Source organism: Xiphophorus maculatus, chromosome 19 (genome assembly GCF_002775205.1).
Source record: "Xiphophorus maculatus strain JP 163 A chromosome 19, X_maculatus-5.0-male, whole genome shotgun sequence".
NCBI lineage: Eukaryota > Metazoa > Chordata > Actinopteri > Cyprinodontiformes > Poeciliidae > Xiphophorus > Xiphophorus maculatus.
In genome coordinates, this window is record NC_036461.1 from 21,225,263 (window position 1) to 22,367,105 (window position 1,141,843).

At 39.9% G+C, this 1,141,843-nt stretch overlaps 15 protein-coding genes and 4 long non-coding RNA genes across 39 annotated transcripts; 8 read left to right on the forward strand and 11 right to left on the reverse strand.

Annotated features, from left to right (window-relative positions):
- The first annotated feature begins 9,197 nt into the window (after positions 1-9,197).
- On the forward strand, positions 9,198-19,904 carry cdc25b (cell division cycle 25B). 3 transcript variants are annotated; one of them, XM_023352341.1, is made up of 16 exons: positions 9,198-9,740; positions 9,836-9,918; positions 10,078-10,126; positions 12,629-12,670; positions 14,207-14,240; positions 14,628-14,762; positions 15,070-15,189; positions 15,291-15,419; positions 15,502-15,579; positions 15,661-15,849; positions 16,701-16,805; positions 16,891-16,953; positions 17,056-17,154; positions 17,281-17,526; positions 18,781-18,917; positions 19,146-19,904. In XM_023352341.1, coding segments are annotated over exons 1-16 (1,719 nt in total). In that variant the 5' UTR covers positions 9,198-9,531; the 3' UTR covers positions 19,147-19,904. The 3 variants fall into 3 exon arrangements, with proteins under 3 accessions (XP_023208109.1, XP_023208110.1, XP_005813239.1); XM_023352342.1 differs by lacking the exon at positions 19,146-19,904 and having other exon boundaries at positions 17,281-17,522; positions 18,776-18,872; XM_005813182.2 differs by having other exon boundaries at positions 9,199-9,740; positions 18,781-19,904.
- Positions 19,905-24,617: 4,713 nt separating this feature from the next.
- On the forward strand, positions 24,618-28,983 carry ap5s1 (adaptor related protein complex 5 sigma 1 subunit). Its single transcript, XM_005813183.2, has 3 exons — positions 24,618-24,907; positions 26,707-26,998; positions 28,230-28,983. The coding sequence occupies exons 1-3, from the start codon at positions 24,726-24,728 to the stop codon at positions 28,356-28,358; spliced, it is 603 nt and encodes a 200-aa protein (XP_005813240.1). The 5' UTR covers positions 24,618-24,725; the 3' UTR covers positions 28,359-28,983.
- A 168,631-nt stretch (positions 28,984-197,614) lies between these two features.
- gfra4 (GDNF family receptor alpha 4) lies at positions 197,615-377,356 on the forward strand. The gene is made up of 8 exons (XM_023352347.1): positions 197,615-198,417; positions 340,105-340,386; positions 343,536-343,616; positions 351,195-351,534; positions 353,998-354,107; positions 355,253-355,387; positions 369,669-369,838; positions 374,559-377,356. The coding sequence occupies exons 1-8, from the start codon at positions 198,375-198,377 to the stop codon at positions 374,703-374,705; spliced, it is 1,308 nt and encodes a 435-aa protein (XP_023208115.1). The 5' UTR covers positions 197,615-198,374; the 3' UTR covers positions 374,706-377,356.
- An 11,898-nt stretch (positions 377,357-389,254) lies between these two features.
- On the reverse strand, positions 389,255-537,583 carry atrn (attractin). Of its 4 annotated transcripts, XM_023352309.1 has the most exons (29): positions 537,072-537,583; positions 526,046-526,129; positions 517,369-517,482; positions 516,531-516,659; positions 514,802-514,998; positions 512,039-512,207; positions 510,728-510,818; positions 509,895-510,144; positions 508,569-508,752; positions 508,299-508,453; positions 502,032-502,116; positions 498,633-498,868; positions 497,596-497,717; positions 495,987-496,125; positions 494,596-494,777; positions 492,805-493,024; positions 491,824-492,009; positions 489,726-489,971; positions 488,786-488,923; positions 487,584-487,677; positions 486,528-486,580; positions 483,404-483,498; positions 481,101-481,179; positions 480,513-480,670; positions 470,238-470,299; positions 447,273-447,351; positions 409,417-409,524; positions 398,384-398,498; positions 389,255-395,860 (listed from the first exon to the last, which is right to left on the reverse strand). In XM_023352309.1, exons 1-29 carry the CDS (start codon positions 537,314-537,316, stop codon positions 395,736-395,738), a joined length of 4,140 nt encoding a protein of 1,379 aa, XP_023208077.1. In that variant the 5' UTR covers positions 537,317-537,583; the 3' UTR covers positions 389,255-395,735. The 4 variants fall into 4 exon arrangements, with proteins under 4 accessions (XP_023208077.1, XP_023208080.1, XP_023208079.1 ...); XM_023352312.1 differs by lacking the exons at positions 389,255-395,860; positions 398,384-398,498; positions 409,417-409,524 and adding an exon at positions 417,520-417,564 and having other exon boundaries at positions 537,072-537,582; XM_023352311.1 differs by lacking the exons at positions 389,255-395,860; positions 398,384-398,498; positions 409,417-409,524 and adding an exon at positions 418,875-420,460.
- Positions 537,584-542,612: 5,029 nt separating this feature from the next.
- eif2ak3 (eukaryotic translation initiation factor 2 alpha kinase 3) lies at positions 542,613-582,750 on the reverse strand. The gene is made up of 18 exons (XM_014472995.2): positions 582,228-582,750; positions 566,973-567,102; positions 559,182-559,376; positions 558,952-559,082; positions 558,332-558,599; positions 558,082-558,244; positions 557,841-557,966; positions 557,457-557,579; positions 556,903-557,132; positions 556,106-556,218; positions 553,920-554,042; positions 552,353-552,502; positions 551,004-551,544; positions 550,752-550,925; positions 549,170-549,343; positions 548,979-549,080; positions 547,850-547,912; positions 542,613-546,768 (listed from the first exon to the last, which is right to left on the reverse strand). Exons 1-18 carry the CDS (start codon positions 582,542-582,544, stop codon positions 546,586-546,588), a joined length of 3,306 nt encoding a protein of 1,101 aa, XP_014328481.2. The 5' UTR covers positions 582,545-582,750; the 3' UTR covers positions 542,613-546,585.
- A 1,022-nt stretch (positions 582,751-583,772) lies between these two features.
- Positions 583,773-589,994, reverse strand: rpia (ribose 5-phosphate isomerase A). The gene is made up of 9 exons (XM_005810238.3): positions 589,695-589,994; positions 589,208-589,268; positions 588,849-588,904; positions 587,640-587,699; positions 587,505-587,569; positions 587,360-587,428; positions 587,122-587,263; positions 585,461-585,560; positions 583,773-585,351 (listed from the first exon to the last, which is right to left on the reverse strand). Exons 1-9 carry the CDS (start codon positions 589,890-589,892, stop codon positions 585,254-585,256), a joined length of 849 nt encoding a protein of 282 aa, XP_005810295.2. The 5' UTR covers positions 589,893-589,994; the 3' UTR covers positions 583,773-585,253.
- A 4,073-nt stretch (positions 589,995-594,067) lies between these two features.
- slc4a11 (solute carrier family 4 member 11) lies at positions 594,068-736,288 on the reverse strand. Of its 4 annotated transcripts, XM_023352326.1 has the most exons (22): positions 735,985-736,288; positions 685,087-685,137; positions 675,735-675,851; positions 664,555-664,598; positions 659,873-660,101; positions 648,813-648,845; positions 643,653-643,734; positions 639,345-639,468; positions 633,344-633,553; positions 621,477-621,561; positions 619,594-619,719; positions 617,684-617,797; positions 613,858-613,990; positions 611,228-611,301; positions 610,025-610,086; positions 609,858-609,943; positions 609,341-609,447; positions 605,640-605,805; positions 604,587-604,760; positions 600,911-601,106; positions 599,320-599,489; positions 594,068-595,848 (listed from the first exon to the last, which is right to left on the reverse strand). In XM_023352326.1, the coding sequence occupies exons 1-22, from the start codon at positions 736,043-736,045 to the stop codon at positions 595,782-595,784; spliced, it is 2,511 nt and encodes an 836-aa protein (XP_023208094.1). In that variant the 5' UTR covers positions 736,046-736,288; the 3' UTR covers positions 594,068-595,781. The 4 variants fall into 4 exon arrangements, with proteins under 4 accessions (XP_023208094.1, XP_023208091.1, XP_023208092.1 ...); XM_023352323.1 differs by having other exon boundaries at positions 609,858-610,086; positions 735,985-736,287; XM_023352324.1 differs by lacking the exon at positions 735,985-736,288 and adding an exon at positions 715,557-715,717 and having other exon boundaries at positions 609,858-610,086.
- A 9,863-nt stretch (positions 736,289-746,151) lies between these two features.
- ky (kyphoscoliosis peptidase) lies at positions 746,152-753,779 on the forward strand. Its single transcript, XM_005816074.2, has 7 exons — positions 746,152-746,245; positions 747,920-748,518; positions 748,890-749,004; positions 749,107-749,224; positions 750,784-750,975; positions 751,142-751,332; positions 751,451-753,779. Exons 2-7 carry the CDS (start codon positions 747,940-747,942, stop codon positions 752,785-752,787), a joined length of 2,532 nt encoding a protein of 843 aa, XP_005816131.1. The 5' UTR covers positions 746,152-746,245; positions 747,920-747,939; the 3' UTR covers positions 752,788-753,779.
- Positions 753,780-760,353: 6,574 nt separating this feature from the next.
- Positions 760,354-786,904, reverse strand: c19h20orf194 (chromosome 19 C20orf194 homolog). Its single transcript, XM_023352322.1, has 37 exons — positions 786,754-786,904; positions 785,954-786,033; positions 785,707-785,832; positions 785,485-785,609; positions 783,565-783,661; positions 782,681-782,787; positions 782,498-782,575; positions 782,151-782,252; positions 781,347-781,402; positions 781,122-781,257; positions 780,868-780,949; positions 780,527-780,563; positions 780,324-780,408; positions 780,172-780,248; positions 780,044-780,088; positions 779,860-779,905; positions 778,462-778,573; positions 778,134-778,204; positions 777,942-777,989; positions 777,719-777,809; positions 777,515-777,618; positions 776,032-776,175; positions 774,832-774,917; positions 774,607-774,708; positions 772,975-773,092; positions 772,751-772,839; positions 772,509-772,625; positions 772,213-772,338; positions 769,227-769,264; positions 768,798-768,933; positions 766,791-766,877; positions 766,112-766,218; positions 765,743-765,817; positions 765,309-765,481; positions 765,154-765,219; positions 762,658-762,751; positions 760,354-762,394 (listed from the first exon to the last, which is right to left on the reverse strand). The coding sequence occupies exons 1-37, from the start codon at positions 786,807-786,809 to the stop codon at positions 762,288-762,290; spliced, it is 3,426 nt and encodes a 1,141-aa protein (XP_023208090.1). The 5' UTR covers positions 786,810-786,904; the 3' UTR covers positions 760,354-762,287.
- Positions 786,905-788,681: 1,777 nt separating this feature from the next.
- On the forward strand, positions 788,682-789,785 carry LOC111612154 (troponin T-like). 2 transcript variants are annotated; one of them, XR_002754440.1, is made up of 3 exons: positions 788,682-789,189; positions 789,504-789,560; positions 789,642-789,785. XR_002754440.1 is itself a non-coding variant. In XM_023352362.1 (2 exons), exons 1-2 carry the CDS (start codon positions 788,946-788,948, stop codon positions 789,506-789,508), a joined length of 249 nt encoding a protein of 82 aa, XP_023208130.1. In that variant the 5' UTR covers positions 788,682-788,945; the 3' UTR covers positions 789,509-789,652. The 2 variants fall into 2 exon arrangements, 1 of the variants encoding a protein (XP_023208130.1); XM_023352362.1 differs by having other exon boundaries at positions 789,504-789,652.
- A 1,339-nt stretch (positions 789,786-791,124) lies between these two features.
- LOC102225583 (complement factor D-like) lies at positions 791,125-793,541 on the reverse strand. The gene is made up of 5 exons (XM_005815670.3): positions 793,426-793,541; positions 793,184-793,340; positions 792,885-793,026; positions 791,613-791,897; positions 791,125-791,478 (listed from the first exon to the last, which is right to left on the reverse strand). Exons 1-5 carry the CDS (start codon positions 793,487-793,489, stop codon positions 791,299-791,301), a joined length of 828 nt encoding a protein of 275 aa, XP_005815727.1. The 5' UTR covers positions 793,490-793,541; the 3' UTR covers positions 791,125-791,298.
- Positions 793,542-799,666: 6,125 nt separating this feature from the next.
- Positions 799,667-803,565, reverse strand: LOC111612155. Of its 2 annotated transcripts, XR_002754442.1 has the most exons (4): positions 803,526-803,565; positions 801,952-802,053; positions 800,476-800,552; positions 799,667-799,919 (listed from the first exon to the last, which is right to left on the reverse strand). It is a non-coding gene; the product is annotated as an uncharacterized LOC111612155 (long non-coding RNA). The 2 variants fall into 2 exon arrangements; XR_002754441.1 differs by lacking the exon at positions 803,526-803,565 and having other exon boundaries at positions 801,952-802,720.
- Positions 803,566-805,978: 2,413 nt separating this feature from the next.
- Positions 805,979-810,253, forward strand: LOC102221262 (gastrula zinc finger protein XlCGF57.1-like). The gene is made up of 2 exons (XM_005815256.2): positions 805,979-806,128; positions 808,395-810,253. The coding sequence occupies exons 1-2, from the start codon at positions 806,086-806,088 to the stop codon at positions 809,633-809,635; spliced, it is 1,284 nt and encodes a 427-aa protein (XP_005815313.2). The 5' UTR covers positions 805,979-806,085; the 3' UTR covers positions 809,636-810,253.
- Positions 810,254-859,125: 48,872 nt separating this feature from the next.
- foxi3 (forkhead box I3) lies at positions 859,126-864,048 on the reverse strand. Its single transcript, XM_005812756.2, has 2 exons — positions 863,286-864,048; positions 859,126-861,845 (listed from the first exon to the last, which is right to left on the reverse strand). The coding sequence occupies exons 1-2, from the start codon at positions 863,893-863,895 to the stop codon at positions 861,247-861,249; spliced, it is 1,209 nt and encodes a 402-aa protein (XP_005812813.1). The 5' UTR covers positions 863,896-864,048; the 3' UTR covers positions 859,126-861,246.
- A 16,346-nt stretch (positions 864,049-880,394) lies between these two features.
- LOC102230685 (retinoic acid receptor responder protein 3-like) lies at positions 880,395-884,221 on the reverse strand. The gene is made up of 4 exons (XM_005812758.3): positions 883,956-884,221; positions 883,276-883,384; positions 882,018-882,286; positions 880,395-880,771 (listed from the first exon to the last, which is right to left on the reverse strand). Exons 1-4 carry the CDS (start codon positions 883,968-883,970, stop codon positions 880,664-880,666), a joined length of 501 nt encoding a protein of 166 aa, XP_005812815.1. The 5' UTR covers positions 883,971-884,221; the 3' UTR covers positions 880,395-880,663.
- On the forward strand, positions 883,659-887,397 carry LOC111612313. The gene is made up of 3 exons (XR_002754545.1): positions 883,659-883,728; positions 885,592-886,010; positions 887,017-887,397. It is a non-coding gene; the product is annotated as an uncharacterized LOC111612313 (long non-coding RNA).
- Positions 887,398-968,260: 80,863 nt separating this feature from the next.
- On the reverse strand, positions 968,261-976,212 carry LOC111612159. Its single transcript, XR_002754446.1, has 3 exons — positions 975,978-976,212; positions 972,035-972,122; positions 968,261-971,443 (listed from the first exon to the last, which is right to left on the reverse strand). It is a non-coding gene; the product is annotated as an uncharacterized LOC111612159 (long non-coding RNA).
- Positions 976,213-994,037: 17,825 nt separating this feature from the next.
- On the reverse strand, positions 994,038-994,603 carry LOC111612160. Its single transcript, XR_002754447.1, has 3 exons — positions 994,512-994,603; positions 994,297-994,399; positions 994,038-994,184 (listed from the first exon to the last, which is right to left on the reverse strand). It is a non-coding gene; the product is annotated as an uncharacterized LOC111612160 (long non-coding RNA).
- A 10,762-nt stretch (positions 994,604-1,005,365) lies between these two features.
- Positions 1,005,366-1,089,965, forward strand: LOC102228238 (fibroblast growth factor receptor 3). Of its 11 annotated transcripts, none has more exons than XM_023352653.1 (18): positions 1,005,366-1,005,800; positions 1,012,699-1,012,922; positions 1,041,180-1,041,443; positions 1,045,660-1,045,725; positions 1,056,219-1,056,388; positions 1,064,931-1,065,054; positions 1,066,588-1,066,778; positions 1,071,013-1,071,157; positions 1,073,686-1,073,867; positions 1,076,434-1,076,579; positions 1,076,733-1,076,854; positions 1,076,940-1,077,050; positions 1,077,130-1,077,320; positions 1,078,456-1,078,578; positions 1,079,354-1,079,424; positions 1,083,640-1,083,777; positions 1,083,921-1,084,026; positions 1,085,088-1,089,965. In XM_023352653.1, the coding sequence occupies exons 2-18, from the start codon at positions 1,012,775-1,012,777 to the stop codon at positions 1,085,250-1,085,252; spliced, it is 2,463 nt and encodes an 820-aa protein (XP_023208421.1). In that variant the 5' UTR covers positions 1,005,366-1,005,800; positions 1,012,699-1,012,774; the 3' UTR covers positions 1,085,253-1,089,965. The 11 variants fall into 11 exon arrangements, with proteins under 11 accessions (XP_023208421.1, XP_023208424.1, XP_023208420.1 ...); XM_023352656.1 differs by having other exon boundaries at positions 1,073,689-1,073,867; XM_023352652.1 differs by lacking the exon at positions 1,071,013-1,071,157 and adding an exon at positions 1,073,074-1,073,218.
- The last annotated feature ends 51,878 nt before the right edge of the window (positions 1,089,966-1,141,843 follow it).

Sequence of the window (1,141,843 nt, forward strand, 5' to 3'; positions counted from 1 at the left end):
AAACGAGATGCTTTTGACCAAAAATGAAGAGCACAAAAACTCAGCTCAGTTTTCTCATTCACGAATGTGAGGAAGCTAAACGTACAATTCAGAAGATGCAAACTGGAGGGAATGCCACGGAGAGGCCGAATGTGTCCATAAAACAGACAATTAAGGCAAACCTAGAAAAAGCAGAGGCATTATTCAGTGAGAAATGCCTACAGCTGGACAGAGTTGAGGCAGAAAAAGAGAAGCTAAGTCAAGACCACTTGACTTTGAAGAGAAAAATTTCTCTCATTACTTACAAGTTGACAGGAATTGGGATGACAGCTTCAACAGGAAGTCCAGAAACTAAAACATACTAAGGATGCACCAAAGAAGTTGAAGCAGGACCTGTTCAAGGAGAAAGGAACTTTCTAAAATCCTGAGTGAGGTTGACATGCTCCTTAAATCAAACAAAAACGTCAAGCTCTCAGAGGAGAACCTGACGAAGGAAGAGTGAGGAGACCCGTCAACGAAGAGAGCCAGGAACAAACGATTATCCAAAGAGCGTCAGGCATATTTTTAGGGCAATGTACAAATCAGGAATGCTCAGGTGCTGGATGCCACCTCGGATGTTTTGATTTCTCTGCATGTAGACACCAGGCTAATAATGCCTGGTGTCACCAACAAGTTGAAGGAGTCAGAGACAGGGAGACAGAGACCAGTTTGATTTAAACAAACAATTTTATTCCCAGGGATAAAAAGTTCTGTTGACTTTTGTTCAAATCTGTACAATAAAATAGCTACAAAATGTCCTCAGTCACAGGTAAAAATTGTTTTCCAGTTGGAATCATGGCAGCCAGATCCCGGAGGAGGAACTGCTGTGTTCGGCTCAGTATTGTCTCCAACCTGCTGCGGTCCACTCCTTGCTCCCCGCTCGCCCCTGGGTGCCGTTATGCAGTAGCCCTGTGAACACAAACAACCGCTGGCCAGAAGAAGACTTTTATCTTTTGACAAAATGTTGTATTTGGGTGAAGATTTCATCAATTGCATCCTGCATCGGTTTTCAGCAACTTAAGGTATGTCATATCAAATATTTATTCTGAATGAGCTATGACTATATAAATATATTACTAATAAACTTCTTATAAAGTTTTGGTTCAACAAATTTGGAATGAACAAAAAAAACCAACTCACCAGCAGCCCTTTCTACAAGCTTTGGATAAATATCGGTATTAATATCTGTTACTGGCCAAATGAGTCTCTCTCTCTCTTCGAGAGACTTCGCCATCATTTTGAACTCCTTGGCAGAAGTGAGCACGCTGCCCAACGCAAATAATGATTCATAAAACATAATTGTATGAAGTTTCGAGGCAGATAAATATTTCTCGAGGAATTTTAATAATCGAGGTACTTGAATCATTCGAGAAATTGCTACAGCCCTACTAGATTAAATAGTATCAGCATTTTCATCCGTTTTTGAGGAATGAGGGGATTTTTTTGTACACAATACATTAATAAATTGTAATATTCAGTGGTGGCGCCAGGGGGGCTCTAAGAGGCGCTATAACTCCCCCTGGAAAAGTCATAGCACCCCCAGAAAATATAAAATAAATTTAGTTGTTTGTTTTTTTTTCATCTAATTTAACATTTCTTATATGGGGCTGTTGCGGCATTTTCATCAAAAGACAAAAATAAAAATAAATCATTATATACTTAGTTAAAAAACACATTAACACATTAAACACATTACACATTAAATCAATACGCAAGGCGTTGTAGTTTCAATCTGAGATGCATAAGTATCACAAAAATTGCTCAAATTTGGAGAGAGCTGACAATGATGACATGCTGATGTATGGTTCACAGAGCTGAAAAATTTGCATCAAAGCTAAAAAACTGGGCAGTCCAGTGTAAAACTTACGTTTTCTCGTTTTCTAGAAGGTTTCTGGAGTAAATTCAGTCACTGAGACTTTCTCCTTAAAGTTGCTGATCTCAGTTGTGTAGCCTTCCACAGCATTCTCCAGCTTTGTGAGGTCGACCACGGTTAGATCCGTCCGGCATTCTGCATCTACAAATATTTAGTTATTAAAAATAAAAATAAAAAGGTTCAGAAAATGTATTTAAAAAACAAATAAACTGTGTACTTCCTACCTTTGAATCGTTCTAGTCACTTACTCGAGCTAAAAATGGCGAGTTGCAATGGAATGCATTGAGTTACAACATGCTGCCACCTGCTGGTAGTCCGACTTTACTACGCATCTTCTTTCAATGAAAAAAATGGATAAAATGGCAACAAACTTACATTTATAAAAACGAACAATAGAATGTGTAAACATTAAACATGATTCAGTCTCAATTCATGACTGGAAAGAAATTCATTTAATCGGTGGTTTAATATAATAATAATAACAATAATAATAATAATAATAATAATAATAATAATAATAATAATAATAATAATAATAATAATAATAATAATAATAATAATAATAATAATAATAAATAATTTTGTTTGCCCTGGTGTGTTTTATAATGCGTTACTGTGTGTAATATTTCGTCCACATGGGGGCAGGATTGGAAAAAGATCAAATTAACCAAACAGTCAGGATTTTAGAATGTGGTAAACAAAAAACACACAACAACACTCTGGACAATAACAGTCTGGAAAAGCTGTGTTTAAACAGTTGACCCTTTCACAGCTATGCCTCAAAAGATTCCGCCTGGCATTTTGTTTTTCCCTTTTTTTTTTTTTTTTACTAGAAATTAGAAAGAAAAGGCCACTGCGGGGCCCCTCACTCCCAGCAGGACCCCCAGCATCCACTGAAACTCTGCCTCTTCCAGTTCTCCCTCTTCGAACCAGCTGCTCTTCATCAGAAAATGTTCTAAAAGTAGTAAATATATATTCAGTTGGTCTCAAATCCACACTAGGTAGTAAAAAACAAAGCCATGGTATGTATACACATACATGAAGAATGTGGCACTGCACTGAAAAGTGTATATAGTGCACAAAAGTGCACCTTTACACATCCAAAGTACAAATAGATGAATATTGTACTAACTTATAGACTTGATAAATGTTCCAAAAAAACCCCACACAAAATAAAACTCTAAATACATCCTATTATGTGTAACAAGTAAAAACTATTATCCACAAAGTAACAAGCCCTGTTCATTCAGAAATACAATTCAAAACATTATTCAATCGATCAAACAAATTCCTTTCTTCAGAAGAGGGCGCTGTTGAGAAACACTGATCTAGATGAAATAGAACGATTTGGATTTGCTTGTTTCCTCCAGAGACATAGTGAAAAACTACGGAGGGAGACTATGGTCAGTTGTAGTTCTGTTTTTTTTTTTTTATGTATTGTTTGTATTGTCTTTTTAAATTTGTAACTCGAAATGTTCTTGTAAATACAAATTTGTTACCATTATTATTGTTAATTTGTCTGTAATGCTTATTGTAAAACGTATTGTATTCATACTGTGCCTTGAGGGACTACAGATGAAAATTACATGTACAGCTAATTCTGGCGTACTATGTGACTTGCATTGTAAATTTTGAAATAAATAAACATCAGCGACATTATTGACCATTAAGAGGTGTGATAATTTTGACCTTGTCATTCTTCAGTTTTCTAGTTGCAGTTAAGAACGTCAATAAAAATCGACCAAACCAACGAAGTGGAGATTTTTGTCTTTGTACTTTTGGAAACAGTACAAGTAAAAACAGTTTTCATTATGATTAGCTCCATGGCAACACTCAGAGTTTTATGTGATTTCATCAGGAGGGCTAATAATTCAGACCACTGACTTGTACAACTCACAATTTTGAACCTGTTTGAATAATAAAATAATAACTGAAGAATTTTGAATCAATGTAAGTTACAACAACATGCAATTTCCCTTCAATAAAGTATTTTTGAATTGAATTGTTCTGATTAGAGAAAATCTAAAATGAACTCCTCTGGACCCAAATTCCTGTTTCAAGAATCCACTGAGAAACAAACAGACACGTCACTAAAAGTCCAAAATAAATATTCAATGCAATGGAGATGCGTTTTATCTTTTGACTGCAGCCGTTTTGTTCTTCATATTTAGTAGAAAAAGACACAAACAGCTAGAAGGTCCACCACGGTGGCTTTTAGAAATAATAACAGGTTCCTGGTGATAGTGATCAGAGCCTGATTCTCCAGCAATCTGCATAGATAAAGAACTGCTTATGTGAGGCTTTAAACCACTGAATGGGCTTTCAGTTTGAATGACCATCAACACATTAGCACAAACACACCAAGCCCTGCCCCGGTTGTAAACTTACTGAGACTGAAAGCGGTTTCTTTAGAGGAGATTAGATTGTGTTCACGTGTTTGAAACTGTGGCCCCTTTCAACAACAGAGACGGCAACGAAAACAACACGAAACAGCATTGCTTAATAAATTGTGTCGCATTTTATTCTATGTTTTATTGTTTTGTACAAGAAAGACTCAGACACTGGAAGGTTTGTTTCATTCTCTTTCAAAAGTTAACATTAATTTTGCCGCACATTTATTGAATCTTCATTGAAAAGTGATAAAATGCTAATTTTCCCTTCTTCCTTCACTGCGTCTTTTATAAAACACACACACGACCCTTTTTAAGATTCCTCATTTCACTCTATAAACGTTAACCTCCTCCCACTCCGGCTCCTTTTCACTAACCCCAAACAAAACTCATGCCTCCCGTCTTCGTCCCCTGCTTTTCTTTTGTCTCTTCTTCTGCAGCTTTCCTCTCCAGAGGCCGGAGCTCCTTCTCTCTCTGCTGAAACCCATCTGTCAGCCTCACCCATGAGCAGTTGTTTGGTTCTTTTTTTGTTTGTTTCTTTTCTTTTCTCGTTTAAATGTGTTCCAGAGAAAGTTCCAGAGTTGCATATTCATAAAAAATACCTCTAACACTGATGAATTAGCTCAACTGTAGCCTGGTAAAAACCAGCACCTTGTTCTAACTGACTGGATTGCTGAAGGCGTGGATTCTGTTGAAGTTTTAGACGACTGGGTCTGATTTTACCCAGTTGCTAATGTTTGGCCGTTACACATGTAATGTGCTAGCTCAATTGTGAAGGAAGCTATGCTATGAAACTAACAGGAAATTGTGTGTGCTGTTAATAACCCAACTCCTGTGTAGTGCTACGACACATTCCCAGCAAATAAATAAATGAAATAAAATGTCTTAAACATTCGTCTTACTCCTCCAACTTTAACTGCTCAATATTTGGAGGAGAGGCCAACACAAACTGAATGGCTTCATTCACTTCCTCCGTTACCATCGCTAAAACTACAACGATAAGAAGTTTATAATTCCAAAACAGCGAAGAAACTCGACATCGTTCACAATCCCAAATGGATCAGTAAAGGGAGAGGAATTACGTAGGTAAGCAATAGTCAGGCTAGCTTGGCTGCTAATCTGTCCTATAATGCTAATCGCCTAATACATCAACAACAAAAAAGGTGGATTACATGTTGGTCTTGTCATGTATTAGTTTTATAATCCATCGTAATATGAAGAAAAAGCTTGAGTTCAAGTGTAAGACCAGTCAGTAAAACTGGATATTTTTAGAGGGAAAATCAAAGTCATACTAAATGTCTTTGATTTTGGAACTTAGGTGTAGATTAAGTCCAAGGCTAAAACCAACCACAAGAACCTACAAGGCACATTTAGGAATGTTTTGTTAAAAATAATCTGCATGCATGTGTCAAATGGCTCTTTTCTTCTGAGAATTTAAGTGGGAAAGTTACCATAAACAGGTTTCTGTCTTAGTGTTTTTCTTGCTCTCTGTGCTTCAGTTCAGACTGGGAGCTTTAGAAACGAACTGAATTGAAACTGATTGAAAAGCAGCAACAGTTCCTGTGTAATCATTACAGAAATCACGTGTGGCTCCAGAGTTGTGGTTGTTGGGAGGAGCGGCTTGTTTCGCCAGAAACGTTCTTACACCTTCCTCTCTGTAAACAGACACGACCCAACGTGTTACAATAGACGTTTTCCTCCACTGCTAAATTGCTTGCGACTGACTTACATTTGCTACAAACAACTTTTTTTCTTTTTTTTTTAAAGTGAAGTTAAGGCTGTAAAATAAAAGAACTAACTCACAGAAGTAAGTATCTGTCATGTGAAGAGACTATTATTATGTCGTCTGTGTTTCTACTTTCAACTGAGAAAATCTGTAATAGTTGAACCAGTTTTGGTCTTACCAGTTTGCTACTGCGGCTACAAAAATTCAACAAGTTTGACTTGTTTTACAAAGCAAGAGGATGAAACATCTAGAAGTCTACTAGTTTCACATTTTAGTTCGTAGAAAAAAGTGCCAATGGTTGCTGAGGACAGTTAAGAAGTTTTGAACTGGCATGGGAAAATATTGAGCTAGTTAGACCAAACGCCTGTGTAGCTACAGACTAACACACAAAAATAAAGATAGAGGAATTGAATATTTACTCAAGCGGCTTGCCATACTGCCCCATACATTCTGACCCAGCTAGGACCTTTTCCTTTTAAGAGTTACACTTGGCATGGTGTCGAGCCTTTGGAGATTGACTGTGGCGTTTCTGATTTCCTTGCATGTGACGATCAGGAGCTTTGTAATGTAGTTGCTGTCTTGTTGATCAACCGATTGAGGTGGTGTCAATGTTAATGCTGCTTCGGCGCCAACACATTTCCATGTAAGCTGAGTGCAAATGGTCATTCAAGTGACCAATCAGGACCTCATTGACAGTTTATTCCTTCAGAGTTTACCAGTCAGTTGTTTCAAAAGGAAACCCAACCCTTAAAAAAAATGCTTTCTTTAAATAAAAAAACACCTCAGATTTGTATGGGTCAGGGACAGGTTTAAAAGTTGCCAAACACAAACCCTTGAGGGCTGGAGTTGGAGAAAACTGCTCTCACGGGGTTTATTGACACTTGACGTTTATACCTAAAAGTCAGATTTCCCAGGCTTAATGTGAGAACGTAACTTGAGCCAGTACAAAAAGTCAGCTGTTGACATGTGTGTGGGATAATACCGCTCCACTCCCCGTAGTCTCAAAGCTAATTACTGCTGTAAACTTCAGTGATTAAATCAGATCTTCAGTGATTAAATCAACTCCAGCAGGATTGATTCAGAAACCTCTAAATTCCTTTCACACAATAAAAGTTCTGCTGACAACTGATTTTACAAAACTGTACACAAATGGCCGTTATAACATATGAAGGCACATGAAATAATAAATTAAAATGGCAAACAGCAACAGTAAAACTGCTGGTTAGGTAGCATAACATAAATACTTTCTGATAGACGACGTAAATCTAGCAAGTAAAAGAAGCTGAGTTCTACTACCAACAGTAAACTAATTAAAGCAATATGTCTCTAACTTTATTGTTCGACCTGTGGGTGCAGGAACTTTTTTCATTTCCGATTGCTGCACATAGCCTCTTGCTTCACCAACCTGTGTATCCACGGAGACGACAGTGCAACAACAGCACAACTTTACACTGTAGATTAAAATGAGTTTAAACTGAGAAACACAGAACCCTGCTATCCAGCTCCGCCCATTTTAATACCAACTCTGATGAGCTTTTGTGTCCCTGCTAGCTGAAAGCTTCACCACAGCATGATGTCTTTCGCTTTACACTTCCTGGTAAATATTTTTAAACTGCAAAATATCTCTAAATAATGCCTGAACGGTTCATATGTGTCTGGGCGACATTTTGTTGATTTTTGTTTCAAAGTGAACGATTTTGTCAGGAGACCCACTGAGAAGGATGTAATAATAATAATGTATAGCATTCATGCATCTATCCATTGTCAATCTCTGCTTGTCCATGCAGGTTCCTGTCTGCAGCAGTCTAAACAATAGTTACATAGTCTCAAAGTGAAAGATTTTCATGTGCCTTCATATGTTAGACGGAAACATAACGTAGCTCCAGTTTTGAGGAGGTTACCTTCTCACTCCCCACCTTTTGTTTCCTTTCTTCACATGTGGGATGTGGAGCCTGAGTCCCATGCTCCTACATTGGCGTGGATCTTTATTAAACTTTATTTACATCTACCGAACCAATAACATGTTCAAGAACGAGTGTTCTAACTTACAGCCAGACGTTGGCAGAATTGATTGGGATTACTAATTCAAACAGCAATGGATTAAGGTGTTATGTTTGGAATTTTGCGTGTCGTCTCTTTTAGAATTGTAAATGCACTATAGAGGCACAAATGACAAACTTAACTTCCTGAGAAAGATTTATGGCATTAACTCATGTCAACCGTGCAAGAGAAGTTGCAGAATCACATGTAAGAGCTTCCCACAAACCTCAGGCAGAATACCCTTTGAACTAATAACCTCTGTCTGGTTTTGTTGGTTGGACAGCTTACATACTCGGGTTGAACTGGTTACACGTGAGCATTTCTGTAAATCACTTCTACAATTTTCTGTCCTTTGGACATACAGTGTGTCCATCTGAAACCCTATTTCTACAGTTATGATAAAAAAGGGGAGCTAGAGCAGAGCACAACACTAGATGCACAAATAAACTTAAAAAAAAAGCTTTATCCTGGAATAATAGAACCTTATTTTGCTGAATTATGAACTGAGCAAGTCTTAAGAAGGCAAAGACTAGACTGCGTGGTATGGCAGGATTGTGGAACAGAAGTGCTCAGACATATTTATGGAACTGGAATGGTGACAAACTGTTTTGTCTTTGCACTGGCGGCCATTTAGGACTCAGACAATGACGTCACAATGCACTAGAGATTTTCCTTGAGGACAAGCCTGTGAGTGCACACTGGCATTTTCCTTATGCATTACTGTGCTTGATGACTGTAAATTTTAAAAGACACTAACAGTGTCTTTCAATTGATGAAGCAAAAATGTCCATCTTGTTTTTTAATGCAACTTTACATTAGAAACAGAATCACTCCATTTAAAAAATGCACACATTCTTGTTTGTTTTAATGTGTCAGCAAGTTATTATTTAAAAAAAATACTTCAAAGACAGTTTAGTTCAACAGTTTCATATACCCTCACTTTCCATTTTATTTCCACAAGAGTCTAACAAAAGTTTCAGAAGAGAACATAAAAAGAATCACAAGCATTGCGTCACATCCTCCTCCGGTGAGAGAACAACAGGAAAGGGGCGTTTTGGGCTCCAATTGGCTAGCTGGATGTTACGGCGTTTCTGATTGGATGAAACTTTGCCGCTTCTGGAGTTCTATTTTGAACATAAATACGAGCAGCCACAAGCTTTCTCAGAGACCAGGGGGCTGCCAGAGAGGTAACACCGTGTCGTTCGGCTCTCTGGCACAGGTAGTAATTATGTGGCTCTAGATATTTTTTACAAGGCCGAATGAACGTTTTTGTCCACGCGGAGCCACCGGGTCACCTACCACCGGTGTTTCGGAGACGCATTTTTGGAAATGTGTTCTTAAATTCACGCTAGCTGGCTGGTTAGCTTCCGGGATAGCGTGTACTGAGTGTTTTACTCATTGGCATCGTCTGGCCTCAAAGCTCAGGCTAAATTTACCCCTAAACTGTTACCTCCGGGATTTATCCAGGTTAAGAAGCAGGGAAGATGGAGCCCCGTTTCGGCAGTGCTAGCCCGCAAAGCGTCGCTTTCAAAAGCAGGCCCAATGCGATCCCCGGGCTTTCCTCGCTTAATCTCCCCGACGTCAGCGGAAGGAGTTCTCACTGCAGGAATCTGTTCTCCCCCGGACCAGCGACCGTGTTGTCTCCGGTCACCAATTTGGCTCTGGACATGAACAATTTAGCAGGCCTTGGAAGGTACCATTTATTTATTTTTTGTATAGTTACAAAACTATTTTTAAAAAGTTTGCAGAATATAAATGTGTCTTTGTTTGACTCGCTCACTCTCTCAGCCAATCTGATACCCCGAAAAGGAGAAATCATCCCCCCCTGGAGAAGGTTCCTTCTTTCGCCTCGGACGTCTCATCTGATGCTGGTGAGCTCAAAATGAATCTATTGTAGTTTTTTATTGATGGCATTAGATCTTATGCCTCGGGATCTCATGTTAATTCATTGCTGCTAATTTCATGAACAGCAACTGTTTATGTTGCTTTTTTGAGTCTTCTGAATAAATTTGAGATTCCCATCTTCCCAGGCCTTGGCTTAGATCTTCCTAGTCCTGTGGATGGGGAAGTGGAAGACACGTGAGTTTCTTTTTTCTAATTTTTTTTCCTGTCCTCTTGTCTTTTCTAATCAGTAGTTTGTTGCTGCCCCCCCCTTACACCTCTTTAGCCCCCCACTTCTCTAACCATGTGCTTGGGTTCAGCTTAGCCAAGCTTCATTTTTAATTTATAGGATTATTGTTCCGCTAATCTGACTGCAGTTGGAATCGTGTCAGCATAGAAACTTTATGATTTCTGGCTGGTTGAATCTCTGAAAATAATCACCTAATTTTTTGTCTCTCCTTGACTGGGTTTGTCTTCAAAAAAATCTAAATTTTTCTATATAAAAACTGAGAAGGTTCTTTTTCTTTGCTTATAGTCATAACAACTAACGGCATATGTCTGAGAATGTAACTCATAAGAGTGGAAATTACTTTTTTTTTGGCAGTAGTACTTTTGAAGATTTTCATCATTAACTCAAACATCATGTCTATTTTTTTTATTATTTTCAGATTTTAATTCAACTTATGCATGATTCATAACAGTGTGAATCCTAAGTATTTGATTTTTTTTTTTTTTTTTACCAGAGAAGCTGATTTAAAAAAAAAAAAAAACGTTTTTAATCTTCTGTAGTTTTATTTTTGGTAGACAAAATGTCCTGACAGTGGTCGATTCTTATAACTCTTGGTGAGACATTGTTGGTATTTGGCAAAAAGCCATATTTGGACTGTATTATCGCTGCGTAAACCCAAACCCGGCCCTCTGTGGCGCGTGTCTGCTTCATTGTTATCTCGAGCAGTTGGCTGATCTTGGGTGGCCTCCTGACTCAGTTTGAGACATCTGCTGCTCTCTGATGGAAGTTCTTCACAGCGGCTAAGAGGCCGGGTGCTAAAGGCCTCATTGACCTCCTTTCCCAGCTGCTGGGTTGCTAGGAAACCTCCAGGATTGGGGAGGAGGATGTTCTCTGCTCTTATGTTAGAGCAGGCGTGTACCAAGTGTGATGTTGAAAGGATTTTGTTTGGCCTCTGACCGCAGGACAAGAATGATTTAGAAAATAAGTTTGGCCCACAAAATAAACAATTAAAGTGGCAGTAGGTAATGTTTATAAAAACTAAACATTTGTTAAAATTATCATTTTGTTGTGACAGTTTAAGACAAATAATCTGTGAATAAAATCAAGCTCCTCTCTGCCGTCTCCCCGCGCTCCAAGTACTAGCTTCAGAAATACAACGCTCGGTTAGAAACAATCAACCAGTTCAGGGGAGGGTCTTAATGCTGTCAATCACTCTGGTGCTCATCCCCTCCCACTTGCTCTCTGCTATGTTGCAGCTGGTTCACCATGAATGCAAAAGCTAGTTAGCATAGCCAGCACTTTTGACTGTAACGGCAAGTTTGTTTTTCCACCATTAACACATTTAGCAGCACATTCAGGAGGATGATTGACAGTGCCAAGACCCTCCTCCTGACTCTGATTGGTTGTTTTTGACTGAGCTGTGCATTTTTACAGAATGCCATAGTAGCACTGGAAATTATATTTTATTTTTTTTAAAACGTGGAAAAACGTTTTAAAGAAGTTAGACAAGGCAATTGTATTTTTTATTTTTTTTTTGTAAGGCAACAGTTTAAAGCCCTTCTTTATATTTTGGATCTTTTATAAACTGCTAAACAGTTTATAAAAATCAACACTAAAAAGCCACTTGTTTAGAGTTGCCTTTGAACCATAATAACATTGAGTAACACATCTGATGTGTATTGATGGTTTTTGATGAGACCCCTTGACAAAATATGTGTTTCTCAAATTGGTGGCTGCATGATGTTTTAACTTTTTTTGTGTGTAAAAAAAAAAACAACAACAACAACTAGGTTTAATAATATACAGATTTTAAAAAAAATTGGACATCTAGAAATGTTTATTTTTTTAAAAACTTTTGTGGCCTGGCAGTAGTTTAATTTCTCCAGTTTTGGTCGCGATACAATAGGCTTGAACATCGTTGTGTTGGAGAGACGACGCCCATCTCTGGGTTTTGGCACACTCTTCAGCCGTGGTGTTTCAATAAGTGAACAAAAGGAAAGGGGGTTTTTTGGGTTTTTTTGCGTCTGCGCTATAGAAATGAGGGCTACCCCTATAGAACAACTGCTTTCCCGTCCTCTAGAGCTGGATGAATGGGACACGCTCCCCCCATCAGCTAACAAAGAACTCCTCCAGCTACAGGCTGAGCAGCGCTGGCGGCTGCTAGATTAGCTGATCTCTGCATCACTTCTCCTGCTCCCTCCCACCCAAAACCCTCTCTTCTCTCTAAGCTGCACTCTTGGCTCTCAGCTCTGCTTGTTTAGCATACAGGTGGGCATTACTCCAACACAAAGCACCACCTCTTGCCTCTTTGATTCACCCAACTTCCTCAAATCTCCCTGGCTCTTCAGAGGCTGAGCAGGTGTGGCGGTCCTTTTGATCGGCGGCCACCAATCCAGACACAGGACTTCCTTTATAATTGCAGCGGAACATCTTGTCGAACTCCTGATGGTTTTCTTTTTGTGTTGTTGCAGGTTTGAAAAAGCCATTCAGCAGTCGCGGCGAGTTTTCAACGAGTAAGTTTTTGTGTTTGTTTGTTTTCAATCATGAAGTCAATTGTGGTTTGTTGCAATTTTGAAGGGGTGCATACAAGATCCAGTTTTTCTTTTTTTCTTCTTCTCTAAATTAAATTACAAATGACAACATATTTTCAGGAAGTGTCTTTTTTTTTTTTTTTTTTTAAATCCTCTCTGTGATTTGAACGTTGGCGTATTAGGACTTGATTATGATATTATTTTTTGTTTTGATTACAAGAATGTTGTCATATCAGCAGAATAAAAACAATTTTACCAGAATGAAAACGTTTTAATGAGGGGGAAGAAAAGCTTTTAGAATTATGGAGATCTACTGTAACTCGACCAGCTGAATTTGTTGGCACGATCATTTCAAAGTTCGGCTGCAGAAAATAATTTGAAGCTTTTGTGCTAAAAGTTTAAATATTACCTCATCTTTAAAACTGATGTCAAAGTAGCTCAACAATACACATTTTATTTTTCATGTAGTAGCTTCTACAACTGTACTCTTGTAAGATTTAAAAACATTTTTTATTTACAATCAATCAAATGTTATTTGTATAGCACATTTCAGCAGCAAGGTATTCCAAAGTGCTTTACATCATATCAAACACAAAGTCATCAAGTGGAGGGTTCTTGTTTTTGCATCCATAAAAGGTTTACCTGTTACACTCCTACTGTGTTATATGGAACAAAATACCTATTGCTATTTTTATTGCCCCTCACAATCACACAGTTTAAAACAATGTAAATGCTCCGTACACCTCTTTCACAGAGTTTCGCTCTGGGACTCCGTCATCCCTCACGGATCTTTGTGCAATTCTATGGTACCTGTTAGTGTCTAGAATTTACAGGGTTTCCGTTACTCGCAATGATCCTCAGTCATACTAGAATAAAGAATCTTAGCTGGGTCCTAATATTCTATGAAGCTTGACTTCAGAGTAAAAATAATTGGAAGCTGTTAAACATGCTTGCCAATCAAGATGGCAGCGTTGTTCATGCTGGCATTATATGGAAAATAAAATGGATTCAAGTTTCCATTTAAGGGGAAATCCAGATTTTTCCAAAAATTAAATATTCAAAAACCAACAGATTTTTTTTTTTAATGGTCCAGCCCTAGTTACAAATAGGGCTGTTCCAGAAATTATCGATGAAGTTTTTTTAATCTAAAATATGACAACCAAAAACAATAAAATGGAAATAAAAAAAACACACAACAAAAACTGTAAATTAAAATGGATTATGTCTCTAAACAAAATTCCTTCAAAAAACATTGAGAACAGAAATGGAGCTAATTTTAATGTATTCACTCTAAATGACTAGTAGTTTATTGCAAAAGCCTTGGTCACACATAACAAAGTCTTAGGATTTTTCAGGCTTGTCTCCCTGTAGAATTGTATCAATGAAGTAGCTGTTCACAGTAAATTTGGAGCTAAATGAGGTATTTACATGTAAAAGTACAGAATTTTGTGGTAGGGAATTGTTGACTAATTATGATCTTTATTAATTCAAATTCCATTTTTTGCCTTTATTTTATAGGAAGAAGCCAATTAGAAGAATCAACTCATTGCCAGTAAGTTTTTGTTCTGTTGCATCTAATTTCTGTTTCATTAAGTGAAATGTCAACATCTAAATCAACTAAGATTTTAATTGATTTATAGAAGATGAAATGAAAAAATATAGCAGCAAAGCAGAAAAAAGACTTTAATGGGGCAGTATTATGTCAAATTGACAGCATGTGTCGCGTTGCAACGTGTCCATAGAAACTACTTAGCAAAGCACTGATGAAAGCATCAAAGGATTAATAGAAGTCATGTTGTGATGACTTCCTGAAGGCGGAGTTTCAGAAAGAACAGGTGCTTCTTAAAGAGACAGTCACACTTTCAAGGCATTATACACATAATGCTGCCCATTTAAGTGGGATTTCCATCAATGGTTGGCTAACTGGTTCCCATTTCAGCCCCAGCTCCTGGGCTTCAGTCCGGCTCTGAAAGGACAGGAGACGGATTCCGATCGCTACGGAATATTTGGCCAGCAGCCTCAACAAATGAAGCCCTCCGTCTCTCAGTTTGACAACAAGGAGAACATGCCAGAGGTCAGTGGGTCATTTTCCCTCCAAAGCATCTAGAAATACTGTTACCATGGCAATAGCATTGCATCTTTCAGGTTAAGTTTGACTCCATTTCATTTAGAATCTCCGAAGTCATTGTTTAAATCTTCTCTGCTTCAAGTGGATTAATGAGGATAAAGACGATAATACCCAGGCTATTAGCTGAAACACATGGATATCGCTGTGAATAGAACTCGCTTCTCTTTTGCAGATGTCTTTGCAGATTCCTCAAATTTAAAATGTATTCTTTTCTCTCCTCTTGTTTTTTTTTTTTTTCTCTTTTTACACTTAGGAGTTCTTTGAATTCAAGAAACCATCCAAGCCCGTGTCTCGGTGTCGCGGGCGTTCCTTCAACGGAGGACATTTAAAGGACGCCTTCGCCGCCCGTCCTAGCTCCGCTCCAGCTCTCATGGTGAGAAAACGTTTGAAGAATCCGTCCATGTTTGTTCTAGAGCATGGACGCTTTTAGAAAGAAACAAATGTTGTTTTCTTTATTTTGTTTCTTATTCGCAGCTCTCTTCACCTCCGCCAGTCCAGCAGCTTGAATACGATTCAAGCCCCGTTTTCCTGAGGCGCTCCTCCCTGACCTCCTCTCTGAACGACGACGAAGACGACGGCTTTTTGGATTATGACAACATGGCGGTAAGATGCCGTACAAACGTATATGGATTTAGTTTAAAAAGAAAAAGAAATGGAAAATAATTTCATCAAGGGTTTCTTGCAGGATGATTCTGGGATGCCAACAGGAATGGCGAGCTTGCTCACTGCACCACTTGTGGCTGACAATACAGGAGAGGACTCTGTAAGTTATTAAAATATGCACCAGTGTCAACAAAGATGTGAAATGAAGACTGGTTTTTAGAAATGATCTGTTTCTCCGCAGCCCATCGTCCGGTGTCGGCCACGGAACTTGTTTCGGTCGCCCTCCATGCCCAGCCCGGTGACCCGCCCCGCCGTGAAGCGTCCTGACTGCCCTGCCGATGAAAACACTCCTGTGAGGGTGAAGAGGCGGCGGAGCGTCGCGGGAACACCTTTAACCAAGCTGGACCAAAGTCCAGAATCTCCAAGAACGGTGAGTTTCTGTGCTTAAAGGGGAGGAAATGTAAACTATCGATAATTTCCCAATGCCCAACATATGCAAGAACTTTAGTTGCTCACAAGCTATTCTGCGCTTCAGCAGGATTTGAGTGTCTAGGTGTGTAAAAATGTTTCATGTATTCTGTCCTGATGCTGTAAAGATGTTTTCCTGTGGGTTACATTTTTCAGTCTGTTTTCTATTGCCTATAAAATTATCTTAGCAAATGCTATGATGTCATATACTGTGGAGCTGTTAAACAAGGTCTTGACTTCCAGCTAATTAGTTCTGTGAATCCTCCATTTTCCTCGCAGTAATTTTTGCAGTTCAGTTATGCCGAAGTTGCAAGTGGACAAGTCAAAATGTTTGCATTAATCCACAACATCAGAGCCTCTTTATTTTTTGCTGTAATGTACCCACGTTGGAGAGGAAAGTCTGTTTGTAAGGAGAACTTAAGGACGAGTGCCTCAGCAACCTTTGCACACTAGCCAGGGATTTTTCGAAAGACTTCGTCTCATTGAGGCGTTAGTTCATCTGTGTTTTAAAGATCAGATTTGACATGTCAACATGTCTGCAGTGGGATTTTTACTTAGTAAGAATTTTAGTATTAATATTAGTAAGAATGTCATTCTTACTAATTTGCTCAGTCTGCAAATCGTCCAGTTAGTCACCAGCCAATTTGTTGAGTCTTTATCAGAGCCATTCTCTAATTGCCATGGAAATCCAGACCTACAATGTCCTAACTGAATAGCTCTGAAAACGGCATCCATCTTGGTTTGCTGATTTGTTAGAACATGCATCCTTACTTCCACAACTTCCTCCTCAATCCTTTTCTATTCTACTTCCAGAGTTGTTCGCTGCTCCAACGGTCCAAGTCCTTCTGTCACGCAGAGATCGAGAAGCTTCTGGACAAGTCGGACGGCTCCAATGAGCTGATCGGAGACTTCACTAAGGTTAGAGAGACTGAAACCCTTCGCTCTAGTTGTTGTTTAAAGAAGGAAACAACTTTTCCAATCCAATTACCTTTTTGTCTTTAAGCCTTTCGTTCTTCCAACGGTGGACGGAAAACATCAAGACCTCAAGTACATTACCTCAGAAATGGTGACTACTCTCATCCTGCCTCGTTCAACCATGAATCCATGAACTGGTTGCATGGATACATTATGTTTTCATAACTTTATCGGGCGTTCTGTCGACTTGTAGATGGTGGCAGCTCTCACCGGCCAGTTTGATCACCTCGTAGATCAGGTCATCGTCATAGACTGCCGCTACCCCTACGAGTTTGAAGGCGGACACATCAAGGTAAGTCAACCCATTGAACAGAATAAATAAATGTACTGAACTTTCTCTTCAGTTTTAACCTAATGAGGTAGAAACATGTATAAAGATGATTTCTTTGTATTCTGAGCTGTCCCTGTTCCGTCTCAGGGGGCTTTGAACCTGCACCAAGAAGACCAAGTGGAGGATTTCCTCTTCAAGACCCCCATCATCCCCTCCTCCACAGAGAAGCGAGTTGTCATTGTCTTCCACTGCGAGTTCTCGTCGGAGCGCGGCCCTCGAATGTGCCGCTTCGTCAGGGAACAGGACCGTGCCGTCAACGTGTATCCCAATCTCCACTACCCCGAGCTTTACATCCTCAAGGGCGGATACAAAGACTTCTTCCCTTTTTTCCAGGTAGTTCAGCTACAGATTCCCTTCATGCTGATGACATGGAGTTCTAGGCCTGATTCGTCATTTTTCTGGGTTTTTGCATGTCTCTGTAGTCTCAAATGAATATACTGTATTTTCCGCACTATAAGGCGCACCTTCAATGAATGGCCTATTTTAAAACTTTTTTCATATATAAGGAGCACCGCATTATAAGGCGCATAGAATAGACGCTACAGTAGAGGCTGGGGTTACGTTATGCATCCATTAGATGGAACTGCGCTAAAGGGAATGTCAACAAAACAGTCAGATAGGTCAGTAAAACTTTATTAATAATTACAAACCAGCGTTCTGAAAACTCAATTCATTCCCAAAATGAATGAACAGCTGTTTTATTATTTTCCCCAAGGTAAAGTCAGTGACGTGGTATTTTCGTGACACAGTTTATCTTTTAACTACAGCAAGGTATAACATATAGTGGAGGGGAACTTTTCCTCGATTCAACAAACACGTAAAAAACAGTCTGATACTGTTACGGTAAATCAAACGTTGGTGCAATCACAATATATATCCACTTCTGCACCATTGATTCGTTCATGTTAAATTCTCTGGCTGCTGCTCTGTTCCCGTGTTCTACTGCGTCACTGATCGCCTTGAGTTTAAACTCTGCGTCGTCAGCGTGTCTCTTAATAGGAGCCATTTTGGGGTCTTTACACAAACACACAAATGGAAATGAAACAGGATATATATCCCAGCATGCACCGCGCTTTTCTTCTTCTACGGGGGAAAATGAAGTCGGCAGCTGCTTACCGTAGTTGTGAGACCTGTTGTGGCTCAATACTGGTCAATATATAAGGCACACCGGATTATAAGGCGCACAGTTGGCTAATGAGAAAATTGAAGGTTTTTAGGTGCGCCTTATAGTGCGGAAAATACGGTATGTAAAATTAAGTTCTAACAATATTTTCATCAAAAAAAAGGTGACCTTTTAATGTTTCAAGGTCTTAAATTTTGTCGATAGGACTATTTAATCTTTACATATAGTTTTTTTTTTTTCATGAGAATTTAATGTCAGTTCTGTGACTCGAGGCTAACTTGCTGGTAATGTACCATTGCTGGTAAGCTAGCTTTTTTTGTGTGTGTCTATCATGGACAGGTGCAAGCTGGACAAAGCTACTTTTATCATAATTTACAACAGACGTATTTGTCAATTTTACTATTGCTAGGTTAAAGTTGTGGTGTGTGTGTGTTTGTCTAAATGTGTGTTCTTGTCCCGTCCAGACCCAGTGTGAGCCCCAGTCCTATCGGCCGATGCACCACGAAGACTTCAAGGACGACCTGAGGAAATTCCGCCTGAAAAGTCGCACCTGGGCCGGAGAGCGCAGCAAGCGGGACATGTACTGCCGCCTGAAGAAATGGTGACGACCAGCTCCTCTCATCCTCCTCCCTAACCTTCCTCCCCATACAAATGGACTCAGCAGGCCCTCCCCATGCAGCCCACCCACTAGAAAGGCCTTTTTGGATAACACCAACAGAAAGGGGCTTTTTTTTTTTTTTCTTCTTCTTCTTTTATTTCCCCCCCTTTTTAAAAATTTTTTTTAGCAAATCCCCCAAGTTTTGTTTACGTATTTATGCTCCATTTCCAGATGGGGAAAGACTTGAAAGGAAAGAAGCTTCCTCCTTCACAGAGGGCTGACGTTCTACAAAGTGACTGTGTTTTAAGAAAACCACTTGGACCTATTGCTCATGTTTACTTGTTTGTTTTTCTTTATATATATATATATATATATATATATATATATATATATAATTTTGATTGATCTGGAAGCACAAATCAGTGACATTGCAATAATACAACTGAACCAAATGATAAATCACGTCTTTTATTATTATTATTTTCCCTGCCATTTTAAGCACTTGATTTTAACACCATGAGGTGCTTTTTTTCCTACTCCTTTGTAATGTATATTGTTTTTACGATTTGGGCCTCAATTTTTTATTTTTTTTTTTCGATATCATTGTAGTACCTTTTTCAGGATTTCCAAAAAATGCTAATTAGATTTTGTAGTGGCATGCAAAAAAAAGATGAAGTCAGATATTTTCTCTCCTCTCCTTCCTGACCAAATGCAATACTTGTTCATTTCTCTCAGTGAAAATACCAAAGCAAACCAAACTACCTGTTAACTGCACTGTTCAAGTTTTTTCTTATGCTGCAGGTCGGCAAGAGTGAAAAGATCTTTGATTTTTATCTTTCTTTTTTTCTTTGCTGTGACTTCTTAATTTTCAAAGTTAAAACGGTCTTTGCCCTGTTTCTGAACCTGTGTGAGTGTCAGTAGGGGGGCTTCAGTATTTTGGTGCAGGCTTGTGGTGGAGCTGCTGAAATAAAGATCCTATATGAATTCAGACGGGTTTGAAGCCTTTCTGTAAAATGTGGAATCAGGTCACAGGTATTCTTGGATATCAGTTATTTTATTTTTTCTATTAATGCAAGTTATTTTTGAGGATAGACTAGTTTGTTTTTTTTTATTTCCCCCTTTTATTTTAAGCAATTAATTTGAAGGTAATTTTAATGTTTTTTTATTGCCTACGCACCCCGGCTCAGTTTGGGATTTCTCCGGTTGAATTTCAATCTGGCCAATCAGCGAACAGAAGAAGTCATGAAAGATGACGTTGTGTTTATTTATCACTTTTGTCTGCCTGTAGTTTTGGCAATGGCAACAAGGGAAATGAACGAAGTAGTTCAGTCTGTGTTTTTTTTTTTTTTTGTTTAAAAATTATTATTAGTTCAGTCCTTGTTGGCCAGGCTCCTAATAATGAATTGAGTTAGACTGGAAGGACGAGCTCCGGAAATCTTGCCTGAAAAGTCGCACCTGGGCCGGAGAGAGCAGCAGGCGGGACAAGTACTGCTGTCTGAAGAAATGGTGACGACTTCCTCTAAAACGTGGAATCAGGTGTAAACCAGTGTTAAAAATACAAGAAGGAATCAATAATAAATATTGATTTCATATCTTATTCTACAATAGGATTGCGTCAGTTACTGACAGCTATCGGTTGCTTCTGCTTATAGCCTGCAAAAATCTTGCAAAAGTAGATGGAGAAACTTAGAAATCAAACATTTCTGCTACGGATGGATTGAAACCCGCGTCATGTAGCATCAGTCAGGTGTTTTTTTGTTTTTTTTGTGGTGCCGTATCGACCCATAATAAAAAGAAAATCTAAAATTTGTGGCAAGAAGTTTGGACTCCCCTGAAATGGGGTGTATGTATGAACATTTTGAGTCTGTTTTGGATTAAAGAAAGTCACCAATAAATTCTTATTGATTAATAATTGCAGTTATATTCCACATCCTGGAAAAAGAGCATATATATATATATATATATATATATATATATATATATAAAATCATCACACTCTAAGGAGTGTATCTAAACTTCTGATCTCTGATGTAAGAAATAGGTTTGTGAATTATTTACAGTGTGAATGCTTCCCACAGAGTGTCCCAGCTAAAAGCTTTCATGATTCAGAAACTTTGAGGAAAGTGTTTCTTTAATAATAGAAACTAAATTCTTTCTATAGGATCAAAGCAGCTGCAGTCTCAGTTCAGATTTGAATTACTTTCAGATTTGTTTGTGGGGTTTTTTTCCCCACCGACGTCCGCTTATCTAGACGGCTCCATAAACCTGCAGAGCGAGCCTCCGGTAGAGAAGCTTGTTTCCATGTTTGAACTCTAAGTGTAGCACATCTGCTCTTTTGTTTGCTCCTCTGCTCTGCTTGGCGGGGCCCGCTGGTCTTCCTGCACACAGAGCTGCTCTTATTTTTTTTCAAATTCTCCCTCCAGCAGCCAGCGTGGGGCGTGGCCTCTTTGTTCCAGCACGTGTCCGCTCCCTCCTCCGACACACACGCACGCACGCACGCACACACACACACACACACATTCCTTTCTTTGGAGGCAGACCCTGGCTGCATGACGGGCCTTGACGAGAGTTTAACAGTTCTCCCGTTAAAGAAACAAAACAAATATTCAGAGCACGTGTTGTCGGAAACGTGACCCATCCTAGACGCTGCACAAACACAAAATCTTTCAAAGTAGTTTTGGTCCATTTTCTATCTTAGTACACCTGAAATGAGACAAAAGCTTTTCAGCAAGACCAGAGCTTGTTTTAAGTCAATCATTTAAAAACATGTACTAGTTCCACTGGCAGATTATTTCATCTATAACAAAGGAAAAATGTCATAAGTAAAATAATGTTCCAGTGGAATGAGTGTTTCTCATCAGCATTAAGGAATTATTGACTTAGAACAAGTTACCTGTAAGTTAGTTTTGTCTTCCTTCACGTGTACTAAGATATTTGCCCTAGAAAGTACATAAAATTTTTAAGATTTTTTTTCAGTGGAGAGCAAGTGTTAGAAAAACACATATTTGAGTCTTACAAGAACTGATCAAGAAAGCACACAGTCACTCATTACAAGGACATATAAAAATAAATTGACCCAATGTCAAACTAGGAAAGTCTTTAAAGACACGTTAAATTCCCCGATAGATGAAAATGCTTTGACCTCAGTGAAGGATTATTACTTTGAAATCAATTAATCTGAGCAAATTCTGATCAATTCTGGCATTTTTAAAGGGAAAGCAAGTGCAGTTTTGTACATAAAAACATCCCAGCGTCGTTTTCTGATCAGGTTTTGACGATATGCAGCTTGACCGCAGCCATAAAAAGCCTCAACCCAAAGCCGGACCGCTCCCTATGAAAAATGACAAAGCTTGGTTGTTTTACTGGCACTGGCTTGACTGAAAACACTTTTAACATTTTTGATAAAGTTGATAAAGTAAAGATACATTTTTTTTTTGCTGTTGTTCGCTGGATTGGAAACATGGCCGACACGAAGACGTTCAGGCCGTACTGGTGACGCGTCCAATCATTGAGCAAATAAAGTTGTAGTAAAATGCTCACAAGGTCAAGCGTTAGCGATTAGGTCAAATCAGATCCAGTCATTTAAAACCTCGACAGCGTCCACGGCTCCAGAAAGCACTCATCTCTCAGTAGCAGAGGGTCCAGACGCTCAGTGTGGGCAGAACAAGGGACTGGATTTTACTAGGTTATATAAACTGTATAAATCTCTTCTAGAAAAAAAATCATTTGATTTTTAGTTACCTGGATTTGTTATTTAATGGATATGTGAATTTTAAATATTTTGACATCAGCAGAGTATCAACATGCATGTTTGTCATGGAAATGCAGCTTATGGCCTGATGTCTGTTCTTAAATTAGCTGTGATGTGTTGGGATATATCAGCCTACTTCAAGTTGTCACAAAGGTTCTATTCAATTGATTCTGTATGTTGTCACCCTTCTGAAATAATGGCCTTAAAGATGATTTAGGCAAAAACAATTTAGGCCATTTGTATCAAAAATTACTTGGGCGATTATTTTAAGAAGGTGACGATATGTACGTAGGACAGAAGCTGCCCTTTGCATGTACTTACACAGAAAACTGAAATGATACAAGGCTGAACCTGGCACCAAAAAACCTCCAGCCTTGCTGCGACCTGTAACCACCGGGTTGCTGAGGCGTTGACAGTAAACTGACAAACCAGCCAGTAAATCAACCAGCCTTGCAACCCGTCAATCAAAGCATGCAGCCCAGGCACGGTGTGGCCCGTGGGCGTGCAGGAATGAACTTTGCTTCTGAGGGTTTTTCAGGAACCGGCGCTTTCTGCACATCGTCTCTTTTGCGATTGATGATATTGTCACATGCCGAGGATGTTTTCATTCCGCCTTGTCAAGAATGCGCACAGCAGACCAAAATAAATAAATAAATGCTGAAACGTGCAGTTTTTAAGCTTTCTCTATTTCAAACTGGCGCGCCTCGTCCTGATTGGTCCATGGAACTGGCCGGCGGCCCTTCCCTTCACCACATCCTGTTCTTCTTACTCAGCTGGTATGTTTCATCACATGGAAATGTGACTCACAGATCAAAACAATGAAACTCTGGTTAAGTGTTTTTTCTTGTGGGGAGCCAGACACGAACTGCTGCGCGGCTCTCACGCTTGTTGCCTTTGCGAGTCGATGAGACCCCGGATTGAGAAGCGGCTCGCGTTAAACAGCTGTAGCGGAGTCAGGCAGAGCGACTTGGCTTCACTTTCACATTGAATGATCACGGAAATATTTGGTTAATTATTAGCTGTAGTGGTTGACTTTTAGCTGAGGAAAATGTGCATAAGGTGTCACAGAGATGCTCTTCACCCACACATGTTCTGTTTCATGCAACATGACGATGTGGCTTCCTTAGAGTGGCCCTTGTGATTGAAGCCCTAATGGTGGTTTGCCCAAACCCATGTGTTTGCATTTTTGTCCCAAACCATGTAAGGAACAAAACAAACAAGAAGGTCGTTTTGCCACATTACAACAAAATGTAAATTTTTTTTGACGATTTGTAAAATGTCATGTTACTATTCCGCTCTGAACACACAACACATACGTTGTAACTTGGTGTAGGCAGCACATAACCTGACACATTACATTAAAGTCACATGACCCTACTTTTGTAACATGGAAAAAGTCACTTTTTAAAGACATTTCGAATTAGTTGCGGCCCTCTAAACAGTAATGGATTTTTCTGAATTGAATACATGTATCATCCTGTTCCAGTCTGGGTGAATGAGACACTCCAGGAACACAAACATCCTCATGACTTCTGCATTTCAATGGTTGTGGGTTTGTCAGGAAAGAATACGAGAAGACGACCGCAATGGAGAAATGAATGTGGTCTTTCTTTTTATCGCTGTCACAGCAGTTTAACCTCTAACACACACACACACACACACACACACATTAACTGAGCAGGGCCTCTCTGAAGAAGCAGCAGCTGCTTGATAACCAGTTGGCTCTGCTTGTCTTCTGGTGACAGTCAGCTTTCTGTAGACTTTCTTACATTTTAGAACTTCTTTTGTGTAGAAACAAAACACCTTTATATAGATGTAAATATATAAATGTTTGACTGTATGTGCATATGTACATTTTAATCCGTTTAATAAACAATAGACAAAAATGTAAAAATCTCGAGCACCCTCTGCTGGTTAAAACATCGCATTGCAACAACCCGGTCAAGTGATCACCTGACCAACGCGGAAGTTAAAGATCCCGAGGATGCAAAGTGGCTCTTTGAAATGGTTCCTAGAACCCGAGCGGCGTCTTAGAAGTTTTTGAAAGACGTTTTAGAGAAATGGTGCGGTGCTTCCTGATCCACACCGTGTGCCCAGTCGGCGCTCTGTCCGCCGGGGAGAGTCGGGTGCTTTACTCCCGGCTCTTCGGTCCAGACGAGGTGGTTCTGTCCAAACAACAACGCGAGTTCACCCCGGAGGAGAGGAGACTCCTGCAGAAGGAGAAGGTTTCCGTGGTGGCCAGGTGAGTACGCTGGGAGTAGTTATTAATTATGAATCCCAAACAAGAGTGACACCTGTCGTTTTCACCACAGGAATGTATTTGTCCTGTTTTGTGGTCACACAAACCCACATGTATAATCCAGGTGTGTAATCCTTGCATGGGTCCTTTAATGATTGGTTATTCTCCAACATATTCAGAATTCAGATTTTTTTTCTTCTGTTCATTAAATGCATCAAACACTAAAGTTATGTGGAGTGAGAAGTGACAGCTTACAATAAAGAACTTATGAAGTGATTTAAATGTCATTAATTTATTAAAACGGAAAACACTGAAATAATTTATTAGAAATATAATTAATATTTGTGCTTCATATAATGAATGTGTTGATTTCATTTCAGAATTTTAATGACTTGATCAATTATTTAATGTTCCCGTGTAGGGGCGGACATTTCTAATATCAATATCGTGATCAATTTCTTACAAGATTTTTGATTCATAGTTTGTCACGATAAATTCCAGTTAATGTTGAAATAAAATGGACCAAAAATATTTTTGTGCAGTTTTTTCCCTCAAGAGCTTCACAAGATGCAAAAATCAGATTAAATGAAGTTTCAATATGCAGGTTAGAGATATGAATCACATTTCTTTCTTTCTTTATGTGGCGTCTTGAAGAAAGAAACTTCTTTGAAGTAGCGAAGTGTTTCAATATGCAGCATATGTTAGTTGCTCCGTGAATTCTTACAAAAATTTGTAATAGTTTTGTTTTAAATGTTTTTTATTGTTACCACAACAGTACTACAAAATATTGTGATGACATTTTAAGTCCATATCGCCAACCCCTATTCATCTGCTGAAGCACTTCGTGAATTAATTTAAACTCAGTGGGCGGGATCAGGGCTGCTTCTATACAGACCGTGACGCCTGATTGGCTACTTCAAACAGCAAACCTCTTCCTTGTTTGTGGAAGAAGTCGGTCAATGTCTTTGCTGGAAAAGTGTAGAAAAACACATTGGATAAAATTGCTGTTCTCTTCGACTTGCTCCACTTGTTCCAGTTTGGCTTCAGCTTTGATTTAAAATAAATATTTGTATATATGTATTTTCCATACTGGTGTTCTCACATTTTTCTCAGTTGCCCTCTGATACATGGTCTAACCCAGGGGTGGGCACTCCTGGTCCTCGAGGGCCGGTGTCCTGCAACTCTTAGATGTCTCCCTGGTCCAACACACCTGAATCCAACAGCTGAATCTCCTCCTAAGTGCAGTCAAGTTCTCCAGAGTCCTGCTAATGACCTCATTATTTGACTCAGGTGTGTTGAAGTAGAGATACATCTAAAAGTTGCAGGACACCGGCCCTCGAGGACCAGGAGTGCCCACCCCTGGTCTAACCTATGCTTAAATCAACTCAAATTTCCTCACCTAACATAAAATTAATGCAATATAACAATTATTTTACTTGCAAATGTCTCTTACTATGGAAAAATGAACAAGATGTTCTTCAAGTCCTCAGCATTTTGGCCTAAATACTGAAATGTGGACTTGGCAAAAAAAAAAAAAACAAACAAACTGCAATGCAATGCACTGGTTAGCCAGTAGGGGGCAGTGTGTTACACTGGTTAGCCAGTAGGGGGCAGTGTTTAGGCTCCAATGATCTCCAGCTACTGTAAACGCACATATTAGAAAAAAGCTTCTTTTTTTTTGCATTTTATGTTAAAGTTTGTAAAGAAAAGTATGAGGAGAAACATTTATTTTGCTATTCTGAGCTATTTTCATTTGAAATGAACAATGTCTAAGTAACTGTGATGCCGTTTCTCCTACGAAGGCGGGTCCGAAGTGCCGTCTCCCTGTCGCGGGAGGCTAGTGGTCGGCAGCTGGTGGACGCGGTGCCAGGCGACGAGGCTCTGGTCCTGCAGGACGCAGACAGTGGGGTGGTGCGTCTGAGAGCGGGCGACCCTTTCTCTGAGGAAATGAGCGTCCTGTGGCTGGGGGTCCAGAGCCTGGGCTTCACGCTGGCCTGTGAGCCTCACGACAACCTGCTGCTGGCTGAGGACATCTTAAGAAACCTGACCAGGCACTGTCTGGACAACCTGCACATGCTGGGGCAGGGCAGCGAGGTGAGCAGGAGGCAGGGTAAAGAAACATTTGGTTAAAACTGTGGTTCAAATGTGGTCCTGGATAGAAGATGTTGAAACTTTTTTATATAGAACGTTTTCTGATCATGTCCAGGTGCATGATGCTGCTATGATAGTAAATGGCACAGTACAGTACTTCTTATGGCTTTGGATTTCTTACTGCCAGCCCAGATTCCTATTCCACGTAGTGTGTAGTTGTAACAAACTTAATGGAGATGAAACAATCTTTTATCTTCTTGTCATAAATGATGACAATCTCCAAATTTCTCTCTTTTCAGTGTTTTAAGAAACCACTTTAACTTTTAATTTCTCCTCGAAACATGTACAACCATTTTTTTAGTTGCGTCCTTTCACAAACTAATAACTGATCTATTCACCGAATGCAGTTTTCTGGCTGATCACTGATCTTTAAAAATCCCGACCCACCAAGTCCAGCTGAAAATCTTTTTTTTTTCTTCTTTTTTTGCCTGTAAAGTCACTCAATATAGCAACAATATATATTTGTATAAATCTGAAAAATGGCTAAATATAGTGGCAGAGTCGGCAACAGTGGGGCTGATTTCCAGACGTCTGTATCGGCTGATCAACCAAAAACAAGGGATTCGGTGTGAATTTTGTCTTAAATACATAAGTAAATTTTACTCAAACTTCAGTAAACCACTTAATTCAAAAGTTGAAAGAATGGTGGGAAAATTGAGCGTTTGACGGAAAAGCTTTTTTTTTTTTTTTTTTTTATCGCCCCACATGGGGTCTTTTTGTGGGCTCTAGTCTCCCTTTTTTCAAAGTAGGCTGACAGGAAAGGGGGGAAGGAAAGGGGGAAGACATGCGGTAAACGTCGTCGGGTCCAGGAGTCGAACCTGCGACAGCCGCGTTGAGGCCACGTTGCCTCTGAATGTGGGTCGCGCTAACCCCTCCGCCACGACGGCACGCCCTTTTTGTTTGTTTCTGAGATCTGTCACTCTGCGTTGAGATGAAACTCAAATAGATCTCTGACCTTTAAGGAAATCTTATCCTACTTGAGAAATCCATCCTTCCTGTAACGTCTGGCGGTGGTGGCAGCATCATTCTGTGGGCATGTTTGACATTAACGGATCCTAAACATGTTAGTTACTCTGTTTCAGAAACATAAATAAATTCTTCTCCTGTAAAAAAAAAACAAAACAAACTACCTCTCTGTTAGCAAATTGTCACCGTAGCAACCGTTCTCCTCCAGGTCCTGCTGAAGAGCAGCCGGATCGACGTTCTGCTCAGCCGCCTGCTTCCTCACGGCCAGCTCCTCTTCCTCAACCACCGCTTCGCTCAGAGTCTGGAGAAGGAGGTGGCGTCTTCCATGGCCAAATGAGGCGAACGCCAACAGCTGGAGCTCAATAACCACTAGCTTCAGCTAAGACTTAGTACCAGAGTTTACTTTTGGTAACGTGTGTGTGTGTGTGTGTGTTTGAGAAACGGGCCTGCCGTCTCTGCTGCTGCTACTGTTGGAAGACGTGTAAACACAGAGTGAGGAACGTCTCCCTCCGCCGCCTTCACTGGCTTCGCTTCCAATCCCGTTTGTCAAATTCAAGAGTGGCAAAGTTAAAAAAATAAAAATAAATAAATGGCGGCATCTTAAGGGCAGCTGAGTGAAGACTGCCATTAATCAGATTCACCGGACTCAAAGTGTCATGATGTGGCCAGTAGGGGGAGCTGATTTCCTGCTTCCTACTAAGAGAGAATAAGAAAGTTGACCCGTTGGTGTGTTTGAGTTGTATAATAATAATAATAAGTAAAGGTGTTGAGCATACTGTACTAGAATCAGTACAGAAGAGAAAATGTGCCGCTTGAGTATTTGTTGAACTGAAACTGTAGGTCTGGAAAAGCCAACTTTACAAATGAGACATTCTTTCTTCTGTTTTTATGCTAACATCATTTCAAAAGTGTAAGTGATCTCATTTTCTTGTATCTAAAATAAAATCTTGTATTTGCTGTGATGCTTGTTTTGAGTGCTTAAAGTTTTGTTGTACTCCAGAAAAACCAGAGGAAATGATCAAAAAATGCATCAAACTATTTTCTTTATTTGGTTTCTAATCTTAATTTAACCACAGGAAATAAATCTGACTGTAGCAGCAGTCATATGAAGAAAAATCCAAAATGATGATTTTAGAAAAATAGACACACTGAACATGATTTGCCTTCTGTTAACCTTAACATTGCACAATTTTCTGACATTGTCCATCTACTGAGCCTGTTGGACCATTTATGGTCCACCATCATTTTAATTTACACAACACCTACTGTAAATATTACTTTTATTGCAAGTTTCATATTGAAAATCATATTTGAAAAAGTGAATCTTTATCCTGAATGAAGTAGTAATATTGTAGTAAAAAAATACATTTTTAAAATGCCATAATATGCACATATTTTGTCTGAAGACAATTTAAAATATACATTAGCAAATATGTTTTTATTAGAGTCCTGTTTGGGAAAACTACTTTTTAATCATTATAATAATTTAATTTTATAAAATATTTAAATTTTTAGAGTATAATTTTTTTTAGACACTTTACTCCCCTTTAATTCAGAGGCAGTTTTAATTTTAGTGTCTCAGCAAATGGAAGAAACTGTAAATGAGTTAAATACTCAGTGCTGCCACTAGGGGGCAGCATCAAGCCAGTCATGACAGGTGTTGCGCCCTGTTCCCGCTCACAAAACACAGACTAACACCAGAGCAGAAATTCTTCCTTTTTGCAAATATCCCAAATCCTTCTGCCTTGAAACAATTTCAAACAAGATGGCTGACACCAAACAACCAGCATTTAAAATTACTTCTGCAGGGGTGGGCGGGTGTGTGTGTGTGTGTGTGTGTGTGTAAATATGTAATTAGTGATGCACAGAAACAGGAAGATGATCCTTGGCTTCAAGCAGCTGTTTGATAAAATTGCATGAGTTAATGTCAAGTGGAGATTAAAATGTCCGGGTCTGGCTGTAGATTTGTTCCGTGCGTTGCTCTTTCATCGCCCGTGATTGTAAATACAAGCTTGTTGGCAGGATTATTAATAAGGTTTACAAAAAAAAAAATCTGTGTATAAATAAACAAACAGGACAGGTTATTAAAAGCTGATAAGTATGAAATCCCATGGACGGTTTTACTCTATAAACATGCTAGATTAGTGTTATAAAGGGCTAAAAAAAAGATTATGTAAGTCTTTCTATTATAAAATATGCAGGAATAATTCCCTAAATTATACCTAAGGTTCCCTGAGGTTCAAGTTCTTTTTGGGGAAAAAAAGAAGCTTTTTGCATATAATGAAATGGAAACCAAACCTTGAGCTTTAGTGGCGCAGGAGGACTGCAATTAGCTGCAGTACAAAAGCAATCAGAAGCAATTGCAAACTTTGCAAATTGATTTTTTTTAATAGCCTTACACTAAAAAAAACAAACAAAAAAACCCTAACCAGATGGTGAGTTGGCTCAAGACTATCAAAGGCAGCAAAGGTTAAACCATGTGAAGCCACAAGGTCAAAGGTAAAATCTGTTTTCTGCTTGGTTCATGACTGAGGCAGAGGGAAGAGCCTCCAGAATCTCCTGAAGAGAAGAAAACAAGTGACTATGCAAACATTCGTACTTTTTTAAATCTAGTGACAATCCATGTCTTCATCAGTGGTCTTCTGTTTGTCTGAGATTGGGTCACAGAGTAACAGGTTTCCAGGTGATTCTGGGGACGCACCATGCCAGAAGGGATATTTTATATTCCAGCAAATACTGAGACTTGGACCCTGGGTCTCCCCAAAGTAGGATGTTCCTTGAAAACCTCCAAAGAGAGGAATCCTGATCAGATGTCCAAACCTCCTTGACTCACTTTGTCTCTAAAAATGAGCCTTACTACTTTCTGTAAGAATCTAATTTCAGACACTTGAATCCAGGATCTAGTACAATCCTGAACATGGACAGCTTGCTTGTCGCCTCATGTATAAATGGTGGCTTCACGGTAGAGTCGCTCTTGTTATGTTAGTTCTGATTTGTTCTTTTTGTAGACTTACTCTTACCTTTTTACTTTTGGTCAATTGTTATGATGCATACCCATGGCATCTAATGTATGTATTGTTTTTACAACCCGGAGCATCATCTTAAATCTCAAATTATACCGGACGCAGGACAAAATCCCAGAGAAGTTGAAAAGGAGGCTTCATGGATGCAGAGCTGGACCAAAGAGCAGAGAGGAGGAGGAAATTCCAACCATCTCTGCAATCGATCATTGACTCCAACGCCTTCTGACATAGAGAGATTTACAGAAAAGCAGCAAAAGCAAATGAGGGGGATTATCCCATTGGCATAAACCGCTGGCATAGAATATATTTGTATTGTCTTCATCACACACTTTGTTGAAGATGAGAATATCCAAAATAGCACTTTATCAAGGTGCAGAGGAATACAAAACGCTTCACACTACAGTTGGTCGCTTACCTATTCATCCACATATTCACACGCTTCTGGTGACAAGCTACTACATTGTAGCCACAGCTGCCTTGGGGCAGTATGTCAGAAGCAAGGCTATCATGTACCAGCGTTGCTAAGCCCTCTGATCCCTTTGACCTCACCAGGCCAGGTGGTGAAGTTTCTTGCCAGGTGACTGAAGACTCTCCCATACTCCATTCAAAGCGTAACAGTCCATGTGCAATCACATCGGCATTTGTATTCACACACACCTTTTATACAGGTGCTCACCCAAACCTATGGGTGAACAAACGGTCACAGAGATTTGTTGATCTGGAGAACCCAGCCTGTTAAATGTGACAGGTAGCCAATAAGAAAGCGCTGTGAGCATGGCGGGGAATCCCCAACAGCTGACATGGCCAACCGAGAGTCAGAGATGATATGTGGAAACAGCATTTTGTACAAGGAATGCCAACAGAAATGATAAGGAGAGAAACTGGTACAGCAGTTGATAAAGCCGGTAACTTTTCAGCTTTTATTAACGTGACATAAATAGGATACAAAGATAAGGCTATTCTTTCAGTCAGGGCTTGACCCTTAGACTAGTTTGCTTAAAATGAGTCTACAAACTGTCGCTACTGCTTCTATATCGTCATCTGTGTTTGTTTATTCTCAATTCATGTATGGTGTGTTGGGGGTTTTACGGGATTTTCTTCTGGGATCGAGATGTTCGTGACTAGAATCAGGTTGTGTGTGGTGTGTTGCTCCTGCCGTGTGGCTGGACACACGAACCGACTGAACCCGTTGTACTTTTATCGTCGTGTGTGTGGTCACAGAGGTTTGGAAAAAAGCAATTCTTTAATCGTGCCGTGTGAACCAGACCTAAAACTCACAAGCTCCACTCCTGTCCTCTTGTCTCAACCCTGCCCGAATGCTCTCAGACTCTGGTTGCTATGGTAACGTTTATACCTTCAAAATAAGATACAGATGCACAACAAAAACAAACATTTTACTTTCATGAACATTTTAACTCACAACAACGACAAATTAATGGGAGCCCTGAGGTTGTTTCTCTGCAACAATACGGTCCCATCTGGGAGTGATGAGACAATGACACCCGAAGTGTTGCTTGTGCACAGCAAGCTTGGTCTCTATGTGGCGAAGAAGTTTGAAGGCTTCGTTGCCTCATATGGCTTGGAATGTGGGAACCACCTACTGGGATAAATTCATTCTCCTGTCTCTTCTCTGGGCCATTTCCCCTTCGCAAAGAAACTTTACAAAGAATCTGATCTGTTTCTTATGCATTTTGTTGCTTGTGTCTCAATGTTGGAGCGCAAGACGTAACCGAGAGAATCCGGTAAAGGGAGTTTCAAAGTAAAAGATCCTCCAGACTCAGATAATACATAAAGGAAATATTGAATTATTTCTTGTGCGGCCCGGTGACAATTGGTCCACAGACTGGTATCGGTCCGCGGCCCGGGAGTTGGGGAGGACTTGCTTTAAAGCATCCCTTGGCATCTCACACCACCCCTCCTGAAAAAGCCACGGAGTTGTAAAACTTTTCCAGCAATAGCAAAACAAATTTGGACCAGACAAGCAAACTCCTTGAGAGTAAAGATACAGTCCACAATTCCACAGCCAGGGTGAATGCTTCTTTGGCTTTCATTGGCTATAAGCTATTTTCCTAAATAACCTGGCAAACCCATCCTTTTTTTTCTATTATAAGCTGCCCTCATATTCAGTCATCATCCACGCAAGCTGACCAGACCAAAGCTGACATTGTCACAGCCCATCTTAGTCACTCTTCCGGGCCCTTCTTCCTTTTGTCCTCTCCTTCCCACCTGCCTAAAGCTCCGTCAAAAGGTTTTCTTATTGAATTTGAAGACCGACCATTGAGAAAGCCAACTCCTGAAGACTTCCCCTCTTAATATTTTTTCTCCTGCCTCATTAGATGTCTCCCTGACTATTGTGTGGCTCATGGCGAGAGCACAGTGGAGAAAATGGGCTCAGCCCCAGTCGGTGATACAATATGAATTTTAATGCGAGATGACGACTTACTCACTTTAGCCTCTGTCAGGGCATGCAGCGTGAAAGACCTAAATGCCGCTGCTCCTATTCAAGTACATTAAGAATCATTTCTATTCCCTTTCATATGGACATTTACTAGAATTTCAAATGTTCCTCTCCTCCAAAGCTAAGGCTGAGCTGAGCGTCTGCTAGAGAGGAAGTTTAGGAATACTCACAAAGACTGCTAAATACTATTCGTATCAGGTGCCAGCAGTGGTTTCTGCATTAATGGTGCCTTGGGCAAACCAGTTCTCCTGAGCCAAACAAACACTTTTTTGCTTTTGCTGTTTTTGCCACACAGACGTGGAACCAGGAGTACAGATTTCCTCTTTGAAAAGGTTTCAGTCGGTGGTAGTCCTAAAGCCACAAAAGGAATAACTTTTAAAAAATCACTATACTTTTCATGTTATATACAAAGTTTAAAGGTTTTATACATCCTGAGCTGTGTTTTCAGCTGTTTAAAACACAAAAGCCTTTAAACACTGACAGAAAGTTAAATAGGAGTGGCAAAAGGAAATGAGGTGGATTAGCAGTGCTTTTGCCATCAATGTCTTTCCAATGTACATTTTTTATATTTTGAATGAAAGATGATCAGACTAGGACGTAGATGTAGTAGAGCCCAAAACACACAACTCTAATGCAGACTTCTTGACCTTTAACTTGCAGTGTTGCACTGCTAGGCTAGGTTTTTCTCTTAGTGCTTACTCACTAGAACGCTCACATCAATAGGTGCTGCAGCACACTTTGTGATCTATGAATTTGTTGTTTTCCTTCACTGCTTGGTAGAAGAGAGACCACACACTCTAAGTAAGGTACACTGACATTCAGAGAATAAGAGTTCAGACGTGATAAATTATAAGTTTTTCTGCAATAACTCCTGTAATTGCCGGCGTTTCCTCGCACACATAAACAAAAACAGAAGCCTGAGGAGAATTACATCTCACCGTTGTGCAGCCGAAGAGCGGGATTGTGAAATCACATTAAATTTCCAATTTCAAGGTATTTATTTGACGTTACCTCCCAAGTGGCCACGATAGCTCTCGCTCTCCGACAGGCGACGCAAAAGGCAGGCCACGTTTCGTCGGCATTAGATTATCACATCACTCCGAACATCTGTATTAATTACAACAGAAGCACATTATTCTTTAATTAAGCTCCCTCTGTGGTCGGAGCCCTCCGAAGGTTTGTTAGCTTTGCTCATTACGAAAGACAGGCGGCGGCGTCTGTAGGGAGACGCGCAACTAAAATCAACTCCATGTTGGGAAACAAACTCGAGGGGCTTCGTTTTGAGATGTTTCTTCCTTAATCTTTTTGTTGCACTCCCTAAAAGTTGATCTGTTGATCTTGACACAAGCTAAGTGATGAAGCGGCGCCGCCTGGTAAAGGCCACATGCGTCTCGTGTTGACTCTGAGGGGATTAGTAGGCGAGCGAGGAGATATTTTCGCTCTCGTATTATTTCAGTCACAATTGAAAATGCTTTTAGATTGTTGTCCCTAAAAAAAACCAAACCCAAAAAACAAACAAAATAAATCAGAAAACCCTGCAAGCCAGGGCTAAAAAACGTTTTGCGATACAAGCATTTCCTGTCAGTCGAGATCAATAATTATTTTTTGTTTTATTTATGCCTGAACCTAACCGTTGACCTTGACCTTTCACCTATGTAGGCCTTACCTGAGGTCTTACTCTAACCTTAACCCATTTGACATGCCTAACCCACTGCCTGAATTAGGCGCGGACCTCTGAGCAGTGAAGTACGCCTGTGTACGTTGAGGGATCAACAGGAAGTCGCTACTGCGCATGTTACTCAACAAGTTCTTGTTAGCTTACCAGAGTGAGTGAGTTAGCTGATGCTAGCAGCGAGAAGTGCAGCACAGAAAACAAACTCAGTGAAAATGATCGAAATTCTCCCAAGCGTATTATCTACTGATATTCATCAAGTATGTTGCAATATACATTGTTACTGTTTTATCGCCCAACCCTACTAAAATAGCTTTAACTATTTTACAAAAAACTGATATTCGTATATACAAAGCTAGTAGAGACGTCCTAAACATTTGGTTTTATTGATTCAGTGGGGCTGAATATAAATCTAGGTACCATTTTAATTTTTTATTTGTAAACAATCTGCAGAACCCCGTGTTATTTTGCTTCATATATTCTGTGTTGGTCTGGTTGCTGTAGCTCGCGAAACGAGCCTTTTATTTATTTATTTATTTTTATCAAGCTGCAGTCCATCTGGTAGTCTGTGGCTCGGCCTGTGGCGGCTGTTTTAACGGTAATTAAGATAATCGAGGAGAGGTTATGGCTCCTCTGTGACGAGAAACATAATGTGGGATCATAACTTCCAACAGCTCTGAGCAAATATTCTCAGATCCAGTGCAGAGCACCGGCTGTAAAACCTTACAGCCGCCTCAATAAATTTACATCGGGAGACTGGCGGACTCCTTTACAACAGAATTACTGTGAGGATGAGTGTCACTATATTTTCCTCACACTCACCGGCTTGGCCAGCGGCCCACGTCGTTTCCTCGTTCCTCACACTGATCTGGTTTAAGATGATATCTTTGGATTAGCTCATCAAAGTGAATGCCATACTGGTTAATATTGCATTCCACTTCAGATTCTGCTAGCGGTATCTAACAATGTTTGGGAAGTTCAGTGCAGCTGTTTGATAAAACAGAGTAGAAGACGTTATGTATTCATGTTGCGATCTCCTTCCCCCCCCCCCAATTTGAAGGCTAGAAGAATCTGTTGTGGTGTTCTTTGTGTATTTTGAAAGTAGGGTTTGCTTACTGGAGTGTTCAATGTACCAGCCAGCTACCACTGGCAGAAGAAGAAAAACAATAAAGAAATGTAATGTATGTTTCAGCAGAAAAAAATCAAATACTGTCACAACTGTCTTGAAGAAACACATCATAACAGGAATAAACGACTACAGGGCTGCAGTCAAGACATTCTTTGAGGGAGCATTCACACCAGCCACGTTTAGTCTTCTTTAATCAAATTCTAGTTTGTTTGTCTAGAAAGACCGGTTCTACGCCTTGGACGGCGTAGTAGGGCTATTGGAGATTTTAAAAAAGTAAACTAAAACAGTAAATCTTTACCGTCTTTATGGCAAAAATAACAGTTAAAAAAGTGACATTTTTTGCCAAAATAAACCCAATTTTTTTTTTTAAATGAATCTCAGAAATTTTTTAGGAAAACAATAACATTTTTGACTTTTGAAGCACAGAAATGTCCTTGTTTTTTTCTAGAAAAATTTCGAGATGAATCTCCTTATTCCTCTTTTTCTTTACTCTAACATTTCTGAGATAAATCTCAAAATTTGAGTTTTGTTTTTGCGTCTCTCTTCTGTGTACCATGGCTCCAATACGCTGTCGTACATTATGTGCGTCAGTGGTACAGTGCTGGTTTTCAGACTCCAACAGGAAAATGTTGAAGTTGGATGTGACGTCACTGCTACATCTTTGTGCAAACTTCTGATTTTTTTTAGGCAAATGCAGCAGTGTTTTCTAAATGTAACCAGGATTACTTACCTAGCTACTTTTCTATTGCTCGGCTAAAGCATCACATGTTGGCACATCTTACACATTTTGAAAATGTATTTTGCTACTTTGGCGCCTTTCATCTCTGCTTTGATTATCACCCAGAAAACATTCAGCTGGCGTTTTTCTTTCGCTGGTAAAGTTTCTCTGAACAGTTAGAGCGTCTTAGGAACCCATCACAACTCCTACGCTTGTCAGGCGGCTGTCAGGTGCTGTTTTCACTTGTTTCCTTTTTGTATGCAGCTATTTGTAAGTGCAATGTAATGTACTATTTGAAAAGGGACTTTCTTTTTGTGCTTCCATTTTGTGCAAAGCATTCAAAGACGTGGCGATTGCAGCAGCCGCATATTCAATAAAAGAAAACAAACAGAAAGGCAAACCTCAAGAAGTCCTGAGACACCCATTATGACTGTCAACCAATCAAAAAGCTACAATTTGGAGTTGTAAAAGTTGATTCAGTCCAGAAACAAAAAATATTTTGCTTTTGGACTGATGTGTATCACAAGTGCATATGTGATGTGATTGTGTCAGAGTAAAGACCAGTAGGTAGCAATCTTATTGATGATGGATGCACCAAAATGTTTTTTTATTAATATTTAATCAAATATTAAACAAAAGACTAACTAAAATATCTTGAGTTAAATATTTGCTGATCGAAGGGATGTTTGCCTCACTGTCCAGTCACTATTATCTTTGACTGGCAAAGGAAGTCTAATGGTCTTTATGGTGTATGTTAATTGGTAGTTAGAAAATATGGGGTTCCAAATATGCCAAAAAATATGTTCATAATGAAAAACTGGATAGTATAGCTTTTGCTGTTGTGTTATTTTAAACTAAAATGAAATAAACAAAATAAACCATTTAAAATAAACAACGCTTAGCCTGGTGGAGGGACAAGTAACCGCCAGACTTATAAACAATGGAACATTCTCCGATCAATCAGTTCATGACAACTGAATCTGTTGATATTTGTTGGCGCTGAATAAGAACAGAAGAAGTGGGTAAAAAAAAAGAAATCTCTGTGGCGGCCCACTGTTGAGCTTTAGAAAAAAACTTTGCGCATCCGTTTATTGCGAGGAAGAGATCGGGTCACAAAGCTACTTCTCAATTTGTCCGTTTTCTTGCTTACACAAGGTAACCGCTCTTCACAGAGAGCCGCCGGGCGGATGAGCGCGATGATCACAGGGCGAAAACGGATTTTATGCAGCGCAGTGTAAACACAATGACGGCGATTGGTTGAATCACGCAGTGAGGTAACGTGTCTCTGTCCCCGCTAAGACCGTTATTGACACAACTGTATTATCCGTTAAGATAATTACTGACATACGAAGCTTTTGCTAAGAACAGCAGAGTGAGACAGATTTCCCTACACTCTGTGTCTTTCTAAGCGTGTGACCCACATCCTTGAATGTGTGTGTTATAGCCCTGCTGCCTCACTATGGCTGCATTCACACAGCAAGATCCTCAATTCTGATTTTTTGCTGAAATCCATTTTTTAAAGGTGCCTGTTCATCCTACTGAACGATGTCACCGCAATAAGGTTTCTGTGTGAACGGTTTACAGCGGCCCGCAAGAGCAGAGGAAGAATGTTGTCACACAACAGCGTGCTGCTCATGGAAGTAATAATGAAGATCGATCTTAAAAGTTTATTCTGCAACGGGAGCCATGTTTCAAAATGATAAGACGGAGGAAGCTAATAAAGAGAAAATGCAACAGAGTTTTGTGGAGTATATTCTGTGTGAATGCGTAGCTGGAGCTAAGAGTGGTGGGACGGTGATGCGTTTCAGTAAAACACACTTCTGTCATGATTTCATAATTGTGGTTACGACCCATATATTTGACAAGAAATAGAAAGAAAAAAAAACGGTTTTCATTATGTCTAATTAATTTTCAGCTGCAGCTGAGCGTTGAACCTTCCCGTCTGCGCAGCAATGCAGTTTTAAAGAGGGAATTGCAATTAGAGGGCTGGAAGTGGGTCGCCGCTGGCACCGGGGCAGGCAGGCGGCGCCGTGGCCCTCGTCGTGTCATCTCTCACTAAGCTGCAGTCACTCAGGAGCGGTCCCCCGGGTGTCACTCGCATCAGTCTGCATGGCTGGCATCCCCTCTTAAAAGCAAGTCCGTCCAATTTCCCCCCTTACTGCCCAGTTTTGTTTCGCCGCGTTTACAACGTGTCGAAATGCAGCTGTCATGTCGCCTGTCAACCATCGACTGCATACATAGAGCTGCGTCCAAAACTTGCACCACTCCTCTGAAGACTCTGTCATAAATGATGTAGGCGTTTTAATTATTTTCCCGTGGGATGCCAGAAACCCCCATTTTCCATTTGAAATGGCGGTTTTAATAATTACCCATGAGCAACGGGGTTACAGCATTCATTCCCTCCTACCCCCAGCTGTAAATACTTCTCAACTATCTCGCTGAACAACCTCGTCTGAACACATCACTGTGTACATTTTTCTCCAGAGCCTTTTTCTTTTTTCTCTTTCCTCCACAGCTCTGGATGGAGTCCAGGCCTCCGTGATTCTCCTTCCAAACACGATGAATGGATACACAGGCGGTGTATGTAGGAGTTATGGGAGCCATAACTCCTACCAGGAAGAATCCCCGCAGACACCTTTATGTTCCCCAGCAAGGTGTGTGAATGTAGAATAACTCATACAAATGTGGAAATGTTGATTAAAGAGGAATTATTTGCCAAGCCGAGAACATGGGGAGCGAGCCGTTTTCCCCCCCTTCTCTTCGGCTAGTTAATCTTGCGCGACCCAACGCTTGCCACGGGTCCATTTTTCAACGTTATTTCACCGACCTCGGCAGTTCCTCATCTGAGCTTTTTATTTGCTTTTATTCTCCAGACTGAAACAAATTAAGAGGGAATCCAAGTAGGAGGTGGCAGATGGAAGAATGTGTTATTTATGCGTTTTTGAGTTTAATTCATGTAAAGCACTTTGAACTGCCTTGTTGCTATATTGAGTGTCATATTAATATAATTACCTAACCTTTTTCGGGGTGAAATAACACAAAGGAGATCCTGGGAACCTTAAAAGCGTACATCCACTTAGCATGAAAGTCATAGTGATGTTGCCCACATGACTGGGTGAGCGCTCTGGAATGTTCCGTTTCAGTCCAAGGTGTTGATTATTTCACAAACCGGAGCCACTAGCAACATTTCAGGCTTCTTACTTGAGACTTTCTTACGGAAGAATTTAAGTCGCCCCTGTTCTTTTCGAGTACGGCTTAATCAACGTGTAAAAAAAAAAAAAAAAAAAAAAAAGTAGCCTTGTGGTTGTGTGGTGCGAAACATAATGAAACTCATCCGTTTTGCTGTGTCGCATTTTCGTTTGACGCCTCTCTGTTAAGCAGCGGTAATAAGACTCTCTTTCTCCTCTAGCATCAATGCTACAGATTCTTGATAACAGCCTTTGGTTTGACCGAGAGCCGCAATTAACGGAAATTAAGGTAATCTCAGTCAATTCCAATCAACTTTTTTTGGGGAGGGAAGAAATTGAGAAAAGAAAGGGTTAATTATTCTTTTGAAGGATCGATTTCCCCCCCTTTCTTTCTCGCTCGCTGTTAATTAGGGTGATTTGACTCTTCGAGGTGAAGCGATAAGCTTGAGTGGCGGGCGAGTCTTTTCCTCTTTACAGCCCCTCTCCCGTTCTTACCACCAACTCTCAGTTTCTTCCTTTTGGGAATCCAGCTTCGCTCTCAGCCGGAGAACATAATGGCCACTGATTCCATCTTCCTCTCCCCTCCTATTTATGCTTGACAAAATCTCACTTGATGGGGGCTATTTTCTGCTGCTCAGATACCTGCGACTTTCCACAGCTCATATCACACCGCTGTTTACTCGTGACAGGAAGTCGGATTGTAATACATACTTTGTCTCTGATGTATTTTTCATGATGCGGCCCTCACGGAAAATAATGGCGTAAAAGCTTCTTTTTTCCTCTTCGCCGCCGAAAGACGCCGCTTCCGGCTGCCTTCGTTGTCATGTCTCGTTGATGGGCGCGTGATGGGGAATGCATAAAGTCAAATTGAAGAAATTCACACGTCTTTACGCGCGAGCTTCCTGTGAGAGGCCGCCCGCTGCCTGGCCATGCTTGACTACCCAGGTGACAGTGGGGTTTAGCCGTGAGAGAGAAGCAGAGGAAAGCTGCGAGGCGAGCCTAATTGAAATCCCCTTCTATGTGCGCGAGAGGAGATGGAGCTGTAAAAAGGTCCTGTAATTACTGGGGCCACTAATGAGAGATAATTAGGTCATATGGCAATGGCTCTACACTCTCTCTCCTCCTAGACATGTGGAGAGGAATTTAAAAAAAAAAAAAAAAAAACGGGGGAAAAAGCTATGATCTCCTGTAGCTCATCGCTATTATGTAGCACAATTACAATTGACAGTTTAGAATTAGGAAGAAGGTACTTTGCTGAAAAGCCTCACTTGAAGCGGTGTGGTTTAATTGGTAAGAGGTGGAAGAGAATAAAGTAGCTTTCTTACTTTTGTAAAGGAGCTATCAAGTAGTGTAGAAATTTCATATTGAAGCTTTAAGCTAGCCTGGCTGAAGCTTTAAGCTAGCCTGGCCAAAGCCTTGCTACGCAATTTGATTCTAATCTTGCGTATTGGAACCGGCCCAATCAGCAAACAGAAGGAAAGGTTGTGAATGATGAAGTTGATTTCTAAACTAAATTTAGTTTTAGCGATGGCAGCGGAGAGAGTGAACAAAGTTGTTCAATCCGTCTTTGCCACGCTTCCAAATATTGAGTTAGCTATAGCTGCGTTTCCTTTACAAATGTGCGTAAATCTTTGTCTACCTGGTGCTAATGTGGAAAAAGCTATTTAGCAATTTTGGTGTTTCCATTAAATAAGAAACAAATTGAAATCACATGTGAATAAAAATTATGCCTGTGATGGATGAAAACAGATGATTTATATTAATCTATCAGCCATCAGAGGAGACATATGCGTTTTATGCAGGTGTTGTAGTGAAACCCCCCCTGCTACTTGGCAGCAGCTGTGACGTTTTGGGGAAATTAGTGTGCAATTTCACAGAAGAGCCATGGATTCAACACGTTTGAATTAAACACAATTTAACGACTTTTCACGACTGGTGACACCAGAGCTCTCACAGAAGAGCCTCTGGTGGAGCCAGCTGCACATTGTCCAAAGAAAACACACCATCATCCTCCTAACACTTCCTGCCATTTTGTTCTTTTATTTTTTCCGCCAGTAGTAACATTCAGCTACTGAGCACGTTACTCGTGATGTGGAAGAAGTTTTGATATGGCTGAAAAACAACCTGACTTTTTTAAATTGGAGCAAATTTATTTTCCTACTTTCAACTTTCAATTACAGTTAAAGGAAACGCAGATACTAACAGCCGCGTCGTTCGGCTCGGCACTTATCTATTCACAGCGCAGGGAGGTTCTGGTAAGCTTCATAGCGTCAAACCGGTGCATTACATACTTTGTGGGGAAACATTAGTGATTGGATAAAATTTAATCAGAAGATTACATTTGTTAGATTCTGGAAGATGTTATAGCAAGTATAGCCTTTGTAAATGCTACAGTTTAAAAGTTTCCATGCCATAATTTGTTCTGGTAGAGCCGGACCAAAGCGCAGGCTGGAAAAAGCCAGTCTGATATTAAGCTTCTAGCGATGGTCTCAACTACAATCCTTTAGAAAATTTAAGGGCAACGTTTAAAACCAGGACACTAGAAAAAGGTAAAGTTATGCCAATTCCACCAAGATTTGTCAAATGTTCAGCTAAAAATTATGCCAAAGCTTCTTTTAGACTGCAAAATGTTTGGGTTCAAGAAACTATTTCCTAAGCGACATTTTTCCAAATATTAGAGGGTTCATATTTGAGCCCTCATAATTTTGAACCTGTGATTCTCTACACTTATAACTCCAAATTACAAAGAAATTCAACCTCACGAGCATTTGCAAACTTTTACCAGAACTGAATGTACAAATGTAGTTTTCTTCCATATTTTCTCAAAGTTTACTTTTTCTCAAAGCCTTACTTTGAGCACAATAACAGATCAACTATTTAGATTTTGCTCAGTGAGGTTATGAGTGCTCTGACTGAATGATTCCCACACTTTGTTTTGTAGAATCCAGCTGAACCGGACCAGAACCAGACTGTAACATTCTGATGCTTCTTCCTGCTGGTCGGGGAAACGCGTGTACTTTGTTCAGTTCGCCACCGCTTTTGCGGGGCTTACGTGAAAATCGATATTTCTTGGATTTACTTTGTGTGCAGAGCTCAGTTTGTGGAAAACATTGATTTATTCTTTGATGCTTTTCTTTTGGATAAGCACAGTGGAAAAGGATAAAGTTGCTCCGTGGCTTATAGTACGCGCCACAGCTTTTAGCGGAGAACGTTTGATGGTTTCGTACAGATGACCGACTGTAGACAAATACCTGCATGGCTGCGTGGCTTTTTGAGAATAATTAAATGCCTAGATGTTAACAATAAAGGTCTATAACATCTGTGGAACAGGAGCAGCCATGTGTGCAGCTGAGAAAATGTATTTGCCAAACCCTGAGGATTTGTTCTGCTTTTGAATTTTTCTGTTTGAGAGGATCAAATACATTTTAATATCAGGCAAAAATAAATACAAGAAACAGTTTTTTAATTATTTTAATTGATAGGTGAAAATAAGCTTTACAAACCAACCTAGTTCAATGCGAAAAAGTAATTGTTAAATCATGAATTAATTATATTAAAAGTAGTGCGGGCAGTATTACATAAAATCAACTTTAAAAAAAAAAAGAAAATCATGTTGTAACGTTATTCCCTCATCAAAAACACACCTGGCATGTTGCTTTGATTTTTTTTTTGCTAGTTTAAGAAATTCTTGAACCTCCTGTTCCGCCTCACAGAGCAGCTCTCCCCTGCGACTTCCTCACTCAGCTCCTTCAGACTAGCCACCAGCAATTAGCAAACACCTGGAGGAACTGAGTCTGCTGAGCTCATTATATGAGCCACTTCTCAGCCCAACGCTACTGTGATTACGTGCTGAAGGCAAAGAGTAGAAAGAGTAGAAGCTTCTTAAAGACGCAAAGGCCCAGTTTCAAGGCATCAAATTTCTTTTAAGTCATGTTTGATATTTACAGCATTTTTTATAACAACCAAACACAACATTGGTACTTGATTGAGTTAAAGGAAGGCACTATGTACCCAGTAAATACATAATACCAGGTTAGCCACGTTTCTTTGAATACTACCAGACCTGTAGAATCAAGAGCTCACTTAAGCAGAGCCTGTCTTACAGCATGATATGAGCTGTTTTGCTGATTCGGCACCAGGGTGACTCACTGTAACCCATGGAGTGGGATCTACACTTTCTATCTGAAAGTCCTAAAGGAGATTTTACAGGAAGACAATGACCCAAAATCACCACCAACTACAACTTTGATTGACTCACAAAAACAAAATCAAAGTTGTAAAGCGGCCTAGTGTTACATGCTCACACTTTGCTTCCGTCTCCTGATTGTTTATTTGGTTGTTTTTATTTTTGGCACCTTTGACGGTTCACTGGTGGTGGGGGGCGGGGCACAGCCAGCCCAGGTGCACCTGAGATTGATGAGTGATGGTGGCGTGTAAGAAGCTGCTGCAGCAGCGGAGTTCAAGGTTTAGAAAATTAATTGAAAAATACGGTGCGGGAAGGCTCTGGACCTTCACCTCGGGACGGATCCACCCAGAGGTGAGCGTCTGGAGTTTTGGCCGGGATGAAGTTTGTTTTCGTTTGCTTTGATTTGCTGGATGCTAAACAATTTTAGCACCGGGGAGTTACATGCCTGCCAAGACCAACCGCCGACGGAATCACGAATGGTGCGTTTTTAGGAAAAGAGAAAAAAAACCTATATATTATTAAGGAAGGAAAGTTATTTGGTTAGCTTAAGTTTTGGAAACAGCATGGCTCTGCTTTCCCTCCTGTTCGCCGGGTCGCGAGCGGATGTCGTCACGGCTGGCAAGGAGACGGCGAGGCACAATGACGTCACAGAAATGCAGAGTTTAATTCAATAGAAAACACCGTATGAATTTAACAAGAAAACCTCAGAGTACACAGAAGTACATTCTTTACCTGAGACAAAAGAATTAAAAGAAAAAAGAACAAAGGCGCCTTTGGAGACAGCTGATGCTTAAAAGCAAAACAGGGCAGTTGTCTGAATTCTTATTATTGAGCATTCCCTTTTCTAGTGAAGGCGTTTCTCTTTGTTAATATATGCAAATAGGGCGTACCTCTGTTTTGACCAACCAAGAGCTACCTTGGAAAAAACTTAGACCTTCCCCTGAGTTTTAATGACAAATATCAAGAGTCATTTTAGTTATTAAAATTATAAGTTATTTTCACAAAACCTATCTTGCTCCTCTGCAGTCAGCTTCTCCAAAGATTTGAATCTTTACCTTATCACAAACAATAATGAGATAGAAGTCTTTTTCATCCTGTAAAACATAACATTCAAACCATTCCCTTTTGGTTTCCGATATTGTCATAGTTAGTACATTTTCAAATACATTCCATTTAACTAGATTAGTACTTGTAACTTGGGTAATATATTTTAATCTAACACACTATTGCTATTAATATTAAGAAAGTGTATCAGAAATTAAACCTCAGTGTTTCCAAGATTCCTAAGTTGTGATCAACTCCAGATGCAACTCTGAGCTCCTGAGAAACCCCCGACCTCTGACCTGCGAGCCGGGGAAGATATTCTTTATGGCCTCCTAATTTAAAACCTTTCAAGAGCTTTGTGTTTTATGGCTGATCTAAGTTACAGCCTTGCCAGAAAAATGTTTATCTGTGAACTCCTGCTTGCATCTGCTTTTGTCCAAAGGAATGTTGGTCTACTTAAACGCACATGGCATTAGCTTAACTATATTAAACCATCAAAAATAGCCATGATTCCTTAACAATATTTAAAGACAAAGAAAACAAAAACTATTAAATGAAGCGGCTGATGGATGAGGGATCACGAGGGCTCGCCCTTCTCAATGGATGCCAGCTGGTTGAGCAACATGATCTACTGATCGGACATCTAAGGCCAGCCCCACCACACTGTGTGTTCCGTCAGGTGCCCGTTTTGTTGTCTTTACTCTGTTCCTTTTGTTTAAATCATTACTCACTTATTGTTGCGGCCCCTCTCTCCCGTAATCGGTATAAAAGAAATAAGAACGAGCCAGGGTCAGGGTAGCGGGACGTAACACTAGTTAAAGTTCATATTTAAATCTAGTTGAGAGCATTTCCTTCAGCAGGCCGGTCATGATTGCAAATTCTTGATTTGAGACTGAATGAAGACAATTCTGAGAAAAAAAAAAGTGTGCCAATCTCCATGGCGATGTAAAACACCCATTGCAAATCCTGTTAGCGTTTGATGGCAGTAGCTGTTGGTGTGAGGCCAGTTAGTTTTCACACAGGTTGTCTCCCCTCATGTATGAAATCATAACTTGCAAGTTGTGTTTTTTTGTATTTGCTCAAGTGACATTAAGATTCCCATGACGACCTGTAAGGAGTCAAAACGCTTTTCTACAGCGACAGAGTATTTATTGAAAACACACAAAAACCCAAAAGGGAGGAGTCAGGGGTCAAGCTCTTTAACGCTCTAATGTTTGGGGTTTTTTTTTTAAGTGGGCTTCAAGATAACGACCTCTTAAGCTCTCCAACCATTTGAGTGATCTTCAGTTAATTGGGCAGGAATCTCAATCATTTTGGTATTTTCCCCCCATTTGACCCTCTCTCGAATTCATTAGCATTATTTCTCCTCCAGCCTGTCTGGGAAGAGAGGAAGCAGTTCAGCTCAGAGCAGGAGAGTTTGTTTCAGTCGTATTTATTGGTTTGGGTGGCATGGTTATAAAACGTGTATAAAACGTTAACTGATAAGCTGTCATTTTCATAAAAAAATAAAATAAGTTTTCTCTCGTTTTAAGTGCTGTTCGTCTTTCCATAACACAAAAGCCAAATATTTTATAGTATGCAGATTTTTTTTTAAAAAGGCACGTTATATATTTTTTGAAAATATTCCCAGTTGTATTAAATTCTGACTGAATAAACAGGAAGTTGTGGTTTTCTCACACTATTTTGGAAGAGGATTAGGGCCACCGGAAAATAAAAACACCACAGAAATCTGACTGTAAAATCAGAATTCACAATCACTCATCCCTCATGATTTACACCTTACTCACCCTGCATCACAACAAGCGACAAGACGGAGCTGGAAGACGCTGAGCAGAAGCTAAAATTAGGAGAAGTTAAGTTACACTAACTTAAATGGTGGACTAAAAACGTAAGCAGTAAAATCTTATGATGTGGGGGTTGAGGGTCAGGCTGGGTTGTTTGTTGTTTTTTTTTAGGCCCGATCTAAACTCTTACTTCTTCCTGACCTGGTACTGGCTCTTCCTTGCCCTGTACCACCTGCCTTGATGTTCCTAATAAATGTCCGGAGAGGAATCAGCCGACTCCCGTCTCCTCAATCAGAAAAGAACACAAAGTTTTGCAGACTTTGACAAGTCCTACCAAAGTACCTTCTCCCAAATTTGCTGTGTCATCTCCATAGCTTGGGACAAACTTTAAACAAGACCGTTTTATCCTACAGTAGCTTAGTACTTGATAGTCTTTCACAAAAAGCAGATTTGTGGGGTTCTCCATGCCTGACCTGTCAGTTTAGTTTGACCATCTTGTCTTGATAAGTTTATAGACGTGCTGTACTGTATCTCCACTTTATTTACAGATTTGATCATTCTGGACTGTATCAAAGTACATAAAGCTGTCTTTGTATAATTTCACTTCCTCTTCAGAATTATCCACTACTTTGTGTTGGATAATCATAAACCACAATAAAATACATTGACGCTCTGTGCTTGTACTTAGGGACGCACCGATCCACTATTTTCACTTCCGATATCTGAGGGTTTAATACCAGCTGATGCAGATTGGTACCGGCTTAAAACGTTTCTTTTTGTTAAACAGACATAAAGTTACTGAATTACAAATGTATTTGCTAACTCGGCACCAGTACAGCACACCTAAATACACCAATCCCTTCACAAGTTTGGTCAAACGTGCAAAAACAACTTTCATTTGTTCAGTCATTGCAGTTAGGAGAATATCAGCCAATGTAAAATAAATAATAAGGAAACTGAAACTGACAAAAACACTATGTTTGACTGCCTTGGTCAAACATGAAACAATTTGCTCATAATATGTGGATTTTTCAAGATTTTGTGACATGATGTCCAGAGTTTTTTTCCAGGAGGTTATTGTTTGCTACATATTTATACCGTTTTTTTTCCTTCCTACTAAACATGATAACAGGTTTCTGTTGTTTCATTGGGCATTTTTTTCAGTGCTCCCAAATCATTTAGGATGTGGTTGTATCTACTACATGTCACGATAATGCGCATGGACGCTCTGTCTCCCATCACTCTGCCTTCCTCTGCAGAACAAAGCTTTCTATTGGTCCCATCCTGCCGGTGACAAATGGAAGGTGGCATCTGTGTTCTGGAGGCCTCAGTGGCACTGCGACTGGGGAACGTGATGAATATTCATCACTGGGTGCTTTTTCACCCCGTCCGCTCCACACCGGCTGTTCCCTGTCCTCTGGTAGAAGCTGAGAGAAAGAAGGAAGCCAAGCTGACGGCGACAAGGAAAGGAGGGAAGCGACGCGAGGGGAGGACGGCGTTTTGAAAGATGCTTTCACCAGATATGAAGGGTTGGCAGGACGGCGTGTGAGACCGTGTGGAGTAAGAATGTTCTGGAAAGCACAGAGAGGAGGCAGACAATGACGACGCAAACAAAACGGTGCCGAGGCGCAGACGTGAACAGGGTTTTTACATATTTTTTATGTGAAAATTTCAGACTTTGAAACTCAAGTTTCAGGAGTTCTCAGCCCATTTCAAAAATACGTTTATATAGTGGATATTTGTTCTGTGGTTTGGTTTTAAATGTGCAGAAATGGACGGATGGATGAACCTGCAACCTGTGGACTTAACAGAATGGCTCTTAATAACTTTGGTTAAATTCTGACACATTCTGTATTTTTATTTATTTTTAAAATATCAAACTGCACAATTATATGGTCAATGGAAACAAAGCTAACATGAAACCAAACCATGTTTGTTTTTATCGAGACCGGGAGAAAGCTTGGCTTAAGTTCCAGACTTTTCCAGATTTACCAAACTGCGCAGGAGCCCGTAGAAGACGTCCAGTGGATAAAATGCAGTGAATGTGATGTAAAATAAACTCCTTTAGAGTGAACACGCTCCAACTTACCTGCTTACTTTCCCCCTCTGGCTAACTCGAGGCATACAGTGGCTCCATGCTTACCTATGGACAAACAGCTGCAGGTCAACAGGTCGGCAAACAAAGCTGCTACACACGGATGTACGTTTGTATTGGTGCTCAAATCTATACACGCGGTGACACTAAGCCCCCATGGGAGCACGGAAAGGAAATAAATACACCCTTGTGCAACAACTGAAAGAAAAATAACTTGGGGGGGGGGCAAAATGTGTCGGTAGCTGTGGAGGAGATGATTTCCTATCCGATTCAGCATTTCCCCGAGTCAAAACCAGGTGGCAAACCTGTCCTCCATTCCTGTTGCTGTTCACTGTCTGGGAGACAGACCGCTCCTGACCGTGTGTCTCTGTTTGCTGGAGGATGAGCACCCATTAGGATCATCCATCCTTTCAGCTGGCCCATCTGCACACGGTCCTTGTCGTGTTTGCATTAGAAACCTGTAATCTTCCAGAAGTGTGGAAAGCAATCAGAAAGAGCTGGCACACGAAAAAGTTAAAAAAAAAAAAAAAGCAAAGGCTGAAAATCCTGAATGTGGAATGAAACTCAAATCAAAACAAATGTGGATATCAATAATAGGATGGTTAAAAACAACAACAAAAAAACACATGATGTATGAAAACAAAAATAATTGAATCCTCAGCAGGGATAACGAAGAAAAAGGACAGCACTTCACAAAATGTCTCTTAGATTTTATAAAAATAACATTAAAAGCTAAACACACCTAATAATTTTAGCGAAAGGCGTTTCTGCAAAGTAAGAACTAAAAGAAGCTTAAAACAAAAGCACACTCGACTTTTTAAACCTCTCATTTCTAAGATAAAAAAAGGAAAGTGTCCATCCTCTTCCTTCCACTTCACAGTCACACACTATGTTGGTCTCTCATAAGGAACTACATAAGATGAAAAAAAATGCCAAGGGTGTTACACTTCATTCAGCTTCACAGTAAAATACCGTTCTCATTTACTCGTCCTGATTTAGGACATGATTGGAATTGTTGCATGAACCAACTTCAGCAAAACCTTTAGTTGTGAAACAGACAACTTTAAAGGCGCAACACGTGTTTTCCAGACACATAGTGCCATTTTACAGCACACTCAAACTGTAACTATGTTAACCTTCAGTTGCTATAAAAATTCCCAGCAAGTTGCCCAGGTATTATTCTGTATTACATCGCATGTGACAACGAAGGTCCTCCGTGTGATAAATGTTATGAGCTGAGATCCCAATAAGAAACGGCACCAGACTCGAGACTCACTGGGCCCGATAATGAAATCCTACACAATTTAAATGCACGCACTGTGAAGTGTGCAGTGATCAAGAATAAATGTAAAAACACTTCTAACTACGTCTGAATCATAAAGAAGTGGAAATAGAAATATATATGTATATATATTTAGCCAGTAATTACATTTTTCACTCGTGTCTTTGAATCTTTGCTGATACGGCAAAGGAAATTTGTCAAAATTACCCACCCACACCCTCTATAATCTCAAGAAAAAATTGAGTTATTTGTAGCCATTACAATATTCTGATTAATATTAGACCTTTAGCTTTACATAAGGAATCAAAGTGATTGCACAGCTGGTTTGGCATTCCTCAACGGAAATCAATTTGTTAAGCTCTCCAACACGTGACATGACGTGTAAATTACAGCCCCGCTAACAGAAACAGAAGATGAAGTGAAAATGACAGTCTCGTACTGTGGGGTCATGAATTACCTTCCTACTATGCAAATCCGTGCAGCACGTCTGACTGTGGAATCGCGTTACAGACTTCTAACAGAGCGCCTACATCTGCATGTTTCTGCTCATTTACATTCGTTTTTCTTACTACTATATGCCATTTTAACTGCCCACACTTTTTTTTTATGCCTGGCACCAGATGTGAGTTAATGTTCAGAAAAATGCCTTTTTTTTCTTTCTTAGGAAACACATTAAAAACTAGTTTCTGTACACTGTAACTAAAAGAAATACAGTGCGGGTCAGAAGTCAATATCCACGTGACTGTAGTTAATTTAAGTGTGCAGCATTCAACCAATTAAATGATACAGCAAAACAATAGATTTCCTCTAAACCACTCAGGGTAAAAATTATGCACACCATCCCACCCACACAATAATCAAGACGGCATTGAGAAAAAAAAAAAAAAAAAAAAAAACCACCCTCTTAACAATACAGAAAGTCACCCATTTATGATTTCTGAATCAAAAGAGGCCAGATCCTCTGTAAAACGTGACATGCAAAAACATTTCGTGTAGCGACAAGGCAATTTGTTTTCAAATTTCACCCGTCTGCGTGCTCATTTGAAGACGAAAAAAACTTCCGCAGGACTTTGATGGTGTGTTCACACCAAAAACGTTTCGAGCATCAGGTGTGTCTGGTTGACATTTAAAGTCTATGTGGCGGCACATTTCGAGCGCCTAGAGCGGCGAGATTTGAAGCGTTTGACTAGTCAAGGATGTTCGACAAAAAGGCCGGCAATGGAAAACAACGGCTAGAGCGATTTTGAAGTATCTGACGTGCCCTCTACGCACCTCCACGTAGACTTTGAAGGTACACCAGAAGCGCCTGACGAGCGTAACTCGTTTGGTGTGAACGCATCATGATGTAGAGATCAGAAACAAAAAAAATATTAGCTTGTAAAATTTTCTTACAGATGCAATTAGACATTAGTTGTCCTCAACAAAAAACTATGGTATAAAAAGTATGCTATAGTATACTCCAACCATTTCTGCCAAGACCAGTGGTTCAGTATCCAGAAAGAATCACTCCAGAATCTTTTAGCTGCTCCAAAGAGTTTAGGATTTCTGTCCAACATGCCTGTGAAAAGCTGTTAAAATATTCCAGGTGTTGTGTGAATAATTTTGAACCTAACCTGGAAAGTAATAAATCTGCATTACATTCAAACAAATGAATTTCAGATATTTTTAATGTATTAAAATTATGTTAATAACATTTTAAGTCCATGATGAGGTTATGTCCTTTTCTGACCAGCATTGTACTGGGAACAGACAGACCACGCCGTAATCAGCTAATGTTTTAGTAGTGGGTGAAAAAAACAGTGGCCGTTTAAAAACCAATGTCAGAAGTCGACTCCTGTGGCAGAAAGTGATTCAGATCGGAGGGCTGGTGGGGGGGAACCTCGCCGGGCAAACTAAAATACGGAGAGTCTTTGAAACACAAAGCCAGACGTGTGGAGTCTCACGGCACTCAGAGCGAGTGCCTGTTGGGCCGCTTTAATTTCAAGAGCCAGGTGACGCCCTGAAGAAATGAAAGTGAGCAGCTCTGAAGGTTGAGCTCGCTGTGTAGCAGTAAGAATAAAGTTCTGGCTTTTCAGGATTCCAAATTATGTTGAAGAAAGTGATTTTTTTTTTCTCTCTAATATATATATACATTTTTTCCTCAAGAAATCTGGCCCTCTATGTATGACACAAATTATCGCTCTTTGCGCCACAAGCTTGTTTGTTCCCTTGAGATCCGTCTCTTTCTATCGCAGACCCAACAGAAAGGAAACAAACCGACTCAGACGTGGCAATCATTTCATAATGTTGCTTTTACCAAAAAGCTAAATTGTACACCTGCAACACGAGCACAGAAGACTCCAGTGTTCGAGGCAAAAGAAATGGCCTACTCCAAACACACACTATGCTATCTTTTACAATGTTTACTGACAGCATCTCTGTCGCATTATTACCGCTGTTCCCTAGACAAAACCTAATGCGTTTCTGAAAAGCATAGAAGGGAAGTGGTGTGTCTGTCTCCGGCAGCGCTCCTGTAATTAAGGTTTGATAGCCCCGTTACACATTTCTGCCAAATTAAATCCTCGGATGTTTCCTTCACAAGCAGCATCTTCGGCTCTGCATGAAAATCAAACCACCTGCGGAGCATCTGCGTCTAAAAACATTTGCTTTTCGCCCATGATAAACCTGAGCCCACTTCATGAATTTCTAATGTGTTTAGTTTGTGTTTGTCTGTATGTGGCACTTCTTACCACAATGGAGTGTGGAGTTCATATAAACATTTGCCAAGATGAATTGCCAAGGCAATAACCCAACAACTGCCCTGTCCATCTGAGCCTTTTTGTAGCGTGCAAGTGGATGTGCTTGTTGCCTTAGCTGAGACTAAACGAATATAACGCAAAATGGTGGTACAAAATCAACTAAACTGACTATACAAAGCAGAGGAATCATTATGGGATCTACATTTTTAATGGAATTAAACACTGAACAGTTGAATTGACTAAAATATTTATTACTCAGTCTATATATATGTATATTTTTTTTTAGAAATTTAGAGCAACTGTTTTTCTAATACAAGCACATTTTTAAAAGTGATGATGTGTGAAGTTAGTTAAATGGATGGAAGCTGAACTCGGTGATTGTGAGTCAACCAGGATTATTTGCAAGCAACGACAACACCTTGAAAAACTGTTCATTTACCTTAAATTCAATATAAGCTAATATTTTGGACCTGGGCTATAAAGGTGAGTGCTAAGCACACTGTGTTTGAGACTCTTGTTTTAAAGTCATTAATGAACAACATGTTGAGCTGCCCTCTATGTTTATATTGTAAAAAATACCAAGGTTGCCATGGTCAGGACATTGTCACTAGATTTAACATATAGGAACATATCATTCGTACTGATCCCCATGACCAATGCTCCAGCAGAAGGGCTGGTCTTCACGCAGCACTAATTTCCACTTACAATTAGGGGTAGCCTGACAAAATGCAACTCCTTTGCCTCGTACAGAGGTTTTGACCTCTCGGCTATCGAGAAACGATTGCTTGCTGGAGGCGTTTAAGTTTTAAACTTAATCTGTAACATTTGCCCGTGAATCCACCTCAATGGGAGGAAGCCCAGACGGAGCGCTGAAGAGAGATGAGAATCGAGCGGAACTGTGTATGAGGGCGATGGCCAGGCTAAATCACAGCAGGAGTTACATACTTTCCTGTGTCCAGACTCGTAATGAATTGTGTTTGTGAGAAGCCGCCACTGTTTATTGGCTATATTGACTTATTGAAAGCTTCCAAGTGGACCGCAAGATTGAAAACCAAACCAGACTCATGAAAATTAGGCTAAAACAAACAAGCAAAACACGACAAACAAAATTACATTCTGCCGGGCCATCATTCTCCTATCACTTCCTGTTGTCTTCATCTTTTCCGCCAGTAGTAACATCCGGTTATTGATCACATGATTCATGTGACATACAAAAGGTCTTTCCATTGTAGTTTTATGAAATAAACTCATTTTGATATAACTGAAAAACCTCCTCATCGTAGCGCAAAAGCTTTTTAATTGTCTTGTTTCTGCTAAACAAATTTATCTTCGTAATTCCACTTTGCTAAGCTACAAAGTGGCCAACAGGATGTAAAGAACCTGGCTGAAAACATGCTGACTGTCTTTAACATTCAAGCATAAATGTACTTCTGTAAGCAATTGGAGATCTGGCCATTTTCTCTTAGAGGTCCTCCAACCTTGATAAAAGACTTCAAAGGATTAACTGATTATCCAGCTTGTTGGTGATTAGATTTCCATCCAGGGACTCATTGATAATCAATAGTTATTTTGCGGCAGGGCCCTGAAGAAGGCATTCACGGTGACACGTCATGACCACAATTCACACCGTTGCACTGGAGGCTCCTCCTGTGACCTAAAATTTACCTCGGTGAATCCGTCTCACATGAAATGTCCTCCCGTCTGAAATCTTGAGGCATGACCACATTTAGGTCATGTGCAGACGGCTTTTGATCTTCATCCATCGTCTCACTGTGGCTTCTAGGCAACGGTTGGCGTTTAATGTATGTGTTCATGGATTTCTCTCCGTACAGACATTGTCTTGGATGTTCTTTGCTCTCACTGTTGAACAAATTGGACTATTAGGGTAATAAAGGCATTTTTGGCAGCAAGCACATTAGGGTGCAGTAGTGTATTTTCATGTCGCATCATCTTTTGTGTTGGGACTATTTCATTCCGTCAATGCACATTAAAGTTACAAATAAGGATACCTGTTATTTTAGTAACCAAAGCAAGCTCCTGTTGAAACGGAAACAGTTTTACTATTTTAAAAACAAGAAATTAATTACAGGATCGGCTTTCCCTGTTTTCTATTAGTAGTCAGCTTAGCTAGCACTGCAAAACTAGCACTGCGTATCTAGCATTGCAAAACTGCATTCCATAAGAATGTAGATCTTCTGCCCTACATCTGAGGTTTCTACAAAACTACCAACATTTTAGTTGTAATACATTCAGCCTTTTTCAGGACAACTTGCTTCAGAATGTGCAGAATGTTACAGACCACAGATGATAGTTTGGTTGGGGGTCAAAATTGCAACATTTGTTACATTTTCAGCTGGTGGAGTTTGTTTTGTGTCAAACCAAACCATTTGAAAAACCTGATCCCCTCCTCGCCTGTGGTGGCGCTGCGCCAAAAACCACAGAAGGAAACGAGATGAAAGCCATTGAACAAGACAAGCAACTTCTTCACAAAATACAAATATAAATGGAGAAGCATCAGATTTAGTAGATTTTGTCTTTGGCAAAAGAACACAAGCCATTTCTCCTGCCAACGCTAGACTCGCATGTTTGTTGTGTATGTATTTACCCAGAATGCCCTGCACTATATTCCACTCCCTGCTTTTGCAGCGGTTTCTGGTCCGCTTGGTGTTAACGTATCCATTCGAGCCGCGTTCACTTCAACCGAATCAACACCTGGGTTTCTAGGCGGACTAGTGTTTGCTTTTTTTTGATCCGTTCAACAATGCAACCACACCTCCCCAAATGAACCACACTTCCTTGGCAAACAAACTACACATCGAACTAAGCGCACTAAACAGGGCTGGTGTGAATGCACCCTTACACTTCACAACAAAAACTGTGTACACTGACTCAGTTTCAGGAATTGACTCAATCAACAATTCTAGCTTCTTTGCAACCAAAGCAGCCAATAAAGGAGGTTTTATGTCATGATTAGGATGATCATTTTTTCACATTTCCCTCAACATTCAAAATTTCTTCTTAAGAATAGATCAAAGACGCAGACATTTCTCTACATATACCAGAGAAATAAACATTTTCCTACAGCGGGTTCATTTCTAATGTTTCAAAAAAAGAAAAGCACACCACATCAGGTGGAATAAATCTATTCCGAAAAGTCTTTACTTCCATTTTAGAATACCTTGTGAAGATGATATCAGATGTGCTACAAACCCACTATTTGATCTAAGTAGTCTTAAAATAATTGTTCTGCTTTGTACTCCCTTGCCTTCTTCGTGGGATTTCTGACCTTTGTGTTGAGAGCGTGCCCCCGGCTCAGTTTGTGGTTAGTTATCCTTGGATTCCCGGGTGTTAAATTCCTTCTCTCCAGCGCATCATGTTGTGATGTTCCCCGGCGAAGGTTTTTTATTGGAAGAGAGCAGAATGATGGATAAGGTCTGTTCCCCGGATCCCGGGGAACGCATCATCAGTGTCAGGCTTTGCTGGCAACTCAAGGTGATGGGTGTCAAGGGCTAACGCAGCAGAGCAGGAAGAGAGGTGGGGGGGATCAGAGCAGTAATGGTGGCGCTCATCATGACTGAGTCGGCCCCGCAGCTCTTTACGACCTCGCTGCCCAGTCAGTCATCACTAAGCCTACAACTAATTACATTGTTTTTTTTAGACACTTTCTCTCTGTTTCACGTTAGCGCTGAGGTTTAGCCTTTAAAAGGCATGAGAGTTTTCATAGCAGCCGCACAATTTAATGTATTTCATGGGAATTTTATGTGAGAAAAATGTGAAGAGATGGAAGTAAAACTTTTCCTGAAAAGTATATGTCTATACGCTTTTAGCCAACTACGTTTAATATTTTTAAATAAAATCCAGTGAAATATTTGCTTTTTAAAGTCTTTTAATTTGCAGTTTAGGTCTACCTGTTTATAAATTAATCTGTATATGGAGTATTATTAATTATCAAACATCACATCTGCAATTGCGCTAAAGAAACGACTGTCAGGGATAGTCACCGTTAAGGAGAGTTCCCCGTTTGTTGACATTATAGCCACTACTACTAGCTAGCCTGCTTCACGTTAGCACCAAGGTTTAGCCTTTGAAAGACATGAGAGTTTTCATAGCAGCCACACAATTTAATGTATTTCATGAGAGCATAAAAAAGAAACATTACTGTAAGGTGGAAGTTAAAAGTTGAATGATTTAAAAAATTTTGCTAGCATACATATGCAGCGTGTTCCAAATTATTATGCAAATTGGATTTAAGTGTTGTAAAGATAACATTTTTTGTTGTGCTATTAAATTTATAGATGGTATTGTGTGTCAGGGCTCTTTCAATCACTATAATTAATTTCACAGAGCTGGTTGATTAGTTTGTCTGGTGAGCTCAATTAAAGAAAATCTACTTAAGAAGGATGTTCCACATTATTAAGCAGGCAAGCAAGAAAATCACACTACTTGTGATTTTCTTGAAATAAACGTTGCTGTTAAGAAGCGTTTCCTGTTTGTTGACATTACAGACAGGATTGCTAGTGTTAAAAAAGAGGTAATTTAACGCTAGCTTTGGACCAAACGTTTGGCTCTTTCCTCTTTAATTTGCCCCGGGATCCTCGACGAGCGACGGCGTCGTGCTAAAGTGAAACAACAACAAAGCGTGTTGACGTCACAGATCACAGAGTTTAATCTCATACAAAGCAATCGACAACAAAGCTGCAGAGGAACAGAGATATGCATTTTTCTCATAAAAATAAATACACACAAGGGGAAGACAAACAAACATAAAACAAAGACAAAAAAAGGCAAAAATTAGCGGCCGCTGTCTCTCTCTCTTGGCGTGCTCCGTGTACGTAATTTTATACCAAATAGGTGTTTCCCTATTTAATTTATGCAGCCAAGGCGTTCCTCGTGCTGACCAACTGGAAACACCCTCAGCCCTCAGAGAAACTTGGAAACTCCCCTCATTTATGGCAAAGGTGTCTGGTTTTTGTCTAAGCAAAAGGGCAGACAACTTAGTGCTCATCGCTGTCTGGTACGGGCATCCCTGGCGCCAAACGTCTTGAGATGAGATTTCACAGACACCTCTGAAGTCTCTTCCCCCAAACTTCCTTAGTTCTCCCCATTTGAATGTAAATTTTATTGCCCTGTGTGGGGGAGACCCCTGCTTTGTTTGAATGTCTGCTATTCAGCTCCCACATGCTCAACACAAAACTGTTCCAAATAAGAGTGTTGGCTATACCTTTACACATGTCGTAAGATTAACTGTATTAAGCACCAAAAATAATCATTTTTCCTTAACACTAGCTGCTAGCATTTTAACTTATATAAAACAGTATATGAAATAAATAACACTCACCATGGCGAAGCTAAACCATGTATATCGATGAGCCGTTTGGTACCGAGGTTCTAACGAAAGTGTGTCTATATGGTCATTTTAGATATTTATGTAAAAATAAGGAAGAATAAATTTGCGCCAAATCCAGGTGACATGATGGAAAATCTAAAAATAAATAAACGAATAATCAAATCCAAACTGCAGATGGAACATTTTAGTCAACTTAAATTGAAAGTTTCCAAAGTCACCTGAAATGTCTTTGAAACTCGTGGTTAATGACCAGAAAAGTAACGTGAGAATTACATTTTTAGTCGTACGTTAAAAATGTTCAAATATTTAAAAGAATTCAGTTGTGCGACTTTAAAATAAATCACAGATTGCCTATTTACAGAGATTTATCATGTCTGATGCTGTTTTTATATGCTGTCTGTCCTAATTATATCCACAGCATACACACAGGTGTTTAGCTTGCAGGTAAATTAAAAGATAAGTTTTTGCTGGAAACAGATGGTCAGTATCATTTGGACACTGAGGCTCAGAGTGGGACGCGGTCCATCGGTCACAGTCGGAACAACTTTCTTTACTTTTTTTCCTGCATACATTTTCAGAGTTAAGAATGACTCATCACACATGGTTCTGCAATTTGGTCCATATAGTGAAAAGTTTATGTTCAAATATTTACAACAGCCCTTTAGTTCATCTCCTGTCTGGGAGTGTGTACAGGTCCTGCCCAGATGTTTCGTGCTCCAGCTGAACCGTCACTGTCAGCAGAGCGACCTCTGCCTCCGATGCCTTCAGGGAATATGGAAAGCGAAGTTTTTTTCTGCCGTATCTGCTACTCCTGAGCTGGAGTGGGACTCAAAGTGTGTGTTTGTTTCTTTTCGTTGCTTTTCCAATCAAGCTGAGTGGGTAATAGATGCCTGCATGACACGGCTGAAGCTGAGTGATTGCCACTGGCAGAACTTGCATGGTGTCCAGAGCGACACACACACACACACACACACACACACACACACACACACACACACACACACACACACACACACACACACACACACACACACACACACATTCAGATACGTATCCTCTCCATTTATGGAGAGCCGTTACATTCCGAGTTAAATAAATATCAAATGAATAAATGTCCCCACTAAATAAATAATATAAGTTGGTTCATTTTATAGCACATTGGACCTGAAGCACAATGATATATGTACATATATCATACATGACTGAAAATAAATAAGACTTTGCAATTTAGAGCCTTAAAATTAGGTCTCTGTCTCTTTAAAAACTCCTGCTCTTTCTGAAACTCCGCCTTCAGGAAGTCATCACAACATGGTTCCTCTATTAACCCTTTAACAATGTTTTTCACTGAGAAGTAGTGTATATGAGCTCAGTAGATGTGCAGTTCCACCAGGTCTTTGCTAATTGCTGTTGGCTAGTCTGAAGGAGCGGAGTGGGGAGGGCTGCTCTGCAGTGTGGAAGTTTGGACACTGCAGCCGCTTCTTCTTTTCCCCTCGTTTTTTACGCCCAATTCATTCAGAACTGCAATAATCACAAGAAATTAAGTTTAATTTCTCAAGTAAATAAGTAATTCAATGCAACATGTCATGAATGAGCCAAATAATAAATGCAGTTTAGGTGCTAAAATTAAAATTTGAATATATTTAAAACACGTTTACAGGCCTAGAAAGGTAATTATTATTATCCTTTAAAAACTCTACAGTTTGTCTTTTTTTCCCTTTACTTTTTTAGATTTTGCTCTCCAGGGCAGAAAGCCATATCAAAAGCCAACACCGGTGAAACAGAACAGAACCTAAACCACAACACCATCCCTGCTCTCTAAAGCGCCAGTTTGGGAATTTGTAAGCACCGTTTTTAAATCCGTGGCCACGGACTGGAATACGCCAGACAAGGACATACCGTCCACACTCATGAATTGAACATGAAATATAAACCCGCCTGGGATTCCTCCGGCGTGTGCTCTGAGGCGCACCGGTTGCTATCCTCGCTCTCCGCTGAGAACGGCTCTGTGCTCAGATTCTGTCACACAGCCACGCCGCGCGTCCACCGGTCTACACCAAAGGAGGCAGCTGTTGGTGTCGCTGCGGTTTCATGCCGTGCTGCCATGATACACAGCTGATCCACCCCACGCAGGGAGCACATCACCTGGAGTGGAAAGCACATATGAGCTGTGGTTCAAGAATCCTAACAAGGCCACAGTCTCGCTTTGAATTCGAACCCTCAGTTGGGATGTTTTGAGGGTAATGAGAAACAAAAGGCTGATTAGTTCTGCAAACTATAATGTAACCCACAACTAATGGTGCTACACTCCGAATGCTCAGCGTACGGGTCAGGTCATGGAAGAACCCCTGCAGGATTTCATTTGGTTAGAGCTTTCCTTTGAACGTTACAACAGTGTATCAGGGCAATTGTAGATACACATATAAAAGGAGGAATGCATTTCTGGCAAAACAATCTCGAAATTTTCTAGAAAAAACTTGAAAATTTCTGTGTTTCAAAAGACTAAAATCGTCCGCTTGGATCAATACTGAAATAGAGATATTTCTGATACTAGATGCTTTAAAATTGATCATCAAGTCCAAGTATCAACATTTTCAATACCTCCGTCACTTGAGATAATGTATCTTAACTAGAGTATGTTAGAAAGTAACTAAACTATTGACAATCTGGACTAAAATAGAGAGTTGATGGGAACTGGTAGGTGTGTAAAGCCTACAGACATAATGCTCAAGCACACCTGCGGTGCCCATGTGCACAGTCGTGGCCAACACAAACTGAACTGCTACGTTCACTTCCTCCGTTGCCTCTGCTAAAGCTACAGGCAGACTGCAATTATATAAAAGACAAAAAAATCGACTGCATTATTCACGACATCTTCTGTTCGCTGGTTGGTTCAGGAGAAATTCTACCAAATGAATGGAAGGCAATGGCCAGATTAGAAAACTTACTAGATCTGAGGTCAAATTGCATTTTAAAAAGTGTACAATCCTGGCTACCTTAAAAGGAGCAAATCATAAACCTACTTTTATTTATCTAGAATTAGAGCTATCCGGTTTGGCTGCTTGCTACGTTCAGATGTATTGTCTGTTCGAGGAATTCAGAAAGAATACGAAGCTCCAGCAGGAGATTTGCAAAAATCACTGTCCATTGTGACGGAGGAGGCGCGTTTCTGTCCTTCTGAATTACCGGATTACAGTTGCTTCAAATACCGTTTCCCTTAAGTAGCAGTTCGCCAGTTTGATCAGTTAAGAGCTTCTGACAGCGGGTGTCATTGAGCAACTTCGCCGAGATGCAGCAGGTATCACTTCATTGCCCTCATTCATACTGTACTCTGTCGGCAGGATTAGCTTCAAATCCTCTCCCTCGCCAAAATCCTCTGTAGGGCGCGCTGTCAGGGAACCTGCTGTAACCGAGCTGCTTTTCTTATTTTTAGTCCCTTTTTTTCCCTCCCCTCTCTCTTCACCAGCCGCCGTGTGAAACATCAAAGAGGGTTTTTAGTTCAGCAAAAAGGAAACCTAAACCTCATTTGTGAGTGCTTCACAAGGCAAATTAATTATTCATTCGCCAACAGGAACAACAGAAAGATAGGGGCAAGACACACAAACATGGACACCAAATTCTCTCACAGAGGCTTTCAGAGAATTGAACGGTAGATAATGAGAGCAAGCGGATGCTTCTTCAGTCGCCTTTTAAATGCTCTCACCTTCTGCAAAATCGCCCCGAAAGAGTGCAGAGTTCGAGTTTTTACACCGTCTCACTCTGAGCTGTTTTTTACAGCAGATTAGTTGGTGTTTTGAGGCAGATAAGCTCACAGATTAACATCCTAACTCGGCAGTGGGGTTTGGAGTTCAGGCAATACCTGTCTCCGATGGGTAATTTTGGATGCAGGGAACACAAACAGCCTCATACATAACGGCAATCAACGAAGAGCAGAAATTCACGGAACATTTAAGCTAACGCTTTAGCGCGAATGCTTTGTTTGGGCAAGTAAGGGAAGTAACGTTTCATATTTTTTTGTATTTTCTTTATGCAGCTATACGGCAACATGTCATTTTGACTTTGCGACAGCAACAGTGTGGTCAGGGAGAGGGAATAACAGCGTCCGCCACTTTGTCTGAGGCCGCCCCAGCGAATCCGTCTCGTCACTACGGTTGGCAGGGAACAGAGAGACAGAAAAGTAAACAAGCTGCTTCTCAAACGCAAACTGGCAGAAAATGAGCAATGGTTCACTAGGTTTTCAAGTTGAAAGTGGAAAGACTTTCGCAGTGAATCAGTGGTGCCAGAGGTGTTCACAGGCATTTTGGGGGAGGGAGGCAGGGGCTCAAGTGGGGAAAAAAACTACCGGCTGCCTTGGTAGTGTGATATGCTGTCTTAGACCACAAAATACACAGACACACCCAAAAAAAGATTTCAGAATGGCACTTTTTTTGTCCGCAGGAAAAATGGCAGGTGTTTAGACGTGACCCCCTGACTGGTACAGTATACCTCTGGGAAACTATTTTTAATAAATATGAAAGCATCCATAGCATTTAGATTTGATTCATATAGATTTAAAAAAAACACAACACAAAATGAATCCATATCAAATTCAAGTATAAATCTGTAATTATGACAATATAGGAAGCAGCTTAGTTAAATTATGACTGTGAGAAGATATTCCTCGCTGTCAAATTGACCAGAATTTTGCAACCAATTCCTAATTGTCAGGCTTTTCCATTGACCTGCTTATATATCAGGAACTGTACTTCAACTCTTAAAAAAAAGGTCAACATTCCCAAATCTAGAATGTTCCATAACGCTTAAAAGCATAAAACAGAGCAACTCTGCTGGACTCCATTCAGCAGAGTTGCCCTCGTTTGCTCTCTTGTTGCACTTTAATGAGCCTTTTATTTACTTATTTTTACTTTTTTGTGTGAGTGCACTGACTTGGCATTGCAGGGAAACCATGTACCAAGGTGTTTTATGGGAATGTCTTGCAATGGTAACGTAATAGTGTGACTGACTTTATTAAAGATGACCTGTTATGCTTCCTTGAACAGGTTATGATAGGTCTATGGTATACACAAACATGTTCATGAAAATTTTTTTGCACAAAATAAATTTTAGATAATGAGATTTTAGTCCTTTCAGAATGAGCTCTTCTAGGGCGTCTTGTCATTTTAAATCTGAATAAGCAGCTGCTGGCCACGCCCCCCAAGTCGACGTTTGCACTCACACATAAAAATGGCTCTTTGAAAAGCAGAAGTGGAACCTTCTGCACAACCAACAAGAATGTAGCAAGTGGTTTCTGGTTGGCAAGTCAAAAGCAAAAGACTTTGCTTTTCCAGCAGCCATTGTAAAGTGGTAAAACCAGCTGACTGAACATGCTAGAGCTCAGCTTGCGTTGCTAGGTGACAGGCAGTGCCTGCTGCTGATTTGTGACGTTACACTCCTGAGGCTTTTGAAATGGCTCATTTTCCAAACACTATAAAACATTAACTTTTTTAAAGCGCTTGGACTGTTTTTAGAAGAAGTAGAAACCCAAAGGGAAGTACAAAAATGTGCAAAATGTGAATTTTTCTTAAAAGGTCCCTTTTAAATCCTTGGCATCAAAGTCAATAGATTGCATAATGAATGAAATTCTGGATTATGTACATTTGAAAAAAACAACAACCTGTCAAATAGCTTCTCTGTGCTTCAGACTTTATTTTAAACACCTCGCCTATAATAGAAATGGCTAATTATGCGGTAAGTCTTTAATAGCATCCAGAGTTACAGTTAGTGCAACTCAGGAGTGTGGCGCATTCACCGAATGGAAACAAAAATAGGAGGTTCCACTTGGCCAGAGAAACAGAAAATCCTCCTTTTCCCACCTTCTGATTTCTCAATCGGTCTCTAATTTTAACCTAATAGTTTAATTGTGCAGTAGATGTTAACAAATGTGTGAATACATACAGTCACAACCCTTGCTAACGTACGAGTCACTACCAAACCAAGTAGGATCCACAGAAACTGGTGTGGAAACAAATTAACCACCTCAAATTAGACTAAATTCAGCAAGGCAGGGGTCATGTTATGGATTATGATGCATACATTCAATAGATTAATATAAAAATATGCAGAATATCCCGTGCAAAGAATTGGATTTAAGAAATTATCGTCACCTCTTGGCGTCTTACAATCCTTTCTAAATGTGAACTGCAAATCAAACATGGGTAGAAAAGCTCTGAAGCTCTTTAATTAAAAATAAACCAAAACTGGAAAAGTCATTGAGAACTTTCATATTTTAATTCTCTAAACAAACTGCAAGAAGCAATTTTTGAGTTTATAACAAAAGCTGAAAAAGGCTGAATTGACTACTTATGACTAAAGTAGAACTTAGTTCTTATAAATATCAAGCGTGTACAGAGTGTCTGTCTGCACTCACCCGTTTTCTCTTACACTCTATGTCTATACATAACAAAATCAACATTGATACAGTTTAGTAATCTATGTATAATGTTTTTAAAACATCTATATAGGACTGCAACAAGCTATTATTTTAGTCGATTATTCTGACGATCAATTAAATTGGACAATCGCAATTAATCGTTTTAGCCATAAATCTATGTATTAATTTAGCAGCAGCAACGGAATAATTGTTTAAACCTATATTGTTGTCGTTTGGAACAGAAGCAGCTAAAAACATTTTACACCTTTATTTGTGTGAAAACCAGGAGGTCGTTGTCCTTTCTGGCCAGGTTCACCGCAGAGAGCATCACAAACACCACAGCCCCTTTAGGCGTCGAGTGTCCGTCTGATTCCCGTCCCAACCCTCCCACCCACAGGAAGCTAAGACCGCAGACATGGAGGAAACGCAGAATCCATCTTAAGAGCCAGCAGCTCCTCAGTAGGAGATCTTTGTAGCTTGCACATTAGGCGGCGGCGGGTTTTTGTGTCATCCAGTTAAAAGGCTCTCTCCAGGAAACATGGACATCATCCCAATCAGTCTTGTTCGACACTCCCGCTCACCTAGAGAGAGACGTGTCACCAAGTGACTTGGACTAAATTCTTTTGTAGCAGTAGAATAAACATGTTTTTCTGTATTTTTCTGCCTCCCTGCCTTCTTGGCAAAGCCGACGGCCGCGTCGCGCAGCAACACGACCACATGTGCGACGTCCAAAGTAGGGCGAAACGCGGCCGTTTGCTTTTTAAATGCATATCAGAGAAGGTGTTTTTGTTTTTTTTTGCACGGCTCAAAGACATCGTTGAATGCCCGCGGACCCCGCTTGCAGTTGGTGTCTTATCAGTAGTTTGCCAAACAATTTGTGCGCCTGACCGACAGGCAGCTAATGTGAGGACTGGACGGGAGCCACGGCCGGCTCATTCTGTGCTCCGCTGTCTGTCCGTCTCAGTCTGTCCCGGCTTTGATCATGTTTGGCTTTGGAGTGAGTCACACACGAATACGCACCAACAGCCAGCCCACGCAGGCTCTCTGTGCACACATTCACGCCACACTCATGGAAGGCTTAAGAGTCTTGCACTCCCACACCGAAGTGTTCTGCCTCCTAAAACGTGTGTCTCCACACATCTGTTGCGATCCAGGTGGGCTGCGACGTGCGCGAGAAATAGCATGTTCTTTTCCGGAGTTCGGTAATCCCGTTAGCGTTTGAAGTGTCGGTGTTTTTTCGGCAGAGTGTTTCGGTCCTTAACTTTTGAGAATCTGTGGCCGCGTCAGCGAGACACACTTGCCTTTTTTGCTCGGTGAATGAAACTCCTGATATTTTTGCTGATATTCGGATGGATTGGTAAGTCGTGGAGTCACTTAGCTCTGACCAAAATGCTTCACTTCATTTCACTCTTTGGCATCACCACAAAGCCAGGCATGGACACAGTTAGAAGCTTCTGAGAAGGAGGTGACTAGTTCTTATGACAAGAATGACAAAAAACGACAAACGGAAGCCATTATCTTTTTAAAATAATGCTCAGAAATGAGTCAAATTATTTTAAACATAAAACTCAAAGTTTCAACAGTGATCTGGGAGCTGAGTGGGGAGATTATCAGCCTCTGTAGAAACTCAAAATGCAAATGATTGCACTTATTTCTTTTTGGAGTAAAAAAGTCTTTTGGACTATAGGGAAAAGGCTTTTCTACCATGGCTCCCGGAGTTAGCCGGGGCTGTAAGCTGTTTACTACTAGCTGCTGGGGGAGCAGCTCTGCCTCACCCCGTAGTGATCGACTCCTTGCAGCTGCACAGCACCGCCATTCCCCTGCTTGGATCTCTGAGTAGCTGCCTCTCAAACTGCTCATCGTTCTCTCAGTCTCTGATACTCTTTGTCAGTTGCTAATAAGAATGATCGATCTGCCATCGTCATCATGGAAATCCTCACTGTGCCCAGACTGCGGCTGCAGGTTTCCCCTCTTCGTTTTCCAGCTCTAAACAGAGCGCCACTGCCTGCTGAGTGTTCATTCTTCAGGTAATCCTTTATATACAGGACAGAAACCACTAAGCTAAACACAAATTACAAAGTAGATGCCACTATTCGCTCCGATATCCAAACTTTACATTAATTTTGCAATCTCACTCCTTTCCGCTTCTCTTTCACGGTTACTTGCGCAACTTTACTTAGTTTCTTAGCAACGAAATACAGCTTATTGTTATTTATTGAAGATTTGAGATTTCCAAAAACAAAGGAATCTAATGTTGCGTTTTGTTTTTTACGATTGGAAGCTCATTCCCTTTCACATAACCAGAAAAGCCGGTTTTAAACATTTCTCTGACATTCGGAAAAATACGGTTTGCTTATTTTAGCATAGCTCCGGTTTTACTTGGCCTATTGACACAATTTAAAAACTGGTGTGTAGTTTATAATGTGCACTTTAAGCACAAGTTAACGTGTCGATACTCGCAGATGAAAAATCGATACCTTAAGAGGGTGGGAAGAAAATCGATAAATATCGTAGAATTAAACAGCCCTACTTCTGGCACACGTTTCCTTTTGCTGTGTGAGAATACGGCAGTTTTATGTTTAGCTGATTGCAAATTGAATGCCTCATACTACTACTGTTGATTTAACAGTAAAGTAAAGTCTTAGGTTGTAACTATTTTACGTAAAGGTTTTCAGGGTCTTTCAAGTGTGTACACACTTGTGTTAAAGGAATTGAATGATGTACTTTTTAGGTACATAGTGCCGTTTTATAGCACTATCAAGTACATATCACATCTGACTTAAAAGTTGTAATTTAATGTCTTGAAATTGGGCCTCTGTCTCTTTCTGAAGCTCCGCCTTCAGGTCGTCATCACAACATGGCTCCTCTATTAACCCTTTAACAATGTTTTTACCAGCATTTCTTTGAGAAGAAACTCGTATACAGTGAACCCTTGTTTATCGTGGGGGTTACGTTCCAAAAAGAACCTGCGATCGGCGAAATCCGTGAAGTAGTGACCTTTGGTTTTGTTTTGCAATTATTATACAATGAAATACTCCATAATACATTGAAACCAAAGAACAAAACCTTTTTACAGGCCCAAGCAATTGTTTAACAAGTAAAAGTACTGTATAAATGTTTTTTTTTTTTTTTTTTTCAAATAACTACTGTACTGTAAAATAATAATTTTAATCATCAATACGAACTGAAGGCTTCAAATTGCGGAGATCAGCCCCGCCCCACCGTGACCCGAGTCATTAGATTAGAACGGGAAAAAATGATTATGAAAAAAAATACAAAGTACAGTAGGACAAATAGTGACTCACGTGTATTTCACTGCTCTTCTGACTGAGCCGCTGCATCCTGACTTCGCTCTGTAGCGTTTTTTTCTTCTAAAGCCTGCGGTGCAGGTGGGTTTTTTTGAGAGAAGAACATAGTTATCGGTAGTTGTCGCTCTTTTTAGCATCTTCCTCTGCCTTTTGGGCCCGACCGCAAATGCCTTTGTCGGTGCAGAACGTTTTGTCGACATTATGGGTTTTAGAGAAACTTGAAATTGCAAGAGAATTTGCTAACTTAAATTTGGCAAGCTGTTTTACGTACGTGTACATATTAAACCGCAACGTTGTTGACACACAGGTAGAGAAGAAGCGGAGAGACTGTTTAGCCAATCAGAATGCAGAACACAATGCACGATGCAAATCCGTGAAGCAGCGAGACTGTGAAAGGTGAACCGTGATATAGCGAGGGTTCACTGTAATGCGCAGTTTCCCCGGGTCTTTGCTAATTGCTGCTGGCTAGTCTGAAGGGGTGGGAGGGTGTTTGGAGAGATTTGTCTGGATTTTACTTAGCATCCTTTAGGGGTGTTTACATTTGTGCTATCAGGTGGGGCATGGTTTTTATTTATTTATTTATTATTATTATTTTTTTTTTTTACATATTTCCCTCAAACGGATTTGTTTATCAGTTGAATAATACCAGGCAGATTTAACATTAAAGACAGAATTAAGCTCAATTAATTGTGTTGTTTTGTTTTTTTGTAATTCACAAAACCTGCCAGGTTAACAATGGTCTTTAGACGTTTTGTACCCACTCCAAATCCATCTTCTCTTTAATACCATTCATCTTTTTAATGAAGCTCTTTACTTTAAAACATTGAAAGATTTTTTTGGGGGGGGGTGAGGATGATGGTGGTAGTGGTGATGGATGGGATTTCTCAAGCACAGAAAATTGTGTTCTTTCAAGAGCACATCTCTGATGACTTATGACTAGAAGGAATTTAAATATATGGTCTTTGAGGGACTAGTTTTTTTGTTGTTTTTTTTGCTCCAGTGAAGACAGAAATGGCTTTGGGTAAGAAAATCCACAAAGAAGTCACCTTACAGTACAATGGAGAAGAAAGAAGGAGGGAAAATGTTCTTGAAAACTGTCTTGGTTACACAAAATGTTCTTTATCACCTTACATTTTTCCATAAATGATCCGCAGGGACAACATTCCTCTTTGGGACAAATATCACTTCCAACATCTGAACAAAATGTTTTCTTATACATGAAAAGCAATCATTTGTAATCAGTATTGATGAAAGAGAAAGCTTAATCAATAATTATAGTTGAAAAGGACATTTAAGGTTAGAAGGGTTTTCAGAACTACACAGACTTTTGGGAACTCTCGCCCGCTAGACTTTAACCCGATTCGGGCTACCAGATCGCCGGCGATCTGAGATGCATACATATTTTTCAAATGCCGGTAGAATTCGAACCACGTAAGGTAGAGCAATTTTTTTTTTTGCATATTAAACTGTAAGAATTGCGCTTCCTTTTCCGACCCTAAACATCCCCCCCGAGTTGCTGTGCGCGCGCAGACGAGTTCACAGATTTATAGTAAAAAGGATGGGTCCACAAACATGATGTGGCATCCATCCCTATATTTGTAGATCAGCTCGGGTCTGGCCAATCACTTCCTGTGTTGTTCTGACGTTGACAGAATGAAATACTACGAGATTTCATGAAATGTCACATGACTTCAGGTGAGATTTCATGAAAGTCATTTCCGTTTCCTGCACGTGCTATTTGGCTCTGCTCTTGCAAGGCAAACACCCAAAAAAAAAAAATTATGGAAAGACACGGAGTAAGAAGATTTTACTCTGCGTCCGAAGTCTTGGAGCTCGTCCAATGTGCAATGTATCTTCTGCACTTCTTTTTTCTGATTGCACTGATAAAAGCATTTTTTTTATTTTCCCTCGTTTTATTGTTTTTAGAAAATTGGCTGTAACTTTGAAACGAAGCTTTGAAAAAACTCCAAATAAATTGTGTTTGGTTTAGAAGGCTTGTGTGCAACTTTTTTGTATTGGGAACTTTGGTAAATAAAGTTAGGAAACTCTTCATATTTACAAAAATATGTCAAAAAAATTATAAACGGATGGAGTTCTTGTTATTGTTTTGCAAATTTTCTATTTTTAATCAGTTATTATTGATAAATGGCATACAAACTTGGAAAGGAGGACTTATAAGGATTTTATAGATGTAAAGAACATTGGAGTGCTCCTAATAATGACTCTGCAGCATCCAAAAATGTAAAAAGATGCTCATGCGGACTTTTATAATGGTAGTCCTAAAAGGGTTAAAGGATTGTGTTATTTTTTCTTTCCCTCTTGCTTGAAAAAAAAAAAGCGATTGTTCGAGTGTTTTGTTTTGTTCTGTGCCAACTCCATGATTTACGAAAACACAGAATCCTTGTAATTATGTTGAATTTTGGTAATAGAAATGATGACGGCAAATTACTAGCTGCATGAGATGTATGTCAAAGTCATAATTATTATTTTTCAGATAGATTTGTTTTTCATCTGTCAACCATTACAGCTGTGAAACTCAGCAAGAGGGCTCTGGGGTATAGAAATTTAAGACTACGACATCTCAGTCGAGTTAAATGTAGCACTACACAGTTTGGTTATGAAAACATGGTGAGTTGAGGACATGCTACACAACGTTACCAGTCTTTGAAAAGGTACAGATGCCTGGTTCGCACAGCAAGAGTTTGAAATTGTCGGCTGGGTTTCAAAACCTGAGAGACCACACACCACGACGTAAACCCCCCGCCCCCCAAAAAACACAACTACAGCAGGTTTGGTTGTATGCACAAGTAAAGATTTCACTCACCAACAATCAGATGTCAGATGGAAAATCTTTCAAAATCTCTCGAGATCAAACATGGCTGACGAGGAAGAAGCAAAAGTTTAGCAGAGAGAGAACAAAACAAAAAGACATCTCTGGCATCCGTAAGTCTTTCTGGTGCTAGATATCAGTTGTTTGGTCTTCTTTGTCTACAGTTTCCCTCCATGTGTCAGAAAGAAATTGTTGGGGGAACACTTCACACATTCCGACAATCCAACATGTTAAATATCCCTGACTTTAGACCGGAGCAGTCAAGACGTCCTTCCTAGCGGACCAGGTCATTCTTAACTCAACACGCACGGCAAGAACATCTCCTACGATTAACTTTATGCCGTCACAATAAACGGGGCGTACTTCAGATTGCAGGAATGGGAAATCACGTCAAAAATCAGCACAAAAATCTTGCTGCGTTAACCAGGTATAACAGTTTTCGTTTGATTTGGTTTGTTTGACTGTGACCAAAGTGTGGTTGGTTCCTCTACACCAGGAGTCCTCAAGTCCATCCTGCAATTCTCAGATGCTTCCCTGCTCCAACACACCGGATTCAAATGAATGGCTTGTTACCGGGCCTCTTCAGAACTGAACCCAGTCTGTTAGAGTAAGGATGCATCTAAAAGTTGCAGGACGGTAGCTCTCGAGGACTTGAGCACCCCTGCTCTACACACATGCAGACTCTAGTCTTCAAGGCTAGCCCAGACTGAAGCAGACTATCTCTGACTGACAATTGGTGGTAAAATCAGGTAAAACACAAACAAACAAAAAAAAACGTGCACCTTGACTTGATGCATTTGATTCATCTTGGAAGTCCGAGCTCGGATGTAGGAATTACATCCCACAATGGATGAGCACATTCTAGTTACAAGACGTCATCAGTGCACTTCTTCCTATTTTATGCATTCAAACACTTGTTCGCACTCTGTGTGACAGGAGTAAATGCACACAAACTAACAGAAGTGGTAATAAACCCCCTCAAACTTTAATTATGCGGCAGCATAATTAAAGGTGTTGAGAGACCTCCAGTTTTCCACGCATACATATTTCTTGTATTTCCGTCTTGAAACGTGAAAGTTTTGACTGGTACATATAAATAAACACACCGTTAAAGGTGGCATTGTGGATGCAAAAACATATTGTTGCAAAAACAATTTGAAAGTAAATATTTTTCACCTCACATATTTTCTTGATCAGTCTCTTTAATGCCTCCCTGCGACAAACCGTCTCATAAAGGTACGATATTACCTTCAAACTGCTCAGAGCCTTCCTGCTGGAGATAACTGTTGCTGTTTTCACTGCGCATAAATCCAGATGAGTTGCTCCTGGAGGCTAAAGCTAACAACGGTTTATGTGTGTGTTTAAAGGTCCCTCGTGTCTTGTGTGTATGTGTGTGTGTGTAGTGTGTGCGTGGCCCTGTATTTGATGTGTTTTCCCAGCACATGCCACGTTGTGGGGGCCGACTGCTCCTTGTACGGACCAAACCCGAGATAAGATAAGAAGATTTATTTGTCATTGTCATTAACAGATTACAACGAGATTGAGATTTGCTCGACTCGAGTTAAGATGCAGGTTATGTGTATATACATAATATATAAGATATAATATATAAGATGAGGTGCTGTTTTAGGGTTGCAGGTCAGGTTTGGCACTAACATGTGAATTGATTTTGCGTTATGTGTGTGTTACTCTTAATTGATGTTACTAAAATGAATGGAAGTCAATACAGTCCTAATGTGGGTAGAAATAGAAACCTGTGTGTGAGTGGTCTTGTATTTGATACATTATAAGGACCATTTTCCAAATGCATACTATGTTGTGGGGCCTGATTGCCAAAGCCTGGTCCAACCCAGTGCTGTTTATTGGTTAGGTTTTGGACTAAGGTGTGAATTGAGTTTAGGTTTAGTTTATTGTTAGGAATGTAGGGTAAAGGTTGAGCTTTAGATGCCAATGGAAGTCAATGCAAAATCCCAACACGGATAATATAATACATATGTGTGTGTGTGTGTGTTACCCTATGATTAACTGGCAGTGGATGTACCCAACCTGTCACCCACTGATAGGATTTACTTAACCAACCCCTCACATCCTATTCCATAAAACTGTCAGAAATTAAGCACATTACAATTGGTATATATTGGTCTTGCTTGCTAAGGTTTAGAGCTACGCTGACACAGTTTTTAAAAATCCCAGCATGCCGTGCAAAGCACCATCCATTCTTCTGCTCCGGGAGAGGTGCCGAAATCTCGTCTAAAGCCAAAACTCTTCTTTAAGGCGAACCTTTCAACTCTTTTGTCCCTTTGTGAAGAGTCTAATCCTGGCAGTCTGCATCCTAAAAGTTAAGAACGCAAAACCACAAAAAGGAGAAAGACTAATCCGATAACCTCAGCCAAACTTTTCCCACCTTCAGGCTGCTGGAAGCTTTGATGCATTGCATATCATCATGTTTGTTGTTGAAAAAGAAAATGGCTGAGCCTGAGTGGAGAAGTCATGAACTGTACAGCTTGTGATCGTATTGGGTTTACACATACAGTAGGTCTGCAAGCAGCTTAGAATGTGTGCGTTTTTTGGTTGAGACTTAATGAGAAATTGTAAGAATCAGGCTCAGTGTGTGTGTGTATATATATATATTAGTGCCGTCAATCAATTACAAAATCTAATCAGATTAATCACTATGTTTAACTTTGTAAGCTTCTAACATAAATATGCACGCAGTTGTGGTTCTTGCAGGAATGGTGCCGTGGATAAGCCCCTCCTTCTGCCGCACTCCAACCAATTAAAATGCAAGCAGTTCAGTTTTTGGTTTTGCTCTGGAGCAGAAAGCAGGTAATGTAGTCTTCCAGTATTCAACAGCACCTAAAGGACACTTATTCCACTACAGATGCATGCAATTAGTAGCAAACTTTGTCTTGGGTGCCCCACCCACTTCTGATATCGCCCTGGGCAAATGCCCTTGTAGCCCATATCTAAAACGGCCATATTATGCACGTTTTTACAAAAAATGTTTAAGAAAATAGTTTTTTTTTGTCTCAAACCAAACATCCTTGAAGATCCTCAGTTTTCCTAATTTTTGTTACCTGTTAGATTACATGATTACATGTTGAAATTTTCAGATTAATCACATGCGTTATCTTGATAACGTCGACTGGCCTAGTTTTTATATTCTGGAAGCTTTAAAGGAAGTAGTACGAATCTAGCCAAGCGACCTGCATAATTCGTGCCGGTGAAATTTCGAGCTCATACAAGTTTAATGTGTACACATGTGCTGGCGATGTGACACAGTAAAGTTGAAAAATGTTCCAACTTTTGGTAATGTCTGCTGTCACAGGAAACCTTCGTGTTTCACTGTGGTTAGTCGCTTCCTGCGTGTCGAGTCCTTAATGCGCTGCTGTGACATAAGTAACCCTCTGCGTGAGAAAGACAAAGTAGGTTGGTCAATTAATCTGTATTGTGTAATTGTAATTTTTGGATTAATCGCATGCGTAAACAATTTAAGTTGACAGCCCAGGGAAATATCTGAAAACGCACAGCTATCTTAATGAAGAGCAACTTAGGACGACTAACCTGGACCCGTTTTGTTCTGCCTGTGTGTGTGTGTGTGTGTGTGTGTGTGTGTGTGTGTGTGTGTGTGTGTGTGTGGGTAAATGTATCCCTCCCTGTGGAGCTTCTTGCCTTGTGATTTGTGTGATGCTTGATCCTCTTCCGATAATAAACGGCGCCCTCTCAGAAAGCCCGGCCCGCAGCTGCTGCGCCTCTCAGCCCGTCCTCCATCTTTCCACCTTTTTTTTTTTTCTCTTCTTCTTACCCCTGCAGCACTCGCCAGCGTTTATGGAGGCAATCAATAACCTTGCGCTCGTCTCCGTGTTTAACTTGGTTTTAGAGGCCAGAGGAGCAGCATCTGGCAGCGTCGCACTTCACCAAGACGGAGTTCATCCCGAGGTCATTAAAGATCCTCCGAGGCCCAGAGAACGCTTCAGAGTACATCTTCGGTATTTTGTTTGACGCCTCAGATTAGTAGGGGTCTCTTTATACGCCCCGCCTGAGGAGAACATGCAGAGAAACAGAAAACGCAGAAGCTTCTGGACTTAAAAACAGACTCAATTTAGGAGTGAAAGGGTTACACTGGAAAGACTGGAATTTTATTTTAGAATTATTCCAAGTCAAAATAACCTTAGAAAAAGAAAATAATGTTTTTATTTTCTATCCCATCCATTTTTCTGAAGTAAACGGACATCAATCTTTATCACTAAATCTTACACAATGCAAGGGTTGGATCCAAATATAAAGAAGTGATCAGCCACATTAAGGGTTCATCATTAGCAACCGAGTTATTAATTGTATTTCTGCATTGATAATTAGTTATGTTTCGTTAAATAACTTTTATTTTTATTGACCTTAAATCTCTAAAAATCCATCAATTCCTCTCATTTAACCATAAATTAACAAAGTATCCACAGAACACAAGCACTTTGAAATCTGCTTCATAAAACATTTAATGTTTTTGCTGAATAACAGCCTGCCATACTTTACAATTTATACCATTTTAAAGTTAAAATGGTAAAATATTAGAAAATAACTTGAAATAATAAAGTTTTGACAGATTTATGTGGGAGAAATTAATTTTAACAGCGCTAACTGACGCTCTTTCTGTGATGATACTAAGTCATTATTGTGAAGCTATCTTCCTATTTAATGTTAAATGACAGTAATTGTTTTTTGTTTGTTTTTTTAAATCGCAAAATTAAAGATAGGAGTCTAACTGTAAGTTTGCATTAAAGATCTGCAACACAAAACAGCTCAGCTAGTGGTGCAGTCGCTGCACACAGCTCATATACAACCATCTTAGCAACGGCCATCTCTATCTGACTCAGAATGCAATATTTCCCTGAGAACGACGTTTCTCCCTCGATCTCTTTGTCATTTTTGGAGCGATACTGACCTCTACTGGCAAATTACTGACAGTTGCCATACATGCTATATATATATTTTTTTTAATTAACAAATCACAACTAGTAAATAACAGAAAACACAAAACAACATAAATTTACATAGACTATTATGTTAGCATGGCCTATGTGCCGCACACGTGTAGTCAGAGCTAAGAGTGGTGGGATTGTGACGTGATGCACTTCAGTGACACAGATTTCTTTCATATTTCTCAACTATTGTTTACATCCAGTAGAATTATGACGCAGGTCTCACGTCAATGACATAAAATTTAGATAAAATGCAAGCGTTGATCAGTTTGTTCAAATTTAAGTAAAAAAAAAAACAATGATCCCAAAGGCTTTCCCACAATCCTGAGGATGATTATAGCCTTAAATAGCCTCTGAATTGTTTATTTGGGGCATGAAAAACAAATGTCAGTCTTATCTGGTTTATATCTGGGGAATGGAATTGACTTTGACAAAACTGCTGTTTTCCACCCCATTTGTTTGCTTATATGAAACTCTAAGGCAGACATCATGCCAACAGCCAAGTGCCAAAAACTACAATTATTTTCTTGGCCAAAGGCACTTGTGGCTTGTTCCAAAGCAAATCAGCCTCCATAAATGTCTGTGTAAAAGAGTCCAAATATTTCTTTCTTCTGACAACTGAACAGAGACGAACCTGCATATGACTTTGCTTTTGGAACTGCTATAGATTTGCTAGTGCAGTGGTTTCCAAAGATTTTCTGGGTCCCCCTATGGATTACAACAAAATCGCCCCCCCAAAAAAGAAAAAGAAAAAATCAACTGGGCACACACATCGTTCAACCAGACATAAACCTAAACACATATTTTGTTTTTAAACTCCACTGAAGTTTATTTCACACTTCAGGTTGCAACAAAACAAACTACAAACCATCTTTACAGTGAAACACTTTTGTGTAATTGTTTTTTTCATTCATCCATCCATACCGCTTCCCACGACATTAATTTTGTCCCACAGTTGCGATATCCCGGCTAAAATGGAACAATTCTAGCTTTGCCACACAACCATAAAGTATCTGCTGCACTTAAAAACATTCCTAAGCTTCTCTCAAACTCAAGAATCCTGAATGTATCACTGTACAAACAGTAATATTTAGAAGTAGTTCAAACAAAGCTAAGCTAATGAGGCTAATTACACACCACAGTGCTGCTTTGAGAGCTTTGAAACATGAGTAAATAACTTTTCTCCTCTTGTCATGAGTTGTTTTCCATAATTTTCTTATCTGCCCTTTCATTTCAGCTTTTTCACAGTGATATCCAGAGTTAGCTTTGATGTTGAAGAAAACGCCTGTAGCTTGCCAGCAGTCAGCACAATTAGCTACGTCAGACGGTGATCAAACCTATTCCAGGTGCAGACTGAACTGTTTGCGTCTTAATGAGAGGCAGAGGTAAAAGCTAAGGGCCCTGACCAACAATCGGCTTCTAAATCTTTTCGTTTGTCGCTGTGTTGGAAGTTCTTTTAATCAGTTTAAGGACTTTTAAATTATAGAAATGCAGTTGAATGATGAGTGATTGCTGCCTTTCTTCCCAGAAATTTCCGCGTATAACAACCTAAAAATTCCCTTAGGAGTCATCAAGGCAAAGCAGCTCCTCTTTACTTTTGTCGATTTTCTCAGACTGTTACTTACCTGTCTAACCCACAGGAAGACGACCAAGCTGAATTGCGGTGCAACGTGACACATATGAAACACCTAGAGCCATGAAATCATTACCAGCTCCTTGTCGTCTTCAGAACAGCAGCGCTAACGTAGGCGGCTAATTATTTTTTTTTTCCCCCCTCCCTCTTCAGGCTCATTTGATTTCATGTCTTTTAGTGGCTCCTGAAAGCAGCTGAAAGAAAAACGTGTTGTCACATTCACATCAAAAATTTTTTATTATTCTGCACACACAGACACAAGGCTGGCATTTTCTAATTAAACGTTTCCTTAAGCTGTGTACATCTCCCTGGGAAGTCTGAAAGACACAGACGCCCTCACTGCCAAGATGAAAGAACTCATTATTTTTGCTTGCCCGCTATCGTCTTCGTGTTGCCCCCCCCACCACCCTCCATCCCAACCCTCTTTTTTTTTTATCCAGATAACAGGACTATTCCATTTAATCAATGCTGGCTGCTCGAGTACAGCCGAGCGGCCGCGGTCAAGAATATGTACCTCAACAAGTAAGCATAAAATTCAATTCTGACCCCCCTTAAACAAACCCACGCTGCTCTTCGTCGCCACCACCCCAAAACAAACAAGAACAGAGCAGTGGGGCATTCATCACCACTGTTTCTGCCTTGACAAGTTGCTCTGTTTCAGTATTACAACCATAAGCCCTGAACTGGATAAGGGCAGCAGGAGAAGTTAAAAAATGGAAACACAATGGATTTGGCTTGATACCAGCAGGTGAGAGAGGGGGCGGGGAGAGGAAGCAAAATTCTTTTCAAGCTGGAAATTATAACCCAGCACAGACGTTGTAAGGAGTCTGAGATTGTATTTTCATCCTTGACTCTCACTTTAGTTATTGGCTTTTAGTGGAATCCAAAAGAACAACGTTGATATTTAAATTAGTCAAGAAAGGATAAATAGAGGAAGGGTTGTAGTCGATTCTTATCGTAAATTTTAACAGGTAGCAAAATAATGGTGCAATTACAAAAGTGTCTCTTTTCAGTATTTATAATCTTGAAACTTTTTAAAAATCATTACGTCACAACCTAGCCTGGTAAAAACCAACTCCTTGTACTATGCCTTGCTTCGTACAGAGGGTCTTTAAATGTTACCCAGTTGTTTAAGCTATGAAGCTTACCGGAAGTTGCCTGCGCTGTAAACAACCGTCCTCCACCTTAAGAGAGAAGTGCCGAGCCAATAAGATGGTTGTTGATGTTAATTCAACATTTGGAGGTGTGGCCAACATGAACTGAATGACTTTGTTCACTTCCTCTGTTGCCATTACTTCAACCAGCCAGACTACAATTATAAAGCAGAAGATCTATGTCATCGTTCACAACTTCTCTCTGTTCACTGATTAGCCTGGTTGAAATTCTACTGGAGGGAATCCAAGTTAACGGGAGAAAGTCCTGACTGTGGTGTAAGCAAGATTTGAATTGGGTCAGAGTAGGGCAGGAAGGCAACAGTCAGGCTAGTTACCACCAGAAACCTAACAGCATTTTTTTTAGTGTAATGTGAGACACCAACAAAAAAAAAAGTTAATTGGAAGGGATTAAATGAAGTCTTTTCTGAAGAAAAATCTGAAACGTGCATATGTATTCAAATTGTCAGTGAAAGCTAGCAAAAGCTTTCAAAAATTAGCTTGTGAAAGTTAATTTTGTGTTAGCTTTCACAGGCTAACTCCTTTCACAAAAGAGTTAGCTTTTCCTTTGTGAAAGCTAACTCCACAAAGGATCATAGACATCATTTGTCTTACAGTTTCAGAAAATTGGCTTTTGGTGAAACTGAATTCTTTAACATCCAGCAGCCCAGCATTGTATCCCACTGAAATGAACATTTTCATTTTTAGTTGATTTAGGTGTTTTGAATTGCTAACGTTATTTTAGTCGGTCCACAACTGACTAGCGAGTTAGCGTCCAGATTTATTTGCTTTTCAGTATGCGAGCGTGATATTTTTTTAGACTGGATCCAAAAAAATATCCAACTACCCAACCAAATAATAAAATTAAGAACCTAGATTATAACACCTACCTCAAACAAAAATAGTAGAAAAAACATTGTATTTAATATAAAATACAACTGCTAGCCGTGCATTCAACAATTCTGGCTTTTATGGAGGAGTGACAGGAAGAAAGACATTGCTAAAAAAATCATAGGAAGGCTTGTTCACAAGCAACAAATAATACGAAGTCAAAATGTCTATTTTTCTGGGATACATAGAAAATGTTATGTATAACTCAACTAATGAGAAACAAAAAAACCAGTAAGGCATATTAAATTCCTCCAACGTCCTTTTGAGTTGGCTGCAAAAACCAAAGACTGGAATGGGCCACAGGATGTAAAGGCATGTCATGCTTTGCATTATTCTGAACCAGTGTGAAGGATTCACTTTGAATTTTCATCAGATATCCAACTAGACAACAGGCAATCATCAGTCCAAAGCCGTTTGCATTAGGCTGCGTATATCTGCGCCGCAAACCGTGCAGCTTCTCCAGCTCACAGGAGGAAAGTTTCTCGGAGACAAAGCCTCGATAGATGCCACGCGCGGAATTCCAGATCAGTCGCATTTGCAGTCGGCGCTCCCAGCAGGAGCAGCGGGGTATTAAAGTTTGCCTTGGAACAGATCACAGGTATTGCAAACAGACTGGTTATTAGAGTCAAATATTATATATAAAAAAAGAGCAAGTCTTTAATCTCAGCAAGGATCTTCTCTCAAGCAAGTAGGCACCAGCCTTTTTAACACGCTTCACTTCAGATCAACATTTTTCAGTTTACCTTTGCAATTGTATTTCCAGCACACTTGCAGAGTAGTTCAAGATAATTCATAATGAAAATGTTTTGACAGCTGTAAAACAATACATCCCTTAACTTTATTGTATTGCTCTGGATCATTTTCTTGTTAATCTTAACATTTAATTAGAGAATGCTTTTGCCAAACAGATTTAAGTGTAACATCTATCACATCTGTTCCTAACTTGATATGTTAAAGAATGTTTTATATATATACAGTATATATACTTTATATATTATTCCTGGTTAGTATATATTTGACCAATTGCAGTTTCTTCTTAGAAACTATAATGTAAGAAGTATTTAAAAGGTTTTTTTTCTCATCTTTCAATATTTCTGAACTTCATTAAATATTTAGGTATTTTGTTCCATATAACACAGTAGGAGTGTAACAGGTAAAACCTTCTATGGATGCAAAATCGACTAAAAACCCACCTGTTTAGGATTGTATTTGAAACGTAATCAATTACAAATTTATTGATGGAACCTGACTTAATGTCGTGTTTTGATTGTTGATTCTATGTTGCTTTGTGTTTCTGTGTTTGTAATGATGTAAAGCACTTTGAAATGCCTTGCTGCTGAAATGTGCTATACAAATAAAATTTGATTGATTGATTGATTGATTCGTGTTAGGAACAGTGAGACCATAATACTAATTTGTGAGCAAACAGCACCTATAAAACTAAACTTTATTTTAATATGAAGAGGATCACAGAGTTTACATTTTAAGCTTGCTTTAACACAGCTAGCATGACAAAACAACAAAAAATATCGTGGAAAATGTAGATCCGTACATTAAAACTTTTAATTCCAAAATTCTACCAACATTTCCAAATCCGGCATGTTTAATGACGGACAAGGGTTGAACACTCAAAAGACTAAAACAGAGCAACTGAATTTACCCTTCTTGTTATCTCGTTAAAGTGTAACTAACAACCCAAATCAAAGTTTTTTGATGATAACCTATCTGACTAGGTTATTTAAGTTACCATCAAACACACCCATCATCCTCATAGTCCAAAGGGCATCCTGGAAATAGTATCCCCCTCAATACTCTTCAGGTTGGTGCTCAGCCAAACCAGTCATTTAACCAGGATGGCCCCTCAACTAATTAGTGATTTTCATAAATTGATGAAGATTCACTTTGTTCCGAGGTCTTTTCTAGAAAACCCAGGGGTAAGGCATGAGGCTTCATAGAATAAGAGGGAAAAGAAGACTGCCACGCTCAATTCTATTCTGGTAGACTCACATCAGCCTCCATTACAACCTGTGCCTGACCTCAGAGAAATAATAAAATGTGAGAGCTGCTTCAGGGTGCAGCAGGTGACAATCAATTTTCATCACTTGGTCAGAGACTGAGCAATGAATATCACCATGAGACTGCTTGAGAGGATAATCCTCCACCTGGGTTGAATACCAGCTTAAGCTCACATGAGGCTTTGCTGAGGTGAAGGGGGACGGCGTGGCACAGCTGAGTGCTGCAACGTTTCCACACACATCTAAACGTTATGAGTGTATTTCCACGCATTCTCCCACAACCTTACTGAAATCCAAACAATTAGTTCCCATTACTGAAGGTGTACATACGCCAGGGCTTTCCTCTGTTCGTCAACATGTTAGTTTTGGTTGTTTAGAGATTGTACACAACTCAAATCCACCTAAGGGTGCTTTAACACCAGCTCTGTTTCATCCACTTCAACCAAGCTCAATGTCGTTTGCCCTGAAAGTCCAGTTTGTTTGGGGAGGAGTGAATACGCAGTCGAACTCGAGCAAGAAACTAAACTCTGGTCCGCCTAAAATCTTAGTTTTGGTTGATTTGAATTTGGGGCGGTCTCAAGCAGATGAGATACCGCTCCAAAAGCAGGAAGCGAACTACAGTACAGAGTATTCTGGTTAAATCAACCAAAACAAACAGGCGAGTCCGGTGCTAGCGGGAAAAATGGTCTTTTGGTTAAGACAATTTATATCCTACAACCGCCAAAATCTGATGCAACTAAATTTTTCATTTTGTGATGATGGAAGTTGCGCTCATTGTCTTGTTCAAAGATTTTATCTAATTTCTGTTAGTGGTTCTTGGTGCTGCGCCATGACAGGTGAGGAGGGGAAAAGGTTTTTGGATCGTTTGACGCAGTAGAATGTAAAACTGAACCACACCAGCTGAAAACAGAACAAATGTTACAACTTTGGTCCCTAGTCAAACCGTGTAAAAAACCCCAAACCTTACCAGAATGCTGGACATCCCTCCATGCAAGAAGGCTTGAGTGACATCCTTACAATGCAACTGACCTTCATTAGAGGATTGCGTCTTCAGAGATGCTTAGGCTTTCCATACTACCAACATCCCCTCAGTGATGTTTGAGGTACGCCTAAGAATCAGTAAGTCCACATAGCAGCTGTTTCCAGATCTCTGAAGGAAAGGGGAGGTTGCTTGAATCAGCGGAGGATTAAACAGGAGTGATGTTCTGAGGAGTGGGTGAAGTTGGACGTTGTCTTTTGTAGCATGGTGACTGGTTTCCTCAAGACAACAGAACATTTCCAGGATATTTAATATCAAACTATTACAGGGGGTGGAAGTCCGAGGAACCAAGGGTCTGTGCCTCTACCTGTATCTCTGCTTTCAGCAGGGACATCAGGTCGACCATTCCCTGTAATCTCAAAGATGCTTGAGAATGCTCTTGCTTATTTGGCAGATGACTTCCCCTCGAGATCCACATGACCCTGCCTTGGTGAGGTACAGAATAAAGAGAGCAAGGCTTTGTAAGAGTGGTGCTCACTTTGTGCACGCGCCTCTCAGTGAAGCTTTGTGGGGTCGTGGGTGGTTATTAGTTTACTCATGTGTGTTTGAGGCTTAGAAGGCACATTGAAGGAATAATGCTCTCCAGAGCAGGCAGGTGTCAAGGGATCTGAATGAGTCGAAACTGCCCGACTAGGGTAATAAGTGTTTTCCGTGTTGGAATAATGCTTGAGCCTAAAAATGACTGGAATGATTCACACTTGCCATCACGGTCCGCAGGGTTCCCACTCACCACAGCGTGAAAATATAGGCTGCAGCAGCACAGTGAGGGATGTGATGGTTTCGCTCTGTTGTGACTGTGTGTGAAGAGGGGGAAGGAATGGAAAAGGCCTCACACAGAGCACAGCAGAATCTGGCTGCTGGAGTTACCCCTGGAGAAATTAGCATATAATGTTCTTAAATTATAATTCATAATGTTCCTTTAAAGGCTTGTTAGCAGCGTGCTTGTCTGTCCTAAGAACAAATGACCCCACAGAGAGCGTAGAGAGGAATGAAAGACTTAATACCGCAGACAGCCTGGTAATGATGGAGCAGAGAAATGTTCTGATTGGGGAAAGACATTGTCTTGATTTACCTCCTAAATTGTTTTTCAACAAGTGTGTTTACAGAAGTTGAGAGGATGTCAGATATTTGGGCTATGTTTCTGGGAATGTAGATCATAATACAGAAGCAACCCAACATATATTGATTGAAAGTCTTTCTATCCTAGAAGTTATGACCTGATAAAAGACACATGTGTATCAACATAAGTTGATACACATGGACTTAAATTATCCATAAAAGCTACACATACTCTCCCTGTGATCTGTCGCTTGTAATTAGTGTGTGTGTCCATCACAGGTCACCTTAACCCAATATTTCTGTCTTTGACCGGTTTTCTTAAACGATAATGGAAAAATCTGAAGGTCATCTATTCACGGGTGTGAATGTAATCTTCAAAAATGACAGACATTTTCAACTTTATGCACAGAGTACAGCCAACCTCATCTCACACCTGGACTCCGTACTCGATGTTTCTTGTGGCCGGATCTTTCTCTGGATAGAGGTTGGTTCGTTGTCTTTGTTGGCTGCCGCCATTTTGGTCATTTTAGATGACTTTTATGTTCATTTAGTCGATTCGGTCTTGGGCTGCACGATACATCGTCACTAATAAAGGTATCGGTATCAGTCATTTAACATATCAGAAGTGGTCAAATAGATAAAACTGGGCCGATTTTAGCAACCGATATTTATTTCTCTGTCACCTCTCTGACCTTTAAATGTCTAGTTGTTTATAGTAATATTAGTGTTTATGTTGTTTTGTTTGCTATTAAACTTAATCTACCCCTCATGTCAAAATCCACACAAGATTTTTTTTTACCCCTCCAGGGTTTTTTTTGTGGGCTCTAGTGTCCCTTATATGATAGTAGGCTGACCGGAAACGGGGAAGGAGAGGGGGGAGACATGCGGCAAATGTTGTCGGGTCCGGGAGTCGAACCCGCGACGGCCGCGTCGAGGACTCAAGGCCTCCAAATACGGGTCGCGCTAACCACTACGCCACCACGGCACGCCCCACATAAGATTTTGACATGATGTTTTGTGGTTGTTCTGAAAAAGTTAAAGGGTTATGACTGCTCCTGCATTCAACTGTGCGACGCATTCTGAGGTGATCTTTAGAATTTGGTTATGGTGCAAAGTCAGAAATTGTGGCTTAATTAAGGTTTTATCACATCATGTTTCTGTGCTTGTCATTGCAGTGAAAGAAAAGAACTGTTCAATAATGAATGAGTCATGAATGCATAATGGCGTAATGGGAACGCCAGAGCGCATAAAAAGATCTTGATATTATTTAAATTGACGTGTTTTAGTTCAACACAGAAAACAGAATCTGAATTTAAATGTATTTTTACTGATTTGTTTCAAAAATACGACCCCCCAAATAAACAAATAACCGATCATAAATACAAATCAGACTCTTGTAAATAAAGAAGAAATAAAACTTTATTATGCCCTTCTCATTATGTCACCTTACTTAATTATTTAAATCCCATATAAAACAGATACACTGCAATTCTAATTTTTTTATTTTCAGTGTTACACAAGTGAAGATTTGTAGGAACACCAAGCAAAGTTTAAATCCCAGGCAATAGAGGGAGTACAAAGAGTTCCCTCCTATTATTTACAAATCTTATTGCTCATTTCTAACAATATGTATTATGACTGTGGGTTTCGGAATAGGAGTTTCCCCATATATACAAAATGTTAACTTATCTATGATCCAGCCTTTTTTTTTTTTTACCCAAAACTGCAATAGTTTTTAATATTTTTATTTTTACATGTCTTATTTTAGGTTTCCAGCTGATTTTGAGGTCCAGTATTACATTACGTGTTTTTTTTTTGGTACTATCAATATTTATCTATATGTCTGTATTGTATCCACAGGTGTTCTTGAGTTTTAAAATATCCTAGATTAAATGTTGCTGCACATTTATTCATGTCATCTGCATGCAAGATTAATTTTAGCATGCTACAATGCTTTACATATGTTGTGCATACATAGTTTTGAGCCAAACACGGATCCCTGTGGAACACCACAGGTGCCATTTGTACATATTATTTTTCACTAAGTTCTACAGCTCCCATTTTTATACCAAACTATGTCAATTCACTTTTAATAGGAAATGTTATTCTTTCATACAAGTATTTTTCTGGGGTATTTTTTATCTGTGGTCTCCTGATGAACTGTTACTCTTAATTTGAATTACTTTGTCATATATTAGATATTTAGAGGAAAGTGTCATATGCAGTCTCAATGCCAGTTTCTCAATTTTGTGCCTGTTGTTTCAGTTCACAAAACATAAAAATTGTTGGGTTTTTAAAAAATTTCTTTTCGTAAATTTTTTGCGTTTTGTTCTGTTTCACAGACAGTTAAGAATAAAAAAAAACTTTCACAAGACTAACCCACTTTGTTAACTATCTTTCACATAACTTGTGAATATGTTGTTGTTAATTTACATCACACAGGGTTGTTGTTGTGCTCGGCCTGGTAATAAGTGGGTCTAGACTTGTGCTGTACTTTGTGTGTCATGATGTGTCATCTGGAAAGCAGGCAGGTAGACCCAGTAGGTAGAAAATAACACTTTATTTTCAGAACTTAGGCCACAAAGTACTCAACCAGCTGGAAGAGAGCAGAGAATCCAACAAACATTGGGGAACACAGGTGAACTAAAAAAAGGTTGGGCAGAAACAATTAGCTAAATTCAACCCAGCTGCGCTAATTAACCTCCAAGAGGTGGGAATGAGGAAAAACAACTAACACAAAAAATATAATAAAAAACACATTCTGACTTTGTGTGTGTTACATTCTCAGTTATGTGCTTTTTAGGGTTAATTAAGTCAGGTTTTTTTATCACGGATAAACATGACCTTTTGATTAATTATGCTAATTAAATTTTTTTTAATGTTTTACCCTGAGCTTCTATGTGCACAGCTCAAGATTTATTTTTCTGTTACACATTCTATCATATCATCAGATGTCCATCACATCAAATCTTATAGTTTTTACTATGTTTAATCAACAGTGCCACATCCCCTCTTTTTTGTTGTCGCAGTTAATGTTGATAAAGTTGTGACCTTTCAACTCAAACTCTGCTCCTTCCTCAGCAGGTTTCTGATAAAGCAACGGGGCTAAATGTTATTTTTTAACTGATTTGAGGAATCCTGAATGTTCATAGAGCTGGCATTTCAACTCCTATTGTTGAAGTGAACAAATGAAAGAACTTGCTCAGGATCGCTATCAGTGTCCACATTCGTAATCCTAGCCTGTAAATGCTGCTACTTTATCCTACTCGGATGCAAATTTCTGCTTTCATCACTTGTTCCACACTTTTTTGTCACCAAAATGTTATGCCTGTCATCAGTGTCCATGTTATCGTTCGTGGTGTCTTCATTGAAATAGATGTTTCATCCTTTCAGTTTCTTTGACGAGTGCATTTGTATGTTGGCGAACCAAATTTCTATTGCTGGTTTGTCTGTTTTGTTCCTAGGAGATACAGGTTTGTGTTCCTTGGTGTCACTCTAATGGATGGAGAAGCTTTGGGCCTTAGAGAAGCTCATCACCTGTTCTCTGGAGTTCAAGTCAGACTTAATGACCCCGGTGGCTGAGTTATTACAACCTAGGCTTGTTAAAAATGCACTCGGACTAGCCTGGTAATCAGCTGCTTGCTCTAAGCTTTGCTTCGTTCAGTTGGTCTGGACTTTTGGCTGTTCAGAAATGATTGCTCCCTGGAGCTGTGGACTCTGTTGAGGCTTTAAATTTTACCCAATCACTAAAGTTTGTCCATATCGAACAGCAATGCGTAAGTTTGACACTATGAAGCTTACCAGAAATTGCCTGCGGTGTAAGCAGCCATCTTCCACTACAAAGACAAAAGTGCCAAAGCGAACGAGGCGGCTGTTAAAGTTGATTCAGTATTTGGAAATATGGTCCACACAGACTGAACGGCTTTGTTCACTTCCTCTGCTGCCATTGCTAAAACTACAGGCAGGCTACAATTCTGAAACAGTGCAGAAAATCAATCGTCGTTTTCAACTTCTTCTGTTTGCTGATGGGCTCAGCTGAAATTCTATCAGAAGAATTCAAGTCTATGAGAGAAATCCCAGACTGTACTGTGAAGCGAGATTAGAATTGAGAGCAATTGTGTAGAAAGGCAATGGCCACGCTACACTCAAGACAGCAATGTCGATATTTTACTTCTACTATCCGGTTTTTGTAGCCGCAGGAGACATGAATACTATTGAGGAGCATTTGTCAGACGCCATGAGGATTTTTATGTACTGTTGAAAATAAATACATTCTGTTTTCCTTCTATCTCTTTTAACTAGTTGCTAAGCTAAACCTAAAGGAAATGACATGTTAGGAAATGCAAATGAGAGCCGGGCTTAAAGGAAGTGATACACTAGGGAACGCCCTCTTTGGGGCGTAGCTTAGATAAAGGCTAACAAAGCAGATCACAAACTGTTCTTGGTTGCCATTTTGTCTGTTAGCTCCTAAAGGTAGCATGTCAAAGTGGACCAGCTGGATTTTGGGATTAATAAATGGAATTCCTGAATTCAACTCACTGACTCTTTTTCAACCCCATTCATCAAGAACTCAGCATGGAGAACGGATAATTCTCTACAGTGCGATTCTTTACTAAATAACTGCAAAGTTTGTCAAATGTCTCCAGAAAAGTGTGGCGCTCTCTCCATCACCGTTTCGTAAAATTGAAACAGAGGATGCAAGGATGGAGTGGAACACCGGTGTGATTGAATCAGAACGTCCCGTAACCACATGATTGCATATCATGGGATGAAGTATGGGAGAGGCATTAGCCATTAAGACTTATACTATAAGTAAAGAGCGGTCCTGGCTAGAGGTGTTAGCCTGATAGGTGGTGGTGGAACCCCAAGATCTACCTTGGCTCAACTGCACCTAACCTACTTTGACTCCCCAAGTCCCCAGGTCATGTAATATATATTTGTTGAGATTTTATTTAGCTGATGCCTCATTCCCAAAACTTCTGTAAATAGTTTTTTTCCCCCTCTTGTTTCTCATTGATTTATTTTTTCTTGGTTGTTTGCTGACATAAGAAACATCATCTAAGGCATTTAATTAGCGTTTGCAAAGCTCTTTACCGATTCAGCAATACTTTCCAAGATGAATGGACTTCATTGTCCAACGTTCTTTTGTTTTGTTTGCTAGAGTCTTGGCAGCCTCTCACTAAGTAGATTCCCTTCTTCGGCACACTCAAACTTTAGTGGGAAATTTATATTACATTTCACATTCCAAAGGTTACGGCGAACACAAATGACTCGGAGTCCCAAATTTGCGCAACATTAAAACCGGCATGCATTATTGATGTAGAAGTTGTTTTGTTTAAGAGAACAAAGAAAGTTATTGGTTTCTCTCCCTGCGAGTCTTTGCTGATAAATCAAGCTGCAAACAGTTTTTTTTCCCAGTAGAAGAAAACAACCATCCAGCTCAGAATATAAGGGACATTAATTTTATTAGGACAATTGAGTTTACAGTCCTCTGAGCCCATCTGACTGTCCAGGTGGTCCATGGAGAGAGTCACTAAGAAAATAAAAAATGGTTTACTAACTCAATGGATACACATACTGCATACAGTTTGATGACAAAGACAATTTAGTGCTATATACACTCAATCTGGCGGTTTGCGGACTGCATTTTTATTTCATTCACGAGGTTTAGAATCCCTTGTAAGGCTAAGAGTTGCATGATACGTTAACCACAGAAGCTCAGACTCATTAGTCTCCCAATTAAATTAAATTAGAACAGCACCGAGTCAGCTGGAGACACATTACTGTCCAAACCGATGCACGGCTTTTCACACATCATAGATCTCATACAGTGAGAGCTTATCGGTCCTATGATCATTTTTGATTTTAATTCCACATTCCTCTGAGAGAACATGGCTCTAGTTGTTATTAACTTTCACTAAAGTTGGAGACTCTATTAGACCATGTCTGACCAGCCATGTCGCCATTCAACCCCTAGAATCTTTTACAGTTTTTATTACTTTTACAAATCAATCACAATCAACAAAATTTGGCTTTTTCTGACCAAAAGGCAAAGAAAAAAAAAGATCAACAAGCAGTATTATGTTTTCTAGCCACATATTGCCATTTCATAACACAATCAAGTAACTATGTTTGTTTCAGTTGGTATGAAAATGCAATATATATTAAATATGACTCAGAAGAAATTTGACCTCAGAATTTAACGCCTTCAAATCTGTCTCTTTAAAAACTCCTGCTCTTTCTAAAACTCCGCCTTAAGGAAGTCATCACAACATGGTTCCTCTATTAACTCTTTAAGAAAAGTAGCTCCTGCAACGAGCTCAGCAGAAGTGTTGCTCTCACCAAGTGTTAGCTAATTGCTACTGGCTAGTCTGAAGGAGCCAGAAGGGGTTCTATAAAAAAACCTAAAAAGCTTTTTATGTTACAGCAACTTGATGATAAATATCTTGTGCTACGTCATCCAGGAGACACAGAAAATAATATGGTACTAATGTCAAAATCCTACAGTGGCGTATTAGGGCCATAAAAATAAAAGATAAAGTCCTAAAATTACAAGAATAGAGTCGTGTATATATAGACATGTATTAAGACATCCTCGAGAATAGTTGTTTGAGGATGTCTAAATAATACGAGAATAAAATCGAAAAACTGTGAAAATAAAGTCAAATTTCGAGAATAAAGTCATATTACGAGAACAAAAAAATTTGATAATGTTTAAATAAGAATAAAGTTATGAGAAAATCATATTTTGACTTTATTCTTGTTGTTAACTTCATTCTTGTGTGACTTCATTCTCACAATGTTAAAACTTTCTCATACTTTTGACTTTATTCAAATCATTTTTAAAAATGATTATTCTTAGCAGAGCTCTATTACTCCGCCACTAAAGTCACTCAAACAAAAGCAGATCTCTACTCACTCTTGCGTCCTTCGATGGCGCTCTCACAAAAATGGTCCCATTCATGCCATTTGATATTAATGGTGCTTTTTAAATTATTATTGTTATTATTTTACCACTGCTGAAGGATTTTGTTAGAAACCAAAAAGGAATCATTTTACTTTCATCTTTTCATCTAATGACACTGAGCTCCTACAGTCTACATATCACACAGCCAGTATTGGTAAAGTATTCCCTTCTTAACAACTTATTGTCTGAGTGGTAAATGAAAAAAAAAAAAAGAATGGCTTTTGTAATAGTCGGTGCGCTAATATCTCGAAAGCTAACGCTTGCTTGAGCTTTTCTGTTTGACAGACCTAAATGCATTTAGTGAATTAAATTTTTATGAAGTCAGACCTCCTCCCTTTTGTGCTATTTTTCCTCAATTCCAAGTTCATCCATCTGGGCTTATTTACAGACAAAAACAAACGTGATTCTATCCTCACATATATGCATGTCTCTCTTTTAATAATACTGTTCAAAAAATGACAATAACTCAGCTCAGTTCAGGGAAAGTGGAGGATTTTCCTCCTGCCTCAGCAGAAAAAACTCCTTTAGATTTCAGCGTTATATTTGATCAGTGATGTTCCCGGGGCCTAAATAAATAAAATAACACAAAATGGAATTTAATCTCCCGGCTGCTGCTCCACACAAACAACATAATGTACTGTTTTCACACATAGTTATGCATAATTTGAAACTGGTCAAGAGGAGAAGAAGCGAGAGAAAAACATTCTGCAATTTGCTTAGCAAGCATTGACAACATAAAAATCCAGTGATCCAATTTGTGACTCTATTTGATGTCTTTTTGTCCCCGATGTTTCTTGTTGGGCTCTCAAAGCTCTTTACAAATAAAAATATGAAACGTGTAAGATGTATTTTTTTTGCCACGTGGAAGGTGAGGAAGGGGAAACGAACAGGGGAGAGGTAGGAGAAAAATGTTTCGAGGGAGATCAGAGGAGAGAGAGAATATACAAGACACCCAAGAAGTCTGCTTCTACACCTGCAGAAAGAGACAAAAAATAACAGAGAAACCATAGTGACAAACAGCATAAGCATATTTAATTATAACCACAACATCACTGAAAAGTACATGGTACAATGTACAATGCAATATATGATGCATTTAATCTAAAAACGTCTGAATCTAAACACCTATGGGTGTGTGTGTGTTGTTGCATTTCTTTAAAAAAAATTGTGTTTCTGCCTTATACTTAATAACTGCAATTTATTGTACTTTTAGACAGAAGCTGGTATGGAGTCATACGAAACAATAATTAACCTTATTTCAGGACACACTCACACCTGACAGTCCGTCAGACCCCCAGTTTGATTGGAGGCCAAAATGACAAAATTTGTCACATTTTCAGTTAGTGTGTTTCACTTTCACACCACACTGTGTGAAATGGCCCAAACTAACTGAAAAAGCTGTTCACCTCCTTGCCTATGGTGGCGCTGCAACAAGAACCAGAAGAGAACAAACAACACAAAAAACCTCAGAAGAAGACATGAGCGCAACTTCCTTCTTCACAGAATGGAAACAAAAATGGAGTAGCGTCAGATTTTAGCGGTTGTAAGGTTTCTTTTTTCGTCTTCGGTGAACGACCAGGTGTCATTGCTCCTGCTAGCGGTAGACTAGCACGTTTGTTCTGGTGTTATTTAAGTGGCTATAGTCCACTTCCATGCTTTTGGAATGGTCTCCGGTTCACATTCACATTCTACGTGAAAGCTGTTATTTTCTTTGTACATATTTCTAGATCACTATAAACTAAAATACAGACTTCTTATTACAATAAAGAACGTACAAAATTCAAATAAATTGGTCATAAGAGAGAAAAATAACAATTCTGAGTAAGACCCTTCCTTAATGACAGCTAAAACAACATAATGAATTAATCACAACACTTGCTATTTTAGTTCATTTTCCTCAAAATGGGAGCTAATGAGCCCCATTGTAAATTTATGCTGTCACTCTCTTTCAGACACCAAGCACACTGAGCGATCTTCAACACCAACACAAACATCATTAAACATTTAGCTCGGTTATTTCCAAACAGTGAGGCTCATCCGATGCTAATAAGGTATTTTTAAACTAAGTTGTCACTCACAACACATGAAGTATTAAAAACTGTTTTTGTGATCTTTCATCTGCACACATAACCTTTGTGAACGGTTTATTTAGAAGTAGCAGGTCTGACTGCTTTATTTGAAACATGTCAGTTTTAGCTCTGTTACTTTTAATGTAGACATACAATGACTTGGAAAAGCACTTGTGCACTTTCATGCAATTCATCAAGTTACAACCACAAACTTATTTTGCATTTTGTTGGGATTTATTTGTATTTTTTCTGATATAACAACAGAATGTCCTCCTGCCCACCCCTTAGGATATCCTAAGGGGTGGGCAGGAGGGGCCATGGCCTCACGTGGAAAATTGCTTCTCACCCTGCTGGCCTCCCAGAGAAGACCCCTAATAGATTTCATGTATTTATAAAGTTTCTAGGGCTGCGGCTGCACATAGTTGTGCATAATTATGAAGAAAAAGGAAAATGATGCATGGCTTCTAACATATGAACATACTTTAGTCTAAATCGCATTTGAATTCTAATTAACAACTAAAGGATGGAGGGCAATAATTTTCCGGTGAACAAATTTGATGAAAATAACAGGCCGATCAATTAATATCTTGTTTTTTTAGTAGTAATAACTGGTGTCTCACTGGAAAAATACTAAAGAATTAACAGAATATTAACAACTCCAGTTATGTTCATACAAGAAACCTAAAAAGAACATGCACAAGCAATAGCATCTGTTTGTTTATTTCACTGGACATAATTTATGTCTGTGTAATGCAGTATTGATTGTTCCATTCTCTGTAGGCATTTCGGTTATTATTATAAATTGAGTCTTATGTTTTCAATGTTTTGCTCAGGCTCTCACATAACCATAAAAGATGACGGTGAAACTGCAAAAAAAATAAAAAAATAGTAATTTGATCCCATCACAGATTGAGTTCACCCTCCCTGTATTTGAGCCAAACTAACCCGCTATACCTGAAGGTTTGGCGGACTGAAGGTTTACGCTAAGCAGGCCTGTTCCTGTACTTTATAGGGAACATTTAAAGTGAGTTTTTGCTAAATGGTTGCTAACAGTTCAGATATTGACCTTAGCCAGTAACTCTTGCCATTTTCATGTGGTGAAAATACAAATCAGCTGCCCCCAGACGGTGAAGCTAATGGCCAGTCCAACAACGGATGAGACCAAATCGGACTTCTTTTGTCTTCAAAATGTTATGAGTTTATAGATTAACACAATCTATTAGCATTTTATTAATATTTTACAAATGGTCGATTTTATAAAAGCAAATGATTACATACATTGAAAGTAGAGGTGGCAGTGGTGAGACTCAAAACGAAAAATGCAAAGCAGATTAGCTATATATATATATATATATATATATATTTACTTTAGAAAAACTAATTAGTAGAAGCTAATTCATTGTGTGATGCTAAAGCTGCCAAATTTCTACTCAGAAAAATACTTTGACCATCAGTTCATAAACATTTTATTGTCTAACGGTCAAAATAATATTTAGTGGAAAAACGTCGCTCCAAACTCTTGGCATGTTTTCATGTCTCAGTAATTTAACCCAAGAGTAAAATAATATCTGGACCTTTTTGAAGTCCATAGGCTCTGTCTATACTCGAAGGTAACATCAAGAAAACACCGTTTAACCAATCAGATTTTCATGTTGATTAGATGGAAAGCAATGGCTTCTCAATCATTCATATATACCAAAGCTTAAACAAATGCTAAACCGTTAAAACTTTGCTTGATACTCTCAAGACTCCTTAACCAGAGGCGATCTCGAATGCAACTTTAGTTAAAGCTGGTGCAACAGCTGACAAATAGTTATATTTGGATGGCCACAAAGTCATTCAATAAGTTGTTACATAAATGTTTACTCAGCTCAACTATCCGACCTCAACCCTTATCTTAAAGGGGCCACACCTGGTTTCTAGATAAGATCAAAGGCCTAGAACAACTAGTGATGTTGTGATGCAAATACTTTGAAATTGGTGAAGTTACCAGGAAAATGGCATTTTCTCCTGCAATTGTAGAGAAAAAAGTTACAGTGTTCTAATCATGGATAATTTACACGAATGTAGGGGTGTCCTTATTTACTCCTGACCAGAACTTGCTTTGTAAAAATGATTATTTACAGGTACTTTTAATAAATATTCATATGTCCACATATCTTAGACGTACACAAGGCCTGTCTGGCGTTTTTCTGAGATTCTACACCAGTGGACTGAATCTGTTCGTAACCCAACGATTCACGATGAGCATCCATCCATCCATCCATCCATCCATCCATCCATCCATCCATCCATCCATCCATCCATCCACCCACCCAACACAGCAGAGGGCAGGTTTCCAACCTCATTTTCGCTCCTGAAAGAATGACTTAATTCTTCCACCTGACTGCCTCTCCTTGCCGTAGCAAAATGAGCTTTGCCTCGACTAATTCGCCACTCCCGATCTTGTGAAACGGGAGAACGTAATTAGTGAACTTCCAAATAAGATTGATTAACAGGTCCAAGCCAGGAGACTTCCCCGCAGATTCAAAAAGAGAGAGCAAGAGAGAGCCGCGCGTAATCTCTGCTCTCATCCAGGGGAACAAAAACAGTCCCTCTTTAATTAACCGCACCTATAGCGGGAGGAGGAGGATACAATCCACTGAACTGGATTCATTCAGGTGCCGGTTTGATGAACAGTCATTTCTACTTTGATAGCATTGCGCCGCGGGCCCCGAAGGAAGCAGCTCGGTTTCTCCAGATGCCACATCAAGCCTTATGTGGAAAGCCAACATGTAGGATATAAAGATATTCATAACCCCTTTGTTGGTTCTCAAACCCACCAAAAAGACATTTAACACAACTGCTAATTGGATATTCCCCATGCCATCACCTTTAATCCTGTGGCGGTGTTTCTGCACAAGCCAACCGGGGTGCTGTGTTAAGTGAAGCAGCTTCCTCCCCGTATTGACCGATGTTTGCGCTAATGCAGCACCTGCTGTTTCGAGCGCTTCCTGAGGGGGGATACGCCGAAACCAAGTCAATATTTATGAGTCTTGCTGCAGCGGGCTCTGCCCTAATGGCGTCCGGCTTGCCGAGGTGTCCATGCGGAGCGGTGAGAGCGGGACGCCCGAGGCGGGGAGGGCCGATGAAGCCAGGCAAGAGGCAGAGAGACGCGGCGGCGGTGTGTTTTCTGAGAGAGGGAAGACAGCTTCCTTCGGTACATATTGACCCGGCTTTTTAATGGCGATGCTTCAATCTCCTGACCTGGCCCCGGGATTAGAAATCTATTCATTTTAAAGTGCAGAGGAGATTATGTGGGCTTAAACGTGTGGGCGTGTGTGTTCCTGTGTTGAAAACTCCTGTGCTTCACTGCCGTCTAGTGTAAAGTGTGTGTAGCTCGCATTGCAAAAGTATTAGCACCCCTCAATACACTGTGATCACAACTGAAGTGGACTTTATTGGGATTTTTTTGTTGTGATAATCTAAAATTCATTTTGACATTGAAGCATAATTCTATAGAGTGGTATTTATTGGGGTTAGGAACCAAATTCAAAAGTAGTTTATTTATCCCAAAGGGAATTTAATTGATGATGTAACTCACGTCATCCAACTATCTTTAAAGGGGCAGTATTGCAAAGGTGGCTTCCTGAAGGCAGAGAGTCAGAAAGAGCAAGAGCTTCTTAAAGGGACAGAGGCCCAATTTTCAAGCGTTTTTTTCGTCATGTTTTCTTATAGTAACTATGGGTAATGTAGTTACTCGATTGTACTGTAAAATGGCATCGTGTCTGGAAAATACATAATACTCTTTAAAAAAAGGTGCATCAACTATTGTCCCTTGAATGAGTTTACGTTACAAAACCAGGACTAACATCTTTACAACATCATGATTCATCGAATTCACAGGTCTCAAACTCCAGTCCTCGAGGGCCGCTGTCCTGCAGTTTTTAGATGTGCCACAGGTACAAAACGCTGAAATGAAATGGCTTAATTACCTCCTCCTTGTGTAGATCAGTTCTCCAGAGTCTTAATGACCTAATTATTGTACACAGGTGGTGCAGCAGAGGCACATCTAAAAGTTGGAGGACTGCGGCCCTCGAGGACTGGAGTTTGACACCCCTGATCTAATTATAGTGACATCAGAGCAGAAAAAGGCAAAACTGCCCAGCAGTTCTGAGACGTGATGATCCCCAGCTTGCACTGCGACGCTCCCATATGTCTCCAATAAAAGCAGCAGTCAACATATTTATGCATGATCTGCCTCCTTATGCTGGACAGGAATCTGATAAAAAAAATAAAAATAAAAAAGCAGAAAATGTTTCCTCTTCCAGCTGTGATCCATCATCACACACCGATTCTCTTCCTCTGTGATTGCACCCTTTGTGTCGTTTCAGACGCCTTTAGAACCTAATTATTCGTTGATCACTGCTGTTGTCTCACGATGCTCCTTCAGACGTCTTCCGAATGCTAATTTTCCGCCCGTATTGCTCGTTCATTAACTGGTCGACTCTCGCATCGTGAGGGTTGATGCTCGGGTTTTAATTAAAGAGGGATCATGTCGTACGGCTGAGTATTGATCGCTGTTATTTGGGGGTTTTGATTGGACCAACACGAATGGCACCTTTATCAACACGTTTGGTCTTTACCGCCGTCCGCACAAAGAACCTTTCAGAAAACTACTTTTGCTGATCAAAACTGCTGCTGTCGAGTAATTTGCTTTCTCTTTATTCTTTCGTTAGCGGCGACAGCAAAAAGTACGTTTTCCCATTTCATTGTATCTCAAACTTCCCACATAAAGCTGTCGGTAATTACTGCCTGTCGCTGGCAAAAGTCTCAGTAAAACATACAGTTTTAAGATTTAATTGTAATTGCTTTAGCTTGTCAGGTTAGGCATTTAAAAAACAATTTTTTTTTTAGAAGAAATAGGTGTTTTATTCTGATTTAGGAATTTGTTTCATTGAAATAAAAACAGCTTAGGGAGGAAATAAATAAATTAAAGCAAATAGAACGTGTCGTAAGTCAACAAGAACCCGAAATACTGGAGAAAACCACTGTCATTTTATTTGAGTTCCACATCGTAAAAATAAAATATCAATTATGAAGGAAGGACACAAGAAAGGAATGATGAAAGCAGGAACAAAGAAATGAAGGATAAACAAATGGAAGAAAGGAAAGAAGGATGGGACAATAGATAGATGAAAGGAAGGATAAACAATTGGACCAACTAATGACGTAACATATTGAATGATCAAACACAGAAACAAAGAGGGAAAGATAAAAGAAAGTGGAAATGGAAAAAAATGGAACAAAAGAAAGCATAGAAAGATGAAAATAATCATTAAAAGTGGAAAGAAGGAAAGAAACAACGTGAGGTAGCGGAAAGAAAGCCTGAAAATAAAGGAAGGATAATCAAAGAACAAAATGAAGGATGGATAACTTAAAGCACAAAGTGTAGATGAAAGTGTAAAGTAGAAATTTACAAAAAAAGACAGAAAAAATGGAGAAGACACAGATCCACACTGGCATTAAGATCCACACTCTTCAGCAGACAACGCCATGTCTGTTTATCCCGAAACACAACTTTTAAATCAGTGTTAAACATTTTACTGTTAAACATGGTGGGTCTCGAATGTTTAAGATTTAAAAAAATATACATATAAAGTTTCAGTCTGAACTAGAAGAATCGTAGAGATCCCAAAAGCCACGAGACTTTAGATTGAGCAGATAGGAGAACCTCCTGAAGACAAGCGATTCATTCCTGCCTTATCTCAGCCAGGCAGACAACACTTCACCTTTGGCTGTGGGAAAACCTTATCATCCTTTATTTGGTTCACGTGAGATTTTTTCTTTTTTTTTATTCCCCTCCTTCAAGTTTTCAAAACACATCTTTGAAAGTTTACAGGTTTCAACTTTAGAGTATGTGGATTAAACATGTCAGGGCGACAAATAGAGGCATTTTATTTTTACACTAGGCAATGAAGTAAACAGCAGGATTTTTAGCGCCACTTAAACCTAACTATAGAGCACTCAGGACTAAATGCACAGCTAACTCTCCAAGCACCTTAGAGGCGCAGCAGCATACGTCCACGTCTTCGTATGCAGGCTGAGAGGAGGCTGCAGAAAGAACAGCTGTAACAACGTACCAGAGAAACACTTTTTGTTTTGGTCATTGAACACATAAGTGCAGCCATAGTAATATAACAAGATTCCATAAATTAAGGGTATTGTGTTTTTGTCAGGCGAAGCAGCGTTTAGATAAAAACAGTGTAGCTTTTTAAAGCTGGGATCACGTATCAAGTTCAGCGGGCTTTGAAAATGGAGACATTTAACGTTAGAATGCCCTGTGTTAGCAGAGATAGGAAAATATGTGAAGAGGCTTAATGTAGTTGTAAAAGATGTGCTTTGTTTAACAGGAAGTGGTTCGGCTATTGCCGTGGATTAAATTAGCAGAGCTAATTTTTGGTTTGAAAATGTTTACCATGGTTAACCCAGCTTTCCCTAATTCTTTCCTGACATATTCTAAAGTGATGATTTACTTGGTTGTTTCATAAGCTCTCAGTTGAATAAATGTCAAAGTCTGTGTCGAAGTTTTGGGCAAGAATTGTGAGAAGTCAGATGAAGATGTGCTCAGATAAAAACAGTAGCTTTTTAAAGTTGGGATCAAATATCAAGTTCAGCGGCACAGAGATAAAATATGTGAATGAAAGTGACTTAATTGGGAATTTAGTTGTAAAAAAATTGCTTTTTGTAACAGGAAGTGGTGGGCACACTTCTACAAATGCTCAAACAGCAGAGCTAATTTTTGGTGTTGCACTTTTGCTAACTCTGAAAACTTTCAGCACTCTTAGCATAGCTTCCCATGAATAAAGTGTCAATTCACTTGGCTGTTTCAGGTGAATACACTTCGATACCTGAGAGGAAGGTTTTGGTTGAGAATTCTAAGTAGAGGATGAATTCAAATGTCCTATTTTTTAGTGCTAAGTAAATATATTTCAGAGACAAAAGAGAAATCCTACAACCACTAAAATCTGATACCACCCCATTTTTGTTTACGTTTTGAAAAGGAGGAAGTTGTGCTCAGTTTCTTCTTCAGAGGTCTTTGTGTAATTTTCTTCGATGGTTCTTGGTGCAGTGCCACCACAGGTGAGGAGGGAAACAAATTTTTCAATTTGTTTGACTTAGGCCTGTCGCGATAAACAATAAATCAATTAATCGTACGATAAATTAAAACTATCGACCTCATTTTAATTATCGGCATTATCGTCTCTTCCAGCTTTTTTCTGTTTCTGTTGATGACACCGAATGAAAAATGGCTGAACTCCGGTTCTCTCCACTGACCCTCTCTTCCTCATTTCCTTAGTGTAAAGCCCAGCGCACACGACACAATCTTAGAGCTGTCGGCCCATTTTCAAAACCTGACAGATCACACATTAGCCGACAGAAATCCTAGGTATAACGGTTCGATCAGGTTCGTTCCTGCCGTGTGGTGTCCAACAATGGGCACAAAATAATGGCTACAAGTTCAGTGAACTAATTTTAAAACCAGGTATTAATCAATGCTTTACTACAATCTACCTGCAATGCATGTGGCTAGTGTCAGTGTAAAGTCCTGACTGAATGAAAATCATTATAACCTGTTAACGTCACGTTAACGAAGAACAGCTGAAAAGTTACCGGGTTATCAACTGCGGTAGCAATTTCACTCCAACTCCTCCTCACGGACGAAGGCAGAGTCTCTTGGAGGACAACAGAAAACTCCTGAGGTGAATGACAGAACATGAGGGGCTTAAACACTGGGAGCTTGATTACTGGATGAGAAACAGGTGGCTGATTGAAAAGGAGGATGTTGTGCTCAGTTTCTTCTTCAGAGGTCTTTGTGTAATTTTCTTCGGTGGTTCTTGGTGCAGCGGATCCTTCAGCTGATTCACACCTGAAGGATCCGCCTTCAGGTGTGAAAGCAGAGGATCAGGGAGCAAAACCGACAAGCTGAGGAAAGGAAGATAATAAACCTGAGGGAGACTGTAAATAGCAACCAATGGGAGAAGGCTTAGCATAAAACTCCAATGAATAAAGAACAAAAATAACCAAGCAAAGTAAATACGAAGGGATGAACTCATCAGACAACCGAATAAACAAAGGAACAAATCAAAATACAAACAGATTAAAACCAAACTCAAACATGACAGGGTATCAGAAAGACACTAAAGGTTTTTCAAAATAAAATCACTTCCAGCTTGATTCACTCAGAAACTCAACATTATGCAAAGATAATTCATTTCTGCTATTTGGATGTTAGGAGCAACGCATATTTATCTGTAAAATGGGGTAAATATTCCACCTTGATAATATTTAAAGTAATTTAAATCAGTTTATAATTGACTTTGTGCATCCTGAATTAAGTATGAAAAATAGTTTGAGTCGTTTGACCAGAGGATAAATAAATTAGCCCTAAGGATAAAACGGTGCATGATTTAAATCCAAAATCTACAGATAGGCAGACTGGACCTGACCTGAAATATAAGTATATATTTCTCTGAAACAAGCTGATGAATAATAGCAGCATGCTTCTCCTTTTTTCGCCTTGTATTAGATCCACAGTTACTCTGACTAAAACATGTGTTGTTTCATCTGTATCGGTTGTATTAAAATAAGGTTGTGCTTTCTGGTTTTACATAACTTTTATGCGAAAATGACAGTGAAAGCACTTCATTACGGGACAACATTGGAAGCTGCGTCTAGAGGAGTCAGGCGTTTTCCATAATAAAAGCAGCGAGTCGGTTCTCCTGGGTTTGATTCAAAGTTTCAGCGCCTCCCTCATTAACACCCAGATCAGTTTGACTACACGCCGCCGCTTCACCGCGTCTAAAAGACGCCGCGCTTCGCTCTGTTGGTGCAAATATTAATCAGCATAATGTGTGAATATGCACATAATTGTTGTTCCCACGCGTTATTTTCGGCGTGCAGACCCTCATGGTTGTCTGCGGACCGACGCACACGCGGGCGTCTTCATGCCTGTGCCGTAATGTGCGTATGCCTGGAGCGTGTGTGTGTGTGTGTGTGTTTTTTTTTTTTTTTTGCTGAGAGAGATCATTAGCAGTAAAGCGCAGCGGCCCGGTTCACCACCTGGCCTCCGCACCTTCAGATGTATTAATAATTTGGAGGAGTCACCTGGTGAAACTAAAACCTCATGCAAGCGCAATCGACGCAGGAACGCGCATGCAACCTGAGCTGGAGGACCTCGTTATCAAAACGGAGGCAGGGAGATTTGCATTCAGTGTTTAACGGCGCGGGACTGTGTCTTCTGCAGGCACACATCCTGCTCTTGTCCCTTTTTAGAGACGGCTTCACTGTTGCATCTCCAGTCCAGTCCGCTGTCCAAATCATTGGAAAAAAATAAAAAGTAAAATCCTTGTTGCTATACGCATCCTAACAACTTTTCAAATATGAAAACATATGAACAAAAATCGTTCCAGCTCCAAAAGGAGAGGGGATGATTTTCCTAAAACCCGGTGAGACGCAGATCAGCTGGGTGGGACTAAGAGAGAGAGAACAGAACTAAACACAGAAGAATCTAGGAAATGGTTGTCCTGTTTGAATGCTGCCTAGCAACAGGTTTAGGGTGATTCATATTGTGTATTAACACCAGCTGGCAAAAAAACAACAAAATAAACAAAAAAAAAAAAACAACTAAAGCCCAACTTTAAAAAAAAAAAATATATATTACATCTCATCAAGTTTCTCAACTTTGAAGACTTGATTTATCCCAGAATCTGAAAGAATGCAGTCAAACCGGCCAATCATGGAAATGGAAACATCCAACAAGAGTACGGTAAGAGAAGTTGAGCCGCCCCGGGACCCGGCGCAACAAAAAGAAGAAGGTGCCGTTGGAGGAAAACAAATATCGTTTTTCTGAAAATCCTGAAAACCAAGACGACTCGGTGCTCACTGTAAAAGAATCGATTTCTAAAACTCAGGAGACAGTGGATGAGCAAGGGGACAAACGGCCGCCTAAGAGGAAGAAGAAGATGATACCATTTCGGGCCTGGTTGGAATTACACTCACCCCTTGATGAGAAGGTTTCTGATGAAAATACCGAGAAGCAAGATGCTTCACTGGTGACCGTAAAAGAGTCCACCTATAAACCTCAGGAGACGTCAGTGACAGGGGAGAAACGGCCATCTAAGTGTAAGTGTGTGAAGAAGACACCAGCAACATGGGAGGATGACAATAATGAAATTATAACATATGGAAATTGGGTGTATGATCTAGGCCCAATAGGTCAAACGATTTTTCAGAAAACGTTTTCTGAGTCAGAACCTCGATCAGATCTACATTTTTTGCTGATGACATTAAAACGCAAGCAAAAAAGGTGATCGTGCCTTAGAAAATGAGAGTTTTTCCAAGGACACTGTGACCTCTTTGCCACAACTGGTCAATGAAAAAGAGTCGGTCCCTGAAACACCGAAGGCAGTGGATCCACAATTGAAGAAACAGCCATTAAATGACGAGGAGAAAACGGTGCAATGTCTCACTTTGCCCGGACCAGACAACATCCAGGCGGAGAATTTGTTGAGGCCTCCAACAATCAAAGTTATGTCAACTTAATAAGGTGTATTTGAACTGAACTGAATGAAACTAAAGCATGTAAAGTTAGCAAAAAAAAGAAGCAAAAATAGAAGAAAAAAAAAAAAATTGGAACAATGGCAACAATATTTAGCTTTGCGCTACATGACGAAGTTGAACATGTTACTACAGTATGAACCGTGTTCAGTATGACGTATGACGGTATAATGGGGGCAATTAGGAGGCGGCGTGCAGGGTGGTTCCAGCACATTGTGGGGAACCAAGAACACAACAACATCTGTGGAGATTTGTAATCTGTGTGGCACTTCAGCATGCATATTTCATTTGTCTCTACCGCCGCGGTGCTTTTATCTTCCAGATAAACAGCCTTTCCTGGTAGAAACGGTCCTCCAGTCACAAGTGATCTTCAAAGAGATGCACGGTCCTGGCGGCTCCTCTGGCTCCGTGGCGTTTCCAGGACGCCCCCTTTGTTTGAATCCGGAACAGAAACGTTGTCACATGGCTCACGTTTTTTTTTTTTCTTTTTCAGTCAATCTTTTACATCTTTGCACCCATCTGCTGCAGACTGATTACATAAATCAACGAAACAAGAAAAAGATTGGTGATGATGATAAGATTAAATCTGACTGGCAGGTGAGCAAATACCTAGCAGACAAGTAGGGTATGAAAGAAAATACAACTTAGAAATTCGGACAACTTGTATTTTCTCCTGCTCGACTGAAGTTGAAATATCAGTTTATGATATGAATCAAATTTTTGCTTTGTAGTTGCATGAAAATTTGAGTATAATCTGCACCTTCCTTACACAAATTCAAGAGTTCTACATAAAGAAACTATACTTTAAAACATAGAGTATACTGACATCAGCGTGATTCCACTCTGATTCCACGTCTCCTCAGTTACCGTGGTTATATGTGCTTGACTTCCTCTCGAGCCGTCCCCAATATGGAAGACATACAGTAATGTGAAAACCATGTATAGCCGGAGTGAAAGAACAACATAACAAATTCACACTTAGCGGTATTTGCCGCAGAGATTGCCAAACGCGTAGGGAGCTCACATTTTTTACGCTCAGTATTCAGCTATTTATCATGGAGTCGTATTACTTTTTACACACTCACTGACTTCTAAGCAAGTACAAAAACGCAGACCGTTATATAAATACGAGGAGTATTGAGATTACATGGGTGCAAAAGGAGGAGATAAGATGGCCTTTTATTGTCATGGGGTTATATCGTAAATGTTTTGAAACGTTTGCGTTGTCTAAATTTGTGAGAAAGATAAAACCGTGGTTTTACCAAAATGAGACGGAGGGCGACGTCGAGGCGTCAAGTTGCAAAGTCAGATTTCTTTTACGTTGTTTTTGATATGTGCAGCATCTTCATAACTGAAGGTAACATTTGCTTGATAGTGGTACATAAATGGTACAAGGTGCCTGAGGAATACATAACACCGCCTCTCTAAATACTAAATACTGCATATTGAGACCAAAATGGAACCCATATCAAATTCCTTATTTGTGCGCGGCAAAGAAAGCTGATTCTGACTCAAATACGCATCTAGGCTCTAGATTTGATCCATATGTTACTCCAATGTTGGCAGTAATCACCTGATATTAACATTAACATGCTGAACTTTGACCTGCAACACCATGTCAAGTGCGTATTTGACGCAGCTCCAACTGAGTGGTTAATAGTGACTCTTTGGTTAAGCGTGCTACAAACATGCTAATACTGCACAATATACCTCATTTCTTCATTATTTAAAATCGCTCAACATATCTATAATCTCTTTAACATACAGGCAGCTTTTTATTGTTGTTCCCCAAAGTAATGTTATGACTTTTGTCTCCGACATGCAAGATACATGCTAAGTGCTAAGTACCGCACAGAGCCTCACTTCAAACCAACCTGAATGCAAGAAAAAAAGAAATAAATAAAACTACTTGAAAAGAGCTGGCAGTGCTTCTGAAAACCAGAAGCTGCAGGAACTTGTTAGCAATAACTTTCCCTTACGAAGGCAATATGTGGACTGAGACTTTCTGCTTTACCAGTGGAAGATGGAATGCCGAGGCATTTTGAGTGTTTTCCATTAGTCTATGAAATACCCGAGAGACATAATGTACCAGTTGAACACCTTCCCTTGGAGTGTATGAGACGGCAAGTGTATTGCGGTGTAAGTGTTCTGGAGAGTTGGGGAATACGAGCAAGGCAGAAAGAAAGGGAGGAAAGGGCAGGAAGGGAAGAACTAGTATGTGAAAGTGGGGGGGGGGGATGCAAAGACATCAGGAGGAAAGCAAGAAAGGAGAAGCGGAAATGAATTAAAAAGAGAGAGAGAGAGAACACTGCGGTTGAGCGAGTGAAAGAAAAATGGTATGGGGGAGCACGGAAGAGGGAAGGTGGGGAGGCCTCTGAGAGCATCTTGAAGTGAGTAGGTGTTTAAGTAACAGCAAATCAGGCTCCGCAGGGGGCCGAGGAAAATGTTCTTAGCCTCCAAAATCTTCGGCAAAAACAGCCGTTTGACTCCAAACAAAAGCTAACGGGGGTATTTAGCCCGCAGGCTAAGGCTCTGAGAGCAATCACAGAGGCCCGAGCTGAAGGTTGCTTCCCAAAAACAAATCTTTGCACAGTGTGCGGCTTCGGATGTCTGTTGTGTCTGACAAACGAGGCGTTATCTGGTGGTGTTCGCTGTGGTTCACGCCAGAGTTTGGGAGTCGCATGTAAGTCGCATAAACAGTGACTTGAGCGAAACACAACAATCAACAATCAAAACATGACATTAAGTAAAGTTCCATCATTAAATGTGTAATTGATTACGTTTCAAATACAATCCTAAACAGGTGGGTTTTTAGTCGAGATTTAAAGGAACTCAGTGTTTCAGCTGTTATGCTGTAGGTGCATAGATGCTGAAAGCTGCTTCTCCTCATTTGGTTCTGGTTCTGGGGATGCAGAGCAGAACCAAAACCAGAAGACCTGAGAGGTCTGGAAGGTTGATACAACAGCAGCAGATCTTTAATGTATTGTGGTGCTAAGCCGTTCAGTGATTTGTAAACAACAGTATTTTAAAGTCTATTCTTTGAGCTACAGGGAGCCAGTGGAGGGACTTTAAAACTGGTGTTATGTGCTCTATCTTCCTGGTTTTAGTGAGAACGCCAGCAGCAGCATTCTGGATCAGCTGCAGCTGTTTGATTGATTTGTTGGACAGACCTGTGAAGACGCTGCTGCAATATGGATCCACATATATGACTTTATGCTACTTCTTTCGAGTATTAGTAATGTTATTAGTAAAGAATTTTAAAAAACCAGACACACTCGCATTGTTACCCATTTGTAAGACAAACAGGTTTTCTTTTAATCACAAGTGAAAGCCTTTAACCTGCCGATCTCTTCGGACTCGTGAGTTGGCTGAATTGGATTCTCAGTGTGAGTGCCGGTGCTGTGATCGATGATGCTAGGCTACACCGCCAACGTTCCCTCCTCCCTCGGTGTTCCCATCCTCAGGCTCATGGGGAGAGACTTAATGGCCCTGATGGAGACGCTTTCCTGTCTCACAAGGATTTTTTTTTTTAAGTTGTGGAGGTCATTACAGTAATGGAAAAGATTTGTGAATCTTTCCTCGCTGCTGTGTTTTCCATGACAGGGAGGCAGACCTCAGACACAACAAAGGAGGAGGTTGTTCTAGGACAGGTTGAAGCAGGAAGTTTAAGGGACTTTATTTAAAACACCTCTACACATCGGTTACGTTCATCATTGGGTTCTTTATTTTACTTATTTTCTTGTCTTACCATCAGTTCCCTTTTACTTGTATATGGCTGCAATCTGAAATCCTAATAAAACTCTGAATGTTGTCCCCCATCACCCACTCATCAGCTCCGCTTATGTTTGTTTAACATATGCAGCACCTTGCTGAAGTATTCACCTTAAAATGTATTGTAGAAATTTGATATAGCTGGAAAAACAAAGTAGGGCACATTTGCGTAAAATACTGCGTATAATAATGTATTGTTAAAGACACGTGAAATATTTGTTCATAGCCAAACAAAGACTGGCTATGAACAAACAATCCCTTTCATGAAGCTTAGTGTTAGTTTTCTTTTGAAAGGGGCCGTATTATGCGTTTAGTGCCATTTCATAGCTTAATTGAGTAACTATGTTAACTTCAGTTGTTTTAAAAATGCTGTATATATCTGACATGACTTAAAAGAAATTTGATTTCATAATTTCAGTCGGGAGGTGCTGGTGTCTATCTCCAGTGAACGTTTCAGGCGAGAGGCGGTCACCCTGGACAGGTCGCCAGTCTGTTGCATGGCAACACAGAGACAGACAGGACAAACAACCATGCAGACACACACACACACACACACACACACACACACACACACACACACACACACACACACACACACACACACACACACACACACACACACACACACACCTAGGGAGAATTTAGAGAGACACAATTAACCTGACATGTTTTTGGATTGTGGAGAACCTGGAGAGAACCCACCATGCACAAACTCCATGCAGAAAGACCCCGGGCCGGGAATCGAACCTTCTTGCTGCAAGGCAACAGTGCTACCAACTGTGCCACTGTGCAGCCCACTTCATAATTCACACCTTGAAATTGGGCCTATGTCTCTTTAAGAAACTCCTGCTCTTTCTGAAACTCCACAACATGACTCCTCAATTAACCCTTTAACAACATTCTTAACACTGAAGTAGCTCCTATATTGAGCTCAACAGATGCAAAGTCTCACCAAGTTTTTGCTAATTGCTGCTGGCTAGTCTGAAGGAGCTCAGAGAGCGGCTCTGTGAGGCAGAAACTGCAGTTCCAAGGAGATGCTTCGTTCTCAAAGGTTGAACTAGGTCCACCCAATCTCCATGGTTGCCATGGATTTCTCAAACATTCACGAAAGAATCAAGGAATAGATTTATGATGATAGAATAACATTATAGCACAATATAAAGCTCAAAATAGTAAATTTTTTAATAATAACCCAAAAGGTGTGCCACATACAGGCCGTTTTAGGTGGGAGTTACATCTTGCAGTTCTTTCTGTCTGTTGATTAATATTGTTTTAAAAACTAATCTTGTTTTCATTTTACCTGAGGCCTTCATAGGAAATCTATAATTATACTGATGTCACATCACATACAAATGGACTATTTTTGCTGGATAATCAGTTAACATTCTGAATAATATTTTAACAACTGATGTAACTTGCTGGATGTAACTTTGAAATTGGTTTCAATAATGGCTTTTATTTAGGGGTATGAGAGTAACAGGGGGCTTAGTAAATCTAAATTTTCTTTTTATTAAAAAACTTATACTTTTCCTTCCACTTAACAATTACGCCCAAATTCATACAATCAATTATTTGAAATAAAAAGTACTTTGATTGTAAGGTGACAAAATGTGAAAAAGTGTAGCGTGTAAAAACAAAACTGCATCTGCATAAACATTCTTCTCACATTGCATTAAAGTTCCTGTTAGGAGCAAACAATAAATCCCAGTGAATGCCTTTGCTGGGAGCTGAAGCCCTTCTGTCTTCCTAGTTTGTATCTAATGAAATGCTACAATAAGGCAGGTATTTAAAAAAAAGAATAAAAAATAAAAAAGATCCTGGTGCGCTCGCGAAGCAATAATCCGAGTAGTATTTAGTGAGAGTTAATTGCCAAGAGTTCTCAATCTCCACACAGTGTGCTCAGGCATCTGTACTCGGCAGCTCGCTGAATCCTAATGAGCGCATTTCTACCAGTTGCAGCAAAAACAATGGCGGCCTCACTGTTCATTTGTACTTGCGACAGCAGCTCCGCTTCGCTCCTGCGATCACTTACACAGACGCATGAATATTCCTTATTGCAGATTAGCGTCTCTAATCAGCATTCAGCGCGCACCGAGACGCTGATTCATCCACATACCCACCTTTAGTAGGACTTAGATTCCTCACACTGATGCAAAAAGACCTTGAAATAAAAAGACATCAGCTCTTTCACTAATGGGTATACATGGGAAGGTGTAGCGATTGTTGCAGTGGACGTGTATGTAGTGATCAGAGTGCTAAATGTGGTTGTTATGGGAATATTTGCATGAATGTTTAATAGGAGTTTCATTACAAATTTCTTCATTTGTAGTTGCGCTTAGTTAATGTTTTCCAGACATGTCAAAGTGCTCAGTTGGTCAATGGCAGCACAGCTACTTGTCACACTGTTGAAAGGTCAGCAAATATTGATGATGATGCAATTCTACTACAAGACTCCCAAACTCTAAGACATGCTGAGGAGATTATTGGATATAGGTGTGTTGGGATCAGGGGTCCGGGATGCACAGTTTTTGCAGCACTGTTGCCTTGCAGCAAACTCCTTACATGGAGTTTGCATGTTCTCCGTGTGCATGAGTGGGTTCTCTCCGGGTACTACGGCTTCCTCCCACGGTTCAAAAACTAACCTGTTATGTTAATTAGTCTCTCTAAATTCTTCTTTGGTGTGTATGTGTGTGCTTGGTTGTTTGTCCCGTCTGTCTCTGTGTTGGACTGGCCACCTGTCCAGGGTGTATCTTGAAAGGCGAGAGGCGGGATACACAATAGTGGAGATAGTGTGTACACCATGGTGGAGATAGGCACCAGCACCCCTCCTGACCCCACTAGGGACAAGGGTGTAAGAAAATGGGTGGATGGATCAGGGATCCAACTAAGAGTTACAGGATGATTTATCCATATTCTTGGGGTTCTCCAAAAGGCTGCCAACACTTCCAAATCGTGGATGATCCATGACAGACCGAGGTTAAAAGCTCTAAACAACAGAACAATAGCAGCCTTCCTGTTCTCTGCTGGTAGCCATCTTATTTCACAGCTTGAAGGAGTAAACATGCCTCAACATGGTAAAAATAGTTTCCACCAACATTAATTTAGAAGACTTCAATGATAGATGGCTGACATTTATGGTGTTTTCCTCCCTAAGTAACAAATTCCCACCACCGGTCGATTTTTTGGTGCATCTCTAAAAACGTGAAAGCAAACGTCAGGAAGTTATGGATGTGTTTTCCCCAACATAACTTCAAAATGTGAGAGATAAAACAGAGCACAGTTTACTCAACGTTTGTTCAGTAAACCCATTGAATAGCTTTTCCACCTCTAATAAATGAAGATTTAAAGTCCTGGGACTCGCCTCCCAGAGTGCTGACTGATGCTTAGCAGAGACTTGATGTACAGTCAATACACCCTGGGGTTTTACAGCTAATTTCCATGTGCTTTAAGAAGCCAATATAATGGCAAACTATCAAGCTACAAGAGACGTTAGCAGAAGCAAGGACGTATGTTTGGTGGAGTGCGCTCTTACAGTCAGATAAAGCATCCCTGTAATGTTTTGTCTATGACAGCAATCTTTGTTTGAACGGGATTAATAAATTATTAATCTCTCCGGGTCTTTGACAGCAGTGAAGGCCAGTCATGCTGTAAACACGGCCTGGTTGTAACATGGCCCTCTTTGTCAGGCCAATGGGGATTTTTGTGTTCGGTCTGGCTGTGTCTGTTGACGCTTTTGATTTCTGATTGCAAGCACTGCGTGAGCTGCTGCAGTTATTTTGTATGCTGTATAATCCAGGTAGATGGCAGAGGAAACACATGGAGAATGAAATCAAAATGTTGGAAAAGACTGCAAGATTTTGATCAGTGGGATTGGCTTAACCTGCATCAACAACTGACCTGGGAGATAGTCGGCGTGTCATTTCTGTGACAGACAAACCAAATTATGTTTGCTTTGACTTCACCTGACACCGAGATGAACCATCACACAGATGGAATCCATTTATTTGGAGATTCATTGGCCACCATTCTAAGACAGGCAAAGACTCATTTGTTTTAAATCACAACTAAGGCTGTGTTCACACTGCAGCCTGAAGTGACCCAATTCCGATTTTTTGTCAAATTGGATTTTTTTGCCTATGCAACCTGTATGTGTTCTGCAGTGTGAATGGGCATTGACCTGAAAGTGTCCCACATGTGCAGTAGAGGGCGCAATAGCGTCAGCGTTCACAGAGTTTATAAAAAGAAGAAGTGCTCAGTAGTTGTGGAAGTAAACATGGATGCTAAAGGTGGAGCGTAGCTTACACATTTGAAGTTGTTGCCTGGCCAGAGCAGCATATTAACAACTTAATCCTCCTTATTATCTGTCATGGATGTTGTTATTCTTCCCGCTTGCGCGTATCAGGACGCAGAATAGTGAGATTTGTTGAGTATTAGTGACATTCAGTTCAGATGAATGTGACCTGAACGTTTGGTCGCTTTTGAATCAGATACATGTCAGATATGCAAGTGGCCTGGATCGCATTCGGAAAGAATCCGACCTGTGTTGTTCAGACTGTCATGAAAAGATCGGATACAGGTCACAGGTCGCGTTACGTCAGAAAAATCGGAATTGAGTCACTTCAGGCTGCAGTGTGAACGCAGCCTAATACACATTCATTTATGAACTTTTAAATGGCGGTCAGGTTTGCATTTAGTGCTTATTTTCGGAAAATTCAATGAGCCTTAAACAAGAAGTAGAACTTGGAGGTGGTGCACCACCAGTGATCTTCCTGTGTGAAGAGAGCAATAAGAACAGAACATGCAAAGCGCCATAGTAACTGATTTAAAGTAACACGATTTTAGAGGCAAATATATTACATTTAAGTGAGGTCTTACATACTGATTCTTCTGTTCTCTTTCAACTAAAGGGCTGGTTTTATCTACTTTCCAGGCACATAGTGCCATTTTATTACACAATAAAGTAACTGTTACCTTCAGTTGTAATAAAAATGCTGTATATGTCAAACATAACCTACATAAAAATTTGACAACTTGGAATTGGGCCACTGTCTCTTTAAGAAGCTCCTGTTCTTTATGACACTCCGCCTCTGTTATGCTGTTTGAAACCGTTCATAGGAGTGTTGAACTGATAAGAGCTAAAGAAAAACAATGCTCTTCTTGGCTTAAAGAGAACTGAATGCACTTATGTGAGTTTTGGTGATTTGTAGTTTATTGGGTGTTTTGCGCAATTTCACACCGCGTCTACTTTTACACTTTCCAACTTGGGCGTAAAAACGTTTGCGCATACGCACATTGAGGCCTCAGAACCTCACAAAACCATCATCTTTCCCATTTTTTTCAAAGGAACAGTCATCTTTCAAACTACGACTTCTACAAAAGCAATTTCTCATTACTCTAGAAATAAAGTTGGTCATTAAAAATTGACATAAAACAGGAAATAATTTCTCTAATTTAATAATGTCTTTTCATATGATGCCTGGTTTCAATTAAATGTACACCCCAAACATATAGATGGCCCCACATGTGCAACGTTACTGAAAGAAGGAAGAGTAAACAATCAGATTTAGACAAACTAGTGTAGACTACATACATGCTCACATACAACCCAGGGCAGGTAGGTTGGTACATAAAACACACATCAACTGTCAGTGAGAAAGCAGCTGACAGTGATGCACCAGGGCCAGTAAATTTAATAATACAGAAACCCCCCTGTGGAATGCTGCTATCTCTGGTAGTAAATATGATGAAGCCACACTGGAAACTACATTTAATTGAAATCAAAATGACAGCGACATCCCAAATTCTGGTAATGCGGCAGCAGCTGACAGCTGTGAAAGGTGACAAATGTGGCCTTCTGTCATTTTGGTAAATGTTTTACTCATGATTAATATTATTAGCTTGTTTTTATTATTAAGTTACAAATCTCAGTCCATCACACAAAGTGGAAAATGCTTGTCACTATGACATATACTGTATGTAGGATATATTAAAGGTGCCTTCAAGGAATAGATGATCATTATTGAGCTTCATTTCAAGCTTTATTTGGTCATTAACATTTTTACATAAATACATATATAAATCTACAGTACTGGTTCTATTCCTTTGAGGATTAAACCAATTTATTTGAACATTCTTTACCCTGAGACTCACTGTCTTGTTTCCATTGGCGGTTAAAATTGTGCAAATTGTAATCACGAAAACAAATTCACTGAATGGGATCCTGTCAATTTTGAAAAAACTCACGTCGTTTGATGAAAGGTTTCGACGCTCGGATGAGGAGGTTTTTCACCTGTATTGAAATTAGTATGTTTTGCAAAAATACAATGAAAACACTTTTTTCGCATCACAAGAATCACATGGTCAACGACCAGACGTTACTACTGGCCGAAATGACAAAGAAGACAACAGGAAGCGGTAGGAGGATGATGGTGCCCCATATTTTTCCAATGACTTATCGCATGTACAAACTCATTCACGTGATGTAAGGTCATTTTGTTTATACAGCACATTTCCAGCAACAAGGCAGTTCAAAGTGCTTTACATGAATTAGAAGGAAATGCAACCAAAGCAACCAAAAGAAAGACAAGATAATAGTATAGAACTATGTACTGATTCCCCATGTTTAATAAAGTAGTAATTTCTAAACTATAATTTTAATTGCGTGTCTTATTCAGTGGAAACACCCCAACTGCAAAATGTTGTTTTTTCAACATTAGCTGTATACCAAAGTTTTGTGCACATTTGTAAGGAAAACAGAGCTAGTGGCATTCAGACATTTAGCTGAGGAAATTAAAGGAATGAAATATGGTGTTAATTATTTTTTTATGTCACAATTTGTCCTGTTCCCGCCACGTGTCATCCTCTGCTCTCTGCCTGCTGATTGGCTCGTTGATTATTCTCACCTGTGCTGCTGGCCAGCGGTGACGCCGCTAATGTGGCTTTTTCCAGAAACCAGTTACTATTTCTAAACCAGTAATAAGATTGGAGCTACTTAACCGAGCCACGGAGCATTACTATGTGTCATTTTCTGTTTTTATTTAAAAAAAAGATGTGATGAACACCAATGAAAATACAGTGCAGCGTATGCCAGGCTTTACACAGGTTAGCGATAGCCTCCCAGTGTTGCACCAGGGAGAAGATTTACTCACTTTTTGCTTTGTGTAATCATAATGTGCAGCTTCAATATTGGTTCAGCTAATGGTAAAATTAATTGACATTCATTTAATGAAAGCATGTCTCTTACTTTCATGGATGAGTTGCCTCAGCTAAGTGGTGTGCATCCTAATGCCTAATGGCTTTATTAGAGCTGGTGAAATCTATGCTGAATTGAAGTTGGGCCGTCTCGGCCTTATTGCCGTTATTTTCTCACTACGTCATTTTGCTTTTCATTCAAATAAATAAATGAAATCAATGTCACTTGTCACCATAGCTTAACAAATGCCCCTTCCTTTGGCGACCGCTAACGTAGTCAGCAGAATTTGTAGAAACGCTTCGTATGAAAGGCAGAGTGTTGCTTCAGGTTGGCCCAAAAAACCCCAAATAAAAATAAATAAAAAAATCTTTGCAGCTCCACTTAGTCAACCTTTTAGTCGCAGCTGAGGTTAAAGCTGCAGTAAGTAACTTTTATTTAAAAAAAAAACAACAATTTTACATATTTGTTGAAATTGTCATTATGTTGTGAAATAATCTGTGATAGAAACTACCTTCCCTCAGTCTAAGCAACCAATCAGAGCCAGGACGAGAATCTTAGCGCTGTCAATCAGCTCATGTACGTGCTAAATATGTTAATGTCAGAGACACAACTTACCATTCCTGGAAAACTGTTTATTTGCTGTCTTTGGTAGCCGTGCTAGCATTCAAAGCAGGTTCAAAAGTCAAGGCTTTCGTATTGAAAAAGGTTTGTGAACTTAATGTTGAAAGCCCAAAGAAGTGATTTGTTTCCCTTATTGGCATAGATACATGTGCAAACAAATTTTCATATAAACTAACCACCCTAAGAAACACAGAGGCTTTTATATTAATAAATTCTAAAATTCCAGATCATTCAATGTTGATTCTTGCATTAGGTCCATTTGGTATTTAAAATATATCTTGTAATAATCCAATATGTAGTAAACTCATTTTGGAGAGAACTTGTCTGTGCTTATTTCTGGAAACGTGAAGAGCCAAGCTGTTCAAAAACTGAACTTAAAATTAATAGTTAAGCTTTATTAGACAGGTATTCATTAGCAATAACAGACAGAAAAATATATGGCTGATTTTTTCCTGATATTTGGATTGTTTGCCATCTTTGTTATTTTTAATAGAATTTCTTAAAGGGGCAGTATTATGTATTTTTCAGCCACATAGTGCCATTTTATAGCACAATCAAATAACTATGATACCTTCAGTTGTTGTTGTTATAAAAATGCCATACATATATCAAAAAAAAAATTTAATATCAATGTCTTGTAATTGTCCCTTTAAAAACTCCTTCTCTTTCTGAAGCTCCGCCTTCAGGAAGTCATCACAACATGGCTCCTCTATTAACCCTTTAACAATGTTTTTACCAGCATTGCACTGAGAAGTAGCTCGTTCAATGAGCCCAGCAGAAGCGCAGTTCCACCAGGTGTTTGCTAATTACTGCTGGCTAGTCTGAAGGAGCTGTCAGGCAGAAGCTCAGAAGCTTAGAAACTGCAGCTCCTCGATTGCGGAGCTAGGTCCACTCAGTTATTTAGTACAGCTGAATGGTTGCCATGGAGACTAAAGGTTTTCTCAAAACATGCATGAAAGTACCAAAGCGACACTCCAGGTTTGTTTGTGATGAGGGAATAACATTATAACATGATGAAGAGCTCAAAAAAGTCAATTTTACATGAAGCTGCTCCTTTAATAATTGGCACTTATTAATAGTAATTTATAGCCAAACCAATCTTAATGTTAAATGGAGGATTTTTTCAGTTACTAAGCATTTTATTTTTTATTTACTGAGAACTCTTCCTGTTTAATATCGCTTGGAAACACACTCAGTGTATTGTGCGCGTAGCTAATTACCACCAGTAGCTGATTTACATTCTCCCCTCTCCGCAACACGCCCTGAAGGTGGAAGGTAACGTCTCCGTGGGGAGGAAAGTTATTAGATTAGTTTGAGAGAAGGGTTTCACCAATGGCCCCTGTAGGGCAAAGTGATTGAGCTCTGAAGACAGATTGTGTGCAATTACTGTCCATTTGTTCCAGCCCTGCGTCCCCTTCCTGTTCCAGAGGACCTGGTAATGGAGCAGGCTCGCCGGCTTTCATCTGGCCGCTGTTGTCTTTTTCTTTAGGTCCTCGTCTCTCTCTATCCTTCACCTCGTACTTTCTATCTGAATCTCTCTTTTCCTTCACTACCTCATTAAATACAGTAAAATCTATAACACATTTCTATCTTCTATTCACCTTCTATCTGTTGCCATAGTAGAAATGTTATTCTTTCATTCTTCTTCAGACTCGTTCTCCTTTGTTTCCTCTGGGTGAGCCAGTTACATGCCTTCGAGCGTCCAGCTAAGGGCCTCTACTTCTCAGAACCATGAACCCCCTTACTCCGATTCCCTCAAGGCCTTCTCTGCAGGACCCAGTGGAACTCGTCACATGTCCAAAACCTTACTGTCTTTGACAACCACGAAAGAAGAGATGCACTAAATAGAATCGCATACAAACAACTCAATCTGGAACAAATGTATTGCGTGACCAATCCTGTTTGCCAGAAGACCTATTGACTCGTATTTTTGGTTCGTCTGTGTAGTTGGGGTAGCTAAATTGACTAAAAGATCTTTTTTTTCCCCCCAAAAAATCACTAACCCTTCGTTCCTCATTGTCTTCATTTGCTCCAGGGATACTTTATGTCTGCAAGACTGACTCAATAAGGACTGGAGTGATCAAGAGTTTTTAAAATCTTATCGTCTTCCTGAAACAGAAAAAAACTATTCATGCCAAACCAGGGATGATAATCCACTTATTTTATTCAAAGATAACATATCTCTTAAATTCCTGACACCAATCGTCAGCGACTGCGTTTCTGTTATAAATATGGGCAAAACTTTGCAGGTATTCCACTCGTGTCTAAAAAACACAATTTCGCAAGTGTGGTGTTTCCATAGAAACGCAGTTAAAATCACACATGAATAAGTCATTAGGGAACATCCAGTCATCCTCCTCCTACCACTTCCTGTCGTCTTCTTTGTCATTTCCGCTGGTAGTAACATCCGGTTATTGATCATGTGACTCCAGTGATTCAAAAAAAAAAAAAAAGAAATGTTTCCATTCAAGTTTGGTGAGATACATCTATTTTGATACAGTGTGTTTCCATTAAGTTAATATATTTTTCTCAATTCCAATTTGCTCAATTTTAAGTCTAATGGAAACACAGCTAATGACAGTATTCCCAAAGCACCTTTCAAGATTAAAACAAAGTGTTTCAATAAACAAGAGAATAAAAACCCTTAGCAAAACCAGATTTAAAAAGATGCAAGATGCAAAACAACAAACCCTAGACACTGTCTACATGCCAACCAGTTATTGAAGACTGCCAAGAAAGTCTCTCTGGTCCTGCCACCTCAAACACACATTTTCCAAACTACTGGGGGTTTATTTGGAACCATGTGCTTTAGTCAGTAAGATTTATATTTCTTCTCACAGTGTTTTGGGTGGGTTTGGGCTGAATATGTAAAACGTACCTCATGTTCACTGGTAATAGAGGATCTGCGTTGCCGCAGGCCTGTTTCTCTTCCAAAGGCCTTGGGAACCGTTGAGTCCAGACCTTAATGAACTCTTTATACTAATCTTGAAACGTGGCTTTTCATTGGATACTTCAGCGGAACAACACTAAGTCTGCATCCTCAAGAAAATGCTTCACCAGACAGCAGATGCAAAGTTACAGTACAGAAACTTTACATCTTTACTGTAACTCAACCCAAGCAAAAATCTTGGGTTGAGTCAAAGAGAATCGAGCAACCACAATTCTGGGCAATCTCTTAAAATATTCTACAGAGAGAATGATACCTCTATTTAAGTCTCCAACCTTGTGAAAATGATATAAAAAAAATGGTGAGCTATTACAAACCACTAACAGGAAGGGAGCCTGTAAGTGTGGCGCTGCTGATTTCTTAATGCCAGTTTTTTCTCCCCCCGAGTGAATATCTGTGTGCTTTCAATTAAATATTTCCACCTTTTTCAGCATGAGATTTCTACTGCAGCAGCAGATTAGCATAAAGCAGACAAATTCTGTACTTTATATGCATTTATGCACCTGGTTGCATAAATACCAACAACCGACATGAACGGACGCTCTGAAAAAAAACTCCCCTCAGACGGTAAACCAACCGAAGGTCATCTGACGTGGAAGGAACGTTCTCCTGAACGATCACAGCGTCTCCTTTATATTCATTCAGCCTTACAATACTTCACCGCCAAATGTTTGAGCCCACCATACAGTTGACACATACCAGCATGAAGGATCAGTGAAGCTTCTCATGAATATTTATGAAGAGAGAAGCAACTTCCTGGCCACAGTAAGTTATCAAAAGAAAGTTTTATCGTAGTAGAAGTCCATTAGTGAGAAAAACCTGATTCTTCCACTCTAAGCAGTCTGCCACTGCATCTCTCCTGCTGCTTTATGGACATATTTCTTGTGTTTACAGTAATCAGGTTCATTACTACAAGCCTTGCTAGACTGATGGCTTATTACTGTAATCATTACAAAATGGAATTTTGATAGGCAGAATGAATGTAATTGATTTAAGTTTGTAAACTTGCAGTTGATTAGGATTAAAGTTCATAATTGAGACTTGCAGGGCAATAACTGAGCTGAATGTGTTTACAGATGTCTGTAATTTACACACCAGAGATATCCTGAGTGGGATACCCACAGGAGTGTGTGTGTGTGTTGCAGTCACTACTCCACACTAGCCCCCTTACAAACGTATGCAAAACTTTCAGTGTTTTGAACCCCCCGCCCACAATTTTGCAATTCCATTAAAGAAGAAACGAAATTGAAATCACATTTAAATAAGTTTGTTCACACGATAAGTCATCAAAAACATTCCGCAACCCCATTCTCCAACCACTTCCTGTGGTCGTCTTCTTTGTGGTTTCTATCAGAGGCAATGTTCGGTTGTTGATCATGTGACTTGTGTGATGCAAAAAAGAAGTGTTTCCACTTTTCAACCAATTTTGATAACTTCAAATTTTGAAATCCACCTCATTTCAGCACTAAAACTTTTCACCAATAAACAAGTTTGTTTTTTTGAAATTAGCATTTTTCCAATAGGCAAATTTATTTTTGAACTGTCAAATTGCAAAATTATATGATTAGTGGAAACATAGTTTGAGTCAAAGAGCATTTGGACATTTTTATATGCATAATGTTTATATATTTTAACAAACCTAAATTATGTGTAACACGGGGAGCTTAGTCTTATTAAATGTCAAACTATTAGAGATCTTATGTCACTTTTAAATAGTGTACACAATTATCAATACATTTTTAAAACAGTTGGAACTGTTGGGCCCTTTATCACGATAACATTTAGCCATTAGCCAACCTTTGTGCTTCCTCTGTTCAGAAAGAGGTTTCCTCCATTGGTGGTCTCTCAAGTTTTGGTTTGCTTATATATACTAGTTATAAAAAGCTTTTCAACCTATAACACAAGCGAAGAAACAAGAACATCAAACAAAAACAAGTACTCTGATGTTTTCATCCGCCTCGCTGTGATGTTACCGATAGCAACCATTGTCTTTATTGACCTGTAAGTCATGACCTGTAAGTCCTAATGACTTACAGGTCATGAGGACCTGTAAGCCATGATGCAGGACTTATGGGTCCTGCATCATGAGGACCTGTAAGTACCTGTAAGTACGTTCTTGTAAGATATCAAATGGAATCCATCTGGAAGTGACGTAATCCAACGCAGCTCAAGAACGTATCCTACGACAAAGATCTCCTTTAGCAGTACCAGCACGCACTAGAGAAAATAGTAGATTGTTAAACCAGTTCACAGTAAACCCTGTCAGAGTCTCAGCTGAAGTCCATACTTCTAATCAACAGCAGGACTTTCTTTTTCTTTTCTTCTTTTAACTCTGTCTAGGTAGCCTCCTCAGCCTCCCTGACGCCTGACCTCCTGCCCGTCTCTTTGGGACCGATGGAGAGCGTCTCATGGGAGCGGCCACTGGGCGGAGCGGCGGCGGAATTACGCGGACTTTCCAGCAGATGTCAGAGATCGCGGGCGCTTCTTTGGGTTTAGGCGGACAGGCTCTGTCAGAGCGCCGCCGCCGGACGTAATTAGCTGCAGATTTCATCTCGGTCGTCTGACACTTTGTGGAAACAGAAGCATCGGATTCGCGCGCCTGTCTGGAGAATGTTGATAAAACAAGAGGACAGAGGAGTAAAATATAACCTGTCATGGATTAACGCCCACTCGCAGTGGCATGTATATTTCCAGCCTTACATTTGTAGTATTGACCATCTCATCTACCATATGAGATGGGATTTCAAGAGTAGCTCAGGAGTTTCACTGTTAACAATCGTGCACTATGGTCCGAAGTGCAAAAATCTAAGAGTTGCCGATACTTGATGCCATGTGTTTTTTCATTTAAAGAGCACCAATTTGAGGGGAAAGTGGTAATTATGCAAAATATGGTCCGCAATTTTTAATTTCTTGGTATTTTTCTGTCAATCCACATGGTCAAAGTGAGACATCCAGGTACAAATACATCTTACAAAGCCTCAAAATATTTTGAGAAATAACTTTGGAAGTGGCAATCAAACCATACAGTTGGTTTTTGGCAGAATTCTGATTTGATATTAGATCAACATTTTAAGGTGGGTTCATTCAAATTCACAGGTTTTTTGGTTTTTTTTGTACCCCTCCAGGGGGTCTTTTGTGGGCTCTAGTGTGGGCTGACAGGAAACAGGGAAGGAGAGTGGGGAAGACATGCGGCAAATGTCATCGGGTCCGGGAGTCGAACCCGCGACGGCTGCGTCGAGGACTCAATGCCTCCAAATACGGGTCGCGCTAACCACTACGCCACCACGGCACGCCCCACAGGTTTTTTTTTGACGCAATTACAGCTTCTGATCACTGCCCTTAGATTTTCAAACAGGTCAATGTCTGAGTTATTTCAGAAGCTAAATCTCAACCTGATTTATATTTTCAAAAAACTAGTTTTCATATGCAAATTGGAACATTCTCTTGTTGGAACAGTAAATTGTGTGCAGCTATCTGAACCACAATGTCATTTTCAGGCGAAAGGAAATTGATTAGGATGATTAGCGAGAATCAAGGCACTGCCATACACTGGGAGATGCAGGACGACCAGAGTCCGTCTTAATGGGTGCCAACAAAAAGAGAATTTTTTATCTAAACTGAAATGTCCAGCTGGAGAAAAGCTTTATAGGGAGGTGAAAACTCCAGCAGCACTCCAAATAACTTTATTGGACTTATTAAAGTTGTTTTCTCAGTATCTGGAGTCTTCACCTCAACAGACCTTTTCCCTCTTTATGGGAGTTAGAAGAAGATGAAGTTGTGCCAGAGACTTTAATCCTAAAGTCTGAAAGGTCTTCTAGCAATTCGGCTGTTTGCCACAGTGATGAGCGTGCTTACACTCTTTGAACCTCGTGGACTATATTTAGAAAACGGCTCCATGTCAAGAAACCAAGCGGTTTAAACGAACTCCACCGTTGCTGATGTGAGGGTTGGTCAAACATCCACCCAGAAAGATACTTCCTTCATGACTTCAGCAAACGTGTGGCTTCTCTGCAACTTGTGAATAAATAAATCCAAATTTCACTGGGATTGTATGTATAGTTTGCTTAATATGCATACTTGATTGTTTAATTTTTATTACTGAAGTGGATTGTATAGGCATGCCACTCTGAAAAAACAGTAAAGAATTCAAAATAATTTGATAATACTTCACATGATGGCTGAATGAAAACATCTCGCTCTACACACGGGCACCTTGACTTAAACTCTGATTTAGTTTTTATGACTTCCTCATCGCCTTTTCACCAATAAGGAAGTTTCAGATGCGCTTTGCACAACAGTAGCTCCGTTTCCACTACGAATGTCCACAAATCTTTGTCTATGTTGTCAAAAAAAACCCACAATTAAGCAATTGCGCGTTTCCATTAAATAAATTAAATTAAAATAACACATGAAAGAACTTGTAATTGTGATAAGTCATTAAGAATCATGGCGGCAACAGATGTAAACAGGTCCGTGAGATAGTTTCATGGTTCAGCCATGGCGCTGGCGCTCATCAAACATCGAAGGAAACGTTGGCGTCTTATCAGGCGTTGAAGCGACAGGCCTGTGATTTTACAGTAGAGCGATGGATTCAACACGTTCAAACGACACAACTTTTTATGAACTGTGTGATGCTCTGAGAGCTCTGGTGGTCCGAAACAAAAACCAAACAAAACCGTCGTCCTGCTCCCACTTCCTGTCGTCTTCTGCCAGTGGTAACATCCGGCTGCTGATCACGTGAATCACACAATGCGAAACTTTGTTTCCGTTGCAGTTTTGCAAACTACAACTATTTCGAAAGCTCATCCTAACACAAAACCTTTTAATGAAAAACATGATTTTTATTTTAGATTGGCGTATTTACATGAAGCTAGTTTACTTTCAGAATTTCAGTTTGTATAATTCCTGCTGCCGGTATGTTGCCTCAGGCAGAACCGACTTGTCATCGGGAGCACTGGGACAGGACTTGGTTTAGGTCACACTTAATTAAAAAAAATAATAATAATTTTGTTCAACCAGTGCAATCATGACTCATGTTGCTTTTCTATAGCTTGTGCTGGGTTGGGGTTGTTATTTTAAATACCCCAGATCAGGTGCAACGCAGCAGGAAAACTCCCACCATCTTTACGGTTCTTCTCTCACAAACCAGGTGATTACAGGACAATTAAAATAAATGTTAACAGCTGAGCTCCTTATGAAACACAGTTTGCTGCCCAATCCCTGCCTCCCCCTCCCCTCTCTAAGCAACACTGACCATTTATCTCTATCTGGACAGACAGACAACCCCACTGGGTATCATCCTGCCTGGCAATCGCTTCACTGTACACACGCTCATCGGTTAAAGACCATATTCAAATGCTTTTGTTTGTCCCCGAAATCATGTACATCTTAAAAATAAACTACACCACATTGTGGAGTATATTCAAGACTTCATGAAACTGATTTATCGAGAGAGTTAAATGATCGTCAATTTGAGCGTGTTGTTTGTTTCCAATGAGATGGTAGGAAGGTAGAAGCATGTTTATAACAGCGAGACACTTAAATCCCTGGTGTCCTGCAGTCTGAACAGGAGGTGAGCGATTTAATGTATTTTCTCTTAACCTTAAAGTAAATGGTTAAAGGTGTTTTTTCTTTTTAACAACTGCATAGTTATTAGAACAACAGGATACAAAACTTTGTCACCTTCCAAAAAATAATGGCCAAAGTCACATTTAGTCCAAAAGTTTCATTGGGCAAAGGATGAATGGAGATGACTTCTGAATTTCACCGCATTGAAATTACCAATCAAATCAAATCCATAAACTCAAGTTTTCATACATAAACCTTCTCTTTTCAATCCACACTAATCAAGTGTTTTAGAGGCTTTCTGTGCAAACAAAGCTGAAGATTGGAACTGTTAAGGATTTTTTTCATTTGCATCGACCTTATGGCTTTAACTGTTAAACGAACACAGAGTCAACCTAAACACATGTTTAGTATTAGTGATACATTTAGATGCTCAGCGGGTTCTGATGTAACTCCAGCTGTCCTGCTGCTGGCCAATTACTGCTAGGAACACTGTAATTTCAGCTAATGACGGCCACTTGTGGCCTGGGTGTGAATGTGCCGGCTATCTGGCATGCCTGGGTTTTACTCCATAGCTGCAAGGAATAACGGCTTCAAACCAAAACACACCCATCGGGTTTCCTTCTCCTCCACTGCAGTCTGTAACATCTGTCCCTCTAGACACAGCAGTGAATTCTGGGATACCAGAGTCCTGCGGTGGTACCTTCATGCTAGCCCTGTGACATTGTTGTGTGGACAAGTACAAGTTGACGCCTCCTCATACTCCAACATGTAAAGTTGTAGTCTGTATGTGTGTCTTCTTAAAGGGGTTGTATATGTATAATCATTTTTTTTTAGCTTCACATCATGTTTTAATGTTATTTCCTTATAAAAATATACATGGAGTGTTGCTTTCAAGAATGTTTGAGAAATCCTTTAATCTCCATGGCAACCATTCAGTTGCACAAAACACCTGGGTGGATCTAGCTCCGCCTTTGAAGATGAAGCTCCTCCTCAAAGCTGCACATTCCTCCCGCGTGACTCCCCCACTCTGCTCCTTCAGACTAGCCAACAACAATTAGCAAACATGTTACCTTATTATACGAGCTACTTCTCATCAAAACGCAGTTAAATGTTAATAGAGGAGGCTTGTAGTGATAACTTCCTGAGGGCGGAGTTCCAGAAGGAGCAGGAGTTTCTTAAAGAGACAGAGGCCCAATTTCAAGCCGTTGAATTACAACGTCAAAATTCTTTAAAGTCATATTTTATATATACAGCAGTTTTTATGAGAACTGAAGTGAAGGTAGTTACTTGACTGTGTTATAAAATGGCAATTTGTACCTAGAAAATACACGATACTGTCCCTTTAAGAGAACATTAATAGTACAAGTAAATAAATGAGATTCATTAGGATTTGAATGTTAATCCCTTTTAACTAATTAATCACAACAATGACTATAAAACAAAAATTTTATCAGGATTTTCTCATGTTGCTGAGTGATTTTTCAGTGTATTTTCAACAAATGTCAAAACGTTGCAGTATCTGGAGGAAATACTTAGAGTCAAATGTTGAGTTTCTGATTGGAGAGTCGCAGCACCGCAGCTCTCAAAGAATTATAAGAAAAAGATTTTCATGATTCCCAGCAGGGATGGAGAGTTGGAAGCCGGTCATAATCTCTCCTCCTGTTTTGCTTGTGTCCGTTTCCCAGCTGAATTTTACGGCAGAATTTCAGAGAACGTGATAAAGTTCCAGTCGTTTGACCACATACTCTTTAACAAGGTCAGCTGTATGTTTGCCAGCCTGGCCCAAACATCCACTGTCCTCTGACGTTAGCCCTCGTTCATCCCAGTCGTGTATAAAACAGTGAAAACGCCGTTCATAGATTTCTCTGGCATTAGCTGTCAGGGATCTTCTTGTTATTTCATAAAACGGCCTCTGGACAACAGAATCAGTCAAACGCTTTGGCAGGTAACAATTAAAATCTACCAAACGTCTGCTTTACACTAGCATTTTGTTCAAACACAACATGAGAGTGGGAACTGATCTGTTTCTTTTTATTTTGTATTATTATTATTTCTATCCAAGCAGCCAGCAGGAAAACAAACGGGCCGCTTGGATTCTGACAAGGACAAACAGAACGGCGTCGATCTGTATTTAACATCAGCCATTCATATGCTGATTTTAAATTGGCGGCGGCGCCGCTCCCTCCGCCAAGTGCCGCAGTATACAACATTCTGACCCGGAGGCTAGAACTCCCTCTCCAATTATGTTTCTCTTGGCCTGAGATTGAATCTATTACTGTGTAATTGCCTCTATATCTCCAACTATCACCCAGAGCAGTCCCGCAGATTTTTCACACATATGGCGTTGTAAACGTTTTGGTCGGGAGTCGGAGGTATTTTTAGGGCGTCGCGGATGTGGAGGAGGCGGCGATCTCCTGACACGGACACAATGTTACACTACAGAGTCATCAGAGGGGGAAGATTTCCTCCCAGACCGTCGGTGACGGTGACCGGGGCACGGGGCACGGGCGAGCTTGTTTTTGTTGCTATTATTATTATTATTTAACTTGTTCGATAATTTTCTTTAAATGTGAGCAGCGACTGGATGGACACATCGAGACAAATCAGACGCAGTTGGCCGAGCGCTGACACGCGGCGAAATAAACCTGGCTTCCTGTTTTTGCTCCTTCCAGCCTCCACTTGAACCGAGATCAATAATTGAAATAGTTATAATTAAAGTTAATGCGCGTCTCTGACGTCTGCCAACGAGAGTCAAACATTACATGAGCTTCATGTGAGTTTTAGATGAGCGTTTATTTAAACTCTGTGTCCTGCTGCTGCTTCTGTCCTACGAATGATAAGGTCGACTTTTAATGTAACAAGACAAAATATAGAGCTAACAGTTACTGATATAAAAGTATAACAAACAATACATTTATCTGTATATAAATGAAAACACACTTTACAGTATAATCTTTTGCAATCTTAAAAAAAACAACCTCTGAAGAAGACACGGAGTGCGACTTCCTTATTGACAAAATGTTAACAAAAATGGAGTCGCATCAGATTTCAGTGGTTGCAGGATGTCGGTAAAACACTAAGAGCCATTTCTCCGGCTAGCGCTAACGTTTGTTTTTGTTATTTACCCAGAATGCCCTGCGCTGTAGCCCACTTCGGGCTCTTGTCCACTTGGCATTCACATTCCAACCGCACCAGAGTTCACTTTGGATTTTTAACTGTAAAACAAAATTTTCTTTTAATGCACTGATTTGTGTTGATCTATCAGCTGAAACTTTGTCATAAGGCAAATCGATATTTCAAAAAGCCCAAATAAAAATGTTTTTCCTAAAAAAAAAAAGTAAAAAAAATGTTTTTGTTTTTTTTAATGATTCATTTTTCTAAAATAAATAAATAAGAAATTGAGTTTAGATTTATATTAATCTTGCTTGAATAACCTGCTGGCTGCATTTCATTTTGGATTTGTTCACATTTTCCAAACGGATCAATTTTAGTGAAAGACACTGAAACTCTTTCTTTTTTTGTTAGGTTGTAGAAACACTAACAAGCTCATTTTCTGTTCTGGAAAATGAATTTTGACCTGTGTTATTAGACAAAATAGAAAACAAGAAATTTAGAAAAACACTTTGATTTTCTCCGCGTTTGGAACGACGCATCTCAGTTTGAATCTGAACTATTTTAGAGGATTTCCATGTGAAAACTCAAATTCTTCTTTTTTTTTTAGGGATTATCTGTTCATCTGTCGCCAACACATCCAGTGGTTGTGATGGTATGTCAACACAGACAAAATGCTGCGACATATCCGTTTGTGGATAAAGTAGCTATGCGCCGTTGTCGACGCGTCAGAAGCAGCAGAGCTAACCGTCCTCTCTGTCCTCTGAGCTAAACTCTGTCACTTTGCTGGGTTTTTTTTTTTTTCCCCCAGCCGCAGCAACACTTTCTATGCAGAGAACTCGAGCCGTGAAGAAAAGTGAGAAAGAAACTGTTGAGAAAGTGGCGACAAACACAAACAGTTCAAACAGAAGCGCAGAGCAGGAATGAGGAACTGACCTTGAACCAGATTGTTTTTTTTTTTTCACGGTTTCTATTAAAAGCATCTTTTGTACTGTGGTTCTAATTTTAAAAAACTGTCCAAACAATAATTTATATAGTCTTTTGTCATAAGCAAAGTCACTTTTTTCACTCTAATCAAAACATTTATCAGCTGTGATGGTTCAGTTCAGAGTGAACCTGGCAACCCACCTGAGGAATCTGTTTTATAGCACTTTCCTGAAAGTATTCGTAACGTTTCCACTTGTTTTTTATCACCTAATGGCAACAAACTTGAATGTATATTATTAGAGTGTGTGCGATAGACTGTGTGCTATTGTGTAGCAGCAGGGAAATACACACAAAAAAATGTTATTGTACAGATAAAGAGGTGAGAATTGCAGCCTTGATGAGGATCCAGCTCTTCTGAATCCTAACAGTCTGTAGAACCAGAGTTTCAGAACGATACAATAACATCTCATTCTTTTTTAATAGAGTTTGGTATGACTTTGGCTCACTTTGCAGCTTTACATCTTCTGGGAAGTTTTAATACTTTTGGGTTTTTCCATTATAGTTTAGTTTTGTTTCACTGTGACTTTTAGTTTGACTAATTCTGTTAGGTTCAGCTAGTTTTTATTAGCTAGATATTGCTTAGTTTTAGTTCCTATTAGTTGCAGTTGTAGGGTTAGGTTTTTTTCATAATTTACTAAATTTGTTTTAGGTGCAGAATTCAAAAGGGTCAAGGTATTGTGTATTAATATTGTATAGTATTGTGGTTCTGGATTGGGTAATGAATTCTTAACAGAAGATGCCAGTTATTGGTGAACAACCGACTGGGGGGTTTTCGCCCAACGTTTGTTTTCCGACGGCTGACGGAAAAACAGCTTGTGTGGGAAGAAATGACGAAGAATTTCACACCAGTTTGAAAAGCTAATAAATAGATTCATAAACAAGAAAAGGAAGGACATTACATCTATAATTTCAGTATGTTTCAGTTAGTTTTATAAACAAGTTACAGTTTTTCCCCATTAATTGCAGTTTTTATTTATTCCAGTTATCAAAAATGTTTTCTCCATTTAGTTTTTTTTATTTTGTTAAATAATTCAGTTTGGTTACGTCACCTTGAAACTATGAACACAGCCTCCAACATTCCTTCAGTAATTCCTTAATATGGATAAAAAAGCTCCAGTTCCACTGTCAGATTATTTCACATACAACAAGACATTTTTCCCATGTTATAAGTGAAATAATCTGCCAATGGAACGAGATGTTTTTCAACAATATTAAGGAACTACTGACTTAAAACAAGGTCTTATGTCTTACTGAAAAGTTACTTGTAAGTCAGCTTTTTCTTATTTCTACTGTAGTAAGATATTTGCACTAGAAACCAGACTAAAAATACTTTTTGTGTTTTTACAGTGTATCAAATCCAATCCTCATAGAAAGCACAGAAATGTTTGGCTATAATGCGACAGAATGTGAAAGAGTTCAAGATGCGCTCAGACCGTAACCAATTCAGGTACAAGAGAAGTTCTGTTAGAAAAATGACTGTCTACGTTCTTTTTTACCCAGAAATCTTTTTTTTATAGTAATTAAAGTGCTTTTTTTTTTTTAAAGCGATCACCTACGCACAGCATTCACTCCACATACTGAGAGACAGAGTTGACCTTCACACAACTGTCTGCTGCACGCTAAAAGATACTCAGACAGATGAGTAGTGAAATATTAAAGCTGGATAGTGTGTGTGTGTGTAAACAGAGCAGCTCTTTGAGAAAACCAGCAAACATAATTATGAGCCTTTACAGCCTGAAATCCAGCGTCTTGCTGTGTGTGAGGTCACGGCGCTTGTGCTAAATAATTACTCTGATTTCAGGAGCCTGGAGGAGAGCAGACAGGAATCAGCTCACAGAGTTTGGGGAGGCTACAGGTGATGGTTTGGATTTGAATGTCTGAGAGGAAGAAGAAGAAGAAGAAAAGGAGACGGACGCATGAACAGCCTGTTAATGACGGTCCAGGAACAGCAAGTCAAACCAAAAGGATAAAGTCGGGTTTAGGAAAGAGCTGGCGAGTGGAAAAGTTGGCCTCTGTGCAGTTTGGTCTGAAAAAGACATTAAAAAATATTTATCCTTGTGAGAATGAGCTGATAATTTCTTGTCCATAGACACGTTGTGTGTCTACAGCGGGCGTGCCTTCTAGCAGGCACACCCAGTACAACACTTTCAATCTATTGGCTGAGAGGTTGCCAGGCGACTGCGCCAAAAGGCGGTTCCAAAAGCAAGCAGAGAGTCCGAGCAGAGACTAAGGCCCTGTTTACGCGACAACAATTTCTGGTGGAAATGGAAGAGTTTTGTTGTGTTTGTACTGCACCTTTACATGAAACCACCGAATGTTTTCTCTGACAACGGCACAGTTTGAGAACGGGTTCCAGAGCGCAGTGGTTCTGAAACGTACCGGTGTCCGTTGTCTTGTAAACAGAACAAATGGATCTTTTCTGTCAGGGAATCCCGAGCTCATGTATAATATAACGCTAAACATAGCTGCTTCCTGGAATCCACAGAAGAAGAAGAAACTAGTGACGGTGCTGGTGTTACTACAATTCGTGTTTCCTCATCAGATACGGTTCCCACGGCGTCTCTACAACGCTCCACACGGCCCAGGTGGTAAAATACACGGGTGCTTGTTCAGCAATCATAACAAGCACTCGCTTGTTCAGCACTTTTATCTAGAGAACTACGGACACCGTGAAAAGCTCAAACAGCGTGTTTCAGCAAAGTTATCCCACTTTTTTCCAATTGACCCAAATCCTGTTCTTACAACTGTGATTAAATTTGCCCAGTCAGGCCAATCAAGAATTAGAAATCTGGATGCCTTTCTTCCAATACAGCAAACACGCAAGATATTTGTTTTACCTTTTGGATCTATGATGTATATGCATGCAAAGCGTATAGAACTGGCAAATGTTTCTTTATTTTCATGTAAATGATTATGTGGACGGTTAAAAACGAATGGCTGCGCGCATCATCGGAGCGTTTCTCCCTGCGTTCCCCCATGGCCAGAGCTGACCTTCTGTAAGGAAATGGAGCTGGCTGCTGCACGCAGGCAGACGGGTACTGCTTTGATGTTTGTGACACCTGACTGATTTATTCATCTTGCCTGGCTTGACCTTGATCATGAAAGCGGTCTTCGTGTAGCGCGCTGACAGAGGTTGGGGCCTCGCCGTGACAAATGGACGGCTGATTTTTAGATAAGAACCTTGTTGGAAATACAACCGGGGAACTAAGAGGTTCAACTCCAGGGTTTTTATTTATATACAAAGAGAAAAGATCTGTTTAGTTACAATACAAGGAATAGAGGCAAAGGAAAGTTAGAAATAAAATGTAATTCCACCAAAAAAAAAAAGAAAATCACACAAATTCATTTGACAGCAGTACACAGCTTTAGCTTTACATCATGTTATAACGTGATTCCCTCATCACAAACTCATACTGGAGTGTTGCTTTGATTCTTTCATACATGTTTGAGAATCCTGTAGTCTCCCATGGCAACCATTCAGCTGTGAAAAACACCTGGATGGGTATAGTCCCGCCTTTGAGGACAAAGCTCCTCTTTTGAATCGGAGGTTCCACGTTTACAAGCTTCCAGAAACTCCTCCTCTCAGCTCCTTCAGACTAGCCAGCAGCAATTAGCAAACACCTGGTGGAACTGGACATTTGCTGAGTTATAGGAGTTGCTTCTCAGTGCAACGCTGGTAAAAACGTTGCTAAAGGGTTAATAGAGGAGCCATTTTGTGCTGACTTCCTGAGGGAGGAGTTTCACAAAGAGCAGGAGTTTCTTAAAGAGACAGAGGCCCAATTTCAAGGCGTTAAATTGCAAAGTCAAATTTCTTTTAAGTCACATCTGATATATATCTAGAATATTTATAACAATTACTTGATCATGCTAAAAAAGTAATATTATGCCTGGAAAACACATAATGCTGCCCCTTTATACTGACAGGAAGGATGTATTTCTGGACTTATTTTATGTTAAATTATTTTATTGTATTTTCATTTTCTACAAATAATGTCACTTTGGCATTAAAGAGTGTTTTTTTTTTCTGTCAAAGTAAAATTTTACTGATCCTGATCAATTTCTACCAATAAAAAGCATAAAACATCAAAGGAGACGAATATTTTCTAGAAGCCCTGCAGAGTAAACATTTTGGAGCTTTTTTTCAGGCAATGTGTGTAACACATAATTCATATCAGTATCAGTGTCCACAGGAATGTGCAGAACTAACGTCTGTTTCACAAAAGCACAATGAAGAATGAAGAAAAGTTACGACTGGAGCGCAGCCATTCCTTAACGGTGGGCGGAACTATTTTTACGGTGCCTTTAATGTTTACTGTAACTCACAAGCTGGACGCCGATGCCTTCTCAATGCAGACCTTCAACCTTATGTTAATGTGTGTACTAACGTCAAGTTTGGCAGAATATCCGGCCATTCTGCATCGATACACAACAAGCCTTCTTGCTTGTTGAGTCAGATCATGCTGCTGGTGTTCAAACGACCCGGTCGGCTCTGCTTTACCGCCGGCCCGGTTCCCGACACAATGGGGTCATTATCCATCGGGTTTACACACAAACTAAGAGGTTGTTGTTTACAGCTGCCGTTACGTGTTTTTGTCGTTGTTGGTTTTTTTCCCTCCACTGTTAAGGTTTGGAACGGAGGCGACTTCCAGCTGCTTTTCTGCATGATGAGGCGTGTGAGATTCTGCTGCTCGGGATCAGAGAGGCTGAGTTGTTTGGAAGTGTGAGAACAAATTGGAAAGCTTTAATGGTGCCAGCTCACAGGCTCAAGTAGAAACTACTGGATACAAAGAAGAGAAAACTGAACCTATAGGTTATTATTAAATTATTATTAGACCATTTATTTCCTAGTAGTTAACCAAAGAGGCTTGACAACGCACGCACGAATCAAGAAATTAATCAATTCACATGAGCTCAATAATCTCCAGTCTGATTATTTAATATCATTTGAAAGGTACATCATTCATAATGCATTGTACTTTGTGTCTTGGTTTTTATTTCCTTTAGATTTATTGTTTTTGCTTGATGTGTTTTATTTTGGATATTTAAAATGTCTTCCAGGTCCAGTGTGGAGCGTTGAGTACAAAGTTACATTTTGTCAAACTTGCATCATCATGCCATTATTGTTATATTACTTGAACATGATCTCACAACAATATTATCGCTTATCGCAATAATTTCTGGGACAATTTATCGACCATCAAAGTCTGTGACGTTCATAGTTAATGTCAACCATGAGTTTGGAGAATCTACTGTTTGACTTATTGACCTTTGTTGCATGCCTGTCTCCACTATCACAGCCCACTTTCTTGTTGTTTTGCTACTAAATAAAAGCCAGAAAAAAAAATCCTTCAAAAGAGAAATATTGATATTATAAGGGAGGGTAAAAAGTCAAGTTTCAAATATCAGCCAGTTTATGTCCTCAGTTGCTGTGGAGAAGAGACGCTGCTGCCATTTAGCCAGACATACTGGTCAAATATTAACAACTCAAGCAGCGGGAAACTTTTACAAAAACTTTTTTTTTTCTTTTTTTTTCACATATTTATTTAAACTGCCACCATGTCGTGACATTATGTTATGAGACAGACAATCTATGAAAAGTTCAATCTCCTCCACCTCCTCCCTGAGCTGCTATCGCCGTGTGAAGAAATGCATCAAAGCCAACCAATCAGAAGCAGGAGGCGGGGCTTAGCACCGTCAGTCAAACTCATGCACTCACTGCTAAATGTGCTAATGGTGGAGAAACAACTTAAAGTTACGGGAAAATAGTTTATCCGTCGTCATTGATAGCCATGCTAACTAGCCTTAGCATTCACAGCAGGCTATGCTACCACTAAGAAGCAGTAGCATAGAAGAGAAAAAGCGGGAAATGTGAGCAGTGTGTACACGAGAGATTGGCAGCGCTAAGACCCGCCTCCTGGCTTTGATTGGTTGCTTCTGGTTAGCATTGGGAGATAGCAGAGGAGCTCAATAGTCATGATTTTAACAAATATATAAACATTTTTCATAAAAGTTACACACTGAAGCTTTAAATATTTAACACCACATGCACCTTCAGGTTCTTTCAGCCTTTTTATATTCCCCCTATGTAACTGACCTGTTTTTATGTTTGATTGTGTATTAAATGTCTAAGTTTATTCCCATCATAAGGACAGGACATTTGAACAGAAATTCACAGACTTTTCAGATTATTTTGTATAAGGAATTTATTCCCATAATACAGTATTTTTACAAAGCGCCTTCCTTAAAATGAATGCTTTTTTCAGCTACAATTTACTGTGCATATTTTACCCTCAGGATTATGCTTCCGAAGATTCCAGTTAACTCTAGATGTATAAATATGTGGACGTACAGCTGAGTCTCTAATTAGCGCCGATTTGGAGAGAACGTAATTGTCAGAAACATTAACAAAGTGTTTGTTCGTTAACCGTTTTGTTTTTTGAGATCTGTCAGAAGTGTGTGCTTGCCAGCAGCGCGATGCTTCCGTAATGCAGCCCTGAGCTCCGACTCCGTGTCGGGTTTTCTCCCTCCGGCCATAATGCAGCAATTAGGAGTTTGTTCATACTCAACGTGGCGTGGTTAAGTACCAGCTAAATGCACAGTAAGTCAGCGCTTTTTAAAGTCGGCAGCTGGGAAATTTGCTGAAAGGTCGGCACTCGGGTAAACAGCCACAGACGCTCAATTGGTGAATTAGTTTCAATGTGAGCCACCATTAGGGTGGATTCAAGTGGATCCTCAAGAGGCCGTGACAGAAAAATGTGTTTACCCCTTTACAGATTTATTCTGTTTTTGCATTTTTTTTTAGTTTTATGTTTCAGCCTCATCAATTGATTTTAATAGCAATGAAAACCTGAATAAATGTGAGAAAACAGTCTAAATATTCTTATTGATGCTCCGATCCATTTTTTTTCCCACTTTCGATACGATACGGATACCTGAGGTTTGGTATCGCCTGATGCCGAGCCGATACAGAAAGACGGTTAATTGACTTAAAATGTTTCTTTTTTCTAAACACAGACATAAGTGAATTGAATAACACATTAATTTGCTAACTCTGCACCAGAACACCACAACAATAGCTTCACAAGCAAGTAACTAAAAACAACCCAACTTTAAATAGTTCAGTCAGTGCAATAAGATCAAGTAAGACGACTAATCTTACTTTTTTTATTTACAGACTTTTCATTAAACCAATTCAGCCTTTTTTTTAAATACGAAAAACAAACACTTTATTGCCTATACCTGCGTTTTATGACCATGAAACACAGACATAAACTGAATTACCTAATATATATATATATATATATATATATTAGGTATATATATATATTCACGGAATTTGGAGCTGGCATAGCTAAAATTATGCCACTTAAGTTTTTACTGGCAATTTAATTTAATTTTTTTTACCTTAAATGCAAAATACAGATTTCTTTGTACAGTTTCGTCTTAATTATTGCTTTATGTATGTTGCTCTTTCAGCAAATGGTCTATTTTTGAATCTGTATCTTCCAGTTAACGATTCATTGATTTCCAAATTAATTGACGATTATTAAAATAATCATCTCATCACTTTTAAACCGATCAATCGATTGAGTCCTATGCACTCAAACATACAGTTGACTAAGATGAAATAGTGTACCACACATATCTGAGTCCAAATATTGTCTGAATATGATAAAATACTGTATTTACAATCTCTTCATCCTGCATATTTGTTTTAGTTTCACTGAACAGATTGTAGAAAAAAAAAACAAACAAACCTGATGTTTGGCATAAATTAGTAGTGTCAGCAAAACAGCCGGTTTGTTAATTACGCAGCTGTCAAAACTTGAGTACTTAAGGCAATTTACTAACTGTATTGTGAAAACAAAAGTAAACATTTGTGCAGTTAAGCCCAAAATTATTCATAACCCTCTTTGTTCAGGAATGCTAAAATTTTTTAACCAAATGTAATTGTTTTTTTTATTCATGTTTTTAATTAAGACTCATTCCAAATTTATATTGGTTTATTATCTTTTAAGAAATACCTGTCAAAAACCAATAAGGTATAATTATGTACTCAACCCTAACAGAGTTAAAGCATTCACTATTACTAAAGTACAACTATTAGTAATTCAATTCAATTCAATTCAAAAATTGATTATTGATACCAGAAGGACAATAAATGTTGTTCTAACTCAAATTATTTAAGGTTAGTCAAAGAGTTGTTGTAGCACTACTTTAGTTTTAAGGCACTAAAGTAGTGCCTTAAAACGGCCACACTGAGGGTAATTGGACCCAAACCCATCTCAAACACAAAATCCATGAAATTAAAACAAAAAAAAAGAAAAAAAGGAATTTTTGGAACTTCCAACCACGCTGATGGTGTGACTAATGAGGAAGAATAAAAACGAACCAATCACAGAGGTTGGCTGGCGCCGGTGGAGCGGAGCCCAGGAAATTGTACCCCTGGGCTTTCTTTAGGCCTAAATGCCGAGTTCGTTCGGCCAACCTTCAGCAAAACAGAGAGAGAAAAGGGACATTTTGTTCAGTCGCAGAAAACCGTGATTAATAGAGTCCGATGTGGAACACGGACTGGAAAAAAATAATAAAAAGGACTTAATAGATTCAGTTTTGTATTTGTGATGAAAGATTTGTGCTGTGCGGCTGCATATTTTCGGATTAATTAGAACAAGCGACGGTGTTTGCAGCGCTTTATGAGACTTCATGATTACATGAAGGAATGCGGGCGAGATTCAGAACTGTCGTTCCGAATCTCATTGGACAAGGACAGTTGTAATGACTCTCCTGTCAACGTGCCCACTAAAGTTTGCACCATTAGCGTGTAGCACCCATCAAATCCACTGAACACTTAATAGCCTTTTCATTGTGAACTTGTACAAATTCCCTCCCTGTTCTGCCGGCACGTCAAACGAACCTCCAACAGGAGTAATGAAAGCCGAACCCTCACCAGCCCCTCGCAAGAAATGCAATTACAGCGTGTGAATTATGAACAGCCGAAGCCGGTGGTAATACCTGAGGCAGTTGAGCAATTATTGCACTTCATTTTGCAGATGCCTACATTGCAAATCTGTCACCAACGTATAGTTTCAAAAGCTAGACTTTCATTAACAGCTTCAGAGGTGAAAAGGAGGTTTAATATGTCGGGTGATTGCCAAACGTTAAATGTGAGGATTTTTAAAAATGGATTTTTATATATATATATATAAAAAAGTACTACTAAATGTCACAGCTGACCAAATTTTTCGTCCGTAACTAGAAATCATCATTTTTCCATGGGTTTACATTAGCCAAAATTCTGGTCGCCCGGGCTAAAATGTAAAATGTAGTCAAAAATATTACTAATAATATGCAAAATCACACACACAAAAACATACATTGTTATTTAGTACAAACCTAAAGCTTTATCCTTTTAATTAAACAAAGTAGTGCAATATTTTTTTTAGGAAACTGATGTGTAAGTCAGTAGATCCACAACTTAATAAATGATCTTACTGTCGGTGTTTGAAGATGATTGGACCCAAATGCAGAACAGGCTGAGACGGGACGAATAATGTCATGAAAAAAAAAACAGTAGGGCACAAACTTACAAAACAAGGAGAACACAAGGGGCAGGAAGAAATGGGAATCATAAAGTAACAGGAGAATCCAGCAAGGAGTGAATGAAGGAGAGGCGGTAAAAAGCTGGTATTAATTACAAAATGAGGTGCAGCTGTGCAGAAGGCAGAGAGAGAGAGAGAAATGGCACTGGAGAGTGAGGAGAAGAAACACTAACAAATTACTGAACTCAAGAAATACGTAAACATGATCAAACTAAAGTAGCCAATAATGATCTCTTCTAAAGACAAACACAGGGAACAAATGAACAAACTAAAAATCCAGAAAAAAAACTCAAACACTTATAAAGTTTTCCATTATTACAAGAAAAGAATCCAGTATACTAAATCTACAGTTGCAATTTTTTTTGTCCAGTTTCAGGAATAAACGCAGCTTCTGTGTAACTGTTGTTCTGGAAACATGTGCTGGATTTCGCCAAGAAATAAATCAGGAGCAGGTTTTGCTATTAATTATGGAGATCTCATTTTTTTCCTTTACGTCACATAAACCGACATTCTCCCAGGGCTGAGCGTGCCTTTCATAGCCACTGTGGCGTGAACTGAACAGGAGAATTCAAAGCACTAATTGAATAACGACACGTCATGCGGTTCCATTTACTCACATGTCGAGATGCAGAAATGTTATAGTAATCAATAGGTTGTTGGGTTTTTGCAGGAAATGTTAAAGTGTTGGCAGAGAATGTCTGACGCCTGTCATCATGCTGCAGCTGCTGCTGCTGCAGCTGCTCAACATAATGTTCTCCAGGTTGATGTTCAGTTTCCATTGCGTTCAGAAATCTTATAAGTAGAAGTAGAATAAACACTTGAAGACATTTACAGTAGCGTATTTGTTTTCAAATAAAATTAGGCTCAGCTTAAAAAAAAAAAAAGATCAATTGTGGAAGCCATTTCCTGAAACCTCCAAATATTTAAGCGGTTTTCTGCTAAAGTGACTCCAGTGATAACAAATAAAATTTCAATCTCACTCCCCTGACAAAGGCTGTTATTTTGAAAAACTGAGAATTTATTTTATTAAAATCTTTTTTTAACAAGGCAAAACCCTGAGTGAACCTTAGTATTTGCTCGGGGCAGTTGCTCTTCTCACCCAAGACGACAAAATCTGTTTTATTTTTCGGACATCTGCCTCGCCTGACTCTTGTCCAGCTTTTGTTGCTCGTGTTCAACGCAGCGGTCAAAGGTCAAACGATAAGCGGGAGAATTATTTGAACCCAGATTGTCGAGCGCAAACGCTCGGAACCGTCGGAAGCCGAAATTTTAATTGCAAATGTGCACACTTTTTGTTGTCAGGATGTGTTTTTAAATCAGAAGAAGACGCGGCGCAGCGTCTGGAGGACCAGAGGGGAAACGGCGGCTGCAGTTCTTCCTTCTTGCTCTTGACCTCGCACCGTCTCCGTTAAGCTTCGCTGCTTTATTTTCTCGCACATTTGCATAACTTATGAAATGCCCTGAGGAAATTCCCAGTCATTCCGAAGCGGATTATTTCAGTTTATTATTAGGCAGCGTCAGAGTCTTTGTGCTGCAGGACGCCGTGTTTCACAGAGAACAAAGTGCATCAGTGCTCCGATGCTGCGATCTCAAACTCTTGACCGTCTTCACAGCGCCTTGTAGAGGTTGAGCGTTTGCATCTCGCCGGGTTACAGTCGTGCTTCGGGTGGTACGTGCACACATGGTGCAAACTTGTGAAGTTGGAGGAAAATGTTGCGTAGTTTCCTCAGTGTTTATGCTAATAAATGTCTGAAAAGTGTGACGGCTTTAATCCTCTGTACTTTGATGCCCCTAAATAAAATCCAGTGCAAGTGATTTCCTTCAGATTTAATCTTACTGCCAATTGAAGTCAACTTGTGTTTCATTTATCTCGATTATTAGAAGGCCTTAAAGATCAGCTGTTCTAGGAAGACTTCACTTGTTTGTAAGAGAACTTTAATGAACAAGAAACTGAAGGTTTTACCATAAAAAAACAATAAGTTGTGCATTAAACTAAACCTCTATGAACACTCACTGCACAAGACTCCACTGCTGAAAGTAACGCCGAAGCTTGCTTTCATTTATTGCTGCGTAAAATCTGTTCAAGCCAGAAAAATACAACCTGCCACTTTTAAAAGATCAATCTTGCTGAAAAGTTAGTTGTGTCTTATTTCAAGTGTGCTAAGATTTTTTGCGCTGGAAACTGGACCACAGATAACTTGGTAAGAGTTTGAGTTTCCGCAGCTCAGTCATCACTCATGTATCCAATTGAAAATCTATGGAGAGAACTGAACCCGAGAGAGGATAAAAAATGACCCAAAAACCTGGTTCCATGTGGAAAAAATGGGTCAAAATCCCAACAAGATACACTGAGGTTTGTGGATGAAATGCGGCAAAATGTAAAAAAAAAAGTTTAAATGATGTGAAAACCTTTGCGTAACACTCTACGTTTTGCTACATCTCTGTTTTCTCTTTCCACAGCTCCGCTCGCATTTCTAAGAACTCCTCTCTTGACTTCACAGTTTAACCTGTGATGATTTCCTGCTCCTCAGAGAAACGCTCTTATTGTTTCCTCTTTGCTGATTTATTTATTTATTTATTTTTTTGACTGACTCTCCCTGGGTGAAAATGCCAAAACACATCTTCATTTGTTTCGTTCTGCTGGGGTTACGCCTCGCCGCCGCCGCCGCTGTTATTTACACGAGCTAACAAGGTTAGGACGGGATTTTAGACTCCTGAATGTCACGGCGGTTTTAAAGATCTGAAATTTAATAAGCTCTCCCCCCTGTCAGCTTGGAATTAGTATGCATGAATACGTATTAGCATCTCCTCACTTTTCAAGGATTAACGGCTGAGTCAGTTACCTGTTTTAGAATCGCCGGAGGAGAAACATTCAAGGGGGGGAAATTATTTATCATCATTACTATCTTGTGCTGAGGGGGCTGGGGGGGAAAAGCTACACTAAGCTAAAGTAGGTACTTGAAGCAAAAACCTCTACAGCCTGTCATATTTACTTAACTCCCCTTTTTGCGTTTTGGAATATTTTCCAAGCCATGCGGTGTGTGTTTTCCTTCTGTTTTCCTTCCTTTTCTGAGGGCACAGAGTGTGTCGCAGGTGGAGCTGCGGCTTCTTGGAATCTGCATCGCCGCCGGTGCGTTGAGCTGAGTCAGGTCTGCCCTCCTCACACCGTCCTAACTCACCGTCCCCTTTGTACGCCCTTATCATCCGCAGGCCAATATACTCCCATTTGCTGTGGCCGCCGGTGCGTAGGAACACCACTATAAATGCCAAGAAGTAGTTTAAAAAAAAAACTAAACAAAACAACAAAATAAAACGGGGTTTGGGAGCGGGATGGGGGCTGAAGGTGAGGACAGTCAGCTCGCCTCCGAAAGTTCCTGCGTTTACAATCTGTGCAAAGAACTCACCGTTACCTTAATCAACCTGCAGCATTTCATCCACAGAGTTTATTTCTGCTCCTCTGGATTGGCGGCAGGCGTTGGTGATGAGGCGAGGTTATCTCAGAGATCAAACGAGCGTCGAGAAAACTAAACACATGCAGTTGTTGATGTATAATGCCAAGTTAACGAAACATGAGTGTAGAACCATAAGGGGGAGTAAAAAAAGTACAAATCCTCAGTCCGGGCTGGTTATGTCTCCAAGTTCAAGCAAAAGAAAAAAAATCCCAATCTCATTTACGTTTTTTATACTTGACCAAGAACCACTGAAGGAAACGACACAAAGAACTCTGACGATATGAAGGCAGCGTCCAAATGGAAACAAAGCTGGATTAGAATCAGACTTTATTAAAGGATTTCTCTTTTGTCTTTGGTAAAACACCACCAGCCATTTCTAACGCTGGTGCCAGACTTGCACGTTTGTTTTGGTTGTATTTACCCAGGATGCCCTGTGTTGTAGTCCACTTCCTGCTTTTAGAGGGGCCTCCGACTGCAGCATCCAAACCGCATCGGAGTTCGCTTCAACTCGGACCAGAGTTTGCTATTTGTGGTTAGCATCAGAGTCTGATTGCACGTTCACAACTCCACAAAAACGAACCAGGCTTTCTAGAAAAACAAACTACAGTTTGGTTAAAGCTAATTAGAGCGGGACAATCAAGACTTCACTTAAATAGAGGCTGTATTGCAACATGAAGCAGAGAAGGACTAGTTAGGTTTAGTGGGTGACATAAGGTAAGGTTTGTTTGGGTTTACTTTTACCATTAATAAGTAAATCAATCACTCTAGTATTCAGGCAGAAATCTGATCTGAAGCATTAAAGTGTGAAGGTCTGAATCCAACTGGCAACCCGGGATGCGATTCCGAGTTTCAGCGCAAACAGGGCTCTCTGCTCCACACTTTTCAGATTTTTCATTTGCACAGGTTTTGAAAATTCGTCAGGAATTTACTTCCTCTTCGAGATGACAACCAAAATCGCGCGAAACCCAAACACACTGAGGTTTGTGGCTGTAGTAGCAAAGCAGGTAGGAAAACGTTTTGCTGCACCGCTGTGAGCGAATGCAGGTGCAGGAAATACCCCAAGGCTACGTCCGAATACGAGTCACTGCTTTGTTTTTTCCACCATACTTTATAAAAAGCAGAGTTCTGAAAGAGATTTAACCAAAAAAAAAAAAAAAAAATAGAGAAGGTGTCTCAGCTGGATTTAAGTGTCCCTGTGAGTTTAGAGACGTCTCATCTCTCCAAACGTCGTCCACCTGCTGTGGTCGGCCAAAGTTTCCGTTTTTGCTGATGGTCAAGAGCCTTTGATCAGTGGAGATGATTCCAAGTCCTCCAACGCCTCGGTGACTCAGCTGATGAGGCAGAGATTAAGCTGAGTCAGCTGAAAACGAAAGCCCAACTGTCAAAACAGAATGAGTGGGATAGTAAATGAAGCGTTTCTGCTGACCAAACATGTGGAGTAGAAGAAGAAGAAGAAGAAGACGGGAGCAGTCATGTGACCTGAATCAAAAGCTCTTTGCTTTCAGGACACAGAGCTTATTTCCCACTTTGCCTCATATAGAACATATATTGAGTTATGTGTGAGAAAATTAGATCCCATCTGAAAGGTAAACACACAGTTATTGCGGGGCAAACAAAAAAAGCCTGAGGGATTTGCCCTCGTGTCTTTACCGGCGCTGCCTAGTAATGACACGTCTCCGAACCATTCGACAAGCCGCGCATTGCGAGCGGACGTTCACGGAAAACGTCAGAGAGAGAGAGATTCGCGGCGCAGGCCCGAAGGCGACGGCGGAGGGGAACGGAGGGAGAAACGGAGGAAGAACGGGAAGCCTGTTGGAGAGCGAGGGCTGGCGGAGAAGCACCCGGAGGTCAACTACAAACGCCGCACAAGCAAGAAATAGACAGCCGTGCCTCAGGATATCGGCTAATGAGCGCGGAACGACTCTTTCCTAGGAACGGAGAGCAACACTGGACGAGGTGAGGAGGCAGCGGGAGTGGGCGAAGCCATCTTTTACTGTAAGAAAGAAAAACAAAACAAGATGAAAAATGTATTCGTGGTAAAGGAGGTTCACAACACAGGTTGGGTTGTGTGTTGTGGATTCCCATGAAAAATAATGTTTACCACAATCATTAAAAGGACAGTTTATTAAAAAGTCGACTTATTTTGAGCTTTACATCATGTTATAATGTTATTCCTTCATTGAAAACGTACTTGTAATGTTGCTCTGATTCTCTCATGTGCGTTTGAGAAATCCTTTAATGTTCCATGGCTCCTTCAGACTAGCCAGCAGCAATTAGCAAACACCTGGTGGAGCGGCGCATCAGCTGAGCTCATTATAGGAGCTACATCTCAGTGCAACGCTGGTAAAAACGTCTCTAAAGGGTTAACAATAATAGAGGAGCCATGTTGTGATGACTTCCTGAAGGCGGAGTTTCAGAATGAGCTGGAGTTTCTTAAAGAGACAAAGGCCCAATTTCAAGGCGTTAAATTACAAAGTCAAATTTCTTTGACGTCAGGTTTGATATATACAGAATTTTTATAACGACTCAGGGAAAGTTACTTGATTGTGCTATAATATGACTTTATGTCTCTGGAAAACAGACAATACTGGCCCTATAAGATTCTTTAAAGTACAGTATTCTCTTGATTTAGCCTGAATCCTGATTGGTTCTGGAGACTGAGGCTAATCAGAGACGGGCCGAGGATAAAGCAGACATCTGCCTGCTTAAAATTTGAAGGGAAAAAAAAACTAAAACATTTTCAAAATGATTTAATACCGACAAACTTTGAACTTTTCCAAACATCACAATGAGAACCATTCTTTTTCTTTGTCGCCAGGCAGAAGCAATCCAGAGCCCTGTGGAGCATTTAAAGGCGGCTGGTGGCTCTTCCTCCATGACGCCTTCATCACCTCATCTCCAGCAGATGTGTCTCACTAAACGGCATGATCTAAAAATAATTAAACCTGCTCTTCCGCAGACAGATTTCACAGGTTGGAAGCTGTCATCATGGAGCTATTTCTTCATTAGAATGAGCAGGGGTGAAAATGTGAAGGATTATTTTTGAGGTTTAAAGGATGTGGTGCTTAATAATGCTTAGTAATGCTTTCCTGATGTATAACATTATAATAATTTTGTTTTATTTTGGGAACAGAGCGGAGTCACCATGACAGAAACCACAACTTAAAGGTTAAACACACTTTCCTTACAAAGGTGTGACTGAAGCTGGAGCAGAACTGTGTTGTGACCAGGTTTGGATTCAGGGTCACGTTTTATCAACTTGGACTCCTGCTGGCACACAGCGGTACTGCAGTTTGACTGAGAAACGCTGACTCTTCTGCTTTTCGCTCACATGATTCGCTGCTTCTTTCTGTCTCTTTTGCGCCAAATTTGCTTCAAGAAACTCTTAAGACTGACTGAACTCGTATCATTTAGTGATTATAAATCTAAACTAGAAGTTGTAAAGGCTGATTCTACAACATGTACTTTTTTTTTTTAAATAGCTTGACATTTTCTTGTGTTTATTCTTCGGTGTTGTGTTTGTTGCTGCCTCTTGGCCAGGACTCCCTTGAAGTAGATGTTTTTAATCTCTCTGGGCTTTTTTCATCTTAGTAAAAATAAAGGTTTAAAATAAAAAGTGTTGAACAGATACACTCCGTACTGTTATTATAGACTACATTTTTCTTCTCTTTCTGCAGGCAGACTGTTGACTTGTGTTCTCTCTATGCTCATTTCTCTCCTCTGTTTTCTTTTCAGAAATGTTCTCCTTTTTTCATTTGTGTCCTTTATATTTGAAATGAACCCAATTACTATTTAGTTTTCTTCTTTAGAATAGAATAAAATATACTTTATCGATCCCCAAGGGGAAAATTGCTTATCTGTTGAAAGCTACTGCATCTTAGGTAATAAACACAAAGTTTGTAAAATACATATATACCTAAGAGTGGTAGTTCAAAATGACTAGATATGCAAATAAATAAATAACAAGTAATCGCATGCAATATACTAATCAATAAATGACCTATAAATGAGCGCAGAAAAAAATTGAATCAATTAGCACGGACTTGGGCGTTGGAACGCCTGATGGCCACAGTGTCACTTTCATGGTTTCAAAGTAATCGGTCCAGTGTTTTTAAATAACTGTATGCTGTATTTGCAAGTTATTTTATATAATGGCCATAATTTTTTTTTTACACTATATTCATATATATGTTTAACGCCAACACTAATCCTCATTTTTAAAGTGTTAACAGAATGATCTACAGCAAATGAAGAGCGATTAATTCAATTTTTTACTCAAATAAATAAAAATAAACCCGAATGCCGTTTAGATTTATACATCTGAATGGCATTTCTTTTCTTTTTTTCTTCTTTTCCTATTCAACAGAAATGAAATGAACAGGCGCGGTGCGCTCGGCGCATCGCATCGTGACCCGGGTTCGGTGAAAAACCGCGCACACACACACACACACGCACACACACGCACACACATGCGACGCCACGAGTTCCCATAAATTCCCGCGGCGGGCGTGAAAGTGAGCACCGATATGGTCTGAGCTTTTATCTGGGAATGATAAATCCCAGCGCCGTCACCTCGCCGCCTGACACAGAGAGGATCACTGAGGAACCTTGGCTTGATTTATGGAGCTCAGAAAACAGGGAGAGTGAAGAAGCTGTCCTCTAGCTGGATATCGCCGCCATTCTTCATTTGGGTGACGTTTCACTCAAGCCTGACAGACCCTGGGAAGCTTACTCTCTATTTAAGACAGTATTTTTTTTTTACAATTTGTCTAGTTTTAGGCCTAAAAGGAGACATTTTTATGGAGCCTAAAACACTCTTTTTCTTTTGTTGTTATTTTAGCGCATGTATTCAAGGTGTCTGCAGTAATATTCCACTTGAAATTTGTGCCAAAACGACTCTGTCACTTTCATAGGTCCTTCCAAGCTGTCAGCATTGATCAGTGGGCTGCTGACATCAGAGCAAAAGCTCAGAGTCCAAATAATCATCCTCCCCGTTCCAAGTGTGGAATCAGAACTCTGCTCTGCAAAAGAGTTCTCATATTTATTGACTTTTGTACAATTTCTTTACATAACATCCACAAATTTAGGCATTTTATCTACGACCCAGAGTGTAAATCTAAACTGGAAGGGAATACAACAAAAAAAGATTTTTCCCTTTTACTTTAATATCCCTAAATAAAAGCCAGCGATGCGAGCAGCATGGAGACTAAGCAGACAGCTCGGGGAGAAAGCTGTGGAGACGTTTTGAAGCAGAGTCACAGCGAGTTAGAAAAAAATGTCCAAAGTTTTGAACGTCTCTGATGTAAATAGATGAATTTTCAGTGTGCAGACTGCTAACTCTACATTCCAGAGGACTAGATTTGCAGGGAAAAGATCTTCTACAAGTCTCACCGCAGACAGATGCAGACGGATTCAAAACAAAGTAAATATCCACCAAGAAATTTTGAGATCAATCTCAGAAAACATCTAACAATGACTTTTCTGAGTTTGAAAAGGTTCAAATTTGCTAGAAAGAAAAATCACATTTGGAAATGAATCTGAGAAATTTTCTAGAAAAAACCCGAGAAGTCTGAGAAATTTTTAACTTTCGAAATTCAAATTTATATGTTTTTATAGAACATTTCTCAGATTAATCACAAAGTTTCTGAGTTTTTTTCTTTTCAAACTCTAAAATGTTCTGGTTTTTCTATGAAATTCCCAGGATTGTCAAGATTTTTAATTTCCCCTTCCCTCATTTTTTCATCTACAGTGGGCTTAGTGTACCGTCGTAGAATACAACTTTATCCCACAGTTTTCATATTTTTATCTATGAAAACGTTTTAAAAGTCATATTGTCTTTTTACTCGCACTTCATATTTCTGCTCCACTGCGTGTTGTTGGACAGGCAGATGTGACAAAACTCCGAATTCACCGAAAATCAACTGTAAAACCGAAGTAATTTCTTCAAAGTACGGTTTAAAGGATGTGGCGGCGGCCAACTTTTATTCAGCCACAAACCGGCTTTCGTTTCACAAGAGCCAGAACGAGATTACAACTTTTCTACAAAACGCTGAATTTTGCATAAGCTTCTCAACCTCAGGAAACGGTTCTAAAACTGTGAGGAGCAATTTAAAATCCGGCCTGAAAGTAGATTTTAATGGTAGCTGTTAAAAAATAAAAAATGAAAATAAAACATTCAACACAAGATGGCTGATTTAAAGTTGTAATTTGAGGCATTACAAAGGAGAGGATCTAATTCAAGTGGTTAAACCCTTACTTCATGCCCCGCGTGACGGGGTTGTCTTCGTGTACTTCCTGTAAAGACGCCGGCTCCTTTCAGATTGTTGTTCCACTTATTTGCTCGAATGCTTCCAGTCGGTTGTTGTCTTCGTCTTTTTCGCCGCTCTCAGACAGCTGCTGAGCGCCAACGGAGCCAGACTGGTGAGTTACAGCTTTATTAGGCCAAGTCAGTCCATTACTCACCCAAACACTTGAGTTTCTCCTCCCACATGTCGTCCATATTTATCTTATGACAATAAAGCTGGCAGACAGTTTCTTGGCCGTTATTTTTAAAGCTTAAAATTATGTTAAAAGAACATGAAATAGATTTGAGATAATATACCACCAAAGCTCATGAAATCCAATACACAGTTCAAAATGAGAAATTACATAAAAATAAAAATAAACGGTTTTGTTGTACAAGGCCAGGGATCCAGAGTAACTCTTTGGCTTCATAGTAGCATATAAAAATGAAATATGAAAGGTTTGTTTTAGAAGTTCTTCAATGTGTAAAGTACTACATTGGCCCCAATCTATCAAAGAAAATGTTAGTTTCTTCATATCTCCATATATGTATCTATTTTAAAACCATGAGTTAGGGATTAATTATTGGCAGTGCTCTAACTTCAGAAAACAAAAATAGAAAATTTATCACATTTCTCCCCTCCAGTTAGGTTGAATTTTCAGCTTTACACTGTAAAAATGTCTCTCTATTGTAAAGGACATGGAGTGTCCCGTCAGACCGTCAGTTCCTGAAACCACAAAAGAGAGAGAGATGGAAATAACCCCTCAGAAAAGCACATGTGGGGTCAAGTGGACCACTCCGGGACGTCGCAGGGTCTAAGAAAATGTTCGTGATTCCCAAAAACGAAGAAACGTGTTCCCTACTCTGCATGACAAGAACAGCAACAGAGTTCTGTCTGGACAAGAAGTGTCACACTTTCTAACAACTGAGGAGCAGGACTACTGGGAACTCCTCTTACATGTCTCCCACTCCAGATTCCTGACCAATCGCAGAAACGTTCGTCCCAAAATACGTCTGCTGTTAAGAACCAGGAATTTAAGAACAGGATGGTTAGAATCTTGAGCCTGAAGCCAATAGAGAAACAACCAGTTTGGTTTTTCAATGTATGAATGAGTCATATGTTTAGACGGAAGTTACTTATGACAATATTAATAAATCGAAAGGAACGCAATTTGAAAAAAAAAAAAAACATCTGAAGTTGTACAGAACAGGTGTGTTGGCTTTGTTTGTATTTTCAGACGTTTTCATTATTACTGTCTGCAGCCTCTTACATACAGTCAGGGAGCATCAGTATGCACCAAAGGCATTCCCACCGCCGCCCTTTTGCTAGTTCGGTTAGAATCCATTTTATTTTCTTTTATTTTTTTTAACCCGCCTTATTTTCAAGAAAAGCAATCGTCGACTGGCGAATGTGCCAAACTTTCTCCTTTAGCTTTTGAAGTGAAAATGCCATTAGTTCCATGTAATTTGGTGAAATGAAAATGTCATGTGGAGTGAATATTTTTATGTGACAGCCTAAGTTACGGTCAGGCTGTGATTGATTGCTCTTAGAGAAACTCATAAAAAAAAATAAAAAAAAAAGCTGAAGGATGACTGTCAAAGGGTTGAGCTGTTGTTATGACCTTGATGTCTGCTGAATCTAATTTAATTTGCTCTTTTCAGTTTCATTTACTGCTTGTGGCACACATGCTCATGATGCACTGGTGGTGAGAGGAGGCGCAGGGGGGCGTTAAGATTGAACCGATTCTTTAGTTGGATCTCAATCAAGGCCAAGATAATTACACAAATTACTGACTATAAAGAAAATATGCAGCGGCTACAGGCATGAACGTAGCAGGTGTTGGAACATTCTAGAATTGTTCATGATTTCTAAGATGATCTTAAAGGGACAGTTTGCATTCTTTGAAGTGAGGTTTTGTGATGGTAATAGTTTGGTTACCTGAGCTATAAAGACGTAATTTTGCTGCGATTTTCTCTTTAAGAAGTGAAAACGGCAACAAATGACAAAATACTTGCTTGTATCTACTGTTATACAATTAATATTAGCATTTTAACCCAAGTTCTCACCACCATGATAATAGATTCAACTTGATTCTGTAGATATAATCACACGATTAAAGTAATTGGTCAGCACTATTTTAAACAGATTTAACTTTTACAGGAGATAGCATGGCGTTTTAGCGCTGTGAGATTTACCTACAGACCTCTCGTCAATTTAAAAATGTTTTAATGGTTTTTGTCGTTAAGGCCATCTTAGAGTCAGACAAATATGAAAATATCAATATGTAGGTCAAACAGTGGTGATTCCAGAGTCTCTAAAACCTGGTTTGTGAAGCATTTAGTCTATTTTCTTTGTGTGGAAACAAATACACAAACAAAAAGAAGATGTCTTAGTTTCCCCCCCAACATATTGTTAAAATATCATCTTGTCTTGTGGTGAGTACAGTACTATGCATCATGTCACTGGTATAACCACACTAATGTAGTGTATATGCAGGCCCTGAAGAGATGGTAGCATGAAATGTTGTAAAAAGGCACAAAATGACTGGATATAAAATGTCTCATTTCAACACCTTCAAGCAGACTTCATTTAGGAAAATACTTTAGAATATGTAGGTTGTTTTCCCCATTTGCTCACAGAGTTTACTAAACTCATGGTATTCATGCTAAGTGTTTTTGGACCAAAAAAAAAAAAGTCTAAAATCTATGTAATCCACACAAACAAAATAAAGGTAAATTATTCCACAAGTTTAGTGGAATTGTACTGTGAGTAGATATTAAACACATACAAAAATCCAGACAATGCCATGTAAGCTGGAATTAATGGGTCTGTATTATGTCTTTTCCAGACACATAGTGCCATTTTATAGAAGAATCTAGTAACTATGTTACCTTCAGGTTTTATAAAAATGCTACATATAGAAAATATCACTTAAAGGAAATTTGACTTCAGATTTCAACGCCTTCAAATTGGGCCTCTGTCTCTTTAAAAACTCCTGCTTTTTCTGAAACTCCACCGTCAGGAAGTGATGGCTCCTCTATTAACCCTTTAACAAATTTTTTACCAGCGTTACACTGAGAAGTAGCTCGTGTTATGAGCTCAGACTCACATTTCCACCAGGTCTTTACTAATTGGTGCTGGCTAGTCTGTAGGAGCTGAAGGGGGAAGTCGAGGGGGAGAATCAAAACACTCCAGGTATGTTTTTGATAAGGGAATAACGTTACAACATGATGTAAAGCTGAAAAAAAATCAGATTTTACATAATATGATCCCTTTACCAGAAAGCCGATTAGAAAGGTTTCTCATTACCAAAGTTTTGCACAAGGTGGTTTGTAGTAATTAGCTAAAACACACTAGTGGTGTTGGCTACAGCCACAGTTAGAAACTACCCAAATTTCCAGAATCTTTGGACAAGCAAGGTATAAATTGGAGAACACAGTCTGGTCAGATGAGGCTGACCAGAACATGCCAAAAAAGGAAAACAAGAAAAAACATGACAAAAGTGAAGTTTGCCGGGGGGAACATCAGGCGGGTGAGCTGTCTTCCAGCGTATGGTGCTGGCAGAGTTTGTGATTAAGAGATGGATGAATAAAAAAATGGACTGGGATTTTTTTTTTTAAATGAGAATCTGAGGTTGAAACATGTGTGGACTTCCCAGCAAAACAGGAGTCCCAACACATAGCCAACGGAAAGTCTTAATTGGTTTCAGAGAGACGCGATAGAAAAGAACAGAATTATCCTTTATTGCCCTTTAGGGGGGAAATGCAGGTGCAAAGTGACAAACAATAACAATAAAAATAGAAATGAGATAGAGACTGCAAAATAAGGTCAAATATACATAACCATAAAAACAATACATCTACAAACAATAGATTAATGCAGAATTGAAGAAATGTGCAAGTGAATATGATCATTTATTGATAATAAAACAGAACATGTAGTAATATGTAAATAATGGAAAAAGATGTAAACTATGTATTGTGTTTGTTGGAGGAAGTGAACCCGACTGATAAGGTAAGAAAAACTTCTTTTGTGGCTCAGCCAATCATCTGGCCTGTTTCAAACTAAATATCAATGGAAAGAAATTCAGATTGGAGTTATTTTCATATCAAGATCATGAATTTCAAAGAGCCTGTTGTGACAGAGCATATTGATAAAACTCAAACTGTTAAAATAATTAATAAATAGCTGTCTCTGCACTCCATAAGTTCTTAAAAATAAATAAATACTGAACATTTATTTCAAATTAATCAGTCACTCCATGATTGTTTTTGTAATTTTTTTGCTATCAAAATAATTCATGTTAGAAATATTTGCAAGGAATTTTGCAATACTTGTGCTTATGTCATAACTTTTTCTTACTGTCCGTATCGATAACGCATTAAAACTTGACATCAAGTAAAGCTGAGGCACCAACGAAGTAGAAGCTGGAAATACCGCCACCTACAGGTGGGAGGAGGACTCGACAATAAATCAATAATAACGTCACGGTAGACATGTAATCAATACCAATAGGAAATACATCTGATAGAATTTTCAATCATTTAAAATAATGCCGATCCAGAAAGCACAGCATTATGGGGGATGTAGGCAGATGAATGACTTTAGCTGCTCAACCTCTCACGGCTAGCTAAGCTAGGTGGATGGTATCAACTAGCAACACCTACCTGTTACCTAGCAACAACCTGTTCAGTAACATGCGCAGCAGCAGTTTTATTGTGTTATTGACTAAAATAAAAATAAAAAAACATGGAGTAAAAACCGGGTAAAACAGGAAATTAATGTCAGGAATTTGGCAGCATTTCAGATATTTAAAATGAATAAATAAATAATATAGCTATCAATATCGAACAGTATGAAATGCTTATATCGTGACACGTTTTCCAGTTTTATCGACCAGCCTCAGGTGGGTGTTAGCGTCACTGCAATCCAATGTTTTAGACTATTTTTGCAGACACTGGCACCAAAAAGGTGCGAGAAATCTGTCGACTTTGCACAAATTTATTTGTGAAATCACACAAAACCTATAGGGACTGATTAATGTAATTTGCCAGTGTACAGATAAAAACCGCCTTGACTTTATTGGTAATAGTAATAGTTGAGCACACAACTGCAGACTACGCTTGTATAAAAGGACTTCCATTTATTTTCATGTCCTTGCTGTTTTCTCTTACCATTACAACATCCGTTAAAATTCTTGTTGCTGCTTTAATTGTTTTGAATTGAACCAATCGTGCCTGGCCTGATGATTTGAACCCAACCTTCTTCCTCGGTGGGTGTAGATCAGTATCAGCAGTGTTACTTGTGTCTTTCTCTGTCATGTAGCTGCAGTTTCCAAGCAGCTCCATCTGGCATGATTCATGGAGTGTCACTAAATGAGCAGACGTCAAGTCGCAGTGAGCACGCCAGATATTTGCTCCAAGCGCTGCGTTGGAAACCAATTCAGCGGCCGTTTAATTTTGTGCAGGCTCAGATTCATTTGGAATGTACCGTTGCCTTTAGGAGAGAGCAACGCGGATGAGTGGCTCTCGCTGTATTTCCACGTTGGGCCGGAAAAAAATAAACAGAAAACGTCTGGTTTAACATTTATTTAAAGTTAATGGCATGTAAAATAAAAACTTGTGAAAACGGGGGGCGGGGGGGACAACTCAAGAAATGTCTTCTGAAAGGAACCAGGCACCCTGAAAATTTGTGGAACAACATAATTGCGAAGTGGAACCAAAATTATATGCATGCGAGTAATCATATTTTACATACCGTGTCCTTTTTTTAAAAGGTTTATTTCACGTGATTAAAAATTGTCAGCGATGGATGCACACACTTGTGTGATGCGAACAAAAAGTTTCTGTTGCAGTTTTTCGAAGCACAAAAATGTTGACATGACCAAAATACCAACTCATCCTACGGCAAAACCTAGTTGTTGTTTGTTTTCATAATTGGCGCATTTCCATTAAGCAAATGTATTTCCGTAACTAGAATTTGCACAATTTTACAGTCAATGGAAACCCGAGTTTCCAATAACCATAGAAGTGCGCAAATTGGAATTGCAGAAATAAATTTGTTCAATGGAAACATGACAGTTCAGAAAAATCTTATGTTTTTTGATACATTTTTGAGCTAGAATAAGGTGTTTCGTCAGCTGTATCAAAATGAGAATATTCTGCAAAACTGCAATGGAAAACCTTCCTTCACATCACATGAGTCACATGACCAACAACCGGATGTTGCTACTGGTGGAAAAGATGAAAAAGACGAGAGGAAGTAGGAGGAGGATGACCTGGCATGTTTTTCAATGACATGTTAAAAATCTTATTCACTTCTGGTTTTAATTGCGCTTCTTATTTAAAGGAAACACCACAATTACAAAATTGCTATTTCTGGACATTAGTAGAATATCAACAAAGTTTTGCCCACACTTGTAATGGAAACAAAGCTATACACACATTAAGGTTTGAGCCTAAAATATGACACAAACTAATCCTAGCTCTGGGTTTAGTTTTCATACCCAAATCTTATTGGGTATGAAAACTTTGGCCACAGCAGACAAAGTATACTTCATTAAAAGCTTAGTGCTTTCAGTGGCAGCACTAAGCTCTTGGAAAAAAAAGCGTACACAAAAATATTTTTTTCTCTCCTAAAGACAAAATAAATCTTTAATTTCCCTGCAGTTGATCTACATCACGTCTTCCCTTCTCATGATGATTCACATTCAATCTCAGGCCATAAGCCGGTTATGCAGCGCTGCCTGCTGAGCGCCTCGATTAATTTTGGCATCGTTGGCAGAATCACATCACTAAAATTAAATATGCTCGGATATGCAACAAAACCAGTCAACACAGCACAGAGAAGAGCGCTTCCATTTCCTTCGTCGCGACGCCACAACTCCCCTTGCGAAAAGTGGAATTCAGCACAAAGGATTACCTGCAGTGTCATTTTCCCTGCACGATCACACAGATTTCCCTATCGCGGGCTCTCTCGGAGAAAATGTATCCTCTTATCTATGATGTGTCGCGGAAGTTCTTCGCAGGTGACGCAGTTGTCAGCGATGGAAACAAACACAAAAAGCTGATTACGGGGCAGAATTATCTCGATTGCCTGTCTCTCTCTCTTTCTTTTTCTTTCCCCAGCATCTAGAGATATCTCTGTCCCACAGAACAAAGAAAGGTACTTGCATCGCACACACTTGTTTATAAGATAATATCGTTTTGCGATAAGTCCCCGTTCCCGAGCCCCGCCCCAAACAATATAAATGTATATGAGGGGAAAAACTAGGGCAAGCCGGAGTCGGCATTTCAATAGACCGCATTTTGTTTAGACTTGCAATTTTGGCAGTCGGCGCCGGCACACTCAGAATATCAATCACAAGCTCTTATTCTTAATGTCTCCATGACATGTTTTCATAGTTTGCTCACTGGAAATGGTTCGGTGGAAATATCTACAGAAATCACTACGAGAAGCAAATGTCACAGGCTGTGTGGGTTTTTTTTTCTTTCTGCCCCCCAGAACATAAATTATTCCTCTGATATGAAGTGCTGGAGACTCTTTCACCTCCCTCTCCCCCGCACCGCGATGAACACCTCGACATTTCCGAGACCTCTGTGACCCTTCGATGCATTAAACAGAAACATTAACTGCAGTTCTGCTTGCTGATTCACTTTCACAGTTTTATTGGAACGATGCTCCGAGATAGCTGGCAGAACGGGCCGAGGGAGGGAAGGAAGGAAAAGGAAAAAAGAAAAAAGGAAATGATGGATCATAAAGTATTTGGTTCATTGGACGTAATGGTGCCGTGTTTATGGGCAAAAGAGTGAAGAGCTGGAATCGGAGTGTCAGCCATGTGTTGCAGGCGCTGCAAAGCTCTGGGCTTCCTTCAGAGAGCTGCGTGCGTTCAGACAGGAAGCTTTGCTCGCCACGTGTTGGAGAAGAATAAAAAGAGAGGTCAGCCCTGTGATGAGTTCAATTAAACCCAGTCTGACTGTTCAAAGTCTGGACTCAGCTTCCTATAGAGAGGCAGCCCAATGTCGGTAAAGAGTGCAGAAATTTTACCTTAAGAAAAGAAAAAGAAAGACATGTAGATATTGTTGGAGTTTTATAGGGGACTTACAGTTAACCTTATGTCACAAAATGAGTCGTATGTGATTTTTGGAGGGCGGGGCTGAGCTGGTTCCTGCCGCAAACCTGCTCTGCATCAGGCCTCATCGATGGCTAGATAATGCTGCGTTCAGACCAAATGCGTTTCATGAGTCAAAAATGCATCCAACGCTTCAAGTTGGACGCTTCTGTACTTTGAAGTCAGACACTTGATATCGGGGGTCAAAATAAATCCAGACCCAGGTTGCATACATGTCAAGTTTTGGATTTTACAGGAGATTTTTTTCCCGTCCGGTGCTACCATGGGCAGGTACGGTGGGGTGGGACAACCCTCTTGCCTTTTGTTCTTCTCCTGGTCTCTTTGTACAATGGTGGATGAAGTATTAATTGAGGGTCTTGGCTTCACCTATGGAGAGGAAGTGAATGTCGTCATGATGTGAGTTTGGTGAGTTTCACAACCTAGCTGTATGCTAACAAGAGTTGCTTTCAGCGTTATTGTTGTCTCACCTGAGCCCAGTTTGACGACCTACTGAGCCACATCAGTGGAGTCGAAATTCTTCAAACTCTGCAGACGAGACTTCGACGTGCTCTAGACACACATCCGCATAGCCAGGTACTCAAATCACGTTCACTCTGAACGCCCCATGAAAGGAGTTGGCAGTTGATCCATCGACGCCCGAGTGTTATCTTCTGCAGAAGTAATAGCAAACGACATTAACATTTTCTATTCAGCCACCATCATTCGCCGTTCGTCGTCACCCGTGGGGGCTGGGTCCTTTCTAGCCTCTAAAAACGGTGGTGCCCATGCATTGATGGCCGTGGACGTAAGTTGGATAAACATTCAAAGTATCCTCTTCTACTCGTCTTATTTGAACTCTTCTTTGGTGACACTATTTCCTGGTTCTGACAAGAGATAACAGGATCCTGCGATAAAGTATGTCTAACTTTAAAAAATATATGTATACAATATGAAATACCCAGAACATGTAGGCCACAATTTGGGGTTGTCTTACACTTTACATACTACAAAAATAGTAAAAAAAATAAATAAATAAAATTGCTTTCAGCAAGTAAAGAAACCATCACAAGATTATGTTGTAAAGAGGAACCACCAACTGTGCATTGTGGAGGAGATTTCTGTGATGGAAAAATTCACATACACTGATAGCATAAGGGTCAATTTGTTATAAAATTGGAAAAATGAAAGGATTATAGAAACAAGACACCAATCTCACAACAGGACAACATGGACATTAATAATGAACAATTGTGTAAGTATGTAAACTTGTTGATACCTCTCCACTGGAACTGTTCCCAGAAAAGATAAGTAAAAAATCATTCTAAAAAATTGTCAACCTTGCGGAGTAGCTTCTGTTGGTTTCTTTGCCTTTTGACAGGTATTTGACATAACCAGCTTTTCTAGCTACTCTTGTACTTCTTACCCTCATAACCAGACTCCTCCAAATGTATGGACTGTGGGCCATTTTAGTTTACCTTCTAAGCTACAAACTACACCGGAGCAAAATGTCTCATTTCCCACTAAGGATTTTAAAAACGTGAAGTGATAGAAATGTAGATTCATCAACTTGAAGTGAATTACAGACTGGAACGCTGCATCCAGTAATGAGAAACCATTACAGATGATTCAAAATGACAAAGGGACTGACAGGCAACTTGTGCCCAATACCAAATTTTGCGAAAACTCGATTCTTGCACCACATTGCAAAGAGTCAGAGACTGAGCCATCGCTTTTGTGGCAAGGGAACAATTGTTTCCTAATTGTGCGAGGCTTGTGGGTGTCCAGACATTTAAAGTGCGGGAATGACAGGCCGCCGTGGTTTGGCCTGAAAAGTCTGGGAAGCACATTGTCGCCCTCACAGTTGATTGAATCCCAGCTCAGCCCCATTAGTGAGTTTGGAGAGGGAAGTTTTTGTGCAGGTGGAGAGGGGAGGGAGCCTCCTAGAGCATGAAGGCCAAACGCCCCGCATCGCACGACAACACCAAGGACACTGTTCCACCGACTGCAGAGCCCTTGGCTCATATAAAATGCTGTTTCTCATAATGGGAGCGAGGCGAAAAGTAATAAACCAACCTGATAATGAGGCTTTCCCTCAATTCCTGTGACGTTTTTTCCAATAAGAGTCATCTGTGCATTTAATAGACAACAAACATCTGTGCTGTTCAAGTCTAATTTGTTTGGTAATTGCTCGGGGAGGGCAGAGTAAGTGAATCAGGAATTTTTGTCAATAGCCATTAACGTTTTTAGAGAGGTAATAAGATAGTTATTCATTACACTATGCATTACTCTCATATTTCAGCCGCTGATATTAAAGGGCATTTCCAGAACCGAGGAATGGGTGTCTACACAGCAGAAATGCTAAGTTGCTTCACAGTGAAACGTGTGCTGCAGTTTTACTGCGGGAAGAACAAATGGAACATTAGTTTCTTTTCTCATAAAATACAGAATAAAGATTATTTCACTTTAAAAATAAGCAGTTCCTTTGCTACAACTTAAAACACAGGTGTCAAACTCCAGGCCTCGAGGGCCGCAGTCCTGCAGTTTTTAGATGTGCCACAGCTACAAAACACTGAAATGAAATGTCTTAATTACCTCCTCCTTGTGTAGATCAGTTCTCCCAGCCTTGCTAATGACCTAATTATTCTATTCAGGTGTGGTGCAGCAGAGGCACATCTAAAAGTTGCAGGACAGTGGCCCTCGAGGACTGGACACCCCTGACTTAAAAGAACTAAAACACGTCATTAAACGTGTAGGTTCTTCGAAATAAATCCACACATGCAGATGTATTAATGTTTAATTTTAACAAAAAAAATGTAAAAGAAAATGTGTGTGCTAGCTGAGAAAGCTAGCAGAGGACCAGGAATGAGTGAACTAAGAAATGTGCAACTAAGTGTGTTACTTTAGCCCATTATTTCTTCTAAATCACTCAAAGTGTATTAAAGTCCCAGCCCTCTTTTATTGAAACAACTTAAATTTCGCAGTATTATTCTTGGTACGAGTTATACTCACATCTATGACAACGTGTCATGAAAAACAGAGTAGCAGTGACAATAACAAGGAACTGTTACTTCAATAGATTTGTAAAAAAAAAAAAAAAAAAGTAAGTAATTGCTAACCAAAAAAATAAAGTAATAAAACTCGATAAAACAATTGATGAAGCAAAATCCAAGTGTTGTAGCTAATTGCTTTTTTTGTACGTAGACTCTTGACTTTTTGACTCTGTTGAGAGCTTTTTGAGCTAGCTTTCCAAAACCCAGAACTTGTTCTAGGCTTCACTTCGTACAAAGGATCTGGGTTAGTGAGAAACGTTTGCTTCCTGGAAGCGTAAACTCTAAGTTTGAAATTTTATTGCTAACGTTTGCTTGTAATGTATGTATTATTACCCTAGTTGGACGCAGTGAAACTTACCAGAAATTGCCTGCGCTGTAAACAACCGTACTCCACTGCGAAGAGAGACGCACTGAGCCCAACAAAATGGCCATTAATGCTAAATAAACATTTGGAGGCGTGGCTAATAGGGACTGAACGGCTTCCTCCGCATCCATACAGGCAGACTACAATTACACAGTTCTGTTTGCTGATTGGCCCCGTAGAAAATCTACTGGAAAGAATCCGAGTGGAGGGGAGAAAGGCCAGACTGTGCTGTAAGTGAGGATTTTTTTTATCGTGGGAAGTTGCACAGGAAGACAATGGGCAGGCTATTTTTGAGCTGAAGAGAATAAAAAGTGAGAGGTATATTTGACATTTATATAACTACAGAGGTTAACCTTCATTCATCAGGACATAATGGGCTGCCAAGGCACAGTGTGAAACTGCAGCTTCACAACAGTGCAGTTCCAAACAGTCATACAAGTAGCGTTTCATGCGACGTTAATCATAGGAGCACCAAGACCCAAACCATGATTGGCAGAATTTACAGAGCTGGCAGCTACGAACATCATCGAAACGTAATAAGTTAGGACGCCAAGTTGAGGAATTAGTTTCAGTATGGGAAACGAGATAAGGCAGGAATAATTTGCACCATGACTGGATCCAATGTGCATGTTCACTGAAAAGCGTTTACATTCAGCCAGTGTTTATTCCATATTTCTGCCTCATTCTTCCATCACTGTGTACATCAAGACCAAGCATTTTAACAGATCTGATTTTTCTCTAAAAATCTTCTGCTAAAAAATAAAAGCACATCTGAGTCATTGCTATGACGCTACTTTAGGATTGTAAATAGTGTTGGGTTTTTCATTATAGTCTAGTTTTATTTCGTTGTGACGTTTTTGTTTGTCTAATTCAGTTCGTTTGTAGAGTGTGTTTGTTAGTTATTAGTTATAGTAGCAGTTTGATCTGTTTTCATACTTTGTGTAATTTTTAGGTGCAGAATTCAAAAAGATCAAAGTATTGTAACGTGATTACGTGTGCGTTGGGTCATGAATATTCAACCTAAGATACTATTTTCAAAAAAACGGGTTCAATTATCATTAAACAACCAACAAACTTCCTGTCGCCATTTTGCTGACTAGCATAAGCGCCACCAGGAGGAGCACAGAGCGCCGTAATTCACCTGCAGTTGGCAGAAACTGCGTGTGTGTGGGAGGAAGGGGGATTCATTTCACATCAATTTTAAAGACCAATAGATTCATAAATATGAAAATGAAGGAGATTATATGTATAATTCCAGTACGTTTAAAATTTATAAAGCCACAATATACTTCTAGTTGCTTATAGCTTTTACCATTTATTATCTTTTTCTTCATTTCAGTTAGCGAAAATGTTTTCTCAAATTTCACTTAACGTTTCATTAACTATAACTACCTTAATCCACCGACTGATTTTAAACACAGATTATACACAAAGCCATCCATTTTTGTGAACTCTTTGTGTTTATGGCACACAACATGCATTTGACGCCCAAACCCTCAGAGATTGCCTTCCTACGCCACAGGACAGGCGAGGAAAACCTTCTAGAGGTTTCTAAATGAATAAATGTGACATGTATACTTTGAAAGAAATTTTAATAAAGCCTGCAGCAGGACTTGAAATAATTCTCATAAAACCTAAGCAATGAAGTAAGTTGGAGCTCAAAGAATACCTTGGAATTCATAGCTTTTAATGTTCGCTTTAAGATGGCAATTTTCTGAAAACTGCAAATGTAACTTTTGTAAAGAATGTTTTTTTTTACATGAATGTGTTTAAACTGTCACCATGTTGACAGTTTGTTATGAAACGGATAATCTGTGAACAAAATCGATCTCTTCCACCTCCACCCAGAGCTACTACTGCAGTCTGCAGAAATGTACCACTCCCAACCAATCAGAGCCAGGAGGAGGGTCTTACCACTGCCAATCAAATACATGTACATGCTGCTAAATTGCGGCGAAACAACTTACTCTTATAAGAAAACCATTTGTCATCATGGCTATGTTAACTAGCTTTAGCTCTAGTTAGCATTTTCTAACTTTGGTACTCGGCAGTGTAGCAGGGAGTTAGCAAATGCCAACTACTGCAGAAAAACGAAAAGAAAATTTCCACATATTGTCGATGTCACGGTAAACGTTTTAACAAATGTGCAAAAAAAAAAAAAAAGAATCCTTATAAAAGTTACATACTGCAGCTTTACAGATAAAATAGCTTTAAACAATAGTTGCGATCCTGTGACCAGTTTTATATGTACTCCACTTGGCATCACCCCAGCAACACAGAGGTTTATTTAATTAGCTCTGATTTAAATGCTTTGCTAATTAGTGAGGAAAAATAATTACATTCATTCACCATCCTTTGGGGCACCTTTCCACTTGGCTTGATTGCAGATGTGCAAATTAAAATAGATAGACCCCGAGTGCATATGAAAAGAACCTCAATCATCTTCCGTGGCAAGAAACAGGTGGACACGGGCAAATTACGTTCAATTTTACCGCCGTTAGTCAAAACACAGCGACATTTCACCTAGACTTGGCTTGCATGAATTTTAGAGCCCTCTCCTCTGTGGGGGTAGCGTTTCTCCATCACTATAATCGAGAGCGAAATGAGAGAAAATTGGGCTTTTTGCGGGGTTGTAAACGATGACCTCCAATGACAAGCCGTTTTTAAACGAACAAATCTTTTGACTTGTACTTAGACTGTGACGGACTTTCCAGATGATTTACTACTTCTTTTTGTCTTTATTACAAGAAATGATCAGATAGGAGGTTCTGCAGGGAGGAAAAAAATGGCGATTTTTGCTGCTGGAAACACATTTATAGGACTTACGCAGATCACTCAGAAAACACGAGAGTAAATGAAGTAGAAGAAGCTTCCAAATGAGGCATGAGCATTTTTATGCGATAGTGACTTATGATGTGGTTAGATTATTGTTAAATTTGTAATGTGCTGTGCAGAATTTGGAATAGCTTCTGTATTAGATAATATATTATAATAAAAGTCATCACTTTTATTATAATAAAAGTGATCAGAAAAGTGATCACTTCCATCTTTAATCACATCTTTTCTGCCAGGAGAAAATGCTCCATTGGAGAAACTTTTTCATAATTTCTCACATTATGACCACTGAACTCAATGTATTTAATTGGGATTTTACATCATTTTAGCCAGAAAACAGCACATATTTCCAAAGTGAAACGTGAAGTACAGGGTTGTCAACATATTTACAAGTAAGGACTGAAAATATGAAAAATGAAAAAGATATACTTTTAGCTTCACTAAATAAAATGAAATGGTAAACAGATTCTATGGAACACAAAGCCTGGAAAAATCCGAGAACTTTTTGATTTGAAAATTAAAGGAGTACAACACAAATGCAAGCATACTCAAATTTTTGTCATGATTTCGCTAGTTGAGAAGAATGCCACCACTCAGACAACCGGTAGAGGTTAGTCAACTCAGCATCTTTAATTACTTTGAGTGGAATCTCGAACAGACACAGGCTGGAGAACTGGTAGCTCTGGTCACTCCAATGACTCAACTCAGGATAAGGAAATACCTACGGGACATAATCAGAGAACGAGTCACAGCCAGTTCCATGAAGAAGACTATGGCGTAATCAATTAACCAATAAATGGGCAAACACTACACACAATAGAGCTAAAAGTAACATACAAGCAAAACAAAATCCAAATCCCCACACAGTTAACAGGACATTTTTTAGTTTTGGGTCTCTGTGTGAAGATTGGTGAGAAGAAAGCCACTGTTTAAAGAAAGACGTAATGTCTGAGGTCACATTTAGAGTTTGCCACAAGCCGTATGGTAAATATGGAGAAGAAGGTTCTCTTGCAAAATGAGACCAAAATTTAACCCTATGCCCAAACTCAAAAAAGTCTCAGACTAAAACATCACATTTTTCCCTTAACACATAAACCCTACTTTGAAGCATATTGGTGGAGGCATGAAGCTGTTTAGATTCGACCTCAACAGCAAGAGGGATGGAGGGCATATCATTTGATAAACCTCTACTCCACCCTGTCTGTGGTGGCGCTACACAAAGAACCACTGAAGAAAATGACATGAAAACCTCAGAAGAAGAAAGAGAACTTCCTTCTTCACGAAATGTTTACAAAAATGGAGTGGAGTCAGATTTTAGCCGGGTTTAGGATTTCTCCTTTGTCTTTGGTAAAACACCAAGAGCCATTTTTACTGCTATCGCTAGACTAGCGTGTTTCATTTGGTTGTATTTACCCAGAATGCCCTGCGCCATAGCCCACTTCCTGCTTTTGGAGTCTCAAGTCCCTAAAAAGAGCTTTATAACTTTTTCCAAACTGATGGATGTCAATGACGTTTGTTTGTTTTTTTTTCTCAAATCTGTTCTTAAATTCTTCAATTTCAGGGCATCATATTTGACTTTTAGGTATCATGTAGCCTACTTCATGTCAACATTTCTATTATTAATTTAGGTTTTTGATTTAAGTGATTAATAGATCTTTCAGGTCATACAGACGCGCAACCCAGGCTAGCAGAAGTCAGCGTAAAAGCGTAATGACTATTAAATTCTATCATTTAAAAACTATTTTCTAAATGAACTCAGGTTAACTTTCTGCTATCAAAATTAGAAAGAAATTAGAACGAAAACTTCAGACCGATTTTAAACGTGTGCCATAATGCTAACTTGATGAGCAGGCGGCTAATTCCTTTTTGAAGACCCATAAAGCAAATCGATTCTTTTTTGTTTTCTTTTGCTATAAATACATTTTTTTTCTGAGCTCTAACGTTCACTGTGCCTGACTCTATCTCCTGTCCGACTGCAGAACCGTTTCTGTGAAGTGTTTGCTCCACAACATCAAACCAGGATTCCAGTGTCTGAGCTTAATGAACTACATTGAAATGTAAATGGGACTCACTTGAAGGTAGCTGTTTAAGGCCGAGCTTGTTTGTTCTTCTGCTCTAACAAGGACATTCAACAACCTCGTTTGAAGGTAGCACATTGGAACACAACATTTTCTTCAGCACTGCTAAATTTACATTGTAATATTTCAATTTAAATCCTTCAAAAAAAAACATCAAAACGTTTACCTCCGTGGCATTTGAGTCTGCCAAACTCAGGGAGCAGACCAGACAGATGTTAAATGCGTTAAAGAGCAGTTCCTTTAAACATTTTTTTTTAAAACAACCCCACACTCAGGCGCAGACGCCAAACCTTTTCCTGAACCAATTTTCTGAGCAGGACTTTTATCAGCGGCTCTGAAGTCATAATTCCATGATGGAGTGGAGGTGGAATCTAATCCGACCCCACCTTGAACAATGTAATGTTATATAAAGGCCTTTCACAGTACATTAGTCTAGAACTGTGGATTTGATAACCACCCACCTAACAGCATAGCTTTTTATGGAAATGAATTTGGGTCCACATGCAAAATTTAGCAGAAGATCTCAGATGTAGAGGAGTGATTGATGACCAAAGCTAAAAAAAAACCAAACACAGCACAGTAGATGACTCGGGAAATGAAATAAAAAAGGCCTAGTTAATAATCTTGTAGTGAAAATTCCTACGCATTTTCGCTTGATTCTCATCTCCATTCAGTGCTATGCTTTGGCTTTCTCCCATTGAGGCAGATTCCCTTCAGTAGAGTTTCGACCGGGCCAATCGGCAAACAAAATCAGTTGTGAACGGTGACGTCAATTTTCTGCGCTGTTTTAGAATGTAGTCTGCTTCTAGTTTTGGCAACAGCAGCGGAGGAAGTCAACCAAGCCGTTCAGTCCATGTTGGCTCCAAATGTTGAATTAACATCAACATCTGTCTCGCTCCAATCTGCACTTCTCTCATCGCAGAGGAGGATGGTTGTTTACAGGTCAGGTCATTTCTGGTAATGCTCCATAGCGTCCAGCTGGCAAATTACATACTTCACAGGCAAACGTTAGCGATTGGGTAACATTTAAAAACTCAACAGAGTCTACAACTCTCAACAGCTAAGAGTCCAGACCCTCTGGGCGAAGCAAAGCGTACAACACGGTGCTGGTTTTTACCAGGCTAGGTGTTCTGGTAAAATCTCGCATGGAACGCCGGCTAAGTGGGAACTAAACAAGGACCTGGTACCAAGTAACCATTACCAATTCTTAATGAAAAGCCCTAGCAACCAAATATAGCCCAATGAATCGATAAAAGGGAATTAGTTAAGCTGTTTTGTTCTCTTTTCATCTTTATTTTTTTACAATTTTCTTTAAAAGCGTGTTATGTAAAAAAAAAAAAGAAGACTTTTTTTTTTAGCTTTTTGTCAAGTTATAATGTTACTTGGGAGCCACTCAACACCTGTTCACAGAGAGCACCGCCTATTTACTCCTCCTTGAAGATGCCTCTCGTCCATTCAGCTCCTCCAGACTAGTGGCAGTAGCATTTAGCAAACACCTTGAGGAACTGGGCATCTGCTGAGCTCATCATTCAAGCTACCTCTCAGCCCAACAATTGTAAACGGCGTAATGAGAAGCATTGTTGTGATGACTTCCTGAAGTGTCAAAAAGAGTAGGTGCTTCTTAAAGAGGCAGAGGCCTAGTTTCAAAGCGTCAAAGTTATGTTTGATATATGCAGCACTGAAGGTAACAGTTTCTTATCGTGCTGGAAAATACATAACACATCTTGGGAAAAAAAATTTCTACCACAAGATCTTATTACACCACTGCTGATTCATGTTAAATTTTTTTTAACTTTTTGTTACGGAAACTGTTTAGACAAAAGTACTCTGAGCTAGTTTTAACAATATAATTGGCCACAGCTTTTGTTATACCGTTGCAGCGTACTAATGACAAAAGATAAAGTAACAAATTTAAATGCAAACATCTATCTTGCATGACTAACTAGCAGCTTTTTCATACGCCTTATATTTTTTCCCCCCTCCACTTTACGGTTGTAAAATTGTGCCACATCACACTTTGATTCATTGCGACAAACTAATTGCCCTGTGTTTGTTCCTGGTTTACCCCCCGACATTAACACGTTTGCCATCACGAGGCGAAATGCAACGCCGTCAATAATGTAAACGAATCCACAACAGAGAGGAGCGTTTTATTCCAGCTAGAAAAGGCAATCTTGAAGGTTGCCCTCTGTGAAAATAAAAGAGAAAAATCGTGGGCTGTTTGTCTCACTAATGTCACTCATTTTACTTTTAAAACAGGCGCATTTTGGAAAATGTGCTCTTGAACCGAACCTGCCTCGCATTAATGGAAGCCGGGGCTGTTGGGAGTTGGAGGGCAGCAGCCCTCCAGGGATCTTTGATAAAAAGCCATTAGTCTCCAGTGGGCAGAACCTGCTACTTTACTGTACGTAATGGACTTAACATGGCGATTGTGCGGCTTTGTGTTCTGGATTTTATTCACTGCGCAGGGATTAATCCCTAAAGGCTGATAGACGCTAAATGAATATTTATTTCCCTAAAAAATTGAGGTGAATTCCGTAGTGGTGCACTCTCCCCCCACAGTCTGCTGTTTTATCACCGGTGTGTTTTAGTGTGATGAAGAGCCTTCCAACAAGTCAACATTATCGAACCCTTACATCACCAGAGTGTCTCCACACAACAAGTGTTTATGGATTTTTTTCCAAGTGGTGCAATGACCTCCACACAAGGCCACATTTACAAAGTGAACTGCTTTGATCACTTGGTTGTGTTCTGAGCCACTCCCCAACGTTACGTTTATGTCGCTCATTTATGCATTTCGTCCATTTTCAGAAGTTACAGGATTCTAGAATTCCTTCAAATGTTCTGATATCACCAAGTTTACCAAATATGTTTTGTTCCTGATGTTTTATTGAATCAAGGAATGCCCAAAAAAACAAAACAACGTCTAACACAGCGTTGTTGCTAACAAAAGGTTTAGCGTTGCCTAAAGCGAGCCTGTGATTCCTGAACACAGCTACCTGGAGTGTCTAATAGTCATTTATTTAACAGCTTCACGATGGTTAGTCAACAGAGACTAGTGCTCTCATCGTCTGATAAGATTCTCTGATAAGACGAGCACACTCAGTTGGCATTCAGATGTCATTTCAAATGTTTGACTTGCATGCCAATAGTTCAGTGCTTCAAAGAAAAGGAGAAGCAGCCAATTTTCCTCAGGAACAAGACACCCAATTATTTAAAGTCAATGACCATGAATCTGCTCAACAATCAGAGGCATATTATTAGCAGATGAGGTGTGAGTCACTGAACATCACCTCTCTGTGGTTAAGAATTTTGATGCAAAATAAAAGTTTTTAATTTTGACAAAAAAAAAAAAACATATTGTAGATCCACCAAAATTCTAAACCAATATTTACCATATAAATATGCAGGACAGTAGTATACTTAGAAAAATATGAATGAATACCCCAAAGTGTGGTATGGAAATGCACTATGGCCAAGCAGACAAAAAAATTTAACTCTTTGACCTACATGTATGTCGAAACATGGTGGTGGCAGCATCATGCCATGCAAATGTTTCTTCAGCATCGACAGAGAAGTTCAGAGTTGATTAGGAAACTAGATGCAGGATAATCCCAGATGAAAACTTGTTGGCGGCGGCAAAAATGTTTTCTAACATGTTCATGTGCTAAAATGGTCAGTTAAGAGTCCAGATGTGAAAATTGATGTTCATAGCAGCGCCATGGCAACCCAACCTGACCGAGTGTGAGTTATTTTACACAGAACTGGCAAAAATTGTGGTGAAATTTGGATCTGCGTCGTACTCTGAGTGGCTGAATTGTATGCCGGTATGTTAGGATAATTATAAATAGATAAAAAAATATTTTATTTTAAAGATGATTTCCACCAAAAAACTCAGAAATTTCTATTTTGATTTTTGAAACTCAAAAGATTTCCATCACTTTCATCTGTTGAAACTCAGAAATGTCCACGTTTTTCCTAGAAAATTTCTGAGATTCATTTCAAAATTTCTGAGTCCCTTTTCACAAAATTTGGACTTCTTAAGCTCAGAAATTGAAAAGATTTTTTTCTAGAAAATGTTGGAGTTTTTTGGCTAAAGTCTAATGTTTTACTTCCTACAATGGCCCTAATACGTCATCGTAGAATTGATGAGCACTGCAGCTTGTAGACCGATATTTGAAAAAAAGAAGAAGCAGTTGTAGCGCCAGAAAACACACACAGCTGCAAGGTGTATAAATAACTGCTAGGCTACAGAAAAGATGTAAAATATTGATTTAAAATGCTCATAGAAACCATTTTACAATATTTCAATCCCTATGTCAGCAGTGGGCAACAGTTTGAAAAGAGCAAAAACAACTATTTAAACCTTTGCCTGTAGCACGCATGATTCGCCTGGGCAAAGAGCCCCCGTCTCTCTCTCTCTCTTTTAAAATCCTCTCAGTGAGGGAAGAACTCCAAACAAAGATATGAAAAGGCCACCTCTGACAGGAAAGAGTATCTGCTCTCTGTCAGTCTGCCGCTGTTTTCAGTTGTCGAGTCGTCTTGTGGAAAACAAAGCCAACAGAGAGGTAACTGCTCCTTTCTTCACCGTTTGGTCCAACGCAGTGGCTCCCAGACAGGTTGACCCAGACAGAGCAATTTATTTCAATTTTATTGTGTCGCAACTTTTTCTGTTTTTTTTTTTCTAAACTTGAGGCACAGCAAGAAAGATGACTCTCCCAGTTTTAGATTGGAGGTGTAATTTCTTTCTTTCTTCTTACTTCTTTACTGGGCGGTTCCAGTAAATTGTAGTCAGAATCAGTGGAATGGAAGCAAAAAATGTTTTCTTATTATTTCTAAGCACATTTTGAGGAAAAATGAAATCCTGCCATGTCTATGAAAAGCATGTCACTTCTGGTGCAGCATCTCTGAATAGAGCATGTGCATTGGGACAAAGACTATAAAATTCAGTGTGGTACAGTGTCAGTATCTCAGTTTATCTTGTTCTCCATATTTAAGGATATACTAACCATCTGGTGATGGTTAAGTTTAACAAATTTACTTCCTGTTTTTAAATCTTGAAACAGGGAGTTTTAAGATTTAAAACTTCCTGTCATATTGGCTTTTGCCTCTGCTTGAGATGTTGGTTTTAATATTTTATTTGTTGCTTTTAGTGCACAGCACTTTGGCCAGTAGTGTCGTTTTAAAGTGCTTCATACATAAAGTATTGTCAACAAGGCATTTGGGGAAAACCCAAGGCGAACAAAACTTCACCAGCATAGACAGAACATCTGCATATTGTATCCCTGGACGGTTTAGGTGGCGGGAAAAAATTTTGATTACCTCATTAAATGTCCAGTTCCTCCCATGGAAGTGAAACTTTTTTGTCTTTTTCTGATTATACGACTATGGTGAAGACAGAAACTGGGTGCGTTCACTGCAGCCCTGTTTAGTGCGTTTTCATCAAACTCTAGAAAGTCCAGTTTGTTCGGGCAGGTGGGAATGCGCAATCGCTCAAAAAAAAAATAAAAAGCTAACACTGGTCTGCCTGAAAACCTGGCTTTGAAATAAACTGTCGTTCCATAAATATGTGGATCCAAATGGACTAGAAACGGCTCCGAAAGCAGGAAGTGGACAACAGCGCATGGCATTCTGGGTAAACAGAACCAAAATAAACGAGCGTACCTAGCGCTAGCGGAAGAAATGGCTCGTGGTCTTTCGCTGACAAAAAAAGAAATCCTGCAACTGTTCCAGTCTGACGCTACTGTATTTCTGTTCACATTTCATGACGAAGGAAGTGGCACTCTTCTTTGGAGGTTTTCGTGTTGTTTCTTTCAGCAGTTCTTGGTGCAGCGCCACCACTGGAGAGAGGGGAGAACAGGCTGAAGCAAATGTTGCAGTTCTGGTCCCCAATTGAATGAACCGACTTTGAAATGTTGGTCTGGCCTCTGCCACAAAAACGTTTTGTCATCACAAAAAGTATGCCTAGAGAAAAAACAAGAAAGGCGGTTTTGCTAGCGGATGGAGCAACTGGTATTTACAGCCGAGTAAAAGGAGCTCTGTTGACATCCAATAACATATTGTAATGAGCCAACTGTTGTCCTAGTTGCAACAAGCTCGTTCTGCATCTTTTTCTTTACTGTCACTTAATTCGGAAGTCCCCACAGAGGGAATACATTCCAGTCGCTTGATTATTGAAGCACCTACAGTGTCAACACGGAGTTTTCAAACACTTTCACTCTCCCGCCTGCCGAGCGGCTCGAAGAATTCAGCTTTTTACCCGAGAAAAAGTGTCAGTGTCACGCTCTGCCCACCGAGACGTGCACCACCACAGAGTAACCTGACAGCGCCTCAGATTTGCATTAAAGTCTTTCTGATGTCATTTTAAGAATCTGAAATGGCTTTCATGCAAATGGTGAAACTCTCCCTCGTGACTGCCTGTCTGGTGATTTAGGGCATTTCTTAAAATGATTTTTTTTCCCCTTTTTTTTTTTTTTTTTTTTTTGCTGCAGTGCAGTTCAAACCGCAGAGCTAACTCGCTCTTTATAACATCAACCCTGCTAGAGTTGCACGAAATTGCAAATCAGTGGCTGGTGACAGTCTCTGTCATGTTTGCCGTGACAAAGAGAGAGAGAGAGAGATACAGAGGGAGAGGTAGAGGAGAGGGGAAAAAAGGGAGGCAGCCAAGCCGGTATCTAACACCTGCAAATAGAAACTGTCACAGGTTGATAACACACCTAGAGGACGCTAAGCAGAATAAACACTTGCGCCCTGCAGTGCTGCTGTTTAATGAGGTTTTTTTTCCTATGATGCATTTGAGTCGGGAGGAAGGAAGAGTGACTTGTGTTTCCCAGGGAAAGCCAGCAAAAAGAGAAATGTTTTTGTCCTGGTCGGCGCACGATTTGACCAAAGAGGGAAAAAAAAAAAGCAGAGATGGAGTCACGGCCATGGCCGGGCGCTTGGCTGCATCTCTGATTTAGTGCAGGGAGACGCATGGCAACGGGGAAATGAAATGGGAAGGCCCCTCCCCACCCCCCTCATTTCCTCAACAGCAGCTGAGGTAGAGCAAAGGGAGGCTAGTTTATTAAAGCTAACAGTCGCATCCACTAACTTAATTAAGTTTAACTCAAAACATTTTTTTTACATATTTGTTGAAGCTGTCACCATGTTGTGACGATATGAGACAGATAATGTGTAAAAAAAAAAATTCAAAAATTCACTGTCTTTTCCCAGTGCAAACTAGAAACAACCAATCAGAGGCAGGAGGCGGGTCTTAGTGCTGTCAATCACCCGCCTCCTTCACCCCCTTGATCTCTGCTACTCTGCAGAGAGTAGGATGCACAGTAGTATGACAGCACATCCTGTCATAAATGCTAAGGCTAGTTAGCATGGCCATTGATGACGGCAGAGAACGGAAAGTTGATTCTCCGCCATTAGCACATTTAGCAGTGTGTTCTCAAGTTGATGGACAGCATTTGGATCCTCCTCCTGCCTCTGATTGGTTGTTTTTGGTCGGTGCATTTCTTCAGACGTCAATAGAAGAGGTGGATGAGATCAAACTATTCACGGATTATCCGTCTCAATCTGTCAGGACACGGCGACCGTTTTAACAAACATGTAGAAAACATTTACTAGAGCAGAATGTTTGTTTTTAATCGACCATAAAAAAAGTAGCAGAATTACTCTCTGGTGTTCACACAACATGGTTTGATTTACTGCAGTGGGGTTGTGGTAAACACAGTGGTTGTTGCTGTAGTTGGAGCATGCGGCTCTACGTCTATCGTGATAAATGATTGAACTATACACCCACAAGCCTTCACAGCAGCCTAAACATCACATTTAGGCTGGAAGATTTTCCTCAAGTCCATGCTAAAAAGAGGCATAAAGTGTGTTGCAGTTGCATCCACGTGTCTTTAAGTATTTCACACTAATATTTCAGGAACATATTTTTATGTATATTAAAGCATTTTATGCAGTAGGCCAAAACAGTGGTGTATTCATCTGTAGTGGAAGGAAAATGAAAGGGAAATTGAACTTTTACAGTGTTTTTATAGACACACCAGCCACTCAGTGGTTTTTTTTTAATACCTGAGTGCAAAACATTTTTAGAAATAGAAACGTAAAGAGTCAGGCATTCATTTTAATTTCAAGATTTGGTAGAGACGCATTTACAGAATGAATCTTTTTCCCCTTCTGTGCAAAGCAGCTCCGGCTCAGTGGGATCGGAGGGAGAGCATCCGTTAATGGCAAACATCAAGTCAGATTCAGATTTGGGTCTGGGCTTTGACTGGAACATATTTTTCCAAAACATATTTAAGAAATAATAAAAAGAAATATATATATTTTTTTTAGGTTGTTTTCCTTTTGGTCTCCAGTCAAGTGGCAGCCATTCAGGGGTGCCTAAAACCTTGCTCAAACACTGCACTGCCCCACACCTCCCTCCCTCACACAGCTCCTCCAGACTAGCCAGCAGCAATTAGCAAACACCTGGTGGACCTGCACGTCTGCAGAGCTCATCATACAAACTACTTCTCAGTCCAGCGCTCCTAAGAACACTTCTAAACGGCAACATGTGGAGCATTGTTGTGATGACATTCTGAAGGGGGAGTGTCAGAAAGACCAGGAGCTCCTTAAAGAGACAGAGGCCCAATGTCAAGGTGTTAAATTGCGTAGTCAAATTTCATTTAAGTCATGTTTCATATATACAGCAGTTTTCTAACAACTGAAGGTAACAGTTATGTGATTGTGCTACAAAATGACGCCATGTGCCTAGAAAACACGTAACACCGCTACTTTAGAAGGCAGTTTGCAGCAATGTCCAGTTTTCCAAATACTGGACATTGTGCATGCATTGTGTGCATGCTATAATATGATGATGCAGTTGTGGGAATGGACAACAGGGAAGAAACTATAGGTGAAGGCTGGCTTCTTGGTAAGTCCATGAAAACCTAATATGTGAAATTCTAACTATTCAACCCAAAGTACTATTCTGCTATGACCTTCACAGGACCCTTGGTCCCCATTTCTCCCTCGCCCAGACTCTACTCAGTCGTACCCTTCATACCACCTGTCAATTCAAGATATGAGGACAACATACTATCCCAATGTGCTTTTATGTTTGATTAACAGATTAAATAATAGAACTTTAATTTGCTTTACTTGCTCGTCTGGATCCTTCCAAATCCGTGTCTCCCTCCTTTCCTGACACAACACCTACACATGTTCGTCTCCCTCAGTGTGGAGGGCATTCGTCTATCTAAGGGTATCGGTTCATTTTTACCCGTAACCCGACCCGTGGCTGATACGTCCTAGAGGGGCCTGTCAGTCTTTTTTTCGCCTCCATCTTCAAATCTGACCACTTGTTCACCTCAGCCGTGGTCGTCTGTGTGCCACTCAGTGAACTGACAGCGGTAACAACGTGTTGCCGCTCGATGAACCGACGTTTGTCAGGCCACGACAAGCAGGATGCGGTTCCGATTCTCCATCTCACTCACCAACACATTCCTGCCTCGCTGATATTGCATTTGCATTTCTCGGTTGTCCGCTGTTACCATTGATAATCATCAAAGGACACTGATCAGCAGGGCAATTTCAGTACACTGTCACATTCCTAACATGGCTTCCATTGACCCTGACAGTTTATTGTTGGTGTTCAGATGGCAGAACTTTTAGGTAGCTGTGATTAATAAAGGAAAATTACAGGTGTGCGCACACCAGCATGCTGAATTATTCTTGTACATAATTTTTTACCTTTCGGGCGTACGAACACTTGAGACGATCTAACTGTGGAGATCATTGGAGTTCAGTGATTTCCATGTCATGTTTTGGAATCTAGGTTGAGACGATCCCTCACGGCGTTTAACCTCAACCTGTAGCCTTAAATGCTAACATACAGCAGGATGAATCTGTGCTTTCAAGTCATTTACACCAAACTATAACCCTACTAGCTATACAAGCTATTGTACAGTGGAGTATTAGGGCCACGCTAAGTAAATTGAAAAAATAAAATTGAAAGAAGAAAGCCTTAAAATTTTGAAAAGCCATGATATTACAAGATCATGGTAGAAATAACACAAGAATATCAGGATAACGTCACCAGAATAAAGAACTTTGAATTGCCTTGTTGCTGAAAATGTGCTATATAAATAAAATGACCTGACCTTACCTAACCTAACGGCATTACATTATTCTCGAAATAGAACTTTATTCCCAAAATGCTACTACTTTATCACATTGCTTCATCTTTGTCAAACAACTTTATTTTCGTAACATGTCTATTCTGAATTTTATGACTTTATTCTCGCAAGTTTATGTTTCTATGTTTTTCTTAATATGGCCCCAATATTGTGTTATGCTATTGAATATGCATTCTAAAACATTGGCCAGTGAGTGTAGGAATAAACAAAAAAAATAAAACAAATCTGCTGAAATAATTAGAATTTTGCAAAAAGTCTTAATTATGCACCCTTAGAGGAAAGGGCAAAGTTAGTAAACTGACATGAAGTAGCTCATACAATTTTTTTTTGGATGTATTTTTAGGGATTTAAATTGTGACACTTCAACCATTTAAGAGATTTTTATGAGCACTTACCCATTGTGCCGCCTTTAACTCTTTGTGCTGCTCATGTTCTCAAGTCTTCAATCTATCAAGGCGTAAGACGCACCGGCTTCATTACAAATGAAATGGTCTGTGCACACAGAGGAGAGAGTGGAGAGACTTATTAAAAAGGGATTTACATATTACTTGCTGTCACATCGCTCAAGTTCTTGTACTTTGGCATAAAAACCAATGCCGCCCTGTAATATGAGGCAGCGACACTTGACTCACATCACACTAAAAAGCACAGAAAAAGTATCAGTGTGTCACGGTGACAAAGTACTATTATTGCAGAGCATTGTTGGCCCCTCAGAAACCTCAACTCAAGGTTGTCTGCAGTCACTTTGAACATACAGTACCTTGCAGAAGCATTCGAACACCTGGATTCTTTTACATTCAATGACGTTACAATAGACGTGGATATATTTTACTGGGATTTGAATGGGATACAACATAAAGTTGCACATTGTTTGGACATGGAAGCTAAATCATGCAAGTACTGAAATAAAGCTGAAAGCAAAAGTGCCAAAAAAGTGGCTAGCTAAGATAGCTAGCCCAAAGCTGAAAAAAAACCCAAAACAACAAAACTGGCTGTCGGAAGGAAGCATTTTTCTTTTCTATTTTCACAGAAATTAAAAATATAGGGGAGTTAAGGAACCAGGTAGCTAGCTATGTAAATAACTAGTTTTTAGTTTTTTTCAGCTTTGAGCTAGCTAAGTAGCCCAGCTTAGGGCTAGCAAGCAAGCGAAGTAATTTGCTAGCCCAAAGCTGAAAAAAAAACTAGTTAGCAGTTATGTAGATAGCTACGTATCTAGCTAGGTACTTAGCTACTTTCTTAGCTGGCTAGCTGGACTTAACTACCCAAAATTTCCCATATCTACAAAGAGAAAAATGTTTCCCTCCCATAAAGAAAGAAATAATTCCACGCTAAACAACAGCACCTCTTGGGAATCGTATCTTCTTGTTGCTGAATAAGAAATAAAGCAACAATCTGATGCCGACAGCAAATTAACTGTTCACACCCACAATGCTGTGTTTGAAATGTTTGAGATGTAGGCTACTGGGTGTAGCGGCATGCAAATTTCACTCTGCTTTAGTCTAACATAGTCTGATGTATCCAGGAATGTGGGGGAACTCTGCTTTTCACAGTTGGGCAATTTAAATGATGATAATAGAGAGTAGGTGGGACACAGTGCTGTATAAAAAGTATTTGCCCGCCTCATAGATTCCTTCTATTCTCGCTTTTTCTTTTTTTTCTTGTCAGACCATAATTTTTAGAGCATCAAACTAATTTCAAAATAAAAGGTAACACCAAACAAAATGCTTTCCAAACTGACTCTTTTTTAGCTTTACATCATATTAGAATGTTTGAGAAAGTCTTTAATCTTCTACAGCAGGGGTCCCCAAACTTTGTCCTGTGAGGGCCACATAACTTGTCCCTTCTCTGATGGGGGGCCGGGGTCAGTTTGTAACAGAAAAAGTGTGACGATTGTAAGAGTGCTAAACATAAAAATGTATTGTTTTTCAGAAAGCACAATCAAATAACCTTTTCTGGATTCTTCAGAGAACAAAAGTCAGGAAATAACACTATTTATGAAATAAATAATAACCAAATAACACTGGGTTCTCCACATAAAAAAAAGGGTTAGGGTCAATTATATGCATGTATAAAATATTTACTAACTAGTAGTTAATAATAAATAAAGTTCATTACTAAGGAACATTTATTTTATTGCAAAAGTCCAACTTATCAAATAAAAATGCACATATATGAAAATACTCCGGTATTGTTCAGGGGGCCGGACCAAATGTGGAGGCGGGCCGCATCTGGCCCGCGGGCCGTAGTTTGGGGACCACTGTTCTACAGCAACTACTGAGCATCTATACCGCCCCTTTAAAACTTATTACTACCATTAGGCAGGCAACTATGGTCGTCCATATGTTGTCAGACACAATCCAAATGTAGCTGAAGGTCATTAAAGGTGCCTGAGGATTTCCTGGTAGAGAGCAGAATTCCCGGTCACATTAACAAGTAGTCCAGGTCCTGAAGCTGCCCTGCCCAGGGTGTGATGTTCTCGTTTTGAAATGCGGTGTTGGTTATACATGAGATGTAAAGACACACACCGTCCACAACGTTTCACTTTCGGCCAACGGAATATTTCCCTAAAATGTTGCTCAGAAAGGATCTGTAAGATATTTCTTGGCAAACACGGGTCACGAGTCATGTTTTCTGAAGAGCTGTGCTTTTCCCTTTGGAACTTCATTTTATATGCAAGTGTCGGATTCCAGCTGTGTGGCACTGAAAGTCAAGTTAATTCACACTATGTACTTTTTGAAATAATGCCAGATTGTTGTGGATTACTTTTTTCCCGTCAATTGAATTGGTATTTGATAACGATTGATTTACTCAACTTTTCTTTGTCTGATATAAAAATTTGTTTGACAATCTGAAATATTTACGGATGACAAACGAAACACTGAAAGCTGTTTTTCCACTGCGTTCTCAGGTGGAAAGAAAAAATATGTCCTCATTTTTCTTCGTAGTGCTTAGACTTTAGTCTCTTTCCTTTAAGGTGTTGAGAACAAGTTTAAGGTCTGCTGGAGAAATATGAAACAAATGTTCACAGAACACGAACCCCAGAAACAAATAAAAATAATGACTTTTTTCTCATTTAAGGACCGCTCTAATCTATGATCCATTTACTGCTGTGAGATGAACAAACGGCGGGCCTCTTGCCACGCTGCCATTAACCTATAACGCCACACACCTAAGGAAAATAAACATGTTTTAATTTTGCAGCGCAATCATTTTTTTTTCTTCGTCCTCCTAATCTGGTTTCGGTTTCTCGAAGCACACTCTTTATTCTGTACGATGATTGTCAAAAGTTCATTATTGAAACAAATAGGTGGGATCGGCGTGGCGACTCCGATAACAAGGTTCTTTTCCCCAGCTCTGTAATGAATGGAATAATCAGCTCAGTGAGCCTGCTGTCGAATGAATGTCAGCACTAAACCATTTCTCATCCACGCCGTTTCTCCCTCAGTGAGCTCATTAGTGTGCTGTTGAACGCAGCTCACCACTGCTATGCAACACACTCATTATTGAACAATTTCTTCATTTACTTTTTTGGGGGGCCATTGGGAGGATATTTACTCTTTTCTTCTATCATGGTCAGAACACTACATTAGCCCTCTGATGAACTTCAAACATGGAATTTAAAATTTAAAGGAGTATTCTTTTTACAAAATTTTGTTTTAAAAAAAACGTACTTGTGGTAGCTAGCTCTGTCCTCGGTTAGCATAAATCCAGATTAGTCGTTGGCGGAGGCTAAAGCTAACAGTCGTTAGCCGTGTTTCCATCAACGTATCGCAACAGAAAAGGTTGATGAAAACAGCAAAATTTGAAAAAGCTTCACAGAAAAGTTTTTACGCTCACTTGAGGTGGTTTTCGTTTTCATGCAAAAATTTGTCAAATAAGTAGCTAACATTGACCTAGCTGACCGGTTGGCTGTTTGGCTAAAATCGCATTGCTTTCTCTACAACTCCAGACAGCATGTAGCATCGTCAGGTCAATACTAGTTGACATGATAGAACAATTACAAGTTGCACATGCTAGTTTGAAACCTTTACTTCCTGTTCATTACGACCATGTGTCGACATCTGATGAATCATAGTTTGCGCAGCCTGGTTGACTCACTCTAAACCAGCGGATCGAAATGCATTTTTTCTCTCTTTTTTCTCTCAGTTTAAAATTGGCAGGACAATTGGATGATGGAAAGGCCATTCAAGTCGAGGGACCACAACACTGTATTATGTACCGTTACCCCATCAACCACGCCACATTGGGCAGTTATTCACACGGAAATTGAAAAATATTTTGTATGTCAGATTTCTAACCAAAGAAAATCTATTACAGTGATTCAGAAACTCTTAATTAACTGACTCACTTAATATCGAAACTCGAAAACTCTTGGTGCTTTAAAGCAAGTGAGACCAACTTGTTATCCGTCTTCTGATACAAAATCATCTTGATTAGGTAAAAGGGGTCAGATGGAGCTTTCCAAAAAAAAAAAAGTAACTTCCAGTTCTAAGCGGGCGGGGCTTAGATGACGTCAAAATATGATTCGCTGCTCAGGCCGAGTTATTACGAATATTGGAGAGGTTTCTGGTCCACCTTTATTCACATATAAATTCAAGCCGCACCAGACTTCACGTCAACCAACGCAAGACCTGGGTTTTGTAGGCGGACCAGAGTTTGCCTCTTTTGGTCCGCATCGGAGTTCGATTACGCATTCACACCCCAGACTTTAAAAATGTGACCTACTGTCTCGTACATTTTAAGTACGCATTGCTCTGTCGACGCCAAACAACACAAACACCAAGTCTTTGTGACTAGGGCTCATTCAAACCCTTCCTACCCAGCTGTATGACATTCAGTCTGACTAAAAAAAATATATACAAAAGTACAATGGAGTCACTAATACTGCCCCATGCTGTCAAAAGTTTAAGTTGCATTATTGACAGGTAGCATTCTGTACGTTCTACAACCTGTTGTGATGTTAGCAGACAAGAAGAGCTATGATGGCGGAACGCTGTCCGTGTCAAAAGACACACCTCACATTGAACAAAGTTTGGGTGTCTCACTCCGGAAAGCGAGGAGCTATAAAGTCTGAGTGGTGAAGATAACAGTGATTCAATAATCCTGCTGCATTTTGAGCAAAACATGTCGCAGACATGTCATTAAAGACCTCGGGGAAATCACGTCCTCTGGTGAAACGATTGTGCCACCTTCAAAAAGGCTCGCGTTGACGCTCCTGTTGAGATTTTTTTCTCTTCCCCCGGTCAACATCTTTTTCATCTTGAGGAAAAGCACCCAGCTTTTAGTGCTGATAGCACTGTCAGACCCAGGACCCTTGTTTGTCTGCGGTTGGGGGCTGTGTGTGTGTACGAGGCGAGCCGGCCTGTGATCCCTGTCAAAACGCAGCAAACACTGAAGCCTACTTTCATTTTCCTGCCTTAGAACTGAAGTTGTCGCTTGGCGTTGAGGAGTCCCAATAATAAGAAGAGATGAATAACTATGGCGACAAGGGCCTGTGCTGTTCCTATTAATCGCTGGATAATCATCACATTTTACAGCCACTTGCAAAATATTCCTAAGCCTTGAACTTTTTCACACTTTGCCATGTTACAACCACAAACGTTCACATGTTTTATCGGGATTTTATGTGATACACAATTGTTAGGGGGTAATGATATGTAGCTTTTAATAGTCTTCACACAAAGAAATGATATGAAGTCTGTGGCATTAATTTATATTCATCCCCTTTAATTTATATCCACCGCCCTTCTTTTGGAAGTTAGGATAAAGGAAGTCAGCATATAGGTGAAGGTTTTAGGCAAGATCTTAAAATTGTCGGCCTATTTTCAAGAACAAACAGCAAGCATGGTGATAAAAAAACAAAACCTTTAGGGTTGGTGGTACAGTGTACGGCACGGCCTTACAGCAGCTAACTTTGATGGTAAAACAGATGGAAGGTCTGTGGGGAAAAAGGTTGAACCTGATATGGCTGCACCACCGCCTCACAAGGTCAATTAGAAATTACAATTATCGATCTGTCATGTTTATTTTCGAATAACAAAAAGTGGACTATAGCGCAGGGAATTCTGGGTAAAAACAGCCAAAACAAACTCTTGTGTCAAGTGCATGTGGGAGAAACAGCTCATGGTCTTTGACCAAAGACAAAAGAGAAATCCTACAACCGCTAAAATCTGACGCCACTCCATTTTTGTTTACATGTCATGAAGAAGAATGTTTCACTCAGGTTTTTTCCTTCAGTGGTTGTTGGTGCAGCGCCTCCACAGACAAGGAGGTGAACAGGTTATTTCAAAAGTTTGATTTGTTTGACAGAGCAGTGTAAAACCGAACTGGATCAGCTGAAAATGAACCAAATCTACCAGACTATCAGGTGTGAAGACACCTGATAGTCTGGTGTCAAATTTGTACATAAAATATAATGTACCACTAATTATAATTCTGGGAATATTTAAACTTGTGGATTTAGCACATTTATGGCATAGGAAATCTGAATATGTATCAACTCTTCTCACATGTTCTTGGTGTTACGCAGCTTTAGAGCAGCTGCTGGGCATTCCTCAGTATGACTCTTCATGGCTAAACTGTGGAGTTTCCATCTGTAAAGGAAATGCTAAGCTAAGACAGAGCGTGCACGTCCAGTCTGGTTACCCAATATAAAGAGATCATTACCAACAGAGGCTACATTTGTGTTGCATTATTCAAAAGTTGTTCTCCTTATGCGTTTAATCACCATTTAGTAAATTTCAGCTTTTAATAAATGCTGAAATTACTAATATCAAAATAAATCAGAAGTCAAATTTTGTGTTTAAGTGTTTTATTCATTCAACAGACCTTAACATTTGTATTTGTGTGTCTTTTGTCAAACAAATATACAGATGTATGTTCTTGACTTGGCTTGTTTGACCACAACAGTTGTGACCCTTTGGAGCACAGACGTTCATCCTCTGAGGGGGTTCTGTGATGTTGGACTCTGACATATTGGCAGTGGGACTTTTGGGGGTCCTGTGGGTTGTTGGCTTGCTTCCTTCGTGGACTGGGTTTGGTCCGCTGGATTCTCCAGATGAGTGACCGGGCTGAGATCTCGGGAGCTTAACGTCCAGTGGCCTTGTCGCATTTGTTGACAAAAACCTAAAGGAGCTTTGTTGTTGAGCAGTTTTCTCCGCCGGGAGAGGCCACCGGTTCCGGGGTGCGCTCGGGACACAGTCGGATGGTCAAAATCATTAACTCTAATGGGTTTTTCCTGCCCATTCTTCCTGACCTCATTGGGAAATGTCACGAGGCCAATGAGAGATTGTAAGAGACGTTTGTACGGACTTATGAGCAACACGCTATGACGGAGCAAAAATATCACAATTACAAGCAACTCCACTCGTTTTACTTGGTCAGCCCTGAGTAGCTTGAAGGTTCTGTACACTATGTGAGCTGACTCTTACTAGAACTATAGATTGTTGTGAAAAACAATTAACTCTCTTGAAAAATTCTGGAGTTTTTGCTTGTTTGGACAATCTAATTTTAAAGGTATTATATATTTTCCAGACATGTAGCACAATTAAGGAAATATTTGCCCTCAGTTGTTATGACAATGCTTTATGTATCAAATATCACTGAAAAGAGATTTCGCTTCCTGATTTAACACCTTGGAATTGGTTCTCTGTCTCTTGAAGAAACTCCTGCCCTCATGAAATCAACACAAAATGGCTCCTATATTAACCTTTTGACAATGTTTTTACCAGCGTTGCTCTAAGAATGAGCTCTTATAACCACCTCAGCAGATGCACAGTTCATCCAGATGTTTGCTAATTGCTGCTGGCTAGTCTGAAATAGCTAAAAAGCTTGAAAACTGCAGCTCTGAGGAGGAGCTGCGTCTTGAAGGCGGAGATAGACCCACCCAGATGTTTTTCACAGCTGAATGGTTGCCATGAGAGATTTCTCCAACATGCATGAAAGACTCAAAGCAACACTCCAGGTATGGTTTTTAGTTGATTTGGTTGATTTTTACAAAATAATGCCCTTTTTATGTCAAACAAAAAAAACTTGGAAAATACAAAATGAAATTTTTTGAATTGGGTTTTAATTTGTTATGGGAACAAAAACTTCAAAATGCTATAGATCACTTGCTCTTTTTCATCTCGACCAAAAAGTTCCCTTCTGAAATCAAATGATCTTTTTTTTCTTCCTCATAGTGCATTTAAGAATTTAAAAGGCAATATTACCAGGGCCACATTTTTGTAATTTGGTCCAATAGGGTGTCTGCAGGGTGTCTGATCAGGGTGTCTGTCAGACAGAAACCAGTCATGGAAGGCAGGTCTGACTACAGTACCATGAAAAACAATCTACAATGATCCAGTTGGGATATAATAAACGTGTGAATGACCGGCACCAAGTCTTTTTAGAAGATAAAAATGATATCACTTCTGATCCGAGCCTTAATTTTAAAAAAATGACACTGTTCGACTGAAAACATCTAGTTTTCAAAATTGAAATCAAATATCATCCTCAAGTCTTTCCTCTGTGACTTTACAAACGGCCCAAGGCTTCCCGGTTCTATGGAAGCAGCAGTACAATTAACTCCAGGTCCCAAAAAAATATCACTTCCTGTTCTTCCTCCTCATTGATGTTGGGAACATCCGAAGCCAACCAATCACGTTTTGAACAGACGCTTTAATGAAAAGGGATGGATGCAGTGTGTGTGTGTTCAGATTATGAATGAAAAGAGCAACACATGGATGGAAAATAAAATTGGGGACACAGGGAGGGGTCAACTTTATTTTCCATCTACACTCTGACCCGTTAGAAATATCTCACCCAGGGCGAACAGAAGTATTTATTTCGATTCTGAGAGTTTTATTGCTAAGTTGTACACCACTGCCAAGTAAAAAACTGGGAGACTGAAATTCCTGACAAACGGTGGGACGGAAAAATTTTGGGCTTCCTTGCTGGAATTTTCCAGATTTTTCTTGCAGAAAACTGGATGCCAAGGAGTGTTTGGTGAAATTTAGGGAAAAGCTAGGGGGAAGAATGATGTATTTTCAAGGCATACAATGCCATTTTATAGAAGAATCAAGTTATCTTCAGTTGTTATAAAAATGCTGCATGTATGTAATACGACTTATAAAAAATCTAACTTCATATTGTAACAACTTGAAATTGGGTCTCTGTCTCTTTAAAAACTTCTGCTCCTGCTCTGAAGCTCCGCCTTCAGGAAGTCATTAAAACATGGCTCCTCTGTTAACCCTGTAGCTACGTTTTTACCAGCATTTCATTGAGAAGTAGCTCCTGTGATGACTGTCTGCCAATTGCTGCTGGCTAGTCTGAAGGAGCGGAGTGGGGGAGGGCTGCTCTGTGAGGGGGAAGCTTGGAAACTGCTCCTCCTCCGAGGCGGAGCTGTGCCTTAAAGGTGAGGCTAGGTCCAACCAGGTAATTTGTTGCCGTGGAGATTAAGGGATTTCTCAGACATATATAAAAAAATGAAGGCACCACTCCAGGTATGCTTTTGATGAGGGAATAACATTATATCATGATGTAAAGCTAAAAAAAAGTTGATTTCACATAACACTGCCCCTTCAGCACATAATGTAATTGGCTATTTAATTTTTTTGGGTGTTTATAGAATTTGTGGAAAGCAAACATGCCTGACTTTCCCCCCCCTATTGTCAATAAATCATACTTAGACTTTGCAGAAAATTATTGTAGAGAATCGGTTTATATAAATAGAAAGAACTGACGTAAGTGAATCGGCCCACAAGTTTTCTACAGCACTGAGGTCAGGGCTCATCGTCCTTCGGTCACTCTGTAACTAATCAGGCATCATGTTTAGGGTCACCGTCTACTTAGGAGACTGCGTGTGCCCAAGCTGTGGCTGCCTTGGCTGATGTCGTTGAGATCTTGCTTCGATATTTTCACATGATGTTCTTTCGTCTTCGTCATAATGCTATTTAGTCCCTGCAGCAAAACATTTGGATCAACTGATTTTAAAAAATACTTTATTTACTCCAAAGGGAAATGAAATGTCACAACTCATATCATCCAAGTATCTTCCGAGTGTCGCTGTGGATAAATCTTGTGTGGTTAGACATCTGGTAGTCAGGGATTCAGACCTGCTTAAGCTTAAAGGGGCGGCGCCATGTATTATCCGGCCACATGGTATCATTTTACAGCACAATCAAGTAACTTCAGTTATAAAAATGCTATATTTATTAAAGGAAATTTGACTTCCTGATTTAAAGCCTTAAAATTGGGCTTCTGTCTCTTTAAGAAACTCCTGCTCTTTCTGAAACTCAGGAAGTCATCACAACATTTCAGCTTCCAACTGGCCTCATTTCTTTCTTCTTCAGTAACAAAAATTACCATCATCATCATCATCATCCTCTAAAACTGTCTTGATTCTCATAAGGACTGAAGAAAATTTTTATTTCGTCCTTTTTCTTCTGGCTGCAGCCTCTTCTTCGGCCCGGTGGGCCAAACACTAAAAGCCGTAGTCCAATTAGAATGGAAAGACATGTTTTTTTAAAAATTACACCACATCTGCCTGTTTAAAAATGCAACGCGTTGTGTTGCTTTAGGGACGCACACACGTCTCTTTTTGCACAGGCTACCTTAGGGGAAAAACTCTCACAGGTTGATGTCTAGCCAGGCACTTTTCTTGCCTTTTCCTCCTCCCTCTCCCTCCATCCCACCCACTCAAGTTTATGAGAGATAATGTTGCCAGTAAGTAATTATTGATAGCATGAGCAGGAGGGAAAAGCGTTATCTCCTGAAATGGCATCGGGTCCCCCGGCGTCACGTTTAGAGGTCGAATGCATCTCAAGTGTTTTTGAAAGCTGGATGCTGAAAAAGTACAAGAAAAAAAAAAAAAACAGTTCCGACACGCTGGCTGCTTTGGGGCTTGATAATCATGTTCCAGATGTCGGTGCTCTCCAAGTATCTGCTCCCCCTAATTCAGTGGAGCATCGGAGCTATTTATATATACATTTCAGGAATTAATAGTCAAGTTGTGTAAAGACGGCTGTTCGTAAAACGTACATGAAACTATCACTAATTTGAAAAGTTTAATATTTTAATACGTCCCATAAAGTATTGAAGCTACACACATCATATGCCAATGTGTGCTGCCACACATCGTATGGCGACGCAAAACGTGTTGCCTTGGGATGCCGACATAAAGTCACACGTCGTCTTAACCTGGAAATTTTTCATTTTTCTTTTCTGCGACACAAAAGAAAAAAAAAAAAAACTACATACGTTTAGATGATGGTAGCTAGGCGCTATGCAGCCGCTTATCTCGAATATGCCTTGGGCCGGCTCTTTCAGTTCAATGCAAGGCAGGCCACTTTTTATACGAATATGTAAGACTGTAGTTAGATTGTGAAAAGCACATCGTTTTTTTTTGTGTGATTTCAACTTGAGGTTGAAGGTTTGAATTTTTTAGCAGCTTTGCCTTCACAGCTTATACACACAACGTGAAAGAAACGATCTCGTTTCAGGTGAAAATGTACTGCTGCTTTAACACGTGCGCTCCATTACCTCTGCTCTGAAGCTGAGGGAGTCAGAAATGAAGGCTTTGCCAAGACATTATTTGTAACAAAGAAGACAAATAATAGCTAACATATTTGTGTTCCATTGAACTTGAAACTTAGAATAAGATTGGTGTTTACTATAAGATCAACAGCATCTTCATGGCAACAAAAATGTCAGCATGGACATTCACAAATTTCTCTACTGTGCATAATTACCTGTTAAAACATTTCAGTTTAATTTATTGATTTATATTAAGACAGCCCAGCTGCCTTGGAATATTTGTTTACATCTTCATAAAAACATGTATTTGTGTATCTTTTGTCTTTAGGGTCGACCCCGAATATCAAAATTGGCAACAGAATTTTGATCTCATTATTTTCCTACGGTTTTTGTTTTGTCTTTTTTTTTTTTTTCTTTATCTGCATGTGAAAGTCGTCTCTTAAAAGCTCGCCTTGTCTTTTTATTCAAAAATATTCTGAAGCAAACAAAGCCTGATCTGGAGCCACTCTTCAAAGAAAGTTTGCTAATTTTTTTTGCTAGGTTTATAAAAAAAAAACAGAACATGACCTATAACTTCCAAAAGGGACTTTAAAAGGGAATTTCCTTTCATATTTGTGTGTTGGAACAAAACAAGACCTCTCTCTTCTTTTTGCGTCATGCTAATGAACGGAATAATTAGGTCTCTCAGGCTGCTGCTGAAAGAACATTAAACCATTTCCCCATTTTTGCTTCCCCTCTCAGGAAGGCCTCGTAGACTTTGCACATTTCTACTTGTCCTTGCTGTGGATTTGAAATATACCACTGCTAAAACATGACGAGCAGCTGAAGGTGTGTCTAATCTGTCAGATTACCCTTAATCCACAACAAACACACTTCATCAAAACGAGAGTTAAATCTGCCTTGTTGCATCTCAAGCCTCTGGTGCTTTTACATCGACTCTTGGGCTGCTGTGGTGGCACAACACACATGAGCACAACCCAACCGGCCGTCGCAGGTTCGACTCCCGGCCTGGTGACCTTTGCCCCTCGTCTTCCTTTCCTGTCCTAGGACTTTCAAATAAAGGCCACTATAGCCAAAAAAAATCTTTAAAAATAAATAACCAAGACCTCCAAATAGCCTTGTTTCCATTACAAATGTGCGCAAATTTTTGTTAATATTCAGCTACTATTGGAGTTTCCATTAAATAAAACATCAAATCAACAGTCACTAAAACATGGCAGCGGCGGACGTAAACAGTTACATCAGACAAATTCATAATTCAGCTAGAGGTCATCATCAGCCAATCAGAGGAGACGTCGGCGTCCTAATCAGGTGTTGGAGAGACAAGCCCCGCCTACATGGGAGCAGAAACATGTTGCTCATCACAGAACCGTGAAAGCAACCCGGCGATGAAGAGCAGACGGTGTCTAAAAAGGACTGCTGTGGTGGAAACGTAAAATGTACCCAAATAAAAGTCTAGCACCGAGAGGAACCTTGAGGTTTCAAAAAACACAAATGTGTGTCATCATTTGAGTCTTTTAGAAGGTAAATGAATTCATCTAGGTTGTGTCTGTGTGGCGGATTTGTTCTGCAGGTGGTACTAAACCTTGGTTCATAAGCAAACGTTGTGCAACACTGTTCAGAAAGACAGCTCCATTGTCGGTGAGGAGAAGTTCATAAACTCTACGCTGCATATCATCCACGTATTTTTGGTCTGGCTCTGCTGCTGGAAGCAGCTACACTATTTCTGGAGGGATAAGCAACTTTAACAAATACTTGCATTAATGTCTAAACTGTTTTCTTTCTCCATATGTCATTGTGGGTCAAAAACTTTTCACGAATATAAATATTTTCTCTGTTCAAAGTCAAGAAGATTTTTTATTTTTTTTCCCAGTAAAGTTTCTCGGTCAGGAAGAAACCGTGTCTCGTTCTGACAGCGTCAGATTCTGCCGTACTGCTACAGCGGCAGCTTCGTGTTTTACCATCCCAGGTTAAAAAGCCTGAAAATACATTCAGGAGCAGCATAATGCCACATGTACATTTTTAGAAAATCATACCTTTAATTTGAATTGATATTCTATTCTGTGAGGCAAAAAAAATCCAGTGTTAGCTGCACCGGTTCTCCCTAGGGCTGCGTCTTCTTCCCACTGCTCTGTTCCCTCCCAACTATTGATACCGCCGCACATATCTGTTAAGCTCCTAAAGCTTGAAGAAGACACGATGGTCATCGATCTGACCCAGGATGGAGAAGCGTCTGGATGTAGTTGGCCACACGATCCTTAACCAACTGCTTGGAGCTTAAACGGGGACGTCGTTTTCAAAACTTGCATTTTGAACATTTTTGTACTTCATTTTGGGTTTCTACTGCTTCTAAAAACAGCTCAAGAGTTTAAAAAAGAAAACTTCCCAACCGGTTATTGGCAATAAGTTCATATGTTTTGGTGTCTAGAAAATGACCCGTAACCCCAGTGAAGCTCTGCCCGTTGCCTAGCAACCAAAGCTGAGCTACAGAACGTTTGGTCAGCTGGGTTTTCAAATCAGACCACGTTTTGCTGGATGATAAATTATACCAGGAACAATATTATATAAATGATAATATTGTTGTCTTGAGACCATCTTCAAGTAATGTAACGATTATGACATGATATTGTAAGTTTAGCCTCTCAAAGACCAATAAAATTTGATTTTGTAAAAGAAAAACAAAACACTCCACGCTGAAACTTGAAGATCTTTTAAATATTGAAAATAAAGCACAACAACCAAAAATAACAGAAATAAAAACGACTTACAAAAGAAACCAAAGATAAAATGAATTATTAAGTCTCTGTAAAACAAATTGCCTTTTAAAAAAGTATTAATCATAAGAATGCAAATTATTGAGCTCATTTTTAATTTATCATGTGATTAATTGCTTAATTGCTTATTGCGACAGGTCTCGTGTATGCACTGTACAATGGCTGCTGGAAAAGTCCAGTTTTTTGTTGTTAACTTACCGTGCTTTTTAAAGATGTACAGTTATAATTGCACATGTGCTAGTGTAAGCGTTGAGTTGTGGGGCGTGGCCAGAAGCAGCTTATTTGGATTTAAAGTGACAGTGACAGATTAAAATCTCATTATCTAAGATTTTGTTCAAAAAATATAATAAGCCTGTTTTGTGTAGCCAATAGATCTTGGTCACCTTTAACACCAAGGACACTGTGAAAATAATAGTAAAGTTCTGGAAATCATCACTTATACACACCACCCCTGATGATTTTGTCTTATCTCACTAAACCTGAAGTGGATGGCTAACAGGAAGTCACTTGGTAAAAAGGCCCAATACAGACAGCATTCGCTAGCTCACTAAAATGCAAAACAGTGAGGATGTCTCACTGTTTTGAGAAGACCCTGATGCAGTTCTATTCGCGTGTCATTGAGTTTGTTCTGTGCTCTTCTATCGCCGTTTGATTTGCTTCGGTGAGTAAATCTGACATCAAAATGCTGCAGCAAGCAGCTGAGTCGAGGCCCACTGACCCCCATCCAGGAGACGACAGAATGCTGTCTGCTCACGAGCGCCTCGGCAAAGCAAAGCATCAAAGAGGGCTACATGGACGATCAACCAACACGCAAGTAATATGAACCACAGCAGAAGCTCTAATTTAAGCACAGTACTTAGATTACAGAAACAATTAATTTCACATTGTATTATTTTCCATATTGGCGCATGTGTCCAGTATCTCCTTACACACCATCTTGTAAGCGTTTTTTTACAGCTAGACTCGAGTGTTACATTTTCAGCTGGTGTGGTTCGCTTTCACACTGCACCGTGTCAAACTGTCCAAAAAAACATGTTCCTTCCCTCACCTGTGGTGGCGCTGCACCAAATACCGCTTTAGGAAATGACATGAAAACCCCTGAAGAAGGCATGAGCGCAACTTCCTTCCTTACAAACATGGAGTCGCTTCAGATTTTAGTGGTTGTAGGATTTCTTGTTTGTCGTTGGTAAAAGACCGCGAGCCATTTCTCGTTTTGCCGCAGAACTCACATACTAGTTTTGGTCGTATTTACCCAGAATGCTATGCGTAATAGTTCGCTTCAAGCTTTTGAAGCGGTCTTGTAATTCGAACTGCGCCGGAGTTCCCTTCAACCAAACTTTTATTTTAATCAGTCCACTGTGTTCCATTTTTTGTTTGTAATTCTGAGTCTGTGCAAGAAGGTTAGATATAAAAAAAAAGCCTTCAGATTCAGTTCACACGTCACTAATAAACTGGAAAAGTGCGTCTTCCAAAGTTCCTCTCAGCGCCATTCTTCTAGGATGCCACACAACTAGCTGAGGTAACAAAGGCAGAATAAGACATTAGCAAATGGTGAGTATCCATGGAAACTAATCAAATGTAAAGAACATAAAACATTTTAATTTGAAGATTTGACATTACACTAAAATGCTCTGAAATTCTTCTGTCCAATTACTGTGTTCCAGACTGTGCTTTTAGGATGATCCAAATAGACAAAATTGTCATAAAAGAAGCTTCAAAATCTACATTAGACTCTATCCTCATGAAGTTAATAAATGTTAATAATAATTGCCCCTTATAACAACTTTAATGGCTCAACAGAACTTTTTAATTTTTCATTTCTCTTCATAAACTTAATATGTTTTGTAAGACCCCTACAAAGGAAAGTTCTTTACCCGACTGTGTTTCTATTATCACTGTAAAATTGTTAAGGCTGAGCAATCAAATTTTCACATTGACCCAACCTTGACTCAGTAAAATAAGTAAGAAGCTTGTCAGTATTTTTCTATCAGGGTTATTGATATGAATCACTCCAGTCCCGCTGGTCATTTTTTAGAATCTTTTTTAAAATCTTTAAATGGACAATCGTAACTTTTTGAATACAGGAATATTTTTTTTAACCTTAATATAAATAACTGGTTCATGATTTAGAAATAAATAACGCCTCACCAAAGCAAGGGCTGGCACCATAATCAGTAAATATTGAAGAAACTTTATGATAGAAATCCTGTAGTCTACTGTGAAGAATGATGTAAAACACTGAATACCCGTAGCACTCAGCTTTTTCTATTACTGTGAAATATAAACAGCGCTTACAGATCAGGAGAGTTCTCATAAAGGAGACGAGGTAAGCCATTATGATATCCCTTCATAAATACAGCGTAAATGGAAGAGTTTATGTAGTTACTACTAAAAATGTAATTAAAGTATAGCTTGATCTCTTGCGATGTGTCCTTTAGGAAATAAACTAATTACAAGTTCCATACAAGTTCTGTATATTCACCAGTGTTGTCCTGCTGTTGAACTCTGTGTTTGTTTTGTTCAGTCCATTTCAATCCACTGAATCTCTACAGACGGTAAAAATGTTGCGTCACGATCCAGACGCTAGGTTTTGTAACCACGGTGATCGGAGTCGGTCACGCCGACGCTTTTTGAAACCAGGTCTGAGGGTGAAACCTTTCGGTGGTGACGGACCGCAGAACCAATACGTCGGCGCAAAGCAAAGATCAGACCGAGGGTCCCGACCTCGACGTCATTCTCAGAACTACGCCTTAAAAATTTTGACCATGAATATTACAGATAGGATTGGTGAAAATGGGGAATCTCAAGCGCAGTTCAACTTGCACCGCTAACAAGCTCGACACTGAGCCATCAAGTCCAGTTTATTTATGAGGGAATTTCTCTGCCATCATTTGAGAGCACACATTTTCAGTCTGAAAGCAGGATTTCATGCCTTTGGTTCTCAAAACTTGTAATACTTGTGCTTACATTTCAAGTTGTAACACGGTTGGTTTTGTGGATCCATTTTCTTTGGTTGGGTGAACAAACTCCTGCCTAAGATCAGTAGCTATTAGCGATCAGTAGCTGTTAGCGATCAGTAGCATACTGCTGGCAGTAACACAGAGTGGGAAGCTGACGTTGTCGTTTCTCCCTACATCCAAGGGATGGCGCAGGAAACAAATGCACCCATTACAACACTTTCGGTCTATTGGTTGCCAGGTGACGGTATTTTTTTGTCCCAAGATTCACAAGTGAGCAGAGAGGTTTGCAAGCGGAGATTTGCTCCGAGCAGAGACAGGTTTTGAGCGCGAGGAGCAACGTTTGAGAAAGGACAGTGAATATTTTTGAAAGAGAGCAGAAGTTTTGAGCACAAGCATTATAAGTTTTGAGAACAAAGACATGAAGTCCTGCTTTCAAACTGAAAATGTGTGCTCTCGAATTAAGGCAGAAAAATCCTCCCCATTTTTATTAGCATCTTTTGCTACAGCAGCACCCTTCTCAAACAAAAAAGCTAACTGGAAATCTGAACTCCCACTAACTCCTCAGGAGTTCTACTGGAGTAAAGATCTATTTCACTGTTCCACAGCTAGCATGAAATTCACGCCACACTTTGAGAAAAAACATTGCATAGCTGACCTGTTCAATTTAGACATCTAATTTTAATGTAGTCAAACTCACTTAGGGATATTTTATTAGTAGGTTGGACCCATATTTCCATTCAGAATTGCCTTATTTCTTCACAGAATGAATTCAACAAGGTGTAAGAGACGTTACTCAGAGGTTTCGGTACACACTGGCATGTAGCAGCTCCAGGATTGTCGGCTTCACATCGGCTATATGAATCAACCATATCTAAAAGATGCTCCACTAGAATGAGATCTGACTGTGAATGTTATCACACTGCAGTGAACTTATTGTCATATTCAAGAAATTAGTGTGAGATAGTTGACATTATCAAGCTGGGAGCAGCCGTCAGATCATACAGGAAATGCAGTGACATGATTATTAATATTCAGGTGCTGTGACATTTAAATATTCCTAATTGTTGCCCACGCCAACGCTGACACAAAGCAGGGTGGAACCACGCTTCTGTCGTCTACAACCCAATCCGACCCAATCTGACTCATTAGGCCGGGCAACACTTTTCCAATCTGTAATCACAACGGTCTGATTCTGATCTGCCTGTAACGAGCGGGAAGGAGCAGCTGTCTGTGTGGTCTTCAGCTGCCGTACCCCATCTGCTAAATGGTTTGATGATGTGTTGTGCATTGAGATTGTATTCAGCACTAAAAAAGAGTAATCATAGCTCATGCGCCTCCTCTAAATGCGTGAAGTGACTCAGGGTGCGTTCACTCCAGCCCTGTTCAGTCCGCTTTCATCCAACTCTAGTTCGTTTGCCTACAATGTCCGGTGCGTTTGAGGAGGTGTGAATGCGCAATCGAAGCAGCGGACCACAACAAAGCAAACTCTGGGTTTTGTGGAAACCTCAACCTCGGCTCAGTCGAAGTGAATTCTGGAGCAGTTCGAACACATATGCGAATGCCAAGCGGACCGGAGACCGCTCGAAAAGCAGGAAGTGGACTACAGTGCAGGGCATTCTGGCTAAATACAACCAAAACAAACATGTGTCTAGCGTTAGCAGGAAAAATGGTTCAACTTTTGCCAGAGACAAAGAAGAAATTCTACAACCGCTAAAATCTGACACCACTCCATTTTGGTTTACATTTTGTGAAGAAGGAAGTTGTGGTCAGTGTCTTCTTCAGAGGTGTGTGGTGAGCAGGTTTTTCATAGGGTTTGGTTCGTTTAACACACTGCAGTGTAAAAGCGAAAAGCAGAAGCTGAAAATGTTACAAATGTTGCAACTTTGGCCCCCAATCAAACTGCTGCCCCCAGACCATCAGGTGAGGGGGCATCGTTCTGATTCTCGGTTTGAGAATCATTTTCTTTCTTCACATCTAGACCCCTACATGCGTCGAGTTGCTGCCACGTCATTCTCTGGTTCACTATTTATGCTAAACTATAGAACAGCTGCAGCTAATAAAATGTTGAGCGAGAGCATTTGTCCTTACAAATAAGACTAAGAGTTTAGCCTAGGGCTCCTGCTCAGGAAACAGCCACTAAACACAGCATAACCGACGTTAAACTCATAATTGAATTACGGAAAAAGCTGTTTTGTGAGAAACATAACAAGAGAACGTCAAAAATTGCAAGACAGACAGAGAGAGAGAGAGACTGGCAGACTGAGACATGTTAAGAGTGAAAAGAATGGCAGCAAACAGAAGAGCTGCACTGCAGTCAGCCTTGGGTTATTATCCTGTAACTGTAACTCCGTTGCCCAGCCAGACTTTGTTTGTGCAGAACGGCCTTGGAAGCAGTTCCAGCATCTGATTCGGCTCCATCCTCGCTCAATAGCAGGACTACAAAGTGACTCCATTGCGAACGTCGCGTCACACTGAATTGGCTGGATTGTGTAGGTGGTGTAGCGCCAATTCTCTCACATTTCCCCCCTCTCTCCCTCCGCCCCCCCACGGCTCTTCTTCACCCTCTAAATTCTCTCCGTGTGTCTCTGTGAGACTGCGACTCTGTAGAGATATGCTGAAAATTCTAATGAAAAGAAACAAGGCAGGGGATGGTGTTAAACTGAATACATTAGATAAATTAACACCTCATGGGGAGCGAAAGCCTCTTCAAGGCTGGCGCGCAAGATACGTGTCCCATATTGTCTCCCGGGTTGTGACATCAGAGTGGCAAATGCTTTAAAAGGAAAAGAAAGGAGAGGCATGGATGCAGGAGCTATTTCTCCCTGAACAAGAAAGAGACTCAAATATGGCAATCGATGTGGTGGTGGGGGGAATTTGGCACACGATGTACATTTGAAGTAGCTCGCAGGAAGGTAGGGTTGAGGTGAGATGAACGCCGGCGTACAATGTTCTGAAATCCCCAGTAAGGATTGTATCGTCCTTTCCTTGCCCAACAGCAAGGCGGTGAGGTTCGTTGTTGCTGCAGGAGGTTCTCAGGTTATCTGATTCTGGACCACCGCCAAGGAGTCCAAACCTTGGACTCTGTTGCTATTTTTTCCTCTTTTTGAGTCTACACAGTGCAAGAAGTTCCAAAAATGTGCCTAAAAGTCTCCACACACACACACACACATCGGTTGCCTTGCCAAGCACAGCTATTTGATAGATTGAGACAAAGTTGTACACAGTCCTGAAATGGAAAAGAAAATTAGACGAGTCTAAATTGCCCGTTTGTATTTGCGAAAGACGTCGTATTGCTAAAGACATTGATTTATCCATGCAAATCATTACATTCAGGTGTTTCACTCTCTTTAGTGGCCAAAGATGCAGAACGCTCCAGCCTTAAATGTTTATTTAGACGATTAGATATGCATGCCACTTTTGACGTTTCTAGACGCTGAAAGTGGTCTAGACCATCTTGTGCTGGTCTATGCTTGTCTGTGTTGGCATCTGAAAGACCTGGAAGAGTGTTTAAATATTATGCTGGCTTTAGAGACTGTGTTTGTAACCCTAAAGTAACTGAATGCATCCTCAGGGCCGCAGAGAAAACTCCACGGACATAAAGACGGTGAAAGACACAGTTTGGCTTTTTAGTGGAGAAATCGACTACAAAGGCTGCGGCAGGCTGTGAGGAATTCTCGCAGTGGGCATTGGAGGACAAATCCACCCAGATACGTCTCGCCCCCTGCAGACTCTCCACTCTCAGCCCTCCCACCATCTCAGCAACCAGATTCTCAGAGTCGTAGTGTCCCCACGTTCCTTTTGAAAAGACCAGATAGCTTAAAAGAGGTCTGTGGTGTCTGGCGCTTTTATTTTCTTTTACAAAAAACAGGCGTCAATTTTCTTATATTTCCATTAGTGGAATTTTTTATTTCTTCTTTTCACCAACTGCACAAGCAAGCGTTCAGATGAAAGTGTCAACGAGAAGCTGTAAAACCTCCAAGAATAGGCTGGAGAAGGGAAAACAAGTCCCAACGGAGCAACTGCTCAAAATTTAATTTGTCAGCTGCGAGGGCTTTAACGGCTTGAAAGAAAATTCAGACTCTGACCGAAACATAAAAAGCAATGTCAGAACCGAACACGCAGAGCAGCTGTCGGCGCACGCCACTCCAAACATATGCGCCTCGACGGATTCTCCTGGATCTTAACCGGGATGTTCCGGGCGCGCGGAGCAGAAGATGAGGAAAAAGTGGGTTACATCTCAAAATAATCACAGTAAAGATTGCCTAATGCGTCAATCACTGCTGCTGTCCCAAAAACCCAGATGAAAATAGATTACTCTTGGTTTTGTTTCGAAAGGAGAGCGTGAGGACGCTGTGTAGACGGCGTGGGCTTTGGGTTTACATCCCTGCAGAATTGGCGTGACGTTAGTTTTGGGCGACTGAAGAGGCATACGAGTTGCATTTTTGCGTTTGAGGTGGAATTCGATGCACGACACAAACAGGAACTCAAATCAATGAATTCACATTGAATTCATTGATTTGAGTTCAATGTGAATTTCCTTTAATCTATTCAGACACAAACCCAAATACACCTAAAGTATAAACATACGTGGTGTAACCTTTCTGGACGTGGAGGTATTACGTATTTTCTGGGCATACATGGTATCATTTTGCAGCAAAATTAAGCAACTATGTTACCTCCAATTGTTATAAAAATGTTATATATCAAATATGACTTACGAGAAACTTCACCTTGTAATTTAACACCTTGAAATTGGGCCTCCGTCTCTTTAAAAACTCCTGCTCTTTCTGAAGCTCCACCTTCAGAAAGTCATCACTACGTGGCTCCTCTGTTGACCCTCTAACAACATCTTTACCAGTGTTGCATTGAGAAGAACCTGTATAATGAGCTCAGCAGACGCATCGTTCCATAAGGTGTTTGCTAATTGCTGCTGGCTAGTCTGAAGGAGCTGAGAGTGGGAGGACTGGTGGTGAGCTACTCTGCGAGGCAGAAGCGCAGAAGCTACAGAGGAGGAGCTGCGTCTCACAGGCGGGGCTCCTCCTTTGAGGGGGTGTTTTTTCACCTGAATGGTTGCCATTCATGCATTTCTCAAACATGCATGAAAGAATGAGGCATTACTCCATGTATGTTTCTGATGCCAGATATGTCACCTTTTACGTATCTGGCAAGGCTTTCCGCAGCATTTAGAGTCATGAGTGAGGTCAGACACCGGTGTTGGACAAGAATGCCTGGCTCAAGAGTTTCTGCTCCAATCAATCAGCTTGATGTCAGGACTCGATGCAGTACTGGCTGAATGCTTAGGGTTAGTGTCAATTTGGAAGACCCAGTTGGAGCTAAACGTTATGGCTGATGTCATAAGATGTTGCTTCAATATTTCCACCTAACGGTTTTCCCTCATGATGCCATCTACTTTAAAAAGTACGCCACTTTCCTCTGAGACCTCTAAACACGCTCATCTCTGGGACACAGACCCAGAGATGAGGGTCTCATCCAGCCCTCACACCTGAGCGGTGTGACGGCTGGACACTCCCATCATGTTTACACTCACATATAACTGATTGAACAGAATCGCGGAACTTTCAAGAATCTGGAAATTGTTCCTGCGGATGAGTCGAACTCATTCTCTTCCTCATATCTTTTTATTTATTTTGACTTTCAAAACAAGAAAGCAGTGGCCATAGAATACATCCACAGATGAGCCTCCAATTAACTCAAACGTGTCAGTTAACCTATCAGAAGTTCATTGTCATCTGGCCTTCGATTTTGAAGACCTTAATAAATAAATCTTTGACAGATTCTCACATCACTCTGACATTTAGCAAATTGATATAATTTTGGTCGTTCAAACGGACCTAAAACAAGATTAGTTTAGTCTGTCTTCATTCCAGACAGTGAGAATTTTGTTTGGTGTGTGTGTGCGTGTGTGTGTGTGTGTGTGTGTGTGTGTGTGTGTCTGTTTATAGGTGTATGTAAACTTCTGGTTTCAACTGTACATATCAAGTCAACGGCCAATGAGGTTCCAGAAAAAACTGCCTAAAATTCAAGACTTGAGGACAAATTTCTTATTTGTTTTTTTTTTTCTTTTTTCAAAACTCATTGATGTTAAGTGTTGCACAATCCACGTGGAGGAAAAAAAAAGGTCAAAATGCATTATGAAGTTATTAAAAAACAATTCAGATTCAGGACAATGACGCTGTAGCGCCTGGAACAGGTCATGAGGCTCTTTATGGCGACCCAGACATGATGTCTGCTGCCTCAAACATCAATACAAATCACAAATTCTTCCATTTTACTACAAGTTTCTTTAAAAAAAAAAACAAACAAAACTGAACAACACAAAACAACAACTCCACTCTGAGGTGAAAGAGCAGATGAACTGTACCCACACTCTCCTGTACAGGCTATGCACCATTTTCCAGTTTTGTTATTTCCATTTTATGGCTGTGTGAAATAGGCTATCGATTTCACTTGCCCTATTTCAACTCTTTGGCCAGGATTGGATTTTTTTTTCCCACTCAGTTTTTTTTTTTTATTATTATTTATTTTTTTATTCTTATTATTTTAAAGGTGCTGGGCACCCCATCAACCCTCCTTCCCCCAAACCCCCACACCCAGCAGCCAAGGATCACACGGGCTGCCTCTCAGGTCGGAAAGCGCAAAAGAAGAAGCAGAAGAAGAAGCAGAAGAAGAAGCAGAAGAAGAAGAAGAGGGGGAGAATCGGAGAAAGAAACCGACGCGCCAGTGATTCAGTGATTCATCCGCAGTTTCCAGGCTGCGCGCAGGTGGAGGCGAAGAGGAGAGCAAACAGCCGCTCGGGACGGATCTGATGAAGCAGTCAGGGATGTTCAATAGGCGCAAGATTTGAAACAAAATATCATTTTTAAACCACATATATATATATATATATATATATATATTAATTTTTATATATATATAAAATTTCCAGCATCTCTATTGAGAATTTCGGAGCTACAATCGCCTTCCAGACAGGAAATAAAAGAAAAAACGAGCAAAAAAAAAAAAAAAAAAAAAAGTTTGACTCCTTTAAAGAAAAAGGAAAAAAAGAAAAGATGCTGCTCAGCTCCGCTGCTGTTTTTTCACGCACTGCTGTGGATTTCAGCGTCAGCGTAAGTGGCCAGTCATCACTTGAGAAATAGCTCCGATTCTTTCGCTCTTTAACTCCGGTGCCAATTACAGCAGAAGGAGGGGAGCCCTGCTTTTTTTAAAATTATTATTCCAATTATTCATTTTTTTTTTTTTTTTTTTTTATAAATATTGTTATTATTATTATCCTCATCGCGGCGCAACGCCTGTCTCCTTGGCCGGGATTTGCATCCATCTGAATTACTCCGTTATGGACTTCCTCGGACTGTACTTTCTTCATCTGGCTCTCATCGGTAAGTTGTGCGCGAAAGCGGCCGAACTTGTGCGGGATGAATGCGGGGAGCTGCGGGGGACGCTCGCTGCAGAGCGGCGGGCTGTCTGACCTGTTTTTCGGTCTCGTCTTCGCGCTCATTACGGAGCTTTTGGCGGCGTCCTTATATACCCGGGCGCATAAAGTTGGATGCAGGATTTCCCTGCAGAATCACTCGCCAGTGAAGGTATTTAACAGGGGGAAGAAAAACAGACAAACACAAAAATATATATATTCTGAACATAACCTGCTGGGTGTCCGACTGAAGCGCAGTTTGAGAGGCTTTATTTCCCCGCTAGGTTGCATTCAGGACACGATTCTCTGCGCGAATTAGGAGGAAAATTGCTTTTCTTTTTTCATTTTTGTGTTGGATTTTGACATGCAAGTGGAGATAAGTGTGTGTCAAAGTGTCGCTGTGTGTGTGTGTGTGTGTGTGCGCGCGCGCGCGCATGTATGTTGGAAAAGCGCGTGATGTGAGGTGTGCACCTGCCTCTGCAGGTGAGTTTGGTTTCCTGAGCAGAGCTGTGCGCAGCAGAGAGAGAGAGAGAGAGGGGAGAAAAGCGCTGCCGGAGCCAGGGGCGGCTCCAGAAAGTTTGAAAATGGGCGGTCTTGGTGGCGGGCCCCACTGACCGTTTTGGCAGTGGGGGAGTTGGAAAATTCATCTCAACTACAGGTGCATCTAAATAAAGCAGAATGTCATGAAAACGTTTGTTGTTGCTTCAGTAATCACAGATTTTTCTTTTCTTTTTGTTTATAAAGAAACCTACCATAACTATAAGTTGATCCCCTAAACATATGAAAATATATTAGAAAAGGTTTTTTTCCATTATGTAATCTTACATTTTTCTTTATTTGAAAATGTGAATATAACAATCAAAAAATGATCCAAAAAGTTACTTTTGGTACAAAAGTGCAGCAGCTGCTATATGCCTACACAATCACTAGGTGGACGGATGATTGAGGCCATCTGATCACTCTGAAAGCAGCAGGCTGCATATAGGAAGAACAAGGGAAAGTCAAGTGGAAGGAAGAAAATGTGGGAGAAAAGTCAAAAAGTTCAGCGAATAGCCTGGGCCGCCTCTGAGCCAGAGAAAACCTTAAGAAGAACTGGACGGTAGCCCAGTAAACAAAATTTATTTATTTATTTATTTTTTTGTCAAATTCAGTTAAAATTTTGTCCCTCGTTTGAAAATCAAGATCCCAAAATGTGAAGGAAAAGTGGAGAGGCACCAAATACGAGTTTCAGAGATCCAGACGGTAATGAGTCAAATCCCGTCCACCTCCACACCCTGACGGTGCCCTCTGCTGACCAGCTGGACCAACCATGGAGTCACTGAGCTTAGCCGCTGGGCACAGTGTCCCGACTGGGAATTACTGGACGTTTGTCAAGCAGGAGATGAGAGACACCTGAGCCAACAATGCAGATGAGCTGAAGTCCTCCATTAAGGAAACCAAGGCAACGAGCCGAGCCCCTCCGCCTAATGGATTCAAAAGGAACCCAAGCCAAGTTTGCAGGTGCATGTTCTACCCAGAACAGGGGCGTATTGTTTTTGTAAGGCGCATATTTTTGAGGTGAAGTTTTACGCTTTGGTCGTTTTATTTAAATATTCTAAATGTGTGAGAAACTGAACTCAGGGTTTCGATCAGCTGCGATAAAGATGATACTTTTATTAACGATTTGATGGAAAATGTATTTTTGTATAATATTCAACAATTATTATTGTAGGTGTTGCTGTAAGCAAGGGCCCAGGTGTCCTACAGTCAAACTAAAATGTGTTTTCCAGGCACATAGTGCCATGTTATAGCACTATGCTGTTTATATCAAATATGGCTTAAAAGAAACTTGACTTTGTAATTTGACGTCTTGAAATTGGGGCTCTGTCTCTTTAAGAAGCTCCTGCTCTTTCTGAAGCTCCGCCTTCAAGAAGTCATCACAACACGGCTCCTTTGTTATCCCTTTAACAATGTTTTCATGAGCGTTGCACTGGGAAGTGGCTCCTATAATGCGCCGTTGCGCTGTTCCAGCAGATGCGCTGTTTGCTAATTGCTGCTGGCTAGTCTGAAGGAGCTGAGTGGGGGAGAGCTGCTCTGTGAGGAGGAACCTCTGAAGCTTGAAAACTGCAGACCAGAGGAGCAGTTTCGTCCTCGAAGCTCCTCCTCTGGTCTAGGGTGGCTGGGTCCAACCAGGCGTTCTGCACAGATGAATGGTTGCCATGGGAAATTAAAGAGCTTCTCAAACATTCATGAAAGAATCAACGTAATGCTCCAGGTATGATTTTGATGAGGAAACATTATAACATGAAGTAAAGCTCAAAAAAAGTACATTTTACATAGCGCTGCCCCGTTAGCCGGAGAATGAATAAGCAAACGCCGCAACTCACCGACTTGTCCTCCCATGTCCTAATTTTACGTTCCTAAATAAAAGAGGTTGGGTATGAAAACATGAAGGCCAGCTCTGCCCCCCTCTAGCCGCCCCTCCCTCGGCTGGCGCCGCTGGCATCTGCACACACGCTCCATGTTTGTGTCCACACAAGAGGCTTTAGAGAACACACCACTGAAAGTTGTGTCCACAAGCAAATCAAACACCGAGTTCATTAGCAGTGACCACAGGCGAACACACACACACACACGCACGCACACACACACGCACACACACACACACACACACACACACACACGCCAGCACACCCCCGTAGACACGCGCACACACTTGTCGTTACACCTCACTCTGCCCTATTTCCGACGCCCGCGTTGTTCCCGGCTTGTCAAATTAATACGTGCTATGAGCTCTGATTTATTTCCCCACCCGACTTTCCCTGCTCCGAAATCTGCAAACGTTCTCCTCGGGAGAAATAAACCTTCCTGCAGAGCGGCGGCTTCTGCAGCCCGGATGTACAGATGGGTGATGGAGGGGTGGGGGTGGGAGTGCAGTGGGGGTTGGATTTGAAAGATTTATAGCCTAAACGATGACAGCTCTGCATCTCAGACTCCATTTCCCTCTGGCGCGGCTGTGATTTGATTTGAGCGTCGCTGTTAAGACAACACCAGGGTGCTCTGAAGAGATGCACCTTCCTGTACATGTAGGGAGGGGGGGAGGGGTCAAATGTGACCCTAACCACCCCCCATAATCCCAGTCCTCCCCCTCTTTCACATTGCATGTAAGACACAGTCCCCCCCATGCTCAGCTGTCAGTCAGAGCACAAGTGGAAGCAGTCACTTCCTGTCTCTTCTTTGCAGATTTTCTCACCTTGTCAGTGGGCTGGGGGGGGGGGGGGGGGGGTTGTGTGTTGAAAACGTCGAGGGCGTACCTGCCGGGGCGCCATGATCCCGTCCATCAGAGATCAAAGCACTTACAGGAAATCTTAGCCTGAAGGTTGGCAGAAGAAATGGTCAGACTGAGAGCAGAGATGTTCTGCAGATAGAGAGGCGCGGCTCCACAAGTCGGTGCGGTTAACCGAGCATTAAACGGCGCCCGCCGTAATGACCGTCCCGTCTAATGAATGTCTTTCTCCGGTGGTTCGTCGAGTTGATGTATGCGAGATCGGCGCGATGCAGCCGCGCGTCATTAGCTCGTACTGCTCGACTCTTACTGAGGGAATGCGTACGCGCATGTGCCTTCTTCGGATTTCATTTAGCATGTTTAGGCCTCGGCGAGCGTCCGCCCGCCGGCCGGCCCGCACGGCCCTCGCTGCGCCACATTCATTGCCGCAATTAGTTCTGCCGTTTCCTCTTTTTGTGACGCGTCGAGAGATTCGGGCCTTTAGCCGTTTTGGAAATGGCAGCGATGCGAGTGGATGATCGGAGGGGACGCATCAGGACTTGGCAGACTTTAGGGGCGGTGATGGAAGAAATGCGAGGATGAGGATGCATCTTTTCTTCTTCTGCATCAGGTGTGTGAGGGAGGGAATTGCAGAGAAAACGGTTGGAGTTACAGTGAGACCCAAAGTGTCAAGTCAAGTTTATTGGTGTAGCACATCAGCAACAAGGCAGATCAAAGCGATTTACCCCATAACAATGTCCAACAGGAAGTACCAGACAAGCAGTAAATGTTACATTTTGTCAAATGCCATCATCAATGTGATCAACATCAAATATGTTGATCAATGTTCACTTACTACTAATCAAAGGCAGCTGTAAACAGATGGGGTTTAGCTTTCATTTATAGGAATTCAGTGTTTTGGTTGTTTTGCAGTTTTCTGGAAGTTTGCTCTGGAAGCTGAAAGCTGCTTGTCCGTGTTTGGTTCCGGTTCTGGGTGATGCAGAGCAGAACCAGAACCAGAACCAGAATCTGAGCGGTCTGGAAGGTTGAAACAGCAGCAGCAGATCTCTTAACGTATTCGGGTGCGAAGGCGTTCAGTGTCATCAACGTCACAGTTTGAGATTTATGAAGCCGTTGATTTTTGTCGTGACACATTAAAATGGAGCAACTTGGAATTAGACGAGTATAAAAATGTTCAAAAAAGCGGCTTGTCAAAAGTTGACTCAAGGTTTGTAAGCATTTACATAATTACAAAGTAGAAAGTTTGAGACAATAGTCTTAAATAAATTGATCTGGGGAACACAACACCATAGTTTTTTCCATCTCCTCAGGCGGATTTATCCTTCCAAAATTTAGTGTTTTGGTGCTAAGCTGTTCAGTGATTTATAAACTAACAGAATAAGTTTAAAGTTTATTCTCTGAGCTGCAGGGAAGCAGTGGAAGGCTTTAACAACTGGATGCTCTATCTTCCTGGTTTTAGTAGGAACACCAGCAGCAGGTGTCACATTGTAGCCTCACATTTCACTGCATTTTATTGTCATTTACTGCGACAGATCAAAACAAAGCAGTGCATAGTTGAGAAGTGAAATGTAAAAGCAAAAATCTCAGAAACTTGTGCTTCTCTTTCCTCAGATAACGTTTAAAAAAATACAGGGTTATTTACAGTGAATAACTGTCAGTAATCAACAACATAAATCTGGCATTTATGGAAATAAAGACGTCTGTGGATGTTAGCTTAGCAGTTTCTGTCTTATTCATGTCTCCTGTTTCCATTACAAATACTCACTCACCCCTTAAGCAGAAATGGTTGAGAAAATATGTTAAACGCTATTATTTAACATTTGCCAAGAGAAATCTGCTAAAATCAGGAGCAAACCGAAAGTTAGCCACAAATCTCTGATCTTCAGTTTTACGTTTTTATTTTTATTTTTTATATTCATACATCTCGGTGTTTTGGCTGCGTAACTAAGTTTTCACAAATTCCATTCTGGCTTCATATTTATTGCATTAATACTTTGACGTCACTGGTGTTGTGTGGTTTTATTCACTTGAGGTTAAACTGAAATCATTTAAAAGCTCCATAAATGCCAGACCCTCTCGAATGTGAAACCCTGGAACTGACAGCGAGGAGACTCCTCCACCGGCAGCACTCCTCCGTCAACGATGCAGAACAGATATGCTCCTGGTTACTGCATTGTGGTAATCGTGCAAACAAAATCCAGCAGAAAGAGGAATTAGAGCATGTTTAATAAACGTCACTGGTTAAGTGATTCATGCCTCAGGAATAGCTCTCAGCGGTTTTTGTTGGTGAGTGGCATGAAATGAGATTAAACGTTTCTGATAGCGCAACATCCGAGAACATCTTCTGCCCGGGACTGCACAGTTTGAGCTCAGGTGATGGATCGGATTTACTCTGCGTGCCTCGTTTCGTCTCCGTGCCTCTGCAGTTTGATAAAAGTGAATTTCCAATAAAGCTCCTTTTTTTCTTTTGTTGTTCTTTTTTTTTTTTTTTTTTTTTTTACCAGTTTTTGTTATCAGGAACTATACCGCTGTCACTTTGAAGGAGTTGTCATTTTGCGCATATGCTCTGCAAAAAAATAAATAAATAAATTGTCTACTTGGCCAAAATGGCCTGTTTTGCATATTATGTTTTTCATTAAGTGGTTAAAAAAAAAAGAATTTCCGTCAGCCAAAACTGCTGTTTAGAGTCGATGCCAAGCAAAACTAAACGGCGTCCAACTCCAGGAACCTGCCAAGTGGTTGGAACATCCCAGAATATTATGTGTGCTATTAATAGCAAGAACCACTCTGAACAAAAAAAAAAAAAAAAGAAAAGCTAGAACGGCATTAAGCCCATGGTCAGGTGAACTTACAGTAATCTCAGCACCAAGACATCAGCATTTACAGTTAAAAGTTTAAAATTGTAAACTTAAGTCTTGTCATGGTTTGACATTAAACTGTCTTAGAATGTTGAAATTGTATTTTCTATAAAAAAAAAATCATTTGGGAAATAATTTCTTAATATTAATGAGTTGAAAATGCAATCAAATTCACTTGAATAGTTAATACCAAATTAAACTGAATAATCTATAAGTTCTGTAATAGGAACTGATTCAAACTGCATCAGTTTGCTTCATATTTAACCTTCTTTCTCTATTTATTTCTGTTTTTGCTTTATTTTGTCCTGCTTACATTTAGCCAATTGATTGGTGGCACAGAATGAGTCAAAGGTCAAAGTTCATTTACACTGTCTTCTCTCTGGCCTTAGTGCATCAAAAACCCATTTTATGCGATTAAATTAGTGAAGCATATGTTACAAAGCATTAACTCCTGTCACGTGTGAAGTATGTGTTGATATTGATGAACATGGTTTTGTATGTATTGGGCTGAAGGGAGTTCAATTTACTCTTCTGCTTCAGGAGGGAATTTGTTACTTTACCTATAATAATATTGTCTCATTTTTCTCCTCTGAATCTGAGGATCATCTGACCGTCTGGGTCTTCACTGCTCTGAAGATGTTGATGTTTTTTGAGATCCCCATTAGCATCAGCAGCCTGCTGCGTCTGCTGTTCTTCCTGGGGTCAGCTTACATGGAGGCTGCTTACATTTACAAAAAAAAAAAATCATGTTACAGATGAAGTTTAATGGCTCGGTTTTCGAGTCCTTCCCATATCGGCTCAACAGGGCCAAAAGGCCGGAGTCCACCCTGACGACTCTGATGGCTCAAATTAGCATCCCTTCTTCAATTGTAAATGTGGTCGTTGACCGTCAGGCCAGAAGGTAGGAATGTGAATAGTCCATGTTGGGGGTGGGTATCTATGATACCTGCAGGAGATCAGGTCTCCTGTAGGTAGTGCTCTTCAGTTTAGTTTTGAAGCATACATGAAGTGTTTTTGGAGAGATGTGACCTTTTGCAGCTGATCCATGATGTTGTGCTGCATTATCCAGGTCATTTTGCCAAATGTACATAGAGTTTGCAAAACAGAATCTGTTTCAAAAAATATGCAAAGGTTTTTCTAAAAGAAATTAGTAATGTTTCTCTTTGAAATAAAGCTAAGAGGGTATAACATGACAGTTTAGAAATAAACTAACCAAATTAATTGTGTTGATCCACCTCAAAAAAATCATGCAAAAAGTGTAAGCAAAAGAAATCTGGGAGACTTAGCACATGCAAATTTGCATGCAGCCTTTTGTGCTGTGGAGGATAAATAGGTGACTGCTTCACCTATTTAGTTCACAAGAACTAATGGCATTTATTTCAGTCATGATCTTGCGGGGGGTGACCAAGGTTCCATCACTATGTGACAGCTGGTCAGCAAACCTGGCAAACATGATTGACATGGCAGCACTGAATGCACATGTGCTTTATCAGGCATGCATTGGGGTGCAGGAGAGACGGGTGGACTTCCTGGTTGAGCTTGCAAAAGAGTTCGGTAACTCTCATGTGAGTGAGAAGAAGGCACACAAGGAGAAACTGCTTCGGCAACAACCTTCCACACCCAGCTCAGGCAAAAGGGCGAAGTGTCAGGTCAACCATCGATGCAGGATGCGTGTCCTGAGGCCGAAACATCATCAGTGACCCCTCACACCCCCACCATGGACTGTTCTCCCTGCTGCCCTCTGGAAAGAGGTTCTGCAGCATCCGGTGCAGGCCCACCTGGTTCCGAAACAGCTTTTTCCTACTTGCCATCAGACTGCTGAACTCTTAACTGGACTTTATATTTTATATTTAGATTTATATTCATATTTTATACTGTTGAAAATGACAACAAAGTCAGTCGAAGTCGAAGTCGAAGGCTAAGGAACAATTGTGCAACTGTGAGATGCGTTGAGGCCATTACCAGGGTACTGATAAGGTAATGGCCCTATTTACAGAACAAAAGCACCTGCTAGATAAAATCCTTCAGGCCAGTTGGACTATCGAAGCCGATATAGGTATACGTCAAAGTGGACTAACTCAAGCCATTCTAGTGTTATAGCTCCAGATGGGGAGATACTTTAGATTTCTTTTACATAAAAACAAAATAAACGTTCATTTAATGACCAGAAACATTAAAAAGGTTTCTGACTGTTGGCTTTTTGGAAGGAAAAACAGAAAATGTGCACATGTTTGGGGTCGTCTGTTTTCCATTTATTGGACAAATTAGATTATTGATCTTGTCTTGTGGCGAGGGGGCTGATCGAAATCATGGCCAGGGCCACACATGGCCCCCGGGCCACACTTTGCACACCTCTGTCTTTTACTATTGTACTCTCATATGTATAGCTCATGCATGTACAATAACATCTCTACTTTCATAAATACACAAATATGCATGTACAGCACACCTATTATTTTTATAGCGCATTATTAATTGCTTCATGAAACTGTAAGCACGACTTTCTTTAATGTCTTGTGTTAGTGCGTTTCATTCATGTGTCGCTCTGAACATCAGAGTGAAGCAGAGTCCAACTGCATGGTGTAAGAATGTCTCCAAGTGGTCAAGCTACTGAATTAATCAGAATTTAGGTCAAGCTGCCTTCAGGTGGAGCCACTTTAAGCACTCTGAATGGCTTTCGCTGATTAGGGAATTTTTGTTATCGCAGACAAAGCGTCCGCATAGAGTAAACTGGTGTATATGCAGGGATGTAAGATGACTTGGTCGTGATGTTTATACTGCAAAGATTTTCAACATTGTCAAAAATTGTGGCAGCCAGGCTTAACTGGGCAGAATATTGTGTACAGTATCATAGGTGATAACTTGGGCTCCGTTAGGTTCTGTGAGAAAATGATCACTTTGACACATAAGCAGTTTGGCTACATCATCTGGAATTGGAAAATGGATCTTTGTCATCCAGATTTCAGTCCAACCTCATACCTGTAGAAAATGAAAACTAAGCGGACCAAATGACATTCTTCTACACAGCGCACTTAAATCAGGGCTAAAATGGTTTGGCTAGCAAATTGGCCAAATAGAAATATAGCTAATTTTCAGCTCAGGAGATTTTTTTTGTTTCCCCTCTAAGATCTGAAGGGCTTCACATGGCAAGTTTAAGCAAAAAAAAAAAACAAAAAAAACAAACAAACTTCCAAATCACAGAAGCAGAGGATACTATATATTGACAGAAAATATCTGCTTGTTAAATCTTTTGCCTAATTGGTCTCCCAGAAACAATAAGTAAAGCCGTTATGCACATTCAAAAAAAGGGCGATCTGATTTGGCCTTGAAGCAAATCATTTTCAATCATTTCCCGGCATATTTTCATGTTGTACTTGGATGGAAAAGTACATGACAGCGTTTAATCAAAGCTGGGGGGGGGGGTTTGTGCAAGTTTCTCACTCAAAGAGTTTATTAAAGCAAAAGGAAATATAATGTAATTAAATGAAAACACTTTATCTACATCGCTCCAACCAGTGGTATTGAAGGGTTATAATTAGAGACGTTCCGACGCCTATTTTTCTTTTTAAAGCTCCAGAATAAAAAAATATTATAACAGCACTTAGTACGGCTTTTATAGCCTTTCTGACGTGAGTGGTCATTACTTATTTATATTAGGAGCAGAAGAGACCCTGTTTTAGAGCAGTTGCTCTACAACAGGGTTTTGATAGAGGCTGAGCCTACACTTAAAGCCGCAAAGGTACTGAATGAGTCGGCTCCTTGTTTACTCCACTTGGTAAACAAATATTTTTGTCCTAAAAGAGTCCAAAATGACATTTCTGATAAGGAACGAATGCGTTACATGAGGACTTCGCTCATGGGAGATGGAGACGGATTACCATTTACAATGAGGTGGAAGCTAAGGGTCAAAAGCTCACACGTGTTCGATGGCATGCTAAAATCACAGTGCCACCCAGTGGCCTGGCATGACAACTACAGCTGACATCTGAAAATACCTAGACAGCGGTCTTGTGTAAATATATACAAAGGCTTTGTGACAAGACTGCTTACATTTATCATGGCAGGACTGTTTTAATGTAGATTTTTTTTTCTCAGTGGACTTTTCTGCCAGTTTCTGTGACTAGAGGCAGTTGAGGCTACGGGTAACTAGCTGCTAATATATTCTTGCTAGCTAGCTAGGTCGCTTTTTCCTCCATCCTGAGTAAGTCCAAATTTATTGGCAGCAGGCTGGACATCGCTCTTTCTCGCCACTGGCTCACTTCTATTGCCAATCCATACAAGGTTAAGGCTGTAGAGAGACACTTTCTTAAGTCTTAAATTTTATTCAGAGCGACATAAGAGAAGGCTTAAAACGTCCTAAATTTGACTTGCTGAAACCTGCAGATACGGAGCTGAAAGAACAGTAGACACGTCTTGACGTCATCGAAAACAAATACATCACTAGCTGCACTTTTCCATTAATCATAATTGCGCAACTTGACATTTGGAAAATACATTTACTCAATGGAAACAGGACAATTTTGGAAAAATTAAATTTTTCAATATAAAGTTTGGCGCTGGTATGAGGTGGTTTATTTGGCCTAAATTTTTTTCCGCAAAACTGCAATGGAAACACTTTTATACGAGTCACATGACCAACAACCAAATGTTGGCGCAAACCACGAAGAAGAAAACAGGAAGCAGTCTGAGAATGACGGCGTGGCGCGTTTTTAATGACTTATGTGAACAAACCTAGTCACATATGATTTTAATTGCGTTTCTTATTCAATAGCAACATCACAATTGAGAAATTGTTCTTTTTTGTTATTAGCAGAACATTGACAAAGTCTTGTGTACATCTGTAATGGAAACGCAGCTACTGAAAATGGCTAACGTACAGACTCTGCTTACCTTAGAAACTAGCCAGCTAGATTAGCGTCGCCAGGACAACCTGGCATTGCATAGAACTGCTGCGTTTACCAACAGGAGGGAAAGATTAGACCTTGGTCACCGACTGATGTCTCTGTGCATTTCCAGTTATAAATAATGCAGCCTTAATTATGTTTAAATGCGGACAGCTTCAAACTGTGAAAGCCATTTTACATTGGGCAGGTAATGGGGAAAGTGAGAGAAAATCCTCAGACCACAAAGTTTAGCCCCACAGCTAATTAACTCTCGCACACCGTCGGCCAGCTTAACCCGCTCTCCCTCTCGCGTTCAGGCGAGCCGAGTGGCCTGCAGCACAGCCGAACCCGCTCCTTCTGCTGCCGTCAGCAGTTATTTAGCCTAATCACCAGGCGTTACACGAAAAGGCATAATTTCGCTTCTTGCACATTTGGTAACCTTGAATTTTGACAGGTAATATTAGGGGCTTTCGCAAGCGTGCACTTTATGCATGTATTCGAGCAAATAAGACGCCTCCTTCACACTCCCTCGGAAAATGTTTAATTCATGCTCATCCCTCTCTTACATCAGCTCCCCAGTAGCAGGTGCGGCATCGCATTGCTTCGTGATACTTACCCCCGCGCCTTTGCGCTCTTCAGACAGAGCGAATATTGTCAGAGAATTAGAGGAGCAAACATGGAAGAGAGGGGAGGGGTGGGTGCAGAGAAGCTGTGTGACAGTTTGAGGTGCTTTTCTTTTTCGATGCGACACTGAAGGCGTCATGGGCTTCAAAGTTGGAGGAGATGTATATCCTCTGCAGAGTGGCACACCCCGACTCGACTGCTCTTTGGATCACGCTTGTGTCGGCTTAATTTTAAGCCTGAAATTTACTGTCAGCCCTTTTAGAATCCACTTTAGTGTTTGTGATTGTTGTCGGTGTGGGAAATATATGTTGCTCCTAAAAAAAAGGAGATAATAGGATATTTGTCACGAGTCTGCTCCCTGGATCTTCACTTTACCTGATAGATTTGCTCCACTGAATCTACAGCGCGGGTCAAAAGTTTACATACGGCATGGTGAAGAAGGTAATGTTAATACTCTGAAGTGTAATTTAAACCAGTCTCTTACTAGAATTGAGTGATAATATAGTATACAACTTTAGAAAGTTTTAACACTGGTGGAAAAAAATTGGTTTTAATGTTAATTTTCATTTCTCAAAATTCAACATACAGGCTAAAAAAAATGTACCTACACACCTCAGATTTCGATGAATGCCATGTTTGCATATTTGACCAGTTTTCCTGTGAGAACTGGGAGAGTTATTCCAAACTGGCTACTTTTCTGACACAAACCCAGTTCAGGTTTTGTCTTTATCGGGTAAATGTTGGTGTTTGTTCTGGAAGTCTTTTCACATTTAAACACCCAGCTGCAAGCTAAAGTTTCAGTCGTCTGACTCCAAATTGCCAGGAAAGTGGTCAGGGTGGTTCTGGTCCGATACCAAACAAGAGAACCGAAGGACTTCCCTGGTGTGAATACACAAGAAAGTAAGTTTTGTAGTGTGCAGACCCAGAAATAAGGCAGTGACTCTGAAACCAACAGCTTTAAGCAATACTGGACTGTACAGCTGCCCAAAGCCAAATGGCAAGATAAAACCTTTCACCTTCATCACTAATCAATACCTAACTGGTTGATAGTTGGTGACAACAGTATATCAGATGGACAATGATCCCTTACATACGTACAACTTGGTGTTTAGAGTTTAAAGCACGTTTTTAAAGGATAAAATTACATTTCTGGAACGTATCCAACCTTTCCTGGCCATTGTCAAGAGAACCCTGACATTGATTTCCTGTTTTAGAATTGTAGTCCGCATGTAGGAAATGAGCGAAGCAATTCAGTCCATTTTTCAAATACAGAGCAAGTGAAGTCGGGCCAAGAGAAATGTTTAATACTTCTTATGTCGGTGCTTGGCACTTCTCTCTTCGCAGTAGGGGTTGGTTGTTTTAAAGCACACGAAATTATCTGTATGCTTTCATAACGTAGCTTCCTTCAGGGACGAGCTGGCATACTCCAAAAGTCTCAGCTAAACGTTAGCGATTGAGTAAAATCAGATACAATCATTTAAAATGTCAAGAGATCCCACGACTCAAACAAATAATCGTTTCTCACTAGCCAACAGTCCAGACGCTCTGTACGAAGCCAAGAGTGGAACAAGACACTGGTTATTACCAAGCTAGACCCAACCTGTTGAAAACTGCTTGAAAGGAGAGTTTCACCGTTTCTGATTGGAAGAGTTGTCAAACATTCATAGAATCATACCATGTTCTTGCTTTTTTCCAAATAGGAGTCAGATGCATGAATATATTTGGGTGTGTATGTAAAGTTTTGACCCTATTTGTATCACAGACCATTCGCAAAAAATTTTAATTCATTAATCGAATTCTTGTATTTTTAGGTGTACCATCATTCCAACCTGTAAACAGGTCAAAATGAATTATTAAAAGCCTAATATTAATATCACATTATAACAATGTCAGACAGGGATTGTATTTGTTCCTTTATATTCATTTCATCTGTCAACTGTCTGCTCCCTAAGACAATGCTTAGAACAAACAGGGTGACGTTGAAGCCATCACCACTCAGATAAGTGAAGCACAAATTTCAACTGCTTCTGGTGAATTTCATTGGCGTTTGGTTGACATTTATAGCCGGCTGTACTGCTGCTTTTGCCCACTGCCAGGACAAGTAACAGTGTATGCAAAAAAAAAAAAAGAAAGAAAGAAAGAAAGAGCAGAAGGGTGTAATTACAGGCCATTGGCAGTGAAGAAAAGAATAAAATTGAGGCTCTAAGATGGAGATAAACATGCCCTGTGACAGAGGGAAGCAAACTAATGCTGGCAGGGAGGATTTTGTGGAGAGGGGGAGGACTAAAATGACAGTGCTCCTTATTATGTTAAAACCCAGTCATTTTCACCGGCTTTTGTTGAGGGACGATTATGCCACAGAGACAATTACCCTACCCTTGCCACGCTGAAAGGATATGGCATTTACCGCCACTGTATTCCATCGCAAGACATTTAACTTTGTAATAATAAAAAAAAAAGGCTGCAAAATGGTCCGGGCCTGATTGTGAGAGAGCCTAAAAGGCTTGCAATTAATCAGAGAAAGAAAAAGTTTTGTGAGTGGCAGGGATGGTTGTGTCAAGTTGACTTGACAAAGGGAGCGAGAGGCGGTGATGAAACGAGCCGGGAGAAACTTCAAGACCCTTCATCGAGTACCGCGGCTGCTTGAAGCCACAAGTGTGTCTGCCGTGGAGAATAAGGGACTTTCAGGGGACCTTCGGCATCTTGTCGCGACTGCTGCAAGCCATTACTCAGGCCCATACATTAAAGGCTCTTATTATTCCACCATTTTGTTGAGAGTGGTGCTCTACATCATTTGACATGATCCTGTGCATTAATCACACATGGCTCCTGTGCCGGTCTGAGTAACGAAGATTATTTCTTTCTCACTTAGTATCTATTTGAAGCCATATTAAACTCTAAACCACCTTAGGACTTATGCTGGGTATTGATTAAGGGTGTAACAGTAGATATGTCATGGTTCAGTGGGGCCTCATAAACTGAAACACAAAAACACCTTTGTTTCCAAGGAGACGCTAAAGTATGCAACAAACTGTATATTACAGAATCCGTAGCTTGCTTAGAACATTCCAGTCCAGCTTTGACTGATTTATTGCAGTTTTCTATGGTTGTCTTTGTGTGCATTCACCCCAGCCGGTTACCTTGTGGCCGCCTGCCACTTCAGAGGTCCTTAACAAATGTTGGTTCTCAGTCTATTTAAGGTTCGCAGGCTTTTATATTCACGCAAATTTCACGATAACGTAGTTCTTTGTGACGAAATAAAATACATTCATTTTATACAAAACTTTAAATTATTTCAGTCACGCTTACACAAAGTCTGATGCAGACCACAAAAACTGCGGTTCGCCTACAAAACCTCTGTGTTTCTTTGAGTCCAGTGAACTCTGGTGCGGTTCAAATGCATTGTGTGGACTCACGCAGACCGGAGACCGCTCTAAAAGCTGACTATTGCGCAGGGCATTCTGGGTAAATAGGACCAAAACAAACAAGAGAGTGTAGTGCTATAGCAGGAGAAATGGCTCGTGGTCGTTTACCAAAGACAAAACGGAAATCCTACAACCGCTGAAGTCTGATGCTACTCCATTTTTGTTTACATTTGGTGAAGAAAGAAGTTGTGCTCAGTGTCTTCTTCAAAAGCCTTTGTGGCGTTTCCTTCAGTGGTTCTATGTGCAGCGCCACCACAGGTGAGGAGGTGAACAAGTCTCTTCAATTAGTTTGGACCGTTGGACACAAAGCAGTGGGAAAGTGAAATGCACCGAATGAAAATAGAGCAAATGTTGCAATTTCTGTCCCCAATACACTATTAGTCCAGACCTGGGCATTTTTTAGTCCACCAGTCACATTTTATGTGCTGACCATCTTTGACTAGCCCACATAGGTTTGTAGTAAAAGGGTAACTCCCCTTACTTTGCAATATATTGACGCATAATGCAGAGTTCTTTAGCACAGTGTGGACTAATGAATGTTTCTTTGCTGAAATCATCAGCAAAGCGGGGTTAGTGTGGTGAACATGAAGCGGTAGCTAAACTGCGAAAGCAACAGGATTTTATTTTACAAAGCCCCACTCTTCCAGGCACGCAGCAGCCAGGACTAGTCTTGTAATTACGCATTAAATTACTAGATGTAGTAACCCATTCTCAGATGTGGAGCTTATCAGAGACTGTTTGGTCTTGTCTCCAGTGCTAAAATGACACTTTGTTCCAAGGCAAGTTTGTCTTGTCTTCTTTTTGTAAGAATCGAGCAAAGTTTAGCGAGAGGAAAGACAAGGACATCCCAGAGCTCTCGGGTGCAGGGCGGATAGCAGACATGGCCTTTCCTGTCGAGGCGACTGCACTAATGAATGAATTAAATGCTGAGCTGGCAGGAAAGGGCCTCTTTGCACCCGACATATACAGCCTGATGATGGCCTTCATGAGAAAGTTAAAGCTTCTTTCAAGTCAATTAGAGGGCAAAATTCTCACTCATGCCAACACAGCAGGAAGTCACACTATTAGATATGTTTGCCTCACTGTTGGTTATCAGTGTGAATTACTGCTGCCGTGCTACGTGAAGTCGATGAAACGTTGCCAAAACTGAGATCTCTAAACATTTGTGAATTAAATACAATCTGTAAAGACTACATCTCTATAGCCAGCTAGCTAGGATAGATAGATAAAGGCACTGATTTTGATGAATTAATTATATGGATTTTAACACGATTAATTTTTTCAGCTGGAACCTTTGTATTTGCACGTTTCTGGTACGCCCGTAAATCTGAGGCACGTCCTGACACAGACAACAGCGACGGACGCCAAAGCCGCTCCTCTCGGCCTGCTGGTTGTTAATATTTGCTGAGACTATTGTTGTGTTCAAGTTGTGCTAAAAGGAGCTAGCCTGTCAGCCAACCTATTCAAACCTGAAGTAGCATCTCAAAGCTAATGCTAACGTCAGCGTCCACGGTACACATTTGTGAAGCAGTGTTCTTTTTTTAAAGACGCTCCACGGACAACCAGAACTTCCTCAAACACTTGAGAGCTGAATGGGTTCAAATGAGCCTGACCCAATAAGCAATAAATCAATTTATTGCATGATAACTTAAAATGACCTGCATACTTTCCATTGTGATTGATCATTTTTGAAGGCCAGTTTTGTTTACAGAGAGATCACAACCCAGTCTATTCATTGTTTCTGCTGTGTGTGGTTTTCATTTTCGTTTTAGTTATTGTTTTTTAACGTGTCTGGTTTTATTTTCTTGTTTTGTAATTGTGTGTCAAAAGCTCTCAACATTTTATTGAGAGCTTGAGAGAGCAAACTTGCATTATTATGCTGTTGTCAATATATTACTTGAAAACAATCTCAAAACAACAATATAGTCATTCATCGCAATTATTTTAGCAACAACTTATCATCCAGGAAAATTTATCGTGGCAAGCCTCGGTGTAATAGCACTTCACACCAATCTGATGAGTCAATAACAGATTAAAAACAAAAAATATTGTTGTTGCTGAGCTGATATATCCATCTATTCAAAAATGTAGTGACAGAAAAGGGGTTTTTCAATTGAAAATGTTGCTTATTTTGCAAATAATTGCAATTAATTGATTACGGCTGCCACAATTAGCTAAAAAACATTTTAATCAAGTACAACCACCTGTCTATCTTCCGTGTTTTTGAGACTGAAGTTGCCAGCCTGGGATTTGAGATTTTATAGTAAAAGGAAAACACTAGAGGGAATCTACTGAAGATAAGCTATAAATCAGAATTCAAAAATACCATATCATAGAACACTGGGACCCATTTGGGTCAGGTCATTTTAAAGGACTAGTTCTTCCACTTGTCTAATTTTTCCCTATGAACTCCCAGAAAATGAGAACAGAGCGTACCGTCTGGAGCTGGGCTCAGAAGCGAGACGACATGCCTCCTTTTCGCAGGAGCCCTGGAACAGGGCAGCTAATTGGGCTCTAATCAGTCGCCGCGGCTCCTCGAGAGGTGCCGTTCCGCTCAGTCTGTTAGGATAGAAATAGAAGAGAGTGGTGTGAAATCAAGAATCAGGAATGGGGTTCAGGGCCAGGCTGTCAGCTGACTGGAGCAACGGGAGGCAGAGGAAGCCTGGGGATGTGTACGAGCGGGCCAAAGCGCCGCGGGCGATCCGTCCAGACGCTCTCAGATATGCGCCAAGTAGCATTTACATGAGCTAATGAAAGATTTCTCAGCTCAGTGCTTTTAAACTGTTTCCACTTTGTATTCTGTTGTGGCTACGTTTTTTTTGTTTTGTTTTTTTTTTTACTTTTGCTTTTTGTTAACATGTCACCCATAAACAGCAAGGAACAAGCTAAAAAGGAGCCGGCTAGAAAGTGTCTGTCGAACATTTTCCTGCTTACTTTACGAGAACATATGATTCCATATCTGCTGAATCTACTTGGATACATCGTGTTGTGGAGTTTTTCCATTTAAAATGCATGTCGTATTTAGTGCCACAGGTGGTTATGCGTTCTCTGTGACCCCTGTTTGTTCTCAACCATATCATTACATCTTGTGAATAACAGCGTTTCCCTAACATGCGGGGCATTCGGAGCTATACACTCGAGTGGGAGGACGTGTTTCAGAGAAAGCGGGGTTTTATGCATCATCTGTGGGTTGTTTCTCCGTATACCTACAATTGAAAGCATGGCTGCAGTAAAGGTCATTGTCTCGGAGAGGTTTGTGGAAATGAAAACCCGGGAGTGAAGTTTGTGGCGCTTAAGGTTGACGACGCGGTTTTTTTCTGTGTCCGCACTTTAGCCTCAAAGCGGAGGATGCAAACATCGTCATTGTAGTCGTTTACTCCTGACTGAAAAATGTTGATACACCTGTGAAAATGCTGAAAAAATTAAACAGGCCACATATATTTAAAAAAAAACAAACAATCATATAGAGCAGGGTTTCCCAATTCCGGTCCTCAGGCCTCCCTGCTCTGCATGTTTTAGATGTGCCTCTATTCCAGAGCAGCTGATTCAAATGATTGCATGACCATCAAGTGCTGCAGAAACCTGTTGATCACCCATGTATTCAATCCAGGTGTGTAGCAGAAGGGAAACACCTAAAACATGCAGGGCAGGGAGGCCTGAGGACCGGAATTGGGAAACGCCGATATAGAGGCATAAAAATTTATAGGGTGAAGAGTAAACTGTTTGCTAGTGATTAGGTATGAGGAACAAAAAAAAATTGCTCAACCCCTTAAACAGAAGTATAATTACTGAAATAACTACGTGATGAAATGTTTTCTCTCACTGTATAGAGCAGGCTGACAGCTTCTACAATTTTTTTTCCTTCCTTGCAGGAAAAACAATCTTGGTTGTTTGGAAAGTTGCAGTATGGAAACTAAAGGAGCTCTCTTTAGGTGGCACTCTTTTTTTTTTCCTTTTTTTTCTCCGAAGAGTTTTTGCGGCACTAGTGGCTCGTATTTTTTCGACAGTAGGCAGACAGGAAGGAGGGTGAGGAGAGGGGGAAAGACATGCGGCAAAGGTCGTCGGGACCGGGAGTCGAACCCGCGACGTCCGCGTCGAGGACTAAGGCCTCCAAACGTGGGGCGTGCTAACCCCCTGCGCCACCGCGGCACGCCCCAAGGTGGCGCTCTTTTAACGCTAGAGTTAGCAAACAGCAAACTGCTAACAGCAGAAAATCTGATCATCTCATTAGATAATCTTCTGTAGTGGCAGAAAACTATTATGTCTTAAAAACAACATAATATGTAGGAGAAAACATTATTTGGCCGAACAGGCAGCGAGATCGTTTGACGGAATCAGCCGGCGTCCCCCTCAAAGATAACCTCACGTATTGACACCGACGTTGCTCATGTTTGATCCAAGCCACATGTTGAACCGCAAATCATCGTTTCATAATCGACAGGGGCGAATTCATGATCGCAAGAGATTCGTCAGGTGCCACGCACTGAAACGCAGCTTCCTGGAATAATGTTTGTCCAGCAGGATGGACTTTCAGTGTACTTTAATCCAAAAAGGATCCGAGAACAGTAAGAGTGGTAACACTATGGGAAAAAGAAAACTTACAAACTCAATGCTATATACAATAAAAAAATATATATATTTGTGGGTGGAATAAAACGTCATGGGACAGTTTTGTGTTGATTGGACACTACAGAGAGAAAAACATGTATAAAGATTCACAATGAATCCTGGCTAGTTTTTTAAATTGTATTGTTATACAGTTCTCGATAAAATTAAGAGACCACATAAAATGATCAGTTTCTCTGATTTTACTCTTTATAGGTACATGTTTGAGTCAGAAAATGTAGTATTTATTTGCAGAAAGTGAGAAATTGTCAAAATCAGACCTCAAATAGTGCAAAGAAAACCAGTTCATATTCGTTTAGATACAACAATACTAATGTTTTAACTCAGGAAGAGTTCAGAAATCAATATTTGGTGGAACAATCAGGAGGTTCTCAATGGGGTTCAGTGCTCTGGGCTTTTCATTTTATCCAGAGCTGTACATTAAAATTACATACCTCAGTGTCATATAACATCATGTCCAGTATTAACGCGTCAAGCTGCGTTAAAACGTAAGTTTAAATCCAATATAATAATCATCGGTTTAGAGTTTTGATTGTGAACTGGAAGGGACAGAAAGTAAACTGCAGATTTGATTTATGGAAAGTCAACAGTTAAATAGTGAGATGAAAGAAAAGAAAAAACTAAAAATCTCGACTCCCGCAGCTAAAAAGTGGCAATGCTTAATCCCAACGTCAACATGTGACAGAACTAAAGAAGTTTGATAACATGTGCAATGTAAGCATTACCGTACATAACACTCTGCGCTCAGTGTCTTCTTCAAAAGCTTTTGTGGCGTTTCCTTCAGTGGTTCTTGATGCAGCGCCACCACAGGTGAGGAAGTGAACAAGTCTCTTCAATTAGTTTGGACCGTTGGACACAAAGCAGTGGGAAAGTGAGATGCACCGAATGAGAATGTTGCAATTTCTGTCCCCAATACATCATCTTTAAGCAGGGAATACATGTATGTTCAGGAGGCGTTGAGTTGGGTTTTCATCACAGCCTTTTGCTGGCCTCCACATAAGCTGAAAATAAAACGGGGGGCAACCCGGTCCCTACTGTCACAGTGGAGCGTCTTCCTTTGGCTAAGCTGATGAATCCTGCCTCCAGGATCATGTTAATCCAGCAAATCTTAAAGCAGATTTTAAATGCAGGACATTTTTACAGCGATTTGGCAGACCGGTTGCTTGACTATTGTTAAAACGGGACAGCAAAATGAACGTGTTAGATGTTGATCGTGTGTTAGAATGCTCCCCTGAAGTCTTAAACGTTTTGTCAGGCTACAACCACAAACTTCAATGTATTTCATTATGTGATAGGCCAACAGAGAGCAGTGCATAATTGGTCTTTTCTTGTCCTGCTAGGAGGCAAACGTTCACTCCGCTCTGAAGCGTCCAACGGGTTTTCTTCCCGGGGTTGCCCTGTTTTTAGTTTCATCCATCAACTCTGACTGGCTTCCCTTTATCTGCTAATGAAAACACAGCGCAACCAGGCTTCTTCTGCTGTGGGCATGATGTGTTCAGGGGCACGCGCACGTTAAGTTCTAAGCCACACACAGCGATTATGAACTTAGTCTTACATTTGAGTCGGACCTGAACAGGCTTGTGGCAAACTAATGGCAACATTTCTGAAACATGGATCTCCATCGCCAGCTTGATATTCTTGTAGTTGTGCCATATTTTCAGATGATGGATTGAACAATGTTCTGATACTCTGCTTTAAACTCCTCCACAACCTGTCTGCTGCTCTCCCCAGTCTTTTTGATGCTGCACACAGACCCGTTGCCTTAGCAACTGACTGACAACAGCTTCACTAATGTATCAGGTTTCAACACCAACAAAACACGCAAACTTCTTCCACACAAAGAACAGAGCGTTCAGTCCGTTAGAGTATTGTTTCAGGCTTGATGTTTATTTTGTGATTATTGATAAATGATTGCCTGAACACGGCGGTGGTTGATTAGCTAATTTAAACACCCGCTCTGCTGATGACCTCCGGTTCGCTTTTTGTTTTGTTTCCTGAACCACAGCACAACGAATTCTGCAGCACATGTACATGTTAAGATTGTCAGAGTCAAGCTAGCGTAACTGACCCACTAACCTGTATTTCTCTCTCTCTTTCGCTAATTTCTTTTTTATTAAACCATTTCCTAACCTGTGACATGTAATGTAGTACTTTGGTATCTAGTACTAGTGTTGACAATTATCATTAAAGCACTGTGTCCCTTTTTTTATATATCACACATATATTTAAGATTTAGGATGTTATGTTGACTACTTGACAGCTAAAAACAATGGCAGTCATCATTGGGTGAGCAGTTTTTGTGCGTGTGATGTCTCATTGCAGCGTGTCTATATTTCAAAACCACGTCCATTTCTTTCCTTTTCACAGTTTTGCGCTACTTCGTGTTGGTCTATCACATAAAATCCAAAGCCAACGCATCGAAGTGTGCGGCTGTAATCCGACGCAACATAGAAACGTTCGAGGGATGTGAAAACTTTTGCGAGCCAGTGTGTTACTGCATATTGGGGGAAAAAAAAGATGAAAACAAAGACCAAGAATAAAAACCCAAACCTAATCTTACAGCATTCAACTTTTCACATGCACCATCCCTTTCTCTTTAGAGACAGACTTTAGAATTAATCGCACAATTATGTGTAAGGCAGGGAAGCTAAGTAACACGGGAAAGAATGTAAATAGGATTCTGTGGCAGTGAAAGATACAAAGTGGTCTAATTAAATCCCTCTCGATGTGAATTTAATTTCCCCAGGCCTCATGGCATCCTGTCAGTGACAGGAGAGCCTCCTCTCTTTGTCTCCTTCTCAGCAAATTGCAATTAGGGAGTGGGTGTATCTTGGCATGCCAGTCAATCACGGTTAAAGCTTGCATTTAAGAGATGAAAGTGGCAGTATATTGACTTCAGTCCTTTCAATGGGTCTTATTTGAAAGCAATGGACAGTTAACAGTGATATCGATTCTTGCTTTATATGCTTGTTTTGTGTTTAGAAAAGGGCCATGGAGTTTCTTAAATATTGATATCCTCCACCAGCTCTTTGCACTCGAGCAAACTCTCCGATCGGTCAACCTGTTGCTATGGTTTTCGTGTCATTTGACGACACGAAGACTGTTCCTTTTCCTATCACTGATCATTGTGCTACGAGAAACTGCTAACTAGGCGCTTTCAGGGTTTCATCTAGTTTATTAAGCAGCTTTAAGATTAGAAATGGCAGCAGCAGCAAAAGTAAATGCTCCTGTGGAAGAGGAGCGAAAACACCAACAACTTTCTCATGTGGAACCCTGAAAATAAGTTAGACAACCACAAAGTCTTTAACAAGCCAATTACAGGGTTCCTACACATCTTTTATGTTGGATTTTTACGTCCCCCCCCAAAAAAAATCATAAATCATATTTGGTTATTTTGCACAGGAGTGTTTAACCGCTGGAGGTAGGTAATGAATATGGGAGCAGAATCTCGTTAAAACGTCAAACTTTGTCGATATGGTGAGATATAAAACTTGCAGAAAGGAAAAAAGTTCCTCTTGTTAACAAAATTTATATCCAAAATAAACATATATTACCCAAATCTATTCTTGTTTAATTAAAAGGATCGTAACAGTAAGACGGCAACGACTCCTGGGATGTTTTGAGTGTCGTCCAGAAGAAACAGACTGAAAAGTTGGAGAATCAGACGGAGCAACTTCTAGTTTCTCTACATCTTTCCAAACAAAAGAAACCGAAGTGTCTTGTTAAAACGGGAATGTTCTTGTTTCAACGGGTTTTGTGCGTCGTTAGCGTTTTCGTTTCAGCAAGTTTTGTATCTCGTTCGATGGTAAGTGAGATACTGCTTCTGAATTTATTTCCTAGCTCTGGCAGTTAAAGCTCTTCTGTAAAGGGCAACGTTTTTCAACTGTGGTAAATTTTAGGAGTTTCAAAAGTTGGAAATTTAGGACTTTTGAAACTCAGAAATTTCCATGTTTTTTTCTAGAAAATTTGAGATTTTTCTAACAAATTTGCGACTTTTCAAACCCAGAAATGTCCTTTCCTTGATTTCTTTTTAGCGGAGTTGACTCCTCATTTTGTTCCATCTACAATGGCCCTAATATGCCATTGTAGTGGACTGTAGTTTTAATTTTTTTAATCTGATTTTACCCAATCGCTAACATTTAGCATGACGTACATAATGCACCCACTCTATGAAGCTTACCAGAAATTGCACGTGTGTAAACAACCCGGTTTGGAGTAGGGGCATAACATCTTTGCTAGCAACAAAACATCTTAAACATTCCTCTTGCTCTGAGGAATATGTTTAGAGGCGCGGCCAATGCAGACTGAGTGACCTTGTTCCTTTTTCCTGCTGCTTTTGCCAAACTACAAACTTATCTAGGCAGACTACTGTTATAAAAAAAAACGTACAAAGTTGACATTGTTCACATTTTGACTGGGTTAGTTGAAATTCAGCTGAAGAAATCAAGCACAAAGAAAGAAATCAGTGAAAATCAATGAAGGGAGTTGAGAATTGAGCAGAACTGCATAGGAAAGGAACGGGAAAATTACTTTGAATTTACTGCAGATATTTCTGCAGAGGCAAAGCTGTAAAGATGGAAACTAAAAAAAAAAAAATCACATGGATGTGTCAGCAATAAATGGGTGCAAAATTTAGATGGAATGAATAGGAATACAACATACTTCCCCAAACTCTTTTCTTTGTCAGAAGAGCCAAACCTGAAACTGGAACCCCTCTTCTTCAGACTAATGAGCATCCCTCAAACCAAGAACAAGAAGCCAACAGACAGAACGTCAGAACAAAATTACAAGACCTTCCATGCGTTCGCTGAGTTGCCTTCGTCTTGCAGTCGCGTTACCTTTTTTGGTCTAATTGGCTGCTTTCAACGTTGGTCCGTTGCCCCCGGCGTACATGTTGCCATGTGATCCTGGGTGGTGGCTACGCTTGGCTTCAGGGTTTGCTAATGAAGTGTGACCCGACCGTACAGCCACTGATCTGAGGTCAATCACTATCACACCGGCACAGATTTCATTTATTTGATAATCCACCACATCATTTCTCCACCAGCTCCAGTAGCAACAACACTCTGGTTAGAAAAATCCCGACTGTTCCGTCGTCAAACCTAACGTTTTTTTCCCCTTTTTATTAAGCTGCTCCTTAATTGTGCTGCTATTTTGCAATAAAGGGATTATGAATCAATAGCTTCTAAAGGCTACAACTCCTGCTATGATACAAATCTGAGTGGGTTTCTGGGGGGAAAAAAAAAAAAAGCCCAAAAAGAAAAATTGAGCTTGTAAGGCACTCCAGCAGATTGCCTATCATTGCCTCACTTCACAGAGCCAGCAAATAAACTCAGTGCCCCTCCTCACATGTCAAGTGTCATGGCTTCTTGTCTGATAAGCAACCCGAACAAACCCAAGGTTACATGCTCACGGCACAGAACAAAATGATGTCCAATCCTGATAACAACCAGATTGGATCAAATCCACAGAGCTAAAGAAGAATACACTTCAATGTAACAGCCTTCAGAGGGTTCACGAGGTTTCAGCTCCCATCAATACTGTTTAAAGTCTCAGGCTCTGTTACTTTGCTCCGTTGCCTGGGAGTCATGTTGCGGCACGTTCTATAGTGGACGAGGGTTGACCTTAGAGGGTTGAAACGGACAGACGTATACATCTGAAACCAGATATTGGCATGAATATTAAGGAATACATTAGAATATGTTCTCACAGTCTGGCAGTATTTTAGAGTAAATGTTCTTTTTTTCAGGGTATGTTGGGCCTTTTGAAGAAAAAGACAGATTTACATACACAAATTAACAAGGAATAGTAACTGTTTAAATTGGGCCGAGCAGTTTGGACATCCTTTCAGAAGCTTCTCAGTAGTTTGCTGGATTTTTGAACCCTTCCTGCTGACAGAACCTCAGGTTCCAACCCGCTGTCCTCCTACAAAACCTTTTCAACTTCGCTCACAAGGTTTTGGTGATGGCGGCTCCAAAACATTGACTTTGTTGGGCCGAACCCACATTGTAACTAACTAATTAACTAACTACCTAACATACCATGTGCTTAGATTTATGGCGGACTCCGGTTCAGTATTTGAGAATTCACTATCCGTCTATTCACAGCTGTTTTTTGTTTTTTTTAGTAAAGCAAGTCTCAAATATTTCAATGAAAATGCATCTTGGGAAGCTGAAATACCAAGACACAATACTGCTTGACGTACTATCGGCTGGTGTTTGACAGCAGGTCAATCTGGAAGCGTCATTCATTTTTCTTGCCGCTGATTGGCTATACCCTCCCACTATTTAGTTTCATCTTCCTACTGATTGGCTGCATCTTCCCGCTTCAGAATTATACAGTATACCCATTTATTTATCTTTAGATAACTTTCGTCTGAATTTTGTGGCTAATTGAATTTGATCTATCTGCGTTTAGATCAGATCGATTTGATATGAGTGAGATGCCTGGTCTGGTCTGGTCTGACGCATAACTAAATAAAATACACTCAAGTTCATTCTTGAAGGTGTGAAAAAGTCTTTGGGGTTTGAATACTTCTGCACTGATATAAGACACCTTTGGCAGTCGCATAAATCTTTGTAATTTCCTCGATTTTGGACGTTTCAGTCCATCATAGATCAGGCACAGGCTGCGGCTGCTCAGAGAGCCGGGAATCTGCCACGGCCACTTCCATGATGGATGATGAGGTGCAACAAAGACTTTATTGAAGCTTCACTGTTCCTGGGTGTGACAGCGAAAATGAATGAGATCCCTGGCATCTGTGGGCAGTGTTCTCCCTCCCTCTTCCTCGGGTCCCATTTTTACTATTTTTATTCACTTATTCACACTGAGCAATAATGTTGGTTCAATTCCCACCTCTATCAATTTGGCAACTTCACTGTTAAGCTGTGAATTATGCAACACTTGGGGAAAAAAAAGAAAAGATGACAGAGGGAGAGAGAGAGAGAATCAGCTCCACTGTGCTGAGGACATGCAAACCTTTCCCTGGCTCCCGACACTTACAGAGGGGAAGCCTACTGGAATAGGGTGAACACGTATAACAGCAGCAATCAATAACTGTGCCTCATCACTAACAAATGATAAATCTATCTTCCAGCTACTAACATTTTGATGACATCTGCATACGGTTATTACAGTTTGATTGCCCACATTCATCAGGTGTTGATGCAGCAGCTTAAGCAGAGACTTCCCTGGCTACTTGGGCCAGCTCCTCCGGGGGAATCCCTAGGCCAGCCGCGAAACATAGTTTTGGGTCTTCCTCTGGCTCTCCCCCAGGTGGGATGAGCCTGGACCACCTCACCAGGGAGGCGTCCCAACCAGATGCCTCAACCACCTCAACCGGTTCCTCTCGACAAAGAGGAGTGGCCTCTCTCAGATGACCCTCTCTCTAAGTGGGGACACACAGACGCCCTGGGGAGGAAACTCATTTGGCAATGTCGTTCTTTTGGTCACGACCCGAAGCTCTTTACCTTAGATAAGGGCAGGAACGTAGACTGACCGGTAGATCTTTACCGCTACAGACTAGCACAGCGCACACATCACTTCAAACAACGCACCAATCCGTCTATCAATCTCTTACTGAGTTTTTCCTTCAGTTGTGAACAAGACTGAGAGATAGTCAACTCCTTCACTAGAGGCACGACCTTATCCCCGGCCCGGAGAAGGCACTCTACTCTATTCCAAACTCAAGGCCATTTTTTCATGTTTAAACACTAACTTGTAAATATCTTCTACCCATTTAGCTGTCACATTACATTTAGAAACTTCAGGGTACTAAATTTGGTCTATCATATACTTTATGTGGTATCAATGGTCTATCGCATGTCATATGATAGGCCGTTAGGACCAAATTTTGAAATTCAATTGTACTTTATTGTGCTCATATTGATGCCCCTAAATAAAACCTCAGAGTAAGCCACTGGCCTCACAGGCCACTTGATTAGTAAATAGAGTGTGTATGTTAAGTGTAAACATACTAACACAACTGTGAAAGTCAGTGGAGGAGCATCATGGGTAACAAGTTTTTGATTTTTAAGAAACCATCCAACAAACATCTCAGCTAATGAATGCCCCCTTCCTACAACGCAACAACCTGCTCACAAAAAAATCCTTCTTGAGTCGCGGTTCTTTACCGAAAAGGAAACACTTAAGCTAACAGCCGGCACCCTAACACGGGAACTATTAAACAAGTGGATTTCACAGGTCTTGCACCACCTCCATGCGATCTCTACCGTGTAGAGCATGTTCACCTGCAGCGTGAGACGGATGAACAATCAGCTCTGCTGCAGCTGTTGGAGCTGTTCTAATTACCGGGGTGGAGTGAGAAGCGACAGCCTGAAGGTACTTCTTCCAAGCATGTTTTATGGTGCAAATATCACCTCGCCAGTCAGAAAAGCCAAAGTTTTCTTGCAAATTCAATCTGTGTGTTCGTCTAAGGGCACAACTGATACAACTAAGACTAAGAACGGACCGAAACCGTTCTGCTTTGGTTGAGCAGAGACTAGCATAGTCAATAGCAGACGTTGTGTTTGTCTCTGAAGCGAGGACACCATGCGTGATGCATCTGCAGTGTGTAAATGAAAAAGCTTTTTCTCGTATTTCTTTAGCCAGCGTCGCATCATTACTCTTGTTGGCAGCTATTTAAAAGTGTTCCTGTGTGATTCATTGTGTACGAGTCGGACTTGTACAGTAGGAAGTATCGTACGCACACGTCTGCTGTGTGAACGTGGGAGTGAGGAGGTGAGAATATGTGCATTTTTGCACCTTGAGCGCTCTGGACCTTTTGCTTAGGTGTGCAGTGCACATGTGTGGACCATGCAGACGCAGCATGAAGAATGTTTGCCCCACTGCAGATTTAGTCTGTTTTGCTTTTGGTCTAAACACATTATAATTATGATGATCAAATGTTTCTTGTTGATTTGCTTTAATTATGAATCAATTGTTGTGGTCAAATTCCTCTGACCACATACAGGCCTGAGAACTGCCACACTTGTAGAAACAAATCCTTTTTTTAATTAGAACCTGTGTGATAACATGGAGTCGGCCAAAAGAACTTTAACAACAGATGAGAAATAAAGTCGTTGACATCATCAATTTGAAAAACAAATTTGCATTCATGGAAGAGATCCAAGGGGAAAAAATCTGCTGACAAAAACAAACCAAAATACATAATATGTACCATAAATATATTGATGACCTGAATAAGTCAATATTCTCTGGACTGATGAGACAAAACAAAACAAAGACAGCACTTCAGAGAAAGAGCCAAATAAATCAAATGATTTGAGAACCACAATTTTCAAAATTCTTCAGGTCAAACTACCTGCCTCCAGGCCGTGTTAAATTACGTTTTACTATTTAGCAAGCTGTGTTCTGGTTGGATGATTATTTTTGTTGCGCCAATAAACTCCTGACGAACGCCAACGGTCACTTTTAGCAGCGAGGGACCGAAAGAAGTACCAACAACAGAGAGACAAAAAAAGTGTAAAACGTGTGCAATCACTTTACATAGAGGAGATAACAGCTCAGTGCATGAACTGCAAAACGGAGTTACTATTTGACATTAGCACGTCGTCGATGCTGCAACCTCTCAGCAGGAAACGTCCTCTACATGCATCGAGCCTGTTAGCGGCTGCTAACAAGGGATGGTTAAGTTCCCTGTGCGAAAGGGGGACATCTGTCTGTAATCTCTAGAACAGAATCTCTGCAAACAATCAAGGAAAATACAAGGGAATACTTTTTAGCCAACATTACATGTACTTGCTGATCAAATAGTGTAAAAAAATAGATCAGAAATATATATTTTGTTTTTTGACTCAGATTTTCTCTCTCATATGTTTCTTGCTGGCTTAAGTAGCTACTAGAAAATGGGACAATTTTTATTAGATTACTCGATTAATCGTCACATCAATCAATAGATTGCTTGATTAGTAAAATCTACAACAGTGTTAGTGTGACGGTCTGGGTCTGATTAACGTTTTCACACAGTTATAGGAACCTGACACTGAACAGGTTGAATTAAAACAGTTTTCCAAACAGTGAGGCAATATTCTACCACAATGAAAACTTATCTAATTCGCAGATGTTGCCACTAAAGGTGATACAACCCGTTAAGTTCACGAAGCAGTTACTTTTAATCACATGAGACCAAGTTGGTCTGAGTGGCTTTTTCCCTTCATAAAGGGATTAATTATTGAAAAACTGCATTTTGTATTTTTATTGATGTTATCATTGTCTAATATTAAAATTAGTTTGGTGATGGAAAAAATGTAACATTAAAACAAAAGCCGTAAGATAGCAAATATTATTTTATGGCACTGTATATGTACATGATCCATGCAGTTTTGGTAGTCTTTATATTAGAGCTCAAATCATAAGCTACAGAAATGTTTTATTTTACTTTACAAAACTGCACATGTAGTCTTTATTGCTTGGTTGGGTTTATATGGTAAGAAGTAATCAGTATAAGAACAAAAAGAAACTAGAATACTTCGGCAAACACACAGTAATGCAGTTTCTATGAAAGCAGCAGCCAATTTGCTTTCATTTATGGACTCCGCTTCTTATTTGGTTCCATTTAATGAGATATCATTCACCACACAAAATGTGGCTCACAATGACATGGGAGGGCGATTGGGCCGATTTATTTTTTAATTATGTGTTTGAACTCCAGTAATTATGAGAGTAGGAAAATAATATTACGGTCCCACGTATCGTTTTTGCAGTTGGCTGTCTGCGTTTCCCATCCCCTGACCGACGGCATCCATCCTGCACGTCCTCATGACGCCGTCAGCCGACTCGCTCCGGGGAAACCCCCGACGTCAGTTCAGAAATATTTATTTTCAGTACGTCGTATTCTAACGAGGCCAATAAATGGAGACGTACTAAAATAAATTTGGTTTTAGTAAACAAAAACCAAGATTACTATGTTTACGAGTCACTCATCACAACATGTGTTTTTAGATTTTTCTTTGGACTTTCTTAGAACTTTCTCTTTAATAACAATATGCAATGTAACGTGATTTGTGCTTTGACTTATGAACTATAGTTGCCAACAAATAATCTCCACCATAAAACTAAGTTCTATTGTAAATGTATTAATAAAAGCAAAGTATCGTCACGTAGTAGACAAATTCCCAAATGTAAAAAGATGTAAAAAAAAAAAAAAGAAGTGCTTGGTTTATCAGAATCGGCTGCATTCAATTTTGTCGTGTCGGATCTTTACAAAAACCTGAGAAAAGCAAATCCGTCACGGGTATCGTGATCGGTCCATCTCCAGTTTCCGTCAAACCGAAACTCGGATTGTTAGCCTCGTCTAGTTAAGAGGCAGAGGCTAAATGCCAGGTGTTGGAGACATTACATCACTAAAAAGAGCACTCTAGATGAGCAAAACGAGAGGGAAGGAATTGAATTGCATCCATTTTCGAGAGGAATACCTGGAAATCTCAACTGATTTTTAACAAATTTGTCTGAGGAGCAATTTTCCTGTTAAGTGCTTTGATTAAAGGCACCTTCACAGTGTTTAATGGAAGGCAGAGAGCTCTTCATTTAGACACCGTGTCCCTGCCTGCCTGCAGAGTTCAACCTGAAAAGCCCAACAATCCCATAAGGAGAAATGAAGTGATGTGAAACATTATTCGCACCCTTATAGAATTCCTTTTTTTCTTGCTGTGTGCGCACTTAACTATTTCGAATCAAGCTATTATTTTTTTTATCTCAAGAAAAGATAACCTGAAGAAATACAAAATGCAGTTTTCAGAAGGCTATTTTATGTATTAGGGAAGAAATCAGGGCTAAAACGATGAATCACATTAATCGGTTACTGAGATAATCGTCAATAATAAGTAATTTAGTAATTGATTAATCACTGACTGGAGTGTATACATTTCTTTAAAAAAAAGGTTTAATTTCCTTTTTTTTAAAGATTTTGTTGGCTCTAGCAGCCTTTATTTGAAAGTAGTTTGACAGGAAACAGGGTAATCAGAGAGGGGGAAGACATGCGGCAAATGTCGCCAGGCTGGGAATCGAACCTACGACCACCGCTACAAGAACTAAGGCCTCAACGTGGGTCATGCTTTGCCTCTGCGCCACCACAGCACCCCAAGGTTTAATTTCTGAAAAGAAAAAATTACATTTAGAGCAGTACTGCGATGGACCGATGACCTGTCCAGGGTGACCCCGCCTCTCGCCCGCTGGAGGTCAGCAGCCATGGTGACCTCATAAGGGACAAGCGTGTTGGATAATGGATGGATTCAGAACAGTAACGAAGCCAAAACCGTGCAAAGCATATATGAATGTTTTGAATGCTCACATGAATGTTACGAATGAACGAATGTTTTAAGATAAAAACATATTTGTCTGTAAATATGTTTTACCCCCAAACTACTAGAGTGGCGTAGTTCTAGCGTCACCCGGTTCAAATTCACAAAACGAATGCCACGTTACTACACTTGGGGTGAACAAAATGTTTATTTTCAAATCTAAAGAAGGAGATAATTTATGTGTTGAAATATTTTATATAAAAATCTTGAAAAGGTGTCTAAATACGATTCTCCAAGGCAAAGTGGAGAAAATTTCTGCACAGTAAAAAGAAAAAAAGTGATCAAACTTTGGCCATTTTTGCTAACGCACTACACTGAGAAAAGAAAGTAGTTGAACCAACTTAATTGAATTGCTTCGATTGATAAGTAATTCATTTAAGTTTATTCAACGTAATTTATTAAGTTGGTTTCAACTTGACAAATTTCAGTCAGTTTTACAGGTACAGGATCTGACCCTGCAGTGCCCCCCCCCTCCCCTCCATGCTGTAACCTTGTTCTTCTGATATGCTGTATGAAAGTTTGAGAAATACATTTTTACATATTTTTTTTTATAAACACCTAAAGATGGGGAACCACATGGTAGACCAGATGCAACATATACAGAGGCTACAGTCCTCAACGCATTAGTCCTCGGTTCGATTCCCGACTCTTATGCCAAATGTTTCCTTTAATAGTCTGTATATTTTCAACCTGTAAAACCGAGTCGACTGGGGGACCAATTAAGTGAAACCCTCACATGCCATCTTCCTCATCATTCCGAGAGATGAACAATGACTCGCTCTCTTTTTAAGTGTCAGTAAGGCTTTGTTGTCATGCCATCAAACCTCTGGTGTTTTTTCCCCCCTTCTAATCGAGCGGCAGCATGGTGGGGATGGAGACAGATAAAAAGATAAAATGCTGCCGCTGTAAATATGATGGAAGGTGAAGGTTAACACCCAGAGGCGGGTTTTTTTGTCGTCGTGTTTGATGATGCTGACAGACTTAATAGAGTTCTACAAGTGTTTAAAAAAGCCTCAGTGGAGAAGCAGAGAGGAGGAGAGGGGGGATAACCACTTAACGTAATATTCCACGGGGAGCGAGAAAGGCAGCAGGGAAGGATTGGAGGTGATATTCCAAAGAAAAGACGGTGGGAAAGAATGGCTGTCTTCCGTTTTTTATTTTTTTAAATAACCCTCCCGCAACCGGTGCGGTCCTCGAACTAACTCCGGGTTCGCTTTGATGAGCTTCTTTCCCCCGTAACTAACGGGACACTCATCACCGTTATCCACCTGCCTCATGCTGCCCGTCGGGCGTCGAGCTTAGACAGCAGGAGGGTTTTAAAAGAGCTGCTTTATCGGAGAAAACTGAGTATATATATATAAAAAAAAAGGACGAACAGTGTGCGGTGCGGGCAGTGTTGTGCTGAGGAGGTAAGAAGTTGAGGAAGAGGTCTCTCTCCCTCCCTCAGAAGTGAGATCTCACCTTGAAAAGGCAACAGCCTGCTTGATCAATCTTTCATTGCCGTCTCCCAGCGGCCGCCCTCTCGCCCCGCGCGCCACCTTTCCCCTCCGTCCTCCTCTCTGCCGTTACAGACCTGGAGAAATGCCTGCTGCACTGAATCACTCAGACGCTGTGCTTACAGGCCCACCTGCCATTTCGCTATGTGCTGCTTCATAATTGCATAGCAACAGACAGCTGACCACAGGAAAACGCGCGCACACGCCAACACAAGGCCCTCGTCTTCTCTGTGTACATATCTTTATGGAACTTAAACACACAAGGCCGGGAAGCAAAGCTGCTCGCGTTCGCTTTGGGTTGGAGCGAGGCGCCGGGTCGCTGAGTGAGCCTGACAGCGGCTTTAATGGGATCTGCTGTTTTGAAATAAGTTAATTAATCTTGTCTACTTTCTCTCATTTTCCTCCTTCTCCGTCTCGCCGTCACTCTGTCTGCTCTTCACCTTTTAATCTAGCTTCCAGTCGGCTCTTTCATTTCATCCCTTCTCAAGATGTCTGCCCTACTGTAGTCTTTTTTTTGTTTGTTTTTCCCACAGACGAGGGCCTTAGCAATTAAATCCAGGGGGAATATTTCTCAGGGGTCCTCCCATCCCTCAAGACAAGAAGCTCAATATGCCTATAGAGCTACCTTGATACTCCTTTGAACTATTCCACACTTCGTCTTTTTATAGTTACACTTGTAATGTATTTTATTGCTATGGAATATTATAAACCTAAGCAAAGGGAGGTATGGTTGTTCTTTTTTTCCTTGAGGGATGACTATCATATTGTTCTTCATTATCAGGTAAAGAAAAGAAGTGAGATTAATTTGGCTTCACTGTCATAATAATTATTTGCAAAACCAGAAACACGTCTCCTCGAGTTATTTGAGTTCCTGTTTCTGAAAGTGTGGATTCTTGAAACGTATTGGCCAAGAGCAACAACAAAAGTGTGTAAAAGTTCATCAGTTGCAAAACAGGTCAGATTTACTCTGTAAATGCAAACACAGTGAATACAATTTTTAAACCTCCAAATCCGCTATTTAAAGCATGGGCTGGTCCCTTCATAACTTCAATTAACATATTTAGCACACAAAAAAAAATCCCTATCTTCTCAGAAACTAGTGCTTATTGTTTTTCTCTGTTTCTGCTCTGGTGACTTGTTTCTACTTTTCTCAAGGCAGGTTACATTTTCTTATCCTTCCCTAGTTAAAGGGGCAGCATTAGGCATTTTCTAGGCATATTTGGGCATTTTTTTAACACAATCAAGTAGCTATGTTACCTTCAGTTGTTATATTAATGCTATATATGTCAAGTCTGACTTGAAATCATTTTGACTTCGTAATACAACGGTTTGAAATTGGGCCTCTGTCTTTTTAAAAACACCTGCTTTTTCTGAAGCTCCGCCTCCAGGAAGTCGTCACAACATGGATGCTCTATAAACCCTTTAAAAACGTTTTTAGCAGCGTTGCACTGAGAGGTAGCTCATATGATGACCTCAGGGGATGCAAAGTCCCACCAGATGTTTGCTAATTGCTGCTGGCTAGTTTATAGGAGCTTAGAGGAGACATTGCAGGGGAGGGCTGCTCTGTGGACACTTGGAAATTACAGCTCTGAGGAGGAGCTTTGTCCTCGAAGGCGGAGCTAGGTCCACCCAGGCGTTTTGAACAGCTGTATGGTTGCTATGGGAGATTAAAGAATTTCTCAAACATGCATGAAAGATTCAAGGCAACACTCCATGTCTGTTTTTGATGAGGGAATAACTTTTTAACATGATGTAAAGCTATAAAATGTTGATTATACATAATACCCTCATACCATGATGCTTACCATGTTTTATGGTTCAGATTGCTACATGTTACATTTTTCGTGTTCATCTGTAGTTGTAGTTGCACAACATCATGTCCATCACGTAGAATCATAATGAAAAACATTGCAATTGTTTGTTTTGCATTTCTTTTCTTTTTTTTTTAACCCCTCCAGGGGGTCTTTTTGTGGGCTCTAGTGTCCCTTATATGACAGTAGGCTGATAGGAAACAGGGGAAGACATGCGGCAAATGTCGTCGGGTCCGGGAGTCGAACCCGCGACGGCCGCGTCGAGGACTGAAGGCCTCCAAATACGGGTCGCGCTAACCGCTACGCCACCACGGCACGCCCTGTTTTGCATTTCTTCTCCGCTTTCATCATTTCTTTGTGTACCAAGCACAAGGCCTTAAAGTCACGTGACGCAGCTTTTACACCGGGCTATTTACGGACCAGGCGTGGAGGACGGGTTCGCTTTCGGCTCAGCAGGTCACCGGGGAGCGGGGCAGGCCGGCGGGAAGTAAACACAGGAAGCTGCTGCCGTGTTCACAAACAGAGCTAGCTGTTAATGAAAGCCTCTGAGCAAAGACAGATAAAAACCGAGCCGGCCACAGGTAGCATCTATTTGATGAAGTGTGCGGTGAGGGGAGGCTAATTAATCACACCCCAGTTGTTAAATAGAAACATCCAGACGGGGGTCTGTCAAAGCGAAAGCAAATAATGGGAATTAGTGAGAGAGATGATTATGAATAAATAGGAAAAAAAAAATCTTCTTTTAATTCCCCTCCACCGCCTCCACCTTCAGCTGGTGATTAAATATTAAACGCACTTACTGACCTCACACATGGAAATCACCCATTAGCAATTAATTAAGGTGTTGATCTTGTACGGATTTCCCATCGGGTCGGCTACGTCTTCCTCTCCTCGGGTCGGTTTGTTTTGCTCGTGTTTTGTCTAGTAAACATTGACACCGAAAAAAAGAAAAGAAAGAAAAAGGAAAACCGATTCCAGGAGGGGTAATTACAGCAACCGCGAGAAAGAAATCAGCACAGCCTAGCAGTGAACCGCTCGGACTCGACAAACACGGCAGCATATTGGAGCTGGAAGACCTGGACGCAATAAAGCGGCGCTGCAGGATGCTGGGAGATTACGGGCCTGAGAAGTGTTACCGGTTCGCTGCTTTTTATTGAACAACGCAACACGTAGGCCGTTTACTTTGAGCTCATTAAACTAAACGATTCAGACGTAATCCGATACCGTCGACGGACGTCGATCGGGTCGGCTGCTCGCGACGTCACTATCGCAAGTTTGACCAAAAACACACACACAAAAAAAAGGCAGACGCAAGCAAAAAGGAAATGCCTGTTTAATGATGAATTTCCCATTTGGCTTTCGGTGCCAGCGTCGCTACATGAACAGAGGGAGGAACGCTGGGCTCGGGGCCACCCGTCCAGCAGCTGTGCAAAGCCCGGGGCCCCCGCTTAATACCGCTCCCGCCTTTGCACAGGTTTATGGCCATGGATCAGCGGGCGCCGTAACAAGGCTGACAGAGGCCTCTAACATGACTGCAGACGGACGAAGCTGGCAGCTCCCCGTCTTCAAAGAGGACGACGAAGGGAGTGTGTGTGGGGGGCGAGAGGGAGTGTGGGGCGGGATAAATGAGAATCATCCACTCAAGCGTGGCTGAACATGCCGGACTAACTTGATGGAACGTAATGACTCGGTAGGGGATCGGTGTGATGTTACCGCGGTCAGAGGATTAAATAACCAAACGGAGAACTTTTGTAGCCGTCCGGCTAAAGGTGAGAAGGAAAACCGGCAGACAGCAGAAACTGTGTGAACTACTCGGCCGGCAACTTTATAGTATTATTGTTGTGAGCCAAGGAAGTTTTTTATTTTTTCTTTACAATTTCACAACAACGGCAAATGTCGATGTACTTTTCTAGGATGAAAAGCACCAAACACAAAGTAGTGAATAACTGACGTAGAAGATGGTCTGTCAAGATTTTCTACGAGCAAAAGTCTGAGAAAAAAAATATTTTCGATAAGGATTCAGCTACGCCAGATCAACACCCATTCTTCTTTGTCAATTAAATCGACCCTTTCCAATTGGATTTAGGTCTGTACTTTGATTAAGAAATTCTAACACCAAAACATGCTTAATATAAAATTTGGTTATAGCTCTGGTTCTATATTTAGGGTCGTTGTTTGTTGTCGCTAGGCTCAAGTCTTTTCATGGATTCTTACGTATTTCCTTACAAGTCCAACCATCCCCCACTGCATAGACAGAATTGCAGAGAAAATTTCATCTTTTCCAGCAACAAAATGTCTGAAATATTCCAACTTTGTCCAATATTTACAGCGTGCCCAACACGGACTTTACGGCTCTGTTCACTTCCTCCGCTGACATGGCCAAACTATAATCACACGGATGAACACAAATTGCTAAAACAATGTAGAACATAGACGTTATCGTTCACAACTTTTACTTCTGTTTGCCGATTGGCCCGGTTGAAGTTCAACCGGAGTAATTGAGCTCAAAGGGAGAAATCCTGGACAGAGCAGTGAAGGTAGAGGAGAATCGGGTGGAATTTAACTAGAAAGTAACGGCCAGGCTAAAAGAGACGCTTTCTCCACCATGCATTGGTCAAAAACATGGTGACCTAGCATCTGCCACCGTGTTCCAGACTTCTACTTACAGAAAAACACATGACAAGATGTGGGAAGTTTGAAGGAGTGTAGATGTGTGTGACACTTCCGAGTATTATTTACATTTGCTTGGATAAGTGATGTCAGGTTTTCTACTTCCAGCTCCAGCCCTGCTAACCAACGTGCTAACAGAACCGAACTGACTGTTCAGTCTTCTCATGCAGTTCTGTGTAGGTGGTAGAAAATGGCGAAATAAAAACCTTTGAAATCCATCCTGCAAGTTGTCTCAGCGATCCGAACGCCGTTAACTCGAGCTTTTTCTTTTTGTCAAAGCACAAAAGCGCAAAGAACTTGTTTTATTTTTTATGAGCCGGTTAGTTTGCTGCTGAAGATAGAAAAAATGTTGGTTAGCACGTCTACCTAAACTCAGCTTTTATTTGGGGGTAACTGCATGGAAAAAATGAAAAGCAGCTGCACTGTTTTCCTGTCATGTTTGCCTCCCCTCCCATCAAGCCAAATGTGTAAAATTGTACATTTAAATCCTTTGTGACTTATTTCTGTTTATAAATGAAAACAGATTTTTTTTATTGAATTTACTTAACTGTTTATCAGCATAACCTGACATTTAGTGAAATCAACAGATTAATATTTGAAAGAACTGCCCAACCACCTGAATAAATTCTTGTTTATAGAAATCAGGAAGAGTTTTTTTTCTTAATTCACAGAGCTTATGACAAAATATGTTACCCGTATAAATAGGTAAGCTCACATTAAGACAAATTTTACAAATTCTGCAGCTTGTGAAAAAAAGGTATTGATTTCTAAACCAGCCCTGGGAATAATATTTCAAGTACCATAATGATTTTATGAATGGATACTGGCAAGGGACAAAGAATCACTGTGGTTAGTCAGCAAAAACACAATAAAACAGTATTTTAGACAATGATCTAGTATCTGCAACTATCCACAGTATCAAGTACATGAAGAGTAACAAAACATACGCTCATGAGGCAATACGAGAAACGGGGTTTATGAAAATGAGACGAGATCAAATTTAGCAATATTTTGGAGAAAATCAATGAGTCCAAATGTTTGCTAAACAAATACATAAAATGTTACAAAAATCACAAACTGTTTCAAAAAGTTCATTTTATATTTGACTGGTTCACACGTCTCCTTGTGTATTTTTTCGGTGTAATCTTCATACCAAAAAAGCAGGCTGTTTTATGCTTTCACAAGTGGAATAGTCGTAGTTTTTAGTCTATAGCTGTGTAGTTAGAGCTGAACAGTCAATGTATCTATGTGCTGAACAGCTTCGTTCACTTCCTCCACTGGCATTGCTAAAACTACAGCCAGGCTACGATTCTAAAACACGGCAGAAAATGAACATCAACATTCACAAATTCCTCTGTTCGCTGACTGGAACGGTTGAAATTCTGCCAGAGGAATCCAAGTAAATGGGAGAAAGTCCAGGTTGAGCCCCAAAGAGAGATGAGAATCAAGTGGAATTGAGTAGAAAGGCAATGGCTAAGCTAACCACATAGCTAACTGTCATAGATTCTAAGTAGTTGTTTAGCATGTCTGCTGTTTACTGGTGCCTGCTGGGAGTTGTAGTTCGTAGCACTTTGCTACAAATCGTAAGGTTGCAAAACGACCTCAGAAAGAATATATTAACTAAAGAATGGCTAAAAAAAACTTTGTTTTTTTCAAAGAAAAGAAAAAAGAGTCTTATGTACGTGGCTCTGGTATTTGTCCAGTAGTTTATTTTATTTTTTTTTGTCATAGCATTTTATGTTTTTTTATTTAACCTTTATTTAACCAGATTAAGGGATTAAAAATATCTCAAGAGATGTAAATCCTTCAAGTCAGGAAAGTCACGGATCTGATGGTGTGAGGCTTTACGCCGTTGTCAGATTGCAAAAACAGGAGTCATCCAAAGGACAACTGCTAGAGGAAGGTTTGTTTAGGTTTTTTTTTTTTGCTTTATTTTTTGAAAGTGCCTTCAGAGAAAATAGCCTGCAGTGTGTTATATGATTTAGAGCACTCCTACTGTGTAGAGGACTGCATGACCAGAGCATATATGCGTAGGAAAAAAAGAGAAAAAATCCAACATTCCTTTTGTACATTGTACGGTTTTTCTCTGTATTCGTCAATATAACCATGGTTACATGCAAGACAGCTCCTTTTCATCTTTTGCCGTGTGTGTTGCTGCAACACGACGGAGGTTCCTTACACTTTTTATTTCCTTCCCTGTGAAGTAACCGTCCCTCTTCAGCCGTAAAGTGTCCCAGGACCACAGCACAAGACATCAGCTCCGCCTTATTTCCTCCTCAATAAGTCTCTCGCGGATTTTCGCCAAGCGACCGAGAAAAAGGAGCAACACATCTTCTCTCCGCTTCCTGTTAGAAGTGTAAATGTGTGGAGAGGTAAATCTTCAGGAGGGTTTAAGGAGGATGAAGGCAGATGAGTCAGGGTTAAAGGGATGGCTTTGAGTCTGAGCCATCTGATTGGTGCGGCTGTGCGGCTGCCGCGTCGATGTGCTCCGTGGGTGTCGCTGATATTTTTTGATCTGCTCGGCGCTCAAGTGGCCTTACGGCGACGCAAGAGCGTTTGAGAAAATCTGCTCGTCTTCACAGAACTGGTCCTATATTAAGCTTTGTACTATTTATCTGTGTGGGGATAAAATGGTTCTGTAATGTGAGTAGGAGAAAGTAGATGATTTAACCTGTTAAGGAAATAAAGAAAGTAAGTCGGGTGCAGAAGTCAGTCAGACTGTAACGAGGGCACTGCATGCGCAGCTCGACAGGATCCTATCAATCACACAGAGGATTTGTGGTCTCAACCAGTTTTTTGTTTTCAGCAACTTCATAATTGTCTCAGAAATGTCTTTTTTATGTCAAATCATCATAAATCTTTTATTAAGACCCACGTTGGAGAGGCTTTCGCCAGCAAGAACACATGGCAAAATTGAAGATTTTATTTACAAAACTGCTAAAAGCAGATATAATTTCCTTTCCAGCTAATCTTATTGCTCTACTTTGTATTGGTTTACCAGGTAAAATGATAGTGAAACACATACAGTGACCACAGTCTGACCAAAAGGATAATAAATAAATTCTGCAAGGTTAGGTATCTCTCCACACCTTTCATAACAATCCTCAGTTTTTCCTCAATACTGTCATATTTCCCTCAACCTGTCTTTAGAGAGGCCAACATAAAGACAACACAGAGGTTTCTTTATCTGTTCTGTACCAGCAAACCACTTCATTTACAAGGCTGACCACTGAATTAAAGGCTCGGTCCTTCAAAGCTTCAGCACTGGCAGTCGGCTGCGTGTTGGACCGTGTGGCAGTGACCTCTGTGGCGCAACGTGACATTTTCGCTTGTTGATATTGTCAGTGAATAATTCAGTCAAGTCAAGCTGTAAAGGTTAAAAGACTTCCCGGTGTCCCTGGACGTTACATTAAGGAACAAAAGGGCAGGATCGGCTAACGACAAGCTTAGAAAGAAATAGGAAGACGGCGGCCCGCTCTCAGTCCAGCCTCCCAGTTTCCAGGTCACGGCTCAGCAGAACGGGTTTCAACGCGCCAACAAAAAAAAATCTGGGTTTCTTTAACTGCTTTGACATAATCTGAAGGAAAACCACACTTAAGAATAACTTTATTACAACCATTTTCTGTCCTTCAGACCAATGGTTGAATAAAGACTTTAAACTACAATTATATTTTTAGATGAAAATACTTGAAAACAGAAACTAAAAAAAAATAAAATGAAAGTCAAACCTTCAGCATTCATCAGGGTACAACGGTGTGTGAACACCAGCGGATAAAGTAACTAGAGAGAGTTACTACAATCATTAGTGTTCCTCTGGGATTTCCACTTGGGATAGACATTTTAGAAACATTTGAAATTTGATCATTAAGATCTCACAGTAACAAAGTGATACTTTTTTGTACTTAAATAGAGCTAGCAAGTCATGAGTTTCAGTAGAACAAGATTACTTACCAATTCATTGCACTGGTTTGGTGTGGACTGCTTTGAAATCGTATTTTCATCTACTAATTTTCTGTTGTGATGCTATGATATATATATATATATATATATATCTATATATATATAGATATAGATATATATATCTATATATCTTCCCCCCTCTCCATCCCCCTTTCCTGTCAGCCTACTTTCATATATATATATATATATCTATATATCTATCTATCTATATATATATATATATATATATATAGATATATATATATATATATATATATACTGTATATATATGTGTGTGTGTGCGTGAAATAGATTTTTCAAGAACTGTTATAGGATTTAAAAAATACATATTTAAATTAATATGGCAAAATGTAGCATGGCTGTAGAGCAGCTAGCCATTAGCTTAACACTCTGGGTAAAAACACGATCAGCCTGTCCAGATGGAAGTGAGTCAGAGAGATAATTTAATGCAACATGTTACTGCCCTGAGCAACATTCAGCTCGTAATATTCATTTATGTTTTCTTCTCACCTATTGAGGGAATGACAGTCTCACACTCCTTGAGCCAAAAAAGAAAGCGTCTTTAAAAAAACAAGAGCAAATATTTTCACGTCAAATTAACCAATCACAGATTTTAGCTGCTCGCTAAAAGTAGAAACAATGCTTGCTCTAGGTTTTCCTTCCTTTCGACCTCTTCGCCTTGTTTCTTTTTCTCCCTCTGTTTCTGCTCAATAACAATATTATCCACAGTTGTTTGACTTTATATCTTTGACCCACCCGGCTGTGACAAGGTTATGAACTTGTCTTAGTTGCAGATGACTGGTTTCCCTTTGATACACACACACACGCACACTGTCAATGGTGATTTGGAAAATCTTCCTCCTGATTTTTGTGATCTCGGTCTGGATATTTTTCCCTAAACTCTTCAAAAAAATTTAAATGTCTTTGCATTATGCAGGACATTTATTTTCTTTGGACTCTCATGAAGCAGAGTTTTCTTGGCCCTGACTGACGTGTTCAGGCTAATTCGGTTTGCAGTGATGTAATTGAAAAGTTGGTTGCCATGTGATGCTGTCATTACTCTGAGCAGTGTGCAGGAAATTTAGATTGGAGTTGATTTGCTACATTTTCAGCTGGTGCGGTTCGCTTTCACAACGCATTATGTCAAACAAAGCAAACCCTTGGAGCGGCCTGTTCCACCCCCTTGCCAGTGGTGGCGCTGCACCACAAACCGCTGAAGAAAACGACATGAATCATCAGAAGAAGACACTGAGCGCAACTTTCTTCTTCACAAAGTGTTAACAAAAATGGAGTTGGGGGCGTGCCGTGGTGGCGTAGCGGTTAGCGCGACCCATGTTTGGAGGCCTTGCGTCCTCAACGCGGCCGTCGTGGGTTCGACTCCCGGATCCGACGACATTTGCCGCATGTCTTCCCCCCTCTCCATCCCCCTTTCCTGTCAGCCTACTTTCATATAAGGGACACTAGAGCCCACAAGAGACCCCCTGGAGGGGTAAAAAAAAAAATGTTTTAAATGGTGTAGAGTGAAATTTTAGCAGTTGTAGGTTTTCACTTGTCCTTGGTAAAAAAGACCACAAGCCATTTCTCTAGCTAGCGATAGACAGTGTTTGATTTGGTTGTATTTACCCAGAAAAACCCAGCGCTATTCTGGATATCCACATAGCCATTTGAACCACATTAGGTTTCACTTCAACTGAACTGTGCTCTAGAGTTCGCCTTTTTAGGTCTGCATGAGAGTTCGATTGCCCAAACAAGCCCGATTTTCTAGACAAACCAACTAGAGCTGGATTAAAGCGGACTGAACAGGTGTTGGTGTGAACGCACCGTAACATACTGAAGATAACAATAAAAATATGAACTCTGTAATGCATTTGCCATTGCTTTCAATTCCTGTTTGACACCAACAGTCCCACACAGCAGTAAACTCATGAATGATGTTTTTATGGTCCTTAGAAAAATAAAATCTGCCTAAATCAAGGCTCTGAAAAACACAAAAAATTCTACTTTTAAACTCTAATCAATGCCTCTCCAACTGAACATCTTTAAGAAAAAGATGTCCGATGATTTGTTTCTGTTATTCCTACTTCACTGTCCATCCTGCATCCTCTCACTCTCGGCTGTGGCCGGTCTCATCCTTGACCTCGACTGTCCTCAGCTCTCGCCTGCAAGCTGCCGCGGTCGATACCCACACGTTGCTCGCACAGTTTGTCACAGTTTGTCCTTGTGTTAACATCGGCAGAGAGTTCACGGACCATGTCCTTGTGTGCTTTAGGATCAGCAGAACGGTCCGACCCAGACGGGAGCTCAACCGCACTCACAATGAACCGCTTCCAAGAACAGGGCTGCAGCCAAACATTATGTTTCAGGAAATTCATCATTCTACCAGTTTTTCTGACAGCTAATTGGAGAAAGAAAATTTCGACACATTTTTCATTTAAGGACTTATAAATAAGGTAGAAGCTCCCTGCAGCCATCGCTAACCTACAGTCTGTTTGTAGGTGGATGACTTGGGAGGGGTGTGTGTGTGTGTGTGTGTGTGTGTGTGTGTGTGTGTGTGTGTGTGTGTGTGTCTGCGTGCGGGTTGCTCACTACCATACTGACATGAGAAATTTAGAACCACAACTTCACACATTAAACTGCTCTGTGTCTCAATTGCACCTAGAAAGCAGTTAACACTAAAGCGTAAAAAAAAAGACTGCCAGAGCAGAGGCTTCACGTTGCATGCACACACACGCACACACACACACACACACACATCCCCAAAACACACCCAGACTCTTTCTCACTCGTATTCACATTAAAGTTCTCAAGTGCGCCGTTTGATAAATCTTCCCCCCTTAAGTCTATTATCCACAGAATACTCCGGTGATGAAAAAGCCTCTTTGAAGTCTTCTACCGAAGCCTTGCTTAGTCTTCGCTGCGAAAACACGGCTGACACTCTGTAGGGCGGCTGCCTTCCTCACAGACGTACGAAATTATGCTTGAAAAGTTGTTTCCTCCAAGTGCTTTTTATGGATTTTACAAATTATTCAAAAGCATATTTACCTGTTTAGAGGAATAAAGATCATGTGTTTTGCTGGGAGCAGCCTAACAATACTAATAGCTCATATTATCAGTAATAAAAAGTGGCCTGACAAATTAATTGAGAAAGATGTACAAGTTAAAATGTGTTTTTAAGCGGGCCACCCAGTGGACTCAGTGGTCACAGGTTCTGTCCCATCGCTGTCACATGAAGGTCAGTAGAGCTGAAAAAACTCGCAAAAACAAAACTAATTTAAAAAAATGACACTGAAAAGTAATATTATGAATTCCACACTATTGATGAGGATGAAAAATTACACAAAACCTCACAGGTTCCACAAAATGTTCTTCATTTACATTTAGACTAAATTAAATGCGAGTTTAGCTTAGTCTTTAGTAAGTTAAATGTAGCTTTTAGTCACACTTAGACTAAGCTAAAAGTGACTAAAAGCTAACTTTTTTTCCCGATCCACTACCATACAAGACAGTGAATGGTAGCCTTCTCGGAGCAAAGTACACAGTTCCAATCAAATTCCCTTCAGCAAACGCCAAAGATATACATTTGTGTACATTTACGTTAATCATGTTTTTGCGCAAAATGACATTTCAAAAATAAATTAGCTTAATGGAAACACACCAATTAAAAAAAAAAAAAAGCCTCGATAAAACGTTTTGTGCTAGTGTGAGAAGGTTTTTCGGTCACATCAAAATCGGTTTATTCAGAAAAACTATAACGGAAATTTTTTTTAGGTATCACACAAGTCACATGATCAAGAACCGGATGTTGCCATCGGCGCAAACCACGAAGAAGACGACAGGAAGTGGTTGGAGGATCACGGCGTGGCACGTTTTTTTTAAACGACTCATCAGGTGAACAAACTTGTTCACATGCGACTTAAATGGCGTTTCTTAAAAAAAAAACGCAACTGCAAAAGTTGTGTGTTTTCAACACTAGTGGAGTATCGACAAAGTTTTGTGCACACCCGTAACGCAAACGTAGCTACTTTGCTCTCCTAAATAAGCGTCTGTCTGGCAGCCGTTCAGAAACGTCCGTCCCTCACCCAGTCCCTTCCTCCTGCGGATCGCCATGACGGCTCTGGAAAACGAGCGGCTCAGCACATCGTGGGACCTGAAAGGTCCCACGGGTTCTGGTTCTCCCACCAGAACCCGCTCTGGTGGGAGAATCCATCCATGCGCCAAACTGTGCGGAGGATAACGATGACGGTCGTCGCCAGCTGCTGTCATTGAGTCACACCGATAAGAGCCTCGTTTGAGACGGTGGAGACGAGCTTGTTAGCAGCGACTACAACTTCAGCCAGTCACGTCTGTGACAGAGGAGGCGCGGCTCACACGCCACATTGTTAAGACTGAAGACTTTGCACCAGCTTGTACGATGACTTTAAAATATCACAATTCGGTTTTAAACATTTTGTCATTAATGAGTACTGCCTATTTGATGACTCTGGTCGCAGATGGTTTCAGTGAAATATGGAATAAGAATGAATTTTAATTGGTGGCGGCTCTTTTCAAGACAGTAGATACGACATGAGCCGCTGCTCAGAGACATATGCTTCTTCCTGTGGTGGAAATGATAGATTACCTCTTCTACGTGCAGCAGACATAAAGATGTCTGCTGCATCTTTATGGGACGCTCACTAACCAAAGACGGACCATTAAAATTCCTGTTCATATTTAATCAAGTTTTCACCTGCCAACACTAATAGTCGCTGATTTTTTATTTTTGTTTGTTTTAGGAGCTTTATTTCAAACTACATCTCCTCACCAGGGCAAAGTGACAGTGAACAGTTCGAAATCAAATAAAAGTTACAACGAACACAGATGAGCAAAAAAGAATAATTGATTTTTTTTTACATTGCATGTTCAAAATTTGGATGAAAGTGAATCCCTTCAAAAAAAAAAAAAAAAGACGTTACAGAAACATGACAAACCAATTCGGAAAAAAACCAACAATTTTTGCTGCTATTTTAAAATCTCCGAATAATACTGAATACTGTTCTTGCCGAAATTTGTTGTTTTTTTATTATTATTTAGCTGTTTGAGTGAAATTGCAAATGTCCGTTTTTTAATACAATGTACAAAGTTAATTTCTGGAGGTGAATATAGAATATGGTCAAAAATAACAAGTAAAGCAGCCAGTAAGTAGTGAATAAATATTAATTAAGTCTGTCATATTTATACTCCTGTGTTTCCTCAAAGTGCTTTTGATGGATAATTTGTGTTATTCCATTAAAATGTTGCCCAAATGCTTGTTGGATAAGAGTTTATTTTTCTACTAGTGGAATACAACTTCACATTTATCACTACTCTCTCAAATTTACCACCAAAATAACCCAAAACAGGTGAATTCAAATCAAATACTAATGTCACTGCGACCTCACTGATCAGGAAAGGGTTGGGTTTTTCAGTTTGACCTTTAGTGTAATTATCAAGGTTTGCAGCCGACCTCTCAGCTCCGTCTGTTTAGTACTTTAGTATTTATGCTTGGTTATCAACACTTAAACAACAATTTCTGAGGTTGTCGTCTGACGTCCATAGAAACCACATGTGAGGTTGTGAGCAGACGATCTATAAGGCTGTATTAACTGAATAACCTGCAATTACTGATCATTAAATCTGACCAGCTTGTCACCAGTCTGCGCCTTCCTGTATATTTACAGCGCAAACTGTCAATTAAAGATACTAACTGCAAATACACAAATAATTAATTTAGTGCTTTTTGTTTAGCTTTCGTGTTTTTGCGGAAGAGTAAAACACTTTACTCAGGCAATTAAATATGAAATAACATCTTTTACTAGTTTAATTGCTTCTGTACATATTAGGATTTTAAAAGCACTTTGCAATAATATATATTAGATGGGTCTTTTTGAAGTTTACTATTTAGCCTAGCTTTTTATTGCGCCTATTTCTCGATAGTCTGCATTTCCCCCACCCCCATCTCGTCACACACACACACACACACACACCCTGTCACACAACAACGAGCGCATCTAGTGAGGCAACGCAAGATTTAGCAACTTGCTCAAGGCTCGCGACTGGTGAAGCGTGTTCAATCAAGCATTTCTCAGCATCTCAGTAATTAGATCCACATTTAAAACAATATTAGGGGAATAAAAGTTAGACGTTCCCTTTGAAAAGAGAGCAAGAGAGGAGAAGCTGTCCAGTTCTAGACTGTGGATCATGGGATACTCCAAAGTCTTGGAGACGTGGGGAAAAAAATATCTAAAATCGTGGCAAAAACAGTAAATCTAGGCTGCAACTTACTTTGGGAACAACTTGTTAAATTCGTGGGAACAACTTACCATCTTGTGGGAACGGGTTTATTTTAAACAAGATGTCTCGAGGGAACGACTTGTTTAATCTGTGACCATGACATCTTGTGGTTATAACTTGTTTCTTTTAAACGAGATTTAACACCTCGTGAGAACCACTTGTTTAATTCACGGGAACGATGCAACACCTCGTGGGAACGGCTGGTTTAAGTTGGGTTTTTTGTCCCATGTCATCAGACGGGATCCGTAGAAAACTGTTTGTGAAGACTAGATATTTATCCCTGGTACGCTGGGTGGACTTCTGATTGACATCTAGTCGGAGTAGAGCGCGTTGTATCTCTCTGTCTTTATTATAAAGTATTTTGTATCAAAGCTTAGTCTTGGACCTCTCAAGAGAAACCTCTTTGCTGTAGTGGAATAAAAGAGCTTTGAGTGGATTTTCCCACACGGACAAAAGAAAGAGTACACCAACCGGCAGGGTGGGCTCGGCTTTCTGTATGAGCAAACATTAGGACGAAGAGAGAGACACGGGAATAGTGAAAGTTTTTATTTCAGAATTTTGTTTTTTAAACGTTTCTTACGGCTCCGCATAAAACGACAAGGGCGTCTGTCACGTTGCAGCTCAAGTTAAATGACGTGTTGGCGCGAGCAGGGATGTCGGGCCACCAATGAACTCTTATTATTGGTCGCGTTTTAATAACTGAACACAGAATCTCGTAAAGGAAGGAACCCTTTGTTGTCTCGTAACCGACTCCGAGTCAATCCGACTCTCAGGCGTCCCGGCGGCACCGAGTGCATTACGCAGCCGCTCTCCTCCGGCTGAACAGTCCAACGAGTCGTCCATGCATGATGATGATGATGATGATGTCTTCACGCGGAGTTCAGCGTGGGGTCTAATGGGAGAAAATAATAAACAGATTCTCAGTGCTAATATTTCAATAATTCTGTGTTAACTGGTTCCAGCGGTGTTAGAGTGCCCTGTTTACCACAAGTTATTTGGAACATGTATTTTGTTCCCCTGAATGTCGAGGGAGTTGAATCTTGTTAGTTGTTACTGGTTAAAGGCACGGCCGTGTTATGAATCAGCATTAATAAAATAAAGAGATCCGTTCACTTATTAGATATTATAGCCAAATGAATGAGATTCATATTATCTGGTTTCAGGGTCGTCTTTCATGGACACCCACAAAAATACTAGATAATATTTTTAACTGGGCAAAGAAAAAGATTTTTTCTTTGCCCAGGTTTTATTTAATAAATGTTCAAGAAAATATAAAAGTATAGAACATAAAGGTAACAGAATCTAAATACTTTCATTTCATTAAATGATGCTAAACCAATCAGATAACATAGCAGCTGCGTTTCCATCACTAATGTGCACAAAGTTTTGTCAGTGTTCCGTTAATGTCAAAAGAACATTGTTTCACATTTGCGCCGTTTCAGGTAAGAAGTAAAATTTTAAAAACACATGAATAAGCCGTTCACACATTAAGTTTTATAAAATAAAAAACATACCGCGCCGAAATTCTCCACTTCCTGTCGTCTTCTTGGTCTTTTCCGTCAGTAGTAGCAACCCGTTGTTTATCAAGTCTCTCGTGTGATGCGGAAAAATGCGTTTCTATCGCATAACTTAATTTTGAAAGAGCCAAAAAAAAAAAAAAAACACTAATTTTATCACCAAAACTTTATTGAAAAATTTACGTTTTTTTTCTAAATTTTTGTTTTTACAATAAGCAAATTCATTTTACAAATACCAAATTGCGTACTAGTATGGTCAAAGGAGACGCAGCGACTGTGATAGAAAAGAATAACTCAAAAGTGTTTCCTGTATAACGAAATAACAACAACTGGCTTCATTGCGGTTGACTTTGTTATGGTTTTTGTGTTTTTCTTTATGTTCTAATGTCGTTCGACTTCCAACGAAAATACGGACGATGCTCCTTTCTTGTGTCTTCTTGGCCAATAGATTTAGTGCTTCACAAATCTCAAACTGTGTTGCAGTAAATCTCAGTTCTGGTTTGGAATTATGCAGATCAGATTTAATCAGTCAATTCTTTTGAGCGGTGGAGTCATCTGCTCTTAAGCATAAATGGCTAACCAAACGTGGAGTTTCCTAACAGCGATACGTTTGTGGTGCTTACACACTGTTCTTGAGTCTTACGTCAATCTGTCACTGTTTTTCTTTTTTTCTTTCTTTTGACAGAGTACGCAAAATACGTCCGGATGAACCATTCGAACGTTCTTCAGTGTTTTGCAACTGAGTTTTGTCGGCCCGTCTCACATGTTCTTTGAATTTACAGCACACAAGCTCACTAGCAGTCTTAGCGAGTGTGCATTAATTAAACCGTGACTTTGTCTTTGCTTTACAATGAAGATATTTTCACTCGCTCGTAAAGCGGAGAACTTCTTGTAGCCGTAAAACAAACAAAGTGAAACCCATTTAACCTCAAAGATTCAAGTCAAAGCACTTTATTTGTTGTCTGGCCCGTTGGATGAGTTTTTGTCATCTCTACCAGCTCAGTGAGCTAAATCTCCCCTAAACAAGAACCACTTTGTAGCATATTTCACACTTGACTCCAGAGTATGTGAAGCGTATGAGAGCTAAGGCAGGTTGAGCCGCCAGTTCCTACTGAGGACTTATCATGAGCCTTGAAAGTGATTACAATTTGAAAGTAATTTACTAATAAAACTCAGGCTTCATGGCACATTAGATTTCAAGTCCAGGTACCTGTAAGGATTAAAACTGAGTAGTGAAGGTCGGCCACTCAGTGGAATAGTTTTAGTGTACGGTATCTCTGGCTTGCTACTGCTGAATGCTAAAAGTAAGTAAATTATGCTTGGTAATGCCATTTGAGGTTATACAGTCTCCCTCCAAATCTGTCTGCTGAGTCCCCTGGCCTTTTTCTAGGAATGTAATGTTAAGGAAAACTGTCCAGACACCATGTACATCTGTTCTACATGTGCTATATGCACAAAACCTAATGTGTTTCATGAGAATTTTATCTGACAAAAGAGACAAAAATGTGTAATATTAAAGTGGGAGAAAACAAAGTCTCTAAATTATGAAAAAAACAACAATCTGAAGAGCCTGGCATATATATATATATATATATATATATATATATATATATATATATATATTGCGACTGCAACATCAGGAAGAAGGAGCATGAGAAACTAGAGAAATACCAGGGGCTCAGGGAGGAACTGGAGAGGACCTGGAAGGTGAAGACCACAGTGGTGCCTGTGGTCATCGGGGCCCTCGGGGCAGTCACCCCCAAACTGGACCAATGGCTACAACAGATCCCAGGAACAACATCAGACATCTCAGTTCAGAAATGTGCAATCCTTGGCACAGCCAAGATACTGCGCAGAACCCTCAAGCTCCCAGGCCTCTGGTAGAGGACCCGAGCTCAGAGGATAAGAACCACCCGCGGTGGGTGAGAAGGGAATTTTTTTTATATATACTGTATATATTAGGGATGCACAAACATCGGTGTCGGTAAATAAAACAGGGCCGATATGAGTAACCGACATTTATTTTTATCGTGTTGCCGTCTGTTTCTGGGTGGGGTTTTTTCCCGAAAGGTGTTGAGATGGGAGTGAAATATATCAAATATCGGTAAAATCGGTAATCTGTTAACAATATTTCTGTTATTGCCATAAGCGCAATATTAATATTGGATATCAATACCGGCCCAAACTTTCATACTGACGCATATAATCACATTTTGTGTGTATATATACACATACTGTATATACATGTACATACATATACCTGGACTTTGACTTAATTACATAGTTTTAAACGCATTAAAAATTTTGACCAAATTAATTGCTTTTTTCCAAACTTTCCGACTGGAACCTTTGTATTCATACGTTTCCGGTGTGCCCACATATCTGACACGTTAGCATTGGAAGACACAGACGCTTCTCTCGACCCACTAGAGGTTAGTTTTTGTTTCAAAAAACGATCTGACTGGATGCTGGAAAAGACGATTGTTGCGTTCAAGTTGTGGAGCGTTATCTGAAGAGCGCCAGAGTGGGAGACTCATTTTCATCCCTCAGACCGGCCAACTTTGGATAATGAATTATTGAAATCATCTTACATGATAAATCTACAATAAGGCACTTGTTCTGTAAAGCCTCGCAATTCAGAGCAGTTTTCTAAAATATTTCCAACTCAGTGCAGCTAAGAGTTGCTTCACAGTAGATTTATTTCAACGTGAGCGCACAGCTCAAACGATGTTCTCAACACGTCCCTTTCAACAACATCAGCATCCATATTTTGAGTGGTCAGAGATATTCAAACCTTGAAAATGAGATGAAAGAGTGAATAAAAATATTAAACATCAAATAAAACCAAACAGTGTTGCTCTCTATGTTCTCTTGTTTTAAGAAAATGTTTCCATCACATCTTAGATTTAATAAAGGGGAACAAGACTTAATTCAGATTGGCTTTCACAATCCAACAAGTGCAAACAGGACATTAGATATGTGGAATTTAAAAGATGATAGAAATAACGACAGATGCACAAGTGATATGTTTGATATATACCAAAAAAAAAAACAGTTTGGAAAGTTAGGGCTTCACCCCGGCCAGACGTTATACCTAATCAACCGCTAATTGCTTTTCTCAATCTGTTGGACAGCTTCGGTCAGTCTGAGTCTGAATCATATCCACTTTTCTTTGGCACTTTTTTTTTTTTGCGTTTAAGAGTTTCATTGATATCAAAACAGCAAAACCTTTCATGCAGCGAAACTAAAGACACTGATAGCCACATTGTAAAAGAATAATAATAATAATAAAGAAAACAAAAAAAAAACCTTCCACCTATTGTAGGTCTGTCACTTCTCATTTTGACATTCCATTAGCGACTTGTTTTGCTTGCACTTGTTTTACTTTAGTGGGTCATTTTTGTTGTCTTGATAGCAGACGCTGCGTCAGTGCAGACACTTCAGCTGACAGGAAGCAATGCCCACAGGACTGTAGACGCGCATCTACAAGAAAAAAAAAACTGAAATCAAGTACAACACTCGACTAGCTTCATATCTGGCTTGTGCTTGACAGCCTGTAAACCTCTAAGTGCCGTCTTGTATTCATTAGCGGGGGCCATTCCGCAGTCTCGGGCTGGCAGCCGGACCGGACTGCGTGGATGGCGAGTGACAGGTTGGTGACAAAGCCTTCATCGCCGTCGCCGGACGCGGAGACCGCCAGTCGCGGCACGTCCCGATCTGCGCGGCGAGCGCCTGCGCGGCCCTGATCTGTCGCGGCCGTCTCGCCGCTTCTCAGCTGTGACTGGGTAGCGCAATCCGGAGCCAGACATGATAAATATTCCATCTGCTGAGAGGCCGTTTCCCTCCCCTGATCCCTTGCAGAATGAGCCATGAAAAGAGCAGCCTGTCTGCTGTCTGTCTCCGTGCATGTGTGTTTTCCTCAGAGCCTTGTCACTCCGTCTCCGTCTTTGGGCTTGTCAGTGCGTCGCTGCTGTCTGCTCTTGTGGGCTCTGTCTGTCCTCCCTTCATCCTCTCTGTATGTTTTCCTGTCGGCCTCCATGTCGGTCTATTTCTGTTTGTTTCTAAATACAAAAACAATGAAATCAGCCTGCCCTGCTGCTACGCCACCAACCATATTACAGTCTGGTTTAATGTCTGCCTCTGCAGACACAGTCTCCTCTCACTGTAATGTTTTACTCTTAATTACTCTGGTACCTTATTGTGCCTCATCATGTTGGGGACAAATGCATATTTAACCAACCCACACTCATAACTGCCTCTTTGACCTCTAAGGGTTCTCCTTTTGAAAGCTCTTCATGCTGCTGGTTGAGGTATTTATGCTTAATTAACTGATTAAAACTAAATATCACACTCACTAAGTGTCTGTAGATGCATCCAGGGTTGGACTGGCTAAAAGGGTTCTGGACAAACCCCATTGGGACGGTCTGACGAATGGGCCGCAAGGGTCGGTTGTATCTGCTGATCATGTATGATGCTACCACTGCCTCTTTGCCCATCTCTGCTTGAATTGTGGTGTAGTGCTTAAAAACAGTTCATGTTGCAATGATGTGACCACTAGATGACGCAGCCATTGCTTGAGCTGCTGCTGTTGTGCTGTGAGTTAAGGTACTCAGGTGTAGTGTGGGTCCTCTGTGAGCCGCGGAGACTCTGTGTCCACTCTCTGGTCAAGGTTGGGATTCGCTACATTTCCCGTGACATTTCCCACAATTCTAATGGTCACTAGCAAGTTTGGCTAGTTAGCTTCGGCGCCTTGCCCCGTTTCTCCACCAGGTTAACCTCTGCACACCTGTCAGAGCGGGACAGGGAGTGTCAGTCTCGCTGCACATCCTCGATACTGGGTTAGCTGACTCAAAATCTCGTCAGCTCAGTGTCACGTGCAAAACAGTTCCACAGGAATACCGTTTACAGCCGCTCAATGTACCGTGCAACAGAGAGTACGAGTACACGGTCATAAAAACTTCTTTGCATGGACAAGTCCGTCAGTTCTTGTTCATGTGGACCTCCACAGAGGGAAGTACGCCTGAGTATGTTGGGGCCTAAATGCTGCTGGACCTGAACTGCATCATCTTAGGCTACAGAAACAAAGATATATGATGCTGGAGCGGCAGAGAGCAATATGCTGTTCTAAGCATAATGCTCTACGCTAGAGCACAACCTACCTCCACCGGTCAGATTCCTTTCTTTTTTCTAGAGATGCTCCCTGAAGTAAAACGTCAATGCCATCAGTCAGCCGAGTTTAAAAGATGGAATGTTGAATGAGCAAGAATGGTGCGTTGAAAGAGAAATGAAAACAGTGGAAACAAACACTGCTAAATGTGCAAAAAGTTGCAACTTTTTCTCAAAAATGATCGTCAAATGAGAACGATGAAACGGGTAACCCAAATTACAGCTCAAGTCAATGAGCTGTAATTATGCGTAATGTTGCATAATTTAAATATTTTTATGAGACCACAAGTCCAGCATAAACAGGTAGGATTACCCATTGAATGAATATTACTATAATGAATGTGGTGTACGGCTACCTTTTGTGAAAAGGGGCTTGAGTTGCTAGTTACAACTAAACTGATCAGAGGACTTTGTGAAAACATGAGATTTCTGCTGAGAATTATTAACCCTATAACCATTTTTAAAATGTGATTTAGCATCAGAAGCAGAGCCAGGAACTGACAAAGATATTCTCATGTCTTTAGACAATGATCCTGTGACACAGTCACAGTATCATTCAGTGGAGAAGTGGAGATCGGTCCACTTCTCAGGCGTGTATTCATGTTTTAGTGTTTTCTTTAAAACTGCTCTCATGCAAAGGAAGTAGTTGCAAAGGGAAAAGGATAACAGAAACTCTTTCCTTTGCACAGTTGTGCAATATATCTATATTGTTATTTCTTAATCATAAGGATCAGATATCCAAGAACACTAATTTGTGTGATATGTCATATTGCAGAAAAGGAGGTTCTGATGTTAAAAATAATGTTGGAGATTTGTCTGTTAAGTCCACGGTATTGTTGAAGTGTTGTGCTGTGGTGGCACAGGGGCAAAGCACGACCCACGTAAACAAACTCGAAAGACCTTAGTCCTCCTAGGGGTAGTCGCAGGTTCGATTCCCGGCCTCTCAACATTTGCTGCATGTCTTCTCCCTCTTTCCTGTCGAACTACTTTCTAATAAAGGCCACTAGAGCCAAAAAAAATAAAGTCTTTTGTGATGTTATTTTTAACTCTACCTATCCTCACTCTAGGTTTATTCAGTAAAACTATTCCCTCCAGACTCGTCTGAAACTGTGAGATGACATGGTGTAACTGTAGGAGTTACACCATGGAGTAACTGGTGCCGCATGTACATTTCATATGTTTAAAGCCTTGAATCAGCAGTTTGGGCAGTTCAAGGAGCGATTGAAATAATCGCTTCCTTTCCCCCAAAGCATTATTATCACTATTATTAATATTATTATTATTATTATTACTCCTCAACTGTTTTCAAAGCTAGAAAAGGGGAAGATGTCCTGACAACTCCTCTTCAACTTCAAGATGACGTCAATATTTGGTGATGATGTTTTCCTCCAGAATCCAATTTAAGTTTAAAAAAATATATATATATAAATTGATTCCTGTCTTAGTTAAGGTAACAGCACGTTTTCTCGGCGTGTCGCAGCAGCTCTTGTGACCGGAGCTCCTCTGCGGACAGACAGACTCATCATGTCGGAGCTGACCCTCTGCATGCCCCCCCGCGCCGCCGTCATGCTCCCCTCCCCCGTCTTTCTCACTTTCCTCTCGCTCCTCTGGGGGCTGCAGGCTGGCAGAAGCTACTCCGGTCAGCTGGATGAGTCCAATTAGAGGACCTCATTTAGGGCTATTCGAGAGGGGGCTCAGGTGCACTTCTAGGGTTGTAAATCATTAGTATCCCACTTTCACAGTTAACGCCGTTATCAAGTCGCTCATTTCCAGGGCCTCTCATTGGGTCTGTTTGTTCTGCTTCCTTTGTATTTCGTTCAGAAATAGGCCATCTCCATGAGTCGGGGCAGGGAGCGCCGCTTAGCCAAGTCATTGTGGTCCAGTTTGCTTATGTATATTATCCACCATCTTCTCTTTACTTTTAATTCGACGCCGTGTATCTTTAAGGGGACTTGACCTGAATAAGTTGTTTGTATTTGGATATAAAGGTCAGTCTGTTTTGATTAGGGATGCACTGAAGGACTGTGATTAGAGTTGGGCGTGCCGTTTGAGGCTTCAGCGGTCAGCCAAGGAGCCGTTGATCAAGGCTAAAACCAGAAATAATGAAATAACGAAAAATGAAATGTAATGTCAACTGAAATGGTAATTAATAGGTAAAAACAACAACTAACTGGAACTATAAAATGCATTTTTAGAGACTTAATATCCTTTGTTTTTGTGATTATGAATCTGTTCGCCTTTCTAACTGATGTGAAATTTCCGTAAACAAGCAATTTACGTCAGCTGTCAGCAAATTATTGTACTCTATACGGACACTTGCTGTATGCTGCAAAATGGCGACAGCAAACGTTGGGCGAAAACACCAGAGTGAGTTGGTTGTTCAGCAATAACTGAATACATTTTTCTGAAAGTGGAATCTTCTGTTGAGTATTCATTACCCAGGGTGGGCCATAGGTTTCCATACATACTGTAGGAGAATGGAAAAACTGCAATGGAAACAGTTTCTTTGCATCACACGAGTCGTGTGATCAACAGCCAGATGTTACTAGTGGCGAAAAAGACGAAGAAGATGACAGGAAGCGGTGGGAGGATGATTTTTGCGTCATCTTTTTTAATGACTTACTTCATGAACAAACATATTCTTGTGTGGTTTTTAATTCTGTTTCTTATTTAAACACTGCAACTGCAAAATTGGGCTTTTAACAGAATATCAACAATGTTTTTTCAAATTTGTAATAGAAACGCAGCTACTGGGAGGAGTCAAAGTAATACAATTTAAGCTGCTTTCAAGCTTTGAGCTGCTGCATTGTGCTTTAAATCCAGGGTGGGCCATAAATTTCCATACATAGGAGAATGTAAAATGTATATTTTTTTTATATTTCAGATACCCAAGAAGATGTGTTTGACAAAAGAGCAAAGAACTGAAATTATACTGATGGCTGGATCGGGAAGCAGTCGCATGGTTGCACAAAACTTTAACAGAAAACATGGAGTGAGCGTCACACACACGACACTGTGGCAAAACTTATCTGCAATTTTCAGAAAACTTTAGATGTTGCAGCTCAACTAGAAAGTGGTCCAAGATGTGCAGCGACTACACAAGAGTCCCACAAAAATAAAAAAGGTGGTCCAATATAAAATGTTTATTTTTTCTATGTATGGAAACTTATGGCCGACCCTGTACAATACTCTAACCCTTTTGAATTCTTGCACCTAAAGATCAACCAAAGTTAATTACTACTACTATAACTAATAAAAACCCAACTAAAACAATAATGTTTTTACTTATAACTAATAAAAACTACCAAATGCTCTAAAAACCAACTAAAGCTAACTGAATTAGACAAACAAAAAGTTGCAACGACATAAAGCTAAACTACACTGAAGAACCCAAATCTATTGCAACCCGGTCCGTCAACAGCCCATATCTGTTTGCTGCAAGATGTAGAAAAACTTACGACAATCTAAGCGTGATTGCTCCCAGTGTCTCAGCGCTTCAAAGTCAATACTGTAATGGAAACAAAAGAGCGTCCGGTGGCCACCTGAGAAACGCATGAAAATAATGAGTACTGAATACTCTCCGACTTCCTTTTTGCGCTTATTTACAGCTTGGAAGTGCGCCTCAGTGCCTTCCAGCTCACACATACAAAACCGGCGTCAAAATTCTCTGTACATCAACCGTACAGCGCTGGAGCCGTATGAATAATTTACTTGCATTCTTTGTGATGCGCATGTAAATAAGAGTCCCAAGGATCCCCATGTGTCCACTCTGCAATCACAGGAGACGTGAGTTGATCTGAAGGGAAGACAATTATAGCAGAGGAGCTGAGGTGTTAGGTACAGCTAACGAGGGCAGCGCTGCCAGCTATGCAGATTCTGCACATCGCCACCCCTCCTCCTCCTCCACTGGAGTGAAACTACCTACCGTCAAGATGACTGCAGAACCCTTAAGGCTAACTGACAGTCCATTACCGACAGACGCTTATCTCCTCTTCCTGAAGACTCCAGACGTTATATACTCAGTAAAATGTCAACAAAGGTGACTATCAGGCTACTGTAGTGAGAAACTGACTTAATCTTTGCATCTGGAGTGTTTCATTGATGGATTTGTTTAACGGAGACAAGAGGAGACAAAACTCAATACTGGGGTTACAAGAACAAAAAGAGACACGTTTTTGAAGATTTAAGAGTCCTCCTTCTTTGTGTTTCACTGAGCCTGTAATCATTGCACAGTAATCCAGTCCAGTTTTCACCAATCGTGAAGGACGATGTCCATGGGCGGGATACCACAACCCCTGTAGTGTGTTCACATCTTGATTGATGAGAACCCCGTGGCACCACTGATGTGCGCTCTTCTCAATAATCCCATCACTTGTGTACTTGTCTAGGAAGTAGGATGTCTGCAAATCCTAGTCTAGAGTAAAGGCTGACATTTTTTTGGGATTCCCAAAGAAACATTATCATTAATCACGTGACTGGGACGGTACAGGACAAAAAGGTGATGAGAGCAGGAACCACAATTGTGCAAAAGAGACAAAATTGTGACGATGACAAATGAAACACAGGACGGGCACTGCCATTTTGTTTTCTGTTTTTTTTTTAGTAAGCCTACTCTTGAAGGAAAGTCAAAATAACTACAAGGCCCAGAAGCCCTCAGTGATTCCAGTGTTTTGTGTCCTTTAATCAAAACAAAACACTTTCACTAAAGCACTAAATGAGATTGGGAAGATTTGTAGGAGAGGAATGGGAATGGAGTGAAAATCCACTCCCGCATCACTCTCTACTCTGGAGTCGGTAAGTGTGGTGTTCATACTGACTTGTTGTTTTGCCATCTTTCACTGTAACCACACTTCTACATGGTTGACGCATTGAGCAAGATCATCCAACATCGTCCATCCAGAAGCCAAACGCCAGGCGAGAGACAACTCATGTTTTGCTACAAGCTCTTATCTGTCTTTGGGTCTTTCAAGTCTTTCAAAGACTTTGCCAATGTTGACCAGTTAGCCTGAATCCTTCGACGGACGCACCCCCTGGATTTTGACATTCCCTCTGGGAAATGAGTTGCTAAATAATTTAGCTAAGTATCTGCTTTCAGTTTTGAAGCAGATGCTAACGTTAGCATAACGGTTAGTCTGTAACCATTTTTTAATTGCTCTCTCTCACTTTCTTCCTCTCCTGCTTTCATTCTTCAACCCTCCCAAAGTCTTGAGAGACGAAGTCGTTTAGACTCCACGAGTTTCTTACATGAACGCTACATTTGCCACATACATTTGCCAAGACACTTTAAAATAGGAGCTCTAAGAAAACATACAAGGTGTCAAGCCTGTATAATGTTATACAGTTGGTCAGTCGGACAAACTCGCTCTGACAGCAACTGAATTGTGATTTGTGATACAGATTAAGAAACAATGTACCGTTTTAATATTCCAGAGTCTTGTTGCAACCCAGCTGTTTGCAATCTAGAAAATGAAGTCATTCATTTGAGGTAATCTAAGAGTCCTGTTCTGTATTGTTCCATGTGTTGCTGGCTTCCAGTCCATACAGGATGGACCTCTAGATCTAGGCCAGACTACAATTTAAGCCTGGATGTACTCTTTATTTTGAGGAGCAAACTGAGCATTTTCTCATATTCTATTGTGAAAACTGCAACCTTATTGGTTGCAAAAGTTGAGAGAGCGACCCAGTCGCTCTCTGGGTCCCCTGTGTCACAGTGTTGACACAGGGGAGCTGAATACAAATACATTCTCCACCTTTCAGACTTTAATTGCAATCCATCTGGGAATTCATCTTTCATTTTCCCTGAACTTGACAATTACGTTTGTGTCGATCTAACAAATAAATAACCCTGTAAAACGTTGGTGGTTGTAACACGAGAAAAATGTGAAAAAGATGAAGAGATAGACTTTCTCACACCCCTGAGGGTCCTACCATTCCCACCATCTTTACTTCTCTTTGCATAAATAGGTAATGAAAAGGGAATGCTCCGCATGCGAACTGGTAACTTTATCACCTAACAGAAGCCGCCTCACAGCTCAGGTACCTGGAAACCCATTTTGTGATTACCTCTGTAATAGTTCTCACTTTAATGTTCCTTTACAATAAAAGCTTTATTCATTCCTTGTAATAAAAGTGCAGTAGAGTAGCCATGACTAATGCGACCAGAGGCTGAACTTTTCCTCACTCTAATCTCTTCAACTAGCACAGATAGACCAAAAAACCCGATAATCAGATTATCAGCCCTGCGGATGCTTTTATATTACATGGAAACTTGGAGTGGATATTCTGTTTTTGTTCCTGTTACCACATAACAGTAATAAATGGACTTCAGTGTATTTTAGGTGAAACACTGAAAGCAAATCTTGAAATTCCAAATGTCTTCCCATGTTTTCAAATCTAACAATTAGTCCAATAATGGAGATTTTACTTTTTTAAAAATTATTATTTAGAACTTTTTTTTATAGACATGTATCCTTCTTATTTAACTTCACAGTTGTGTGTCACTTTGTGTTTGTCTATCACAGAATGACCACATAAAATTCATCTTAAGGTTCAAGTTTCGTGATTGCAAAGCTCGCAATCTGGAAAACAAACGTTTAAGAGACAAATTAAACACTCATGCAGTTCCTTTTCCCTTTTTTCTATGTTTATATTTCAAATTACGTTCTTCACTATTATTTGAATTATATGATTATATCAAGTAGTTATGGGCGGAGCCAAATATTAAGCAGTGACTCCACCCATATTTGACTACATCTATGTTTTGCTCTCAGAGTTTTCCATGTCGAATTTTCATTTCTCAATTAAGTCCAAAAGTTATCATACCCCTGGTAGATTTGGATGCATTTTCATTTTACTAAGAAATTTGGCTTTGAGAGAGGTAGCTCTCAGAAGAAGACAAACCAATGTAAAAAGTGTTCCAGATTTGAACAAAGAGAAATAATCTCTGCATTTACATTTTAATTAAAAATGGCATGTCTAATATTATTTAAACTCTTCTCAATAATCGATTAACTCCATACAGTCATTTAAGCGATAAAAATCCACCATAAAATGTTTACATTTCTTCATGTTGATGAAAAAAATGTAAGATTTTAAACCTAAATCTCCCATGGAGTCTTCAAGATGTGTTCATAGCATCCAGCAGCTCACCTGGTCATCATTTCCTTTAGATTATATTTTACATTCTTCCAGTTTTCATATAAAATATTATGGAAAATTTTTTCTTCTTTGATCTCTCCACTTTGAAATAATAATTGGTACTTTGGTGCACAAATGAAAAGCCAGCCATATGCGACCTCTCAATTAATGTCAGAAAGTTCAGTTTGCTTTAATTTCCCTCCATACCTTTTAATACTCTAGAAGTCATAATGTGAGGTTACTTTGGACAGATGTGTACGTTTTCTGCCATGGTGACTTTCTGTCTTGAGAAATTAACCTCCAGACCACAAATTAATGCTTTGCTTCCAGGATTTCTCTGTATTTAGCTAGACTCACCTTCCTGTCAAAGCTATCCGGCTTTTCTGTTCTATTGGAGTGTTAGCATGATGTTGCTAACACTGGGTAAGCAGACATTGTGTTATTAGGGTGTTAGCTAAAATTATTGTATGTATTCCAGGCATATTGCACAATCAAGTAGTCATATTAAGGTCAGTTGTTAAAATATGCTGTACATGCTGACATTTGACTTTGTAATTTAACTCTTTGAAATTGGGCCTCTGCCTCTTTAAAAAAACTCCTGGTCTTTCTGAAGCTCCGCCTTCATTAGGTCATCACAACATGACAGCAAATCACAACATGATGACCTAATGACCCTATTAACCCTTTAACAACATTTTTACCAACATTTTTGCAAACTACAGTACCTATAATTTACAAGAAGAGCTGTAGATGTAACATAACATCATCATAAAAAATACTTTAGCATGACAGCAAATGCACAATAGGATTTTGGATTCAATTTACGGCCAAACGTGAAAGATAATCTCAATATATCAAATTGTAAATTCAAACATACTACCTACTTGGACTACGATGTGAAGGCGTGTGTGTGTGTGTGTGTGTGTTGAGGTGAACATTAGGGGGTTAAGTCACTTCCTCTAAACTATGTTGTTAAAATAATCCAGCTTATGTGGGATCATCATGGCACTGCTAAAAGAGCTTGGACAATTAACACAGTAAAAAAAAAAAAAATTAATAAAAAAATAAAATAGATTCAATGTTTCTTTTAATCTCACAGCAGCACTCTGGCGTACTGGAGAGGGATTAGAGCTCCGCAAGTCTTTTTTTAAACGCTCTGTTTACATTTTCAAGGGCAAAAATAAAATTAAATTAAAAATAAATCACCTTATTAGAAATGACTCGGGGAAATGCCTTGTTCTCCCGCTTACCAGGCGGTGGTGCAACAAGCAAAAAAAAAAAAAAAGGAAGAAAAAGAAAAATTCTGAATATTTCAGAACCGTAGGGTGTGACATGTATAATATTGTGTCATGAAAACAGTTTATCAACAGCGAAACACCCGGCTGATTGCATGTCTACCCTCGCCGCTGGAATTGTGTTTCTTTTTTTATCTCTTCCTGAGATCCCACAGCGAGAAGCCGCCGGTATGTAAAGTGCGATCGCCGAGATGGAACCCGCTACACCATCCGTCTAGTGTCCACGCTCCGGCCACCACTTTATCTGCTCATCCATCCTTTCCATCCATCCATTTTTCTCTCTGTCATTTCCTCTGATCTGCTACCCAATCACAATCAGGAGGTGCTTAAAGCCGAGGCAGAGTCTTTTATCTCAATCAGACGCTCTCCTTTTCTCTATCGCCAACACCATCTCTGGACCCGGCTGTGTGTTTTCAACCCCGCTGCTAATGCGACCAGTGGCTGACCCTCTCGCTCAGACCTCTCCAGTTGGTCATGCCTTTGCTTTCAAACCGCTGTACTTCTGATGAGACGATAAATTTGCGTCTGGAAAAACAATGTGCCGTTTCCTGACTAGCCGAGCTACAAGACATCTGTGACCCGGCGAGTGCGCTACGTTCTCAGAGACTCGCTGGGGAAAATCATTCCGTGGATCGAGTTTGGTTTGAAAGCATTTCCTGAAGCGAGAGGGCGCAGGCCTTACTTTGTGGTTTTTAAGCGAAAAGCTTTAATGGGTTTGGAGATTAGACACTCGGAATCCGGTGTCGCGCAACAGTTTGTGAATTATGGTTTGGGAAGGAATTAATGGATTTGTGTTTAGCCCCCTTTTACTCTTGTACCACAAAAAGAAACCAAATGCAAACCACGTCCTTCATATCAGATTCATTTCATCTCTTTGTGTAGGCCTCAGCTGTTTGCTAGGCTACATTCACACAGGTCCTGGTGCTCAATTTGAATGTTTGGCCGAAATATGATTGTTTTTTTTCTACTGAATGATGCGATCGCAATCAGACTTCTGCTGGAACGGTTTATGACCCCAATGTGCAGAAGAACGACATTCACATCACACAACAGCGCTCTGATTCGAAAAGCAATAACGGACGCCACCATCTATGGGTCAATCTTAAAGTTCATTCGGCGATGGGAGCCGATAGCATTCTCACAAAATTGCAACAGGACAAAGGAAGCTAATGGAAATAAAAAGCACAACTAATAGCAACGGTTTTGTGTGAGGCATTGACTGAAACTTCTCTAGAGAAGCATGTTTGGATGCGCAGTCAGAGCTAAGAGTGGTGGGATTTTTTTTTTTTGATGAGCTTCAGTGACACAGACTTCTATTCTAAGTTTATAATTCTATATTTCTGCCGTTGTTTATGTCCAGATTTACCACGACTGGTGCAGAATTATGCTGCGTGTTTCGCATTAATGATGTAAAAGTCGCATTAAATGACATGACCGTTCAGACTTGACACGCCTTGAAAACAATCGAGTATGTATACGATTTTGTTCTACATATGGAAGCGGCTCCAGTCGGATTTTGTTGAAGTAAAAATAAAAAACGGAATTGTGTCATTTAGACTGCTGTGAGAACGTTGGATGTGTGTTGCATTTGGATGTGTAAAATAAGAAAGATTTGTGTGGCTGTGTGAATGTAGCCTTAGAGAAGATTAGTCAACAAACAGCAGCACAAAGACCAGCAGACACAGCAGACTTAGACTTAATATTCCAAGCTTTAAAAAATGTCACATAGCCCAGTTTAACCCACAATTTACAACAAAAAGCGTACACTACAGCTGCAGTGCTGCCAAAACATGGCTATACATACGAATCGCCAGGCATTCAGCAGAGAAGCAACCAAAAAGCCCACAGTTACACTGGAGGAACCTCAGAGACACAAAACTGGCCTTTATGCCACACTGGGAAGACATTTTAGTTTAACTGGTGAAATAAATAAATCAGAACCTCCTATTGCAGTTTGCTACTAGCATCTGTGATGCTCCGAGTTTCTGGTGCAAAGACGCAGAGAACCTTGATCTAGTTCAGAACAAGGTTCTCTGTCAAACCTTCTGTCAAATGTTCTTTGATATTTTCAATAAAAATCTTCCAGAAAACTGACAATAGCGTAAGTTACGTTTGTCATTGACGATCTTTCTGTAACTGTGTTTCCATTGACCGTATAATTTAGCAATTTGACTTTACGAAAATAAATGTGCTTAATGGAAACACGACATTTTTTAAAAAATGAATTATTTTTCAAAAAAAACGTCGATTAGGTGATATTTTTTGGCCCTATTGAAACTGAGTTATTTCGAAAAACTGCAATGGAAACAATTTCTTGCATCACATGAGTCATGTGATCAACAAGCAGATGTTTGTGCAAACCACAAAGAAGAAAACAGGAAGCAGTTGGGTCGATTGTGGCGAAACATGTTTTTTGATGACATATAGTGTCATCAAAAAACATTATTCGTGTGTGATTTTAATCAAGTTTGCCGTTTAATGGAAACACCGCAATTGCATTCTTTATTTTTTTTTGCCATTAGTGGAATACTGACAGAGTTAGTAATGGAAAGGTCTTCAGAGCTATAGATCATTTTTTGGGTTCTTTCTATACCTCTCAGATGAACTAACGGTGCTGACTCAGTTTCTTATTTAATGGGAACACCACAATTGCAAAATATTGGCAGAATATTAAAGTTTTACTCACAACTGCAAAGGAAACGCAGCTTGTTAATGTCAACATTTAGACATTACAGAGACGTCAAAGCGTTCACCGTTGCACTTAATACCTTACAACCTAATTATGATATAGATGTCTAAGGACAGTTGCAACATTGTTGAGACATATTCTTAACCCAAAACTGCACCGTTGGCAGAGTAACACTCTACTCTATATGTCGGCGCCTTATTGTACACTATGTAAGTGACTGGATGTGCGTGTCTGTGTGTAAGCCGAGGCTGTGGGAGAACGACAGGGACACCGTACCTCAGAGAGTTCCAGGGAGATAATTGGGACCTTTTCCCAGGTGATTACCATTCAGACGGAGTTAGGATCAAAGCCGGGGCGCCCTGGCAGCCAGGCGGAGAGGCCATAGCTGCCGTCAGTAATCTCTTCAGATAAAAAAATAAAAACGCCGCAGGCGCTCCGACCGTCCCGTTCCTTACCCGACCGCTCCTCGCTGTCACCACTGGCAGGCCCTCGCTTACAGTCGCCGATTTGATAAGATTTCAAAGATTGGACAAGGATTGCATGATACGAGGCCAGATTTCTGCTGGAATCAATTTATTTGCCAACTAAAGAAAATGCAGCAGAGCGTTTTTCTATTAAACGACTGCGGGGACGGAGGGTCTTCGAAAACAGATGAAGGGAGAGGGATGACGGTTGAAAAACAACAACGGGATACTGATAGGAATCTAAGTGTGGATGCAGCCGTAAGATATTGACGTTGAATATCATGTAACTTGATTAGCATTTAAAACAAAGCAGTTTGCTGTTAGGTAAGGTCAACCATTTCAAATAACGGTGCAGACAGTGTGATGCTCTGGTGCTGCTTTAGGACCACGTAATCGATGAAACCATAAATTCTGGTTTCCACCAGAAAATGCTGAATTAAAGCAATTTAGCAAAAAGGGACAATTTTCCAACCTTGTCATATAAAAGACCTTTTGCCAGCTGCTGCAAACGCACAAAGACGGGTACAGCCAGTCTTAAAATCAATAGGGACATCAGTACCAGGTTGGTTTTGAAAGAATGCATGAAAAATGCATTACGTGCAGTCATATTCAATAAATTACTATATGCTTTCTGATGAGGCGCATTTGTCTGATTAAAAGTACCGTTTGAAATCCTCTTTAAGTCGGTGTTATTAAGCATGTTTTTCATTAAATCCACATTTTTGACATATAAGGTTTTTTTTATATTATTGGTCTGATGTAGCGTTTTAATTTTAAATGTCATGTGTTCATTAATTGTAAGAGGAAAGTCATAATAAATAGGATAAATAAAGGCAGTCGCTTTGTGTGTAAATAATCTACATGATGGGTTTCACAGAAATAAAGTTTCTGAAATTAATGGCCTTTTCAACAATATTCGAAATGACTTCATTTGTATTTAGGCTACAAATGTTTGATATGATTTTTATTTTTTTATCTACGTGTGATAAAAAAAAAGGCAAAGGTAACAAATCTGCAGTTAAATGTAAACACTTTACTTGAATTTGCTGCAGTAGAGTTTATAAAGTGAGCACATTTCACAGTATGATGCTCAAGTTGGCTGCTGCCGTTAGCCACACACTAACAGACGTGAAAAAATCGACGTCCGGGACTTGATTTCTAGAAAATCCTCTGATGCGCCGTTTCAATCTCAGCTTGTCCAAACGGGCCGAAACCAGCGTGTGAAACTTGTTCACCAAACAGCATCAATAATAATTTTGTGGCTGTAACTCATCAGCTTGTTTTTTGCTTTTTTTTTCCTGTGGAGAATCCTCAGCCGGAGCGGCGTGCTGTGGATGATTTATGCATCTGTGACGGCCAACACCGCTTTTCTACGCTTTAGTCTGTTGGTGCTATGAAAACAAATGGGGTGGGTGGCACCGAAAGCCTTGAGAAACTTATTTAGACGGTCACCCCGGCGTAGTGTTTAGCGTTAGGGAATCTGTGCACGGCAGTAAAATGGAGACTCCAGGAAGAAGGCTCTCTGTTGTACAAATACACCAGGCTGTAGGCATTAGCAAAATGCTAAAACCATGAATGGCTAAATAAGTTGATTTGAAACCTGATTAATAGAAACTGAAATAAGTGGATACTAATTTTTAAGGGTGTTTCTACTCCTGATAGTCCGGTAGACTCAGCTCGATTAAGGACCAGAATTGCAACATTTGTTACATCTTCAGCTGCTGCGGTTTGCATCAGCTTTATTTGCACTGCGTCAAATAAACCAAGCTGGTTGAAAAAACTCTGTTCTCCTCCTCGCCTGTGGGGGCGCTGCACCAAGAACCACCACCAAGAAGTTCACGAGTTATCAATGAAGGATTTGAGTCATTAGTAGCAAACAGCGCTGCTGTAACATCAATAACTCCAGTCTAAACATGACAACATGCATTTGATTTTTACTGTAAATGTGTCTTTTTAACTTTAACTCTGTAACTAAACTGCTGGGGCAACAGCAGAAGGTCGTTGCCTCAGTTGTCGTTTCTTTCACCTGAGTTTGAACTCCTGTTGTAGAATCGGTGTGAAGTGGAGATTCCCATTACGTCACAGGCTGATCCGGAGAAGTGCAGTCTTTGCACAAATTATTTTTGCATGTTGGGAGTCGGAGTCTTTGCTTGGAGAGCCTTTGTTCCAGTAAAGGAGATGTAGGATTATCGGTTGACTATTTTCAGACGTTTTGTGATTGACACATGGAGTTTTGCAAAAATATACAACATTCTGTAGATTAACTGAATGATCTACAGGGAATAAACTTTCCTTTTGTGAGAGGGTGGTGTGTGTGTCTAAACAGAGTTGTCCTTTAATAGACTGGACACTCTGTCAGAGTGTACGTCGTCTTTCGCCCAATGACTGCGGGAGATAGGCACCAGCAACCGACCAACGATGTGTGGATATCTACCTGAGGCTCGATATCTCTGTGGGGAACTTGTCTGCCTTGTGATTTTTTTTCCATAATGCTTTACCTTTTACGTTCTGGTTAAACTATTGATTTATTATTTTTATTTTTTTACATTCTTTTGTGGCTAAAAATATTTCTTTCAAATCGAAAGGAGCTTCAGTTTTACCGCTTCTGGAAAAACGTCATCGATAACGCCGACACATCTGCAGCGAAAACAATTTGTTACAGTCCGGAGTGACAACATAAACGCATAGAAACATCACATTCAGTGCTGCCGTCTTCCATTATGGCATTGATTAATGGATGTAATACTCATCCCAGCTGTATGATTTAAGAAGGACGCACCCGGTAATGACAAAGGATTTCATGTTTTAGTGAACATCACATCACAATCTGTCTTCCGGAAGCTACAGATGGAAGAAACAACCAAACACAATGCACTCCTAGAGGGATTTAGTCTCTTCTTCTCTTACTGAAAGGAAAACTTTGCTCTTTTTTAACCAGCTGGATACGCAGCAGATAAACAGCATAGAGGCAACATATTGACAGCTAAAGGCCACCAGAACATTTGCGCTCTTTGAGTGTTTTTCCTCTCTTCTTATACTCCACCAGCGCCTCAGGTCACGTATGAAAGCAAACAGCACTTTGAATGTAAATATATGTGGACCTTATCTCAAGGTTCGCACCGTCGACGGAGGCCTGGCTCAGCAAGAAAATCAGGCGGCAATATTCACGGCCTTAAATGAAACTATAACCCCCTTGTGAGAAACAAACCCGGGGGAAGCAACACGGAACTGACCTGGCCTTCCGTTAATGCCGTTTTCACATCCTTCAGCTCGCATAAATCCTTGCATCTCTGCGGCTGTGCATACCGAGCAACTCGGCCCGCTTCCCGACAGCGCGGATCGGCCACGAGAACCGCTCGTCTCGGACCACGTGGCGCATACAGTATTTGCGAAACGGAGATAACGGTCAGCTTCTGAAGTGTGGTCAAAGTGGCCTTGATACAACAGAAAATTTCTACACGGCTAAAGTGAGAATAAGGAACCTTGAGAAGATCCTGCCAGTGGCCTGAGAGGCCAAGTCGGTGGTAAAGAAAACTTTTTTCACCATCGTGTCAGCGGATGTTTTCACGCCAGGAGTGGAAAAACGATCGACCTGCCACATGGACAATGTGACACAAAAGTGGAGTGCTGGAAATTGCCATCTTTCCTCTGCCTTTCTGTCTCATTTTGTAATCTTGCACTAGCTTGCTAATGTTTTCAAATCTTTCACATAATTTTTTTTATCACATTATAGCCACCCATTTCAGTGGGTTTTATCGGGATTTTATGTGAAAACCAGTGGCAGGCACACTTCCACTAATGTGCTAATAGCAGAACCAATTTTTTGCTTAGTGCTTTTTGCTAAGTATTAAAATGTTTTAAATTCTAAAGCGCAAATTTACTGTGCTGTTTTGTAAACTTTAGTTTGAATCAAATTCCTCAAATAACTTATACTTATGCTTTTATTGTGAAGACTATATGCACAGCAGTTCCGTATCCTCTTCTCACTTTCACTCTTTCAATCCCCAATAACGTTATTTCAAACAAAAATACAGGAGCAAAATTAAACACAGACAGTAGAGAACACAATATAAACACATACCATATCTAAGCACACTAAAGAACATGTAGCTTATGTCAAAATTAAAACAGTTTTGCGGGATTGTGAGTTTTCAAGGGCAGATATACAAGTTGAATGAAAGTTAGCTCTTTAGCATTAGCTTCTGCTAAATTCTGTGTTGATTTAGCTCCTTAGCATTAGCTTCTGCTAAATATCTTATCTGTGTAGCTCTTTAGCATTGACTTCCTCTAAATACCATGCTGGTGTAGTGCCTCCATGGTACTACACCAACTAATGTTAATGATTAGTACTTTCAGGTTAGCACAACTAACTTTTTAGCTAGCAGTACCCACTACTTGAGACAAAGTATGAATCGTTTTCAAAACCCACAGCGTTTGCAGATGTGTATCTAAGATCCCAATCATTGTGGAGAAACTTACAACAGGGTCAGGTAATGAAAACAATAGCTTTGAGCTTCTAACAGACCACACAACTTTAAAGCTACCAAGACATGGCCATCAACCTCAACAAACCAACCAGGCAATCACAGCTCTAATCAAAGAAGCAGTCAAGAGGCTTTTGTCAGCTCCACTGAAGGAGCTGTGTGATCCAGAGCCCAGGCGGGAGAATCTTCTGACAATCTGTGGCAAACTGCCAAAATGTTTACCGCAGCCCTTCCTGTCGATGCAGCAAACATGTGGATGAAGGTGTTCTGGTCAGATTTAAAACTGCCCTTTTTAGCATAGATGCTAAACACTGTGAAGGAAAACTGACACTGCACATGACCCTGAACATTCTGTTCTCGCAGTAAAACATTGTGGTGGCAGCATCATGTTGTAGGGAAACTTTAGTTTGATAAACCAATATTCAGTTGGAATTCTGCAGGTAATTCACTTGGAAACTAATGTTCAAAGATGCTCTCCACTCGGACTGGAGTGTTGCCTTCATTCTTTCATGCAATGTTTGAGAACTCCATGAATCTCCCGTGGCAACCATTCAGCTGGGCAAACGCTTCTTCAGACTAGCCAGCAGCAATTAGCAAACACCTGGTGACACGGCAGAGCTGCTGAGCTCATCATACGAGCTGCTTCTCAGTGAAACGCTGGTAGACATGTTGTTAATAGAGGAGCCATGTCCTGAAGGCGGAGTTTCAGAAATAGCAGGAGTTTCTTGAAGAGGCAGAGGCCCAATTTCAAAACGTTAAATCACAAATTCATATTTGATCTATATGTACGATTTTTATAACAACTGAAGGGAACATCCTAATTAGAAAGTGTGCCTGGAAAATACATGATGCCTCACCTTTAAGAATTTTATTTCCACATAACAGTAATAGCCATGTAACACTTTCCTTCCTGTCACTATCTTGTGTCAGACTTTCACAAAAAAATCCAATACAATGCATTGAAATGTGTAACTGTAATATGACAAAATGTTGGTATTATTTATTCTTTTTCACAAGGTAAAAACCCTGTCTTTTTGACTTTAAAATACTGGTTTAATTTTGTCCAACAGTCTGTGTTTGTTAAAGAATAAATAAAAAAAGTAATTGGGTGAGTAAATAAGCAGATGCATGGTCAAACGGGCCGGTGAAAGCACGAGAGAGTGCTAGCGGTGTTACAGAGCGGACGGCTGAAAGACTGTTTCCATAAGCAAAATACCAAGGTTGGTTGAGAACCCTAATGAGCATTTCCTGTCTTCACGTTCCACCCAGCGGCCAGGCCAGGGTGTGGAGCCTCCGGGCTCCTGCCCAGCTGCAGTGAATATAAAGTCGGATCCTCAGTCAATAAATCACCGGCCGTGACTGATGTGCTTGAACGTTGAACCTAAGTGTTTGAAAACGCGGCACATTCTCGGCAGAGTCACACTCAGGCTGTTCTGTCAGCACAGATGGACCCGATGACAGGGAGGAGACAGGCTGAACACTTTGCTCACTAGAGCACAGATTTTCAGGAAAGAAAAAACGGAATAAAGTCTCGGTTTCTTACTGTGACATTTTTCCACTGCATCACACACTACCTTCATTTCCACAATTCAGGCATGTTTTTTTCTGTCTCATGAGATTAGAGTTTTTTTGAATGTATGGTATAGGGAGCAGCACTTGGACACACACAGAGTAGGAGAACCCTACATGAAAAGATTTGTTTATTTCCTCCGATGTTTTCATGAGTTAGATTTTAACAAAAGTGTAACAATGTATTTCAGGGTTCAAAAGTTCAAGCATCATCTCCAGAGTCTCAGAATTTATTCTTTTCACAGTTTCCGTTTGAACAGCCGACCCAAAACTTGAAGCGGTGCAGAACCTCTCTGCAAAATCCTACCAGTCCATTACACAAAGTTGACTTGACCTAATTGGCTAAAGATTTTTCAGACGTACTGTAAAATATTAAATGCCCTCAGTGCTTTTTGGAGCAGGCCATTTCTCTGCTCTCTTGCTTTTCTACACACACGCGGTCACAGTGGAGTTTAAAGATAAATAAATAAATTGCTCTTTTTACATATTTACTCTGTTTTTACTCACATGTTTAAGATCACCCTAAAGAGCCATCAAGCATTCGCACAAACTGGCAGCGGCGGCATTTCTAGACCAAATTTACCAGGAGTGGGGGTTCATGGGGCACAGAACAAAAGAATAAAAACAAACAAAACCAAATACGGCAATATTTCATCAGTTGATATATTAAGAGAACTTGCGGCTCCAGATGTTCAGGTTTCGGACCCCTGATCTAACAGATGAAAACTGTGATCCCACCTCAATACGGATTAAGCTAAAAGTGAAGCACCTTAACTTTTAATTCATTGTTAAAGTTAAAGTAAAACTGTGACGGTGAGAAATGGAATTAAATCAAAGGACCAAATAATTATGGCCTCTGTGCCAGCGCACATCATCATAAGAATTTGATTATCATTTCTTCACAACACATTGGAAGGAATTTTCCGCTTCCCCTGACTGGAATTTTTTTAAGAATTCCGACCGGAACCTTTTTTATTCATACGTTTCTGGTACACCCATGAATCTGACGCACAAGGGACATCTGCTAACAGAGATGACAAAACTGCTTCTGTTGGCCCACAAGGGATTCATTTTTTTACTTCAAAAAACAATCTGATGGGAAGTTGGAAAAGAAAATTGTTCTTGTTCTAAAAGCAGTTAGTCGCCTTCTTTGTGGAAAAGTGTTTTTTCAAAGAAATTTCATGAATTATCAGGAGTTCCTGAAACATTCAAAAGCTGAATAGGTATAATTGCCCTTTGCCACTTTGTGATGGTTTACTAACTTAAAAATAAGTATCTGCTGCTGAGCTCATTTGTCTTGAAATTGAAAATATTTTTGTATCGTTAAAATACAGTTTTTTATTAAAATTCCATTGCGATTAACAATGGATGGATGGATAACTGAGATGAATACATTTTTAATAATTTACTCAACAAGAAGCTTTGCTTCCAACAACAATGTATCTTCGTCAGCCCGAAGAAAAGTTGTTCACCTAACAGGCCTTTCTGTTCCTTATAATCGACAACGGTTTTGACCTTGGAGTTGTCTCATGGACATAGATCAGGTTGTTGATGTATAAATGTGTGTGTTGACTATTGTGGCTACAGTGTTAAGTGTTTTTAATTATGGCCAGAAATGCCAAACACGTTTCTGCAACACTGTATCTGTCGAGAGTATAAATAAGGGGAATATGTCTAGTTTATTTGGCATTAAACTGACAACATGCTGCCAGCATAAAGGATTCTGGCAGGTTGTTGTTTGTGGGCATTGATCTAAAGCACATATAGAATCTGGCATCATGTGATTTGTGTTGTACACTGGGCCTCCTGTCTCATCATCCAGCTAACACAGTTACAGCGACAATCTGTCTGTGAAATATATGAAGCTCATTTAATCTTTGATGCTGCAATTGTCCAGATGGTTTGAATGAGTTTGTGCTGGGTATCAATTCCCCTCGCTAGCTCTGCATAGTGTTGGTGAAATTATTTGTAAATATTTTATTCGGGGAGCATTGGGCATTAGTGTTTCTCTGATCTATTTATATAAGTTTCATATCTTAAATGTATCAATACTGTTCTACAAACTCAAATAAATTAGATAATTCTCGCTAATTATTCACTATGTTCCTTATTTGACTGGTGTTCACAGTTAAAAACAAAGACAAACCAAGATTTGGACATTAAACGTTACTAAATAGAAGTAAACTCGAAAAATCCATTCTAAGAAAGTGTCATGTACACCATGTCCCTGACAACCACAGCTAAATGTGACATTTATTGGCAATGACTGTATTAGGGTTAAGAGGCTAAACTAGCTTTCTTACTGGCTAGCATGCTAGCCAAAGTGTCTTTTGCTGTAATAGCCATAGGCCTGTCACGATAGCAAATTTTGCTCAACGATTAATTGTCTCAAAAATTATTGCGATAAACGATAACATTTTTGAAGACCTTTTTACACTGATTTAATGAAAATGATATAATAATGCATGCGATTTCCTGCCAAAGATAAATACACTTTATTTTCAAAAGAACACTAAACACTGGAACTGATAAACAAAATAAACAAAACAACCAAAAACAAAAATAAAATGGATTCTCAGTCTCCATTAACAAAAAATGTACTTGAATAAAACTAAACACCATAAAGCCAAAGTGGAAATAAATACTGCATTCAATCAAAAGAGTGCAGATTATGAAGTCTGTATATTATGTTGCCCTTCAGTAATAATTAGATTTAAATAGAGAAGATGGGCACATCGACTACCTGATGCAATAGTTCACACTACATGATTTTTTTTGCTCCTATTTTTCCCCTTATGACAATCTTATAACCTTGATCTTTCTAAGATTGTGTGGTGTGTTATGGTAGATCGTCGTTGCCGCTCCGATCTACATCAGGGTTTTTCCCCGACTGGGATCTTAACGCAGCCTGTTGAATGTGACAGGTAGCCAATCAGAAAGCGCGGATTCCCTCCGGGCTTTCTGAGGGGAAATTATGGAGGGGAATCCCAAACAGCTGACACGGCGCAACCCAAGTCCAGCGGACATTGGAGATGATACGTGGAAACAACATTAATGTTTATTCAACATGCAAAGAATATAGAAATGACAAGGGGAGGAGTTGGAGCAAAATTGCTACCGCAGTTGATAAACCTGGTAATTTTTCAGCTGTTCTTTGTTAACCTGACGTAAATAGGTTATAATGATTTTCATTCAGTCAGGACTTTACGCTGACACTAGCCACATGCATTGCAGGTAGATTGTAGTAAAGCATTGATTAATGCCTGGTTCGAAAATTAGTTCACTGGACTTGTAGCCATTATTTTGTGCCCATTGTTGGACACCACAAGATCGAACCGTTATACCTAGGATTTCTGTTGGCTAATGTGTGGTCTGTCAGGTTTTGAAAATGGGCCGACAGCTCTAAGATCGTGTCGTCTGCGCTGGGCTTTATACTAAGGAAATGAGGAAGGGAGGGTCAGTGGAGATCACCGGAGTTCAGCCTTTTTTCATTCAGTGTCATTAACAGAAAGAGAAAAAGGCCAGAAGAGACGATAATGCCGATAATTAAAACGACGTGGATAGTTTTAATTTATCGTACGATTAATTGATTTATTGTTTATCGCGACAGGCCTAAATAGCCAAAAATTTTACTTTTTAACTTTGTTTATTTTGTGTATGATTGCTATATACCTGTTGTATATTTTTTTTCCAATCGATATTTCTATTGTAGTTTTTACAGACTTGACATAACTGCCATATAACCAATATAGTCAACAAGACCAAAAACGCCCTCTTAGATACACATCTGAATAAATTGCTTTAAGTATACAGGAGATAATAGTCCAATGCTGAGTCTCCCTTGTTTTACATTATGGTCTGACATTAATCTAGTCTTTATCTGGTTTCTTCGTCTTGAGACAAGTCCACACCTTCAACAAATTTCCAGAAGGGTCTCCAAATGCTTTCAAATAATTTGCTTTTCCCTTTTTGGAGATATGTTATGCGTTCCAGAGGTAAAGTCTTCAGCATTTGCCTGATCCATTGTTTGATACCTGGTCCTGTTGTTCTCTTCCAGAATAGTGCTAGCAGTCTTTTAGCTTGTAGAAGACACATATCAATCAATAGTTGTTCACATTTGATGAACAAAGTATTTTTTGAATACAGACCTAAAATTAGAAAAAAACGGATCTAGTAGTACACTGTCTTTTGAGACAAGAGGTTCTACAGTTTCTTTCATTGCTTTCCAAAATATTTGAGTTTCCCTGCATTCCCAGATACAGTGAAACAAAGTCCCTTTTTCTTCTAAACATTTTGTCCATATGTCTGGTATAATAGGATTGTACCGATTTAAATTGATTGGTGTAATATAGATTCACATTAACCATTTGTATTGCAGTAACCTTAAGCGTGAGTTAACTGTTTCTGAGCCAATCCTCAGATTGCTAATCCTCCAGTGACAGGTTTACTCCCAGGTCTAATTTCTAGGCTTTGATATGATTATTCATCACAGGAAAATGCGGTGGCCCGTCGGTGTGAGCTTAGGAAACGGCGGCGTACACACGAACGGCGCTGGCAGTTCGGTGGCACCTGAGGCATCAGAGTACACAGCTGTGTGTGTAAACTAAGTGGCTCACCCTAGAAGAAAGTTGAAAAACTGGATGACTAACCCACCTCAGAGAGAAAACGGGCATAACTTGTTCATGTAAATGCTGAATTTTTTGTTGTTGCCTTGTTTACAAGACGCTGCTCTATCTAATAACACTCAGAAAAAAGTAAATACGTAGAAAAACAACCAGATCCGCGAAGCTGGTCCTGTCCTGCAGGATCCTTCATCACAGCCACTCATGCTTGTTGATGCTTACGATGATGCATACCCTGTGGGTATTTCTTATTCCTCATCATTACGCTTGCCTTTAAGCTATCATTTAATGTGAGAGATTACGCCGTTTAAGCCGTTAGTGGAAATCTGTCCTTATGAGATGGAGATTTCAACTCTTTCCACCATGTAGCTGAAGACAGCTTGCAGTCGTAGAACTCGCTCTAATTGACATGAGTAAGTCGATGCTGTGTGCACAGGCACTTATTATCTGTCTCTGGGATATTACACACACACACACGCACACACACAGTGTGCAACACGTTTTAATGGCCAGAACACGAACGTGCTGGAAGATAAACAGAGTTGCATTTCATACGCAAGTGAGAGAGATTGTCCCTGGAGAACACTTTCTGTTTGAACAAGGAGAATTTAAACGGTAAAAAAATCCCGGAAAGTCAAGCACCGATTGAATTTGTTTTCCTGCAAAACACAGATCCGTTAGATGGCTTCAAAGGCAAGATTTCGCCAGTCGCTCTCGTGTGATCATGCCAGCTGAAGATGAAGCAACTAAACGTCACAGGAGAAATGTTCTTCTGCCGTCATCTGTGGCTATGCTAACTAGCATGAGCGTTCACGGCAAAAACACAAAATCTTACAGAGTGTTTTTAGTTTAGTTCCTAGTGCTAATAAGTTGGCACACTTGAAATGAGTGGCTTTTCAGCAAAATATAAGAACTTGTTTTTAGTCAATAAATTCTTATTGATGAAAAACGTCTTGTCCCATTGGCAGATTATTTAGCTTACAAAAAGACATTTTCCATAATTGACAGTGCTAAGACCCTCCTCCTGGCTCTGATTGGTTGTTTCTGAATGAGCGGTTTATTTCTGCAGATGACAGTAGGACCATAAAGAGATTTTTTTCACAGATTATCTCTTATTATATTGTCCGGACATAAAGACAGCTTTAACAAACAAGCTTTTTCAACAAAAGTTACATACTGCAGCTTTAAACTGACCTGAGTTCAACTATCTCCCTGTCTTGTTTTAATGAAGACATGTTATTAGGTCTACAAGATGCAAGTATTACCAGATTTCTCTATGCTTATGTAAGAATAAAAGGTTGCCACTTTTAGAATAACTGTCACTATTTTTATCAGTCTTTTTCTATATCTCATCTTTTATCTCGACCTCTCTGCACCTTTCAACCTTTAGCGACTGTTTCTGTCTTTCTCTCTCTTTCTATCATGCATGTATTTCGTTACCAAGTTTGATCTTATGCGCACGTGACTCAATGTTTGCATGAAGTGTGTGTTTGAAGGATAGTTCACAACTATCCTCATTTATTTAGAAAGGCTAATCATCAATGACATTAACTGTGAACACATAAAATTCTACATGCAGTGACCTTTTCTAGATGTTGATCATGTTGTGTAAAGTATCAGATACTTTATGTAGGGCAACGTATCTTCTTGTAATAGTCTGACTGAGGTGTGATTGTGTGCAATTTCAAAAAACGTACATAAAAAGAGTAGTTAGATGATAATTAAAAGGGGCATCGTTATGTTTACCAGCCACATGGTATCATTTTATATCACTATCAAGTAATTGATATGTTCAGTTGTTAAAAACAAACAAACCTGTATTGTTAAACAACTTCAAAAACAAGAAGCACACTGCAGTGCAGGGCATTCTGGGTAAATACTATTAAAACAAATGTGTGTCTAGCAGTAGAGTAGAAAACGCTTAAAAGAAATTTGACTTTGTAATTTAACACCTTGAAATTGGGCCTCTGTCTCTTTAAGAACTCCTGCTCTTTCTGAAACTCCACTCTACAGGAAGTCATCATGACATCATTCCTCTATCAACCCTTTACCAACGTTTTACACCAGCGTTTCACTGAGACTTGGCTCGTATAATGAGCTCAGTTGATTTGCAGTTCCACCAGGTGTTTGCTAATTGCTGCTGGCTAGTCTGAAGGAGCTGAGTGGGGGAGCGCTGCTCTGTAAAAAAAAAAAAAAGCTAGGTCCACCCTGGGTGAACATAGCATTTTTTAAGGGATTTCTCAAACATGCTTGAAAGAATCAAAGCAACACTCCAGGTGTGGTTTTGATGAGGGAACAACACCAGAACGTGATGTAAAGTTCAAAACAGACGATTTGTGCATGATACTGCCTCTCCAACATGTTCCACCCATTAGTTTTATGACCTCACATGCCCGTACAAATACTCATGCTCTAAACACACAGACATCCAGAACACATGGTGCTTTACACAGGCGTCTCAATTGTCCTGAGTAGCGCATTCGATCCTCTCCTCGCCACAGACCTGCCGTGTACGTCACTGTCATCGACAGGGCCACTTCACGGCGTGATGAGTGTGAATCCCGCATCAGCGCTGCCTCCTCTCACAGGCCTGGTGCTGCTGCTGGCACAGCGTGTCACTCTTCGTCATGTTCCTCAGGCACCCGGCTCACCACGTCTCCTAGCCGCTGTAAGCCTGACCTTCCTGAGTCGGAGCTCGGAGAAAGAGCCGGGAACCAAGAGAGTTTCTCAGAGAGGTTAAGAGAGGCGACCCTACATCACCCTGTCCCGTTCTTTTGAACATCTGGAATGAAAATGTAAAACAACCCTGTGGGCCATCAGTCTGCTTAAAAGGGGCAGTATTATGTAAAATAATTTGCTTTAGCTTTACGTTCCATTTAAACCATTCAGCTGTGCAAAACGCCCGGGTGGACCTAGCTCCGCCTTCGAGGCGCAGCTCCTCCTCAGAGCTGCAGGTTCCAAGCTACTGAGCTTCTGCCTCACAGAGCAGGACCTAATGCCATGACTCCTCAACTCAGCTCCTTCAGACTAGCCAGCAGCAGTTAGCAAACACCTGGAGGATACTGAAAAAAAACTGTATATTGTATAATATTATATGAGCTTCTTCTTCTTAACAGGGTTTTCATCTCCGTTTGTGTTAAACACCCTAATCCAGTCTGTCGCAGGGCAACACAGAGACAGACAGGATAAACAGCCATGCACACACAGACCTAGGGAGGAAGCCGGAGAACATGGAAACTCCGAGCAGAAAGACCCCGACCCGGGAATCGAACCCAGGACCTTCTTGCTGCAAGGCAACAGTTGCTACCAACTGAGCCACTGTGCAGCCCACCTTATCTAGTAAATTGATTGTTGTGTTACCATGGCTACAATATGGTGTAATCTTTGTGTTTGAATTGGGTTTGTTCACAAATACAGCACAGCAAATAACCAATAATCAGTGATTGATTTTAAACAGAAATATTACTAATTTTATGATTAGTATGAAAAAACTGAAAGTTATTGCACTTTCAAAGGAACTATTGCTAAATGGAAATTTCCAGGGTTTGAAACAAAATATTCCATATATGCAAGATAAGTAGATATTACTTATTTTACTCATATTGCAGTCATTTTATTTAATCTCTTGCTTTTATGAAAGAAACAGTACATTAAATTAGATTATTAAAAAGTTAATTTCTCCTACTCCATGTCCAAGAAAAACATGTTATATAAATTAATTAGACAAAGACTAATGTTTTAACAGCTTTATTTCTCTTAACCATCATGAGTGTTTTTCTTTCAGTTATTGAATAAGCAACATTTGAAAAAAAACCCAATTTTTTTTACGAGGAATTGTGATTTTACTGAAAAGTATGCTTGATATCTGCTTAGAGGTTGTTATTTTCAAAAGGTACTTTTAATCTGACACACCAGACGCATCAGGACGTATTTCTTAATTCCGCAATTTGCAAAATACTCAGCTGAACCTGAAGGCCGTTGCCACCAGAAGCAAACCAAGCCGCCCTCTTTCTAGGTTGTTTTCCGTTTCGCCTGGTGAGCCAAAAGAGAACTGACAGGTGATGAAATTGTTCATTCCATGACAGGGTTGCATCAGGCTGGGGATTAATCTGTCAGGCAGCACAACTCACGTTTCCTTTATCTTAAATATTTGAAATAAACTGCAGGATTATGACCAAACCCAGGGGTTAAAGTCAGGATCCTTGTCATCGGTGCGAGGCACAAAGGCAAAATTATCTCTCCGTCCCGAAGCCAACGTCTGAAAGAGAAACTATTTAAAGAGATTGGAGGGCAGAAATATGATTGATGTCATGTGACAGTGGGAGCTGATTTGAGCCGACAACCCTCTGCTCTGAAAGCGACGGCAGCTGATGGCATTAAAGCCGCTCTCTAGGTGCCCCAGTCTGCGCCGGTGTGAAAAATAAGAGTGGTGGAGACGGAGGAATAATAAGAAAAGTTAATTAATACTCGTGAATCTTTTTCAACTGAAAGGACAGTGATTGAAATTCTGCAGTATCAAATCATAATGCAGTCAAGAATAATTTGCATTCGGTGATATTTGATTTTTCTCAGGTGAATAATGATAATGGCGCGAGCCGATCAATCTGGTCAATCATAATGTGATTCCAGTTTTCATGGCATTCTGATGAAATTGTAAAAATAATTTGAGGCCTGAAGTTGGAAAGTTTGTAGAAATGATCGAAACATTTTGAACATGGTAGGACTTGGACGTTTCAGCTGCTATTGAACGGTTTCCTGACCTGCCAGGTGAGCTGGTGTATTGAAAAGAACTGGTTACATGAATCTGTGTGTATGCATGTCTCTTGCTTTGGTGAAAACGTCATCTGACACCGAGATCAATGAGGTGCAGTTCACAGTTTCCTGCTTTGTCACGACCTGGTACAACACTTTTATTTTTTGACTGCACTAAAGGCTCAACTGAGCATCAGAACATAAGATAATGATCTGTTAACCCTGACTGTTTCAGTCAGTTTAACCAAACTCATTTGGGGAGGCAGATAGTCCAGTAGACCCTTTGGGAAAAACCTGTTCACCTCCGCACCTGAGGGGGCGCTGCACCAAGATCCATTGTAGGAAACAACACGAAAACCTCTGTAGACACTGAGCACAACTCTCCTCGTCAAGAAATGTGGAAATTAACGGAGTAGAGTCAGATTTAATGGTTGTAGGATTTATTTTTAGTCTTTAACAAAAAACCACAAGTCATACCCAGAATCCTCTGCAGTGCAGTTTGCAATCTGTTTTTGGAGTTACGTTTTGAAATGTATAGCAATTTTATAACAACTGAAGGTAACGGTTTGCTTGTTTGTGCTACATAATGGCACTATGTGCCTGTAAAACACACAATAGCGCCTCCAAGTTATGTTTTACTCTCAGCAGCCGGATCAAGCTGGGTCAAGCATCTGTTTTACAGCATCTCCTCACTCACGTGTGTTTGATTTTGCTTCTGTTTCTGATATAAATATTCAATTATCACTGCAGGAAGATTTAAAATATATATTTTAAAGCGCCATCAGGATCACCTAAAATTATATTTTGTACTTTATTCCCATTGTTAGCTCTGTGAGGGGAGATGGAACATTGTTCTCCAGATAATTGTACAAATTTACAGACAAGGAAAGCAGCTGGTTATGAATTCATTATTATGACCCAGGTTTTCCAACAATGGATAATGTGTGTGTTCTTGTAAAACAGGTGGAGAGAGAATCAGAGAACCAATCAAAAAGTTAAAAAAAAACCAAAACATGCCAGTGGATGTACAAATTAAAAGAATATTAAAATCTCAGCCACATGATTAAATCATGAATGGATTTGACATTTCTTCTTGCATATTTCATTTCGTCTGCTGCCAGTGCAGATATTAGATCATAGATAAAGATATTAGATCATTTTTAGTATTTTAAAATCATTTTCCACCATACGAGGTTAAACTATTTAGTCCAGCAGGGAGTGACGATTTAAATGTTAAATCTGTTTCTGTCTCTAAAATGTCACATTAGGCTGAACTTGAATGGCAATTTCCAATAGTCTCTTACGACATTTTATTTGATTGGTGGATATGAACTTAAAGACCCCCGAAAGCCAATCACAGACGGCTGGCAATGAAAACTTCAAATCAGTTATTTTTTAAACATTTTTATAGAGCAGATCTAAAATATTCAAACTGAAGTGCAGTGTAGGAAGCTGGAATACTTTTACACGATGCTGCTTGACATTCTATCGGCCAATCCAGAAGCGGCATTGATTTTCCTTGTCGCTGATTGGCTGCACACCCAAGGGTGGAGACAAGGAACACTCCGGCTGCTAGCTTCTGTGCTAACACGGTTTCTGCTGTGCATGTTAATACATATGTTCATTTTTGAACGATTAAAACAGCCGGTTCTAAGCGTTTTTAGAGGTGGTCTGAAGTATTCACAAATCTCACGTATTTGTAGGCGTTTGTGGTCCATAAACCCTGAGAATATCAAGGATCCACTGCTTTTAATTTTGGGGTTTTTCTTCAGTGCCTCATTTTTTGGTATATTTTCATGGTAAAGGTGCATTCCACAAACAGCCTATCTTCCTATGACTTCTGGTATCAATATTAGGGATCAATATTAGTTCATCTAAAGTTGATTGATCTCACCGATTGACCTCGGTTCATTGATAAGCGCCCATTTTCTTTAAAACCTGAGTCACAATGCTTATTTAAAAAAAGAAAAAGCACATTGTATTTTTTTATCAGCTGTGTTTTTCTCACATTATATTTGTAAAATATAAGAAAACATCAACCTATTGGGTTGCTGGATTGAAAAGTTAGAAAATGTGTGAAACACTAAATCTTCCATTAACTTTATATTGTCAGTGAGGAGGAGCGCAGACTTTAGTGCATTCGTAGCAAACTGATCATTTTTGGTTAAAAAGGTGACGCCGCTACGCAGTACTGCTCGGCAGAGTGAATATTAAGGTGAAACTTGAGCTTGTCCAGGGTTTATATTTCAAAGCAGAACTGGATAAAGTGTATTTTGCATCCCACATCTGATTACGTTTAGATCTCATTTCTCTTTCCCGTTCTGGTATGGACCCGCCAGCTTTTTTCTGTATCAACTGGTTCCGCTCAAGGATGCACCCTCTGCTGGATGGTGGCCCAACTACAACAGTGAAAGAAGGTCTAAAGCGGACGTCATTGTGATTGATTGGAACTCATTTTAATCTAACAAGTCATTTATTTAAAATGAATCATAAGTCAGTTGTGAGAATTAACACAAACATGACTGGTGAATCAGTAAAAGCGTAGCTCTTCCCATTTTAGCAGCCATCATGACCCATCCATTATGATATATAATATTATAATATTAGTCACAGAAATCTTGTCTATTTTTTTTACATTTGTATAATATGTGTACTGTTCCACAGCAGGACAATAAGTGAGCTTTAAAAATAGATTTTTCAGGACCTCAGACTGGAATAATGGCGCTATTAGTTTTGATCAAGTTCCCATCAGCCGCTTGCAGACATATTACGGTCATTTTGTAGAACAAGTAAAAGTGAATGAAATCATCTTTGATTTACACTTAGCCGTTAGTTAGCATCTGAGGCCCATGATGAAAAATGGCTTATGTGTGAAATGAACTTGGGGAGCTGCATCACTTCAGCCGAGAATAGTGGAGTTTAAGGAAAACTTATAGCATGAAATTGATTCTGGCCGATAAAATTAACCTGATTCATAACAATGTGTCCTCCATCATATTCTGCAGCCGACTGGCATAATCTATATCCAATTAGCGGTGAACGTGTGGTCCTTGAGGCCTCTTATTACCTCATTGACCCGTGTCTTTACATGCTAAATCCCGTGGATATGTACGAGGAAGCATTGATTACATTTCGTCTTCTCATCTAATCCCGCCGAGTACATGAGCATGTTAATGTTTAAATCAAAATCGATACATAACTTAATCATTCAAACTCGTCTCTAATTTGTTTGTCACAATCGATTGCCTTCAGCCGGGCGCGCCGTCTGGCCCTGCTCCCCTTCAATTAAGACGCTTGATGTGAGCAGACTAAAGCTTCCACAGAGGACGACGGTGGTGGTTGTAGTAGTGGGGGAGGATTTTTATGGCTGCCCCTGCTGACAATATGATCTATCAAATGTTATGACCTTGGGGATATTAAGTACTAACTAATATGGGAAGCATTTCGGAAACGAGGCGACAGGAGTCGTTTCTCACTCCACGCGTCCTGGAGAGTATAATTAGCCGTTATAACCCCAGCCCTTCTCACAGGTGCGTTTATGTCATTGGGACAGTTGGAACATCGTCCCTAATGAAACAGAGACAACACTGTAAATTCTGCCACGTAGCACATGCCGTCCTCATCCCATCGCCACAGAGTGTCCAAGTGAAACGGCTCAGCAGCAAAACGTAAGCAGGGTGCGGACGCACTGACCATAACTTGGTGGCAGATTGTCCATGTCCAGGGTTGTACAAAGGTACGAAATGCCACTATAGAAACAATTCCTTTTCAGGAAATTGTTCCCTAAAAAGAAAACGATTTCATCATGAAAAACATATTATGTAATAAGCATTTAATATCAGTCTTTATTGATAATTATTTGCTTTAAATATTTGAAACACAGCCAAATTCATTATGTGAATTTTATCCAGTTTTCACTCCAAGCTGTTGGATTTTTTTCTTTTTGTAATTTATGAGGCACTGAGGTGAAACCTGAAACTGCTGCTGCGCACATTACTCAACAGGTTGTTGCTAGGTAACCAAAAAGTGGGTGAGGTTAGTTTGTTGCTTACCTGGTTGAATGGCTAAAGTCCTTCCTCTGCCTACATCCCCCAGAATGCTGTGCAGTTCTGGATCAGGGTTCAGTGGAATTATTGCGATATATCGCATTGATATCGCATGTATGTCAATGCGATATACATTGATACATATCAATGTATATCGCAATATATATCTTAATTGATTTATTGTCCAGCCAAGCAGTTTTTCTAGCCTTCCTGCACTGAGTGATCAGTAATTATGTTTTACACAATTTGCTGTTATTTTTAATGTGTTTAACAATTTACCACAATGAATCAGTTTTTTATTTTTTTAATTTACACAAAGCATCTGGTTGGAACCTTTGTATTTATGGTTCCTGTGAGAAATCTGACACACAAGCAACATCCTCAAACACTGACAGATGATGAAGCTGCTCCTCTTGGCCAACTGGGGGTTAGTTTTTGCATATAAAAAAACCTATTTGAGTGGATGCTGGAAGAGTAGTCTCTTCCTGTTGTGTTCAAGCTGTGCTAGAAGGAGATAGCCTATTAGCGAAGCTGTTCAAGGCTAAACTAGCATTTCAATGCGAAACATGACACAGCAGCTGAAATGTCCCCAAAGCTAACATCAGCGTCCACATTTTTAAAGGAGGATTTTTTATTCTGTTGAGTTGAATGGAGTCACATCTACGGATGTATTGTAAAAGTGCAACATTCACACCTTCGAGCACTTATAGACTCACCACACGGGGAGTGACGAACGATAGCAAAAACCACCGTTTTCTGGAATTCTGGGTAAAACGAAGCACACAGGACGCGATAGTGGTGGCAAAAGATTTTCTACTATGTTGTGTCGCGTGTGAACTTCTACGTTTACGAGCTCAAAATTTCATGGGCACAAATTTTGCCAGTTGCTTAGCTGAAGGAGAGCTAATGACTGTCGCCTCATCGTAGAAGTACCATAAGAAATGAACGGAGAGGAACCGGCGTCGCGTGAAAATGTAATAGATCATACTCCTTAATGAAAAGCCTCGATGTTCTGCTTAAAACAGAACCTAAAGCATTTATTTTCATTGTCATGAGCAGCAGAAGTCAAAAAGGAGAAGTTAGAGCAACAGCTTTTTGACAGTAAATGATTCTTTCAGAAAGGTACATCTCCTCATGTTGAATTTCACTTTATTGACGGCACAAATCCTTTCATCTGTGCAGCTCCCACATGAAAATCCTGTGTCAGCAGTGGTGAAGCCGTGAGAACCTCGGGCAATAATTATACTTCTTGTAAAGTGATGCCATGAAAATGTTTTTTTATTTTTCCTTTTCCTGTTATCTGACACAAAGCTGCAACGTGTAGACACAGCATTGGATTCAAACACCTAAAGAAATCCTTGAGCCAATCTGACTTCACTTCAGGCTCCTGTATCAGTCCCTGTGGAACAAATTAAATGTAAACCTGTCTATATCATACAAATATACAGTCATGGAGGGATTCTGCTCTGAAAGCCACAAAACATCTCGTGTAAAGTCATTATTTTAAAATAATTATTATTGTTAATAATATTGTTAATAATTATTATTGTTAATAATAACAATTAACCTTAAACTTTACTGACATTAAGTCGAGAGCGGAGCTTTTCACATTACTGAATTTTTTTCCGACTGCAGATGCATCTTTTGCTACAAATGGTCCAAGCGTACAATGAAGGAACACCATGGTACTGCATATTAGGCAATAAAATGTTTCTTGTCTTAATAAAAATTATTTTGTTTATTTGCATCTATAAACGTATTTGTAATATTTTAGAAAAATATAATATAGCGAATATATAAAAGCGAATGAATGAAAAATCGGCTGATTTTGTTACCCGATTAATCGATTATTCGTCAGAGTAGCTGATTACTAAAATAATCGTTAGTTGCGATTATCTTGGAACTAGATTAAATTCGAAATTAATTTTTCTGAATTTTGATTTCAGAAATATTTATTTCTGAAAACCTGAAATGGCGGGGGGGAAAAGTAAACAGCTGGTTTAAGCACCAATGGAATCTCAGAATTGGTCAGACAAACGAAGCTCTTATTTGAAGAAGCTGAGACAGTGAGTAGCTATGACATATACGTTCCCCGCTGAACTCTGACCCCTCGCTCCCCGTCTTTATTTACCCTTCGCCCCGATTCAGCGGCATGCAAAGGTCTCGCTGCCTACTGGGTGGAAGCGATTTGCCTGAAATGTGGCCATAAATCCGACCCAACTGTCGGAGCTTTACGAGAAATGTAAGATTTAACGGCGAAGTCAGGAGGGATCTGTCTTTTATCTAAACTTCAGCGCGCCGCACACTGTGATGAGGCAGACTGTTGGAAATCACAGCAGATTTAAGAGCAATAAAGGCATTATCATCAGAGCGAAAGCAGGAATGGAGCCATCTCAGAGTGCAGCAGTGGCTGATTTGCTCAACACACACACACACACACACACACACACACACACACACACACGCACACACACACACACACACACACACACATATATCGTGTCAAGCCTCTGGCACCAAAGTTAGGGTTCACATTTTATCTCTACTAGCAAAAAGCAGTTGCATGTGCAGCATTCATGTCTTATAAAGTGTTTATATATATATATATATATATATATATATATATATATATATATATATATATATATATATTTATGATAATGATGGGTACGTATCCTAACGCTAACACACATTCAAAGATGACGTTCTATTTGCTCCTTCGCTCCAAATTTTATGATCCCTTTAAAAATGTTATAAGTTGTTAGAGTCATAAAACCATGGATTTTATTAAAAGGATAATAATATTCTGGTATGCTGGTTCCAATACTGCAGGTGATGTAACTTGCACATTAAAATGATTAAATCCAAATAACTGTAGCTTGGAAATGCAGCTCCTTCCCGGCAAACCCCTTTAAATTTTACTCACCGCAAAATGAATTTAATTGTTAGTTTTCAGTTTTATTTTATTTATTTATTTACAAAAACAAATCTGAAAAGTGTGGCACGCATGTGTTTTCACACCGAGTCCTGGATTTGAAACACGTTCACTTCGGCGAACTGACTGCATAACATTTAAACATGCTGCATTTTTTTTCAATCACAACTTATCATGTTTTTGTTTCAAGTTTCACTTCTAAAGGTTGCAGACAGAAAATGTGGTTTATGAACATTTTGTAAGAGAGCATGTCACCTTGCAGAAGAACAAACAAACGGGAAAAAAAACAACCATATGTTAAAGGTGAGCAGAAAACAAAACCCAGTTTATTAATAGACAGAGGAGTTGCCGGTATTTCTCCTGCCAGGTATAGATGAAGTCATCGTCCTGATTCAGAGACTGAAGCGGACGGATCTAAGAAAAGCTTTCACAAGGTGACACCCACAGCAGCGTGTCTTTTAGCCGAAGCCGAATCTTCTCAGAAGAAGTCATGGAGGTGTGGATTGCTGGAATGATTGCAGATAAAAAATTGTGTTGCTCTTTTTTTTTCACGTCTAACTCCATGCAGCTCCCTTTCCCCACTCTAAGCCATCTGCATTCAGAGGCCAATGGGGAGAGAGAGAGAGAGAAAGAGAGAGAGAGAGAGAAAGAGATGGCAAGTGGAGTCGGGAGCGGGCCGGCGGGGGGAATAAGCGGCGGCCTTCGGCTTTGAGTGGAATCGATTGCTTGGACAAGTGGAGGGAAATGAGAAGGATCTGACCATCCTCGGATTGGCTGGAATCGCTCTCAGACAGAATCGTAATAGGTGAGAGAGCTTATGGGCAGAGTGTGTTTGGGAGATACATCGATCGGCAATCAAGATGGGAAAGGATACGTTACTTTCTCTTTTTCCTTTTTTTTTTGCCCATATGCAGACTTTGCGTTTTGTTTCATCTTTTTGTAAGAAAAACGCTCATTTCCACGTGTAGAACGGAGTCATTTTGCTGTTTCACTTTTGGTCTGAAATAGTGCAGTTCAAACGTTTGGGTTACATTTTGAAGCACAAGTTTAAACTTTCATTACTTTTTTTGTTTTTGTTTAGATGTTTATGAATTTCTTTGGCATTTAGTGGAAAGTCAGTCGTTCTACATTCAGGTTACAAAGGTTTCACAATGACACAGACGTGATTTGATTCTATGATGCGTTTTGTTTTTATATAAGCCTCTGCATATTTTATTGCATAGTCGTCATATGAGATGGGAAATACCAAGTAAACACTAGGTTTATATTTAAGATTCAGCCTTGAGCAAAGAAAAACTCAAAACAAAGTCAGGGATCATCCATATCTTATGACAAACGGCTAAAATACAGAATAAATGCCTTCATGGAGAAGAAATTTGAGCTTTGACGTTTTCTCACGAATAATAAAACCTCGTCTCATCTCGTGAACTCAGTTTTGTGTCTTGTCTTGGTAGCGTTACCCTCCGAGTCGCCAGCTATTGTTTTTAAAGAGTAATGTTGGTGTTACAGAGTGTAGGAGTGATGACTGTTAGGAACATCTTCAGCTAAGTAATTATGTAAACCTTTACGTTTCAGCAAATGAATACATTACATCCTGATAGAAATTCTTCATTCACATGTTTAAGTTACTTATTTTGTCATAATTTCCTATTAGCCGTTGACAGATCCCCTATTGAGGAGGGGCTAGGATTGTGGGAAAGAACTTTTTGCTGCTGAATAATTGTCGTGTCATCAGTAGTGAAAAGAAACCCGAGTGGCTGCTCAGATGAACGGCCATCTTCACTGGAGAGGGCAGAGCAACTGAACTGGCCTCCCTGGGTATCAAATGTTAAGTGAAGGAGTTACAATATCATTCTCAGCATTCTCAGCGGCGACGTTGTTAATGTTGAATGGAAAACTAACAGAATGCAACAAGTATGGCTGTGGACTGATTCTAACACTTAAGAGTGCTCAGTTTAAGAACTTATAGAAGCTAACATACTGCCACACCTGACCAGGCAAGTGGAGGGGCAGAGACTTAGCAAGAGTACAAGAGTAGACAGAGGAAGGATAAAAAAAAAGGGAAGCATGGCGCCTTCACTGGAAATGGAGGCCATAGATTTGTTTGCTTGGGGATTAGGCTGGAATTAGAACTCTAATTCCTTTGCCTTGTGCACATAATTGAAAAGTGGGTCTGCCCATCGGAGCCCGAGCTGCTAGCTGCACTTGAATTTTTTTTTTTTTTTTTTTGCGGGGGGCAAGAGGCGCTCGGAGGCAGATGGAACACGAGGAATTTTTGACGATGAGTTTCAGTCGAACTGCAGTGAGATTCTGCTGAGCCGCTTAGAGTTGTCTTAACTCTCCGTCTACAGCTGTAAGGAAAGAGATGTGGTCTCGCTAAGTGGGAAAAAAAAGAGGTGTGCAGCACTGTAAAACAACTTTTCTTGTTTTAGAGTTGCTCTACCAGCCTTTTGGGTTTTTCTGGTCTTCACGATGCTGCTGGTTAACTAATGCTTTCTAACAAACTTCTGAGGCATTCACAGAACATCTGGATATGTACATTACACGCAGACAGGGTAAAAAAAAAACATTGCAGTTTGTGGTTATGAAGTGACAAAATATGGAAAAAGTTTTTTTTTTTAATCCATGTCATATTATACTGACAGGATATAGTGATAGTGAAACCATAATTTCATAAAAGTCACCTACTGCAGCTCCAAGTTTAAGCACAATTGGGTAATGCAGCAAGACAATGAAACAAATCCCAGCAGGAAATCCACCTCTGCATGGCTCAAAGGAAAGATTTTAGAGCCGTGCCAATCTTATGCAGGCTTTTCATATTGAAAATGCTCCAGTCAGTGTGGCTGAAGTAAAGCAATTCTGCAAAGTGAGGTGGGCAAAAAAAAAAAAATCCTCCACAACAATGTAAAGGACCCAACATCTGGCTGCAGGTTTCACACCAAGGGTAGCACAACCTGTTAGGCACACAGGTTGGTTGGGGTTGGGCAGTTAAAAACAGCTTTTGTGTTTACCCGTGGTATTTTCATGTAAAATTAAAACTTTGCTGGATGATTTAAAGCAATTAGGTTTGCAAAAAATCAAAAATGTCCAGGAATAATTGTCTGTTTTTATCTTTCCCTTCAACAAAAACACGTGTAGCACTTCAGGTGAGAATGATAGTGTTGGAACTGACGGCAGATTGAGCAGTCGCTTCTCTCTTACTACAGTCTGATGACAGATATGATTGCACTTTGACATCAAAACAACTTCTTATCTCTGGAATACAGACTCTCTTTTGTCTACAGTATAAAAATGAAGTCGGAGCGCCAAAGAGCAGATGGATTCTCGACTCATTTTCTTTGGAAATGCTTTGGAATTTCAAAGCGTAACAGCAGGGTCTAATGGAATATGAAAAATCTGCTGGAATATTTTAATATTTCCTCTACTAGTAGCATTAAGTTTTTCTTAAAGACACGTTGGGACGCGACGTCATGTGTGCAAGAGTCTGCCTGACGCTGTAATTATGCTAGCTTGACTTTGACAATCTTAACATCTAGATATGCTGTGGAATTCAGAGCGTTTTTGCTCAGTTGACAAAAAAAGAAAAAAAGCCGATCCACATACCAAATCTTATAGGTCATCCTTAAGACAGAGGTTTAAATGAGCTAATCAGCCCTCTGTGTTGAAGCAAGCACCTATTAATAATCACAAAATAAAGCCTGAAAACACAATACTGTAACAGACTGAATGTTCTGTTCTTTGTGTGGGAAATGTTTGCATGTTTTTTGGTGTTGAGTCCTGATGCTATAGTGGAGCAGTTGTCAGTCAGTTGCTACGTGTGTAGCGTAGCCGACACAGAGAACCAAAAAAAGACAAATACATGTTGTTTTCAGTTTAAAAAAATTATTTTGCTGCTTTATTTAATAATACCTACGTCTCCAGGTTTTATTTTATTAACAGAATTTTTCTACCGCCGCAGTGCAGCTACTGTTGGCATGTAAAAGAATCGTCTTTGCTGTGCGAATTTCAGCCATAAACAATAACATGCGATGTGTGTATAGGACCCTGTTTTGAAAGAACTATATATAAAGTGGACAACCAATGAAAAAGAAACATCTTTACTTTAATTCTGTAATTTGTGCATTTGAACCAAATTTGGTAAAATATAATTAAAAAAATGATTTATTTCTCCCACCACTTTTGTAGTAATGTGAGACAAGGAGCACAACCGATCTAATCTCTCTGCTGGGCCAGTCGAGGTAAGAAAGGTGAACCGCCTATACATTTGATCTCCTCTCCACTTAATTATAAGTTGCCTATTAAATGTAGAATTTCCTCTAGGCTAATTAATTACATGCATTTACCCACTGAACTGCAGACATTTAATTGAAAGGCAGATATGAAAAAGTGAGTTTGTCACAATGGCAGGAATGTTTTCACCTTCTGAGAGAGTCTGAAAGGCGTGTGATTAGATGAGAGCAAGTGATGACCTTTTTTTTCCCAGACTCCCCCGTGCGGCCTAATTAAAATTCACCCTGCTGGACACAAGCCCTTCTCTCATTTGGATGATGTATTCGCCGCAAAAAGGCTAATTAGGATGTGACCAATGTTAGATTTGGCAAATGAAAAGTCACTGTTGCTTTGTGCTGTTAAAAGATCTCGAAAAGTGGCTGTAAAGTTATGTCGACTCTTGATAAGGTTAAGAACTGAGAAGGCAGAGCTGCCAGGAAACTGTTCCCTGTGGTTGAAGGTCACAGGACTGAACATCCACAACCCTGTCGCCATGCTACTAAAATTGGTCGCTGCATCTTCTCTGGAAGCCTGGATTTGTTCTCCGACAGCCTGGTCCGCAAAAACATTCATTTATTTAACAAATACTGTGATTCACTAAAGAATTCTACACAATATACGGTACAGACCAAAAGTTTGGACACACCTTCTCATTGAATTCAATGAGAAAGTGTGTCCAAACTTTTGGTCCGTACTGTATATTGTTACAAATCAGTAACAATATATATTGTGTTTTAACTATCGATCAATATCAGTAGGTAATACATTTGATAAAATATTCAATATTCAACATATAGACACATATGTTTTGGTTTACATCTGTAAATGCACATGTGCACAACGCTGGAGGCAAAGGGAAAAATAACGCAGAAAAACTGTTGAGGAATAATTCAAAACCCACTCATATTCTTCCTTTCTCTCACTTTCTGCGTTTGCTACGCTACACATACCCGTTGTTATAGCAACTGACTGAAAACAGCTCCACTAATGTATCAGAATCCAACAACAAAAAACATTTCCACACACAAAGAACAGAACATTCAGTCTGTCACAGTTTTATGTATTCATGATGTTTATTTCTGAGAATATTAATAATTGATTATCTGAACACAGCAATGGCTGATTAGCTAATTTAAACACCTGCTCTACTGATGATTTGTCAGAGAGTTCATATTTGGGTAGCCTTATTTATTTATTATTTTTTAACCAAACAAAAACACTGAATTCCACAGCACACATACATGTTAAGATTGTCAAAGTCAAGCTAGCATAACTGACCTACTTCTTTCTCCCTCACTCATTTTGTTTTAGTTAAAACTTTGTCCTGACTGTTGAAATGCGATACGCTATCATGCTTACGCTTAAGATTTAGCACATTATGTGGTTGCATTGGGACAAAATATGAATAAGATTTTACTTATTTCATTAATTTACAGTTTCAAGTCAACATTTCAGACATTGACATTTTTGGACAAGTTTGGAATCAACATGAGTAGTTTGAAGGAAAAATGCTTGTATAGTCCAGCCTCTCTCAAAAGCCAGTTTATTATACCATAAGCAACTAAACATCAGCTATCCATATAGATACAAACACAAAACAGGCAATGCATATATATGAAAATAATAAAGAAAAAACATTACTTTTGTAATGATACAGCACTCGACTGAATTAATACACATCATAATACCTTGCAAGTAAAAATAGATCTACTCTCTTCTGTTTTAGGCAGATTCGTCCCATAAAACAGAAATACGATGTTTCATTTGCTTAGTTCTGACTTTGTTTGTTTTTATTATTTCGGACCTTCTCAGATTATAAACGCTCCGCTCCGTCTTTTAATAAATCTTTTTTTGCAAACGTGCTGCAATATACTGTTTCGTAATTTAAACATAATTTGCAGAACATAGCAGTCCACCAAGTCGTGAAATTTGTGTGTATGATGTAACACTTGCACGCTATGGAACCTGTTGCCAACGCAACAGGAAGAAGGAGCAGAAGAATTCATTATCAGTTCATTCCACATGTGGAGCGTTTGAGAAACTGAGGATAGTGATACTAGGACTGAAATAAGCGAGTTTAGCTAATGGATGAATTTTGCCAACTGTGCTGGATTTGAAGGAAACCTGCAGAGATTTGTTGTCAGTGGGCCAACTTTAAGCGTTACAGGACAGCTACTGCAGAATGGAAGGGAAGATTTTCACTGGGGGCCTTATATGAAACATTTGACTTTCAAAGAACAACTTCTTTCAAAGTTGCTGCTCTATAAAGGTAGCATATTTTATCAGGCTTTTGCATATTATTTCAAAGTCCTGTCAACTTTTTTTTACAATTGTTTTGCATAAAAGCCATGTTCCAAAGGCACAAGTCAACCAAACTTTGTCAGTAATAGATGCAGTTGTGGCGCCAAGTTCATCCACGTGAAAATGTCCGCAAACAGATGCGCAGTTATACAACCGTACATCTTCGATAAGCAGAAGTGGAGACTCCTGCACAACCAACAACAATATAGCAAGTGGTTTCTGGTAACAAGTGGTAATGACAAAGTACACCAGCGGTTAGAGATTAGCTGTTGTATGAGCTTGAGATAGAGATTTCTGGGCATTGTTTTGTCTGACTTTGGGTTGAGATCGTTTGGATGTTGTAAGAAATTATTCTCACTGTAGAAAGATGGACGTCTTATTGTTTGGAAATGGATGCCACATTAGCTCCATTTCCATAACACTAATGTAGAAAAAGAAGTGACCTTAAAATCACACTTGAATAAGTTTGTTCACACGACATGCGAGTGTAAACAGTGCGAGTGTGGACAGAAAAAAAAAATATGCCGCGCCATCGTCCTGCTACCACTTCCTGTTGTCGTCTTCATCTTTTCACAAAATAGCGAAGTGTGATGCGAAAAAAATGTTTCCCTTACTGTTTTACAAAATACATTAATTCTGATGCATCAAAAAAAAAGTCGGAAAATGAGCTTTTTCGAATTTGATGCGTTTGCATTAAAGCAATTTTTTTCGGAATTTCAATTTGTGCAACCATACGTACAGTAGGAATGCAGCTACTTATGGCAGCTGCAGCTTCAAGATCATTGTTGAGGACTTTCTGTCATGGCAGGTCCTGGCATGGAGACACTCCAGACCAAAACCTTGCAGAATGTCTTTTGTTTTGTTCCGTTTTTGATTTTTGTTTATATTGCACCTCCTTATGGTTGGTTTATCAAGAGCATTTCATGCGCAGCAGTTTGTTTCTATTTTGGGTCAATTTTCCCTCCTATTTTGGCTAAATAAATAATGCCAATGTGAACTCTGTCATGGGATTTTTGTACATTTGATTTTCAAACCTGGCAAAGAACATATTTTTGTTTGTCTCCTGGTGCCTGTAAGCGCTGGTAATCATAAGTCCCCAATCACAATTCGTAAGTACCAATTATAAATCTGTTCATTCCAGGCAGCTTACTGCTGACAGGTAATGTACGTTTCTACTGTAGATGTCCCTGTGTGAGGTCAATCAGAGCACACAGTGAAGTTCTTTATAGCTCAGGTTTCTCTGATAAAATATACCCAGCGGACCAGAGCACCTTAAACCATAAAAAAAGCCATTAACCCCAACTTTGTGCAGCCGACTCCGGCTCGGGGCTTTGTCTGCCATTACAGCTGTGTCTTATGGCCCGCTGCACCTCTGCGCTCCGGGTGTGACAGTGAGATAGTTAAAGTTGTGGCATCACACACAGCTTTTTGCCTCTATAGCATGCAAATGGATTTCCAACATCATTCCAAATATGATTTCATTTATATATGTATAATGTTTTGGAGATCAAAAGATGAGTATTCTTTGAGCACTTTTTTTTTTCTTGATGCAAAGCTTGCTAGAGTGTACAGGTAGTTGATGAATATGAACCTGGACCAGACTTGGGAAAACATTTCAAGTAAACTTTCTTTAAAAACCCTTGTTGTATTCTGGCAAGGAAGGGTGACCCATATCCAGCTCCTGTTGCAAGGGAACATGCTTTTCTTTTAATAAGGTATTTGTACAGTACTCATTATATTGAGGATTTTTTCATAGGTCATATCTGAAATGTAAAGAAAGTGCAACTTCAGAAGCCGAATTACTAACATGCAATGCTGTCTGACACACTATTGGCCAGCATTTGTAAATCAGCCAATCCAGGAGTGGCATATTCTCCTGTGCTGATTGGCTGTAACCCTGGGAAGACTGTAGATGTTAGCTTCTGTAGTAGTGCTGTTTGTATTGATGCAAGTTAAAGTAAATTTGGTGTTTGAACAGTTCAAATTGTGCAGTTATGAGCATTTTTAGAATGGGACTTAAGTATTCTCTGATTTTAGCGAATGGCGACTGTGGTCCCAAAATTCCATGCATACCGAACTTTCAACTTTCAACATTTTTATTAAAATGGGTTAGACTTTGCTTAGACTAGCCTATGTTTATGTAGTAGGGGGAAAAAAATCGTATTTCACGATATGCACTATTTTACATCACGATATTTATCACTACATACCACAACTAAGTATATTTTCTGTTCTCTGAAAAATCTGGCAAAATATCATTGCTTACTTTTTCCAGCTTTATTTTGAAGTGACATTGAACTAAACTGTCATAAATGAGAAAACTATGTTTTAATGCAGCAATACATCACATATATCATATTTTGATAGGTATTTTTTTCCTTCCTTTTTCAAAATTACACACTGCTTTATGTTGTTCTATTACATAAAATCCCAATTAAACACATTATAGTTCAGAATTATAATGTAGCAAAATGTGAGGAAGATCAAAGGGTATAAAACATGCTGAGAGTGTGGACAAAGAAAAAAAAACGGGGGGAGAGACGAGACAACATGCAGCAAAGGTCACCTCACAGACTCGGACTGTGAACGTGGCGATTTCACGGTCGGCCTCTGAAGCCCCTGAGCTATCAAGATGCCTCTTTTGTAACACTTTCCTGTCAGTGTTGACTTCAAAGACCACCAGAGGAAAATAAATTACTCCCATCTGATGTATTTTCTTAAATTTCAGCATAGCTTAATGTCTCTTTGAAATATAAAAATGTATAATTTTTTGTTTCATCCTCAGGTGTGTTTCAAACATTTGTTTGGGTTTCGTTTTCCAGTAGACGATAGTGATGGTTATGTAAACATAGGAAGGGGACTGAAATGGACCCCTGCTGCCCCATGGTTTAGAGTGAGCAGTGATCACATTGCGTCGCACTGGCAAAAAATGATGCTTTTCACACTCGATCATACCAGTCACATCCATCCTCCTGCGGTCTTAGCGAGGCGCTCAGGAGGAGCACAGCAGGTGTCACGGTCGGACAGCGGGGGACGCTGCCGGTCCCATCAGACCGTCAGTTCCCAAAAACACATACACAAAAAAAAAATCTTGTAAAAGTCAGTGCAAACCTGCCGGATGAGACAGCAAGAGGGTTAACACCGTGACTCAGTGGAAACAAAGTGTACGACAGTTGCTGTGCTGAAAAACAACGTTTTGGGATCTATTTGAGATTTTAAGCACTTTCAGATTTTTGTTAATGAAAAATGCGTTACAAATTAAATTCATTATTATTATTATTGTATTTTCCAATAACATGGGTTTTTCTAACAGTTTTGCCTCCACACAACTCAATGTCCCTAATTATTTTTAGTACCAGCTGAGTTGCTGTACATCAGCCTGTAGACAGATCATAAAGATAAGATTTTTTACAATGTTTTCAGAGAAATTGTTTAAAAAAATAACGCCTTTTTTATAAATTTTGAACTGCATAATTAAGTACCTGGGATTAAATCAAGTTTGTTTGTATAATTTTTATACTAGCTTTTAAGCTTTAAGGTGCCAGCAATGGCAACACAATTGCTATTGGTTCAATTCTACGCATTTGTTTAATTTGTGCAAGCCCTCAACGTACCAACGTTGCTGAATAAAACAAAAACCTTGGAGCTTCTCTGAGAATCACAGCAGAACCACCTCTGCTTAATGTCAGTGTTACTCAGGGTGAAAGATTATAAGTTACTCCGGTCAGCAAGTTTGAGTTTTAATTCCATTTAACAGCCTTTCATAATCCTTTTTTTACACTGCACATTATGGTCTTATCAAGCCAATGACAACAGACACGTGGCGTGATGGCGGCTGCAGGGCAGCAGTAATTGGAATAGACAAGGTCAAGTGCAGCACTCCCAGTTACGAACAGAGCCTACCGAGCTTTCTTTCTACCCTAACTATGATGCCAACACAACCTGACATCTGCTAATATCATACTGAGGCTCCGCCTCCAGACAAGTACGGGGCTAGGGAAAGTCTGTGGCATAACAGTCTTGGCTCATCGAAATAAAATGAAGCAATCTATGTCCGAAATGAGGAGCAGTGTCTGAGGTGAGGCACCATGTTCACCGGTGGCGTGTCAGGGACATTTTCAATCAAACAAATTTGTAGAGCATATTTCAGCTACCAAGTGCTTTACATCATGAAAACATAAAATATCACAAACACAATCATACAGTCACCAACTGTGAAACCAGTACATAAAGTGCCAACATTATGTTGGCATTTGACTTTACATATTGTCAAGTTTGCCAACATTGACCAGACATGTCGGCCAGTTAATAGGATTCAAAGGCAGCTCTATTTAGGGGTTTAGAGCTGCCAGAGTTTCAGCACTTTTGCAGTTTTCTAGAAGTTTGTTCCAGATTTGTTGTGCATAGAAGCTGAATGCTGCTTCTCCACGTTTGGTTCTGGTTCTGGGGAAGCAGAGCAGACCAAGACCAGAACAAGAAGACCTGAAAGGTTCTGGAAGGTTGATACAACAACAGCAGATCTATAATGTATTGTGGTACTAAACCATTCAGTGATTTATAAACTAACAGAAGTGTTTTAAAGTCTATTCTCTGAGCTACAAGGCGTCAGTGGAAGGACTTGAGAACTGAGTTCATGTTCCATATCTTTCTAGTTTTACTCACAACGGCAGTGTTCTCCATCAGCTGAAGCTGATTTTAAAAAAACAAAAAACTTTCATTGTTAGGCAAACCTGTGAAGACACTGCTGCAGTAATCAATACCACTTAAGATAAAAGCACGGATGAATTTCTCTAGATATTGCTAAATTAGTGCTTTAATGCTCGAAATGTTCTTCAGGTGATAGAAGGCCGACTTCGTAACTACCTTCATGTGTCTCTGAAGGTTCAGATCTTAGTCCATCACTACACCCAGACTTTGGGAGATTTCCAGCAAATTTTTTTGAAACTTTGGAAACGTGTTTAGTGAACATAAGCGTTTGTGCTGGACTGATAAAGGTTTGTCATCCAGGGCAATCTGGCACACTGGGGAACCTTGGACCTAGTGGCATTTAGACATCAGAGGCTACTCAGAGTTTTCTTGTGCTGAGGTTAATGTGGATTTGCATAACAAGCTCAGAACTGTGACGGTGTTTAAGATAAGTCTTTAGAAGCGGTACACAAGGGCCTAACATTTCATTGTCCAGATGATTAGCATTCTAAGGAAAGGTGATGTGACGCATAGGCTTAATACATTTGCATTATTCAGTTGGACTTGGCAAACTTGAAGTGGGAAGCCCCCGTGTTGGGATGAGTTCCAGCTCACTCCCAACACGGAATGAGCTGAAACCTTTTCTTTTTGCTTGCAGCTCTTAAAAAAAAAAAGAAGAAAAAAAAAACCTTATTTTTTTTGTTTTTAATCGCCCAGCGCAGACACATTCATTCAATAATGGCGAACTAAATCGACAACCAGTTGATCAGGGCCAATATTGCTCAAAGGTCGAGATTTTCCTAGAGCAACGTGCGTGATTCTACTCCCACAAGTCGTTGTCAATTAGATAAAACACAAGTTGTGTTTAAGCTATTGTCAAATATTTAATCAAAGGCTGCGTTCTGATGCTGCCTAAGGATACATCATGTCATATATCCTCGCGGCTGACATGAAGCACAGACAGCAGACCTACAACAGGGATCAGTCGCTGCATTTTGAAAGGGAATCCCAACGAGAGTAGGAACGCAATGTGAGATGTCCTCTAGTTTTTTTACAGTTCACAAGAATTCAGGCTTTTAGTTTGGATATTTTAACAACGCAGGTTTAAGGATTCAACAGCCTAAATGGATTCGACTTTGGTTTCCTCTTATTAATTTACACACTTTAGAATAAGGGATGCGTAATATAATTGGTACCAACATTGGTATCGGCCGATGTTAGTCATTTTTTAACATATTGGCATCGGTCCAATAAATAAAAGTGGGCCGATAATAACAGCAGAAGTTTATTTCGATCTTGTTGCCATTTGTTTCTGGAGGTGGAGGGAGGACAACTACTTAAGATTCCACCTGAGCTGCTCTTTAAACTCTCTCAGTAGCTGCATTTCCATTAACCATAGAACTGCACAAATTTAAATTACAAAAATAAATTAGCTTAATGGAAACACACCAATAAAAACAAATCATGTCTTTTTGATAAATAGTTTTTGCGCTAGGATAAGCTGGGTTTTTTATCTGTTCGAACATGCTGAATCCATAACTCTTCTGTAAAATCGTCAACTACAATTTCCTCCAAACACCTTGTATGTAACCGCTCCCTAGCTTAAAGGACTTGTCGCTCCAATGCCTGAATAAGACATTGACGTCCTCTGATGGCTAATAGATGCCTGACTTATGATTATATCTCATGTAACTGTTTACATTTGCCGTTGCCATAATTTTCTAAAGACTTATCACATGAACAACCTTATTCAAACTTCATTTTAATTTTATTTCATATTCAATGGAAACACCGCAATTGCGAAATGGTCTTTTATTGACATTAGCAGGATATCAACAAAATAATGCGCACACTCCCTTTGGAAACGTGGCTTCTGACCTCCGCATGTCGAGCAAATCAAACTCAGAAGACCACATCGGCCGCCACCTGCCTTCTGACCAAGCCGCCTATTTCAGACGCACTCCGTCTGACACATCTCATTGGTCCAACCCGCGTGGCAGAGAACAGCGATAAAACCAAGTCGTAAAAATACCTCGCCGTGCTTTGCGAGGCGTAAAATCTGTACAGTTCCAGAGGGCAGGATTTGGGATTCCTTTGTTGTCCAACTCTCAGGGACTGAAACTCAGTGGGCCATGATGCGTCAGATACCACGGCGAAACGCAATCTTCTTATAGTCGTATTATAAACAGATGGGAAAAGGGAATGAACATGACAAGGCATCAATAAGAGCAAAACAAGCTATTTTAGTCTTGCAGTCTTGTTTCTCTGCTTGCTCTCTGCATTACAGGACCCCATTGTGCTGCACATGGGCACAAACAAACAGGCAGGATGGCAGTTCTTTATAATGATTTCTCTCCTAGGAGATTACCAACAGAGACACTCTGTTGTAGTGCTATGTTAAGAAAATCTTTCTTTTTTTTTGCGCCGGGGCAACCTGATACGTCTGTGTCTTTTTAAAACAAGGAGGTATTTAAAGTAATTATACCAGCAAGATAAACATAATTAGCGCAGCACGAAACTCTGTGCCTGTCCCAGTGAATTTTCCCTCACTAATTATCTTGGTGTGGTTCAGCAGTTTGTTGTCCTATTTTAAATAGAGATCCTTCAGAGTGAGACTCTGTCTTTTTCACTTGACCGTGCTTTATGTTGGCCGACGTGCTGGTCAGATAAAAATTGCTTTGAGAAGTTATAAGGCCACCTTCTTGTTACAGAGGAACCACAAACTTAAACTGTTTTATTGGGATTTCATGTGACAGACCAAGAAAAGATGGTGTGTAATTGTTGGAATTCAAAGAAAAGCCATAGAGGATTTTCACAACTTCCTACTGATAAAAATTTAAAGAAAAACTATGGAGTGCACTTGTGTTCTATATGTAATTATATTTCAATTTGTGCTTGTAATGTGACAGAATGTGGAAAAAGTTCAAGAAATGCAAATGTATACAAGGTGTCACAAAAAAAATAGTCCAAGAAAAGCTTGAGTGGCAACACATGGTCTGTTTCTGAACGTACCTCTGACTCGACACTTAACACATTCTGCATTTCTCGCAAAAAACATAAGACAAAATAACCAATAATTTCTTCCAACTGAGACGTAAACAAAAGTTGACTTTGTCCAAAAAGTCCAAAAAGTGGTCCAAAAATTATTTCAACAAAAATCTTCCGTCGTCACACATGACAAAAACATCTCCACTACGCCCCCCGGTGGTAGACTATTTTTGATTGGAGATCAAAATTTGCAAAATTGTACCATTTGCTCCATTTTCAGCTGCTCCCAGGTCTCTTTCTCTGTCACAGAGAGTCCCAGGACTCTGTGAAAGAGTCTCTGTCTCTTGCACACAGCACTGTGTTAAGCAAACCAAAACCCTTTGAGCAACCTGTTCACCTCCTCGCCTGAGGTGGCGCTGCACACAAACAACATGAAAATGTCTGCAGAAGACACTGAGCGCATCTTTCTTCTTCACAAAATGCAAACAAACATGGAGTGGCGTCAAATTTTAGCAGTTGCAAGGTTACTCTTTTGTCTTTGGGTAGCTAGCGCTAGTATTGCGCGTTTGTTTTCATTGCATTTACCCAGAATGCCCTGCTCTATAGCTTACTTCCTGCTCCGAAAACAGTCTCCGGTCCACATTCTGGATTTATGGATGCATCAACCGAACTGACACCTCAGTTTTTAGTCAGACCAGAGTTCACGTTTTTATTATTATTTCAAAAGTTCAATTAATCACAACCTTTTAAAATATAGTAATTAGCTGCAGATATAGGTTTCAATATAGTCTTACAAATTAAAGTTAAAACTAAAATTATAGAACTTATACCATAGAATAAGAAGCTATATCACTGCACCTCCGGTGTGCATAAAAGTTTGTGACGAGTGACAGAATCTCAGTCTCCATTCCCTTCCGTTTCCTTCCCTTTCCGCTGCAGCGACCCTGAATGCTGCCGGGACTTGAAGCAGCGACACATTTGACACTGTTTTACTGCTTCTTCTTAGGCCTTATCGCTGCAGAAAGTGCCTGGCTCGTTTCCAGACTTCGCTCTCAGAGTGCCCTCGCTGGTGACAGCCAACAATGTTCCTGCTTGTCAGTGATACCTTTTGGAAAGAAGTCAAGTTAAATCTATTTATAAATTCCTTTTAACAAGCAGATTTGTCACAGACGCAGGCAACATGATGGGGGGAATGAAAAATGACAAGAAACGAGCAGCGCGCACGCGCACACACAGAAAAAAGGACACAGGCATCAAGGGGGGCTGATAGCAGGATGGTGAATTATGACATCAGCTCCTGGTACTATTGTGTGTTTACTTCAAGTACAGTGATGGAAAAATGAAATGCTAATTCTAACTTGTCGGGATGTAACATCTGCTCCTCTACAGGTCTTAAAAAACAGCCTCAAACAAGATTAACAACAACAAATATTTTTACTTAATGTATTTTTTTCATTATTAAAATTAAACCAAAAGCAGCCAATCAGCAGCAAGGGAAATTAAATGTCCATCCCGGATTGGTTGCTTTGTAAATGACAACCAACATTGTGTCATGTAGCTTTCCAAACTCTTGACGAAACTTACAAATACGCAAATTATCCACTAATAATTTGGAGTTACTTTCCACAAAACAAATCAGTCCACTGTATTCATATCCAACTTTTCTATGTTGCTCCACTATATTGTTTTAGGATTTTTAATGCAATAGGCCAGCTTTAGGTACAATAGCTAAATACTGAAGGTCAGCACAAATATTTCATATGGCAGAGGGGTAATGAACTGAGCATTAGTCACTGGCTGTGCTTCCATTACAAATGTGCGCAAAACGTCTTTGCCAATATTTCACTTATATCCAAAAAACACTATTTTGCAATTGTGGTGTTTCTATTAAATAAGAAATGCAATTAAAATAAGTCGATAAGTTTGTTCACATGATAAGTCATAAGAAAAACATGCAGCGCCACCATCTTCCAACCACTTCCTGTCGTGATCGTCTTCGTGGTTTGCGCCAGTGGCAACCTCCGGTTGTTGATCATGCAACCCGTGTTGCAGTTTTGCGGAATAAACCGATTTCCCTATGTCTAAAAAGCCACTTCATTCTAGCACCAAACGTTTTATTGAAAAACAAGATTTTGTTTTCTAAATTGCAGAGTTTCCATTTAGCAAATAAATTTTCTAAATGTCAAATTGGGCAATTACTGTATGTGGTCAATGGAAACTGCAACTGCTGTTGATGTTCACAGAAAAGGCGACATACAAGATAGTGAGGAGTAGATCAGTAAAACTTTGAAGTCAATAGAACGGTGAGTACAGTGCAGCATGAACCTGAGGGTTTTCTCCTTCCTACTTTACCTTGCCCTCTCACACCAGGTTTTATCCTGTAGCTGTGCTAGTCCAAGGGTGATATATGGTGTAGAGGTTGAGTTGTTACCTTATATAAAGAGGCTAGTAGTCTTCATCGCAGCGGTCTGAGTTTCCGTTGCCAGGTCTTCCCCCCTTTTCGTACTCTATATCCCACTTCCCGTCTGATCTACTGCAAATACAGGCCACTTGTCCCAGAAAAACCTTTAAAAAAAAAGTCAGCTGAAGTATTAGACAACTAACTGGCTTTCAACTACGGTTACATTTTCCTGAAGTTGCGAAACTTTTTGATCATTTCCGAGAAGGACCCCTGGGCCGTGTGACCACGCAGAGCGGCGGTCGGTGGCCGCACACAGCCGGTGTCGGTCTTAACGGTTCAAATAAGTATCTTTTTGAAGCACAGAATTTGCCTCGGACGTGCGTCTCCTTTCACTCGGGTTTGATGTATTCCCTACCACACTCCCCTTGGCATATAAGTTTTAGTTTTAAAAATGTATTACATTTGTCTGACACGGCTGTGGATCGGTGGGGAAGAACATTTTTGTCTGGCAGGACGGCGGATGGAAGCTTGCGTTAAAGAAATAACGTGTTAAAGTGTCCTTCAGGAACAAACTGAATTCCAGCAAACATAGCAAGGCGTGATTCTCTGTCTCCGTTTCCGCTAATAGGTTGGCACAGTGGTTCCCAAAGTCCCCTGCAAGTCAGTGCCATTGCAGGGGGGAGGGGCGCGGGAAGCGGTATGGATGAATGAAAAGAAAACAAAAAAACAGTTACACAAAAATGTTTCACTGTAAAGATGGTTTGTAGTTTGTTGCAACCTGAAGTGTGAAATAAACTTCAGTGGAGTTTAACAAAAAAAAATCAACTGGGCACCAGTTGATTTTTTTTTTTCTTTTTTGGGGGCTATTTTATTGTAATCCGTAGGGGGGCCTAGAAAATCTTTGGGAACCACTGAGTTAACATGTCTTATAGTTTGAAAGCACTTAAGGTGGTCGGTGAAACTATAAAGAAAATATGGCTTCAATCCATTTATTAAGCTAGCTACACATTTTAAAATGAGCTTCAGTTCAAATAGAACAGACTTCTACAATCTCAAAACAAGTCCAGACTAAACAAATGTTACAAAAGATTATTGGAAAATGTTATTTCACTAATTTTTAAGCCATCATCACGTCTGCAACAGGTAGTTATTTTCACAGGAGCCAATGATGATTTACACAAGAAATGGAGGATGGAGTCAGTCCACCACTGCACCACCCTCCTTAGAGAAACAGATGAACAAGTCATGTAAAAATATAAAACATATTTTAGCTGTTTAGGTGAACGCTATCTGTATACATTTTTTCACTATATTATTTGTCATTCTCAATAAATGGGTAAATAACAGGAAGCTATGACACACTGTACCTGTGGAAACTATTGTTAGTCTTTCTGGAAATAACCATCCGATGAAAATTTAACAGTGGTTTCAATGTGTGGGTTGGTCTTTGTTACTGTTAAAATTACTTTAAAGAGAGAGATTATATAGTTTCTTTTAACATTACCAGGCTGGGGGGGGAGTAGATGTAAGCTTACCAATATTACTTTTATGAATGAACTGATGGAAAATTATGAGGGACCAGAAAATTAGCTGTCAATTCAGTTGTTTTATTCAATTGGGGGCTTTGACGTTTATCTCAAGCTGCTTTTGCTCCTGGTTTCCTCCAAAATATGGAGAAAAACATAGCATGTGTTGCCATGGTAATGCTTGTTGTTGTCTTGGAAGATGCCCATGGGCAACGTTTTTGTGAAGTCACAGCAGACACCCAAAAAAAAGAAGAGGGTGACTGTTAGCTTCTAACAGCGCTAATGTTAGCATCTGCTTCGGAGTTTCCCGTTAGCAATAAACTTTAGAGCAACTTTACAGTTTGATTTTGATTATATTTATTTGAAAATATGAACAGATTAAATCAGGCCTTTACAGATAATTCTACACTAAATAAAGATTCTTTAAATCACATTCATGGGAGCATTAATTTATTTCTGAAACGTTAAAATGGAGAATTTTCAGTGCTTTTCTTTGACAGGCTGGACCAACTTAGAATTAGACGAGTCTAAAAACTGACTAGTCAAATTTGAACACAGGTTTGTAACCATAAATACAATTTGTAAAGGCAAAAAATATATAGAATTTCAGATAACGACAAATGTACTCCTGAAGAAAACACTCTCAAACCCTTTCTTGTGAACCCAATACCAGTTTTATTTTTCATCTAACAAGTTAGATATATCCTTACATCCCTAGTGAAAGTCAACAACGCTTTGATCTTTCATATAACTGCAAAGAAATTCAGACCAATATGCACTTTTCAGCAGTTTCTATTTGGTTTTATCACCACTTTGTGGTCCCTATGATTTCTAAACATTTTTTTTCCTTAGATTTCAGGTTTGTGTGAAAATCCATCGCAGACAATGAATGAGCACGGGGACTGCGGGGGCCTAAGCAAAAGTAAAATCAGAGAGAATTGCGGTGTGTGCCGACATCACGTCTCTCGTGAGTCACGGGGTCTTCTGAGGGAGACGGAGGCATGAAGAGGTGCTGGCGCTGCCGCCTCGGCCCCCGTGTACCGTTCCCAGCGTCGGCTTGATTAATGAGCCTCTATCCAGCGCGGCTCCCTCTCGCAGGGACGAACGCGGATCAATACGCAATGAAATGTCGCTCTGGAGAAACGGAACCCTCGTGGCTTTCACTCAGATCTCAGCTGATGGAAACATTCAAAGAACGCTTGCCATCGAACGCTCGCTCTCTTTTTCTCTCGCTCACTGGCGCCTTGAAACGGGGCAAAGTTGAATGAGCAGCTGAGGTTCTTTATCTCGGGAGGTATCAGAGGCAGGATGTAAGTTGTTTGATATGAAATGCAACGTGCCTCGGTTCATGCGTTTTAAGCCAAACCGCCCCTGGGCACAATCCCGGAGTTCTCCCAAAGAAGATAGTTAGCTCGTCAGAAGCATCAGATGTAGGCCCTTTGCTCTGCTGTATTTCGTTTTACTCTGTATCTTTTTAACAACTCTCCTTTTTTATTTCTTTCCGTCATTAAAACTAAACCACTTCTGAGAAAAGACAAGGTCGTCGAAAGTCACATGAAGGTTTTAATTGTCTTGGCCGGAACACAAATCTGTTTCCTGCTAAGATTTCGGGCCGGTCCGGATCGATGCTAAGGAGTCGATATATTGCTTTGTGTCCGGACGGCGACAATGTCGGGATTTACGATCCCATAATGGGAAGGGGAATTTGAAAAGGCAGAACGATTGTTGGTGTTTAGGATCTAAGTGGGGACGAGGTTATTCGCTGTAAAATGACGGCCGGTTTTCGTTCCGCTCACTCACGGCTAAAAGCCTGTTTTGACTGCAGACTTTGTTCGGTGGAATTTTTCATTGTCAAATTCATTGCGTTGGTTTCGTTTGAAGCCCTCTCTGAAAACCTGCGGGGATAACCGTTCTGTGTTCATACATATTCAAAGAACTAGTCTCCGTTACAACTTATCCCCTTCAACAACAAAAAAACAAGTAAAAATGACAAAAAATTTCAGCAGTGAAGCTATCTGAAATACCGATGAAACATAAGCAGCCTGGGAATCTGTTTTTGGCTCGTCTTAAGGGGGAATAGAAACGGTTTCTTTCCCCTCCTAACTGGATGATATTTCTGGGTTTACAGCTGTTTTGTCAAGGTTGCTTACAGTACGGCTGGCTGATGGAAAGTGGATTTTGTTTTGCTCTTCTTCACTGTTCACTATAAGAGCCAGCCACAAATTCATGTTGCCATAAGAACAATATCTTCATCTTAGCTGCATGGTCATGTAGTGCTTTTTTGCCTGATAGCATGAGGGCCTCAAATCCACTGAGCCTTTCTGAGCAGAGGTGACATGTTTTCCTTTACTTTTAAAGGGAGGTCTAGTCCTGATTCCTCCCTCAGCCTAAATACGTCGTGGTATTATCTTAAAATAAAGACTAAATCCTTACAGACTTCACATTTTGAACAGTCTTTCTGTCAGGAATCTTTGCTTTTGAGCGTTTCTGGTACAGCCGTAAACCTGATGCACAACTGACATCTGCTAACAACAGCGTCGTATGACGAAACCGCTTCTCTTGGATCACTGGGAGTCACTTTACGATCTGATTGGACGCTCTGCAAGACTACTGTTGTGTTCAAGTTGTGCTAGAAGTGGTTAGCCTATCACGGAAGCTATTCAAGCCTAAAATAGCATCTTAGTGCTAAGCATGTTAGCACTTTTTGATTTGTTCAAAAACGTTGCATGATCAGGGCTTCCTGAAATACTTGAAAGTGTAAAAACACTTTGCACCAATTCGAATAACCTAAATAACAGATCCATCCATCCATCCATCCATCCATCCATCCATCCATCCATCCATTTTCTAACACCCTTGTCCCCTGTGCGGTCACCAGGGGTGCTGGTGCCTATTTCCAGCGAACGTTTCGGGTGAGAGGTGACCTAGACAGGTCGGCAGTCTGTCGCAGGGCTAAACAACAGACCAAAAACAATAAATATATTTGTGGTTGAGTTGATTTATCTATTCAATCATTTAGCAGCAAATGAGATTTTTGAATCAAAAATGTTGCTTATGTCAAAATGTAGTTTACAATTGATGCCAGGACGCTGCAGTTAACTCAACTAAAAACTCGAGTCCCCTTTTCTTTTAAAATATCTTCTCAAAACTTTGTACTTTCACTGTATTTACTGATTCTGGTAATAATTGGGAATTCACCAAGTAAAAGCATCAATACTGAAGAGCGTTGCTGTTAGCATAGCTATGCTTGTGTTTCCATTACAAATGTGTGCATAGTATATAGTCAATGGAAACACAGCTAAAGTGCAACAGCGGCAGCACTACAGGCTGCTGCAGCTCCCTCTGAATTAAACATAGAATCTAAAAGAAGAGAACATGCAATTAAATCAAGGGGCGAACAAACAAACCGGATCGTCTTTCATATGAACTTAAAACAATTAAGTCCAATTCAAAGTTATCTTCTTCCCACTTTCATCACAGTTACAAATTGCTGAATGACTTAATCCCTTTCATTCCCCATAGGACACCCGTAAATAAACCCGTGTCATGGCCGCGTGGTTCAGTAATAACTTTTTGGTCTGTCCAGGTAAACAGCAGACAATCTCCTCTAAGCTGCGCCGCGTTGGCGGATTTCAGGAGGGGCTCCTAAGCAGGCAGAGAGCACATTTCCAGGCTTTTTTTTTTTTTTTCTGTTGGGTCTTTAGGGAGCGTTTTATCAGACTTTCCTACTAACTCCCCCAAACTGAGTGCATTAAATGAGATATTTTCCTTGGGAAGTTGCAAAGGTTCTCATATCCTTCTCAAGTAAGAATATATATGAGTGAAATAGGAAAATAAAGCATTTCTGTGGGAGTCTAAAGCCCTTTATCTCCTCGTTTTCAGAAAGTTAGCTTTTTCTATTACAGGAACTGGTGTGTTTTTATGTTGTTGTTTTTTTTTTTACCCCAGTCTAAAAGATAAAGTGTCATGAAGAACTACTGTTCTTCATCTGTTTTCTGCAATAAGTAGAGAGCATTTGTCACAGCGAACAGTCCAATATAGTGAGGTCTCGGCTGTATGTTCAGGAAACAAAGCCACTTGGGTTTGCTGCTCTCTGAAACTTTTCCTGTTCCTACTAGCAATATAACAGAGCAAGAACAGAATAGGGAACAATCTTACTTCAGGTTATCTATCACATAACTGGAAGTTTATCTCAAAGAGGCAAGATGTCAAAAGACTTTTTTTCTTTCTTTACATCTTATCTGAATTCTAAATTAAGTCACAATAGTTTGGAAGTGAGAGCAGAAGCTGGAAAATACAGGGATTCATTCTGTATTCAGAAATTTGGACAACAGTGCCAGAGTGAAAACAAAGAGTTTCAGTATTTTCAAACCTGGCACTGTTGGCCTTTGTAACGTGACTCTTGATTTTTGACATCTCAGTAGGAGGTAGAAATTTATAAAAGAAAATTCTTTTAAAAAATGTTTTATTTCATACCATACAAAAAACTCAAAAGATAGAATATTGGTAAATCTGATTGTGTTGAGGACGGGGTTCAATTTTGTGTTCGGCATGGTGTGTGGGCGGCGTGGTTGGATCTAAACTTCGGCCGGCGAAGGCCAGCGAAAACAGGCCGACTCTGCAAAAAGCTCCATTTGTGATGAAAACCGACACAACGTTCACTCCCGGTAATTGCGCAGCCACTGTGCACGCAGATGGGACCTGATATTTCCAGGCTCGTGAATTGCCTCCACGAGGCATTTGCATACATAAACTAAATCCGCGCTCTGAATTGAAAAAGATAATCAAACCTTCATCTCATTGTGGGCACACAGAATGCTATCTCTGCTGTTTAAACAGGAGGAAATCTGATTCGATATGGCAAAGCGCCGCAGACAGTCTGGCTCGGAGACGTCGCGTTCCGGTCGGTGCATGGAGGCTGATCCACGGGAGGATTTCAGAAAAAAAGAAAAAGTCCAAAGCAGACCGTGTGCTGCCGTACGATTCTAGTTTAAATCAGCTGCTTCGTCAGAACCTTTTTCAGCTAGCGGGAAATAACAGGAGGCCTCGTCTTTTACGGTTTACCCAAAAAACAAAAACTCCCAGGCTGTGCCGACTAAAGTTACAGAAACGTTCTGATCGCCGTTCCTTCGATACCTAAAAGGCAGAGATGGAATACTGTGTACCTGAGAACACACACTGCTCACCCAGAAGCTAAAATGTACCCCAGTGTGTGGGCACAGTCTGCAAGACTTAGGTTCTTTCTTTTTCTTTACAGTGTCTAGCAAAGGCATTCCTTACTTCTTCAACTTTTTCACATCCCAACAAAAAAAGAGAAAAAGAAACTAAAACTACTTGAGATTTTATGTGATACAACACAAAAGTTCATTTGTGTGGCACATTTCAGCAACAAGGCAGTTCAAAGTGCTTTACATCATAAAAACAGCATACAGTAACCAATTATGAAACAAGCAGCAGGCATATTTTGTCAAATGCCATCATCCAATCAAGACTAAACTAAATATAAACTAAACTGATATATGCTCCAGTTATTACTATTTGAAAACAGTTCTAAACAGGTGGGTTTTTACCCATGATTTAAAGGATCTCAGTGTTTCAGCTGTTTTGCAGTTTTCTGAAAGTTTGTTCCACATTTGTGTTGCGTAGAAGCTGAATGTTTCTTCTTCCTCTGGGGAATGCAGAGTGGACAAGAAACCAGAAGAGCTTTCGAAAATAGTAACTTCAAATAATAGTAATTCTAATTGTGAGGCGGAAGTAATGTTGTGTGTGTTTTTGTTCGTTTTGTTTTATACAAATAAAGACCTAAAAAGTGTACTGTGACTTTAAATGTAGCCCCAACATAGTCAAGATTTTCTCTGAACTTTTTCCCGCCAAATTCTAACTAAACTCAATTCTTTGTTGTTTTTTGCCCCCTAATTTTCTGAGTTCAAAAATCAGAAATCTTCTTCTTTTCTTTTTTTTGAGATCTTAATCTAACTTTTCCGTAGTCTTGTCTAATCCGTTATATTGATGCTCTCCTATTAAGGCCAGATTTGAGGAGTTCACTTCTAGTAGTGCTAACACCTCTTTTCATTTTTCACCTTATGACTCTTCTCTTTGATCAATCCTATCTTCACCCACCTGTCAGCTTAGGTGGATTTCATGTTTTCTGGTTGCTTTCCAGCTGTGTCCTACTCTCTCTATTTTCAGACCGTGATTCAACAGTACCCTGTGTCTCTTTGCTGATATCTATTTATAACCCAGACCCGTTTTAAACGTCTCCATATCTTTGTCCCCGACTGCTGACGGGTTCCTCCGTCTCGGTGATGCTGTTTGTTCACTGACGCTTTCTAACCAACCTCTGATGTCTTCAAAGAACAGCTGAATTTATTCAGAGATTAAATTACACTCTGGTAAACTATATTCTCTTGGTAAGTTGGTTTTTATTTTGGAGTAATAATTCTAAATAGACACCACCCTTTGTATTTTGTTCCTTCTGCTTTCCAGTGACGTGCTGCTTTGTGTCGATCTGTAATCCCAATGTGACACATTGAAGCTTTGTGACTGCAACGTGCCAAAACCGAAAAAACAAAAAGGGGTTGGAATAATTTATTTCTTTGTTAAGACGTCTCAGCAGCTGACTGCAGTGCTTCCAGATCAGTTTTAGTCTCGCTCTGTTTGCTCTGCTACAATTCTGATTAAAGACTCTGAAGAAGTCTGTTGTTTTTCACAAAGTTGTTCTTTTAGGAACTTCTGAGCAAGACGGACAATCAACGTTTTCTGATTACAGTGAAAGTTTGCAGTTTGGTAACAATTACGTAGATTAGCCACCGGAACTTAAATTCCTCCCATTTGCATAAACCACAAAAACCCCTCCAGTCAAATATTCTTCTCCCATGATGGAAACAGGGCTTGATGTAATTAAAGCCTTAAATCTACAATCATCTCCTTGGTTCGGTTCGCATTCAAGATGAGACGACACAAAGCGGCCCGTCAGATCTCTTCACTCAGATTCTCGACTATCTTTGATACACCCAACAACTGCAGAGTCATCTGACTATTTCTGTAGATGACAGAAGTTGGAATTGTGCTGGAAATCTTAAGTGTATGGAGTGAAAAGTAATGGTGCGAGTACAGTCCCCTGTGGTGCTCCTGCTGCTGACCAACTGGTTAGACTATCTCCCAAACCGTGGTTTGTTTGTCAAGTTGAAGGGAGCAGCAGCAGCAGCAGCTCCTAATTTGGTTGGAGACGCATTAGAGTCCATAATGGAGGTAAAAGAAAAGAAAAAAATTCCTTTTCACAATATAAAAGCTGTTGGGGTCATTTAAGGTGAAAGATTCTCAACTTGACCAGCTTTGAGTTTTATCCTTAAAACTCAAAGCTGTGAGATTTACAGAAACTTCCCACACGCAAAAACAGTTTCCCCAGGGAACATAATGCACACTCGGCACATCTGTTTCGTGTTAGAAAAGCACAAAGTCCAACTGCAGGCAGCATTTTTGTTTAGCTTCTGAGGAAAAAATAAGAATAGTGAGCCACACGTCTCTGAAACGAAACAAAAGCCAAACAACTGATTGCAAAGTATGCTGTGTTCACATGCAAAGTTTCACTTGGCTCCACATTTTTTATTAATTTTAAATCTAATTTTCACCTTTTTTTAAAAAAATTTTATTTCAAAAGCGAAGCCTGAACCAAGAAGCCGTGTCGCCTGCAGGACAGTTTCCAGAAACACTACGGCTCTGATTAGTCTCATTTAGACAAGCTTTGGGGAGGCATGAGTAAACAAATGATTAAAAATCTAATTAGGGTGGAATTTCAGAGACATACACAGCACATCCTGAAATATGCTGTCAAGTAAAAACAAAAAATTAAAGGGACAACTCATTCAGTTCTTTATTAAGAAATGCTCACATATAATGTCTAATCTTTTTTTCTACTCTGGGAAAAGCAATTTGCAAATAAACACCTACATTTGTTCACCATACAAAGAATATCAAGCAATGAATATCAAAATGTTCTAACTAAGGTCAAATTTAGAACATGCTCTGCACTATGATTTCCTTGAAATCAAACCGCCGACGGAATCGCAGAATTTTCTATACAAAATTAAAACCACAACAAAACGCAGAATTTCACAGAATTAGCTGACATCTGGGAGATGGGAAGGATGCGCAGTAGTTTGTAGTGTTTTGGCCACTGCAGCTTCCGTTACCTTGTTACTCCTCTCCACACAGAGGGAAAAAACGGTCAGCACTGGCAAACAAACAAACAAAACAAAAAACTCTGAAAGGTCTTAGTTTTCCCAAAAACAAACAGTAAATTTGAAGTTTAGCTCAAGGTCAGGGCCACCAAGTAAAGGCAAACAGAAAACCTTTCTGTACTTTTTTCTGATCATGGTTGACTGGATGCTCAAGGATACGATGACTATTCAGACACAGAAGAAACTAGCTAGCAGGAACCAGTGCTTTAACTCGGTGGTCCCCAACCTTTTCATCATCGCGGACCAATCAAAACTTGGCAATTTTACTGCAGCCTGGGGGTCAGGGGAGGGGAACCATCAGATAAGGCTTCTGCATGTTGGTGTTCCCGATTTTCCCTTTACCACAGTCTTGCAACTGCAGTGTGTGGTGTGTTACACAGAACGTCGGGACTGCTCCGATCTCAAACCCTGAATATTCCACATGTTGGATTGTTTTGGTCCGACTATCGCAGCCTGCGGGGTTTTTTCCCTGACTGGGAGAGAGAACGCAGCCTGCTGAATGTGACGGGTAGCCAATCAGAAAACGCGGTGACGTGAGAACGGAGGGGAATCCCCCCAACAGCTGACATCGCGCAACTGAGAGTCTGGTGGACATTGGAGATGATATGTGGAAACATATCCTGAGCTGAATAAATATGAATGTTTATTCAGTTAAAAATGTTAACTAAGAAAAACCATAACTCACCTCCAAGTCATAGTGCAGCAAGTAGAGCGGCTGCTCCCCGTCATTTATCAAACACCATTTCTTTTTGTTACGTCTGAGTCCACAAACTATCACTGCTGCTTCTACATCGTCATCGGTGTTTGATTATTCTAAATTCGCGTTTGGTATGTTGGGAGTTTTACGGGATTTCCATCTGGAATCAGGATGTTCGTGAGTGGAATCGGTTATTTTGGTTTCTTCGACTCAAACCATGATGACGTACATTTTTGGGGGGTTATTAAATATGGTTACAATGGGGGAAAAAAATTAATTAAAGTGGATTTCAATTGACCCTATTATACATAACTTTTCAACAAGCCTTTTTCAGAAGCTAATTAAATCTTAATCAGGAGTTTGACTCATTTTTTTTCTTCTTCTTCTAAGCTTTCAATTCTGGTTCTGAAATCTACTGCACTGAGGTTCTATATATTCCTCCCCGTCTGGCTCCGGCTGCAGCACCACCCCCACACTCTCACATTCATGCCAAAAGAGAGCTCTCTTCCTATTCCTCTCATGTGCTGCATTCAGAGTCAGGGTGGACCAGCTCCTCTCCTCCAAGTGAATCGTTAGAGCCCAGCACTCAGTCCAGGAGAGCTGTCACCTCACCTAACTCAGTTTCTCATTATTATCGGATATATATGAGGCCTGGGTTTTTTTTTTTGTTTTGTTTTGTTTTTTTGTTTTGATGTCACAGCAGACTCGACAAAAGCTGCTTGACTGAATATTGTTAGTGCTGCTTTCAGTTCAGGGCTGAGCTGTGTGTGTGTAGCTGCTGACAGCTGCTTTAGAGAATGTCGTTTGTGGTGGAAATACATTTAAAGACCCGCGTCGTGTATAGGGTTTCTATTTTTTTTTTTCTTCAAAGCACGTTTAAAAAACAAACAAAAAATCCACGTTTCTAATCCTGCCTGTCTTCAGACTTTTAAGCGTCTGAAAAAATTGATGGAGTAATTGAATTTCGGACCAGAATTCCAGTTAGGTCTGTCGCTCGGCAGCCACCATTATTTATGTTTTCGATTGAAACCTGGAGATTATCCAAGTGCGGTTTCCATAAGCAGGTGAATAATGAGTTACAATGAGCAAATATTCACGATGCTGAGCTGATTAAATGAGCCACGTCTCAGAGCAACACTGGTAGAAACATTGTTAAAGGGTTAATAGAGGAGCCATGTTGCGATGACTTCCTGAAGGCGGAGCTTCAGAAAGAGTTGGAGCTTCTTAAAGAGACAGAGGCCCAATATCAAGACGTTCAATTACAAAGTAAAACTTATTTTAAGTCTTATATGTTATAAATACAACATAAATAAGGATTACTTTTTTTTCTTCATGTAGCTGCAGATTTTTTTTTTTTGCCTTCCAACATTTTTCTTAGTCCAAACACGTTATGAGAGAAATTGTACTGATTAAGCTCTCACTAGAACCAGTAAGATAGAGCGCATCACCCCCCGTCCTCCAATCCCTCCTCTGGCTCCCTGGAGCTCAGAGACTTTAAATTACTGTTAGTTTATAAATCACTCATCGGCTCAGCGCCACAATACTTTATTACTTTTGAGTTTGTTGTATCATGTAAAGCACTTTGAACTGTTTGGGTGCTGATATGTGACATCAGCACATCATTTAAGTGATGACTTGATTAGCATCACTAAAATGTCCCAAAGGTGGCGCGTGTACAACAGAAACAAAGAGGGGCCTAAAACAAAACCTTGAGGTTCTACAAAGTGGACTTAAAAAAGACCTGTAACTTAAAGCTGCTAATGCTAGATAGAGGTGATAACCAGTATTGGACTTGTTACATTTAATTGACTCTTACTTGTCAAACTGATTGTTTACTCATGTATGGTCTCAGACGGTTCATTCTAAAATATTTACGTATGTATGTAAAATCGACTTTGTTGAACTTTCTATAATGTCATAATGCAATCAAAAACAGTCACACTTTGGGCCCACTCTGTTAAAATTTCTCCATTTTTCTTCCATACTTTAATGAGACTGTACTAAGACCTTTTTACACTCGTTTTTTTTTTTTCTCCTTCCTGTCACGCCTCCCAGAAATAGCATAGCTTTGTAAAGACAAAACATGAGATGTCTCTGGTTTGCAAGTGGAATACGAGTGAATCAGTGGTGCAGAGATGCTGTCAGTATGTCTGTATGAGTGAACGCAGCTACCTGAGCTGCTTGACAACTGCTTCTGACTCCACAGAATGAGCCCGGCTAACCATTGGTGCCTGACTTGATCCTTCACTGCAGGGCTTGTCTAAGATTTTTTTTTTTTTTTTGTGCGCAGTGCCTTGTAGAAGTACCCATTCTGCTGGAGCGACTCCACATTTGGTCCGTTACAATAAAAAGAAAAGAAAAAACTCAGTATTTTGCTGGAATTTTGTTCAATTGTGATGTTGCACTTTTTATTTGTTTTAACCAAAATCTTTAAAAAATATATATGGTTTTGCAGTATGTATTCAGCCAACCTTAGTTAAAATTAAACCCTGAGAAGTCATCTAAATATTAGTAATGTTTTGTGTGCAAAGGAATCACAACTTGGACACCCTTCCAATGTTTTGATGCAGAATTTGAAGCAGAATAAAGTAAATATATGATTAGAATAGGGCGGTGACATCATAAGTTATAATGAAACAACACGATAAATACGTCCATGGACATACAGTGTCTGTAGTTTGATTCCTTTATCGTGATAAATGTCTTGTAAGTATTGAGATTCATCGTTGTCACAATAAATTCAAATTATTGTGAGAACTGTTCAATGAAAAGTATCAATAAATTTGACAATAAAGTTACTGGGTGCAATTTAATGATACAAATCCCATTTCTGCTGTCCAAAAACAAAGCGCATTTTACATGGAGATGTTTTTCTAGAGCAATATTTGTGTTTGTGGGGCTACAATTGCTGTGACACACAATTAGTCATATAGTTGCCGAAAAAAGACTAAATCAATAGTACTTCCATCTGAATAAGCTACTTTTAATGCTTGTACAGTCTTGTTTTACTTGCCCTTGCTGTACAAAACAAAAAAAAACTTTTTTTTGTTTGTTTTTATATGCAGCTGATGAATCTGAATTTCCCCGCTTTGTGACAACAGTTTCTATTCTGTTCTACTGAAAAGAGAAACTGAAATCAGACGTACAGCCTCAAAGTCGTGTTCGTCGGCTCTCATAGCCCAGATCAACATCAGTTTCATGACCGTCCAGCACACCACTGTCCTCTTCAGAATCTATAACCATGACAACAGCCTCTGTAAACTTTATAGTTCCACGTCTTCCTCATCATCCATTCCGTTCTTCATTCTCGCTGCTCTTCTTTTTCTGTCTCCTTAGCAATAATACAAGACAACTTTATATTTATATCACTAATCTGACATCCAAAAATATTCCATTAAGGAACTATGCTAATCTTGTGTTTGGAATAGTCACAGAGCTTTTGTTCAAATGTCAGACTATTTTAACAACATTAAAAAAGGTGGGCAACATCAGAACGCAACTCTGATATCTTGTAACTATGCAAAAAGTTACATGTGGACAAGCAAGTATTCCTCCTGAGGGAGGATCGCAAAGACAGACATGTCGATGAGTTGGTCCATATCAATGGTATTGATACTATTACTCTTATGGTTGTTGCCATGTTGTTATAAAAACTGTGTTTTGTTTGTTTGTTTTACTTATAAAAATGCTCGATAGTGCTGCACGGTTGCCATAGGCGACCTATACTGCTCCCTAGAGAGAAGTGGATGGTTTTTTTTACGAGGCTAGCATAGAACATAGGTGCTGCAAAAATTGTGTCTGATTCCACACTAATAGGGCTGAACAGTGTAGCACTGTTGCCTTGCAGCAAGAAGGTCCTGGGTTCGATTCCCGGGTCTTTCTGCCCGGAGTTTGCATGTTCTCTGCGTGAATTCTCTCCGGGTTCTCCAGCTTCCTCCTACAGTCCAAAAACATGACTGTCAGGTTAATTGGTCTTTCTGAATTCTCTCTAGGTGTGAGTGTGTGTGTGTGTGTGCGTGTGTGTGTGTGTGTGTGTGTGCGTGCGTGTGTGTGTGTGTGTGTGTGGGTGTGTGTGTGTGTGTGTGTGTGTGCATGGTTGTTTGTCTGTGTTGCCCTGCGACAGACTGGCGACCTGTCCAGGGTGACCCCGTCTCTAGCCCGGAACGTTAGCTGGAGACGTTAGCTCCCGACCCCACTAAGGGTCAAGGGTGTAAGAAAATAAATAAATAAATAAATAAATAAATAAATAAATAAATAAATAAATAAATAAATAAATAAATAAATAAATAAATGGATGGATCCACACTGATTATCTTTAGACAGAGATTTACCTTCCAGCAGGTGAAAAATCTTTTGTCCTGCGCCATTTACTTCAATACAGAGGGTCTGGACTGTCAGCTGTCGACGTTTTAAAATGTACCCAATTGCCAACGTTCGTCTGTAATGAGCCAGTTCGACGCTACTAGCAATTTTTCTGTGCTGTAAACAGCAGCCCTCCACGGCAAAGAGATAAGTGTCTATCTGAACCAGATGGCTGTTGATGTTGATTCAGTGTTTGGAAGCGTCTCCAAAGCGGACTCAACAACTCTGTTCACTTCCTCTGCTGCCTTTGCTAAAAGTACAGGCAGAGTACAATTCTAAGATGCCGCTAACAAAATGATGTCATTGTTTACAACTTGTACTTCTGTTCACCGACTGACCATTTTGACTTCACAGTAGTCTATTACTTTGTGCTGTTCCAAAAAAAAAAAAAGAAAAGACAGTCAGTCAGATACATTGAAGTTTGTAGTTGTAATGTGAGAAAATGTGGGATAAAAAAGGTTCTGATGTTATCATCACTGCAGTGCATGTTAAATTACTAATCCAAAACATCAGAACAGACCTCTGGCTTTGTTTGGGCTTGTTTAAGGTCAGCTTATCCCCTATCCTCATTATGAAGACGCCTCTGGCTACTAATTCCTGACAACGGACCCAAGATCAGAAAGCTCTGCTCTAAAAGTCACAGACTACATCCAGTGATGTCCTCCGCACACGCTAGGTCACGTTAGCATGAGAATATGGACATAAACAGGCCTGAAAGTGGGGAAAACAACAGAGCAAGGGATGGCCAAAATTCAATTTCCTAGTCACCCTCGCACGGAAACATCACATCCATCCGGGGAGCGAACCGATTTCACTGGACGCTGCCTTGAGATCCAAAGCGGCGATTTGCTCATGCAGAATGATATTACTCTCAGAGTGTGACGGAGCATGAGGGGAGTTGATGCGAAACAGGAAAAAAAAAAAAAAAAGAGTCCAGACCAAATCTGTCAATAGACATTATCATTTCGTGACATTCTCTGTTTGAATAGCGTTCCTTCGATAAGGCGGCGCCAGAAAACCAACGGCGCGTCTTTTAATCCGCTGTCTTGCATAATGAAACTCCAGAGTTACCTCATGACTCATCATGGGTCATCTCCCAAGAATTGTGAGACCTCAGAAGTCCGCCAAGCCCCACAGTCAATGCCCCGTTTTATCTTTTGGAAATGCGGTGGCGATTAGCACGCATCTGTAATCAGTAATTAATGCGGGGTAGATAGTCAGCTGGCGAGGGCATCCGCTGTGCACAACAAAAGCGATCGGGAAAAACTCACTAACGACTCCTGTGAAGGCTTAAAAACCATCTGACGGAACAAAGTTTGTCATTTGTGTTCAAGGTTAGTTTTTCCACTAACAGAGAAGTTGTTGGGTTTTTTATTTTTATTTTAATTGTGTGTGAGCCTCTGCCCTTTGTGTTAAAGTGAAGGTTTTGGAGAGCTCTTTGTTTGGAAAAGCTGGGATTGAAATGCAGCAGTGATGAAATCAGTTAGCGTGTCCTCAACAGAGAGAGGGAGCAACACACAGTCTGCAGGAGTCACAGTCCATCCAAAGTCAAGAGCTCACAAGCAAAGGATTCATTCCTGTTAAGGTTTTTCACACTTTGTCACATTATATCCACAAAAAACGTGCAAGTCGCTGGGATTTTATATTATAGGGGGCCTCAACCAGTTGAAGGGAAGATGGGAGAAAAGTTTTTTTTATTCATATTAAATATAACCTGTTCTCCAGTTATTATTATAAAATATAAGTTAAAATGTTTAAATTGTTTTTTTTTTTTGGCATGCCCATCTTCCTGATTGGCTCCAAAAAAAATGCTAACTAGCATTAACATTCATGGCATCATGGCAAATTATTTTGTGTCGAACTGTAGCTTAGCAGAGAGCAACAGGAAGGGGGTGAGCACGAGAGTGAACAATTAGGTTCATTAGGTTAACATTAGCTCCAATTGATTAAGTAATAACAACTGCTTAGACCTTCTTTCATCGTTGCACTATGGACGCCATCCAGAAGAGGGCGCAGCTGGTCATCATCACCAGTTGATACAGAAATAAAGATGGCGGGGCTATGCCTGGGTCTGACTGGTTGTTTCTGACTCAGCGGTGTGCCTCTACAGCTAGTACCAAGGGGAGGAGGAGGAGCTTGATTTTTCCACAAATTATCTGTTATGACAAAACGATCATTTTAAAAAATATGTGAAAAAAACTTTTTAATAAAAGTTATGGTGTAGCTTTAAGTCTCACTAAGTGAATTAAATGTAATTTTGATTATCTTAATTTTCTTTGAAGCAAGAGAGGTTTGGTCTTAATGTCAAAGACTGACAGACATAAACATCCACATTCAGGTATACAGTGAACCCTCGTTTATCGCCGGGGTTACGTTCCAAAAAGAACCTGTGATAGGCGAAATCCGTGAAGTAGTAACTTTTTTTTTTTTACAATTATTATACAATAAAATACTCTATAATACATTGAAACCAAAGAACAAAACCTTTTTACAGGCCCAAACATTTGTTTAACAAATAAAAGTACTGTATAAACGTTTCTTTTTTTTTTTTTTTACAAATAACTACTGTACTGTAAAATAATCATTTTAATCATCAATACGAAGTGAAGGCTTCAAATTGCGGAGATCAGCGCCGCCCCACCGTGACCCGAGTCATTAGATTAGAACGGGAAAAAATGATTATGAAAAATAATACAAAGTACAGTAGGACAAATAGTGACTCACGTGTATTTCACTGCTCTTCTGACTGAGCCGCTGCATCCTGACTTCGCTCTGTAGCGTTTTTTTCTTCTAAAGCCTGCGGTGCAGGTGGGTTTTTTTGAGAGAAGAACATAGTTATCGGTAGTTGTCGCTCTTTTTTCTTCTGGGCAAAAAGATTCTTAAATGTGGCAAGCTGTTTTACGTACGTGTACATATAAAACCGCAACATTGTTGACACACAGGTAGAGAAGCAGAGAGACTGTTTAGCCAATCAGAATGCAGAACACAATGCACGATGCAAATCCGTGAAGCAGCGAGACCGTGAAAGGTGAACCGTGATATAGCGAGGGTTCACTGTATATCTTTACCATGAAGATTCAAATTTTAAGCTCGTTGTTTTAATTAACCCAGTCTGCCCTCCATACTCTCTTAGCTGAATCAACAGCCACTCATAATCAGCGACTCTTCAGAGTTCCTGGAAAGCATCATTAATTGCTTCAAAAATAAACAGTTTAGGAATGCACAGCAACAACTCCTTGTCACAGACAGAGAGCAACCGCATTGAACCACTGATTAAAGGAACCGGTGAACCTGAACAAGTCGTTCTGAAAACCCGACAACCATTCAAACTTCTGCGAGTTCAACCAGTGTCGAAAGTTATTATGTCAGTGTTGCTTCCCTGAAAAGCTCTTTATGTTGCGTAAACTAACAGAGTAGGCCACGAGTCACATTACTGTCACAGTATAACACGTTTGATTAAAAAAATAAGCCCTGTAAACAGACTGCGGCGCGGCGCTCGGGGCTTTATGGGGTCAGCCTGGTTACAGCATCGCCTTTTTATGTTTAGGCAGCATTTCCAGCCACAGGCCGTGACATTTTGAAAATACGAGTCGGATACACAAACACCAGCACAAACTAAAGACTGTGAGTCAAGTTAATAACCGACACAGTTGCTTTTCACTGCATATTAAAAGCATGAGACTTGTTTAGAGTAACATTTCGTTTCCATTTAGTGACTTTTCTTTTTTTTTTAAACAGCAGCGGAGAAAAGTGCCTCTCTGTCTTAGAACCCGCCGATGACTAACACCAACGGTGCCGCCGCTTGACAAAGGCATTATCGTCATTCGCTGGAAGCGGTCTACTTTTTCACTCAGACAACGCAAATATGCCTCGTCTAAAACAATTCTCTGTTGACTGACTGGAGATTTCACCCCAACCATAACTTTTAAAAAGGAAATGTTTCACAGAAATCATTTCTAAAGTGGTGTGAATACGATTTCTGCCAGTGAAAGCAGCAACACTTTATGTTCAGTACTTTTACTGGTTCTGCCTTTTTCTACACTTTCTCATGGTCCAGCCACAAACTCCGAGGTGTTCCACTGGGATTTTATGTGATAAAGCAACACAAAGTGGGTGATGTGAAGAGATGACATTTTGTAAACAAAAATCTGAAATGGGGGACGAGCCTGTATTTGTAGCCCTCTTCACTCTTTTACCACTAAAGAAAAGCTAGTGCAACCAATTACTTTCGCTAAATTAGTGTAAACAGTCTACATGTACACCTCTACATTTATTTAGTAAATTTTTAGCCCTTTTCGTACTTCGTTTCAGAGATGGATACTACCCTGTGTACATGTTATTTTTCCAACTAAGTTTCATGAATGATCAGGGGTTCCTGAAGCACTTTAAAGTTGGATGTGCATAATATAATTTTGCAGCAATCTGATAGTTGAATAACGTGAGTAACACATTAAGAACAAATATATGTATTGAGTTCATATGACTATCCAATATCTAAGCAAAATGGTTTTTGGATTCAAAAAAGTTCCTTTTTTTTGTGTCGACAATTTGATTAAAATGTGATTAATTAAAACTTTGCAACTAACTCGATTAAAATCTTTTATTGAGTTCCATCACAATTATAACATGACAAAGTATGAAAAGTTCAGATGTTGTTAATACTTTTGTAAGGTAGTGTAGCTCCTTTTACTTTCCTTGCCTTCATCAGCAGTTGTGTTACATCACATGTTCCTATTTTGTCTCGTTGAAGTACAGTAACCACAGCGCATATTTTAACAAAGACACAAGATTCCACTTGTTGGAGCATAAATGTAAAGTCACAGTGGCCTGTAGTTGTTGACTAATCGGATTTAAATGTAAAGAATTAAATAACAAGGCTGTGTAATTTTAAGGAAGTTCCTCGTTTGTCATTTTATATTTATGCTTATATTTATGCAAAGAAGCTTTGTTTCGGTAGTTTTCTCCTCCTGGGATTAACTGGAACAATGTGTCAGCGGCGCTCGCACAAAAAACGCAGCAAACAGACAAACAATGGAGCAAAACAACCAAAATACGCAGAGTCACATTTACTGCAAAAACGGATGTAATTCTTAGTCAACACTGGTAAACACAGATAGGTGGAAACACGGCTTCTGTTTTTCTCTCAGGCACACACACACACACACACACACACACACACACACACACACACACACACACACACACACACACACACACCCACACACGCACACACACACACACACACACACACACCCACACACACCATGGAGGTATGTGGAAAGAAGTGAGGTATCAGAAAACACATTCAGGACATGTGAATGCTCTGTTCTGGTGTTCATGTTCTGCACGCAGCGGTTTGGAGCAAGATTACTTTTCAATTATACTAAAATATTATTGGTTTGAGAATGAAAGTTTATGAATATGTTCATTGGCTGCTGACATGAAACAACCACGTCTTTGTGTAAAAGGAAGAACTGCATCTTACTTAAAGTCAAAGTTTCCCACACAATCACATCAGTATTTAACCCAAAATAAGACAAGACATTAGATTGGACGTAAAAGTTAGACTAATCGATTAAGCAGACTGAAGAATAGTTTCTACACCTTGTATTCAGCTAGTATTTCAAGAAATGTGATATATACATATTAAAAGGAACATTTCCAATGAATTTAGGAACAATGACAATCAACGGTCCACAACAATAAAAAAATATCTGTCAATGTAAAGTGATTCTGAAAGAAACCTACAAATCCCCAGGATTTCTATGCAGGCTGGAAAAGTCTAAACATTTCTGTTATTTAACTTCTGCTGTGGGAATTTATTTCTTTCTGATAAGCATCTGCCACATATACAGCGATGTTTTATTTGTACTATAAAAATGAGCAAAGGGGACAGAGACCTGCAAATATTTCAGTCTCGGAAAATAAAGGAACCTTGACATTTAAAATATGTGGGAATCCTGCCGTCCTGCTAGATATCAGGAGCTACAATCACTACCACTGACCAAATTGTAATTGTCAAAGACTCTCAGGTTTTCCTTTTAATTATATCCTGTGTTTATCCAGGTAATAGTCTCCCTGAGATCTAAAATCTCTACTGCATATTTCAGTATCCATCCTAACTGCGTTCCGACTGCGGGAGCAGACATTTGTCAAGAATTTGCAAAGCAAATGCCAAAGCGTGGGGGGGTATCCACACATACAGTCAGGTAAACTGACAACTCATGCAGAGATTTATACATATGTAGAAAAAAAACTCCAATGGGAAAATCTGCAGACCTGCAGCGACGGCAATTTGGCAGCAGCACATAAAGACCAGTGATGTACCTAATTTCCATATCCTGTAATAAAACCCACAGCAAAAGGATCCTAAATGCAATTTATGTGGTTTTGTTTTGATACAATGAGAAAACCTGGGTTTTTAAGAAAGCGGCCGCTTGTCAAGTAATCGTCAGTCGATTGATAAGAGCAGTCAACTTCAGATCAACTCAATAACCGATAACTTGCATCCCTAGTTGGAACCATGTGTTGGTCGGTTTGATCTTGCAGCAGAAAGAAATTCAGTCTTTCCACTGTACAATGTGGCCTAGGTTATTCAGAATTTATGATAAATGAGGTCAGTGTGCAACAATTAAGTCTTTTTGTATGACTGAGAAATCCACGGTTTGTGCTGGGCTTTAGATGCCTCATAACATCTAACTTATGAAAGTGTATCCCTGCATAAGTGGTTTGGGTCTGTGATGTATAGTTTGTCACGGTGAGCTGCAATATGCACATCATTTCCTGCCATGTTTATGTAGTCGAATGGTTTTCAGTAGCGATGTGCGACACTGCATAATTTGGTATCGATTATATTTTGCCGATGCCTATATTGACACTTTTTTATTTAAGGTTTATATATCATGAAACTTCTGATCTTTTGATGTTTTTGTGCGTTTTAAAAAAACTATTTTGTCCAAACTTTGGAAAACCTTCATAGGTTTCCACAAAATACTTCAAAGTCATATGAACATAAAACAACCCTTTGACAGCAAATCAAAACAAATATTTTTTGAGGCAGATTTTGGATTGATCCCTCAACGTCTGGTATGCAGCTCAAATTACTGAACTTCCGACACTGAACTGAAGAGATGACATATTCCGTTGTTGTCTTTGATGTTAAAACTTGTTTCACCAAATTAATTTTGTAATTGTGACAAAAACGCAAAAGAGCTGCTTGTGATTGTGACTTTACATTTTTTACTAAATATGTACCAATTTATTTTCAAATGGCACCAATACTGACGGGTAGCTAACTTCATCAGAGGCTGTATTTGATGACATGTGGCCTCTTTGGGCTTCCTTAGCCTAGCAGTACTTTAAATACCCGTACTATGAAGGTGTAATCTCTGTGTGCATGCTTGAAAGGAAAAATTGAGGAATTTTATTTGCTTTAAAACACTAATATTAATGTTTAAATGGTATTTACTCTATAAAACGGCAACTAGTATAACTGTGGATTCAGTCCCAGTTTTATTTTTTTCAACATTTAACTGCCTTTCCCTTTGTAGCAACACACCAGTGTTTGCAAGCAATCAGAAGTTAAGACGGCAGGGTTTTAAAGCCGTCATGCTCGAATAAGAGTGAGGATTTTGAAAGGTCAACAAGAGAGTAGCCAGGAACAGATGAAACAAATAGTCTTGTTCCCCAAACCACCTGAAATTGCTGTCGGAGAAAATTGGCAACAATTATATCCGGACCGACTGCGTCAAGTCCATGGATTTCCTGGCACATGATATTTCCTGACAAATATCAAGAAAACATCCCAGGTTTTGCCTTTTCCAGCTGAGCATTTCCCACACAGGTGGATGACATTTTCAGTGCCTTTCTACTTCCAACTCAGTGATCTACAACAGCTGCCAAGCCTCATTTTTTATTTATTTATCCCCCCTTCTCCCATCTCCGGTCATCTCAACCCTCAGAGACGAGACGTGAACCAACCCTTTTGCTTTTCGGCGTCCGACTGGCTCATCAGAGCAACTAAATGCGGGAATATTTAATCGGCGCAAACGGATAATAGGATGTCTTGTTGACAAGCAGTTGTTCTGTTGTCGGGATCAGTGTCAAGTTGTAAAACGCCCTCCGTTCGCTTGTTGGCACGGTGCAGCGGGGTGCAGCTGGCGGGGTGGACACGGTTCAGTGTGCCGCCAGCCATGCTCTCTAATGGGCCCTGTGACCAGGCTGTGGGACAGAAGACTTTTTCATGGACCGATAAATCTCGCTCATGCTAATCCGCTTCAATGGATCTTGAACTTTTTTGTTGTTTTGTTGGTAGAATTGTTTGGATGGTTTTGTGTTGGTTTCACAAAATGAGAACCTGGAACCTCACATTTAACCAGTCTGTTTGTAAATGGTATGATTTTTCTAATCATGCACATGTTTTAGGACTTTAATTTTAAATATTAACACGGTGCGAGAGGCGGGGTTCCACCGGGGACAGGTCGCCAGGGCAACACAAAGACACGTGAAACAATCAGGCTCACACAGCTTGTACTTCGACTCTTGTTGGGACTTTGCCAGGGTTAGGCATAAATACAGTTATTGAAATGAACGGAAGTCAATACATTTTCCCTCACTTTAACCATTAGTCTATTCCTAACCCTACCCTTACCTAAAACTTCATGCACACCTTACCATTAAACCTAACAACTAACCATAAACAAGGGGATCTTCTGCATTAGGACCGGGCTTTGGGCCCCATAACATCATCAAATCGTACCTAAACAGGTGGACTCCTTTCCTGTCAAGGTGACTTCTAAAGCCATTTGGTTGCACTCGATTTTCTCAGTTGTAACTAGGCCTGTCGCGATAAACGATAAATCAACTAATTGTACGATAAATTAAAACTATCGACCTCATTTCAATTATTGGCTTTATCGTCTCTTCCGGCCTTTTTCTCTTTCTGTTGATGACACCGAATGAAAAAAGGCTGAACTCCAGTGCTCTCCACTGACCCTCCCTTCCTCATTTCCTTAGTGTAAAGCCCAGCGCACACGACACAATCTTAGAGCTGTCGGCCCATTTTCAAAACCTGACAGATCACACATTAGCCGACAGAAATCCTAGGTATAACGGTTCGATCAGGTTCGTTCCTGCCATGTGGTGTCCAACAATGGGCACAAAATAATGGCTACAAGTTCAGTGAACTAATTTAAAAACCAGGCATTAATCAATGCTTTACTACAATCTACCTGCAATGCATGTGGCTAGTGTCAGTGCTGACTGAATGAAAATCATTATAACCTACAGTATTTATGTCACATTAATGAAGAACAGCTTAAAAGTTACCAGGTTTATCAACTGTGGTAGCAATTTCGCTCCAACTCCTCTTGACATTTCTATATTCTTTGCATGTTGAATAAACATTAATCTTGTTTCCACGTATCATCTCCAATGTCTGCTGGATTCGGGTTGCGCTGTGTCAGCTGTTTGGGATTCCCCTCCTTGCTTTCTGAGGGGAAAGCAAGGAGGGGACGGCCACGACGATCTACCGTAACACACCACACTCTACAGGATGATCGGTTACGAAATTGCAAGCGACAATCAATGTTCTAAGATTGTCGTAAGGGGAAAATCAGGGCAAAAAAAATCATGTAGTGTGAACTATTGCATCAGGTAGTCGATGTGCCCATCTTCTCTATTTAAATCTAATTATTACTGAAGGGCAACATAATACACAGACTTCATAATCTGCACTCTTTTGATTGAATGCAGTATTTATTTCCACTTTGGCTTTATGGTGTTTAGTTTTATTCAAGTACATTTTTTGTTAATGGAGACTGAGAATCCATTTTATTTTTGTTTTTGGTTGTTTTGTTTATTTTGTTTATCAGTTCCAGTGTTTAATATTCTTCTGAAAATAAAGTGTATCTATCTTTGGCAGGAAATCGCATGCATCATTTCCATTAAATCAGTGTAAAAAGGTCTTCAAAAATGTTATCGTTTATCGCAATAATCTTTGAGACAATTAATCGTTGAGCAAAATTTGTTATTGTGACAGGCCTAGTTGTAACAATGATTCTTGGTTTGTTGTCAAAATGATATTAAAAGACCGCCATGACATACCACACAGAAAAGCTCCGTGGAGTATGATTTTATCCCTGCAGTGGACCAATTTGTGGTTAAGGGAACTCTCCTGTTGAGTGCTTGACTGAAACCAGAGGCAGAGTTCTTGGAAATAAAAATGGATTCTGAAAAGCCAAACATTTCCAGGTTTAATGGAGGAAGCACCTGGAAAGCATTTCACTGTGTGTTCTCTTCTCCCCAGCTGCTGATTTAGTATTTCTGACTAATAACATGCAGCTGGAGATTTTTTTTTTCTCCGAGCTGAACATTAAAGTCCTTCCTTCGTGTCCGTTGCCTTCGAATGGTTGTCATTCACACCCTGAGCTTCACCGCTAACTCTTTAAACTCCACTTTGATTTGCTCTAAATATATCTTTGCACTTTATTTTGAAAAAAATACAAATTTGTTCTGTTTTTCTATTGTTTGTGTTTATCATGTTGATGTTGTTAAGGTATTTTGTCGACCCCAATGAACGTTGCCCGAACTCTAAGGTTTTAGCAAAGTAATTCAAAGTAAAAAACCACGTGTGCACCTAAAAGGTCAGACGTTTAACATTATATTAAACTTTAACCAAAAGTATTGATACTGATATTGGTAAGGCCGATACCAATATTGATATCTCCGATACTCAGTATCATTTACAAAAATATGCAGTGTTGCACACTTCTGCTATTTCATATCATTGTAGTTGTGGTAAAATTGTTTTAATGGCAATACAATATTTAGCTTAGATCGTCTTAAATTCAGTTCAACAAAAAATCTATTTCCATGACGTAAAAACCTATAAATATTTTCTGATGTCCGTACTCTAAGGATTTCTATAAAACATTCTAAGATGGTTCATACTATTACATTGCTTATCTTAAAATGCGATCCTGTTTTAAACTTTTTTAAGTGGTCTTAATTTGGAGCATTTCTTCAGTGTGCCTGGATGGATTTGTCACTAAGAGGACGAGATTTAGTCTTTAGCATCATTTCCTGTCCGTCCGTTCTCAGAAATTTTATCATGTTTTTCTGAATCATCAGTACAAATCAAAACCTTCCTTATTGATTATTCTGAGGACCAATTTCTCATAAAGACCTCTCTCTCTTATATATATATATTTTTTTTTTTTTTTTCATCTGTGCAAGCACGCTTGTTTACAGCCGGTTTGTCTTTTTTGTGCACTGACGTGAAGAGCGGCGCTTTTATTTTCTCTTTGCTCCGCTGCTGGAAAGGCCTTCGCTGTAGAGGTGGAGAAAGCAGAAGAAACCCCAGTGAGTCACTGTAGTCTGAAAAGTGTCCACAGAGGTGCAGGCAGCTAATGGGGAGATGCAACATACAGTAACAAAAGTGTGATCCCAGGGTGTCGCTGTCAAGGTTTTGCCAAACCTCCACAGAGATGGGAATCTCTAGTAGGGATAATGTCTGGCGATACAGTCTTCTGCGTCTCAGAAAACTAGAATATTGTGAAGAAGTAACTTTTTTTTGGTCATTCCATCTCATTACACAGAGTGAAATCTTTCAAGCCGTTATTTGTTGTAAATTCGATGATTGTGGTTTGCAGATAACAAAAAAAAAAAAAAAGTAGTGTCTCAAAGAAGTACAATATTACATAAGAGCAATAAAACAGAATATTTTAAAGGGGCAGTGTTCTGTAAAATTGACTTTCTGAGCTTTACATTATGTTATACTGTTACTCCCTAATCAAAAACACATCTGTGTTGCCTTGATTCTTTCATGGCAACACAGATATTGCCATGAAAAATCTGTGGCAATAGATTTAAGAAATCCTTTAATCTCCATGACAACCCTTCAGCTGTGTAAAATGCCTGGGTGGACATAGCTCTCCCTGTGAGACACAGCTACTCCTCTCCGCTGCAGCTTCCAAGTTTCTGAGCTTCCGTCTCAGCATGACTCCTGCCTCCTCCCCCACTCGGCTCCTTCAGACTAGCCAGCAGCAATTAGCAAACACCTGGTGGAGCTGCACATCTGCTGAGCTCATTTTAGGAGCTGCTTCTCAGTGCAAAGCTGGTAAAAAAACATTCTTAAAGCCATGTTGTGATGACTTCCTGAAGGCGAAGTTTCAGAAATTGCAGGACTTTCTTAAAGACACAGAAGTTCAATTTCAAGATGCTAAATTATTAAGTCAAATTTCTTTAAAGTTGTGTTTTATATATAAAGCATTTTTATAACAACTGAAGTTAACATAGTCACTGGTTTGTGCTATAAAATGGAACTACGTGCCTGGAAAATACCTAATACTGCCCCTTTAAACAGAAAGATCAGGCTTGTGAAAAGTTCACTCATAATGAAGATTCCTTAAATTTCTGAATTGTTTTAACATTCTTGATTGTCAAACATAATGATATTACCTAACAGTCCTTCCAGGGCTGTGCCTATCCCAGCTGGAGCAACATTTACTGCTACCACAGTTTTTGTTTTTTGTTGGGTTCTTTTTTTTTACATTTTATCCTTCCACTCAACCTTCCAAAAAAATCTTAGATACAGAACTCTGAACAACCAGCTTCGTTAGCAGCAATCTTTCATGAATAACACTCAAGTTATCAGGTTTCGTCGTGAAAGAAAAATGATACGTGGTTTTCATTTCTCATAGAAATCTCATCTGTAACAACTCTTTCATACAAAATGAAAGAAAAATATTGATCAATAAATTTATTGACGGATGATAGATGAAGATACAACAAACGCAGCAAACAAACTGCTGACCACGGATCCTTGTTTGCACAGGCAACCTTTGTGAGCTTCAAGTTGCAAGTTGGGATTAAAGGGAAACCAAACAGATAAAAAATACACTTATCACTGTTTCCAGGATTATGATTTATTCTGAGTCAGGCTCACATAATGTGAACACATTAGTCATTCTGCCATCAACATCACTGATTTCCCTGACTTTTTATCACTATCATCCATTGCATTAGCAGTGATGGATGTCATTTATTTCTGAGGCTGATCTTCCTGAGATTGCATTATATACTACAAAAATATGAAACTGTTTGGAGCAGTTAGATAAGAAAAAAAGACACCGATATTTGCTAGGAGTTTACTGGATGACGGCGGCAACGGAAGCGACCAGTATGCCTGCGGTTAACTACAAGCGGAGTAACTGCTCTGTGACAGGAAGCTCGCTGTAAAAGAGGGATTTAAAAATATTTTACGACAATCGCAAAACAGTTTGAGCTGACATTTAAAACTGGCTTCGGCATCGTATGTCAGCGGTTAGCATGTGGCTGGAATTAAAGAGTCTGTTTCTATTCCGCAATTTCCAAAAGCTCCCAACAATTACCATCCAACCAATGACTAGCTGTTATTCCATAAACCATGAAATGATGCAAACTGGAATTACAAAAATGAATTTGCTAAACAGAAACACGGCAACTGAAACAAGTCTTGCGTTTTTCAACAAAAATTTTTTTTAACTGTATCGCATAATTTTTTTAAAGCAAAAATTAACCCGGAGTGTGGTCCATTGCTGCCGTTTGTGCATCAGATTTATAGACGTACCAGAAACACAAAAACATATCGGTTCCTGTGGGAACCTTTGTATGTAAAAAAAAAAGAAGTGTTAATTGCTTATTCCTCCATTAAAAAACATGTTCCCTTAATCCTTTCATGCATGTTTGAGAAATCCTTTAATCTCCCCCGGCAACCATTTAGATATGTAAAATGCTGAATACGATTTGACACGTTAACATTTCAATGTGTTAAACTGTATGTAATTAATGAATCTAAATCAACACGTTAACGCCCCGATAGATGTACAGATGTGGGGATTGAAAAAACAGAAGTGTGTAACGAGTCACTTTTTGATGATGTAATTCACAAATATATGCCATTCAGCTAAATGTATTTTTGTAAAACTATATTTCTGCGCAAAAGTAAAAGACTTTATCAAAGCAGACCACACACACACACACACACACACTCACAATAGTTTAATTGCAGTTTTAAAGTAAAAATGCAGGTTGCTCAAAATATTTACTAAACTAGTCGATACTGGATGGTTGATTAATAAGGCAGCAGATTAGCACTGGTAACCATGGTTTCCATTACATTTCAAGCAATTAAATTAGCATTCCCAGTTAAAAAGGCAAAAAAAGAAAAATGACAATTTAACAGTTGAGGGAGAAGGAGCGCAGCACTTTCCAATCCTTCAGATACTAAGAGAAAACTTTGGTCACTCAGGCATTTAGCATGGCACTTTAAAAATTTACGAGTTTTGAAGCCATAATGTTTCAAAACCTTAGCATAATTCAAAACCAGATCTGACATCTGGAGACCTCTGCTCAAGACAATTCTCCTAACTAAGTCAATTCCTGGATTGCTTATGTGAATGGATTCCTTTTTTTTTTATGTATTATAGATATGCATCTATATTTCACTCCCCATCAAGTTGTCAATCGGCGCGCAGACTGACCGGCTGAGCACATTTCAGATTTGAGTTTTCCCTCTTTAAAACTTTTTCTCCCTTCAAAGTCTGCTTGTGGAACTATCCCAGGTGGGTTTTCAGCAGGTGAAGAAGAGAAAGAAAGAAAAAAAAAAAAAAAGGATGATTTGATGGAAGGAAACAGAGAAGCTGAGAGAGCGGAAGCGCAAACCAGATTATTTACTGCAGTATGATAAACAGGCAGGCATATGGGGATGGAACGAATTTAAATGACAAGGCAACTGATTTCTCCTAATTGGTTTTGACTGTCTGTCTTTGAACTGCCGGTGCGCCGCAGCTCTGTTTCTAGGCAAACGGGTTATCTCCCACCATCTGAAGTGCTTCTTAATTTCCCGTACAAATATCAAACCTCTCCACACTGGATTAGTTGCAATTTAATGTGATTTGCGCTGTTGGAGCCCCCCCCCCCCCCCCCCACCTCCCTATCGCTCCCGTTTTTCACTTGAAAACGTGTGAAGCCATATCCTGCTTTGAGGTGATTCTCTCAGCTCTACCTTCAGCATGAGAACACCAACACATGCCACCCACACATATCTCTCCCCACCTGCAGTTCAACATACTTGCGCAAGAGAGAGAAAATAAATAAAAAAATTTTTTAAAAATGTGAAAAAACAAGAGAAGAACACTATCATGGGAGCGCGGTAACGAGCGGTTTCGACGATAATCTGCATAATACGGGAGGAAAAATAAGGAAAGTCTGTTTACATGAAACAGGTTCTTAAGCTGTGATGTCTTGTTCCAAGGGAGGGAAAAAAAACAACAACGTTGAAGCTGATTTGCATCACAAACAAATGACATTATGTCACTTTGCAGTTTCGTTAGCTTTGCAAAAAATGAATAAATAAATAAAAAACAATAAAGAGCTGCTAAAGGTACAGAGTCTGTAAGTTCTGGAAGCGGGGAGGGAGAATGATCGGCGCTTCCTGTCAAGAGCTCACCAAAAGTGAGCTTTTCAAATGAATGGCAGATGCTTTCTGGCAGCAGCATCAACAAAACACACACAAAAAATATATATCTCAACACAAGCATCTCACTTCGTTGTCTGTCAAGAGTTTTATTGACAGCGCAAGTCTAGATTAGGCGACTCCTAGGAAAGGTCTCCAAAAAGTACAGGCAGCGTCAGGTAAGAGTAGAAACTAAGCACAATAAGTTGTTTTGCGTTTGTGCCAACATTGATCCTGAGTAATAAACCCTGAACCATTAAAAAACATGTTTAATTATCTTTAAATAGCACCACAATGGGGAAGGACAATACATCTGGGAGGTGTATGCAGAGTTGTATGTGTGGGACCTCATCAAAACTGCCTGTAATTCTAATGACTTGATCAATTTATGCATTCAAAGAGCTGAATAAAAGATATCAATTATGTTTCCATCCAATTGTCATATGAAATTCCAGTGAACTTTTAAATGCTGCTGCCAAAAAAAAGAAATGCAAATTAGGCGCTTTTCCATCTACTGGTCTGGGGCAAATCAACCAGGCTATGCTAAGCGTGATTTTGTCGGATGTTGACTCTATGCAAACAAGATGTAGAAGTTTCAAACTAGATTGGACCACAGAAAAGTTGAGAGTACTTTCCTCCATTTTGGTTATGTAGACCGACATTTTTCCAGGTTACGTGCCTCTGGTAAGGCACAGACCCAACAATGGATGAGGAAGCGTCGCTACCTCAGAACTTTTTTCTGCAAATGAGTTGCTATTTTCCCTGTAGCGCATTAGATCTATTTCAGAAAAGCCAAAAGCCACCTGAAGCGAGTGAAAAAACTTTGTATTAATGTAATAATGTTTCAGACTTTGCCATTTTCTTCAACCAGTCATAATGCGATACTTCAAAATATGCTGCAAGAACATAGCTGGAAACACGGCTAATGTTCACCATGAGGGCTTTAATCAGACAATTCCTCAAGAAATAGGAATTGAATTTCTCGATTTTTGTTTTAAGTTTACATAAATGATATCACAAAAATCAAAAGAAATGATAAGAATGATAATGAAAGTTTATAGTTTATAAATATTTTACCAATCAACAGCAATTTACACATCAACAAACCAGTCATTGTTGCCTTGTAACTCAGATTTAAGTCTTTTCTAGAGAGCATTAGTGAAGTGGCCATGAGGAATTCTGACAACTTTATTGAAAATACAAAACATCAGTCAACATTCAAATCTTTTTAAGAATGTTGAAACTGGGTTTAATTTCTGATTACTTCTCTTGTGATTACATTGCTAAGGGTTAAAATCGTATGTGTGTTTCAACGACATGCTAAAATCACAGCGCCATACAGTGGACCGGCAGGAGACCTACAGCAGATTCAAGCTCTGTTTGTGGTCTCATCTGAACATGAAACGTTCCTCCATTCAATTTCCAAAAATACCGTTGATTTGAAAACTGTTTTTTTTTGTTTTTGTTTTTTCAATGTAGCCTAAATTCCTAAAAAGCACCGGTGAACTGAATACATATTGCCTTTTACTGTTTAGTGTTTAACTCTGCATTATTACTTTCACATTTTTTATCGTCATTTTGTGGAGCAGTTTCTGCAAGTGTTTTGGGATACGTTGTTGGTTTGCTGTTTGCGCTGTATGCATAGAATTTTTACTCAGATAATGTTTATGTTGTTAGACTATGAAAAACAAAACAATAACTGATGTCTTGAGAGGTTTACATCTCAGTTATATCTCTGTTGGTATAACTGCTCAGAATCACTCCAGGTTTCTTCATCGTGAACAAACGATACTTGTGTTCAGTAAACTTGCATAACATTGTAATAAAGACGTGTTTCCTTTTTCCAGTTAGGTTGAATGATTGAAGAGGTTCCACATATGACTGTAGTCATCCCTGCTAGCGTTCGTTTGCGGCTGCTCTGCTGAGTTGGTGTTTTTTTTGGTCATGTTTTTGTCCAGCAAGGACAAGGAGTCATTGCGAATATGAATCTTAGCTTTGAGGCAGGACATCCATGCAGAGAACATAATTAGACTGGGTGCCCATTTGTTATGGAAGGTTTGAGAAGAGACGTTGAAATCTTATTTTGTTTTGATGTTGGTCCTATTGGGGGAGCCTGGCAGGGCGTCTGCTATCGGAATACGACTCGCTTGGTGCTTGAGAAGTATTGATTTTGAATCTTGTTAAGGGCTTTGATGTCTTTTTCCATCACATGGTTGCCCTGCACCATGCGATGTGGGGGAGGCACACAGATACACCAATGATTCTTTGAGGCTTGGTTCCCAAAATGTTACATGCTCCATATGAAAACACATGTAGGCTTTTTTTAAATTATTTTATTCACTGACAAAGAGAGAAGACGCCTGCTGTTTAACGTCAGAATCAACAAAACTTTATATTTTCTAAGTCAGAATGAGAGAATTTTCTTAAGATGTAGAAGTTTGCAAAAACGAACCCTCATCAACTGAATTGTCTTTTAAACTCTTCAAAGTTATAGTAGAGGAATGAAAATAGTTTAATTTTAGCCCATTCCTCCAAAAGGAAACTGCTGTAATTGATTCAGATTGTACATCGTCTTGTACATGTACATTGTCTAAAACATGGACTTGGAGTAGAATAAGCCATTTTCTAACTAATTTGGCTCTATGTTTGGATTTATTGTCCGTTCAAAACCCCCATTAAGCACTTTGAAATGCCTTGCTGCTGAAATGTGCTATACAAATACAATTTGATTGATTGATTGATTGATTGATTGATTGATTGATTGATTGATTGATTGATTGATTGATTGATTGATTTGATTCCAAACCAACAGTTTTTTAGATGACTTGCTTGAATATTCCCAGAGACAAAACACGTTCACCGGAACTCAAAGTGCGTCTGCTAGTCAGGCACATAGAGTCAACAAATCGTCAGCCAACATTTTTTCTCTTTTTACAAGGGGATGTAGTTAATTAACAGTAGCAGCGTTTCCACTGACCGTTTAGTTGCGCAAACAGGAATACCAAAAATGACTTAGCTGAAAAAGAGACAGGGAAATAGAAAAATAAATAAATAAAAAAAACTAAAGTTTTTCAATTAAAAGATTCCACATTAGAAGAGGGGGGTTTTCGGCCGTATCAGGATTGGTGTATTTCGCAAAACGCCAATGGAAACACTTCTTCCGCATCTCGCTTGTCATGTGATCGTCTTTTCCTCTAGTAGTAACACGCGGTTGTTGAAGAATAACCACAGTTATTGAGACGAGGGTAAATACATGAGCTTCTCTAGAAAATAATAACTAATTCATGCATGATTTTTTCTTCAGTAGACAAATATAAATCAGGTGCACTTTCAAGTCAATTCACACAACGCTTTTCATCTTCTATGCAAGTTTTGTCTGAGATTAGATTTCTAGATGAGTGAAAAAAAATTCCCCACCATTTGTAGGAGTGGAAGATGTTTGTGTATCTGAGAAAACACAAACACTTAGCTGTCCCTGCATACAATTGGCCTCATGAATTTGGATGATACGAAATATGATGTGATGCAACCGTCTCCCAGGGCCAGCCTCAAACAAATATGACACCTTGTTTCGGCTGAAGCTCAAACAATACAGTGTAATTTTCAGAACGTCAAGCCGGATTGTAAAGACGTGTTATTGCCCTCCCCAACCCACCAACTCAACCCCCCCAGGTTTCATCAGATTCCAGTCAGTGGTGTCGGATGTATTTTATGTGACAACTGTAGTAACTCATGCATATCATCGCCCCTTCTCTGTTTACCACCCTCCATGGTTCCCTTCCTTTTCTCCCCTATCATTAATTGCTCGAATGCAGCAACGAGAGGTTGCAGCGACTGTTTGAGCACAACTGACAAGCACTGTCATAAACTGGGAATCCAGTTCAGAAACCCAGCTTGTTTACTTTGTGTGAACAAAGCTGAAAATAATGAAACTGGTTTAGTTTAAATTAGTTTAAGGCCATTTTATTCCAGCTGTTTGAATTACTAATTAGTAAAAATACTAATTACAGGAAAGGCTCATTAGTCTGCAAAAAAGAAATAAAAAACTGAGCAAAATTATTCCTCTGATGACTTCTGTTGTGTTTTTTTTCATACTGAGAAAAACTGCATTCTCTGCCAGAATTCCCTTTTTACTGAACTTCTGAGACATCAGACTGCCTGAATCGGAGATCTTTGACTGCGGCGCCCACATGACTCCTAATAAGCCAAAAGCTCAAACCTGTAAACTTAGTCGGTGCCTTGCAAAACGATTTACTCTCCCTGAGCTTTTTCAAATTTTCTTTTGCAGTATGTCTCTCTCAGCTTTGCTTATCAAGAGAGTGACACATCGACAGTTCTTCTCAGGGGGCCGGTAATAAATCGGCCAGACGATATGTCGGATCTGATTTCCTTGAGTTTCGGACATCGACAATCGGCTAATACATACATGATAAAAGGATCTTATCTCCATGAAGGTATAAAAATCTACCACCGTCCTGTTATGCTCTGCAGAAAGAGAGGGCTGAATGACTGGAGTTCAGACTAAAAAGTCCAACCCGACCAGAGCCGGTGCCCGTCGACATGTCCGAGCCTGATTCCTGACATATTAGTTTAGTTACAATTTTACTGATTTACTGAAAAAAAACCTTTAGTTTAGCATCTTCCAGCTCTGTCTTGTTGCTTGTTGTAACCACAGGGTGAGTCAAGTGCAAATCACCTGGTGTGTGATTGACAGGATCCTATAAAGCCGTGTAAGCATGCAGTGTGCTGCTCTTGTTACAGTCTGGTTAACTTCGCCATCCAACAGGTAAAATTATCCGCTCCTCTATTTACACTATATTAAGAAGATGAAGAACTTTATATCGTACATTCTCCTTTTTGGCTTTCTCTCTGCCGTACGTAGTGCAGGCTTACTAAACACGTCACAGAAACCTGAGTCACCCAAAGTTGCTAACTCAGCAACTTTTTCCAGCTGCAAAAAGAGTTTCCGAGTTGGAAATCTCGCAAATTCTGTCAAAATATGGTTTTCGATTAAAATCCGATTTGTTGATTACAGACCCTGCAATAAACATAATTGAAAACTTTAATCGAGTCCAACCGCCAAGCGACAAATCAATTAATCGCAGGTTAAATTAAAATGAGAGCAATCATTTCCGTTTGGTCAACAGTCGCCCTCTTTAAAACAGTTGAAAAGCTGCCATTTTGAGTAATGCTGCAAACATTTGACACCTGCACGACCTGCCACTTTTGCCTGTTTTCCCTGTCAAAGCTAAATGACTTATTTTTTGAAACACAATTTTGGTTACAAAGACTTCATTTTCCATTTACATTATTGCTGTTTAATTTGTTGCGATTTATTTTGGATATTTGGAATGTTTTCCGGCCCTTTAGAAATTATAGCGTTTTTATGTTTGAGTTGGTGGGCTTGCATTATTATGCCTTTATCATTATGCTAACTGAAAATGGTCTCAAATGACAATATTATCATTTATCGCAATCATTTCTGGGACATTTTATCGTCTAGTAAATTTGTTACAGTGACGAGCCTACCAACCACCAGTAAAATATTGAACAGTTTATCCTTTTTCTTCCATTTTATCGTCCAAGATCCTGACAAAGCACATTAAAGTTTGATTGCAAAGGGGTAAAATGTGCAAAAGGTCCAAGGGAAATAACACAAATTTGTTTTTTAAGCATTTTAATACTATTCCCTCTCAAATCTCTTTTGTTTGTTTTTTTTTGTGTTTGGGCTCCTGTGGGTCTGACTTGTCCTCCGCTGTCTTCCAGGAGTCCCACACGCGGTTCTCTCCGCAGGCGGGAGGGACTGCCTGCACGCCGGAGACACCTGCTCCAGCGATGACACCTGCAGCCCTCGCCTGCGCACCCTCAGGCAGTGCGTGGCGGGAGACGGCAGCATGAAGCTGGGGCCCGGGGCGCGGAGCCAGTGCGAGAACGCCATGACGGCGCTGCTGTCCACCCCTCTGCACGGCTGCCAGTGCAAGCGAGGGATGAAGAGAGAGAAGAACTGCCTGAGCATTTACTGGAGCCTTCACCAGTCGGTGCTGCACGGTGAGATTAGCAGTGCGCGCGCAGAGACCGTACGGCTGAGCGGTGGGCGAGAGCAGGTACACGCTGCGTGGTGCTGGCCACCGCGCATGAATGAGGCGCCCGCCTCCACGCGGCTCAATCTGGGCTGAGAGCGAAAAGAGCGATTATTATGTCAAAAAGAAACATAGGTAAAAAAAAAAAAAAAAAAAAAAAAAAACCGGGGCCCCGATTCCTTTTATTCCGTCCACGCACATTATATTTGATCACTTTTGTGCTCATTCCCAGCGCTCTTCACTGTTCATCGCCGAAGCCCGTTATTTGTCATACCCTGACATTCAAGCGGAGGCATTTAGCGGGGAGGTTTACTTTCATCACGCAAGAAAGCGAGTGCAGCAGAGGCGCCGGGATGACAGCGCCGGGTGTTTTGTGGAAGGCAAATGCAAATGCGAAGTCACAACACCGAGATGCGCAGATGAAACAAAAGCGTTTGAGGTCTACATCAGCCAGCCCTGATTCTTACCGGAGCGGCGCAGCGGCGGAAATGTTTGCAGGGTGTCCGCGCACCTTTAAAAACCTTTGAAATTCCTGAAACTAAACTGAAGGCCTTAAAATGTCTTAAATTCAATTTACAAATGTAAGTTGGCCTTAAATATGTTGATGACATGTCTTAAATTTTCTCCTGTCAGAACTAATCTTACATTCTATACAGGGTTTTTTTTTTCACTCCAGCAAAAGTTCAAGTCACTGGGCTCTCTGACGGTGCGGCTACCTGTAACTAGCTGATGGTTAGCTAGCTGGCTAGCTTTTTTTGAGTTTATCATAGTGTAAATTTATCGCCAGTTGACTGGATGACATTCATCTTTGCTACTGGTTCACTTCTGTTTCCAGCACATTCACAGTTTTTATCTTGTGTTTTTCTGTCGTGATTAGGCCTGTCGTGATAAACGATAAATCGATTAATCGTATGATAAATTAAAACTATCGACCTCATTTTAATTATTGGCTTTATCGTCTCTTCCGGCCTTTTTCTCTGTCTGTTGATGACACTAAATAAAAAAAGGCTGAACTCCGGTGCTCTCCACAGACTCCTCCCTTCCTCATTTCCTTAGTGTAAAGCCCAGCGCGCACACGAGGCCCATTTTCAAAACCTGACAGATCACACATTAGCCGACAGAAATCCTAGGTATAACGGTTCGATCAGGTTCGTTCCTGCCGTGTGGTGTCCAACAATGGGCACAAAATAATGGCTACAAGTCCAGTTAACTAATTTTAAAACCAGGCATTAATCAATGCTTTACTACAGTCTAGCTGCAATGCATGTGGCTAGTGTCAGTGTAAAGTCCTGACTGAATGAAAATCATTATAACCTGTTAACGTCACGTTAACGAAGAACAGCTGAAAAGTTACCGGGTTATCAACTGCGGTAGCAATTTCACTCCAACTCCTCCTCTTGTCATTTCTATATTCTTTGCATGAAATCTTGAATAAACATTAATGTTGTTTCCACATATCATCTCCAATGTCTGCTGGACTTCAGGTTGTGGCCTGTCAGCTGTTTGGGATTCCCCAACGTAATTTCCCCTCAGAAAACACGGAGGGAATCCGCGCTTTCTGATTGGCTACCTGTCACATTGAACAGGCTGCGTTAACAGTCGGGGAAAACCCTGCAACAACGATCTACCGTAACACACCACACACTACAGGATGATCGGTTATGAAATCGCAAGCGACAATCTTAGAATATTTATTGTATTGTTTATCATCATCATAAACATTTCTTGTAAGAATTTTGATTTATCATTGATAAATTTCAATTATTTAAAAAAAAGACTTGTCTAAAACTTATTTTTACTTTTTACTCCACTGTTTCACAAGAGCATCAATAGGTTTTAGTGAAGTCAAAAATATAATTAAATGCAGTGCAGTTTAGTGATATAAATCTCCCTTCTGTAAGTAAGCGATGTCCTGAAGAAGCTTTTTTTAAATAACAATGTTTTTAAAAACATTAAAGCCATACAGTTACCTAAAAAATTATCATTAAATGGTTTTTTTACTGTTGTTTTTACCCTCGTAAAAACAGTACAATTGAACCTCGTCAATTGTACTGTAAAATACAGTACAATTTTACAGTAGTGCAAAATTGTACTGTAAATTTACTGTAAATTGCCCTAAAATTCCAAAATGTCCAAATCGCTCACCCTACTCCCAACAACCGCACATTCTGATTTGCAAGCACAAACTTTATATACCACGGATTCTTTATTTTACATCCACACATCTGTAGAAAGTCACAGCCATTTTATTTTACAAGACAATATTACTACTAGAGGGGGCCAGCCAAGAAGAAACTCCACCCAAAAGAAAGCATCAACACAGACAGCAAGTCTGCAGCATGTACACGGCTGCACTGCAAAAGATTGGTAAAAAAAAAAAAAATGTCTGTGATAAATCTTTCCAACCGCGTAGTACATTCGAGATCTATTTGTTCAGGGAAGAAAAGTTAAAAACTGCTACAAAGTCCTGAGTGAAAAGTGAAGCATCCTGGTCTAATATCCCTGTGTGGGGTATTGCTTCCCATCTAGTAAAATTCATAACACAATACCGACAAAAAGTGGGATCAAAGGTCCACCATGAGCAACATTTACATTTTGTTTAAAATGAGCTACAAGGCAGGAATAAGGGTCACCCAATAGGGTTGTGTATCTCTGGCTGATAACTGATTTTGATTGTGTCAATGTGACCAAATATTAGCTAATTTCTGTGGAAAAAAAGGAATTTCACATTAAATTTGATTATGTAAATTGTTTAGGGTGACCTCCGCCTCTCAGCCAATGTTTGTTGGAGAAGGCACCAGCCCTCCCTTACCACAGAGCCACTTATGCTAAAACATAAAAAAGCCAACAAATTTATGAATACAACAAAGGAGTGCGTCAACTTTTAGCAATATCTGACTCAAAAGTTGATACCGGATTATAGAAGCTGAAAACGACAAAGCCAAGTGTAGTTATTACTGAGCGCACCGTCTTAGGAAAAGGCTTTACACAACAAAAAGACAAAGCTTAATTAGAATTTACCACAGAAGACCAATGAAATGCCCTAAAGGAACTTAGACAATGTAAAATGTTGCTGCAACTTTGCGATATTCAGTCTGTTTTCTTTGCCTTCGCCAGGACTGAGTCTGGTGGAGAGCTACCCCTATGAGCCAGAGGAGAGAGGCTCCGACTACGTTCGTCTGGCTTCCATCGCTGCAGGTAACCAGCAAGCAGAGTTTCTTTAAACTACCTTACAAAAACACTAGAAGAACACAAACACGCATGTCTCTTCAGAAATAATAGCCAACGTCCCCCACAAGGTAACATTCCTTTATGAAAATATTACCATCCCGTATAATGTTACAATCACAAACCTAATTGCTTTTCTTTGAGATATTATGTTCCAAACCAATACAAAGTTGTGACGTAACGTCAAACTGATTAATGTTTTTTTATGTTTCTTTACAAATACAAAGTTGAAGGAGTGGTATGCAGTAAAGGTCTTCTGGTTCTGGTCCACTCTGCATCCTCAGAACCAGAACCAAACATGGAGAAGCAGCATTCAGCTTCTATGCACCACAAATCTGGAACAAATGTCTAGAAAACTGCACGTCAGAAGAACCACTGAGTTCCTTTAAATCCAGTCTAAAAATCTAGCTGTTTGGAGTCGGAACATTGAATTTAATCTTTATTGCTTGTTTCATAATTGGTGACTGTTTTATGTTTTTATGGCGTGAAGCACTTGACTTGTGATGCCGCTGAAATGTGCCGCACAAATCAACTTGACTTAATATTCCACCAACACTCCAAAATTAGCATCAGCAAAATTAGCCTCCCCTCAACATGACGCAGCTACCAGTGTGTTTTAAGATTTTGACCAATGTGCGGCGAGGCTACCGAACATTCACTCAACGGGGCTGAACACAAACATTTGCCACATTCTGGTACCTAGATCTCTACATAATAATAATTTTAAAAAATCTAATAAATTATCATGCATTTTTGAAATACATTAAAACTTGTGGCTGTAATGTGAGAAAATGTGGAACAGTACAAGGGATAGGAAGAGTCAGTAGAAGCAGTTGTTATCCTCCATCATTTTGACAGAACACAGCGGTGGATACACAGGTGGCTTTGTGAAGCGTTTGATGAGTTGCAGGCCTCAGTCTCCTTTTGTCTTGTCTCTAAGCCTGTGGGCAAGCCGTGGGGTTGGTATGCGCGGCTGTTTGCCCCCGAGGCACAGTTTAATTACCTATTTACTTTAACGCAGCGGGAAGCGCAGACACTGGGTAGCAGACAGACAGAAAGACGAAGCATAAAGAAGCAATAAATATTAGATTGACAAAAAGAAGAAGAAAACAGAAACCGAAGTAGTAAGAAAGCTGTTTTCTTTTCATTTCTTTGAGTACTTGGAATGGAGAAAGTCTGGCACACAAGCAAGGAGCGTCATTCATTTCTTGCTGTCAGAGGAGACACAAAGTCATCTGCTTTTATTTGCCCGACATCAGCTGCGCTTTGAAATGGTGAAGTGTGTTTTAGATAAACAGATTACGAGAGAAAACACTCCTTTGTCTAAGATTTCGCAACAAAAAGTTTTCAATAAATGATGCCAGAACAATGGAGTGAAAGGAGCCTGAATCTGGAAATAGTAGTTTTGTCAGGATGTGAATGAAGTGAGCAATAATGATTTGCATGTGTATAATTACACATTACTGTTATTTTTCATTCCAGATTTGAATCCCTAGCTTAGGTTAGGTTGGTAGATGTGGGTCAAAGATCTCATCTGACGTCCACTCTGATCTAACTGGAGTGGCCTAGTCAAAGACTGGACTTAATTTAAATGGTAAATGGCCTGTCCTTTTATAGCACTATATTACGTCTAGATGACTTTGAAACCCTTTACACTACATTCAGTTATTCAGCTATTCATTCACATGTTGATGGTGGTGAGCTATATTGTAGCCACAGCTAGCATTCGACTGGCGCCCTTGACCTCCATCAGCAGGGAAGGCAAGTGAACTGCCCTGCCCATGAACCCGACCACTGAGCTGGGGTAATGTAACGCAGAGCAATATGATTGAATTAAGGCACTTCTACAAAGTGGAGTCAGCCAAAAATTCCTCCACAGCCATGCAAGAGACTCATTGCCAATTGTCTCCAACACTTAATGCCGCTTGTTGATGCCACGGGTGGCAGAAAAACAGAGGAATTCTCTAAGGGAGCAAATTCTTCTCAGCATTGCGCCTTGCACAGCAGTTCTGCCTGAAAAGCTTTGTGAGCGCAAGAAGAATGAATCAGAGGAAAGTAGCCCACAGCATAAAAGGGCTTGGTGTTTTGCTCTAAACAGCAGGCTGGTGTGGCTGAATGTGTCAGAGAGTATTGAGGTACATTCAGAGTGCTGGTTCTCCCCCGACATATAGGCGCCATTTAACTCTGTAACCACAGCAACAAACTACCAGGAAGTAGAGATTTACCTTCCACAACTTAGGCCTGGATCCCCCGTACAGCTTCGGTAATACTCTTCCGCCATTTTTGCTGACATGTTATGCGACTCATTTTAAGGAAATAAAGGAGGTTTGTAAAACAACAAACCCTTTTAGAGGTTTTTCCTTTAAATACCATAAATACCAGAATGTATTATAAGCCTGGCAGGCCACCAGGCTTCATTTGCCTTTAGCTCCTCCCACCAGGCTAGGAGTTGTTTATTTTAAGTAGGTTTTTCTACACCAGTGGCAGTAACGATGGATTATGATAGGTTTACAGTTGACGCATTGAACTGGGTGTGAGGGGTTGAGCACCAATTGTGCCGTCCCTGCACTCCCCCATTTGGCCTCACATGCTATTTCCAAATTATGATGCCTGATTGTGCCCCTCTGAGTTTTTGTACCTTATAACATTAAACACAATACCAAAATGGGCTGCTGGTGAACTGGTGAAAGCCTGCTTTCATGCGTTTGAACTTTGTGTGATGTTTTTCATGAGCCCGCCCCTTTTCTGATGGAGAGTGTACTCTGGAAACAAGGGCAGGACATGGTGCATAACTTTTGCCGTTGATTTCGCCCCCCTTTTCCTTTTTGTATATAAAAATCTGTGTCTTGAAAAGCCTTATTGTCTTAGTTCCAAAATTAATAAAGTCATTCTTGTCAGTTTCTATTTCAGTTTTAAGTGTCTTGGCCTGCTGATTTCAGTGAAGCATCTGAATTTAGCTCATCGTGCCATTAAGAAGTCATGTTATTTAGCCCAGTCATGTTATATATAAATTGTATTTGTGCCAGTTCTGTAGCAGTGGTGTATAGTTTTTTTCTTTTAATCAAGGAAGGAGATGTTGCTCCATGCCATCATGCTGCCTTGGCAAAGCAAAGTTTGTCATGGGTATAACAACCCACAGCAGTTCTGCTCACAAATGTGAGTTGAGCACAAGACTAAACAGAAATATGAAGCTATGGAGAAATCAGAATCAATTGGTATTGGCAGGTTAAAGTTTTAAAAAAGGTCTAGTTTTCACTTCAGAAGTAGGGCTGAGTGAAAAACTTTGCACGATTAGCATTTCATTTAAGTCCATATTGATAACTGTTAATTGATTTTTTTTGGTTTAAATACCTGAAATATTGCCAAACTGGTGGTATGATCTTTCCTGTTTTATCCACAGCCTTCGCCGTTGTTTCTTTCATTTTTAAGAAGTCATGAGGAACGGTGGCAAAACTTGAAACCGCTGCGCAAGTTACTCAAGTTGTTGCTAGGTAACCACAAGTAACTCAACAGGTTGTTACTAGGTAACCAAAGACTGAGTAGTTGATGCCACCAACCTTGTGTGAGGTGTCTCAATGAGAGGTTGAGCAGCTAAAGCCTTTCATTTGCCCACATCTCCCAGAATGCTGTGTGATTCTGGATTGGAGTTCAGTGACTATTCCATATATTAAATATTTTTATCTCCTGATATTGATCACATGTTGATCACGACGTATATGGTTATTGATTTATTATCCAGTCCTACTCAGAAGTAATCTTTCCTTAGACTGACACTGACTGGTTTGGGTTGATTGGTTCATTTTGCTTGAATTAATGAAAACATAATAGCCAACTCCTTATCTGATATTTCATGAAAATAGCTAAAGAATTTCCTGAAGGTCTCGCAAATTTCTAATTACCAAAGGCAAAGTCATGTCTTGCCACCTCATACATATGTTGCTTACTGGAGTGACACCCGTTGTTCCTCCGCTGCTCTGAGTTGCAGCCGGGCTGGACTGGCGCCGTACCGCTTCCTCATAAATTTTATTCCTGTAACTACACAGGAGGTCAAAGTTGACATCCACGCCGTGCATCTCGACAAGTCGGCTGCCAAAACAACGGAGGCGTGATTAATGGATGTTTTTCCACCCTTACAGCACGTCTCCCTCAAACAGAGTAATGACCCTTTTCAAAGATGCAAGCCGGAGCTGCAGCTCGTCATATTTGGAAGCGTATTCAAATAACAAAGTGCTTCACCCTGCACCAATTAATCAGCTAACTGCAGTACAGTCAGTAGCGCTGAGAGACTGCGTCTATTGAAACACATTACATGTCCTGCACCCAGAGAGGAGCTCTTTAATGCATCGTTGCTCCGTAGGAGGGCTACAAATTGTGCTTCCTCATGCAAGAATTTTACACTTCACGCTCCCTGGCTGAGGGGAAAATGCGCCATTCGTTGGGTTTGCGTTGGGTGTCTGATGCAACAAGTTGCTTGTTAAAGCAATAAGGAAATCAGCTGTTTAGATCCAGCATCACGAAGGAAGTCCGTGTTGTCATGGAGTCCTGTAGAACAACCCGGTGACAAGTCTACAGCTTTTTGTTTTACCTCTCTGTGACAGCAGTAAAACTGAAGAATTATCTTTCAGGTCAAATAGTAATTAAGTCCCCAAGTTGGGATTAAAATGAGCTGCAGTGCGCTGTAAGGAAGCATCACATAGGAAATGAAAAGATAAATTAGAGCTGGACGACATGAAGCATTTATATCATGATGTTTTTCAGACATATAAGTTGATAGATAATTGCCAATATCGAAACTTGTTGATTAGTTGCTAGTTTTAAATATCTAAAATAGTGTCAAACTGACTTTTTCTGCTTTATCAATAGTTTTTGTTGAAGCATGTTTTGTTTTTAATTATTTTTCTTTAGCCCTTATGAGGAATGGCGACAAAACTTGCGCAAGTTACTCAACAGGATGTTGCTAGGTAACCAACAAGCAAGTAAGTCGGCTGATGCCACTAATCTTGCTTTGCTAGCCATGAGAGGTTGAGTAGCTAAAGTCTTTCCTCTGCCTACATCTCCCAGAATACTGTGTGGTTCTGGATTGGGATTTCAGTGAATATTCCATCAGATGTATTAAGTATTGATATAATAACCATGTGTCTATCACGATATGTATATTACTGTTGGAGAATAGACACTGTACAAAAGTGTATGTAAAAGATACAACAGAAGACCGTCACGTAGCAAGGAAAAGAAAATAAAACCAAAAATGTTATTTAACTTTTTTAAATACAGCAAACAACAGTAAATCAAGGGACTTGAAAATTTAGAATTTTGCTGTAATTAAAGAAAAACGAGTGATTTACAGTGGAAGCAAAGCATTACAAACTGAACAGAAGAGAAAAAAACCTGACGCACCAGCTAGTTTCACTTGACAGGCAGCTGCACTGCTGAGCATTGTAAATGTCTCGGGGCTCTTCTTGACTCCGAGCTGAACTTTTCAGACAACAGAGCGTCTTTATAAGCGGGTTTGGTTACCTAAGCTGCGACTACAAGCCTAGATTAAACAGGATTGGGTCTCGGGGAATTGTAATATGTGGGAACATCTCCAATTTGCATCGACGTGACAAGGAAAGAAAAAAGCCAGGAGAAAAAAAAAATCAACATACTGTTCACATCCATTTTCTCTCAGCTTGAGATGAAGTTCAGAAGGAGTTACTGTGTTTCTGTGGCCACAAGCGTCTTTAACAAAGTTATTTGTCCCAAATGTCAACAAGCAGTCTTTGCTCAGCAAAGTAAGCAGCCCTCAGACACTCACCTGAACTGCTCTGTTCTTACTGTGATTATAGGTGTTGTTTTGGTGGTGAGGTTCAGTTTTGTACCTGTCTATTATTTGTGAGTTAAAATTTTTACTTTGGTGGAAAATAAAGATGCATTCTGTTCTATTATTTTGTCTTTTACACATTTTATGGATGAATAAATTCTGTTATCCATCTAAATCATTTTCTTGTAGCTCTGTCTAGCTGAAAGGTGAACATCCACCCCAGTATCAAGTCTCTTCAGCCTCTTTCAAGTTTTTTGGGGTTGAATTACGGATGAAAACAATTAATCAACTTACAATTAATTGTCCATTAATGGTTTATTAGATTTTTTTTTCCATTTGATTAACTGACCGTCTGTCAGGGTCAACTGCCATGGAAAAGTGCAGGGTCCCTGCACAAACAAATTTGTTAATTTGTTAAATTAACAAATTTTGTTACAGCTGAAAAACCACCTCATCTTAGTGCAGAAACGTTTTTGAACCTAAGTATTTTTTTTTTGGAGATGGCGTGTTTCCATTAAGAACATTTATTTTGGAAATTCAAATTCACGCAGTTTTACGGTCGATGGCGACACAGCTGCTGTTACGGCATGTTGGCACCGGAATAAACGGTCATAGCAGCTGAAAAAAAAAGTGCCCAAAGAATCTAAAGAGCACAATACCATAATGACCAAAAAATTACATTCACGATGCAACCTTGCCATTAACGCCCCTTTAGGAAACAATTTGTCAAAGTCCAACCAGTGTACGCCGGTGGGCTTCCAAGCATTTAAGTCAGGAACACAGTAACCCGCGCTCTGCGATGGGCCGCTAGCTCGCTCTCCAAGGTCACTCCTTTTTTCATATATGACAGCTCGGTCAGAGTTAAATCCACCTGGAGACACAAACACAGTCACTTAGCAAACTAATGAGCGCCTCTATCTGCCAGAGGAGCCGAGCGTCATCATGGCAGTATTGACTGTAGGGTGCGGGAGGGAATCTCTTGGGAGGAAAAAAAGAAAAGAAAAAAAAAAGAGAGAAAACATGAACACATGATGATGGATTGGGAAATAATGCGGCCGAAACAGCAGCGGTTGTGAGGGGAGCTTTTCACTGCCTCCACAGAGAAGGCTCATTAACAGGGAAGGTAGTGAGGGAGGAAGGGATGGAGCAGGCTGTGGAAGAATAGATGAGCACACAGAGAGGGAACTGAGCAAAAAAGAAAGGAAAAAAAGACGGATGACAACGGAAGGAAAACGGGTAGGGAAGGAGAGAATCAGGGGTTTGAGGGATAGCCCCAGATGTAAAGGGGGAAGTGCTTGATAGATGAATAGATTGATGAAGGGGAAGGAACAGTAATTACAGACCTTGTTGTGTGGTTGGAGAGATGGAGGAGTCCCTTCTTCTCCGCTGCCACTCTGCATTAACCTCGCAGAATGAAATATTCAGCTATTAGGCCTTGGCTGAAACACATCCAGCACCCAAGCTCATGCAGCATTTACACACCACTCATGTTATATTCATTGCAAAGAGGTTTATTACAAATAATCAGCCATTTTGGATTTTAACTCCAGATGCAGTTTTATGGTTTTATCCGAGTCCGGAGGTGGGAGAGTGGCGAGTCGGGATCGGCCCCAATTAAGTCTGGGAATCATTTGTAAACATTGCCTGGGATTTGAACTTCTCACGCGCCACACAGAGGGATAAAAAGCTTTGTTTTTAACCTCTCATTTGTGTGTGTTATTCATTTATTTTTTTTATTCCCACAGAGTCTGAGGTAACGACAGTGAACCGTTGCCTGGATGCCGCCAAGGCGTGCAACATAGATGAGACGTGTCAAAAGCTGCGCACAGAGTACGTCTCGTCCTGCATCCAGCCGTCGGCCCGCTCGGGGCCATGTAACCGACCAAAATGCAACAAGGCGCTAAGGAAGTTCTTTGACCGCGTTCCCCCCGACTACACCCATGAGTTGCTGTTCTGTCCCTGCACCGACACAGCCTGCGCCGAGCGCCGCAGGCAAACCATTGTGCCGTCCTGCTCGTACGAAGAAAAGGACAAGCCTAACTGCCTGGCTCAGCTGCGAGACTGCAAACAAGACTACGTGTGCAGGTAGACGTTTGGCCCTGTTTTCGGAAATGTTTGCGTTTAGGCTGTCTGAAAGTGGCATCACGGCTGGAGCTCAGTTAAGAGTTGACAATTGCCTGTTTACATGTTAGAACTTATGTTCCTGCTGTCATCTGAACAAACATGCTGCTCCGTAATAAACACAGTCACAATGAAGGCTGCTGTGAATGCTCAGGCTAGTTAGCATTGCCACCGATGACGGCGGATAAACAGTTTTTCTGTAATGGTTAGTTGTTTCTCAGCCATTGGCACATTTAGCAGCGCGTACACAAACATGATTAACAATGCTAACACACTCCTCCTGGCTCTGATTGGTTGGTTTTGATTGGTGCGTTTCTTCTGACAAAAATAGTAGCACCAGGAAGAAGAGGAGATCGATGTTTGTCATAGATTATCTGTCTCATGATGTCATGACATAATGATAATTTCAACAAATATGCACAAAACCTGTATAGAAATGACATACTCCACTTTAAAACAGCAGTATGTAGTCTTATGAAATATGTTTTTTTTTTTTACATATTTCTTAAAACCATCAGCATATCGTGACAGTTTAACATGAGACAGATAATTTGTGGGGGGGGAAAAGTACAAAAACTGAGCTACTTGGAATTCACCCTGTGGTTCTGAAGCAATCTATAGATATACAGCTCTGTCAGGGAAGAAAAAAAAAGAGAGGAGGGCCTTAGCAATGTCAATAATGCTCATATACACGCAACTCAATGTGCTAATAGCGGAGAAACAACTCACAGTCACAGAAAAACTGCTTATCCAATGTCATTGGTGGTCATGCTAACTACCCTGATCATTTCTAACAGGCTCTGTGAGGGCTAGCTGTAGCCTAGCCTAGCAGACAGCAAGGGAAAGGGTGTGAGTAGCGTGTACATGAGGGTGACTGACAGTGCCCCAATGGGGAGGCCAGCATTCTTCACAGAGGAGTAAGTGGGGTGCATGGATTCCCACAATGACACTGTTTCAATGGCTTTCGCCTGTAGTCTCTAGCTAGAAAACTAAAATTATCAGACTGGTGTTACCTTAACTGGATTTGTTCTATACTGGGCAGAAATTCTTTAAAGCAAAAATAAGACCACAGGGAAGTCAGGAGTGGCTCAGGATTCTATTCAAGGATGATTTACTGCTAGAGAATAAACTGTATCCCAACCTGAAAGATTGGTTGCCAAGTGTGATGTGTTCATTTAGATGCAAGCTGTCAGTTGTGGTTAATTATTCTCAGTTGTGATATTTGTTGACTTCATTTAATTAGCTCAATTAAAGTCCGCATTCATTCTCTGAAGGACGCAGCTAGCAACAAGCAGCCGTGTCTTTATCACTTGAGATTCGTTTTGTTTTTCTGGACGCTCGCAAAATATTAAACACCGAGACGTCCTCTGGCCATGAGAGCAAACGACAGAAAATGCATGCAAAAAAACTGTGTTATGGTTGCACAGCCTTAAATGTGTTTATGTGACGTGCTAATGAAAACTAGATGCCGTGAAAATTTTAATGAATCGCAGTTTGTCGAATCAAAAATGCTATGAAGTCATTAGGATGCATACGGGATGTCTCTCGAGAGCAAGGACTTCTCACACGCGTCCTGTCGGTTTTCTCTGTCAGCAAACCGTCGCCAACATTTAATCTGGCTCCTTTCAAATGTCAAAAAGACAAAGGACTTCATCTGTCATGGCTATCGATCAGGTGTCGTCCGACCGAGAACGGCCCATCTCAAGGCCTCGTCTTGGCCCCCCTCATAATCCCATACCAATCAAGTGTCCGCCTGCGGAGGCTGCCTTCACTCCCTGCACAGCCCTTTGAGTTTTATGCACATCATTACATTGACATGACAAATGAGGGCAGGAGGCAGAGCTACAGTTCCCTGAGGGATTCCTGCTGCAAGTGCTCGTGGATGGGGTGGCCAGTGATGCGACGTAATGGTCACGATAGCCTTGTATGATGATGACAGTTATGTGGGTAGTGGTGTGGGTCGCTGGCTGAAAAGGTAAGGAGGGGAAGGGCAAAGTGGAAGTGTTCATATGCAGCATCCATATCCGTCTGATATTCCAGCAATTTCTGGCGGGGAGGCGTGTCTTCTGCCAGACTGCACCGACGGCATTTAGAGAGTGGAGCCAAGGCCTGTCTTTGTCCCTCATTGACTCTTTACAGTCTGGCAGCCTTCCAGAAGATAACGGGCTGGGGGAAAAGAGTGCCCAGATTGGAAACAGAGGAAAGAATGTCACCAGAGGTGACTGGATTATGGGTTGGAAGTGCTGTGGAGGGGGAACTCTGGCGGAGCGGAGGGAGTTGATGTAGGAGTATTTAGATGAGCATTGTGGGTTTTAGATCTACATCCCGTTGTTAGGAGAAAGCGCCGGTGCTCGACACCGCCGAATGACACGAGTGCAGTGGCCAAGCAGCCGGCGAATGATGGATGGCGTGTTATTGCTCCCGCAGGTCCCGCTGGGCACAGTTCCAGTATGACTGCGAAGCGTCCGAGCACAGCGCCAGTGGCTGCAAGAGGGAGAATCATGGATCATGTCTACTCGCATACACTGGCCTAATAGGTAAGGACCGAGCCTTTCGGTTTCACTTCTTGCTCACTCGCACCAGCCTCCGTGATAAATCTGGATCAAAAAAGGGGCCTTTTTATGCCAAGAAAGGCTCAGAATTGTCAAGCTCACTGAACGCGACTCAAAAAAATGAATCAAGGATCATGATGAGAAGCCTGCCTCAGTGATCGATGGTCTGATTAATGCGCACAGCCACCAGCATTATAAAGTAGTGCAATTACAACTATTGACTGCTATTTTGAGAAAATTATCCCCAACATGATGATGAGGTGGAGTGAACAGAAGCTTAAAACATGGCTATTGTACCTTAGATAAAAAGTTAACAAGTGATCACACAATGCACAAAAGATTGTTAGAAACCACTCAGTTTAAAGAAGTTATAAGACAACAATACCATGCCTAACTATAATAGTTCCTGGCAACATGACAGCGTGCTACGCAACTTCTTTAAAAATAAAAAAAACAAAACAGCAGCATGGAGTGAAAACTGGATAAAACAGGAAAGGTCACGTCGCTAGTTTGGCAATATTTCAGGTACTTTAAACAAAAAACTAATCAATTATCAATATTGACCAAAAAACTTTTAAATCGTGAGGCGTTTTTCAGCCACGTCATCCAGCCCTAATCTCAGACATTCGTAGGAACGTCTTTATCTTTTCCCCCCGTTTTAAATTCCTCTCACTGTCCGTCCAAATGACTACATTTACATGCAAATGAACATCTCCATCTAAACCTGATTAGGCCAGTGTTGGGTGATGATAGAAATTACTGCGTAAAAGACCTTTATTTGATTATTCTAATCAGAGTGAAGTCTTAATCGCCCTACGTACAATGAGATTAAATCAGCCAGAGTTCTACCCAAATCGACGTTCAACTCCTCTTTTATTTTTATGCCTTGCGTCGGAAGCGGCACATCCTGTTTCATTTTTACACATATAGTAGTCGACCAATCTGTAAGGACCAAACCATAGACTGGGAAAGCCTACATAGCAAGAAACAGCTAAGAATGTTAAATACTCATTGTGCTGACACTGCATCCTATTGGCCCAATTCCGACATGGTGATGTAAGAATCTGTCTTTGCTCAAGTGTACCCATAGAAATCCAGATCTGCCCCATCTTCTCTTCTCTCCGTTGCAGGAAGCACAATAACTCCCAACTACCTTGACAACTCCACATCCAACGTGGGACCCTGGTGCTCCTGTGCAGCAAGTGGCAACCATAGGGAACAATGCAATGACTTCTTGGCCTTTTTCCATGACAACGTTTGTCTGAGTAAGTAACAGGAAGTAGCTGTGGCAAGAGCCAAAACATAACCTACCCAGAACAACTATGAAGAGACCTTGTAGGTTTTTTTTTAGAAGGGTCTAGTCTGGTAAAAACAAGACTCTTCTCTTACACTTATTTGCTAAATCAAGAAGGTCTGCACTCTCAAGTATTGAGAAACGATTTAAACTTTACCCAATCGTAGCCCCCAGAATTGGGACCCCCAGAGGTTCAAGAATTCTGCTTCAAAACACAATTTGATTGGACATTGGAAAAAGTGTTATGAGCAAATTGTGCAGGAGTTAGCCTATCACCAAAGCCTAAAATAGCATCTCAATGCTAAACATGCTGCAGCGGCACAGACGTCCCAGCGCTAATGTCAGCATCCACAGTCCATATTTCTAATGAGGTTCCATGAATGATCAGGAGTTCCCCAAACACTGGAAAACTAAATAGGTATAATAGAACTTTGCACCAATCTGATTGTTAAATAGCCTAATTAGCAGATTAAAAACAATACATTTCTTTACTATTGAGCTCAAATGTCTATTCAACAGTCTAGCAGCAAAAAGGGTTTCTGAATCGAAAATGTTGCTTGTTTTGTCGATATATGGTTTTCGATTAAAAAGCGATGAATTACAGACCCTGCAATGAACTCAATTAAAAAAATTTTAATCGAGTCCCACCACAACTTTAAATTGATTTAAGAACATGTGGAGGAGCTTTTCTTCTGCAGGGACAGGAAATCAGAAAAGTAACAGGAATATGGATGGAGCTCAAAACTGGTCAATCCTGTAAAAAAACCTATCAAAGCCTGCAACAGCCAGCAGTACAATGGAACAATTTAGATGAAAACATATAAGTTTGAATGACCCAGTCAAAGTCTAGACCTAAATTTAGGTCTAGACTAAATTTAGTCTAGACCTAAATTTATTTTTGGTAAGAATTGAAAATCGTTGGAAGAATGATGACGTTCTGTAGCATGAGATGCTGATAAAATCCAGTTTGTTGTGACAAAATGTGAAGAAATTAATTGGGACTGACTTAGCAGGGGTCTCAAACTCCAGGCCTGGAGGGCCGCAGTCCTGCAACTTTTAGATGTGCCTCTGCTGCACCACACCTGAACAGAATAATTAGGTCATTAAGGCTCTGGAGAACTGATCTACACAAGGAGGAGGTCATTAAGCCATTTCATTCCAGTGTTTTGTACCTGTGGCACATCTAAAAACTGCAGGACTGCGGCCCTCAAGGCCTGGAGTTTGAGACCCCTGACTTAGAGTCATCAGCTAACCACCAGCTCCTGCTGATTCTTCTCATGCAGCTATGAAGACATTTCTTGGAAAGCTGAACATGCAGCCAGATAACCATGTAAGGAAAATTGTAACTTGTCAAATCAGACGGGATTTGTTTGCCTGTTCTTAGTGCTGCTCTAACACTGAGTGTGCTTTCAGCCTGCAGTGGAATTAGCATGGAAGATCTTATCAGTCTTTAGCTATTCCATTAGCTCAAGGTACTGCATGTTCTGACACCTTCCCAAGTACCTCGTCTGTGGTGTCCAGCTGCAATTCAGTTCATTTTAATCTGCTTGCTTTTATTGCACCGAATCAAAGCTGAAGTCGTCACAGACAAAGAAAATTCATAAGTTTTAGCCAAATTATACCAAATTTATTCAATTATACAGTGGAAACCAGATATTTACATACACTGAATAAAAATACTAACTTTTTTCCCTCACTGCCTGAAGTTAAATTAGACAAAACTTTTGTTTTAGCTTAGTTAGGAAATATGAATTTTGGTTATTCTAAGTGCCAGAAGACTTGAGTGGAAGGCAATGGCCAGTCTGGGATTGAAGATGGAAAATGCATCCACTAACGCCTTTGTTTAAAGAAGCAATGTTAAAGGCAACTCAAGTTCACCTATGTCTGCTTTTATAAATAATTTTATAGCTGCAGTAAGTTGAGGAACAAATCTGAACTTTGTGGCAACCCAGTGAACAGCAGCGTGACAAGAACACAGACAACTGGTGGCTTAATGGAAAATAAAACCCCGAGATGCTGCGGAAGGTGATTATAAAATGAAGTCAAGTGAGTTAATGAGGAAAGGAGTGGAGATGGGAAAAGGCAGTGCAGCTGCAAAGTAGCTGAAGCCACCAGAAAACCATCACAGAAAACCAAATATACAAAAACATAAACCTGTTACATGATGGACTAAAACAAAAACCGATGACGTTCTAACCTTACCTCTTATAAAGACACCGATCTCCTCTAGGACAATGTCTAACTCCCAACATGGTTTGGGTAGTTCATCATATTTCAGGCTCTTACTGGGATATATTAGTCTTCTAACATCGAACAGAGCAGAACAGATCCGAAAGCTGTACCAGTCTGTGGTTGTGATCTTTTATAAATCTTCATTTTTGTCAGAAGTAGTGCTAAGAATTTTGATCTACACGCAGGGTTTCCTCCAGCAGATTGTAAGCGTGATGGGCCACCAGGCTACGCATTGTTTGTTTATTTTAAATAGTTTTTTATGCACCAGTAACAGAGACAGTAAAGATGAATTAAGCTAGGTTTGTAGTTGATGCATTGAACTGAGGTGCAAACCATCTGCGCCGTCCCTGGAACTGCCCGTTGGCCTCACACACTATTATTTTCAAATTATAGACGTCTGCTCGTACGCTTCCGAATTTTTGTAACTTCACAAGTTTTAACACAAAAACACAGTGGTCTGCTCTAGCGCCCCCTACCACCAGGCTTAGCCAGTTTTTTGGGGGGGGAGAAACCCTGACACGGATGAATGTGAAACGATGGGCAACAATATATTAGACTTTTCTTCTAAACTTTCACACTTTCAAGTCTGCTCCGGTGGAAAGGGGACACTGTGTTTATGACGTAGTGGTACAAATCATGCGCAGTGATTACTGGCAAAGTCGGCAATTTGATCAAATCAACAAACATCAGGAGAAAGAAGGTATGAGTCGGTTTCTAAGCTAGCCGTTTTAACTTTTGGAAATAGCGCTGCCTATGAACACCAGCTCAGTGTGCTACTTCCACAGACAAATTAACTCGACTTAAACAAGTAGAAGCCACTGTTTTATTGGCAAAAACAATTCCAGTTGCTCTGTTCAATACTTCTGACTCACTTCCATCATGGTGCCTCAACGGGAGTAGGTGATGTAGTTGCAAAGGGTCAATAAAAAAAAGAGAATCAGACAAGAAGTGGGTTCAAACTTACGTTCAACGAAAATCTGATAAAAAATCCCTTTGATAATTGGCAACAGGCAGAACTAGAATATTAATAAACCAAAAGTTGCGTAATCTTTCAAAGGAAAGATGATGCAACAGAAATTACTTATCTGATTTTGGAAAAAACTTGTGCTTTCTTGTGAAAAATCAAAAAAAGTTGGCAATTTGGCACCCAGAACCAGTTTTTAAAGAGTATCTTTAGCTGCATAAAGGACTGTATTATCAAAAATGTGTGTTTTATATTTAACAGTGGATGATAATCCTGCTAATGGAGGCATTTTCAGTATAACATTGTTATAGCAGATAAACTACATCCAGCGTTCTCCACCAATTCTCTACAGTCTCAGACTCTGTGTTGTAGCTTTTCTTCATCAGCCAGAGGCAACCAGGCTGCTTTGATGTTGAGAGATCATCCCCCCGAATGAATGATGCACCAGTGACACAAAGAATGACACTGGTGACTAAGTAGTACAAATTGTCGCTGCTGGTTTCGCAGGCAGCGAAGTTTGTTTTGGGTTATTATTTTGTCCAACAATAGAAGACAAGTTCTGACGAGGCTGTCGCTGTGAGTAACAGCATTAGTGATGAGCCAGTGACTCCAGAGACGGGAGCGAACTGCAACAGACATCATGTGGTGTCAAAATGCAAGGTCACAGCTTGTTATGTCTGTATAAAGCTGACATTGTTTAGGCCCGGCGAGGGTAAAACAGAGCTTTAGATGTATCGTAGCTACTCTGATTTCACCAGACACAGAAAATACAGCAACTATTTCAAAGACGGCTGCTTTTTAAAAATTATTATTATTATTATTATTATCATTATTTGTGTCTCCAAAGACTCCAAAGGCTCAGGTAACACCAGGTTCTGGCGATGTTCTGTTGCGTTTGACCTCTGGTTGACATGGTAACAGCATACATTTGACAATGGGCCCCAGAGCAAAGCTTTCTAGAAATGCACTCCGAATCATGTTCGTGTAAAACCTCAACATTTAGAGACACTGATATCAGTCACATTGTCTTGCTTTAAGGAAAAACATGATATTTAAATTCTCCTTTGAAGCCTAGATCTGGTTCATATAAGAAAAGAAAAAAAAAAGTGAATTCATTTGTCCAAACATCATGCTATACCAGGGGTGGGCAATCCTGGTCCTCGAGGGCCGGTGTCCTGCAACTCTTAAATGTCTCCCTGGTCCAACACACTTGAATCCAACAGCTGAATCTCCTCCTAAGTGCAGTCAAGTTCTCCAGAGTCCTGCTAATGACCTCATTATTTGACTCAGGTGTGTTGAAGTAGAGATACATCTAAGAGTTGCAGGACAGCGGCCCTCGAGGACCAGGAGTGCCCACCCCTGTGTTATACCCAGATGGTTTCTTTAAAACCAAAATCCTGCAAAAACATTTCTCACCTCTGGTAAATTCGTTTTTCTCCCACAAAGGAGGAAAATGACAGATTGTCCTTTTTGTGTTCTGTGAAGGAGGAACCTCGTTTCTTCTTGTTCTTGAACGGTTAACCTTTGGGATATCTGGCCGTTCTTCGTCTTGCGAGTCCACACGCAACTGGAAGTTACCCATTTGGGTTTCTTTGGTGGTGAAAAGAAGAGAGAAATGGCTGCACATCTAGAGGCAGAAGTGGGACTTATAGTTGAAGTGGCTTCTTGAACTGTAGCAGCTGTCCTCGCCCATGAAGGCAGCTGGAGGAAATCTTGCTCCAAAGAAAACGTGTCCTCTTCGCAACTTTATCTGAGCTGAATTTTAGAGTAAATATCCAAAAATCAGAAAGGATTTTGTTTCCTTAACTAAATTATTTTTAGTTTGAGTGAACAGTACAGATCTAAATAGAACTGCAGAATACCAGACAAATAACACTGATAATGATGAATTTTTCTTGCTCTTTTCTTTCTCCATCATTTAAAAAGACCTCCATTACTTTCACCTCTCAATAATCAATGGAACATTTCCTGCTGGCATTGCTGCAGTTAAACCCTTCTTAAAATTGTAGGTATTTCTGCCAAACCGTCTTTTGCGATAAGCGGCAAGTCTTCGAGACTGGGAGTCCTCCTTACCATCACCCTCATTTTTAGCTCCCTCAAAAGATTCTCTGTCAGATGTACCGATCTACCGATCGTATTCATATTATTTCCAGTCAGCAGGAATATGTTGGACCATTGATCCGCCGTCATCGTATGATTGCCGGAAGTCAAACTCCGAGTTCCCCCTTCAGGGTTCTCTGTGGTGAGTAAAACTTTCCAGATTGAAGTCTTGCTTTTCAATCGAACTACTTGTGTGCACCAGGACTCAGACTCTCCCTGCCTGCTCTTGTGTGCTATTTACTCTAAGCTTCTTAGCTCCATAGAGACTCAAAGAAAAAAAGAAAAGAAAGACTGACTGGCCTCATTTTCCTGTGTTATAGGAAAATAAAAATAAAAAACTCCTTCCCGTCAGAGTAAATGGTGGAAGCCAAGCGGTATATACAAGATAATAAGGATGAACAAGTTTCTAATGGGAATGGCGATTTATGAATCGGTGATGCATGTCGAGCTTTCATCATAAATGAAAGCCTGTGTAGCTAAGCCGCAGACAGAGCGCTCTGCTCTGTGGGGAAGAAAAATTATGATTTGGCAAAAAACTCAATTTTGGGCAATGACAGAGAGCATGCAGTTAGGCTCATAAGTTTACACACGCAGCGCTAGAATTTCAGCTTTTTGGACATTTTGCTGAAAGTATGAATAATGCATCAGGGTAATTTCTTGTGTGAATTCATGTTTTATCAAACTCATCTTTACACATAAGCCAAATGTTTGGAGGTTTCTCTGTGTTGCTTGACATAGTAGACATTGGCTTCTTTTAGTGCCGCCACCATACTCCACATGTTTGATTAATGGCCTGCTTGTAGAGTGTCTTGAAGAGTCCCTACGTCGCATTTTCCAAAGAGTTCAGTGTGTCAGCTAAACTTGTCTGAAGGTCTTTGTATTTTTACGTTTCTTTTTGGCACTAGTGGCCATTATTGAACAGTAAGTAGACAGGAATCAGTGAGCAGAGAGAACACATGCAGCAAACGGTCAAAAGTGGAAATCAAACCCAGGACGACCACCGAGAACCATTTTCCCTGTAGCTCAGAGTGAACTTGTGTTCACAAGCTCTGGGCAGTGACTGGAAGAACGAGACTGCGGATCCTTCCTGGATGCCTGCCTGCTGAGGTGTTCCAGGCACACCGCTCCAGATGGAGACTCAGGACATGCTGGAAAGGACTGTGTTTCTCGACTGGTCTGAAAACGCCTTGGGATTCCCCCAGGCGAGAAGGCCGGACAGTGGAGGGAGAAGTCTGGGTCTCCCTGCTTAGGCTGCTGCCCCAGGGACCCGACCCCGGATAAACAAGATGGAAGGTTCTTCCTAATCACTTGACATTAGTGACAGTTTTAGTTTAGTTTTTGTATTCCATTTTTCCTGAAAAATATCTCCAATATTTGAAATTCTTGCTGGGTACATAAACATATGAGCTCTAATTTGCCTGGTTAGAGTCTGGAGACAATCCATATCTGCAGCAGGTAAAAAGTCTCTGGCTTCCTTGTCTTCTTTTTTTTTTTTCTCACTGAGCCATTAGTGATGCGATACCTCCTTTTAGTTTCTTTTCACGGCTAAATCTTGACTAAATTCAGCTTTGTTTTTCAAGCACCTTCCCTGGTGAATGGTCCAGCTTGCTGAGACAGGACTTCAGATGGCCTTTGATGACTTTGTAATTGAGCGTAATTTGGTTTCCTGCCTCCGAACTAATGAGGCGAGAAGAAAGAACAGCGGCAGGGCTGAATACAGTTGTTTGCAGACAGAGGGGAGGAAAACTGCTGAGGGGAAAAAAATAAAAATAAAAAAATGTCGTGCTCCGGAGTGAGCGCACTCAGGTCCTAAAAAACATCTGTCACCCTGCTTTACCTCCTCATCACAGCAATAACAGCCAAATCACCATGCAGAACGGCGAGTCTGGACTTCATTTTCTGAGAGCTGAGAGTGTCGGGGACAAAAAAAAAAAGAAGACGAAGAAGAAGAGGACAGATGGAGGTGAAGCTAATTTATTCCTGCAATTATTTGAAATTTTCTCTGCAAGTCAAATTGCGGCGCGTAATAGGAAAGAGTGAGTGCACCCAGGGATTCATCAGCCAGGTTAGGGACAGGATGGTATGCATGGGGTGCGCTCTACCGCCGCTGGCTAAGCTGTGAAGTCAGGGTATGAGAAGAAAAAAAAAAAACCCTTGGGGAAAAACTTTAAAGTCAAAGAGATATGAGTGGCGGTGCTTAACAGCAGTGTCCATTGATTTACAAAGGAGCTGTCACAACAGCTTACCACTGAAGATATCAATTGGCACTTCGTCTCAGCATGCTAGCGGGTGGTGAGCAGCTGGAGTTGTACCTCTCATCCCTGTGCCTGCCAGGAGATTGCTGCGTGCTACTGAAGGGTAACTGCACACTTATCGCGCTCCTGCGTACATCCCCACCTGTCCCACCGACACCGTTGACCCACGGCGTCATTAGTATGCCAATCCACAGGCTTAGCTACAGCGTCACATGGATTCTGCCTTCCTCAGTGGTGTAGCTAAGTATTTCTATGCCTTGAACCCTTTCACCTTTTTTGTCACATTACAGCCACACACCTTAAAGCACTTTATTATGATATACCAACGCTAAATATAGGGTGATATTGGAGTGGAAGGAATATTACACATGCTTTGTGTGCTGCACACATTTGTATTAGTATTTAATCTCCCCGAGTTGATGGGTGGAACCACCTTTCGCTGTGATGAAACTTGCTTTGTGTAGTTTTAAAGTCAAAGTTTCGCTCATTATTCTTTACAAAACAGCTCAAGGTCAGTCAGTTTGAATGGAAAGCAACTAGCTTCACTGCTATTTTTGAAAGGCTTCCACATACTGAAGAGATATAATCTTTGAGCAGCGTGGACTCTAAACCGTGTCAACCCTCAAACCTGTCCATGGACGGCGACAGTCAACCGTACCGATTGGATAAATTTCTCGTGACACAATCCCTTAATTTCCCACAATCCAAAAGGATGCTAGGTAGTTTGATGAGTTAGCTGGACACCTAGCCTCATTTCTTGCGACTGTTTGCACTGACTCTCACCCTTATCAGCCCGACGTTGCATACAAGACAGTTTGATTTGAACACAGTTTCCCGCTGAGTCATTTACTGTAGCACACAGAGTACACAGTTGTAAGAAAGTATCTTTGCACTGACGTGATGATTGCTAGGTGCTCCGTGAGACGTTCAAAGCTAGGGATATTGTTTCACAAGCTAATCCTGCAGACTCCCTGATCAGTCTGCGGTGCCCCTTGCTCTACGTGATGTCGTTTGTTCACCAATGTTCTCTAGCAAACTTCTAACGTCTTCAAGCAACACCTTTATTTTTGTGTAATTAAATCACACACAGATGGACTATTTGCTAATTAGCTAAATTCTGAGACCATTTGTTGCATTAGGTCTTTAGAGGAATCGAAATAGAAGCAAGTCAATTCACATTTTTTGATATTTCTAAAGTAAAAACAAAGAAAAGTCAGCCCATGGAAAATGTTCAATCATATTACAACTCTATACCTTGTATTGGTTTAATACATAAAATCGTGTGATTATGATTTAAGTTTGCAGCTGTAACATGGCAAAATGCAAATAGTTGCTTTTGCATGACACCATAATGACTAATGATTCTTTAAAGCTATAGAAAACATGTTGACCAGGGACTTCTGTCAGTTCTGAACCATCTAGGATTCACCCTGGAATCTAGGGTCACTGCGTTAGGTGGTCGGGTGGATCAGTAGTTCCTGTCTTCTTTGTAGAAGAAACGGATGCTGTGCACTTCAGATCGAAGACAACAGACGCCCAGAACTATTTCTGTCCTAAATTTCACTCGACTGTGATCCACTTTGCTAAACAGTATGAAAACTGCTGGGCTGGCAGTGGAAGCCTGCAGGTCACCCATCCAATCCTCCATCTTTATCTTGCAGTTCATACCCAGAATCGCATCAGTGAAGAGAGACGAGCGGAGTCTCCGCATTGATTTCTGCAGAATCTTGTTTGCAAAGGCAAAGCTACCTCAGGAGAATGGATCAATTTGTTTTGATCTTGTGAGAAATCAATGTTTGTATGTCACACCCGATTCTCCGCTAAAGGCTTAGGAATCCTCTCCCTAATAATCAGCGAGCTGCTTGTGAAATCTCAGGGCTCTCTCTTTCTTTTTTTGTCTCTTCTCTGGAAACAGATGGAAGTGTGGAGCAATTTTGATCTCCGAGCGCCACATCGATGACACAGTGCAAACCGAGAATATTAATTGATGGGTCCGTCATGCATGTCTTCATTGGAGCACGTGTTAATTGAAGTGCCTTTCATGCAAATGTAATTGTAGTCGAGTAGCCCATTAAGTGGGTGAAAATGAATGCTTAAGGAATATTAATGCATCACATGATCATCAGTCATTTTGATGTAGATCCAAAAATCTGATGTAATGAGTTTCCTTTGGGGGTTACGAAACCACACATTTCCATGTAAATTATACATGGTGCCAAATTCCCATAATTTGACATTCCTTAAGGAATTAATTTGCTTTCTGTAAATGGTCTGTTTGAATAATCGTCTAGTTGTCATCTTAGCTATACAGACAACTAAAAATGTTTTGTTAGCATAAACATACAGTCAGATTGATAATGAAATGGTTTCAGGTAAAGGACCACTCCAATTAAGACATTCAAGAAAGATTGAAGAATTTCTGTTTGAGGACACTCTCTCATCCAATTCTGTTCTGCAAAAAATACTGTCAAAAAAGTCGGTTACTGCATTAAGACCATGTCTCCTTTTCTTCATTGTTCTGGTTTATCATGTAAAACCCTCTGCAGTATACCAATGGGGTGTGGATACTTTTCCAAAACACTGTAAGCACACATTAAACTGCAATGAATAAACAAAGTTCAATGTGTTATATTGAATCTCATTCTCTGATTATCAGTTTGCAGCATCTACAAATTTTATTGAACAGTAGTGCTGCAAATGTGTTTTTATATGGTAGAAAGAGCTGCTTTCATGCTGAATAAATATAATCCAACCTGCTCCCTTAGCATTGCTTTCTAGCTAGACCCCCTACCTTTCATCATCTAAGATTGCATGACTATAATTTTGTAAAGTTTTTTGTTTGTTTGTTTTGCCTTTGTGCACCAGCGTTCAGAAGCACTGTAGGCAGCGGTAATGGAAAACAGCACAACTATTGTTGCTGGCCTTCAAATCAACATTTCTTTTTTATGAGTGTTATTGGCTGATTGGATGTAATGACTCGTTTACTTTATTTGAAGACAAGACTGACATGACACTGTTATACACATCACATCTGTTATGAACATGAAGCAGTCTTCATGAATGTTTGACTGTTGTCATTAAGCTAGGTTGACCATATTTTAATTTGGGAAAACCAGGACAACCTGGAGCGCGGGGGGGGCTCTAAAAGCGGGGAAAGTCCATACATTTGCGTACTGACAGGCACGCTATCTATCTTCTGATTAAGAACAGGGCTGCCCGCACTGATGCGGCTCAGGGATTACGTCACACGCAGCGCCATGCGCAGTGCCCTAGTGCATGTAAATGTAATGGTCCAATGAAGGAAATTTAAAACAGGACATTTCCTCACTTTCTAAAAAAAACCCGGGACACCCGGGACAGGACGTGAAATACGGACATATCCCGGGAAATACGGACGTTTGGTCACCCTACATTAAGCGTCATTCAGTAAATAATGGCATTTTAATGCAAAGTTGCATTAGAACTTGCTTTCAAAGCCCGTTAAAAATGTCATCTTTGCATTAAAAGTGTCATTATTGATCGAATGACACTTCACGACAACAGTCATAAACTGTCATTAAGACTCATCATGGCACACCCCTTCAAATAAAGTGTTGATTATAACTGCCCATTTTAAAAGTTCAAATACTAAAAATACCTTTACAGAAATTGGCTTTTGTTGTCCGTCACTGTTGGCGGATCTCGTTTGTACGTCAGATTTAAGCTGTATCGGTAACAAAAGGTTCAGGCTCTGGACTTTTGTATGAGAAAAAGAACACGATTAATTGCTTTAAAATTTCTAACATGTTAAATGAATTAATCGAAATTAAGGGACTAAAGTCTCGGCCCTACTTTATATGCATTAATATTCACAGTGGAAAGCACATCGTAGGGCTAAGATTCTCATCTTTATCATATTTAGTTCTGCTCTTGGAGGTACAGTAAGCCATTGAAAATAAATGTGTGTAGAGTTGCATTGAGCCTAGGACTTTCAACTTCCAACGCTTCATTATAGCAGAATATTCCAGATATTACACAACACTACCTCTACCCCCTAGCTTATGGTGCTAATTGAGCTATTAATATTAAAGACAACTGAAATAAATCCCCTTATTTCCAGCAGACAATGTGGTTGCTATGGTGCTCATGACACTGTGATATTTTTCTAGAGAAGAATTTGGTGAAAGTGAAAAAAAAAGATAGTAATTTATGTTTCATTTTAGTTTGAAATAGTTTTTTTTTTTTACACCTGGTAGTCGGGTAGACTTGGTTTGACATTTACACTGGTCTTGTTTAGGCCACTTTATCCAAACTCTAGTTCGTTCGCCTAGGAAGTCAGGTTTGTTTGGGGAAGTGTGAACGCGCAAACAAACTGATATGGACAAAAATGAAAAGGTTTAAATCTTAGGTCTCGGTTCGGTTGAAGTGAATTCTGGTGTGGTTCGAATGAATGCTAAGCAGATCGGAGACCGCTTCAAAAGCAGGAAGCGGACAAAAGCACAGGGCATTCTGGGTAAGAAAGAAATACACGTGTCTAGCACTAGCAGTTTTTTACCAATGACAAAAGAGAAGTGCTTTAACAGTTTGCCTACAGGTAACCTTTTACGTGTTTCTCCACTGAATAAATGAAGATGCCGCACCCCTTCAGCTACAGATACTTCTTTCTGGATAGTGGAACTGTTGGAAGTGCTCCAGTTTTATTGTGAAGCTTCCACTAAAAATTGCATGAGAGAGAAGCTGAAGACCCAATATGTTGTCATACAAAAATTATTACACTCTCACCTTGTGATTCAAACACTTTTACTTCTCTTATCTTCCTATTTCATGTAAAATAATTCATATTGTGCCGCATTTCAGTGGAAGTCGGTGGCACCTTTAAAAACATGCATCAAAAAACTACTTCCCATTGTTGTTCCCCCACAGACGTCTCAGAAGTAGTTCCCAGTAAACACTTTGCCTTTTTAAAACCTATATTTGTCGATATTTTCACAACTGACAGCGGCACACTGCTGGGAGGGTGATTTCGGATGCCGACAGCTTTTAAAAACCAGCAGGGAGGTTAAAAAAAAAAAGTCAAGTTGAATGCGTTTGGAAAATTTCCCGCCTCTGTCTTTTAATACTGCCCCGCAGCTATTGGTGCGCCTGCAAGCCCACAGACAGCAGATGAGTTATTCATTATTTGACCAGGGTTTCTTATTCCACCGCTCATATAGTTAGTTGTTTTAGGCTAAGATTGTACATATATATATAATAAAAAAAAACAAAGGCTGCCATCTGCCTATGGCTAAGGCAGCCTTCCATGTTACCATAACGTTCTATTTCAACATGTGGTCAATTCCCCCTCAGACTTTCTTCTTGTCGCGCAACGACAGAAAGCTTTGTACGGGATCATGGACTGCAGTATTTTTCTGCCTCAGGAAGAACATATTTTAGTCTATTCCCCAAGCATGAATACTACACACAATCTTCCATATTTGTAGCTGTTTTCTAACACATGTGATCCTGAGAGAAATACTAGATGTATATAAAATCAGAAGTATCTGTGTTCAGGGTTTTGCTTTCCAAATCATCTACAATTCTTTTTTACATCCTGTAAGAAGACAGGAGTTGTTCAAACCTGAGTAGACGGTGTTCTCCTCGTTTCGGTTGATTGGCATACATTCACATTGAAATGTGATTTTTTTTCCCCCAGTCATTGTGTTTTGGGGATTTATCACACACAAAGTGCTATTTTTCTCCATTTTGATTGTTCCAAATAGCGAGAATCCAAAATTAGCTTCTTTATTAATTAAAATTTTTCATTCAGAAATATGAGCTTACTGAAGAGTATATGGTGACGCTACGGTCACTAAAGAAGATGTTGGGACTTTTTAAAGTGTATCCATGTGCAATATGGCCCTAACATTTCTGTATTAACGTCCTTTTTTCACCATTATGTGATTGTAAATTTGAGCTGCCAGAGGTAAACAGCAGATTTCATCATGTATATTCACTTTAATTGATATAGTGAAAAAAAAGGACTTTAATATGAAAGCTTTTTTTATTACAATGTCTCCATAAAAAGTTCATTTCATGTAGCTAAAATCAAGGCCTTAAAAAAGCTCAAATTAAATAAAATGATATAAGTTGGTCTTAAACATGTTAACCACAGGCCTTTAATCTAGTAGCTTTTTTCTCGTGGGATTTCTCTCTCAGGTAAAAGTGTGATTTGTGTGCCAAAATCTTCAGGGCATTCTGTGACTCAAAGTGGTTGAGGCTACCAGTAACAAGCTGATAATTTACCCTTGCTAGCTAGCTCTTTGTGTCTTTCATTTGTAATAAGCTCAATGAATGATGGCAACAGGTGAAAGTCATCACCACTTACGGGGAACCAGACATGTGGGAGGCCACGCGTTTGGTTTGAGCGTTTGATTTGACGACAGCCACAGAGGTTTTAACATTTTAACTGTCTTGTTTCTCGTCGCTAGCCCACGTGTTCCCATCTGCGTCGCCTCTCGTGTGTCGAGCCCTTTAAGCGCAAATGTATTTTGTTTGTTTTCACAATTGGTCCACTCCTGTTGCCAACATGTACAGTGCTAGGCTCATGCTGTACAAAAATAAAAAAATTAAAAAATGTAAGCCTGGCTCATGACTCATGAGCAAACAACAGGAAGTTTCAGCCTCTCATAAACAGAATCCGGTGTGTGTTCTAAACATTTCCTTCTGCTGCTGGTGTGTTGCAGAAAACGGCATCTTAGCATTCGGGAATGGATCTGACGTGAAAACGGGCGCCAGTCAGCCTGGGATGTCAAGTCCGGCGACGGACAGCCACAGTCCGCACTTGGCAACCACCGCCCCGGGCGTCTCCATGGAAACAGAGCAGAACGTTCTGCGAGCACAGATACCTACTCAGGTGAGACGAGACGGAAGACTGGAAATGTGATGTGCAAGCTTTTTTCTAAAGAAGTGACGAGGCGCTGGCTTCGATCTGGGTCAGGCAGCAGCGATTTAACAAACACTCCGCTCTGCAGAGGTCAACTAATTAGTAAATAATCCACCCACCTGGAAAATTATTCTGTAAATCCAGCTGCTCTACGACGGCCCTCAGAGGTTTCTTAGAGAAAATTAGTGGCAAACAGAACACCGTGGAAAGGTCAGGGAGAAGGTCACGGAGAGGCTTAAATCAAAGTGAGACTGGAAAACAATATCCAAGCTTCAAACATCAAACAGAGCTAATAATATTTATTGCTTTATTTAATGATATTAATTTTAATACTCAACAGGATCCCAAATATTCAGCAATGCCAACATCGACCGTCTACAAAACCCTTTTTATGTTTTGGTTCTACAATGGTTTACATTTTATTTTTCTTTAAAAAAAAAGACTTTCTAAACTGTTGTATGTTTTTAATTCTTGATCCATCTTAATCCATCTTTACTGTCACTCTTACTGCTGTATAAAAAACCCTATTTAAAATAAACAAGCATCACTTGGCCTGGTGGGGAGGCAAGTTAAGCCTGGTGGCCCGCCAGGCTTATAATCCACTGGGGGAAACCAGATTAAAAGGTTTGAAGCGTTTACTGCCTGTATTCACTGGGTTTTTTTTTTTAACGTAAACACTTCATGACCTTAAAAATGAATAATAAATAATAATAAATTAATAATTCTTAAAAAAGGTTTCTCTATTTAAAAAAAAAAAAAGTTATGTGACCCTCACTCACTTCCAACTTCATATTTTTGGCCTATGTGACAAAATTTTTGAACACCACTGGTATAGATCAAACCATATTCATGCATCAGAATGGCCCAGTCAAAGTAATTTACCCCAACAGCCTCCTATTCTGATTGCAGCAAAATGTGGTTCTCTGAAGTATTGACTCGGAGAAGACACAAGCTCCACACTTCAGATTGTTATCTTTGAAAAAACATTTTTATCTTCTTGCTTTATTCTGGCCTACCACATACAATCCCATCAAAATGTAAAGAAAGGTTCAGGGGGCGTTGATACTTTTACAAGACGCTGAAAAATCTTAGTTTCAATTCAATTTTTAAAATAATTTATTGATCAAAAATGTCGCACCTCAAATTTTTCAAGATTCTCCAAAGAGGAGGTGATGCTAAGTGGTGAAGGCTTTGGGCAGGAAGGATCTCCTGTAGCAGTCTGTATTACAGCAAAGTTGAAGAGGCCTCTGACTGAAGACACTATTTTTGTTTATATTTTTGGACCACTTTCAGCCAGAACAGAGCCATCACTTGTACTGAAACAGTTTCATTTCAGTTGAAATTTCAGGAAAAAAGATAAAAATTGTATTTTAAAATGATAAAAATCCTTAATAATTATTACATTATTAAAGAAGAAAGATGTCTATAACTTATAAAGCGATGTTTGACATATCCCTCATCACGTTCACACAAAAAAGGCGAAAATACAAAGAAATATTTTTTTACATTTTAATGTACAAAACCACTCAAGCTTTAAATATGCAGTGTTGTTAGGGAGAAATTGGAATAAGATCCTTTTCTGCATGTGAAAAAAAAAGCACTTAAAACACTTTGTAGCTCCTGAGGTCTAAATATGCTGCAGACAACATAATTGACAATATGCCAACAGATATAAATAAACTTCACAAGCTAAATGTGTAAGTAGGCCATTTTAATTTCCAGAGGGAAAAGCTGCTAAAAAAGCAAAACAAAAAGCAAAAATTTGGTCTTTTGGCTTTGTGTCCTCAGTGCTGCTCGTCCCACACACAGCTGCTCAACTCAATCTGTGACCAGGAACAGAAAATGACACTTTGCTGAACATACTTTTTTTTTTTTTTAACCCATCAGCTGAGGTTCAAATAAAATGCTGCTGTGACTGTGCCAGTCACTGTTAATTAAAACTAAAAATCTGCATCTGTTAACTCATCAAAACGTCACAGGAGCTGCTGATTTGCCATCCAGTCTGTCCGCCGCAGCAGACATGGAAACAAGAAAAAACACACACACACAAAAAACACCCTTTTAAATTGTCCTACAATTTATCGCATTACTAACAGTGTTGAGAGTTTTGGGAGGATTTTATGGGATAGATCCAGGCAGTTCAGAAGTGAGTATCATTTAAAATCTTTAAGCATAATTATGGCCTAAGAATTTAGGAGATGAAGCAGAAACAGCAAGCTGAACTTCAAAGATGTGTCAGTAATGAGAAAAAGAAAAAGTAACCTTTTAAAAATAAATCCAAAAGTGACAGTTTAACAAACAAAACATGGTCTTTTTGCTCCAAGGATCTACTAGCAGATGAGCAGCTAATGGTGCGTGTCTGAAGTCAGTTGTCAGGTTTCTGCTGAATTCTGTTTTTAATTCTTTAAGACATGACTTTCAGACACCGTAAATCTGCTGGATACGCCAACTCAGAATAAAGATTAAAAATCTTTAAAAACGCTTTATAGAAAGCCTTAAAATCTAGCTACTGATCAGGAATGATTCTTCGAGGGATCTGGAAACCTACAAGCACAATGTTACAGATATTTTAAACTTCTACTTTCATTTTTGGTATACATTTGCTAGTTTTATTTTGCTCCCTATGAGTTATATTTTTCAAGAATTTGTCTCTTTAAATTCATTTTTAAGGTCATGAAGTGTTTACGTTAAAAAAAAAACCCAGTGAATACAGGCAGTAAACGCTTCAAACCTTTTAATCTGGTTTCCCCCAGTGGATTATAAGCCTGGCAGGCCACCAGGCTTAACTTGCCTCCCCACCAGGCCAAGTGATGCTTGTTTATTTTAAATAGGGTTTTTTATACAGCAGTAAGAGTGACAGTAAAGATGGATTAAGCTGGGCTTAAAGTTGACAGATTGAACTGCGCATCAACAAGCTTGGGCTTCACACTCCTGACTTTTGGTAACTTTTAACAAAAAGTTACAAGTTAATATATTTTGAATAACACAATAACCATATACTATTTATTTTTTCTGAGGTGAGATTCAGAGAGGTGTTCATGAAAAGATGTCAGCCCACGTTTAGACTAAACGGCATCGAGAGGTTGGAGATTATCTTACATGATGTCCATACAAATAAAGTTTAAATCTCTGATCATCATTTAATCAACTCTTTTCATCAACATGACTTTTCATCCCTCAGGTCTCTGACTGAAGTCGACCAGAAGTAGCATCTGAATCACAGCCTGAATCATTTCACCGTTTTATTTTTTTAGTTCATCTGAAATAGATTTGATCTGCTTCAGTTCAAAATAACTGGACTGGTCAAAATTAGGCCGAATTGTTTAAAGCGAAAGGTAGTTGTTTAAAAAACTATTTTGCACTGGGGAGCATTCATAGTGCATCCGAGAGTCAATTTTATATTAATTGTTAATTATTTTTGGACAAACACATGAAAATGCTAATCGTGCCATGATGCGGCAATACCGTAATCAGTTTCAACTCCAACATTAAAGTGGTTTTTTTGGTCATTTTTATGACTGTTGAAGCAATAAAAAGGGTGAAACATGTAAGGGTGTGAATACATTTTAGGGACACTGCAGGTGAAGGAGAGGGTTTAATGTCCCTCTGCTCTCCTCTGTAACTCAGGCATTTGCGGCCATAATTTATGTATTATTTAAATTTTTGTTTAAAAAAAATCGTTGCTGTTGCCATCATAACTGTCCAAAAAGTAAAAAAAAAAAAAAAAAAGTTTCAAGCTGAGGTTTTAAAGGGGATGCGCAGTTAGCTTTTCAAACATAGCATGCTGCATTTAGTTGCTACTACTACTAATAATAATAATAAAAACAACGTTCCTCCAAAGGTTTACTCTCTGATAAATTATACCTCTTATGGCTTTTGTTGAATAAAGCCTTTCTTCTTGCCAATAAAGAAAGTAGTTCTTTCTTTAAGTTTAAAGGTTTTTAGTCTGGTGTATTCAGGAAAGCATTTTCACCGCTAGTTGGACTCTGTGCAGGCAAGGCCAACCAAAAACGCCTAATGTGGCGTCATGCTACGGTGATTACAAACATTATGTCTCATACTCGTCACAAACTGAGCCTTTTTCTGTCAGTGGCTGGTGTTGTATAAGGCCAGTAGCTCCACCTGAACGGTGCCATTGTCTTATGGACCTACAACCGAAGGGGGCCCAGGAATGGTGTATGGGTCGGTTGTATAGAAACAGATAAAATAGAGTCCTGAACTGAACCGTCCTGTACCGCTCCGGGGAGACAAGGCATCGGTCCTCTTGTCTGCTTCTCTGACTAACGCTCTCTTTGCCTGAGTTTAGGACATTACCTTTTGTTTGTAAAAATGTTGGAAACCTTTTATCTCACAATTAAGTAGTACTTTGTGCCAATTTGTCTAATAAAATCCAGACAGAACACAGAGTTTGTTAGTATTATGATAAAAGCATAGAAAACCTCTAGGGCAGGAGTCTTCCAATCCAGGACTCATGGCCAGCATTCTGCAACTTTTAGATGCGTCTCTGCTTCAACTCACCAGAGTCAAATTATGAGGTCAATAGCAGGAGTCTGGAGAGCTTTAGTGACCCGAGGAGGTCATTCAGTTTTGAAGGCCCCTTCTCTGGAGGTGCCAATATGATTGTGAGGGACTGTAAAAACACAAATCCCAAAACAATACCATAAATCACCGCCCGTGTGCTTTCTTTCAGGTAAATGGGAATGACAGACTGTGGGGCGACGAGGGAGACTCCACTCTTCCCTCTCCGGGCCTTTTGGATCATGGCCCTGAGCCCGTCCATCTCTCTATGCTGCTCATCCTGGGCTGGCCCATCCTGGTGCTGCTCTCCCAGCCGTAGGAGGCGTCCCTTTAATGACCTTTATGGACTGCGCTGTTCAGAGCCGACAGGGAGGAGGGTTGGGGTGCGAGAGAGAAACGGCCATTCCCGAGTGTCCGACGGCGGTGTGGGGGGAAGAAGAGTGAGCTCTGTCCTGCCCCACTCCCCTCTCCCTGTCACACACCGGAAACCCACCTAATCTTTTTGTGAATCATGACTCAAGAGTGGATGTGTTGTGAAGGATGCGTCATGGACAGGACCACAGGAGAGGGTGTCACCACTGCACCACAGAGTTCGGAAGGGGGGGGAAAAAAAGAAAGTTCCACGCATCATTCCCTGCTGCACACCAGGCCAACTTTTACGGAAAAAACACACACACACACTTCTCTCAGCTGCATATCTGCGGAGAACAAGGCCAACAGGTTCAGAAAGTGTACAGTGAAGAGACACTGAGGATGCAGTGACCGAAAACATTACAAAATATAAATATATATATATATATATAAAATAAAACGAATAAATGATTTTCTTTGTTCTTGAACATTCCTTGATGTAAAAAAGAAAGCATTCAATGTAAGAGACTCTTCTCTCAGACGACGTCTTACACGAGATTTAAGGTGGAACGTGTGTGTTTGTCCACATGCAGCGCTCCGCCCGTTTAGCTGCGCTCCTTATTTTTGATGCCACATATTTTGTTTTAAAGAGTTGTTACCAGAAATGTTAGCTAGAAGCACATGTTATAACCCGAGTCAAACCACAGTGAGATTCTTTGACTGTCCGTGGTCGTGTTTTGAGTTGAAGGTCGAAGAGTTCAGTTCCAAGAACAATGAAAATGTTTACCTAAAATTATGCTAACGTTAAACAAAATTAAGATCTGTCTGCATTTAATACTGTTAATTGTGGACCAACTGTATTTTTTTTAAAGAGCCTTATTCAAAGTCTTAAGACTGGGAAGGAAACTACAAGTTATGACATTTTGTTCTGATGGATCAGAACCAGGCTGCAAGCTGTGGTTAAAGGCTTTGAAAAAAACTAACAGGAGTGATAGACAAAATAGAGAAGGCAAATTACTCTACACTCCATTTAAAGCAAGATTTCTCATCAATTGATCAAAAGGGTAAAACTGTTGCCTTATAAAGTGTCGATGTGCATCTGAATCTGGTTCCACAATATCTTCTGTCAGGCCCCTGATAGCAAAGGCAGAAAGTTTTGTCTCTGAAATCAGGCATTATCGCCATTCTTTAAATGGAGATAATTGGTCAGAATTGCTGAGATGAACAAGCAGTACATCTTGAATTTCTTCATGAAATATAATAATCAAGGGACAAAAACTGTAAGTAAGGCTGAAAGGGGGCGGGGGAGGGAAAGTACTTGTTCTGAGTCAAAGGATCCATTAGAACATCCACAAAAACACAAGCGGTTTCTCAACCCAGCTTTAGGTCCAATGGTTGGACCTATAGCTGTCCACAGATAGCTACAGCTCCACTACTGCCATCAGGCAAAGTACGTCTCTAAGGAATACAGCGTCCATCTTGGACCATCCAACACGTTCCCCTGGTCTAAATCCCATTAAGAAGATTTGGGGAAGGCAAAGCAGATTTACAAAAATGAATGTCAGTTCCAGAACAATAATAGGTTCCCTTTGTGAAGCGACCTTTGACACAGGGAGCAATTTACTGGAAACGTATCAAGCATGCCAAATATAAGAAATGAATTACTAGGAGCTGTGGGGTTACTTGCTGTTTAGAACATTGACACAAAGTTCTGTTTGGGTTTTTTGAACTTTTAAGCTTAATGCAGATATTTGATTTGTCTATTTAATCTTGCTCCTGTTTCTTCTGTTTGCATTTTGAAGCTCAACTTTCAACCTGGTAATGGTCCACTGGGATAAATGTGAATACTTACAACTTTTTGTTTTTTTAGGCTTTGGATTAAGAGTGTATGAGTAGATGCCCCCTTATGTAAATTTTTTAATACCTCACTTTGGAAGGGAACTCTTCACACTTTCATTCATTAAGCTTTAAATGTGAGGACTTTCGGTCTGTTTCTTTTCTGATATATAAAAAATACAATCAAGTAATTTTTTTCTGTGAAGCAGTAAGAGATTGAGACAAGTTTATATTTTATAAATGTATGTGAACTTTGTCGCAAAGACAACAGATATCTATGAAAAGTTTACGAGCCGATTTTGCTATGGAATCAGTGGGACACAGACGGGGGGCTCCAGGTGAAGACGCCCCCGCTGTCCGTGAAATGAAAGCGGTGACCCGCGTCACCCGCCGCTCCCCTCTAGAGTCTTCGCTCAACGTGGGACATCAAAAAATATTTTACCGTACGATAAAACGGCACAGAACTGCTTTTTGGACTGGACATTTCCATCCTGAGTGGGAGTTCTTGGGCAAACTTTCCACTCTGCCATCGAATTCAGTGTTATACTGTGAATTGTCAAATGATCCTGGCAAAAGGCTGAAAATGGCTGCCGATAGACCCGATCGAGCTCAAGCTGAGGAAACCAAACTGTTCGTTCCTGATGACGTCATAACAGCACAAAAAGTTTTTTGTTCTCACGAGTTCTACGAGATGTGATGCTCTGTGTCGCCCATGTTTTCTTTTTTCTAAATGAGACCAGAAATGTGTTTTACAAAAAGAATTAAAGCAGTTCAACATGTAAACAGCTGTCTTAAAGGGCCAGTCCACTCATATAAAGTCTGCTGTCGCTTCACTACACAAGATGGTTTCTGTTCATTTTAGCACACTTCTTTAAAAAAAAAAAAAAACAACCATACAGGACATGAATAGAGAACGTAACAATTAGGTTCAAGTCAAATTACAGTCTCTTCACATAGAAATTACATCAAATTCAAATAAATGACACACAAATTATTAAAGTTGAGTTCATATGAATACTTTTGCAGGGTAAGTAGGGGCTGCGGGGACAGAAACACGAATACTAATTTATAGAGTCAGTTATAAATATATAGTATAGAAAGACAACAGGTAGAGAGAAACAGAATCGCACTGAAGTGAAAGGTTCAGTGTATTATGGATGTCCAGTCAATCCTTTTACTTTGCAGCACAAAAAAAGCAAAAATGACACAAAACATGTTTTGACAGCAGGATATTCTGACTGTGGTAAACATACCACAAACTAATGGATAGATGTGTCTTTTTTTTTTTAGGCCAAGAAAACAAAAATATGTAATTTCTTAGTTTTGCTGAAAGCAGCATTCCTGAGACAAACACCTGCTCAAACCTAATCTGGCAAATGAGGAGTGAAATTGAAATTAAAACATGGCCACAACAACTTGTTATTTAAAACTGTGGAAAAGATTCTAAAACTCGTACAAAAAGGAAAATCAACACGAAGTGAGGCGAGAGTTGTAGGTAGTTTCAGTCAGCAAGCACAAATTAAAAAAAAGTCATGTGGAGGTTAGGTTGGATAAAAAAAAAAAACATGAAAGAAAGAATAAACAAGAACAGAGACCATTTGAGGAAACCGAATGGTGAAAATGATGTTTTAAGCAGAAAATTCAGACGTAAACTGTCATTTGTGAGGGGAAGGAAACAAGGCATTCTGAGCTATGGAACATTATATTGTTGATAATATGGGGCTCCAGGTGAGGTAAAGGAGCAGGACAAACAGCAATCACTACCAATCAATATTGGGCATTGATTTTCTTTTCTTCTTTCAATTTAAGGTATGGTTTAGTGACGGCAAAGTCCTTCTTTAAATGGAAATAATGCATCTTTTCACTGAACACAAAACGTTTCCTTCAGAAATTCAAAAGTTGAAATGGTTCATTAATCCCAAAGGGAAATCGGATGTTTTGACCAGAGAAGCAAAATACAGTATATATATATATATATATATATATATATATATATATATATTTTTTTTTTTTTTTTTTTTTTTTTTTACATATAAAGTGATGAAATTTGGTTTCGCATGGAACCTTACAAAATTATTTCCAATAATAAATGTTCTTTAGTTACACGGTTCTTTCCCCCTCTTGTCAGTCACATAATTAAAACAGAATCTCTAGAAAATTTGGTGGTTTCTGAATTAAAAATCATTTCTCAATCAATCCGTGACCGCCAAAAATCCCAAAACAAATCGCCAGACACTCATACATGGTACCTCAGGAAGAAGGGCCTCCTGTAGCAGTCTGGATTGCAGCGGAATTTGTACAGACCTCTGACTGAAGACTCAACAGTCTGATGAGTAGTCATTCTGGACCAATGGATGAGCTCAGATAAAATCCCATAAAAATCCACTGAGCTCTATGATAGTAATTTGACAAAATATGGTGCAAAGTGCTGCAACATTTACGCCTTGGATAATACTAACAATATTTTCCCCCCTCCAGGTTACAGCTTTAATGTTCTGGACAAACAGAATTGCTGGTGAATCATTAGAGTTCCTCTTTGAACAGAAACATCAGACTCCTTGGCTTCTGACACTCCTGATGAGCAACTGTGAAATGAAAATATTCGCAAAATTGCTTCAGGTTTTATTACTTAGTAAACAAAACAATAAAAAAAAAAACCCAAAAAACAAGCCCGACACTAACTCGTTGCAATCAAAACAAAAAAAAAAGAGAGAGAGAAGAAAAAAATAAAATCACTGCATCATTATCTCATCCCCGTTGCTCGTTTTGGAACAAACAAAAACAGAAAAAGAAAAAGAAAAAATGGCCCAGGGGAACATAGTTACAAATTGAAACTCTTGCAGAGTGTGTGTCACCTGCGCTTTGCATATGGTGGCTCTAATTGCCACCAGTCTGCACGTTTTGGGTCAGCAGCTATGTGGGACAGACCTCCTGCTGTTCCAGATACTGTAGCTGTTTGCTGCAGGCTGACAGGAAGCTGAAATCCCACCGACGGGGAAGGAGCCGCGTGTGGCACCAACACAGCACGTCTACACAGAACGCTCTCTTACAACTCCAGCTCCCAGAGGCAACTTATTCAATTCCAGCAGTTGCAAAAAAGAAAAAGCAAAATGTTATTCTTATACTAGAATTTATTAAAACTATTCAAACCCGATTCCATTTTATTTGTAAAGTTTAAGAACGTTCTTCCCCTGCTCCTAAATCATAGAGCTCTACTTATTGGGTTTGTTGATGTTCTAATTCTGAATCTAATTTCTAAATATCAGTAACTCCTGCAGCAGCGCTAATCATTTACTGGACCTCTAAAAAAAAAAGTTTGTTTCTCATCATGTGTGTTTTTAAAGGATGTTTAAATGATGAACCAGGACGAAGTGGAATCAAAGTGCCTTGAAGCCGAGCGGTGACACGACGCTGCATATTTAACACCGTAATCAGGGAGCCTTCAAAACGTATAACATTACGAACGAAAGTCAAACTATATTAATTAACTACTGTAGTTCAAATGCAGCAAATGTTATTAGGATTGTTTTCACAGGTTTGAACAAAATAAAAATGCATTCAACTTTATCTTTAGATACATTTCATTCACTTTCTCTCCCTCTACTTCAGGCTGTTGTCTCTGGTTTTACTTCACTACTGAGAGCAGAGCACAGTAGCGTGCAGCGACACAGACAGCAGCCAGAGATGTTGGATTTTCAGAATAAAGTCAATTTTAATGTTTTATGATATTTAAATTCATTTCAAACTCTGATTATGGTTAGTGTAAGTGCACAAATGTGAGTATGTAGGACATCCTGCTATAATTGAAAAAGATTTGTGATCAAATCATAAAACATTTGTATGCATTATTAAACTTTTTTTAAGTCTATTCTATCATGGAGGCACGCACGCGTTTTCTCTGACAGACAAAGCAGAAAAATGCAGGTCTTAGCAACCACTGCCTCCTCAGAGTTACGTAGCTCCGCTTGCTAGCATGACTTTAGCATTAGCACCGATGCGAAGCTGGCCAAAGCTGATTAAAATCTGAAATCCTTGCTCCAACATAGACGTTTTCAACCACAAGTTATGAGATACTTTATAATTTACAGAGTCAATATGTTCAGTCAGGAAACAACATTTATGGCCATGACACCCAAGAAGCTCCAGGCACTTAAACCCTTTGCCAGACAGACTTCACACACACATAAACACATATTATTAAAATGTTCAAAAGCTGAACTGAAAGTGAGCCTTTCCAGTATGAGAAACCAAGCACTGCCATCATCTCACACACGAGTCACAGAACGATGCAAAAAATCTAATCATTCCAAGCCAAAGTATTGTTGTTCACTGATAATCACCCAAGCAGAAAGCAAACCGGTTCAGCTCAAATGTTACAGACTGAAAATAACCATGCCATGAAATAACACAACTCAGTGCAGGTTGCATTAGAACAGCCACTAATGAGCTGGGCAACTGCACACACTCCAAGAGCCAATTACTGCCCTGATGCTGCCTTTCAGTTGTACTCAGAAATGGGAAATTCCAACTTCCCGGTCAAAAAAAAAAAAAAAACAGAGACTGGAACGCCCTCAGAAGTCGGATTTCCCATTGGGAGACAGGGAGCAACTCCAACTACCCACAGCACGTCCCACATTTGGAGGCCTTAGACCCGCGGACGTCGCGGGTTCGACTCCCGGTCCCAACGACCTTTGCCGCATGTCCTCCTTCAAAAAAATGGCGCCGGCTCAGCTGGCTGCCTGCAGACGCAGCTCCCGTCATGTGTGTGTTAATCTGTGTATAAAAAATTCTTGCTGTAACTGCGAAATAATTTCCCTGCTGGGATGAATAAAGTAATTCTTCTTCTTCTTCTTATGACTTGGACTTCGCGTTTCAATATGGCCGCTCCTCATAGCAACAGTAGTGGATGTGATGGAAAAATGAGTCTTTTAAAGTGATCTACAATCAATGTTACGTGCAACTCTAAACAGAATAAATGAAAATTGATGTTTGCTTCTAGAAAGTAAAGCTTAAAGATATACTGCAAACAACACTTAAAGGCGTCACCATGATGAAATTCTCTCATCTCCCATTTCCTATTTCCCAGATAACCGGAACGCAGCATCAAAACATAATGTGATGTTATCCAAACTGCATATCAAATAAGCAGAATATACTAATTATCTGGACGAACAATCATATTTCCGACTGAATTCACGAAAAGCAAAATGGCTCTTACCTTTAGAAGTTCTTCTTTCCTTGAAACGTTTTGAAATAAAGTCCTCAAAGTCTAGCTCCCGCCAGAAAGCCTTTTTCCGACTCTAGGAGTAAAAAAAGATCTATTGGGTCAAAACATCTTGTACGTAGAGTTGGTGGAGGCGCGCGCGCCAACGCCTAAATGTTATTGGTCAGTTTACTTTTGTAAATTTGGCGGCTTGGCGCTTTTTCTGTAAGCTAAAAATGAATGAGCGGAGTTTGAATCCTCCCGTGGTTCTAAGAGCGGCCCTGCCAGAGCTTTTTACTGGGTCGCCGGTTTATGAGCTTTGTGTGCGTGCCGTGCGTCAGGTCTCCCAGTTGGACAACTGTTTCAGCCGCTGCGTCACACCAATAATGCAATGATGACAGAACCTTCATACCAACACGGTGTTTTAATACCGTCAATCTGTGTTCAGCTGTTCTCAGGTCGGCTGCAGGCATTTATCCGTCTTTTACATTTTTCCAGACTCCAGTTTTGAAAATGGAATAAAGTCCATTCCGCCATCTTAGTGCTCTGTGTAAAGCTGCCTTCTGCATGTTCCCCACCCACAACATTTTTTCTGATTATTTTCCACCAAATCTCTGTGACCGCAGCGCATGGTAGACCCAAAAACGTTGTCCTCCAGGTAAGGGATGTTTGCTGTTTACTTCCACTGAGTTGATCGACAGGCGCCATCATATCAATTGAACAAGTGCGCGCGCCTGAAAAGTGCATAACAGGAGATGACGAAACACCCCACGAACCCCCACCTCAAAAATGAACCCGGCACCGCTGGTGGTACCGGGTCTTCATGAAGGTACCCGCCGTTTCCAATGAGCTGGAGGAGGCGCCATTATTACCTTGTCCTGTTTGCTCACCGGCTAAAGCTAGCCACCGTTAGCTCCCGCTGAGCTTAGCTAGCAGAGGGCGACGCTTTGAAGCTAACCGTGGCTAGCTAGTTGTTGATGAAACATTTATTTCTTTTATTGCAGCAGCTTTTTTTTTCTCTTGGTAGTTCTGTTGGGATTTCGGTTGCTACTGCTGTCCATTTTCTGCCAACACAAAATGTTCCACGCAGAAATACAGCCTATCTAAACATGAATCACTAACCATATTACACTTTTTCAAACTTCACCTTTTCTTCGGACACCTGATGTTGCACCAGTAGAGACCGCCTGCTCAGTCCTCATAATGCCTCCCCTCCTGCTCCCAATCACCGCTGTCAAGTCAACGGACTGACATATGAAAGAGAAAGTCGTGAGTTTAAGTTTTTAATAAGTTTTATTCAAATTAGATGATTTTGAGAATTGAGAGCAATGAAGCTGCAAATAAATAAATACAAATTTCTGGCTGCAGAAATTGCCCCTGACCAGGCAAAAAACATCAGTACAGTTTTTGGGTTTTTTTTAAAAAAAGAGGCAAGTATAATAAATAAATAACCAATTGTACATGTTTTTTTTAAAAAACACACAGATTCATTAAATTTTGAGAGATGTTGACTTCACTGAAAAATCTTTTCAACCTGCAAAGTTATTAAGATTATTCTTTGCATTCTTATAAAATGAAGTTCCCAGTTCTTGAATCTAGTCATCTTGAATTTAAAAATTAAACAATTTAAAATCTTTTAGTTAATCTATGCAGAGACCAACATGTTTAGCACCAAGACCCTATTACTATTAGGCTTGAATAGCTTCGCTGTTTGTTTTTTCAGCACTTGAACGCAACATTGTCCCGTCAGATAATTTTCTGACGCCAAAATGATCCCCCAGCGAGTGGGAACGAAATTTGACTTCATCATTTAACACCTTGTCTCTTTAAGAAACTCTGCCGTCAGGACGTCATCACCACATGGCTCCTCTATCAACCCTTTAGCAACGTTTTTACCGGCGTTGCCCTTCTCAACGCTGCTCAGTAAGTTCATTTCTACCAGGTGTTTGCTAATTGCTGCTGGCTAGTCTGAAGGAGTTGAGTGGGGGAAGTCTTGGGGGAGTGGTGCTCTGTGAGGTGGAATTCGGGAACCTGGGAACTGCATGTTGTACAGTTGTGGTCATGTGGTAAATATGTTACGTCTGTCTTGAGAAAACATTTTGTGTCTGGAGTAATAGAGCTGAGCCATTTTCTTTGCAAACCCCCCCATGACAACCATGATTGACTTTCCTTTCCACATCACACCTACGCACTAAAACATGTTCATCTGTCATGTAAAAATCCCAACAAGACAAAATGAAGTCTGTGGTTGTATAGTTACACATTTGAAAAGGTTCAAGGGATAGTACAACTACTTTTATTAGCCACAAAATGCATTCACATCTTAAAAATAAGCAATTATAATATGAACAAATAAAATGCGAACTTGCAACAAATGTCTATCTGCTTGAAGACGCATTAAACTGCACCGCCAGCCTCCCTGAAGCTCATATGGGTAATTATTCCAGCTGCACAATGGGCTGGTTTCTCTGAGAAGCAACGTTGGAAAGAAAAAGAAAAAAAGAAGAATATTAATTACATTTTCTATAAGCTGCTGTCTGGAGGGAACTTTCCTGTTTCCACACAGAGCTGGTGTTTTTGTAATTAAATGCCCGATACAGAACAGCAGTTTAATCTCCAGTGTGAAGCAGAATGTCAATTCTTTTACTCATAATGCTAACGAGCTCTATGAAAAACAGAAAAATCTATAAAACTGTATTCTAGCAGTTACAGAAAAAGGGGGGCCGCTGTGAAAAAGTACCTGTGCTCTTATAAGAATTTGATGTTTTTTTTCCTGAAACTTAAACGTTTCAGATCATTAAAACACAAAAAACTTTTTTTTTAAAGGCATTTTTAAATAATGCTTTAATTTGTAAAAGGGATAAATAAAAAAAGCTTTCCAAACCAACCTGGCTCTAAGTGAAAAGGAAGTTGCCCCTTATGTTAAATCATGAATAAACATTTGTATATTTTTGTATAGTTCAGCTGAATCTCAAATAAAAGCTGACAATGAAAATACCTCAAAACTGAAATTGCACAGCAGGAAAATAATCTGAAGCAAGCTAAAAGAAATGTTGACTACCTTTGTACAAGTTTAGATTTTAATCTGATTAAAACACACCAAGCTTGAAAATGTTAGAAAAATAAAATAAAATAAATGGATCTCTATCTTTTTTCCACTTGATCTACTGTTACAATCCTTTTTATATGGAGCCTTCATGGATTTTTTATTTATTTATTTTATTTTTTTCCTGTCATGCAGAGTTCTTTGAACACATTCTGCCCCTCACGTTCACCCGCCTCCCTCGTCCCGTCTGGGTTTGGGTCAGCCTTCGCATGAACAAATTGCGTGTGGCGACGAGATTCAAGGGCGGAGAGGAAAAACGGGCGAAGGACAAAATACGTGACAAAGGCAGGATGGATGTTGTTGGGAGAGGAAGGGGAGCGGCGTCTTACAAAATGATTCATTCAGCTTGTAACTCGCATGGATTTGTTTGAGGATTTCGCTCGATGTTCCAGGATAAAGTGGGGCAGAATCGTATGGTGACAGACAAAATATAATGAATGTGCTTTTCAGAAATAAGAATCCGAACACTCTGCCATGGACTTCTATCCAAAACTTTTACTCTTCTATGGCTTAATAAAATCAGTGGGAACAAATCGGTGTGTGGAGGTGCCATAACAGCTAAACAGAAATAAAACTGAAGAAATGATCTTTGGACAAAAAGAGGAATGACCTCGAGGGCCGCTGTCCTGCAGTTTTTAGATGTGCCACAGCTACAAAACACTGGAATGAAATGGCTTAATTACCTCCTCCTTGTGTAGATCAGTTCTCCAGAGCCTCAATGACCTAATTATTCTAGTCAGGTGTGGTGCAGCAGAGGCACAACTAAAAGCTGCAGGACTGCGGCCCTCGAGGACTGGAGTTTGACCCCTGTGACCTAGAGTCAGCCCAGAGCTTCAGTTGTTACCGCTAGAAACCAGAGACCAGGGCTGACATCTGGGTGTAGTGATGGACTCAGACCTGAACCTTCAGAGACACATAAAGACAGTTACAAAGTCGGCCTTCTATCACCTGAAGAACATTTCCTGGATTAGAGGACGAACGTATCAGCAAGATCAAGAGAAACTCATCCATGAGTTTCTCTTAAGCAGCATTGATTACTGCAACGGTGTTCTCACATATAGAACAAATTTCCAGAAAACTTAAAACCAGCCGAAATACCGAGTGCCTTTAAGTCAAGCCTAAAACCCCACCTGCTTAGAGTTGTTTTCAGTTCATATTAACTGGAACATTCATCAATTTAATGTATATTTGATGATGATTAGTCTTGATTTGGATGATGGCATTTGACAAAAAGCAAAGGTTATTGGTTTTTTCATCATTGGTTACTGTGTTGTTTTCATCACATAAAGCACTTTGAACTGCTTTGCCAGCAAGGTCAGGAAAAAGTTTTTTTTAAAAAACAACATAGTGAGGGAGAGGGAAGTAGCATGTTAAGCTTGATTGACAATCTTAACATGTAGATGTGCTGCAGAATTTTCTGTGCTTTGGTGACCGACACACCAACTCTGTGACAGACCATCAGTAGAGCAGGTGTTTAAATTAGCTAACCAAGTTAACCTACCACAGCAATCATTCACAGGGGAGGAGAAAAAAGTAGAATACAGTTGGTTTTGGGCTCATCTTCAACCGTTTCTCTGTGTTAGTTTCCCTTTGCGGTGGCGCACTGCACTAAATTCGTAATGCCTACAACTCCAGGTTTCATTTTGTTAATGAAACCGTTCTACCATAGCAACACGACTATGGATGACAAGTAAAAGAATCGTCTTTTTACCCTCCAGCTTTTTGTGCACGCATAAAACTTCCGGGTGTAAACAATAACGTGGAACGTGTGCGCACCAATAAACGTGACTGGACTTGGAGACTTGTAACAAGGGTCTTCCTGTAAAGTAGAGCTACCAAATGTATCATACTGCAGTCATCATTGCAACATCATGTTATGCAATATTGCAACCGGAATGGACTGCCTCTATTCAATATTAGGTAGGCTATTATATGACGCAATGAATGAAAACTCTGCCTGCCAGTAATATATTAGGCGACGAAGACAGAGACAGGGAAGCTGGTTGGAAGACGGATGATCCTAAACACGGGAAAAACTTTGAAGAAAACCTGTTAGAGGCTGGAAAAGACTCCAGACTGGATTGGTGTTTCACTTTCCATCTGGACATAGTCTCTACACAACCACAACTACAACGGAATAGTTTAGATCTAAGAATATTTTTGTATGAAAACGGCCCATAGTCAAAGTAAAGACCTAACCAACGTACAATTCTGCTGTAAGACTTGAAAATTGATGTTCATAGGCATTCTCCGTCCAGTCTGACTGAGCCTGAGGAATCTTTACAAAGAAGAGAGTGCCAACATTTTTAGTCTTTAGAAGTCGAGGGACATATTTTCCTTTCACTACATAGTATGGATTACTTTGAGTTGCTCTATCAGGTAAAATGCAGATAACTTGTGCAGTAAACACTGGCTGCTGAGAACATATAAGGGAGAAGGAAGGAGCGAGAGTGAGGCGACGCACTGACCTTCCATAAGTTACAAAAAGAAGTGAGAGGAAGGAAAGTGAAAGAAGACCGGAATAGAGGAGTAGAGATGAAAAGAGAAGACCAAAGGAAGGAGAAATTCAGAGGGGACTGAGCTTGGTGGGGGTAACAGAGCAAAGGAAGTAAAGGTATTGAAAAGATTATAGGATTCGGAGGGAAGCAAAGGGGGGAAAGTGTGAGATTATGAAATTAGAAAGGGAAACGGGTGAGGGAGGAAAAGGAGAAAGACTGGAGAAAGGAGGAAGAAGCAAGCAGAGCAAGTGACAGAGAGAAACAAAGGGAGACATGAAATGAGGGAGAAGGAGGAAGACGTGTCAGATGGAGAGATTAAAGGGAGAGGTGGAAGGAAAGAGTGATGGGGGATGACTGCTGATGAATAATTGGTGGTGAGAACACAGCGGAGCAGCGGCGCTCAGCCTCTCCCGCTTCGCCGGAGGCCTCGCAAAGACATCAAGCGCCGCATTAAAAATAGCAGCGATCATTTGAAAACAGGCCCGAGGAGAAGCGTATTTACAAATAATTACTCCCAACATTTGTTTCATCCCACTTGGAGGAGCAGGGCGTGTGCCACAATATGACAGTTCAACACGGTGGGGGGAAGAAACACCTTCTTTCACTTTTAATTTAGAGGGCGCCACCTGCTGCGGCGATTGACACCAAGTCTCGTTCAGACAATTATCGTCATGAATCTCGTCTTGTTTATGGATGTGCTCAGTGTGACTCCGAGACATTTAGCAAAACTTTTTTTTGTTTTTACCAAACATCTCTCGGTTTTGAGATGAATTATAAATGGAAAGTTAAGCGGATCACGACCTCCTGGCCTACAGCTACAGGTCGTAGCTGTAGGCCGTCACGTAACTACTACTCAGAGTAGTTAGCTTAGCTCAGGCGCCCGGTAAACAGATGATACAAGGTCCAACGCTGCAGTTTCGAGTTCAAGTCCTGTCGTCGGCTCCCTTGCGGTGTGTCTTTACCTCCTTCCTTGAGGATCACTATCCAATAACGGTCACTAGTTCCTACAAAATTATTTAAAAAAAAAAGTTGTTCCAGCACCGTTTCAAACAAGATTGAGCACTACATCCTTTGTGTAAGTGACGCTGTAGTTCGCGCCCTCCTGCTCCAGCAGTCCCAAGCTCCAGTCCTTGTCCTCAGCACCTTTGCCGCATCTCTCTTCCCCCTTCCCGTCGGGTTCTTGTCTAAGAACATTTTTTTAAAACTGTTCAACCCTGTGTCAAACATAGGCTATTAGCAAAATAGCCAGATTTAGCACTGCATCCTTTTGTAAAAGTCTGAAATGATCAAAATAAGTCAACACTGAGGCGTCGCGTGACGCAGTTTATCGCTGGCGCATCGTAAACAAAGGCTACAGACACGACAGTTTTGACCTCAAGGTGCCAGGCATGTTGGTGAGGATACCTGCTTGGTGAGAAGGTGTTCCAGGTACATCCCAGTGGGAGAAGACCCAGAGAAACACCCGGGAGGGAGTAGGTGGGGGGGAGACACTTCAGAGACAATCTCTGGTCTGGGAACGCTTTGGGATTCCCCCAGAGGAGCTGGCCCAAGCGGCTGGGACGAGGGAAGTCTGAGCTTTTCTGTTTAACCACATAACCCCATCCTGAATTAAGCGACGGAAATAAAGGACGGATGGAAGGACTTTAGTTGGCTTCAGCCTTAATAACCACCAAATGCAAGAATGTCAATGGTTTAAAGATTGATAAAATCATCGTTTTTATGAGCTTGGAGCTGTTTGAAGTGCTAGAAGTCCTCTATTGAAGTAAAGCGTCATCTACTGCAACCCCAGACCAGTTGGCAGAGACCCTCTCATCTAATATTCTTAACCATCCCCTTAAATATGAAACCCAGACAGAAGGACACAGAGCAGTGGGTGAAATTTTCACATTTAATAATAGACAAAATGTTCTGTCATTATTTTATGTACATCTGTAATTACAAGGTCAGTAAGCCATTCTCAGGTTTTACATGTTGTTCATCAGCTTTTTAGTGATGCTGGTTTGCCATACAGTGCTGTCCGACATACAAAATATGCTAATGTGCTGTAATCACACGTTTAAAAGCCTGAATGCAACTTGCCTCAAATGAATTGAAAACCCAATGAAAAGTCATTCACAATACTTTCTCATTATTTACAAATAAAGAACAGCAACTGCTAAATTATACATATTAACAAACTACTTTCTCAATATATATAATGCCGCTATACAAAGAGACAGAGAGAGAGAAGAAGGTAATGCCTGATTTTACAATGACCCTAATGGGATGCTTTAAACCTGTGCATCGGAGCTTTTTAAATACGCATTAATGCTGCCAGTGTTTGACAAAAATAAATCTACTTGTACTGTTAAAATTAGACATTATTTCCATGACGATTTATAAATATTTGTCTGTACACTTCAAGAGGAATAACGCAAGAGACAAGTGAGCGGAAGTAAGGCCGATGTAGAAGTGAGAGTTACCTGGCAGAGAGTTTGAGGCTCGGTAAGTGAGATCGATTGGAGGAAGCTGCCCGTTTCTTCACGCAAACACCGAGGTGACAGCGTACAAGGTTTCTACACGTGCCCCCACCCCCAAACTCACACACACACACACACTCCATCCACCCGGGTGTATATTTAGAGCAGCTCGGGGGCCACTTCACACTCGGGTGGCTGCAAATGGTGGTGGGAGGTAATCGTGTGGAAAATCTGAACTTTAGGACCGGGGGGAAGTCCTTTAACGCGACATCGGGAAGATCTCGAACAGTAAAGTTCATGTTTTTGGTCGGGGCTGAGCTTCGATGTGCGATACTCAGAAGGAGAAGGTCAAGAGACTCGAGTCTTACAGATCCCAGGGGATTTCTTGTGCTCTTTAGATCCGATTTGTTAAACCGATGATGTCCAAGTTGGCAAGGAAACAAATAAAATGAAGTTAAACATCTTCCTGTGATATTAATTCATAAAAAAAGGAAAAAAAACTCACAACTCTCGTCGGCCAGCACATCACGGCAAGGTGAGAACTTGTGTGAGGAATCTGTTTAAGTAGCTGTAAAAAGTCTCTCACTGTGCCATTCCCCCATGCAATATTTCAAACAAATCCGTCGGTAAGACGTTGCGGGCCGGGTCCACGTTGTGGTACACAGAGCAACGTGCAGTTTTCAGTTTTATTCTAAAAGCAACATAGCTAAAAAAGCTAAAAAAGAAAAAAAAGAAAAGAAAAGCTTTACCAGCTGGACAGACGCATGCCATTGTCCTACAACTGGTCCACAATAAATACCATCCACTGATTTACTGGTGGAAACCTTCAGTCGACTGAACATTGACAGAATAACATTCAACTTGTTTTGGAAGGTGCCGTAGGGACGCACCAAAGAATCGACTGTTGGGGGAATCTGGACAATTTTTTGGTTTGATTTGCTCCAACAGGTTAGTGGCTGGTTGGCTCAAAAATCTCACTTTTTTCTGATCAATGATAAAGATATATATTTTTTTTTCAAAAAAAGCACAAACAGATTGGTCTGACACAACTGTGGATGAGGTCAAAGTGAAGACAATTCAAAGTTGGCTGCTTTCAGTATCAATGAGGCGTTTACCATAAGGTCAGAGGAAGCACAGTGATGCAAGACATGTCCAGAAACGTCTGTGGCTCACTTAGGGTGAGAGAGACAGAATTTCAGCCGATAACAGGAAGGTGGAGTGGAGAAAAACCAAGTTACACTATTTTTAAAAATAAAAATCTTTTTGAGAATTCAGTTTGTTTTCAGTCTGACTTTGACGTCCTGGAATCCTTTTAGAAATGTGACCGCTAAGGCAAATATCCGTTTCTTTAGCAATGCTCGGTATGCTAACTGCTAGCCTAAAGCTAAAAACGTTTAAGATGCTGAAAACATTTAAGATGCCAGTTCGATGTAGCCTTCCTGCTAATAAGTTCTTAAAGACAAATTGAAATTGCCAAAAACTTGTCAGCTTTTCCCCCCAAAATTGGGGAAAAGCTGCCAAAGGATCGGAAACTGGAAATTGATCATTTGAGAAGAGCATCTCCAGTAATCAACGTCTACGGTCTGTGTTTGTTTCTATTTTTGTTTGTTGTTAACATCAATGATTTAACACTGTACCTGTTGGCATTGAACCAAAATGAGTATTTTTTTGAAAACATGGAAGAAATCTGATAGTCCAACAGACTTGAATGAGATGGAAGAGTTGAGGTGAAACTGCTCCCTGATGTTACACTAAAAAAAACTTTTCATGACTTGGCAAAAACAATAAAAAAGGGCCTACTGGACTTGTTTTGCTGTGATTAATATTAGCCAGTTAAAATGCTTCAGTAATCCTAATTTAAGAACCAGCACTACTCTCCAGGTCTGAATCAAGGAGTTGGAGGTGAAATGTCCAAGACAAGTGCTGAAATTGCAATATTTCATTTACATTCCCCTATTTTCTCGCAATGCATCCGAACACTGAGGGAACACAGCAGCTGACGGTAAATCTGAGGTCATATTTAATGCTTCTGGGTTTCATCAATGTCGAGAACGCGACTCCAAAACCAATCAGTGGATTACTTCTGATACGACGCTTCTGATACGATCCTAAAACCTGAGACTGCTGAGAACATTTCATTTAGTTGTACAATCATGTAGGAGTTAAAAAAGAGACACTTTTTAGCTGTTTTACCTCACAATAAATAAAGTAGGTGATGTTTGCGAGAAAAAAACAAAACAAACCCATTAGTGCGGCTTGTAATTTAATGGCGGTTACCGAGGTGCTGAAGCTCATCAATAGTAAATAAAACATGAAACGCTGCTGCTGTTGGACTCAAAGTCCTGCTAAAGCTGCAAAAGCCAGAGAGAGCAACACAGAGGTCAGCCATCTTGGTGTCAGCAGGACATCAACCATTGTTATGGTAACCGGACTGCGCAGGTTATCTTTATTCTGGTCGCCATCTGCTCCCGGACACACTACTGAATGTTTTTCATTTTTCCAGTTTGTAATAAATGAAGAATCTTTGATTTGCAAATCAGTTTGTGAAAAGCGAGAAAGCAGCGACGTTTTCGAATGACTTTGCAGACTCTGATATTAAAGATGGTGGGAAAAAAAGAGATCCAACGGTAAAATGCATTTCATAACGTCTGATTCGTGTTTGCGTGTGTGGGGGTGAGCGCGCGAGTGCAAGTGATGCTGAGAAACTTTTAGAAACACCACGCGTTAGCAGAAGCAGCAGATTTAAGCAGTACTTCCTAATGTTGCGATAAACGCTAGAGAAAAATAAAAACAAAAATTAGCTTCGATGGAAATGAGTTGAGCGGGGGGAAAAAAGAAAAGAGAAAAAGCAAAACCAGCAGAAGTAGTGTTGACTTCTTAATGCTGCGGTGACTGCTGGAGTTGCTGAGTGGAGTTGTGGGGCGTTTTGTAATTACAGAATGTCAACTTTGTTCATGCTTTCTGCTCTGACCTTTTCCCGCCGCTAAAAGTGTGCCCTTTAACCGACCAGATCGACGCTGAGCAGTTCTACGGCGCCGAGCACATGGGAGAGCTCGCAACCAAACACAACAAGCTCTTTAGGGCACAACGCAGGTTATTAAACTGTTCCATAATGGCACTTTTCAGAGGGCGGGAAGTTAATAACCTTGTGAGGCGGTAGGGATTTCTGCTATTGAATTATGTCTCTGTCTTCTGCCAGAACCCTGCAGGTGTTGTGGCAAGAAACACTGCGGAAAAGATGACCGTCCAGGAGGAAGCCGAGAATGACGATGGAGCTGAAGGTTAAAAATGAAGAATAAAAAAGATGCGATACAAGAAAAAAATTGTCTCGGGACCAGAATCCAGCTGGACGGGCGACTGGTCAGTCAAAAGTTTAAAAATCAGGTCCTTTCCGGTTCCGTGAAACGCTACTTAGCAGTGACAATAAAAAAAAACAACCAAACTCTTCTGTGTTTTTGCTGGCCGTGTTTCCATTACCGCTTCTTAATCGCACTAGAAACGGTGGATGGAAACGGCAAAATTTGGAAAACCTCTCTGGGTTTCGCAAAAAAACTGAGGAACGTTCAAGCTAGCATTTGTCGGAAAGCCCACAATGAATGGGTTTTCGGAAAAAGAGCTAATGCTAAAAGAGGAGATGGAAACAGATTTGCAGAATAAATTCTAACATATTAAACTTTCCCATCCACTGCTGGGCCTTACCAGAAGCACAAAACCTGGAAGAATTTTAAAATCTGAACCTTCACCTAAGAGGGAAGGCTGCCTCTTTTTCTGAGATGTGTGGTCTGTGCCAGCTAGCAGCCGCTACTTCCCGTTTATGACGGTTGTAAATAGCATCATCATCAGATTAAATCAGAGCTAGCATAGGCTGGTTGATTCACTCCTAACCAGTAGCTGGAATACGCCTAATTTGCATTTTCCTTTCCTTTTTTGCGACATTTCAAATGTTCGCTACATATTCGCAAGCTAATTGCAAATTAGCTTGCGAATATCACAAGTTTATTAGCTTGTTGGAAAAAGACTCAGACTCGTCTATTTTAAGTAAAAGTAAGGCGTTTTCAAATAAAGCAGACATAAAGGCTGTTTGTTCACTCAGGCTCCTGCAACAAAAGCTACGTTTCATTTAGCAGTTTTGTGCTTTCCATACAGGCAATAGCCTGTATGGAAATTCAAACCAATAGCTGGTGTTTGGTACAGCTGCTGTATGAGTGAATCTGACATGGGAGACGAATTCAGCAGATTTCAGGAAGGCTGAAAATCTTAAACTTGCAAATCAAAGATTTCACAAAAACAAGCGTAGATTGGAAATCGGCCTGAAGCCTCTGACCGGTGTGTCCAGATGGACATGTGCACCAATAACTACGCTGCTGTTTGCTACAACCGGCAGAAGTTTTACTGATTCCTTTGATTCCCTCATCTTCCATTCTTTGAAAAAAAAAAAAAAAAAAAGAAGTAGGCATAAACATTTATTAGTGCTATTTTTCTCTTTTAATTTAGTCGGGGGGGAAATAGTTGGTAGTTTTACAGCCGCCTAGCTGTGCTAAGTGTTGTCTCTTATTGAGGAATTTAAATTTTTTACGTATGTGTTTATTGGTTTATTTATTGTTCATCTTCCTTTTTAGTCATAGCAGCATCTTCATGTTTTTGATTGACAGATTGAATGTTTTTTTGAATTTCGTGCCACGCCCTGCAGCTAAACATCAACGGTCGTTTTCGTCACGACTTTCTGAGAAAAGAATCTGAAATAAAATGTTGTGGTGAAATGAGTCACTCAGCACATATATAAAAACAACAACAAAGAATCAGAGTAAGACATGATGACCACTCAGCTCCAATCGGTCTGGTACCGTATAAATCCTGGTCCGTCAACAGGAAGCCGTGCGTTACCTTCCAGCTAACTAATCCTAATTCATAGCAACGCATTTAGGATTCAGGATCAATAATTTGAACAATGGAGAGACAGAACTGTTGGTCTGATCATGTTCAACCGCTGTAGTTAGCTTGTTAGAGCCAGAACATTTTTATCAGACGCCATTTTCTCATGTCCACAAACTACCGATGGATGTGCATGTGATTCGTTACGCCGCGTGTGAAACGTTGGAAGCAGACTGGCGGCCTCTGCTGGGCCGACCCGAGGCAGGCGGGGGAGGCTGAGACGGAGCGTCTCCTTTCCTCCGCCCGGTCCGGTTCCAGGAAGGCGGTTCTGGATGGAAACGTCAGACTTTGGCCGCGTGGTGGATCATCCGACTTGCGGGTCGTCGCAACCGGAAGGCTGCTGGACGTGTGGTTACGTTGCCCGGGGCGACCGGTCAGCGGCCTCGACTCAATGCTTACAGATGGGTAACGACGCCGCTGGGAAAGCTGTGGTTTTTTTTTTTGGAGTGTGTAGTTAAGTGTTTTCTAGTTTGTTCCTTCGATTCAAAGTGAAATAAAATTTATAAAAAGCAGAACAACAACAATAACAAAAATAATAATAATTTAAATTAAAACATGGGTTGCAGAGTCTCTAGAGTTTGTTTTTTTTTAGAAACTACGAGACTGAGGATGTGCTGTAGCAGCCAGCCGTCTCCACTCCGTCCAGGCCCTGTCAACAAATGTAAAACGTGGAGGAAGGGGCGGAGTCAGCGTCTCCTCTGGTCCTCTCTCACCCCCACCCGAAACCCCCACAACACCCCTCCATCTTTGTCCCGGTCAGTTTTGGTTCGAGGAGACAGAGAGAGTGAAGGGGGGGGGGCCTGCTGATCTCATCAAAATGTTCCAGTACTACGTCCCAGCATGCACCTCTCCCTGCCAGAGCGGAGCTGGCAGAAGTCTCTGAAGGAGGGAGGCTGAGCAGCGAGGAGGAGGAGGGAGCGGGGCGGGGGGATGAAGAGCGTTGGGTGTAGGGGCGGCGATAGGCTCAGATGCAAGTGGACGGCTGTGCAGAAGGCTGCTGCTTGCGGCTCCTCAGACCCCCGGACTTCTCCTTGTAGCCCACGCACATCTGCTGGGAGACGTCGACCAGCGCGCTGGCCACCGCCAGACCTGCACACACACACACACACACCCCAACGTAAACAAGTGAAAACGTACAGCGGTACGTACAGTTGTGTACGTGTCAGTTACGATCAGCGACTTGGAAAACCATTTACAGTCCCTCCTAGTTTCACACACATTGCCACCATAAATGTTGTTTTTTGTGATGTAAAGTTGCAGTAAGTATTCATCTACAGAAACACACCGCTCCAGGTCAGAAACAACCAATCAGAGCCAGGGGGAGGGTCTTAACACTGCTCACACACTCTGCCTTGATCTCTGCTATGCTACAGCTGTTGTCTATGCTAAAGCTAGTTAGCATAGACTGTGGATAAACTGTTTTTTCTGGAACGGTAAGTTGTTTCTCCACCCTTAGCACATAGAGCAACATGTACACAGGTGTGATTGACAGCGCTAAGACCCTCCTCCAGGCTCTGATTGGTTTTTTCGGTGAATTTCAGCAGATGGCAGTAGGACCACAGGGAGGAGGTGGTGGAGTTTGATTTTTTCACAGATTATCTGTCTCATTTTATCATGACATTTTGATCATTTTAACAAATATGGAGAAAAAAAAAACATTTATTTATTAAAAAAAAAAAGTTAGCTACTGCAGCTTTAATGCGCTAGTCCAACGTGAAGCATCATGGGTTCACTGGGGTTGTGGACCAGAAGTAGATAAGAATCCTGAATACTTCAGACTAAAAATTCTTAGAAATTACAACAGTTCAAACATCAAATATGCTTCAATGTACATTAGTTATTAATACACTCGGTGGAAACTGTCTTGGCAGAGGCAAAAATGTACTGTATTGTTTTTTCCACTGAAATGGAGGGAAAATAGAATTTTGATGACTAATTGATATGTGCTTTGAACCCCTTTACTTTGAAACCCCTTGATAAAATCCAGTGAGAACCATTGATTTCAGAAGTAGTCTACATAAACTGAACTTAGTGTTTTTAGGTGTGAATACTTTTGGAAGCCACTGCAACTGATGTGAAACAGCTAGAAGTCGTATCATCAGTCTGGTGTTTTTTCCTCAGACTCCTCCGATCGTTAATCTTTCTGTCGGTTCTAATCTTTTTTCATCAACTATCATTTTTCAATAGCATTCAACCATCTCTCTGCTATGTTTCCTTTCTCCTTTGATCTAACATTTATTTTTGTTATCCCTTTTCCCCAGGATAGCCTGACTTGTTTCCTTCCTCTGTGGACTTTAACAAAAACTTATTTTTCTTTTTTTACCACCACCATGTTGCTTCGCCTCTCACAGTTTCAGTCCCCAGACCCTGCGTGCGCTCAGGGCTCTTATTAATTACCGTAAAGTCCTTTTGTCAAAACAAAAGTGGCCCCGGCTCTCGGCAGAGCGCTCTCCGCCCCCATGGGGCGCCGTTTGTCCAAACCATGTGAGGTGCGCTCTGCCGTCGCCTGCCGCTACAAACGCTTTTAACTCGCTTCCCCATCCGGTCGCCGCCGCCGCTTTTCGAAAACTCTCCGTCGTCCGCGCCGCGGCCTCCCGTCACATCTGTCTTCTCTCTGCTTCCAAGATGGCCACCCTTACGCCCCGCCAAACACCCGCAGAGATGACTCCAGCTTGTGTTTGAAGGCTCGCTTGGGTAATCTGAGCCAAGGTAAAACTCGCTCTGAGATCAGACGACGAGCAAATGCGTGCAGCCTCCACCGGGAGCGGGGAGGGCGTGTGATCCCGGCTGCTCCTCTGGGAGTTCACGTTCTGCTGCGAGCTGTTTGTTCTCCGTGAGGTTAACTGCATTAATCATAAGTGATAAACACGGCGGATTGGAAATGCTGTGCCTCAGAGAGTGTTAATACATGTTAATGATGTGTGCCGTTGGTGGATGCACAGAAATACAGCGACCTCATCGCCTGCGTTGCAGCTCTGATGTAAAGATTTTCAGCATTTTAATGGAATCTGCTTGAGATGAAATGAGTATTCATTTGAAATTAGTTTGTAAAGGTACCGTGTTTTTTTTTGTTGTTGTTTTTTGCATTTACAACACCAAGTATTCATAAAGAACGACCCAGATTTGTCGGATTAAAAGTAACTTTAAAAATAATCTTTAAGGAGGTATTAAGCATACTTTTCATTACAAATGAAATGGATTGAGATGTAAGATGTTCAAAACTCTGGATATAGTTTTGTAACCAAGCCCGGCTTCAAAGCTCTGCTTCATCCCTGACATGTTCGTTGAGACGTCCCACTTGATGCGCTGTTGAGAAACGTTTTTCCTGTCTGTGCAAATGTCTTACGATCCGTCTCCATGGCTTTAATATGAATTGTTCATTTTTAGTAAAGCCTAAAGATTGTGTCTGTTAAACCAAGGATGAACTGAACAACAAAGGACAAAAAGAGAAGGAAGTGAACCGGGTTGGAGGAGCCCGAAGGACTGAAACTGTGATGCTCCAACTAACCAAAGCAACAGAATGTAGTAGAAAGGAAGAATGTCAGATCAAAGAAAATGTCTAAAAAAAAAAGCAAAAAAAAAAAGCAAAAGCAGTCAGCAGCTGCATCTTACCAGACTGTCCTGGAGGAGGGATGCCACCGGAGCCTCTGGGTAACCGTACAAAGATGGAGAGCACGGCGGCTTTGTTGCCAGAGCAAGGCTCAAGGGCGATGGGTTTTGGAACGGACTGTGGAAAGAAAGAGGGGGGGAAAAAAGAGCGTTACACATCACTAGCCGGCTAAATCCGAGCGATCACAGAAGCTTTGCTGCTTCTGTTCTCATCTGTGTCAGCAACAAGCATGACAAAAAAATACTACTTATTTTCAGCAGAGATAAACAAAAGATCCGCAATCGCAAATTGGACCCACTGCTCCCCTCCACCCACACTGAGCTCAGCGCCGTCAGCCGGATCGGCTTCATTGCGAAGACAACGGTAGTGAGATTTACGTCGGTGTTCTCCAGACATCTCAGGCTGCGTGACACACCTGACTCTCTAAAAACCAACAGCTCCTGTTTATCAGCATCTCATCCATATGTGGAGATGAGTCTGCCCCCCGCCCCCAACCCCCCCACACACAGGAGGATGTAAACAGTGTTTACATCCTCCTGTAAACACTGTCCTGGATCCACTGCGACTCGCCTCCTGCAAAATTCATGGGCTTTACCTGGACGAACAGAGTGTGGGTACAGAGGCCGCCGCCGCCGCATCCCGATAACTTTTCTAAGTCTCGTTGGGTTTGTGTTTGGAATTCGCAAAGGCCAGTGTGAGAAACTGGGCCAGGACGCGGTTACACACACCGCTGACACCGCCCAGAACACAGCTGGCTGGTTTTTATTCCCCAAAGAGTCGGGTTTAATCCCCCAAGAGGGAATGCCGCTGGAGTTTAAGTTGGTGTTTCCGTACAGTGTTGCACCTCCTCACACAGGTCCATCATAACTCATCTCTGTCCTTGTAACGGACACACACACACACACACGCACACACACACACACACCCTTACAGCAGTAGTAATGTTATTCAGGCTTTGACCCATTTTATACATTTATTCTCTGCTCCATCTCTCCACGCCGCAGCTTTCATACGCGACGGCCGCCACATGTGGATGAGGCGTAAAGACCCTGATGCGCTAGTGTGTAGATTTACCGCATTGTAGCACAGAGAAGTCTTTCTTCCAATATAATGTACGTCTCTGTGCTAAAGTATAGAAGTGTTTAACTGCCAGAGTTTGGAGATAAATTCAGGAGAAATATCTCGTTTAAACCAGGAAACATTCTCGTTACGACGATTAAAAAGAAATTCAATTTAACAAGATTTATATGTCATTAAAACCAAAATATCTTCCCTTAAAAATTAGAAAGGTCGCAACAGTAAAACAGCAGAACCTCTTGGAAGTTTTAGGAGAATCATGGCGAGCCGGTTTATGCCTTTTTAAGAAGTCGTAATGGTAAACGGTAAATGGCTTGTATCTCTATGACACTTTATGAAGTCCATAGGACTTCACTCTACATTCACCAAATCATCCATTCACACACTGATCTGTTGAGTGTATTTTTATGTCTTGTTAAGATGGCAAAGTTCTCGTTTTAACGAGATAAAATTCATCTCAATAAAATGGGAAAGTTTCTTAAAAGGGGAATCTTTCTCGTCATATTATAATCCATTAATTAAATTTAACATATTGTAGTTCTGGGCCTAGTTTGAATGCGTTGAAGTGTTTGGCTAGAATGTGACCAAATTTGCATATAAGTATTCTCTTGCACAGATTTCTTTGTTCTCATTTCTTCCGGATTTTACTTTGTGGGAATTTGAATAAAGTCTCAAATTCCTTCAAGTTAATGCTTCTGTTGTTGGAGGCTTGAAGGAACCCAACAACAACAGGGTCCGAACACATATTCCCATCTTTCTCATGATCCTGAACTCATCTGAGCCCAGACTGCTTCATACCGTTAAAGCATTCACACCTTAAATCAAACTCCAGTTTGTTTGCCTAGAAAGCCCGGTTCGTTTGAGGAGTTGTGAATGTGTAATCAAACTCTGATGTAATCAAAGCGAACGCTAGTCTGCCTACAAACCTCGGCCTCGGTTCGGTTGAAGTGAACTCTGGTGCGGTTCGAACGCCAAGCGGACCAGAGATCGGTCTAAAAGCAGGAAGTGGACTACAGTGCAGTACAGTACTAGGCATTCTGGGCCAATAGAACCAAACAAATGAGTGAGTCTAGCGCTAGCGGGAGAAATGGCTTGTGGTCGTTTACCAGAGACAAAAGAGAAATCCTACAACCGCTAAAATCTGATGCCACACCATTTTTGCTTGCATTGAAGGTACGCTGATTTTCTTCTGAGGTTTTCATGACGCTTCCCTCAGTAGTTCTTGGGGCAGCGCCACCACAGGCAAGGAGGTGAACAGGTTTTTCAATTAGTTTGGTTACGTAGCAAAACGTAACAAATGTTGGTTTCGTAGTCGAGTCTATTGGACCATCAGGTGTGAAAATAACTTAAATCCATGCCGACTAATTGGTTCAACAATATGATTTCAGATATTGACAGTTTTCTTCATGTTTTTTTGTCCTCCTTTTACTTCCAGGAGAAAATTAGGCCATTTTAAAAAGCTAAAGCCTGTGTACAAACCCCCTGAAGGTATTTTTTTGCATGAAAAAAAAGACACTAATATTACAGATTCTTTGCCAAAAATTGGCTCCTGTTTTTTTCTGCTCATGAGTAATTGCAGAGCGATTGCAGTAAGCTGCTGGGAACTTCTGTTGTCATGAATCTTTGAACAAAGACGCTTCCTAACAACTTGTGTATGTCTCTCCATACGCGTCTCGGAGCTCGACACACTTTGGAGCTGCGCCGGTGCGCACATGCGGCCCCGCAGTCTCCCCAGGAGCAGACAGAGGTCAACAGTTCAGCTGCAGACAAATGGGCTCCTGCTGGGATGGAAACCCAGCAGTGCTCGGAGCCGCAAAAGCCGGCGGATATTAAAGTCGGTCGCCGCTCCTCGGCCCCCGATGTGTGGAAATTTTATAAATAAATGATTCGACGACGTCCTGACGTGGAGAAACGAGCCTGCCTAAAGTAAACAAATGACTTCAATTAAGAAGCGGGTCGCCGCTTTGTTTTATTTTCTTTCCATCTCCAGCTTCCACTGGGATCATCTTTTATTTTGCTCTTGTCAGGTTTATTTAAACTGACTGAACTGGAGCCGCTGGATAGGACGTGGTTTACCCTGCAACCTTTGAATCAGAGAAGGAAAGATTTCGAACCAACTTATCAAAAAGGGAAACACAGCTCCATCTTCCATTTCATGGTTTTCATTAAAGGAAAACATTTTGTTACCTTTTACTGATGGTCTTTCACACGCTGCCCCTGGCTGTGGTTTGGAGGAATTTCCTTTGGCCTTTTTAACAGCATTAAACGGTCATTTAGAAGCATGAAATAGAATGAAATAATCCCAAGCCGATGAAAATGATTTGATGCTGTAGCATCCCTGCAGGAAAAATCCAACTCCTAAAGTGCTACGAATTCTGATTGGCTAACAGGTCGTCTGACAGGAAACAAAACTTTTTTTTAACCCGCAAAACTTTACAATCCCAAGTTTTACAGAATATGAAATAAATAAGAAGAAATAGTTCAAGGTCACATATTTTACTTTCATTTGAAATGTACTAATTTGTATTTCTGCAAAAATGTATCAGAAATGCTAAGAAGACTGACTTTTCTTTACACCTTTATCTGACAGGAAAATCAAAAGGGCTAAGAAGGTTCATCTATAGTGCAGTTGTTCAATAAAAACGCTTTTATTAACAAAATCATTCTGTTTTAGTTTTCAAACGCATTTGAAAATAACACCAGTTACACCAGAGTTTCTGGTTGACAGCACAGATGGATGTAATCATTGATAGATTGATGAGTAATAGTTGTATGGATGGAACTGGTGATAAATGGAAGGATGGACAAATATGTGGACTACATTAATTAATGTGGACTACATACATTAATTCTTTTTTTTATTTTTATTTTATTTTGTCTTTTATTCTTTATATGTTGTGTTGTCTGTGTATCATCTTTGTGGACCACGAGTCTGTTGAATAAAGTAAATCAAATAATGGATATATAAGAAAGGCTGCATGATGATTGTATTCAGTTATAAAAACCACCATGCAGGCAAGTCATTCATATTTACTGACAGTCGAGTAACGAGAACAAAAATCTTGTTTCCATTTAGCCTCAGGTTTTGTAATCTCCCAGCTGGCTAATTTTGTTTCAAAAGTGGAAGTATTATACCGGAATCTACCAAAAAAAACAAACCCGGCTTGTTTAGGTTGCGTCTCCGCGGCCGGGTTGGCCTTGGGTATAACGTATGTTTCACTTTACCGTCTTTAGACTAGAAAAATAACGAGCTGTGTCTAATAACACGAACGAACTTGCACACCTTGTGGAATAAAGCAAAGGCAGAGAGGCTGGCGCGTTTTAATTTCAAAGCTTAGGGCTGTTTTAATGCTCGGCTGCCAAACCCCATTTCCACTGCATTGTTTACATGCACCCATCGCATTCTCTCATTCCCGACATCAGATATGCACATGGGAGATGAAAATATCTGGAGGATCATATCTGGAATCGGAGGAGACTTGTTGTCGGACGGTGTGGGAATTTTTCCACTTCAACGGGACACTCGTCACTACACAACCAGAAGTTCAATTTCCACCTGAAGCTATGAGACAGGCGACTCGCATTCGTATTTGTTAGAAAAACAAACCTCTGCGTCCCATTTTACACATACGCTTTCATCTTCAGTATGGGGTGGATCAAACCCAGAGAAAATTCAATTACCTGCTTGTTTTAAATTCTCTGTGTCGGCTCTTTCTCTTTAAGATGTTTCCCCAAAGGTAGAGTCTTTTCCGGTGGTCCTGTATCTTAATAGCATTCCCCAGCAGATGCCTTTGTTTTATAGGATTTCAGCCGGCCGCTCGCAAGTCGCCACCCCCAACATCACCACTCTGGAGACTTATCTAGACCGGCCAGGCAGAGCGGCGAAAGGTTTTGTTAAATTACCTTCAGTAATTAGCCCAGCAGCACGTGGGATCGCTGCTGAGCCTACACACACACACACACGCCGACACACACAACACACAAATGCATCTATAAAGGAGCTGATGTGGGCACACTTAGCTCGCCTTTCATCGTGTGTTCCTCAGCAGCAGCCAGAGCGCGTTGTTAGGTCTCACCAGGTACAGACCCACTGAGGCAACTTCCAGGACTTTTTATTCCTTTTCTTTGCCAAGAAATAGGGAGATTGCGACAATAGCTCGAGCTATGCAAGACAATAAGCTGGAAAAACAAGCTGTATACACAGTTGACAGCAGCGGTTTGTGTACGCTGAATAAGCAGACGGCTACACCTTCCCCTCTTATTCAGGGCAGTTAGAATCACCATTATTTCAATTTGCTAAAAACCACAAGAATGAGAGAAAAATATGTGAGATTTACGCATTACTCTCTTCAAAGTCAGAAGTTTACATATAAAGTGACTGCTGTCCTTTTAAACTATGAGGGCTTTGGAAACCTCTGACAGGTTAACTGGCACATTTGAGTTAATTGGAGGCTCACTTTCAGAAGCATCTTAAAGGGACAGTATGATGTATTTTCCAGCCACATGATGTCATTTTATAGCACAATCAAGTAACTATGTTACCTGTTACAAAAATGCTATTTATATCAAATATGACTTAAAATAAAGTTGACTTTGTAACTTGACGCCTTGAAATTGGGCCTCTGTCTCTTTAAGAAGACTCCTGCTCTTTCTGAAACTCCGCCTTCAGGAAGTCATCACAACATGGCTCATCTATTAACCCTTTAACAATGTTTTTAACCAACATTTCACTGAGAAGTAGCTGCTATAATTAAGTCAGCAGATGTGTCTGGTAGTTCCACCAGATGTTAGCTAATTGCTGCTGGCTAGTCTGAAGGAGGAACTCCAGCAAGCCGTTATGTGAGGCTTGTGGAAGGAAGCCTAGAAAGTTTGACACAAGTCATACAGTTTAAAGGCAACGCTACCAAATATTGAGAATACAAATATAAACGTCTGATTTTGAAGGTATATACAAATAAATCTCTGACAATTTTTTTCCCCATTATTGTTTCGTTTACAAAAAAAATAAATGTGGTCATTTTAACCAACTTAAAATGAGAAAAGTTTGGTCTGACTGAACTTCAGACAGTGACCAATTGTCATGCAAATTTTGAGCGAAATCTTAAAAGGTTGCCAATAACTAATAAATCCCTAATAAATGATAAAGTACTTAGAATTATCTTGCATCCCAGAACAGGAATTAGAATGGTAACGCTTTATTTGACGGATTGTGAATAAGACTGACATGACACTGTCATAAACATGAGTAAGTCTTTATGAATATTTATGACTGTTGTCATAACGTGTCATTCAGTAAATCATGACACTTTTAATACAAAGTTGACATTATTCAAAATGTCTTTGTTATGACAACTTGACATTAACCTAGAAATCATGATCTGACATAAATTTGTTATAAAAGTATTACTGATTAAAAGTTTAATCAGTAACAAACTTAGAGTCCAGAGAAACTATATCCAAAACAGGAACATTTAGTTTATATTCTTCACTTTCAGAGAAGTGAAGAATATTCACTTCTTCTGCTTTGCAACCCAGAACAGGAACATTTAGTTTATGTGCTTTAGATGAACATTTAGCACCATCTACTTCATAGAGTCAAACATGGAGACCCAACATTTAGTTCATGCATACTTTTCTTGTTTGTTTTTGCTCTTTCCTTTGGTTTATTGTTTTGTTTGTATTTCCTTCTAATTCATGTCAGCACTTTAAACTGCCTCATTGCTGAGGATGTGCTATATAAATAAAATTACTTTACCTTAACAATAAAAAAAAGAGAGGGGAAAAAAAGACGTAAATTAGGCATTTTTTTATTTACTGGTTTGAAGTAAATCAACCAGGTTACACAAAGCGTAATTTGAGTCCAAACATCTCAGAGGAAATGGAGAGTTCTCCCTCCGTTCCACTTTTCATTTTTTCCCCCAAGTTTCATGCACAGGCCCTCCAGTGGATGGGAGTGTTTGTTACGTGTTTCCGTCTCCCCTTTAATGCGCCGACTCTTTTTCAGAAAACAAAAAAGCGATCGGAAAAACTTCTTTGCGAAATTTTCCATCAACCTTTCCTAACAGACTATTTGTGAGAAATCAATGTGTACCCCAACATCTGGCTCCAGCTGTATTGTCTCATACATTATTTTCTCTTTCCACAAATTTTCAAACATGGGGAAAAAAAAAAGCCCCAGTCTGCGTAGAAACGGTTTAGAGCCCGATAAGGGAAGCATTCAAGGCATTTAAGCATGTTCACATGAAGCCCTGTAGAAAACCCAGCCAAGCACCTACAATTCAACAGAACCGTGTGAGTGAAGGTGCCGACAGCACAGCACAATTACGGCAGATAAAAACAGTCCTCTTTCTGCCCACACACACACACACACACACACACACACAAGTCCCACTTTCCTCTTGTCCCCCTCTGTGTCTCAGAATAAAAGCAGAGAAGAAAGTGTCACAAAAGTAATCATCTGTTTGCGATGCTGGAGCTGCAGGCCTCATTTGGCACAAACCAAGTGTATATTTCTCATTGAGGAAGCAAAGTTTGGACTTTCCTTCAGAAAAGCATAAACAACTTTAATGATTTTCAACTCCCTGTGCGGTGCTCGGCTTTTTATACATTCCGATTGCAGGTCTTAATATACTATCGTGGCATCCTGATAAAAAAAAAAAAAAAAAAAAAAAACAGGCATGAAAACAAGGGGAATAACCCGCGTCCAACGCTGCTCAATCCGAGTTGGGGAGGAGATAGGATAGAGCGCACTCACAGTCTGAGCAGGTGATGGCACAGAAAGCTGAAGAGGAAGATCTAAATTGGATCTCTGCTCCTGGGCTGCTTTAGCCCTGATGGAGAGGAGGAGAGCAGGCTGGGAAGAAAGGCGAGAGGAAAAAAAAAAAAAGGAGGTCTAGAGACAGGAGAAGAAAAGTTAATTCATAAGACGGAGGAGGAGGCCGGCTGGATTTAACAGCAAGTTTCATCTTTTTCTCTTTATGACAAACCGCAAACGTGCGCACACAGGGCGACACCCACACGAACTCATAAACACCGCGAAAAAATCAAAAAAATAAAAGCCCATCGCACACAGAGAACCAGCAGATAAGGCCAAAAAAAAAAAAAAGGAAGCCCAGGCAGCTGATAAAGGCCAGGAGGGAGAGTAAATTAGAGGAAACATAAGAGATGACGGACAAGAGAGGAGAGAAGACACCGGGAAAGAGACGAAGACGTCTGTGTCTCCATTACAAAAGTGAGCAAATATTTGTTTTGGTATGGAAAGACAACAAATACAGTGGTAGAGAAAGATAAATATAGAGCTGCTAAAAGATAATTGTGTGGGAAAAAGCTAAGAGGAAAACACACAGGGCCTTAAAGAGATCAACAACACGGATCTGTAAGAGAAGACGAGAAGAGCAGCAACACTAATGGAAACCAAGACGAAGGTGGGAAACTGACAGAGATAAAGTAAGAAAACTTACATTTCAGAACAATCTCAGATTTGTTTTGTATTTCATTAACAGGATTGGTTCTGCCCTGCAATGAAAGCAACACCATTTGCTGTACAAATTGGGAATCCGTTCAGGGAAAATAAATGATATCAATTTATTTCTCTTTACGTTCGCGGCTTGGCAACAGCAAAACAAAACAACAACAACAAAAACACACAAAAACTAAGGCAAACCAAAAATGTAAAAACAAATCCAGTGATTTTCACTGTGGGGCAAGCCAAAGAACCAGCCTGTATAGCTGTCATTTATGAATGTTGTTGCAGAAGAATCCAGGAAACAGAAAGTAGATGAGTCTCACAGGACGGGAAAGGATGTCTCAAATCAAACAGCTCCAAAAAACGTACGAGCAGAAAGTGGGAAAAGAAGTGAAGAGAAGCCGGGGAGTAAAAAGGAAGAAGGTTGAAAGGAGTGGATGACACAACGTCTACAGGAGAGAGACGAGTTCAGACATTTAAAAAAAAAAAAATTAAATAAATAAAAAATTCTCCTCAAGCATTCAACTCTCTTGTAGATCTTCCCAGGAAGCAGCCTTTACTGGGAATAACCTTGTGCTCCCGAGTCGAATCCCTGGAGATGCATGGGCCCTGTCAGAGCCGGGCCCCCCCCGCCCCGAGCCACCGTTCTGAAACAGCCCCTATAATTCCACACTACATCTGCATTCAGAGGTCGTTCATCACTCGGTGCACAGTCACAGGTACGCTCGCCTGCGGCTCCGCGCCCACCAAGAGCCTCGCTGCAATTCCTGTGACTCTGCCAAACTTTAAAGAGGATAAATTATGGAAAAAGAAAAAAAGAACTTCACTTTTACTCAGCTCCACCGCATATATCTGGTAGTTTAAAGTTAGCATCAAATCAACCCCTAAAGTTCAGATTTGCTGGGGAAGTAGAAGCTCCCCCTGGTATTTCTTGTCCCGGCTTTCACCTCAAATCAAGTGGCAATCCCCACCCCGGAATGAAAAGTAAAAAAAAAAAAAAAAAAAAGGTTTCTACTGCAGTTTTGCTTTGCAGTTTAATGTTTAACTCGCATCAAAAGTTAGTTATACTCTCAGCTCTGCTTAGTCCACTTTAATCCAACTCCGGTTCGTTTGTCTTGAAAGTCCAGTTCGTTTGGGGAGGCAGAAACGCCAACGATCAAACTCTGATGACGACCAAAAAAAAAAAAAAGAAGCCAACTCTGGTGCATCTAAAAACCCAGCTCTCTGTTTGGTTGAAATGAACTCTGGTGCGGTTCGAATTCAAACGTGAACACCAAGCAGACCGGCGAGCGCTCTAAAAGCAGGAAGTGAAGTGTAGAGCAGAGCATTTTGGGTAAATCCAACCAAAACAAATGAGCGTATTTATCACTAGCAGCACAAATGGCTCCCAGTCAAGGGGGTACTCCAACACTTTAATCTTGGAGATTGGAACCAACCCCCAATTGATCCTGCATGGATGAAGCAGGTACAGATGGACAGATGGATAAAAGAGACTACATCTTTATACTCTACACCACATATCAAACTCAGGACCCGGGGGCCAAATCTGGACCGCAGCAGCTTTTCATGTGGCCCTCTGGACTCCAAATTACACCAACAAGCCTCTCCAGTTTTTCCACAAAATTCACACAAAAACATTTCCCCACATTTTTTTTAATTTTACTGAAATCTTTCCTCAAAATTGGCCAAAAACATTGGGTTTAAGTGACTGCTGCCTCAGCCTTACTTGATGTCAACTTATAGACCGTGACCGACATAGCGATTAATAAAAAGTCACATTGTATATTAGAGCAAAAATCGTAGAAAGTCCTTTCAAATATTTCTAGATTAGCACCACAAAACCTGTGATTTGGATTACAGGAAAACCCACAAAAACAGCCACAAAATCCTGGACGGGCCGATCAGGGTGAAAAGATGTTCAATATCATTTTATTTTAAGAAACACTTGTTGAATGCTGAAACAGCTACTTATTGATATTTTAGCAATTTAATGGGTTTTATCAATACATTCTGGCACAATCAACCCATTCACATTTTTGATATGGCCCAAAATGAAAAATGAGTTCGACACCCCTGTTATACTCTCTCCACTGTGGAATAAAACATGAAAACAGACCTAAAATCCGAATGCCTTCTCTATTCATAACTAGAATTGGGAACTAGTTGACGAGATACAACTACTTAAATGTGTCATTATTCAATAAACTCCTTTAAATGTGCTAAATGTCAATTCTCCCATCAAGGATATTTAGGTTCAACCTCAGAAATCCTGTTATCAGAGATGTAAATCATGTAACATTTAACTGAAACTACCACAACTGATCCAGGTCAGTTTAGAAAGAAACCACGACATTCTGAACAGCAGCTAGCCGCTACACATCTCCGATAGGACAGTGACAGAAGGAGCTCCCCTGATTATGGTCTGTTCAACGATGCCAAAAGATACATCTGCTGGGCTGAACTGAGGTTTCCTTGAGACAAAGTTACACTCACCTTAACGTTTCCTCCTATCAGGTCAGGTGGCTCTTCGTCCGCCTCCAAGGCCACGTTGATGGTGGCAAAAGGCCGACTGGCCATCTGCTGCATCTCCCTCAGCAGTTGCTAGGAGAAAAGAAAAAAGAAAAAAAAAGGTAAGTGACAGGTAAATAATGACTATAAATTGTCCCAATCTTCAATCAGCCAAATATCTTTGATGGCGATTTGGAACACGGGCAGCTGCTGAGTTAATGTGTCAGAACACGGCGTCTCCCTAAAGGCTCCGTCTTATTTGGAAACCTGCTCAATCCTCCTGGAACAACTCACTGTCTGTTGTTGTCAGACATCTGCATGATCTGCCTTAATTGAGAACATTCAGAGATATTTACGAAGACGGCCTCAGTCAGGATTTGATTTGCTACCAATCAGGGAGATTTAAGACTAAGTATTTGGAATCTAATCAAGTATGATGCTCTACCGCCGAGCGACAGTGGCCGCTGTGGGAGTCCCAGCTGGAGGATATCAGCAAAGGTGATGGGTTTTTGTTCTGATTAGTGTCTCTTCAATTGTTTAAAAGGTCTCCAATATGAGTTCTAGAGCTTTTTCAATAAAAAATATGGCTAAACGTTTAGCCTGCAATGAAACTCCCAATGTCTTTAGTAAGGACATGCAGGGTATCGGGTTAAAAGCAGGCTCAATAAAACACTTTTCAGAGTGTTTTTATTCTTTGAAAGCCACATTTCATTCTTTTTCACTTCCCATTATGCACTACTTAGTTTTTTTTTTCTAAATATAATGGACTCAAAAGTATAAAAAACAAACAAAGGTATGTGGATGCATTTTGATGAATTTCAGTAAACAGGAGCGTGTAATCCACCAACTGAGTTTGTTTGTGTGCGACTTCAACTTCAGTTTGTTTTTGACGCAGAGAAACTTTCTGTATCCAGCAGAGAATCTATTTCAAAAAGTCTTGGAGATTTGAAACGCCATCTAGTCTATATCAATTTAGCTTTGAGACTGAAGAGACAACAATGAGCGGATCGCACCTCTTTGCTGCAGGGTACCAGGAATAAGAAACAACAAATTCTGCTGTAATTATGAATAACAAGTCAGGGGAGCTGAGTTTTAAGTGGCAACAGTATTTATCATCCAAAAACTTACTCAAACAGTCCAAATATATGTATTTGATTTCTGCTTTTTTAATGTATTTTTTCTTACATTTACTTTATTTTCCAGTCTTGATTGTGTGTTGAACGGAGAGGCACCACTCAATGTCCCGGGGCTTTCTTTTCTGTGGTCCTGTAAAGCTTTTACCTGGCAGTACTAGTTTTTTAGTCCATTCTGATTTCTCCTTTAGTAAAATCATATAAGATACAGAAGAGAATTGGAAGATTAGGAAATTGTTTTCTTTGAATCCTAATTAAAGTCAGAATTCAGAGAAAAAATTCAGAACGGAGCAAGAGAGAGAAGGCTAATCATCGTATTTATGAACAACAAATTATGATGAAATTGACATCTTAAAATGTCTTTGGCACTTTCTATTCCCAATTAGCAATGGCTGTCATTCACAGGTAGCATGGTTAGCATGCTACCTGTTTTTTCTTCTCTCTTGCTCCCTGGTAACCTGAATGAACCTGAGCTGCACAACTACGTACCGTCTGGGGTGTCTGTAGAAATCATAAGTCCCCACATTGAGTCTGTTATTGATAACATCGTTTACACATAAAGTCATTGAATATAAAAAATTCTGAACAGAAATAATTCCATGGTCACGTTGCATGTAGCACAAAACTACATTTTGAGCCACTGATGAACCGAGCGCGTCCAGACGTCTCTTAGAAAATGGATTCAAAAATGGACTCGAGAAACAAGGAACAAGGTCCGCCTTGTTTCCTACACCGTATTTCCATGACATCATTTTAAACACCTCATTGATACTGAGTCTCAGAGTGTGGTAGTCGTAGCACTTATGCATGGTGCATTCACTGATTGGAAAAATAGTTGATTTTTCGGATTCTGACCAAACGGTCACCAGCGTCTTTCATGGACCATCTCTAGTATTAATTAGGGGTTAACCCAGCTTTAGTTGAAATCGATAACTCACAGCTCTCGTTGTAGGCCTATTAAAGAGGTTTCAGGGTAAGGGGTGAGGCGTTTTTAATCAAAATCTTACCATCAAAACTTCTTTTAAATTGTCAGAAAATGAAGGAAAAAAAAGAAATATGGTTATACAAAAAGCAGTTTTCGTAATCCAATACATGTCCATTAGAAAACACACAAACAGCACCTTCCAACTTCACTCCAGTAATTATGCATTTTCTAACAGTGCGAGGCAGCGGCCCATCCTCATTTTCTTTTGATTTATAACATGGACGTTGGCCAAAGGAGGAGGAGGAGCAGAGGTTATTACGGAAGGACGGAGAGGAGGACAAGAAACAGAAGCTAACAAATACGAAGAGACGATGATGTAGGAGAATTAGAGTGGAGGAAGAGGAGATTGACCTAAAAGAGCCGGCGGTGGATGACATCAGGACAAACGGATGAGAGGGGTACTTCCATCACTGACCGTCAAAGTAAAGAAACCCGAACTGTCAAAATACCTGATTACTAACTCAGACACAACAGTTAAAAGAACAAGAGAAATCAGATCTAGTTGGAGAAAATCCAAAGAACCTCAACAAAGTGTTTTAAAAAAAAGCATCGACTATTGATCATCATCACTTCTGTCTGCTGGCACTGCAACTCAAAAAGAACTCAAACTGCACCAAAGAGGCTCGATGTGTGCGTGGTCCCGGTTTTGTTTGTAGACCCAACAATCACAAGTGGCGTGACACATTCCTCTGGCCTTCGTCTCATTAAAAAGAAGAAGAAGAAAAAAAAAAAAAAGAGTTGCAAGGTGCAGGCTGCTGCAATTCCAGCTGAGGAGCGCGCCGACAGTCGGAATCGCACATAAAATATTTGTGCAGCGAGAGGCCACCTGGTGAACCTCTTGACAGCTTTCAATTAATCTGCTGAGTGCTTTCATCCTCTGTGAAGCTGCCAAATGGGCTTATTGACATGTTAGCACCTTTCTCCTAAATGTGACACTTAGAATGATATCCTTTCTATGGGTCACAGTAGCAGCCGGAAGCAAACTCTCTCTCTCTCTCTACGGTAAAACTTGAAGAAAACGTATTAATCACAGATTCTCTTCATAGAGCACACCAACCCCCCTTAAACTCTTGCAACAGTTCCAGATTTCTCAGCTCAAAACAGCTGAGCAAAAGAGAGCCTCAGTTCTTTTCCTTTAACAAGAAGAGCCATCGATATTTGTTATGAGGTGATATTTCAGATTCCCAGCACCCTGAAATCTTAAGTGGCAAAACAAGAGCAATCAGGATCGCAGCAGTTCGCTGTTTAGCATGTCACACCTGTGGTGCCGTGTTTGCCTGTCATTACGCCCCGGCTGACAACCAGCAGTGATGAAGCCAGCATGGTTTCTGGAAATATCGGGCAAGCCGGTTGGAAGCCCAGTAACACCGCACCGATCAGTGCCTTCCACTTACCTTTGTCAAAGCAAGCAAATTGATTTACTGGATAAAAAGCAGAAGGGAGGTGGGGAGAAAGCATCCGAATGATGCGGTAAACAAACTTTTTAGATTCAGTCCCCCTCACTAAACCCTCCGTTCACAGCTCGGTCTCCTGCCTAATGTACAGCTAACCTCTGTTCAAACAGCAGCAGCTGGCTGGGGCCACAGGGTTTTTGGTTCTGTAGCGTAGAAAAATATTTATCTCCTTTATAAAGTACATTATTGTGGATTTGCTCATTTGTAGCTGCGTTTTCACTACAAATGTGTGCAAAATTTAGCTGATTATGAAACGCAATTAAATTCACACGTGAATAAGTTTGTTCGTATGGTAAGTCATTAAAAGATCATCCTCCATCCACTTCCTGTTTTCTTCTTCGTCGTCGTTTCCACCAGTAGGAACATCTGGCTGTTGATCATGTGACTCGTGCGATGAAAATTAAGTGTTCCCGTTGCAGTTTTGCAAAATAAACCAATTTTGATACGGGCAAAAAAAAAAAACCATCTCATCCTAGCAGCTAAACTTTTATTTGAGTATTTTTTGTCGAAATTGTCTTGTTTCTATTAAGCAAAATTATTTTCAAAATGTCAAATTGTGCAATTTGATGGTCAATGGAAACACAGGTAGATGTATTTGTGTGGTTTCCCAGCAATTTTGCACGATGGTCTATTTAAATATTAGAGAAAATTATATTTAAATTTCTCTAAGACCACTTAAAATGATCAGTTTCTCTGATTTTACTTTTTATAGATATTTGTTTTAGTAAAATGAACATTGTTCTTTTATTCTATGAACTACTGACAACATGTCTCCAAAATTCCAAGCAAAGATTTTGTATTTATTTGCAGAAAATTAAAAATGGTCAAAATCACACCAAAAAAATGCAGTGCTTTCAAATAACGCAAAGAAAATAAGTTCATATTCGTTTAGAATCAACAATACTAATGTTTTAACTCAATAAAATTTCAGAAATCAATATTCAGTGGAATAACCATGAAGTTATCAGTGGGGTTCAGTGCAGTGGGCTCTTCATTTTTTTCCAGAGCTCTATATATGCATGATTGAATTATGCAGCAAGTTCTAGTTTTCAAAATATCTGAAGTTTCAAACTGTATACCTATTCCGTTTAGGAAAAAGAATGCTTCGACTGCATTGTTAAAGGCTCAAAATTATTAATGTCGATGTAAACTTCTCACCAGTATTGTATATTCCTCTCAATGTGATGGCCAGTCTGCCTCGCGTGTTTTTAACTGCTGGACCGCCGCCGTCGGATTTGAGAAGGCGGCAGAGCTGGAGCGAAATCTGAGGCGTGGCCATTCTGGAAGAACTCCTTCAGAGGATATTGTACATTTTCCCACCAAATCTCATTATCTTGTGCTGTGAGTAGGCAGCTGCAGCACAGCAAACACTCAGCACTCCAAAGATAACCAGACGCCGCGGCGCTACAGTGAATGTCTCCTGCTTCTTAAATTGGCTCTTGGTTTTCTGCAGGCCAGTTAGTGTGACTGTGTGTCTGAAAATGGAAGTGATATTTGACAACATTTACCACGGCAGCGCAAAACTGTATACGAAAACCTCGTAGTACATGTGAATAGACGTGGTCGCACACAGGCACGCGTGGTTGAGACACCTGCACATGACCACTCAGCTTTGAATACATTATCCCAAACACACACACACACACACACGCATACAGGGGGAGTTTATCTCAGCAGGCAAAACTGAATTACAACAGACTAACCAATGTGCCTGAAGGGAAACGCTCAACTAAAATAAGCATGAGGAAAGCGGCGCTTAATAAACACTGGCGCAGGGATTATAAAACAGTATGAAATGAATATTAAAATTCGTAGCGCTTCTTGCTCATTGTTAATGTTTTGGTATAAATTTTAATGCATTTTCAATGCAATGCCACAAAAAAAATACAATTGGGAAAGTGCTAGAAGAGCAATGATGCACATAGCCTGTGTTCACAAGATCAAAATGAGAAGGAATATTTTGGGGGAAACTCAACATTTCTATTTTTTGTATTCACCACATAAAGGTTAATTAGGCTTTTTAAAAAATCTGTAATCATGTAATATTTCAGTTTGGCTTGACTGGTCAAAATACGAATTACAATATGTTATTAAGCTTTTGAGCATTAATAAATGAAACGTTGACCAACATATTTGAGGTGTATTGATGATTTTGATGATGGCACTCGTTAAAGTTTAATGTTTGTTACTAGTTTCCTCAATTGTTGACTGGACAGTGTCTTTTATGTTTTTAAAATGCTTTGTTGCCAAAATGTGCTATATAAATAAACTTGATTGATTCATTGATTGAATAAATTAAAATTGATGAAGCTTGTTCGTGCATTTAGAAAGAAACCTGTAAGTAGATATTAAACATTCCCATTAAGTCCACATTTCTGCAATAAAATATCTGTTTTAGTGATCTGATAAAAAGCATCACCATTAATAGAAACAAAAGCTTGAAAAATATTGTTTTGTGTGTAATTAATTTATATAATATGCTTCGGTGAGCTGACTTTAAATGGAATAAATCCTCTTTATAAAAATATGCTAATTCATGGAATACGACTGTATTGCATTTTCTGTTTGTCTGATTTTAAATGGTTTTAATGCCAAAAAAAAACTTTTGATGAGAAAATGGAATAAAAGTTTCAAAATTCTCTAAGAAAAAGAGAAAAAGTTGAATCTAAAATGATTATTTTTAGGTTTGATCAGTGTATTCTAAATTCTCCTCCAGAAATTATCGGATGCAGTCCAGGCTCATAAAAAACTGTGAAATAACCCGTCAGCACAGCACAGGTAAGGAGCTACGCAGTAGATGCTACCCTTGGTGTTCAATAAGCTAGCTGCTAGCCGGTATTTTCTTGCGTTTTTGGCAGTCTCTGGTCTTCTTAGGATTCACATATGCGTTAGAACTGCACCAGATTCCACTACAACAGAATAGAGTCTTAGGTTTTTAGTTGGACCAGAGCTAAGAGTCACACCTTTTTTGTCAATTTGATGAAATACTCCACAGGAAAGTACAAAGTAATGCTAGATCACTAAAGTAAAAGGAAATAACAAGACTACTAAAACTACAAAAACTAAAAATGTGCTTCAATGACCAAGTAGAAAATAGTTTTCTTTGACATAAGTTCTTACAAGCTTTTGTGCCTCTTCTGACATCAAGTCCAGGCCTTCCCCTGACAGTGAAAATCGATAGTTTTCAGTCTTCTTCCCACAGTAATAACATCCACACCGAAAAGTGTTGGTCTCACGACAAACTGGTAGCACCTAAAGCAGAATGCATCTACTGATCTCAGAGACAGAAGCAGGTGAAAGAGTGCACAAAAATAATCAGAAGCTCATTTATCAATCACCGTCGCAATTAAACCATGTCAAATCATCAGCAGGCCGATCGATAAGGCCACAAGCCGACGACTGTAGCTCCGGGACAAATCGGTGCATTCAAACATGTTTATATTCAAGCTGGCACACAAAGTCTCACTTAAGCTGTCTGAGGGAATTGTGTTTGAGCATTGTCAAAGTGAGCAGCAGCGGTGTGCCAAAGAGATCGAGTGCGTCAGCAGAGCATTCAGCGGAGGGAGGGGAGAGTGGGAAAAAGAAAGGAGAAGGAGCACGTAGGAGAGGCAGACTAACAAGGAACGGGAAGGGAAGTTGAAGGGAGACGAGATGTGAAGATGAAAACAAAAGAAAGAAAAAAAAGAAGCTGAGCAGAGAGAGGAGAAAGAAACAAATGAGAGAGAGAGAAAAACAAAGGCATTCAAAGCCTTCGTCCCAAGCTGGAAAGAAGAGAATGAGGAGCGAAGTCGCCTGGGTGCAGCGGGCGAACAAACACACACACACACACACACAAAACACACACGTCCTCTGTCCTCATACCACTGCCTGTGGAGCCACACATGCAGCGAATGTGCAGCACATCTTGGCCCACTAAATCAAGGCGTTTATTTATTGATGGCCTGTTTAAAAATGCTGTCGCTGGAGAGCTCTCAATCATCCTTCAGATGTACTGAAAGAAAAACTGCAGAGAGAGAAAGACAGAGCAAAGCAGGGGAAGGAAGGGAAGGAAAGGAAAGAAGGAGAAAGTAAAGAAAAGCAGCAGTTGATATTTATTTATATGTAAAGAAATGTTGGCTATCCTTCTGTTGTTGTTTTGAGTGCAGTTGGGGCCAGAGGATGAACAGGAGACGACTCTGATGCATCCTCCATATTTTTCTCCCTGCTTCTTTGTTTCCTGCTGTCCGCGCACCTTACAGTCCGCCTCTTGTTCTAAGTTTGTCTTTTGTACCTCTTTTATCCGCAGGGCTACAATACACTCCCATCAAAGCAGAGTGGCTCACGAGGGAGCTGAAGAAACGAGAGCAATGCACGCGGGTTTAACAAAGAGACGAAATGGGAGGAAAAAAATTAAGTTAACGTGCTCCGAAAAAAAGAAAAAAAAAAGGAAAAAACAGACGCCATCAAACAAACCAATTTACTGAGATTCACTGGAAGAGCGTTTCATCAAAAACAATGTAGCCGGACGATCGGCGAATCCGTTTGAAGCTGCTCATTTGAACCGACTCAATTTGAAATGGATCTGTTGGACGGAAGATAGAGAGAAACGTGTTAAATAGTTGAGTTCGAGTGCGGACGAAGCGAAAACATTTTGGGAGCAAATGAAGCAGACTTACACATGGAATGTTTTTTATTAAATATTGTAGCTTTTGAGACTCAGATGACATATTGTTCAAAGTAATTTAACAACCCATTTGAATTTTATTCACAGTAAATTGTGCCTTCTTTGCAATTCTTTTTCTAAGGGTCACTGCTGCCTACCAACAAACCAACAGATTCTTGTTGCTACGTTTCCTACTAAATTTCATGGAAGCATCAGAGCAATATTAGCCTGACCATTGCCTTCCTTTCCAACTCTGCTTGATTCACATCTCCCTTCAGTCTGGGATTTCTCCCATTGACCTCAATTACTCCAGTAGAATTTCATCCTGGCCAATCAGAGAACAGGAGAGTTGTGGACGATGGTGTCGAGTTTCTGTGCTGTAGTCAGTCTATACAGGGCTGTAGTTTTAGTAATGGCAGAGGAGGAAGCGAACGACTTTAGCAATTTAATTCGGAGCAAGAGGAATGTTTAAGAACATTTTATTAGGATGGTTGTTTACAGCGCAAGCAATTTCTGGTTAGCTTGCTTCATGATTGATCTGGCACTGCCAAATGTTAGCGATTGGGTAAAATCAGATCCAATCATTTAAAATGTCAACAGAGTCCACGCCTCCAACAACAGAGTTTCCCAAAGTGTATTGTAAGCCTGGTGGACCACCAGGCTTTACTTGTGCCCCCACCAGGCTTAGCATTGTTTATTTATTTTAGTTTTTTTATCATGGCCGTTTTTAAGACTTTATAGTTGGTGTTTAAGTATTAACATCCCAGCCTTCCAATAATGCATAACTGTCAAGTGATATTTTCAAATCTCCTGTCAACATTTTTTAACTCAAAAAACATGGCTGCTGGCTGGATAACTGCCCCAGAGCCCCGCGTACCGGGCTTAGCAGGTTTTCTGGGGGAAACTCTGAACAAGCAACCGCTTCCCATTAGCCAACGCTCCAGAGCCTCTGTGTGAAGCAAAGTGTAGAACAAGAAACTGGTTTTCACCAGGATGGGCTGTAAATAACTGTTCGTGTTTTAATTTTGTTTAAGTCCCTTTATGTTTCTTTTTTTTTTAACCAATTGTGTATAAAGAATAACTCCACCATTAACATCTGACAGCCCCAATGAATTACATTATATCCAGTGTTTCCAGATGGAAAACAAATGAACACTTCTAGAGGACATAAAAGTAAAATGTACATCTTTAATGAGACTTTCAAAAGTGAAAAAATATAGTGCTAAATTGGGCTCTGGTTAATTTACCCCTTTGGCAATTTGTACAGTTTTATCGCAGATTTGTTCATTTAGTATTCAATTCTTCTAGCTGTGAGATTTCAGTCAGTCTCAAGACATTTGGGAATGACCACTGGTTACAATTTCTATCTGGCACGAATTTGCTTCATATCAATTTAAGAAACCAACAAGTAATATTTATGACTCCAATAAATGATATGTACCAGCAAGAGTTAGCCGAGTTATTTTGGTTTTATCAGGGGTTTTAATCTCTCACTTTCTGGCCCACATAAAACCCTGACCCAAAATGAAAAGAAATAAGAAGAAATTCAAGGTAACTTATATAGATTTAAGTGCTATTGAAAAAGTGAATTAAAAACATTTATGCCCATGATGACTGAAAGTTTGTAACCAGAAAAAAATATATATACAGAAATGGTTTTAATTATGGGCAAAAATGGAGGCAGAAACGGACAAAATGGCAGCATGTAGTGACATAATGCTGGTTTGGTCAGTCAAACAACATAACTAACTTCAGCTGTCCAAGCCAAACCCAAGACAAGAAATCATAATAAACAGAGGCGTAAAAACTTACTAGGTGGTAGAGATACAATTACTAATACAGTGAATATTAAAAAAATCTGCACACCTTGTTAATAAAAGGTTCCATGACATTTAAAAATAAGATCATGATAACCTGTACAATGACACCGAAAAGCAAAAACACCTGAGGCCAAATATGAAACACAAAATGATTACAACATGATGTATGGATGGATGAATATAGGGATAGACCGTGTTAAATAATCTCAAAGAAACAAAAGTAATCTCACCAAACAGTTAAAACGGTCCGGAATAAGCAATCCTCTACCTGCTATTGACCCAAAACAACAACAAGCTCATACATGCAAAGATTCAACTGTGGAAATCTACAGAAAAAGCAGCCGAACAAAACTGTAACCGAAGAGGGTGCGGAGATTATCACAGAGAACACAAAGACGTCTGGAAATAAAGAGAAAAAAACACCTAAAACAAAAAGAATATGCTTGTGGAAGGAACATGGAATTAGCTGAATTGCAATTAAAAAGAAAATTAGTGAAGCTTTGACTGCAACTCTGGGCATCCAATGATCAAACAAGGGTGACAGTGCCAGAAAGTTGAGATGTGTGGAAAGGCTGTAAAGCGGCAGCAATTTAAGCACAGGCACTGATCCACACAAATATGCAAAGTCTAAACAGGAAAATAAAAACATTAGCTGGGGTCCAAGAATCTTTGGAGTGCAAAGACAAAAAAAGACAGACACCATCCCATAGTCATTACGTTTCTGGTCTAACAAAATGTGGTAGATATCCATCGTTTGACAACAAGGGATTAATGAAAAGAGTTTATGAAAATAAAATAACCAAAAAAGGCTTTAAAACATTCTCATTTGGACATTAGAATATGTGGATATGGTAAATAACTGAGGGGGTTTGATAGAACTGCCAAAAATAGTCTCAAGGCTGGTGGCGTTAGCCAGGACCTGACATTTCAGAGGAAACCCCTTGGGCATCAGGAAGAGGTGAACACGGCGAGTAGGAGGGCTGAATGGAGACGATCTGAGGAAAAACGATAAAACATGGATGAGATTTAAAGGAACGGATGTCAGGCTGAGTGGCTTAAACAAAGCAAGTCAATTCGCCAGTGTAATGCTATCAAAATTAAGAAAGAAGCGATTTTGACAGGAAGGGGTTCAGCTTATAAATGTAGAAAAAAAAAAGCAGAGGAAAGAGATTTTCCAGATCAAACTTTGAGTTTATGTTAAATGTAGTTCATTCAGTCAAAAATGAATATTCTTCCTACGGTTCTATATTTATTTAAATAATTACCCGTATTTATCCCTAAATCCTCAATCACCCTAGATTCCGAAATCTCATCTTACATTTGAAAAGGCAAACGCCCCCGAGTATTTAAAGCCCAGTACGCTGTGAGATTTCAAAAAGAAAAAAAAAAAAAACCTACAGGACTTGAACATGTCATACTGTGTAAGCTTGACATCACAGTACCTTCAGTCACACCGCATGATCAAAGATGGCAGACTGCACCAGAATGGCTTCAAGCAGATCTGAGTGACAGATCAGTCCAACAGTAAACGGACGGCGGGTTGCAGGTCGTCATGTGATAATTATTGCAGTCAGATGCTGAGAAAAGGCAGAGTGGGGATGAAGGAAAGGAGACAGCGATGGAAGCGTTGACGGCAGGACAAAAGATGATAAGAATCAGATGCTGGAAGAAACAGATGAATGGTTTACAAGAAAATACCTGATCCCTGGAAAGGGCTAAGCTGGTAGTGGTTGGGTCTTTACCACCAACGGAGAAATTTCCATCACAAAGAAAGATTTTTTTTCTAAGATGGCAGAAAATCGTATAATCTAAAGCAGTGTTTCCCAACCCTGGTCCTCAAGACACACTGTCCTACATGTTTTAGAGGTTTCCCTGCTTTAATGTGCCTGATTCAACTGATTGCAGATCAACAAATGCCTGCTAATCAGTCTGCTAATCAATTGAAATCAGCGGGACTGAAGCAAGGAAATACCTAAAACATGCAGGGCAGTGTGCCTTGAGGACCAGGGTTGGGAAACACTGATCTAAAGGTAGATTCAGTTTCACACTGTGAAAAACCTGGGGTGTGGCGGTGGTGCAGAGGCCTGTTGACCTTTCCCTTCTCTCACAACCCGCTTTCCTGTCGACTCACTCAAGTCACTAGAGCTAAAAAAAAAATCCAAACTGAAGGACGGGCTGTCACTTTTATTAAAGCTCATACTCTTTCCTTGAACTATTGATCACAATTAAGACAGTACCAAAGTCGTACAACTTGGGTGGCGATCAGGCTTGGTCCAAATCAAGATTCGGTCCATGAAATTTCTCTTGCTGTCTTACTGGTTTTTTTTCCCTTCCTATGGGCGAACCTGTAATTAAACCAGTTCGTGTCTAATTAAAAATTGCAGTTTCTCACTATAGCCCAGTTTGGCACAGAGAGTATCAACCACTTTAAGATCTGTCTCTCCAACATAAAAATTAAGACTTGTTTGAGCAGTTGTACACTTTGTATGCTGATCAAAAATCTCATTGTTGGGGATCCAAAGGTGTTCACATCCGATTGGGTATGCCCAGGGCTCTCCCTTCAGTGTGAGGTACCTGAAAAACCTCACACCTCACACCTCACACTCCACATGTATTCTGATTGGATGCCTTGAACCACTTCAACTGACTGCTTTCCATCTGGATGATCCGTGACAAACCGCAATATCTTAATCTAGAGCAAAGGTTCACAAGTCTAGTCCTTCACTGCTACTCTTCCCGCAGTTTTTAGATGTGGCTTTTCTCAAACATTAAGCTCTGAAGAGACTTAGTAGTCCAGTCTTTGGATTTATATGCAGGACAGTAGATATGGAGGACTGGAGTTGAGAATCCATGCCCTGGAAAGACTGTTTCCATTCTGTTATGGGATCGCATAAGGATTCCCTAGAATGAGCTGAAGTGTGTCTTTTTGGAGAGGGACGTCTGGGTTTCTCTTCTGGACCTATCCCCACAGAACCTGATCACAGATGGCTGGCTGGATGGACGGACGACTAAGGGTCAGAATATGATGGATTCGTAATTAGAAGACAAATCAATGAAGAGCATCTCAAACATTTCCTTCAATCCCATTACTCCAACTTTCCAGGTGCCCCAGCAACCAGCAACTCCAGCTCTTTCCTGAGAAAAGATTGAAATCTTTCCATGTCTGATAACGTTTGGCTTGGTTTGGTTCAGTCTTTACTCTGGTAAATTCCACATCACTTTATGTACTGTATTTTCCGCACTATAAGGTGCACCACATTATAAGGCGCACCTTCAATGAATGGCCTATTTTAAAACCTTTTCCATATATAAGGAGCACCGCATTATAAGGCGCATAGAATAGACGCTACAGTAGAGGCTGGGGTTACGTTATGCATCCATTAGATGGAACTGCGCTAAAGGGAATGTCAACAAAACAGTCAGATAGGTCAGTAAAACTTTATTAATAATTACAAACCAGCGTTCTGAAAACTCAATTCATTCCCAAAATGAATAAGCAGCTGTTGCTTCCTCCACTTCTGCACCATTGATTCGTTCATGTTAAATTCTCTGGCTACTGCTCTGTTCCCGTGTTCTACTGTGTCACTGATCGCCTTGAGTTTAAACTCTGCGTCGTAAGCGTGTCTCTTAATAGGAGCCATTTTGGGGTCTTTACACAAACACACAAATGGAAATGAAACAGGATATATATCCCAGCATGCGCCGCGCATTTCTTCTTCTACGGGGGAAAATGAAGTTGGCGGCTGCTTACCGTAGTTGTGAGACCTGTTGTGGCTCAATACTGGTCAATATATAAGGCACACCGGATTATAAGGCGCACAGTTGGCTAATGAGAAAATTGAAGGGTTTTAGGTGCGCCTTATAGTGCGGAAAATACGGTACACAACTCTATTACAATTTAGGGGAGTCAAGAACTCACTTTTCCAACTCCTTATTTGCCATGATCTACCAGAGTTTGGGTCATAGCTAAGAAAGGCAAGAAGCCACACTAATCCGTATGATTACTTGCTCTGCCTTTAAGCAAATTTCTGGTATGAGGTCCCAAAGAAGGTCACCGAACTGAAACCAACCCTGACCATTTACTTTCCATCTTTGGTACAGTGGGTGAGGAAGAGAAACGCACTGGTTTTGTAAAGCATCAGCGATGAGTGTAACAAGACCTTTCATAATGCTGTTGTAGGCAGTATGCCAGTACTCCAATGGCTTCTAATTCCTTTTTCTGTCACAGCTTAATAAATCCACTTCTTATCAGACACAAGGATGGTTAGAGGGAATACGCAGAGGTTGCTATTTAAAAAAAAAAAAGAAGGTATGTAAAATGCATCTTTTCAAAAAGCATAGTCAGTTTCCTTTGTGTGTGACCTTCAGGGCCGTCTTTTGCTCTTCTGCGCTCCCTCACCGTCATCATCCCAGCACCGCTCTCCTTACCTCTTACATCAGGATTGATCACCTCAGAAGTAGGCCTTTTGTTCAGAGCGATGGCGCAGCAAACGCTGACCTCAGGAGGGAGGAGGAGACAGAAGGCATTGCTCGCAGAATTTAAAACAATGCTCTCGTGAATCTACAGGGGCCTTCCAAAGCTTAGCGGGAGGAACTTGATTGCCGCTGCAGTCTTGGTGTACAGATGATCTTGATTCACTTAATTTTTGTGTTTTTATGATGTGAAGCACCTTGAACTGCATTGTTGCTGAAATTTGATATACAAATAAACTATGATGTGGAAACTACCCATTGAGCAGTACACCAACTGATTACCATGGCGACAGAAAGCAAGACGACATTGCTGGCCCAGGAGTCGCATTGATTTCTTATACATTCATCACCTAATCTTAGGATTAAGAGAAATTAAATGTTGTGATTTTATATGTAGATTATTTTTATCAGTGGTGGACGCTACTAAAATTGTTAATCGAGTTAATTGCAGGGTCTATGATTAATTAATTGAAATAAGTCGCATTTTAATCCAAAACCATACATCAACAAAAAAAGGCTACGCTTTCAATTTAAAAAAAACAAGATTTTGCTGCTATTAAATAAATATTTATTGATTTTATTCTGGTATTTAGGTTATTAAACCTCCAGAATGGTGGAAAGTGTTGTTATACCCATTCAACTTTCAAGTGTTCCAGGAATTCCTGATCATTCATGGAACTTCTTTGGAAAAAATATAAAAGTATAGATTGTGGATGTTACCGCTGATGTTGCTGCTACAACATGTTTAGCATTGAGATGGTTTTTTTTATGTTTCAATAGTCTAACTCTTTTTTAACACAACTTGAACTCAACAATAGTCTTTACCAGTGTCCAATCAGATTGGTTTGGGAAGCAAAAATTAACCCCCAGCCGGCCAAGAGAAGCGGCTTTGTTTTCTGCATCAGTTTTACAGATGTAACAGGAAAATGCGGATACAAAAGTTCCACAATCTTTGTATGCAAAAGAAATTTTTAAATGTCTTTTACTGACAAGTGTTAGAATTTTTAAGGTGTCAAAATCTATGTAGTAAATGAAACTTAATGAGTTAAAGTCCTGACCCTAATTATTATTCAGGGTTCTCTGTTTTGCCTCTCTGAAGGTCATCTGCCAGAATTGGTTTTCTGCGGCTGGAGGGGAATAGATCAAGAAGAAGTCGGTTTCTCATGACAACATTTCTCTCAGCAGCCTGTTGAGAGGCAAGTTCTCTAAGTCTGTAGGAAATATTTCTGCTCTTCTTCTGAAGGAGCTGTATTGAGCTGACACTCTGACAGAGTCCTCTCACACGCTGCATTTTGCTCCCATCTTGTACAACTGATAGAAAATTGAAAACGATAGTCATTTAAAATGAAAGACTTTCCAGGAAAACAACTGAAACATGATACTGAATTCTCCATCTGAAGCACATGTTGGAACAACAATATATATATTTTTCCCTACATTGCAGCAGAACTAATGGAGAACAGTGCACTGTGCCTGATCAAGCCGGTGGAACCTTCTAATTGGAATCACACAGGCTCTTAAGGAAAGGGAGCCGCCTGCCAAAGTTCTGCTTACACAAAGCAATTAAGCATGTGGGGGCAAATTGTTACTAAAAAGAATATTCTGAGGTTATTTTAGTCCAGAAGACTAAAGTATGTCCTTCTCTTTTATTTAGTCAAAGGCAACAAGCTATTCTAATTCCAACACTCTCTCATTAACCCTTCTAGGACTACCATTATAAAAGTCCGCATGAGCATCTTTTTACATTTTTGGATGCTGCAGAGTCATTATTAGGAGCACTCCAATGTTCTTTACATCTATAAAATCCTTATAAGTCCTCCTTTCCAAGTTTGTATGCCATTTATCAATAATAACTGATTAAAAATAGAAAATTTGCAAAACAATAACAAGAACTCCATCCGTTTATAATTTTTTTGACATATTTTTGTAAATATGAAGAGTTTCCTAACTTTATTTACCAAAGTTCCCAATACAAAAAAGTTGCACACAAGCCTTCTAAACCAAACACAATTTATTTGGAGTTTTTTCAAAGCTTCGTTTCAAAGTTACAGCCAATTTTCTAAAAACAATAAAACGAGGGAAAATAAAAAAAATGCTTTTATCAGTGCAATCAGAAAAAAGAAGTGCAGAAGATACATTGCACATTGTACATCAACAATAAAATACAAACATTTAAATGAAAGTGTGTCAGTCTTTGTGTATTCACATGAGAAAATGTCTGTCCACATGACAGACATTTGCAAGAGCAGAGCCAAATAGCACGTGCAGGAAACGGAAATGACTTTCATGAAATCTCACCTGAAGTCATGTGACATTTCATGAAATCTCGTAGTATTTCATTCTGTCAACGTCAGAACAACACAGGAAGTGATTGGCCAGACCCGAGCTGATCTACAAATAGAGGGATGGATGCCACATCATGTTTGTGGACCCATCCTTTTTACTATAAATCTGTGAACTCGTCTGCGCGCGCACAGCAACTCGGGGGGGATGTTTAGGGTCGGAAAAGGAAGCGCAATTCTTACAGTTTAATATGCAAAAAAAAAAATTGCTCTACCTTACGTGGTTCGAATTCTACCGGCATTTGAAAAATATGTATGCATCTCAGATCGCCGGCGATCTGGTAGCCCGAATCGGGTTAAAAGGCTTTTTATTCTTTTTACAGAAGGAATAAAATGTATAATTTATAATTATTGACAAATTTTGAGTTGTGCTTCTAAAATAGGGGAAAGTCTTCATTTGTACATCTACTATGGTAAATTGTTTAGTATAGTTAAATCGAGAACAATGCCGGATGATAAATTAAGGGTTTCAAACCAACCTTGTGATCTGCAGCAGCTATTACTGCTTCCATAAATCAGCAATTTGTCATAAACTCTAAATAGGAGGCAGATTTAAGCTATTTTTGTCTGAATGAGTTTAGACTGGTTTGAACGTTTTAACACTTGTCAGTAAAAGAAGCTTTGCTTCACAGAATTTGTTAGAACATGTTTCAAGAGGACGGTTATCCACCTTCCAACAATACGGTAAAAGTTTCATGGTTAAGGGCAAAAGTAATGGAGAGGTTTTCACTTAATATAGGCCTAGAGATGTTATTGTAGTCACCGCTAATTAAGTATGATTAGCGCCCATTAGCAGCACAGCTCCGGTCCGTTTCTGCGTCATGCTCTCGGTGAAAAACAGCGGGTTGTGTGGCAGCGGGGGGAAACAGAACAGAGGGAGTGCGGGGGGCTCTCAAGCAAGAAGCTGCTGATGGCGGCTCTAAAGTTTAATGCCTGAGGGACTGGCAGCGCGCAAAAAACGAAAGAGCAGAAGAAATAAGTATGGGGAGCGCTGGTATGAGAGCAGGGTGGAGAGGGACGGCGGGGGTGTGGAGAATTCAACGTGCCAGCCGGGGGTCACCTTGAGCAATCCATCTCCCGGCTCCAGCTGAGAGAGACCCCCAGGAGCCGTGGGGGATATAGCCGGCTTCCTCTCATTTAATTGCACTCCGTGGAAGAGCGAGACAAAGCGAGTGATCTCCCTCTCTGAGGTGGATAAAGCAATCCCCCGGACCGGTTGGAAAGACGACGCCCGGACATCCCTGACAGCTGAAATGAATCCAACAAGTCTGCCGGCGCCGGAATGAGATTCAGCTCCAGTGTACAAGTGGCTGCACTATAGCTGCTTTGTCTTGACTACGCTTTATTTTCTCTTTCTAGTGAAATGAGTTGACTGCTAATGAAGGAGAAACTATTAAAAGAAAGTTAATCAGTTGCTTATTTTACTGGAGCACCGATTGCGGTTTTCTGGACAATCATCAGATTTCCAGACGTTGGAATGTGGCGGTAAATAAAATCAGTGGATAACGTTGGTGGTTTCTCATGGAAGTATTGGCCGATCTCCCAAAATTAAGGAAATCAGTACGGATTTATCAATGCACCCCTAGTTCCTTCATATTACTATTCAGTAAATGCATACTCTGTATTTCCCTTCCTTTAAATGTAGGCAAAACAAAAATCACCAATCTGTGAGAAACTGGTATGGACCGTTATAGACAGACTGTTGAGGCAATAATATCCTGTGTCACATCCAAAAAGAAGAGTTTTACTTTGCCATACTTTTATGACTCATGTGTGTTTAGGTTTATTTTAAGTTTTGAAATTGTTCAAAACAACAGCTAAACTTTTTTTGGCTTAAATTCACATGAAGGAACCCCTTCTTAAGAGTTTTATCCTGTCCTATAATGTGATATCCAAAAAGAGCTTTGCTACATTTCCTAAGTGATTCTCTAGAAAAATCAGGACGCTGTTGAAGGCCGAACAGCCCAGAAAAGAACAAATCTGAAATATTTCTAATCATCCAATAAATGTCAGAGGGGGCTGGTTGTGAACTACCAACCAGACATAACTCCATTTCATAGGCGTATGCCTGTGTATGAATAAGGTTAGATTTTGAAATTAGTGAAAACAAAAAACATAGCTTCAGTAAGTGCTCCCAACTCTCAACAAGACTCGTGTTTTGCAGTCTTCTGGCACTTTGGCAGGTTGACTTGGCTCCTGGATTACTTCAATTTGAGTCAACTAAACATTATTAGCTCCAGCCCAGCTCTGCCAGGGGACATCAATAACTTTAATAAGCAATTAGTTTTTTTTATCTTCAGCCCACAACACTGAGATGGTTTCAAAAGCAGAACAACAAAATAATGAGTCACAAAAAGACCAAATCTTAAAATAAAAAGGAGCCACTTTGTAAAAGAAAAACTTGTGTCCTAAAATTTCAGAGGGATTTTTTTAGCACAAGGGAAGAAGAACGATGTATCATCGGGACAGACGACGTAAAATCTAAATCATCCTTTACTCAGAATCTGTCCATAATGTCTGCTGGACAAATTCATCTGCTTTATTGATATAATGTGACTGGTTCAGAGTCAGCAGCTGATTTTATGTTAGAAAAATGTGCAAAAAAACATTGTCAATATTTCACTAATGTCCAGAAAATGCAATTACACAATTGCAGTGGTTCCATTACAATTACAAATGCAATTAAAATCACAGTAAAATACGTTTTTACATGCGAAAAGTGTTTCCATTGCAGTTTTGCAAATAAACCAATTTCAAAACAGCCACACAAAAAAACTCAACCTAGACACTACATTTTTATTGAAAAATTATTTTTTTATTATTATTATTATTATTATTGTTTCCATTGAGCGAATTTATTTTCTAAATGTCAAATTGTGGAATTTTATGGTCAATGGAAACGTAGCTATTTGTATGCTTTCAGAATATATGTGTTTAAATATGGAGAGACATTTTAGCTTGGAAACTTGAAATTGAGAAACGCTGCAAACGTTTTTTATTTCTGCTATTTTGACAAATAAACAAATCCATACTTGTATTATTGTGATGAGAATACTCAAGGTACAGTTAACCTTTATGTTAACGATCTACTGCTTGCCCTTATGAGATCTGGTGACCTCAGGTGACCCAAATGTTTGCTTACCAGACACAGAAATTCTTTTTGGTAAACCTTGCTTTTTAAAAACTTTAGATTTTTCCTCTAAAAATGCAAATCCTTTTATTTGCATTTTTAGAAAAGCCTTGAACTAGTCAGACTCGGCTAAAAATTGGCGTAAGAAGGTGAAATTTTTTATCTTTAAATTTCTATTCTAACCGGAGCACAAAAAGCTGAGTAACAAAACAAGACATGCATAAGTGAATGAATTTATTAACAGTACAGCTGTGCAGTAATAAAACTACAGACAAACCTTACTGCACAAAAGAAACAGAATAAAAGAAAGAAAGAAAAGCAAGGGGGGAATCTGAACGCAGCCTGAGGTCACATGCATGAGAATAATCCTCGTCCAGAACTTTTTACTGATTTGTTTTATCATAGACCCTCCAACGTTTTTTAACCAGAAAAGGTTTTCTGTCATGTTGCAAGTATAAAAGAAATCCTAACGTTATAGTTCCTTTGATAGAATTAGTGTTTATGCACTTAAGAAAAACAAAAAAAAACATGGCATGTAATGACATCTCAGCCATAATAGCATTTTGTTGACGTTTCTTTTTATGAAAGCAGGAGATAAGTAATGCAGGTATTACACTCCGGGGCTCTATCCCCTCGCTCCCTTAACTGTTAACGGTTTGTTGCTTTGTTTTGTGTGTGTAATCTTGGCTTTCATTACGATATGTAAAAACGTGGGACGGCGAGCTCAGACTGTATTAAAGCAGCCGGGGGAGCCTTACAGACTAACTCGCTGCCTTGATTGGGTCGTTTAACACTTTTGGCAGGAAGAACCGATGAGACTGAAATTCGCAGAGCACTCCAATGACTCTGAAATGATTAGGTATTACAGAGCATCATGGAGAAGTGCTCTGAACGGGAGGGCAACAGCTGCAATGCAAACGGGGAAAGATAGGTTTCCTAGCCCCCTTTCTTTCCTGGCCGCTCGCATCCAGCCATCTGCCCTACGGCGGACGGGTCGCCACGGCGGCAAGAGGGTAATCCGGACGACGCTGGGGTCTGATCTAACGTGGAGCCCAAACGTGTGTGTGTGTGTGTGTGTGTGTGTCTGGGTATCGTCATTGTGTTCCGGGTCCCTGCTTGCTGTTGGGATGCCAGTCTCTCCCACTCCACTGCCCCTGCACACAGAACCATCTGCTGAAGGCCTGATTTACAGCGCTGCATGCAGATAAGCTGCTAAATGTGTGGGCCTCTGCAACAAACTACATGTGCTGAAGTGTTTCTTTTTTTTTGTTTGTTTTTTTGGAACAGAGAGTGACTAAAGAAGGAAAATGTAGTGGTTTTTAATTGCCAGTAATGTTTACTTCGTGAATCTAACGTTTAACGACTTAATTAAAGCCGAGGAAGCTTTTTAAAAAGAAATTAGTTTATAAAGAAATTATGCAAAGTTGCTTACATTATATAAATCTTGCAGAACTTATAGAATCTCTCAGACTTTTTGTAAAAACACCATACAAACTTGAGGACAGAAAGAAGAACTTTTTTTTTAAATAAGGATGTAGATGGAGCAAAATAAGAATATTTTACCTATCTTTCTAACTTAGAGTTAGTGAACTGTGTTCTACCCTCAAAAATGTTCTTACAATGCTGAGCCATTGCAATGCAGATGGAGTATGTAACTTTTATAAAAAGTTAGCTTTTTCTTTTTTTTTTGCATATTTGTTAAAACTTTCAACACATTATCCGTCTCATACTAAACTGTGACAACATTCTGACAGTTTTAATGTGTAAAAAACATAATTCATAAAAGTTACATACCCCAGATTTAACTTGAGTAAAAATGTAAAAATCCACGACTAAAGACGTGCAAAGCAATTAGTTTCTTCATACATCACACATATTCTTTAGTTTTATTTACATAACATTACATTCTTAAATTTTTTTGCAACACTGTTGGACACAGTGAACCCCACAGTGCTTTCGTGGTTTAGTATTCCTGGATAAACATATTTGCACTTTTATTTTGGTGAAACGTGACTGCAGATTATTTGTGGAAAATTTGAGAATTCTGAATTTTTCAGATAGCCTGTGCAAAAAAAAATACCTAGTCGCAATGCTACTTAGCCCTCCAGTAGCTGGTGTTTGAAAGCAGCCAATCCAGAAACGCCACACATTTTTTCTCGTCAGTGATTGGCTAAGCCGAGATACTGAAAACAACACATCTCAGCTTCTGCGCTAGTCTTAAAATGGTATCCACTGTTTGTTTTAATTCACATTAAGATATATTTGGTGTTTGAACTAATAAAATAGGCAGTTAAGTGTTTTTAGCGAGGGTCTTAACTATTCACTGACTGCTGCGCAAATACCTTTGTCTAGTGAAGTGTTAGCGTTTATGTGCTCCACATCTTAGTGTTGTATGTGCTTACAGGTCAGCACCCTAAATGAGTGCTCAAGACTCTTACTTTGAAGAGTAGAATAAAGTAGATCTTGAATTGCCACATTATGTGGCTAGAGAATGCTAGCCAAGACTAATTATTAGGCTGCTGCTAGCACTCTGTTACAAAAAGAGAGAAACTGTTTCTCACAGCACTTTAGGCACTTTGTATGAAAAGAAATGAAAAGAAATGACAGATGAGAAACAAGACATTTAGCCATACTGCGACTGGCTAGCCTTCAGCTGCTAACAATGCTAAAGCGAACTTATGGTTTAATGTGAATGCTTAAGGTCTCCGTTTTTAATGAGTCTGTACATTTGATCACCTCCAGTGTAAAACACCTGGCATTTTCTCATTCTGATCCACTGAACACAAGCGCCTTAAGTTAACAGGTGTGACAGCAGCTTTAGTTGCCTTTATCTAAAACAGATTCAATGATTGGTTTGTTGGTACTAGTGCGCACACTGGTCGCAACGCTCTGAGGAGATTTCCGAACACGGCACATACTCATGTAGGAGCAGCGGGATCAGTCATAATTGGAGAAACTTTAGACAGGGGCAGCCATGGCACAGGTTAGAGGTCACACAGTTTCATCCAGCAACAAGGAAGTGAATGGACCGGGGGCAGACGAGAAAAATGATGAAGAAAACGGGTCGAGACATGAGGGCTAGGTGACACTGTCACCTGCGAGATAAAATACAGGTGGGTCAGCAGTTTGCGGTGGCCAAGGGCGTGAACACAAGGGCACCGCAGCGAGACTGCTTAACAACTTTACTGCCAGTTTTGATTCATCCTCACCTTGAGGATCAGACCACAAGCAAAGGTCGAAGAGGAGGTGCGGCGCAATTAGACCACCACCAGTCAAACGGTTTCAGTTGGATTTCCAATTTTCCAGTTGGATAGGTAGGAGGACATTTTCAGAACAGATATTACTTTAAACTGTCATTGTTAACATAGACTGTACTTTACGCTCGTGTTTGTCGCAGGGATTAAACCGGAGGGGGTTTATAAATTTTGACCTTTGGAAAATCTAAATGAAAGTTGGAAAACAAATGTTCCATTTGTACAAATGTTGCAAGACGATTCTGACAAGAACATCTGTATTTACAACATATACATATTATATATTTACATGTAATAATTAAGGAGTTAAGTAAAAATACTTAAGACCTTAACGGTCACCCTCAAAACGCTTGCATGTTATTCAATAGGTCTGTGAGGACAACGGTTTAGAGAGGTTTAGTATTAAAATAAATACTGAATATACAAGAAAAAAAAACACACACACACACAACTTGTCAATACAAAACAAATATCTAACAAAACTAATGGTATGATAGCCAGAAGTTACAAATATGGGTAACACTTTATTTGAAGGGTTGTGCATAAGACTAACATGCCACTGTCATAAACAAGACATGACACCCATTATGAATATGAAGGAGTATTTATGAATGTTTATGACTGTTGTCATGAAGCGTCATTCGGTCAATAATGAGACGTAATGCAAAGCTGCACTAAAACTTGCATTAAAAGTCCATTAAAATGGTCAGCTTTTCATTATTCAGTAAATAATAAAACTTTAGTATTAATGCACTAAAACCTGCATTAACAGACGACTAAAAGTGTAATTTACTGAATTCTTCATGACAACAGTCAAACGTTCATGAAGGCTCCATGTTCGTAGCAGGTGTTATGTTTATGTCAGACTTATGCACAACCCTACAAATAAAGTGTTACCCACAGAGGCAACACCTCTTATTTTGTTCAGTTAATTAACTGTAATTACAGTACGATATGATTTTGTTTAATGTCAACTAAGTGTGGTTAATTATCTTTAATTGTGAACTGAAACATCCTTCCAGTTCACAAATATAATTTTTGTTTGCTTATTTAAAACACACATAAATTCATTGAAACCGTGTAAGTCCAGTCTTCATCAGTAGTTACTTTTTTCCATCTTCAATGTTATCTTTAATTAATTTTCCATCACTATGACACGTTTTTATCAAACCCTTCTTATGACAGCAGCTTTGACCATCACCTCCAGGACGCCTGGCAGTAACGACCATAAGACGACGGCTCTTTGAATGTTTTTGAAATGCTATCGGTAAAGTTAAAACAAGTCAATGTAAAAATGCCCAATTCAAAAGCCTCCCTCTGATGTTTACAGAGACGATTAAACGAAGGAAAATTGAAAAAAAAGAGGAATCCAGAGGTGTATTCGCTCAAAACCAGAGAGTGACAGTTCTTACGTCAGAGAGCGCCACTATTTCACTGCAGCCTGTCTTGTTAGGGTCTCAGATCTTTCCTCTGATCTGCTTCCATTCTTCAGAAACTTTTATGTGCAGACCTTCCTTCACACAATCATCAAAGGGAGAAGTGAAATGGGGGCCTGTGTTCCTGGCAGGGGGAATGTGCTCATGTTCAAAGGGAGGTTTTTTTTTTTTTTTTTTTTTTACCTCCAGGGACGACAACTTCTTCTTCTGCATGTCACTTTATTACCACCTTATACCTTTAACCATAAAGCATTTGATTAGGTTGGGAGGGGGGGAATAAAAATATAAAAGAAAAGTTTGGTTTACACATCACAGCTCATTAAACAGCTTTCCACCTATTTTATGGCATAATTGGTGATATCCTTTAAAAAGGTGGCTGAGCCATGATACTATGGCTGTCATTCATATTTATGGCCCGGCGAAGGCAGCGAGAAGGAAGGTGTTTGTAAGGAGAAAGGGGGATGAAGAGGGCAGCTTAATGGGGTTATAAATAAATGAAGGTATCAAGAGACATCCCTGCAGTTCCCTGCCTTTCCCTGGCCGCTAATGGAAAGAATCTACAATACGGTGCATCATGTACGGCATGGCAACAGTCGTCAGGTGCAATGTACCGATCTGTATTTCTGCAGATACCTCGGGGTGCAAAACAGGCTCACGCATGTCAACTTAGAGGAGATTTATAGCTGCTTTAGAAGCAACTATTGATGTTGGATACGTTCACACTCCTTCAAGGGATGTTTCAGAGGAAAATGACATCCTCATAGGAATACAGCGCCTTGGAAAAATATTTGTATTTCATTTTTTTTGGGGGGGTAGGATTTTGTTACATTACGATCACATCAGCAGAGGCAGGGAAGATAGTCAGATTGGAGAGAAGTATGGGTTGGAGGTAAATGCAGGAGAATCCTAAAAAGAAGATCTGTTGGATGTTGTAAAAGACTTAAAACTGGAGAAGAGATTTACTTTCCAGCAGAACCGGCTTAGACATTAGTGATGACATAAAAAGAAAAGATTCACGCAAGAACCAAGATTCTCATTTGTGACGATTCAGAATCAATTTAAAAGTGCCCGAAAATGTATGAAAAAATAAAGTAAAAGCAAATCAAACATCTGCCGTTCTCCATTTTGTAACTGAAAACTGAACGTCAACACACAGACGGTTCTGGAATGTACACAAGTACCAAAACAAAGGAAACTACAAAAATGAAAGATTCAACTGGCCCTTTTTTTAAATCGATGGCCAACATTTGGATTCATTTTGTTTCTTTGCCAAACGATCGGGAAGCATGAGCTCAACGCGAGCTTCACCGTGTGCTACTTTAACCGAGTGTACCTCATAAACACGAATAAAATACATTAAAATTTTAAGTTGTATCATGACAAAACGTGAGAAAGATCAAACACCGTTTCATTTATAGAAACTCCCCTTCAACAGTCAGACGTGTCTCAACTATTATAAGTGCTAAAATTTTACCCATTCAGCCACATTCTGGCCTGAAATCTCCTCTGTAATCAAGCGACTGAAGACGGTCTGCCCCCGAGGCAAAGGAAGTTGGTCCATTGTTACAGTATTTTGCATCATGATGCGTTGCTCCCTCTCTCCCCTTCGCAAGCCGCTTCTGTTGGATCTCCGCTTTAATTAGGAAGCTTACAGGCCTCCGTAAGCTGTGTTCGAAACCTGTCTGTGTTCTTACCGCTGCTGGCCGACGATAAGCGAACGCGACATTTCTCATTTTATCACTTAGTTTCTCCTCGTGGCAGACTTGTCGGGGTAAGAGGAAATAAAATGTTTAAAAGAAGGAGAGGGTAGGAAGGTGAATGTCACCCATGCTGACCAACAACGCTGCTGCAGGAATAAGGAGCTTCCACCGCCGAGCGGGCGGCTCAGGCTGTGACGCGGCTCATCTCTGACTGAAGGGTCCGGCGTCTTCGGCGACATTAAACGGCTGCTGCAGTCTGGCCGGTCTAATGCCATCTGGCAGCCGCCGTCTCCTTCAAAGGAACTGTCATGTCTCAAAGGGAGGCTTTGATTAGGCCTCAGACAGCACAGAGGCGCACACACAAACACAGAGAAACAGATGCATGGCAAACATGGTGGAGAAGAGGAAAAGAATAACCCGAAGCTAACAGGTGGGCTGCGGAATGTTTATTTATTTAAAAAAAAACACACACACACAAAAAAACCTCCACTTTTAGGGTTACCCTTTGTTTATACAGAAAATACAGTATGTATTGATGAAATCCTGAACATGAGATATTTACATGAAAACTGCGTAATGGTGCGTTCACACCAAAAGCGTTTCGAGCGTCAGGCACATCCGTTTACATTCAACGCCTCTGTGGAGTCGCGTCGAGGGCCGTTGTGGCGCGTTTTAAGAGTCTAGATTTGAAACGTTTGGAGAGTTTTAAGCATTTGACGCGTCAAGAGCGTCCAACAGCAAACAACAGCTAGGGCTCACATGTCTGATGCATTCAGACATGTGATGCAGCCAAAATAAAATATTATTTATTTTACATTGGCTGTTCTACTCCTAATGGCACTGACTAAACAAATCAAAGTTGTTTTTACATGCTTGACCAAGCTTACTAAGTTATTATTGTAGATGTGCAGAGTTAGCAAATAAATCTGTAAGTCAGTGCACGCATGTCTGTTTTTAAAAACCTGAACATTTTAAGTCAATTCGGTGTTGTGTTTCTGTCTCGGATCGGTATCGGCTGGCACTAAACCTCACATTGATATCGGAAGTGAAAAAAGTAGATCGGTGCGTCCCTACTGAACGTCTTCTGTTGTTTCACTTCCATGATGCCTAAATGACAAGAGAAACATTACAAAATATTTAAATAGCTAAGTGGATTTGTAAAAATGTATGCCTGTTTGTTGCTATGCAGGGTTTTTTTTTTTTAAGTTCCAAAAATATCTATCAGATGGACAAGGGGACTGAAGATGAGCTTTTATAGAAGATACATATTTGGATTTAAAGTTTTAATCATTCAAATCGCCATCCTTTATTATGCAGCATTAATGTTTTAGTGGTTTCTAGGCACATCCTGCCTGAAAAGCCCAAAGCAAGTTCACAGTCAGCCGTGGAAAATAGTTGAAATGGAACCAAAATGGTCATAATAAATCCAATATTCAACTTTCTTCTATAAACTTGAATAATTTCACCAATAAAAACTTAATTTTATCACTTTAAAAGTAGCATCCATGGGGATAACTTTAACTATGTGTTCGATTCCTAAGCCTCCCTTTAAGAGCTTACTTTTGCTTTTTACAACGGCTGCTCGCAGTTTTTCTAGAAAAAAAGAAAAAACCTGTCACAGAACAATGAGCTTGGACTCATTTTACAACAATTAAAAAGCAACCAGTGAGAACAAGTCTCAGGGCCAAAACCCCTAAACTCCGGCGACTCTGCAATAACCACACAATATGAAATCACCTCGGTTTCCCACGGCACAGGGCCTTAAGTGGGATGAATAAGGGCATAAGTAGATGCAAATGTGTGTCACTGTAAGCCTGATGCAAGTAATGCGCAACTTGGAGGAATCGAGGATGAATGCGAGACCTACGCCCGAAGGAACGGCACTGGAGAGATCAGAACAAACTTGGGAGGCAAAAAGCTTAGACTAAGACACTTGACCTCGAACACGACTGGCTTTCTGTTTGCATCAGTAGGAGAGGATTTTATATGCTGAATGTGGATTTTTCGCTGTTCCAAAAGTGGTTTCCACACGGTGTCATCAGTAGCAGTTTGGAAACATAAGCGCCGACCAAAACCTGCAAATCAAATCAAAGTTGCTCTTCAGGCTAATTGCAGGGCTGCAGCTATGAGAGGAGTTTCAAAGCTTAATGAAATAGGCTAAAGTTTACAATTTGCTTAAAAATGTTCTGTAAAAATAGATATAAATTCCACCTTTAAATGTTATTTTCGTTCAAAATGTCAATAACAGAAGCTGTCAATAAGAGAAGGAGAAATACAGAAAAGCTTGCTGAACGTATCTGAACAGACGTCGGCTATTGGTTGTAGTTAGTTGAATTATATACAAGTTAAAAACAAAATTCATGATTACTTTAAAGGGACAGTATTATGTGTTTTCCAAGCACACAGCACAATTATATAGCACAATCAAGCAACAATGTTAACTTCAGTAAAATGCTGTTATGTTAAATATGACTTCAAATAAATTTGACTTCATAATTTAATGCCTTGAAATTGGGCCTCTGTCTCTTTAAAAACTGCTGTTCTTGCTGAAGCTCCGCCGTCAGGAAGTCATCACAACATGGCTCCTCTATTCAGCCTCTAACAACGTTTTTACCAGCATTTTACTGAGAAGTAGCTCAAATAATGAACTGAGCAGATGCTCAGCTCCACCAGGTGTTTGCTAATTGCTGCTGGCTAGTCTGAAGGAGCTGAGGAATCAAGACAACACTCCAGGAGGGAATAACATTATAACATGATGTAAAGCTAAAAAAAAGTCAATTTTACGTAATACTGCACCTTTAATGGTGGACCCTCCTTTTTTGAATATATTACCGTCTAGCTACAAACTAGTGCAACTGACTGTAATGAATTGCTACAACAAAAAGGTGGCAGTAATACACCAACTTGTTTCCTAAGAAGAAGAAAAATGATATGCATTGTGTTTTGAACTCTGACCCCAATTGTTCATCACAAAGAGAAATCTGCAGGGCCTCTGCGTTGAAGTTTTAAGAACGCTCCAATCCCTTGCTTTATCGACAATACCACTACAGCGACGAATATGCTGTTTCAGTCCTCATGGTTTCCATGACGACAGCAAAAACATTTTCTGATAAGAGACCTTCCGAGAGTTTAATTTTTCCACCGAATAACTAAATTGGCCTTGCAACGATCAATTAATGCCATTCTACCACAAACAACCGGTCAAAATATTGAAAAAGCCTTGTTAAAAACTCCCAGAGTTTAAGGCGGGATTAATAAATCAAGATTAGTCGGTCAGGATGGCGATGCATTCAAAAATTTGCTCAAAATGGCATTCATTAATTACGATATTGCTATTAAGGCATCTGCCTGCATGGACACAGAGATAAATAATCCAATTTGTGCAGCTAAAACCGTCTCCACAAAAAGTAGCGGTTAAAAGTTATAGAGAAACCTTTGATGGATGAGATATTTATAACACAAAGCCATGGCACACAGCTGGGTCTAATTATGGGAAGGTTTTATAGCTTTATTACTTACAGAACATGCTAAGAAATGACTCTAGCCCCCAGCACAAGTTAAGCCCTGTGACTACCTTGTTGCAAAACCACACTAAAAGAGATCTGAGGTGTCACACAAGCCAAAGTGAATTTCAGAACACTGTGCATCTCTGAAGCAGTGACTTGCAGCATCAGTAATGAATACAATACATCCTTCATGGATCTAAAGGGTAAGAAGAAGTACAGAATTCCATCCTGCTGTGCATCAAGGAACTCATAGTAGACAGAAATGTGATTTCTAGTAAGTCAGAGGACCAAAAAGAGTGATCCCATGTTTGGTTCTGGCATGAAATTCTACTTTGGCGAGGACACCGGCAATCGTAGAAACTTTCACTGTGTATCAGTGGTGGCAGAATTATTAAGGCCAATCCACTGGGATGTTGGAAAATGGATCAACCCAAGTATCCATCGTCAGCTACATTGAAAAATCCATCCAATAGAGAATATGCGTTTTAAAATAATGTATTTCTCAATACTACATGAAACATAGGAGGCAAATATGTGAACGAAAGCAAACGAACTATAAGGAAGCAGAACAGTATCTGCTTCCTTCGCCTGCAGATGTAGGTCAATCACAAAGCTCGGAAAAAGGCCGTTAAATTTTATGACCAAACATTGTTCTTTTTTATGCAGAGATAAAAACCATATTCTTTCTTCACTGCCGTAAGTGGGTGTAGAGCGAGGCGGACGTCGAATGCCAAAAAAAAAAATACTTCTTCAGGTGTCCAAGTCCCAATTTGACCTGACATCTGTGACAGGGGTCTTGTTATGCAACTAATGTTTTTTTAAAAAAAGGCAAATGTAACTGTGCCACATGTTGTGTCACAGTTACATTTGCAATTCTGATTGGAGGAAGTGACTACATTAATTAACTGCCTTGTTTTCTGCTCAGGATTCTTCAGATAAAATACCTACTTTATGGAGGAGACGTATGAGTCGGGGCACAATCTGAATGTGATGCAAACACCTTTGTGCAGACTTAATGATCCTCATTTGCCCTTGGTGTAATCCTGTTTTGGCATAGAAATAATAATAATAACGTTGCAACATCTTATTCATGGATACTGAATGTTGGTGAGGAAAAATGTCAGATTTATTTATCTTTTGCTCTGAATGCTGAAATTGAATCCAGAGTTGCAATATTTGATACCGGTCTTGGACTCCATCTTCTCTCAGTCTTGGACATTGAGGATTTTATTTCAAGACAAAAACTGTGGAAAAATTACCAAATTGGCAGATTTGTTTTCCAATTTATCTGTTAACATCCTTGCTTTCACAGGATGCAACACGTGCCGATTCAAATCCAAGCTATAACGCGACTCATTGTTAATTATGTGTTTTTGTCACCGCTGTCAACCGTACCAACTCCATTTACTCGCACTCCAAGCAAGTGAGCTTGAGGGAGAAGAGCTTCAGAAATACAACAGCATAAATTATAAAGGATATATTTGCTAAACAACATCCAGAAGGAAGCATAAAGGCTTTCAGAGACGTTGGGGACTAAGTCAAACTTTTGTCATCATTTAGAAATGAAGCACCAAAAAAGATGAGCTATGTTTAAATTACGTCAGCTAAACTAGCTAGCTAACGTTAGCAGTCTGCCTCTGTGCCAGAATTCTTCACAAAAGAGATTTAGACAATATTATCTATACATATTAATTTAGATACCTATATGCAGTATGTTCTGTATGTTTTAGGGCATTAGTTTCCATTTTTTGTCAGTCGTTTGCCACTTAGCATGGTGAACATGCTAACGTCACCTAATATGAGCTTGGGGTGCTCCACTTAGTCTCCACTTGGTGGTCTTGATTACAATAATAATTGAATTCAAAAGTTGTTGAAACAAATAGTGGGGTTTTTTTTAAGTACAGTAATACAGGCCCAAACCCAAAGCAAACCCAAGTTGTTGTAAGATTTCCCTGCTTTTCTTTTTACAAAGACCAGCAGCTCACGCTGCTAAAAACGGCAGCGTAAGCTTGTTGCGACAGTACAGTCAAGTGCAAATTATCTGTGATGTGTGATTGATCGCAGCGCAACAGGGTGAGGCTGCGTGCGCATTTATTGCGCAATGCGCTGCACTTGTCAGAGTCTGATGAAATTCTGCACCTTACTTTCTTTCTGTCCTCAACGGGTTAAACCATCTACTCCTCTAATGAGACTACAATAAGTAGATTAACACAACTTTATTTTGTGAATTGTTTTTTTTTCTTCTCCGCAGGCTTATGAAACGAGCCACACAAGCCTGCCTTGCCCGACATCAAGCAAATTATTTTGGCTCAAATTTTGGGTGAGCTTTGGCTCAGGCTTGACCCATAAATATAAACTCTAGGTTACAGCATACAGTAAAAAAGGTTCTGACATGACTTTGTCTTGAGCAAATATTTTACGTGAGAGAAAGCGAATTTTTTATAGGTTTTTGCAGACTTTTCTAGAAATATATTCTATGTCTTATTTGAGACAGAAACTCCTCTGATCTCATTTTCCCTGATGGTGTTTCATAACTCATTCATCTGATTATCTCAATTTAGCCAAACAAAGGAAGGACCTTTCAATGAGCGCCATCCTTCACTGGGGGTGGAACCCCACCTTGCACTTGTGAGGAAAATGATCCACGCCCACAGAAAAATGGTCATCATCTCTTCCACCTTCAAATTATTTTCCCTCAAACTCAGCTTGGAAGTTTCAGAGTAATCATGTTGACAGGCAAACAAATAACACAGTGAAGGACAGTGATTATACCCCACCTGACAATAACAGCTTGGCATAAAGTGTACATGGTATAAAAGATAACTGGTCACTTCTTTGTTCTTCCCATTATGTAGTTGAATACTTCAAAACACACTTTTTCAATCAGCAGTACAATAAACGCCAGTGAAACTCAACCAATCTGTTGGGGGAGTGGAGAGTGTTTATTTGGACCTCTCCTGCCTTTAACAACCAATTCCCTTAAAGTTCCAGAGCCAATTTTGAGTAAAGGTTAGGGCAGCGGAGGGCCCAGCTGGACGACAGCAGGTTTGTGATGGAGTGGGTGCGGGGTGGATGTTGCGAGACCTCCGGAGGTGAGGGTGATGATAGCACTTTGGGGCACGGTGGCAGCTGAAGGGCACTTCAACTGGCATGGCTTGTGTACCTGCAGAAACTGCCACACACACACACACACACACACATTCCCCACATCCCTGTAGTCCCGACTACTCTCCCCACGCACACACAGTCTACCTCCAGGCCAGTCATTCTAAAGGCAGTAATGGCGCTAATGGGAATGCGCCTTGACTCTACATGCTGCCGTCGTTTAAGGGATTCTTCACCATGCTAATAATCTGACATTTTAGGGTTTTCACATCACTTTGGATTAGCTTAGCCAGCAAAGTTTGTCCAACTGGCTGACAGGCCAAAAAAAAAAAAAAAAAAACTCATTTGTTAACGCTCAACTATTCAGATTGGAGCTTTTTGAGCATTGCAGTCTGAGCAGCAGATGTTTAACAGCTCACTTATAAAGTGAGAAACTAAGTGAGAGGTTTGAGGGTTTCCAAGAAACCTGATGTAACCCGGCGATTGCTTTCCTACGCAATTCAGCTTGATTCTCATCTCCTTTCAGTGCTCAGCCTGGGATTTTTATCATTGCGTTTGATTTCTCAAATTAAATTTCAAAGAACAGAAAGAGGAGTTGCGAAGGATGATGTCAATTATTTGGCGCTGCTTTAGAATTATGGTTGTGGTCAGACAATGGCATTCTTGTTTTTTTGTTGTGTTTACTGCTAAACGAGCCTAGCATAGCAGCTTTATGTGAATGTCCTACACTCAGTGTCTAGTGCCTCTTACAAGACTGATGGTGTGGCTTGTTCTGCGTGTTTCAGTGTGACAAGATTTATTGAAATCGTCCTGTGTGGATGCATTTTTTATATTTATTTTTTAAATATGCATTTTGAAATTAAAAAAAAACTTAGGCTATTATGGAAAGAAGAAAAGTAAAACGGCAAATATTTCGGTTATCAAATGTGCAAATCTGGAAGCAGTAGGTTGCTCTGAAAAGTATCTACTCAAGACGGATGAATACAAATGTTTGCCATGATTTTGTTTGTAATAAAATTAAATCAAATTAATTATTTTTCTTGGTTGTTCTATCATAAGATTTCAACTAAAGGTTTTAATGTGACGCACTGCAAAAAAACCCCCCACAAAATCCTACAAAGTATTTTTGATCTAGTTTCTGGTGCAAATATCTTAGTGCACTTGAATACAAAACTAACTTACAAGTAATGATAATAAATAATAAAAAAAGTACTAGTTTCACTGGCAGATTATTTCATTTGCAACGACATTTTTCCTCCACCTGGAAGTGAAATAATCTTAATCTTTCATCAATATTAAGGAATTAATGACTTATAACAAGCTCCTATATCTTGATGAAAAGTCATTTATAAGTTAGTTTTGTCTTATTTTAAGTGCTCAAGAAACTAGACCCAATATACTTTGGAAGATGTTGCGTTTTGCAGTGAACAATGTGAAAGTGTTTCATGAAAAGGTGTGGGAATATTTTAGCAAGTCACTGCAAAAGCGAACGGGTAGTAAGCGATCCCTGCACAATCTTAGCATACTGCAACTGTGAAACCGCAATATGTTGTGCTGTGAACCAGCAAAGTAGTCATTGTTCCCATCTTTCAAGATATCACACAGATCGGAACAATTGAAAACAACTTCACACAAAGTCACAAAAAGCTTCAAATCTGCAGTGCAGCAAACACTTCACAGCCAATCTTCACTGAGCCAGGTGAATTGGACCGACTTCTAGAAATTCATAATTTCATTTTCGAGTCCGTTGCCTAAATATAGCCTTTTCTCTGCCAAGTACAATTCTTCAAAATGCTTGAAATGCTTAGAGGCCTCATACACCAACACTGTTATTGGAGCTTTTAGCCAAGTTTTTAACCCCCTGGCCAAAAATGTTGCAGATATTCTGAAAAGACATAATATGTCTGCTGGACAAGTCATTTGCAATGACTGCCGCAGCATTTAATGCCTTGAGATTAGTACTGAAAACATCCAGAGGTCAACTGAACAAGCATTTCATTAAGCACTGCAAGAATCTTCCGCTCTGAAATTCACAAAATACCCAAAAAGCTCAGGGATAAAGATGATCGCTTCAAAATGGTGTTTGAAAGATACGACTGTTTTAGATATGAATCCCAAACAGCAATAAAAAGAGCATTAGATATAAAACAAAATGCCTCATTTAAATGTTTTTCTCTCATTAAAACAAACAACAGAAATGCAACATCGGCTCATCGTTGCATCAACCTTTGCATGCTAAACAAGTCGCAGTTGGTCTCAATTTGTTAAAGCGCAGAAAAAGGAAACTGTTGCAATAATGAAGCTTGTTGGAATAATCAAAAACATCCATTTGGCTTTCCTTCACCTGCCTGACAGTAAAATGGCTTTATTTTGATTTAAAAAACAAAGAAACATTTCTGCTGCAGAAATTAAAAATCATCTCATCTTAGACCGTAAGTGATGTTCATTCAATCTCTTGATGCTTAAGAAGAAGATGGAAAGACTGTCATCAGATCAAATGCCCCATTTTCATTCTGGGGAGCTTAATTAAGAAGAATGAAATGTTAACTTCCTGTCCTAAACTACACTAGTTTCCATGCAGAAGAACAACAGAATTATTCTACTGTTTCTGTAAAAAATGTGTCAACTGGCTGTAAAAGAAAATGGTGTGAATGTCTTGATGTGAGATTGAACAACAAAGGAAGTTGAGACCGGAGTTTCATGTATCAATGCTTTAGTCTTAATTTTTGTCATGTAAGTTTTTCTATAATTTTTCAGCATGGAAAAAAGCTTGAAATTCTTCTTCTTTTTTTTTTTTCCACATGTACTGTCAAAGAGTTTCCCGCCTCTCCAGACAATAAACATTAAGAGTTTTGGAACGTGGAGGCAACAAAGAAATTCAAATGACAGAGCAAAACCAGCTTTTTGGTCACAACTAGATGTTTTCAAATAAGCAAATTAAATTTTCTGGTTATGAAATTTTCCTTTATGAAGTTTGTTCTTCACCTAGTCATTTGATGACTTAACAGAGACTAACCACATGTATTTGTTTCAATGTCACACCCAGGCTTGATCACTGACAGATCCGTCAAGGAAAAAAATTAATAAAACCATTCTGTCTGAACTTAAGGTAGGCTAAAAGACTCGAAAAACTAAGACATTATTGGATAACCTAGAAGCAGATTCACCTACTCAACATCAGAGGTCGCGTTAACGTAATATTTTCCATATTTGACCAGTTATTCTTTTAAATGAAGGAAAATTTAAAGCCTGTCTGTCATTTGACAGGTTATAATTAACACTCCTGACTGGTGCACAAGGGCAGACATTATAGACTTTACTCAAAGAGTTCATCGTAGAGGCAACTAAAATCAATTAATAAAAAAATCCTTTTTGAATATCATCTCATGGACCCTGAACTAAATGCGTCTTTCTGACCGGGAGCTGACCGCGTGTTGCAGAGTTATGGACCGGATGCTTTGGAGCGTCTGGTTCAGAAGCGTATTCCAAACCTTTGGTTGAAATGGCGCGTTTAATTCAAGTCTCCATTACATACAGAGAAAACTAAAGAGAATGCAGCGTTGAGCTAATCCATTTACAGTCTAAACAAAGGAGCCGGCAGTTTATCTTGAGGAAATAAATGACGGTGCAGAAGTTAATTAGACTGTAACGTACGCAGTGCGCTGCACAACCAATGCGGACGTGGCTCCGCCGCTGCGAAGAATTAAACTTAACTCACCCTGCGGTTTTAACAAATGGACCACAAGACATTACCCTCCCCAGAGGGAGAGCGGCGCTCAGGAGAAGAGCAGCAGATGTAACATCTGTCCGTTTCGGGGAAGTGAAACCACGCAAAAAACTCCTCGTAAAAGCGCACGACCGGACCGCGCACAGGGTAAAATTATGTTCAACTGATCGGTTTGGATCAGACGGATCCAACTGACCGATGAACCAGGGCAGATTTCTCTGCAGATTTGTGAGGCTGTGCGTTCAGACCGCAGCAGGTGAAGTGCTGATAATTTAAGTGGAGTCATTTAATTTAATTTATTATAAGTTATTTAATAAAAAAAACCACAATCAGTGGTTTTTATCACGGAGAAAAAGTTAGATGATTTAATCTGCTTTATCTATGATGGGATCTGGATTCACGTTTCAACCAGGTGAATATTAACTAAACCGCATAAAAATGCGGGTAAATAGCCGAAGTTAATGTGATTATAATTTGACGGTAAAAATAGTACATGACTGATTTTTCTTAATGCTGTCGGTCAAAATGACAGAGAACAAAAAAAAGTGTAGTGCTACTTCTGCGCTACCTTTACAACCTATACAGTTGTACCACTGGTACAACTGGTAGTGGTGATGTGGTACCACATTACTCTGCTGGGGTTCTAAGCATGTGATGTCAGAAGACTGTTTACTGATTGGCTAGGCGGTGGAATCACTATTTGCATCAAAAGAGTGACTCCCTTACAAGAATTTGACCCACCATTTTGTAAAAACTCATAACAGCGACAGAGTTTAGAGTGACTACTGTACACATCCCATCAACACCAGCATGAACACGAGAGAACAGCTTCTGAATAGCAATCCACTGTAGTGATCACAATGCATGACAGAGCTAATATGTAATTATCCATGGTAATAGAGACTTGTTCAAAAGTTTCTCTGGAGTTTGATATCAGCACCAGAGCTTAACCTTCTTACACTGATCAGACAAATCCAGCTTAAACCGAAATTTCACAGCATCAAACAGAAATATAACCACAAATGTGGTTATATTGCAAACCAATTGCGATGGTTGTTTTTTCCCCAAACATGGGGAAGGAGGAAATCTATATTTCCTTAAAAAAAATTAATAAATAAAAAGATTCGGACTTACTTCTCGTCGTCGTGACGCCCAGCAGCTCTGTTTGATTTTCCACACCACGGCGGCCACCAGCAGCAGCGACAGGAAGCAGCTGCGGAAAGGTGGGGAGATGAATAGATGAGCATGAAATTCGGAGACAAATTGAGGACGGGAGAAAAACTGGGAGGCAGAGGAGTTATTTTGTGTCGTCTATACGTTTACAGAGCAGCATGTGAATTGTGTTCTTAAAAAGCAATCGGCTGAAGTTAGGACTGCAGCTAACCACTTCATCCAACTCCAATGAAGAAAATCATAACCAGAAAGTTTTTTTTACAATACTTTAAATCAGCTCAGTCATACCCCTATTAATTTAGGAGACGGTTCTCTAAGAGGCTCTTTTTATGACAATCCTAGCACTCAAAAAATTTAACATTCAAAGGCTCCACCTGCTTTGTGTAGACAAAAGGAGAACTCCTGTGGGGTCGTGACTAGAAGCGCCTTCACAGCATATAAAGCAACTGTGGATGATGTCACTGCTCCACAACATGTGGGGAAAGTGTTTAATGTCAAACAGAGGCAGCATCTGTTCAGGCTGGTAAAAAAAGGCAGAGGAGGTAGGCAAGGCACAGTAGGGCTTTCAGTTTAAACAACTCCAGGTAAAACAGCTTTAATTGGAATGGAAATTGTTCCATGTGCTGTACTCGTTTCTGGGTGGTTTTGAGTCGGCATCTTCCTTTACCTGGATGTAAAGCGACAGGGCAAAAGAGCAACTATAGCATTAGTGTTCACATGACGGCACAAAACAAAGAGCGGGCGCTGGGTACTCAAACGTACACAGGCTAAAGTCTATCAAAATCCTTTTCAGTTCATGCATCTCAGAACATCTGAAGATTTTCTGTTACTCTCTTAACATATTGATGGTATACAGAAGTGTCAACAAAATACGCAAGAGACAACAGAAATTATTTAGAGAATTTACGCTAAACTTCCTAACCTAACTTCCATTTTAGCATAAACTCCATTGAGCCTTTTGACATTTCACTGTACCTATTGTTGCCATGCGGGAAGAAATCACACATTTGCAAAGTGGAGTAACACCATCAATCAATGTTCGCCGCAGCCACAATCGCTATTCTAACACCGACTCACCACCAGGTGAGGCCGTGTGTCTGAATAAAACCGTTTCATACCCAGGCTGCGTCACGTGATTGTATGAAGTTGTACCGCTGTAACCAATCGGAAAAATTAACTACTGAAGAACTGCTCCACCTATGGAGGCCAGCACTATGACGGCAAAATATTTCAGAACAAAACAAATTTACATAATGCCAAAATTCACACAGTAACATAAAGATAGAACCGTGAATGACTTATTCAGACAGTTAATCAGCAAAAAAAAAAATTTTGATTTGAGGTTTAGTTGCACCTTGAACATTTCTGCCTTATACAATCTAAAAAAATGTTTAGGTCTGTCTTCAACAATCTGAGAACAATGTTTGTCTTTTAGTTGCTGCAGGCTTATATTCTCTGATGGGTTATTATTCAGCAATATGTCAAAAAGTCCTAATGACCCAAGCAAAACTAATTTGACAGCTCGATGTTTCCAGGAGATTTTAATCAACAAAGAAAATCTGCAGGTACACTGATAACATTTGTCACTGTAATGACAACGTACACCACATTGTCATTCAAATTGGCTAATATGCATATGTCAGAAGCGCCTCAACATGCCGTTGAGGGGGACATGACATTTCTATGGAAATTCAATGGTTCTTTTTAAGTAATGATGGGGAGAATACATTTTATCTGGGCGCCTTCCAAGACTCAAGTTTGCTTTACATCAAGAACATCATAAGAACAACAGATCATGAACAAAGGTTAAAAAGTGCAGCGAGGGGAGGAGATTATGAAAGTAATAGGAGCCGTGAAGAGGTTGGTGTCGAGGATAACACCCAGACTCTTGACTTATGGGGACGGAGAACAGCAGAATGGTCGACATGCAACAAAAAATTTGACAGATTTGGAGACTGTGGATTTCGTGCCAATAAGAAATATTTCAGTTTCATTTACATTACGTATGAGAAGGTTATGAATCAAAAAGTCAAGAAGGGAGGAGTGGGGCGGTGATGTCCTCTGTGTAGGAGTGGAAATTTGTACTGTATTTTGTACTGAAAATATTTTAAAGAGGAAGAAGGATGCAAGGATACAGCCGTGGGGAACACCACTGTTAATTGGGGAGAGTCGGGATTGGAAAGAATGAGCTTCAATAAATTCACTGATGTAGTTTCAGTTCCTTCCCCAACATCTGGAGCCCAGATAACCGGTGAAGATCAGGGTTTTACTGTGAAGTAGAGATCCCCCACCCCCCTTCCCCAAGTCTGCTGATTTTGTAAGTCTTATTATTTCTGCAATTAAATCTAACAATTCACCATCAAATTAAAAACACTCTGTCATAGGGTCATTGATGCAGGTACTAGGTTTTATATTTTTCTGATCTCAAAACAGCATTCAAAGAATGCGGTGGTGTTTTGATGCAATTACTATTACTTTTTCGACCTTATAATTAGTGGTTCAAAAATGTAACTATTTCAGCAACTGGCTGATTAACTGGGAGTAAAAAAGGAGGTTGAAATTGAGATACAGGAATAAAGATTCAAGCAATTGCCCCAAAACCTCAAATCACTGGATGAGTTTAAGGTAGCCACCTGACTGCTACAAAGATGTGTTCTAACAACCTGTCAAAAAAAAAAAACTCTTCTTGTTACTGGCATGTAGTAGAAACAGGCTAATGGGATGTGATTTTCTTCTTTCCCCTTCAGTGTTTACTAGGCTTTTCTTCTCCGCTCAAATACAATACATGAACAGACTTTCCAGGCTTTCTGAGGTGTATTTAATTAGAAACTCCCACGCTGAAGCGTAACATCTTTTTACTTTCCAGTGAGGTAGACTTTTCTCCAAAGATTAACAACCCCAATATAAATGCCTCTCCTGTTTCTGATATTGGAGGTAATGCTTTAAGATCCTCGTTCATCCTCACCCTCACCTCCAAACACACACACCCCCAATCTGAGTGAGTCTTTAAGGAGCCATCCATCGAAAATAAAAAAACATAACTCCCTTTTTCTCCCTCGCCTGAAGAGAAACCTTCAAGAGATCCACCCGTTCAGTCGTCTTATTGATCTGGTTCTCTGCTCACTGCTTCAAGAGCGACATTGTGCTGATGAAGGATCAACGTGAATGGAAATTAACCTCACATCAAAGACGTGCTTCTCTTCTTAGCAGTGTGAGGGAGGGGGGCGAGAGAAGATGGCAATCGAGAAAAAGAGGGTAAAAATTAGGAATAATGCTTGTAAAAATTGCCGACAGATTCACAGCAGATGAGAGACAAAAAAGAGAAAATTATTGACGATGTAAAAAGACAAAGAAACAAAAGACAGATCAAAGGACAGAAACATATAGAGGTGCACACCATAAAGATGACACAAACAGAGACAGACCAGGTCGCGCACCTCATTAAATCTCAAGCTCCACAAAGAAAACAAACCTAGTTTGCGGCGCCTCAGATCTCACCATCCCATTACGCCGACATCTCACGCTTTCACACGGAGCAGAGACGAGCAGCTACGGGCCTCCGCCGTCTCTGCACAACCACCTGTGACAATCACACCTTGCTTCTTTGATTCAAATGCACAGACATAAATCACAGAAGTGACAGCTACAGAGAGGTTCACGGAAAAATCCGAGATTTAAATATAATCTTTGTCCCCGTAAAGTACCACAGTAAACACGCTACTGATATTCACCCACATTCTCGTTTCGAAAACCCCGCTTTATAAGTCGGAAAACGTCTTTTGACTTTAAGAATTTCGGTGCCAAAACATCAGATTACAGTGTTCAGATTTCTGTCGGTTCTGCAGAGGGTTGATCTCGCTGCTTGTAGCCTAAAGGGCAGCAACGCCCACCACTCACTGCAGAGATCTGTCTCAAATGTTGTGTTTTCATGCTTTTTCTAAAGCAGCACGGAGGTAGCCTACAAGTAGATTGAAAGCACTCTAAGGTTCAGTTTGAAGAAAAATACCCACAGTGCCTAAAATAAATCCACTTCCACAAGCAAACTTCCTTAGCTGCAGTGCTAACGACTGGTGATGAATAGCCTCAGACCCTTGACAGTGACAGGTGAATAGAAAGCAGGTTCCTGCTCTTTAATGTGGCAACTACTACAACAGCAACGTTGACGGTACATGAAGGTAATACAGTATTTGTTTCATCAATCTTGTTGTAAAGCACTTCTATGTCGGGGTAAATCTGATTTGCTGTTATTATGGTTGTAGTGACCAACCAAAATAACACCAAAACGGAAGCAAAATGAAACGTCGGGAATGACAAGTGAACGTCTTTAGGTTGACAACATGTTGTATCTTTGTTTTAAAATCTTATTTTGAAGCAAGAAAGGACAAAGTTTCTTACTTGATGCCCTTTTGCCTCGAGTCAGGGCGCAAGAGCGGCATCCTAACTTGACAGAGTCAGCAAAACAAAGAGTGGGTTACAAAAGCATAAAAGAAACCACCATTTCTTTAATAATGTTTGTGAGGCAGCATTATGAGTGAAAAGATAAATAAAGTAACAGAGGATACAACCGATTTCAGCTTGGTCAGAATACCATGGCTGGGTAGTTGGTATCTAGGCTGTAGTTGGTTTCTGTTTAGCAGCTACCCATTAGCCCTAAGGGTTTTTTAATAAATACAGTCTGTTTGAGCAAAATATAAAAAAAGTCGACTCAACCATGAAATGGATAATGACACCGACATTGTTTAAACCACTTCTAGGATTTAGTAAAACTTTGATTTATTTGAGACACAAAAAGGAACCGTTTTCAATACTTTCTTTGGGATTACACAAGCATAAATGGTTCTAGTCAAAACTGAAATATAATGCCATAACCTGATTACTTATTTATTAAAACAAACCTTCACTCTACTTTTTGAAAACCAAAAATTTGTGTGCCCTCCTGTCTAATGAGTAGGATGTATCATCACACCTAGCTGAAAATAAAAAGGCACTGATGTTTTTTTGTTCAGATGTACCCGACTCGTGTAAAACCTTTAAAGCTATTGAGCGTAGCCAGCATTAAAAGGGAAGTATTATGTATTTTCTAGGCACATAGTGTCATTTGTGTTTCCAAAATCAAATTACCTTCAGTTGTTATAAAAATGCTGTATATGTCAAATATGACTTGAAAGAAATTTGACTTTGTAAATTAAAGCCTTGAAAGTGGGTCTCTGTCTCTTTAAGAAGCTCCTTTAACTTATGAAACTCCACCTTCAGCAACTCAAGACAACTTCACTCCTCTAGTAACCTTTTAGTAACTCAGGAGTTAGTAACTCAGCTCCATCAGACTAGCCAGCAACAACTAGCAAACACCTGCCACAATGTTAGCTAAACTAGGTGTTAGCCAACACCTGGGGAAGGGCTGCTGTGCAGTGCTGAAGTTTGGAAACTGCAGCTCCTAGGTGGAACTTTAGCTTTTGCACCGGTGTATGGTTGCTGTGGGAGATTAAAGGCTTTCTCAAATATGCAGAACAGAAACAAAGAAACACTCCAGGTATGTTTTAGATGAGGAAATAACATTACAACATAATGTAAGCTCAAAAAAAGTCAATTCTACAGAGAATTCTGTTACAGAGAATTTAATACACCAGAATCTCACTGCAGCAGTGTTTTCATGAACTCTATCAGTTTGTTTTAGCATCATCTTTAAATGATTGTGAAGTGAAATCTGGTTTATTTCTTAAGCAAAGAAGGAAACAGCTGGCAAAAAAAGGCCATATGTGTAAACCTGTCACAATCAAACATGGTTAAAAATGATGAATACCAACTGTTTCCAAGGCAGACTGGAGAGTGGAAATGGAGCCAGAGGAAGTGCATTATTGCCACAGGCTGCTTAGGCCAGCGAGGTGAGCTCTGACGTGTCATTGGCTAACCTGACAGCAAGACAACAGCCACAGGGCAAACACCAACACACCGGGTGTGTTGTCCGAAGCCAGCTGCATACTAATCCTCCCTGCTGCTGCTGGCGTTCACTCCAGGGGTGGCAAATGAAACCTGCTCACTGGCCAAGCGCCGCTTCATTTTCACCGCGGCTGATAAGTTTTGTTCACTGAACCGTGCGCCGGCAGCAGCGGTTGCTCAGAGGTCCTCTTCGGCACCCTGCTCCTGTCATCAACCCCTGCAGCACCTGCAGATAGGCGGGACCTCTCACAGAAAGCCTAACTACCTGGAATAGAACAAGGATCGAAGACGCAGCAGAATACAAATGGCTGTGTAATCTGCACAGCTTCAGACGCTTTGTTTACCTCCTTCTGCTGTGCACGGAGCTGGGAAGGCGGGTAGGGGATCTCGTCTAGGTTTGGTGAAGGAGATGGAGCGAAACAAAAACCGGCATGTCCGAACATTTTTTCACTCACGACTAGAGAGGCAGCGATCTGCCGCCCAGTGGAGAGCATCATCTCACTGGACTCATTTCTATTTGATTGCATCAACATTTTTTTGGCCTGGAAAACTTTTTCATTCAACTTTTTTGAGATTTACATCATGTTATGTTATTCCCTCATCAAAAACATACTTGGGAGTTTTGCTTGCTTCACGCATGTTTGAGGAATCCTTGAATCTCCCATGGCAACCATTCAGGAGTGCCTAAAAGCTTGCTCTCACAAAGCGCCGCCTATTTCATAGAGTAGCATTGTCGTGATGACAGGAAGGAATAGGAGTTTCTTAAAGAGACAGAGTCCAATTGTAAGGTATCAAATTATGAAGTCAAACTTCTTTCAACTTATGTTTGACATATACAGCATTTTCATAACAGCTAACATGGCTACTTGATTGTGGTACAAAATCGTAATGTGTGGCGGGAAAATACATAAAACAAGCTTAGTCATGTGTCAGAATGGTCCATTCAAAGTCTAGATCTCAATTTTATTGGAAATCTTAGGGAAGAGTTGAAAACTCTGATTCCATCTACCCAGTCTGGTTGGAATTGAGCAATTCTGGAAACCAGAACGAGCAGATAGTCTGTGATGAACTGATTTTACCCTTACTTTCCAAATGAAGTCTTGCTAAAAAAAAGAAAAAAAAAAGTCTGGTGACCATACATCACAAGCTGCCTAAAATGTCAGATTCTAGAGGACATACTAACATGACAAAACACTGGAACAAGTATTTTTGCAATAAATAGAAAAAAAAAGCAGCTGAGGAAAAATGAGGATTTTGAAGTGAAGTTCTCATAAAATGCTTTCCTTAAAGTAAAAAGCAAAAAAGATGAAGTTTACTAAGCCTTTTCACCCTCTACTCTGAAGAAATAAACAAACCTGACTAAAAATAATAAAGTGAAGATGCAGGAGGTCTGTGATATGGCATTCAGACATTTTTTCTTCTCCTAAACTGTAAGAGAAGTGCAGTTTAGTCCGAGGATCAAGTATGATTGTGTAAGCTTTTCTTTTCCTAGCCCCACACTGCCAACATTCATTTCCACAGAGCAAAGGTCTGAAAACACCTGTGCTCAGTGACAAAGAAGGGAATAGACAAGAGGAAAATACCTCAGCGAGAGAGTCTTGGCACCATACAGTCCTGGCCAAAAGTTTGGAAAATTAAACATTTGTTTTGTAACTTTAACATTTTTATTGTTTTAATGATTGAACATATTCTGAAAAACAATTACAATTAAGATTCAAACGTTTTCAATCGTCTATACCCTCGTAACCTTGCAGATCCAGCAGTCATAGCCTTCTTGTCGTAACTTCTGACTTTCCTTTTCAGCCAACAGTGAGCTCAGTAGGTTACGAGTGATTTTAGTTGTATTTTTATTTCTTTTTTCACAGCTTCACCTGTCCTGATGGCTTGACTGAACTCAAATGAAGTTAGCTAAAACACAGAAACTCTGAAAGCTAATAAAGCTCTCTGCATATACTCAGGTAAACTTAGCATTTAAAAAAATAAAACACAAAAGGTTGCAAAAGAAATTTGTATTGGAGATTTACTGAGCAATTTGAACGGAATTGATTTTCAGCACTGCCTGGTGGCTGACCTGAGAAAAACTCAAAAAAAAAAAGGAAACGCTTTTGTAATCAAAAAGTACATGAGATCCCAAAGACCGCTAAAAATGTGAACTCATTTTTTTTTCTGGCTTCAAAAAAAGTTCAGTGGACCGCTGGTATTGTCAAATTAACAACAAGTGAAGAGTCCTCCATCTTCACTTTACTATTTTTAGTCGGCTTTATTTATTTCTTCACGGCAGAAGGTGAAAAGGCTCAGTAAACAAGAGAATAGTGAATAACTGAAATCTGCAAATGCTTGATCACCTCTAAAAATGCTTTGAACTGCAGATTCAAATAGTTCAAACTACCTTAATGTGCATTATCACACACAGTGGTAACTATCTTGTTCTTCACCAGCAGGTAACATCCACAGTGTTCATTATCTCAGATCTTGGGGGTAACAGCCAATCAGCGCCAGGAAGCCTTTGCGTAGCAATTGTGTTTGGTTGCTTTGCAAACGCCAGCTAATAGCATGTCAAGCAGCACTGCATCTAGGTTCCCAAGTTGCATTTTCTTCTGAATACTTTAAATATGGTCTACAATTAACACAAATATTTTAATGGTTTTATAGTGAAATTCCTGCATATTAAAACCCTTTGGAGTCTTGGGTCTAAATGGCCGTTTTGGTCTAATTTTGAATTTACCCTTATATTTTCACCATAAAAACTATTTACCTTACCTTGTTTGGTATCATTATTTTCAGAACATCCTAAACCTTGTGATTTTACAGTGTTTGTTTCATTTTGACAAAATTTATTATCACATTGGAGCAAAAAACACACACAGAAACATGACGTCATGCCCGCCACAGGGCGGGCGTCGACCTCAAAAGGAAAACAAATAGATGGGGATCCATTTTACGGGACGATATACACGTTGGGACGGCTATGAAAAGTATTTTGAACGGTCTTCCAATATCGTCACATATTGTTGTTCTTAAAAAAATGGCTGAAATGGGTCAGAGCTTTACAAAATCAGAGACTGTAAATCAGTCACAAAAGTGACCTGCATCACCGCCCAAACCTTTGGCCATGGTTGCACATGTTCCCTGTGCTCTACCTTCAGCTCCGTGAGGAGGAGAGAGTGAAAGCTTAAAGTAGAACAAAGTGATCCTGCTCATTGATTATTAACCAGCCAAAGACTCATGGACCAATCAGGACAAAGACTTAGCCATGAGGTACTTCTTAGACGACCTGCAACCTGAAAATGATGTCAGACACTAAGAAAAGGGAGTTGAAGAAAACAGTAAAAAGGGATAGGAATAGAAAAGAAGACAGAAAGAGAAGGGTAAGATGAGGAGGGAATAAAGAACGACAGAGCAAACAAAGGGAAAAGCGGCTGAGGTAAACATACAAGCAGTTTTGCAGCAGCAAATGTGTAGATAAAGATTGAGAGAGCAGAAGGAGTGATTCACAAGGGGAGGAAGCAAAAGACTGAGAAGCTGATAGAGGAGGAGAGCAGAGATTCTGGCATTGCACTGGCAGCAGAGGAAGTCAAGCACCTGGAGAGGCCCCTTAGGACAGACAGGAAGGTTCTGATGCATGTTCAGGGCCTCTCCGTCTCTCTCTCTCTTTCCCCTCCTCCTCTCTCAGGTGTCCCATGGGGACGAGAGAACGAGTCTGTCAGTCTGCACCAGAAAGAAGCAGCTTAGAGAAAACAACACAGGGTTTGTGTGAGACTTAGTATTTGAAGCAAAAAAGGAAAAGCTTGGCAGCTTGGCTTCCAGAATATTGACAGTTATACAAATAAGGTTTGCAGTTTGTCTCATTTATCAAGTTTGCAGAGTAAAGAGAGAAGCTGCGGCGGAAAGCTGCTAGCTACTTCTGATGCCATAGAAATCAAACTTTAGAGTTAACTTTTCTCTCTTACAGACCAAAACTATCAATCTAAGGTCAAAGAAATCACAAGAATAGAAACCTGAGAAGGAATTGACATAAGGTGAAAACTAGGGAACTATCTGAGATTTTTTTTTATTTTTAACATTTATTTCTCTGCCCAGCAGCCACAAAATGGTCAAACCTTCTTACATAATAACCCTCAACTCAAGGTCTCCCCCAGAAAGCTTGCTAAGCCCGGTGGTTGGTCATTCATCCAGCACGCCGTCATGTTTTAGGGTTAAAAAATGTTTAAAGTTGACGAAAAGTTTGAAAATATCACTTGATCATTATGTGGTATTGAAAGATTGGAAAATTAATACCTGAACACCAACTACAAAATGTTAAAGCAATGCTTAGCCTGGTGGCTGGCCGGGCTTATAATACACTGGGGGAAACTCTGCTCAACTGCTTACTAAAAGGTTCAACAAATGAGGAGCGACATCGGCAGCTGAAAATTTCTGTCATCTGGGGTGAGACCCAACAAATAAAACGGCATAGCGACAGCAGCGACTAAAATTGAAAAATTTTCTACTGTGTTGTGTCACGCAAGTCCAAGTGTGAACAAAGTACAAGCTCAAAATTTGACACATCTTGGCTGGAGTAGGGCTAGAAGTTGTCGCCTCATCGTGGTAGTTTCACAGGAAATGAATGAAGGAGGAAGTGACGTCGCTTCCCCTGTGTTACGCCCCGTCATACATCTCCTTGTGTGAACCGACATTTCAAACATTCCCTTAACCCTTTGAGTCAAAAGTTTGAAATGTCCGCCTTTACATTTTTGCTTATTTTAATTGTATGCAGTTCTTTAAATGTCCTGTAAGTAAGTATATTTGCCCATTTATCCATAACAACCAGAACATCACAGAACTGCGAAAACGTCAAGTAGGTATTTTCGCAGTGTACCGTCTATTAAAAGAGCGCCCCTCAGGATAATTTCACTCCCTGCTACGGCGGGAGTGAAATTACTTTAAAAACCCGATATTGGTTGGAACGTGCAACGTCTTCCCTTTCAGAAACCGTTGGAATTTTTCATATACTGAAGTGCAGTGTCACGGATTACGGTACTGCAAATTTGGCTGGATCGTCGCAGCCTAGACAAGTTAATCACTTCATTTAAATCCTTCTTGTATCCTGAATTACTGTAGCTACAACCATGGTCCTTGATGTCTAGACTGTTGTGTACCTTTGGGTCTGTCGCCTTTAAGCAACCTTAGGCATCTACTTCCATATTTCTTTTGATATTCTAGTTTAAACCTGTTACCTGTGCTCTGTCCAACAAGTGTTTAATTTGTATTTATCAGCCACAAATAGAGACATTGAAAAAAAGTGCATGGTGGTGAGATCTAGTCTTTAAGGGTCTACTTAACCCAGGAAAGTCCCTTGGTCTGCTAGTTTGCTCCAGACCAAAAGCAAACTTTATTTTTTTCAGTTGCCATGTTTTGCTTTCATATTGTGCTTTTTTGCAAGTGGACTCTAATTTGTAAATAAATCTATGCAGGTGTAGCTCATCGCTTCCATTGGACAAAAATATTGGGGGCAGTACACAGCACCGACCTGGAAAAACTATAGACTATAAACTATAAACTACAGAAGTCCTACTTGTGAACATTTGTGTTGTTATTACAACTGCAATACCATTTTCAGTGTCAAGTGCAGCTCATGCGATGCAGGTTTGCTTGCCTTACTATAATGCCTAGCAACGGTGGCAAAAAATTGCATATTTCCTGCAGTTGGTTTGGATTGACACCGGTCTGTGTTCACACCAAAAGTGAACTGTACCAGAATGGTTTGGAAGCGGACTGAGACGACCTCAAAAAGTGGTCCGGTTGTTTGGACCACTTGATTGCATTCACACCTGCACAAAAGGTCAGGAATAAAGGGTGAAACGCACTCCGCTCCGTTCAAAGGCCAGAAGAGTTGGGTGTGAAAACACCCTAAAGAACAATGCAGCTGGGAGGAGTACAGATGGTGGAAAAGAGGTCAACATCATAATCCATAACCAGATTCAGTCTTTCCTATGGGGTCTTTGTGTAGAGCTTCTAAAAAGCGTGAACAACAATAGTGTGGCAGGCTGATATTGAATCACGGCTTTGATTTATATTCACTCTTAGAGTCTTCCACATTCTATCCCGCTGTCAATCACCCGCCTCCCAGCCTGTCAGCGGCGCCGGTGACACTAATCCTGAACGACATTTATGTACAAACACCAACACATAGTGGAAGGGATGGGGGATCGGACCCGTCCGCACACGCGTGCGCACGGCGCCGCCGAGTCACAGCCGGGGTCAATGTCACTTCCCTTTGAGCCAATTTCCTGTGATTGATCTCCCTCCAAGTTTGAGGCCAGAAAAGCTTTCAGCTCCATAATGATTCGATGAAAACAAATGCCACGGGAAAATGATGTAGAACGATTCGGCGTTAGTTAACAGGTTATAGTTTAATCTGACATCTGGAATTGATTGCTTTGGACCCGCCTCACCTCGCTCATTCATGCAGGCAACAGTTGAAATATTTAAAGGAAAAGCCAGTCGATGTAACGTGTGTGACAGAGGGAAGAACATTCCTATAGCCTGAAGGTCACACTCCAACCCGAAATATCCATCTGCCTCCTACGTATAGATGACAATTGAGTGCATGTGTGTGTTTCTGTGAGTGTGTAAACCCAATTGAAGGGATGCACCTAAGCAACACACGCATACACGTATCGATGCAGCCCTTTGGCGTTCCAAACTGCCATAACCTCGCAGAGTTTTCCTTGATTATATTTTGCAGCAGTAATTTTACGTGTCCGTGGGCGGAAAATGAAATGGTAATTTCTTCTGTTCCACTTCACTGACTTTCAACAGGAAACAATCACAATTTAGTCCCAAGCTGAGCGCCGTTCCTTTTCTTAAGTGAGTCGTCAGAGCAATTCACGGCTCCCAAAACCTGCAGCTGAAAGAAGGCCGCTGCCACAAAACGCAGCCTGCGTCTCCGCAGAGAGCCGCACCTTTGACTGACTCAACTGTTCTGCAAATTAAAGCATTGCTGCTACAGATTTATTTATTTTACGTTCATTATAATGAGATCAGCAGGGAAGAGGATGAGGGCCACTGAACAGAGAAAGAACTCAGACTTTTTCCTCAGAATTTAGACTTTAGTCTTCTGAGATGAAAAGTCAGAATTCTGACTTTTTTTTTTCTTTCTTTTTTTTCTTTTACAATTTTGACATATTTCTCTGAATTTTGACTTTTTTCCCCTCTCAATTCTGAGCGAATTTTTTTTTATTTATTTCTTTTTTTCAACAGAGGCTCTTACTCTTCCATAGATCAGCCTCATGTGCCTCAACTGTCAATGATCAACAATGTCTGGGAATAAGCAGGAACCTAAGACTAAAAACCTATGAAATAATAAGTAGCATCACCACCTATTAATTTCATTTGACAAATCATAAATTAACAAATAAAATAATAATTAGCTGCAATGTGCGAACAGTTATTTGTTAGCGGTCAACATAACAGACCTATTAAAAGGCGGGTGTTCTGTAAATTGTGTAGCACAACCTAGTACCTATGTTGCGTTCAGTTGTTATGAAAATGATGTATGTATGTATGTATATATATATATATATATATATATATATATATATATATATATATATATATATATATATATATATATATCAAACATAGCATTAAAGAAATGTGACAATTTGATGCCTTAAAATTGGCCTCTGTCTCTTTAAGAAGCTCCTACTCTCACCCTCATGTCTCTGCCTTCAGCATGTCATCACAACAGTGCTATGCTGTTCTTAGGAGCGTGGGACTGAAGTTGCTCAGCAGGTGTGGGGTTCCAAAAAGGGTTTGCTAATAGCTGCTGGCTAGTCTGGAGGAGCTGAGAAGGGAGGGCTGCTCTGTGAGGCTCGTCTTTATGGAAACTGGCAGCGGTTTCTGAAAGGAAGCGTTTAGGCGTCCCTGAATGGTTGCCACGGGAGATTCGAGGATTTCTCAAACACGAATGGAAGAATCAAAGCAACACTCCAGGTTTGTTTTTGAAGAGGGAATAACACGACGACATGATATAATGCTAAAAAAACAGTCAACTTTACATAAATACCGCCACTTTAAAAACAGGCACAGCAGAAAATGTGTCCAGTGAAGCGTCATCCAGTGCATGATGGTTAGCATGAATGATTCATTTCTGGTGACACTTACAGTACCGCACTGAGCACACAGCAAGGAAAAGCAAGCTGGTAAATGCTTTATAGAGCCCACTGAACACTCAGGCTGTTTACATGCACAGCAGTTTTTCATTATTAATCACTTTAAGACATCACTCTGAGGGAGACTCTGCTTGGAAATAAAAACGGCCTTTTCTTTTATACCTGGACATAAACAAGGCTGCATGTGGAGAAAACACTGAGCAGATTGTGCATACTATAAGATTCTTGGGGGTTTTTTTGTTTTCTTTTACATCTGGTGATACATTACTGCACAAGAACGCCTGACTTTCACATCAATGCTCCCAAGGTCTATTGTTTAAATAAATTAAGAATAAGGACATGCTTCAGGGCTAAAGAACTGGGTAATGCTTTGCTTTTTTGGCAAATAAATTTATGGAGTCACTTAATATATTGACAGTGTAGATGAATATAAACTTTACACTCTACAATTCCTGATCATGCGGTCAGCATTCTGTCTACTAGAGGGGAAATTAGTAGCATTACTAATGCTACTAAAGCATTAATCCTACTAATCCTCAATTTTTGCAAAATTGAGGAAATTACTTTGAATTTTGCCGTTTCCACCAATGTTTTCTTAAGCAATACTTCAAAAACAGACAAGCGAAACTGAAAAGGAGGATTTATGGAGAAGGACCAATGAGAAATAAGAGAAGGAGGATAATATCCACATCTCCAATGTCTCTCTAGCCATGTTTCCAGCTAACTGCCATGTGAACTTTAAGCAAACCTTTAAAATGTTGCAAAAAAAGGAAAAGAAAATGCCAAGTATGGGTTTTTCCCCATCCACTGGTTTGAAGTGAATCAACCAGGCTAAGTTAAGAGTCATTTTGTCAGATGTTGATGCTACACATGTAATAAACAAGATGTAGGGGTTGCAATCCAGCAGGGACCAAACATCTTAGAAAAATGGAGAGTCCGCATACTAAAACTTTCTCTCTTTAGCACATTAACTCTTTTTCAGGAAAGCAAAGAATTCTCAACCAAGCGTAAAAACCTTCTTTTGCAGAATTGAGGAAATTATTTGGGATTTGGCCGTTTCAATCAATCTCTTCTACTTCAAAATGCGCATAAAAATGTTGGAAGATACATTCTAACCATGCGGCCAGACAGAGATTTAAAGATGAGCGGCAAAAGCAAATGAAATGGGTTAGCAGTGTGTGGCAACAACTGATGGCGTCATCCAGGACTGTGTCTGGCTGCGTTTCCATTGACCATATTATTGCACAATTTCGCATCCTGAAATTCATTTGCTTAAAGGAAATACTGCAATTAAAAAAAGAGAAGTGTTTTTCGAGAAAAAGTTCCAATGCTATGATCAAAATCGGTTTATTTCCAAAATCTGCAATGGAAACAATTTTTTCGCATCACGAGTCACATGATAAACCGGATGTTGCTGCTGGCAGAAACCATGAGGAAAAAGACAAGAAGTGGTAGGAGGATGATCGTGTGGCGTGTTTTTCAATCACTTATCGAGTGAACAAACTTATTCGCGTGTAATTTTAATTGCATTTCTTAATTAATGGAAACGCCGCAATTGTGAAATCGTGTTTTTTTGTTGACATCCTGACAAAGTTTTGCTCACATTTGTAAAGAAAACATGGCTACTGTTGAGCAGGAATTGGCCAATTGGCACATCTTCCGTCAGACGGCCTCTTCTCATTTGTTGCATGACGGCCCACAGCATCACCATTCACAACTCTTTGGATGAAACGGGTTAAAACATGAAGACAAAAAAAACATTTTCAATGCTTTTTTATCTTTTTATGGTTTCATTCTTAAAAAGAAATCAGAATCAGCTAAAACTAGCACCAAGTAGTTCAAAGTTTTACAAAAACTGAAGATCAGGAGAGAAAAAAAAAATTGCTGATCAATTTATTTCTAAAGACATTCAAAAGGATGGAGATGCGGCAAACTGGTGACCTGAAAAATCTAACAGACAAGATATTCCTGATGCAGAGGGGAAAAAATTAGCCCTTAGTGGAAGCTTTTCTTCATGGAAATTCAAGTCAAATATCTCCGAGGGGTGAATTTAAATCGTCTTGATGGCGGAGGCATGACTCATTAATATCAATGATTCTCAGCCACCCACACATCAACCAAGACTCGGTTATGGGTCGGGCAGTCGATTGGCTGCCTCTCTTAATGCCTCATCCCGAACCGAAACGACATCTTCCCGCTGCGGAGAAACCAAATGCGCAAGTCACTCTCTCCGCCGCCGCGGGAACGCGCTGCAGTTTGAGTCGAACAGTCAGATTTAAATGTCTGCTGAATCTCAATAATTGATCGGAATGTGCGAGTCGTTTTCCAGCGTTTGAGCGAGGCTCGGCGCCGCCAACTCCCACGAGCGGTTCCGTCGTGTCACTGCAGGTGCAAAAGGCATGTTGTCAGTGACCCGATGAGACAAGGATAACAGACAAACGCTGAAGCTTCTACTTTTTTTTTTTCTTAAATCAAACAAACGCAATGAAAGGATCAAACTGACAGGCTGTAGCAACGATGCATAACAATGAGAGGGAAACGCTAAAACCCGAGTGCTGCCGTGTCAACTGAAGGGCCTTGCGTGTTCTTGAGGAGCTGTCATGCACCAAAAAATAAATGAGGGGTGGAAAGCATAAGTTATTTTAATATTAGCCGTACACGCAGCACAGATGTGGCGCTCGGATCTCGGGGGACGGCAAATTTTCTGGGCCATCAGGCTGCGGCGCAGTGCCCGCTATTACAAGGTTAAATCCCAGTTTCGGTGAGTAAACATACTGGGCCCCACATGTGGTGATTGTTCTGGAACAATAGCTCAGACACTCTTAGCTTCTGCTACCTTGATGCCTCAATCAGAGAGAGAAAAAAATCTCAGGACAGAAGTTAGAGAGTTATTTTTTTACAAGGTTATACACCATTAATCATAGTGTACAATTAAAAAAATCCTCCATTTGAAGGGCTACAGCTCCTTTTCTGAGCAGGATCTTACAGTGCTTTTATGCAATTTTGTTAAATGATGTAGTTCCAATGCTTATCGGTGGATAAGATCGGTTTCAACTTCAATCAAACTCCAGTCTGTTTGCCTAGAAAGTCCAGTTTGTTTGGGGAGGTGTGAATGCGTCTGGTCTGCCTGAAAGCTCAAATCTTTGTTCAACTAAATGCATTGAATAAATATGTGAATGCCAAGTGGGCCAGACACCACTCTAAAAGCAGGAAGCAGGCTATGACACAGGGAATTCTGGGTAAATAACACCAAAACAAACATGTGTCTCGCGTTAGCTGGAGAAATAATTTGACGTCTTTTAGCTTCACGTTTTGCTACTTTAAAGAGGAAGTTAGGTTTTCTAAATAGTTTATCTGTACAGATGTGACACAGTTTGCTAAAGATGCAAATTAAATCAGTCTACAGAGACACGTAGCAGGGTGTTAATACATCGTTTGTTTTGGCCAGCAGAGTTTGATTTTACTGTGCAACTTTAAAAATCAAATTATATTTAAAGTAACTGGATCTTAAAGAAAGTGTTTAGTTTAATCTGAGTTGATTTGAGCCAATCTGGATTCTGTTTACCTGGAGAAATAAGTCGGATCTATTTGATGATACTGCAGATGACATTTGTTTCAATTTGAGGCCAGATAATTAAACAGAATTGAATTCAAATGGCGTCACAAACTGCATTTATACACCAGCCCGAAAACAGCGACTCTGAACGCAGCTCCATTGATTGTTCCAGTGCTAAACTTGATAAAACTCAAGAGTTTTTACTGGTTTTTGTTTCTAAATTAAGCTGATTAAAAGCGAAACTTGTTCTTCCTCTGGACCACCAATCAGTCGATACTGAAACAGAACCAGGTAAACAGTAATGGGGTTGGTGCATTTGAATTCAATTCTGTTTAATTATCTGGCCTCAAATTGAAACAAATGTCATCTGCAGGATCATCAAATAGATCCAATTTATTTCTCCAGGTAAACAGAATCCAGATTGGCTCAAATCAACTCCGATTAAACTGAACACTTTCTTTAAGATCCAGTTACTTTAAATATAATTTGATTTTAAAAGTTGTACAGTAAAATCAAATTATAACAAACGATGTATTAGCACCCTGCTACGTGTCTCTGTAGACCGACTTAATTTGCATCTTTAGCAAACTGTGTCACATCTGTACAGATAAACTATTTAGAAAACCTAACTTCCTCTTTAAAGTAGCAAAAAGTGAAGCTTGAACAACTTCAAAAGCAGGTCAAACGTTTCCATTGTGGGGATGCATTGTTAAAATGCAGCATTTTGCTCTTGTGGATTCCTCCATCAAGCAGTGTGGAGTTACGCCACCCAGAAATTCGTCATTCAGGTCACTTATTACTTCAAAGCGCGCTTACGTTAGCAATCATGTTTTAAATTTCAGTCTGAGTTGGAGGGAAGAGAGAGAGTAGGGGGGGGGGGAGCTCAGGAAAACATTTCTGCTGCTTTTTTTTTTTCCCACAATTCTCCAGGGCTTTTTTTTTTTTTGGTTGTTGCTTTTTTAGCATCTAGAACGAAAACTGAAATTTATGTTCATTTCGTAAGATATTTCACAGGAAGTTCGCCAGGCTTCCTGACTCTGGCTCCCCTTTTTTCCCCCCAAAGTGGCATTTCAATTTCAACAACTGCAGAGCTGCGGTATGAAGCGGCTGGACAGCTGGGTGTGAATATGCGAATGCATCTGTGCGCTGTTAACGCGGATGTTCAGTTCATCTGTTTTTGCGGCTGGCGGACGCTTGTGGAGCTGGGAGGGGTGATGAGGAGAGAGAGATAGAGACAGAAAAAGAGAGAGAGAGAGTTTCTGCTGGTGCTGCAGATAACAGGATGGCACCACCTTCATCTGTCCCTGCGGGGGAGCAGCGGCGCACAGAGAACCAGAGCTCACAGTGAGAAGGCGAGATTAGGAAACGGAGAACGTCGGAGCAAAATGCGAGCAAACAATTTTCACGTTAATTAGCATCCCTCACCGCCCCCGCAACACAAACAACACGGCGCCCAAAGATACATAGGCAAACGGGGACGGGAAGAGGGGTTGGGGCTTCCTAACTTTAGGCTCTCTGCTCATCGGTGCTAAAATCAGTGGCAGCCGGCAAAAAAACACACAAACAAAAAAACAGCAAGTCAGAGAGGGAGTGGCAGGTTGGGAGTACAGAAAACGGGGGCAAAGGGGAAAAAAGTGTGGAGAGAAAACGGAAGGCGAGGAGCAAAAAACGGAGAGCCGGAGATCAAAAGGAGATGGAGAGGAGAACAGGAAGGAGGATCTGTGAAAGAGGAGGAAGTGAAGATGGTTGACACGGAAGGAAAGGCTGAACCATTTTTGTTTGTGTGTTTGTTTTTACTTTATTAATTGTTGTCAAGTCGGCTTCCAACAGCGGGCACGACTTGTTCACAACAACCGCTGACAAAACGATTCGGTGCTGGCAGGTGTGGAAATACGCTGGCATCATCAGCGGCAGCTAAGAGCAACATCGGTACAAAGTGACAGAGACAGACGTAGGTCACCTTAGATGCTGATCGCTGTCAAAGCTCAAGCTTTTCTTCAGGCGGAAATGTAGCTTAAGATAAATGGTTTGGAAAAAGGATTCATATCACTGTCACTTTTTGGGATTTTGTCATGTGACAACCACAGACGGTAATGTTTTATGGCTGTGCTTTATGTCTATTAGTGCAGCTGAAGAAGAAAGCCAAAAAATAAGGCCAAAAACTGAAAAGTGTGGCATGCATTTGTGTTAGGGGTATACAGACTGCAGTTTGCTGGCCGATCACCGACTGACCGTCCTGAGGATTACAAATTTGGCTGATACCATTTTTCTTTTTTCTGAAAAGTTGCAAAACATAGCATCAAAATTGCTAGGTTGGCAACAATGGGCTGACTATTGTTGTAACGGTTATCAGTCAATCAGCCCTCTCTCTTGGGGAAGACCAAAAAGGAGAGACTGATGAATCCATGAAATCATCGGCCAATCAGCGATCCCCCAAAATTAAGAAAATCTCAGCCAATTTATCGGCCGACTAATTTGTTGGTGCGCCCTTTTGTCTTATTTTATACAAGTAAACTTTGAAAACATGAGGAGTAACCTGCTTTACAAAGCAACAACATGGTAAAACATGCTATTGTCATTTCAATTTATATAACCAAGTAGCAGAAAGTGAAATATTGGACAGTAGCTGCAACATTAACAGGAATAGCCATCCAATCAGAGACCCAGGGATCTCTTTTTTCCCCTCTTTGCTTTCCTTCAAAATTAGCCAGCATGCTATTTCTTTTACAAATATGCTATTATTATCAAAGGGCATCAGTAGGATGTTGACCTAAAGTAACATGCTCCATTCACTATGAAAAAATCAGTCATATGTATCACCAACAGGTTGACAAACACTAACTCACTCCATTCAGTTTATTAGGTTTAGTTTTTAAATCAAAATGAACTAAAATTCTACTTTTAGCTAAGATGCTAACATTAGCATGAGGGCTATGGCCAGTATGTTGATCTGCAGTAATATACTCCATTCAGTATGAAAAAAAAAACAATGTTAAAGCTAATACTAGCTAAAATGCTAAAGCTAGCTTAAATGCTGTCATTGTGCTAGCTCACTATTTTTTTTGACTGACTCATTACAACACGTGTGCCATTTTAGTTTTTACTTCTGTCTCATTTGCCTTCTTCTATGCTTTTGCTTCACCTGATTTTATTTAGAGGAACCAGTGTAAAGGGGTAAATACAAATATACACCTCATACAAAATGAAAATCATGCTAGTTTTCTTCTTACTTCAGTTATTCATCACTTTGTGTTTGTGGATGCAAAGTGACAGAATGTAGATAAAGGAGAGAAGGATGAATACATGAATGGTAAATGGTTCCACTATGTTTATACCATGAACCTCAGCAAAGAGAAAGATTCTTCATTGTGTCCACAGTGTTTATAAATGGCTGTTCACATAAAGTAATGTACTGAGTCCAGAAAAACAAGGAGAAAAAAAAAAGTCCTGTAGTTCTCTTGTGGGCGGCACGCACACAAAGAAACACACTTGTAGGACACCAGAGAGAAATCACACACATCCAGTCAACCACAATGCGGACACTTGTACTTATGGTCCAGTTCATTTTTAAAATCAATAACACATTACAGCAATTCCTGCAGATGTACAATTCAGGCCGCCCAACAACAACAGCAGCGACAACACACACACATTTTCAGACCTCCTCCAGAACAAGCACATCCATAATTACAAAGCACCCCGGACTTATAAAATGTTCAGATTTAGCACACTACATAAAAAAAAACATGTAAGAAATCTGCTCCGACAACCATTTTTGTGTTGCTAAAAAGCAGCAGTAGGCAGTTCTGAAGCTGTCACCTGCAGTGGTGAGGCAAGACTCCTGACTCGCGCTCAGTTCCACAGAGATGCACAACCTTCCTGCTTTCATTTCAATCTTTCCACGCTCATCAGCACTGTTTCCTGCTGCAGCAGGCAGTTGTTTCCAGGGAAAGTAGAAAAAAAATTTTTCTGTGAAACCCTCTGCATTCTACCTGCTGGGGGAACCTCGTGTCTGGCAATGGAGAATGGTTGGTTGTTCAGTGTCTAAATGAGGCTAAAAGCAGCGCAGTTGCAAATGTATTTATAAGTCTTGAAACTTTTTCACAATCTTTACCACAACCAACTTGTCCAAACATTTTTAAAGCTGTAAATCTGAAGCAAGTGGCCTGAATTTGTCTTCAGTCCCCTGATCCAAGGTCTTTGACACACTTTAGCCCTTTCTCCATTGTCATGTCTCACTGCAGCTGTTCAATATCCGGTTGACATGGTATCCACAAGTACCGTCTTCACTCGTCCAGTGACCCAACTCCACAGGCCAAACAACTAATGCAGTCTGCTGCCAGTCCATGAATGAAGTCTGCTGCCAATCGAATCGTTACCTAGCTTGCACCACCATTTGGTTTCAAAAAAACGGGGGAAGAACTGCGCTGGATCTGCAATTGGAGATGAATCTGGGAAAGGTTGACTCCTAAGAACCAATTAAAACCTGTGGACAAGGGACTTTTGACATAAACTGTGCCAGTGTGGCTCTGGCTGTATGTCTGGTGTCACTTTTCATCTGGAAGGTGAAACTCCATCTAGTCCATCTGCCTATCAACTCTAGGCAAGTAGGCAGTGGAACAGTATTGCCACCACCACGTCACCATAAGGATCGCAATATTGTATTGATTAAAGGACAATCAGTATTAATCTTTTGGATTGACAATACAGATAAATTTAAAAGTATGTTTGTGTGCGACGTAGGAGACAATGTCCTGTCTTGAGTTTGTTTGTGGATGCCGACAGCTAACCAGCAGCTGGAAACCAGTGAGTCACATTAGTTTCTCTCAGTAATTTCAAAAGATTTTTTGCCAACTTGCTCTCACCACACTAAACACACACGGATGCTGAACCCTTAAAAAAAAACACTTAACCACACATTACACATCTCAGAAAAGTTAATTTTCTGAGATGCTTCTTCAGAATATCAGTCATGTTAAATAATCAGAGCTGTGAGAGCGGGGAGGATTTAAGAGCTCAACAAGTGGTTGAAGAAGGCAGGGAAAGAAGTGTCTCGACTCTGGGGTGGATTAAGATGGTCCGAAAAGATTCTGCTTCTTGAACAGATCCTATCTGAAAGTGGCCGACTAAAATGGCGCTGACATTTTCCTTCCTAGCCTTTTGAAGCCGGATGGAGTGCGGATAAACTGACCTGTCACCTACAGTCAGTGTGGGGAACGTGTGCTGCGAGGGACTCACGGGTCTCCAAGCCTTCATGTGTGTGTGTGCTGTGCTCACCTGAAGAACGTGACAAAGAACTGCACCAGGTCCATAAAGTTGCTGTGCTGGGAAAAAGCAATCTGTTAAAAAATAGAAAAAGGTGGAGAGAGAGAGAAAAAAATAGTTAGAAATCAGGTGGTACAAGGGAAATGTTACAACAAGAGGTTAGATAACATACATACAGATAGATAATGCCAGTTATTGCAAACACTTGATGGCAGATGCTGGGGTTGTACAACCAGTCATTAGCTTCGCTTAGGGTTTGAGAAGTTGCTTTCCCTTAATAAATTAAATCATTTTAAAATTCAATTTTTTATTTACTGCGGTTATTTTAGTCTGATATTAAATCTAAATCATTTAAGTGCCATGCAACAGCAAAAAGGAGAAGAATATGCAAAGGGGAAACATTTTTTTCACACCACTGTATGACAAACTACAAACATAGGTTTTCAAAGCCCAGATGTGAAGATTGTTTGTTGCGACTAATTTGTGGTTCATGTTTCCAAGTGGTTGTGATGTGTCAATAACGATACGCAGTGTTGCTGTAAGCCTTTCTTTATTTCCTTCAGACTTCGCCGCCGCAGCCACTGAAGGCTCCGAGTCAGTTATCTGATGCTCCAAACCAAACATGTCAACTAGACAACAAGCCGGCAGCGCTGCCTTTCAGCAACACACAGCCTGTCTGAGAAAATAAAAGCAGAAAATGAATGAATGAATAAACTTCATTCCTGAATACGTGGGCCGAAATATTCTCCATGTAATCATCACAAGTGCCCCTGCTCCAGCGACATCCTGTCTTAATCAAGGTTGCCAGGGGCAACGCACGCAGAGTCGTTCCACCTCCCCACCCCACTTTTCCCTCCTACAGCCTCCTACCTTCACCTCAAAGTGCCTCACGGTGAACCGCCAACCTGTGACGACGCAACACTGCCCCTCTCTGGCATCCCCAGGGTACTGCGCCCGCTTCATGAGAGCCCAGTTCTAAACACAAACTTTTGTGAACCGAAATGAAATTCTTGGACCATGCTCTCATCACCACTGCTGCTTACTATTCACCATAAAGGCTAAAGTTGACATGCAGATCTGAATGACCAGAGTCTACAACAACCCTAAATAGGTACGAGTGAACAAATGAGAGGTAACGAAACAAGATCAAGACGGTTGTGCGTTGATAGGTGCACAAGTGTTTTATTTGCACGTAATCAGCACCATATGGATCACCAAAGTGCAGTCGGTGGTTGCTGATGAGCTTCAAATCCTCAGAGAAACAACTTTCCTCCAGTCTGTTGATCACCGAAAATAACTTCAGAGGTGTTGCTAGGCTCACTGAGAACTTTCAGAAAGATGTCAACATCAAGGAAGAGGCTGGGGAAATGTCAGCTAACTTGTTAGGCGTCTAATTAGGAAAAAAAAGTTTAAAACAGTACCAACACTGCAGGCACTCTAGAGTTAATCTCTTGACAGACAAAAAAACAGACTAAATGGCACATGGGAAACCACAAAGAGTTCAAAATTTAAGATGTACACTGACTGAGCAAAAAAATCTGGGTTAAAAGAAAAGCAGGAACACTAATGCGTCATCACATGAGCAGAACTTATCTGAGAAATATTTCAAGCCTTGAACAGCTCAGAGAATATCATCTTTACAAAGAAACCTTCTAATTTAAATACAGAAAAATGGGAGTCAAATCAATCCATTCACACCAGACTGATGCAAATTCTAAAAGAAATTTGATCTCAAGCAACTCAGCCGAATGCATCAAGTTCCTGACTTTGCAGCAATTGCTCTTCCAGAGCGAGCACAGAGTTAACTTTGAAACAATTTGTCATACTGACAATGAATGGAGCGACAATGGAAAGGACAACTCCACTTTAACAGGAAGAAACCTCCAGCAGAGCCTGGGTAATGTGAGCAGCCATCTCAATCAATCAAGCAAACTTTACAGAGCACAAAGTGATTTACCGAGGGCAAGACCAGAAAGTTCCTCAAGAAATGATCACAATGATCAACTTAAGTAAACTGACAACACAAATATTCACAGGTAAAACAACAATGAGGAATTAAAAGAGAGAGTAATTAATTAGGAACTGTGGAAATACTTTTGTCGATTAGAGCAGTAAGAATACTGAAGATACATGTATATAAGGAGAAACATAATATATAATGTTAAAGAGAAAGGTAAAAAAAGAAAGAATCATTATTAATTGGAGAGAAAACTAAGAGACACAGGAGAAGTTGCAGAGACCCACAGCCAGGGTGGGAGAATTGGTTGACAGAAAAACTATAAAGTTTACATGTATGGAGTCATAAATGTGGCTGAAAGAGAGGCAAGACGAAACCTTGTTTAGCAAGACTTACTCAAAGTCCTATTTGCCACAATTTATGTAGGAGACGCAGCAAACATGTTGGCAAAGTTGACCTAGTCTGATGAGGTAGAAACTACACTTTCTGACCAACTTTACAAAATGCAATGTTTGGAAGATAAACCGTGTCCTTCAGGTTTAAGCCGTGTATAACTACTAGTTGGATCTTGGAGGTCAGTGTCAGCTCTCTGGATGTCCACCTGTTCTTGAGTTGGATGAAGGGGGACTCTTACTTTGTTAATTCTTGCCTCCACAACTACATTGGTTAAACCTTGCTAGTCAATGATGGTAGGTGAAAGACCGTACTTCTTCCAGAGGACTTCCATTTAGGGTGATTGGGCTGATGCTATTGGAAGTTGATTTTAAGGATTTTAGTTTTCTCCTTATGGATGATAAGTCCTACCAATGTACGATACATCAGTCTCCTCTTGCATTTGCTACTGGTTGTGGGAAAGAAGTGTGACCGTCTACTGAATTCCATTCCTGTGAAGTTTTCATGACCCAGTCAATGACGATGAGGAAGACGAATGGGGACAACAAGCCTCCTTGTCAAACTCCATTTTTGGAAGCTATTGGTATGTTGCCCTTTGTGGATCAATATAAAGGTTATGCCCTCATAGCTGGGATATTGTAGTACTGGAGATGCTTCCATAGGACCTTTCGATCCACACAGTCAACGTTTTTGTTGACAAAGTTGATGTACAACGTTAAATTTCTCTTTAAGGACTGTTTGACAATAATGCGTAGTGTTACAATCTCGTCCTTGCACGATTACTTCTGTCAGAAGCTTAATTGCTTGTCGTAGTTGTACATCAACAAGGTCATCCACTCAAGGAGGATGTGTTGGATGACTCTACAGATGACTACACTTTTGTAATGTTTCCAGTTGCTGAGACCACCTTTCTTAAGGTACACTACAGACTGACTTCTTCCAGTCACTCAGTAGCTCTTCTTTTTCCCAAAGCTTCTTGAAGAGTACAGCGTCCCCTCTGATATTTCCAGGACTACTTCCAGGGCCTCTGCAGGTATGTCGTCAGGTCCAGCAGCTTTCCTAATCTCTTCTCTAGTCAACTTGTCACAGTTGATGATGAGAGCTTTGTTGGCTGGGTTGATGGCTGATGGATTTGGTGACATGGGTCCACTTAGGACCTCCCTAAAGTGTTCAGATCATCAGTTCAATTGCTGTGCTAGTCCCTCCTTGTCTTTGCTGGGTCATCCTGGCTTGCTGTACTTTCCAAACTATTTCTTACGCGTGTCAGACCTGTTTCATACAACCGTTGTATGCTGCCTGTTCTTCTCCCCCTGCCCGTGCATCTATGCAGTCTTTGTCTTTCCTAATCCTCGTCTTCACTGCTCTGTAGTTGTTCTTTTTAACCAGCTTCTTTCATTCTCGGTCATTGTTCACTCAGCTGTGAACAATGTTTCTTAATTCCAACCACTTTTTCACAGGCTGTTATGTGTGTCTCTTTACCGGTCTGCCAATTTGTCTGTATACTCCTTTTGTCCTTTTCCAATTTCTTGTGCTTTTTTAGCACCTCAATGTTGTCCTTTAACTGAAAACCAAGCTCCTCCCTGACGCTGGTGACCTTTAGGTCGTCTGTCATAATACTTCACTCTACCATGTGTTGTTCTTATCCAATTCTTCTTGAACTTCAACTACATGTTGGCTACTACTAGGTGGTGGTTAGATGCCACATCCGCTCCTCTTCTAACTCTTATGTCCTGGAGGGGTCTTCTAAAGTTCTTGATAATGCAGAAGTGGTCTATCTGTGACACTTCAGACATACACAAGTGTTTTTAATAAACACATAGCAATCCTGTGATAAAAAAAAATGTTGGCGTCTGGAGAGGAAAACAGATCAAGGAATACCAGCAGGACTAAGCTCAAATCGAGAGCTACAGGGGAGCGGTTTAGATCACAGCTCCTTGAATGTGACAACCATGTATCATTTTCCCTCAGTCTCTCAATTATGCACCACTTTGTTCTGCTCTCTCACGTAAAATGCCAGCAAAACACAAAGTTTGTGGTCGGGACATGACAAAATGTGAGAAAGGTTGAGCATGAATAATGAAAATGAGATTCATCCCGAGACTTTATGAATAAATACAGCTAAAGCTTTAAATTATTAAAGAAAACCTTGTTGACTATGGCCCTGGAACTGCTTATTCCTTGTGACAGCCGCCTTAAAGAGCCACAGACTTCTCCGAGTGATTAGATGTACAGAATTCTCACCTACAACAACTATGAACCTCTGAAGGAAGAGGCCTTCAAAGGTTCACGAACAGCACCCCTGGGTCATGTCATCACTGCCTGACTCAATTTAAGAAAGTGCAAGCAGGCTGCCATGCCGACAACACATTTGAGAACAGCTATTGTTGTGGCTGCTCTCGAGTGTCAGCCGTGTTCAACAGGGGAGCATGAAGCCCAGGTGGTGCTCCTCTTGCGTGCCCGCTAGAGAAAGATACTCTATAGGACATGTTGCTGTAGGGTATCAAGAACGTAAATATTCAATATTCTTTTAATGGCTACTAGCAGCTATTTCATCTACACCGGAGCTTTGGCAGACAGCGACGGTATCGACGGGGAGCGACTCAACAGGTTCTACATTCAAAGAGCGAATGGAATCTCAACTTTAAACGTGACATGACTGTATTGCGTTTTTAAAAACTAGAATAGATTTGTTATGTCCCAGTGACTATAAATGAATTATGGCAGTGATTTAAGTACAAACGATCCTGTCCAAGATTTCCACACCTTTTTCATGTGAAATCTGTTCAAGGCTCAACTTTCTAGAGTTCTAACTCGTTTCTGTTCAGTTTAAAATTTATAAAATACAAACTTTTATTATGAATTTGAAGCAGATGTTTCTGCATCAGACAAGACACAAAGAATAAGTGAAAGAAAAGGACACGCAAAACAAGGAAAGAGTAAGTAGTAAAGTGAGATGGGTAAAAAGTAAATAGATTAGGAATGAAGGTCACAAGGAACAGAGGGAGTAAAGAAGGAAGCAAAGGACACAGGTAAGGAAAATATAATAAAAAAACAAGAAAGGAAGGCGAGACAAAGTAAGAAGTGAAGAACAATAGGAAGCAATGAAAGGAAGGAGAAAAAAGGAAAGGAGAGTCAAGTAAGATGTAGACAATAAGGAAGTCAACAGGGAAGCGTTAGCGGAATTAATGTTCATGATTAGCGCTTCATGTTAGCACAGCTAACTAGGTAATTAGTGGTGAAAAGACATTTAAGAAGCTATTTGAAAAGGAAACCATTGAGAGAAAGGAAGTGAGAGAGTTACCCATTTTCCGCAGGTAAGAGGAAAGCTAAACAGAGCTCAGCAAAGCGTTCTGCTTTATGTTTTTTAAGCGTGGAACGTCCATCAAACATGCCAGATCTGAAAGCATCAGAGGCCTTTTTGAAATGAGAAAGGTGCCGTAAAGGCCTACCTTCTGCAAATATACACAGCTACTGGCTTGTTAGTAATGCTAACCATGCTAACTGGGCTAATGACTAATGCAATATACCACAGGCGGATCCAAAATGACTATTTTGGCATCTCTATTTTTAAATGAGGGGGTCAAAGTTTTGCAAAATCAGACAACACTCTGTTTGGTGAATCCAAACTCGCCAAGACCACCGGGCTTTTCTGGGGGAAACCCTGTATATATGTATATAAATGTACACACATTTTTTTTTACCAGTACTATTTTTTCTTTCCTCAAATTATGACCTAGCTTTACTCGCTCTCTGCACACTGACAAAGCCTCCACTCCTGCTACCCCTCCTCTCAGATTGCTGTGAAGCACCAGGCGTCCACAGGCAGCCCAGATAAACACTCCACAGCTCCACAGAGTGGGGACCAGCCAGCCCATCGCTGCAGCTACTGCTGCTCCTCCGCAGCGGGGCATCAAATTAGGAGGCTGTTCTAATCTCCACCATATCATGACATGTTCATGTTCACCAAGACACAGAACAGGAGGATCACAGCTCTTTAATGTGATTAGTCTGGGATTTGTGTTTAATTACAATCATCATTAAATTCAGATCTATTCTTCATCGGGAGTGGGGGAAGAGGAAAAATAAATAAATAGAATCAAGGGGAACGGGGAACTCTTGGCTGACTAATTTCACCGCAATTGATTTTGTTTTCATGACCTGATTTGCTCGACACAGACGATGATGACATGAAAGAATTCAATCTCATCTTTTGGTGTCGGGGAGGGCAAAACAAAGAACGTATTTTTTTGTGATAAATGCCGGTGGTTTAATGAAACCGGCAGGTGGTTTGGTCGCAAAACTGGAAAACGCATGAGCTGCTATTCTTCTGATTTTCGAGCACGTGAAGGTGGACAGAGTCGGTGTGTGAGGAAAGTAAGCAGAGAGTTGTGTTAGAAGCCTGGAGAGTGGGCTTTGGCTTTCCGCACGCGGCCGTCTCTGAATGAAGCATGTGTTTCAATTCAACATTCCACTTTGCCCTTCACTCCTTCTCGGTCTGCCGCTTTTCCGATCTGCGCCGGAGGCACCCGCCACCTACGATCACACGCGCAAAAGGTCCAGCAGCAGGTCAGCGAAGGCGAGAGGAGCAGAGAGGAGAAAATGGAGGGCCGTTAGTAAGTGGTGGAAAATAGTTTGAGAAGAGCGGCGGCGCGAGGAGGAGGTGGAGAGGTTTACCTCAGCGCTGTGTGAAAAAGTCCTGCGCTCTTTTGGTTTCAGGAACAGGGGGTGATCTTCTACATGATCCCACCCAGTAAGACAGGAGATGAAGTGGATCAGAGCCGGATGAGGGGAGGAAATCCAGCGGGGCGGCGACGTGGACCACCTGAGGTTCTGAAGCTGAGAAAGACCTAAAATCCCCTCACACTGCACAGCTGAGCGTAGAAGATGGAGGCAGGATTGTGATCCCCCCCCCACCGGGCAGGCAGAGGGGGTCTGCACGGTGTGACCAGTCACATCACTCAGAGCTGTTTCAGGTGGAACGCTGTCAGGGCGGACTGCCGGGAGCGCCTCGCTTTCCCACCACACCGCACAAGCCTGCTAATGCTAACCGGGTAGACGTTCAGAGCCGACATCAGAACCACACAGGAACAATCCTCAGCATCGCAGCAAAACACAGAGCCGTTTATATTGTCTTATGATCCACAAGGCTAAAACTCGTTAAGTCTGAGCTTTTCATTTTTATCTTAAACTGTATTGATATTTATTTTTAACAGAGAAAGTATCTTAAACAAACATCAAACCTGCTATGAAAAGCATAAAACTTCTGAAATGACCTTATACAAGCTCTGAACTCAACTCTAGGGAAGAAAGGATATGAAGTACAGTTACAAGGAAGGAAGTAAAAGGAAGGAAGGAAAGAAAGAATGAGGGAAGGAGGAAATGTAGGAAGTAATAAGGAAAGAAAAAACAGGAAAGTAAGAAAATAAGGAAATAATGAACAAACAAAAAATGGAAGAAATGAAGTACAGGTAGAAGGAAGGAAGTTAAAAGGAAAGGAAAGAAGGAAAGAAAAAAGGAAGGAAGTAAAAAAGAAGGAAGAAACAAAGGAAGGAGGGAAGGAAATGAGGAAGCATGGTATGAAAGAATTAAGGAAGAATGGTATGAAGTAAGTAAGAAAAATGGATGTAAGAAAAGAAGAAAGGAGAAAAAAGAAAGAAAGGAAGGAGTGAACAATGGAAGGAAGGAAATGAAGTACAAGTAGAAGAAAACAAGATGTCTGGATATTTTGGGACAGAGGATAAAATCTGGAAGCACAAACAGAATACTTCCCCATTATTCTAGCACATATGGTACTGGAATGACAATGTTTGTTTTTTAAGTTGTTTTTTCTTAAACAGGCTTTTCTTGGCGGATACAGATTTCAGATTCTCTTTCAGGTTTTATTATTTTGAATCTTTCTCCAAAAGTTACAACCAGAGACAAATGAAATCACTGTAGGTTCTGTTTATGCCTCTATCCATCTAGAAATGGGCTCAAACTACATGCTATTGGTTGATGCATTGACCAAAAATAATAATACATTTTGTTTTACTGAGTGACGTCGACAGTACGCATCTTAGATTTATTCACACAGTAAATATTAGCTAAAGCCTTGCGACAAATAATAATAATAAAATAAAAAAAAAAAACAAGGAGCCTTTGAATTACTAAACATCACAACAGCTACAGCGCTGATGATGCATTGGAGTGCCTCCCTGAGTTCAGCACTGATTGTAGCAAAGCCATACAAACACACGCTGCCGGCTAGCAGGACAGCAGATGAAGGGTCTTATTCACTGCAGCTGCCAGGAAGCAAACATCAACAAGTCCAGCACAAACACTCTGCTCTGAAGGAGCAGCAGTTCCTCTGCACTGGACACATTTTCAGGACGCCTCCAATGTCTCACCGAGACCTGAAACTTTTGAGAAACAAGAACAATAACTTTTAGGATTTTGATATATGTAAAGCTGATTTAGAGAAAGCCTCCCCAGTCGCAAGTTTTCGACTTTTCGACGGCTGCAAGCAACGAGTCTCGGTCGTATCTGGGCCAAACGGCTTTCCTTCCTAGAAGTGAACTGATGAGGACCCCTACTCTACCTCGTGACTAATTAAAGCATGAAAATGAAAACACTGCCCCTCTGGTTCAGGTGAAACATGGTCATGACATGCCAATTATACAAGGGTTTCACCAACACAAATTTAAAACTTTTTAAGAACTTTTTAAGACAGCTTTGAAATTAATTTAAGACCTGCACAGCAACAAAAATGCACAAAAGAAAATCGCAAATAAATAAAGAAATTGGAAGGAATGGCAAAGGAAGTGAGCCAATGGCTAAGATGAGGATTGTCCAGACAGCCGGCGATAAATTTGCACTCAACTATGAAGGATGTAAAATGGCTAGGTGGCTTTACACTAGCTAGGTAGCTTGAAAAGGTGTATTAGCAGCTAGCATGACTCAAAGTTTTACGTAGCAGTAAAGTCCCATGAGAAACAAGAAAACTACACAAAATCTATGAAGTCCTACCGCAACAATTAAGAACTGTGAATAACATATAAAAGGCTAACTTATTTTATGTGAATTTAAGACATTTTAAGGCCTTACTTTAAGATACATTAAGACTTTTTAAGAATGCATGGACACCCTCCATAGAGAGAGAATGAAGTGGGGGGGAGGAAACAGGCCCACCAAGAATAACTAACAGAACGAAAAAATAATCCAAGAAAAAATCCTAACTGCATTGACAATTATTAGGCCTATCAATGTTAACATATGAACGTGTGCGATTGATCTAAAACGCTTAACTTGCTAATATTACACAATTCATATTAATTGCGTTATATTGACCTGAAAGCCTCTCTCTCTCAGAGGGTTACATAGTAGAAAGCAGCATGTTACACTTGTTGTCTTGTTCTGCGGTGAGAAATGCAGAGTCGCAAGCGCGAGTGACAAAATGAGTGAGGAGAGACGGACTGGTGCACTCAGCAGGAAATTTCGCTTTAAAAAAAAGATAGACGTTTAGATAACACCAAGCTAATATGTTACCTATTTACTGCAACAATGAATTATCCTTCCCCTGAAGAACAACCAGTTAATAGTTAGCATTTCTAAATTACGTTTGAAACAAAATGACTTCTTTTAAACAGTCCTGAACATAAAAAACTGACCTGATCAGTTTGAGATGACTGAACATTTTCCCAAACATTTATTGAAAATGTGCATTTTTACATTTCAAGCTTACACAGTTTTAAAGCACAGTGATGAATCATAGCGCTAGCGCGTGATTAAAACTTTCAATCAATTCACAGCACTAATAATAACAGTGCTGTAATACAAACTAAATGCCGTTCCCCGTTTAGCCTTTTCTGTATTCAACTGAATAACTTGCGTACAGGGGGAAAAAAATGGTAAAGACGTTCCCAAGGGCTGTAATCCTACTTGATTTGAGAGAAACTCACTTGGATCTTAATGGGCCACGTGAAGTTGCTGACGTAGACGAAGAACGTTATGTTCGGACTGTTGCGGAAATCAAAGTTCTCGTTGGAAAAACTGTCTTTGAATTCCTTGATGTTACACCGGGAGATGATTGGAATCTCCTCTCCGGTCTGGGTGCCTGCTGGAAAACAGAATAAAAAATAAAAAGAAGTGTCATAATGGATGAAGAACGTAGGAAAGGAAGCCATGTTGAGTCGACAATAAAAAAAATTTTTAAAAAGGAGTGAAAGTTGGTGCAGTAGAAAAGAAAAGAGCTAAACATAGAATACTAAAGGAATTTTTAAATATTAATAAAAATCAGAACAGTTTACCTCAACATAGTAAGAAAATACTGTAGAAACTACAAAAGTACCCTTTAAGTAGCAGCCTCTTTGTGTCAACTTCTTAAGCCAAAGTTATTCATAATTTAAAGTCAAAAAAGTAAAATAAGGACAATATTTTAAACTTCATTTTTCTTCCTTGGAAGTAAAGAGAAGAAATATTCGCTTTCAGATGGACGTGTAAAGCAATAGCTTGTTGCTAGGTGTGTTTCCTCTGACACAGAAACGTACCTGTGAAGCTGGTTGCCCAGGTAATGTTCAGGTTGAAGTTCTTGGAGGCATTTATGAACACGTCCAGATCGCGGTTTGGCTGTGGGCAGAGCGGAAACACAGCAATTATACCAACAGCAACATCACTGCTTTTAATTTGTCTCCAAAAAACAAACAAACAAACAACAAAGATACTTGTAAGAGAAGCAAAAGCCAGCGAGGAAAGGCTAGATTTAATTTAATTAGGTACTGAGAAACTAATTTAATCGCAGGTCAGACAGCAGAGTAGAGATTTTATTCACGCTGCAGCAGCACAAACCCACTTGTGAATAAGAGCAAACAGCACAGGTAACAGAAGATAAATTCCTTTAATAACTCCAAACTATGTGTACTATATTGTTTATGAAGACTATACGACTAGAGACGTGCAGAGACTGAATTCTGCTGGTTTACAACTCAATTTGAGAAGAAGAAACTTTAAAATGCAGTCAGTGAATGCGCCACACTAAGCACTACTATGTCACTCTTCGGTGTGGATGTTGTTACTGAGCACTTTTCAGCAGCAGCTACAAAACAATCCAAGCTTTTAAACTTTTAAACATGCTGTCACTTTATTACCACAAACTTCAATTGTCTTTTTTAAGTATGTGGAAGATTTTTAAACGTAAGTCGATAAGATTAGATTGATTTCTGATCCAAGTTTCCAAATAATTATTATTATTTTTTTTAAATCAGGGCCAACTCATCAGTGCACCCCTACAACATAGCTTTAGCTCTAACAAACACAAAATATTGCACATTTATTTAACAGTAGGTGTTACTCACTTGTTTTAGATGCAAAACTTAATTCCTAATCACACTTTATTAAAAGCAAGAACAAGCATTTAAATTGGATTCTTTCCTAATCTTACAGATGAAGTTAAGTCAGACAAGCCGTTATCACTTCCTGTGTGAAGGTAATTATCTCTGCTCCTGCTCAGATGACAAATGGATTACATTTCAGCCATTGCAACACTCTGGTGAAAGCTTCATCAGGGGAGAAAAACCATCTGGAACATTTCATCAGACGCTTTCATTTCAGTTTCAGTTCCAGATGCTCCTGGCGAATAAACGCAAGTGGACGAGCTTTTGTTTGCTGGGAAAACAGCTGTGTGACTGCGACAAGCAAATTTCCAGATAAGACGTCACTTTGATTCACAGGTCAATCTGTTCAAGGCCTCATGTGTTAATAAGAGATATCAGGAATATCCAGCATGTTTTGTGATCCTAAGGTTCAACTTCTTGGGCTCTAAAACACGATTCGTACAGCAGGTGATTATGGTATTTATTAGGAAAACGCTGCCAAAACAGCACTTTGGATTGTAAAGGATGTAATTAGAAAGTGGCTACTGCAGCTGTAGTAGCAGCTAAACTTGGCTTGTAAAGAATTGACTGAAGCCCCGCCCACAACAGAGTTTGTTTTTCTAAAACGGAAAGATTTTTAATCGTTTGTTCACATGACAACGGCGTTTTAGGGGATCAAAACCAACATTTCCTGAAACGGGCTGCAGAGTGAAAATTTCGCTCTTGCATATTTGTGTTGACAGCAAAACAAACATTTTTTGTGATAAAGCTAACATCTTAGCCTAACTGGTAACTTGACCCATAACCCCGAACGCATCATTGACACAATACATAACAATAATGGAGGATTACCAGCAGGAGCTGGTGCATAAAGTACTAAAACAAGACTGCCTAACCTTTGTTAGGACTTTGGGTCATTTTTATTTTCTGTTGTGTGGCTAACCATGCAAACAACGTTTGGAGGCTTTATACACGTCCCATACTCCTTCTTTGGCACCACTTTCAGGTCTGGGGGAGTAAAAAGTCAAAAGTAAATGACGCTAAAGGCCAGTGTTTTTGAAATTAACTTAGTAAAAAAGCTCTCCTGTGATGGGGACGGGGCATTAGGGTTTCTGAAATCAAGTTCACACCACACTTTTTAGATTTCTAGTCTTGTTTATATTAACATCCAGTAAAATTAAAGGGTTTGGATTTAATATTTTTTAAACTAACATACTAAGTTCACGCTGCTGATAAATGTTAGTTGATCATACGGAGCTCTTTAAAAGCAGAAATCGTTGTTTCTTTCCTCTTTTCAGCATTCATTGACTCACTTCAGGTAATGCCAAAGAGCAAACATGTTAGAGGAGCAGCAGTAGGGGACACATGACTACTGTAATCAGAAAATAAAGCACCTCAGTCATGTGGTGGTTCACTCGATATATTTATTCTTAGCAAGTGGACAGCTGCCAGGACGGCGGGGCGTTTTCTGCCCGACATACCTCCTCAGGTGTGGCCACGAAGTTGATGGCGGTGTAGTAGCGGTCGTCCTCCTGCGACAGGCTGAAGGTGAACTGGTAGTCGATGAGGAGCGTGTCTGGAGAGAGAGGCCAAAACAGGCGAATAAGTCTGGCTTGAAGGTCGCCCGGTAACATGCTTTCAGACAACGCTCCGGGCGGGAAAGGATCCCCATTATTTCTCCATTTTTATTCCCCCTCCCCAGAATATTTTTTTTGTGTGTGTGTTCTGTGTTAAAAGGTCATGAAACCATTATAGCATCAAAACAACAGAGTTAACGAGTCGCCCAAAAAACAAAAAACGCAAAGGTTTCCTTTTTGTTTTACACTTTTCTCTGGACTTTATTCGTCATGATCTAGAAACCGAGAATTCAATTTCCCAGCCTTTCTTCGGCTTTATTGACCGGCACAGGAAAAGCCATTTTCTTTGTCAGTGTGTAGCCGCGCCAGCTGCTGTTCTATAAAAAAAAATTATATATATATATATATATATATATATATATATATATATATATAGGATGCTTCTCATCCTGCCCCAACCTTTGAAGAAAAATAACAATTACCACAGAGAAATACATCTATCTTCAGACTGGTAAAACCTCTTTCAGGAGAAATTCTGCTGCCACAACTCAATGTCCAATGGTTGATCTGGGAAGCAGCAAAAGGAAAAAAGGCTTCTGATATATGAGCTGTTGTGTCTCTATACTGGTTTATCAACTGATTGACTTCAGTTCTGATTACTGAGAAAGAAAAACAATTGTATTTAAAATTTACACCACCAAACAATGACTCTGGTCTTTGCAATAAGACCTTTAATCTCAACTTGTAACCGTCGCGTTGCGTATTTTAGTGAGTGAAAAAGTTACGATTGCAACGGCTAACTTCCAAAAGTGAGAACGTATCGACCAGCTGATGTGTCATTACCAGGCAGCGTTCAAGGAGACAGCAGCTGCGTTTCCATTAAGCACAGAATTGCTCAAATTGAAATTATGAAAATAAATTTGCTTAACGAAAGTGAAGCGATTTCAAAAGAGAGGAAAACCTTTGTGCGAGGAGGAGGTGGGTTTTCACCCGCATCAAAATAGATGTCATTTGCAAAACTGCAATGGAAATACGTTTTCTGAACCACAGGAGTCACGTGACCAACAGCTGGATGTTACTACTGGCGGAAACGATGAAGAAAAAAACAGGAAGTAGTATTTTGTTTTCGTTTTGTTTTTTGTATAGACAAGGTGCTGCTGGCTCCATCAGAGCTCTCACGGCATCACAGTCCATAAAAACTTGCATTCTAACGTGTTGAATCCATACAATTTTCCCAAAATGCTGCATACATAGCCACTCCCATATGAATGTATGAATATATTTCATTCAACTGTTTACATTTGTTGGTGCCATGATTTTTAATGACAAATGGCGTGACTTTAACTTAATGTCTTATTTAATGGAAACATCACAATTGAGAACTTGTGTTTTATCGACAATAGGTGAATATAAACCAAGATTTACATACATTTATAAAGGAAATGCAGCTATAGATGTGTGTAAATATGTTAGCAATGCCAAAAATAGTTACTATGTCCTCTACTGAGCTGAAATATTTCTCGTTTTTTCTTGCCAGGTAAAAAAAAAAAACAGCAAGATGTGACGAGCATTTGTATTCACTCCCCTAATAAGATGCAGTTGAAATCTCATGATGCCGCAATGGTATGACTACAGTGGAAATGCTCAGGTAAAAGAATTAATGTATCAGAATGGCCTACTCAAAGTCCAGATGTAAATATAATTGAGATTTGACACTAAATTAAATTTGACAGCACTTAACTTCTTTTGCAAACAAAAAATAGGCAAAAGTTGATCTATAATTGTAGAAAAATATCTTTTTACAAAGTATTAACTCAAGGGGAGTCTGTGTATATTTGTACGGCAATGAATTTTAGGGTGCAGCCTAATGCGTCTTAAATATGCTTCTGGTCACATTTGCTTAATATTTGCTGTGATAATATAAGTCTCTCCCACTAAGAGGCAGCACATCTACAGTGTAACCAGACGCTACAATGCTCAACGTGCGACCCAACCCGAAGAACTTCATTTTAAATTAAATCATTAAACCGATCACTAAGCTGGATAATCAAAACGACTGTAGTTTCATTATTTGCTGTTTAACTAACCAATTAATGTCTTCGTTGTTCCCGCTCCGGTGAGTCTAAAAATGGCACAAAAAAAAAAAAAAAAAAAAAAAAGAAATGGGGAACGTTCACAGCAGGAGAAGAGAAGGGGGGGGGGATTTCAAACTTTTTGTTGGGTGGTTTTCATTGACTTGCCAATCAGTCGGGGGAATTGCTTCAGCACTTAGTTTTAATTCCAGTGATAACAGAAACTCCTGTTCATTAATCTCTGACAGCTTTCTAAATCACATTGCAGTCCTGTCCAAAACCGTGAAATCACCAGATTCTTTTACAACAGGATTGCTGTGGAGGGGGAATAAAAAACAAACAAGCAATCCTCTTCTGTAAGATCTAATGTGCAAGAGTGTGGGCCAGAAAAAAAAAAAAAAAAAAAGTTGCCAAATGAACGTAAAAAAAAAAAATCATAAATATATTGCAGAAATAATAAAATTGCCATAGGAAAAAAATACATTCCTATTTTCCTTTTAGAAAAAACAAATTGCACATATTATGAATGATATTATACATACTAAATTTAAAAATGTCAAATTATAATTTATATATGTATAATTAACTAAATTAAAAATAAAATCAAAGAGTTAAAATGAAAAAGTAACCTAAATAAGTAAGATGACAATAAGATAATAATAAAATAACTTATTTATTCTTAAACTGAATTAATAATAAAACATTAAGAAATGTTTTTGAATTAATGTAAATTTAATAATACAAATGACACAAAACAGTATTTGTGTTAATACAAAACATTTCTTAATGTTTTGTATTAATTAAAATAATACAAAAACATTTAAAGTGGTTACTAAATAATAATAATCTAAAACAACATGAAATAATATATATAGCAAAATAATCTAAAATAATTAAAAACCTTTATTAAATGAAAGTTTTTTTCAGGATTTGGTAATAATAGGAATTACACTTACAGTAGCATGTCCCTTTGAGGGGGTTGCCTTGGTAACGGCTCTCCACTTCACACCTTAAAAACAAAGGTGGAGAAAAGGTGAGTCGAAATGGGAGGTGGGTGGTTAGCATGGAGCGAATGAAACAAAAGGAGAACAGAAAGGAGGGTTGGTGTTTCTGCCTGCTGAATTAACATCACAATGTTGGTGAACAGGGGAACAATGAACCCGAGAGGAAACGAACGGGAAACATTTTCCCGCAGAAACGGGACAAAGACAGCCTCATTTTCATACTGGCGGCCATTCATCCAGTCATTATCTGGAGGGTTTAATGGGTTTCTCCAAAGTCCTATAATCATAAAGGCCAGACGGACGATAAAAGGCAGAAAATGATCAGAGGACTTCAGGACAGACTGAGGAGTCTTTTAGGCTCATTAATATTTAGTTGGGATAGTTTAGATCTTGAAATAATGTCATTCTAAAAGTAATACATGACTTTGAAGGAGTTCAGGAAAAAGCAGTACAAACATTTCTCCTGGGAGGAGGTGAAAATCTGCTGGTTTTTAAATGTGTAAGTATTTTTCTTTTAAATCACATCTAATACTGATTATAATCAGGTAATGCAGCGCCTGCCTTTTCTTAAAGACAGAAATATTGCAGAATTATTCAAAATACAATTTCACAAAAAAAAGCAGACTGAACTTGATTTTTCAGCATTTTGAAACAATTCAGAATTCCCAGGAATAGGAACTTAATTTCTTTATAGAACATATTTTATTTCTGCAAATCTACTTTTCAGTCCACTTATCAGCTTTTTAGTATCTGTAACAGAATCCCAATCGAATACATATGGATTGTTTTTGTGAAAACCTAAAGGAGTCGGAATGAATACTTTGAGAAATGTCACGTTAACTACAGAGCCAAATTCTGCTTCCTGAAACAAACACTGCACAGCGCAGAAAGGGTGTTCAAAAGAACATCTATCAGACAGAAATATATAAACACATAAAGAAAATATGATGTAATAATATTGTGGTTTTAAGCTGTAAAATGACATAAAATGCAGAAAGTGAAACTTACATGTGGCATCGATCTCCTTTAATGCCTTTGGTGGTGCAGAAGCATTTCCCGTTGCTGGGGTTGCACATGCTGGCATGGCCGTTACACTTACAGGCTGGAGGAAAAACAGGAAGAGTCACGAAGAGGGCTCCATTTCTTCTGAAATAACATTTACTAACAAAGAGTACGTCTGTTGTATATTGGGAAACCTTTCACTTCAATACTTCAAACACTCAAATTTCATTCTATAGGATAGATTTCATCAGCGAGTCACAGATCTACAAATGCATCTTTCATCCAAAGTGCTAATGGTAAAGCTAATTTTCTGTTTAGCTCTGTAGCTCTTTTACTAACTTTGAAAACATTTAGCACATGTAGCTTCCCCTACATTGATTTTTCCAGATAAATTCTAAACTTCTAATTTACCCGACTATTTTGTAAACTGCAGTTGAAATTTGGTACATATTTGTTTATATTCATGCTCTTATTTTGAAGTGGGCGTTGGCCGTTTTCGCAGCATTTCCGTTTCCTCTCCTCATTTTCTCTCCTCCACCCACAATAACTTTATTTCAACAAAAATATCTCAAATAAAAACATACAGTGGAAGATATAAACATAAATACAATATCTAAGCACATTATAGAAAAGGTGAATTCTAAAGTGAAAATTAAATTGGTTCTAAAAGGTTCTAGTCTTTCCAAGGTAGATACAATTTTAACTCAAGTTAAAAGTTAAAAGCATTAGCTTTTGCTAAATTCTTGGTTGCTAATTGCTTTAGCATTAGCAGAACCAATGTTTATGATTAGTGCTCTAGGGTTAGCGCAAAGAACTCTTCAGTTAGCAGAAGCTACCAGTAGAGTAAAGGAAAAACAGTGTATTTTAACAGCCTAATGTACTGATTAAGTGTCACTGATGCAGACCCTTGTGAATATAAATCAAGTGGGAGACAGAAAGAGAATATACAACATACAGAGTAGCAGTGATATACCAGAAAGCGAAATTAGGCTGTCCAAACTCTAAACGACTGATTTATAGCCTGATTGAGTGACTGTCGGTATCGGGTCTGGAAGGAGTAAATCTTTAATATCCCAACAGGAGCCGCCAGGGCTCAGAGAAGCAGCAGACGTAAAAATGAACAGTAAAAAAAAGTGACGTGTCGGACGAGGGTGCGTGCGGTGGAAAGCTGACGGGCCGATCCGGCGCAGACCTGAACGGGTACTTACGCTGGCAGCTGCCCCCGTTGGTCGGATCGCCGTAGAAACCGGAGATGCAGCTCTCGCAGTGTCGGCCGGTTGTCAGGTCCTCGCACTTTTCGCACACGCTCTCATTGACGCACTGACTGTGGCCATTACACTGACAGGCTGGCAGGGAGTAAACAAAGGTCGTACCGCATTAATGTCTCAGACACACATACAATCCCTGGAGGAAAATAAATAAATAAATACTTTTTTGTTTAATAAAAAAATAAATAAATAAAAAAATACAAAAGGTTTAGCAATAAACAGCCCTGGGGCCAAACGATCTGTACGCTCATTTGCAAACACAAACAACAATGTTTATGTGAGGGACTGAGCAGGTATGGAGCCGGCTGTCAAAGCCGTGGCTCTGATGCAGCAAATGATCCAAACATCATCTTTCAGGTGTCGTACAAAAGCGTTCATACCTCTAAACTTTGACTAAACCTGTCAACCAGAGGAAAGTTGGGCATGCCCCACATTCTTCAAATTTAACTAAATGTTCTTGCAGCATAACGTATTTGGTTTCAACACCATCGTTTTAATTATTATTAATAATAATGATAATGTGTTGGCAGAGCTCAACAGAGGTTAACCACTCCACCCACATTTACAAAATCAAATTGAACATGTGTTAATCATATTAGGTTTGATTAACTAAATATGATTAATTAAGCAAACAAAAAATATTGTTTGAGATGTTACATTTTTTTAAACGTTTCCCAAGGTCACCAGAGATCAAGCTGCTAATCTCTGATATCTCTAGTCTAATTTTTAGAAATTGAAACATCTTAAAAAAATTAAATAAAAAGAAGAAGAAGGTGCCTTGAAAAGAAACAATTTCTTTTTACAGTTTTGTAAAACTGAAACATATGAGAAAAAAAAAAAAAAAAGAAAAAAATCAATCAGAGAACCCCTTGGTTCCTACCTGGGCAATGAATGAAGGACCAGTTATACTTGGCTTCGCTGGGGCACATGCTGGAGTTCAGGGAGGGCTGGGGGCTGGCGGGCAGACCGGGCAGGGTGGATGGCGCCGGCACCAACGTCTGGAAGGGCCCTCGGTAGGAACCCTCTATGCACTGGCCTTTCCCCGTGTTGTTGGGGTCCGTGCACCAGCCGCAACCGGGCTGGTCCAAACACTGGCCGCATGTTCTGTAGCCGGAACAGTTTTCAGCTGGAGCAAAACACAACAACAGCGCCACTTAGAGTTACAACAGGCTACTATTAGACTAAAAATAACTAATTACTTTTAGGCTAATAAAAGTTGCCTAAAACATAGAAACATAGAATTCAAGGTTCTATGTGACCTTGAATTCGGACACAACTAATATGCTATTTATACTCCATATGCCACTGGCAGCATTTAGGCTAATATTAGCATTTTGGATAATTGAAACTTATACACTAATTTTAACACACTGAATGGAGTAAGTGCATGTCACTCAACGTGCTTGTGACTCTCCACATGCTACCATAGAATTGCACAAAAATCCGTGAGGGACGACGGAGTCCCACAGCGAAATTCCGTGAAAGAGGTGTACGGAGCCTCGTGCCGGAAGCCCATTGAAAGGCTGTTTACATCGTTTTAAACTGTGTGATTGTGAGGGGGAATAAAAATACCAACAGGTATTTCATTCCATATAACACAGTAGGAGTGTAACAGGTAAACCTTTTATGGATGCAAAAGCAGGAACCCCCCACTTGATGACTTTGTGTTTGATATGATGTAAAGCATTTTGGAATACCTTGCTGCTGAAATGTGCTATACAAATAACATTTGATTGATTGATTGAGTACATTGTAGCTTGCTTTAGCACTGTTGCTAATTTTTACCATCAAAACGCTGCGTTCCAACTGACGGGCACACTTTGGTAGGCCCTGTTTAAATTTCTTCAGAAATTTTGTAGTTACCATCTAATCTGCTGAATTAAAAGGGAAAAAAAACTAATCTTGAAGATGCTGAGGTACCTCAACATAAAATTCTGAGAGATTCATCCAGTCGTGTAAAAAAGTTCAGTTCTTTATTAGAAAATGTTCACATTTCAATGTGAACTAATCTCAAGTTTTACCTCTTTGCGCTTGCACAACAAATGTGCGATATTTTACTCATTAAGCAAAATAAAAATCCATTTCCTATCTTAGGAAAAGTCAGGACATGCTACTTGCTAATAGCTAGTTTTAGCCCTTTTAGCTGAAATAAGACGTTTTTTGTAGCAGATATCAATTTATCAGTTCAGGAATTCCCTCAGTGTATTATAAGCCTGGCGGTCCACCAGGTTTTACTTACTCCCCCGCCAGACTAAGTGTGAATAGTTTATTTTAAAAAAGGTTTTTGTACACCAGTAACAGTAAAGATGGATTAAGTAGGTCTATAGCTGACACACTGAACTGGGCGGTGGGAACCAATTGTGCCATTTCTCCACCTGACGTTGGCCACACACGTCTGCTTATGAACTTCTGAATTTTTGTAACTTTTAACATTTTTTTAAGCCGTAGCGCCTCCCTACCACTGGGCACAGAAGGTTTACTGGTGGAAACCCTGAAGTCTGAAGAAATTTACCCTGCTCCCCACTTTCAGCTGTGAAATCTTTCAGGATTTTCCTGCCCGTTTCAGGGAACTCATCACCCCCTTTATGACAACAAAACCTGAGCTTCGTATTTTATACAGCACAATGTAACTCAGGTGTTTTAGAAACACAGCAACACTTGGGTTCAGTTCTTATTCTCACCCTCAGTATGTTAACAAATGAACTCCAAACAAACCAGACGATCCATCAAAAAGTGCCAAAAAAAAAAAAAAATCTGCAGTGAGATCCAGCTCATGTTTTCTGCTGATTCTGAACTAGTAATGTTCGGAGCAGCAGAGGAGATTAGACGGGGATTACCAGCATAAATCACATTGTCGCGTTCTATACTACAATGTGATTATGGGGAAATTATTTTGGGATGGAACATTTTCGACTTTGCAGCGTGGCTAAGAATTCCAATGGCGTTCGTATTGAAGCCAGTGGAATGAGACGCCTTACGTGGACAGTTGCTCATGGTGTACCACTCCATGCACTGGCCGAACGGGAAGGAGGCCACGTAGGCGTTGGAGTCCACGCACTGCTTCATGTTGCTGCACCACATGCACTCCGAGGTGCCGCTGGTGCACTCGCTGCAGGTGGTCCGCATGGCACAGGGGGTCTTGCACTGCTTGGCGCTGTGGTTCGCTAAGAGGAGAGAGCATGAAGAGAAGGGTGAAGAGCCGATTCGCCTCTGGAAAAGCGGAACAGGAGGCTGAATGAGGATTTGTTTTTTCTCCCTCAAAACAATATTAATTTATTTTAGTAGGATTTTATGTATGATACTTGTGGAAAGTATTATTACTTCATTTCAATGCCATATGTTAGAAAATTCTTGGCTGTATTTTATTTTTTTTTGACAAAATGGGCAAAAGTTTTTACATTGTATATATAAATATAAAGATGTTGCAATAAGCGACTAATTCATCGCAAGATAAATTAAAAGGAGCGATTTTAATTGATTTTAAATCTAAAGTCTTTTTCTGGTGTTTAAAAATGTCTTCCAGTTTCAATATTAAATGCTCATTGGAATTTAAAGCTTATTGATCTTTGAGAATGTGTTCCTGCATTATTCCACCATTACCGTCGTATTAATTCAAAACTGTCTTAAAAACAACGATATTATCGTTTATCCCAATAACTTCTGGGACAATTAATCATTCAGCAAAAACTATGCAAATGTGACAAGCCGATTTGGTCCATTTCAAATGACAGGCAATCTACCGATATTTATATGTGAAACCGATCTTATCTACCTTTGCAAAAGTCCGAAAATCAGCTACTGTCCATTTTGGGAGAGAAAAAGAAAAAAAAAAAAAAAAAAAAGACACCGGCCAAAATCAGGATGAGTAGATCAGGCTTGTTAAAGATTGGTGGTCAGACAGAAAGCTGAAATCAGTGCCCTCTTAATATATAAACACACATTTAACGTCGAAAGCTTACCAGGTCGCTCACACAGGCTGCCGTTCACTGGGTTGATGCAGGACTGCGCTTTCAGCCCGCTGGAGGCCGGTTCGGCCAGGTAGCCGCAGAACCCGGCGTCGCTCGGCTCGCCGGGCAGCCACTGCAGGGTGGTGTTGGTGAAGGGCGACATGTCCTCCCAGCACCAGTAGGACACATTGATTTTCCTCAGCCCCACCCAGGGAGTCATCGTTGTCTTGTACTGATGAATCAAGTGGAAAGATTTGACTATACGTCCAGTTTTTGCATCTTCAGTTCATTTGATTCCATACACAAAAAATCTATAGTTGTTATGATGATGGCAGCTTCCCACCAATTGGATTAACGTAAATATTGGGGGAGGGGAGGGCGACACTTTTTGACAAGTATCATTTTTTGGTTTCAGAAAACGACTGCAGCCTGACTGAAGAAGGAGAGGGGAGAGGAAAAAACGACAGAGCAGTCATTTATCTGGAATAAGGCAGGTTTATTTCACCTGACTTGAAGGCTCTCAAACTTAAACCCATGTCTAGTCTGCAGATATGTTGCCATGTCAAAAAAAAAAAAAGAGCGCAGGTTTTCTGAGAGAGACAAATTACAGTAGGGCTGACATGTAATTCTGGAGTTCGGATTGATAGATCCTGGCAGAAAAGTCCTTGGAAAAGGCGACGGCAACATCATATAGGAGGAAGTCTTTTAACCGCCTTTGTGCACGCTTAGAGCTAAAAAATAATAGTAGTAACAACCAAAATTACACACTGCATGCGCTTTGTGCTCTTTTCTCGTTTCTTATAAATCCTTCACTTTCCTCTCAAACAGTTTAAACTAATTCAGAAATAAACTCCCAGTTCGGAGACTGGTATTGTAATGTTTTGATTCCCCTCAAACGGTCACATTTTGTTGAGTCATGACAACAAATAGAAATGTAAGTGACTGGAATTTCATGAGACTTTTTTCATCCTCCACCCAAAAAAAGGTGTGATGTAATTTTATTTTCAGCCTCCTTTGTTCTGATATCCACTAAAAAAATCCAGTGCAACTTCAGTCTTCAGCCATTTGATTAGTAAACGTGAGTTTAATTTAATCCAATCTGAGAGTTTGAGAGATTTTACAAAAAAGAAAAACAAATGGACTTCACACTTTTTCAGATTACCATTTAGAAAAATGTTTGAAAGCCATTTTCCCCCCCAGTTTCTACTACTTCACTTTTATGAATTATCTTGTGTTGATTCATCAGAAAACCCCAATAAAATAAGTCAAAGCTTTCTTTCCGGAGCAAGACAAATATGAAAAAAGTTCAAGAAGGTTTTAAAAAAAAAAAAAAAAGTTCAAAAAGCCGAGCAGTTTATAAGCTAAACAACGAAAAAAAAAAAGCAGCCTGTAAGTGATTAGCAGGTTGCTGGGATAGATTTCTGGGTTTTCACTCTGATAGATCGAGCAGATGAAACGTGTCTGAGCTCTGGAGGGAAAGATCTGTTCATTTGAAACTTCTTTCATGCTTTCTGGTCCAACAACTTGACAAGGAAAAATCACAACAGAGCCCAGGGTGAAAAAAAAACAAATATACTTGAAGGCAAATTTTGGAAAGCGCCTCACTAGTCAAGTATGAACGGAACGATTAGACGAGAAAACCCTTGCCGTGACTCCCTCTCGTTGGAGCCGATCAAACACAGCCGCTGCTCTGCTGCAATCGGCTGCTCTATCACTGCGTGTGTGGCATCGGGATCTTACCACCCACTATCACAGTAGGGAATATTCCCTTTTTGCTAATCCGATGATCATCGCGAGCCTTACCATGACGTTCATGATCTGCAGCTCCTTCAGGACAAAGTCCACCTTCTTCTGCGTGGTGAGGGAGGCCAAAACGGCGTTGTGGTTCCTGCAGGCCAGCTTGGCGTTGTCGTACGACTCGCTGGTCGTGTTGAACTTCAGGCAGGAGTTGCCCACCAGGTGCCAGGTCTCGCCGCACACGTTCTCTGGAGCAGAGAGAAAAGAGACGCTGGATTGAGGAAAAACGCAGCGTGAAATCAAGCTGAAGTAAGTTTACAAGAGAAGGAAAAAATAAGCATTGACTCTAGGCGTTTTTGTTGTCAATAAATTAATTTCTAAGCAACGTGAAGACCATCGTCCTACAGGGAGAAATATTAATCATGGATGGAAAACGTTCCAGGCTGAACGATGCTTGGAGAAATTGCAAATAAAAACCAGTTCCTGACAATAAGTGCGTTTCCATTAACCATAAAATTGAAAGTACAAAAACAAATTTGCTTCATGGAAATGTGGCAATTTTGGGAAAAAAACAAAACAAAACATTTTTTGGAAAAAATTTTTTGAGGATGAGGTGGTTTTTCAGAAATAGATGTATTTCACAAAACTGCAACGGAAGCAATTTTATCGCATCGCACGAGTCATGTGATCAACAACCAGAAGCTACTACTGATGGAAACCACGAAGAACACGACAGGAAGTAGCAGGAGGACGACGGTTTGTTTAGGTTTTTTTCAGTCAACGTGAAACATCACAGTTTATAAAAAAGTTGTTTCTAATTCAAACATGTTGAATTGGCTTGTCGCTCCAAGCAGACAAGCCCCTCTGATTGGCTGATAGATGATGAGCACTAGCACCATGACTGCTAACATATAACTGCTTTATCGTGTGAACAAGTTTAGTCACGCTTGATTTTAACTTAGCTTCTTACTTAATCGAAACTCTGAAGTTGTAAGATTATGGGTTTTTTGGGGTTTTTGTTTTTTTTTTTACATCAACAGAATGTAGATAAGGATTTGTGCACATTTGTAATGTAAACACAGTCAGAGAAATTAGAAAACAGTAACTGAACAAATCTGGTGTGGCTTGGTGGAAAGGGTTGTCATTAGAAAGCTTCCTTTTTCTAAACAGAGAAAAGACATTTTCTTCTGAATGACTCATAAGACTTCTGGAACAATGAACCTTGGACAAATAGAACCAAAGTAGAGCTGTTAGGAGAAATCACGGTTCAGTTGGTAGAAAAAAAACAAACAAACAAAAATATATCTGCAGACAATGCGAGCTTGTTCAGCAGCTCCAACACATTTTTGCTAAACCCTGATTCATTTAACCATAAAGACGTCCTTCTTACCAAGACTATTTTATTCACTTTCAGGCTATGACGCCAATATATCAAACTAAGTGAACTTCAGAACTACCTGGCAGTGAGATACACTCCTGGTTGCGATTGTCCCACTGGCAGTTCTGGTCCACAGAGCAGCTCTTGCAGCTGGTTTTCTTATTGCACACATATGAGGGGTTGTCTTTGGGGCAAACATCGTACTCCGCTATGGATCCCTGAGAGGAACAAAACATAACAAATTTTTTAAAAAAAGCAGAAAGACAACATATGTCGGGAGTTAGCATCAATTTGTTCTTTAAAAATGGATGAACATTCATTTTAGACAAACACTGCTCATGGCAGGGGTTTGGAAAGTATTAATAAACCCTTTTAGATTATCATAAAACAGAATAGAAAAGCTGATCCTTATTTATGAAATGTTTAAGAGATGGTAGAGAGCTCCTGGGGGGAGGGGGGGAGACGTACGAGGTGCATCTGTGTGTCTGACAGCGTCTAAATGAGGACTGATTTGATCGCGGGGCGACAAATCAGATCCAGCGCTACGAGCGACTCGGCGCTCCATCAGTCGCAGCGCTAATCGTCGCTCACGCCTGACGCAGCCCGGTTTACAAGGTGAAGTAAATCACGGAGGAAATCTACGAAAGCTCATCAACAACAGCAGCAGCAGCCCCTGGTCTACACCAATGGAGAGGGACAGAAACCTGAGTGAGTTCAGTGGCGATACAGTTGGTAGATGGTGGAGCTAATCAGCATCAGCTAGCTAAATGATCACGTCTTAAAGATCCATTCAGCCGTAAACAGCTGCAGTAGTGTCTGTAAGGCAGCCAGCCTCGTCACAGAGATTCTCAGGGGGAAAAAAAAAAACAAGCTGTTGAAGAGAAATCTAGATGATGAACTTTTCAATGTCTCTGAAGGACTTCAGTTCTTTGTAATCTGCAGGATGACTGTCTGTATCCTTGGCATTCTCATCACGCCTACTGTCTCTTTGTGAGCAGACGGAAAACGGACCAATGTCAGTAAAATATGATCTCTCTCTTTTTTTTCTCCTTCCCTCGCCAAAGTTGGTGACTAAGTATAAATCCCCAATAATCATCTTCTCACACATTTTTCCAAGTAATTTAACATAGGGCTGTAATGGCTGTAACTTGCTAGAACTACAGTTTGGACACAACTTGGAACGTTGGGTGAAAAACTAAAACGGAACGTCATCCTGAACACATGGTGGTGGCAGCAGCATGCTGTGGTTAGGGCTTTTCCTCAGTAGTAATGTATAATATGTATGTCATATATACAGAGGACCACTTTCACCAACAAAAAAAGTCATTTGTGGAAAGTGAGGAGCTCATTTCTTGCAGTTTTACTGGTGCTCTACTAGTTATGCTTAGAGGTGTGGTGTGAATTAAGTTTTATATAAGGTTAAGGTTATTTAGACTTAGACTTAGACTGACTTTATTGTCATTTTGCATGCACAGGGTGAATACAGAACGAAATTCCGTTGCATACGGCTCAGGACAATGTTTTGAGCTTTTTTTTGAGCAATTTAGACTATTGCAGCTACCAAAATGAATGGAAGTCAATGAAAATTCCTTGCTTGGATACAAGTACAAGAAGGCGTGTGCATGTGGGCGTGTGTGCATGAATGTGTATGTACGCGCGCGTACACACACGTGTGTATGTTTTCATACCGTTGCAGCGGTACAGTTACTTCCCAGAGACACACACTGGCCCGAACACCATTGGCAGCTGTTTGTGTTGGCCGTGCAGCTGTAGCAGTCTGTGTACTGCTCACACCTCTCGTTATCGGCATCTGTAACAGTTAGACACATCACTACTTCTGTTGCTATGGAGAGAAGACTTTATTAAAGAAAAGAGAGATATAAAGATAAAGTAAAATGAATATCTTAAAAAAAAACACAAAAAAACCCAGCTATGTTTATTTTTGTTGCAGCCAAAAGCAGATCTAAAGCAATACTTCACTTCCAGTTGAGAGATAACATTTTTAATTTGAATCTTAATTGAAATGTCCTCTCAAATCCACTTGAATGCTTTTAATGGTTTACGTTTCAAGTGATAAAAGAACATAAAATAGTTCTTTAGTGAGGTGTAAGCAATACAGGGCTTGAATTTTTCTTTTGCAAAGAATCTGAAAAGTGTGGCGTGCATTTGTCGTCACAACATGTTAACCTTTTAACAACATTTTTAACAGCACTTCACTGAGACGCAGCTTTTATATGGAACAGCTGATGCACAGTTCCACCAGCTGTTTGCCAATTGCTGGTTGCTAGTCTGAAGGAGCTGAGTGGGGAAGTGGCGGTCTGGAAGGCAGAGGCTTGGAAACTGCAGCCCAGAAGGTGGAGCTAGGTTCACCCAGGCATTTTGCATAGCTTGCCATGAAAATTAAAGAATTTCTCAAATATGCATGAAAGAATCAAAGCAACACTCCAGGTATGTTTTTGGTGAGGGAATAACATTATAATATGATATAAAGCTCAAAAAAGTTGATTTGACATAATCCTGCCCCTTATAGATCTTCTCAGTGCTGCTGTCATTTAAAATAAACCTCCAGTAGAGGCAGAGGATGGAGATTTTTTAAATGTACTTATCTTTTTGACAAACAGCAAGCTTAACAAAGCAGAAAAAACGCAGCTGAGCTGTCCCTCTGGATCAACTCCTGTCCTGTCTGACATGTCCAACAAAATAGAGAAAACCTGGTTGCTCCTACATGATCTGGTGTTGCAGGAGGCCGGGAGCTGCTGCAGCTGCTGCTGCGGCTCGGCGCTGGAGCTGTTGCCCTCCCATGGCAGGCACGCCCCCAGGCTGCCGTTCCACACGCAGTGGATCCCGGGCGAGGCCTGGCTGCAGGACGACGGGCTGGTGAAGGCTGAGCAGCTGGGCGAGGTGTACGTCAGGATGTCGCTCAGCAGCAGGCTGTTGAAGCCCCCGAACACGTACATGATGCTGGAGGGGTCAGAGGAGAACAAGGAGAGGTGAGCCAGGAAAGGTTCAGCTTTAGCGATCCTTCAACTTCCTCCTTATGAGCCCAGATAATAACCAGCTAGTGCCCCCTAGAGGAGGCCCTGACCTAAATGATGACCCTGCTGTTAGTGAACATGTCTGCCTTCTGGTCTTTATTCTGCCACACCGGTAGAAGTGCAGGAAAATTTGGCCAAGTTGTTTTTCTCTAGTTTCTTTGTACACTACATGGAAATGTTATTAATTCATCTCTAGACACTCTATGCATCATTAATAACTGTTTATTATGCATGCATTAATTAAGGATGAGGAGGAGAAGGAACATACTGAGCCAAATCTGTTCACCTACATATTTTATCTACAGTTGTTATACTAAACATTTCAGACTTTCTTATAGGCACAATTAGTAAACTTCTTTTTTTTAGCAGTCTCCTTCTCACACATAATGCATAACAGTTATTAATGTTATATAAAGTGTTTATAAATGAGTTGATAACATACATGTAAAATATAGCTCCCATATTTATATTTATACACAATCTCTATATCTCTTTGCTATAACCCCTTATAGTCCATACATACATAGTCTTGTACATCTGTAAATAAATATTTATATCTCGTAGAGCACTTCTGGATAGATGCAAACTACATCTCGTTGCTTGTACTTGTGACAGTGCAATGACAATAAAGTTGAATTCTATTCTATTCTATTTATAACCTTCACGTGACGTCTATTATTCCATATTTCCTGTGCCGCTGCTTTTATCTCCGTTTTTTTTCAACTTGTTTCTGTCTTCACTTTCTTACTGTGACAATATGATCAGCTAAAATATTTTACCACCACCCGAAGGCGCAGACGCATTTGAAAGAGTGACTGGAACACAGCTGGGGATCCGTATTAATATTTGATGTCTTCTCTGCAACAGGATGTATAATTCAATGTGGCTGGCAGTCTCTCAGACAATCCTGGAGTCATTGTTTTAGGTCACCATGCCCGTCACATTCCCACTGCTTCTTCTCCGTTTCAAAATAACTCCTCATCGGGATGGCTAATAAATCAAGTTAAGAGTTTTCATTTTTGCTCCAAACGATCACAACGTCATATTCACTTTGTGATGTGTTCCAAATGACAAGCGCACTTCTGTCTTTTTTTCTGGAGACAAACATGTTTTCTGTTTGAGATACCGCCTCGAATTTATGGGATATTGTTTGCCAAAATGTAGAGTAGATGCATCTTTAAATACGTTGTGCCAGAGCACTTACAAGAGTGAAAATCAACAAGAAGGGATCAGAGCAGGTTTGCTCTTCTTGAAATGCAAATAAACACCAGAGTTAAAGCTGCAGTATATAACTTTTATTAAATATGTATATTTAAAATACTTGTTAAAACTGTTACCACATCATGACAGTATAATGTGAGACAGTCTGTGAAAAGATCGATCTTCTCCACCTCCTCCCTGAGCTGCTGCTGACATTTAAAGAAATGCACCAAAATCAACCAGAGACAAGAGTCTTAGCGCTATCAATCAATCTAATGTACTCGCTGCTAAATGTGCTATTGGCAGAGAAACCACTTACAAGAAAACGGTTCAATACTCGTTATCTGTGACTATGCTGACTAGCCTTAGCATTTACAACAGGCTATGCTAGCTAAATGTGGCAGGAGGCAGCTGGAATCAAACCTACAACCTTCCAATTATAAGATGACTACCCACAGAGCCCCCGTGTGGCTCTCTGCTGTATTGTAGCCAGTGATGTCAGTAAGGCGTTACTGACGTCGGACCACTTTTTTCAGTAACGAGTAAGCTAACACGTTGCTATTTCAAATCCAGTAGTCAGACTACAGTTAGTTATCGAAATCACTTTGTGTTACCATTTTCTTTTGTAATAAAATTGTATTTCCTCTACGCGTCTTTGGGAGTGATCGCCGTTTCTATGCGACAGTATCAGCAGCGACAGAAAAGTAACAAATGGAGGGAAGAGGGAGATGCGCATTTTGTTGCTGAAAAAACAGGAACTATTTTGAGTTTCACTCACCAAGTCCGAGTATTATGAGCAGCTTTGGTCTTGTTTTTCCTAAAGTTGCTTGCAGATTTAATGAGTCGCAGGTTGCAGTTTATTGGAAATAAGCAGACATAAACCCCAGAATTTGTCTGACATCCAGTTAGTTTTGGTCAGGCTCTCCTTATCCATCATTTTCCAGATGATCCGTCCCGCTGTGTCTTTGTTAATGTCAAGTTAATATATAAATTACGTTTAGCTTTGCGTTGCGCTCCAGAAAACTGCAAACATCGAGACTAATATGAACAGCGCAATGAACGTGAAAACAGCCACGAATGAACGAGTCCGTAAAGTTGTGCCACTAAACGCCATTATAACTATTAATATTAAGATAAGCGTCACAAATCTGTGCAGCCATCTGAGCTGTGGAGCCGCAGGAGAAACCCTGTGTCAGCAAACACAGGGCCGTAACACACAACCTGCACCCTGGAGTGAGGGAAGGGGACTTAAATCCTATTTATAGTTTTCCAGACAATAGAAACACACACAAAAAAAAACACGCACAAATTACTAAAGTTTTCTTGTACTGTTGTAAACAGTAAACAATCTCCCCTTCTTATAAGTGGAGATACATTGTTGATGTTACCATTATAAAATAACTTGCAATTAAGTATTGGCAAATATCAATGTAATTTTCACAGGTGGTGGAGTGTTGTTGTTGGCAGCTGCTGAAAGTAACTTTTAGTTACTTTTAATGCAACTTAGTTACTTTCCAAATCAAGTAATCAGTAATCCAAGTTACTTTTTCAATCAGTAATCCGATTAAAGTTACTGTTTCAAAGTAACTATGCCATCACTGATCGTAGCAAAGAGCCACACATTCAGAGACTGACAGCGCCAAGTCCCTCCCCCTGGCTCTGATTGGTCATTTCTAGTTAGCACTAGTAGAAGGCAGATTAGCTTGATTTTTTCACAGATTACCTGTTTCTGTCACGACATGGTGGCAGTTTCAACAAATATGTAAAAAAAAAAAATACATGTTTTATTAAAGTTACATACTGCAGCTTTAATAAGTAATCGTGTTGAATAAAAATACAATTATTTTTCTTTTTTTTTTTTTGTCTTATTTGTCGTAATGAAGACATACCTGTCACTGAAGACGGCGGAGTGTCCGAAGCGGTTCACATCATGGTGGAGGTCCGGTCGGGGCAGCACCGTCCACTCGTCGCAGGCTGAAACAAGAAGAGGAAGAAGCAGAGGTCAGAGCGACGGCCCGCTCTCGCACGTTCAATCGCGCGTTTCCTGAGGCGGGAGGATGCGCCTCGGGTGGTTAGAGAGACCTTTAGCAAATCTTCTCCTGGAGTCAAACGGAAATAAAAAAAAGAGCAAAGTGTCCATGAAGGGGAGTTGAGAGGTTAACGATGGAAAAAGTTAACAGTGCAGGGGGAAAGGACTGAATTTATTCCCAACAATGATGGAGAAATGTGTTCAAGACACTGAGGGAGGTTTCAGCCAACATCCTGTGAGAACAAGAACAAATCTATGAGGTGAGAAAGATGGCTCTTTGAAAATACATTGTTCAGAAATATCAGCTGGGGGAAAAAATTTCATTTTTTTTCGAAAAGTTAACTTGCGCTGCTAAACGAGTTTCATTTATCTTAACTGAGGGCAAAAACAGCTCTTTGGATTGTAAATGTATCCCAACACTAATTTTTGAGACTTGCCACAACTTCTTAGCTGGATGTAGGTCTGGACTTTGAGCCGTTGTGTCTCTTAAATGGCAGCGACTCTGAAGCTTTGAAACATCCTTTTTGAAAAGGACTCTTAAAGACACTGAGACAATCATGAAGTGCTTTGAGAGGATTCTTCTGAGGTACATCAGAGACTTCATCCCCGCAAACCTGGACAGCCTTCAGTTCGCCTACAGAGCGAACCGGTCAACAGAGGATGCTGTCTCCATCACTCTGCACACAGCCCTTACCCATCTGCAGCATCCCAACACCTACGTCAGGATGCTATTTGTAGACTTCAGCTCAGCATTTAACACCGTCATCCCAGACAAGCTGGTGCTGAAGCTACTCGAGGTGGGGCTGCCCGCTTCACTGTGCCACTGGATTAGAGACTTCCTCACCAACAGGCCTCAGGTGGTGAGAATAAGTGGCTCAACATCGTCCCCACTGGTCCTCAACACAGGCACGCCGCAGGGCTGTGTGCTCAGCCCAGCTCTCTTCACCCTGTTTACACACGACTGCGTGGCCATCCACCCCACCAACACAGTCGTGAAGTACGCGGACGACACAACAATAGTGGGTCTCATTTCAGACAACAACGAGACCCACTACAGAGAGGAGATTCTGCAGCTCACTCAGTGGTGTTCAGCCAACAACTTGGTGCTGAACACAGGGAAGACCAAGGAGGTCATTGTGGACTACAGAAGGTCCAGGAGGACAGATCACACTCCCCTTCTCATAGATGGAGAAGTGGTGGAACGTGTGGACAACATCAAGTTCCTGGGCCTCCACATCACGTCTGACCTCTCCTGGAACACAAACACCTCCCACCTGGTGAAGAAAGCACAACAAAGGCTCTTCTTCCTCAGGAAACTGAGACGGGCTGGACTTTCCTCACGGCTGCTCGTGAACTTTTACAGGGCGATGATCGAGAGCATCCTCTGCCTCAACATGACTGTGTGGTATGGTAGCTGCACAGCACTGGAGAGGAAACAACTGACACGGGTGGTGAGAACAGCACAAGGCATTGTGGGATGCCCCCTCCCATACCTGGACTCCATTTACACAGACCGGGTCAAGAAGAGAGCTGGATCCATAGCCATGGATTCCAGCCACCCGGGCCACAGACTGTTTGTGCCGCTGCCATCAGGCAAGCGGTACAGGAATATATGGACTACAACAAATAGACTGAGAAACAGTTTCTTCCCCACAGCCGTCAGAGCCATTACTCCCTGCCGCCCCCCCCTCCCACACATATCATAACCTCGCAGTCACACATACATATCCCCCACCCCCACACAGCCATATTGTTCTGCACTTTGCACTGTCACATTATCTGTACTTTGCCATAATTGGACCTGCTGCTACTTCTTTGGATGGTTGAGTGCCTTTAGTTAATTTAGTTGTATATATTGTTATTATTATTATTGTGTGTTTGCTTATTTATACTGTATATATTTGACCTTTTGCACGGGAGCTGCAATGGAAATTTCGTTGAATTCTGTTCAATGACAATAAATGCTATCTATCTATCTATCTATCTAAACAACTGCAGATATTTTAATCACACAAGGTTTTCCTTAACTTTTTTTTTGTCTTGTTTTAATTGTTTTGCTTTTGTGAAGCACTTTGTGATTTACCTTGTGGTCTATCTGATATTGTGCTACAGAAATAAAATTGTACTTACGTTTTTTAATTGCTTCTGAATAAGCTTAGAGCTAAACAGATCTCTATCATCTAAAATAAAATAAAAAAAAACGCATTCAAATTTGCGGCTGTGATAACGAAATACGAATACATTGAAGGGGTGTGAATACTTTTGCAAAACAACGTAAACAGAAATTTGGTCATTAAGATTTTTGTGGACAGTTTCCACATTTACCCAGCAGGGTTTGGGTCATTTTCTCCAGCAGAATAGTAACATTAGGTAAGAGCAGATTAAATTCAACTAAATTAAAATTCAAAACTACTTTATTGATCCCAAAGGGAAATTAAATATTGTTGTAACTCACATGAATTCAAATTCCTCAAATAGTTATTGTAGATAGAGATGTCTGAGGTCTTGAAAAATGACTGCAAAATATGTTTTGTGGGAAAAGAAAACCCTGAAAAAGTTCAAAGACGCCATGTTTGTCAGTTTCTGAACAACCCGGTAGCAACTGGGAACAGCAGCAGAACACTGGCTCACACTCACTGCATGTCATCCATCACACTCTGTGAGCACAAGTCATCATGGCCTCCCAGAGGAGAGAACTCTCCACATCCACGAAGAGCCAGTGCCATCTGCTGTCGCAACGAGGTGCTGCAGATGGGACCGACTAATGTCCCTCAGAGCTGGGATTCATTACAACAGCAGCAGACAATGTCAGGACATGGGGCGGCCTGTAAATTCTAGCCTTTAATTGAGTTCAGCTTGTTAAAAGTGGGGGAAGGCGAGTGGGAATTAGCTCTCTAGACTTGGCCCATCTCAAATGTAATTACCCAACAATTACCAAAGGTGCTGCTGCCAACACTCTGCAGCTGGCCGAGGTGGGCTAATTTACAGAGTCGACTTTAGTTCTTCTTGTAAAAGATATATATATATATATATATCAGGCAGAGGATGGAGAGTGGGAGCGAAAAGTTAAGGGTCAGGACAAATATTAAACTCGTTACAGAGTCGTTAAATGATTCCCCCACCCGTAGAGAAGCAGAAGTCACAGTTCCTCTGGGAAGTTTCAGTGGCGAGTGGCGACCCAGATGAGAGAGAGGACGGTCAGATTCAAACTGCACTGGTTGTCAGTCAAACTTTCTCACGACACAGAAAAGCCTGGACTTCCCGAGGGCACGCTGCAGCCTCTGGGGAAATCTGGCCGACGTCCCAGGAGCCTCCGGCCTCCAATTAACGAGGCGTTTATGACAGCACGGCAGAACGAGGCCAACTCAACCTACAACAGCGTTTGTAGGCCGATAAAATAATGAGAATCATTTACTGTGGAAAGTTTGGATCACGCTAACCTACCAACTATTGCTATAGCCGTCTGTGAAAAGGCTATAAATAAACCCATAAGAAGAGCATTTAGTCGTTTGAGCAAGCTTTTAAAAACCTATTATTAGTTTACTTATTTAATCCTGAAGGCAGCGTAGCATTTAGCAACCTTAACACATTTATATGTGTAATGGTCGAACAAAATAGAGGTCAAGACAACTGGTTGGTGGGTAGATAGTGTGATAGTTGTTGTTAGGTCTCTTATACTAAAAAGTTCATTTCTGCTTCCAGGAGAAGGGTTTAAAGTCAGATTAGAATGATTGAACTATTTGGCAAGAAGTCAAGATGAGGTTGCAAACCCTCTTAAAAATCTTTGTAGAAATGTATGAAATGATTAGAAATTATTCCGTTTCATCTCAACTCAGCTAAATGATTAAAAAAAGAGACAAATGGATGAACAGGAAATGTGCAAATTTGTTTTTTTGTTTAGAACTTTAGCGTTTTTGCTGACTTTGAAAACATTTGGCAAACTTAGCTTCCCCTAAATTATTTTTACTGGATAAGTTCTAAATTTACTCAGCGGTTTTGTAAACTTTCAGTTGAATCAAACCCGACATCTGAAGTTTTGGTTGTCGACGGTTAAGAATGTTTCAAGTAGTTAGCGTCACATTTTCTTTTCTTTTTACCCCAAATAACTTTTTCAATCAAGACACACAGATGGACATAAAAAAAGAACACAACAGTAGTGAGCAAGAAATAGACATATATATTATCTAAAGGCATTATAGCACATGTAAATTATAATGTCAACATTAAATCTGTGCTTGAAGGCTGCAGTTTTCAAGGATAGTGAAAATTTGATTTGAAGTAAACTCTTTAGCGCTAACTTCTGCTAATGCTAGTTTTTTAGCATTACTGGAACTGGAATGATTACAGTCACAATTACATTTTTAGTTAGCGGTACCCACCACTGCTCGAAATGATATCAAGTATGTTTAACAATGCTAATTACCATAATTTCTGGTCGCCGTTACTTTTTCACATGCTTTGAACACGGAAATGTGGATGATGTGAGTTCTTGAAGACAGGTATTGATACGGTGGACCTCTGGGCAATGAAGAGGACAGCACAAGCTCAAGGGCAAATTTGCGTCAAGACAACAGTGACAGTGAGAGCGACAACAAAACAAGGACCGAGGAAATGTGAGTGAGGCTGTTCCATTCCAAAACTAAAGAATACGATTTATAAATCCCTGAACGGCGTAAGACCACCATACATTAAAGATCTGCTGCTGTTGTATCAACCTTCCAGACTTCTCAGGTCTTCTGGTTCTGCTCTGCATCCCCAGAACCAGACATGGAGAAGCAGCTTTCAGCTTCTATGTGCCACAAATCTGGAACAAAGTTCCAGAAAACTGCAAAACTTCTGAAACACTGAGTTCCTTTAAATAAAGGCTAAAACCACATTCTATTTAGAGTCACTGGAACATTGACCAACATATTTGATGTGTATTGATGATTTGGATGGTGGTATTTGACAAAATGTTGTGTCTGTTGGTGGTTTATGATGTTTATGACTTTTTATTTATTTATTTATTTTTATTTTATATTTATTTATGATTTTCAAGAATAAACAGGCAAATTAGAGGACAAAACAACAAGGATAAAAAATAAAAATAAAAAAAAACTAACCAGAATCATCAAAACAAAAATCCACAGAACAGAACAATCAAAACACTGTTAGCTAATCTGATAAGAGGATAAAATGCACATCAGATTGTAGAGCGTTATCGAGCATGAGACAGAGTCCAAGCGAGTAAGAGACATTTCTGAGGACATTGAAACAAACAGCCCACCATGGAATAACAAGAAAAGATGAACACAAGTTATAATCACAATAAACATGACGAAACGGTAAATGAGTAAAATAAATTATTAGAAAATCCAGGTCCAGATGTAAACGACAGTTATTTTAGCCTATTATTTTGTATGTATCTATTGAAAGGACCCCACACATCCAGGAACTTCTGATGATTGTCAGACAAAGAGTATCGAATCTCCTCAAGATAGATACAGGACACCATATCATTAAGCCATTTCTTAAAACAAGGCAGGGTAGAGGATTTTTATGACTTTTTATTCTTGTGTTTGTATCACAAACACAAGAACAGCCTCGTTGCCATCTGCTGTCGCAACGCAGTACTGCAGGTAGGATGTCCCTCAGAGCTGAGATTTGTGCAATATAAATATACTTGATTTATTGACTTTAGTGAAATTAGAGTGCAGAAAGGAGATGAAAATAGTGATGAAAGACTTTTCCTGGTAGGCAGATGAGTTACAGGCACAGTTGGGAAAAAGCATTTACAGAATTTATATCATTAGTAGTTAAAATAAAATTCTTCATGTAAATATCTCATCTTCCAATGTGGATACCTGCAGCTTATAGAAGAGTGTGATCTATACATGTATAATTTTCCTTCTATTTTTTTTTTTCTTTGTGGATGCTTTTATTCAGATGCTCCCAATCGTCCAGAAATTACGGTATGCAAATATTTAGGTTGTCTAAAAGGTCTAGTTGAGATTCAGCTGCAGAAGAGCGTGAGAGATTTATGCATGGCTTTTAAAGCTCAACGTCACAAGTTTCTAGTAAAGTCTCATGATATAAATGGAAAGATGACAAATAGTTGTGCCGATACTTCTGTGTGGGTGTTACTTACCCAAACTGTAGGCCAGGAAGTCCGAGGAGAAGCACTTGGCGCCGTGGCTCATAGACGTGTCGTTGTGCGTGTTTCCTCCAAACACCAGCATGGCGCCGCTCACTATGACCGCCGTGTGAAGGTAGCGGAAGAAGCCGCTGTCTCTCAGAATGGTCCTGAGCAACAATACGGTGACGGTGGTTTGGACCACAGCTGACTTTTCTATTGACTTCCACACTTTGTCACATTATTTTTGTTTGTTTGTTGTTTTTTTTTAAAGAAAACCCTTACCATTTCCGTTTGTCCACGTCAAACTTGTACAAGTCTCCCGCCAGCCCGTACTTGTTGGCACTGAAGGCCTTGTAGCCTCCGTGGATGTAGATGGCTCTGGTGCTGGGGTCAAACACGCTGCTGTGGCCGTAGCCGCCTTGGACCAGCGCGCCGTCTGTACTCACCACGCTCCACGTGTTCTTCACTGGGAGGTCACACAACAGAGTCAGTGAGAAACTGGAAGGAAAGCTGCCTCATGTTGCTGAAACTTAATGAGATCCCACAGGGAAAGAAGAGCAAGATAAAAAAAAAAAAAAAACAAGACAGTAGGTGTGTCGGTGTTTCTGGTTTAGACAGAAGCCTTCTGAACTGCAGGACTCAGCTTAGTTTATGCAGCATTTCATTAGTCGGACTGGAAGAGACTCAGAAGACGGTTCAAGTTCTTTTTCAGCTCGCAACAGGGTTTGGTTATCGATCGCTAGGGTAACAAATTTTTAATTACTTCCACTTTATTAGCAATCGGCCGAAGCCAAAGGTTCATTCGTCCCGTTTTCTCAGGGAGATCAGCTCTTAGGAGGTGTAAGGATCTCTAACTGAGGTCAAGTTTCCCGCCAGCCAAACACTTTAGCATGGGTGCTACTAACAATCATTTCTGTAAAATTCTATCGATTATTCTGACGATTAATCGAATGAAAAATTTGGCACATTCTGCAGATTTTCATTTAACCACTTAACCTTTGTCTTATACAGAATATTAGGAACATATCAAAAGATGTAAATAAGCAAATAATTCAGATACTTTTTGAATAAGAAAATAAACTTTTTTTAATGACTAAACTGCATCAACAACGTTTTTAGTGGCTGTTTGTTCATTTGTCGCAAAGGATGCATCTGCAGTTAAGAAAAATACTGTTTACTAATGGGTTGAATATTTTTGAATTATTGTACTGCAAAAGGTGCTCAATATATGTATTTATTTATTTGTACATAATTTGAACCAGGGGAAGCTAATACTAGGCCACTAGAAGAGTTCTGGGTAAAACATTTTTACAGACAAACAAGAAATGGCTCTACTTTTTGTACGATTTTAGCTCAATTACTGCTCAGAGGACCCCTGCAGACCCCACTAGGGACAAGGGTGCTAGAAAATGGATGGATGGATACTGCTCAGAGGCTCTGATTCTTTCAGAAATTTGACATTTTTTTAGCGTCTGTATATTCCAGTCAACAATTAATGGATTACTAAATTAGTTGACGGTTATTTCAATAACTGATTAAACATGATTCATTCGATTAATCGCAATTACACGTTAGTGTTAAAACATGAAAACAGCCGGAGCCGCTCACCGATGTTGTACTCCTGCACATTGCTGATGTAACCGTAAAGAGGACAGTGTCCAAACAGGACCAGCATGACAGGACTGTCCCACTCTTGCGCGGGCGGCACTATGTGGGCCGAATGTCCCACCACAGCGTACTGGTCCTTGGGCCGGGGGGTAAGGAGGACCCAGGTCTGGTTCTGGATGTGGAAAACCCACAGCTGACTCGACACATTTCCGGTTGAGTCGATCTTTCCGCCGTACATGTAGATCTTCCCCTGGAAGAAAGAAGAATTCTTTCAGATTGTTTTTTTTTTTTTTTACTCGTAACAAGACCGTGTATTAAGTGAAAAAAAATCTGCCAGTTGAACCAATACCGTCTTAATATTAAGGAATTATTGACTTGCTGAAAAGTTACTTGTATGCTAGTGCACTTGAAATAAGACAAAACTAAGATATTTGCACTAGAAACGAGACCAAACTTGGTAAGATTTGGTGTTTTTCAAAGTAAAAAATACAATTAACTCATAAATACCACATATTAATATGCTTGTCCTGCACATCAGGACACAACTATGATTTATTATTCCATCAGCAGATCCAGACATGCTGACTGGAATTGCCTAAGATGCTGCAGCAAAACATCAAAACCTGAACATTTCTACATTAGATAGACACAGATTAAGCTGCGAGTCCAGAAGAAGAACCTTGAGATAAAGCTTCTGTTTCTGGTGTAGAGGCCCCTGATTCTCTTCTCATTTCAACTCTAAACATCATGAACTTTAGGCTAGTTAACTATATAAAACGTTCATGGAGTTTTTTAGAAATACTTAAAGCCACAGGCAGCAATCTCTCAGCTACCTCGTGCAGAGCCAGTGAGTGACCATATCGAGGGGTCACCGTGTTGACGGAGGGGTCAAGGGTCAGCCAGGTCTTGCTGCTGAGGTTGTAACTAAAAGAAAATAGAAAGAAGCGGAAAAATGATTTCGGTTTAGATTTGAAAACGTCTCCGCCTCAAAAGCAACTCATCCGTCTGTGGAAAACAAAACGGAGGGGAAACAAGCCCTTCATTTGTTCTGACGAACAAACAAAGCTGCTCAGGTTGATCTGCGGAATCTACAGGAGGCTAATCACTTCTACCAGAGGAGAACAGACGGAAAGGGTCGAGCCACGGGCCTCTGGTGGGAGCAGAAACAACAACCAGGGATGTCCACACTGTCTGTGATGCCCCCTGCTGGCCCATTCTCATAAAAACACTTGGGGCAGGCCGAAGGGAGGAAAATAAACTTATCAAACCCTGTGGGTACTCAATGTGAAATCTGCAAAAACAGGAAACTAGAAGCAAAGGGGAGAAGGAGAGAGTGGAGGAACAAGAAAAAGGGAGGTCAGCCACAAAGATGCATATTAGAAGGAAAAGAAAGGACGGAAGGAAGGAAATTTGTTTGCAATGAATAAAAAAAGATAGAAAGGAGAGAAGAAAGGAAGGGATGGATGGATGCAGCATAAAATTAATGGCGGACTGACCGAAGGCAGGAAGACACAAGAGACGCACGGAAAGGGAGGAAGGACGGAAAGAAAGGAGTTAGAGCACAAGGATGGAAGGACAAATGAGAAGAAAGAAAGACACGAAGAGCGAAAGAGGAAAGGGCGCAAGAAAGGAAGGAAAAAAGGGAAGCAGCATTTAAACAGTGGGACAGGGAATACACTCTTATTTTCTTTTTCGATCTTTTTTTCAGTCCTGGAAAAACACTGAAACCAGTATTCTGATTTTCCCCTCATATTTATTGCAGTTTTAGGGTATGAATAAAAAAAAATTCCAAAACAATCCTGAGCTTTGATTTTTTATTTCAAGGGAATGGTGTGATATTCCAGAGTGGTGTTTAAGATGAAGAACGTTCTCCAACTTATTTTGGACATAAAAATATTTTCATTTTAGCCTTGTGTGGGAAGAAAAATTCTCTCACTGTTCTTTATTTTCTCAGTAAAAATTTCAGTGTTGTTAATTCCCTGTGACAGTCAAATTCTGCTGTTGCCCTCAAACACATCAGAAATATTTAAGCCCATCAGTCACATGTGCTGCATTCCAACTCCTGCAGTCAGACCAGCATGTTCTCATCTACTTGGACCAGAACTGCAGCCTGTAAACCCAGATTGAACATGTGAACTACTCACGCTTTGACCATGTGGTAGTCGGACGTGTTGAAGACGTAGCCTCCGATGACCCACATGACGCCCTGCTCCACCACGGCCTTGTGGGACGCCCTGGCCAGGCCGGGCTCCAGGTGCTCCTCGCGGCTCCAAAACGAGGAGTTGGCGGGAACCGAGACGGAGCAGTCCAGACCTGAGGAGGGACGGAACCGACGAGTCGGAGAGTTTCTCAGCTCACCAGATTTCACCGTTGGGATGGTGTGTTCAGGTGTGGGTTGCATTTTGGTCCCAAGGAACCAAAGCACCTTCTTAAAAAGGCAATTTTATGTGTTTTCCAGGCACATAGTGCCATTTCATATCACTGTTGATTAACCAAGTTACTTTCAGTTGTTATAAAAATGTTATGCATATCAAATACGACTCTTGCCTAGAAACTAGAGGTGACAACATATTTGTAAGTTTGAAAAGTGGAATACTTTGTAGTGAATCTGTTTGTGCTTGAGTTGACATTCTAGTTGGGATGCAAACTGGACCAGATTTCCTTCATTTTGGGAGATTTTTGATCAACCGATATGTACATGAGAAACCAATCTTATCCGTCGATCTCATCAACCTTCACAAAGGTCTGGAATTCAGCCACCGTTTGCTCTGCTTTGAGAGAAGACTGACTGACCCACCCACCAGCTCACAAGAAAAAATAAATAAACAAATAAAAATTGGCCAAAATCAGAATCAGTGGGTCAGCTTTTTTTTTAAAGAGCTATGCATCCTTACATTTCAGTTTTTCATATTAAAATCATGTACAGAAGAACCACATTCACTCTGGAAACACCAACTGTTGCCTTGTTGGATCGAGTGCAGCAACTCCATCAGATGGCAGCAATCATAGGTGCCTTCCTGTGTTTATGAACCAGAACAATGTGGCCGACATAAACCGGAATCCTCGGAGAACGGGTGGGAAAGAAAGAGAGAGAGACGGCCTTTCTGCTAAAACAGCGTGCAAAAAATCGTAGTCAAGAAACGGAAAGATTGATTGTTTCTCATCGGCTGCCTGTGGTAGAGTTCATCTCTAATCTCTGATGGCCCAAAACAATGGCGGCGTTCTGGCTCTTCAGCACTTTCAGAAAAACCACAAACTGTAGCGTCTGGTCCTTCAAACTGCCGTCGCTTTCCGCAGCAAAAAGATCAGCCGCGAGGCCCGCTCGACTTCACAGACATCTGCCCACGTTTGCACTTGTTGGCGTAGAAAATGAGATGACTCTGAAGAAGGCAGTAAAAAAAAAAAAAAAAAAAAAGCAGGAGAGGCTGCAGTTCCGCCGTGAAAAGCCCCCCCATGACAAAGGTAATAAAGGCTAAAGAAAGGGCCTGTCTGTTGCTAACCTCCCTCAGCTTTTGGTAATGAGATAATAAGCACGCAGAGCTGTTGATATAAGTGCAGTTAAATTGAGCGGCGGTGTCTGTTCGTGCAGAGCAGCGCCGCGGAGCCGTTAGAGCAGCTAACAAAGCAGCTGGAAGGGCCAGATGGTTCGGGTTCAGGGACACAATAATGTCACCGAGAAAAAAAACAAACAGCAGCAGCAGATTCGGCAAAAAGTTGAAGTCATTCTGAGTAGAGCAGGTGGATGTTCAGGGCAACAAAAGCTTCGATAATAGCAGAAGCACCAACTTTAGTCGCAGAGCTGAAATAATGGTGCTGGAGAGATTAAATAAAACATTATTATATCTTAGTGCTATTATTATACACACAGTTATTCTAGAGTTGTATGAAGGTTTAGCACCGTCACATTTTTCAGGTTGAAAATTCAACACTTTTTCAGATTTCTGTAGTTGGAGTTTATTATTCTAGACTCCATATCACAAAACATTCATTTATTTGCACTAGACACAAACCAGGAAGCAGCACAATGGGGAAGTTGGCTTGAGATTCGGTCATGTGCTAAAGGGTCATTTCACAGCCTTTTGTCAGCTTACATCAGATCCATTACAAATTGAATAATAATTTATTCGACAGGTGGTGGAATCTCTCTGCTGCGTTTTTATTTACCCTCTTTTTGCTTTATCTGTGCACATAGTAGACATTATGGTTTGAATGGGAGATGATGGTGTGTGGGGTGTTTTGTAGGCTTAAAGTTAAGAGTTGTCCCGATCCGATATTGGTATCCATATAGTATCGAACTATATCGGCCTGCATCTAAAAACTGAGATGCTCCAGGATTTAGTCCGGCCCAGAATTTCTATTCAGCAGTGCTTGAGTCCCGCGACCCATTTGTCATTAACAAATGGGTCAATTGTTTCCATACCTATTGTTGTTGACTATTATTGTTCTTTTGTTACCAAATTGCATGGCAGCTTCTGCAACACCTTTTTAAAAATGTGAGTGTGAGCCCTAAAAGTCAAACACTGAACTCATTTTTACACACAGACTGAGCAGAATCAAGCTAGTTAGAAAAGTTTGTAGTTTTTCTGAACGGTTATCAGCTCTTAGTGTGATCCAACCACTCCACATGAAACAGTGATTCTGTTTCATGTGAAGCTGTCCAGTCTAATTTTTGGCTTTTTCCCCCTACTAAAAACAACTCTGTGGCCGTATGAAAGAGAATCATAAACGCCAAAAAGCAGCAGACTGTGCTTCAGTGAACATCTCATATTAATAATTCTGCGTGGTGAAGCTTCTGACCACCATTCAGTTTCACTTCTGATAACAGAGTGCTTTAATACCCGACATGGGAAGCGCTGCGGTTTGTCACGTTTCATGTCAGAACGCGAAGCGGCAGAAGCAATGCCTACCTTGCCACCCGGCTTTGCAGATGCAGCTCTTTCCCTGGCAGCGGCCCCTTTCAGGGTAACCGCAGTCATCCAGGCAGTATGGGATGTCGCAGGCTTCGCCCTTCCAGTTGGCTTCACACTCGCAGTAAACGGAGGCGGTGGAGTTGCCCACCCGGCACTCGCCACGGCCAGAGCAGTTGTTGGGACACGTGTTGACCCTACCATGGAGACGCACACGGGGAGAAAGACAGAAACAAGGCGTCAGCATAAACAATGACGAACGCATTTATGACAGATGCATTCATTCTTAGAATAGAACACAGGGCTTAGTTAAATAACAACTTTTGCTGGACAATAAATTGTCCCAGAAGTTACTGTGATAAATTATAATATTGTTGCTTTGAGTAGTTCAAGTAACATAATGATAAAGACATAATAATGGTTTCCATTAAGTGAGAAACTTATTTAAAATCACATGTGAATACGTTTTTTCATTAAATAAGTCATTAGAAAAAACATGCTATACCATGACACTCTACTTCCTGTCATCATCTTCCACATGGTTTGTGCCAGTGGCAACAACCGGTTGTTGATCATGTGACCAGTGTGATGGAAAAGTGTTTCCATTGCAGTTTTGTGATATAAGCCAATTTTGATGCGACCCAAAAAAACAACAACACATCATTCTAGTGCCAAAACTTTACTGAAAAACATGTTTCTTTTTTCAAAATTGCCATGTTTCCACTAAGAAAAGTTATTCTCAAACTGTTACATTTTGCAATCATAAAATTATATATCAAGACACAACATAAGAACTCAAAACCGTCTGGGCTTCTTTTAATTATGGAGAATTTACCCTCCTGATAGGAAAGAATGTTTTCCACAAAGGAAAAAACTAAGTTGTGTCATAAATTTTGATCGAAACTGAAGCTTTCAGCCATCAAAGCAGGACACGGCAGTGAGATGTTAATTTCTCTCCTTGAACAGGAATTGGAAGCGAGGCGAAAGACACAAAGGGTCTCCCTCCCATCATTCTTTCATGTTCCTTGTTTTGGTTAAAGGTTTGATGTTCCGGCTACTCCGCCTTTCCCAGACACCAAAGATTGCCCGGGGGCGCACTGCCTTCATCCCGACTGTGTGTTTCTCCGCCAGCACAGACTCTCATCGCGATGGCAACGGTATTGATGAAGTAGGGAAGAGCCTGGGGAGGGGAGCCGCTGGGCTCTTTGGAGATGTTAACACCGGACAGTGGTTCTGCTTGGGGTTTGAAAGTCTTTTGGATTTTCTAAGGCAAATTTGATGTCTAAAGGATTTGTTTTTCCCATTTTTCAAAATGTACCTTTTCTTTAAAAAAAAAAAAAATTACCAGAAAAAATGAATATCCTTTTTTCATGAGACTTTAGGATGACAAATTTAAGATGTTTTAAGACCTTTTTAATGCCACAGTGAGCTAGCTTGATAGCTATGCAGCTAGCCTAGTCACAGGATGGACTGCGCTATGGCAAAGCTTTGCCTGACCAAAACTCCCACAAAGACAAAAAACTACATATACAAGAATATGAGATTAAAGAGTCCAACAAAGTTTAAGACCCCAAACTTATTGAACTGCACTCATCATAAGACGACACCACATAATAATTCATTTATCATCAATCTAGTGTACTATAAAAAGTCAAAACAAAAGGGATTTTTTTTGTCAAATGCATATGTAACAATATATAAATTGTGATAACCGTGGAGGAGAGCTCACCTGTATGAAATATTGAAGCCTGTCAGGTTGTAGGCTGCATCACTGAAGAAGTGCAGCAGGGCGTAGCCGGACTGGGACACCACCTCAGGAACCGTCTCATTCCCGTATCGCTCCGGAACAATCAGCCCACTGTAAGAAAAATACAAAACGAAAAACAAATAGCTACGTCTCAAATCTTTCTTTACATGGTAAGCCTATGTTGAAACCAATCCCCAGTTCGAACACTACAGTTTAATGTACGGAATTGTTTTATTTGTTCATTTGTACAAAATAGTATAAAGTAATTTGTAATTCCTCAGTTTTGTTATTATAACATATCAAGGGTTCCACAGAAGTTGGCAAATTTCTAAATATCTTAAGTGAAATTTTTAGGCCTGCACTGATTGCAGTTTTCTGGCCGATCACAGATCTTTGAAAAGCCTGACATACCAATTCTGATTTTGGCCGATGTCGACTTTTTACTGTGAAAAGTCGATATATATTATGACAAAGTTTCAAAGTTGACAAGAGTGGGGTGGCTGTTGTGTTTGTGGATGTAGATAAGATTGGTTTCTCACGGAAGTATCGACCAATTGCCCATGATCCAGAGCAAGGAAATCTGGGTTGATTTTTTGGTGCACTCCTAAAGTTTTTTTATTGGACTTGTTAATGTGTTTGACAACTTTCCTACTTCTAAATAAGAGTTGTCTGACCTATTATCAAAGAAGGATTGTTTTGTGTTCCGATAGCACAACAGCCCAAACTGAAAATCTATATGCTGAAGTTAAATTTAACTTCAGGGGTTAAATTTAACTTCAGCATAAAGAAAGGATCTACTAACTCACTGATTGGTACCAACCTGAAAGCAGCGAGCAGCGGCGCGTAAATGGAGTCGCCGTCGTAAACGTAGAGATGGTCCCAGCTGCATTCAGTGGCAAAGTGGTTGAATCGTAATCTCAGAACGGTGTTTGGCCTGCAGAAGAGAACAGAGTTTTATTATTATTATTATATCTGTGTGACCACTGAGGAAGTGGAAGGTGTTCCTGATTTAAAATGTATCATTTTACATAAATGTGTGGCAAGAACTTGAGATTTGTTTTACATTTAAAAAAGACCAGTGTGCTAATTATAATCTCCTCTTTAAACTAAAACATTAAGGTTTCGTCATAGTTCATGTAAACACATTTCTGTTTTAAATAGAAATTTATTCCTGACCAAAAGTCCAAGTAGAGCTTTAAAAGTGATGGATTCTGCAAACGGGCCGTTTCTGAAACTGCTGTTAACTATTTTTGCAGCTGCTGTTCTCTAGCATTAAAAGTGGAAAAACCCTGAAGTGATAAAAAGTACTTAACAAAACACCCACGTAAAAAAGAAAAATTATATTACACATTTTACAAGCTATATCCATACACACACGGACAGGAAGCAGGCCTCCAACGAGAGCGCTGCCAGTTCAAACAATGAAAGGAACAATAAAACTCCCAAGGTGGCCACTCAATATAGCAGCAAAACATGTTTCATATTTCAATCTTTACTGGGGTATATAAGTAAGAGCAAAAATACTTTTTAAAAAAGGCTGGAAAATTAAAACCTCTGAGTTACTAATGTAAGCTCAAATACCAGAAAAGGGACTGGATGTTTATAGTTCAACTATTAGAGCCTACAGGTGAGAAACTCAAAAGTCTGATCTTTTTCCATTCAGCGAACGCACATAGCGAAGCTATCAGGATGCTCCAACAACATGCTTCAGTGTGGAAGTTGTGACGGAGCAAAGATTACTCAGTTTTCCGAATGCGTGAAGTGCTTAAATCAATTCTAACCCTTCAAAAGAGGCTTTAATATAGGATAGGATTTTTAAAAAAATACTCTGTTGTCCCATAAGGACAGGTCTTTGAAAGCAGAAGTGCAGCGTCTGTAAGATACAGATGCAATAATATAGAAACTTAAACGTACAGTACAGATTGGTTTAAAACAGTAGTACCACTCTGGCATCTAAAAACAAGAAAGCAAAATAGATAAGTAGTTAAATTAACGTACAAGACTTCCATGCTTTATTTTCCATGGAGACATGTCGACTGTTTAGTCAAAACTTTTCATACTTCTGCAGTTTTAGTGATTACATGCCTGACTTTTCCCAGCTACAAAAAGGAGCAACAGAAGGTCATATCAGACTATTAGAGGCTATTTGATCTGGACCTGACTTGAGGAATTCTGAACATGTTACCACTCGGCGTCTCCTTTTATTGTTGCTAAAGAGCATATAGCAGGAAATGTTAGCAACCAATAGAAATCACATAGTTAAAGTAAGAATCTGCATCCTCCAGGAAGCACACATCAGAGACTGAAGACTCATCTTCATTTTCAAAAACAGATGCCAACATGTCAATTTCAAATGATTTTGTCTTTTAGGTCCTGTTCTGCATCCACGGAGCCTCCTTTTAAAGTCCTCTAGGATTTGGGGGTCATAATTCACATGTTATGTAGGCTTTTGAGACTCTCATCAGCGGCGCCCAGTTGTAAAAACAATACAAAACTAGAGGGAATAATTATCCAAACAGCAACGCCTCAACCAAAGAAATGATGAGCAAAAGTCTCCAAAGAACAAATCAGAGCTAAGCTACTCCTGCTACTGAGTATCTCTCTTAGAATCTGAAAAGTTGAGATTAGATTTCCATCTAGAAAAGCAAAATGCTAATCAATATTAGGAACCGGACAGAAGAAAAGAGGCTTGAGGAATGTACAAGGATTACTTTACTAGAACTAAAAACTGAAACCTGAATGAACATTCGGCAAGCCTGATCATTTCACAATGCGTAAGAGGATTTCACTGCACCAATCAGGCTTTTACTGCTCTATGCCAATTCCCAGTTGTCTGACCAATTGATTCCTATTTACTATACTTTATTTTTGTTTCAAAATGCAACAATTAAGTGCTTCAAACAATAGCTGTGTTTCCAATGACCACATAATTGCACAATTTGTCTTTTTTATTTTTATTTTTTTTTATTTGCTGAGTGGAAACCTGCCAATTTTGAGTTTTGGGTTTTTGATACGTTTTATCAAAATTTCTTTTCGACATATTTACCAAAACAGTAATGGAAACATACTGTATATACCATCACATGAGCCACATCATCAACAACCGGATGTTGTCACTGGCTCAATCCACGAAGAGGACGAGGACAGGAAGTAGCTGGAGAATCGTGGAGCGGCGTGTTTCTTAATGACTTATCGCATGAACACACTTATTCACATGTGATTTTAATTGCATTTCTTATTTAATGGAAACACCACTATTGCAAAATTATGTTTTTTCGATATCATTGACAAAGTTTTGTGCACATTTGTAACGGAAACGCAGCTAGTGTCAAAATAAATAAATAAATAAATAAAAAATAGAGCAGATTCCTTGATGTAGGTAGGAGTTTTGAATCTTTGTAACTCCAGCCTTTAAGAGTTCTTATTCAACTCAAAACAAACCATTTTGTTCACGACTTTACAGACAATAGTGGGGCTTTTCGGTGCCGGTGCATTCAGTGAACAGAAAAAAAGTAGGGTTTTTTGGGGGGCATTTCACATGCCAATCATAGCCATTTGATTGTTGCATCACTAAATTTGACCACCAGCCGCAGCAGACAGCAGAGCAAGCCTGCTTACTGAGGCTTTTGACAAAAAACATGAGATTCATATAAATATGTCTCAGCTGCAAATCTATTTAACGTCCCAAAACGAAATCACTCACAAGAGAACAAAGATCCCTTCTGTGCTTCTTTGGTGAAATACAGGATGTACGAAGTGTGTTATGAATGGTCACATTTTTGTCCTAAAAATGTGACCATTCATTTAAGTAAAGTGGAGATTCATTTGTCCCCTCTCTGAGAGGAAAACTTAAACTAGGCATGACAACAGCCCCCGAGCCCCTTCATTACAGGGCAAGACTTGTGACCAGTCACACAAACTGGGGACAGGCTAAGGAGGCGCAACAAAGAAATGTCCTCTTCTACATTAGCAGCAGCCAGTAGAGTCTCTTTGAGCGTAAGAGCAAAAAAAAAAAAAAAAACAACACCACACAAATCAGGTCTAAATGTCTTCATGGGTCACGTCACTGCAAGCCATTTAATTTAAGGAAAACATGTCCAGTGGTACAAAGTTATTCCTTTTACGGTAAAAGGGTTCTGCAAGTTTCATCAACTTGAATTTAAGTCTTTCTAACACCATTGTGAATGAAATATATGCCCTGTATCGCAGCAAAAAATATCAAGTTGTCTGAGTTGTCTGTGTGCAACTCAAAAAATATCAAGCTAGCTTGATGTTTTTTGTAAGGATGGAAAACTATTAAAGAACAATTGGTACCGCTTGTGAGATTAACCATTTTTGAGCATATTTTAACTATTTAGTCACATTTTTTCTTTAGTTTGAGACATTAATTACAATTCCTTTTGATCTTTTTCCCTGTTTGTCCTCACAGCTGCATCTGTGGCTCTCCATTTTAATTTGGTTCCCCCTTCTCAGCTGTCTTTCCCTCCTTAGTAGCTTTGTTTAAAAAAAGAATCTTCAATAGGCAAGGCTGGTGATTGACCACAGAGTTTAAAACGTCCGACTTCAGAGTTTGTGTCGCAACACATGTTTTTAAATCAGCACTAGCAGCGCCACCATTTTCCGGGGAGCTTTTGTCACGCCAAGGAGTTGAAAACTAAGAATATGTCTGTGTGCAACTCAAACTTTTTCCTGACAGAAAAGTCCTGCAAGGAAAAAATAAACAAAAGAAGACATTTTCAGGACTTCATTTTAGATGCATGAATTTAAGACCTTTTTAAGGAAGCGCAGACAGCCTGTTTAAAGTTATTGATGCAAAGTCATCAATTCTGTACAATTCGATACATCTCTTTCTACCTTCCTTTTAAGATTCATGTGACATCTGAAGAGAATTGAATGTCACAACAATGAAATTCAATCTTTCTTATTGGGATTTTCTATGTGCTGCTGGATGTCATACACAATCTATCACTATTTATCCAGTGTGATGTATGAAAATATGCCACCAATATGAATATAAATTTGAAAAACCAATCCTGGTGCAATGCACTGTGTCACCTCCAGTATACTAAATATCGTGGAAAAGTTTAAGCGGTGTGAATACTTCTTAAGACACTACATGCTACTAATGAATGGTGTCACAGTGGGGCATTTAAACAAAGAAGAAGAAAAAAAGACATGTCCTGACTATACAGAATGGATTCTCATTCTCATAATGGAGAGCAAGACATCATGATGTTCATCTTTTGGATTCCCTTTTGATCAGTGGGAGTTTCTTTAGTGCTTGACACATTTATTGGTGTTGATAAATCTGCTGTCTAAGATTTGTGAGCTTAGCCCGTCCAATCCGTCCTCTGGGAAGCTGTTATGCTGACCTAAAACAATAGGCAGTATTGGATTTCTTGCAGTTACTTTGTTCCCAATTTTCATCCGTCAGTGTCTGGAAACTATCTCCCTAGCCTCGGCGGATCAGAGCGACGGATTCTGCACACAACTTTTATGAGTTTGCTGTTGTTCCTAGCAAAAGGTTCTGATTTCAGGAGAGGAAAAAAGGCTCATTTTAAAAATAATTTCAATTAACGGGGTAAGAATTGGCTTTAAAGGTATAAAAGAGTTTTAAACTGTTCCTATCTTTATGAAGGACTGACGATTTGGATAGATTCTGTTTTTTCCACCAGATATTGTCCGTAGATTAGGTGTCCTTCGGGTACCCGGCTTAATAACTACCGAAGAACAGTACAGCTAACATCCAGCACTTTGTTGACCCAAATGTGATTGTTCAGCTTCATCACAGGCTACGTTCACACAGCAGGCGAAAGCGACCCAAATCCTAATTTTTTTTTGTCCATATGCGACCTTTAGCTGGCACTTTGTCACTACGGTCTGAATTGCAGTGAAAAATTCTGATCTTTAACAACAATAAATATATATATATTTTTTTAAATCTGATTTAAGACACTTCCATACGTGGTACTAATCCGATTGTTTTCAAAATGTCTGCAGTCTGAATTGGCATATCGCATTTGATTCAACTTTTATGTTGTTGGTGCGACGTGTGTCGTAAATTTGCACCAGAGGAAGCCAAACCGGACTGAAAATAACAATAGCTGAAAAATGTGAATCATGGAATTATGAAAGAAATCCGTGTCACAATCCAACCACTTTGATACATATTCATATACAAATAACTTTTTGTCACAGTTAAGCAAGGTAGGTGGCATCAGCTAAGTCACTCACTCTTAGGCTACCTAGCAACAACCTGTTGAGTAACTTGCGCAACAGCAGTTTCAGGTTTTGCCAGCGTGCTTCATAGCTGCTTAAAAATAAAACATAAAAACCCTGTTTCCAACACCAGTTTGGCAGGATTTCATATATTTAAAACAAATAAAAACTAATCAATAATGATCAATATCGAATGATACGATGAAACTCATATTGTGATACGTTTTTCAGCCATGTCGTTCAGCCCCACTTGACAGCAGCAGATTGTACTTCACCCAGGCTTTAGAGTGGAACCGAGCAGTAGAGAGCCCAACTCCACACGTTGCAAAGAGATTATGTAACCCAAAAAAGACTCCAAACAAGTAAAACTGGAGAAAAACAATCATCCACCCATGGAAGTGTCCATAGCTGTGGGGGAGCTGGTGCTTTTCTCACCAAGTCATCGGCGAGATGCAGGGCGTAGCTTGGATAATTTGCCAAACCATTATAGGGCAAAACAGAGACAGAGAAGAAGAATGCTCACTCTCACTGCTCACACTCAGTAAGGGCAACTAAAAAGAATGTCCCTAATCTGTAGGAAGCTGGAGTATCCAGAGAAAACCCACACACACACACACACACGGAGAAGATACAAAGACTATGCAGAAAGAACTGAACCGGCTCACCAGAACAAATCATGCAATATTATAACATGTCTGTTTATTTAGCACTTTAAAAAAAACAAGTACACATGGTTAACATTGTGCTATCAATGCAGTGTAGCAAGACTGAACTCAGTTTTACTTTATCAAGTCATAAAAAAAACACCAAAGGAAGTAAAATTAAGTTGAGGAGTGGAGATGAACTGATCAGATAATATCTGTATCCATCTTGATATTGAAAAAATATGTATATATCAGGTATCGGTGCCTATGTCCCCGATCCATAAGGACAGATCTATTCAGTCTAATCCTATGCACTGTGATTTCAGTGATGTCATACTTTATTATTATTTTACATAAAATTTAGAATTCCTAATTGCACTTTCTGAACCATTTGACAGAAAGTTTGTTGCAGTTTATTTTTGCATGTTTGAACAAGGTAGCCAACATATTGTGTTTGTCATTTTCAGTTTCCTTTTTGTCATTTTCCATTGGCTGTTCTACTCCTAACTGCACTGACTGAACAAATTAAAAATTGTGTTTCATGTTCGACATGAAAAACATGTCAATACACCAACAGCTTCTGAAGCTGTTCTGGTGCAGAGTTAGCAAAAAATAATTCAGTATGTAAGTGTTTAAAAAAATCGTTTTAAGTCAATTTAGCGCTGTTTTTCTGTATTCAGTTGGTATCGGCGGATATTAAACTTCAGATATCAGTATCTGAAGAGAAAAAAAAATGGATCACTGCAGGGATTAGTTGACACCATAAGTGACATCAAACATTTAAAAAAAATGTTGATAGCGAGTTTTATTGTTATGTTGTAAAGAGCAGAACCACTTCAATGTTGTTTATAGAACTGCCATGCACTACAGGAAGTTTTGGTGACAGTTTCACTTTAAGTTTCTGCTGGCATTGTCTGTCTGCTAGCAAGTTAGAGGCAAATCAGAGTTCTCATTCAGCAGCAGCACGACTGCAGTGCAGGAGCATCAACACAGGCACATAAGGACACAGCAGGGCTTTGTGACAACTCCAAATGGATACGTGTTGTTGCATTAAAGTCACAGTGTGGTGCATAATTTTACCTATGGCAGTAATAGGCGCCAATATTGGTAAAGATTCCAAGGACAATATCGGGTGTGATATGTGGTTATTTTCTTCTTTCCCTTGGAGCGAGTATCAACAGAGGAAATGGTGTTCATGTTGTAAGATTAGCTGTTCAGTAATGTTTAACTTTTAACAGGGAATCTCTGGACAACCTTTGGTTAAGTATGTAATCTAAAACACTTGACATGGGTGAGAATTGGAAAGAACTGTTCTACCCCGAAGATATGTTCTTGAAAACACAGTTTGTGATTTATGAAATGTTTTCCATCTGTGAAAACAAATAGTGCTCTCTATTGCAGGGACAGTAAAACATTTTAGTTTTAGTCTTTAATGCAGCTTGAATGGTTTACTCTAAGGCAGTGGTCCCTCCCCAACCCCCGGGCCGCGGACCGGTACCGGTCCGTGGACCAATTGGTACCGGGCAGCGCAAGAAATAATTAAATATTTCCGTGTTATGTATTGAGTCTGGAAGATCTTTTATTTTGAAAATCCTTTAACCGGACTCTGTCGGTCACTTCTTGCGCAACATTGAGCCCACAAACAGCATCGGTTTCGGTCTCCTTCACCCTCGACCCGCCCGGTTTTCTTTTCCAGAAGCGCGCACCCACCCTCCCCTGGTCCGCAGCAAATTTGCGAAGTCTTAACCGGTCCGCGGTACTAAAAAGGTTGGGGACCACTGCTCTAAGGTAAATCAATCATTGAAATTGTCTCTTTTCCCCCCATAAAAAGTAGAATTATGTCAAATTACGAACTGTGTTCTAAAGAATCTGACCCAGTTCCAGTGAGATTTTTTCATTTTCAGTAGTAGTCGTTCTGCTGAAGACACACCTTATGATTTCACCCATGATACCCAGTTGGGAAAGGTTTGCACTAGTGCACATTTTTGATGGTTTTACTATTATTTTAAGACAAATTGTGACATATTTGACATTTAGAGCACTCTTTAGTATCCTATATTTGTGATTAGCACAGCTAGCATGACTATAATTCAAAAACATATTCATACTACAGGAGTGCGACAAATGGATTTTATAGATTAATGAAGTTTTCTGTTTTTATGCTTATTTCATTTTTTGAAAATTGGGATTTTTTTTTTAATCACCAAATACCATCGTCACAATCATCTGCCATCTGGTATTTACTCGGACTTTAAATTTAGGAATAAAAAGCACATAAAAAAAAGGTTACAATTTCTTTTTCATCCAAAAAACAAAATTGATTAAAAACAGATTTGATACGAAAAAATATCAGACTTTATTTTTAGGCCACATTAAGCTTTCACATGCTCTCATATTACAGCTCCCTACTTTAATGTATCATATTGTAGTTTTATGTAAAGAACCAAAATTGAGTCTCAAGAATCAATCCAAAGGCATGCCTCATTTGCAGATATTTTTTTTGAAAACAGTTTGAAAACTGTATCATTTCCTGAAAATGTGGCAAAACAAAACAAAAAAGTTCAAATGATAGGAGTATTTTGTTCAGGCGCTGTGGCTGCTGGCCTAATGGTAGTGAGTTTGAACTGTACTTACTGTCCCTCGATAAGCCAGGTGCACTTGGTTTTGTACTGATAGTTTCCTGGGCCATCAGTCAGGTAACCGGACGGTCCTGTGAGCCTAGAGGAGAAATGAGACAGAAAGAAAGAACAAATTTAAATCCACAAATACACTTTTAAACAAATTTGACTTCGTAATTTAGCGCCTTAAAATTGGGCCTCTGTCTTTTTAAGAAGCTCCAGTTCTTTCTGAAACTCCACCTTCATTAATGAATTAATCATTCATTAATGAATCGTTAATTCAGGAAGTTATCATGGCTCCTCTATTAACTCTTACACAAAATTTTTTACCAACGTTGCACTGAGAAGTAGCTCCTATAATGAGCTCAGCAGATCATAAGTTCCACCAGGTGTTTGCTAATTGCTGCTGGCTAGTCTGAAGGAGGCAAGAGGGGAAGGGCCGCTCTGTGAGGCGGAAGCCTGAAAGGTTGGGAACCGCAGCTCAGAGGAGGAGCTGCATCTCGAAGGTGGAGCTAGAACCACCCAGGTGTTTTGCACAGCTGAATGGTTGCCATGGAAATGAAAGAATTTCTCAAACATGGACAAGAATCAAGGCAACATTCAGGAATGTTTTTAATGAGGGAATAACTTAATAATATGATGTAAAGCTCAACGATGTCAATTTTACATGGTACTAAAAGTAATAAAATTGCATAAGAAAAATGTTTAACCAAAAGCTACAAATAGTTCCACATTTTGACAATTGTGCATATCTGTCACAATAGGCTCTTTGCACGTAAGGTGCTGATGTCACATCCGCATGAGCGAAATGCGGCTTTCGCTTCCGCTTTGAATTATAATGACAGCTAGAAAAGACAAAGTCGTATTTCAGAAGCAACTAAAGCAATACTACGAACATTGTTGTCTTCCTAATATAAAGGGCTTTTAAGTTTTCATGGATTTCCAAACATCCCTGAATTAAGAAGACGGTGGCTTGTAAATATGTCGCTACCAGGTAAATTAAACTTTGCTGTAACGCCTCACAGCAAAGTTTGCAGCCTTCACGTCACTCCTGATCAGCTTCTTCAGCCCAAAACCACCAGGGGGAGACGAACGGTGAATAAAGGAGCCTCCTGTGTTATTTCCATGGAATCACTTCTGTATTTAGCCTGAAAGAGCGTTTATGGGAACCAGAGAGCAGACCAGAGCCTGACAGCCGAGCAACTGATCTGCCTGTACAAACTGCTGTAAACACCGTCCTGCTTCACAAGAAGCATGCAAAACTAATAAAGCGAAGTAACACGGAGACCTTAAGGAACACGGCCATATTTTTCTAAAAGCAACAACTTTGAACCTGAACAGTCAGCTGAACTAGAACTCTGACACCAGAGCTGCTCTACTGTTAAGCTATGGGCTTGTTGTTCCTCAGGCTTCAGAAGCAAAAAGCCTGAACCGTAAAATCCCCGTTACTTGGTCTCTGACACTAACGACAATAAACAAGTATAATATACTTGAAAATAAGTACAAAATAAGGTAAAAACATTTCCGTTAGAATGGATTAAAAATGTTTAGATACTTAAGTAGTACATTTTTATAATGAAAATGTCCAAGAATATAACTACTAGCATAAGCTAAAGCTAATGTTAGCCACAAAGTTTAAGAAAGTAAAACTCACTTTCATATCCGTGAACGTATAACGAGGCGAACATCTTAAAACCTTCCTCCAGCTTACTTGTTGGAGCTTCGGATTGATGAACAACATTAATTGTTACCTTTGGCAAGTTTGCTAGCACCTAGCATAAAATGACATTTTCAATAGACCGGAAGCAACCGAGCCGCTTTTCCCTGAACGCGGAAGCTGACATGCAAAGAGCCAATACAGATTTTTAAAAAAACAAAAAAAAAAAAAAAAACTTTGCACTGTTGCGCAAGAGTTGGCCACCAGATCAATGAGTTCAGGTAAACACCAACTTCTGCTGCTACACGTCACTTCAGGCAGCAGATGAGTGAGCAACAGAGTGAGTAAAGATGATTAAACCTCATGGCAAATTACAGGAGGCCATGACACAAACGCTGGTAATTGTACAGTACGGCCTGTTGTTGCCAGCAGAGGGAAGTTCGCCCGCTCTGGGGAGCGAGAGAGAGTAATCATTAACAACAGCGAGCCCACCAACGCCCCCCAGACCGTTGTTTTCCACAACAGTCTCACCTTAAAGTCAGCAGAGTCGGCCGAGCCGAGAACACGCATCGACTGCTGAGCCGCGCGACTCGGCCCAAAGATTACACCTCCAACCTCAAGAAACCTCAGAAACCAGATGTTATTCTGACAGATCTCGCAAGATTTAGAGGATATGCTTCTGGAAACCAAAGAAACTTTGGTAGTTCCAGCCATGTGTGTTGTGAAAGATTACTTTATTCATATCTAGGCAACAAGTACGCTGCAAGCTCTTGTTTGTGAAAGGTTTCCTAAAGCCACAAAGGGACAGGTCAACACTTGCAGGCGGTTGTTTGGGTTGGGAGGCTCAAAGTCCATTGGCAAGGGTGTTTTTAAGAGAATGCCAAACATATGACAGTGCTGCACTAAACGCTACCATGGTGTATCTTGTGACGAACATTGTAGATGCAAACATAAAAGAAAGGGGGAGTAGAATTCCAAGAAAATCTCACAAAAAAACTCTGATTAATCTCAGAACATTTGTTTTTCCTCTGAATTTTCTCCTTTTTTTTTTTAAAAAAAAAAGTGGTTGCCGTATCTGCACTAGTTATAAGAAGGCCTGTCATGATAATAAATTTAGTCAGGCGATTAATTGTCCCAGAAATTATTGCAATAAACAATAATATAGTCATTTTGAGGTCATTTTCAATTAGTAATTATAATAATGGCACAATAATGTAAGTAAAACCAATCAAAGATAAGAAAGAAAAGCTTTAAAGAACATCCAACACCGCAACTGAAAAAGTCTCCAAAATAAAAACAAACAATTAAAATGGATTATTGAAATTGTATTTCCAAAAATAACAATCATTCACTCAGGACAAGGAAAACACGGCAAAAGTGTTTTCCTAATGTTTCTCAAAATTTGTCCAAATGGAAATGATCACACTCATTTTAATTAATCTTGCAATTAATTGATTTATTTCTAATTGTGACAGCCTCAGTTATAAGTCCTAAATAACCACAGAGAGAACAAATTCCTGCCGACGGTTCGGGTTAGTATCACAGGTTCACAGCTTACCAACTGCTTTGAGAGCAGGTAAAGATGTGAGTATCAGTTCAGCGGTTAGCCGGTAATCACAGCTCTCCGGGGCATACAGGGACTCCCAGCCAGCAGACAAGCTGAGCTCCTTCAAACGGAAAGCAGCTTCAGACACTCCTGATCCCAACGTGCCACCCAGCAGCGAGCACACAGCTGCTTTACCGCCTTTCTTGTCACTTATTTTAAAAAAACACAATTTCTACCGACAGATTGCTCAACAATACATGTGATTTCTCCACATTTTGATACATTAAAAAAAAACTGTAGCCAGAAAATATTGGCGAATTTATACTACACTGGATGATGCCATCAGTTGCTAGCAGACGCTGCTAATCCACTTCATTTGCTTTTGCCAAATGGTTTGAACTTTCTCCATTCCTCTTTCGATCCATGAAGCCTCTTTTTTCAACTCCTTTGCCATTTGAGGTAAATGTTACATCCATAAAACCAAATTAAAATCAATTTATGTTTGTATCATGAAAAACACAAATTTATATATATATATACGTATATAGACACACACACATTACATTGTTACTTTGCTAAGTACTAATGCCAACTAGAAAAAAATAATGAAACCTGCTTTATCTACTTTCACTTTACATCAAGAAAAACTCAGATATTGAAGAATTACATGTTGTGGTGCCTTAAACAGGACAAAACACAACCACAGTTGTAATCAGTACACAAAATCTGATATGACAGCAATTAAACCGTTTGTCGACTCATCAGCTTTGGATGACCCACTTAACTTTAACTGAGTCAGCTAACCAATACAACATGTACTGCTTTGGACGGGAATTGAGAGGTAGACTGCATGGTAAGCTACTAGCTAGTACTGCAATACATGGTTAATTATTAGTGAAATTAATTTATTTAGACTAGTTTAAGATTCTTTTTTGTTTTTAGATTAACAAGTTGTGAAAGCACAATTTCCAGATGCCATCGTCTCCAACTCAACGTTGGCTTTTTTGCAAAATATTTGCAGCATCTTAATCAAATTAACACAAGAGGTTAAAATCTTAGACAAATTTAAAACCTCCATATTAAGGCCACCCTGAAATTTCAGTGCCAGATTTTAAATGCAGTTCTTATAAACCATAAATGAAGGTTCAGAATTATAAAAGCCAACCTTCCAAACACTTCTGCTAATTAGAAACATTTTAGTGTGACCTTCATTTATTTGGAAACGATCTTGTCTTTCCATACCATTCACAACCAAAATTTAATCTGCGTTTGGAAATTCAATAATTTCATTTGGTTTTGCCTGGAATGTTCAAAACTTCAATTAGTTGGGGTCCGCAGATGAATCTGAACCATAACAGCAACTGATGCCCTGAATGAATCAATGTTCTTCTGTCAATGCGATATGTCCCAGCTTTCGAAAGCGTCAACGCTATAAAAGCACTGTTTATAACATTTTACAACCATGTGGCGGTAAATATTCAATGAAATGGCCCTTTTACATTTTTACAGTGGCTGTGAATGCAACAGATATGATAAGATCACTAGTATCACTCCCAAGGCATGACCATCATGCCTTGGGAGTGGCATGGTGGCAAAATAAGGCTATTGCGAATTCCTGATCTAGAAGGCTATATTGATTCCAAAACCAGCTTCTGAGCTGATTAATGATAGGAAAACCCTTTAATCATCTGCCATATCAGAAGTTTCAATCAGAAGTCAAGTTCAGCTATATGTAATACAGCTTGGTGTGAAGTTAGATTACAAAAAATTGTCAAAAAAGGAAAAAAAAGTCGGTGCATCTACAGCTATTGTATGCCAACCATTTTTTTCTTGCTAATATTTTCTGGAAAGAAAGTACGAATAGCGACTGACCAGCCTCAGCATGTTTGTTACAGTCTAACCAAGACTAAAGCTAGCCTATTCAGGACTAAACCTAGCCTATCTGCGCTAACAGGCAGCAGAGAAATACAGCAATCCAATAGGTGATCGCATTTTGCATTAAAGATAACACTAAAGTGTTCTCTTTTTGTCACAATATTTAATAATCCCCTGATGTTAGTAAATATATCTTATGATAATAGTTGCATTTTTCTGAGTTCAAATAGTTAGCATGCTAGCACATCAGTTTCTGTTTGTGTATTATAAGACTGGCGGGCCGCCAGGCTAAGCATCATTTGTTTATCCATTAAAAAAAAAAAATTTTTATAAACCTGTAACAGTGACGGAAAAGGCAGGGGATGATGGTAGGTTTCTAGCTGTATGTTCTGCCCCTAACAAAGTCAACTATGAAACTACCGTTAGCATACATATAGCAGATTAGAACCACAACCCTGAAGCCATGGCAGGCTACCTGAAACTTTGTCTCTTTTAAGTGCCTTGCAAGAAACGACATTTTCATAAATTCTACAAGCGCAAAACTCTTTCAGCTCATCGCGCTGGTACGCGGTTACACATTACATTAGAAAGCCAAAGAATCAGAGTTAGTGTCCGTAAGTGAACACACGTCAGAGGCTTACACTGGCTCTATGTTGCACAGACAAGGACCTTATTCACAAATCTGTCCGTCCACAAAAGAATAGCGACTCAAGACCTCAATCTGTTTAAAAAGAGTACTCTTTACAAAACCATCTCGTACTAATAAAAATGCCATGGCTTGCCCTTCGGAGTGCTTTTTGGCTCCAACCAAGAAGGACAGAGCCGACTTCTGTTGCTATAATTTATTATTTAATTTGCTCAGCCTTTGGGTATCAACATTACAAGCAATAATTATGGCTACAACTTGGAGTTAAACTAATAAAAGCAACACAGGATACCATCTAAAGCAGCAAAAATGTATTCTAAGAGTCTGGGTTCCTGAGCATTGTATGGTAGCATTGTCTGCATGTTAAATACAGACACAGACAGCAGGCTCCCCTCTGAAAAACCACCAGTTTTTAAATCAACGCCACTGATAAAACACATAGTGGAAAAAACACAGAGTTTACCCTTCCACTTGGAGATAATTAACCTGACTAAAATAGGTATATAATGAACATAGACTGCAAATGTGGCCTGTACCAAATAAATTGGCTAGCTTAGTCTGATAGACTTTCCATGGGGGAGTGTGTGCCGTGCATTTCTAGGTTCTTATTGGGAATTCAGTCACAACATCAACACTTTAGTGGCTAGGAAGAACTAAAAGTTTCTGAACAGGAGTGAAGGGGAATTTTCATTGATTTTTTCCTACAAAGCACTCAGCAAAGGAACAGAAAGTTCAAAATCTGATTTCAGAGCCATGGAGCATCAAGTTCAGATTTTCACATTGAGTCGCTCAGACCCTTTTTTTTTTTTGGCAAACTGGGCAACAGGTGGGCATATAACTGGCTAAAATGCAGTGAGGTCTTTAAAAAATTAAGCGAGACAAAGCACAGAAATGTGAGAATTATTTTACAATCAAAGGTCAACTTTAAAGCGAGAGAAAGACCTTAGCAACATTGCTCCGTTTTATATTTTAAAGAGTCCATCTCAAAGTTTATGATGAATTAAGAACATTTGTGGGAAACGCTGCAGATGTAGAGGAACTAGAGGAACAAGTTTAAATAGAGAGAAAGTACAAGTTGTAGGTAATCCTCTAGTGTAGCATAGTGCTATTAAATCATACGTATAACAATAAAATCCTATTTAACTGCAGGGCTACATAATACCAGCTGCTCTCTTCAAACACTAATGTAACCACTAGTGCTAATTTAAATAAAATTTATGATCAACCGTTACAGAAAAGCAATATTAGACTGCTGTATAAATTTTGTCTCTATAAATAATAAAATCGATTCTATAGCTTAATTCGATTTTTGGCCTACCATGTTGTTTGGTAAGCATGTTTTACAGCCTCTATTTATTTAGACTTTTGATTCAGATCAACTCTGACAGAACATTAGGGCCAAGTCGAGATTTATCTTATTTTTAATAAGAAGTAAAGTCATAATATTAAAAGGATACAGTCATAACGACACAAGAATGAAGTTGTACAATAATAAAATCGGAATATTATGAGAATAGTCTCCGTAGGACCAGAATAACAGCGTACTATTAGGAGAATGAAGTAGTAATTTTATAAGAACAAAAAAAAATTAAATGAGGAATGTTGAGAAACTTGTGAAGATATACTTTGCTGTCAGTTTTACAGGTAGAGAAATACTTAATCTTTTAACACCTCAATATTAAATTACTGTCAGTAGCAGCACTTTGAAACGATTGTGAAAACAACTGAGCCTGTTTTGAAAGAGCGACACAGAGGGAGTCGGTCTATAGAAGCTTTTTATCCTCAAACAACTTTTTTCACTTAACTTTAATGCATTCTTCTGGTAAAACCGCATCATTATTCTGCTAATATTACGACGACACTCTTAATTAAACAAAATATTTGCCATTGTACAACTCACAGAAGGGATGACTGAGATAAAAGACAATTTAAAGATATATTTTCCATCTCTTGAAATAGGAAATCGGACCTGATATGAAAAAATGTTAGATTTTATTTTTAACCCATCTCACCCAGCCCTACTTATATTTAAACAAAGGGAATTATGCTGCAACTTTTTTTTTCCCCTGCTGGATTTGTTAGTACAGATTACCAACAAGGTTACGCTTGGATCGTAACCTGTGGGATTTAATCACAGCTTTCAATGACGCAGTTTGCTTCAAATCATTGATTTGTTTTACTGTCAACCTTTGATTGTAATGACAAATACCAATGTCTCTTTGGGTTGTAAATGTTAATTAACGCGCAAAATAGACATCGAAACTATTCTGTTGCCTTTCAGGGCTCCAAGCGACAAATCTGAATCGGTTATGGCAGGCTTTATGAATACTAGAGATGAGAAACTGGCAAATAAAATTATGCAGTCAGATAAATGAAAAAATTCCATTAAAAAAAAAAAAAAAGGGCCACGAACCCAAGATTGTGGTTTACCAAACCCCTCGTGCTGGTGGTCTTGAGCATGTAGAGTTTCAGCCATGTTTCTTTTTTTTTTTTTATATTATTTTCCTTTGTGTAAGCACGACCAAAGGCAAACCGCTCCGTCCAGACAGCACCGACCCTCACATGTGCTCAGCAACTGGCTGGGCTTCCTTTTCGTCGTCCAACTGCTGAGCCACACACAGCAGAATATGGCATGGCTTCCACGGGTTCAACTTTACAGCCTAACAGGCTGGCACTGTGCTGAGGCAGCATGACACGAGGCAACAAATTAAACCCAAGGAAAGATGGCGCCCACGCTGACTCGCCGCTTAGCCGGTGAAGACGCGCCAACTCGCTGCAAAATCAGGAAGATCGGCTTCCGCGCTCGACTCCATTCAGGGTCCAGAGGAGGTAAACGAGGGGAAGAGTCATCTTTTACTCTGCTGCTCGTTTGTGTCGAATCGGTGGGATGATGTTCAGAGAGGCGCAGTGCTGTCCATAGCAGTCGGTAATATGATCAGCACTTGGTTAGGCTAAGTGAAGCTGTCATCAAGTGATGCAGATTGGGGTTTTTTTTCCCCTCTCAGTGAAACCGTAATGTACTTTTTTCTGCTCTTAAAAAAAATAATAAAAAAATCAATTAATGTGTTTACATTCCTGCTGGTATTTGCACAGTCTTATATTTTTACTACTTTTTTTTTATTAAGAAATTTATGTAATATCAAAGTAGAAAGTACATGGTGTAGTACATTACATTTTCACTCACTTTTAATAAAATTTCCACTTCTGTTTTTCTGCACTGGTATATGCTGTATTGTAAATAGACTTGGTTATTAAACTTCAAAACACATGAATATCATGTACTTTTTTTTTTTGGAAAAGTGAACCGACATTGCTTGGATCATGAGTCTGACTTTCCTGTTTCTAAGAACTGCTCAGTATTTTCTCTTATAGTCTCGTAGAGTATATTATGATTTGTTATTTTTAATGTAGGTTTTTACATACATTGCCTTTAACACTTTTGCAACTTTTTTTGTGTGTGAACTATTCTATCTCATGCTGCTGTTACACCTGAATTTCCCCTTTTTGGGACAATAAAAGGCTGTTTTTATTTTTTTTTAAACTAGTGATCCAAAAGGGAAGTCAACTCTACTCTGCTCTGTTCTACCACGATGATACGAGAGGACGTTAAGATGGAACTGTCGTATTCCACATCCTACACTGGGGACAATTTGCGAGCGTTTCCTGTATTTACCACCACATTATGAACTGCAACCCGCAGCTGTTTCCACACAGTTCAAAGGCTTTATCGTCAGGTAAATATTGTCCAAACAGAACGCGAGTAAGCCGGACGCAACAAATCAATTAATCGCACGATGACGTCAAAACAAGCGAGGTCGTTTCCATTTGTAAGATTGTTTTTCTGTCTACCAAAAAGCTGGATGGTGTTTTGGTCTCAACTTGGTGGTTTTTTTTAAGGGCAATTTTGTTTACAGAGACTCAAGGATACACTTATTCATTTTGGATATTTAACATGTCTTCCAGTTTCAGTGTTAAATGTTTGTCAGAAATTAACGTTTATTGATCTTTCATAGGGCGTCCTTGCATTGTTATACAATTACCGTTATATGACTTCAAAACAACAATCTCATCGTTTATCGCAATAACTTCAATTTTATGGTCCAGCAGAAACTGTTACCGTGACAGGCCTAAATGCTCACTCCCTTTAATGACAAGGTTTTTAAGTATTATGTACGTGTCTAGAGGCCTTTAGACCATACTTAGTTTTTCTTCAGCTTTCTTCAGATGGAAATTGGAAGAAGTCACATCAGTGCCTTGATAAAGTTTCTCTACTTTTTTTACATGTTATGTTACAAAGCCAAACTTCAACGTATCTTTTCAGAATGTCATGCGACAGACCGAGTTATAACTTGACTTAATTGAATAATTTTAAAGAACAAAAGGGAAATCGTTTACCAAAATGTTTGCGTTTAGATTTAGTCTTAATGAGGTGCTTTCTAGAATCATCTTTCTCTGCTATTACAGCTGTCTATCTCTTAGGGAAGATCTCCATCAGCTTTGCACATTTAATAAAAATTAAAATGTTTCGCCTTTTGCAAAAGGAGCGCTTTAATCAGCGCAGCAGTGTATCTTGGAGATGAAAGCATCATGCTATGGGGTTAGGCGTTGATGGAAAGACAAATGAAGCCGAATAAAGAGAAATCCTGGGGGGTTAAAAAAAAGTCTTATAGAAAGTATGAGACTTCAGACATATAACCAGACTAGTCAAGAAGAGTTTAGATGCTTGAAAATTGATGTTCAGACCCTCTTCATCCAATCAGACTGAGCTTGAGCTGCTGTGAAAAGATGCTAATGTGTGGATAGACACATTAGCATTAGTTCACCCAAAATATGTGCAGCTGCAAACTCCAGTGAAAGATGACTGTGCAGATGTACAGATGTCATGTTTGTCCCCCTGATTTTTATGTGTAAAAAAAAAACAAACAAAAAAACGAACAAGAACTAATGTTCTTACAGTTTCTTTGCACTTCATAGGTTCATACTCTTGAGGTTTGTGGTTGTGATATTTTAAAGCTTTGATATTTTTAGTACGTTGAATTAACAGCCTGAATAAATACCCATCAAAGAAATTTTGATTTAGACTTAAAGAGGACAATTTTCAGCGGAAAGCCTGGTTGGTGTGCTAATTTGTATCCAGTCGAAATTACTTTTGAACTAATTTTCTCTCATTGCCTTTGAAGTTTCACATCAGTCCCTGTGTTGTAGCAGTGGCAGAAACTGTAGCAGTAATAGTAAAGCGCTGTGCTACGTCTAACGAAGAGCAAACCACCGGAACCGGCCCTAGTGATGAAACCAGCCGTCTGCTGTGCTCGGTGTACCTGAATCGCCCTCCGCAGTGCTGGCATTGGTCCCCGACCCAGCCGGGGAAACACACACAGCTGCCCGTAGCGGTGTTACACTGTCCGTTCATACACGGTTTGTCGCATTCCTTCGCCTCGGTGAGACCCGGCAGCCCGGAGAGCAGCACGACGGCCGAGAGCAGCAGCGCGGTTGTGAGCATCAACCAGCTCCGGCCGGGGCCGGAGCCGGAGCCCGAGCAGGCCCACCGCGTCGCCCCGTACATTCTCTCACAAAAGATGGCTGCTTGAGGCAGGCGGTCCGCCGCTTCGGGGGATAACCACCCAGGGAGCCGTCAGTCTGCGTGGGCTCTTTCTTTATCGCCGCGGTTGTAGCGTTTCCCTGGAGGTAACAGCGGAGGCTCTTCGCTGAAGGAAAGGCTTCGCTGGTTACTTAGTTCCCATCATTTCAGCGGCTGTTTCCCAGCGCCGCACCGAGCCGCATATTGACGTCCAGAAGTGACGTTATGGCGACGGAAATGCGCAACGCAGCGTCCGTGGCCTGGAACCTTTATTTTGAAAACAGGTAATAAATCCCGCCTCCTCAGGTTGGTATCTCCGCTGTGAATCTCGGTGTCATTTCTCACATCATTTTAATTTATTTGTTGTAAAAAGTTTACTTGTACAATATTATTCTGCTCATTTGCACTCTTGCATTGCTCGTTCATATGAACACCATTCACTCTTTCAAACTCATAAAATACAAAGTCAAACGTATGAGATAAAGTCATAATTGATAACAGGTCATAATTATGAGATACAAAGTCATAATTTCGACATTCAACTCGGTAGTTTTGAGATTATGCTGTTGATGTTCAGTTAAAAAAAACATGCAGTTGACGTGAATGAGTCCTGCATTTCAAATATTTTAGTTTGAGAAGGTCTTCAAGCTAAAATGTTTAATGGCTTACAGTTTCATGTAAACACTAACGTTTCACGTTCAAATAACGTATGCTTAGGCTACATATTATAATGTTATATTTTATTAGGTATTGTTTGTAACTGGAGGGAAATCTGATTTCTCAAGACCACGGGATGTTTCAGAGGAAGTCATTTAACAACTGGGAAAGAAATAAGTAGCTGTTGGACAAAATCATTTAACAATTATCATACAACGCTATTATACAGACATAAAAACACCTGGTAAAGCCATATGTTTTATCACTTGCCATTTTGTGCTGCCTTTTTATTTTCAATTACTTGTAAAAACAAAACACACACACAAAAAAAAACAGTTTCAACAATTACATTTTTCCTGAAGGTATATTGATTCCAGCTTATGACTAATGCGAAGTTCTTTTCAAGTTAGAACAAAGAAAGTTGGTGGAAGAAGAAGAATTGTGAGTTCATCTGAAAGGCAGTGGGTTTGTGTTTAGCTGATCAAAAAGAAAACAAAGCATAATCAGATTTAGAGGCTGATATAACAGACTGACTTGATGAACAGAATATTGCAGATAAAACTACCTCTTTTGTAGTTTTCCCCCTAACAACCAATCAGAAGAACAGCAGCGGTGACTCAGACTACCCCTGCAGAAATGCCAAACAAGCTTCGACACATTCCCCTCGTCGCTCTCAGGTTCGCTCTCCGCTGACAGGATCCAAAGCACCAGGCAGGGTTGGTGTCAGATACGTTTACGGCCTGCAGTGTTCATGTGCGCCTTCGCAAACTGAAATCTGTCATTTTTAATATTTCTTGTGAAGTAATTGTCTTCCTCCAGACAACCCACAGTCCTGCAGCTCCGTTTTTCTCTTCAAGACATCTCGGCTGATTTCTTTGGACTTTCCCACCGTTACAAAACAAAAAAAAAGCATGGTGTTCTAGGTGTGGAATTAAAACACATCCACAGGTGTGACTCCAGCTAACTCAAATGTGTTGACTAACCTGTTTATCATCATCATCTGGAGTTTCCCTTATTGTTTAAAGAGATAGTAGAGTAGAATAGAAATATCTTTTATTGTCCCCACTGGGGAAAGTTCAGGTGCAACAGCAGCAAAGTGACACGCAATTGAGTCTTGTAGCTTCACACAAAGATAAAAGTATAAAAATACCAAGTAATATATATGTATAATTTGAATAAAGGGTCAAGAGTTGCATTATTTTGACATGGGAGGCTTGAGGGGAAGAAAGCAAGCAAGCTGTCATGTTTGATGTTTTACGAAGAACCTTTGCACAAAGACCACACCTGATAAGAGAAAGACATTAATCGTCCCTCGCAGTAATCAGACTTCAAATGAGCAGAGAGAGAATGGGGGGAAAGACATAACAAAGGGGTCAAAGGTCAGGATTTGAACCTCTGATGGCTCAGTCAAAAGTAATATTTCTGTATTTGATGCACCAGCGTAGCCCCAGGTAACAGCCCCACTGGCACAAACAAAGCCTGGTTTTTGAAGTAATGGTCTTTGTCTGTGGGTTTACACAGTTTGTGAGCTGAACTGAATGTTCACTCTGTGTCCTTAACGTGTCCTCGATTAACCTTGAGCTTAACTTCTGCCTCAAGCCGGCCGGTGTTATCCAATGCCAGAAAACTCTGTCCCTCTGAAACTGTAACCAGACGGGTTCAAAACAGTAACAGTGTACATGTGTTTGTGGTACAAAGGTCAGAAAAAATAAAAATAATAATCTGACCTGGTCACATCACACAAAAAATGTGGTGACATCACATTTTTGCAACTTATGTGTGCTGATCAGTGTTGAGTTAGTGCAAGGACAGGCAGACAGGTAGTGATGGGTTAACCGAGAGGCACAGAACCAGTGCCATGTGTGAAGCCCGATCAAAGAAATCAAACGTGGATCAACTTGTTGCACACAGACAAAGAAAGAAATGATGAGGACCAGTGCAGTGCTTTGGGATTGATGTAAAATAAGCCCAAAAAACCCCATAGATGTTTAGAGACTAACCTTCATTAAATAATATCTGAGGAAATTGTAGCCAAAAGTTTGGAAATGATCAGTATCGTCGTGGTGCGTCGTTGTGAGAATCAGACCCAAATGCAAGCAGAGGTGGCGAGTAGATGGTGGATATTTAATGAGAAAATAACAAAACAATGAGTTACAAAGCAACAGGGAGGACATGGGGAGCGAGAGCAGGAACAAACAGGAACCAGGTACAAGGAGGTAACAGAAAAATCCAGTGAGGAATGAAGGAGACTGGAACTGTCAGTGCTGGAACAATGAAATGGGACTGATTGATAACTGGGTGCAGCTGTGAGGGCGGAGGAGAAGGCAGGCCGAGGGAGAGAGAGGGGAAGATGGCACAGTGGAGCCAGGAGAAGCTGGGAAAACATGAATAACTATAACCAACAATAACTAAACAAACACCAAAAAAGGCTGATCAAAAGAAAAGACTGAAACTAAGGCTAAATAGGGTTAAACAACGCAGGTGGACAAGCAAACAGAACTCATACTTTAAATAAACGTACCAAGTTTTGTTCAGAATCTTCACTCTGTAATCTTGGACCTAAAGTCAGTGTTAGACTACAGTTAAACCCTCTTGTCGTCCGGAGCCCAAAGAGTTAACTGCTCTGGATTAAGAAGAAAAATCCCTGCTGAACCTCAGAGACAACATCTGGCCAGACAGAAGACACCTTAACTCCACCATCCATTACTGACTGGGAAAAATCTCAGCATCAGTCAGGGTTTGGCCCATAGATGAGTTAGTCCAACATGACAGAATGAACTGTGGAGGTTAACACGAAGGTCAACATTTTACACTGTAGATTCATTGCATAAATGCTGTTTGATAAGAAAATACAAAATATTTATCCATGCACAGTCATGAGTCTACATATTCATACATTTTGACTTATTTCAGTTTTACTGATTGAGTGACTTAGAGGGTTCTCCTTCATAGATCATGTTTTGGGGAACACCTTGTCAGAAGCTTGAATTTATGTCAGCCTTGCATGAATGGCACCAGTAGGGGTCCAGACCCTCACAGTATACTGTAAAAGGGGCTGCCGTAGCATCAGTAATAATTCAAAGAACATTTTCATTTCACTCAGAAGCTTGTTGACTACTGTAGCTCAGTGTGCAAAGCCAAACAGTCCACAGAGGCTTGACCCCAACCATACGGTTTGTCTGCCAGCTTGCGGAAAGTCGGCTAGTGCTGCTGTGAAGAAGCAGCACTTTTACACCGATTTAGCAAGTAGTAAAACTTCATAAAGCAGTGGCAGCAATACCTTAAACCATGGTTGCTAAGAAGACATTGGTTTGCAGAGGTTTTTCCAAGTTCAACTCCACCACAGTGGCAATTAACGCCGTGCAGGTCCTCGACTCACAGGGAGATATTTCACCCCTAGCTAGAGAAGCGCTGAGCTTCGTACCTGTGTGGCTGACTTTAAATGCACATGAGCTAGTTTTATCAACACCATTCAGCAATGCCAGGGAACTATCAACCAAGTCTCTGCATGAAAAAATATTTGGAAGCTGGTGTGCAGGCTCACCTTCAATCTCCCATTGTTGCTCGATGGTGTTGACCTCATAGAACCTTATAGATAAAGGCAATAAAACAATTTCACACAGAGAAGATATTTGGCACTCTTTCTTCCTTTCATACTGGCTTCAGGGCTGAAAAACAGCGGGCCAACATCCACTGGTGAGTCATTACATGAAACGCTCACAGAAAAATTACCCAGTGGCAGGCCGTTGGCTCCACCATGGAGCCTTCACATTGTTTAGGAGCCATTTCTTCTTATTATTTTGAATGTGTGAAAGAAGTTACACACCAGCTCCACCGGCCATAGAATTTGGCTATTTGACATTTTGAAGATGAATTTGCTTAATGGAAACACGGCAATTCAGAAAAAAAAAAATCTTCAATAAAAAGTTTTGGCTCTAGGATGAGGTGGTTTTTCTAGCAATATTGATATTGGTTCATGTCGCACCACACGAGTCACATGATCGACAACCGGATGTTGCCACTGGCGCAAACCATGAAGAAGAAAACGACAGGAAGTGGTCGGAGGATTATGGTGCAGTGTGTTGTTTCTTTCAATGACTTGGTGCGTGAACAAAATTATTCATATGAGATTTGAATTGCGTTTCTCATTTAATGGAAACACGGTAATTGCGGGATTTTATTTTATTTTTTTTACATTAGCGGAATATTGACAGAGTTTCATACACATTTGTAATGGATACAAAGCTAGTCATGCTAATCAGGAGAGTGGCGTTAGTTCCTCTTAAGTGATCTGGGTAATAATGTGATATTAGTTGAATTCATTTCTTGCAGATGTTTCAGCTTCAAGACTTTTTGCATCTAAAGACTGAATGTTTTTGGGGGGGGTTGAAAATGTTGTCCATTTTGTTCTTGCAGGACAGCAACGAACATCACTTTTTAAGTCAAATATTATCAGTTGGATTCAGGACACCATAAAGGTAATTTCTGCAGCGCTAATTTCATTAGACAGACATGCTAAAAATGGCTCTTGTGCCAAACGTAAGCAAACAGCATGGTTGATATTAGAAGAAAGTACTTTGTCAGAACCTTAACTGGCCAACAAAACTGATGACACACACAACTGTGAAAATTGTATAGAACAGTTTATTAAATTCAGACTTATAAGAAGTCGTATTCCAATGCGCTCCATGGCATGAAGCGCTCAGTGTAACGCCAACCCACAAAGGATTGATCACGCCCACGAAACATAAATAAACCAAATCGACATATTTACAGTTCAACATGGACAGATGGAGAAATGGGATTGGTGCACAGAGACCAAAGCGTCTGCGTGTGCAGGCAGAGGCTCGAGACGCGCAGTGGAAGTGGTTTCCATTCGAACAATTTATCCGAGAAAACTACTCGGGTTTACGGAAAACAAACGAGGACGGAAAACTTAGGATGGGATCACATTTTCTGGGTATGACTGTTAATCCACCAATCAGCAATGCTGCAGTCGGTATACAAAGATGATGCGGTATTTTACTAATGTAGTCGAATACAGTTGTGAAGGTTTGTCCCGTTATCCAACATGTATTTGGAGCAAAATTCATTCTGGAAACAAAAACTCCTGAGGAATGATTATTCCAAACCCTCTCGTGAAATATAAACCAGTAATCAAAGAGAAAAATTGCAACAATATTTCTATTTTTTTTTTAAAAATGTCAGAAAAGGATTAAAGTAACATACAAAAACAACACCAGGAGGGTTTGGTTTTGACGAGGCGAAATCACTTAAAATCCACCCAGCTTCCACTTTTAACAGGGTGGGCCTTCTTTAAATTTGGAAACAGTGATAATTTTACAACTCTGAATCATCGTGTGTAAACTGACCAGATGAACGAACAAAAACCATCAGTTTGACTTCCTCCGTCTGACACAGTCAAGACTAACGTGATCTAAAAACCCTGCAGAATGACAATAATAATAAAAACTGCACTCATTGTGAAAAAAGAGGTGTTTAGAAAAGTACAATCATAGAAAGCACAACCTACAGCTAACAGTTTGTGTGTGTAGTTCCAAAAATCAGGTCATGTGACTCTTCCAGCGCATTAAAACAAAGGCCATGTGGATTACACAACCGTCATCAGGTCCAGGTCCCCCACAGACACAGCAGAGGGGATAAAACAGTACCAACCAACTCTTTTTATGGAAATGCTGTATTGTTGTGACACAGGAAAGCTGCAGAACTCAACTTCTGTTTTTGTGTGTGTGTTTTTTTTGCAGCGATGCACCGATCTGAGCACAGATTTATTCAGGTTTCTTTTTACGCCATTTATTAAATGCATCAAAACTGCAAAGATTACACTACTTTAGGTTTGCAAATGCATCAACTAACATTTATCCTCATTTTCAAAGTGCAATATGAAAAATTAATCAAAATCGAATGAAGGTCATAAACATATGCTTCAATTAATAAATGGGGACTATCCTTCATTTTCTGTTGAATTTAAACTCCATTACTTTGCCCTATATTTTATATCAGGTCAGTTTTCAATCTTTATTGAAAGTAACGGATCAAAAGCATTTTAGCCACACGTCAGTAAAAATGACTATCATGATGCTAGCTGTTGTTAGCCCAAAGTTAGTTGTTTTAAAGTTTGATTTAAAACAATTAACTCCACTATTTCCCCCCATATTTTATATCAGGTCAGTGTTCACTCTGTATGAACATCAAATATTACATTTCGGAAAGACGTTGCAGCCAAGTGTGGAATTCAAGTTGGACATCAGTTGGAGTTGCTAATTGCCATGATGCTAGCTATAGTTAGCTCCTATACGCTAATAATGTATTTTTCTGTTAGATTTAAAACAACCACCTCTGTTGTTTTCTCGTGTATGTTATATCTGATCAGTGCTCAGTCTATATTGAAAGTAAAAAAGATCAGATTTAGGAAGGACGTTAAAGCTAAGTGTGGCATGTGCAACTACAGCTAGCTACGCAGGCTAGCTGTAGAGAGCTGTAAATGCTAATAATGTATTTTTCCTCCATTTGATGCACTTAAACAGTACAGGTACATGCTTACAAGTTGTTCAAATTTATAGTAAATATGCTATGAGCTTAATGAGATCCAAAAACTCATGTGGTCTTCATCAGAAGGTTTTATTTGGATTTTAGGCTGACTTATTGTTGTATTTTTGACTGTGAACTTGGAAAATCTGATTTTGGAATACAAAGTGTACCCATCAGCAGCTCCTACACATCAGACCTTTTCAAAATGGGGATAGGTTGGTCAGACTTTTTTTGTTCCAGCGGGCAAATTTAAAAGGTGGGTACATGTTGCCGTCATTTTGGCAGGCCACTATTTTCACAGCTGAAAACGTTCGCTACAAAACGGGCTAAACAAAAGTCAATGACCAGAACTCATTGAAGTCTAGCTCTGTTGTAGCAGCCGAACCTTGAAACGCTTTCACCGATACTGGAAATGACAAACCTTAGGTCTTCTTCACACAGTAACAACATCCACACTGAGAACTGTTATCACTAGCTGACAATTCTTGTGTATGGTGTGTTCACACATCGGAAGAATACCAGATGTTTGAGATTTGTATTTGCCCGTCGAACTGAAAATTTAGCGGTGCATCTCTACAAAAAACAAACAATTTCCTTTATTACTGTAACCATAAAAAAGTTTTAGTTTTGTGCGTTTCAGGGGGGGGGGAATCGCCAGCAGAAGGCTGTTGAATCATCCATAATCAGAGGTGTGTTATCGGTTGCAGAAAAGTACACTTAGCTGTCTTTCCAAATGGCACTCCGGGTCCTGCAAGCTTCCCTCTGGTGTTTTTTTTTTCTTCTCTTTCCAAAGCAAGGCAACGCCCTCCACTTGGTTCCCCAAAAACATGTGAAAACAAACACTGAGAATAATTTCATAGAGGTGACCACCGTGGTCTGGTCTCCAGGCGGGGGGGGGGTCACACTGTAACATTCAGCTATCCATTAACGGCAAAGAGCGAACCTCCTCTTTGTTTTCGTCTCTCACAGTATATCACACTATCTTACAGGTCAATATGAAAAAAAAAAAAAGCCTTTTACAAGCAATGATATTACGATATGTACAACATTGGTCAAACTTATCTTAACCAAAGCGGGGGAAAAAAGGGGTATAAACAAAGTTTTGCCTTCAACTATGTACAAATGGAAAAGAAGAGGTGCTAGAAAAGGATTGAGCACCTCGGGAGTTAATCTGGAAAATTTATACAGAGAAAAAAGTACTGGCTTTAAGATAAAAACAACAACCTCACATTCATTCCTTCACGTTTCTGTCTGATACATGCAAAACGACACGAGGGTTAGCGCTAGCATTCAGCCTGAGAGGGCAGACGGCCCCTTTCTAAAGGTAAGTCACATCTGGCGGACGGGACTCAAACTCCTCTCTATGCAATACATCATCTCTTATTAAAAAAAAATTTATGAAAAAAAGATGGTTGTCTTCTTTTTTTTTAATGTTTTCTTTTTTTTTGGTCTTCCAAATCAGGCAGGTTGTGTGTGGGAACACCACTCGGTGTTCGCACGAGCATCAAAGGCCCCTTCGGAGTGAGGAGTGTCCCCTTGGTTCTTCATACCTGAGGCGTAGCGGTGTGGGATTGAACACTGGCTCAACGTTGGGAGCGAGCAGCACGTTTTGACCGGATCTGTTTGTTTTTTGTTTTTTTTTTAGCATCGGTGTCGAGGATGATTTTGTTAAGAGTGAGAAAAGAGGCAGTTTCTAGAGACAGATCAGAGGTAAACGCTGCAGAGAAATCACTGGGCAGGTTTACACACAGCTGGCTGAGAGCAGGATAAAAAAAAAGAAGAAAAAAAAAAGAACCTGCCCTTCGTTTCATTGAAATAACCACAAGAAAAATGCTTTTGAAAGAAACTTTCCCCCGTTTTAAAGGGTGAAAGCTGGGTAGTATAACGCTGCATGAACGATCAATGCCACGATGTTTGTCTAGAGTTAACTGTGCGGGATATAGTCTACGTCTAAAAAGTTTTTTGTTGCTATTCTCTGATGGCGATGCGACCGGACAGGGCAGGGTGGGGCTTCTCGTATCGGGCAGTCGTCGCACGCAGCGTTTTCAGCTGGAGGACGCCTGGCGTGCGGGGCGGCCCATGGAGGAGGAGCTGTAGGTGCGGGAGCGCTGCCTGACGGCGAGCCGGCACGGCAGCTCCAGCTCCTGGAACAGGGACATGGCAGTGATGTCGGCCGCCTCGGGACGCTCGCCGGGGCTCAGAGACAACATGCTGCGCACCATGATCAGCTGTTAACAGAGAGGCGGACATGTTTGGTTTGTGAGACATCAATGCAGTCGAGAATACAGTTTGGTGAGTTGTTTGGCTAGTACAGAGTGGCGGCATTTTAAAGAGTCCGAGAGTCACAGGTTGTGCTCCAGGATTATGTTAATCTCATTACAACGTAAACAGCTCTGCTAAGCAGCAACTGTAACACTCACAGGATGAGTCAGTGTCTGATTTAACAAGAAAAACAACTTGGGCTCAAACGACTGATCACAATTAATCGAATATTTAAACAATCATCAACTAATTCAGAAATCAATCAATTGTTAAATTGAGTATATACTACAAAAAAGGGCATCTGATGAAACCACAGTCAGAGAAGAAATTAAGTCAAAACTGTTAAAAAAAAAAGTATATTTTGCATTTAAGATAAATAAAAATCTCCTATTAAGCACCTTCTATTATCCAATTGTTAAAAAATAATCAAATGATCAGCCCTACATTGTACTGATGTCAAGTCAAGCAAAAAGGACAGAATTTTTCTCAAGTTGAGTTTTTTCCTAACTGCAGATTCATCCTTTGGAATGCTGTCACTGCATTTTAGGCAATAAAATGTTTGTTTTTGTTCCCCATTTCAAAAACAAAAATACTAATAACATTAGAAAAGCAAGTATTTTTACTGTGTTTATGATATTAGTATGGAACAACCTTAAGTGGTTAAATTTAAAATCCAATGAACCGATTAATTGTTGATTAATCGATTACTAAAAACCGTTGGCTGCAGCCCCGCAAACAACACGTTGAGTTTTTATTAAGAACACATTAAAGTTATAAATTTCCCTTCATATTGAATAAAAGCATCAAATTTGAAAGATTTTATGCTCTTCTAAATCTGATGCGACATTCAGAGCTTTAGGCGATAAATTAATCCAAAACCACATCATAGTTGGATTAGTGTGGACGGGTCATTTACATCTACTCTCTGATAATATTACAGGAAAAAAAAAATCCTGAAGAAATTGTAATCAAAGCTTCCATAGAAATCGACGAATACAGATGTTAGTTGTATTTGTAGCCACTAGGTGGCAGCAGATGACCACTCACCTCCTCAGCGTTGTTTCTGGAGAAAAGTTCTGGGAAGCGCAGAGCTCTCACCTCGGTGAGCGTCTGAAAGGAGGAAGGTAAACACTTGTGAGTGATTTAGCAAGGGTTCATTCTGTGGACTTTTCATCATGTTTGAATCACAAACTTTAATTTGTGATTCAAACCATAACAGCTAAGTAGGAGGGAATCATCTAAAGGGTGGTGAAGAGTTGCAATTATTCAGTAAATGTCTAGAGACTGAAATGTTTGCCTCTCTTTTTTGCAAAGTAGTTGATTGAGTTTATTGATTGACTAATGTTTAATTGATAAGCAGCAATTTTGTTAAAAGTTTTTTTCTCATATCCAGAAGGCCGGCTGTCATGATAGGCTGAAATTAAAAAAGAAGCAGCACATGATTATATTTTAAAAATTTTTGTGAAAGCTGCATTAAATGCTGATTGAATAAACAAGCAATTGTGGCTTTATCACATTATTAAACTTATTTAGACAGATGACAAACATCCTAATAAAATACCCTGAAGTTTGTTACTGCGACATGGTTAAATGTCAAAAAGTTTAAAGGGGCGGTATTGTGATTGTGACATTTTATAGCACAATGAAGTAACAATGTTAACTTCTTTTTTTTTTAAATGCTGTAGATACCAAATAAGACTTAAATGAGACATGACGTTGTAATTTAACGCCTTGAAATTGGGCCTTTGTCTCTTTAAGAAACTCCTGCTCTTTCTGAAGCTCCGCCTTCAGGAAGTCATCACAACATGGCTCCTTTATTTAACAATCTTTTTACCAGCGTTGCTCTGAGAAGTAACTCCTGTAATGAGCTCCAGAGATGTGTAGTTCCACCGAGGAGGAGCTGAGCCTCAAAGGCGGTGTTAGGTCCAACCAGGTGCCTTACACTGCTGAATGGTTGCCATGGAGACTAAAGGATTTCTTTATACTTTAAAATTTGCCTTAAAAGAACCATGGCAACACTCCAGATATGTTTTTTGATGAGGGAGTAACATTATAACCTGATATAAAGCTCAAAAAAGTCGATTTTACATGATACTGCCCCTTTAATAAGTAATGAATATTTCTTCGAGGCTCAAAATCAGGAGATAATTATAGGTCTGTGTGTTTGCTGACTCACCCTCACTCTCTCCATCTGGGTCCTGAAGGGGTACAGCAGCTCGAACAGGATCAGCCCCAGCGAGTAGATGTCCACCTTGTGAGAGTACGAGTTACCGGAGAGCTGCGGGGCAGAGCAGACACGGCGGCGTCAGTCTCGTGGTCGTGTTCTGCAACAGAGTCACTTCTGCAGCAGCGTTCGTTTTCCTTCACCTGCTCCGGGCTCATGTAGAGCTTGGTGCCGACCTGGCCCGTGTGCCGGGTGAGGAGCGGGGCGGGGGTCAAGGCGCTGGGCTCATCCTCGTCGTCCTCCTGGTCCATGGCGGTCACCAGGCCGAAGTCCCCCACCTTCACCACGTCGTCCATGGTGAAGAAAATGTTGGAAGGCTGGAGGGAGCAGAGGACAAGTTGAGTTGATTTGTGCAGCACACGTCAGCCACCAGGCAGTTCAGAGCGATTTAAATAATGAAAACATCAGCCAATTCTAAAACATCCCATTGCGTCAAAAGCATGAAAGTTATCAAGCAAATAAACATTAAATATGTTGATCAATGTTCCAGTTATTATTAATCAAAAGGACCTCTAAACAGGCGGTGGGGTTTTTAGCTTTCATCTAAATGAACTCAGTGTTTTCACTGTTTTTGCAGATGTCTGGAAATTTTCTCTTGATGTGTGGTTCGAGGAGTGGGCGACTGTGGCTCTTTGGTAGAGTGGTCGTCTTGCGATCGGAGGTTGTGGGTTCGATTCCAGCTTCCTCCTGCCACATGTCGATGTGCCTCTGGGCAAGGCATTTAACCCCAAATTGCCTACCGATCTGCGTATCGGTGTTATATATGCGTGTTCGTGAGTGCGACTGGGTGACTCTAGTGTAAAGCACTTTGATTGGTCAAAAATGACTGGAAAAGCGCTATATAAGTTCAATCCATTTACCATTCATAGAAGCTGAATGCTGCTTCTCCGTGTTTGGTTCTGGTTCTGGGGATGCAGAGCAGAACCAGAACCAGAAGACATGAGTGGCATGTTTCCAGCAAGCAAATTTATTTTCGAAATGTCAAATTGCACAACGACAAGGTCCATGGGAACACAGCTAATGAACGACCAGGGCAGTCTCAGTACCGTGGTGGGCATGGCAACCGGACAGAAAGACGTCAAAGTGGTTGGTTATCATTAGGAAGGTATTGATTAGTTTTCAATAGGTTGGCTGATGAATGGACAGTTGAAGATTGGCCTGTATTTCTGCAGTAGTGATTTATCCAGACTGTTCTCTTTTTGTCAGAGGTTTACAGGGTTCCCCACAGGAAACTTGCTAAGCCTGGTGGTTGGAACGCTAGTGCAGTCATTCCACCACGTTTTTGAATAAAAAACTATTTAAATTTGGCAGGAAATTTGAAAATATAACTAGGTAACTCTGGGTTATTGGAAGATATTACTAGCACAAACCTAAACTCCAACTCTAAAGTCTTAAAAAAGGTGAACAAAGGAAACATTGTTTTAGTCATTTCATCCTAATTAAAGTACCCAAAATTTCTCGATCCTTTATCCGTGACTTGTCACTTTACTGGCTGAAGTTGTTAGTATGTAGACCAGTAAAGTTTGGTAGTGGTTACAGAAACTGGTGTATAAAAAAAACTTATAATAAATAAACAAACAATTCTTAGCCTGGTGGGGGCGCAAGTAAAGCCTAGAGGCCCGTCAGGCTTATAAAATCCTGGGAGAAATCCTGGGTTTAGGAACTGCTGACACACAGGATGCATACCATTTCTTCCTCCACAGTGCAGGTTTTGCGTGGCTTTACCTTCAGGTCTCTGTGCATCAGGCCCTTGGTGTGCAGGAAGTCAACGGCCTCTGCGATCTGCAGGAAGATGTCCAGACACTGGTTGAGCTCCCTCTGGTCCGGGAGGCACCGCTGAGCCATCCAGTCCTTGAGGTTCTCCTTCCGACAGAGCTGCATCTGGATGTACAGGTACACCTGCAGGAAGGACGCCGTGTTCAAGGACAATCTGACAAGAGGACGACTGAGTGTTTGAGCTGGTTGCTTGGTAATAACCTTTGGGGAAGGCTGGAAGCGCTGGATCGGTTGTGTGGCTGGGAGAGCCAGGGTGAGGGAGGTCGGTCGAGGAGGACTGGAGGAAGCCGGTGGCGCAGCCTCCTCCTGCCTGCTGTGAGAAGAAGAAGAACTCTTCTTCTCTGTGAGCGTTCCGGGACCGGCGGCGCTCGTGCCCGAGTCCGTGTCAGCGTCGGCATCCCGATCGCAGCCGGAGTCCTCGAAGACGATGTCGAAGGAGGAGGAGGTGCAGTCGCTGGGGCCGCGGGGCGGACACAGCTCAAAGGAGTTGGGGGTGTCGGAGGCGTCGGGGTCGGCTTGGCTGTCCCGCTCGGACATCAGGCTGTCGTGGCCCGGCAGCGGCTGGAAGGACAGGTCGCCGTCTCCGTCGTCGGCACTGAAGCCGGCGTTGGAGAGGAGCGCCTGAGCGCTGACAGATGTGTCTCCGTCTGGACCGGACGCGGGGGACACGGAGCTGGACACGGGGACTTTGACCGACAGCACCTCCATGTGGTCAGGGATGCTCATTGGCCAGTCAGTGGTACTGGAAGAGGAAGAGTTATTATTACTACAGGTAGGTTGGAAGACTGGATTTCATTCTGAGGGATTATTAATGGTGACTTGCTGAACTACAGGACAGGACGATTTAAAACCAGCTGGAAATACAATGTTTACCAGGAATTTACAGATAAATATGCAATGGAATAAAACTTTATTACAGAGTGGAAAACATACAGGAAGGTAGCGGGAAAGAAGAAAAAACTAAAAGGAAGGAAAGAAGAAATGTAAGGCAGATAGAAGGAAACAAAGATTAGAAACAAGGAAGGAAGAATGGAAAGACTACAAGGATGGACACAAGTATTGAAGAAAAGGATTAGAGAAAGCAGGATTAAAGGAAAAACAAAAAAGAAAGCAGGAAAATCAAGGGAAAGGAGGAATGAAGAAAAGACAAAAATGAAAAAGGAAGGAAAGACAATGAAATGATGGAAAGAATGAAGGAAAAGGGACAGATCAAAAGATAGACTGAAAATAAAAAAGGAAGAAAAGAGGGAAGAAAGTTTTGATGGACAGAAAGAGGGTAAAAAGGAAGAGAGAAATGGGGGAAGCAAGGGAGGAAGAAAAGAAGCAACAAAAATGAAATAGGAACAATGTTTTTAAAAAATTAGCGAAGGAAGGAAGGAAAGAGAAGATGGAGAGATGGACATAAAATAACAAACAAAGCTCAAAAACAGAAATATTTTCCAAACTCTTTTTTTTTTTTCTATGCTAAACCCATATATCCGGACAACACTCAACTCGAACCTTCCCAGACAGCATGTGACCCCAGCGACCCCCTGACCCTGCCCTCTAACCTGGCGTCCTTGTGCCACCTCCGGTCCATCTCCTCCTGCCAGCCCTCGGGGGGGCTCTCCTGCCAGGCGTTGAAGTAGCGGATGATCCCTGGATGCTCCAGCTTAGCCAGGGCCTTCACCTCTCGCATCACCTTCTCCCGGGCCAGCTCCCTGGACCACACACACACAAACACACACCCACACACACACACACACACACACACGCACACACACACACGCACACACACACACACACACAAACACCACAAGGCTGAAAAACATCCAGCTTTCACACTGAAAGCGCTGGAACTGCGCTAAAAACTATTTGTGACATCGCAATAAAACAGTAAAACTGAAAGTAAAGCTCATTTTTATACTGCAAGAGTTTTAACAGCACCTGGGTGTTGCTATGGATATGGGACGAAAATACATTATCCTCTGAAAGCATGGGAGCTGTAAGGGTATTTTCTTTATTTTAGTTGCAGATTGTAAATATTTAGGTTTGACATCAACAGCTGGACATGAAACAAAGGTCAACTTTTCATGCCACATTTTTATGTTAATTAAGGAACCGAAACCTTTGTTCTTAATCCTTAATCTTGGGAGACTTGTGTAAACATTGATCAACCTGATCCACCAATGTCATCTACCTCTGAAAATCAGAAGCAGCTACATTTAGCGACTTTTCAGACAAAAAAAAAAAAAAGGTTGGAATCAGCAGGTCAGGATTTCTAATGGCGTCGTCCATGAGCCAATCGTCTCTTTCTCCGAACATGAACCGTTCTGTCCCTTTGGTAACGCTTCAACTTTGTCTCATCAGTCCATCAAACTTTGTCCTTGACGCTTCAGGCTTCTCTCTGCTTCTTGGTTTTAGTCGTTTTACTCTGGCCTTCCAAATGACTTCTGGTGTTTGTCATCTTCAAACTGTAGACTCTGCAACTAATACCTCCACACCTGTCCTACAGTGGTTTCCATCATCTGCCGCTGTTGTTTTAATTGGTCTATCGGTTCTTTTCTCTTACGTACTTTCCTAACAATATGGCGGCTATTGCCAGTTTTTGTGCAATATCTCTAATTTTTCATCTTCTCTTCCGTTTTGAATTGCTATTGGCTGTTTACCCCTCAAACACAAACTGGTTTTCTTTTTGGATGCAACTGTACACCATAAATACAGTCTACAAATGCAAAACCAAAAAGAGAATAAGACATTCTGCTGTATTTTTTGTTTAAATGATCATGGCAAGAGGCCCAAAGGGGCAACAACAAACAATTTTCACTCACACATCTCATTACTAGTATTTGCAACCAAAGCCAGAAATAGAGAAATTGCCTTCACGGTTGCAATACTTTTCTGGGGGGAGCAGTACAGATCGGTCCGCAAGTGTTAAGAGAAGCAACATTAAATATCCATGCTTGCGCGTATAAATAATAAATGCACCACTAATATTGGTTTCAAAACGCCAGTTAAGCGTTTGTGTGGTTTTCTGTGTTTAACAAGTAGGCCACAGCTTACATAACCGGCTGTAAAGGAAACAGAGCTGGTAGCCCCCAGCAAGGAAGCGTGCTGCAGCCGGGCGAGAGGCGCTACCTGTTGGGCAGGCGGATCCTTTTGATGGCGTAGTTGCAGTCGTCCACCTTGTTGCGAGCTTCAAAGACGACGCCGAAGCCCCCACGGCCGAGGCACTGCACAGGCTCGAAGTCAGTTAGGTACCTGGGAGGCAGGAGGGAGGGAGAGAGATACACACTAGTTAACCCTGGGCAAGGAAGAATCACGCAGACTTCACAATGTTCAAAAGAACTTTGGAGAATTCAAGATAAAATACAGAAAACATTCACTTGCTAGAATTTGATTACTGAGGTTTTCATCATCCATTCAAAATTAGAGAGGCTGCATAAAGTTACAGGGTCTCTACAGGCTTCAGAGACAAATTTAAGACTTTTTAAGGCCTTTATAATGGAAGGCTGAATGAAATTTCTGACTGAAAAAATATATACAGTACAGACCAAAAGTTTGGACACACCTTTTAATTCAATGAGTTTCCTTTATTTTCATGACTATTGACATTGTAGATTCACACTGAAGGCTTCAAAACTATGAATAACACATGTGGAAATATGCACTAAACAAAAAAGTGTAAAACAACTGAAAATAGCCCTTATATTCTAGTTTCTTCAAAGTAGCAACCTTTTGCTGTGATTACTGTTTTGCACACACTCTGCATTTTCTTGATGAACTTCAAGAGGTCGTCACCTGAAATGGTTTTCACTTCATAGGTCAACCTGCCCTGTCAGGTTAATAAGTGGGATTTCTTGCCTTATAAATAGTCATGAAAATAAAGAAAACCCATTGAATTAGAAAGGTGTGTCCAAACTTTTGGTCTGTACTGTATAAATATAGGAAATGATTTCAGGATTGGGCTGGCAACAGAAGTAAGGCAGTGGTAATAAAAAAATGTTGTCCGGCCAACTGGCGATACATTTACACTTCCCCATGCTAGAGAAAAGAAAACTAGCAAGCTAGCAAGGGTGTGTTAGCAGCCAGTTACCAACCGCCTCAAAGCGCACAATGTATTTAAGATGTCTGCGTGTGACTCAAACTTTTGCCTGACAGAAAAGTCCCGCAAGAAAAAAAAAGAACTACATACAACATTGAATAATCCTGTGACAACAAAATTTAAGACCCGTGATTAGCATACTTAGGACGGTGAAGAGTTCTTCAAAATTAATTTAAGACTTTTTAAGGATGTGCTACAGTGCCATAATCCTCAGTTATGTCACTGCAGGAGCCTGAATAACATTAGGAACTCAAGCAGAAAATAATTCATTTGTGAAAATTACTTGCTCACTTTTTAGACAGGATTTGAAATCATTAAAATAAAAATAAATACTTGAAGTTGGGACATCATTTTGGCCCGTTCAGATCTGCACTGGACAGATGGACAGTACTTTAATTTGTCATTAATTTTCTTTTGTGGGGCTTAAAAAAAAAAAAAAGTTAGATAAAAGTGTCCTTTTTTTAAACAATCTTTCTTTCATCCATGTCTCAAATTCAGGGGACTGAACCTATGAATAAACACTGGATCCTGCTATTGCACTGTAGAATTAGCGTGCATGAACAAGCCTCATGAATCATTACCACAATGACTACTGCAGCCAAATCTAAAGGAGTTTTTGATAAACGAGGCGCAGCGCTTGGGAAGGCATATTCAGACCTGGCTGCACCCTGGAAAAGCATCTCTGCTCCGGCTCAACACGGAACTCGGAGGCTAAAGTGTGGGAGCAGCAGCTGTCACTTTTAGCTCAGAAAGGTTCTGGAGCTAAATTAATCTATCAACCAGAGCAGCAGCTTTAAGGAACAGATGCAGGTTTTAGGGTGGATTTATCTCCACAAACATCAGATCAGCAAGAAGAAGTGAGAAACTTCAGAAAATGTTCAGACGGTGATGAAATGTGACCCCGCGGCAGATGGAAGCTAGGCGGAGCCGCCGCTGCGAGGAGAGGTGCAAAGGTCACTCTGATTTGACGGCAAACAGACGAGACACCCAATCGCACATTACCACGACTCCTATCTCCCCGTCTCTGTCCTATCAAGGCAGGCTGGAAGACCAGTGGTCACCATGGTAACAGCGCTCAATCTGTAGCTACACCTTAAACGAGCGAGGCTCTGGAAATGCGAGGATAATAAGTCGTGGAACAGCAGCGGGAGCCGGGAGAAGTTCAGACAGAAAAGACAAATGGGTCCGGCGCTCCTCTGTGGGGCAGTTAGTGGAGTACCTGGACACATATTCGCTGAAGCGGTTCTCCACGGCAACCGGCTCTTTGGATTCGACGACTTCAAGGTCAAACTTGCTGTCGGTCTGGCACTGCGTCTCGGACTCTTTCCGTTGCTGCGACGGACACACAGATGACGGCAAAAACATGTCAAACACACACACATACACCCCCACACACACCTAGGGGCAAAAACACCCACTTTCAGCTACTTAAAGGTGCAGTATGTAAAGTTTACAAAAAATATTTTTTACATATTTGTTGAAATCGTCATTATGTTGTGACAGTGTGTTATGAGACAGATAATCTGTGGAAAAAACACAATCTCCTCTCCTTTCTCCAAGCACCATCTAAGAACAACCAATCAGGAGGCAGGCCTTAGCGCTGTCAAACACCCCTGCTCTGCTCTCTGCTAAGTTGCAGATACCACAGCCTGCTGCGAATGCTAAAGCTAGTTAGCATGGTAACCAATGACAGCAGATAAATGGTTTTCCCATAGCGGTAAGTTGCTTTTCCACCATTAGCACATTTATCAGTGAGTACACATGATTGATTGATTGACAGCGCTAAGACCTTCCTCCTGTCTCTGATTGGTTGTATTTGGTCGGGAGCGGTGCGTTTCCTCAGATGGCAATAGTAACTCAGGGAGGAGATGGAGGAGATTGATCGTTTCACAGATTATCTCTCTCTCGCTCTCTCAACATAGTGACCATTTTAACAATAATGTAAAAAACTTTTTTTTTTTTTAATTAAAAGTTACATACTGCAGTTCTAACAGCAGTCAGGGCGTGAACTCTTACCCTGACGTAGGCCACAGGGGCAGGCGGGTGGAAGAACCTGCGGACGACGTAGGTGGTGGCAGCGATGCAGAAGACGATGGTGCCGAGGATTTCCTTCCACCAGGGCAGCAGCAGCACAGGGTCCTTCCTCCTGCGGTTGTCCGAGCCCGCCTCATTTCTCTTTATCAGACTGATGGCACTTTCACGTTTCTCCCGGTAATTCTTGCTGTAGGGGAAGTAGTAACCGTTGTCTGCAGTGACAAGATGGAGACGGAAGTCAGACGGGTATCAATTCGATTCATCTGCACCTGGCACATGCAGCCTCTCGCAAATTAGTTGGTGCATAATTGTAAAACTGAGGGACAATAACAGAAGTCTGAAAACATTTATCCGTCTGCTTTGTTGAACCCCTTTATGTTGCAGCTACCACACTTTCACATTGCTTGTGTTGGCATTCTGCTAAAACACAGGTGATTGTAGCAAAACTAAGCAAGAAAATGTGGGAAGGGTTTGAAAATTCCTGCTGAAGCAACATGCAGGGCTACACCATGTTTAGGGAGTGACGCGGCCTTTACCGTAAGGATACTGAAGAACGGACAAGGCGCCGTTGCTGTATTCGTCGTGGGAATACTTGTCGTTACTCAGACACTTGTCAAATTCATCAGAGCCCACCAGCGCCGGAGTCCGAGACGGGGACTCTACAAGGACGAGATGAAGAAACTCCTTGGAAATCAATTTTGAAAAAACCCCAACAAAAAACACAACACATTGTCCAAAGAGTAAAAGCTTAGGGCCTCAGGGAATGAACAGATAGAGAACATCTGTGTCTTCAAAAGATTCTTTGAACAGCGACTACTTGGTTTGAAATAATAAATAAAAACCGTCTTCGGTCACTTTGTCCTTTTTACCGTCAAAGTCAGGCTCCTTTGGTGTTTAGGTTTTAACGCAGAAAGACTTACGTATAAGCGGCTTCCATTTGACGGTGGGGAGAGAAATTACATCTTTCTCCGATTCGATAGCTTTAGAGGGAAACTTTCCAGAGATCCTCACTGATGACTGAAGGTAGAGCTGCCCCTGAAACATCCCTGAAAGCACATCCACAGACTCAATGACAGGAATTTTTCAAGATGCCCAAAACAAAACAAAAAAACCGACAAAAAACAAACAAGCTGAGTGAATGCACATGTCAGACAAACTCACCGAGGTAGACACTGGACTCTGCAGCACTCCGGGCTTTATTGGACTCCTCCTCATCGTCCTCTTTAGATTCTGATCGGCTGTTGTAGGTGGTGTCGTCAAACAGGCTGATCGGTGTGACTTTACCCCCACCCACCAGCCAGGCGGAGGCGATGGGTGTACAGAACTACGCAGGAAACAGTGACACAGAATGAGCTACAATACAGTAGACACTCTTCTCTTTAAGGAGCTAATGCTGACAGAGACGTCTCACCTGATGTTCCCAGACCAGCTGTTCGCTGGACTCGGTGCTGAAGGCCATGACCTTCCAATCGGGAACAGACACTTTGATGACGAGGTTCAAATGTTGGTTTTGGTTCTGCTTGTTGTCCATGTGCTCCCTCTCCTTTGGTTCATCGATGATGACTCGCTGGCTTTCCTTCCAGGAGTCATCGTTCGCCAAGTCTCCCTCCAGAAAGTTCATTCCGGACTGTTTCTCAGGGACCAGTTTGAGCTCAAAGCTCCCAACACTGAAGTTCCACCTGAGGTCACAGAAAGAAACAAAAAGGGGCAAAAAGAAAACAAAGAATGAAAGAGAAGCACCCTTTTATTTTGGATTATGTACTTAAGAATGTTTGGCAACTTCATACTCTTCACAGGATTCCAGAGTGACTGCAATTCTCAAAGTACTCGTCTTTGAGAATTAGGAATGTTTGGTAGGAATTTATTGCCGAGAACTCTGGAGTGTTCAAGCTTTAAATAATGAACTTGAACTCAGGTAGATAACACATATCCACAGAGGATGGATCAAGTCATTAGGGCACAAGTCTAAGACACCCTTTACTGACACGCGGCACAGCAGGTGGATCCAGTGGCGACCAGTTCAGAACTTACTTCTCCATTCCTGATCGAGGCCTGATGGCTCGTACTGTCTTCTGAGTCCTCTGCAGCAGGAGAATGTCCTCCGTCTCCATCTCTTCGTCCCCCCACCGACTGCAGCCTCCCGCAGAGCAAATGTACCGGAGCTGAAGCAAAGACAAAAAAAACAAAAAAACAAAAATGGTTACAGTCGGAAAAGGTGACCATGTGGCAAACTTTTAAAACTATTACCGCGATAGGATCACCTTGCCACTGTAGGCCCCCAGACCATAAGTAGTGAGGGACTTGCCCCCGACCAGAACGGTGTCCTCTCCGATGCGGTAGGATGACTCGAGCAGCGACTCAACACTGAAAGGCACAGCCTCCATACTCTCCCTGTCCCGGTTCCACTGGAACAAGGCACCGTCAAGCGAAGGTATGACCATCTTATTGCCAAACACCTGTGTGGCCAAAATACAAATGGAATACAGATGAGTCTTTTTTATTGTTTTCTGCTCTTTTACTGACAAGCTGATGAAAGAAAAAATTGTATCATAAATTGTGATTGTCGGAAGAGGAAAATCAGCATGAAAAACTTGCCATGTGAACTAGGCATTAACTACACCTTGATTACATAAAGACAAATTCAACTGTTCAAATACATTTCTGACCTCAACAACAAATACAGTCATGCTGTAGGAACTGTCACCAGTCTTGTTACACTAACCTTGTTTTAAAAACAAGCCTTAGCAAACCAGAAGTGGTAATGACAAGTTAAAAGCAGCTAGATTGGTGGTATATTTATGCAGAAATACAGTGCTATGATGTAACCATGGTAAATTTACTTGTGGTTTTTGTATCATGATAACTCATACCAACCAACCCTTAATTCTTAGTAGGGCTGGACAATGTATCACAATATCTCAGCTGATATAGATACTTATAGATGTATATATATATATATATATATATATATATATATATATATATATATATATATATATATATATATATATTTTTTTTTTTTTTTTTTTTTTTTTTTTTTTTTTTTTTAAGCAGTTATGAGGCAACCTGAAAGTGTGGCTGCTCCAGTTACTCAACAGGTTGTTGCTAGGAAAGCAAGGAATGAGTGAGTTAGTTGATGCCTACATTCCCCAGAGTGCTGTGTGGTTCTGGATCAGAGTTCCATGAAATTCTGGAATATTTATCATTTCTTGATACTGATTGTGTGTCTATTGCGATATATATTGTTATTGATTTATTGTCTATCCCCAGCTCTTAGGTATTTACATGAATCGTTAGGGATACAAAACATTTCCTTCCAATAGTAATGCATAATCCACTGTAATAATAGCTGTACTGTGAAAAAATTGCAATTTTTTTTTATATATTGCACAAGCGCAAATTATTGGTTACATTTTTAAATAGCAATTGATATTTTTTTCCATGTTACATTTTCTTCAAATACAAATAGTAAAAAAAAGAATGTTTATTCAACATTCAAAAAGCTGTGATAATGTCACCCTATAAATATTTCACAACATCATCTGCAAACAAACTTAATTGTGTATTAATTTTATCCTTTAACGTTCACAGATTTTTAACACGTATGCCCTGGTCCATTTTAATTTTGTAGTGAAAAAACTATTCCTTACGTCATCCACTGAAACGCTCGTCCACACAGACAACAGCACCCGACACACAACCGCCCACACGGCCGTCTCACCGGCCCACACACACTTGGACTCAACCCACAGATCTGGAGCCATTACACAACTACGGGATTAGGTAATTAGGCTGGATCTGTACAGAACAGTGCAAGCTGATAGAATGTGTTTGCATGAGGTGTTCATTGTAATGGGGAGAGAGGGGGTTGAGGATGACATCATTGAAAAACCCCTGACCCTAATCCTGATTAAAACTCTCCAGATCAGTTCAGACAGAAGGACGGCAACTCAACAACCCCAGAGCTGCTCCTGGAGTCAGACTGTTGCTTTTAAGATTGAAAAAGTGTCACTTTTGAACACGGAGTGATGTCATCCTTGCACACACGCTGGGTGGTTTAGGTTAGCAGTCTGAGCTGATTCCCTCTGTGCGTGTATGGCTACCGGGCAGGAAAAAAGAGAAATTCTCAGAGCAGTGGGTGAGTCATGCTGCTCCTGATGCCTTAATCCACCCGTCTGATCTGGCCCGGCGTTCTGACACCGGTTAGCCTGCTCTCAGCCGCGTAATCTCCTGAAGGGGAACGCTCTGCTCAGCGGAGTTCTGCGCTGGCTGTTCGACCGGATCGTCCCGCGTAAAATCTGGATCAGCAAGTCGCAAAGCCGAGAGAGTCATCTGATGGAATGCATTGGAAGTTAGCTCTTTATGTCTTGTAATGTCTATTTTTAATTTTTTTTTTAAATATGTGGAAGTGTCGCTGCATAAAAAAATAAAAAAAGGAATATTTTAAATGGGTTTAAAAAAAGAAATAAAATTATATTATATAACAGCCCTCAGCGGCTCTGTCTGTCGTTTCAATCTAATAAAAAGGAATCCTTTCTGGTTAAGTTAATAATTCATCTGTGATCAGCCACACCACAGTCTGCTCGTCTTCATGTGTGTACACATAATATTTCTGTCAGGCTCTAAAAACGATACTCAGCCGTGACTACAGTTGGGGTTTTCATTTGAAGAAGAATAAAATATTAAAAACAGATAAAAAGAATAATTTAAAAGATTAAGCCTCCCACCCAGACTTCCCAGCATCAACATTCCCTCCTTCTCTCTGTGGATTTGAATGGTCCCATTAATCTTTAAAGAGCTCTGAATGTATAGTGTGTGTTATTAATCTGAGACCTGGCCCGTGTGTGTGACTGCACCAGTCAGAGCTTCACAACGTTCCGAGTCAAACGATGCGCTTGCGCAATCACTAGACGCACCGACTGACGAGTTAAGTTCAAAATAGGGGTGGAGATTTATCGCATTGTTTATCATTTATCGTGATAAATTTCTTATAACAATTCTGATGTATCGTCGTCACAATAAATTACTATTAATGATGTTTAAAACCGTCGGTATTGTTGGGATTGTTAGTTTTTGGAGGATCAGTAAATATAGATAAATTTGAAATTATGATTAAATGCAGTTACTGTGTGCAATCTAGTGATACAAACAACACTTCTTTATGTGAGTGGTGTCCTAAAGAAGCCTATTATTTATTTCAAGAGCAGTATTTGTGGTAGTGGGGCTATGAGAACGTTTTGGCTGATGCTGTATGATTTTATTTTACAATAAACATTTTGCTATGCTATTAGTTATTATGAAATCGATAATAAATCTGCTTTCCACAGAAAGTAGGAAAATATATGCTAAAAGCTTTGAATTGTACACTAATACTGAATAAGTTTGAATAATACTGAAAACTCAATTTATTCCAGTAACTCAGTTTTCTAAGTAACACTTATTATATAGATCAAGTTGATGTTTCAGTTGATCAAGTTGATCAATTGAAACATCAATTGCATCAAAAGCCTTCATTTCCAGTACTTATGATTTTCTGCTCACAGCTTGTTGAAAAACACAAACATTTAAAATTAGAATATTACATCAGACCAATAAAAGTTACTTATTTATTTTCTGACAAACAAGCCTCGTCAGAACGCAGAGTCTAATTTAGGACCGTTTTCCTCAAGAGAAATCTTGAGGGAAAAAAAGAAAAGAGATAAAAATCAGAGCGTGATTTTTATCACGCCACAAAGTCTGACTGACGTTTCTTGCATTGTGAGAAAAACCATTTTATTCACACGTACAATTTGTATTCCTCGAAATGAGATGGATATTTATTTAATGTAACACATAATGTGTAGTCATGTTCCACCCCTGGGGGGGGGAACAAGAGAGCGGGGCGCCTTTAGAGAGAGGGGGGGCAGGTGAAGGGGGCATAACTACTGTTAGTGTTGCTGCTGACGCTCCAGAGATCCTGTCAAACAGTTTCACCTCAACTCGCAGCTCCGACTGTATTTCAGGGACCAAGCGGCCGGCTTTCTAACAAAAATAAATAAATAAATAAAAATGCTGCTGAAGCAGCAGTTTGCATCTCCTCACTGAGTTGGGAGGACTATTGCTTTCCCCATTAAGAGCAGAGAGCTAACCAGGCGTTCGTCAGCGTGTAGCGATCCATCAGGTTCATTCCGTCTCACTGCAGGCCAGCAGATGCACAGAAAGCGAGCGCGTGCTGTCTATTATTTGATGACATCATCTCTGGTTGAAAGGCATTACCTCACCTCCCCTCAACAAAACACACACCGAGTCCGTCCTCTAAGCCCCGCCCATACAGGATGAGTCACTCCCGTTCGAACGCATGCGCGCGCGCGCGCGCTTCAGCCCCCCTCCAACGCCCCCGGAGCTCCTCCTGTTTTGCTCAAGTGATGGCTTGTTGTTTTTTTTGTTTTTTTTTCTGCAGACAATGCGGTTTGTGCTTCTGCTGTCCCACGTTTTACTGCAAGAAATAATGAAAAAAAAAAAAAGAAAAAGACGAAGTGACACAAGTGACACAGCCAGCCGCCAGTAGGCGACTGGCTGCTTCTGCCCCGGCGTGTCGAGGCTAGCCAATAGCGCGGCGGAGGACCCCCCTCCGGCCTCCCATCACTGAGCAGACTGGTGTCTCGGGGATCCGACGAGCACCAATCAAACTGTTGCTAAGCTCCTAACAGGAAGAGAGTGGAGGGGGAGGTGGAGGAAAGAACCAGAGGCAAAGCTACCTTCCCTCCCCTAACACACCTCACACCACCAACACCACCCCACACACACGCACACACACACACATTAAAGGGAGCCAAGCACACGGAGCAGAAGGGCATCCCAGGTTACAGAGGCCATAGAGGGCAAGACAGGTTTTAGACTACATAAAGCACAATTAACACACACACACACACACACAGCTCAGATCATAACAAGTGACGTCACAACAAGTCAACGGGTTCAGAACTAGAAGGGCATCTCTGTTCAGCCAGGGCCGGATTTACAGGGATGTAGGCCCCTGGGCTGGAGCCGGTTTTGGTGCCCTGTTCACTAAGGGGAAAATTATCTTATTGATGTAAATGACTACAGTATATTAATAAGTAGTCCTATACATCAGGAGGTAATAACTGATGCATGGTGGCTAACTAATAACTAACCAGTCCATTTCCCAAAGAAAATAGACTATAACTTCTTCAAATGCTTGAATATTGTTTACAGTCATGAAAATCCTAAAACAATACTACCGGTGTATTTTTTCAATATGTGTTTTGTATAAAGCACAATGTTAGCAAAACACTCCTTCATTTAAAATAATGGGATTTGAAGTCTTATTCATACTTTTTTTAGGAACCTTTTGAAATTTTAGGGGCGAGCTTTAAGCAGAAAGTTCAAAGTTGTCTTCATCTTTCAGTTCAGATTGGATAAAAGGTGAAAAGTAAGAGATATTAGGTCAAATTCAGTTCAGAAAGAGGCATATTCATAATCAATACTTTCATTGCAATGTTCAGCAAATAAACTTTGTGATGAAAAGCAAAGAGGGAGAAATGGAGAAAGAAAGAAAAAGAGAAACTAACAAAGTAAAACAGAAACAAAGAAAGAAAAAGAGAAGCCAAGAAAGAAAGACAGGAAGAAAAACAGAGAAAAAGAGAAAAGGAAAGAAAATCAGAGAAAACAAGACAAAGAAACGAAGAGGAAGGAAGAAATAAAAACAGAGAAAGGAAGAAATAAAGAACTAGAAATAAAGAAAAATAAAGAATGAAAGAAATGAAACAAAGATGAGACAGAAAGTGAGGATAGTAGGAAACAACAAAAAGGCTTTAAGAAAGAAAGAAAAAATATAAAGAAAAAAGGAGCAAACTAAGACAACGGGAAAAAAGTGTGAAAAAAACAAACAAATATTGTTCTATACTTTGATTTTTTTTTTTCTGTGCCACATTTTTCCAATCTGACTTCTCAGTCTAAACATCATCAGAATCAGTCAGGGCTTTAAAAAACAAAAAAAACCAGCAGAAGTTAAACATGGAGAACTTGATCGATAAGCCGGGGCTGGATGGTGCTGCCGCACTAATGAGACCCAAACCCTCCCACCCAGCAGCGCTCAGACCCGACCCTGGTTAATATTAGAGGCCTTTTCCCCTGGAGCTACAGCGCGGAGACGGAGCGGGTCCACATCAAAGCGCATCTCTCCGCGTGCAGCCGCGTTGTCTCACTCCGGGGCGTTCCGCGTGTCAGTGTGGGAGGTTTAAGCTTCTGTACACATGTAGAGGCGAGGGGTTTGCCACGCTCGTACACGTAAGAACCCGCTGCAGTCAACAAAACAGGCGCATCCTCCGGGCAAATCAGCTGCTCTGCGATTCATGTGCATGTCTGGGGTGCGTGCAATGAGGACTACATGATAGCAGCAGCTCCCTCCTGGCTGGCTGCTCAAAGTGCACCGAGTTCAAATATTGGTCTAAATGTCTACAGACAACGAGAAGGAAAGAAAAGAGGGAAAATGGGCTGTTTATAGGAAAGAAAATGGGCAGACGGCTCCTTTAACTCCCACTTCACATGTATTAGTCTAACAATATATTCCCTCTTTGAGAAAGTTGTTTTTTACAACTGGATAAGAAGCACAAAAGGCTTGATTCCATATGCACTTTTCAACATTTATCACATTACTTAACCCCTAATCATCAACATATCTTTTGTTTTAAAAATGATTCTTTTATTTATTTTCTAAATAAAAAAATTGAAAGGTGTGATGTGTCTTTATTAAATAAATTACTTATTTTCTGTCTCTACCGGTTTTGAACGTTTCCCCCCCCTACATCTATGAAAATATTTCAGCCAATCAGAGCTTGAGATATAAGCAAAGGTTCTTAATTGAAAGGCCTTCCCCCGCAGCATGATGCTGCCACCCCTTGAACTGTGCAATTAATCAAATTCCTGGTTAAACTTTCAATACAAATTGATTTTATTTTCTTTTTTACAATGTCACTTCAGCATATCCAGCTTCGCACACATTCTCTTATTTTGTAATGTTTCCTGACTGATGTGACCTTTCACCTCTCTTAGAGGATGATCCACAGTTTTCTGGAACACTTAGTGACATTTAAAAAATAAAATACAATAAAGGAAGTAATACTTATTGTAGCATTACTAAAACAAAATTGTTAAACTCCAAAGAATGGATCATATTTGCTCTTCGGCTGGGGCTGCCCATATCGGCGAAAATAACATTTCACCCGATTTATCTCAGTGAAAATAAGTCACTGAAAAAAGTGAAGAAATAAAAATAGTCTATTATTGTTTATTCAGGTTGTTCAATTTTGTACAAGATATTTAATTATTTTTAAGCTTTCTTGTGTAAAAGTTCAAAATATTTACTTCTTAAATTTTTATACAAAAAAAATTGCTGCCTTAAATCATTGATTTTAATATTGACCCAGAATATTTGCGCTGCAATTTTTTTCAAAAATCAAGCAACCCTCGTTTTTGCAACAGAACGAAACATGAAAAAGTTTTAGATGTATGAATACTTAAACAAGGCAGGGCAGCGTAAACCAACTTAATGCTGTTCACTATTTAAATACTATTACAAGCTGCGTTTATGTCAAGAAAACACAATTTCACAATTGCAGTGTTTTCATTAAATAAAAAAGACTATTAAAATCACATGTGAATAAGCTCATTGACGCAATAAGTCACTAAAAGAACATGCTAGCCATGATGATCCAACTACTTCCTGTCATCTACTTCTTTGTGGTTTGCACCAGTGGCAACATCCAGTTGTTGATCATGTGATGCAACAAAAGTGTTTCCATTGAATGTTTGCAAAATACACCAATTTCAATATGGCTGGAAAAACAATACACCTCATCATAGTGCCAAACTTTTTTAAATTAAAAAAATAGAGTTTTTTCAAAATGGTTTCCATTAAGCAAATTTATCTGGCAAATTATAAGGTCAACAGAAACGCAGCTACCGAAGCCTTTGTGATTGGCATAAATGATGAGAATCCACGCTTCAAGCCGGTTTTTGGTTTCAACGAGGGGACAACAGGTTGACTGTACCTCAGGTTTGCTGAGGCTGGAGGACACCAGGCACCCTGAGCCCACGTCCAGGTCCCACTGCTTCCTGCCCTGGTTGTGAGGATCCAGCGCCGAGATCCGCCCGTCCAGGGTGCTGATGATCACGAGTGACCTACGGACACAACACGCAGACGTCAAAATAAAGTTTAGTGAATTCCAAACATATGAGGAGCGACACCATCAGAAGCAGATGTGTCCTCCGGGGTTTGCCCTGGTTGGGTTTAACCAATGAATGACGAGGAGCGCTGCAGCAGCGCTGCAGATGTCTCCTTCCCTCTTGAGTCCTGTTTTTGTTTGAAAATCAGAGTGACCTTCATCAGAAGCTCTGACCGCAACACCTGTGCCAAGAACCCCCCTCCTTCCCCACTCCCTCCCCGCTGCGTCAGGTGGTTAGGGTGGCATATTGATGAAAGAGGATTATTAAAACATGACACACAGTCACCTGACGGCAGCCATGAGAGATCAGGACCACAGATGTGCTCGGAGAATGGAAACATGGCTGATTCGCTCCATGAGGAGAAGAGCTGAACTTGACGAAGCAAAGTAGAACAAAAACATCCCTGTTATTTAGTTCTTGTTAGGGTTCTCTTACTGTTTGCATATTGTTTCCCCGCTCTGTAATAAAGTGTTTTACATGGTTTCTTCATGTATTTCCAGTTGGAATTTCTAACTTTTTCAGACTTCTCAAACTTCTCATTTCTATTTATCAATTATTTTTCAATGTATAATGTCCAGTTTTAAGTATGGAACCCCAGAGTGTAAGAGGGAACAAAAGAAAGACAAACAGACAGATGTTCAGAGGAACAGACAGATGAACAGACATCTTTGTCGGAGGATGGATGGATTAATACAAATTCCATGTTTCCCTCATTCACAAACAAGACCCCAAGACACATTAAAATGTTAAAATATTTTATAGATACTTATTGATTGATTTGTTGATATTTATTTATACTTAGGGTGCAGTCAGACCAGCCCTGTTTAGTCCGTTTTAATTGAACTCCAGTTCACTCAACTAGAAATTCTGGTTCGCTATGGGAGGTGTGAATGCACAATTGAACTATTATTCCGTGTAAAAACCTTGAAATTAATTCTGGTGTGGTCTGAATACAAATGTATTCAAAAGCAGGAAGTGGTGCAACTCAAAATACAACCAAAACAAACGTGTAGGTCTAGTGCTAGAGGGAGAAGGTCTTTGGCCTACAACCTTAAACCACTAAAATGTGACGCCGCTCGATTTTTGTTTACATTTCACAAAGAAGGAAGTTGCATTCAGTGTCTTCTTCAGAGGTTTTTGTGTCATTTCCTTCAGTGGTTCTTGGTGCAGCACTACCACAGGTGAGGAGGCAAACCAGTTTTTCAAATAATTTGGTTTGCTTGACTCAGGGCAGTGTGAAAACGAACTGCAGCAGCTGAAAATGCAACGAATGTTACAACTTTAGTCCCCAGTCGACCCGAGTCTACCGGACTATTAGGACCCGAGTCTACCGGACTATTAGGACCCGAGTCTACCGGACTATTAGGACCCGAGTCTACCGGACTATTAGGACCCGAGTCTACCGGACTATTAGGACCCCAGTCTACCGGACTATTAGGACCCGAGTCTACCGGACTGTTAGGTGTGAAAACATCCTTAAACTCCTCCACTTGGACCAGTACCTTGTCCCTGACTTGGAGAAGGCACCATTTTCCAGCTCAAAACTATGGTCATGGATTTGGAGGTGATGAGTTTCATTATGGCTGCCTCACACTCAGACAGTATGCGTTAGCTTTGGAGAGGCTAACAACTAGCATGCCTAGTCTGGCAGTAACCAGACACTACTTAAGAAAAATTTATCAAGAAAAATAGTTGACATACATTTGGATCCATTGGCATGTGTTCTTTTGACAGAATTTCCTGTAATCCAACGTGATTTTAAGTATAAATATTAAATATAAAACATAAAGACAGAATTATTTTAAGGCTAACATCATGCTATTGACATGACCATGCAACAAAGCTTAATCAAGTATTAAAAAGATAAGCCGAACCTAAAATTAACCTAACCCAATAAGAAATGATTAAACACAGGAAGTGGAATGCAGAGCTTTGGAGGTCCAATCGCTAAGAACAGGATCCAGGTGAGTTACCAGCCATGAGCTGGCACTGAAGCCAACTGCGTGAAGAATAGAAAGTGAAACCTCAGTGGCGTTAAATATATAACCACAGCCTCCAGAACCTAAAATAGTTCCTGTTGTTGGTCGGTTGGTAGAGAGCACAAAAGCCCTCCTAACACTCAATGAATTCATTTTTCATTCAGAGGCAGTGCTGGCTGACAGCAAGCAGCCACAACTGAGTATTGGGGGAAATAGGACACAGGGGGTGGAAGTATTTACTTTGCATGATATATGGGCTGAGAATTTCCAACAGCACGAGATCCCCTCACCCTTGAGGAAAGATTTTAAGAAGTAATGAGGTGATGGATTTTTTCCCTTTTTTCCCCCCTCATCCAATTAATTCCCCTGCTCTACCTAATAGTTATACAGATGAAGGCTCTTAGTACCAAGTGCAAATTCTACTAATGGCTTTCATTGCTGTTTATGTGCTCACACAGCAATATCTGCTAACGGCTCTTCCTTCTCTTTTCCCCCCTAGTAGCAGGAAGACATGGATGAATTGAGACGTCCAGCCCCACCCCTCACCTAACAGTTGGGGTTTCTGCCGCATTGCTTGTCAGTCATGTCCAGAGTGTTGCCCCGTGGCCCCTTCCTGCTTATTGATTTTGTCTGTTGAAGAAAGAGATGCCGTCGATGGGCTCTTAGCTTTATTTAAGCAGGGAGGCCACAGCGAGTGCTGCTGAGGCTTCACCTACTGTTGAGGTAGCTTACCAATGTTGTGGTCACACCTGTTCCCCGTGGATACTAAGCTGCTAAAGGGAAAGGTTACGTTTCCATGACATGAAGTTCTGTGAAGTGTTTACAGTAGATGACACTCTTTGAGTCTTCATTAAGCTTACATCTGGACTAGCTGGTCTTTGATGCTAACGCTAGTCCAAAAAGCACCAAGAGCAAAGTAAACTTTTACCATTCCAATCTCAAAAACATTTATGTTCATGAGAACACTATTTTATGAACTTTAACACATTTGCAAACAGGTGTGATTATTTACACAGAAACCAATTATTATTTACACAGGAAATTGAGGCTGGAGGAAGTGTGGCACTGATAACCTTCCTGAGTGAAACTATGGGGCAGAATTAGGGCCAAAATTGGAACTACTGCGGAGGAGACTACTCACTTGTTAGCTTCAGAGAGGCTAACGAGTAGCATACCAAGGCTGGTCGCCCATTGGATTGTCTACTTCCCCTGCTGTCCATTAGACCGGATAGGCTGGTGTTAGTATTGAAAAAGCTAACAATTAGCAAAACAGAGCTGGTCACCCATGGGGAAACTAATTTTTGAGAGTTAGAAAGACCAAAAATAAATCCCAGCTGATTGAGAAAAATTGGCCACTTCCAACCTCCAGTGGATAGATTGGAGCATCTCTGATTATAACAGTCTAACAAAATGACCTATTCCCTCACACAAATGTAATGTAGATTATTTCTAATAGGGAAAGACTGCTTTTACTCACACAGCAGCCCATTACAGCTCAAGTGGAGCTACAAGTGGGTACACAGATGCAAATTGTATCACTAAACAAAAATGCATTATGTGTTTAGTAACGCCTTCTAAAGCTGAGCTTATCTCTCAGAGTCTGCTGTAAGCATCATCAGCCTCACCGCCAGCACTGGAGTGTAGAGCGCTAAGAAAAACATTGTTTTTCCTCGCAGCCACCAATAAAAACACAGCTCTAAAGTCTGCTCTCGCCCTCTCAATTGGCTGCGAGACCCTGCCAAAAATATTAGGCTGATTGGTTGTTGCTAAGCAGTCGGCTCGCTGAGAGGATGGAAGCTTTCCGCGGCCTGCGCTCGGCCAGCCCCCCGCCCGTCCCCGTCCGCCCTGGCAAGTTGCACTATGAATGTTAAAAGTGATCTAAAAGTCACTGAGATCACCGAGTTCATCTCCAGAGATAAAAAGATTTCATTCTCAGGGCGCGATCAAAGGGTTTTGTGGCCTCTTTGTACGTCAAATAAAGGATGAAGGGTTGTGTGTGTGTGTGTGTGTGTGTGTGTGGGTGTGTGTGTGTGTGTGGGTGTGCGTGTGCCAGGGTGAGTGTGCGTGCTCTATAACTTGTGTATCTGAGCAGAGGGAAGAAGTGGAGTCAAAATAGTACTAAAAGAAAACAAAGAGCCCCGCTGCATCATTTAGCGCTGCAGGCGATTTTATTTACCACGTTGGGGCCCCGAGACGCCGCAGCTCTGCTCGGCTCCGAAGGGATAACATGCAGCCTGTGGGGTTGCTGATGCCGACCGTGACAGATACAAAGACACTGAAGATGACATCTGAATGGAAAATAAAGACTGAAAAAAGGGAGGCTGCCAACAGACTGTGGGCTGTGTGCGTGCTCGTCTGTAATGCTGTCAAAATGTCACAAATGGTGCAGGGCGCTCCTCAAAAAAAGAAAGGGAAAAAAAAATCACAAAGCGCACGGCAGAGCGGAGAGCCAATTAGCCTCGCTCTCACCAGACTCAGCTCCTCAGAGACGCTCAGCCTCAGTCTGCACACACCGGCAAAACTCGGCGGCTGGTAAACACTCTCTCCATTGACAGAAACAAACCAGGATGTTTACAGAGCCAGTCTCCAAGGAGCGCGAGCTTCCGAGCCGGGCCAATCCCGAAAGCCTGCGCGCTCTTCTCCGCGGCCAATGGAAACACGGTTTTCCCTTCTCGGCTGTCCAATGAACGAGCGGCTTTGCGGCGTGCGAGCCAACAGCAGAGCAGGATTGCCTGTAACCATGCAACGGGAAGCAGCCCGCGCGCAGCTGCCGCTCAGCCTAGCATGCAGTCTGAGAGGCAGGATGAAAATACGAGCGCGTGGGGAGCACGTGGAGAGGAAGTTGTGGATGCGGCTGAGAGCTGGCCGCACCCAGCGCCACCAACATCCCCAGCTGATGCGGCAAAGTGTGCACTTGTCATCAGGGCGAGCCAAAATGGCTTAACGACCGCCATGATAGCTAAATTAATTTATAAAACTGTAATACTCTGATTAGACATAGGCTAACTAGTGTAAGATTGTTACAGTGAGGTACTGCGGTACCACCCGTTCTTCTCATTACTCTACTCTCTGTTCTCAACGTAAGATATCCCAAGGCGCCCAACTGAGCTGAAGTAGCAGTATTTTTATTCTACCTTCCACAAAGCAATGGAAAACTTTGGAAGTATGAAGATGTAACTTATTTAAAACCCTGGTGTACCATGATACCGTTAGCTGTAGGAGCATTCTTTATAAAGTTACAATATAGCCACGTTTCCATTAATGCTTTTTTTAACGTGCAATTTGAAGTATCGCACTAGAAAAAGTTGATGGAAATGGCAAAATTCGAAATAATTTCCTCAATTTCACAGAAAAAAGTTTTTACAATCACTTGAGGTGATTCTCGGCTTTTACAAAAAAAGACTCAAAGCGCTGATCACTGACAAAATGAATGCGCCCAGCCACTGGTGGGTCTGGGAACTAAGAAAAAACATCCCAAGTCCAAATCTCCAGTGTTAGAGGGAGGACTCTCTCCATTTTCTGTTAGGTGTGGTACATGCAAGTTTGCAACCTCTACATCTGGTTTATTTATTGCGTATTGTGAACACCTGACAAAATTTCGCTTGGCATAGCCTTGCAATTAGCTGGGAACACTTTAAATTTAAGCATTCGCTCAAACTTTGCATGACAATTGGATGGAAACATAGCTACTGTTATTAAAAAAAGCCAACATTTGTTCCAATTCAATTTCTATGGTTTAAAGTCTTATTGATAAGAGGAATAATAGTCCTACTATATAAAAGTAACACAGTTTTGCCCCTCCCACACATGTTGCTAAAAGAGGACTGCATTCTCAGGTTCCTTACCACAAAAAAGTTTGGCTGTTTGGCCAGATTTCAGGTCATGGTGGGAAAACTAAAAGATTGCCACCTATCACTAATTCAAATGCCAGCAGAACAGAGATATATTTTGTACAATACGTAGAAATCACGAGTCAATTTAGAGCCTAAGCTTGTTTAAATTAATCTCAAATAACATTAATATTACTGTACTACATTGCAAAAAACAAACTTGTTGTACATATTAAAAAAAAACATTTTCTGTCACAAAAAAGCAATCATAACATGATAACTGGTTTTATTTAAAATTCTTGAATGAATATATGAAATAAATAACTTTACTCAAGGTTAGCACTTGTCAGTAGCGGGGGAATCGTGGGATTCTCATACTGGTCCATGCAAAGGCAAAAACCCCATTTTACTGCTCCATAAACCTAAACAAAACGGATCAGTATCTAGTATTCATGGTGTTGACTTCAGCAGTAGAATAACTGACAGCAATCTGCTTTGAAACATCGACCTTGTATCCATCGGTGGCAGTGCAGCAGAGAGTAAAGGGTGTGGTTTGAAGAAAAAGTTGCTGCACTTCTACCCTGAAAAAAAATCTTCCTTCCTACACACACACACACACACACACCATGTGAAAGTGTTGCCATCACTCTCTCTCCTCCCGTCGCACGTGGTAAAATCCAAACTCTGTGGCGCCACGCTCCCGCCTGCTGATTGGCCGCGAGTCCGCGCCGAGCCGCGGATATGACTGGTTGTTGCTAAGCAGTGATGAGACGGTGAGAGTGAAAACAAGACAGCGTGGTCCTACTAACCCTCAGCCCACTGTGTTTTTTAAACGCTCCCTTTTCTCTCTCCCTCTCTCGGAGACTCACACCTTTCTGCCTCTGCCCCACCCATACTGCAGTGCTGCGAGAGAAGGGTCCTGCCGACGTACCAAAATAACCACTGACCTAATAAATTCCCTTCCAACTCATAATCGCGTTTAAAACCGCCATCGCTTCTGATTGTGACTTCTGCTGCTGCGCATCGCCACGACCAGACCGCTCAGTGTCTTTAGTTGGTGTCACCAAAGATAAACACATTTCAAGACGAGAAAGAGCTAAAAAAAACTCAAGAAACGTCCTTAAATGCTTGATAAAGGGGAAAATAAATCAATATTCTGTTCTTATTGTCACACAAATCCAAAATCTGCATGAATAAATCAACAACAAACCCCAACCGTGAAGAACCCAGTTCAGGCGACTCTATCGAGTCTTGACAGGTAGATCAATCATCCCCACTGTGACCTGTTATTTTAGGGACAGTGTCTATTAATAAACCACACAACATCTCCCCCAGCATCGGAAAGCAGAGCACCATAAAGTTAAAAAAAAGAGAATGTCTTCACTCCATCCTTTACCTTACTGTAACCAGACCCATGTGGCCAACTCGAATTCTGAGCACTGACCCAATCTTTCCCTTGCAATTGGCTAACAAGTTGCCCGGCTTGGCCGATTGGCTGTTGCTAAGCAGTGGAGGCTGTTGGAAGCCGGCTCCCGGGCAAGGCGGCCCAGAAGAGCTGTTGCAGCTACAGAGCCCTGGGGGTGTGAATGTGTATGTGTGTGTGTGGAGATGGATGTGTGAGAGAGGGGGGTGGTGGGGGTTGAAAGGTTGTCGGTGGGGGTAGTTGGTTCACACAGAGCGACCGTCCTCTCTAGTCTCACCTGAAAGTGCTCCCTGAGCTGCGCCGTTGCCCCAGCGGAGGGCCCCAGGAGACGGAGCATCAAAGCTGGGAAGGACCGTCGCATGAGAACACGAAAACGGGTTCAAAACACGCAGGCAAACACGCCGACAGGTGCGACGCCGAGCTTCCGGAGCGCGAGGCTCCGACGCTTAGACGGTAAAGGAAAGGTGGGGTGACAGCTGACAAGGCGACACAAGAGCGTCGCGCGTCACCATCTGAAAGCCGGATCAAAGCAGACATCTAGAATATTTATAGATTACAGGTACAGTGATGGATGGTGGGGTGGAGGGGGAGGACGGAGGGGATGAAAAAGACAACAACTGCAAATATCAGACTTTGAGAAAAAGATGTTGACACCTGGATGTGAGAATGTGTTTGAAGTGATCGTGTTTGGAATAAGGCAAATTTATCCAGGTGGTTTAAATTGTGATTCTGTTAGCAAACATAAAACCAGAGTGGATAAAGAGGTACAGCATGCTTAAGCAAATTCAAAAGTGAAACTGAATTATGATTTAATAAGAGATGTTACAGGATTGGGTCTGTTTGGATTGGAAAGGAGGTGACTGACGGTGAAGAAAGGAACGGTGGGAGGAAGTGGTGGCTGACCTCATTCATACTGAGGAGAAATCCTTGATGGTTTCACAGCTATTGACACAACAGCTTAGCTTGCTCTGTTTTAAGTTACTTTGATTTTTTTATTTTCAAGTCTCCTTAAGTTTGGAACAACAAAGCTGTGAGAAAACAACTTGCTTTAAAAGTGAAGTAATTTTCAGGCGTGCCGTGGTGGTGTAGCGGTTAGCGTGACCCATGTTTGGAGGCCTTGAGTCCTCGACACGGCCGTCGCGGGTTCGATTCCTGGACCCGGCGACATTTGCCACATGTCTTCCCCCTTTCCTGTCAGCCTACTTTCATATAAGGGACACTGGAGCCCACAAAAAACCCCTGGAGGGGTAAAAAAAAGTGAAGTAATTTTCAGATTCTTATCGCAAAAACAGCAAAAATCTCTTTAAATGACAAAGCAGTTATACTGGGGAAAAATGTTTTGTTTTGGTTGTTGGTTGAGTTGCTAACTCCTGTCATGACTCTCTGGGATCATGTGTAGCAGTGATGCTCCACATACTGTTAAGACAAGTTGCTTTTAAAACCTTGCTCAACTAATGAGGCAATGCCGTTCAGAATGGCAACAACAGCCTGAATCTCTCACTGTGTCGAGACACTGGAATACAAGGAAATGTATCCTGACAAAACAAGCTCGAGCACTCTCCAAATCACTCAAAAACAATCCTGAAATCCCGTTTTCGTCACATACTGAAGCCATTGCAACAGCATTTGTTTAAATCTAATTACTGACTTGTGAGAAAGCAGATGTACTGTATTAACAGCACATCAGCACAGCAAAAACAGGTTGGAAATTTGTTTTATTATCTCAATATTAAACGCGAGCCCCGTTCAGATCATAGTTCTGCAGTGAACTCAACTTCAGATGTTTTTACATCATTTAAGTCGATCCATTGCCGTTATGAGCCCGGTGCGCTTTCAGAGCATGGAGTTGAGATTGTGGAACCAAAGGGGCGTGGCGTTCAACTCGCAGCTCTCACGTGAGCAATGTACAAGGCTACGTTTACACAACAGGTAAATGCGACCCATGTCTGACGTTTTCACGGCAGTCTGAACAGCCCCAACTGACAAAACTGTCAGCTCCCGATGCTCAATCATTTGAAAATGTATCCATAGATGGCGTCGTCCATTATCAAGTCCGTAAGGTAGCTATCCGACGTCTACGTTCTTCTTCTTCTGCGTACGTGGGTCGCCATTGGAGCCGTGGATTGTTCACACAGACGTCTGATTGTGGGCGTATTTAATTAGTATGAACGACCACATGAAAAAGAAATGTATTTCACCAAAAAAAGAAAAAAATTGGAACGAAGACCTGCTGTGTGGACGTAGCCTAAGTTCTGTGGCGCGATCTTCGCTCAATTCATTCAATGATTTAAATACAAGCAAAGCTGCTGTGCACCGCCCTCTACATGTTGCCTGCATCAGACTCTGCCGAGCAACACATTTGTCAGCTCAAATGGACTCTGGAAGGTCATGTGGCACTTCTGTCTGCACTGTACACTCCTGCTGCTTCTGCAGCTGTCTTCACGTTCCACCCAGTATCACGCTTTGCTCTTCATCATGTCTGGAGTTTTTTTTGTGTGTGGAATGTGAGGTGCACAGAACATGGGCAGATCAGGTAGCAAAACGACGGTCTGAAATGGAGTTAGTGAAGCTGTAATCCCAACAAAAGTGCAATGAAGAAAACACATTGAAACCATTATCGCCACTAGTTTAATATCTAATCTCAACATAATGAAATAATGAAACTTTTACCATAGCAAAAAACAGTAATCCCATTACATTCATCAGTCACTACAAGAAAACAAGCTTAAAACTTTGCTTTCGACCTACTGAGGTGAGAAGAAAAGTTTAAAATCTCACCTTTAAAAATTCTTTAATTTCATATTATTTCCAACATTTTGAGATGTCGCAATAGAAGGATGTTTTAAAATCTCGCCATCTATCAAATGAAATAGTAAAACTGTTAGTACAATGATAAACAAGCGTAAAATTTCATAATCTCGATATAACGAGGCATAGTTGACCGAAAAAAAAGCTCAGTCTTCTGTTGTGATAATGTGATGAAAACATTAAAAATATTCATAAAAAGGTTTATACATAGAAATAAGTTTGAGGTGTTCTTTTTACAAGATATTTAGTAAACCAACCTATGGCAACAAATTGAGAATAAAACCTTTCTGACCTAAAGGGATAGTAAAACTCATGATAAAAATCTAATTGAGGATCTCAATTGTCATGCTCAGGTAAGATAATGAGTTCTTTACAGTTTTCAAACTTTTAATTCTTAGATGACAATTTTAATAAACCCCAAAAACTATTTAGAAAAATTACACAAAAGCACAATCCTCTTTTTTTTTTTTACTTAGAAATGAAAATAGTTTGAAAATTATGAGATGTCTAAACTTTGAATTCTTATTTGTGTAACAAGATTTATGTCCGACATCCCTTAGAAAATGAATGCATAATTGAGCCACAGCAGATTTTTTTTTTTTTTTTTAAACTCAACTGAAAGTTGTAATTGGCAAGACGAGTTTCCAAAAGCCAACAATCCAATTCTGGTGCCAAGAAGAAAAAGCCAGCGGAGAGCGCGTGCGCTCCTGTTTCCAGACAGGTGGAAAGACTGCATGCTGTATGCAGCAGACTATATACCCGAGGGGTGACATTAAAAAGCAATGTGTATGTATGAGAGCGTCGGTTGAAGAAGCAAAGGGTAAGATGTGAGCGAGACTAAACTCAAAAGAGCGAGAGACAAAGAGAATAATTTCAAGGGGAGACACAATCCAACAGAGACATGCAGATGGATGAGGAGCAGACACTCTCTGCATGTTTTAACACCCACATTAAGCCCCCGAAAAGTGTTTTTTTAATTATTTTTTTTTTCTAAGTTTTTAACAAAAAACATTATACATTCTACTGGTTTCTGTCCTGGTGAGAAAACTCTGTTCCTAAACTTGAGGAGACATTTATCGAAGCATCTAAGGTAAAGTGGAAATTGAAGCCGTTTCTAAACGCTAACAGCTAATATTTGGAAAAGAATACGTTAAGAATGTGACGCGGAAAGTGACATGGTGAGAGGGGGGAGAAAAGGAAGGAGGAGGAGGAGGAGGTGCACAGGAGGAGATGAAGGTCCAGAGAGGGAGCAGGGTGTGACCACCACCAGGATGAACGTTCAGGAGTTTTTCCTGTGGCTGCTGAGGTGACAGACGGGAATATTCTGCTTCTTTCCAAGCAAACTGCAGCCTTTCTCTTCAGCTCAAGCACTTTAGTTTTATTGCTTCTTATAACAAGACATGGTGTTTAGTAGAGCACAACTTCCACTTTGCCCGTTAAACACAGAAAATCACTTGTTCTGTAGAAAAACATGGAAGAGAAAGGGGGAAAAAAGAGTTTGCTTACTTGTCCTTTCCAAGGTTAAATATGCATAAAAATTAAAATCCTCTATTCTTTCAGACAGGAGATTCCAATGACTAACAGTGTAGCATTCTCAGTGGCCCCTCGCTGGGAGAAAGAAGGACTCAGATGGTTTTACCAGGGTAAGGATGTAACACCCAGTTTGTTGTTGTTTTTACCAGGGTTTTTTAAAGTTTTAAAACTTTCTCTTTTACCAGTATTTTTAAAGTCACATCAATGACACACCAGAGAAATGGCTGAAGTGACCAGACTGTTTGTGGGGGTTTTACTTGAGTCCATCTGTGAGGATGTCACTGCATTCAAAATTGTCTGAAAATAATGAAATAAAACCAAATAGCTTTTTAAAGCCAGCTTGCATTAGCATATTACATTTATGTTAGCTAGATGTAGCTTGTCATACATATGTTAGCTGGTATTAGTATGTTAGCTTATATCTGCTTGTTATACTTATGTTAGCTTACATTAGCCTGTTATATTAGTTTATTATATTTATGTTCATTTGTATACTCATACAAACTTGTTACACTTATGTTAGCTTAACATAAGCTTGTAATGCTTATGTTAGCTTGACTTAGCTTGTTATACCTATGTTAGCTTGTATTAGTTTGCTACACTTATGTTAGCTTGCATTAGCTTGTTATACTTAGATTATTATACTTAGTAGCTTGTATTAGCTTGGGAAGCTGACATACCTTTTTGTAGTGCTACTTGACATGCTATTGGCTAGCGTTTGCAAAGCATCCAATCCAGAAGCTCTATTTATTTTTCCTTTGAGCTGATTGGCTGTATCCCTAAGAGCGGATATAAGTAAAACCGTGGGCGTTAGCTTCTGCAGTAGCGCCAGGATGGTTTCCACTGTGAGTATTAATGCATATTAATGTGTATTTGGTGTTTGAACTATTAAGTGTCTTAGAGGTGGTCTCAAATATTTACAGATTTTAGCTAATCACTAACGTCCATAAATACCCGGACCGCATTGTATATTATTTTTACAGACAGCAGGAGCAAGTGTTGACCTTTATTTTTAAAAACAAAAGCAATTAGCTCTGCAATCATGTTATGCACTCACTTAAAATTTTCCTGCTACCGTAACACTATGTTAAACTTACTCGAGGTTATCACATAATTGGAATTTCCTATCAGGCCGAGCCTCGTCGGGTGTCATCATGGAGCTGCAATCTGAGGGAAAGGTTAAATGGACAGACTTTGATAAAAGCACTGAAGTTATAAAGCGCTTTTCTAGACATACTGACCACTCAAATCATTTTACACTAGAGCCACATTCACCCGATCGCACTAACACACACACACACACCCTACCCAGGACTGCGTTTTGAACTGCCAAAGTGAATCCAGCCGCAATAAATCTGAACATAAAGTTCAGAAAGGGTGCTGGAAATCTTCAAAAGGTTCAACCAACTCTCCAACAAGGTCTCCACTTTGATAACTTCAGTGAAGCTCCCGAATGAAAGATTAACAGAATGTTTGGAATATCACACAGAGAATAATTTAGTGTAGGACTTTTTACACTTCCAGCACCAAAAAAAAAAGGCCATGGAATAATCAGGGTCCACGAGGCTGTATCTCAACCTAACCTAGCACAGCTGCAATGGTCTGTGGAAAATAAATAAATACCATAATAGGAGCACACTGCAGCAAACACCTACAGTGGGCGTTGAACCTCCTGTTTACCAAGGAAGACAGTATTGGTGCTGCACCCAGTGTGCCCAGCGCTGCAGCTCACTTCAGCAGCAGCAGCTGCTGTGTGGTCTAGGTGAGACATTCAACTTCTGACTAACAGCTTTACGGTGGATTTTCACAGATGACACAGTAAGAACAGCACAAGTACAACTCCGTACACTGGAAGAAGTTCATATCCTGATAGATTAAAGTCATGCTGAAAACAGCTTTTATGTTGTTGTTCTATATCCCTCAATCCACAGTCACTATCTTCTCCAAAACTCCACGTGAACCGATTGTTAATACCGTAAACAGACCGATTTACCTAAGCAGCTGACAGGAGGCTATACACACCGCAGCATGAGATGCTTCCTCTGTTGCCAGGTGAGGAGGAAGGCTTCCACTGAATTGGAAATGTAACGAGGTCTTTATAGAGCAACAGTACCAGAGGAATAACAGTGATAGTTGAAGTAAAATAAGGACATGAAAGAGATATAGCAACAACAAGTTTGCGGGTGTTAGACTATTAATAATGCCACATTTTTGTAAACCTGAGAAACTACTTAATCTGTTTTTGAAACCTCAAAACTGTTTTGAGTTATTTTTATTGCGCAAGGACAGCAAAAGTGGGACAAGACGTACTCAATCAAAACAACATTCAACACACCTCAAAAAATGGAATTACAAGTCAGTTCAGGACCCTGGTCCAAAAGCAACAAAATTTGCAAAAATAATTAAACCATTACCTAGCGACATCATGAATTAAAATAGTAAACAAGGACCTAACACAAGTAGTGATGCTCTGCTCAGGGTTTAAATTAGATAATGATGGTTAACTAGACTGAAAATGATTGAAATATATGCAACAAAAGAAAACATACTATATTCACAAAAAGCAATATTATGTCACAATTTATTTCTATGAACAATATCTGGTCATCTCTGTGAGCATGGCTAGCATTACACTTCTCAAAGTATTTGGTCTGAATTTTACTTGTTTTGCATGTTGACTGGTTGGATCTGTTTAGCCATTTAATTTATTTCTTGGAAATATTATGCACAGATATCACATGTTAGATATTGGATATATCTAACATATGCATTTATTTCAAGTTTAACTTTTGCTTGGGGAAAAAGAATATTTACATGCAACATTGCGGCACTGTTGGCGCTCCATACACACTTTCCACTTTCAACTGTTACAACGCTTTCGGCAGACAGCAGAAGGAACTTTCCGTTGCATGTTTCTGATCGAAAGGATGAAGCTTGTATTGACCTGACACGCCAAACTTAAAAACAAAACGTATATTATTTGTGTATATCTATAAAGAATAACGACTAGCTAACCCCAAACGAATGGCAACCCAAACGGTGCAGTTATATTTACGCAATTTTATCCAAAGACTCCCCAAGCCCATTTTCGGACACACTTGTCAACATCGCGCTATCTCAGTTTTCATCTCTGAGAAGTCTGCTGGCATATTTCATCAGTCTTTAGTCATTTGGTTCCCAACACATTTTCAAAATGACTGATAAATTATACAGTAAAATTGGAAATTAAAAAGCAGTTTAAGAGTCAATGAAGCATTACCAGATAGATAAACAATAACTTCTGTGCAGCACTATGGCGGAAGGATACTCCAAAAGTGTGTCAAACACAATAAACGGTTCTTTTGGCTTTTTTATTTCAACATTTTATCTTTGTTTAGCTTTAAATATGAACAGGCTTATGTGTCACACTGGGAATAGGATGTGTTTCCAGGACTTAAACGACAGTGTCCGATAATGGGTTTCAAGCTACTAGCTGTGTCGCTGTATTTGCATTCGTACTGTAATTACCTCGTAAGTCGAACATTTCCGTCACTTTCTCCGCGGGATTCTTCGGCCTCCCCTGCAGACCAGTTCTCATCGTCCTCCACCGTAACGTCAGCTCCAGTGACCGCGCTGCCCGTGTTCTCCATGCAGACGTCCTCCACGGCCGCGGTGGGACCATGTTCTCCCGAGGTCGCCGCCGAACCCCGGCTGTCGGACCCCGGCTCCAGTCCGGTGGCGGAGCCCTGAGCTTCCGAAGTCCCGAAACCTATGAGCGCTTTCAGCAGCAGCAGCAGGAGCACCAGGGTAATGCTCACGCTTCCAAAGTGAAGCCCCCTTTCCATTTGTAAGACTGGCACATTAGTAAAGTAGCTGATTTACATGCCACTAAGCAAGTAAATCTGAACATGAAAATAAAATAAGTGTAAAAAAACTCAAACGATATAAAAAAAATTCTCTCTGTCTAGAAATACGCCCCACTTGAACGTGTTCTTTAAGTAAACATAAACAGCCTCTGGGACACCATGTTATTCCCTTTATACCAGACTGAGTCTTGCCTTGGTTACCCTAAATCCCGCCTTGTTTCTACACTGGGATTGGACACTAGAAATCATTCTTGCCGTCACATTTAAAGTACTATTCTCTCATTGCGCAATTTGCTGCCAATCACGTATCCTCGCACACTAAGCAGAATTTGATTGGATCAGAAATTCATCAGTCAAAGGGAAGGGCTCAGAGCGTACCAGCCCCCCAAACAGTGACCGCCATTGGCTGATTCGCTGCCTGTTACGTAGACTCAGGCGTCCTGTCAGAGCTGACGCAAAAAAGTCCCTGATGGCAGTTCCTGTTGAGGGTCGCCGGTTGGTCGGATGTGAGGCTTTCCGTCAAATAGAAAGGTCGTTTCGAGAAGCGACGACGCCATTGGTTGATTCGGACATCTCGGATGAGCTGGATTGGTTCATCAAAATGTCACTCAGCGTGGTTGTCAGGACCAGTCAACATGAAATCTTCAACGTGGCTTAAGGTCAAAGCGGTACAGTTCCTGTTCCTGGTCACGAGTTGTTTCTCTAAAAAAAAAAACAACTAAGTGTAGTGACATAATACCTGCATTACTTAATGTCTCGGACGCAACTTTACACAAATTTAATCAGGAAAGCAACTTTTTTTGAGTGACTTCAGTGAGTCAATGTAAATAAAAGTGAGCTGTTCGCTGCCAACTATGAAGTTTGTGTTTTTAGCGCCACCTCCTGGTAACAGAGCGATATTCGATCTAAAATCTGCTAGTCAGACTTCTGCACAATCAATTTAGAGCATCTACAGAGCCTCAAGTTTTTCTGGTTTGCTATAAATTATAATTTAATCAAGGTAAAATCTGCACTTTTTAAATACGTTTTAGTCTGTAAACTCCTTCATTATTTTAGTTAAAAGACAAGAAAAGTAGTGAACTTTACAAAATGTTGAAAATGCTTCAAACCCTCATCTGACGTAACATTTTGTTCATCTCGTCTCATTTTCACAATAAAAAACTTCAAACAAATATGAATAACCATAATAATTATTTAGATCATGAAACATTTTTTCACACTCAACTTTTATTGGAGCAAGTTATGTTCCAACATTTCCAACAATTCAGACATGAAACAAGCATGGGTTATAACTTGGTCCGGTATCGGTTACAAGGAAAAAAAATAAAAATCACAGTCAACTGGTTAAAAAAAGACAAAGCTGCTGGTGAAAAAGTATTCATGCACAGTGTCGTTTTTGTTCATCATGTTTTTAGAACGTAGCTTTTCCCTTCAGAAACTTTACTGATGTACCGCAGAGTCAGAGACAACTTTCACGGTTTCAACAGTGGCTTCTTTGGAAACTGAAAAACGTCTTATTGGTATCACATTAGCCAGGATGTGACGTTTTCAGTCTCCCACAGTTAATAATATATATATGCAAGCATCAAATTACAGTATGAGGCACTGTATGACCAGTTTAAAACGGATGCAACCTATGACAGTAATCTAGTATGTAGAAAATCCTGCTGTACCATTTTTTTTTTTAAAAAAAGCCCATAAAGGAGAACCAAAATAGAAGGCAAACAGAGGGAACCTGATTTATTTAAAAGATCTAAACAGCAACACAAATCTCAGTTTTTGAGATTTGCCCACTATATTTGTGTCGAAAGGTTGTTTGTTGTTTTGAATTAATCACCATCATCACTGGTTTTCGTTTTTAAAATGAGCTTATGGCACAAGACTTCCTGCTTCCAGACACCTGCTGTGAGGAGAAACTGTAAGGTAAGTTTTCCACAGGCACAAAAGAATCAAACAATAGACAGTTTATGTGGCAAACCGTGAAGCCGGACACTTCTCAGCTGACTCCTCTAAACAGCCGCAAGAGGAGTTGATGCAACCGAGGAGGAAACCGCCAGCATTTCCTAAACCTTTTCAACTTCTACTACTATCTCTTTTCCTTTTGACAAGGAAATGGAAAATGAGCCACAAAATGATGAATGCCCCAAAGTGTTCTTGTTGAACATTTAGCTTCTCAGAAGAATGCGTCGTTTCTGCTTTTAGAGGGAACATTTTACGGCTCACCTTTGCTCTTTATGGTACGTCAGAGTTTGTTTTGATAGATTGTACGTAGATGCAGCTGAAGGTTCAAACCTGACTGCTTCATTCTTGAAGTGTGATCTGTGTTTTTCTGTGTATTTTGGATCGTTACACTAACGCGACACATGCAGCGAAGCTTTTTAAATGTAATTTTAAAATCAAAAGGCACAGCTTTGCTCTATTCAGCTAAACTCCGGTGACCCGGTCAGCTTTAAAACCCAGTTCTGCATCTGTTCAGTCAAAACTCCTCCAACAGTAAAATCTGCCAGCTAGCTTTTTCTCATCAGGCACTTAAAAAAAAACACACCCATAAAATCAGAAGCAGCACCTTCTGAACGTGAAAGTAAATCAGTTCTTAGTTTGGAACTTATTTTGCGAGGTCAGTGAGCTCCCGTGCTGTAGCTGGGTTGTGATGGTGGCACTTTGTGGGCGGAGCCTGTGGCCAACTCATTAGATGATGGGAGCCTTCCGAACCTTCACGCTTCCGTCTTCCATCCCAAAGTACGCCCGTTCGGCCATGTTGACAAAGAGCCCCGTCTCCACCACACCTACGACACGAAAACCGTCTCAATGCCATCAGGAATCGAAACATTTTGAACGTTCACTCTGTGCACGAAGCAACTTTTCTGGGGATTTCACGTGACCAGCGTTCCTCACCAGGAATCATCTTGATGGCGGTGTTGACCTCGCTCCAGTTCTGGACGTGCTCAAACTTCCAGTCCAGGATGAAGTTGCTGTTGTCGGTGACGACGGGACCCTGCAAGCCAGAAAGCACACAGCCTGGTTCCGCTCAGAGTGAAAGGAGCAGCGAAAGCCCGACTGCGTCACCTAACCCGGGTCTCTGGACGTGTCTGCACTCGACATCAGTGGACATCAGTGGACCACCGCTGGTCATTTTTAGAGTTTAAGTACAAAAAAAAAAAGAAAATTGCAATTTTCTTTGTTCCCCCCTTTTTTCCTCTCAAAAACAAATTGCAAATGACAAAAAAAATATTTTACAAAACTTGCTTTCATTTCAACCATCCCTTCTGGAAGTTGATCTGAAGTCCAAATAAATACACGCTGCAAAACAAGATGGTAGACATCACTCCATTCTACAAAAATAGGAGTGAAATGGTAGACAAAGAAAAAGAAAACCAAACAGATTTTCTAGAAGTTAAATCTTTATCAACAGAAAATTTGATTAATGGATCAAATCGATTAATAGGCCAGCCTCAGGTTAGATACTTTCCATTTTAGGGTCCCGATGAATATTTCCACTTTAAGATAAACTAGTTGTTTTTATATCATGGCATTTGAACACAAATGCTGGTCACCGTTTTATTTACCATAAAGTCGTCCCACTTTTTCTATGACTATTATTCCCACTTGCTAAAAGTAAATCTGTCTCCTAAAATGGACTCGATTGTTCATGTATTCAGGTTCAGAGTCTGGTTGAGGATCAGGGCGTTTTGTGCTGCAGCTAATAAAACCATCAATCACATCATCAGAACATTTTGATGTGTAGAATCCTTAATGATTCCACATCAGATATGTTCAGTCAGACCTTTTCCAGAGGAATTTATCATGTTTATTAATACAAAAAGAAAATGCTAATGATGCTCAGATTAGCATAAGTTTTAGCTCAAATGCTGCAGAAATGTAAGAAGCTAATGTTTCCAATATCTGAAATCTATTTCTTTAAATGGAAAATTAGACAGTATGCTGTGTATGCCAGCTCTAATAAAATAATCTGGATTGTGAATGAGAGTAATTCTGAATTTCCTGTAAGCCTCCTGTCCTGAAACCTGCCTGGTCATAATCTGTCCTTACCTCAGAAGACCCTTCATCATCATCAACATCATCATCGTCCCTGCTGCTGGCCTCTGATCTAATGTCTCCTCCCTGACTTTGCTCTTTCTATTGTGACAATAAAGATTTCTTTAAAATAATGTAAAAGAAAAAAAAAAACAATAGTGAGCACAGAAATGAAAGAGGATCAGGTTTATTCCTGGGGTTAAAGAACCAGCAAGGGATGGAACGCAGCATGGGCAGGAAAAAGAAGAAAATAATACATAAAAAGACATATTCTGATGAATTATTTGTGTTCTACTTACAACGAAATCTAACTTAATACTGAATCAAAATTGAATCAACTTGTGACTCAAAATTGAATTGAGGTTCTTACCAGTCTTAATTTCCAGAAATAATTTGCAACCTTAGACTGAAAATTAAACTGGAAAGAGATTAACACCACTGAAAGAACTCATGTGAAAACAACAAGAAAAGTACTTCTGCAAGAGACGCAAAAGAGAGAAAGAAAGATTGATCCTACTTACTGCTTTACTGACTGCCATCCTTAAATTGACCTCCCCTCCGAAGCGCTTAGCTATCACCCTGGAGACGGGAACGTACGCCATGGGGATGACCTCAATGGGAACACCCTTCCTCCACTGCTCCCCCAGAGCTCTGGAATCCTTTCTGGGACGCCAAAAAAAAATTTAAAAATTTCCGTGAGCCAAGAGTCTTTAAAAACTGGGAAAACAATTCCCACCACTCTTACTAGCCGATGCAGACCTGTAGTCAGCAATGATGACGAAACATTTCGAGTTGCCAGCGACAATCTTCTCCTGAGTGAGACAGCCGCTGCAAAACGGAGAGAGGACGGGTCAGAAAGGTCGGCGGGCCTCGAGCCGAGCCGTCCGCAGCAGAACACGCTCACCCGCCGCCTTTGATCAGCGTGAGCTCGGCGTCCACTTCGTCCGCGCCGTCGATCGCCACGTCCAGCTGAGCACAGGAAGCACACAGTTACTGCTGCGTTTGGCTTCCACCGGCATAACGCCAACAATCGTCATACCTCTGGGTGTCTTTCCAGGTCCGACAGCGCCAGGCCGTGCTGCAGAATCAGCTGCCGAGCCTGTGGGAGGAGAGAGCGCTTCGGTTTGAGTTCACCACAGGGCGGTGCTGCTAAACTCAGAAAGAATGGGTAGAGGTGAACACACAGCGGCCGTTTCGTCAATGATAGAGAAGAAAGTAATGTCCTCTTGTGTTTTTGGTGAGGTGAGGTCCTGCTTTAATTAACCGTGGAATTTTATTGTCCTCACGTCCATGACTGAAGACAAAACTGGTCCAGTACCAATGAGGATGAGGGCTGAACCGACAAAATTCATTTTGGTAGATTGTCGATCGGCCGGTAGTTACGTGAAACCGACCTCGTCTGTCTCAGCAAAGGTCTGAAAATAAGACAGAGGGCAGACTGACAGACAACGTCATGTCTGCATGTGTGAGGTTAACAGTTGCCAACTCAGCAACTTTGTCGCAATATTTATTTAGCTACTTTTCAGGAAAAAAAAAAGAAAAAAGAAATATTGGTACCGCCCGAAAATCAGAATGGGCTGGCCATCGTTTTTAAATATCAGTGATCGGCCAAAAAGTCGTAATCGGTGCAGCCCTACCATAAACAATTTAAAAAATGATTAGGTTACACCATGTCGCCCACTGTGGAAGATTAATACCAGAACATAACGACAGTCTAAACCTGGCGCAGTGGATAATTAATCACATGATAAATTAAAATTAGCTCAATAATTTTCATTCTGATGATTCATATTTTTTGAAGGACAATTCTGTTTTCAGAGACATCATAATCTATTTTATTTATGGTTTCGGTTGTGTGTGGGCGTTATTTCTTTTTCATTTATCGTTTCTGGTTTTTCCGTTTTATTCTGAATATTTAGAACATCTTGCATCGTGGAGTGTTTTCTACTAAATTAAAGTAAATCTAGAACAGTTATTGAGAGGGACAACTTGCATTATTGTTATGCCATGATCAATATCTCTTGAAAACAGTCTCATAACAACAACATTGCAATCATTTCTGGGATAATTTATCGTCCTGCAATATTTTTTATCGTGACAGGCTCAACTCTAAACCACTCTGCTCTGTGGAAACGTTTGAGCAAGACGTGGTTATCATGTGGCAACTTCTTCAGAGCATTTGTGAACACATGAGCGTTCACGTCGCTGAGTCAAGTGAGACTTGAGTGTTTTGGGTACTTTGACTGACCTGGAAGGAGGTGGGCACACACACGATGTTGAGCTTTTCCTGTCGAACTCTCTCGGCTGTGTTCGGACGACACACAGAAAACAGATGGAGAGAGACAGAATTCAAGGGGCAATTTTAAAAACGGAACCGAATCCTGTTCAACCGTTCAGTTCTGTTGTGAACAAGGAAGAATGTGCAGAAGTAACAGTTTCTTAACTAAAATAAACATCGCTATCAGCTCCACTCTAATCTACTACATTCCACTGCATACGGAGGTGGAATGTAGTAGATGTACATTAACCTGATGCAACTTTAACTAGATGGAATTTCAGGGGCTTAATTTTCAGTTACACATTAAAGCTTATGGAGGCTTTACTCACCTAACCGGTCCACAGCATACACGATGGTCGACCCACTACCCACTCCCACCACCTGATTGTTCTGGAAATGAGACAACCCATTCAACCATTTTATATTTTACACATTTAAAGATCAGCAAATACGTACATGCATATAAAATTGTCTTTGCATACAGTATTTCCACTTCCAGTGCTTTCCGAAAGTATTCACACCCCTTAATGTGTTTTCAACACTTTGTAATGTAATCATATTGTTAACCAAACCTAATCTAACTAAACTGTTGTGTACTTAGTCCTTAAAGCAAAACCGAGTTAGCTCAACAAGTCCGCATAACACTCAGCTAAGTCGCTTTAAAATCCTCCAAGTTAGATAACATCAATACAGCAACATGGCATAATGTGCATTTATCTGAATTAGGCTAACTATGCTAACAGGCTGAGCTAGCGGCTGTACTTCACACACATTTCAAGGAAAATATGAACATGTCTGCTTGTTAGCTAACAGTACCTGGACGTTGTTGTCCACGGCAGAGTACGCTGCTAGCTTCTTCGCCTCCTCTGCCATGTTGACGGCTGCAGACTGACTGAACCTGAGCACGTGTGTGCGACAGCAAAGGGAGGATGGAGGAGAAGAAGAAGACGAAGAAGAAGCAGCAGGAGCAGCAGCTGTGAGCTTACGGAGGAACACCCGCCTCTGGAGGGTCATGACCCGCAGCCCCCCCAAACCAACACGACACACACACGTGCCAGCGCGCGCGGACGGACTCGCAGTCAGACAGAAAGCCCCACCCACTGCTGGTCACGTATTAATGGCTGTTTTCATGTACTGCCTGCTTTGTAGCGGTTCGTAGGCAATGCGCGCAAGTTAGGTGAAACAGCGACGCCACGTGGACGCTGCAAAACAAACATGCGCCGCAGTAGCATTTTATTTGATTGCATTAGTGATATACTACACAGGAACACCACAAAAAAGAGAGAGAACGAAATCACACATTTTAAACAGTGCTTCAGGTTGAATATCAAAATGGACCCCAAATGGACGACAAAATACGGATTAGGAGCCCCTCTTCCTGTTAATGACGACGATACATCGAACGTATGATGACGGCATCTGTGAGAGGGGGGCAAGTTTAATTGGCCGAGCTTAAAATGCCATCAGTGATAATTGGCTATTATTTGCAGAGAAGTATTTATTATCAAACGGAGCTCAAAGACAAAGATTAAACTCATAGCGTCACCTTGTTGCCATGGTAACACAACAACTATGATGACTATTCTGTTTGAGTAAACAATTCCTTTCGAGCTTAAATCTATATGTCAAAACATTTTTTTTAATATGCTGAAACTATTCACTAAATGTTAATAGTTTTCTTATTATCAACAAAGAGAATGATGTGGAGGTCTCGACGCGCCTGTCCCGGGTCGGCTTCCGTCCCCCCCCCGTCCCTTTTCTCTGCCTCCTTCCTCTCGGATTACTGTCAAATAAAATCAGTTATAGTCTTTTTTTTTTCCTAAATTGTTTGTTTTTCTTCAAACTTTTTTAAAGGACAAATTAAACAAATGTAGCCTGAAGACTCGCACCACACTTGACAAAGCATTTTAAATGCAAAACTAAATGTGTCATTTTTAGTATATTTGTCTAAAATATTTTAAATATTTTATTGCTCCTCAGTCAGTCAAGGTCCGTATATCTTTGTAAATAAAGAACCAACTGTGGTAACACCCTCCATCACAGTAAGCAAAAACATGGAGGTGAAGATGAAAAATTATATGAATAACACTATTCAGCTGAAGTTCACTGGAGAGGCAAATTCAATTTCTAAGGTAATTCACTGTGCATCTTGTCCTTTCAGCACATTTCCATAGGTAATTGCAGAATTGCGAAGAGACACCGCTATGATAATCACAGACTAGCTTTCTAATGTTTCTAAAGTCTGTGACAAGTACTTCGTTCAAAAAGTATTTTTTTTAAAAAGTCACATGAGGAACATCATGGAGGTGTAGCAGCAGCGTTTTTAATCCTTGTATTTAATGAAACAGTTGAAGCAGAAATAGAAAAAGTGAGAGATCCGGGGTTTGTTTTTGCGTCAAAACAAAGATTGCAGTTTACTAGAAACTGAAGTAATATGGTTGCTTTTTTTTTCTTCCTATATGTTTGTCTTAGAATGTTTCAGATCATCAAACTATTTTAAGTGTTAGACAAAGATAATTATTATTATGAACAGAAAAAAATCCAACCCTACAGTGGTTGCCTAAAAATATCTGAAAGTGGTTGGGTCGGCCTTAGTAACAACAACCGTAACCAAACGTTTGCGACGAGTCGTTGCAGAATTGTCGTAATTCAGCCACACTGGAGGGTTTTTAAGCATGAGTCCCCTTTTTGAAGCCATGCCACAGCATTTCAATTGGATCCAGGTCAGGACTTTAATTAGGCCACTAAGTCATGTTGTTCTCCTTACACCTGTTCAGACCTGAACCTGCTGGTGTGTTTTGGGTCATCATCCAGCTGCAGAACCCAGGTTGGTTTCACCGACAGATGGCCAGATGGAAGGTCTCCTTCAGGATGCTTAGGTGGACAGAAGGATTCATGGTTCCTCCTGGTCCTGAAGCAGCAAAATGGCCCCTGAGCATCACACTGCCACCACCATGTCTTACTGTTGGTATGATGCTCCCTTCAGAAATAGTGTTATTTTTATGTGGGAGGAATGAAGGAAGGAAGAAAGGACAGAGAGAACAAAAAGATGGAAATAAGGAAAGAAGAGAAAGAGGAAAGATGGAAGAATATAAAGAGAAAGGAAGGAAATAAGAACAGAAGAGAAAGACAGAGGAAAGAAGGAGCGAGGAAAGAAGGAAAAAAGAGGGAAAGAAATGAAGAAGGGAGAAAGAGAGAGGAAGGAAAAGGAGTGAAGATGGAAGGAAGGAGGGAGTTAGGAAAGAAGGAAGAAGAGTGGAAAAGAGGGGAAGAAATTAAAGAAAAGGAAGGAAAGAAAGAAAAGAAGGAAGTGAGACAGAAGGAAGGAAGGATGGAAAGATAAGGAAAGAAGGAGAGAGGAAGGAATGAAGAAAGGAAGGACAGAAGAAGAGAGAAAAGGAACAACAGAAGAAACTGCTAATAACTTTATGTAGCAGTTTTAATATTGTTACCAAAAAGTTATCAGAGTGACGACATCGATGTAAATATTAACATCACTACTACTTTTATTTGGCAAACAGCTTGAGTTTCTCTTTTTCGGTATACAGTTTATATATATTTATATATATATACTATAGTAAACCAACACATTCTGTTTGATAATCATTTTTTCTCAGATTTATACATATTACAGCTTACAAATATAGCTGATCTTTTTGACAAAATTACAGATTCTGTTTCCGACACCTAAATTAGTATGCTATTATAAAAAAATCACACGTCATACATTCATGATTAGAAAAGGTAGGGCTATACGAAATCAGGAAAAGAATGAACGAAAACGAAAAACAACCACAGTTTACGCCAAATTTCCCATCGGGAGGACCGGGGCAGTCGAAGGTTTTCCACGAGTAGAATGTCTTTCGCTCCGAATTCGACCGGCGAGTCCTCTGAGAGGAGTCTGCTGCTACTCCGAACAAAATCACCGGCACAGTGAGGATATCGAGGAACAACAACAATACCGCCACGTAGGGAGAAGAATCAGTAAATCTCTGCTCTCAGTCGGAACTTAGAAACTAACCATGACGAACGTTTGATTAAAAACTAAACTTTGCATCGCAGTACTCCTTTACAGCCCGGCATCTCCTTTCATTTCTCGCTCTGTCCATCGGCGCAGTCTTAAGGCTTCGATTTTCTTTCACGCCTCGCGATCCGCAGCGCGAGACGTCGGCTGAAGTTGGACATCTTTCTTACGGTTTGTAGGACACAGTTGAACAGGACTGCGTGAAGGGAGCTGCCGTTTAAAACCAACAAAACCAGAATAAAACCCAGAACTGGCGCTGCTGACGGGCAAATTTTTTGTTTCTCTTTTTTTGCTCCTCGATGTGTGAAATCACCGAATCAGCTGGGCGGGTTGGACTGAAAAGGTGCTGCTTTGTTAAAAAAAGAAAAAAGACAGCTGGCCTGTCATTGCTTCAATCCCAAAATTGCCCCCCAACCTCAGTGAACTTCCTGGGGTTTTTTATACAAAGTATTGCTGAATGTCAAGCGTTGCATTTGTATTCGTGTAGATACCGTTTGTTCGACTTGCTACTTGTTTTTCTTACGCAGAAAGATTTTTTAAAAACCCCATGAGACATGCTTTAAGCAAACCAGTGCTCAGATTTTTTTGTGGATTTTTTTTTTTATCTCTTAATAACATATAGCTCTCCATATTCCTGCAGTACTATACGAGAACATTTGCAAGCACTGATCTACAAAAAAACCAAAAAATAAACAGGAGCAAGTTGTTCCAAATCTCATATTTGAACACTTGCTAAAAAACGAAAGTAGAATAAAAAGATAGATTAGCTTAATCCGGATTTTTTCTAGCTGTTTTGTCGCAAACCTTTGAACCGTAATCTCCTCCACTAGCTTTAACGCTGATAACATGAAGCTGGACGGGACTTTGATATGTAAACACTGTGGCAGAGCTAAATGTACACTGCAAAAACACTAAATCTGAAGTATTTCTGCTCTAGTTTCATGAGCTAATATCTCAGCACACTTGAAATAATACAAAATATATAAATGGCTGTTTTAAGTCAATAATTCCTTAATATTAATGACAAATCACCAGTTCCAATTGACATATTATTCCATTTATCACATAGGGAAAGTGTTTTAAGTGAAATAATCTGCCACTTTTTCATCAATATTAACTTAAAACAAGTTTCTATATCTTACTGAAAAGTTAGTTGTAAGTTAGTTTTGTCTTATTTCAACTGTACTAAGATATTTGCACTAGAAGTAAATACTTGGTGAGATTTTGTGTTTTTGCAGTGCAAGACACACAGACAGTGGAATGGAAAGAAGCAAACAGGGTAACACACTGCTCTCAGTTCAGGGTAAACACACCTCATTTTCATTTCTAAAAGATAAACTATCATTATGATAAATAAATATTCTATTTAAAATTGACCGATAATATTTCAATATATTGCCGTCATATATTCTGATAATTTTCCCCCCCCCTTCTCATTAAGATAAAGATATCACTATATGTTTTTGGTTTGTGCTGTCATTCTAAATTATTATAAATAATTATATATACCCGTGGAATGTTTTTTTTTAAAATTATTATTATTATTCGTCTAAAGATGGATTCCACCTTTAAAAATACATTTTCTAAAGAGCTGGCAGAGAACTAGACAGAGGATGGAGAAGTACTGTGTGTATGACCTAAACACACACACGCAAACACACCCTCTGTGATCTCCTCCTGGTACAAATGCTGACACTTGTTGGAATGACTCCGAAAACTAAACATGTATGTGCGCAAGTGTCATCCGTAGCAACAGCTAAAAGGTGCAGAAATGTAAAATGCTGGAACGCTGCACAATGACGAGGAAAAGTCGGACTTTACAGTGGCCAAAATGCAGTGCTCTAAACTGACCCGTTCAAAGTATGTAGGTACTTTTAAACACAGTGTATGTGGGTAAAACATTTAACCATACATAGGTGCATCTCGGTAAATCAGAAAATAATCAGAAAATCGCGAATTTGTTGTGTTTTTTTTTTCCTTTCCACTCAACTTTCCATTGGCTGGAACATCCTTGAACGGCCAGTTTCTGCTGGAAACCGTTAAATCAGCAAGACTCCTCATGCCTCAGAACATTTCTGTATTAAAAATATACCTCTTAATTGGTCTTATGTAAAAATTTTAACTTCTGAGAGGCTACATTACAGGTTTCCATAACAACTAAAAGAAAAGAAAAATACTCACTTTTTGTTGCACATTCATATAGACTCGCATTTTAAACAGATTTACCAAAATAAAGGAACTTTTTAATGATCTCCGACGTATCGAGACGCACCTGTAACTGTGTAAAGACAAGATAAGTGCAAAGTGTCAAAAAGCGATCAGGTTCATACCTACATTGTGCCATTAACCCCTTTCTTGGTACAATCTAATGTACCCTTGCAGCATTTCTTTTATTTTATTTAATTTATTTTTTTATTATTATTACTTCCACAGCGTCAGCGAATACTTGAAGCACCTGCCCCACACACTGCAAAAAGGATATTGTAAAGTGTTACCATAAAAAGGTTGAAGCCGTGAACCGAGAACATAGGAGTTGTTATGGCACCGCACGATCCGACGTGGTGAAACAGAGGCGAGACGGGAACAGTCACTTTTCTTGGAGAACGTTTGTTTCACAGAGAAATATTCTGTTCGCCTTTTTGGAAAATATCGGACCCAAACTCTCGGCTCTCTTCCTCTCGGCTTCCCCGCGTTTCCGGTGCTTCAACGGACTTCTCGGATACAAAAAAATCTAAACAGTCCGTGGTTTTTTCCCCCTATTTGCGCCCATATAGTTTTGCATCAAAAAATATGTTTTTGTTCATCCTTTTTCCATTGTTTTTCTTCCTCTCTCCCTCCCATGGACTCTGTGAGGATCCAGAGCTTGAATCCTGGTGAAGCTACATGTGTTGGGCATCCATGATGTCCAGGTATTTGGCCTCAATGATATGAGGAAGCACGTTGTTCCTGGAAGCAGAACAGACAACATTCGTGTCAGGTCTTATTTTTTACACCAGAACAAAGACTCAATGATGCTAAAAACCAGAGTATGGCATACAGATTGGTTAGATTGGGGCCATGTAAACAAAATAAACTGAACACATTCAATTACTGTCAATGAAAGGTAATCCAAACCACTGTTGCCTGAGCCGATCTTAAATCATTGTTTGTAAAGGAAGAGAGTCTAAAATTTCATTATTGGTCTTATGTACAAGGTTTCTACATACACTGGGGGAAAAAAATATCTTTTATTTTTATTTTCCTGATTTCTGGAGAAACAAATTTAATACTTAAAAAGTGCTGTATGGTTTACATTATTTATATTTGAATTACATGTTTTATCTTCAATTTGCCACATTACACTATCATTTTTTACATACACAAAAGCTAAAAGTATGTTGACTGAGTGCACAAACATACAAAATCAATAAAGGTACTGCAGTCCTTAAACTGGATCTGAATGCCAGGCGCCAAAATGGCTTCTTTTTTTTAAATAAATGTTGAAAAATGTATCAAAATTCACAACTTCTGCTTTAAAGACTCTATAATGTAGAATACTCCCAATTCTTAGTTGGTAAAAATAATAGTTACAGATAGATGAATGTTTTTCAAAGTGAGGGTCTATAGTGAGTGTGAGGAAAAGCTGAAAAAAAGGTGAGAAAAAAAATCAATTGACAAAATTTTTTAATTGTAGATTTTTTTAGTCATAATTGTTTTATCATAAAATGTAAGCTGTTTTTCAAATGTTATAGACTATAGGTGAAAATAGATTATTCAAATCTTATGTGGCATGCTCTTCTTTCTGTTTGGCTGCCATTCAAATTCATGAAGCTGCTTTGTTCCTCAAGCTAGCATAGCTAACATAGCTAGCAAGCGCAAAACGAACAAGAAAAAGACAGAAGCAACCCTGCTGCCACAAAAACCCCAAAGAACTCCTGGTTGACTAAATTCAGAAGGTATAATAAGGCAGCATTTATGCTAAATGAATATAATAATTGTTGAGTAGCGGGTTTGTAAAGAGAATCCCCAGCAGAAGCTAATGCTGTTTGGGCGGCCTTAGCATGGAAGAGTTTAGCAACCACTGGTCTGAGTTATACCAAATTCCAAATCTGTAAAATTACACTGAATATTGAAAGCTAGTTTCAGTGTTTTGTTAGTGATTTAGCAAAACTACACACAGAACTGCTATTCAAGCTGTGCAAGGTCAATGTTTGCACTCCAAATGTTCAAAAACAAACAAAAAAAAAAACAAACCCCCCCCAAAACTAGAACTTTTAGCCTGCAAAAGGCTGAATTTTAAAATGAAAAAGCAATCATCAGTTGCTAAAAATGTAGACATAGCTTATGAATTAATGCTGCTGACATTTCTATGCGACATAATTTGATCAACACATTAAATGTAGTGATTTAATTTGTAACGAGGCATTTAATCAGGAATGTGTGCTGCGTTGTATGCAGGTAGTAACACTGTGATTAAACACATTTAACAGATCACTCAGTAACATTTTGTCATGTGGTTGCCAGAGGAATCAAAACCCCTGAGCAAACACAGATAACAGTTTCTGTCTCTGCAGTGCACACTCTAAGATTTAGCTTCCATTTCAAGTGATTGGAAAACATGTCTAATGATGAGAAGAAATAAAACTTTCAGAGCAAACGTTTTAAATAATGCACTGTTTACTCCTCTGCTAAAGACTCACCCAGCAAAGAATACTAAATCAATACTTTACAAGGGGTTTCACAGAGCTGTTTGTACAGAGCTGTTTTTCAGCTCCAGATCTGGTTTCTGATCTGCTCACAAATTGACGTCAGTAAAATAATGTGGAAAAGTTTGGGCACGTTCTTCATTTCATCAATCCAAATTATGTTAAGGGATTATGGAGTTGCTAGGGTGGAAATACATAATCAAATGTTCCAGATATTAGTCTAATTAACTAGGAGTAATAAAAAAATAAATAAAAACATTTTTCACTAAACTGATACATTTCTTTCCTATAAGTTGATTCCTATTGACACTATTGCACATTTGCATTTTATCTCCATATTGAAAGATTTTTGGCTTTTATTAAATAACGCTCCAGCATCAGCTTCCTTCACTTCTAATACTTTAAGCTACTTAAACTGATCACCAGCTATAACCGGTTACCTTGGACATGCCAAGAAATTCTGCCGCATAAACATCGTTATTCTGAGACACGATGTAGATCGCACGTATGCACCAGAGTAAACAAATTAAGAGAACTTAGATGTTGCCACAGTGACTCAATACTGACATTAATTAATCTCATGTTCTGATTGAACAGCAGAACCTGTTTTCATTTGATTTCATCAAATAATTTTTGGGCCACTCAGTTTATTCGCCTAAAGTTTGATCTGTGCGAACGGTTGCCTGTTCAATAATGAATGATACCGTCTATGGATCGATTTAAAGTTTCATAAATCTGGAACAAACTTCTGGAAAATTGTAAAACAACCCAAACACTGAGTTCCTTTAAACCTTGACTAAAGGAACTCAGTCAAGATGGTACAAATGTTTGGAGTTGCTTTTGTACCATAATAAATGAAACTCTAAGCACCATTTTGATGCAAAATGTAATGTTTCCATTGTTGAGTTTTGTGTTTTTATGAAGTCAAATACATTGAAATGCCTTGTTTCTGATATGTGCTGTACAGATAAACTTGATTGATTGACAAAATCATAAGACGAATAAAGAGAAAGCACAACTAAAAGAAATGTTGTTTTGTGAAGAATTGATTACAGCTTCTGTAGAGACGTCTGTTTGGATGGGTAGTCTGAGATAACAGCGCTGCGATTGTGACACAGATTTCTTCCATAAGTTCATAATTGTAATTTCCAGCCATTTTTACATCTGGATTTACTGCGTCTTGTGACACATGTCTCAGGTCACTGACGTAAAAGTCGGATAAAATGGGACATGAGGCCTCAGACTGCAGATCTTTGAAAACAGTCAGACACGTATCTGACTTAGTTCCACGTATGGAAATGGCTCAAATCGGATTTTTCTTGCCAGTGTGAGAAGATTAGATCAGACTGCGGTGAAACGTTGTGGATGGACAACATTCACCTGGTGTGTGAATGTAGCTTTAGAATCTCTGAACATGCAATTTTAGATCTACCGACGTACAGGAGAAGGTGACTTCAGTTTGAGGAGTTCATGTTCTCAGAGGATCCAGAGACAACATTTCTCGGTTCAAAATTCAAATCTTAAAAAAAAAAAGCTAAAATTTTAGTTCTCAAAAAATTTAGACAGTTAGAGAGAGGAGAGATTTTGCATTACACCAAAAAGATATCGTACAAGTTCGCCACAGAGATTACATTTCCACCTAGGTGCATAATTGCAGATGAGCTGAAATGGTCACACACACACCTGAATCTCAAAATGGAGAGAATGAAATTCCAAGCTTCCCCATACGTACCTGATTGGGATTAAGAGGATCATGACCAGAGGGAAGATCATTTTCATGTACGGTATTGGGTACATGCCGAATGTGCACAGCACCAGCAGCTGCATCATCTGCAGGAAGGTGAAGTAGTGGATCTTCCTCTGGGGCACTTTGCGGATGTAGTGGGTAGGTGGGTAAGACGTCTGCGGGGGGTGAGAGGATAAAAGCTGATTAAAATACAATCTCCCCCTGCGGCTGTGTTTCTCTGCTGTCCTCGGGTCTACTGCAGTCTTCAGGAAATGATTACAGGCAGTGAACAGCCTACGCAGCTCTGAGATTTGCACTCTTAAGTTCCACTTTCAGATGACAACTTCTGTTAGCTTTCGGTAGCGTGAACTTGCCTAAATTATGTTTGCAAACTTGGTTGCTACTATGAAAAATTTTGGAAATTCTTATCATAAAACATAACCACGGATCATGAGTATTAAGAGCTTGTACTTAAAAATCAGTGTCAATGTCTGGATTTATCGGTTTTCAGGTGTTTCAGATTGTTTTCATGTCTGACAGCCATGTAAACTGTTTGTTTGGGGAGCAAAATTGTAACATTTGCTTTTTTTTTGCCATTGCCAGTATTACAGAGGTTTTCAAAAATGAAGCCTGAAGAAAAAAAAGGACATGTAAGACACAGTTTTTTCCTCCCTAGAAAACAGCATGAAATGTGTGTTTTTTCTGGCTGCAAGACAGCGAGAGAGAGCAAGACGAAAGAGACTTGATATCAGAAAGGCTGGGTGGAGTACAGCAAAGTCACTCTGATGCATCTTTTTCAGTTTTCAACATCTGCTAGATAGAAATGTTTTGAATATTTTACAATTAAAGGAGAGGGTCTTTTAAAGAAACACTCTCTCATGGCTCAGAAAGAGAAATCAGAAAAAATAAAATTGGGATCAACTGGTCACACTTTGCGATGGCTACATCTGGAAATAAAATATCCTGGTGTCTTAAACTGTAAAATAAGAATAAATAATATGGGAAATACACATCTAATGTACAGATTTTTCATTACACCATCTTTCCATCAGTAACAGAGTATTTTTAAAATGTAACTTTTACTGTCGGGGTGTTTTTAAGCTCGAGATTTTTTTTCCTGGGGCGTGCAGGTCCTGCTGCTACCATGTGGGGGCAGCAGAATGTAAAGTATGGATTGAAAGGGTAAGCCTTGCTTTATCTCCTCACTGTTGAAGAGGCAAGGTTAAACCGGACACTGGGGATAAGAGACACACGGGAAGAAAAGGAGATTCCTGCAGGTTTCTTTTGACAAAACTATTTAGTGGATATCAAATTTAATATTTTCAACTGATTGTGCAGGATCTTTCTGCATTTTAATGAAGCCGAGATCAAACAAAAACATTAGTTTGGTTCCTTTTTAAATTCTATTTTGTAATTCCTAAAACCAAACCCTCACAAACATCCCAAACAACAAATAAATAAAGATGTTAGTAGATGAGAGGTGACTCTTGTGCTGGGCATCTAGTCAACTGTTTGATCTGCTGAGTCCCACAGCCAACATATGGGCACACACACCAACACACACGCCTATACACTCTCACCCATCACCCTGGCTCACCTGCTCCTTCAGGAGGAGAGCCATGCGGTCGCACATCTGGTTTCCGTCGATGGAGGTGAGGGCGATGTAGAGGAAGAGGCCGTACAGGACGGGTTTGGGGATCCACTGCAGCGGAACGGGCAGCAGCAGCAGAGACACGCCGATGAAGATGTTGGCAGCCAGAGACGTCAGCCGGGTCTCCTTCACCTGGACGATGCTGAGGAGGAACAAAACGACACGCACAATGAAAGAACGAAGGATTTCTGAAAAATCATCTCTGGCAAAACGACGGAGAATTTGTTTCTGGGGATTTTCCCGATCAGTTTTAGTGCAGGTTTTGCAGCAGTGCAATTCAGATTTTCCTAAACATCATGATTTAGTAAGCAGAGAGAGGATATGAATGACGTTCTTTTGTTTGAAAAAGTAGATTTTGTAATGATGTATTACTGACAAAACAGCATCTTATAATTGATTAGAGATGCAAATCGTTCACTAGGTGCGTTTCTGTTGACCACATAATTGCGCAACATGACATTTCGGAAATAAAATTCCTTAATGGAAACGCAAAAATAAAAAAAAGAGAAAAACTCTTGTTTTTTTGACAAAACGTTTTGACACTAGAAGGAGGTGGTTTTTTTTTTTTTGTTTTCTCTTTTGCCCGAATCAAAATTGGTTTACTTTGCAAAACTGCAATGGAAACACTTTTTATTGCCTAATGAGTCATTTGATCAACAGCTGGATGCTGCCGCTGGCGCAAACCAAGAAGAAGAAAACGACAGGAAGTCGTTGGACGATGATGGCGTCACGTGTTCTTTAGTGACTTATTGCATGAATAAACTTATTCACACGTGATTTTGTTTTGCACACATTTGTAATGGAAACGCTGTCAAGCGATTCGATTCAATTCCAGTTTTTAAGGTCACGATTCAAAACCAATTTTTTTATTCAAACGGTTTTGAGATTCTGTTTAAATAAAATGACTGAAAAAGGAAAAGACTGTGTAACCAAACAGGACATTTATTTAAAGCAATTCCACACAGTATCAAATTTGTACTTAAACAAAAAAATAGGTTTATGCACAAAATTCTGTAATACCACTAATTGGTTAGCTTAACTTCCTGGCTTATTCCTAAATAAAAAATATTAAACAATTATTTGAAATATTAATTAAAAGTGTACACGTAATGTGATACGCAGTTTGCTTGCAAATAGGAGCGGCAACAACGTACAACTTAAATGTATTTTAAAATCGATTTTTGAGCATTTTGAATCAATTCACAATTCCCAGAACTAGGAAACGTGATAAAATGTTTTTCTGTTCCATAAATAATGAACTGATGTGTTACTTTAAGTGTTAGCAGCTTTTCTAAATATATCATTACAAACAGGTATTATCTCTTTAATTTAAACGCATGCAAAAGATGATGGACAACGGAAAAACTTGTCGTTTAAAAGTATTTAGACTCAGTAAAATGTGAAATATTTGTTTCCATTGGATGACATTTTTATTCTTATCTCATATTCCTGAGGAGGAATTTTCTCTCTCTGGACCAACGTGATCACATTTTGAAAAGCTGCAACATGCCGCCATTTTCTCTTTTTGCTTTCGCTGAGAACAGGTTTCCTATTCTAAACGTCATTTCAATGCCAGTGCGTTAATGCCACCAAATGATAAGATCACAAAACATGTTCTTTAGTTATTCTTGATTTATCTACTTATTTATTGTTTCATCACTTCTACCCAAAATATCTATGTGGCTGTAGATTGTTTAAACCAAGACAGAATATAAAAAAGGAAAGAAGAAAAAAGTATTCTAATCCACATTATGTTAAACAATTCTATATATTTGTCTTTGTTTTTGTTGCCATTTGTTCTCTTTGCTTGTATAATGGGTTATTTTGTAGGTCAATGCCTCTGTTTGCTAGTCTGTAATGTTTATTTTCCATGCACTAATTGGTGAATAATAATAAAAAGTGAAATGAACATGCTATATCAGATCTGCTGTGTGTTGTTGTTTTTAATTGAGTTTTTGTTTTCTATTTTCATCTCTGAGCAGTTCTGCATGGCCCTGAAATTGTAGTACATTTTATGGAATGTCCACTTCCAATGTTTCCAACTTGTGGATGATTTTTACTGTGGAATGGTGGATTCAGATCGTTAGGAAGGTCAAGATCACTGTTGATATTCTTCTTCTTTGGTATTGTGTCAACACTAGCTGTTCGTCTTATTTCAATTTTTGTATTTTAAACTAAAGAAAAGACATAAAAGTTTTCCCCAAAAGAATATAGATACATTTTGTTCTAGAGAAAATAATGAAAAAAGGTACAAGAAAGTGGATAGTTTTCAACTTAAAGACAAGAAAAATCCATCTAAAAGAATATCACTGGTACGAGTTGTTCTGTTGTGGGAACTCAATACAAACACTCCATGAAAAAAAAAAAAAGAAGAACTGCCAAAACATGTTGTTATAGCTACATTATATTTGAAAGCATCAGATGGTTCTCTATCATTTTCAGCAGAAGTGCTAAAGAATCATAGTGGAAGATTCAAAAAGACCCAACTACCTTTATAGACACGGTCACACCTATGGATCATCAGTCAAGTTCATTTGACTGCTACTCTTAAAGCTGCAGTATGTAACTTTTATTATAAAAATATGTTTTCTATATATTTGCTGAAACTGTCACCATGTTGTGAGAGACAGATAATCTGTGAAAAGATCGATCTCGTTCACTTCCTCCCTGAGCTGCTATCATCTGAAGAAATGCACCAAAACCAACCAATGATAGCCAGGAGGAGGGGCATGGCGCTGTCAATCAATCTCATGTTCTTGTTGCTAAATGCACTAATGTCAAAAATCATTTACCAGCCTTCATCAGTGGCAATGCTAACTAGCCTTAGCATTCATGATAGACTATGCTGCAGGGGAGAAGCAGCGTCACATGGAAGGTGATTGACAGTGCTAAGGCCCGCCTCCTGGCTCTGATTGGTTGATCCTAGTTAGCAGAGGAGATCAATTTTTCACAGATTTCAACACCATACTTAATGACATGGTGACAGTTTCAACAAATATGTAAGAAACATTTTTTTATTATAAAAGTTACATACTGCCACTTTAAATCATGCTAAAAACAATGGTGTCTTTAGCTGTTTCTAACATTTTGATTTTTTGTAATTTGACAGATTGTTATTTATCTTAGAACTGAAGGAGATATCATTTCCATCCTCCATGATAACTTAAATGAACTTTTCTAAACGGACTAGAAGCGACTTAACACATTCTCATAAGTAGGGAATTTGGAGAATTTGAAGTATTCATTTTACACACAGACAGGCCATCAAAAATACCAAATTGCATACTTTGTCCACAAAAAACCCCCTAAAACCCTTGATTACATCTTCTGTCCTCACACAAGAAGTCTTCATTTATCACACTCTGCTGCTTTATTAATCCTGATATGCAAAGTATAATCTCGCCTGGCTGTGGATGAAATGCTCAACTTAATCCTCTCATCTTTTAGAAACTCCCTCTCAGCTCATCCGTCCTCAAAGGAAAACTGTTAGTTCCATGCTAATCAAGCAATCAAGAGAGCCTGCGATTAAAAAAAAGAAATCCCTGTCAGCACACGCTCTGAAGATGAACTTTCAACGCCTCCATTTGATCGTGGTCGGTGGCGAGAGGGCGGGCGGACTCACGTCTCGTAGAGGTGCCCCCCCTCCACGCGCTGCTCCACGAAAGCCAGCTGGCGCACGTGGAGGGTGGAGTGGGGGAAGGCAGCGTGCATCCAGGGCAACCCCAGCACCGACATCAGGATGTTAATGAGGCCGGAGAGCATCAGGTCCCAGTGATACGCCGTGCCTTTCAGCAACCTGGGGTTAGGGAGAAAGAGAGAGGCGACATGTCACACTCAAACAGGAAACAAAGGAAGCGTTGTGAACGCAGACAAAGAGGATATGTAATTAAAAGCAAAAAAAACCAAAAACACAAACGGAGCGAGCGTACTCCTCCGTCTCATTCGTCATGCAAGCAAAACTACAAATCCATTATTTATATTCTTTCATACTGTCACGGAAAGCATCAGCGTAAATCAATAACGTTGACACATTATAGGAAAGAGTGGAACATTGTGTGCTCATGTCAGAGCTGCAACATTTAAGTAAGTCTGTGTGTTTTGGGGGGTTTCAGGTACAAACAGGCTGAGCTGTATGAGGGAAGCCCTGTGAATGATGAACGCTGCAGATAATATCCATACATATCCATAATATGTTGACGTGTCCTTCAGTAGGACCCAGTGGACACAGTGAATGAAGGAGGATGGGAACTTCAGAGGACAGTGATGAGTCTCACTTTATGAACAAAAAGGAAATGAATATGAACAATTCTGGACCCAATCTTCTTATCAGAACTGGTGAAGTTAAGTATACTGGCATAGACCAGTCTTCTAGTTAAATTCCTTAAATGATCAATATGGTTGAGGTCACGACTGTTTCAAAAAGCTGAGTGATTTCACTAAAGCAAATTAGAATAAAAACCTGACCTGGTTGAGGAAAATGGATGTCACTTTTGAATTCAGTGGCGTAAAATAGTGCTAATTCAGTTGAAAACAAATAGACAACTTCCAAAGCATATTCTTTTGGTAACCAAGAGTTATTATTATTGAAATTAATGTTCTACTTATCCACATGATGAGTGTATGCAAGCTCACGTAGAGAACTAGAGGTTCTTACGTCAGCGTGTTGGCACCCTACCTGTTCTCTGGAGCATTGGTAAGCGAAACAACAATGTTCTGGTCGATGAAGATGAGGAGAGCCAGGAGGAAGCCGAGTCCCATGGCGCTGACAACGTTCATGGCCGACAGCCGCTCGAACGGAGCCACGTTGAAGATCGGCCGATTGTGAACCTTAAACACTGGAACTGGACGAAGCAACAACCAGAAGGAGAAAAATGGCAGCACATGAGATTGGAAACGATCCTCCTCTCTCATATGAAGTGTTATACAAACATCATAAGTACCTCATAAAAATCTTCCTTAATTTGCTAATATTGTGCATTTGCTATGTTCTACTGATGTGATAATCCACGTTTTCAATCGTTTTTAATCCTTTGAAGAGTTTCTGCATTTCATATCTAATTTGGTGCGCCGCTCCGTCAAATACTGCTGGATTAAATGTAACTGGTTAAATTTAGAAAATGACAAGACAATAATTGCTCTATTATGCTATGACTTATTGTCTCTGGAGGTACAGAACAGAAAATTGTCCGGGCACTTAAATTTAAATTCATTCGGGGTTTGGCAGTCATCTCTGTTCTGACCCCCAGAGAACAGCTGCTGCCTTGGCAACAATAGAGGCTAAAAATGATGCCAAACAACAGAGGATAAAAAAAGGAAGAAAAAAAACAACCTGAAAATGGCCAATGTGTTTCGTCGGGTGCCTTTATTAAAGAGCATAAAGCAATAATAAGGGCAGCAAATAAAAGGGTTCCGTCGCAAACGAGGCCGTTTCAGACAAAAGGCAGGTTTTACCTTTTAGCAGCTTTGGCTGAACTGGAATAAAAATAAAAATAAAAATGATCTCCAAACTCATCACAAAATGAGAGGTCACAATTTACTCCTTACATCAGAAGTGTATCACAGGATGTCAGATGTATTTTAATTGTACAAGATTTGAAAAACAATTGATGAATAAAATTGAAGACATTTAAAAAGAAAAATAAACATCTCCTAAGGATGTCAGATATAACTTATAGGGGCAGTACTGTGTTTTCCAGGCACATAGCACCATTTTATAACACATTAAGGTAACTATGCTGCCTGATGTTGTTAGAAAAATGTATCAAATATGACATAAATTAAATTTGTCCTCGATATTTAAATGCCTTGAAATTGGGCCTCTGTCTCTTTAAAAATTCCTGCTTTTTCCGAAACTCTGCATTTAGGAGGTCATCACAACATGGCTCCTCTATGAACCCTTTAATGTGAACTTCTGAGAAGAAGCTCATATAATGAGCTCAGCTGATCCGCAGTTCCACCAGGTGGTTGCTAATTGCTGCTGGCTAGTCTGAAGGAGCTGCTCTGTGATGTGGAAGCATGGAAACTGCAGTTCCGAGGAGGAGCTATGTCCTCGAAGGCGGGGCTAGGTCCATCCAGGCGTTTTGCACAGCTGAATGGTTGCCACAGAGATGAAAGGATTTCTCAAACATGCATCAGAAAATCAAGGTAACCCTCCATGATTGTTTTTGAAGAAGGAATATCAGATAACAAGATTTACAGCTTGAAAAAGTCAATTTTACATAATGCTGCTCCTGTAATAGAAGGTTTAAATAAAAATGTATTCATAAAATGGAAGAAATAAAATAAATAAATAAATAAATGGGTAAAATAAGCAAAAACTAAACAATAATTCCTTCATAAACTACCACAATTCCAGGTTAGTTAGTCAGCAGAAGGAATGAAAATCTTCCTGTTGCGGCGGGTGAAGAACCGAATCATCTATTAGCCATGAATCGATGATGGATGAGTGTTGATGGTAAAGTCCCTGACTACACCCGTCGGAACATCCTCGACCAAGATGATAAACTCTGCTCAATGGAGGTCAACACCTTGGAAAGAGCCTTTCCTAGTAACAGCGTATTGATGTGTGTAACGGGGTGTGTGTGTCGCATATTGGTAACACACTTTAAATGACGAAAACTTTACGCTGCAGCCGGCGTTCTGCCATCTACTGCAGATTCCACAGGATTTGGATTTGTCAGGGTAGGTAGCAGCCAGGTGTTGCCAATTAAAGCTCTTGATTAACTGAACTCAGCAGGTGGGAGCTCCTCTATACAAGCAGCACATTTGGCAGTTTGCTGGTCTTGAGGAGAGGAACTTTTTTTATGGCAAGAACCACTATGGGGAGGCCATTAAAACAGAATCTTGATGTGTTGGTCAGGTGATGATGATTGGCACAGGTGAATGTTTCTATTTGCTTCCTGTTCTTTAGCTGGTAGTTTCCTGAGGGCCAATAGAAACAGATGACACTGGGAAAAACGGTCAATGACGCTTTCTTCTTCCGTCGAGTGTGTTCATGCCTCATATTCTGATTTGTTTTGGACAAGGAGCTCCAAAACAATGCAACCTTTAAAACTTTCCAAACAGCTTTTTTTATTTCAAAATCCATATGTTCAGAGCTAAAGAGCTAACTCCTCAACTTTTATCCACATGAATTACTTGGATGGCAAATGTGCAATCAAAAAACTGATTACCTCCAAGAAAGAAATTTACTTTTTGTACTTGAAATGTTTAAGGTCCTCTGCAGCACTTCTGATGGAAGGCCTGAGGAACCACAATAATGATACTGCCGTTGATAAGGGGGCATTTAGGTGCTTACTGGAGTAAAAAAAAAAAAAGGAGTATTTCCTGCCAGACCACAGAGATCAGAAATCTATAGACCTACCAACTAAGTGGACACAGTGCATTGATTTTCTGTTGGCAGTGATGAAATGACAGCTGGGATTAGGTTATCTAAAGTAAAGGAACACCTTCCTCCACTGCAGGTGTGCTCATACTGAGTCACTCATCAATCAAATACTAAACTCTAACTGCACATTTAAAACTAGGTTTCTGCAGGTTCAACCAATTCAGATTCAAGACTTTTGAAGGTGAAATTTAAGATGTCAGAAATGATGTATGATGTCAGAAATGTACAAATCAAACAGCCTTAACCACCGTAGTGCCAAGTTATTTCACACAGAAATGAAGGATGCAACAGAAGTGATTCAATGACAAGAACGATAAATTTGCACTTAAACCATAATAAACGCAAAAAAATCAAGCTTGCTAGCCAGCTTGCTCGCATTTTTGTTTAGCTAGTTAGCTTGTTTTTATTGTTCCTCCATTTCCACTGCAGGAACCAGAACCAATGCTTCCTGCTAATTTATCTGCTAATATCGGCCTTTGCCAGCTACCAAGGGTACATTAGCAGTTAGTTACCAGTAGCCTTAACTCATCATATAATACAATGATGAAGCAACTCATAGGCAACTCAAATGTTTGCCTGACACAAAAATCCCACAAGAAAAAAGACTACAAAGGATATACAAGATTAAATAGACCTGCCACAAAATTTATGACTTCAAAATAACCTATTTAAGGCCGACTTCTATTTTTTAAAAATGAAATTAAGACCTTTTAAAGCCTTAATTTTAAATACATGAATTTAAAACTTTTTGGGGATGCACAGCCACTCTGTAAATACCTTATGATCTAAACTTTGATCATTTATATCTTCCTGGGTGTCTTTCCAATTTTCTGAAACCAGAAAAACCTAGTACTATTTCTGCTATCCTGAAAACTACAAACAAACTTCCTGTGGCTGTTTTCTGCTCACATTGCACAGGTTTACCCAACAGGCTATAGCTTCATCCAGCCATCTGGAGCAAAACAAGAGGTAAGTCAAATGATACTAACGCTCGATGTCGCTAAAAATGTAGGAGCCGATGAAGGAGAACAGCAGCACTGAGATGGGCAGGGCGCAGTCCGACAGCACTTCCCTCACTTTGGCATGCAGGAACGGACTGGGAGACGGAGACAGAGAGAGAAAGGACAGTGGAGTGAGCAAGGAGAGACAAATAATGGAGGAATACAATTACTGTGGACAAGACAAGGACAATGGCTGCAATCCTGACACCGCTTAAGTACCTTACTCCGCCTCTTGCTTACACAATTGAATCCAGCTTTGAGGTTGATTTGATTACAGAGAGCAATCAGTAGTAGAATATTAATGCTTATTAAATCACAGGCTGGAACTGAAGCTCTGACAGAAAAGTGAGTTTAGCAAGTTCTGTCTGGAAAGTTACAATCCTTAGAGGCGAGGTCCTGCTATGCAGCATCCATACCAGCAAGGCAGCGCTCCCAGCCAAACGTGATTTAAAGTTCTCCAGTGATTAATCTTTCAAATGCCTCGGAATATTAATGCAGAATGTACCTTCTTTTGAACTGGTAGAGGGTATAGCCCATCCATAATGTCCCGAGCATCAGCAGGAGGCAAAGGACGGGCCTCTCTCGAGTGCACTGGATGAAAGATTCAGGCAGAGCATTGAACACCGACCCGACCATCACCTCACTCCTGTTTCCTCCCTGCAGGTCTCCAACCTGAGGAAGGTCCTCTAAGCTCCTGTTTTCCAGACCTGGAGCGTGGTAGTACCTCTGAAAGACTGAAACCAGAATCACAGTGGTCAAAACAAACTAACAAAAAATAAAACCCAAATTTTTGTGTTTCTTTTTCTTAGGTAAATTAAAAAGCATTCAAACTCCGCTGAACCCTTTCCAATTTTATTATTGTACAACCAAAAGCTTCAGTTTATTTTATTGTGATTTTATGTGACAGTCTGGATGGTCAGCTTTAAGCATTTGAAATCCAAAATCTTTGTCAGCTCTGCATAACTTTGTTATAACTCCACTGCGTTTTCCTGCCGCCACAAGTTTCACCAAAGTGATGGTGAGTTCAGGGTCTGTTTTCAGTGCTGAGAAGAATGTCGTCCAGCCAACTGCCAATAAATTTACACCGACTCATAATATATGCAACAAGCTAGCAATTAAAGATATATTATCAGCTTGTTGCAGGTAGCCTCAACCACGTCAAGATGCCAACGTGTGAATCAAACATTTGGCTGACAGAAAAGTCACGTGAAAAAAGCAAAAAGCCCTTTTTAAGTGTATTTAAGGCCAACTTTTATTATGCAGAGACACCCTGCTCTGTAGTTTCAGTCTGAAAAGCAGAAGGCAGCAAAAAACTATAGTAAAATCTAGAAGCAAGAGCGTTAATGCAAAGTTACAGAGCTGATTTTATTCATGCTCTGTGAATTAGCCATAAATAGCGGCTGAATATAAATGTTTTTTTTTGTATTAAATATATATAAAAAAAATGCTAAGTAATACGCAGCAGATTTGTAAAGATCCATCTGCAGATCGCTGAAACAAAGAACAATGTCACTAGGAAAAAGGACTGGACAGGTTTTAATTAAAATGACTAATTGATTAGCTGGAGAGATCTTGGCACTCTCGGTCAACGAAGGATTCTTCAGGCATAATTAGCAAGTAGCTCGAGCAAATAACATTATTAAAAAGACACCAGTAACACAGTATGCAGATTATGTCGCAGTTATCTTTTTACCACTCCATTTGTGTTAGAAAACCTTTGCCTGCTTTAAATCGGAAATTTGCTTGTGATGACAGTAAAATCTGAGATGGGTGCAAAGTCTTAATTATCACAGTCAAAATAAGGAAGCATTATAAGCAGTTACAGATTGCAGTGCTGTAGAAAAACAAAACAAAGTGACTGCTTGTATTACTTACTTTTGACTGTTCCTTTGACAGCATCAACTACAAATGCAATGGAAATGAACAGGGCAATGACCTCTTCTGTTGACCTGGAAAACACATTGGACATTGTTGCTTAGCGACAAATAAAATGTTAAAACACAGAAAAAAGTAGCATTTTTGTCATTCCATTTCAAACAATACAAGGAAGTTCAACTTAATAAAATAATATTTTAATGAACTTATATTGCAGTGTTGTTGGAGTAGTTTGTTGTCATTAAATCATAAAAGCTCTAGATCTACCCATTGCCATTCTGCCTTTCATTTTATTTCATACATGTAAAACTATTTTGTGCCTACGATCATAAAACATGGCAAATTATTTTTGCTCTACCGATATGATGTTCTAGTTACATGTTTGGTTTGAAATTATGACAGACCACATCAGTGAAATAGGAAGCTGTGTTTGTATGACCTTCAGTTATCTGGATTATTTCTGTCGGCGTGGGTGGGTGGATGTGTGTGTATATGTGTGTGCAGAGTGGTTGTCTACGTGTGGAATAGTTGTGTGAGAGTTTGTCACCTAAAGGTGTGACGCTGGTAGAACGGTGGGATGGGGAGAAACTTCACAACAAACTCTGGTCAAAAGAGGCAGAGGATAGATAGCCTCAGACCCTGAAGACATATGTCACAGACTCCACCTTATCTGACACTGCTACCGTGTCTTCCAGTGCAGGTCAAGAAGAGACTATCAGGCTCCCACACAAGACACAAAGTGTTCCCAGTGATGAAGAGGAAAATCCACTGACCATTGCCTAGTTCAGACTCCACAAGCCACAGTCACCCCGACACATCCCTGAGGGTCTTTGGGCTTCATCACAACTCAAATCCAATTGACAAGCTCCAACCACCTCGATTACCAGACCAACCTCTAAGCCTGACAGACAACCTTTGGTGGCACCTGTGCTACCAAGAGATAGCCTGGTAAAAACCAGACACTCGTCCTTCGCACAGGAGGTCTGGGCACTCGACTATCAAAACATGATAGGAAGTCAGCTGCAGGCTAGCTGGAGGCTGGAGGCTAGCAATCGTTTCTCAGTAGTCTTGTTAGCCTCCAACAGATTGAATAAAGTTTTAATCTTTACCCAACCACTAAAGTTTCCCCACGATGTATATCCTGTCCTAGTTTGGTGCTATGAAGCCTACCAGAAACTGCCTGTGCTAAAAACAACCATCCTCCACTGTGATCTGAACAAGGCAGCTGTTAATAATAATTCAATATTTAGAAGCATGGACAACACAGTCTGAATGGTTTTATTTACTTCCTCTTCTGCCATGTCTAGGCAGACTACAATTCCAAAACAGCGCAGGAAATTTATTTCATTGCTCACAACTTCTTCCTCTGTTCGCTGATTGGCCCGATAGAAATTCTACAGGAGGGAATCCAAGGGAAGGGGAGAAAACCCAGCCTGTTCTGTAAGCGAGATTTTATTAGAGTGGAATAGTGCAGGAAGTCACGAGCCAGATGAGCCAAAAGCCAAAACAGACCCCAAGCTGCTCAGAGCCCTCCTACAGCAGGAGGATACAAGAACCAGAACTTCTCAGACTCTTCCATTCCCACTGCCACTGACTGAGGTCTGAAAACTTTGGGTTGTACTTTGTTTCCATTTATTCTGGTTCTGATCCCCATTTGAGCTTAAAAAAAGGTAAAAGTAGGAAAAGTCATCCAGTAATAACAACCAAGTGACCTCCTGCTGATAGATATTGTTCAGTAGTGTCAGATAATTATATTTTCTAACAAGAATCTTCCTGCAGGGTGTCAATGGTGCAAAACAGCACATGGTACTTTTTTATTGTCGGATCGCGGAGGCAGCAGCCAAAGCATAGAGACCCAGACTTCCCTCTCCCCAGCCACTTGGGCTCCTATGGGGGAATCCCAAGGCATTTCCAGGCCAGCTGAGAAACACCGTCCCTCCAGCGTGTCCTGGGTTTTCCTCTGGATGTCCTCCCAGTGAGACGTGCCAAGAACACCTCACCATGGAGAGCTCTACCCCCCAAGTTCTTCCCGGATGACCGAACCTCTCACCGTGTCTCTAAGGGAGAGCCCTGACACCTTGTGGAGGAAACTCATTTCAGCTGCTTGTATCCATGATCTCATTCTGTCTGTCATTACCCAGAGCTCGAGACCATAGATGAGAACAGAAACGTAGAACGACCGGCAAATCAAGAGCTGTTTTTAGTAACCAAAATAAGCATCTCATAGGAAACAACCAAAACTGTAAAGGTAAAAAATGGCATCGGAGCAACATAACCATCAAAGTTGGATGTTTTTGGCTGCAGCTCAAACATCTGAGAAATTCTAACAGAAACATTAAAGTTTGCATTTCTTTCACTCACAAATAAGAACTTATGAGCCATTCTTGCTCACAGCATGCACATTTTTTTGCTAAAGGTCTTTGAATTTGTAAAACCTAATGCTGACAAAAAAGAACAAAAAAAACAAAAACAAGAACAAGCTAGTTAGCAAGATCCGCTATGCTGTTGGCTTTGAATATTACAGATTTTGTCACCAACAGTTACAGGTCGGTGGAGTTGGAATCATATGACCCATTAGGAAAACGGTCCCAATAAGCTGAGATAAATGTAAACTCAAATATAAGTGGTACCTTTTAAAGAGCTTCATCAGCAGACTGACGTTGAAGATCCCTCCCAAGATGAGGAAGAGGCAGTTCCACAAACCGATGCAGGCATAGAAAGCTGGGAAATCCAAGTTGTAGTCATCACAGATTCCTCGGATCACTACAATCCACAAGACAAAAAACACACATATACTTGTATAGAAATATAAAACATCTGAATGACACAATGAAAATATTTAAGAGGGAAGTATTATGGGTTGTCCAGCCACATAGAGCCTTTTTATAGCACAATCAAATAACTATGTTAACTTCAATTGGTATAAAAATGCTGCATATATCAAATATGACAAAAGAAATTTTACTTTGTAATTGAAATTGGGTCTTTGCCTCTTCAAAAACTGCTGCTCTTTCTGAAACTCGGGCTTCAGGAAGTCATCACAACATGGCTCCTCTATTAACCCATTAAGAACATTTTTACCAGTGTAACATTGAGAAGTAGCGGGGGAGCACCGCTCTGTGAGGCAGAAGCTTGGAAACTGCAGCTCAGAGGAGGAGCTTTGTCTCGAAGGCGGGGCTAAGTCCAGCCAGGCATTTTGAACGGTTGAATGAATGCCATAGAGATTCAAGGATTTCTCAAACATGCTTTCCTTCTCAAACATGCATTAAAGAATCCAATCAACATTCTAGGTATGTTTATTAGAGGAAATAACATTAGAACATAATATGAGACTCAAAAATATCAATTTTATACAATACTGCCCCTTTAATGTGTGTGTATAAGGAATAAATGCTTACAGTGCCTTGCGAAAGAATTAATACCTCTTGAACCGTTTTACATTTTTTCATATTTCAAATATAAACTTTTTGTTTTGTTGTACAAAGTAGCGTATAACTGTAAAGTGGAAGGAACAAAATAAAGATGAACTTGTGTCCACACACTTTATACAAGACTCCATTAGCCTTTCTCTAAATGATGCCGTTTCCTCTCAATTTTCTTCTCCGAAACTCAGATTTGTAGAAGGCATGCATACGAGGATATAAGTAATCAGATCAAACTTGTCGGTCAAACTAAAAAAAACACGACACGTCGACGCCCCGATCGGAATATTCGGATCAGATTCGGCTCCATCGGAATGAATTTGTAATCGCATCAGCCTGTCATTTCCCAAAACCACTGCAGGAAGAAAAAAAAGCCATAAAAGCGCACACAGGGTCAATCCGACCCCTCAGAGAAAGCGGGAGGCGTAATTGCAGTAATTCCCCGAGTTTTATTAGAACCTGGTGCTGGTCCGTTCTGGAACCAACACACTACTGTTTTTTTGGTTTTATGTTCGGCAGAAACTGAGGAACAGCTTCTTCTTCTGTGCTTTTTTAGGGAAACTTTACAACTTTGCACATGTCAGTACTTCTATTCTGAACAAAACTTGATGCACAATCATATTAAATAATTCAGTATATACAATTCTGAATGTATATAAACCATACATTCAAATTATTTAATCCCATCAGATTAAAGTATTTCGTATTTCCTGAGTGGTTTTTCTTATTAATGTTCTGCTTGTTTGTTTTGGTGGATGGCCGTGTCTCTGCCGCTGTGCCGTACTTTGTTGATCTTCAGACGATGCATCGAACAATGATCCCTAACATGTCTTAAGTCGGGTGACATCATAATTGCACCTTGCCTTAAACTTCTGCCCAGCTTTCTGCCTGAGCTGTCTGCGGTGTTCCTTGGTATTCATTATGTTGTTTGTTTTCTAATGTTCTCCAACAAACCTCTGAGGCCTTCGCAGCACAGCTGGCTCCATACCGAGAATAAATGAAAAACAAGTGAACTCAATTTACTAATTAGGTGACTTCTGAAGAGAAAATGAAAAAAAAAAAAGACGATGGAGCGAAGTACACATGCACAAAGCACTTTTCAGATTTTTACTTGTAGGAAATTTGCAGATATTTTCTTCTACTTTGTTTGGTTGTTTGGTGTTCGATGTTGAATCTCAGTTAAAACCGTTCAAATGTGTAGCATGACAAAATGTGGAAAATGCGGTGTGTATATTTTTGCAAGACGCCGTATTGAAGGGTGTGCAAAAGTGTTTTTTGGGGACTTTTTTTGTCTCCCTTAATAAAACAACTTCATTTAAAAACTGCATTTTTAAGTACCTGTGTTGTTTTTTACTAATATTTTTAATTGATTTAACGTTCTCAAACGCTTTTGCATAAGTGTGACAAACATGCAAAAAAAGAGGAAAATCAGGAAAGAAGCAAACTCTTTTTTTCAATTCAAAAACAATTTGAAAAAAAAACCCAACACATTCAATTGGTTAAAAGTGATTCCATTTCAAAGATTTTTCCAGACTCCAATAATGAGAGGATTTATTACAGAAGCTCTCGGTGGCTTCATTGATTTCAAACATGGACGCACAAAGAGTTAAAGAGAAACATGCATTTTAATTTAACTTGAAAAGGAAAAATTAAAAAAAAGAACTGTAATTAGTTTGTTAAAAACCATAATAATTTAGTTGTTATCTTGAGTCACAACTTTACAAACAAGCCTTTGTTCCGTTCAGAAAGCTGCTGGAAATATACTACAATTATCCCCATGAGAATGTTCCCTGCACAGTTCCAACCCATTTACTTCAAAGATCATCCCACCGCAAACTCGCCAAACAGCTTCGGTATTAAAACTGCATCTTGGCATCAAAGTCGCTGCTTTTCTTCATCTCTGCTCTCTTTCGGAGTTTCCACCATTCAAGTTCATTTACATTCCTCCCAACAAAACAATGCTGTTGGGCAAAAAGCCGTCCAGCGGTTTATGTGCTGCGTTTGGTCTGAACTGAATAAAAGCTTTACTTGTTCCTTTTTTTTCTTGAGCAAATGTGCGGACCTGCAGGCACCTGAAACCAGCTGTTACGTAACATGGGCAAGGAAAAAAAAAAAGAAAACACACATTCTGGTCCATCTGTCCCCCTCTGCGGCGACTATTGGACGTTTGGACTTATTTTTTTTCTGGGAGAAATATATTCTAAATATTTCTTTTGACATCAAATTCAAACCAGATGTGAGCAACAACTCCCAGTAATCCATACACACAAAACAAATTAGTCCAGAGATGGAATTAAACAACAAAACATTGGAATGACAAATGAAATAAGTATTAAACGCTTGAAGAAACGGGTGTGCAAAAAGACACAGGAAACCAAGAAGTCAGCTGAAATCAGTCAGTAGTTATATGTATGTATATGCTGCTATGCACAGGTGTTTTCTTCTTCTTTGTCTCCCAAACTGGAAGAGAAAGTTTGTCCTTTCTCCCCCAGTCTGTCCTTTTCTTCTTTGAATGATCAGCAGACATTTCTGCTTTTTAAGTTGAAATTCTGTCTAATGCTGACTGAAAAAAATAAAGAATATAAAAAAAAAATTGCATTCACTACATGAGTCATCTTGAAGTTAACATTACAGAAAAAAGCTTCTACTGAAGTTCTTTCCCCCCCATGACTTTATTTATGGACTTTATTGTGAATGTAGATTACTTGGGTTGTCAAAATCTGATATGAAAGTAATGTAAATAATAATGTCAGGATTGTATCTTTGAAGCAAACTGATGACTGATTTTACAACCTGTCTGCTTTAGACACTCATTAACACCAAGAGTTTGAACACTGTTTTTCTGATTCTTTAGTTAAAGAGGAGATGAGTATGATAGGTTTTTTTTTTAATCTCCGCCATTAATTTTCTTCCACTTTTGATGCTACCTTCTTAGCGTTCTGCCCACCGTCTAGGACTCGTCTGCTGTGTAAAACTGTGAGAGACGGCTGCCTTGTTTTTGAGGCGAGCTGAATGAAACTACAGGAGAGCTTACCGCTGATGAAGATGGCGAGGGGAGCAGTGGTGAGAGGGATAACTAAAGGGGAGCCAGCGAACAACGAGTAGATGACTCCGCCAATGCTCTGGCCAATGATAGTCTTCCGAACATCTGGGCAGAGAAGACACACACACACACACACACGCCCACACACACACACACGCAGAGAAGACACAGGAAAAGGTTCTGATGAATAAACATGAATGCCCTTAAGGTTCTGCTGCACAGCTGAGCAGAAGCAGAAGGAAACTCATAATTCACTTTCTGCACCAGGAATGTTATTAGGCGAATTATCTGTTATTTTTACCCACAAATTAACTATAGATACTTGCTGCATGCTCTTCCCGCTACAATAAAAAAAACCCCCAAAATACACACAATTCAATTCTAGGGGGATGAGTAATGCAGGCTTTAGGTTTTTATAGTTAGAATACGTCAACCAACAATCCGTTCTCAACCAACACAATAATGAAATGTGAAAAATAAGAAGCAAAAAGCAAGAAAAAAAAAAATTTTCATTACAGTTTTTTTCAACATTGTAAATATTTTTTCCAACATTCTGACATTTCCACATCCGATAGGCTCTGAGGTAGTTTTTAAGTGCCGTAATTTCATTACGGCACTTAAAAACACTACATATACATTACCAGAAGTCATTAGCAAGTTATGATACTTCATAAAACTCTTTGGCCTCTTTAGTTTCTGTTTCTGCTCCTGCATCAATCAATCAATCAATCAATTGTTTTTGTAAAGCACATTTCAGCAGCAAGGCATTTCAAAGTGCTTTACAGTAAAACATATTTCACTACTGAAGTTTTGAATCATGTGTTAAAATATGGTTTAAGGTTAATGTTTTGGAAGGTTGGTTTAGAATCCAGAATAATAACAAAACGAACAAAAAGTAACAAAACAAACAAGTAAAACCCTTTTTGTAAAAGTCTCAAATTATTAAGTATGGCTCAAGAATGAAGCTATCCATTTGAGATTTTTGATTTGGGAAAAATTACAACCAAAAAAATAAAAAGCCACCTGCACTTTGTCAGAAACAAAGCCCATCTGACCAACTATTGGTATTGGACCAGTTACTGGAGGTTGTTATGGGATTAGATATATGGCAGGGATGTGACTACTAATCCATGTGTCAATCTGTGGTATGACCAAAAGTGTTTAATCTACATTAAGGGGGCAGTGTTATGTAAAATCATCTTTTTGGAGCTTTAAATCGTGTTGTAATGATATTCCCTCATCAAAAACATATCGCAAGTGTGCAAGTCTTGCCTTTATTATTATTATTTATTTATTTTTTTGCTTACCTTTAACTTTCCATCTACCTCAGAGCCTATCGGATGTGGAAATGTCAGAATGTTGGAAAAAATATTTACAATGTTGAAATTCCACAGAAAGGTTATTGTCAAAGTTGAAAAATGCTGAAAAATGTCCCCATCTGGTGTTTTCGGCCTCGTTTGACTAAAGTGGGAAACTTCTGACATCTTCTGTGCGCCTGTCCAGTACAGCTGACAGTGCCTGTGTTATTTCATTATTCTTTAACACTTGTACAAAAGAAAAGGACTAGATGTCATCTGTGTCAAGCAAATGAGCTAAAGTCGGTATCTGATTTGTTATTTCAGTTTTTTTATTTTTTTTAAAGGAATCAGGACTTTTTTATTACAAAATTAAAAATTAAAAAATGGATATGTCAAAGCTTTACTCTATTTGTGAGTCGAAAAATATTTTAAAGCTATTTTTGTCATTAAAACTGTCTTAGACCAACGATGACCTGTTTATACACTACATAAATGGAGTAGCAGAGCAGCTGGCTCTGCTAATCCTCAGTGGGAACTTTACTTTGTCGACTCATGTTTGATAGAACATAAGAGTGTCTACATGCCGGCTGCGCGCTCCTATACCGATTTCGCCGCGGGTGCTCTCGTCGTTGAGGGAGCCGAAAGCAATCGCGGGAAGGAGGATGGCGATGTAGAGGAAGATGGCTGTGGTCATGTACTTCAGCAGGGTTTTATTACTTCCAACTATACCTGAAGGGAGACAAACACAAACACATGAGTCATATGCATCTCATAATGAAGCGGAGGAGGCTCAGCACTTTAATTTAAAAACGACAGAAACGCTAGCAGAATCCATCGTTTAGTTCCCCTGCAATAAGGAACCTCCAGAGGGGGGGTGTATGTGTGTGTGTGTCAGAATATTCTACTGTGGCTTACACAGCTGACTGCCCCTTTGAAAACAGGAGTGATATGTTTTGCGTTTGTGTAATTCATCTCGTTTTAGGAGCGGTCAGATGAATGATGGATAACTCATGTTGGAATCAAACATTTTAATTGGCCTCTAATGTGATCGCTGGTTTCTGTGACCTTCGCAGGATGAACATTTGATCAAACTCACATGTCAGGAATGTGTTGATTTCTGTTGCAGCTTAAATAAAACAAAAATGCGTTGAGAGAGGAAAGGGCTGAGCTGCTTGTTGTGACTAACGCATTATTTAGCATGTGTGTGTGTGCGACCTGGACCGGAGCCGCTTTCACACACTGTGGGTAAAGAGTCTGAGTTGATGACTCAGTGAAAGTACCTGCCTTCAGCGACTGCATCAGTAAGGTATAGGGAGATGCTTGTGGTTGATGACCTGGGATATTATAATAATGTCGAACATAAGGAGGCATGTGGGAGACTTTAGAGTTATTTTTACAAGGTGCAAAACCCTGGATGAAACCCAAGGATAGCAAAGACGTACCTAAAAAAAACACAAAAAAAGAAGCACACGTTGTATTAGAGCTAAGACTTTCAAATAGACACCACAGATTACTGTAGTGTTTAACTTCATCAAATATAATGCTGATAGTGTAGCACATAATTGGATGTTTCAGCAAAAATCTTTCACATGTGGATCCTAATTTGGCACAGATGTTCTCAGGGTTGTTTTTTGGTGTTTAACTTATTTTTGTTGACGGACAACATGAATGTGTGTGGTGTCAAACCATGCATATTTATATTTTGAACCTTAATATACCTTAGAACCTTATATTTTGAACCTTAGACCATTCCTAAAAGTATGGTCTAAATCATTTTTTGCCCTTTATTTTTCTCCCCAAAATCATATTTTGGCAAAAATGACTTCAGCCATTATTTTGGGAAGGAGGAGATATATTTTCTTGATCTTTTTTTCCTTTATCTGGTGGCCATTTTTCAAAATGGCTGCCGTGGTTGTGATGAAACATATACATTTGCACTATAATTACCGGTTTATATTACTAGTGGTGGGCACGCTAAACTGTTACACATATCAAACAATTTGCAGAAGCTAATGCTTACCACAAAGAGGACTGTTGCTCAGCCTGTAAAATGCTACATATTATAACTTTAAAGTTGTATCAATATGAAGCCCAAAGGCGAAAACATATGATGTGACATAGAGTTCTACTAAGTTGTTAAAATAAGTAACATTTAGCTTTAAAAGGCTCATAGATAGCAGCCATTTTGAAAAATAGGTGTCATCCTGAAATTTAAGTGGCTAATGTAAAAAATACACAACCTGAGGGTTGAGCATGTAAACTTTTATGCCTGTTTCCACATTTGACAGATTTGTATAATAATATGCTGCACTATAAGATGCATAATAAACCAAAAACCCCAAGATGTACCAAATATGTAAAACATTACAATACCTTCTTTCTGTGAGGCAAAATTTGAAAGATAAATGAGGCGCTGCCAGCGGCACCCCGGTGGGGCATAGCAACACAAATGACTCACTTTCACTACAAGTCCAGGTCCAGCTTACCATCTGTGAAGTCAGAAGGGTAGAAAGGCAGTCTGCGACGCAAGTCCTCATAAATCCCTCGGCCGGCTTTGAAGAAATCTTTACACTGTGGAGAGAAAGGAAAAGGTCAGGTTTTCCTCAAGGAAACGTCTCTCACGGAGGAAAAGCCGGGACTGTGTCTTCAATGTTAAATTGAAAAACAGTCATGCAAGTTGCAGTGCCTCGCAAACATCATGCCTGTTGGAGTTTTTCACGTTTTATTATGCTATAACTACAAACATGTTTGTGTTTTATTAGAATCGATGTTGTAGGTCAGCACGGTCATTCATCATTGCTAAGAGGAAGTAAAATAAATAAATACAAGTTTTCCAGCAGATTAAAATTTCAGCATTTCTGTTAAGCCCACTTTATACTGATACCCCCAAATAAATTCCAGCGCAAACAATCGTCTTTGGAAGTTACCTAATTAGTACATCAAGTGTGAGGGTGTGTTTAGGGTTAGGGTGGCCATTCTGTGAAGACCTCAGAGGGTTGATAGAGAACATTAGAGAACAAAGAGCAGCACAAAGACTGAGGAATGTAGCATACAGGAATTCAGACATCCAATTATGTGCTACACTATCAGCATGCAGACAGGAATACACTGTTATTGATGGACTACGTTAGAAAATAATGTCCTGAGCTTAGAACGTCTCAAGGTACACTGTGAAATCTATCACACGTATACAAAGACTACTGTATGTCACTACTGCAAACCTACAAATACTTTCTACTAGCCATTTGGCTAGTTGGACAATAACAATAGCAATTGCTAACGACTTCTTACCAACAAAAATATGTCTGATAGAATGTTGGTAATTTCACTGAACTCTGACCCAGAAAACCACGGCATTCAAGGAGTTGTAGGCAGAAGAAAAGTTTTAGTCGCTCTACCTCTCACGTCCCGGCTATGAATGGTTGGTGGTATGGTTAGCTAGCACGGTTGGTTGGTTAGCTAGCAGCAACCTGTCGAGTAGCAGTTTCATGCTGTCCCCTAACATACTCGGGTGTACTTCATTCCTTGTAGGCCCACATGTACGTATGACGAGTGTTTGAGTCGGACTCAATGCAGATGTCTGTCGGACACATCCGGACAAAGTTACATTTTAACGACTGCACACTCATCCTTGGTGACACACAGATTCACACGGTAAACTGCTAGACAGGAAACAGTGTTCACATTGAACTGTTGTGTTTGTGCAACATCAAGATGATCATGTTGGGAGTCGGCGCAACCAGTTGCAAGAACGACTAGCATGACTGCCTCTATTTGCAGCACTGACAGTTGTATGGTGGAGAAACAAACTGAGCTAGCCATCCAACTAGCTCATCAAACTAGCTAGCATTCGTTCAGGTTGTGGGAAATGAAGGAATATGTCACTAGGAATGTAGGCAATCTGTAGACTTGCCTATGAAATTTCTATGGTCCACAGACAGAATATGTGCAGTATGCGAGACTATTTGGGAGGATTTTCATGTCCAAAGAACAGGGTGGAGTGAAAGGAGGAAATGAGTTCAGCAGCTCCAGATGAAATTGCAGATAAAAGAGGAAAGATCAAGTCACCAGTTTGGCAGGATTTTAGATATTTAAAACAAGAAACGAACCAATAAGTAGTCAATAGAGGCTGCAAAAGAAAGGTGGGTTTCATACAATTGGTTTCAAATTCTTGAAAACATGAAGTATTTTCCTTCTACTTCACACTTATGGTGAATAACTGTGATGTAAAAGGTTGTAGTTAAAATGTATCAAGTAAAATTGCAATAATATACACTGAGGTGATCTAAAAATCTAATTATGCTCCAATGTTAGCTTCCTTTAAGCATGTACTATTTGGTTTAGTGATGATGTTGCTCATAGATCTACAAACGACTTTGTTCCACCATCGTCGTAATTCATTTAAAGGCATTTCTTAACCAAGTTATTTGAAATCTCAAGATATCTTTAAGATATTTAGTGTCAGCTAAAATTACAGGAACTTTAAAATGTTTTCAAAGGGCAGTTATTAAAAAAAAATAAAAAATCAAACACTGTGATAAAATGTGTCTCATGAGGAGCGCCCCAGGAGACAACGTTTCTTCTACTGCAGAGGAGCAGTTCATTAGAGTTACAAGCCTCAGAAATGACCAATTAACAGCACCTCAGATTAGAGCCTTTAGGTATTTGACATGTCATAACATTAGCTCGAAGAAAACTCTTATTAATTAAGTCTACATGGTGGGAAAAAAGCAAAGAGGGAAACTTGGAAGAAAACTAAAAAGTTCTGCTGTTTTTGGACATCCACTCAACATTTTTTTTTGCTAAATGGAGGGTATCTAGATGTCGTTAACCAGGATAAGCTTTAACAAGGCAGTGAGGTAAACATGTCCATTTGTTCACATGGGTTTGACTGTGTGTGGTGGACTACATGTGTGTATTCAGCTTGCCTTCTCTAAGTATGTTGGCAACATTAAAAACAACCATGAAATTAAGTGCGTTTTGTTGAACATTTCATCATGTCGTTTAAAAGTGCGTGCCACTTTGTATCCCCTCTTTTTTCTAAGCAATGTATTGGAACGTTTTGGAATGATGGGAGTCAAATTCACATTGTTTTATTGCCTCAAGAAGGGCTGTGTTAGATTGCTGTCTTGTTCATTTATTTTTTCTCCCAAACCTCATGATTTGAACTTTGGGAAACTTCAGATCATCTACAGCTGATGCCCCTTAAATCATCTAAAGCTGCAACTTTTGACATTTCCAAAATAAATTTGCTTAACACTCATGTTAAAAAAAATAATATTGTTTTTCAATAAAAAGTTTTGGCGCTAGGATGAGGTGTTTTTTTTTTTGCCATATTGAAATTGGTTAAGTTTTCAAAACTAAAATGAAAATACATTTTTGACCTCACACAAAGTCACAAGAGCAACAACCCGATCTTGCCACTGGTGAAAACCACAAGAAGACGAAAGCAAGTAGCACGAGGATCATGACATCATATTTTTTAATAACTTATTAATGTGTAATTTTAATTGTTTATTTAATCAAAACTGTGTTTTTTTTAACATTAATGTAACACTGATAAAGTTATGTGCAGATTTGTAATGGAAACATGACTTATGTCGGCCCTTAAGGGGTCAAATAATAAATAACTGAATTTTCATAAAGTTGCCATCACCTATTGCTGCTCCAGGCATTCAGCATGCTGAGGTGAGTGAATCTTTATCAGGATATAGAGTGTCTGCTAAGTTTAAATAGTGATTTTTTTTTTATCAAGTTATGTCGTTGATATGATCTAGATGTGCATGAAACTGAAAGGTACTACTTTAGTATATCAGATACACAAATTAATATCAAACTTGCAGATGAAAATGTATATAGTTGGACTAGGTCTTTATGTTTGCTGCTTGTTTTGGGGGGTTTGTGCTTCAAACGATAGAAAAGGCGATAAAAAATACAGTTCTTTTTCCCTAAACGTTTTGTTGAATGTTGTGGTTTAATAGCGCATTCATTGGAAAAATCACAAATTCTAAGAAGGTGTCATAAATATGTAGTTTATAACATATGTCATAAACTACAGGTTAGTTTATGACACCTGTAACCAATATGGCTGCTGTGTGTTTCAAAAGTTGTGGAAGCTACAAAATATTTGACTTTCTGACTCACTACATCTCATTAAATCTTTCAGGCGCCACACTGTACTACCTTTGTTTGTGAATATGATCCTGGAGTATTTTAGAGATTGTTGTTTTCAGCCTATCCTGCGTTCACACCTCACAGTCAAAAGGTAACGCAGCAGAAACCCATTGTCTTCCAATCCACAGGTTTTCAGCCCAAAGTCTTTGAAAATCAATAGAACGTGACTCTCCCATGTGATGCTGCGAGGAAACTTCACAGACACAACTGTTTGTGATTTGCCACTATTAGTATACTGCCAGCACTTTTGAAGACATTGGATTGCGGGACACTTGTGTTGTCAAGACATGTTGTGTTGTGTTGGGAGATGGTCACAGTGAGAAAGGCCCAACAAGAATGATGAAAACAACTGGTAGGATGTAAAGATGACCAGTTTACATGTGAAACATGAATGAAAAAACCCTTTATGTCCCTTATAACAAAACATCTTTCCCAAGTTAATGCAAGCTCCTTAATCTTGATGACAAGTGGCTTATATGTTAGTGTTTTAGTCGTGTCTTATTTGAAGTGTAGTAGTGTATTGGTATCAGAAACTAGACTAAAACACTTGGTAGGTTTTAGTATTTTTGTTGTGTCAATGCTACCTAAATACAGCCACCTGACATGTATTTGAAAAATGATTTCTTCTACTTTCTTCGCCTCTCAGTTGTCTCCAACAGAGAAAATTTGTCAGAGAAGTCAGTATAAGAGGTCAGATAAGAACCCCTTCCTGTTTTTGTACTCGCCAAACAATGCATCAAAGAACACTGCTGGAAATGCTTCAGTTATGAGGTTTTTACAAGTTTTAGGGGATGAGGGGGAAAAGAAATTCACATATTTATTTCAACTGACTAAAATGTTTTAGTCAGCTTCTTTGTGTCTTACATGGGCAGAATTATGTATTTATAAAATGGATACCATTTTAAAGTACAATCAAGTACAACCTTTATTTGTTATAAAAATGCTACATATGTCAAATACAGCACAGACCAAAGGTTTGGACACACCTTCTCATTGAATTCAATAAGAAGGTGTGTCCAAACCTTTGGTCTGTGCTGTATCACTTGAAAGAAATTTGACTTTGTGATTTAACGCCTTGAAATTGGGCCTCTGTCTCTTTTTTTTTAACCCTCCAGGGTTTTTTTTGTGGGCTCTAGTGTCCCTTATATGAAAGTAGGCTGACAGGAAAGGGGGAAGGAGAGTGGGGAAGACATGCGGCAAATGTCGTCGAGTCCGGGAGTCGAACCTGTGACGGCCGCGTCGAGGACTCAAGGCCTCCAAACATGGGTCGCGCTAACCACTATGCCACCATGGCACGCCCCGGGCCTCTGTCTCTTTAAGAAACTCCTGCTCTTTCTGAAACTCCGCCTTTAGGAAGTCATCAGAACATGGCTTGTTTACACCATGTTCCAAATTATTATGCAAATTGGATTTAAGTGCTGTAAAGATTTAATTTTTTGTTGTGCTATTAAATTTATAGATGGTATTGTGTGTCAGGGCTCTTTGAATCACTGTAACTAATTTCAGAGAGCCGGTTGATTAGTTTGTCTGGTGAGCAGGCCACAGATCTCTGCTGACGAAAAGGGAGCTTTGTTCAGTAAAATTTGATTTATACTGTAATAGTTCATGACTTGAAAATTATACTGACCATCATTTGCATTGACCATTTAAGAAAATCTGAGAAAATATCACTTGCATAATAATTTGGAACACGGTGTATTAACTCTTTAACAACATTTTACCAGTGTTTTACTGAGATGTAGCAGTGAGCTCAGCAGATATGTAGTCCCACCAGCTGTTGCCAATTGCTGCTGGCTAGTCTGAAGGAGCTGAGTGGAGGAGCTGCTCTGTGAGGCAGAAGCTGGGAAGCTTGGAAATTACAGCTTTGGGTAGGAGCTTTGTCCTCGAAGGGGCAGCTAGGTCCATCCAAATGTTTTGAGCAGCTTAATGGTTGCCATGGGAGATTAAAGAATTACTAAAACATGCACGAAAGAATCATGGCAACACTCCAGGTTTGTTTGTGATGAGAGAATGAAATTATAATTATATTATGTAAAGCTCAAAAAAGTAGATTTTACATAACACTGCCCCCATAAAACAACTGTAAGAACACAAAGGCTGAATCTAATTCTGGATGTTTTTAGCATTCTTTGCCCTAATTGTGGACCGTGACAGATTTTGATTCAAATTACCTATTTGATGACTCAGAAAAGACACTGGTAACTCCAAACGAGGCTCTCTCAGGGATGATTTAAGCCCCACAATCTGAGTCATCTGCCATAATGAGGTAGCCCTGAAAAGTTCTGTAATCCAAAACAAGGTGAGTGAAGCGGTATGGTCACATTAAGGCGCGCGTTCACCAGAGAGATCTCTGTCCCCAGAACAATAAAGGATGACAGAGCGATGACGGCGGCAGTCCAGAATGGAGGACTTGGTGAATTTTTAGCGCGGTCAGAAAAGGGAATTAGCTCGACGACAGCCACGTGATTCGACGGGAGAGCGCTCCTTGAAAATATGAGCTTTCAGGTTGCACTAGCCACAGAGCAAATGTGAAGTCCTGATTGAGCTTATTAAGCAAATTATCCAATTAGCCAGTGTTTAATTTCCCTGTTAAGCATGACTTTACACAGTTAAGTGAAAGGAGGAGAGGAATTATGGGAGCAGGATAATCATTCCTGCCTCATTTGTCATCGTAAAAAGTTTTGATGGCATTTTGCAGAACGAAGCAATTTAGCTCGACGTGAAGAACATAAAAACAAACAGCATCAGCATTTTGCTCCCCTTTGTGTTTGCTGGTTTTATAAGGCCACGCATACTTACACGTGTGAGTGTGTGTCTCCGTATGGGGCGGGGGCGGGGGATGATCACCGGCTTTTGGCTCATGTGTGATAAACATAAAGTCTCAGAGAGGGAATTACTGTCCACCTGTTTACCATTCGCTCCAAACGGTCAAAAGTGTGAGGCAATGGAAAGGAAAAGCATCAACAATTTGGCTTTTTTTTATTTTTTTTTTTAAGTATGAGTTAGGGGTATGCTGTGGGTGGTCTGATGTGAAGGAATGAGAAGGCAGTTTTCTGCTGACTTATTTTTTAACTATCGCTTTGCTGTTGATTGTACCTGCTCCAACTACTGCCATGGCTCAAATTTCCCCCTCCCCAAGCCCCCACTTTTTTCTACCTTTATTTATTTATTTAAAAAATCTTAGTGCCAATCTTTTTCTCTGAGTGGCACTGAGCCCTTTTGGACCTGGGATAAATACCTGGCAAAATACTGAGCGACTACAAGAAACAAGGACAAAAAAAACAAAAAAACGAGGGAAATGTCTAGGAGCCACGGCTTGTCAAGGTAACATTAGGAGGTGATGTTGGTCCGTGGAATTGAATAAAGCCCCTCTGGCGTGCATGTGTTTGTGTGTGTATGTGCGTGGGTGTTTGTGTAGCTAAGGGGTGGAGTGGCTTCTGACAGGACTGAGATGTAAGGTCATTTACCCACTGAGGAGGCCTGACAGAAGTTGATGCTGATTGATTAGGAGGAGAGAAAAGATGAATGAGTAAAGCCAGTTGAGTGAGCAGGACAGGGTGACAGGTGGTATGAAAGAATGAGGCGCCGCTTTAGGAAAAGTTCGAGCTGCAGTGGCTTGTAGTGTTCACAGTGTTGCAGGCAGTGAACACTGGCTCCACTCATTTGTTCAGTCCACTGTAATCCAACTCTGTCTAAAACGTTCATTTGAGGAACTTTGGTGTGACTAAATATCTAGGTCTCGGCTTGATTAAAGTGAACTCTGGCACGGTTCGAATGCCTTTGTGAACAGTAAACACTCCAAAAGCAGGAAGTGGACTGTAGCGCAATACAAACATGCGAGTCTAGGGCTAGTGGAAGAAAGGACTTGAGAGAAATCCTTTTCTGAAGATGGAAGTTGTGCTCAGTGTCTTCAGAGATTTCCCTGTTGTTTCCTTTGGTGGTTATGGTGCAGAAAGCGAGAGGATGAACAGCTTTGGTTTGTTTGACTCAGTGCGGTGTGAAAGCAAACCACAGCAGTTGAAAATGTAAAAATGTTGCAACTTTGGTCCCAATCAAACCGAGTCTACCAGACTATCAGGTGTGAAAACACCTTCAGAAGTCACCTCTACTTATTAATTAGGTGACTTCTGAAGTTAAAGAAAGGTTTGGGACCTCAGTGAGCACTGCTCTATCCATCATCTGAAAATGGAAAGTGTGTGGCAAACCTACTAAGGCATGGCAGTCTATCTGAAACTGACAAGTAGGGCAAGGAAAACATTAATCAGGGAAGCAGCCAGGAGGCAGGTGGTAAGGCTGAAGGAACTGCAGAGATCCACAGCACAAGCAGGAGCATCCGCTGACAGGACGAGAATTACTCATGAACTCCACAAATCTGGCCTTTTTGTAAAAGTGTCAAGTCATAGTGAGGAGAAAGATATAAAATACACCGTACACAGTTAAGCACAAATGGTGGGGGAAACAGCAAACATGGAAGAATGTGCTCTGATCAGATGAACTTAAACTTTTTGACCTGAGCAAAATCATGAAATTTTACCAAGTATTTTTTATCTTGTTTCTAGTGCAGATGTCTTTTGTGTAAATTTAAGTGCATTAACTTAAAATGAACTTTTCAGGAAGATATATGAGCTTGTTTCAAGTCAATAATTCCTTAATATTAGTAAAAGGTACTAGTTCCATTGGCAAATTATTTCACTTATAACACTGGAAAAATGTCTTTTTATAAGTGAAATAATTTGCCAATGGAACTACTGTAGTACTTTATATTAATATTAAGGAATTGTTTGAAACTCACATAACTTGCTAAAACGTTACTTACAAGTTAGTTTGGACTAATTTCAAGTGATCTAAGATATTTGTACTAGAAACCAGACACATTTTTTTCATATATATTTTGTGCTTTTGCTGTGTAAAAGCAAAAAAGGTATGTCTGATGAAAAACACCAACACCAATCCCCACAAAACGCTGTGACAATGTTGTTGGCTCTAAGGACGACCCAAAACAGACAGAGGACACAGAAATACGGTTAAAGAAGTGAACACAAACTTGATAAGTATGTATCCACAGACCAAAGGCTAGAGACAAATACACAAACAGAACACTACTGAACACAATAATAACTCAAATACAAAGTCAGATGGACAAAAATAAATAAACAGATGAAAACAAGACATAAGAAGGACATAGAGCAGATAGAACCAAAATAAAACAGGATACTGCAAAATGAGAATGAAGAGTCAAAGTCAAGATACATCAGAAACCCAAGTATCTCATCTAAACCCTTCCGTTTCCAGACACTCTGCATCCATAGTTTGAAAAAGAAATATAGATGCATAAAGCAATGAACGTTGTTTCTATAAAGTATTAACTTTGAAAAGTAAATACAAATCCAGGCCACACTTTTCAGAATGTCATTATTAATAGTGCGTTCAGGTGGACTGAACGCACTATTAATTGTCATTAATACAAAATCAGCGGCTTCCATCACTTTGAGATGATGTATCATATAAAATCCCAACAAAATACAATGAAGACTGTGGTTGTTGTGTGACAAAATGCTAAATAGTTTGTGGTGTCTAAACACTTTAGCTAAACATGGGTTAGGGATTCAAGTTGTTGAAGACGTAGTTGAAAAATAATAAACTTAAAGCAAAGAAGCAAACTAAATATAGATGTTCATTTTGCTTGAAATAATTCATACTGTTACGATGCCTCTACAAAATGTGTGAATGCTACCCAAAATCCCCTTTTCCCCCAATTTTGAAAACAGATTTTAAAGCACTAAGTTCTGGTATCGGAAGAATCGATATTTCACTATCAATCCGCACATCACTAACGGCAACTCCAGAGATCGTTTAACTCCACTGATTAACGTTAATTCAGTTGCATCAGCCTAGCCATTATCTACTGCACTTTTTATAAGATTGACTTTTGGCAAATTTTCTAATCTTGGTTGGACATGGATGAGGATGGATGACCTTTTTGTGTATAAGGTGCTGAGACAGACAATTTGCAGTTGTCTGTCTTTGTAAGATAAGCTACTTCTGAAGCTAGTTAGCATGTAATGGTATGCCAATTTCTACCTGCGGGTTAAAGAGCTGCTCTTGTGAATATGAGCTCTGAACAGTCATTAACCTCAACAGCTATTGCTTAAAAATAACATTGACAAGTTTTTGGTAGCTTCTGTTTTTTTGGCTTCTCATTTGCAGCTTCTGATTTGGGAAATGACTAAAGGGCAATTCTGCCTAATATTTCACTAATATTAGGCTTGAGGATGTTTAATCTGCTGTCATTTCAAAACTTAAATGCAATTAGATTTAAAGCTTTGATTAGATTATTCCACACTGTTTGCAGGATATTTCAAACACTATTTTTGATTTGTGAATTTAAGTAGTTCCAGTTTGAAGAATAATCATTAACATGGCACTTTATTTTACAAATCAGAAACAAGTTTCAGAAATAAACAGGGTTTGAATGATTTTACTATTAGTGTAATAATCTAGTACAGGTTTGAACAGTGTAGGTATTGTTTTTTTTATTATTCAAATAAAGCAGATTAAACACATGTGATGTAGTAAAAAATTATGTGGAATTGCCTTTTAAAAGCTTCCCAAATTGGAAACTAATCAGAAAGTAATTGTAATAAACTCTACTAAAGCTTAATTTAGTTTGAGTTTTTATCTGGGTCTGTTTGCCATCAGATAAGGGTATTTAATATTGGCCATAACAAAAAGGAGACTCAGTTCTATGGCGTTTACAAAAAATAACGAGGCCTCCGTTGACATATAAAGGTGATTGTAGGCTTCATTGTGAATTGTGTTTAAAGCCATGACTCTAAAGTAGTGTCTCCTTTATAGAATCTGTGCTAAAACCAGTGTTAACACACTATTAAATAATTAAGTCATTTTTAAGTAATTAAAATGACTTTGTCTTGGCATCTTGAATTCCTATATTATTGTATTTGAGCAAATGAACTAAAGACAGACTTGTTTTTCAAGTAATCCAAGCCATTGCCATGGCGAAGCCTTTGCCAGACACGTCTCCATCACGAATTGCACCATCTACAAGAAACTTTGGGAGTGGCGAGTGACGCTGTCCTTCACATTCTTGAGGTAAGAAATTTATGATACTTTTTCATCATTACATTGATTACAGTCCCTAAAACGTGGTTTGTTTTGCGATTGTTTTTCTGTATGTGCTCCAATTAGCAGATGACCCAACAACTTCAGTCAAACAAGACCACTTTTCAGCTCTGTGGTGATCGTAAAACTAACTGCCTACCGGCCATTGGAACCATGCCTGTCCTGATCTACTGAAAGGAGGACTGGTAGTGTGATGTACATCATATTGTGCTACTACACCTTTGAGCACGTGTGTGTGGCCACTCCTTTCTGTGCTGCTGACAGATGTCTGGAGAACGCCATGAATAAATGAGACAAGACTTCCACATATGAAAGGCTATGGCTGATTGGAAGAAGTTCATTGCGGAATAAGCTCCTATATTAATACTGTTGACGTCTAATCCCAAGATTTTTTTTGCATTGGACAATTTGGTTTGCTTGACTCTTATGAGTGCGGCAGATGAGTTAGAGTTTTCACTGTTCTGTCTTTCCACGGGATTGTTTCAGAATCAGATGCCCATCCAGCCTTTAAATCCTGACCAGTAGTCATGTTTTGTTGTGTTTATGTGAAACTTAAACATAATAAAGAAGTGAAAAGTAATTGAACTCATGTCTTCATTCCAAAAGGCCGATAACATCTCTTGTTCCAGTATTGACAGGATCAATTTATTGATTTTTGCCTTAGCATAAGAACCTTGAATAAAATATGCTATGACAAAATAGATATTTTAATCCTTCGTAGCAATAAAAGTAAACTAGTTTTAGATGTTTCAATTCAATGTCAAGTAACATTTTCTTTATTGAGAATATGCTTCTTAAAATAAGATAATATATCTTACTTGTACAAGTAAAAATGGCTTGTTTTAAGTAAAAATACACAAATTTTAAGGTATTTGTAGATTCATCTTGGTTTGATATTTTTTTGTGTTTTGGAAAATCTTGACAAGATAAATTTTCTTTTTCTGTATGCAGATAATTTTTCTTATTTAAAAAAAAAATGATACCCTATTTTTGTACTTTTTTTTTTCTTGTTTTTGAAAGGGGACTTTTTGCAGTGCACCTTGAGAGGTTTGTGATTGCGGGGGACTGTCTCCTTCTTCCCCAGAGCGATGGGCTGCTGGTTGGCCGCTGTGAGCTGGTGCCTCTGGAACACCAAAGCCTCCTTAAACTCCTCCTGCGTCTTTGTCTCCAGCAGCTTCTGCCTGAAGGAGATGTCAGAGAAAAGGGTGCCAAACGTCCTGCCCAGCTCCATCGCCGTCTTGGTGCTTTTCTACGAGAGACAGAAAAATGACAAACACTGATTGTATCACACAGGCTATCCTACTGTTTTAAAGTTTGCTTCAATTATTATTAGAAAAAAGGGGATTTTTTTTGCGACAGAGCCAGACTAAGATTTTTTTAAAATTATGTCATAATATTAGCACAACAAAAGACACAATATTGCTAGAAAGTCATGGAATTAATAGAAAAAAATTGTTTTAATGAGAGCAAAACTTTGATAGAGTTATGACCAGTCTAGTCTGTGATTCTTTCTTCAAAATACTCTGTAGTTTGTACAATTGTATCAAAGTCCTACAACTGATGACAATTTGGGGCTGATGTGTTAAAATATTAAGTATACTGTATTTATAAATACCAAAATATAACGAAAGGCTCAACATTTCCCCTTTTTGAAGTCAACTTTTTAGTGCAGACGTTATAAAATTACTACTTCATTCTCTTAGTGTTGCTTCTTTATTCTGGTAGAATTTTGAGTTTATTCCTGCATCATCAAGACTTTATTCTCTATTACAACTTTAATCTCAAAGTTAATATCTTTTGTTAGTCTGGCACATTATTTTTGTCGTACATTTTATCTTTGATCTCAGAAAGCTCTATTTAAACAATTTCACTGATACATAAAACTCCAAATGGTTTTATTACATCACAGTGCTCCATAAAATGCTCCTTTTTATCATAAACCATTAAAAATATTTATATAAGTAGAAAAATAACATGATTTATTAGGTACTTAGTTGACCGGTCATCTCGTTAATTTATAAGTAAAGTGATTAAACTGATATTAAAAATAAAAGAAATCTATTTCATTTGATTCTTTAAAAACTAAATAAGAAAATATATTTCCATTTTAACAGCCACCGATGCCTTTAGCTATGTTGCTATAGGTACATGTTTCACACAGATAGAAGACTGGTGGCCTCCATTTTCTGTGTCAGTAATGGCCGACTTCTGTGCAGACGCAATAACATTTTAAGCATTACTCAAATACCATTCGAAATAAACTCCGATGTTTTTGGATTGGAATCGCCTCCAATTAGTTAGCAAGTTTAGCCAAACGTAACTGAGTGCAGCGACTGAGGGAAACCAAAAAAGGGAGCAACAACCTGAGCTCGCTGCGCAGCTCCAGCTTTTCCTTTATCCCTTCTGCAGGATAATGGGTCATGGGAGAATGAGGGAGGACTTGAGAGGCATCAACAGGAAACCAGAGACCATTTGTGCCCACATTTGTGCAGTGACCTGACTCCATCACAACTTGATGTGTGTGCCATGTTCCACACTGACAGGATACCAATGATGAACGGAGGACTCTGCATCAGTGATGCCTCATGCTCAGATGAGTCAAGGTGGACAGACAGCATTTGCCAGATGTCGACTTCTGTTTGATATTGGAGTTCTGAGACGTTATTTTTTGCCGTGGCATTAGGGATGCCTTTCTTAAGATTATTTTTGATTCGTTTGGATGTAACGAGTAGAACGGACCGTCTTAATGAGAACCTTCAGCCGTCGCGTCTTGCTTAATTTATGCTAAGGCAATTAAAGATCAGATGAGAAACAAAGTGACGGGAAAGGGTTAAAAGTCCTTTTGGATGTTTTGGCACTTCATGTGAGATCAAATATCCAATAAAAGTTAAAATATGGAACAGTAGTGAGCGTCCCTGGGTGACCTTAAGTTCAACCTTGGTTGGACTATGCAGCAGAGCAAAGATAAAAACCCAACTTGAAATGCTATGGTGTGACCACGAACAGACTGCCCTTGTTTCAAAACATACAATATGGTACGTTTATATAAAATAATTCTGCAGTTCCATCAATACAAATGTTTGATGGCAGGTTTTGCTCCCCGCAATAAAGAAAATCAACATTTATGTTATATACTGCATTTTTTATCTGAATGTTACAAAAAAAATCAAAAACAGAAGGAACCTGTATGGGGCAAACAGTTTCATTAAACGGTACCATTAATTTTGATCTTTTGGGCCATTTGACATCCACTGAACCTCTTCATCTTATGGCCTTTTGAGGCAATCCCTGTGCTAATTTTGTAGTTGCTTACGGTGAAAATCTCATGTTTTGATAGAGAACTCTGTGTTAAAGCACTGATTCCAGAACCTGTTTCCAAATTTAAATCTACATGTTGAATTTTGAAGTGAGGTAAAGGTTAGCTCAAATGAAACATTACTGACATCCACATTTGTGCACTTTTTGCTGAACAGCAGGAGAATAAACTGAGACTTCAAAGTCTGCAAAACCTTTATGAAGGTTTTTGTACGCGTGCGTGCACATGTGGGTGTGTGCGTGCGCTTTCAGATGCTTTTTTTGGCTTCATGTTTTTTGCTTCCTTAATAATCCCTCAAAGTATTTTCAGACGTTCTTGTTTTGAAACCCAGCTTCACCAACACAAACTGTTTTAGATGCATTCTCTTAAAGAAATCATGAACGAGGAAGTAACTCGCCTTTACAGGCATAACTCTCTTTGAAAACCCTGAGCTGCAGACTTGGGCCGGTAGTGTGGGGACATTGGAAGATCCTATGAAAAGAGATTTTGGAGGAAAGGAGGCAACTCCTGCTGCACTGCATGTGTGTGGTTTTGTTCTGTAGTCATTTTTATGTAAAGTTCAGCTCAAGAGGAGTGTGTGGTCATTATTATGAAACTACAGCTAACAGGGACAGATTGTTTATAAGTCATATAGAACAATATACAAATCTAATCTGCCCTTTCACAGGAGGATGAGTGTATCATGTCAGTGTCGGCCTGTGGTGTACACCCCAACTTGATGTCATCTCTAGGCTAAAGATTGGATTGCTCTTTGCCAGCCACGTGAAGAGGATATTAGTGCCATGACTGGGTGTGTGACCGAGTACATAAACTTCTGTGTGGACAACACCGTCCCCACCAGAACAGTGAAATGATTCCTTAATATCAAGCTTTGTGTCACCAGTGAACTAAAGGAAGTGTTGAATAAGAAAAAAAAAACAAGCCTTCAGGGACTGAGGAGAAAATAGAAGCAGCTCAAAGTCAAAATTAGAGACGACATTTAATTTCCCTTTGGGATCAATAAAGTATTTCTGAATTTGAATAAAAATAAGATTTGAGTCCAAGACGTTTTTCCAAGTCTGAAATCTGCTTAAGTCAGATTTGAGTTACCGTCTGTTACTTTTAGACCATGTGTAAAGAGAAAATGTGTTTGTATGTGTAAGTGTTGTTTCTATGCAATCTGACCTGTATGTTGCAGTTGAGTGATTTTGATGAGCACAAAAACCAGTCATCGAGGAGACATTCTCACAGAACATGGATTTCTAAAACATATTTTGTCGCAGCTTGTTCTGCCTTTTGTGCTCTCTAGAGAAAAGTAACCCTGAAAACCCTCTGTCACAGCTCTGACTGCGAGAGTGAATCCTCGGCACCAAATCTCCCACTGTGAAGAAAAACAGAACAGCCTTATCGAAAAGCAACAGTGGAAAAGGTCCAGAAAAACTGTCACCATATTGTTGTGGGGATGTTCAGCAGTCGTGTGGTAAATGGCTTAAGACGAAGCTTAAAAGAGGCTGGAACAAAATATTTTGATAAGCTTCTCTATGTATTTACCAATGTTTCACAGACATGTGACCGTCTACCATTTATTTTTATCCCATCAAAACTGATTCTGACTAAATTGTAACTGAAGCTGCCTTCCTGAATCAAATGCTTACAAATCACCTTTAAGCTATTAAGCCAAACTATGATCAAATTTAGGCAATTTTTTTAAATATTAACAAATGAAGATGAATGAAAATGAGGGGAAATGAAAGCCCTGCATCTTTTTCCTTGAGCGTCACTATTATGATGGTCCCTAGATGCATAAAAACCCTAGAAAATATGTTGAAGGCTGCGGCGGTAACGCCTCAAAATGTTGACATTTTTAGAGGATATTCACACTGTTGTGAAACCATACATGAAACCAAGTAATGAAATAATAATAATTTTAAAAAATCTAAAAGTTCTTGCATGCTAAATATATTTACCGTGGGCAATTAAGCAAAGAAAAAGAAAAACAACTTCTCTGAGGGTTGTTGACTGACTAGTGATGGAAAATGCTCAGCAAGACGGATATAGATTAACATACTGTACATTCGCCGAGCAGAGAAATTCTCATTATTATCATCGTGCCCCTTCAAAGATGTTCTCTTGCAGAGGAAGTCACCATAAAGCATAATTGAGGTATAATAGGTCTTTGTGTTTACTTGGGGCTCAGAATAATGTCTCTCAGAATGCCATTAGTGGCTTTGATTGCTGCCTCTAAGACCGGCGAGGAGAATCCTGCAGGAACTACAAAAAGGAACAAAAATAAATAAGGGCTGGTGTGGGAAAATGAGATAGAGACCAGATACTCAAACAAGCTGAAAATATATTATAGTTAGCTGAGGCATCTCTGATTGCAGGCTAGCCCCTCCCCCCTCTCCACCATGCATGACCATACTGGTGAAACTGGTGTGTTCTTGTCGGTTTGGGCAAATGAAGTACTCGAGGACAGAATGAGACAAAAATGTTTGGTTTTTCTAGCAATAAAAGGCAGATATTGGGAGGTGGCTTTCTTGCTGGAATGGGGCAACACTCAGCCTTCTGACGACAGGGGAGTGATGTGTAACTGTGAATGCATTTATCCAGGTATGTATTTGTGCTAAAAGCTCGAGATGGAGCAGAAAGGAACAGAAAGGTTGAGCTGTTTTATGGCTGCCAGAAATACTTCACGTTTTGATGGAACAAAAGGAGATTCGACAATAAAAAAAATAAATACAAAAATGTAACAAAACAAATCTTTATCTAAATCCCCAATAAATATTTAGATGAAAACTTTAAGCATATTATGAAAATAAACTGTGACTTGTAATAAGCTGCAAATGGGTCTTAGATTTTCTTTCACTAATGGCTTTCTTTCTACCATCCACATTTGTCCAGAGGTAGATGGCCATGTCACAACAGGTTTTGTTGTAGAATGTAAGTTTTTGAAAGACAGATATCGTTTTATATCCTATCTCTGCTTTTAACTTCTCCAAAGCTTCCTCTCAGAACCTCCCGGCCTGTTCCTTGGTCTCCATGATGCTGTTTGTTCTCCAGCGTTTTCTAACAAACAAAGGAGGATTTCACATAAACAGTTGGAGTTATAGTCAGACAAATTAGCAAATATTGATAACAGCACTCACTTAAAGTGCATTCCTCTTTCCCACATTAAGAATAAACAAAGATACAAAGTGAGAGCTGTATATTATATATTTTTGAATTTTCTCCTGAACCATCTTGTTGGTTGGACTCTGGGGTTGTGCAGACCGACTTTCCTCTTTGAGATGCATTCACATGTAGGTTGGATCTTTTTACTAATGAAGTATTTTTGAGAAGTAATTGGTGATGCTGTGTTTGTTAGGCTTGTCCAAATAAAGGATGAATACCTAATTTACATGTAACATTTTTTTATTTTTTTGCTTTGTTTTTGTAGAAAAGCATTTTGCTTTCGCTTCACTATTATTGCTGGAATTTGTGTTGATCTATGACAGAAAATCCCAATGAACTTAAGGGGCATGAATACTTTTGCAAGTCACTTGCAAGTAAATATAGAAAACCTGATGTTGGCATTTTTAATGATTAATGAAAAAATTCAACGTTCAAAATGGCTGGCGTTACAAAATTGGGAAATCTTACACACAAATTACAATCATTAAATATAAGAAACAGGTAAAAGAAATATATAAATAAATACAATTCGGAATCATGAAGGATAAAATGTAAATCTTGCCGCAGGTGTTACCATTTTGGACGGGGCGAGTATCAGGATGACATAGCGGACCTCGCAGCAGTTCTCCCCCCAGTTTTGCGGCCTTTCCAGACGAGAGATACACACATGACGCCTCTGGAGATGTTTGACGTTGCAGCTGCAGAGAGTGGAAGAAGGAGGAGTTTTTTTTTTTTTTTTTACAAATGTCAGTGCCTCAGTCCACCAGCGGTGCCCTTCATTTCCATAGATTAACCTCTTTCTGTGGAGCAACAGTTAGACAGCATTCAAATTTTCTGGCTAGACTTGTGTTCGCTCACACGTGACCTCACAACTGGAAGGAAGTAAAAAAAAATATTCATCTGTCACTTTTCTCAGATCAGAAACCACAATAAAAACCAGCATTATAAACACAAAAGGTAGAATAATAAAAGATAAAACAGCAAATATTTAACATCGTACAGCACAGAAGTGGTTACCAGCCTGTCGGGAAGAATTTTCTTCAGCTTCTTTCTAAAAGAATCAACAGAATGATGAAGGCAGCGGATTCCACCATCTGGGGGCCACCGCTCTAAAAGATTTCTCCCCTCTGGTCTTAAAACGTGTTTTGAGGAATCATTAACAGCCCAAGACGGGACGATATCAGACGGCCAGAAAAGCTGTAAGGCTCCAGATAGTCAGAGATAAAGGCTGGGGCTCGACCACATGGGGCTCCGTGAGTAAGGACTGAAACTTTAAAACGAATTCTAAAATGTGTTGGTGGGGACTGGAGATGGCAAGCATGTAAAAAGGTTCGATAATCAAGAGGAGATGAAATGAAGAATGAAGAATCGTCTCTAATTCAGCTTTTAAACACCACAGTTTGTTGTTTAGAAATATTTCTCAGAAGAAAAAAAAGTTTACTAGTACTCCAGTGGGATTGCAGAAGAGAAAAATTTTCCTGGGGTTTGGTTTGGCAGAAGACGCCAAAATACCAAAAAATAACGCTTGAAATATTATGTTAGCTTAAAAGAACAGAAGAGCTGAATATCATCAGCATGGAGAGGTTAACTCACATCAAACAGATTTCCCTCTTGTTTGGCAAAGCGGAAAATGTACAAAAGAAAAGCTCTAAACACTGGGCCCTGTGGTACCCCACACAAGTCTGACTACACCTTGGAGCCTATAGTTAATCAGAATACTGTGATCAATAATGTGTAAGGCAGATGCAAAATCCAGGAGAAACATTACAGAGGATACTCCAGAGTCAGCCAACATGAAATTATTAGAAACTTTGAATAAATCAGTTTATGTGGAATAAAGTTTATAAAAACCAGACTGAATTTAACAAGTTTTTCCATAAAAGAAATGAGCTTTTCTGACACCATTTTCTAGAAGTTTTAAGATAAAAGAGATATTGGAGAAAGGTCTGCAATGTTTATGCTGTGTTAAATCCAATTATCATTTCTTTCATAAGGGCTCAACAACAGCATGCTAGAAAGTACGTTTGACCTGTTCAAAATGAATATTGCGAATTCCTGTTATACTTTATTAGAGCTAATGGCAGGAAACACATTTTTTAAACTACATAGCAAGCAGGATGCCGTTTGGACAAGCAGACATTTTTATGTCATCCTGTAACAATGAAATGTCAGGGAGAGTTACTGGATCAAACACACTGAGAGACTGAGAAAATGGAGAACCAGAAACAAAGTTATTCAGCTTAATTCAATAAAACTTGATCTATCCCAGAGGGGAAATTAAACAGGTGCAGAGGGCAGCAGCAGAACATATGAACGCACACATATAACCACACAAAAATCAAGTTGTGACACATTGATGGACATTATTTCCCTGACGTTATTGACTTTCATAAAAAAAGAAAGAAAGAGAGAAAGTCATCACTGTCGGTTTTAGAGGACACGGATAATGCGGGGTCACGGGGGAAGCAAGAGAGCTTTTTGTTTCAAACAGGACTTAGAAATGTTCTTATGTAATCCCATTCAGTACATTTTTATACATTTATAAGAGAATCAAAGTTTCTTAAGGTGGAGCCTGTGCTGTTCCACCTTAACCCTTCCAGACCGAACGTAGCGGCGACGATCCAGCCAAATTTGCAGTGCCGTAGTTCCGCCGCACTTTGTGCTATCTGAGAAATTCCACTGGTTTCTGAAAGGGGATACATTGTGCTTTCCGGAGAATATCAGGTTATTACGGTAATTTCACCCCCGTGGTGACAGGGAGTGAAATTAATCTGAGGAGCATTCTTTTAATAGACGGTTAATTGCAAAAATAACTCGCTAGATACTGAAAGTTTCAGTTGTTATGGATAAATGGGCACATATATATTTACTCACAGGACATTTAAAGAACGGTGCACAAGTAAAATAAGCAAAACTATCCAGGCAGACATTTGAAACTTAAGTCTTATAGGGTTAAGACAGTTTCTTTGGGATTTCTCAATTGATTCATTTATCCATGAAGAAGCTTTTTTTTTAAAGGGGATTTCCACTGGTACCAGTATGCTAAGGATGTCTGAGTGATGATTACTAAAATGCCAAAGCAACATCAACATTAAAGAAATTCATCAGTAAAGACAAATCAACAAATCACAGAATATCTGAGCAAAATCCTGAATATTGAATACATAACACTGAACAAAAATGTAGGATTAAAAAAAACTCAAAAAATCACAGCTTTTCTTTTTGCTTTTCCAGTTAACAAGATACATGAATTATTAGATGTGGGTTGAAAAGAACTTCCTGAATTCAACAAATCATTTGTGTTCATGCTTGAAAAAAAAAATAGAAACATGACAGTTAGCAGCAGACATTAAAATCTGATGCTATGCTGATTCTCTCCTCCGTGTTGACCCTCTCCCGCGGTGGACTTTAACACTATCAGCATCGGCTAACTTCCTCCTTTGCTCTTATAATTACACAGGGAGAGAGAAAGCTCTGTGAGTTGAATATCAATGTGCTGTTTTGAGATACTTGTACAAATGACTGATGCTGTCCTACCAAGCATGAAACTCTTTAGAGGGTACATTATCATTTCATAGATACTTTCCGGTCTTTAAAAAGGATTAAAAAAAATAAATAAAAGAGGTGACACACACGAGGTAAATAAATAAAATCCAGTGCAACGGATTCCCTAAAGAAGTCGCCTAATTAGCAGATAGAATCCAACTACCAGGTTATGCAAAGCAACATAACAAGCTTTAAGTTGGTTCTTATTGAGCGCGGTTTAGTTCACCAGAACATTCCAATCCACCTGAAAAACCCAGAGAGTTAATCAAGAGGAGCAGCCAAGCTGAACGCCACCACTCTGAAGAACCTGCGAAGATCCACTTAGACGGGACAGTTTGTTAAGAAGTCAACTATTAGTTATGCAGGCATGTGCTTTACACAAGAGCTACAGGACTGTGCTGAAGAATGGGCAGAACTTTCAGTGGGGAGGTCAGAAAAGCTGATGGAGACATAAGTCTGAATTTTTGAAAGGTTCTTGCTCAATGACTCAGGAGCTAAACACAAACACATATTTCAGATTTGAATCATTTCCCCCCTAAAATAGTTATTACTGTAATGTTTCAGTATGTTTGATAGGTCCAGTAGCTTCGATGCTTTTGTTCAGTTCTTCTCTCTTTATGCAGTGGTTATTTAGTCAGAAATACAAAAAAATCTGTTATAGATGCAGAATATTTTTATTAAAAATATATGTTTTTTACATAATTAAAACTGAGACAAATAATGTGTGAAAAAAAACCAAACTCCAGTTTTCTCCCTATTGTCCAACTGTAGAAATGCACTGCCGCCAGTCAGAAACAACCAATCAGAGCAAGGGGGAGGGGCTTTGCGCTGTCAGTGAACCTCAACCTGCCATGAATGCGCAAGCTAGTTAGCATGACCACTGATGGTGGCAGATAGAGTTTTCTGGTAACTGTAATTTGTTTATCCAGTTGCTGCACAAACACAAGCTTGATTGACAGCGCCAAGACCCTCCTACTGTCTCTGATTGGTTGTTTTTGGTCGGGAGCGGTGTGTTTCTTCAGACGACAACAGTCGGTCAGGGAGGAAGAGGAGGACCTTGATTATTTCATAGATTATCTGACTTTTGTTATACGGCCCCAAATAGTGAAAGTTTTCAGAAATATATCAAATGTACATACTGCAGCTTTAGATGTATGTAATTTCAGGTGCAATAAAAAGCAAAAGCTTAAGAAATATGGTCTTGTTTATCTTTTTTTTTTTTCATCAAATTGTGTCAAAATTAAAATATTTCTTTCATGCTAATGTTTGAAAACAAACAACAAAAAAGATCTGGCATCATGCATGAAAATACCCAGACGGAGGAACAGATGCTTACAGGATGCAGAGCCAGGACTGCTGGTACTGGACTCCGGTGGCTGTCGCCGTCACGCCTTGGATTGTCTCAGACAGCAGATGAACTGTAGGTCAGATGTCAGACACAAGTTAGCTAAAGATAACATTCATTCTCATCGCCACATTGAGTTTGCCACTCAAAAATATCATTTTTCCAGTGCAACAAATACAGCTGCTTCATGGCAACTTAATGTTTACTTGGCAGAGCTGAAATATAAGTAACTATATTTCTAGTTGACTTAGAGCATTAATGTCTTTGCAAAATGTCTAATTTCATCGTATAATGGTTTAAAACAGTGTTGGATAGGAAGGTATTGCCTAACATACTGTGCAAAGACTCTCCATATAATGTCTACATCAGACATATCTAATGAGCTTCTGCTTTAGACAGTGACGCCTGGCTGCACCGAGGAAACATCAGACCACGACAAGCTAATAAGGATGTCCATCCAACCTTGGGGAAACACCAGCAGTCATTTTGAAAAACACATTTTAATATGCTGACATATTTATGCTGCAGAATGATTAAACGGGGAGCGCTGCTGAGGGCAGGACATTGCTGCCGGATAACAGGAATCTCCAGGATGACTTCACATACGCTAAAAAATGATGAATTGCTGGGTTTTGAGGGATTTTCTTTCGCGGGGACTGAATATGCCGAGACCATTCGGCTTGTTTTTTTGTCTCGTGGCATCCTCTTTAGCTAATCAGCAATAGGAAAATGACAGGCTGGAAATGTTTTGTATCATAAGCAGCGGGGATGATCATTTCCATATCATTCTGATTTTCCCTGCCAGTGATTTCTTTCTTTCTGCGCGTCTTTGTCTTTCTCTCCATCACTCTTCTTTTCTCTCCCTCTGCCATGCCATCTCATCAATAAAGTATCCTCCATTCATGCCAGAAAATGATGGGCGTCACCATGACAACAGTATCACTGTGCTCAAGGAGCAAGAGCGCAGAGGATAATAAAGAGGTGTGTGTGTGTGCGTGTAGCCAAAAATTAAGAAAGTAGAGAATAAAAGAGACGAGAAGGACAAGAAGGAAAAAGAAGCGGTTGCATGGCGTGAAAGAGAGAGAGAGGAAATAGAGAAATAAATAGAAAAGGAAACAGGCAGGAAAGGAGAACAAGAGGGAGTGCACATGGGGAGAGGAAGAAATGGAAGCAGGGCCGATATGAGTAAAAGCACACAAAGGGGGGGGGGCATGAAAGTCAAAAAGGGAAAAAAACACAAAACAAAAAAAAACCTCCCAAAAAACCAGACAAGATGAATAGAAAAGGAGGAAACAGAAAGAGGGCAGAGAAATATAGGAGATGGACAGGGATTCAATTCAATTAATAGCAGTAAGCCTGACAGCCAAGTAGTAATCAAAAACCATCCAATTTCCCATTGACGTCAGGGACGAGATGAGGGGAGAGCGGGAAATGGAGACAGACAAACGGCAGAGGAAGAAAAGATTAAAAGGAAAAGAGAAGGGGGATTAAGGATAAAAAAGAAAGTAGCAGAGGTTACAGGAGAGTGGAGGAAAAACACAGAGCCAGAGCAGCTAATGTGCTCACCAAGGTCACATGGTTCTCTAAGCCAACAAACTATCAGGCTAACGTCACACAAACGGAGAAGCTAACGGCTAATAATACAGTTAGCAGTGATAAACATGTCACTTAATATTTTTGCTATAATTGCTTTGTATAATTTCCATGTCTGTGTGCTGTACACACAAGTCAGTGCACAACCTGAACACAGTGCATCTACAAGGTTTACTCTCTCAACTCATAAAAAACAGACACTATTTTTCATTTTCAACTATTTTTTAATTCAATCTAGCAGCACTTCCTCACTTACTGAAATACTTTTAATGCCTTTATCCATGTGACTGTTGAGATTTATTTTAATGTAACACCAGTTTTAATATACAAAAGAAATGATGGGAGGCTCTGACTAAGGGTTTTCACGCCTGGAGTTGGTGTTTGCTTTGGTTCGAATCAGCTGAAGAGTTTGTTATCTTGCAACTTTTTTTTTTTCCTGTGGTTTGTTTCTTTTCAAAGAGAGCAAACTCCAAGCGATTAAAAACCTAAACAAACCAGGCCAGAATGTTTAGTCAGTTTATTAGTCAGATGGATCCGGGGCATGCAGAAGAATCAAATGTTCCAACATCTGTTACTTAAAACAGCTAAAGCGCTGCAGACTTCTTGTGCAACAGTTAAGGATCTGTGTTTGTGATTCAACTATAAGAATGTTGCAAAAAAAAAAAAAAAATTGCATCTACTGGAGAAAACGACTGACCAAAAACGCACTCCTTTTTTCACCTCCTCCCAAAAAAACAATATCTATGATTTCTAACTCCTCCACAAATGATGAAACAAATCTGGAACATTTTGGACGGTGTGCACCACATTAGATTTATCGTAAAAATAACACATTTCATAAAAACACACATTGTACCAACAGTCACATGTGGTAGAGATACTGTGATGGGGCTGGTTAGAGGTTTTCAGACCAACAAGTCTGAGTATTGCAATGAGCCAAAGCACAAAACGACACAAACCTGAGATGAAATGGGATTACATTGAGGAAGCGTTTCATGCTCAGCAATTCCATCACAGTGATGCAAAAAGACTCAATAGAAGAGTAAATGTTGTATTTTCTCAAATAGTCTTTGATATTTAGATATTTTGAATCGGAAATATCAAAGTGTGGAAAAAGAGCAAAACAGTTGAAATCTGTATTAGGCAAAGACAAAGAAAACTTAGTAATAACATTTTGTTGGCAAGAGATGGTTTTGTAGCTTTCCTCGAATCCAAAAGTTTACATACATGTATGCAGGGTCAGAGGTAACTATCTTTTAAACTTCATGATTTGGGCTAAATGCTAAGTTTTCTGGCATTTAGCAAATAGAAATAATTTTGGTAATTCTAATTAAGCTAAAATAATAAACGTTTGATCTGATTTAACTAGACAGTGAGACAAAAAATTTGTTTGTCATGTTTTTTTGCTTTGTTTTCAGCAGCAGGGTCACAGTCTGTTCGGAAATCGTACGTATCTGTGTATTTTACCACTTCATATTTCATTAAAAGTGAGAATGAAAAAAAAACTTGTGCAAGAGGTTTTTGTGTAAATATCTCATGTTACAATTGGGAAACTTGTGGCTTTTAGACCAGTGGAACAAAATTAGTAAGTTATGGTGTTCGGTTTATGTCCAGGTACGGTTAGTAGTCTGGAAATTACGGTAATTATGCTCTGTGTGGCTGATTTAAAAAAAAAATCCAATTTAAAAGCAGGATTTTATGGCTAAAATTCTAAAGTTGAGTGTGTGTGGCTAGACTGCTGGTGTGATCGTCTACGTGACTAATTGAGATTTCTTCAAATCTTGTCATTGAAGTGAAGATTTCCGCATGGTTTCGTCAGTATTTGCCATACAAACATCGCTGTTTCTACACACACACACACACAACCCACACACAAAAGATCACATATGCTTACACACAGCATATCAAACGTGACAAACTTCAATGGAAAATAATAAATAAATGTGAAGGAGGCAATAATGGATGGCTGGATAGCCCACTTTCATCTCTGGGTTCTTGGTGGAATCATTTATTGTGTTATCCATGCAGTTTGGTTGTAGGGTAGAAAAAACTGATTACTGAATCCCATAAGGTAGTAAATAATTTGTGACTGACAGCGACAAATAAGCGCGAGATGAATTTATAAACATGCTAAACCGGGCCAATAATTCAAATGTTAATATTTCGTTTGGTCTGTGTGCCAGTCGAACATCAAAGAAAAGGAGAACATCTACAGAGATGAGCTTCTACAAAAGAACACAGAGGTTATCAGCGTTTCTTTAATTTGTATAAAAAAAGAAAAGAAAAGCCCCCGGCCTTCACATATAAAAACCTTTTCTATTATGCCCTGAGGTGTTCTTAATAAAGATCATGTACTGCAAAAAAAAAGAAAAAAAAACAAGAAAAGATCGACTGTGGCCTCGACCATTGTTCGACCTGTCAGTAAACACACACTCACGAACACACACCACAGAGGAGGGAAAGAAAAAAATGATTGGCTTCTTGTGAGTGTGAGGAGCTTTGAAGACGGTGATTAAACCAGGGGAGTGTTCCCTACTGAGGAAGCAGGTGAAACGTTTACAGTAATAATCCATCATAGCCAATCACCTTGCAGCGCACAAAGGCTATGATGTCAAATGGTGATGAAAGGGGCCACTGGGACTGGGTCAGAGGTCACACTTTATTATCCCTGAGAGGCTTTGATGAAATTTAAATCATGTTTTATAAAACTCTTTGTTTCGTCATGTTACAACCACAAACATCAATCTGTTTTTATTAGAATTTGAGACGACAGACCGACGCAATTTATCTGTATTTGTGAAGTGGCAAGAGAACGAAATCAGGTTCGCAAAATAAATTAAAACTATTTGTTACTAAATATTTGGAATTGGGACAGCAGTCACATAAACAAGTGTGATTTGAACAACGAAACCGCTCACAGTAACTGCATTTAATCCTATTTTTAAATTTATTGATATGCAATGATACATAATCATTAAAAATGTAAAAAATAAATAAAATCATGAAATATTTTACTCTATGTAATGAATCCCTATAAAATGACTGTTTCACTTTGAGATAACTGGCAAAAATATCTAAATATATACATGTACACCAAACAAGCCGGATTTTTTTCAGCAACGTTTTTTTAAAAACCATGTATCCTGTTCCTTCCACGTCATAATTATGTGCTGCTTTGTAATGACTGCAGTTGTAACGTGATCAAAATTTAAAGTGTTGAATGAGTAAGAACCTGAGGGCAAAACAAGTAGCTGCCTCTTTCTTTCTTTTCTTCCTTTTTCTTGTTGCACAAGAAAAGAACCTAAAGTAACGGACTCTGCTGGATGGACCTGCGGCAGATTTAAGGGGCAGGTGAAGAGGCATATCTGTGACACTATGAAATTTCCCTGGTGTCTGTAATCATTTGATGACTAGATGGAGCAACCCAGTCCTGAGTGTGGAAGGAAAAAAAAACAACCCACAAATGGCATACTGATGGTGATTGGTAGAGAAGTGAACGACTGATTGCAGCCTCACAGGGGCTGATGCTGACATTTTCATCCAATTAACACAGCTTACCGTCATCAAAGAAAACGAAACTTTGAGACTTCTCTGCATGTGCAGCAGGTGGGAGAAAAAAAACAAAGAGAAAAAAAAACAGTCAGTACAGTCACCAGTAAGCAGTTTCTTAGGTTTAGGTTTTATACATACCCCCTCCCCCCCTCCCCCCCCACACACACAGCCGAGCCAATCCGGTCGCACGTCCACACATTTGCTGGTTAACAGATATCTCTGCTGAACAGAAGCTTCATTTCCTGCCCTCCTTTACCTCATGCATATTAAATATCCTATTCTAAAGAAGATCCCTCAAAGTCATATCGTTGTTGGCGGGACTGAGATCTTATCTTTATTATTATCTAAAGGCTATTACCAAAAATTGGATTTTATCACTGATAGCAGTTCTGCATTTGCTTGGTTCAAAGAAACCCCAAAGATGTCAAAGAGGAGATCAGGATGAGGAAGAAAATGACCAGCGTTTGAGCTGATGCAAACCTGCAATGAATGGTTTTAATTCAATGTTCTGATAACACCAGCAGAGGAAAAAATAAAATAAAATCTCACATCGCTGGACATAAGTTATTAAGTTATAAGTTATAAGTTATTAATGTCTATCAGGGAAGAGCTGCCCGTATTCAGAAAACATTTCTTTCAATATTTGAACTAAAACTGATTTTTTGGGTCAATTTTTAAAACCAAATAAGAAAAGGAGAAACAAGAAAATGCTGAAATGTACTTTCAAAAGGTGCAACACTTTAACTACATTTGTATTGCAACTCCTGTTGCAAAAGCATCATTAGGAAAAGACAGACAAATACAAATGAAAAGAAAGAAAAACACAGGACTAGTTAAGTTTCTTTGAAAAACATGCGTGGGTCACTACAACAATATCACCTTGAGTTAGATTAAAGAATGTCAGACAAATTACAATTAATTTTAATCAAAGGAAAATAGAAAAGAAACATTTTTACTGCTGCAAAAACAAACATACTGATATTGATATTAACTGTATCTATAATACTCAATTATTGTTATTTTGATGCAAATACTAAAACAAAACTGAACCATCAGAAGTGATCTGTAATTTCTATTGTATAATAATATTGCAGGGATATTTCCAAGCAGTAAACTGAGGTGAAGTAACCATCATTCAGTCAGCTGACTGGCAGTGAGCAGCAACAACAACATTCTTGTTTTGTGGTCAGTTCTGATTTTTAATGCATCTACTCATTCTGTTAACTTTTAAAGACAAAGTTCCACCTGTATATCACTGTCATCACTGTATGCAGATGATATTCAGTTGTACATTGTACAGTTTCAAAACCATACATTTTTCTAAAGTGCTTAGACTCCATCAAAAGGTGGCTGGCTGGTGGTTTTCTTCAATTAAATGTCGAAATAAATAAAAAAACAGAAATAGTTACCTTTGGACCAGAAATAATAATGTTCAATATAAAGCAGATCCTTGGAGAAGTAAAATCCTCTGTTAGAAAGTTAGACTTGGGATTCCATCCTGACTTTATCATTTGAGACATGTTGCTGTGTCAACTCTGCTGTCTCTTATCCCGAACTGGAAATTATAATTCATTGCTTGTGTTTCATCAAACAGAGGTCGGTTGCAGGTTGTTCAGAAAGTTGCTACCGGGCTTCTGAAATAAACATCCAGCCTCACATGTGCCTCCACTGCTGATGCAGCGACATTCTGGTTTATTCCAGAAAGCATTTCAAAATTCCTGTTCCGACTTTGTTAGCTTTTCCTGACCAGGCAGCGGGTTACATCAGAGGACTCCAGAGAATCCAGTAGTCCTCTGATACATCAGGCTGGTGGAGGAAAGCCTCTGAGGTCATGTGATAAGGAGCTGCTGATAGATCACCACACTAAGCTGGAAACAAAAGAAGACAGAGCTTTGCTTTAAGTGACTAAGATGACTCTGGAACTCTCTTCCTTGCTCTCAGTGAAAGGGCTTAAAGCTGCAATATGTAACTTTTACATAAGAAATGTTTTTTTTACATATTTAATGAAACTGTCTCTATGTTGTGACAGTGTAAAATGAGACAGATAAACTGTGAAAAAAAATCCACCTCCTCCAACTCCTCCCTGTGCTGCTATTACTGTCTGAATAAATGTACCAGAAACAACCAATCAGAGGCTGCAGGAGGAGCTTAGCGCTGTCAATCAACCTGTGAATGTGCTAAAGGTGGAGAAACAACTTACTGTTGCATCAAAACTGGTTCATCTGCCATCACAGGTGGCCATGCTAACTAGCCTTAGCATTCACAAAGCTGTATTGTAGCATAGACCAATAGGGTGTGCATGACAGACAGCGCTAAGACCCGCCTCCTGCCTCTGATTGGTTGTTTTTTGTTGGCACTGGGAAAAGGCAAAGGAGGTTTCAACAGATTACCTGTCTCATATCATACTGTCAACTACATGGTGAGTTTCAATTATCTAAAAAAATATACATTTTTTATAAAAGTCACATCCTGTAGCTTTAAATGGGTAGGAATGTTAGAACAGAAGATCTGATCAGTTTTAAACACAACACTTTTTGAAACCTTCAATATCAGCAATCGGCCTGAGGTGAGAACCCATAAACTCCCCCCGCTGGTTTTTTTCTATTTCTTCATAAAAGCTCCACTTATGAAACCTCGTCTTAACTCATGTAGCCTCTTTTTGATTTGGAACAACAGACCTGAGGAGCTGCATGTCACTGTGGCAGATGGTAAAGCTGTGCCGACACCGAGACACAATGCATATGTTCACTATTTGTGCATCCAGCTCTAATGCAATTATGTTATCATCTGTTTATGTAGAGAAATGTTCTAAATCTTTGCACAGCGAACTATGCAGAACACCAAGAGTTCAAGTCATGTTTCTTCTCTGTAAACGTAGATTTATAGTTTCTCTACACAGACATACAATCTGTGCCCACAGATGGGCCGTCAGATTTGCATGTTCTGATCACCATACCAACAACCTGTGTGGAGAGCAGTTTATCCAAATCTAAACAAATCGTCTCCCCAGAGAAACGCGAGTGCAAAACTTCTGCAATGCGGCAGAGACAGGTGAGAATTACCCGGGTCCAATCAGCCGTTGTTTTAGTTTATCCTCAGCTCAGTCTGCTGGAACAGCTGATGGATTCTCCGTTTTATTGAATAAATTGAAAAATCTTCCGGCAAAAAAAGCTCCACAAAAGATATGCTGGGTAACTGTGTAAAATAACCCAACAAATTGAAGAGTGCCTACCTATTCTCATGTCAAACTTCCTTCCTTTTCTAGATGGACATTTTCAAGAATCCCCAACCCCGTTTAGTTCATTTAAAAAAATAAATAAATCTAATACTTTAATATAAATAGAAGGTATGCATATTACAGCAAAATTTAAATGATTTCTTTGTTCTTAAGACCTTGAACAGGTGAGCCAACCTTTTTAAGATATTACAACTGGATTATTGTCGGTGTTAGTCAGGTCAGCCTCCATCCAGACTGCTGCAGTTCACTTTCTGACATGAACTAAAAGGCGTGAACATATTTTCCCAGTAGCCTACTTGCTTCTCCTCACTGATTTGCTGTTTATTTTGGAATTGGATTTGAAATCTTTATTGTTGACCCTTGATTATAAGGTACTGAACAAACGGCCTCCTGAGAGTCTGCCAGGCTTCCTAAAGCCCTCCAGATCCCTCAGATCTAACGATCACAAGGTTCAGGCTTGTTCACCAAGCTGATTGAGCGTTTGTGGCTCTTTGGAATAAACTCACCCCACACATCACACAGACTCCAACTAAATCTTATTGGAAAACACCTCTGGACTCTCAGTTTTTTAGCACAGCATGAGAGATATGGGGAGCATTGAGAGGTGGGTCTTTATTTTGTCCTTTTGTACTTCCATACAACACTTTGGTCAACTTTGCAGTTGTGCTATATGAATGAGCTAGGACTGGAACTGTGGCCAAAAACAGAAATGAAGGAAGAATTCTGGAAATATAAATATATACTCAGTTGTATATCGGATTACTTGCCTGCACCCACATGGAACAAAATGGTTTCCCATTCCTACTACAGGGGGCTTAATATGGCATTGGTTCTTCCTTTTACAGCTAGAACACCTTCACCTCTCATGAGAAGGCTGTGTAAAAGTGTATTTAAAGAAAGATGGGATCTTTTCTGGCGAGGTCAGACAGTGATGTTGGGCAATATGCCCTGGATCAGAGTCTCTACTCTAATTCATCTCAGCAGTGCTCAACCAGGTTTAGGTCAACACTCTGCAGACCAGTCAAGTTCCTCTACACCAAACTGGCATAAAGCTGGAGCAAAGGGGCCCAGCTCCATCCCCACCAAATAAAACAAAATACCATAATCCTCCTCGTAGGAAACTTTATAGTTGGCAAAAATGAGGCCTGAAAAGTACTGTTCTCTTGGCATTTACCAAGTTCACCGACTCATTCTTTCACAGATGTTTATGGCAAACGTCAGCCGGCCTACTTCAGCTAACACACCTCCAGCCATTGAAGCTGATGAGGTCATATTAGTTAAATCATTTTTAAATGATTTCTAAAACATTTGAACCGCCACCTCCTGCGCTTTGTTCTGTTCACTTTTCTATGCAGCAGAAACCAAAACAAAAGCCACTCATTGTCCAGAAGCGTAGAGCTCTTGCCATCTCTTTCCTGAGAGCAGTCTGGGATTTTTGGCGACCCGATGGGTACAAAATCTCACGGTAAACTTTAAAAGTCAGTGAGCTTGAGCGCTCACATGCCTGACGGAGCTTTAGTCATAGTCTGAATGCACAGATTGACAAAAGGAATTTTTCAGAGGACAAAACAAAAGCTTATGGATACAAAGTAGATTGTAGATGTTTATAAAGCAATCGATTTACACAAGTTTAGAAAGCTATGGTCTCAAATGTAAATCCATGCAGCTGTCAACACACGAAACAAAAATCCTCCTACCAAATGATTCATTTTTACCTTTTCTTTGGAATCCAGCTTTTACTTTACTTGCTCAAATGCTCACAGTACACTTTCACCTGAACCTTTGCCCTCCAGTGTGAAACCTTCCTGTTGACTCACTGATTTATGCACAGAATATTTATAGCAGGGATGGAGGATGATGGGTTATATCTGTCAAACCTGAGGATTTAAATCTCCTGTTTAGTTGTGTTTTTTCCTGTTCACACCTTCTCTTCTCACCGCAGGCCAAACAATGCCACTGTAAGGTTACAATGTGATTCTCATTTGATCACAGGAGTAATTAGGGACCAGAAATAGATATAGAGTTTTGTGGGTTAGCTTACAAATGCTGTGACAGAAGATTTATTGGTGTGTATGCAGAAAATTTGATATTTTCTTGCTCCTCGTGCTAATGTCATTCATGCTGATAACATTTTTCACAAATTACAACCACAAACGTTGCTTTGTAAATTGTGGTGGAGATCCATCTTTCCACAGAACAATGAATACTTTCATGTTTTATTTTGATTTATTTTTATACAATTTAGTTTAAGCCTTCTTTTTTTTAAACCACATTTTTATTTTGTTTCAGGTGGAACCTTTGCATTTGTGCGTTTCTGGTACACCCGTAAATATGATGCACACGTGACAAACAACCACGTGAGACATCAAAGCCGCTCCGCTTGGCCCACTGGTGGCTCATATGTCTATTTATTCAATAATTTAGGAGCAAAAAGGGGTTTTGAATTGAAAATGTTGACTATTATATCAACATATAGTTTTCAAATAAAATGTTATTGATTACAGACCCTGCCCTTAACTTCACTAAAAGTTTTAATAGAGCCCACTACTACTTTAAATACAGAGCAACAGTTTAATAGTTTAGATCAAAGCATATTGCTATGTTAAAGTCCACAGCTTTAATTAAACCCTCGTCTTAGCAATTGGTAAAATATAGTAAATACTTTACAGGGAAATAAGCATTGAAGTAGAAATTAACAACACAAATAATCACGTGATGGTTAAACTAAAAATAATAGTAATATATTTTGACAACAGACTTGTTTTGAAAGAAGAATTAAGCTTTTTTTTTATTTATTTTACAGCTAACATATTTCTTTTTGTATTTTAATTTGAAAAAGCAAAACCAAAAGAAGAAGAAAAAAACAGAAGATTATGTAAATACAGGTAAATTGGAGAGTCAGAAATAATATCTCCACCATTTTCTGTTGAAATGATGGTACAGTAACCAGAACTAGAGCAACGTTATTGGTGCACCTAACAGAGAAAACTCCAGCTCCTTACAAAACCATAGAGGAAGAGAGGAAAATGTAATTACACAATACACCATTAATCACAACAATACCTATTAGTCATTCAGCAGCAACTGTACCAATACGTGCTCAGGCATATTTAGTCCCCAAATCATTCACTGCTTTAAATATTACATGTCAGAAGGTGATGCCAGTTTCACTTAGATGGTTTTTCAAATATCTAAAGTGAAAACCCTTATCCAAGCATTGCATCATCATAAGCGTAGCTGGCATTATTCCTCAACACAATGCACGCGCTCTTCCTTAATGCTGAATCCCAAGACAAAAGTGGAGCCAAAAACAGCATGCTGGCCTCCAAAACCAAACTCCTCTCTACATGTTGGAGCAGCACTAATTATCTCTCTGGGCTTTCATCTTTTTCATTTTATGTAATTCTCCCCTTTTTTCAGGGAACGCTATAATCTTCCCCTGTTCACTTTATCTCACAGCTGTACAGTATTACAGCCGCAAATGAGCTGGCCCGCTCGGCAGCTGTAATACCCCACTGTGGCGGAGCGAGCCCAGATACGGCAGAAATTAATACCTCCGGAGGTATGGCTTGTTGATAGTGTACTTGGGGTGTGATATAAACTTATTCCCACAGCAAGGGTCTTTGTTCCTCACCAAGAACGACCCCAAAAAAAGACGGCAGCAGTAGGATTCAGGAATCTTTCCAGATATCAGGGAATTCAGACTGAAGGGAATGGACTCCAGAACAGGATATTACTGAGTGGGATCTTTATTAAATAATTAGTATGCTCAACTTAATTAAAGATATCTGAAATCAGCAGACTTGTTGGAAGTTTTCAGTAACTGTCGTTTTGACGCCTTTACGGTATTTTTAAATGGAATTAAAAGCATTTTGTAGCTTTTTCGCAGCTTAAATTTGATATTTTCTTGCTCCTCGTGCTAATGCACCCACCCAGAACGATAACTCACTCCGCAGCTGATTTAAACAGTGAATTATCATTTCAATTAGAGTGAAAAATCATGAGGAGCTCTTGTGAGGAGGTTTGACCAACACTAACTTATGAATTTTTGCCACACTTAAAAGTTTCAGATCATGAAATAGTAATAATAGATTAAACTAATACAAATACAAAAAGCAGTTTAAATATAAAAAGGAGCGGTAAATATTTTTTTTGTAGCTGTGTATATATCTTTATTTGGGATAAGGTTGAAAACAACATGCCACTCTGTTGTTCCTCTTATTTTTTTCCCCCAATTGATTTAAGTTTGTAAAAAATGATACAGTATCTTATTATAAATGTTATTTTGGAAGACTAATCAATATTTGAGTAGAGATGTCAGTGGAACTGCTGGAACAGTTCAATACATTAATGAAATTTCAATCCAATTAAAAGTTTACACAAATTAAGACTTTTTAAACAAACTGTTAACATAAAAACAGATTTTCATAATTACTTTAATCAAAGTATAAAGATGACTAAATATGCAATAGTTTAACGTTTTTATTTTCTTCTCAAGTCATGAAACTTTCCATTCAGTGCATCCAGGGCAAAGGCCTTGAGGTGCTCTAAGCTCCAGGCGCATGAACCGGGTTTCTTTATGTAAACAGTATGAATCATTTTAGGATTATTTAGTAGCTTTAATTATTCATTATGATTCATATTGACTTTGCTACGCTTTTGAAATGAAAATCTTTTTAATGTAATGATTAGTAATGTCAGGCCCAGAATGTTAACAGCATGTTTATGTTTTATGTCTGAGTGTAGTCTTGAGGTGTTATTGTTTAAATATTTCAAGGACCTTTGAGAAATGTTCTGTTGGCAGTATTGTGTTTTCCAGGCACATAACACCATTTTATAGCACAATAAAGTAACTATGTTAACTTAAGCCATTACAGAAATGCTGTGTATATCAAATATGACTTAAAAGAAATGTTACTTTGCAATTTAAAATTTTAATTGGGCCTCTGTCTCTTTAAGATGCTCCTGCTGAAACTTTGCCTTCTGGAAGTCATCACAACATGGCTCCTCTATTAACCATTTAACAACATTTTTACCAGTGTTGCACTGAGATGTAGCTCCTATAATGAGCTCATAAGGTGCTCAGTTCCACCAGGTGGTTGCTAATTGCTACTGGCTAGTCTGAAGGAGCCGAGTGGAGGAGGGCTGCTCTGTCAGGCGGAAGCTCTGAAGCTTGGAAACTGAACTATTTTGGAGGGGGAGCTTTATCCTCGAAGGCGGAGCTAGATCCACCCAGGCATTTTGCACAGCTGAATGGTTGCCATGGAGATTAGAGGTTTCTCAAACATATGTGAAAGAATCAAAGCAACACTTCAGGTATAGTTTTGTTGAGGGAATAATATTATAACATGATGTAAAGCTCTAAAAAGTTGATTTTACTTAATCCTATCCTTTTAATGCTTTCATCCGGAATGTTTTTTATGTCCTCCTGTATTAATTTTTAGAGTGGCGATTGCTCCAAGTATTCGACCAACAGACGTACCTGTTTTTCACTGACCCAAAAACAGGCTCCTTGTGGGGTATTCTGGGACAGAACAGGCCAGCAGCAGCTGCCACCACAGCCTCAGAAAGCCATTTGAAAAGCTACGTGAGTGATCGATGACAGAAGTCAATTATCACCTTGTGAATGCGTGGCGGCCTGCGGTGCAGGGCGAGCATCGCACACAAACCACCTCAGACTAACGAACACAGCTGTGGACACCAGAGCAGCCAGACCGGAAAAACTCTGGTTAAAGAGCACGTTGCAGACTAATGTTACTGCCTGATGCTCATCAAGTACAGAAACAACACTGGATATATATATACGCAGTATATATAACTTCTTCCTTACATAATTATCTTTTCTTTTTTTTTTAAAGAAAACATTTCCCTGACCTCTTTCATGACTAAAATGTATCAACAATGGATCCATACTGTTATGCAGCAGGGTGTTTTTCTCTTGCTCTAATAGGCTGAGGAGATTTGTCCAAACCACGACAGTACCTTTCTTGCCTCTCTGTCAAAAAATAAATAAAAAAAAACTGTGTTGAAGGAAATACACTAATGGTAAAGGGATTTAGAAGGGAAAGAAGACAGCAAAGCAGGAGAAACTGTTGTGTCAATTTATTTTTTCTAGACAGAACTGTTAGCCTGCAGTAAAAGGCTTTGGCCTGGAATAGTTGTTTCTCGGTTTAGTTGTTTGCTGACATAACTTGTTTTATGACCAAAATCTTGTTTGGATGCTGTCGAACTAGTAAATAAAAAAATGTTTTAATCAATGCCAACGATATGACCCATATGTCTATTCCAGTGACAATTTCAGGTTTGTTTAATACTGAAGTGATCAAATATTTCAGTGCAGATAACTCTTTTGTCCACATGTTAATGTAGTTTATGAGGTTGTTGTTCCTCCTCAAAACACTTCGACTGACACTACAATAAAGAAAGAAACGGTGATCGAGTTATTTAGTTTTCCTGCAAGTACATTTTCTAGGTTGTTTGGTATTTTACATTTTCCTAGACATTCTCAATTGAATAGAAATTCAGCACCGAGATGGAAAAACACAACAGGACCTTGAAAGTGCTTTATGATTCTTTGTGCTTCAACAGAGAGGCAGCAAGAAATCAGCTGGCGACAGGAAATACTCAAACTGACAACTCAAAGTTAGACATTTTAAGTAACAGGGTAGTGTTAAAGAAAAAGGAGGCAGGAGAAGCACAGAGATGTAAAGTAGTTTAAAGAAAACTATTTTTTATAACATGTCAAGATCTATATGGAGTTTATTCAGGCTGTGAGAAAAAAAACAAGACTTGCAGTAGGTAACAGGAAGGCTGAATGGAGAACAACAAAATTGTCCTGATTCAGTTGTTTCAGATTCTACCTTGGACTGAGGTTGTCTTGCATCAACTTGTTTCATGTACTTTTCAGTGATAGATTTGTTATTGTTATATATGCATATTGTTTCTTCTCTCTCTTTCTGCAGGTGCAGAAGCAGACTTCTTGGGTGTTGACTTGTTTTATCTCCTCTACTCTTATCTCTTTCTTTCCCTTTAAACAGTTTCCCCTACCCGTCTCCCTTTATTTTCCATCTCTGTAGCCATAACATTTGATACAGTATAAGCAAAGCATTTTCTAAAAAAGTTTTATACATATGTATGAAGTGGAGCATCATGGCGAAAGCTGTGCATCACTTTGACATTCAGGTAACAGTCGTGAGTGTTACCTGCCAGACAGTACAGTACAAAATTTGCTCTGTTTTATCAGAGTTTTAAACATCTGTGTTACTGTTTCTTTAATGCTAGCCATGCTAACAGTACCAATCATTTACATGAGATGCTAACATCAGTTTAAAATGTCAGCTATTATTTTGTCCTGTTCTCCAAATATGACTAGATTTGCTGTTTTAGAGAAACTCCTCTCTCGCACAGTACGACATGACCTTAATATTATGCAGTTAGTCATGGAAATCAGGCTTAAAACACTTTTCGAATGTTTTTCTTATTTCTGTTTGTATCACATGTACAGCTCAAAAATGTTAATGTGAAAATATTTTGAGCATACTAATGATTTTTCATCCAAAATGTAAGAAAAAAAAGACTTCAATTTGTCGGAGTACTAACATTTTCCTTGACATATTATGCAATATTATAACGCAACAAAATAGGTTTCACACAATATTATGTTACATCAGACCAATAAAAAACTATTTTTAATACAAAAAAGTATGTTTAACAAATTTTAATCTGACAAACGAGCCTCATCAGGACTCAAGTTCACCAAATTCTCCTTGCAGTTGTATTTGTGTTTTGTCTCGCATGGTTAACGCTCAGGTGGGGGGTTCTTGCTTACCGTTGACCTCTTGAGCTCCTGCATCTGTGAAAAGCATGCTCATCACCTCTTCAAAGTTGCACCCGGGCTCGGACACGTGGCTGTCCTCGCCTACGTGGTGCAACATTCTCTTGAGGACGTCGTCCAGGGAGGCGGCTGTCTCATCCAACAGTATGCTTGCCCTCGCCAGGAAGCCATCCAAGTCCCGGTGTGCCCGAACTTCCTCCTCGAAGTTCATGAGCTTCACATACTGCGGATGAAATTGGATCGTTTAAATGCAGTCTCGAAACCACAGCCAACGATTACGTGTGGAATTTCTATAAAGTAAAACTCAACCTCAAATAAAACAAACAAACAAAAAAAACTGACCTCATGAAAAATAAGTTGATCCTTTTGTAAAATTAGGAGGTGTCAGAGCATCATAAATAAGGTGTGAACATATTCTAGGAGTAGAAATACTATTGAGCACATATTATAAATGACAAACTATCTGTTAATGTGACTTCAGTTTTCAACTCTCTAATTTTGTCAAATGAAACATAAAATAAACGTTATTTTCAATACACTGACTCTTAGATGTCCCCTCTTAACTGGATATTTGTCCTAACCCTTCTGCTGATGCAGTCTTTACAAAACAATCTAAAGGTAAATTCAAAATTACATTTCAGATAAGCAAGAAACAGGCAAGGAAGTGGTAAATTCATAGATTCTTCCTCTAAAACACAGGATGTTCTTGATTAAATTAGTTTATTCCACCTTTTGTTAAGAAAATTAAAGTTTAAACAGATGGAGTTTTATCTCTTCATGGTTTACCATAAAGTCGCTCCTTCATTCATCTACATCAAAAAATTGTTTACTTAAACTAAGTTATAGTTTAAGTCCAGTTAATGTAATTCAATAGCAATTTTAAGTTGTTATTTTAACAGAATGACATTTTTTAGTCAAAATGTTAAACCTCCACACAAATAAAAAAAAACAAAAAACAAAACAAAAAAACTGTAAATGTCGGAGTTTATAGTAATAATCCACATCCTCCCACAAACCAGCTGAACATTGATAAGAACCACTTCATTCTTCTGAGATGGATTGGGATTGTAGGAGTGCAGAATAACATGCAGATGGGTGAATGAACAGAAGGACGAGAGCAGCTCGATTAAAAGCCCAGACACTCTGCAGACCCCGGCTCCATTGATTGTGGGGTAGACAGAAATTCTAAAGATAAGTGGAGCTCCTGCTGTTCTTTTTAAAATAAGACAAGCATGAAAAAGGAAAGTCTATAGTTTGTTGAGATATTTACGTAAAGAACTTTAAGAACAGAAATATGTGTTTTTTTTACGGTAGCTGGGGCTTTGGTTATTTTTCAGGTCACTGAAGTGATTTAAGGCTTTAGGAATGAATTCATCTGAATTTACTTTTAGATCCTGTTTGTTTATGTCTGTTCACCAGTAGAATTATGTTAAATACCAGGTTTAAAGCAGCAGTATGTAACTTTTATAAAGATTTTTTGTTAAACATATTTTTTGAAACTGTTATTATGTCATGACAGTATGGTATGAGACAGATCAGTAAAATAAATAAATAAATGAATTGAGCTCCACTGCATTCCTCCAGTATTATGTAGAAACAACCAATCAGAGCCAGGAGGCGGGTCTTAGTGATGCCAATCAGTGCTGCCCATTTACTCCCCATCAGAAGAGTTTGTTGTGAATGATGAGACTAATTGGCATGGTCAGCGATGATGGCAAATAAACAGTTTCCCTGTAATGTTAAGTTGTTTTTCCACCAATAGCTCATTTAGCAGCGGGTTCATGAGATTGATTGACAGAGTTAAGGCTCTCCTCCTTGCTCTGATTGGTTGTTTTTGGTTGGGAGCTGGGCAGATCGCAATAGCAACACAGGGAAGAGTTGGAGAAATTTTTTTTTTCCACTTATCTGTCTGAACATGGTGAGAGTTTTAAATATGTAAAAATCATTTTTTTAAATAAATCTCATTTTTTAAGGCTGCAGTATGCAGCCTTAAGCAAGATAGGAGCCATATTTTTGTACAAATCTACAATCCTTGCAGAAGATTTAAAGGGACAGTCCTATGTGTTTTCCAGGCACAACTTAGTAACTATTTTACCTTCAATTGTTAAAAAAATGCCATACATTTCAAATATGACTTAAAATTTGAAATTTTAATGAAGGAATTATATTATAATATAATATACAGCTAAAAAAATATTGATTTGGCATAGTACTGCCACTTTAAGAAGTTCAATTTAATTTAATTTTATTCAAATTTTTGGTCCAACTGAACAAAGTCACACATTTCAAATCTGTTTTCAAAATTAGCCTTTGGACGCGAACGTCCACGTACATAAACATGCAATTACCGAGTTTATTCTGACCACTTTAAATAGGCCAACGTGTATCACAGTTCTAGAGGTAACGTGTGGTTGTTGCCATGTGAGGCTGATTAAAGGGGGGAAAACAGAAGGAGAGAGCAAACACACAGAACTGTGGCACAGAAGGGAGGGATTAGTAAAAAGGACCAGGCAAGCTGTTGGCGCTGCAAACTGAAATCACTGACAGCCTTGTAACGGAGAAGTATCATGACATTCTTGTTCGCCACTTTAAGCTGTGTTTTGTCTAAAGTGTCACATAATCAAACGTAGGTTTGCTACACTGCAAAGAAGTCTGCGATGTACTTGGGTGTGGCAACAAAACTAATCTGAAGTTCGTCCGTCTCGGGGGAAGGAAAGCAATACATATTGTCATTCGTAGAATCAGAAGTGCATCTCGCGGCATGAATAAAACGCTGAAAAAAATCATAATGTGTCTACAGCTTTGGCACATCACACGGTGTTAGCCCACTGGAATGATTTGTTTTAGCAACCTTGAGCGATGAGAGCGGCGTAAAACACGAGAAGAAGCAAGTCACAGAAGAGTCTGAGAGAATAAATTTTCCTCATCTTCCCAAACGGTGAGGCAGCATATAGTTGTGGTAAAGGTCACGCCATGCCAGTGGTAGAAAAGTGTTTTGAATTCAGCAGAAATGATGAGGAACCAGTGTTTCAGCGCCCAGAGTAAATTCTTGGATAGGCTGTGCATATATATTTAGCAATCCACTCACATATTCATCGAGCAATTATTTGAATTTTAAACAGCAATGTCTCTGAATGTTATGGAGCGTTATCGAGTGCAGCGAGCGAGGCAGCTTCTTGTTCCCACTGGACATTGAAAGTGATAATGCATAAACACACTCACTGTAGGTTTCCCAAGTGATTCCAATTTTTTAATTTTTTTTTAAGCCCTGACCTTCACTCTGCCAATTTTGGTGAGTTCCAGTTCCTCTCTATGGGCTTGATAGTTAAAAAAGGGCTTACATACAATAAAAAATACAAATATAGTTAGAAATGGGACATTTTGTTTTGCAGAGACTTAAAAAATTATTGATTGGCCTTGACCTTTTTCACTTTTTGTCAGAATATCTAAGATGTATTTTACTTTGATTTTATGTCGCAAAGTAATACAACATGAAGAAGGTATTAAAATAACTTTTATTTCAACAAATTTTAAGTAAACAGAGATCTGAACAGTATTGACTTATATTCAGATCCAACCATTTTGGTGTCTACAAACATTGAATTGTTCTCTCATCTGACGGGAGCATCAATCAAAATGAATCAATTTCGATTAATTTAATGACTGTTTTAATGTAATCGATCACATTTTTCCATTTTTTTCTTTATTTTTAATTTTTATTTTGTTACTTAGAAGATTACCATATCAGAACTCTTGCATTTGCGTGCTTCTGGTACAGCCATAAATCTGGCACACAAGCTACATCTGCAAATAACAGAGCTGAACAAAACTGCTTCTCTTGGCCCAATGGGGCCACTAATTTTTGCTTTAAAAATTATCTGATTGGACGCTGGAAAAGACTATTGTTGCATTTATGTTGTGCCAAAAGGAGCTAGCCTATTAGCGAAGCTATTCAAGCCTAAAATAGCATCTCAAAGCTAAACATATAGCAGCGACACAGTCATCCCAAACTAATGTCAGCGTTCAAAGCTGAATGGCAAAATAATACTTTGCACCATTCTGATGGCTGAAAACCTTAAATATTGGTAAATAACAATAAATCTTTGTCGAGCTCATATTTCTATTTATTCAATAATTAAGCCACAAAAATGGTTTCTGAATTGAAAATGTTGCTCATTTTATCAATATATGTTTTTGATTAAATTGCATTTAATTGAGATTAATTACACGTACCTCGCAATTTATTTGATTAAAGATTTTAATCAAGTCCTACCACTTCTACAAATGCAAAAAGGGATTTTGCTCGACTTTCTTTCAACAAGAGCTGTAACGGCTCTTGGCAGATTCTCCAATTGAAGGTCTGGATATTATTTGAACACCATACATGATTTTTATTCCACTAAAATTCCAATAAAACATATTAAATCTGTGACTATAATGAGGCAAAATGTGGAAAACTTTCTGGGATGTGAATACTTCGCAAGGTGCTGGATAGCAAAGATTTAAAATGCTTCAGTATTTTAAAGTTTCATTGTTGAGCATGTAAATGTTTATTCCTATTTTCTGTTCATCTCTGGTTTAAATAAAGTTGCTAAACATTTGTGGCTGCACCCCTTATCTGAATATTGTCAAAGATTTTTGATCCCCATATCAACTGCATAAATGTGTTTGCTTACCCGTCTTGATGTGTTCAGTAACACACAGCCAGAGTCGTCGGCATCTAAAGACAAAATGAAAAAAAAAAAAACCATTTATAAAACAGTGTTAATTTCTAATTTTCTCCATTTCTAGACAATCAACAGGTGGTACTTGTTTACTATAAATGACATTACCGTAAACTTATTTAATCAGGGTAAAAATACTTGTTAAGCATTTAGCAGATTGGTTAATTTCTTGTTGACGTACGTAGGTAACAAACTTATTTGGATTTTTATCTCCAGGGGGGAAAAAAAAACAAATAAAAAAAACTGAAGTAATAGTAAGTCATAGAAACATTTTGAGTTCTGTCAGAAACAACAAAAATGCATGGGGTCTAGTTTTTTGTTTTACAAATCAAACTATATTTGACTTGTATATGAGGTGCTTTTAGTTTTATGTCACGTAGCTGTGGTCATGCAACTCCTGGCTCTGTAGAAGAGTGGTAGCCAACTATTTATCACTGAAAATAAAACAGCTTTGGCTCCCCAGACACAAGTCAAAGCTGCAAGAAAAAGAAAAAGAAAATTGAAAGCAATAAAAAACTTTTCCTACGACAGAGGAGCAAAGCAAAGTTCGTAACTGCTTGTGGCTCCTTTGCTTCCCTGGAGAGCCCTAGAGAAAGGTTAAGAAACATAAAATATGTGAATATGTGCCGCTTGAAAGGTCTCTGCATGTCTGAATGTAGAATGGAAAACTGTGTTTTCAATTAAAGAAACACCTTCAAAGATCAATAGACCACTTCACTCAATTGTTTAAACTTGTTTAAATATTAAATATTAATGCCATTTTTCTTGTGCTCTCCTTGTGAATTTTTGTGACTGTTATTTAGAAGTAACAATATAAAGCACATCCAACTCTGAGGGCTTTGTTTCTCCAACATCCACCCAAAGCTACACCTCTGCTGCCTGTTAGGCCCAATATGGAGCTAAATTAGGGCCATAAAGTTTGTTAAATAGAAAAATGTTTGTAACTGAAGCATTATTTTGAAACTGAAAAAAAAGATTTGAAACTAAATAAAAAGGTCTGACTGAAATATTCTTTTGAAAGTGATAAAAAAAAAAGTTTGAAACTGGTCCCAATTTAGCTCCATACATGTCCCCATCTCATCTTTACCAGGCTCTATATTATAAAAAAAAATCCACTCAAGTGGACAAAAGAACACAATAAAATCCACATTGTCATTATTAAGCAAAGGTGAAGCAGAAGTGGAAAAGCCATCTGTGAAAAATCAGGAGCAACCTATGATTCAGTAGCTTGTAGCAACATTTCCTTAAAGTAGTCATTATCTGCACAGCTTTAGTCTCTTATTTAATTGTGGAGGAATTTTGACCACCATTATTTATACAACATTAATACATCCAATACTTGATGTAGTTTCAGCCAAAGTTTGCTCTCATTTGACAAGTGAAAACCTTTATGTACAGAGGAGTTCCTAGACTCCTGTCTCATCTACCACCAAGTCTTTGTTGTAAAAGTCTTGTGGTTGTTGGAATCACCACTAATAATGGTCTTTCACGTTTTCCACATGTGAATACTCTTTCTCCCAGTAGAATAAAGTGCTTCAGATTGTTTGGGAATGGACATTTTCCCCTTTACAGATGAAGGGGCAGAAACATTTGTGTCCTTAAAGTCATTGGTTGTGTCTTTCCTGCTTGGCTTTGCGTTAACACACTCCAGTTGCTGATCAGATAATCTAGCACTTTAATTAGCATCATCTGGCTCTCTTTTCTGTTCTGAATCCTCTGAAAGCAGCCGGTTGGGTTAGACGAATAATAGCAGCGTATGGTTTGTTGTGCGTTTTTGTACACCTAATTGTTGATATATACATATCTATATCTATCTATATCTATAGATATATATATATATATATATATATATATATATATCATTATAAACATCCATCATTATAGATCTATATCTATATATCTACATAGATATATAGATATACTGTAGATCTACATATATCGATATATTTTTATTTTCTATATCTATATAGATATCAATATCTATATAGATCTAATGTATATCTATATCGATATAGATCTATATAGATATACATTTATATATATTGATATACAGTATATATAAATATAGAACTCGGGGACTCTGGCCTCCTCCTACAGGTCAAATCTTTGAATGTTGATCTCTCCATATTTTCCGGAAGCAACATAGTGGATATAAATTTTTTTGTGTAACCAAGGCTAAGTACACACAACACACAAAAGCAACTCCAATACGATTTTTTGTGCAACCGATATCTGACGTTTTCATGGCAGCTTGAACGGCCCAATTCCGATTTTTTCATCCCCAAAAAATCGGATCTGTGCCACTTCCATATGTGGGACAAAATCAGTTACATATACAATAGTTCTCAAAGTGCCTGCAGTATGAACGGTCACCACATGGGTCATAATTCTGCACCAGAAGAAGCCAGACGCAGTAAATTCGGATGTAAACAATGGCTGAAAATGATAAATATGAAATTATGAAAGGTGTCACTGAAGAGCATCACATCACAACTCCACCACTCTTAGCTCTGACTACACATCCAGACTTCTCTACAGAAGTTGCTCCACAAAATGTTGTTGCTATTAGTTGTGTTTTCTTTTTATTAGCTTTTTCTTCTCATAATTTTATGACGATACTGTTTGCTCTGAATAACTTTATAATTGATCCATAGATGGTGGTTACTATTAGTAAAAGTGCAGTGTTGTTTGATGTTATTGATCATCTTCTACACAATCTGGACGCTTTGGCATCTTAAATGGTTCACACAGAGGTCTGCTGTATTTAATTAGTCATTTCAGCAAAACAACTGGAATTGAGCATCTAGTTGTGCCATATGAACGTAGCTTTAGTGTTGCTCTGTGATAGACTGGTAAGCTGTCCAGGGCGTACCATCCCTGTAGAACGTAAACAGTGAACTACATCCTTTTGTAAGCTTCCAGTCATTGAAAAAGTTAAAAGAAGTTATACTTCTAATACTTTCATTTTATCCCCTAACAAAGAAATGAAATGGATTTAGCTAGGACTTTTCCAGTCATAAGTACCCACTAATAGAACTTCACATTTGAGTCAAGTTCTCCAAATTGCACTGTCAAACACACACACACACACACACACACACACACGCATTCACCAATATGCAGAAAATACACAAAGGTAGGCAACCTGGATTTAAGTGCCTTGCCATGCGGCACATCGGCAGGATTCGACCCCACAATCCTCTGGTTAAAGGACACTTACTCTACCCGCTGAGCCATAGTCAGACCTAAAATCCAGAGATTTATGTCAGAGAAAATAATGAAGAAGACTTAAAAGATGACCTGAGTCACTGGGTTCCTAAAACTCCTCAACATAAGCTGAGTTTTTTCTAAGCCATTTTTTTTTTTTGGCTCAAGTTAACGTTTAATGCAAATCTAGTCATAAAAACCCGTTCTGCATTTGCATTAAAGAGCATTTCTCCGAAAATTAACATTTAGTCATTCCAGTAATAAATCAAAAAGTACAAGAACAAGCGAGTGAGCCAGCAAAGGAAAAGAAGAGAGAGAGACCCCTTTTTCTAATGGGGATGAAAATGTCAAGAGGCACGTTTCTAAACGCACTCACTGAACAGAGATTGGACTTTCTCCATTGATAAGGCTCTAATGCACATCTCTGCAGAGTCGAGGCAAGTCCAAAGATAAAGTACAAAAGGCTTGATTTTTCCCAGTGTTAAAAAAAAGAATGAAAAGAAACCTTTTATGTTGGAAAACAATACAGAGACAAAGCGAGGGAACGAGGTTTTTGGCATAATTCAAGTCGCCTTAACTAGGCCGCCGATTCTCATAAAACAATCTTCCGTCACCATTACATAACGCAGTTACCGACATTTGCCGAGGGGAGGAAGTTATTGGGTTACCATGGGGTTTCCTCCTCTATGTCATGTGATGTTCTGCAGGCTCGACGTGGAAATCAATCGGAGAGAAACTCCTCCAGATCTACCCCCCGACCCCCCATCCAGATTAAACAGGGAAATAAACCTCAGCGAAGGTCGAGGATATATTATCAATAACCCAGGTGACAAGAGAACATGTTTGATCTTAAGTTTAACAGAAAATGATAGCGGGCTTTGATAGTCACACCGAATACCTTGCCGAGATAAGCCTGCAGGCGGTGGAGTGGGGGGAAAAAAGAAAAACCCCAACCGTTGCCTTTCAGTGATGAAACAGTGGCAGGGGCCACGTGCTGTGTGCAGTGGATTTTGTTCATCAAAGCCTTACAATCAAAAAGAAAAAAAGAAAAAGAAAGCACACGGCATGGCTGATCCTCTTCCAGTCAGGGAGAGGGGGGAGTGAGGCTCTAATTGCCATCAGGCGGCAGCCGCGGGGAGATATTCATATATTCATATAAGATTACCTCATCCAAATGATCACCTCCGTCTAATGGTTTCTGTAGGACTCCACGTACCGAGTGGCTTAAAGTAATCCGGGAGAGGTTTTTTGGGGGGCGTGGGGTGTTCAGATATCAGAGAGGGAGAAGTGTTAACATGTGACACAGGTCGGTTCATTATTTGATCAAGGTGGCACTGAAACTGTTCGGTCGCGGGTGCTGTGTAATCTTAGTGTGGAGTGTCGTGTAATTATCTTTACACAGAGGCGCAGGGAGGTGACTAAGAAGTGCTGATAGGACGCTCCTTCTAACAGAGAAGTGTTGTGTAAGATGTGTTGGGAAGCTGGCTGGAACAGAAAGATTGAAATATTTCAGGTATTATAGCCGGTTTGATTATACACTACACATATACTGTAGTTATGTGTAAATAATCATGTTCTAATGTTCACACAATGAGGACTTTGGAAGGATATTAGAGGGGCAGAATCATGTGTTTTCCAGAAACATTGTGTCAAATTATAGTGTTATCAAGTAACTATGTTACCTTCAGTTATAAAAATGCTACATATCAAATATCACTTAAAGAAATTTGGCTTCGTAATTTAGCGCCTTGAAATTGGGCGCCTGTCTTTTTAAGAAACTCCTGCTCTTTCTGAAACTCCGCCTTCAGGAAGTCATCAAAACATGGCTCCTCTATTAACCCTTTGCCAACATTTTTACCAGTGTTGCACTGAGATGTAGCTCCTATAATGAGCTCAGCAGATGCTATGTTCCACCGGGTGTTTGCTAATTGCTGCTGGCTAGTCTGAAGGAGCTGAGTGAAGAAGTTGTGGGGGAAATTTGGAAGTCGTTATTCCAAGGATGAGCTTTGTCCTCAAAGGCGGGGCTAGGTCCACCAGGCGTTTTGCACAGCTGAACGGTTGCCATCGGAGATTAAAGGATTTCTCAACCTTTCATTACGGAATCAAAGCAAGAATCCATGTATGTTTTAGATGAGAACATAATATTATAATATGATGCAAAGCTCAAAACATTAGATTTTATATAACACTGCCCCTTTAAATGAATATTAATTATTATTTTTCGAGTTAAGATGTAGAGTCCTGCGTATATTGCCAAAACAACTGGGTTGAATTGAGTTCTAAAGAGAACATGTCGAACAGATTTCAGTACTTGTGGAATTTAACTCAATAGACTATTAATATGTTTGGTCTACTTTGAATGAAATAAATAAATTTATTTAATATGGCCAAAAACTAGTCTTAAAACTGTCAGTCATGCTCATGTATGTGCTGTTCAATGTGCTAATGGCAGAGAAACAACTTACAATTACAGAAAATGGTATCTTATCTGCTGTCATCGTTTGCTATGCCACATAGCTTTCACAAAAGGCTCTGCTAAGGGAAACTAGCTGTAGTGCAGCAGAAAGCAACGATGAACAGCAAATATACGAGCATTATTGACAGCGCTCACACCCTTCTCCTGGCTCTGATTGGTTGTTTCTTACCGTAAGTGGTGTATTTCTGCAGATGGCAGTCGGACCACAGGGAAGAGATAGAATAGATTGATTTTTTCACAGATTGTTTCATGTTATACTGTCACGACATAGTGACAGTTTTAACCATTATTATTTTTAAAATATTGTTTATAAAAGCTAAATACTGCAGCTTTAATGTGCGTTTACACAAGAACTAAATAAAACTTTCTAAAAAACATTTTTAAAACTTTAGTCTTTGCTTCTACTTACTACTTTTGCTCTCGACTAAAAACTACCATTTGGATTCTTAGAGCTGTGAGAGCAAACATTATTAAACGTAGCACACGTTTAACAGCTAAACCCATAAAGGGATGTAAAAATAAGAAAAATAATCTCTAAAACCCCTAACCAGAAAAACTTGTGAAAACATTTAAAAAAGACTATTAACTTCAACTTTTCCTAGATATTTCACTCATGTTGCGTCAACTCAATTTAAAATCATTCCCGGCCACACAAGCAGAAATCATGTTTCATTGTTTGCAACTCAATATGAGATCATTGTTATTAACCTTTTCCTTTCAAACTCAGCCTTCACATTCTCCGCTGGGTGCAGGTCAGGAGCCCCTCCAGGCCAGTCCAGTTCACAGCAGTAAATGCTGCACTCAAACAAGGTGACAATAAGCAGAAATGTTCCTACCGTTTTATGCTTCGTCATTTTCAAAAACCCTGTCGGCTCTCACAAACGCTCCATTTACACTTAAACATAATTTTCTCTGAAACTGTTTGTTGTGTTGCGGGGCGTTTGGTGGAAGCCAGTATTCTTCAGTGGTTATTAATCCCCACATAAGCACAAACTAATATTGTGCTTGGAAACTTTTATAGTCAGCGCAGGGCAGAATTATGTCATCTTGCAGCCTGGTACCGAATACACCCTGGAGAGAAATCTACACACAACTTGCACAAACACAGGCCTGTCACGAATATTGTTGGACAATAAATTTTCCCAGAAGTTATTGCGATGAACAATAAAATTATTTTAAGATCACTTTCATTTAATCAGTAATATAGTTCTGTTTGAGAAATGTTAATTAATGTTAATTAATAACTTCCAACCAAAAATGTAGTCATAATTGGATTTTGTTTCATTAAACAACAGAAAGTAAACCATGACTGAAATAAAATACACATTTAAGTGTACAGTGTACATTTGTGTTCAGCCACATCAAATCTGTCTTTACAGTTACACTTTACACAGATCAATAGAGAGGAATCGATTATTGGAATAATCGTCAAGTAATTTAGAAATCGATCAATAGTTAACTTAAAGTCAGAGCAGTAATTAAGCCTGGACATTTCAGACACATTATAGATAAAAAAAACTTTGTTTTACCTTTTCTCAGTTAAAATTTTGTTTTAAAAAAAGAAGTATCTTAAGAACCTTTAGCTATCCAGTTATTAATCTGTTAATTCAAAAAAGAGATCAGTCCTACACCATATTGGTATCCATCAGAAAGGGATGATTTTTTTCATATGTTGATGTTATAATTATTTTTTTGCTGTTTTTTACTACAAAAGATCAAACCTTCTCTGAAAATTTGCCATGTTACTGTATTTTAGGCAATGTAATGTTTATTTTCTTATTTAAAAAAGGAACATCTATTATATGTTTATTTGCATCTTTCGATGCATTTCTAATATTGTATAATAAAAACTTAAATGAAAAATATTCAGAATTCGCCAATTTCTTTATTTGATTAATTGGCGAATCATCACAATATTTGATAGATTAATTAATAACTAAAATAAGCATTAGTTTCAGCCCTTTTACCACTCTTTGTGTGTGATTAGTCAATAATCTTTGTGGTTGATTATTAATATGGACTAATCATTTATTGTAAAGTTTGAATAAAATAATATACTGGAAACCAGATTTGCAAAAATTAGATTTGAATAAAATTTAACACCAGCAGAAAGAAGGGTGGTAGGAAACAGAAAGATGTACCTGAAGTTGGACTGAAGAATGAAACGGCATCTTTTGTTCTCACTTAATAACTAAAGTATTTTATTTTCAACAGTATTGCTTTTCTAACTAATCAGGATGGGAGGAAAACGTTCTGCTCAAACACACACACACGCGCCCTGCACACACAGGGAACACATTCCAGGACTCATTTGTTGATGCAGAATAATGAAATAGATTGGCATAGGAAAAAACATAAAGGTATGCAAACAGCAGGGGGAAATCCAGAGACTCAAAACAAAGCCCACTAATCAGCATTCAGTCGCGCTGTCAGTGAATAACGCTGTGAAAATCTACCAGCAGGCTGTGATGGGCATCACAAACATCCTGCACCTGCAGTGGAGATGTTTTCAACTCATTACAGTTACACAAAGCCGACAAAGACATGTGGTTTCAACCACTGGATTTATTCCTGTAGTGTGCTTTTATTAGAGGTGCTTAATGCACAGATTTAGTCTCATGTTGCCACTGATGCTAACTCTAACTAGCATAACGAATACATCTAAATGCCCCACATGGGGTAAGTGTGATAACCACTGCACAAAAGACGCATGTTGCACAAATCTAATTGTCTAGAGAAACAGTTGTCATAATTACTGTATTATGTTAAAATGAGTTAAATTCAACCTGAAATAAATAACTTGACCTAATATGAAGGCAGAAGAACCGTCCTGTCAAACTACGTCGCTGTAGTTTCACTTCTTTTTTTGTTGTTGTCACAAATGTTTCAGATCAAGCGAATTTAAAAAGTAATGTAATAACATCCAATACTGAAAGTAATAATTTCATTTATGAAGATAAAAAGCTTATGAGCAAAATTATTGTCCACTGTTAGATCATGTATGAAGCCCAATTTGCAACATGTTTTGTAAATCTCATTACTGCGACACTAAAACAAATGAAACAACAAAAACAGAAATAAGTAAAATTTGTAATTAATGGGGAAATACTATAACTGGAATTATATTGTAGGTTTATTAAACTAACTAAAACATACTGAAATTATAGATGTGATAACCTTGGTTTTTGTGTTTGTGAATCTGTTTATTGGCTATTGAAACTGATGTGAAATAGATATTTATTTTCATATAAGCAGTTTACGTCAAACTACGATACTCCATGTTCCTTCCAGTCTGCAAAGTGGTGAGAAATGAGAAAACACCAGTCAGTTCAATAATAATTGAGTCCATTTGAAAACGTTATCCTCTGTTGAGCAATCATTATCTAATCAATGTATACATAATGACAATGCAATATTTTGACCTTTTTGAATGCTTCACCTAAAAATTAACCAAAGCATGAAAAAACTAAAACTGCTACAAGAACTAATAAAAACTAAACTGAAACTAAAAAATATTTAACTAATAACGACTGTTAAAAACCAGCAAACACACAAAAAACTAACTATAACTAACTTCATTAGACAAGCAAAAAGTCACAACAAAATAAAAGTAAACTATAAAAAAAAAAACCCAAAACTATTAGAACGCTGTTGCAGAATTCACTTATGAAATTTCTGTAACAGTCCAGCTTTGACAACATGAAGTATGCTAAAAGATCTGAAAAAGTAACAAATGTTCCCAAGGAAAGATGAGAAACAAAGTCATTGACATCGATCAGACTGGAAATGCTTCAAGGCTCTGGGACTTGAGTGAACCAGTAGGATCCGACACAGAGGTGAACCTTGTCAGGAGTGACCCGCTGGCCAGAACTGCTGATGACTCATCCAGGAGGTCACTAAAGGTCACACAACATCATCAAGCACTGCAGGCCTCCGCGTTTAATTCTGTTTTGGGATTAATAAAATAGGTTTTCAATTTAATTGAGAAGAAAATAATGGACTCAGTTGTGGTCAGTGTTCATCTTTCAAACATAAAAAAAAAAAAGAAAAGGAAAAGACTTGGCAAAAAAAATCTCAATCGTCTCCTAGACCTTTAAGAAAAAAGTCTGTGGACTGAGGAGAAAAAGTTGAACTTCTTGGAGGCTGTGTGTCCTGTAACTCAGCATTTCAGAAAAAGAACAGCAAACATGGTGGTGGCAGAGTGATGATGTGGGCTGCTTTGCCTCTTTAGCACCTGGACGACGAGTCGTATTTGATGGAGCCATGAAATGTGTTTTTACAGATTTGAATGTGAATTTCAACAGAGAATCAATGTCTGAACTCAACAGAACTAGAATCATTTAGGGAAGCTAAATGCCCCTCCCCCATCAGGCCTGGATTCACTTTAAGTCTTTATTTATATGCCAGAAAATAATGACGTGAAATTAATCAGTGTTTAGCTGACAAATGTGTTATCCCTATTATTATCTGTCTTTAACTAAAATGAAGCTCTAATTTATCCCTTTTTTTTCCTAAACATTTTCAGCTGCTTCATTCTACAAGGCACTAATTCATTCAACACTAGATATAAATATATTTTCAACAGGGAGCTCATTTGGTCAGTCACAGCGTTCTCTTCGTCTCCCTCCGGGTTGGAGGATTAGATTTTGCGAAACCGATTTGCTCCACAGAAAAATCTTCGCCCCCTCATTTGAATTAAAAATACCCCAAAATAAAAACAAAGGTAAATCCAAAGTCTACGAAATATGGAACCAAATTCTACAAAGTGTCACAAAATAAAACACTATTACAAAATAAACTGTGACATAAATACATAAATAAATCTTGAAAATAGTAAATCTTGAAATAAGCTCCAAATAATTATTTTGTACAATTTTTTTAGATTTATTTTTAATTTTATGGACTCATTTATTTACTAGATGGAATATTCATTTATAAATAACAGCATTTATTTATTTATATACATATGAAACAGCTTTCCATATTATTTAGCCTTAAAAAAAAGCTGAAGTACAACACAGTAAAAATGCATTTATATTAAATCAACTAACATTTTTTGCTTTACAAACTGCTTTACTCTTACTCCAGATGGTTACCTCAGCCTGAAAGACTTTCCATGTTCTGTGTTCAGTATGTTAATTATACTCCATTTTCTGTAGAAATCACCATCAGATCCTATAAAACTAACTGACTGATGCCAACATGTCAGCAACAACATTAATCTACACAGTTAAAGATCTGAGTTGTTAAAAAAAATCACAGAAGTGTGTCTTTCATCTTGACCACTTCCAGGGTAGCCATTAGCATTAGCATCTAAAGCCCCCCTAATCTGGATTTATACTACATGAAGATGGCAAGAGGGTCATCTACAGCAGCTAAGACAGTAACTTCAACCATTTTGATAAAACTCTGTTTTCAGGCGCTGCCGCCTCTCCTCTGCAGCACTGACCTGGTCCAGGGCTGATCTGGTTGTCATAGAGGTGGATGTCTTCGCCGCAGGCGATCGGTAGGTCCTGTCCCTCCTCTCGGCACTCGCTGTCCTCCTCTTGCTCCGCCTCCCGCTGCTCTGGGGACACAACAGCAAAAGATTTGTGGTTACCAAACTCATGCACATCATCATTCACTATTAACTTTCAAAGTTAATATTTAGCAGTTTACTCGCATTGAATAAAGATAATATACAATTATGGTCTTGAGAAAGGGCTAGGGTTTCTTTATTTTTTAACCAGAGAATTTTTGAGGTTAAAAAATTTATTTGCTTTGTAAAACTTGGGAGTTCTGGAAAATACATTTAGAAAAATCAGGAAAAAATTAGAATAGAACTGTGCAATTTTTCCACACTGTGTATCTGTCATTTTTATCTGATCTTCATTTGTTGTACTTTAGGTTCAGCTTTCCTGTTGTTTTGAATTCAAGAAATGAAGGTAATTTGCTGGAGCGTGAAGTCTCTGTGGTTCAAGTTAAAATTTCTCATTGAATTAAAACGCTTGTTGACACTTTATCCATCTCAAAGAAAATGACATTTGCGTTGCACATGAGTTGTCAACAAAATGAATGAATATTTGTTTATGATACAGAATTGGTCCAGACCTCAAACAACCAGCATTTCATACTCCTGTCTAGATCCTGAGATTTCCAGCCATGTCCCCAGAAGCAGGAAGACATAAGATGTACAAAATACAGCATAACAGAAAGAGGAAGATTTGAACTCATTACTCTGTTTTTAGCTGTCATGTATTTACATGTTGTCACAGATATTTGTCCAAACTCTGCAGCAGGAGTTGAAGCTCCATTTAAACTAGAGGTTCAACAACACAAATGTAAGATTTTTAAGAACTTTTAAAGACCATTATGAATGATCTTTATCATGAGAGAAATGAACAAAAGAAAATTGCAAATAAATAATTTGTACAATTTGGCAACAGAAGTGAAACAATGGCTAAGAAGAACATTGTTCAACCAGCTGGCAATAAATTTTACACTCACCCATGATGGATGTGAAAAACTAGCTAGCCTACCTAAATAAGGGTAAGAAAAGTGTAGCTACCCTAGCTAGCTTTACTCTAGCTAGCTAAGTAGCTGGTTTTTTTTTTGGGGGGGGGGGGGGGGGGGGGGTGTTACATCCATAATGGGTAAGTGTAAAATTTATATTTCTAACTGGCTAAATGTCTCTCCATAGAATATATGAGGGTAAATAGTCCATCCACAATAACATTAAATATTGTGGTTCATTTATTTAAAGTCAGTTTAAATAAGAACTTAATTTTAGATACATGAATTTAAGAAGTTTTAGGCGATGTGGATATCCAGTAAACAGCAAACCCTACTCCCACACACCCCTCCACTAAATTCAAATATAAGAAGAAGGAAGCTAACCATGCAGACTTAGCTGAGAAGCAGCGCTTTCAATGCAAGTGTGCATTTTTAAACAATATTCAGCTTAGTGTGCTTCTAATAAGACCAAGGAACACAGCAGACGGGTTAGGAGACGTTTATGATGTAGATAGGTTATTAAATAATATACCAAGATTTAAAGATTCATCCCTTTATGTGAAAATGAAAATAAATAGAAAAACTGACTAAATCACAACGAGCCTCCTAAACTGTCAGGAAGACAACAAGAAAACAAATGTGGCCTTTATGGAAGAGGGGTTAAAGAAAGACATAAGAACACACAATGCCCACTGTGAAACATGGTGGTGGCAGCATCATAATGTAGGGAACGTTTTTAAGCAGGGACAAAGAAACTGGTCAGAGATTATGGGAGGATGGATTAAGATAATATAAAGGATAATCCTAGAGGAAAATATGTAAGAGACTTTAGAGGTCAACATTTTTTTAAAAAAATAGCAGTTATATAAATTAGATACATGATTTCGAAGAACTGAAATAAATGTGTTTTTCTCACTAAAGCAAGGACAAGGACATATTTCTTTTAATCTGCTCTTCATGGGCTTTCTGTCTGAGGAAGATGTTTAGAATCGTTTCCTGGCAACAAGCCGATTAATGTTTGGTGTTGGGGTCTGAGCGGAGGGAATCTGGAGAGTACTTTGGAGGTGTGGATGGCTTCTGTCTGCCGTCTTGTTCATTTTCATCACACTGTTTGCATCAGCAAGAACTGCCAAACATGGACAACTTATGAACAACCTGGAGCAGAAGACGGGACATTGAAGACGGGAAGAAGAGGGGAAACTGTGCAGAACCCATGGACTCTTACTGTGCCTTGAGTGTTGTTGCACCGCCGTCCTATAGACACGTTGCAACATGACATCACATGGGCAAGATCCCGCCCCCAGCTCCCTGCTGGGAGGCAAAAAGCTGCTCGCTGACAATGACTACCATTGGTTTTAGCTGACAACCTATCAAGATAACACGCTGACTCTTTAATGTAGGTGTGATGTATAAAAGAAATAGGATGTCATGCTTTGCTACTAATTGTCAACACTATGACAACTAGATAAGGTCCAAAGGAATCACATTTCGTTGTCAGGAAAAAGTAAATAAATAAATAAAAAAGCGAGGAGGGGGGAATTATGACTTTGACAACCTTAACATGTAGATGTGCTGTGGAATTTGGTGTGTTTCAATTCAGTTAAGTAAAAAAACAACCCACACACCAACACTCAGAAACAGGTATTTAAATGAGCTAATCCACCACCGATGTGTTCAGGCGATCACTTATTAATAATCACAAAACACACATCAAGCCTGAAAACATCATTCTGTAATGGGCTGAATGTTCTGTTCTTTGTGTGGTAAATATTTGAGTGTCTTCTGGCGTTGAATCCTGATGTAACGGTGGCGCTGTTGACAGTCGGTTGCTATGGCAACTGGTCTGTGCATCGCATAGCCGACACAGAGAGTGAGAAAAACAGAAGAATATGAATGTTTTTAAGTTGTTTTTCACTGGCTTTTATATGTTACGTTCCCTTTGGTGGGTGCGCTGCACTTAATAATACCCTCAACTCCAGGTTCTTTTTTTGCCCTCCAGAGTTGTGCATGCACAACATTTCTGGATGTACAGCAAAAATATAACATGTCTATAAGCTCCATCTCAATGTCTGTATGCGCTCTTCACGTCAAAACCAAATGGTTTACAGTCCCAGGCCGTTTTTTTTATTTTTCTTGCACTTCAAAGTAAGTGAGGCACTGTGTGAACTCACTGTGCACTGCGCTCAGCTCATCACCAACAGGTGGTAACTTGGTTTGCCATATTGTTTGGCACAAAGTAGATGTTGCAGCGCATTGTGGGTTATGTCATTTAATTGGTAAAGAAAGATCTAACAAGGCACTTTACTTGTAAAGTACATATCAGGACTAGGGTGATTCAAAGTGCTTGAATGTAAAACAGCAAACAAGCAAAAATATTACATTGCAAAGTAAGCAAACTACAGTTTAGTATTCCAGCTATTATGAGTCAAAGGCTTCTCTAAACAAGCAGGTTTTTAGTTTTAATTATATTTCAGTATGATTGCAGTTTCTGGATGTTTGTTCCAGATTAGAGGAGCATAAAAAGTGAACCTGCTTCTCATCGTTTGGTTCTGGGGACGTAGACTGGAACCAGAAGACTTGAGAGGTCTGGAAGTTTGATACAACAACAGTAAGTTTTTAATGTATTGTGGAGTTAAGCCATTCAGTGATTTATAAACCAACAATAGCATTTTAAAGTCTATTATCTCAGTGGAAGGACTTTAGAACTGGGTGATATGCTCCATCTTCCTGGTTTTAGTCAGAATGCCAGCAGCAGCGGTTTGATTTTTGTTTTTTTGTTGTGGAAAACCTGTAAAGACACTGTTGCAGTAATCAATGCAACTACTTTGTAACTTTGTCTTTATGTGTCTCTGAAGGTTCAGATCAGAGTTAATCGCTACACCCAGATCGCTGGTATTTAGCTGGAATAACTGAAGCTGTGCGTTGACTCGATCAGTGGTGGGAAGTAACGAAGTACAAGTACTTCGTTACTGTACTTAAGTACAATTTTCGTGTATCTGTACTTTACTTAAGTAGATTTAATAATGGATACTTTCTACTTTTACTCCACTACATTTAACAGTAAGTATCTGTACTTTCTACTTCACTACATTTCTACATAGCGTTTCGTTACTCGTTACATCCAAGACGCATTTCAGTTTTTTGATTTGTTCGTTAGTTTGAAAGTATCCAATGGCGAGAGCAGAATCAGTCCGCTGAACCAATCCAAAGCGGGAAATAACCATTAGGCCCTCCCTCAAGAAGAGCAGCACAGTACGCAGGACCTGCAGAATCATTAACTCCCAGAATGGAGTCCAAGGATAGTCATCCTCCAGAAGACCTGCCCCACCCATGGCCTTATTTAAAAGATTTCTTTGAAATAACTGGGTCAAAAAACGCTTCCTGGAGATTCCAATGCCGCCTTTGCCTTCCCCGAAAGCATGAAATTCTATCTTTCAAAAATTCACCATCAAATTTAAAAAAACATATTGAGGTAAGTTAAGTTGCTAAACGCTATCGATGTTAAATTAATTTGTGTTAGTGAAGTTTTATGTAATCTTAGCAAGCTTTTTGTTGAACTCGACTGCAGTAAATAAATACGATTACTGTATATTGTTATAAGCTAGCATGAACTTGCAAGTAACAGTGATTACTGCGGTCGTGTCTCCCGCCATGAATGTTACATATAAGTTGACGCTAAACTCCTTCACGTCCTGGTTATTGAATAAATGTTAGCGCCATTAAAATAATCTCCATGTAACAGTTACAGTCATATTCAATAAATTAGAATATGGGTTCCAATGAGACGCAATTGTCGCAAGTCCGGCGACATTGGCGGACATGCCCGCCCACAGAGTCAGCCGTACCCCCCCTGCCTGGAAGGTGTTTATTGTCAGCCCCTTTCTGTTAACAGTTCTCTCAAAATAGCTGGCAAAAAAGTTAAGTTCATGTTTTGTTAGGACGAAAGACTAGATGTTTCCAAATCGCTTGATGTTTGTTAGGTCAGTTTAAAGTCCCTTTTTTCAGGGAAACAATTTTCTTTTGAACGTGTTTATTTTGAATTAAATAAAACATTTCAAAGGTATAATAATTTCTCTCATTTTGCCTAATTACATGTAACCCTGCAGGTCATCCCTGGAATTCTGATGCATAGAATAAAATATCTAAATCTAAACTGTCACAGGGGGTAAACACAATAAAAACATGCTTTATCTGCAGCATTGCTCATTAAAATGGTACATTACTGATTTATTAAAACTAAATACGATAGGTACACTTAATGACATTATATAAGCCGTTAGGTATTATGGTCGGCAAGTACTTTTACTTTTAATACTTAAGTAGTTTTAAAAGCTTGTACTTTCTTACTTTTACTTAAGTAAAATAATAATGTGGTACTTTGACTTTTACTTGAGTAAATTTTTGTCTGTGTATTTGTACTTTTACTTAAGTACATTGTATGAGTACTTTCTCCACCACTGGACTCGATTGATAATCTTTTGGCCCAAACATAATAACTTCAGTCTGTTCAGTGCTTGAATGGGTTCATGGTCACCTGGTGACATCGTAATGTACAGCTGTGTATCATCTGCATCGCTGTGGCAACTAATATTATTACTTGTTATAATATGAGCTAGCGGGGGCATGTAGATATTAAATAAGAGAGGCCCCAGGATGGAACCCTGGGTGTCATTATTAATAACACACCTATGGAATTATCTTAGAAAATAAAACAATGCGTCTCAGCCTGGATGCGGCCCAGAGGACCTGAGCTTGACAAAACAAATCCAGTTGGGAAATTGTGTCAGCACTTGAAAATTGATGTTCTGAGATGCTTTCCATTCAGCCTGACTGAAAACGACGACAGAAAAAAACATTTCTGTCTCCAGAAGTGCAAAGCTGGAAAACAGTTGTAGTGACGGTGAGAGGTAGTCTTACAAAGTATTGACTCAGAGAGGCTGAATGCAGAAGCATGCCACACTTTTCAGATATTTGTTTGAAAAGAAAAAAAAGATAAAGTATTATTTTCCTTCCACTACACTGGCTTGTATTACTCCATTAGACTAGATCTCAAAAAAATGCAGTTCGATTTGTGTTTGTAATGCAACAAAATATGAAAAAATATGAGGTAGAAATCCTTTGGCGATGCACTTAACACTTTATTTCCCTTAGTGAAGCTGAGTTTTAAAGAAAAATACAAATTGAGATGTAAAATCGACGTTCTTCGAAATCAGCTCTCAGTGATGCAGTAGGGAAAAAATTGACAAACTGTATTATAAAGATGCAGAAAAGAAATGTGGAAATGAAGTCAGTTTACAGAAAAAAATTGATTTTTTTGTGGTTAGATATGTCAGACAAAAATTTTTTTTAAATCAAGGCTTTTTTTTGGATGTCTAACGTTCAGGTATTTTGTCTGGTAGAGAATTTCAGAGGACTCGCCCTGCAGCCGTTCTGTGTGAGTCATCCCAATATCTCCTCGTGACACAGGAGCCTTAAATCAAATCCTACAGTAACTACCCGGTTCCCAAATATCAGCCGGCCATCGTCGTGATGTGACGCTAACAATCTCATACTTGTGCTCTTTATCTGCTGACCTCATCTGTGAGAAGGCACCAATTTCAGTGTATTTAGTTTGTCTTGCATCAGGACGATCCCTCAGCGCTTGACATCAGCTGAACCTCGCCGTGTTGTTGCCTTGCCTGCTTCCCCCTCCGAGCCTCAGACCCACCGGCTGACGCTCCGACTTTCAAATCACCTTGTGTGGGAGCAGCTACAGCTCACCAGCAGGAACCCTGGGTTTGTTTCAAAATATAATAACGTCATTTCAGCAATTTTGTTATTTACTCGCATATTTTCTTACTTTAGGTAGATAATTCTTTTAAATCTGGGTTTTGTCTGACAACCTTTTGGCCTGAACAGAATATTGAATCTGAACAAACTGCATGTGAGGCTAACCCCACTAACTCTGTGCTAACACAAAGTGTGCAATATGTGGAAGGAACGAGGGCTGAGGGCTTCGTTTTGTTTGATACGGTTCAAACGTTTTGCGATGTTCCACGGCCGCCTTTGAGGTGAGTTGGAGCGGTGACATTACGCCGACTCCCACGCCGAAGCATCTTTGCATCATTAAAAAGTTTTAAACTTCTGCGATTTGCGTTCTGAGAACAGAATTAGCTCCATATGCTGGAGAGCAGCTGCTCATATATGGTGTTTGGAGTGTATCGCAGTGACACACACTCTTAACACTCTCACAAGATGTGTGCTGTAAAGAGGAAGTAGCACATATAGAACTGGTCAGATGCTTACGCATACTGCATTTTCTGGCTTTACTGATATGAGGGGTTTGTATGAGGGGTCAGTGTTTCCCCAAACATTATCCAAGGAATGTTCTGTTAAATATATAGGCATTCAAGACAAGTATTTTGTTTTTGTCAAAGGTCATTACCAATCTATTGTTCTACAGACTGATTGCTGTTGTTAAAATGAAGTAATGGTGCACAGTCTGCACATATTTAAAAAGCCTGACTGATTTTAGCGTACACTGATTTGTTTCTGTAGCAAAAGAGTTGCAAAGCTGGCAACAGTAGGCTGACTATTGTAGCTCTCTCAGGCCCTTGTGGTGGTAGAAAAGACTGGTGGCTTGAACCGATTGTTGATTGCCAAAATTATAGAAATTGGGAATGATCAATCTGCGGAGCCCCACCAAATAATTCCCCCCTACCCCCAGGCTAAGACCCTCGAGGAAACACTGCTCACAGTGGACGAATGAAGGAACTTCTCAGTTAGCAATTCTGGATGTTTTGAGTAGGCCTGTCATGATAGCAAATTTTGCCAGAAAATTAATTGTCCCAGAACTTATTGAAATAAATGATAATATTGGGGGTTTTTATAGACAATTTTCAAGAAATATAATGGTAATAATGGAAGAATAATATAAGAACACTTTCTCAAAGGTAGATAAACTTTAAATTCTGATGAACATTTAAACATGGAACTGGAAGACATTTTAAATATACAAAATAAATAAACAAAACAACAGAAACAACAAATTAAATAAATTCTGAAGTCTCTGTAGACAAAATTATCTTTCAAAAAAGGATAGTTGAGACCAAAGCACCGGACTGAAGACCAGTTTTGGTAGAAAGAGAGAAAAAAGAAAAACAATAAATCAAGCAAATGAAAATTGTTGCGTTTATTTTAGTTTATCATGTGTTTAATTGATTTATTATTTATTGTGACAGGCCTAGTTTTCACACTTGATGGACTCTGTCCGACTGGGGCCAACATTCGTATTTCTGGTACAGTTTTGCCTTAATTACAGCTCTGAGTGAGTTGTTCTTCCAGCAAATGGCATGTTTTACCAACTGTATAATCCAGTTAATGATTAATCGATTACTAAATTAGTTGACGATCAACAATCGATTCAACACGATTAATCCGATTAGTCATTTCAGCGCTAATGGCGTTCATGCTAACGATGAGTTTGTGTAAACCACAGAACCTGCGTCACGGAGCGGGTCAGAACCTTACAGGTGGCCTAGAGAAAAACCTTTAACACGCTAACATGAGTCACTGTTTGGTCGTCGCATACGTTTGCTCAGAATTGAGCTTCCAGACCAGCCTCTGCTAATGATCCCCCACGACGACGACGGCGGGTAATGCTTACATACCAACAATAATGTAATTGCATTCATATTTTTGATAAAAGGTTGCCTAATAAAGACAGCCACGCTCATCTGCAGCAGGGGGCCTTCCGCGACTCTGCTGAGTGAATCGCTGTATTACAGGAAGGGGAATAATTGGCTGAGGGAGACAGGGAGATCCAACGCAAGTATATTCCATCTTGACTGCTATGGCTGCACATACTAATTGGGAGTCTCTCCTTGGCTTGAAGGTAATGAAACTGCTGTTATAACAGACAGAAAAGTTCATTATTTATATCCAAACGCAGCGCAGAGTGAGAGCTGGGAGCGGTTTTTGTGTCTGCGCTGCAGTTTCAACGTCTTCTTTAAACGGGAAGATGCACATCTGTGGTAAATAAATTGTCTTGGAAATGCATTTTATTGCAACAAATTAGAAAACTGGGATCCCATTCAAACTTTAGCTCAATAGAAGAGAATATTATCATTGTAACAATGAGATTTGGGTGCAATTCTCCCAATTCTTTTTAAGTGAAAAACAACGTTTTACTTAAAAAAAAAAAAAAAAAAGACTATTATAACTAAAATTTTATCATATGTTTGCACTCATCTCTTGATGAAAAGATCAATATTTTCACCCCTATTCTAATGCATTGTTTTGAATTTCTGTTTTTGATGCATCAGGCTCACCCATTTCTTGAAAGAAGTATCCATTCTTGGACATCCCAGATGGAGGCGCCTCTGCAAGAGCAGCACAGGAAAAGAAAGAGTGTTTATGGAAGGAAATCTGATCAACAATAAAAAAAGACCCAGGATACAACACCATTTGTTGTAATTATGTGGTAATTGTTAATATGGGAAACAAATAGGCACCATTATGTTGTCTTTTGTGTGTGTGTGATTTGGCTCTGGTGTGTACTCGGAAACATTCTGCTTATTTGAAATGAAAACCTCACACCTTTGAAAAACAAATAAATAAAATTAAAAAAATAAAATAAAATTTTGTTCATTTAGTCAGAACCGTGAAACAATCTGCTTTCTGGAGAACAGTAACAACAAACACACTGAGCAGAATCAGCCAAAGAGTTGGTTGTTTACTAAGGCAAATGTCACCCAAATCAGACTTATTTTATGGAGGGTTAAGTCGAATAATTGTGAACACTCAGATATATCTGCTTTTTGTTTTTGAGTCAGATTTGAGCTTCTTCCCAAATCTGCCTCGTATCCAATCTGTTTGAATGCGATTCCAGTGGGAACAATCGAAGCGGTTTTGATACACTTTCCTTACACTGTCACTTTCCTTCACAACTGCGGGCCAGCGGGAAGTGTTAGTAGTTAGCAAGATGGACAACAGCTGCTACAGTAATCTGCCCACCCGTTGCCATCCAATACCACCCAAACAGCCCCACTGCTTCTTCACAGAGACTGTTCACCTCAAACAAACTGGTAGAATGCCAGAACGTCCCTATTTTTATTTGTGGGATTCCTCCTCACAGCCTGTTGACACATTAACCCATCAGCATCATCATAGTATTTATATTTGAACAATTCTCCAGAAATTATTAAAATATAAACAGATGGAATTTGATACAGAATTGTTTTCAATAAATGTTCTATTTGTTAAAGCTCTTCTTTCCTTTTGTCACTCACATAATTTACACAGAATCTGTAGATTGTGTTTCTGAATTAAAAATCGTTTCTGAATCAAATCCTGACCCTGAAAATCGGAATCGAATCGATGTTCACTGAAAGATTTGCATCTCTAATTACTCACTGAAGTTGAGAACATATCAGTGAAGCAGTATTTTTGGTGATGAGCTTTACTTGTCTCACCTTTTTCTTTCACTTGTGACAACAAAGAACACGCATTCATGTTTACATTTCAACTTTGAACTTGTATTGGAGGCTTATGAACAAACCGATGCGAAACAGAAAAAACAAGGAATATTATTGAGGAAATATATATATTTTTAATTTGTGCAAGTTAAAAATACAAAAAATTAAACTATTATGCTGCAGTTTGGGATGCAGTCCTGTCCAGTTTGTGGTGAATGCTGCCCATAAATCCATCAAATTAAACATGCATGGAAGTAATTGCTAGACCCAACGAGTTATGAACAGCTATGAGTGATTTCATTCCCTCCTAGTTTAAGGTCACACTTTAATCTTTGTGATATTTCAGCTGCACGCCATAAAAAATAATAAATAAATAAATAAATAAAGTACTTCATTAGTATCTCAACCTGTTGTTCGGTGCATTGCGAATGTGAGCTAACATGTTGTGTGCTCCAAACAAGAGCAGTGAAGAAGAGTCAAATGTGTCATTAGGCCTGTAACAATAAGCAATAAACCAATTAATAGCACAATAAATTAAAACAAGCTCAATTTCTATTTCCATGATTTATTGTTCTTTTCTGTCCAAAACTAAATGACTGAAATCTTCAGTCTGGTGTTTTGGTCTCAACACCCTTTTTTTTTAATCCTACCCTTTGTCCTAACCTTTTTTTTGTAGGACAATTTTTTTTTACAGACTTCATAATTCATGTTATTTCTTGTTTGGCTTGTTTTGCTTTATTTGTTTTGGATATTTAAAAAGTCTTCCAGTTGTAGTGTTAAATGTTCATTAGAATGTAAAACCTTTTAAAAGTCTTTGAAAGGAGAAGACTTGTACGTTTGTATTTCACATAACCTAGTGTTACTGTACAGTAAGGGTGGGCGATACACTTTAAATTTTATCCATAAATCTAATTTTTTGTTTTTAAAGATTTAAATGTTGGAAAATCTTGATTTTTTTCCCCCACCGGTGCACGTCTCTGGTTTCCATAGTGATGTTATCCCACCCTAGAACTGCCATCTTGTTTGACAAGCTTGTGTTACAGCTGCTATTTATTTAGACTTTGAAATCGGGTCAACTCAGGTAAGGAACAGTTGAAATAAAAAACAACTTTTATAGATATTTAAAAACTTTTAAAGACAAAAAATGATATTTACTTTTATGCCCAGTGCTACTGTACACTAATTCATATTACATTGTATTAAAAGTGAAGGTTTATGAATATTGCTTTAAGAAAATAATGTGCAAATGCCCAAAAGTGGACCTTGTGCCGCATACCAATGATTTCATCGACATTATAAAAAAATACTGCAGGGGGAAACTGGTCTACCAAAAACATTGCATCAGTGCTCCCCTAACCTGCCCTATCTCCACATTCAAAACAAGAAGAAACAGATAAAAAAACGAAAACTAATTCCTTTATGAAAAACGGTCAACAGAAATCCAAGGACGTCAGTCCGTTGATATGAAAACCACAAAAGCAAAATATATACAACACACAAGCCCATTCTTTTCATCACTAAAGGTCTCGACTCCAGGAAAATAGTCGGTGATAATCCACAGTGAGCTTTGCTTCCAGGCAAGCAATCATTTTTGCGAGTGTAGTGTGTTTTCAAAACGGTGAATATCTCGGTTTGGAATTAAACCTATAATCTGGCAGAGCCCTTGATTACAAATGCAGTGAAGTAATTTAGAGTACAACATTTTGGAGTGTTGGCTGTGAATGTGTGCAGCATGTGGATGGCACAAGGAGGCGAGGCGGACAGCGGGGGAAGCTTTGAAGGTTATTGAGACGTTGTGAGCATGTTCAGGGCAGAAAAAGTGATGGCATGTTTCACTGTCTTTTCTTACATGTTACAGCAGTGTGTTTGATCAGATGTTCCCAACAAAACAGATGTTCCCTCTTTTGACCTCTGAGGTCTGAGCCATGCCAGGCAAAATTACATCCCTTCTATTTGATTTATTCGATCGGAATGAAAAAAAAAAAAAAAACATGCAGCAAGATAGGCCGACTAATCGTTTGGGATTCAAATTAGGCAAAGATAACGTTTGTAGCAGAAGAGAGTCAAATTGATTGCAAAATTTATTCAAAAATCTTATGGCTGGTATCACAGATTTACACAGAAATAATGTCCAAATTTGTTGCGATAAGGGGAACACTATCCATTATTTCACTACCTTCAGTATTGGTGAGCTGTTTTAAAATGAGGTCAGACGACAACTACAGCACCGTTTTATCCTTTTAGCCTATTTCTGTCATGAAACATGCTAGATTGACTGCTGGCAGCCTTTTGCAAATTTTCGGGTTAAAGGTTTAAATTCTCATGTGCAGAAGTGTCAAACGTAATCACAGAGGAGCCCTTAAACATGAACGCTGCTGTGGGAACAAATAGTAAAGTATCCGTCACTGATGCATTTTACCCAGTGATACAATTTTCTGAGTAAATATTCAAGGTCAGAATCATTTAAAGGGGCAATATGATTATTGTAGAATTTTATAGCATGATCAAGGAATTAATGTTTTATTCAAGGTTCATAAAAATGATGCATATATATATAATGACTCAAAAGAAACTTGACTTTATAATTTAACACCTTGACATTCGAGTCACGATAACAAATTTTGTTGGAACTTATTCCGATAAATAATAATATTGTTATTTTGAGATCCATTTCCAGTAATGAAGAACACATCCTCAAAGATTGATAAACATTAAATTCTAATGAACAAATATCCAAAATAAATCAACAGAAACAGCAAATAAAATCAATTATTAAGTCTCTCTGAACAAAATTGTCCTTCAAAAAAAAGAGCCAGTTGGGACCAAAACACCTGACTGAAGACTTTTCTCATCCAGTTTTTGATAGAAAGACAGAAAAGAGAAAATTGATGAATCATGCAAATGAAAATGATTGAACATGTTTTAATTCATCATGCGATTGATTTATTGCTTATTGCAACAGGCCTATGAAACATTAAGTGGTCTCTTTGTTCCATGTTTTGATTATACTGCTCAGCAACAGGTAAACCTACTCTACATCAGTCTTGGATGGATATTTTTGTTACATCTGTCCACATACAGCTGTGTGTGTGTGTGTGTGTGTGTGTGTGTGTGTGTGCCCGTGTGTGTGTAAAGTGGCGGTAATCTCGCCTAGAGCACCAGCATGGTGCGAGCCAGCTCTGGATATATCGATAACAAACCTATCTTGTTATTCAATAAATGTTCTTATTATTCTTTTGTAGTAAGTGGTAACAGACGTAGCAAAAAGGGAAAGACAAAGCTGAGCAGATAAACTATCATGAGAGCAAAATAGGAGGAAAATAAAACAACACTATTTCAACAAACATAATTCATGACACAGAGATCGCAAAGGCAGATATGCCAAAAGCTGCGTCTTCACATATCTGAATCCGGAGTTTATTCCTGTGGCTCTCTGTGCCAGTTTCCTCTGAATGCTTTGGCTCTTTGAACTGTGTCTCGAGTGTTGTGATCAGGAAGATTCATCTGTTTTAGTTGCATTAAGCTGTCTGGCACTGTTAGATGCAGGGAGAGATTTGGAAAGGATTTGAGGAGAATACATACTATCCCTGTGACTTACTTTGCCAGATCGATATAAATAGAGCAGTGGCATTTCTGCTGTTTGACACGAGACTTTGATTGTTTTTTACCGTCATCAAATGAAGAGCTTTGTCTTAAATGGGAGTGTTCATGGGAATAGAATTAACTCAAGTTTTGTCATTATTTAAAAAGCAGCAAAATATTTTTTTTCTCTTGAGAAAATAAATACTGTTGAGTTTTTAACACCAAATGCAAAATAGCAAAGTTAAAGACTGTGCAACAAAATAATAGTGCAAAACCTTTACTGGAATAAACTCACTGCCCTTAATACCCAAACCTGACTGACATTTTAATGCCTGGGTCAGTAAAGCACACAGACACTGGTGAAGGCATTTTGTGATGGTAAAAAAAAAAGCCAGAAAAATATCATTTCTATATTGACGTTTTGTAAATGATAAGATGCAATCTGAAAGGGAAGGGTTAGCAAGGCTAACGTCTTGAGAAGCGGAGAGGGAAGATGGTTCTGTTCCATGTCCAATATGAGCTTTAAAAAACCCTGTTAGTTTGGATATTTTCTTCATCAGCTCTCGGTCGCACTCTTTTCTTTCGTTCCTGCGCTCCGCTGTCATTCAATCTGTTCTCCGCCATCGTGAGAAATATATATAGATATAAATCGATGATTAAGTAGGGCCCGCACCTTGGTTCAAGCCCAGGGGCCCACACCCTCCTAAGTCTGGCCCTGCTAATCTTAATATCTGTTTTGCAAAATCTATTGAGGACATTGAGAAAACCAGCTCTGGAGCATGCTGTGGTGGCGTAGGGCAGAGGTGTCAAACTCCAGTCCTCAAGGGTCGGTGTCCTGCAACTTTTAGATGTGCCTCTGCTGCACCACACCTGAATAGAATAATTAGGTCATTAGCAGGACTCTGGAGAACTGATCTACACAAGGAGGAGGTAATTAAGCCATTTCATTTCATTGTTTTGTACCTGTGGCACATCTAAAAACTGCAGGACAGTGACCCTTGAGGACTGGAGTTTGACACCTGTGACGTAGGGGTTAGCGCGACCCATGTTTGGAGGCCTTGAGTCCTTGGAGTGGCCGTAGCGGGTTCGACTCCTGGACCCGACGACATTTGCCGCATGTCTTCCCCCTTTCCTGTCAGCGTACTTTCATATAAGGGACACTAGAGCCCACAAAAAGACCCCCTGGAGGGGTAAAAAATACAAATAATAAAATAAATAAAACCAGCTCAGGTAAAACCAAAGTGTTTTATCTACACATACAACAAAACAACTTCATTTAAAGCCTGTTCTCTGTTTCAGTTTTCCCACGTGTGAAAGTGGAACAAAAATACAAGCAGGGAAGCTTGTTTTGATACGTGAACTAAATGCATGAACATGTAATGCAGAACATCAAAGCGGACACGTGTAACGGCAAACACTGCAAGGTTTGTGCCTTTGGTCTAAATTTAAAATTAGTATTTTTAGATGATTAAGTACTTCCTTATATCTTCAACTGAGGACAAATTCAGGTGTGAAGGAACCTAGATATAGACATGATTTACTAAATTATTTTCCCTACATACAATAAATGTCTATATAAAATGTGTTATCTTTTATTCATGTACTTATCTTAATCTTAATTTAAGATGCTAAAAATCTAAAAATGCAGAAAAAGAAAAAACTTAACATTCAGTGAGTTTGTTTTGAAAACTTATGATATTCTTTAAGTCAACAATCATCGCGCAAACAATATTTTACTCAGGAAGAGGTGCATAAACATGATTACTAAACACGAGCGACCGACAAAACGACTCTTCCTGCAAGTGCCGCGTCAGACCACTTTATGCAGAAAGATGCATGATAACATTTTCAAGAAAGAGGAAGCTGCTGATATGCAGGCAGGAAGTCAGAACTGGTTAGCTTAGTACATGTGTCTCTTTGCTTTCACAGCATGTGGGGTGTGGGAAGTGTTTGTATCAGAACCAGCCCTTTCATGACTGCCATACATATGCAGAAGCAAGTAAACAATTGGATCCAAACAAGTCTTTAAAGTGTGTCTTAGCGTTCGGAAAGGAAACTTTTTTTTTTCTGGATCAATCTAAATATTGATTCAGTCTAAAACGGGGAGGGGGAAAAGAATGTTCTTGGCTTTGCAGTAGTTTCTTTAAATTATTTTTTGAGTCTTTGTTTTACATCCTAACACTGACTACATGGATCAGATGTTGTGGCACAAACATTTATACAAGTATTGCACCAACTTGTGCGATTGAAACACACCCAAACGTTTGTGGTTTTGCAGCAGCTTGAGTGTGCATCAGTCTGACAAGTGATGCAGAAAGCTGCTGGATGAAGAGAGAAGTTTTCAGCAGTGAAAAGAAATTTGACTTAATACGTTCGCTCTCCAAAACATGCACGCATGTGAGGATAATTTTGATTGGTTGGTCAGAAGTAGATATACTTCAGGAGAATCATGATTCTTTGTTACATTTAAAGAGAACATCAGACTAAAATAAACTCATTTTCTGTACATATTGTGAATCATGTACATTTTCACAGTCCAAGAATTGATGAATACTGTGTGAAAAGCTCTGACTGAAAACGCTAATTTAATCTAGCAATAGGTAAAAGTAGTACGTACCTAAAAGGGGCACAGCGCCAATTTTTAAGAAAAAGCATTAAATAAAATACCATAAAATCTAATATTTTGCAGAACAGCTTTTGTTATCATGCTGGAATAATACATCATCATGTTTCCCTACATGAAGCTCATATTCTCTCTTTGGTAATATTTCAGGTTTTTGCACAGAGGCAACTTCATGAGTTTCATAACAATAGTGGTTGATTTGGGGTTGTGTGAAGTAGTTATGGGCAGTCAGCATTCTACTCCCAGTACATAGCAATGGGAAAAGTCATTTTTGAATGTCCTCTCTGCCTTTTAAGGGGATAGCCTGGATTCTTTTTTAAAGTGAGGATTGGTGAAGTTAGCAATAGCAAAATGTGTCAAATACCTGTATTAGACAGGCACTGATAGAAAGTGATAGAAATCCCTTTGTAGAAAAGTGAAGAAATCCTCAGAAGTCAGATAGACGCCAATTGATTTCAAGAATTTCTATCAACTCAAACAAAAGATGCTACATCCATGGAATATTTGAAAAATATCACCTGTGTACACTTCACATTAGACCATTTTTATCTCATCATTTTCTTGTCAGATGAACAATAGGGTGTTAAAACATGAAATGATGTCATAATGTCTGCCATCTGTATATATCCGTCTGATAAACTGTCAGTTTGCTGCAATAATATCCTTAAAATCATAAGAACATCATATCCATGAGACTGCTGCATAAGTAACACCCTGACACAAAATCAGGACAATTCATTCACTCTTGGCAGACTGGGAATGCCCTGAGGAATCCCACTTGATGGTGCAGATACTGGGGCTGGGACCATAATACCACACATACTTTGATTAGGCTGTTCACTCAAAACAGAAGCCTATTTGATTTGGGGTAACCAGAAAAAGATTCCTTCACTACAAATTAGAATCACATGTTACTAAGGTAGTTCGCACAATAAGTCATTAAAAGTCATGGCACATTGTCTGACAAAAACAAACAATAACATCCCATCATCCTCCTATCACTTCCTATTATCTTCTTCGTGGTTTTCATCAGTAGTAACATCCAACTTTTGATCATGTGACTTATGTGATGTGAAAAAAAAATGTTTCCATTGCTGTCATGCGGAATACATCTATTTCAATATTCCTGAAAAACCAAAACATCCCAGCATAAACAACTTTTGTTCAAAAAAACGTGGCTTTTTTCAAAACTGCTGTGTTTCTATTAAGAGAATTTATTTGAGTCATTTCAATTTGTGCAGTTCTATGGTCAATGGAAACACAGCTAATGCGTTTACTTGATTGTCAGAATTGGGTAATAGCTTGTTACATTTAACTGAGCAACTTTTTGGGAAAAAAAACTACTTTTAGGAGTATTTTTATTTTGCTGTTATTTTATTATGAAGTACTTCTACTCCTGAGTAAAATGTGTGGACACTCAGCCTGCTGTGAATAACTTCACTGAATGAAGAACAAGCTTGTTTTAACCAAAACTTCACCAGACACTCACCTGCAGTTTCATAAGTTTTAAATTGAATGAAATTGATTTAGAAAAAAATATTTTATTATATTATTTATGTTAATTTTTTCATTTTAGTCCTTAAAATACCAAAATTTCTACATACATTAAAATTTTTGTCCACTTGATGTGATTTTTAAATATTAAACGATGATTAAATGACTGACTTTCTTACTCTTGAGTAACTTCTTCAACTTTTTTGGTTGTAGTACTGCTCTTACTTAAATACAATTTTTGGGTGCAGAACCCACCTCTTTTAATTGGACCATTTAAATATTGATTGGTATAAAACAATATTTCAGTACAGCATTCATACACACTGAACCATTTTATATTGTGATGTCACAGCCTTAAATGTCAATGTGAGTGACAAAGTACAGTGACTGGATAGCTCAAGAAAAATATGCTAAATGGTTCTCAATTATTATTAAAAATGCTAATAATAATGTTGATGTGCACTTAACCCCTTTTAACTGGTTACCCCTACCTACTGGTTGCCTGGCTTTCTGAAGTCAGGCAACTAGTTAAAAAAGGAGTTTACCTCAGTATATGGTGAGTGCATATTTGTGGCCCCCAAGCTGTTTTTCTTTCACTACATCTAAGTTTCCATACCAATGTGTTGTGGTATTGTGTGCCATGCGTTTCCACGACAGCCTATCATGGTGTCACTTGGAAATCACTGCTGTGGCGCGAGCGGCACGTTTTTACTTCCACTTTCAGAGTGGTCGGCTGATTGATGCTTCCTTGGCAGTGGGAGCCTAGATTGGGAGAAAATTATGTGTTCCGAATTCGCCGCAAAAGGAAAAGTGGACGGTGAGAATTGACAATCGAAAGACAAAATGGACGGGACAATTTGCATTCATTCTCCCTCCGACCAGCCCGAGACCAAGGTGCTTAATTTGCCAGGAGACCGTGGCTAATGACGGTGATAAAGGTTTCCAAATTGAGACGGGCTGATGAGAGCATGCGTAGGAATTCTGAAGAAACATTTGCTGAGATAAATCCACTAAGATCGTCTTATCAAGTTGCAAGAGGGATGTTTGTTCAATCTATGACAACACCAGAAAGCAACAAAGTGCTCACTGAGGGTGATTTACTTCATTTTGATTCCTGAGATCTTCGTATCGAAAAAAGAGTTGAACTGTTTTGTGAAACTGAGAGGAACTGTTTTATTTATTTTAGCACTTTAAAAAAAATTATTCCCGAGATGCTTCAATTATTTAGAAAAATGGTGTAGGGCCTGGCGGACATTTTTTGTCAAAAAATGTTGAACAAAGAATAGATTAGAAGTTTTGTTTGCACAAGCGTTTCGTGACAGATAGCAATGGCCGATATGGATTTTTAATGGTATTGATTATTAATGGTAGTTACTGCGATGATAAATAAAAGTGATAATGAAAATTGTCTAAATTAATTATTTATGTCTCTGCATGCCTAACACAAATAATGATCTAAAAGTAAAACCTACCCTTCATCAAGTAGTCTGATAATAATGCTTTATGTTAGCATTGAACATAAAGCGGTTCAACTACACTAGACAGTGCGTCAAGTCATTTTCAAATATATTGACGTTGCTAACGCTCCAAGAAATACAACACTGTAATAAATTATTCTCCCAAAAAATATGATTCTTTTTATCATAACACATGTTATGATAGAAGATTTAAGAATATTTTCTGGTCACATGATACCAGTGCAATAGGAACCAACAATTCATATTATAGATTAGAATGGTCCAAACAAAGTCCAGAGCACTATCCAGAGGAGGATCTGTGATGGCACTTTTTGACATTAATGGGGAAAACGCCTTGAAATTGGGCCTGTGTCTCTTTAAGTCCTGCTCTTTCTCAAACTCTACCTTCAGCACGTCATCACAACACAAATAATGGCTCCTCTATTTAACCCTTTAGCAACATTTCTACCAACGTTTCACTGAGAAGTAGCTCAGCAGAATGGCAGTTCCACCAGGTGTTTGCTAATTCCTGTTAGCTAGTCTGAAGGAGCCAAGTGGAGGAGTCACTGTGAAAGGCTGTCCTTTAATATGGATTGAAAACTGCAGCTCTGAGGAGGAGCTTCATCCTTGTAGGCTCGCTGTGTCCAACCAGGCGTCTTGCACAGCTGAATGGTTGCCATGGAGATTAAAGGATTTCTCAAACATGCATGAAAGAATCAAGGCAACACTCCAGGTATCTTTTTTGATGAAGGAATGACATTAACATTATGTAAAGCTCAAGTCCCTTTAACTGACTCACATTTTTTACATTTTCATTTGCCAAACATTTTGAAAACCACGTGTCATTATCCTTCCACTTCACAACAATGCAATAATTAATAATGCTGTTTATATGGAAATGCTTTAGTTTGAATACAGAGCTGAAAATTATGATGCTATCACAATTGCAATATCAATTGGTGCGATATCCAAACTGCAAAGAACTGCTGTAATGGAAGATTTAGCTGTTTACAATACATGAAAAACCATGAACTCAAGTTCTGCATAGCAGTAGTGTGTTAGGCCTATAGGATTAACACTTCTGCCCTTCATACACACTGGTTGCATATTTTTAGCATCTAAAATCCACATTAAGAGTGAAGGAGAAGAAAAATGGAAGTCATGAATGTGGGTGAATCATAGTTAACATCACAGCATTCAGCAAGAGTATCACAAGTAGATGTTTTCCAGATATGAGGAATAGCAAAACATGTCTACATAATTTACAAAAATCCTCCAAATTAAAGTAAATATGCAGTCTGAGTTAAAAAAAAAAAGCAAATAAACAGGGCAGTAAGAGACCTGCAGGTAAATTCATGTAGAAAAGTTTGAGAGTTATCTCTAATTATGAAAATTTATGCTGATGCTCCTGTACAGACGTATTGCTTCAGACTATTAAAAAAAAAGAAGAAAAAACAAAAATCTCATCATCATGGTTTAAATCTGACTGGACGGATCTAAAAACTGCACATCTTTGATCCCTATTAATACCCGGCCCAAACCTCTGCCATGTCAGCATGGAACAGAAAACAGAATGGCCTGTAATGAAGCCGGCACTAAGGAAACTCTGGACAGAAACAACATCTAATTGCTGCACCCTGACTCTTCGTTCCTCCACAACTTTCACTTCAGTCTCCTGCAACTCAGCTTCTGTTAAAAATAGACTCGGTAAGTTTCCCAGCTGGTTGATCACTGACCATATCCTAACCTACTGGTTTTGATTTCCATAGTGCATATACACTATGTGTATATATTTAAAGGAACTGCTAACTTCAGTTTTAAGATGAAAAAGAAACCCCACAATTTCATAAATCTGGTGTTTTCATTAAATAAGAAATTAAATTAAAATCACATGTTAATAAGATTGGTCAAATGATAAGTCAATAAAAAAAAATCATAGTAGCAACAGCTACATAAGATATTTCATAAATCACCCATGGCGTTAATGTTCATCATCTATCAGCCAATCAGAGCCAGTCTTTTTCAGACGCTGGAACAACAAGCCCCGCCTACTTGGGAGTGGCTACTTCTGTGGCGTTTTGGGGGAATTATAGTTGGAGATTTTCAGAAGAGCTATAGATTCATATCCTTTTTGTGGTGACTGGCCAAAGAGGCACATGTGACGCAAAAAAAAATGTTTCCATGTAATTCTGCGAAATACGCCTACTTTGATACTGCTGAAAAACAAAATCACCTCATCCTGGAGCAGAAAGTTTAATTGGGAACCATGAGATTTTTTTTAGAAATTAGAAGTTTTTATTAAGCAAATTTATTTTCAGAATTTCAAGTTGTGCAACTTTATGGTCAATGGAAAAGCAGCTACTCTGAAATCAAACCAAACTTGTCTTTAGGCCCAGAACTCCAGCAAACTATTGTGAGAGACTTGAAGGAAACTGAAAAGGTTTCACCCAAGTTATACAGTTCAAAGGTATTTCATACCAGATACTATGGAAATGTATGCAAAGGTCTGATTTTGAAGACACTAATAAATAAATCTCTGACATATTCTTGCTACCATTCTTGTGGAGTTTAGCAACTAGAAATCTTTTTGGTAGTTGTGATCTAAAACAAGAACAGTTTGATCTGATTTTGCTACAGAAGGGAAGAAAAGTTTGAAAAATGGAAAGAAACAGCAGTAAAAATAATATTCAGACTAACTTGGGTCATGACAACCTGATGCCAGTAACTTTGGACCCTCTTATTGTTTGGATCATTAAAAATAACTTAATTTACATTAGTTTTTTTTAAAAGAATATGTCAAATTCTAAAACTAAAAACGGGGAGATTTTAAAGTGACAAGCTGCAAATAGATGCGAGACAGACGCTTGAATCCCCAGGAGGGACGAACCCTGGAATTTACTGGCGAGGTGAGGCTGAGAGTCTTAAGTGAAGAGGGCAAGAGATTAAAAGGTGGCCCCCGCTGTGTTTGTAGGGGAATCTACAAGGGCTGGGCGAGCAAAGAGAAGGAGGCTGGGCCTTTTGTTAGCTAATTGTGCCTCCGGGCTCTCCTGGCACTCGTCCTCTGGAGCTGTGGTCGCTGAGAAAACCCAGGCGTGGAGGGAATTCCTTCTGTTCCTCAGCTCCGGGCCGCTCCGCTCGTATACACGTTTGAAGGAGCAGGCTCACATTTGGCCTTTATTTGTATTCTTTTTATTCCAAAGGAATTTTAAAGGACTTCAGTCGGCGTGGTAATTGCAGAAACATTGTAAATGCCTCTGTACAGTATGTGCCGCACTGTACTTCCGAAAGCAGCAACGCCACAGGTTAAGCACATCTGCGTTTTGTAGGCTGTGCATGCCGTCCTCAAACATTTACCTGCATGGAGTTGAGCAAGCTGCAAGATTGGACCTAGACGTGGACAAAAAGGGCAGGAAAAGAGTATGTTTATTGTGCCAAAAGATGATTTAAGCACCAAAAAAAAAATCACTTTTGTTAAAAAATGGCATAAGCCAATATTTTAGGAATCTGACAAAATAACAGAATAATTGTCTGTGCTTATAATGACGATTCATGTGACAATAAGCAACAAATCAATTGCGTGATAAATTAAAATAATTTCCATTTGCATAATTTATTGTTTTTCTCTTTCTACCAAAAACTGGATGACAAAAGTCTTCAGTCTGGTGCTTTGGTCTCAACTAACCCTTATTCTTATTTTGAAGGACAATTTTGTTTACAGAGGCTTCATAATTAATTTTATTTGTTGTTTTTGTTTATTTAATTTGGATATTTAAAATGTCTTCTTATTCTAGAATTTAAAGTTGATCAATATTTGAGAATGTGTTCTTGTGTTATTATTGCGATAAATGATATTGTTGTTTTGAGAGTAATTTCAACTATTCTAATGGTAATGGCGTAACTTTTGGGGCAATTTAGTGTCCAGCAAATAGGCCTGCATATTCATCAAATTCCATTTTTTCATATTTAAATATTCAAAAAGGTTTTTCATCAAATAATGAAAATGATTTAACTTCTACAAATGAAACAATAATGGTTTAAAGATCATATGTTGATGGAAGATTTTTGCAGCTGATATGGCACCAATGATTTCCCTGATACTGTTATGGAAGTCCAGTTTCTGGCAAATCATTTAGCAACACATTTTGTACCAACATGCATTAGCAGACTGACAACAGCAATTATACAAGTTAAAATTTTACATGGAAAGAGCTTTAAAAAAGGATAAAAAGTGACGTTGCTATGAAGGCTTTGCTGCCACTAGTCATAAAAATTTTTTATAGCATTGCTTAATTAAACCCCAAAGAAGTTTTTGTACAATTTTCCAAAGTCTAACTTTTTAAGTTACCCATGTTAACATACAAGATTTGAAAAAGTTTTGAGAAATGTATAATTATCTCAAAGCATGATATTAATCATCAGTCTAACATTATTATCTCATCTAAAGTGGACTACCTGGACACCTTACCAGCAACCACCATGTTTGTTTCTTCAGCATCAGTTTGTCGGTAGAAATGCTTTGATATCGGCAAGAATGAGGTGTGGTGTACGTCATCATCTTTTTTCACCTAAGCAGCTAAAAAAAATCTGGCAGATTTAAAATCCAGAGCGAGACGCCATCCTGGAATTAGACAACCAGCGTTAAAAAGATGAAATACCTGCTGATAGTTTTAAAGGAGCCATAACAAACCCCATGGAGTGACAGTTTTATCACAAGTTCATCGGGGCGAGTGCTTGCGAGCCTCTTATCGGATCACACTTACACTGTCCGTGCATGTTTGTCCACATAAGCACTTTTATGCACTACTTGTTGGTGTTAATTAGGTCGCATTATGAGAAAACAGAATCCGCAAACTGGGAAATTAACATGCTAAATTTAACATTTTAATTAGCAGAACTGTTAATTTGTATATTCTTGTTTAGGCGAAACAAAAAAGACCTGCTAATGCTTGTATGGCTACAGGGCGATTGGTGCAGGTTATCGCATTACACTGGAACATATAAATCCTAATTAGCTTATCCAGAGCAATAAACTAATAATGAGCATTTTTTTCTACTTTTTAACACCACATTAGGTTGGGTTGACTTACAAAACTAATCAGCAAACTTCCATAAAAAATTACATATATTAGCTCACTCTAATTCATTTATACATAGATTTTAAATTTATTTGGAGAAAAACAAAAATGTGTTTTTTTTTCCACATGTAGTACTGTATGTGCACGTTTTAATAAATGAAACACTGGAAAAAACTAAGCTAGAAATGTAATTCATGTTCTGTTCCAAAATCTGAGTAAGTTAAAAACAATTATCACCATAAGCTACAAAAATTATACAATGTTTTCAAACGAGTCCTAATAAAATAGTGATCCAAAGAAGAAAACATACAGTAATTCAAAAAGCAAATGATCACTTTGTCTTTTGCAAAAAAGAAGAAAAAAAAAACATTTTCACAGTAATGTAAGTGAACTTCATTCTCAAAATTTTAAATTTTTTAACTACATTAAAAAAAAAAAGCTTTTAAAGTTAAAAGCACAACTTCCACCGCCATGACTTTTTTACAGTCATATTTATCACACTAGAAAATTATTGAGCATTTTTACTGAGACACATTATGGACATTATTAAACAGAGACTAATGTTTTCGAGCCTTTATTTCTGTTGATTGTCAATGTCAATGTCAAATTTATTTATATAGCACCTTACAGCAGACAAGACCGCACCAAAGTGCTGCACAAAAACAACAACACAAAAACAACAACACAATGACAAAACAGAACACACATCATTTAAATGCCAAAGAGTAAAAATGAGTTTTAAGAAGCGATTTAAAATGGTCCAGGCTGTGGGCAGATCTAATCTGGAAAGGTAAGTTATTCCATAAAACAGGAGCAGCAACAGAAAAAGCTCGATCTCCTTTCCTCTTAAGTCGAGTTCGAGGAACTGTAAGTAATAACTGATTATTTGATCGTAGCGTTCTGGACACAGACTGGAAATTTAAAAGGTCCCGAAGATAAGGGGGGGCTAACCCATTTAAAACTTTAAAAGTTAACAAAAGAATCTTAAAATCTATTCGATAAAAAACAGGCAGCCAGTGTAAAGATGCCAGAGTTGGCCTTATGTGGTCATGCTTCCTGGTTCCTGTGAGAAGCCGTGCTGCTGCGTTATGGATCATTTGAAGTCGCTGAATCTGTGATTTTTCCATCCCTCTATATAAAGAGTTGCAGTAATCCAGTCGAGTTGTTATGAAGGCATGGATAAGTCTTTCAAAGTCCTTAAAACCGAAATAAGATTTAACTTTTGCTAAAAGCCGAAGGTGGTAAAAACTCGATTTAACGACAGAACTAACTTGTTTATGTAGCTTTAGAGAGCTGTCAAAAGTGAAACCAAGATTCCTAGCAGAGGTCTGATAAGAGCGAGCTAAAGAACCAAGAATCTGATCTGGATTTGTAGTCTGAAGTTTCTGACCAAATAATAGAACTTGAGTTTTGCTTTCATTGAGGTGAAGAAAGTTTTTTTCCATCCATAATTTAACTTCAGCTAAACAGTTTAGCAACAGCTGAAGAGAATCAGTTGTACCATTTTGCAATTTAAGGGGCAAATAAATCTGGATATCATCTGCAAAACAATGAAAGGAAATATTAAATTTTTGGAAAATTTTACCAAGAGGCAGTAAATACAAGATAAACAAAATGGGCCCTAAAATTGACCCTTGGGGAACACCATACTTTAATGGTCTGGCCCCAGAACAGGATTGGTCAAGATGAACAGAAAAGGTTCTGTTTTCTAAATAAGACTTGAACCATTGGAATACTGAGCCTCGCAGGCCAACACAGTGTTTTAATCTATGTAAGAGAATTTGATGATCTACAGTATCAAATGCAGAGCTCAAATCTAGAAGTAATAAAACTGCAATGTTGCCTGAATCAACTGTTAAGAGGAGATCATTATACACTCGGAGCAAGGCAGATTCAGTGCTATGAGCAACTTTAAACCCAGACTGGAACTTCTCAGTTATATTATTGTCTTTTAAAAACATTTCAAGCTGAATAAAAACTAATTTCTCAAGAATTTTGATTGTGGGTTTTGCTTCCAGCCAATGAAAACACGACATTTAAGATTAGAATATTATATCAGACCAATGAAACATGCAGAAGCCTAGATTTTTGCTTTTTTAATACAGAAATCTAGGCTTAATTTAAAGTATGTTTAACACCGGTTTTACGGTTGCCATTTTCAAAATGTTGTTTTAATCTGAAAAATAAAAAATTGCCTCATTGGCATAAATTTTCTAACTTGTTGAATATGATAGTATAAGAGCAGATTTTTGAACAGTGTCTACACTGAGTTCCCTGGATCTTCTGGGGAATCTGTGTAGAACCAAACAGGCATTTTAATAAACAGAGCTAACAGAGACTTGACACAATGATAAAGGTTTAAGGTTGTATTTTGAACACGCTCAGCCGAACAGGCATGCATAGATGTAAGAGTGGAATGCAGACTTCATTAATACACCTGATTTTCCCTGGCTTTAAACTTAGTCTAAATATCAGCAGTGATATCAGCAGCTGGTTTACTGCTGTTTCCACATTTCACTTTTGCCTCACTCCATTTCCACTAAGCCTTAAATGTAAGCTGAAAAAGCAAAAAAAAAAAAAGCACAACTAGTTATTAACGGAATTATTAGCCCGACACAGCTAATGACTCAATCATGTTAATTTTTACACTAAACTCAGACAAAATATGTTTTGTTTTTAATTTTTTGACAGCCTTTTTAAATTAGATTCATGTCTGCAGATAAAACTATATTTCAGTAAGAGATACCCACAACTGTGAATGCAGACTTGCATATTTGTAACAGAAACAGAAGAAAAAAAAATCACCCAGTGTCTGTCAACCAACATTTAAACAGCAGAGAGTACATGAACATAGAAAACAGTATGTGACATGGCTGAAAAGTTAATATTAACTCTAGGGATGTTGCGCCTCATGAGAGTAGATGTCACACCATCATCTAGAAGCTATTTCCTGTCAAAGTGAAAGTCTGTCTTAGGCAAACAATTGAACTTCAACAGTGTCATCCTGCTATTGTCAGCAGGTGACATCATCCGATGAAGTGCAGCAAATGTGACGTATTATTAAGAGCCACTGATATGAATGTGTGTATTAAGACTGGCACGCCATGAGAACATGTTTTGTTATTCTTGCTTTTAAGTAACAAAGTAGCTCTTGAAACGGTAACCTACTTTTATGGTAGCGTTGACTTTATGGCAAACACCATGAAGGTTGAAAAGTATTGATGAAGACTCACTAGACTGAATAATGGACGTTGTGTAGATAGAAAAGCTACCAGAGATGAACAATCTGTAAAGTCTGGGAGAAAACTGTGACTTGAAGTTAGCCGTTAGCTGCTAATGATGGTGAAGCTGGCAACCAGTAAACTAAAGCTTGTAAGAGTTTGGACCGTCTTTGATCATCTCTAGTTTGAAATCTAAAATCGTCCAACTGATGCAACCTGGAATGGACAATGCTTACATTATGTTCCTTGTCCTGTTGTCATCAGCCCCGTATCATGTGTCATCCCGTCTTGTGACTTGGATTTATTGTCGCACCCTATGCCAACTTCCTGTCAATTCCTGTAAAACTGTAGTTCTTTTAAACAAGAAACGATGCGTCCAAAGATACTTCATGCTAATCTCTAAAGAAATACAGTGAAGGTGATTTTTAGAACTAAGCAGCAGCAATGGGAGAAGAAAAACAAAGAACAAAGGCACATGAACACACCAGCCTAATCTTTTGCTCCCTCCTCAGATTCTGTATACGATTAAAGTTGGGTTTCTGGCTGAGCCACTTCAAAACGTTAGAATTACTCCCAGTCTGAAGAGACACATTGGTGGAATTAGAAGAAAACCTTAAACCTAGATTTGCCAGGGGCATCTTTGCACAGCCTGAACATTGGGTTCTGCCTGACCTGACCTCTACTGCACTTGTGCCGAGTGTCTGTCTCTGAGCGGCCATGATTCGTTCTTCTCCGTTGTCCGGCCTGTTCTAGCCATTATCTTCTGTCTGTCTGTGGCACATGCAGCGTCTCGTCTTTCCATGATGGTTCCTCCTGTTCTTTCTCTAGCAGATTGAGTTTCTGCTGACTGGAACCCAAAAGTATTTGTCTTTGGGTTCAAATTTCAGGATCTATTCCAGAATCCTTGTTTCTTCATCTTGGAAGAGGTTTCAAGAGAGCACTAGACATCGGACCAGGATTATAACGGTTCTGGGTTTTTCATTATGGTTTAGTTTTATTTCATTGTCTCTTTTTGTTTGTCTAGTTCAGTTAGTTTTGATTGGCTCTCAGAGTTTGTTTGATAGTTTTGATTAGTTATTAGTGAAATATCGTTAAGTTTTATTTTAGTTTTTACTAGCTATATTAGTAGTTTTAGTTTTTTCATGCTTTGGTAAATTTTCAGGTGCAGAATTCAAAAAGGTCAAAGTATTGTATTGTGGTTATGTATTCACTGATTGTATAATGAATACTCAACAGAACATACCATTTTCAAAAAGTTGATTCAAATATTTAAAAAACCATCTGACTCGGGTGTTCTCTCCACACTTTTGCGCCACCAGTTGGAGAATGTAGTGGCGTAATTTTCCAACAACTCACTTAAACTGTTTGTGCAGAGAAAGAAATCAGTTCTAAAGGCTAATGCATAGATTCGTGAACTTGAAAATGAATTATAAGGTATCATGTTGTAGTTTTACAAACATATGATATAGTTCCAGTTAGTTATTGTTTTTCCCCATTATTTACCATTAATGTCAGTTTTTCTCAGTTTTAGTTAGCTATAATAAACTTGCCTCGGACTCCTTCCTTCCCCTCAATGGTACTGTACGTGGGCGTAATTTTAAATTTTTGCATCTTTCCGTATTACTTCGTCTCCTGCCCATTTTTTTTCTGTCATCTGCTATTTTCTCACAGCACCATTGAGTTAAAGGATTATGCCTCCTCACCGCAGCAAGAACAGTTCGTGTGTTTGTTGCATTTATCGAGGTGGCGACTACATCCAGACACACGCACTAGTACATCCATGCCAGCCACTCACTGCAGAAATTGACTGCCTTAATTTTCATGGGACAGGGGCAGAGAGTTAAAAAAAAAAATAGACACTCCAGTGCTGGGGGATTCCTGCTAATTGCGTACACCCCTCCACCTCCGTCCCTCCCTCGCTACCCTCCTTTCTTTTGGCTCGATTAAAGCCAGGCCACTGTCTCTCTTTCAAGTCTGCTTTTCTCCACACAAACATTTACTGAAAGCTATTCTGTCCTTCCCGCCATCTGATGCACATCTCACCGCTCTTCGTTTGTGGTGTCGACGCCCCCGGCGGACCGACATGGGCACAGTTTCTAGGCAAAAGAAAATCGTGTTCTGTGCTGCATTAACTTGTGTTCCTCATGTCTTGTCTTTGGGTTTTACAATGGGTATAAAGCTTGACATTTGAAACAGGATATAAAACCAAGTGACTGTTTGAATCAAATGAACGGAGCACAGATGGAAATAACTACAAATCCGAGCCGTTCTAGGGGCCCCGTCCTACTTTGTTCTCCTCTTATGACGGCAGGTGAGACCCTTTTGCCCTTGTCACTCGGTGTGAACTGTTTTTATGACAGCGTGCCTTTAATCCAGAGAAAAGCCATTAAGTCACTGTCGTTTACATCTATTATATAACCGCCAAATGGCTCCAGCAGCCTCTCTCCGCAGCAGACGTTATTACACTGAACTATGTCGAATGACAAAGAACATTGAAGCGATTTCGCCGGCTGCAGCAAATGGGCATAACTTGGTACCGCTTCAAGGACAAAGAGGGACGTTACGCATAGTTTCAGGGAACGGCATGAAAGGTCTCAGCTGTCAACAGCTGTATGAAAACAGAAGTACGCCATAATCAATACCAGCCTTAAGTGGCAGCAGCAACCTTGTCTGCAGCAATCGTTGTACTACATAGTGCAATTTGTTTCTACGAGGTGGATGTCTCTTGTTTAAGCGCTGTGAGATGTGGAGCATGTGCCTGCCAGCTCACATATGTTTTTCAGTGAGGTAACACAAACACGGTGGTGAGCGTTCTGTGCCAACATCTCGCCAAGTTTAGCTCCTTCCCGATGGGGGAAAAAAAAAAAAAACCTGTGCTGCTTACTGGTATTTTTTGACTCATGTAAGAAAAAAAAGGGGAAGCTTTACATTAGTGGTTTGAGAATTCATCAACATGGACAAAGTTCAACCATCTTGTAGTAATTATCGTTTTTGGGGGGAAAGGAGCAGCAGAACTTTATGTCTACCTCTCTGTTGGGTTCTGTTTGTTGGGGTGAATTTTTGTTTGGTTTGGCTACGAGTGACAGCGCTCCGGGTCGAGAGCACATTGTTCTGTGGAGGAGAGGCTGTGTCATCTTGCAAGCTATGCGAGATCAATACTGAACAGGAAGTGAAACTAATACCTTGCCCATGTTTAGTCCTGCTTCCTTTGCTCAGCAAAGTCAGCTTCAGGAAAGACGAGTCATCCTGTGCAAAGCCGACGGCAGCAGCTTGCTTTGTACCAGAATAATGATACTCTTGTTTCTTCCTGCTTAAGGCGAATTAATGCTTTGCGACCGGTTTTTAAAAAGAAGATGGATTCTGTCTGAGGTTGTTTGGCTTCATAACACCAAACATTTTCTAAAACTCCATTGAACTTAATTTTTTTAAATATTTATAAGTTCTACAGGTACACCAGCAAACCTAATTATGGACAGTATTAGATGTTAGAATATTTAATTAAATCATAATAACTTAAAAGAGCGGAGTTATGCAAGATCAACTTTTATGAACTTTGCATCATGTTATAATGAGTGTTGCCTTGATTATTTCATGCATGTTTGAGAAATCCTTTAATTGCCATGGCAACCATTCAGTTGTGCAATGCACCTGGTTGGACCTAGCTCCATCTTCTAGGTGCAGCTCCACCTGAGAATTGCAGTTTCCATGCTACTGAGCTTCCACCTCACAGAGCAGCTCTCCCCTGTGACTACCTCACTCTTCTCCTTCAGACTAGCCAGCAGAAATTAGCAAACTCCTGGTGGAACTGCACATCTGCTGAGCTTATTATGCAAGCTACTTCTCATTGCAACGCTGGTAAAAATGTTGTTAAAGGGAGAATAGAGGAGCCATGTTGCGATCACTTCCTGAAGGCAAAGTTTCATGAAGAGAAGGAGTTTAAAGAGATAGAGGCCCAATTTCATGGCATTAAATTATGAAGTCATTAATGGTTCTTAAGTCATATTTGATATAAACATAACATTTTTATAACAACTCAACAGTTACTTGACTGTGCTATAAAATGGTACAATGTGCCTGGAAAATACATAATACTGCCCCCTTTTGAAAGTAATACTTTCAAGCAATATTATTCTCATTTTGGTAGCATATCTTACCCGCACATTTTGATTATTAGCTGAAAAATGTTGCTCATGCTAACCGTTAATTCACAACTACAACACCAGATAGAGCCAAATCCAAAACATTTTTGGTAAACCTACTTTAGTTCAAACTGCCAATTTTATTGAAAACATTTTCACGGCAAAGAGTTTCAGAAGATGAATATTTCCGAAAACAATTGTATGTATTAAAACCCACAAGTGATTTGACTGGTAAATTATGTCAACTCCGTTTCGTTTTGATCATTTTTGTGGAGAGGCCAATCATCTTTTCAAAGACGAAATTAAAATTCTCACCAAGGACATGCAGATGAGATGCAGGGTTCTGAATAAACAGATGTGTACCGCCTCCTTTAGTGCTATGCAGAAAAGGACAGGACTGCACACAGTTTTGCAAAATGCCATTAAGATTAGAGCAAAACGATCAAAAACATTTTCCAGTGGGAAAAACAAGTTTACATTTTAAAACCGTGTCTTGATTTTTAATAAAAAGAAGCCTTCTATGGCGTCTCAATTATACAGATATGTTAGAATTGAAATGTGACTTTTCTATGCAGCACAGAAAAACATGGCAGTTCTACAGGGTAAAAGTGATTGGTAACTCCTTACCATCGCCAGTGATAAAGGCAGAAAATGAAAAGAAAGTAAAAATGTTTACGACCCATGAACACTCCAGACATACCATTAATTATTTGTTGCTCCGTATCTGATATAATTTATGATGGTATGGGGCAACACATACCATCATACAAAAACCAACACAAAGCCTTTGTTGTGACAGAAAAACAAGCTATGAGTTCTCTATAAACATACATACTAATAAATTGTTTATTCAATCAAACATCTTGAAACTAAGGAAATTGGTTAATTTAAAAACGCTATTAGTTGTGTTTAAAACCAGAAAGAAATTATTCCCAGTTAATTTACAAAGTTCCTTTGCCTTAAGCTCAAGTGACAGAAATAACAGAAGGCAGTATGATTTCAAAAGTAAAACTCTGCGGACTACTATATCACAAATTGGCCTTTCAGAGTATGGAGGACAGTTTGAAGAGGAGTTGAAAAAAATGCTCAACTATAAATCAATTCAAAACAATTTATAAGAAAAAAAAGTCTTATAAACTCCTTACTTAATAATGAGGAGAATATTATATCGTTTGCAACTTACATTGTTGTTATGTTGTTGATTTAATAAATATGGCCCTGTAAATGTATTTATTGGGAAATACATTCTCTATATCTGTAGATGCAGCAGATTTTACTTTGTTCTGCTTCCTTTTCACTCGTGAATAGTAAAAGTTTTAAGAGAACATGCTCGTAAATCGAGTGAATAAACTCACTGATTAACTGACTATTGCGTAGCTGATATTTAAATATATATTTATATGTTATCAGCGTGTAGAGTAAAATGGACTTTAAAAGTAGCCAACAAAAAGAACAGCGTGTACCAACATAGTTTAATTGCCGAGGCATGTATGTGTCATACAGCAGAAACCTTTGGAGTCATGTCTGCCTGATTATGTTACAAAATGGGGGCGTTTGCTCTCTGAGTTTTAAACATAGGGGAGCAGTTCTTTCACTTGTTCTATTGTTCAGGCACCTAAAAAATATGAGTCTGATAAGAGAAGCCTGAGGACAAACACAAGCAGTTTAGACACTGAGACGCTGCTCTGAGATTAAGGGAATAAAAAAATCATTTCTATTGCCGTTAATTAGTGGGGAACATTTAGTAGTACATTTCAATTTAAAAGCAGGGGGTAAAATCAAAACATCACAATTTTTATTATTTTGTATTTTTTCTAGTAATTTTATTTCGATGTGAATTTGGGAAATGTGTGAAAACATAAAAGTCTTTACCTTCATTTAAATAATAATAACAATACTATATATTTTTAGAGTGAATCTGATATTGAAGTCACTGATTTCACATGTTAAGAAATGTGAAACATGACCAGTAAATGCTCTTTGTAGTAATTAACAGGGGAGTGTTAGTCTGGACAGTCAAAGAAATTTGATCTTTGATTGTTTGGGAAAAAAAATAAAAAATAAGACCAAAATTTAAAGGCAGCAATTTATCAGTAGAGTCTTGGCTGATTCTTCAAAAGTACACAGCAGGCTGTGGAACAGTATGTCCCATCTTCTTGTGTGTGATAAGGATTCAAACATGCAGATGAAAGAGTGTGTGTCTGTGTGGGGGAGAGAGAGGTGCAGGGGCGCTGCTTAAGTAATCTGAAAGCCAGAGTCAGTGTCAGGGTTTTCTGTACATGCAAACACGTGAGTTGTAATAAATGATTTTATGGTGTTATTTTATTTATTTATTTTTATTTTTTTACAAAATACCCTTCGAATTTGCTATAATATTAGAAAAATGTGTTGTGAAAGTGTCTAAAATTGCTTGTCAAGTACATAGAGCAAACATGTCCAAGCTGTATTTTAAAGTGACAACCATTAAAGTAGGGGAACCATTTTTCAGATTAGTTGTGAAGAATTCATCAATAAAATAATCGTCAACTAATTTAGTAATTAACACTCAAAAAAGGCTATTTTGCAGAAGGAACATATTAAAAGCACTAATTAAGTGATAAATATATACTTTTTACATGTAACATAAATAAATTCCTCTGTAAATATGTTTATTCCTCAAGTGGCAGTTTTAACATCAGCTGGTTAAAACTCTGTAAAAAAGCTGCAGATGCATATTTTGCTACAAATGGTCAAGTCTACATTAAAAGAATGCAGCATCATTCCATTTTAGGTAATAAAATGGGTTTTTTTATGTATTTCTATAAAAAAAAGGTTTAAGTAGTAAAAGAAAATCAGCAGGATGTGTCATTTTTAAAAATCTGATTAATCAATTACTAATTTAACGGTTAGTTGACGCCCTATAGGTGTGATGTAGTGAGATGCAGAGTAAACATTTCTAACACAGTATTGAGCCCTGCAGTGATCAGTGTTTGTGCTGACACATGACCATAAATGTTACCTGTGTTTACATTAACAAATGATTTCGGACAGTGGGAATGATTTGGGAGAAGAAGTCTGAACGGTAAATGTCTGACACAGCCGCTTTTTGTGAGGATTGTGTGAATGTGTGAGCGCTCTCCTGCCTGTGAGACTGACTTGTCATGTCTTGCATGGAGGTGGTTTTGGGACATTTCGGTGTCGGTGTGTGCGTACGCGCCCGGTACTGTACGGTGATTTGTATGTGTGTGTTGACGCACGCCTCTCCTCTGCCCAGATGGCTGTGCTCGGAAGCTGGAGCTTCAGAGGTCTGTTTGCCAGCGGTGAATACTGATCAGAGATCACTGTCACATCTATAGTGCACACATGCACGCAGGAACTAGTCATCTATCTTGAAGCTTGCACACCTCCACTTTCCACATGGTCAAAGTACTAATTCCCACCGTCACTACGTGTCATCCATGCTGATGCCTTCGGGCTCTGCAGGTCATGGCTGCAGCGCCGATCGTTTGGTTTTCTGTCACGCCAGACCGTTGACACTTGGCTGTAACAGGACAGCTTTATGTTGCTTTTATGGTCGTTAAATCAAAAAGTTTAAAACGAAAAAGATTACACTGCTGTGGACTTGGCTTGTGGGTTTAGGAACTGATACTTTGCCTTTTTTTGGCTGGCCGGGCCATTTTCACTCCAGTCTCAACTCTGAAACTTATAAGTCATCTTAACCTAAAAGCAATGACATATCTATACAAACTAAAAAAAAGATACTACCATTTAGTGTCTAACCATGATTGTGTAGAACAAGATCTTGGATAGTAAAATGCCACTAAATTTTAGAATGTCAGCCGGTTTTCCCTTAGTGTATTATCAGCCTGGCGGACCACCAGATTTGACTTCCCCCACACCATGCTAAGTGTTTATTTTAAATATGTTTTTTCAATACAGCATTAACAGTGACAGTAAAGACTAATTAGGCTAGGTTTATACTTGGTGTGTTGAACTGGGCATGAGGGGGTGCACACCGATTCCGACTGTCGGCCTCAAGCCATTAATTCCAAATTACAATTTCTGCTTATGCACCTTAAAATTTTTATAACTTTTAAGATTCCTTAGCACAAAACACGGTGGGCCGCTGGTGCTCTGCACTACAGCGCCCCCTTCCAGCAGGCTTAACAGGTTCTCTGGGGGAAAACTTGTGTCAGCATATGACAACTAGTAGACTAAGTGTAATCTCTCATGATGAACTCCAAGATGAAGATGTCTTTATAAAAATTTATATTTTTGACAGATTGTTTAAAATATTATTGCACACACAAGATTAGCTTCAGAAAAGTTTTCATCCACACAAATCCAGCCCTGAGCGTTGTTCTAAACACGCCAGACTCAGAGGGCAGTGTAGCGCAAAGCTAAAACCTATCAGCCAATCAGATTTCTCCCAAAGAACCACATCTTCCTGTTAGAAATTAAACGTGGCGCCAGGATGTGGACAGATTTAAAGGTTGTACTACTTTTAAATTGTGTATTGGAATATAAAATTAACACAAGACAATGTTGATTGGAAATTATGTGAAAGCAAGTATGTGAATATATTGCCACATTAATTGTCTCAGACTGTAATGCGCAGGATCCTAAATCTTTGCTGTCCAATGTAGACATGCAAACACGAATACGGAGTTTTCTCAAATCTCCACTGAGTTTTTCTAAATAAACGTTTTTAGTGAGATTAAACAGAGTTTACGTCAGGATGAAAGGCTGAAACAGGTAGAAATGCATTTGATTTCCCAGATATCCGGCTACATGTGGACCAGGCCTGATAATGTGACGTAAGACTGATGTGCCGACAGAGTTGACTATAAAGACAACTTGACAGGCTAAGTGGCAACGCTGTGATAAGAAGTCTCCACCCCTCTTAAGTCCTTTATATGTTTGCATTTTGGTACTTGGTAGAAAAAACAGTGAGAGTGATGGACCACGTACCACGATTTGGAAACTGCATAGAGAATACTGCAAATGGCTAACAATTACCTGCTAATGACTGTGGCAGCTTCAAAGCCTCTTACTGCCCACATTTCACTATTTTAATAAGTATGGACTGCATTTTCTCATATCAAGTAAAAAAAAATACTCCAACTGGTGAAACCTGAAAAGGCACTGTAGATTAATTGCACCTTTTTTCTGTTAGTAAAAACACAGAAATATCACTTTCAGTTTATTTTGGAATAAAACTGCCTTAAATCGCATAATTGCAGCAGTAGGCAGGTAGGTTGAGCCTGAACTGGATAATTCTACACTGATTAGCATCTTGGAAACTTGTTTTGTGGTTTGTGAAATTGTTTTTCTAATCATAAAAAAAAAAGCATCCTTTGTTTTCCCAAAAGTATTCCAAATATCTTGTGTCAGATATTGTCTCATCTCATGAGCTGGATAAACTGTTGCATCTCCAGTTGTTGCGTAAATACTGATAAATGTGGAAACTTTCCTTCTTCAACATTCTTATGCGCTCAAAATATTATTCACACCTGAAAAATGATCCAAACATTTCTGTTCCTCATCGACTCATGTGGAGTTTTTCCAGTTATGCAAAGCAAAGTCATTTGAAGGTTACTTGTGTAAGTTATTTATGGTCATAACCCAGAGAGAAAATCTTTTAAAAAATCTGTAAGTAAATTTCTAAATAAATATATGCTGCTAGACAGAAATGAAAAGGTTTTTTTAAAACAGAAATGATTGCACAGTTCTCTAAGGCATCGTCATAAGCAGGAGAAGTTTGTTGCTGGTTAATAGGAGCAAGAAAGAAAAAAACAAAAACACAGATGAAACTCATCATCAGAGCATTAGTGAAGCTGACTGCAGTGTCGCTACATGCAGACGCCTTGTGGCAATTTTCAATCCAAAAAGTGAAACTTACGTCTTCTGACCTTGCCCTCCCCTAAAAAAATAAAATGCAAGTAGAAACCCGTTAGATAGCGGGTGAATAATGTAACATGATTATCTGTTTGCAAAATATGTCTCCATTTGCATAAAACTCAGTCAGTTAAAGCTTTTCTTCATTTTCCAGGCCAGTGCGAGCTGTACCTTCAGTTGGACATCATGTTCCAATGCCATGGATCCTGAGATTTTTTGTCGCACAGAGCAGCTTGCTCTGCTTTATTCCAAAAATCCAGAGGGGAGTAAATTGGGAGATGAAAAAAAAGAAAAAGAAAATCTAATCCTTTGTAAATGTAATTGTTGAGTCACCAGTGGTGATCAATAATGCCATCAAATTCCTGCATATACACACGATTTTCTGTAAACAATATCAGCATTTTAAAATCAAGGTCAACTAAGACAGAATACGATCATCATTAAATGGGCAACTAGCAATCCTCCTGTTTCTGAACGGTGTTTTTGGAGCCTTCAACCTTTCCTGTGTGACAAGCCGTTTAGGAAACAGGACCAAATTGTTCTGCTGCAAGGATCCAACCTGTCACCTCCACCTAATCAGCTCGCAGGCAAATGAATGCAAATTACTCTTCAGAGGACAAGCCACGTCAGTGTCCATCACACCTCGACACCCGACACTCTGGTTTAGTTAGATCGCACAATGCATCTGCTGAAAACACACACCGAACTGAAGTCCAACAAATACCTATAGTATATGTACACAAACACAACCCGGTGCTCATTCACAAGCAGACATAGTATTTTTGCTGTCACAGAATTCCAAGTAATGTTTAAGTAAAACACACACACACACACACGCCCGCCCACACACACTGAGAGAGGGAGAAAGAAAAACACCAGGAGTTGCAGTATTCTGTTCAGCCTTAGACAAAATGAAAGTGAGGAGGCAGCCGCATCACACCTCCAAATGGGCTTTGGGTTCTCTTAGGACTTACATTGGGAGCTTGGGGGGGGGGGGGGGGGGGGGGGGTTCGCTGCTCTCTTGTGGCTGTCAGCAATACTAATCTGTCTTCTCACACACATGCACCCCCCCCACACGCACACACAAGTGTGTATTAAAAAAACAAAAAACCACAGGCACCATTAAGGATCGATATGTTCTTAAGTCCTGTTTTTTGATGCAAGTAGACAGAAACATCCAGATAAGAACAGATGCCTGTCTCTCCTTTGCATGGGAGCACAGACACACTGTTCCCTGCACGCTGACGGTCTTTCTCTACTTATCATGCAGGAGCCCACCAATGCAACACATGCTCCCTCTGCATTCCGGCTGTGCACGGTCTCGACAGGTACACTCGCGTCGCTGCGAGGGTTTGCAATGCAACAATTTCTCAAGGTTCAGTTCCTCAATTGCTGGAAAAAAAGAAAAGAAAAAAACGACACAGGAACCTCTCGTGCCGCATACCAGACATAAACAAAAGAATGCACACTTTTGCACACATGCGTGCACACACACACAAATATGTTTTCACAGGAAAAAAAAAAACAACTCAATTTCTACAAGCAGAACACAGCTGCCACAGCTCTCTGTCTTCTCGAAAATGAAAAAGAATCAGTTTCCTGTCTGTGTCCGCTATATTGCCACATTCCTCTGAGCACAAATTGATCAAACTCCCGATTTGGCAAGTATGTGCAATGGAACGCATCCACGTAAACATCTGCCGTGCCTCAGAGTGGAAGTTGAAGTGGGCTGCATATGTTTTGCACAAGGGGGGTTCTCAGGTTTCATGAGGAAGGGAACCCCAAGGTTCTCCCAGTGATTGTTGTGTCGTGCACAGCGGAGAAGCAGCTCTCAGGAGCTTTTGATATATACTCACCGGAAGGCACAAAATGAAGAACTTTGTTGGTCTCCATGGCTGAGCAAGTGGTGGCAAATGCACACTTCCAAACCCAACCGCCTCCCCAACCCCCAAAAATCAACCCATCATGGTTGTGTTATCCTGTGCTGATGAGACTAAGATCACCTCTGCTCTCCCTTGCTCTGCTCTGTTTCTGACTGCCTCTCAGACACATGCAGTGACTCAGCCCCACTCTGCCTGCCTACTCGCGCTCTTGCCACTGGGTCCTAGTGCCTTTTTTTTTTTTTTTTTTTTTTTTATTAGTCAGCTTCTTCACTCTACCGTCCTGCTGTTTAACATCGCGGCGAAGCTCAGGTGGAGACGCACCTAGTCGACGTTTGGGGAAGATGTCATGTTGTAAGCCAACCCGGCTCTCCTGTTTGCCTTTGTTGAGTTGCGACTGACTCAAGCAGGTGAAAATGAAAGCGAATGCACCTCCTCTGCACTCCTCTCGTCCACCAACTGTGGCTCTGTCAAAATCCTAAGCTACAATTTGAAAACAAAGATCATAATGTTCAGGGTTTGCTCTCAAAACGCGAGCAGGCACACTTGGTTTCAGATGCTTGTTGCCTTCGTGTCTACATAACCCTAAGTGGCACAGAGATCTGATTTGTGCTGACACCTCTGCAAAAATTGCCAAAATATTCAGTCTTGCGTGATAACATCTAAAAAGAAGGGAGATCTGGGAACATGTGACTGTTTCTCTTCATCACTGGTTTCACTGTCTAAAAATTTAATTTTGAGTGACTCTTATTTGGAAAATATTCATACACCTGGCAGACTGAGGTTTCAAGTAATCAATAAATTTACCAGATTATTCCTTCAGGCCAGTAGTAATATTAAAGTTTTGAAGTAGTCCAGCCAGAGAACCTACTAAAGCGGAGGGAGCAGAGAATTGAGGATCTTACAGAATTCATCCAAAGTGCCGAAATCGGCTCTCTTTGACGTAAACGTGTGACGAGCATTGCATCATTGCTGAGCTCGACACCAGGCCCAGATCGAACTGTTTCAACAGAGATCTGTGCAATGTGTTGTGCGATTGGTCAGTAGTTTGTGATTTTTATGCAGAAATGCGCTCAGACTTCAATGTTGATATTTCTCTTCAACTAGTCCGCTTTCTCTATCCGGTTTTTGTATCGATCGGATGAGCATTTATCTGATACGGCGAGGGATTGTGTACTTTTGTACTTGTCTTTACAAAATAACTACTGTAATAATAAGACATGTGAAATGGCTAAAAACTTCTGCATGGAAATTGTAATGATGTTGTCCGTTCAGGCGACTGTCTGCAGAAAAATTGTGGTGCTTTCTCTGCGACTGTTTCGTATCCAAAAGAGAGGGAAGGAAGGAGGGGGAACCCTGGCGTGTCAGAGCGTGATGCATACTGAAGAGGGTGGGGTGCCTCCCTGGTGGTTTGTGAAGTTGTACGAAAGGTGTGTGCGAAAACCAAAGGTCTGCAACCACGTGACCACGCATTAACCATAGCATTAGCTTTGAGTTAAATATGTGGCAGCCTTTAGAGTGAAGAAGAAGGGCTTCCAACCCTAATTACCTGTAAAAAGTAGGTGAGTAATTATAAAAACAGTTTTGTTTTTGTAATGCCAATAAAGTCTGCATGGAGGTAATCCAATGATTTTATGCCCAAAGCAAGATCCGAAATATTCTTGGCACAAAGTCCAGCCTGCTCCCACTTCACCATTGACCTTCCCCCTTGTCACCAGTCCAGTTTGTGTCGTTTGTCATGACGAGGAGATTCAGGATCTCATCACTGCTGCTTTTCGCTAATGTTTACAGGGTTTCCCTCAGTGCTTTATAAACCTGGCGGGCAACCAGGCTTTACTTGTGCCCCCATCAGGCCAAGAGTTGCTTATTTTTTTAAGTCTCTTTAAAATCTTTGCACTTTTTAAGACTTTATTGTTGGTGTTCAGGTATTAATCTTCCAATCTTTCAATAGCACATAATTATCAAGTGATATTTTCAAATCTCTTGTCAATTTTAAACATTTTTTAACTCAAAAAGACGACAGGCCGATGAATGAACGACTGTCCTAGCGCACAACCACCAGGCTTAACAAGCTTTCTGGGAGAAACTTTGGGTTATGTCGGCTACTTCAGGCTATGACCTCCAGCAAGTGCTAGAGCGGTTCCCTGCTGAGTGTGAAACATCCGCGATTAGAGTTAGCTCCAACTCTAAGGTCATTATTCTCAACTAGAAATTGGTGAACTGCCCCCTGTGAGGGGTCGGGGGTCAATCTGAGCCTCAAGTTCATGGGAGAATAAGAGTGATGGTTGGGTGGAATAGGAGACTGACAGATTCAGGATTTGTCTGCAGAAAGGATGTGCCGATTACCGTTTTCTGGCCAATCTTTAAAAAACCTGACCTGCTGATAAAAGCTGATAGCTGTCTATTTTTATGAATTGACAATGTTAGCCATTATAAGACCCCAATACACCTTCAATGTATCTTATTTATTTAACAAAAATAAAAAAAAAACAATACCCGTGAAACAAACTCATTTTAGCCACACGGGTTATAAATAAAACGTTTAGAGCATTTCCGTCCAAACTACTAAAATAAACTACCTAAAAATTAAAATCTTTTTTAGTCTTTTTCACATTTAATTTTTTTTCAGCCCTCTCCTACAGCTGAGCAAAAGGGTACAGTGGCTAATTATCAGACCTTTGCAGAGGTAGCTAAGATTGGTGCGTCACAATTACCACCTGTTTTTGCAGACAAGGCTTACAGAACAGAAGCAACCCTTTTAATTGTAAGTGTGAGGAATCTGCCTGTACTGAATTCAGGCGTTACACGGTTCTCAAAGTTAAATGGTGAGAAACAGTGGACAACTCCAGGCACTGTCCATGGTGCTAGTTCAACCCCCAGGTCATTTGCAGTGGATAGAGCTGCAGGAGGACATTTCAGTCACAACAGTAGCCATCTTCTGCGTATATCAGACACAAACTGTTCGTACAAACCAACAAATCCTGTGACCTGGAAGACAAATGATGTAGCATCTGAGACGAACACCGTCGGAAACCGTCCCTTGTTCAGGTACAATGAGTAAACCACCATGTAGGCTTGACTTGTCATTTGAGTTCATTTCATAGTAAGTGTCAGAGTTCTGAAAGTTTGGATTTATTGGTTTCGAGTATGACCAAATGTACAAATGGCAGCTAACGCATATATGTTTACAAGAGTTTAAACGTCAAAGCAACAACTGTTAACAGATCAATCCAGGTCTTTATCTTGTAAATTTGTGGTGAAGTTCTGTATACGTGCGACAGGATTAAGCATTGCTGTACAAGTTCTGATGTGAAATGTACCATGATAGGTGAGCAACGTGATTTATGAGAGGCTGTTTTGTGACATACTGAATAAAGAAGTGTGAGATCTGAGCGCGTTCCTGCTTTGTTAATCAGCAGACATCCCACAATATAAGAGAAATTACATATTTTTACACTTGAGTGATTATACTAAATAACCGTTCAGTAGCTGTTTCCACTGACCATATAATTGCTTTATTTAACATTTAGAAAATAAAAATTAAAAAAACTTGTTTTTCAAGGAAACGTTTTGGCGATGGCATGAAGTGGTTTTTTGGCTGTATCAAAATTGGTTTATTTCGCAAACCTACGCTGGAAACACTTTACACATCACAAGTCACATGAACAACAACCAGTTGTTGCCACTGCTGCAAACTACAAAGAAGAAAATGACAGGAAGTAGTTGGAGGATCATGGCGCAGCGTGTTTTTTAATGACATATTGCGCGAACAAACTTATCTATATGATTTTAATTACATTTCTTATTTAATGGAGAAAAACATTACTTTTCAACATTAGCGGAATATTGAGTTTTGCACACATTTGTAATGAAAACACAATCACTGTGTGCATTTGTATAACAAGGAGACTAATTTCTGTGACTTAATTGCCTAACTTTTGAATGCAATTAGGCCTGAAATTCTCCATATCAGGGCTACAATGTTCGATTTAAGCTTTTCCATCAGGATTAACTTTATGAAGCTGATGGTATTACTTTTTGTGACCAATTTAATTGAAACAGTACAGGCTTAATCCTTAAAGTATGAAGTTGTTGGTTCTAACTCATTAACTAAATTTTTGATCCTATTTAGTTCAGATGATGGAGAACTATACCTTGTTTATAATAACTATGCAGACGACAGAAGAATCATTGAAATTATGTTACATGTCTTGCAGACTGTTGGTGGTTTTTCTCCTGCCCTTTTTTTCATGTTTCTCCTCAGGTTCAAAATGCAGGAATTTTGAAATTTTAAGCTCTGAATGGGTAGAGAATTTGAAAAGACCAATTAAGATCCAGGTCTACCCAATGAAAAAGCCTCACCTGTGGCTCTGGGCTCTCCTTCTGCTCCTAGCAGATGAATGCGGAGTACGGCAGTGCTGCTGCTGTGGAGCATTGTCTTTTGTTTAAAAGTTTGTTGTGGGAGTTTGAGGAGTAGGTATGTTTTTCACACAGAGGTTCGTTTCTGTTAGATGCGCTAGATAAGTAGGCTGGTGCCACAGATGTAATGTTTTTAGCCAACCTTTTTGTTAGCTGAGGATATCAGGGCTTTTTCTTTGTTTTTCCATTTAGAATAGATGTGAGATAAGCCATTTTTCATTTCTTTGATTTGGCACAATCCAACAATCCCTTTGTCCCCCACAGTTTATAAAACCGTTTGAGACTCTTTTTTTTCCTTTTATGCACCACAGTACAAGATACAGAGCCACAATACATTAGCGAAAAAAGGCGAAAAAAAAAGAAAAGGCTGTGCTGTGGATATATGAGTGAACATGTGTTGCTGTGTGTGAGGTTTTTGTTTTTCCTTCATTTTACAAGAACTCAGTCAATTTTTTGTGGTTGTTCTGTAAGTCTCCCTCTGTCCAATCACTGGTCTTAATGGCATACATTGAAGGATAATAGAAATATAGCATTCAGTGACGTGGGGTTGCAGTGAGTCGCCATTGTGGCTTTTAAATCTGGTCAGAACCAGAAGGATCTGCCTTCTCTAGGTGACACAAACAGAGACAGGGAGTGTTGCCAGGGAAATAAACATGAACCAATCAGCAATGTGGTCATGCCTCTATCAAGCGCTCCAGTAACAATCGTTTGCTACAAGCTTTCCAAGGAATTTGGGTGAAGATGGTAACTTCATCCAAAAAGGTTTTAAGACTTTGGTGTTGAGTTTTCCACTTTTTCTAATTTCTTTCCAATAAAAGAACACAACATGACATTCAACTTCATAACTTTGTGTCACCACTTGACCATACCCCACTTTTATTAACAAGTCATTATGTACAAGATATCCATAATGGAATGGGTCAGACTCAGAAGGAGGGGAAGTAGTTATTGTTTTTCAAATTTATCTAATTAATTTTTTTTTTTTTTTTTTTTGGATAAGCATTGTCACACACCATGAGTGCAAATACAACACTCTGTGAACTAGAGGCTAATTCAAGTGTCCTCACCTAACCTATGAAACTCAGCTCAGGTGTAATGATAAGCACACTCTACTGAGACATCAAACAGCATATTGCAGGACATGATTTTTCCAAATATCAATAAGAGCAAATGATCAAATAAACTCAAGAAAAACAAGCCTGCAGTGTTGCTTACCAACCTGCCTGAAGGGCCAAAATGAGGTCTGGAGACTGAAGTTACATTCGTTTCTCTCACAAAACATAAAAAAGAAAAACATCATGTCTCATTATTGCGGTGGCCTATGGGGGATCTTCAGGTGGTTTCAGTGAGTTATAAATTTATCTGGAAAGAAAAGGTGATTACCAGAAATGAAGTAAAACCTGAAAAAAAACTCCTAAGATGCCCTCATTTCTCTGAAAGGTTTTAGATTTTTATTTTAATTTTTTGCTCAAGTTTTACTTCAATAGTGAAATGCAGTCAGTTAGACTTGCCTACACCCTACAGACATTAAACCTGTTCTCTGACATGGTGCTGTTTGGTTAAAGTATTATGGACATTAATTGTTCAATACATGCAATAAAAATACATCAAAAACCTGTGCTGCTCTGTGTGATCCAGCATGTACAGACAAATACTGTATATTTAAATCGAACACAACATTTAATCATTGCTAAAACCTAACCACCACCTACGTTTTAGCTTGCAGAAAAGAAAACATGTCAGAACATCTGGAGATGATAAAGGAAGAGCTGTCATTCTCTACATTCATGAGTCATATTTAGCAACATGAGAAACAAGTTAACATCAATCCCAATGAAATATGAACTTTTTTGGGGCTTTTTAGGTTGCTCCAGCTCTTTGCGTAACGTAGCGTTGCTAGTCTGGCCACCAACAGTCAACCTCTATCAACAACACTCTGTCTTTGTGTTAAATGTGGATCTAAAGAGCTTCATTATGGAGTCTCTCCAACAGATTCCTTCACTGAGATTATACTTCCTGCCCTCCATCTGAAGTGACCACTGAGGTGCCAAAATGTAATGTTTATTGCTTGTTTCATGATTGATGACTCTATAATGTTTTTATGATGTTAAATACACTAAACTGCCTTGTTGCTGAAAATTACTTTACAAATAAACTTGACCTAAACTTGTGCGTCATCAAAATCCTGTTGCTAAAACCTGCCTATTGCTTGCCTTTTATTTTGGGGTATCGGTGTTTAATACCCATTTAGATTTTTATTGGTTGATCTTCGGAAAACAGATATTCTTCTCCCTATCTACCACATAAAATCTCTATAAAATAGATGTAGTTGTACTGCGACAATATATGAATACTTTGATAATGTGCTGTATGTGGCTTTATTTCTGTTTGTCACAGTAAAGTGTTACCTTTGCTTCATCCAAAATATAATTCAACAATTTGCCATCATCTTATTTACAAAAACTATTCTAACTCTCCTCACAAGGTTGCCTTAAAAATATGATCCGTTTGCTGGAAACTATATTAAGTAGAATGCAGCCACGTTTAGAGCGGTGGAAATTATGTCATAACTGATTTGTAGTCTGGTACTGCACGGCGCAGTGCTGCTGCTCCTGCAGTGTATGTGCTGTCCTTTTGTCCTTGTGCCAGATGTCAGGATGTGGTGTGTACGACTCATTAGGATGTCAAAATGCTCCTGTACTAGTAAGTCTTTTTATTTGGTGATTTGGACGCCAAACGACCCATCTGCTCAGGTAGCTGCGTCTGCATCAGTTGAGGTATAATGGTGACACTGCGTAGACAATAATGAAGCCCAAACAGCCACGGCTATTGCCTCAGTGAGTCATCAATCAGTGAGGGAATCCTGCTCGCTCCTTTTGACTAGGGACAACCTGTATTAGAATTATGACTGAGTGTGTGTATGCGGTGACACGCTGTGTGTGCTTATGTTTCACCAAATCCTCGCTGTCTGGGTGTGTAGGCGGCTTTCTTGTCTTTCCGTCTATGGGAAGATGTCTATTTAGTCTCTCCAAGTGTGTCTATTAGCAGATGTAGCTGTCAGCCTTCCCGTCGGTGTGTGTGTGTGTGTGTGTGTGTGTGTGTGTGTGGGGGGGGGTGTGGGAAAGGGTCTGTCTGTTTTTTGTTTTTTTTGTTCAGTGCAGTCTTTGTTGTTGTTTATGCTGTAGTCTGGCACAAGAAGAGAGAAAGGCACAGTGATAATCACAACACTTGGGAATAACCAATGGAGGAATGAGGAAGGAAACAAAAGAATAAAGAAGGTGATGGAGGAAAGGAAGAGAAGGTCGAAGAGGAAAACGGGAGACGAGTGGAGGAATTGTTTCTAGTCAAGTTGCTGCATGAAGCCATCAGAACATAGTCTTCTGGGCTTCCCGTGCCGTGGATCTGTGTGTGTGGGCGTGGGTGTGCGTGTGTCTGTACAAAATCCTTAGTAGTGAGCTGTAAGTAATGCCACGGGGATGAGGGCATATTTCAGGTCACAAACTAGCTACAGATTTAATTTGGGGAAGAACAACTTGATTATGTTCTCTCAAGCAAAAACAGCTCAGGGAAATGTAACTGAGAAGACACAGGTACACACACACACACTCATGTACACATTACCGTAGCAATGTAATGGCACCTGCAGTTCAATGTACTACGCAGATGGTTGCTAAATAAGAGCGGACTCAGGTGTTATTTACAATCTACGGCAACACAAATTGTTACTAAACCGAACTTTCTTCAATATTACTTTACATCTAAACATAGATTTTTAAACAACAGAAAAAGAATGTCTCACAGTATTAATATTTGTTTCAGTTTAGATTTGTGTTTGGAAAAAATATGCCAACATTAGATAATGGTTTCACCAAACATGCTTTCCAGACTCATGTATGTCACCAAAGGCCTCGTATGCTGTGGCAATGCCTCATATAGGCTCATTCAATAATGAACTTTAGAGGAATGGCCCACCCAATATACATTTGTGCAATACAAAAATTCCAACTTCAACTAATCTGTCCTGAAGATTCAAATAACATAAATGTTTGAAGAAGCAAAATGGTCAAAAGTAGAAGCTTGAAGAAATGTTTTTTACTCAATCAAATCAATCAAATTTTATTTGTATAGCACATTTCAGCAGCAAGGCATTTCAAAGTGCTTTACATCATATCAAACACAGAAACACAAAGCAACATAGAATCAACAATCAAAACACGACATTAAGTCAGGTTCCATCAATCAATTTGTAATTGATTACGTTTCAAATACAATCCTAAACAGGTGGGTTTTTAGCCGAGTTTGCATCCATAGAAGGTTTTACCTGTTACACTCCTACTGTGTTATATGGAACAAAATACCTATTGCTATTTTTATTCCCACTCAAACTCACAATCACACAGTTTAAAACGATGTAGACAGCATTTTAATCTGCTTCTGGCACAAGGCTCCGTACACCTCTTTCACGGAATTTTGAGCAGGGACTCCGTCGTCCCTCACGGATTTTTGTGCAAATCTATGGTACCTGTTAGTGTCTAGAATTTACAGGGTTTCCATTGCGCGCAATGACCCTCAGTCACTCGCCGTTTTTGTTCCTGCACGGGGCTCCGTACACGTCTTTCACGGAATTTCGAGCAGGGACTCCGCCGTCCCTCATGGATTTTTGTGCAAGTCGTGTTTTCTCACAGCACAAGTTCTGGCATAAAATAGTTCTGAAGCATGACTTTTTCTAAATTTGTTCTTTTCCATGAAATCTACTTTCATCCCAGATGTGAAGCGGCAATCAAATCCTTTCTTCTTCTGCCTGAAGAATAACAGCTGATTAATAATGGGCACTATAAAAATTTATTCCAAGTCTTGGGGCCAATTTTAGCGACCTACTTTGTTAGGTATTGGGATCTAACAATAAAGGTCTGCAATGAATAAAAATGTTACATGCATATAAAGTGGATATATACAGTACATACTGTATGGAGATGGAGGTGATGGATGTATATATATATATACGGTATGTATATATTTAAAGGAATTGGATACATATAATTTGAAAGTCAACCTTAAGAGGCTAGAAAAACAGATAGAAAACCTTCAATCGGATGCAAAAAAGAAAGAAAAAATCAAAATGTCAAACTACAGACATGGAGCACATACTCTTGAAGGATTACTCGCATTACAACACACTACTTAAGATTTTCTTTCTTTTAGATTTATATGACGAGCATAAAGCATAAAAACAAAACATGGTTTTGGAAGTGCCTCTATTCTCTTTCTGGTGACAGAAATCTTTCCCAGACCATGAAGCTACCTCCACATTTCACAGTATGAAGGGTCTGTTCAATATTAGTTTTCCACCAGATGTAGCGTTTTGCATGTAGGCCACAAGAAACATCCTAACCTTTTTTTTTTTTTCTTTTTCACATTTTTTCTGTGAATCTATGAGGTTCGGGGTCAGTTTTAAACAATACTTCTCATGGTTTTCTTCCAGAAATGGTTTTCTGATCTTTGCTTTTTTATATACCAGATACATTTGTGGTGTGTATAACCAATAGTAGTCCTGTGATTTGTGTGTCCTCTAGATTTAACATGGGCCTTATGGTTTCTACTCTGGTTAAAACAAATTGTTTAGTTTTCTGACCAAATTAGGGGAGACACAACTGCAATCAATTCCTTTTATATTTAAATGAGTAAAAATGTGAAAAATCTGTATCATTATGCCTTAGTTTAATAATTTTGCTAAACTTTGTGATTCTAATGAGACAAAATGTTGAAAAGTTTGAATACTTTTGCCAGGCAATGTAGATACATTCCAGATTCAGTTACGGTGATTCATCCATTTACACTCTAAAATAAAGATGAATGTTTTCTCTTCCAATGGCAACAACAGAAAAGAAAATGAATCACATCCCCAATAGAGATATTCCAGCCAAATGATATTTAGCATGCGCATAATCTAAACAATGTAAATACCATTGTCTTTTGAGACAGATATACAGTACAGACACACTGCCCTCTACTGGAAACTGTAGTTGCTCAGAACACCGACACTACTAAAGGTTACCATCTATTTGATGTTTCTTAAAGAGTTCATTTCAGCCAACTCTGTATGGAAATGAAGAGAAAGTTAAGACTGGAATCATCCCTAGAAGAAGCACTAGAGATGGCAGGAGTGTTTCCCTTACTTGAGTCCCTTTTCAGTACAATACAAAATACAAACAAAAACCAACCTGATCAAAACACCACATCGAAAACATCATGCTTGGTTGGATACACATCTGGATGTTTGAAATAAAACAAAACGTGTATGTACAGATAATTATATGTAAAAGCATTGAGAGCCATTCTTATTGTTAATAACATTAATAATAGAGTGTGACAGTGTCATTAATCAGTGGTAGGGAGGAGCAGATTTTCTCTATCCTCACCAAAAAGATAAATGTATTATGCAGTTCAAGGGTCAAGGTAAATCCAATAACACCGCTTGTGCATTTAATGTTATCTGATGTGTTAAAAAAAATCTAATATTGAATTGAACCGACATACAATTTGGAGGAAAAATATAATTTCCTGATGATCATTATTCAGGTCAAGAGGAGTTTTTAATTTTAAACAGCAGAAACTGCCAGCCCCCAGTGCAGGAGTGACTGTCACCATTATCAAAACAGATCAAACTGCCTCATTTTCAAAAAAAAGTTAACCTTCCCTCTGCTTATCCAGGGTGACTTATGAAAACATGTCACTCTGCAGCCAGCTTTAAAATTCTGCGCACCTACAGGGAGCATTAAAACAGCAATAAACTACAAAGGGCACCTTGCTGTATTGTGCTCTAAGCAGGAAGATAGCAAAGACACAGTTAGTGGACAAACACTGGGTGGGATTTCCTTTTCTCCTCACTGGCTCCTGCCTTCCATTGTCCATTTTCAGATGCTGGCTGAGTGCCGCTTTCCATGGAGAATAATAAAATGTGTCTGTCATCAAACTGTACACTGCGACAACACACACAAGCACACGCACAAACACACCCCTACACAAAATGCCTGCGTGTTGGCAATAACACACCAAACACACATTTGGCAATTCAAATGTGTGCATTTTTCAAATATAGAACCACAGTTAATTGGTGAGTTGCATGATTTTAGTAAAAATGACACAAGTGTTTAGAGTTCAGATTCATAGTTCCAGTTACAAATAAGTTATCAAATATTGTTAAACAATAATAATCAATCTAAAAAACACCAGTTCAGCAAAGTCCTGTAAATATTATAGTGCAAAATTGCACAATAAAGCATATGACATAAGGGGAAATAGAATTGCACATGACTATGAAGCAGGGTTTATATCAACGTGTTTTTGCACGTTTTGCAAGATCACATTAGAAAAGGTTGTTGGAAATGACAACATTTAAAATAACTTCAATTTCACCAAAATTAGACGTTTTTACACTCGCTTAAGGTGGTTTTTGTTTTGCTTTTTTTTTTTCGAAAAAGAGTTCATGTTGGATGTTACAGAAGACGTATTTATTTAATCCGGAATTGAAAGGAGATCTATGGTGTGAATTGAGCAGGTTTGGCCTCTTAATGTTTAAAATCTCATTCCTCAGGCTTATGTTTAAGCTCTATGTGTTGTGATTTGTTATATATTGTGTTTTGTAGTTTTTCTATGCAATAGAACAAGTTGTTGATATTAGACACCCACCGTTGTGAAGTTTCCACTTAGATCACAAGGGTAAAGTTTTACTATCGCCAGTGCTCCCTTTGAGCCGAAACCTTTCTTAGAGAAAATCCATCTCACCTGTGTGTTTCCAGTCATTGTCATGCATGGCAGGAGGTTTTATATGTGTAAAGTGCCACCTCTCTGGAAGAGCTCCACTGAATCAACAATGCATTTGCCAAAGGTAGCCAGCAGAACTGCTCACATTGTTTGGTCTGTTGCAGAAAAAGATACAACTCTGAACATTATGTATTTGCTGACTCATGTAATCACAGTTAAACGTTTTAAGCTTCATCATCATGATGTCTATGAAAACGCCAGCACAGCTGATGTCAAAAGTGATTTATTCAACACTGGATGTTGAATTTAGCCGAGTTAAATTGTATTATAGGAAAAAAATGACATCACACTGCAAAGCTGTTTGCTTGTGCTGAACAGTTCCTTCAAACATTTCTTTGTCTGATCTCTCTCTTAACATGTTTCGAAGAAGGAGACAGAATTATACATAGCAACAGAGCTGACATTTTATTTTGAACGTATGCTTCATTGTAAACTCTTCTGATATTCATTTGTTTCTGCATTTCAGTGATTAATGTGAATGTAGAAATTTAATGGTGCTTTCAAACAGGGAAAAAAACCAATAAAGTAAGACATTGAAAACCACTGTAAACGAAGGTTTCTGACTGACAGTAATTTGACCAAAATGTTTGAAATACAAAGTTGTAGATGACATGACGCTCGCGTTATTTCAATAAAACATGCATAACATGCAAAAAAAAGAAAAGAAAAAGAGTTCATGTTCTACATGGGAGATGGAAACACAATTGCAGAAGAAGTTCTGACATAGTGAACACTTCCATCCACCGGTGGGTCTGTGAGTTGCCAGAGAAAGTGCTGAGGTGACCAGAGTGAAACAAGGCTTATTTGTAGTAGTGGTATAAAAACTAAAGGAGTGCCACTCCTCACATAAGTTAGCGCAGCTTTAAGAACTACAGTCAGCAATTTATAGGTTTCAAGGAAAAAGTAAACAGAAGCAATGTTGTGTAATTTGCTTTGTTTTATTGTGTTTATACTTAAAACTAATGTCGTCATACTGTGAGAATACGATAGCTGCACATGCCTAAGTCTATAGCTTTCTGGTGTTTTAACATCAAAGTTGTTACAAAAAAAGAAGAAATAAAAATGACTAAAATTAATAGAACAATCAGAGGAAACAGGGATTTTCCTACAGGTGAAATGAAAAGAGAAGGTCACTGAAATCATTGTGATAATGTTTTAATCGGATTACTTACTACCGAATGTGGCAGATTAAGTTGCAATAAAGTTAAATAATTAGTTACAAAGCTTTAATTAAGCCTCCATTAATTTAACTCTGAACAAACATGTTCATTAGATTTCAGCAGATAAGGGTTTCTAAAGGCAAATAAATGAGCTGGAACTTAACTGACTGGCCAATGTCGCCGCATTTGAGCAAAGTGATTAATGACTTTGATAGTAGCTACTTACTTTCACCACACTCTCACCACGCAGGTGTTAATGAATGACTCTGACAACAATTAACATTATTATCAAGCTCATCCAATGCATCCATAAACCTTAGAAACGCACTAAGGTTGTGGGAAAGAGTCGAAAGAGCCTTTTTTACCCCTTTTTTTTCAGCTGCTAACAATAAAATGACATCTAAGTATATGCCTTGAACACTTTTCAGTTGATTTACACCCATTAGAGAAGACAGCCTAGGTGGAACCCATCGTTTATCATCACATTATTAAATTAGACCAAAAAAAGGGCCACCATCGTATGAAAATCTAGCTTTTTCTGGACCAACGTTTCAGGAGCCTTGTTGTTAGCATTAGCAGCTGTAAACATTAGCATCATTTGTATTCTCTAGAGAATGTAGACTCGGTCCTTAATTCCGATTTTCTTAAGGCTGCCATTGTAGAGAAGTGATAAAGCGTTTTTATGTTTGGTTTCACTCAAACTCAAATGTAATCAGTCACACTTAACTAAAGAACTTCAAGAATAAATTCTGGAGACAAAAACCAGCAGGAGCAGAGAGCTAAAACAGATGTTCCTCCTGCTAACAGTACAAACAATAAGACACGGAGCTCAGGGTTGCCAGGTCTGACCGACAGTTTCCAGCCCAAAAGCAACGTAAAACCCACCCAACGAATTCCAACCTTTAATAAAATTCATGTTTATGGTACCATATATATATATATATATATATATATATATATACACTGTATATAAAAATCTTGTGTCCCATGGGTCATCGACTGCTTTCAGACTTGAGACAATTCATGACATTTTTAGTTGTCCTTCATAATATTCTGACCAGACCTAAATCCCATTGAGGCTCTTTGAACACAATGAGGCTTGAGTTTTTTGTGGCAATATGTCCTTTATAATAATAATGTTGCCCTGGGATTTATGTTTTACAATACGACTACATAGCAGTACTACTATACTTGATTAACCAATGACAAATCATTGATGATGTCACGTTCGACAGATTCTAGAGATTTCAAAATAAATCAACTAATAAGATAAGTGAAATAACACGGCATTTTACTACGAGTTTTGTGTTTTTCAGAAACAGGCCCAACCTGGCAACACTGATTCAGCTTTCCTTCACCTCTAACACTGCTAGCTAAATCTATATAATAAACATAGGACATACTGTATTTGTGCAGTATAAAGTTGAGAAACAACTCAAAGTTTAACATATTGAACTTTGCAACATGATATCATGCCATAGAGTTTTACTTTCTGCTGTGTTTTCTGTGGATGTCACGCTTATTTACGTACCAATGGGTCAATAGATGTAACTGGTCGATGTGCTCCACAGGAAGGAAATTCTACAAGGTAACTTAGTTCATCAGAATTCCAACTCATGCCTCTAACAGTTTCCATAATTTGTGTTACTGGACTGAAGGCAGTTCATTATCCATGAAAGCAGCCAGAATTTTAAACTGAGGTTATATCAACACGGTGCAGCTCTGATGTATTGACAAGTGCCTAAGTAGACAGTTTATCATAATAGCTAACCAGACAAAACTGCATTTGTCCAATATCAGAAGCAGAGTCTGTGGAATAAAATATTACTTAGCTCAAAGTGAGGTTCAAAATGAAGGAATTGTGCACACGTGTTGGTCTGCGAAAAAGTCAGATTTGAGTGTTTCCACCGCTTCACCAAGATTTGTGAATCCTCCACCAGGTTTGAGTCTGTTGTTGTAGGTTAATTAAAAAGCTGAATTGCCTCTGTATGACATCTTTTTGTAGCTTCTTATACTTTTTGAGTTCCAACTACATTATTAAACATTTCAACATTATTAAAAAACACTTACTTTGAACACCAAACCGTTTCTCCAGCGCTGATAGCTTTTAGGTATGCTAACAAAATAAAGATATCAGATTTTGAGTTCTTAATGAGATGAAAACCAATCTATCTACCTGGAAATCACCTATAGTTGATGGGTTCATCTCTAGACTGTATACAATTCCAAATTTGGCAGCTAGCATTTAGAAATGAATTGTGTATAATTTTGTTTTTACCCTTTAAAAAATATTAAGTATATAAAACCTTCCAATTGGAAGCAAAAAAGGGGGATCAAATTTAATAGAAGGCATATTTTGTATTTTTTGATAAAACTCTTAATTATTAAAACAATGATATTTGAGCAGAAGACTTTAATGCTAGCTGCACAGCATTAACAGGGTCATGGGTGGACTCTTTGGAGTAGGTCAACATGTACAGCATGGCGTTAACAGCGTCAGAGATAGAGGCTCAAATCCCAAAGAAAGCAAAAACAACATGTATGCACTCTCAACTCCATGAGGAGCTCAGGATGAGAGTGCCAGCCAAATGGCATATATATATATATTTATATAAAAAAGTGGTAATCCTACAAAGACAGGCAGTTACACAATATTCAATGGATGATGTAAAAAAAAAAAAAGTGCATTTAGGGGGGAAATTCAAGGTCAAAAAGGAAGGAGAATTTAGAAAAAGGCTCAGAACTTTGTGGCTCAACATTAGAGTATTACATGATGAGCTAAAGCAAATGGGAGGTCAAAAGGTTAATAGTTTGAGCCTCAGTGACTCGTTCAAATTATAAGCCCCAGAATGTTATACAAGAAGCTAAAAAAAACAAATAAAAAAAACAAACAATTTGATAAACGGTTACTTCAAAATTGCTTTTAAAGAAAATAAGCCTGCACAATTAGGCTTATTTTATGTTTTATATATTATTGTCGATACCTACATGTTTTACTCAGAGGTTGTTAAGTTTAGGAGACAGTAGCTACATCCTTTTGCATGATGATAAGCATAAACATTGGCTATGATTCACATGCTTTTTCACTATAATATATTTCACTTTATAAGTGAAAGCTGCTCGTTTCAATCCATTTTGGACTGATGACAATGTTTGCTTTCCTTTGGTGTTCAATATTTGCTCCACTGCGATCTGAGGTGTGATGAAAATTTTCAAACACACATTTGCCTGGGATGAAAACTTGTGTGGATGCAAGAAATGTGCGCTCCTTCTCAGGTTGGGACTAATCTGTCCTGAAGCACAAGCTAAATTGCAGAATATAGATCTTAAAGGAGCAGTGTTATGTGTTTTCCAGAGGCATGATGCTGTTTTATTGCAAAATCAAGTAACTATGTTACTTACAGTTGTTATAAAAACGCTATGTATATCAAATATGACTCAAAAGAAATCTGACTAATAAATCTGACAGCTTCAAATTGGGCCTCTGTCTCTTTAAAAATACCTGTCCTTTCTGAAACTCCACCTTCAGGGAGTCATCGCAACATGGCTCCTCTATTAAAGGATTTCTTCAACAGTTTAATAACTATATTAGCAGTCATAATATAACACGTGTCGGTCTGAAATACAAGGTTTCCCCCAGAAAACTTGCTAAGCCCAGTGGTTGTGTGCTGGAGCAATCATTCATCCAGTGGACCGTTGTGTTTTTGAGTTAAAACAATGTTTAAAGTTGACAGGAAATTTGAAAATATCACTTGATAATCATGTGTTATTGAAAAACTAGATGATTAATACCTAAACACCAACAATAAATTCTTAAAAATTGCAAACATTTTAAAAAGACCTAAGCAAGTAAGCAATGCTTAGCCTGGTGGGGGCACAAGTAAAGCCCGGTGGCCCGCCAGGCTTATAATACACTGGGGGAAACCCATAAATGTAGGAAATAAATTGACATTTTTCCATGCTTATTTACAAGGAGCCCAGTTCAAACTTGACCTCTCCTTCCTAAATCTTTTGAGTTTGTATTACACTACTGTACACAGAACAGAAATAACAGATTAACAGATTAAAGAAGTCAAACAAAAATCCCTGTGAGCACAATTAATTTACAACTGTCATCTCCCAAACACTGATCATGTTATCGTCCACTGGAGATAGCGGAGCTTAATTATTACACATATTAAGACTAAATCATAGAACATTAACAATCCTCAAAAAAAAATTTCACTTTAATGTTGCCATTTTTTTCCCTCCACAATGCAATTAATAATCTGCTGATGAAAAAATACAGCTAAGACCAGAATTATTAAACCCCTGATGAAATCACACAAAACTCAATTTTTTATATATATAATATAATAGTACTGGCAAAATATTCATGATGTCATATCCTAACATATTTTATTTAGTGTTGCATTTTAAATTTATAAAAATTTGAGACCAAAATGTTCTCACCTCCTTTGTAAAATCCATGAGCAGAACTTTCTCCTGCATAAACCATATTTTACTTGAGTAAATTATTTCTGGACTCTTTCCACATCAGGGCCTCAGAAAGAGGATAGTAAACAAACCTAAAAGGCTACACTGCAATTTGCAAACATTTCATGGTGATCATCATATTAATTAATTAAAATGTGAAATGATTATTATAAAGTCATATAATGTGATTTCTCTGGATTTGATTTTAGATCGCATCTTTAACAATTGAAATGTACCTGTAATTAAGCCCATCATAACTTTAATTTTGTAAAGAACACTTAGAACTTGATGATATTCTAAATAGGATATATATATATATATATCTATATATATATATATATATAGATAAGAAGGAGATATTCTAAATAACCAAGACAAAACCAGGACAACCAAAAATAATAAATGAAACGAAAATATTAACTTACAGCCAAAACCATAAAATGAATTAATATGCCTCTCTAATTAAAGTTACCCCTCAAAAACATATTAAAAATATTGCCCCTAAAGAAATGTTGATTTTTTGAGGGATAATTATGGAGCTCATTTTAATTCATTGTGTGATTTAATAATTGCGACAGGCTTATCTATAGTGAAAACTAGAGAGCTCTCCATTCTTTACTGGGAATACTTGAAAACTAGTGTATCAAATACTTATTGTCCCCAACTGTACATCATGGCACATTGAATACAGTCATCAGTCACAGGAGAAAATATGTGATAATATGGACACCAATAAAGACTGGACATTACTTCCAAATGAATGGCAAGACAAATTGGCCAGGGAAGCCGCCAAGAGGCTGACAGCAACACTAAAGGACGAATCTCTGCCAACTACCTACAACAACAGTCTCCTGTATTCTTCACTGGCCTGGACTGAGGCAAAGGTATGCAGAAAGGAAACCCTTCACTTTCTTTAAAAGATAACATCCAGACCTGGCTAAAATCTCTCAAGACCTTGTCAGCGATTGGATTATGGCTGATGAAACCAAACTTTTGGGCTGCAACTCAAAAATGCGTTTGGCTCCAAAAGAACACAGGCTAAAAGCATTCCATACCCACTGTAAAAACATGGTGGACTTTTATTAAGATAATTTTTTTGTTTTGTTTTCATCATTATGAATTAAACTGGTCATTGCCTTCCTACACATTTCCATGCAGCTCTCATTTCCTTCAGAGCCACGTCTGGACTTTCTCCCATTGACTTAGATTCCTCTGGAAGAATCTCTACTGGGCCAATCAGAGAACAGGAGGAGCTATGAACAATGATGCTGTTTTTCTGCACTTTGAAATTGTGGTCTGGCTGTAGTTTTAGTGGAGGAAGTGAACGAAGTCGTTCAGTCCATGTTGGCCACGCTTCCAAATATTAAATTTAAATAAGCAGCCATCTTGTTTGCCTTGGCACCGCTCTCTTTGCAGTGGAGGATGGTTGTTTATGACGTAGGCCGTTTTCAGTAAACTTCATAGCGTCAAAGTGATGCATCACATACGTCATGGACACATCTGAAAATGTTCAGTTGCTCAATCCATATGGATTCCTACATCTCTGGGATTTAACAATCTTCGGTTTTCAAATATTTGATACCTGAGCTAATGCTAAATTAGCCATTATAAGTGCCAACTTCAACCATCGTGTGAACACTTTTATCCAAGTCTTTACTCTAAAAAGGGATGAGAACTTTTATGCTTCAAGGCAGAATATTCTATATTGTTATTTAATGATTAAATGTCTTGCAGTAAAGGCTGTCCTTTTGGCTGAATACTGGTCTGTTACATGTCAATTAACTGACATTCATCTTCTTCTTTTTTTTTTAATCAAGCAAGTGAGAGTCACAACTACTCCAGATTTCAAGGCATTCCGAAGGACATGAATCACCCCGCAGTTAATCTTATAAAATGTTTATGTAATCTCACTGTTTTACCAATATATTTGAAAGTTCAATTATGGGTATTTCAAAGATCAAAATGTTTTTTTGATAATCAATTTCTTATTAAAAATAAAAAAATCAAACATACGTACACATAGTTAAGGAACCTCAAACATTAACGTTCAAAACACAACTAAATAAACTTTGGACCATTTATCTGGGAAATGTTGTGGTGACTGATGTAAATTAGCTTTAGGAAATCAAATCACAAATTGGGCCCCTCATAATCTTATACCGACTCTGGGTATCTCATACTTCAACTTAATATGACCATTTTCATCCAGTCAGCAAAGATTAACACTTAATTAAATGTCATATTTGCCTTAATAAAGACACTTTATAAAGGAGTAGCATGTATTCTTCTAAATACCTTACATGACAAAAGTTCAGTTTTAACGAGGAACATTTAACGTATTTTAACTCTTAGGTCAGGTGCTTTTACTTACCTGCAGCAATACATTTAGCAAGTAATTAAGAGGAAATGCGATGGTTTCAATTTATACAAATATACAGAAATAGTAGAAGGGTTGTTCACGGGCCAAAATAGGTAAGCAAAAGAAAAAAAACACGCTGCCCAATTGACAAAGGTGACTACCTTACCTACTACAAATCGATTTACCGTCACTCCCATCATCTCGCCGTCTTCCTTCGCAGTTTTCATGACGTCCCCGTCTTCCAAAATACGGAAAAAATAAGATAAAAAAATAAAGAAGTCCTTCGCTCGTTTTATTTTCCAGTATGTGACTAAACAGACGCGCGACTTCAATTCTGCCGGTACATCAAAGCGAAAGTAACGGGCGCGTGCTCAAATTAGCCACCGGTCATATCTCCAGGTGAGCTGAGTGAAGCTGACACAGGTGTGGGTGACAGCACGCGCCCAAAAGGTGCCAGGACTGTACAGTGACCACGCCCCACCGCGCGCACTTCGAGTGTCCGCCCAGCCTGTCGCCACAACAGGAAAAGTTGCCTCTAACTTTTGATTTGACGGGACTCTTTGGATCAGCTGGACGTCTCGGTATGTTTTACCACAGGAGCAGGGCCGGTCCCAGGTTTTATGCTACCGTGGGCTAACGGTTGCTCCAATACAATGAATAAATAATTTTTCCAAAAATGAAATCACAGTATACTATATATTTGTACTAGATGTGATTACTTGAGCAAATGTCCATAAGTACATTAAATAGAATGGAAAATATATCTATAAATATTTAAATATGAAAAATGTACACAAAATTAAATATTGTTTTCACAGTCTTTTCCTCAATATTTAGTTGACACACATTTGGCAGATTTTACATCCTCAAGTCTTTTTGAATTTACCACCAACTTAGCTCACCTATTTTTGGGCGGCTTCACCCGTTCTCCTTAGCAGTTCTTCTGCAGCTCCAACAGGTTGGATGGGAGACGTCTATGCGGTCATTTTCAGATCTCTCCAGAGTCGTCCAATCAGACTCAAGTCTGGACTCCAGGAAGTTCGCACAGTAGTTCTGAAGCCACTCCTTTGAGATTTTGGGCATGTGTTTTAGGGTTTCCCTGATGAAAAAAAAATTTAAATAAAGTAAAACAAAAAACATCTCCCAAGTCTGGAGTCATGAGCGCTCTGAAGTGTGTGCTTTTAAAAATCAAGTCCTATCAACTGAATTTCCCACAGGCAGACTCACCGTAAGCTGCAGAAACATCTCAATGATGATAAGTGGAAACAGCTCAGTTTATTTTGGTTTTCTGTTGTTAAATAAATGTGCAATTCACTCAAAAAGAAATTCCACATTGTCATGATGGAGCATTTGTGTGTATATAAGATTGAGGAGAGTGACTAATTCAATACAATTTGAAATAACGATGCAACATAAAATGTGGGAAAAGTGAAGAGCTTTCCGGATGCACTGTATGTGGTTCAGGTCCGGAGAGTAGTACTTAAGTGTACTTTTTAACAAATACTTTTTAACCCTCACTTTAACTGTAATAATATTCAAATTGTTCAAATTAAATTCCTTCTGGGTTATATACACCCAATTATCACTTGTTCCAAATTATTATGCAAGTGATATTTTCTCAGATTTTCTTAAATGGTCAATGTAAATGATGGTCAGTATAATTTTCAAGTCATGAACTATTACAGTATAAATCAAATTTTACTGAACAAAGCTCCCCATGAGAACAGTATTTTTTTCAAAAATAAAAAACTCAAAATGCAAAATGTTCCAAATGATTATGCACAGCAGATTTTCTAAACATTTTATGGATTATAAAGAACTGCAAACGGTCATTCTTTGAATGTGCAGCATTAAGTGGTCACATGTACTAAAATCAAAAGCTATTTCAATCAAAAACATCTTAACAGACCAAGTTACATGTTAACATAGGATCTTCTTTAATATCACCTGCATAATTCTTGCATCTATTGAACTTGTGAGTTTGTGGAAAGTTTCTGCTTGAATTTCTTTGCAGGATGTCAGAAAACCTTCCCAGAGCTGCTGGTTTGATATGAACTGCATTCCACCCTCAGATCTTCTGCTTGAGGAAACTCCTAAGGTTCTCAATAGGGTTGAGGTCAGAGGTCAGAGGAGGATGGTGACCACACCATGAGTTTCTCCCCTTTTATGCCTATAGCAGCCAATGACACAGTGGTATTCCTTACAGCATTCATTGTCATGCATGAAGATGATTTTGCTACTGAAGCTACGGCTCTTCTTTTTGAACATGAAAGAAAGCGATCAGTCAGAAAGTCCATATTCTTTGCTGAGATCATTTTCACACCTTCAGGGACTCTGAAGGGTTTGACCAATGATTCTCTCTTCATGATTTTGGCCCACAGCATGACTCCACCACCTCCTTGCTGACGTCACAGCTGTGTTGTGACGTGGTGGCCATCCACCACCAATTACTGCGTCCATCTGGACCATCCAGGGTTGCACAGCAGTCAACAGTGAACATGACTGCTGTTTGAAAATTAATCTTCACGTACGGCTGGGCCCACTGCCACCGTTTCTACTTGTGAGCTCTGGTTAGGGGCCCAATAGTAGGTTCATGCACTGCCAGCCTCTGGAGGATCCTCCACCTTGAGGTTCTAGAGCAGGGGTGGGCACTCCTGGTCCTCGAGGGCCGGTGTCCTGCAACTCTTAGATGTCTCCCTGGTCCAACACACCTGAATCCAACAGCTGAATCTCCTCCTAAGTGCAGTCAAGTTCTCCAGAGTCCTGTTAACGACCTCATTATTTGACTCAGGTGTGTTGAAGTAGAGATGCATCTAAAAGTTGCAGGACACCGGCCCTCGAGGACCAGGAGTGCCCACCCCTGTTCTAGAGGCTCCAGCAGCTTCAAATAACTGTTTGCTGCTTTGTAAGGGCATTTTAACAGCTGCTCTCTTAATCCGATGAATTTGTCTAACAGAAACCTTCCTCATTCTGCCTTTATCTGTACAAACCCATCTTTGTTCTGAATCAGCCACAAATCTCTTCACAGTACAATAACGCTTCAGTTTTTGTTAAATATCTAATGTTGTCATACTTTGTCATACGGTACTACACTATCTGATGATTTTCGTCAGCAGAGATCCTTTCTCTTTCCCATATTGTTTGAAACCTGTGGCCTGCTTAATAATGTGGAACATCCTTATTAAGTAGATTTTCTTTAATTGAGCTCACCAGACAAACTAATCAACCAACTCTGTGAAATTAGTTATAGTGATTCAAAGAGCCCTGACACACAATATCATCTATAAATTTAATAGCACAACAAAAAATTAAATCTTTACGACACTTAGATCCAATTTGCATAATAATTTGGAACACGGTGTAATTCTAAATAGGTTAAGGTTGAAGTGTTGTACATTATACCCACAATAGCTAAAATGCTAGATAAGGTCAGACTCCATTGGATGTGTTATATGTATATTACAGGAAATCTAAGTTACTGATGGCCCCATGATAAATCCAGGTTAGGGCCCCATTCAGCTTTACATCGGCTCACATCCATTTTCTTTTCCCCACATAATTTAACAATGCGAGTGACTCATCATAACGTTTGCGCTTGCCATTATTCCAGCGGGACTGGCTCACCTAAAAGTTTTTCTCAATGTACTCTCATTGTTCAAAATTAAAATTAAAATACATAATCATAGCATTAAAATGGTTATTTGGGGGGGCCAGCAGTCCAGATTGCAGTGGTTTGTGCTGCTCGTTACAAGCTAGATCCAGTGCTCTCAGTGCTGGGAGTTCTTCGCATAAGTTGGGATGACAACAGCTATTAGACTGATTCATCCTAAGAGGCCTCAGGTAGCCGTCCTATATTTAGCACGACCCTATCAGAACACATTAACAATGGCAGAAACCTCACTGTCTGGGATGAAGCCTTTAGTTGTAAAAGCAGTTGTGATAAACTCTTTGTGCACCTAGCGTTTGCATAAACTTTGACTTCAAATTAAACAGAAAGTACTCGGCTTTGGAAAGAGCTCATAACCCAGGAACTTTCATAATTCTATCCTAGTATTAGCACCATGAATTCAGTGTATTGTGATTTTATCTGACATACGATAACAATAGTTCTAAAAAAAATGCAGTAAAAGTTGTAAAATAGAGAGAAAGGTGTCTTTAAAAATTACATAAAAAATCTGAAAAGTGTGGCACATATTTGGATTAAGCCTCCTTTTGTCCAATTTCCCTAAATATGATCCAGTAGAATCAGTTTGACAGTGAACCAAAATGGTGACATTTGCTATATTTTCACCCGGTACGGTTCACTTTCACACGCCACTGTGTCAAACGAACTAAACCTTTTGAGCAACCTGTTCCCCTCCTCGCCTGTGGTGGTGCTTCACCAAGAACCACTGAAGAAAATGACACAAAAGCCTCTGAAGAAGCAACTGCACTCTGCTCGGCATTCACATATTCATTTGGAACCTAGCCGGAGTTCGAGTTTTTGCTCCACATCAGGGTACGACTCCCCATTCACACCTCCTCAAACAAACCGGATTCTCTAGGCAAACAAAAAAAATAGAAAAAAGATTGATTAAAACAGACTAAACAGGGCTGGAGTGAATACGCAATCAATCAATCAATCAATCAATCAATCAATCAATCAAGTTTATTTGTATAGCACATTTCCGCAGGAAGGCAGTTCAAAGTGCTTTACATCATAAAAAAACAGAAACTTCATAGTCACCACTTTGAGAAAAAACCATATATAGAGTTCCATCATCAAAACAATCAATACACATCATACATGTTGGTCAGTGTTCCACTAATTATGGTTCAGAATCAATTCCAAACAGGCGGGTTTTGGTCAATAACTCAGTGCTAGAAACAGTCTGTGATAAAGGTCAGAGGGGATCAATCTACTGCTAAACTATCTTCTTTGTTGACGAATTTCAAATTTCAGAGATGGGAAAACCAGACTTTTCACCCCTTTATAACTGAACCAGCTTTTATCATCAAACAGAGCACATTTACCCGAGCTCTGCCATCCTCGTGGAAATCAGAGGAGCTCATTGGGTCTTTGTCACCAGCGGGGTGCAACGCTCTCTTCCTTCTTGATCTTGGCGAAAAGGACAACTCGTGGCATAAACATACAACACAAACCCGCTTCATCCGCTCTGTTACGGAACAGATTAAAAAAGGCTTTCTGCTGATAAACAGACCGCCGCTCGTACGCCGCGAGCGTCGGCCAAGACGGCCGACATGTTTGGAGAATAATTACTCCGAAAAGTTGTTTGTGTGCCTCTGGTCACACACGGGATGGGGATGTACAATAATTAGCCTCAGCGCTGCACACACCCAGGACTGGTTATGATGCAACGCGGCTCCAGCCACTTTCAAGTTAGAGTTAATTATTTTCCATGTCTTTTGATTAATTCCCTCCGTATACCGTTTATTTGCAAATGCGTTATCCCCCCTAAAACATTTCAAAACTATTGGAGTTACGGTAGGATTTCACGGATCCCCCCCCAAACTGTGTCCCGCATCCAGACTTTCTCTTTTTGAGGAAAGTCATCAGAGCATGGGAAGAAGCGGATCAACATCTCTCCTCTCTCAGCCTGCAGTAATTTCCTTTTTCCTGGTTCTGTGCCACTCTGGTGCCTCGTGTCCTCCCTCTACCTCTCTTTGAGCTGCAGAGAACACCCCTCCTGTTCCTCTGCTCCCTCTAATAAGCCTGAAAGAGATTCCTTGGCTGACAGCTGCTCCAGATGGCATCATCACTCTGTGGTTTCACACTCATCTGGCTCTGGATCAAGAGCCACAACCAGTAAAGGTGGCTGTCCCCTTTATGCCCCTGCTGCGGGGGCCACGCATCAACATCAACACGGGCATATGGCGGGGTTACGCAACGCCGTACCCGCAGGGTTGAGATGTTCACGACGATCGCCCAATGAGATCTCGCTTTTATTCCTGTCGATTTTTCGTTTGTTTGTTTTATGCGGGTTTGACGAGCTCTGCGTTTGAGGACTGGTTCTTTTTCCCCTTCTTCTTTCCTGTAGGATTGTATTAGCATGCAGAAATGCACTGCAGATGACTGACTACTGAGTTGAAGGCAGAGGTGAGAAAACCGTAATGGTCTCATCTCCCTCTGCACGAAAACAGCCCGGAGACATGCTCTCGCAAGGCATAAAATTGGTTAAACCCAAGAGTTCAAAGCCGGCGATGCCGGACTGAGCTTTGATTACTGCAAAGTTAGGACTGTGTTTCTTCTTCAGAACAGGTCCTGGTGCGTCACTCTGTTTTGCTCGGTTTACATTACGCTCAGTAATAAACTCTGTGTGTTTGAAATGGTTTCCTTCTCAACTGTGGCACTCAAAGAGAGGAATGTCTTATTGATTAGTTTCTCCCTAGATGTTTGTCTCCTTTTAAACTCTAACCCTTTAAAGTCTTTTTTTTTTTGACACTTTGACATGAATAAGTTGATTTTCACCCCCATTTGGTTCCATGTTCGGGGCAGTTTACGGACAAGAAACATATGCCAGCATATTGCATAACATGAAGTAGAATCTTAACAGTTTTTGAAGGGGATTTGAGACAGTTTCATTTTTACAGAGTGCTTTATGTATTAGGATTTGGTGTGTTAGACCAACACAATGTAGTGCATAGTTGTGAAAGTGGAAGAAAAAAGGACTCGTGGTTCTCAAAGTATTTCACAAATAAAAATGTTGAAGCTACAACATAGGGTTAGGGCCAGATGAAGAGATTTTTTTAATTACAAGAATAAAGTGCTAACATTATGATAATAAAGTCATAAAAGTAGAATGTAATTTTTTTTCCCTCATAACTTTACGACTTTCTTCTTCTTCCCAGAAGAAAGTCGTAAAATTACGAGAATAAAGTTGTTACTCATGTCGTCACAAAAACATAAAATCTTACCAAGTATTTTTCGTCTAGTTTCTAGTAGACATACCTTCAAATACTTGAAATAAGACCAAACTAACTTACAAGTAACTTTTCAACACGCTTGTTTTAAGTCGATAATTCCTTAATATTGATAAAAAAAGCATGAGTTGTAAGTGAAATAATCTGCCAGTGTAACAAATATATTTTAGCTTAGGAAAAAATGTCTTGTTCCACTTGCAGATTATTTCACTTATAACTTATTTCTCGCTGAAAAGTTACTAGTGATTCAGTTTTGTCTTATTTCAAGTGAACGAAAAATATTTCCACTAAAAACTAGACTAAGACTACTTTGTAAGATTTGTGTTTGTGTGCGTACAACTTTATTCTGGTCATATATTGACTTTATTATAGCATTACAACAGTTTCCTTGTATTAGGATGACTTCTTTATGAAATATTGCAACTTTATTCTCATAATATCACAACTGTTTTCTCATATTATTATGTCTTCATTCCCATAATATGACTCAATTCTCGTAATGAATTTCTTCTTAGCCTGGACCTTATACGCCTTCCTAGAAATCTTTCCTCTTGTACCACAGTAATAAAATGTAATACAATCAACAGCCTTCAGAACTCATCTAAATAGTACATTTAATCTCCGTTTATCTAGGCAGTTGGTCTATGAAGGCCTCAGATGTTTGATAGAGGACATCAGAGAGCAAACAGAATTATGAAGTCCAAAGAACACAACAGGCAGGCCAAGTGTAAAGTTCTACAGAAAAAGCGGGGCTTGGTTATAAAACAATATTCCAAGCTTTAAGCGTCTAAAGGAGCACAATCCGATCCATGATTGTAAACAGAAAGAGCATCGCACAAGTGTAAAGCTACCAATTCTTGGTTGTCCACCTAAACTAACAGGGCAAGCAAGGACAAGGTCATGACTATTCATAAAAGCAGCCAAGAGGGCCACAGTAACTGTGGAACACCTCAGGTCGGATCTGAGGGCAACTATTAGCTGGGGTCACGGGTGGCAAAAAGAAATCCATTGCTAGAAGCATTTTATAAGAAGTCCTTTTGCAGTTTGCCACAAAACCACGCTTGTTTAGCAAATGGAGGTAAGCTGGGTAGAGTTGATGGGAAGACAGATGAAGTTAAAAACAGGTCAACCAGCAAGAAACCCTATTAGGGGCGACCGGAGACTGGGGTGAAATGAGAATAAACTGCACTGAACTGACAATCATCCTAAATGTACAGCCAATATACACTGGAATGGTCAAAGTCCAGACCTTGATCCAGTTGAGATTCAGTGACAACACTCAAACAAATAGGCATGGAGTTAGAGACAGTTCTTCTGAGACCAAGTCCAAACCCTCCACGGCCAAAACCAAGACCAGACCGTCCAAAACCAAGACTGAGACCCAATCTTTAGATTTTGACTAATATCTCAGCACTACACAAAGTTTAGAAAATGTATGAAAAACCAATGAAGTTCTCAAACAAAAACTTCGTATTGCTATTAAAATGATAAACATTATTAAACAAATATTAAAGTTACTAAATGTAACCACACATCAATACACAATCTCTAAATTGAATTCATCAACTTCCATTTCACAATAGCTGTAAGATAAATGAAAAAAATAGAGTAAGAATGATTTGTCATATGAAGCAAGACTAAGACTGCACACTCCAAGGCCGAGACCGAGTCCAGGACTAGGAAAGACTAGGACTGCGATACCAGTCTTGAGCCCAGGACTTATCTTGAGTTCTCCACTCTCCATGCACTCTTCTTGAGCTTGAGCTAATCTCCATTGGAGAATGGACAAAAACAACCAGATGCTAGATTTCTAGATTCTCAAAGTTGGTAGAGATATACCTCAAAATACTTGCACTGGAAGGTGGGTAGCAGACAAGAGCACACCAGCATTCTAAGGTTTTTAATTGGTGAAAAACATTGATAATTTTCCTCCCACTTCCCAAATACATGTTCAGAGTCACAGCCACATGACTTGTCCAACCAAAGTCTGACCCAAGCCTTCATGAATCTGGATGTCTCAGATTCAGTTGCAGTAAATGTGTTTGATTGTATTTTAGTCCTTGCTATCTCCGCCCGTTTATGTTAAGATCCCGTATAGATTTGGTTTGGTTTCTGTCCAAACCTCCACCTTAGTGACATTTCCTAAAACTTTTCTTTTCGTCATACAACCTGGTTCTGCATCAGACGTAAGGAACCTCTTGGAACGTACTCATCCCAAAACCAACAGACTTTTCGGCCGAGTGACTTTCCTGGACAGAGAGAAGTGCTGATGAAGCCAAAGCTGCTTGTCCACCCCCACACCCCCAACCCCCAACCCCCAGACTCCCCAGCAGAGAGAGGGATGAAGGTAATGAAAACCAGCAACAGCTAGTTCCAAGAAAATAAAATGGCCATCTGAGCCACAAAGTGGGCACGCTCTTGTCTTTCCTGGCGCTTCTGGTGTGAGAAACTGATCTGTCCAAGTCGTTTCAATTTTAAGTTGCTACTTTCTTTTTTTTTTTTCTCCCCCTCTTCCAAACTTTCCTACCATAAATTAATGCAAAGTTTTAGTCTCAGAACTCCAGGCCACCAAACCTTTCCGTTAAACTCCTAAGAGAACTCTAAACTTTTAATAAATGTTGAACCAGAAATGAGATCATTTAATAGTTATGATAAAATTTCTTATTTATAATACATTTCGTTCTCCATACTGTAGTGGTTTACTTGTTGTTTTTTTGTTGTTGTTTCTTTTACATAAATTATTAGAAAAATGTATCTTTCTTTACACCGAATTAACTTTAAGGACAATAAATCTGTCTTAATCTTTGGAATGTAGATACGTTTCACTCCCTAAAATACGTGATCATTTGGTAGAAGATGTTGATAGAACATTAGACTGATTATGATCTATGATTGTTTATATACATCAATAGAGTCCAACATAGCTGAATAAGCATTTCAGTATGAAAAATCACAACTCGCATTGCAGAAATGAAAGCAATTTTACCTTTATATTGACTATGTAGACCGGGGAGACGTGAGACCACTTACCACTCACTGATTTATATTTTGCTCAGATACCCCAAGGGCTCTAAACAGAAAAATCCCTCTTTCACACTTCTGACAAAATACACACCAACTTACATAATGTTTGTGACTGCGACACCCACACAATCACTATTTCACACTCACTTGAGTCCTAAGCTCTGTTGTGGATGCACTGACCAGATGATCCATGTAAAGCATACCCACAGCAAGTCACAGCGTACATCGTGAGAGCGCGTTCATGCTTGTAAACACACACATCGACACACTCCTCGGCCGGGGCTTGCTTTTTATTGGCTGGTCTTAACTGCTTTGTAGTATTTTTAGGCCCGTTATTCTGGGGCCTGTGCTGGCAGGCCACTTGTACAGTATTTAAGCCTCCCCACCAATGACTGGGGACCAGTGAGAACACACAGTGGAAACATCATCGGCTGACAGACCGGCAGGCATCCACCAGACATAAAGCATTCTGAAAAGAAAGGGTAAGTCGAAGCCTCAACAGCATGTAGCAACAAAAAAAGGATGTTCTGTGTAATAAGAATTTTGAGGAGTTGCCATAACGAATGTGACATAAACTCAATCATGCTTTTTTTTTTTTTTTTTTGCTAGTTGGAATTCAATTTACCCCAACATGAAGGTTGATGCACAGTTTGGGACTTTTTATTGCACTCCAAGAAATGTTGAGGTCAGGGTTAGCTGCGGTCCATTGGCCGCCGCGGCACAACTTAATGATCTGCAGAGGGACACTTGAGCAGGGCAGATGCTAGCCAGCACAGGCCTTTAGCCTGGGTCACGGCAGACGGACGGTCACTGTGCCAATGGCTTTCTCTTTGAAATAATAAGTTGTTTTTCACCAGATGAATGTGTTCCCATATGCGGCTTATTTATATCTCACAATGAACATGTTCATCGGCTAGCAGGAAGTGTCACAAGGCTTCTTTGTGCTGGAGCTGTGACACTGACTAATGGTTCTAATCTTTGGTTTCATTTATGGTTATGAATAGACTTTATCTAATTGGAGATTTATCACTGTCTTTAATGGAATGTGCTGTAGGAATAATCTCTCTGCATGCGGCATGCATTATGAGGATTAAGAGTCTTATGTGGAGGGATACCTCAGAAATGATGTTTCACATCCATTTTGTTGCCGTAAACAAACCATTTCACGCTCATGTACTTGAGCGGTTGTGTATCAGTTGATTTGTGTTGCAGCTTCGCTTTGTCAGAAATAATGGAAGATTACCAGTCAGGAAGTCTGAAAACGTCGCATTAAACCTAGCCTGGCCATTGTCTTCTCATGCAATTCCATTCACACCACAGTCTGGGCTTTCTCCCCTTCACTTGGATTCTTCCCGTAGAATCTTTACTCAGCCAATCAGCAAACAGAAAGAGTAGTTGTGAACAATGATGGTGATTTTTTTTGTGCTTTGCAATTGTAGTCTGTGTGGAGTTTTAGCAATGACAGCAGAGCAAGTGAACAAAGTTGTTCAGTTTGTTTTGGCCACACATCCAAATAATGACTTGACGTTAACAGCCGCCTCGTTCGGCTCCGCAGTTCTCTCTTTGCAGTGGAGGATGGTTGTTTACGGCGCAGGCAATTTCCGGTAAGATTCATAGCGTTGAACTGGTGCACTACATACGTCACAGACAAACGGAAGCGATTGGGTAAAGTTTCAAACCTCAACAGAGTCCACGCCTCCAGGAAGCAATTATTTCTCAACAGCTGAGAGTCCAGACACTCTGTACAAAACAAGTACTGTATAACAAGGAGCTGGTTTTTACCAGGCTACATTACACCCAATTTCTATTCATTTCACTTCTGATACTCATTTGGGCTAGTTGACCACTACAAAATACGAGAGATTATGGCTCCTAATCAAACGAGTAACATCCTTCTGGTAGGAACTATTCACTCGAGATATATAATCATTTATAGCTGGCTATGAACAGGTTTATAGAAAATTCAGTTTTCAAAGAGACAGGAAAAGGTTCCCCTGGCAGCATGATTTGCCACATGGCCGGGATTGAAAACACAGCAGCAGACAAGTCCGGTTTCGTCAAAGTTGTTCATGAAACATCCAAAGTAAAGGTACAGAGCTGACGTACCGCAGGGACAAGCACCTGCTTTAAATCCCACCTCCCTTCTCTCTTCACAGAACACCATGCCCCCATCGTAATGTCTGCCGAAGTGTCATTGCACAAGTTCTCCTTTCCATTTGCCTGCCCTGTAAGCCGTTCTTCTCAAGACAAGGTGACCCAGAAGGTACCAGTACTGGTAAAGAGCCCAAAAGTTCATAAACTTAAAGAGAACCCAACGTTAGGGGAGGAGAACCGCGTTACAGTTGTACAGGCATTTGTGAACAATGAGGACCGAGCTCTGGAGAGCACAAAACCTCCTGACGGGGGAGACACAGTTGCCGCCCGGCCCTGTGTCGGTCCAGAAGCCTCCCAGAATGCCATGGTGGCCAGGCAAAGCGTGGCAGAAAATCTGAGAGTGGAGGGCGAGGATCAACGTCCGGCAGCGAAGCGGCAGCTGTCCTCAGAGAGCGCAGCCAAGTCCATCACAGCTGTGAAAAAAAGTGCACTGAGGAAGGAGCCAAACGAACAGAAACACCTGCACCAGAAAGCACAACTGGGACAAGGAGGGGGAGTTAAAGCTGCTCTGCCAGGCAAAAGAAAGCGTCGGAAGGACCTGTTCAAGAGCTCAGAGGTCTTCCACAGGCTGGACTCCCACGTCATCAGGGCCGGAGAAGAGGTGAGGACACACCCTACTGTATCGTTACACCTGAAGAATGCCTCCCTTGTGTCCTATCCGGTTCATTATCCTTAGCAGTGCCTGGCCGTTCTCTTTCACCAGTAAAAGTAAACAGTATTACCAATTTAAAACTAGCCATTCAATAATTTAGTTCATCTACTGCAGGGAAAAAAAGGCATCAAGCAAAGCAGATCTGAGGGCAACCTTATTCATTCAAAATACATGATTCTCAGCTGTTTGAAAAAAACCCAACAAAAAACGTTTTTGATGTTGTTAGATTAGATCTGGCGTTATTGGCCCGTAGAAACTAGTTTTTCTGAACTGGATGGTTAATTTATACGTGTGTGTGTGTGTGCATGTGTGTTGTCCAGCTGAAACTAAAGCGCGTGTATGATGTGAAGACAATTGTACAAAGCGTCACACAGGGATGCAGAAACGAGCTGGAGCAACTACGCACCATCTGGGTGTGGCTGTGTAACAACATTGGTGAGTTTGCGGAACTACACAACCCTAACCTGCATCATTCTATAAAATACTAACACTTTGCGAGTGATCTGTTCTACAAGCGGGTGTCAAATCTCTTCACAGAGTACGATGTGAGCGGGTATCTTGGCCACACAGAAAAGCTGAGCTCCCCAGAGGAGGTGATAGCTGCCGGCCGCGGGGTTTGCTGTGGCTACTCCAGTCTTTGTACAGAGATGTGCAGGTGATCACAATCACTCTTGATGTCCGAAATGCTAATGCACTGAAACAAGAAGCACAAATACAACAGCAGCTATTTTTAAATTGACAGAGTGTCTGTCAAAAGTGTAGAGTGGAAACCTTCGACTCCATGGGGTAACATGTTTACTTAGTTACTTGTTTTTGAGAAACAAGTGATCCAAACGCTACTATTTCCAAACCAACAATTTGATTAAAGCTACTAATCCAAGTCACTGTTCTTTATCATTTTTATCTTTTCATTTGTAAAAAGATACAGTTGCTATTTTCTTGCATGTCGATAAGAGAGGCATTACATCTGGACAGGTCACATGTTGAACATTAATATTAATTCACGTTAATTTTACAATTCGGCCAGATTGCGTTGCGGAGGTGCTAAATGCTCTCTCCTGGTGCGTTTCAATTGAGCAGATCTAATTGCGCAAATAGAAATTACAAAAATTATGAATTACCAAATTTGCTTAATGAAAACATGCCAATTTTGACACTTTAGTTGTTTTTTTTACATTTTCTTCAAGAAATGCTTTTTAAGTTAAATTTGAAGTGTCCAGAGAAAAATTAATAACATTACTGTTAAAACTAGCCATTCAATAAAGTGAGTATTGGAAACCAGTGGTCATTTTTAGGTTTAGACAGTAGGGAGGAGGGGAAAGGGGACATGGGCTGGATGTGATTGATAAGGTAACTTGTAATCTAATTTAATCACTTTTGACATTATTAGTAAAATAACCAAGTCACTTTTTAAATGACTATTCAGTAATTAGTAGTCTGAATACTTTTTCAAGGGAACAGTGGCAATACTGGTCAAAATGAAGATGCATAGAATGCAGTGTGTTTGGACCCAGAAGCTAGGCAATAGAACAGCTTTATTACTGTTTTTTGTCCTGTTCATCTTCTTGCCACGGATAACAGGATGAATTATTTACAGCCTCGAGTTGGACACTGTTGAGTGTCCAAACCCAAGGGCCACTGAGGACATGCCAGAGAAACCTTTCCTGTCCTGGGGCTCACAGCCTTTGTGGGATCCTTGAATCTCAAAGGCAGCCACAGAAACAGGCTACCCCATTTTGTTTATGGTCATCTCCATAGCAATGCGCCTGAATCCAGCTGGATGTACCACCAGCTCTGGCAGATAACATACATTTATGAGAAAGTGTGGTGGTTCTACTATGAGATATGATGATAAAGGTTCTTTCTGAGTCAACTATAATGGAAATGTTGAACACTACCACCACCCATTAGCCAGGTCAACAATTGGTTACCATGGAGACTGAATGAAGACTAGTGGATGTTAAGCAAGTCCTTAGACGTCAAGAGATGTTAAAGTGTTCCTCAACTTGAGTGCTGTTGAATCTCCTAAAATCGGAAGGCAGAATACTTCCTCATATCCTCTGGACAAGACAAATGTACGCTTTTATTTCACAGCAGAATTTATTTTGAAACAATGTTTTAGTATACAGCAAGGATATTAGGATATTAAAGGATATTAGGTCATAATGAACAAAAGACAAGTGAAAACATGTTGTGCTTGGTCTTTGTTTACAGAGAAGTGGGCATCGAGTGCCAAGAAGTGCCAGGCCACAGTAAGGGCATCGGTTACCGTCAAGGTCATAGTTTAAAGAATGTGAAGTCGGATCACCTGTGGAACGCTGTGCTCCTGGGGGGGGAGTGGTTCCTCCTGGATGCCTGTTGGGGAGCTGGACGAGTAGATATGCAACATGAAAGCTTTGTCAAAAGGTGCAGAAAGGAAATGATCCTAAAATTAATCTATCATTGTTTAGCTGCAAACAGTACAAGTGCAGAGGAGTAATCACTAAAGTTTACCAACTTGTAGTATGTTTCTTTCTTACTGGACTTGGAGTTGAGTGCCAGACCAAACTGGTGTTTGTCCTTTTTAATCAAGGTTTGATGACTTCTATTTCCTAACTGACCCAGAGGAATTCATCGATTCACACTTCCCAGATGAGGAGAAATGGCAGCTCTTGGACAAGCCCATCTCCATTGAAGAATTTGAACAAAGGGTCTTCAAGACCTCAGCCTTCTTCACCATGGGGCTCAGTCTGATAAGTCCTCTTCACTATCATATAGTCACAGGTCTAATTTTTATTTTATTTTACAGAAGAACTTAATGCTGAATGTATGAAAGTTTTTATAGTTAAATGTACTTCTGTACTCTTCTATAAACATAATCTTCCTTTGACTTCTTACTCAGATGATGGGGAGGCAACCATATCCCTCGGTTTCTCCAAGCTGACAACGTTCACCTATGAGATCACACAGCATCAAGATCTCCTCCACTGTGGAGCTTTAGAGCAGAAAGAGTCAATCAATTCCTCCTTTGGCCTTCTAACTGTCTCTCACAGGTGTATGAAGTTGCAACTACTGCCACCTGAAAGCGACACATACGATGTCAAATTGTTTGCAAGATCTGGAAACACTACCACTCCTCTGGTTTGGGTTTGCTCCTTCACTGTTGAGTGTCCAAACCCAAGGGCCACTGAGGACATGCCAGAGAACCCTTTCCTGTCCTGGGGCCTACAGCCTTTTGCAGGATCCTTGGGTGTCATAGGCAGTTCCCAGAACAGTGAGGTTGCCGAAGTGGAAGATGGGGTCTTTGACCTAGTGTTGAAGACTTGCCGGTCTCTAACGGTGTTGTGTGAACTTGTCCATCCACAAATGGAAGGTGCTGTAGCCAGGTGCTGCCTGGCAACTCAGATTCAACCAGATACCCTCACATGTTATGTCTTGTGCCCGTTTCATGGTTTCTACCGACTTTCATTGTTTGTGCGGGACTATGACAAGACAGAAGATAAGTTCCAGAATGCTGCGAATTACCTACTGCACTGCAAAGAGAAGGTTGTTGGATTAGAAGAGTTGTTTCCTCCCAATCTGGGCTCGGCATGTGGGCCAGGAACCCGAACGGCAAAGGCAGGGCTATCAAGATTCAGCCACAACTCAGCCATTGTGAGTACCCAGCAAGGCAAGTGTAACCTCACCTTCCACAACCAGCAGGACCTTGACCTTCACTATGTTCTCAGCAAAGAGAACATAAGCTCAAATTTTCCACTTTCACGTTACGTGTTCTGCACCTACACAGACCGCAAGGTGACTGTGAGCCTCAGTCTACCCGAGGCTGGGGTGTATCGGCTAGGACTCTATGCCCGGATCACCACCGGAGGAGATTTCAGCCCGATGTGTGATTTTGTTTTAAGGAACAACTCTCCTCAGATAAGACCTCCATTCCCCTGTGTCTACTCTGCCTGGGGGAAAGGATGCGTGCTGTTTGAGCCCCGTGTAGGCCTGCTGGAGCCGCTCTCCTGGGTCCTTTTCAGGGTTCGGGTCCCTGGAGCCCTCCGGGTAAGTGTGGTGGGAGAGAGCCGAACTGACCTAAAACTGAACAAAACCAGAGTCTGGGAGGGGGAGGTTTTCAGTGGAAACAGTCTTCAGCAACTGAAACTGGCAGCTTCTTTGGGCGACTCCAGTGAGATGTCTGTTTTGATGATGTTTGATGTAAAGCAGCTTCAGCCTGAAGATGCTAATAAGGACTGACAAAACTCAGAGTCAAGAGAAAAATGTCTTCACAATGGAAATTATGACCCGACTTTAAGGTGTGAATAGGTGTGTGAGCTATGTTCCAGTGAAGCTCTACGAGACAGTGACTGACTCAAGATTATTATGGAGGTTCACTTTAGATTTATACAAGACTTCTCCAACAGTTCTAGTGCTGGTCATAAAAACTTGAAGAACCATTAGCAGTAATATTTATCTTCTGAATAACATTAACTGTCTCATAACGTGTGTGTATGTTTTACCTTTTGTTCTTTTAAAATCTGCTTCAGTTTATTGGGAACATTTTTTGTGCAGTTTGCTAGAGTTCCACTGGAGTACCGCAGTCAGACTGAGGGCTGGGCTGTTATTAGACCATTACACCAGTTTTGTTTTTTTTCCCCCCCTTTGAGAGCCAATCAGCTGCGGATTTTCTGCTCTGTTCTGACTAACTGTTGTTGTCAGATGATCCCATTTTAAATAAGCTCCGGCAGTAGATCAAATAAGCTCTATTGACTCAGGAAGCCTGTGATATTCAGTTTTCATGGTTGATTCAATGAGAACAAGATGCAAAGGCCCCGCTGCTTCAGAGGATGCAAACATACAGACCTCTACTGTTGTGCTTGACTTTCAGTATGAGGTACTTCCTGTAAGATGCTTTTTGTTATTGTTTTACTAAACATCTCCATTTCTCCCTCATCTGTCCAATATGCTTCTCACTGACCATGCCTTTGGTAAAAAAAAAAAAAATTTTAAAGTACTGAACCAGTGTAGTAGGTGATGAATGTCATTTATCTGGCATCAACCTAACTTTATGACTGAATAAAGACCAGATGCATTTCATTGTCATAATCTGCCTAAAGGTACACGTTTAAAAATGGTGCTAAGTGATGTAGTTACATCAATCAAAAATGCATTGGTGTATAGTCAGTGTGGTATGTAATGCCAAACTGCTGTTAAAAGGTATGCAATAAAAATAAATCGTGAAAATAACAGTTTTGTGCAGATTTGTATTCACAGTATTCAATGTGATGTCTTTTATTATTTCATTGTATTATTTTTTCAAATGCTCTCCTCTAAAAAGAGGCAGTATTTAGTTTATCAATCTGCGCCACCTCAACTCTTTTCTGTGCTTCCTTAACCAGAAAAAAGGTTTTTGGTGTAGGTTTGACCAATAACATTTGTGGTATTAAAATATATGGTCTAGATTCCTTAACCCCCCCCACCCCCCCAAAAAAAAACCATAAAGAAAAACCCAATAAGCCTTTACTTTAACATCAATTTGGAAGGTATGAGTCAGAGCCCAACAAAGTGACAAGCCTGAAGTGTACTCTGATATGTTCTTACAGAGCTAACACTACATTGGAAACTCAAGTTTAAATTAACAAGGTGTGAGACAATGTTCAGCATTAATGCATGATTTGTTGCCAGAATGTTGAGTTCCCTTTTCGTATTCATGTACATTTGGTAAATAAACTCTACAGTGAGCATGCGGCACGATAAGACACCGTCCATGCTGCCAGAAATAGACGAACTGAAGCTAGTAGGTTCAAGGCTGCTAATGCCACTCTGTCCGTGGCAGCAGAACACAAGTTAGCAAGTCAGTAAATACAATTTGTTGAAAGTGCTTTTTACAGACACACAGTAGTAAAGTATTGTGCAGAAGGAGAAATAAATTTGGTTAAATTAAGTCGTTATGGTAGATCATTGGTGCCAAGAAGGAAAGCCACCCCAATTTGAAGTTTGTACAGGGAAAATGTCAGCGATTCAGAGAATCAATGACCAGTAGAGAAGAGAGAGGGCAGGTTAGAATAGTTTTAGCTTGGCCATTTAGAACTTTGTAGTCGAGAAAGAAAAATAATTGTCATCTACTATCCTACTGTCTGCTGGGAGACTGTAAAGAAACGAAAATAGGAGTAATATCAACATGCTCCCTATGTTGTGTTACTAGCTGGGAAGCAGAATTATAAATGGCTTGGAGTTGTGAAAAAGATGGCTTAAGTACTCTAATAAAAAGCTCATTGCTGTATTCTGGGCATGGTGACAACAACGATTGAATGGTTTTCTTCAACACAACTTAGAAAGGCTACTTAAATGGAAGGAGCATGAATATTGATTTGATATGCACTGGAACTGTAAAAGTGAAGAAGAGCCTGACTAATTTCAGTCATACTGACATTCAAGACTAAACTATGATAGCTAGAGTAACATGTATAGCTATTAGAATCATTGTACATGGAAAGAAAAGTGGTGATTTAGAAAAATTCTAAGAGGAAAAAAAAAACGAGGAAATTTCTGAGGTTGAAAAGTCAAAAATGTGCAAGAAAGAACTCATAAATTTTCCAGAAAATTAAAAGTGAAAGGAAAGTAAAAAAAAAAAAAAAAAAAAACTGAAAATGAAATTGGGCCCAGGACTGAAACCTGTGGCACTCCAAAATTAGTCTTAAAAGTAGATTTGGACAAAGGGTTAAAAGTACAAATGGTTTGCCCTGACAGAATAAATCCTGTCAGATCATAAGGAAGAAAATATTAAAAAGCACATATAGATTAAAAAAAGAAAGAAAAAAAAAACATCGTCTCCAGCTGTGTGAAAGTGAATAAATCCAGCACACTGAGCCATTGTTGTAATGACCTGGGCTCACTCAGCAGGCTTTGGCAGACGCCAGTGGAAGTGATGAGTGTTTACATGTTGCTGTCATATAATAGCCCACAAATAGCCTCAGCTCAGCGGCTCGGTAAAAATACAACAATAGAGGGGTGGGCAGGAGAAAGAGGGGGACGGTGGAGATATGGCGAGTGTTTTAAGTGGGTTAAAGTGTAAAGGGTGGGTAGTCTTGCCCTTAGCCGCTGGGGAGTAACTGGAGGCACAGTGGTGGCAGGAGAGGGGCGCGGAAACGCTGATGTCAGAGGTCAGACATGTGGAGGACTGGATCTGCCTGGCAACAATGCAAGGACACGCAAAGGGCCCCGTCTTCCTTTCTCACACACACACACACACACACAAACGCAGGGCTCACGAAGCATTAGGAAATTGAAGGATATGTAGGGCACCATCCTCAATTTCTCTCAGCAGAATTTGGGCTGCTGCTTTCACTTAAAAAAAAAAAACATGTTACGAAAACACACACATAAAAGCTCTTACGTACACTGCTGATCTGTTTAACCCAACTTTCCCAATCCCTATCTGCCACAGATGGCGCAGATATAAGCTTTCAAAGCAGGAAGGACTCATGTTCTCTCACCAGGTGACAAATCCACAGCCGTGCTGAACTGGCTGGGAGCGCTGCTGCCACTGGGAACAACCTGTAGGCTTTCAAATTCAGTCCACCACATGCAGCGATGAGGGATAAGAGAAGACCTTCTGGCATATAAATATCTTTATTAGTTATGTGGTGCAATAAATACAACAGTCAATTTAGAAAAGCATCAGTCACAGGAGAAAAAACTGAAGTTACAGTAGTTTTGTGCAAACGCAAGTCGCTTTAGCTCACTTTCCTCGCGAACCCTTCGAATAAAATCTGGAAGTCAGTTTGGCACTTTTAAAAGTTACTTTGCTTCTCATCACAATAGAGAACAAGAAATTGTTTGTTTTTTTTAGTCTTAGCAGCTTGTAAAAGTTGAAAAAGAAATTAGCCCTTTATTTTAAATATAGATATTATCCCGCCGTCATGACATCAAATAACCGCTGACTTCCATCATGACTGTTCCTTAAAATCTATAACAGCATGTTTTGGGGGTTTTTTTTGCAACCAGTCTGTGTGTGGCTACACATCAAATATTCCAAGCACAATTTCACCTCCGTACGCCTCAGTAGCACTCAAGTTTGGTCGTACAAATATGGAATCTTAGGTAAGTTAATCACATTACACCTGAGCAAAGTCCTTTCATTTCCTGGGAGGACTGTAAGGACGTGAAGCCTGTGATTTTCTTTTAACCTTACCAGGACAGAACAGTCTAAACAATTAGCATCAATGTTCCCTTTAGGCTACTAAAATATTCTGGGAGGTAAAAATCCATTTTTAAGCTGCCTTTTCCCAAAATGTGCAAAAATACCATAAAAATATCCATCTTGTGAACAAGTGGGCACATGCCAAGCTGCTGTAGAGTTTTAAAGGGATAGTTCAGATTTTCTGTTTTATGAAGTTACTTTCAGTTATAGAGGCGGTTGTGGCATTAATGGTGCCCCGGGAGGTGAGATTTGACCAATTCCTTCCCCCAGAAAACTATTTCTGTTTGAAATGATAAATTAAGAAATGGCAAAAAATGTGGGCACATTAAAAAGTGTCATTTAAAAGACATGCAATCAGTGTAGAACACAACCTAAATTTGACAAATTTTATATAAGTTTTCATACTTAGTTTACGTTAGTTCTAATGCCAAAAAAAATCATAGGTTGAAAAAACATTAATGAATCAAATTGTTTTAAATACTTGAGTGTAGGATAATATAGTTCAAGTTTGGTCAGTTCATTAGAATTTTTTTCATTATAAGCCAGAGGACCAAATGCAATTCAGAGTCCTTACAGACAATGAAACAGCCATTTAATTTAGTGCCTATGTAAGGTTTTAAATCAGATACTAGTTTATATATATATATATATATATATATATATATATATATATATATATATATATATATATATATATATATATATATATATATATATATATATATAGTTTGGGAGACAATTGGGCAGATTGCTACATTAGCCTGACATTAGCTTAATAACATCAATGTTGTCGACCTGAGAAACCTGGATCAATTAAATAATACCCTCTTGTGAAAAAGTAGGAGGTTAATATTAGGTAGTGTTATATTCCACATGTAAAGTCAGTTTGAGTTGCCAAAATGAGCTAAAACAGGAGTCCTTCAGATTAGCCATTAGCCTGCCATCCGTTTAGCTAAGGAAGCTAACACTGATAACTTCTCAGATCTCACTAAAAAATCTTAACTATCCCTCTAAAGCCAATCTTTAAAAGTAGAAAATACATTTTAAAAACATTTTCTCAAACTGTAGTTACAAGGAGATCGCAATTCCTCCCCACCTTATAGAACCAATTGACACCAAACTTCGTTTTTGTCCTATAACTTCAGCTACAACACACACGACAAAAACAAAGGAGCGCTCAGTTAGCCGAAGAGCTGTGAAGCAGTCACCGGTTGGAGGCTTGTGGAGGGCTCAGTTGGGCTCCCAATTCTCAATAAACAGGGATCACCCGATTTTTTAATTGTCTTTATTTCTTTTGCTGGAGATTTTCGCAAGTTCGAAAAGAACACCTGATTTTTACCCCAAGCCTGCCAGCAGCCTCGCTGTGTGACTTCGCCCACTTTCGCCCTCCGGCTTTGTAAATAAAACACACCGCTTTAAAGAGCGACTCCATGGATTCCTTTCACCAACACTGTTGAAGGACAGGTTCTTGCCTGACAGCGCCTCCTTTCCCCGTCACGGGGAGAAGGATGAAGCTCTGAAAGCAGCTTTAATCTCTGCTTTTCTTAGCTGTAGCCAAGGCACCGCTGGATCAGAGAAACCTGACGTCTCACAACTGATCAGATTCTCGTCAGTTTCTCTTTTTTTCTGTTTTTGTGCGCGCGCGCGCTTTTCTACAAAAGATTTGCATCCTTTACTTTTGCTGGAGCTTGTGCGCGAGGAAACCTTTTTGTTCAATTCACAGTCTTACAAAAATACTATTTGTTGCTTTGAGGTAAATTCAAATTCTTCGCAGATATGTAAAATAAACGTGATTTTTTTTTTTTTTTGCTTCATTGTACCGGTTTGGTGAAAGGTATTTAAAAAAAACAAAAAACAAAAACAAAATCTGAATATATGTATTGTAATATTCAAATGACATCTCGACATGCAAATCTACACACAAGAGTTGTGATAGTGCTCATGTATAAATGAGTCTATATATCCGTTAGTGGAAATGTTGTTTAAATATCACTAACGTGTAGCAGAACCCCTGTCTCTTTAAGGACTGACTGGGGTCTCGGGCTCCCTGCCGTTTGATCCACAGCCGGGTTCAAAGGTCTGCCAACGGCTTCCCATGCATCTGCCTCCCAACCACCTCGCTGTCAATCAAGGTAACTCTCTGCAGTATTACATAAGCTCACAACTATGACAACTGTTGCTCAAAACAGACAGCCTCACGGAGTGCACCGTTGAAACGTTCAAGCGGGGATCCAGCTGAAACGCAAGTTATCCTTTTGTCACCAAAGGATTAAGGTTCTACATAATCCTGTACCATTTCTGATATAGCTCCGTAATCTGTTGGAATTTTGTCCCATCCGTTGTGAGCTGAGGTAATACTTTTTGTTTTGTTTTTTTTTCCCCCCAGTGGTATTTAATTGCAACAAAGCCCTCGATTTTGCCACGCGAGCAGTGGCGGCAGCAAAGAACAGAAAACCAGCCGAAGGGAGCTGGAGAATTCAGCAGCTCATTCGTTTCATCTTCGTCCTTAAAGAGGCGTCTGAGGAGGACATATAAAAACACACTGAGGAATTGCACTTTTATCAAGTAGAGGATAGTTAAGAGAAGAAATATGAAACGAGCTCCTCTTCATGTGAATTTTTGGTAGATAATGGTGACGTTTAGCTGCTTTTCTGTAGTCTACATAACTTGACACAAGGATATGGCTTCTACAGACCAGAGTGCACTTTAAGGAGAGAAATCATGGGGCCAGCAGGGTCACGTTGACTTTTAGCTTGCGATATTAATAACGTTTTGCTCAGTTGACAGGTTTACATACACATTTGTACGAAAGCTTCACCAAATGATATCACTTCACAATGGAAGACGTAATTTAATCCAACTTGACGTCCAGAGGCTGCTTTTGTTAGCCACCTGACTAAAAGGTGCAGTCTGCTTATTACATTGCTAACCCCATTTTGAATGTATGCCTTTAAATCTTCCGATGCTATCGGAAGCAGAGATGCACCGAGAAATCGGTAGTTGATCGTGATCTGTTAGACTCAAGAATCTTTTCCCAGTTAGTGATAGATGTACTGTTAGTACTGCTCAGAGTGGATGCTGTTACTGAGTGGAGAAGGGTTAAAGTTACCTATTTTCACTAACTGTGAAGTCTTAAAGTCAAATTAATGTAAAAAAGAAAAAGTTCGTTTAAATGGACTGTATTTCTTACAGCTTGCTAACATTTGGGTTGTTTGTTCAGTCTGTGAGAGAGCAAAAGGCTCAACAGATAACGGGAAGGCTGAACAGAACAACAAAGAACTTTTGTGCTTTAAAACTGTTCAAATGTTGATAGACTTATCGATAAAAATGTCAGAATCCGAAGGACTCAACACGCGCTTGCTGTTTTCACAATGTCAGCCATGTAATTCACACTAATCGCCAAAATAACCAAGGTCAAAATGTCAACGCAATCATTATTTTGTGTTGGTCTTGATATATTTATGAAGTCTGCTTATGTGAGGAAGGCTAACAGTAACAGCTTTTTTATATTGTTCCACCATCTCATATCATCGCGGTTAAAGAGAAATTGCTGCTAGCCTAATGCCGTATCAGCAGGTCAAAGTTTTCCAAAACCCGGAGATCAACAACAAACAGTCGAATTTCTGAATGGTGCATCTTTACTTGGAAGATTCCTACTCGACATATTTAAATATGGGTCTGGAAATCGAGTTTTAGAGTTTATCATTCAAGAGTGTCTACACTATGTTACTATGCGGCCACACAAATACCAGCACATGTTTACGAGTGAAATCTGCGCTCATTATGTCCATTTTCTCAAAAGTTGTAGAAGTCCAAAACCTGTGCAGGACCAGCAAAACACAGGTTTGGAAATTCTTCAATTTCAAAGACATGGATGTAACATCAACGTGGTATTCAATCACAGAGCAAACAGCAGCAAAGCAACTCACTTAAAAAGGACGTCAAGTCCAAATCTTTGTGACTAAGCCTTTAACTCTGTGCTCCACTAATGCGTATCTAACACTAACCATTCATGAACATAAATCAAGGTTTTGCCCAAATATGTTGACACCAATGTAATGTGAAGACAATTTTTGCAGTATTTTCTTTTTAGAAATAGTATATATTTGTTCACATATTTGTGAAAACAGTCACCATGACAGCATAACATAAGACAGAAAATCTGCAGGGGGCGTGGGGGGGAATTCAAGCTCTTCTGTCTTCACCCTGTGGTCCTACTGCCATCTGCTGAAATAAACTGCTTGGTCAAAAACAACCAGTCAAAACCAGGAGCAGGGTCTTACTGCTGTCAATCACCCTTGTGAATGCGCTGCTCACACTTTCTTCCTTGCTCTTTGCTATGCCACAGCTAGTACCCCCACAACTCAACCTGCCACGAATTCTAGCAAAATAGAAACCGTTTTCCTGTAAAGTTTAGTTGTTTTTCCACCATTAGTACACAAGCCTGATTGACTGCACTGAGCCCCTCCTTCCTGCTTCGATTGGTTGCTTCTAAACTAGAGCAGTTTATTTCTGCAGATGGCAGAAGAACCACAGGAAGACGGCAGAGGAGCTCAGGTTTTTCTGTCTCATTTTGTACTGTCATGACAATTTGAGAGGCTTAACAAATATGTAAAATAAAAAACAAAAAAAAAACGTAATGTTTTTAAAAGTTACATACTGCAGCCTTAAGAAGAATTCTGAAAAAGCACCAATGATCTTTCTCTCCTATTTGAAAGAACGCTTTAATAAACTGGCGGAGGTGTTTACAAAGTAAATATGTCAATTGGAAATGTCATCTGTGTGACTCCATATGTTTTTGACAGCTTACAGCTGGCATAAAATGACTAAACCTCGTTTTAGGCTCTTAATTAACTTAAAGTACTGTACAATTAGAATCTCCTCGAGGGGTGTTTGTTTTTTTGTTTTTTTTTTTTTTTTTAATAAAGCCGGGGATGGCTGACAAACAGCGGCGTTGAGCCGTCGGGCTTTCTAATGTTTACCACTCGGCGACCAAACGCTCCCTCTGCTCCAGCGTGGCTCGCGAACAAGCTAACAGGTGGACGGCGGATTGGGTGACAACAGAGGAGGAGCGATTCTTGAGAAACCCCACCAGGGAGCCTACCAGGATCATACGGCTATTCAAGCCAACCCAGAAATAGACGCATTAATTCGCCGACTGTGACAAACAGAAATGCTCAAGCTGTGAGAGTGTGTGATTGAAAATCCCCCTTCGGTTGTGAAAGTGCCATAGCTCGCAGGTTTTGTGCCGTAATCATGTCGAGTTTAAGGCCGTGTTTCGGTTTCGGATCCGTCTGTATTTCGATTCGAATGGCAACAACTTGCTGTTTCGTTCAGAGCTTGGTGCGAGGCAGGCGGTCGCTGCCTCACATGACGGACTGGAGGCCACTCGAAGAAAAAAAGAAAAAAAGTGACGATGTTAGCAGACAAGTGGAAAGAATCCAAGGAAGCGGCACCTTCTGACTGGGATTACTCATTGAAAACTATTTAACTGGTGCTGTGTGTCTGCCCTGCCCCACCCACCAACAGGCGACACAATCAAACACAGACTCTATCATGGGCCAAACAAGTCAGGCTCCTCTTGCAGCTCCAGCTGACGGTTGAACTGCTCGATCTCTTCGTTGGCCTCAGAGATGTATTCTTTAATGAACTCTTCCATGTCTGCAGAAACAGAAATGTAAGGAAAAAAAATATATCAATAAATAGAGAAGGGTTTCCATCTGCGGAGTGAATTATGAGTTGTTGTTCTCAGCTCTTCTTGCTCCATCTCAACTGACTTACATTTACCAGACTGTAATAACACTAGGTCAGGCTGACGCTGTGTTTTTATTTAGGGTGTCTGCTCGTGGTTACTAAGCCTGAGTGACATATTAGGATCAACAGGGAATAAGCTGCCGAGTGAAGGAGCCCATTACAAAGGATACTGGGATGGAAGCTCCTTTTTTCTCCGAAGATGTCGACGTATTGATAGCCATTGTAGAAATAACCTGGTGGCAGTGGATCCAAGTGTCGGGCCACCTGACGAAACACCATAAATTTTTTTTTTAAATTTAAAAATATACACCGATGTTACACACCTGAAATAAAGCCAACTATGAAACAAAAACACAATATAATATGAAACAACTTTTAAAACCAAACAAGCCATATGTGTCATTAATACGACTGATTACTATGAACATGCACATCAGCTGTCATAAAAATTTTAGAATTTGCTTCAGTACATGTTTAGAGCTAAATTTAATTTCCTGCCTGATGAGGTGCAAAGATTCTTTGCGCTGTTTGAATTCAAATGCGATGGGTGACATGTTTTTAAATTTACAAAACAAGCAGATTTTTCTGTTGTTGGAATTAGATTACGGAATAATGAATAATACAAGCCTGGACTTATGAGCGTGCCTTCCGTTATGGGTTTTCAAATAAAAATTTGAAGAAAAACTAAATATTTGAGGGTTACATATGTGGATAACTATGTTATTGTATCTAGTTTTATTTTTGTGGGGTGGGAGGGATTTTTTTTGTATGTTCGCCATGGCGATTGTCATTATGCAACTTTTTCTTACAATTTCTTTTTTTTTTTTAAACCCATAACGGCGTACACGCTCTAAGTCCATGCTTGTATCATTCCGTGAGTTCCGTAATGGATTTTCAAAGAAAAAAAATTATAGGAAAAAAAAAATATTTGGGGGTAACATGTGTGGATAACTATGTTATTCTGTCTAGTTTTTTGATTCTGGATTTTTTTTGTTGTATGTTTGCCATGGCGATTTCCATCAGGCAACTGTGTCAATGAGAACTCATTTCAGCAGTTTGGCCCGACTACGGTGGCCGACAGGTGCAAATGCGCAGCAAAAGAGAAAACATGCAAACAAAAAAGAAGACACCCCCGAATGAAATGCAGCAAACAAAAAGAGAGACGCAAACACCCCCGAATGAAATGCAGCAAACAAAAAGAGAGACGCAAACACCCCCGAATGAAATGCAGCAAACAAAAAGTGTTGAAAACGGAAGTGCTCCAGACCACTAGGGGGAGTCAAAGAAAATAGTATTCATTTCTATGGGACCAGATGCAAGATTCAGAGAAAGAAATTTGAAAGAAAGTAAAGGTATCTCTCTGAATCTTGCATCTGGAAAGTGTGATTATTGTGAGAAGTCTGAAACAATAGAGCATGTTATTTTAGAGTGTTGTAAGTATGAAGAAGAGAGAAGATGCATGCTGAGAGAGTGTGTAGGTATTAAAGAAAGGTTTAATTTAATAGAATTTTTGAGGAGAGATTTCGGGAGTAGACATATTCAAATAATTATTCGGTATCTTAAAAAACAAAGCTATTTCATAGGATATGAGTAGAGCAAGTTGGGTGTGAATGTGTAAAGAATATCAAAGAGGGGTATATAAAGCTATAAGCAAGTTGGATAATATAAGCAGGTGTGTATGTGTGGGGGTATGTTTAATCAGGAGTTAATGGAGGGAAAAGGTAGAAAGTGAAAGTTTATAGACCATCTCGAACCACACTCCATACTGGTAAGTGGCGGTAATGCTACTGTAAGTTTGTTGCCAACCGCCAATAAATACCAAGAAGAAGAAGAAGAAGAAGAATCTTGCATCTGGTCCCATAGAAATGAAAACTATTTTCTTTGACTCCCCCTAGTGGTCTGGAGCACTTCCGTTTTCAACACTTTTTGTTTGCTGCATTTCATTCGGGGGTGTTTGCGTCTCTCTTTTTGTTTGCTGCATTTCATTCGGGGGTGTCTTCTTTTTTGTTTGCATGTTTTCTCTTTTGCTGCGCATTTGCACCTGTCGGCCACCGTACCCGACCATATGCCAGCAACTTACAGGAAGTTTGCGGCGGTATTGTGACCAAATATGAAGAAGTTAACCCATTGATTTTGCTTTATTAGACTGAAACATAAAAGGCAGGAATAATATAAATAATTGAATTGAGTGATAGAATTGTAAAAGAGCAAAGCTTTAAAAAAAATTAACAAGAAGCTCCAAAAGAACCAGTATGAATCAGCTGAATCAAAAAGAAGTATTGCTTAGGTTTTTGGGGTTTTTTCCACCAAAATGATTCAAGTTTCAAGAAGAGCACAACACAATAAAGCATCTAGCTGTCAGAGAATCGCAACACCAGGACAGCTGAACTGTAATACCCATACCAACCAGACCAAAAACTGACCGTTGGAGAGCTTTAAGCAGCACAGTGACCTGTAATTTTCTGTCACAAACATCACATCTGGGCTTTTGTTTCCCCTCTGGTCTCTCCCTATTTTCATGAAAGCAATAATGTAATTGTTCTAAAACAGGAGTGTAAAAAACAGTCTGGTGATTATCTGGGAGCAGGAAGGTGGGTGGAGCGTTTTGATTCAAGTGGTCAAGGACAAAAGGCTGGGAACTGCAAAAAGCTCAACAATACACTCACATGTATGCTCTGGATTTCTTGTGTCGACAGGGTGTTTGGAGTCTTCTTTGTTTTCTTGGCCTGCTTCTATAAACATCAAAGAAAAACAAAAAAAATAGCTTTCACTCTCTTTTTCCCCCCCAACCTTAGGCTGTATCTAGGCAGTTGTAACTGACCTGTTTGGTACAGAGTCTCAACCAGGCCTTCAGCTCGTCCTGGATGAGACCAACCCCGTCGAAGGTCAGGTAGCAGGAGGGGCTGGTCTCTTTGTGGAGTGGGGTCTTGTCCGGGATGATGGTCAGACTCCCGCTAACCGCATTGAAGCGCACATCCATCAATCCAGCCGAGTCTGCAGGTTTTAGAGATGATTTGAGTTCATATTTAATTGATTGACAGCCCTAATATGAGTCAAACCAGTCTCTACCAGTCTTGGTAGCTCTGGCAATAGCTATCAAAAGTGGAAAAGTAAAATTATATCAAGAAAAGAAGCAACGTCTCTATTGAGCAAGGTTTCAGGATCCAGAATCTGTTCTGGATCTGTTCCAAGTTAGCAAAATATGCAATAAGTTTAATAATGCCAATTGTTTATAACAAAATGTAAAACGCCCACCTGAAAATGTGACTTTCCCCCAAATATTGTAAACATTTCCTCTGAATGGACTCGACTTTAATGACGACTTGATTGCTGCAGAACAAACAAGGCAAGCATTTCATCAGAAGTGACACCTAAAAATATAAATGAACAATTTCCTATAAAACTGGCAAGCATACTGCAGCAATAAAAACAATTTTTACAACAAAGCCTCAGATTGCACTGCCATCTCAGGTGTTTCCATACATGGAGGAAAAGGCAGCTTATGTAATAACAAAGCCCTGCCAGCTCATATCTGGAACTTCTGTCACATGTAAGAATGTAAAAAGGAGGGAGGGGGTTAGGGGGTGGAGGGAGAGAGGGCTTTTTTTTTTTTTTCCATCTCACCTTTACAGCGGATGACAAACAGAGGCCTCTCTAGGGGTCGGCTGAAAGCCACACGCTGCTGGGCGACGCTCACAGTCCCCGAGCCAGAGAAGAAGCGTCCTTTGCACCTGGAACGCACGACAGCATGTGCACATTACACAAACGGTGAGAAATCGAAGGCCGGAGCGGCGTGGTCGTCTGCGGGTTAAGCTGCAGCAGCTCCGTCCTCCATTTCTCGTGTGTCGGCCACAAAAAAAAAACAACAAAAAAAGTTTCCCGTGTGACTTTTACGAGCTCTGGAGCGGCGTGACTCATCCCTCGCGTGCACCAACACGACCAAATTACACAAATTACTGCCTGCAGATAAGCACATTAAAAGGCTCCGGCCAGATAGTGTGTGTGTGATCTGACGGGAGGATTTAGCAGAGGTTCATATTAGGCTGACCACTGAGGCATGAAGGCTGACTGGCCCTAGTCCAAAGAAAGAGACCCCCCCAACAGCCCTCCCTCCTCCCCCCCGCCCTCTGTGTGTACATGGCAACCGAACAGCCAACTGCCTGTTGCCGTGCAGCCGACAGGCTGCTGGTGAGAGAACATGAGACGCCCTGAGGGCCTTTTCCAGCAATCAGCGGACGGCTGCCCCCGCCGCCGCTGACGAGCGGCAATTAAACCGACAGCGTGGCGACGCGAGCGGTCTTACCATCCAGGGTAGAGGACGTAGCGCGCTCTCAGCATCTGCGGCTCGCCGAAGCTGCTCTCAGACAGTATCAGGCTCACATCTTCGTCCCTGATTGAGGAGGAAACGATACGGATCAGCCGCTTCACACTTCCTTCACACAATTACGGCACAAATCGTGGCAGTAATGCATAAAAAAATAAATCAATAAACGGGAGTCGCAGAGATATTTGTGCCGCTTGGACTTTTAAGGCTGTCATGCTACAAACTACAATGTGTTTAACGAGGATTTTAGGTGACAGATAAACACAAAATTGTGCATGATTGGAGAGAAAATGATAAACGTATCTCAAAATCTTTTTGCAAACAAATTAAAAAAATCTGAATAGGGTGACGTGCATTTCTTTCTAAATGACTGTCAATTGTATGCTGGTATATCACAGGTGTAGGGCTGAAAAACATTTCACAATATAAGCATTTCATATCAGGCCATGTCGGTAATTGCTGATTTTGTTTGTGTTAAACATGTGAAATACTCTCAAACTGGTGGTCTCTCTTTTATCCAAAGTTTTCACTTCCCACCATTATTTATTTTTAAACTGTTATGAGGCAAAGTAGCAGAAACTGACACTGATGCTGTACAAGTTACTCAACAGGTTGTTGCTAGGCAACCAAAAAGTGAGTGAGGTAGTTGATGCCACCAATTTTGCTTAGCTAGCCTTGAGAAGATGAGCAGCTAAAGTCTTTCCTCTACCTACATTTCCCAGAATGCTGTGCGATTTTGGACCAGAGATCAGTGAATTTTCTATATATAGTCACCTTCCTAAAATAAAATTTAGCATTTGATTTTGGCAAAAAAATAAATAAATAAATAAAATCAACCCTTTTTTTTTTTTTTCCAAAATGTGATTTAAGGAAAAGGTCAGTCTTGGCAAGAAATGACTTAAGCCACTGCTTTAGAAAGGGGACAATATTGAATATTCTATCAGACAAATTATCTATTGATATTGATCACGTGTCTATCGCAATATAGTAGCAAAAGTTATGTGAAACAAATGTGCTTATTTTTTTCTATATGTGCTATAGTTAACATGTTTTTTTATTTTATTTAATTTTTAGGTTTCAACATTTAAAAAAATAATGGAACATAGTTTGTAAGTAAAAGACAAAAAGAAACTAATCAAAAAGAAAACTGGCTTCCATTTTTAGTGTGGTTCTTCATGGAAATGCTGTGGATGGATTGCATCGAAGTCTTGGAAAAGCTGCTAAAGCTAGCAGTAAGCCCATCGCAAGAAGCAATAAAGCAAATAATCCCACAATAAATGAAGACGAGGTGGATCATGTTCATTTGCATGACTGTTTCGTAGAAAGACGAGAAACAAAGACTGCATGACTAAAGTTTCAACTCGACCTTTTTTTGACGGACAATTTTTCGAAGTACTTCATAATTAATTAGATTTGTTGTTTTGGTTGCTTATTTATTTTGGATATTTAAAATGTCTTCCAATTCCTGTGTTAAATGTTTGTTAGAAACTTATTAGAAGTTGATTGATCTTTAAGAGTGTGCTCTTGCATTACTGTGCCATTATCGTTATATTACTTGGAAATGGCTTCAAAACATCAATATTATTATTCATCGCAATAATTTCTAATGCCAGCAAAATCTGCACAGGCTTTTTGTCACCTTTACTTTTTTTTTTTAATTGCCAATTTCTTTAAAGTTATTAGGAGCCACAAAGGAGGGACTGAAGACCCACAGGTTTTCTATAACAGAAAATCCTGATAAAACGTATTCCAGCTTGTAATGGTAATGCGACAAAACGTGAAACAAGAAAAGCTTCCGCAAGGCTCCATGCATCTAAACTAAGCTAGAAACTGATTAAAAAGCATATTTCGGTGCCAAATGAGCAGCGCTCTGACCCCGACGGATTTAAAAATAGACGTCACAAAGCTGGATGGAATATTTTAGGCGAAGATAAAAGAAGTCAAACGACTGTTTGCAGCATTGATCACGATTCTGTGGGCGCCTACCTGGTGACAGCTCCTCTCTCCGCCGGTATGAAGGCAGCGGTGGGGTTAGCGGAGCGTACCAACTGCTGAACATGCTGCATGAGAGGGTGCTTCTGCTCTGCTGTCAGCCCCGTGAACACCACTGTACTCACAATACCTGGCAATACAAACACAGCACAGTGGAAAGTTAAAAAAAAAACAAACACAAAAAACTGCGGAACTCAAGAAGAATACGGATTTTATTCCCGAAAAATACAAAAAACACCTTATTTTTACACTAGGTTTGATTTTACTGCTTTGTTCTTTTTAAAAAAAATCTAAATCTAAAGTGATGTTTGCATTCCTTTTGGTGACTGGTGAGGGGGAGAGAAAAACAAACAAACATTGTAGCAAATTTAAAGAAGGTGTTTGATGGAGTATTTTTACCGCTGTGAACACAGCGGGACTAACCTTGACTGCACTGTTCCAACAGCTTGGGAAAAGCAAACCTGAAGTGAAAGACAAGAGACAGAAGAACTCAAGTTAAATTTACAAGACGCTTGAGAATAAGACTGGGCCGACTGCCAGACACACTAATGCATCTCTAAGACGGACGCATGCAGGCCACGGCGGTGCAGCAACAAAGTAATTCCACGTTACCGCCTTGAAAAAGATCCATCACAAAGATTTTTGCATGACATCGATAGTTTGATGGACAATCATGATCACATATTTTGTTCTAAGGTTAGTCTCCGTTTCTAGTTCTGAGCCAAGTGTCCCAGCTAACACAGCTAAAAGCTCGTAGCCGCAGTAATTAGAAAGGCATTCATCTTTTCCTGTCTGCGCGTGATGAGCTGCTCACACCCAGCAAAAAGAAGAGATCACGTCTGACTGGGGAGCTTCATTCAGACGAGTGCCGTGGTCACAAACGTGGATCTAGGAGGGAATTATAGATCTATGCTGATTCTAGGTCAGGCCTAAGCTGGGACAGCCTCACGCTATTAGCACAACAGTTGTGGTTTACGGCCTTCAACGGCGACAGAAAGCGTGATGAGCTTCTGTTAAAACTTTTTGATCTTTCTCTGGTTCTGATTTTGTCATTTCCTTCTGGCTCCACTCATTTTTGCCTCTTTCAGTGACAGACTGCTGCATCCTAAGTGCACAAACGAGCGATATCGGAGATCCTTCCTCTCCTCCCAGCAGCCGTTAGACACTAGAGCCCTTCCTGCTTTCAACCAACTCAAAAAGTGTTTACAGCCTTGCTGGTATTTGCACAGGATCATTTTTAATAGTGCTAAAACAATTACTGAATCATTAGTTAACTGATTTAGTAATGAATATTCGTTAACTGGAGAATACAGACTCTAAAACATGCCATTTTCTGAAAAAACAACACTGTCAGAGCAACACAGGATGAAACTGAACAAAAACAGACATTTTGCATTTAAGATGAAAAACTCTTCTTTGTGTGTAAAAATGTTCAAAACTCAATTAGAAGCCTAATTTTAGCTCTAGCTGGTTCAAATTCTGAAAAGAAAAGAAACTTGTATTAATCACCTCTTGCTCTCCAATTATTAAGTGTTTAATTGAAAAAATAGTCAATAGAACTGACTTAGCTGCAGATTTGTCCGTTGCGACACATTTTAGGCGATAAAATATTTATTTTATTTAAAAACAAATTCACTTGTTTGTTTATTTGCATTTCTGTGTATTTTTAATACTGCTTACGTGGTTAGATAAAATCTGTAGAATGTGGCGATTGTTTTTTATCCGATTAGTTGATTAATTGTGAGAATAACTGATAGATAATTTAAATAGCATTTCTGCTGCTAACCTGCACCTGCACAGGGTTTTTATCACTTATTGTAAACAGTCTGTTGTCTATTTCTGCTCCAATACACCTGGACATTTTGTAATTTTTTTAAATTAACTGCCCCAGTTTATGCTATTTTGTAAATACTGCACAGTATTTATGTTGGAAGTTATTCAATTTTTAGTCATTTTATATTCTTATTTTTGTGTGAACCTACCTGCTTTCATTGTCTGTTTCTTTGTACCAGAATTTCCCAACTACGGGACAATAAAAAAAAAAAAAATTAAAACATCTAATTTTCCTATTTTTGTAAAGAAAATCTGCCTCTAACACTGAAAGAGAACCAGAGCCACCATAGTGTTTCTTAAGCTTTCAGAAAAGGACATAAAAAATAAAAAAAAACAAATAAAAAAATCTAATCTAATCTTTATGATAAATATAGTGGCCAGCTCATCTTGGCCTTGCAGTCAAAAGCACCCTAATAATCAGAGTGCAATGTCATATTGAGTACAGCAACGAGTAGCACTATAAGCTGCATCTAAAGCCAGCGACAATAGCAGAGTGAGATTAAATGCAGGGATGATCCTCTCTGATAAAAAGAAAAAAAAGCTCAGCCTTTAGCTTTAATAGCTGAAAGTGTCATGTAACCCTGTTCTGGAAACATCCTGTGATCTCACAAATTTATCAGCATACAGTCCTATTTTTAATCTTCACGTCTTACTTGAAAGCACAAATAATGAACATTCACTTCAGCTCAACGAGAAAACAAACAACAGCGACTTCCCAAAGTATGCACACACTTTGAAATGTTTCTGAATCCGTGACGTTACGCCCTCAATGGTCAATTTATTCGACATTCAACGTGACAGGCCGACGAAAAAATAGCACGTATTTTACGTTGCTGGAATGAATTCTGTTGGAATTATTTGTAAAAAAAAAAATTCCAACAGATTTTTCTACAAATAAAAATTGGAAGGTGTGCCGTGCATTTGTGTTCAGCACTCTTTACCTTTAACTGAAGTAAGACCAGTTCTTTGATTTGAAAAAAGAAGCCATTACTGAAAGACAAGCATTCAGCATCGTGTTGTGGGGATGCTTTTCATTAGGAGGGGAGGGGAAACAGCGGTGGACCGCTATGGACTTAACGTTACATTTAGAGGTGCACCGATTGCAGTTTTCTGGCCGATTGCCGACGACTGATCCTTAAGAAGCCTGAATTTACCGATTCTCAGTTAATTTTTCTGAAATGTCGCTGAACATAGCAAGGAAGTCATTGAGTTGGCAACAGTGGGGTCACTATTGTTAACGGCAAACGTGCAGACATGACCGTCTATCAGTCAAGTCTCTCTCATGGCAGAGCAGAAGAGGACAGTGGCAGATTTTTAGACTTTGCTGAGGTAGATAAGATCGGGGAATAAGATCGGCTTCGTTGGTCAATTATAAATCTCACAAAACTAAGGAAATCAGGGCTAATAAATTGGCGCGCTCTGAGTTTTATCATAATATTTTGAGGTACTTTCGTAATAACAAATTTTGCAAAAACAATAAAATAAAAAGTGCTAAATGAAAACCGAGTTCCACCATGATCGTATTAGAGGAAGTGCGGCCGCCACCGGCAGCAAAGCCGAGCTCCTGAAACCTCACCAGTGTTCCATACAAGACGCCAGCGGGTTCACACAGGCTGTGACGGCACCGACGGCGAAACGAGCCCGGACGGCCGCATCTGGGTGGAGCAGCACAGCCTGGACCACATCCAGAACGTCTGTGTATCTGAATGAGGGAAAATGAAATCCATCGATTCAATTAATTCCAAAATCTCTCTCAACAATAACATACTGCACCCCATTCTGTAACAGAAAATGAAATGATAGGAGTCGTTCTTTTCCTTGACGTTTACTCCCGCTCAGATGATTTATTTACTTATTTTTTCCCCTTCCTACCCGGGTGTGAGCAGCAACAGGCGAGGCTTGCCTCGTCCTCTTCGGCTCTCTAGGAAGCTCGACAAATACTGCTGGAGGTGTGAGGTTGAGAAGCTGTCGGGTTCATACACCACCCACCTGTGTGTGTAATGAACAGAGACGTTTGTTTTGTCCTGTTTGTTTTGGTTGGAAATGTCAGATCTGTTGTGGCCATTTATTTCTGAAGAAAAAAATCAAATAAAATAAAAATAAAAATCGCTTACATTCCATCTTCTTTGGTTTGGTCCACTAAGAAGTAAGAAAGGATGTTCTTATGGCTTCCTGGCAGTCCGGTGATGATGTTAATCATAACCTTAAAGTGTATTTAAAAAGATATTTTAATTGGGTTAGCTTTATAATCATTACAAAGAGAAAGTAAGAGAGGAAATTTTAAAAAAAGGTTTTCTCGTCAATATTTTTTCTTAAAAAAAAGATGAAATTCTCTCACCTTGTCTCCCTTCTCATGGGCTTGTTTAGTGAGCTCTGCAGAGGGGAACAGCGCCTCCAGGTGGTCGTAGAGAATGGGCTCCTGGCCGATGCTGCTCAAAGCAAAGTGCTGAAGAAACCTGGCAGAGGTCAAACACACACACACACAGTCCGCATCAGAGTAAGCGGATAAGCCGAGGGCCAGTGCTGCTTTCGTGCATTTTTAACGCCGACGCTTTTATTTTTTGATCAATTTTGCTCAAGCAAGTTCTGCAGCAAGATATAGACCTGATCCAGCTTTTAGATATGAACGCGGACATGGGGGTGATAAAGCTTTTTCATTACTGCCAACTCGGAAGATCATTTAAAGCTCAGTTTTGCAAAGGAGGGTGGTTAACTTCTCACTGCCAAACATGGGGGACTCATTTTGGGTGAGAAATGCCAGGCAAGAGAGAAATTCACTTGAAAAGTAATTCAGATTTTTTTTTGGTGGGGGAATTTTATTTGACATACTAGCAGAGAGTAGAGCGTAAATGTGAGGTGAAAGGTAAAATGATACAAAGGCAGTTTTTAAATTGCATGAATGGAGAAGGTGCTCGAAGAAAAGCTGCATAAACTTGTAGCCATAAGCCCGTTTAAGAGCAAAAGATATTCATGTGTTGGAATTTAACCTGAGAATGTGTGAAAAGTAAAGGAGTTTTTCAGCTACATAGTATGATTTTATGACACAATCAAGTAACTCCGTTACATCCAATTGTTGTAAAAATGTTAGGCATATCAAATATAACTTAAAAGAAATTTGATTTTGTAATTGAACGTCTTAAAATTGGGCCTCTGTCTCTTTATGAAACTCCGCCTTTAGTCATCTCAACAAGGCTTAACGTTTTTATCAGCGTTTCACTGAGAAGTAGCTTGTATAATGACCTCAGCAGATGTGCAGTTGCATTAGGTGTTTGCTAATTGCTGTTGGCTAGTCTGAAGGAGGAGCTTTGTCCTTGAAGGTGGGGTTACGTCCCACCAGTCATTTTGCACAATCCCAATAAAGGCAACACTCCCAACTTTGTTTCTGATGAGAGGGTAAGATTATGACATAATATAAAGCTAAAAGAAGTTTATTTTACATAATAGTGACCCTTTAATTTAATCTGAGTTTGAGCTATTCAGCAAAAAAATTGGAAAAAAGTTTAGTTGCAAGATGTGTACGTTTCTACAAGCATTCAGTACGTTAATACAATCCAGTCAGACTTTTAAGATTTTTACTGTTATAAAAAACTTGAAAACCATGAAGACTTTTCCTACTTCACTTCTTCAGGCCTCTTACATAAAAATTCTGCCAATTACACTGAACATTGTGGCTGCAATGTGACAAAATGTGAAATAGTTCAAGAAAAACCCATAACAAGCAAAACCTGCTGAAAAACTCCTTTCAATATGCTCGCCTTCTTGATTAAGCTACACATTTAATACATGCCCTGGAGTAAATAATAACCTTCTTAATGCACACGGTCAGCGTTGTCAAAAGAAATAAACTAGGCTTTAACGCTATTTAAAGAAAACTTATTCATAGCTGAGCGATCCTAGCATCAGGTTTTATTACTTGCAGCATCCATGTCAGAGCCACTCTAATGCAGTTTGGCAATCTGTGAGTACTAACATTTCCTGCTCTGGCAGCTTGGAGTGTGAAGTCTTGAGGTTGTCTCTGCGCTTAGCAACGGGCGGCTCCTGGCTGTCATGTAGCTTCTGGACTCTGGTGTGCCTGGAAAAAAAACAAAAATTTAAATGCTACATTGCAATATAGACATCCATTTTTGTTTTAAAGCTATTTTTAAACAATTACATTTTTATATTGGTTATAACTGGAAAAGAAAAACCTTCATACATGTTTCTTTGGTTCAAGGACAGCTGTTCTTGGTCCAACAGCTGCAAGCCAAATCCAGCTTCTGGATCTTTCCACACTGGCAAAACCTACAAGAGGGCAAAAGGTTTACTGAAATCGATCTGTGTCTATGTTTTGAATAAGCATAAGAGGAAAAAGTTCCAAACATTTTCCTGTTAGTGGACTAAGCTAAAAGCTACAAATGTAGATTTACAAAGTAAATTACTAACTGATTATAGTAACATCATGGTGATTGTGGACCAAAATGGACTTTTATCACACTGCGATGTACAAAGTTCAGTTTTTATTCTTGGTTAATGTGTGTTGCTATAGCAATGTGGTTATTGAAATGAAACAATTTTTTTTAAGTAAACCCAGTCAGTAACAAACGTATATCTAAAAGTTTGGGTATCAAGTGATTCGCTTTCTCTGTTATTGAAAACTATCCCAACGAACATAACTGCAGAGTATATGCTGACAAATCTCAGATTAGGGCTACAATGACCGATTGTCTTAGTTATCGGTTATTTTGATGATTAATCAGATGAAAAAAGGGGCACACTGCAGATTTTTCAATTAAGCCTTTTTTGATGAGTATTGTACACACAGTAGAAGACAGCACAATTTATTTTTCAAATAAGAAAATAAACATTTTATTGCCCAAAATGGAATAATGCAGCATCCCTTTAGTTTAGTTTGGAGTTTAAAAAAACAGACGATCCTGACAACATTTAAAAAGCTCAGTCCTTTCTGCATGACTTAATATCAATATATCATAGAGCTAATCTGGAGGTTAAATTTGGATTACCGAATAATTATTGGATAGCAAAAGGTGCTTAATTTGTTCATTTGTAAAGCATATCTGAAATGCAAAATGTATAGTTTTTTGTCCAATTTTGGCTTCATGTCAGCTCTGACTGTGCTGTTCATTCAGCAATTGGCCTTTTTTTTTTGAGTTTGTATACTCCAGTTAACGATTAATCAATTACTCAATGAGTTGGCGATTACTTCAATGACTGATTAATCACGATTAACCATTTCAGTTCTATCTCAGATAACAGCTCTGTAGTGATATTCCTGTCTTTGATCATTCCGGTCTCCTTTAGAGGTTGCGCATTTGAAGTTTTGCATTAAAAATGAACCGCGTCCCAACTTCTCCAGGGCCGGCAAACGGCTTTAGAGGTTCTCGACTTGATGTCTCACCTCGGCAAAGAAGGCCTTGTAGCTCTTAGATCTAGGCTGAAGAGCAAAGAGCAGACACTGATCAGAGCTGTGCAGAGGGAACGGAAGGTGTGGGAACAGGCTGCTCTCGTACTCTACAAACAGAGAGCCCACACTGCAGGAGTCCTGGTGAAAAAGACAACACACACATTTAATGTAACAGAGAATACAAATTTGTGATGAAGTACTTGCTCCCTTGTAGAGCAAATGCTTCATGATATGACACCTTTAAATGTGACAAAACAGGAAAAACAGAAGAAACTTAGAAGTGTGCTACTGCTTTTCTCACAGCAACGTTTTTGTGCCTCCATCATTGAAATCAATAAGCTTTAAGTCAATAATAAACAGCAAACTTTTAAAAGATTTATATAAACATACACTGCCTTATAAAGAAAGAAAAGTCTCATTTGAAGTTTAATACTTTTGCCAGATCTTAGCCACAAAATTCTGTGTTTTTTGGAGAATTTTTTTATGACAAGAGATAAAAACAAATGGCCTTTTTTCTTTCCTTTGCAAGTAAATATGATTAGAATTGTGTTTTTTGTTTTCTTCCACTTTACAATTTGGCACTATTTGTCTTGGGCTGCCACATAAAACTAAATAATACGCAAATTGTAAACATTCCAAAGGTTGGACAAAACCAAGCCTGGATGACTGGATGGATATAACATCTAACATGCATAACATAAAAATAATTCTCAGTTACAAGACCAAATAATTTTGTTTATAGTGGCAAAGTTGGGTAGACTGTGTCAATCTTTGTTCATTTTTTGTGATCAAGATCGATAAAACCACCTTGAAAAATCCACTTTCTTTTAATAGATACACTTTATTATTATTTAATACCTTGTGGGAGTTGATGCATTGTTATTTCATGTTCTTTGTTTTCTTTTGCATTGTTCTGTTTTGTCATTCCAATTGTTGAAATCTTTCTCTGGATAATAGAGTTATAACTAGATGCACCGATCAGTCCTGATTTCTGATTTACATTATACTTAGAATTCATAATTGCCCTGTTTTAACCATTTGAAAGGTTTGTTTCAGTTTTCCAATATAGTCAACCTACTGTTTTTGTCAGTTTCAGTTTCTTTACTATTTATTTTCCATTGGCTGTTTTACTTCTAATTACACTGACTGAACAAATTACTGTCGTTTTTACATGTTTGACCAATCTTGTGAAGCTGCTGGTGTATTTAAGTGTGCTGTACTGGTGCAGAGTTAACAAATGAATTTGTAATTCCGTAAAATTATGAATGTGTTTTAACAAAAAGGAACTTTTTAACTCAATTTATCATCATTTTTATGCATCGGCCGATACTAAACTGTATCAGTATCGGAAGCGAAAAAATTAAGCGGAACATCCCTAGTTTATCAACAAATATAACAATTCCCAAACCGTTCAAGGGATAAGTAATCAGGTGACAAATTGAAATGCAACATAGAGGTCAATAATAAAAATGCATACCGGGAGATAAAAGACGATTTTACGAATGTGATCCTTCGAGAGAGTGATGCACCCAAATTGAGAGTGGAAGAACAGGAGTCCCTCAGAGAAAAACCTGATTTTACCTGCAGTTACAAATATAACAGACATTTAGCTTAACTGTTTAAAAGTAACTGGACAGAAATATAAGACAAAAAGAAAGAAATTCTTCCTTAAGAGGTTCACCTTCCTCAGGTGAGCAGAGCTGGCCACCGGAGAACACATAAGCAGCATCTGCTTCAGTCAGAGAAGCTCCCAGATAACTGCCACCCTCTTTCTGTTTGCGAAACAGAACGAAGCGTTTTTTTGTTGGTTTGTTTTTTATCTGCTGTACATTGGTTCACATAGTAAAGACAGGCTGGGGGGTGGGGGGGGAAACAGAAGTATCCTAAGAAAGTAGTCTAGTTACCATAGCGAGATGCAGGGCTTGTTCTGACTGCTTGACGTCAGATTCCATCTAAAAAAAAAACCCCAACACAATAAAACAATAAAAAGCCATTTTTTAAATATATTAACACACAAGAGAAAAACAAGTCGCTGCCAATTTTTTTTTTTTTTTTTAAGATTATAAAAGGATGTATTTTCATCAAAACACACACACCAGCCAGCAGGCGTAGCGGGGAACATTTGCAGTCAGGATGGCGTAGCAGCTGTCTGAGGACACAGTGCCATCTACAGAAGCATAATCAGCAAAGCAAGAGAGAAGAAAGCAAAAGATGACTGACAAACCCAACGCTTGATGCAGGAAACAGAGCTATTTTTAGACTAGTCTCTGCTGTTCCACCGAGACTTTCGTCTTTTTCTGCCAACTCTGGGCCTCTGGATTCATATTGCTTATTTTATAAATCTAATTTACTTTGTGGATTCAATCAGTAATCTATTCTAATAAGACACAATCTAATCTAGTGTAATCTAATCTAATATTGTACCTCTCTGCTGAATGTTGATGCTGGACTCCAGAAAAGATTCAGAGTAGAGCACGGTGCCAAACTCTCCCCTGTTCTCCTGCAGGTCTGGGATGTCTCTGACGATCAGGGAAGCCTTTAACAAAACACAATTAGTAACAAACTCAGAGGCGGAGAATACAGGTAAAAAATCACAACATGATTTTTGGGGTCACAATTATATTCACTATCGTTTCTGCTCCGATCGATAGTTGTGAATAGGATCAGCAGGATCTGCTCCAGTTTGCTTTGGGAGGCAGAATTATATAAACACAGTAAAGTGTCTTCAAGTTTGATTAAGTTTTAAACATGAATCCGTATTCTTTAGTATCCTTTAGTATCTTTAGTATCCTCGGTATCCTTAAATGATTTACTTATTTATTTTTTGTTCGGACATGTTTTTATTTTTTTTCTTGCTATTGTTTTCTCCCCTGCTCTTTCCCACTTCTACCCAAAATATGTATGTGATCGAAAATTGATCAAAACAGGAATATTGGGGAAAAGGAAAATAATAATGCAAGTCAGAAAATAACTGTCAAAATTAAAAGAAAAAAAAAAGAATCTTTTTTGGATGCTTGGTTATGAGTTGTGTTTTGTCTTTGTCTTAAATGTAGCAAATTTAATGTGTACCTCCTTTTTTGACTGATTGTTTATCATATATTTATATTTTAGATTTTTGTGATGTTGTTCGTCCTCTTATCTTATAGGTCATACCTCTGTTTTGTAATGTTTGTTTTGTATGCACTAATTGGTGAATAAAATAAAAAATGTTTTGATGGAATCACTCCCTCCCTGAGTCCTTCATTTTGTTTTCACGAAGTGTCACGTAGAGCGACACACCTTTCTGCTGACAGCTTCCTCCGTAGACAAAGTTGCAATTTACATTCAGACGTTTTTAGCCATTTGACAATTGTTGTACTTATTTAGTGAAGGTTTTTTTTTTTTTCAAAGTACATGATTCATTATTGCGTTGGATAAATTAATTTACGCTGTTCACAAAGTGCTCAATCTTCACTTCGTTAACTTTCCACTCGGTGAAGCTCATGTCACACTTAGTCATCCCGGGCTTTCCAAATGTTTACCATCGACAAAGACCAGGCTGCTTGAATCTCATTCATTTTTGTAGTTTCCTCTTTATTGTGGTACCAACCGAGCACACATATGTTCCAGTACCGGCTGCCGTGGCATAGTTACGAAACGGAAGCCAAATGACCGCGGATTTGTTTTATTTTTCATTTAATCTATTTTTGGAAATTTTAAGTCATTTCCAAATCTTAGTAAATGAGAATTTAAATTCTTATGTGAATTGATTTTATTTGGCACACCCCTAACAGACAAGCTGTTTTGCTGAAAGCCCAAGAAAAAGGTGATTCTCTAACTTACCGTTTTGACTAGGTAACGGCTGCCTTCGTCAGTCAGAGGAATTACACTGAAAATTGAAGAAAAGGAGCTTTTTAAATTCTATGGTATATATTCCTAAACAGGTTATTGTAAAAACAATCAATTGATAGAAAAAAAAATAGAATCTAAATATCTGGACATGACAAGTAAAAGAGATAAAACCTACAGTCCTCGATTATTTGTGGCTTGAATGCTGAATTCACATTTTGACCTACAGAGAAAACACACGGAAAGGATTTTAGCATGGAGGCTTGTATTTGTCCCGCTGCAGCAGCCATGTTAGTGTATTTCTACCTGAGATGAGTGCGATAGTGGCCTAAATCCATCGAGTCCAGCGCCAGAAGAAACGAGTTCACCGCATCATCTTTAGCCTACAACGGATTTCCTGATGAGAAATCAGCTAGTCTTATAGCGAACGGTGGGAAACCAGGGCAATTGCTACTAACCTCGGTAAAACTGGAAGTACTGGAGTAGCATTTTATTCCAGAGAAGACTCCTTGAACCACAGCAGAGTAAATCTGTGATGCTACTCTGAGAACAAGACAAGAAACGGAACAAAACTCAACTTTTTTACATTCTGAAATATTCAACAGAAGACAGCAGGAAGACCTAACGAGAGAAACTGAGCATGAAAGATGAAAACACTTACAAGACTTCGGTTTTCTTTTGCTCTGGCATCTGAATCCCTGTGAGAGAAATACAGGTTCATGAATAAAAACACCGGAAATGCTAAAAAATAATTACTACTGCTCTCATAATACACCACGTTTAACTGGTTTCTTAAGCTCGCACTGAATTCACTTTTCACCATATTTGGGATTTTATCCAACCGATCAAGTTTTTACAAAAAAAATTTGAAAAAGTGATTTTGCATCACCTTGTTTATAGCAAAAAAAAAATCACTTTTGGCAAAAAAAAGAACAGATTCCAAAATTTCATCGATACAATATGATCGCAAGAGATTTGTTTATTTCATTCAATTAATCTCACCAAGATACGGGGTATGAGTAGTCCCAAAGAAATATGTTCGTGAACAGGACAAAGGGCCCTTGGGGGCCACACACTGTAGAATCTGAGAGACACAAACGGAAACAGAATGAGCTCATTTGGGGAAAATTCAGAAGTGTGCAACATCACTTGTTGTTCCGCATTACATCACCAGATGGCGCCGCAGTCTTAAACATGACTTGGACAGATGGCGGACTGGTGTGGTTATTGGTGGGCAGAGTGTTGCTGCCTCTCACCATGTGTCTGGCAGCAGAACCCTGAGGCCCCGTGTTGCGGACCTGATGACTCTCTGAGGGAAAGTTGAAGGAAATGTTCTCCAGGTCCTCAGAGGTGGAGTGCTTTCCAAACAGCACGAAGGGCTGCCGACTTTTACTGAAACGCAGTCAAAATGATCAATCAACGGCATTTTTATTTTTTAAAATCACAAAACATTTAGTATTTAGAAAATGTTACAAAGATACCTTTTATCTGAGATGTTGTTTGAAATCAGCCCGTGACAGTAGAAAGTACGGAAAGCCTGAGAATGGATGAGAATGCATTTTATGTCATACAAGTATATGGAGTTAGAATTCAGAGAGAATTGAACCTAAATTATTGTTAAGGAACAATACTAAAGCCTAAAGCTGCAACATCCATGGCTGGGTCTGTTTAGAGATGCACAGATCCGATATTAATATTTGTTTTGGTCCCGATATTGAAAAAAATAAATTCTATATCGGGCATCGTGACAACGTGCCTGATCCATAAGGGCAGATCTATTCAGTCCAATTCTATGCATTGTGCTCTGAGTAACGTCAAGCTTTATTATTTATTTTACAGTACATTCAAAATATAATTCATAATTGAACTTTCTGAACCATATGAAAGAAGATTTGTTGCAGTTTATTTTTTACATGTTTGACCAAGTAAATATGTAAGTTTATAATTCAGTACATTTATGTCTGTGTTTAAAAAAAACAAACATTTTAAATCAAATCAGCACTGTTTTTCTGTATCGTATCAGTTGATACTAAACCTTAGATATCGGTATCGGAAGTGAAAGAAGCGGATTGAACCATAGTTGTGTTCCAAATTTTGTCTTTAAAAATATAGTGTGACCTCATAGATATTATAGTACAACAAGGGAAAAAGTGTTTTCAGTCCATTTCAATTTTTTCTCAACTGCAAACCAATATTTCTAACTTATACTCACTAATGAAAGGCTAAAAGGAAGTTTACTGTTATTTGAAGACTGATTTTGCAGAATGAAGTGGTCGTTAACACACCTCTCCTGCCTGTGCCTCAGACAGATCCAAGATGGAGAGATGACTCTCCAGGTCGATGCGGGAGAAGAAGTTGCTCCACTGCTTCTCAAAGATTCCCAGGTCCTTAAATCCAACATGTAAGGTGTTAATCTCACTGCATAAAATTAAACTAATATTCTTCTCTCCTTTACATCGTTACGGTGACATTTGATACGCCATTAAAAAAAAAACATCTTAAAAAAACAATGATTGCTAAACTGAAATATCAAAAATGAACAAGTTCTGATATTTTCTGTAGCTGGGTTGTGATTTATATTTTTCTTAGGTAGAGTTAAAGAATGCCTTGTTTAGAAGCTGCATCGTTTTACCTCTGTTAAGAGATTATCCAGGGACACTGGGTCGAGTCTGGTGTAAACCTGCCATAGCTTCTCACTCATATCCACAATCTATAATTACATAAAACGTGGAATAAGCTACAAAACATCCCATTTTCTGCATCTTTTTTTTTTTTGTTGGAAACTATAAGGATTCTGACTTTGATATGAGCGCACCTTGTATTTGATGGTAAAAAAGCTCCCACCGCCTATCCCTTCAAGGGCAAACGCTTGAATCAGGGGCCACTTTTCCACCATAAACACATCAAACTTCTGGATGTGCCCTAAAATAAAAAAAAAAAACAATTGTTAATGTAGAGTTAGTTGTACTTCTTTTGTAATCACATGCAACCAAACTGCTGACCCATTACATCATCAAAACAAAACTTCCCAGCCATAAACGCATCACACGCCGCCTTGTCGCGTTATACGTGTATGCAGTTGAGGACACTTTCCCAGATTTCAGTTCAATTCAGAAACACTTTATTGATCCCAAAGGGAAATTAAATTAAATGAAAATTACTTTTATTTTTGTCCTTGACCCAAGATATGTTATGCCTGGTAGCAAGTTGCAAAAATATGTTTTTCTGCTCAAAAAACTTGAAACAATAGTGCACTTGTACAATGTTAAAAATTTTGTATATTTCAGTAATGTTAAAAAAAAAATCAGAAGGCTACTGTACTGCTCCCTAATCTGTTGTCATTTAATACAACTACGTATATTGCTGCATTAAAATATATTTTTTCTCATTTCTGACAGTTTGGTTCAAAATCATTCCAAAAGAAAGTTGGAAAACGTAAGCAGTGATATTTTATTTTTACTTTATCAGATTTTTAAAAGAATAACTGAAAACTTAATTGCGGTTTATATAATTGTGACATACATCATCACTGTGACATAAAATAATCCATATCATGATATATAATACATTTTCCCCACCTTTGAAATTATGCGCTACATAAAGTACATACAAATTTGGCACTTTGGGCTGCGATCATGTTATATCTTTAAGCATGTGTGTCATTGATAACCGCGGGGATTAATATGCGAAGCTGTGTACCCTGGGAGCTGTATGCAACTCCAATGCGCTGGCAGTCCTGCACCATCGTGACAAAGCTGGAGATTTTGAATTCTTCCGCTGCTTCTTCGTCTTCATACTGTCGGGGGGAGGTGGGAGAGTTACAGCACATTTATTTAGAGGGACACAGAATGGATTAGATACCAGCTGTTTTGGAGTAAAACTCCCACTGACTAAAGTTCATGTCCTTCTCAGGGTCTGACTGTGAGGAAGCTTCGTTCTGCCTCCTCTAGGTTTGATATTATTCAGCACCCAGTTCAGCCATTGGTCACTGAAAGATGAAACGCTACACGTTTATGTATTTCTGATCTAAGAATATGTTTTGACACTAGTTTAAAGCACATTGGTTTAAAAAAAAGAGAGCAAGAAAAATATGACAGATATGGAAAGAGTCTAATACTTCAGAGTAAGCAGCTGACTGCCTGACTGACCCAGGCTGCTACTGTATGTTGTGTCAATTTGTCGTAATTTTGGGAATTATGTGACTTGAGTTGAATGTTTTGCAGGTCGTTAGAGGAAAATACATTTTTGTTGTGTCTTTATTGCTTCTGATTTCAATAATACCTTTAAATTGTTCATTTGTTCCAATGCATGCTTAGGTAAACAAACAGAATAGGATGTTCCAGATGTGAACATTTACAGCATGCTCTTAAAAAACTCTGTTTTATGATGACAAATCCAACACAAACAGGCTGATTGTGAACATTTTTCTTTGTCGTTTATTATAATAAGAATGAAGCAATTGTAAACAAATTTACTGGATTACATAACCGTTAGCGAGGGCAATTAAGAGCACAGAATGATAGCATTGCTCTTTTTAGTTCATGTGGCTCCATGCAAACTTGCCAGTCTATTCCTGTTTGAACAGCTTTAAGATCGGACTTTTTTTTATTCTAATAAATATTTATGTTAATTTGTTTGGATTTGAATCTTGCAGGGTCTGGAGAGTTGTTTTGTTTTTCCTTTGTGTGCATGATTCTTTTTAAAATTCCTGTCAGTCTGTCTGGCACTTTCCATTCTAGTGGGAAATAAATATTTATCCTATCCTGTTAAAACCAGAATAAAAACTGAAAGTAAATGGGGTTGCTGCTTCAGCTTCAGGAAGAGGCATACATGGCTCATGTATTTTCACGGCAGTCTTTAACCGCTAAACGTTTTGCCATTTTTTCAACAAAACAAAAAGGCCAGAAAAAAGAAAACACACTTTTCTTATGGACAGTAGTCACCCAAAGATACCATACTGCACTAGCAACGTAGCAACGTTCCCATTTATGCTAGGGATGATATAAACAGCGCAAAACATAGACTATGTACCTATATGTGCAGATATTTCACATTAGCTGGCATGTGCAACAATCAGTAGTGAAATAGTGATTATACAGATCACTATTTCATGCATATGTTTGCATTACGTAGAAGGAGTTGAGTGGGGGAGTCGTGTAGAAGGGAGGCAAAACCTGCAGCTCTGACGAGGAGCTGCGTCTCGAGCTAGGTCCACCTTGGCGTTTTGCACAGCTAAATGGTTGCCACGGAGATTAAAGAATTTCTCAAATATACATGAAAGAATCAAGGCAACACTCCAGGTATGTTTTTGATAAGGGAATAACATTATAACAATGTAAAACTCAACAAAGTCTATTTTACATAATACTTAAAGAATGGTTCTCTGACATGCTTATCTTTCTATAAATTCCTCCAGAATTTTTGATATGAGCTCATTTTATTTGTTAGGGTTCATTTATACCTACTTCTACGGACTATTATTCATACTCATAAACGTTTGAAGAATTGTGAGGAAGTCTTAAAGCTCCTATTAACGTTCAGCTGTGTCCAGGTTAAGGATGCAGGAAGTAGAAAACTTTCACAAATGCCAGACACCTTGAGGAACAAAAGAGTTCTTACCTCAGCCTCTGTCATGCAATAGAGCTGCAGGTTCCTCCAGTGTGACACATAAGGCAACAGGTAACTGTAGTTCAGCGGGTTGCAGTAGAGATGGACGCACTCTGCCTTTATCAATAGGATCACATCTGACGAGTCAAGACGACGGATGAGTTAAAGGCAGATTCAAATCTATAACAGGCGGAACAACAAGACTGGGGGGAAGGAGAGAAAAAAAAAACTCACCGTCCAGCATTTCCTCAGGAACATCATCAAAGGCATGCTCCAGGTTTGGCTGGTTCCGTTCATACAGCCCATAGAAAAGGTATTTTGCCAGCTCTGTGCATCCCTCATTATATCTACTGTCTATTCCTGTTTTTGTCAAAACAATGTTACAATTTGTTAGCGTTTTCTTTCTTTTTTTTGCAAAATCAGACATAGAGCCAATATAACCTCGGACCAGAATGTAAACAAAGTATATATGTTAACATACCGAGAGAGCACAAAATGCCATCCGGGGTGACGGAGCCTCCTTCGCAGAGCAGGGCTTGAACCTGACGCAGGCGAGAGCAACTGACAAACAGAAGAATACAATAGCTATTAATTATGCAGAAATTGCCGACAACCACGGCTATTAGGCGAACAGCTCGTCTTCAGTCAGAAGCTTCTTCAGGTCCACTGTAATACAGATGGCTACAGGAGATCCTTTCCACCTGTAGCCATCAGCATGTGATAGAAATTAATGAACTTTACTTAAGATGGTTCTACAAAGCATTGACACAGGGAAGCTGGATACAAATGCACACCGCACTTTCCAGATTTGTATTTGTAAAAAAAAGTCTGAACCATATATATTATTCCCCTTCCAATTCAGAAATATTATCTATATTGCATTGGTCTATCACATAAAATCCTAATAAAATACATTTAAAAAAGGTTTCAGGGTTATGACTATTTTTGTTTTACAGGACTCTGTTCTCAGTGTCGTTTTGGATTAATACTTAATATTTACAATTCTACATTTACTTAAAATACATTGTTATCACTATATAAATAAGTAGACATTCTTTTGTTACTGTTACGTGCCTTCACTTGTAAGTTTAAAGCATCACTGGGTGTAGAGAAAGCTAGCCAAGCATTTTATACGCACATAACCGTCTACAGCAATTAACATCGATGCTAATCGAGTTCCAACGGACAGCGGTTGGAGCTAATGTTAGCCTGACTAGCTTGACAGCTGTAGCGAGGCTTTTTTTTTTCCCCCCGTCAACACAACTTCGATATAAACTGTACCTGACAGCGGGGTTAACTCCAGACAATTTCCCGTTTACTCTGCGTATACCGGCCATAGCTGTGCCTTGTCACAGAGCACAAAAAAAGTCAAGCGAACACTGTTGGGTTTGAACGTTTCCAGGCCGACTTAATACATATTTCTCTCCATCACCCTGGAGAAAGTCGACACAAGATGGCATAGCAACGGAGCGAACCGTTGGAAACACGGGGGTGTAGACGGAGGAAAACGGGTTGATATTTCTCGGCGTTTAATGTTCAAATATCTAATTAGTATTATTAATATTCACACTTTGATAATTACTTTACCAATGGTTACAAATTAATCCTAAATTTTAATTCCAAAGAAGCATTGTTGATTAACCTAAAAATAAATGTCCCCGATTTTATTTCGTGGTATGTCCCTTTAAGGGGCCCTTTTGCCAGCTGCAGGCATCAGCTACGGATGATGGTGCAATCCCACAGTAATGTGCAACAATTGCTGATATCATTCGTTGGCAAAGAAACAAAAGTTCTCGTGTTATGCAGACATAGCAGGTTATGTCTGCTATCAGATTTAGTCTATGTTTTGTAAAGGCCTGTGGGAATTTAGAAGGCAAAAAATGCCTTTGCTCGATTTTCTCCTTTCACACGTCTAGTGCAGAAAATCCCAATAAATTCCCTCGAATGTTATCAAGTTAAGTTTATTTGTATAACACTTTTTAGAGAGGAGGCAGTTCAAAGTGCTTTATATAATTAAGACATCATTATGAAGCCATCAGTTATGAAACAAGTAAACACTACATTTTGTCATACGCCATCATCAAAATATTCAAATAAATGCACATCAAATATGACTTATTACTAATCAGAGGCAACTCTAAGAAGGTGGGGTTTTAGCCTTGATTTAAAGGAACTGGGTGTTTTGGCTGTTTTGTAGTTTTCTGGCAGTTTGTTCCATATTTGTGGCACAGAGAAGCTGAAAGCTGCTTCTCTACTTTTGGTTTTGGTTCTGGGGATGTAGAGCAGAACCAGAACCAGAAGACCTGAGAGGTCTGGAAGGTTGATACAACAACAGCAGATCTTTGATATTTTTTGGTGCTAAGCCGTTCAGTGATTCATAAACTAACAACAGTATTTTAAAGTCTATTCTCTGAGCTACAGGGAGCCAACTGGGTGATGTGCCCTATCTTCCTGGTTTTAGTGAGAACGCGAGCAGCAGCGTTCTGGATCAACTGCGGATTGATGTTTTTAGGCAGACCTGTGTGGGCACTGTTGCAGAAAACATTATGCCTAAGGATAAACGCATGGATGAGTTTCTCTAGATCTTGCTAGGACATAACTCCTCCAATCCTGGAAATATTCTTCAGGTGACAGAAGACTGACTTTATAACCATCTTTATGTGTCTCTTTATAAGTCAAAAGGTTCAAGAAGTATGAATGCCTTTGCAAGGCAATGTAACAAGCAGAAAGACTTGCCGTGGGCTAAAATGGGAGTTCTTTTGTGTTCACAGGCACGAGGAAGAGCCACACTGTGGAACTCGAATGCTTGGTATGCACTTCCTTACGAGCAGGTGGAATCAGGAAGACTGCTTGCAACAGAGCCAGGGTATCCAGTATCAGCACTCATCTGCAAAAGACATGTCTCAAGGTGAGTTTATATTCTCTGATTTCTAATTTAATTTAGAAACAAAACGCGTAATTTAGCCTTCTTAAAATGTGGCTACTTGGTGTAGGCACTTCCACTATCTGACAAGTGCTTTGTTCGACAGATGGGTTAACCAACACAAAACATGCGATGGCTGTCATTGGCGTGGTGGAGGAATGGGAGTCCTTGAAATCTTTGCTCCAGAACAGCTCGGGAGATAAATGTTTCCAGTCTACCTTTAGCTCTCCAGGATCCAAACAAGTCTGTGACTTTGGCGATGGATTCGCTTTCGATCAGCTTGAACTATAAGGATTTCAAAGAAGACATGCCAGATGAGGCCATTGGTCAGACCATTGATGGTGCTTCAAGTCTTGCGAAGGTGGAATCGCGCTTTCTTACTGTTGGTCCAAGGCGGCTATTACACGAAAAAGGAGAGAAGGATGGTTGAGATCCTGCAGTCGCACTTCAGAGCAGAGGCTTTGAGATTCCTGGTCATTCTCTCTGTGGAAAACGGGAAAGTCACCGTCTCTTTGAGAAATCAAAGAGACGGTGTGTGGAGGACTCGGCCATGAACACGCTAAAGCAGAAGGCGCAAGAGGCGGAGGAGAAAGAACAGGTTTTTATGGAGAAGGTGAGAAAAGAGGAGGAGAGAAGAACCAAGGAAATGGAGGACCTGAAGATAAGACATGCAGAGGAAAGAAGGAAGGAGGCAGAGGGAAAAAAACCCCAACATGAAACGGACAGAGAGAATATTCAGCAGGCAATGATGAGCCACAGCTCCATGCTGCAGCTGCAGGCAAAACCGCCTGATGGTAAGAGTCATCCCTCAGTATATGTTTCTAAAAACAAAAAAATGTTGTAAACATGATGAAACGTAGCTAAAATAAACTCAGATTATTTCATTTCCAAAATAATTGGAAAGTTGTGATATTAACTTTTGCTGCTGCTTTTAATTTTTGTAATGACATTGAACATAATTTTAGATTTCTGTGTATATTTTGTCCAGGTTGACTTAAAAAGTGTGTAAGTGTCAATAAGATAGTTTATTTCTTGAAAAAATGTATGTTTATTTCTAAAAGATAGAATATGGTTATGGTGTTTTAATTACTTCATATTTTTGGTTTAGAGTGAACAACGACGAATCAACCGGTTAAAGACCTCCGAAGTGGCAGGCGGCCACGAGGTAAGCTTTTTGTCAAAGCACGTGTCACCTGTATGTTTGGAAATGTATCCATGTCTAAATCTTTGTGTTTTATTTCTGTAGTTTTCACGGCATTTAATAAAGAGCCCGTCTAAAGAAAGCCGTGCCAGTGTTGTCACTTTGGAGCTACAAAGTGAGCTATTATTGTTACAGGTACATTTTCCAAGCTACAGAAGAGGAGTTACGAGGGATGCAGTCATTTGAAAGTTTGAGCCGATATCAATATTAACACTGCTGCTCTGGCAGTATTTATCGATATCATGTTGATCATATGTATTTCCTTACACTTTTGACGCTGTGAAAAAGTGATCTCACCGCCTACACTGCTGCTCTGCTTCAGTTAAACACCCCATCTCTATCACTAGCTGCAATTCCAATACAAATGTGCAAAAAACTCGTCAATGTTCTGCTAAAATTGAAAAAACAAACAAAAATTTAATTAATGGTGTTTCCATTGTTTAAGAAACGCAGATAAAATCACACGTGAACGTGTTTGTTAGCATACATCATTTTTATAACAACTGAAGGTAACAGTTACTTGATTGTGCTATAAAATGGCTCTGTGTGGCTGGAGAGCACATGTCAATTAATTGAGTTTATTTGTACAGCACATTTCAGCAACAAGGCAGTTCAAAGTGCTTTACATCATAAAGAAATGTATCTCTAAGTGAGGAAAGGTCACCAAAATCAACTTTAAATAGTTTTTTTTTTTTTTTTTTAAATGTAAGCTACCTGTAATGACAGAAGAAAAGTGGAAACATGTAATGGTGGTGGTTTGTTTGGTTTGTCTAAGTAACAGAACTCACATTATTGGTGTACATGTCTACACAGCCAAGAAGGGAGGGAATGATAAAGTACATCTGCTCCTCATTTATGTCTGCTTTACTTGGAAGGTTGTTTTTTTTTTCTGCTTTCTCTCAAGTCTCTGAGATTGTGTTGTTGATATCTGGGTTGCTTAAGAAATGTAATTCTTGCCTAAGAGGCATTCCTCAAAAACATCTGCAGAAAAAAAAAGAGTTATATGGTATGACTTTTTATTGCCTTTTTGATCTTTTTTTTTCTTAATCCACTGTACAGAAAGCAATAAAAATGTATCATTCTGAATGTAAATCACTTGTCCTGTTTTGGTGTTTTCCTCCATAACTGCAAACTCACGATACTCTATTTCTGTGGCTTAGGGAATCTTTCATGTTCATCGACTCATTTTATGTGTTTCTTCTCTTCACTGGGTTTAACACGCAGTACTTTGCAAAAAAAAATCAAATTCATATTCTTTGAGTTTTTTAATATTTTGCACTGTAAAGAAAAGATTTTAGATTTTTTTTTTTTGGTGTCTATCAACTTTGACTAGGGCATGCCAGTCTGAAGTCTCTTGCTGTCCCTGACAGGTTTTCTTTTACTTTGTTCTACCCAAAGAAGTGATTCATCCTTAAAAAATAGAAGTCCGTCCTCAAAGCATCATGTTACCAGCAGAGCAATTTGAACGTTATTTAAAATTTCACCTCTGTTTTCATCCGTATGCGAAAGAAAGCTGAATGGACATGCATATGTTTGGAACAAACATGAAACGGTGACAAAACTTTATTCTTTGTTTTAAAAAAAAAAAAAAGGTGAGATACACGGGTGAAATTAATGAGATTATACATGTTTGCAGTATGTTCACAGTGCTAGAGTCAGAAGTCATAACCTCGTGGTCCAACACTGTTGCTTCGTGTGAACTCTAACTTGCTTCCTGTGGAGCTGCAGCCGGCTGAGTGCCCATGGTGTTGTCTATCCACTCGGTGAAGTGGGAGATGATGGTGTAAACTCCGGGCTTTTTAATTTGGCCGCACTTTTTCCCTCCATTGGAGGTGATGCCAACGGCGACGCCGTTGTAAAGCAGAGGACCACCAGAGTCGCCCTAAAGGAATGGAAATTAAGCAGATAAGAGTCGCTAAATGTATTTTTTATTTTGGGAGATTATGGGGTTGTTAAAATGTTACTGAAGAAATCTTAAATGTTTTTGTTTTGATTTAAGCAAAAGCTACAACTTACATCACAGCTGTCTTCCATTCCATAAACACAGTCCTCTCGGCAGACTTTGTGGGCACATATCATGTTGTTGGTGAACTTTCTGCCGAAGTAGTCGGTGCGTTTGCATTTAACCCGGTTGATCACTTCGATCACCACCTCTTTGAGTTTGTCCGGCCTTGACCCCAGGTTGTCCAGCGACCCCCAGCCAGCCGTCTCCACCGCCGCGCCCGTGTCGGGGTTTGTGCCTCCCGCTCGCAGCAGTTCAACGGCCCTGACGGCATCAGAGGCGTTGAATGGTCGGTCCAACTGCGAAAATATCACAAAACGTTTATGTGTTTTTATTTGACATGGTGAGATTAAATTATGTTTTCAAATTGTGTTTTGTTTTTTTAGTTTTAATGTTAAATTTATTTACATTTTGGACAAGTGTTGCACAAAAAATTATGTACGTCAGCGTGTTCTAGACATTGTAACGATCGCCCAAAGCAAATCTACGCAATATCGTTCCAAGAGGGAACAATAGAGTTCAGTCTAAGAATGAGTAGAAAGCCAGAAATAAAATAAATAAAAAACGCATTCGTAATGGTTGTTTAAAATGATTTTAAATAGATATGTTGTAATATTACAACACAGAGATTTACTTGGTCACTAGCTGGTCCAAGTACAACTGGAATGTAAGGATTTATGGAATCACTGTATGTGTATGTCAAAGCATAAATTTAGAACGGCATATTAGGGCCATTCTAGACAGAAATAAAAGGAGGAAAATTATTGCCAAAAAGCTCATAAATTTTGAGTTTAAACTCAAAAGATTTTCTAGAAGAAAACTTACATTTCTGAGTTTCAAAAGTTGAAAATTTGCCAGAAAAAAACAAAAATTTTGAGATTAATCTCAGAAATTTTCTAGGGAAAAAAAATCTATGATTTTCAAAGTCGAAAATTGGCCACTTCAAGAAATCTAAAATGTTCAACTTTTGAAGCTCAGAGTTTTTTCAAGAAAATGTATTAGATTAATCTGCCAAAAAAAATCTGAAATTTACTCCTACTTTTTTTTATTGCCATCTACAATGGCCCTCAATACATCATCACATGTATTGAACTCACGGAAGTGCATCAAAAAATGCTGTTGGTTGATGTTATTATTGACCAAAAAAATAAATGGGAGTTCTTAGTTTTAATGCTTCTAATAATATATAAAAAATAAACGTTTCTGTATTTGACCTGATGAATGTAAAATAATTGATCAATTCCGATCTAAATCAAACAAAACTGACACAAAAATGTTAGGCTTACCTTGATTAGAGCAATGTCATTATCATAATTTTCTATGCTGAAGTCGGGATGGTTGTGTAGTTCCATGATGTCAAAGGTTTGCTTTGTATCTTCAGCTTCACTCAGCGAGTGGACGCCCAGCACCACCTTCCTTCCATTTGCACTGTACAAGGACAAAGATGTTGAAAAAGAAAATAAGCAACTATTCAAACAAATTATAGTTGCTCAAAATCGCAGAGCAAATTCCTCCACAAGAAAAAAACGATAAATAACACAACGTCTTCCCTGCCTGTTTGGTGGTTAGAAGAAAGTTCCCTCACCCGTTCGGCATACAGTGTACTGCAGTCATCACCCACTGATCTGCAACCACAAATCCCCCACATTCATGCTTCAGCGAGTTGCCCTGTGGTACCTGGATGGAGGCCATGTAGGGTCGAGAGTGTGGCGCTGCCTCTCTGCCACCGATTATACCCTCACCTGATGGGATATTTCACAGCTTTTAAAATGATTCAGAACACGGCAATCACTCAGACGTACATCTGTAAAAAGTCTTAAAACTCACCATGGGAAATGAGGGCAATTAGAAAAAGAGCAACCCCAAGAACTGGTTGTTTTTCCGACACCATGGTGCTGTTGTAACTAACCCCCAAAACCAGAAACGGCTCTTTTAAAGCCTTCCTCCCGAAAGAAAGGAAACATAAATTAGGAGGCTGTTGTGCAAGAGAGAAGTGGAGGGGGTTGCCGAATTCCTTCTTTTCTCCGTTTTTTTTTTTTTTTTTTTTTTGGAACAGCAGGGAAACATGAAACGCTGAAGAAATGTTCTGTTTCTTCTCAGTGAGCAAAAAACATCAAAGTTGTGTAAGATACAAACATTGCAAAAATCCCATCAGTGAGACCAGAAGAACTGTGGACCCAATATCTTAAAGTTACATAATGTTTCGGAGTCAATTTATTAAGCTGGGCATAAAATAATGAGAAGATTTTGTTCTGGATTTCTTCCAGTAAAAACAGCAGAATGAAAACAAGCAGCAAGATTAAGTTTTTTTTTTTTGGGATTCATTTGGGGTTGTGTTGAATGTTTTGCTGATTTATTTTGTGGATATTGGTTTTGAGGCCAGGGTTGCCACCCCGACAAGATTATAGAGGCCTAGTGTCAGCCCAAGTGTTTTCTATCAACTGCAGCGGCGTGAAAGCCAAGATGGGGAAATTAAAAAAAAGCAGGTGATCAAGAATGGGCAGGATAATGAAGGAAAGGGCAGAGGCAGTCGGAGACAAGCCGATCGGTGGAGCAGCTGGACTAGGAGCACACAAGTGGGGTTGTAAAGCGCATTTGATTGTGGAGCCTTCCACCCAGCCTTGGTGGCTCGTGGATGAAAGACGTCGTCCAGGTCTGGTGACAAGGGCGGAGGACCGAGTGTTGGGGATCCCTGGAAGTCCAGGTTCTGCTTTTTATTTATTTATTTTGGATTCATTTGGGGTTGTTGTGTTGCATGTTTTGCTGATTTCTTTTGTGGATGCTTGTTTTGAGGTTGGGGTTTCCACCCCAACCAGATAGGAGACGCCTATTGTCAGCTTCCACAGATGTATCAGCTGTTGGACATTTTAAAACTACTCAGCATTTATCAGATGTGAATAATAAGATAAGATAAGATAAGATAAGATAAATCTTTATTGTCATTGTCACAAGGACAACAAAATTCAAACAGTATTTTGAGGTTTACAAATTCAAACCTCCAGAACAGTTACTATTTTTAATTCTTTAACCATAAGGATCAGCTATCTATAAACACTGATTTGCTTCATAGTTGATATTGTAGAAAATGACATTCTGATGTTAAAAAAAAAGTGTCAGAGATTCACCCTTTAACTAATGTTTTCATATTTGTGAAATATATATTGTGATGGAACCATTTGCTAAAAGAGGAAAAAGAGACGACAGTGTTAAAAGTACAACACATTTTATTTTTTTTCCCCATTCGATTCATTTGTAAAGTTTGGATTTCTCTGAACACTTATTTGAACAAAATAAAGATTCTGATATTATCAAAATGGCTGTGAATATTGTTTGAGATGTGCACTTCAGTGGAAATAAATCTGATTGAGATTGTTTTCCATGAAATTTGAAGATATCTATTTCATAACAGCTCTGGCGGGATTCCATTATCTCAATGTGGATTGTAATTAGGCTGTGGTACCTTGATTTTCTTTTCCCATTAGCTGACCCCATTTAGATTTACTTCTTTGTTTGGGATTTTTGTCCTGTCACGATAATAAATTTTGCTGAGCGATTAATTGTCTCAAAAATTATTGCGATAAACGATAATATTGTTTGAAGACCTTTTTACACTGATTTAATGGAAATGACGTAATAATGCATGCGATTTCCTGCCAAAGATAGATACACTTTATTTTCAAAGAAATATTTAACACTGGAACTGATAAAACAACCAAAAACAAAAGTAAAATGGATTCTCAGTCTTCATTAACAAAAAATGTACTTGAATGAAAACTAAACATAAAGGGAAAGTGGAAATAAATACTGCATTTAACCAAGAGAGCAGATTATGAAGTGTGTATATCATGTTGACCTTCAGTAATAATTAGATTTAAATAGAGAAAAAGGGCACATCAACTACCTGATGCAGTAGTTCACACTACATGATTTTTTACCCTGATTTTCCTCTTACAACAATCTTAGAACGTTGGTCGTTCTAAGATTGTAGTTTACGATTTCATAACCGATCATCCTGTAGTGTGTGGTGTGTTACGGTAGATCGTCGTTGCCGCTCCGATCTAAATCAGGGGTTTTCCCCGTCTGGGAGCTTAACGCAGCCTGTTGAATGTGACAGGCAGTCAATCAGAAAGTGCGGATTCTCCCCCGTGCTTTACGCCGTTACTTCGCAACCCGAAGTCCAGGGAACCTTGGAGATGATATGTGGAAACAACATTAATGTTTATTCAACATTTTGTGCAAAGAATACAGAAATGACAAGAGGAGGAGTTGGAGCGAAATTGCTACCGCAGTTGATAAACCCGGTAACTACTAAGCTGTTCTTCGTTAATCATAAATAGGTTATAATGATTTTCATTCAGTCAGGACTTTACGCTGACACTAGCCACATGCATTGCAGGTAGACTGTAGTAAAGCATTGATTAATGCCTGGTTTTTAAATTAGTTCACTGAACTTGTAGCCATTATTTTGTGCCCATTGTTGGACACCACATGGCAGGAACGAACCCGATGGAATAACATTTGAATACCTAGGATTTCTGTCGGCTAGTTTGTGGTCTGTCAGGTTTTGAAAATGGGCCGGCAGCTCTAAGATCGTGTCGTCTGCGCTGGGCTTTACACTAAGGAAATGAGGAAGGGAGGGTCAGTGGAGAGCACCGGAGTTGAGCCTTTTTTCATTCGGTGTCATCAACAGAAAGAGAAAAAGTCCGGAAGAGACGATAATGCCGATAATTAAAATGACGCCGATAGTTTTAATTTATCGTACGATTAATTGATTTATCGTTTATCTCGACAGGCCTACCTGTCACTGATCCACTTTGGTCAAAGATTCAGCTGAATTTATTTCGACACAGGGATATTCTTGTATACAATGGATTTCATGGTCAACTCAGTGACAGTGATGTGCTCTAATTATATATCTGAAACAACAAAACCCTACTTACATGCACCTGCACATTTGACAGTAACTCAACCTGACCCATAGACGAGACAGTGAATAAAACATGACTGGATAAGAAACCACCAGTTATGCAACTGCAAACAAATTCACAAAATGCTTTAAGACTAAAATAACATTTTTAACCACGAGAGAAATGCAGAAACCAACAAGTGATGACCTTTCATAGCAACGGATACATATATTACAGCCAACTGCAGGTGTGCAGTTTAAATATTTGTAGAATCTGTATGGATTCTCATGTGTGCATTTAAATTTGATTTTATATTACATCTGTGTCCACAAAGTTCACAACAGAAAGGTTTCTGTCCTGTGTGGATTGTCATATGTGTGTTTAAATGTGACTTTCGGTTAAATTTTTGGCCACAAATATCACAAGAGAAAGATTTCTGATCTGTGTGGATGTTTATGTGCCTGTTTAAACTTGACTTCAGGCTAAAACTTTGTCCACAGACATATACCGAAACGGTTTCTGTCATGTGTGGATTCTCATATGTTTAGTTAAATTTGACTTCAGGCTACATCTATGTCTACAGATATAACAATGGAAAGGTTTCTGTCCAGTGTGGATACTCGTGTGTCGGTCTAAAGTGATTTCTGGACAAATCTTTGTCCACAGAGATCACAACAGAAAGGTTTCTGTCAAGTGTGGATTTTCATGTATGTGTTTAAACTAGATTTTACGGTGAATAGTTGTCCACAGACATCACAACAGAAACGTTTCTGCCCTGTGTGAAATTTCATGTGTTTGGTTAAACTAGATTTTTCAGTAAATGTGTGTCCATAGAGATCACAACAGAAAGGCTTCTCTCTTGTATGAATTCTCGTGTGTGTTTAAGTGTGATTTTCCGCTGAACCCACGTCCGCAACGTTCACAACAGAAAGGTTTCTCTCCTGTGTGAATTCTCATGTGTCTGTTTAAACACGATTTTTCGACAAATCTATTACCACAGATATCACAGCAGAAAGGTTTCTCTCCGGTGTGGTTTCTCATGTGTGTGTTTAAATGTGACTTCTGCTTGCATCTGTGTCCACAAGGTTCACAACAGAAAGGTTTCTGTCCTGTGTGGATCCTCACATGTGCGTTTAAATATGATTTGCAGCTGAATCTGACTCTGTAGAGGTCACAACAAAGATCTTTCTGTCCTGTGTGGATCTTCTTATGCCTTGTTAAAGCTTCTTTTCCAGTGAATGTTTTATCAAAGTCTTCACAGTTAAGCTTCAATTCTGTCTGGACTTTCCTTCGTGAGTACATATTTTTCTTCTCAGTCAAACATTCCTTATTCTCCAGCGAGGTTGGCCCCATTTCGGAATCTGTGTTTCTGGAGAGACAATAGAATAGAAGTACTTTATTCATCCCAGCAGGGAAATTACTGAACAATGAACAAATTCTTCAGCAACATCAGAGGAGCTAAAAGGCTTGTTAAAGTTTTTATTTGACTTAGGAGCTCTACTCTCCTTCCATTCAGGTTCTAAGGAGTTGGAACCATCTCCATGACCTTCTGTCATGATTGGTTATCTGCCATTGTTCTCTTCTGGAGGCTATCTGTCTTTAATTTGGTCTTGATAAAGCTGTGAGTGCAAAGGGGAATGTTTATCATCCTCACTCTTTATGGCAGTAGCAGTGACTGAAAACTTGGAAGGCATGAATCTCCTCGTTCTCACAGAGCTGCTCTCCACCCAGTCTAATGAACACTCCCTCCTGTTCCTCCTTTATGTACAGTCATGGTCAAAGTATTGAGAATGACACAAATATTATATTTTCACATGATCTGCTGCCCTCTGGTTTTCATGTGTGTATGTCAGATGTTGTCATCACATACAGAAATACAATTGCAATCATATTATGAGTAACAAAAGCTTTTAATGACAGAATGAGTTAATGCAGCAAGTCAATATTTGCAGTGTTGACCCCTCTTCTTCAGGACCTCTGCAATTCTCCCTGGCATGCTCTCAATCAATTTCTGGACCAAATCCTGACTGATAGCAGTCCATTCTTGCACAATCAATGCTTGCATTTTGTCAGAATTCCTAGGTTTTCGTTTGTCCACCCGTCTCTTGATGATTGACCACAAGTTTTCAATGGGATTAAGATCAGGGGAGTTTCCAGGCCATGGACCCAAAATCTCTATGTTTTGTTCCCTGAGCCAGTTAGATATCACCTTTGCTTTATGGCAAGGTGCTCCATCATGCTGGAAAAGCCATTGTTCATCACCAAACTGCTTTTGGACGGTTGGGAGAAGTTGCTCTCGGAGGACATTCTGGTACCATTCTTTATTCATGGCTGTGTTTTTAGGTAAGACTGTGAGAGAGCCGACTCCCTTGGCTGAGAAGCAACCCCACACATGGATGGTTTCAGGATGCTTTACAGTTGGCATGAGACAAGACTGGTGGTAGCGCTCACCTTGTCTTCTCTGAACAAGCTGTTTTCCAGATGTCCCAAACAATCGGAAAGGGGATTCATCAGAGAAAATGACTTTACCCCAGTCCTCAGCAGTCCACTCCCTGTACCTTTTGCAGAATATCAGTCTGTCCCTGATGTTTTTCCTGGAGAGAAGTGGCTTCTTTGCTGCCCTCCTTGAGACCAGGCCTTGCTCCAAGAGTCTCCGCCTCACAGTGCGTGCAGATGCACTCACACCTGCCTGCTGCCATTCCTGAGCAAGCTCTGCACTGCCGGTAGCCCGATCCCGCAGCTGAAACACTTTTAAGAGACGGTCCTGGCGCTTGCTGGTCTTTCTTGGGCGCCCTGAAGCCTTTATGGCAACAATGGAACCTCTCTCCTTGAAGTTCTTGATGATGCGATAGATTGTTGACTGAGGTGCAATCTTTCTAGCTGCGATTTCCTTTCCTGTTAGGCCATTTTTGTGCAGTGCAATGATGACTGTACGTGTTTCTTTCGAGGTAACCATGGTTCACAGAAGAGAAACAATGATGCCAAGCACCAGCCTCTTTTTAAAGTGTCCAGTGGTGTCATTCTTACTTAATCATGACAGATTGATCTCCAGCCCTGTCCTCATCACCACCCACACCTGTGTTAATGGAGCAATCACTGAAACGATGTTAGCTGGTCCTTTTAAGGCAGGGCTGCAATGAAGTTGAAATGTGTTTTGGGGGATAAAGTTCATTTTCTAGGCAAATATTGACTTTGCAATTAATTGCTGTTACGCTGATCACTCTTTATAACATTCTAGAGTAAATGCAAATTGCCGTTATAAAAACTGACGCAGTACACTTTGTAAATATTAACATTTGAATCATTCTCAAAACATTTTTCCATGACTGTAGAGGAGCTTTGGGTCAGGCAGATCAGGACAAGGTGTGGGGTCTTCAGGAGCTTCTTCTTTAACCACCACCATCTGCTTATCACCTGCACAAAACATTAAAACACATTATGCACATTAGAAAGTATTTACACTGCAGCCTGGACTGAGTGACTTTAGTGACTCACCAAGCTTTTTCTCAGTTTAACCATTTCTTATAGGGACACCTACAAGCAATGGCTACTGATGTGATGTGTTGATCAGTCCTACAGGAGATATTGGTTTGTGCAAGCTGTGTTCTAACAACCTTGCTTGTACAAGCTGTTCAGCCAAGGATTTCCGCCTTCCTATTCACGTTAGCATTTTTGCAATCGTTTTCAATCTTGAGGATGTCTTGGAGAATTAGATGGACAGCTTAAAAAGGTACACGAGTTGAGAAAAGCCAGGTGTGTGGTGTCTAGGACAGCCACTGGACCAGGTCTGATGTGGTCTAACAGGGTCCAGAAAGTGGTGGAGCCAGAATGGACCAGAGATCATTTTTGGGGTGGTGGGCATGCCTCATTAAGGTGTCTTAGAGTGATGCAAGACACCAAAAACATGCACTTCATATTATAACGGCCAAAGGGAACAATCAAAGTTCCTTGTGTTATAGAGTTAGTATACCTGAAGGTCCACTTGGGCCACTAGTCACAGCTTCAGTCATGGCAGGATGGGTGGATGAGTTCTTGATTTGGAGGGTTCTGTTTAAAAGAGAAGAAAAATAATCAATGATTGGAATACAACAGATATCAACAATGAATTTTATAGACATTAGTATTTTCCTCATTCTACAGCTAATGGATAATTTGGTCCCTTGACATGCAACATGATAGACTCCTGAACATTCAATCAAGTCTACCCTGATCAGGGTTCCAGAATAACTTTTGTACTTTTTTATTTCTTAGGTAGACACAAGTTTTTACTGGATCGCTTTAATCACTGCAGTTTTTCCATGTATTGTCATAAAGTGTTGTGGGAGTGGTGGTGGAGGCGGACGCTGAGACCCAGGTAAGAGAGAAAGATGGTTGTTTTAATGATAAATAATGCTCCAAACGGTCCACAAGACTGAGCTTAAGCCAGGGCTCACACCGGTAGCAACAGAATACACGCGTGGCAAAACGAACAGGCAGACAGAATGACGCGACGAGGAACAAAGGACACAAGTGGGATTAAATACACACAGAGGGTAATTACAGGGAGGAGAAACACCTGGGAACAATCAAGGGGAGACAGGACAACATGGAGACTCAGAGACACAGAAACTCGAAATAAATACACAGAAAAACACGGAACATGACATGCATTGATTTTTTTTCTCATTGCTTGTAAATAATTGAAGAATTATGAGTAACTGCAACATTTGATAGAGAATTTTTGACTTTGAATTTGAAAGGCAATATTAACTTGTAAACAATCTAGTAAAGTTCTCCATGTGAAACACAAATCTACAACACTGGTAATTTATTGAAAAGGTGTTTAAAGTGCTTCCGTGAGCTGAAATCTAAACTTTAAAACATCAAGAAACAATAAATGATAAAATGCTAAAACAAAATCTAAATGACAAGTGCAAATACTTATGCGTTATGTCAAATAAATGTCTTATGAACACCTCAAATGGGACATTTCATTGCACTCAAGCTATTTTTCTAATAAAATGAAAAGTTTTATTATGAAAAATTATGTAAGACTTAAACTTAGAGAAGGAATGTTCTTCTTTTGTGATATTGCAGGCAAAGTTAAACTTTATTATCATCTCAGCCTCACTTAATGACCTTTTCCTGCTGCTGAAATTTGAGTTCTTAAATTAGAGAAATGTTCCCTGATTTCAAACCTTTGGCTGAAGTGATGCTTCCAGACTCCACTGTGGCTTCAGAGCAGATTCTGTCCCCAGATCAACATCAAAACTTTCACACCTGGGCTGCATGCCATTAGAATATCTTGCAATGACGATATCATGTGTGATATATTTCTATTTTCGTTTTCCTTCTGCACTTAGTCTATGTGACATATTGGATTTTTGGCAACGTCATTGACATTAAACCATTAAACCTGCACAACTTGCATAAAAAGTGTAGTAATCGTCCCTTTATTATACCTTACCTGCATTTTTCTGTTGACTAGGGAAACCTCAGACAGCCAGGATGCGTGCTCAACTAATACGCCCGGATAGCAACCGTTACGGTGCAGGAATTGTTCCGGGGTCTATGGTGGAACGAAAGCAAGCACAAAACAGCTGCCGCCGTAAAACAGTAGCGCTGCGCCTTTTCCGGCTGACGTTTTTCCACATCGTCATAGTGGGATATGTGTGTAAAATTTCGAGGAAAGAGATGAATTAAATACAATTTAGAATAAGACTGTAGCATAAGATATGTAATTGCTGTGAATACTTTCCAGATGCACTGCATAGAAAATAAATGAATTGTGTCAGCAGAGAGTTGCTTCAGGAGACAGAGAATTACGATTGGTCCAGCATTCTGTTTGGAGTGTAAGATTAGAACGGTACAACTAAATAAGGAGTGTAGTGGCTGTGATTTTTGGTACTGAGAGAGCGTAAATGATGTTTAGAGAATTATGAAGCTGAAATATTAGATAAATATTAAAGATTAATCTATCTCAATCTGAAATAGTATATTAATGCAGCTTATGTAATGAAATAAAATAATTTACTCTATTAGAATTATTTCCCTCTTTGCTGTCAATAGTTGACATACTGTAATAAATATTTTTTTCTGGGAAAAAGTAAGAAAAATATGTAGTTTAATGTTTGACAATGACTGGTGACACAGCACATGAAGTCATTTATCAATAATATATTAAAAAAAACTAGAAAAACAAAATTTCTGAAGAAATTTAGCCGGGGCCTGCCAAGGCGCGCCCGTCTGGTTTGTGCCCGGCGTCGTCACGCTACAAATTGGCATCGACGCTAAAGGATGCTGCAATGTAATCAAGTTCAGATTTCTTTAGCCGAAATCTCTTTGCTTCCTTGTCTTTCGTTAGGCGATGAAATACGTTCATGTTTGGTTCGGTTCAGTTCTACTCTAGTGGGCAGACTGTACCGCAGCTGCTGCGCTACAGATATTTCTCCGCTGATTTTCAGTAAAACTCTACAACGGAGAACCTGGAGGTTCTGGTTCGGATGAACAAAATAAACCCAGATATTTTATGTTTTATTATTTGAAATTATTGATAGGCCAAGCATAATGAAAAAAAACTCAGATCATGAAGTTATTTTATGTAATTCAAACAAAAATTATAATTTACATCATACCAAGCTAATATTATGTAGTTCTGCTGTTTTTCACTGTCGGCACAAGACGGCAGCTGAGAGTATCTGTATCCGAAGCAACTGATTCAGTGAAGTAGCTTAATATGCTAGTTCCGGTTATTTGTGGCAATTTCTGCAAGTCACAATAGCTCTAGGTTGAGGTAAAACAAAATTGCCTTATTTCAGCTGATCAGATTGATGTTAACAGAGATTTTGTAGCCTAACAGGTTTCACGAAAGCCAGTTAGCAAAGTGCTAACATGTGAACAAATTGTGGTTCCATCAAGCTAGCAGCTACGCTATCAGAGCCACAACAAAATATCCCACAGCAGTCAAACTTTTAAAATCGATCACATTTCTTAAAGAACACATTACATTTAACAACTGTAAGCAGTTCTAATAATACTTACCTTAACCAAGCAGTCGGAAGCAGAAAGCTCTTCTTCTTCTTTTTGTTTTTAATGGCGGTTGGCAAGCAACTTAATGGTGTGCATTACCGCCACCTACTGGTATGGAGTGTGGATCAGGGCGCAACTTAAAAAAAAAACAACACTAAATCCTTTCTATCAGTTTAGTTTTCTTAAGAAATTTTATGAAATAACATAAATATTCATGGGGCGTGCTGTGGTGGCGCAGGGGGTTAGCACGCCCCACGTTTCAGTTAACCGCTCCCCAATCTAAAGTCTTACATATAATCCTGTTACCTTCAAAAATGTAATAACCGCTTTATTTATTTTGTGTTTAATTAATATCTTATTAAGTTTAAATGTCTCTATATCATATTTCCTAATTTATTGTACTTGCTTTATATTTTCCACAATTAATTATTACATGTTCTACTGTTTCCATATCCATACCACACTCACATCTACCTGTTGGATGTTTACCAATCAAATTTAAAGTTTTGTTTAATCCAGTATATCCAAGGCACAATCTTTTTTTTTTTTCATACTTGCTCTTTTCGCTTTTCAGACTTACAATACTTCATTTGAGCCAGCTGGGGGAGACAATTCTCTGTTTTAGCCAGTAGGGTATTAGGGCGTTTGTAGGAGTTTTCCCATTGAATTATAATGGGGTTTTTTTCGTAGTTTTTTGCGAATTATGTCGCCATGTTCATCCCGAATCCCACCAAAAGTAATAGCTGGAATGGCGTGAATTTTCTGCAGGTTTTGATACCTCTTTTGTAGGTGTGCACGCAGCGGTATGAGCCGCATTAACGGTTACGGATGAAAAATAAAGAATTATAATAATAATAATAAAGAAACTTTTCTTGGGAGAATAGCAATAGGTTCCTGCCATTGCTTTGCATGGCAGGCCCCAATAAATACAAGAAAATAATTTTTTTTCTTGTCTTGAAACATTACATGTACATTAAATTATGGAATCATGTAAATATGTTCTTTAATAAAACACTAAAAGTGTGTGTCTGTTCATCAGTGTCAATATAAAAATGATCAGAATCATTTCTATCAAATAAATACATTGTGCTCTTTATTCAGAAATCCACCAAAACAATTAAATAATCACATCAAAAGTTAGGAACTCTGTCTTTAGTCAATTATTTGATTACCAAATATATTAGTGTGTGTGAGAAAAGGTGTCAATTACAGGTATTAACTTAAAATACTTTGTAGAACGGCACTTTCTGAAGTTCGGTCCATATACTTGTGTTAGCTTACTGGCACATAGGCCACATTCAATATGGCGGACGCTATGACGTATCGCAGCAACCGGCGACCCCGCTCTATGAAGCGTCTATTCATGTCTATGATTTGCATCACCTGGCTCCGGTGCGCCCTCTGGTGGAAATTGCAAGGAAGAGAGTAGGAGAAAATGCTCCCAGAACCTGGCAATAAGTAGAGAAATAAAACGAATATAATAATTAAAAAACAAAACAAAGGAATTAAAAATGAATGAGTGATGAGTTGACATGCTTATTGCTGGAAAACTCCGTTTTCCAGTGACTTCTCTCACTTCACGGTGACAGAGGAAACCCTAGTGGTGACACACAGCAAATGCCATCCAGAACTGATGTAGAATTGCAAAACAGGACATTTTTTACTGACCTCTGATCCTCTAAATGAAAAATATGTGGCCAAATCTATTGTAATTTTACTACTATGATCATTGTATTATTTCATAAAAGTCACAAATAGTTTTATGTGTTCTAATCATGGTTCAAATTAAGCCTCAAAGCTGTATTAAAATCAAATAACTGAGTATCTCCGTTAATTGGAAACCAAATTCTGAGCTCTCAATTAAATCATTGCATATTATACTCCTTATTTAGCAGAATACAACCACAAAATTAATATAGGGGCAGGAAAATAATAGAATATAGCTAAAATGTCCTCTTCTGAATGGTTTCCATGTTAAAACTCCACATCAGATGTTGGAGATTTACTGGGTGTCCTCTAGAGCAGTTCCCTTGTCATTCTGGAGGAAGAGAAGTCTCTAATAAGAACAGGAATAAGAACAGCAACTCAGGGATATAATTCCACATCAGATCAGTTTTAAAATTGTAAAGCGGAGGACAATTTAATTTCCCTTTAAGATCAATAAAGTATTTTGGAATGGAATTTGTATTGTCTCAGCGTGACCTGGGATTAGAAAGATTCTGAATAATCAAATGTTAAGCATCACCAACATGGACTTGGAGATATTGCATATCTTTCTAGATACATTAGCTTTTAAAAACAATTTATTGATTCACATTCATATGCATAAATTTCATTTCCAGCCACTAACACACGAACAGGAAGTATTTTACTTTGAAAGCCCCTCTTAAACGTCCTTTCTTACCACGACTCTGGAATCAACCGTGAACCGGAAGCGTGCTTTTATTTCGAAAGGCATTTGTAAACGAAGGCACCGTTAACGCTTTTGTTTTGCCGTCTCGCGGGTCCAAACCAACCGAAGGCTGGCTTGAACACAGTGAATTACACCAACGTAGCGACCTTGAAAGCCACCATGGAGGCTCGTTTCAACCCCACGGTTCTGCTACACAGATTAGGTTTGTATATTTTTTTCTATTTATATATGTGTCAGCTGTTGCCTAGAAACGATTTTAAGGTGGATTAGCTTCTGGGATATTGTGCACCCATCGGTGGCTACTTCCTTCTCGCGAAGCCACGGATCTGATTTCTGTTAGCCCGGTACCAGTAACTGAGCAGCCGGTAACTAGCTTTGGACAGGCTGGTCACCCACTTGATTACCTACTTCCTCTGTTGTCCATTAGCACCGATCGGCTGGTGTTGGCCTCGGATAGACTGACCACGCATAGGCCGCTGGTCTCCCGCGACTCGTACTAAATTCTTTAAAGAAAAATGTTGCCAAGTCCGCATAGAGTGTCTTCAGCGACATGTATAAATGCATTTATGTGTTCTTTTGACGAAGGTTACTGTAGTCCTGCTTGAAACCAAGCAGTATCAATAAAGTGCTTTATTGAGGGATTATCAGTTGACGTCACTCTACGTCAGCGTCCACTGTACTGCGCATGTCGCCTGCAGGAAAAAGCGAAAAATATATTATTGGTTGATAGTGGTATTTTATTTGCCTTTACAATTAGGCTAATCAAATTAGAGACTCCTAACCGCACAAACACAGGAGATCTTGTCTTTTTTTGCTTTTTGCTGGACCAGTTCTAGTGTGATCCAGATGAAAAACAAAACAAAAAAGAAGCATTAATATTGCCTTTGATTGAAGTTTCACAAATGGAAAAAAGTTAATATATAGTAAACACTATGTTCTCACTGGCAGTACATTGGCCTGTTCTAACATGTACACTTTACTTATGGCAAGGATACCTTTTCTGTCAAGTTCAGTATTTAAAAAGTGTTTCTTCTGAAGCTCTTGTCAAGCTCAGTTGTCCCAGGAATTTGGAAAACAAAAAAGACTAAAATCAGTCTGAATGTTTGTCTTCAACGAAGATGAGGCTGGTTGAATCTTTCTCTCTTTCACTTTTGTAGTTTCCTGCTTGTTTTGGTGCCTTCCATACATTTACTTTCTAGTACTGTCTGCCAGAATGTCAGACAGTACAGGTTAAAAAAAAACAGTAGCTAGTTAAAAAAAATGGAGGCTGACATACAGCTGATTTATTTTATTTTTAAAATTGGATTTTGGAATATAGTGAAATAGTTTTTGATCGTGGTATTGAGAATCAGATTTCTTATGCAATTTTTTTATTTATTTTTTGTCACACCATTATCAAGCAAACTCCGCTCTTTCTGACCTCAGATATAGATTTTAAATCCACATCTCCAGTTATTACCTTTGGCACTCTGTTATAACCTTTTCCCTTTCCTTCATTAAAATGTATGGAGGAGGCGTAAACTGTGCAAATAGTATCTTTTTTTCCCCCAAATGGTAGATCCTTAGCTACTTCACTGCCTGCCCTCCATCTGCATTCCTCTCTTGTGTAAAATGAATTTGACATCACGTTAAAGTTACATATTTTAAATATTCCACATTGCTGAACAGGGCACACACACACACACACAAAAGGAACAAGTTCCATACACAAGCTCTATCAGTTTTTTTGTGTCAACACAAACCAGCACACAACACATTCACATTCCACTTTCTTGTAAAGATTACTCCAAAAAAATATGCAAACATTTCCCACACAAAGAACAGAATATTCAGTTTGTTACAATATTATGTTTTGAAGCTTGATGGTTATTTTGCGGTCATTAGTAAATGACCATCTGAACACATCTGTGTTTGATTAGCTAATTTAAACACCTGATGAAATGTTTACATGTCAGAACGTAGGCGTGTTGGTTATTTTTTTCAACTGAACCGAAACACGCTGAATTCTGCAGCATATGCACATGTAAAAGTTGTCAAAGTCAAGCTAGCACAACTAACCTACCTTCCTCTACCTCTCTCTTTTTTTTTTCAATTAAAACTTGTTTCTGACCTGTGAAATGTGATACTCGTGGACTTTTTGTGGTTGCCACAGTGTTGACAATTAGTTGCAAATCACCGTGTAAAACAGGAAGTGACCATAGCTTTTGTCTATGAAGGTCGGACTTCGCCCAAACTAGTCCCTGTGGTGGCTACACGGTCAGAGAGGCACTCGACTGCGAGAGCCGCTCAGTGCTGCTTGCAGCTTGAATTTTCTTTTATTATGTTTTGTGTGAGGATTATTTAATAGTTGCCAATGTCAAAAAAAATGTTTAAACCGAGAAATGTTTAGTGAGTCACTTTACGTGAAAGTCTGCGATGCAGTCTAAATACATTCTAAAATGTGTAATGTGCTTCAATGTTTCTTGCAGATGTTCAACAGTTAATGGTAGTTAAAGAAGAAACTTCTGATGACCACAAACCTTGTGTTGACCTGTATGACCCAGAGCCCCACCACGTAAAAGAGGAACAGGAGGGAATCTGCATTAGTCTGTGGGGAGGGCAGTTCAGTGGGAAGGAGAAGATTGATACCTTCAAGTTTCCAATCACTGCTATTGCCATAAAGACAGAAGATGATGAACATCCCCCTCTGCTCTCGCAGTTTTATCAAGACCAAATTAAATACAGAGCGTTTCCAGAAGAGAACGATGAATGGGAATCCCTCAAGATAGAAGATCATGGGGATGGTTTCAACTCCTTAGAGCCCGAAGACACTGAGAGGGATGAAGAGGACGATGATGATGTAAAGTACCCCGTCTCTGAGCTGACACACTTGTCAGACTCTGGACTGAAAACTAAAAACATGGGCAGTGAATGGAAGGAGAGTAGAGCTCCTGAGTCAGAGGAAGACCTTGTTGACCGAGTTTTAAGCGTCTCTGAAATTACCGAACAACTGTTCCGTTGTTATTCTTTCCAGAGACATATGGCAGATTCAGAAACGGGACATTTAAGCTCCTTGGATGACAGTGGATTGAAAGAGAAGGAAATCGTGGACTTAGAAGTCCAGACAGGAGAAAAGTTTCACTGTGAAGACTGTGGAAAAATGTTCAGCCATGAACGAACTTTAAACACACACATGAGAATCCACAGGGAACCTAAACCTTACTGTTGCGTACTCTGTGGAAATGGATTTAGCACAAAATCAAGTCTAAACAGACACATCAGAGTCCACACAGGACAGAAACCTTACTGCTGTGATCTCTGTGGCCGTAAATTCTCTCAAAAGGGACATTTGGCGCAACACGTGGTGCTCCACACCGGACAGAAACCCTTCTGTTGTGATGTCTGTGGACAAAGATTTAGCCTGAAAACATGTCTAACCAGGCACATGAGAGTCCACACAGGAGAGAAATCTTACTGTTGCAGCATCTGTGGATATAGATCTTCTCAAAAAGGACATTTAGCACAACACATGGTCGTCCACACTGGAGAGAGACCTTTCCATTGTAATCTCTGTGGACAAAGATTCACAGGGAAATCAAGTTTAAAGAAACACACGAGAATCCACACAGGTCAAAAACCTTTCTGTTGTTATCTCTGTGGACACAGGTTTACACAAAAATCCAACTTAAATGCACACATGAAAATCCACGCTAACAGGGAAGTTGCTTAGTTATGAATAAACAAACTGCAAAGCTGCAGTCGACTGTAAAATATTTGATTAGTAGTTGGTTTTAGCGTTTCTCTTGTGATAAATTTTTGTATATTTCAGAAATTAAAGAAATATGACTTTGCTTCACAGCTCTATCCTGACGCCTTGATATTGACCTGTGTCTCTAAGAAACTCCCCCATCAGCATGTCGTCACAATGCTCCCCCATGATTCCTTTTACAACTGAGAAGTTGTTTGTAAAAACTCAAAACGTTTAGAATTTTGAGAGAAATATCAGAATTTTTAGAAAAGAGTCAGATTTTTTTTTCAGCAGCTCTAATCCTTTTCCATAGGTTACTGCCCCTATTTTAGACATGATTAATTTTTCCTTTATTCCAGACAAGTCCCACGGACTCTTGAGGTGGCTGCAGTTAAACAGCTGCCTCATGAAACCTCTTGATCAAGATGAGTCCGTAAATTAGACCTTCAGTGGTGTGGAAAAGTTTTCTCCCCTTCCTGGTTTCCTGTTGTTGGCCTGCTGGTCACACTTGAGTGTTTCAGAACATCAGATCAAACTTGTTTAGGTTACAACAGTTTGTTTTGTAGCTGGGCCAGTCCTAAAGTGGCCCAGGTGCAAAAAGAAAGAAAGAAAGAAAAAAGCATGGAAATCAGCCGTTGTTGAAGTTTCACAAATCACACAGTTGGTTTCAAATATTCTCCAATTGATATAATATTATAGTGTTTTAGTTTTTAAACTAGAACAAGTTAAAGATACTTTGGGTTGTGAAAAATGTATTTCTGCATTTATAATTATGTCAAAATTGGTCCTCCAAAGTACTACAGCGTAGCTTATTATTTGGTAGGGTTCTTTTTATGACAGAAAATGCATTAAAAAAAATTGTAGCATGTAGTGTCTCTTAAATGACAGCAGGTGTCAGTAATAGGTTGACTTCCTACATGCAAGAATTCACCGCCAATTGAAATCTGAATGTTAGAAAGTCAATTTTTAAACATCTGTGTATCACTCATTTTGGTTAGGATCATCAGTGATCAGTTTTAATATTTTAAAAATGCAAACAGTCCCTTAAAGTAAACTCAGCTTAGTACCTCTCAAATGCTGAGGCCACGGCATCAGTTAAAACTAATCTATATATTTTTATGTTGTATTTTAGTTTTGCATGTTGTAAAAATACCTGTTGGAAAAACACTACTGCTTGACCTTTGCCCATTTTGGACAGTGGAAATGAGTTGAGCCAACCTATATGCTAAACATCCTTTTAATTCCACATTTCTGTATTTTTTATTAATCTGACTTAATGTTCTAATCTAAATATGTTGTATTTTGATTCGCTTTAAATGGAAAATCATCATAATTAACTGAAATAAAAGCTTAACATCACTGTGTAATTAATCTGTCTCAGTGAATTATTATTGAAGAAACATGAACTTTTTAAAATTTACTGAATACATCTATTCAGTAAATATTGAATATAAAAAATATCTACTGAATATATTTTGTCTCCAAAGAGATAAAGGGATGATAGATGAAACTGAAATGTGCATTTTCCTCAACTCGTCAAGAGAAAGATATTGAAACAAAACATTTTTCCCTCATGCCTTCACTGTCCCAAAAACCAGAACAGAAAGAAGTGTGGTGGGTTTTTGATAACTTTAGACCCTTGCAGAACAATTCACACCCCTGGAACTTGTTCACTTTTTTCAAATTGTTACAAGCACAAATTTAATTTTGTATTTTGTTGGTGGTTCAGGTGAAAAAGTAGCTCAAAATTAGGAAGAGGAAAGGAAATTACCCATAATTTTCAAATTTTTTATGAATAAAATTCTGAAAATGTTACATGTATTTGTATTCAGATGTTGTAAGTTAGTAGTTTGTGGAATAATTAGAGCTGAAAGTGTTTTGTATGCCTAGAGGCTGAAAGGTTTGACCTTTTTTGGGGGGGCGCAAGACAATCTTAGTCATATTGGATGGAGAGTACCGGTTAGCATCAATTTTACAGTGTTAGCTCTGGACCATTCCTGCACTTTGATTTATGCTATCCCGCTGTAGTTCTGGCTGTATTTTTAGGGTTGTTGTCTTGCGGTAAAGCGAATCTCTGTCCCAATCTGAAGTCGTGTGAAACCTCAGATTGTTTTTTTTTCCCCCTCTTTTGACCTGTGTGTAGCTACATCCTACGTTCCTGTTTTGGATAGTTTGTATTTATTGACAGAATTTGGACGCTAAAGTTCATTTCAACCGTGTTTTGTGTAATCTTTTGCATAACATTTCTGTAGGGACAATCGGTGAAAAATGGCCATTTGGCTTATTCTTGCACATTTACACAGCAAGGTTCATTAATGTGCGTTGTCCCTGCCAAATAAATGAATCAATTCTCAAACAGCATCATAACAGCATGATGCTGCCACCACCATTTTCAACCAGGTGCATGATGTGTTCAGGGAAATGTATGACAACAGTATGGTGACTCAGTCTGAACATGCGGGGCAAAAGATAACGTAACAAGGCATGTTTTTTTTTACACTTTAACCACAGTAATATGAAATTTTACAGCGAAAAACGTAAATTTGGGCATTACCTTCAGTTGAAAGCAGAGCGACAAACTTTCAGGAAACTAACAACAAATAAGCACTAACGAGGCTAGCAAGGTAGTTCCCACAGCGCTCTTTAAAGAAGACTGAAACTCTAGTCTGTTTACTCACTCTAGCTGCGTCCAGCTAAAAAGTCAGTTGATAAACAGCAAAACTATCTGTAAAACCATTTTGTTGTAAGTTTAGATTCAGTACTTCTTCCATCTTAAACTTCAAAGACTCTCGCAATTATCAGCTCAGTAGGCTTCTTCATCTTTTTTATGGCGGTTGGGAAGCAACGTTTAGATGTGCATTACTGCCATCTACTGGAATGGAGTGTGGATCTGCAATCTTTTCTTACAATACAACAATGCTGCAAACACGGAGAACAAAGGCGGCACCCACAGCGACAGTCTGCATTCTGATTGGCTGAAACACGCTGGAATGTAAATATTTTTGATTGGTTATGCAGGCTATCCAGCTTTCCTAACCTCAGCTTTATTAAAGAGACTTCCTCGTTTTATGTTGGTTACGTTTGATTTGAGAGAATAAAAGATTTTCTTAAACATGTTTAAGACTATGTTTATTTTTACATTTCAAACTTATGCGATCAATCTGATTTTTAAAAAAATGTAAGCGATTGACAGCACAAATATTTGCTGATGTTTAGCATAAAATGATGTCAAAAATAATGTTCTAATGTCCAGTCTAAATATGAGCCATGAGCAACCTGTTACTGCAGCAGCACAGAGGCTCTCTTCTGTTGCTATTTCTAGATTTGATAGCCTGCAGCATTATGAAAGCTACAGAATAAATTCCTTTCATATCCAGCGCAAACCCCACACCCAGGCTGACAGCGAGCTGGCCACCCTTAAAACGTGGGAATACAGAGGCTCTGTGTGTCAACAATGATGAAGGTTTTTGCTGTTTGACATGCATGTAAATTACGTGGTATAAATAAAAAATACGCCCCGGCTCACGGCAGGTGAGACATCAAGCCAAAAAATCTGGGCTACAGGAATCTCATAACCAAAAATGTCTGGGAGTCAGGTCAGTAAGAAATAAGAGGTTTGACAACAGGAACATGATTTGCTCAATGTTGGTCTTGCACTGCCCTCTGCTGACACAAAAACAGAACTGCAAGAGCCTGAAAGAAAAAAATCCTTTCTTCCTTTGTTGACCGTTATCTGTGTACTACTTACCTTCAGTACTCAGCGTTTTCCAGTAGGTTTCCAGGAAGTTTCTGCTGTTTTTGAAACTTCTGCGTGTTGCAAAAGAATTCCAACCATTTGAAATTTTTGTGGAAAATTTGGTTTTTAAAACATATTCTTTTTAAAAGATGTGTTTATATTTATTCCTGGTGAGGAAATACCTTTCAGAACCACCTCTCCAGGCCCTTGTTGATCTCTGTGATGCTACTTGTTCACTGACGCTCTCTAACAAACCTTTTGAAGTCTTCACAGAGCTGCTACATGTACAATGAGCTTTGATAGCACAGGTTGACTCTGTTTGCCAGACAAGCTGTTGAGTTTCCATTGACCATATAATCGGGCAATTGGTGTGTTAATGGAAACACCCCAATTTTGAAAAAACCTCATTTTTTGATTAAAAGTTTTGCCGCTCGGATCAGTTTTTTTTTTTTTTTTTAGGCTGTATCAAAATGAGTGTGTTTTGCAATACTGCAATGGAAACACTTTTCATGTCGAGTCGTCAACGACCGGATGTTACTGCTGGCGAGAAGGAGACGACAGGAAGTGTTAGGGGGATCATGGCCCGGCATGTTCTTAATTCACATATCAGGTGAACAGACTTATTCAGTGATTATAATTATGTTTCTTATTTAAGCAGAAACACCGCAATTGCAAAATTGTGTTGTTTTTTTGTTGTTGACATTAGCAGAATATCTACAAAGTTTTGTGCACATTTTTAATGGAAACAGAGCCAGTGACTTCTGAAGGGAACTGGCTGTTCCGGATTTTATTTTGTGGCGTCAAGGCAAAGAGCGCTAATTATGAATTATGAAGTGCTATCAGATTTGTAATCTGATAGCACTTCCAGTTCCTCACATTAAGGGAGGTTATGAATCGAAGTGGTAACGTCGCGTCTTTAGAACGTAATCTTCAGCAGCATATTTTTCTCCTAAATGAATGAAAGTTCTTTGAGCAATTCAGAATATTTTCATGACTCTGTTTACTGATTAGTCAATGTATCTCCCAACACCATGAATGGATAAAGTATTCCTTTAAGTCCTAACCTATGGGGTTCCTTTATTGAGGCGTTGTTGCTTGGACTTTCCATTGTCAAGTGCGTATGGTTGTAGTCAACAATGAGACGAATTACAACTACAACTACGGCCCTGAGCAACCAAGCCCACCCAGGTAGGTGTGTGTATGTTCATCTATTCCATTTTTATGTGTGTGTGTGTTTGTGCAGACATCCATATCTGATCATCCTTGTGTGTGGTCTGGAACCGAACCAGCTATCAGTGATGAGTTAAAGTCATTTTCTACTTGTTTTTTTCCCCTACAGGTTTCATTCCTCTTTCGTCCCCTTTCTTTCTCTCCCTCTTTCCTCCCCCATTCGCTCATTCCGCCACCTCTTTCTCTCATTCTCAGACACTGAGTCAGCGGCCTGTCAGTGCGTCTGTCAGTCAGTCAGTCAGTCATTCAGCTCCTCTCTGTTTTTGTCTTTGATCTCTCCTTGCCATGGCGCGGCGGAGTGCCGGCGTGTTGTGTCGTCTTCCTCGTTTTAATCTAAACTCGACAGAACACCTTGAGCGCTGAAAATCCAAATTGTGAAAAACATGAAATAAAACCAGCCACTGCTAGATAGTTTCATTTTGGGGAAAGACACATTCATGAACTTCTTTAAAACTGATTGTTTGATCGGTTAAAAGGAGTCTGAAATGCTGTACTATGTGCTGTCTGAGACAACACATTCATTGCCTTGCAAAGGTTTTTATATCAATCTTTTCTTATTTTGTGCAGTCATGAACTTTAAATTGAATTAATGGGATTTCATGAGACCAAAAAACACCAAAAATGTCCATAGTAAGGAAGAGGGAGATTATTATTCTTTACAATGAATAAAAAAGTCAGGAGTGCATTACTCTGACACCCCTAAATAAAACCCAGTGCAGCCAATTTTCTACTGAAATTACTGCAAATGCAGTGTGTCTATTATTTAGTCTTACAGGGGAAGCATTATGTATTTCCCAGACACATAGTGCCGTTTTATAGCATGTTCACTAATAACATATAAACTAGTGAAATAATCTGCCAGCCCACAGGTAACTTTTCTTAGACAATATCTAGGAATTATTCACTTAAAACAGACTTGCTGAAGAGCTACTTGTAAGTTAGTTTTGTCTTATTGCAAGTGCATTTGGTATTTGCACTAGAAAATAGACCAGAATGTATTTTTGCAGTGAGGACAAAGAAATTGGTCAGAGTTGACTGGAAGATAGAGTTAAATTCAGGGTGATCCTGGAAGAAAACCAATCGACTGTAAAAAACCTGAGACTGGTGTGAAGGATGAGCCCCGGTAGGATAACACTAAATCAAAACTACAGCTAGAATGACTTAAAGTTCAGATCCAAATTCATCTGACAATTTGTGCGAGGTCTTAGAAATGCTTTTTAATAATGTTTGGGTTATTAGGCAAAAAATCCCCCCCAAAAAACAGTTTCTTGAAACACCTGCACTTATTTGCTTTTAATGCAGTATGAGAAATGGGGGGGAAAGGGCGTGGTCAGCGAGGTCTTCATATTGTACTTTTGTACGTCTGTACAGCACTTTGGTGAAGTTTGCTGTATTTTTTTAAAAAATGTGCTACATTAAAAAAAAATAAATTTAATGTGCAAAGCTGGGAAATACATCCCACATATGCAGCGATTATGGCCTTGAAGCTGAACTACTACTAAGTACTGAAAGGAAAGTAGGAAAAGATAAGAGAGGTGCTTAAAGCACATGTTTGTTTACAAAAAAAAAAAACATCTATGAAGGTACTCAGAACAAGCTGGAGGCTTTTCCTCTTTTCTGTGAATGCCTTGCAGCGTTTGATGCTGGGCATGGACGGTGACCGCATCGAAAATAAGGAAGAAAACTAGTAAATCTCAGAAGAAATTTTGAATAAAAGACACCTCTCTACATTTTATCACATTGCGATAATAAACTCTATAGGTGATTGGGGTCTTTGGGTCGTGACTTGTGTGTTAGCATTTTGTTCATTTTGAGGCAGCCTATCATTGCCGTTAATGTCTTGCCATACTTAGCACAGTTTTCTTAATTATTTCTTGCTTTCTAATCTCTGTGCTTTTTAATTTAGACTTTCATATGTGGTCTTAGTTGTTTTTCTCTTTTGTAATGTTTCTTCAGCTCCCTGTTTTCACTCTACACCATTTCTCCATTGTTCTCTGCTACAACATTAATCCTATATCAAAAAGAAAAAGTAAAATGCAATCAAAATTCATTTGTTTCTCTGTCATATTGCATTTAAATTATAACTCAAAAACTTTTTTATTGACTTATTACAGACTAGTGAACTAGCAGACTACAACTGAAGGCATAAAACAAAAACAAATTTTGTGTTTTGAAAGAACACAAAATCCGACCAAGTATTTCTCATCTGGTTTCTGGTTGCAAATATTTGAAATAAGACAAAAACAAACTTACAAGTAGCTAACTGTAGGAGTTTGTTTTAAGTCAATAATTTCTTGATATTGATGAAAAAGTTCTAGTCAGATTTTTCAATTGTGGGAAAAAAAAAATTATAAGAGAAATAAGTGGAACAAGTAGTTACAAAAAACAATAAACAAAAACAATATTAAGAAATTATTGACTTGAAACAAGCTGCTATGTCTTGATGCAAAGTGACGTGTAAGTTAGTTTTGTCTTATTTCAGGTGTACTACATTTGCCTTAGTAATTACACCAAAAATATTTAGTAAGATTTTATTTTTGCAGTGTCTCATTCAGCATTTTCTGATCATCCACAAAAAAAAAAAAAAAAAAAAAAAGAATAAGTAAATACAAAAACAAAAGAATAATCAAATAGAGTACATCTTTAAAACATTCTGGGGAATAAAAGAACAGCACAGAAGTTGTTTTAATGTTTCATTTAGTCATTATGAAGTAATGGAGCTTGTCAGCAAACTTTAGAATGTATCTAAAACTCTCTGTATCAGTGGTTTTTTTTTATTTTTTTATTTAATTTTTAATTTTGTTTTTAAATAGAGCTGTTGTTCTGTGGCTCCCTGGTGGAGCGGTGGTCGCCTGCTCCGCCCTGGCACTGCTCCAGAACAAAAGGATTACTGCTGAACAGGTATAATCGGGGCTGTTTCCTCCATCAGCGCAGGACTATTTGATGGGAGCCGGTGTTTAGAAGAGGCTCCACAGGATGAGATGCTCTTTAGCTCTAATCTCTGTAAGCCCTTTACTTACTGCAGGCCGGGGTCCCACAGACGTTCCCTTGTCACGTTTTGCAGCTCATTGCTGCAAGTCTCCTGAAGCAGGTTGACAGCATACAGTTTCACAGAACAGAATATAAAGTTGCCCCTCTTTTTTAATCTTTCTTATACACATGATTCTGTTTGTGAGTCACGTGCGGCGCTTTCGTCGTCTTTGAGGGAACAACCGTCTTGTTATAAATCGCAACTTCTTTTTTTTTTTTTTTTTTTTACTTAAAATTCTTACTTTGTTGTTTGCATTTCAATATTCATGTTGCATTTCAACATGAATATCTGATCTCTTTAAAATGATTTTACGTTTTTTATAAGAATCAATAAATGGTTAAAAGTAAACCGTAATGCGTTCCGCCTTCGTTTGAATGCGTTAATTTAAAAGGGACGTTGCCCATAAATGATTTAAAGTGGTTTTTCAACAGTAATCTGAACTTTTGGCGCAACATTCAAAACTCTGTCTGAAATTAAAAAAGCAAAGCAAAAAAAAAAAAAAAAACTATTTATCACTCTGAGCACACAGTCATGCCCCTGAAACAAGGCAGTGGCAGCAACATGCTGCGGAGTTTTTCTGCAGCAGGGACAAATAATCTGATGAGTTTGCGTAGCGAATTTCAGCAGTCAGGCAGTTCAAAGTGCTTTACATCATAAAAACATAACAGTCACCAATTATGAAAGAAGCGGTAAACATTGCATTTTGTCAAATACCATCATCAAAATCACCCAGAATAATAATCCTTAAATATATTCATCAATGCTCCAGTTATTATTAATCAAAGCCAACTAAGCAGGTGGCTAGCAGGTTAGCTTTGATTTCAAGGATCTCGGTGTTTCAGCAGTTTTTTGGGTTTTTGTCGAGATTAGTGGAGCGTAAAAGCTTCATGCGTCATGCTGTGGGAACGTCGTTTTTCAGCGAGCTAAATAAATATAAATGCTCTCAACAATTTTCAGACTTTTATTTTGTCAGGGTTAGGCTTTACAACCTCTGCAAAAAGAGTAATACTTGAAAACCCGTTTAAAAATGCTTATAACTTCCTGTTTTGGTAGTTGAAATACTAAATGTACCTTAAAGTGGCAGTGTCGTGTATTTTATAGGCACATGGCCCCATTTTAGATCACAATCAAATACATTGAGTTGTTCTAAAAAACGCATATAATTCAAATGTGGTGTAGAAGAAATTTAGCTTCATATTTTATTGCCTAGAAATTGTCTCTGTCTCTTTAAGAAACTCCTGCTCTTTCTGAAGCTCCGCCTTAAGAGAGTCATCACAACATGGCTCCTCTATTAACCCTTTAACAAGTTTTTAACAGCGGTGCACTGAGAAGTGAACTCAGCAGACATACAATCCCACCAAAGGTTCGCTAATTGCTGCTGGCTAGTCTGAAGGAGCTGAGTGGGGGAATCACAGGGGAGGGCTGCTCTGTGAGCTGGAAGCTTGGAAACTACAACTCAGAAGAGGAGCTTTGTCCTCAAAGGCACCGGTTGCCATGGAGATTAAAGGATTTCTCAAACATGTATGAAAGAATCAAAGCAAAACTCCGGTTATGTTTTTGATGAGGGGATAACGTCATAACATGATGTAAAGCCCCCCAAAAAGTTGATTTTACATAATACCATCCATTTAGTATGAATTCATATTCACTGTGGAAACCATGTTAGCTCTACAGCAGGAGCTAATATCTACAGCCTTCCTTATTTCCTCTCTTTGGAATACAGCCAATCACCGCCAGCGGAAACAAATGGTGCTACTGGATTGGCTGCTTTGCAAACACTGGCCTATAGCAGGTCAAGTAGCATTGTGTTAAAGGTTTTCAGCTTACCATGTTGTATTTTCCTTCAAATATTTCTTATATGCCCTAAATGGGGGGAAAATCTGCAAATAGGTGGATTTTTAATTTGGAGTCATGTTCCACAGAAACTCAGCGAATACTGAACTGTGAACAGGCAGGAGTTCACTGGACCCTTTCTCCTTTCAGTTCAATATTATGCACATTGTCACAAAAAAAATACTATTATGGTACATTCACGTTTATGGTTGTAATTTGACAAAAAGAGAGCTTGGGGTGTATGAATACTTTTTAAGGCGCTGTGAACCAAAATCTTCGAATATTTAAGCATATCCAGAAAATAGAGGCATCTACAAATATTTACATGTGTGAATGTGCTCACCAACAATTTCCCATGTTTGGATTTATCTTTTTCTTTTGTTGTTATATATGTGTGTGTGTGTGTGTATGTTTATTACTGTGCCTATATAATCATCTGCCCGCAGCTCATCAGCTGTTCTGGTCAAATCTTCCAGAGAAAGGGACCGATGCGTGCGTCGATACGCCTGTTGGTACGTGTGAAGCCCCCCAGCTCGCTTTCTCAGAAGCGGCAAGACGTGCCGAGGTTATTTGCTTTTCCATCAGCCGTCAGCGCTTTCCCAGTCGAAGAACTGTGTGTGTTGAGCAAAGCTCCATATACTGTACGCAAGTGCGTCAAAACCTGCCTGTTTCCCAGGAGAAACTCTGAATCCCGCAAATCTGGGCATCTCCATTCCCGGTGTGGGTCCCAGGAGGATCAGCGGGAGATTCCACCTTTCCCACATTGCCTCTTGATCCACCTGACTCCTCCTCGCCTCGCCCCATAAGCCTACCTTTGTGCGCAGAACCTGGGTTTGTTTGAACATCCAGACAAATGTGGTGAGAATGTGCCACAAAATGGAAATCGGGATCCTCGCATTCCCACAGTGAAAGAAAGCACATCTTGAAAGACTTTGATGGAGAACAAGATACATGTGTAATTTCCTTGACGGACTTAATATTAATCCCTCAATAAGCAATTTGCCTCGGAAAATAACTGGGAAGAGGCATCTGCGATATCCCAGGATTCCACATTTGTTAAAATCACACGTTTGGTCCGACTGAATTTGGTTAAACCGTTTTAGTTTTGGTAATTCGGTAGGAAATACATTTTGTCGCGAGTTATTGGCAGGGACGCTTTGCTTAAAGTTTTGTTCTCAGATCGATTTGATTTGTTTTTGAGACGAGCTTTGCGTTCGCTGCTGGATAATGACACTTTTTTGAACACAGGATGTCATAATGTCAGCTTTATAAAATGACTTAATTACAGGGTATGAAGAACTTGAGATTAAACCAAGGAGGAAACTTGACTCATGAAGTGAATTATTTGTTTGTATTTTTGTACTTGTAATTTAATCAGCTGGCCTGTGTTTGCTTGCCTCAGGTATCGCTGTAACTTTTTTATTACAAATTATTACATGTATAAAATAGCATTTTATTAAGCCATATCACATTTTGGACAATAAAAGCGAACACTCCTAGGTTTTGTATTTGTGAAGATCTAACTCAAAGGACAACACAACAGAAGATGTTGGGTTCAAAAGAATAAGTTTGTCACAGCTTTTGGGAAAATAAAGAATCAATTTTTTTCTCTTTTACAAATTGAATAAAAGTTTCACGACTTACAAATTGTGTTTGAACCTGTAATCAGTCCAAAATAACCACAGCCAGGACTGACTATCCTTGTGTTTCTTTAATTATATATGGTTGCCTTAATGCCAACAAAGCTGTGAGAATGAAATCTTTGTGTTTTAACAAAAACAAAACCTGTTTCATGAATCTTTTTGTTTCAAATATTCTGTTCTGTTTATAATAATACATTTTAGCTTTGGTCCATCTAAGCATCTTAGATTTTCTTAGGCAATCAAGTTGTCTTTGACTAATTAAAAGTAAAGCCCCCCCCCCTTGGTTTATTGTTGAAAAGGAACTAACACAAAGTTTAGCCTTTTTAGGAGTTAAAAAAGGCTAAATACAGCCAGCTATAATCTCCTCTGTATGTGAGGTTTAGGCCCTGTCTACACAAAGACGAGATTTGTTGTATCTGTAATTTTTTGATTTTTTTTGTCTTTTAAGTGGATCCATTCACACGAATCCACCGTTTTTCGAAGACCATTTTAGAAAATGTCTCGGTGAGAAAATTTCAAAACAGCGGTTTCCTGTTTCAGTGTGTTCGTGTGAGCCGCAACTTTTCTTTCTGGGAGTATAGGGTCTTTCTCTGCAACCTACTGTACATTGTCACTCCAATGCCTGAATAAGACATGCTTTGATTTCCTGTTGACAGGGAGCTAGCACAAACTTTAGCCGTATTAGTAACTAGCAGCCAACTAGGTGCATTTTCTGATACTAAAAGATGATAAGCGTTAGCGCTGTGGCTGAATTAAGTAAGTCATATATCTGTTTACATTTGTTGCTGCCATGATTTTAATGACACGTTATTTCAATTTCATTTCTTATTTAATGGGAACACTGCAAGAGAGGAATAGCGTTTTTTTTGTGTGTTTTTTTGCATTAGCAGAATATAGACGCAGCAACAGGTACAAGCTTAAAGCACCAGATTCATACCAAACAAAGCTGAACAACAACCAGATTGCGCTTCACGAGACATGATTGTGAATTAAAACATCTCAGCCTTTTCATCTCGAGCTACGAGATCTTGCTGCTATTTATGTTGCTTAAAAGCTAGCAGAAAACACAGTGACCCTTGTGTTGTGGAACTACAGTAATTGAAATTTTTGTCTTTTTTTCCTTACAATACGAAAGAAAACCAAAATGTCTCCGATGTGTAACACTATTCAAAAACGTCACCCAAAAATAATAAAATCACAGGAAGGGAAATAGGAACGGAGAACGCAAAGAGATACAGAGAGAGAGAGAGACTGAGAATGATCTGTAGCCGTGTGCCTCGTCTGAACATGTTGTGAAAGTGAGGTTTTCAGACGCTGTAATTTACACAGATTCACATCACTTTGGCACAATATCGGACCACCTGCACTTCAGTTCATGTGAGAGACTCCCAAACCCCGGAGAGCTGGGAACAAGAACCAGTTTCATCCAAAAAGCCTGAGATCTGAGGTCAGCGGCAGCCACAGAGCTCCAGTGACGATCTGACATCTCTGGTGTGTTTGGCTGCACACGTGTGCCTCTCAGCCCGGAGCTATTCTCAAGGTTTAATACAACTGTCAGTTTTAAAGATTAATTAAAATTAAAAACTGTCAGTGCTTTAATTACCTGGATCAAGTGTCTGTGTCTTCTGTCTGATTCTGACCCCGTTTGCTCTCCTGGGCTCATGTGTCCTAGTCTCTCTCAATTTTTTTTTTTTTCAATTAAAATAACTTTTTCCTACTCGGTTTTAACATGATCTGCCTACTGTAGCCAGATTTATGTGAAAAAACATTTTGAAAATAGATATTTTTTTGATTCCAATTCAGTTTTACTCAGCTTTCTTCATCAGTGAGCTCAGGTTTATAATTTTAACTTAAGAAAGTGTGAACATGTAAAAGGCTGTGTGTCTTAATTCATGTGGATTTCTGTTGACATAGATGTCAGTCTTATCCATAAAACATACCGTACTACATTTTGAGTATTTATTTTAAGAACCACCGAGGGCTCCCGTTGTTTTACACAAGAAACAAGACATTCTGGCACTGAGGGGAAAAAAAGTCAAAAACAAATATTTACCGGTCTTTGGGCTTGAAGTGGAGCTACACGGTTCTGTGGCTGAAATGATCGCATGAGCTTAGACGCACTTCAGAAAATCCTTCTCAGTAAACACAATCTGCCTCAGCAAATCTGCAACGCAAAGAAGACCGTATGTAAAGACTCCCAACAGCTGATTGGAGAGGGAATTAGACAATATGGAGTCGAGTCTTTTACTGGCATCTGATGTGTTTTACAATATAACTTATGTTTCTTTGATTGCTTTTGTCAGAATACAAACTTTAATGTGTGTGTGGTTTGTTTTTGTTTTTTTACATATGAGGCCTAGGCGCAAATTCAAACTGGAAGACTCTTTTACCCCCAGCGGGACCTGCTAATTGAAGCGACCTGCCTACAGACGTCGGCCTATCAACGCCGGACCAAGCCTCGTCACGTTCAATCACCGTCCAAGTCCCAGCTGATAAGGACCTTCACCCATGGTGTCCTTCGCTCTCCAGCCCAGCTCAACCACCACCCCTCCTCCTCCTCCATTCGCCCGGTCCTTAGGCTCGCTCCCTTCTTCAACCGCCACCACCAGTGCTGGGCCCCTGGGGGATGATGTTCCTATCGGCATTGGGAATGCTCATCTGAAGCTTATCGCTAACGCTGCGATAACCGTTATCCCCAGCCGGGGCCCGAGCGCCAAAGACTTTAATTCCTGTATGTCAATAAACTCTTCTAATTGTTTTTTTCTCCGTCTGAGTCTCTCCAGATTGAACTATTTGTCAAACCCAAACAATGTAGCAGATAGCTGTGAAGAGTATGGAAAATGAAATCATTGCACATTCTTCCTTTCAAAATAGCTAAAGCTACATCAGACCGGATGGAGAGAATCTTCCGACAGTCCTACCACACATTTTTAATTGCATTCAGACGTGGACTTTGAATGGGACGTTCTAACAAACCTTTGATTGAACCTGTTTCCTTGTAGGTCTTGTAGGGTTTTAGTCAATGCTGCCCTGCAGGATGGTCAACCTCCATCTCGACTTTGACTGTTTTGAAACCTCCGACCTCCTTTCCATTCGCTCTTACCAGCTTCCCTGGTCCTCACAGCATGATTTGGACACCGCCGTGTGTTGTAGTGGGAGTTTGGGCTTGGATTTGTTTCATGCAAATATCAAGGGTTAATACATCTCCAAAGCAAGACCTCCTCTGGGAAAAATCAGATCACAGTTTTATCTTTCACGTCCTGTTCGGAGTCCTGGTTCAGAGGTAAGCTGGATCGAAGAGAACCGTAAGAGGATGGTCAGAGGAAGCTGAAGAATCCACCATGCAGGGTGGATTTTGAGGCTGCTGACTGGGACGCTGTGTGCCAGTCGCTGCACACAGATGTTTAAACCTGCTGTAAATACAGACTGGTACAGGAGGTCCTTCCTGCCCACAGCCACCAGCATTTACAACTCTTTGAAAAAAAAGAAAAGTACAACATGGGTTATAAAAACATTTAATTTCCCTTTTGCATTAATAAACTCTTTTTGAATTGAACTTTAATGCATATGAGCTGTATTCATTTTCTTCCACACGTGTATCTTGCATGTAGGAAGAAATGCTGATTTCCACTCAGCTGTGCCTTATTCTACACGACTTTGTGGCAAATCGTTCGCCTTCTTGTTGCCACTGCATCCATAAAGGAGACATTTATGGAATCCACAAATAACATTTGTCTTGTTGACAGATTCTCCCACCTGAGCTGTGGGTCTTTGCAGCTCCTCCAATTACCATAAGCTCTTTGGCTGTTTGTTTAATTACTGCCTGGTTTGCCGGTTTAAATAGTCAGCCATGTCTTGGTAGATTTGTGGTTGTGCCTTACAACTTTGTCACCCTTCGGTACATCATATTCAGATGACATTTTTAGCATCGTGACGTAAGAAGCTCAAGGCTCAGAATAATCTTTTAACCCTGATTTAAACTTCTCCACATCGCTGCCTGCGTTTTGCCTGCTGACTATGCATACAATAACGAAGCTGCTTGTCCATGAATGTTCTCCGATACGGAGGGGCAGCCTCACAGATAGACTGGATTTATGTTTCAAATTAAATAATTTTCTAAGGAGGTGGTTTAGAGTTAGGGTAGGGTTAGGGTTCTGTGTTGCATAATTTACGTCAAAGTTTGCTTTTGTAAACATCAGAAAATGTGAAAAAATGGGTACTTTTGTTATGTGGCATTTAGGTATCAACACGCTTCATTAAGGAATGCTTTTAATACACCAAACACATGTATACGTACTAAAACCCCAACACAGATAATAATTGTATAATTCCTGGCAATGGCAGAGCTTCAGATAGATACTTTGATGTGGATGATGTGACAGTTTGTCTCCTTTGAAGCCAGTGTTGGTGGGGGAGACGTAGACAGTTAAAGGAGTGAAGAGATGTCCGTGGGTCACAGAGGGCCGCTGACCCCTCCAACCGTTTTCACACAAGATTGAGAGTCACTCAGCAGGGGAAGAAACGGTTTCACTTTGATCCCGGTTTTCTTTAGTATTTTTACACACGTCAGCTCTGGAGAGTTCGGGTATCATCCCCCTGCCTCTCATTCACAACCACAGCAACAAAACATGAGGCCGAACCTGAATCTTCTACCAGTCTGAAAAAAAAAAAAAACACTGGGAGTATAGATTCCTAGACTAATTTGTCCAACACAGTAACAGTTGTCAAGGTGAAATATGTCAAATTTGAAGCTCTTCTGCTTGCAGTGTTTATGTTGGAAGAGGCTGATTCCTTTTGCCTCTGGCGTATTTTGGCTAGACGGGCCGATTGACAATAACAGGCAGCCACAGAGCTGTGGAAGAAACAATGCCCATCTGCCTTTTGCCTGCTGTGTAATTAGCACTAAAATTAAATCCAGTGTGTTGAAATGCAGGCAGGAGCCCCCGCTAAGCAAACAGAAAGGTGCATGCCCAGAGAAAACATCAATGGGTGGCCTGACAGGACATAATCAGCCTTTTTCTACTTGCAAACAAACGATGCAAATGATGCCAAGGGAAAAGGGATTGCTATATATAAAATATAACAATAATAATAATAGAAACTAGATGTGCTATTCTTTTGCATTGGTGTATGATGGTGTGGATTAGAAAAGTACATCATCCATTCAAATGAAACTCATTTGAATGGATGATGTACTTTTCTAATAAACAAATAAAGTTTGTTCAATTGCTGTGATTTGTCAAGAGTTGGCGTTGTAGGGAGGGGCTGGGGGACACATTTCTCAATTAGTTTTTTTAGAAACTTTGTCTTCTTGATTTATTTTAGCAGATATTTTCTCACTTGATGTTATCGTATATTTTTCCAGCCCTTGCCTAACAAAAGCTGTACCCAAGGTCACATATACTTAGCAGCACATACACAAGTTTGATTGACAGCACTAAGACCCTCCTCCTGGCTCCAATTGGTTGGTCCCACCTGGAGCGGTTAATTTCTGCAGATGGCAGTAGGACCACAGGTACAAGGTGGAGGAGCTTGATTTATTTATTTTTTTCACAGATTATCTGTCTCGTTTTACATTGTCACGACGTAATGACAGTTTCAGCAAGTATGTAAAAAACATATATTTTTCATAAAAGTTGCGTACTGCAGCTTTAAGCCTGGGGAAGGACATTAATTTGCCCTAACCAATCAAAAGAGATCAACATGTACATTAAGAACACGTAAAACTCAGAAGGTTAAAGGCGATGGTGTTTGTTGGACGTTAACATTTTGAACCGTTGCGCTCCACTGATCATAAAAGTGCTGCACACTTTTTCATCCCAAGTCACAGAAAAAGAGAGAGTTGGACTCTGTCCCCTTTTTTGTCTTTGACTTCGTCGTAAGAAACAAGTGTTGTTCTGTCCCAGCATCAGATGAGAATTCTGCAATCTTTTGAGACTATAATTTAAACGGCACCGAAGAAAACGCCAAGGACAGCGGCTCACTGTAAGCCGTCGGATCACACACTTTCCGGCCCCCTTTTTGTTTACAGGATCATAATTAGGCACCCAATCAGTCAGAACAGAGGACGGGAAACACTGGCAGCCTTGTTTAGAAACAGTCCCACAAGACTTTTAACCCCCTCATAGAGACAAATCACTGCTCTCAACCGAGTAAAACAAATCCAATGTTGACTTCTGATTATCATAATGCCTCAAGACTTTACTTGACAAATGATTTCAAAGGAAACCACTGAAGTAAGAAAGTATGTATGTATGCGTATTATGAGAAAGCGAATAATTTGTATCTGGAGCCAACAGAAAAGAATGAGGTTTGTGATCTTGGGTTCAACACTAATTATTTATTTGTCATCCTTCAAGCAAATACACCAGTCAGATATAATTAGCTTTAATGGAAGGAATTTGAAATTGGCAGTATATATTTGGATTTTAATTAAACCCTTTTGTCTTTTTTTTTTGGCAACATACCTGAAATGACTTTTTAGTTTGAATGTTTTGATGATTTTAGTTGAATTGAGTTCTGCTAAACACAGAAGAGCTGACAGAGACTTGTTTCCAGTAGTTGCACCATTTTTATGAATGATTGGAAACTTCTCTCTAGCGTTTAACCAATCAGAGCCAGGAGGAGGGTCTTAGCGCTGTCAATCATCCTCGTGTACTCTGCTAAATGTACTAACGGCAGAGAAACAACTTACCTTTACAGGAAAACCATTTATCCCTCGACATTGGTAGCCATGATAACTAGACTGAGCATTCTCGACATTAGCTCTGCTATCCAGAAGACGCACTATCGCCAAGGGCAAGGAGGAAGATGGGGTGGGTGGTGTGTACACAAGTGTGATTGACAGCTCAAAGACCCTCCTCCTGGCTCTTATTGGTTGTTTTTAGTTAGTTTCCACAGGAAGCAATCACTTCTCAATAGTTAAGCATACAGACCTAGCCTGGTGAAAACCAGACTCTTGTTCTACGCTTCGCTTCGTACAGACAGTCTGGATTCTTAGCCATTGAGTAACTATTGCTTCCTGAAAGCGTAAACGCTGTTGAGGTTTTAAATGTCGCCTAAGCGCTACCTCTATGAAGCTTACCAGAAATTGCCAATGCCACCCTCAATGCAAAGAGTGAAGAAAACCCCATCCGAATGAGGAGGATTTTAATATTTAGAACCACGGCTAACATGGATTTAACGGCTTTGTTCACTTCCTCTGCTGCCATTGCTAAAACTAAATAGCAGGGCTACAGTTCTAATAAAACAATCCTGAAAACCAGCATCATAGACATCTAGATAGAAATGTGATGATTTGTATTTGGAATAAAAATGAAACCATATGTCATTTTCCTTTGCTGTGTTATGCCCATTCGAACGTCGCGTTCCTATGCTAGTCATCTCCAGGTAACTTCATGCAGTGATGTTCGGTTGATATTGTCGCTGATGTTACTTTCTAAATTGTAATCACAGCTTGACGGCTTATTTATATCAATCACGCCTCTGACGGCGGAGTAATAATTTCTCCCCGGCTGCACATAAAACAGCTAACGTTTCGCAGCGTTGCCAATTACGTGACTGTTTACATAACGATAGGCCGTCTCAGGTACCGTAGCTTACTTCAGCTCCTCACACCTTGAGGAGCCTGTTTGCTCAAGCTTGGTTTGAGCTTGTCAACAAGCACAGGAACCTCCTCCCATCCTGTCTTCACTGTACTTTTTCTCTCCGAGCCACTGAAACGGCCTCCACCCCCTTTCGCAGCCCCCGCCCTTCGCCTTCCCAAGCGCCGCTTTGATTAATGGGCTTGTCGAGCTACCTGGCTCACGACAACAGGTTATTTCCATTACTGCTGGGATTCTCTTTAATAAGGGGATCCGATGTAATGGCAGAGCTCGGGGCTCAGCTGTCTTGTCCCAGCTGTGGGGGGTGGAGTGGCGGGGTGGAGGGGGCGACGGACAACAACAGGCCTCCTCGGAGCTAAGAAATTCACGCGCTTTTGTTCGAACACTTGACCTTTCGTGTTCATCAGAGGCAAAGCGTGCTTTCAGCTGTTTTCTTTTTTTCTCAATGGAGTGCTGTTTTGTCATCTTTATGTATAATTTATGTTTGAGTCATTAAAATGGAAATCCACCCCACACAGACACTTACGCAGGCAAGCAGCTGGAAACATGTTAACGTTCGCCCAGAGCGTTTGGCCCCGGCACACAAATACATCAACACCTTAGCAATTTAGTAATGCATTTACATATGAGCTGGTGTGTGTTGGTAATAGGAGAGAGAGGTGGCAGCGAACGGAGAGGGGTTTTTGAAACGTTCTGCTGAAGAGCCGCGTCTGTCGGCAGGGCGCGACGGCTGGCTTGACTGAACAGTTGGGCTCTTTGATTTTTAGCTCAGAGTTGTTTTTGGACCCTCCTGGCTTGATGTTTACATCACTTCCCCTCTGGGGAGGACAAAAAGTGCCACTCACCTGCTATCCAAGAGCCTCCCGACCCCTCCGCCCCCCCAACACAAATGAGCTGCTGAATAACTGGAAAAGCGGCTATAGGGTTGACTGTAAGGCTGGGCATTTATCAAATCGTTTATCATTTATTGTGATCATTTTCTCATCGCGATAATGATTTCGATTTGTTGCTGTCAAGATAAATTACAATTAACTATATCTTAACCCCCGACGTCGCCACCCCAAAAGTTGTCCGTGTTGCGGGGATTGTTGCTTTGAACATTTTCTACAGAGTTTGTCTAATGAAAGCATCCAATAAATATCGATACAATTGAAAAATTACAAATAGGAATGTTTTCCCAGGAGCATTATTTGTTTTCGTGGGTCTATAATAGCCATATAGCTAACTAATGAAAAAAAAGTTCTAAATAGTTTTTATTGTCACATTTATTGTTATTACGAAATATTGTGATCAAACTTTTAGTCCGTATCTCCCACCCCAAGTTGAATAAATACATTTTTGGAATCAAATAGGTGTGAGCATTTATCGAATTGTATATCATTTATCGTGATACATTTCTTATCATGATAACAATTTTGATGATAAATTCCGATTGATGATTAAATTCCTCCAAAACTGTCCTTACTGTCGGGTTCGGTAGTTTTACTACTTTTTTCCCTGTTTGTTCTAGAAAAGCACAAATAAATTTAAAGATAAAGTTACCATTTGCAGTTAAGTGATACAAATCACACTTACGTGACTGTGATCGCTGTGACACTAGTTTCTACAAATTTACCAGGATGACAGGGAAGAGAACTGTAATAGACTGTAAGGGAAAAAATAGAAGAGAAATGAATGGCACTGTTGGATATGTTGCTGTTCTTTCATTTATTTTAGAAAACAAATCAACAAAACAGCAAATGTTCCTTGAATAATATGGGGTTACCACAAAAAAAATAAAAGAAATCTGAATACTGAACTGCGGTGGGTTCACGGCATAAAATATAGATTTGAAAATATTGCGACAGGTTTTCCACATGTCCCCAGGTGATTCAGATAGTAGAATATCTGCTTTTACAATGTAGATTTCACATATTGAACACTTTGCCACATGTGAAATGGTTCCCATTCTTTTTTTATTTTTTTTATTTTTTGCATGCACATTTTGTTACGATTATTTGCAAATAATACATTTATGTGTTTTGTGTAAGGAAGAAGATAAACTTTTTAAATGTGTCCAAATAAGTATGATACTCAAACTAGAGGTTTCACTGTCGGTATCCATGGAAACGAAAACAAAAATTTCATTATGAAGTGTAAGGTGAATTGACAGATGCTTGGCTTCAGTGACTGGAAACTTTTGCCACACACCATCTTCTCCACTCGTGCCTAAAAACCTGATGGTGTGTAGACCGCAGTCCGCGATGACTCACAGCTCTTACTATTATTGGGAAGTATTTTTTTTATGAACCCGGATGTTTTTTTTAATATTATTATAATTTTTTTTATTGCTGTCAAGCTGTTAACGGATTAGCTGTCTGCTTCTCCCTCTGTGGTAGTTTGTTTGAGAGTTTTGAGCTTCATTAGTATTTACAGAGCACTCCTCCACATATAACGTCACTATTTAAATAACACCGTTGATAATATTCAGTATATTTGTCTATTACAATTGAACTGAGTCGTGGACGGGCTTTGAAACAATATGCCTTGGGGAGTATTTCAGGAATTAGTTGATTTATTTTTCTTTTTAACTATTTTTAGTCAACTTTTAAATTCAGATGAACATTCTCAGAAAACTTTTACTTAAAAAGCTCCAGAAAAGAAAATTAATTTTTGGAATACTTATTTAAATATATATACATACATACCCACAAACATCCTAAGTACTATTTTTTTTTTACATTGCAAATAATGAAAAATACTTGGACTAATTAAACTTTACTCGTTTAGTCATCTCTATGTCTTTAAAACAAATCAGTAATTTGTGAAATTTTTCTATATTTATGAAAACATACACAAAGTAATCTACCTCAAAATGCTGTTAATATAATATCTTGTTTTCTGTATCCAATTTGTTATTGTTCCTGAATGCTGGATGTATCCTTATAGGTCCTTATGTTGTTAAAAAAAAACACTGTGAAACGTCAGACAGCAGTGCTAATGGCTGCTCACTTTCTAGTTACAGCCCTTAATAACAGTATTAGTGTTCTTGCATGAAAAGCAAATGTAAAATTGAAGTCGTCTTTGGTTTAGGGTGATTACATTTTATGTAATATACCCCATAAAGTTTTTATGTCAGTCATGGAAAGGTTTATAGCTAAATTAGAAGGTGTGAAGGTGGTTTCAGCGCTCATTATCTACTCCCCCTCCCCCCAAAGAAAAGTTTTTGAGGTTTGGGGAAACGGGACGCCTCCATGCGACAAGATTGCACAAAGTCACACAAACTGTAGCTTGCGCGTGTAACACGGCGGGGCTGAGGTGAAGTCCTTTCTCCTCGTTCTTCCCAGACTAGAGAGTGCTGCGCACCCAAACAGGCGGTGGGGTAAAGTCGTGTGAGGAAAGGGTAATTTAAAGATGAATTAGGGCCTTTTATGCTGATGCCATATTGTCAACATGGCCTGTAAACCTCCTCCTTCGCTGCTCTTCCCTCCCCTTCCCTGCCTTTCTTCCCTCAGTTCCACTTTATTTGTTCTAATTCCAGGGGACCGGCTGGGTCTTGCCTGGATTTGGAGAGTGCTTGGTTTCAAAGGGTAATTGACACCTTGCCTGTAATTTCATGGTTTCACTCCACCTGCCTTTGATGTCTGGGTCTTGGTTGAGGTTAGGATACGAAAGGAAGAGGCGATGTCGTTTTGCCGCTGCACGCTCCTCAGCGAGCCTCTTCAAGTTGGGCCCCGAGAGAGCAACGTTTCCATTACAGGCGGGAGAAAAACGTCGTCGGTCTTCTGCTGGTCACAAAAAAAGAAAACACAATTCTGAAATGGTGGCATTTCCATTAAAAAAAAGAGACACAATTAAAATCACACCTGGGTCACGCCGCGGCATCTTCCTCCAGCCACTTCCTGTCGTCTTCGTGATTTGCGCCAATGGCAACATCCAGCTGTTGATCACGTGACTTGTGTGATGCAAATAAAGTGTTTCCTTTGCAAAAATATGTTTTTTTAAAATTAAAATTGGTGTATCCTTTGAGCAAATTTATTTTCAAGATGTCAAATTGTGCAATAAAACGGAGCTGCTGACGTCATGAAACTCTGTTTACCAAAAAAGTCAGGAGAGGATGGAGGTAGTAAGACATACAGCCGTCATGGGAATGAATGCAATCAATTCTGGGCTTTTAAGGAACTGTTCTTTTTTAAATGTCTGAGTATAAAACAAACAATGTAAATGTTTTGTAAAAACTAGAGTCAGGTGTACAACTTAAAAAAATTAAACATATATACTTAAATATGTATAAATATGTAAATAGACCTACTCATATTTGATTGAATAGTTTTTGGCTGGTTAAAGAGAAGTCACCTTCAGTAAGCTTCTGGCAAAATTCTGGTTGGTTGATCAACCAGAATTTCAGAGTGGCTCTGAAATTTGAATTGCTTGGTTTTCTGGCTCTGATATCTTATTTAATTATAGTCCATATAATTCCCAAAGGGATCAGACAGGAGCTTGGAATCATCCTGTTTAATCCTGATTTGATGCAAGTTTGAGGTCAGTGTCCTGTTGGTGCGTCCAACTGTTTCAGCCTTTTCAACAATCGGATCCCATTATTTATTTTGATCTGCATTTTGTTCTTTTCCAAACATGTGCATAACAATACAAGGAAAAACAAACCAGTTAAGCTCAACATTATTTTAATCCCTGTCGGGTTTAGGTTTAAAATTGTAAGCATTTCACAAGAAGTTTGGTTCTGAAATAAGATTGGCATCTCTCAAAATAATATATATATATATATATAAAAAAAACCACCCAACCCAAAAATAAAATTTATTTGCTTATTTACATTTGACTATGTAATAGTATGTCAAAAATCATTTATTCCCTCCCTAATAATCTATGTAAAACTGTGTTTCCATTATATAAAACTCTCTCTTTAAGCCAGGAGAGTCTTAGCGCTGTCAGCTAACCTTGTGAACGTCAACATGACATCTGCTAATGGTGGAAAAGCAGCTTACCATTACAGGAAAACCATTTATCCATCATCAACTTTAGCCATGCTAACTAGCCTTAGCATTGACAACAGGCTCTGCTAGCTGCAGCGCAGCAGAAAGCAGCAGGAGGAGCTGAGCTTTGGGGTGAACGGCTCGCACATGGGAATGATTGACAGCGCTGAAACCCGCCTCCTGGCTCTGATTGGTTGATTCCAGTTAGCACTGGGAGTAGTCAGAAGAGCTACATATTTTCACAGAATATCCGTCTCATATTATACTGTCGCAATATAGTGACAGCTTCAACAAATTTGTAAAAGGTTACATACTGCAGCTTTAGTGCCAATCAAGCAGTTCAAAGTGCTTCACATAATAACAAACATCATACAGTCACAAATTGGGAAACCATTAACAAACATTACATTTTGTCACCTTCCATCATCAAAACCATCAATACACATCCGACATGCTGGTCCAGTGATTATGGGTTTAAAGCAGCTCTAAACAGGAGGCTTCTCCACCTTGATTTAAAGCAGGGGTCTCAAACTCCAGTCCTGGAGGGCCAAAGACCTGCAGTTTTTAGATGTGCCACAGGTACAAAACACTGGAATGAAATGGCTTAATGACCTCCTCCTTGTGTAGATCAGTTCTCCAGAGCCTTAATGACCTAATTATTCTGTTCAGGTGTGGTGCAGCAGAGGCACATCTAAAAGTTGCAGGACTGCGGCCCTCCAGGCCTGGAGTTTGAGACCCCTGCTTTAAAGGGATTCAGTGTTTCAGCAAACGCATCTACAATTGGCTCATTTCAAAGACTACCAGAAAGAGCGTCATATTTACTGGACGTTTTTTTTTTTTTTAAATTAAATTTTGTGTGTTTTCATGATAGAACCTCTCAGCCAATCGGAGACGCTCCGCTCCGGACTGAGAGGAAGACTGTTCCTGCAGATGCAGGCGTGTAGCAGTGAGTGATGAGAAGGGAGTGACAGGAAAATTGCATTTGTGCAACCATGAATCATTACAAACAACCCTTTAAAAGGCTCCCCTCACTGTAATTACCTCCTGTGCGATGCTCTATTACGGGGTGCTTTATTACCTTCTATCACTTTGCCGTGCCGGGCTTGGCAGATGGAGACCTCACACTGACTAACAAAAAACTTGGCAGGTGAATCTGGAGGACTTGTCTGTTTGAGGGCAACAGTAGAGGTCCAAAAAAGAAAGAAAGAAAGAAAGAAAACAGAGAGAGAGAGAGCAGCCGTGTCAAGAAGGATTACGTAATGTGTGACTGTTTGATTGCAACAACATAGAGATACCACATCTTAAAGTTCGACTTTGAAAGCAGGTTTGAATTTGCTCCAGGCTGTCCTCGTTGACAATCAACAAGTGTAAAAGTATTAGAGTGCTATAAAAAAATAGGTGTTGTCTAACATTGCTAAAATGTTTTAAAATAACATTTTCAATCCTCATTAGAAGCAATATAATGCAACACAATACTTTCTTTCTCTTTGTTTGTTCTGTGATGCTTTTTTCTGTCATTAATGTGATGTACCACAACAACACATCTATTTATTTGTGTTAAATAGATTCATATTTAAAAAGAAGAAGATAGTGTTTTAATAAGGTGTTTTGAATTGTGATGCGTTAGTCCTTTACAAAGTGAGATATAAACACTGAATTCTTAATGCACTTTCAAAATTCTTTATGGAATAGAGACACATGTTATAAATGAGAATAAAACTAAAAAAAGTTCAATTATTTCTGGAACTTTATCACAAAGTGAAATAGATGGATGTTTAAATGCCTTTGTTCCTGTTAATTATGATGATTTATCCCAGACTGAACATATTTGGAACAGCTTATTATGACAACAATGATTTTTCTTTTTAAAGTGTAAAATTATTCAAATAATCTGTGTATACAATATATGCAATTTGGTTAAGATATACAAGTAGAATTTTTTTTTAAATGATCTATTAATTAAATATTAATGAATATCTTTGTGATATAATTCATTAATTACACAGAGAGTGAATTTCAAGTGATTATTTCTGTTCATTTTGTAAACATCTAATTAAAACCCAGCAGTTTTAATACATAATACAATTTCAAATACATTTTGGTATTTTTATGTTGCAATTTACTCAATTATGGGGGAAACTGCTGACAGTTGTCTCTGAAAGGAAGGATAATTCTTGGCTAAAGAAGCTGACTGTTAATATGTTTGGCCCTGCCAAGCATATTCGGGGAAGGTTGAGTGGAAGGAAAAAGTGTGCTTGAGAAATGTGCATAAGGAACGCACGGAAAAAAGTAGGTGATCTATGATGGCATATTAGGGCCATTATGGATAGAAAAAAAGGGAGTAAAATTTCTAGAAAAAACACAAACAATTCTGGGTGTTTTGGCAGAAAGTTTCTTCTATCCACCACGGCCTTAATACGCTGCCGGACTGATCTGTGCTGACCGGAGCAAAGACCATATTCAAACATCGCTTCAAAAGTGTCAACTATAGACTTTTAAGAATTTGTGAGATTAATCTAAAAATTTCTCAGCAAATTTTCACCTTTTCAAACTAAGAAATGTAAGGGTTTTTTTGTCCCCCCAGGACATTTATGAGATTAATTGCGACATTTTTGAGTTTTTACTTTCAAATTTCTGACTTTGGGAGCTTGGGAGTTTCCTTGGTTTTTCCAGCAAATTTCTGAGATTGATATCAAAATTTCCATGTTTTTTGGGGGGAGAAAGTACCACTCTTTTCTTCAATGGCCCTAACACACCGTCATACATAACTCTACATACATCATATTTAAACACTTCTTTTGTAAATCTGTTGATTCAAGATTTTTAGATGAGATTAAGAGAATTGACATGCACCATATGTTAAGGTGTTCTTCTCTATTCGACTGTTTTTCTGCAGGAATGCCTCGCTGACAATAGAGTTGATGAACCGTCGCTGAGAAGAGACCGACTGAGCCGATCCCAGAGCAGCGGATCGGCGCAGCCAGAGAAAGGGACCCGGAATGAGGGACTCGGATGCAATTTGAGTGAAGCGGAATGGATGAACGAATGAAGACACGTTGGTCGTTATGCGTTTGGACCCACTTCCCCCGCCGAACGGGCCAGGGGCCGGGGGCCAGGGGCCGGGGGCGGCTTCAGCGCCTTCGCCACCCGGGCCCCCAGAGCAGCGCTCGGCACAGGTCCAGTTTTCCATCTAAATTACCGGCTCCGCTTCGCAGGAGAAGGCCAGCGGGGTGAGAATATCTCGCCCCCCTCCCCTTGCCGTCTGATCCCCTCGCAGGCCCGGTGCGAAGCTGACAGAGCGTCTCGGATGGCCCCAGATTGCACCTGGACAAGGGGGGCTTTCCAGTTCCTCCCCACTTTGGTTCACACACATGCACAAATCCATCATAACAGTCTCTGCCTCTTTGTGGCTTTTAGTCTTTGGCTCTGAAACCAACATTCCCTTAATTGTAGAACATAAGCAGTTAGTTTTGCTAGTTTTGAGAGAAAAGATGTTAATTCTTTCAATGTATTTTCGTGAAGAAGGGTCTCACTACGCAAAGTGCAGTTCAGTGGCTCACATATTACAGATCCTCTGTAAATTATGGGTATAGAATTTGGAAAAAACTACTGGATGAAGAGCAGAACTTAAAAGATAACATTTGAATGATATTATCATAGCATGATCCTACGCAGAGGTAGGTAGTAACTAGTTACATGAGCATCTTTTTTGGGGAAAACCCTCCCAAACTTTAACAAGTAGTTTAGGTGCATCAAACCATTTTTTTCACATCTGATATTGATACTGATATCTTAGGTTTAGTATTGACCGGTACCAATAAAAGGAAATCAGAGCTGAATTGACTTAAATTACTGTAATTCAGTACCACTGTACTGACTTGCCAACTCTGCACCAGTACAGCTCACTTAAAGACACCAATAGCTTGACTAGCTTGGTCGAACCTGCAAAAACAACTTTAGTTTGTTCAGTTGTTGTAATCCGGAGTAGAACAGCCGATGGAAAATAAATAATAAAGAAACCGCGACTCATTAAAACAACAGGTGTCATCGGAAGTGTAACGATGGTAGTGTGTATTGTGTTTTCTTAAGACGTGACCAAAGTTTAGGGGGTAAATAGCGAGCCTCGTGGTACACAAGAGGAATGATAGGAACAGTAGAATAATGAACGATTGGAAAGGGAGGACATGAACCAGTGAAGGAACGTGTGAGAAATACCAGTTGAGATATCTCTGTCATTGAGGATGATGTTGGAGTGAGAAATCGTCAAAGTAGCGGTTTTCTACCTCAATTTGTTTGTGAGAATTTTTTCTTTTTTTTTTTTTTAAACGCCAGAATTAGATCTTTCTTCATCTGATGACATCATCAGTTACTCAGTATTTAAGTAGCCATTTTACAAAATACTTTCCCCCCCCCCTCTCACTTGAGTAATTTCTTGGACAACTACAACTTTTTAACTTCTACTTGAGTAAAAATATATTACCCACCTCTGATCCTACTTGAGCCACCGTGTGACTTGCATATTCATTCACAAAGGGCCTGTAATATGTTCACACAGGTGAAAGAAAACAGAATACAAAAGCAGAAATGTCATATTACATAAGCACAAGTAAAATATATATTAGTTTTCTCCCTCATTAAATTTGTAAACTAAAAAAAACAAACGTCTTCCATGACAAACCAAGCGCTTCCCCGAGCGTTCGGAGCGCTGCGGGTATCATGCATGACGGACGGCTTCCTGGGGCTGCGCTGCTTGTCCCGGCCTTGCCTCAGGGTTGGGGGTTGTGTTTACCTCATAACAAAGTGCAACACGGTTTTGATGCCCTGCCACTGTGACGCTGTGTAAGCTGTAAACAGAATACACACAAACCCCCAACACACACACACACACGCATTCACAGTCACACACATTCACAGTCACCTGTTGCTCTTTGTCACCATCCAGGAGAATTTACAGAAACACAGACGTCACGCCTCGCTGTCATCACTGCCATGTGGTGATCCTAGGCAAGACACTTAACCTCTGGTTAGTCCTGTGGATCCGCCAAGAGAAATAGTACTTGGCAAGTTTAGATGCACAACTGTTTTTTTAGGGGGGGTGGAGTTTACCGTTTAGTTTAAGGATAAGTGAGTATCCTTTAGCAGCTTAAATTGTAAATTCTTGGACGGCACTAGAAGCCTTTCACTGTGTGTTTCTACTAGATTAGTATTTTCTTCTTTTTTGCAGGGTAGCTTTTTCCTGGTTGATGTAAAATTTGTCAAAGGTGCCTCTGATTTTCCATTTACCATATAATTACACAATTTGGCATTTGGAAGATAAATTCCAACGCAGTCGTAGTTTCCTCTTTGCAGTGGTGCTATCCGCGGATGAAACGTTCCGCTACCGTCTGCTACGTCAGGCACGTTGTTACAAAATTGAGGCCGACAGATTTGTTCTATTTGTTTGTTTGGTTGTTTTTTATTCGATTTCGGGACATTTTAAGCCGATTCTGGATTGTAGTGAATGAGAATCGGGATTCTTACGCGCGTTCATTTTTTTGGCACACCTCTACCAGGAACGGTTGTAGACGGCATCAATGGACGCCATGTTGAGAAGCCTTGTTGAGAGAACGTGCTGAAGGGTTAGCAGCAGAATATGTAGGAGGTTCTTGAAGAGGCAGAGGCCAATATCAAGGCGTCAGATAATGCAAAGTCATATTTCGTTTCATTTGTGTTAGTTATATTTTATATGTTCAGCGATTTTACAGCACAATCAAGTAACTTACTGTACTTTCAGTTTTGTATGAAATGTAAATTAAGACACTTTGTCAGTTCAGATTAATGTCCAGTTCATTAGCTAATTGGTTGACTTATGAAGATACTTGATTGTACTAGATTTTGTTTGGAAAAATCTAAGTAAACTGAGCAGAATACAAATTAATTCTGCTCCCAACAGTGAACTACTTTGTGTTTGCCTATTAAACAAAACGTCAGTGTATTTTTGTAACGTATCAAAATGCGCAAATGCTCAAACGGTATGAATACTGTAGTAACCCACTTTACATTTCATTAATTGTTTAGCCATTAACGCGTTAGAGATAATTAAAAGAGCTTAAAGTGTAGTTATCGTTCCTGACACCCCTGCCCCAAAATTGTCCTTCAACACTAATCCAGGGAAGCCACTTGTCAGCTATCCTTTCAAAACATTTAGTTTCAGTCTGCTGCCATCTTTGAGGGCTGACCATTGGCTCGGCTGTGACCCATGAGCAGGCGTCGGGGCAGTGAACCCAGACAAATGTGAGTGAGCAACCTCAGAACCAGTGAACTCCCAACCCACGGACACGCACGCACACTAGCTCTCTCTCTCTCTCTCGCACACACACACGCACACCCACCCCCGCACACACCCCTACACACGCATCCCACCACCAGCCCCCACTTAAGCGAATGCTTCTCCAGCTCATTCTCCTCTCCATGGAGGCTGATTCCGGCCTTTGGGTGAACCTTTCCCTTGGACCTGGGGCTCAGAGGGAGCTGAATTATGTGGAGTTTTTCGTAAGATAAGACAGGCAGATAAATCGATACATTTTAGGAGTTTGCACAAGACATGAAAATTGATTTTCAATCTAGAGTGGTCTGGATATTTCTCATTTACCCTTTGAACAATAAGTTAAACAGTTAAAAAGCCCAGTAGTTTAATTCATTTTGGCACAAAATCATCCAAACACCAACAATAAAAATACAAACTACCAACTGAATGAAAGTGTTAAAGAGGGAGAATTAGGTGTTTTCCAGACACATAGTTACATGATTGTGTTATAAAATTGAACTACGTTAACTTCAGTTGTTAAAAAATGCTTAAAATAAATTCTACTTTGTAATTTAACATCTTGACATTGGGCCTCTGTTGCTTTAAAAACTCCTGCTCTTTCTGAAACTCCGCCTTCAAGAAGTCATCACAACAGGCTCCTCTATTAACCCGTTAGCAGGGTTTTTACCAGCGTTGTACTGAGTACTAGCTCCTATAATGAGCTCAGCTGATGCTAAGTTCCACCAGGTGTTTGCTAATTGCTGCTGGCTAGTCTGAAGGAGCTGAGTGTGGGCGTCACGAGTTAGTGCTGTTCTGTGAGGCGGAAGCTGGACACTGCAGCACCCAGGAGGAGCTCGGTCCAACCAGGCTGACAGCTGATTGGTTGCCATGATTTGTGTATACATGCCTGGGTGATCTTGTTTGTTTTAGATTTTTATTCATTGGTTAATTTCAATATGGTATAAAAACAAATAGAGTGTGACAGAACATCGGCCGTTTCAGTTGTATTACAGGATTTTCCACTCGTGGTGCTGATCAGTCTCACAGCTTCACACAGTTCAAAAAAACTGGTGTGACGTTCCAACGTGTTTAATCCATAACTTTTCTGTAAAATAGCTGACTACAATTTACCCAAAACGCAGCATAATAACCACTCCCAAGTTTAAGGGGCTCGTCGCTAACGCCTGAATAAGTCGACGTCTCCTCTGATTGGCTGATAGATGATGAACGCTGAATTCTGAATAGATCTCATGTAACTGTTTACATTTGTTGCTGCCATGACTTTTAGTGACTTATCATGTCGACAAACCTATTCATGTGTGATTTTGATTTAATTTCTTATTTAATGGAAACATCACAGTTGTAAAATTGTGTTTCTTCGACATTAGCATAAAATAGACAAAGATTTGTGTACATTTTTAAGGGAAGCACAGCTACTGACATGGACCAAGTAAGTAAATCCATTTTACTTATGTATCCCTTTTCACAGATAAAAAATATGACATGCTTCATAGTGTACAATAAAAGAAGGAAATAAAATGACAATTGAAAATAAAACTACGTGCGACACACAGGTGTTAGGATCTTTTTGACATGAGCAGAATATAGACAGATTTGTAATGGAAGTATGCATATATTTTACGGTACTGTAAATGTAAGTATACTTTTTAGCCATTAAAAAAAGGAGGAAAATACGACGACACAATGTATAAAAGTGACAAAACAAAAATATTAACACACACACACACCCACACACCCACAAACTGTCTCTTTCTGAAGCAGAGGGGCTCCTCCCAGGACTCCCCCCAACACACACCTGTACACTGCTTTGTCCCAGCATGCCCTTCATCAACACTGTACCCTCCACACATAAAAAACCTTTACATCTTTGCAACTGCTCAAGAGGAAACTCTGAAGAAAAACAAACAAACAAACAAAAAAACATCCTAGCTTTCACTCAGGTTAAGTTTAGCAACCTCTCCCTGTCCAAAAAACCCAGTTTGATAGAGAACTGCATCTATTCTGCAGCAGCCGTTTTACAATGTGGTGACTGACTTTGACACTCAGCCATGAGGGTTGAGTTCTGTGCATCCCCAACTTAAAACACAGCTCTGCCTTTCTCTCTGCTGTGGCTGCATGAAAGCATTAATGTTTCAGCCAGGCTGCAGTGCCAAAGCCCTGAATTTCTGCCTGGCGGTGTCAGGACTTGTAGAGCTGGATCACTGAAGGTTCACTCTTAGTCCCGCCATGCAGTGCTTGACTTCCTCTCTCTTACAGGTTTCAGTTATACAGAGGAATAATGTAGCACCTCTGATGAGTTATAAGCATTTATTACAGAGTATCCATATTTTACTGCGTGAATGAATGAAAACAGGCCAGCAGGTTTTTCTTTTCTTTCTATTTTTTTATTGGTAAAACACAAGCCCTATTCACATTGGATTCATTTTTACCAAGGGACCACATGCTTTTTGCAATAACTGTGGAAACTGTCTGTGTCGTTAATCCCATGCGAATCGGCCATCTTGGTAATTTGTAAAGTAAAAATTCCACCGTAAATGACCTACTATGTACTCTGAGGTCCTGTGGTAATATTAATCCAATGATTAGTATTATATGTGATTTAAACAGAAATGGGTAGAGTTCGAAATGTAATTATGTGGGTTTTTTTTTTTTTTTACTTTTCTGGGCTCATTTTTATTTGCTGTTGGCTAAAAATGGTGGTTGCATTGAAAATCTTCTGGGTCCCAAAACCCCATCAACCCAGCATCAAAAACAAAAGACTGAGGAGCAGGAGCAAAATAACATGGGAATGGTGGCTCACGTCATTTCCATGATTTGCACTGTGCGGTAAGAATCATGCTTTGCTGTTTGCAGCTTTCTGTTATACAGCTTGCTAGCATAACACAGCACCGAGATGTTTCCATAGCCTGAAAAGTCGTTTTAACATCAACACACGTCATTCCTCGAGTCGACGCGCGGCAACATCACACGCAGGTGATGTCTGTAAATTTTTGCAAACATTCTGTGAAAACGAGCCGCATGGAAAGCAGACGTTAGGGAGTAATTTATGTATAATGTGAGGTCCTGTGCGAATAGGGCTAATGTCATTGCCTTCCTACGCAGTTCCGCTCAATTGTAATCTCGCTTCACAGTTCAAAGTCAGGATTTTCTCCCATTCACTTTGATTCCCCCAGCAGAATTTTGGCTAGACTAATCAACAAACAAAAGCAGGAATTGTGAACACAACGTTGACTTTCTGCTTTAGAATTGTGGTCTGGCTGTCGTTTTAGCAATGGCAGAGGTGGAAGTGAACAAATCCGTTCAGTCCGTGTTGGCCACGCTTCCAAATATTGAATTAACATCAACAGCCGCCTCGTTCAGCGTGGCTCTTCTCTCTTTGCAGTGGAGGATGGTTGTTGAAAGTGCAGAGAATTTCAGATAAACGTCAATCTACTGCATTACATACATCGTGGCCAGAGGTCAGCAATTGGGTAGCCAACCAAGAAACAGTGGTTTCTCAATAGCCAAGATGGAGCAAAGCATATATCAAGGGGCTGATTTTTACCTGTTGGCAATAGACAGTACTTTGCGTAAAAAAAAACAACAAAAAAAACAACTATATATATATATATAACACAAGATATATATGGCTCCATTCAGAGAAAATATGAACAAGTTCAGGGGGTATGAATCCTTTCAGACGTTACTGTAGCTTGCTGTGCAAGTGGAGCTCTAGAAAATACATGCCTAAAAAATAATTTAAAGTACATATTTTTCTTCATTTTTAACCGTTTCTAGATAGCTGAGGATATGAAAAATATTGTTTATGTTTAACATTGTGAATTGCTGGTGTGGTATATCACCTGATGGGACCTCTCATTTCGTTAACAGGTGCTTCATTGTTTTCCATTGAGGCAGAAAGTCATATTTGTACCAAAGCAAGATTGCTGGATAAAAGGTGTTACAGTTTGTTTTGTTGTTTCCTGGGGCGCCACTGGAAATGAGTTCACCGCTACGTGATCTCCTCCTGTGTTTACCTCTGACCCCTGCATACCCTCCCCCACCGCTTCAACCCCCAAAAACAGGGAAAAGCTGCCCTGGGATCTAGGCAATAACAATGGCTCGACTGTGATGTCCCGAGTCCCAGTCCCACACAATGACCATGTCCATGTCGATTAACGTAGGGTGATGGTGGAGGCCGGTCTGGCGGAGGCTAATAGCTTATTACACAGTGTAAAATTACAGTGCGATCTGGAGAAGTTCCAGTAGAATGGGTCCAATTAAAGGAGAAAAGAGAAGGGGGGCAGGGGGGGGCGCATATGTGTGTCTGTGGAAGAGACAGTGGTGAGAGTATCAGGGGGTTAGGACAAGTTCAACAACGCACGTTCCCCCTGAGCTTTGGTCTAATTTACCCCCTCAGAGGTTTCCTGGCGACTGACACCCTTCGTGACTAAAAATATTTGAAGGTTTTCCTGTTCTGTTGTTCCCCGAAGGATCTGAAATAACCCTCCAAACGACCACCATCACCGCCACGTAGTTCTGGATAAATAAGGGTCTTTACTGGTTCATATCAGCTGAGAATCAGAACTAGGAAAAATATGAGGTTTTACACGCACATACATATATTCATGTAGAGAATTTCTATTTGTAATTTGCACAATTTTATGGTTAATGGAAACACACCTACTGTTTTTGCTGTTCTTGCTTAAATGTTTCAAGTCATCAAAAAGGCTTTAATATCTGACAAAGACAATCTTATGCAGTTTTTAAGCAAATTACATATTTGCTATGCCATCAAGCATTTGCAATGACTGCCAATTAGTCTTTAGGCAAATTTCAACTAAAGGTTCTTCAATAAAACATTTTCACGCATCTTTTGTTCTTGACTGTTTTTCTACCTAGGTTGTTTATGTAGATCACCTCCCATGACTCTAAGGCTACATTCACATGACGAATGCGACCCAAATCCAAATGTTTTGTCCAAACCCAACTTTGTCACGAGTCTGAAGGCTGCAATTCCATCTTTTCAGCGACAAAATAAAAAATTAACTGCCTGGAAAATACATAATGCACCTCTTTAAATTAGTCATATCATTCTCTCCTTGGATTATTTTATATTTGTCTTCTTCAGCTTCCCTCATATTTATTGTTAATTTTCTCTCAGTATACTTGTTGCCGTGTCTCACAGCTGCACCCTGTTTCCAATCAGTCTCTTGTCAGTAATCAAGCTGCCCAGTATTTAAACAGATCTTTCACTGCTGTTTTTTTTTTTTTCTTTTGCCTTCTTTCCCTATGTCCATGCACTGTGCTGTGTTCTTTATTTATTCCTTTATGCTTGATCAAAACAAGTTGGTTTTTTTTATTGGAGAGACTCCACAAAGTGAATTTATTTTTGAAAAGTGCAACTAAGCGATTAGTGGGAACACAGCTACTCGTTCCTAAAAGCAAGTTTAAAGTTCAGTCACCCAAACAAACATGTGAACTGCAGCAGGAAGCTGGAGTACCCGGTGAGCTTTCACGCTTATAAAGGGAGACGATTGAAGCACCACATGTGAAGACCTTGACGTGGGGTTTGAATCGACAGACTTTTTGTTGCAATGAAACCCCATCAAGAACTGTTCACCTGTGCTGCCCTGGAAAATGCATTGGTTTTTAGCTTTACATTCTATAAATAAAAAAAAATCAAACTAAGAAGGTTTGCTTGCATATGTTATCATCCCCATTTTATTCAGATATAAAATCCAGTGCAATTAAGTATTTAGAAGTCACACAATTTGTATATCTTGCCTCTCTGTATAATATAATCTCAGTATAAATCCAGCTGTTCTGTGAAGACCTCTGAAAAACTCTGAACATCCACCTGAGCTTTGTTCAGTTATCTGCCAGCAACAGGCATTACCTTGCAACTAGTCATTAGAGAGAAACGGACATTATTTTAGCGTTGAAGTTATACGTCGACCTCATTCAGATTCATTGTTGTAATTTAGACCTTTATGAATTTCAGTTAAGCAAAACAGTTCCATATAAAAATGGGTCTAATATTAGCATTTTTTTAAATATTCCACTCTAAAGTAAATCATGGCAAAAAATGTAACAAAAAAAACAAAACTCATTGGTGTCATGATTGTGTGTAGATGGTGACAGAGGCAGCAAGTGGTGATGAAAGTTTAATAAAAACAATGAACAAAAAATTACAGGGAGCCAGAGCAGAACAAAAAAACTCAGAAACCAGAAAACAAAACCACCAGGGTCAATGGGCCTCTAATAGACTTAACCAGGGCAATGTTATCATGTTGGGAAGTAATGCACTTCCTTTGTCAGTATCTGTACCAAAAACAGCAAGCAAGAGGATGATCTCAAAGAAACCTGAAAACTCTGACTGTGGGAATGTAGACCTCAAAGCCTGAGGACAGGGCTGTGTCCATGAAAAAGTGCAATGAGGACAACGTCATCGCAGAACAATGAAAAAGGATATGCCAGTCAGAAAGCAACGTTGACCAGAACGCGAAGTTGGAGCGGCAGCCCTCATCCAGGGAGACCTGGTTGAGCAAGGAAGGGACTGAATTAGCCGGACCAAGCAGGCAGGAGATAAAGGAGCGAATGTGTGCATGGCGAGGTTGAGATGACCCAGCAGGGACAAAAGGTGGCGCTTGGAAATGACTGTGGAGGGGATGAAAGAATTGAGAACGTAAGAATGCTTGTCTGCAGGCATTGTGGTGACCGTAGAGACAGAATCTGAAGTAATGCCCAGGATTTCCAGCTGCGTGGTGGAGCTGATTGTTTTCTCATTGGGCAAGGGACCGCCGATGCAGACGAAAAGCTGTCGGGGTCTTGGTAGGGAAGTGCCAAGAGAAGGATAGAGGGTTTGATGAGTAGGAAGTCATCGAGCAGGTGCAGCACTGCAGTGAGTCTGGAAACATTAAAAAGCATCCAGTGGAGGTCTTGAATAAGCAGGAGCTACTTCTGCATCGGAAATTAAGTCGCAAAGTAAAACACGCTCTCCCGTTTAGCTCCCAGCAGGTTCCACTCATGATGGGTGAACGGGTATTACCTTGAAGGCAGCGGTGATGACAGCTTTGGTGAAGGGACTTTAATAAGGGAGATGGCTTGGTCGAGTGACATGTAGAAAAGTGTCAACAACTTGGAGTAATTCTGTTGATGCTGGGTAGGGTGTAGGAGTGAGGAGTGGAAAGATGACTTCTTTCTGGAAGATTTGCGGGTTGCCACGCCAAGAGGGCTGAGGCTGAACGGGGAGAAGGGAAGGGAAGGGACCTATGCTGGGGCCGATCATGTAGCCCTTGTAGACTTTGCGGTGTAATAGTTGGGGCACAACATCCGGTGGACTGAAGATTTGGACAGTTGAGAGAGGAAGTGGTGGTTTGCGGGACACCTATGCAGAATAATTTAGGAGGAAGTCCACAAAAAGGCGGTCAGAGTGGGACTGGAGGAGGATGGCCAATTCAGGCATGACGATGGGGGTGGAGAGGTGACAGAAGATCAGGGCTTGAATCCGCAATGGCCTCTGCTAGGAGCTTGCTGTCGGGGTAAGGCGAACCTGAGGTGAACGCCTTTGCAGTGGCTGCACACAAGGAGGAAGGTACAGAAAGGGAAGGAGCAAACAGAAAGTGGCCATACTTGAGGTGAAGGTTTGAAATGAGGGAGAGGTTTGGGTCGAGCTCGAGAGAAATTGAGCACAAGACGTCTCGATAGAGGCTGAAGGTTCGCAAGTTGGTCAACTCTGGATGACGATCTGGAATAAATTTTTATTTCCTTCATGTTCAACTAGAATTTTTTAAAAGCTAGATTTATTACAAATTTATTAGGAAAAATAAAGTACGTATGTAGAGGATTTACAGTATTTCATGAGGTGTCACATTCATTCTGTGAAATCTTTAAAGTCTTAGAATAAGCTTTATTAATTCTCACTCATTTTATTGACACAAAACATAAAACCCAGAAAAGTGTTGTGTACTGAAGTGGACCCAATTGCAGCAGGCAGGAGACATTAGAGTTGAAGATTTTATGGAAAAAAATAAAGATGGGACTTACAAAAACAAAAAGGAACAAAATAAATCCAAACTGGAGAAATCAGGAGAACATGAGGGAACCAGGGAGCAGAGACAAGAAAAGAGACAAAGAGAGGTGATAGAGAATGAGGAGCTAAGATACTGGGAGGTTGATGGAGGGAACAATAGACCTGAGCTGATGAGCTAACTGATTGCAGGTGTGAGTAGTTGGAGCAGGAGCCAGGCTGAGGAGGGGAAAAGAGAAAGTGACACAGGAGAGCGAGGGAGGAAATACAGGGGAACAGGAAATAATTCTAACAATAAGGAATAACTTGGACTAAAGAAACATGGTAATAACAGAAAATAATTAGAAGAAAAAAAAACATAACTGACAAAACCCCCCCCCCAAAAATAAATGCCACTGTGCCCCAAAGATAAAGTTATACATAATTTGTTTTACCTGAGCATGTCCACTGTCCTAAGACTTCTCCACAATGTTTAAATATTTTATTTTCTAATTTCAACAAGTTGAAATATTTTTTTTATTTCCCCAAGAAAAAAAAAAGTGGTACTTATTAAGCGTAATTGTAACACTGTATTACCTACCACACATGCGCAGTTACACACAAATACACCACTTATTTGGTGGCTGTCTGAGATGGGGTATGAAGAAGTTGAACTTATTTAATCATACCCCATTTCCATCTTGTAGACCATGACATGAATCTTCCCATTTCCTGTTTCCCTTCTAAGTTCAAGTCTGTTTGAGGTTCTCTACTGAAACTCGTTTTGTCTGACGGTTCCTCCTAATTGTTGCATAGATTGTCATGAGTTGTTGTCACAATGTGTCACTAGCTTTTTTTTGTTTTGTTTTTGTTTTTTTCCTCAATCTTGTCAATTTAATGTTTAAGACAAAAGCGGAAAGCCAACAGAAGGGGTTAAAATAATCCATTTCATTGGTTGGGAGCTCTAATAACTGCTCTCTCCCTCTCTCCCTCTCTCTCGCGTCGTCATTGGCCCGCAGAGTTTCCATTGTGCTCGCCGGTGCAGGTGTGGGACATGCTTTGTTGATCATAATCCCCCTGGCAAGCAGAGAAGCTTTGAGTGTGTTTGACGTACCCCACCGGCAGGCCCTTTGCTCCTCGGCCGCAGAGCAGCCACCGTCTCCAGCAGCCGCTCATGGGATCCGACAGGCGGAAAAATAATGAACAACACCTCAACCCGGAGCTGACCTGGCTCCAATTCACCAGCTCCACACGAGGAGTAAACGAACCACTTAAGTGAGCCTTCCAAGAGCACATCATGCGGCCCCCACCCCATCTACGCAACCCAGCTCCCCACTGTCAGCCCCTTACACACTCCCACTTTTAACTTTCCAAACAGTCAAGATATTTTCCTACTTAATCATTCTGTTTCATTCTTCTATGACTGGACTGGTTGTGGCACCCAGGCCTCTGTCAGGCTTGCTTATGATATTAACTTTTGTTTGTATACTGGTAAAACTAATTAAGATTATGGCTGTGCTCCTTTAGGTCAGTTAGGGATACCAACATTACATCTGCTTAATTAATAAAAGCACAGTGAGAGAGGTTTATAGAAAACGTTTCATTACTTTCTTCAAATTGGAAAGTTTACATACAGTTCACCAGCCATGTTGAGTCCGCTTTAATTAAACTAGTTTGTTTACCTGAAAAGTGTGGTTCATTTGGGGAGGTGTGGAAGTGTAATCAAACTCTGATGCTAATTAAAAAAAAAGCTAACGCCGGTCTGCCTACAAACCTAGGTCTCGGCTCGGTTAAAGTGAACTCTGGTGAAGTTCATATGTGAATGCAAAGCATACTTGAGTACGCTCCAAAAGCAGGAAGTGGACTATAGTGCAGGGCAGTCTGGGTAAATAAAACCAAAATAAACGTGACAATCTAGTGCTATGATTAGAAATGGTTCAAACACAAAAATGAAATCCTACAACAGCTAGAATCTGATCCCAATGTATTTTTGTTTCCATTTTGTAAAGAAGGAAGTTGCGCTCAGTGTCTTCTTCAGAAGTTTTTGGGTTGTTTCATTCGGTGGATCTTGGTGCGGCGCCTCCACAGGCTAGGAGGGGAACATGCTTTTGAAAGGCTTTGGTTCGTTTGACACGGTGCTGTGTGAAATCGAAATGCACCAACAAATGTTGCAATTATGGTCTCAAATCAAAACTACTCGACCAGGCTATAAGGTGTGAAAACACTCGTAAGGTCTTGGTGAAAAATTAATGCAACACTAGATGGAAATAAATATTGTGACATTGCCGAAGCTTATCGAAACCATGCCACAGCGAATGCGTGCGGTAATCAAAGCTAAAGATGTTCCAATGAAATATTAACGTATGGCCTTTTTTCGTTTTGGTGTACTTTTCACTAAGCTCACATTTCTGTTTTGAGATGTTTCATTTTTTTATTGAGCTAATGTAATATCCTAATGTCAAATTATTTGAAATTGAAGATCATAATTAACAGAAATCAATGCTTTCAAACATCCATCGGTGTGTAATTACAATAAGTGATACAAAGTGCTTCACTTATTGATTCGTCCATTTATTTCAGGTACTTCATCACTAATATTCTAATTTATTGACTGGCTCTGTATTTATCCCCTTTTCACTGTGATACCTCAAAATCAACTGCACTGCAACCAACTGCCTTTAAATCAGAATTTGGTAAATAAATCTTCCACTTGTGTGGAGGTTGTGCTAAAACAGGGTGATGGCATCATCATCCTGTCAAGTTTTTGATGTTTAGCAGCGTCTTGCTCTGACATCACCGTCACTCTGTGTCCCTATTTGACCCCCGCAGTCAGGAAATCCTTGATGAAGTTGATCCCCTGTCCATCACGTGAAACATGCTGACTAGATGGAACAGTTGCTTTCTGTCCTCTCCCTAAGATGTCTCTCATTAGTGAGGCGCACCTCTCTCCCGGTCCATTGTCAGGGAAGCAATTTGGGGTTGGGGGGTCACGTTGGGTGGGCTTAGGTCATGAACCTACAGTATATAGTCATCCAGCGAAATAGCACCGGGACACCCGTGCTTAACCCGCTTCCCAGCCGCTCCAACAATGCCGCTTTTCACATGTCGAGCCGATACAGCCGTGCGATTGCCAAATTAGGACGGGATGCCTGATGTTCTAGGCGCAAAAGAAGGTGATCAAACAGAGCTCGGGTCAATGGATCCGCCTCTAATTGAGAAGTTCACACTTGGCAGCGGGGCAACTCATTCGGCAGACAGTGCTGCTGCTGTCGGGGAAAGGGGAAGAGTTTTGAGTCTGCCCGGTTGGTCATCTGCTGGTTGTTCAGAAGTCATTGGGGCACAAAGGTAGAAATCTGCTTCATGTGATGAAGGTGACAAAATGTAAATGAGCTATACTGATCCAAATTCTAGGATTTGGGTAATCTCTGAATATGGATTTCTTTGGGACTTTATGCAGAATTTAAAAATAGCACTTGGGGCTGGAAACAATTTCTTCTATCTTAATTGGGGCCTGCCCATAGCAATGCATAGGGATGTAATCCCTATGAATTGCATGGCAGGCCCCTATTGTTCTACACCTCAAAATAACTGCCCCTTCCTACTACCGTTAATGTGGCTCGTACCGCTGCGTGTCCCCTCACAATATATATATCAAAACGTGAGGCTCAATCCTGTGAGGGGAGCTATTACTTTTGTTGGCATTTCGAGTAACTGTGGCGACATAATTAACAAAAAACGAGCCAAATTTAACTCAAAACAAAAGTCTAACTGACACAAAACAGTGTCAGTTAGACTCAAAATAGACAGAATTTAGTCTGCCTCTCTGAGCTGCTCTTTAGAACCACAGTGATGGCAGAACGTCAGAACTACAGACATGGTGGAACAACTGCTATAAACTCATCGCATCTCTGAATGGTGCTGTTTATGTTATGTCTTATATGCATACCATCAAGTGGTGGCAAAAGCAACAAAAATCTAATGTGTTCTGGACTTAAGATGGAGTACATGCACACATATTCATGACATGCTTTGATTAAACTAATTTATTTCCGGTGTGATTCCAGTACCAAAAAATTAACTTTATACCAGGTGAGTCTCTCTAACCTGAGAATGTGAACCTGTACCGGGCTGATTCTGTGCCTTCAAATCATTTTAACAATACTCCTGGAGAAGATTCATAACTTATAACTATGAAACAGGAACAGGTCTGAAAAACAGACTGTGTGCTACACTCAAGAGAGAGATTCATGTGATGTCATCACTGCTGATGTCATTGTTACCAGTGGCACTGAACATTCTAATTGTTCATTCACATCAAACACGTTTTGAGCGTCAGGTGAGTCTGGTTTATGTTCAAAGTCTATGTGGAGTGTCGGATGCGCTAGATGTGCCAAACGCTCCAAATGGTTCAAATTGCGCCGCGCTAGAGGCTTGAAGCGCGATGCAACGGCCCTCGACGCGCCTCCACATAGACTTTGAATGCAAACCAGCTGCGCCTGATGCTCAAAACGCATTTGGTGTGAACGCACCATTATATGTCCAGTGTCACATTAGGTCAGTGCTTCTCAATTCCAGTCCTTAAACCCCCAGCTCTGCATGTTTTAGGTGTGTCTCTGTTTCAGAACAGCTGTTCCAGAACAGCATGACCTCTTCTGCAGTCATCAAGTACTGCAGTAGCATGTTAATCACCCACAGATTCTTCCACCCAGGTGTGTGGCAGAAGGGGAACACCTAAAACATGCAGGGCAGGGGGCCTGAGGACCAGAATTGAGAAACACTGCATTAGTTCCATCATATTAGGACCAGGCTTTGGTCCTAATATGATGGACTCATTGCTTTGGGTCAGGGGTAACATTTAGAGGTAAGATGCTAATTAAGTTTTAGATAGGGTTAGGGTTAGGAATAGACTAGTATTGGTTAGGGTTATTGAAAATGTGTGGATTAGGCAAAATCGTAGCTACTAAAATAAAGGAAATCAATGCAAAGTTCTAATGTGGGTCGAAATAGTTTTGACAAACCTGTACAGCATTTTGTTTTCTAAATCATTATACACAATGATGATATAATATTGGGGTGTTTTTCTGCCAATTGTGTAGCTGCAGTACACTAGTAGTCTAATGTGTTGAATGTGCTGAGACACATTCAACGCATTAGAAACCAATCAGAACCAAAGTTTTGCCTTTTGGTTCTGATTGGATGTTTCTGGACAGTAGCAGAGCCAGATGCATTTTCGCAGATTCTCTGTTTCATATTCTACTGTCAGACACTTTTAACAAATATTCATTCATCATCTAACACACTTATCCTTGCGCACACCCCTTCACACCTTAGGACAATTTAGAGAGGTCAATTAATGAAGTAATTAATGCCGAGTGTTACCAAAACCTAGGTTTGGATAGTGACCTAGGTTAGTGCCACCTGGGGGTGGGTCGGCGTAAAGGCCGAGCCGGGCATAGATTGGCCTTCAGGCCAACACCAACATGAAGCCCCTTCATGCAACCAGTGGAGGTTGGTCGCATGGATGTCTGTCTTTCCTCAGACCTCCATGTTTGTGTGGAGGTTTGGCTTTGCGTGGACTCCTCTGATTGCAACCTGGGTGTGGGTCGGTGCAACGGCCGAGCCACGCTATGCATGGAGACCTCTGGTTGATTGGAGGTCTGTCTTTTCTCGTACCTCCCTGATTGATTGGAGGTCTGTCTCTCCTCGTACCTCCCTGATTGATTGGAGGTCTGTCTCTCCTCGTACCTCCCTGATTGATTGGAGGTCTGTCTCTCCTCGTACCTCCCTGATTGATTGGAGGTCTGTCTCTCCTCGTACCTCCCTGATTGATTGGAGATCTGTCTTTCCTCGTACCTCACTGATTGATTGGAGGTCTGTCTTTCCTCGTACCTCCCTGATTGATTGGAGATCTGTATTTCCTCGTACCTCCCTGATAGATTGGAGGTCTGTCTCTCCTCGTACCTCCCTGATTGATTGGAGATCTGTCTTTCCTCGTACCTCACTGATTGATTGGAGGTCTGTCTTTCCTCGTACCTCCCTGATTGATTGGAGATCTGTCTTTCCTCGTACCTCCCTGATTGATTGGAGGTCTGTCTTTCCTCGTACCTCACTGATTGATTGGAGGTCTGTCTTTCCTTGGACTCCTCTGGTCGTAGGGAGCCTTCTGTTTGCAGGGGGACCTCTGGTTGGGTGGAGACTCTAGGACGGTTGTTTTCCAGAGCAAGTTTTAACTCCACCTTCAGGTCTGCAACCTGACCCTGCAGAGATTTCACCGTTTCCTCCTGTTCTTTGAATTTTGAAGCTTGCTCAGTGTGACTTTTGAGCTGCTCCTCGTATTTAAGTCTCACTCTGTATTCTTCTACCATGACTTCTATCAGACCTTTATTGCGGGAGGCGTATTTTTCAGCCTCCCTCTTGAAGTACTCCAGCTGTTGAAGAATGCTCTTGTCGGCTGTAACTTTGGAAGAGCAAGAAACCTTTGACACATCTTTAATCTCTGGCATGTTTCTTTCATGTTCACGATTGACTCGCAGGTGATGTTCTTTTACTACCATTTTTTGCAGTTTCTCAATCTCCTCCTGCTGTGATTTGACTTCAGCCTGATATGCAATCCTTCGGTCTCTTTCCTCATGGAGATCAAAAATCTTACTCTGCAACTCTTTTTTAAGATTGTCTACCTGCTTTGTGAGATCGATGACGTGTTGGCTTGTTTCTTCCACAACTTCCACTGAGGGGGTAATCTCGAAGCCAGCAGAGGGAGTTGTTTCCTGCTTGACTTCCAATGATGTTGGACTCTCAAAGTTGCCAGAAGGACCTGATTCCCCCTGGATCTCTACTGATTCATCTTCCGGCTTAATGGGGCTGTTGCTGTCATCTTCAAAAGAAATGACAGCGTCGTAGTCGACTTGGATGTTGAGGTCCATCATGTCGACCCATGAAAGCTCAGCTGGAAAAGCTTCATGTTCACAAACAATCTGTTGTTGCTTCATGTCTATATTGTGGTAAATTCTTGCTTCTCTGAAAGGCGTGTAATATCTGGAATCGATATCCCGCTTGTTTCAATTAATTTCGAACGTGCTCTGAAGAGTGATCTGTCGTGATAGAACTGTGGAACAGGTCTGAGAAAACGCTGTCTGCAGCTACATTCAAGAGAGAGACTCCTTTGTGGTATCATAGAGTGACGTCATAACCGCTGATGTCATTGATACCATTGGAACTGAACATTCTATCAACCTTATTCCTGGGAGGCTTACTGGGGAAACGATTATGGGTGTTACTTCCGTCGCCCACCAGAAATAAAAGTATTTCCTTGTAATTTGGAGGGTTTTTGGCTAATCTATATTCATGATAGAAGTTACATCTCTGTTTTCAGTTATTGTACAATATTTAGTAAACTTGTTTATGGACACCATCTGCTATCAGAGAGCTATTCAGTACAGAGGGTTGTAATTATGAGCTTAATCACGGGGCGCGACAGTGACACCGCGTTAAGTTTTGTAACGGAATTTCAAAATAAAAGCCTAAATATTCCTCTCAGGGTAGTGCTAACTAGTATTAGCCTTTACTATCTTTTTTCTCTCAGGTTATTGCACTGCCCTGCTGCACAAGACAGTAAATTAACCTTAGCACAAACCTTTGCATTTCACTGCCCCCATTAGCATTAGCCTTTTCCCAAAAAGAAGCTTTTAGCTATTTTTCTTACTTATTAGCCATGCTTAATACACTGAATGGAGTGATGCTCCACATGCTACTGACAGCATTTTGGCTAATGTCAGCAGTTTGGCTCATTTTAACTTGTACACTAATTTCAACATACTGAATGGCATAAGTCCATGTTACTCAACATGTTTGTCAATCTCCACATGCTATTGAGTACATTGTAGCTTACCTTAGCATTGATGCTAATTTGTAGCATCAGAACGCCCACGAAGTGTGCCAACCGACAGGCACACTTTGGCAGGCCCCGTTAAAATTTCTTCAGAAATGTTCTAGTTTGAGTTAAAATCTTATTCCCTGATCAAAAACATACCTTTAGTGCTGCTTTGATTCGTTCACGCATGTTTGAGAAATCCTTTCATCTCCATGGCATGTCCACCCAAAACGCCTGGGTGGACCAAGCCCCACCTTTGAGGATGAAGCTCCTCCTCAGAGCTCCAGTTTCCAAGCTCCTGAGTGTCCGGACTCAGGAAAAACTCCGCTCCTGAGTTTCTGTGTTGTCTTAAAGTCAAAGACATTCTAACACATCTGTGTGTTGCAGCTAAAAAAGGATGTGGGGATAAAAGTAAACTGCATTACAACTAGAAGTCATCCTAAAAAAAATTAGGCCTAAGATTTTGCTAAAAGGCAAATAAAAAAAAATTTTAAAAATCATTTTGGGCAAAAAGAATTTACTTAGACCATTATTTTAGGAATATTGCGACAATATTCCTAAAGGTAATATTATCCCCTTTAGGAAGGGGATAATATTACTGATCTCCTAAAGTACAAAATGGATCAAATTAAGGGTCTTGCCACATCGCCATATCAATGTTCTCTTATTCAAGTTCTGTGTCAACAATATGTCCCCGCTGTCACCCCTTAATAATGTTAAGGGGTGACGTTATTAAGATTACATTCAAAAACTAACAATAATGATTTGGGTTATTTAGCCTCGGGATTCCCCCGGAAGAGCTGGAAGAAGTGGCCGGGGAGAGGGAAGTCTGGGCCTCCCTTCTGAAGCTGCTACCCCCGCGACCCGACCTCGGATAAGCGGAAGAAGATGGATGGATGGATGGATGGATAGCCTGTCATAAATAACCCAAATTATTTATGGCAATAACTTAGGTTATTATTGTCTTAAATAATAACCCAAATTATTTGAGTTACTATGAATGACAATGAGACTTTGGAAAAGTAACCAAATTTGACGTTGGTTAATTTTCCAAAGTCATATTTTTACCATGTTATCCATTGATTTATAAATGTCACCATTCCCAAAAAAAATTATTTAATATATTTTTAAATCTCATCCCATTACAATATATAGCATCAGCAAGAGGGAACACAGAGGTTAAACTGGACATGTCCCAATATCAGTCCTAGAGGGATTCCAGAGTTGGTTGTAAATAAAAAAATAAATAAGGCCCAGCCACCGCCGACACTGATTCTACTAAGAGTGGAGAAAATTTGTCTCTCCTTATCATGCGGCATCTCTTGGAGCTGGATCATGAGTAAATGGCAGATCACTATCTCTCAGATCCAAACCAATCTGAGATTTGGGCAACAGAGTACAAGTCATTTCTGCACGACGATTAAAAAGCCTCGACTCATGCTTAACTCTGTTTAGTAGAACTCCAGATTCACTAAATCCTCAAACTGTTCTCCTGTACCTGCACCATGTGCGGTAAATGTTTGCAGAGATGTTTTACGACGTGCTGATTCTTAGCAGTAACAAAGTAACGCGGCTCCCCCTCTTATTTGGGACAAAGTGCTGGAAACAAAGGGGATGCTTAAATCCCGTTGGCCTAACAGAGATATCTTCACCTCTCTTCAGAGAGTACCTAATTGATGCATGCGGATTGGCGTACAGGACAGAGGACAATGGCGCCATTGTTTCAGGGTTTTCTGTACAAAGACATCTGTCAACTGCTGTGTCTTTGCGAAGCGCTTGGCTTCGCTCCAAACGAGAACCTTTTCATCTTCCCAGCGCGCCTCATTCCCGCCTCTGGCTGCAGAGCTGGTGTCGGAGGAAGTCGGGCTTCATTCATTTATCTTTTCTTGTCGACGAGGGTCGCGTTTTATTAGTGTTGTATTAAAACACTTGAACTAAGTGTGAGTTTAGGTGTTTCATAACATTAGGGTGGAATGTCACGGAAATAAAAGAAAGTCGTCACCCTTCCGTGTTTCCAGGGGTGCAGTTTTAATAACCAACAACAAAAGTATGGAGGACCTTTTAAATTTCTTTGTGCATTTGAAATAAGTTAAAACTGACTTACAAATAACTTTTCAGCAAGATACAGAAGATTGTTGTAAGTCAATAATTCCTTAATATTGATGAAAAAGTACTAGTTCTGATTTCACGTATAACAAACTTTTCCCAAGTTATAGATGAAACAATTTGCCAATGGAACAAATACTTTTTCATCAATATTAAGGAATTATTGACATAAAACAAGCTCCTATATCTTGATGTAAAGCTACATGTAATTGTGTTATATTTTAGTGTACTAAAATATTTGCACTACAACCTAGACCAGAATGCTTGATAAGATTTGTTGTTTTTGCAATACATACATGGATCCTTTTGTACACATATAATTACTGATTTATTTATTGGTCTGGTCAATCAGATGTCTTTTTAGAGAGTCACCACAACAGATAAAACTAGTTCATGGTGCGCAGTCAAAAAGAGACCATGCAATTATTGCTTTTAACAAACATAGCTAAATTGTGGAAACAATTATTTCCAATTTTATTTAAATTGCTACATGTATAAAGCATTAAGTTCATTTATATGAGAAAATGTGGCACATTTGGGCCTCCATACAGTCCAGTGGAAATTACATAACCAAATCGAACGAGTTTTCTTGTAAGAAAACTGTCATTCTAAGGTTAAATGCCTTCCAGAGGATAAACTTGATCTTAAGCTCTGACTTCCTGTGAAAACAGTTTAACATTAACTGTTTGATCTGAGTCAAAGTTTACACTTGGTGTATTTTTTCCTATAAATCTGGGGGTTTGGGCCTCGCAGTCTCAGAAGTCAAAATAGAAAATCTGAAAGAAAAACATTCCTGTTCATATGCTTTTCAATCGACAAAACAATGATTTTTAGAGTCAGACTTGGCAAATTTAGTAAAAATAAACAAACAAAAAAAAAACCCCACTTAAAACATAACTTCTTATTAAAACAATAAAATATCTATCCATCATCATGCATGCTTAACCCCAGTGGGGTTGCGAGGGGTGCTGGTGCCTATCTCTGGTGCTCTAAAATAAAATATAGGAAACAATTTAAAAAGAAATTAATTTTATTCATAACACCAGGTTTAGCATTTTTTAATGCAACTGTTTAAAAAATATGAAAGATGCTGAGATGTAAATATAAGTAAAGTTGAGAATACAAGGAACAAGAATGATTTAAAAAAAATTGTATTCTGTGTGAACTGATATGAAATAGAGTCAACACATTACATTTTTGGCAAAGCCATAATAATATATATTTATATATATTTAATATATATTTATTAAAATGCATTAGAAACTGGATCAGTTTTATGTAGTCAGTCTGATGGTGGGAGGCTTTTCATCAAGAGTAAAAACAAAACAAAATGTCAGTAATTGATATAAAAGCCATTTAATGATTGTCAAATTGAATCCTGAGGAAAATAAACAAGACAGAATATATTGTTTACAGATACTGTATATTAATAAAATCTGTGTTTTAGTGAGGCTGTCTTTTGCTGCATCCTGGAAGCTAATATTTGCATATTTAATCAGACAGTGTCTTTGGACAAACAGTAGAAAATGCCTATGAACATAAATACCATAAATACTCCCAAAAAGTGTTTTTTTCTTTGTGTGTGTGTGTGTGTGTGTGTGTGGTTTTTTCAATGTTACAAAAATACACACCCATCAGGTCCACGTCGGTTTCCATAAGCCACAGTGCTGAGGTTTCAGTCAACATGGAGGACGTCAGGAACAAGGCAGCAGGCATTGGCTGGTCGGGTAGCATTTAGCACGAGTAGCACAGTTTCACAGTATTTACAGAGGAGTTTAAAACAACAACACATGTAAAACATCATGTAGTTGCTGTTAAATCAGAAAACAATTAGTCATACTGGTGCTTAAATAACGCATCAGTTGTCACTGTTGCAATAATGTCTGTAGCTGCATTTCAATTGCCGTTAAAATTGCGCAAAGTTTAGTTCTGGAAATAAATATGCCAAGTTTCTGAATTTAAAAAAAATACATTTTTTAGCTGCATCAAAATGTATGCATTTTGCAAAACTGCAGTAAAAACACTTTTTTGTCAGTTTTTATAAAGCAGCAACCCACTTATTTATAGAAACTGGCCTCTTTGGACAATGCACTGCTGGCTCCACTATGAATGTATCTCGTAACTGTTTATATCCGTCGCCGCCATGATATTTTTTAAAGACGTATCGCATGAACAAACTTCTTCACATGTGATTTTAAATGCATTTCTTATTTAATTGCAAAGTTGTGGGTTTTTTTAAACATTAGTGGAATCAAAAGTTTTGTACACATAATGGAAATGCAGCTACAGACATTTATTCTGATCTTGTTTCACAAGCTGGAGAAAAAGCACCTGATAAATTTAGCAGTAGTTTTTACGTGCTTATTGGGCAGAATATCACACGTTTAAGGTTTTCTAGTTACATAGCAACAAAAGAACAGCAAGCTGGGTAATTAGTCAGACAATCCAGCGGGGTATCAAGTCTGCAGCTTACTGGTTAACAAACTAACTGAAGTTTCCCAACAGCATTTTGTTAATAAGCGTAACGGCTGGTGCTACTTCAGTTTCCACACTGATTATCATGTTTTTTTTAACGATTTCCAAGCAACAAGAAGTCGTCTTTTTTGTAAAACTTGGGAGAAGCGCGGCGTTTCCTTTCTCAGCCTGCTCACGAGCAGTGTGCAGCAGCATGTTGGGGAGGGGCAGCTATGAAAACCGTGAGAATTCTGGTCGGCGCGTTTGCTGCCATCTTGTTAAAGGACTTAAACTGCAGGAACGATTTTTAAATCGCAACTTCCCAAAATCTCAGCCGCTCCCGTGTCATAATGCAAGCATATGATTGAACATATTATCGTAACTGCATTTGTCTAACAGCATAATACAAACCCTTGGTGAGCCACTCTAGTAAATGACTGTCCTTTTGAGGTATTGTTGGTGTCACATAGGCAACTTTGGCAGCTTTGTGTTAGTAATGTACGAGCCCTTTTATTGTGTAAAAACTATAAAACTGTGACGGTTCGGGCTCAACTTTAAATATGGTTGTAAGGTTCGTCATAAAATATTTTACCTTTTGTTGTTACAAGATTGAAGTTTAGTTGAAAAAGGTGCTCAGGTGTAAGTGAAAGTAGTAGTTTGTTTTAGTTTTTTGGGGGTTTTTTGCATTTTTTTAAACTGATGTTAATCAGACACTCCAGCTCAGTCTATGCTGTGACTTCTCTGTGGGGAATATGAAGCGTATTGAGTGTTGATGCGTATTCTGAGTGGGATTCTCGGAGCGAGAGGCGTCGTCCCTTAGAGCTCAGTCCCGTCCCTGGGAAAGATCAAGCTGTTCACACTGAAGCTGTTGTAGAAGTGAGCGTTGAACTGTCCGCTCTGCCCGCCGCCGAACGTGTTGTAGTACACTCCCCGGTTAAAATGCAAGCCCTCGCCGTGGTCGGGAGGCCCCGCCCCCACCTCCTGCCCAGTGCCGCCGCCGGGGTGGTACGGGCTCAGAGCCGTTATGTTCCTGTTCGACAGCTCGTTCACCAGTCCGAGGGACCCCTGTCGGCCGGGGGCCCCCGAGCCGAGCGCCGACATGTTGCTGTAAAAGTTATTGAAACACGGAGCGGCGGCGGCGGCCAGCCCCGCCGGCGACGACGACGACGAGCTCTTGTGGTTTTCGTTCATGGCTTCCATCTCTGGCGAAGAAGGCCCCAGGAGCTGGGGGCTGTCCGAGGCCTTCATGGGGCCCGCCGCCGCCGCCGGCCGGCCGTCCTCCAGCTTCGTGACTGCGGCCGCAGCAGCTCCTCCGGAAAGGCTCGGGTCCGACCGTCGTTTCCTTTTCCGCCGGAAGTTTCCATTGTCAAACATTTTTTCGCAGTTGGGATCCAACGTCCAATAGTTTCCTTTTCCTGCAAAGAAGAATAGAAAAAAAAAATTATTTCAGTCATTTATTTTCTCTGCATGCAAACCTTAATCTTTAAAATATGTCAAGTGAGATTTTTTTTTTTTTTTGACCGAGACATGAAATAAAATCTGGGATTTTTTGTTTTTTCTTCAGAAAATATAAATTTAATTAAGCAAAAATAAATAAAAATTGATAAAGGTTAACTTTAAGTACATGTAATATAAACTTTAAAAATGGTTAAAAAAAAACCATTCCCTACTTCCTAATTTCATTCATGCATGCATTTTTGTATTATTATTTTTGAAAAAGATGATTAAAATCTAATTTGTATCGATGTGTACATACTGGAAAAATTAGACAATTTCTTACTTTGTATCATAAGTAATTCTTTTTTTGGAAATCATGTTCAAATTAGTTTTTAATAGTTTTTTGAAAATACTTTTGTCATAAGTACTGATCTTTGTATATTTATTTCTTAAATATTCTACAAAGTTTGACAAATACTTCAAAGTTGTTTTCACCTTGTATCTTTGTTTGCAGGTATTTCAAATTAAAAGCGAGGGGAAAACCTAATTCTATGGAGGTTTTAATGCTACCCATGCAATACATAACAAACTTTCAGTAATTATATAAAAACAGAATCTTTGTCATTTACACTTGTCTTAAACAGTGTATTTTTTAACCGATCTAAACTTCCTGTAAAAGTTTTTTTTGTTTTTTTTTTTACATTATAACACAGTATTATAAACCAAGCTATTTTAGATACAACAAATTATTTAGTAGATTGTTTTGAATGCAAAGGCCTATTGTAAGTTTGGGCTGGTTTTTTAAATTTATTTTTCACTTTAAAGAAAATCCAGTTCAGTTGCTCCTCACAGGTAATTCCACGATCATGGCGGGGCCAACAGTACAACCTTTCAATAAATAAATACTTAAATCTGAACTATATACCTATACATGTTAACATAAATAAAATGATTTTTTCAATCTAGTTTTGCCATTGTCCCGTACAACAGCAAAGCATGAAAACAACCGGTCTGTGCAGGTTAGCAGTTTAGATGTTACTAAACATTCAATAAGCCAGTGATAATTTTAATAAAATGGAACCATGAAAATAATTCAATTATAAATGTGTGTGATTTCTTAGTGCAAATTTAATTCCAACTTGTTGCCATTCTATATTCGCTTTATTTTGATAAATTTACATTAAAAAAGGGGGTGGGGGGGAACATTACATGCTAGATTAGCTAATTTAGCATTGCAATCATTCATATTGTAAAAAGTACTACTAACAATGCTAAATAAAATGTTTAATTTATTTACAATTTTATTCAAATCGTAACATTTTTGATGATTTAGTTGCTGAACTGTGGCACGTTTGACCTTCCATACACTTAAGGCGTCACCTAAGTATTTCTAACCCTTTCCGAGGTGTTTAGGTTACCTGGGTCATCCTCGTCCCTCGGGACTTTTTTGAAGCAGTCGTTCAGAGACAGATTGTGCCGGATGGAGTTCTGCCAGCCGGCTTTGCTCTTCTTATAAAAAGGGAAATTGTCCGCCACGTACTGGTAAATCTGACTCAGGGTCAGCTTCTTTTCGTGCGCGTTCTGGATGGCCATGGCGATGAGAGCGGAGTAGGAGTACGGCGGCCGGACCAGCTTCAGCAACTCCTCCTGGCTGGCGATGGACAGCCAGCCCAGGTCGGGCCCTCCGAACCCAGGTGAGTTGGCGAGAAACTGCCGCTGCGAGCCGTAGGAGGGCGGGATGAACGGCGTCGGGTTGTTGCCGTGCAGGTAAGACGCGGAGGAATTCACGCCCGGCCCATTGAGCCACAGGTACGGGTTCGGGGAGGAGGCGTAGTCCCCGAGGCCGTAGCCGGCGGGTCTCTGGGCGCCCTGGAGGCTCTGCTGGTGGTACACGCTGCTGAAGTTGTCGCAGTAGACCGCAGCTGCCATGTCCGGGGACTCCTGGGCGCCTTTATGTGGAAGAGAGCCGACGATAGGGGAGGTGTGGGGCTGGTGCTGGTGATGGGACTGAGGGTCGATGGAGTTCATCACTCCCCGCGGGAAATCCCAAAGGAGAAGCTGAAGCGGTTCGGGGTGGACTCTCTCGATGATGCGCGTGCAGCTGCAACAAGTGTCAGAAAGAGTGAAACAGGTTTTAGTAGCTTTAAAAAGGGGGGGAAAAACCTGGAGAGCGGCCACGCGAAGACTGTGGAGAACTCCCAGTAACTCCTGACAACCAATAGAGAGCCCAGAGGGTGTGGCTATACACTCATTGAGCTGAGAGTAGGTCAGTGGCTTCATTTAATAAAATTCATTGAGAGAAACTTTTCAAAGAGGAGGATGCTGTGACCGTTTAACCTCAGCTAACAAACAACAACACAGGACAAAAAGGGCGATGTGGCCTTCAGGACTTTTAATAGAAGATGTCTATGTTCCAGGTCATTGCAGTGGGGCGGCCGGGGAGAATAAGTATTTCACACACACGCGATTTATTTATTTATTTTCAAGTTTTACAAAGAATCGAGAGGTCTCTAAGTTTCACCTTTGGTGCACCTCATCTGTTTGACACAGAATCAAACTCTAAAAATGAATTATTTGACAGTGCCAGTTAGCTTAATTATTGGATCGCCTACCAACCAGCAAGGATTCTGGCTCTGACAGTTCTGTTAGTTTGTCTTTAAGATGTAATCCTATCCTCCACTCATCATTACCTGGATTAATCACACAGGTTTGAAGTTATTGTCTGTATAAAAGACACCTACCTGTCCACACTCAGTCAAACTCCAACCTGTCTGCCACGGGCAAGATCAAAGATGAATGACTTGGAGGGAGCTGGGACCACAGTTTCAAAAGTTACCACAGCAGAGTACTCTTCCTTCGAGGAATAAAATTCTGCAGCACACAGCAGGTCCATCTGAAGTTTGCCAATGACCATCTAGATCAGAGTTTTTCAAAGTAGGGGTTGCTGCCCCATAAGGGGCGCCAGGGTTGCTTTAGGGGCACAGACTTTTGGAGAGATGAGGAAAAAAACACAAAAATAGAAATGTTATTACAATTTATTATATCATAAAATGTAATCTGCTTTTCAGTCATTACTATAAAATATAAGTTAAGATAATTTATTGAAGGGTTATTTGCCATGCTCATCTTTGGTATTGGCTGCCAGTCAAATTAGTCAAGCTGCTTTGCTCTTTAAGCTGGACAGCTAACATAGCTAGCAAGCGCAAAATCTACAACTTTCTGACAAGAAAAAGACAAAAGAAAGCAGACACTGCCGCAAAATACTCCAAGAACTCACAGGAAACTTAAAGTATGTGATCAGATGAAACAAAAATGGAACTTTTTGGGATAAACTCCACTCCCCGTGTTTGGAGGAAGAAGAAGGTCGAGCACAATCTCGACCTTCTTCTTCCTGCAAGAAGACTAATCTCAAGAAGACCAACCCAACCCCAAGCACTGGGGTGGAAACATAATGCTATGGGTGGAAATATTATGATTCAGGTGTGTTTTTCTGCTAAACTGACAGGACAACTGCACCATATTAAGCATAGGATGAATGGGGCCATGTATCGTGAGATTTTGGGCAATAAACCAAAACACACAGCAAGGGCAGCTAAGGAGTGACTCTGTAAGAAGCATTTTCAAGTCCTGGAGACGACCAGCCAGTCTCCACACCTCAACACAATAGAACATTTTTGTTGGGAGCTGAAACTCTTTTGCCCAGCAACAACTTTGAAACCTTAAATGCCTCAGTTTGAGGTCTCCAGATATTACATACATGAACCTACATTGAAAAATGTAGGTTTTCAATGTTATTTCCATGAAACAGACTTTTGCAAGGCATTGCACAAATAAAGAAAAAGTATGTGGATAACTCCTTAGCTATTTTAATGAGATGTCAGATACAGTACAAGTCAGTCTGGGTTTGCAAAGACAACACTGAAAAGGAACACGGGATTTCTAAGTCAAAATTAACAATTTGCCACTGTAAAATTTATTGTCCTTTCTCACAAGCACCACAACTTTAAAACAGATTTCATTTGTTTCTTTTTTGATCCGGGGTATATTTGAATTTTTCTCATATTCAAATTTAGTGGAGATGGAATTAAATAATCCATTCAGCTGACAAGGTGAACACTGGGAACTAGAGCTGTGCAAGTTGTCAACATGCGCACAGATCTGTGCGCACGTGGGCGTGTGTGTGTCTTTCTCCTCTCCTTACAGGACGTGACTGGCAGGTGTGTCCTTAACTTGGATCTCCTCAAGGTCAATCAGGCAGGAGGAGCTTAGCTTAAAGAGAAGTGGGTTCTCTGATTCAAATGCCAGATTGTTTTGGTCACGAGTGATAATCAGGCTCTGCAGTTCTGGTGTCTGAATGTGCCTCGAGTTTCTGACACTCACTTTTCTGTTTCAAAACTGTTTCATTTTCTTGTTGTGGTTACATTCCTGGACTGCAGTACTTTGCTCCCTCTGTGCATCAGTTGGAAGAACTTCACCCAGGACTCTGTCGCAACTCTCCTCACTACCTGCGTTTCCATTACAAACATGCGCAAAACTTTGTCAATATTCCGTTAATGTCAAAAAAACACAATTTCGCAATTAAAATCCAATTTAAATAAGTTACTTCACATAAGTTATTAAAAACCGTGCCACGCCATGATCCTCCAACTACTTCTTGTTGTCATCTTCTTTGTGGTCTGTGCCAGCGGCAACATCCTGTTGTTGCTGAAGTGTTTCCATTAAAATTTCGCAAAATAAACAATTTCGACACGGCCAAAAAACCCCCACCTCATCCTAGCGCCAAAACCTTTCATCAGCGGGTTTCCATTAAGCCAATTTATTTTCGAAATGTCAAATTGTGCATTTATATGGTCAATGGAAACGCTCCTACTGCTCCTCTGGCCACCTTTGTAGAACCACCGTCCCGGATTTCCCCTGACTCACTTGCCTATCCGCCTTTAATCACTCCGTACCGTCAACATAAAATTAGGACAAAGAGACAATCGGCAACAAACCCTGCCAACCTCACCTCCTGTGGACATGCTATCCTCCTCCTGGAACACCACCTCCTCTCCACCAGTACAAAACCTTTTCTTCTTCATTTCAAAATCAATCTATCGGATATCAGACATTAACAACTCGCCTCTCTTCCTATAACGTTGACCTGGACTGCTGCCATTTTACAAATTAACATCTCAAGCTATGTTTTGGGGTCCTTTGATTGTTACTTGCACTATGGTCTCATGTCTTAACAAGCATGACAGCAAAGATTTAAATCTCATTTTGCTTCCAAGGAGCCAGACTCTTTTGTAAATCTTTTCAAGTAATCTTGACTAAACCTCGTCAGCCTTTCCGAAGATTTGTCAATTTTTCTTGAGAGATTGACTTCTTTATTATTATTATTATTATTATTATTTCCTGTTGATGGGAAACTGGATGGAACTAAATGCAGGGCTATCCTGGTAGAGAACCTATTAGAGGCTGCAAGAGACTTGAGATTAGGATGGAGGTTCATTGACGATGACCCTAAACATACAATCAGAGCTACGACAGAATGATTTAGGTCACATTTTATTTATGGTAAAACATCAAAGTCCAGACATAAATCCAGCTGAAAATCTGTGGCAAAATGTGAAAATAGATGTTTACACGCACTCACTACTCAGCCTGACTGAGCTTGAGCCATTTTGCAAACAAGGGTGGACAACAATTTTCAATATTCAGGCGTGCAAAGCTGGTAGACTCCAAAAGACTTACAGCTGTTAACTGCAGTGAAAGGTTCTGCCGGCAACGACTCGGTGGGAATTTACACAAATAGACGCCACACTCAAATAAACGCACACAAACAGTGAAGAGCTACTGCAGTGTGCGCAGAGCATTATAGGCAAAAAAAACCCAAAAACCCAACAACGAAGAACGGCTCTCACTAGCAGAGACTCGAGTCCTGTTGTTAACGGTAAAGAGCCGTTCAAAGGAATCGGATCCTTCATCATTACTACGTAATTCGTGTTCAGGCCAAACTTGTTAGTTTTAAAATACACTTCACTAAATACGATGAGGTACCAAAACAAACATCTGCTGCACCTGCTGCTATAACACTGGAAATTGTTAATACAATCAATCATAGAGCAGCGCTGCTGGGAGCAAGGGGAATGGCATGAATATGCTTTTGCAATAATTATTTTTTCTAAATTAGTTTTCCAAGCAAGACTTCACACTTGTTCAGACTTTGTGAACTATTGTTATAGAACATGTCGGATTGTTGCGACTCTTGAAGGGTATGGCAACCCATGCAGCTCAGCAGAGGGGGCAACGTTGCTGAAGATTCACATGCTTATTAAAGACGTTGTATGAGAACCGACGTTTAAAATCAACGGATAAAAAAGGTGGACATGACTTTGAAAAGTGAATCCTTTTTTTTTTTTTTTTCTTGGATGACATCCTAAGTAGTTTTTAACTGCAAGCCATACAATGATAAAGAGCACATAATATTTAGACATTTCAAGTGATTTTTGTCTCGTTTTTTTAAAAAAAATCACATTATTTGGCTGGACGGCAGCGGTGCGGAGGGTGCGTCTGGGGGGGATGGGGCAACAGCTGGGCTCCACAGCGGAAAGACGTGATGGGTAATCTGTGTCAACCTGCGTCTCCTTTTCAACTTCCACACGCGAGGGGAGAGATCCTGTGAAGAATACAGACCAGTTGAATACAAGGCACTCAAACTTAAGGACGCAGCGCTCAATTCATGCTCAGCAACCTGGCCCTTTTACAATGTTAAACCAGCGAGAATTGACTTGCATTAACAGTTGCTGTTTTATGGCTCGCTGCGAGATTAGAGAACACAAATACTAGCTAACTTTTAGGTACTTGCATGTAAAGCTAAATAAAACCTCGCCTTGGGTCCTGTAATGGCGAGGCGGCGGAGTCCATGCCACCCTACCGTTGTTTTTCCTCTCTGTTTACACTTACATCTGACCACGACCAATCAGAGAACAACAGCAAAGCTTGCTGTTGTTCGGCCCTGACGGGAAAAAGCAGCAGTGGAAACCCTCTCAAGGCAGGCTGGGTAAAGTGGAGCCGGGTCTAGCAGAGCCAGGGGAAAACAGGTCCATGTGTCTTCATGGACTTTTAACTAGCACAGAATGATGGCTAACATACTAAATTAACTTTTATAAACACATAACACAGATTGTTATTAAGCACTTGGTCTTGTCATCACTTGACATTTTCATATATTATAAATACAGATTAGTTGTTACCTGAGGCTAAAGCTAATGGCTAGTCCAAAAGAGGCCAAGATTAAAGTAGACTTCCAATGTCACGATAAATACGGGTGATTAGAGCTTTTAGTCAGACTGTTTATTACAATTTGGTAGCAAATAGTCTACTAGAAATACAGGTGTTATTTCTGTTGCGTTAACACTTGTAATTACTGTATACAAAGATTAACTGACCAGTTTTAGATGATTTAGTTAGCATTCTATCTAGGCATCTAGAACGCTAAGTCGCTCGCTAACTAGTTAACATTCTAACTAGAACCATGAACCGTTCTGTTCATTGTTCTATAAAAAACATGGACAGAATGATTTAAAAGTAGGTAGCTGGAATTCCATACCTAGGGTTGTAGCTAGGAAGCTAGAATGCTAAATAAGCTATTTAGTAAGTAGCTAATTAGCCCACAACACTCGAGGGCAACAAAGTAGTTTTTAAGCAACATTTTACCAGTGTTAAACTTTTCCAAAGTTTCACTTCATTCTTAGACATAGTAATCAAAATCGAAAGTAAGGAAAGAAATGTAAAAATCGGACACATAAAAAGCTATATATGTGTCCGTTTAATATTGGAAACCTGCAGTTTATTTTGGTCGAATGATTTCAAATCAACAGTGCCACAGAGGACCAGAGATGAAATGAAACAGTCAAAACTGTCAGACTTGCACGGACAAATACTCACCTCGGATTCATAATAGAACCTGCCAGAAACAGTAGATGACACTGTTGCATGTGAAAAGTGCAGTTTTTCAAATAGACAATAAAGTGAACAAAGGAATTAGTTCCCTTTGAGTTAGTCACCTTCATTTACCAACAAACAGTTTTGAAAGAAGTAAAAAGCTAAAGCAATGCTATTGTTAAGTCTGTGTCAACCTGCGTCTCATTGACACAGTTGTTTAATTTTACAACTCTCCAGTTGTAAAATCTAGCAAACAGAGGAAAGCTAGCCAATTAGCTTTGCTAACCAAACAGACACAAGCTATATTAACATGTTGCTAACGGAGCTAAGTTGACATGTTACATTTAAATTAGCTCATTTTTAAGATGTTTTGAGATAGTTCAGCTGGATTTTAAATATATATATATGATATTAAAATTAATACTAATAGTTTACTTTAGTTTTTTTTTGTCTCACTTGTTAAATATACGCCTCTCTCCTTTGTTAGGTTTCTGAAAATAGATGTTCTGTTTCTTTCTGTCTTATTTTGTCACATAATGAAAATCTGATTTAAAAGTTGAATTTTAAAAAAAAGCAAATTAAAACAATATCGTTCTAAAGAAAAGACCTCCAAATTGTTCAACAGAAAAAACATGAACAGAACGAACAGTAGCACCAGAAGGTGTTTTTGACAGAAGTCCTTCTCCCAGAGGAATCACTGATGGAGCCATACTTCCACCTGGAGATGGCTGCTCCTCTGTGCCCAGCTGTCAGATCCGCACTTCCAATTGTGAGCTGTGACTCATTCTCACCACTAGATGGAGGCAGCTCGCTGCAGAATAAGGAGCTGAGACCTCAGGGACAGAGAAATCGGCAAGAAGAGATCAGCAGATGGCTGCAGTCTCTGATGAGCTCCTGGGACTTTTTGGCATCTGGAATCTCATTGGACTGTTTGCTTTGTTTACCTCGAGGGATCCAAATGTTAAATTAAGGAGATTAGATTAGATTAGATAAAGGTTATCCCAGTCTGCTGTAGAGACTGTCTCCATTTTGCCTAAGATAGCCAGCAGTTAATTTCCTTTCAAGGGGGAGTCGGTGCCCTCTGAGCCCCACTGTGATTACTTTGGTGGATATTGACACATTATCTGCAGTAAAAAGACTAAAACGACTGAGGTTTTCTTCTAATGCAACTTTCCCATTGAGATCCAGGCCACAGGGTAATTGTCCGCTGAGCAGCAGGAGTCGCTCTGTCTGACTGTAATTCTATAATATCGGGGTTGGCCATGACAATAATCCCTGGGCTCATCGTGCATCGCCAGAACCGCTTCCCAACCCAAAATATATCTACATGAGAATGAGAAATTGTGGAAAAAGGGAGGAATCGCTGCCTCTGAAACACGGACTCGTTTTAAAAAAAGAAAGCTTCTGCTTGCTTGCAGCAGAAAATGTGGATCGTTCACAGGATATTGGCAACATTAATGTGGTGATTTAGGGGGGGAGGGATGCTGAAATGTGGTAATCGGGATCAGCATGCTGGATATGTTATTGGTGGTGAGATTTGAAATTAAAATGAAAGAAAAGGTATTGCTCTTAATTGGGAAATAAAAAAGGTATCTTCACTGGCTTATATTATTTTTGCCACCTTGCTTTAAACAAAAAAGACAATTTTACCAATGTTTGAAAGGAAATATATAATCACAAGCATGACTGAATAGGGAGAACTCTTCAGATCAGCGGTATAAAAATGTTCTACATGTAAAATCATTCCAAGACAGACAAAAATGTAATTTATTCACACTGTAAAAAGTCATATTTGGAGTTTGCAGTTTATTTTAAAGTATGTCTCTTTTTATTTTGAATTGGAATGATAATTCAATCTGACTGAACTTCATCCATTTTTGGCACATTACAGAGTCAACGTGTCAAACTGCAGTTTTATGTGACGGACCAACACCGTGTGTGTTTGTTGATGGACCCGAACGCAGCAGGCTGAGACGTAAGCAGTGTTAAAGATTTAATGAAACAGAGATGATCCACACAAAAAAAACATCACAGAGAACCCAAGGAACCAGAGAAGAACAAAAAAAACATGAATCCGAGGAAAAGAACGGCAGGGAATCAGCAGGGCGGACCGATTTTAAGCAACATTTGAAATGTGAAGTGTGAAGAGAAAACGCTGTTGGCTTTGTTAAAAATGCGTCTCCTGTGCAGTGACTGGTTATCAAGTATTAAGTAATCTTTAGAGTGACAAAGTCACTTTTAAAGTGTTAGTGAGTAATCAGTAGTCAGATTAAATGTTCTAGGTAACCGTGGCAACACTGTTCGTCACATAAAACTTGGTGAGGCCTTTTTTTTTAATACACTTCAACATTACAATGTATGACAGAGAATCAGGGTTTTACGAATAAAAATAATTGTACAAGAATAAGCCATAATACCATGACTTTATTATTATTATTTTGACTTTCATCGAAGTTTCTTCTCGTAATGTCATGACTTTGTTTTTGTCATTTTTTCCGATCTTATCCTTGTAACACTACGGATATGTTCTCGTAATACTACGACTTTATCGTTGTGCAACTTTATCCTCGTAACATTATGACTTTGTTCTCTTCATTTCATCTTTTTATTTCCTCGGCGTGACCCTTGCCCTCCGTCGTAGCCATGAAACGGAGAACCGCAGGATTAAACTTAATTTAAAAAGTACTTGGTTTCAAGAAATGGAGGATTTATATCATACTGCTCAAACATGTAAACAAGCTCCCAGGAAAGTATTCTCCCACAATGCTCACAGTGTAGGCAATCAGTGAAACACACTTATAGAAAACAAGCCGCCTTGACAGGCTGTTAGTGTTTAACCGTCAGTGGGAAGGTGTGTGGAGGTCGGTGGCTGGAGGGGTGGTTAGGTTATTTCTGTAGATGTAAAGATCTATTTATTTCCATTTTGCACAGATATGTCTATTCATCAGATGCACAATCGCCACCATTTACCTGCAGCCTGTTTCTGATCGGTCAGTAATCCGGCGCATTAGCCCCTGTGTCCGGCCAAGTGGGATCGTTTGCCCAGGAACCATGTAAAAATAAACATATGCACTGTTACCTACGTGCCTAATTCCAGTGAGGAACAAACACATGAGCAGACATGCAGGTATGAGGATCAGGAGGCAGATAACACACACACACACACGCACACACACACACACACACACACACACACACATGCACTCACGCACACAGAAGGCATTCATAGCAGGAGGTAATGACACAGTGCTGCTTTTGAGACACAGGCCACAGTTCTGTGGGCTGAGAGAGTTACATGCAGGACATGTTATTGCTCTGTATGTTTATAACGCTGCCACGAAAAAAAAAAGAAAAAGAAGAGACCCGGCCGCAGGCATTTCCTCCAGCCGCCCTCTCCTCGGTCACCTCCCCAAGAAAGGCAGGGAGCGCTCGGCTCAGGACTGAGAGCATGCCACACTTCGCTTTTGGAGACGGTGTCGTTGTTTCTCTGGAACGTGCCTGGAAAAAACGTTCCACAGTGGAAACAACGACACCTACTGTATACACGTATATCAAATATTAGTGAAGAAATTTAACTTTATATTGTAGCGCCTTCAAAGTGGGTCTCTGTCTCTTTAAAAACTCCTGCTCTTTCTGACACTCCGCCTTCAGGAAGTCATTACTATTAACCCTTTTTTACCAGCGCTGCACTGAGAAGTAGCTCCTATAATGAGCTCAGCTGATACGCGGTTCCACCGGCTGTTTGCTAATTTCTGCTGGCTAGTCTGAAGGAGCTGAGAGGGGAAGTCGGAGGGGGGATGGGATGCTCTGTGAGGCGGGAGCTCAAGTTTAATATTCATATCTGTCCATCATAGAAGACATCAGTAGTGGTGAACTCAGCTACGTTCAAACTGACTCAATAAGAACAGAAATAATTGAAAGGAAAATGACGAAGACGGCGTTTGGTTTTTAAGGTTCATAAAATGATTTTCAGTGTTGGCTCTTTCATCACCAAGTGTCTGAGGATTTAACAAGCTCCGTCAATAAAACGGACGGAGACTTTCCTGGGAAGAGGTCATTAAACCCACAACCATGTTGGCTTTGAGGGAGGAAGGCAACTGTTTCCTGGTGTGTGGAGCAGAAAGCTGCTACAGGAGATTGGGATCCAGTGATTTAAGTAGTACTGTCAGCCTATAACGCGATTCCAAATAACAGTTAAAAACACGTCACGTTTGATTATTATCAGGCAAAAACTGCTTTTTTTCCCTCGTTGCAACCCTGAAAGCGGCTCTCCATCAGTAACACAGAGCATAGTAAAAGCCTTAGAGTTGACGGAAAACAGGTGATCCAACTTTTCCATCCATCCATCCATTTTCTGTTCACCCTTGTCCCTAATGGGGTCGGGAGGGTTGCTGGTGCCCATCCCCAGCTACGTTCCAGGCGAGAGGCGGGGTACACCCTGGACAGGTCGCCAGTCTGTCGCAGGGCAACACAGAGACATACAGGACAAATAACCATGCACACACACACTCACACCTAGGGAGAATTTAGAGAAACCAATTAACCTGACAGTCATGTTTTTGGACTGTGGGAGGAAGCCGGAGTACCCGGAGAGAACCCACGCATGCACAGGGAGAACATGCAAACTCCATGCAGAAAGACCCTGGCCGGGAATCGAACCCAGGACCTTCTTGCTGCAAGGCAACAGTGCTACCAACTGCGCCACTGTGCAGCCGTTTAAAAGATCCAACTTTTAAAAAATATAATTCGTCACAAGTAATCACATTTAGTTTATCCAAGTAAATATATTAAGTTGTCGTGTTTAAAAAAGAAAATGTAAATAAATTAAATTTGACAAACTGAATTCGATTACATGTAACAAATTAACTCTTTTATTTTTAAGTTGGAGATCTCTTGGATATGAGATACATAAAGCAGAAAGGAACATGAAATGGAAAGAAAATAATTAATTTAAACTAGATGCAACACACAGGAGTTTGGTTTCAGATGTTTTTCACTCTTCATTGGGTTGTGCCACTAAATACACCTTGTATTAACTTGTGCAGTTTACTTTTCAGTGATTCTTATTCTTCTTATTATTATTCTTATTATTATTATTATTATTATTATTATTATTATTATTATTATTATTATTATTATTATTATACAGCTCTGAAGAAAATTGACAGATCACTTAAAACAATCAGTTTCTCTGATTTTACTTTTTACATGTCTATGTCTGAGTAAAATGAACATTGTTCTTTTATTCTACGAACTACTGACAACATGTCTCTGAACTTTCAAGCAGAAATGTCGTGTTTATTTGCAGAAAATGAGAAATGGTCAAAATAACGAAGAAGATGCAGCGCTTTCAGACCTCAAATAACGCAAAGAAAACAAGCTTGTATTAATCTGGAATCAACAATACTGACGTTTTAACTCAGGAAGAGTTCAGAAATCAATATTTGGTGGAACAACCCAGGAGGTTTTCAGTGGGGTTCCATGCAGTGGGCTCTTCATTTTTTCCACAGCTGTATATCCATATAGTGTTTGTATTTTTTTTTTCTCCTTCTGCAGGTGTAAAAGCAGACTTTATGTTGTCGACTTGCATTCTCTTTAAGCTTCTTTCTCTTTTCTACTCTTGCCTCCTTCTGTCCTTTCAAACCTTTTCCCCAACTTTCCTTCCTGCTTCCATTTCCATTACATTGGCAATAAACCATTTTCTACAAAGATTAGGAATTACCGATTGTACTAGCAGGAAATATTTTGTAAAAATATGACAATTATCATACGACTGGTGACAGTGAATGTCCTCAACATGTACACGGTATATCTTTCTCCAGGACTGACGCAGCTCTCTTGTTGACACTGTACGGCATATCATTGGTTTAAATGCCCAAAATGTGCATTGATGTGATGTGTGTGATTTGAGCCATTTTAACTGGGAAGAAATTTAGGAGAGTCCAAATTTATTCCTCACCTGAAATTGCCCCATTTGCCAAGCCTTTAGCTTTTATTAGGCTTTTATTGCCGTGATGGTGTGGATGATGGTGGACCCAGAGGCAGAGGCAGCTTGTAGGTGGAGAATGTTTTAATGACAAGATGGTGATAAAAATCTTACAAAAACCACAGGGAATACAGGGAGCCAGAGCAGAACAAAAACCATGAATCCAAGGGAAATGGAGGGAGACTAGACAGGGGATTAGGAAATACATCTAAAATGAGTAGATATAAGGAACATAGATGAACTAAAGCACAAGGAATAACTAGACAAAAACAAACTAGAGTCACTAACTGCGAATTGAAATAAGGTAAGACAGAAACACAGAAGAAGAAAGAGACTGACACAGAATAATAGTGAAACTAAAATCAAATCAAAGAACCAAAACAACTCAAGACCCAGGATCTAACATTTATGTTGCGTCCTAAACCTTTAGGAGGATGCAGAACCCTGTGACAGGCAGAACTGTCTCTGTTTTCCAAGCTAACACAACAACCCAGCTTTCTCCACGGCTTCAAAGCTTTCTGTCTGATTCATTTGAAGAATGTCTCTCCTGCTTTTCTGCCAGCAGCAACCAGCACTTCAACATGAGGCGCGAACGAGTTTGGTGAAAAGCCTGAAAACAAAAAAAAGCAACAAAAAAAAAAATCAAAACTGAGGCTATAGCATTAAAACCCCAACTCTACATGGTTTGGTCAGATGAAGCGGAAATGGAGCTGGACTCAGACTGCATAGCTAACGGGGCCATGTTTACAATTCACCGCAAGCAGTCAGATTTTTTTTTTTTCTTTTTAAAGGCAGTCGACTTGAAGGTCTAATGGCTTCTTCTTTTTTTTTAAAAGTAATGACTTTGTGATTTGTACACAAATGGCATTAACCCGGGCTTTTGTTATTCTAATCCATCCTGGTCTAGTTTGTGTTGGAGGAAGAGTTTTTCTCACTGGGAGCTCAGAGGAGGTGTGTGTGTGTGTGTGGGTGTGGGGGGGGTGCACCCTGACCCCTGTCACTTTTATGGTGGTCCTGTCCTCCGTCTTCCATCGCCCGACCGCGTCCTCCCGGCTCGTCTTTATGCCGGAAACACTTCCCTGTGTTCACCTCCTGCCAAGCCGCCTCCCTCACAAAAAACCTCCTCACACGACAAAGACATTTCCACCGGCCCTCGTTTGTCGACTTATCTGGCAGGGCGGCAGTTTGCTTTTTCAATTAAAGGAGAGAGAGAGAGAGAGTCATTAAACAGTTTGCAGGGAGGTGGTGGACTGTTGTCCGATGCACAGGAAGAGCCTGTGCCATCTCCTCCCGAACTTGAACAGGTGCAAAGACAACAGTCAATGCGATCTTTGTGTTGACTGGAGGAACTTTGGACCTGGCGCCACCTCTCCTCTGTCTGGCTTCTGGAAGACTTGAACCACTAAAAGAAAGCGGTGACACGCTGCTGAATGGGAAACCATATATTCCTGACTGACACAGGCCACTAAAGTACCTGCTTGTTTTGGCCACCAGCAGCCGTCCTCCATGCTCCCTCGTCGATTCCTCTTGTTTGTCCAGCCGTTAGTTGTGTTTCTCACTACAATGAAACGTTACTAAATGACTCACTTTGAAAACTGCTGGGTCATTTCTACAACCCCACATGCTGGCACCATGCTGCAGGGACAGAAGTTGGGTAATTCTAAACAAACATTGTTTATGTTTTTTAAAATAAAAGTATGTAACTTTTATGTTTTTTAAAATGTTTTTTTTTTTTTTGCATTGATGTTAAATTAATCAGCATGACGTGACAGTATAATATGAGCTGGATAATCTATGAGAAGATCAAGTTCCACTTCCTCCCAGTTCTAATAATGCCAACTCAGAGTCAGGAGGAGGGTCTTGGTGCCGTCAAGCTCATGTACGTGCTGCTAAATGTGATAATTGCAAACAATTTACAGTTTCAGGAAAACTGTTTATCCACTGTCATCGTTGGTTATGCTAGCTAGCTTTAGCATTCGTGACGGGTTTCGTTGCTGTAGCGTGGCATAAAGAATGGGGTAGGATGTGGGCAGCGCATACACAAGAGTGACTGGCAACACTAAGACCCTCATCCTGGCTCTGATTGGACCATAGGGAGAATGCAGCTGAGCTCAATTTTTTTTCCTCAGATTATCTGTCTTATATAAAACTGTCACAACATATTAATTTGAACATATGTGTAAAAACTTTTTTTTTTAAATAGGTACAAACACAAAGTTTAACTCACAAATTATGATCTAGTTTTTTTGGATTGGAGGAAATGAGAACTGCCATTCTGATTTGTATGTGTTCTTTTTGTTTTGTTTTTTCCTTTTAATAATTATTTTGTGTTAGCCTGCAAAGTTTTTGTCTGGAGAGTGATATTAAAAACGCCAGATCAATGTACATATTTAAGAGAACGGTAAAAGTTAGGGGTTTTTCTTTTTTTTTTTTTTTTTAAGAAATATGAAATAGAATAATGTGAATCCATAAAAAATTTTGTTGGTTTTTGTCTAGTTTTGCTTTTTATATATCATCATTTTTTTTAAATATGTTTTTGGAATAAAAAGGTCAGATGATGTAAGATTTTCTTTTCTTCTTGCTGTTGCTTTTGATTTTATTTGACTTTTACATGTTTTCTATTGTATGAAACTGCTTTGTTTTTCATTAAATGAATTCATTTCCTAACTAAAAAAAAAAGTTTGAACATTTCTGTGTTGGGGAACACAACCGCTGGTTTTTTTTTTGGTTTTTTTCACCTCACTTTTCCTGACCGAGGGACAATTTAAAAAACATCTACACTCGGTACGTTGCTGCTTCATACAAATCTCTCGTAGCCTCAACTGTGGCGTGAATCTAATGAAGTGCTTGTGAATACTTTTTGTCTATAAAACAACTTTTTTTTCCCGTACGAATCAGATGCCAGCATCAGATATCAGACGTTAGATGAACTGATTGCAGACTTGTTCTGTTGTAATAAGGAGCTGATGGCCGAAAACACTAAACAAAAAAAAAGACTTGCATAATAAACACGAGGGAAGAAACTCATTTCTGCTGACTGTATTAGATTTTTACAAACTCAGCATTCCTGCTTACTTTGGATGTTTGATTCCGGGTGCTGCGTCTCCTTATTGGTCATCTTATTAACAGTGATCACGTCCACAGGGAATCGCTACTTTAGTAAAACTTCACTTCCACTTCCAGAGCATTTTTTCCCCCCTCCTGTTCCAGGGTTGTTTGCTTTCAAACGGCTTTGCTGCGAGTCGTTCTGAGAAAGTTTCATAATCTAATAATAATGATAAAGCTGAGAGAATAATGTACCCACACTCTTCTGATGGTACGACTTAATTCACTTTCGCTGTTATTGCCTAAAAACATCCCTCACCGCCGCCGTGATCGACTCCAACAGGGGGACAAATTGTGTTTCGCTGCGGGGTGAAATAAAGGTTTTTGTCAAATGATTGACTTCAGCAGCAGCAGCAGCAGCCGTGGAACAGGCTGAGGAGGTGGGAATACAAACCTGCCGAATAAAATGCTTCAGGTTTCTCCGCTACTTTGATTAAAAACAATAAAGCAGTTACTTGATCATTTTGTATCCAGTCAGTCATCAGGTGGTGTATCCTCACTTTTATTGAACATAGAAGTTGCTTCTGAGTTTGTGCTTTGTGAGCCCGGAGGCCTCAATACACTGTAAAACTGTCCTTTAATCAGATTTGATCAAAACTATTCAATAATTCCACTAATAATCCTGTGTTCCTCAATTGAAATAAGTATCACATATTGTCAACTGGGAATATTTTTTTTGTCGTCAATTATTCTTGATCACAAGTGCAATGTTGCGAACTCTGCATTTTAAAAAAGGTTTTAGTTTAACGACGGTAACTCGCAGCCAAACCGATTACACGCTGACCCGCCGCTGTGTTTGTTGTCGGGGGGGGTCAGGTCATGATGACCTTTGAAGTGTGTGCATGACCTCGTGACCTGTTGTTCACTTGGGACTTTTGGTGTCAGGTGATTCCAAGAAAAATATTTGTTGGCGATTTTGAGGGGAATCAAATCTAAATGACATCAGCATCACTGCGTGACAGACAATAATTAGCAAAATAAGAATTTAAATAAAATAAGAATTTAAAAGTTTGTTTAAAACGATGCGGAGAGTTTATGTTAACTGTGATAAAATAGCTCTTTTTTTTTGCTAGTAACAATGTCAACAATCACCTCAATTTAATGTCGTTGTTTGAAAAGCCGACGGAGCTGGTCGGCTTTTCAAAGTGTAAATTAAGTTCACATTTAAATTACTGGGAGAAAAAAAAATCTAAATGTACCTCTGTGTCTTATGAATTATCAACTTTCTTTTTGGTGCTACATTGTATTTTGCTTTTGCGCCAATAAAGCCAATAAGCACAAAGAACAGAAACTAGGAAAATATTAACTCCAATGATTGACCAATGAGTGTAAACGATAAGAACGTGAGAAACATAAATGAAACTGAAAACTGGAACACCCAAAGATCAAGACTTCATAGTTTTTGCCAGCAAAAAATGACTTAAAATATCTGGAATCTGAGATTTGGGAGTCAATTCCCCAGGATTCAATACAAACGTAAACATGCAATAATGAATCATTTCTGTGGTCTAATTTTAATCAGTCATATGTATTTATTCCCAACAAGCACATCAACATCACAAATTTAGTTGTAAGCTACAGAATTACCTTTTATTTTTAATGAAACATCATAAATTCATACAAAATAAGGCATTTCTATTTCCATTCGAGAAAATGCATTTAATATTTGCAAATATAGGAAGAAAAAAAACAACCTAAATTGCGAAAATGAACCTTTTTTCATGCTTTCATACAGTTTTTGGCACATTGAAGGCTTTTGAACACTTTCAGTCGTAATCATTCTTTGTCTTTATTTTTGCGGAAGGCAGAAAACAAAGCGGCTCCCACGACTGCAACCGCCACGCCGGCGGCGGCAACGCCTCCGATCACAGCCGCGGTTTGAACCTGCAAACGACGAGCCAAACGTTATGTTACTGAACCATAGCGAGGGTTTTATCAGACACTTAAACTTCAAACGAGTTCTGAATGCAGTTTAAAAGCCAGTTCCTTCACATCAGAGCCGCAGAAAGCTCTGAAACAAGGGGAGGTCAGTTGCCTTCGACTTAGAAAATTGTTGGGTTTCTGGTGCTTCCCAAAAGCACCAGATGGCATCATGGGTAGAGAACATTATGTGGAAATCTTGAAGCACAAATTTGTCTTTGAACTGGTTAATCTCCCAAAATATACAACCAAACTAGTTACAATGTGACTTAATGGCAACAAAGTTTGGAGTTGCCATGACAGGCCCTGATCTCGGATCTACAGACCTGACTTTTTAAAACCTGTTCTGTCTGGAGGCAAAACTGAGGCAAACTATTGAGAACCAAAATGAAAATGTTTAACTCGATGTTTAACAGAGATGCGTCGATCCACTTTTTTCACCTCCAACCAGTATCTGAGGTTTAGTATCGGCTGATTCCGATCCCATACTTAAAACGGTTCTTTTTTTTAAAGCACAGACTTAAACATACTGAATTAATGACTATTTATTTACCAACTCTGCACCAGAATAACACACTTAAATACAACAACAGCTTCACTAGCATGGTCAAACATTTAAAAACGACTTTAATTTGTTCAGTCAGTGCAATTAGGAGTAGAACAGCCAATGGAAAATAAATACTAAAGAAAGTGAAACTGACTAAAACAACAGGTTGACTATGTTGGTGAAACATGTAAACATAAACTGTAACAAACCTTCTTCAAATGGTTCAGAAAGTTCAATTAGGAATAAATCTAATGTAAAATTAATAATAAAGCATGATGTCGATCAGAGCAAAAAAGCATAGAACTAGACTGAATAGATCTGCCATTATGGGTCGGGAACATTGTCGTGATACCCGATCTAAATTTTTTTCAATATTGGAAGCAAGTATTAATATTGGATCTGTGCCTCTCTAATGTTCAAAAGGCAAATCGAATTGTCTTTGAATAGCACCTTTCAGCAACAAGGCCTTTCAAAGGGCTTTACAGCATAAAAACACAAAAATACATAGAACACACAGTCAACAGGCAGTTTAACCAAATACTAAGAAAATGCACATAAACCTCAGATGGAATCACTGAATCATCACCAAGCAGTTTTGCCTCCAGCTTGTTCTAAAGCAGATATCAAAGCTTTATTGAGGAGATTCCATAAACATTTGCTCACCTGTCGTGATTCCGGTTTGCCGTATCGAAGCTCGGTGACGAAGTGTTCGCTGTTATGAGTGGCGACGTTGTACGGACGCTCCTGACCCACCGTCTTCACAGCGTTGCCGACGATGGTGCCGGGGTCAAGAGGCTGGTACTCGTCGTCCAGGAGGTTGTTGACTCGGAAGCGGTTGGACCCGACCACTTCCCAGATCCTCTGACGCCTCACCGTGGCGTCGCTGCTCTCGAGGAAGGCGAGCACCTCGAGCAGATCTCCTCCTCTGTGCGCTTTATGGGACATAAATTTGTAAAGTCTGATTTTTGTAACGTATTTCCACAGACGGATGTCGCAAAATCACTCCCAAGAAGGATCGACCCAACAAAATACACAGCAAAACCGGAAGGTACGACTTAGTGAATTCTTCCATTTCGAGAATAAAGTCATAATATTACAAGAGCAATAAAGTTTAAATAACAAAGTAAATAATTTGTAATAATATGAGAATAAACTCGAAATAAAATGAGGATAAAGTTGAAATATTGCTAGAGTAAAGTAATAATAATAACAATCTTTACAATCATTATAGAAGACGTAATAAAATTACGTGGATTATAACAAAATTGGGTGAAATATAGTACAGAGTGGCATTTAATGCCCTGCTAGTTGCTGGATATAAATAAACAATGTTATCAGAATAAGGTCATATCAGGAGATTGAAGAAAATAATTTAAAAAAATAAAATAAAATAAGAGTGAATGTTGAGCATCTTGTGAAGTTTTACTTTGGTTTGGGTGTAACAAGTAAGAAAATCATCTTTTAATGCATCAGCCTCAAATTATTACAGGTCACAGAACTTTTGTTTTAAATAATAATAAAAAAAAAGATTAATAAAAATTAACAGCAACTTTTCTAATAGACAGTTTATGAACCTCAAGAGGCTCTAATGAAGAGCAAAGCTGAATATCATTAGCAAATATATGATATACAATATCACTAAACCACTGAATTTAGTGATACTTTATGTGTTTAGAATAAGTGACTTATTCTAAACACAAAATAAGTCTCAGCACGGAGCCCTGAGGAACTCCACATAGCAGCTCTTTACCTTCAGACATAAACTGGTTTACAGATAAAACTCCTACCAGAAAACGTAGGAAATAACTGACAAAATACAGAGAGAGACAATTAAAGTTAAAGATTTTATCCCGCCAAAATCTCTTAAATGATGTGAGTAAGTTAGGATGTTGCGATACTTTTACACAAAACCTCCACTTACTTGAAGGAATTAAATGTACGACTTCATCTCCGCCGATGAAAACAGCCCAGTGGTGATACACCCCGCCCAAGATTTCTATCAGGTCCCCTGGCTTCGCATCTATGTCGAACTTTAACAGATTGAGATAAAAAGAAAATAGTTGGAAGGGAAAAGTGAAGAGTTAAACACAGACATAAAACATATATTAGGCTGCACAGTGGTGCAGATAAGGTACTCCAGGTACTCCGGCGTCCTCCCACAGTTCAAAAACATGACTGTCATGTTAATTGGTCTCTCTAAATTCTCCCTAGGTGTGTGTGTGTGTGTGTGTGTGTGTGTGCGTGTGGGTGTGTGTGTGTGTGTGTGTGTGCATGGTTGTTTGCCCTGTCTGTTTCTGTGTTGTCCTGCAACAGACTGGCAACCTGTCCAAGGAGAAAGGCACCAGCACCCCTCCTTACCCTATAAGGGACAAAGGTATAAGAAAATGGGGGGACGGATAAAAAGTAAATAGTTATCTAATGTTTGGCTGTCCAGCGAAACATGAACGGCCAAGGATTAAGTGAGTTTTATGTAAGAAAGTAGGCAGCAAAGTTGTTTATAGCTTTTCATGTTCACTTCAGCTAAGAGCTTTTAGAAATAGATCAGAAAGGACGGTAAACAATGAGGCAGAATACTTGTTAGTAGAACTTGGTGGGACTCACCAGAGTGGGAGCCATGTCTTCACCCGGACGGCTTCGCAGAAACTGAAACTTACACTAAACGTCTTTTACAACATGAAAATGGTTACAGGAGACACAGATTATATAAACATGCTGAACACAGTGTAGACACAGCACACGGCCTCATGCTGTGAATCATTAACTACACCATGTTGACCTAGTAATTTAGTTTCCACTGTAGACTTTCGTTTGCAATCAAATAACTTGTTAATAATTTGCTTTGTGGCGTTTTAATTAAAATGTTAGAAGAGATGCCTTGAAACAATATAGTCATATCCCTGGAACTATTCCAAATATAACTACTAGCTTCAGTAGTTTAATGTCAAACAAACAAAATGGAAGCCGAGGAACACATCATTATTAATTAAATATATATATATTTTTTTAAATTATTGGCATTGGAGAGAAATGGAACAATGTTCACTGTAAAAGTACAACAATCTGGACAGGAATGACTCCTTCAGTCAGTTTTATATCCCGTCGATGAAAACAGGATTTGGAGAGTTTGTGTTTCGCTGGATAATGGCAGCAAAACTGAGCTCCAAAATGTAAAGGTTTGTCCTTCTTCCCTAATTGTAAGTTTGGTTAAATCATTACAGTTAAAACTTGTTTGGGTAGTCACTCCCCCATAAACAAAGAGGAACCAGCACACTGTGTCCATATTCATATGCCGGCAGAGTATGAATATGGATACAGTGTGCGTAAGCAGGGACCTCTTTCACACGTCCTACTGTTGGCACGGTGACGAGTTAATTAAATGTCCCTCTGGGGTAAACTCCTCTTTCAACGACGATCAAATATGAGATGGTCTGACTTTGAAAAAGACCTAATGGAGTTTATCTTAATGTAGGCAAAAAAACAAAAATGTATTCAAAGTCTAACCACATCAACTCTTTTAGAATGAAGCAGCGAGATTAGAGAAATGAGAATCTCTTGAGAATAAATGTGGGCCATCTGAAAAAATGTCACATTGATAAGTTTCATCTTTCCTACTTAGCAAATCTCGACATGTCAACATGTCTTTGAATGCAATATTAATGCAATACCTGTAAATTAAAAACATCTCATCTACTCGTGCCCTTTTTTAACTGCCTGTTTTTAGCTTCTTCTCATAAATATGACACTACTTAGATTAATGTACTCCGATATTGTCCACCAATGGATGTGGTAAACAGAGGTAGTGTTTGGATTGTTCTATTGCTTTTATTAAGATAAAGAATATGTGATTCTTTATTTGGAACTGAATGTAAAAACAGAAACAATGCCACTCTTAGCTGAAGTGCAGCCGTTCTTTATTATTATTATTATTATTATTTTTTATTTTTTTACTTCAAGATGTTTTTTATGTTTTACTTTTGCACTAATGTTAATACTACTTTGGATTATATAAAACTGCTTTCTGCTAATTGTAGGGAATTATGTGCCAATAAGAACTTGTGTGTTTGCTTTGAAGTTTATCTTCTCCCTGTTGGGGGAGGGAGGGGAAATGTTTTAAACATTCAGCAGAAAATATCAGCTGAAAACATGCCTGTAAATATGAAACAAACTGTATGTTTTTTGTCCTCACACTCAGGAACGTTTCCAAGTTGACATACCTGTTAGTTTGATTTCTCCCCAGGCCCCCATTAAGTGCTTAAAAGAGGAAATCCTCAGTCGGAGCATCACAGGGAGCTCGCTGGCCGTTTCAGCTCTGCAGGATGTTTGGAGAAATTCCCTGCGCTCACATCAACACAGGCTGTGCTTTTTATTAAATACAGCTGTACCACAGTATATCCTGCACCTCTGCCAACAATAATTTTTCTTCCTCTATCTTTTTTCTTCTTCTTCTTCTTCTTCTTCAGGATTTCTTGTTCACTCTTGTACTCTGTGGCAGCTCTCTTCACCTCGCTGACAGCAGACAGAAGCCAGAGAGGAGTCGTGAATCCAGACTTTCATCTCCCTTTACGTCTGTCATGGCTGCCTTTCTGCAGCAGCAGCTGTGGAGCTCCGCGTCTCGCCGGCTTTTGTCTTCCTGTTCTTCATCCCATCGTTGCGAATGTCAGCATTCACACTTGGCAATATTTTCCTAGCATCTCTGTATTATTGTAAGGCAACTGCATGATTTTTGTGATGTCATATCATGTAAAATTTCAACAAACTCCACAGTTTGTTGGAAATGTGGAGGCGCAGCAACTTGGTTGGGACGATATGAGCTTTTGAATTTTGACATAAGAATATCTCTACTGCTGTGTAAGTGATGTTCACCCAGCTACCTGCAGTGCTGGGTGAACAGTCATAAAGGTCGTTTGATTTTAATGTCACTAAAAGGGACGTGAATGATTCAGGAAATGTCACAAATTACATAATTTCACCAGAAAAAATAATTTTGAGACTCATCTAAAATTTTCTGCTTCAAAAGGTTTGACTTCAAATTTTTGCAACTTTTCAAGCTCAGACATTTCATTGTTTCTCCCAGAAAATGTCTGAGATTAATCTCAAAGTTTGCTAGAAAAAAAACATTAGCTTGGTTTTTTTCTTTCAATGTTCAAACTTTTCAATCTCAGAATTAGTTTTTTCTAGAAAATTTTGGAGATTAATTTAAAAATTCCTGAGCTTTTTTGTGAGGAAATTCACTTCCTTTTTCTGTCTACCGTGGCCCCAACCATCGTAGTTATCACGTTATTTAAGCATCACAAAAGGTGTTCCGCAAGGTTCATTTTTAGGTCCAACTCTTTGTTTCAGTTCATGTAAATGGTTCCGGGGAAAAAGCAAAATCTTTTACGCTGATGACATTGTAGTTCACTCCCATGTAAAAACTGCTACTGTCTGCATTAAACACCATAAAATCTAAAGTTCTGCTTTTTGCTAACAAGAAAGTTCCACAAACTCTCCCTCCCATAGAAACAATGACAGATATATCGGTAGAGTATACTGAGACCTGTAACTACATAGGCATAGAAATCGATAAGATTTCATGCAAGTTGCATATTGACAATGTTATAAAGATGTTGAAGATAAAAAATATATACTTTTTCTTTAAAAATATGTCATGTTTTTCTTTCAGTTCTAGGAAGCATCTTGGATTGAATGGATCATATCAGAGGTGTCCAAACTTTTTGCCAGCAGGGACAAAATCATCGAGTTGAAAGCACTTGGAGGGCCATGAAAATGTATTTTTGTGAAATAAAAATGTACAAATAAATGCATTGTTCTTTTTTTTTCAATTTTTATCTGTTCAATAATTAACTAAACATGCAAGGTTTTATTGAATTGTACCAAATAAACACATTTTTGTTGAAAATGGATCTGTAAAAGAAAATAATGGTCCCAAACATAAAGGGTCCTGTATGATTAGTGTTATCACAAAACATAAAAAACAGACCTTCAGTTTGCTGTGATTGTTTTATTTCTGGGGCCAAAATCCTCATAATAAATTTTAAAAAAGCAAGGTTTTGTGATCATTCGCAGTGCAAACCAAGAACGTTGAGCATGTCCATGTGTGTGTACACCCACACTCACTGTTTGTGTGTGTATCCAGCAGGTGATGCTGTTAGCTAGCCCTGAGAATAAATGTTGATAAGGGGAAGAAAGTGAAGCAAATCAACTCTGTGAAAAGGCAACTGACCCCTAAACCTAATAACTGGTTGAGCCACTTTTGATGTCGACCATCAAGCATTTAGAATGTCTGTCAGCAAGTCTTTTACATCACAGTTAAGGTCTTCAAACATGAGGAGCAGAAGTTCAAGTTTATTTTTAAAAATAGGACAATAAAGGGGCAGTACATGTATTTTCCAAGCACATAGTGCCATTTCACAGCACAATCAAGTCACTGTGTTACCTTCAGTTGTTAGAAAAAAAATTCTACATATATCAAATGAGACTTAATAGAAAGTTGACTTTGCAACTTAACCCCTTGAAATTGGGCCTCTGTCTCTTTAAAAACTCCTGTACTTTCTGAAACTCCGCCTTCAGGAAGCGATCACAACATGGCTCCTCTATTAACCTTTCAACAACGTTTTTACCAGCATTATACAGAGAAGTAGCTCCTATAATGAGCTCAGCAGATGCCCAGGTCCACCAGATTTTTGCTAATTGCTGCTGGCTAGTCTGAAGGAGCCGAGTGGGGCAGGGCTGCTCTGTGAGGTGGAAGCTTGGAAACTTTGATCAGAGGAGGAGCTTTGTCTCGAAGGCAGAAAACTTTCTGCCTGAAACACCAAATAAGAGCTAAACCACCATCCTACCACCTCCATGTTTGATATTTTGCTATTTTTCAAAAATTCTTTGCTGGCTTTACGATACACCTTGCAAAAAGTTCCACTTTTATCCTGCCAGCCCAGATGGTATTTAACCGTAAGTCAAAACACGGATTAAGGAGTTCCTCAGTCACTTCAGGTGCTGCAGCACATCCTAAGGAAGTGTTTGTCTGTCTGTCCATGCTGATGTATGGCAGAAAGTAGGGATAGCTGTAGAATAATGCAAAAGATTGCAAATTATTCCCATCTGCTGGGCTTGACGATGTGTTTTCTGCCAGCATGCACTCTGAGCAATCTGCTGTTCCATCCAGTGTAGAAACGGAGCAGATGGCAAAAGATGTTGAGGAAAAAAAGAAATAAATCAGCTTGTGAATTTTCAACTTGGGATGACTAAGATAATTTTTAAGCATCCTTTTGGAAGAGACAAATACAGTTGAGCAAGTTCCCCTCATGATGCTAAATGGGTCACCAACAACTAGAAGTCGACTTCCTTCATTCCTCTGAAATCTGTTTGCTGCCAAAAAAATGTTTCTGTTCACAATGGCAAGAAGAATAGAAAAAACAAAAGAGAAAAGATGACAGCCACTGTGGAGCTGTCATTTCTGAAGATGACAAGTCAATGAGTGTTTTGCATCTCGAGCCAGAAAAAACACAGAGCAGCTCGGCAGCATGAGATGCTGATTGATCTTTTTAAAAGGAGCTCTTGTTCCTCCTTGCAAACTTCCTGCTCTCAGCCAATAAGCCAGCAGAGCGCAGAATGTGCCGCAGCCAACATCTCCAGGGACTTACTGACCCTGACAGCCGCTCTGACCTCCCTCTGCAGGCCGGACTCAGCATTTTGTTTCCTTACTCTTTGTGTGATCAGACCGTCAGCTGTGTTAATGAGAGATTTGGTTCAAAGGTTAATGAAATCTGGCCATTCTTAAATAATAAAAGTGGCTAAGACATAAAAAGAAAATCATTAATGTTGGTGTCAGTGCTTTGCTTCACCAATAAGGCTGCATGTTCTTTCAGATTACTCAGGGAGAGTAATCTGGCAACGACATGACGAAACATCAGACCAAAAGTTTGAAAAATCCAACCTATCTGGCAATGTACTTTTTTATTAAGTTCATTTATTCAGCAGGGAATAAACCCTAACACGAATACACACAATCGTGTCTCACTATACTTGTGTGAACTGGCACTGACTTTCATTAATTTCTGTAGATTGACCCTGGCCTTCTCTCTAACCCTAACCACCTCTAGGCTATAGCTAACCCTATCTCTGACCTAAACTTAATTCACATCTTAGTCCCAAACCGAACCCACAAACTATGTGTGGACAAGAAAATGTCCTCACACTGCCAAATGTCCTCACAGCACCAGTTTCATGCTAACGTTTATCCCCACACGTACATAAAAACCAGTACATGCACACACACTCACACACACGCCTACAGTGTGGGTTCTTATGCTATCTAAAAATGAATGTGTCTAAGGTGCCAGACAGAACAAGAAAAAGAAACTTATCTGTACTGAGTGAAAGTGTCAGAATGAGCAGACAGAAGGTGGATGATGAGTCACAGAGAGATGCCTCTGCTCAGCCTTGGTGGTCTCCTTGGAGAGCTGCTCCATATGACAGACAGGAACGGTAGATGTTTTAACCATCTGGTGAGAGCTGAGACGCCACCAAATGCCGGTGACTCATTCAAAACAAATGCCTTTCTGCTGGGATGGAAGCTCTGACTGTCTTCAAAAACAGCAACATCATCTGTGAAAAAAGGTTTCAGAGTTTTTAAAAAGAAACGATTGTAGCAACCTGTGAAGCTACTTATATATATATATATATATATATATATCTTCATCTGTTTCATCTATCAAAAATCAATCTGATATTTTCTTTTTAAAAGAAGGCCTTAGTCCTCGACGCGGACGTCGCGGGTTCGACTCCCGGTCCCGACGACCTTTACCGCATGTCTTCTCATCCTCCTTCCTGTCTGCCTACTGCCAAAAAAATACGAGCCACTAGCGCCGCAAAAACTCTGAGAAAAAAAAAAGCTTGAATTGCATGCTTTTCAGAAAGAAATGATAAATGTGTATTATCATAATAATAATTTACTAGAACTGAGGATCATATTGGTAAATACTGTTATGACCACAACAGTTTTGATATATGCATATTTTCTTCTTTCCTTTCTTTGTCATTTGTCCTTCCATCACCCTACAACCTTCAGCATTTTGGCAAATGTCATTGGTGTCCAGAGTGAATATCTGGTTCCTTGAGACTCCAACAGGCTCCAGATGACATGATGAAGATGTAAAATGCAAACCTAGAAAGTCCAAATCTCCACTTTTGTTCACATTTTGTGAAGAAGGAAGTCATGCTCAGTGTCTTCTTCAGAGGTTTCTGTGTTGTTTTCTTTAGTGGTTCTTGGTGAACCGTCACCACAGGGAAGGAGAGGAACAGGTTTTTCAAAGGGTTTGGATCATTCGACACACTGGAGGTGAAAATGGAACAAATGTTTCCTTCCCCAATTCAACTGAGTCTACTGGTCTGCCAGGTGAGAAAACACCTATGAAAGTGCTGGTACCAGTGAATACCAACCCACTGCTTCTGTTCAAATGTCATAAAAACAACATGGAAGTCAGCTGTAAAGCATTTATGACTCGACTGATGCTCAAACTGCTTGATGCATTAACCAACAAAGCATTCTACGTCCATGTGAGCTGTTTCCCTACAGATTCACTTTAAATCAAAGGGTTTGACACAACTGTTCCTTTTTGTGTGAGTCGAGAGCTGACTGGCTGAGAGCTGCAGCCTGAGTTCATCTGCAGTAGGACCAGCACTGGATGACTGATTGCTTCTTATCTCCCCTAGTGAATCATGGCCTTCATTTCGGTTACAGATCCCTTTCTTATGTCAGTGGAAGTGTCCGCCGACCCTCTGGGCTCTCCCTTTCCATGAATGGCTGCATTCTGTTTGACGGCGTGCTGAGGGCAGGCCTCTGTTTTCTTGATTGATTGGCTTTGGGTAGTTGAGCAGCTTCCAGGAGATCATTAGTGACTTGACCTGACAGCGCTGGTGACTGCCGCAACCCAGTGGCATTGGCATTCAGCGCAGACAGCTGCTCAGAGAGCGGGGCTTTACTCAAACAAACTGACCTCAGCTTGTAGTTGGAATAACTGGAAACTTGGGAGCGACTAGGAATGGTTTTCGATATTCTGAGACGGAGCTACTCAGAGAGGGTATGAAATCTGTGAGTTGTAGACCAAATGATGCATTTACACCAAACACGTGGTTTACATTCAAAGTCTATGTGGACGGGTCGAGGGCCCGTTGCGGTGAGTTAAGAGTGTGCAGTGTGGGCCGATTTGAACGCTCCAGACGGACCTGACAATCAAAACGCGTTTGGCGTGAACGCACCATAACAGTATATTTTAAAAATATTCTACAGCGAATAAATCCAGATTGCCTATATAATTTTGATCATAAGAGGGTTAACCTTTCAGCAGTCAGCAGCACCAAGTGGCCAAATAAGGTGCCATATAATGTGGATCAAGTGAATAATTATAATTAGTCGTAATTACAACATATTTAAATAAAAATGTGTGAAGCATTTTAATAGTTTCAGGCTAAGCAATGCGAAAGCATCACATTTGCTCCAGAAAACGATGAATCTCTTTCATCTATTGTGAGACTAACATGAACCGCAGACGTATTTTACTGCTGTAAAAACAGAGCAGAGCATCACTTTAGATGCAGTTACTCACAGCTGCAGCAACAGCATGCCGCTTCGCACAAATGAAAAACATGAAAAATGATGAATACAAAAGCAACAACGACTTGAGGAGTGATCCCGTGTTACATCTGTCCTGCTCCAATGATGATTTACTGAGACCAGCGGTGTTAAAGGGTTTTCATTTTTAAAAAATGTTTCAGTTAATGTCAAACAGTTCTGCAGATTTTTGAAGGTTTTCTGGATTTAATAAGCTCCTCCTCATTAATCTTTCCCCCAAAAAATCAAAATCTGTCATGACTGCATGTGTCAGATGTAAAGTCTGAATTTTTTTAAATTTTTTTATTTAGTTTTCATCAAACAAGTACATCATGAGAAAATGGGAAGTCTTATTCTAACACCATGAAGAATTTGTGTTTGGGCACCAAACTGGATCTGCTTTTATGAATCTCAAGATCTTTGTTTCTGCCTGAGATGTCAAACCAAAAATTCTGTGAATTAAACACAAAGGCGGCCTCCAGCCAGAAGCTAATGCTAAGTTTGGGAACCACATGCCTGTCAGGTTAGGTATAACATAAATTAGAAAATCTGAATGTGATTTAAACTCCTAGGCAAGTGCTTGTTTTATTTTTAAAGTAAGTCAGAAATCTTAAATTTAACTGCTGCACTTTTAAACCAGTAAATTACTGGGTAATTTCAGAATAAAGCTTTGTTCAAAGTGTATCTTAGGCTAATCTTTCAAAACCGGGTCACAGAGAACAGTGGAAGCTTTTTTCCCCGTCGTGAAGGTCAATCCAACCCGATCAAAACTCTGTTTACACTGGAAAGCCTTGACTATCTCCTGTGCATTTCCCTTTCGCTGACTTATCTGCATAAATATTTTCTCTAACACTCCAAAGTTGCTCTTCTGTTATCATTCGGACGGCAATTAATCCAGCACTGGTCTTTCAAAAAGTAAATGCTCAATACTCCTCAATAAGCCCAATCCAAAACACCAAGTAAAACAAACGACTCAACGCTGGATTGTCTCTGTACGTTGTTGGGCGGCGCGGAGCGGGCCGGCGATGCCCCGAGGAAGCAGGAAAACTGAAAGTGCCTTGAAGAACAAAAAGCTCTAGTGAATGTTTTCCTTGGATTGTCAGGAAAGACTTTAGCCAAATTGTTTCTGCAACCCTGACCCTTCCTGAACTCCCTGCATTATTCCTTTTCCTCGCAGCTTTTCCCAGCTGGCAACAGAAAATCCCCCCCCCCCCCCCCCCCCCCAACGATCATCACTCACTGGACATTTTTCCGTTTGTGCAGCTGAATGTTTAACGAGGCGATTCGGGGGGGGATTCAGGTTAAGTGCTGAACGTGTTAAAGCTGTCGGGACTCTCTCTTGAGCTGAGAACCGATGACCCGTCGTTTAACTGCTGCTGCACCCCGCTGCTGATTTACACTGCTGTAGTCCCTGGGATGCAGCAGCAGCAGCAGCAGCCGCCGCCGCCACGCTGCCGGTGGTTATTTCAGGAGCTGGAATCTGTGTTATGTTTTTCTCCCAGGAGTGGAATATTTAAATGTATCCAGTTTATACCCAAATTAAACACCTGCCGCTGTAAAAGAAGTGGACCCACTATGTATGAACATCACAGGGGCATGCACCAGTTGGATCAGGGTCGACCTTACTGTGGTGACTTCCAAAAGCATTCCTGACCTTTGAACTTTTAAATGTATTGTCACACTACTGCCACAAAGTTCAATGGGACTTCCTCCCAAGGTTACTGTCATTAACTAAAACTAACAAATTCACGACAACTGAAATTGAGAGAACCTTTTCGTTGACTGACATGAATAAAAGCGGTAATCAATGGCGAAAAACTAGAACTTACTGGAACTACATTGTGCGTTTATAAAACTAAAACATACTGAAATTTTAGATATATCTTCTTCTGACCTTTTTGAATTCTGCATGTAATGTGTAATGTCACAATTTGCATAGAAACATGAAGATCACACCCCTAAGGACTAATTTGTACAGTTTATCTGCAAAAAAAAAACAAAAAAACATTTGGGGTTTAGTTATTCTCTAAACATAAACACATATCACTCTTTTATAATTGTCTTTGTTTCAACATGATGCACTGCAGGTCTTAATCTGTCATAAAATCCCAATAAGACACAGGAAAACCTATGGTTGCATTGGAATCATGCACTGCAGCATTTTGTTGTGCAAGTCATGGGACAAATTACATCGTGACAAGATGCGGGGGTTTAACTTTTTGCCAGGGAAAAAAAAAAAACTATGCATGCTCACACTTCAGTGAACTGAAGTATTCCAATTTCCTCAGTCTTCTGCTAAGCTGGGGTAATGTCTGCAGTGTGTTGATGATGATAGATCGCATCTATTACATCAGTCTGGAGGGGACAAACTGTGCCGCACTCAGCCTGTTAGTTTTGGGTCACCAGCAAAGTAATACAGAGCAGCTTCCTTACTAACAGATTCTCCACTGAAACAGGCCCACACTCTGCTGCTGCACCAACAACCACGCTACTGGAATTACAAACAGGACCATTTTTATCCTGAATCAGACATATAGACATATATAAACATGATTCAAACTTACACAGCAAGCCTGTGATGGTGTGTTTTTGCAGCAGTGCAGTCTTTTACCAACCTGGTTTAGACTCATGCTACTTACATACAAGTGCTTAAATAGTCTGTTAAATATTCAGACACATATCAGTGTTTATTCCTTTAATTATCATCTATGTCATGAAAATGAAGAGGTTGAATAACTGTTAAACACATAAAATGAACCTGGATTTCCTCAAAAGGTAAACAAAAAATGTATTTATTAAATATTCTTTCACAGGTGTTTTACCTTAAGAAATAGATATTACATAAATGCTTACCTCAGATTCAAAGAAAGGGAAAGATAAACTCTTCTACAATTTATGGTTGAATGAAAACCAGTGAACCTTTAATGCTGCTGTTACTGTGAGATCCGGCTACATGTTTCTATGGCGATGTATTAGGGCCATTGTAGGTAGAAAACAAAAAGGAGGAGTAAATTTCAGCCAAAAACTCTTTGAAATTTTGAGGTTAAGCTCAGAAACTTTCTGGTTAAAAACAAGGACATTTCTGAGGTCCACAAATCAAAAATTTGTCAAACAAAACTTATAAATTTTGAAAATAACCTCAGTTATTTTCTAGACATAACACAGACATTTCTGTGTTTGAAAAGTTGAAAATTGACTAGAAATGTTCTAGGAAAACGTTTCAAACGGAAATTTCCTTTTATTTCTTGAAAATGTCTTGAGATTAATCTCAAATTTCTGAGTTTTATTGGCAGAAATGTGCTTCTCCTTTTTCCATCTGCAGTGGCTCTTTGCTGAGGAGAGAAATAATAAACCCTTCTCCATGCAGTGTGTGTTAGGGAACACAGTAGCTGTATGTGTGTTTAAATGACACACCATTACAACCTACTGAAAATCCCGAGGGTCAGTTAAAAGCTCATTCTCTCCCCCCTCCCCCACCCGTTTCCACTGCTGTGCTGAGCACCTGTCTCTAGGACATCACAGCACGGCACGCAAGCCCCTCATCTCAGGATTGTTAATTCGCCGTGACTATATACAGAACAGTTGTACTCGTTAGTGTAAACATTACATTTGGCCGGCGGTCATACCATCCTGCCATCCAACAGCTGAAGCTGAACAGAGGCTGAACTCAGGCTGATCTTAAAGGGCCGGTATCCTCAGGAAGATTCTGTCCTTCTGCCAGTAATGGAGAGTCAAACACACTTGAAGCTGCAGTATGTAACTGTCACCGTGTCGTGATGGTGTGGTATGAGGCAGATAATCTGACGGAGCCCCTCTGCCTTCACCCAGTGCTAACTACAGAAATACACCACTCAGTCAGAAACAACCAATCAGAGCCAGGAGGAGGGTCTTAGCGCTGTCAATCATCTCTCGTATACGTGGCGGTGTCACCTCCCGCTTTTTGCTCTGCTGTGCTACAGCTTCTCATCAGAGCCTGTCGTGAATGCTAAGCTAGTTAGCATAGCCAGTGATGATGGTGGAAAAACGCCAAATTGTCTCTCTGCCATTAGCACATTTAGCAGCAAGTACACGAGGATGTTTGGCAGCGCTAAGACCCGCCTCCTGACTTTGATTGGTTGATTTTGACCGGGAGCTGTGCACTTCTTCAGTCGGCCAGAGCAGCTCAGGGAGGAGAAGGAGAAGATGGATCTTTTTTCTGATTATCTGTCTCATACTGTCATGGTTGTAGTTTTGACAAACATGAAAAATAAACCTTGTTTTTAATAAAAGTTTTAGGATCTTGGGTTGTTTTGAGTTATTTAGTGGTTTAATTTATTGATTCTAGTTTCATTATTCTTTGTTCTTTAGTCTGTTTATTTGGTTAGATCAGCCTTGATTCTGTTTTGCTTTAGTTCTGTCCTTCTTAGAGTATCTAGTTGTTTTTTTGTTGTTGTTGTCTAGTTATTCCAGTACTCTAGTTTTATTATATCTTTTCCTTATGTCTAGTCATTCTTTAGTATTAGATTCATTTCCTAGTCCCTCGTGTACTCCCCCTCGCTAGCTGCACTGAAATGTTCATTTTTAAACATAGTGCTCAACTGGGACGTTTTGCTGAAGCAATAATAGCTGACTCTAAACCGCAGAAATTGAAGTGAAACGAAAAAGAACAAAAATAGAAACTAAAATTGAGCCCAACAGCGTTCTTCTAAACGAATCCGTCCACTTTTATTTCCCGTCACAAAGGGGTAACGCAATGCAACGCGTTCCCTCTGCTGACCTGCTGCTTTGACTGCGTGCATGAGGAAGATTTAATAGGTGTCGTGGAGGCGGAGGAGGCTGTCTGCGCGGTGGCGGTGCTCGTCCATCTCCTCCGGTGCCAGTCCAAACAAAGCGGCTGAGGCGCTGAGAGCCCTCTCCAGGAATAGCCCGCTCCTTTTGCCGCCGGAGGCCTTATAAAGCCAGGTACGGAGGCCGGATGGCAGCGCCGGAGCTGCTCCTGGGCGCAGACGTCTGCAGGGACAGAGCTGAGACAGACCAGGGCTCCTCCTGTCTGCGTGTTTCTGCCTCCATGCCCTTTTGTACTCTGACAGAGAAAAAAAAAACGGCTCTGTGAAATATCAGAGCTCATCAGTGGTATTTAACACATGGATTAAAAAAAAAAAAAGTAAAAGAAAAGCTGTGTCCAAGCTTCACTCCAGAGCTCAGCTACTGTACGGATCCGGAATATCGAAAACCCGAAACAATCGGACCGAGTCTTCACTCGAAACATCGTGGAGAAAGAGATCTTCATTTTCAGTGCTTCTGCAAATATAGCAACCATCTGTCTTATTTTTTTATTTTTTTTATTTTTTTTTCATCCAGGATGATTCCAGTCGCCTCTGAAGGAGATCAAATGAGATATTTTCTCTGGTCTGACTGAGGCATGTTCAGTTGGAAACCTTCAGGATCAGTCCAGGCCCACAGCGGTGAGCTTATCCAGAGACTCCCTGTTCCACTAAATGGCACTACTTATTCCAGACGAGGCCTTTTTTTTTCATGTATACAAGGAAGAGCAAAACACCTCCGTGAAGCAAACAGGAGGAAATATTAAAACGTGTTTCAGTTCAGAGCAAGTTTATGACAGAAAAACGCAAAGGGAGTCAAAGTTCGGCATTTTGATTTCAAGTCCAGCTAAGCCTGTGGCAACAAGAGATTAATCAATTAATAGCATTATAAATTAAAATGAGGTCAATAAAATTATTCACGTGTGTCATTAATTTAATTTCTTATTTAATGGAAACACTACATTGTGAAATCGTTTTGGGGGGGGAAGGGGCGTTTGACATTAGTAGAAAATTGACGAAGTTTTGCGAACATTTGTGATGGAAACACGGCTACTGGATGTCGTGCGCGACACGACGTCCAATCACATGGAGCTTGAGCTACTTTACAGAAACCAGCTGAGAAGCTTTACAGGAGGCGCACCCAAAACGCTACTTCCTCCAAAGGTTGGCTCTACATCATGGCGCTATTGGAGGAAATCCTCACCACACTTTTCATATTTGATTTGTAAACCATGTCATTTTCCCTTCCATTATACGGTTATGCTCTACTTTACATTTGTCTTTCACAAAAGAAAAATCTCAATAGAATTAAAAAAAAGGTTCGCAAATATAATCTGTTCATGTATTCATTACTGACTGCTATTTATCACTACTACTATTTGCTATATTTTTGTGTTGCAAGAAGCTATTGTAACTTTTTTGCAAGAGCGTCTTTTGCAAGAGAGTCTTTCCTGCTTTAAACCTGGCTGTCAATCCATGTAAAAAAAAAAACAACAACAACATGGAGGCGTAAACCAGGCCAGGTTCCTACAGCATCCTCAACATCCTCCATGTTTAGTTTCACCCTAAAACCGATCCTTAATCGGCCAAAAGCTCCACCTTCCTGTTCTCAGGGAAGTCGGTGGAAACATTTTGGGCGGGAAGCAGATTTATCTTTGTGAGAGTTTTCCTCTTTTCTTCCTGACCCGACAGGCGCTCCTCTGCTGCCGACGGAAAAGGAGTTTCAGCGCAAGGTCAGGGTAGCCTCCTTAGTGAGTTCATCAGGACAGGAGGAAACATTGTAGTCAAGGTGATCCCTAATGATGTGCGTGTGTTTGGGTGTGTGTGTTTGGGTGTGTGTGTGTGTGTGTGTGTGTGTGTGTGTGTGTGTGTGTGTGTGTGTGTGTGTGTGTGTGTGTGTGTGTGTGTGTGTGTGTGTGTGTGTGTGTGTGTGGAGGTGGGGGGAGGGAGTTTGAGACTGTGTGATTTCCTGTTCAACAGATGTCTCTGTCCCACTCCAGGACTTATTGTAAATGTTTCATTCGAACTCTGCTGAAGTAGGAAGAGGTGATTTACAGCAACACAACATCGCGGAAAAATAAAAATCCTTCTAGGGATCTCTGTACGCACTGAAAGTGTCTTGTTTTTTCTATGTTTCTGTGTTTGGTGCCAATAAGTACAAGATGTATTTGACCTGCATTTCACACCAAGGAAATATATTTTTACACCTCAAAGCCAAACATAAGTTCAGAATGAACCACACTTATTATAATAATATGAAGTGCATATGGCTGCTACACACAGAGGATCTAGTAGATATCGGCTTTTGGCATAAAAATATAGCTTTTAACTGTTATAGTACAATAAATTTGAACAGTTTTATAATTTAAGTGGATCTTGAATCTGAGTATGTGATTGGATTGAACTCAACTGGATTGGTTTGAATTTGTACTCGTTACAATTTGATATTAGTGGGACATATTTTACTGAGGGAACAATGGCAGCACTTCACCAAATACAGTCATTAACTAGATATTCACATATGCGATCATTTGAATATTAATGGAAATACATGAAAACATGGCATCTACAATTGTTTACATGTTTCAGTCATTTATAAAGTACAGAATTAAACAATGTTTAATTCAAATTTAAATGGTGTTAAGTGCTCTACAGTCCACATTTCTAAAGAAGTTCCATGAATGATCAGGAGTTCCTGGAACACTGGAAAGATGAATAGTTATATTGGCACTTATAACCTAAATAACAGATTAAAAGCAACAAATGTATTTGTTGTTGATCTCATGTCTATTTAGTCAATAATTTAGCGGCAAAAACAAGTTTTGTATCAAAAATATTGCTTATTATGTCGATATGTACTTATTAACATAATATGTTTTACTCAAATTTACTCAAATTTGAGTAAAACTACATATCTACAGATTATCCAGTTAACTTAAAAATAAAATATGTGTGGAGTCCTCCCACTAAAATTAAACCAAGCTGTACAGTCAGAATATTGAAGATGCTCATGGAGAACATTTAGGCTACATTTCAAACAAGCTAAGCATACCTGCCAACAATGTCTTTCAGAAAGAATACAATTAGCAAAGAGCTAGCATGCTAACATGATCATGTTAGCATGATCATGTTAGCATAACAATGTAGCATAACATTGGAATTTAAGTTCATTATAGCGCACATCTTAGTGACATTGAAGATGGAAAAGGTTAACATAGAAACAGTAAATTGATTGAGTTAGCTGACTTGCTGACTAGCATATTAGCTAACAGGATTTTAGCTCAAGCACATATGCTTAATAAGCATATGCTATAGTTAATTTAAGCTAACTATACCAGACAACGTGCTAGCATTGTAGATAGAAATAGTTAACATTAGATAGATCGATTGTGTTAGCTTACATGCTGACTTTTTCACATTAGCTAACAATAGAATCTTAGCTGAAGCACAGCTTCACAGTTAACAGGCTTAACCCAATAAGTAGAATCAATATTTCGGTATGAATAAACGGGCAGTATGAATTGAAATAGTGTGCACTGCGCATCTCCTTGATGTTGTTTATATTTGGGTCTTTGCCGAAGCCTCGGCAGAAGTTCTTTATGCAGCATTAAGAACTTGCTCATTTGCTTCCTCGTTTATCGCTTAATTAATTTCCAGCTTTCGAGTCACAAGTCGCGACAATCAACATTAATCACCGCTGCAGACGAGGACCTGCTAATGAGATCAGATTAGGGGAAGGGAATTACACCGGCTGCTGCCACCAGTGATTGGAAATCACAAAGTATCCCTCTGTGCAATTAAAAGGTCGTTTAAACAGCATCCACACGCCCAGGTTCTGTCTGTGACGATGCGGTACTCTCTGCTGGACACATTATGGGCTAAAAGTGCAACATCCTCCAAAATGTCTTCCATGTACACTACCCTGGTGAAGTATTCTAAACCCTTAGGTTAGAGGGGAATACTACAACTGCAAATTGTGACATATTTTACTGGGTTTCTATATGCCAAAAAAACACAATCTAAGGCATAATTGGGAAACTAAAGGAAAGGGATACATGAGTTTTGTCAAAGATAAACCACATCAAAAAAAAAATTCTAGAAAACTTTTAAGATTAATCTAAAAAATTCTGAGTTTTTTCTAGTATTTTTTTTTTTTTTTTTACTTTTGGAGTTCGTAAATTTGTGATTTTATTTTTTTCAGATAATTTGCAAGATTAATCTAAAAAAAACTCTGAGATTTTTCCTAGTATATATTTTCCTAAGTTTTGGAGATCAAAAAATGTTGAAAACTTTTCTGAGATTAGTCTCAATTTTCTTTTTTCAGTTTTTTTTTTTCTAAAATGTACTGTCTCCTTTTTCTTTCCATCTACAATGGCTCTAATGCTCCATCATAATTTCCTCTTGAAAAAACACTTGAACAAAATGTAACCTTGCATTTTTACTTCAAGTCATCATCGTCTGTTTAAGAGGAACCACTGCGACTGCTATCCAGCCGCGATGTTGTGAGGAGACATTAGCTGGTGAGAACAGAATCAGCAGAAAGACGATCAAGACTAATGTGTGCAGCCAGGGGACAACAATTGAGTTTCTGTCTGTTTTATGTCATAATGAAGCCTCGCACATTAGCACAGACCGAGCTACAAGACTTTGCAGAGCTTGGATAATTACTACTGCAGTGACTTTACATTAAAAAAAAAAACAGAAGAAAATCATGCATGTTTCAAATGTGTCCCTGTTGCCACACGTGATTTAACAGGTTCCCACGTACCTGCACTTATGCAGCATGTGGACCCTAAAGACTTGTAGCAGAGCACAGGATTGGACTACAGAGACCCTAAAGAGTTTTAGCATTTTAGCTGACTATTTCTGTTTCCATTAAAACATTCTCAGAAATACACAAGTTGATATCGGTAAGAGACACAGCACAGAATAAGAAGAGGATTCAAATGGTCTGCATTTCAGAGACAGAGTCATCCATAACAAGCTGCCAATAACCAGACAACCAGAGACAGAGCATGGCTAGTTTTGGCAAGGCAAATACTAAGGAAATACCAAGAAAAGCAGGGAGACTTGGGGTGCTGTGGTGGCGCATGGTTTAAGCATAACCCACATAAGGAGACCCTAGTCCTCGACGTGGCTGTCGCAGGTTTGATTCCCAGCCTGGTGGCTTTTGCCACATGTCTTCCCTCTCTCTCTTTGCCTACTTTTCTCTTCTAGCACTTTCACATAAAGGCCACTAGAGCCAAAACAAAAAAAGAGAAAAACCCTAAACCGATGTTCACTTCAAACAATTATAGCAGGTGTAGATACAAAATGACACTTTCACTTATTAAAGAAAAATACTTATCCCAATAAACATTGCACTGGCAAAGTCTAAAGTCTAAAGCTGGTTGTGCCACACATGGAGTGTTTGTGATGACTGCCAGTGACTCTTATGTCATCTGAGAGGAATATTAGAAAAATGTTTCTTTGAACGTTTGTTCTGATCCATCCATATTGGAGGGTTTGTGAGAGAAACACTCTTGTGAAAATGAAATGTACTTTGACTAGGTCATTCAAAACATCCATCCATCCATCCATCCATCCATCCATCCATCCATTTTCTTCTGCTTATCTGGAGTCGGATTGCGCGGTAGCAACTTCAGAAGGGAGGCTCAGACTTCCCTCTCCCCAGCCACTTGTTTCAGCTCCTTCGTGGGAATCCCAAGGCGTTCCCAGGCCAGCCGAGAGACATAGTCCCTCCACCGTGTCCTGGAAAACCTTTTATTTTTAAAGGGGCAGTGTTATGTGTTTTCCAGGACGTAGTACAATGTTTCCTTCCTTTTCCTTGTTATAAAAATGCTACATGTTTTAAATACTGTATGGCTTAAAAGAACTTCATAATGTAACGAGTCAAAATTGGGCCTCTGTCTCTTTAAGTGCTCTTTCCAACAATCCACCATCAGGAAGTCATCACAACATGACTCCGCTAATGTTTCATTGAGTAGTAGCTCCTATAATGAGCTCAGCAGATGCACAGTTCTACCAGGTGTTTGCTAATCGCTGCTGGCTAGTCTGAAGGAGCTGAGTGGGGGGGTCGTGGAGGAGGGCTGCTCTGTGTGCCAGAAGCTTGAAAACTGCAGCTCAGAGGAGGAGCTCCATCCTCGAAGGCGGAGCTAAGTCCACTCAGGCGTTTTGCACAGCTGAATGGTTGCCATGGAGATTAATGGATTTCTCAAACATGCATGAGAGAATCAAAGCAACACGCTGGGTTTGTTTTTGATGAATAACATTATAACATGATGTAAAACTCAAAAGAAGTCCATTTTACATAATGCTGCCCCTTTAACATACATTTATGACATAACATAAATGATCTTCCACATAAAGATATTTGATATGAAATAAACTTACAGTCAAACAGAACTTATACTTCATGCTCCGATCAGTTTTTCTGATCCAGACCTGCTGATTCCAGCTTTTTCTTGAGAACTTTAAAACATAAAAGAAATACAAAAGGAAGAAATTATTACTTAATCAATTAATTACAATCCATGTATGTTGATGCATGAGATGAATAATAAACCTGTAGGAGATTTTTCAGTCTGAGATAATTGCAACTTCTGGCCCATGTGTAGCATTTTGTAACCATAATACGGAGAAATTCTTTGCCACACGCCATATATTCTGACGCCCTAAGAGCGCAGGAATCATTATCTGTATGTTAACTTTCACTTCTGAGATTCAGGGCGACATTTTAAGGTTCTGCATTTTAAGGTTCTTCTCACTGGAGTAGGCTACATCTGTTGGGCCGAAACCCGCAGGCTGCGCCAAAGCAGATCTTCGCCAGTTACTTTCACAAACACGACGCATTGGGACGGCGGAAGACGCTGCAGAGCAGAGCGGGGTTTCCTTTCACCGCTGCTCAGTGGACCGTTCCTTATGAAATGTTCATCCAAATCTCTACAGACAGGCAACTGTTGTCAATGGGGCTCATCGGGCTCTCCCACCGCCCCGCCCCGCCCCCGGCCTCCTCCAAAAAGAAAAGACCTCGTCCTCGTCTTCCCTCCTCCGAGAATCCAGAGGGGATTAAGACGAAGGTCCCAAAATGAGACGGCCAGAGAACGGCGTGGTGAAGAGTCTATTTCACACATGAGTGTGCCTCCCTCTCATGCTGCTGCCCATTCTTTGGGGCAGCAGAAGGAGAAAGAGTGTGAGGGGATTCCGGTTGATCTCTTTAAGCCGTTGGGGCTTACTTAACTCGTCCAGGAGCCGGTGCTTCACTGAAGGTATCTCTAAGGCCCCACTTTGCATGAGAAAACCGGGATTAATCCAAATATTTATCCGTGCCGAGAGAGACGTTTTCCCAGTCCTGCAGCCCCCCCGAAAGAAAACCTGGAGTTAGTTTTCTTTTTTCCTTCCCTTTGAAGCCCCAAAATTAAAACGTGGCCTCTTGAAGTCTACGGTAGCTTGTGTAGGAAGGCCTGTGTTTAGTGTAAATATTTCATTTAAACGTCATCATTTCAAATGAGAAACTTTGGCGACACGGCGCCGGAATCAGAAGAGATCATCTTTCTTAGAGTTTCTTTGATGATGCAGATATTAAAAAGTTTCAGAGGAAATCCACCGTTTGACTGAGAAACAAGCCGAGGCATGGGGTCACTTAGCTGATGCATCGCGCTGTAAAAGGAATATTTTACGTTTTCTATTATAAAGTAACTATGTTATGGTTTAATAGTTTTTTTCATAAAACTATAGTTACAGCTTGGGACAAATTTTGTGTGTATTGTTACTGGGACTGGAAATAACGACCAACAAGAGGCTGAGAAGTTTCCATTTCGTCATCTTCTTAAAATGCTGTAATAGCCTTAGTCATTAGCTGCCAAAAGTGATATTTTTTTCCGTAAATGTCTTTTGGCAATACATGGAAGATCAATTTTTTGTCAGTATTGATGATTGCAGAATAGTTTTTGCTTTAAATATCTGGAATACAGATATTTATTAAACTGGTGGTGTAATTGTACAGTTTTCTTCACAGTTTTCATTTCATGTTGTTGTTTTTCTTTTTAAAGCAGTTTTGAGACACAGTGGCGAAACCTGAAACTGCTACAGCACAAGTTACTCATCAGATTGTTGCTAGGTAACCAAAAGAAGGAGTGAGATAGTTGATGCAGTGAGCGGTTGAACAGCTAAAGTCTTTCCTCGGGATTTGTGAATAGACGTCTTGTAATATTCTAATCTATCAGATGTATTATCTGTTGATGCTGATCAAGTGTCTATCGCAATATTTATTGTTATTCGATATAATTATCCATAATAATAATAATAATTACTGCACCTCTCCAGGCCTTTTGCTTCTTAAAGTAACAGTATGTCATCAGAAAACGTTTGAGGAGAAGCGTTGAACTCTTCAGAGTTACCAGTTGTCATATTACTGATACCAACTTCACAGAACCCCAGGCGGGGACACATCACCTCCCTCAGAGCAAGAGAGATGAGGATCAGCTCACGCTCCCGTCCTTATCGCTTTGGTGATTGCACATCTCCTGGGGCGCAGGCTGGACTCGGCCCTCCCTCTGGCCAAGCCTGGCTATTCTCCTGCCTCAATAGCTCTGCTTGACACCTCCACTGCTGGTGGAGGAGCTGCCGCAGAGTCCCTCACAGTCTCTGGGACTCTGGCTCCACCCGGACCGAGTCGGCCAAAGCGAGGCGACCCGCTGCGGCCGAGCATTGTGCTCACTAAACAGCTCTTAGCCGAAGACAATCAAACTAGCAAGAAAGAGAAGTGTACCCCTGGATGGATCTGTAGCCGCGCTATCTGTCTTGACAACACAATTTACTGCCGGGCTGAAGATAGTGCTGGCTGGAGCCAAGGTGAAAGTTTGCACGCACGCATACACACACACACACACACACACACACAGAAAGAGAGAGAGAGAGACAGAGAGAGAATGGTTCCCAGGAACAAGCCGTCACACAGGGAGGCAGAGAAATTGTTAGAGGGGAGGCTGTGGAAGAAAGGAAGGGAGGCGAGGAGATAGTGAAACGGAAAATAAGGAAGATAACGGAAGACAAGAAAACCAAGAGGAGACAGGGAGTGAGCAGCCGCAGAAAAACCAAGAGGCTGAGAGGGAGAGAATGAGAGAAACAAACAAACTGAGAGGAGGAAGAAAGTGTTACTTAAACCTCAAAGATAAAAAAAAACCCAACTAATTCTTCACTTGAGTCGTGTGTAACAGGAAGAAATTCCAATGTAAGGAGGGTACTGACTAGAAACAGCTAAATCTGAGTGGAGTTGATGCTATTGGGTGCTATGGTAACCTGTGGGGATTAATCAGAGGGAATAGGAAAGAGATTTTGACTTAAAAAGCTGCTGCAACAAAACGCACAGACAGAAAAGAGAGACATGAGTTCTACTTGGTTAGCACTGATTCAGGATTTTTAGAGTAGAAGTCATTTAAAATTTAAATATATTAGATAGATTATAAACAAATTTAAACAAGTTTAATTCTAGCATATATGTGTGATGGTGGATTGTTGTGAGCTTTACATCATCTTATGATGTTATTCCATCATCAGGAACACACCTGGAGTGTTGCTTTGATTCTTTCATGCATGTTGGAGAAATCTTTTAATCTCCATGGTAACCATTCAGCTGTTCAAAACACCTGGGTGGACTTAGCCCCGCCTTCGAGACACAGCTCCTCCTCAGAGCTGCAGTTGCCAAACTTCTGCCTCACAGAGCAGCTCTTGCCCACTCGGCTCCTTCAGACTAGCCAGCAGCAATTAGCAAACACCTGGCGGTACGACTAAGCTTGTTGTGCAACGTCTGAGTGAAACGCCGTTAAAAACGTTGATAAACGGTTAATAGAGGAGCCATGTCAAAACGAGAAGGTTTCTTGCCTTCCTCTGACAGATTACGACTTGCTAAAAGACACAAAGGTCATCGCCATGACTCTCATTCTGTTTCCTCTAGATTTTGATCAAAATCCAGAGGAGTGTTGTTGTTTTACTGTTACGACCTTTTTTTATTTAAAAGGGAAGATATTTTGATTTCAATGATGTAAATCTCGTCATAGGTTTTTGAAACAAGAAAATCATTTTGAGAGTTTTCTTTTTCTTTAAGCAAGGTACAGCTCCTGAATTAATTTGGCAGTTAGACACGTCTGTATTTGCATATCATTGGGCAAAATTATGACTCATTTTCTCGTTACCTTAACATGGAATCCTCCAGTCAACAAAATATATTCACACTCTCTTTCTTAAAGTCAGATGTAATTTCTTTCGAAATCCAAAGTGTAGAAAAAAAAACATATATTGTTTTAAACTTGTGTATAGAAGTATAATAATATTATGAGACAAAATGTTTTCCGACTTAAGCTTAAATCTTGAGTTTATTCCTAAACCAACAGCTAAGGGTGATGTTGGTGTTTTTGCTTGAGGCAAAGTTCTTTTTGCTGGAATGAGGGTTTTAAAGGTCACTGACCTCTGACTTCAACATTTATCAGTTAAGTGGATCACAAAACATCTCCATAACTGACAGTTCATTACCACCCCAGACTTTGCCATACATCCATTTCCATCGTTGCAGCGATCCAGTCACGTTCAAGCATGCTGTGTATGTTTTGGGGAGAGCAGCAAAGCTAAATGAAGAAGCAGTGAAACATCTGTCAAGATAAATATGATGATAAGAAAACAATTTTCATGCTTTTATAGTCAAAGCATGGTGGTTTGAGGATTTTAAATCAAAACGTATCAATGATTTCTGAGTTAAATGAACATAAAATATGAAGAAATCTAATAAATTAACAGGGAAAACATTTCCATAATTTGACTGTTCATGCAATTTATTTATAAAAAAAAATGTAGAAGGGCTTAGTTAGAATTTTCTGAAAAAGTATAACGTAGAACAAAAGCTATCAAATCAATACAGATTTGACTTTAGCTCTATTTCGTCTTCCTCAAAGCGAGTTTGCTTCAGATTAAACCTGCCTCCGCCAGTAGAGGGCGCCTGAATCTCACCTCCTCAGGGGAAAGCGTGCTTCCTTCCCCTGCAGTATAGATACCACCACACCCAAACCCACACATAAAGACTGCAGGGAGTGTTGCAGTTATGCAACTAGAGTTTTGGGCGATAGATGAGGAGGAAACCACACGTCTGGGATGTTTCTTGTCCAAGAGACGGAGACAGAATAAAAACGCTGCGTCTAAATTTCATCATCTCTGTACAACAACAGCAGGCGGTGTGATCTCATTTTTTTGATTCTGTTCCCAGTCTTTTCTCATGCATGGCAGATAAAAATCGACTAAGCGACAAAAAATAAATAGAGAAATTGTAGGGTTTTGCTTTCTTGAAAAATATTTGATCTGTCAGTACCTCGAAAACATTTTGATACCGTTTATACTTTTCCATAAAATCATAACTTTTGTGGTAATTTTGAAAGATTTTACATGACAGAAAGAATAATATACATGTTATGTGTTCAAGGAGTTGTGGGCGTTATGGAATGAAAGTTTTATTATGATATTTTGTGGTTCCGTTGTTGCAGTTTGTCAAGGTATTTCGTAGACAGTTGGCATTCTGTTCTAGAGCCGAGCAAAATGTATCAAAGGAAAACTTTCTAAAACACCCAACGTTCAGAAGTTTGATGATAGATCAAACTTAAATAAAAAGTATCAGTATCGGTATCAGTATCGGTGGCTTGTCGTGTGTTTACTTGATATCGAAACGATACCAAATGCATGGTAACATGAGAAGAATCTGTGAAGAAGTTGAAGGGATAAAAATACTTTGTTGGCAAAGCGTAAGTCAAAATGTGTGGACATTTTTAAACGATAAACAATGAGTCATTTTTTGTAGCAGCGGGAATTATGAGCCGGGGTAGAAAAGATGGGGATGGGGGGGGAACAAACAAACGAGATTAAGCAAAACCATAAAGGCACTCAGAAAGGGCGAGTTGTTTATAATTTGGGGACTTCACAAAGAAGACATTAACATGTTAATAGTGGCATAATAAAATAACCATCGACGCTGCCTGGGGCTCGGCACGGCTGCCTGTCAGCTCCCTTTTGGTGGGAACGTCTTCATTCTGAGGGGAGCTGAAAGCTGTTACACAGCAGGCCCATTCATTCCTGCCTCAATGGGACAAGCACAACAATAGTGTGATCAATGTACGCAGGGCCCAACAAAGAACAGATAAGAAGTTCCTCAAGGATCAACAAGCCTTGTTTACCATCGCCCCAGGAGGCTCTTTTTTGAAAAACTCAGTCAGAATGGGGCAAACGCAGAGATCTCATCAGCATTCAGCTAACCCGGGAATTAAAAGATCTGATCTGCAGGCGAGCGGTGACCCAGCATCAACATCTGTCAGCCGGGAGACCCGAAGCCGTCTCCTTACTACTACCATGGCATCTTTAATTACCTTTCATACTTTCACCTGAGTAATTGCTGCTTAGATTCGGCTGCAGTGCCGGTTTTTTTTTATCTAACTTTCAAACAATGTGCATCAGATTTCTCAGAAAAGCTTGGGGGAGGATATGACAGAAGCTGCGTTTCCATTACAAAGCTTTGTCGATATTACGCTAAATTTAAAAAAAAAGCAAGTTCGCAACTTTGGCCTTTCCGTTAAACAAAAAAACATATTCACATGTGAATAAGTTTGTTCACACGGTAAGTCATAAAAAAACCAACAACAACAACAAAAGGCAAAAAAATGACCATCATTTTAGGAAGATGACAAAATGATAGAATTTGGGGGAACATCTTGATTTGTTCATGGTCTTCTGTTTTGAAAGAAATACAAAATGTCCTTCACTTCACCTGTCCATGTTAGTAACCTAGAAGCTGTTTCAGTACTTCGCAATAAAATCCAACTTTGAATCGCATGTAAGTTTTATTTTAAGCTTTATATGCAAAACTTCACAAACTCATATCGCATTGTTCTAATTTAGTTTTTCCCATTGCTTAATTCTGTGGTGAATTTGTCCTCATGGTTTTTTTCCTGCTTGACGCACTTTCCTCTGGAAGCCAACAGAGATCTGCGTGTTACACCGGGTTCTTTTGGATCTCGGCACATTCATGTTTTATTCAGGTGCTTTTCTCTCAGTCTTATTTAATATATACGATCCCCAGTGTTGAGACTGATTACGTAAAGTCAGAGCAAACAATAAAGTAATATATTAAGTTTTGCTTGCAAAATTGGTTTCTAATTGAATAATTTCATGTTACAATAATTAACATTTAGCTTATTTCGTTTTATTTATTACTATTTATTTCATTCGTTTACAGCTTGAAGTGATCATGCCACAAGTTGATATGAACAAAAGTTTTGGATGAGAAGCAAAAATCGTGTATAGAAACACTTCTTTCAAAAAATCAATTCACTTTAACAAAAGCAACTAAGCATCACATAACCTTCCGCTCAGATAACCCGTTTAAACAACAAGCAGGCAATGTATGAAAAAGGATTTGTTAGCTTTGTGATGAAAAAGCTCTTTCTACAAAATTGAAATTTCATCCTAAAAACTTTGGACTCTGAAAGCAAGTACAAATCACACTAAATAAATTAATCCACTTTATATAACCCAGGTTATTTGCGGCAACCCCGATACTTCTGATAATTTTCTTCTTTTTTCACCTTTCATCCAATATTTCTGTCTATGCTTCATCCTACCCACCATTCTTGGACCAAGTATAAAATCCTGCGAGATTTAACGGGAATTGAGATTTTCTCCCGTGGTCTGGGAGAGCAAGTGATGGACACGGACGTTCAGGGCTAGCTGCTGCAGGTGGGCTTTAAATCGATTGATATCACTTCTTTTTCTCTGTTTCAATTATTATGACATGGTTATTGCACATTCAAGATGCCACTAATCTTCTAAGCAACGTATTTGCGCAGGCTTGGAAATGGGAAGTCTGTCATTGATTGGAGCGTGCTAATGTTAACTTTAGCATGCTATGTTAAGGCTAATGCTAAGTTTGGTTGTTGACCTATCACCATCAAGCTCATTTGTTCCAACAGTAATTGGTGAATGATATATTTATATGTTGCCTGGTGGTGCAATATTAACATTTAATTCTATAACATTAATAAAAAGGAAGAATACTCTATTTGAGTTATTGTCATTATATTGGGTTATGATAACCGGTTAAGTGAACCATGGACATGCATGTTTTTATCTAATAATTCAGTTTATTTAGAATAATTAAGTGTTAATGTGGTGGTCTGTAGGGTTGGACAGTAAATCAATAATATACATCATAATAGACATGTACCAATAGACAACACATCTGATATATGTAATACATAGAATATTCACTGAGCTTTGATGCAGAACCACACAGCATTCTGGGAGATGTAGGCAGAGAGAAGGCTTTAGTTGCTCCACCTCTCAGGGCAAGCTAAGAAATATTTTTGGAATCAACTAAATCGCTCACTCTTTGGTTGCTTAGCAACAACCTGTTGCGCAGCAGCAGCAGCTTCAGATTTCGCCACTGTGCCTCACAGCAGCTTAAAAATAAAAAAAAACAACGATGTGTAGTGAAAACTGTGGCTAAAGCAGGAATTTCACATGTTCAAAAAAAAACAACAAATCAATTATCAACATTGACCGATTGCGGAACGCAAACACTGTGAAATGTTTTGTAGCCGTATCGTCCAGCCCCGGCGCCTCATTACATACAATCTTCTAAGAAGGTCTAAGAAACATGAAACCTTATACCTATCTGTCTTGATTAAACAACATCACTGTGTCTCAAGAAAACCCCCCAAAATACCTGACCGGGTCCTCCTCCGACACGATGCTGTGGCCTTCGATAACAAAGCCTTGTTGTTTTATCAGTTCCCGCCGCGCGCCGCTGCAGACCCCCGACATGTCGGCAGACATGTAGGAAAACACTAGGAGAGCCTCGCCTGAGCGCTTTATCAGAACGCCGTGTCACAACAGTTCAGACCCGATCCGCAGAACAGGTTCCATCAATCAGGCTGTCATGTGGTATCGCAGAGCACACGCGTTACACAACACACCAGACCCAAGACGAGCCAGCTGCCTGTCGCCTACATGTGTTGAGATTAATGCATTTTCTTCCTCTACAATTTGTTGAATAAATGCACACTTAAGAAAACATGTCACATTTTACATTGTGAGAACAATCTGTGTGTAAGCTGCTCAAAGGAGGTGGTTTTTTTCCCCCTCTGTAATATGATGTTTTAGCTGAATTATCCGTCTCCTGGTGTCAAACAGCTTGTGTAATTGCGAGTTCAGTGCATCATCACTGCCTGAAAGGGCGGCCATAAAAGAAGTAGCTAGGTTTTAACAACCGGGGAAGACGCAGGCGGCTGAAAGCAGCGTGGAGCTGATCCAAGATGTCCGTTCAGTGTAATGTGATGGCTCAGAAGTTTGGTGCAGGCCAAGTCGAATCCAGTTTTCTAGTTTTGTGTGAACATGGTTTCAGTGCCTTGAACAGCAGGAAACTTTAAAAAAAAAAAGAGAGATATTCAAAAACCTTCACATGTAAAAAGCAAAAGTATTTTTCCCCATTTTTTTGCAGTACAACCACAAATTTTTATGTATTGTTAAAATTCTTCATTGTACATCATTTTGAAGTGGATGGAAAATGATGCATAGTTTTGAATACCTGTTCAGCGTTCTGCTGTAGAACCACCTGTCACTATAATGTTTTGTCTCTACCAGCTTTGAGCATAAAAAGACAATTCTGTCTATTCACCAAAGTTTTGGCCATATCGAAATTGGTTTATTTAGCAAAACTGCAATGGAAACACTTTTTTTTGCATCACACGAGTCACATGATCAACAACCGGATGTTATTACTGTCTAAAGCGACAAAGAAAACAGGAAGTAGTTGGTGCGACATGTTCTTTAGTGATTTATCGCGTGAAAAAGCATATTCACGTGTGCTTTTAATCGTGTTTCTTATTTAATGGAAACAACACAATTGCCAAATTGTGTCTTTTTGACATTGGCGCAATATCGACAAAATTTTGCTCACATTTGTAAAGGAAACTCAGCTAGTGAGGTGATGTAGATGAATCCCTCGACATGAGAAAATCTCATTTAAATAGCATCTGCCTTTAACTGAGCTGATGCTTTACATCATATCAAAGAACTCGAGGCGCTCTGTTGCTGATTTTCAATCCAGAGATGCTTTTCTTTCAGCGAGTTAAATGAGTCTTCATGCACAGACTTATGTCAAATCCAATAAAAGGGACTCTTCTTTTCAAAAGAGCTGAGGCCCTTTATGTTGCGATCCAGCAGTTGAGTGAATCTGAGTGTGCTGTGATCCTGTGTGTGTGTGTTTGTGTGTGTGTTGGAATTGGGGTGGGGGGTGCCCGCGGCTTTAGGGGTCAGGCGTGAAAGGGGGCTGCTGTCTCATCGTGTTTGTAACTGTTGGACAACTAAATCCCGCCTCAGATTGAGAGGTTGCAGATGCAGCAGATTAAAGAACGCCCCCTGGTCGCCCCTGGATTAACCCTCCAGATACGTATCAGAGGTTATCCTCGGAGCGTTGAGAGCAGGGATCATGACGGGAGAGTTACCCCACACTGAGAGAGGCGAACAGTACTCCAATCACCAATCAATTTCCAGTAAGCCAACCCCTCTGACACCACATTGATCACTGTATGCTGAGAGCGTTGTGATTGGTCTGGTTGCTCTGAACCCTGTGGATCGTCACGGCCACCGAGGGGAGCAAAAGGTCACATATTGCCTACTGGGTTACATATTATACAAACACATCATCAGCTGCCTAAACTAATGACCTCTGTTATTTTGTGCCAAAAGATGAGTGAGGCGAAAAATGTAAAAAATGACTTGGCAAATAAAAAATAAAAAGTTATTATTTTAGGAAAGTGACAAGATGCAATTTGGGATCGATGCTTCCAAGTGTAGAAACAAATAGCTGCAGTAGCTGCGAATGCTAAAAGGCTAAAAAAGCATCTCGAAGCTAAACATGTAGCCGCAAACAGGTGTTTTTGAATTGATAATTTTCTTATTTTGTTGATTTATGGTTTTCAATAACAATTAATTTCGATTAACTAATGACAGGCCCTGAAATTAACTGCTTTGAAGTTTTGAATTGAGTCCCACCTCTAAACTAAATACTTGGTAAAGATTTGAGGCTATAAGGGAGAAGTTCAGTCTTGACATTTATCTGAATAATGTAACCAATGCTGCAATGCAGTGGTTCAGATCAAAGTGTGTTCGTGTATTAGAATGACCCAGTCAAAGTCCAGACCTAAACCCCGTTAAAATCTGAAGCAAATCCTAAGGACAGTCTTGTTCTATCCAAGCTGACTGATATTGAACCATTTTTGCGATCTGGAATGGGGAATTTGTTTCGTCTCAAGACTTTTAAAGTCTGCAATCTCATGAACGCTGAATACAAAAGCACTCTCAGATTTTTATTTCCATATAAGTATCTGAAAACCATGACTCATTTTCCTTTCCAATTCACAATGATCTGCTGCTATGTTTTGGGCCGTCCAATAAAACCCACATTTAGACGCTAAAGGTTTGTGGTTATAACTTGACTAAATGTGAAAAATGTGTCAAGTATTTTGAATACGCTATCAAAGCACTGCAAATTCGCATCAGGTGAAAGCAAGAAAAGGTTAAGGATGAGATTTCTTGCTCATATTTCCTGCTTTTGCGTTTGCATTTTTTCCCCGCTGCAGACTGTAGTGTCAGAGTGTATTTGCATCAAGTTAGCTGAAACCTTTGATGCCTTGTGAGTCACTTCTTCTGCCTCCATAAATAAACCAACTAACAGAATATTAGTCAACTGCTCACACTGCAAAAAAATAAAATACTGTCAGCGTCTGTGCAACTAAATCGGATCTTGTAGAGTAAAATAAAGAAAATGTTCTTGACTAAAAGGCAATTAATATTGTGTTTCTGAATTATTTAGCATTATAAATGGGTTTTTCATAATTGAAAATAAAAATCCAGTTTTGTTTACAGTGCCTTTAAGGAGCAGCATTATGTATTTTCCAGGCACACAGTGCCATTATGTAACTATGCTAACCTTAGTTATAAAAATGCTGTATACATCAAATATGATCTGAAAGAAATTTAACTTCCTAATTTAACGCCCTAAAATTGGGCCTCTGTCTCTTTAAAAACTCTTGCTCTTTCCGAAACTCTGCCTTCAGGAAGTCCGGGGAGGAGCTTCGTCCTGAAAGGCGGTGCTAGGTCCATCCAGACGTTTTGCCTGGTCCCATGAATGGTTGCCATGGGAGATCAAAGGTTTTCTCAAACATGCATGAAAGAATTAAAGCAACACTCCAGGTATGTTTTTGATAAGGGAAAAACTGTGTGATGAACTGTGTAAACACAAAATTCAATAAAAAACAAAAAAAACCAATTTGAACCAATCTCTGCTCTATAAGAAAAAGCAGTTGCTTATTGATGAACCCTTGGAGTAATTTTGGTAGGTTAGTAGCATTCCATGTTTTCTCAGTTTGTGTATGATGCCTCTAATTGTGGTTATCTGGAGCAGAGGTCGCGTTAACAGAATATTTTTCGTATTTGACCAGTTATTTTTTTAAACGACGGGAAGATTTCTGCCCATGTGCACCCCTGACTGGTGCACAAGGGCAGACATTATAGACTTTACGCAAAGAGTTCATCGTAGAGGCAACTAAAATCAATTAATAAAAAAATCCTTTTTGAATATCATCTCATGGACCCTGAACTAAATGCGTCTTTCTGACCGGGAGCTGACCGCGTGTTGCAGAGTTATGGACCGGATGCTTTGGAGCGTCTGGTTCAGAAGCGTATTCCAAACCTTTGGTTGAAATGGCGCGTTTAATTCAAGTCTCCATTACATACAGAGAAAACTAAAGAGAATGCAGCGTTGAGCTAATCCATTTACAGTCTAAACAAAGGAGCCGGCAGTTTATCTTGAGGAAATAAATGACGGTGCAGAAGTTAATTAGACTGTAACGTACGCAGTGCGCTGCACAACCAATGCGGACGTGGCTCCGCCGCTGCGAAGAATTAAACTTAACTCACCCTGCGGTTTTAACAAATGGACCACAAGACATTACCCTCCCCAGAGGGAGAGCGGCGCTCAGGAGAAGAGCAGCAGATGTAACATCTGTCCGTTTCGGGGAAGTGAAACCACGCAAAAAACTCCTCGTAAAAGCGCACGACCGGACCGCGCACAGGGTAAAATTATGTTCAACTGATCGGTTTGGATCAGACGGATCCAACTGACCGATGAACCAGGGCAGATTTCTCTGCAGATTTGTGAGGCTGTGCGTTCAGACCGCAGCAGGTGAAGTGCTGATAATTTAAGTGGAGTCATTTAATTTAATTTATTATAAGTTATTTAATAAAAAAAACCACAATCAGTGGTTTTTATCACGGAGAAAAAGTTAGATGATTTAATCTGCTTTATCTATGATGGGATCTGGATTCACGTTTCAACCAGGTGAATATTAACTAAACCGCATAAAAATGCGGGTAAATAGCCGAAGTTAATGTGATTATAATTTGACGGTAAAAATAGTACATGACTGATTTTTCTTAATGCCGTCGGTCAAAATGACAGAGAACAAAAAAGCCTGGCGCGACTTCTGATCTGGAGTCCCAAAACCTCCAGACTGAAAGATACTTTGTTTAGCAATTGCTCTTGAGTTCCTTACTTTGGCGCATGGTGAGTTGCTTTTTTTTTTTTTTTTTCAAGCAACCTTATTGTCTAAAAGGTGTTGTTTTATAGTGGACTTTATATGCAATGTTCACTTTTTGCAAACTTTTTTACTTCCATTTGTGTTTCTACTGCAACTATAAACCGTCCAAGCACTGTAAAAAAATCCATCTAACCGTTTTTTTGGAGATAAGTTCATGTTTTTTGGTGTCTGGAAAACTGGCCGTTTCAAAAAAACAAAAATCACTGCCGTTACCTAGCAACCACAGCCAAGCCCAGCCCTTCACCTAGCAACTCAAGCAAAGCTCTGCCCACCTAATTTTTAGAAGCACGTTTGGTCGACTTGTGGGAGTTGTACAATGGACCTTACCACAGGGGCCGCTTTTCATTGGCTGATGCCCATTCTACGTGGTCACGTGTGTGGCCGTCTCACAAACACACTTAGCTTCCCGTTAGCTAAGTTTAGCATAATGGCAGAACTGATACAACTTCTACACCTTGAAGCCTGTCTGCTACACAGTCTTACATTAGCTAAACAGATCAATATGCAATGTGTCTGTATCTGACATACACTAAAGGTTTTATTTTAGCAGAAAAGGCTTTGGACTAAACTGTTACTGGTGTTAGCCATGTTAGCACCAAGTACAGCTAGTTAATCAACCATCGCTGTGTTCAGGGAAGCGCTGATTAATAATCGAGAAATAAATATCAACCCTGGAAACTTGATATCGTAACGGACTGAATGTCCAAATGGAACGTAATCTTTGCTCGTCTTGCGGGGCGCAGGCGGTTGCCACGGTAACAGGTGTGCTTAAACTACAAAGAGAGAGAGAGCGAGAGTAAAAATGTCCGAGTGGTTTTGAGTTGATCACCTGTTCGGGTTATTTTACCTTTGTTTACCTTTGCTGTGGCTCTTTACAGCCGCTGTAGTTTCTAAACGTTGGACTAATTACCTCGTTCGTTTGTGAGTTTACGTCATTCACAACAAACATCAAATAGAACAAATATATTTAATAAAAATTTTAACAAACAAATGGCTTCTACCGTGGTAATTATGTGAAATTAAATTAATTATAACCCAACTTCAGAAGATTTGCCTTTACCTTTACAGAGCTCTTTGGTTCCTCCTATCAGTCTGTAGCTTCTCATATTGACGTCATCAAACCAAATGTCAGATCTACCATAACTGACTGACACCTGCTGGCCTCAGGTTTGCAACCAGCTTGTGACTGAGAAACCAGTAACCTCCTCCCAGATGATGACATGAACTTGTTAGTTCCTCTGTCCATTGTAGAAGCTGATATATTGTGAAAATCCGGTAGAAATGATGCACTAATCGAGTCATGTTTACGTAGAAACAACGCGCTGCGAGGCTGTTTGTGAGACTTGCGGTCAGGTGGGTCGGTTGTGGGCGGAGCTTGGTAAGGTCCATGTGCACATCTGTTTGAAGCCATTTTCATTTATATAAATGAAGCACCTTATTTGCATAAAAGTGACAGAGGCCTAAACGACTCAATTTGAGAGGAACTCGAAAAAGGGAGCTGAAAAAAAAGGGAGGTGAAATCTCATTATTTGAGAATAATTTTATACAAAAACATGTAATGGACATATATTGTATGACCGATAGACCTATTCTAAACTATTAAAAAGAAGCAAACGGGCCCCCATTTTAGTGATTTCTTTTTTAAATTCCAAAGCTGTCACTAAACAAGTCAAGATGTGGCTAAGAACTTCAACCCAGCTTTCCAAAAAATGTTGGTTTATCACGATTAATTCATGGTTTGCCAAGAGCTGCAGTTAATTTTTCACACAGGCCGGGTTGGTCTATATAACTTTTTTTCTCCCTTTAATGAATGAAATCATAATTTTCAAATTATGACAGTATTTTCGTAATACTTTAATCATTTTACTGTCTTTGTCTGACAGTAACAACGGTGTGATGAGCTGAAACATTAAAATGTGGGGGAAAAAAGCCTAAATTGAATAAAACAGAGCACTTTAAAGGTTTTAAAATCCTGTATAAGATGTTCTTCTCTGAGTAATCTAAATGTGATATGCAGGGCCAGGCGTTTTGTGTAAACTGAGCCAAATTGTTTGGCCTGTGAGTTGGATCCTACTTCATTAACATGTGGCATATGAAGCCAAACTCCCCATAGGAGGTGAAGCTTCTGATGTGCTATCCTCATTTAAGGGTGAACTGGCGTAAAACTGACCTGGAACCTGTTCTGTGCAACTTGAGTCCCGATGGCTTGCAGCTCAGAAAGTCGTGACAAACCGAATGCCACCCCAGATCCGGTCCACTTCTTCTGTCTGCCGATTGCTGTTTGGGGGGGAGCTGCTTTATACGGAGTGAAAATAGTCTCAAAATATCTGTGCGTGTGTAAAAATATCTGTGCTTGTGTAATACTGGATTTGTAAACCTTAAAAATAAAATAAACCTTCTCCTACCCCTACAAATGTTGAAAAAGTATGCATAAGTCACCTGGTACACACACACAAAACTGCATTTACGCACAGATCCGGTTACGAGTGCACGAGTATTTTTGAGACTCATTTCACGCTTTGGGAGCTCCCAGATTTGTGTGTAGATGGTGCGGTAACATGCTAGTATAAAGCTGGGACATCTGAGTTTTGCTCCGAGTCTAGTGTTTTTATCCTCTAAACCAGGGGTGGGCAACTCCAGGCCTTGAGGGCCGGTCTCCTGCAACTTTTAGATGTATCTCTACTTCAACACACCTGAGTCAAATAATGAGGTCATTAACAGGACTCTGGAGAACTTGACTGCACTTAGGAGGTGATTCAACTATTGGATTCAAGTGTATTGGACCAGGGAGACATCTAAGAGTTGCAGGACACCGGCCCTCGAGGACCAGGATTGCCCACCCCTGCGAGTCTAAACGTTTCTCACTGTGCTTGTGCTGAAGTGGCAAATACGTTAGTTCGGTGGAAAACGGTGGATCTCAGCACTTCCTTATAATATCCCAAAGTTATTTATAGACATATTGTGCATTTTTGAGCGGTAAAGGAGATTTAAGTGGTCTGAAAAACAACCACTGGGTGGCAGAATGGTTGGCTGGACGGAAAAATAGGCAGGCAAACCAAGAAGCAAGTTCCTGTGGTCTGCCCTCAGAAGTAAGTAGAAGCTAAACCTGCAGACTTTGACCTCCGATTATAATGAGACATGGAGTAATTATAAATAATTTCAAATTACATTTTATATGTCTGGTATTTTGATACTCTGCCCTCCTCATATGTTTCTGTTAGCGGGAGCTAATATTTGAGCTATGCTACTTAGCTGTTTGCAGCTAAGTCCGTGTATTCTTAGTGTCCCTAACCCGAACCCCTTTTACACACGCACAAATACTTTTACACACGCACAAATACTTTTACACACGCACAAATACTTTTACACACGCACAAATACTTTTACACGCGCACAAATACTTTTACACGCGCACAGATATTTTGAGGCTCTTTTTACTCCATACTTTTATTCTAGCCAATAGGAACAACTTTGTTCAAAGCAGAACACTTCATTGATGAAGCAGAACATCTATATTAACACAGATTAATAAGAACCACAGGGAGCCATTTTATCAATCAATCATATCACAACCGAGAGGAAACAGGCTAAGTTAGAGTAAAACAAGCTTAAAAAATTTAAATTAAACAGTTTTTTTCTTTTTAAGTATTGCGCCCCTTAGCAGAATGCTTCCCTGGGTGGGGAGCCATATAGCCCATATCAAAAACTGCTACTACTGGTCAAGTTAAAAGATGACTTTAAATCCAGCATGGGGTATGAATAATTTTGGGCTCGACAATAAATACTACAATTTTTTTGTCACTTTATGCAACGTTACTCATTAACCTAGTTACCGACACTCCTTTGACATCTCTGGTTCCTTTCTTCGACAGTTCTAAACGACTTAACGGGTTTTCTTCGGGGAATCGTTACTCTTTAAGTCTGGGAAGACTTTAAAGCTGCAGATTAGCAGCAGCTACATGAGGTCAGTCGACGTCTCATGCTGAAACGATGTAAAAACTGGCCGGAGCCAAAATCCTCTTCTGATAATAACCCCCACTTTGTGCTTTTGTGGCACATTTAGACGCCAGGTTTGAAAACTTCTTTAATTCCAGTCTGAGCCGAAGCCCTTTCTACCTCTCCATGCCAATTACTGTCGCTGCTCCTTAGCTCCCCTGACAGACAACCAACCAATTATGTATTTTTATTTATTTTATTTTTTTTCATAAAGACCTTTCAGCAAAGCCATCCCTCCCGTCTGTTCTGAAGTGCATTAAGCTGGCGTGTGAGGTTAATTTAACGTAAGCTTTCCTCAACCCGGCGCTGACCCCGGAGCTCCATTAACAGAAACACCTTGAGCCTAAGTGATGCTCGCTGACTGTTTGCCGGGGAAATCGAGGGAGAATGCTCATTTTCCAGAATTCCCTCTAGCCTCCCATCGTACCCTTCCCCACCCCCACACCCTCCAGCCTCGCTCCACCCTCCACAATCCCGTTTTCCCAGAGAGAGTAAAATGAATTAGAGCCTGTTTTCGTCTTCGCTCGCCTTCTTTAATTCAGAAAGCAATTACTTCAGATTTTCCACTTGAGGAAAGAGACTGCGAGCTGCAGAAAGAAAATCGGTCGAGGCGAGAAGAAAAGCACTAAGACAATCCGTCTTGGAATTAGTTTCATATGGAGATGCCAGTACGGAAAAAATATCGGAGCACTTCTGGTCCCCCTCCCAGCTCTATGTACTCTGCACACTGAATGACAAACTGGATGATGAAACATCTCCCGACAAAAAAATGTTGCGGCAAAGCAATGTGTTTGTCCAAAAAAAAAAGAAAAGAAAAAAATAATACATGCATGCAAACATTGTAGTTACTGCGCCTCCGTTAAACATTCATGTTCAGTGGGAGGCTGCAGCCCGACGGAAGGAAAGGCTGGTAAACACACATTTTTGTTCTCCAACAGCAGAACATAGAAATGTTGTGCACGGATTAAACGCTCTTCCCCTGCTGTGCAATCTGCAGAAGGAAAACCTCCAATTCCAATCCAATCTCTCTACCCTTCTCCTCTTTTTTTTTCTTTTTCATCCATCCTCCTTGCATCTCTCTCTCTCGCTTTCTGCCTCTGCCTCCTCCATCCACCGAAAAACGTGCGATGAGACGTCTCACTCAGCCTGCCCCTGCTCCTCCTGCTGCTGCTTTTCGGTTCAAATTCACCTGAGAGCACTCGTGGAGGAAATTATACTGCACACGAAAAAAAACCGCGGCTCCCTCAAGCAACCCAGGTGCTTGTTTCCATGCAGAGAAGCTCACTGAATTCGTACTGACTGGAAGGAATGACAGAGTGTTAATGAGGTGAACCAAGATGGCAGATACAATCATTCTAGAATGACTGTTTTTGTCTGGTTACCAGTATATTAGTGAAGCGCACAATAAAACAAGATAAAAAATAAACACGTTATTCTGGTAGAAAACAAGGAAATCTATTGGTGATTTAACCTAATAAGAAGAAAAACAGTTCGGGTCCTTCCTGAAACAGCTGAGTCAGCTTGTATAAGTTTAGTCTCTTGTGTAAAACACTAACATTTATTGTTGATGTTTTTTTGCGAAGTTTTTTTTTCTTAAATAATTCTACTCCTATGTTAGTAACAAAATAAAAAAAAATATTCTTTAATCGCAGAATCTCTGCAGTTGACTGTAATTTAAAAGAGTTCATCATTAAGGAGGATCCAACTCACAATTTAAAAATAATACTAAAAAAAATCAAGCATTGGGTACACTTGTGCTTTTATTTTGTTTTATTCCGATGTCTCAACCATGAAATATGTTACAAGAAGATTTAAGAGGCCATTCATAAAACTGGACATTACTAATATTTTAAAGGAATCTTAAAAGGATTGTGGACCTGATGATTTCAACTTCAACATCCTTTAATTCTGCTTAGCAATTAGCGTAGCTGGCATTGCTAAAAGAGCAGTTCCCATACAAGTGATTCTAAAAGTGGGTATAATGTGTTTTACAGGCACATAGCATCATTTTATAGCACAATCAGTCAACTTACTTTGAGTTGTTATAAAAATGCTGAACATGTCAAACATTAATGAAAAGAAATTTAGCGCTTTGAAATTGGGTCTCTGTCTCTTTAAGAAGCTCCTGCTCTTTCCGATGCTTTTTCTTCAGTACGTCATCACAGCAACGTTTCTCCTTTACACCGTTCTTAGAAGCGCTTCAGTGAAATGGGAAAAAGACCATGTTGAATGAATGAATTTGAAAGTTTAAAACTTAGGTTCAGAATTTTAGAAAAAATAATTTTTTATTAGAGATGCATCGATCCGTTATTAATTTATTTCCCAATATTTTGAAAACAGTATCGTGACAATATTCTATATTGATAAGGGCAGATCTGTTCAGTCTGATTCTGTTTTGTTCTCTCAGAGTTGTAGTTCCATTATTATTTATTTCACATTATACTGAGAATTCCTAATTGCACTTTCTGAACCATTTGAAAGAAGGTTTGTTAGTTTATTTTGTCAGTTTTCTTATTATTTACTTTCCATTGGCTGTTCTAGTAAAGTTGTTTTTCCATGTTTGACCAATCTAGTGAAGCTATTGGTGTATTTAACTGTGCTGTACTTGTGCTGAGTTAGCAAATAAATTTGTAATTCAGTACAATTATGTCTCTGTTTAAAAAAAGAAACATCTTAAGTCGGTTCAGCTCTGTTTTTCTGTAAATCAGCCGATACTAAACCTCAAATATCGGTATTACAATTGAAAAAAGGAGATCGGTGTATACTTAGTTTTTATTCTTTTATTCTACATTTAATTGTTTTTTCTATTGCAGAGATACACTGCCTGGCCAAAAAAAAGTCGCCACCTGGATTTAACTAAGGAAATAGGTACAAGCTTCCTATTGGATAAGTACTGCATAGGCGATTATCTTTCAGCTGGCAACAAGTTATTTAACCCCAGCTGATGCAATGAGTAACTCCTCATTTCTTAAACAACCATGGCAAAAGACACATCCTGTGGTCGTGGAAAAGACATTAGTCTGTTTAAGAAGGGTCAAATCATTGGCATGCATCAAGCAGAGAAAACATCTAAGGAGATTGCAGAAACTACTAGAATTGGGTTAAGAACTGTCCAACGCATCATTAAAAACTGGAAGGATGGTGGGGAACCATCGTCTTCCAGGAAGAAATGTGGTCGGAAAAAAATCCTGAATGATCGTGATCGGCGATTACTTAAACGTTTGGTCAAATCAAATCGAAGAAAAACAACAGCAGAACTCAGGAGTATGTTTAATTGTGAACGCAAAAGCATTTCCACACGCACAATGCGAAGGGAACTCAAGGGGTTGGGATTGAGCAGCTGTGTAGCCGTAAGAAAACCTCTAATCAGTAAGGCTAACCAGAAAAAAAGGCTTCAGTTTGCTAGGGAGCATAAAGATTGGACTCTGGAGGAATGGAAGAGGGTCATGTGGTCTGATGAGTCCAGATTTACCCTGTTCCAGAGTGATGGGCGCATCAGGGTAAGAAGAGAGGCAGGTGAAGTGATGCACCCATCATGCCTAGTGCCTACTGTACAAGCCTGTGGGGGCAGTGCTATGATCTGGGGTTGCTGCAGTTGGTCAGGTCTAGGTTCAGCAACACTGTGTGCCCAAAGAATGAGGTCAGCTGACTACCTGAATATACTGAATGACCAGGTTATTCCATCAATGGATTTTGTCTTCCCAAATGGAACGGGCATATTCCAAGATGACAATGCCAGGATTCATCGGGCTCACATTGTGAAAGAGTGGTTCAGGGAGCATGAGACATCTTTTTCACACATGGATTGGCCACCACAGAGTCCAGACCTTAACCCCATTGAGAATTTTTGGGATGTGCTGGAGAAGGCTTTGCGCAGTGGTCAGACTCTCCCATCATCAATACAAGATCTTGGTGAAAGATTAATGCAACACTGGATGGAAATAAATCTTGTGACACTGCAGAAGCTTATTGAAACAATGCCACAGCGAATGCGGGCTGTAATCAAAGCTAAAGGCGGTCCAACAAAATATTAGAGAGTGTGACCATTTTTTGGTGGCGACTTTTTTTTCGGCCAGGCAGTGTATAAAGTAAAATTAGAAGTCAGTCAGTGAATGTCACTTCCAAAAGAACTGAATATATAATGGGGAGTCATAATTTGCTACATGACTGTACGTTGTGGTAAGATCTGGTTTGAGTTTAGAAGTTCAGTCATCAGATGATTGCGGATACGTTCACATCCTCTGCTAGGAGGTACCGTGGGTCTTTGTTTATCTTTAGAGATCCACATGAGCAACACTGCAAGAAAAGAAATCCACCGATTCTGATACTAAAGCGTCAACCACATCCTCCAACATGAAATTTCTATGAAAAACTTAAAGCGGCGGTGTTTTTTAGTCACACAGACATGAAGCAACAATAGGCAGTTTCCTCAAGAGGACCTTTCTAATCCTATTGTGGAATTACAAAAATACGAGAGAACACTCTGTAATTACAGCCAGTAAAACATTCTTGTCACTTGGCAAAAACAAGTCAACTCCCCACCCCTGATGATGTAGCCATATTTTTAATCAGAATATTCTACTGGCCACAGAAGTGACAAGTCCAGGAATGCACAACCCGCAGACCGACGAGGAATGCTGAGATGATAAATAAATGGAATAGCTTGCAAACCACCAACAACTCTTAGGGTCCACTTTGGTGAATTTATCTGTGCTGTTTAAAGCCCGGGGAACTTAATTGGAGCAATATAAATGTGCTGGACAACCACAAGTTGACCTAGAATACGCTGTAATTGCAGTTTACAGATGGGTCTATATGTAGGCGTGCAGCTTGTTTCAGTTTCAAAAAAACAAGAGTTGTCTATTTTTTTATGCTAAGTGACATGAATGCTAAGCAGTATGTGTAAAATTTTTATTAAGACAAGAAACGTACAGATAAGTCAAAAATATATTTGGAATTGAACCCCAGTTTTCAGTTTTTCTGATGCCCTCTGACTAAGTTATGAATGATTTTGAATGTTGATGGCATACAACATTCTAGTATGGATTAAAAATTACAATGCAACCAATATCCAGGCACTTAATCTGGCATACAGACAGAGCCACATTTATTAACACCCCTCCTTAATGTGCAAGACTGAAATACATAAAATACAGGCAAAAAATTTTTTTTTCAAAAATCAACCTTTCATTTGAGGACATCTATGTGGAATGCCTGAAATACCACTGGACATGTGGGGTAGCTTGGATGGACTCAGGCTAACATTCAGTTCTTACGACAAGACATTTACACAGATTTTTGTCCCAATTTTGTTTTTCTTTTATGTATTTATTTTCCCTCCCAACAATCTTAAGGATGCCCCGATTGTCATGATGGTTCTTAAAAGGGCAGTACTCTGTAAAAATTGACTTTTTTGAACATATGTCATGTTACTTCTTTGTGAAATGCTGGTAGAAACATTGATAAAGTGTTGATAGAGGAGCCATGTTGTGATGCCTTCCTGAAGGCGGAGTTTCAGAAAGAGCAGGATCTTCTTAAAGAGACAGAGGCCCAATATCAAGGCACTAAATTAGAAAGTCAAATTTCTTTTAAGTCATATTTGATCTATAGCATTTTTATAACAACTGAAAGTAACATAGTTACTTGATTATGTTGTAAAATGGCTCTATGTGCTTGAAAAACACATAATACTGTCCCTTTAAATAATTTCAGGAATTATTCCTGATGTGTGTGGGGTGTTAAGAGTGACTTGGTTGTTTGGAAGGATGTCGGAACCACTCCGATCTGAAATAAGGGGCAGTCAGCATACTGGATTGTCTTGGCCTGATATCTCAACGTGTACGGTGTCCCCCGAGGACAAACGAGAACACGGATTGTTGAAATCAGCCAATCAGAAGGAGAAGAGATGAAAAGACAGAAGGGGAAATCTTAATAAAGAAGACAAATAAAAAAACTGGCATGGCGCACCAGAAAAGTCCGGTAGATGTTTTCTCCGTTAAACATGGTCCATAAACTATCGTCATTGCTTCTTCCCTGTCCGCCATTTTTGTTTACTCTGAATTCCCATCTGAGGTTTTTTCGAGATTTCCCGTCTGAATAGATGAATGGTGGGGTGTGTTGCTCCTGACGTGTTGCTGGGATTTTTTTTAATCGTCATGTGCGGTCTATCAGGTTTCGAAAATCGGCTGACATTTTTAAAATCTCGCCGTGTGAACCAGTCAGAGCACTGAAGGGAGACTAGAATCAAACTGAATTGTATTGGAAGAAGACGGTCAGGCAAGGATAATTGTGAAGTGGAAGAAAATTGAAAGGTGAAATTTCTGGTTGAATGTTACGCTGAATAACTAAAAGTTCTCAATGTGGTTCCGCCATTAAGTTGAATGGAAATCCAAACAGCAGTGCGACACATGCTCCACTTTTATTTTATTTTATTCTTTTTGACGCATAGTTTAACAATTTAGTTAGTGAACCGTGTTTCTGTGTTCTCCATGCCAACGCTTTCATTACCCCCTCTTTACCACTGAGCCAATTACATGGAAACCACCAGCGTGACTTTTGGATACCGACATGGCTACAGTACGTCCTCTTTGACTGCAGATAAAGACAGGAGACACAATTCCAGTCTAATAATAGCCCAGACCTTTTTAGGGATGCTTGTGATGGCCCGACGCTGCAGAAGGAAACAACTAATCCTCATAACTAATGTCCAGAGGGAAGAGAGAGATTGCTTTGGACCGTCATCAGAGCAGATTGCTCCAACCCAAACCACCGCTGGTAGGATACAGAGAGAGGGATTTATGGAGGAGATGAGAGTAGGATGCCATGTGCCCTCCATATGCTGCGCAGGCAGAGGGAGGACTCTGGATTTTCCCTGTGAAGCTTCAGCCTCGTGCCCATACATTCCCTGTCAGCTCAAGTCAGAATAGATGGGAGGAAAAATTGAGGTAGTGTAGAAAATGTGAGTCCAACTCTTGCATTGATGCTGTTTTGAGAGGTATAGTGAAGGTTTGTGCTGTCGGTTGTTAGTGACAATTAACGTCCCTCTCAAAACACTTTGAGCTAACAGGTGCAGGTTTTATGTTAAATCGACTTTTGTGAGCTTTACATCATATTATAATGTTACTCCTGTATCAAAAACAAACCTGGAGTGTTGCCTTGAGTCTTTCCTGCATGTTTGAGAAATCCTTTAATCTCCATGGCAACCATTCAGCTGAGCAAAAACGCCTGGTTGGACAAAGTGCCACCTTCAAGACAAAGCTCCTCCTCGGAGCTGCAATTTCCAAGCTTCCTCTTCACAGAGCAGCCCTCCCTCACTCGGCTCCTTCAGACTAGCCAGCAGCAATTAGCAAACACCTGGTGGAGCTGAGCACCTGCTGAGCTCATTTTAGGAGCTACTTCTCAGTGCAACACTGGTAAAAATGTTGTTTAAGGGTTAATAGAGGCAGAGTTTTAGAAAGAGCTGGAGTTTCTTAAAGAGACAGAGGCCAGGTTTCAAGACGTTGAATTACAAAGTCAGATTTCTTTTAAGTCTTATTTGATATATACAGCATTTTTTTAACAACTGAAAGTAACATAATTACTAGATTGTGCTACAAAATGACACTCTGTTCCGGGAAAACTCATAATACTGCCCCTTTAAATGACCTGATCAGTCCAAGAGTCTGTCTTTCCCCTCCCATGTTATCTAAGGTCAACCCACAGATCACACATGCACTTAGGATCCCATGACAACATCTTTCTTTTTAGACGGATTGAAAAGAGGTGCAGTTTAGAAGATTGGTTCCAGTAAAAGTGAAAAACGCCTGAGTTCCTGGCGTTCCTGGTGGCGAATGCGGCAGAACCGTGGCAGCCCACATAATTGTGTCAGGGTTAACAAGCTGCTTCGCTTTATGTTTCATTCCCAACACGTCAGACGCATCCGGGAAAAACTTGTCAAGAATGACAACAGTAATAAAAACAGCTTGAGATTACTTTGCGAGCTCTGGCTTACAGGGTGTGATCATTTTAAAAGCTAAAAATACATTTTAACGTACAGTTAACATTTAGGGTTAGGCTGACCCCGTTTGAGTTTCTGGGTTATGCTCTCTCTAATGTTCCCTCATCAGCCACTTTATTAGTGGCTTAATGGCTCTTCAGTTACAGAGAACGCACTGTTGTTGCAGTTTATTTTTTACATGTTTGACCAAAGTAGTCGAGCTATTGTTTTTGTCAGCTTCAGTTTCTTCATTATTTATCTTCCATTGGCTGTTCTACTCCTAATTACACAGATTGAACATATTAAAGTTGTTTTTACCTGTTTGACCAACCTAGTGAAGCTACCGGTGCATTTCGGTGTGCTGTGGTGGTGCAGAGTTAGCAAATACAGTACATTTGTAATTCAGTACATTTATGTCTGCATTTTTAAAAATAAGCAAACATTTTAGGTCTCTTTGACCATTTTCTGTATCAGTAGATACTAAACCTTTGGATGTCAATATCTGTATTGGAAGTGGAAAAATTTGATTGGTGAGATGTTTCCTCTGACTCTAAATTAACCAAGGCAGAGTTGTCCAAAGTGTGGCCCTAGGGCCGTTTTTGGCCCCAACCACAATTCAAGACTGCCACATATATGGCCCCCCATTTTTTAATTTTTTTTTACTGAACCTACATTTACACTGATATATTGAAATCCTAAAATGAAAAATGTTAGAAACAACAAATAATGAAGCAAATGTTTTTGTTTTTAGAAATGACATGGAAATAAAAATCAGTCAAGAAAATCTGTACATTGTTTTCTTTTTCTTTTTTTTTATTAAGCTGCAAAACCTTGTTGAGGTTTTGCATCCACAGTGATTTGCGTTTCACTTTCTTTTCAAAAATGACTGTTTGTTTCTCTGACATGTTGAATTAGTAGTTTTATGTGGAGTAGGTAAACAAAAACAATCACACAATTTGAGGAGGTTTTAGTTTAAAAAATATATATATATTTCTGGACATTGAGCAATTTCGACGTGAGGATTTTGGCAAAACGTTTGGACACCACTCACTCAGATTGTTCTTTCTTTTGTTTTGTTTTTTAAAAAGTATCTACAAAGTATTCCATAACAACATTCAACATCTCGTGTGTTTTTCGTCGGCCATGCCCAGACCAGTGGAATATGACACAATCAGTGTGACGTTTGCATACGACTGAACAAGACTTCAGAATGCCAAATTAAAAACATTCCTGACAAATGTTCAGAAGAAAGACACACTTTGTTGTTTCCCAGTGGAAAATCTCCACAGCCGATGTCGTGTTGTGAAAGAATTCGGCAACGAATCAACAAGGCAACAACTGAAACGAACAGTTTGTCATAAAGAAATGCAGTGAATTTCAAGAATGCATGTTAATCTAATATGAAGACGCTTGTTGATTTATTTTTTGAAAGTGAAAATTAGAAGGTAAAGTATGTAAGTAACATGATTTAACTTCTGTTACAGAGGAAGAGGTGTTCAATATGTCCTCTCAAAATGGATCCGAATCAACCTGAGTGCTGATTGGACTAGGATAAACTACAGTAGATGCATTCCTTCAGAAGTTTTCCTTTTCTCCTCTTCCATCACATTGTACCACCAGCTTCCATGACATGGTAAGACTTTCGCACTAAAAGCACCTGCCTTTGAAAATTGGACACTTTTGGCCCTGACTAATCCATAGAAAAACTATTGTTAGCTTGAATTTAAATTAGAAATTTTATCAGAATTTCTAATTGACTTATAAATAAGTAATTTACTGCCCTGGGAAACCGTCCGTTGACTGGAATCAGATCGTTTTCAGGTAAATCGTCCATAAATAGTGACCGGCCAATCGGAAACTCATAAATGTAAGATGTAATGCATCTTACCTAAGAACTAGCAGGATGAAGAAGCTGTTACTGAGGAAGGGAGCTAGTTTCTTGATCAATTGAGGTGTTTAAAATGAAGTCTAAGGAAGCACAAACAAGTAAGATGTTGGAAGTTTTGGAAATCTCCAAATTAAGGTAAGGATCTCCTGGGAAATAATCACTGAGGCTACAGTTTCAACCGATTGACGCTAACCGATGCAATATTAAATGTTTTATCTTTGTTTTAAATATCAAACCACCTTTGTGTTTGATAAGGCTAACTAAAAACAGCTGAAGGCCGTAATAAATGTTTTATGTTGTCATGTTTGTTAAATCAACCTTAAAATTAGGACATTTGGACCAGTCCATCTCTAATAATTGTACTAAAGAATTTAAAACACCTCTAATTTCCCAAATTGTGCCTGTCTACCCCTGGAATCAGACCTGCATGTGGGGCTGTAGATGGAATTGAAGTTGGCACCTCGTGTTTTCCTGACTGAAGGAAATGGGCTGCAGCGAGTTGGGATGTATGAAACCCCGAGCTGGAACCTGACAGCGCTCAGACAAGTGAGCACATCAAAACGATTCACCCACTTTCATACGGGTTAAAACGAGAAACCTCCCACCCGAAACACCCAGGAAGCTAATGCTACGAGTTTAAAGGTGTTTTCATTTGTACGCAGAAACCAAACTCACAATGAGTCGTTCGTCATGCCGTTGGTAAGCATCAGAACCTACTGGATCTGCTCCGTCACTCCTCCTTCAGTCAAACGGTTTTCCTGTTTGCTGGGAAAATATGTTTCTGCTTCCTGCTACCTTCCTGGCGTGGTTCAGTGTTCATGCTTCTTTACAGCTGATAAGAGTGTGATGATTTCAAGAGAGAACGGATCAGCTGGAGGAGGGTTTTTTTTTTGCTATTTGGTCGTTTCGGCCATTGTAAATAACATTTTTTTTAAAAGTAGAAATGTCTTAGCTTGAAAAGTCGAAAATTTGCTAGAAAAAAACTGACATTTTGAGAGTAATCTCAGATTTTTTTTTTTTTTTCAGTTTCAAAAGTCAAAATTATTTGAAGTTTTTTTTTTAGAACATTCCTAAAATTAATCTCATAATTTGAGTTTTATTGGCAGAAATGTACTCCTCCCCTTTTTTTCCTCTATCCAAAATGTCTCCTGTACGCCATCATAAATGGCCCATCCTCCACAAAACCATAAATCTCAGAAGTACATGGAACATGACAAGCAATGGAAAAGCATTTCTGCGTGGGACTTTTTAAATCCAATCAGACGTGAGAACTCTGATGTTGCGTATGGGTTGGGGGGTGGAAGGGTGAAGGTTTTTCCTTCCTCTGCGTTGCCCACCGTCTGCTAAATGTGTGGTTTCAACTCTCAGTGACACCTTCAGTCAGTCTGTGCCAGAACGTTCTGGGTATCTAACATCCCAGTCTTTTTAATCTTAGGATTGATGGGATGTCAGCTCATGGCAGAGAAGCGGTACGAAATCAGAAGTGTGTACAAAAAGAAACCCAATGAGAGGAAATAATTTCTGATCTGCTTCTGGCAGATCAGAAAACTGTAAAGATTTGCCCAGAAAGCGGGCAGTCGCAGCGAAGGCTGCAGTCCTGTCTCAAACCCTCGACTCCTGTGGAGGATAATGTATCGTTTTGTGGAATAACTGCCGCTCGGCTTTTTAGCATTTTTTCTAAGCCCATCTGGCGCCTCTGACGGCGAAAACAGAACCACAGACTCGCAAATAATTTTCTGATCGACATCCAGAGTCGACTCTGGGACCATCAGCGTGTGATCCCGACAGAGTCGCCGTTTGACGGCGTCTCGGCTGGGGAAAAAACGCTTGCGATGTGTGGCGAGGCAGAAGACGTTTAAATGTGAAAACGTGCAGGCATAGCGGTGGCACTCATCCACGTGTCTGGAGAGGAGAGTGAAAAGTTCACTCTGTGCGTTTACTCTTGAGTCAGACCTGGGTCATGACTGCACACACACAGAGAAAAAACCTTCACCTACTTTAAAGCCAGATGGGGAGGGTGCTACGGCTTACGACAACGCCATCAGCTCCGGCGAGTTATTCAGCGACCACACTAAGAGCGACTGAAACCTTCACAACCCGTTTTCTAAAGGGCTGACAACTCCTCTGACGAAATCTGCTAAGAGCTCCACCCGTGTTGCAGCCAGAGCAACACCATTGGAAGAATTATTTGCAAACGGCACCGAAGATTTGGTTTTTAACGGGGGCGCGGGGGCAGGAGAAAGCGTGCATGTGTTGCTTTTTGGCGGTATGGTTTTAATTAGGCGGGCTGCAGCAGCGCTGCGGGTTGGGACGCGGTGCCAGGACGTCCCGGGAGGAATCGGCGCTGACGCCTTTGAGGCCTGCCAAGCCGAGCCGCAGGCTGTTCCAGAGCGGCTCTGTCACACCGTCACCATGGGGAACATCTGAGAAAACAATCATTTTTTACCCTCCACCATCTCTACGGATATGCTGCCCTTTTTTTCTTCTAGCCCAGGGAAACTTTTTGGGGGGTTCATCATCGTGTTTTTTTTTGTGTTTGTTTTGTTTTTTTCTGGGAGGAGCTTGTGCAAAGCGCAAAAAGAGATGCTCCATCATATTTAATGTCAGAATGCGGGCTGATGAGTCACAACAAACATTGATAGACTTTTATTTCTCTCAAATCACTGGAGGAGAGAGAAAGAAAGAAAGAAAAAGTCTGAATGTGACTTGCTTTTTTTTTCCTTGTTTCTGCACAAAAACAATGTGGAGACATTATAAACTGAGCAGTAATGTCAAAAAGGCAGTCGTAAATCAAAAATGAAATGAGTACCACTTTTCAAAACGACTTGGAGATCATGTCAGCTTTTTTTTATTAAAAGTTAAAGATTTATTTAACCCAGCACATGTATTTTTTTATAGGGATGGGTCTACAATGACAGGCCCTTGTAAAAGTATTCATACCACTAAATTGTTTCATCACCCAGACTTCAGAGTATTTAATGTGACATTTAAAGTTTTGATTATGCTTTGATCAAATCCCTTCGATCTCTATTCTTCCTGTAAATTTTGACCAACTTCAGTATTTCTGCTGAGAATAAAGGCATCCACCACCATGCCATCTCAAACAGTGCAGTGACAGGTACAACGTTTCACTTTTTACACATTTCCAAACTAATACTGCGTCGTACTTACATAGGCCTTGTGCTTTTTGTATTTTTTTCATCCTATGAAGGCTTTCATAGCTGTAAACTCAATAAAGATTATTGCATCATAATTTGAAAAGAGTATGAATAGCTAAATTAAGTCTGGAATACGCATACATACACAACTGAAAGAACATATTTTAGAATATTTAATAAAAACTTGAAAGAGAAATCCAATCAGTGACGCCGATGGGAATCCCAGTTTACATATGAACCAGTCGGACCTCCTGGACAACACTTGGTTTGGTAACAAACAGCAACTCATAACTTGCGTGCAGCTTGCTTTTACGATGCTTCATTATTTTTTAATTAAAACTCTTTCTCCGCTGTCACTGGCTGTTGTGACGACAGAAGCGCGCATTGTCTCAAGATGTTCTTTCGTATCGATGAATCACCCACATTTCACCCAACGATCACATTCTCCTACAAGAGAAACAAAAGCAACAACCATCAGCTTGGCAACGTCCAATAATGCTTCGCATCCCTCTCCCTCCCCTCCAAGCCCCGCCTCCTCCGCATTCTCTTCTGTAAACTGCGACTTTAATGGCATTATGAGGGCTGTCGACTGCGTCACAACACAAATCAATAATCCTGACAGTCCTTGTGAAAAACATTTCACAATATTGACTCAAAGTGGAGCCAATTGTGGAACCCTGCAATTATGTGATGAGGGGAGGCGGGGCGGGGTTGGGACGGAGAAAAAGATGGAGTGATGGGGGCCTGTGGCTTGACTAATGAATTCCCTGGGGGAGTCTTTCTTATGGTGGGGAGGAAGACTGAAAGTGTGATGGTGTGAACCATATTCAGGCTCTCTTTTTGTGCTGAGCGAACACTTAAACAGGATGAGACCGAGCAAAACAAACTAATAGGCAGCTCTTGACTTTGATTATATGTCTAAGCTATCGGTAGAGAGGGAAATTGCTCTGAATAGTGGAACGTAATGGATTCTTTATGAGTGTGTTAATGTTTGGGTCTTTTTACATGGGTCTATTTAATTGATCCATTGAGATAAATTGCGTGTAACAGGCTCTGAAGCAGGACTGAGGAACTTCAGCTCTGTTTAATACTGAATGTTGATACTTGGCATCACTTTTTATAATGGAAAAACTCTGTCGAAAAAACACACGACAGTGCATTTAATGTATGTTGCTCACTGACATTGTATGCTGACCATTGTCTTGATAAAGTTTCCTTTAAAAAAGAACGTTTTAGTTGTGGGTGAACGGCCTAGGCATGCTAGTTGCTAGCTTATTCAAGGCTAACGCTAGCAAATCCAATGCTAACACTAGTCTATTTATGCTAATGGACAGCAGAAGAAGTAGGTAATCCATTGGGTGAACAGACTAGGCCTGCTAGTCACCAGTGTGATGACTAGCTAAAGCTAAAGCTAGTGAGTAGCCTCCTTCTCATTTGCTAGCACCACTCATTCAGTTGCAGGTGCCAGTTTCTCAGTTACCGTGTTAGCCTATCAATAATCGATTCAGCCACACCTCACTTGACAAGCCAAAAAACACGCCTAATTGGACTAAATTAACATCTGTCATCTGACTTTCATTTATTTATTTATTTTAGTTTCATGAGCTTGCTGTTGTAGCCAAGGGCATCAGGCGATCATCGATTAAACACTTAGGTATAATAATAGCTCTCAGATTGTGTTGGCCGGTTCGACATTAGTGGTGTGTCTACGTAATTTCAGGGAAACTGAAAAGAAATAAAAGCCACACTTTTCATATTTTCATTGGTAAACTGTGAAAGCTGTTCGTTGTTTTCCTTTCACTTAATAATTATGCACTACTTTGTACTGGTCAGTCACAGCAAATCTCAATAAAATACACAAAGCTCGTGGTATTAATGTGACAGAATTTCATTGATTTTAAAAATACATTTTTTTTGTAAACTAAATAAAGGTCAGTGGAGAAACCTAAAATGTAAAATTACTTGAAACAATTACACTGAGCCTTAATTTCACCCCTATCATTTATTGTCAGTGTTATTGCCACTCCCACACTTAATCTAGATCTCCAGATCTAGATTAAGCATATCAATATATAATGAAGGAACTTGCTCAAAAGAAAGTTTGGTTTTAGGTAGACAGGCACGGGATGCTATGTAATTTATTCCCCAATGAATATTTAATTAATTCCGTGTAGCTGGAGCGTCATGGTCCAAGCTGCAGCTTAGGAGGCAGAGAGACTCCACCAACGCAACTGTTCGTCGGGAGTTCTGCTCCCTCTCATCATCACTCCTGCATTTGTCACAAGCCTGCAATTTGCAACTACATGAGTGAATGGCACTGAATTCCAAAGCTAAAAATCACATTTGTTTAGAACACCGATTTTATTTGGAGTTTGGAAGACTTTATTGATCTGCATGATGGAAACTAATTATTAATGCCACCCATCAGTATCTATTTCGTTTTAGTGTTGAGATTAGCTGCACAAAGATCAAATCTAGATTACGTCATTTCAAGACCTAACTACAATATTGAGCCACATTTGTAATGGTGGATAATTATCATCCCTCATGGACTGTTTTCACTGAAGTTTGCTGTGAGAGCACACTGCCTGTCACAATAGATACATCAGCATGGCTTGGTTAACGGCAGCCCGGTTAATAGAGGTTAATATGAACGGGTGCTAAGAGGAGGGTGGTAGGCTCTTACACTGTGAATGGAGAAAAAACAAAATCAGCAGGTCAGCTCTATGTGAGACGTGATGAAAAGCTGACGCAATCTTCCAGAATCAAGCCGTTCAAGGAGAGATTTTTGGTCCCCCATACCCTCCCTCTTTTTGAAATCTTTTTTAAATGAAAGAGATCTTATCGATATGTCTGCCATACATGAAAACACAAAAACAAAGAGAAAATAAACAGAAATCATTATTACAAGAGGAAATTTAATTCTTAAATTTATACATCGTTGTAAATGTTGAGCTTATGTGTTGTGGCACCGCACCATCTACCAGTAAAAAAAGAGAAGGGTAAAAGGGCTAAGATAGCGGGACATGGGCTAATGTAGCGGGACAAGGGCTAATGTAGCGGGACAAGGGCTAACGTAGCAGGACATGAGCTAACATAGCGGGACAAGGGCTAACGTAGCAGGACATGGGCTAACATAGCGGGACAAGGGCTAACGTAGCAGGACATGGGAGAACATAGCGGGACAAGGGCTAATGTAGCGGGACAAGGGCTAACGTAGCAGGACATGGGCTAACATAGCGGGAAAAGGGCTAACGTAGCAGCTAATTCCATTAGTTTTGACATTGTAAAACAATATAGGCTTTACAATAATGTTGTCCATATGTTTTGTGTTTCACATAATTGACATAATATTGAATGACAGTAAATTGTGTCAAAGGAATACCGTCAATTCCTTTGACGGAATTGACGGGTTGCTAATAGATTTTGTAAGTCAACCAAAATTGTTTTTTTTTTATGTACACGCCTACTACAGTAGGTGACCAGCCTATGCATGCTAGTCACCAGCCTCTTTAATGCTAACGACAGCCTGCCCATGCTAATGGACAGCAGAGGAAGTAGCTAAGCAGGTCGGTGACCAGATTACGGATGCCAGTTATTAGCCTCTCCAAAGCTAACGCAAGTGAATAGTCTCCTTCTCATTTGCCAGCACTACCCACTCATCTATCAGTGCCGGCCTAACATTACCTCACCGTTTGCTAATTATTTTAATTATTTGTGACGTCCAAAGTCAGATAAATAATACTCTTAAGGTTAACAATGGTCTGTGAGAAAGGTGTGTGTGAAAATGGCTAAAACTGGCGTTGAAAGAGATGGACAGACAAGTGCTGATGAACAGGCTTAGACCAACCACTCCTTAATATTGGGGCACCAAACTATAAGTGACCAACCAGTCATGAATAGTTAATATTGATGTAGCAATTTGTCCTTAATTAGTTTATTAGTTCCTAGGTAACATAGCAAGTTTTTATGTCCCTAATTAGGAAGTACTAGTAGTGGTTTTAGCCCTCTTTGTTGTTCTTCTCTGAGCTAAAGTGAAATTCATAGAGCACTGCAGGATGAATGAAGCACTTTGGCTCCAAATACTTGCATGTATAAGATAGTAGAACATGGAAGCATGACCAGCTGGTGATAGAGAACAAGCACAGTGGGCAAAGCTGAAATAAATGAAGTGTAACTAGTAGGAATGTGACATTGTGGCACAGTAACCAATCACATCTGACATCTCTCGCATGTACTGGAGACAAATTGAAATTGCAGCAATTTATTTCCCTGAAACACCCCACAGAGATGTGCTGTAGCCTCTACACACTTGTGTAAGCCTGGGGATTGAAATTTCAAAACTGTATTTTCCATCTAAATGGTTTGACCCACACAAGGCTGCATGTGGAAGATGTTTGTCCTGTCTTCTAAATTGAGTGTTTCTTCCTTTAAAAAAATCACAATTTGCACCTGGTTGGCTGATTACTACTAAGACTGAACAAGAAACTGTCTGTATATATAAAACCTGTTGTCATAATGCTAAAAATTTTAAACTTGTTACTGATACTGACAAAAATACTGAATACCATTTTTTGGAGGAAAACAGTTCTTTCTAGTTGGGAAGAAAAATATTGATTCCATTCCTCCATCAATCCATCACTAATAAGAGATCTTTCCTGTTCTTGAAACAAGCTTATTCATCCTGCTGAAAAGTCAATTCAAGGGTACTCAAATATTTGCACTAGTAACTAGACAAATATTCTTGTAAAGGTTTTGCGCTTTTGCAATGATGTGGAGGAGAAAATAAGGGATGGGAATTGGTAGGAAAGGTAGCAGGAAGGAACAGGAGGTGAAATGGAACCCAAGCCCTGAAAAGAGACGAAAGCCCACTGCATCCTCCTCCACACACCCTTCACCCTCCTCCTTTCTGTCCCATCACACCTGTTCACAAGAGGAAAAGGTGATGTCAGCCACTTCACACTTTGGTACAATGGAGGCTGGAAGAAAGCAACAGGTCGCAGAGGGCGGTGGGGAAAGACGGAGGGGGGTTTTGTTAAGGGCCCTGAAGAAGCTCTGCGTTGTATTTACCATGGATACCCATGTTTTGGCCCCTTCGGCTGGAGCACAATCACACTTGTGGGTTCAAGTTCCTGTCATCCTCCTATTCTCTTTGCTCCTCCTTTAATTCTGCACCAGCCTCTCTCTCATACATCATATGGCTGCCGAGGCTCAAAGACATGAATTTCCCAGCTATTGGGTCTTCTCTGTAATTACCCTGAGGGGGAGGAGGCGGGGGGGTAAAGTGAAGAGCAGGCGGGTGGGTGAGGAGGGGTACGACATATTAAAAGTGCCTAAAAAAGAAATACTCAGCATTCTTCTATCACCCTTCACCGATGCAATAAAAGAATAAAGCGAGGTTTGGGGGCGGGGGGTGGTGGTGGTGTAGTAAGAGGGTACATGAAAACGGGGCGTCTGTCCCCGGAGGGCATCTGAATAAATTAATCACAGCGATTGGCTTTCTCCAGGGTTTTTTTTGTCCCTCCTTCCACTCTTCCATGTCTTCTTTCCTCTTACGGAATGCCGTCGCCTAATTGGACCCTGCCTCAGCGCGGCGTTCTGATTGGCTCCGAGGTAATGTGAGAACCTGAAGACCCCGACCGACGGGGCTGACAGAGGCTCAAAGGGCAGCTTCTCTCCCCCCGGTCTGAATGGAGAGGACCTGGGGAGGTGGTGCAACTGGAAGGTGGAGGGGAAGGGTGTTGGTAAAGGGGGGGACAACACTATTATACAGCTACTAATAGAGCGGCGGATTTGGAGAGGGATAATTAAGACCAATGGATGGTGGAGGTGGTGGGGGGAGTAAGTAGAGGAGAGCGTGTGTGTGTTTTTTACGCATGCATGCTCACATGTCTGTAAGAGAGGAGAGGTGGTTGAGGGGGGGGATCCCCACCAACAAAAGCAGAGATGTGTGTCCCCCTTGCCCCTTCCCACCCGAGGGGGGCTCCCGATAGTCAGACATCTGCCTCATTATAGCCCCACTTCACTGCATGCTGCTTATTGTTGGCAGCCACTCTGTTTTTTCCCCCCGGCCGACTGAAATAGCTGCACAGCTATACCAGCTCGGCTAACACACACACCAGTGGCCCGGAGGAAGTGTTGTTTTGTTTTGAAAACAGTCACTACTGGGGAGGGGCGACGGGGGAGGGCAGGGAGGGAGACAGCGATACCCCGAAGGCAAAGTGGTGAAATCACTCAGCTTGCTCTGGATTATGTCTTTGCTTTCATTCACAACTCCCAAAATGGATGGGAGGGAATCAAGAACCCTAAAGTTTATTCATAAATTATGCAAAATGGCAGATCAGTGATTTAAAACCACTTGTACTGGTCCTGACATTGTGTGTGTTTTTTCTTTTACTTGTTGCAAACCTTATGATTCGGTCATGAATAAACCAAATTCTCCTCGATAACACACTAGGCGAACACAGGTGTTTACTTTTGTTTCTCCTAATTATGCTGCTTTCACTGACTGTGCATACAGATGGATACTGTAATGCTGCTGCACCTGTTGAGCCGATGCAACTTACATTTTAATATATTTTTTTAAAAGCAGGCATGTTAAACTTTCAAGATGAAGACGGTAATTTGTAACAGCCACAGCATTTCATTTGTGGGTGTTTTGTTGTTGTTGTTTTATAGAACATTGCAAAATAGCCAGTGGTGGGACTCAATCCATTGCAGTTTTGTCAAATACCTTCCAGACCACAGAGATCTTCTGGTTCTAATCCACTATGCATCCACAGAACCAGAACCGAACATGGAGAAGCAGCATTCAATTTCTAAGCTCCTCTAATCTGGAACAAACATCCAGAAAACCGCAAAACCGCCGAATCACCGAGTTCCTTTAAATCTGCTCTAAAACACTCCTGTATAAATTTGCTTTTGATTCATAAGAACTTGAGCATTGATTAATATATTTGATGTATATTTGAGTGATTATTTTGATGATGCAGTTGACAAAATATAATGTTTATTACTTGACGTAATTTGTGTTTTTTTTATTATTGTATGAGGCACTATGAACTGGCTTGTTTTATGTGCTTTAGAAATAAACTTGACTTGATTTTAAATTTAAAACCCTTTTTTGCTGCAAAAGTGTTGAATAGACATGAGCTCAACAACAGATATTACTTTTAATGTTATTCAGCTTCTTCAACCATCAACGACATAGTTAACTAAAACTAACAAAATAACAAAAACTGAAATTTCTTTAACCAAAATGAATAAAAACTGTAACTAATGGGGAAAAAACTACAACTAACTGGAACTATATTGTCTGTTTATATACTGAGGGTGTAGATCTAATATCCTTTGCTTTTGTGTTCATGAATCTGTTTATTAACTTTCCAAACTGATGTGAAATAGATTTTTTTTCCACACAAGCAGTTTACATTAGCTGTCTACAAGTTACGACACTCCGTATTCCACCTGGTAGCGCTTAAGCTGGTCCGCAAAATGGCGACAGCAAAAGTTGGGAGAAAACGTCAGTCAGTTGGTCATTCAACAACAATTGAAAACATTTTTTCAAAATCTTCTCAGTTTTCGTCGCCTCATCAATGAATACATCATCATAATACAATCATTTGACTCTTTTGAATTCTGCACGTAAAAATTAACCAAAGTATGAAACAACTAAAACCACTAAAAAACTAAACGAAACAATATTTAACTAATAAGTAAGAAAAACTGACAAAAGCTAACAAAAACTAACTGAATTAGACAAGCGAAATAAAACTAAACTGCAATGAAAAACCCACAACTATTATAACCCTGGACTGTAGTACTCATAAATCTCAAAGCTAATATACAAATGTTGAATCTCTGAATCCATTTTTTTTTTCAGATGGCCAGTTATTGAAAGTTAGTTGGTGAAAAATAATAATAATTCCAACTCTTTAACCTGTTTGTTAAAACACGACTGAAATTCTTGGTTTTCCCAGCAACGTTTCCACCTGTCTTGTTCTTGTGGATCTAAATTTCTGGATGTTTTGTGTGTTGCACCTCTAATGGTAAGCAGTTTATCCCATTCACATGCCCAAATATATTGTGCAGAGAGATATTCATATTGTCAGAAGCAATCGTTGCCAGTGAACTTGTTGTATCGCTCTACAGTGTTTAAGTGAAAGAAAACAAACATTGTTGACTGAAAACAAAATAATTTGTTTAATTGAACAATTAATGGGCTCAACAGGATTAGTATCATGATTAACGGTTGATTACACTCCACTGGTCCTGCTATTGCAGATATTGCCTACCAGCTGTGACTCAGTGGGAACTGCAATGAGTCACTAATAATGGTTTAATTGCACCTTTATTTTCTCTTGCCGTACCATTAAAAAAAACTGCTTGGCAACACATTTGGCTTCACCACAAGTGTTCCAGCGTTTGGAACAAGCTTTAGCCTGTCAAAGCTCCTACATGCTAATGCCTCCAGACTTTGACTTGCAGGATATTTAATCTATGTATATTTCATTATAGCCTGGTTGTGCAGCGCCGGGTCGTGCATGTAGTGGAAGGGGATTAATAGCTTAGTCTAAACTCAAATTTTCATAACAAGCTGTGACAAGATATTCTGTCTTCGTTCGTTGGACTAATTGCATTTTGAGGGTTTGGTGTTTAAGGTGTTGACGTATTTAGCGAATGAATGACTGTGGAGGACTGAAAGAACAATGTTGAGCTGAACACATCAGCACTTTCTACTAAAACCTCTAACGAGTCTTTACAGCAAAATGCAATGTACTTCCCATTAGATGTGGTATCTCTCCTGTAAGATAAACAGTTAATATGTTTGATTTAATTGTTTCATTGTTATTTGATCACAGTAGAAATTGGCTTATGGTGGAATTATGCCTCTGAACATGTAGAAAAACTGTTCAGGACAAGAAAAACTTTGTCAGAGTTTATTGAGAAGACATTGATCAGTGCTTGGTTCTCTGTGGGCAGGACGGTGTGAGTTAGTTCCAAAGATTTATGACTGAAGGTGATGTTTGGATAGGAGGATTAGCTCAACTGTGTCTGCAGGATGGAGGTGGCTCTGAGGGAGAGCTGCCAGTCTGGTTTGGAGGTGAGAGAAAACAGGTGGAATGGAGGAGTTACCTCCAAAGCTCTTCCCGAGGGTTACTGTAGCAGTGTTTTCATTAGCCATCAACCAAGTACAAAAGTAAATTTGCTTTATGGAAATATGTCGATAAAGCTCACGTTTTTCTATGAAAGGTTTTGCACTAGGAGGAGGTGGTTTTTCAGAAATAGGTGTGTTGCGAAACTGCAATGGAAACACATTTTTTGCATCACGAGTCATGTGACCAACAAGCGGATGTTACTACTGGCAGAAACAACAAAGAAGACAACAGGAAGTAGTTGGAAGATGACGGTTTTTTGTTTTGTTTTTTTTCTTTTCAGACAGTGCACAGCTGGCTCCACCAGAGCTCTCACAGCATCACAGAGTTCATAAAAAAGTTGTGTGTCATTCCACGGTGTTGAATCCATGACTCTTCTGTAAAATCACCAACTACAATTTCCCCAAAACATTGCATAGGTAACCACTCTCAAGTTGGCAGGGCTTGTCACTCCAACACCTGAATAAGACACTGACTTCTCCTCTGATTGGCTAATAGATGATGAACACTAGCACCATGGCTGAATTATGAGCATATCTCACATAGTTGTTTACGTCCATTGCTGCCATAAATCTAATCACTTATTGGGTGAACAAGCATATTCACATATAACTTTAGTATAGTGATTTCTTATAACCATCGCAATTACAAAATAGTTATTTCAACAGAATATAGACATCTGTAATGGGAAAGCAGCTAGTGTGACTCAGAAAGGTGCTGCAGAGTCTGCTCTGACTTTTGGCCCTGAAAATGTTGAGAAAAGGAAATGTTAGAACGCTCAAAAATACTTTGAGAAGGTTAGAATTTAGCTTGAACTGCCACACTGAGCATACTGACAGCACTCTTCGGTGTGGTAATTGTTACTGGGGGAAGAAGATTGAGAAATAGGTGTTTTTTAAGAGACAGAGGCCCAATTTCAAGGCTCTAAATTACAAAGTCAAATTTCTTTTAATTCATATTTGAAATATATTGCATTTTTATAACTAAAGGTTACTTGATTGTGCAGTAAAATGCCACTATCTGCCAGGAAAATACATTAGTTGGAATCTGTCAAAATCAATGACAGTAGGTCAAAACTTTCCAAAAAAAAAGTCCATTTATGGTCTCATAAACTCTGGTATTAAACAATCCATGAACCATCTGTAACCTTTTACCTATCCATATTAAGACTTTCCCATTGATAAACCCCCCCCTCTACCTAACTTGTGAATTACGTCTTGATTTGTGTGGAATGCTGGTTCCTTTCACCGCAGAAGCGAACAGCTAAAAGCACTTTGACTCAAAGTGGAGCTGCCCACCGCAGCCTGCACACTTTCATACAGCGTGGTCCCTATCTCCTGGGGGGCTGAGGTGAATGTGGCCTTTTGAGAGTGGAGGGAAAGCAAACATGTCCCAAGCAGCTCCTGCCTGGGAAAAGAACATCCAAACTGTGTGGGCCGTCCTGGAGCGACAGCCTGAGCAAACAACCTGAGAGGGCTTCAGGAGAGCAGGGTGAGGGTGCGGGGGCTGCCGGGTGACTGAGGGCCGTTATGAAGCCAGCCAGGGGCCGTGGTTTCACACAACAACCACCCCGTTATTTATCTCTTTAAGCACAGCAAAAAAAAAAAAGGGTGTGTGTGCCTTTCTTTTTGCGCAAAACTGAGACACAAAAAAGTAAGTTCTAAATGTCGTTAAGCAAAAATTTGCTTTTAATTAACTCAAAAGCTGTTTAAATTGGGACTCGTTACTTTCGAGCACAGAAATAAAGGCTAAAAGAATCAACTTTGTTGTGTGAATGGAATTTTATATCTTTCTTTTTGTAACTTTGGTGATTCAGCTAGTTTAAAGCTGGAGTGTCACTTTTAGAAAAAGTATTTTTCACATATTTGTTAAAACCGTCACCATGTTGTGACAATATGAGACAGATTTTATATATAATCATTCCATAAAGTTCTATTTTCAGGTACTATGCTTGTCAATGGATCAGTCCTTGTTAGTTTGGAAACATTTTTACTAATATCTCTAAAATGGTATCGGGTCTTTTAAAGCTGACATATTTGTACTAATATTGTCTTTTATTTATTTGTAAAGCATATACTTTTTTGTAAATTCCAGAATACATAGTTTAAAAACCACTACTAAAATGTTCTGTTTAGTCTTAAATCAGCTTCTGAAGACTGTGGCGTTTTAAATGCAGACTGCGGAGAAAAAGATTACTTGGAATATAAGTTAGAAAGTCATTCAAAGGGTTTTGCCAAGGTAGGGGATCTGAGAACAGAAATCAAAAACTAAAGAGAGGGGATTATGGACACTCATTTTATTTTAAAACTTTTTTATGGAGGAATTATAACATTTCCACTTCAATTTCCTAATCTACAACCATATCCCAGCAATATTATGACTTTATTTTGGTTGTATTATGACCTTAATCTGGTTTTATAACTTTATTCTGGTAATATTATGACTACTTTCATTTTATAACATTATTCTGGTCATTTTCTAACTATTTTGATAATATTATAACTTTGTTCCTGCATTATTACAAATTTATTCTCATTTTTATTGCAATTTTATTCTGGTAACATGACTATTCTTGTAAAATTATGGCTTTATTCTCTTATTATTTCAACTTTGTTGTACGACTTTACTATTCTCTTAATATTATAATTCAATTGTGTATGACTTTTTTCTCAAAATATTATGACTTTATTCTCAAAATAAAAAAGTTTTCTGAGCCTGTGGCTAATATTCTGTCATAGTTTTGTACTTTTTGGTCCATTGTAATGTTATTTTTTCTGATGCAGCAGCCTTAAAAACATTAAGCTGGTATGATTTTTTTTTGTTGTTGTACTTATTTTCAGTAGAAAATCATATTTCTCTGTCACTCTTTGGTCCGTGCGTTAGCGTTGTCCCCATCACGTTACTGCAGTAGCCAGGTGATGGTCTGCTTGAACAGCGGGGGCAAACAGATGGCCGACAGCAGCCCAGGAAAGATGCCTTTGACCGGACGGCATCGCCAAGAGCTGCCAACAAAAAGCTCTCTAATCTGAGGTCCTAGGAGGGAACAATGGGCCAAACACTGGTTGAGTGTGGCTCATTCACTTTGCAGCTGGCTGAGAGCTGCCAGCCTGGAAACTCGGCATCGTTTGTCGAAAGAACAGAAGTCTTTCCTTAACAAGACAGAAAAGAATAAACTGAGAGGGAAATGAACATATCCATATAGGTTTTGAAACCACTGATTTTCTGATCATGCTCAGTTATATCAGAAGTGATTTATTTACTTCATTAAAGCAATGCAAAAAGAAATCTAACCCACTTACATTATGTCCTTGGAAATGACAGTTTTGGAAAGTATTACAGTAAGTGTTTCTAGCTCCATTTTCTTTACAAATGTGTGTAAAACATTTGGTATTCCGCTAATATTAAAGAAACCTCCAACATTTAGCAATTGTGGGGTTTCCATTAAATAAATGCACCTAAAATCAGTGTTGTATAAAGTACTGAAATCTCAGAGTCAAGTAAAAGTACAAGTACCTCTCCAAAATATGACTTTGGTAAAAGTCGAAGTCACTGACTGAAATGTTACTTGAGTTAAAGTCTTAAAGTATCTGAAACTTCTTGTACTTAAGTATGGAAATTACTGTAAAAATGGATGTACTCAAGTAATGTAATGAAAAGTACAAGTAAAAAGTAAAACAAAGCAAATGCAGTTTGAATGACATTTTTTATATTTTGGTAAACTTGTCAAATACACTTAAAATAATGTACACAACCAAGTGCAGGCAAAATTAAACCTGCTAATAGATATACCTGCAGGCATCACTTAGTTAAGAAAATTAGGTGCTTTACCTATAGCACAAGGTTAACTTAACCTGCTTTACAACTGAACCAGCTTCTTAGTAAACCCTCCAGAACAGAAAATACAAAGTTTTTGTAAGCCTTAAGTTTTCCCTTCAAATAAGATCAGTGCTGAAAATGAGAAAAATAAATAGTACAGAAAATGCGGCCAACATGAAGAAAAAGAGCTGTTACGATTACTCTACTTCACAAATCAGGGAATCAGTCAATAGGTGGTGCACACAACTGGTCATTATGCAAAAAAAAAACAACCCAGAAAACTTTGGAGCGGGAGGGGAGGGGGCGGAGTGCTGCCCGCACTGATGCGGCTCAGGGATTACGTGACACGCAGCGCCGTGCGCAGTGCCCTACAATGCACTGTAAGCTATGTAATGTGTTTTGAGGCAGTTGACCAAAATCCCGGACAATTTTTAAATTCCCCCCGGACATCTTTTTAGGTCTGAAAAGTAGGACATGTCCGGGAAAAAGAGGACGTCTGGTCACCCTATCACCAGCTGGTGGTTCCCCTGGAGCCGTGTCCGACGTAGTTGCAGTCGTTGTGGTCTCCGTCTCCTCCTCCATGTGGCTGCTGCTGATTGCGAGACTTGCTTTGTGTTTAATGGGAGAAGCGAAACAGGTGTATCCTATTGGTGGTGATGAACAAGCCCAGGCAAGCAGGCTACGGAGTTTGTTCGGTAGCCTGCTTGCTACTTGCTAATCAGTAGGTGGGGTCAAAACACTTGCGTTTCTCTCTCTCGCTTTTTTGTAACGAGTAACTAAACCACACATTGAAAATGTATCAGAGTAAAAGTACGCAATTAAGTTCGGAAATATAGTGAAGTAAAAGTGAAAGTCATCAAAACTTTTCATACTCGAGGAAAGTATGAAGTACTCCGAAATATACTTAAGTAAAGTAGTGAAGTATTTTTACTTCGTTACTATACAACACTGCCTAAAATCACACATGAATAAGTTTATTCACGCAGTAAGCTATTAAAAAACACGTCTCAACAAAGGAGACTTGCCATCTCCTGCTGTGGCAACATCCAGTTGTTGATCATGTGACTTGTGTGATGTGAAAAAAATAGTTTCCATTGCAATTGTGCAATAAACCAATTCTGACGGCCAAGAAAACGCCTTAGCCTAGCGCCAAAACGTCTTATCGAAATATGAGTTTTTGCTAAATTGCCATGTCTCCATTAAGCAAATTTATTTTTGAAATGTCAAAATTATTTGGTCAAACAATATGGAGACCACTACTGATTGTTTCTGACAATCCCACTGACATCTGGACAAAGGCAACCTGACGATCATTTCCTTTGACTTCTCCAGTGCATTTAACACTAATTAGCCCGATTTGCTTTGTCAGACATGACTCATGCCCATCAGCAGTCTGGAGTACCACAGGAAGCTGTTCTCTCACCATTCCTTTTTACTCTGTAAACCGCAAACCTTCAGGAAAACACGGAATAGAAATCTGTAGAAAAAGTCCAAGAAGCTGAGCCCAGAGATCCGGTGGACCGTTTTGAGGCATGGTCTGGGAACAAACATGGTGTTTTAGGTTCAGTATAAAAAAAGAGCATGCACAACCATATTTCCATCATGGGAGACGAAAATATGGAAGATTCTGAATACGTTTGTGTTCACCTGGACAACAGACTAGAGATGCAGCAGTGAAGCCAACAGTGGCCCTAAACCTAGCTGGGAATCTGAGGCAACACGTAAACATTGCTGTTCACACACTCTCCGTCCAATGTCACTGAATGGACAGTGTCCTGCCTTTCTGACATTTCTTTAAGTCCATATGTCTGTCTTGCTGCTACGTTAAGTGAGCCCTGTTAAAGTTAATGGCTTTCCATAAACACAGAGGCCCCAAGGGGCCACCACTAATAAAGCCAAGCAGGGAAACTGAAAGCCAGCAGAAGCAGTCTGTTACTGGAAACAGGATTTCTTGCATTAGAAGGATAGCTTTAAAAGTGCAGACATTATCAGAGTCAGTTTTGAAGAACTTAGCTCCAATATGAATGACTTGGAAGCAGAGGCCACGGTATTAGAGAAGTACCCTGCTTACTTCTCTAAACTGAAGTAAACTATTTAGAGGACAGTTTAAGTCTCATGACTTGTGAGATTTTCACAAGTCATAGAACAGAAGCAAAACATAGTGGAACCTCTTGACTTTTGTCCAGACTCAGCTGCAGTTCTGTCGTCCCATAATTCGCTCTGGGTAATTCTGCTAGCTGGTCTTTACCCAATGCCAATGTCTGAACCCAAGCAGGACATGCAGGCTTCCTGCACTGTCTGGAAATGTATAAAGGATGTTTTTAAACCTGGTAGTCCAGCAGACTTGGTCCAATTGGGAATCAAAGTTGTAACATTTGTTCCATTTTCAGCTGCTCCGGTTTGCTTTCATTCTGCGCTACGTAAAATGATCCAAACCAATTGAAACCTGTTCACCTCCTTGCCTGTGGTGGCGCTGCTCCACAAACCACTAAAAGAAAAGATATGAAAACCTCTGAAGAAAACACTGAACTTAAGCAGCTGTACAGTAGAATTTCTGTTTTGTCTTTGGCAAAATGCCACGCTATTGCTAGGCTTGTGTTCCTGTTTTGGTTGTATTTACCCATAATGCCCTGCACAACATCTGAGTTCACCTCAACCCAAACTGAGACCTACGTTTGCAGGCAGACCAGAATTCGTCCTTTGGTCGAGTACGTATTCACACCTCCCCAAGTGAAATGGACCAACTGGAGACCAACCACGCACCAACTGGAGTTTGATTAAAGTGGACTAATCGAGTCTGGCGTGAACACTGCATATTTCATGTTGTATCCCTGCTAGTTTTGTTTTTCACGGTCAAACCACAATAATCCAAAACAAGGAAATTCAGATAGACTGATCACCACTCAGTCGACAATGAAACATTACAAGATGCCTGTAACTCTATCCAGGTTGGAAAGAGAATATCCATCATCGGTTACTGATTCATCCAGAGATCACTCGGTATTAAGGTCCAGTGTATAAATGCATAAAAAAAAAAGAGAGTAGACGTTGTGACCGAGAACGGAGCAGACTCTTTAAACAGTGGTTAGCTCAGCTCTGCTGGTAGGACACCAAAACAAATGACTGTTATAGTCACGGCTACCAGTGAGCCCCTCTCTGTGTGTAATGGGAGCCCACTGGAGACGGAGATCCGCAGCGTGCAGGCGCAGCCGTTTTGCCGAGCAGTGTAAATATTTAGGGTCACCAGTCACACAGTGGAAAATGAAAGCCATGACACTCTCTGGGTATGTGCGCGAGACATAAAGTACTGCGCTGTGGGACTGTGTATACATGTCAGCGAGGGTACTGGGTTTACACTACAGCATTGTGTGACACACTGTGGCATTTGAGTTTGCTCTTCGCTGTCCAAAATCCATATGTGGGAATGTGTGTGACTACGTCTTATGAAAAAACAATTACACCGCAAGCCTACATGTGTTTGTGTTAAAAAAAACAACTCTTTTTTTTCAATACTTCTCATTTCTCCCTTTGACTAGGACTTTGACATGAGGCAGACAAGCATTATCTATGTGAAGCAGAAGCTGGGGCATTCACAGCAGCACATTAATCACTTCTGAAGGCGCCCTGCCTAACATGGACACCGCTCTCCAAAAACAGGAGGCACAACGGGCCAACATTTGGGTTTCCACAGCTGCAAAGCGGCCTGAGTGCAAATTGCAGTTTAAATGTTAAAAAAAAGATTAAATAAAGGACTGATTTCGTTTTAGTCACATTTCAGTAGGTTTAGAATCCATCTAAATCTACCTGTAATAAACAAATTACAGAAAATTGCTGATTTCTGTTGCCTTTTGGGTTGCTTTAATTTCCATCTCCAGAACAATGTGTCATTTATTTTTAAAAAGAACACAAACACATACAACGTTTTTCACACACTTTATTAAAGTTTCTTCAATTTTTATTGTTTAGATCATCTTTTACCTGCATCAAAGAAAGAAACAGGTATATTGTCGATATTTGGCACTAAGCTAAGGCATTTCAGCATGTAGCCCAAAACCAGTCTTGCATATATCAACTCTAAATCACTGTATGATTTACATTTAAATTATGCAGTGTTGTAGATTTTTAAAAAAGGAGTTTAGATCTGCCAGAAAAACTCTGCATTAGATTAACAGTGTAGCTGGTTGTGGCAGCTACAAATCTCTCATCAATGTATCTTCGTAAATCTATATTTGAATGTTCTTGCAGTACAGGGCACTTGATGGCAGAATGAGTAATGGGGAAACGATTAGGAACTGTGACAGGAGGTCAACGAAGTTCAGATGGTTTCATAAATTAGAACGCAAGAAAGCAAAAATACGGCTCAGTGAAATAGGGGGGTGGCTGTGTTTCAGGAAGACAGAGACGACTTTCAGAGTGAAAAGCGACCTGTGTAGCCAGGGAGCGGACCTACACTGGGAGCATTTACCGGCTCTTTGAAAAGAGCCTCAGAGACCTCATGACGAAAAGAAAACTGGCTGGAGACATGAGGAGATAAATATAACTTGGTGTGTGTGGCCTGTGCTGCTGCTGCTGAATGTGGACCATTTAGGGGTCTTTCACCTAAACAGAACCGACAGCTATTACCCCACAGGGCGTTTTGGAACACGTGAGAGTGAATCACCGCATTATCATCTTTTTAACGTTTTCGTAAGAGTTAGCACAGGGTGCCAGTATTGAAGTGTGAAAACAAGGCGAACTGGATAAATCCCCTTCAGAATGAAGACGCGGAGGTGTGTCGGCAGAGCGACTCCTCTGAATGGGTTTTAGTGTTTTCACTTACAGGGATCATTTGTGCTCTCCGGGCCCACAGACTCTCCCAGGTACACTCACCCTGCTGTGACCCTCAAAAGTCTGACACAGATGGAAAGTACCTGGTTATGATCACGCTGTGATCATAACCAGTACCTAGTAGGTACATCCACTTCTGCTAACGCATGCTGAAGTAATTAGACAGGCTCCAAATAGTCAAAAGTGAAACCAGTTGGATTGGATTTCACTGGATATTGTTGAATCATTTAATTTAATATGGCTGATCAAAAAACAAACGTTGCATGTTGTTTGCATCAGGAAATTTCATGCATGCGCTCCACGCTACAGGGCAAAAAAGACGATTCTTTTACTTGCCATCCATAGCCCCGCTGACACGGTAGAACAATTCCATGAACAAAATGAAACCTGTAGATGTAGGTATATTTAATTTACAGCAGTGCGCCATAGTAAACCAAAAAGTAACCCAGCATAACCGTTAACAACTCAAAATCACTTGTTTCTTGCTTTTTTCTCGGTCTTTATGTTAACTACATTGAACATAGCCCCATTGCCACAGCAACCGACTCCACCGGTGTATCAGGATTCAACACAAAAAATGCTAAAATTTTCCACAGAAAGAACAGAGCATTCAGTTCGCCACAGTGTTATGTTTTTAGGCTTGATGGTTATTTTGCAATTATTAATAAGTGATCGTCTGAACACAAATGTGGTTGACCAACTAATTTAAACACCTGCTCTGCTGATGATCTGTCAGAAAGTTGGCGTATGGATCCCCTTTTTTGTAACTTTTATGCCACATTGCCAAAGTACTATTTGGCACATTTGGCACACATTTGGATTCCACAGCACATCTACATGTTAAGGTTATCAAAGTCAAGCTAGCATAACTGACCTACTTCCGTCTCTCTCGCTATTTTGTAAACTTTTTTTCTGATCTTGTTATCTAGTTGTTGTAATGTTGACGCTTTGAAATAAAACACGGCATCCCTTTTTCTTTTACATATCACACCTTCAGTTAAGATTCCCCGCGTCATGTTGATAACTTGACAGCTAAAACCAGTGGTAGTCATTGACAGTGAGCTTTTTCCCTCCAGCAGGGAGCTGGGGGGGCGGGATCTTGCAGACACGACGTCACATCGCAACGTATCTGTAAAAATGAGTGGGTGGAGAAGATGGAGTGTGCTTCTTCTGACCTCAACCCCAGTGAACACTTGTGGGATGAGCTGCTCAAAGCAGAGCAACCAACACAACCACGTTGGCTTCTTACCACCAAACACTGGATGGGGAACAGGATGTTGTCCCACAGCAGAGTGACCAAAACTAGTGACCAGCCTGAGCACGTCACGTACAGTTTTACCACCCACTGCAGACACTCCTGTTTGTTAAATGACTTAAGTTCCTGAAATACCAATATGTGTTTTCTTTCCTGTAACTTCAATCCAGTAAACAACACCAAACAAGGCTTCTTGGTGGAATGAGCTATTTGGCTGCTTTGGCACGGAAGATTTGGCAAGTTTTTCTTGAGTGCAATCCACAGAATAAGCTTTGCTTCTCAGTGCATTTTCATTAATAACACGCCACTATTTAAAAAGGATAAAATGACTCAGAAGATGTGAGATTTATTGCTAAGCTGCTTTGTTACACAAAAATAACCGACCAAACTCAAATTTCTTTACTTTTTGCGCAAAGACAATGTAACAATGTATATTTTGGAAAACGTCCAAATCCTCTGACTATAATGGAAAGTACATTCATCACAGATCATAAATGGTGACTTAAAAATCTGTATTTTATTTGTAGATTTAGTGCCATTTTTACATAAATTTAAATAATAATTTTTAAAAAAGCAGTGAAATGCCTCTTTATTGAGCTAACTTACAGAATTTTGAATTGGGAATGATGCTTCCAGAATGGTGATTTTTTTATTTTATAAAAACTAGCAGCGCTGACTGAACCAGGAGGAACAATCTTCAGTTTCTGTCAGACTTTGTTGCATTAAAATGTTTTTCCATTTAAGACTGGCTCACCGCTACGTAGAGCCACTCAAACTGAGTCGACTCTTATCAGATTGCAGTAATTCTTTATTGCACGGTGTAGACACTCTACCCCCAAGGTTAACTCCATTTTTCCATTAATCGTTTTAACGAATTAAAAAGCCAATTGATTGTCTTTCACACATTCAACGCTATAGCTTCGACGCTTTTTGTCGTGAATTATCCAGGTCTTTAATTAAATTTATCAGGAGCAGCAGAACTTTGGAGAACCAAATCTAATCAGCTTTCCTGTGCCAACAGAGACAAATGGATTCAGAGCTTTTTCTAATAGGAATTCTTTTTCAGCCTTTATATGCACACAATGTTGTGTCTTTCAGGAAGGGTTCCTGGTGTGGCCGGTTGTTTATTTTCAGAAGAAAAGAAACAAAAAAGGAGGTAATTAGATATCCAGCACAGAAAAACGCCTTACTCAGTCTACAGCAGGGCCGCTCTTGTCCTCCAGAGAGAATATCCTTCAACTTTTAGATGGACCCCATCTCTGACCCACCTGAATCTGAGTGGCTCCCTACCAGGCCTCTGCAGGGCTGAAGGACATGCTGATGAAGGAGGTCAGACATTTAACAGATGGACAGGTTTGATTAAAGTTAAATAATTGCTTGCTAGTGTATTCACACCGCAGTGACATGCAATTTTCAGCATTTTGATTTAAAGTGATGTATGCTTGTATTTACCCGTCTTTACTGATACTCCTAACTAAAATTTGATCCAAACAGTTACCTTCTTAGTTACCTGCGTAGCCAACAGAGTCGTCCTGTGTGTAATGAGTGTTTTTATGCTTGATAGATTGGTAGATTCCATTTGATTGGGGACCAAAATTGTAACGTGTTACATTTTCAGCTGGTGTTGTTCGCTTTCTCACTGCATTTCAAACAAACCAAATCTTTGAAAAACCTCTAAACCTCCTCACCTGTGGTGGCGCTGCACCAGGGACCACTGAAGGGAATGACATGAAAACCTCTGAAGAAGACACTGAGCGCAACTTCCCTCTTCGCGAAACAAAAATGTATTGCTGTCAGATTTTAGAGGTTGTAGGATTTCTCGTTTGGCTTTAGTAAAAGACCGCAAGCCATTTCTCACAATAGACTTGTGCTTTTGGTTTGGTTCCTGCTTTTGGAGCAGTCTTCAATCCGATTGTGGAAGGAAGTGCAATGTTAAGGCTGTGCATGGTTGATCACGTCACAATGAACATTCTGGATGTAAACAATAAAATGCAGTTTTCTTGTGCTCCTAGTTGAACTGACTGAACAAATTAAAGTTGTTTTTATGTTTGAACAGGCTAGTGAAGCTATTGGTGTATTTAAGTGTGCTGAAAGTAATAGCAAATAAATGTGTAATTCAGTACATTTATGTCTGTGTTTAAAAAAAGAAATGTTTTAAGTCAATTTAGTGATTTTCTGTATCAGATCGGTATCTTCCAATGCTACACCTCAGATATCTGTATCGATATCAGAGGTGAAAAAAGTGGATCGGTGCCTCCATAGGGAATTCTTTCAGTATTTTAAAAGAGCTGAAAGCCAAAATAAAAGTTTTTATTCATCAAATTGAAGGGACTTATAAAGAACACAGCCCAGTTCTGCTTCATGTGAAAATGTATTGTTTAAAACCCTTCTTGGCTCGTGCCAGGGCCTTCAGTTTTGGGGAAGTTGCAAAACACCTCGGTCCTGTACCAGAGCTTCCAGGTTCCAGCAGACTAAAGTTAGCATGTTTGTCTGTTCTTCAGCAGCAGAGGTTTTTCTTGCTCTCTATGTTTTACTCTCTGGAAGCTCACTATATAATTTTCTCAAACCCAGCAGAGTTTCTATTTTTTTTCCAACCACTAATTAATTATAATTCAGCAAGGTTTGATGCAGTCAGGCCAAAGGAATGTCGGAGCCTGTATGACTAGCTTAGAAAAGGAGGAGGCGGATGCTGAGACAGGGACAGAGAAAAGGACGGGATCTCTGGTTTCTATCCATCTTCACACATTAGTCTCTTTATTCAGTCACTTGACCTAACACTGAAACAGGAGAATAGTATAATGCCGGTCCAGGGGTAAGACTGATCATGCTATAGACATAGACTAAGACAGATTGAGCTGGGAAAAAAAAAGAAGTTGTTTCACAAGTTTGAAATCCGGCAATGCCAATTTTCCAATCAATCAAGTTTATTTGTGTAGCACATTTCAGCAACACGGTAGTTCAAAGTGCTTTACACTGTGAAAACACAAAAACATCATAACACATCATAATCAACAGTTGTGAAAACCAGTAACAGACATTACAGTTTGTCAAGTGTCATTGCTAAAATCAACACACATCAAAAATGTTGATCCATGTTCTGTTTACTGTGGTTCAAAAGCAACTCTAACAGGTGAGTTTTAGTCTTGATTTACAAGAATCAGGAATCTCCTGTAAATTATGTAAAAGTAAATAGTATTTCCATGATCTTTGTTTCAGATGTAACTCGAAAACCAGTGGAATTCACTGGAATCAATGGCTTTGTTCACGGCTAACCGCTATTAGCAGCATTAGTAATACTAGCCTGGTAAAAACCTTCCCCTTATCCTACGCTTTGGTTCGTCCAGAGGGTCTGGACCCTCAACTGTAGAGAAACGATTGCTTGCTATAGCTGTGGACTTATTTGAAGTTTTCAATTTGGTCTGATTTTACTCAATTTGACTGTGATGTATGTAAAATGTTAGCTCCATCATGAGGAAAGCTACAATATGTAGCTCACCGGAGACTGCCTGCGCTGTAAGCAGCCACCCCCCCACTTAAAAGAGAGAAGTTTGGAGCTGAACAAGATATCTAAAAATGTAAGGCCTCAACCAAAATAACCAAAAAAAAAACTAGCCGTGAGGAGGACAATTCTGGAATGATTGAAGCTTAAAGCTGCAGAGTGTAACTTTTATTTAAAAAATAGTTTCTTACATATTATCTGTGTCATTGCAGTTTAAACCTGATAATCTCGGAAAAAAATTCAAGCTCCTCTTGCTTCCACCACTCAGTCAGAAACAACCAATCAGAGCCAGGATTAGCGCTGCCAATCAAACCGGTGCTCACCCTCCACCCCTTTGCTTTTCTACAGCTTGTTCACTACAACCTAGCCTGTCACGAATGCTAAGGCTAGTTATCTTGGCCACCAGTGACGGCGGATAAATGGTTTTCCTGTAACAGTAAGTTCTTTCTCCACCTCTAGCATATTTATCAGCGAGTACATGAGATTAATTGACGACTCTAAGCCCCTCGTCTTGGCTCTGATTGGTGGGTGCATTTATGTATTCACAGATTCTCTGTCTCATAGCACACAGTCACGACATGGTGCCAGTTTTAACAAATATATTCTTTGTAAAAGTTGCACACTTCCTGGTTTAAATCGTCAATAAACACCTTCACACCTTCTCTGTTGAATTTGCGGAGCCGAGGTGAGAACGAAAGATTTGCCCGTTTCCCTCGTTTGACATTTTTGCGGCGTTGCTGCATCTCTTGTTTGTGCAGTTAAACAGCCTTAATGAAAATGTCCTCATTCATCCGGCTGACAGGTCCCAGCCTCCCAGTCTGCTGTGACAAACTGCCTGCTGATGTCGGCATTTTTAGGGTGGTCTGAATGTTCCGGGACCCGTAACACACTCGCGTGTACAGGGGAGACGTTGTCATCGCTTCCGTCTCTCACACACTGTCGAGAGTTTTGATGAAAAGTAATTCAGAAATACTTCAGAGAGGATCATTGGGGCCCCCCTTCCCTCCATTCAGGACATTTCATCCCAGCGCTGCGTGTCCCGAGTCCGAAACATCGTCAGTGACCCCTCACACCCCCACCATGGACTGTTCTCCCTGCTGCCCTCTGGAAAGAGGTTCCGCAGCATCCGGTGCAGGTCCACCAGGTTCCAAAACAGCTTTTTCCCACTTGCCATCAGACTGCTGAACTCTTAACTGGACTGCACTTAAAATCTGGTCTCCACTTTATACCTTGCACATGTACAGAGCTAAGTAACTTCCATTTTACTGTCAGTCCTGTACTTTATATTTCATATTTTTATTCATATTTTATACTGTATTTTATTTTATTCTGGAGTAACCTCACAACATTGGAAGCTCAAAACATTGTCCTGAGCCGAATGCAACGAAATTTCGTTCTGTATACACCCTGTGCATGCAAAATGACAATAAAGTCAGTCTAAGTCTAAGTTTTCTCTTATTTCAGAATCTACTATCCCCCGCATCAGCAACAGACGAACATTCAGGCCTGAAATAAACATCCTTGATCTTACTTTCTGTCTTCATGTGGGATGGGAGCAACACACTAGAACTTAATGATGGGGTTCTTTGATTCGAAACATTACGGGCTGAACGGAGCAGACAATTCTCTTCTGTTTTGAGAAGTTTTAATAAGACATTTTCCCCGCCTGGATTTACGGTCGACTCCAAAGCTGGGAGGAACAAAGCAAAGGAGGCAGCATATGAGGCGGACCCTTTAAACAGGAGGGTTTGGTGCCCAGACTGGCTCTAAATAGAGTAATCAGACAGCTATAATATTTTAGTAAAATTGTTTTATTAGAGTTTTTCTCTTTATAGTGTCATGCAACAGTAGTCGTAACTCTTGAATTTGATCATATTTAGTCACATTACATCCATAAAAATTATAAAGCGTATTTTGTTGGGACTGAAGTTTTACCTTTCAACAAGACAATACGTATTCGATATTCAGCTAATGTCCAAAAAAGAAAACACAATTTCACCCATTGCAGTGTTCCCATTAAACTCGATTAAAATCACACGTGAATAAGTTTGGTCACATAAGTTGTTTCGAAACACGCCTTGTCATTATACTCCAACTATTTCCTATTGTCTTCGTGATTTGCGCCAATGGCGGCGTCCGTTTGTTGATCATGTAACTCGTCTGATGCCAAAAAGTGTTTCCATCGCAGTTTTGCGAAATAAACCAAATTTGATACTGCCAAAAAAAAAAAAGAACACTTTGTTTCAGTGCCAAAACTTTCAGCAAAAAAGATTTTCTTCTGAAATTGGTGTGTTTCTGTTGAGCACATTACTTTCGAAATGTCAAATTGCCGTATAATAAGGGCGATGGAAATGCGAGTCACAAATAAAAGTTACTGAATGAGTTTGAGCTATTTCGCAAAGAAAAACAGGCATAACTTTCACTATCTGTACGTACACAGCAAGGAGAGAAAAAGCAGGAAGTAGAGCAACAGAAAATGCACTGAAGTTTTCAGGTGACAAAATATGAGAAGCATTAAACGTTCAAGAGATTTGAACTTTTTTCGAAACACTTGTGGAACAGCAAAACTTTATTTTAACACACGCAATCCAGCCACCAACACATGGCTTTTATACTTCAGCTTCCTTGCTTGATGAACTTTAAAAGTTTGTAATATGTTGTGTGTTTTGGAACAACTGACTTTTACATTTGAATGCAAATACATGGAAAAGACACATTTATTCCTCACTTTCTGATGTTAAATTAGACTAAACATCTCTTGTGTTCAGTCATTTGGAATTACCAACGTTATTTCTATTTGTTAAATCCCAGAAAACCTGTGACTGGAGTTAAACCTTTCGGGCTTCCTTCCACAAACCTGTGGTTGGTTAACTGACATGTTAGTTAGCTGGAGTCACACCTGTGGATGTCTTTTAATTCCACACCTGAAACACACTGCGTTCCTATTTGACACTATTGGAAAGTCAAAACAAATAACCCAAAATATCAGGAAGAAAATTGTTCATCTTTGGGAACTATAAAACATAGTATGTAAAATTCTTAATTCAAAGAAAGTTACAAAAAAAAATGAACGTTTTCTGCCATGTAACGAATGGAAACCATTTCGGCGATTCTAACTGGTTCGGTCTGATTTCACTTCAGACAGCAAGGAAGAAAAAGATGCGTGCGTGCGTGTGTCCTTTTTATTCAGTGTATGTAAATATCTGGTTTCGACGGTAAGTAAGTCTTAGTACCTGTTGAACTCCAAATAATTTTATTATATCCTGGTTCGTTAAAATCAATTGAAGGAGGCTGTTTTCCTCTACGGTGTGGTTGCTCTAATTCTGCTGCCCGATGTTGGGAACCGTACGGTCAATCCAGTAAACTCAAGCCGGTGTTTTGGTCTGAGCTTACGGTAAAAGTGCTGTCCTGTTATAGCTCATAAAAACCAGAAAAACATACTGGCCCAAACACACACACACACACACACACGCACAACACCCCCACGCACCCACACATAAGAAAAGAAAAAAAAACAGAGATTCTGCGTTCCTGAAAAACAACTCTATAATTTCACACAAGAACCAACGTAGCTTTTTTTGACTCTGCACTGCAATTCTGGAGAACAGCAGCTGCGCCGCGGGCATCTTCACCACAGGGTGGTTGTTTGCACAGACCAGTTTAGGGCTGTTTGTCTCCCAGTGAGCCCCTCCGGGCCCCCCTGGGCAGAACAGAACACACCCTGTCCCGGTACCGTCTGGGCCCGACACTACAGCGTCTGAAGGAATCTGAAAGAAATCAAGTTTGACATGTTTCCTGCTCTCCCATTAAGCTCTGTTGAGGTAAACGGGTTGCATTATTTGTGCTTCAGTTCTGAACTGAACCCTAGATATTATTATTATTATTATTATTATTATTATTATTAAGCTAAAACATACAGGAATTATTAAAATGTGTTTGCCTCCTTAGATTTTACTTCAGTCTTTTTCTCATCAAACCCATTTTTATGACGTAGTAAAAGAAGATCAACTATAACAAGATGCACTACATATGAATTAATGTATAATTTTAAACAGTAAAAATGGAAAAACAAACCAACTTGTTGCCATGACACAAAGCAATTACCCCCTAAACCTAATAATCTCTGCAAATCGTCTGTTTAAAATCGTGTCACAGCATTCCAATTAGATTCAACTCCAGACTTTGACTAGGCTACACTGGCTCAGGTATGTCTTGTTATTGGTGGTTTGCCGAACGAATCCCCACTCCATCCGTCTCGGTCGTTGTGTGATTGGGCAAGACTGGCTGTGGCTATGTGTGTGTATATATACTGTATATATATACACTGCTCAAAAAAATAAAGGGAACACTTAAACAGGTGTTTAACAGTTAAAGTGTTCCCTTTACTTTTTTGAGCAGTATATATATAAAGACTGCAGTATAAAGTGCTTTGGAGTCCTCTGACTTGGTAATAAAGAGATATGCTAACATGATTTTGCCTAAAGCGCCAAGTTGTCCAGGTCCTGGAAAAGAGACGTAGCACCAGATGACTCCGTCGGCACCGTGTGTGTTTGTGTGTAAATATTTTGTTTGTAATGATGCTAGTTACACAACAGATGTGATTATGTACACGTCTAAAAACAAAAGCTCCACCTTCTTCAGTCCACGATATTTTCTCCAAAGTGTTGGGAACCTTCAGCCTGTTCAACCGTCAAGATATTCTGAAGGCTAATGTTCGATGTGCTACCAGTGTTGAATTATTTTTAAAAAATTTTGAATCAACACTGACCTTATTTGGGGCAAGCGCCGCCTCCCGCCGTTTAGACGTGATCCCAGACCATTTTGAACTTGGATGAGTCAGCGTGGATGCGGTCTTGGGAGTAATTTATGCAACCCAGTCACTTACTGCGAAGGTTTCACCGCTCCTCCATTTGTAGGGGGAATGGCTCTTAGTGTGGCTTTTACTGGAGACCCGAAACCGTTTTTTTAACCGCTTCCAGATAAGACAGATGTCAGCGACTCTGTTTCCTCCAATTCTTCTCAAATTTCTTTCGATTGACTCATAATGCATTTGCGTTGGAGGTCTTCTACCCTGCTTCATGTCATCAAACCGGTGTTAAATCTGCAGGCCAGAAAAGTTGGGCCGATCATTGTTGAACAAGAACGCCATTGCAATTTCCAACATAGCCGGTTTGATAATGTTTTTAGCTAAATGAATGATTTGTTACTAGGGTTCTCATTGCCTGATTTTTCATCTATTTGATGATTTTGAAGCGTTTAGGTGTTATAAATAAATAATAATCTGTTAGGGGACAAATCAATTGTTTGAGTCCAAATATAAATCCGCATTTGCTGATCCAAGTCTACCGATCCCACTTCATTTGGATGCACGGGCGCGCCCTTCTGCCTTCTCGTGCTTTTTAAACATGTGCATGTCTCTGAGTCCTCCCTCTGTTTTTTTTTTTGTTTCTTTTTATTGATGCACACACACACCCAGTCAGTCGTCAGTAAACTAGCTTTTATTGGGACATAAAACTGTTTTTTTCCATCAACACCACACTATTGCTTGTGTTCCACACAGAGGCATTTAGGAGCTTTTTTTTTTGTTGTTTTTTTTTTACAGAAATACCTCCTCTCTCTGGCACCAGAGGAATTTGTCCATCACAGTTCACGAGAATAACTGAATCACAGTCGTTTCATTGTTTTCCCGGCGCGCTCCGGTGTGCCGAGGTTCCCCCTTAAACTTGCCCCCCCCCCCGCATGGTTTCGGGAGTTTAACGCGCGTCCAGGAAGACGAAACGAGGAAGGCGTGAAACTCACAAACAGGATCTCGACGTATTGAAGCAGAAACAGGCAGCCGCCCCATGGCGAGACACGGTGCAAGAAAACACAAGAGTTGGACGGAGAGAGGTCCGGCTTCAGCTCTGAACTGCTGGGGAAAAGACGGCCAAGAAAAGAATTGGAGCTTTGCACGCAGTCAGAAGGTCCAACAAAACATTCCATGACCAAATTCAGTCTAAACCGTTTCAAACTCCTGATTCTTTACCTGCTGCCCTCATTGGCCGGTGTTTACTAAGACTGGATCTGGAGGAGTTTTTAGTGCACAAGTTACGGTTTCTAATGAAGCTCTATGGAGCATGGTAGCGGAAGCTGTAACGCTCCACTTGCGAAAGTAAATCTGTTGAGCTTCACCTTGGCACTAAGACAACTATTCACGCTGTCGGACACGACACGTTCAGAGTGAGAAGAAAAGAAAAGAAAAATCTTTTTTCAAACAGCTTGGTGACATATGTTCTTGTATTTTATGAATTATATTTGATTTTCGTTCAGTTTCTTCTGAGAATTGTGTACAGAGTTCTTTGATCACCGTCCTCCGTCTTCTCAATTTTACTGTTTGGACGTTTGTTATGTTGCAACCGCTAACTTTCATCGACAAAAGGAGGCTGTTCCTGTGAAGTGGAAGGAAAATGATACATACTTTTATTATTACTATGAGTACTACTATTTAGAAAATAAATCTGAACATTTTAGCTTGTTAATGTTTTTACACTTTTTCTGAAAAAAAAAAACCTTAAACATAATTTCCATTTCTATTAATTTTATCAATGTTGCTTCTTGTTTTGGACTTTCGCTTCACTTTTTTCCCCTTTTTGACTTCCTGTTTTCATCACGTCTTCTCATCCCAGTTCATTCCGACTGTTAGTTCAGTTATTTCTTATTTTCCGATAAATTGTCCCAGAACGTATTGCGATAAACGATAATATTGTTGTTTTGAGACCATTTTTCAAGCCACATGGGGGTAAAGAGATAATGATGCAAGAACACATCGTCAAAGATCAATAAACTTTAAATTCTAATGAACATTTAACACTGAAGCTGGAAGACATTTTAAATATCCAAAACAAATAAAATGAACCATGAAGTCTCTGTAAACAAAAATGATTATTCAAAAAAGAGCTGGTTGAGAACAAAACAACAAACCAAACACAAAAGAGAAAAACTACAAATCAGGCAAACAGAAATTATTGAACTCGTTTTAATTTAACATGTGATTAACTGATTATTTGATTTATCGCGACAGGCCTAACTATCCATGACAGGTCAGGGATCTGACTTGTTTTGGGTTTTTTTTGGCATTTTTTTTGTTTAAATGTTGCTTTGTTTCCGAAGTTTTTCCAAACATAATTTTCCTGATTTCCACCAGTGAACTTTGCTGGTAGGGCGATCAGAGGTCGCAGCCTCTCTTTCTGAGTGTCTCTGTCTTTCTGTTGCACAAAACATGACAGATTTCAGCAACGGAGAGCGCTGCGAGTCACAGGAAGGTCAACCATGTTGTGTCATTCCAAACGATTGTCTGAGTCCACAGTGTAAATCAAATAAAATCTACACTTTCTACATGTTTTTCTTTCCACTGCCAACATCCTCAGGTTCAGGTTGTTCTTCCGTTTTCCCATCTTATCTCTCTTTCTCGTTATTTGACGTTTTGTCGCCTCTGCCTTTTCCCCTCACGCCGTCGCCTTTCCCCCTCACCGCAATCTGACCCAGTCCCGTATTCTCCTCCGCCACCAGATCGTCCTCCTCCGTCTCTCGCCCCACGCTCCCTCTCACCCCATCAGCTGCCGCCGTGGCGACTGGGGAGCGCAGAGGAAGGCTCGGGAGACGTCGGCCGTGCCAAGCAGACATAATAAAATGAGAGAGGTGGATAGGAAAATCCATTAAAGGGACGTATTCACATCTAATGTGGCAAATATTGCTTCTGGGATGCCTGAATAACACCTTTATATTCCAATAAGGAAGGGGAGTGGGGGGGGGGGGGGGGGGAACGCAACGTCAGCCAAAGAAGTGGAGTTGAATAGACAGGAAACAGGAGAAGGCAGTTTTACTGCTGCAGCTCATCCACAGCCTGAAAGAGGTTTTGTGCGCAGTAAGGTGCACAAACAGAGTCCCGCATCATGGGAGCATTCTGTTCACTTCAGAGGCGACTCAATGATCCTTTGACACTGAGATTTTTTTTTTTTTTTTTTTCCGTTTGGGTCCTAAAACCGATATACGTCAACCTGAGATGAAAACTCAAAGCCGTGAGGAGTAAAGGTCTGGTGTCACCCAAAGTTCAGCTCAGGAGGAGGACAGAGAGAAGACGAGGTTTAGGGTTCAGGACTGTAAAAGAACTACAACAGATTAGTGACACGTTTTCACTGATGCCCCATCGACACCCTGGGAACATGTCTGCTCTATTAAAGGGGCGGTATTATGTGTTTCATAGCCATGTACAATCATTTTGTAGCATAATCAAGTAACTACGTTACCTTCAATTGCTATAAAAAAAGGGGCTAATATGTCAAATTTGACTTTGTAATTTACCACCTTGAAATTGGGCCTCTGTCTCTTTAAGAAGCTCCTGCTCTTGCTGAAACTCGAGTTGAGGAAAAGATGTCCGTACGCATAATCTTTCTTAAATGTTTCAATATTTTTATTAAAGTTTCAAACTCCACTTTAATCAGTCTTCTCTGAATAAAACAAACAAAAACATATAATGTGTTTGTTTATTTCTTTTTTTTTTCTGGGATGCCCATCAGCCGTTACCGTGACAGTAGCTACTCTTCCACATCTTAAAAAAAACAAAAACAGTTACACATACTTGCAATAACATCAGCAGCATAGCTTATAAATAAATAGTTGTACAGTCATGAGGCTTTGTGTAGTAAAATAATGAATCAGGGCTCTTTTAAAAGCTCTTGCATTTGTCACATTTCATGTGTGTTATTCTCTGTCAGGAGAAAACCTCTGTTTTTACTCAGATGTAGAAGTGCTGAAAAGAAGCTGCTGAATGCTACTTTTTTTGTTGTTTTTTTTTTTTTTTACAATGATTTACCTCCAGTTCTGCGACATGATTTTTCATTTCACTCTCTGACGGAGTGAGTTAAGACCCAAGACACCACTATAGAGTTAAACAATTACACCTCGGCTGTTAGAAGGAATTGAATTACCGTCATTATGCAGCGCTGGCCTGCCAGACCCCTGCAACGGCTTGGCAGGCCAGCGCTGAAGTGAGACCTCGGTCCTCACTCAATGCCTCTGCTTTCAGGTGATAAAACTGGAGAGACAGACGGCCGCAAGGTTACGAAGGAGAACCACCGGCTGCTCTCCTGACGTTTGCTTTCTGCCTTCATGCTACCGACGAGGTACGTCTGAGTGTCACACAAAAGGTAAGCTCTGGTTTGGTTTTGTGTTTGCAAATTTCACAAAACACTCAAATCGAAATGTCTTCAGAGGCAAAACGTTTTTCTTGTTCGTGTTTGAAAGCACATTTTCTCCAAGATCAAGTGTGGTTCTGTTCAGAGATTCTGGACGGTAACTATCTTACCTGCAGCAGACGACGTTCTTGTCATATTTTTAGCTTTTTCTTTGCAACGCCAGTATAAAGAAACAAGGAAAAACACACACACAAAAATACTAACCATTTCTTATAGAAAGTCTTTATTTCGACACAAAAAGTAATCCATGTATTTAGAAATAATGGTAACGCTTATTATACACACCCCCTTTGTATAAGACTGACATAACGCTGTCATAAACATGACATAACACCTGTTATGAACATGAAGGAGTCTTCATGAATGTTTATGACTGTTGTCATGAAGTGTCATTCGCTAAATAATGACATTTTTGATACAAAGTTGACATTTTAATAGATTTTAATGCAGGATTTTGTTACAACTTTGCTTTAAGTCTCATTATTTACCGAATGACACTTCATGACAACAGTCATAAACATTCATAAATACTCCTTCATGTTCATAACAGGTGTCATGTCATGTTTATAACAGCGTTATGTCAGTCTTATGCACATCCCTTCAAATAAAGTGTTACAGAAAAAATAAATTAAATAAATTAAAAAACAAATTGTATTAATCAATAAAACATAAAATGCAGCTTCTTCACATATATTGGTGCAAATTTCAACAAATGTTGCTATAATGAACTTTAGAAGACAGAAGTCTCTATTCAGTTCACTTCAACACCAGCCAACCATGTCATCATATTTAGGTCAGAAACAACAGTAAAATATGAAGGTAATTAGAGAGCAAAACTGTCAAAGTCAGTGGATCATGTAACAGTTGGTAAAAAGCTAAATATTCTTCCTGAGCATGCATGCGGCGACAGTGGAGAAAAACATCTCCCAGTTTGCAACAGAAAGCATTAAGCCAGAACTCAGCTTAGTGTAGAAAATTATTTCTGATAAATCTAAACTTTTTCAACATACATGCTTACTTTAGATTCAATGTGCAGGAGAAATTCTGCACGTAAAATAGTTTTTCAATCAAATATGCTGCTGTGTATTAATATCAGACTCGGATCAAACTCCTAAGCTGTGCTTCCATGTTGTTGTCGTGGAAACCGCTCCAGCCCTTTCCTAACCGTCCTGCCGTGAACTTTAACACTCATCTCAGTTACGGAGGCCTCTTGAATCGGCGATGTAGATCATAAGTGTTTTGCAACATCTCTGAGCTGTGCACCGTCTGACCTGCTGGTGAACCGTCATCCACTCCTGGGATGATAGTTTTTTTGTTGTTTTTATTTTTTTTTTCCTCTGAGTAATCTCAATGCTCCGGTTCTTCATTTCACAGCCTCGCTTCAAATCCTCACCAAAAAGCTGCAGGAATCAGTCATGTAATTATTTGGCATCTCCAGATTAGGAGTTGTCAAATGTCAAATATTCTAGTCTAAAACTCAACTGAGTACAATTTCTGACTTTATTCTGAAAAGCAGACTTTTAGTTGTTCTTATCCGATAACAGTGAGTGTCTCTATAGAATGTATAGTAGATAAGAGTTACTACAAACACTGTTTTCCCCCTTCCAACATTCAGGAAACCAGTCTCTGGAGGTTTGTACGCCCTTTGACCTTTTTACATTATGTCATATCCAATCACAAACCGGAGTCATTTCTGTGAGCTACAAAAGAAGCACTTCAATGTGTTTTCCTGCTCTGCTCTTTCTTGAAATTCCCTCCATCAAGAAATGTCACAGACCATGCAGGGTCAGAAAAGAAAAGGACAGCTAACATCTCTGCAGACCCCACACATCCTGGACACAAATTCTTCAGACTTTCAGAGTCAAAATCATTTTTATTGCCATTGTAAACAAGTTGACAGGCTAGGAAATTGTTTTGATGTGTGGATGCAAAACTATGGAATAAAATATGAATATAAAAAAGGAAAAAATATGTATGCATGTGCAGAGCAGCAGGTGGATAGAGTGACAGAGTAGCCGCCCCAGAGACACTAGCTGCGTTTCCATGACAAATGTAAGGTACGGTAATTTTATTTATATAGCACATTTTCAGCAACAAGGCAGTTCAGGGTGTTTTACATGAATTAGAATAACTACAAACAAAACAACAAAGACAGAAAAAGAAAGAGAAAGGAGCAAAACAAAAGCAAACTACACTTTAAAATGTTCCAAGCTTTGTGCACCAAATGTGCACCACGCTTTGTCAGTATTCTGCTAATGTCGAAAAAACACAATTTTGCAAATGCAACGTTTCCATTAAATATGAAATGGAATTAAAATCACTTGTGAATAAGCTTGTTCATGGGATAAGTCATTAAAAGTCATGGCAGCGACAGATGTAAACAGTTACATGAGACATGTTTATAATTCAGTCATGGAGCTAGCGTTCATCATCTATCAGCCAATCACAGGAAATGTCTGCGTCTCATTCAGGCGTTGGAGCGACAAGCTCCGCCTACTTGGGAGCGGCTATGTATGCTTTTTTATGAAAATTGCAGTTGATTTTACAGAAGAGCTGTGGATCCAACATGCTGGAATGACGCAACTTTTCCTGAACTGTGTGAAGCTGTGAGAGCTCTGGTGGATCCAGCTGCACTTTGAAAACATCTAAAACAAACCGTCTTCCTCCTATCACTTCCTGTCGTTTTCTTCGCCAGTAGTAGCGGAAAAAAAACAGGGGGAAAAAAAAGTGTTTTCATTGCAGTTTTGCAAAATACATGTAGATTTTGTGCTACCTGGTGTTGATCTTTACCTCGTTAAATCCCAGTAAGACACATGAAGTTAGTGGGTGTAATGAGTCCAAAACTGAAAAATCCTCAGGTTTTTATTACCTTGCCAAGATGCTGTAGATGTGAGGGAGCAGCCACTTCTGTAACACGGTGTGTGTGTGTGTGTGTGTGTGTGTGTGTGTGTGTGTGTGTGTGTGTGTGTGTGTGTGTGTGTGTGTGTGTGTGTGTGGTTTTATTTTTGACGTTCTTCAGGTAGTAAAGTTTCAGAAGCAGATTTCTGCTCTAATTCCTGACAGCTGGGCCCCCTTTGGTCTTAGCTGCTGGTGAGTAATGAACTGTCATCGGTGAGGGACATATTGGAAGACGGTCCTCCCCTGGTCAAAGACGATAATTAGTGTTGATCACCGGCGCTGTAGGAGTAATGACTGCCTGTCTCTCTGCTGGTGTTTGTGTGTGGCTCTGCCAGCCACTGGATCCTTTCAGCTGCACACCTTTCTGGAAACGTGTCAGGGAGGCAATTAAAGTTTATTTCTTATAAGTTTTAAGTAACGTGATGAATATTTTTGATATCACTTACGTACTATGACCACACACTACTTTGCCTGTAGTGTGTCGTGGGGTAAATTTCACAAAATTCTGGTGAAGTGCCACAAAAACAAAGAAATCTAAAAATTTTTAGTTCACAAAAATAACCTCAATCTTGCGGTGTTTTCACACCTGTTAGTCCGGTAGATTCAGTTTGATTGGGGACCAGAACTGGAACATTTGTTACATTTTCTGTGTCAAACTAACCAAACCCAAATGGAGTGGTGACTGATTTTAACGGTTGTAGGATTTCTCTGTTGTCTTTGACTGAAGAGCACGAGTCATTTCTCCCTCTAGTGCTAAACTCATACATTTGTTTTGGGTGTACTTACCCAGAATGCTATGCACCATTGTCCACTTCCTGCTTTTGGAGCGGACTCTGGTCCACTTACATTCGCATATGCATTCTGACCGCACCAGAGTTCACTTCAACCAAACCAGAACTTAGGTTTTTAGGTGGACCAGAGATTGGTCCAACCAAAGTTTGACAATGCATTCACACCTCCCCAAATGAACCGGACTTTTTAGACAAACAAACTAGAGTTTGACTCAGCATGGCTGGTGTGAATGCCCCTTTAAAGACTACTGGATGCTGAATTGGGTCATCTAATAAGAGATTCCTACGATTCTCCAGCTGAGTTTGCAAGATGTGCTAAACAGCCCGTCTTTTCTGCTGATGCGGCGCGTTTGCAGCCATAGGAAACCCGTCCTCGCCGTCCCCGTTAACTGTGTAAAACCTCGACTTTTAAAATCCTCCGAAGATCCCCGAATGTTGCTGTCTGGAACCCGGAATCATTATGGCTCTGTTCTGTGAACCCGCGCAGCAACAACTCCTGCAGCAGACAAATTGGTTGCTTACTGAAACTGCCAAGTCATCCCTTTTAGAAACTGGCTCCAGTTTAAGCAGGAAAAAACAACAGTGCTGACGTCCCAGGCTTCTTTCAAGTTAGTAAAATTGGAGTTAAAAGTTTGGATTGGTGCCAATACATTTCCACTTAAACGACAGCTAAAGAGAAGGAGCTAAAAGCCTTTGCTTCCCCCGAGACGTATCATTGTGTGCATGGATTTTTATCTTCCGCCTCCTTTTCCCCCACCAATTTGCTGCTCCGCCGTACATATGGCAACTTCCCGTTCAACTTCAGATAATGAAGGCGGTTACACACAGCTTCTACTTTCCATACATTAGCCCATATGCATCACAGCATTGACAGCTAGCGGCCTCAGCGTAACGACCTTCCTTCATCTCCAGAAGCTGGCTCTGGATGCGGATGGAATTGCTTCCAGGACGACATACGTTTCATGTGGCGCGAGTTCCCACATTATTGATTTACTTCGTCTTTCAGCTGGACTATTTTCAGCCTGGATGTTCCTGAAAGCCAGGAGTTCGGTTAGCCACACTTTTTCAAAGTGTTCTGACCCAAATTCTTGTGTCTGGTAGATTGCGCTGAATGTAAAATAAAAAAAGAGGGTTATTCATACATACTCCATATCTGTATTTTTACCTCCTTTGTCTCTTTCAGCTCATACTGCCTCTGTTCATTATTCACATCTGAACTGAAATACTCTACATCTCTTCATTTCTTGCCTCACTTCAATGGCTGCACGTTATTCTGAAATCCCAGCAAAGTGCTGTGTTAGCATCTTTTGGGCTTGTAAGGTTTTATCTCAGGATACTGACGTCCTGCTAAAGTTTAAAAATGTGCATATTTGTTTAGTTGGTCACTTTCACTTCCCCATAGGTTTGATTTTATTACGTTTAGTACCTTCAAAGTGATTTGGTGATGTGGTTTAATCTTTTGAATTAATGAAGAACAATCAGGTGCAGCTAATTGCTGGATAAATGACAAAACACCTGAAAATACTCAGTTTTTTAAAGAGAATATTATTATGTATTTTCCAGGACCATAGTGACATTTTATAGCATAATCAACAAAGTACCTTCAAAATGTTGTAGATGAAATGTGACTTAAATAAAACTCCTTGAAATTTGACCTCTGTTTCTTTAAGAAACTCCTACTTTTTCAAAGACTCCACCTACAGGAAGTAATCACAACATATCTCCTCTAGTTACCCTTTAACAAAATTTTTACCAGCATTGCTCTGAGAAGTGGCTCCTATAACGAGTTCACCTAAAGTGCATTTCCACCAGGTGTTTGCTAATTCTTTCTGGCTAGTCTGAAGGAGCTGACTGGAGGAGTTTAAGCTCAGAAGCTTGGAAAATGCAACTCCAAGGAGGAATTTTGTGCTTGAAGGCGGGGGTAGGTCCAACCAGGTATTTTGCACAGCTGAATGGTTGCCATGGCGATTAAAGGATTTCTCAAACATGCATGAAAGAATCAAGGCAACACTCCAGGTAGGTTTTTGATGAGGGAATCACATTATAACATGATGTAAAGCCACAAAGAAGTTGCATGTACATAATACTGACCATTCACGATTTCTTTCAATGGGATTGCATTGATATTTGAGCATGAAAATAATTTATACTTTGGAGTTGTTTTTCATATACAGACAATCCAATGTACGAGTTGTCCCTGAATACTTCTAAAAACACCATTCCCTCTGTCTCCTCAGAGGGAATGGTGGCAACTTATCTGCTGTTGTGCAGCATTTTAGGTTGGCCGACTGCTACTCCAGGCAGCTGGATTTGGACCTTAGCTCATTTCCTCCAGTGCCAGTCGTGTTTACGTTCAGCTTGAAGTTGCTTCTGGACAGTAATTAGGAAAAGTGTTGACAAATATTGGCAAACCTTTGGTTTGATCATCCCTTCTGTCTCCATCATCACCAGCTGCGTTTTCATTACGAATGTGCCCAAAACGTTGACGACGCTCCGCTAAAGTTGGAAGAAAAATACAATTTTATAATTGAGGTGTTTCCATTAAATAAGAAACTGGGTTAAAATCACATGTGACAATACGTCATTAAAAAAAACATGCCGTGCCATCACCCTCCAACTACTTCCTGTCGTCTTCTCCGTCACTTCCACCAGTAGTAACTGTAGCGATTTCAATTTTAACGGAGATGCGGCTATTGTGGTTGACTGGAAAACCTTTACTGTACTTGGTGATAACTGGGAGTTCACACTGTTTAGTTTTGGTGTCGGGTTTTTAAGTTTCTCTGCAGACTCAGTTTGAACACAGCACTGTATTCATTGGGTACATGTGTGTACAGAACCAACAGGGCTGTACCAAAACCTTCCAGTTCATAATAGTGTACCGGTAAGTTCACATGTAAAAAAAATAATAATAATAACACAGTACCTAAAGAGCAAATTAGGAGCCAAACGAGTCAGATGAGTTAAATGACACAGAACTCTTAATTCTCATCATTAGCTATGAGGTCTGTCTCTCACAGGTAATATAAAGGAGGTACGTTGTGAAATGACATTCTAACAGGCTATTATTGTTCCTCCTTAATTTATTACCTTTCATGTTCAGACAAGTTATATTGATTCCTTCAGCTGCGATCGGGGTAACCCTGGAGCATCATTCTTCAGTGTTCCTTCACTGCAACTTAATTACAAAGATGAGTCATTGCTCCTTCAAGAAAAATTTAAGTACATTTTTGTTTGACGCTTAATGGATTTTTTCTAATTCCAAACAAGTTGTTTTTAAAGAAACAATCCTGCAACCCCCCCCCAAAAAAAAATTTTTTTTAGTTTGAACAAATCCTTTAATCTCCCGTGGCAACCATTCAAGGCGATGAGCTGCTCTTTCTAAGCTTCTGCCTCACAGAGGAGCCCTGCCCTGTCACTCCCCCACTCAGCTCCTTCAGACTAGCCAGCAGCAATTAGCAAACACCTGGTGGAGCTGCGTGTCTGCTGAGCTCATAATGAGAAGTAGCTCCTGAAAGGCTGGTTAAAAACATCGTTAAAGGGTTAATAGAAGGGCGATGCTGTGATGACTTCCTGAAGGCGGAGCTTCAGAAAGAGCAGGAGTTTCTTAAAGCGACAGAGGCCCAGAAACAACTGAAGTTAATACAGTGACTAATTGTGCTATAAAATGCCACTATATGCCTGGAAAATACATACTACTGCCCCTTTTAGTAACTTCTCAATCAAATACTTTTTTATTCTTTCTTGAGTCATTTCTTGGATGAGTATTTTTTACTCACACTTGCGTAAAGCAGTGCTACCATTAGTTGAGTACGGTTGAGTCCATCCACCTCTGCAGACGGCCTTTAAATCATTACCATTTAAAAGAAACAACAGTTACACCAGTTGTATATAAAATGATTCAAAGTGAACTTTTGTGACGTTAATGTGGCAGATAGTTTTTATTTGATATTTGGTGAAATGTCTCCTGATAAAAACAATCCTTAACTGTTTTGTTTTTTTCACTAATTAGATGACATGTTAAAGCAGTTGGTAGTGCAGAAATGCATTCAGTGGTATCAGGGTGAAATAGGTGAAACCTTTTTTTTGGTCTGTCACACACACACACACACACACACACACACACACACACACACACACACACACACAAAAGCGGCAGAATAAGAGCAGAGTTTGTGGTCGTAATGAGACAATGTCAAAATATTGAAAAGGACTAAAGGTAGGAATACTTTGGCAGAACATTGTAAAATCTGTTAGCTCAAAATGTGTTCATTAAAAACACTGGAATTGTTGTGGGAATTGTTTGCTTTTTTTCCCCTCACCTAAAGTAGTTACAGCAGCTTCACAGCATTTACGACTGCGCTGCCAGGCATCTGGTGACACCTCAAAGATCGCCCAACAATTCTCCTGACGTCCCAATAAGGGACCCGTGTTTTTATTTCACCACTGCCCTGACTCCCCGGCTTTCCTTTTGAACGCCGGGTCATCGGTTCAAGTCAGGCCCTTGAAATTGGGCCGCTGGCACCGTCCCGCGTTATTAACTTTGCGGTTTGAAGCAATAATCTCTTTTTTGCCAGGAGCTGCAACGGCAATCTTCATCTGCTGGAGTCGTGCGCCGACGTCGGTTCCTCTGATTTTTAGGACGGCGTCGAGCGTGCGCAACAATTATTGGATGTTGGAAGCACGCAAGCTGCACCTCCAGGCCGGCGTCAGCCGTGAAGATCTGATGCAGCCGAACAGCAGGAAGCGACGGCTCCTCCAGAGCAATAATTGTTCGGTCGTTTGTCTTCGAGTCAACAGCCGCATAAATGCCATGAATTAAACATTTTTCCCCTCCTCCCACCCTATTGTTTTGTTGTGTAAACTTCTCATGTCGATTAAAACGAGGACTAATTATCTGGAATAACTCATCTGAAAGAGGAATGAGAGGAGCTCACAGAAATCCGCCTGGCGACAACAGAAACAGGACCGGTTTGTCGGGCTGCCGGGGACCTCACATTATCTGAGGGTCCTCTGATTTTTTCTTCCCATGGAGCCCAACATTTGGAGGGCCTTCGCGGCTCCCTTCACGCAAGCATGTGCAGGGAAGAAATCTGGCTTCCCAACAAGAAATTAGTGGCTAGAAATCTAGTATCCGCAGCCAGGACTTGTGGTTCAGTGTGGGTTGTTGGGAGTTGTTTGGGTGTGTATCTCACCATTAGGGTGTGTATGTTATAAGAAAAAAAAAGTGCATGTGTCATGATTCTTCAGTTCTATCATTTAGTTTTGTTCTGTGAAGAAAGAAAAAAGTATTTATTTGAAAGACAATTAGAACATCAAATATTTTAAAGTGCGAATGTGTTTTTATTTAACGTCTTTTTAATAACACACACTTCCTTACGCTTTTTTTTTTGTCACATTGCGACCCCAGATTTCAGCGGATTTTATTGGCATTTTATGCGACAGACGCAAAATCGTGCATCTTTCCGAAATGGAAAAAACACAACAATCATCCCAAGATAATTTGTTCCAAGAGACTCCGGGCCTCTAAAGGTTAAAACATTTTTAAATTCCTGGCACTTGTGTTCAGACCCCTCTCCCCTAACACCGCAAAATACAAAGTCCTATAATGAGTAAATCAAGCCCAGCTGAGTGTAATTACTGTGAAGACCTCAGAGGCCTCGTTGAGAAAACTTGTCAGATGAGACCAAAATGTTACTTTTTAGAGCCACGTTTTACCAGGATCTCGGGTTAGTTGTTTTGATGGTTGTTTCTGTTTTACTCCTCTTCACTCTGTGCTTATTCATTGTTGTTCATGTTTATTCCTTGTGTTTAGTTATTCTTTAGTCCATTAGAATTGCATTTTGCCAATCTCTACTCCCCTGTGCCTCTTTGTCTCCCTCTCCCTCAGCTTGCCTTCTGCTCTCCCCTCTCAGCTGCACCTTGTTTCCTAATTAGCACCTCTACATTGTTCCAGTGATCAACCAACCAGCATTTAACCGCCTGTGTCCCACTCACTCACTTCTTGCTGGTTTCTCCTGTCATGCCCCGCTATCTTGATGCACCCGGTTCCTGTTTTCTCTTGCGTTTTTTAAGTTAAGTTAATTTATTCATCTTCTGTCCATCATCAACACTTTCACATCAAGACACGTTTGCTTTGGTGGAAAGATAAATAATGTCAAAAGTATGGGCAAACCTTGAAAGAACCACTAATTAAAAAAAATAAAAGTATAGCTCCACCAATGTGTAAAAACAAAACGAACAATGCTTTGGTTCCATCTGCTGTGTGTAGCACCAGAATCCTTTCACCTGACTTGGACACAGGAATGCTGTTTCCATTACACATGTGAACAAAACTTTGTCGATATTCTGCTGACGTTGAAGAAAAACAATTTCGCAAATGCAGTGTTTCCATTAAATTTGAAACACAACTAGAATAACACATACATGAGTTTGTTCACACGATAAGGCGTTAAAAACGTGCCGTGGTCCTCCGACTACTTCCTGTTGTCGTCTTTTTCTTCATGGTTTGCCCAGTGGCAACATCTGGTTGTTGATCATGTGACTCGTGTGATGCGAAATAAGTGTTTCCATTGACGTTTTGTGAAATGCACTAATTTCAATACGGCCAAAAATAACCAGCCTCATCTTAGGTTCAAAACATTTATTTTGAAAAACAAGATAATTTTTTTTCTCAAAATTGCCGTGTTTCCATTAAGCAAATTTATTTTCAAAATGTCAAATTGCGCAATTATATGGTAAACAGAAACGCAGCCGGTGAAGAATGTTTGCTCTAAATCAGTGGAAAGGCCTGGAAATGGTTTTTGCTGCACTCCAGTAGCTCATGTAAGGGATAACGGGTAACCGTGTGTCAAGCCATGTAAACAAAACAGTGTCAGCTTCTGTGCTTAAGTTTTTATTCTGAAAGGTGGTTAATCACCAATTATTTGGCGTGCCAAGATTTAAGCAATCCAAAAGCTTGCCGGAGCATGTCACATTAGACCAGAGCTCAGCGGCTGTTTACTTTAGAGCCACCAAACTGAACCAAACTAACCTGTGGAACCGGTGAGCGGAGCGCCCTGAAAACACCACTCCCGTTCTGCAGAAAGCCCCTCGGTCCTACGACGCTCTGCCGTTGTGTTAATTATTTCTCTCCGCTGATATTTCACACCTGACGGGGGCGAACGTCGGCACGAATCCCGCAGTCTGCAGCTGAACTGATCAGCAATTAATATCCGTCATTTCTTGTCTGCCTTTAGCCCAAGGTGTGGCCGCAGAAAGAACTGCTGCTGCGCTCTCCCACGTGTGTTGCAATAAGCTGTTTTGGCACACCTTAAATGCTGGGAAGGAATTCAGTTTGATGAGTGTTTAAGGTTGAGTGAAACCAGGTAACAGCATTACACAAGCTTCAACTACACCACTTAGCAGGAGTGTAACAACACATGTAAGGATACATGAGACAAGTCGGTACTTAATGTTCGGATCATGAGGCGAGGTTTTCACACATTATGCAGTCGGTGACCATATTCTTAAATATCCTGTAGAAGGAATCCAAAACTATTAATCATTTTTGTTTTATTTGCAGCTGTTTTGGAGCAGAACACCAGAATAGAAATTATTATTAGATACGGCACTGACCCTTAGCCACGCGACGTGACGTGACGTGACGTGACGTGACGTGACGTGACGTGACATGACGTCAGAAGTTAGGGACTGTGATTGTTTTCCCCAAGTTGTTTTTGCCAGCATAGCCATGGCTTCTACTTCTACAAGTCCAGCTTATTTATGTTTGGAAGCATCACGCCTAGTTCGGGCTCAAACACGGTAGCATTTATAAAAATTGGAAACGGCTAGCTTAGAAACCCTCCTGCCGTGTTTGTTGATCTGATCCAGTCTCAGACTTCACCTGAATTTACGGCAGGCATAGACTCGTGCTACTATTTGATAAATAACGTTTCCCTTTACACCGGAACAAACTTAAACACAGTCCTTTGGTAAGCTAACTGTAGCGTCGCACTTTGAGCTCACGTCACAGCAAATAAACAATTGTTTACATGAAGTAACTTGGGGGACCATTAAGAGGAGCCTGTGGACCACCTGTGGTCCGGGACCGCAGATTGAGAAAGACTACTCTAAAGCAAGTACTGGTCAACCTCACACCGTTACTTAATGGACCTGTTCTAGTTATTCATTCAAATTGAGGCTGTCGTCTCTGTCGACTCCGTTTCCTTCTGGTAATTGAAAATGTGCCTTTCAGAGAACTCTTCTCTGGACAGCCAGAGATGGAATCGATGGAGCCAAAGATTGTGCTGTTAGTTCAGCAAAAGCTTTAGCTGTGAGGTCAGCCACAGATAAATCTTCCCCAACCAGGTTATATTTTTCTTTGGCTGAACTCTCATACTTGAGATTGGGTTGTACCTTCGTCTTTGTACAGCCACTAATATTGCTTTGACTGTGGACAGTCTGACTTACAGAACAAACCTCCCCAGCCGGGTCAGTTTGTTCACAGACAGTTTGATTCTTAGTACCGTCTTGTGAATTCTCAGTCACGTCAAAGTCTGTGGTCCCACAGACATCCGACACTTGTTTAGATCAAACCTACATACGAGACAGTCGTCCTCGGTACTGTCTCGTATAGTGTTAGTCAGGTCAGAGTCTGTGGTCTGTTTGCGTATGATTGAATTTTTGCATTTGTGGTTTTCCATACCTGCTGCATTTATCCACTATTATTTTTAATAATGTACAGATGTCTAGATACTGACCAGTTTTTTTTCGTACATGGTAGGCTACCTGATATTTTCTCAATGGTTGCTGATGATTAGACACGTACCTTCTCCACTAAGCAACATTTGATTGCATTTTACAAATTCTGCTTACTTATGAACATTAACCTTCTCACCTTATAAAAAGCGTTTGCTGCAAATTGGCGAAGTCAACAAGAGTTTTCCGGCCCTTACAACTGACTGCTTCTATCCCTCACTAGCTGAACGGGTAGCACTGTTTCCATTGCAGTTTGGCGAAATAATCCAACTTTGATTCGGCCAAAATAATTCAATAAATGTCAAATTGCACAATTACATGATCAATGGAAACACAGATGGTGTTATGCTAGAAGGTGAGCGTCTTCCCAAGATTCAAGGCCTTTGCGGCGTCTTAGATAAAGTTAAACTTTGTGTTGAACTTTATCAGCCTCATTATTGTACTCCCCACAGGAGGACCATGTTTAACGGTGGACATCGTGTGTTCAGGGTTGTGTGCCTTGCTAATTTGCCTCCACACAAACTAGGAAGTTTAATTCTGGTCTCATCTGACCAGAGCATGCATTATTTTACACGTTTCTGTGAGGTTCACATTATGCAGTAGGATATGTCTCATCAACCAATTAAATTACTGGGAGTATTGTGTGAAAGGCTTGTGGCAGCACAGCTTCAGTATGCTTTCAGGGCTTATCGTCAGAGGAGGAACAACTTCCTCGTTCTGTGGCTTTCAGTCGTAGGATGAGTTGTGACAAGATTATCAACTGACATGAACGCAGGTTTAGTCTGTTTTGTGTTTATGGTGCATAAGCGTGGCTGAACACACTGCAGTCCATCAAAAAAATGAAAATGATAGTATGAACTAACAGTAAAGAGATGGTGGCAAAAATGTGTTGTCATACAAAGTCAAATAAAGCAAGAAAATATGAGGCGTTGGAGATTGTATGAACAGCTTGCTAAAATGTCTGAATGTAGCTGAAGCTGCGATATTGTTTTAGATGAGGTCGTTATAATCCGATACTTGTTTTCTGGCTGATATCAGTCTGATTTCTGGTATCAATATCGGCCCGGGACAACAATAATTGCAAATACGCTGCAGTTTATGGTATAATCAAGACAAAATGTAGGAAAAAAATCAATTTGTGTGAATACTTCTGCAAGGCACTGTATCAAATAGTTGGGTTTTTTTCTTCTAGACTACAAGATGAATCGTCTGGACTCGAATAAAACAAAAACACTGGAATCTCTGATCTGTAATTGGGGTTTCAAAAACAGATGCTTTGTCGAGACATTTTAAGTGAAATGTTTTATTGAAAGAGCACGCCCAGCTTGAGCAAATTATAACTAAATAAAGGCAAAGATGGGAAGAGGCAGGCCGAAATGGAGAGACACTTGTGAGGCAGATTGGAGTTCGTCTTTGAACAACAGTAGTCAAGCAGGACCCGCTAAATCCCCCAGGATTCAAACGTAATACCACCGCGGCTTTGAAGATGGTCGGCCCGACGGACTTTAACGCCCCGTCTTCAAAGTTGCTTTTTGTTTTACATATGCTGTGGCGGACAGAACGGAGAGAAGAGGCTGCGCCGAGCGCTCAGCTACGCACTTGTGAAAACACACAGACCCGGGTGCCAGTGATCTCACTGTGGGGTTTTTTCAGTCGGGGTCTGGATGAGACTGAGGCAGAGATAGATAGGAGTGAGAGTGAAAATGAGGGAGTTGATATTGAAGAAGATTATGGTCCGGGGCTTAGCGGACCATCGAAAGTAAGACCCGGCGCCTTTAGAGGTTTAGGTGTGGAGTATGGAAATCCTGTCCAAACAGACTATCGTGAGAATGGAAGGCCCAGCTCTAAAAGAGAGAGAAATGATGATATAAGATCAGTTTAGTTCAAATTGAGTAAAACTCTCCGGAATGGGTAATGCAGTTTAAACCAGAACAGCACACTGAAACACACCAACATCTTCAGTCGCTTGGTCAAACACGTAAAAACAACTTTAATTTGTTCAGTCAGTGCAATTAGGAGTGAAACAAGTTGTGTTAAATAAATAATAAACTGAAACGTTATTCAGTTTATTATATGTTGATCAACCTATTGTTGTTTTATTTAGAAAAAAACTAAACTGCAACAAATCTTTCAAATGTTTCAGGAATTGCAATTAGGTTGAATGAATGGATCTGCTCTTACGGATCGGGCACATCAACACCAATACCCAATCAAGACGTTTTTTTCCCCAATATCGGTAACGATTCAGATATTAATACCAGATTGGTGCATCTCCAGTTTTTACTTGGGTGTTTGCTGACAGCTGTAAACAGGAGTAGGAACAAAGAAAGGGTTAGGCACCATGTAACTGATACAAATGGAAAGCCTTTATACCAGGGGTGTCAAACTCCAGTCCTCAAGGGCCGGTGTCCTGCAGTTTTTATAAGTGTCACAGGTACAAAACACTGGAATGAAATGGCTTAATTACCTCCTCCTTGTGTAGATCAGTTCTCCAGAGCCTTGTTAATGACCCAATTATTCCATTCAGGTGTGGTGCAGCAGAGGCACATCTAAAAGTTGCAGGACGCCGGCCCTTGAGGACTGGAGTTTGACACCTGTGCTTTATACCTTTTCTTAAAGGGACTTTGATTTTAACATTTGTCTGTATTAAAAAAATAAATAAATAAAAAATGGTGTGTCCCGTGGTGTTTCAAATCAGGTTTATATTAATACCAGCTTCATTTATTTGAGCGTTAGATGTGTGAGGAGGCATATTTTAATGCAGCTGTTCACTGCTCTTCCTTCCAAACAGTCGTAGTCTGTCTGAAGAGGGTCTTCAGACAGGCTGCAGCAGCTAAAAAGTGTTTGTCAAAAGCCTGATTGTTGTACAGAGTCTAAAGAAAAACAAAGGCTTTCAAATCAAGCCTTTTCGCTCAGTTTCTCAAATCCTTCAAAGAGAGTCGTTTGCCCAGAAGTGCTCGCAAAGCTCTTTCTACTACTGTGTGTTATTTGTGGTCTTCTATTTTGGATGCAGTATATTTAAATGGGGGGTGTGCGCACGTGTGTGTTTGCCATTGCCCACACAGAAACACTCAGGTTACTATGCTGCCATAATTATGCTCCCTTACTTTTAGCTGTCATAACACAAAATGTTTTGGCTCCAGGAGGACAGCAGAGGTGGTCACACCGAACAAAACCGCTAAGCAGACGCAGCGAAGCCGTGTTTAAACGGAGCAGCTGGCCGGGGCTGCAGTATGCCACCGCTGACAGCAGGAAGGAGCATGAAATAGACTATCATAAACTCTGGAGAGACAATAAAAAGAGAAGCGGCGAGGAGATAAATATATTGATATATAAGCTGCATGTGGAGAGGCAGGGGAAGAAAAAGGAGACTTGACTTTGAACTCGCCCTCAAAGAACGCTTTTGAACATTGTTTATCACTTTTTAGATGTCCAACGGCAGACGGGCAGACGTCGGCGGCAAAAAAAATTAAAATCCCCCCGAAAGGCAGCGAGACATAAAAATCAGGCAGAGAGGAGACACACGGTCAGAATGAGAAACAGACAGCGGCGAAAGGATGCAGCTAACTGGAGCTAACGTTAGCTAACGGAAGCTAACACGGCACTAGTTCCCTTTAAGCCGTATCCTGTTGTCTGTGCTCCATCAGGCAGAGTCCACTGAGGTGTTGTTACTTTGTCAGGGCAGATTCCCACCTGTTAGCTGATGGTAGGTGATGCTGAAAACATGCTAGCCGTGTCCCAGCTTCTACTCAGCAGAGCCGCGCTATCTGTGGGCAAGCAAAAATGTGTATTAACCCACAAAAAATTTAAATGAAGCATCGGTTTGCATCTCTAGATTGAAATTCAAAACAATTCAACAGCTTCCACATTACAGCAAGGAAAAAAGTAATTAGCCTGAATGTTGGAAGCATTTTAGCATTCCATTTCTTCTCGTTGAATAAAATTGCGCCTGCTTTCTACTGGGATTTTGCTGTTGACTTTTACAAAAAAGTATTCCTTCCCTTATGAAAAGCTTACAGGTCACTGAACAAACTATCATCATGCTGTTTATTCTGGTAAGTCAAAGTTTCTGAAAAAAAGAAAACATCTAGTAGAAGTCTAAAATTCATAAGCAAAGTTCATAAGCCAAAAACAAACCCCAAAAAACGCAGCTACTCAATGGAATTTACTAAATTTAATTCTGAACTATTGAGTCAACACAAACAGAACTAGTGATACTGTTTCCAAATTACTTTTACCCTTCCATATTATAATAGTTCATATTATAATAGTGGAATATAAGTTTTCAAACCTATAGTCCAGACTGATTGGGGACCAAAAACTGCAACATTTGTTGCAGTTTCAGTTTTTAAAACCTTGTTCTCCCTCCCTGGCCTGTGGTGGCGCTGCACCAATAACCAGTGAAGGAAATGACACAAAAGTCTTTGAAGACACTGAGCGCAACTTCCTTTTTTCACAAAATGTAGACAAATATGGAGTAGCATGAGATTTTAGCGGTTTTAGGATTTCTCTTTTGCCTTTGGCAAAAGACCGCAAGTCATTTCTCCTGCTGTCACTCCACTCACATGCTCGTTTTGGTTGTATTTACCCAGAATGCCCTGCGCTACAGTACGCTTCAACCGAACTGAGACCTAGGCGTGTAGGCTGACTAAAGTTTGCTTTTTTTGTTTGATTATGTATTCATACTTCCCCAAATGAACTGGACTTTCTGTTCAAACGAATGAGAGTCTGATTAAAGTGGACTAAACATGGCTAGTGGGATTACACCTCTGTTGCCTCCACAGCACCAGAGGGACCCCAAGAGCACCAAACTATCATGATTTTTATAGTTGTTGCACATAAAATAGGTTGATTTCTTCCTGCTGTTATCAGTGTTTATTAGCTGTGTTACTTTCAAACAGTTAAAATAATGTGGCACACTGAAATCCCACTCTGTGTTGCAAAATCCAAAAAAAATTTTAACTTCCTATTTCTGTAAGTTTAAAATTAGCAGCCATAAAAACACTGGTATGATGTAATCTAATTACAAATGCTGTATTTTAGGAATGATAAATCATCTGGTGCTGGCCTGTTGGTATGGGGAGGCCCAACAAATGAAAATCTGCCCAGGGTCCCAAAAAGGCTTGGACCGGCCCTGGTCCTTGCAAAGTGACAAATTGTAAGTTGTCAAGAGCTCAAGAGCTATTCACCCATTAGGAGGTGTATGTAATTTATTACCTTTTAAAACCAGATCTAACCTTTTTTGAAATGTTTTTGATATGCTTATGTATTTTCTTTGCCTCCAGGCACATTAAAGTCCAATTTCCAGCCTATTTTAAAGGACCAATCCTTCTGTTTCCAAGGTAACCAGGAGCTGCCATCCAACTAAACCTCTGAAACAAAGCAATAAAAGCATACATCTTTCATATGGATTTCCACTTAAGGAAAATCCAGCGTTAATCACACCATCCCCCCTGTGGGAGGCTGTGGAGCTGATTGTGATTATTGTTGCTGTGATTTTGGTTTAATCAGATGTGCTATCAGCTTAAGATGGCTGTTTGCTGAAGCATTCCAGTTATACAAAATAATACATTATTATGTAAACGCTGCCAATGAGTGATAAAAGCTTTTAGAAGCACATAATGTTTCCAGGTGTGCTGGCAAGAAATGTCTGAGGAAAAATGACCACATTAGCCAGAGAGTGATTCTCCTCCATGTTCAGAGCTGTAAACTTTTCTCTTTCTGAGTGATCACATGGCTCCAGACAGCAGTTTGTTCCCTAGGGAGAGAAAGAATCTAAGGACCGTCACATATCTGGTTTAACTCTTTTCAGGCTGACAGAAGGTCCTGGAATCTATAGTGTGACGCCTCTGATGTTAGAGCTCAGCATGGGAGGCTTGTTTGTTTATTTATGTTCTATTTGACGTGATGTTCTATGTTCTTTACGTTGTGATAACCCCGAACCCATCAATTAGAAGTCACATTTTCACACAAAATGTTTCTTACAGTTCAAAACATTTGTGCCATGGAGTGTGGAAACTTCTTAATGTTTTATGATTCGCACAAAACCCGCATGAGGTCGTGTTGTAGCGTTATTCCCTCATCAAAAGCATACCTGGAGTGTTGCTTTGATTATTTTATGCATGTTTGAGAAATTCTTTAATCTCCATGGCAACCGTTCAGCTGTGCAAAAACGCCTGGGTGGACCTAGCCCCGCCTTCGAGATGCAGCTCCTCCTCAGAGCTGATGTTTCCGAGCTTCCGCCACATAGAGCAGCTCCTCCGCTCCTTCAGACTAGCCAGCAGCAATTAACAAACACCTGGTGGAACTATGCATCTCCTGATCTCATTATAGGAGCTACTACTGAGAGCCACGCTGGTTAAAATGTTGTTAAAGGGTTAATAGAAGAGCCATGTTGTGAAGACTTCTTGAAGGCAGTTTCAGAATGAGCAGGAGCTTCTTAAAGAGACAGAGGCCCAATTTCAAGGTGCTAAATTACAAAGTCAAATTTCTTTTAAGTCACACACATATATATATATATGTAGTATATATATATAGCATTTTTATAACAATTAAAGGTAACATAGTTATTAGATTCTGTTTAAATTGGCAAATACATGATACTGCCCCTTTAAAGTATGAAGATCAGTGATAGGCCAGGAAACTAATCGCTGCTCCCCTAGTTTCTAGATTTTATTATGTCAACTTTCTTTTTTTTTTTTTTAAGAATATCACTACTGCTCAAAATATTACTAAAGGAGTTTAAATCTCTAAAACTCTGTTGGTAGTTTGATCTTCATTCTGTGTATATGTTAGTTTTTCTCCAGATGCTCCAGCTTCTTACCACACATTTCTAAATAATTCTTAAATAAACCTTAGCCATGGGCTCATCATTGTGTTTCTTTGTTGGCCCTTTGACTAATTGTACAGTTTATATTGCCAGAAAGAGGAATCTCAACATAAGTATTATTTTTAGGCGACTACAGCGAGTAACATTATGCATATCAACAGTGTCAAGGTCAAGGCAGCTTTAGTTTGTTTTTTCTTTCACACTCCATAACTCTGATTTTTATTTCATTCCAGTCAATCCATTAAACCATTTTTCTTTGCCAACAGGCGTCACAAACACTGCGATTATCAGAGTCAAAGTGGCCGTTTATGGCCCGTGATTAAAACACTCTTTGTAAACTTTGCAGAGGAAAAAAAAAGTAATGGTTGCTTTAGAGAAGAAGTGTTTGCTTTATGTAAGAGCAGAACGGTCGGACTTTGCTAAAGCACCTGGTCTGTGTGACTGATGTCTTAATAAAGCACAGAAACAGGGATTAGCTCTTAGCAACAAAGATGGAAACCAAACAGGAATACACAAAAGTTTCACTCAATGAATTACCAGGATAATTATGTAGACGCATCAGCGCATTTATTAATACCGGAGACTGCATGACGCGTGTTTACTCTGGCAGACGCATGGAAATCGTCCTTCAAAGTTTATTTGCTAAGATAAAGAACCAGACAAGATTTTGCTGACATCGCTGATCCCGCTTTGTGATATTTTCTCAAGTCATCTTTTGCTTTCAACTCTTATTTCTAATGCTGTGTTTGGAGAAACGTTTGAATCAAATTTTCGTCTCCTTCGTCCGGTCGTTCTTTTGCTAAGCACACTTTCCCACAACGTAACCCATAAAGCTGAGAATGTGCCTAATCCTGTCCACTGTTATGACACATGGTCAGCGGCTTAAGTGATCCGGATCTCAGTGAAAGGTTATTCCCAAAAAAAAAAAAAAGGGAGCTGGAAGGTAAATAAAGGAGACAACGCTGGGCAGATCCGGGAAAATATTGGCATGGCTGACCTTATTGCTAAACTGATAGAAGCCGCTAACATCTCACAGATGTTTACCTACCAGAAGCACACCTAACCACCAAATGGGCATTTCTGAATAAATGTGGAGCTCTGCTTTGAAAATCCTTGGTATCTGACAAAATGAGCCTCGTTTTCTAATTTATTAAATATGGCTGTACGTGGAGACATGTCTGCATTTCACTTCGCTTTTAAGGCAATGAGGGAAAGCAAACTTTGAGCAGATAAGCGTAACACCGAGCAGACAACAACAAAGTTGCCGTGGTTTACCCTTTCGGGCTTTCCGTCTGTCGGCCGCGCAACTTGGCAGATTTGAAAATGCTGGCAGTCGTTTTGGAGATGTCAGCTTCAAGATAAGGAGCTACATTGTTCAGGGAACGCAGGCAGAAAAATGCCCTTAATAACCACGATAAACGTCTATCTCACAGAAACTCTGCATGCAGATTGCTCACTCTGCAGCAGACCTCCTGCAACAGGCTCAATTTATAGCATCTAGGAAGCTGTCCGCTCTAAAAACATTTATTTGAAGCATATATTTTTAGGCTTCATGAAGTCCCATTATTATTGAAAAAAATCCATTTCTTTCAGGAACATTATCACTAAGTGAAACACATTGTTTAGATGGATTACACGAGTAGAAACTTAAAACAACACACAGGCAAGATGAAGATAAAATCAAGAAAAAAAAAAGTAATAATAATCGAGACGTTTTGACTTTGCTTTTAAATAGTTATTAATGTAAGGCAGAGTGGGGGAGAATTACACCCTGGTGGGTGTTTGAAAGCCCTTATTTAATTTAACTATCATGATTTCACACTTGAGATTTAAATTTACATCAGATCCATAGAAAACTGTTTTAATACAGAAATGTAGCCTTCATGAAAAGAATGTCTAACGTTTAAAGCTGCAGTAGGTAAGTTTTACAAAAATATGTTTTTATTCCATATTTATTAGAAGTGTCACAATGTCGTGACAGTGTGAGAAGAGACAGATAATATATGAAAAGAATGGAGCTCCTCTGCCTCTTAGTGATGCTTTTGCAAACATACACCTCGTCCTGTCAAAAACAACCAATCAGAGCCAGGAGGCGGGTCTTAGCACTGTCAATCAAACTCATATACTGCTAAAGGTGCTAATGGGGAAAACAACTTACTGTTACAGGAAAATAGCTTAGCCATCGTCGTTGGTGACTATACTAACTAGCCTTAGCATTCTTGGCAGGCTGTGTTGTGGTGAGTCAGCTGTAGTGTAGCAAACAGGAAGAGCTGAGAGTGATTGACAGCATTAAGACCCTCCTCTGCTCTCTGATTGGTCGCTTCTGACTGTTTATTTCTTCAGTTAACACTGGGAGACGTAGTTTTTCACATTTTATCTGTCTTATTTTCTGTCACATGATGATAACTTTAACAAAATGTGAAAAACCTTTTTTATATAAAAGTTACAGTTGTGGTCAAAAGTTTACATACACTTGTAAAAAACATAATGTCATGTCAAAAAGCAGGTCTGCAAGGATTTGGAAGCTGATGGAACACAGGTGTCAGTCTCCACAGTCAAGCGTGTTTTACATCGCCATGGACTGAGAGGCTGCCATGCAAGAAAGAAGCCCTTGCTACAGAAAAGGCACCTTAAGACTCAGCTAATGTTTGCTGCTGATCACATGGACAAAGATAAAACCTTCTGGAGGAAAGTTCTCTGGTCAGACGAAACAAAAATTGAGCTGTTTGGCCACAACACCCAGCAATATGTTTGGAGGAGAAAAGGTGAGGCCTTTAATCCCAGGAACACCATGCCTACTGTCAAGCATGGTGGTGGTAGTATTATGCTCTGGGGCTGTTTTGCTGCCAGTGGAACTGGTTCTTTGCAGAAAGTAAATGGGATAATGAAGAAGGAGGATTACCTCCAAATTCTGCAGGAAAACTTAAAACCATCAGCCCGAAGGTTGGGTCTTGGGCGCAGTTGGGTGTTCCAACAGGACAATGACCCAAAACACACATCAAAAGTGGTAAAGGAATGGCTAAACCAGGCTAGAATTAAGGTTTTAGAATGGCCTTCTCAAAGTCCTGACTTAAACCCCATTGAGAACATGTGGACAGTGCTAAAGAAACAGGTTCATGCAAGAAAACCATCACATTTAGCTGAACTGCACCAATTCTGTCAAGAAGAGTGGTCAAACATTCGACCTGAAGCTTGCCAGGAGCTTGTGGATGGCTACCAAAAGCGCCTAGTTGCCGTGAAAATGGCCAAGGGACATGCAACCAAATACTAATGTTGCTGTATGTATATTTATGACCCAGCAGATTTGGTGACATTTTCAGCAGACCCATAATACATTTATGAAAGAACCAAACTTTATGACTGTTTTTTGTGACAAACAGGTATGTGTTCCGATCACTCTATCACAGAAAAATAAGAGTTGTAGAACTTATTGGAAACTCAAGACAGCCATGACATTATGTTTTTTACAAGTGTATGTAAACTTTTGACCACAACTGTACATGCTGCATCTTTTAAGGTGATTGGTTTTCAAAAGATACTTTCAATCTGACAAATGAGCTTCTTTGGAACTCATAGTTTATTGAACAACTTTATTATCGCAATTAATATTTAAGTGCGCAACAACACTTTGGTTCTGCATCCTTAAGCCTCCAAAGTGAAATCAGGTAAAACCTGAACCTGCAGCAAACCAGTGAAGTCTGGACTGATGGACAGACCAGTGGCCTCGACCTGAGCACCAATCAAACGTGACATCACTGATGGGTCGGATGCTGCTATTGGTTCAGACTGGAACCAACGCTAACTGCAGAGAAGTAGCTTTCAGCCATTCAGTCTCAGAGCAGAGTGCAAGCTGCATGGGTTGCCGTCCAAAGACCGTAAAGACTCCGAACTCTAATGAAAGAGACAAAGTGCCGCCTCAGCAGAGACGTGGTTTAAAGAGAGACGTCTCTAATTGACGTTTGGCCCCTCCCCGGCCCTCGGCACGGTTGGGTTGGACACACTCCTCCCCGTTCCGCCTGCTTTCTCTGTAACCGGGACTCCACACACACATTCACATACACACATTCTGCTTCGCTTGCCTGCGCATGGCATGACAAGCACACAAACACCCACATTCAGCCCTCTGCATGTTTCACCTCATATCGAAGAGAGACGCACACACACTCCCAGATGTAGATACACACACATTTTTCTTTTTCTCAGCCACATCACACAGACGGGGGAAGGAGGAGCCAGCACTAAAAGACTTGTAATTTGTATTTTGCCAACAAAGGCTGGATTATCCAGCAGCGAGCCTTGTTGCAGCTGCTACTGTGTGTGTGCGTGCGTGGGCGTGTGTGTGTGTGTGTGTGTGTAACAGGGAAAGTGAAAGATGTTAAATAAAAAAAGCATCTGAGATGGAAACATTGTGAAAAGGGCAGTATTATGTAAAAATGTTATAGTTTGTTTCCTCAAAAACAAACCTGGAGTGTTGCTTTGACTCTTTCATGGATGTTTGAGAAATGCTTTCATCTCCATGGTAACCACTCCGTTTTGAAAAACGCCAGGATGGAGCTAGCCCCGCCTTCAACGGCGCAGCTCCTCCTCTGTACTGCAGTTTACAAACCTCTGAGCTTCCGCCTCACAGAGCAGCCCTCCCCCCACTCGGCTCCTTCAGACTAGCAATAATGCAGCAATTAGCAACCACCTGATGAAATCTGCTGAGCTCATTATCGGAGCTTCTTCTCAGTGCACTGCTGATAAAAACGTTGTCAAAGGGTTAATAGAGGAGCCATGTTGTGATCACTTCCTGGAAGCAGAGTTTCAGAAAGAGCAAGAGCTTCTTAAAGAGACAGAGGCCCAATTTCAAGGCATTAAATCATGAATGTGCAGCGTTATGTGCCTGCAAAATACATAATACTGCCCCTTTAAAGTAAAGAAAAACGTGTGAACAAAACACATCTTTTTATCAGTGAACAGAGGGGTGTGTGTATGTGTATTTGTCGTCACCTCGCCTCCCACAGTTTTCTGCATGACCGAGCGTATTTGAGCCGGTCTCCGGTTCTTCCCGGGGCCGCTCCGCTCCGCCTCACCTCGCCCAGAACCAGACCTCTGCTCCTCAGGCAGGCCACAGTGCCGAGAGGTCGAAGGGGGGAGGAGGGGCTGTAACATGCGCTGGAGTCGTTTAGCTTAAGATGGAGCAGATACCTCCAGGCTGTGGGCGGCGGGGGTTCAGTCGAGTCCAAATAAAGTCACCAAAGTGTGACAGGTAGAAAGAGGAGTGAGCTAAGAGCTTCAGTTCCCAACTTCTCCCAGTCCATTCACAGATTTAAGGAGCAGCTGAATCAAACGTGCTCCTCAGTGGCCAGCGTGAAGGCAACCCAGCAGCAGGCTGGTCAGAATGAAACAAACCCATCACTTCACAGCTTTGTTTGCTTCTTTCAGAGCCGTAGAAACACAACCTTAAACAAGTAAAATACCTCCTGACATGTTTTAGGGGGCAAACCAGATACAATTACTCAAGAAGAATAAGTTCTTGAGTAATTGCAATTTTGGCTTAAAATAATTAGTGGTGGGACTCAATTTAAAAATTTCAAACAGGTCAACTAGGAACATCTTCAGAGCTTAATTCTAACCCTGGAAGATTTGTCAGCAGACTTGAAACTGGAGCAAAGTTCCCCAATTGTATTTGTAAAGATATTTAAAATCCGCAGTCTGCATCGTTTTCCTTTAGCACCTCTTGTTACTAGTCAGTTACGTCAAATCCTAATAAGATTCGAGGCTGTAATGTGAAAAAGTTCAAAGGGTTCCAATACTTTTGCAAGAGCCTGAGCTTTTGGCTCGGCGGCCTCAGGGAAGCAATCCCCCGTCAGAGAGTCGAGATCATAATCAGCATGACTTCTCTATGTCACTAAGTGACAGAGTGAGCTGCTGAGCCTGTGGGGGTGTGTGTGCGCGTGTGTGTGTGTGTGTGTGTGAGTGCAGGCAGGCAGATGTGCAGAATGTGATTTTGTCGCTCACCCGCGAGGCAGATAAGAGTTGTTTATCATTTGTGGCCGTGTAGCGATAAAGAAAGATGGCGAGTCTCTAAGCAATCAATAAACACCCTGGTGTTTCACTCATTACTTTTCCTGCTCTGCAAACTTTGAAAACTCGATTCCTATTGTCTCTGTTTAGTTAAACCTTCGCGCTGTGTTTGACCCCACAGATAGAGAGTTGTGTGATGGGCTTTTTTTATTCTGTCAGCTGCATTTCAGTATCTTGGTGCATTGTTTGCGTAGGTTAATGTGAATCTTGATTTGTCTTGTGAAATCGGCCTGCCACAATCAGCAATAAATTAAAATAAGCTCAATTGTTTTTCTCTTTGTCTCTTTCTCTTTCTTCCCACCAAACACTTCAGTTTGGTGCTTTGGTCTCAACCAGCCCCTTTCTGAACAATTTACTTCATTTAATTCATTTTATTTGTTGTTTGGGTTGTTTTGCTTATTTATTTTGGATATTTAAAATCTCTTCGGTTCCTGTGTTAGTATTTTATTACTTGAAAATCGTCTCAACGTTATTGGTTATTGATTATTGCGATGACTTCTTATTGTACAACATAATGTGTTATTTCCACATGGCGACGCCTAGTTAGACATTGGTTGCAGGTCAAAATGTAATTAGGCATAAACAAACACCATTTTTATTTCGGTCAGCTTATAGTCGTATCACCAGCTGTGTTTCTGTTACAAATTTGCTCAAAACCTTGTCTGTATTCTGTTATGTTGAAAAAACACAATTTCCCAATTTCAGTGTTTCCATTAAATAAGATAAGTCATTATAAAATATGCCGCACCATCATCCTCCAACTACTTCCTGTCATCGTCTTCTTTGTGGTTTCTGCCAGTGGCAACATTCGGTTGTTGATCATGTGACGTGTGATGAAAAAAAAAAAAAAAAGTGTTTCTATTGCAGTTTTGCGAAATAAACCAAATTCAGTAAAAAAACACTTCATCCCAACGACAAAACTTTCTATCAAAAAATGAGTTGTTTTTTTTTATTCGCCTGTTTCCATGAAGCAAATTTATTTTAAAAATGTCAAATTGCGCAATTATACGGTCAATGGAAACACAGCATTCTTACAATATTGTCTTGTCAAATAATATGTTTCCACTACAGTTCAGCCCTGTTAATACGAGTAGCGGCCATGTTGAAATGCAAAGCTGACTTTACAAATCGTAACTGGGGGTAATAGAATAGGTGATGGGAAGTCCAACTTTGGGGGGCTCTCCAGTTGATTTTTCTGACTGAAAAGTCGGAATTTCCAAGTTTTGACTTGAAATGCAGTGCACCATAAGGAGGGATCTAGGCGACTTGTGTCCGTCTCTTTGACGGGTTGAAGTCAACCTCTGACTCACCAAGCGACTCATTTCTCAGGACTTGTGGCCGTCCTGTCTCTGCTTTCGGTTTTTGACTGACCAGAAGCAGCTCAGAGGTAATAATGTGCCAACCTCCCCCACACCATCACACTACCTCCACCAAAAGCTGTCTGGTATTGAGAGAGAGAATTTGGCAAAACCCTCAAAGTCAGCTCTACTGCTCAGTACATTCCAAGGAGGTTTTAGAAATAAGATATTTTGCTTAGAAACATTGTTGCAACTCAACATCATCAGTCAAACCCAGCTTTCCTCACTTTTATGGCTGAGCATACATCACCACCTGAACAAAAAACAAACAACCTGTCTGAATTCTCAAAACGCTTACTCTAGGTAGAGCTCACTATTTCGTAAGCGCAGCTTGTCAAACACAAAAGCGTCGACTCGACTGGCTGAAATTCCACAACAGGAATTTCTCTCTCTGTTTTTATGGCGGATGGGAGTCATCACTGCTCTGTCTGAGGAGCAGCGATGACTGAAGAGTGCTGTGACATACCTGCAGTCTGCCAACTCCGCTCTCTTCACAGGCCCGTACGGCTCAAACCATCTACTGCTTGTCTTCCCTCATGCAAACACCAGAGTTTATCCGTTCAGAGGTTGTAGGGGCAGAAAAGGCGCTTGGATCTTTACCTGTACCGTTGTTTACACGTCTGCGTCAGCAACGAGATTTGCAGCGTACTGGGTTTGTTTGAACGGCAAACAATACATTGACAAAGTCAATCAGACGTCGTCGAGTGTGACCCGACGCTATCTGGGATGTTCTTATGAAACTTTGAACTGCTTGCGTATCGTACTGTGGACTAACACTCGTGAGATCACGCTCAGACCACTGCAGGTTGTTTTGAACGTTGATTGTATCCGTCTATGGATCTCAGGTTGCAAAGCTCCTCCATGGTGTACAGTACACACTCTAAGTGTTCACTTGGCAGTTAACTATATTGAGATAGGAGATCGGAGGCAGCTTGTCTGACATATTTTCCTTGTCAGTCTCATCATACGGGTCGATCCCAACAGCAGCCATTTTGTTCATGTATCTTTTCCTCGCACATTGGTCAAGAAGAGTTTGTATGTCCTTTCTACCTTTTCACGTCTATTAACAAGGAAAAACTTGTTTTCTTATTTTGTCAAATCACAACCGTAAACTTCGATGTTTTTTTTTTAGATATTTTAGCAGGAAAAGTCTGAAAATCAACTCATGTATTTGAATTCTCAACCCCGGAGTCAACACTTTTTTGGAAGCACCATTTATTGCAGCTACACCTAGTGCTAGTCTGAGGTATGTTTCTAACAGCTTTAATTATCTACAGACAGAAATTCATACACATTCTGGAAATCATGTTTATGAAATATTATGAAAGCCCAGACAGAAAGCATGGAGACACTTTTTGAACGTCAGTTTTCAAATCTTACCACAGATTCTCAATTTGGATTTAATCGTCATTGTTTGGCAGCAAACAATGACGATAATATAATGGTGAAATAATAATAACAGACTATTTCACAATTAGAGATGCTCGGCCTCATTGAGTATGAAAGGCGTTTTCACTGGCCCATTCACTTACTGAAAAGGTCATTTAATTCAGTAACTCAGCTTACAATATTAAGTACAGTATATAGATTAACTAGCCACAGACTATTTTTAAGCCTTTATTTATGTTAACTATGATTATTTTCTGCTCAAAATTAGGAAGACATGGCATTTTTTAACTAGAATTAGACCAGTAATGAGAACATTTTTAATGTATAAATGTTGAAAAATATTTTAAAAGTACTTCTGAAAATGTGTACACCTCATCGGAACAGTTTTTCTAATTCACAGAGTATGACTCTGGCACTTCAAAGCAACAAATAATTGATCATTTATCAGTTCTGCCAGAGCAACATATCCAATAAACACCTAAAATTCTGCTTTGGAGTGTCACTCAAAGATTATTAGTCGCTTCCAATATGGACACCTTTATAAACTTTCTTGAAGCTTCCCTAAATATACCCTCTAAATATTCAGAACTTCGAAAAGAGTGATTGAAAACAACAAAACAAAACATATAGAGCTGCTTTTCACTGGAGCGAACAGTTCGGTAAAGTTGGGTCGTACGTTCAAGGAATCAAAGTGACTCAAACACACCTTCGCTGCACATGAGACAGTAAATCACGTAGTTTGTCACCGCCGCACTCCATGCACTGCTTTGACCTGGGCTTTACCAACAGGTCTGACCGGCAGCGTGAGTTTCCCCTCCACCTACGCTGCTGCAGTCTGCCGGCCAAACCCCGTGGTTCTCTGTTAAAAAAAAAAAAAAGAAAAAGTTGAGAGTGGTGCCTCTCTGCCCTCCCACACAGTCATTAAAAGCGCCTCATGCAGGCAGAGAGAGAGAGAGGAAAAAATATCTCACTCTTGTCAGATGAAGGCAGCATACCCTCTGATGTGTTGCTGCGATAAGAACTGGCAGTAGTTAAAAGGGGCGCCCCACTGCATTATGGGACAAAGGTGCAGCTCTGTGGAACCGAACTCATCCTCATTAACCTCTCCTATGTCTCTACACACATATATGAAGTGATACACACTGACCTGTGCCCACCCAGCTCCCCCACCCTCCCGTTTGCTCACCTGTGAGCTGCAGCGCAGCTGGTTTAGTGTCCACACACACACGCCCGCACCCCCACACACCTAAAAGCACATCCTCTGTAACTCATAAATTTATTGGTCTCCAAAACACTTGGCTGCAGCAGCAGGTTTTTGATGTCAGCCACTGAGGGAGGGGTTATGAATAAAATATCAGGCTAAAAATAGACGTGGGATGAGACGGAGGCAGAAAATAGCCGTTCATCTGTCTTTGTGGCGTGGCTCGCACTTTTCCTTTCTTCTTTCTTTGGCACAAAGTCGACCACACAGAACCCAAACGATGCCTGAGAACCTCAACGGGACCCAAGTGAAGCAGATCGTGTTCCGCTTGTTTCATTGGCAGACTTGTTTCACTTAAAACAAATCATTGTTCCCATGTTATACGTGAAAAATCTGTTAGTGGAACTAATGTAATAAAGTAAAGTTTATTTCTATGAAACATTTCAGCAACAAGGCAGTTCAAAGGGCTTCACATCATACAACAATTGAGAAACAAGTGAGTGACGTTACATTTTGATGAACATCAGCACAAAAATCATCAATATGCTATTAGTCTAGATTTGAAGGAACTCAGAGTTTTTGGCTGTGTTGCTGTTTTCTGGAAGTTTGTTCCAGATTTGTGGTGCATAGACGCTGAATACTGCTTCTCCTTGCCTGGTTCTGCTTTTTCTTTTTTTTTCTTCATCAGTGCTTTTGAGAATTGTTTTCATTTAATCAGCTTAATGTATAAATTACAGTAACTGTAAATAATGAAACAAAAGTGTTAATTTGCATAATTACAAAGTTAGTGCTTCCTATGCGTGATTCTGAAGGCAGCCGGCAGACTGACCACTCTGACCTGATGAATGGCTGCAGACTCTTTGAACACGTTACATTTTTACGTCATTTCTCATTTCATTTGATCGGATTTTATAATCAAACGGTTTGAAATATCGAAGACGCTGCCGCGTGTCATCTGAACACGCGGCAGCAGTTCTGCTGCTGCTTCTTTTAATTTCCTTTTAAGCACCAATTATTCCTGACAGAATTAAGGGGAGCTTAATGAAACTCTTTATTGATTAGCAGAATTGTCTTAGTTATATTTTTGATCAAGTTCCAACGCAAATGCAGCTGGGGTTTTCTTTTGTGTATGTGTCAGGGGGGTCCCTGTGTTTACTCCCTGCTTTCTTTCCTCAGCTTGTAATCAGAGCAGATGGGAGGTAAAGGCAAAGTTAGAAAAGACACACACGTTCACACACACACACACACACACACACAGTGCCAAGGCCGAGACATGGAACAACCAGCCACTGTCTGGGGGCACAAAGGAGAGAAGATCTGAGGTCCGTCTGCTTCTCTGCCAAACAGCTTGGATGGGTTCTTCCAGCCTGTTTCTGAATGGCACATGGATCATCCTCATCCTGTCTGTAAATCTGCTGCAGATTCACACATGGAGCCAATATCCTGTAGAGACTACAGATGTTCATACACACCTTTGCGCATGAGTTCTAGGTTCATTGATGCATTTGAATCGCAGCTATTTCATTGTGAAATCTTTACGCAACTTCAACTAACCTCTGTGAATCGGTTAAAGAAGATGGCTTGAATGTATTAACTGTTTTCTTTAACAGGCTGTGAGATACACATGCAGGTTTAAACAGACGTTGTTTTTATGTAGCCAGTTTATTTAATTGCTTTGTGAATTGGTGCAGCGTATATAAATCAATTTTATATACGCTGGAAACGTTAGCTCTGGAGCTAACGTTTCCAGAGCAAACGTTAGCTCTGGAAACGGAGCTAACGTTTGGAGAAATGTCCCCAGACTCACTTTTTGTAGCTGTCCAAAACCTTTTGGGGCGATATTGAAAGCTGTGGTATGTAACTTTTATCAAAAGAAATGTTTTTCACATATTTAAAACTGTCACTATGTCCTGAAAGTACAGTATGACACAGATAATTTGTGGGGAAACAATTGAGTGCCTGTAATTAATGCTAAGGCTAATTAGCATGGCCACCAATGACAGCAGATAAACAGTTTTCCGGTAACAGTATGTTGTTTCTCCACTATTGGCACATTTAGCAGTGAGTACACAAGTTAATTGACAGCTCTAAGCCCCTCCTCCTAGCTCTAATTGGTTGTTTTTACTCTTCTTCAGGCGGCAATCCTAGCTCAGGGAGGAGTTGCATCTTTTTACAGATTATCTGTCTCATAACACAATGTTGCGATATGTAAAATATTCTATAAAAGTTACACACCGAGAAATGAGAGATGAGTGCCTTCCTTAAGAATCATAACTCTTCCTGCCCATATGGACAAGCAGAATTCCTTCAGGAGAAAAACTCTGAGAGTTTTTCAGTTTTGATTCAATAACAAGAAATACAGATCATCATGTCAGCTATCAAGCACGGTGAAGGCAGCATTAGTCTGACTGTCTGTTTCACTGCCACTCCGCAAAGTGGATTGAATGATAAGAGAGTCATGCTTTCAAAGTCTTCAGGTTCATCTGAAATGAACCGCTTTGACGTTGCAAGGAAAATGATTCAGCAGACACACGAATCGTTTTTATGAAGATTCGTGAAGATTTGTGGAGCATCTCACCAGCTTGTCTATCGCGTATACCACCTCTCACCTAAATCCACCATGTCATCCAATCCGTAGACCCAGTTCTTGTTTCTAGAATGATTTATGGTAGGTGCCGGGCAGCTCAGTGGGTAGAGCAGGTGCAATGTGTGCAGAGGCTACAGTCGTCCATTCAGCTCTCCTGGGTTTAGATACCCGTCATGGGCCATTTGCTACATAACTTCCTGTTCCCTCTTCTTCCTGTCATCTTATCATCCAATAGAAAAAATAAAAATTATCTTTCCTGTACAGTTCCTCCCTCCTCGGGTCACAGTGTCCTGATTGTTTCTAATAGTTTAGATTTTTTCATTATAGTTTAGTTTTATTTCGTGACTTTTTGTTTGTCTCATTCAGTTAGCTTTAGTTAGTTTTTAGAGTGTGTTTGCTGGTTTCTATTAGTTATTATTAGTTGAAGGTATAGTTTTAGTTTAGTTTTTATTAGTTATAGTAGTAGTTTTAGTTTTTTTTATGTACTTTGGTTCATTTTCCGGTGCAGAATTCAAACAGGCCAAATTATTTTATTGTGATTATGTATTCACTGATTGGGTAATGAACACAAGACTCAACAGAAGATAATATTTTTCAAAAAGTGTATTCAGTTATTATTGAACGACCAACTGACTCTGGTGTTTTGTCCAAAAAGAAACATAAATATTTCACATCAGTTTGAAAGGTTAATACATATAATATATAGATTCAAAAACAACATATAAATATTATATAATCCCAGAGTGTTTTAGTTTTATAAACACACAACATACACACACACAATATACTTCCACGTAGCTGTTAGTTAGTTTATTTGTTTCCTCTATTTCAGCTTTTGTTAGTTTGAGTCAACTATAATACGTTCCTGTTACTTTTGAAGGCAGAGTGACGCACTGCGTCTCCTTACCATTTCCTGCCTCGGCTTTCTTTCTCCCATCTCGTCAAACGGCGCCGATCTCAGAGTCAAGTTATTAAAGTGTTTTGTCACATCGCCGACTACCTGTGCCCACTCGCAGCTGCGAAGCGAAAATGTCTTGCGGTTCACTGATTTTTCAGAAGAGGTAAAATGAAAGTGACTGTGCAGGTGAACTGGCTGACTTGTCTGCAGACACCTTCCCACCGCCTGGGTCCCTGAGCTCTCTCTACGTGGGCCGGAACCTTCCACAACCTCAGCGCCGTCCGGCTCGCTCGGTGCAGTTTTTCACAAACGGAAGTCAACTGTACGTCATTCTGTGGAGAACCAGGGAGGAACACGAGTGAAAGTTTGGCGAAAAAGGAGATAGAAATCGCCAGCTCCACTGCATTTGATGTGCTGGATGCTACACCTAAGCATCTAACGCCATTTTATCATGTTAAAATGGCCTGATTTTGATCATATTATTCTTTTATGTGTATGGCAGTTAAGATCAAAATTAAGTTGTGGGTTGTGAACAGGTTCTCATAGCAACATGACTCCCAGTCTTGTCCAAACATTAACCACATGACCCACTCTGTTGTCCTCGGATAAAAGGAAATTAGTCAAGCCTGCCATTACCTGGAAAAAGAGCAGAAAGAACCTTCACCCCCAGCGCCCTCCATCCCCGTTGGTATGAACTGATAAGACAAAACACGACAAAATAAAGTGTTCAAACTAGGAATGCGTGATATTATCTGCATGGTTTTGGTATCGGCCGATATTACCAGCAAAACTTAATATTGGACATCGACCATTCCGTCAAAATAACTCACCGATATAAATATGTGATAAACCAGTGAAAATGATGCCTGCAGCACAACATCAAATTTGCACCGTCTGAATGTTGTCACTGACTTAGAAAAAGCAGACGTTATGAATAAATACAAGTTGAAAGTGATGCGTCATTTTCAGCCTCCTTTTTAGCATTTGCATTTGGCAGCAGGCTAAATTGAAGAAGATAATGCAGCATTTTAATTCAACAGTAGAGAAAGCCATACAGTTTCAGTCAGTGGGTATAGGAAAAAAAATACCGGCATTGGTATCGGTTATCGGCCAAATGAGTTTTAGTATATCGGCATATCGAAAAAAAATCCAATATCGTGCATCCCTAGCTGGAACCAAACACTGTATCAGCTGTTGAGCACAGTGTTGGTGGCATCATGATGTGGGACTGTTTTGATGGGAGTTGTAATAACGCATTTCACAACAGAACGATTCCAACAACACAATGATCTTGCTGAAACTGATAAAGCTGACAACGGGTTTTATTTTTTTTTTGGAACAGCATTGATGGCGACCATGCACGATATATCGGCACCAACATCTAAGGCGGCCTATGTTGATCTTTTTTTTTTTTTTTTTTTTTACATATGAGGACTGTTATAATAAATTAAAGTAGGTTCTTTTATACAGAACCCATATTTATTTTTAATATTGTTGCCGTTTGTTCCAGTAGGCTGGGCATGTGACGTGAAGGTCTCAAATGTGTTTCCGTTGACCGTAAAGCTACACAAATTGAAATTACGCAAATAAATTTGCTTAATGGAAACAAAACAATTTTGAAAACACCTCACGTTTTTTGATAAAACGTTATTTGCACTAGAATGAGGAGGTCTTATTGACCATATTGAAACAGATGTATTTCACTAAATTGAAATGGAAACAATATTTTTCCATCTTTTCCCCAAAACGCTGCATACATAGCCGCTCACAATTAGGCGGGGCTTGTTGCTACAACTCATGAATGAGACGCAGACATTTCCTGTGATTGGCTGATAGATTGATGAGCGTTGGCTCCATGACTGAATTATGAATAAATCTCATGTAACTATTGTCATCTGTCGCTCCCATGATTTTTAATGACTTATCATGTGAACTAGCTTATTCACATGTGATTTTAATTTCGTTTTGTATTTTATGGGAACACTGCAATTTCTGAATTTATTTATTTTTTGACATCAGTAGAATATTAACAAAGATTTGCACACATTTGTAAAAGAAATGCGACTGTAGACATAGATGAAAGTAAAAGTAAAACACTAGAGTATAACAGTTGCTGAATTTGCAGTACAAATGAGAACAAACAATATTCCACTAATGTCAAAAAAATTGCAATTTTGCAATTTCAGTGTTTCCATTAAATAAAAAAGGCAATTAAAATCACATGTGAATAAGTTTGTTAATGTGTTATTAAAAAAAACATGACGCCTCATCATCCTCCAACTACTTCCTGTCGTCGTCTTCTTCAGCTTTTTTTCCAGCGGCAACATCCAGTTGATCACGTGACTGGTGTGATGCAAAAAACGTACATTACAGTTTTGCAAAATAAAGCGATTTCAATATGGCCAAAAAAAACCCCACCCCATCCTAGCAACAAAACAGTTTAGCAAAAAATAAGAGTTTTTTTTTTCAAAATTGCCATTAAACAAAATTATTTTCTACATGTCTAATTGTGCAAATGTATGGTCAACAGAACACCTCTACGACTTGCTATAAGAAATGTTTTTAAATGTTTCATGCGGTCCATGTGAGGGTTTTTAGAATGACTTGGATGTATTTGAGATGAACTCCTGCACCATGCTGGTCTGCTGACGAGTGGACGTTAGCCGCTGCTAGAGGAGAGAGCCACATGCGGCCGGGTGCAAAGTTCCCTCAGCCATCATCTCTCTCCTCTTTGTGCTGCATCTTTGCCTGGTGTTAATGATTAGCTCCTGTGCTTTTCTTGTCCTTCCCGCTCCGCAGTCGGTGGGCAGCTGCCCACACCACACAGGGGAGCTGGAGGGGGAAAACGCTCCATGCCGGCGGCTCTGTGGGCTTAACGTGGGCCGTGGTGTCCGCCGCCACGCAACCTGCCCCAGCACCAACGGCCTTACTGAGGTTCTCACACGTTTTCTCGCGGTTTCTTTTTCTCTGGACATCTCAGGCCCAGATAATCAAACTAAACTCTGCGCCTTTCTTCTTCGTGTTTAATTTTTAACTCCATTTTAAATGAAAAAGCTTCACCTTTCATCTCCTGCTGATCACTTCCCTGGGGGGCTTGAGGGGGCGGGAGGAGGAATGCAAGAGAAGGGTGAGAGGAGTGGTGTGTGGGTGTGTGTGTGTGTGTGTTTGTCTGTGCTGTGAGAATTCATTAGAAGTTAGGGTATTGCAGGGGGTGTTGGGAAGAGTTTTGTTTTTCCTATTAACATGAGCAGTTGTGTGTGTGTGTTTGTGTGTGTGTAGGGGTCATTTGGTCAGTTTGCCCATCAGTACTCGAGCTGTCTGAGTGAGCATTCTCACCATCTGTATGACCTCTCCTCCTGACCGGCCGGCTTTTGTTCCCGGCCTCGGCTCCCCTCCCACTAACATCTCTCACGTTGTCCAAAGGGTCGCCGAGCCCAGTCTTCATCGCCCCGCTCTCCTCTTTGTACAGCTTGTTTTTTTTGTTTTTCCTCCCTAACACTTTCCCATGATGCTGAGCACTGATGCAGTATTCCTGGACTTAGTAGGCATGGGGCACCAGAATGAGTCCCCACAGATAAATCCAGCTCATTTCAAGAGGTAATTTGAGATAAAGCTTAGAGTTCAGTATTAAGTCTTTTTAATTGTTCAAAGTTCATATAAATGCAATTTATATGAAGCGTTTACATTGAGTGGCTATTTAAAGGGGCGGTATCATGTAATTTCCAGGCACCATTTTTAGCGAAATCTAGTAACTATGTTAACTTTAGTTTTTATTTTTAAAAATTATAAATATATATAAAACATGACTTTAAAAAATTAGACTTTACAATCTGACGCCCTAAAATTAGCCTCTGTGTCTTTAATAAGATCCTGCTCCTTCTGATGCTGCGCCTTCAGGAAGCCATCACAACAATGCTCCTCCATGATGCCGTTTGCAATCAAAGTAGTTCCTTTGAGCAACTCAGCAGATGCGTGGTTCCACCAGGTGTTTGCTAACTGATGCTGCCGCTAGTCTGGAGGATCTGAGTTGGGGGGGAAGGACTGGAGTGAAAGTTCAGATTGGAGGAGGAACTTTGGGGAAATAGGCGGGGCTTTTATCAGGCGTTTAGGCCACCAATGAAAGGTTGCCACAGGAGATTCAAGTGTTCCTCAAACATGCATGAACCAATCAAATTCAACACTTCCAGGTATGTTTTTGATTAGGAAAATAACATTATAACATGATGTAAAGCTCAAAAATCTTTACATAACACTGCCCCTTTAAGGCCGAAGTTGATCACTTTTCAGACATTAAGCAGAAAATAGGTCAAAGATCTCCCTGTGCAAGTACTTGAGCCGACCTGGAGAAATGCACGGCTTCCATCCACCACCATATGGCTGACCTGATGATGCGTTCAGGGTGATGTGGAATGTTAGCTTTTCATCACACATAACATTTTATATGATGACAAAAAAAGCTCAACCCTCTCCTTGCTTACCTGTCGGGTTAGTTGGATGGACATGTCCGTGTCTCTGGGTTCAATCTGATCTGGATTTATACTAAACAAAGACAGAGATTAGAAGTCAGCTTTTCACAGTACTTCAACAGAATTCGGAGCTCTTCCTGATACCAGAACTGCCTCGTTTGCACCACATCAAAATTAACACGATGCCCCCAATTGGACTGCAGCTACAATGCTTTAGAATTTTACTTTCTTTATTGACATTTGCTATTCTTTTTAATCAAAAAATGACTTATTTAGAGAAGCACCACCGGTGCCCAGTTAGCAGGAAGTGCTGATGCTATTTTTTAATTTGATCGATTCCAAACTTCATGTGGATGTTTTTGACTCAACATCAGTTTAGGCACAGAGGAGAAACTCGCTCTTCTCAAGTAGGCATCAATGAGTCAACATTGACATAGTGATGCAGATGCCAATCTTCTTCTGCCTAATTCATGATGCGTCGACAGAGGTTGCCATAAATCGCCTGACAGGAGGCAGCGCCACAACCTGGGCGACAGCAGCACACTCCTCAGCCTCCTGATGGTCACTTAGTAGTGGGCTGCTTCGCTTTATGGCGCCATAAAGCAGCGTACTCAAAACACTTTGAGTACGCCGTGATGTTTTATGAGACGACAGTAATTAGTGTGCTGCCTAAAGGTTTGTTGGGTGCTGTCGCGTCGGCCCTGATGGCAGCGATTAGCCCGGCGGCTGCACTACGCTGCAGATTAAATGGGTTTTAATGGCAATTCTGCGTAATTGCTTAAAGAAGTGGAGAGTTGTAAGGATGGCAGCAAAAACAAACAGACTGGAGACGCTGTTGGTGTGTGAAGGGACCAGCTGAGGGCAGTCGGTAAATAAAACCGACTAATTTCCCTTTGGTGCACTGAATCGATGACGTGGAGCTTGAACTGCTTCCTGTTGGTGTCGTGGTGAAATTTGACCAGATTGGATGATCCAGAGAAAACGTCTTGCCACAAATTCCCAGCTGAATTTAGGTTTGGACTTTCACTAGGCCAGTTCTAGTATGTAAACATGTTGGACATTTATGATCAGGTTGAACCTCTGCTACAGTCACAGGCCTCTAAGAGGTTTTCTATGAGGATTGGACTTTAATTAGGACCATTCACTCTCATATCAGCTGGGACCAGACTGACTGGCCCACTTTATGATGCTTCCATCAACAACACTTGAACAAAGTCTCATATTACACTGTCACTATATAGCGACAGTTTTAACAAATATGAAAACAAAGAACTTTTTATATATATTTATATATAAAAGTTTTACACTGCAGCTTTAAATAAGATGTATTTACTTTTAGGCGAGTCTTGAAGGTGCTGGATTTTATTAAAGGGTGTCAGAGAAAATGGAGATGAGTACAAATAGATGTCACAGGTTTTGAGATTTATTGTTCTCAATGTGTTGTCAGTGATGTAACATCACGAAGAATTACAATCAATTTTGTGGTTTTAAAAGGAAAAGAAATAAAGAAAAAAAATTAAAAAAATATTTTTTTGTTGTTTTATTTCATCATGAGTTAAATATCCTTAGATATTGTCATTATTATAACAGTACAATGAAACATATGTAATGGTCTTCAGCCATTATTCTGTAAAGTATTTTTCCAGCTTTCACAAACTTAATTTGCTCCTTTTTTTAACCTTTAGAAATATTTCTAAGCAGATAAACGGGTTGTTGTGTTGGATCAAACCCAAAACAACCAGCAGCCCCCCAGCCAGAGCCAGGCATGATATGCGGCAGATAACAGCTCGGGGCTCTGAGGCTTGGAGGGAAAGTTTCTTGAGTGAAAGAAGAAGAGCGTGGGAGGCGCTTCATCCCTCAGACCTCTTCATCACTTCATGCCCTCAGCGGAGCCGCGAGGGGGTCCGAGGCGGACAACCCAACTCTTTTTAACGGTCCTGCCCTCCAGCGTATGCACGTGCGTCCCGCTGAAAGCGAGAGGCGTCGCGAGCGCGAGAATCGTCAAAACCCGCAAGCACACGCTGACATGGACCTGCTCCCCTTTCAAAGTTAAAGGGAATAAATAATTGCCCATCTTGACACCCTGAAAAGGGATTCTATAGATGACTTCATTATTTATTTATGTATGTATTTATTTATTTATTTATTTATTTATTTATTTATTTATTTATTTATTTATTTATCTTAAGAGTAGTTTCACATTCTTTAATATACCGAGATTCTTTCAATCAGAAACATATCGCACTAGGTAGAGCAACTATATTGCATAGTTAACATTAAAACATTAAAAATGTAATTATTTAAAGAGTACAACAAAATGTTTTCAGTGTTAATGTATAAGGTACAGCTATTATGGAACAATATGGAAATATAACGATACGCACGTTCCGATCTATTCAAGCACCTGAATAGACTCTGTTGTAAACCACCGTTGGTCTGGTTGTGTGTTTAGTTTACTTATCGCCTTTAACAGGTTTTCTTCCATGTTTTCTCTGGCATTTTGCTCCATAAAATAAAATACAGCTATCTAAAAGAAACCGCGAAATAAGTGGGGCAACATATATGAATGGATAAGTATAATTTCACTATGTCCAATGGAGAAAAATCTTCCTGAAAACCGGAAATACGCGATAAAACATTGTCCTTTGGGCGGACGATTTTCTAGAAGCAGCCGAAACCTTTTTGTTTGTTTGTTTTACCTGGACTCTGAATTTCGTTTAACACTTCAGTCGGGGGGAAAAAATCGAGCCAAGATATTTAGCGAAACTAATTTATTTTGAAAGTACCCAACGGAAGTGCCGCACGTGTCTGAACCGAGCCGGCTTTACAGCAACACCTTGCAAACTCCCCACTACTTGACAGAGGAGCAGGCGGCTGAGACTCGCCAGTCGGGAGTTGAGTGTTCAGTGGCGACGGAGCGCGCGAGAGTCATTCAGTCTGAAGAGAAGCGGAGGAGTCGCGTTCAACTCTCCTCGAGCGCGCTTTCCCAGTCTTCCAGTCCGTTGCACGCGCGGGAGGAGATGAGCGTATTTTGGACGGTGTGAGAAGCAGCAGCGCGTGGAGCCGAGCTGGATGTAGTGGAGGACAAGCTGCTGGCTGTGGCAGCGGCGCAGCGCGAGCTGCGCTTTCAGTCAAGTCGCGAGGAGTGTTTCGGACGGCTCCGTGGCGGGTTTTGTGTGTATTTTGAAAACGACAGAAACTGACAACAGTTGGGTGGATTTTCCTAAAGTTTCCTGGTCAATAGAGGTTGGTTTTCTTCTCATGAAAGCTGCGGGACATCTGGAACCTGAAGGCTGAGTTTCTGTCAAAACTGACTCGTTTAGGTAAGATTTGTTACGGTTGTCATTATTAGTAGGAGTGTGCTGTTGTTATTTACAGGTAGACTAGCTGAACACTGCTTCGCCTCTTTGTGTTGGGTTTGTGACAGGTTGGAGCTCTTAGCGTCTCACTCTGCGCTATTCCGATTCCAACTTGAATTTACGGGATCAAAGCTGCACAAACGGCGCAGAGGCTGCGGCTCAATCTTATCGCAGTCCGTGCGCATTTTGTGCGTCATTATATTCTCGTGTCCGCTTGGTTCGGTGGACGAGATTCGGACACCCTTCTGATGGTGGTTTATGTTTTCAGGAAAAACTGACCCGGGGTTTTGAAAATAACACACATTCGAATGCATTGTCTCGTTTATGTTGATCGGGTTGAGCTAAAACGTTTCTTTTAGTAGTTAAAGTCCCACTTTTGGTTCCAGGGAGGGAGAAAAAAACGTGGAAAACGCACGAACCGCGAATATATGGGGAATGTGGCTGAAGTTTAATTATGCAGGTATAGACTCCAATTAGGAGACGTCTTTAATTATCTTTATGTGTGCGTTAAAGGATTGGTTCAGCTTCTATTCGTGATAAATAAATCATGCAATAGAAAATTATAGTGATTGTTTTCAGAAAGTGTACAGCGCCATGGCATCCTCCACTGGGTGGGTGAAGCTGTCTCCTCTCTGCAGCGGTGACGTCTTCCCGGGCCCCCCTCCTCTCTGTGGCCCCTCCATTCCTCTTTCATATTCTCCGATTTTCCTTGATCCAAGTTTCTCCAGAAAGCTGCAATTTTCCCCCCGTTTTTCCATCTCTTACATGTAAGGTTTCTGCTCCCCCCGACAGCAACACAAACACTAATAAAACTATTTGTTAGAAATTCACCAAAAACTCTGCTGTAACTGTTTGCTCTTATTTAATTCTGGTAGAGTTTAGGCGATATGTTTTTTTTTTTTTTTTTTTTTTTTTTTTTAGCTTCTCAGCTAAATTACATTTAAAATTGCTCTAGTTTTCAAAACGTTCAGATAGAAGAGTTAAATTCTGGCTATTTAAAAAAAAAAAATTAATCAACTGAATTAATTTATTTCTCCAAAGTTCTAATTGTTTCTTCTTTACAGGCTTAAACGTGTGTGGGAGGGTGGAAAAAAGAACAGTAAACAGTCTTTGTCACGTTATGTTTTAATATTTAAACTGGAAGCAGAAAACCTGCTGAATCAACAGTTTGACAGCCTATATTTAACTCTTTTTTTATGTACAGAATCATCTTCCTCGACGTGTTTTTCAGACATTACAGCTCGGATCAATCAACAAGTTTCACCGCTGCAGAAATGACTGCGCACAGCAAAGTTATCTGGATGCTCAGAATCCCTGGTTTCACACTGACTCCTGCTGGATCCTCAATAAGGACCAACAAGAACCTGAGCTCCTCATGTTAAAAATGTTTTAAAAATTTAAAAAAAAGAGATAAAAAATGGGCACTGGTTTCGATAGGAGGTCTAAAATGTAACTAAAACAGTATTAGTTGTGCTGCAGTTTGCATTTTAATAAGTTCTAGTCAACATTTCTGGGTAGAGTTAGTAAGTTTAACAGCAAAAAAAAAAGAAGAAGTGCTTAAACGAGGGTACAACCAATTTCTAAAAAGCTTCCTTCCCGTGCAGATGAGTTAAATTCTGACCGTTTTTGATCGCTCTTCCCGTCTGGCTTTTAATGGCATGTTTAAGAAGAATGTGTTGGTCATTAGGGAATCAAATGTTACTGAAACAGTGGTGAACGTATTAAATCTGTGTCAGTCGCAGCTGAACTGTGTCGTTTATTGGCAGCGGTTCAGTTTGACTTAAGAGTTTGACTTAAAAAGCTGGATGCAAGCTGAGATTCGTGCTTCAGCACAAAACCTTCTCAATCGTAAGCCAACTTTTCCAAAGTTAATACTTGCAACCCAACGTGAGCGGACTGAACTTGACTGAATTTGACTGAAATCCTGATCAGGATTTCTTGTCAAAATAAACCTCAGCCCCTACTGAACGTTATATTTACAAAGTAAAATTCAGTGGCTTCAAAAAATCCGTTTTTATAGTGCAGGCTTCTGGACTGGATGGTTCTGACCACTCGGTCTGGCTCACGGTTCTGGCAAAGCCCAGAAAATGACTGGACTCCATAAGAGACCTGGATGCTGCAGCTGGAACGGATAATGACTGATTAACTGATTGTGTAAATGAATTTCACGTATCGACCCGAGGAATGCCGCCCACCGGTTTACTCAGGCACATTTCGCTTCCAAATGTGAAACTAATTGCCTCTTTTTGTTGCCGGGATTGCTTTCAGTCACTCATTTAGCTCGTGGTAATGGCGCTTCATCGTTTCTTGCTTTCTATTTATGAATTAGATGGCTTCAATGTTTCTTATTATAAGGAAAACGGCTGGTATCTGTCGTTTTTGCACACTAAAACCAAGAGCTGTGACAGAATTTCAGCAATTTTATTGAACTGACACCTTATAATATATATGCATGCATTTTTTTGATATATATTACAGCTACAAATTCAATGTATTTTTCATCTGGATTCTACGTGGCAGAGCATCGCAAAGCAGTAAATAGCTGTGAAATAGAAGGAAAATAAAATCCAAATAAATAAAAAAAGAGAAAATCTGAAAAGTGTGTAGTGCATTTGCATTCTTGTGCAGCCTTTGCAAAGTAGCTCAAGTTCATGAATAGCTTCTGTAAGCACCAGTTTCTAATTCTTGTCACAGGTTGTCGATAGCTGTTAGGTTCGGACTTTGATTAGGCCATTGTAAACATGTCTGTTTAAATCTCCTGGGATTGGTCAGTGTTCAGCTCTGTTCTTCCTCTGATCAGCTGAAACAAATCAGCCCCACAGCATGGTACTGCCACTACCATTTCTCAGTATAGTTTCAGGGTGCGTTTTCCATCACTTGAGTTTTGCAACTAAATTCATATTCATGAAAAATATAAATATGGTCACTTTACTAAAGTAATGGGCTGAGTCATTTGTTGCTAAAAGGCGAGTTATGCAAAAACAAAAAAAAACTTTGGGCAAAAAAAAAAAGCTGGCTTGGAACATTATTTTAGGAAGGTGACAACATGACGGGGTGTGTGTGTGTGTGAGGCAGCATAGTTTGTAGGAGTGTTTATTGAGCCGCTGTGATTTAGTTAGTTGACGTCCTGTTCATTCTTCGTTGTGTGTGTGTGTGTGCGTGGGCGTGTGTGTGTGTGTGTGCGTGTGTGTGTGTGTGTGTGTGAACATGTAGGCGTGTGTCAGCCTGAGGTGAGCCTGAATCTCCTCAGTCGGAGGTCTCTGTGCAGCCTGAAGCAGAAAGCACACACACACACACACCCTCCCCCTGCCTCTCAGCTGATCAATATCTCTTGTCGCTGAAGCCTGGCGCTCTGATATAGAGCTGTCTGAGTGGTTGGAGAAGCGACAGGTCAGGAAGGCGAGTGTTCATGACACAAAGCAGTTCTGATGTGAGGCTGATTCTGGTCTTTTTGGAACCTTGAAGCTTCATTTTCACTCCAAGCGCCTCTTCAGCTGATGACTGCTGCCCAACTATTGGGTTTTCCTCCTGCTCTGGAGAAGTGTGACTCTGTTGAATTGATCCGCATTAAAGAGGCGGAGGAGGCGGTGGTGGGTAATAGTGACGGAGTTCTGAACAGTTCTCAAAGCCCCTTTTCTGCCTCTGAGCTTTAACAGTGAAAATAGTCACCGCTCTGGTTCTGTTTGTCTTTCCACGCTTTAAGACAATATTAGCGTAACAACTGCTTTTGAACTCCTCGCTGAGATCTAGTTTCAATAGAAGTTGATGAGTTTATCAGTAAAGATGCACCAATCAGGCGGTATGGATTTCCGATTTTTAAATTTTTTTATTTTTTCAAAGTTTTGGGGGTTTTCTACTATGTTTCACATGCTGCACTTTTTTTAAAAAGAGGATTGATTTATTAAATAGGGGAAAGAAAACGACTTTTTTTTTTTTTTTTTACATTTGACCTGCCGGTCAACGTTCAGAGCTGAGAAAGAAAAAGCCAGCTCCATGTCCGGTTGTTGCGTCTCTGTTTGTCTCGTAACGGTTGGTGAGAAGTTCCTCTGTAGTCAAAAGAAGACTTGAAGCAGTCGCTCCTCTTCCAGGGAACGAGGATTTGTCTCAACTTAACGCCATCTGTCACGCGCAACACTTGCTTTCTCCTCCACGTCTTCATCTAAACTACCTCCGTTAGTCAATCAGAGCTGTTACTGCCTCACGTGGCTGAGAGGCTGCCACGCAACTTGTCCAAACAGATCTCTGAAGTCACGCCGAATGTATATGTAAAGAAAAGCTAAGATTATTCAATTTTTATTATTGCAGCGTGGATGTTTCTGTGCTTGCCAAAGCGAACAAAAGCAGCGGCGTTTAGTTAGTGGCGCACGCGGGGTCTTATCACAAACCAACGATGGGCTTTGAGGAGAGAAGGAGAGGTGTGGAGAATATGAAAGGCTGCGGGATGTGCAAGCATGAAAGGTGTAGTGCTTAGATTAGGACGGTGTGTGTGTGTGGGTGTTCGGTGTGTGTCTTGCTAAGTGGTCTAAGTTGGTGTTTTCTGTGCAGAAAACTGATAAAGTTCAACCAAAGTCTCACAGTTTGTGCTGAGTAAGGAATGTGTTCCTCTGCAGGGAAAGAAAAACAGCGCGTTAGGAGGAAAGACAACACAAGCTTTTCTCTGGACTGTGTGTGTGTGTGTGTAGAAAACACACCTGTATGTGCGCACCAAAGTGTTGGTGTGTCTTTATGAGACTTTGTGGCTTTTCTTTGCTGATTCAAGTGATGCTCAGTAGAAAGGTTGGTGTCCGTTTTTAACAAGGGAAATACAAAAGCAATTCCAGCACCTTGTAAAACGTATTCACACCTCTGGACCTTCTCCACTGTAGCTCATAAATGTGAAGTGGGAGGAAAACAATTCAGGGTTTTCTTCTGTGTCTGTTAACATCAATTACCAAGTCTTGCTCAATTCTCAATTGCAATTTAGCTCTGGGCTTTGACTGAGCCATTCTGAACTGTTCACATGTTTCAGTCCAAAACATTAAGTCCAGTTTAACTCTGGCTGGAAGGTGAACTTGCTCCTGGTCTCAGTTTTTTGTAGGTTTTCCTCCATTCAGCTTTTGTGGTGGAAGCCCAGCATCCCCACAGCATTATGTTGCCGCCACCATGTTTCACAGTGCGCTCAAACACAGCATTTTCATAAGCCAAAGAGTAACATTTGGATTCAGTCTGAGCAGACCACTTTCTTTCATGCGTCTGCTTGTTCTTCTACATAGCAAAAAGGAAACTTTCTGCTTTAAAAAGTTTCCTGTTTAAAGGGAACGATTTCATTTCCTATTTAAAGAGACCTTTAAATAGTACTCCTTCATTCTTTCCTTTAAAAGCAGTTTTCTTTTTGCTATTCTTCATGATGTGGAAAACCTTAAATGAATATGTTTGCAAAACACTTAAACAGTGATGTAGAGCTGATAAATATAAAACAAAATTAGGAATGCACAATATTAGTATTGGTATTGGCTGATTTCTTTTTGGGGGATTTTTTTAATACATTGGTATCAGTTTGATAAGTAAAACTGGACTGATATTAATAACCCATATTTATTAATATCTTGTTGATGTTTGTATTGTAGGAGGAGCAGAAGGGATTGGTCAGGGGGCTTCGGTTTGGTCAATACAACGAAAACAAACGCGCAAGTTTAGCGCTAGCGGGAGAAATGTCTATTGTTTTTTTTACCAAAGTCATAGGAGAAAACCTAAAATTGCTCAAATCTGACGCCACTTTATTTTCATTAACATTTTGCGAAGAAGGAAGTTGCGCTCATGTCTGTTTCTGAGGTATTCATGTTGTTTCCTCCAGTTGTTCTTGCTGCAGCACCACCACAGGCGAGGAGGGGAACAGGTTTTTTTAAAAGGCTTGGTTTGTTTGACACAGTACAGTGTGAAAAATGGCCCCCAGTCAAACAGAGTCTACCGGAGTGTGATGTGAGAAAACAGCCTAGCCTAGCGAAATATTTAGCTGTTAACTTGGAAGCCGTCTTGAATGAAAATGCAACACATATTTAAATGACACAGAAAATAAAAGTTTTCTAATTTTTAACACAACAGACTAAAACATCTCTGTTGCACCTCTCTGTTCTGTACTTGCAGTCTTGTCATAAAACATGTGAGAACCAGTAGTCTAGAGCATTCTAAGCATGGAGGGAGACCAGCTAAGGTTAAAGCTACCGGTGGTAGTAAGACTGCTCGGACTGGGCGGTTTGTACTTTGCTTTTTTTGGGCACTTCACTCAGAGCATTCGGTACATTCCAGCCTCTCCCCGCTTAGACAAACAGAGGGCAGAGCTCTTCATCATCCCGCTCTGTACCTGCCGTGTCTCTGCCTCCCTCCTGCTTATCACACTTAACTCACACTGACTTCTAAACTTGGGTATTAATGCTGGACGAGCCGCAGATTCTCATCAATCAGCTGCCAGACAACAGAGAGGAATTTCCCCCAAGCAGGAGCGGAGTCCTGCGAATGGTTATTTAGCTTCAAAAACACAAATCCGCTCTATTAGCGCAGTTTTGAAGATGACTTAATAAACTAGTTTTGGAGGTTTTTTTGGGGCTGTTTTTTTTGTCTGAGTCGAATCTATGCTAACCCACCTCAGCAGTCAGAAGTGCCGCAAGAGCAAAACAGCGAGGAGAGATTTCCACTCTAATCTTGAAAATCTGTACAGAATGTTATGTCAAAATATTGGATGGCGCGTACAGAGCCCGCGGCGTTTCTCCAGCTTTTGGTTCGACGTGATGTTGATTCTCTCGCAACGAACACCCAGACGTCTGAACGGCTTGATTTTCTGACTCCATGTTTGTCGTTTTCTTTTTTCTCTCTCTTTTTTTTAAAGGTCGGAGGCGGGAAGTGGTCGGACCCTCTTTTGTCTGCGGCCGGCGTTCAGCGAGACAGCATGCGGATGGTGGAGGATGGGCCCTGAGTTGGAGTCGGTCCGTGCTGCTCTGCGTCGGGCCCCTCCGTCCAGAGGAATGACGGCTGTGTGGTGCTCACTCTGGCTCTCCCTCCTGCTGCCGCTCTGCGTCTCACCGGCCAGGCTGCCCACCGCTCAGCCCACAGGTAGGATACGGGGCCCCGCCCTCTGTTATCTCTGGTGCCACTGATGGAGCTGTTTAAGAAAACAAGCAGAAAAACACAAATCTACATTTTAATTGCTGCTTTTGCTAAGATGAGTGGCTTGTCTGAATTGCTAACATTGGAGGTCAGGGTTTCCCCCAGAAAACTTGCTAAGTCTGGTCACCAGTGGCCCACCCACCATGTTGTTGTGTTAATATTAAAAGTTGGCTGGAAACATACAGTATATGCTCTCTCATCAGTCTCACTGCGCTCTCAGGGCAAACCTCTATAAGTTGCACTTGTACAGGTTTGCGTTGAGCGAGCCAAGCAAACGCTGAGGCTTTTATTCTTGTTACTGGTTACTGGTACGTAAATAAAAATTTAAAAAACTTTTCAAATAAACAAGTGCTTAGCCTGGTGGGGCTTGTAAAGCCTGGTGACCTGCCAGGCTTATAATACACTGGGTAAAACATATAGTTGTTGACTTTTTGTCACGTCACAACCACAAATTTCAGTGCAGTTTATTTGTCCCCATGGTGAAACATGGTGGTGGCAGCATCATGTTGTGAGTATGAAGCCCTATGAGAACAATTGTCACTTTCTTCACAGCCTGTCAAGGTCCAGATGTAAAACTAATTAAGAATCTGTGACAAGTGAAACGCACTCCATCCGTAATACAAGGCAAGGCAACTTTATTTATACAGCACCTTTCAGCCCAAGCCAATTCGAAGTGCTTGTACAAGAAAGTTAAAAACAACATACAACAAGAAGATAGTAATAAAAAAAATCAAGCAGATTAAAAATGGACAAAGTAAACATTAAAAATTTTAAATATAGTCAATGAATAGAATTAAAAAATGTAAGAACAGGCAACTTCAAATAAGAAGGTTTTTAACTTTGTTTTACGTAAACTCAAAGTAGGGGCAGTTTTATAATGAGCAGGATGTTTATTCCAGAGCGCTGGAGCATAAAAACTAAAAACTGCTTCACCATGTTTAGTTCTGACTCTCGGAATAGTTAGTAGGTTTAATTCTGATGATCTTAGAGGTCTGAGTGGTATACAGGGTTGAAGAAGATCAGAAATGTTGTCTGGGTTTTTATTACAAAGTGCTTTGTAAACTGTTAAGGAGATTTTAAATTCTACAGATTTAATTTGACAAATTGGGCTAAAACTTAAGAGGTTTCCAGGGCTTGAAACGATTAATCAGATTAATCGTGATAAATTGGTTATTGAAATAATCATCACCTAGTTTAGAAGTCGATTTATCGTTAACTGGAGTATACGGGCTCAAAGAAAGAAAATTTGCTTAAAGAACAACACACTCTGAGCAGCAAACAAGTTAAAACTGTACAAACATTTTAGGCAATTAAATATTTATTTTCTTATTTTAAAAAAATCAATAGTTATTTGTTTATTCGCATCTTTCAATGTATTTCTAACATTTCATAAAAAAGTTTAAATGGTTAAATGAAAAAATATGCATGATGTGATTTTTTTTTTAACCTGATTAATCGATTAATCATGATAAAAATCTAATATTCTATTGATTATGTTAATGAAATAAATAATGGTTAGTTGCAGTCATTAGTGCATTCTTGTAACACGTTTTTTGATTGTTTAATGTGACAAAAGGGGGACACTCACAGAGGTGTGAATACTTTGCAGCCATTCTAAATGTTAAGTTTTTGGACACTTCACACTGAGCAGCTTCTTCATCCCCGTCACATCTCAGCGCTCCGCCAACTTCAAATAAACAAAAATGTTTCAGAAGACATTTATTGTTTATGTAAATGTGTTCTTCTTTTTGATTCCCCCAGCGGGATTTAATTGGACTGTTTTTGGTTTGCTGAGCTCAGTGTGATTTCTCTCTTCTTCTTTTTTTTTTTTCCTCTTTGTTCTCGAGGCGCAGACATTGCCCAGAGATCAATCCAAAGTAAACGTCAACTGTGTTTTCTTTAATCTCTCCATATTGCGCAAAAAAGCCCCAAACAGAGCGCTGTAATCTTTTTTTTTTTTTTTTCCTGAGGCATTAGCCAAGAGTTATTTTTTCCCTCCTTCCCGCACCCCTTACCCCTTCTCTCTCACTCTCTCTTCTCTTTATTTTCTTCTCTTTAAGTCAAAAGCCATTTGAAGCAATCTTTTGTCACTCTTCACATGCTGCAGTTGCATTTAGAAAGAAGAGGGCTTGTGTGTTTTCTGGAGAGGATCCAGATTTGTCTTTCCCACTTTGTTCACGTGTGTGTAGGAACACGTCGGGGCTATCTTCCAGATAACGCGGCTCACAGGAGGGGACGTGGGTTGCATCTAATATGCTTTCATAATGTGTGTGTGTGTGTGTGATTGCGGAGTGAAAATCCTGACAGAGCGAGCTTTAGAAATATGATGTCATCTGAGGAATTCCATCACTACAAATGAAACGAGTAAAAAGCTGCTTGGGGCCTCTGACCTCATGATCAGCCCCAATGATACGACAGAGCTGCTGTGATTCTGTGCATCTGCTGGTAAATCACGTTGGGCGTGGTTTTGTTTCTGCTTTTTCTTTTTTTAACTGCTTCATATTTTTGCAGAAATGCAGCAGAGACTCTGGGAAGTAGTTTCACGTCGCTGCTGGTTCGACACATGATGTGTGATGGTTCGCTTGACCTGATGTGGGTGAAAGTGTGTTTTCTGATGAAATGATGGGACTTTATCTCACTATCAGTGTCTCTATTGTTGGTTACTTTCAATTTGGTTGAAATGAAAGACACGGCCTGCATCGAAGATATTATCTCACGGATACTGTAAACCAGGCAGACAACTGTACACAAGCAATGGAACATAAAGGGGCCCTTTTAGAGATATTGCAGTGTGGCAATAAAGTTTCAGCTTAGAGATGAAAGTACAGAAATAAGCAACTTTTACAATAATACTTTGCCTTTTTTGTGACTCCAAATCTATTCAATAAAACATTCTGTGAATTTCTTCATAGAGCATATGTTAAATATTTGAAAGAAAGCTTGAGAAGCTGAGAAACCTAAAGCCATCACACCTTAATACACCACAGGCTGCCGTTTGTAAAGGAGCCAATCCAGGAGCGCCATTCATTTTCCTCGCCACTGATTGGCCGTGCCTCCAGGAGCAGAGACAAGGAAGACTGAGGATGTTAGCTTTTGCTGAATTGCCAAGACAATTTCCACTGAGTGTAGTAATGTGTATTAAGAAAGAGGCAAACAGTTCATTGACTTACGATTTAATGTTTATTAAAGGCTTATTTGTTTATAATTAGTTCCAACTGATTAACTAATAACGTCTGTTTAGACGTTATTTTAACATTGTTTTGCGGCCATCCAGAAGAGGTCATCGTTGGTCATCCTCAAGCAGAACCGGTTGATACAGAAATAAAGATGGCGGTGCCATACCAGAACAGGAAAGTAACAGCCCAAACAAAGTCCCGTTTGGGATGCTAAGTACGCTTTGTGTTCTGTTTTAAAATATAAACACTCAACAAGTTATTCTTTCTTTTTCTATTCAGTAACCTAAGACGTTCCTGTTTTGTCTTAAGTTTAATAATGTGGGGAAAAAACACAATTTATTGTTTATTCAGTCAGTATTTAATACAGCTTATACAAAACAATAAAATGTTTTTTTTTTTTTCAGGATTATGAAAAATGTTGCCTGTCAGGTTATAAAAAGACAGCTGTCCCTCGTGATACAAGACAAAACTCAGGTTTTTGAGAAAATTGCAGCTTATCAATTAATCGTAAGCCAATTGATAAGATCAGTCAACTTTAGATTAACTCATTAATCGATAACTTGCATCCCTAGTATTAAGGTGTACTGTGTGTGAGCTGTTAAAATAGGCAGCTAAGTGTTTTTAGAGGAGGCCTCAATTAGGGCTAGGCGACATGGCTTAAAAATAAAATCTCTGATTTCTTTCACACTAAGAGAAATGTCCAATTCCCTTTTCTTAGAAAGAAATTACAAATGATAGAAAATATCCCTTCTATGAATTGACTTGAATTTAAAGTCCAAATAAGTAGAAGCTGGAAAACACACTTTGCAATAGATTACAAAACAATTTCAGTAATCGATTAGTCGCGATAAATCACAATTAATCCTGATTAATCACAATTATGTTTAATTCAATAAATTGTTTTAGCCTTGATTCCCTTTACTTTAAAACTACACTTTGTGGCTATTTGAATGATAATTGGAAGTGAACCCCAAGTGAATCATCCAGCTGCAACATTGCTACACCTTTCTGCGTGTCATGGAGAGGCTGGGGTTCCCCTTCCCTGCCCAGTAGGCATGTCCGGCCTGCGGCCCGTCTCCCTGTCGGCCTTTTGTCCTCCCACAGAGTTCCCCGAGTCCACAGATGGACCAGCAGTGGGGGCAAAACGACTGTCATTTACTGGCAGATGGCATGACTTCCCCTCAACCACTACAGCCTTGAGCTGGGAAGTTCCTTTAGCTTTATGCTAACAGTCTGTGACTGTGTGTGTGTGAGGAGGTGAATGGTAGATGGATATCGGCGTGTGCGTGTGATGAATTGCAATCAGAAGGCGCTGAAATGTTGTTGAAAGCTTACAGGTTATAATAATTAACCTAAAGGTGTGAGGCTGCTAGCTACCTGCACTGCAGCTGTATTAATGCTGTCTTATGAATTTGCCCACGTTTTGTGTTGTTTATGCATTTGACCACTGACTGTGGGTGATGAATGTTTTTGACTGGAAAACAAATCTCTCCCTGCTATTTCTACTTAAAAAAAAAACCCTAATGGTCGCCTTTCACTTATGGAAGATTTTAAATATAAAACCTGTAATTATTTCAATGGAGGGTTTATTCCACTGAAGGCCCTGAAAGCATGTAATTTCATTTATAAAAAAGAGAAAAAAACTCACCCAAAGAACAGAACTACCCATTAAAAAATAATCATGAAACGAGCTTTAAAAAGGCTTCTAGAGTCATTTCCAGACCTATTCCCTGCTTTTTATGTGTGCATTAGTAAAGCGAGGCGGTTCTGTGGTCTGTCTGCGAGTGAGTGTGACGTGCAGTCCCCTTGTTTCCATTAAGTCTGTGCCGTTGTTTATTTCTCCAAAGCCTGGTGGCATTCCCAAATGTTGGAAAAGAAGGAGAAAGTAGCGTTTTGGAAAGCCGCGTGAATTGATGCTGGAGATTAATGATGAAGAGCAGAGGGTGAATGTCTGTGTGGGTCATTCTCCCACCTTTAGTCACTGACCACACACACATGCACACACACACCTCCTGCTGGTGGCCTTTTGTGGTTTGTCATGTGAGATTTTGTCACATTAAGATCGCAAACCATGATGTATTCCATTTGCATTTTGTGTATGGTAAAACTTCTTCTTCTTTCTTCTTTGTAGAAGAGTTTCCACTGAGTCTCTTGTCTTTCCCAGATATTCTCAGGTGTTCTGAATAAAATCCTCCCCCCCGGCATCATGGTGCCACTACCATGTTTTCTCTGGCTTTGTTTCCATCCAATTATCGCGCAAATACATTGCGAACTTTTGAAATGTTGCAAAATAGAGACAAAAAGAATGGGAAAATGCGAGTTAGACGTCTTTCCGTCTACTGGACCAGGATACACAAGACGTGATTTGGACAGACGTTGGTGCTACATGTGGCTGTAGTAAACAGGAAGCGGCTGTAAGCTAGCATGAGCCACACAGCTCAGAAAAATGAGAAGAGCTTGTAAATTTTTCAGAGTTTTTTGCCTCTGATGGGGAGCAGACCCACCAGTGGATGGGAAAGTTCGCCATGTCTGAATTTATTCTGCAAATGTGTTTCCATCTCCCCTTTTATCGCATTAAATCTTTCTTGGAAAAGCTAAAAAAACCACTTCACGCTAGCTTAAATACTTTTTCAAATTTTCAGAGTACAAGTGCGAGTGTTTCAGTTTATGTACTTGCTGAGTTCAAGTACTGATACAGAAAAGTTAGCAAGTTTATACTTATGTACTGCACAGTAACTGAAAACACATTTCTTTTGTCTAGCATCGTGACGTAACGCCCTCCATCTCCCTGCTGGAGGGCAAAAAGCTGCTCACTGACAACGACTACCGTTAGTTCTAGCTGTCAAGTTGTCAAAATAATGCGGTGAATATTAAATGTATGTGTGATATATAAAAGAAAAAGCGATGCAACACTACAAACACCAGATAACAAGGTCCAATAGTATCACAAGCAATGTATCTATAGCCTACAGTCCCTGAAATCACGTACACTGGAGCATACAATTAAAATAAATTAATAACTATAAATATAATCAATAATCAAATAAATACATTTACCTTGAAGTATCTCCAAATGATGGATATTTTTACTCCTTCCCACCATCTAACTTCTCTTTTCTTCTTCTTTTGTTTTTTTTGTTGTTGTTTATTTACATATTCGAGTTCTTGTCCCTGGTATTTTTTTGTGTTAGTACTCCACCCTGGTTTGAACCTGAACAATCTGCTGGTATTAAAGTGAAGGAAGCTGAATTCCTGGCCCAGACAGAGACGTGTGTGAGATCCGTGACTCCTCTAAACACAGTCCGTGTCAGCAGGGGCTGCTTGGGTCAACGAGAAATTTGTTTTCACACACCCTCACATGCACACCCCCACACACACACACACACAGTCATTCCCCTTTTTTCTTCTTCTTCTCTGTCAAATTTCATTTTGGCTGCATATCTTATTCTCCTCTGTCCAGCACATGCACGATCTTACCGGTTGAAAGCTTCTCCGGCGCTCGCTAAGTCTTTGATGATCACAGTGTTTCTTGAAGGCACCGTGTGTGTGCATGCTTGTTTTTGTAAGTATGATTGTGTGTGTGCGTCTCAGAATAGCCGACAGCTTATGCAGAAAGCAGTTTTTCTGAAGAACTTCAGTGAAGACATGATTCTGCCCTTTAGCTCACAATAAGAAAGATTTGATGTATTTTCCCATCATCTTGTTCTGAGACATACCGAGTAAACCTGAGGAGAAACACCTCAGCATTATGGCATTTACATAGACTGAAAGCTGCATTATTATTATTTTTTTAAATGTTTTTTTTTGACGTATTTCTTAAAATCATCACTGTCGATGTGAAATAAGTCAAGCTCCTTTCTGAAATACTTTAGCAATATGAATAAATGCACCGCTCCCAGTCAAAAACAACCAACCAGAGCCTTTACAGGAAAACTGTCTATCTGCTGACATCGGTGGCCATGCTAACTAGCTTTAGCATTCATGACAGGCTCCGCTGTGGAGAGACGCTGTAGCGTAGCGAGGGGGGTGAGCAGTGCGTACATGAGGTGACTAACAGCGATAAGACCCTCCTCCTGGCTCTGATTGGTTGTGTCTGACCAGATTTCTTCAGACGACAATAATAGCACTGGGAAAAGGCAGAGGAGCCTTTGATTTTCATAAATTATCAGTCTCATAACAAACTGTCAATACATATTGACAGTTTTAACAAATACATAAAAGAACTTTTTTTTTACTTATGTTTTAACAATAAAACATAATTAAAAGCTACAAACCACAGCTTCAATATTCCACTCCTTTAGTTTTCACATCAAAATTCGTCATGAGTAAATTAGGTATAGCAAGTTTGACCAGAAACAAAACCAACAAATCTTTTTTTGTTTGTTTGGTCTTTTTTAAGCCAGCTGACCAGCAGTGTGCAGCTGTTCAGCCCTCTTCAATGAAACAAATATGAAAAGAAGACAAGGAATATCTGTGCATTTTTTGGGGGGAGGTTAGAGGGACTCCTCTCTACCTTCCAGTTTGCATGTGTCGGGTTATTTTCCAGAATATCATCGCGCGTGTCCGTACGGTGGAGCGCCCGACTTCACTGACCTGTAATCGTCCCATTATATGTTGAGTCCATGTGTGGGCTCAACAAGAGCCATGAGGAACCGGGCCGTTCATCACAACCTGGGCTTGATGGCGCTGCAAGCGGTTCCTCCTCTTCAGCAGAGACACGATGATGCACATTTCCCTGGCAACGTTATCAGGAAATCTTTTGGCAAGCGTGGGAAGCATACAGGTCAAACAAGCTTTAGAGAGTGCGCTGATTTCTGCAACAATGGCTGCTTTGTGTCGACTCTGTGATGCAAATAATCCAGTAGACACCCAAGACTTTTTTTCTTTTTTTCTGTAAAGGAATTAAAGGCTGAACACTGCTTCCGTTTAGTACAGCAGCACAGACGTTCTTGTGATGGCATATAGTTATGGAGTAAATCTTTTTTTAAGATTTTTTGAAAAATATTTGCACCCTTACAAATAAGGGTGCAAATACAGTTTAGTTTTACATCCATCAGATAACTTGAAATATGACAGAAAAATCTCCTGAGCAAATACAAAATGTAGCTTTCTAGTAGCGCTGGGTGATAAATCGATTTTGAGGTATTCATGTTGTTTCCTTCAGTGAATTCTGCTGCAGCGCCAACACAGGTGAGGAGGGGAACAGGTTTTGAAATGGTTTGGTTTATTTTTCACAGAGAACAACATCAGCTGAAAATGGAACAAATGTTGCAGTTTTGGTCCCCAGTTGATCAGACTCTACCTGACTATCAGGTGTGAAAACACCTTTAGTTTTGTAAAGTCTAAATCACCTGCTTTTAAATGTTCACTTAGGCAAAACTTTCTGAAAAGGGAGCTGTCAGCTGCAGATCAGCAGGTCACTGTCACCCAGCAGGACTCACACCGACCCCGTCGCTGCTGTCACCTGTCTGACTATTATTATTATACCTCATTAATGCCCTTTGAAATCCTCTGTGACAAGAATTGCATGAATTATGGATGAAAAGACAGGTCTGTGTGTCTGGCCCCTGCCATCTTCATGTTGCGGTGTGTTTCTCTCTACGTTCTTAGCACATATATGCAGGGATATTAAATAAGAATCGCATTGTAAGCCCTAGATCTTTGCAGGAATCTGCTTACTGCCTCTTTTCTTTTTAGATGTTTTGAAGTTTCCATCAGCTTTCAAGGCCCTCTCGTAGCTGCATGTACCGTGTTACATCGTAATGATGTCTCTGAGGCATATACACACTCTTCTCTGTTTCATACACACCTGTACATGCCCTCTGTTCTACCCCTGGCTGCGGTTCAGGGCAGTTCTCGGCCCACAGGCTGACAGCGGTGTTGACATACGGCGGGTTTTTAATTACAAAGCTCCCCCTTAAGGCAATTGTTGAGATACTTAACAGATCAAGCAGACAACACGGGGGAACAGAAGGCCTCGTTGTGTCGTATCGGACTGCTATTTGAAAATCTGCACTTTTATTTAGCAGCTGAAACTAGGTAAATGTGGCTCTTTCAGCTTTGCCTCCTATTAAGTTATCCATCTTCTCACCCTCTTTTTATCTTTATTTTCATCTGTCCCTCTGTCATCTAGATTTACTGCCACCGTTTATTGAGCTGCATGTTCTTCAATAGACTGCGGAATGGATTTGCAGTTGCAAAATGCAGCTAGTATACCTTATGCGTGTTCAAACCTGCTGCACACCAAACGTTTCCATGCTTCCTCCTACATTCAGTAGAAAAGTGTTTCATTTTCAGATTCATAGCGTGTCACGTTGTTGTGTCAACCCGCTTACCAGTTCCCTTTGCTGTATTAATATGTGTTGTCCATTTGGGTTGCACAATTTTAGTCAATTTTGGGTAAAATCTACATTTTCCTCTCACTCGTTTTTCTCGTTAACACTGTCAGTGGCAGTTCTGTCTTCCATGAAAGGTGGGCGATATGGACTTAGTTTTAAAACGATATTTTGCTATATACTATTGTGCTAACGTGTGATGTTCACGTTGTACTGTTTTCTGTTTGAGCCAATCCTAGTCACGCCCCTCATTTCCGTTATTCCTCGCACCTGCGTTGCTTCCTGATTGTCTCCCTTCTTAAGCCTCTCTCAGTCGCAACCACACTGCCAGATTATCGAACGCTTTCAGCAAGTAGTTTTCCAGCACTTTTACCTCGCCCTCATAGCCACGACCACGCTTTGTTCCTCGGACCTGCCCCTTTTGCCTTGCCCTTGTCGGACTGTTACTATCGCCCTTCTGGATCTCGACCCACGCCTGTTTCAGTTACACCGCTCTCGCCCACTCCCACGGATTCTACCCTTAGCCCCGATCGTGCATGACCTCGGCCCGTCTGACTAAGGATTCGGATCTGGATTTGGTTCTTCTGCTGCCTAACTAGTTTGTACGCTGCCCTGCATCAGCGCTTCCCTCCCCAGGCACTTCCTGCCGAGCTCTGCATCAGCGCAGCATCCGCGCTCCTCCTGGTTCCTCAGCCGATCACTTCAGTTACTGATCGCCAAGCCAGGTTAGTGTTCCCTTCACACACGCAGTAACAGATCCTTTTGTTGCTATTTGTCCAGTCACCGATCTCTCCTCTCCGCCCCCCTTCGCAGTGCTGCAGCGGACGATCCTGCGTGCCCGGTTTAAGCTGCCTTTTAATAAATATCAGTTTTCTGCTCACTCCTGTGTCGTGGCTGATTTTCTGGGTCCCTCTAGTGAACCATTACATAACGGTAACAATGACCATAAGAACTATTTTATTTTTCATTTTGAGGTAACTGTATGACTGTGACTGTGTGTCACAGCAATTATTGCCCCACAAACACAAATAGTGCTCCTGAAAAACGTTGCTATTTGTAATCCGCTTCTTAAAGAAATGTGATTTGTATAAATAAACCGCACAGAGTATTTTTGAAAAATTTGATTTTCATTGATTTGTCTTCATTGAACAAACGGTGAAGAAAAATGATCAATCCCGACAATACAGACAGTTTTAGGGGATTTAAACACCATTAATTGGAATTCATGTTGACAACCATAACTCAAAATTCTTATAACAAATTTATCACAATGAATGATAAACTACGATAAGTCCCACTGCATCTGGTGCAGTGGGACTCTATCCAACAGTCTCAACGTTTTATTGGTAGAAATGTAATGGTGCTAATATTTGTACGTTGCTGTTGGTTCAGTGTGCACATTTACCAAATAATCACGGCATTGTTTTTTAGTTTAGCGCATGCAAAATCATTATGAGTGGCACTAAATACTCAATACTACAAAGTCCGCCGGTGACATGGAACAAAAAGGGAAGAAAAAAAAACAACTGCGCCCACGACTTGATAACTCTTGGCCACAGCTTGTTTAATTCGTGACCAAGAATTGTTATAATTAAGTCGTTCCCACAAAATAAGAGTTATTATTTTGCATTATTAAGTCGTTCCCACAAATTGAACGAGTCGTTCCCATGAGTCATTAAGTCATTTCTCTCATGTCGCCAGAAGGGCTCCGTACAATGCAACGTTCTGTACCTCAACTTTAAAAGGTCATTCCAAAACAAAGAGGATTTGCAGCTCTCACAAAACTCTGCCATTTGAGAACATTAGGTTTTGTCATGCAGTTACATGAGAGGAAGAATGTTGCACGAAACCAAAACCATTTATGTCAGTGTACGCATCTTTCAGCAGCAATGCGGTATGCAGCTCTCTCTGCACTGAGCTGAATTACTCACCTGAAACGTGGTCGATCAGAACGTAAACGTCACTGGAGACAAATCCAGCTCTGTGGGGCGTTTTATCAGTCCAAAACGCTGCACAGCATAGGAGATACTGTAACCGACTCGTGCTGTTGTGAGGACTTCCTCTGACCAGATGGGATTCTCCAACACCTGTGCTCTTAAATTTAGTATAAACATTTTATACTTTTGATTATAAAATAAAGGAAGCTCCCTCCAAATTGGTTTAAATTCTCAAATGTCTGCAGCGTTTTATATAAAACTATGAGCATTTTTAAGTTGTTTTGTTATTGTTTTATTCCAACTAAACCATGATTTTTATGTGATGACACAAACCCACTTACTGGCACTTGGCTTGACTTAAATTGTTGGACAACCTCAGATTTATTGCACTAATTGTCGAATTCCAGCTTATTGAAATATGCCAACTGCAGCAATTCCCCCGCAGTTTCCCTCCTTTCCAGGTGAACTGAACACACAAGACGAGGTTGAAGTCAACTACAAAAGTTGAATATTTTCAACTTTTTTGTGTTTGTCTGAAAAGTTTGTCTTCTTTTGGACAATGTGTGGCTGTGTGTTAATCCATAGCTCTTCTGTAAAATCGCCAACTACAATTTCCCCAAAACGATGCATACGTAGCCACTCCCAAATGGGCGGAGCATGTCACTCCAATGCCTGAATGAGACGAAAGGTCTGATTGGCTGATAGGTGATGAACGCCAGCACCATGGCTGAATTATGAATATGTCTCATGTTAATTTTTACATCTGTCAGTGCCATGATTTCTACTTACTTATTGCAGCGAGGCAGCGACGTTCATCTTCTCCCTAGCGTGGATGTGTGGCCACTCTCTTTCATATTCATCCTCCCTCAACTCTGCTTCTTCTTCCTTCCTCTTTCCCATCCTTCTCTTTGTCTCCTCTTTCCACTCTCACACATCTGCTCCCTGTGCCTTCACCCTTCCCCTTAATACAGTCTAATTAGGTCACCTACTTCTCTCTCCATCTTTATTTCCTTTCTCTGCTCCCAGCCCCCTTTTCTTTTTGCGGCTCTTCATCCATCTATCTTTGTTCACAGCTGAAACGATCCAGAGGCCTGTGCTCTCACCCTCATGTGTGCTTCTGTTTAACGCTCCCCCACATCCAGCAACAGCTGACACATCTAATATTGAAACCAAATTCCCTCCCTCGGCCTCCCCCCTCAGTATTCCCTTATGTTATTTTGCCAGGAGAGCTAAAATAATAAACCCTTGTACCGTCTGCAGAGTGTAATGGAAGCCTTCTTCACCCTGGAAAGAAGAGAGAGACGTGGAGTTGTGCTGGCTGACAGCGGCGCAGTGACAGTAGAGCTGACAAGATTTTTTTCTTCCTTTTTTTTTCTTGTTTTTTTATATATATATTTGAGAACTGTTATTGTTGAATGCAGCATTTGGTAATGGGCTACATTTTTTCCTAATGTGACAGATTTCTCCCCATGCAGCGTTCTGTTTGGTGTGTATCGCTGAAAAACAAAATCAGGACGAGCTAAGAGGTTTTTCTAATTCACGAAGCTTGCTTCAGATTGGAGAAGCACTTAGGGCTCTTAAGATAAAGGCCAATGCTGGTGTTTATCTGGAAGGAGCAACTTAAACATCTGTGATAGAGCTGGTTTGGTAGTCTGGCACTCTGCTGATAAAGTGGACTCCAACTGACAAGAACCATGAAACCAGAGAGCGCTAATGCTACGTTCACACTGCAGGTCTTGATGCTCAAAATCCAATTTTATTTTTCTTTGCATTGTCACACATACTACCAATTAACCGATTTCTGTGTGAACGGTTTACAACCCCAAAGCGACACCGTGCAGAATGTTGACGTCACACAGCAGCGCTCTGTTTTACGGAAGCAATGGTGGTCGCCATTATTCCTCTTAGTATAATAGCTCAAGTTTAGTGAGGCTGCATGAAGGATATTTCTAGCTCTTCCACATAATCCAAATTGGATTTAGGTCTGGAAACATTTGAAAGACTTTCTATTTTATTATTTGTTTGTATTTATTTTTAAACAAAGACAAATAAGAGTTCATGTTTTGCACTTTATTAAGCATATCATATTAGCGGGTAGTGTGTACCCTGTTGTAAATGTAGATTATTAGCTAAGGCTTCGATCTATTTGGACGTACTTCCCTCTGCGCATGTCCTTACGTACTGGACTGGACTCAAAGTGGATGTCTGTTGGACACGTCAGCACAAGGGTAAATTGTTGCGTCTGTGCACTTTGTGTCACACAAACTGTTAGGTGGGAAACGGTATTAACATCAGAATATTTTGTATGCGACGTCCACACTGAACTGATAAGCTTGAGAGTCAGTCCAACCAGTGCTAGCTGCTAATCCTGACTGGTACTTGTGCTTCAGTGAAAGTTGTGCGGTGGCTGACCTGCTGGAGAAGAAGTGGGGCTAGGTGCCCAACTAGCTTGTCAAACTTACTAGTATCTATTTGGACTGTGGGAAATGAAGGGATTTGTCACAAGAAATGTAGGTAATCAGTGGGCTCAACTATGGAATCTAAACTGTCTACGGACAGTGGAAGCGGAGTCCGCGTGGCTCAGAGACTAGGCACACTACGCCCGCGTGTGTGGGAGTCTTAAGAGTTTCAACACACTGCCAACATTTTCAAATATGACAATATTTGGATGGAAGAAACGACAAATTTTCTTTTTAGTTGCATAGCCTTCCTACTCTCGTTTTCATTTTTTGCTCAATCTGAATACAAACATCAACATCTCATAGAAAATTGTTTCTGCACCTTACACATTTATTCACTCAGTAAAGATCTGCCAACAGCAGTATTGTTTTGATCGTGACATGATAGCCTTTACTTATTACGCATTGCCTGGTTGACGAAAGGATGAGATTTTTGAGTTTCCAACAAGATGTTCGCCAGGTTTCTTTTGCTCCTTTTGATTTTGTTGTCTCTTTTGGTCAGTAACTTGGAGGATATTAAGGCCCTTAGAGACTTCTGTCAAAGACATACAGTATCATGCACAAACATGTTTTCAAAACAAGCTAAAAGATTATTTTTTTTACTACATTTGTTCTGTCAATAAAGTGTGCTTCATATTTATTTTACAGTTTATGAATATGTAACCTAAATATGGAGAAGTTGTGGATTTCTAACGGTAACCACATTGTTCCCCAGCAGAGATGAAACACTAGGCTTAACATCCAGCAGTATTTTTAGATGCTTTTAGCTTTTATTCAGATTGATAAAAAGCAGGTGACAGGTCAATAAAATCTGTTGTTCCTGACAGATTAATTAACTAAAGGCTGCTGAGGCTTAACTTCGGTCTTGTTGCCAAGATCTCTGAAAGACAGAGTCATTGTTAGAGTGTAGACAGTGCCAACTCCACTCTAGCTTTCAGATTTTAGTTGTGAGTGTGTGTTCTACATACGAGCTCTTCTGGCCAATGATCAGACTTCATAAACCCGTGATCTCTTTCACCTTCCACACAGACTCACACTGCTATCTCTGGCGTTATCTATGGGTACTTTAGAAGGTCTCTGTGCATCTGTGAGGGGGTGGGGGTCACACTTGGCACCCTGGGAGGTCAGGGCAGGGTTGTACTTGAGGTCACCAGAGGTCAGAGTTGAATATTTCAATCAGCCATCTCCTCATGCTGTGTCAGTGTGTTTGAACATGGTTTCCATCAGATGCTTCTCATCTCTGGAGTTCCAGATAAGAGGCCTTTGAATTGTGCTTTGAACTTTGAGAAGTTCGTTTCTTTCTGAACAGTTCAGATCACCCAGAGCGCAAATTCTACGCCAGGAACTTTTTAGAGCTCACTTTTATGACCGTTGGACAGTTTTCCAAAAGTTGTCACATAGATTCGGTCAAGGTTGCGAGTCGCTATCAGGTTCTTTTTTCCTTCCATCGTCTGAAGCTGTAAGTCATACGACTCTGCCGTTGACATTTCCAGGTCGTCTTGACTTTTGTTTGTGACGCTTGCGCAAATCACTGACGGCATGCCATAAAACCACCTCTACTCCCAGAACACGAAGCGATCCCGTTACCTAAACAAGAGGCTCCGCAGTCGTGTCTAGTAAAAGCCACCTTATAATCAGATTGGTTCCTCCATGTTGTGTGATTATGTTGTTCGGCAGCCCCCGCCCCACACTCTCTCCACCGACATCTTGGCTTTTATGGGGGGTGGGCTTCTTCTTCCACTTTGTCTGCTGAATTGAAACTAGGCCAGTTCGTCTTCAGAATGACAATTACCATGGGCCAGACCCGCGCCCCGTTCCGAGGCGGGTGGGGAGAGACGATGGGCGACGATGAGGGTCTGAAAGGAGCAAAGATGGCCGGCCTCTGCCAAGAGACTCCGGACGTACAGTCGCTTCCGATGCTCGTTAGTGCAGCTGAGCAGAAGTCCAGGCCTGAGCGGGAGTGGAGGCAGGACTGAGGGGGGGTTGATGCTGGCACAGGCCAGGGCGGGATGTTTAGAGGCAATGTCTATCTTTAACTTGATTTTTGGGGGTTCTTTTGATGAAGCGCCACAGCTTGGTGGAGAGACCCTCCCCCCTTTCCTCCTTCCATCACCCTTCTTCTCTCCTCCTTGATCTCCATCCCTCATCTCTCCACCAATAGCCCCTCTCGTCTTGGCAGTCTTCTCTAGGTCGGTGTGAGGTTGTCGGGCTGGCCCAGATTAAAGGCATTGTCCAAAGGTATTTACATCCGGCCAAACCATATTAAACAGAGATTAGGGGTTTTCACTGCACGTTCGAGAAAGGAGAGGAGAATAGAGGAAGGAGTGAAAGAATTGGGAAACTTTCCAGAGACGAGCAAGATTTACAATTTGAGTAGTTTTTGAAACGGAGGAAGAAAAACGTGCTCTTTATTGACGGCGGGGAGGAGATTGATGTTGTTGGTGGGTGGTGTGGTGAGGGTGGGGGTGAGGGTGAGGGTTGGCTCTACAGATCCTGTTTGAAGGTCATGTGATACTGGCTAGTCTGACGGGTTGCTGAGCTTGCCAAACGGTTGGCAGCCGGTGCCGCTTTTCAGCAGAGGAAGTAGAGGCTAAAGAATCTGTTGGCGGGAGCAGTGAGCAGACGAGCCGCTGCTGCTGAGGACGTCCCAGTCCGTCTATGAGGCTGACGCACCTTGGAAGATATTTGTAGTGAATTGTGGTGTCTTTTAGACATATAAAGCAAAAATAAGGTGTACACATTATGAAAACATAATACAGTAACATTACATATTGTCAAATGCCATCATCAAAATCATCAAGCAAATATAAATCAGATATATTGATTATATATATATATATATATATATATATATATATATACTGTATATATATAATATTCTAGGTTTTGTTAATCAAAGCAACTCTAAACAGGTGGGTTTTTAAAGGAACTTGTCTCACATGTTTTGCAGTCTTCTGGACATTTGTTTCAATGATAAATCAGAAATTTTATCTTAAAAATGAAAATCTAATCAATGGAAAACTGGAAGTAGGACACAAAGTATTCGTCTTCAAGCTTCAGTTTTCATCAAGCTTTTGTAATCAGTAGAACCGCATCTTCCAGAGACTTTACTGAAGAGATGACTTCACTGTAGAAAAATCAGCTTCTATTTAATGTGTTAAACTTGGCTAGATATTGCCAGTATTTTGACCCAAATTTGGTTCTCATAACTGAAAATAAATGTATTCAGTTGAGACCAAACGAAATTGAAAACTAGATGCTTCTCTTTTAATACAGCAAACGTGCAAAACCACTTTTATGTTTTGGATCTATGATCCAGCTTACCTACAAACAAAAAAAATCTGACTACTGTATTTACTTGATTTGAATTTTTTTATTATTAATATTTTCTTAGCCTGTGAGGACTTTTGACTCAACACTTTTGGCCCACAGCATGACAAAAACGTTTGGACACCCCTGGCGTACAGAGTATAGTGTCAGAGACCCCTGATCCAGGAACTAACAGTTTTGCCCATTCTTATCAGCAAAAAAAAAAAAAAAAAAAAACTCAAGCTGTTATCAGATTGAATTTAGCACTTCTTTGAAGATCAATTCTCACCTCCTGCCACAGATTCTTAATTGCATTCAGAACTGGACTTTGATCAGGAGATTCAAACGCATAATTATGCTTTGATTGAAGTCATTTCATCCATCTAGGTTATATGAAACTTAATGTAAAGGAATTATGACAGGCCTATTGGGAACCTCTCTATGCCAAACAGCGCTAGCCGATCAGCTTCAATTCGAATATTTGCAGAACATCCCATGTCTGTTTCATAAGAGGTGAAATATTTGAAGCTTGGCAAGGATTAATGACTCAATACACGCAAATCAGATTCATCTGCACTGAGCATATCATCCCCAGTGCCAGCGCCACACGCACCCGGAGCCACGAGTGATGGCTGAGATACAGGGAATCCAACCTTTTACAGTAGTGGAAGCAAACTAATTACCTGCAACAGGCCATTTGTTGGTGAATTGTCTGCCGCTGCTTTGGGAGCAGCCTGCTCCGCACATGTGGGAAACACGGCCTTGTCGTATGATTAGTTAAATGTAGTGAGGAGGAGGGGAAAAAAGAGGGGGGGTAGCCTGATAAAGATAAATGTCTCTCCGGAGCATCTGGAATCCATCACTTTCAAAGCAGCTTAATCCCTGATATGGCTTTAAATAAGGCATGTGCTCCTGCTTTTCTCCTCGGCTCATTCAAAGTACCTGTTAGGAAAGGAAAGGAAGAAGCACATCAGTACCCCTCATACACACGTCTAAATCTTAAACAGTTACAAAGAGAGTTTTTAACCTAACGCAGATGTCATTAATAAACATCAAAGCTAGCAAAATGATTTAAAGTGTCATGCTCTGTCAAGGTAAAACATCGAACTTCAATGTATTCTATTGGGATTCTATTTGATAGATCAACAGGAAATGAAAATTAGGCATAATTTTCTAAATTTATTACAAATAAAAATCTGAAAAGTATACTCTGCGTTTGTATTGACTCCTCTGCCAACCTTAATCAATAGTTTATAGAGCTATCTCACAAGACATTATGTCACATTACAAGGGTCTCTACCAGCTCCATCCATCTTCCCATCATGACGCTGCATCAGTGTTCTTCAAAAACAATAATTAGTGCTTATTGATATCTGTTAACAACAGCTTTCTTCTTATCACTTTTCCATAAGGAACACACTTGTAGGCAGAATGAGTTGGCATGGGCCTCTGGGCTACGTTTGTGTTGAAGGCTCTGCCTGCGTGGTGAATGTGTTGGTAGCTGCTGTGGAAGCATGTGCAGAGCACTGTACATCCTACAATGTTTCATATAGTAAATCTAATTAAAAATAAGTGGAAATAAACAACAATTTTCATTTCAGAATCTCTTTTTGTTGCTAAATTATTGACTAAATAGACATGAGCTCAACAAGGAAATTACTTGCTGTTTTAAATGTCTAATTAGGTTATTCAACCATTGGTTCAAAGTGTTATTTTACCCATTCAGCTTTCCAGTGTTTCATTTCTGATCATTCCTGGAACTTCTTTAGAAATGTGGACTGGAGATGCTGACATTGGGACGTTTGTATTGGCTGCTACATGTTTATTTGTATAGCACAATTCAGCAACAAGGCAGTTCAAGGTGCTTTACATCATAAAAACACAAAAATATAAAATCATAATAACCATACAGTCAACCAGTAAACTTTAAAGTTTGTCAAGTTACACATTATTTTAGGCTTGAATAGCTTCGCTGACAGGCTAACTCCTTTTAGCAGAATTTAAGCACAACAACAGTCTTTTCTGGTGTCCACTCAGATCAGTTTTTGAAGTGGAAATTAACCCCCAGTGAGCTACGAGGAGCGTCTTTATCAACCGCTGCTGTATGTAAATCTAAAGATTTACATACAGCAGCACAGCCCCAAAGAAGCACAGTGCAAAAGTTCCAGCTTGAACTTTAAAATAGAAAAAAAAGTGATTAATTGGGTCAACATTTTTAACATGTTTAAATCTGTCATTAATTAATTGAAATTAATGTGATAATGTATCGACTCAATTAAATATGCTAACAACCATAAGTTGTTAACTTGACCTGACATGACGGAGTCTATGCTTCTTCCTGTTCCTCCAGAAACTTTTTTTACACAATCCTTCAGTGCGTGTGTAAGAGGCTGTGTATGCATAAGAGGGATAAGTTTGGAAAGACTTCCCACATAAAGAGGGCTATTTATCCCTAGGGCTGTGGCCTGCCCACTGGCCCCTGGAGAAGTTTGTAGAGGATAAATAAACCTCTTCAGACACACAGAAAAGACGGAGGCTCTGAGCTGCACTTTAACAGACAAACACACCCCAGTATCTCAGAGACAGACGCTGTACTATTCTGAAGGGCTGTTTGTTATGATATTGCTCTGAAAGGGCCAGAGGGGCCAGAAGGGCATGGGCCCCCTTGATTTATGGAGTGACTGTCCGGCCGGGGCCGTGGAGCCGCGCATACAAAACACAGAAGTACCTCGTTTACAATCGTACGTACACACACTTATCTGAACCTACATCCACGACAGCACACACACACACTGAAAAGTCAGATCTCACACATTGCTTCCAGCTGGCGTCGGGTTCCGGCGATAGTGCCGCAGCCGCTCTGCTCAAACAGCTTACACATGCTGCGCCGGACGGCAGAGCAGCGGGAATGTGGAGATGTCGATATGAAGCTGGATGTCACCACAAAGGCAGAACGGGAAGCTTCGCTTAGGCTTTGTTCACCTTTGTTTCTCTATCAGACATCTTTGGCCATTTACAGTCTAAACACTGCTAATGGGCTGAAGCTGCGTTTTCAGCACAGGCATAAGTAGCAGATCCAGTGTTTGTCGGGGGACTTTGGGCTCAGAGAGACTTAAAAGGGATAGTTCCGATTTTTTTTTTTTTTTTTTTTGAAGTGAGGTTTCTAATTTCATCATTTTCTGGTGAGTTTGTAGAAAATTAAAGAGAAAAGAATGAACCAACAACCTAAACATATAAGACTGGAGTTTCATCGACCCGATATTAATATCTGTATCAGTCCTGATATTGAAAAAAAAAAAATTCTAGATTGGGTATGGTGACAATATGCATGATCCGTAAGGGCAGATCTATTCAGTGTAATTTTATGCTTTGTGCTCTGAACATTATGCTTTATTATATTATCTTACATTATATTGACAATTCCTAATTGCATTTTCTGAATCCTTTTAAAGAACGTTTGTTGCAGTTTATTTTTGTCAGCTTCAGTTTCTTTTGTTTAGTTTCCATCGGCTGTTCTACTAATAATTACACTGACTGAACAAATTAAAGTTATTTTTCCAAGTATGACCAAGCTACTGAAGCTGTTGGTGTATTTCAGTGAGTTGTACTGGTGCAAAGTTAGCAAATAAATTTGTAATTAAGTACATTAATGTCCTAAACCTCAGATATCTGTTTTGGTATCGGAAGTGAAAACAGTGGCTGGCTTCATCCCTGAAAAAGACCTTACATCAGAAAATCTGAGCCATCAATTTTAGATGTACAGTTTGATTTTAAACTTTTAAAGTGTATTGTATTGCATTTAGCCACACAAGAGCATCCGATTCTAATGTATTCCCACCTTGGATCTCCTCAGTACAAACACAGATGGGCCCAGCTGGCCACACAGCTGCAGTTAGGTTTTTTTTGTTGTTTTTTTTTCTCGTTCCTACAGGGACTGAAAGTGCCCAGATGCTAATTAGGAATTCCTTTATGCATATTTTCCCCGGTCAGAGCAGCGCATTGCATTGTTTCTCAAAGAGCAGCGGCTGGGTTTCAACCCTGCGGCCTCACGCTACCGGATTTTCACCATGAGGCCATCTGGCCCAACGCTCCGCGAGTTGTAGATCTGCCACGGAGCAGTCGAGCGCTCGCAAAATGTGTGGGCCCGTCAAAACCAAAAACACGTTTAATGCACAGCAGCTTTAGTAACTTGCATTTCCAAATTTGGACGATGGACATTTCAGCAAAGACGCATTTCTGTGCTACACCTGAGAAGTTGGGATTCTTTAGAACGTGTTGGGTGTAGCTTTGTTTTGCTGCATTTGTTCAGCTTCTGGCAGCGTGTAAACATCAAAGTTGTGAATGAATATTCTTCTTATATGTTTTCCCCAAGATCAAAGCAAAAGATGCACAGATGCATTTCAGCGTCCCGCCTCTCTGCTAACAAATGCTAATTGGATATATTCTGCTCCTAACTCTGTCACGATTGGAAAGTCTTTTCCAGGAAAATGCGTTTTATAAAGAAAACGCATGATGAATACAAAGAATGCTGCTGTCTACTCAGAGGGGTTTCACTCCGGTAAGTCCACTACCAGCGCTGACTCTCTGGAGAATTTTATATCTACCTCACAGAGCCCACTTCTCCAAGTTTAAGACCTGAAAATACTCTGCAGCCCTTTTTTCTCAGGTTTCTTTCTCAGACGTGCACAAAGGTAGAGAGTCATTCATGCTGGGCTTGAATTTATGTGCTGTGCGCTGTTGCCTCACTGGTTTTTCTCCTCCTGAATGGAGCTTTTTGTTTTAACAAAAAGACGTGTTGTAAATCTGCTTGTCGAAGCCGGAGGCCACTGAACAGCCCCATTGGTTTATTATTGACCTAGCATCTCTAGCATGGCTAAAGAAAAAGAAGTTTTTTTTAATCCTTTAAGCGCTTTGAAGAAACATTTTGAGATTGGGTAAATATTAACTGAGTTAATTCCTCTATGACTTATTGTGTACAACGCCAAAGTATTCGTGCCTCTTGAACTTTTTCACATTTGATCTATTTCCAAGCAACCTCCTACTTGGGATTTATTGGGACTTTACATGATAGTCCATTTCAAACTGACCTGTAATTATAAAGTGGAAAGGAATTAAACTTTTTATAAAAGTATTGTGTACTTACGTATCTCCACCATTTACTTCATTGCTGAACAGCATTCCTCTCCAGTGTAACCTCGCCTGTTTGCAGTTCATTATTCACAGACTTGCTGATTTTTCTGTAGAATGTAACTCCAAGTTGTTAGTGAAAACTTCACAATTACAGATTTTTTTCTGATCCATGAGTGGCATTTATTTCTGTACTCCCAAGAGTGGAAATAAGGAAGACCGTAGGTGTTCAACTGTGCGTATTAATGCATATTAAGTAGAGCCAGGACTTTACCATTCTAATTTTGATGAATTAATTCCATCTGTTTTTGCCCATTAAATTTTAATACAATTAATTGCTTTTTGGGAGTTTTTTTACATGTAAAAGTTCAAAGCCAGAACCTCTGTATTGTGTTTCTGGTACGCCTGAAAATCTGTAACACCCACAAACGATAGCGATCATCAGATAGTGTAGTGCCATATGACAAAGTATGACAACATTAGATATTTAACAAAAACTGAAGCATTATCGTACTGTGAAGAGATTAGTGGCTGATTCAGAACAAAGATGGGTTTGTACAGATAAAGGCAGAATGAGGAAGGTTTCTGTTAGACAAATTCATCGGATTAAGAGAGCAGCTGTTAAAATGCCCTTACAAAGCAGCAAACAGTTATTTGAAGCTGCTGGAGCCTCTAGAACCTCAAGGTGGAGGATCCTCCAGAGGCTGGCAGTGCATGAACCTACTATTGGGCCCCTAACCAGAGCTCACAAGTAGAAACGGTGGCAGTGGGCCCAGCCGTACGTGAAGATTAACTTTCAAACAGCAGTCATGTTCACTGTTGACTGCTGTGCAACCCTGGATGGTCCAGATGGACGCAGTAGTGGATTGGTGGTGGATGGCCACCACGTCACAACACAGCTGTGACGTCAGCAAGGAGGTGGTGGAGTCATGCTGTGGGCCGAAATCATGAAGAGAGAATCATTGGTCAAACCCTTCAGAGTCCCTGAAGGTGTGAAAATGATCTCAGCAAAGAATATGGACTTTCTGACTGATCGCTTTCTTTCATGTTCAAAAAGAAGAGCCGTAGCTTCAGTAGCAAAATCATCTTCATGCATGACAATGAATGCTGTAAGGAATACCACTGTGTCATTGGCTGCTATAGGCATAAAAGGGGAGAAACTCATGGTGTGGTCACCATCCTCCTCTGACCTCTGACCTCAACCCTATTGAGAACCTTAGGAGTTTCCTCAAGCAGAAGATCTGAGGATGGAAAGCAGTTCATATCAAACCAGCAGCTCTGGGAAGGTTTTCTGACATCCTGCATGTTTTGATTGAAATAGCTTTTGATTTTAGTACATGTGACCACTTAATGCTGCACATTCAAAGAATGACCGTTTGCAGTTCTTTATAATCCATAAAATGTTTAGAAAATCTGCTGTGCATAACAATTTGGAACATTTTGCATTTTGAGTTTTTTATTTTTGAAAAAAATACTGTTCTCATGGGGAGCTTTGTTCAGTAAAATTTGATTTATACTGTAATAGTTCATGACTTGAAAATTATACTGACCATCATTTGCATTGACCATTTAAGAAAATCTGAGAAAATATCACTTGCATAATAATTTGGAACACTGTGTATTTGTAAAAATAACTGAAAAGATTTTACATTTATTTTCTTCCACTTTGCAACTGTGCAATACTTTATGCTTGCCTAACACTTACTGTCTTTTAGTATTGGCTGCTCAAGGATGTTTTTGTCCTTTCTCCCATTTTTGGGAGTGGGTGTCTTTGCCAACATAAATCACACATTTAACATATTCAGTACTGGTAGGGGGTGATGAGGCGTTGGGGGTTTGGGGGGCTCGATGGGTTCTGTGTTTTGTGTGCAAACAGGTGCATGTTGAGTAATTTGTTGCAGAAGCTGTCGAAGACATGTGGAAGTATGCATGCATTAGCTGCCTTACAAGTGGCCTTTGTGTACGACTGAACATTCAGCTCAATTGTTGCCATTAAGCCACGTTGATTATTTATGGTCGCCGTATTGTGTATTTGAAATATGAATAAGAGGACACACCTCTGATGAATGAACAAAGCGCCTCAGTGTCGCATCCAAGCGGCTCCGTTTCCTCTAGTCGGCATCCTCAGCGAAGTCGGTAAACATGTTGGTTTTTCCAAGCAGGAATAAATGAGGCTTTCCTCACAGTTCACATCTGTCTGTGCTCTCTGCCTGATGGGCTGACAGCAGCTTTTCCTGTTTGTAGCCAAGCACCATGACTACGTTTCTTTCTTAAACAGGGTTTGGATAAAAAGGAAAGTGAGGGATTTACGCAAATTAGTATATAAAAAAAAATAACAGGAATGTGGGAGTCAGGATAGTTCCGTTCTTCATACCGATGCGAATAATTTAGGAGTGAGCATTTGGCAATGTCTGAAACTTATGCTAAATAGATGCGTGTGGTTTACGTTGGTATTGTGTTTGTGTCTGTTGAAATCACCTGGAGATGTCAGGCTGTCAGACTGCTGTGGATGATTTCAGGGTTTTCTAAAGCTGCGACTTTCCAGTCCAGACTCTGGCACATTTCTGTTTGAGAGCCGGGGAACAGAAGACGTAGGCACAGTGCTCACCATATTTCTTTTAGGCCTTTCTACAAGGTCACATCCACAGACACAGAGCGTGAAACATCATTATATGGGGTGAAATACACTTTGTCGGAGGGAAACTCCAGATTTATTAGATCAAGAGAAGAATTTGCCAGGCCTGTAATGCAGTTCTACTAGCTGTGCTCCAGAAAATAAACTATGATTGTTAACAAGTGGAAAACCCAACTGAGGCTGCATTGGTGAAGCAAACTGTGGGTGTGGCTGACATAATCACACATGGAAGTTCAGCAAGAGGTCACAGGATTTGAGTTAATCCGGTACTTTGCATTTGAATATGCCTTCTGTCTGAAAGCCATATTTAAGATTCAACACCAAAAATTTTTTTCCGTCTTTTACAAAAATCAATCAAGTTTATTTGTGTAGCACATTTCAGCAACATGGCAGTTCAACGTGCTTTACATTGTGAAAACATTAAAAAAAAAAAATATATATATATATCAGATAGTCGACACTTGTGAAAACCAATAACAGATATTACATTTTGTCAAATGTCATTATTAAAATCATCAATACACATCAAATATGTTGGTCAATGTTCTGTTCAGAAGCAAATCTGAACAGGTTTTCAGTCTTGATTTAAAGGAACTCAGTGTTTTGGTTGTTTTGCAATTTTCTGGAAGTTTGTTCTAGATTTGCGGTGCATAGAAGCTGAATGTTTAAGGTGATTTAATTTTTTTAAATTCAAAAATTAAATTAAATACTGCTGCGAAAGTGTAATTAATATTATTGTAGATAAGAGAAACTGACGGTGGCATTTCATTAGATGGACTTTAAATTGCGAAATACGAGCTATTTTTCCATGCAATCATCAATCAAATTTAAAGCATACTTTTGAAATATTGCAAGAAGGAAGAAAAAATCACAATTCAAATTAGGCGTGCTCTTATCTACTGGTTTGGAGTGAATCAACTGGGCTGAGCAAAGCATAATGTCATCAGATGTTGACGTTACTGAACTGTCATGTTGGATTTTAGTTTCCTTGCCCACATGCAGGTGCGCACAGAAGAACAGACTTTACTGTTAGGAGGGTTTGTCTTTAATCAGTTTAACGATTGTTCAGGAATCGAGAAGAGAGGATGTCAGAAGGGGAACAAGGGTCCAGGTAGGTTTGGGGGGTCCGGGACAGCAGCGGATCGGAACGGCTTGCGAGACGCGCTCGACCAGCGAAGTTCCAACAAGTGGTAACCATCGAGCGATAACTGGTGGTTCCACTGCTTCTTAAGAAGCCTGCCGCCGGTTACCGGAATCCGCTGCAGGTGCGTCAGGCTGTCAAACTCCTCCGCGTAGCTCGTCTCTGAAAAGAACCCTCACTCCAACCTGAATCCTGACATGAACAGGAAGTAAAGTTTGGAAACTAGCATAGACCACACACACATTGGAAAGTACACCCCCACGCTGAAGGTTTGATATTTTCAGAGTTTTGTGCCTCTGGTAAGGCATAGAGCCACCAGTATATAGGCAGTTCTCTACATCGGAACTTATTCAGCAAATGGGTTAGGGTTAGGGTTAGCTAATCCAGATTAGCTGACTTTGTAATTAGGCCCGAGCAGCAAAGCGCTGCGAAGGCCTATTGTATCTGTACTGTTTCTTCTTTTTCTGCCACCCCAAAGAGGTGCCTTTTTGGAGGCTTTATCATATTCAAAAACTCACCAAACTTGGCGGATGAATACAGCGAATTTAAAATTTACGTATTTTAAGGTCGTCGCAACAATCGCTAAAACATGGCTCAACGGCGCCACCTAGCAATTTTCAAAAGACCCTTTGCTATTCACTTACTTTATCATAGAGACTTGAAGTGCGGTACAGTTGTAGAGCTCACTATGACGCTCAGAATTTACAATTAATGTCATAGTGCAAGTATCACAGGAAGTCGGCCATTTTGGATTGAAGGTCCGATTTTGACCCCATTTTTGCCGTTTACAGCCTTCGTATTTGATCGAACTCCTCCTAGGGATTTCGATTGATTGGCTTCAAACTTGGTCAGTCTGATCATAAGGCATGCCCAATTAAAAATGATCAAAACGGTGACTTTTTGAGCATGTTGAAAGGGAGTTATCAGGGGGGAACTTTGAGCATGTTAAAGTTCACCTACTCGCCATGAAACATGAAACTCTTATATTTCCTATACAAAAACACATCGAGGTACCAAACTTTCAGTGATTGATCATCATTGGGTGTCCTAAAATACCCTGTGGTGAAAAAATTACATTACTTAGGCCACGCTCCCTGAGAGCAGGAAGTGTAATGTTTTACTGTGAACGGTCGCTATCTTACCCCTTTGACCTAATCAACATGAAACTTTGTCCAGAGACAGAAGACATGTTGGTGTGTTGTGGATTCCAATTCCGACCAGCTTCGATGGAGCAGGTGGGCGTGGCGGCGTTGCGAACGCCGTTGAAATACGTTTGGCTCTGAATTCCACAGTTTTGTGCCGAGCTGCTCCAAACTCACTAGGGTGCATCCTTATCCATCCCCGAACAGGAATCCATTACAGCCGTTGACGGGTATTGCCGAATTTCTCTACAGCGCCCCCTAGAATATTTTAAATGATCAGCCCCAAGCCATGCTTTAACCTAGAATTACGAAACTTGGTACACTTGTGTAACTTGTCAGGACGTACATAAAAGTCTCCTAGAACCATGCTCTAAACCCAACAGGAAGTTGGCCATTTTGGATTGAAGTTCTGATTTTGACCTCAATTTTGACGTTTACAGCCTTTGCATTTGATCGAACTCCTCCTAGGGATTTCGATTGATCAGCTTCAAACTTGGTCAGTCTGATCATAAGGCATGTCTGATTCAAAGTTATCAAAACGGTGAGTGTTTGAGCATGCTGAACGGGGACTACTAGGGGTCAAAGTTCACCTACTTGCCATGAAACACGAAGCTGTTACATATTCTACACAGAAACACACAGAGGCACTAAACTTTCAGTGATTGATCGTCATTGGGTGTCCTACAATACCCTATGGTTAAATGATGACATCACTTAGGCCACGCCCCCTGAGAACAGGAAGTGTCATATTTTACTGTGAACGGTCGATAGCTTCTGCAGTGGCGAGCAGGCTGCGGCTCTGGAAACTGTGCGAGAGCTTCTGCGGTGGCTGGAACCCCCGCAGTGGCCAATAGGCCGGAGCGGCGCTTGGCTGCAAGGGCCACACGAGGCTGCTCGCAGCTTTAATTTAAACTGCTCTTCTTTGTTCATGTCTGTTTGCAGACTCTGTGTCCAGTGAAACTGCTTTCCTGGAGGACTTTATCTTGGGCATGGGGGACACCCTGGACATGTCGTGCAACCGGAAGGACTCCTTAGAGCCCGTCATCTGGTTCAAAGACGGCATTGGACTCTTGTCAGGCAACCGGACGCGAGTCGGCCAAGGGATGTTACGCATCATCAACGTGTCATACGAAGACTCGGGTGTCTACACGTGCCGACTTGCCCATACCAACACCCTGCTCAACAACTACACCATCAGGGTGACAGGTGAGATATAGGAGGGTGTTCTGAAAACTCACATCTATTCTGCTTTTCTGTTTGTTTGTCCAGCAAACTGTAGTAACTTCCTACCAAACATCCAGTAATGCTCCATGCTAGCAGCCGAGGTTTAGACCTCTACGCAGATACAATAGAGCATGTTCTGTGCACACACCTCACACAGACTCTCAGCCACACAGTCAAAGGTGAATTTCATTATCGTGGCTCCGTGGTGAAAGCAGAGCGCTAATAAGAGCGCAAGACCAAGAGGAAGTGAGGGTGGGGCCGTGGGCGGCGGCGGTGGGGGTCAGGAGGCTAGCGAGCAGCAGCTTAAAAGTCAGGAGGCGTTTCACCGTAAAACCCGGGACACCAGCTGAGTCCGTTATTGACAACTAATTAGAAAGCAATTAGCTTGAAACATTTCAGCATTGAAAACAGATGGGGTGGCAATAAATGCGTGAGTTTCTTCTCTCTCACTTCTCCCTCCTACCTCCTCACAAGCACTCACACACACACACACACACAAGTGTGTTTGGTTACAAACTGGAGAGGATGCAATCAATTCCAGCGCTAATCGGAGGTGGATAACTTCACCTTTATGTCCAAAGTATCTGTTCCAGACTCTGAATATGCACCACTGTCCTCATCACTGATGTCTGAGCTAGAGTGTCTGGCATAATATTTTTTTCCTTAACTAAATTTCTCAAGTAAAATAAAATAAGCACATTTGCTTCCAGCTCCGCTCAGCATGCTTCAGGGATTAAGATCATAGTTGATGCAATTTTATTGCATTCTTTAATGAAGTGAATAATTTTAACGCTCCTGTGCCTGCACAAACCACCTTAGAAGTTTGACATTGAACAGCATGAGGCGACAATATCCTGTTTTCCCCTGCAGTGCAGGTGGTTCTCCTCCCTCTACTTTAAACACTGCGCCTTTGGTTTATCTGAAAACACACATTGTACTATTGTGTTGGTCCTCAAATATTTGAGTTAGGTGCAGATAGCTAAGAGCTAGGAGTGCACTGCTACCTTCTGCCTATGAGAAAAGATAAACAGTGTTGGGTTCATGGAAATAAGATCAGACGTTAGCAGACTTTTTGAGAAAACTGATCGCATTCACACCAGCCCTGTTTAAATCCGCTTCAATCGAACTCTAGTTCTTTTGCCCAGGAAGTCCGGTTTGTTTGTGGAGGTGTGAATGTTCAATCAAACTCTGAAGTGGACCAAAAAAGTGAACTCTGGTCCATCTAAAAACCTAGTTCTCGCTTTGATTGAAGTGAACTCTGTTGTGGTTCCACAGTAGATGGCTCCAAGAGTAGGAAGCAGACTATAGCACAGGACATTCTGGGTAAGTACGACCAAAACAAAAGTTTGCTAGTGGGAGAAAGGGCACGTGGCTATTTACTAAAGACAAAAGAGAAATCCTACAACCTCTAAAATCTGATGCCACTCCATTTCTGCTGCCATTTCATGAAGGTAGAAGTTGAGCTTGGTATCTTCTTCTGGGGTTTTCGTGTTGATCTCATTGGTTTCTGGTGCAAGGAGGGGAACAGGTTTTTTAAAGATTTGTTTGGTTTAACACAGTGCAGTGTGAAAGGGAAAATGTAACAAAATATTCAATTTCGGTTCCCAGTGGAACCAATTCTACTGAACTATCAGGTATAAAAACATGCTAGAAATCAGCATCTTTTGGTCTTAAAAGTCACGAGCAGTTGTATAACGATCTTCAATTCGGTTAGGAATAAACCAGTATATGTTTAACAAGTCATGCTATGTTAAATTTTAGTTCAAACTCTTTTTTAAAAAAAACTAGACATAGTTCTTAGTTTAGCATCGATATTAAGCTCTGAAATGCAACGTAAATATTACATTATTTTCCAATACAGGTAAGGAAATTAGTAAAAACAGAATATACATTCAAAAATCTCTAATTATCAGTGACTATAGAGATAGTTAGTTTTCACACTTTTACTTAACATGTTTTCCCCAGACGGTGACTAGCTGATTAGCACTGACACTGACTAGCAGTTTTGTTCGGCAAGAGGTCTACTAAACTTCTGTCACTACAGAACTTTCTTTGGCATCGCGTTCAAAGGACTTCAAACTATTGGAACGACATGACAGAAAATCTTAGCAATTTTAGGCTTTTGCAACTTATTAATACCTTGTTATATCCTGAGACTGGTCACTGACTCCATCTGTCAACCTTAAGTCTTTCCCATTATTCACTGAGGATGTGTGTGACTACCTTGGCTGGTGTGTCTTCGACAAAAGACGTCAAAAACATTTTTAAAACACTAAGTCAAGCATATAATCAGACAATTTTCCCCAATCCATTATCAGCTATATTTGGCAACCCTCCAGACCTGGGCCTTTCACATTTTTCGAAACAGGCCCTAGCCTTCACCACCCTTCTGGCTCGAAGACTTATTCTACTTAGATGGAAACTAAACGTCCCCCCGTCTCATGACCACTGGGTCAGAGAAGTTCTTTACAACCTGAAACTGGAAAAACTCAGATTTTCACTTAAGGGTTCCACCAGTAAATTTATGGAGACTCGGAGACCTTTCCTGTCTGTAGGGGGTCCCATGACTTTGCTACCTGATTCAGAAGGAAATTAAATTATCTGTAGGCCTTCTCATCGATATCCAATTCTTTTATTTTTAACCGATAGGTATTCTTTGTCTTATAATTTATTTATTTATTTTTATTTTATTTTATTTTTCTCTTTATTTGTATATTTGTGTAATTTACTAGTACGAACGTATAAATATATATTCATTTATTTACTTAGTATCAGTATTATTTTTTCTTTATTTCTTTTTCTGCCTCCTTTGGAATGTGTATGGATGGATGTGTGTGTGTGTGTGTGTGTGTGTGTGTGTGTGTGTGTGTCGTGTTGCTAGAAGCTGTTGCAGGGACTGGATCTCTGCTGGCTGTTTGTCTTGTGCTTAGACCTGGACGGGGTGGGTTGGGTTCTGGGAGAAATCAGCTTGAACTTCCTCTTCTCTCTCTCTCTATAACTACCGTGTTTTCATTGTACTAATGTTTGATGTATGTCAAGCTGTAAAATTCAATAAAGAAAGTTGGAAGAAAAAGGAAAGACGTCAAAAACTTGCCTTAAAGTGACTTTTTTGTGGAAAGTGATGTTTACAATTTTTGATTGATCAAATTTGCCACCAGACACATTGAAGCAGTTAAAAAAATATATAAATATTTGACCATGTTACACGTTTCTTAGACGGAAGTCTGAAAACTGCCGATTGAAAGGTTTTTCGGATGAGTATGCTAGTTTTTTGGGGGGGTGGGGGGTTTGTTTTTTCCCTTAACATACCCAATGCTTGCTACATCTATCAAGCACACACACATCCCACAGATTATTCGCCATGTTTCGTTTACTAAACCTTTTCATGTCTGCTCACATACATTATGCCATTTGGAATATGATTAACTTGTTTTCAGCTATAATCCCCATCTTTTTGCTGCTACTCCTCGGTGAGTATTTTTAGGACGCCTTCTATCTGCTGAGTCGTACCACAGCAGTGCGGAGTCGTTGGGCTCAGGTGTCAAATAATAGAAACAAAAACCTGCTAGTCAGGAGTTTGAGGAGCAGTTTTAGCTCACCGGGGCCATCGAGGTAACAGCTGGCTCTCATTAACCAGATCTGAGGATCTGAACTGGAAAAATCCAAGGTCACATGGAAAATAGTAACCACGCTGTTGGCAAAAAATAATAAAGTTTAAAAAAAAAAAAGGCACAGCAAATCTAAACAGGATCTATGGCTGCAAAATAATTAGTCTGACAAGGAGGGTTTGTAGCAGAAAGTGTATGTTGCAACCATGGCTAGAGAAGTGTGTGTGTGGATCCACTCGTAGGAGCGTTGGACTGCAGCACTAACGACCCCTGGATTCCTATCGTCTACGGAAATGTTTAGGTTGTAATATCAGCAGAACTGTAGTCTCATTCAGAACTTTCTCAATGAGCAGCCAGCTGCAGCGTGCATTCATGCATCTCTGGATCTGGATTTAGGAACATTTGCACCATCGTACGTGTTTATGGCCACACACCATTTAATCTCCAATTCACACCCATTTCTGGGTTGTAGACGTGATCGGTGAATTGTTTGTGTGTTTAGGTAACGGTCCAAAGCACGTAGGAATTGTTGAGTCAAAGGTTTATGTAATCCATGTCATTCTGAAGCTCCCGTGTTTCTGATTTTTCAGATTCTCTGTCATCTGGTGATGATGAAGACTATGATGAAGATCCAGAAGATGCAGGTAATGGAAATGGTGAATTATTTTCTACTCTTCTGTTTTAATACATTTGTAGCAATAGCTGATGTAGTGTAGATGTTTTTTATGGTCACAAATGTCAAACATTTTGGGTCTGGGAAGACTCTTTTTTTGTTTGTTTGTTTGACGTGAAATAACCGTTAAAGAAGTTTTGATAATTCGGGTTCACAATTGTGAATGTATTTTTTGTCCAGGCAGAATCTAAATAATGGTGACAAACTGAAAACGTTCCATTATTTGATCTCTTTTAAAACAAATTGTAATGTGTCAGTTCTGTTTAAATAGCTGTTCGTATTATCAGAGGTGCAGGAAAAATAATGTTTCTCTAGAAAAATTCCTGGGATCTATTTAGTGCTGGGAATTCTGAATCAACTCCAAATGCTCAAAATTAGTTTTTAAAATACATTCAAGTTGTACGTTTTTACCGCTCCCAAGATTTCACCCAAGATTTCATAAAAAGTTGTGTGTCATTCCAACGTGTTGAATCCACAGCTCTTCTGTAAAATCACTGACTACCATTTTAAAAAGACGTGCATAGTTACCCTCTCCCAAGTATAAGAGGCTTGTCGCTCCAACGCCTGAATGAGACGCTGACGTCTCCTCTGATTGGCTGATAGATGATGAACGCTAGCGGCTTGACTGAATTATGAATTATATCTCATGCAACTGTTTACATCAGTGGCTGCCATAATTTTTAATGATTTATATGAACAAGCTTATTCACATGTGATTTGAATTTTGTCTGTTTTTTTTAATGGAAACACCGCAGTTACAAAATTGTGGTGGTGTTTCTTACATTAGCCGAATAGACACACAGATTTGCGCTCATTTCTTATGGAAATGCAGCTATTAAGACTTACATCTTTACTTATTATTTGTTTATTCCATTATATTTCAGGACCTAATTACCTAATTAGTTTCTTTTGTGCGGGAACAAGGTCGTGTTTAGTGAAAGTTTTTTTCTGGTCCATGACTTGTCTGTTAGTTGAGTTTTATCATTATGCGGCTTTAATAATCTCTAACTACCTTGCTGGGCTCATATAAACCTTTAGCCCACAGCACTTAGCTAAATACCACCGGCGCACAGATCAAAAAGCTCTGAGGTTTTCCAGCAGGTAACAGCCCTCTAAGTGCTCTGCCGGGACGAGAGCTGATTTGGCATTCAGGAGCGCGCCGGGTTCAGGTGTAGGGTAACAAAGAACAATGAAGGACGGCTTGTGCCGACTTCGCAGACTTCACACGCTCCGTTCTGTCAGCCAGCACGGCTGCAGAGAGACTGAGAGCGTCTCCCCCGCTCTGACAGCCCTCTACCAGCCAGACGACACACTGGGCTGCCTTTATCGTACCATATGGAGGGAGACAGCGGGAAGGTGAGGCGCAGACAGGTGTAGGGGACTCAGAAGAGGGAATTGACTTTATGGAAATACTGTGAAGGATCAGAGGCAGACAGAGAGAAATAAAGAGAGACAGGAAGTAGGAAGGAGAGAGACAGCAGGCAAAAGTAAGACATGAGTGGATCGGTGCATTGTTGACCCTGGGTGTAAGTCAAAATGGGAATATTTTATCTGACCTTTTCATACTGAATAACAACTGGAAAACAACCCACTGCTTGAAAAATGAATGAGATTGATGCCAGAAGCAAAAACATGGAACTGTTCTGATGACAGAGCAAAAGGCGGACAGCGATCTGAAATCAGATTTCCATTCCAGGCCTTTCAGACCTCCTGACGACACCGTCACACACGAATCAAACTGAAGCAGCAAGACTGTGACGTTAAGAAAAGCCTGTGTGTCTCATGGTCGTCATTAATAATTTATACAGCCTATCGTCTTTTAATTATAATCATTATATGGGGAGAGACAGATGTTGATGGATCAAGGGAAGCTTCTGTTAGAAAAAGTCTTAACATTTCATTGTTTCTGGAAAGATGGAGCATTGCCATGTAGAATTATAGATGCTTTAATTCTACATGATAGGTATAGTTTTCTTTGGCTATTCCAATTTTAGCTGATTGAAATTTTTATTTAAAAATCAAGACAATGTAAGAACAACAAAATATTTGAAGTCTTGCTCTCATGCAGCCTGAACCAAACTCAGCCATATCTCAGCTACAGCAGGACAATAAATCATAACATATATCGCAATATTGATATATAACACTATCAAAAGATAATGTTCCATATATGGACTATTCATTGAACTCTGATTCAGAACCGTACTGCATTCTGGGGGATGTAGGTAGAGGAAAGACTTTAGCCCCTCACCCTCTCAAGGCCAGTCAAGCAAGCTTGGTGGCATCAACTCATTTACTCACTCTTTCGTTACTTAGCAACCACTTGTTGAGTTTCAGGTTTTGCTGCTGTGCCTCCTAACTGCTGAAAAATAAGAAGTAATGGTGTGGAGAAACATGAGAGAAATTTCACATATTTTTAAAACAAAAAACTAATTAAGAATGATCAAAATCGACAAATAAGAAAAGCTTATGTATATCCTGGCACATTTTTTCAGCCATATCGTTCAGCCCTAGTCTCAACATGTTTGCTCTGTTTTTGTACATTCAATGTTTGTCATTCAGTCACCAATTCCACTCCAAAGTGCGTTATCAGCTTATTATGTTGACAACCTGCTGATCAACCCCAAAATGTATCAAACACTTTCTTTGTTCAGACTTTAATTTAAAAAGCTGAATTTGTTTAGGTGCTCTCATTTTATGAAGACAGGACAGCCCATCAGCATGTAGCGTCTGGGTGAAAATATTTCATCTTTTCAGTCTGATCTCACTGAACCAGAAGCCTTTATCCCCAAAGCCCTGCAGAAACCCTCCTGTCGTTGTCTCTCTGCCACATGTCTGACTGGATAAGCGGAACACCTTCAGTGTTAAACCCGAACATGTTGAATGCACAGCCTTCGCTTAGCAGGAAAAGCCTGGACCGTGTTCCAAGCGGACATAAGTGGCAGCAAAGGCAACAGCTTTCGGCAGACATCCTGCACTCCGGTAAATACCCTCTGACTGCCAGACTTAATCTCTGGGTGTAAGTCTACCTCATGACATATGAGGCTCCAATTTCCCGGCCAAAAGGAGAGGGATTAGCTCAGAAACATTAAACCCCTATCACAGCTTAATGTCCGTTAAGCCACTGCTAATTAGCAGGGCTGCAGCAGGAAGGAGCCATGTGACGAGCCACACGGCCAGCCGGAGAGTCCCTAATGGTGAGCGGAAGAACATCCACACACAGAGAGGACTCTACTAGGGATGTGACTCATTAACACACCTGGTGGAAGAATCTGTAGGAAGACATTCTGAAGATTTGACTTTGTAAACTTAGTTCCGTGTGAATGTCTTCAACCAAATGAAGAGGTCGCTGCATCAGAAAATACAGCTAAAAGGAAACCGATAAGGAACTGAGGTTAACAACAGCAGTGGCCTCCAAACTTATTCATACCCCCTATTGCTTTTATTTTACCATTGATATTAGAAACCTTTTTTTCAAGGGAGTCCCGGCCAAGAGGCAGCCACAAATGCAACTCAAAAAATGACACAGTTAAAAGAAAATGTCCCGCTATAAAAACCGCTACATGTCATTAGTTTGGATGCAGAATGACTAAATGAGATGAATTCAGTCAGTCTCAGAGTTTCTTGTAGCAAGTTCCAGGAAGAGGGAGCAGAGTGAACGAAAGACTCTTTACCTTGGAAGCACAAGAGAAAAATAGAAGCAGCAAATGGTTATGAGCGAAAAGCATAAGAGTCAACATTTCTTAGTGCAAGTGGAGTGCAAATATAGGCTGGCATGAGTTCAAGTTAAAAGTTAAAATGTATCGAGCTGAAAACACAAATGCCAATGTGTTTTTATTGTGAACATTTTGTAATGACGTAACCCAGTCATGCAGAATTGTCGAGGAAGAAAATACGAGTTGGAAGTATTGCTTGGTCAGACTGGTTGGGTGGTTTCAGGGGGATTTTCACTCATGCAGATCAAAAATGTAAATTAATCAAATAGTAAATAATCTAAATGAACAGAATTTCATGGAAAGAATTTCTAGTCAATGAAAAATTGTTAAGGCAGTGGTTTCAAACTGCAATCCTCAAGGGCCAGAGTCCTGCAACGTTTAGATGTGTCCCTCATCCAACACACTTTAGTTGAATGGCTAAACTGCCTCACTAGCATGCAGTCAAGCTCTGCTAACATGCTAATATTGGATCCAGATGAGATGAATCAGAGAGACATCTAAAAGTTGCAGGACACCGGCCCTTGGGGACTGGAGTATGAGACCACCGTGGTAAGATGATCTGTTTTGATGGTCTCGAGATCGGCTGTCTGCTTAGTGCAGACGATGCGGTTCTATTGGCTTCATCAAACCGTGATCTCCTGCCTTCATTGAATCGGTTCACAGCCGAACATGAAACGGCCTGGGATGAAAATCAGCACCTTAAGATATAAGAGGGTACAGTACCATCTCTGGGTTGCAAACAAGGTCGTATCCCAAGTGGAGGAGGGCAAGTATCTCTGGGTTCTTGTTCACAAATGAGTGGGAAGACAACAGACAAATTTGTGCAAGCTGAATTGAAAGGCAAAGCTCTGGACTTACTGGTTGGTCTACGATCCGACCCTCTTCTATGGTCACAAGCTCCAGGTAGTGACCGAAAGAACGAGATTACGTACACAAGCGTGTGAAATGAGTTTCCTCCATAGGGTGTCTGGGCTGTCCCATGAGTTGAGAAGCTCAGTTATCTCTACCTCTTTCTTTCAGGAAATTGCCTTTTTATATAGTCTGTATACTCCAGATAACAGTGAATCAATTACTAAATTAGTTGCAGATTATTTCAATGATCGATTAATCACGATTAATTTGATTAATCGTTTCAGCTTTACCGTAGATTACTTAGCAGATTAAGACTCAATGTTTCCATATGTACTGGTTCTTCTTCCACCCTTTGAAGCCGTGAAATGCCTCAGTGGTTGACGCATCTCAAAGTGACTAATGTAAGTGTTCAGTTATCTTCCAGTCTCTCACAGTGAACAGGACATCTGAAAGTGAGGTTTTTTTTTCTTGAGTGGACAAGCAGTGCCCACTGTCTTAGCTTGCGGTGAGTAAAAAGTGCAGTGTACGTGTGTGTGTGTGTGTTGGAGGGTGGAATGTTAACAGAGCCTAATCTGTGCTCCGGAGCCATGCAGCCTCCGTATTTACCCTGGCAGGAGAGCAGAGAGCCGGACCCCGGGCCACGCAACGCGGCTCCACAGCCGCCATTCTTCCAGCTCTGTTTTCCTTCGGTCCCCACAGGCCCTCCGGCGCACTGCACCTTCAAAGGGCCCCAGTGTAATCTGTAATGAAATCTGCCTGTGTGCTCGCAGGCGTCAGCGAGGGCAAATTATACAATTACGCAATTAAAACACCCTCTTCGACTTCACCCGGTGCGGCGTGTCAGAATCAGCGGGCCTCACACCCCGGCTGCCAGCCACCCTCCACATCCTGCCCCGTCTAATTGCCGCCACGCTCAAGCCTGGTAGACAGAAGTAATGCAGTCACGCAGCACAGAGCCAGAAGTCAGAGGGAATGTGAAGACACGGAAGCAGGGGTTTGGGGTTGGAGAGGGTAGAGCAGTGGGAACAGCAGGGCTTAAAGGAAAACGGCCACAGAGAGCATAACCCTGCTGGGGCTGCACACTCCACTAACCTCTGTAGTTTATTTCTACTCATGTAAAAACGGCTCATCTGCACGTGGAGCAGCATTAGAAGAAAAAACAAAAGATCGGTTCTAACTAACCTCTTCACGCCTTTTGATGTCGTTCAAATTACATATTAATATCTGTATCAGTCCCAATATTGAAAAGAATTTTAGATCAGGTATCGGTGACAATGTTCCCAGTATATAAGGGCAGATCTGTTTAGGCTAATACTATGCTTTGATCTCTGAGTGATGTCATGCGTTTTATATATATATATTACATTATATTTTATATTAAATATATAATTTTTATAAAAGCAATATTTGCACTTTTTGAACTATTTGAAAGAGGGTTTGCTACAGTTTATTTTAATATAATTGACCAAAATAGTCAATCTGTTGTTTTTGTCAATTTATTATTTATTTTCCATCAGCTGTTTTACTCCTAATTACACTGACTGAACAAATGAAAGTTGTTTTTACATGTTTGACCAAGCTAGTGACGCTGCTGGTAGTAAAGTGTGTTGTTCTGGGGCAGAGTTGGCAAATACACTTGTAATTCAGCGCATTTATGTTTGCATCTGAAAAAAGAAATGTTTTAAATCTATCCAGCTGTTTTTCTGTATCAAATTGTATCGGCCGATACTAAACCTTAGATATCTGCGTCGGTATCAGAAGTGAAAAAAATGAATCGATGCATCCCTCACAAACATGGACGTTTTTATTTACATTTTATTTGATAAACCAACAAAATCTCAAGCACAAATTCGGGAGGAAAAAGATGTATAGCTTTTTTTTTTTTTTACGTTGCTGTGTCCCCACATAATGATTCTGCCATCCTTATTTTTCAACACAGGGAGTTGCGTTTACCATTGTTTTAAAAGCAGTATTTTGATCATGTATTTTTATACAGAAGAAACTGAAATATTTCTGTACTTTCCTGTCAAATCAGAGCAATATGACCCTGTAATGGAGCAGTAAATCCTTGCTCCTCCCACTGACTGGCCTTTCTTCCTTCTGTGTTCAGTGACTTCTTCCATCACGCTTTGGAATAAGTTATCAAACACGCTGGAAGCCCGTAGTGTAGTTTTAGGCACTGGGAGCGTTTTCCCCACTCCGCAGCTGTCAAGTGGACACATCTCTGCAGTGGCATGGCTGAATCATTCTGTTGCAGTGGAAGAGTTTCCACTACAGCAAATATCCAGGCAGGAAAGGGTTCTGTGGACCATGTGCCTCTTTGGAGGTGCCACGCCCCTATGAAAATCCCGCCTCTGCTGAGGAAATACCATCCTGCCAATTAGACATGGGATAGAATTCCTGTGTGTGGCAGAGCACATGGAGCCGGACTGCAGTTTGAAAGAAAAGTCATATTGCAATCAGAACAGCTACTGCCTGCTGCTTTTAAAGTGAAGGAAGGCTTTATGTTTTTGGAATGAATCTAAATTCAGAGAAATTACCGTATACTATATTGGTGTAGTGATAGGATTTATAGCTTCAACTGTCATCTCTTCTGTTCACTTTTATTTTTATATTTTTGCTTCTTTCATGTAAAGATGCCCTAATCACTATGCTGTGACCAATTTCTCATATTTAGTCTTTGCCAATTTCATCCGATTCTGAATTAAACACAATCAGAAAAATATAAGAATCACAGAAATTTGTTTTCTTGCCTCCCGGCATTTGTCATTAATTATTTACAGTATATCGGCAGCAGAGATGAACCAAGACCTAGGTTTGTAGGCAAACCAGAGTTTGCTTTTTTGGTCCGCATCAGAGTTTGATTACGGGTTCACACTTCCCGAAACGAGCTGGATTTTCTAGAGAACCCTTAATCATCAGTCCTGGACTGTTCGGTGACACTCAGAGGTTGGAAGCATTTCAGGATAACAGAGAACCGCTTTCCTGTTATCAGGTGAAACGTTTGCTCTCTCGTTCACTCTAAATGAACAGTTCATTTAGAGTGAACTGTTCAAAGAGGCACCAATCAGTCGGAACGAGATTCAAATCAGATAATTCACTTCTCAAATATTGATAAATCAGATTCTACCCTCTCAATTTTATTAAATGCATCAAAAATAAGAAGTAAAAGACAAAGAACTCTAAAAATGCATCAGCTTCTTTGATGCATTTTATTAACTTTATTAAAAATTAAATAAATCCTAGGAATGTATGCATTTAATGCAAAAATAAGGACCACCTTGTCAAAACTATCACCTATTAGATCTGACCGCACATTTTTGTATGCATTAGTCCAAGATTGATCACAATCACAACCAGCAGGTCAAGCTTTTACAGGAAATAGTAAGCTAAAAAAATAAGAGGTAACTTTGAAGTTTCTGTGCTCAGTACCATCGTAAGCACCAATTGATGTTGCTGTCAACGTGACCTGGAAGCTCTTTGTGATGGTGTGTTCAATGAACTGAAAAAGATCAGTTTTAAGACTTCCATTTATCGGTCATCGAGGCCTGCTCAAGCTGGAAATCTGACAGTCAAATTCTTGGTCCACATCTACAGTTTTTATTGTCTGTATATCAGAGCAAGATATTGTTAGGGAAGAATCCTCGCAGATGTTGTATTTGGACTGGAATTCGATTACAATAAGGGACATCTCAATGACTGAACAAGATGTTAGAAGAGAAAAAACCACCAAACTTGGGTAGGAAACCATGGTGACTCCTCCAGCTTATTGAGTCCCCGTCTATTCTGGGGTTGGAGACATCATTGTGGCTGAGGGACCAACAGCAGGAAAGTGTTTTCAGGCTCGGCTGAGTTCAGAAGCAGAAGGACCACACATTGGGAAAGCGACTGTTTAAAAACCTGTGTGTGGGGGTGTGCGTGTGTGTGTGTTACTTTTCTTTTTTTGAACTGAGTGTGTGTGTGGCTTACTGCAATGCCAAGAAAACAATGTGTTCAGACTCCTTAGAGGGTTGTCCCACCCCGAGAGGGAGTGACGAGTCGCTAACGCTACAGGGAGATCGGGGGGGCGACTGGGGGAGTCAGGAAGTTTCAGAGTTTCTTCATTTGGAGGTGAAGATTGTGTGTGAGTGCTTGAATGTGGGGAGAGTGTTTGTCTTTGCAAGCTGAGGACGGTGGAAGTCTGCGCTCCACGCACACCCGCTCAATTACTGTCTGTCTGATAGGTTTTTAGGAACCTTCTGTTTGCTTTCTCAGAGGATACGTCTGCGTCTCTCAGCACTGAATATCTCCCTTAGTCTGGTTGCAATTACTCTGTGAAGCCGATGCCAGTGTTTGAAAGCAGGAGCCAAAACACTGTGTGTCAGAAATGCATCAGAACACCGCAGGCATCGTGATAAAAGCACATGTAGCAGATCTGACGCCGAGATTGTAATTCGGCAGTGATTGACGTCCCACCTGAAGTAAGAAAGCATTACTTCAGCTGTTGCAGGGTGTAGGGCTGGGGGGTTCGGATTACTTTTTAATTATTATCTCATCCATGCCTGATGGAGCACACACACACGGACAGAAGTCCTGGCATTCAGATGATAATTAGCTCCTCTCTCTCCTCCGGAGTTTGGAAAAGTAAAAGAGACATCTGATGACCGGTCAGCCACCTCCCCAGCTTTTGTCCAGGGAAACACACACACAGAGACCACTAAAGAGAGTGAGCGTACCATGCCTCAGTGCTCTCACCCTCCTCATCCTCACAGATGGGACAAAGAGCTCGTCTGACTGGCTGCACTCCCTTTGTCCAGCGTCTCCTCAATACAACTCAATAAATCGACCCTGACAGGTTTTCAAACTCCCAAGATCGTGCAATTCAGATGAACCCTCGCATTGTTTCGGAGGCGAAGGAGATGATAAGTTTTGTTCGGACCGTCGGAGAGCTTCAGGCGCCGCTTCTAATGCTTTTTCAATTTCTGTCAAGCCGTGTTTTTCTCTGCGACGCTGTTATGAACTGAACAACATCGCTTTGTAAACCAAGCGGGGCTTGAAATTGGATGAAAACAAGATTGAGTTAGAACTCAATCCTGTTTTGAACACCTGCGGACCAAAGGCTCCGCAGGTGCCTGTAAGCTTCCAACAGTAACATATGACTGTTTTCCATACTGAGCCACAGGTCAGTCATATTGGAAGGTAGAGCGTTTGCTCTATCACATTAAATCCCAATAAAATACTTTGAAGTTTGTATTTGTATGTTTGGCCATTGTCATCCTACACAATTCCGCTGGATTCCCATCTCTAAGTTGTTTATAGCGCACACAATTGCCAGTAAACTTCATCAAGTTGGCGTATTACATATGTCACGACTAAACGTTGGTGATTGAGTAAAATCGTTGCAGACTTTGACAGAATCCACGCCTTCAGGAAACAGTCGTTTCTCAATAGCCGATGGTCCAGTTTCTCTGGACGAAGCGACGCTCAGAACAATTGACTGGTTTCCCCTAGGCTATGTGTGACTACTTTTGCACAAATACGTGTCCACATTTGCAAAAGTAAAGCCGAAACTTAGAAGAGCCAACTCATGTTTCCTAATCTTTACATTGTTGTGTCGGAGGATCTTTTGGAATCCAGAATCTCCCATTTGTTTCTGGCAGAGTGCATAACTCATCCAAGCTGCATCACTTTCAGAACAGGGCAGGAGAGCAAGCTTTCCCCTCTGCACCATCTTTTTGCAATTATAGTAACATGTATGTGTACATTCCCAAAGGGTCTTTCCTCAAAATGTTACATGATCTAAGAATCCTAAAGAAAACAGGAGCAGAAAATGACCACTGGGCCCGTTTAGCATTTTTCTCTTAAGTCCTTTCAGCTCTGTGGGAATTCCTTTATTGTCTGTAACAAGATTTTGTGTTTGGACCCACAGAAGCTCCTTTTTGGACCAAGCCAGAACGGATGGACAAGAAGCTCCTGGCCGTCCCCGCAGCCAACACCGTCAAGTTCCGCTGTGCCGCCGGCGGAATCCCGATGCCAACCATCCACTGGCTCAAGAACGGCAAGGAGTTCAAGGGCGAGCAGAGAATGGGAGGCATCAAGGTGAGAGGAAGAGCATGTTGACACCTAAAAGGTTAGAGGAGTTCAGGAGATTTTTAGATTCAAACCTTCACACTCAGAACTCTGCCAGCCGGAGGTCGCAATCTCCACCCCTTAAGGTGCTGCCAGAGTGTCCCGTAGCAAGGCATGTTAATCCCCCTGGGAGGATAGCTACGCCGCTGTCCATCCATCCATAGGGTTAGTGCCGGGATTGGTCCTTGACGTGAGTTTCCCTAATTAAAGGAGCGTAAACCTTGAGTGGTGAAAGAATGCCGTGCCCGGCGGATCTTCTCACGGTGTATAAATGTCGTGAAAGATGCCACGGAGGCATACTCTACCAACTAACGACCAAAATAAGTTTAATAGTGGTGGTGGTGGGGGGTCTAACTGCAGTCCTGAAACCAGACACATGCATGCTCGCATGATAGTCCAGCGCTGATGGTGAAGCGCTGCAGCAAACAGCTGCTGTGTTCACTTTTGTCATCAGACTCACTTGAAGCTGAGCTCTCTGTCACAGCCTTAGGTTTGTTTAGCTAATAACTAATAACCAAATATGTACGGTAATATTGGAACTCACTGGTATTCAGTTTGAAAAGTCCTGCCAGACATATTCAATTGGTCAGAGTTACTCTTACCTTGCTCTGTATTGAATAATCTTTACAGCAGATTGTGATCGTTGGAGACATTATTTAATCACCTGTGAAAATAATACTGTAATTGGATCTTTTTTTATCTTGTTTTACACCAAATAATTCTGTATTTTGAAGAATATCATAGGAAAACTGGCACTAAAACATCACTTTGTGGTTGTAGATTAGCGTCTTCTAATGTCTCAGCAGAGAAGCACTGAAACATATTTCTTCCCAAGTGGAACTTTGGCCTTTAAAGAGTTAAATGTAATGAGATCCTGCAGCTATTAACAGTTTACAGAGATTTCCAACATCTGCTCCCAGCAGACCAACAGCAGTTGTCTCTCTCGCTCTGTCCCCACTCTCTGTTCTTCTGTCTATCTATCCCCCCCCCACCAACCCGCACAGATTCACACACACCTGTCAGCAGCCCTCAGGACACCCTAACTTGGACTGAAGTGGCTCCCCGACAGCAGCTTTTAGCGTCTGTAGTGTACATGATGATTTGCTGATGATATGGTTGGTTCCACGTTGTTAGCAGCAGATTAATCCCCAACTGACTGCTCAGAGAACAACATATTTATTCCACCTGTTTGTCCGATCTTCAACTTCTTCATTAAACTCCTGTGAAAGTCCTTCTTTGGGAAGAATCAGTTCTACTTAAAAAAAATATTTGAGTATTTCTTGTGAATTAAGAACAATTTAGTAACAACCTTGTAATACCTCCCCTGCTCCAACAGGTGGTGATAACTTGGAAATGACATCCAAATCCTAGTTTGATTCTGAAAAGCCTAAACGGTTCTAGTCTAAAGATTTTTCCAAAAGAAATTGCACCTTATGCTTTTTTTTTTCTCTTGCTAACATTAGCATATTAACACATTTAATTACTGACTTACCTACTATTCTATCTGGTATATTAAAGCTGCTTTACTTCTCCTTAGCCGTAATTAAAATTTAGATCTTGAGGGGTGATTGATGCCTTATTAAGATGCTCCTCTCTTATTGAACATGGCAGAAAAAGTGGAGCATCTTCCTTTATGTCTGTGTTGGTTAATGAAGACGTTCTCCCATGTGTCTTTATTGAGTAATATTCACGTGCCCCACCCCTCCCTTCTCTCCCAGAACTGTTTTAGGATCCAGTTAGTGATCACCATGCAGGCAGTGTTTGCCCTCGCAGAAGTGAAGGGAGAGGTCATGGCACTGGGTGACATACCAGTGTGACACGGTCAGGCTTCGGGGTCGTCAGGCGTAACAGCTTTAACCCATTCAAATTTCAGACCTCTGACCACATCACCGCCTCGTTAATATCTTTATTTTCTCTGAATTTTAGTGTCTTTGATATTAACAGCACTTGATTTTTCTTGTCATCCAATATGTTATTTTTTCATGTTTCTACTGCACAGCTCATTATACTGTGACGTAATATTTAAACAAACATCTCGTTGTCTGTTGTCTCTAGACCTAAAGTCTAATTCAAAGAAATTGATATAAAAAATGGTTGGTTAACATTATTTATTTTTTGTTTAATCTTCCAGCTTTTTACAAATCAAAGTTGTTAACCAAAAAGTCCAAAAATATTTCTTTTTGAAACTTTTTTAAATATAAATTTATGCTGATTAAAAATTGTTTCAATAATTATCAGTGAAACCATATTTTTACAAAAACAAGTCCTGATTCAGTCCCTCCTCCCCCAATTTACCGTAGTACTTCTAAATAAAAACCACCAATTATATTCAGAAGTCACAAAACACATTATACAAAGATTCATATCTCGTTAAAATCAAAATATCTTCCCTTTTAAATATGAAAGATCATTAACATTAAAACATTAACACTTCTTGGGATTTTTAGAAGCCGTCTCGAGGAAAACGGGTGTCTTTTACCTGTTAACAAGTCGCCGTCTATCAGAAGAGCCTGTTTTTTAAATACCTGGTAAAAACTAGAAAGTTCCTCATTATAACGATGAGCTTTGCATATCGTCATAACGAGAACGTTTTCTCTCTTTGACTCAAGAAATTTTCTTGAATTTCTTTCTGAGCTCTGCCAGCTAGACGTTTCCGTAGCTTTCAATTACGGAAATGGAATGAATAAACACAGAAATAAACACACGAAGTATTTCAAACAAATCGGCCCCAGATTGAATTGTCTCCACGTCAGCGTGAGCGATGGACAGATGCGGACAACGTTCCGTCACCCCGTATCACCCCATATCACCCCGTATCACCCCGTCTTCCATGTGGAGGTGATGGGTTCATGTGGGGGGCGGGGCCTCAGCTCTGTCATCCCAACAATGACATTCTAAAGACTCCATTCCCATCAGGGTCCTGAGGGTGAAGCCATCTTCCTGCTGCCTCCATTCTGACTTGACAACATCATCTTGGTACTGACAGCCATGTGTAATTTTAGCTGAATGAATCTCAGCCATGCTGGTTTTGAGGATCGCTTTGCTCTTCACGTGAGCCGCGTGTTTAAGGAGCAGCTAACCGACCCGTGGCGCAGTTCTAATCATTGTCCCAGTTCTATTTGACTTATTTCTAGATACGTCAGGCGGTTGGGCCTGCTTTGAACAATCAAACTTTTTCGATGCGAGTCCATCAGACGGTTATCTAGCAGGCATAATTTCAGTCAGATAGCGGCTTGCTCACTGCCAGATTGTCAGCTCCATTGTGAGACTAAATGGCTGTGAATGCATGGCACAGCAATAACAGCACCTCTTGAAAAGAAGCCATCTACAATTACTATTTAAAGAAATTTGAATTAATATGAGTTACAACAACATTTAACTTCCCTTTGTGATCAAAGTATTTTTGAATTTGAAAATATTTGAAAAGAAAATGTACTTTAAGAAATATTGGTAAAGTTTAGTCAATGAAAACAACATCTAAACAAAACAAAAAAAACAGAAAACGTAGAAACTTGGTACCCAGACTACGTTTTTTCAGCTGCAATGTTCAAAGACAAAAACAGGAGATGGTTAAAAAGCTGCTGACAAAACCTTTATGGGTGAAGTTGGACAGATCAGCTGGAAGCTATACATTTTTTTTAGAAAAATGCTGACAATGTTGTTGTCAAATGGTTATTTTCCGGTTTAATAAGCAAGTATAACTTCAGAATAATCAGTTGTTTCTCATCCAACAGGTCCATGTTTTGCTCTGAAGCATACATCTCATTATTTGTCTCCCACTCTCAGAGGCATCTAAGTCAATTTCAGGCACTTTCAGGGGCTATAGAAAACTAAACGGTAAACTACATAAAGTTGTTAATAAGATGTGTACGTCATTTATTAAAACTCAGATTCCATCTCCTTTCTGCTTCCCAGACAACTGTGGAGCTCTCCAAGCCCAGGGCCTGAAGGTCAAAGTTTAACCCTCTATTGAGCTGTCAGATGGACATGGCAGGAGATAGGCGTGCCATCAGCCCATTCAGCCATCTTTTCTCTTCCAACACATAAAGCTGCTGTTTGGCGGAAGCGGGGGTTTCATTGTGTTGTTTTTTTTTTCTTCTTCTTCCATCCAGAATTTTCACCCTCTGTTTTGACAGCTTTCCAAAGCAGGGGCTTTTAATCTGCCTCCACTGTTACTTTTTAAGACTTTAAGCACTTCAAAATCCTCCCGTTTCCACTACAGTTTTTAGCACAGCCTCCACTAGAATTTCTATGCTTGCAAGATTATTTTTAGACCCCTGTTTTCTTTCCCCCTCAACTCCTCATCTAATTTTAGACCTCCCGTAGCCACAACGCTCACTCTCCTCACCTGTTTTTTTTTTTTTTTTTTTATTAAAACATACTATGGCTTTGAAAGGCAGGACTCGCCGTTAGCGGGGTTTGATTGTGTCGCTTTCACACATCCCGTTTTACGACCTCATCCTCGTTGATGCAAGTGTCAAGCTGAGCCAAAGTCAGGCATCAGACGAACAAAACTTTCCCGGTTTTAATAGCGAGCCCTGAAGGGCCGCGTCTTCCTGCTTCCGCCCTCTCTGCGGGTCAAATTAGACGGTAGCGCGGATCCGGGCTGCTGGTCCGCTCTGACACACTCATAAATTCTGCTAACTGGCCCCCACTTGTTCTGACAGGGCTATTTTGCGAGGTGAAGACAGAGGGTTTGGACTATAAAGGGGAACGGCGCTTCCTGTGTTTTCTCACACAACTACTGCATCACCAAAAAATTTCTATTTCTCAATTTTTTTATTTTTTAACATCCATCAAGGATAATTCACTTTGTCTGTTGATGTACATGAAATAGCCAGGTGCTGCGATGAGCTAAACAAAGTGTACTTCTGTGTCTTCCCTCTGTACCGGGAACAACAATATCTTTGTCTCAGGATGCACAAATTCACTTCTTTCCACTTCTGATACCGATACCTATTTCAGGTTTAGTTTCGGCCGATCACATACAGGAAAACAGCTCAACTGAACTGATTACAAATGTTTCTTTTTTTAAAGAGAGACGTTAATGTACTGGATTACAAATGTATCTTGTAACTCTACACCAGTACAGCTCATTGAAATACACCAATAGCTTTTCCATGTATCTTTGTCAAACATGGAAAAAACAACTGTAATTTGTTCAGTCAGTGTAATTAGGAGTAGAATAGCCAATGGAAAATAAATAATAAAGAAACTGAAACTGATTAAAATAATAAGTTGACTAGTTTGGTCAAACAGGTAAAAATTAAGCTGCAACAAACATTCTTTCAAATTGTTCAGAAAGTGCAATTAGGAATTCTAAAAACAACATAAATAATAAACCAGGGCGTTGCTCAGAGCACAAAGCATAGAATTAGAATAGATCTGCCCTTATGGATTTTGCACAGTTACAGATACCCGATCTAGAATTTTGTTCCAGTATCGGTACTGGTATAGGTGTTAATGTGGGATCGGTGCATCTCTAGTTTTGTCTTCTTTCAATGCAGGCGGTTCCTTGCGGTGTGAACCCCCTCATCCATTCCCATGGCTAGCGCTGCTCTGTACAGCCGCGGCAAAAGCCCCTAAAACCTTTAAAGCCTGGTATGACTGGAACATAAGCTGCTTAATAATTTAATTCTGCTTGGAATCTGGCATGATTGAAATGGATGGGATTATCACGTTTGGGGACTAATGCTACAGGTTCACCAGGGGTTAGCCAGTGTAACATGTTAATAAAAGCCAGCGTGTAGAAAATAATTAAAGTGACCAATGAAAGGCGGAGGAATGTTAACACTCAAAGTCACTGAGAGTTCATATTTAATCAACAGCAGAAATTCAATTTCAGAAAGCGAGAACTGGATACAGTGTCTCGCCATGGCAAACTTTCTTAGCATTTCTGGGGGGAATTTTATGTCATACACCAGGACAATCATAGTTTGAATTTTTTTTTTACAAATGAATATCTGAAAAGTGCGGCATTCACTTGAGTCATTACTAGAGATCCATCAATCCGATTATTGAGTAAATTGATATTTGAGCTCAACAAGACAGATATTTGTCGTTATTTAGGTTATTCAACCATCAGGTTGGCGCCAAGTGTTATTCTACTCAATCTTTCCAATGTTTCAGAAACTCCTGATCATTGATGATTGATTTCTATAGAAATGTGGAATGTGGACGCTGACATTAGCCCTGAGGACTTCTGTGCTGCTGCTACATGTCTAGCATTGAGATGCTATTTTAGGCTTGAATGGCTTTGCTGATAGGCTAACTGCTTTTAGCACAACTTGAACACAACAATTGTCTTTTCCAGTGTCCAATCAGAACAATTTTTGAAGGAGAAATGAACCCACAGTGGATGAAGAGAAGTGACTTTGTTGTCCATCGTTGCGGATATTGCTTGTACGTCAGATTTACAGGCCTACCAGAAACACGCAGACAAAAAGGTTCCCACTGGAACTTGTGAATGTAACAGGATGGTTTTACTTAAGAGGGGAGTATAGAAATGGAAGTAACACTTTTCAGGTTTTTATTTGTAAACATTTTTGAACAAATCCTCCCACTGTGTCCTACCACTGCCCAGTATGAACTAATCTATGTTGCTCTATCACTTACAATCTCAACAAAGTACACAAAATGTGCAAAAAGCTACCGAGGTGTAGATGCTTTTGCAGGTCTTTACGCATCATGAAATGCCACATTTAAAAACAAAACATGAGTTCAGATTTTTTACAAAGTCCGTCAAAAACGTAACATCTGAAATGAAACGTTTGTACATCAAAGTCCCAGCAGTAGAGAGACAGTGGTAAATGTATGGCATAGCTGTGATTATAGTCTCCCTGGTTCTGTTGGTGGTCCTGGCTTTCACTGAATATCAGCTCCAGCTCATATTTTACCACATTTTAGCCTCCTCCCTTCTCATGCACCAACTTTTTTTTTCCCTCCCCTCAGCGACCACAGCACAAGGCGTCACTCATCTGCTCATGAGAGCAGCCATTGACTTGAGTTTGACTCCTCATCTCAGAGAGGGGATAGACGGGGTGGAGCCAGCCATTCCACAGAAAAACCATTTGCCAACGCCGAGCGGGCGGCCTGGTTTATGTTACCACGCAACTGCGAGAAGAAGAAGATGAAAAAAAGCACACTCAGGCATAATATTTACACTGTTGCTTTATTTTCCGAATGCACCTCCAAGAGAGAGGGTGAAGAAGTGTGTGCTCCAGAGGGAAGAAGAAGAAGAAAAAGAAGAAAGGGTGGTTGCCTACAAATGCGACGCTAATATCTGTTTGGTTCCCCCCATAAAGCGTGTTTGTGAACAACTTTTTCTTACGCAGGTGAGGTGAAGTGTTCCACCCCAAAAAGACACCTTGTCGACATCACTCATTAGAAATTCTGACCTCTTCAAGTGAAGTTCACCCTGCGACGCCCGTTTCCCCCCGTTAAACGGCGCGGGTCGCCCCCGCCGGCCCGTGGAGACGCCGCCTGTCGACGCGTACCCGCTCCTCTGCTAACTCCCTCCACATCCCTTTGCCTTCTGAGCCTGTCAACTCAGTATCTGTCTTCCATGCCTTCCAGCCGCACCTGGTTTGAATTACCGCGCAAAATTTAGCTTTCGAGTCTCTGGCGATGCATTTCTCTTGAGTGGTACAGTGGAACTAATTTCGGAGGTGCAAAAAGAAGAAAAAGTCTGTCAGCCCTCACAGACATTTGCTTTGCTGAACACCTGTGAAAGTAACCCAGTGTGAAAATGGCTTCTGTTGATGAAAGATGATAATTTAACCATCATTGTTTATGAATTTTAGCTTTGTTATCCAGTTGAGAATTAGTGATCCACAGTAAAGTGAAAAATCTAGCGCATATCTTTTTGTTCATGTTCCTTAGCTGGTGTTATTCAGTGATTTGATTGGGATTTATGCAGACGATATTCTGTTGTACGTGTATACCGTCAAACAAATTCTGGCGTTGTAGAGTTCAGTTTGTAACGCTCGCACCTGCTTGTTTTATTATTGCTTCTTAAAATCACCACAATATCTCCTTAGATGTTTGCAAATGGACTTTGGTTCTCTAACATAAACATGTCGTAATTAAGCCTGTCGCAGTTAGTCAGTTAATTGGATGATCAATTAAATGAGCTGGATGATTTCCATTCAGATTAATATTTTTTTAAGAAAAATTTTGTTTACAGTCTTAATAATCCATTTTATTAATTTGGTGGTTTTCATTTCTGTTTTATTTATTGTTTTTGGTTTTATTTCTGGGTAATTAAAATATCTTCCAGTTCCAGTGTGAAGTGTTCTTTACAAAATTAGAGTTTATCTGTCTTTGGGAGAGCAAACTTGCATTATCACATCTTTATCTTTGAAAATGACCTCAAAACTATATTATCCTGTATCGTAATAAATACTGGCGATACAGGATATCACCAGTATTTATTGCCAATATCCTCTATTGTCCAGCAACATTTGTTATCATGACAGTCCTGGTAGTAACGACGCATTCCTTCTATCTTCAGCTGAGACACCAGCAGTGGAGTTTGGTGATGGAAAGCGCCGTGCCATCGGACCGGGGAAACTACACCTGTGTGGTGCAGAACAAATACGGCACCATCAGTCACACCTACCAGCTGGACGTTTTAGGTAAGCGTTTACTTTCACTTTAACTCATAAAAGCTAAAGGTTATCCTTCTGTTGCGCACTTTCAGCTCCCGTTATTCAGTCTTTTTATTACGTTTTATGGCGATGATATTCAGTTGAGCGCGTTTGTAAGCAACACCAGTTTGAAAAGTTAGCCTCTTGTGTTTAAAGTTGCAGTAAAACTGAAACAGAGATCGTAGCTCCACCTACAACAATATGAACTAAGCAGACACAGAGAGTTGAAAGGGGCAAATTAAAAAAATAAAAATTTATCACTAAAACATTAGCAGCAATATAAAATCAATAAGTACATTATTAAGTAAAGTAATGTGAAGTAAATAAATGTTTAATTAAATATTCGATTTAAGTAATATGAATTAATTTATTAAATATATAATTAAATCATTAAAATATTAACTGATGCAGACAAATAATTAAATATGTATGCCATTATTTAATTCCTAATTAATTAATTATGGCCCCTCAGTTTGCCCGTTGAAACTGAGGGGCGGGGCTTACACTGACCTGTTGAACGCCGCTAGCTTAGCATGGTTTTTTGAAAATCTTGGCGGCTCTTGTAACAGAGGGAGTAGAAATGACTGTCTGATTTCACGTTGATGTTGAGTGAGTAGAACTTCTTAAATGTTATCCTCCAGGTAGTCTGAATTTCCATCTCCTGCTTCTATGTCACCTGCTAACTGTAAAATGTCACAGAAAAGCCCATAAAAATCCTCCATTAAAATTAAACTAAGCTAGCGGAGTTCAACAGATCAGTGTTGGCCCCGCCCACTGCACCGCCCCTTGATTTCTATGGTGAAGTTTCACAGATAAAATGACTTCACGGTAACTCTGCAGGAACAGGAACAATGAAATAATTAAATTATCTAATTAGATAGGTATAAGTTTGCATGTTTTATTTTATTGTTCCTATATTTTTTTATGCAAATAATTTTTTCCTAGACTTTAGGTTTAATAATTTAATGACATATTTCATAAATACATTTTACATTAAATAAATGATTAAAATATTTAGTTAAACCTTAATTTATTTCATTTTACATTGAATAAAGTTGTTTTTTTTTATTAAATTTTGTCCTGTTTAACCCTCAATAAGCTTGTATATCATCTGTCTGTCCAACATGTTCAGTTTTTGGAACTTGTAAAATTCATCTTACTTTGTTGACATTTGTTTACAGTGTGAGGAATGTTACTAAACTCAGACTTGTTTTGCTGTCTATTAAACTGTACAAAATTGCTCATGTTTTTTTTCATGCTTACAGTCTTGTTTACTGGCCTAAACAAAGCTTTCGCTTAAACATTTACAAGTCCTTTAAAATTCTGCGGCCAGGTTATGAGCTAGTTCTAACAAGAGAGCTCACTCGACTCCTGCTTCGTCTGCGTTTCACTGCTTTCCTGTTACGCTCAGAATTCATCTTTAATTGCGGCATCTCACATAAATATTCAGGGAATAATTTATCTGTCTGATCTGGTTTTTAAAAAAAACAGAAAAAACCTTACGGTCTATGCTTCCCTCAGAGCGCTCGCCCCACCGGCCGATCCTCCAGGCGGGCCTGCCAGCCAATCAGACAGTGGTGGTGGGCAACGACGTGGAGTTCCACTGTAAGGTTTACAGCGACGCCCAGCCGCACATCCAGTGGCTCAAACACATCGAGGTGAACGGCAGCCGCTACGGCCCTGACGGCGCCCCCTACGTCAACGTCCTGAAGGTGGGTTTGGAGCCACACACCGTGGTGGGTTTACGTCTTAATGAGCCAGCCTGGAGCCAGGCTCGGCGCGAGATAATTTTACATGTTGTTAATCTTTCCTAAATGTCGTGTTTAATGAGCCTTTGCAGAAGGGGAGCCGGCGGGGGCCACGGGGCTTCCTTCACCGCTCTTAATTGAAGAGCTCATTGCTCGAACGGTGAAGCATCGTTACAACACACTGGAGCGTGTGGAAGTGTAGAGCCATTAAGCTAATGATATCACTGTAAATCAAAGCAGATTTCTGCTCTTACTGCGAGTGTGGCGTGTGATGAAGCATCTTGTTGCTATTTTGGAAGACTTTTCCACCCATGAAATAAATTCATCACTAGCTGCGTCTCCATTACAAATGTGCGCAAATCCTTGTCTATATTCTGCTGATGTTGAAAAACAAAAAAATTTTGCAATTGCAGTGATTCCATTAATAAGGAATTAAATTAAAATCATGTGAATACATTTAATTGCAAATCATGGCAGTTACATGAGATGCTCATCATTCAGCCATCAGAAGAGATGTTGGAGTCTCATTCAGGTGTTACAGTGACAAGCCCCTTATACTTGGGAGCGGCTATGTATGCAGCGTTTTGGGGAAATTGTTGTAGGCCATTTTACAGAAGAGCTATGGACTCAATACGTTGGAATTAGGGGTGCACCGATTGCAGTTTTCTGACCAATCGCCAATTACCGATCTTTAAAAAGCCTGACCTGCCAATGGCCGACACCATGTTTACCCCTGTTTTTTTGTCTGAATGTTGCTAAATATAGCATGAAAGTTGCTGAGTTGATAACAGTGGAGTGACTATTGTTAACTGATAAAATCAGTGGATAAGATCGTAAGCATGTAACCTGATCACCGATCTCCCATAATTAAGGAAACCAGCGCCAATAAATCAGCCCAATTTTAATGACACAACTTTTTATGGACTGTGATGCTGTGAGAAAAACAAAAAAAAACAAACCATCATCCTCCTGCTGCTTCCTGTTGTGTTCTTCAACGTTTCCACCAATTGTAACAAATGAAAAAAGTGTTTCCGTTGCAGTTTTCCAACCCAATTTTGATAAGGCTACAAAAAAAACACTCCATCATAGTGTCACTTTTTTGTTTTAGCAAAAACATAAGTCATTTTGAAATTGGCATGTTTCCATTAAGCAAATTTGATTTCCCACTTTAAAGTTGCATAATTTTATGCTTAATGAAAACACAGCTACTGAAAGAAGCAACTTCACCTGGAATCCACCATAAACATTGTTTTTTTAATGTTTTCTGGTTGATGAGGGGAAGACTCCCGTTGCAAACCAACAGGGCTTTTGCACCCTCGAGCTTTTTTTTTTTTTTCTTTTCTTGTCCCTCTGGAGAGAAGGAATAAAAACAAACATCTGGTTTGGACTAAGTTAACTGCTGTGGTGGCGGCAAACGCAGGGAGGGAGACGGGCTCAGCTAACCGCCGCTGCCGTCAGATGTGCTGCGTCGCGTGGTTTGAGGAGGAGGAGGGAATGAGAGAGCAAAGAGGCACCCAAAAAAAGCCATGGAAAAAATGAGTGAGGGAACCGAAGGAAGGGCAAAGTCAGCAGGGAGAGAGGGAGAACGTGTGTCGGGGTTAGATGAAGGCTTGTGTGAGAAAAAAAAAAGAAAAGGAGGCAGAAAATGGATATTAAGACCAAAGAGTTGGGAGATAGAAAAGGAGAGAATGGAAGGAAGGAATAAGAGGGAAGGAAGGTCATGGGGCTGTTTTCCCTGGATCTGTCTTCATACATCTTTCTGCAACGACACGAGAAAAGAAAAACAGCAATGTTAAAGACGGAAAGACTTTCTTCGGCTGCAGTCATCTATTATCCTGCTTATGTGTCAAAAAAATTGTCTCACCTACGATTCCTCTAAGGAATTTGTCATAGCAGCACATCAGGTTGCCAAAACACTATTTTTGGGGGGGATTTTTTTACAAGACAGGATGACATTTTATCAACCACTGTCCTCTTCTGCTCTGCTGTGAGAGGTTTGACTGACAGACCGGCCCACCAGGTTCACAATTAACAACAGTCAACCCACTGTTGCCAGCTCAGCAACTTTCTTGTTATATTTAGCAACATTTCAGACAAATAAATCGTCCAAAATTGGTATTTAGAGGTCAAAATTGAAAGCTCGGTAATGGGGATCGGCCAGAAAAATGCAATCGTTAAACTTTTTATTACTATTGAAAATGCTTTGTTTTTGTGTTTTACGTGTTTTCACGGGATGAAATTGGTTCAAAATGATGTTCTTTCATGGTATTAACACAAATGTTTATAATTTTAAGCAAAAACATGCACCATGATTTTATTGCCATCACTTAAAACAGAACAGCACCAATTATTCCTAAAGCAGCTAAAATTATTTATTACAATTAGGGGGGGTTTATGTCTTAATGCTATTTTGATTTTGGTACGAAAACAAATACATATAATAAATATCCACTAATAGTTTTTAAGCGCTTGGCATCCTGCATTTATTTAGTAAGCTGCTTGTCCCACCTGGCCTTTTTAAGCTCCCTTTATTCAACCGTGATTGCAGCTGGTCATTCTTTCACCGTCCGTTTTAGCACGGCAACTTAATTGTATTAAATTTTAATAGAAAAAAAATCCAGTGTAAGACATGTTAGTATATAAATCATCCTGCAGACTCGGGAAGAGTGTGTGAAAAAACGATGACTTTAATTTAAAAAAACAAAAAAAAACAAGCTGAAATGGAGAGATGAATGGGCAGAGAGACGGAGTGTGAAGGGGAGGAAGAGGAGGAGTGGGGGGGAACGGCTCCGTCGGCCCAGACTGAGGCTCCAGGCTCTATTTTCGACCGCCGCATAATTGAAACAGTATTTACAGAAACTTGTGTGTGCCTCTCTATGAGGACTCACCACAGCTCATTCAGTCATGATATGCTCTCTCTCATGTGTGGCATTTAAACACAGCTACGGGTGGGAGGAGTGTCTCTCTTTCTCTCTGTTTTTTTTTTGTTGTTGTTTTTTTTTGGGGGGGGAGGATGATCTTTGGTGCCTGGAAAAAGACTTAAAGTCGAGGCGAAGAAGAAGAGTCAAACACTGGATGTTCATTTAGCTACATTAAAATCTGATTTGCTTTCCTTTTTATGTGCTGTTTAATAATTTAAGCCCATCTAGGGCAGCTAGTAGTTGGTATGCATTCACAGATGCATAAGAGATTTAACACCAGAGATGTTCACACGTCAGTTCTTAAGACTGCGAGTGAAATTCACTTTTATTTCTACTGTTCAGTCAACTCAGCTCACATATGAATAAAAAAGACTAGGTTTTCTTAAGCTGCTGCTGTTTTTTGTTGGGTTTTTTTTTTTACTGAAGCTTTGTTTCCATTAAAAATGTGTGCAAAACTTTGTCAATAAAAACAACACAATTTTGCAATTGTGGTGTTATCAATAAGTAAGACTCACAATTAAAATCACATGTGAATAAGTTGAAATAAATTGAAAAACATTCAGCGCCATCATCCTCCAACTGTTTCCTGTCGTCTTCTTCTTCATGGTTTTTACCAGTGGCAACATCCAGTTGTTCATTATGTGACTCATGTGATGCAGAAAAAAAGTGTTTCCATTGCATTTTTGCTAAGTAAACCAATTTTGACTGAAAACCATCTCACCGTTTGCCAAAACTTTTTATTGAAAAACGAGTTTCTTTTTCTAATTTGCGGCGTTTCCACTAACTAAATTCATTTTCATAATTTCAGTTTGTGTAATTTTGTGGTTGAGGCAAAGGCAGCTACTGACTTCGAAAAAATACTATTTCATAATTGCAGTGTTTCCATTCAATAAGAAATGCTATGGAACTCACTTGTGAATAAGTTAGTTGATGGTATTAATCTTTTAAAATCACAGTTCATAAAAAGATTAAAAACCAACTACTTCCTGCCATCTTCTGCTTCTTTGTAGTTTGCGCCAGTGGCAACTTTCAGTTATTGTTACTCGTGTGATGGAGAAAAAGTGTTTTGTGAAATAAATGACCACCTCATCCTTCCACCAAAACATTTTATTGAAAAAATTGTTGTTTTTTTCCACCCCAAATTAACCTGTTTCCACCCAGCGAATTTATTTTCGACATGTCCAGTTGCACAATTATATGGTCATTGAAAACGCAGCTACTGTGTTCTTGCAAGACTTTCCAAGGCCTCACCGTGCCTCTCAATTTTCCCTTCGCAGAGTAATGTCAGTAAACACACCGTGGCTCGCAGTATTCTGAAACTGTCCAACGTGACAGAGAAAGACGCCGGGAAGTACTGGTGTCGTGCCTCAAACTTTGTAGGCATGTCGGAAAAAGCTTTCTGGCTAATGGTACACAAACCAGGTAAATACTGAGCTGCTAGCAGGAACCGCCTTCACCGCATTTGACGCTCTCCGCTGCCTGCAGGGTTCCTCTTGGTTGTGGATCTGCTTGACTTGCTAATAGGACAAACACACACAAACACACAAACACACCCACATTCCTCTACTGGGTTCAAGTAATCACATCTTGCTAGTGAGTAGCTATCATTCATTTTAACTCAGAGCGCCATGTTGACCCTGATCAATAGCAGACACAACATTGCGTTCTTAATTGCTGCCATGGCTTCAGAAGTCTCACTCTCGCACACAAATATGCCATAAATCTAAAGGCTCACTGACCAAGCCTCCCTCAAACACACAGATTGCTATTGATTTCCCATGGAGGGCATTCTCCCGCAATATTAATGGTCTTTTATATCAGAGTATGCGGCACGGGGCTGTGATAGCGGCGCTCATTACTGAGGCACTTTGACTGCTCCTTGTTGCTGTAGCATTAGTCAAAGTAGGAAAAATCATAATTGAAGTGTTTTTTTATTTATTTATGTATTCATAATGCAGTTTGATTAAAGTGCAGTGTATCAACCTAAGTTTTCAAGATTATTGAAGAGAAGTTTTATTTAAAAAAAAAAAACACAAAATTGATTTTCTTATACATATCTGAACATAAATTGAGGCAGTAAAACAGTAGAGGTATTATCTTTCTGTGTAAAACACAGCATTTTCTGCCTGTAGTTCTGACTTAATAGACAAGTTGGCATTATCCCCACAGAATGATGCTGCCACCACCATATGTCACCATAGAAATGGTGTATTAAGTTCCAAGTCAGATAAATGGTGGCAAACCTCCTCTTGTTTCTATTTTCAGTAAATAAACATTAGGTTACATGTAAACATCTGTTCAAAGCACACTTTTAAAGGTTCAAAAATTGTGTCTAAATTTGTACCAAATGAAAACAACAAAAGTTATCTCACAGCAGGTAAGATGTATAACCTTTATGCACTTTGGAAAACTTGGACTGTCCTTTTAGTGATGATTGTTATAATTGCTTCAAATTCAACAATATTATTAAATATATTTTATATACATCAATGAAATGTGGTTGCAAATTTGGGGATTTCTATGCAGCCATAGTCCTGGCAGAATGGGGAATGGACAATGAGAGCATTTTTAGTGGCTCAGTTTACAATCACAAGCCGCTATTACAACTTTGTCTTGTTAAATATATCACGTTAAAGTTCTGTTGTCAGCTGGTCACATACTTGCACCTTTACCTTACACCAGCAGTGGGCAGCGCAAATTAAAAAGTTAGTTGTGCTAACCCTGAAACACTAATCATAAATATTAGTTCTGCTAGCACTAAAGTGCTGTACCAACACAGTACGTAGCGGAAACTAATGCTAATGAGCTTCATTCAACCATGTTAATACTCACAATGTGTGCCAATGACCAAAACTTCAACACAAATGTCAAACTTTATTCAACTAAATGTTTACCAAACAGCCAAGCAAATTAGCACTTTAATTTAGGGAATGCTAAGGGCACTAAATGTTTTCAAATTTAGCTAAAGCACTAAACGTAAAATTAGCTCTGTGACTTGCGCATTAGTGGAAGTGTGCCCACCACTGCCTTATAGAAATAAATGCTGCTGTGAAATGCACATTTCTTCAAATGACTTTCTAATTTAAAATTAGCATCACCCCCCACACACACATACACACACACACGTTAAAGAAAAATTTCATTCTGTTGAGATAAGCACAGCTGGGTAACGGTGCTTTGGTATTTTCACCTGTTGGTGGTGGCAAAGCCGACTCCTCGGCCCTCTCCTCTTCTTCAGGGCGGTGTTTGGTGTTTATTTTAATAAAACCTTTTGGGCTCATGGAATCTCCTCTCTACATCCTTCTGCTCCATCTCTACTCCCCCTCCTTCCCCCACAGACGGCCGGTATTAACACAACAGATAAGGAGCTAGAGGTTCTCTTCTTGACCAATGTAACTTTTGAGGATGCGGGCGAGTACACTTGTCTGGCGGGGAACTCTATCGGCTTTGCTTACCACTCCGCTTGGCTGACGGTGCTTCCAGGTATATTCCTCTTCACCACACAGGCTCTCTTGTTGATTCTTGTTTGTCTCTTTCATCTTCCTCTCATGCAAATGTTTACAGGAGTATTCATACGGTGCAGTGTCTGTAAATCTGATTACAGTGTATTTTAGTGGATTATTACCAACAATTTGAATATGTTTAGCATGTGTTATTATGTCATCATTTGAAAAGACGAGGCATGAAATTAAACGCTTCTGCTGCTCTTTGATCACTTTCAATCATCTGTTCAGGCATCTTAAGGCTAAGAGACAGTGTAAAACATCCCTTACGCTTGATGTCAATAATTGCCTCCATTTTTGGAAACGGCTACAATTACTTGCCGCAGCTCTGAAATTAAAGTGATCCATGTGTCTTTATTGCACCGAAATAAGTTTCTGGTGTGTTTGTGCCGCTAATAAAAAGCTAAACTGTGCCTTTGATGTTTCTCGGCCTCCTCCCTTCGAAAGCAGTGAACTCGGGCAAAGACGACTACTACGCCGACATCCTCATCTACCTGACGGGCTGCGTGCTCTTCGTCTTCGCCGTGGTCATCGTCTTCCTTTGCCGCATGCGAATGACCACGCAGAAGACTCTCCCCACGCCTCCTGTGCAGAAACTGTCGAAGTTCCCCCTCAAGAGACAGGTAACAGAAAGTAGATACAAGATTTGCACAGTGCTTTCTCTTCCTTTTCTCTCTTGTCGGTTTAGGCGCCAAACAATTAGATGGATGCTCTATTTTGCTTTGTTTTGGTCTTTCGCATAAAAACCCAAATAAATAAATTGAAGCTTAGGTTTGTAATGTGATTATGCATCGTCATGCAGCACAATACATCGGCAACGACATTAGCATCGGCCGTTATTAGTCAGTTTTTAACGCATCAGTGTCGGTCCAACAAATACAACTGGTCCGATATTAATGACAGTATCGAATGATGTCATCACAAATTTTCATATCGGTTCATCGCAAATGACAAAATGTGAAAAAGTCAAAGTACAAAATGCTACATGCGGCACAAATGAAGTGAGAGGGGCATCACCCACCTGTCTGTCATGGATCTTCCCCTTGTCCTGCTGGGATACTGTAAGGCATCACTCTGCTGACATGTGTTCACATTTATCTTGGAGCAGATTCAGCGCAGGGATATTTATGCCCTCCTCCGACTGTCAGTGTCAGTTTTAGATTTCACTGTGAGTGTAACAACACACACACTCCCTCTCACGCCCAACTGTTTAGAGAAACACGAAGTGGAGCAGCTGCTTCACTACAACCTGCAGTTGGACAAGCCTTTTCTCTCTTTTTTTGCCTTTTTCTGCTGGAGTTGCTTAGAAAACAAGATGGAGTTCAAATTTACAGCAATTCTTTACATTTTGGTTGCTACGAGAGTAACTGGCTCAAAAACAAAGTGGAACGAAGAGTAGCCTTGAAGTTATTTCCGTCATTTTTTTTTTCAGATTTAACTTTGTTGTTTATTCTCTATTCATGAAGGCAAGAGAACCTTTAAAATCCAAACGTTTCCACTCATATAAACACCCAATCCGACTGCTTCATTTACCTGCTGGACTCTGTTTGCTGGCAAAAGCGACTCTGAGGCTGTTTTGATCCAATTCCAACCTTCCAGCTTTGTAATTGAAAGGTTGCATACTTCTAGGAGCACAAGCTTGGACGTCACAAATCAGTTCGTGGAAAACAACAAAGAGTGTTTAGCTGTAGCCATTGTCTTTTTGGGACATAATGAAGTCTTGCTTGAGTCCAGTAGATCCTCATACAGCAGCCTGTAATTCTGCTCAAATTTTTTCCACCTTCATGGTCTTATAAGGTAGCGGAGGGAAAGTTCTTATTGCATTTTTCTATAATCTCTGCTTCAATTTTGGGAGGCTAATCTCCCAGTTTTCTCCTCTCTCTTTCATAACGCAAAGTAAATCTCCTGTAAACCCCCAGGCATGTTCTGTCAGATATTACTTGTATGCTTTTCAAATTGGGGTTGGAGATTTTTTTTTTTTTTTTTGCTTAACATCATACTCCTCATTTTCTTACAGTCATGACTTGTAAGTAGACTTGGTGTTGCAGGCCTAGAGGGGCAGAATCGGCAGACTGACACCAAGATATCCATCAAAAAAAGCAGGAGTGGGCCCCGGGCTCCGCCCTGCAGGTAGATAGATGGTGTGAGGATGTGGAGCCCCCCGCAGCCCCCCGCAGTCCCCTCATTCAGAGGCAGAACCACGGACCTGGAGCTGGAGGTCACTGATGGATGGATGTCCAGGCTTGAAACCCTTTCAGCCACGGCTTCATCCTGCACACAGCCTCAGGCTGTAAAAGTCGTGTCCAGCTGTCTGGGCCAGACTTTAGAATGTGCTGATCGGGGCAGTAGCCCAGGGCGCCAATTTGTTTGGAAGGCCCAGACTTTCTTCTTTTTTTTATTAATATGTGTTTTGCATTGCACAAAACGTAAAGACCTATATCTAATTCACTGAATTCAAAGTTTAGGGATTCTTTTTAATATAGACAATACTCAAGTATCTAAAGTTTAAAGGGGCAGTATTATGCCTCTGAGGATTATATTTGTAGTCTCAGCTGTCGTGTCATTGGATTATGAGATTAATCATTTCTGTTTCTTTAATAAATCTAGTTTGATCCAAAGTGAACTATGTAATATTTCTCCTTTCCGTCTATGTCAGGGGTCCCCAAACTTTGTCCTGTGAGGGCCACATAACTTGTCCCTTCTCTGATGGGGGGCCGGGGTCAGTTTGTAACAGAAAAAGTGTGACGATTGTAAGAGTGCTAAACATAAAAATGTATTGTTTTTCAGAAAGCACGATCAAATAACCTTTTCTGGATTCTTCAGAGAACAAAAGTCAGGAAATAACACTATTTATGAAATAAATAATAACCAAATAACACTGGGTTCTCCACATAAATAAAAGGGTTAGGGTCAATTATATGCATGTATAAAATAGTTACTAACTAGTAGTTAATAATAAATAAAGTTCATTACTAAGGAACATTTTATTGCAAAAGTCCAACTTATCAAATAAAAATGCACATATATGAAAATACTCTGGTATTGTTCAGGGGGCCGGACCAAATGTGGAGGCGGGCCGCATCTGGCCCGCGGGCCGTAGTTTGGGGACCACTGGTCTATGTCCTTGTTAAACAGATTTCACCTTGTTGTTTTCAGAGACTATAACAGATAATTTTTTTTTTTGCACCCAAGCAGGTTTCCTTGGATTCTAACTCCTCCATGAACTCCAACACGCCTCTGGTTCGGATCGCTCGGCTGTCGTCCAGCGACGGGCCCATGCTGGCCAACGTCTCAGAGCTGGAGCTGCCCTCTGACCCCAAATGGGAGTTTCCTCGCACAAGGTAAGAGAGGAACAGTCCGCACAAACTGTGACCGTCAGAATATTCAGACCTCTTGAACTTCTTGATATTTTGTCACGTTACAACCTCAATATCAGTTTTCCTAAAACCTGCCACAGTGGAGAGTCTAAAGATTAAAAGCGTTTTTGTTTTCAGGTTGACCCTGGGTAAACCTCTGGGGGAGGGCTGCTTCGGTCAGGTGGTCATGGCGGAGGCAGTCGGCATTGACAAGGAGAAGCCCAACAAGCCTCTCACCGTTGCTGTGAAGATGCTGAAAGGTTATAAAATTACATTCTCCCTCTTTTAATAATCTCAAAGAAATCAGCACCGTTTCTGATTTAGCTTTGCCTTTTCCCCCCCCAGACGATGCAACAGATAAAGATCTGTCAGACTTGGTGTCAGAGATGGAGATGATGAAGATGATAGGCAAACACAAAAACATCATCAACCTGCTGGGAGCGTGCACTCAGGACGGTGAGCCTCAGAGAAGGAGGAAGAGACGATTAAAGGAGAACCAAGACGAATCTTTAAACGATGTTCTCTGTCTCACCAGGTCCTCTGTACGTCCTGGTGGAGTACGCCTCCAAAGGGAACCTGAGGGAGTACCTCAGGGCGCGCCGTCCTCCAGGCATGGATTATTCCTTTGACACCTGCAAAATCCCTGACGAGCAGCTCACCTTTAAAGACCTGGTGTCCTGCGCCTATCAGGTCGCCCGAGGCATGGAGTACCTGGCTTCACAGAAGGTCACATCTCCTAAAGCCTAAATATACAACGATACAGACAGACAGATAAAAAGATACATTCTATATCTTCTTTTGTAAATGTACAAGTTTTTCTTTTATAGGAATGAGGTGATTAGAATTTAAATTGTTTTAGATAATTACCAGGAAAAGGTTTAGACTTCTAACAATTTAATATTTTTTCTTAAAGGCAGGAAGTAAAGATGCACCGATCAAAGATTTGTAACCAAGATTTTAACTATCGGCATCAATTTCTTTGCATTTTTAAAAAAAAAACAAAATATGCCCTTTTCTGGTTTGGCTTTAAAACATTGTGTTACTAAAAATGAAGGTGGAATGATTTTGACTTTACGTTTTAAACAGTTTTCAGTATCTTAGACTTGGTTCACACAGCAGACCCTTATCCAGCGTATTCACGGCAGACTGAATGACCTGATGCTGATCTCTTTCACCATGAAATAATCCAGATTGTCCTACTTCCATACTAATTTGGATACTTATCCAATAGTTTTCTGCAGTTAGGACAATCACGTCGCATTTTATCCGACCGTTATGTCATTGATGTGAGACATGCGTCAAAATTCTGCACCAGAAGAAGCCAGAAGCGGCCAATCCAGACATAAACAATGGCTGAAAATTAGAATTACGAACTTGAAAGACGTTTGTGTCTTTATTACGCCTGTAAATAACGCTCTGCTGTGTGATGTCTACGTTCTTCTACGCAGGCGGGTCGTAAACCGTCCACACAGAAATCTGACTGCAGTCACATTGAATTAGTAGCATGAACAAGTAGGCAAAAACATCGGATTTCAACAAAAAGATCCAACCTTAGCGTCGAGACCTGCTTAACGCTACGTTGAACGTTGCCTCATATTAGCAATTTGCACATGTTGATCTTTACCTTAACTCTGAGATTAACTCCAATCTCTTCATGACAAACCAGAGTGGCAAACTCAAAAGTTTTTGCTGTCAAACAGAAATCTCATATTCCCAAAACCTTCATTTTTCAGGACATGAAAAACTTATTTCTTCTCCATTTAAATTTGTACTGCTTGGTCAACTTTCAACAAAAATCTTTTTGTTATCCACATTCCTGTATGTAAAGCTAACCTGAGTTCGTCATATTTTTCCCCTGCAGTGTATCCACAGAGATCTGGCAGCCAGAAACGTTCTGGTGACGGAGGACAACGTCATGAAAATAGCCGACTTCGGTCTCGCCAGAGACGTGCACAACATAGACTACTACAAAAAAACCACGAATGTGAGTTTCATGACATCGGTGCTTTGTCTGAAGTGTCAGGGAAAAACTCAGGACAGTAAGGAAAATGTGCATTTATGTTACGTGTTTGCTTTTTAATTTAATCGCAGCAATAAATCCTAGATATTTCATGTTTGGTCTCATTTCATTTAGTAGCTTATATGCATTTCTGCACTGTTTTTGTATTTATAATACAAGAACAGTATGTTTTTTTTCTATTTGTAGAAAAAAAACATATTCCTTCCGCTACTTTACTATAATGTAGTAAATTGGACCAGATTGTCCAATAGTTTCATGTTAAACTGATCTTATCCATCGATCTTATTGACAATAGTTGCCCTTCTGTTGCAACTTAGCAACATTTTCAGACAAAAAAATATTGGTGTCAGCCAAAATCAGCAGGTCATGCTTTGTAAAGATTGGTGATTGTCCAGAAAACTGCAATCGGTGCATTCACAATATTATGCACTACTTTGTGTTGGTCTGCCACAAACAATCCTAACAGTATTTATGAGGCTTTGTGATCATATATATTAAAAAAATCATTTTAAGAAGAAGAATTGAAATAACATGTTTTGAAAACCAGTAAATCGCTACAATCTGAATCTAAATACATGCTGCTGAATGTCTCCACTGTGCTGCTTTGACTGTGATGGAGCGCGTAGCGGAGGCAGGAGACAGTTAAACATTGTGTGACGGCGTTGAGTTTTGTCCTGTCTGATCCATACAGAAAAGTTCTGCTGACCAAAGCGGTTCTGTTGTACTTGTTTTGCTCCAGGGTCGTCTGCCCGTGAAATGGATGGCTCCGGAGGCTCTGTTCGACCGGGTCTACACGCACCAGAGCGACGTGTGAGTTTCCGCAAGCTGACCGTCTCATGCCGGCTGTCCGCTGATGTGTACAGCGGAGGAATGCTGCTGTTGAAATGTGGTGACTGAGCTCGTTAGTGTCAAGCGCAGGACTTAAACCGATGGGTTCCCGCGCCAAATATCTCCAGTATGCTGTCAACCAGCCTTCAATTGGGAATCTTTTCTGGTGGAGTTTGTTCCTAACTCCCCAATACGACACTGGAGTCCCAGCATCTTGTTAGCTCCATGTCCATGTGTGCAAATCTTAGTCGATGTGCTGCTTATCTAAAAAAAAACACAATTTTGCAATTACGATGTTTCTACTAAATAACAAATTAAATTAAAATTGCACATGAATAAGCTTGTTCACACAATAAATCATTAACAATCATGGCAGAGACAGATGTAAACAGATTGAAGCAACAAGCTCCTTATTTTTAGAAGAGGCTATTGGGGAAATAGTTTTGGGCAAATTGTAGCCTCTGATTTTCCAGAAGTGTTATGGATTAAACATGTTGGACTAACACACAACGTTTTTGAACTGTGAGGATGTGAGAGCCCTGGTGGAGCCAGCTGCTCTTTGTCTGAAAAAATCAAAAACAAACCATCATCCTCCTACCACTTCCTGTCGTCTTCTTTGTCATTTCCACCAGTAGTCACATCCGGCTGATGATCATGTGACTCGTGACACACAAATTTGCAATGCGGTGTTTCCATTAAATAAGAAACACTATTAAAATCTCACGTGTATTAGCTGGTTCAGGCAATAAGTCACTTGGTGTGCCATCATCCTCCAACTACTTTCTGTCGTCGTCTTCCTCATTTCCTCCAGTAGCAACATCCAGTTGTTGATCGTGTGATGTGAATAAAGTTTTTTCATTGCAGTTTTGCAAAATGCATCCATTTCAATACGGATGAAAAACCACCTCATCCTAGCGCAAAAAAAAACAAATTGCTGTATTTCCATTAAGCAAATTTACTTTTGTATTTTCAAGTTGTGCAATTCTATTCTCATAAATTAATGTTATTTCATGAGGCTCAATCCAAAACGTCGAGATAAGAAAGCGGAGGTGTTCCCTCAGGTTGTGTGTTTCTCTGAGAGATGCACGCCTTTCTCCCCGTCCGGCTGTGTTTACGCCGCCTCTGATCTAAAGCCGGCGGCCCCGTCAGACGGGGAGATCACCAAGGTGATGCATCTTGCAGTAGCTCCAGCAGCCTTTCCCCCAGCCAGCCACAGCCAGACGCTGTGTCCCCAGCACAGCCGTCCAAGCCAAACAGGGGCCCCTGTCAGCGCTGCCGGGCCGTCTGATCACTGCAGACTGGGAATGGGCCGAGGGGAGAACCGGCCGGCTCTGTTATTTCAGCAGGTCTGGATTACAGACTCCAAATCTTCGCCTGCCTTTATACAGTAGTCACTCTGAGCCAGTTTATCCCCTTCACACCGCGGAGGGCCTTCCACTGTTTGGCTTTCGGTCTGCTAGGGCGACGGTTCTAAACATTCAAATTAAGCTGTCAAAAACTCCAAACTGTAAAGAACAAATGATCGGCATGATCACAGTTGCAAAATGTTTAGTCATGTTTCAGTTTTTACTGCTGTGCAGTCTTTGCAGGATGTTTTATATGAGCTTGTATAAATGTAAGACTTTAAGTCAAGATAAAGATGCTTAATCCTTGGGAAGCTCTTCCCACTATTAGTCCCATGAAAGTAATTATTTTACTCAGAGATCCGTCAGTTTTAGATTTGTGGCTGATCTCCAGTTTTTGTGAATCTTCCACCTGCTGATTTCCAGAAAGTACAATCAAGAGTTTATGGCATTGATTTCAATTCATTATAAACAAATTTAAATGTAATTACTTGCTTTTTCTTGTTTTGTACGTACAAAGGTTCAAAGCGGAACTTCTCTATTCTTGCGTTTCTGGTACGGTTGTAAATCTGACACACAAGCGACTTCAGCTAACAGCGATGGACAACAATGCTGATTTTCTTTGCCCATTGGGATTCATTTAATTTCTGCTTCAAAAAAATAATCTGATTGGATGCTGGACTATGGTCATGTTCAGGTTGCTGATAGGCTAAAAGAAGTTAGCCTATAAGTGAAGCTATCCAAGGCTAAAATAGCATCTCAATGCTAACAGGCAGCAGCTAGCGCAGACGTCCCCAGCATCCACATATTTCTAAAGGAGGTCCGTGATTTTATGCCTGCATTGTTATTGGTTTTAAACCGCTGACTGAAAACATTTCTTAAAAGGGTTAAAAAAAAAAAAAATTGGCAAACTTTTTTTGACACCATCTGCAAAGCATATGAAATTAAAATAATCACAATCTATTTGTAAACATTTAATTCTCTTTTCCTGTGGGTGTTGGTACCTACATTACAAAACTTTGTCAATATTTTAATGGCAAAAACACACAATTTCGCAAACTGCTGCATTTTCCTCAAATAAGACGCACAATTAAAATAACACCAGAATATGTTTTGTTTTTTTACACAATAATTGAAAAACATGACGCGTCATCATCCTGTCGTCTTCTTCGACGTTTCCGCCAGCCGTTACATCCAGCTGTTGATCATGTGACTCGTTTGATGTGAAAAAAGTTTCCATGGCGCTTTTGGCGAAATAGACAAATTTTGATACAATTGAAAAACTAAATCATTGTAGCTCGAAAACCTTCCATCTAAATAGCCGTTTATGGTCATTCATGGTCTGTCGAAACGCAGCTGTTGAACATGTTGTTTGCGTCTGGAGATGAACTTTTCCGGTCCCGACTTCTTGACGTGACGACTTTGACTGTTTCCGACTGGAACGAATTGAAAATAAAATTAAAAAACGAAGCACCGCAGCTTTTTGAAGATGGCCGCAGTTTTAAAATTCAACTGAAACTGAAGAGATGAATGAAAATTAAGAGAAGAATGAGGTCAGGCCCACAGATGGGGTCAGTCGGAGCCGTTTTCTGAATGTTTTATTCATTCAGGTGGTGGACCAGTCGGCTCGGCCGTTCTCCGCCCTGCAGATCGGAGCGTAGATAATTAGATTAAAGTGACGAGGGGGTCTTATTGTGATTCACAGGATGAACCGTTCAACAATGCTACACCCGGTTAATTGACTGCCCATTATGTGACGATCCCCCCCCCCGTCCCCTGTTTTGTTTTGGGGGGGTTTTAACCATTTCGGAGTGAATCAGCAGTTTTCTGAAGCTGCTGCCACAGAGAGAGAAAGGGAGTGAGATGATGGCTTGGTTTGGACTGCAGCTGGGATGGAAATGTTCAGGCTGTCAATACACACTCTCCTCTTCACAGTAGAGTCCAGGTCAGGGTTGGTTCCTGGTAGGAAGTCTCTGATTCTCTTTTAGAATAAGATAATATAGCATATTTTTTTAAAAATGGCAGAAAACTCTGGGTGGAAATATAGATCAGTTCGCAGCTGGAAAACGACCCATTTTCACTGAGTGATATCTGTAATGTCAGCTACTAGATGACTGACTTAATGAGTTTTTATAGGTTAGTATTTTATATACAGAAGACTTTAGAGGAAAAACTCTTGAACCTGCTGTATTCTCAGTTTACTAGAGGATGATTTTATTTTTGTAACTAGCAGTTTCTGTGTTGGGCTCAGACTGGAAAACGGGACAAACACAAACTATCTTTGGTTTTATGTTCTGATCTGTTTGATTGCATTTTTTTTCTTGCTTTTTTTTTTTTTTGCATTCACAAATGCTACCAGAACTAACTAGAGTACCAAACTGATTTAACTGAGTTATGATTATTTAGGATTATTAATAATCTCCCTGAAACACACGGAGAAAGAAAAGCAGTTTTTTTTTTTTTTTTTGTGAGCTTTGACTGTTTTCGCTAACAATGTGCAGCATTACCAATATTCATCTATTTTTAACATGCTGATATTGGTCCAAAATAAAACTTGAGTTATGAATAACTAGTACTTATTTGTATCTTGTTTCCCTTTGTGTGTGTGTGACTTGGCTTGTCGTATTTCATGCTTTTCCTGACATATTTCCTAACAGCTGAATTCTTGTCATGTCTGTGAGGAAGCTTGACAGCAACAGGTGGGGGAGGGGTAGTGCAGCATTACTTTGTAACTTATACAGCTGGAAGAGAGTTTGATAGAAAACATTTCCGCCTGTCTGTGTTGTTTTAATAATCCGATAAACACCCTCTGATCTGATCAGTGTTTTGTTTTTGTTTGTGTGTTTTTGATCAGGTGGTCTTACGGGGTTTTGTTGTGGGAGATCTTCACCCTGGGAGGGTCGCCATACCCGGGGATCCCAGTGGAGGAACTCTTCAAGCTGTTGAAAGAAGGACACCGGATGGACAAACCTGCCAACTGCACACATGAGCTGTAAGTGTCTGAACCGACGACGGTCACACCCTCGCACTGGATCCGTTTAGTCCAGACCACTGGATGTTTGCGTTTTGGGTAACTTGAATTGATTGGCTGCAGAGTAACGGGGTGGGGGCTGGCTTTGACCTTTGACCTTTCAGGTACATGATCATGAGGGAGTGCTGGCACGCCATCCCGTCTCAGAGGCCCACCTTCAGACAGCTGGTGGAAGACCTGGACCGGATTCTGTCCATGACCTCCACTGATGTGAGTCAAGCTGATGGTTTTATTTCCTGCTGCCTGAGGCTCTTCATGATGAACGGTGGTCATGTTGAGGGTTATGCTGACTGCATGAGGAGCCAGCTGTAAAAAATGGCTCCATGATTGCTCTTGGTTTTGAAGTGAACAGTATTGTTCTGCTAAACAAATTTACATTTCGTCATAAGGTTTTAGGGCTGCCATGTGTTGTTTTTTTCCTTCAATTTCTGCCAAATAAAACCAGAATTCTGATTTTATTTCTCTCAGAATTAAAGGTTTAGTCTCAGAATTATATCTTCTGTCATCTCAAAATTATGACTTCCATCTCTGTATTCCGTTTTTTCACAGAATTAAATCTCTAATCTCAGAATCCAGGCATTAAAGCAGGCGGTGAACTAGGATCAACCAGCCTTGGGTACAGAGATGGGAGTTGTGCAGGAGTAGAACTAACTTTCTGGGACAAGAAGATTTTCACATTCTTTCATACATTCATTTCTGAGAAGAAACATCCGAATTCTTAGATTAAAGTTTTGACATGAAGGACAGAATTAGTGGCCCTAATTGTCTCCCGTACTCTGTTGTTATATTGGCTTAAAAATGCTTCAAATGTGTTCAAACTGTTGGTTAAAAAAATAAAAATAAAAAATACCATTGCACATTGTCCAGAAAATCCACAAACAAACCATCATCCTCCTGCTTCTTCCTGCCGTCGTCTTTGTTGTTTCTGCCAGTAGCAACTTCCGGTTGATGATCATGTGACTCATGTGATGTGAAAACATTGCAGCTTTTGCAAAATACACCTATTTTTACACGGCTGAAAAGCCACTTCATCCTAGCGTAAAAGCTTCTTATTCAAGAACATGAGTTTTTTTGTTTGTTTTGTTTTTTTAAATTGATGTTTTTCAATTTATTTTCATCATTTCAACTTCAACAATGTTATGGTGTCATTGGAATTCAGATGTGTTGAAATCTGAGCGGCTCTCTTCACCCAGAATGTGATTTTCCTGTATTTATGCGAGTCTCAGAAGAGACGGTTGACCACAGGTAACCTTTGACCCTTCCTCTGACAGGAGTACCTGGACCTGTCGGTGCCGTTCGAGCAGTACTCCCCGACCTGCCAGGACTCCAACAGCACCTGCTCCTCCGGAGACGACTCCGTGTTCGCCCACGACCCGCTGCCCGACGAGCCCTGTCTTCCCAAACAGCCTCCCAGCAACGCCGTCATACGGACATAAGAGCCCGGCGGCGGAGGTCGCGACCTCGCTCACACTCTGTGACAAATAACCACCTCTCATCGAATCAAGACACCTCAAGATATGGAAATTAAGACTTCACGCAATACTTCCGCAGCTCGTCTTAAACTCTCCAGGCTTTTTTCCTCCGATTAAAAAGACACTTCGAACATTGAAGGATTTTTTTTGTTAGTTTTTTTTTTTTGAGCTGTTTGCGTTCTTTTCAGGAATGAAATTCTATTTTTATACTCTGGCCAGTCTTTTGCTACAAACAGTGGTGTGGTGAAACCATTCCGTGCCTCCTGGGATTTAAACCTCCTGGGACTGAATTCAGAAATCGTACGCAGAGGACGTGAAGGGCATTTTGAAGGCGACCAAGTAGTGGTGCGGCTCTATCTCCTCTAGATCTGCACAGATCACAACGGAATGCTCCCTCATGAACAGAATCCAGGAAGAAATTTCCAGCAGGACTCAGAGGAGAAGCTCTGAGAGGCGAAGACCTCCAGCCGCAGCGGGTTTCCTCAGTGTTCATGTTTTTGGGGGTTTTTTCATCCTAAGAAAAGTTTTTTTTTTTTGTTTGTTTTTTCTCCGAACAAAATTCCTGGTGAGGTGAGGCGGATGTCGGGCCCTTTCAGTAGTAAGAACAGCGCCACTTGGAGGACGTTTTTGTTTTTTTCTATATCTAGAAAGTGATTTATTGTAAATATATAAATGCAAATATGTATCATATCACTGTCCACAGCCATGTGTGTAAAAGACAAAAACAGAAAAAAAAATACATTTAAAAAAAAACTGTTTATTTGAGGATGGAAGACACTGTCTATGCTTTGGAAACATTTAATTTTTTTTTATTTTGGGTGTTGCAGAAAAAAGTTTTATTTGAATAATTAACATGTATATTTGTAAAGGTATTTATAGACTTAACATGCGGTTCTTAAGTTTGAAAACTTCTAGGTTTTAGGTATTTTAGTACTGTACACAAAGATTTTTATTTCGACTTTTTGTAACTTATTTTGCAACAGAAATGATTTTGTCACAAACTGGCAGACGTTTTTTTTTTTTTTTTTGATCCACCTTTTTTTTCCCGTTGGTTTGTTTACTGTCCGAAACAGAGAAATGAGAATGTATGGCAGGAGACGACGTTTCTGAGAGCGAGTGTAGTGCGACAGCCGGACGTTGGCCTGTGACTCCGGAGCGCCACCCGGAGGGGCTGCCGGGTTCTACTTCTGGTTTCACATGTTGGCATTTGCACTAAGGAAAGAATGATGAACTCTTGCTGTGCAAGAAATAGCAGCGCATCACAGAGACCTTTCACACAGACCATCATTCTCAAAATAACCTTCACCTTCTGTCAATCCTACAGTTTTAAAGCATGAATATGACTTTTAAAAGTACGTAAATCTGACCTTGCAAATATGCTCACTGCAGATTCCATCAAGTTATTTATTAAACAAAGATGTGATCAGAGTTTTAGGGTTTGTTCAAACGTCTTGTCCACACGTAGCCGGATGTTTTATGAAAACCCATTTTAAAATATTGTACAATCGGGATCGTTTTCAGAAAAGTTTACATCCACAAGAACCTGCACATATACGCCACTGAAAGTTGTTTTCATCATGCCGCACCCATAGGGGGCAGCGTAGCACAAAGCTAAGACCTACTGTATGTCAGCCAATCAGATTGCTTCAAAACGACCACTACAACGATCTCTGTCTGGAATTAAACGTGGCATCAGGACGTTCATTTGTGTTGTCAGGTATGTAGCTTTTACTAGTTTTAAATTAGTTATCGATTGGGAATCATGTCAGAACAAATATGTGGATATTTTAGCACATTATTTGTCGCAGTCTGTAACGCACGGAACCCCAAATCTCCGTTTTCCCATATGCGCACGCAAATACTTCTTGTCTTGTCAAATCTGACCTGGTCTGAGTTCTTCAAATTGTTTTTAGTGACATGAAACTGAGTTTATGTGTGGATGGAAGGTCCAAAACGTTTTGGAAATGTATTCGTTTTCCAAAATATCTGGCTACATGTGGACTAGGCCTTAAAAACTCTCCCAAAACCCAACATACATACACTATGGAAAACTTTAACATTTACAGCACTGCTTTCTTTTTACTCCAAGCTGTGAAACACAAGAGCCTTCTGACAGCCGCAATCTGTTTTTAAAGGACAAAGGAATTAGAGATGCACCGATCAGAATGTTTTGGCCCAATTTCCAGTCCTGTTTTGTTTTATAACCCTTACCTGCCAATGCTGAATGTAGCCAAATCACAATTTAAGAGCTATAAACAATTCTGAAACAAAAATTGATGTGCAGTTGGTCTATAAGTGGAAGTTTTAATGTCTAAAATTGGTTTTTATGGCTTTTGTTACATGAGGACCTTGTTTAGCTCAGATTGATTTGCATTAAAAAAGAACTAAAAAATGTAAAAAGAAAAAAAGTGGACCAGATGAGCTTCAGAACTGATTTGGCAAATGTGTTTCTCTTTTTTTTTTTTTTTTCCCCTTTTTGTGTTAACTTTTTACGGAAAAGCGAAAAACCACCTCAAGCTAGCATAAACACTTTTGTTGAATTTTGCCGGTCCATAAACCTTTTTCTAAGGCGACACTTAAAAAAACCGTGATGAAAACACGGCCAGTACCGGTCACTAGATGATTGGTGCATCTCTAAAATAAATAAATGACTTTGTTTGCCTTTTTAAGGGTTAGTTAAATAGGTTTGGCTAACCCGTTAGCTAAACCTGTTTAGCTAAATCTGTTAGCTAGCCTACTTTAGCTAACCCTCAAAAGGGTTTTAGCTAACCCTGTTTAGCTAACAGGGCTAGCTGTCAGCTAACCTCTGGCCACACTACTTCTTTACTTCAGATTGGACGTGTTAAATACTCAAATACAGTGACTGACATGGGTTGCATTATTCTGTTTCCTGCAGTTTTTACAGCAATAACCAGAAAATATTCATGTAATTCACAATTCTTCAAAGAGGCTTTCATTCAGTGCAGTCCTGCTAGGACGCGGTCAAAGCTCTTAAATATTTCGCAGTAGCTAACAATTACATAAAAGCATCCAAGTTCCAGTGAGTGCAATTGCATAAATCTATTTTTAATTAAAAATGTGCCTCGCAGGGTTTTAATCACAGAACATTCAAAGGTCATAAGGTCAACGCTGCTAATACTCACTAGTAAAGGTTTAGCTTAAGGGGTAAATAAATGTTTTATTTTTTCTCGTTGACGGAGCAAAAACTGCCCATTTTATTGCCTCTCTATAGTGTTATTATTACTGGATGAAATGAAGGCTTGTTGTGTGACTCGGACCGCACAGCAATAAAATCAAACATATGTTTTGTGTGTGTCCTTCGATTGTGTCGCGAAAAGTGCCAAATTTAGTCTTAAAAGCCCGACTTTATCCGATCTCTGAACCAAATCCTGCGCCGGTGAATGTAGGTGGCCAGAAGTATTAGGAAGAGAATTACAAAATGGGTTTTCTTAGTAGTGAGGCTTTCTCTCTCTCTCTCGTTTTTTTTTTGTTTTTGTTTTGTTTGGGGTTTTTTTTTCTAACTGATCCCTCAAAGTTAAAAAGCATTCAGTCTGAAATGTTTGCAAAGTCACAGAAGGGAAAGGACTTTTACGTGGCATTGATGGGTTCGCAGATTTACTCGCTGCTAAGTGGAACCGGTGGGAAAGTGTTACTGTGCAATCAGAAACCAGCTGGACTCACCAACAAGTCAGCGCCAGTACTTCCTTAAGTCGTTTTTATATTTGAAGGACTTAAAATGAAATACAAATTGGGGACTATAATTTTGCAACAATGTCCAAATTGTTTTTATTTTATTTTTGCTATTGGCACCAAAATTCTGTCAGGAATAAAAAATAGTTCAGTGGAAGCTTCTATAGGAGATGCTTTTTGTGTTATTATCACAGTTGTGCCTCAATTACATGATTTAGCAAAAGGGGATTGATTGATTTTTTTTTTTTTGCATCACATTATGAATGTATAAATGCGTATTTTTTTTGTTTTTGTTTTGTTTTTTTTTTTTATTAAAATGTAGATCTTAAAGGATGCATTCTAGGGCTAACTGACCTGGTCTGTTCACTAATGTTATTAATATTATTAAGTGAGCCAAACAGACAAAAAAGCACTTCTGTAAAGAACGGATGGATATAATGAAACAAGTGGTGTTTTGTTCTTATTTATTCTTCCATGTTGGGTAAAAGCTTTCCCTGTGGTGAGAGTATTTTATTCAGAGCTGTTGGCTTCTCAGTGTTTTTATTAAGAGCCAGAAGAAGAGAATTGTGATGTAGAGTTGGAACTTTGTTTGGTCCTTAAAAAGCTTTCCTTCTGGTTTAGTTTCATTTATGTTTTTTTTAATTGTTATTTTATCTTTGAATGCCCTTCTTCTCTTTGTTAGGTCTCTTTTGAAATGGATTTTTTTTCTGTTCTGGTAGCAAATTTAAAGACCTGCCTCACTTCCTATTTTTTTTTGTGATTTATATATATATATTCACATATATATATATATATTTGTTTTGTTTTTTTTGTTTAATGAAAATGAATTAACATAGCTTACTAACATTAGAACTGACTCCAAATACATAGTTTTATTTATGCAGCAGAATTGGAAGCAAATGCATTTCATTACATATCAAAGGTACTTTTTGTGACTTACATTGTTTTCTCTGCATTAAAATGAAATTAAAAGGATATTTCCCTCTGTCTCGTCGTCACAACATTCATTCTGGAGAATTACTTTAATCCTTTTAAATAGGGACGCTCCGATCAAAAGCCAAAGTCAAACATTTAATAAGAATTGTTTAAACTTTATTGTTGAAGTCTTTTTCAAGAGGGGTTCTCTTGAGAGTTACCAGCAGTAAATATCTTAACTGTATGAACTCTCTTGACGTCTCAAACACGTCAGACTGTTTCCAGTGTTTTTTAAAAAAAATCTGTTTCCTAAACTGCAGCCAGCCAGAGGCACAAGTGAACTAAGCAGCAGCTTTGGCCCCTGCTCCAACAGGGGGCGCCACAAGAGCATTAAGTCCAATTTACAAGTGTGTTGCTGTATGAGTGTTTTGTCAGTAAACACTTCTACAAATGGAGAAGTCCAGCAGATCCTTTCCTAAACCAGTATTCATATGAGGAAGTTTGGTCAGCAGGTCATATTGGATCGAATCAACTTTTTTGTAAAGTGCCTTGATGTGACGTGTTGTGAATTGGTGCTATATAAATAACCTGCGTCTTATTTCGACGTTGCCTTTTTCCGCTGCTCATGAAACGCATCACAAGTAAGAGCTCCCAAATTCTCTGGTCTCTAAATGTGCCGGCTAACAACATGAGCCAAAATGTGCTGCGTAAGAGTTTAACAGAAACCTAATGAAGGTTACAGGTAAATATGTTTTTGATGTACAAAGAGGAATAATCTTGTAATTCCATTATTATTTTTTTGCCACTGTATCAAAGAGGCTGCAGCACATTTTTCTGTTTAAAAAAAAAAAAAAGTCAGGTCAGGTCGGGGAAGACAGTCACTGCTCATAACTTCTCCACAAAGCCGCACTTACAAACTACAAACACTCCCTTTGTGAAAAACATCATTTTCTGCCACGAGCCTCTTATGTGGCAGAGTTGTTTGGTGTTTTGGTTTGTTTGTTTTTTTTACTATAAATGCTTTTTTAAAAATCAACAGCTTTTCATTCCTTTTGGACAAACAAAGCCCAGATTTTCAGCAGAGCCCTGTGATCTCTGTTCTCACTGATTTCTTCATCCTCTGTTGTGTTCAGCCACACGATAACCAGGAGAGGATGGAAGAGGGAAATTGGAAGACAGGTTCTTCAAGTTGGTTTTTTGACTGTTTATTGTCAGTTTTCACGCAGCTCTTTGTCTATTTTAATATTGACTTTTTGCGCGCGACTCCGCCATGACGGACGTCAACAACCTTATGCGCTCCTGTAAAATCAACAGCTGCGGCGGCCTAATGTCGCTTTTATCTGGTCCGTTTCACTTTAAAAACGGTCAGAAGTTGCTGCGCGGTCGGCTGCACAAACAGACAAGGATAGAAATAAAACGTGTCATTTTATTAATAAGCTTTAACGAGGAAAGATGGCGGCGATGGATAGAAGCCGTCAATCATTCTGACTAGCAGCCTTCAGTGTAATGGCGGACTTGCAGCGAACACTTGTTACAAGGTAAGAAGACTAACGTTCATATACTTTATAAGTAAGCGTTAGTAGAAATATATGAAATGTGGCATTATGGCAAAAGTACGCGTCTAACCATCAGTAACCATGGAAACAGTGCCCTACCAACATGTAGCCTAGCATAACTGGTTAGCGTCTCGTCTATGGGGGAATTTTTTCTGTCATAACTCAAATTCCTCCACACTCGTCTTCTGCATGTTTATAAAGTTGCTCCGGTTTGAGGGGAATCGCCGTTTATGACATAGTGATAGAAATGATGTGGTGTGAATTCAGGTAAAGTCGGTCATTTAATCAACATGTCAGGAGGGAGGAGGTGCGGCTCGGTTTCTAAACCAGCTGTTTCAAAGTTTTTGTAAATCTGTGAGTCTGTGAGGCCCAACCAGGTGCTGCGTTCACAGACGAGTTAACTCGACTAGAACAAGTAGAAGCCACGAATAATATGGCGAAAACAATTTCAGTAGCTCTGTTCAATTCTCCCGTCTCTCACTTCCGACATCCATCATGGCGCCTGGAGTGATTGCGTGATGTAGAAAGAGTTCAGCGGTTTTCAGCAGTCAGGTTTGGGTTGGTCTGTAGTTTGAAACACGGTTTTATGTACAGGAGGAGTCTTTCATGTGTCTATGAGCTGTTCTGTCATTTTGATTCAGTTGATCTCGTCTTGTTTTTTTTTGTCATTATTTCTCTCCGCTTGTATTCAGATTTCTAACTCAGAAAGGTGAAACTAACTGGATTATTCTGTCTGCCTTCACAGCTTGTTCGCTTCAGTCTTCATCCTTTTCTCACGATGCAACATTCCACCACAACAACAACCCCTCCGGGGCAGACATTTCCCCCCACATGGGAGAGCAACAAAAAAAAAATAATAATAATAAAGAACCGTTTCACAACATCTTTGAGTCTCCCTCTTTTTCTCTGCTGTCAAAGCCGGTTCTGAATAAACACGTTACAACAGAACTTTCTGTCAGACCCGTTTCTGTCACTGCGGATTTGCAAAAGCAAACACTGACTGCTCTGTTGGCAAAAAGAAAAAAACTGGCAAACTTTGCGATCCTGAAGTTTGGAAGAATTTTGAAATGAACTGGAACCAAAACACCGCAGAGAGCAAATGTTAGTCGGTTTGTTCCTGTTTGTCGTGACTCGCTTTGTTTTCACTCCGCACAAACTGTTTGGTTTAAGCGGACGGCGGCAAGGCTTGGGATTTCTTTTGGGGGGGGAGAGTATTTACAATATGTTGTTGCGTTCAGATTTTACATTCAGAATGAAAAAGAAAATGAATGGGAAAAAAAATAAAAGAACAAAAGTATGGGACAAATTCCTGGTCAAAGTCTTTGGTGCAGTGAGGAGAACAGAAGATAACTCCACCAGACTTAAAACCGTAAACTCAGTGGCGCTCCACGTTAAACTTTAAGGGCTGATGTAATGAGTTTATTCATTTATTGGGATTTTATATTTTATGTCCTGATTGGAGAAGATGACTCTGTTTGCCTTTGTATGAATTCAACATTATTCTGGGGGGGGGGGAATCATGTTGCAATAGCGACAGAAGATGTTATTTGTGAAGATTTGTCCTGCTGATAATAATGCTAGCTAGTTCTGATTTGTACTTCAGAATTTACATGTAAGCTAATGTGACAACCACATCTTAAAATTGCTTGCTAGTGTTCCTGCGGTAAGGGGTTAATAATGATTTAGATGAGGATCAATAATTATGTTAAAGCAAAGACTAAATCAATACAGAATTGACATTTGAAACAGTTCTTAGCGGCTTTTATTAGCAATTAACACAGTTAGCATGGTTAGCATAACAAACAGTAGCTTCTTCTCTGTGTTCCTAAAGAGTGTAAATCCTTACTGAAACGCTGAGATTTCTAAAATGTGTCAGTATTTCTAAATCCAACACGTTCCATATCTGTCCCATTCAATAAACTGGAACATTATTTAAAATTCAATTTCTTTGAGCAACTTTATCACTAAGTGAAACACATCATATAGATTAACTAGACCCAGACGGATGTTTGAAAGCTTTTTTGAGGTTTTTTTAATTATGATTTGCCCCTTATAACTAATGAAAACATAACATTTGAAATGAGAATATTGCATCAAACCAATAAAAAAACTATAATTACAAACAGAAATAGGAGTTTAATGAAAAATATATGTAATACCTGCTTTATGGTTAAGGTTATTGTTTTCAAAAGGCACTTTTATTCTGACAAAAGAGACAATTTGAGATGTATATTTAAAATGATTGAATGTGACTGCACTGCAGACATATCTCAACATGTAATAGTAAATAACAGTTTCATAGCTCTTATTTTACCCACTATGTGCTCATTTTTGATGCTTCCTAGATTAAGATTATTATTTTTACTCGTTTAACTGCTGGGTTAAAAAAAAAGAGACATATCTATGAAAACAGGTCGCAGACGGGGTGGAATAACAAACCAAAGACATCATGGTGGTCAAAACTGCAGCATGATGGTGGCAATAAAGAAAATCACAGCTAAAATAGTTTTGGGAGGCAGACAGTGGGAAGGTGAACCTTTGTCTCAAATCTTTTCTTTATTTGTGAACACCAGCTTTGATGTTTTTCTACAAATTCTTAATTGGGGTTCTAAAGCACGCTCAGATGATGAGGCAGAGTTCTGTGAGACGTTCACACAGGGCCGGCCCAAGCCTCCGTGGGGCCCCAAGCGAAATTGGGTTTTGGGGCCCTCCATGTCTGCTAACAATGTGGACCGGCTGGAATCAACAATCAATCAATCAATCAAATTTTATTTGTATAGCACATTTCAGCAGCAAGACATTTCAAAGTGCTTTACATCATATCAAACACAGAAACACAAAGCAACATAGAATCAATCATTAAGTCAAGTTACATCATTAAATTTGTAATTGATTACGTTTCAAATACAATCCTAAACAGGTGGGTTTTCAGTTGAGATTTAAAAGAAGTCAGTGTTTCAGCTGTTTTACAGTTTTCTGGAAGTTTGTTCCAAATTTGTGGTGCATAGATGCTGAAAGCTGCTTCTCCTCGTTTGGTTCTGGTTCTGGGGATGCAGAGCAGAACCAGAACCGGAACCTGAGAGGTTCTGGAGGGTTGATACAATAAAAGCAGATCTTTAATGTATTGTGGTGCTAAGCCGTTCAGTGATTTGTAAACTAACAACAATATTTTAAAGTCTATTCTTTGAGCTACAGGGAGCCAGTGGAGGGACTTTAAAACTGGTGTTATGTGCTCTATCTTCCTGGTTTTAGTGAGAACGTGAGCAGTTAGAATATTAGATCATTCACACACCTGCTATTACTTATTGCATCTCTCAGGTGCTGTTTACATTATATCCTATGCGTATATAATATAGGATAAATTTATCGGCCAGTGGATTTCTGGGCGCCGATTTCCTTAATTTTGGGGAATCGTGATTGGCCGATACTTACATGTGAAGTCCATCTTATCCCCTGATCTTATCTTCATCAGCAAAGGTTTAACAATCAGCCTCTGTCCTCTTCTGCTCCACAGTGAGAGGTTTGACTGACAGACCGACCCACCAGGTCGGGTCTGAACTTTTACAGTTAACTATATTCACCCCACTGTTGCCAACTCAGCGACTTTCTTGCTAGATTTAGCGACATTTCAGACAAAAAAATTGGTGTCGGCCAAAATCAAAATTGGCAGGTTAGCCTTTTTAAAGATCGATAACTTGGTTTAGCCAGAAAACTGCAATCGGTGCAGCTCTACACACATATTCATGACATTATGTGATGAAATTAATTTCTCTTAAGCGTTACTCCATTTGCTAAAAATGTAATTTACACCAGGTAAGTTTTTCTCCCCTGAGAATGTGGACCGGTACCGGGTCGACTCTGAGCCTTCAAATGATTTTAACTGAAGTTTCACAAAACTTAGAAGTTGATGTAAAAATATTGTTTGTTTCAGCCACAAAATGATCAGCAGCAAACAACAAATCAACTACAGCTTAGAGCAGCTATTGATGCATGAATGTAGCCATGTTGCCTGATGTAAAACTATTTGCTAGACAATGTTGAGAAGTTTTAATTATTCTTATGAAACGTTATCAAACGCTCCGTTTTGAAGCTAAAAAAACCTGAGAAACATACAGAGTCAAGCAGGAGAATCAACTCATTTCAAGTTAAAACTCGGCTTCACACAAAGACGCTAACATAACTGTCTGGCTGTTGAACTGAACCGTTCAAGGTCGCTATAAAGCTAATTTTCTATTAGCAGCTTCACAAATCTTTTTTATAAACATTACCTTACCAAGACACATTAAAACATATTTTTATCTTGGATTTTTTCTATTCTTCCTCTTTTCTTTCTCCCAGAAGGATAAGTCCTTTTGTGACATTGTTTTGCTAACTTATCTTCTACCAGAGCTTTGGACGTTTGGATGCTCAGCGCACGGCAGCTCAAATGACCGGCAAAGCGTGCATGACCTCCATGGCCACCAGGGGGCCCCCAATTTTTGTTTTGTCTTTTTGTCCATAAAAGAAAGATTTCGACATGCATCATCCAATATATCTTATTGTAAAAACAAATCACTTCATGATGAAACTGTGTGTTTTTGTTACTATAATGACATAGAAATCGTTACTAAAAAAAATAAAAAATCAGCTCCAGAGAGGAGCTGCCTCCTCTAAGCGGCTGCTTTGTTTGCTTATGACTTGGGCCGGCCCTGCCTGCGTTCACAACTCTGAATATTATTTCCTAAGCTAGCTCTGCTTCAGATGAACTCATCCCTGATGCTCTTCAGTCTCCATGATGCTGGTGAGCAGAAGCAGCTTGGCGTGTGTGTGTGTGTGTGTGTGTGTGTGTGTGTGTGTGTGTGTGTGTGTGTGTGTGTGTGTGTGTGTGTGCGTGTGTGTGTGTGTGTGTGTGTGTGTGTGTTAATCTAAAAAGCATGTAGAACAGATAAAGAAAATGTTACCACAGTGCAGTGTGTGTAAAGGATTTAGAAAGAGAAAGGAGTTTTGTTGTAGCGCTAAGTAGCTAGCATTTCACTTTAAGCTGGTGCAGGAAGCGTAAGCCCCAGATTCTGTTTTGTTTTCAGTCACACAGAGAACAAATTAGTCTCTCATAGCTTCTTAACTGCTCTTTAATCACAGAGAGTCTTTGCCTCTCGGTCTTTGTTTGCTGAGAACAGCTCCACGCCCTCCCTCGCCGCCTCGCTGGCTGCGGCTCTGTAAATGCCTTGGTAGGAGGGGATGGAGCGGGCAAAGCAGGCAGGGGAGAGTTTGCTCCTTTTTTCTCTCTTTCTCTCTTCCTTCTTTTCTACTCGGCCAGAAAAGGAGGGCAAAGCTGGACGGTGACAGAAGGAGAGAGAGAGAGAGAGAGAGAGAGAGACGGGCCTATGTAAACATGCTTTTGGCCAGCGTCCCGCCTCAAGAGCGTCCTGAGGAGAACATCCTGCCCCTCGATGGAACTTCCTCGGCCGGCTGAAGTGCCCCATTGATGGTCGTCTTGTGAGGGGAGCTTGTTTTTGCCGCTAAATGGCTGTTTCTGTTTTAGAGGTGTTTGCTGCAATGGCTGCTTTCCACACACCCAGACCCCCCCCACACCCTCTCCCCTCCACACACACACACACACACACACACACACACACACACACACACACACACACACGCCTCCACCCCCTCCGCCATACCTCCTTTTTCTCCTCTGTTCTCCTTCTGCCCACTTCCCTTTCTGCTAGCTGCAGCTATCTGCTGTAGCCTCCTCTCAGCTGAAGAGGAGGATGGAGGTGATGGAGAGAAAATATGGGCGTTACTCTTAAGAAGGTGAGTCACACCAAAGTCTCCATGACCCTTGACCCTTTTCTTTGCACTTTGAGTTGCAACTCCCCTCTGCAACTTAAAACGATAGTATCATGTGTTTCCAGGCACAAAGTGCCATTTATAGCTCAATCAGCTAACTATGTTACCTCCAGTTGTTAGTAAAATGGTATTTATATCAAATATGACTTGAAAGAAATTTTACTGCACGATTCAACACCTTGAAATTGTGTCTCTGTCCATTTAAGAGGCACCTGCTCTTTCTGAAGCTCTGTCTCCAGGAAGTCATCTCAACATGGCTCCTCTATTAACCCTTTAACAAAGTTTTTTTTTTTACCAGCGTTGCTTTTAGAAGTAGCTCTTATGACAAGCTCAGCTGATATGCAGTTCCACAACGTGTTTGCTAATTGCTGCTGGCTAGTCTGAAGGAGAAGCTTTGTCCTTGAAGGCGGGGCTAGGTTCACCCAGGCATCTTAGGCAGCTGAGTGGTTGCCACGGGAGACTGCTATTAAATTATTCTGTTCTCATTTTGTTTTGCCTTTTTTTAACCAATGCAATTGTGCATTCAGTTCTCTGCAAATCATTCCACATTTTTAACCCGGTTAAAATCCCTGAAACACATTGGCAGCTGTGTGAAACGGGGTGCAGTCTGTTCAAATCCATTTATTGTCTGAATAAAGGATCGTTGTAGTGTGTCGTCCTCTCCATGTCTTCTCTCCTGGCTGTGGAGGACCATGCAGCCTCCTGCTGCGCCTGCAGCTGTCTTTACGTTGCATCACATCGCCGCGTCCGACTCGTTACGTAATCATTACCCCTCACGGTTCTGTTACGGTGGGTCGGGTGACCCCTCCGTGTCGGGACCCGCCAGTTCATGAATGATCAGCGAACGAATGAATGAAAAGATCTGAGCACTATTTTTACAAATCCTAAGATAATGGTCAAAGGTGTTTTTTTTTTTGTTTTTTTTTTGCCTAAAATATCTTAGAAAGAAAGAGGTGGTGATTTTTTTTTTTGCTCATATTTTTGGCAAAAAAAAAATTCTTAAGTCATTATTTTAGGAAGTTGATATGGATTCTCAATTAGCAGCAAAGTTTAATTAATCGTCATAAAACTGATCACAACTGTAATCCTGACATTGATGCTCATACTTCTCTTTTTTTTTAAATACACATTTTCATGCATATAAAATGAATTTAATCTTGAACGCATTTTTTTTTTTTTTTTTTTTTGCTGGATTTTTCGTGCCTTTCCTTCGACAGCAGTTTGAAATCCAGTTTAGCTCGGTGGTGGTTTCCTTCTCGTAACGTGAGCAAGTTCAATGGAAATAAACAGTTTTTCAAGGCCCTCCTCGTTGAAACAACATGAAAAACTCCACCTCTAACTACACACAAATACAAACCGATCAAACGCTGTAGTATAAAGTTTACGGATTCCCATGACTCGACACAGGCCTCTCCGTCTCCCTCTCCCTGAAAAGCTCAGCCATTTTTGATCCGTCTAGCTTCATGCGCTGCCAAAAGCCTCTTTAATTGTTTCCCATTTAGGCAAAAGCCACAAAACTCGGCGCGCTCCAGCATACACAAGCTGTCGCCAGCATGCAATAATTGTACATTTCAGGCCGGCTTTGAAAAGGCAGGTTTTTTGGGGGGGGGCTGAATCAGATGAGAGTCAGATGTGGCCGTTGCACGATTGCTGCCCGACTGAAAGAAGCTATTTCTGTTTTTTGTGCGAGCGTTTGTGTGCGAGTCCGTCTGTAAAGTGAAATGTGCCCGCCGTGTGTGAGTGAGGACAAGTATGAAAGCGTGTTTTCTTATGTGTGCGGCGCTGGGCTGCTGAAACTGGACCTCGGTATGTTGTCGCTGTAAGTGTGCCAAATCAGCGATTAACTGCGCTCCACCGAGACAGCCGTGTGGAGGAGTGACATCCAGGAACAGGTGTGTGTGTGTGTGTGTGTGTGTGTGTGTGTGTGTGTGTGTGTGTGTGTGTGTGTGTGTGTGTGTGTGTGTGTGTGTGTGTGTGTGTGTGTGTGAGTAAAGCTATCTGGTTTTGGGAGCTCCTTGGAGAACGGCTGCAGGAATAGACCTGATGATGGTTGGAGACCAGCAGAGGTATGTTTGTTATACTGGCCTCCTAAATATCAAGGTTCTTCTCCTGTCAGTCACAACTGGATCCGTTTGTTTGTTTCCAGAAAATCGACTCTAAAACATCAGATTAGTTTGAAGATAAATGTCATTAGATGTTTTTTCTTTTTCTTGGTTTCTGATTGTAGAGTGATCCCTCCAGATTATAACCTTCTTCTTACTTCACTAAAATAAAGTCCAATCAAGTTTATTTGTGTAGCACATTTCAGCAGCAAGGCAGTTCAAAGTGCTTCCACATCACGAAAACATCGTACACTCATCAATTATGATAGAAGCCATAAACATGACATTTTGTCAAATACCATCATCAAAATCATCAAGCAAACACACATCAAATATAATCAATGTTCCAGTTCCTACTAATCAAAGGCAGCTCTAAACAGGTGAGTTGTTAGCCTTGATTTAAAGGAGCTCAGTGTTTCAGCTGTTTTGCAGTTTTCTGGAAGTCGGTGCGTCGAAGCTGAATGCTGCTTCTCCATGTTTGGTTCTGGTTCTAGTCGATACAACAGTAGCAGATCTTTAATGTGTTTTGTGGTGCTCAGTGATTTATAAACTAACAGCATTTTAATGTCTATTCTCTCAGTGGAAGGACTTTAGAACTGGGTGATGTGCTCTATCTTCCTGGGTTTAGTCAGAACGGCAGCAGCAGCAGCAGCGATTTCTTTCTTACAAATGATAAACACATGGATGAGTTTCTCATTAGTCCTCTAGTCCTGGAAATGTTCTGCAGGTGACAGAAGGCCGACTTTATAACTGTCTTTATGTGACGCAGGTCCAATTTTCTGCTTGCAGCTAGTGAAAGGCAGGACATTTAGATTAGAAAATCACATCAGATGAATAATAATCTTAATGAAGAAATTGAAGCTTATTAAGAAGCATGTTTGATATCTGCTTAAAGGTTATGTTTAAGAACCTTAATCTGCCAATCGAGTCAAATTTATCTTACATTACTGTAGATTTTCTGTGTATAAGTTAGGTGTCCTTGCTTAGAGCCTCAAGATTAAAATTTGTTGACTATTGCCACCATATAAATAAACTAAATTGAACTATAATTAAAATGTTATTAGATGAATTGTTACTTGAAGCATTGTCACTTTCTAAGAATTCAGGTCTGTCCTCCTGGTAAACTCTGACCCATAAACCAGGTGCTGCAAACGATTAGCATCAATATTGGTCATTGTTCTTGGACAGATTAGAAAAGCAACACCAGCCATTCCCATTTATGGAACATCTGTACTGTTCCTCTGGTCCTGCCCCCGTAATTGCTGGATTAGAAGTTGACAGGAAGCCCGTGGTTGCTGAGAGTCGCTCCTGAGCTATTGTGACATGTTCCACTATGAGGTACCATCATGAAAGGAAAAAAAATGTCTCTGCAGGTCAAAATCTTTCAGGATTCGATTGCATTTCTGGAACGATTCAAGGGGAAGGAGGTCATGGTTGCTTTCTGATGGGGAATCTCGTTAACTGGGCACGGTGGCTTGCAAAGAAACGGGTAATGCAAAATGAATTCCTAATAGTGCATAGAGTGGAAATGATCACGTAATACTTTCTTCTATAGCAACGCCTCAGAGTTCATTGTTACAGTGCCGTGCAAAGGATTAATAACTCCTGAAACATCATCAGTCTTTATATCTGACACCAAAATTATCTATTCAATTATGTTAGAATGACACAAAAAGAATTTCATTTTGTAAATAACACTTTTTTTTTATCCATAGCTATAATCCTAACATAGAATTTTTTTAAATTCTGTTTTAGAAAAAAAGGTGAAAAAAATCTAGCATTAACATTTTTGTTGTTTCTACAGCGGCAGCATGTAACTTTTATAAAAGTGATTTTCTTTACACATTTGTCAAAACTGTCACCAGGTCCTGACAGTATAATATTAAATAGATAATCTGTCAAATCAGAATTAGATAGAAAAACAGGGAAAGAAAAAAAAGTAGAAAATAAAGTGAAAAGAGGAGAAAAGGGAAAAGACATTCAATGGGCTCTTTGCACCTGCCGCGCTGACGTCACAACCGCATGCACAAATGCGGCTCTCTTTCTTCCGCTTTGAGTTACCATGACAGCTAGAAAAGACAAAGTCTTATTTCAGACGCAAATAAAGCAATACTATGAACATTGCTGTCTTCCTAATATAATGGGCTTTTAAGTTTTCATGGATTTCCAAACGGTCCTGAATTAAGAAGACGGTGGCTTGTAAATATTCGTCGCTACCAGTTAAAGCTAACGCTGCACAGCAATGTTTACAGCCTTCACTTCACTCCGGATCAACTTCTTCAGCCTAAAGCAGAAGGTAAAGGAGCCTCCTGTGTTATTTCCATGGAATCACTTCTGTATTTAGCCTGAAAGAGCGTTTATGGGAACGAGAGAGCAGACCAGAGCCTGACAGCCGAGCAACTGATCTGCCTGTACAAACTGCTGTAAACACCGTCCTGCTTCACAAGAAGCATGCAAAACTAATAAAGCGAAGTAACACGGAGACCTTAAGGAACACGGCCATATTTTTCTAAAAGCAACAACTTTGAACCTGAACAGTCAGCTGAACTAGAACTCTGACACCAGAGCTGCTCTACTGTTAAGCTATGGGCTTGTTGTTCCTCAGGCTTCAGAAGCAAAAAGCCTGAACCGTAAAATCCCCGTTACTTGGTCTCTGACACTAACGACAATAAACACAGGTAATATACTTGGAAATAAGGTAAAAACATTGTCCGTTAGAATGGATGAAAAGTGTTTAGCACATTTTTACAAGAAAAATGTCTGAGAATATTACCTACTAGCATAAGCTAAAGCTAATGTTAGCCACAAAGTTTAAAGAAAGTAAAACTCACCTTCGTATCTGTGAACTTATAACGAGGCGAACATCTTAAAACCTTTCTCCAGCTTACTTGTCGGGGCTTCGTATCGATCGATGTACATCATTAATTGTTACCTTGGACAAGCCCTGCAAACACCCAGTGTGAAATGCCATTTTCAATAGATCAGAAACGATCGAGCCGCTTCTCCCCGAACGCGGAAGCTGAGGTGCTCTAAGTGATGGACCATCAGAAGAAAACATGGCGGACCAGTGGTCCGCCTACACGGACAATGACGGAACTACAGTATCAGAAGCGCCAGACGAAGGTAACACGAAGCAACTGGGAGTTTAGTGTCACTTTTCAACAGTGATCTGCTGGTGTGGCGGGTCTGCGTAGAGCCGGATAAAGCTACAAAGAAGCAGAGAAGCAGCCAATAACAGAGACTTTATTATTACTGTAAACAATCACTGTTGGATGGATTAGCTTCCGCTTAGCCACCGGATAGACCGTACACTGACGTTGCTCATTAACACCTGTATGCTGTCTGAACTTAATTATATTGTTGTTATGAAATCTTGTCAATATTTGGCATATTAATGATTAATGAGTGATTTTGATGGTTGGAATGAATTTTGCATCATAATTTTTAACTGATGGATTTGACAAACATTGAAAAATTTAAATTAGGTAAGATAATAACTTGAACGTATATATTTGTAAAATAAAATCAATTATTTATTATCAGTATGAATAAGTAAATGTGAAATGTTGAACTTTTAAAGTTAAACTTAAATTTGTTATTGTTATTTATTTGACTTTACGCACTTTTCTGATTCACGGTGGTTTACTACTTAGTCTTATTTTTTTCTTTGCAGTCTGAGCAAAATTAATTAACTTTAACTTAAATAATACAGGTTAGTAATATCTATCTTCTTTTGGAGTTGTTTAAAGGGTTTTACCTGCTTCAGGACCAAATGTAAAGGAAAACTTCCCGTCACACTGATAAATAAATAGGAGCTAAATGAAGATAAGTGCTCGGTCTTTTGAGTGGAATCCAGTTGTGGAGAACTGTAGACGCATCCATCCTGTTCAAGTGGGGGAAACTGCACACAGTAAAGCAGAACTTGACATACACTCTTCTTTTCTCCTATATAAGCTACAGCTAGTTTCCTTGTCGTGAATGCTAAGCTAGTTAGCCTCGCCACAGATGACAGCAGATAAACTGTTTTTCTGTAACGATAAATTGTTTCTCTGCTGTTAGCAGATTAACTAATGGCTAATCCACTTAGCACGTTGAGCAGCATATACATGTGGTGATTGACAGCACTAGGACCCTCCTCCCAGCTCTGATTGGTTGTTTTTGATTTGGAGCGGTGCATTTCTGCAGGCAGCAATAGGACCACAAGGAGGAGTTAGATTTTTTTCTTGCAGATTATCTGTCACATATTAAACTGTCACGACATGACAGTTTTGTCAAATATGTAAACAAAAAAAAATAACATTTTTAAACAAAGATTTTATGAAAAGTCAAACACTGCGGTCTTAAAGAGTTTGATGGAATCAGACATCAAACTACCTGAAAAAACTAAATCCAAACAGTCCGGGGTCCATTTACAGGTCGGCTGGTAGATAAGAAAGGAACATTTAAGCTGGACTTTGACCGGAAAAGAATGCGATTTTGTCTTGCAGTGCTTACAAGTGAAGCAAGACTCAAAGGCATCATTGTTTAGTTTATTTGCCATGAAATTAGGAGTCATTAAGGCTGGGGGAAAATGGTTCCACATGCAGAAACCACCTTCCCTCTAATGTTTAAGGTAAACAACCAAGAAAGAAAGAAAGGGAGCCTTTTCGCTCATTCTTTTACTGCTACCTTTTTATTTTTAGACCCTTAAGCTGTTTGCAGGTAGCCCCCGCTGAGAATACAAATCCCCTCCAACCTACCCCCAACACCAGACGTCTGACCTAGAAAGTTCCATCAATGAAAAACCTAACAGCACCATCTGTGCATCCTCCTATCCCCCCACTAGTTTCCCATATTTGCTTGTTTCTGCACAATGTTTCTTAATCTCCAAGGACGAAGAAACACTTCTTCCTTTTCCGAAATGAGCTTGACTCACGACACAAAAAACGACTCTATGCTGCCCGTGTGGAATTTCGAGTGGTCCCGCTAAACTTCGCTGCCCCCGGTCAAGACGGAGATCGTGAAGTCAGTTTACGCAGCACCAGAGGGAGCGTGACGGGTAGTAGGCCTGAGCAGGAAGCTTGGACGTATTTCAGGCTCTTCGATGGAGGATGCTTCCAGAAAGTGTGACGCAGAAACGCAGAATGACACCGGAGAGTCAAATACTTCAAGGTTCGTGTTGGAAATTGCCATGCAGGCTTCATTTTTGACAGCAAATTGCAAAAAACTGGAGGGAAAAAAAACCCCATCAAACATTATTTTGAAGCAAAAGATTTACAAACTAAAAGGCAAAGCAGACATTGTTCAGATTTTCCACCCATCCATCCATCCCAGAATAAACTCATATATAAACTTCTGACTCTTGGAAGAATCCATGTGGGCTGTTATCCAGAGAGTCAACTACTAAAGGGAAGGACTACTGCAAAAACTCCAGAAAAACCCCCAACAATCATAGCATAACAGCATAACATGAAATAACTAATAGCAGCAATATGCAGCCCTCCTTGGCACCCTTTTTAATCAAACATATGTAGGTAAAGAAATGTTCAAATCAATTTGCAGTTGAGCTAAGTAAGGTCATTTCTGTTCCAAATATCTGTGTGTGTTTTCTATCTGAGACAGCTGTGACCTGATGTTAGAACAGATTTCCTCTTTGACTAGTTGCTTTTTAAAACTCCATATGTCTAGATGGCAGGCATTTTATTTCTTATATCAATCAACCAAGTTTGTTTTTGTAGCGTATTTAAGCAACAAGGGAGTTCGAAGTGCTTTACATCATAAAAAAACCCATTACATTATAGTTTGCATTCAGCTGATGCTCAGTCTGAAACTTTATTGTAACTTTTTTTATCCTTGCTGAGGATAAAAGTGCTAAGTGTGACCAGGATATGAGACGTAGGCATGTCGGTTTTTAATTTGTGATGCACGCAAATGTTTGATCAGCGTCGCTGAGGTGCTCTACCAAGAATCACCACAGGGTGGCAGTGCTTCCCTCATGACGGGTTGGTAAATCTTTTGCTCAATCCAGCAACTCCGTCTCAGTTTTTGTTGATAACGTCTGTCTAGCACCAAAAATATGATTTTCATAAAGTTGTCATCAAATAGTGTATTTGTTATTGAATTGACCAGTCTTAAGACTCTGTTTTGAGAGGAAAATACTGTTACGTTGTGTTAGCATTTCTGCGCCAGCATGCTAGCTGCCGCTCTAGTTGAGCTGTAACTTTTGTACTGTAGGTTTTTTCTGTCATATTCTATATTTATGGTTATATAAAGTGACATTTATTACATTTAGACTTGCTGGTTTGTGTTTAGGGATTCCAGAGTGTAAGTTGAGCTGTCCTTGTATTATTGTGATTAAGTTAAAACTGATAGTAACAGTAGCACATTCATTAATATACTAATGTTGGATTTAATTGTTCACAGAACAAGGAATAATTAAAACAGTACAAGGAGTTGCGTAAAGGACACAGTCGGTCAGTTTCATTTTGGTTTAATCATAGATACCCTGATTCTTCTCAAGAAAAATTATAAACTGTTGGTTTATGCTGCTGATATTGGCGTACGTCCTGGCAAATGTACTCAATCCCTGCCTTCTGCTGACACTGAGCTTAGATAAAACACTGGCATCTGTCCTGGCATGTTTCAATACATGAACTGGGCAATAACAGTGGGAACCTTTTTTTTTTTTTACCGTCATAATGTCAGAATATAACGCTGCACATACAGACAACCATGTTTCAGGCATAAATTCACCAAATGTTTTTTGGTCCTTAAATCACTATTTAGGTTAAAATGCTGGACATCGACAAGAACATTTGATCACCTGGGATTGAATTTCCCTTGTATACAAAAAAACCAAGTTATTAGAATATTCCTGTCAGCTTTCAGCATGCTGCTCCACAGAAAATATGAAAGGGTTTGGCTGCCGGAGAGAGGATTCCTCTAACTGCCCCCAGGGGGGCTATAAATGAGGGTTCCCATGGCAGCTGTGATTGTCAGTACCTCCGGATTGCCATGTCGTTTTATTGACATTCAAATCTACCTGTGACCTGTAATTAAATCAGAAGCTTGTGAAGGTCCTTCAAAGTCATGCTTTTTATATTTGCTGATCAAAACCAGCAGGTTGTCTGTGCATCCGAACGAAACGTCCCGCAGGCAGAAACACCTCTAACGTCTCCCAGTAAAACCAGCCTGGTTATCTTTATTGCATATTTTAGCTTATATATTTGCTGAAGTATTTTTCCCTGAGAATAAAAAAATAAATAAATTGATCACGGTCGGGTAACTGGGCTACTTAGAATTGAACATTCTGTGCATGTAAACATGGCTGCCGTCCCCTGTGCTGTCGGCGTGTGATGGATGAGCCGTGGTGAAGATTAAACGCCCCTCTGTGTGCAGTGACAGTTCAGTCCGGCAGCTCTGCACTGCGTGCCGCTTTTTGGAACTTTTTCTTTTTTTTCTTTCCTTTTTTTAAGAGCTAGACCAAAAGCCCTTCCAGGTTCCCTATTGTTCACCGCGATCAATATGGAAGCACGGCGTTTAGAGGCACCTTGAGCACTCTTCAGGAAGTGTAATTAAAATGATGATGATAGGTAGCACATCAAGGTAGAGCACTTTGATTTAGAAACTACGAGCAATGGAGGATAAGGGAGAATTCACGCCTGCAGCAGCAAGAATGCAGCGAGGCGAAAACTGTAGGCCATCATGTTTATGTCAGAATATACACTGATCAGGCGTAGCATTATGACCACTAGGGGTAGGGATGTGAGCAGAGGCCAAAAGAATGACTTTGTTTGTGGAACACGTAGCACCAGGTTGGACTGGAAGAGGGATTCTTTGGGTTCTGCCGTCCACATTGAGGTTGCCTTTAACAATGGGAATATTTTACTATCACACCATTCAATTCAATACTTTATTTTGGGAGGGGGGACCACGATTAAATAAAAAAATTGATATTGGACTCAATAACTAATATTTTTGATGATTTCGACTACAATCTTTCGGTGTTCAAAGGGTTGTCATGATTTACTCCAGTCCGCTTTGCGAGACAGAACGAGAAATGGAGACGTTAAAGTGTTTTTTCAACTCCTTTTATTTGTTTTGCTTACGACACCATCACAGAGAGAGCGCCGCATGATGTTTCATTTTCCATCCAGGAGTTTTTGGCCATTTGACAATCTGTATAGTTTCTGATGAATTGTGCATAATTCCTCCAAAGTATTCGTGTCGCCTACGAATACAAAAACAGCATACAGGAAGTGGAGTCGTTGAAGCATTTCTGCATAAAACACGGCAACAAACTTCTGACCAATCACACACACAACATGGAGCATACAACTCTATGATAGAGGGTAAGGCGTTCATTTACCGTGTTCCTGAAGTCATCAACGGTCATTTTGTGAACCTCGCACACAGTGAAGCTCATGTGAAGCTTTGTCTGAAGTAACAATTTGAGTCGAAATGCTTTCGAATCCCTCTCTTTCATCTTTGTCGTTTCCACCTTGTCCAGAACGTTCCGCACGGTAACAAAATGGAGGCCAACAGCCTGAGGACTTGTTACATTTATTTATTTTTTAAAAGTTGATTTTGGGACATTTTATGTCATTTCTGATTCGCAGTAAATGAGAATCATGATTCTTTATCAATTTCTTTTTGACACACCCCTATGTATCCACTACTGGAGAGCTGTTGGAGACCAGGTCCAACTTTTATTTTGGCAGCAATGGCTGGATCAACACACCATTAGTCTGGTGATCATGTTATGCCTCATCAGTATATATCGTGGAGTTTGACGGATTTTTTGTGCCTTTTATAATTACTGACAAAAACAAAGCCAGGATGCAGTGGAGAACATCATAACACTGATGGAGATCATCTCTTGGAAGCATTGAAAAATAGATTAATGGGGACAGCATTGAGGGTTTGCATGACCAAAGTGTGTGATCACACCCACACACAAAAGGTCATCCCTGCAATGTACTGTAAAGTGTTCACACTATTAAACCTATTAAACCCGATCAGCTGATGGTAATTGCTGGCTTTCTGACTGAACAGTCTCTCTACTTCTAATTCAACCTCTAATTTCTCCTGGTGATTTAGATGAGATTTTAGATGAGTCAGCAGCTTGCGAATCAAACCGGTTACTGTCCATGCATACTGTTTGGGCCTTGATGTGAGTACATACAAAAATATGCCATTCACCCTTTGTCAAAACTTTAGAAGTATCAATAATGAACTGACCTGCAGAAATGTAAAACAATCCCATGGAAGTTCCAAGGCTAGCATGTGAAAGTTCTTGCAGTTATTGGTTTGTTTGCACACGCACTACGTTGCCTTCCAATGCTATTTTGCTAGATTTAATTCTCGCTTACCGCTCAGTCTGGGTTTACTCTCATTGACTTGGATTTCTCCAGAAGACTTTATTTCGGTCCAATCAGCGAACAGAAGGAGAGTTTGTGAAAGATGACGTTGATTTTCTGCGCTGCTTTAGCGCTGTAGTCTGGCTGTAGTTTTAGCAATGGCATTAGAGGAAATGAAGAGTATTTCGCCATTCCTTCAATTACCATTAAAAGCCATCTTGTTCAGTTTGGCTCTTCTCTCTCCACAGTGGAGCATGGTTGTTTTGGTTGTTTGAAGCGCACATAATTTCCGGTAAGCTTCGTAGCTTTGAAGTGGCGCATTGCATACGTCACAGACAAACCTTAGCGAGTGAGTAACATTTAAAACTTCAACAGCGTCTGCGCCTCCAGAAAGCAAACGCTTCTCAGTAGCTGAGAGTCCAGACACTCTGTAGGAAGTGAAGTTTAGAACAAAGGGCTGGTTTTTACCAGGCTAGCTAAATACCAACTTATTAACTACTCTATATCGGGATTTGGAATTGTCAAGTACCTTTTTTTCCCCTGACAAAATACCTAAGCCAAGTACGAGTGTCCGTGTACTCTGTCTGGTATTGGGACATGCCTAATAGTGTTCTGTTTTTAGAACACCTGTGATTCTCTTTCTCACAGCCCCCCTGACATTTTCCCCTCCAGCAATCTTATTTTGGAATCTTCTTGAAGGATAAGGAGGCACGAAGGTTCTGATTCAACACAAACTGACATCCAGTCTCGGCGTTTAACCGCGTGGAAACCAGATAGCTCTACATCGTTACCAGTTTGGTCTACTTATCTTTGAAAGAACCTTGGTGGCGTGATCTGTGCCATGACCTCTTTGCATAAATACATATATATGTAGCAGTTAAGTGTTACCAGGCACCAATGCTATATGTGACCTGCTCAGACTGAAGCAATTCCTTTCCCATTCACAGCTAAGATTACATCTTTGTCTCTTTTCGCAACAGCAAGCTCTCTTTTCAACCAAAACCACACCGAGTTTACAGTGCAGTTATACATGCACATTGTATAAATATAGTATTGATTGAACACATTTAATTGCATAATGTTTCCCTCCATTGTGCCTTTGCGGAGAAAATAAAAGTCCCACAACATAGGCACCAAATGTGGCTTACATTAGAGTATCTATAGCATTTCCAGCATCTAACCAGAGATACCCAGCTGTCTGGAAGCAAATGTGTAATTACACGAGTCCCATATTTCAGACTGTACTCTTTTTATAAACATGCGCCGCGGCTCATAATTATATGATATCCATACACCGAGGTCTTTTCAACCTCACCCGATTCACAGAGGGAAGGTGTTCAGAAGTCAAGGGTGTTCAGACGATTGCAGTTTTCTATGCATTTTTATTTACATTAGACGTTAAACGGGCTGAGAAAAAAAATATCAGTAACCATACGTTTCAGTTTTATTGGGAGTTTATGTAGCAGAGCAGCAGCAGTATGATGTGGGTAACAGAGAGCAGGAAGCTGGTTAAAGATGAATTGGGCTGAAACCTGGATAGTACTGGAAAACAACAACAACAACCTGGTCTGAGGCAGGAAGGCACTTAAGACCAGGGCAGAGGTTAAACCTTCAACCCTGAACATTCAGCCAGAGCTACAATAAAACCAGCAGAGGTTCATCAAATCCAAAAGTTGAGTGGTTGATTTCAGCTTTCTCCCATTTTCTTCATGTATTCCTGGGCAAAGCACTTAACTCCAAATTACATTCAATTAACAGAGACATGCTGCAGAATTTGGTGTTTTTCAGTTCAGTAAGAAAGAAAAAAAAGCTGCCCCACAGGCTGTCAGATCCGTTCCCTTTGTGATCAAGAAAGTATTTTTGAATCATAAGTAGAGCAGGTGTTTAAATTAGCTAATCAATCGCAGGTGTGTTCAGGAAATCACTTAATAATCGCAAATAAACACACTGCATGTTCTGGTTTTTTTGTGTGGAAAATATCTTTGTGTATTTTGGTGTTGCATCCTGATACACTAGTGGAGCTGCTGTCAGTCAGTTGCTAAGGCAACAAGTCTGTGTGTGGCATAGCCAACACAGAGAGCAAGAAGAAGGAAGAAAATGAGTAGTTTTGGGGCGTGCCGTGGTGGCGTAGGGGACAGTGTGACCTACGTTTGGAGCCTTGAGTCCTCGACGCGGCCATCGTGGGTTCGATTCCCAGACCCGATGATATTTGCCACGTGTCTCCCCCCTTTTCTGTCAGCCTACTGTCATATAAGGGACACTAGAGCCCACAAAAGACCCCCTGGAGGGGTAAAAAAAAAAGAGTAGTTTTTAGTTGTTCAACTGTTTTTCTGCATTATTATTTCCTTTCCTGTTCACTAAATTTGTAATACATACATTTCTGGGTTTCCTTTTGTTACCAGGATTGCTCTATTGTGGCAGCAAGGCTATGGATGGAAAGCAAAATAGTCGTCTGTTTGCTTTCCAGCTTTGTGCAGATTTGCAAAATTTTCCGTATGTAAACAATATGCAATGTTTCTACAGTCTTATATCCCCCGTCCTACTTTTTTATTTTTTGACATCAGATCAGTGACATCAGACGGCTAAGGTGCAGTGACCAAGCCAGCAAACTGACCATCTGACACAAACCCGAGCACACGCAAAAACCCACAACCCTATAAGCGGCAGAGCTGGCTCTGGACGGACCAATTCGGGCCAGAAGAAGCAGCCCAGCAGCAACGGGCCGGGGCGGGGCGGGTCAAAGAAGCACAGTGGGAGGACGGCCAGCCCTGGCGAGTGCATTGCCTCTCCAAGACAACTGTTGACAAGCCAGAAGGGCCTTACTGGGCCAAAGTCCCACAAACTGAATGGTTTCCATTGATAAAACACTTCCTGGAGGCAAGGGGGGAAGAAGGAATGACAGAGGAGACGAGAAATGATGGGATGAGAGGGAGAGGAAGACATGGAGGAGAGATGTCAATGGGACAAAATGAGAAAAATGAAGGAAGGAAATTCAGAGAGAAACTGGACAAGGAGAATTCAGAGTAGAAAGATCAGCAGAGAAAATAGGAGGAACAAGAAAAGATGGACAAGGATGATACAAAGGCATGTAACGTTATGTAAGAGCAAAAAAGCAGCAAAGAAGTTAAAAGCACTTTAACTCTGAAGCAGTTTGAAGGACAAATGTTAACACTAACACCCTCACGATGTTATGTTAATGTTGACCAGGAATCACTCATACACATGTTCACTATCAGAATAAACACACACAGAAAACTGATGGGATCTTTTTGCTTTAACCATGTCTGGTAAATGACGTGGTGTGGTACTGGAGTGTTACGTAAACAGCTTCTTTAGTTCCTGGCTTTGTAAAATCTGTTTACACAGCATGCTTATGGAGTGGACTGCAAAGCGGTAAAACATAAAACATGCTTTACTACTTTTAGTACCATTGCAAAAGTACTCATACACCCTGAACTGGTTCTCATCTTAAAGAGGTGGTGTTATGTATTTTCTTTTTTTTCTCTGAAGAGTTTTTGCAGCACTAGTGGCTCGTTTAGTTTTTTTTTTTGGTGACAGTAGACAGACAGGAAGGAGGGTGAGGAGAAGACATGTGGCAAAGGTCGTCAGGACCGGGAGTTGAACTCGCAACATCCGCGTTGAGGACTAAGGCCTCCAAACGTGGGGCGTGCTAACCCCCTGCGCCACCACAGCACGCCCCGTGTTATGTATTTTCAAGGCCCATAGTACGATTTTATAGCATAATCAAGTAGTGTTATGTTCAGTTGTTCTGAAAATGCTACATATGTCTCAAACATAACTTAAAAGAAATTCTGACGTCACCTAGCTGTATCTAATGCCTTGAAATTAGGCCAGTCTCTCTTTAAGAAGCTCCTGCTCTTTCCTAAACTCCGCCTTCAACACGTATCCACAACAGCACTTCTCCGTTATGCCGTTTACAGCCATTCTGAAGAGTGCTGGACTGAAAAGTAGCTCGTATTTTAAGCTCAGCAGACGTGCAGTTCCACCAGGTGTTTGCTAATTGCTGGTGTCTAGTCTGAAGGAGCTGCATGGCTGGAGACTGAAGTTCTAAAGTGGAGATTTGGGTAAATTCCTTTGTACGAGGAAGTGTTTAGACATGGCTTAATGGTTGCCATGGGAGATTCAGTGATTTCTCATGCATGAAAGAATCAAAGCAACACTCCAGTTTTTGATGAGGGAACAACATTATAACATGATTTAAAGCTGAAAAAAAAGTAAGTTTTCCATAATTCAAGTTGTTTTAACAACAATTTTGACAAGGTTTCTTGTGAGGAGCAAAAGGAATAATGTCCAATTGGTCACACAAGATGTAGTAACTTTTTTGCCTACAGAAAAAGTACAGGAAGTAAACACAACACATCACCGTTTACACACCAAAGTAAGACATGGTAGTGGCAGAGTCATGATCTGTGGCTGTGCAAAGCTGGTAGAGACATAAAACACCTGTGGCTGCGATGAAAATGGTTCTGCAGTTTCTGCCCAAATGTACAGATTTTAATTTGAAAAAAACCCCCAAATAATTAGTATTTTATTGTTAAGGTTTCTACAGTTGGTAGCACTGTTGCCTTGCAGCAAGAAGGTCCTGGGTTCGATTCCCGGCCGGGGTCTTTCTGCATGGAGTTTGCATGTTCTCCCTGTGCATGCGTGGGTTCTCTCCGGGTACTCCGGCTTCCTCCCACAGTCCAAAAACATGACTGTCAGGTTAATTGGTCTATCTAAATTATCCCTAGGTGTGAGTGTGTGTGTGAATGGTTGTTTGTCCTGTATGTCTTTGTGTTGCCCTGCGACAGACTGGCGACCTGTCCAGGGTGAACCCCTCCTCCCGCCTGGAACGTAGCTGGAGATAGGCACCAGCAACCCTCCCGACCCCATTAGAGACAAGGGTGAACAGAAAATGGATGGATGGATGGATGGATGGGTTTCTACAGGAGATTAAAAGGAAAATGAGGATAAACGACTAAAGAATGTGATGAGAATGTTGATGATTTGGAGGGGGTTGTAACTATCTGGAACACACACACACAGTTCTATCCCTGTTTCAAACAAAATTCAACTCCCTTGCTCTCTGTTGTGAGCGCAGAGGAGAATATTCTATGGTTTCCTTTCTGATCTTTTTATTTATTCATTTTTTTGCCTCCCTTTCCATCACTCCCCCCACTCCCTGTTCGACTGTGAACAATTTTCACATGTGGAACATTCTTCCCGACTTTGTCGCTCCTGCATCAACAAGCACCTGCTCAACCCCTCATCTGACCGGAGACGACCGGGTTCAGCGTCAACGGAGCATCTGGAACTTCAACGCGGAGCAGGAACACTCTGGGTAATAATCTCTAACATCCAGCGTGAGTTTTTCTTTTCTTCCCACTGCTTACCCTCACGCTAATTTAGCAAGACCGAGAACTGCTTAAAGGTTATTTTCCTGTGTTCCCGTCATCCTCTGTTGCTACTGAAAGAATGTGCCTCTGTGTGCAACGTGTCGTAAAAAGAAACAACATTCCTTGGATTCTGATTGATTCCTGGCTACAGCAGACAACAAAACATTTGAGAACGTTAAAAACAGCCAGCTGACGACAGGAAAAAGTTGGACACCGGTTTTGGCACAACCAATCTGTACAAAGGTTTCATTTTAGTCAACGTTTCAGTCAAGAATAAAGCTGTGGGGGACGTTATAAAACACCAGACCAGCTGGGCATAAAGAGCAACAATCAATCTGGAGCTTCTGCAGATATCCTCAGCCTGGGTGGGAGAATCTGTTGACAAGTCTGTTATTATTTATGCACCGTGCAAATGCTTTCATAATTCCTTATGAAAGAGAAGGAAGAAGAAAGTCATGATTTTAAAAAATCTCATAAGAAGTTTAGTTTCTCACAAGTTCTGTGAGGGATTTGGACTAAAGGACAAAAATTGTTGCCCCCACTCTGTTAATGACCAAACAGCCCCAAATAATCTCTGAAATAACCTGAAACTGACAAAAGTAATAATAAATAAACATTTACTAAATATTAACCAATGAAAATCGGACATTGCTTGTGACGTATTGTTCAACAGAATCATTTCAGAAAACTGAACTAATTAAACAAGACCAGACAAAAATCATAGTAACACAATTTCTATTTTGTTGTGCAGCTTTGTGTTTTTATGATGTAGAGCCCTTTGACCTGCCTTGTTGCTGAAATGTGCTTTACAGATAAACTTTATTGATTGAATTACACATTAACACAAGGGGAAAAAAAGTCACACAAATGTGACATTCCAGCAGAGCAGCACATAAAACTACTGTCAAGACACAAAGTAAGAGCTAAAGTAACTTTAATAACCTTCTGTTTGTTGATTCTGATTTATTTATGTGAACTCAGTAATGGTGTGATCTGAAGAAAAAAGAAATCACTGAGCTCTGCGTTTTTCCACCGGCGCCCCAGTTCAGTCACAGACCGGCTCCATTTCTTTCCCATTGTTGGGACTAAATTGCTTTTTGAATAATCCCATGCCTGGATTCTTACGGCTGTTAGCGCCTCGCTGTTCATCATTAGGAGAGGAGGGAGAAAAACCGAGAGGTGGAGGCAAAAAAAACCCCAACAACAACAGACGTAGGTCACCTAGTTAGCCCCGGCGCAGAAGCTGTCCACACCTCAACAGCAGGCGCACCGTGATGAAATGACGCCCGAGAAGAACCTCTCCACTCAGCAGAAACCCGCGTTTATCTCCGAGCGAAAAGACGAACTACGAGAACGAAGTGGGACGAAGCAGGGAGGGGAGGAGGGGGGGAGCTGTTGCCTAGCAACTAGCGGGGCCCGACAGGTGCTTTGAAGAGATGTTGAGTTCATCCAGTTGTTCTTGTTCTTCTGTTCCGACACATGTAAGGGCATCTGCTGCTCTCGCACAGCGACATCTTTGTTCCACTCCTGAAACCTGTCTGCGCGTCTTGGCCGGGAGACAAATAGCAAACATGTATTTACCCCTGACCTCCTCACGCTGACGGCGAAATAACGCGATAACGCGCGTGTTTTGAGATTAGCAGCCGGTGAGGTTAAAGGAGCCGGGTCTGAAGGTACAAACGAAGAAAAGACTTTGTTACATTTTTATTTAAGCTGCTGTAAAAAACAACAACAACAAAAAAAAATTCACAATTGTGTTTCCATTAAATAAGAAATGAATTAAAATCACGTGAATAAGCTTGTTTACGCGATAAGTCATTAAAAAATCATGGCAGCGACAGATGTGAATAGTTACATGAGATAAATTCATAATTCAGTCATAGCGCTTGCGGTCATCATCTACCAGCCATCAGAGATGTCGGCGGCTAGTTCAGTAGCCCCGGCTAATTGTGAGCGGCTAGCTATGGAGACTTTTGGGGAAATTGTAGTCTGCCATTTTACAGAAGAGCTGTGGATCCAACATGCTGGAATGACACAACTTTTTATGAACTGTGAGAGCTCTGGTGGATCCATCTGCACTTTGAAAAAATGAAAAACAAACTCCAACTACTTCCTGTTCTTTTCTTCAGTGTTTCTTTTTTTTTTTTTTTTTTTTACAAAGTACATCTATTTCAATGCTGTGAAAAAAACCACCTCAGTATTGCACAAAAACGTATCGAGTTTTTTCGGAAATGGATATGGTTCCGTTAAGCAAATTTATTTTTTGTCATTTCAATTTGTGCAGCTTTATGGTTAAACGCAGCATGCTGTCCTTTGAAGTCAAGCGAAGCCCGAAAAGCCTCCGACCTTCCAGCTACCGTTCCCTGACCTTTTCATGCGCCGATGCTAAAGAAATCAGCTACTGCCGCAGAACACAAAGCACAGCATTTTTTATGAGAATAATAAAAGATTTAAAGTAAAATTTCAAAATATATATATATAAAAAAGAAAAACAAAAGAAGGTCTGTATTGAGCAGCAAAAAAGGGAATGATGACACTTCCTTTAAAGTTGTTCTGTTCCACCCGGCGGGTTGAGCAGACATGGAGGGTTTTGCAGGTAAGTAGTCGGAGGAGGTGGATTAAAATGCAGCAGAGGAGCGAAGCCTGGAGGTCAACTTGACTGCCAAGACACGGCCTTTAATGCTCACTCTGACTTCCTTTCATCTGCTGCTCCAGCCTGAAGACAGAAGGTGGGGAGGGTGTGGGGGGTGTGGGGGTATCTCAAGGGTAAAGCGGGACGAGTGACAAAATGCATCCAGGGTGAGAAAGTCAGGGTGGGATTAAATCGTGGTTAATCTGTCTGATGTGGAAGGCAGCTTTTTATTTTTGATCCGCTGATTAACATTCATCACAGATTACATCACACTCAGACTACTTGGGAATTTCTTAGCAGCAGTCGGAAGTTGTCAGAGTGTATTTTTAGGGGCTCAAGCTGCCTCACACGGATTCACTGACTCTTGCGTCACCCTGAGAGGACTGAAAAACTCTTCTAGTTGGAGACGTACAGTAGACGCTGGTGCCGTTTCACACGTTTCCGCTGTGAGGTGGACAGTCGGGGGGCCGAGTGGGCGCAGCTGACAAGAAGCACAGCTGCCCAAACAACAAAGACAATGGAAAGGAGCCTGCCGAAGATAAGTACAGGTGCACTGTAAACACAACCCAGCAGGTGGAAGCTGATGTGCTTCCACAAACTGTATTTCTCTCTTTTGTGGAAGACGTTTGTACAGCTAGTTCCTCCGGTTACGCACTTGTTATTTTAAAGTAAGTGTGTTGGTAGTCCAGTAGACTCGGTTCGATAGGAGACCAAAGTTGCAACATTTGCATTTCCATTACAAATGTTGCAACTGTCAGCATTCTGCTAACGTTGAAAAAAAAGCACACAATTTCACAGTTGTGATATCTCCGATTAAAATCAAGCGTGAATAAGTTTGTTCACATATGACAATAAAACACACGCCATTGTACTCCAACTACTTCCGGTTGTCTTCTTCTCCGTGGTTTGTGCCAGTGGCCACATCCCGTTGTTGATCACGTGACTGGTGTGATGCAAAACAAGTCTTTGTCTCGTAGTTTTGTGAAATAAATCAATTTTGATACAGCCAAAGAAAAATACACCTCATCCTAGAGCTCAAACCTTTTATTGAAAAACCAAAAAAAAAATTTAGAAATTGCTGTTTCTCAATGTCAAATTGTGCAACTATGTGGTCAATGGAAACGCAACTACTTTTACCTTTTGAGCTGCTTCAGTTCACTTTCACACTGCACTGTCTCAAACAAATGAAACCTTTTTAGCATCCTGTTCCTCCCCTCTGCCTGTGGTGGCGCTGCACCAAGAACCACTGAAGGAAGCAATATGAAAACTTTTGAAGAAGACACCGAGCGTGACTTCCTTCTTAACAAAATGTAAACAAAAATAGAGCGACATCATCCTTCGACTACTTCCTGTTGTCTTCTTCTTCGTGGTTTGCTCCCGAGAAGAAGATGTCAGATGTTAGCAGCTGTAGGATTTCTCCTTCGACTTTGGCTAAAGACCACGTGTTTTGGTCGTATTTACCCAGAATTCTGTGCACAATAGTCCACTTCCTGCTTTTGGAGCGGTCTGTGGTCCGCTTGCTTTCACACATTTGTTTGAACTTCACTTCAACCAAACCAAGATCTAGTTTGTAGACGGACCAGAGTTTGGTATTTGGTCTGCTTTAGAGTTCAATTATGAGTTCACACCTCCCCTAAACAAACCGGTCTTTCTAGACAAACAAACTATAGTTTGATTAAAGTGGACTAAACAGGCTGCAACAGTGTTGCAAACTGATTTCATAAAATAAGCAGTGTAATCCTCAAAATCAAAATGTTTTGACATGTGTTTAAGTCATTATCGTGTTGAAACATTCAACTGTGTCCAAATACCTAAACTGTCACCTTGAATGAAACAAGATTGGCCAACGTGACCATGAGCGACCCAGTCTCTGGAACTCGGGCTCAGTGGATGCCAAACAAGAAGTAAGTCACCGCTCCAAAGTCAACACCTTCAAGCATGTGTGAAATTTGCAGGTGCCTACATGGACGAGTCACATGCTTCTGCAGCAAAGCTTTACTGTCGAACAAAAGATTGAACCGTTTGGCAATCAAGCAAGAGCAATGATGAGGTTGGACAACCTGGAAGTTCTTTAAAGATCAAAATTGACTTGTTTGAGACGGAGAATAAAACATGCCTGGCTAAGAAACTGCCAGTTAGACAAGTGAGCAAATCTGTAACTTACATAAAGTATTTTAAATGGGGGAGAGAGGTATTACACAAAATTAACTTCTTTTTTTTTTTTAGCTTTGTATCTTATGTGATTCTCTCATCAAAATCATACCTGGAGTATTGCTTTGATTCTTTCATGCATGTTTGAGAAATCCTTGAATCTCCTGGGAAGGCGGAGTGTCAGAAAGGTTAGGAGTTTCTTAAAGAGACAGAGGCCAATTTCAAGGCGTCAGATACAACTGTGATCAAAAGTCCAATTTCTTTTAAGCCATTTCTGATATATGCAGCTCATTTTTCAACAACTGTAGGAATCATTGTGACTTCATTGTGCTATAAAGTGGGACTAAAATGGGACCTTTAACTTTACCCCACATCAACTGTGGGGTAAACATCAATTGTGTGTGAATTGTGAGACAGTTATTTTTTGTTTTCGGGCATGTGCACCGACTGATGGCACCTTTTGAATTTCGTTCTTGTGACAATGACAATAAAAATTTATCTTATCTTATCAACAGGCAGATGACTGAAACATGGACATATTTAGAGTTTACAGCAGGACAGTGATCTGAAACACCTCAAAATTGGTTTTAGCATGGATAAATGATGCAATCAAATCAAAAAAAAAAGTTTGATAGAGTGGATGTAAACTTCTGACTGGCCCTGTGGAATTTATTTATTTTGCTAGTGCAACGAGGTTGGAATAAAACAAAAAGTCAGCGCCGTGTGGAGACGTAAAACTCCTCTCCAGTTAAGCAGCAGCTGTGGGAAGCCCAGCTGCGTGCTTCTAAATGCATAACGTGAAATATGTAAAAGACCGAGAGGGGTGGGAAACGGATCCGGCTCGGCCAGGGAGCGGGCCTGACACCGGGCTGAAGATGAGAAGGTGCCACTGAGGGGAAGAGGAAGGAAAAGGGAAGCAGAGATTATGTTTATGAAGCGCACTCGTTATGTAACATTATAGGGCCACGGTTGAATCACCGCCATTCCTGGAATTACTCCACGAGTTCACATGGAGTAAAATGGCAGCCGTTGTTTTTCCAGTGTGGCAGCTGTCAGCCGCTGCGGCCGCTACGGGTTGCGGCCCCCGATGGGGCACGACATCGGCGGCAATGGAGGGGAGTGAGCTGGGGGCAGGGGGCCGTGAGTAAAAGCAAGATGCAGCCCCCCTCATACAGAGCCAGCATTAAACGTGTCTCCTAGAGTATTTAATGACACACAGGCTTTTCTTCTGGAGTTGCTGAGGAGAAACTTAAAGTTGGTTGAATCATCTCATGAAACATGATGTCTTCTTCTTCTTCCTCTTCTTTGTTAGATTCCTAAAGCTGATGTTTTGTCTGCATCACGAATGAATCTCTAATTTATGTTACCAAATGGCCTTTAGATATTGGAAATATGTATCTAACCTTTTGCAAAAAAAAAAGACAAAGAAGAAAAGTAGGAATTCCTATAAATATTGTAGAAAGAAATTTAACAATCCTTTTTGAAGAGATTTTTTTGTTGTTGTTTTTTTTGTCTTGAAAACCAAGTTTAAAAAGAAAAACTTAGCTCTGGCTAGCTACTAGCATCCAGACATTGTTGCAGTACTTCCTGTTAAATTTTTTTTTTCAAATTAAAATTTCCTTTTTGAAATAAACCATTAAGCAGGTATTAAGCATTATTTTCATTAAAAGTAGTTTTGTATTGGTGTGATGTAGTATTCTAACCTAACTGGTGTAGCTTATGCACACTAATGTATTTTGTGTGGTATCATTTTCAGGTTTTCCTAACAAAAAATACCAAAAACTGTTCAATTCTCTGTTAAAAATATTCATGTCTAGTCTGATGTATTGTTGTACATTCAAACGATTATAATCTTTCTCATTGTGAACAAGAGAACAAGTTTAGGCTTAGACACACTGATTTATTGATCTGTGAAACGCTAAGAAATTGATTAATTAAGAGGTAAATTCAGCTGAAACCAGATATTTATATGCATTGTGTAAAATAAGACAGGTAATCCCTTTTTTTCCTCACTGCCTGACATTAAACATCCGAGCTCCAGAAGTTGGAAGCTGCTCACATGTTCGAGCAATTTACAAAAATCACGGGAATGTCCAGTTATTACTGGAAGGAGCCGGACTGCGTCCCAGTGATGGATGTGTTTCAGCTCAAAGTGTGTGTACAAACCCCTGAACTAAAGCGAAAGACCTTGTAAAGGCTTGACTCAATCTGATAAGAAACTGTCATTATATACAGCAACACAGTTTCTGCACTTACACTGGCTGGAAGCCATCGCTCCAAAAGCAACACAAACGCCAGACTGCAATTTGTCAATGCACAGAAAGGCTTTGCATGTGGAGGGAAAAGGCTGAGGCTGCATCATGATGTGGATGCTGCAGGAGGGACTGCTGCACTTTGCAAAACAGATTACACAATGAGGAAAGAACAATGGCCGATAGTCATTTTGGTTTCATCAGGAGTCTTAGTCTGCTATATTTGTCTGGTCCCTTGGATATTAGGAAACAGTTGCTTCCTGGAGGCGCGGCCTCTGTTGAAGTTTGAAACGATTTCAATCTGATTTTACCCAACCGCTAGCGTTTGGCCATGACATATTGGGAAAGTTTGATGAAGCTTACTGGCAGTTGCGTAAATAATCCTATGAGGAATAGGTCTACAACATCTTTCCTAGCAATAAAATGTCCTGAACGTTATTCTTCCTCCAACTTTAATTGCTCAATATGTAGAAACATGTCCGACGTGGACTCTGCGCCTTCGTCTACTTCCTCCGCTGCCGTTGCTGAAAATCAACATCATCGTTCACAATTCCTCCTTCTGTTCACTGATTGGCCAAGATGAAATTCAGCCGGAGAAATTCAGCTCAATGGGAGAAATCCCAGCTGTAGGGCTGAAGGGAGATGAGAATCAAGAGGAAGGGCCAGGGGAGTTGTAATATACAGTTTTAGAAAAAATACTGTGTTCGATAATGTCTAAATATTATTATGACCAGCTATGTTGATCATTTATGTAAACCCTTAACTCAAAGCAGAAATAAACTGGTAGTGTACTGGTTTGTATAGAAAAATACACAAGAAATATTGTTCTGTGTTGATTTTGCTGATGCTGTATGTATAAAAAAAAGTGAAGGTATAATAAGCAAGTGCTTCTACCTACAATTTCTCAAAGTGGAAGAAGCCGGGGACGAGATGACAGCGTGGCAAAGGGACATGTAGCCATTCTGAAGAGATGTGTGTGCTACCTGAAAACGTTCTTATGCTCCATGTCTGGCGCTTAAAGAACTAAAAAGTCCAACAACCATGTTGGACTAAAAGTTTTGTGGCGACTCTAGACGCTTAAAGACTGGACATGGGATCTGGACTCCAAACACTCAGCCGTCCTAAAGTCGTGGCTAATCCTGCCACTACAGGCCTATGTCAGCTGTCTGTGCCCCCTTCCAGCTGTCTCCCTAATGATATAGCTAATGAGACATCTGGGGGGTCTCTCACACACACACACGCACACCCCAACAGCATGAGCTGAGGGGGAGATGGGCGAGGGGGGGGGGACACATCAACTTTCCCACATGTCCCATGCGGAGCAGTGTGACTAACTCTTTGTTGCTCTTTCATCAAATTTCGTCAACAGCTCCTTGAGGTTCTTTGGCGCTGCGCTAGCTCAACTCAAGAGGATGAGAGGAGTGAGCGTGACGTGGAGCCAGAGCAACGGTTATCCATGAAATCGAGCAATATTGGAGATTCACAAGCACTCAGACACTTGAAAGGATAAGACCGAGTCGATCAACCACATCTACCGCAGCAGTGGTTCTGCGTAACGGCATGGCCGACACGTTAAGCCTCCGGCTTTAATTCGTATTCCAGTCGTGATAATATTAAGATTCTCATGAGTCCATGTGAGGATGTGGGTCAAGTGTATCAAGGGAATAAATCTACTGTACTGGACGACTGAGCCGTTACTTCAGATGGATTCATTGAAGGGGAAAAATTCAGAATTTTTCAAATGAGGGTGTGGTCAGTTCAGTTCAAAAATACTTTATTGATCCCAAAGGGAATTAAATGTCATTGTGACTCATTTAATTAAAGGGGCAGTATTATGTAAGGTTGACTTTTCTGAGCTTTACATCATGTTAAAATGTTGCTCCCTTCGCAAAAACAAACCTGGAGTGTTGCTTTGACTCCTTCATGAATGTTTGAGAAATCCTTCAGTCGCTATGGCAACCATTCCGCTGTTCAAAACGCCTGGGTGGACCTAGCTCCGCCTTCAAGGACGAAGCTCCTCCTCTGAGCATCGCCCTCACAGAGCAGCAGCTCCCCCACTCAGCTCCTTCAAACTAGCCGGCAGCAATTAGCAAACACCTGGTGGAACTTCTCAGTTCCCGCCGCTTAAGATTGTTGCTAAAGGGTTAATGCAGGAGTGGTGGGATGACTTCCTGAAGGCAGAGTTTCAGAGGGAACAGGAGTTTTTAAAGAGACAGAGGCCCAATTTCAAGGCCTCTGGAAGTACAATTTATTTTACTTCATATTTGACACATATTTATGCACAATTTTGTAACAACTGAAGGTAACATAGTTCGAAATGTGAGACAGACTCGACTTTGACGAGGAGTCTCAGCATTTACTCTCACGCCAGGCGTGTTTTGGAGCAGGCAGGAGAAAAAGTATGTCACACTCACCATTTCAATCCAAGAACTCCTCCCTACGGAGCAAAAATATAAAACAAAACATCTTCCTATACAACTCAGTGAAAAGGGTTTCAAAAATAGGATCATTTTATATGGAGCATGTGTTTTTTTTGTTTTTTTTTTTATGTTCTCTGCCTCAAGATAAGAAAAAGAATCCCACCCCATGAGAGTAGGAGCATTGTGCAGCCTGTCCACAGAGGGAAAAACTGCATTTCTCCAAGGTGAGAGACGGTGGCTCGCTGCTAACTTCGAGCTGTCTCAGAGCAACTGAAGAAACCTTGACAGCTGGGGAATTAAAAAGCTGCTCTAAGCTCGACTGTCTGTGAGTGGAGCGGGCCTGGAGATCTGTCCTTCATTCATTCATTCTTCTTCTACGTTTGAGCATAGAAACAAGTGATTTAGGACTGAATCTCTCAGGCATTGTGTTCACATGAATCAGCAAGCAGCAAATAAAAAAACAAAATAAAAAATGGAGTAAAAATTTTGGACAGAACTCCGGCAGTCGCATTGTTTTTCTCCGGGTTTTTTTGGGGGGTGGGAGGGTTCTTCGCCAAATGATGCTCCATATTGTGTGTGAGCACCGTGCCCAGGCGGTGGCTTCGCTCTGGCTGCGTAATGAAAACAAATGGCCCAGGAACGCCGCCGCCGCCGCCGCCGCTGCCGCTGGGCTGCAGCCTCATCCGTCCCCTTCTGATAAACAGCACATCTCCACACCTCCACACTGTCCTTGAAGTCACACCTTCAGATCAGACACGAGTCCCTGAACACAGTTAGCCAATAAGTCAATTCAGAAAACCATATTTACGGCTGCATATTTTTCTGCATCGCTCAGGAGAGAGAGGGAGAAAGGCACAAGAGAAGAAATTCTTCACAGGTCTTTGTGCAAGAATTAGCACTCCTAGTCCTGTTGTTTTGCTTCAACACAGCCACAAACTTTATTCATTTTATGTGTCGTTCAACACAACATTTTTTCCAAATGAAATTTGAGAAATTAAAGGGGCAGTGTTATGGAAAATTATATATTTTTTTTTAGCTTTACATCATGTTATGTTATTCCTTCATTAGAAACCCACCTGGAGTGTTGCTTTGATTCTTTCACGCATGTTGGGGAAATTGTTGAATCTCCATGGCAACCATTGAGTTGTGCAAGAGGCCTGAAAGGACCTAGCTCCGCCTTTGATGACGGAGCTCCTCCTCTGAGCTGCAGTTTCCAATCTTCCGCCTCACAGATCAGCCTTCCTCCCATTCGGCTCCTTCAGACTAGCCAGCAACAATTAGCAAACACCTGGTGAGTTCATTATAAGAGCTACTTCTCAGAGTGAAGCTGGTAAAAAAAACTTTGATAAAGGGTTAATAGAGGAGCCATGCTGTGATGACTTCCTGAAGGTGGTGTTTCAGAGAAAAGCAGGAACTTCTAAAAGAGACAGAGGCCCAATTTCTAGGTGTTAAATTACAAAGTAAAATTTCTTTTAAGCCATGCTTCACATATTTGGCATTTTTATAACAACTGAAGTTAACATAGCTACTTGATGGTACCATAAATCTTTTCTATATGCCTGGAAAATACATAATCCCGCCCTTTTAATTTCTATCCAGCTCCTCTGAACGACACGTTTCTCATTTGGAGGTGAAAGTCATTTCTGACCAGCTTTCATCTACAGGCTGAAATTTCTGCCTATTTTCTTAAAAAAGAGCTCCAGCTCAGTCAGACTCAATCAAGATTCCTCACTCTATTCAGGTCTGAGACTTTGACTAATGCAAGAATATGATTTAAACTAATCTTTGCTGCAGATTTGAATAATTTCCTTGTTACGTCTCCTTCCCTGTCCACTTTTAAAACATCCATCCATCCATTTTCTTACACCCTTGTCCCTAGTTGGGTCGGGAGGTGCTGGTGTCTATCTCCAGCTAACGTTCCGGGCGAGAGGCGGGGTCACCCTGGACAGGTCGCCAGTCTGTCGCAGGGCAACACAGAGACAGACATTACAACCATTCACACACACTCACACCTAGGGAGAATTTAGAGAGACCAATTTACCTGACAGTCATGTTTTTGGACTGTGGGAGGAAGCCGGAGAACCCGGAGAGAACCCACTATGCACAGGGAGAACATGCAAACTCCATGCAGAAAGACCCCGGCCGGGAATCGAACCCAGGACCTTCTTGCTGCAAGGCAGCAGCGCTACTGTGCAGCCTCTATATATATATGTATATGTATTTCATATATATATATATATATGTATATATATATTTACAAAGAAGTGTTTTGTACAGTTTTTGCTTCATATCTGCTCTGATGGTGTTTTCCTCAATAAACTGCCCTTTTTAGAGTGGGCACACGATTACTAATGTAGTTAACAAATAGTTTAATAATTCATCACAATTAATCCGATTAGATCAGATTTTTAAAGTATGTCTACAGTTTAGACATTAACATATGAAAGCAAATATTCAATACAAAATAATAACGCCCAATTCATTTGTGTACCTGCAATTAAAGTTCATTTCGATCAGGTTGAAAGTGGGTTTCAAATTCTCGAAACCACTTTCATTCCACCACTGTTTGACTTTTACCAACAATAAAATTCACTTTGAAGAAGAGCTTTGATTATAGAGGAAGAAGACAGACAACAACAAGAGGCCGAACAATGACAGATGCAGAACCTCTCAGTCTTTCCAAACACAAAGACGCATCCATAAGAGTCTTTGTTATTGTCCCTGCTGTCCCGGGTTTAACTGCGTGCTTTTCATTTCTCCCTTTTCATCCGGCCTTCGCAGGATTAAATTGAAACTGGATTAGTTTTTGTTCTTCGGCGAGCTGAAGGAAGTAAACAAGGAGCAGGACTGCTGCTGGCGGAGGTGGAGGTGGGGATGAGAGCTGGATCCAGACCGCGTCACTCACTATAAAGTCTTCTTTCTAGTTCTCATCAAGAGCAGCAGCAGCTTGACAGCTTCCCACCACATAGGTGTGTGTGGGGGGGGGGGTGTTTTTGTGTGTGTGTGCGTGTGTGTGTGTGCCCTTCAAACTCCCACAACAAAGAAAAAGAGAGTTAGACAGAGACAGAAGGAGGAAGCAGCTCCACCAGTCCTTTAACCTGCTGAGAAGGACAGAGGGGGTTTCCCCTTCGCTAGCTCCGACTCTAATCTCCTCAATGATGAGATGAAAGACAGACGGACTGATTCTTCCCTCTGCGCCGACACTCAGGACTATGTTGACCTAGATGATGAAGGATACCATCGTTCCCACCTTCCTGGCTCGTTGCAGGGATGTACAACTAGTAAAGGTCGGCTTTCAGCCAGCGATCAGATCCACAACAAACTTTTTATCTAGTTTGTCTTGCTTAGTTTCTTTTTTTTTTTTTTAAAAAGGGGCATGATTATGTATTTTCCAGGCACATAAAATTGTTTTATAGCACAATCACTTAACTATCTTACCTTCAGTTGTTAGAAAAATTATCAAAGAAATGTGACTTTGAAGCTTAACTCTTTAAAATTGAGTCTCTGTCCCTTTAAAAACTTCTGCTCTTTCTGAAACTCCGCCTCCAGGAAGTCGTCACAACATGGCTCCTCTATTAACCCGTTAACAATGTTTTTGAGCTCAGCTGATGCGCAGGTCCACCAGGTGTTTGCTGGTTGCTGCTGGCTAGTCTGAAGGAGCCGAGTGGAGGAGCTGCTCTGTGAGGCGGGAGCTCGTTAACTGCAGCTCTGAGGAGGAGCTTCACCTCGAAGTCGGGGCTAGGTTCACCGAGGTGTTTCTGCACAGATGAATGGTTGCCACGGAGATTAAAGGATTTCTCAAACATTTATGAAAGACTCAAGGCAACACTCCAGGTTTGTTTTTGACGAGGGGATAATATCATGGCATGATGTGATGCTCAAAAATGTTGATTTTCCATAATAGTGCCCCTTTAATTAACCGATCAGACGTTGCCAGTTTTGGCTTTAACTCAAACATGCTTTCCAACAAAGAGATGAGAAAAACACAAAACTATGACATGACTTTGCAGATATACAAATTGATGTATATCTGCAAAACTGATGAAGACAACATGGAAAATGTTATCTTCACAGCGAAACAAGGTGCTGCGTTTGTTTATCTTGTATTTACCCAGAATGCCCTGCGCTGTGGTCCACTTCCTGCTTTTGGAGCGGCTCTGATACACATTGAAACAGCAACACAGTTCACTTCAAGGTCTGTAGGCGGACCACAGTTTGCTTCTTTTAAGCCCAATCAGAGTCCGATTACACATTCACACCTTCATAGGCGAACCGGACTTCCTGTTTGGTTCTATTAAAGTGGACCGAACAGAACTGGTGGAAAAAAGGTTTCACTCCAAAGATTTCCACTAGCAGAAAACGCATTAAAGCTGTCATCCTTATGCATTTGTTCACCGTGGAGTCACACAGCAGCGGCATTATTAGCTCCGCAAATCCCTCGGTTGGAATCCTCTCAGAGGGATTTTACGGCATGTTTATTTCAAGTGCACTAATTAAATCCTCCTTGTCTCAGTTGAGCACCTTTTATTTGCGTCTCGTGCGTTTTTGACGACGAGCTTCAGAAGAAAATCCGGGCTACTTCCACATCAACGCCGGAGCATCCCGCTGTTATTCCGCTCAACTTCTCTTCCTCGTTCTCCTCTTCGCCGGCCTCTAATTTCAAAGGCGGCGTTTCTGGCGATGGCGGGCGGACACGCCTCGGCTTCTCCAGCATCCATCGCCGTCGAACGCGCCAATTGCACATTTGTTTTCCATTTGACAGAAACTCTTTCACGAAAGATGGAAACGTAGTTTTGGCAGAGCGTCGCCCCCCACTCCAGCAATCCCAGTTGGCTGGTGAAATTCCACTCCTACACTCTCACCACGTCTGTGGCGCGCCTCGAAAAGAGGCAGATGGAGGAGAGAGGTGGAAGGTGTGCCGGGGATCAGGCTCACAGAGACGTCCTCCGTGTGAAACCCCATCACATCTTCCCCGAGAGCTGCGGGAGAGGGGATGCTCTAAACTTCCAATTCTCTCTCTCTTTTTCTCTGAGATGATGGAACTGCTTTTGCAAAGAGAAAAAAAAAAAAAGAGTAAAGCATCTCATCGCGCCGGGAAACTGTTGCAAATCGCCCGGACGTGGCCTTTTGGGCAACGCTGTGAGACATTCTGCATAAAGATGAAAGGGAATGGAGGGAAGCTGGATAAGTGTTGCAGAATATTCTGGACTCTGCTGGATTACAGGTGAAGTTTGTCTACTGGTGCTGAAAATCACTCCCACCTGCAGACAGCTGACCTTAATGTCAGGTCAGCTGTGGATAGAAAGAATAAAATAGAGGAGAAAAAAACAAGAAACAAGGACATTTCAGAGCTTCAAAAGTTTAAAATTTCTGACTTTTGAAAATCAGAAAACTCAAGATTTTAAGACTGAGCTCAGAAATTGTTTAGAAAAAAACCTTGGACATCTTCAGAGTTCCAGAAGTCTTTTGGGTTTTTTTTTAACTTTTGAAACTCTTTTGAATTTTCCCAGTTTTATTTCTGGAAAATTCCTTAATTTTCAACTTTTCAAACTCAGAAATGTTCCATTTTTTTCCCCCTGGAAAATTCCTGAGGTTAAAAAAAACAATTGTTTTTTTTCCTCTCACAATTTTCTGACTTTTAAAACTTAAAATAATTTTTTTTTTTTTTGTCTGGGAAAATTTCTGACATTAATCTCAAAATTTATTTTCAAGTTTTTTGACAGTAATTTCCCCTTTCTTTTTTTTTCTATCTACAATGGCCCCAATTTGGCGTCGTACACACGAGTCATGATAGAGGACTGTGAACGTTTCCCAGCTCTGGTCTGTGGCTCCAGAAAAGTCTTCTGGTTCTTTTTGAAGAAACTGAACTGAACCACTAATATCAATTTGTCAAAATGGTAAAAAAAAAAAAAAAAAAAAAAAAAAAACTTAAATATGTGGTTTGAAATAAAGAAAATGGGGGGAAAAAACACAAAATCATGTTTATTTCAATCAATAGTAATTACATCATGAAATCATGTATAAATAAAATTGTTTCTATTGCACATAAAATTCATGGCAACATCGTAATAGGTCACTAATAAGTGTATTCTAAATATAGATGAAATATGTAATTCTGAGGTACATTCAGAATTACACCCTAACTTTATCCCAAATAAACTTCTGCTTATTGCTCATTGGAAAGTTTCTCAGACTTGCTTCTTCTTCTTTTTTTTCTAGAATTGCCAGTTGAGTTTCAGACATCAGGGCCCAGTGAAGCGTTTAATGAGTTGCTGTCCAGAATCCCTGGTTTTATTGCTGATGCTAGCCTGCTTCCTTCGCAGGGAGGACAACACTCCCAGTCTGCGTCAGCTCCTACCACCTGCAGCTTCTCTGCATCTCACTGCGCTGGACTGGGAGCCTGAGCAGCCGTCCAAACACTGGGCCTGCAGTCGCCCCCGGAACGCCATCTGCATTTAAATGCAAACCTCAATTTTCTGGTTAGCTCTCGGAGCTCAGGATGTTTAATTCAGTGGATTTGCATGTTGGTGGGCAAACGCGTTGCAGTCGCAGGGATTTTGTTTGCGTCAGCTGCTGCCGCCCTCTGGGCATTACCTCGCCAGGGTTTGGGACCAGCAGCGGCTTTAGAACGGTCTTAGAGGGGCAGTAGCCCAGGGTGTCAATTTTTGGGGGGAGGTCCCAAATACGTGCGTGTTTTGCATCGTCCTTTATAACTTATAGGACAAAATCAGATTAGTTGTCACCATTTGGGGATTTTTATTAGTTAAAAATTACTAAATAATAAAAAAAAATTATAGAATTTTGGGGGGCATCACGATGGAGCTACTGCTATAAACGTGATGTCACGCACACAAGATCCTGAAAAACGTCTTGCCGACGATGACTACCATTAGTTTTAGCTGTCAAGTTATTAGCATAACGCGCTAAATCTCAAATGTACTCATGATATATGGGAGAAAAAGAGATGCAGCACTTTGCTGCTAATTATCAACACTACAACAACTAGTTAACAAGGTTCAAAGGTATCACATGTCACAGTTCAGGCGAAGGTTTTAATTAAAAAAATAGTGAAGGGCGTGCTGTGGTGGCGTAGGGGATAGCGCGACCCACGTTTGGAGGCCTTGAGTCCTCAACGTGGCTGTCGCGGGTTTGATTCCCGGACCCGGCGATATTTGCCGCATGTCTTTCCCCCTTTCCTGTCAGCCTACTTTCATATAAGGGACACTAGAGCCCACAAAAGACCCCCTGGAGGAGAGGGTAAATAAATAAATAAAATAGTGAAGCTCAGTTAGGCTAGCTTGACTTTGACAACCTTTAGATGTAGACGTGCTGCGGAATTCTGTGCATTACAGTTCAGTTGCAAAAAGTCGATTCACGCCAAGCCTGACAGATCATCAGCAAAGCAGGTGTTTAAAGTAACTAATGAACCACAGCCGAGTTCAGATGATCACTTATTAATCATTTCAACATATACATTAAACATTCATCAAAGTGAATGTTCTGTTCTCTGCGTGGGAAATGTTACATCCTGTGTGCACGGTTAAATTTGAACATTTTCCTTTTCGTGGATGGGTGTTAGTAAAGTCACCGATTTCAAAGTGAGTTCAAGACAACTCAATTCACTCTGATGGATTTGTCAAAAACGCCCGAATTGCTGCCATTTCACTACGCAGTGCGAAAATACTGGCAGTAAAACAGACATGGCAGGACGTCTGAAAACATAACCTTAATTGAAGACAATTGTGCGTCTCTCTCCAAATAAATTGAAGTAAAAATGTTTTGAGGAAGCTGCCTCATCCATCCCTTGTTTCCCTGTCCAAATAAGAACCAGTGACTTTTCAAATCTTTATTTGCTGTCAGCCATATGACGTGTTTATTGTGGATAATGATCATTCGCAAGCTGAGTTATGACTTGAGGAGTATTTCAAGCACGGAAGTTGCCAGAGAGGGTCTATTAAAGGTTATAAATCACTTTCCCTGCAGCTGCTGCCGGTAACAAGAACAGCTCTAGCAGGGCTGTTGAAGTCCATATAAGTAAAATATGTAAAATCGACTGAAAAGCTCCGGAAAGCCGGGAAAACTGCAGAGTTGGTAATAACTGGTGAAATTCAAACCCATTTCACGTTTGATGTACTCCTTTGAATTACTTACACTTTTGAAAACATGAACGCTGGCGGTTCTCTCAATCTGTCACATCCTACAGCTGCTTTTGTTGCTGAATATTACAACCACTTACATTTGTTTTTGTGACTTGAGAACCACCATTCATTTTACTGTGACTGTATAACCAACACAAAGTTACAAACCACTGGGAAGTGGATGAAAAACGATGCCCGGCTTTTTAATATTCTTTATGAAGAAAAAGAGGAAAAGTGTGGCAGGCACGTATTTTTAGCCCCTTTTGCACCATAGCGCAACCTTCTGTGAAGGCTGATGTGGTTGGTTTACTTTTGGTCTACATGAAAAACACAGTAAGCTAACTCTGCACATAAACATCAAAAGTGGAGTCGACGGAGAAACATGGTGATGGGAGCATCATTCTGTGAGAAAGCTATAGCTTAGAAGGAACACACTACAAAAACACAAAAACTTACCAAGTGTATCGCTATAGTTTGTAAAATAGTATTTTCTATTGTAATTAAAATAACACAAAACTAGCTTACAAGTAACTTTCTAGCAAGACGTGAGCTAGCCATAAGCAGCACAACTAGCTAAAATATTAGTGGTGCTAACCCTAAACCACCACTAAAGCATAAACATTAGTTCCATTAATACTTTAGATAAGATAAGATAAGATAAGATTAGATAAGATAAGATAAGATAAGATAAGATAAGATAAGATAAGATAAGATAAGATAAGATAAGATAAGATAAGATAAGATAAGATAAGATAAATCTTTATTGTCATTGTCACAAGGACAACGAAATTCAAAAGGTGCCATCAGTCAGTGCACATGCCCAAAAACAAAAAATAACTGTCTCACAATTCACACACAATGTCAGAATCAACAAACAACTGGCAAAAAAAAAAAAAAAAAGAACAGCCACATTCTCACATACATCATTTATGATGATTAATGGTTGTTTTGATTGCATTTAGTTTTGTTATTGCTGCCGGGCTTAGTACTATGCCACATAGTAATTGAGTGGAAGCTAATTCTAAAGTGCTAAGTTCACCTATGTTGACATCAACTATATGTCAATGACAACATGCTTTATATCATGAATTGATTTTTTTAAAATAAACTCTCAGTTTCAGTTTTATAGTTGATGTGTCATGCTAACGCTGTTACTGATTTAAAGCACACAATAGATTTTAACTCTAGAACTACAGGCTGTATTTTTAAATTATTATTTTTTTCCCACATGGACCTACTTGTGTCTTTAATAAAGTTGTTGATGATGATGATGTAGTTAAAAAAAATGAAATAAAAGGAGAGGAAACATAGCTACTGCGTAAATAGACTTCAAAATGAGAACCTAAATATGAGCTACTTGATGATTTCTTAATCGGTTGATAACTAAAACCTCAACACAAACGTTGAACTTTTTCCAACTGAACATTTACAAAATAGCTAAGTAAATTAGAGTTTTAGAATTTGTCTGGAAATATTAACTTATCAGAAGCTACATGCGATTAAAGCTTCATAAGTTAGCAAAAACACCAACGCGCTAAAGCTAGCGTCACTACTAGCACATTAGCCAAAGCATACACGCCGCTTGTTTTAAGTCGATAATTCTTGAATATTGATTAAAAAGTTTTATATAAAACTTAAAAATATGTACATATTGAAGTGAAAGACTGCTGCTCTGAGTTAATTTGATGTTTGTGGTTGTAATGTTACCAAATGTGAAGAAAAAAAAAGTTTCGGCAGTAGCCACCGTACTTCCATACTCCACTGAATCCTTGGCTACAGCACAAAAAGTAGCCAAAGACGAAGTAAAAGCACGACCTACAGCCACTGAGAAAAGGTTCAGCCTCATTATTCATGATGCAAAACACTGAAACACATTCAAACAGAAAACCGGCGTGTGGAACGAAAACCATAAAAGAAGAACATGCTGTCCTGCTGGTCAACATTTCAACTATATTGACTCTGAGTTGCTCTCGAGCGAAATCCCCCACAGCGCGTGAAACATAATGAAAGCACAAGCGGAGGAGAGAAACGGCCCGGCGGAGGGAGCTTCGGGCAGTTTTATTACGCTTTTAAAATCGTTTCTGTGTGTACTCTTGGTGACTGGTGAGGCCCGTCGGTTCAAGGGCGTCCATCAGCTCCCACTAATGCTGATCTCAGAGAGTGACCACAGAGGCTGGGTGGCCTTCGGCGAGGAGCCGGGCTGTTTATGGACGCCAGAGTGAAGGTTAACTCGACGCCAGAACGCAGGGGTCACAAGCAGCCGGGGAGACAGAGATGGATGTGTGTTTGGTCTGGAAGGCAGACAGGCCTGGAGCGCTCACTGCGGCTCAGCCACTAATGCTCAAATATAGTTGGGAGAGAGACCCACACAAAGAGGAGAGCACAAAATGACGGAACACCTTGAAATCAGAGGTTTGTCTGTCGCTCAGTTTTACACGGATCCGATTTCTTTCAAATCGGTTCATCTTGACTCAAGTTGGCTTCAGTGGCAGAAGCTGTAATGGAGATGTGACAGACCTCTTTACCGGACAAGTTCCCATGGCAACAGTTTTGTTTGTCACAAATGTTTCAACTCATGGAAGGGATTTTAAGTATCCGACATATATAATCAGAGTAAATACAAACTGCAGTTTACAAATCGGGATTTTATTTCTGAGAGAAAATGTTTATTTTTATACTTAATGAAAACCCTAAAACATGCATGTGATGTGTGTTATTGGGGTGATGTGACCTAAAATGTCACGGGGAAAACTGCTGACAGTTATCGGCAATCATTGCAAAGGTTAAGGGAAAGGAAAAATGTGTGATAAATCTTTGAAGTGACTCGTGATCAAGAGAAACATTATATACGGGCTTTTATTCCAACACTCGGTGCTTCACGGTGCAGCAGGATCTGACCACACAGCTGAAACCAAAGCTTTACATACAATGATTTAAAAGACGGTTACATTTTTATCTGGCTGTCTGAAGTCAAATCTGACTAAACTTCTCTTCAGCTACAATTACCAAAATGAGTTTTATTTGCTAAATGCATTTTTTCATTACTGCCAGAGTCATTGTGCCCTAGACAGACCCATTTGGACCCAAACTTTAACTTCCTGACTCCACAAATGAAGGTCTTTGTCTCTGTGTGCATTTGCAAACTATTAATCTGCTTTATCTTAACCTTTATTTTGGAGACTTGGCTTTTTCCTCACTGATTTGCCTTTTAGGACAGTTTGACTATAAATAATAAAAAACTGTCGTACCAGGTACAGCATCATCTTGGCTTTTGTTCTGGGTTCAGTTTGTTCATTTTTGGACCAAATCTCATCTCTGGGTCACAGAACCCGTCTGCATCTTGAGTGCTGTGATGATTGGGCCTTCCCATGGTGTCTAGAACTGTTTGAACAGATGAACCTTCAAGCAGCTGGGAGTTGATCCTAAGGATGAGCCAGACCTGTGAGACTCCACGATTCTCTCCCTGATATTTGCTTGATTTCTTGTCAAAACCAAAGCAAACGTTGTGGCGAACGAGAAGTCGGCGTGTTCCAGGTGTGGAATTAAAAGACATCCACAGATGTTCCTCCAGTTAAACTTAAATGTGCCGGTCAACCTATCAGAACGTTCTAAATCCATGACATCATCACCTGAGCGTTTCCTCGTTCTTTAAGGAGATAGTAAATTATCATTCTTTATGTAAAACTCTGATTTTTAAGACATTAATCAATAAATCCACCATAACTCCCCAGTGTCAGTTACATATACTGTATACATGGACACACGTAACAGTATCCTCACATTTCCATAATTCCATGAGACAAACCATTTTTTGTCTTATGAAATATTCTAATTTTCTGAGAATGTGATCATCATAAAAGTGAACAAAAATACTTTTCATTAAGGCCATGAAAAATCATGATTTTTTTTTTTTATTATTGGTCTAATTCTGATGTTTTTATTAGAAAGTAAATTGAAGATAATCAGAAGCTCTTTCTAACATCCATTTGTGCGTAACTAATCTATATAATGTGTTTCACTTAGTGATAAAATGTTGAGTAAAAGATACCCGGATGTCATTTTTAACACAACAGCTAGAAAAAAAAAAAAGACGACATCCCGAACAGAGAGGGCAGCTGCCGCTCTGCTCTCGCTGCTCCTCCGCCTCACCGAAACCCTGTTGCAGGCTGCCACCTAGCGGTCTGGATGCAAACAGCAGGAGCGTCATCGATTTTATTTGGCGTTAAAAAGGCTCTGTATTCAATATTTCACAAAAACACAAATACAAAAAAAAAAAACCTTAAGAAACTCATTAAACGATTAACAAGGAAATCCCAAAGAACGTTACCCGAGAACAAGCATTTCTGAAGGGATTTACTTTGAAAATAGAACTGAAAACCTTTATTTAGAGATGATCAATACAACGTGGTATCACAGTGGAACCAGTTTATATTCATGAAAAGACGAGAGACGCTGAGGGAAGCTGTGCTGAAAGATTTACGTTGGATCAATCAGACGTCCAGGCCCGCTTCAGTTCTTTGACGGAGCAGACGGCACCGCGTGCTTCACACAGCTGCAGACACCAGGGAACACTTTGTGAAGATGTTCATCTGCATTGGAGAATATTTAGAGACTTCTTACAGTCTGTGAACATGCATGACCTTGTAAAGTTGTTTTGTTGTGCAGTTCGCTAATGAGGCGGAGCAACAACAACAATCCAGACGTTGATGCTGATTTTCAGAAAAGTTTCAAAGCATATGAAATAATATTTGGTCAATTCATTTTGGCACCAGTTTGGTTCAGTCGAACACCGTTTTCAGTAGTGGATAATATAAACCTTATGCGATGAAATGACATGCAACATTAGCATTTGGACAAACTAGACAATGAGCAAAACTTGAACCACAAGCTTCCTCTGGAGTTTTCACTGAAAGCTTCTGATTATTGACTTTAAACCTAGAACACTTTAAAGAGTTTTCTGGAAACAAAACATTGAAAGTTTCTGAAGATGTTTGTGTGGCGTGCCTAGTTTTACAGTACAGCAGGATTAAAGCCTGTGGCGAATTGTTCAAATAAATTTCAACAGAGTATTTTATGTACAGTTCAAACAGTCTTTTCTTCTTCTTTTGCAACAGTGCATGAAGAACCAGTGGATTTGTCCAACCAAAAACAGATTAAATATTCAGCAGAATTTTACAGAAATGGGATTCATACTGGAGCTGTAAGGGAATTCCAGAACTTTAAAGACCAAACATCTTCTTATTTTGTATTTATGCATACTAAGTATTTTCAAAATGACAACTGAATGAGTAAATCGAATATTTAGACACTAGGCAGCAGTTAAAGCGGTGTCCTTTCATGGTTAAACTCGCACCTTCAGACTTGAATTAGACCAAATTTCAGCATTTAGTTGAGATTAAACATCTACATGAATGTCGTTAAAACAATATGTGAAAAGTCAGTAGGAATGCCTCGACAACAAATAAATTACAAGAATGTGAAGAATTTTTAAACAATATGAAGTGAGAAAACCAGAGATTTTCCTGATTGCACTGTAACCTTGACCCTTACCTGGTCACCTTGACAACACCATTTGTGTACATTATTTTTGCAAAAAGCTTTCGCTCAGCCGCCTCTTTTGGGAATATTTGCGCAGTCCTCCAGAAGACTATTTGTGAGGTCAGACACTGATGCAGGAAGAGAAGACTAAGCTAGCCGTCTCCATTCCAATCTATCCCAAAAGTGTTCAATGGGAATGAAGCCAGAACGAAGTACAAAATCAGCCAAATTCTTCCACACCAAACTCTCTCATCTACTGTATGGTTCTGTTGAGCTTGTCTCTGGTGCTCAGCCACATTGACACCGAAAAAACTGTCCACAAATTGCTCCTCCAAAATTCTGAGTTCTTTTAGGACAAAAGTCGCTGAGCCCCTCTCCTGAAAAACAGTCCATCTCCGCCAAATCAAAGACAAATGTATCCCTGGCAACTGTCAAACTGAAAATGGCCCGTTTGATTGCCTGACTCAGTGGTTGATGTTCTTGATCTGAAGGCAACATGAACTCCGTACTCTGCCCTTTAGAGTCTGCAATTAACACTTCATCATCTGAATTGTAGCTGTAAATAACGGGCCGCGCTTCCTGAGATTAACATGCTTGAGCCGTCCAGGCTGCACTGAGCTCATTCCTGAGCGAACTCCTGACACCTGCCTGCACAGCTGGAAAATATCTGGAATCTCCATGGGGATGGAACGGCAAATGGAAACAGAAGAGCAAAAACAGAGAGGGAATCCATCTAGCAGACTGCAGCCGGTTCCCTCGGCTTTCAGCGACTTCGTCAGCTGTTTCGGTTTTACCACACACACGCATCTCGTTGTTGTTCTTTTTTTTATTATTATTGGAAACGGTTTTCACTTTTCCTTTTAAACTTTCCAGTTTTGGGCTTCGACGAGGCACGTGTGAATTCTTCTAGAGGGATTAGAGCGTTTACGTTTGACGGAGAAAAAGTTCAAGAAACAATGGGAACATCAACGAGGGATTTTAAACTGGACTCATAATTCTGTTTTCATGTGAAACCCTAAATTAATTAGAGATTGTGAACTTGATTATAGCTCATGCAAATCAGCTAAATTGGGCGTCATTTGGCATTTCTGAAATGTATGATGGTTTGTGGTCAATTTGCGGCAACTGTCCACAAGGGGTTAGGTGCTAAGAGGTCATAATGACAATCTTCTGTGTGGATACTGTTGCTGAGTAAAGAAGACTAAAAGTTTCCATGACAACAACTTAGCAACACCGACCGCAATCAAACATTTTCACTCATCTTTCCACAATTGTAAGTCACCCACACTGGAAAGTTTTTAAACATGAATTTCCCTCGTAAGGTCAAGTCACGGCATTTCATTCAGATTCAGGTCAAGACTTTGACTTGTCTAAATTCAGAAATGAACTTTCTGGTGTGTTTTTTTTTTTTAATCATTGTCCTGCCGCAAAACTAAAGATTTACTTCAGCTTTCGGTCACCAACCAATGGCCAGACGTTCTCTGTCAGGATGTTCAGCTGGTTCCATTTACCACAGTCGGTCTTCCAGGTCCTGAGGCAGCAAAACAGCCCCACATCACCACACTACCATCACCATGCTTTGCTATTGGAATGGTTTCCCTTTCTACCGTTATTTTTTTCCCCCCCAAAATGTCGGACACCTTCCAGGAAATTCCACTTTTATTCCATCAGTCCACGGAGCATTATTCCTAAAGTCTTGAGGATCTTCAAGAGATTTTCTAGGAAAACTGAAGGTTAATCTTCCTGATCCTTTTGCCCGGCAGTGGTTCCTTATTGGAATTGTGCCATGTGAACCATTTTTGGGCAGTTTTCTCATGGTGAAGTCATGTACGCTGGTCTGCAGTTCTTTAGATGTTCTGGGGTCTTTTGTCATCGCTGCGCTCTTAGGGTAACTTTGGTCAGCCGGCCACTCCTTCATTTGTTCTTTGCCGTTTGTGGATAATGGCTCTCAGTGTGGTTCAACTTTTAGAAACAGCTTTACAACCTTTTCCAGACTTGTAGATTTCCACTTTTCCATGGGACCCTGGATTCTCTCTGGTTTTTGATGATTGCTTGGCCTACTCTACTTTGTCAGGTAGGTTCTGTTTGAGTCTTAAGAACAGGAAGTGATCAATCAAGGTCTGGTTACAGCTGGACAAAGTGAACTCCGCTTGTACATCAATTTTTACATCAGCTTTTATTCTCCCACTGAATAAATGTACTCAGACTGAAGGCTAGTTTTGTTGTGATCATGCTACTATTCATTTACTAAAGTATTCATTTAAAGCTTTTACACATATTTACCAGCTCTACATATATAAAGAAGTTTGTTTCAGCTCAGTTAAGATGACAAAACAGTACTTCACTGTTCGGAGCTGTCAGTTATCATTCTCAGAACAAGAGCTTTCCCCCCATTTTTTACGCTTTGTGCGTCCCGTTTTTGTCTGTTAAAATAACCACTTAACACATTGGCACTAATGTTGTTCTGGATGGTCCGACGGCATATTAGGGCCACTGTGGACAGAAAAAGAAGGAGTACATTTCCACCAAAAAAAACTCTGAAATTTTCAGATTAATCTCAGAAATTCTCTGGACAAAACAAGGAAAGTTTCTGAAATTGAAAATTTGCTAGGGAAAAAAAAAAACCCTCTGAATTTCTGAGACTTGTATCAAGAATTTTGTTTTTGAAAATTTCCTAGTTTCAAAAGTCAAAAATCTTCTGACTTTTGTAAATCTGAGTGAAAAGTCGAAAATTCCAAAATGTCCATGTTTTTTTTCTAGAGAATTCTCAGATTCATTTCTAGCAAATTTTAAACTTTTCTAACTGAGAAATGTCCATGTTTTTTCTAGAAAATCTCTGGGTTTTTCTTTTTTGTTTGTCTTGGGTTTTTTTGGCATGTACAATGGCCCTAAAATGCCACGGTAGGGGCGGAGCCTCCGGAAGTGACATCAGACGGGAGAGGCTGGTCAAGATACAAAATTAGGATTTAGGATGAAAAATGACAATGTCCTCATGAATGTGTTAGAAAATGACAGGCAGCATACAGTTGTGCTGTGGATGTGCTTAGTGACCAAAAAAAACAACAACACATAAAGTAGACAGAGGACAAAGACCATGACAAAGAAAAACAAATTAAACAAGTGAAAAATACAAGAACTTTAACAGTTTATTAAACAACTTTTGGTACACTTTGTTTATGATCCTTCCTTTACAGAAACTCAAGACAACGTAGAGTGCCTCTGGAAAGTATTCACACCTCTTCACTTCTTTCATGAGATTTTGATATGTATATATATATATATATATTTTTTTTTTAAATAGCTAATTAATTTGGGAACAAGCTGTAATGTAAAAAGTAGGAAAAGTGAAGCGCTGAGTACTTTCTAGATGCACATTAGCAAAAGAATAATAATAATTTGCTTTTTAGATGAGATTCAAGTTGATTTATAAAGCATGTTCTAAAATCAAGTCCTAAACTTTCTCACTGAATGTAATCTGATATTACTGCTACCGCAGCCTCAGCTTCCACGCTCAGTGATACATTTTCCCAATTTCAGTCTCATTTAGGTAATCAAATTTTATTTCCATTTAGGAACATGGAGGTCCTGCTGCTCTTAAACACACCCCGGCTGATTTCGTAACTGTTTCCTCACGTGGCGGTGAGACCAAACTTTCTGGTGGATTCGGTCAGAACCTAATGGAGCATCTCTTCTTTTTTGCCGTTTCTCTCTTGCTTCTACGACGCATCGAAACTGCTTGTTCAAGACTATTGTCTTTTGTGCCCACAAAAGGGTGGAAAAGCAGATTTAGAAGAATCATAAAAATAATTTCAGTCTGGCAAACTTAGCAGGGATCCTAAAGGACGGTTTGTAGCTTAGATTCAGTCTCCCCAGCGCTGATCCTTCATCCCGTCGGACTCAAGATTTACACCCTGAGATCGTTTCAGACAAAGCTACCGAGCTGAACAGTGCGTTTCCACCGAGGTTAGACTCTGCAGTCAGTTTCCATAACTGCAGCTTTTGTCTTCCTCCCCATAAACAGTAAGTAATTGAAAGGAAGAGTTCTCCCTCAGCTGTACCTAGCTTAGACACCAGAACAAAAAACTGTGAGCAGCAAAGCTTCTTTTTTTCCTGCCAAAAAACCAAACATTTTATGTTAAATGAACACCTGGAAACATCTTTTTTTTTTTCTTTTGGAGTTTTTTTTTTTTTTTTAATTCTCTGTCAACCACAAAATGTCTGAGGACTTCTGCCAAACTGCGTGCAGAAAGGCTATTCATGCTTGGTTGGACAGGTTTTCATCCACTCCTCATCAACAAGTTAGCATATGAAGATAATGGGTGTTAATAATATACACTGGAAATGCACCATGAAATAGCTGTTGAGCAGAATCTGAAGATTTCAACTTGATCTGCCCTGATCTGTGGCCGCCTGGTTGGGTTTTGATCAATCAATGCACCTTAAAAATGCTTCCAGGTTGGCCCGACAGGAACACTCTTCTGTGCCGATGTTGTTAAAGAAGTAAGACGACTCAACGTTAGCTTGGTTTTTGCCATCATCGAGGCGCTTAATTTGAAATCGAAGAAGGTAGAGATGTAAGATACAACAGAGCATTAGGGCCA

Excerpts from the sequence above, each read along its gene's own strand:
- cdc25b (XM_005813182.2), top strand. The coding sequence starts at position 9,532 with ATGGAGCCCCGTTTCGGCAGTGCTAGCCCGCAAAGCGTCGCTTTCAAA. Across the intron at positions 9,741-9,835 it reads AATTTAGCAGGCCTTGGAAG|CCAATCTGATACCCCGAAAA; the intron begins GTACCATTTATT and ends TCACTCTCTCAG. Across the intron at positions 15,580-15,660 it reads ACAATACAGGAGAGGACTCT|CCCATCGTCCGGTGTCGGCC; the intron begins GTAAGTTATTAA and ends GTTTCTCCGCAG.
- ap5s1 (XM_005813183.2), top strand. The coding sequence starts at position 24,726 with ATGGTGCGGTGCTTCCTGATCCACACCGTGTGCCCAGTCGGCGCTCTG. Across the intron at positions 24,908-26,706 it reads AAGGTTTCCGTGGTGGCCAG|GCGGGTCCGAAGTGCCGTCT; the intron begins GTGAGTACGCTG and ends TCTCCTACGAAG. Across the intron at positions 26,999-28,229 it reads TGCTGGGGCAGGGCAGCGAG|GTCCTGCTGAAGAGCAGCCG; the intron begins GTGAGCAGGAGG and ends GTTCTCCTCCAG.
- gfra4 (XM_023352347.1), top strand. The coding sequence starts at position 198,375 with ATGGACTTCCTCGGACTGTACTTTCTTCATCTGGCTCTCATCG. Across the intron at positions 351,535-353,997 it reads AAACAAGACTACGTGTGCAG|GTCCCGCTGGGCACAGTTCC; the intron begins GTAGACGTTTGG and ends TTGCTCCCGCAG. Across the intron at positions 369,839-374,558 it reads GAGCACAGATACCTACTCAG|GTAAATGGGAATGACAGACT; the intron begins GTGAGACGAGAC and ends GCTTTCTTTCAG.
- atrn (XM_023352309.1), bottom strand. The coding sequence starts at position 537,316 with ATGTACGGGGCGACGCGGTGGGCCTGCTCGGGCTCCGGCTCCGGCCCC. Across the intron at positions 508,454-508,568 it reads GACGTGGACAAACGGAAATG|GACCATTCTGAGAGACAGCG; the intron begins GTAAGGGTTTTC and ends ATTGTTGCTCAG. Across the intron at positions 498,869-502,031 it reads TCCGCCGTCTTCAGTGACAG|CATCATGTACGTGTTCGGGG; the intron begins GTATGTCTTCAT and ends TGACCCCTCCAG.
- eif2ak3 (XM_014472995.2), bottom strand. The coding sequence starts at position 582,544 with ATGGAAAGGGGGCTTCACTTTGGAAGCGTGAGCATTACCCTGGTGCTC. Across the intron at positions 557,580-557,840 it reads CAAATGGAAGCCGCTTATAC|AGTCCCCGTCTCGGACTCCG; the intron begins GTAAGTCTTTCT and ends TCGTCCTTGTAG. Across the intron at positions 552,503-553,919 it reads AGGATCCGCCTGCCCAACAG|GGAGCTGGCCCGGGAGAAGG; the intron begins GTAGCGCCTCTC and ends TGTGTGGTCCAG.
- rpia (XM_005810238.3), bottom strand. The coding sequence starts at position 589,892 with ATGACCCTCCAGAGGCGGGTGTTCCTCCGTAAGCTCACAGCTGCTGCT. Across the intron at positions 587,700-588,848 it reads GTGTGCCCACCTCCTTCCAG|GCTCGGCAGCTGATTCTGCA; the intron begins GTCAGTCAAAGT and ends CTCCTCCCACAG. Across the intron at positions 587,429-587,504 it reads ACGCTGATCAAAGGCGGCGG|CGGCTGTCTCACTCAGGAGA; the intron begins GTGAGCGTGTTC and ends TCCGTTTTGCAG.
- slc4a11 (XM_023352323.1), bottom strand. The coding sequence starts at position 736,045 with ATGAAAACTGCGAAGGAAGACGGCGAGATGATGGGAGTGACGGTAAAT. Across the intron at positions 633,554-639,344 it reads TACTCGCCCCGTCCAAAATG|AAAAGCACCAAGACGGCGAT; the intron begins GTAACACCTGCG and ends TGTCTCTCGTAG. Across the intron at positions 601,107-604,586 it reads GGGGGGCACCTCTACGAGAC|CATCGTCCAGGTGAAGGAGA; the intron begins GTGAGTCCGCCC and ends GTTCCTCCTCAG.
- ky (XM_005816074.2), top strand. The coding sequence starts at position 747,940 with ATGTCTGCCGAAGTGTCATTGCACAAGTTCTCCTTTCCATTTGCCTGC. Across the intron at positions 749,225-750,783 it reads CTTTGTACAGAGATGTGCAG|AGAAGTGGGCATCGAGTGCC; the intron begins GTGATCACAATC and ends CTTTGTTTACAG. Across the intron at positions 751,333-751,450 it reads TCACTATCATATAGTCACAG|ATGATGGGGAGGCAACCATA; the intron begins GTCTAATTTTTA and ends CTTCTTACTCAG.
- c19h20orf194 (XM_023352322.1), bottom strand. The coding sequence starts at position 786,809 with ATGGCCGGTATACGCAGAGTAAACGGGAAATTGTCTGGAGTTAACCCC. Across the intron at positions 774,918-776,031 it reads ACAAGGCCTTCTTTGCCGAG|GTTTTGCCAGTGTGGAAAGA; the intron begins GTGAGACATCAA and ends GCCCTCTTGTAG. Across the intron at positions 762,395-762,657 it reads AAAAAGGAGCTTCCATCCCA|ACATGGAAGAGTTCATTAAA; the intron begins GTATCCTTTGTA and ends CTGTTTCTGCAG.
- LOC111612154 (XM_023352362.1), top strand. The coding sequence starts at position 788,946 with ATGAACACGCTAAAGCAGAAGGCGCAAGAGGCGGAGGAGAAAGAACAG.
- LOC102225583 (XM_005815670.3), bottom strand. The coding sequence starts at position 793,489 with ATGGTGTCGGAAAAACAACCAGTTCTTGGGGTTGCTCTTTTTCTAATT. Across the intron at positions 793,341-793,425 it reads AATTGCCCTCATTTCCCATG|GTGAGGGTATAATCGGTGGC; the intron begins GTGAGTTTTAAG and ends ATATCCCATCAG. Across the intron at positions 791,479-791,612 it reads GAATGGAAGACAGCTGTGAT|GGCGACTCTGGTGGTCCTCT; the intron begins GTAAGTTGTAGC and ends CCATTCCTTTAG.
- LOC102221262 (XM_005815256.2), top strand. The coding sequence starts at position 806,086 with ATGGAGGCTCGTTTCAACCCCACGGTTCTGCTACACAGATTAG. Across the intron at positions 806,129-808,394 it reads GGTTCTGCTACACAGATTAG|ATGTTCAACAGTTAATGGTA; the intron begins GTTTGTATATTT and ends TGTTTCTTGCAG.
- foxi3 (XM_005812756.2), bottom strand. The coding sequence starts at position 863,895 with ATGAACTCCATCGACCCTCAGTCCCATCACCAGCACCAGCCCCACACC. Across the intron at positions 861,846-863,285 it reads GAGGGACGAGGATGACCCAG|GAAAAGGAAACTATTGGACG; the intron begins GTAACCTAAACA and ends TCTTCTTTGCAG.
- LOC102230685 (XM_005812758.3), bottom strand. Across the intron at positions 882,287-883,275 it reads CGTACATTTAATTCCTTCAA|CGCACAGAGGAGGAGATCTG; the intron begins GTAAGTGGAGGT and ends TGTCCCATAAAG. Across the intron at positions 880,772-882,017 it reads GCAAACCGGAATCACGACAG|GTTCAAACCGCGGCTGTGAT; the intron begins GTGAGCAAATGT and ends CGTCGTTTGCAG.
- LOC102228238 (XM_023352653.1), top strand. The coding sequence starts at position 1,012,775 with ATGGGCCCTGAGTTGGAGTCGGTCCGTGCTGCTCTGCGTCGGGCCCCT. Across the intron at positions 1,071,158-1,073,685 it reads GCTAATGGTACACAAACCAG|CAGTGAACTCGGGCAAAGAC; the intron begins GTAAATACTGAG and ends TCCCTTCGAAAG. Across the intron at positions 1,077,051-1,077,129 it reads GGGAGCGTGCACTCAGGACG|GTCCTCTGTACGTCCTGGTG; the intron begins GTGAGCCTCAGA and ends CTGTCTCACCAG.